Source organism: Triturus cristatus, chromosome 4_1, assembly GCF_964204655.1.
Source record: "Triturus cristatus chromosome 4_1, aTriCri1.1, whole genome shotgun sequence".
Classification (NCBI taxonomy): Eukaryota; Metazoa; Chordata; class Amphibia; order Caudata; family Salamandridae; genus Triturus; species Triturus cristatus.
In genome coordinates this window covers 402,312,483-403,278,381 of record NC_140585.1, presented here as the reverse complement: position 1 = coordinate 403,278,381, position 965,899 = coordinate 402,312,483, and the positions used below count along the sequence as shown (strand labels likewise).

The window sequence follows — 965,899 nt, the reverse complement described above, 5'->3', positions numbered from 1 at the left end:
CTTGAGAGAACTAGAACTGGGGAATTTGTGGTTGTTAGAGTTTAAAGCGCTACCTTGTTACTGAGCAATTCACCTAATTATAACATTACTTTAACCTTTGGTTTTTCAGTGAATTCCTTCTTTTTTTTTTTAAAACCAAACTGGTGGGTGGAGGGTTGGCCACAGAGCCTGAAGCCAACCTCTCACCGGTTGCTATCTCCACGCTGCGCACAGCCTTTGGCAATGCGCGGCAGGGGGTTGGCCACAGGTGGCGGTCCCCGGGGCTGAAATTGGCCCAGGAGGAGGCACACAGCTCCCCTTTCCATCATATTTCACAGTCGGGCCCCAGGGAGGTGGCGGTCCATGGGGCCAAAATTGGTTCAGGACGGGGGTTGCGTGCCCTCCCTCTCACTATGAAATAAGACTGGGCCCTGGAGAATAGGGTTCTAGGGGCTGAAATCAGCCCAGGGATGGGGGGGGTGAGCGGGCCCCCATCCCCTTCTTCTAAGCGGCCGGGCCCTAGGGGATGTGGTCCTCAGGGCCAAATACGACCCAGGGAAGTGGCCACATGGGCTTTCCACTGTATATATTAAATAATGAATTCCCCCCCCACCAGGATTTGACCCACAATGGAAGCAAAAAAAAAAAAAAAACACACACACACACACACACACAGGTAACAGCGCTTGCTGTCCCCACCCACCCGTCATGGATCCTCTGCAGATTCGTGGAAAATTAACAAAAAACATCCTACCCTGCCCCCTTGTCTTTTCTTTTAATGTTTTTTTTTGGGACTCGGACAAGTGCAAGCCCCAAAACGGCTGGCAACACTTTCTAGTTGAAGTTCTGGAAGCCAATCAGATCTCGTTTTGTGATCTGTTGGATCCGCAGAGGATGCGCGTCCCTAGATATCCATAAATCGTTTTTCTATAATAACTCCAAAATTACTGAACGAATGTACACCAAATTACAAAAAGCGATCTTTCTGGGCCAAGATTTAGCTTTCTGCCAAATTTGGTGTATTTCCGTTCAAAGTTTCGGGCTATAGTCTTGTTCAAAATCCCTATCGGAAATTGCATTAGGAAAACACGTTTTGGGACATTCCACCCTTTGGGACATTCCGCCCCCCCCCCCCCCCACACTCCCCCCGCGAAGACTCACTTCAAAACATTCCAGATAGCAGCTGAACTGAGCGGTGGACTAGTTTGGCAAAGTTCGTGAAGTGGGGTTGAGTGCAATGGCTTAGAGAAGAGTGCAGAGTAGGGGTTGGGAGTGAATAGAAGCTACATGGACAGATATATATACTTGGTACATGCTCCAGAGGAGGGCCAAGCACATGTAGAGGACATGATGCCCACATGCCGTGTCCAACAGGAGTGAAGCAAATGAGAGCTACGCTGAAGCTAACAAATGGTAAGTTATGGGCTATGCCGGAAAAAAAGTCTCTTCAATGTGCGGTCTAGGCAAAACCTATGAATGCTGCGACAACGCTTTTCTTCTAAGCGTGGCAACTGTACGTAGATTTCACTGCAGGAGGTGCCGCAAGAAAAGTCGGGGCAGAGGAGTCATGGATCAAAGTTCTGAAACAAATGTCTGGATTGGAGTTGAACAAATTCATTTAATTCTATCTTGTGCTGGATGAGAAATCGTATATTGATATGACCTAGCTTGGACTATGTCCGACCTAAAGATAAGTGGGCGAGTTGGGGAGGCAGAGGGCGTAGTAGGGTAAAATTGGGTGCCTCCAAACAAGGGTGACTCAGCGGTCGGGATGGGGAGTAGGGGAGTAAATATGTAACTGGGTGGCCAAGGCTGGAATATGAATGGGCCAGTCCAATGGAGACTTTGGTGCTGATATAAAGCAAATAAGAAAATCACGAGGATAGGTAATGGGAGGATTTACCAAATTGTCTGACACATTAAATGGCTGGCCAAGAGGGGCTCAGCAGTTTAACAAGAGAATGGGCGTCTGTGTTTATAGGCCCATGTTCAGCACTCAATCAATCAATACATTTGTAGAGCGCGCTGCTCACCCGTGAGGGTCTGAAGGCGCTGAAGGGGGGGAGGGGGGGAGGAGGGGTGGGGGGAGGGGGGGGGGGGGAGTGCCGCTACTGCTCGAATAACCAGGTCTTGAGGTGTTTCCTGAAAGTGAGATGGTCCTGCGTCAGTCGTAGGTGTGAGGGGAGGGAATTCCATGTCTTGGCTGCCAGGTAGGAGAACGATCTTCCTCCGGTGGTGGTTCTGCGAATCCGTGGGATGGTGGAGAGGGCGAGGCTGGTGGAGCGGAGCTGGCGGGTGGGGGTGTAGAACGAGAGGCGGTTGTTGAGGTATTCGGGCCCATGTTGTGGAGAGCTTTTTGTGCGTGGGTGAGCAGCCTGAACGTGATCCTCTTGCTGACGGGGAGCCAGTGCAGGTTTCTCAGGTGGGCGGATATGTGGCTGTGGCGAGGGATGTCGAGGATGAGTCGTGCGGAGGCGTTCTGTATGCACTGAAGACGTTTCGGAAGTTTGGCTGTGGTTCCTGCGTATAGGGCGTTCCCGTAGTCCAGTCGGCTGGTGACGAGGGCCTGGGTGACCGTCCTTCTGGTTTCGGTGGGGATCCACCTGAAGATCTTTCGAAGCGTGCACAGGGTGTTGAAACATGAGGACGAGACAAAACATAAGCACTCCCTTATTTTCAAGCTAGATTCTCGCTGTAGTGTACAAAAACAACATACATACACTTACATAAAAATACAAAAACAATGAGTTGAAATATTAACTATAAAAGAATACATTCAGTGAAACCTATTCGGATTTGTAGCAATACAGGCAGCGTTGTAAAGCTTGGTTCTCTCAGTTTGATGCATACTGCTATCTAGTGGTTTGCAAGAGATTGCAGCACAAAGTAAAGTCTAAGCAACAAGTCATTCGCTCCCCGTTACCCAAATCTGTCTGGCAAAAACAGGCGCACGGCAGCATTCTGGCCGGTCACAACGAGGGTTCTTAAAATACAACACCACGTTTTTTATAGCAGTAAATTAACGATACTTACACAGGCTCTTCGCTTTCAGCTTTTTGGTTGGTGTGCTTCTCTTCCTGTTCCTTTCTTTTATCCACCGCTTGCGCGTGTTTTTCAATTTCATTGAAACTTTTGCTGCTCACTTTCTGAGCTCCAAGACCACCTTTTTTGGCACCAAGCTTCAGACAAAGCAGAATTGGGTTACACTGGTAGATCAAAGGTTACACTACTAGATCAACAAATGCCAGACTTTCATGGTAATTAAAAATTAAGCAGCAATTCTTAAATTAGCCAAATGCTCCAAGTAGTTGGTCGCATAGGTTCACAATGCTTTCAAGTTTGTTTTCGTAGAACTGATTTACACCTTACAAGCTTCCAGAACCTTTGAAATAAGGATCACACATGCAAGGGCCCCTTGACACTAGTGCTAGTTTCCTGCAGCGGGTAATAAGCTCACCCTGAATATATCAGCAGCCAGGTGATCATGTGATGGGAAAGCAGATGAGGGAACACGGGTGAAAGCGCCAAGTGACAGAAGGCCTGGTATAAAATCAGATCATGTCGCTATTACACTACATGCGTTACAACAAACAAATGATGGACGGAATGCTGACAATGCAGACATTCTCCCCCAGTCAAGAGATCTGGGTTAAATCCATCGTTCTTTTGCCCACTACGCCACCCCAGTTCAGACATGGCCATATGCAAATCAGTCTTGACCCTGTGCCTCATGGGAACAGTCCAGCCCGAACTGCCAAGCCATGTCTTCCCTGGACCGGAATCAAGCATCCTAGGACCGGTTTCTGGCTATCAGCCGTCATCAGCCAGGATAGCTCGACTCCAGTGGCGTAGTGAGCACGGGTCCCACGTCTGGGAATACCCATCCCACTTAGGGCGAAAAGCGTTACAACAAACAAATGATGGACGGAATGCTGACAATGCAGACATTCTCCCCCAGTCAAGAGATCTGGGTTAAATCCATCGTTCTTTTGCCCACTACGCCACCCCAGTTCAGACATGGCCATATGCAAATCAGTCTTGACCCTGTGCCTCATGGGAACAGTCCAGCCCGAACTGCCAAGCCATGTCTTCCCTGGACCGGAATCAAGCATCCTAGGACCGGTTTCTGGCTATCAGCCGTCATCAGCCAGGATAGCTGGACTCCAGTGGCGTAGTGAGCACGGGTCCCACGCTTTGTTCGCCATAAGTTGGCAGGGTATGCTCAGACGTGAGTCCCTTGCTCACTTTGCCACTGGATTCAAGCAAGCCTGGCTGAAGACGGCTGAAATGCCAGAAACCGGTCCTAGGAAGCTTGTTTCCGGTCCAGGGAAGGCATGGCTTGGCAGTTCGGGCTGGACTGTTCCCATGAGGCACAGGGTCAGACTGATTTGCATATAGCCATGTCTGAACTGGGGTGGCAGAGTGGGCTAAAGAACGGTGATGGATCAAACCCAGATCTGTTGACTGGGTGTGAGTGTTTGATTGGTTCTGATGCTCCGTCCATCACCACCCCCTTTTGTACCGCTATTACACTACATTGCAGCAATGGAATTCGGATAAACATAGGTCCGAACTGGAAGGGGTGCAGCTAGGCAAGGACCTACCTGCACTACCAATGGGCTTGTCAAAAACACACACTGCTGGAACACACACGCCCAACACCCTAGAGGAGGCTCTCCTTGCACTCTCGACAGTTGGTGCCATTTCTAATGGCGCTGTGTCAAGCCACAGCAGCACGCGAAGGCACGGATGTGAATACACTGACGGGTTACCCAAGGTCTGGCAACTCCTAGTAAGTAGGAAACTGACGGCCTAAAAAGGTGCCATTGATGCTGAACTAGGAGCCTGTTTTAAGATCCGAGCCGTAGATTTGAGAGAATTCTTTGGCCCAAGATACTTATGAGCAGTACAGCTTATTCCACACAAATGGTCCCAACTACTAGAGAGTTTTCCTCGTGGCAGCAGCTAGTCCTCGGACAAGCGGGAAGGGGGGGAGACGCAGGGAACACCTCACTGCACAGCTTTTAGTTCACTACTGTGCATGACTGGTCAACAGTGATGCTGCCATGAAGCTAGGAAATAGTAAATCTAGGTCAGGGGAAGGTGGGTTTGGGTAGTGAGGGGTTGTTAGGTGGTTGGGTGTTGATATTTGAGATGAACACGTTGTTTACCTTCTGTAAAGCCTTTTCTGGAAGAGACCATCTAACCACAAATTGCTCACCTTGCGCCAGACTGGATCTGGAAACTTTCACAGCAATTTTCTCATGCATCAACAGGTGGAGTTATGCAGCTGTACATCAGGTCCGTTGTGCCCCAGACATGATATTGGGCCCACTGTATGTGCGGCACCTCTGCGTTGGCATGTCAGTTCCTTTCTTTATCTCCGTTCTTGCTGATGAATGTGGAGCTATTAGTATCAGTTTATGAGAGTGTGCAGACTTTAGATTGGAATCTTATTAATGGATTATAAGAGTCTATCCCACAGAACACGGAGGAGATTGGGTTGGTGAGGAATCTGCAGTTAGATGGTCTCTACCAGAAAAACCACTACCAAAGGAAAGTAACTTATTCTTCCGATAAAGACTTCTACCTGCAGATTTTTCACCTTCTGAACAGATACCAAACAGGACCTTCTAGATTGTGGGTCTATGGAGTGGCTCAGACCAGGAAACTCTGCAGGACAGATCAAGCACAGTGCTCATCCTGTGACCTGGCTATCCAGGCAGTAATGCTTTGTGAACGTGTGGCGGGATGCCCACACAACAGTCTGGCAAATGTTCGAGACTAGTACCCCATGCGCCAATGCAGTGGTATCAGCCTTCTCTCAGATAGAATGAGAGTGCAAGCCTTCTGGGGGATACTTCTTGGCTAGCCCATAGCAGATCTTGATGCATATTACAATCCATCCTGAGATGATCCTCTTTTGCATAACTTTCGGTCAATATTACGCCAAGTGCCTATTAGTGTCCACTCGATAAATTCGTTATTCCTCCTGGGAGGGATTAGGCGGCGCATAAAAAGATGGCAAGGGGAGGCATGAGGCAGCGCATAAAAAACTGGCATGGGGAGGGATTGCCCTATATGGAAGGGTGTGAATACTTTGGGCAGAAATGCCACTTTTGACATGAGGACTAATTTGCCGGAGAATCAAAATGGATATCTGGATTTGGATGATGGTCATCTGGCTGCCAAGATGACATTAACCACTTCAGGAGGAAGAAAGTCACCAACTGGTGCCGCTCAAACTCCATGCATGGAGGTGTAAATTGTGCAGGCTTGGGTTCAGGACTCCGCCCTGTTGCAGCGAAAAGAGGTTGTCCTGAAGGAGCAGTACGGTTGGAGGACAAATACTCATGGCCAGAAGTTCTGAGTACCACACTCTCCTTGCACAGTCTGGACCCATTAGGTCTCTCCTGTTCTTTTGATGCCTGCACCCCCAAGTTCTCTGGAGCAATGTTCCCTCTAAATTTTTCTCTGTGTGCGGCAGTGTACTGTCTCTGTGCGCCTCAGCCAAGGCTATGTTTGCCAAGGACCCGACCGCGCGTGTGGGAGCAGGGACAAATATTATATCAAATATATATATGAACCTCAGGACGGGGGCAGATAGGAGGTATGTAATTTAGGGTGGGGGGGGGGGACGGTCGGAGTAGTGGCAAACTTAGCCATGCATACCCTTTTACCATTCATGCCTTTACCACGAAAATGCGTGGCAAAGGCATGCGTGGTAAAGGAATGCATGATTAAGACGCGTTCGAGGTTCGGGATGCGTGGTAGAGGCACGCGTAGTTTAGCCATGCGTGCCTCTATCATACAACCAGTCGAAGTGCTTTAAAAAAAAAAGTATGGGAACTGTGATGCTGTGTGCAAGGGGGCAGGGCAGGGTGAGTGAGGGTGTGGGATTAGCGAATAAATAAAATATTCTGTAACTTTATAGTCTTTCACCTTTTGGTAACTACATATAAAATAACACAGCTTAAATGAAAAATAATATGTTAATCAGTGGGAAATACACAATTGTACACTATGAAAGATCTATTAGTTAATGCACTGCACCAAATCTTGGTTGATAAATTTGAGAATGGTGACTTGTGTATGTTTGGTGCTACAAGGTCCCAGCCTGTGACAGAAAGCACTGTGAACATGCAAGTCGTTATTTAAAACTTGCATTACCCACAGCATAAGATAGGCTGCTACAAAATGCGCAAAAAGGTTTATAATAAAGTGTTTCCAAAATACAGATTTTTTGCAGACTCTAGAAAGTGCATTTTCTTTTTTTTTTTAATTACTCTCTTCTAAAAGCACACACTTAACACCTTAGCGGGTAGCTCCCTTACAATACCCCTCAAAATTAATAAATGTGTCACCAGGAAGCTTCAATTAATTCCATTAGTTAAAGCCAACACGGAGTTCCAGGAGCTTTTCACATTTGCAGATTGTATATCTTACCATGCCCCTTACCCACACCGTGCTCTTGCTAGTTAAATGATCTGACTTCTTTAAGTGGCTTGTTAAATCTACATAAAAGAAACCTAAATAAACCACATAGAGTAAAAAATAAGCATTGGCATAACCAATAGGTCTCGCTTTATCCTTGGTGCAACAACATCAACTGTTGCATGGGTAAACACTTATAAGGTCCCAAAAGCGAGACCTATTGGCTATGCCAATGCTTGTTTCTTTGTATTTTGGCTTCTTTTGCGCATTTTGAGACGCCATTCAGCCCCAAACGAGTTTGATGCCCCTTAGTTGTTGCGTCTTTGAAATGTGTTGCACCCGTTGTAGATTTCAGAAATCTCTCCAAGTGCTGCTTGTTATGCCGTACACTTTTTTCCTTTGCTAATGTCCTGCTTGTTGACAGGGATTAAATATTTCTCTAAGTAGATATGTTGCCGCTTACATTTGTGTACCGTTTGAGGAAGTGCTGGAAGCAGCACATTTTCCATGATGTGGACTAGTTTGGTGCTAACATCAAGCACTGCTCAATTTACCACTCACAAAAAGTTTGTGATGCGCTCCTGCGTTGTCCTAACTAACAATGCTCCCCGGCGCCGCGCTCAGTTTTAAAGTTAAAAATAAAAAAATTAAAACAAGCGCGCGGACGAGGATGGAATGGGAGAAGGGCAGGGGGAGGGGATTAACACGCTGTAAGGCTTAATGAGCTATTACAGAAAGCCAGATGGCGACTGTGCGCGTGCACGCTCACGTGAATGCAAGCGCTAGGCCACCAAAAGCCTGTGGCAGCACTATTAAAACTCCACTCCTAAATGTCTCGCCAGCGCAGAGCATGCACTGGCTAAGGCGTGACCTAATAAAATAAAAAGTATCTAAAGGGGGAAAAAGAAAAAAAATGCCTTTGAAACTAATTCACTCAATCAAATTTTTAAATCAGAAAAATGTCCGGTATAACACAACTGTGCATGTCGAATATTAAAAAGTGAATCACTGCTGGTTTCATACACCAGGCTGAAGCTGCAACAAGCATTTATAGTGCAATAGGTCTCGCACTGACATTATTTTGAGCTGTTGGCATTGTAATTTTTTTTTATCCTTTTGTGAAGCATTAATCAAATGGTGTTTGTCAAATGGCATTATCTCACTTTTTTGTTATTGTCTAATCTATTGCATTTGTACTAGTGTGAGTTTTCTATTCTAAATGGTACTGGCTTTTAGTAATGATTTTTTTTTATCATATTAACTTAATGCATAAAAAACCTCCTCATTCAAAATAAAACTAAGGAAGGAGCTATGGTTCTTTTGAGACAAAACCATGCGCCAAACAAATCCCAAGACAGACTTCTTGTCCATGCTGATAATAAATGAGAAAAACTGCAGGTGGTATTTCAACTAATTCAAAGCTTGATGTTCGCTATTCAATTGAATGTTTTATGTTTTATTCCCTGTATGCACTTCATTCAAATTCATCTAATCCTCTCCCATTAAAATCAATGACCCATTTAGATGGTTAAAATGGAGCATACAGTCAATTGTTTCAACCACAGCACCGCTTCTGCGCCCTTTGCAGTCTGGGCTGATGTACTGACCCAACATGCAATCACAGGACAGAAGATAGCGTTCTTCTAATATATCTATCTATCGATCTATCTTTCCGTCTATCTGTTGCTTGTTTTGCTAGCATTTTTGCACACACAGCAATAAAGATCAGATTCATTTTCAATAATGTACCGTCATTTCAAAATTTCCTATGGATTACGCATTTAATGCCAAAGGATACTAGTTTGATTTCGTCAGTCATTCAGATTTTGAGTTCTATCGACATGAAAAAAAACCTGAGCAATCAAAACAAACTACACTGTTTAGCAATTCCCCTATGCTCAAATGTGTTTGTACCCATGTTTATATACAAAATATAAATGAAGAGCAATTTTATTGGAACATTGCAAAAACCCATCAGTGGCATTGCCTCCTACAGGCAAAAAAGCATATAAAAACAACAATGTATATGTTCACTAACATCACACTTACTAGCATAAATAAGCAATATGTTATATTCTTTCAGTAGACGTGATAGATAACTCATTCATCTTATTTACAAATTCATATGACCGCTATCCAAAAATATTTTCTAATTACAAAATAAATATTTATTTCACCCTAAGTGAGCAAAACATAGCAACAACAGTAAAGTAGCAGAAAGGTTAATATGTATTATAAATCATTAATGCCCTCTCAGGGCTATCGTGACATTTACATAAAATGTTGGCCTCATAATGTATTAATTAGATCACCAAAATACCTTGCTATAGTGATAGACAGTATTGTTGGTTATGTATCTTTTACATAGTAAACGGGGAAACAGTACAAGCCCCACTAATCTAAACCAAAATAGATATTGGAAATGGGCATTTCTGGCCGAATTGGGATTACCAGATCTGTGGTCCCTGTTTTACACCTAGGATTAAAATACAGAGGAAAATAAGGACTTGCGAGGGGAATCAGCACCAAAATACTGGATCCATTGGCAACATCTCCTTGTTGAGGGCACCCCACGGTCCAAATTGCAATAGCCGAGACCCCCTCCCCCCCCCCCATCACCCTCCCCCCTTTACTCCCCTCCTGTCGGTAAATTTGGGAGCGAAGTTACAGGAATGACAACAGGGAGGGACCCCTCAATGATGCCCCTAATGCCTGGTGTAAAATGCGATGCCTTGCTTTGCAAGCCTTGGGATGTACGTGCGTCTTGTACACAACAGTAAGTTTAAATCATTTTTTAAAAAAAATATGATTTGTACCGGAAGTCATGTTTGTCCGTGCTGGATTCGCGAGAGTTCACATACATTTTTTCTTACTCGCTCAGAAATCTGCCGCGGCTCTTGAATAAGGCTCTGGGGTGCCGGTGGTCTTCCTAATGGCCTTTTCATTCACTTAACAACTGGTAAACAAATATTTCCTCTTGTAATTAATGGCGGTCCCCCACATTTACTTTGGCAACACCTTGGAGCCGTCGGTGGGAGGGGGGCGCTGCGACAAGGGCAGCGTGCTGATGTGCGAGGGGGCTTCGCAGCCCCTGGGTTAGGAGCCCCCCCGCTGCAAGCCCTGCCCAGATCTTTACATGCCCAGTTGGTCCCAGCAAGACTCCATTAACTTAGAGGCCTCTGACGAGAGCCCCATCTGGGGCTTAAGGCACACAAATCTGCCGTCCTGTCTCCGAAGGCTGGCGACACCTGCACAGACAGAGGAGCGGTTTTCATCTTAAACAGGGCAGGGCAGCAGTGCCACAGGAACAGACATGTAGACGGGAGTGGGGAAAGTGATATCTGCATGGCCTGCTGTTTTACGAAAGACAGCGGTTGCGTAAGAAGTCTTACAACTAATAAAGAAATAATTAAATATTTTGCTTTTATTTAGTCCGCTACATGAGGATCAGTGTCTCATATCCCAGTACCCACATGTATGTAGAACATGTACTTTATTTATTCATTAATTTGAGTGTAACAGGCGTGGTACGGACCAGGTTAACAAAACAATATTAACAATGTGTGAGCTAATTCGTTTTTTGCGAATACATTTGAAATACATAAATACTTGAACAGAAAGATTTATGCGTGCTTCGCTCTGCCGCCGGACCGACCGAGCACAGTTTACTACATGGCCCCTGCATGCGCCTCGCGAACAAAAGTGAAAGCTCATTTAAACAAGCACGGCGCTAAGGCCATGCTAATTAGAAACAGAGGGCTCCCCTAAAGATAAGAAATTGCTTTGCGACAGCCGCAAAGCAGACGATCCTGTCCGGATGGGCCAGACGGAAAGGGCGGCATAAAAAAAACTTCATTTCCAATGGCAGGCCACCGTTTAGCATAAACGGTGATGGCAGCCAATGAAAAAGAGGGACAGGGCTTTGAGTCCCCTTCTGAAATCTCCTCTTTAACAAGATGTCTCGCCGAGCGAGCAGCGCATGCGCGCTGCAATGCTAGGCGAGGCATAAAAAACACTTCCAATGATTTCCAGTAAATAGTCCTTCCTTGGTAACTTTGCGTGAGCACAGCGCATTGGCTTCGTGATGCTGGCCAGAGGCGATGCCAGTGCGCGTGCACACAGGCACACGCATGCACACGCTCGCATTAGCAGCTAGCTTGTCCTGCCTCTAAGGCAGTGTGGTCAAAAGCCGCTCTGAAATCTTCCAGTGGCGCTACTGTTTGGAAATCAGATTGCTGTGGTCCTTCTGCATTTCACAGGGTAAGATGGGGACTGAGAAAAAGCATACATACTTTATATTAGAGCCAGACAGTGACACGGTCTGAACACTAAAAGAAATTAGAGGGAAAAATTATGACAGATGACAAGATTTGAGCACTGGATTCATGCCAGCAGGCTGGAAAGAAAAGAACCGACAGTGCGCGGAGGCGGAGCACATATAGTGGCCCCCAACGTCATGTCAGTGGCGAGACTGACAGGATGCCAAGCCGCAGGATGCCACCTGTTGACGCGTGAGAGAATTGCTACAAAAGTTTCCAGATCGGTTTTATGATCAAAGTGATCAGAAACAGCACCACTTTTTTGGAGGGCACATCAGAGTCTAATCCACTTCCATACGCTAACATTTGTCCTTCTTTCATCTGAGAAGCTGCATTCTTTCTAGTTTGTGAACATCTGATTAGGAAAAGTACAGTTAAATCAATTGCTTGCAATGACCATGAACAGTATACATTCTAATTGTAACTTGAGTACCCATGATACCTTGTCTGTGTCTATTGTAGGGTGTGGAATCTTACTATTTGGATTGTTTGTTACTGTGTATATACTCAAGGTATTATTCAAGTGGGGCTCTTAACTAGCTCCGGCTGGAGATTCATTTTATATTAACACTGTAATATGGTGTCATGATGAATCTAGTGTCAACTATCACAATATCTTTCCTCTGAATTAGGGGATTACTGCTCATTCAATCTATCCTGGAGGCTTTGGAGTCCAAAGTATCATCTTACACCAAGTATCCAGCATCATGGTCAATAAAAACACAGCCAGATTAACTTTTCAAATTGCCAGGTGACCCCTGCAGCTTCACAGCTCTCAAAGAGCGCTTAATAAAAAATAAATGGTTAGATCATAAACACAGCTCTTGAGAATCTCTTATCCTAAGAAATGGGTTTTCTGGTTGGCTAGGGCATGCATCTAAGCCAGGCAGAACTCACCACTCTAGTCAGGATATGGAAAATACAATCCCACGATAACCCTTGGTAGAGCAGTCAGGCCTATCCCAGAGGCAATGTGTACGTTTGCACAAAACAAACAAAACATCTCTCTGATCCCAACAGTTAGGGCATTGCAATAAACATTTTTAGGTTGCTTATTTCACAACATCCCTTCTACTGCACGTTACAGGAAGGCACTGCAACCAGAGTGCTTATTCTCTGGTCACAGAAGGGGAGAAATAGCAGTTATCATGGGAACAATACTGGGATCACCGCGTTGTTGTCAGAACCTTGGTGCAAACGATCCTCTAACACACTGATCCGGTGCGATGGTGTTGCACCTGGTAATCGTGTCACCAGCCCAGACACCACAGTAGTGCAGTTAAACAAGCAAAGTGTCCCCAATGGATATGCCCAGAGTCGGGGGGGAGGCGCGAGGTGCAGCTTTTGAACTGGTGCGCAGTGGGTTTGTGCAGTCAGGACAGGGCTCCTCCTCAGGTCCCTGGCCAGCTAACGTTCTGCTCCGCCTAGCATGGAGACTCCTCTTCTGTGGTGCTGGCTGGCTGGGTGGCCGTGGATGATGCCACGTCCTCTTCGGCCTCCTGGGGTGTTGCTGGGCGACGCCGGGAATGCTGGTCGGGCTCGCTGGTTGCAGAGCAACACTCATTCCCTTTGCACTGGTTTCTGTCAAGAATTCCTGTCATGCGAGGGGAGGAAAACGGTAACCAGCGTAAACGGACTACATCTCCCAGGATGCTTAGCAGTTGAGAGGTTATGTAAACAGGAGAGCTGTTACATAACTCTAGGAAAACACGCCCTTATGTTAACCCCTTCGGTGCTCATGACGGAATGGTTCCGTCATGACCCACGGTTGAGCTGTGCTCATGACGGAACCATTCCGTCATGACCACACCCGCGCAAGATTCCGTCAGCACAGCGGCGGAATCTGCGCAGCATCGAAGGGGTTAACAGGAGAGCTGTTACATAACTCAAGGGAAAACACGCCCTTATGTAAACAGGGGAGCTGTTACATAACTCAAGGGAAAACACGCCCTTATGTAAACAGGAGAGCTGTTACATAACTCAAGGAAAACACGCCCTATAAAGGGAGGAACCGGGAGGTACAACGCGGTCGGATATTGTGTTTACACCGACGTACCTGCTTCGTGAAGAGCAGTGTTCCGGAGTGGTGCTCCAGTAAGGCAAAAACGGAGGTAGGTCGAGTCGTTACTCCCTGGGCCGTGTCTTGCCCCATCGTCACCTGTGAAGGACCCGGAAGCTCTACCGGTCAACCATTGAGCTTCGCTTTTTGACTCGGCTGAGTCAAAGCGCAGTGGCGCTTTTGCTGGTTGGAGTCGTAATTCCCAGCCCGACCAGAGATACAGGGACTGCCAGCTGTAACGCACACCAGGAGGTGTTTGCCGCGTTACAGACTCGGAAGTCCACAGGATCGATCGAGCGGCTGCTCTCGGTTCAGTCTTCTTGCTTTTGATTGGGGTATCGGTGACGCATCACCAGGAGGTGACTCCGCGTCCCGGTGCAGTCTGAGGAAGAGGTTGAGCGGCTGCTCCCTTCAGGTAGAGACCCCGGCTGGGTGTTTCCCTGACTCCTCGATTCTCCCCAACACTCTTTGTGCCCCTCACAGCCTACCGATTGGCATTGTCGGCCATTTCATTTCTGCCCTCTGTTGGCATACGCCGGGATCGGCGTATATGCAGAGGACGGTTAGGACCATCCGTGCTGTGGGCTGGTAACGTACTTAGCCTGGAGGATTCCAGTGACTATAACTTTTGTTTATTCGTTGTATTGTTTTTGCCTTCATTAAAATAACTAACCCTCTACTTATTGAGACAATGCTTACCTCCCTCGGATTCACCCAGCTGGTGTCAGGCCCCACACATGAGAAAGGTCATACCCTTGACCTGGCATGGACCACTTCCCCCTCCGTGAACTTAATAAATATCATCCCCTGCGGGTGGTCTGATCACTTCTCTATTAACCTTCTACTCCCCCCGATTAAACATAACCCCAGTCCTCCCCCTACCTGGAAGGTAGTTAGAAGCTGGAACAATATCTCCAGTCCTACCCTCGAGAGTACTCTTCGGAGTAATCCTGTCAAGAGGCCTATTACATTGGACTTGGAAAAATGGACAGATTCCATCAATAACCATCTTACCTCTGCCATAAATACACTGGCCCCAATTAAAAGGAAAAAAACGGGAAATAAGGGCAAAGGCTCCCCTTGGTTTTCAAACGAACTTCGAGTCCTGAAAAGCACACTTCGCCGATTTGAAAGACGCTGGCGCAAAGCCTATGATCTACAAGCCTATGTAGAATATAAGGCAAAACTCGCCGTCTACAAAAAGACCTTGTTAAGCTACAAGGCCAAACATTACGAGAACAAGATTCAGCTGGCCACCAATAAACAAAAAGAAACATTTAATATCCTCAAAGAGCTAAGTCAAAAACAGGTGCCAGTCGCCCCTTCCAGCAAGGAACTATGTAACAAATTTTTATCCTTCTTCTCAGATAAAGTCCAAGATATTCTGACGGACATTAACAACTCCCCCTTTAAACTCCCCCTTAATATGAGGGTGGAGTCAAAAGAGAAAGGTACTGAGCTAATATCCTGTTTCCAGCCCCTGGACTTGGAGACACTGCGAAGTATTGTGACCAAAGTAAAATCCGGCTCACCATTAGACCCTTGCCCTCCCAAGATTTTCAAGCTGGCCTTTCCAGCTATCGAGGAGGAAATCCTAGCCCTGATGAACTCCTCGCTGGATTCAGGAAGTGTCCCACCCCAATTTAAAGAAGCCAGAGTTATTCCCCTTCTTAAAAAGCCTGGGGCTGATGTTTCCAACTTAAAAAAACTTCAGACCCATATCTCAGCTGCCCTTCCTAGCTAAAATATTGGAGCAATATGTCCTCCAAACTCTCTCCAAATTCATGGAGTCCTACAATCTATTTGAGGACAGGCAAGCCGGCTTCAGGGCTCATCATAGTACAGAACTGGTGATGCTGTCTGTTCTAGATGAAATTAGGACCAAAGCAGACAACAAAAAACCCTGCGTCCTAATCCTTCTTGACCTGTCGGCAGCGTTCGACACGGTCAATCATGCTCAACTCTTAGATAGAATCAGAGACTCTGGCATTGGAGGGTCGATCCTTCGCTGGATCGAATCATTCTTGTCAGATCGTACCCTGAAAATACAGATGGGGGATCTGACGTCAGAGAGGGGATCCATTCCTTGCGGTGTTCCCCAAGGGTCAGCTCTATCTCCCCTTCTGTTTAACATCTACCTGGGTCCACTGATCAGGAAGCTTGCCAAACTGGACTGCCAAGTCTTCAACTATGCGGATGACACACAAATCATCATCCAAATAGATAACAGTACGCAGGCACACGATAGGGTACAAGATATCTTGAGATTTGTGGTCAGGTGGATGACCTCTAACTCGCTTAAGATCAACCCCGACAAAACTGAGGTGTTAGCAATCACAAACAACAGCAACCCTTGGAACTCCCAGTTCTGGCCCGACGAACTGGGGACAATCCCAGCACCAGCCACAATGGTAAAAAGTCTGGGAATAAAAATCGATGCAAATCTCTCCTTGTAAAATCAGATCACCTCCGTCTTCGGGACTTGTGTGAGCCTTCTCAGGCGACTAAGAAAACTCTCCCCCATCCTCTCTTTCTCAACAATGAGAACCGTAGTTTCCGCCCTGATCTTGGCCCGGATCGACTATGGTAATGCACTATATATCGGCCTTCCCTCCACACTACTGCACAGATTGCAGGTGGTTATGAACGATGCAGCCAGATTGATCTTTAAACTACCCAGACACACTCACGCTTCCCCCTTACTACAACAACTACATTGGCTGCCCATCAAGCAGAGGGCCAAATTTAAAGGCCTCTGCATCACACATAAGGCCTTGTTTGGGCAAGCCCCCAAATATATCAAAGACCGTCTGACAATATATACCCCCGGTCGCACTCTCAGGTCCTCCACGGAGGGTCTACTAAAATGCCCACGTTTCCACTACTCCAAAACAGGGGGGCGAGCCTTTTCCACTCTTATGCCCCAAATTTGGAACAAACTACCAAGCGACTTGCGCTCTGAAAGCAGTCTCCTGCCTTTCAGGAGGAAACTGAAAACCCTCTTATTCACGGAGGCTTGGGCCTAGTGCTCATGCTACAATACTTTCATCTCCTGGCACTTCCGTTGTTCTGCTCACAGCGCTTAGAGACCTGTCGGTATTAAGCGCTCTACAAATTCAAGTTAACATAACATAACAAGTGGTTGCGTCCTCATTATCGTGTCTGTTAAACGATCCCGAGACGTTCAGGGCGTTACAAAATATCCGACCGTAATAACACTAACTGTCTCCCGGTCGATAACAGACATGGCAACACTTGATGATGTGCTGGCTGCTTTAGCGACCGTGCAAGTTGAAGTGGCTGCCTCTAGGCAAGAAACAGCCGATGTAAAAGCCAGACTGGATGCTATCCAATTGGACCCGCTCACGCCCAGCACCTCCCTCACGAACCAGACCCCTGCGGTAGTAGTGGAAATGCCGGTAGCCATCCCCTTGGCAACACCAGAGAGGTACAGTGGGGATCCTAACACAGTGCAGGTATTCCTCACACAAGTGGCGCTACATTTATCGTGCAAACCAAAGGCGTTCCCCACGAGTCAGGCTCGTGTGGCTTTCCTTATTTCCTATTTGGCTGGAAACGCGGCACAATGGGCCGTACCTCTGGTGAGCAGGGACGACCCCATTTTATGTGATTGGGGTGCTTTTCGCGAGGAATTCCTGAAGGTATTCGACAGAAGGGCTGACTCGTACACGGCGGACCGTGAAATGCTTGAGTTGAGACAGGGATCCAACGACCTGGTGCAGTATCTCAACGCGTTCCGAAGGCTGGTTGCGGAAACCAAGTGGCCTGTTGCTAAACAGACGGCGCTCTTCCATCACGGGCTGTGCGATGGGCTCAAGGACGCCGTGGCTCATATTGACCCTCAACCCAAGACATGTGAGGGCCTTATCAACCTGGTATTACGGCTGGAACATAGGCTAAGTGAAAGAAAGGGGGATCATGGGAGAAAAGGAAAATCCCTTCCATCCTATGTGACGGTGGGAAGTCCTGAAACTTCCACCACATCCAAGGGAGAACCCATGGACATCGGCGCAATACGAGCGAGCCTCACAGCCACGGAGAAAGAGTCACGCCGTAAACAAGGATTGTGCCTATATTGTGGCAAAAAAGGCCACTACGTACGTGAATGCCCTGCCAAACCGAAGACGTCAAGTTATCGGGCCAACCGGTCGGTAACAGCCGTGGTGGACATACCGGCGGAAAACTAGAGGACTCCCAGACCAAAGAAGGGGCATCTCGGAGTCACTCATCCATCCCTTCACTTTCCAACTCGGTCACTAAGGGACAACGACACCTGTTTCTCACGGTGCACGTGGGAGTGCATGACCAGTGGATACCCGTTGTGGCCATGGTGGATTCAGGGGCCACTGGCATGTTTATGGACCACAACGAGGCATGCCGGCTAGGGCTAGTGCTTCTTCCCAAAGCTGTACCCGAAGACGCCTATGCTGTAGACGGAAGGCGATTGGTGACGTGGCCCATCGGGCAGCACACGGGGGTCCTTCCGATGAGATATGGGAGGGACCATTTGGAACAAATCGATTTTAACATCATCCGAGCGCCCCAATATGGCGTCATATTGGGATTGCCGTGGCTACAGAAACACAACCCCTCTGTGGATTGGCCAACACATCGCATCGAAATGACGTCACCGTATTGCATCCTGCATTGTGGAATAAGAACGGAATCCCTTGACGCAGATGAGAGCGGGAGTCAGACGGTGGCTACAGCGGCAGAAAAAGATGTGGCTATCCCCCAGGCTTATCACAGTTTTGAGGATGTGTTTGATGAGGTGAAGGCGGAAGTGCTACCACCACATAGACAGTTTGACTGCCAGATCGACCTGGTGCCAGGGGCCAGCGTTCCCAGCGGCAGGCTGTATGCCCTGACGGAGCCTGAAAACGTGCATCTCCGGGGGTACCTGGATAAACTCCTCAAGCTAGGATTCATCCGCCCGTCCAAGTCTCCGGCCGCCTCGCCACTCTTCTTCATCCCGAAGGCTAATGGGGAGCTGAGAGCCTGTGTGGACTTTAGGGCATTGAATGCGATAACCATAAAAAATCGGTACCCCTTGCCTCTCATCAGTGTACTTCTGGAACAGGTCAAGAAAGCTCGTATCTACACCAAGTTGGATTTGAAAGGGGCATACCATCTGGTGCGCATGAGGGACGGAGACGAGTGGAAGACCGCCTTTAAGACCAGGTTCGGCCTTTTTGAGTACCTCGTCATGCCGTTCGGTCTGTGCAACGCCCCGGCAGCCTTTCAGTACTTTTTGAATGAGGTATTCAGAGAGGAGTTGGATATCTACGTGGTCGCATATATCGACGACATCCTCATCTATTCGTCCAGTGTGGAGGAGCACGTACACCACGTCACAGCTGTGCTCCAAAAGCTGAGGGAAAACATGCTGTTTTGTAAACTCAGCAAGTGTGACTTCCACGTCACATCCGTGGAATTCCTCGGAGTGATGCTGAGTCCAGAGGGACAGGAGATGGCAGAACGAAAGATCAAGGCGGTGAAAGAATGGCCGGTGCCCCAAAGCGTGAAGGACGTCCAAAGTTTCATTGGCTTCGCCAACTTTTACAGGCGGTTTATAGATGGATTTTCAGGATTGGTGGCCCCAATCACACAGCTACTGAGGAAGTCCAAGGAGTTTGTCTGGTCCCCTGAAGCGAACAAAGCCTTTGAGGCCCTGAAAAGCGCCTTTGGTAAGGCGCCGGTGTTGGCTCACCCCGATCTGGATCTCCCCTACGTGGTGGAAGCGGACGCATCGGATGTGGCGCTGGGGGCTATCTTGTCCCAACGCAACCACGACACAGGGGTGCTTCATCCCGTTGCGTACATGTCCCGCAAACTCAACGACGCCGAACGCAACTACCATATTGCGGAGAAGGAGCTTCTCGCAATCAAGGACGCCTTCACCGAATGGAGGCATTGGTTGATGGGGGCAAGACATGTGGTATCGGTGTACACGGACCATCGGAACCTACAGTTCATGACGGCCACAAGACACCTTTCTCCCAGGCAGCTGCGGTGGATGATCTTCTTTGCGGGGTTCAACTTCCGCATCACATATCGGCCGGGGACGGAAAACCGGAAGGCGGACGCCCTGTCCCGTCAATCTGCAGTTAAGGAACCATTGCCTGCGACCGAGCGTTCCATCATTTCCCCGAGGATGGTATTGGGGGTTATCCAACCGGATACTTTCCTGAGGGGAATAAAGAGAGGGATCAGGTCATTCGCATGGCGGAGGTGGCTCCTCAGTCACAGAGAATGGCAGCTGAAGGACGGGATACCCCTGAAGGGCAGGTGCCTGTTGATACCCACGCCTAGGCTAAGGAAACAAGCATTCATCTGGTGCCATGACTCTCCATGCGCAGGTCATTTGGGCTTTAAAAAAACGGTGGCTAGCATGGGACGGCATTTCTGGTGGCCAACCATGAGAGTGGATGTCAGGAGGTGGGGACAGGAGTGTCCTACGTGTGCTACCATGAAGGCCGACCATGGCCGAACCCAAGGGCTCTTACATCCACTTCCGACCCCGGATAGACCATGGGATAGCATATCACTGGACTTCATGGTGGGCCTATAGGAAGACCAGGGGATGACGGCAATACTGGTGGTGGTGGATTACTTGACGAAAATGGGGCACTTCATCCCCTGCAAGAGAGTCCCTACGGCCGGGGAATTGGCGTCACTACTCCTAAAGAATGTGGTACGACTGCATGGATTACCTGGGGTGATCGTGTCGGACCGGGGGTCGCAGTTTACTGCGCAATTCTGGAAGACTTGGTGCACTGCGCTGCATGTTAAGACCGCCCTGTCCACCAGCTACCACCCTCAAACGGACGGCCAAACCGAGCGCCTGAACCAAACGCTCAAACAGTATCTGCGATGTTTTGTGGACCAGGGCAGGGAAGAATGGGTCGACTTGCTATGGGTTGCAGAGATAGCCTATAACAACGCCACTCACAGCTCCACACAGTCATCTCCGTTCTATAGCAACTATGGCCAACATCCCAGGTTCTTGCCATTTCTACATCCGTTCAGAGAGGACAGGATTCCCGCCACAGCGGACAGGGTGGCACACATAAAAGACACGTTGATGCGCTCAAGGGCTGTCCTAATAGAGGCCAAGAGAAGATACAAGGCTGCGGCCGACAGGAAGAGAAGGCCCGGGCCACTGTACCGCACTGGAGAGTACGTCTGGATATCCACAAGAAACATGAGGTTTCGAAAGAACAGTGTGTTCCATCCCAAGTACATGGGCCCCTATCGCATTACCAAGTGTATGGGTCCCGTGAAGGTGTGCTTGCCCCAGTCATTGCGGATACACCCTGTCTTTCATGTATCATTGCTCAAACCAGCACCCTCCAAGCCGTCTGGGACACCTAGGCCGGTATGCGTGGAGTCAGAGGTGGAGTATGAAGTGTCGGGCATACGGGCGTCCAAATGGCGCAGGGGGAAGCTGTGGTACCTGGTTGCGTGGAAAGGCTATGGCCCGGAGGAGCAATCATGGGAACCGGCTGAAGGGGTTCATGCTCCGCGCTTGGTCTCCTTGTTCCATCGGCGTTTTCCTGCCAGCGCTGGACCCGTGGGGAGCCGCTGAGAGGGAGGATGTACTGTCAAGAATTCCTGTCATGCGAGGGGAGGAAAACGGTAACCAGCGTAAACGGACTACATCTCCCAGGATGCTTAGCGGTTGAGAGGTTATGTAAACAGGAGAGCTGTTACATAACTCTAGGAAAACACGCCCTTATGTTAACAGGAGAGCTGTTACATAACTCAAGGGAAAACACACCCTTATGTAAACAGGAGAGCTGTTACATAACTCAAGGGAAAACACGCCCTTATGTAAACAGGAGAGCGGCTACATAACTCAAGGGAAAACACGCCCTTATGTAAACAGGAGAGCTGTTACATAACTCAAGGAAAACACGCCCTATAAAGGGAGGAACCGGGAGGTACAACGCGGTCGGATATTGTGTTTACACCGACGTACCTGCTTAGTGAAGAGCAGTGTTCCGGAGTGGTGCTCCAGTGAGGCAAGAACGGAGGTAGGTCGAGTCGTTACTCCCTGGGCCGTGTCTTGCCCCATCGTCACCTGTGAAGGACCCGGAAGCTCTACCGGTCAACCATTGAGCTTCGCTTTTTGACTCGGCTGAGTCAAAGCGCAGTGGCGCTTTTGCTGGTTGGAGTCGTAACTCCCAGCCCGACCAGAGATACAGGGACTGCCAGCTGTAACGCACACCAGGAGGTGTTTGCCGCGTTACAGACTCGGAAGTCCACAGGATCGATCGAGCGGCTGCTCTCGGTTCAGTCTTCTTGCTTTTGATTGGGGTATCGGTGACGCATCACCAGGAGGTGACTCCGCGTCCCGGTGCAGTCTGAGGAAGAGGTTGAGCGGCTGCTCCCTTCAGGTAGAGACCCCGGCTGGGTGTTTCCCTGACTCCTCGATTCTCCCCAACACTCTTCGTGCCCCTCACAGCCTACCGATTGGCATTGTCGGCCATTTCATTTCTGCCCTCTGTTGGCATACGCCGGGATCGGCGTATATGCAGAGGACGGTTAGGACCATCCGTGCTGTGGGCTGGTAACGTACTTAGCCTGGAGGATTCCAGTGACTATAACTTTTGTTTATTCGTTGTATTGTTTTTGCCTTCATTAAAATAACTAACCCTTCACAAGTGGTTGCGTCCTCATTATCGTGTCTGTTAAACGATCCTGAGACGTTCAGGGCGTTACAGTTTCACTGACAAGCAGCAGCGCTGGCATGTGAGATCTTCATCTGGCTCTTCAGACAGGGGTGGGGCTCTACCCAGAACTTTAAGCGAGATGAACTCTCACTTGGATCCCAATGAGCGAAACACAGGGAGATTCTCCCTCAAAGTGAAAGCACCAGGCAATGCTCGCACCAGGCAATTCTCGCACCAGGCAATTCTCGCACCAGGCAGTGCCAGGGAGCTTTCCAGTAATAACGCACAGAGGCTTTTCAGCAAACAAAGCCCCGGGTAATTCTTTAGAAACGGCAAAGAAAATGTGGAAACTTTGATGATCTGGAGTTTCCCAGAACAGGAGGCCAGCACACACAGGCCCTTGGAGAGTCCTCCAAAAGCAGGATATCACAGCATGGTAAAAAGAGTCAGTCTTTTTCCCTCCAACACAGATTGAAGCAACCACTGCAGGCCAACCCACCCCTCACTCAGAAAAGGCCGCACTCCTCACACAGTCCTTCCGCTTCTTCTTCTTGGCAGGGTCCTTTTGCTTCTTGAAGTAATCTAATTATCTAGGGTTTAAGGCCCAATACTTGTACCCCATTTTCTATTTGTTCCCTTTGTGGCAAGGGTCTCCGAGTCCAGTCCAAACCAGTTCTGTCCTCTATGGTGCAGCTTGACCACAGGAGGTGGAGATCGCATTGTGCAAGGGAGACACAGCCTATTCAGCTGTAAGTGAAACTCCTCCCACCACTCTAAATAAAGCCAAAGTCTATTCATCCCAGCTAGGAGTCACACAGGAAAGGCAGGAAACACCTCATCCACCCTTGTGGCTGCCTATAGTAAATGCACATTCCCAGCTCCTGTCACTCCAAAACCAGACAGTCAATACACAAACAGCAGAGGCACACATAATGGTTAAACAAGAAAATGCCCACTTTCTAAAAGTGGCATTTTCAAACAAACAACATAAAAACCATCTCCATAAAAAGATGTGTTATTACATTCTGAGTTCAGAGAACCTAAACTCCATTTCTCTATCTTGTCTCAATGGAGAGTTATACTTGCAAGAGGTTACAAAGTAACTCCCATGTTAGCCTATTGGACAGATAGCCTTTCAATAGTAAAAAAGCGAAACTGGCAGTATTTCACGGTCAGGACATATGACACACACCAGTACAAGTACTACCTTTCACATACATAATGGATCCTCTCCATGGGGGTACATTGGGCCTCCCTGAGGTGAACCTTACATGTAGGAAAAGAGAAGGTTAGGGCCTGGCAGGTGGTTGCATGCCAGGTTGACATTGCAGTTTAAAACTGTGTGTGCAGACACTGCAGTGGCAGGTCTAAGATACATTTATAGGGCTACTCAGGTGGGTGCCACAAGCAGTGCTGCAGGCCCACTAGTAGCATTTGATTTACATGCCCTGGTATCTCAGTGCACGATACTAGGGAATTACCCGTAAATCAAATATGACAATCATGGATAACAAATCATAATTTATACAGAGAGCATATGTACTTTAGCACTGATCAGCAGTGGTAAAGTGCCCACAATCATATAGCCAATGAAAACAAGGTCAGAAAAATAGGTGGCAAAAAGTTTGGGAATAAACCTGCAAAAAGGTCCAGGTCTAACACTTCTCAACCTCTAAATGGCAAAAGTAGCAGGTAACCATCAGAGAAGGGCATGTTAAGTTCAAGCAGTCTCGACAATTTAAAATTCATGAAAACAACGCAATAAAATCCCCAAAACAATTTAGGGAAATGGAGTAACATTTAATAAGACACCAACATCATTATACAAAATCAGATAAGGGGAACCAGAGACTTGAAACAAACACCTAGAAAAAGTAAAGCTGAATTGAAAAACAACTGTTAGCAGTTGACTTGAATCTTAGCACAATGTCCGATCAATCACAGTGGAGAGGAGGTTGGATACACGAAGCAGATAATCCTCGTCAAAGTTTTCACCACAGGACTTAGCCCACTGAACAGACTTATTCGGAGACTAAGGCCAAGGCAGAGGCTGGAGAGGGTCCCTATGTCATCATCAAGCTCTAGATGAAAACGTTGGATTTGGTGCCAAATCCAAGTGGGATAAAGCTGATCAAAGCTTGATTTCAAAGCTGTGAAGGTCGCTTTGTCACTGGGACAAGGCTGTATTTTGTAGCTGCTAAGGTTGCATCATCACTGGGCAGGATCTACCATATCACCCAGGCCCTAAAAAGTATCTTTGGAGTTGATCACCTTTTTGTTTCTTAAAATACTCCAGCGGGGTAAGGCTGGAACCAATAGTTGGAAAGTGTTCCACAAGACTGAACACCTTAACCCCCAGGCCCTGTATAACCTATTTTGATAGTGGCAAACCGCACCTCCGAACAAGACAAAGCTGTTTTTTTAAGTTTGGCCACCTCAGTTGTGACCTTTCTAGGGAAGCCTCAGCAGCTTGCACTGGTTCTCCGGAGGTGGAAACAATTACTTAGTCCCACTATTCTCCAATTGCTGGGAAACTTCTTCTAGTGAGTCCTATAGCCCCCAGAGCTTGAAGGCAGGTTTCCAGGCACTAGATCTCACTAGCCGGGTCCAGCCCTCTGTGGTCAACTTGGCCATTTAGGAATCAAGAGTCTTTCTGCTTGCCATGTGCCTGTAGCAGGCACATAGGAGGTCAACCAGTTGATCTCTGGGAGCTGTCCAAACCTCTCAGTGCCAGCAGGAGTTCTTGGGTCCTCTTCTTCAAGCAGAAACGGGTGTCTTCTTTCTTCCAGCAGGGCCTTCTTCAGGTGAGCCTTCCCAGGACAAGGAATGTTCTGAGGAAGTGGTGGTGAGGTGACACTTATGCACTTGTGAGTGATGAGTTTCCAGTTTCCCTACCCAATCAGGTGTACTTTCTCCCCAATGCATACCTCCTTTAGCAGCACTTCCTCTTTGCTTCACTGTAAAAATCACCAGAGCTCCTAAATTCAAGATAGCCAAACCCTTCTTATCAACTAGATAAATGAGCTCTCATTTCCTCTGTCAGAGTCAGAATTGGTTGTCACTCCAGCTGCGGCAAGGGCAGACTGCCACGCTCATGAGATTTAACTTCCACACCACTGGTGGGAATTCTGCATCACTGAACATGGGTTTGCAAAAACCTTTAATAGAAAATTGGAGAAAACTACTCTACAATACAATTTTGGGCTGTACGACAAGTCTTATGGCATTGAATAGCAGCATCACTGGGCACAGAGCCCTAATACAAATGAAAACAAATAGGGGCCAGAAAAAGGGGGAAACAGGAGCGTACAAGTAGAAAAGGCACATTAATACAGAAAAAGTCCCTGAATTTCTGCCAAAATGCACTAATAAACATGTAACCTCTGGACTGCGATTGCATGGAGAAGAGGGGTATGATCTTGGTCCCATTTACAAAGATTGTCTCAAAGAAGAAATCTGTCGCTCACTCCTACATCAACATTAGAGTAGGACAGATACAGCACATTATCTAATTTCCTATTAGGATCAGCAGTTTCATTAGATAAAGGCCCAAGTTCTAACCGCTTCCCAACCTCTACCCTATTTGTACTTGACTTGGACCGATATCAGTGGCCACTATGTATCTGTATGTCTAATTTTTAAACCCTGCCCTTGGCTTCATCAAGTAACATAGTAACTTATGAAATCGGGTGATTCAAAGTTTGCCCCACAGAAATTTAAAACAAGTATAAAGGAATTCTTGATTGGCACAAATGAGCTCCGCAAGACCCAGTGCGTTAACTGACTCAAACTGAGGTTTCTTCACCAAAAAGGGCCTTTAATTTTATACAGGTTGCACACGGCCTTCAAAAAACAAGCCAGGGCAATGTGAAAAAGTAAAGGCACTACTTTACACCATAGGTGTCTTTAAGTAAAGCAAGATAGAAGAAATTTCTTGTTTTGTCCATTAAGAAGGCAAAAGAAAAAAGATCCCCAAAGAATAAAAGAGGTAGTGAACAGTCTCTTTCAGCAACATAAGGTATAATTTCTGAAGATGGCAAGGTTCCTCATTCTGAACACAAATATACGGTTGAAGTAAAAGAAATAGGTGACAAAGCCACAGCTATGATGATCTACCGATCATGCTTTTTGTGTATATTATTTCTGAAATCCTTTATGGATGGCACAAGGTAAGGAAAGCGTTACACGTTCCTGACCAATTCATAAGAAAAACAGAAAAAAAACAATGGATGGAATGCTTGAATTAATCTCGGTCACTGGTAATTACTCTGGCCACATCCCAGTCCTTTGTTTTTTTGCCCATCATGCCACCTCAGATTAGACCCAGCCATATGCAAATCATCTTGATCGCACTTCAAAAGAAACAGTCCAGCCCGCTGCTGGAAGATTGTATTGTGCCTTGGGTTACAAAATCAATAAAGATAAGACTCTTATTCCTAAGGAATCACTACGACACTAAAATCCACATTTGTCGAAAATGTAACAGCATGAAAACAAACTCAATTGCAACTGAAGCTTAGGTTCTAGTCCTAATAGTATATCCAGAGCACAACACAGAGTCTCTTGGTTTTTAATCTGGAAGGTCCAAACATTGTTTTCAAAATATCAAGGATTTGGTAGTATACAAATCAAAGTCCAAGGATGAGAACAACATGTAAATTGCGTAGATCCAAGTGCTTTTATTTTTCCAGACATCAAGTAAGTTGAGATCCACGGATGAAACAGCAGACACGCGTTTCGTCGTTTGACGACTTTCTCAAGGCTCAAAGAGCTCACAGAGCATATCTGCTCCAATACCATTTAGTACAGCAAATCCAAAAATTCCTCGGAGCCCAGAGGACGAAAAACAGAATATTTTGAGTACTTCCTGTAGTCAAAAGGCCAATGACTTATTCCAAACGTGCTCTAAGTAAAAAATGTCATGTGCACCGAAAAGTAAGAAATAAGCTACTTAACTGTAGCTATTGTTCTAAAGTATTGGAAGCTTTCATAGATTCATATGCTTGAATCATTCCCTGTCGTCATGATTGGAGTCCCCAGTAGCTCAAATAGTAGTAGTAATACAAGTAGACTGATAGGTATAGAATTGAAAAGGCCTAGGACTCAGAGTTTATTAACCTATCATAGTCATTATTAAAAAAAGAGACCAAAGTGTTGCCTTCGCCAAACAGCATCGACCACCCGCTAGAACACACTAGAGAGAAACTCAAAACCTCAGATTTTAGAGCACTAGTGCTAGCATCTATGAATCTATGAAAGCTTCCAATACTGGAGAACTACAGTTACAGATAAGTAACTTTGGGGTGCCCCAGCGGCTGAAGATGTCCTGGAGGGTCTGTTGGTGTAGTTCCCACTCTAGCACGATGTTGCGAGCCTGCTGAGTGTATTCGCAATCGTGTTCTGTGTTTCCGGAACATGTGCTGCTTGGAGGCAGATTTTGTGAGTTATAGCCCATTCCCATAACCTCTGTGCCATTCTGAAAAGTTGGCGGGATCGTGTGCTGCCAGGTTTGTTTATGTAATGCATCGTTGTGGTATTGTCTATTCGGACAAGCACCGAGGAACCTTGTATTCTGGGAAGAAGGCTTGAAGGGATAAATGGACTGCAATTCAATTCCAGCATACTTATGTGTGATTGAGTCCGATGCCTCTTACTTGTAACTCTTGGAGGTAAGCTCCCCAGCCCTCCAGAGACGCAGCCGTGGGGATTACGAAGGGTGCCAGCGTGTGCTTGAGAAGCATCCCTACTGACAGATGGTTCGTGTCTAACCACCACTCCAAGGCCTTTAGCATTCGAGGGGTTACCTTGACCAGGTCATCAAACGAGCCTTTGGATTGTGTCCACTGTTTGTCCAGCTCTTCTTAGATAGGCCACACTTTGAAGCAATGGGATCAGAGGTATGCTAACAGACATCACTCCAAGAGTAACTTGTATAATCGGACTGAAAGAGACTTTCTTCTTATGGATGCCGCTAGCATGAGAAGACGTTGTTACCGTTCTTCCGCAGGGTATGCTTTTGAGAACCCAGTGTCTAACTTTGCTCCGAGAAAGACAATCTTTTGTGATGGGTTCTGTTTGTACATTTCCCGATTGAGAGTGAGACCCAGTTGACTGAAAAGATCTGTGCAGGCTTGTGTTAATGCTCGCACTGCTGACTCGGAAGGAGCCTTTATCAGCCAGTCGTCCAAATACAGGAAGACCTGATGCTGGCTTTGCCTGAGGAATGCTGCGACTGGCACAGGGCACTTTGTGAAAATCCTGGGTGCTGATTTAAGACCGAAAGGAAGAACTTTGAACTGAAAATTGCGTCCGGCAACCAAAAACCTCAGATTTTTCCTGTGCTTTGGATGAATGGGTATGTGGAAAAATGCATCATGGAGGTCCAATGAGGTCATGTAATTGGATTAGTTTAGAAGTCTCAGAACCTCCTGCAGAGAAATCATCCAAAAGGTTTAGTTTTTGAGGTAAAGATTGAGGTTTCTGAGGTCAAGAATTGGTCGCCACTGCCTTAACTTCTTTTTGATTAAGAAGAAACGGGAGTAGAGTCCTTTGCCCCTCTGGGAGATTGGGACCTTCTCTATCGGCTCTTTGGAGAGCATTATTTTCACCTCTTGTTGAAGAGCTGTTCGAGGTTTTTGGAGAGAAGGCTGTAGGTGGTTTTTGGATAAATTCCAGTGTGTGTCCAAATTCTATCAGGCGTAGAACCTACTTGTCCGTGTAACGGTCGGCCATTGAAAGATGGTTGGAAATGTTGCCTGCAGTGTTGGAGGTTTTTGATCGGAAACAATGAGGAGAATGTGGTGAAGGGGTTGGAGCCGGAGCCTGTAGGATATCATTGTCTTCCGTCCCCCTCCTTGCCTGCTCGTGCTGACTTTCCTCTGTTAGCTCCAACATCGGCTGTCTGCAGAGGCTGTTTTTGCTGAAAGTGGGAATGATAAGGCTGGTGACTGGATGAGTATGCAGGATATCGGAATCGTTGATAGCCTCCTCTATAGGACTGTTGCCCTTTCCCTCGGGAACCACGAAATGGAGGTTTCTGAAATTGTAGCGTCCCCAAATATTTGGCTGTATCCGCTTTGATCGTTTTGATGGCTTCTTCCATTTGACTCCCAAAGAGATCCTCTCCATCGTATGGGAGGTCCAAGGTTTTATTTTGAACCTTAGGGCGGAATGAGGTGGCTTTAAGTCAATTCTGTCTCCTGAGAACCCCCGCTCCTGCCAACTTCTTGAAGCCTGTGATGGTAACATCCACGGCGGAATCTTATTTCGTTGGATGCTCTTTCCCCCTCGAATAATATCTTTTTTGCCTCTTCTTTAGCATCCGCTGGGAGTTGGTCCATGTAGGGAGCAATGTCGGACCACATCTAGCAATCACAGCGCCCTAAGATTGCAAGAGAATTTGCCGCTCTCACAGTCAACGATGACATGGACGAAAACCGCTTTCCAATTGAATCTAGATGCTTGACATCTTTTTCAGGAGGAGCCGAAAGTGGTGCTGCCGGATTTTTTGAGCGGTGTGAGCTGCCTGCATAACCACTGAATCAGTCTTCAGGTTTCACGTAAGACACGCCGGTGCATTGTCTGTGGCTTTGTGTTTTTTGTCACGGTGTAGAAGCACCGCTGGTATAGATGCTAGGGTCTTCATAATCCGCATACCCTCTTGCCAGATGCAGTCAATAATTGATATGGCTCTAACAGATTTACGGTACGGTTCCTTAAAATCGTAAGAGGAAACAGTGGGATTGCTTTGAAGGGTGCGGTAAAGCAAATCGTTTTGCTGCAGGTTCTAAAAGATTATCAAAACCCCCTATATCCTCTGGTGGAGAGTCTACTGGAGGAGGCGTTGGTGAAGTAGTCAGAGAGAGAGAGTAATTATCCCATTCTGAGCACGTGTCGCAAAGTTCTACCTCTTCACGTTCTTTGTCTGAAGAAACAGTTTCCTGGAGAGGAACAGACTGGGGAGTATTTAGAAGTGACAGTCTGGTAGGAGTAGATTTCTGCAGTGTTGACCCTGTTGGAGAGCAGGAGAGACATCAACAGGTACTGGAGGTGGAAAACGGTGGCGGTAGTCCTCGATCTTGAACTGAAGATCTGAAAGTAAGACAGAAAGCACTGTCACCATCCGCTGCTGATAGTACTGACGGCCTGGCTCAGGTTGTGAATAGTAAACTTTACCATAGCAGTCTTGCTCCTGCTCCTCATCTGGCGGATATTTGACATGCAAATCTGCAGGACTATATGCAGGTCCAAAGGGGCCTTCCTTTTCGAATCCTCTTCTTCAAAAAGATGTGCATGAAAGAGGCGTAATTTGCCTTGTGACGTATGCTCCGGGGTAATGTCTTTTTTCCTGCGTATTCATTGGCAATGGTGATTTAGCTCCTAGCCTTGATGTTGATTATCTAGGAGCCTTCGTCGAGGAGATGGTCTCCGATGGCAGCGTCGACACGGACAGCGATGGGCACGACAACAGTGTGCCCTCCTCCTGACGCATCTTCTTCCTCATCTACGACGATTCCGTTGATGTCGGTATCTTTGTCGATGCCATCGTCTGCGTAGACGACTGCGGCGGGGTCTACGTCAACGTCGGCTGCTTAGACATCGGCTGCTTCGTCTGCGTTGACTGGCATCGGCATCGACTGGCGACAACGGAGTCTGCGTCGTCGACGATGGTGGCGGAGTCTGTGTCGATGATGGCTGCGGCGTCTCCATCGACGGCGTCTATGACAGATTAGTCGGCAGTGGTGTCTGAGTTGGCAGCAATGTCTTCGTTGACGATGACGCCGATCTCGTGGACGGCAACTTCTCCATTGGTGGCTTTAAGTTCAGTGACAATGAGGAGATCCTCGTCGACTACGTCTGAGGGATAGTACACAAAATCAGAACTTGAATAGAGGACGACAGGGCTGTGGAGAACAATGTCGACATTGACGTCTCTGAGGTTCATCCCCTTGACGGTAAATCCTTCTTGAGACAGAGCTGATAGATGGCTCTGAAGAAGTTTTTTTAGAAGTCAGTTTTAGGCCTGGAGGTGTAGTTTTTGGCTCAGAAACAGACTTAAAGGGCTGTTCTTTCTTGAGATACCCCCCTTTATTGTGCCCTAAGGAAATGTCCTGAGAAGATTTGGCACATTTTGAGTGGGGTTCCTTGACAAAGTGCGATGAATTCCAAGATTTCCCTCAAAAGAGAGAGGATGAGGTAGACTGCTCGCTCTCAGAGTCTGACACAGGATCAGACCTGGTCTTCATTTTTTGTGGCAGAGTAAGAATCCTTCCCTCACAGTCTGACAGTATAATTCGAGAAGGAACGCCATATCTTGCAGTCAGACACCTTATGAGAAGGATATAAGCAATAAATGCACTTCCTGTGAGGGTCTTAATTAACAGATATATATCTGGATGAAACAATATATTATATAAAGTCACATCCCTGAAAGTTGAAGTCCAGAAAATCTTCTTGAAGATGAGAAAAGCTGAGCAGAGCTCAGAGGAGACTCCCTAGCACAACGTGCAGTAGAAAATCTGAGGTTCTGAGCTTCTCTCAAGGGTGTTCTAGAGAGTGGTCGATGCTGATTGGCTAAGGCAAAACTATGGTCTCTTTATTAATACCGACTATGATAGGTTAACTGTGAGTCCTAGGCCTTTTCTAGTCTATATCCATCAGTCTATTTTTAGAACTACTACTATTTAAAGTACCAAGGACACCCATCATGACGACGGGGAATGATTCAAGTATGTGAATCTATGAAAGCTCCAATACTGGAGTAAGTAGCACCGCCAAAGTCAAAAAGTAGGCTGCTGCATCGAGGGCTATATTAGGCCCATATTGTCATGGTCACAAATGCAACACTTCTGAAAATCCAGTCCGTTTATTCGTGAGCCACAAATCAATAAGTATAAAACTCCTATTCATGAGGATTCATAATGAGACTGAAATTCACATTTGCCGAACGTGAAATAGCACAAAAAGTCAATTGCATCTGAATCTTAGGTTCTAGGTCTAACAGGTCAGTAAAAAGAATAAATCTGTGCACGAGAGGTGACAGGAGTAGGAAGGAAGGAATAAAAACACACAAGAAAATAATGTATTAAAGAAACGGTAAGTAAACCATTTTAAACGTCCAAGACATTTGTGAGCCCTCGTCAATATGAGCATGACTGTACATGAGGCAGTAACAAAAACAATTTAACAAAAAATAAAGCATTTTACAAAACTATTTGTAGACAGCCATAATAATTGTGAAGATGCTACTGTGTATTATATATGGATTTGAGCTAAATAACTGTTTAAACACATTTGTATTGTCATTCCGGCAAAAAGAAAGTTTCACTTCCTTCCTTTGCCAGACACATTTTAGTGACTGAAATAAAAAAAAAAAGAGTTTGATTTATATTTACCCCCTTCTTCACTTGATTTGGCTTCTTTTTTATAATGGACGTTGTTTCTATGAATAAAAATCAGAATGTTAGCAATATAACAAAGGAATCTGCAAACATTTACTATGTGCTATTTTTAAAAGCTTTAAAGCATAATAATTGTGTGTGGCCTCTTGCAAAGAGCATCTTAAGATTATGTTGCATTTTATATACAAAATGCAAGTTACTTATGAAAGCACAAAACGAAAACTGTAATTTAAAAGCTGCAAGGTGAACCTAGGCAAAAACCCTTATTCCCTTCAGAAATCACATAGATAAAAATAATACGCAAAATCGCAAAGCCAAAAAACCTATTTTAGAACAACCACTATACAACTTAGTGTAGGAGGGGAAGCCTGGCATATGTTTATTAGCTACCAAAAGATGAAAGGATAGAACAGCCAGCAAAGTCATTCCGCACAGTGAAACAGATAAATATTAATGTAGCCAAGCATGATGCTGGAGTACCCTAGTAAGCTTGGGACAGTCATCTATTCTTAAAAGAAAAAACACCATTTGGGGTGCTCTGTATCCGTCACAAAAGTGACTGTCACAGCAGTCTTTCCCTTCAGCATATTGTGTCATCACAGAAGAGAAAAAACGTTCTACTTGCATACTTGCATTCACTGCCCATATCAGGTATTCTGTCTGCTGCCACTTAAACAGTTTGGGGGGGAGGGGAGAGGCAGGATGAAGAGGGGTGGAGGGTTTCCCAGCTTAAGAACGGTTATTTGTGACATTAAGCATTGGAGATTTTTCCATCCAGCACACCTATGAGTGTCTTCATTTCTGGAACGTAGCTAGAAATTATCCTGGTTTATATACATTCTCAGATTCCTAGATTTTGCTTATAACATAGTAGACCCTACTCCTCCTCTCACCCACTCAGAAATGTTCCCAAAATATAATATTTCTTTCTCCAGCTGCAGTACCCAGAAGAAAAATAGCAGTGAGCCTCTCCCCTACTGATAAAATACACTTCTAATACTGCAGCTTGGCAGGATTGAGCATACGATCACACGCACATTTTTTAATTCCAAAAAATGTAATATTTAAAAATGACAATTAAGCAGATTAACTTGGTCAGTATATGATACACCTATGATTATGGTAGAATGATAAAAACCTGAGAGAAAGAGGAAATCTTTACACAGAAGAATTGGGTGCAGAGTAAATTGCATGCAGTGAATTACAGTGCGCCTCTGCACCGGTGTGTGGCAGAGCATAACAGAAGCAGCCCAACAGCAGATCACTTATACTAATGGTCACCTTTGTTAGGTGTCGTTCCTGCAGAATTAAAATTCACTGTGTCAGCTACAAGAAAAATAGACAAATAGTTCAAATAGTTTTAATCACAATTTTGGCAATAAAACTGCTGTATTGATATTATGCTTTGGATAATAGTTATAAACAAAATCACTAAGTTTTCACACAGTCTTTTTAAAACTCAACTGCAATATCTATCACATTGTTCCACCGGTAATTCTCCATAATTACAGTTGTTTAAGGCTTTATGGAAGCCATGATTGACTCAATTAGATGAAAGACCAGCACTTCATTGGACATCACTGTGATAAACAGTCTTCTGAAGCATGCAATCTACACATGAAGAAGATTAAATTCAAATAATTAAATCATCAACAACATTATGCTGAGTTTACCTAATGCAGCTTTTGGCGACATACTGAGGCAATCGACACTTGGTCCAATATCAGACTCTCCTGAAAAAGCAATATTCAAAGAAAGAGAAGTACATGAAAGAAAGCATTATTTTTCAGCCTTTCCACCCACATGCTACCCACAATTTCGTTAACAGTTTACTTTAAAATAAGCAACCTCACTAAACTTTAAGGAACTAAATCATCTAAGACCATATCAAAATCAGTACTCCGCATCATGAAAGGCACCCTTTCATGAGAAGGAATCAATCCTTGGTCATTTGTTTTGCTATTATTTGGATCAGATATTATGTCTTCGCTGGACTTGGCTATTCTATCTGAAACTATACTTGTGCTATATGTTAATGATTTTTCAAGCAGGTTCTGAGTTTCATATAGTCTTACAGCTAACAGCATTTTAGGGAAATCTGAAATAATCATCATGAACATTACATTACAGGACATATACGGTCAACAACAAAAGATTAAGTGAGAAATGAGTTACTTATCTGCAACTCCAGTTCTCCAACATTGGTATCTTATATATATATATATTCACATGCTTGAATCATTCCCCGTCGTCAGACTGGGTATCCCCCTTACATTAAAATAACTGTTTACAGTGGAAAATATATACCACACAGTATATTATGTAAAATAGCCATAGGCCTGAAACAGCATAGTAGGTTTAATAATACATACACCTCATTTCGAAGAACCCAAACTCCAGCCAATGAGGTGAAAGCTTAACCACTCCTACTCTCCTAAAGGCCACCATACCTCAGATTTCAAAGCACAAGTGTGAGAATAAAATACAATGAGTCTCTGACCGGGGAGGAGGAATGGTCACATGTGAATATATAAAAGAAACCAATGTTGGAGAACTGGAGTTACTGGTAAGTAACTAATTTATTCTACAACATTGGATTGTTTTTTTTATATATTCACATGCTTGAATCAGAATAGCAAACAGTACACATTATGAAATGCAACAAAGCGGGAAGCTCCTCACTTTTAGTGAAAGGGGTTTCTCAGGACTGCTTGTCCCACTGCTGCATCAGCTACCGCGTCCACATCTAGGCAGTACTGCTTCGTGAACGTATGCCTGCTCCTCTAGGTGGCTGAAAGGCAGCGGTCTCTCAAAGGCACCACAGCATAGAGTGCTGCAGTTGATGGAATGCCCCTGGTGGAATGCACCCACACTTTTAGGAACCTGTAGGATGTCAGAGAGGTGGAAATGCTCTAAAGATCCCTTTAGTGAACTGTTTAATGATTCTTTGGGAAAACAAAGTAGATGTCAAACTATCAGTCCTTCTAAATCTTAATCTGCAGCCAGATGGACCCGGACTAAACAATATTTAAGACAACTTTTGGCAAGACTCAAGTATGGCAGGATCTGAGAAGGCTTTATTTGAAGCAGATGATAACCATTATTCCTGCACCAGACACAGAACTGTTTCCATTTAGCGTTGTAAGTCTTATTGGTAGCTGGAGTACAAGCCTGCACTAGAATCAGTTTACACTCTAGCGATAGATCCAAATGGCCAAATTCTAGGTGGTCACGAACCAAGCTGTCAAGTTCAGTGACTTGGGATCGTAGTGGAGAATCTCTCCATGATGTCTAAAAAACATCCTGGGATGTATCTTCAAAGGAATGGCTGGACGTACTGCCATCTGCAGCAGATCGCCTTACCAGTACTGGTGAGGCCAAGCCAGAGCAATGAAGATCAGAGTGCAATTTTCTACCTTCGCCTTCTTCGACACCCTTGGGGTCATGGGAAAAAGAGGAAAGGCATAGGCAAATATCTTGAATCAACAGATCGAAAGAGCATTTCCCATCATCCCTGGATGCCAGAACCTACTTGCAAAGCACAGGCATTTCCTGTTATTCGGAGTGGCGAACAGATCAATTGTAGGGTGATCCCAGTGATTGAAAATGTAAGCCACATTTTTCTGTTCTAGTTCCCACTTGAGCAATATGTCTTTTGCCAGCTAAGCGTATCGGTCTGATCGTTCTGGCAGCCTGGAAAATGCCCACAGCAATGTCTATCCTGCGAGAAATGGGTCAGTTCCACAGCAGCTGAGCTTCTTATGAAAGGAGCCTGGAGTGTGAGGACCGACAAACGTGGCGCCTGCATGGCCTACAACTCCCAGAATGCCCAGGGAGAGAAGGCGGAGCAGCGTCTAGAAGGGAAGGGTACTTGCACGTCGTGTCGTGCGTAATTCCTGATTCAATCCTGTTTAGTCGTCGTTCCTTGTGTCTCTAACTCGGAGGCAGAAGAAGCGTGGAGGCGTCCAAGGCTGTGGACCGCGGTTCGTGCTCGTTTCTCCTTCGGCACAGTCTTTCACCCCATCACAGCCCGTCCTTGCACAGCAGCGGCGAAGAAAGGCGGAGATCTCTATCCAGCCTCCTCCTTCGGCCGTTGCCTTTCTTCCTCTCATCGGGCGCTCCTGGCCCCGGAAACCCCACCCCCCCCATCCAAGTAGGATCACCGCTCATCCTGTTGTAGAGCTCTCAGGTAGGAGCAGCACCGACTGGTTTTTGAACTCTAGGTTAACGCGCTCAGACCAGGAGCCGTTAACTCACCTCCGCCTGGCAATCTTTCCCGGTTGCCTGGAAGCGAGGTTCGCTGGAATCTGGAGTCGCTTGCCAACTCGTTGGGAACCTCATACTTCATTTTTAAGTTTGCCTTCTCGTGACATTTAAAGAAAACTCTTAAGTACTTGTGAGGATTTCCTGCTTTTCTTTGTTATATCTTTAACCCACAAAATAGTGTGTGTTCTAAGGAAAAATAAATCGCTTCGGACATTTGATTTTCACCGGGCAGCTCCCGGACTCTGAATTGTTTACTGGAGTATTCCAGCATTGACCTTAAACCCCACTGAGGAAACTCTTAGGCGGGGCTGAGACCTTACGGGACATAATGTTTTCAACGAAAGGAGCTCTGTGATTATCATGCGTTTCATGCTTATTGCTTTAGGTCTACGCCCACAACCCCTCTAATGGTGTTGTGTTTATTTAGTCTTTCCTAGTTCTGGTATGAGGTAATACCGTGTTGACTGAAGGAAGACAGAGTCTGCTTGTGGGAATTCACCCAAGGTAATTGGTCCTACTAGTGAGAATTTATGAGAGTAGTGTTGCATGCCATTGTGTAAATCATGTTGTGTTCTTTGTATTTCAGACTCTACTCCCTGCTGTCCCCATCCTTTCCTTCCCTCACTTGATCGTTCCAATACTCCGTGCAGTTATTGTAGGAGTTGGGGAGATCAAGGGGTGGACCCCTTAGTGCATTGCGCGAATCCTGAGTGGTACCCGTCTTTGGACAGGATCGTTACAGAATTACGCACCCATGAATAAATTACTCCTCCCGATTCGTGGGCTGCAGTGGGGGTCCGCCATGGAAGAGGGTCATCAGACAGGATCGTTACAGAATTACGCACCCATGAATAAATTACTCCTCCCTATTCGTGGGCTGCAGTGGGGGTCCACCATGGAAGAGGTTCTTCAGGCACTAGCCACAGTTCAGCAGGAACTGGCAGCCTCCAGAGTAGAGACAGCATCACTAAGGGAGAGAGTAGAAAGGTTAACTAGAAACCCCTTCAATGTAAGTCCCGGGAATCCTCCCATACATGTCACAGTACTGCCTCCCATCCCGTTAGCTAACCCAGAGATGTATGCAGGGGACCCTCAGAAAATCCAGGTGTTCTTAACGCAAATCTTGATGTATTTTTCTTGCAAACCGTCTTCTTTCCCGTGCAACCATTCACGGGTGGCCTTTGTGATTTCCTATCTGGTAGGGGAAGCGGCCAATTGGGCGGTGCCACTGGTGCTGAACAACGACCCTATCTTGTCAGATTGGGACGAGTTCAGGGCGGCTTTGGAAGGGGTTTTTGACAGAAGAACCACGACTTTCAGTGCGGATAAGAAACTTCTGGAGTTGACAAGGGAGGAATGAACTAGTGACTTATTTAACGTCCTTTAACCTCTTAGTGGCTGAGGCAGTTTGGACGGAAGAAAAGAGGATGTCTTTTTTTCACCAGGGCTTATGTGTTGAGCTGAAAGACGTAATTGCCAGAATAGACCCCCAACCACGCTCGTGTATGGATCTTATTAGTCTTCTGTTGAGGCTAGACGGACGCATAGCTTACAGAGGTGGAGAGAGATTTAGAGGGAAACAGTCGGGCTATCGACCTGACAAAAACCTTAGGAAGGAGGTGGCGGGTAACGAAGCCATCTCTGAACCCATGGAGGTGGGGGCGATTCAAGCCCCACTGTCACGCCTTGAGAGAGAGAGCAGACGCTCCCAAGGGCTTTGCATGTACTGCGGGAAAAAAGGGCATTATGTCCAAGAATGTCCCGCAAGACCCAAAAGAATAGGAGGTACATACAGGAATAGAAAGTCACTAGCTTCCACCATGAGCTCGGATCCCAGTATCGTGTCGTCGGTCACGCCCGAGCTGGTAGGGAACAAGGAATGGAGGATCCCTTCTTTGGACACCGCCCAATTGAAAGACACTGAGTCCCACATAGCGCTTTCGATGTGTTTGGAATTTGGTCAACGTTTGTTTCAGGTGACGGCCATGCTAGACTCTGGGGCTACGGGAAACTTCATAGATAGCAGTTTAGTGAAACAGCTAGCCATAAGCAGGGTACCACGAGACCTCCCGGAGGAAGTATTAGCGGTAGATGGTAAACCCCTTACATCAGGACTGCTCATAGAACAGACAGAGAAGGCACGGCTATCCGTTAGGACCGGAGGGAGGTAGCATGTGGAAACCTTGGCTTTGAACATAATCGAAGCGCCTCAGTATGAGGTGATTTTAGGGATGCCTTGGTTCAGTCTTCATAAACCTACCATCAATTGGAGAGAGAAGACTGTACGGTTCCTGTCCGAGGTTTGTCAAGAACACCTGTTTCTAGAGCCAGAATTCTGTGCTGTGATACTGGCCAACCCGTTTTTGCTGCCCACAGCCGCCGAAAAGGAGGTGGTATTGCCACAAGAATATGCTCAGTATGCCGATGTTTTTAGTAAGTCACAGGCGGAGAAGTTCCCGCCACACAAGCCTTACAATTGCCAAATTAATTTGGTGGAGGGGCAACCATGCCCGCTTGTAGGGTCTATGCACTCTCTGAGTGCATAGCATAACATTTGAAGGAGTACTTGGACCATTTCCTAGACATCGGGTTTATCAGGCCTTCCCGTTCTCCAGCAGCATCCCCTCTTTTTTTTATTGCCATTGCCAATGGGGGAATTGAGGGCTTTGGTGTGATTATAGAATGCTTAACAAACACACGGTTCGCAACCGATACCCTCTACCCCTTATACCCATCTTGTTGGATCAGGTGCGCGAAGCAACGATTTACACAAGACTAGATCTTAGGGGCGCGTATCACCCAATACGCGTACGAGAAGGGGATGAGTGGAAGACGGCCTTCAAAACGCGCTATGGTCTTTACGAATATACTGTGATGCCGTTCGGGTGTAATGCCCCTGCGGCATTTCAATACTTCCTGAATGACTTACTGAAAGTCTATGTAGACTGCTCAGTCGTAGTTTACATAGATGACATCTTCATATATTCAGCGTCAAAGAGCGACCACACAGAATATGTGAGACAGGTCTTAGGAACGTTACGGAAGCACCATTTGTATTGTAAGCTGACCAAGTGCGAATTTGGTGTCCATGAGGTGTAGTTTTGGGGGGTGATGTTCCGTCCCGAAGGTCTGGGTATGGCGGAGAGAAAGATCCAGGCAGTACAGGACTGGCCTGCTCCACACAACGTCAGGGAAGTGCAATGCTTCCTAGGCTTTGCCAACGATTACAAGAGATTCATACAGGGGTTCTCACAAAAAGCACTACCAATAACAAGGCTGCTCAGGAAGGGAGTGCCTTTTGGATGGACCCAGGAAGCAGAGACAGCTTTTGTATACCTGAAGAAAGCCTTCACCTCGGCACCAGTGCTTAGACATCCCCAATTGGACACCCCTTTCGTAGTGGAGGCGGATGAGTCAGATGAGGCAATGGGAGCTATCCTGTCACAAAGGGACAAACACACCGGGCAGTTACATCCAGTGGCCTACCTCTCTAAAAAACTCATCCCTGCCACAAAGAACTACAATATCGCTGAGAAGGAGCTGTTGTCAATCAAGAAGGCTTTCCAAGAATGGCGGCTATACTTGTGGGGTGCACGGAATCCGATTACAGTATACTCCGATCATCGGAATCTACAATACCTAAAGACCGCTAGACACCTCTCTCCGAGGCAGATGAGGTGGATGCTTTTCTTTGAGAAATATGATTTTGTCATCACTTTCAGGCCGGGAGCCGACAACCGCAAAGCGGATTCCCTGTCCCGGCTGGCGACGCAGTAAGACAAAACAGAGGTCCCGGAAGAAGCCATTATAAACCCTTCCAAGGTGATATGTGCGCTCAAAGCTGAAACCTACTTGAACGACATACGACAAAACAGGAGCCCAGAAGAATGGAGAAAGTGGGCTGAAGCCAAGTCAGATAGGTACGTTCAACAGGGATTACCTTTTCAGCTCCATCAACTGTTTCTCCCCACGATGGCTTTAAGGAAAAAGGCCTTTGCATGGTGTCACGACTCCCCTTTGGCGAGACATCCTGGCATGAGAAAAACAACACTCTTGGTGCAAAGGTGTTTCTGGTGGGATACATTGGTTCAAGACGTAAAGGCCTGGGTCTCTAGGTGCGACAACTGTGCTAGAGGTAAATCAGACCTCAAAGAAGAGGGGAAAGCTCATTCCCATGCCCACACCACGTTCACCATGGCAACACATCAGTTTGGACTTGGTCACAGGGTTTCCAATGGATAAGGAATGTTCCGCCATTCTCGTGGTGGTGGATAGCATTACCAAAATTTGGCACTTCGGTCCGTGAAAGAACTTGCCCACAGCCAGACAAACTGCTCAATTGCTACTACAGAACATTGTTAGGCTCCATGACACTCCCAAAGTCAGTGTCAGATAGGTGCCCTCAGTTTATAGCAAGTTTCTGGAGGATGTAGTGCCAAGCTCTGCACGTGGAGTCGGTGGTCTCCACCAGCTTCCATCCCCAAACAGATGGACAAACGGAGCGACTGAACTAGACTTTGAAAAAATACTTGCGATGTTACGCCACAGAGGCACAAGACTCATGGGTTACCCTGCTATGGATGGCTGAATTGGCTTACAACAATGCTCCTCACAGCTCGACAGGGGTTTCTCCGTTCGTTGCGAATTATGGTTTCAACGCCAGGGTCTTGCAAATCGATCTGCCTGATGACCTCGCAAACCAGCCCTCTATATGCCTTCATATTAAGAAGCTGAGAGAGGGGCACCAGAAAGTGAGGAAACAGCTGTTGCGGGCCAAGATGGTGTACAAAAGATGGGAAGATCGTCATCGTATCGAGGGGCCTCAGTACGCAGTGGGGGACTTGGTGTGGTTATCCACTAAGAACATCAGGTTCAAACTGCGCAGTGTGTTTCATCCTCGGTTCATAGGCCCATACCCGGTGGTGAAGCAGATCAATCCAGTCGCCTATAAATTGCGCTTGCCGTGCTCTTTGCGGATCCATCCGGTGTTTCACTGCAGTCTCCTGAAGCCTGTGGTAGGAGCTAAGCTACGGAAGGCGGACTGGAGTACGAGGTCAAGGGTATCAGGGACTCCCGATACAGCAGAGGGAAGCTCTGGTATCTTGTGTCATAAAGAGGCTACACATCGGAAGACGATTCCTGGGAGCCATGCGAGAATGTACACGCCCCGGCAGCGGTTCGCTCCTTCCATCGTCGGCATCCCGACAAGCCCGGGTCTAGGAGGCGCTGGGCGGGAGGATCTACTGTGAGGCGCCTGCATGGCCTACAACTCCCAGAATTCCCAGGGAGAGAAAGCGGAGCAGCGTCTATAAGGGGAGGCTACTCGCACGTCAGGTCGTGCATAATTCCAGATTCAATCCTGTTTAGTTGTCGTTCCTTGTCTCTCTAACTCGGAGTCAGAAGAAGCGTGGAGGCGCCCAAGGCTGTGGACCGCGGTTCATGCTTGTATCTCCTTCGGAACAGTCTTTCGCCCTGTCACAGCCCGTCGTTGCACCACAGCGGCGAAGAGAGGCAGAGATCTCTATCCAGCCTCCTCCTTCGGCCGTTGCCTTTCTTCCTCTCATCTGGTGCTCTTGGTGCCGGAAAACCCCCTCGTCCAAGTAGGATCACCGCTCATCCTGTCGAAGAGCTCTCAGGTAGGAGCAACACCGACTGGTTTTTGAACTCGAGGTTAACACGCTCGGACCAGGAGCCATTAACTCACCTCCGCCTGGCAATCGTTCCCGGTTGCCTGGAAGCGAGGTTCGCTGGCATCTGGAGTCGCTTGTAACTTGTTGGGAACCTCATACTTCGTTTATAAGTTTGCCTTCCCGTGACATTTAAAGAAAACTCTTAAGTACTTGTGAGGTTTTCCTGCTTTTCTTTGTTATGTCTTTAACCAACAAGATAGTGTGTGTTCTAAGGAAAAATAAATCCCTTCTGACATTTGACTTTCACAGGGCAGCTCTCGGACTCTGAATTGTTTACTGGAGTATTCCAGCATTGACCTTAAACCTCATTGAGGAAATTCTTAGGTGGGGCTGAGACCTTACGGGACATATTGTTTTCAACGAAAGGAGCTCTGTGATTATCAAGCGTTTCATGTCTACGCCCCCAACCCCTCAGTGCTAGGGGTATCAGTGGAGGTAGTTTGGTAGTGTTAAAGGTGCAAGGTGGTCTAATGGTGACATGTTTATTTAGTCTTTCCTAGTTCCGGTATGAGGTAATACCATGTTGACTGAAGGAAGACAGAGTCTGCTTGTGGGAATTCACCCAAGGTAATTGGTCCTACTAGTGAGAATTTATGAGAGTAGTGTTGCATGCCATTGTGTAATTCATGTTGTGTTCTTTGTATATCAGACTCTACTCCCTGCTGTCACCATCCTTTCCTTCCCTCACTTGATGGTTCCAATACTCCGTGCAGTTATTGTAGGAGTTGGGGAGATCAAGGGGTGGACCCCCCTTAGTGCATCGCGCGAATCCTGATGAGTACCCGTCTCTGGACAGGATCGTTACATGGACTGCATTTCTCCTTGCTTGGACTGTATTATATGGATGTTGTGTTGTGTTGTCTGTTCTTACTTGGACTGGGTGACCTGCCAACCTAGGAAGGAAAGTCTTATGGCACAGAGTTCCAAAATATTGAGGTCAAGCTTCTTCTCTGCATCTGACCAAAGACCTCTTGATGAAAACTTGCATGCGGGCTCCGCATCAGTCCATGGGCGCATCCATGGTGAGTAATAACCTTTCTGTTATTGGTAGGAAAGGGAGTCCGGCAGCTGGGTTTTCTATAATTCTCTACCAGATCAGAACTTTTTTTCAAGTACCTTGTAACTCAGACCATATCTTCCTGTCAGCCTTCCACCTGTGTCCACTGCAAATCCAGCTCTTCCTGAACAAGTCTGCAAAACAGAATGAGACCTATAAATGATGCCATTGGTAAAAGAAATTAAATCTTTGTTTGGGGCACCAATGAAGATTTCTCCCAGTTCAAAATGGTGCCTACTCTACAGTCGAGATGGATGCAAGCCCGCGTGGAAGCTTTTTCTTTTTCTCTGGTTGGCGCTTTTTGAAAACACTTGTTGGTGATCTCTCCTGAGAAAAGTGGCAACTGGAGCAAGATATTTGGTGAATATTCTCAATGCTGATTTATGCCCAAAGGGAGCACCTTGAGCTGGTAGTGATGACCAGCTACTGAGAATCAAAAGTACTTCCTGTGCTTTCGGTTTATGGGTATGTGGAAGTATGTATACCGAAGGTCGAGGAAGGTCAAAACATCCCCTTACTGTATCATCAGATGGGCTCCATGCAGAGTAAGCACCCAAAATGACTTTCTTTAGAAACTTATACAGCTCTCGGAGATCCAGTGTCAGCCTCCATTGACCGTTTATCTTTTTTAGTAGGAAGGAAGAACGTAGAATAGAAGCCTTGATTCCTTTGCAAAAATTTTTATAGCTACCTTGGAAAGAAGCATGATAATTTCCATTTGAAGCGCTTTCAAACAAAGATGATGTTCCTTTCTTGGTGGACAAACTGGGGGGGTCTCTGGATAAACTCCAACATACGGCCTGACTGAACAATTTGTAAAACCCATTTTTCTGATGTTATATTGTTCCATGCGGGAGCAAAAAGGGAAAATCTCCACCCAAATCCGAGGACCAGATAGAAAAAAAGGGGGGGGGTGGGGGAGGGAAGGATCTGGTAGTCAGACTAGACTCTCTGCTGATTATCACTGGTTGGTAATTGTGAGGAATTATGAGGAACCCCTGTTCCTTCCTGTAGTTTGTCTTTGGTTTCAAATAAAGCAGTATCCTTGATCGTATCCTCCATACTGGCTGCATTCTTCTCAGAAATTCTGTGCTCTCCGTGAGCCATGAAAAGTAGATGGCCCAAATTTGTGATACTGAAACAGTCCTAACACCCTTGCTGTATCAGTGTCGGATTTAAGCCCTTCCGTGCGTCGGGCGGCTGGGAGCCACCCAACGTCACGGTGGTCATATGCGTCCCCCCCCCCCCCCCCGTGGGCCGCCCTCCTACGTGCCTCCACTGGGGAAGGCAGGGGAAGCCCTTCCCCTGCCTCCCCCACCCTCCTTCCACGTCATCAATGACATCAGGGATTTTTTTTTTTTTTAATATTGGGGAGCAGCCCCTTGGACAAGGGTCGCTCCCCTTTATGGGAGGATGATTGTGGCCATTTCTGCCCTCTTTGGGTGGCAGATCAGCAGTATGTTTTTAGGCCCATCTGCTCCCAAGGGAGGCAGAAGCCACTAGACACCAGGGTTTTTTAAATTTTGGTGTTGGGGAGTGGCCTCTTGGGCAAGGGTTGCTCCCCTTTTACAGGGGTTAATATTTTATTTATACTCTTAGGCCCACCTACCAATTTGCTTGGCTGGTGCATATTTGCATATGTGATTGTAAGGTTTTATTCTCCTTTTTATTCTAGTGTAAAGCTTTTGATTCTCGTTTGCAGTTGCGGCAGTGGTTGTTCTACAGTTTTGCGTAGTTGCATTTATTTGGTAAGAAAATCATTTTTGTTGTGTTTACTCCAAATGAGTATTATTGTCATGCATGAATGAATTATTTTGTAAGTGGTGTAATGGCAGTATATTTAGTTGGTGTTTTGAGCATGAAATTCTTTGCGATGTGTTTCGCATTGTCTTATGTGTAATTTTCTATTCTTTTTTCTTTTTCATTTTTAGTGGGATATTGTTGATCCTTACTGTGTCTGTGCAGAGTAGGTGGTGGGGAGTCTAGCTACATCTGGCAAGTGAGTGGTATAGTTTTGGATTATATAGGTCTTTGTGATAAAGACACATTTTGTTTATTACATATTTTACAAAGTGTTTGTTGTTGCTGACTTGTTTGACAAGTTACCTTTATTAGTAAGGATTATGGCTAGCCGTAGAATTACTGCTCAGCAGGTGGTTGGTATGCTTTTTGAATCTTCCTCTGACTATGATTATGAGACGGACAGTGAGTCTGAGGGAGAGGATGGAGGGGAAGATTCAGGCAGTGAGTTCTCTCTCCACATGGAATCATCGGATGATGAAGCTACTCTCAGTGCGGATGTAGTGCCTGTTTTAGAGGAGGGCACTGATGTGCCGATGGTGCAAGAGGCATCTGGATTGCAGCCTGGGGCTGTAAGGCTTCCCATTGGTAGTGCTGGACTCTGGGTTGATCCAAACATGGTGCAGCCTGTGGTGCCTGCCTTTAGTGGTGATGCAGGGTGTAGAGTGAATTGTGAATTTTTTTTGTCTATACAGTTTTTTCAGTTGTTTATGGATGATGTATTTTTGGCTGAGATAGTTGAGCAGACTAATTTGTATGCTGAACAGTTTTTGAGGGACAACAGTGCCAGACTTGGGCCCCGCTCTAGAGCCACCCGGTGGACTCACACAAATGTGGATGAGATAAAGTTTTTGGGTTTTACTTTTTTGATGGGCTTGATAAGGAAGCAGTCCCTGGCTTCATATTGGTCTACCAGTCCCTTGATGGCAAGGACCATATTTCCTGCAATTATGAATCGTGATCGTTATTTACTTTTGCTTCGGATGCTGTATTTTGTTGATAATGCTTTGGCGTTGTCATGAGATCACCCTGGCTGTGACCGTCTTTTTAAGATTCGGCCTGTTCTTGATCACTTTGTAGATCGATTTTCAGAGATCTATACTCCAGGCAAAGAAATATCTATTGATGAGTCTTTGGTCCTGTTCAAGGGCCGTTTGGTTTTTAGGCAGTACATTCCTAGCAAGAGGGCACGTTATGGAATTAAGATGTATATGTTATCTGAGAGTAGGACAGGATATGTCTTTAATTTCCGGGTGTACACTGGTAAGGATTCCACTATTGACCCCCCTGGTTGTCCGTCCACTTTAGGAGTTTCAGAGAAAACTGTGTGTGGACTTGCTAAAGGACTGTTTAACAGAGGTCACCATTTGTGCCTTGATAACTTCTACACTGCTGTGCAATTGTTTAAGGAATTGTTCAAAGTGGACACTTTTGCTTGTGGCACAATCCACTGTAATCGTAAAGGTTACCCAAAAGAGCTTGTTTGCAAAACGCTTCAGAGGGGACAGTGCATGCGTAGTCAGGAACTGCTAGCTGTGAAATTTGTGGACAGGAGGGACGTGTACATGCTGACTACCATCCATGATGAGAGTACGTCACCTGTGACTGTTTGGGGTCAGGTTGCTGAAGTGCTCAAATCTGTATGCATTGTAGACTACAATAAGCACATGGGTAGTGTCGATAAAGTAGATCAGAGGTTGGAACTTTACACTGCTGTTCGTAAGGCTTACATTTGGTATAAGAAGTTGGCCATCCATCTCTTCAATTTAGCAACTTTTAATGCTTTTGTTGTGTTCAAGGAGTGTTCTCCTGCGTCAAAGATGACTTTTGTTCAGTTTCAGGAGTCTATGATAGGCAGCCTTGTTGTTGTGGAACAGGCAAGTGTTCCTAGAGTTGGAGTGGTGGAGGCTGTGGCTAGATTGAAAGAGCGCCACTTTCCAGATTTAACTCCTCCCATGCCCAAAATAAGCAATCCCTGTAAGATGTAGTCTGTTTGAGAAGAGATATGCGGAAGGAGAGTCATATGCACTGTGCCGATTGTCCTTCTAATCCTGGGCTGTGTGCGCCCACATCTTTCAGATTGTATCACACTCTAAAGAGTTTTTGGGATCAACCGTGAGTCTAATAGTGTACTGCCTGGTCTATGATTTTATATAGTTGTTCAGTTTCACTGTTGGCATTAGAATGATGTCTTTAGTTACTGCTGTTTTTGTAGTTATAGTTTTTTTGTCTAGTTGCAATTTGTTTGTGTTTTTATTCTTGTAAAAAAAAAAAAATTTATGGTGGTGTGCGCGGACCGGCGCGTGGCTGGGCGTGTGCGCGGGCCGGCGCTTGGCTGGCGGTGTGCGCGGGCCGGCGCTTGGCTGGCGGTGTGCGCGGGCCGGCGCTTGGCTGGCGGTGTGCGCGGGCCGGCGCTTGGCTGGCGGTGTGCGCGGGCCGGCGCTTGGCTGGCGGTGTGCGCGGGCCGGCGCTTGGCTGGCGGTGTGCGCGGGCCGGCGCTTGGCTGGCGGTGTGCGCGGGCCGGCGGTGTGCACGGGCCGGTGCTTGGCTGGCAGTGTGCGCGGGCCGGTGCTTGGTTGGCAGTGTGCGCGGGCCGGTGCTTGGCTAGCAATGTCAGGAATATGGCCGTGTGAAAGTGATGGGCACTTGAATGGCGCTGTCTGCTGGCGTGAGTGTTGTAATGTGCTGTGCCCGCGGCTGGCGGTGTGAATGGTTTTGTGTGTGTCACACGTATGAAAGGTGTATGAATGGCCTGTAAAGCGGTTGGCGCCTTGTCGTGGCTTTACAGCTCACGAGCTGTGAGTCAATGGTTCAGTTTCTCGTCCTTTCAATTGTTAACAGTGCATTTCATTTTTGTGAAATCTCTGTTTAATACAACTGTATATACTGATCCATCACTCACCCTCGTGCCAAATCCAACCAGTATGTGTGTGTGCTTGAAGAATAGGTGGTTGTGCAGAAATATTTGTCTTTTCGGTCTTTCTCAAGCAGGGTGTACCTTGTCCCTTTTTGTGAATGTTGTAATGTGTTGGTTTCGTGCCTGGTGATGTGAATGGTCTTGTGTGTATTATGGATGAAAGGTTCGACATGGCTTTACAGCTCACAAGCTGCGAGTCGCTGGTTCAGTTTTTTGTCGTTTCAATTATTATTATTCACTTAGCTGACACAAATTTCCTACCACCCAGCGTTCCCCCGGATCTCCCGATAAAAATGGTGCCTCACTCGTGTGGGAGGCCCAAGTACCCGCGACTCGATTCAGAAATATCGACTGCCCAGAATATCGAATTCAAAATATAGAGTGGACAGAATATCGAATTATCAAAATATAGATAGGTCAGAATATCGAAATTGGGGTACCAAATATTGATTTCCAGAATATAGAATTTAAAAATATCGAATTCCATAATATCGAAATTTAAAATATAGATTACCATAATATCGAATTTAAAAATATAGTTATCTATAATATTGAATTTTTTTTAGTGTTATGTATGGTAGTATATGTGTTAAAATTATGTAATATTTTTGTAATGCATGTTTAATTTATTTAAACTAATGAATGTTATGTGATTTAATTTTTGCGTAATTTAATTCCGTAGCGGGTTGTGGGTTTATAGGGTGCAAAGTAATTTAATTATGGTAAATTAAATATTAATTCTATTTATATGTTTTGATAATTAATTGATAATTATTAATTGGTAAGGAGTAGTTTCTTTTCTGTAACTCCAGTTCTGTAGTAGGGGTATCTCTGTTATAGTCATAATCTAGTGAATAGTCCCGCCCATGTGCGTGGACCCCGGAGCAATAAAAAATAATCTCTAAAAGGTGACAAATCATGCAGACCTGCATACACCTTTAAGAGAGAATTTAATTTAAAGACAGATAATGCAGCCTATACCCACAGGCTACACTGTCCAGTACTTCAACTAGAATTCCACCAACATCCACAAACAGCACTGCCTGTCTAGTTTTTCTCCCCATAGGAAAAAACCCTGCCTCTACCAGCAAAAGCCTCTGGAATGATAGAGAGGAAGGAGTGGACAGACAAGCCCCATAGGCTGCCATTATGTGGCTCAAAACAGGATACTGTGCCTTTAAGAAAACTTTCCAGGTTTCCAGAACTTTCCCCAGTATCCCAGAATGCCCAGCAGGTCCCATTTACTTTCAGTTCTTTTTGAAGGCGTAGCACGCCAGACCTGTAGCATTCTACATATGAATAAGTATCTCTCCACCGGGGAGGAGGGCGGGCGCTTATGCCTATAACAGAGATACCCCTACTACAGAACTGGAGTTACAGAAAATAAACTACTCCTTCTGTAGTAGGGGATCTCTGTGTATAGTCATAATCTAGTGAATAGAATGGCAAGCCCATCCCCACACAACAAAAGCGGTGGAGAACGCACAAGACACTACCACTACTGTGCGAACAAATTTCGCAGCGAAGCCTGCCCAACCTGAGCATCTGCCCTGGCATCCGTGTCCAGACAGTAATGCGCAGCAAAGGTATGGACCGACTTCCAAGTGGCCGTCTTGCAGATTTCCGCAATCGGGACATTACGCAGCAAAGCCGTCGTGGCAGCTTTGCCCCTGGTGGAATGAGCCTTAGGTTTACCCCCTAAGGTCTTATTAGCCTTTTGATAACACAATTGTATGCAGGACACAATCCACCGAGAAATGGACTGCTTAGAGGTCGCAAGACCAGTCCTGACTGAGCCATAATTAACAAACAATTGGTCAGACCTACGAATATCCTTGGTCTTATCCAGATAAAATTTCAACACCCTCTGAACATCCAGGGAATGGAGACCTTTCCGCTGGCGAAGAGGGATTCTGAAAGAACGTAGGTAAAGTTATGGTCTGGTTGACATGAAAATCAGAGATAACCTTAGGAAGAAATTTAGGGTGAGTACGCATCACAACCTTAGCAGCATGAAATACAGTATAAGGTTCTTGACAACATAATGCCTGAAGTTCACTCACCCTGCGGGCCGATGTAAAGGCCACTAGGAACGCCGCCTTCCAGGATAGGTGCTGCAATGAAGCCTTGTGAATGGGTTCAAAAGGCTCCTTCATCAGTCTGGACAGCACCACATTCAAGTCCCAGGAAGGCGAGGGAAGTCTGACGGGAGGAAACACTTTCTTCCAGCCTTCCAAAAAATCCTTGACCACAGGGATCTGAAAGAAGGAAGTCTGTGAAGAGCATTTCCTGTAAGCAGTCAAAGCAGCCAGATGAACCTTAATGGAATGGAAATTAAGGCCAGACTGCGCCAGATGTAAAAGGTATGGAAGGATGACATCTTCCTTACATTTTGTCGGATCAAAGTTCTTGGACTTACACCAGATACAGAACCTCTTCCACTTGTAAGCATAGGATGTCCTAGTGGAAGGTCGCTTAGACTCCTTCAGAATGTCCATACCATCGTCTGGTAGATTCAGATGGCCATATTGCACTATTTCAGGAGCCATGCCGCCAAACTCAAAGACGAGAGGTTGGGGTGCACCATCCGCCCCCCGAACTTCGTGAGAAGGTCCGGCCTGCACGGCAACCGCATGTGAGGAAGGACAGACCGGTGAAGAAGGTCCGTGGACCACCACTGCCTGGGCCACTCCGGGGCGATCAGGATCATCCGCGCCCTGGACTGGGACAACTTGATGAGCACCGCCGGAATCAGGGGAATGGGTGGAAAAGCGTACAGAAAGCTGTTCGACCAATCGATCCATAGCGCATTCCCCAGCGTCCCCCGCTGGTAGTACCTGGATGCGAAGTCTCGGCATTTGCTGTTTTCGGCGGTGGCGAACAGATCTACGTCTGGAGTCCCCCACCTTGCGAAGACTTCTCCTAGTACTTCGTCGTTTATGACCCATTCGTGGTTTTCCTGAATCAGCCTGCTCAAGGCGTACGCCTGAGCATTCTGCACCCCTGGCAGATGCGTGGCCGTAATCGTCAGTCCTCGGGCCAGCAGCCAGCGCCAGATCGCCTGCGCCTCCTGCGACAGAGTGCGCGATCTCGACCCCCCCCTGCTTGTTGAGGTAATACATCGTGGTTGTATTGTCCGTCTGTATCAGCAGCGAGTTGGTCTGGAAGGACGGAAGGAAGGCCTTCAGTGCCAGGAAGACAGATCTGAGTTCCAGGAAATTGATGTGGTACGTCGATTCCAGAGGAGACCACTTTCCTTGAATCTGTAAGTCCCCGGAATGCGCTCCCCAGCCCTGGAGAGAAGCATCCGTCACTACACTCGTCGTGGGAATGTCCTTGTGGAAGGGAACCCCCTTGAGGAGGTTTTCCGCCGAACACCACCACTTCAGAGACTGAAGAGCATGCAGCGACAGTCGTATCTTGTCGTCCCAAGAGCCTGTCCTCTGATCCCACTGATCCTCCAAGCACTCCTGCAGTGGTCTCATGTGTAGCCGTGCGTGAGGCGTGAGGAAGATACAGGAGGCCATCGATCCCAGTAGAGAAGACACCTTCCTCACTGCCTTCCGAAGGAGTGATAACCGTCTCTCCTCCGAAGGAGACACGCTTGCTGACCGCGTATCGATGGAGGCCCCCAGGTACTGTATGCACTGGACCGGAGTCGTGACCGATTTGGACATGTTGACGTGTAACCCCAGCTTGTGTAAGAGAGCGCACGTCCATCGGAAGTGATCTTGTGCTTCCGAGAAGGATGAAGCCTTGATCAGCCAATCGTCCAGATACGGGTAGACAAACACCTTGTTCCTCCGCAGATGTGCCGCCACCACCGCCATGCACTTCGAGAAGGTCCTGGGAGCAGACTTTAGCCCGAATGGCAGTACTGTGTATTGATAGTGATTGGCGCCTGTAGGAGAGTAGGATCTGCTATCCTATGGTCACCCCAAATTTTTGCTTTTTGCTTCACTGGTTTTTGACATATTGAGGCGGTGGGCCTGCCAATCAGACCCCCAGCCTGCTGTTCTCTCTACTAAATTCACACTATGCACCCTAGGTGCATAACCAATTGGAAGTGGATCACCCTGTGAGCCCCTGTACCAGTGTACACTAGGTACCCAGGGCATTGGTGTATCTAAGGCCTGCCAGGGGCTGAAGCATGTATTATGCCACCCCAGGCTTGGCCTAACAAATTTGACACAACTGGTTGATCACTCAGCTGGGGTAAGTTGGTGTAACCACCTCTTACTTAGGTGTAGTATACCTATACCTAACCTTAAATGGGACACATGTTAACCTATAAGTCACTCCTATGGCAGGCCTTAACAATCCTGAAGGCAGAGTGCTTGGTTCCATGTGAGATGGTGCTCTGGCATGAGCGGAGCCTGTCTGCAGTGGTCGGAACAACTTCCTTCTACGGTTTCCAGATATCGTCATACCATATACTCTTAAGTGCATTATGAACCTCGCGGTTAAATGCTAACTTTGGTTTGGCTTTATCAAAACATGTCGAGTAAGGTGTCATACGAATTGGAATACTAACCCCTCGCCAATTCTGGCGACGGGGTTAGCATTCAACCCTTCTAGAGGGACACGACATGTATAGTACCTGAAACCCGGGTAAAATCAGACATAGCCTCAGCTCCACAAAATGGACGCTGCCACCACAGACACAAGTCTGCCCTCCTGCTGCTGGGAGTCCTTCCAGCTTGGGAGGTGTGGACAAAGGGTTTCCTGCCAGGGGAGGTGCATGCACCACCCCAGACAGGATTTTGTGTATTGGTCAGGTAGGGCTTGAAAGAAACCAGACATGCCTGAGGCTCACAAGGAGCCTCGTTGCATATGCCAGTTCAATCCGGTCCTGGGGCACACCAGTCCCGGGCCTGGGGCGAGCTGGACAAAGAATTGGGGGTGTAACCACCCCCCTTCCTGGTCCCACCCTTAGGGAGGGACCTAGCAGGTAGTCCGGCCCCTAGAATTCGCTTAAAGGTAGGAACTGTGTCCTAAGACTTCAGACATCCTGGAATCAACTTGAAACTAAGAAGAAGACGGGAACTTCGACGCTCTGCCGCACAGAGGACTGAAGCCAATCTCCCCTGTGGTCAGGGAGTGACCACCTTGCTAACGCAAGCACCATCCAGCGAATCAACGTCTGCTTTGCCGCCGCCTCCCGCCGGAGCCCGAGCCCAGAGACTGACAAGACCTGGACCTCCAGACCTCTCACCGCCCGATCCACAGTCCCTGAGAAGAGGAGACCCGTGGAGGCACCGAGACACGTGGAGCCAGCCATCTTGAAAAGACCACGACAAGCTGCAAGCGCAACAACCGAGGCTCCCTCCGAGTTGTGCTTTGGGATCTGAGAAGCCCAACCCTCGAGCAGCATCTGCACCAAAGGTGAGCCCTCCAGCATCTCCACGATCTGCGTGGGGCCCTTCTGCATTTTGCCACTCGACGCGCCTAACCGGTTGCTGGCCCGCTGGCTAGTGGCCATCTTGGCGACGAACTTCAAGAAATACACCGCTGGTCTGGTTGCTCCAGACTGGCCCTTGCTCCCCTCCAAAGGAGCAGTCCCTCTGACCTTGCTGGTCAGAACTATCAGCTTATTTCGTTTTCCACAACAATTGCTTTTGCCAAGGCTTGTTTGCTTCGATCAAGTCGCCGACACCCCCGACAGCGAGAGCCTGCGTGGGACAGCTCGTGAACCGACTCCTGGACGTCGTCGACCTTCAGGGACCACGTGGCTGCAGAGACAAGCTACACCTTTCTTCCTGTTTGCACCCGACATCGCCTGGTACCCACCTGGTGCCACGCTGGTCACTGGCTAGTGACTGTGAACACTGTCCCCTCTGCTTACAGGTCTTCAACATCTCCGATGCACTCTTGGATCCACCGCATCTCTCCCGGACCGACCGCCTGCAGGATCTTTGCCTTCAGGCTCCATTGAACAGATAGAAGAAACCCGACGCACTTCGACACCTACGCACCCGCTTCCTGTGGGTGAGGTAAAGCTGGCACTCCGGTGCCCAAGTGTAGAGTATCATCTCTAGTGTCTGTGTTTCGAATCTTGAGTTCATAGTCCATCCGGAAGATCCTTTTTGCAGTAACTTTGTACTTTTTACGCACCCATTGAAAACCTATGGGAGCTCGCGTGTGACTATTTGCTCTGCACACGCAACCCGTGGACCTCCTGGTCACTAACTGAAGTTAGCTCCTTGTAGGCCCAGCGATTCTAGAGGCCCTAGGCCTTTTTCCCTTTCTGTTCGTGGTACTTATACCACTATTTTAGTATATGGTTTGAGCGGCCACCAGGGCCTATCCATATAAAGTGCAACTTCTGTGTATTCTACTGTAATCTTGTTTGACGATTTGTGCTCCTGTGCTCATAAAGAGACTAGGGGTTACTTTGAGAAATAAATACATATATATTTTGAATATATATCTGTGTGGTGTCCTTTCATTGGTATAAAAGGGGGTTACATTTGGTAAAACAGCCTGCTTAACACGCTTCACGAGTTTACTCTCAAAGACTGCTTAGCCTACGCTACCACTAGGGCAGCTAGTCCGAAAAGGTTGACTTACAACCACACCATAAGGGTTGCTTGGCATGGTACAAGGTGGTCACTTTAACTAGTGAACATCATATACCAGGCCAACTTCTCACAGCGCCGACTTGGAATCGCAGGAACTTCCTGTGCTTCCTCGCTATGGGCACATGGAAGTACGCATCCTGTAGATCTATGGCACAGAGCCAGTCTCCCCGTTGCAGCTGAGGGTAAATCTGGTGCAACAATAGCATGCGAAACTTCTCTCCATTTGTTTGCCTGTCGCAAATCCAGAATGGGCCTGAACTCTTTCTTGTCCTTCTTGCGAACGAGGAAGAACCGAGAGTACAGACCTCTTCCCCTTTGAGACAGAGGTACCTCTTCTACCGCCTTTTTTCTCAACAAGATGTCTGCCTCCGCCTGGAGCTCTCTCAGCTGGAATCGAGAGCTGACCGGCGGAATCGCTGGAGGCGGGCTGATAAACCGAAGACTGTATCCATTGCAAACAATATTCAGCACCCACTTGTCCTGAGTAATTTTTCTCCACTCTGCCGGAAAAAATTGAATGCTTCCCCCCACTGGAGTGGGTAACGGTTGAGGGGGAAGTAACCGCTCAGGGCCGAGACCCGGCCGGGCCCTTGGTAGTGGTAGTAGCCTGCTGGCCTCCTCTACCCCTCTGGCGCTTCTGGAAGGGCTTGCGGAACTGCTGCTGTTGTTGCTGCTGCTGTCCCGAACCCTGCCCACGCCCTCTGCCCGAAGACCCGAACCGCCTCTGGAACGGGCGCTTCTTCTTCTCGGCCTTCTCCAACCCAACGGCCGTCAGGGTTTCCGCCTCCGCCTTCATGCGGGCCATCTCATCGTCCGCATGTTTCCCAAACAGGGTTTCCCCCGAGAAGGGCAGGTTGGCCACTCTTTGCTGCGCCTCTGGCTTGAGGGACGTCAGGCGCAGCCACGAATGTCGCCTCTGGTGAACGCCATGACAGTAGGCGTGGGCGGCCAGCAAGGAGACATCCGCCGCTGCGCCGATCACCTGATTAGAAACCAGCATGCCTTCGCGCACTGTCTCCAAGAAGTCCTCCTTCTTGTCCCGGGGCAGCAGGTCCGCATACTGCTGCAGGGACTCCCACAGGGCCCGGTCGTAACGGCCCAACAAAGCCCCTGCACTCGCCGCCTTCATGGTAGTGGCGGCGGTCCCACACACCTTCCTGCCCGCAGAGTCCAGCCAGCGGCTTTCCTTGTCAGGCGGGACCGTCGACGAAGGGGCGGACGCATGTTGTTTCCTCGCCGCCGTCACGATGACCGAATCCGGCTTCGGGTCCACTCTCAAAAAGGTAGGATCCGACTCCGGGGCCCTATACTTTTTCATGAGCCTGGAGGGAGCGGCCTTCGTCATCGCGGGAGTGAGGAACAGCTCCAACGCGGGTTCCACCAGTCCTGGTACAAGAGGCAGTAGAGGGCGAGACAGATGTTTCTTATGAAGCGTCTCGAATATCACGGACGTCGTGGGTGTTGGAACCGTCACCGTGATACCCAACTTTGCAGCCCCTCTCAACAGCACCTCTTGGAAAGAGACCAAGTCGTCCACCGGAGACACCCTAGTCCCCGGGGAGTCCGACAGCGTCAGGGAAAAGTCTCTGGTCGAGGAGCGCGTGTGCGACCTGGACCTGTACCTCCTACGGCGTCGTCCTGAGTCCGACGAGGACCGTCCACGGCTCCGTGACCTTCTCCTCCTGTGAGAGCGGGAGCGCGACCTCTTCGGCTTCGGCCTGTCCGCCGGTCTAGGCGACCGCGGGCGTCGTGGCTTCGGGGTCCCCTGCGGCGGAGTCGGGTACCTCGGAAGGGAAACCGCCCGCGGGGGAACCGGCGGCGGTCCCACTGGAGTGCGTGGCAGCGACCGAGGTGGGGGCGGCGGAGCCAGTGTCCGCGGCTGTGGAGGCGGTGGTGGCGGTGGAGGAGGAGTCGGCGGAGGTGGGAGAGGAGGCGGCGACGGAGGCATCCGAGGAGGCGTATACACCACCGAGTACACCGATTCCGGTGACTCTCTCTTCCTCGACGGCGACCTTTGCCTCGACGGCGACCTGTGCCTCGACTGCGACCTGTGCCTCGACGGCGACCTGTGCCTCGACGGCGACCTGTGCCTCGACGGCGACCTGTGCCTCGACGGCGACCTGTGCCTCGACGGCGATCTCCTCGACCTCGAGCGTCTCGACGTCGATCTCCTCTTCGGCGGCGACGTCGACCGTCTCCTCTTCATTGACGGCGATCCCTCGACGGCGAGCGCCGTCGCCGGGTCCGATCGACGCCGACTGCTGGACGGCGCCGAAGACGGCGTCGTCGCCAACGATGCCGATGTAGTCGACGGCGGCCTATTCAGGTCCCTCAACGTCGATAGTCGACGCCGCTTCCCCCCAGAGCCCTGGGGAGACGGCGAACAGACGGTGGTCATCCTCCTCGACGTCGCCGACGACGTAGACGGGGAGTGGGAGCGCTTACTGATCTTCCTGCCCCTGGGGAGCCCCCCAGAGGCCTCAGTATGGGCCAAATCAGCCCCTCCAAACCCACCTGGTGCCTTCAGTCTTCTCTCCTCCAGAACTTGAAGCCTGATTTTCATTCTGTCCCTCAGGGTCCTGGGTGAGAACGAGTGGCAGATGGTACAGTCTTCAGGCACGTGGGACTGGGGAAGGCAACCTATACACACCTCGTGTGGATCAGTTTTAGTCTTCTTTCTACTACATTCCGGGCACTTGTCGAACAAGCCAGGCATGTTGACAGTACCAGCTACTAAGCACTTGAAAAAGTGACAAATCTAAAAAAAAAACCCTTGAAAAGGGGAGAGCTCAATGCTCCAGGGTCCTGCTAGCAGGAGCCGGAAAAAAGAACTGAAAGTAAATGGGACCTGCTGGGCATTCTGGGATACTGGGGAAAGTTCTGGAAACCTGGAAAGTTTTCTTAAAGGCACAGTATCCTGTTTTGAGCCACATAATGGCAGCCTATGGGGCTTGTCTGTCCACTCCTTCCTCTCTATCATTCCAGAGGCTTTTGCTGGTAGAGGCAGGGTTTTTTCCTATGGGGAGAAAAACTAGACAGGCAGTGCTGTTTGTGGATGTTGGTGGAATTCTAGTTGAAGTACTGGACAGTGTAGCCTGTGGGTATAGGCTGCATTATCTGTCTTTAAATTAAATTCTCTCTTAAAGGTGTATGCAGGTCTGCATGATTTGTCACCTTTTAGAGATTATTTTTTATTGCTCCGGGGTCCACGCACATGGGCGGGACTATTCACTAGATTATGACTATACACAGAGATCCCCTACTACAGAATTAATTTTTATTAATTGGTGATTAATTTATATTAATTGAATAATTGATAATTATGTTAATTGTATTTTTTATTATTAGGAGTGGGTTGTGGGTTTGTAGGAGAATTGGGTGTGAAGTAAAATAATTGTAATAAAGTAAATATTTTTTTATTTATGTGTATTGATAATTAATTGATCATTAATTGGTAATTAGTTTGTATTAATGGGTAAATAATTTGTATGAATTGCTAATTAATTTTTATTAATTGCAAAATTATTTTTATTAATTGATAATAATGTTAATTGTATTTTTTATTATTGGGAGTGGGTTGTGGGTTTATAGGGGAATTGGGTGGGAAGTAAATTAATTGTAATAAAGTAAATATTCATTTTTTTATTGATGTGTATTGATAATTGAGAATTAATAATGGTAATTAATTTGTATTAATTGCTAATTAATTTTTATCAATTGCTAATTAATTTTTTCAATGGTAATTAATTGTTATTAATTGGTAATTATTTTTAATTAACTTTTTATTGGTATTGATAATTAATGTAATCTTATTTTAAAATTAAATCATTACTTTCCTGACTTTTGCACTCTCAGGAGTGGGAATAGTAATTTTTACCCCTACACTATCCAGCGTTTTCCCTACTGTTGCATTCACTGGAGTGGGAATAGTAATTTGTACCCCTACGCTATCCAACGCTTTCCCTACTGTTGCACTCACTGGAGTGGGAATAGTAATTTTTCCCTTCCCGCTATCCAACGCTTTCTCTACTGTTGCACTCTCTGGAATGGGAATAGTATATTTTATCCTGCCGCTTATCCAACGCTTTCCCTACTGTTGGAGTCACTGGAGTGGGAATAGTAATTTTTCCCTTCCCGCTATCCAACGATTTCCCTACTGTTGCACTCTCTGGAGTGGGAATAGTAATTTTTACGCTCTCACTATCCAACAAAAGCTCTACTTTTTTTACATTACTTTTATTATGTTTACATTTTAAGCTTTTTTATATTATATTATGTATGTTTTATTTAATTGTTTTTAAAATTTAATTACTTTTATATTATTTTTAATACATTTAAAAAATTCAATATTTTAGCTAACTATATTTTAACATTCTATATTTTGGAATCGATATTTTAGTACTTACCTGTTTGTAGATAGGGAGTAGATATTCTGTCCTTCTATATTTTGGCGTCGATATTTTGGGCATTCTATATTATGTCCCTCGATATTTAGTCACTGAACCGTCATGAGTGATGTCACTGACCATGTCATGAGTGATGCAATATGTGAGATTATAAGCAGAGCATTGCAAGGGTTTGAGTTATAGTTAGCTCAGCTAACTACAAATGCTGAATTTCACTGGTTTTGTACGAGTGAGACAAGAGCCTAACTATAACATCCCTGAAACCTTTGGTTTTTTCAATGAATTTTTAAGGTGTTTGAAATGTGAATTTCTTACTATAACGTGCCTGTAACCTTTCCTTTTTTCAGCGAATTTCTATGGTTTTGTGGTGGAGAAAGGGGGACGGCCATCCGAGCAGCTCTCAGCAGTCTCACTGTCTGGGACATACTGGAGGTAGCAGAAGGGGTAGTTCTTCCACCCCCTCCCCCCCCAGGAGGCAAGGAGACTTCAACCCCAAACAAGCAGTGCAAAAGGAGGCACGTTTGCAGAGTGATGGTGATGGGGGGTCTTTTTTATTATTTTAATAATTATTCTGGGTAGTCAATTTTGGCCGCGTGGACCGAATCACCCAGGACCCGGCCTTTTTTTAAAACTAACCTAAAAGGGAGGGAGGCCGAGTGGCCCACACGGTTACGCCGATTTCTGCCTGGAGATTCCATCCCCTGGAGCCCGGCTCTTTTGTAAAATATTTTTTTATAAACTAAAAAGTGAGAGGGACCGAACACCGTCCGCTTCTGGGCAGGTTTTGGCCCCGGGGACACCATCCCCCGGAGCCTGGCCTCACTCGTGGCTGCTGTGTACTCAACCAGGGCACCCACTCTGTTGGGGACCGCGGCCTGCCAGATCCCCGCCTTCTGCAGGAGCAGCTTTGCTTTGACAGAGAGGAAGCTGCTGAACATGCAGCTCCGTGTCTGTCAAAGCAATTGTGCTCTATTTTGAGTAAGCAAGAGCAAAGTGCTCTTGCTTGCTCAAAGTGGAGCACAATTTGTAATGGCTTGGCGGGAGCGGTAAAGCTCCCGCGAAGCCATAGCGAACAGCTATGTCCAGGTGCTGGGCACCCCAGGGACTAGCAGGAGGCGGCCCTGGCCGGTGGCAGTCCCCAGGGCCATCTATAGCTCCAGGAGGAGAGCCACACCCCCTTCCAATGTTTACTTTAGCCCAGCCTCCTCCATTATATCATGTGAGCCCAGGGAAGGTGGTGGTCCCAGGGTCTGCGGGGGGCGCCCACATTTCTATGCTAAGAGGTCCAAGAAGGTGGCAGTCTACGGGGCTGTAGCAGAGTCCCAATATGACTGCCAACATTTCCTGGTTTAAGTGTTGACAGTCAATCAGAGCTCTGCACGCGCTCGTTATTATTCGTGAAGTAGCCACAATTGCAGATATACAAATTTGGATTTCCTTAAATTTCTCAAAAACTACTAAATGGATTTACACCAGATAACTGGAAGCATGATCTGTGAACCAAAACATACCTTCCCGTCAAATGTGGTGTAATTCCGTCCAGCAGTGCAGGATGCAGTCATGTCTAAAGCTCCTAGGGAATTAAAATGAGAAAAAGCACTTTTTTTTTTAACCCACCCTCCTTTTTTCCCCCCTGCTTGATGGATCAACCCAAAACTTTACGAGCGCAACATAAATCACTGCACACTTTTCTGGGAAAAATGTGTGACAATTCGGCAAACAGCACAAAAGATATAGGCAAGTCAAAAACTGTTTTTCCTATGAAAACATGGTCCTAACTATAACATCCTACTGGCGACTGCCAGTGAGTAATATATATATTTTAACACATATACATACACTTACCTGATATGTAATTACCATTTCATTGTAAAGGCACGGGTGGTAAAGGCATATGTGTGGTAAAGGCAATGCGTGGCAATGTCTGCATTGTAAAGACTGTTTCCCCTAGGGGGGAGTAGAAGTGCTTAAGATTCCACCTCACTGGCTCAAGTTTGAGTTCTTTCAAATGAGGTGGATGTGTTACTAAACATACTATGTTGTTTCAGGCATATGGCCATTTTACATTATATACAGTTTGTTATATATTTTACACGGTATACTGCTATTAATGTACTGGGGATTCCCAGCCTCACGAAGGTTAGTGATTCAATCAGGTGAATATATTTTAAAAAATCCAATTTTAGAGAACAAAGGGCTACAGCTGGAAGAAAAAGTTACTTACCTATGGTAACAATACTTCAGGTGGATACTCTATCTACCTGCAGGTTCTTCACCCCATGAATGAACACCAGCTCAAAGTCAAGGAGAGACCCACAATAGATGACCCGCCCCCAAGGTTGAGAGCAACATTAAAATGGAAACCCTCTTAACTAGATCCTTGAGTTAGGGTAGGCTCTCCAACAAAGATGAATCCTCAAAATTACCTATAGAGCTGTATACAGAACAAGAGCTGGACCATCAGCAAGCTCGCTGGCCTTTGTGGGCTACTGGAGGGTACACTTTCTGTCCACTGGAGACGAAGATCTGAAGCAAACAGCCAGAAACAGGATCTAGATGCAGAAACCCTTAAAACAGAGGCAAACCTCAGAACAAAGCATGTCGGATCCATGCCAAAGGGAGCGGACAAAAAGGAATGGACATCAGAGTGCTGGGTGTGGCCAAATATTGCTCTGTGACAACTGTGGCATGGGAGATCAAGTTTGGTGCTTTGAGGATATTCCAGAGATGAGGAATCTGCAGGTACATGTATCCATCAGAGTACAGTTCACGCACTCAGTCATCAGTTCTCAGACTTCTTTTCATGTTGTGAACTTACATATCGTAATAGAGGCAAGACCTATCTAAGTCAATGTGACTGAAAAGGGAAGCTAACAAATAATATTAACATTTTGATCAATATAGTGTAGCAGCTACGAAATGCTCCAGCACTCACAGTTTCAAGGCTGTTAAGTATAGGTACAATATTTTCCACATACTCCAAAAGTGCCACCAATTGCCAGATGCAGTTAATGAACATTTGTCTTTACATCGTGGAGAGGTAAATCCTCATTAAACACTACAAAGATCAACAGTTAGATTTTTCTATGTTTTCAGAGATTGACAAGGGAAACTCTGGTATGGATTCCATCACTGAAATTCAAGCATCTAGCCAAAGAACCTGCTCAATGCAGAAGCTCTCATAATTGAACTTGCTACAACCTGCACTGAAGAATGACTACTGAAGTACCATGCAGAAAAGTTAACAAAACTTTTCTACTGAACAAGGTAATTTATAACTTAATAGTGAAAGAGTGTTTTATGTTGTCTGTTATCATGAAGAGTATTAACAGCGATATATGAAGTTTCAAAATCATAACTTCAGCCACATGTAAATCACAAAATACACAAGATAGTAAGTGGTCCACAAGCAGGAAGGCTCCAATTACAAGATAAAAAATGCAATCACCTGTATCCAGAAGTGAACCTTCATTATTATCAGTGATTCTTTCTGTGGAGGCCTCCATTAGGACATAGTTTTCCAACTGCGATGAATCCCAATCAGTACTACGAACCTAAACAAATGCATCACACAAAAAATGCCATTCAGCAATAAACTATTATACATAGCAGTTAAAGAGTCAAACAAAAAAACACCTATAAAACAAATTTAAAGATGGTAACTGTTGTGAAAGTTCTTCTCATTATTATGAACACAACTAAATTTCATACCTGTATTCAGAGAGAAAAAAGGGACAGAAAGAGAGGGAGGGAGTAACCCAAGAGTAAAGCAATGCAATTGAAGGAGGATAAGAATGGAAAAGTGAGACTGTTTCTTTTGTTACAGTCCCTATTTAGCAAATGCTGAGCACTGATTTGAAGTGAAGGCACCGATTAGGAACTCTGAGTTTGAGATTTTTTTGGGAAGTTCTGAAATGACTACGAAGGAGGAGAGATTAGGAGGGAACACAAGTAACCAATGTAGTAAAATTGTCCCTGCAGTCATGGATGGAAGTTATGCTGGATAGGATGGATCTGTGAGTAATGAAAACTGTGGAGGATCTAAAGTTGCCAAAATTTCAGATACAGTTTAAAGGGTAAATATGAAGGAAAGATTTCCCTCAATCAAACTGGGAGAGATAGGGGAACATGTGTTGATAGTGGTCTGAGCGGCAAGCACAAATACAGTGAGAGATTACAGTGAGCTTGGGTTATGTTTTGTGGAAGGGTGATGATTTTTCCTCAGTTGGGCACACCAACAGGATCTCAAGATGGTTGAATACTGGTGTAGTTGTTCAATGTGGAGCTGCCATAGAGCAGGGTATGGGGATAAAGGGCATTATTCTGAAGTTTTTCAATGCACTATAGTTTGTTTGGATTGGTATAGTCATGGGACCAAACTGAAGGATGGGCATAATAGTCATATTTTAGGCAATAAAAGAGAAGCAATGTTGTTTTAGTGGATTTGTCGCTACAGCAGATAGGTTGGTGCTCAGAGTAGTGTACAGTACAGGTTGATCGGCTTCAATTTCCAGGAACATCTTGAGCTAACTAAAAGAAAGCAATGACTTAGGATTGATTTTTGCTGGCCAGGCATAGACAAAATTTGGAGAGGGTCATTCAAAACGACTGAGAATGCGACTATCGATAGCAGTGTATGTGTGAAAATGCTGCGTTTGCCATCGTATTAAGTAAGATTAGACAGTTAATAGTTAGGTAAATGTGCCTCAATACATTCTTTTGTTATCTGATGACTTTTCAAAGAGGCCCTAAACCAGATGCATTTAGTAAAATAATGGAAGTGTCCCAATAAGTCTGAAGGAAACAATCAGCAGAGAAGGCTTGCTCAGTGTACCCCTACAGATATCGAAGTCCATCTGAGATCTGCACGAATAAATTAAGAGCTGTGCAATAACAGTATTGAAAATAAGAAAAGTAGTAGGAAGGTAAGAAGATGGTAGAATGTACAACAAATTGAAGGATTGTTATGATACCCGGAAGAGACCCAAATGACCAGGCAGTGTGCAGGCTTTCAGGCTGAGAAGACTCTGCTACAGGGAACACTCAATGAGCAAGACAGGAAACTAAACACTAATGTTTGTTTTGAGTAGTTGGAGAAAGCTAGAAGGGTGAACCATCCTGACAATTGATGAAAACATAGATGCAAGGAAAGAACAGAAGAGAGAAAAGTTGAGATATGAGGAGAATTTGACGCTGGTTTGGTAAAGAATAGTGATGTGGCCAACTTCCAAAGACATCAGGCAAGGACATCAAGAGACAAAGCAATCCATTGTTATGCAGCTCTCATATGCATTTGTTTGAGTATCTGAAATGAGAAAGAATGGCATACTTGAAGTGAAAGTGTACATGAATTAGCTTGCCCTTCAAGGATGTGCATTGCCCGTTTCTTGGCAAATTTATATTATTTGATGAGAGTGCTGGGTGATCTAAGATGTGAGGTTAGAGAATGTACAGTGGGGATACTGTGCTTTCAAAAGAATTGGAAGGTGATAGCAGACTGGAGAATGTGATGGATTTTAACCTACTTAACAAAAAGCATTCTTAGTCCATCTGGACCACAATTCTGAGTATAAGTGACTAAGTTTCCAAATTATGCAGAAGGGTTGGTTTCCCTGCCCAGTGTGGGTAAATTTACTTTGTCCGATCACTGCCTCAGATTCTCATACCCTGCTGTGTCCTTTATTCTTCACTTTATATGCACGTTCCCACTGACAGAGTACTGGAAAGGTGTGTATGAAAAAAAATGTTGCTTCTACATTGCAAAATGCCTGACGTTGCACTGTTTGTGGGTCTGGTCCTGATGATTTTCCTGAGGGAGAAAGACTTTTTAAAACGGTCAGTCAGGGAGGCACAGATGCATGCAAATGTGATTCTATGTCAGGACCAGGGGTGAGGATTATGCAGTCCTTTCTTATTTATCACTGAATTCAAACAGAAGCCATGTTAAACACAATACAAAATTAAAAAACTTCATTTTGCATGAACCACTGGGAAAGAGAAGAACTCCAGTCCAACCAATCCCCAGGCAGGGTCACTCCTCATATACCCCTTGTAGACTCTCAGCCTCCTCTTTCTTCACAGCCCAGCATCCGACATTTAAGTGGTTGACTTTTCCTATGAACAAGTTACTCAAACGTGCCTACTGTGGTTATTGTTAAATATTTATCGTATTACCTGTCCTGTACCGGGAGTGCATAACGAGGTATTTGTTTCCTTCTCAGGTGCTGCAACTGTGGAAACCTTCAGACGTTACTTTGCGGTTGCTGTGACTCTTCTCTCACCTCAGCGAGGCTCTTAGGCTGGCGCACAGCAGTCTTTTTGCGCCAGAGGGCACGTGCTGCCACTTACACGTGTCTCTTGGCGTGTATACTGATCTTTGCCTCAGGCAGCCGGAGTGCGTTTCGGGGACTTTCTTCGGAGCCCGTTTCAAAGCGCCCTGCTGATTTCAAGTGCCGTGACAGCCTGGAGTCTTGCGCCCCTCATGTGGGGTCTGTACAATTTTCACTGTGTAAGCGCTCTATGTGGGACACGGACCCACGTGTTTTTTCCTAAAGTTTAAGCCCTAGAGAGCTCGTTCAGGGGTATAGGGTCACAGACTTGCCCTGACTTGCTGTTAGGCCACCATAACTTACATTATAACTATACAGGTCTTCCATTTTGTCTGGGTCTCCCCAGCTGTCAATTTACCTCCTTCATAATGCAGGAGTACGAGGACTCATATCTTGAAGAGGAGTCCATCTTCTATTTACCTATTAACAACAAATTCTGCTAGGTCATGGATGCCTCCATTCACAGAGCGTTGTTGGACACAGTGGCGCCCTTGGAGTAGAAACTCTTAGAGATGGCAAAGTGACGCCTGAAACCACTCCCTCTGATGGAAGACCGTTTGGACCACAGGTCCCTATACCTCTAGGGCAGCCAGACGTGACAAGATACACACGACCCCTGGGTTGATTTGGATGCCTTCACTAGGCTTAAGAGTTTATGAGCCAGGGGCTCCCTCCACCTCCCTCAGGTGCCTTAATGGGGGTTGAAAAGGGAGACGTTGACAACCCACACAATACACCCCTCAGCTCGGCTGTAGGTAGGCCATAAAACAGGATGCTTGGTCTTAAAAGGTAAGACATTCTTTTGGATTTCACTGAGTGGCACGTTCACTTGCTCACCCCTAAGCCCAGCTATGTGTGCAGTCTCCCACCCATACTGCAACTTGCATACCTATTTACAAAAGCATAGATCCACTCACGCTCTCAGTAAAACAGCGACAGAGGCACTTATACATTCACTCACCCACCCACACAGCAGTTATATATCCAGCCGTATCAGAGCCAGTTGTAGACACAATACATAACCCCTATACTCATTAACACAGCCAGTAAGAACTTTATAAAGCCACTTGTATACACATTTAGACACCAATAGAGTTATTAAAACTAAGTGATATACTGACATGCTACTTCCACATCTGGTGGCACACCCATAAAGGGACTGATACACTCATTCAGATATATAGTAAGAGTGACAGACCTAGACACCCATCCAGACAAGATGGATTGGGCCTAGTACTGCAGAGCGTGTGTGTGCAGTATTAAGGACAGGTTGACTTGGCATTTAAACAGGAAGAATGGTCAAGGCTTGCTAGTCCTGCACTCGTCCACACGGGGTAAAGAAAAGTTATGTAGGATTGTATACTGGTGCAAAGAACCAGAGGTGTAACCTCCCCCCTACACCTCTGTGTAGGCAATCCAAATTCCCAAGTCAAATATTCTATAGTGGTTCAGCACACACTTGTCCAGTCATTAAATACATATAACACATTTTTTTTAGTCCATTTTGTACAAATAAAGAGCAGTGAAAACTTCCTAACGGACAACAAATGTAAGAGTCGTTCCTTTTTCCAAAATTTCTTTATTCATGAGTTTGTTCTTTAAAATCACAGCACGAGATTGGTAGCCAATGCGTTTCATCCGGTTCCAAAGAAAGCTTCTTTCTTTAGAACCGGATGCCATTCTGTGACTTCTGGGAGCTATCATAACTCCATATAGTTTACATTATCCTCTTCTGTTAAGAGACATAATATGGGGCACGAGCGAGAAGACGTCTCACGTGCTAAGCCCTGAAGAAGTACCAAGTGGACGGAACGCGTTGGCTACCAATATCACGCTGTGATTTTTTGTTTTTTTTAACTCATGAATAAAGACATTTTACATTTGTTGTCCGTTGAGAAGTTTTCACTGCTCCTTATTTGCACAAAATGGACTAAAAATAATGTGTTATATGTATTTAATGGCTGGACAAGTGTGTGCTGAACCACTACAGAATATTTCACTTGGCGTTTAAAACTACTTTGCCAAGCCTAAAAATCATCCCTTCTACTATATATAAGCCACCCTATAGGTAGGCTGTAGGTAGGCCATAGGGTACAGTGCAATGTGCTTAAAAGGTAATACATGTAATTTGAAGTTTCAGTGAGTTACACGTACACTTCGATACATTCACCAGTTATCTCCACTGCATCCATGATACACAACACGTAAGAGCTCTATGAGCAGAGAGAGTCTGCTGATGGTTGAGTCGGACTTTACCTACATAATCATGTGCCATCTGGCCCGCTAAAGACATTTGGTGCTATAAGTACAGCTGGTCAAGTGTTTGCATGGCCTGATTATACAAAAAGTATTCCTTATTTTTGTACACATTATATACAACAGAGTGACTTATAATCTTGGTCCTGAAGAATGCCCTGAACATTACAGTCATACACGGCAGAAACATGTTGACCTCAATTAAGGGTAATATCCATGTCCTTATTTCACTATGCTTTTAACTTCTTTATCCATTAGGGTACTGGAAGAAGTTTTTTTTGCCCTTAAAGTGACAGTTTTAAAACACCTTTTCTTTAGCACTCTGCCCCTATAGTTGGTAGTACTATTTGTGCAATAGAACAACCCTGCTCCTTTCCTACAGGAAAGTCGTAGCCCACACTAGGTCCCTTGCGGTCTCAGTATGCAGAGGGGACACTATGATGAAGCATATCACCCTAGGGTGAGTGAGGGTTCTTGTCCAAACACAAGCAGTGCCCCACATTCACTTACATTAGTTATGCTTTTCTACCCCATACACAGTGTAAATTAAGTTTCATTCAGAGCAGTACGTTTCAAAATTAAAAGTGCAAGCTCCTTTGTGACCCTTTGTGTGTGAGATATATTATTTAAACCCTCTTGACCAGCCTTACACTCCCCTTCTACTATATATGTAAGTCACCCCTAAGGTAGGCCGTAGGTAAGCCATTGGCCATGGTGTTATGTGCTTGAAAGGTAATACATGCAATTTAAAGTTTCAGTGAGTTACACACGCAGTTACAGACCCATACACCTAGTTATACATCCAGTCTCCCACCTAAACTGGAACTCGCATACCTATTTACAAAAACATATACCAACTCACACACCCAGTCAGACAGCAGCAGAGGCACTTAGACATTCACTGAGACACGGACATCATAGTTATGTATCCAGCAGTAACAGAGCCAGTTACACACACAGTTACATACCCCAACAGTCACTAAAACAGCCAGTAAGCTAAGCATACAGTTACTTGCATTCAGTTTTAGAGACCCACAGTGTTACTAAGCGAGGCAGTCACACACACCCACAGACCAACTGATACACTAACTCAGATATGAACTCAAGTACTGACACACCGTGTACACACACAAGAACACACTTGTGCATGCAATAACACACCCAGGTACGGACTTAAGGATGGACTGTTAAACCCTGGCACACACTTATGAATACACTAACACATCAGGTATGCTCTGACGCATATAGTGATGTGACCACATATACACTTATCCATACACTGAGACACCTAAGCAATCACTAATGGACACGCTAACACACCCAGTCGCACACTGACCCATACAATAAGATACCCTGGCACCCACACATATATACTCATGTATACACTAATACACACAGGTAGACAGTTATTCACACAGTGACACAGCCAGACACACAGTGAAATATACACTGATACACCTAGGCACACACTTAAGCATACACTAGGAAACCCAGTTACACCCTGGTGCATACAAGGACACAGATACACTAATGCATACACTGATACTGAGCGACGCAGTGATGAATTCACTAACAGAGCCAGACACACACTGGCCCATACACTTACACACCCAGGATAATATTGATACATACACTGACACAACCAGGCAGAAAGTGATACATACCCTGACACACCCATATACAGTTTGATGGAGTAGCACACCCACGGATATATGCACATGCACAACCCAGAAGTCAGTGAAGACGACACTGACATATGCAGGTACATTCTCATTCATACAGGAACACATCAAAAGACAGACTTCTCCATACACTAACAGATTCAGTCACACGCTTCTCCATACAGTGTCACACCCTTCTCCATACAGTATCACACCCACAAAGTCATTTATGCATACAGTGTGACTCTCTAACACACAAGGACACATCTTGTTAGACACCTAGGATCACAGTGATGACTACGGTAGTGCACCCACGCACGCACGCACTGATGGATACGCTAACAGGGCAGAGACACACAGATGTAAAGATAGAAAATAACAGATTTAGAGTGGCTAAACCATCGTAATATAACTGATTAGGTTGTAAGTTAAATGCTTTAAAATTGTAATTTAATAGTATGTAAAGAAAACATAAATGTGCTTCCACTTAAAACATAATTACAATGCCATTAAAAACAGAAAGAAGAAAGAAACAAAGGAAATGATACTATCTCCTAAAAACTGAGAAACAAAATGAGCAAAATGCAAAGACTGTAGTAAAAGTGAAAATAGTTGCTGGTAAGAAAACAGAAGTTTCTTAAAATAGAATGTGTAAAACTGCAAAGTAAGGAAAAGCAAGAAAATAAAAAGTAAACTTTCAAATCAGCTAAGAAAGGACAAAAAGTTAATGATATTAAGAGCAAAACAAATGTATAAGAAAGCCGATAGTTTAACCAGAAGACAGTGGCAGTGTAAAGAAATTAGAGTCAGAATGTGTCGGAGTAAAGTTAATTCACAATTTCATAAGAACTATAGAACTATGAAGCAGTATGAAAGGGGAAGAGAAGCAGCAAAAAAAAAAAAAAGGAACACGTTGAGGCTGTGGTATGCCCTCAAGAGGAAGCCATTTGTTTTGATTCTGCGCAGAAAGAGAACACTGGATAAAATAGTGGTCGTCTATGAGGAAAAGAAGCTAAAAGAAGAGACTTGTGCATAGCAGTAACTTTTGCAAAATGTTAGGTGGAGAATGGAAGCATACTTCCAGTCCGGAGCCTTCCTTTAATGTAGAGTTACTCCCAAGAGAACACATAAGTGTATGCAGATGAAAAAAATTGTTATAAGAGGAAGGATGGTACTTCCATTGTAAAAGAGGAGATGGTGGCTAGTGAAGGACTAGACAGACCCGTGTGTACAAATGGAACTATACCAGCATTTGCAGTGTTCGACAGGAATCAATTGACATACTGGGAACTTTCCTTCATATGTTTCCCTGCAAAAAATCTGGAAAAGGAAATAAGCATGTTGCAAGTATTATAGATCCATGCAAAGTGAGGAAGTATACAAATTTACAGGGACATTCACTAGCATGTCGGTCAAAGAAAGTGTGCCAAACCACCTTTCATCATTTCTGAATGTTAGCTGTTCACCACTCTACAATGTCAAAGTTAGTTAGGAGAATTTACTATATCAAAACTCCTGCCTTATGTTTAGGACAAATTAATAGAGCTCTTTTGCATGGTACAGTAGCAGAAGTAGAACAAGTTTGTGAAGATGTTCAGTTTCATTTCTTTGGTCCTGAAGAGAAGTGTAGAGAAAATTTGGAGTTGGTATGTGCATGTGTAGAGGAACAGGACACAGGTATTAGTGTTGATAAACTTCCTAACCTCTTCAGTAAAGTTAACACAGTTTCTTCAGGGAAACCAAACTGTGTTTTTATATGTTGTTGACGCCCTCACTACAAAAGTCAAACAGGTAATTTTGTTGTGTATTCAAAAACTTTAGAAGAAAATCGGAGATATTTGGCAAGAATTTGCTGCTTACTTATTTGTAGAAGAACAGTTTGATTTGTCCACACGGCAAATTATATTTAAGTACTGCTACGATACGTTAGAGAATATTAAAATGCCAGCTAGAGCAGTACATAAGTTAGAATTAGTTTAAATTCCACAAGAACTTTGGGATTCTGATACAATGTACACATTTTTTCCAAGCTATAGTTTTTATGGAACCAAAAACTGGGAAATTACCTCTGACAGAGCTACAGAAAGGTCATAAAGGTAGAGTTGTGTACTTCCCATTAGATTTAAAAACTAATATTGAAACTGTAGGAGTGCAGAGAGATTTTGATGATCCACTTATTAGTCTAGTAAATGGTGTTCCTACTGAAAACAAAACAAAATGGCAAGAGTCAGTGGATGCCAAAAATGTTTTTGAAAAAAGCAAAATGATACCTGGTACAAAATAATATTATAAAAAAGCTCATGTTATTCACGATATAACACATATGGAGGATGAAACATTGCCATCAAGTGGTCAGATTGAAAAGGTGGTTCGATTGATATCAGAAGAAATTTATTGACACTATAGAATCCATCCTCTGCATTCTAAAGAAGTTATTGGTGATGCTATTAACCCGGTTGCAAATAAAGCAAGCAAAATGAGCTCCCATTAATGTGTAAGAGAAAAGCTGAGAGGCTCGATGTTTTCCACAACTATTTTCCACAGGAAAAGGTGGATGCAATGAGGACTGCCTCGTACAGATGCCAGTAGATGAATACAGCTTAACCAGATTATATTCAGAGGATCCTAAATTTCACCAGTGTATTCCATATATATTCCTTCTTTTGTTTGAAAGTGAATTGACTGGACTTTCATATGCTGTAAACCATTCTACAGACAGGAGTAAATCTTCAAAACCTTTCTGTAAATGAGTTAGTTGACAAATGTTATTGAAGGGATGAAGAATTGGAATACAGCTTGATTCATTTGATGGCATGCCAATGTGGCTCCAATAAGTATTGGTATTGATGTCATTATAAGCTGAAAAGTATGTTGAGAAACCTAGATGCAACTATTAGGTTTCTGACATTCAGTTGTGCCGAGAATGCTGGGAAGACCTGCTTGAATGTTTGACAGAAGAAAACTCTCACATTAAGGATATCAAAGTGAAGACAGCCGGACAAATTTGCTCCTTGAATCCCGCTGTTTGCAGATATTCGAACCACAGGTTTCAAGCTTTGATGCCTTTCATCTGCAACAAAACAAATCCTCCTCTTGGTGAAGTAACTGATTTCTTTTGTCGTAAAGAGTACCGAGCAAGAGGTGCTCCTCATATTCCCATGCCTCTGTGGATAAAAGAAGACCCAACATTTGGAACAGACAGTGATGAGTCTGTCCTGTCCTTCATAGAACTGTATGTGACATGTGCCATCCCAAAAGATGGTGGTGAAAAAGATTTGAGACAAGAAGTTCTGCGCTTTCAAACTCAGGTGTGGGGAATACTGAAGTCACAAATACAGATGCAAAGGTAAATATGACACAAGATGTTGTTTTGGATTCCCATGACCGATCATTTCACAAGGAAGAGTAAACAGCTTTTTATCTGTAGTCAGACATATACTGACATGCAAATCACCAAAAAAACAGATACAACCTGAGAAGAATAGAGACCTTGAAGTATACTAATGACTATAATCTAGTCATTCTGAAAATGTGTAATGCAAACATGTATATAAATGTTGTTGCAGACAACTCCATCACTGTTGCTCGTCATGTCACATCATACATTACTAAATCAGAGATGTGGGAGGAGATTTCTGCAGAAATTGTATACCTTCAGCTTGAACATGCTTTCCCAGGCAGAGATAGGGTCCTATGAGTGCTCAGATCAGTTGAGCTTAGCTAGTCTGTTCTCAAAGTCAAGAGGGATTGTTTGGGTAAGTCTAGGCCCAGTCGTGTAACAAAACGAGAGGGGGGGGGGCGCATCCAAAGTGCATGGTGGAGGCCCTCCACGCTCCCAGTCAGGAGCTCTCAGGTCCGCCTGAGGGAGGGGCTGGAGCTCAGGCCCCACCCCCCCCGCATAATTGTCACTCCACTGTCTAGGCCTCGCAAGCAAGCAAACTAGAGTGATGAAGGCTTTTCTGAGAATTCAGTATCTAGCAGAGTTCGATCTGGAAACCACAGATACTGTGAAATCCATATGTTGGACAAATACTATCCAAGAAGGAGTCTACACCTAGATGTGCCTTTATGAAGTACTTCAACACTACAGATAAACATTGAAGGATAAAAATATGCGGTAATTGGATTGGACAGTTGTTGAGACACAGCAAAGGAAATCTGATTAACCACAGAAAACTAAGTTGCCAAACTTGAGATAGAAGAGAGAAGAGAGTTTTTCTATTTGGCACTTCAACAACTGTTCAAACATTGGTGTGCTGAAACAGAACTACTCAGAGACTGTGACTGCTACGAAGATTCTTTTAACTCTGTAAAATACAGCATTTGGTATTCAGTATTTCCAAATTACTTGCAAATGTTCAAAGATGAGATTGAACAATAAGAAACCATTGCTACTTCGGTAGCTCAGGAGTGTTCACAAAGCTCTGGACCACTGAGTCAAGATCCTCTTGGACAATCAGTTATTCAAACTGAAGCATGAATGAGGTGGAGACTACAATGCAACAAGCAAGAGAGGAAAGTATAGATTCCAAACAAATTATTGATTTCAAACTTAGTAGCACAACTGAATGACAAACAGAAAGAATTGTATAGCGAAGTAAAAGATAAAACAGAGCATGAATTTTTGCATGAGAAGCAAGAATGTAAATGCTTTTCATTTAAGCCAATACTACTATACATCAGTGGTCAAACTAGCACCAGGAAGAGCTTTCTAATTAAAAGTTCTCACTGCTTATCTACTGAAGAACACAATCAAATTTAACATGTGTAGTAACAGCACCAACTGGATTAGCTACTGACAATCTTAAAGGAATTACTTTATATCAACTACTTATGCTACCTGTTGAACATGACAATAAACTGGAATACCAAACGTTATCTGGTGAAGCTTGTTATGAGGTAACAAAGAATTGAATAAACTTAAGTTTTTCATCATCGATGAGGGGAGCATGGTTTTGAACATAACACTTGCCTTCGTACCCTTAAGAATGCAGCAGATTTTAAAAACAGAGTATGAAGTGCTGTTTGGAGGAAAGCATTTCGTTGTCTTTGGGGACCTACTGCAGGTTACCTCCATGAAAGGACAGCCTGTTTTTCAAGACACTTCTCCATAATAAAACAGGAAATTCTTTGTGTAATATGGACATATATCCATAAGGCCATTAGAGTAGTAGTTCTGACAAAAGAGGGGAAAACGTGCTTTGGAAAGTAGACTTATCGAGAAACTATTTTCATCTAACACAGCAGCACTCCAAGAGTGCTCCAACTTTTACGAACAATTATTGAAGCTGGTGCAAGAAAATACTTTGGAAATTACAGCTATCAATTAAATAGAAGTCCAGGGAGTAAAAATACTACTAACTGAAAAACTAAGAGCAAAATTGGATTCTTTGGAGAGGTCTGTATTGAGGACTGCAGGTTTAGAAAAGTGTAAAGTAAATGGTGCTATTGGTAAAGCTCCTGATTTCATACATTTTAAAAATAGTTATGAGGTTGGCTATAAAATTTGATCAGAATGATGGCGTGATTCCGATTGGCAGATGTATTGTTTGTTTTGCTTGTAATTGACTTATACATACAGCAACAATAGTTTCCAATGTCTCTAGCATGTGCTGTAACTATTCATAAATCTCAAGGTTTAAGTGTAGATGTAGCTTGTATTACTATTGGAAGTACAGTATTAAAAGAAGATATGTTGTATGAAGCATTATGCAAAGTTAGAACATTGTCAAGTTTGTTTTAGTTGAATTTGACGATAGGAAAGTTAGTGCTGATGCAAGCTGTTTAAGAGAGTGCAATCGGTTAAGACTTCTATATGCTCCTCATTTAGGTCAGTACCCTATTTTTAAGAAATGGATATTCTGTCCAAAGGGGAAGCTTACAAAAAGAGTCGATGGATGTTCAAGAAAAGAAAGTAAACAAGGACAAGCTTGAAGCCGTTAAGAAAAAAAAACAGGAAAATGAGGGAGATATTGTAAGTTACCAGTTGGAAAACAGTTCAGGTATCAACTTCTATGCAAATGTTGTTCTCAATGTGCTGTTTTATTTACCACATCTTGGAAATCAAGTTCAACAAAAAACAGATAACAGATTGCGTTCTGCATTTGCTCTAATATTTACTCCGTGATTGTAATGTAATGCATTCTGCTTCAGGCATTCAAGAACTTTTAGATATATGGAATAATAGTAATATTTACTCTCAACAGTCAACAAGACGCACAAGAATTTATATAATGGTCATCCTTGGAATTTTAGAAAGTAGTAATAAATATTGATGAGTTATTTGGACTGAGTTACAAATGGAACCAGGACTGTAAAGATTACTTTTTTACATGTGCTCCAATAAATTCGGAGTGATGTATGTACTTAACACTACAAGTTTGCAAAACTGTCTTTTTGAGAAACGGATTAAAAATGCCAATTAAAAAATGGGTGGCCAAATTGTAGATCATATGTTATATCTACGTTGCACCTACAAAGAACTGGAAAATACCTTATATTAATGTTACAATGATGCAGAGTAGATGGATCTAAATTGGAAACAAAAATTACAAACTTCAAAGCTGGACAAATATCTATTTCTGGAGGCCTTGCACTACTTTGGGTATAATCTTTCACAAAGGACAGAATATAACATCTGGACATTACACAGTGTATTGAAAGAGTGAAACTAGATGGATAAAATGCCTTTCAGACTATGAAATCCTTACATTTTGTTTCTTCAATCAACGTTCTAAGGAGTATTTTTGGAAGAAATGCATGTTTCTTCTACATGGATCATCAGTATTTTAGATATCATTCGGCCTATCAGGGGTGATGTCTATAAAATGTTCTCCAAAATTCAAGAGTCCTTTTATCTTCCACATAGGAGTTAATATAACATCTGGATACTACACTGTCTAATTAAAGAGTTCAGCTGGAAGGACACAATGCAATCACAGCAATCTTAATTTGAAACAAAAACTGCTTTTCAAACTACAAAATTGGCACCTTTAGTTTTTTCAACCAAAGTACTACATATATTTGCTGGAAAAAACATAATGTATGGGATTTCGTCTAAGTGGAACATCACCGTTTTAGACCACATTTCGCCATATAGGGGTTAGGTCTTCAAAAAGGTCTCCAAAATACAATTCTCCTCCACATGTATTTTATTCTCAGAGTTTTATATAGCACGAAGTTGTTTTAAAGATATCAGGTGTCAGAGCGCTTTACATGAGCGCCAGTTGTGTTACATAAGGACACATTCATGTTTGTTAGGCACAAGGAGATTATGTGATTATCCCAGAATCACAGGATGTTGATCGCCGTTGCTGAGACTCGAACCCGGTTCCCGATGCTTGAGGTAGACGGCCCTAGCCATTAGGCCACATCCTATCCCCATTAGTACTCATCATATTTATTAAGAGAATTAGTTTTAGGACACATTTGTGTAGGTTAGTTTAGAAATTGTAGGTAAAACAATTAAGTGTTTGTAGTGCGTGCAATGCACAGTGCCACTTATTTGTAGTGATATACTGTGCAGTTCTGGGGGTTGTTATACAATCTATGGGATTGTTTTTTCCCCACGGCTGATGAATATTTATGCAGTACATCACTTATTGTGTACAAGTATGAAAGCTGATAACAGTAAAAAAGGGAAAATGAAATGTTTTCCAATAATGTGATAGACTGTTACAACATAACCAATGCATACTTTGTTTCCGAAATATGGTAAATGTAATACCGATTTATATTTATGTTCTTTTTCCTTTTCAACAGATGAATGACACCATCTATTGGAGTAAAGTAATTTCCTATTTCTTTCATTGTAGTTGAAGAAACGTACATAGTCAAGGCGTACACCATGAGACTCTCATATAGCCACTGAGACATCCAGACAAATATTTGTACATTAACACCCGTATTCACGTACTCTTACACCCACCCACTCGCATATAAAACCACTCAGCCACCCTCTCAGTCACCTATACAGCGACTCACACACCCATTCACTCACCCATACAGCCACTTAGGCATCCTTTCACTCTCCTATACAGCCACCCACACAAACATTCACAGACCCATACAGACACTTACACACAGATTCATACACCAATACACCTATTTACACACACACAGTCACAGACCAAGTCCAGGCCAAAACAGGCACTCATTCACAAACTCACTCCTACAACCTTTCACACAACCACTCATCAGCCCATACAGCCACTGACACACACACTCACTCACCCTTAGTCACTCATGCACCAACTCACTCGACTATATGGTCATTCATACACACTCACGCTCCAATACAGCCACTTACACACCCACTCACACACCCAAACACCCACTCACGCACAGTCACTCACCTATACAACCACTCATGCACCCTCTCACTCACCTAAACAGCCACTCACACACCCATCCACTTACAGACCCATTCACGCACTCATATTTGCACTCACATACCCATTCACTCACCGATACACTCACAGATTCTTTTACTCTCCTATTAAGTTATCCACACATATTCAGAGAGCCATACAAACACTTACACACCTATTCATGCACCCTTACACCCACTCAAACACCCTGAATTAGCAAAATAGCAGCTCAAATATAGCTTTGTGTAAAAAAGATACAGCACATATCCTTTACAGTGTGAAAGACTTAAATCTGAATTTGTAGGAGATCAATAAGCATGTTATTTCTGGCTTAACTTTCGTTCTGCTTTGATCAGACTTGCCCCATCTACTTCACTACATATTCACTATCTGCCTTCTGCTAAATGGACTGAGGGCCCAAGTAGTCCAGATTCTTTCACTGTTTACCGCAATATCCATCTGAAATGGTCCCACACACTGAGGATGAAGACTCTGGTACTAAAACTTGTGCATATCAACATGGGAAAGAAACAAAAAAATAGAGACCAAGGAGAAGAACAGAAATATATTGTAGGGCAAACATGCATTGCATTTAATACTGCATGGAACAACATGGGTATACTTGATGAATGCTGATGTGAAAAGATGCAAGCAACAAAGTCACTCAATGGAAGCACCAAAGTAAAGTATCTCTTTTCACAATGTTTACACAATTTGAAGAGATCGTATTTCTGTGGTTAGTTAAAACAAAATGGTTGATTTTAACTTGGCAATTCTTTTATTGGGCACATATTACCTGCACATGTGAGGCAAAGAAGTCTTCCTCTTTCTGCTGGGGAGACAGAGGTGGTTGTGCACTGCCATCTAGCCACAACTGCAACAGAGAAATAATTTCAAATTCTAATAAGAAGATTCCCAATATCTTACTAATACAGGCTGCAATCAGAAACACAGCTTTATAATAATAGCTTATTAATTAAGTGTATAGTGCATATCCTTTCTTGATTAGGGCTTAATTTAGAGTTGAGAGAACTGATATCATAATTTCTGGAGGTAGCTTCTAATCCGGAGTCAAATTCACCGTTTTTAAGTATGACTGTGAAAGCTTCTCCTGTCCATTTAATTTCATCATGTAGCCATATAGAACATTATGCTGCTGTAATTATTCTATGGCAGCTCAGAGAAAACCTGATTTACCCAAATTAATCCACAATGCATAGAGAGAAAAAAGCGACAATGGTACAATGGAAAAAAAGTTATGACAGAAAAAGTAATTTAATAAAGTGCCAAAGGATTAGGTATCTTGAGATTTCTCCAGATTAGGACTTATATGGGTACTTCTGCTAAATATGGCTGAGAGTTTAGAACGTGAAAAGCACATATTCAGTCATGGTTTCACCTAATATTGGGAGACATGTTACTTGTGTAAACTGAATGCCTTGGATGGAGAGGAGAGAGAGCAGTATCTTCAACTTTTGTGGCTGAGGTCCTCCAAAGTTAAACTCTCTAGTGCAGGTTTATGTGAAGTTCCAGGATAATGAATGGTAGCCTAGCACAAGCTTTAGACTTCACACAGAGAAAAGGTACTGTATTTGCCAGCACTAAAACAACATTAGAGTTAAGAATGTCAGATACAATACCCAAACCTTTTTTGCAAAAAGGAAGCTCAAACTTTAATGAGTAAAATGATACCAAAACAAAAATTATTTGAGGGGAAAGCAAAAAACGACTCTAGAAAACAATAGGAAAACTAAGTCAATATTATCCTAAAGGGTAAAAAAGACTTCGACCTAAGCTCCTGTTCAGGCTGACCATGAAAAAAAAAAGGGTTGGTTAAAGCCTAGTAATTCATCCCAGTCATCAGTTTTACCTCCACACTTTAAAATCATATAATCGTGCACGGTTGGATGGTGTAGTCTAATAGGAAATCATAGAGTCTACAATGGTCGTGTACTAGGCTTGAACCTACAGCTGAAAAAAAATAAGAGGGCCATAAATAGAGAAAGTAGCAAACAAGGCAGCATCTTCTTCTGGCAAAGTGCCAAACCTTCCCAAAGACTGGCATATTACCTTCTACTATGCCTACCTGAAGCTCAGCATAGTTAAAAATCTTCTGCCTGGGTAATCAATTGGGATACCAGGCCAGGATTTTCAACGGGACATAGGCTTATCAACCACTCTTTTCAGGACGCCAGGCAACACAGTGTACTTTATTCCTGGGTTCCTCTTCCACTCTGGGAAGAGTTAGGGCTCTCCATCAGTCTTGGGCTCTTATTATACATGTAGAAGTACTAAGAGATTAGCTGTGCTGGACCGAGAAGAGCCTATGATGTCAGAGATACAAGGAAGCAGGATTCCCTCAGTTTTTTCCATACAACGAGAATACTTCATCAGGAATTGTCATGATCACATCTTCAAAGATTCCAACAGCATTTTATATTTCAGGAGACACCGATTTATAGGGGATAACTGATATTGGTGGTGACCACTAAATATATCACAAACAGTTTTCACAGAGATTTTACAACATTCTCTGCGATTTCTAGCAGAAACTATCCCTGGAATCACCAATCCTGACTGCAATGTAGCAGAAGGTTCCGGCAAGCTCATTTGCCAGTGCCCCAATAAGCCTGCTTTAGAGTTCGCTTATTTTAATGAGGCCTTCTCAACAACAAAAAAAACCCTCTCAGTTATTCCTCTCCCTTGAAGTAAGATCCCAGTATGATCCTGAGAAGACAGGCTTCAAAAGTCCTTCCATGTCAATGGTTCCTTTCACCTGAGTGGGAACAGAAGGCCATGCCTGCCTTTGTCTGGTACAAGTGTCCTCCTTTGAGTCACAGGGCAGTGCGACTCCTTTTGGTGATACTGCACATGTGCACCGAACCCACTGTAAAGACTGTTTTACCGCAGGTGGGTGAGAATGGAGTTAGAGTAAGTATTAGTAATATGATGTCCATGCAAGTAATGTGAATTAAGGTAAATACAAAAGTAAAGTGAGACCTAAACAGGAGTCTGGAGAAGAGAGTGGGCGCATGTGAATCTACAGCACTACATGCCAAGAACAGATGCTTACAGGGTAAGTAACAATCTGTTCGAGGCATGCGTGGCTGTCGATACACATGCTTTGCATAAGCTGTAAAGCAGTCCCTATCCCAAAGCGGTCTCTAGCCTGTGGGTGTAAGTTGTTTGAAAGAGAGTAGGTAGTGCTGCTTTGTCCAACACTGGATAGTTGGTGTGCTATTACATTCACACAGTAAGATTTTGTGAAGGTGTGTGGTGTGGATCATGTTGCTGTTTTGCAATGGCCCCTATTTCACGAGTTGAGTGAGCCATAGGGGGAACAGGTAAAAGTATTTTTGGTTTAGTATAGCAAGTTTGGATACATTTTACTATGCATCTTGAAATTCCACTTTTTGAAATCACCTTCTCAGTGTGAGGAGGTGCGAAAGCAACATATAATTGCCTAGCTTTCCTGGAAGTTTTGGTTTCATCGGTCTAATACATTAAGGCTCTTTTGATATCCAAAGTAAGCTCTTTCCGCAACAGAATCAGGTTGTGAAAAAAAGACCGGTAATTATGAAAAGGTGGGACCACTTTAGGAAGGAAATGTGGGTTTGTTCTGAGCACAACTTTGTCTCGAAGTTGGAAAAACGGTTCTTCTAAGTATAGTGCCTGGAGCTCACCGACACGTCTCAATGAAGTGATAGCTATTAAAAAAAGTTACTTTCCAAAATAAAAATTGGAGTTGACAAGAATGTAGTGGCTCATAAAGGAGGCCGCCTGAGCCTTGCTAGTACAATGTTTATATTCCATGCTGGAGCTGGTGGAAGTGTAGGGAGAGTTACTCTTTTAAGTCCCCCCATACATGTTTTAATGGCAGGTATTTTGAATAAAGATAAATGTTAGTTTTGCAGAGGCTGCAATGGCAGCAAGGTGTAAGCGTATTGAAGTGTAGGCAAAGATGCAACAGATAAAGAATTGTTTGTATTTGTGCATCTAACAGGTTTACTTTTCTATGCTGGCAGTATACAACAAATAGTTTCCCTACAGCAGTGTAGCATTTTCTAGTTGTAGGCCTACAAGCTCGTTTAATATCCATGCATTGTTGTGGTAAGTTTAGGTACCCAAATTCTATGACTTCAGGGTCATATTGAATGGTTAATTTCCTTGGGATTGGGATATCTTATTTCGCCATGATTCTGTGTGAGAAGGTCTGGGTTGAGGGGAAGCTTCTGGTGTGGAACTAGTGAGAGTTACTGTAGTGTGGTAAACCATGGCTGACGAGCCCAAGCAGGAGCTGTTAAAAATAGGGTGAGGGAGGTCTGACTGAGCTTTCTGACTACTAGTGGAAGTAGTGAGAGAGGTGGATACATTTAGGCAAATATACCTGACCAGTTCATTCATCGAGCATTGCCCTTAGATAGTAGGTGTGGTAATATGGACGCAAAGTTTGGACATTTTGCATTTTCTGGGGTTGCAAAGAGTTTTTTGGGTTGAAACCCCCCATTTGTGAAAGTATGGTAGAAGAACTTTGGGGTGAAGTTCCCATTTGTGGACTTGATGTTGCATCCTGCTGAGAAGGTCTGCAACTGGATTGCTTGTCCCTGGTATGTGCTCTGCTAGGAGATGAATGTTGTGATGTACTGCTAAGTGCTACATAGTCTGGGCTTGGCGCAATAATTGTAGAGAGTGAGGGTCTCCTAGTTTCTGCAGGTAGTACATAATTGTCATATTGTCCATCCAGATTAGGACAACTTTGTGTAGGAGGCGAGGTAGGAACGCTTTCAATGCTAGGTGAACAGCTTCAAGCTCTAGGTAATTAATATGGAGACCCTGGTGTTTGAAACTCCATACACCCTAAATCGCAAGACCTTGAGGGTGTGCGCCCCAACCAGTCAGGGAAGCATCTACTGTGAGAATAGCTTGGGGAACTGGCTGTAAAAAATGTCCGCCCCTTGGACAGGTTTTGTGGATTCCACCACTGCAGAGAGTGATGTGTGTGAGTGTACCAACACTAGATTGTGGAGTTGACCCTGGGACCGTGTCCATTGACATGCAAGACATTCTTGCAGTGGTCTCATATGTAAACGAGCATGTGGGACTATTGCGATGCAGGATGCCGTTATGCCTAAAAGGTGCGTGAATGCTCTGTCTGTGACCTGGGTCCTAGTTTGAAACTGTTGGGCTAGTGTCAGAATGTTTTGTATTCTGGCTGTATTTGGGTATGCCAACTCCAAGTGAGCTTTAAGTATGGTCCCTAAAGACGGTTGTATTGAAGATGGTTGCAAGTGTGATTTTTTGCACACTGATGGTAAACCCTAGCTGATGTAGTAGGGTGAGAGTTTGCTGTGTATGTTGGCTGCAAAGGCGGGAGCTGTTTGCTTTTATTAGCCAATCGTCCAAATAAGGAAATTTGTGGATGTTTTGCCTGTGAAGATGTGCCGCTACTACTGCTAGGCATTTTGTGAATAACCATGGTGTGGTAGCGAATCTGAAGGGAAGACCCTTGAATTGATAGTGCTTTCTTTGGAAGACAAACCATAGGTATTTGCTGTGTGAGGGATGGATGGGTTTATAAAATTGTAGGAGTAGTTTAAGTCCCAGGCAGACATGAAGTTGCCTTTTTTGCAGTAATGGTATGATTTCCCGAAGGCTGACCATTTTGAAGTGTTCTGATAGGATATAGTGAATAAGGGGTCTGAGGTCGAGAATGTGTCGAAGTGGCCCTTCTTTTTTGGGAAAGAGGAAGTATAATGAATATACCCCTGTTCCGGGATGTTGAATATAGAATGGTTCTTTAGCTCCTTTGAGTAAGAAAACGGATATGTCCTGCTTGACAAGAGTTTGGTGCTGTATGGATAGTTTGTGTTTGCGGGGTGGAATATTTGGAAGAGTTGGGATGAGCTCCAGACAGTAACAATGTTGGATAATGGCCTACACTCATTGGTCTGTTGTGATGGATCCCCAGGATTGTAATATTTTGGAAGGCGTCCCAGACAGGTATTAGATGGTTGGGGGGGGAAAGGTGAGGAAGTCATTGTTCAGTGCTTTTATTTGCGGCACTGGTAGTTTTTCTACAACTGCAGCCTCTGAATATTGTTTCCTCTGTATGTGCCCCTGTCAAAGCTTTTAGAGGTGGACGACTGTCCTTGAATTTTATAGGAAGTTCCTGTGGTGTCTGTGGAGGCAGATCTAGCACCCTGTTTGAAATGGGCCCGATGAAAGGACACACAGAAGGTGGCAGTTTGTAGGGCCCCCACTGATTTTGCGATATCATTTTTTCAAAGATTGAGTCTACCTGAGGGCCAAAGAGGTGCTCTTTGTCAAAGGGAAGATTAAGAGTGGTCTGCTGCACTTCAGTTTAAAATCCCGACACACAGAGTATATCTACGTGAGGGTAGGCTGGTATTCATGCCTCCGGCGGCAGTTTCAGTTGAGTCTAATGCACATTTAATGGATATAACCTGCCCACATTGACTATTTCACAACCTCTTTTTTTGTATTCTTCTGGGAGATGTTGCAGGAGCCCCTCCATTTCATCCCAGTGAGCTATTTCATAGCATGGCATAAGAGCTGGGCTGTTGGGAATACGCCAATGATTAGCAAACTGGGCTGCTACCCTCTTTTCTGAGGCGCATTTATGTCTTGACTCCTTGTCTGGGGGCGGTGCATCCCCAGCTGTTTGGGAGTTAACCCTTTTCCTTGCATTAGCTAATACCTAGGAGTCTGGGGTGAATTGCCCTACAATATATGGGGCCAGATGGTGCTGCCTTCTATTTTTGTCAAGCCTTGGTGCTGTTATTCATGCTTTTACGAGGTCTTTAAAAATGTCTGCATGACGCAGCATTCCATTAAGGAGTGCTGAATATTGTGACCCAACTCAGAGTGTCTCAAAGAGGAAGTCATCCTCTATATGGTCCTTCTGTAAGGGCACTTGATATGCTGCAGCTCTGGCTAGCAGGTCTTGTTCGGCTGAAGCGTCCTCTGGGGGGATGGACAGGTGGGATAAATCATTAGCATGTGGCTCTATATCATAAGCATCACATGGATCCCTAGGATGTGTCCCCTCTGGTATATTATCATCTTCATTTTAATATAGGTGAATGAGGGGAACATGTTGCCTGCTTCATATTGTTCTGGTGTAGCAGGAGGTGGAGTGGATGCTGAGGTGGTGTTGGTGGGGCAGGAATGTGTAAAGGGCTAGTTGCAATGTCCTTTTTCTTCTTTTTGAGAGGTTGAATAGGAATGTCTACAGCCTCTTGAAAGACAGTTGTCTGAGGGTTGAGGCCATGCCTGCTGAAGAATAATCTTCTTTGTTCCAGGTTAAATCTGTAAAGTTTTCTTGCCCCGGATTGAGCCGTTCACGCATAACTCGAGAATTGGTTCAGGTGGAGTTTTCAGTCTAAAGCGGTAACATTTCGGTGCCGGGGAAAGTTTTTGTTACGGTGCCGGTGTGCTCAGAGCCGAAGTACAATGTCCCTTGTCCTTCAGTAACAAAGCTATTGTTCGATGTGTCGGTGCCAAATTAGATTTCGAGGTGGTGGAGGCCCCCGCTTTAGGCCAAAATTTCAGTACCGAGATCAGGGTTTCAGAGTTTGCATGTCGGTGTGCTCCATGGCTTTTATGCAGTGACGGGCCATGAGCAGTTTTTTCATCCGGAGACAATTTTTGGGGCTTCGGATCAGCGCAGTTGTACTCGAAGTCGACGTTTATGGGCAGACTCCAGGGATGGCTGGATTTTGTTGGGTCTCAGACTCGGAAACGGAATCTTGAATGGAGAAAGATTCTTCCTGGGCTGCTGATGCTTCCTAGTCTTCCTCACCAAAGATGTGGGCTGTGCCATCTGCTTGTCTGCTCTGCATTTCTTGGTGAAGCGAACGTCGGTCCCAAAGGGTCTTTTTAGATCAAAACTTTCAGGCATCAAAAGTGTCTTTTCGATGGACGAGCGAGAGGCATAGATTGCAGACCGAATGTTGGTTGGTATGAGGGTATTTGGAATGGCAATATGGACAGGAACGGAGTGCGTTCAATTAGCAGTTCAATTTCAGATAAGATCTGTCATAATTTAATGAGCCCTTCCGGACGTGGCCTATAGGCCGTCGAGGAGAATCACAGAACCAGAGGCGCAACATTTTATTTTGCTCGGAATGCAAAACTACGCAATTGAGACAATACTGTCCAGTAAGGGGGTCTACTGGCGAACCGAAGGGAGCCCGAAAGGATCTCAAACCGGAGTACGAGAGGAGTACCTCAGAACCAGTCAGCGAAAAGAAACAATCTAACAATGTAGTCGATACCCATGTGTAGTATCACCAAAAGGAGGAGTCACACAGCCTTGTAATCTTCTTTTAACAAAAAGAACTTGCAATCATCCAAGCCCACTTATGCGGACTTCGACTTATGCAAAGCATGTGTATCTACAGCTACACATGCCTCAAACATAAGCTTTCTTTTCTTGCTGATAGTGTGCCCACTTCAGTCAAGTAAACAGCATTTCTAGAAATCCTTTTTGTGACTATACTACTACACAAAATTCAAGTAGACCCATGAAATTATGAAATGCTGTTGTAATGTATTTATAGGGTAGTCTGTAGTCCAAGACACACCAAATTGACTTTTTAAAGACCAGGTCTGATCAGGCAGTGTAAAAGTGGCACTGGCGTATGTAGTAACAGGAATTCTGTTTCTCTAGTGCTACTGAAGCATGTAATGAAACCTTACTTAAATGCTTCACTTCTCATCAGAGCATTTTGTGCCTCAAGGGATATGTTAGTTAGATTAGTTAATGTTGGATGTATGCCTACAAATGTAAAACCACTGTGGTCTGCCAGATTCCCATTTCAACTTTGCCAGCAGTGTCACAGATGTTTATGAGGCCCATTTCCATTTTTTTTCATTACTATATGGGTGACGTTAGGCAATGCAGCATTCTACTCTAGTTATTTTACATTTATTCGCTTGTGCGGTCTTTGTACAATGTTACTGTTGACGTCTCAAAAATAAATTTGCCAATTTGTGCTTTGTCCACTAATCTCTGTTTTAGGGGTAAGGCAAATGCACTGAGAGGTGTTGGTTAACAACCTCTTACTGTCAGCAATCCAGGTCCAAAACAAACCAAATACAAAATATGAAAAGGATACAGAAAAAAGAGATTTTCCAACAGAATAGGATTATGGCGCAGGTATATTTCTGTTTTTTTCAAAAGAAATTAAGGTCTTTGGGCTGCCATAGAGAAAGGCTGGATGTATTTTATTATAATAATGCCTCAGCTGTAAAAACAAGTTCATGTTCGGTTACATCACACACACTTCCCAAGTGTACATTCTGCAATTGGTAATTAAATATCATCCATATAATTCCAACCAAAATATTTTCAATAGAGAGAAATTATCCTCTGTAGGAAAAACTGCAATATATAAAATGAATCAACTACTCAGAAAGTTTTATTTACAATTAACCATTGGTTTAATTTCTGAAGAAATAGTCTAAATATATCCATAAATTAACACTCATCTAAGAGTTCAAAACATTATCAATTCTAAAATATTGGTAATGGGTAAAGACTGCTACCTATATCAAGATTCTGTTGATTGAAAAAAAATAAAACGAATGTAAAACAAGAGCATAATTACTAACTTACATCAGTTCCATGTTTCCTTGTTGCTTGCGTACCCAGAGATCGGATCTTTTCCCTGTAAAGCTGAGCAGCACGGCTGTTATACTTCGCGTTGGTGTCATTTGTCACGCAACCATGTTGATGGAAAAAAGCAGTCTAGGGAACACAAAGAATACCTGAGAATACAAATGCACTTAACAAAATCAATGTGTCTGCATACATTCACTTTTCCTAGGATTCATGGGTTTTATCTTCTCTACACTAGGAGCACCTCATGATGTTCCCTTGACAGTATCTCATTAAAATAACTACAGAATAATGCTTCGTTATCATGGGTTGCATCATAGTTTTTGCATTATCTGACTCTTCCTAGATTGACTCTTCCCGGATTGCTACTATCATTTCAACAGACCAGTATAAGGACTAATATTTCAGCGTTTATAAGGTTCAAACTCACAATTTAGCCCTGGAAAGAGAACTGAAGGCTAGTTACTGTATTTTACTACAAAACATTAACAAAGCTACAAGTTGTGTCTTTGTCTAACTTACCCTTGTGTGCACTTGACTGCGAGCACGCGCATATACAAGTGAGAGGGAGAGGGGTAATGGGGAGAGGGGCAAAGGGGGAGAGGGGCAAAGGGGGAGAGAGGGAGTGTGCATTTCTTAAAACTGGTTGCACGTTTCTGGGGATGATAGGATCAGGTTCTGAACATTAACAGAAAAGGGGTTACCATGATCACAGCTCACAAAGGACCAATTCTTGTATTATCCAAGACCGAAATATATATGCAGTCGTTATGTGTGGGCTACAATATGCACCAGGAAAATGTTTATCCATCAGTTACTGGCCACAAATCATATATAGCTACGAGTTACTTTGCACAGAATGCCTGGACATTGGTGACTGTCAGCAACCACCCAAAGAAAGAGACAAAGGATAGGGCGAAGACTAAGACGAGGGATTCACTGGAAAATACAAGAGGCGTACAAACCTGACTCACACCATGTTAAAGTGTACAGGATACAGCAAAGGAGGTGGAAAGGAAATACACAGGGACATTTGCAGGAGGAGTCCCAGGGAAGACAATGAGACAAGGAAACAAACTTTATTTTTTTAATTTTTTTTATTGTCCTCATTGTGTAACCCTGATAGTAAATGAGATCTCGGGGTCCCCTCTCTCTATCCCACTTTCGCCATCCAGGCAAGGTTGCTTTTCCCGGAATTTTAGAGAGAATAGGAACCCCTTACTTCCAAATACTTTGGGAGAAGGTTTCCTATAGGGGGAGGGGGGGGGTGAGCTAGCCATTCTGGCTACTCTTTGGAACCTACATCAATGTTGTGTTACTCACACATAATCATCGGACTTTGTGACCAAATTTGAAGAGGGGACACCAAACCTTCTAACAAGGAAGGTGTCACAACCTTATACAATTATAAAAATAAAAAATAAAATTAGCCCATATACAACTGTCCTCTCTCTCTGTTGCTTTTCGACTTCTATATTGAGCCAGTGGCAGAATGTCTCAGGATGCATCCTTAAATTCCTCCTTTATGCTGACGACCTTATGATTTTTACGTCAGACTTGAAAGAAGCCTAAGTGCTCTAGAAGAGACCCTACTCAATTTTGGGAAAATTTCGGAATATCAGATAAACCAGGCCAAAACTGAAATCATGACATGGAACGAGCCCTTCTTGAGTCCTTATTGTAGGGATACAATTAGATACCTGGGTATCGATCTAGTTAAAAACCTGGATAAAATATCCCACATTAACATTCATAGAATTAAGGTTGAGGTGAAAAAGCTGCTGAAAGTTTGGAGTGGTCTCCCATTAACGATCCTGGGTAAATCAAATATCGTTAAAATGTCAGTCCTGCCGAAGTTCACTTTTATTTTTGGTGCTAGCCCGTTGGAGTTTAAAAGGGACACTATAAAGAAAATCCAAGGAGAGCTGTCGAGTTTTATCTGATCCTCTAATAACCAAGAATCGCCTGGAATAAAATTAGGAGAAAGAAAGAACAAGGAGGTCTTGCCAGCCCTGACCTCTTGGAATATTGTAGAGCCTTTCAATTTAAATCTTGTAGGACTTTGTTAGGCCCATATACACACTACCCATTATACCTACAGAAAATGACAAATAATACAAGCCACTTTTTATATAAGTTCGGTCATCCGAAATACTTCAAAAAAATAAAACTGAAGGTCTTTAAGTCTGCCGCTAAGTTGTGGTATTGTGTAAGATCTACGTTAGATATCCCTCTTTTTAGTGACAAAGCCCCGATTTGGGATTCACCAAGCACTCCAGAATGCCTTAAGGATACCCTTGCGCTTCCCCTAATATCATCTGGAATAATAGAATGGGGGCAATTGTTGTCTCGGAACAGAATACTAGACTGGGAGAAATTAGTTGAAAATATGAACCACCCTCTATCGAAATTCAAATACTACCAACTATTAAGCTGGGCAAGGTCTCTAAAAGAAAACAGAAAGGGTAACCGTCCTTTAGAAATGAAGATGCTGGAGAAGGATTCATTTAAGAAAGAAATATCATACTGGTATTGGTCTATTATCGCTGATGGTGAGGAAGTATTCCGGATCTCAGAGAGAATATGGGGGAAAGACCTGCCGACGCTGGATTTGAATAATCTCTGGCAAGTATCTATGAGCAAATGCTGGTCTATTGTAACTTCTGCTGCATTAAAAAGAAACCACTTATTTACCACTCAGAGCGTATTGGACCCCGAAGAAGTTATCCAAATTTAGTGGAGCAGCAGTGAAGTGTTGTCCGAAATGTGGACTACAGAACGCAGATGACCTGCACATGTTCCGGCTGTGCCCCTTCCTTGATGATTTCTGGAGGGATGTGGGTAAGACCTTAGGAGAGGCAGCAGGAAGACAGCTAACTGTAAGTATCCATTTAGCTATCTTTGGGGTGTCGGACGTAAATGTAGTGGGAAATGTAAATAAGGCTCAGGAAGATTTGATCTTTTTATTGATACTTTTGGCCAGGAGAGAGGTGTGTATAAAATGGCTAAGTCTTACCCCTCCACTTCATAGCGGGTGGCTATCTTCAGTTTTAAAAGTGTATAATTTAGATTAAAAAAAGAAACCATTCTCTAAGAAATATAAGTTCTGGGAGATATGGGAAAAGTTGTATATGGGCTAATTTTATTTTTATAAAGGAAGGAAACAAGCTTGACAAGGTATTGTACAACACACAAGACACATTGGTGTGGCAGAGAGATGGTAGGGATGAGAATTGACAAGTAGAAAGCAACAAAAGGGTCCAGGATGTCTAAATGCCAGTGGAGTGAGATTAGAGCCTCTACACTCTAAAGTGGCTAGGTTTTCATCTTCCTCCTTTTGTTAGTCTAACAGCCATGCTACAGAGGAGATTTCTTTTAGGACAAGTATTGAAAAACTGGCCATTTCACAACATTCACATTAAAACCCACTAAATTAAAAATGACATTCATAGGTCAAAACAACATTTTTGTGTTGAGGCAATGACTCATGTCTCTAAAGGAGGGGGAGATAACACACTGTATGAACTTCAATGTCTCGAAAGTAAAGCAGATTAGTAAAGTATGTGCATAAAACCTGCTTTCAACATTAAGTAAAGTTGAAATTAACGGTTTTAAAAGCGAATACAAAAACATGTTTTAACGTACTTACAGCATTAGCATTTCCTCCAATCTGCATGCATCTCAACTGAAACCAAGACCAGTTAGAATCCAATTCTGTAGATCTGTTAATAAAAACGCGTAAAACTGATTTGGAGAAACTGATTTTCTCACTTATACTTGAAAATGGGAGAAAAACGTTAGCTTTTTCTCATAAATACTCCATTTCATAAATTATCTCAGGGCTTCAATACAACCATCCTGCAAACCCTAATTTGGGTGTGTGTCACATGAGGGTCAGATTTTTCTGCAATTACTACAGCCAGCACGTTTTACCACAAATATTTTGCGTGGCAAACCCATCAAACTTTCCTTAGGCAAGCACCACATATTCCAAGTCTTCAGAATGTAGAAAAACTGAGACTAGCCTCTTGTATACACCCAATTTACTAAACTACTACAAAATAAAAAATGATATTAAGCTGCAGATGTCATGTTCTTTATAATCCAATACTATACAAGTTTAATCGTTTTAGGAATGCCTTATCAAGGAGCATGCTCTCATCAATTTAAAGGTTTTACAGCCACAAACAAGAGTTGTTGTTGTTATTTTAAACTTGATCACATTAACCCCCTAAACCTATATAAAGCGAGAGAAAGACAAGAGTGTCTATAAGTGAATCTGGCTATGGATGGATCATAGCACACTCTTCTTCCTAACAATGGTAATAAGTAGCTCATCACACCCTGCACATCTGCATGAATGGGTTATACTATGCTGCACTTTCATTAGTTATGAAACACTGGTATCTACGTAGAACCCCAGTGTAATCTCAATACATACAGATATAGTAGGAGCAGTGAAGATCCAGATTATGATGGTTCAGCAGAAACATAAGACTTAACTTTTGCAATATAGTAACAAATGTCAGTCTGAACTTATTAGTACACTGCCTCTATAACATTTTAGCGGGCCATATTTTTACTGGCATAGTAATTCCTTTGTGGTCAGTCGTATATAAATATAAGGGTCACATGACTTAAGGATGATACTACACTAAGACATAACACACCAACCTGCAAGAAAATACATTACTTACCACTAACTGTGGTTTTCCAGCATTGGCATCTTTCAATGAATCAAATGCTTGAATCATTCACCATCGAACTAGGAGTCCTACAGTAAAACTATACAGTACAATGCTAAACATTGCTTATAACAGCTATCGAACTCTCACGTTAATCCCTTATCGTTTAAAAGAAAACAACCTCCAACCCATCCGGTCTCGGCACCCCATAGAATACTCCACACAGAGGTTTCCATCTCTCAGATTGTTTGGCACAAGTGTGAATCTGAAACAGTATCAAGAAAAATGTGAGCCTGTCGGGGGCGAAGGGTTGGTTGCATGTGAATATAAGAAAGATGCCAATACTGGAGAACCACGGTTACAGGTAAGTAACTTATTTTCTTCTCCAGCATTGGATCTTACATAGATTCACATGCTTGAATCAGAAAAGCAGTCCAAGAGTAAGTATGGTATACACAAATAGATATATACATGGATCAACATATGTAATTGTCAACATGCACAAGAGAACAGTGGATGGAGGGGTAGAAATACAGTGAGAGCACACCTTTACTTAAATAGATGTTGCATCACAGGCTGCCCCACTGCCACTTCATTTAGCACTGTGGAATCCAAGCAGTAGTGCTGCATACATGTATGTCTACTCTTACATGTTCCTGCACTGCAAATTTCTTGGTAGGCACACCGGCTAATAAGGTTGTGGAAGTTGATACACTTCACGTAGAATGTGCACGCACTTTAGTCTGTAAAGGTCTGTCAGCTTTTTGATAACAGAAATGTATAGCAGCCGCTATCCAAGGTGCTATACCTTATTTGGAAAGTGGAAACCCTTTCCTAGGAGTACTGTATGCCACCAGCAGCTGATCTTATTTATGTAGTTTTTTTGTCCTGTGAAGCTAAAACTTCAAACATCTTTTGATATCGAAAGAAAGCAATGTTCTTTCGGCTACATCTGTTGGATGTGGAAAGAATGTCTTCAACACTATTGGTTCATTTAAATGAAATTCTGACGGTACCTTAGGAATGAATACTGGGGTCGTTCGTAGGATCACTTTCATCCCTGAACTGCATAAAAGGCTACTGAATGGTGAAAGCTTGTATTTCACATACTCTCCTTGCAAATGTTAATGATAGTAACAGCACCACTTTCCGGGAAAGACATTTTAGGTGAGCCTTGTGAATGGGCTCAAATGGAATCTTCATTAACTGCAAGAGTACTGTATTCAATTGCCAGAGTGGAGGAGGATGCTTAACTGGCAGATAGATCCCTAAAAAGTCCTTTGAGAAACTCTGTGATGAGACTGCTAGACCATAATGATTGCGACTTCGAAGACCTTCTGAAGCAAGATAGGCAGTCAAGTGTACATTTACTGAGGAATGAGCAAAACCCAACTGCGTCAGATGTAATAAGTAAGGCAGAGGAGGCGTGGCTTGGCAAGCCAACATGGCAGTCACACTGCAAGAGTGCTCCAGACCTCTCTTGGATCATTTGTCATCCAGACTCTCCTCCAGTGACAGCTACCCAGCTGGGGTGCCTCTAAACTTGCGGCGCCCTCCCCTGCAGCAATCCTGTGATCAAATAGCACTTGTGGGGATCAATGTAGCTGCTGGTGACAATCCGATGGCACGGGAGATGCTGGATCGGCAACTAGCTGAGATAGGAATGATCCTGCACACAGCCTTCGGGGCCCTTCTGCAGCTTTAAAAAAAGGGCAGCCTGCTGTCGAGAAGTGCTAGCGAGGCCCGCAGCATTCTTGAGGTGAGGAGGAGGCACCTGGGGAGGGGTAGACCTGGGCTCACCAGAGGCTGTCGACCTGCGATCGGCAGGGCACCTCAAGGGACCGGACATCTGGCGAGTGCTCCAGAGCATTTAACTGGGGAAGGCTCAAAAGATCTGAGACCTTGCAGAGGGCGCCCTCCCAGACCCTGTTTTGTCTGGGCCCACAAACACTGTTTTAGTGAGGCCCAAGGTCGGTGAGTTTAAGGGCCAAACTGCGGATGTTACCAGCGATCCCTGACACTACGAGACAGACTGACACTCCGGGCGGATTTTGGGAGCCCGAGGGAGCCCTTCGAATCCGGCTCGACTGTGGGAACCACTCCTGGCTCCGGGCATGTGGCCCCCGGGACAGCTTTGAAGGCCGCTCCGTGAGGAATGCATAATCTTCAGTGGAGGAAGCACCTGGGAGCCCACACTGGGCCCTTGGATGGTGGCCTCCTCCGGTCCCAGAACAGGGGACATGGGCTGGTCGACATGGTGTCCGCACGGACGGGCAGATATTACCGGGGAGTGGCTGGACTTACAGAGGTGACATACCCCGGAGACGTCCGGTCAGGGGTGGGGGCCCTATGTGGACTGGGGCTGCGCTGCTCGGCCCGCGATCAGCTCCAGCAAGGAACTTTGAACGGACCCAAGGAGCTCCCTAGTTCCCTGGCCTGCTCTGTCACACGTGTGCGATTGTGGGTTCCAGTGCACCACCGGGGACGTCCTGTCTGATTTCCCCCCACCCCCTCCCGCCCCCCTAGGCCCGGATCCCCTTCACCGTGACCTCCCACTCTCTGGGCCTCATGCAGCGGCTACATGCTGCCGGGGACGCAGTCTAGTGGGCGCAGCGATTCTGGCATTCCGGACTCATAAAACTGCCGAGATTTGCCTGGCATCGTAAGGTCCTTCCGTGTAAGCAAGTCCCCCGAGGTTCCTGAAGCATGAACGCCACAGCACGCGACGGATACGGGCTACCCCCTCGTGGGGCTGAGCAACCATGGAGAAAGACAGAGGGGCTAAGCCCCAGTCGACTCAGACCCGAATGGAACAATATACCATTTATGGTCCTGGGCATGGAGAGGACCCCTTCTGCAACCAATCATCCGGAGGCGACCTGGCTACCATCCACCAGGCCATCAATACCTGCCAGGAATCCATGGAGAGAAAGACTGGAGTGGTACGAGTGGACATGGACCTCATCCGACAAGACCTCTGCAACGCAATCGCTCGCATCACAGCAACAGAATCCTGCATCTCGGAAGTCGAGGATGATGTCCCCAACCTAAAGGTGCAAGTAAAGCAGCTCCTGTCTCGCACAACTGCGCTTAATAAACCACCCGAGGACGCTGCAAGCCGATCACGGAGGAATAAACTTCGCCTGGTGGGCCTGCCTGAGGGGTGTGAACCCTCACAGATGAATACCTTCATCGAAGACTGGATAACATCCTGGTTGCCCCTGAATGCCTCCGCAAGCCCAACATGGGCAAATTATTGCATGGATACTAAATTTCAGAGATCGCAATGCCATCCTGCAAGAAATCCGCTCCCGATCTGAGTTATTCCACAAAGACGCCAAAGTTATGATCTTCCCCGATTACACAAAAAAGCGCAAGCCCAACGAAGATCATATACATATGTGAAACCGAGACTGTGGGCCCTCAACTTTCAATACAGACTCCTCTTGCCGGCCCATCTCAAAGTGATATTCCAAAATAAGGCACACTTCTTTGATACACCAGATGTGACATGGACTTGGGCGACCGAGGAATGTCTTATCAGCCCATCGAAGGGCGCCCCCTCAGTCACAGCCCCAGAACGGCCGCGAGCAGGTGTGGGTGCGGACTCTCGTGGACGGTGCACAAGATCCAGAACACGACGATCATCAGCACCCCAGGAACCGGTGGAAATCCATGAGAACTAGACTGGACCAGACGCTGGAGGCGCATTCCATTGAATCTCCAGGGGCCCAGCTCTGAGGAAACGGACCATTCACGCTGCCCCCATGTCGGACTACGCATACCATTACTATCAATGTCTTAAACTGGAGGAAACAACAATCCTTAATTGTAGAGCAACCTTACACATTGCCATACACAACGCTTTAATTGCTAGTTTTTCCAACACTCTAAATCGTCGTTTTCTGGGTGACAGATGATTCATTTGGGAAGTATGGGGAAGGGGGTTGGTTGGGAGGGTGGGAAGGGTCTGTTTTCCCTGCTTTTCTTTGTGTTAATCTGTTCTTCTGCAACACTGTGTACAAACTTTACGATGCATCCCTGCATGGTCTGCGTAGTGTAGCTGTGCACCCTCACCCGCTTCTTGAGCCTGGCCTTCGAAGACATCTGAGCACCCCAGACCTCTGGCCCGCACGCTGCTACCCTACCATGAGGTCACAACCTTATAGTGGGGGGCAAACCCCTTAGAGTCCTTTCATGGAACGTCAATGGACTCTTAGATAAAATTAAGTTGACGGCGATCTTAAATTACGCAAAAAGGGTTCACCCAGACGTCCTTTTACTGCAAGAGACTCACCTGATGGCAAATAGATTCCCTTCTTAGTACGTCAGGGCTTCAATAGAGTTGGGCACTTAGGGTTCGCTAGAGGGGCTTGAGGACTGGCAATCCTTCTGCGGGGCTACCTCCTATTCACACCGATCCACACAGTTGTTGATCCTCAGGGCCATTTCATGACCCTTCGAGGTACCCTTGGGGGCACGACTATTAATCCGATAGCATTGTACACCCCGCCTGCAAACTTAGACTCCACATTCCAGGCAGCTGTAGAGTCACTATCCTCCCTCCCCCAAGGTCTGACGGTGATTGGAGGAGACTTCAATGCTGTCCATGACCAAACCAAAGATGCCACGGGCTCACCATCCTCCCATAGAAGGCTAGGGACTAAACGTCTCAGAGACTGGTCCACTAAGCTGGGACTCTGCGACATCTGGCGTACCTGGCACCACAGAACAACACACTATATGCATACATCTGCTACCCATCATACCCATTCCCGCATCTTCATACCCGCCCCAGAATGCAGACTAGTCACAGATCCTGGTGCGAGGCGTATCAGATCACTACCGCTCCTGCTGTAAGTGGCAGGCTCCTCAGGAGCGCTACGTCCCATATGGGAGGCTGAATGCATGGTTCCTCCAGGACCAGAAATATAAGGAGGGGAGAGGAGTTGGCCTAACGGCTAAAGCGGTCGACCTCGAATCTGGGGTACAGGGTTCGAGTCTCGGCAAGGACGCTGAACATCCTGTGATTTTGGGCAAATCACTTAATCTCCCCGTGCCTAACAAAAATGAATGTGTCCTCATGTAACACAACTGGTTCTATGTGAAGTGCTCCGATACCCGATCAAGCTCGCGCTATATTAAAACATCTTCCGTACAGAGGGCACTGTCCAATCTCTCGGTACATTGCGGGAGGCGTGTAAGGCCACAATTTGAGGGTACGCTAAGGGGTTCTTCAAGCATAGACGGCAGGTCCGAGATTGCCATCTCTCCCACCTCGAGGTCAGCGCCCTCCACTTAGAAAGGGCCGCGGCCACAGTGAACGGAGAGGCGGACCGCTGGCAACTCCACTTAATGCAGGAGGTGATCAGAATCTCTCTTGAATCTGCCAAGATGATCTGGAAGTCCTCAGTGGTACGGTCGTATGGCTGGGGACACAAAAATGGCAAACTGCTCCACTGGTTTGCTACTCCCCAAGCCAACCAGATAGTCCCCGAAATTCAAGACCCCAGTGGGCAAGCCTTTCACACTACGCAGAGCTTTATTCAGCAGATCATTCGCACACACCAGCCCCCACCTCCCTCTATCTGTGGTGTCCCCCTCCAGTAGCTTCATGACAGGGAAGTTGAGGCCTTAGACAAACCCATCACCACTGAGGAAATCGGTGAAGCAATATCAGCTCTGGCTACTCGCAAGACTCCCTATGCGACGTTCTGAGAAATCTTAACCCCACAACTCCACACCCGGTTTGATGATGTTCTGGAAAGAGGTGCCTCTCCCCCTGACATGTACACAGCCACCATCGTGGTCATACCCAAAGCAGACCTCCCCAATCTCATGTTGTAACTACCGCCCAATCTCATTATTTAATACGGAGATTAAAATTTACGCCATGATTCTCGCCACCCGCCTGAAACGGGTGATTCATAATCTCATACACCTTGACCAGTGTGGCTTTATGCCGCTTCAGAGAACACTGCACTGCCTGAGATGCCTTCATGTGGCCCTCGCTCACCGTCGTCTCCTCACTTTATTTAGCCTCAGTGCTACTTGACTTCGAAAATGCCTTTGATACAGTCGACTGGCGCTATTTGGGGAGTGTACTGAAGAGTGCGGGTTTTGGTCCTCGATTTCGGAAACTGGTAGAAGTCCTCTACTCCAGCCCGTCCGCCAGAGACCTTGTAAACGGGGCACTATCGGATGGATGCCTTCCCCATCAAGAGGGGTACCCGGGCAGGGGTGCCCACTCTCCCCCCTCCTCTTCACTTTCACAATAGAGCCTTTGGCTTGTCTAATGATGAGCGGATTGAGGGATGGCTTTAGCATGGCTCCCATGAGGACCGGATCGCCCTATATGCGGACGATGTCCTGCTCTTTCTGGCAGACCCGGCCCATTCTGGACGGAGATGCCTCCAAATCCTCCAGTCCTTTAGAAGCAGGCCCAATGCTCTCTCACACCAGACTAAATCTAATATAGTGCCCCTGCATCCCTGATGGGTGTGTGTGGACTGGCAAGCCACCTTTCCCCTATGGAGACTCTTTACCTTGGTATTTGGGTGGCCCTTCTTCCAGAGCGGACCTTTTCCCTCAACGTGAGCCCGCTGCTCAAACATACAAAAGATGACCTAAGGCGTTGGCAATCCCTTCCAATAAACCCCCTCTGTAGGATTACCCCGTTCGAAATGATGGTTCTCCCAGTCTCCTTTATGTACTTCAGAACCTCTCGCTCCATATCCCCCGCAGCTGGTTCCGTGGGTTAGATAGATTGACTACAACTTTTTCTCTGGGGTGGCTCAAGATCGCAGCTGGTTCTCGTGCACGGCCAGCGGCCCCCATATGATGTAGGTATGGGGAGGATGAACCCCTTTCTGTACTGCCTGGACACTCGCCTATTTGCGATCCACGACTGCTTCAATGGCGGATGGGTGGATCCGGCCTACTGGCCCGAGCTAAAAAGCCTCCAATTCTCCGGATCCAGGCCATATTATACGGGGTCCCAATTCCTCATGCTCTACCAGCAGTCACCAGAATGGCCCTCTTTGCGTGGCGGTCTGCTTGCGACACACCCAATGGGACGCCAAAATTACACTACAGACACCTCTCTGTTACGGCACTTGGCTGCGGGAGGTGGGGTCATTGGCGGGCTTTCAGGAATGGGACCGGACTGGTATCACCCATTTGGGAGAGGTGTGGACGGGGGAAATTTGTCCTCCTCCCAACAGGTGCAGCAAACATTCCCCACAGTCTACTCAATTCTATAAATACCTCCAATAGCTGGACGCTCGTCCTCCACATTCCTGATCACTTGACAGTCTCGGAGTTCAGTCCAATGGAAGCTAAGCTCCTCATGGGAAATCTGGGAAAGGGGGGATATACAAAATCTACTAGTCCTTGATAAACACACCCCGTCCACGCTAGACTCCCTTAAGACCCACTGGGAGCAATGGCTTGGTCCACTGGAGGAGGAAGACTGGAGAGATTCACTAATGGCTCCCAGGGTACTAACTATATTGGCCAGGCTCTGCCTCATTCAAATATAATATCTTCACTGTGCAGATCTTACTCCTGTGAGGCTGTACAAAGTGGGGTTCCTCCTGTCCCCATAATGCCCTCTGTGTGAAGCGGAACCAGCTGACTTTTACCATATGGTCTGGTCCTGCGTCGTCCTTTCCAAATACTGGGAGTCTACTGTAATTGAGCCGAGTGCCATACTGGACAGGGCGGTTCCCCTTAGTCCTCTCGCTGTGCTCCTGGGGGTGATGGATGGGCTGGATGGTTCCCGTACTGACAAGTTGCTCCTGGGGACGGCCTTGCTGGTGGCCAAAAGATATTGCAGCAGCGTGGAAAGACTCAATAGCCCCCTCTATTGTAAAATGAAAACGGGAGTGGACTGGTGTGCCATCCAAGAAAAGACAGCCTATAAGACACAAGGTTGCTCGGCAAAGCACAGGCATATATGGGGCAAATGGCTGGGCTTGCTGGACTGAACTGCCACGGGGTGGTTGGGAGGTCTGGAGGGTGGGGGGGGGGGGGGAGCTAGATCTTCCCCATTGCTGGGCCTGATGAGGAAATGCTCCGTGAATGTACTGAAATATCTGATATGTCGCAGTGACGTTCTGTTCCTTTTTGTTGAATATGAAAACCAATAAACTAGTTTATCAAAAAAAATAAGTAAGGCAGATTCGAATCCGGTGTACATGCTATAGGGTACATTTTTGACCTTTGACACCAGATAAAAAAAGTGCTTCCATTTAAGCCTACAAGTCTTGTTTGTACTATCGGCTCTAGCTAAAATTTATTTGCATTCTCTTGAGATGTTCAAGCGTGCAAATTCATTGTGGTCAGGAGCCAAGCTGACAAGTATAAAGAGTTTGGGTCGGATTAAGTACTTGGTCCTGGTTCATCGTTAGTAGATAAGAAAGTGGTTGTTACTGGGTGTGCGGTTTCTCCGATATGAAAAGTAGGGCTGTGAACCAAATGTTGCCTTGGCCATTTCAGAGTTATAAGAATGATCTTGCAAGATTCCAACTTCATCTTTCTGAGAAGCTTGGTATCAGAGGAAAAAGCATAGGCAAAGATTCTGGACCATGCTATTGAAACACATTTCCCCCACGACCCTGATTTTGGATGCTAGCTTGCATAGGATCTTGGGAAGTTGCGAACAAGCCTAGATTTGGTCTGCCCATTGAAGAAAAATGTCTGTCAGACCTTCTTGGTTGATTTTCCATTCATGGCAGGAGCTTTTCATCGTGCTTAGTCTATCTTCTTTGACATTGTGTTTCCAAGGCACATGTGTTGTGCTTTCAGCATTTTCTGATGTCGGATTGACCTCTCCCATATTTTCTGTGCCTCTGGAGACAGTGCTTGCCATCTTGTGGCACCTTGTTTGTTGATATTATGCACAGTTGTTGTATTGTCTGTGCGGATGAGCACTGCTGAGCCTTTTATCCTTGGAAGGAACACTTGTAAAACCAGGTTTACTGCTTCGAGTTCCAGACAAATGCTATGCAGACTTAACAGAGATGATGCCCATTTGCCGCTGATTTGCAAATCTTGAAGATGAGCTCCTCAACGTTTTAATGAATTAGAATATGGAAATAAGCATCTTGGAGATCTAATGTGTCTTCTAGTCTCTGTGGTTCAGAAGCTGAAGGATGTCTTTAATGTGGACCATGAAATGTTTGCTTAGATATTTGTTAATGTTTCACAAATCCAGAAAGGGTCTCTATTACCTGAACTTCTTCCTTATTAAGGCGAAATGGCAGTAAAAATCCCTTCCTTTCTGGTTCCCAAGGACTCATTCAATGCCTCATTTGCTGAGCACTGTTTTGACTTCTAGCTTCAAAAGATATAGGTGCTTTTGCGGATCCTTTAGAGGTAGAGTTGGTTTTTGAGCGAATTGCCGTGTATGCGCAATTGGGTCCAAAACCCACTGGTATGTAAATATGACTTATAAAGCGCAAACTCATGCCGCGAGGCTTCTTGGCACTGTTGAAGTCTGATTTAGGTCGCAGCAATATCCTTGTTGGGTCAAGCGGGTGCGTCAATGTCTTCTATTCCTGAGTAAAAAGCCAGGTTTTTATTTCAAAAGGTTTTTATTGGTTTTAGTTTTTAAAAACACATACAAAAAACAAACAGCGGTGGGAGGCACCAGCACAACTCACAGATCAAGATATAAGAAGCTCAAATTACATTTTCATCTTGTGTACTAGGTCTCAACCTGTAATGACAGCCACTTTAATGTATCTCATCTGGTTGTAGCTGGAGTCGACAAAGAAAACTTCATAATTTAATCCCAGCGTGGGTCTTGTTTTTCTTTTTGTTTTGGACACAAGCGATTCCCACCATTATCCACTCTTCTCACATAACTTAAAAACAAAACAAAACAAACTATAGTATCACTGAAGCTTAGAATCACGGTTGGTCATGGGTGAGGACAGGCCAACGTGGGCAGTGCCCGGAGAGATCCCCTCTTGCCTCTCAGCTCGAGAGTCACAGTCATCCAGATAGTTAGATAAGAAAGATATCGACTGCCCTCAACCTGGAGCCACAAGAGAACAGGGGCAAACCTTCTGACAAATTCTACCAAGGGGGCCCAGGTATAGTCCAACCCTGTTCTCATGACTTCTACTATGTCCACCAATCTTTCCATTGCTAGTGCTCGCCATAGCCTGGCTTGCCATTGTGCAAGGGAGGGGGCCTCCACCTTCTTCCACGCTGCAGCTATTACCATTTTGGCGGCCCCTAAGCACAACTACATTACAGAGCGGTCTCCAAGGGTTTGGCGATTCAAGCTAGGGTCCCGGATCCCCAATAGTGTGTGTTCCATTGTAGCTGGAATTGGATAACCCAGGATCGTTTTAATTTGGGATAGGATTTCCTTCGCAAAAGGGAGTAAGTCGCTGGTTGCAGCTGACCGGATCGGAGATTGTTGTACACAGTGTTTGCTTTGAATGTAATGGAGTTTTTCAGAAGATTGAAGAATGCACCAAAGCATTTAAGCTTCAAAGGTCATTAACTTCCCATTTTTAAAAAGATCTGAGATCATAAGGCATCCCCCCTCCCTCCCAACCTCGAACGGCCCCTCCTGTAGAGACGGTGGGAACTCAAGATTAAAATGAATGGGAATCTAGGGAGAAGAGAAGGTGCTCGGAGCATCGATCTGTTAAGGTCATCCCAAACCTGTAGAGTGGTAGCCGTGGGGGTGCTAATGTAAGCCTTTAATTGACGATTTTGTTTTGGCTTCCAGGAGAAGATCCCATATCGTCCTACCCACTATTTGTCGGTTCATATGTAGCCAGAGTGTTTCAGATTCACACAGACCAATCTGTAATCACCCAAAGTTGCGTCGCCCTAGAGTAGCCCAAGTAGTCCGGGAGTGCCAATCCCCCCTCCTCTCTCGCCTTTGTTAGCAGATAAACGTGCCCTTTGACCTTGCCAAATTAATTTAGTGAACCTCTTTTTCAGGTCCACAAAGAGAGCTCTTTCCATCGGTATCAGGAGACCCTGAAAAAGCCAGGTTTTTAAGGCTTTTCTGAAGGAGAGTAGTGAGGGGGCAGCTATAGTGTCAGTCCAGAGCATGGCAGTGGCCCTAAAAAGCTCTTTCCACCCCAGGTAGTTTCCCTGAATCGGGGGACAGTCGGGATCCTAGCAGAGCCTGAACCAAGTGTCCTTGCTGGGATATACCATTTAAATGTTTTCTTAAAATGGTCTGGCCCGAGTCCGTGCAGTGTTTTATAAGCCAGACAGAGGGCCCTGAAGCTACAGCGTTGCTTAACTGGCAGCCAGTGTAATTTCATGATGGCACCTCTGGCAGACAGGTATTTCCGAACTTTAAAAAGAAAACTGGACGCAGTGTTATGCAGAGTCTGAAGCCTCTTAAGAAGACCAGTTGCAAGAGTAAGATACCGACTGGTACAGTAATCAATCCTTGTGAGAACCAATGCCTTGGTTACCGCTTTCAAAAGATCAGAGGGCAAAAATGTTTCTATTGTTTTTATTAGTCTTAGGGAGCAAAAAGAGACCGATGTCATTTGTTTACTTGCTAGACAAAGAATTTAAATTAAAACACCAAGAAACCTAGGTCTCTTACATTGTTCAAGGGTTCGGTTAGTGAGACTAGCTCCGGTGTCTAGAAAGAAAGATTACTGCTGAAGATAATGACCTCAATTTTTTTGGCATTTTAATTTAAGGCAATTGCAACCCACCCAGTTACTCACATTGCTCATACATAAACTGAAATCCGCACCCAGATTACTTTCAGGATTTGCCAGTGAAACCATGATTTGGGTGACATCAGCATATGACGCCAGCATTTTTAATGATTGGCGCAAGTGGTGTAACGTAAAAGTTAAATAGGGCTGGTCTCAGTGCGGAACCCTGGGGGACTCCACAGGGCAGGGAAAAAGACCTGGAGAACAACTTGCCCTTTGTCACGTTTTTTTGACTTTCTGCCAGGAAAGATTGCAGGAGGTCAAAGGCTGTTCCCTCCATCCCCAGACTGTGCTTACGGTCAGCCAAGATCTCATGGCGGCCGGTATCAAAAGCTGCGGAATGGTCTAGCAGAATCAGGGGTGCTACCCCCCCCCCCCCACACAACCTCCCCTTCCCTAACGAGTATTTCTCGTATGCCCTCTGTTGCTACCACCAGGGCAGACTGTGCTGTGGTTTTTTCTAAAACCATGTTGTGTGTTGTCCAGGAAAGAGTTTACCTTTAAGTCTTCAGAGAGTTATTGGTTCATTACTTTTTCTACCAGCTTGGCGGCAAAAGGAATTCTTGATATTGGATGATAGTTATTCAGGTCCTGGGTGTTCAGATTATCTTTTTTTCAGTAGGGGAGAAATGAGGCTAGTTTCCAGGAAGAGGGAAACAACCCTTCTGCAAACATATTATCAAACATATGCCCCTAAATGTTATGCTATTTGAGCAGGGATCATGTGCATTATATTAGAGGAGCAGGGGGCCTTGTAGTGCATCTGATTTGATAAGTGTGATTAACTAGGCGTTGTTCTTCTGACGGGACCTTAAAGGAGGAGAAGCAGATTTGTTTTGGTGGGTCAGTTGGTGTATGTACCTCTTGATAGTTTGCTGCTCTATTTGCAGTAAATGTATTAAAGATATTAGCGACTTTATCTCCAAAAAAAACCCGGTAGTGAGTCACAGAACTCTCGATTTACTCGTGCATGATTTGGGCTAGCTGGTGTTACCAATTTTTTTATTACTCAAAAAAGGGTCTTATTTGCGTCCCAGGCGACTTTTATCTGCCCGAGTAGTATGCAGTCTCAGCTTCTATGGTGCTTTTTTTGTGTATGGCTAATTTAGTTTTATAGTTATTTTTCTCCTCCATCTCGTAGTTTTTTTCTCAATTTTTGCTCTGGTCTACAACAGTCCTGCCTTGATAATCTACGGTTTTCATTGGTCTATTATAGCTCTCAATTTAGACGAGGCCTCCGCAACTGCTGTAAATTAAGTTGATATGTTTGTTAACCTCCCCTATAAGAAAACTGACCTCTACTTCTACGAAAAGGTAGTCTGCTATTCTGCACAGTACCCAAGGATTTCGCCGTATCAGCATCCGCTTTAATTGTCAACATACTTTCTAAAAAAGAGCTTTACCCTCATATGGTAGATTCAAAAGTTTACTCTGCACTTCAGGTCTGAAAGAAGTGGTCTTCAACCACTCTGGTCTTCATAGGACCGCTGCTCCTGCTAATTGTCTAAAGCCAGTGGACGCAATGTCCATAGCGGAGTCAATTATTTGAAGAAGCTCGCTCTCCTTTTTGAAGGATTTTCCTGGTTTCTGATTTAATATCATCTGGCAAACAGTCAATGTATGGTGCTATGTATGAATACATCTGATGGTCATAACGTCCAAGTAATGCCTATGAATTAGCAGTTCTCACTGTTAAAGCTGACATAGATGAACAAGTTTTCAATGTTAACTAAGTGTCTTCCTTCAATATCAAGCGGTGCAGATAAAGGCACTAATGGGTTTTTTGAACAGCGCTGAGCTGCCTGTGTTACTGCTGAGTCAGGCTTCCGGGGTCCAATTAGACAAGCTGGGTAATACTTAAGAGACTTCTATTTCGTTTTCAAAAATGGCAAGACGTCAGCTATTGTTGCCGGGCTTTTCATTGTTTTAACGTCTTCCGCCCATATATAATCCAAGATTGGAATAGCTCTCATTGTTTTGCGAAATGCCTCTTTAAAATCACACAACAAACAGTCTGACTGTTTCAGAGTCATCAATAGTTCAAATCTTTTTGCCACTCTTTCTAGGAAAATATGAAATCACCTATATTATCCGGCAGAGAGTCAAAAGGCTGTGGCACTGGAGACAATGGAACCGTAAGTAAATAATCACCCCAGTCTGCATTTTTAGGTCTCGACTAGCGTGGCTGCGCACATGCGCAGCTCGCTCAGCGAGATTTAATGATTCTGAGGGAATTCTGTAAAGGGCTTCAAGCCCTGCCCCTCTTTCCCATTGGCTGGCGTCACCGTTTATGCTAAACGGTGGCCAGCCATTGGGAAAGAGCACTTTGTGACGTAGACTTTTCCATTTTTCAGACGGTCCACTTGGACGGGCTCGTCTGACTTCCTCCCGTCGCTAAAGTTTTCTTATCTTTATGAGGCCATGTGTTTAAACACATGGCCCCATAAAGACGAAATCGTATGCAGCGCTTTTTTTTTTCTAAAGCTACAGGGTGTCTACACGGCCATGTGACCGCACCGCGCCACTGCGCACTGGAGACAGAGCAGAGCCGGGGGCTGCCAGCCAGGGACAGGGCTATTGCTGGGAAGCGGTTAGATCTCTTATGTTTCTGCCTGTAAGTTGCACGTTGCTTTTCTCGTACGTTTGCTTTTCTCAAACCTGCACTGTCTGTGTTGCATCCGCCCACCTTTTACCTGTGTTGTTCCCCCCTCATCCATGCCCGCCATATTGCTTTCCCCTACATGTGCCTTACGGGTTGCTTAGCCTCCTCCCCGTACATCTGTGTTGGTTCTGCTGTCACCTGCGCCCCCATTTACCGATAATTTTTCTATCTAAACCCGGGCGCTTCTTTAATTGTAATCATTGCCGTTAGGAATTTAGGTAATTGTGCTAGTTTTCTGTGAGATTTGGGGTGATTTTAGGTATGTCAGAAAAGTATGCAAGAGGTCGTGTTAACTTTTACGTTGCTCCAGGCAAGTGAAGGAGAGCCGGGGAGACCTGATACTGACAATATCCAGATCCTCCTTGGGTCAGCAGTGGCGCAGAAGAGAGAGAAGTGCATGTTTCCTGTGCTTCCCACCGATGGTAGAGCCTCACGTGAGGAGCTAGCGCCATATCGTTCACTGACCAGTAGATCCAGCGTCTCACACAGCTCTGCAGTGCCATTCGCTCATGCTGCCCACCGGATTCCTGGAGTGGGCATTAATGGAAGTCCCTTACGCATCCCGTCAATTTCACCATCTCAGACTGCCCGCCAGGCCAGTCCCATTTCCATTTCAGAACACAAACCCCCAGCTCCAGCAAATATTGCCCATCATTGTCAGATTTTCACAGCGACCAAATGGTTCAGCTCCTGATACTGCCTACTAGTATATCTTTTTACACTGATCCCCAGCCAGCTCTTCAGATTGCCCACCAGTGTCATCTTCTCACACTGACCCCCAGTTTCAGCTTTTATTGTTCACCAGTGTCAGCTTCTCACACTGACCCTCTGCTCCAGCTACTTTTACTCCTCACCGGTGTCCTTTTCATTTTTTTCAGCTGTAGTTACTCATACTGCCCACAGGGCCAGCTTCTCACGCTAACCCCCAGTTTCAGCTTTTATTGAAAATGCAATAGGTCTCGCCTGTAATTAAGTTATTCATTTGCTTTGCTAATGGTATTGTATAGCAAAGCAAATGGCTTTAACTTAAAGGCGAGACCTATTGCATTTTTAATGCTAGTTTTTCCTTCCTCTGAAGACATTTCATCCGCTGGAACATTTTTTGATTGTGGTGTATGTCTTTGAGAACAGGCTGTTGGCAAATTACAAGGCGTTGTGGAGTTGGGGGCTGTATATGCAGAGGCTGAGCAGATACTGTACTTTGGTGAGGCCAATGTAGTTGGGAATCTTTTGTGACAGTCTGTTAGCATCAGTCGTAGGTCTAAGACTAGTACCCTTGGTTCACACACAATGTCCTCCTGAAACTGGTGTTACGGATATGATTGAAATTAGTCTGTGTAATATAGCCCCGCCTGTTGGAAGGGATAATAATCCTGGCCATAGTAATCAACTCCTTCATCCTGCTTGTATCTAACGGGTAGTTGCGATGGACTAGGAGCTACACCAAATGGGCCATTGTTGTCAGACTTGTCCTCATCTTAGTTGATGGTATTGATTGAATTGTCAATGGTATTAGCAGCAACGACGTAGTAACTACCTTAACCGTCGACTGTATAGGAGCAGTTGGTTGTGTGGTCATCGACGTGGTTGTTGTCGTTGGTGAACTGAACGATCACCGTCGTCACTGGGGTTGTGGTAGATGCTGCAGCTGACAATGTCCAAGACAAATTTTCATAGTGTGCGCTCGCCAACAATTTCTCGGTCTACGGTGCGGACAACGTTTTCTTTATTTTATGAGAACCAGAGGAGAGGATGGGGTAGGCTCAGATTTTGATATGTCCAATTTTACTGAGGAGAACTCACGTTTTCTATGTTTATAGGTGTGTTTTTTCGATGGACTTCGCTCCTTAGAAGACCCATGGTGAGTCTTTAAGCGAGGTTACTGAGGTAGCTGAATTTCTGATCTCTCTCTCCCTCTCTTATGAACCCTCTTAGCAGATTAAGAAGAGTCCTCACTAGCTCCCTCAGAAACTGAGTTCTTCGCTTTTAGCTTTTGAAGCCATAGTAATAATCTACCATCTCTACCTTTCAAGGTTTTTGAAGAATAAGTATGGCAGATTTCGCAATATTTTACTTTGCAAGATGGTTGGAGCCAGTATATGCAATCCTTGTGTTGATCTTCAGAATGCAGTCTCTTCATCCCACAGGTACCACATAGCCTGAAAAGGCATTTTTTTGTCAGGTCTGACATTGTAGGCAGTCATATTTGTCCAGCAAGGTGCTAGCTATTAAAATAAACTGCAGTAATGATGATCGCTCGGAATTCAGTAAAAAGAATAGTTCAACTGAGCAGAGCTCAGGAGCGGCTCCCTTTACCCGCCGTGCAGTAGAAAATCTAAGAGAAGGAAGCCTCTGTGGGGAGTGTTCTAGAGGATGATTTGACCTGATTGGTTGGAGTTTGGTTTCCTTTAAAGGATATGGATAGGTTACTAAAATTAGAGTTCTATAGCCTTCATACGCTATGTTTAGCATTGTACTGTTTAAGAGTTTTACTGTGTGACTCCCAGTTCGAGAACTGGGAATGATTCAAGCATGTGATTTTATGAATGGTCCAATGCTGGAGAATTAAAATGTCCCAACATGAGTATCTTTACTGCATTCACAACTGTCGAGGATACCAACGGTACACAGGTGCAACACAATGACTCACATTGATGATCAGAGGATCCTGTTACGAGATACTTGCTGACCACTTTCAAAAAACATGAAAAGGTCGGAGAGGCCAGTAGATAATGCTTTGTGGCATGGAATGGTAAACTGCTTTTAAACCAAAAACACCCTCATTTAGAAAACTGTAATTTCGGAAAGTACAGAGAAATAGCAGCACAATGTCCAAGGGCTCCACTTAGCTCGCCACTCTGAAAGAGAAAGTATGAAAGATGCGCAGGGGCTTTGGACCTGCATCCTGGCAGTTCAGAATGGTGTACCTTTGTGCCTGTCTTAAGGGGGAATAGGAAAGGAGAGTAGGACTGCTTTCCCAAGGCTGGTCCACACCACTTAGAAAAGAAAGCAATGCTACCGAATTTTCGGTTAACTTGTGATAAGATTTTAATTCACATTTCGGAGGAGTCGGTGTATGGTTCATCAAAGAAATCTGGACCACACTCTAGCAAAATGGAGAGTGACATATCAAGGCACATTGATTAGTCACATTGGCAAGTTGGGAAAGGTAGAGAGACTAGTACAGCACACTGAATGTTCTGGTCTGACAAGTCAAGTCTCGATTTAAATAAAATGGCACTAAACTAACCTTCACAAGGACAGACATTCAGCATTGGAACATGAGACCCCATCAGAAAAAGTGCTTCAAGGCCCAGGAACGGTAATAGAATCCCTGATATTGAGCAAACCTTTAGTCTAATTGTTTATTTTGCACAAAACTTGATCTGCTGCATCAAAGTACAATACAAATTGTACAAGTAGCAGCATGGCCTCCTCCTCGCTGGTTGGGATATTGTCATTCCAGACCAATGGGTGAATGCTTGCTCAATTAGATGAGGGTTCATGGCAGCAAATTAGCAAGAATCAGTAAAATATCAAGAGGTAAAACATTATTGCCCGACATGAAGGGTAACATGGTACTCCTCTCTCAAAAGTACAAATTAGATAAGTAGTATGTGGTTGGTCTGGGAGAAGTATCATTCCTTAACCTGCTGTGACTACACATTAAACCGTTTCATTCTCAACAACCCTTCTTTCTCCTCGTCTGCTGATCTCCTTTTTGAGGTCTAGTAGCCAACTTGGAGCTTTCTGTAGATTCCCTTATACCTCCTAACTAATATATGGTGTTTGCTCTCCTTCTGCACATGCCATCACAATGACTTGTTTTAAATGAGAAGCAGTAAATACAAATTATGGTGCTTGGAAATTTCAGTAAACGTAATGCCGAAAATGTCCAACCTTCTAGTACTCTGCGGTACGTTGTATTGCATCCCCTGCACCCTCCATACAAAGCAAATACCTATTCATTCTCAATTTTTAAAATGAGCCCAAAAAGTGAGAAGTCATCTTGAAGACAGTACTGCATGACAAAACATTGGAGATTTACAAATTTCTTGTGAAATTATTTTATCAATATCTATGGAAGTGAAGTTCTAAGCACAGACCCAGAGCGGTTATTCACTATTACAGTGCCCTAGAATTCAAAATGCATGCAAGTCTACGAATTTCTGCCATGTCACATAAGGTGAACCACAGCAGCTTTGAACCTTCCATTAGTTGCAAATTATTGATAATATTCAAGTGCAGAAGACTACGTACCTGATAAATGTTAAATGAACACCAAGCGATCGATGCGTCCCTGAACAATCGATGCACAGGAATACACCATAGGTGATACTAGCCCAGCTAGGATTCTTGGCTCCGCAGTCGAAGCATGCCTGGAAAACAAACATCTCATCAGTAGTTACATCTTGAGTCTGCACCAACTTTCTAATATGAAATTAACCTCTAAACATATAAGCGCATACATTGGCCAAGCTTTCAGCACCCTACAAAATCGCACCCTACAAAATCGTACCCCACGCATCGAGCCAAAAGTCTGTTAGTGGACAGAAGTGTAGGTAGTGACACAGAAGTGGATTCAGCACTTTTCTGTAAACCATACCGAGCCTATTAGAATCCATTATCAATCCTCGTAGAAAATGATAATTTGTGGGGCGCTTCGAGGATCCAGTGGGGCACACATCTCAGTATCTATATGTACACAATACTCTAAAATTAGGGCGCAGCGAGGCGTCAACACAAGTAGCCTTATTCTGTGAACTACATAAAATTCACAGGAACAAGCAGGATATTCAGAAGGATGGGCTAGGAAACATGAAATTATTTTGGAAATCAAAACAGAGATTGAGCCTTTCCCCACAATCAGGTTATGAAGAAGTTATCTTTGGACTTTGAAGCGGAGTGTAAAGAAAATAGAAGTACGTCTTGACGTAATGAATAACAGTTTCCCATGGCACTAATCAGTTTGTGACGAACTAGGAGGCCAAATCAAAATGTCCTACTGGCCCAAGGGGAGGAGCCAATGTGCCTGTGTTCCAAAGGAGAGGAAGGAGGCTGAATCACGGTGTCCCAGGGAGGGGGACTGACTTCGAGTCAAGAAACTGGGGTTAAGACTATCAATATAAGTATTTACATCTATGGAGCCACTTGAAAATAACATTCTGGTTGCAGGTAAAACAGCAGCAAACCCTCCCTTAGAAAACCAGTTCAGCCGAAGGATTTTTAATGTACACATTTAATCACAAAGTGCCACTAGGTGGCACTATTTGATCATTTATATAGCCTGTATTTTCACTGAAAAAACAAACAGGAGCTTACTTTAATTGGCACAACATAGAATTAATCATTGGTTCACGCTTTAGGAAAACAAAGGTGGCTTGATAACGGCTCGCAAAGCCATGGAGGCACTGCCAAAAGGACACTGAATTCTGGTGATGATGACAGAGTGGAAGGGAACAGTCCGATCTTGAGAGGTTAAGTGGAAGATCACTGTGGGAGCTCAGGATTGAAACCCCTAAGTGGCATGAGTGCTTCCAACAAGCGGTCAGCTATCTACTCGTAAGGAAATGTTCTGTTGCCCAAACCGTTTTAGACTCAGAAGCGGTCGTGTAGTTCCTAGGATCCCCCAGTACCTTCGCGTTTTGGATGACCTAAACTGAGGGCTTGGTGTCCCAACCAGTTCCGGACACCCCACAGGATATGTCAGCCATTAGACCAGCTAGCTCTACAATGCCACAACCACCCCCCCCTGTATCCTACAGTGGTGTAGGTAGTCTCTGGCAACCACTGAACATGACAACCCAGATTCCTCAGGGATCATGGAAAACAGTACAATACGTTTCGCTCAGACACTCGTGCTTGCTTTCTTTCAGAAAATACACAGGATGGCAATTAGGACGTTTCAATAAGTATTTATTGGACCAGCGACAGCCTTGTGTAAAACATATGTGCTGCGACAATCAGGAGACAGAAGCATACAAAGATTGCTAGTACCAATTTCGTAAATCGTAGATACATTTCTACAATAGTACTAATAAAATGAACATGCGCAGTTCAGATAAAAACAGTAGCACTTGCATATTCCTAAAATGTGCACCCCAACTAATTTGCCTAAATGGATCTAGCCTAACCTGAATGTGTATGTGTGTGTATAGCTATGTGTATCTATAGCCAAGAAACCCCTAAGGATGAATCAGCCCCCTCACCTGATGGTTTGGAATGAAGGACCCAGTCTCTGCGTAGAGGATGACAACCCGCAAGGGATGTCAGACCGCTGCGTGACTGAGATTTGGCGTGCAGGACCCCCGTCTCAGCCTGGAAGGAATTCTCCTCTAACTTCTAGGGGGGAGTGAGGGTCTTTTATACTAAAGTGGTCACTTCAGGGTTTTCCTCTAGAATCAATCTGTTTTCAAAACAATCACCACTGCTTTTCTGGTGACCCTTATACAGAATAAATCTGCCGTTCCTGGGGACATTTATGTACGTCAGGTACAGGGATTCAGATAGAAGATTGAGAGCCTATTGTAGAAGAGACAGGAGCAAGCTATTAGGTAGAGTGTGGCTCAATGGTTAGAGCGGCAGACCCTGATGCAGAGGTCTGGCTCGGGACCAGGGTTCAATTCCTGCCTCGGAGGGTCTTGGGCTCAATTTGCTCGGAGCTGTTAATTCTCGCCTCGGTGCCTATTCTAATCATGGGTCCCACTCTGCAACTCTGGGCAATAGCTTGCTTAATCTCCACAACGGCCCCAACAGCGCTGGGATGCCTGGCTTCACCTTGGGGGTGCCCAGGAGTGGACATTTCACAGGGAAAATCCAGGAAGGGTCCCACAGCGGTACGAGTACAGCGCCAGGACACCCTAGGGTAACAGTGCGCTATACAAGTACAACACATTTACATTTAAACGGTCACCTGTTTAAAATCGTTATAGTCAGGTGGATAGGATAATGTATGTAAAATGGGCTATACATCGATGAGACTATCCTAAAAGACATGACAAATCACGACAAAGTGCCTGTTCCTTCACCTTGCATGAGTTAACATTGAGAAAGTCAACGTCAATATGAAGAACAATACATTCATGTATATAAAAAAGAAATTGCATCTTCATTAACAAATTTGCCCGTTATGAACTCCATGTCACCCCGACTCAGAAATACATTGTCAGGCAGGCTCTGAGACCTAGGCCTGAGGTCACTAATTGACAAGTCACAGGTGGGGCGGCACGTAGCCGGCAGACAAACACACAAACAGGAAATCCCAGATCAATCCCACAGATAAGTGCAGCGACATCACAATGGTCTAGGGAGATTGACTCCAATAAAGGACACATGGCCAGAGGGGTGCGCACGCTCACAAAACACCATACAGTCAAATGCCACATAAGTTAGGAACATGTAGTGAATCAGGAGCCAGCACACATAGCACACGCAGTTATCATGCGCTCCCCATACTGGACATCTGGACACGTTACCCACTAGCCACATTGTGTTCACGCAAGATTGATGCCCACCTGGATTCCCCATCGAATAAGTTGATTTATGACTCCAAAGGCTGCCTTTCCACATAAGGATTACCAGAACCATTTATGGCATTCAATAAATTGTATATAAATACATCTCAGATTGATTGTAAATGGAGATAGTCCTCAGACCATATGCCTGGAACTGTTCTCTCCGCTGTATTGTTTAATAAAACCAACTGTCCCTGTTTTGCCAAACGCCTCTTTTCTCTTGCTTTTTAAAGGTATTTCATGTTCAAGCAACACATGCGCTGTGTTGGTCAATGCCAGCCGGAATTTGTATCCCGGTTTTTTGCGTCCATTAAAGGCAAGACCAACTGAGTTTGGCTTTAGTCTAGAAACAAGGCTACTTTTTAACTAAAATTGCTTCAAACATTGCAATTCGACATAATTCGCAGTGCAACCATGGTAAACAATGTTACACTCCCTCGAAAAGTAGGATCTCATTTTAATCATTGTGTTACACCTCTATGGAAGACCTTCAGAATGAGGATTAAATCACCAGCGTGTAGCCAGCAGACCAAATCAAATAAAACTTTATTCGGTTTATAAAATAATAAACTATAACAGCATCACATCAAACAGCATCGCATCATTCAATAAAACGTGATCAAGATACTTATACTTCCATTACACCACATGGAAATAAAATATCATATTGTTAGTAATATAAAAACTAAGTATCTACTAATAAATATGAAGCAGCATGCACAAAGTAAAAACTTATATAAAATATTTGCAAAATAATAAAAAGATTCCCCTAATCTCTTTAGCACAATAATGTTCTATGTCCTCTATAGTTAGACAGATTTAAAATTGCAGAACCTAAGCAACTTCGTCTTCTACATGGGTCAAAGTTTTTTCGCACGTAAACATTGTTGCTACATGATGCAATACTGTTGTATAATTTCTAGAAGACTCTGAAATGCCTCCTGATCGCTATATAGGCTTTCTTTTAAAAACAGTGATTTTAAATATTGCCTCCTATGCACAATATAAAATCCGCAAAAAAGTGCTACATGCTGGGTTGATTGTTCAGACATGTTATTACAGGGACATTTACAAGTTAATGGGCCACAGCCACCATTCTTCCGGAATGCAACAGGATGATGAATTATGAGGAAACTAAATAGAGTTAAAAGATGTTAGAACTGGGGTCTCTGGTTGGCAGTGGTTTGCACACTGTCCAAGCAGGGACTTGCACTCTAGTCAGGGTAAGTAAGTTGCACCTTCAGAATAACCCGTGCTCCCCCACTTGGTACTTTTGTCAAGAGCAGTCAGGATTATCCTCAGAGGAAATGTGTACACAGTAACACAGAGAAAACACCACAAAAGTACTCCACACAAATATTTATCTGAATAAAACAAGACCAGAATGACATAACTCCAACATAAACAAGTCAAGTTACAAAGTTTCAAAGATTAAATGCAGTTATAGCGCTTAGCAACACAATAGCTCTAACGGGGTTCTATAACAACGTGCTTGACGAAATTGAACCTCAAAGATCGGGGTCGACCGTGAAGGAGCGTGAGCCTGTTATGGAGTCATACAGATCCAGGTTACAGTACCTTGGAAACAAGGACAAAACAAATACATTGTGAAGTGCCAGAGAGGTGAGGCATCGCGGAGGCCAGTCCGGCGTTTGTTCCTTACTGTTGGCGCATGTCATTGGCACATCGGTGCTCGGAACGGCACGAAGCACAATGAAGGTGAGGTATCACTGAAGGAAGTGAGGTATCAGCTCCTGGAGGCAGTGTGCAGTCGTTGAGCCTGTAACACCCGGGACGTTGCAAGGCACAGGGGAGGTGATGTGGCGTTGGCGGTGAGGCGCAAGTTCCGCTGGTGGTGCGGGGGTTGATGAAGTGTCATGGGTCAGGCCACGAGATGTCGATTTTGCAATGTCAATGTCACACCACAGGGCCACCAGTGTGGCAGCAGAGTTAGGCACCACGGACGTCAGTGACGCAATACTCGGGACCCTCTCTTTGGTGGTTCTTCGGAAGCGCTGCTGCGGAGTCGGTCTGCAGTGGCGCGGTGTCAAAGAGCGGCGCCAAAGTCACAATCGCAGTGAATGTGTTGATCATCTTCTCAGCACAGAAACACACTTTTAAGGGCCCAGAACTGGATTTGGCACCACTTGGCAGAGTAGGGCTCTCAGCAGAGGGGCCCTGATGCTGCAGGTGAAGCTTTTGATGGCCCTGAGACTTACAACAGTAGGCAAGCTCAAGTCAAGCCTTTGGAGTAACTTTGAAAGCAGGATGTAGAGAGTTAAGTCCAGTCCTCTCACTTACAGGACAGATGCAGCAAGCTGCAGGCCAGCACAATAAAGCAAGCAGCAAAGTGGCAGCCCCTCCTGTCAGCAACACAGCTCTTCCTCCTGGCAGAATGTCCTCAATCCAGAAGTGTTCTAAGTATATGATGTCGGAAGTCCAGTACTTATACTCAATTTGGCCTTTGAAGTAGGGAGACTTAAAAGAAAACACCTTTTTAGTGCACAAGAGCCTGTCCTTCCTGACTCTTGGCTCCAGATACACTACATGGGGGTAGGCAGCTCTTTGTGAGTGGTGCAAGTTTCAACTCCTCCTACATCTGTAGCTCAGGAATGACCATCAGCCTGGGGATGGGCCATCAGGATATGCAGGGCACCCCTCAGCTCACTTTGTTTTAGGGACAGGCAGAGGCCCAAAATGGTTAAGTGAGAAAATGGCAACTTTCTAAAAGTAGCGTTTTCAGAACTATAATTTAAAAACCAACTTCATGCAATGATATGTAAATTGCAAGTACACGGGCACCAAACTCCTATTTTCTATCAGCTCCCTAATGGAAGATGCACTTGTAAAATATTACTAGGCAGCTCCAATGGTAACCTATGGGAGAGATAGGCCTTGCTGTAGTGAAAAACGAATTTAGCAGTTTTTCATTACCAGGACATGTAAAACTTAAAACCATATGGCCTACCTTTTGAATACACTGCACCATGCCCATGGAGCTACCTAGGGCCTTCATTAGGTGTGCCTTACATCTGATAAAAGGGAAGATTTGGGCCTGGCAAGTAGGTGTACTTGGCAGGTCGACATGGCAGTTAAAAAACTGCGCACATAGGCTCTTCAGTGGCAGGTCTATAGCATGGGTTATCACCCGGGAGGGTATCCAGGCGCTATGCCGGGACTTGAGTCACTTCCAGACGAGTCAGCAAACTTAAAATACAGTTGGAGTCCAAAATGTGAATTTAATGATATACATCTCATCACAGCAGATTTAATTTGATCAAGCAGGTTCCTTTTCTGTACACACTCTAAATATGTGATCTTTCAGATCCCTTTTGGAATACCTTATGTTCTCAGGGTGTGACCAGAGATCCTTATTTGCTTGATCAAGCCTCTTTGGGGCAATTTTAATATGCCTCAGCCAAGGAATTTTATGGGCCTAGTGTTGCCCTAAGCAGTCTGAGAATTGCTTTGGTGAATTGTGTCTCAGTTTATGCCTAGAGTAAATGCCACAAGCAAAGAGGTTTAGATTCCAATACATGCAACAAAAAACTAATTTCCAGTTCTCCATGTACAATGGTTTCTGGCACTGAGTGAATGCCAGGATTCTTTTTAGAAACGTATTCGCTTGTTTTATGCAGCGTTTCATTATCCCCCACACACCAAATCCCTGCACCGTATTCACTTATTTTTGCAATGTTTCATTATCCCCCACATCCCGAATTCCAGCACCATATGTGGCTGCTGAAAATGTTTTTGCATTGTATAAGACCAACATCCCTTTAATAGTCTTCGTGCCAAGCTTAGACACAAAACTAAAGATATCCTTATTGTTTCTGGATGTGTTGTGGATGCTAATTGGTCTATGATAGTTCCAAATCCTCATCAGAAAAAACTGTACTCTTAAATAGCCAAACAAATGTTACTTTAAAGAAGGGGAAGGTCTTGTCAATTTTTCATAAAGGGGGAACACAATTGTACCACAGCTCACAGTAAATGTTTGTTTTTCCTTGGCCAATTCTTAAAAAAACTTTTTCCATATAATCTGTAAAGGTGTTGATCAGATTCGGCAGACTTTTTTGAGTTACAGTCAGTAACACTGCATCATCAGCATACAGACGAATTGGTATAGTGCACTTGCCTACTCTAGGGGTGTCTGCATCGAGCAACTGTAATTTATTACCGATTATATATAAAGAAAAATGAAAAGATACTAGAACACATCCCTGACGAACCCCCTCCTGATCTAGAAACAGTTGTGTTAGATCTCCTTGAGACCCAAAGAGTATTTTCGATGTTAGATTACTACAATATGCTAGGAACAGAATTAGATCCTTTGGGGCCGCAAGAGAGTCCACAGACTTCCACATTTTGTTGGGGTCGACCAAATCAAATGTGCAACCGAGGTCCACAAAGCACATATATAGGCTACCTTTTTTGGCCTTGGTATATTTCTCTATCAAAAGGTTCTGATTGAGCACTGCTCAACCATCCCCAAACCATTCCTAAAGCGATACTGAACATTTGATAGAATATTATTTGCTTCCGCCCATGCTTCCAGTATTTCTAGAATGATAGTTACCAAAAACGTAGCTGAAAAGTCAAGCAATGAGATGGGTCAATAACATTTTGCACGCTTCCTGGAATCTTTCTTAAAAATAAGCACTATCAATGAATTTGACCAGGATGGAGTTATAAAGCCAGCCCTGCAGCATTTATACCCTTAAGCTCATAAGACAGGGAGAGACTTACAGGTATCCACCGGAACTCTGTCTGTACCTGGAGCCTTTTCCATTGGGCTTTTATACAATGCCCTCATAACCTCGTCCATCGTAAAAACACAGGGGTTGACGGAAATGCCAAAGGAGTCGTAGTCTCTATGCCTAATACTTTAGGTGTAGAAAAAACTGAAGCAAAATGGTCCACTCAGTCTGCTGCAGTTATTAAAGAGGTATGGTTGGACCCTGGAGTATTGATAAACAATGGAGCACTTCTAGTCTTCCAGAAAAGGGTACTATCCTTGGTTTCTGCTGCCTCATCTTGAAGCTCTCTTTTCCTATCGTTTAATGCCTTCTTAATCTAAACCTGGTGGCCCGGATAGCAGATAAATACCTAGGAATCAAGTGTAATAATTTAATAAGATTATGACAAGCCTGGGAGTAAGTCTGATTAAACCAACCTTTATTCTCGGTCACTTTGATCTTGATCTTTCTAGTCAAAGATTGGCTTAAAGAATTAGTGATGGATGGGTGATATTCCAACATCTCCTCGTGGTTATTGTCAAGAATAAGGCCACTTAGGAAAACATCTATATTCTTAGTTACGAAGTTGGTTCTAAGTTTAGAGAGGTTCACGCCTGACCATTTCATTTTAGTACCATTCTGCTTAATGGGTGTAATGTTTAATATTTGGCATGTCACAGTTACTGACTGCAACCCGAGACCAAGACAAGCAGGTCACCTTTAGCCCTACCCATATTGTATTGTATTGAGGGGATGCAGTACAGTAGGATGTGAATCCATCCACATTAAATAGGTTAGTGTGCCAGATTTCGTGAATGCATACTCTCTGGGCCTAATTCACATACTTTACCCAGCCATCAAAATTTAGTTTGTGGGCCACTCCAGATATATTTCATGAAACTCAGAAAATTTCTGAAAAGGTGGGTATTTCTTGACCAAAATCTTCCTCCACACTATTTAATGGTTGTGCTATATGAACCTGTAAACCTCCCTCAGAGTATAGAGTCTGATTTATGTGATGATCTAAGTCAATCAAGTTCATCCATACCTTCTAAGGGTGCAAATAGATAACTGGTTGGAACAGAGTGACTGAGCTGGCATTCTGTCAGATCCTCTAAAGATTTAGGATTTAAAATGGGAAGAAAAGAGTCTGGTCTGTAAAAATGAACCAATTTAACTACTTTCATATCACTCCTCAAGCAGGCACCCTGGAAATACAGGTTTTGAAACACCTTAAACTCAACCAAATAGGGATCTCTAAAATGTCCAATTATGCAGTCCCGTTCTGACGCGTTTTCTTTTAGCTCCCTAACCAGCCATCAGAATGTTCTCCAACATCAGGTTTGCCATGGGTACCTTTTGTGCCATCCAATGAATAACTTTGTTTTTGAGATCCCAACAAGATTCCTTTGCTGTGGGCCTCATGCCCGAGACCCAGATTAGAATCAGGCACAGGGTGTGGCCCCTGGCGGGAGAGGCAAAACACCCCTTAAAAAAACTGCTGTCTTTGTTCTTCTATCAGAGGCTCCTCTTCATGAGATGCCCTTACTCTGCCGCTAGCAGGGACAATCGATTTGCTTGAATCATCACCAAGAGAGTTGTTTTTGAGGGGTACATGCTTTATCTTTTGGCTAATCTCATAAAGTAGCCCATATAGGTTCATCTTCTAGCCTGTTGGCATGTAATAGTTTCTGAGTCGCCCCCTCTAAGGCCTATTTAACTACGAATTCCATATTTATAAAACGCTGACTTATGGACTGGACATAGGAAGATAGGTAATTTCCCCGCTGTATTATCTTCCAGTTGCTTGGTAATTCAAGACCGGACACTTTTCTTTTTGGTAGACGGGGGGCATGTTATTGATAACAAAATATTTCTAATAGGGGAAAGGGCGGTATTTGAGAAGCAAGGATTAGATTTGGGGAATGACGGAGGTGGAACCAGTAGAGTGTCTATTATATCAGCTCTAGGCATTTCCACGGTCACTAGAACTTCAGAGACCACCCACTGGGTTGCCCCAGTCTTTCTTCCACATCAACAATTTCTTTATTTAACAAGGACATCGACCCTGTGAGGAAACCTCCAATAGAATTCGGAGTAGTAGTATTACTGTCCTTTGTGCCAGCTGTCATTATTATTTTCCTCTTGCCCATCTTTTGAGGACAATAAGTAAAAATACAGAAGAGCAAACTTACCAAACTTTGGGGCCAGATAAATGGGGGGTGGCCCAGCTCAGCCTCGTCGGCCACGGATGGATGCAGTCGGGCCTGCTTCTGACCTAGTCTTTAATCTGCGGGCAAGTAAGTCTCCTTAAATGGCACTTGACCGGCGCAAAGACAGTCCCTCAGCCTCCCTGGCAAGGCCTGCTGGGCAATACATTTCAGAACCAAGCACCTCTCCCATGCCCTTAGCGTGTCAAGCACCATGGGCAAACAGGGCTCCTTAAGTGGCACCCGACCGGTGCAAAGACAGCCCCTTCTCCCTGGCTAGGCCTGCTGGGCAATGCAGTTCAGAACAGAGCAACTCTCTCGTGTGCTCAGTACGTCCTGCACCATAGGCAAGCAAGGCTCCTTAAATCGTGTTCGACCGGCGCAAAGATACAGTCCCAGACCACTTCTAATCACAGTACCTTGATTTGACCAGATTGCATAATCCTGGTTTTATCGTTTCATCTTCTCTCCATGTGCCTTAATTTCAAAAAGTGGTATGTTAGGAAAGAGCAACCCACCTAGAATTGTTTTTGAAGAAATACCCACTTCTAAAAGTAATATTTTTGCTATGCAAGTCCAAACCAATTCAAGCAAAGTTGATGCAGAAAGCACTAAACAGCCAAATGACAAGACCACCTCAGGGAGACAGGCAACGCCACAAAAACAGAAGAGTAGCTCTTTAACTGATCTGTGGAACATCATATAGTCTTTAATTCCCTAAGAAGATCAGATATGAATTCTATGGGAGGACCAGAGGCAAGGATTATGCACTACTTTCTTTATTTTCCATATCCAGCAGTGTTCAACTTTAGCCAAAAAAAAAAAACTATCTTTCCCATGGATCCTAGGAAAAGGTCAACAAAGGTGAACCAATCAGCAACCCTGAACATCGTCAAAGGCACAAGGCTTCTGGGAAACGTCCTCTTTCTTTCCCTGCTCCTCCTGTCATTTCTGTTATTCGACGGTGTTATAGTTACGCTGCGGAAATTTTGCTGCAATCGTTCGTACAGAGGTAGCGTCTTTCATCGCTCCATTAGCGGGACCAACACTTAGTCTTGGGCCGACACCGCAGCGGCCGGGAGCCGCTAGAGGGCGTGCGCACAGTGCGACCGGCGTCTTATTGCTCAGCAGGTGACCTGCATTTTTCTGGTCAGTTTCAAATCGGACAGCAGTGCACCCACACTGAGCCTCTGCCCAAGCCGCCTGGAAGTTGTGACGCCCATAAACAAACGGGTCGGTAATTGTTCAACAATCAGCCTAACGCCCATTATTAAGCGGGTCGGTAACTTTTCCTTTCGGGCTCGGCCCACGGCTGTGATCAGAGCGGGAAGCTCCTAAGGAGGCCAGTGCCTACCTTCCTTAAGGCAGTCATCGGGGCCCGGCCCAGACATCCGGGATGCCCATACAGACCGGGTGAGTCCGCTCGGGCGGTTTTGTGCCAACATATTTGCGTGTCCAAAACGTAAGGCTTTTACAGCCACCAAAAGCCTTACGTTCGCCAGACTTCTGGGCAGTGAGGCCATTACCAAGGGTTCCTTCTCTCAGCGCCTACCCACCTTGTAAGGCCTTTAGTTGACATGGATGGGGATTACATCGAGGAGTCGTCCCTACAGGTCCTCCCCCAGATGACTAATTCTGTGAGGCGGTGGATGCCTTTATCCATCAGGCGGTGGCGGCGTCCATGGGCCCCTTAGAGCGTCGCCTCATGTAGATCGCCTATGCTGACAGCCCCCCCTTGAAGGGGTACCACCCCTCCCTTACCCGCACCCCTAAGCGCAAACCAGAGTCAGCCATTGATCTTGGCACCTTTCAACACCTTAAGAAGGCCTTCCTAGCCTGCCCTTTCCTTGACCCCGCTGACCAAGTTGGCAAGGCTGCCCCTTTGTCCCCGCAAAGCAGGGAGGACGATGGAGAGGAGTCCCCTAGTGAATCCACTGATGAAGTGGGCCCCTCAAGGCCCTAGCGCCCTCCCAAGCGAGTGGTGTGGAAGCCGCTTCAGATATGCTGGTCCCTGATTACCTTTTGCACCCACGTTCCACGGAATAGGTCCCTGGGGATAAGGTCGTCCACTTTGTAGTGAGTCACCCTAGGAAACCTCTAGAGAAATAGGTTAGGGCCTGCCTTAAGGCAGAATGCCCCCACCCTTGCTGGTAAGGTGGCGGTCACTTCTGAAATAGATCCCAGGATAGCCACGTTTCTGCAGAAATACATCTGTGACCCAAAGAAAGGGATAGACAGGTCCTGGAAGACGTGCCAGGATAAATTTCTGGACGCATGTGGCCCGCTAGGGCCTCCAATTCCCCCCTCTCTCCAGAGTCTGTGTCAGGCTGGGCTCAGCGTGCCATAGTGTTCCTGGACAAAGCTAATTGCGCTCTCTCAACAGAGGCAGCGTTCCCTCCTGTTGAAGGTTGACCCCAAACTTGGGGACCTCGCTCTCACGGAGGGGGATCTTCGGGGAGCCGTTTGTAAAGGAATTGAGTAAATTTGTGGCAACATTTTAATCCCTGGACAAGGCGCAAGTCTCAATGAATTTCATGTGAAGGTTTTCGTTGGGGGCCATTTGTGACCGGGGGCACTCAGCCGGCTGCTTCTACACCCAAGCCCCTTCCAGGAGCTTCAAGAAAGTGCAGGAACAGCCCAAGCAGGGGAGTTCTTCAAGTCCAGGAGAAGCTACAGAGGTCGAGGCTCCAGAGGTCACTTCCAGGTCCAGGCAGGTGAGAATTTGCCTCTCTCCCCCCCCCCCCCCCCAGTTGCATGTAGGGAGCAGGCTAGCTTTGTTCGCGCACAATTGGGAGGCCTTTACCTCGGATTCATGGAGTCTCCAAACCATCAGGGGGTTCCACATAATGTTTACTGGTGCCCGGTTCAGGAGTTTCGCCCGTATCCTCCCGTCTTTGCCAAAGCCCAAACCGCCCTGGTAGACAAGGAAGTGGCAGATCTCCTAAGTAAAGGGGCAATAGCCCACGCCTATCTTCACCCAAGATGCTTCCTAAGCAATGTTTTTTATGGTGGAAAAGACCGACGGGAGCCAGCGCCCGGTCATAAATGTAAGGGAGTTCAACAGCTGGCTGGTTTACCGCCATTTCAAAATGGAGGGAATCCACCTGCTGTGCAACCTCCTGTGCTCAGACGACTGGATTGTGCGCCTAGATCTAAGGGATGCATACTTGGCCGTTACGATCTTGGCTCATCCCCGGACATAGTTATAGAATTGGACGCCAGCAAATCAGGCTGGGGTGCATGCTGCGGGGACTCCTTTACAGGAGGATAGTGGTCCACAGATGAGCAGCATCTCCACATCAACTGCCTAGAGCTATTGGAGGGCTCCTTCCCATCAAATGTTGGACCAAAGAAAGTCAGCTGCAGTGTTCTCCTTAAGATGGACAATGTCTCGGCGGTCTAATATACAAACCACCTGGGTGGCACCAAATCCAAGGAGCTAGCGGATATGGCCATGGGGTTTTGAACATTTTGCCTCGACCGCAATATCTCGGTGTCGACGGAACACCTTCCTGTGGCGTCCAACATGATCGCGGACTGGTGCGCCAGGGCATGGGCAGATATGAGCCTCTGGCAGTTGGACCCTTGAGTCTTCCGGACACTGCAATCCCTTTGGGGCCCATTCCCGGTAGATCTCTTTGCCTCTCGCCTTGACCATCAACCTCCCAAATATTTCAGTTGGAAGCTGGACCCTATGGCAGCAGCCACAGATGCCTGTCTCGGAGACTGGTCGACAGGCAGTTTATGCCTTCGTCGTTCGCCATGATAATGCACCTCTCAGCTCAGGTCTGCAGACAGCAAGCAAGAGTGAAGCTGATCACGCCCTATCGGAGGTCTCAAGTATGGTTTCCAGTTCTTCTGGAACTTTCCTGGGATTCTCTAATCCTTCTACCCAAATATCAGAATATCATTGGGGATCCCCAGGGAGGTCTCCACCATTTGATCCTACAGAGTCGGATGCCCCTCATGGCCTGGCAGATTTCCAGCAACGTTGGGAGACTACGTTGCCCATCAGAAGCTCAAAATATTTTGGCAGCAGCCTGGGCAGAGGACACCAAAAAATCCTACAGATCAGCCTGGTCCAGGTGGGTGGGTTGGTGCTTTAGGAAAGATCATGATCCCACATGGGGTGTGAAGTGGTCTACATCCTGAACTTCCTCGCTTCAGAAGGTTTGGCATATCATACTATCAACTCGTACAGGTCTGCGATTTCGGCGGGCCATGCCCCGGACGCGGTGGGCGAACATTTGTCTGCAAGCTCATGAGGAATTTGTTGGTTTTTTTTTTGCTTCCACCGCAACCCAGATACTCTAAGTAGTGGGATGTTAACAAAGTATTATTCCTCTTCAAGTCATGGCAATTGAACAAATACCTGTCAAGGAAGGAGTTATCAGCAAAATTTGCCATGCGCTTGTGCCTGGTCTCCTGTAGGAGAGTGTCTGATGTGAGTGCTTTGGACATTCCTGGTCGGGTCTTTACCCTCCCACCTACCCTTAAGGAGTCACCTTCCATATTTCTAGGTGCATAAAGTCAGGGTCCCGGATAATATCGTATCCTGCCTTTGATAAACATCCCAAGCTGTGTGTAGTGCTATGTCTGAAGGCTTCTGAGACTATAGCAGATGAGTATCGTCCCCACGGAGACTATCAGTAACTGATTTCTCTCAGGAAACCTTTCAAAGTGGTCTCTTCCCCCACCCTAGCAAGATGGATCAGATGGGTCATGCAGGAGGAAGGTATTGACATTTCACACTTTTGAACCCACCCGTCAGAGGGGCTATGGCCTCCAAGGTTTTTTCACTCTGGGTCCGCCTCAAGGATATAATTCACGCCACGGACTGGTCTTCAGATTACAGGTTCAAAAGATTTAATTTCAAACCAGTGTGGACATGGCCTCTCAGGTAGTTGAGAAGCTTTGAACAAGCATAATCCTCGCCTCCAGACCAGCCATAGAATGAAAAATATTCGAGTAGATATGAAGCAAAGTTTCAATTCTATTAAGGACACGGAGGCGAGGATTATTCCCGCCCAGAATTTCCTGAGGTTATCAGTCACTTTCCCACTCGGTCCCAGAAATGTTCCATTATCGCTGGAAACCAAGCTTGTGATCTCCAAATCGGAGTGATCACCACCACCTCTGCTCTGTGCACCGGAGCCGTCAGCTTCCTGATCATGGCGAATGGGGGAAAAGGCATAAGGTTGCTCCTTTCTCCAGTACTGGAGAAAGGCGTCCATGGCTGTTGCATGCAGGAGCGGTCTCCAACCGCACTACCTGTCGAGTTGGAAGTCTAGCCGGGATGCGAAGAGATCCACGGGAAAGGGACCCCATCTGTCCTGAATCAGACGGAAGACCTGGGGGATCCAGCTTCCAAAGGCTGGCATCCCTCCAGTGACGTGTGCCAATCGGCCACCTGATTGGAACTTCCCGGGAGATGTTCCGCTGACAAAGAGATTTGATTGGAAAAACAGTACTCCCACAGGGTCCGCGCGAGGTCCGACAAGGTGATTGACGTAGCATATTGCTGCCACACTGTCCATCTTGAGGAGGACTGAACATTTCACCTTCTGCAACAGCAGATGGCGAATAAACCTGCCATCAACTCCAGACAATTTATGTGCAGAGACCGTTCGGTGGAGGACCATTTTCCGCCGGTGGAGAACTCTCCACATCGGGTGCCCCATCTGGAGCCGCTGGCGTCTGACTCAATTAGCAAGTTGGGTTGAGAGCCGAAGATCGCTCTACCGTTCCAGGGCTCCTTGTTGGCTAGTCACCAGTTCATTTCTTCTATTGCTTCTAGAGACAATGGAACCACTTGGGAATAAGAGGCCTTTCCGGAGGTGATCGATCTTTAAACGTTGAAGGGCCCTGTAATGAAGGGGGCCAGGAAAAAAAAATAAAAAAACACTACGCGCTAGATGACGGAGTGATACATGGGACTTGGAGATGGTCCTCCACAATTTGTGACGCATCTTGGACAGTTTGCGCAGGGGTAAACAGAGTTGCCTCGGTTGACTTTACCAAAAATCCTAGGAACTCGATTGACTGTGACGGGGCCAGTACGATTTCTTTTAGTTTATCACAAACCCCAGAGATTCCAGAAGTTCTATCGCCATCTACAAGTGCATGGCTAAGCGAACCGGGCATTGATCCATGAGCAATATATCATCAAGGTAAGTAATGAGTCTTATACCTCGGGCCCGTAAATGTTCCACAACCGGCCTCATCAGTTTGGTTAAGCACCATGGAACTGATGACAGACCAAATGGGAGGGCGGTAAACTCGAAAACCTGAGAATCCCACACAAACTGAAGGAAATGTCTGTGCGGAAGAAAGATTGGAACTGCCAGGTAAGCGTCTTTCAGGTCCAGGCGGACCATCCAATCAGATATTTGGAGAAGATCCCGCAAGAGGTGAATACCCTCCATCTTGAAGTGACTGTAGAGTAACCAAGAGTTAAAGTCTTTAAGTTGATGACCGGACGTTGTCCGCCATCCCTCGTCTCTACCACAAGGAGGTTGCTGATAAAGCCTCTGGGATGGATGGCTGATCTCACCATCGCCCGGTTGCGGCGCGGAAACCTGGGTAACGGGAATCAAATATATATATATATATATATCCTCCCGTCGTCACAGACCAAATATCACATTAACACATTCACACGTATAATCATTGGTGGGGCACATAACACCAACATTCACACTCCGTTTCCACCGGCCTGTACTTGCGGGAGGGATGACTGTTTTCAAGCACTGACATGAAAGGAATACCTTATGATCTATAGAAAGAGAACTTATTTACACTTCTATACACTAATACCCTTATTACTGCACATCTTAATCCTAAACCTCAAGATACTCCTTCCACGTAGTCGACAGATCAAATTAGTTGTTTTGAATTTAGGGATTTAGTCCAGCTAAATATATATTCAAAATTCTCAAACTGCTCCCTTTCAATGAACGACCAAACACATCTTCTTGTTAATCAATAATTTGTTTATCTAAATAATGCAAGCATTTTAGTTCCATCTAGTAAATTTTTAATCATTACGCAAATCACAGAACACCATATTTACCTATTCTGGCTATCGGTCGTCCTCTAAGTCATCAAATTTAGTCGTCAGCACGCTACAGTCCCAAAGATCAGGTCAAGGACCAGAGACGTGCCAATATCGATCAGTTCCCATAGAATGTTCGACAGTCCGTAGTTAATCAATAAATTGGCAGCAATTCAGTCTGTCAGATTCAGGAGCACAGCCGTCACGTAGTGTCACCGTCGTCTCCGTCAGCATGGAAATATGTCATTCAGCATCAGATAGATATTTCCCTCTCTATTCTACCGTATTTTATAATAAAAGTAATGACAAAATGTAACATTTGCTTAGTTTGGGCTCTTCCAATTGGTTGGTTAAGATCATCCGATTCGGTTTCCCAAAGTCTATGATGTCATATTGTCAGGCATGATCCAGACGGTTTTTATAAATGTCCATTGTCAGAGCTCTTGGCAGGCGTCCCATCGTGACCTTGCTAAGGCTCATCGTGTTTTGGGTCAGGCTGAGGCTACTGGTATGGGTGCTTCGCACATGCGCACTTGGTCTGAAACCTCGTGGAATGGTAGCCGTCGCGTCGTGTGTGTTAGGCGGCCATCTTGTCTTTTAGGCCCAAAGGGTAACTTAAGCAAAACAAACACAAAAAGTAATTAAAACATAGAAATAACAAATAAAATGTTAAACCCTCACTAATTCCCCTATGTGCTTGTAATTATCTAGCATATGGTGACATTTAAAGCGTTCATATTCACCCAGTGATGTCATCTGGTGCAACATACGAAAAACGTCACAAAAGCAACATATATCATGCGATATTCTATTTTTCTAGTATTATTATGCGTACAGAGGATAATTACAAATTTTAGCCATGCAAAATGCAAATCCCACGCATGTTTCATACATTAGTAAGGTTGATTGAGTTTTACACAAACACATTAATAATATTATAATTAATAGATTATTCTAATTAGTATGAACAGGCAGAATGGGGGGGTATACAAAATTTTGTACTACCCGCTCCATCAGCCCCTTTCCGCAAAAGGCTGTCCAGCTCCTAGCTTACCAATTCCTTCTGCTCGGGAGGAAAGGACAGAGGAGCAGGTGGGTGGGTCTGAGTCGGAGTTCTGTAAAACTTGATATGGAAAACCCCCACCATCTGGATCACCCATGCGTCCGAGGACAGCTTTTCTAAGTTCACCTGAAAAAGGGACAAGAGTCCTCCAATCGAAATCCCAGTTGGGTCTTGCACTCTTACCTTGGTTACTGTTAAAGTTGCCTCTTTGAACGCCTCTGCCTCCATGGCAATAGGGATAAGACTTTGTCTGATAGAAATTATCAAACTTGCCAGGGTCCTGCCACTGACCACATCTGGAGTCGCCACCCTTGGAGGCTGCCTGAAAAGGATGGCCGGACGAGCGCCCCCTACCGTCTGTGGAAAAACACAGGGTTTAAATATCCACTTGATGGAAGATTGTGCCGTGTCAAGGGAATTTAACGTATTTACAAACTTCCCTAACTCTTTAATAAACGGATGCCCAAACAGGTTTCCTTGGGCTGTCGTTCCCGCCTAAGATGTGGAGAGCTCCCCCAATTTAGGGTCAATTTTAATGAGAAGTTGCCTGCGCCTCTGTAGAGATCGCGCATTTTGCGTTCCCCGGGAAGATAGTGGCTCTCTGTGCCCAGTTTGATAACACTTCTGGGGAAATCCGGGAACCATAGGCTTTGGCATCATCTGCCATGTCCATGATTTTAGCCAATGGACCAGCGACAACCAGGAGCTTATCCTGACATGAACGCCAGGACCGGTCAATACCCTTTTTGGGGTCACGAACAAACTTGGCGAGGAAAGTGGCCACCTTGGAGTCAATTTTCGGTGTGACGGCCACTTTCCCCTTAAAGGAAGGCCAGGGGCACTCGGCCTTCAAACAACCCCTCACCTGCTTGTTTAAGGACTTCCCTAGGCGGATGGCCATGTAGGCCGCCACCTTGGCCGCGGGGCACCAGTCGGCGGATCTCGGATGTAAAAGGTCATCCGGGTCCCACAAATCTTGCGCCATGAGACTGGAGTCTGTGGGAGGGTCCAACCCCCCCCCCCCCCCCCAAGGGGGCCGTCGTCTGGCGCCACGGTCGAGAACCGTCCTCATCCCCATCAGAAGTGTTGGGGGAACCATCTTCCTCACCTTGGTCCTACTGTGTTTGTGACCGTGGACCCGTCCCTTAAGTGCCTGGTGTCTACAGTTCTGGGATGGGCTGGGTATCCAAAAAAGCCTTTTTAAAGGCATGCAAAGGCGTCTAGATTGACCCCGGGGTCATCCGCTTGCTTGCGCTTGTCCATGTTCTGGGGTGGGGTCGCCTGCGGAATTAATACCTACCCTGGAGGTAGGGGGACCAGGGGCCCATTAATATCTTTCCTCGGTTTGTGGGGGTTGCTGACACTGCGCCTGGAGTGCCGCTAATCTCTTCTCCGGGGGGGAGAGGGGGGGGAACGGGGGGGGGGGGAATACGCCTTGCGACACAGCTCTGAGGATGGAGGCGTCTATTACCTCACAGAACTGGTCGTCGATGGGGAGGTAAGTAACCTCTTCCTCCATATAGTCCCCAGTCTCATCATAGTCCATGGACTCCATTCCCACCAGGCAACAAAACTCCCCCACTTACCCAGGGGAATATGTCAGGTAAGTATCAATTTAAAAAAAGAGTGGGACTACCCCCTAGGTATCTGAGGGGTTAATAAGCGCCTGGGGTGTCCCAGAAGTTAATTATATCTTACCCCATAGGGTGTTATCCCTTCAAGCGCCGGCTCACTAGTAAGGAATTCCCCTTTATGCATCAACGCGAGCGGTGTCAATTACACTCAGCCGACTCGCAAGGGGCTGAAAATGAATATATGTTGTTACTACGCATTCCATTGCAACGCATGCCTTTACCACGCATGCGTTACAACGGAATGTTTTTTCTACGCTTTGCCTTTACCTCGATTTTTCCTTTACCCCGCTTTTTCTTTTTTGGGGGGGGTGGAGATCCCCCCCCCAAGCCCCCTTTCTTCTTTTTTTTGCCTTTTTCTCAGGTCTCCGCCGACACTGATAACGGAGCATTTTTTCGGATTAGGAAGACGTTGTTCCGGGATGACGTTGCTTGCGTGGTAAAGATGGTCATTGAAGCATTACGCGCTGTGAAGACATTTACGAGGTAAGTGTACCGTTGTAAACGTAATGCGTAGAAAATGCTTCGTGGTAAAGGCAGTTTCCCGCTGAAAATAAACCGCTTCTAACCCGGTAACTGACCAGGCTTCCCCCGTGCAGATTGCCGCAGCGGAAATTGGCGTGTTCCGGCTGCCAAGGGGGCGCTGCACGCGAATCTCTCAATGCGCGGGCCCACTATTGGTCGGAAGACCGCATAGCGCTCAGCGAGCCTCCGTATTGACAGCCGCGTAGGAGCGAGGAGCTCCCGCGGCTCAATAAAACACACAATTACGTCAGTGCAAAGAATGGTGACCGCGTAGGAGTGCTAAAACTCCCACTGCGCCTCGCTACTATTAAACCCGTACCGCAGACAATTATCAAAAAAATAAGAGGAACCATGACTTACCTATGGCGTTGCTGTAGCAGGGAAGAAAGAGGAGGCTAGAAGTGCTTCACGGGACGTTATACGGTGAGCAGGCTCCTAATTGGATGGACTGGATTGTGTTGATTTTTCCCTACTGTTCATGGGAAATGTTTTTAAATCATCTGGTTTGCTGGAGTTTTTATATATGGAATAAAGCGAAGGAAGTAAAGCCTAATCCTTGCCTATGTGTCCTGCCATAGAATTCTAATACGTTTGTGCTTTGCTTGCCTTGGTTATTGTACTATGAGAATCCAGGGTATACAAGTTCACGTTCATCCTTGTTTACTCTGGCTTCTTGTAGGCTCAGAACCTGCTAAAACCGACTAGAAGGGGCGTGGCTTGGACGCCAACGGGAATGGCCGCCTGACCTCGGAGCTCCGCTGCACCGGGACAGTCCTTCAAGCTGTACGGAGGATTTTCTGCACTTCTATCGTTTCTTCTAACATTTCCCAACATCGGAACGTCATGTGCACCTGGTGAGGTCTGGAGGGCCACTCATTAGTGAAAAATGCATCTTTCTCGGCGTATTTGCTAAACGCCTCAGCGCATCCGCCATTTTATGTACATCGTGACGATTTTACGATGTTACCGCGCTCGTCTGGAATGCTTCTAATGTGACTCATTGCTGTTCCCTGAGGCTGTCACGTCTGCTTCGACGCTCCTGGAGGTGAATCAATTGATTAATACACAATGTGGGCCCATAAGGATGAATTTTGCACCAGAGACTCTTTTCTTTGACAGCTGTGCAATTTTAATGAAACTCCACAGAATTTATTTTCCCTTCAGTTACGTCCCATATGGCGCTAAACCTGCTATTGGGCGATGTCTAACCACCAACCCTGTTTGAATTATTTCTAGTGGTTGCCTCAAGGGGATATATCATTTGGCTCCATGTGGTGTGTTTACCAATACCAGCTCCTTTGAAGGCCTTTTGTTTTTTGTTTTTTCCTTGAAGTACTGGGAGTCGTTGTGGCTTCTGCGTTAGCAGCCAGTATCGCGTGCCTGACTGTTCTTTATGGTTTCGGCCGGAAACTAATTAAAATCTCCAACTACTGAGAATATTTGAATCTCTCTGAGGCGCAATGCAATACAGTTGAAATTTTGTGAAGGATAACAGCTATGCCGCCTGTGCTTTGAACTACCTTACCAAAAGCGTGTCTTTGGCACTGGTTCAGAAGACAACTATCATCTGGTGCTCCATTCATGCTGGTTTCTGTGCTGCCTCATTGGTCTTTTTGATGGCTCTGATTTTCTAACATGTCTTTCCTCAGTTGCCATTATTAGACAATTCATTGCACAGATTTTGCTCTTTTATTGTGATGCGCCTTTCCAACTCTGAGATTCAAGATATGTTTGCGCAAAGCTAGTACACCTGTCTGGAGGAGCTCTTTTATATTCATGCTTGCAACTTTCTACGCTGCGCACCTTCCTTTACTATATTGAGGCTCTTACACGTTCCGCTTAACTGTTCCTGCTGGGTGTCTGTGTGCTTTAGTCACGTTTGTGCATGTGTTTCTGCTGCAATACCTCCTCCACATACTCTATTGTCTCTCTACTCAAATATCTATGGGCAAATTACGCAATCCAAAGTTCGTTTTTGTGCCCTCGAAGAGTTCTCCTTCTGTATCATCTTCATCTTCCTCAACAGTTGACTCTTTTTCTATCACGGATCAAATGGCGTCACCAGCTCCTAATCGTCCTTCCTCGTCCCAGTCAACTTCAAGTAAGTCCTCTCCTCCTACCACGTCATCTAAGCGCCTGAAACAAGACTCTCCCCCTCTGGATAAATCGTCATCTCCTATCTCCTTGGAACTTCTTCTGGAGGAGATACGTGCTTTACGACCGTTTGTTGAGGAGACCAATAATAAAATGCAACTTTTTGAAGCGAAATGGTCGACCATGGAAAATAGAGTCTCTTCTGTTGAACATCAAGTTTCAGAGATCCAAGTTAATTCTCAGCGTATCTCCTCTCTGGAAAAGTCAGTTCTTGCCCTCCAGCAACATACTGAGGATTTGGAAAATAGAAATAGAAGGAATAATTTACGCATTTATGGTCTACCCGAGTCTTTGGAGGGAGACGATCCTGTTTTGTTTTTCTCTTCCTTCCTCCTGAAACTGTTAGATATGCCTGCTACCACTTCTCTCACTATCCAGCGAGCTCACAGACTTGGTCCTCGTTCATCAACTTCAACTAAGCCTCGAGGAGTCATTATTCTCTTTCTCAAGTTTACAGATCTACTTCTTGTCCTCTCTGCAGCTCGCTCCAAACGCCAAGTCTCCTGGATGGGTCAGAGGGTTTTTCTTTCTCAAGATGTTTCTACTGTTACTGCAGCAAGAAGGAAAGAGTTTTTAAGCCTTCGTGCCCCTCTACACTCTCTTGGTGCCAGATATGGCTTATTCCACCCTTGCACCTTCAAAGTCACTCATCAGAATCAGACTTGGACTTTTCATGATCCTGCTGAACTTAAAAACTTTATTCATATTCAAACTAACGCCGGCATGGATACTTCTACTTCTGCTTGTGGTTGAATGTTTAACTCTATTTTTTTCTTGCAGGTTTTCACTGATAATGTTTTCACTTTGCTTTTGTTTATTATATTGTTAATTCGCCTTCTGTCTAACTCTTCAGATTTTCTAGTATGATGCTTTTTATTATCTTTGCTCCTTTACTGGTTCTCACTCTTTTACATTCTCTCTTATACTCCGTTCTTATTATCACTTTTATCTGTTTGATGGCCTGTCTTGTCATTATAGCGCTTCTTTTATTTATTTTTCTTCTCCAGATCGATTGGTATCCTCTCGTACTCCCTTATATGGCTCGTCCTCTCATCTTTCGTCCTGATGCGGTCTGGTGGTCTCCTGGTCCCGGAAGGTCATTCTTGTTTCGTCTCTCCATTGCCCCGTTGTCCTCTTCATGTCCCCTTTAGGTATGTTATCTTCAGTCGTCCTCTTTGGATTTGTACTGTCTCTTCTTATATTTTTCTCTTTTTACCCTCCCCTTCTTTTCCCTTTCCCTCCGCTCCACTCATTATCTCTTTTTTTCCTTCTTCTGTTTATCTTACTCTCCTCTCTTTTTAGTGGTCATGTTTCAGTTTTGAATTTTTTATTCTTCTTTTCATCTATTTTCATTCAACCTTATTGTCTAGCTTCTTCTCTTTTTCACTTTTTGTCATTACCTTTTCTTCTGTCTGTTGCTGTAGGTATTGTTCCTGTCCATGGTTTTCAGTGTTTAAATTCAGAGTAATTTCCTGGAATGTTAAAGGTTTTAACAATCCTATTAAGCGTCAGAGGATTCTTTCCCATCTCGCTTCATATAGTCCTGACATAGTTCTCTTACAAGAGACTCACCTCTCTGAGGCGGAGTCTCTCAAGTTAAAGCGTGGATGGGTGGGTACCGTTTTATTTTCTCCTTCTACTAATAAGAAGAATGGTGTCGTTATTTTGTGTCATAAAAAGTTAAAATGTAAGATTTTGCTACAAGAAACAGATTCTGATGGTAGGTGGATATTAGCCAAGTTATCAATCAATTCTATTCCTCTGACTGTGTTTAATGTTTATGGCCCTACACAAGCCGATTTGCTTTTCTGGCCCTCAATCACGAGCAAATGTATTCAACATAAAGATGACCTCTTCATTCTAGGTGGGGATTGTAACCAGATTGTGGATCCCTTTCTTGACCGAAAGTCAACGGTCCGGTTTTTACCTCACAAACAATTTCTAGATACCATTTCTCACGCACGTCTCACTGACTCTTGGAGACTTTCACATCCTGACACTCTTGACTTCTCTTTTTTCTCTCCTCCCCACTCATCTTTCTCTCGTCTCGATTATATTTTTCTTTCTCTCTCCTTATCACAAAGCCTGCTTTCTTCTTCTATTGAACCTATACTTATCTCGGACCATGCTCCCATTGTTACGGATCTTGACCTCCTTCCTCCGCGTCCCAGGCCCTCCCGTTGGCGATTTAATAACTCTTCTTAATGATCCTTTCTTCTCCTCTTCTTTTCGTTCTTTTGCCATTGATGTCTTTTTGTTAAACGATACTTCTGATATCTCCCCCCATCTTCTCTGGGACTCTTTTAAGGCTACAGCTCGAGGGTTTGTTATTGATTTTGTCTCCAAGAAGAAAAAACGCTTTCTTCAGAAACAGAAATCTATTCTTGCCCATATTAAATCTTTAGAGCATAAGTTCTACTCTTCTCCTAATAATTCCGTCTCTCCGGATCTTATTCGTGCCAAGCTTGATTTCAATAAATCTACTACGGATAACGCTTCGTCGATGCTTGTTCGTAGTAGTGCCCGTTACTATGGCGGTCGCAACAAGGCAGGGAAGCTTCTAGCCAATTATCTCAAGTCTCGCAAGGAACGTTCTTTCATTGACTCTATTTATTCTTCGGACAACACTTTATTACATAAAACTCAGGATATTCTTGACCAGTTCCAGTTATTTTATCATACTCTTTACACACCGGAATCTTCTCCTTCTCCCTCTTACCCAAGCTTATTTTGACAACCTTCCTAAACCATCGTCGTCTCATCTTAGTTTCCAAGACCTGGAAGCGGATCTCTCTTTACATGAGCTCTCTGCAGCTTTGAATACTCTCACCAAAGGTAAAACTCCAGGTCCTGATGGTTTTTCTGTTGAGTTCTATTCTCATTTTTCTGATCTTTAACTTCCCAAACGTCTTTCTCTCTTTCAATCGTTTTATCTGTTGGGTAAGGCAGAAGGTACCTTTCAAGAAGCTACCATATGTCTTATTCCCAAGGATGGATGCGACCCCAAATTCTGCAAGAACTATCGTCCGATTTCTTTAGTAAATGTAGACTACAAGTTGTTTGCTAAAGTACTGGCTCTACGCTTAGATCCTCTAATGCCCCATCTCATTGGTAAGGAGCAATGTGGTTTTGTTAAAGGTCGGCTTACCTCTGATAATTCTCGCCTCTTTCTTAATGTTTTAAATAAGGTTTCTTCTCTTTCTATTCCCTTAGCGGCTATTTCTGTTGACGCAGAGAAAGCCTTTGATAGGGTTGATTGGTCTTTCCTATTTGCATCATTGCGTTGGCATGGTTTTGGTCCTCATTTCATCTCTCTTATTTCTTTGTTGTATTCTTCCCCTAAAGCTTCGGTTTTAGTCAACGGTCAGGTTTCCTCATATTTTCCCCTTCAGCGAGGCGTTCGTCAAGGTTGCCCCTTATCTCCTTTACTCTTTGTTCTCGCGCTTGAACCCTTTTTGTCCTCTATCCGTAACAATACTTCCATTTCAGGTTTTCCTTATGGTAATGATCAGTTGAAACTTTCTGCGTATGCAGATGATATCCTTTTATTCATCTCTGCTCCAGAAACTTCTATTCCCTCTCTGCTATCTGAGTTTGATTCTTTCTCACAGGTCTCGGGATATAAAATCAACTCGGATAAAACTGAAATACTTCCTCTAACAAAATTTTGCACTCCTCACGCCTTTTCCTCTACTGGATTTGCTTGGAATAGCTCCAAAATTAAATACTTAGGAATATGGTTTTCTAACTCTATTTCCTCGTCAATCGCCCTAAATATGTCTGCGGTTTTGTCTCGTATTGAACGATTGTTCTCCTCCTGGAACCCCCTCTTTCTTTCTTGGTGGGGGCGAATGGACTCAATTAAGATGATGATCGCGCCCATTTTAATTTACATTTTGTCCAGGTTACCCATTCATATCCCCGCAATTCATTTTAAACGCATTGACTCTTGTTTGTCAAAATTTCTTTGGAACAAAAAGAAATCTAGAATCTCTTTAGCAAACTTCGTAAACCCAAGTCCAACGGTGGTGTCAATTTCCCAGACTTTCGTCTTTACCATAAATCATTTTCTCTTCGTCAGGCGTCCAGATGGCTTCCTTCTCCTTTGGCTCCTCTTTGGCTTCACATCGAACAAACGTTGCTCTTACCTTTCTCTTTTGGAGAATTCATAAGCTTTTCTGCCAAGGCTCCGCACATGTCATTTCCTTTATTTAAACATACCTTTTCTTTATTAAAGCCTATTTTCAACACTACATCTATTAAATCGGGAATCTTTTCTAGCTTCAACGGTTTGGTATAACTCACTCCTCCTTATAAATAACAGGCCCATATTCTGGAATTCTTGGAGATCTAAGGGCATCATGTGGGTAAACCAGTTTTTTGACGGAGTATCTCCTTGTTCCTTTCCCCAATTTCAGATGTCCTATCGCTGTCCTCATTCCTTTTTGCGAAAATTTGTTACTCTGATCTCACTTATCCTTGATATTTTTTATTCTCTTCCTTCTTCCCCTCCCTCTGAGTCCCAGCCTCCTCTTCTCAAGATTCTTTCAACCCTTCCTAAAGCCTCTCTCATTTATAAATTCTTTTTATCTCCTAATCCAGATCGCCCCAAGTCTAAAACAGCTTTCTTGGGATGCGGACTTGGGTTGTGTTTGGTCCGTTACCTTATGGGATAAACTCTGGTCCAGATCTTTGAAAATTTCTCGTTCTGCTTCCCTTTCTCAATCTTTGTTTTATCTATATCACAGACTATATTTCTCTCCGCTTTCTCTAGCTCGTTTCTTTTCTTCTTCAGAGCCTAATTGTTGGACATGTTCCGCCCCTAATGCTAACCTTTTTCATCTTTTCTTCTTATGTCCTTCTGTTTCTCAATTCTGGAATAATGTTTGGCTATACATCTCTCGTATTTTCACACTCTCGTCTCAGTACTCAATTTCTACCCTTTTTCTAGGTAGTTTATCTGACTCTTTGGATCTTCCTTTACACTCTCATGGTCTTTTTGACCTTATGCTTGCCCTCGCCTTTCAACATATTTCCTCTAATTGGAAATCCCTCACCAAGCTTTCCATTCGTCATTGGTGGAACTCTCTATGTCACTTTCATATACTTGATACTGCTTTTGCATCCTCCTGTAACCCTACACATAATAGGGATCTCTCCTGGTTACCTCTTACCTCATATTTAGATCAGATTGTTCGGAAGAATGTTTCACGTATCTCTTCGGAAAATTTTTAGCCACCTTGAGGATACTGCCTTTTTCGTTACATCCACAGTATACAATTTTTTTTTATTGTTTTAATTGTTCTTGTAAGTCTAATTTGATTATTGTTTTGCTTACAGCACTTACTCTTCAGACATACTTTAATATTCTCACAATATGTTCTTGGCATTTTCCCTTTTTCCCCTTTTTTTATTTCTTTGTCCCTCCCTTCCTTCCCCTTTTTCCCGTTTTTTCTTAAAAATGTATAAAATGCTTTTGCTCGTTTCTATATGATATTAGCTTGTTACCGTTATTTTGCTTCTATTTGCTTATTTCTTAAGCCTCTGCTGATATCTCTGTAGTGCCATTTTCTTGAATAAAGCTTTTCAAACATTAAAAAAAAAAACGACTAGAAGAATTCCGTGACGGGTAGAAAGTTGCAGTCAAGAAATAGGACGTTTCCCAGAAGCCTCATGCCTTTGAGGATGTTCAGGACTGCTGATTGGTTCATTTTCCCTAGGATCCAAGGAAAGATAGTTTTTTTTTCGGTTAAAGTTGAACACTGCAGGATTTGGAAAATAAAGAAAGTAGAGCATAATCCTCGCCTCCGTGCCCTTAATAGAAGTGAAACTTTCCTTCATGTCTACTAGGCCATTTTTCAGTTCACAGCTGAACTGGATGGATAGAAATTCAACTACCTGCTTCGATTCCAAGAACCCTCTGAGAAGCATGCAATGTCTTGACTATGTCTTAGGAGTGCAAGAGGGAAAGTACAACCAAACCTTTAAAACAAAACCTGGTTCAGAACTGTACAGGGCCCTGGAGAAAGTGGTTACAATATTAAAAGGCATTTGGAACAGACAGGTAACCAGTAGGACTATCTAAAATTAGGAATAACTTGACCTAGAAAGTAATTTAGTGACGCTGTCTGTCAGGTGATGTTGGATTCTTTTACACCTCATGCAGTAAGTCCTTTGAAATGCATGCATTCATTGCACTGTAGTACACCAATGTGACACCAACAGAACTATCCATTTCAGCCAATTTCTTACTTAATAGGAATAGTCTCATCTTTAAAAACATTTAGACACGAGTCGCTCGAATTTAAAGCCAATATGACTCGAGCTTGCAAAGTTAATGGAGAGTCTAAAATAAACACCCAATGTTTAAGCTTCCACGTAGAAATTATGTAAATGTCACACAGTGTAGGAGTAATTCCAGGAGTACCTGAGGCAAAAAGACTATCAAGGTTGGTTTCATTTAATTTAAACCACCTAGTTATTATCCAGTTGCTAGTTCGCTCAAAAATTAATTGGAAATCAGTAACATCTTAAACAATGCTAGAGGTTAGCCTAAAGATCACCTGTGAGTCTGTGTACATTTTAAAATAAAGTCCAAAACCCACAAACCTCTCACGTAGAGGCTGAATAAATATGGTGAAAAAGGCAGGTAAAAAAACAAGAGCCCTCTGGGATACCCATATTGACCTTTCAACCACTCAGACTGCAATCCACCAATGACCACAAAGCTGCTTCGATCTTCCAAACATGATAGGAACCATGGTATTTCCACCACTGACATCTCAACCAACTCCTCCAGACGTTCTAAGAGAACCATGTGGGTGAGGGTATCAAAGGGCGCAGAATTAGCCAATAACATTAAGGTGGAAACTTGACTCTTGTTCAGGATCTCTAGCAGACTGTTTTTCACCTGTAAAGGGACAACTCTGTACCAGGTGATGGCCTGAAGTCAGAATGAAAAAGACCAAGGATTATACTGGTTTACAAGTGATCCTGAAGTTGTACTGCAAAGACTCTTTGCAAAATTGAAGAGGAAAGGAGATCCATATAACAGGGCAGTAAGACTCAAATAGGCTTATCCAGAGGTCTCCTTAGAAATGGAACGACCCAGCCTTTTTTAATGATGGAGAGAAAAAAGGCTTCTGTATATGGTGCAATACAAACTCAGAGGAAAAAGAGGAGCAAGCATAGGAAAGACTTCTGTAATAACTCTGCTTTGACAGCAATGAACCACACATGAAGCAGCGTTTAAGAGGCACACAAGACTGAAACGGAGACAGGCAGCAACTTAAATGGACAAATGCAGTCAATCATCACTAGGGACATATTTGGCAAACTGAGTGCTAATATCGTGAAAGAGTCAGTGGCCTTGAAGTTACTAATGTTTTTACTTTCTATATCCTGCTAGATTCACGATCTTTTCCTAGTACTGCAAACATTGTGCAGCTTCATTCTATATATAAAGGAACTGTTCATGACCTGTGAGTATATCTCTACAGAAATCCAGCTCTGGTCCTTGCATCAGACAACAACCACCATGACTATTAAGATAACGTTTTCTAGCCTTAAATGACAGAGGAGCAGCTTCCCAAGTGCAAACCTTACTGCAAATCCAACAAAGTATGAATGACACTTGGAAACAATAGCTTTCTTACCCTATAATCAGACATCCCATTATACTAGACAAATGACAGCAATACTCTTTAAAGAGATATGGTCGTAGTAAGGTTAAGAAATCAAGGTATGCCTATGCTGCAGGAGAGCCAGTAGGCTGTGGGGCGAATTAGCAGAACTAAGCTTTTTAAACAAGACAAAGACAGATTGGATTTTCAGTAGATGTTGCTCCTGTAGGATGAAAAAGAACAATGCGCAATAAAAACTTAATTCGGGACAGTAGATGCAGTAAAGAGGTGCAGTAAGGAGATATATTGTACTTCCTTACATTCTGTGTAGCAGGTTTTGGTTTGCTTTTAACGTGTCAGAAGTGTCAAATCTGCTTCAAAGCCTCCTCTCTCTGAAGTCCTTTTTCTGTATCCCTTCTCCCTCCTTCAACTGTCTCAATGGTTGTGTCTTTGGCACTCCTGCTCCCCAACCAACATGCAGCCATAAGCGGTACGTGTGTCATCTACTAATGAACACCAGTCACTAAGATCGGCAATGAGTAGAGGGTATCCTAAGTTTCTTCTTTAATTCAAAGAATTTTTTTTTCAGTGGGTAGCAATTTACTTTCTTGGAAAGATACTGGCTGAATGATGGCTTACTATTTCTGATGAATCCCTATACCTTGTTGCTTTTGAAAAACAATAAGAAATCTGACTTGAGCAAAGGTTTTGACCCTCTAGTTAAGTCAAAAACCTATTTGTTTTACATAACAGTGGATGTGCAAAGCCATTTATATTTAGGTCAAGGCTACCTTACAGCGCAGCTGTCTAATGCAAAATACCTATTCTCAGTGCTTAATTTGAGCGGGTGGTTTCAGTGCTCGGCACCGGAACTTAATTGCCAACACCGGAGCTTGTTGCAGTCTACCACAAGGTGGCACTGTCTGAGATGACCGCAAAAACAGTCAATTATCAATTCAATATACAATTCAAAGTACCTATTACCTTCCACCTCAGCCATTCATATGGCTTTGGGGGCCTGGACAAGTCCGAATTGTCACACTTATAGGAGTGTGATGGTTAGTAGTTGTGTTGTTTCTATCATTGGGAGCAGTGGCAGGGGGATTGTGCGGTGCAAGCTGCAGTGGCCTCCTGACGAGAGCTCTAGCACTTATTTTTTGTATAAATTAAGCACTGGGGCTTACTGAGAGCTCATTGCTTACCATTAGCTGCTTTTATTGTCAATCATCTGCTTGCTTCTTTTCTGAGGATTTGCCTTTTCCTTAATTGTAAATCTTACGTTGTCCTTCCCCGGTGCATAGCCTCTTTACCACCTAATCTGATGGCTTCTATCTTCCACCCCTCACTTTGAGGTAACAATTATTTTATTTTGGTTAACAATGCACGAGAGTGCATGTTCTTCCAGCTCTTTCCCTCAGGTGCTTCTGTCCACCTCCCAAATACTCACCCTGTGCCATCTTCCTCATGTACTATAAGCTTTCTTGTGTCCTTTTTCCCCTGACCAAACTCCCATGTGCTCAGTGTTGCTTCACTCCTGCCCTCCGTGGTGCTTCTTCCTCATGTGCTGCTGTTCCCCAGCGCCTCATCCACTCCCCGTTGCCTTACAGTCCCGCCCGACATGTTTTCTATTTTGGAGATATAAATGTTTTTAATTTGATGATCCATCTCAAATCAGTGAATTTAAAAACTAATAATAAAGCAGAATTACTCAGTAGGCACATTTGCAGTGACATGTGCGTACACCTACAAACTGACGCGACAGGCCGCTTCATCGCACTTGAATTTTATTTTTAACTTTTAGTCATGCTGCATGGCATGGTCAAATGGCATTTTAACAAAGCAAATAGCTTCCAAATGCAACACCTGTTTGCTAGTCCATTCCTTACTAATAAAAGTGAAAGAGTACATCTTTTTATGGGGCAACAATATTGATGTTTTAGTAATAAAGTAATAAAGTGCCTGCCAAGGACTTATTTACCTAAACTGACATTAAGAAACGTTATTCCCAGCCGCAACCTGCTTTCATATAAATGTACTCACAAAGTGTCTGCTTTGTTAAAACTTTAACAAGAGATGACCGGTCACTGCACCATAAAATTAAGGTTATGCTTTCCACTTCTCACAGCAGGTAGGCTACTTGTTACTGCTCTGTGGAGGCTACCTCAAGGCCCCTTTTACTTTGCCTTATTAATAGAAAACATGAAATGTGTTTGACATGTAGCAACTACAGTATGCCATCAAGAACAAATAACAGAACATTTGCCTTCTTATTGGTACACATCTATAGACCTAGTAAGGCACAATATTTTAAGACCCCCACCCCCAGTCTGGCTAGAACCTCTTTCCTTCTAATGAGATCATGAGGAGAGGATCCACTGACCAAAGGGTAAGGGCACCACAATTCTAGCTAGCCCATCTCAGTTTTCTCACTTTCCCACATTCTGCATGGAAGAGATATGGGTGATCTGAGACAAAAACCATAAATAAAAAATAAAAAAAAGATTGTGCCATTTGTTCAGAAAAAACATCTTAGCTGAGGTATGCCTAGCAACACTCCGCACCGACAGACAGATTCAACGGGGTTTAAGTCTACTGTACTACATCTTGTGGGCTACAGATGGTACTTTTCCTTACTGTTGTCGGGTTCTCCGCATTGGACTATTTAGGTGTTTCGAAATTTGTACCTCAGGTTCTCAGACGCCTCTGCCTGACGTTTATAGTAAAGCCATAGCTACAGAATACAATGGGGGAGTTCAGCAGGTGAGGAATTACTCCAAGACAAGTTCAAAGATCACAAAACGTTTATGCAACCAGGGGCGTTGATCAACATTTTTAACTAGTCATGAAGAAAATATGAAGGCTCATCAATTGTTTTCCTAGGCAATCTGACTGTTCCTTTATAGACCAAATAGTGGATTTACCACACCGTATAAAGAATAAAATTAGATTATTGGAAAATGGCCCGCTCTGAAGGGTCACCCCAAACTTTTGGCCTTCCTCCTCTTCTTTTTCTGGCCTTGTTTTTGTTGGCTTTAGGACTCTGAGCACTTTACCACTGCTACAGTGCATGTGCTCTCTCCTCTAAACATGGTTTGATTGATACATTCACCTGTTTGTCATTTACTTTATCTATAAGTCCCTTATACAGTGTTCTACATGTGCCCAGGGCATGTAAATTAAATGCTACTAGTAGGCCTGCAGCGCCCATTGTGCCACCCACACAAGTAGTACTTTAAACATGTCTCAGCCCTGCCACGGAGAACCTGTGTGCATTTTACACTGCCATGTCGACTTAGCATTTACAACCTCTTATCAAGCCTTAAACACCCCTTTAATTACATATAATTCACCCCTAAGGTGACTTCCATGTAATATAGCCCCTAAGGCAGGGTGTTGTGTAATCAAAAGGTAGGACACATACTTTTAAGTTTTACATGCCCGGGTGGTGAAAAACTCCAATATTCGTTTTTCACTACTGTGAGGTCTATCCCTCTGATAGGTTACCAATGGGGATTCCTTATTACACTTATAAGCTGTAATTCCCGATTGAGAAGGAGTAGCTCTGCCATGCTTCATATTATTGGAACAGTAACGATAAATCCTCTTTACTAATGAGGATGAATTTATCACTACCTGTTTAAAAGAGGGAGAGACATTTCATGATTTTGATTCTCACTATTTTTGGGCTTGCAAAAGGGGAGGGCTGCGGTATGGGCATCAATAATGTCATTGGTCGAGCAAAAAATAAATGTCTGGCAACTTCTTAGCAGGGGTAAATTATACCAGTTTACATTATGCTCATCTGACACTTATTTCTTGCCTCACATGGGGTTTCTCTTCAGGTCAACATCTTAACAATAAAGAACTACATCACATCAGAGGTTTGCTAAAACCCAAACTTTTCATTTGATCAAAAGTCTCAAGTTTCATTCAATGAAAACATTATCTGAAAGTGAAGTGCACAAAAAAAGTGAGCAACTCATCACTCACTCCATTTCAAAATCGATGTAGGGTGGTAATAATCTTCAATCGCAACTTCACAATCTCTACATTGTTGCTTTAGGTGAAATACCCAGCTCTTGTGAAAAAGTGCGTGGTTTCAACGGCCATTTCTTTCAGTACTACAGTAGTTAAAGTAAGAATATGGCTTCTATTTCAATGGGTGAAAAAAAATACTTTGAGAATGTGCCTTTAAAAATACCTTGAGAATTCGCCTTTTCCTTTTCATTCATTAGAAAAATAAACATCTGTGATGTGCTTCCCCCTTGTACAAGACAAATTGTCATTTAATATATTTTGATGGAAAATGACAGGAAAAACTGATAATGTTGCTTCTCGTGCTTAGTGATTTCCACCAACATAAAGAAACACTTTCTTTTAATACAGAGCTACCACATACGACAACATTGACTTTTCTAAGCCCTGTAAATAAGAAGATTTACTGCAGATCAATTAACGGACACTCATTTAATTTGTTTCATATCAGTGTTTAGTTGGTTTTGTGGTAACCATTTGCAACACTAATTTTTCAGGAATCCAACCCGGAGTGTTTTTAGGTCTAAACTACCAAGCGAATGCGCTGTGCTGCAAGACGTATTGCTTACAATTCAATGGGCTTACAACCTGCCTACAGCATACTATTAATTGTTTTTGTTGGCACTCTCATTTGCAATCTTTTGATTGCTTAGCTCCCTTAGGGTACCCTTCTTTTCTTGCGTTAGCTCCTCCCTGGAGCATGTACCAAGCCCAGGTTTTCTTCCTCATCTTTGTTTTTCCTAGTCTTTTTGTCATGCACTTTTTTGTTTATTTTATAAGGGTTTCAGTATTATTCCTGGACATGCAATGTGCTTTCCTACCTTTAACATTGGCATATAGCTTCTTATTTATGTTGCTTTCACCCTATCTGCAACCTCTATTGACACTTTAGTTACCTACACCCACAACTGTACTACTCTACGCTATGCTTCTTCTATACAACATGGCTAAAGGACATTGCCAAAGCCAATAGCTCTCATATAGACGAGACCCATTGTCTTTGCCAATGCTTTTTTCAAATTGGATTGACTAGTTCACTCAACGTGATGTGATGTCATAACATCTTTGTTGCACAGCCTGTTGAACAGCTTAGCATTAAGCACATTTCCCCATTATTGTATTCAAATCAATATTTTGTTCTGCACAGTTTCTTGCTTCTTGGCAACGTTTTCTAAAAATAAAAATTGAGATGCACCTTATAATGGAACAGAGGTACACAGTACTCTTGTTTAATTTTACTGATGGTGGTCATATATACCAGCATAGTGCCGAATATATCAAGAGAAGGGAAGTCATTCCACAAAGCAAGCTGAAAAGGAATACATTATTAATATGATAACGAGTATAAACAAGGGTATGTGAGCTTTTAAAGGCTGGATATGGTATGTCTAGGGACATTCAGTTGACTAAAAACAGGAGATGAACAGCTAAATGTGCCTTATTCTCTTTCCTAAACTGCCTTATTATGGACTAGATCTCTTTTTTCTTTTGGGATCACAACTCTTGCCAAAACATAACAGGGTACTAATGGAGACAGCCATCTTTACCACTGTGGTTTTGAGACAGCTCTTTACGTAAAATGTAGGCTTTGAATTTAAAGTGTGCTAGAACACTCTCTCGAGGAGGTAGTTATGGGGCCCTTGAATTGGGTGTGTTCCTATGTGTAACAACTTAACATAGGTTAATTTGGTGTTGGTCAGTCCACATTACAAGTGGGTTTTCACCAACGTTGTGGAGTTGGACGATGGCCTGGATGATTGCTCAGAGATATTAAGCTGCATGGTTTTAAAGAAAACCAGGGTGGCTGAAGAACCTAGTTTTGAAGCTTGGTAATAGTAAAACTCAACTTAACCAGGAGGGCTTCTTTGAAAGCTACCTGCCTGTTGACGTACAAGCCTAGGGATCTAGAGAAATGAGCCAGGAAGTAGGAGATGGAGGGAGAATCAGTTTTAGAAAGAAGGCATAAATCCATGTTTGGGTGAAAGTAGTGTTTTCAGATTATGAATGTCATTTACTGACTACAACATCCAGAAGTGCTCCGTTGGCGTACTTTAGCACAAAGATGTTCTTGTTAGCAGAAGTGCTAGCGACAAATTAAAAACCAGTGCGGCCAGAACGGAAACTTGGAGGATACTGAATGTACCAGGAAACTTGAGTGGAAGTAGTTGTATAAATCAAACAAATTACTACCTGCCACAATGCAAGGAGTTAGACTATTTTAGAACCATATGATCAATGGAATTTTTATTGTTTGGCTGAATAGGGCCTGGCTTTCGACAGTGACCTATAAGGCTGATCGTGAAAGCATAGCAACCAGGAAAAGGTACCCTTTCTCTGCAATTTATAGCACATCTTTGAGTACCTGGTTCATCATACCCTTACTGGTAAATCCAGAGTATGAGATGTTGGTTTATGTGGGAATTAAACTGTATTGCTTTCATCCATATTTTGACCAGTAAAGGGAGTTTATGGGATAGCTAGATATTTTTTCAGGTTCCGGAAGAGGTTTCTTTGCAGTGCGTAGGAAATGTAGGTGCTTTTAAGAACTTAAAAGCACATATTAGGGTTTCGTTTCACATTCTTTAATGTTTTGCTACATGAAATCTCACCAACTACCTTAGTAGGTACAGATTAGTCCCACTGACAAATCTGGGGGTAGAAGAATTGTCTTGTGCTAATCTTTGCAAGATCCACTTAGGAAGGCCTCACAGTTTAAGCTTGGCTTCAGGTAAGCCCTCTTCTGCCAACTGTGATGCGGACTACCCGTCCGAGGGAGCTGTCAACAGGGCCTTTCAACTTCAGACACCTGGAATAGGTTAGCCCTCCCTCTCCCCTGTCCTGAGGAAGACCCGAAAGCAGAGGTTAAAGCACCAAAAGTCGGGTTGAAACGTTGACACCTACCCTTAACCAAAGGCCTGGACCTACGACACATCCACCCTCTTTTTGAACAGATACTTCTCTGCTACATTCTCTACACATTATGAATTATGGATCAAATGAAAACTCTTCGACATGCCACAACCAACTGGTGCTAAATGCTATAACCAGTTACATATGACAAACCACTGTGATTTCTGTTTGAACTATTTCCATTCTATGCCTCTTTTCAAGTTTCACCTCACGTGAGCACTTCCTTCTCACTACCATTTCTTTTTTAGCAACCTCTCGACAATCACTTTTGGTAATGCTTTTACCTTCAAGATTGGTACTATAAATAAATTAGACCATCTCTCAAAATACAGTAGTAACCTTATTCTTTTCTCAAGGTGCACAATTGTATTCGTACTGTTTGCTTGACATACTGCTGCATGCCTCAAACTATAAAATGTATATAAATGCCTTGAATGCATGTGTTAATGAGTCCAAGGTTTGTGTTTTGAGCTTGTCAGTGAGTTACTGGAACAGAAAATGAACAGGAGAGAGGAATAACATGTTAGCATTGTAAGCAGCTCTGCTTCTACCACAAAACAGTTCAGCAGCAGGCAAATAGAAGAAAACTAAACTAATTTTGAAACCGGTCTGTTGGCATCCTTAGCCCCCCAACACTGTCAAACTAGCATATACAAATGGCAGCTTCTTTCAGATGAAACTGAACTTTAGATGGTTTCCAGGGCATAGTCCAAGATGACAAGTGAACAAGAACCCAAGATAAACAGAGAAGAAAGCAGTATATCTCCAGTCTAACAAGACAAAGATCCTACTGTCGTTTTCCTGGAACCTCCTTGCCACAACCCTGCTACAGTACACAAAACAAGTCCGAGCATTCTACAGGGTACGTGCACACAAGTCAAACAGATCTCAAAAAAGCACATATTGACCTACATGACAAAAACACACACCAGCATCACACTGCAGCCTACAATGCTCTATGCCAAAAGGTTGAGGTGGAGCAACAGTGTAAAATTAGGTTTATCAGTTATTCTTCTAGCATGCTTGAATTATAGCATTTCTATATGCTTTCTACCAATTGTTGAGGCCCCAATGCACTTTCGACAGACCCGTGGGTAATTCCTACATCTGTAGAGCACAGTTGGGGAAAAGGTTGCTTTAAGATGGCTGGCCCTGTTCAATGGAACACCCAGTGTGCAATGCAAAGGGCTTTGAAGGATATTCTTCTTGCCAGTGATGACAAATGAATGGGTTCGAGAGCAGGTAAAATGTGATAATGTGTTTCAGTTAAAGGCTTGTCGGACTGCTGCATTCTAAATTGTTTGCAGATTTGCTGAATAGCTTTTTCTGGAATCCAATGTAGAGGTCATTTGCATAGTCCATGTGGGATATCACTATGGCCAGAGATGCAAAAGGCCTAGATGGAGTATGATGCGTGGACGTATTCTAATCATACAGAAAGTGCTCACCACTTTGTCGATTTCAGATTTAAGTGCTTCGAGTCCATGAGACCATCAAGGGTTTTTTTTGTACTTCACTTTACATCAGAAGTTACATTTCAAATGGCGAGTGTAGGATTAAAACTTTGCCAGGTTCCAAGGGTATTTCTTTTTTTGAGGAGTTAAGCTAGAGAGAAGTCCCTAGAAGCAATTGCTCAATTGTTACCACTTTATGGAGTCTAGATGTGTTTACTTCAGAGGACTGCTTCGGTTTTATGATGAAAGCATCAATGGCACAGTGGTAGCAAATAAGATCGAAAGGTTTCACAACGTATGGAAGAGGGGCAAATAAATGTTGAAAAGCAGGGGTGAAATGGTTGATCGTATTCTTGTGTGGTGAAAAATAGTGAGACAATTTGGGATCTAGCCCTAAGATATTTCATGTCAGTACATTGTCCTGGATATTAGGTGCTCAAACAAGAAGAGGACACATCAAGTATGAGTAGAGCAGCCACTGCGTTAGTTTTGATTCATTTCTTAAGATTGTTTCAAATGTGATCAGTGCGTTTCTTACAGGAGGGAAGGGAACCCATTCTGTCTATCAGATATTATTTTGTGTTGTTCAACAAAGAATGGGGTCTGGACAAGTGCCACATTTTCAATAACTTCATCTAAATAAAGATCCATTTGACATAGGCCTAAAGGTTGGGGAATCACTGGTCAAGTCAATGTTTTTAGTACAGGTTTAATGTAGGACGTTTTCAGTTTGCGCTGGAATTCAGCAGTTGATAGAGAAAACTTGATGCTGAGTGGCAGCGAAAGATCCTAACTGAATGGCTTCGTAAACATGCAAGGGGCAAGGTACTTCTGGGGATCCTCACAGATTTATGCCTTTGATTAGATCAACAGATTACTTTCAGTCAGTTCACAGAAGGAGTACTGTTTAGGCTGTGTATTCAGGGTAAGACAACACGGATTTACAACGAAGGTAGAATGCCTTAATTGTTTCCATTTTTCCTAACTTACTTAATGGAAATTTGAACTCTTAAATATATGAAAGTATAAATTAATTGTTTGCTCTCTTTTTGTTGTTTGACTATTTGCAGCGCAATCAGCGAGGTTGTGTCCCTTGGTTTTTACATTTAATTTACCTTTGCCTAAAAAAATCAACGAGATAAAGAGGCTATTAAGGTAGAGTTTGGTTATCGAGTACTTTATAAAGGGACATTAGAACTATGAGGGCAAGCATTGGATATTAATGTACCCCCTTTCTTTGTCACCGCTTATTTATTTTTTAGGGAAGAAGTGTACGCCCCTATCTCCAGCATTAGCACTGTGGCCAACTTGAGAAGGAAGCCGCCATTGGGGGAAGAGATATACCTCCCTTTGTATACCAATTATCTGGTGGGTAACACCTTTGATGCAATCACAACCAATAGTGTGTTTGATGAGGAATGTATGAATTGGCTTGTTCGATAGCAAGTGTGAATCACCATGGATGGCACCAGTAACGGAACCAAGACTGTAATATAAATGATTTGTATCATGTTTAATAAGAAGTTAGGAATGTTTATTTTTTAGATAATGATGAAATGAAATATGGAATGTAATATAAATAGTATTGAATATCATGAAATAAGTTTTTTTAAATAATTAATTTTATATTAATGTTTTTTAGATGAATGTGTTGAGACATTGAATAGTAGTTTTAAGGCTGAAGAAGGTGGTGAACCAAATCATACCACCGAAACGCGTCGCTTTGGTTAAGAATGCACCCAAGCAACACCTGGTCTGAGAAAAAGAATGCTATTAAACATCGAACCAGGGCTATTAATATTACTCTTTATGTACTTGGAGTGCTTATTGAATGTATCGGGTTGTTGATGATTTTATAGCTTGATGAACTCTCCCATTTGCTTGTGTATGATATGTTTTTAATGTATGTGTATTGATGATATATATACAGAAAAATTTAAAAAATATGTATTTTGAATTTACAAGGATCCTAATAATAAAAATATATGATAGAATTTATATTATGTCTTAGGTCTCCTTTCGTTGCTGGTGATTGGGCCGTGAGTGGATGGCAGTAAGGTGTTTTGTATGCTTGAAAAAGAGTCCAAAGGGATCTTACTTTTGACAGATGTGTATTCAGGGTAGCCAGTTTTGATTGAATAGATTCCTATCGGTTTTCGTTGCCAGCCTATTAAACATTTACAATGAGCTGCTTTTCAATGAAATGTGTAGCTAAGGGAATCAGAGTTACTGAGTGTGTCTTATACTTCTTGAGGTGCTGACAGGGATACAAAACTTACTGACCACCTTGAAGAGCTCTTTGGTACGGTATGTAGCATCAGTGATTAATTCATTCCATTAGGATACTTTCAGATTTGTGACGGAGGTTCCGTAGCATCTGTCCAGCTTTTGAAACCTTTGTCATTTGGTTTCTATGATTTCTTGCCTATTCTTATGAAAATTCTGATGTCTAGCTTTCAAAGTGCCACATCAGAATTAAACCAAAGCTCTTCTTTGCGAGATTGTATGTGTGTTCTTTTTGGAGTAATCAGTGTTGAATCCTTCAGTTAGTCACCAGTAGACCTGTTTTACTGACATTATTAATTCTGCTAGGAAAGAGACAAGGGGTTTTACTTGTAATGGATATCATTTGAAATTCTTCCACTTTCTAAGGGCTATGGTTCTCTTGTGTTCTACGGCAACCTGGGCTGCCAAGGGAGAATCCCTTTAGATTTGCAGATATGGCAGTCACTCTACAACGTAAGCGCGGTTATGGCATGTATTATACAAAACCATATATCACACCATTAAAGAACATCAACTGTGACCACTTCCTACTAATAACAAAAAAACAGGCCATAAAGAAACTGAAGATATTATTGAAGACGTACACAACAAAGAAAAGAAAATTCAACAGTGTCTGCTGACTAAACAAATTTTAAAAACGCCCTTGGGTAGATCAACAAATTAAACGCATAGTATGATGATACAACAGTGCTAACAAATATATTGATTTACTGCAAGCTCCTGGGGGAAGACAGATAAAGATAAACCGGGATTAATTGCAATGCTCATTCCACAGATGGTGGGCAAGAATTGACTAGCGAAGATACAAGTCTACTTAAAGCAACTCTAACTCAGTTGCACAATTGTTAGCTGCCTCATCCCATCCGTTCATAAAGGTTGCTCACAATGACTGGATTATGCTGTATAATGCAATTTTAGACAAAGGGTGTACTTTAGAAAATTGGGTGATATCTAATGACACCTTGCCTGTAACTAGAACTAGATTAAAATAAGAAAAATGAATAAAAAACTTGCAAAAGAACTTCTGAGGCTTGTTACTCTATTTGATATTTATTTTTATAAAGCGCGGCATCTGCCCGAAGGCATTCTTGGTCCTAGAGTCTCCAATGAAGAGATAATACTACAAATGATAATACCACCTATGGCTACAAAGGGCGTGGAAATGGCCATGTTTTCTGAAAATCATCAGATTCCACTGGCACTAAGGTGCCAGGGTTGCTGATTTCAGAGCTTGCAGGTGGAGTAAACGAAGATACGAAGCTTGTTACCCCATGAGGCAGTATGGATTCTGGGAAACCTGACTGTTTTGGAAGTTGCTGACTGAAGGCATATTCCAGGGGCATACCAAGAACATTTGTTCTCTAGGTAGTCAGGGCCAGGGAGATGGAGCACTGTGTGCGCTGTACATTGAGCCTTGAAAGACACTCACTTATTGAGAGCCAGTGAAGCTCCTCCAGAGCCTTCGAGACTGAAGCAAATTTCCTGACTTTTATTTTTATGAGCCATGCAGCAGCGTTCTGCACTTTTTGCAGTATTTCTTTTAAGAGATCCTATCTGAATGCCCAACTAAAGGGCGTTACAGTAATCTAGTCTCCAGGCCAGGCAGAAACATGTTTTCTGTAGCTCTAGTGGAATGAAGGCCAGGATTTTCCTCAATGTATTTACTTGGTAGAAGCAGGTGGACATGAGCTTATTAGTCTGTTCCTTAAAAAGTGATTTTGCAGTCAAAAATTAACCCGAGGTTTCTCACTTTAGGAACTGGAGTGGGAAGAGAACCCAAGGTCTGAGGCCAATAGGAATCACTCCAGAAAGAAGTGTCCCTGCCACAAAAGAGTGAGCAGCGGCTGCTCGTAGAGCAAACCACCGCTCGCATACAGCTGTTAAACCGATGCACCATCTCCTTGATGTTACTGGTGACACTACAAGTTGGGTGTCATCAGCATAGGAGATGGTTGAGAAACCAAAACGTTCTGATAAGTTTTGCCAGGGCGTCACATAAATATTAATAGGGATGAGCCCTGCAGGACACCACTCGGCAAGGAGAAAGGATTAGAGAGGAAGTTTTCTGGCGAAACAGATTGCTCTCTTTCTGAGAGGAAGGAGCACAGAAGATCAAATGCTGGCCCACCAATTCCCATCTCAGCTATTCTCTGCTTCAGGACAGAGTGGCTCACCATATCAAAGGCTGCGGATAGGTCCAACAGGACCACCACAGCCTTACCTACCGCCATTGTCCATAGTATTCCGTATCTCTTCTGAGGCTACTACCAATGCAGTCTATGTACTGTGAGCCTTTCAGAAGCCAAATTGAGCTCTATCCAAGATCTTGTTCTGATCAAGATATTCTGAGAAGGCGAGATACATACGTTTCTCTCAAATTTTTGCGGATACGGGGTGACTTGAAATGGGACAATACTTCTTCTATCGTTAGGGTCCTGTGTGGGTTTTTTTAAGTAGTGGCAGAATGGAAGCTTTTTTTTCAGTCTAGTAAGTAAATGCCCGCATTAATAATGCAGTTCAATAATGCGGTGAGTGGAGGAGCCACCATGTCTGAAATTTTCTGGAGAATTTTGGGCATGGATGGGTCCAATTGGGCACCTGATTTAGGGCCTGTATGTGTTTGGCGGTCTTGGAGTGAGCCTCCAGGCCAGTGCCCTACTTTAAGACCACCAAACGTGTAGTCAGTTTACCCGCCAGGTTAAGATTTGGAATCCTGGCAGCGGTCCCACAGCAGTTCCTTTCTCAGACTCAAAGGAGAGCCATAGAAATGCAGCGCCATGGGAACACCGCAGCACGTACCCACACAGAGATAAATGCACCATGTCATGCATTACTTCCTGTGCAGGAACTAGGGGTGCAAACATGCAGATGGGCACAACATGTGACCCCCTGCATGCACCCCCATGCACAGAGGCTACAGGGGCCCATTTACAGCCCCCCCCCCCCGATTTCGCTCATCACCACTTTTTTCATGGCGGGGCTCACAGCCATGGAAAGGGTCTCTGTGACCAACTCGTAATATGTTTGCTGGTGCCGCTTCAGCACCACCAGAATATTCCAGTCTCTGACCGCTGCACCACAGCCGCGAGATCCATGATCTCAGTCAGTTGCAGGGGCCCTGTGACTGTCCGACCGCCAAACTCAAAATACAGCGGTCGGAACGTCGGTGTGGCAGTTGCTGCATCACAATCACCGGGAACTCATAATCTGGCACTTAGTCTATTTGATTAGTTCTAACACTCCCTCATTAGTGAGAAAGAGAAAATTGAGGACTTTAAGGTGATTCAGCTCCACAAGATCGTTCTCAGCGTAGAGGGCATTAAGGTTAGTAGAGGCATCAAAATCCATATAAACAGTCTCAACCTTATTTTTGTTGAAGTTGTTACAAAGCTTTTGACTGGGAGTACTGCTACAAGATGGACCGGAGAGATCCTGAACGGTCTTAAAAAGGTCTTTAGACAAATTTTTTGCCCTATTAATTTTTTCTGATTAACATTAAGTCTTTCGTCTTTAATCATGATTTTATATTTCTGAATCAACTGTATAGATGTTATTTTCTCGTCTGTGGAGTAATTACTCCTCCAGACACTCCCCTGTTTCCTACGGTTCTTTTTCATTTCTCTGAGCTTAGAAGAAAAACATAATGCTGTTGGGCTCGTTCTGAAGCGTTTGACGGATTTAACATGAGCTAGTTTGTTAGCTGCCAGATTGATCCAGTCCTCATAGCAGGCTGCGGCTATGTTAGGATCACCAATCAAAATGATTGGGAGTACTCAAGGATCTCAATGAGCTCTCCCCTATTAATTTGTTTCCCAGCCCACAGTAGCTTAGCCTCGTGGTTTAGGTCTCGCTGAGTCAGCGTTCATGCGCTGCTCGGAGAGACTTTAGTAGGCGAGTTTTCAGAGTGCTGCTGGCTGGCAACAAGCTTGCGTTCACGCAAGTGTGCACACGCGAACCGCCAGCCTTCAGCAGCACTTTGAAAACTCACCTACTAAGGTCTTTCCGAGCAGCGCATGCGCGCTGACTCAAAGACCTAAAAAAAGGGGCAGTGTGAGTGTCTTTTTTTTTTTTAATCTTTAATTAATGTGAGCCCACTGCTCTGAAGCCGGATTTGTCACGCGTTCCTCCGGTGTTTCCTGGCAGCGCGCAGTCTGTGGGCCGCACCTGCCCCCTCATTGTTTTCCAGAGCAGCACCTCGCTGCCACTTCAAGGCGCTCCCCCGTGGCCTAACACGGGCCCCAAAGAGGCACATAGAAAGGATAGCCTACAGTGTAGCTCCCTGGGTTCAGCGCCTGCTGCAGACATTGATAATCATTTTACGCAACGCCTGCTCAGTTCTTTCACGCGTCACTAAGGCTCATAACGGGTCTGTCGACGAGCTGGTTGCAGGGAAATACCCTTTATTAAACGCTGTGCTTTCCCCGGAGGAAAGTAATAAAGCTGCTTCGGGTGACGTGTTCTCTTTTTTTGTTACAGTAATGCGAAAGGCACACTACTTGCTCAACCGAAAAACAATGCAACTATTTTTTGATGCGTCACTGTTTTGTGTTTTTTTTAACCACAACCTGAAGGGCACTTGTTTGCCCAAGGCTAACTTTAATGGATTTCACCCCTCCTCTAACAAATCACAGTCTTAATCCTTTCCTGTCAGTCATTTAAAAGACACCCAGTGAATACGTGTCACGAATAAATAAAAAGCGTAATAGTTTACATATGAGTTTGTGAATTTTGATTATTATACTCCAATGAGTAGCACTGTTAACGTTCAACATTTCTACATCAGAATTGTGTCACAACAGCGGCAGATTTCTGCATGTTTATTTTCGTCTTTCCATATATTTACACCTGTGTATGTCATTTTTCCGCACACGTGTAGGTGCAAAAAGTAAAATTAAACCAAAAACAACCACAAAGATATGTACCCCAAGTTACCGACATAAAATGACCTTTGCACCAAGCAAGAGAATAGTGCTATATCGAGGACATCACAAACAGGCCACCGGCACAAAAGTGACATTTTCACGAGATCTATATAACAAATATGATCTTACATTCTAGTGCTGGACATTTTTTTAAATTCCCTAGTATGTGGCAGTCAATTCAACGAAATTCTCTTCAGCCTGGCACCGAATTAAAACAAGCATTGGCATAGCCAATAGGTCTCGCTTTTGGGACCTTATAAGTATTTAGTTATGCAGCACAATATCCTTGGTGCAACAACATCAACTGTTGCATGGCTAAACACTTATAAGGTCCCAAAAGCGAGACCTATTGGCTATGCCAATGCTTGTTGTATCATGGCCTGAATTTTCGTGGCCAGTAGCTGTTGACATATTTCAATTTGTTATATACAATGCTATGCTTGAAAAGTACTGAAATATTCAATAAAGGCCTTTTTAGGTCTCGTCTGAGCCAGCGCATTCACTGCCTGCGAGACATTTAGTGTGTGGGCTTTTAAAAGTCCTACCACAGCTTTTTGGCTGGCCTCGAGCGTGCGGTTACGCGCACAAGGACGAGCAGAGGCGCCATCTCGCTTTCCTCTCTCGTCATGGTGCGCGCACATCACACACCACTCACCAGTCTGCTTTTACTTTTGCCATTGTGTGCGCGTGCACCACTCGCGTCCTTTTTTTTTTCTTTTAGCGCACGCAACTCCCGGGCTTGTTTTTCACTTTCCTCGGTAACTTTCCAATTCTGACTCACAACCCCTGCCGTTAGATACCTTGTTTCCAAAGTACACTAAATCTGTAGCGATCAGACCGGGAGTTTAAAAACCTTCCCCTGAACGCACACGCTCTATCACCGTCCGGCTGCTCCTTTCCCAAATACTTTTTCAACATCCAAGTATGAATTAAAGAGCAGGCTCTTCCTGTTTTTTATTTTTCCTTTATTTTCTGCACAGGACTTGGCATTAGTAAAATACATTCACCCTCACATGTAATTAACGCGCCTGCTTCTTTTCTTTCTTTTTTCTAAACACGGTCTGCTACTCGCCCCTTATCCCTAGCTTTAAGAAATAACGCGCTTGCTCCCTCTTTACCTTTTCCCAATTTAATTGCCACTCACAAGATTGTAGTCAATCGCAATAAGAAATAACCGACCAAAACAGTCCTCATCTCACCATTTTTCTCCCGCAAAGTTTTTTGTACCTTACGAACTGGATTACCAGCTACGACCCTCTGATTATGCCAGCTGATACCACTTTCACTCCTCCTCCCTTCTGTCGCTCGTGTATTGAACAGCAGACAGCCAGAAAATACCATTGCCTAGCTTTTTAATGGGCGCGGATGTGTCACACTGGATGAGAGCTTCACAACTCAATATGACCAACCTATTGTGCCTGAAGGTTGAGACACCATTAGCGATTTCCACACCTAAGAAGGTTAATTTGTTGGGTTACAGACACCAAGTTTCCTGCATGTGGTCACCTGGTGATGCGTAGTTACCTGCAGAGGACAAAATAATATTACTCGAATATGAACGCTGCCGGGAGTACTTGAATAGTTAGACCACCGGAAAGCTGACAGTCGTCCTCACCTAAGATGGATGACTTTTTGTGTCAGCTGAGGTGCCTGGACAGCTCTGAAACTTTCCCACCCAACATGGTAGGCCACTCGTATCTGCAGCGGTGCAGAGTCGCAGAGAGACAGCCTGCGATGCTCTTCTCCCTGGTCCTGTAAGGGGACTATGAGCACCCTGCACCTCCTGGGGTGCCCTATGGGAAAACTGGGGCTGAAGGTACCATGGTGGCTGTGTATGTTTGGGAGCAGCAGGAAACCGCTGCAACGCTGAGCGGTGTGAGCCTGGCGCCCGCTTCTGACAGGGCTACAGCTCCCCATCTTCACTCTGCCCGCCTCATCTTTATCCCCCCACGAGTCTCCCTGCTTATAGCCCCATGACAATCTCTTCATCATTCTAAGCAGTCTATTCGCACTTGCTTTTTTTCTACCCTGATCTCTGTTCCGTTCTGTTTTCATCGATTTCCTGTCATTTCACTAACATCATTTCATCCACTCTTACACTTATATTTATTTGTGGTTACTCTGTAAATATGTTGACTTTGATAAAGTGTTCATGTTAATAGAAATAAAGGTGATTCTTAATTGCTACTTCAGTAGGGTATTTGGTCGGAAATTAAAACTATGAGCTTTTTAATAAACCTATGAATATGGTACTCAAGCCTTTTATGGCACTTTATGGATATTAAAAATCAAATACTGACAGGTACTAGTAGAGTAATTTTTGTTCGCATTTTCAGTACAGGATCGTCTTGCTTCAGATCACTGTCAGGCTATCTTAATTGGTGCATCTGTTGCCTCACTTAAGATGGCAACCCACTGACTGCTCTCTCATCATATTTCATGTAGCGGTCAGTGGTGCACACAGTGCTCTCTGGTATTGAAGCCTGCCCTCCTCTGCTCCCCTTACCCTGTCTTCTATAAAAAGGCAAGCATTGGCATAGCCAATAGGTCTCGCTTTTGGGACCTTATAAGTATTTAGTTATGCAGCACAATATCCTTGGTGCAACAACAACAACTGTTGCATGGGTAAACACTTTATGGTCCCAAAAGCAAGACCTATTGGCTATGCAAATCGTTGTTGGGACTTTGTTAGTGCGAAATGCATCCTCACGTCCAAAGTGGACAAAAGGATGCGTTTTATGCTAACATACAGCTCCATGATGCAGTTTTGAATTTATCATACATAATCGTGTGTGATTTCAAGTTATTTTGCCAACAATTGCCTCTTTCAGCTGAGCGCCATTTATAGCCAACTGAGTCTCTAAAGCTTGTATTTTGCTGCCACCTTCTGTTCCTCAGATAGCACTTCACCAAGGCCTGCAGCCACACCTCTACACCCTGGACAACGGCTTCTTTGGTGCTTATTTTCTCCAGCATCTCTGTTTACCGGTTGGAGACGGAGTTCAGTAATAGTTGCTTGCCCTGTGAGAGCTCCTCTTCATCCTCAGAGAGGACAAGCTCCACCATACCGTTTTAGGTCGAGCCTGGTCAGCGCATATGCGCTGCTCTCCGAGGCATGCTGTTTTCGAGTATGGACTTCAAGCTCTGCCCACTCTCCGCCCATATTTTTCATTAGCTTGTGTCATTGACGTTTGTAAATGCGGGCTTCTGATTCGTTAATAGGCTTGTTAGTCCCTCCTTAATACCGCTTTGTCTTTATTTGTAACCTCCCATGAGGACTGGCCCTTTTACTTCGGTTTTTACACGGTACATCTTATTTAGTCTGTAAGCACTATTTTCTTTACTAAGTTTCTCCTACTGCAGGCACAACATGCTTTCCGGCAACATTCAGCGCGCCATGCATGCTTTCACTTTCCAAGCAGCCTAGGACAATGGCGGCCGCTTCTTTGAAATGAAATAGGTCTCGCATTTAGAAAAGTTTGAGCTATTGGTATTGTAAATGACAATGTCTTATTTATGTGTTAATTATCAAAACAGGTAAATAAAAGTCATTGTCATTTACAATTCCAATAGCTTAAACTCCTGCAAATGCGAGGCCTATTGCATTGCAAATGCTTGTTCCTTTTTATTGCCCCTACTCAAATCGACATTTTGGTTCCAGAGGGGCAATTTAATTGGGATTATGGTGAAGGTTGCCAGAGAACATCTTTAAAAGGCAATAAATATATAGGAAACCATTGTGCGATTTCGGCCACTGTGAGGCTGCGAATGCAGCATATTATTGTCTTGTGCATGCTATTATGCTATGCCTTTTCTATTGTATTTTACTTAACACAAATCACAAGTAGGGAACTGTCTTCCCAACAACCCCAGTGTCTTAATTATGCCTCAACTTCCTATTCTCAAATGCACTGCAGGTAAGCTTCATGCCTACTCACAAAACAAGTCACTCCTTTGTCGTTCACCATCATCCTCCCACTCCCTCCACAGGTCAACCTGCAAGGGCCTGCATTGCACTGGGGCAGAAGAGAGGAATAACGAGTTCTGTGGGTTAAAAGTTCCGCTGTGCTCTATTATTGCCCATTCTTAGCAGGGAACCACATTGAAGGCATCACTACTGTTCAAGCAAAATGGCTCACTTGGGGATACTGACAGAAGAGTTTGCCCGCCTGTCACAATGGGAACTCTGAGCTTTGGTGAAGACAAATGCACGCAATACCTCATTTTTTCTCACGTTAGCTACAAAAAATATTGCTATCGGTACTGAAGATCCAGCAGCGCTGTAAAAGCAAATGCTGTTTGGAAGAACCTATAAGTCCCAAAACCACTTAAAATCTTCAAGCAATGGTACACAGCACTTGCAAAAGTGTGCTTGGTAAGCCACGCAAAAGATGCATAAATGGCCTTCCCAAATGAAAATACACACAAAACAACGCACAAAAGACTGCATTTAAGAAGCAAGCTGACCAAATATCTCCAAACATAAAAGAACACCCATCTTTACACCACACAGATTGGCAGTAGGATGCCAGCTTGGGTTGCAGTCTTTGTTTGCGTATATTTCTGGAGGTCTTAATTTATAGGTCCGTCTATGTCTTTGCCTTGGTCTGCATGTGTATGAATGGGCAAAAGCTAATAGGTCTAGTTTTAATTTTGCAATGCATGCAGGCACAGACGAACAGTTCTGTTTACTTACATTGTAACATTAAGCCCAGACCTTCTGGCCTTGCCAATTATATTAGAATTCGATGCTGCTGTTTAGCCTCAGCAACAAGCATTTTTTTCTTTTTTGCTGATGCAAATCATAAATCAGCAACAAAAATTGGCAAAGCCAAAAGGCCAGCTAACAAAGACACCTACTGAAATTAGCAATGCTTGTTTTATTTACCAATCCATCTCGGATTGGGAAAAACAAAAACATTGTGCGCACATCACCTGCATACGGTAAATAATGTAACCTCGTTAAAGCCCCTCTTCCCACACCCCCCCTCTTTGCTCATGCTGTAAAGCTTCAGCACTTTTTACCACAGCCATACAGTATGAACAAAAGGCAAGGACAGAAGCAATAGGTCTCCCAAGACACGACCTACTGATGTTGCCAAGGGTCGTTTCTTTTCCCACTGAATGGGTTATTACAGCTCTCTCCCTTCGTGTGCTTCTCTCCAACCTATCCCCCCCGCCAGATATCCACCACCCACGGCTTTAAATGGGCTGGGTCTTGCCAGTGCTCAGTACCGTCAGTTCTAAAAAGCAGGTACTGAGACGGGTCCCCATCAGGCTCTCTATTCATGCCCTCACCCTCGAGGTGAGAAAAAAAATCTTCTCTGCAGCAGTACCATCCTTCACTGCCGTTTATGTAACTTCAAGGAGACTCTCACCATTTCAGAACTTAAGTATTTTCAATATGCTATACTATGAAGCCATGGTTGTTGCTTATTTATGTTATGCATCTAACAACCATTGACCAAGCCAATTATACTGGCTTGCTGAAAGCGTAATGTTATTTTCTGTATTATATATCTGGATGTAATGACAGTCGGGCGGCACACTAAGCTAAGCATAGATCGTCAGTTAACGTGCTTTTAAGCCACGCTCTTAATTACAGCGGCCACGCCCCTTTGAGAGAAACCCCCGCCATGTTTTTCATCCCACTTAAAGCCCTTCCACCACCCCAAGCTCCATGTTGCACACACTCTGGTGTCCTTCCACCCCCCCCCCCCCCGCCCCCACCAAACACCCATCCTCTACAAAGTGCTGCTTTCTCAGGCTCTGTTGTTCCCTCCCTCTACTAGGTACAATTTGCTGTTGGCCACTTTTACATCGTCAGGCCCACGCCCAATTTCGGAGCTTTGCATACTGGGTCGTGCCGTTTCTCAAAGGGACAGAACCCATAGAGAACCTGAGCTGACCAAAGGCAAATACCAATGACACACCAGTCAGAGACAAGATAATTCTCTGAGGTTTGAGAAGAACATCTGAGGCCGCACATACCAATGACAAACCAGTCTGAGACAAGACCATTCTCTAAGGTTTGAAAAGAATATCTCAGGCCGCAAATACCAATGACACACCAGTCAGAGACAAGATCATTCTCGGAGGTTTGAGAAGAACATCTCAGGCCGCAAATACCAATGACAAACCAGTCTGAGACAAGATCATTCTCGGAGGTTTGAGAAGAATATCTCAGGCCGCACATACCAATGACCAACTAGTCTAAGACAAGATCATACTTTGAGAAAAACTTCTCCAGCCTTTTTCTCCCGGCCCCGTTTTACTCTCCCTCTTGAGCTCCTTTCCCTCTCCCCAATCCTAGTTCCTACCCTCACCTGCTCCTCCATTGCCCCCTACCCCACAGTTTTTTGTTTTTTTTGGGATGACCAGGTAGTAAATTGCTGCCAGAAAGCCAAACTTACTATGAAAAAAAGCACTACTTTAGAACGAATTCCATTTAATTTTTGTGTAGGTGCGTGCATACGTCATCCTTACCCTATGAAATGACATGTCACTCTCGCCACATCACTGCACATTTTTTTAGGTGTTTTTCTTTTGCTCATGATGCACAGCATCGCTAAAGCAAATAGGCCCAAAGGCGATAATCTGTTGGCTTTGACGATGCAAGTGCGTGTGTGTGTGTGCGTGTGCAAAAAACCGGTTTAGAGCAGCACCCACAATGCAAGAACTTTTTTATTAAAAAAAACCACTAATCTACCTGGAGCACGTCCACTACGTAGAGTTCAGTAACAAAGCAATCACCGTTCATAAACAGTCCGTTACAAATATATGGCTACATATAAAGAATTGGTTTTTTTCTGTTTTTTTTTTAATCCGCCGATTAGTATTTTGACTGGGAGATGAACAGCTGATGTTCACGTGCGTATTTTTAGCCTCTGCGAGGATAATTATCCTGCACAGGTCGCACACCTCCTCCTGCACCTGGGACACCCAAGGTATCCCTCGAGTGCCAGCTCAAAATCACCAGGTGTTCCTAGAGCAGCAGGAGAGCCCTCCAAGCAGTGGTTACACTTATACCAGCCGCTGCAGGGACAGGCTGGAGGCAGCAGGATGAACACCATCAGAAATACACGCATCCCTCTTTGTTGTGGTCGTCTCCACTTTTACCGTTATAAACTAGAGGCTTCTTTTTAAATGCATACTGCAGTTATATAAAACAATATCCACACATGAAACGTGTAACAGAGAAATACACCGCCCTATTTTTTATTTTATTTGGCGTCATAATTTAAAGTCGCAAAGTTATTAGAGGCAACATGGTTTACGGATGAGTGTGAGCAACAGGACTGCCCAAATTAACAAGAACGTGAGTAGGAATTCTTTTTATACGGACTAAAATTTGACATTAGCATTGACAAAAACGCAGGCGTGTCTTCAGTGGCAGCCAATAGGTCATCTAAACTACGGTTATAGGATCCGAACACGCAATACAAAAGTAAGACTGATGCGGTCACACAAAAACAAGCCATGTTGAATCTTCAGCTGCAAGGAGGGACAAAAAAAAAAAACTCTGGTAGACTTTCAATAGTTTTCTTTCAAAACCTCGAATTTTTGAATACCATGAATGTTTTGCTTTTCAAAAAGGAGGTTAGAATGGCATTTATATTTTTCAAAAGGCAGTCTCCAGCTAACCTTTGTTTTAAAAAGCATGATATCTCGGCTTGTAAGTTTGTTGCTCCAGAGCTCGGTACAAGAAATCTCCCTTGCATTAAAGCCAATGTGGTGAGGTGGTCTGGCTATATACGGAGCCAGACAAACGCACACAACCACACACACATCCCCGCCCCCTCCACCACCCTAGCGGCTGATATGGCCATTGGTATGGTCACAGGAGTCCGCAGAAATTATTCCGGGGGGGGGGGGGGGGGGGGGGGCAAAATGTTAACGTCATCACCATCCTCCGACATGTGTGCCAGGTGGGGCACAAGAAACACTGGGGCGCAGGAGGAGCCATGGGGGACAGGAAGCAGGCTGCATATAAACTCATACACCATAGGGTTGTTGTGCCACAGCCATCTCTTTCTTTAATAAAGTAAGATTTCTCTGGTGGTTAATGCAAAGATCCGTGTTTTGTCTACACCCAGTTAAGAATCATGAAGTTTAACATGCAAATTTAAAATTTGTATTTTATGTATCAAGGTAAGCAGGTTACTGCTTTTGACATCTTCTTGTTACTTGCTGTTCATAACTTGCAATAATTCTAATATATCACAGAGAGCTATGGATTGGCATCAAGGAGCTACATGCAAGCGTCAAGGCATGGGTTTAGAACCTTATTGTTATTTTCGAAATCAGTGTTAGCAAGATTGCCAAAAGAGGTCATTCAGAAGTAAGAAAGTCTAACGGGGTTTTAAATCATGACTGCGTTTCTTCCGACCAGGCACTCTTGACAATTTGTAATCCTCATTGTTTTATGTAACATACTGTAGATTGTTTTGAACACTTATGATTTATTGTCTTTTTTTAACGTTTAACATGTGCATGTGATGCAACATACTCTGACACCCTACACTGGGATGAGAAGTGCTATGAAACAATTAAATAAAAAAATGAGAACATTTTTAAAATCAGAATTTGTGTAATTACCCAGATCTGACCTACTTACGGTGTGTGCTCACCTCTTATGCACAGAGGTTGAACAACGTCAAAAACCTGCCTCCAAATCAAATTTTCCTCGTACAGATCACAAGCTGTGTGTCTTAGTTTCCCTCGATTGCATTAGCATTTAGGTGTTAGGCTCCAGGTAGTTCCCACCATGGTGATAGTCAAACAAAAGGAGTGCTGATGGCCCTTTAAATTAGGCCCTTGTTTTGGGGTTCCACCAGGTGATACTCGAACAAAAGGAGGGCTGAAGGCCATTTAAGGTAGTCCATGGTTTTGGGTCCACCTGGAAGTGAAAATAAAAAAGCCCCTTCACCACCTGCAGGTTGATGCTGGAGGAGAGTAGGATCTGCTTCTTACGGTTACCCCCACTTTTTGCTGATGTTTCACTGTTTTTCGACTTTAGTCTGGCTGGGGCCCTGCTATTCAGGACCCCAGCCTAGCTGCTTCCTATCTAAAATGGATTCCAGGTACCTTAGGTACCCTACAGATTGGATTCTGGAGTGCCCTTTTAAGTCCCTAATATATGGTATACTATGTACCCAGGTCATAGGTACCCTAGAGGCCGACCAGGGGCTGAAGCATGTAGTATGCCATCCCTGGGAAGCCCTCCAAAATGACACCAATGGACTGCTACTGCAGCCTGAGTAAGGCGGTGCATGCACCCCTTACTGTGATATAGGTTACCTGTATCACTACCCATACACACACATATAAACCTATAAGTCACTCCTATGACAGGCCTTATCAATCCTGAAGGCAGAGTGCTTGGCTTTCATGTGAGAGGGTGCCCCTGCATGAGCAGAGCCCCTCTACAGCGTTCGGAGCCTATTCTCTGATGCGGTTTGTGTGCAGCCTGACCATATACTCTTAAGTGCATTATAACCTCGCTGTAAATGCTAACTTTGGGATGGCTGCACGGAAACATGTTGTGTTTGGTGTCAAACACCTTGGAATCCTACCCCCACACCAGTAACTGGTGTGTAAGTAGGATCCCACCCTTCTAGAGGGAGAGACATGACAGCACCGGTATACCCGGTACCAACTTAACAGAGCCCTGGCATCACAAAATGGATGCTGCAGCCACAGACACAAGTCTGGCCTCCTGCTGCTGACCGAAACTCTGGCAGGGGAGGCCTGGACAATAAGTTTCCTGTCACGGGGAGGAGTAACCATCTCCCAGACAGGCTGATGTGTATTGGGGATGGGCGGGAGCACTCCCAGAGTGCTTTGAAGTCCAGCACTGGGGGTACATTTGGTGTCCCTGTGAATAGTCCAGCTCAAACGGGTTGCAGGGGCTACCAGCCCCTGCTCTGGCACGAAACTGGACAAAGGAAATGGGTGTAGCCACCCCTCTTTCCAAACCCTCCCATAGGTGGGTCCCCTGAGTTAGTCCAAACCCTTCCTTGGGTATAAGTAAGGAACCTCTGTAACCAGAACTTTAGATATACCTGGATGAAACTCTGAAACTGAATCCTGGAACTTCGACATTCTACTCAAGACTAGAAGACTGAAGAATCTCCCTTGGAGTCAAGGAGTGACTCCCCTGCTTGGCCGGCACCAACGACACATCTGTCTGGTCTGCATCTCCAAAAGCTCCCGCCAGACGGCGAAGACTTTGCAACACCAGAGGTGGATTTCCAGACTTCCGAGGATGACCCGAGTCCCCAGCAAAGCTGAGACCCATTGCTGTCGTGGGTAACATGGAAACGGAACCCCTGGACTCCGTGCACATTTGCAAGTGCATCACCTTCCGGACGACTCTCGAAGCTGTGCTTTGGGTTACTTGTAGCCCAGACCCAGAGCAGAAAATCCACAGAAGATTGCTGGCCTACCCACTCAGAGTGACCCGTGGGCCACCATTTTGTGATTCAGCTTGAAGTACCTTCGCGATCCCTTGTCCGTTGACTTGTGGGTACCCGAGAAGGCAACTCTGATTTTCCTTGGGCTTTCCTGGTTGCTCCAGACGTGCCCCCACTCGCCCTCGCTGGGTGAGTTCCTCGGACCTTGCTGGTCCTCACCGAAGCCATTGTTCTCTTTCTGCGTGGGTTGCTGTTGTCAAGGCTTGGTGTGTCCAATCTGAACCCCGATGCTGCAGCACTCGACATCCTTTGTGGGACAGCTGGAATCCAGCTCCTGGTTGTCCTCGTGGCTGAAGAGTCAAGCTTCCCGTCAACTCACCTGAAGCACCTGACATCGGTGGGCATTCGACTATCGTGCACCTGGTCACTGGAAAGGGACCCAGACTCTGTCCCCTCTGCTTTCAGGTTCTTATCATCTTCGATCCAGGCTTGGATCTATTCGGACACTTCGCATCTTCCCGGCAGCAGCACTTCTTCGCCAGCTTCCATTGAAAACGACGACACGACCCGTCACCATTTGACACCTATGCACCCGGCTCCCCTGGGTTAGGTAACTAGAGTACTCCGGTGCTCCCGTGGGTGTTGGCCCTAGACACCTCCAAGTCCAAAAGGGTTTGCTCCTAGTCATCTCCAAGTGTCCTTAAACTTTAAAATTCCAACCGCGACTTTCCCCATAGAAGCTAAAGGCGCTCGTGGCTGTGTTCCCACACTGCACGCGTCCTCCGTGGGTCCCCTGTGTCACTACCTTGGGTTGTTCTGAAGGGGCCCAGCGATTCTACAGGCTCTAGACCTTGTGTCTAGTCAAGTCGTGGTTCTAATACCACTATTTTAGTATATGGTTTGGTACGCCCCTAGGGCTAACTGTATATTGTAAGATTTACTGTTGATATTTGCCTTGTAACTTGTGTACTTCGACTTCTAGCCTCAAAGAGACTAGAGGGGTGTGTTTTAAAATAAATACATATATTTTATATATACCTGGTGTGGTTCTCCTTTCATTTGGTCATTCAAGAGATTATAGACTGGTAAAACAAGCTGCTTTACATTCCTTCAAGACTTGGCCAGAAAGCTGCTCTCCATAGCTACCACTAGGATAGCTTTCAATAAAGGTTGTCATTAACCTATCATCCATAAGGGGTTGTTTGGATTGGTACAGGGTGCCCACTATAACTAGTGGACACCATATACCAGGCCAACTTCTCACAGATGCTCAGAATAAAGAGCTGTCAGTGGCGGGTGCTGCTGAATGTGTCATGGTGTTGGCAAATTACGCCAGGCCAAAATCAGCATTACCTCATGGAGGGCACCCTGGATACTGGACCATGTTTAATAACAGCCCCGGGACCTGGCAGGAGCACCCTCATGTTCTGCACTGTACTGACCACATATATTACCCCACATGAGGTCATTCTCAATATACTGTAAAGGTGTGTGGTAAATCACCCGTTTAAAGTGCACCAATCTCTGAAGGACGTGGGTTTACCTCAAATAAATAAAGCTCACAAGCAAGTGGGAAATGCTTTCTACCATCCATTAACAATGTGTGCCAGGACAGGTTTCCTAACAAATACCCAATTACACAAACCGTTACATTAGTTCGGTCTGATTCTTACGCCGAGGGTTTAAGAGGAAACAGCACCTTACAGGCCTAATTCTGAGGTGGGTGGAGAGAACAAAGGCAAATGGTTATATTTTTTGTTCTTACATACCGTTTGCTCTTGTGTTTGCTCATGCCATTGTCAAAGGGTCCTACCTGGAGGATATTTGATGTACAAATCTGTACGCTAGGAGTAATAACATTCAAAACTTGCCACAGGAAACGTTTACTCATGCTATTCCTTATTTCAGGGCACATGTAATGGGTGCAAATACATACCCCATTGCCAGCACCCAAATAATAATGCTGTATCAGGTGCAAATGAGAGTTTGTGCCTGAATAGTTATCACCAGCAAAGCATCTGAGACTAAACTAGCAACAAACAAATTCACAGATTTTAGCACCAAGAGTGTTTAAAGTCAGGCGTGCAACGCCCCTTTGCGCTCAAAGGGCTTCGTTGGCGTGAGGTTTAAAAGAGGGGTGAACGAGGGATTGAAGACGCCACGTGGTGATGGTCATGGGCGTCTGCAGGGAGGGCAAGGAGGGGCGCAAGCCCCCCACGCGGACGCCCATGGGTATAGTGCACCAACATCACGTCAACACACACAAGTGTCAAGACTAGCAGAGCACCCGCGGTCGAACGGGGGGGGGGGGGGGGGGGCTGAGTAGGGGAACTCTGGGCGGAGAATCAGAGGGCGGGTATTACCAGAGGATTGTTTGGGTCAGTGGGCGGAGTCAGAGGTGTGGCCAGAAAGAGCAAAACATCCCAATTTTTATTATTAGTTTAGTATTCGTTTGACATTTCACTGACCAATTACAGCTTATTACATCATTTAATTCAACTAATGGATACACATGTGCCACTCTACTCTGCGCCACTCTAACTTTCCACCTCAACTCTATACCACTGCAATTTATGAACTGGGCAGTGGTATTTTTTTTTTTTTTTAAAACCTTTATTGACAGTTCAATAAGAACAAGTATGGGCCTACAACCCCCCAGGGCCGGCCGCTAAGCAATCAGAGCAATAACGACACGTATAAACACAGGCAGCACTTCGGGGAGCAAAATCGTACTGCTAATACTGTGAACAGCGTAAGTAGGGCACCAGGAAAAAGAGGTTTTCATTTTATGATGAAACAAGGCAGAAGGATCAGGTGACAAGCAATTTTAAAACAACGATCACGGATATGCAGAGTAATGAACGTTAGCGATTTACAGCAATCTATTCGGTCAATGGCGCAAACACAAGAACATCAGGATGGGGAAAAACATAGTATACAGTTGCGCCCGCAGTCCCCCGCCAGAACTCCCCAAGAACACCCCGGAAGTTGTGAACACATGGAGCGGCAACGAGGCATAGCAAAAGGAGGTGTATCACACTGATCCCAGAAAAAGAAAAACAAAAAGAATCAGAGAAGAAAAAGGAGGCCATGGAAAAAAAGATGAAAGAATACAGAATCCCCTCCCCCAACCCCCCACCCTGCACCTCTGCAGACGAGTACGGCCCCCCCCCCCCAGCAGTGTGCCTGTCGCCCTGGAACCAGACCCGAAATGTAGGAGAATAGGGAAAAAGAAGTAGGAAAGGACCCCCACCGGACGGGGGGGGTAGAGAAAGTATTTATAAACTGGAGGAGGGCCTTCATAACAGACCCCCGGCTTCTCCCTCCCGCACGGTAAGGTTCCCCTAAAGTGAACAAGGAACAGCACAAAAACAATCTTCTCAAACCACGATGGGGAGCCTTATGCACCTATTGTGCCAGTAGCCATGTCAGGAGAGCACACCACCCCAAGCCCGCCCGTCCACTAGGCGACCACCCCCGAGGGGCCAGCCTCATCCCTGACCACTCTGTGGAATTCTGCCCATGCCAACCCCTCGACCCAGCACCATACCCAATGTTCCTAGGCAGAGGAATGTCCAACAATGACAGAGAAGCGACGCACACAGGTGGGGTGGAAGTCTCTGAGCATCAACACAGTCCGCCGCGTGAGGAAACAGGCTTCCCAGTGCTGCCCTAGGATCTGCACTGCACGCAAGGTTCAGGAAGGCAGAAGCAGCCAAAGCAGACATTAGTTGCTGGAGTTGTCTCTGGGTCGCAGGAGGGCATGCACGGGATGAGGCCACCACATCCCACTCAGGTCCAACGCCTCCGGGACAGATCAGGCCCTCAGAAGGTCGAACACACTGTAGCATACTGGCCGGGGCGTCCAGTCGTGTACTAACCTCAGGGGTGGCCGCCACAGCGTCCTCCTGCGCGCAGTGTGGGTAGACTCTGTGTTCGTGCGGACAGGCGGGCCGCCACTGCCCCAACTCCGACGCCACCCCATCGAGCTTACTCCCCAAGATCACGAAACCATGAACCAAGGAGGAGTGAAGAGTACCAAGAGCCTCGAGGAGGTCGCCGTACCCCAGCTCAGCTCTCTGTGATCTCGCCGCCACACTCCCAAAAATCGTACACTCACAGGCCCGCTGCGGCCCAGCGGACAGGATGGTAGGCTTCATCGGCCCAAGATGGCCGCCAAGTATGCCCGACCCTCACCGGGGCCGGGACCCCGGGACAAGCGTCGCGATGTCCACGTCGCGGGTGACCGGGCTCCGGGGGCAGGCAAAAAACTATCCGCGGTCACGGGCAACAGTCGTCCCCACCACGGACCAGCTCCCGTAGAAATCCGGGGGCGGCCCGCAATGATCGGGGCAGGATACGGACGGCGGCCGGGCAGCTCACCAGCAAGGCAGGGGCAGTCACCGGAGGATCTAAGATTTGCACCCCCGGTCATGCACTCGGTCAGCTACACTGGGCAGTAGAAGTGACCACGCCGAAATGTAGGCCGAGTTTTGGCACCGCTCCGGTGGGCCGACTCCACCCAGTCACCACCGGCCGCTGTTGTCGCACTGCCACCCGGCCACGGCGTCCACTCGATGTCCCGGCTCCAGGGCTGCACAGGCCGCAAAGTTCAGATGCAGTTTTCTCCGGCGATAGCACGGCTAGAAACCTCGGAGTCACACAGTCGGGAGCCCCTCTCCTTCAGAAACACGACCACGTAGCACAGGTTGAGGATCTCAGGCAGGATATCCGTGTGGGATGCGGAGGTTCACGGAGCCGGGAGTCTACGCTGCCGTCCCGGTCGCCATCTTGGCTCCTCCGGCAGTGGTATTTTTAATAGAGACTAGGCGCCTGTAGTGAGTACACCTGGTATTAGTGTAGTTCCAAATCAGTGACGGTGCTCAAGGGTAGGGTTGAACCACCAGCCTCCCTAAAGGATTGTGGCCAGAGCCACAAAAGTCAAGAACAAAGGTACCCAAGCACACGCAGAAATAAAGTTTACATAGATTATTACGTCAAGTAAAACATGTAACACAATGAGTGAATCTCCGTTTCTTTGTCACTTTCTTCAATTTAATATTCTTGTTCTCATAGTAATTTCACAGTCTTCACAGTGGTTTCCAAGCCAACACGTGTTTCGTCGCCTCTAGTATTATTGTACATGCGACTTGTTCACGGCTGAACACTGTCTAGTTATCAATCATTTATGTATGACGATAATTCCGGGTCATACAGACATGCGACGGGGGGGGGGGGCCAATCCTTGTAAGGTAGACGAATTTCTTCGGTAGCGACTGCCCCCATCCGCGTCTGGCTCCAACTCGAATTGGAGCCAGACGCGGATGGGGGCAGTCGCATACCACGGACACACTCTCCATTACTCGGGGATGGGAACTTTTCCTTAAATATTGAGTACAGCTACCGAAGAAATTCGTCTACCTTACAAGGATTGCCCCCCCCCCCCCCGTCGCATGTCTGTATGACCCGAGATTCACTCATTGTGTTACATGTTTTACTTGACGTAATAATCTATGTAAACTTTATTTCTGCGTGTGCTTTGGTACCTCTATACCACTGCACTCTACGCCACTCTAGTCTAAGCCCCTCTATGTAACTCAACTCTGCCCTGCACCACTCCACGCCACTTCTCTACAATCTCCACAACTGAATTCTTTGCGTCTTCTCAGAATCACTGCAATCTATGTCACTGCACTCTACGCCACTGCACTCTACGCCACTATGCCAATCCACTCTAATCTATTCTGCACTGTACTTTAAAACAATCTACTTTACGCCACTCTATTCCACTCTGCGCCATTCTACTCTACATCACTCCATGCCACTGCAACATAGCCTGCTATTACAGTCTGTTTTATGCCGCTGCACTCTACACAACTTTACTCGAAACCAATACAGTCTACGCCACTGCACTCTACACCAATCTACTCTGCACCACTGTACATCACATCACCATACTCTAATTTGCAACACTCTATGCCACGCTACATAATTGCACTCAACCTCACTTTACTCTGCACCACTCTATGCCACTGAACTCTACACCAATGCAATGTACGCCACTGTTCCTTACACCACTCTACTCTGAACCACTCTAATCTGCACCACTGCTCTCTATGCCAATGTACTCTACTCTGGTCAACTTTGCATCACTCTACTCCAATCTACTCTGCACCCCTATCATTTACGCCACTACACTCTAGGTCACTCTAGGACCCTATACCACTCTACAACACAATTCTACTCTTTGACACTCTACATAACTCCCTCTGCGTCACTCCATGCCACTTTACTCACCTCAATTCTATGACACACTACTCCACTTTATGCCACTCCACCCTCCTACACTACTACACTCTACCAAGCTCCCTGGAAGGCAGAGCCTGACATCTGACCTGTCTTTGAATGCACAGCAAATGTGACAAGATAAGAAGTAGACTCCGCTCTGCACCACTCCACAAGACTCCACGCCACTATGCCACTCCACAACACTGTTCTCCCTGCCACACTGGTGTACAACATGGCTAAAGCACATTGGCAAAGCCAATAGCTCTTGCGTAGGTGAGAACTATTGGCTTTGCCGGTGCTTGTTTAGTCTTTAAATTTTACCATATGAATTCCTCTACACCTAGTACACGGTGAAAAAACATAAGGTGTACTTCAGTCGTTGACTCTGGGAACCTCATGTTCTTGGAAAACCTACAAACCCTATGTATCCCTGCAACCAGAAGGGTCTAGCGGACATAATGGTATATTGCTTTATCTGCCATTGTGACAAGAAGTTACAAATCAAAACATTGGACCAAATGGCAGCTTTTTCCTACTCATTTTTAATATTTTTTTTATTTCAACACTTAGACCCTTTGAGAAAACCTTGATGGATCTACACAAATGACCCCATGCTGAACTGGGTCATTTGAAATGGGTTATCGCAACTGTGGGGGAAAAATCGTTTTTTTAAATTCAGCTCTGCATATTTCTGAAAGCCAGAAAAATGATAACTTTAGCAGAGCAAACCTTTTGATGGTGTCATTTTTAGGAAAATAAACAAGTACTTTTTTGCAAAGCACTTTTTTCCTATTTTTTCTCAAACACCAAAATGAAGCTACACTTTGGCTATCTTTTCACTCCCCTTCAGGGACTCCTTATACCCTGGGTACCTTGGGCATTGATTATTATATGTGCTGCCACATCTTTTCAGAGGTTTCTTACTAGCTGCATGAAGCTAGATAGAAAATTAAATCTAGTAAGCCTAGAGAATAGGACTTTCCACTGGACCAGATCGAAAGCCCTTTCCACATCTAACATAACTACTGCCACCATGATTTTATGAACGGAATAGGCGTAAATTGCCTGCACTAAATAGTTGGTATTGATAGAGATTAGCCACCCATGTAGAAAGCCAATTTGATTGTTATGAATTATGGTTTGGGCTAACAGGGCTAGTCGATTCACCAAGATCTTTTAATCCCTATTTAATTAACTTATCGGACGATATTAATTCAGTAGCCGTCTTATCCTTTCAGAAAATGGACTATAACGGATTCCGTGAATGAATTCCATGCCAGTGGCAATAAATGCACTGCTCGAAGGTATTTGTCTGCCAGACTTGGCCAGAAAAAAGTAAAAATCGTGATTAACTCCACTCCTAATGCAAAAGCCTGCGGTAAGGATGGGACACCAGCAGAAGTGTACAAAATCTTTTTGCATCATGTAAGCAAGTTGTTGATCAGTCTGTTTCATAAAATCCTTCAGGCGTTGAAATTCCTAATTCCCCGGGTCAAAGTATAATTTTGCATAAGGTTTCCTAAAAACCTCGGGCACCAGCTCAGGCTACTTTAACAGTTATCAGAATCAAAAATCGATTTTATGGAGTTAATATTGTTTTTTCATTTTACTGACCAAGCCAAATATTTACCCATAAACTCGCTTTCCTTATACCTTTTATGTGAACATGCATTTTGATTTGATATTTCAACTGACATGAAATGCTCTTTCAAGCTCTATCTCACTCGAACTAGCTCCAAATTGGTTGCCGGTGTTTTCCCTATAGGGAAGGCTGCGGTTGCCTGATTTAGTACCGAATGCAGTTGGGAGTAGATTAAGCTTTTCTTGATGAGTTTGCTTTGCCTGCAAAGTGATCACCTCGCCTCTATAAATAATAAAAAAAAGCCTTTAATGCAACCCACACTGAGAACTCAGAGGCCGTACCTATGTTGTGTAAGGACAGCTTCTATAGCTTGTCGCATGTTATCGACGCAGCTTTTTCCGCTAACAAAGATTTGCTGACCGTCCATCTGGACCTTGTGAGATGCCATTCTGGAATACAGAGCTCAGTTGAAATTGCCGAATGGTCCAAAAAACCGTTCGCCAAAAGTTCTACCTGCCCCTGGCAAAATTAATGTGAAATTTAAAGAATTGATGCGCGAAGCGGAGTTACATAGTTTTCAAACGTACATGTACTGTCTATCTTGAGGTTGCGCTCTACGCCATAGGCCCATCAATGACTGATCTTGTTCGAGCCGTCTTAAAAGCTTGATGGTTTGGGGTTTATTCTGGTGCTTGTTGGAATAAAAATAATCAAGTGAGGCATTTTGAAGGAGATTAAAGTCATCTCCTATTATAACTAACCCTGAAGACCCTTTTGTGAAAATATACATTTTTTCTTTTGGGCTGAAGGGGTAGGGGCAGTGGGGAGTCTTTGATAGGGCCATAGTAGCTTATAAAGTTAATTATCTGACTTTGTACTACTGTTTTAACCCAAATTCATCTAGCCTCTGGTTTCATAACTACCCCTTGTATTTTGCTACCCAGCTCTTTAGCTGTAAAAATCGCCACACCTCTGACTGCTGCACCGCATGATGTGTAAAAGTTGTGCTCTGTATACCCTTGATGGGGGTGGGGCAGTTTGGAGGGGAGTTTCTTGGAAAAAAAAACATTTGCACCTAAAGCCCTAAGCCTATCTAATATTGCTCTGTATGAAATCATAAGGAATCTAGTGTCCGTGGCTTATTTCGAACAAACTTAATCTCATCTGATTCGAAGCTGCACTACTTTCAAAAAGCCTTACAAAGCTTGCTACATCTTTTATCTTATGCATCTGTGTCCCCACTGCCCCAACCCTCCACACCCACCCCCCTTTTTAGCTAATTACCCCCCCCGTGCCACACCCATCTCAGGTCCTCTTGGAGGCATTGCCCAACCCACCCTGTGCAGCCCTCCTTCTCCCCTTCCAGAGTGCCTCTGAAATGCACAAAAACCTGCATCATCAGGTGCCCAGGGTGTGCTTAGATTCCACCCCATTTGGGAGTCTAGAAAAAATAATCAGCTCAATAAAGCCAAGAGAAGTGGAAAGAGAAAAATGTACAACTAGATAAAAGAAAAGCACACACCGAGCTCAAGACAAACAATAACAAGGGAAGAATGGGCACCAGCTTCCTCTAGCTAATATCATACTCAAATACCCTCACCGTCCCAACCTCCATACGAGATATGTGGATGAATTGCCAAAAGTCATTGGCTTGCTCAGCGGAGACAAAGATGCACGACTGCCCCTTAAAGATAACTTTCAGCTTAGATTGTTGTACAATCCCCACTTGGGTGCCTTATATCTTAAAAGAATCAATCTTGGTCTTAAATTCTCTACGATGGCGTGCTGCAGTCAATGTCATATAGGAGAAGATCATAAATGAGAAACTATCCAGGGTTTAAAATACTTTGTGTCTAATAGCTTTGGTCAAGAGTAGCTCCTTTATACAAAAGTTTCTGAAGTTGACCAGAAAGGTTTAAAGGATATTTTGCATTGGGGCCTAAAACATGGGAACTCGATGGGCTCACACATTTGTGAGATTCAGGTCTTTTTCCAGTTGATCTGGAATCATATGCTGTTTGATCAAATCTGTGATCAGTTTGATAGTATCCTGGCCATTCTTACACCCCTCAAGGATCCCAACAAACCACAGATTAGAGTGACAGAATTTACTTATCACATCTTCCAGTTCTACCAGTACCGCTGTTAAATCCGATTTAAGTTTTATGGTTGTATCCGGCTTGTTTTTGTAATCCTCCAGGTCATAGATTCTTTGTTCCACTTGGAGATTAAGCTGTTTAAGACTTGTGTTTATTTTGACATGCTGCTCGTTTAGCTCCCTATATGCAGGGCACTGGAATTCTGCAATTCTGCATCCGTGTCTTTTTTCGCATAATTATGGATTTGCCACATAATCCATCATCCGCTACAAAATCTGCAGATTTTAGCAAATAAATTGTCTCTAGCTAAATGTAACTAAAAATGTTGTAACGTGTTCACATGCAGTCGTAGGGAATTCAGAAAGGTTAACTGGTCATCTTTCAGTTGCTAATTTCTGTGTTAGTTTATTAAACTGGTGCTAACGAAGTTAAATAGTTGCCCAAACAGTATTTCCAGGTGTAAAAATGATAAAATAATGAAGTAATACAATACAAAAAAAAAAAAAAAAAAAAGTGCCACATAGCTTTCCTTGACGCATAATTTAGTCAACCCTGCCACATAATTTAGTGCTCCCCTACCGCACAATTCTAGCGTCCCTGCTTATGCGCCTTATTTTGCGAATTTTTAATCTCCCCCAGATCTGCTGCAAGACGTCAGCCATTTGGGAGGGCTGAAATGAGGATGACGCGGTCGTTAAATCGGAGTGTGCCGGATTAGCTTATGCAGTACTTGCTAGGCGCAGTATTGGTAGAGATAATATTCCACTGTCTCTAGATCAAGGTCCCGCCTCTTTTAGAGTGATTGCCCTCACAGGGGTTTTCTGCAGACTGTTCAAACTGAAAGATAGGACAGGAGATACATTTGGGCTGTCTAGACTGGCAGACGGCTGACCTTCAGTCCCTTTCTTAGAGTGGCAGATCCCTCTTTGCTAACATAGCTTTAGAAATATAGGTGGAAAACATTGGTTAAGCTGGAGTGGTTTTAAGTGGTAGGGCAGTTGCCTGTTTGGGAGCAGCGTTCCATGAGCCAAAGACTAGGTCAAAGTCTGGGAAGTGGAATGGTTGCCTTGTGATAATGCCAATGCTGCCAAAAGGAGACAAACCTACACTGCCTTGATAGTCAGTAAGTGCGCCTGAAACATCAACACCTCTCACGGCTTCTGCCTTGAAGATCGTAGTCTTGAGCGTAGTCTGACAGTACTAAAATAGTACTTTATCTGTTTAAACCACTTTGAAGACATTTGGTACAAAAGCTCTCGCAGGCGCCTTCTTAATTCGATCACCATTGCCCCCCCGGAGCTGCTGTCGAATCAGGAATGCTTGCCTATTAAAAAAAGCTTTGCGGGACTTCGGTCTACAGTCTGTTGTCGGCACGTTTTCACGAGAAATACCAAGTCTTTGTGCCCCCATCAAGTAATTGCACAGATTACCTTGCCGTGCTGTGTCTGAATGCACTGTCCACGGGGACGTGAATGACCTCCGACACAGTCTTCTAGGGCACCATGGGCATTTGTCTCCAATGCGAACAGAATCCGTTTGGCATTCCATCCTCCGTTCTCGGTTTGCCGTTTACTGGTAACACTGTTTTGTGATGTGGCTCGTATGAGTTTTGACTGCACAGTCTTGGATTACCCCTGTGGCAACCCGGATGCAGTTGTAGCCACGGAGCATGACAGGAGCTCTCATTACCATCATAAAAAAACAAGCATTGGCATTGCCAATAGGTCTCGCTTTTGGGACCTTATAAGTATTTAGTTATGCAGCACAATAGCCTTGGTGCAACAACAAACTGTTGCATGGCTAAACACTTATAAAGGTCCCAAAGGCGAGACCTATTGGCTATGCCAATGCTTGTTTAAAGAGGTTTATGAATTTTGTGTTTGGCAAAGTTGTCCCCTGATTTGGTGAAAAGCTGGATTGTGTCAGACTAAATCCTGATAGGCATATTCGTGGTATGTGTTGTGATTGAGAAACAACATTTATAGTATGGCAATGAAAAGTCACAAAATTGAGTTACCCTATTTAAGGTTGTATTCTATATAAAATGTTGCCTGCAAATAAAATGCTGAGCGGATAAGATGCTGCCTAAAAAAGGTGCTAAATTCCACATCCAATAAGATGCTGGCTGAATTAGAAGCTAACTTCAGCCTGAGAATAAGATGCTGGCTGAATTAGAAGCCAACTTCAGCCTGAGAATAAGATGCTGGTTGAATTAGAAGCTAATTTCAGCCTCTTTGGTTATAATTGAACATTGTTCGTAAACACCATAGTAACGTTTTCCTTCAGTGTTTAGACTTGAGTATCTGTGTAGTATCTTATACGTAATCCATGTACTCTTAAATACTTATGTAATATAAGTGGCTCTACTGTAAAGCGTTCCGACACCTTCGGGAAAGGTACACGCTATATAAAAACGCATAAAGACAACAAAGTAACTGACGTCATAGAACCGTTTGCATCCTTGTCATACAAAGTGACATGTGCGGAAGTATAGACACCTATAAAAAAAAAAAAATGAAAAAAATAACACCTTACAAAAAAAAGTAGCCGAGCTCCGCTGTTCTCAAATCTCCGTTATTTGATATCAGAAACTGAAGGGAACTATAATGTCCGATTTAAAACTGTAACTGCACGCCTAAAATGAACCACCACAAAATAATGCAGCCCTCTTCCAATTGCCAAACATGCACTGGTGTTTATTATGCAAACATAACGAAGCACTGCTAGTGGTGATCTCTGCAGCTGCACCCCGTGTTTTCGTACTTCGTAATTATTTCAGTCTTTTGTTTCGTCCCTTGCCGGAAGTGCAATTTTCCAGGCCTCCTTGCTCTCGCCTCCCCCTCGTGACCCAGAACTGGAAGCAGAAAGAGGGCAAGGAGAGGCGGTAGGAGATAGCACACAAGTGACAACGTGCAGAAAGCCACTAGCAAAACTTTTGCCTTACTCGATAAATAGAGTGGAGAGAATAATGACAGCCAGCACATGGGTAATGTAGTACAATGCTCAAAAAACCTGACAGGGAATAGGGGAAATGAGGTAATGGAAATAACTAGGCAGAACTGAGGAAGGACTGTAGTGAGCGCGCTTATCAGTACGGATAAACTGAAAGGCCCCGGACGAATCGAAGAGGCATAAATCATGGCAAGCCTGTAATACTGTAAGTGGGTGGCTCTTCCGGGAGGGGGGGGGGGGGGGGGGGATTTTTTTGTGTCAAGTGGTGACGGACCTACGAGATAAATATGGCTGAGTGAAAAATTGGCGTAAATACGGTCACATCACATCTTCCCCACAAGGTTTCTTTTTGTTTGCTTTCTTGATGGTAATGGCTGGCTTCGGTTGAGTGCTTGCAGACAGTGGGAGGATAAGACGTGTGTTTTATCAAAGGCAAGCAGTAAGGAGTAAGGAGAGGCCGAGTTATTGGGAGGCAGCACTTGCTGCAGGATCGGGAATTCATGCAGGGACTCGTAACAGCATCTTCCCGGCAATGACTGCAACAGACGGGCGGGCTCTGCATATGTCTGCGCCTGTTAGGACTTGGAAACATGCCGCGCTGTAGATTAGCCTTCCCAGTGGGAAGAAGCAGATGAGTGGCTTGGGGCATGTGTGGTTCACACCCGATCACAACAAGCATTGGCTGCGTGGCCGTGAAAGTAACGCTGCTGGGAAAGCGAAAGTGATCGCAGGGATGCGCTCTGTGGTGGGGGAGGGGCAGAGCGATGCGCTTGGGAGAGCACTGTAAGGTTTTATGATCCATGAAGGAGGAGAGAGGACGGCTGCATGTGCGCGAAATCGCAAGCTTGAGGCCAGCAAAAGCCTCTGGTAGCACTTTGAAAAACCCACTAACTTAATGTCTCGCAGAGCAGCGCATACGCTGGCTCAGGCGAGACCTAAAAAGGGGGGGGGGGGGGGGGACACACAACAAGGATGCCACATGTCACCTATACTCTTCTCTTTGCTTATCAAACCTTTAGCTTACGCCATTAGTCAAGACCTTAGTATCCGCCCGTCTGTACAAGGAGGAGTCAAACTGAAACTATTTGCAGATGATATAGTATTATATATGGCAGCAGAGAAAAATAATATTGCAAACACTTTCTAAAATTAAAGAATTTACAGACCTAAGAGAGATAAAATGAATCATTCGAAGTTGGAGGTCTTATTGTTCAACCGTACTTCAGAAATCTTACTGGAATATTACTCTCCTACTACCACAATTCAATATCTCAGGATATTTGTTACAACCGACTTCGGCATTTGTTTACATTGAACTATGCACCTACACGAACAAAGGTGCAGAAGCCATTTGATCAATGACAGAAAGTATCAATGACTATTAATGGCCAGGTTGCATTGAGAACAAGCATTGGCCTAGCCAATAGGTCTCGCCTTTGGGGCCTTATAAGTATTTAGTTATGCAGCACAATATCCTTCCTGCAACAGCATCAACTGTTGCATGGCTAAACACTTATAAGGTCCCAAACGCGAGACCTATTGGCTATGCCAATGCTTGTTACTTTGTGTACCTTGGTCAGGTTGCCACTGTCTGATGATCTCAGTGATCTAGCCGGGATATAGGGTTTGAAAAAATGTGACAGTTGCCAAGGACCCAGACCATGTGTAGCCTTGAACGCAATACATAAAGCTTTGAACTGAATGCGTTTGCTGATGGGCAACCAATGTAGCTCTGCGAGATCCTTGTAGGCCAAATCATAGCGTGTGAGCCCGAGCAGGACTCTAGCTGCGGCGTTCCGAGTCATCTGGAGTTTATGTATACTACGCTTGCTCGCACTAGTGAGAAGGGCGTTGCAATAGTCCAGCGCGGAGCCAATTAAAGCTAGATATGTCTGTGCTTTTAAAGCACAGCCACCATCTCATCACACCCAAGGCCGTAGCGCTGTAAAATCCAATCCTTGAACATTGTCATCATAGATGATCTGTTGTGAGATGATGTTTCTAAACTTGCAAGTTAGTATTTTAAGTGTTTCAGTTTCAGTTATTGCACCTTGGCATGCCCCTTAGTACTGTTGTAACTCCAATATTCCATTGGTGGTTGAATGTGGTAAGACAGTGGCAGGGGTTTTTCTTGGGATAGCGGTGATACATTGAGCAGAGAGAACAGCTCAGAGAAGATGGGTGAATAGCACATGCAAGAGGACTGGATAGTACAGAGGAGAGGAGACGGCCAAGGAACAGAGTCAAAGGTACATTGGAGCAGAGAGAACAGGCCAGAGGAGCAGGGTGAACAGAACAAAGGAGCAGGGTGAACAAGAAAGAGGAAGAGAATGCAGGACGGAAGACAGAACGACCAGAACAGAGGAGCAGAGTGAACAGGACAGAGGTGAAGAGCAGCATGAATAGGGGAGTGGAATGTCATGGACAGAGGAGCAAAGTGAACAGGACAGAGGAGAAGAGTGAACAGGAAAGAAGAAGAGAGAACAGGACAGAAGGCAAAACTAACAGAATAGAGGTGCAGAGCTGCATGGACCGAGTAGTGGAGGGCCACGGAAAGGGGAGCAGAGTGAACAGGACGAAGGAGCAGAGTGAACAAGAAAGTAGGAAGAACAGAACAGAAGACAGAGCGAACAGGGCAGAGGAGCAGGGTGAACAGGACAGAGGAGCATGGACAGAGGAGTAGAGGGCCATGGATGGGTAGCATAGTGAACAAGACAGAAGTGGAGGGCCATAGAAAGAGGAGAAGAGTGAACACGATAGGGCAGCAGAGTTGCATGGAAGGAGTGGAGGGGCATGGACAGGGAGCAGAGTGGACAGGAGAGAGGAGCCGGGTGAACAAGAAAGAAGTAGAAAGAACAGGACAGAGAAGCAAACTAAACAGGACGAAGGAGTGCAGTCAACGGGACAGAGGAGCAGAATGAACTGGACAGTGGAGCACAAACAACCAAACAGGAGCAAAGAGAAGCGAGTTCACCAGCGAGAATTGGATACAGACAGCAGAGACAAAGGTTGGAGAGTGCCAGACAGAGCGAGAAGAGACTGAGATAGTGGGAGGGCAGGGGCAGTGTGCCTGATAGAGGGGCAGAGATCCAGAAAGAGAGGTGGGGGCAGGGTCAGAGAGAGATAGATAGAGGGGTCAGACAGCCCGGCAATGGAGGAATTGTGATAGACCGAGCGGGCATCGTGCCCGACAGAGAGCTATAGAGCCAGATGGACAAGTAACAGAATAGTAGGGCAGGGAGACAGTTAGAGGGGGTAGAGAGGCAGTAGAGGGGTCATTGTGCCAGAGAGAGGGTAAATATAATGCTGGAGGGAGGGTGCAGAGAGCCGGGTAAAGGGGGACAGCTTGCCTGGCAGAGTGGCCATCGTTCCAGACGTGAGGTGTAGACCTAGTATGGGGCAGTGAGCCAGAGACAGAAGAAGGCAGTGTCCCGGACAAAGGGATCGGTGTGCCAGGCATAGAGGCAGCGAGCCAGGGCTTGGGCGGTGGAGCTGGAGAGAGCAGGGGGAGAGATGACGTGACCGGAAGGAGACCAGGAAGCGCAGGTGTGGAAGAGGGCGGGGCCAGCCGTGTGAATCTTTACACGCTGATAAGAATGCAGAACTGGAACCGGCAGGGACGCAGAGGCCTTCAGTGGAAGCGTGTGGGAATGTTGGACGAGTGCAATGGCGCAGATAAACTGTGTAATGCACAAGCAGAGCAAGCGAAGCAGACAACAAACAGAGGCTTGAGGTGATTGATGCAAGGGGAGACAAGGAGCAAGGGCTGGGAACACGTCCTGCATCGAGAGTAACAGCAGACCTGGGAGACCGTGACGGATGCAGCACAGAATGACAGCTTCAAAAGGGAGAGTGAGAACACACTGACGCCCAAAGTTCTTCTGAGAATATCCATAGTGAAACAAAGGTCATCACTTCCTGATACACCCCAAACTCCACTCGAGTCTAACAAGTCAACGTAAAAAAAAAAAAACTTTAAAAAAACCACGCTAGTGATGCGAGCGCGTATAAATAAAAAAGCGCGCTAGTGATGCGCGCGCACAGCAGCACAAAAAAGTTAAAGTGATCGCGCTGGAAAGGAGGCAGATGGTGGCTGCGAGCGTGCACGCTCGCATGAACGCAAGCGCTAGGCCACCAGGCAGCACTTTGAAAACCGATACTAAATGTCTCGGAGCAGCGCATGCGCTGGCTCAGCGAGACCTAAAAACCAGTATAACAGGCACTTGCAGTTTAGGGATCACAATTGACGCACTCGCTAGTTGTAATCAGGTCCTTAAAGAAAGAATAGGGATGAAAGATTCATTGCTATTCTGGATCCTTTCATACTTTGATAATAGATGCCAACAAATAAAACTATTAGACTCCTTTCCTACACCTTGCCACTTCCATCATGGGGATCCCACAAGGCTCCATTCCCTTCCCCAAACTCTTCACCTTTTACATGGAAACTCTGACCTGAGACAACTAAATAGCTCATTCCACTTCTTTGTGAATGACATGCAGCACTATTTGAAAATCTCCTCTAGGGACGATGTTGTCACATTTTCTACAGTCCTTGAAAACACACAGTCTTGGATGTCTGCCCACCATTAGAAAAGTAACCTGCTAAAAACAGGAATCCTGCTCATAGCCCCCCCCTCGATGTAACATTCAAATCCAAGTCTGGCTAAACAAACTGAACATTTTGATATGCGAACAAGACCTATTCGATAGGATGAAATCACTTCCATTAACTACACCTGCAAACTCATTAAGAATGTTCTAGTGAAAAGTGCAAGTATATATATTTATTTTAGTTTTGACAAAATAAAACAAACCATTTCCACATTCAGATGACATACAGCTCAGTGTTGTCACAGGTAACATAACACAGACTGATAAGTACATTCCAATAACCAGGTTACTGAGCACCCAGACAAAACAACTCGGTCATCCTCACCATCTTGGTTTCCAAACCACTACAGTATGCAATACCCAGGCCCCTGCCAACATCAGCAAGGCGGAGCCTCGAGGGAGACACACCCCACCCCTTCTATTCCAAGCTGTGAGGTTCTCTCCAATTGCATCACACTTTATCAAACTTCTTAGGGCATTCTTGTAAACCACTCTCTCTGCCTCCAAGCATGTATCCATATCCAAGAGCCCTTGACACTTGGTCAGAAGTCAAGCTTTGCCCCTATACATGCTAAATTCTCTCTGCGAACATGAAGCCCAGATGACAGAACAGAAGTTGGGCTTGTGGAAGATCCACGTTGCAAGGGAATTCAAGCAAGATAAAGTGAGCCGTTACTGGGATGCCGACCTCCAGCATTGCCTCTAGTTCCTTCACAATTTACACCCTGTACCCAGTGACATTAAGGTTGTTCCATAGTGTATGTAAGAAAGTATCCTCGCCCCACCCCACATCTCAGACACTGAGGGTCCTGAGCTCTACCCTTCTGTTACAGTCAGCTTCTGTAATAGTAGATTCTATCAAGCATTTTCAACTGTATCAATCTCAGTTTCGATTTGATAGCTTCTCCTATAGGGTGCATCAAGACTGAAGTACCGGGTTTAGAACCCAGCGGTGCAGGGGAACACACCCTAAGACTCAGGATTCTTCCTGTTTCAGACCCACAGAAACACAGAGTCTTCTAGGTGAAATCAAAGATCGTATTTTATTGGCTGCAGACCAATCACAGGTATCCGAGAAGTACACCACGATGTATGTTCTCAGGAGACTGCTCCTGAACCAAAAACCAGTCTTTACTTATATACACAAAATTACGCTTTGGGGGCAACACCGCCCCTGTTTTACAAGTGGTCATTCACATATTTTAGTTTCAAAGAAACAGCAGAGTCATAATGACAATCCCACATTTTAGTTCATCAAGCATACAGTCATTGTACCCAGCAAGGCTCAGAACCCTCATCAGATAACAGCAGACCCCAATAAAACGGGCACCTCCTGCTCGTAAAACAAGCCATAAAGTAGGAAACAGAGTCAGGTGTGAAAACAGTTTAGTCAGGGATCGTGTGCGAACAGGGGCTTTATGATGGGTCGAGCCCTGATGCTAATCACATTAGGCCGCGAGAAAAGGAACCGGCCGGACAGGATTGACCTCGGGCAGTGGAGTCAGTTTGCGCAGGTTAGAGAGAAGTCACAGAAGGTGTACGTGTCCTTTAGGCCCAAGCATGGCCTTAGAGCGCAGCCTATGTGAGGGCAACCACAAAATGGCTACTGTACTAAAATGGAACCCAAAGAGTTCAGTATATGGCATCGTATGCACAGTGAATTCATTAGAGAAACATGACGAAAACACTCGTACATACCGCGTTACTCATTTGCGGTTCGCTGATACCAAAATTGGCATGGTGGGACATGCCACCGACATGGTTCCGAATTTTACAGTACCACAGACCCTCCTTTTGCCCTTACATAGGCAAGAACTATACTAGTCTGAATCCAGGTCTATATTCATAAAGTCATGGAGATGTTGCTGTAGCATCATCCTATTGCTTAGCTCGTCCTTTGATACAGGTTTCCTTACACATGATGTAACACAGAGGCTACATATTACAGGGGCACACTGTATACATAAACAGAACAGAAAAAGGATGGCTAAAATCATTCCAATGACTATTAGAATCTTCCATCCCCAAGCTGATATCAGTCCCCAAACCCACCCCATCATTGACCAATCTCCTTTATCCACATGAATGGATTCGGAAATCTTATGCAGTTTGGAAATGGCCTGGTAGACTGTCGGAGCGTTATCTGGTATGAAAATACAACAGCTCGATTGGATAACCTTGCATACCCCACCACGGTCTGCAAGGATAACGTCTAGAACCATACGGTTCTGCAACGTCATGAGGCGATCCGCTTGAAGCTCAGCTGTCAAGTTACCAAGGGCACCGGCCGTTACATTAACAGTGGATTCAACTACACGGGTCAGTTGTCTCCGGTTCCGACTATTGACCATTGGTCCCCAAAACGGCAGGAAACCCAGGAAAAAGTCTCCCAATTCCTGACCGGCAGTATTGTCCTTACTAATAACGCCTCTCACAACTCTGGTCTTGTGATAATCAGAGGCGGCAGTAAATGTAGGCGGTAGCAAATTCGCAACATAACACGTGCCCGAGAAATCAGGGGGCAACCATGTATATGCTCGATCATTGCAGACAAAGTATGTACCCTTGGCAGCCAAAAACGCAGGGGAAAACGGTGATGGAAAAGTGTATGTTTCAGTACAGTTACTTTTCCCTAGTTGAGCTCTTAGATTCTGACCATTACCGTGTAGACAGAACCGACCTATGTGGGGTACGACCCAAATCGGAGACGAACTTTTGCGCTGTTTTTCACCCAAACTGATGCTATACCCAGTCGCGTTCCAACCTACATAAGCTCGCAACTCATCCTTGGGAATAGATGTATATGCATCGATATCTCTACTCATATCTGCAACTCCTTTCATCAAGGCTTTATTATTAGAGTTAGGTCTAATGGAGCGCGGTGGTCGCTGGGAGTAGGTTTCAAGCGCAAAAAGAAACATGGTCTGGAATGCCAATGATGAACCATTATAGCTAAACTGTAGTACTAGATATGGGATGCCCTTATTAATGGTATGCGGCATCAAATCACACACCCAGCAGTTTGTTGTGTTCATAACTAGTTGGTGCTGGTGCAGGAGTTGAATGAACGGATTGTTTACAAATTCGGCACGTCTAGCTTGTTCGTGTTCTGACAGAGGGTGGAAAGAGTGTTGGAAAACAGTAGGAAGAGGTGTGGGCTGTACAGTGGGTGCAAATGACACTTGGAAAGACAATAATACACAACCTACAGAAAACATAATTATGCTAGATAGTACAAACAGACATAATACTACAAAACAGTTGCTATTCATTATTTAACATATTCTGCTCTTGAAATTTATTTCCTCGGTGGGCCTCTCCATCCTGAGAAACTCCATCCTCTAATCGTGCTGCTCGCGGCGGATGAGTATCTTCTGCTAAGGAGTACACCTGTTAGTTCAGGGAACGCCCTAGACCAACCAAAACCGTAGACCTAACGTCTTCGGCTTGTACCCCAAAGTCTTGGCACAGCGACCCTGCAGCTGAACCCGGATGGTGGTTCGAAAAACAAAAAGTCAAAAAGTTTCTCAGATGAGAGAGAGCTGTACTTTTGAAAATATCAAAAGAAAAATAATTATTTGTCCATAGCCCTTGGCCTCAAATTATACCTGTTTTTCCCAGGTACTGTCTGGTCTTGAAACAAGAGTTCAGGCTCTGTAGTGTCCAATCGGTTTGATGGCGATATAGCTTCTTGCAGAATGGCGTCACTTTCTTGTTCTGTGATTGTACCCACGTGCATCGCTAAAAGGCACAAAACGAGGCACAGTCTCAGCCTCGGAGTCAGCGATCCCATCCTGGACCCACCGATCATACTTTATTTATTTATTTTTAATATTTGTAAAGCGCTGCATATACCCGTAGGCGTCTTGGCGCTAAAAACCAATATTGACAAGGAAATGTGAGGGGGTAAACCAGTTAATTGAACAGATGTGAGGGAAGAAAAGAAAAAGAGGTTAATGAGAGAACAGCCAGGTTTTCAAGAGTTTGCGGAACTAAAGCAGTGTAACACTTTGTCTGATGTTAAGGGGCAAGGTGTTCCAGAGTCTGGGGGCCGCCACCAAAAAGCGTCGGTCACCCCAGGTAACTGTTTTGGTGCGAGGGACGACCAGTTGGCTAAGAGTGGCTGATCGTAAAGCTCTTGTGGGTTTGTAAGATTGTAATTGGTCTCTTAGAAAATGTGGTCCTTGATTATTGATTGTTTTAAATACTATGCAGAGTGATTTGAAATGAATTCTTTTTTGCACAGTAAGCCAATGAAGATCTTTTATGTTTTTGGAAATGGGTTCAAACTTTGTTTTGCCGGTAAGAAGGCGAGCTGCCGCATTTTGTATTGTTTGAAGTTTTACAATTAGTCTGGTTTGAGCATTGAGGAATAGCCCATTGCAATAGTCCAGGGATGAGAGGACCAGGGCAGAAACCAGTGTCTTAATGGCAGAGTCAGGGAGAAAAGGGCGTATTTTCCGGATCATTTTTAACTTCAAGTGTGCTGTTGATACTGTTTTGTTGGCGTGGTTCATGAAATTTAGTCCATCATCAAAGATGACACCAAGGTTCCTAACCTTCGAGGTGGGCGTAGGAGGAGTACCGAAGGTCTCTGGCCACCAACAGGTGGACCAGGCTGGAGAGAGTGGACCGAAGATGAGTACCTCGGTAGGGGAAAAGGGATCCTCTTACAATGTATGCCGTGTATCCAATTCTTTTTCCCTTTCACTCGAACTGCTGATCTGGTCGATAGCAGGACTAGGTGGGGGCCGATCCAACGGGGCTCATCATTCTTTGTACGTTGAAAAATTTTAATTAGCACCAACGTTCCAGGATTAATAGGGTGTGCTGGAGCCTCAGAGGCCTGGGGCAGAGTATCGTGAACCTGTTGGTGTAAGACGCGCAATTTAGCCGTCAATTCATACAGGTAATCAAGCAGTACTGGATGTTCGATTTCACTGAATTTTGTCGGCCTTGGCACTCCCCATACATTGGCCGGACGGCCAAACACTATTTCATACGGACTAAGTCCCACTCGTGAATGCACAGTCATTCTTGTTGATAGGAGTGCTAAGGGCAGAGCGTCAGGCCATTTAAGACCAGAGCTCGCGTGAATTTTGGCCAACTTAAGTTTCAAGGTGCCATTATAGCACTCTACTAATCCAGCTGATTGGGGGTGATTTGCAGCGTGGAACTTCTGCTTAATGCCTAATCCCTCACACACATCCTTCATCACTCGACCTACAAATTCACTCCCATTATCACTCCATACCATCCTTGGCATTCCGAACCTAGGGAAAAATTCTTTGACAAGGGCTTTAGCTGTGGATAAGGCAGTATTGTCTTTTAGGGGATATGCTTCTATCCATCTTGAAAAAGCACAAACAACAACCAGTACATATTTCAAATTGTTGCACCTCTCCATGTGGATGAAATCTAGTTGCAGAACCTCAAAAGGATATGATGGAGGCGCAAAATGACCAGTTGGGGTTCCCCTACCAGGATTGTATTTCAGACATACCATGCAATTTTTGACTACATTCTCTGCACATTTAGGGATTCCAGCATTCTGCCATACTGGAGCCAACAACTTACAAATCCCTTTCACACTGATATGCGCCATTCCATGCGCCATCGTAACCACTGGAAGCACATATGCATCAGGTAACAACCATCGCCGGTGTTCTGACAAATCAATCCAACAACCTTTTTCATCTAATTTACCCTTACTCTCTTTCCACATACTCAATTCTTTCTCTGTGGCTTAAAGCTTGAAGGGACTTCACGCTCTCTATCGTGTCTTCACACATTCCAACATCACCAACCCATCTTGCAGGGCCTGCAACATACATTCGGGTTGTCACATCTTTTGCTGTTTCTTTCGCGGTTTCGTCAGCAAATGCATTACCACGTCCAACATCATCGGTAACCTTCTTGTATGCGCTGCATTTCACAATCGCAACTTGTGATGGCAAGGTCAGCGACTCAAGGAGATCATTCACTAACTGACCATTCTGAATCTTAGCTCCATGCTAAGTCAGGAACCCACGTTCTTTCCACAAACGCCCAAAACTATGGGCCACACCAAAAGCGTACTGACTGTCAGTATATATGTTCACTTTCATTCCTTTTGACAACACGCATGCTCTTGTGAGTGCAATTAATTCTGCTGCTTGGGCTGAATTATGTGGTATGCGTGCAGTTTCAACAATCGTGTACAGAGTCGTGACAGCATACGCAGCAGTCGTATCACCGTTCGGAAGCTTGAAGCATGAACCATCCACCCATAAGGTACCATCACATTCAACCAGGGGAGTATCTTTAAGATCCACTCTCCCTTTTGTTTCTTCTTCTGTTCTGAACAGAAAATCATGCTGTTCAACCTCATCTGTGTCTGCTGAAATTGGCAATAATGTGGCTGGATTCAACGTATTGCACCTCTTTATGTGTACATGACTTGCTAGCAGCGTCAACTCGTAACTTGACAATCGAGCATTAGTTAAATGCTGTGTCTTGGTCCTGTTTAACAATGTGTCCACTGCATGAGGAACTATTACAATCAATGTGTTATTCATCACTAGTCCAGCAGACTGTCGAATAGACGCAGCTGCTGCCGCTGTAGCTCTTAAACAACTTGGCAATGCCCTCGCTACAGGGTCCAAAGTCGATGAAAAATACACGCATGGGCGCGGTCTGTCTCCAAAAGGCTGTGTCAGTACTGACAATGCACAACCGTCCCTTTCACAAACATACAAGGTAAAAGGCTTACTATAGTCGGGGGTACCCAACACAGGAGCTGAACACAATGCCTTACGTAATTCCACAAAACTTTTCTGACACTCCTCAGACCATGGGACAGGATTTGGTATATCTTTATATGTTAATGCTAGCAATGGTTTTGCCAATAAAGAAAAACTCGGGATCCAGTGCCTACAGTATGAAGTAATGCCGAAGAAAGCACGCACTTCTCTCTTTGTCCTCGGCACACTTAATTGTGCAATGGCTTGGATTCTTTCTGGGGTCAGCTTCCTTCCCTCCTTCGAGAAGAGATGACCTAAATAGGTCACTTCTTGTCGACAATATTGCAATTTAGAGAGAGACACTTTGTGATGAAAGGCAGACAAATGACGCAACAATGACGATGTAGCTCGTTTACAAGTCTCAGTATCAGCGGCGATTAGTAAATCGTCAACATATTGGATAAGGGTAGCACCTTTAGGTAAAACAAGGGCATCAAGCTGTGCTTTTAAAGCCTGACTGTATATTGATGGGCTTTCACAGTAGCCCTGTGGATCGAGTTTAAAACGGAAGCTTCGACCTCCTAAACAAAAGCCAAAAATATCCCTGCTCTCCTCTGCAATCGGGATACTAAAGAAAGCATTCTTCAAATCAATCACTGAGAACCAAGCAGCGGAAGCTGGGATCATAGTTAACAAGGCAGTTATATCAGGGACGACTGGAAACTGTGGCACAACTACCTTATTGACCTCTCTAAGATCGATCACAAATCTGTAAACAGGTGGCTGAGAAGGGTCAGTACGTTTAAAAAAAGGCAGAACCGGACTATTGCAAACGTTGCCTCTTGTTTCTTCAATTACATCCTTCTCAATTAAATCATAGATAATTGCTAACAACGCTTTTTCAATTCAATTCAAAATGTGCTTTATTCGAGATTACTCATAAAAGCAGACATACAAACATATAATAAAAAACAATTAAATCTAAGATGTCATATTGATAAATGCACAATTCATAAAAAGATACAAATTATTTACGAGAAAAAGTTGAAATTAATCGCAAAGATAAAATTCATGATAATGGGTACTGCAATTATGTACATTTTATATATTCTTTGTGCTAGGGAAAGAGCCGCTTAGACATACATTTCACAGGTGTAAAGTTCATAAATGTAGTTAATACAATTAAATATAATTTTATAAAAACATTATTCTAAAAAGAATCATTTAAAAAATAATTTTTTCCAGATGACATGATAAAATACACTAAACAGAGAATAGATTATACTCTAGCAGTCTCTGTTCAACTGGGCAGAGAGTAATCACCGGACTAGCAATCTCTGCCTAATTGTCCAAGCCCACCCCAAATACTTGGCGGTGGCGATTATAATCCAAGTTGAGGTAGTCGATCTTACTATGCGCAAAGCCACCATACTACTCTTGGTGCCCAGATTCCTGCACATAGGTGCCAACCATGCGCGCCTTGGACTAGAGTATAGTTTACAGGAAAAAAAAAAAAAGTGACCAAGTGTTTCAATACCTTCCCCACAAGCTGGGCATGTAGCAGGGCCACCTTCCCTCCATTTAGATGTTAGGTAACGAAGAGGAAGTGAGCCCGCCCTCAGTTGAAAAAGCAATTTCCTATCCAAAGGTTTGGATATGTAATCCCAGTACAGTTCATACATGGGGTACAATTTGACCTCGAGAAAACTAGCAGTCATGGCCCCACAATTGACACTGAGGAGACTTTTGTTAGCGACATTATCCCAAAAGATATTTTTTAGGGTTGCCTTACTCGGGAATAATGCCCCTGCTGGATCAGACCAGAGTGCATTCAGACTTAGTTCAAGGAGTATTGATTTTAATAATTTGAACCATCTGATTTTGTTAAAGCAATCTGCCCTGACAACGTCAGTGAACCCGGATGCATAATGTATGAGCTCAGGAGTGGTCCATAACCTACGCCAGTATAGAATTGGTCGTAGTTTGGCCATTTCCGAGATTTTCTTCCTTCCAAGCTCATATCTCAGAGGCAATAACGGACTACTCTGAGGTGTACCCGTTAGATTCCTAAAGAATTTGTTCTCTGAGGCTTGCAACTCCTGTAGGTTTTCATGCCCCCATAACTCAGCCCCATATAGTGCCGACCCAATTGCTTTCGCCTCGTATATGATCAGGGGGGGTTTGATCGGTTTGGTTAATGATTTCCTGTGCTCCTTTAAGATGGTTCCAGCCAATTGCTTGTGCCTCAAAGTTGCTATGTGTAAGTGCTGGTTCCACCTATTGTCGTTAGAAATAAGGATTCCCAGGTATGTGAAAGATGATACGACCTCAAGGGTTCGTCCGCTCATGGTAATATTAGATTTAAAATTACGATACGGATTAAAAACCATGAGTTTCGTTTTAGACGCATTCACCTCGAGACCGTGATCCCCACAAAACTTGTCAAAAATATCCAATGCTTTTTGCAATCCACTTGGAGTTTTAGATAAAATTAACGTGTCATCTGCGAACATTAAAATCGGAACTTTAACACCTGCAAGAGAAGGAGCGTCAACTACCTGTGATTGAATACAGGAGACTATGCCATTAATAAAAAGTGTGAACAAGGTAGGTGCCATAGAGCACCCCTGCCGAACCCCACGCTCAACAGGAAATTCGGCAGTGTCTTTTCCGTATCCACCCCATTGAATTTTAGCATAGGTACCTTCATGTAGTCTCATAATCATTGTCAGCAGGACTCCTGGGACCCCCAAGGCCGCAAGTACTTCCCACAGTTTCGTCCTGGGAACCAGGTCGAAGGCAGCCCTCAAGTCGACAAAAGCCGCGTAAAGACTGCCCCCGCCTAGCACCACAGTCCTCCACTGAATCAGCTGGAACCGAAAAACTTGGTCCACAGTACTAGTGGCCTTACGAAACCCAGCCTGGAATGGCGATAGAATATTGAATTCTTCCACCCAATCGAGCAATCGATTAACAATCACTCGCCCAACAATTTTTTGCACAGTGTCGATCAGGCGGATCGGGCGGTAATTACAAGGCTGTGAACGGTCACCCTTTTTGTACACAGGGATGATAACAGCACCCCGCCATGAAGCCGGGATAGCTGCTCCCCTCGCAATGTGGTTTGTTAGTAAGTGTATATATTTACACCACCTATCAGTGTCGTTTAAGAAAACGTCCGCTGGGACTCCGTCAATGCCAGGAGCACGTCCTCTGTGTACAGTTTTGAGGGCCGACAGGATTTCGTCCAACCTAAAAAGATTGTCCTCAGGAGTTGAATAGATAGGGCTAATGTTATTTTCAATCTGAGCCCGGTTAGCATATTGATCACTAAAAAAGTTTACCCAGGCTTCCTGCGGTACATGATTATTGCAAGCCTCTTCAGGCCTTTCATGCCCCCATTTTACAATATGCCAAAATAATCTAGAATCTTTCCGACCACTAGCACATTTCAGCTTTTCCCAATGGGCTTCATCCCAATCTTTTTTTGCATTAGCAATGCAAGTTTTGTATGACTTTCTTGCAGAACGGATGGCCCCCAAGTTTTTGCTCTTAATTGCAGCACCCAAGGAGTTTCGTGCCGCCTTACAAGCATGATTATACCATTTAGCCACTCTGTAAACACGAGTCGCCTTGGGGTTTACTGGTTTAAGGAAATAATGTTTGATTTCTTGGAAAAGGGGCTCATGAACTTCAATGATGTTAACTTGGCTTGTAGTAATCCCTGCTTCGCCCTCTAGGGCCATAATGGCCTTATCAGTCGCAGCTCCTATATTCTCAATAGCTTGCTGGTCTGTCCTAACACTAGTCCATCTTAGCCTACGCATATCATTTGTTGGCACAATGGACGGGGGAAGGCAAAGATCAAGAGTAATAGAGGCGTTAGATTCAGACAGCCACCATTTATGGGTGACACATAACGGATTGTGGTCACTCTCTAGCATTTCTGTCACAACCATATCTCTAACAGTAGGCCAGAGAGAAAAACTACAAATAATATAGTCAATGCGACTTTTGCTTCTTCCGTTGTCAAAAGTCATAGCTGGTACCCGGTCTGATTTTGTCCTCCCATTTAAGGCTCTTAGTCCTTGTTCAAGGCACATTGCGTTCAAACCCAAAATATCCTCTGTCCAGCGGGTTACTGGGATGGTATCTAATGGGGGGGATATCCCATTGTTTGTCTTCCTCTGCACCTAAGAAAGCTTCGCCTGTGTCAAGAGGTTCAAACGTGCGGTTTAGATCCCCAGCAATTAATATGTGTTTACCACCTGAATGTGTCTCGAGGAGATTATACAGGGCAAGAAGAACCACAGATTTTCCTACATTTCCACCTCTGACATAAATATTATAAATATCGATGGATAAGGATAAATCACTCATAATTCTGATGAGCTGGATATCTTTCTGCCCGATTTCTATGTTTTTTACAACGGCCTTTAAAGATTGTTTGATCCATATTGTGAGGCCCCCCATCGGACGCCCTTTAGGGCCCTTAGAAGCTGGAACATAAAAATTTAAGTACCCCAGAGCGAACATAGGGTCACAAGCCCATGTTTCCTGAAAGATGCAAACATCAAAATTACTAATAAAATTAAACCAGTCACCGCAACCCAGCTTTGAGCCTAGCCCAGCCACATTCCAAGATAATAAGTTTCCAGAATCATGTGCCTTTACAGGGTTGGGGCTAGGAGTAAGTGCACTCATCACATTATTATTTGTACCGTTATGTATTACATTATCAGGTATTAAACCAGCTATGGCCTCCAAAGTATCAGGCTCAGGACGGCAACCTTCTCGTTGTCCCAACTCAATAGTGTAGAGTGAATCAGATAAACAGAGGGATGATTGTCAATCACAAACATTCAAGTTTGACAGAGCAGAAAACCTGTTTTCCACACATAGACCCCATTCGCGGAATCTAACATCTTTACTACTCCTGTTGGTCACAACATTCCATTTAGTTCTTAGAATATTAGGGTTCATGCCTCTTCCTTTCCGAGAATAAAAAAAGTCCAGGGTCAATGGTACAATTGAAGTTGACCTTCGCTGTGGAGGCAAGATGTTAGGTAAAATGTTTGACAAAACCTCAGGACCAGTGAAGGTTAAAATAACACAGTCCCCTTTGAACCTTTTGATGCTGTTACCAATCCATTCAACTCTTCTTGCATTAGCAAGTTCATCAGCTAATTGTTGCTTCCCCCAAGGTGTTATTATCATGTTGTTAGTAAGCCATGATAAGGATTTGTTTAATAGAGAAGGAGCAGATTCGACCTCCCCAGAAACCAAAGGGGGTTCGTTTGCAAGAACAAGAACTAATGGAGAGGCTTCAACTACAAGCTCGGAAGACCCTTTCCCCATGTTAGAATCGTTAGTGGAAGCGACCGGGGGTGGATCAGCAAAGGCACCACTAGATACATTAGACAGTGGTGCAAGGTTAGAGACAGATCCACTATTCTCAGCAAAAATTGTATTGCATATTGCTGGCTTTTCAACAACTTCAGTAGTATTCCTTTCCTTCGCCAAAGCTTTCTCTAATAAACCACCTAGCCTATTGACCTCAGCGGTTAATTTGTCAATTTTACTAACCAGGGGTTTGACTATACCTTTGATTTTTGTATCCATCATACTCCATAGTTTAGTAAATTGAGCGTTAGAAAGGGTAACATGGGCTTCGCTGGACAGGTCAACCTCCTCTTCCTCATCCACTGATATTGATATTCTCCTCGAAGGGGTTGCAGTTTTATTTTTGCCTGATCTTAAACCCCCTCTTTTCTGAGTAACCTTGCTTTTACCCCTAGTGACCCTTGGAGCTGGTACAGGGATAGTAGAACGAGGGGACTCGATGTTAGTAGATATCACTGACACCCCTTCCCTATCGCTATCGCTATTAGCTTCTGTGTGAGCGACTATACCACTAGGCAGGATGGGGTCACTATCAAATAGAGGGGCTTGACCCACACAGGATTCGCTACTATTGTGTAAAACCATAGAATCCCCATACTCGTTCTCGACCATATGGGATTGGTTAGGTGAATCCAATCCCAGTGAAGATCTCCTGTCATTGTTGATTTTAGCCACAACTTGGATCAAATAATTGTCTAAGGTATTATTTGCTGGGGTTTGTTTTTTCCCAGGCATGAGTGAGACCAATGAAATGTCTACAATAATCAATACGCGATAATGCACAATATACAGATAAGCGTAATAATTACCCTATGTAGGCAACACAGCACCGTGTGTACGTAGATGGTACAGAGGTAATTTCAGGCAGAGTCCCTGGCCCAACCCAACCTTGTCCGACCTCGGACGGCCTCAGACGGCCCACCCTTTGCCCGGGCTTAGCCCGCGCGCGGTCCCGCGACGCGGGGGCTGCTGCTCAGTTTTATGCGCCTCCTGGCGCCAAAATCTTCATCGGCGGCTCTCCTGCCGCAAGAGGTGCTGGGTAGTGTAGTTCCCGGTCCCCACTCCGCGGCCGCGAGCGATGAGGGCACGGCGGCGGGAGACCGGAGCTAGCAGGGCGGAGTGTCAGCAGGTGAGGCAGTCGAGAAGGCAAAGTACTGGTGAGCTACAACGAGCAAAGAAACCCGCTCTGCCGGGGCTGCTGCTCAGTTTTATGCGCCTCCTGGCGCCAAAATCTTCATCGGCGGCTCTCCTGCCGCAAGAGGTGCTGGGTAGTGTAGTTCCCGGTCCCCACTCCGCGGCCGCGAGCGATGAGGGCACGGCGGCGGGAGACCGGAGCTAGCAGGGCGGAGTGTCAGCAGGTGAGGCAGTCGAGAAGGCAAAGTACTGGTGAGCTACAACGAGCAAAGAAACCCGCTCTGCCGGGGCTGCTGCTCAGTTTTATGCGCCTCCTGGCGCCAAAATCTTCATCGGCGGCTCTCCTGCCGCAAGAGGTGCTGGGTAGTGTAGTTCCCGGTCCCCACTCCGCGGCCGCGAGCGATGAGGGCACGGCGGCGGGAGACCGGAGCTAGCAGGGCGGAGTGTCAGCAGGTGAGGCAGTCGAGAAGGCAAAGTACTGGTGAGCTACAACGAGCAAAGAAACGCTTTTTCACCTTCCTTAGAGATCTTGTACTGGGGAATGCGGGGTAATTTAACATTGGCTCTTAAAGTGACAACATACGGCGGTATTTCCAAAAGGCCCACATCATTAGTGCCAGTGGCCCAAAGGGCATCAGGAAGAGACGACAATTCGGCTGGCAGTCCATTCTTTGACAAATACATGGGAGAAATCACTTCCTTACCCAGCGTAAGTTGTACTCCCGAGGGGGAACAATATAATGTCGCATGTAATCTCTTCAACAGGTCCAATCCTAACAAGGTTTCATTACATCCTGTCGTTAGGATGAGGGGTGCTTTCAGCTCACAAGGTCCAACAGAAAGGGCCATAGAACTTGAGATCGGGTTCCTAACCGGGGCGCCAGAAAAACCTACGGAAACATTCATTTCGCCAGACAAAGGCGTGCCAGGGAGTTTTGAGTGCATAATAGAACTCTTTGCAGCACCAGTATCCAGCAGAAAGGGCTCTGTTAACCCCGCTGTAGTCACCTTAACATACGGTCCGCTCTGCTCCACTGGCAATGAAAGAACTCCCTCTCTCGGTCTATGGCTGTCCTAGTAATCATTCCCTTCCGTATTATCATCTTCTGCATAGTAGTCATTATTATAGTACTGCGCTGTCTTGCCAGTCGCAGTGGCTTGCTGATCAAAACTATTCATCGTATTTTGAGGCGATAGAGGTCGCGCGTTCTGGGGAACATTTCCACGCCCTCTACCTCTTGGGGCTTGCTGGCCACCTCTACCTCTTGCGCCATAAGCATTATTTGTGCGCTGCAACAATCTAAGACAATTATTTTTAAAGTGACCCTCCTCCTTGCAATATGAACATTGATTGGGACCGATAGGGACACGTGGTTGATAATACCCATACATTTGCTGATTATTCTGGAACTGTTGGGGTTGCTGATGGATACCCTGGGTTTGCCTATAATTATTCTGACCTGCACATGGCGGATAAGCCTGCTGTAAAAGAACCTTTGTTTTCAACTCTTTCGTTTTCTTCTCTGCTCTATCCTTCTCATCTTTATCCCTATTTTCATAATACTGCGCAGTAGCCAGTATTTGCGCTGAAGAGGAAACGGCCCAAGAACTCTCCGAATCTTTTAATTTCTTACACAACTCTGGAAGCAAATTATGCACAAATTTATCAACAAATAACCGTTGGCCCCCTTCTGTACTCATGTCCTGACCACTGTGGTCGATAAACGTTTCTTCAAACCTGGTGAAGAAATCGGACACTGTTTCATCTTTCTTCTGTTTGCATGCGGATAATTTATCCCAATTTACACGTATTGCGGGCATTAAAGTTTTCATATAATTAATTATTCTACCAGGGAGTTCTGCTACCACGGGCTCAGGCTTGGCACCACCGACCTGTCCATTGTCCACATTAATGATATTAGCCCATGTGTCACCTAGTTCTGCAGCATGATCTGCATTACGAATCAATCCCCACAAAGGCTGTGGAACAACATATCTATGTCACCCAGGTTCATGACACACGATTCTGCAGTCTGTGATAACTCCTTATAATATCCTGCAGGGTTCTTACGGGGGTCAGGCAATGTCTGTTTAAGGGCTAATACTTCAGATCGTTTCCAGGGAACATGTACCCAAACACGCTGAAAATGTGGCAGAACAGGTGAATTAGCATCCGCATCACCAGGTCTCCAAACTGGAGGAACCTCACGCATCCGATATTGTCGCGCTTTTACCTGTTTCCCTTCAGGGAATTCCTGTCCAAACAACGATTGCTGACAATCCCCATTCCTGAAAGACAGCAGTGTCGCAACTGCTTTCTCAACATCAGAACCCACAAACGTACCTTTTCCAAATTCAAATCGCACTTGACACAACTCTTGCGGACTGGAGTCTAAATCATTATCTTCCAATTCCTCACATAGGATTTCACACATTTTCTCAAAAACGTACCGCTGTTGTGGCGCTTCCCACTGATGAAAAACATTAACAACAGATTCTACATCATATCTAGAAGGATAAACAATCCATCTACGTGCCATGCGGTCCAGTTCTTCTTTCTCTCTAGAACCAGGTATTTGACTACGTAACTACTTACGTTGTGGACCAGGGGTCGTAGTAGATGACCCAAAGAGGGGTGATATAAAACTAGTGACTGCACTAGCTATTCGTTGTCTTGCAGAAGGAAAAGTTGAGGCAAGAACCGGGGGAAAAACAGAGGGAAGGAAAACGGGTGCAGATACAGATACAGGGGTAGCAGCAGGTAGGGCACCAAGAGAGGCAGCTGATGTGCTAGGTAAAGTCGCAGGGGGCGCAGAAGTGGTAGGTAGCAAAATCGGCGGCCCTTGGGAAGGCTGTGCTACCAGGACAGGAGCCGGCTGAGGAGGAGCTGGCGGCTGCGGGAAAGCTTGCTGCGCATTAGCTGGAGGCTGCATATTTACGGGCTGTGGAGGCGCTGTAGCATTTTGCGCATAAGGGGGTGGCGAACTTAGCAAATGCGACATCAGGGAATCTTTCTCTTTTGACTCATCTTGGTGAAGGGGTGGCAAAACTGGGTAACATTTATCAATGACTAGTTTGCGTTGCCTTTGCAAATGCTCATTCATTTGGTCCATTATCTTTAAACTGCACAGCTGCTTGCATTATCGACATACCTCGCTCTCTTTTATTTTTCTTTGCTAATTTAATTTCCTTTTGTTTGGCTTCCTTTCGCCATAGGCGGAAAGAATCAAACATCGCCGGCCGAGCTTTCTTCTTGAACAATTTAACTTCTAAATTATCTAGGATTTCTGTGTCGAAACTACCATTTTGGGGCCATTTTAAAACACCATCCTTTCTGGTGTATCGGACCCATACTTCATTATACGTAATGGGGCCCACGCCATGTTTCACATACAGCTCATAAGTTGGAGTTCCAATTTGAGGAACCGGACACGAATCCTCTAATCGGGAATCCCTTTTACAACCAAAACAAAACAAATTTCCAAATATACTAGAACCAGGCATCTTTGCACACTAGTCTAGTTTCAAACTTCAAAGGATTATCGAATACGATAGTCTCGTGAATACACGAGTCCTCTGGCTTTGGCACTTGCAAGACCCAAATCAAAGCGATCCCGAAGGATACCAAAATCCCGATGGATACCAAACAAACTGGGAGACGCTCCACTTATACTTAACTGAGGCATCGATGACTTCACCAGAAGACTCTCTCAATTGTTTCGCTCTACCAAATCGTCAAGGGTACAAAACAGGGCGATTAATCAGGGCAGCAGTCCTTCGTAGTCGTCGGGACGCGGAGAACCTCGCAGAAAAGACTTTCGGACCACGTCGACATGCAGGGGTCGATGAAGTGGCGGCCTTCCTCCAGAATTTCCACACGAAGCTCCTCACGAACTTCTGGCTTGGACCGGTACCACTGAAATCGCCCCGAGTTGGGCGCCAACTGAAGTACCGGGTTTTAGAACCCAGCAGTGCAGGGGAACACACCCTAAGACTTCGGATTCTTCCTGTTTCAGACCCACAGAAACACAGAGTCTTCTAGGTGAAATCAAAGATCGTATTTTATTGGCTGCAGACCAATCACAGGTATCCGAGAAGTACACCACGATGTATGTTCTCAGGAGACTGCTCCTGAACCAAAAACCAGTCTTTACTTATATACACAAAATTACGCTTTGGGGGCAACACCGCCCCTGTTTTACAAGTGGTCATTCACATATTTTAGTTTCAAAGAAACAGCAGAGTCATAATGACAATCCCACATTTTAGTTCATGAAGCATACAGTCATTGTACCCAGCAAGGCTCAGAACCCTCATCAGATAACAGCAGACCCCAATAAAACGGGCACCTCTTGCTCGTAAAACAAGCCATAAAGTAGGAAACGGAGTCAGGTGTGAAAACAGTTTAGTCAGGGATCGTGTGCGAACAGGGGCTTTATGATGGGTCGAGCCCTGATGCTAATCACATTAGGCCACGAGAAAAGGAACCGGCCGGACAGGATTGACCTCGGGCAGTGGAGTCAGTTTGCGCAGGTTAGAGAGAAGTCACAGAAGGTGTACGTGTCCTTTAGGCCCAAGCATGGCCTTAGAGCGCAGCTTATGTGAGGGCAACCACAAAATGGCTACTGTACTAAAATGGAACCCAAAGAGTTCAGTATGTGGTATCGTATGCACAGTGAATTCATTAGAGAAACATGACGAAAAACACTCCTATATACCGCGTTACTCATTTGCGGTTCGCTGATACCAAAATTGGTATGGTGGGACATGCCACCGACATGGTTCCGAATTTTACAGTACCACAAGGCCGCCTTCCAAATCTCTCTCCCAGGTCTCCGAGTTTCATGAGCATATAGTGTTTGTTGTTAATTATGGTTATGTAAGTGAAACTACTTTGTGAGCTATCTCCTCACTCAGCAGTCTACTTTCGAGTGGACCACAGTTGGGGGCCACTTTTCAATATACATTTTCCACTTGTAAGGCATGGTGTAGTTGTAGGAATCTAAATCCCTGCACGGGGTTTAGGCCAAAGTCAGAGGGTCTCAAATGCCTTCACCCCTCCTACGAATGCAGCGTCCCCTATCAGGGAGATGCCAATGTCATCCCAGCACTGTAACCCGGTCAGCTTTCCAACTTCCTTCAGCAATTCAAGAGTTTATGCATGTGGCCTTTCCATAGAGGTGTCACCCTGGTCACCCTGCGCAGCCAGCAGAGGTGTCTCTTAGCTTTGTCCTATGCATCCAGCGTTGCCTGCATGGTGTGTTTTAAGTGTCGCCTACTGCTCCTGCTGTATAAGTAAGAAAAGTGCTAGACAGTGGTAGAATCACTAATTTATGTCAGTCAAGGAGAAACTTGGTAACTCTCTAATCAATGCCTGCCTGGAATTAACCAATCTCTACTGAAAGTGTTTCTACATGCAGCAGCCAAGTTGGTCTCGGGCACAAGAAAAGATCACATTTTACCTATGCATGTCACCTTAAATGGCTCAAAAATCCCCCTATCAGAGAATGGTCATCTTAGGTCATAAGCGATTAATCAGAAGTATTAATACTCTCTTACTGGAATGCCCCCTATTTAAAAAGAAACAGAATCTAAAACAGCCCCACTCTGAGAATGCCACAAGAGTTGGAACTCAATATGGCCAACCATCAAGACAAACTCCTGCCTTGGTGGGTCATTCAAAGATGTACTGAAACAATCAATCCTTGATTACAAGTACTGTTACAACACCTTCTAGTTTGCACAGACGTCACAATTACGAAAACAAATGTCCATCCTCAAGCAGCTACCTTGTGTATACCTATGATTAGCTAGCACACAACCATCCTATTTATGGTTCTCCTCAGTGTTCATCAACAGATAAAACAGGAAAATGTGCTTCTTCACACTATGGCCCTTACATAGGGAAGACTGCTACAAAAACGGACATGTAAATTTTACACACAAGGTTCTTAGATTTCTCAATGGGAAAGGCAGCAGTAATCCAGAATCAAACCTTTCAATAAATGTTGCTGTGAATATCAAATTTAAAATGAACGGGCACTCTCCCAACGAGCAAGCTCCTAAAACACGCTGTTGAAGATTTCAGTTCAAGTACAGCCAACATCTGAATATATGAGAAGTTGTACGTCAGAATATTTATAACAAAAATATTGTCTGACATAAATATCAAGACCTAAATCTTGTTTGCGAAAATATTGCTCATTTGGGCTTTAATATTATACACTTCAATGTGTTGATAATCTTGTAAACAATATTTATATAGTTCTGTCAGTGGATAGTTAGGCCACAATATTCTGGTACCATGCCTTCTGAGGCCTTTAAAGGTAATTTAGGAATAAGAATGAAAAACAATGGTGGCTTGTTTAAACTACCAACGTGCCCAATTACAATGTGGGCCTGTGGTGGGATGAGATGGTTGAGAAATCTGCGACGATGCAGAAATCGTTAAACATTTTGTTTACAAACATGGCTGTTGGTATGTTAAAAGCAGATAGAAGAGAGGGTCCAAATTCAAAGCATCTGCAGGATGTGAAACTGTACCAAGCCTAGGAAGGTCAAACGGCAACTGATATTCTGATGTTTGCACTTATCTGTTCATGTTTTGGCTACATCAGCAGCATTGACAGCTTGAAATGACCCTCTGGCTTCCTCTGTATAGATTTTGTGCTAGAGATCTGTGTGAGCTTACTGATTGTATGTGACCCCCAGGTACCTGTACACAAACCTGGAAGACCAATTTACAGGAAAAGGAATTTTCATTCTGTCAAGTGTTGGGTGCAAAAGTCGAATGCCTGGTTGCTTCACAATGGTGACTTTCCAATTCATCAAGGAAACGTGCCACAGGAGTTACATTGCAGGGGAACACACCTTTCCTTTCAACTGCTTCTTCACAGTTTCATTTATGAGGTCTCCTACAGGGCACACTGTATAAATATAACAACTATGATTCACTTCCAAGTTGAGTACAAAAGCTATTGATAGCAATTTAATGTCATCTAATCGTCCAATAACTCAAGTAAAGTAGAGGTAATTGTAGATTCTGAATTCTTGAAATATTATCTCCATCAATCCCCTATGGTTGCAAAAAGTACAAAGTCAGGTACTAAATTGTGCTTAGACCTACACTAAAGTGACCACACCAAGTCAGTTCTGAAGGATTTCTGCTGGCCTCCAGTGGAATACAACATTAATTATAAAATATTCTGAATTAATAAGAAGTCATATTAAGGTGAAGGTCCCTGCTGTTGGTGGAGATTGGTTCCCCATTATGTACCAGCCAGAAACATGAGGCCCACTGCAGCTCATCGGATACATCAACTCGCACTTAAGAGGCTGGAGTGAGACAGAGGATCAGTGAAGGGCCTGGAATTAAGACTATGTAATAGCCTTAGTCCTCATCTCAAAGCAGTATCTCACTACCACTAATTTAAGAATTTCTAGAATCCAAACTTTTCAGACTGTAATTCATCTGATTACCCCATTGTCAGCATGTAAGCAATTGAAGGATCCATGGTCAAGGTCCACCCTATAGAAACGGCTAGACTCTTGTTGCCTGGATTCACTTTATAGACTAGCGCGCTAAAGCAGCTTAAGTAACGTTTAGTCTTTTATAAAACTCCTAAGTACATCCATAAAAAAAATAATAATAAATGGAATATCAAAAAGATGTTACACCCCTAGAGTTATCTATATTTAACGAAAATTGACCAATCGCAATGTAAAACCGTGACGGATGCAGCACAGAATGACCGCTTCAAAAGGGAGAGTGAGAACACACTGACGCCCAAAGTTTTTCTGAGAATATCCATAGTGAAACAAAGGTCATCACTTCCTGATACACCGCAAACTGCACCCGAGTCTAACGAGTCAACGCAAAAAAAAAAACACGTTAGTGATGCGCGCTCGCATAAATAAAAATAGAAAAAACACACTAGTGATGCGCGCATATAAATTTTAAAAAACACGCTAGTGATGCGCGCGCGCAGCAGCACGGAAAAGTTAACGTGATCGTGCTGGTAGGGAGGCGGATGGCGGCTGAGCGCGTGCACGTTCGCGTGAACGCAAGCGCTAGTCCACCAGGCAGCACTTTGAAAACCCGATACTAAATGTCTCGGAGCAGCGCATGCGCTGGCTCAGCTTGACCTAAAAATGAATATTCTTCCTTTATTTTTATTCCCGTTCTCGAATGTTATGATTAAGGTACAGCAATTGTGTTTTTTGATGCAATTAATCAGAGCTACGACATTTTATCTGGCAGGGTAGGAAATCTCATATTAAGCGCCAGGGAATGCAATTAGATCATGAAGAAGGAGGACTACTGCTCCCCGGAATGAAAACTTATCAGGCAGCTTTTTTGGATTGGCTATCTCTATCTGTTAACTTCACTAGAAGTGACAGCAACTTTTACCGGTGTAGAATAATAAGAGAAGCAGAATCGAAGTTTCATTATTTCTAAAAATTCCCAGACTTTCGAACAGCTCCAGATATAAAACGCCTTTTGTCAATATGGATCAATTTAATAAGATTTGGAAAGCTTGATGTGCCCCGATTTCATCCATGTTTAAAGTTAGTTGACTGTATTTATTTAGGGCTTCCGTTAAGTGCTCACTTAACCCAATCAGTGGGTTAGTCTAGGGTTTCACATGTTGTAAGATTTTTTTTAAAATAATGCATTCAGACAATGGCAAAAGTTACTTAGTACTCACCCCCATATATGCTCTAACTTGCAATTCAACTTTATTCAAATTAGACACTTCAGTGGAGGTTATAAAGGGGGCTGGGGGGAAAAGCCAGTAGCGGAAAGCATTAACAAAGCATTTTATGTATTCAGTCCAAAGGGCACCGGCAACTGGTATTGGGTATTGAATCAAAAGATCTGAGGGAGCGTTACCTTTCTTTTTTAATAAAATTGGATCCTCAACTAGCTGCAGAATTAGGGCAGCCCAATGGAGATTTCTTAACCAGCTGAGTTCCAAGGCCATTCGAGCAGCTAACTATAAGAAAATGTAATTTCGATGGATGTTTTATTACACTCCGGCATTAGTACACAAGAAGCGCCAACGAGTTGCGCCTGCCTGTTTTAGGTGCAAGTACTCCAGAGTATTGATAACATTAACACATAAGCAAAAATCAATAAAATTCATACACGTTATGCAGTATGTCACCCAACACAATACACACTAATATTAAAATACGGTGATAATAATTGTAATAAATCAAATTGACAAACAAAAAATTAAAAACAATTATAGTAGGGGATCCTTTTAGCACAGTTACACATGAGCTGTTGCATAGGTACAACAAATTAAAAACACTGGTAGGATGACCATTGGTCATTTAATTTTTCGCCAATTTGATTTATTACAGTTATCGCTATATTTTAATATTAGTGTGTATTGTGTTAGGTGACATACTGCATAACATATGAATTTTATTAATTTTTGCTCATGTGTTGAAATTTTATCAATACTCTGGAGTACAGAGTTTTTATAAAAAAATAATATAATAATGTCAAACGCTACATCCCGGTTTGGGGTGTATATTTAGATACAGTTCTCTACACATTGATTGAACACAAAAGTATGTTTTAGAAGTATGGTGTGTTAACGAGTGGAAGTGTTGTTATCTTGTCTATCCAGGGGAAGTTCTATTTCTCTACTGGTTTACAGTGCCATGTTCCCTTGGACAGTGGGGCCACCTCTCTAGTTTAACTACTTCTCTTTCTACACCACAAAAATAAAAAAACCCTGGGTACCTTTGGAATTCCCTGAATGTTGGTAAAAAGGACGCAAATTTGGTGTGGATACCTTATGTGGGAAAAAAACCGCTAGCGAGGCCTAAGCGCGACCTAGCTGAAATAACCAAAAAAGAGCTTAGCCTTCTAGAGGTAAAAAGGCTTAGCAGCCAAGGAGTTAATAAGAACTTTAACTCTGCATTTGTTTGCAGTAAATCTAATATTTAGTTTGGCTCCATAGCTGGAGTTTTGGAGGTCATATATTGAGGAGGCACTCACTAGTTCTTACTTAGCTTATCCCTACAGCACCTCTGGCAGCCCCTCTCCCTATTTTATCCTTTCCCAGGAGCAAAAGAATGTTTCTAAGCATTCAGTTTCGGGTCTAAATGTTAGCTGATGACACACAAGCGCAACGACTTTAGCACAAAAAGTTCAGATTTTATCAGACCAACTGCAAACAAATTGTGAAAGCTGCACAGTTTGCTAAATGCAAACTTTACAGGAATCACAATTTAGTGACTCTAGTTATAACGCCTAAAGGGTATTTCACTGTGAACAAGTAGTCTCTTTAAAACACTGCAGTGTAACAGTGCTAGTGAGGTGCTGCTACCTCGAACCCAGCTGATCGGTAGGAGGACCAGCTTTGATTTATGTAGCACACAGAGACCCGTCAGGTACGTAACAATGGCATGTTCATTTCATTTTGCCTCCCGTCATATTTGCACCATGCTGCATTTGAAAACTGTAAACGATAAAAATGCGGATATCATTTACTGCAGGTGATTACAGAAGTGCTTTCAAATAAGTCTCAAGCTAACATCATTAATCCTGCAACTTCTCATTCTAAGACCTTAATTCGAATCAGACCAGCATGCATGCAATTAGCAGATAGTTTGCAGAGTGCTACAAGGCTCAGGCAGCATTATATGAAGCTTAACAAATGGACCAAGGTATGCAGGCACACCAGTGCTCCATAAACAAGATCCAAACACAACTCTACAGATGCACCATAATGCAGAACCCCACCCAAATTTTCCTCCACACTCCTGTGCCTCTCGTAAACTATTGCCTTTGAACTTCCAACACACCTCCTTAATTCTTTCAAACACTTCTGAAGTCGAACAATAATAATAACAACCACCTTCCCATATATGTCACAAAAATATATTACATAAGAGGCAATGCATACTTGCAGTTCAGAGTATAACCTATATATGTAGTATTATGAAATGTGTATAACTGTACCTATAGTTTCTCAATTTTTGTACAAGGAGTTTCCTCTGACTTCAGGTTCGAAGGGATATATTTTTTTTTTTAAACAAACATCCAAATACTATAAATAAGGTTCCTTAAGAACCATGTGGTAGAACTGCGTTTATGAGCGCTGATGAAGTCAGAGGCATCATAACACCAGTATAGTGAAACTCATACGAGCTAGAGGCTAGAAGACTAATATGGCAATTAAAAGAAAAAAAAGATCAGAATTTTTTGGTTGTGGATTATTTTGATGGGACTGTTCTCGAAGGTAATTTCCGTAGTAGAATCTTTGTACAGAAGACTTCAATTTGCAGGATGTCTTTCTCCACCCATTTTCCTCCAAATAATGACAATCCCATTTACTTTAATAAGTGGATTTCCCCAAATTCCATTCCATTTTCAAACTTTATTTCGACAAATTAGTCATAAAAGTTCATACAGGTTAAAACAAGGAATACATAAAATACAAATCCAACAACTGATTAAAAAAGAAAAGAAAAGAAACTTAACAACAATCAAAGCCATTTCCTATCTTCAACCTAAAACAGTATAAAACAATTGAGACTATGGGATAAAAGATGGACAACCGAGATTTTAGTGAGAAGGACCAGATACGTAAGGTTTCATATTAAAGGCACATTTAGTCTTCTTTTCCTCCACATCGATGCAAGAAATAAGGAAACTGCAAATACTATTTGCCTGGATAAGTCTGTTTTGAAGACCCTGTAAGCTTCCCTACAATGTATAAACCCCAGATTCCTGCAAATAGGGACAATCCAATAATTCCTAGTCTTTTTGTAGGCTGGACAAAAAAAATAATATATGTATATCGGACTCCTGTTCTGCATCACAGCTAGGGGGGTGGGGTGGGACCATTTACTGGTAAATGCCCTTATGGGAAGTGTGCCATATCTCCACTGTATGAACAATTTCCTATTGAAATGAGGTCTAATCTCACTTAAAGCCTCTTCAAAATAATAATAGTCTTTACCTATTAAAAAGGTTTGCGTTAAAATAGAAGATAGGGATTTGGAAATGGATTCAGCTGTTTTGGACTCATAGTAAATATAGGTGAGTTGTTTACGGGCAATTGTAAGACAAGCTGACGCCGGGGCTGTCCAAAGGTCAGAAAGACCCAGTACGCCAAGTTTCCTCTTTACATACGAAAACCATGAAAATTTCCCTGCACTTGGTAAACTCAGTACTTCCATTAATTCTTTCCTATAAACCTCAAGCTCGGGTGTTGTCCATATCCTCCTCCAGAAGATCAAGGGTTTGAGACCAAGGACTTCATCAATGGGTCGCAAACCCAAGTCAAGTCTCAGTGGGAGTAGGGGGGGGGGGGGGGTACTCCGAGGGAGAGCTAACAAATGCCTTATAAACTTGGATTCTGCAGATGAAATTTCAGAACAGCATTTGGATCCCCAGAGTTCTGCACCATAAACTACACGCCCACGGGCCTGTAGTTTGTATATTTCGATAGGCGGACCAATCGATTTTACACAAGATGAATTATAAAACTTCAGAATCCCTCCTGTCGATTGGACTAGTTTCAGCTGGGCCTTAGTTTGGTGTGAGACCCAGGTCATTCTTTCATTTAAAGTGAGGCCCAAGTAGTCAAAAGGTAAGGACTCTTTCCAAAGTAATCCCGCCTATAGAGAGATTTGGGCGTGTCTTGGCTGGGGGGTTAAAGAGCATGAATTTGGTTTTGAGGGTGTTGATTTCCAAACCCTGCTCCAGACAGAATAACTCAAAACCGTCCAATACCCTCTGTAGGCCTAAAGGGGATTTGGAAAGCAGTAGGGTGTCGTCTGCGAACATTATCGCCGGGACCCTATTGCGATCAAGTTTGGGGGCATCACTATTAATGACCTTGTCTAGGTACGAGAAGGCTCCATTTACGTAGAGACAAAAAAGGGTAGGAGCCAAGACACAACCTTGCCGGACTCCTTTTTCTACAGCAAATCTCGATGTTAGTGACCCGTACTTCCCACACCTAACTTGTGCGTAATTCCCCTTGTGAAGGCGGATTATCATATTCAACAGAGGGGCAGGAACACCCAGGTTTGCTAGAACGGACCATAATTTTGATCTGGGGACCAGGTCAAAGGCCGTGCGGAGGTCTACAAACACAGTATATAGTGAACCAGCCTCAACCTGCATGGTCTTCCAATGTAAAAGCATGAGGCGAAAAATTTGATCCTACGTGGAAACCTTTTTCCTAAACCCGGCCTGATAGGGACTAAGGATGGAGAATTCCTCCATCCAGTCTTTAAGTCGGTCTAGAATCAATCGAGCAAAGATTTTTTGAGAGACGTCTATAAGACTAATCGGCCTATAGTTTCCAGGAAGTAGAGGGGAGCCTTTTTTATAGACTGGGACTATCTCGGCTCCGTACCAAGTGGTGGGAATTGCCATACCCTTAACGATTGCGTTAAATAATGCGGTTAAGTAAGGAGCCCAAACTTGCGGCTCATTTTTGAAGAGATCGCCAGGGAGTTTATCTAAGCCCGGCGCTTTGCCAGCGGGAAGGCTACTCAATAAATCTGCGATTTCTTGGACCCCAAAATCGTCTACATATTGCTGTAAAGCAGGATCATCCAAGATGTCCTCCTCCATCGAAGCAACGAAAGAAGAATCGCTAGCATAGAGGGAAGAGAAGTGAGCCTCCCAAACACTAGCAACAATATTTGGAACAACTGCTGAGATGGGTACAGACGATCCCGTGTTGACAATTTGCCAGAACGTTCGTGGATCATTGTTTTTGAGTGCCTGTGTTAATTTGTCCCAATTATCGCTGTCCCATTCTGCTTTTGCATGGGCGATTCATTTTTTATATTCCCAGCGTTTGTGTTATTAGTGTTTTGTTATTACTAAATTTAACTGCAGTAAGGAGTTGTGTTTTTGCTGTCCTACATGTAGAGTTATACCACATTGGAGTAATGGACCTCTTCCTTTCCATAGGGATTATGGGATTAAACACGTTGGCCAAAATAGTGTTTAGCTCCAAGTTTAGGTCCTCAAACTTTTTATGCGTACCCTTAGTAGGAGTTTGCAACGGTAAGTGTCCTACCGCTTCCAGTAGCGGAATTACCTTAGCATAGAGTTCAGGGATTGCACCGGGGAGGTTAACAAGTTTTTCCCACCTCACCCTACGTCTGTTACTGGATAAAAGATAACCAGTATCAGAAACCGTCATTTCAGTATCCGGAGCGGTGCAGATCCCCGGTAAAAGGTACCGTAGAAATAATGGATTGTGGTCACTGTCATCCCTTGACAGGACCATGAAATCGAGGACCTTATCCCAGAAACGAGTCTCGACAAATATATAGTCCAACATAGACTCTTTGCCGGGTTTGTTGAAGGTACATTTAGCAGGGGCATCAGATTTGGTACGGCCGTTACAAGCCCTGATAGAAAATTGTAGAGTTAGGGCCGTAATCTGGACGACCAAGGGGGTCCAAGCCCTCGGAGAATTTCCCAAAGGTGGAGGTATTTTCCAATAATCATCCTCCTCCTGAATGTCACCATCTATCAAGCCCGGGAGAGGCTCAAAGTGACAATTAAAATCTCCCCCTATTACCAAAGTAGGACCCAGGGGGAGAGTATTTAAAAATGACGAGAGCTGGGCAATAGTGGTCGACTCCGCAGTCGGGTTCACTGGTCTAGAATAGACAATGACCAAGATAAGCCGGACATCATTAGGCCATACTAAAATCACGTACTGCACATCTAGGGATGCTGTATCCACTTCAGTCGCCTTACAGCCTAGGTGGGTACGGACCCAGATGGTCAAACCCCCTGATGGTCTACCCCGTCCCCGCCACTGAGCTGGAATCGAAAAAGAAGCAAAACCACTACGATAGTGTGGAGCCCTTGCCCACGTTTCTTGGAAGAGGCAAATGTCATTGCTGTCTATAAACTGGCCCCAATCGGAGCACCCCAGTTTGTTACCAATGCCAGCTATATTCCAAGATATAATTTTCAGGTGTGCAAGGGAAAATGGTGGTTCTGGTGTTTGATTAGCAGTATCCACAGTAGTTATATGGTTCATAGGACGTAAACCATCCATGTTGGTCACAGTATATTGGACTGGGGGAAGAGTTCGCACATGGCGAGCTAGATGGTATATTTTTGAGTGCATCCACCCCTAATGGCTTATTAGTCACAATATGTAGAGCTAGAGGTGAATTAACACAAAGACCTGGATGGTATAGTTTTGGCTGAACCCACCCCATAAGTCCCTTCACTAGATGGCTCGGTATGGTTTGGTTTAGTGGAAGAAGTTCCCTTCCTATCCCTAGGCACATCAGTCTGGAGACCCACTAAAACAGAGTTTGTATTTAGTCAGTCTATCTCGCTAAGACACCTAAACCGGTTATAATCCCTTAGATATAGTGAGGTACTTAAAGGGTGGTGAGTAATCATAGGCCTAGTGGGAAAACCTCTACGTCCCACCCGTGTCCACCCTAGTTCGTAGTCTTGTTCCTGGGTTATAGTAAGTGGTGGGTAAAAGAAAGCTAGTGGCAGGGTCCAAATAGAAGATTCTTCACCTGTGTGGAAACAATTTAAGATAAAAGAAACTGCACCCGCATCCCTCATATTTACAATCACACAGTCTCCATTAAAACTCTTCTTAGTTGGACCCACCCATTGTACCCTTCGGACCATAAGAATTTCACCCGAAGATTTTGGCGAGAGTGGTCTGTGTTTAGATAGCCAGCTTACCAATTTGTTCTTAAGTGATGCAAAGGTTTCCTTTATTCCTTCAGTAAGTTTTGGAACTCCCGCTAAAACAACAACCAATGATGCTGCTTCCGGGGGAAGATTTAATATTTGTTCTTCCCCCGCAATGGTGGTAGTGGTAGTAGTGGCCCGCTGAGTTTCTTGCTCTGCACCGGATGCGGGATTTCCACCGGCCCCGGGGAGGGAGGGGAGAATAGAACTGTTACTCGGTGCAGCAGCAACCTGAGAGTACGACAAAGGAATTACCGGAATTTGTGGAGCTGGAGGGAGAGTAGGAACGGTTAGTCTCTCAGTTGGAACAATGTTATCCCGCCCCCTACCTGCAGATGGTAAAGTAGAGTAAGGATCAGACTGTGACTCAAGTACCCTTTCCAAATTTGCCAGCCTAGAGTCAATTTGATCCAGTCTAGCACAAGGGGGATTGAGTAAAGATTTCAAGAGGTCCTCAATATCTTGCTTTTGAGAATCAGCCATTATGCAGGAATTACCACTATTGGCTAAAATGGGGGGGGGGGATGTTGTACCAAAGGTGCCTGCATAGGATAAGAGACCGGTGTAGGTACAAGGTCATTTACTGCAGAAAGGCTCAGATTTGAATTTGCAATGCCCCCACAAGAAGAGTCTGGATGAGATAAGGCCTCAGATATCTTATGATTTTTACTTCCCTTGACTGGTGGACCCCTTTTCCTTTTCGGCACAGCCCCCTCCCTGGCTGCTCTGACGCTTGCGACTAGGTTCCAGTATGGCATCAGGAGTTTGATATAACACAAGGGGGAGATTTGAGCCTTTAGAGAGCACAGGGGAAACTATGTTATTGCCAAAGGGACGCTCAGAGGCTGAGGGGATATTGACCTCAAGACAGGCAGTAGGGGAAACAAATTTGGGAAGCATAGGTTCCCTTTCAGGTGTTCTTGCATTGGCGATATGGCCCAGCAAGGATCTTTTAGCATTTTCAATGCCTTGTGAGAGCCGTTTCTCAAGTAAAGTATAGTTATCTCATTTGAAATTAGAGAATTAGCTCTAATCAGAAAGCAATCTAACGTACCTGAGATTGATGCACTAGAAGAGAGAGCTTTGCTGCGGGTTTCCCTGACTGACATTCTACCAATATACAGCAAGGTAGTAGGAAATGGAAGCACTTAAGAGGAAGACACAGTCAAGTCCAAACAGCAAATGAAAGAGAGGTGGCCCGGTCCGGTCTTAACCGGTCTGTAACGGGCTAGAACGGGCCCGCCCTTGGCCCGAGCTTCACCCGCGCTGCGTGAACACACCAGCGAGGATAAGTCTCTGGGCGGGAGGGCGGAGTCAGGAGGAAGAGGCAGCAGGTGAGTGATAGAGGCTGCTGGGCCTCGCAGTCCTCGGGTCAGGGCTCCCTCTGTAACAACGGCAGGCTTCCTAACGGCACCCCAAATTGAATATATCCTGGTGCCTCTAATATAACTTGGAAGTTTTCAAAGCTAAAATTGACTCTTTAATGATATTGAATGAGTGGAGGACTTTTATTTTATTCATTGTTCAGGTGGAGATTAGCATGCATGGTTTTAGAACATCCCTTTCAATTTTAAGCATGGCAGAAGACCATCCCCATCAGTTTTTGTCCACCATGCAGCCTGTCTATTCAAGAACGCAGTTTGGTAATTAGAGATGTTGGGTAGTTTAACACCTCCATGTGTTTTGCTTAGTTCAGGTCTTGTGAGTAATATTTTGTCTTTTTTATCCAAATGAAGTCCGAGGTGAGATTATCCATGATGTTCTAGAGGTTTTTTTTTATTGCAAGATATTTAATCTACTTCGATTGCCATTTTTCTAGTATTACTGGGAGGCATGATATATTTAAAGGGAAAACATCAGATATTTCTGCATACACGTTAATTGTATTTAAGATTTCTGAAATAGTAACTTCATTATCATCAGGAAAAAATTAGCACCTTACCTGCATAGGCTGCTGCCTTGTGTGCCTCAGATGAGAACAGAATCACCTTGATGTTCGCATTAGAGCAGAAGGCAGCTAATAAGGGTTCTACGGCTAGCAGAAATTGTAGGGGTGATATTGGACAACCTTGTCTGGTGCCTTGTGCGAGTCTGATTTTTCTTCCCAAGTATCCATTAACTCTAGCTGAGGATTTATAATCAAGGGCAAAGACCATGCATTCACAATTTGGTCCTAGATTGAATTTACAGTTTTTTTTTTGATTTTCCCAGAGTCCTGTTTAAGAAAGGTTCAACTTTAGAGTTAAATACAAAAGGGAAGAACCATCAATATTTTTGACCAGGCAGTGCCCACAAACTATTGTGGCTGAAATTAGTCCAGAGTAATGATAATCCCTGATGGCACTAAGACAGGGCAGGCGAGTGGGGATCAGGTAGGTGCAATCTATGGAAATGCTCTCCCCAACTCTGCTCCACTTATTCAAGTGATTGATTTAAAGGAAGCGATAATATACGTATATATCAGAAAAGGAAGACACAAAAGTCATAGAAGTATGCACAGGGTAGTTGGAAATGAAGAGAACAACATTTCCCACCTGCTTATAGATCATGTGATGATTCTATAAACCACAGAGAATTGAAGTAGGGGAAATCATAATTGGCAGGTCTAATAATACCTCATCACTTGGTTGTGCAGTACAACTACAGTGAATGTAAACAGAGAACGGTCTTGTATAATCACAGCACATATATCATAGTGTTTTACAGTTGCTGTAAATATTAAATGCCCCAACGCTCCTTTCTCTGATTAACAGATGTGTCAACTGGCCCAAATTCAGCAACGTAATGTTATAACGCACATAGACATTGAGGATTCTCAGCTATACAGTGATGTCATTCTGGACTGAGAACACTTAATCATTAATTAAGAATAGGATCCTATATCTTCACGTGCATGTATCCATTATAAATGTTATTAATAAAAAGTTGACAAAAAAAAAAAGAAAGAAAAGGATTTGTGTCAATGTAGCTAAAACGGAGATCACCATAAACATGAATCACAACACAAAACCTAGATCCTGCCTCCTTACGCTAAGCACAATCCTGCCTTATCTGCCAGGTCAAAAAACTATGGTAATCTTTGAACAGTCTTTCATTTTCTAATCCGGTTTTCTTCTCTAGATCTAGATATTTACAGGGCAACCCGTTGCAGATCTAATTCCCATCAGCACTGCACTTAAAAAAAATCCAACAATCAACATATTCTTCAAAGACAAAAAAACAACAAGGCCAGATTTTATTGTAATCTGAAGACAGAACACCCATATTACATATCACCCCGCTCTGCAAATAGAACTCTGAGATTCTTCATAATCAATGAGATGGTTCATACTATCAAATCCCATAAAGATACAACCATAAAATGTGTTCCTTCATAAGTCACTGCCACTCGCAGAAAAACAACAATTGTTATATCACTGTATCTTGGGTCAAAATTGGCATAATCTCCCACTCTCTACACAAAATCCAAATCTGGACCAAGTACAACTGAGCAGATAAGGATGAACCATACACCACCAAATCAATAATAAAATAAGTTAAAAAACATTAACCACACAATTTTAAGACTACATAAACCAAAACAATATTAGACCTGGTGCATGTGTAATGATGCCCTCGAGAAATGCTTCTCTGTATTTGCAATTTTATAATAAAAGCTTTTATAACTGTCCATCTATATAAATGCCTTACACCTAGTACACTGGTTTGCTGCCTCTTAATAAAGCATTACAGAAAATGTTTGAAGGGAGAATGGATTTGGGGATTTTCTTTATGGAGTCAGTTTGGTTGATCCATGGCGTGGGCTGTAAAATGAACATTTTAAATAACACAAGGGCTGGTGTTTTCGTTTCGATGGCTTGCTTTTTGATATTTTTGTATTTTTTTCCTGCACACACATGGGCAGAGCATTAGGGAGAGGGGGGATGATGACTCCAGCGCACACAGAGTCCGACGACACTTTCAATTCAGAAATACAGACGTCAGACTTATCACCAAAATGATAAGGGATCACTTTGGTGGGGCAGTAGTTCAGATTTTGGGATGCAAATGTGTAGTGATGAAGCCCGTAGCCAAGATGTAGATTTGAGTTCAGTTACAAGTAGATGAGTTGTAGATATACAGCCCCACCAAGAGCAGTCTGCCTGCTGCTCAGCCCATACTCCAACTGACACACTCAAGCATCCAGGCACCCAAACATTCCATTCAAGACTCACACCAACATTACATGCATCACATTCACACTGTATGTGCAGCTAGGGAGTAAGTAAACTGTATGTGCAGCACAAAATGACTTATGGGCTAAGACAACGCAACAGTAAAAAAAAAAAAAAAAAAAAAAAAAAAAAGTCTCGCACCCACTATAACATCCTCAATGAAAGGCTTTAAAACATGAACCATGTATGTGGGACTAACCCCCACAATATAACCAGAAACGAACAGTATTATGACCTGCAGAAAAGAAAACAACGAAAAATGTCCTGCGTCAACTGGTTCATACCTTACTATGACTGAAGCACACCTGTGAGCGAATTCTCACATGAAATGGCTTGCAAGTCAATACATAGTTGGACGTGGCCTAAGGACACTTCCTACGATAATCCTCAATGTCTTTCAGAACAAGACCTGATGGCAGATCACAGAAAAATTACAGTTCCTCTGCCGGGCAAGTCCTTTGCCTACAATTCCACCGGATTGCCGATTAAAGACAAACCCACACATTGCTTCAGAACAGCTTGCCTGTAGAGCGTGCACAACAGTACAGCGACTGCCTCTGCTGAGACTCGACGACAAAGACAAGTAAAGATAACGGCGTTGTGGCAGGTGGTAAGCGTGTAAAAACCCATAAAACTCGTAAGCATGTCGGTTGTAAATGTAAAAGACAGCACGCCAACAAGAAAGATGCCAAAACTGCCGTATGTAGAGCGCTGCCGCCAAACACAAGATGGCGGCACGCCATAGAGCAGCTCGCCAGATAGCTCATGGTGGCTCTGTGCAGCACAGTGTCCAGAAACAGCTCGCCTAGGAAACAGTGGCAAGACGTCACTGCAAGGTCTACGCATGTCATGGGAACACCAAGGCATGGGTAAGGGTGCACGCAAAACTGGTGATGCACGCAGAGCAAGCGACTCGTGCCTGTCTATTCAAAAAATGCAACGGTCAAACTGCCAAATTTGGTGGGAGGACTTTAAGTTTGGAAAATCCCACAGAATGTAAATGGCCAAATTACCCTCACCAGGAGTACGGCTCCTGTCGCTTGCCGAGGGGCCATTTCCCAAAGGTGAAATACTTCCACTGAAGAAGGCACACAAAGGATAGTCTAGAAATTGACCCGTTAAATAATTCATGCGAAACTAATCCCATCCTCGCTGCCAAAAATCTGTAGTGATGAAAGCCCGTAGCCAAGATGTAGTTTTATGCAGATTTGTGGAGTTCAGTTACAAGTAGTTGAGTTGTAGAGATACCGCCCCACCAGGAGCAGTCTGCCTGCTGCTCAGCCCATACTCCAACTGACACACTCAAGCATCCAGGCACCCAAACATTCCATTCAAGACTCTCACACCAACATTCCATGCATCACATGTGCCCTCGGCCTGGTCGCTCACACACCTCCCGCCTGCTCCTTACCTGCTGGACCTCCTGCTGCCGCCTGCCGCCTGAGCCACCACAGGGCCGCCGAGCGCCGCCCCAGCCGCCACAGGGCCGCCAAGCGCCGCCACCGAGCCCCCTGGTTTCCCGCCGCTGCCCACGAGACCCCGCCCCCCCGCCCGCCGATTGGTTCCCGCGCTCCCCGCCTCCCCGCAGACCCTCCCTCCCGGCTCCCCTCTTATGACGCCCCCAGAGCGACCGCGCAGCGGACGCGCGCAGCGGGAGCACCGAATGAGCGCCAAAGGTGCGCCAAAGGTAAGCCCGTCTGCGCCCGTCCGCGCCTGGACCGCGCCCAGTGCCAGGACCCCTGGCCCCCGCAGACCCCAGCCCACCCGCCTGACTTACGATGCCGCCACCCTCAACGCACTCAACACCGGCCGAACCCCCGGGTGCTACCGAGCCACCCCGAGACGCACCCACGGACCCTTCAGCTGCCTCACCTGCAAGTTCACCTGCATCCGGACCTGCCCCGCACCAGCACCCGCCAAGCCGAACACCAGCAGCAACCACCTCAAGTGCATCCTGCTCAACACCCGCTCCGTCCACAGACACGCCGTTCAACTCTGGAACCTCCTCGACACCACAGCTCCTGACGTTGCCTTCCTCACGGAAACCTGGATGAACGACTCCTCAGCGCCCGACATCGCCATCGCCGTCCCAGAGGGCTACAAGATCATCCGGAGAGACCGCGACAACCAGACTGGAGGAGGCATCGCCATCATCCACAGAGACACCATCCGTATCTCGACCAACGCCGACAACACCCTGACATCCGCCGAACACCTGCACTTCCAGATCCACTCCGACCCCAAGACCACCCTCAGAGGCACCCTGATCTACCGACCCCCGGGACCACGCACTCAATTCAGCGAAGACATCGCCGACTTCATCAGCCCGCACGCCCTCCCCTCGGCCGACTACATCCTCCTCGGGGACATCAACTTCCACCTGGAGAACAACAACGACCGCAACACCACCACCCTGCTTGACAACCTCGCCACCCTCGGACTCAAGCAGCTGGTGACCACCCCCACCCACCTCGCCGGACACACACTCGACGCCATCTTCTCGTCCAGCAAAGACATCTCCTTCAGCCACGCCACTGGACTCCACTGGACGGACCACAGCTGCATCCACTTCACCTTCAAAAGAACCACGGTCCACCACCACCAGCAACAGGCCGCACGAAGAAGCTGGAACAAGATCACAGCCGAACAACTCACCACATCCCTGAGCCAGCACCCTCCCGCCAGCTCACCGAACCCCAGCCAAGCCGCCGACAACCTCACGAAATGGATCTCCACCTGCGCGGACGAGCTCGCCCCTCTGAGGACCCCACCCAGCAGACCCGGAAGCAAGAAGGCCCCTTGGTTCACCGACGAACTCAAGAGCTCCAAGAAGAACTGCCGAGCCCTCGAGAAAGCATGGAGAAGAGACCCAACGCCGGACAACATGACTACCCTCAAGCTCGCCACCCGAAGGCACCATCAACTGATCCACGCCACCAAGAAAACAGCATTCAAGGACCGGTTGGACAACAACGCACACAACAGCAAGGAACTCTTCAACATCGTCAGAGAGCTCTCCAACCCCAACGCCGGAACCAACGACATCACCCCATCGCAAGACCTCTGCAACTCCCTCGCCTCCTACTTCCACAACAAGATCGCTGACATACACAACAGCTTCAGAACACAACCAACGCTCCCCACGACCAAACCAACGCCCCCCACCACCACCCTCAACGTCTGGACACCGATCAACCTCGAAGACACCATCAGCACGATGAACTCCATCCACTCCGGTTCCCCAACCGACCCCTGCCCTCACCACATCTTCAACAAGGCCGACGCTGTCATCGCACCCCACCTGCGGGACATCATCAACACCTCCCTCAACACCGCCACCTTCCCTGAGAGCTGGAAGCACGCCGAACTCAGCGCTCTACTAAAGAAACCAACGGCGGACCCCACCGAACTCAAGAACTACCGCCCCATCTCGCTCCTCCCGTTTCCAGCCAAAGTCATCGAGAAGACCATCAACAAGCAACTGGCAGCCTTCCTCGAGACGACTGGTTCCCTCGACCCTTCCCAGTCAGGCTTCCGGGCCAACCACAGCACCGAGACCGCCCTCATCGCTGCCACAGACGACATCCGAACCCTGTTGGACAACGGAGAAACAGCGGCCCTCATCCTCCTGGACCTCTCCGCGGCATTCGACACGGTCTGCCACCGCACCCTAGTGCAGCGCCTCAGCAACGTCGGGATCAAGGAGAAGGCACTGGAATGGATCATCTCCTTCCTCACCGGAAGGACACAGAGAGTCCGCCTGCCCCCGTTCAGATCAGAAGCCACGGAAGTCACCTGCGGCGTCCCTCAGGGCTCCTCGCTCAGCCCCACCCTCTTCAATGTCTACATGAGCCCCCTTGCGGCCATCGCACGCCAACACAACCTGAACATCATCTCCTACGCCGATGACACCCAGCTGATCCTCTCCCTGACCAACGACCCCGCCACCGCCAGAGCCAACCTACACGAAGGGATGAAAAACGTGGCCGAGTGGATGACGACCAGCCGCCTGAAACTGAACACAGACAAGACGGAAGTCCTCATCCTGGGCTCCTCACCCTCCGCCTGGGACGACTCCTGGTGGCCCCCTGCCCTGGGCAACGCACCCAAACCGACAGACCACGCACGCAACCTGGGCTTCATCCTGGACTCCTCCCTCTCCATGACCAGACAAGTCAACGCCGTCTCCTCGTCCTGTTTCAACATCCTGCGCATGCTACGTAAGATCTTCCGGTGGATCCCCACCGAGACCAGGAAAACAGTCACCCAGGCCCTCGTCACCAGTCGACTGGACTACGGCAACGCCCTCTACGCCGGTACCACCGCCAAGCTCCAGAAGAGACTCCAGCGGATCCAGAACGCCTCGGCGAGACTCATCCTCGACGTCCCCAGACGTACTCACATCTCCAGACACCTGAGAGACCTGCACTGGCTCCCGATCAACAAAAGAATCACCTTCCGGCTCCTCACCCACGCACACAAAGCCCTACACAACCAAGGCCCGACCTACCTCAACAGCCGCCTCAACTTCTACGCTCCCAAACGCCACCTCCGCTCGACCAGTCTCGCCCTCGCAGCCGTCCCCCGCATCCACAGAGCGACAACAGGAGGTAGATCCTTCTCCCACCTGGCTGCCAAGACTTGGAACGCCCTCCCCACCGAACTACGCCTGACCCAAGACCACCTCTCCTTCAGGAAGAAGCTCAAGACCTGGTTGTTCGAGCAGTAGCGGACCCCCCCCCCCCCCCCCCCCAGCGCCTTGAGACCCTCCGGGTGAGTAGTGCGCTTTATAAATGCCTTTGATTGATTGATTGATTGACACTGGCTGAGCAGCTAGGGAGTAAGTAACCAGATAAATACAACACAGGTTACTACAAAAGGTTCAAAAAAGTCAAACTATAACTCCCCTGGAATATGCACACATGATGGCTTTTAAAAATGGGAAGTGACGTGAGCATTAAGGTAGGCAGATGGAGCTCAGGGAGATGATGTGCCACTAGAGTTCATTGTTTCAACCCACATTTCCTGAACGCGGTTTATAATAAATAACGTGTTTTTATCTACAGCTCAGCATGCACTCCTGCTGTTTTTAAGCTGTGGAAATATCATGCATTACTATTACCAAATGTAACATTGCCGGTAATTTACTGAATAAAATGCAGTATATCCACTTGTACTGCGTGCCAATATGGCGCTCAGCCCAGCACATTATGAAAAGTACACTACGATCGACACGTTGCTTCCACACGAGATTAAGATCCACTGGCTAAACTGCTTTCACAGAACCACAGATCTGAAGGAGTTTTGGCTTGTTCTGTCCACAAACGAGAGGCTTGGCCATGCACAACCATTAGGAACTAAAGACCCTCGCCATCCACTACAAAACCATATAAACTGTTTCACCACTCCCCACTTGTCTACAGAATCGTGTATCCAGTGCACTGTTTGTTGTACTGAAAGTTTTTGACTTTCAGAATTCACTAACGTCATGGTGAGTAACTCCACTCATTCTATAGCGATTTATAGACATTTCAAAATTTTTAAAATTCATGACGATTTATTGTGCGGTACAATGTAAAACAGAAATCATTTTTTGACACCGTCAATCCATTCATGAAAAACCAAATAAAAATATAGATTTGCTAAAGCAGACCATTAACTGTGCCCGTTCAGCACATGCAGCTGATCACCCTGGTTTGTGAGTATGTCTTAAATTGCCCTGAGCCGGCGTGCTGTTTTGTCCACCCAATCTATGTAGGGATGGTAAAGGGAGTTAAAGGAGATGACCGTTAAGAGAGCGATCGGAGGGCCTCCATTTGTTTCATATGCCTGATCACGTAGATCGGGTTTGCTTCTTATCCAAGTTGCTCTGTATGGAAAGCTTCATGGTCCACTCGTGGCATCTTCACACAATGACCTTCGGTTCACCAATGTAACATAAGCAACAGCACATTTTAACAACAATACCTAGCTTAATGGCTAGAAGCCAACGTGTCCTCACTAGGGATTATTTCAGGTGTGCATGAGAATAATGAATGAAATTTAAAGCAAAAGTCACAAGCTATTACTGCAGCTCTCCCCCTCCAGTAATAAAACTAGACACTGACCCCTTCATTACTACCCGATAGAGAGAACTTGGTTATGGTTAGTTGGATAAGCATTGCCGATGTAGTGCAGTGCCACAGCTTCGTTCATTTCTCTTTTGGTGAATTCTCGCTTAATAAAACTGAACGTGAAAATAACCTTTATGTGTTCAGTGCCGCAAGCACTTGAGCTTCGAGATCACCCAGTTTTCAGTGCCGAGTTCAGCAGGAGACTTGGTTGAACCATCTGGTCTTCATGTTTCTTGATAACAGAGCTTTGTACTGCAGCTTACCAGAGAGTGCAGTTACAATATATTTTAACAGCCCGACCAGACTCACTGATCACAGTAAACCTACATTTACTGAATAAATCCGTTGTCTCTCATACCGTCTAACATACTCTCGGCATCTCTTTTAATGCAGTCAAAAGTTAGATATTTTCACAACCTTTGTGCTATTAGACAGATCACTTTCCTGTGAAGTGCACAAATGTAGCCAGCTCAGTCGCCTCTCAAGACCAATCCAAAGCCCTTTCTAAAACCACTCACGTTTTGCTAGCTCAAATTCACCAACTTTGACACTATCAAAAAACCCCTCTGAACAAAACTTACAAATCCATTGTTCGAACTACACTCCACAGACTCTTACAATTTCAAATAAGACAAATCTGTCATGAAAGAGCAAACACAGTGTACCTCCACCCAAGTTACTGTAAACAGACAAGGCGGCCAGCTCAAACAACAATGGCAAAAAAGCTAACAAACTTTAACGAGACTGCCCAATTTACATGAAGGGACAGAAAGTTGCCTTGCAAAACAAAAAAGCAAAAGGCATGAAGAAAAAAAAAAGTGCGATTCCTACCTTCTATAGGAACATCGTTCAATCAAACTTTATTTTTAATTGGGTTTTTTTTAATAAAAAAAAAAAATTGGGAAAATGTGGAAGAGAACTCTAACATTCTTTATGGCAAATAAGGGCTCGGCCAAAATTGAGAGTGCATGGGAGCCTTACAAAGCAACAATGCATGACAAGGTTACTTGCTTTCAGAATATTCTTTCAAAAAATGTGAGTATTATGTATAAAGAACTAAGCAAGGCTCTTGATTCGGCAGAGACTAAATTACATCAGCCAGACACAGCTACATAGATCGAGAAAAAGCGCTACAGAATTTCTTACTCGAGTTATCAATGCACAAACCTTTGGTTAAGAACTCTTCAACAAGGGAGAATTTAGCAGTGAATTTGCAAGCTTGGGGGGGATGAGAACGCACACACTTAAGAACTCAGTCACCGAAATTAAGGGCCCAAGAACCAGAAACACGGTCACGGATAGTCAGGGAATTGATATGGAACACTTTTGCAAAATATATAAGGAAGATCTAAATCCCACAGGAGAGGAGGATAACTTAAGCTTCCTTGCACAAGTCCAAATCCCAATCTTGCATGCGGCAGCTCTTCATCTTATTCACCCAAAAGAAACTGAAGAATTAGTAAATGTTGTGCAATTGTTTCCAAAACGTAAGGCCCCAGTAGAGGATGGCTGTCCATCAGAGTGGTAAAGTTAAATGCTTAATTACCTAAAGAATCCGCTTATAGAATTATTTAACTATATTCTTTCAAAAAAGAGCTATTAACAAGTTTTCCAAAGAAAAAGAAAAATCCGCAGAATGTAACTTCTTTCTGCCCTATAACCCTGCTAAACACGGACTATACAACGTTTAAGAAAATCCTAAACTCTTAGAATATCAGAAGTTATCTCCAAATTAATAGGAAAAGATCAGAATTGGTTCATTCAAAGCCAGCAGCTATACTCAAACATGCATTTTTAGTGAAGGCAACTGATTACCCTACAGTAAATAAGGTACCACCAGTGGCACTGCTCATGGATGCATGAAAGACAATTGACTTTAGGAGATGGAAATTTCTGTTCAAAGATCTGGAAACAATTGACTTTCCTGGCCAGCTCATCAGGGCAATTCCACACATATGAGGAATTGGTGGCTAGCCTGGTTTGCAATGAAAGACATCTATCCACCTCCCCCATCAGGATTTCTAGAAGAACGAAGTGGGTCTAATCTCTCACCTTCGCTCTTGGCGATTTTTATAGAACCTCTGGTCTGTGCACTGAGAAGATCGGATTATTTGAAGCCCGTAGTTTCAGAGCCTCTCCGGCCTAAATTATATGCAGACGATTTGCTATTATACATCCAACCTGATTTGAGGGTCATTACCATGCTCTGAACTTTTGACATCTTTTTCAGCTCTTGCGGGGCATAAGGTCAATGCCTGAAAAACTGGAATGCTTCGGTTTAACAGATTTCAAGGTATTGTCTTAATTCCTGCAAATGTCATATCATAGGAATACAATTATGTACTTGGTAATTAGATTCACAAAAAACTTAGAAGAGCTTTATAAGCTAAAACTACACCCCTCTCCAAGATGAGACTGGGTCTATGTTAGACAGATGGCATAACTTACCTATTTCGATTATAGGTAGAGTAGCAGTGGTGAAAACTCATGTCCTAACATTAATGAACTTTCCTTTTATATCAATCACAATACATTTTTTTCAAAAATTAACACTTAGATCATTATCTTTATCTGGAATAAACGCCATCCGCAGAGAAGCCTACAAAAATGTAACCTATCACGAGAAGAGCAAGGATTGGCTTTACCAGATTTGAGAGCTTAATACCTGGATTATTTTGTGATTACACATACTAGATTTCAAAATATAACTTGCGCTAACGTCTTGGATAACTTAATCTTTGGAAAAATTATGAATGGGATTTCTCACTAACCAGATCACACTAAGACAGCAAATAAAAAATCCGAAGTTGATGAGGTATCAAACCACAATCTTCTTTAAACAAATGTAGTGACGATACCTTAATATCAATACAGCAACCCCTCCTAAACTTTTATGCCCCACAGGTCTTAAACATGTAGTTAGAGGATGGGAAAGAGCAGAGTTATGGAAGGTAGTGCTCTGTATCTACAAACTAATTAGCTATGAATCCTTTAAAAATAGACTGAAGTCAACAAAAAGTATGGCATTATTTACAAACGTGAAGACTGGTAATACATAAATATTTGTCAGGATGCTGATATTAATAGGCTGAACTGTTTTTACTATATAAGCAACTATATGCTTTGACACAGAATATTTAATGCAGTTTCTTATTAAAAATGAATTTCGTGTGGGAAAAAAAACACAAACATTTATAAACATTAATGCATTTGGACACTCAAAAGCCAGCAATACCCATTTGTTTAAATAAAGCACGACATAAAATAGGAATACAGACTACAAGTCACCCATCTTCGTCGCATCCATATTGTTAAATTTGTAAAAAAAAAAAAAAAAAAAAAAAAAAAAAAGCCATGCATCAGCTTTGCACCTGCCTTGAGTCCAATAATTTAACCACAACATCTACACCGAGGCTTCTTTGCTGGACGCACCCATTCTACTCAAACTTACATTAAGAAAACATGTACCAGATTAGGGTGTCAATAAAATGCCCTTTAAATTAGTTGTATTTTATGTTTGGTATTTATATAGTGCAAACCTGTTGCCAGCTAAATTGGCAGCAGAGTGCTTCGATAAGAACAAGAGCAAAATATGTTCTCGTAGTAAATAAAGACATATAAACGTCTTTAAGATATGTACTTTTAAATCAGAAGTGCAAGAAGAGAACGAGATGGAAAAAGAGGGGTGGATAGATCAGTCAGAAGTTAAAAGTATGAAGTCAAGATAATTCCAAAGTACTACATTAGACAAGCAGGTCCACGGCACTCTAATCTAGGAAGAGTTTTCTATAATGGCAAATCAGGAAAAGTTTGTTTCCTTCCTTCTAATTAGGGGAATCTTGCAGACCAGTCTTGATCTAATTCTGTGAGCGGGAGCCAACCAAAATGATGAAATTAGCGAGGAGACAGAAGGACTTATCAAACTAAAGGCATTACACCAAACCATAAAATCAAGCCAAGCCATTAGAGAAAAGCATTGAAGTGATGTGGTTTTATTTTTCTGTCTGGCAATGATGAATGTCATGCTTCCTGCCGCAACCAGTCTTGGGTTTCGGCATGAAGGACGGGTTTCATCATTGTCAGAGCAAGAAGGCATGCTACAATAACATAACTGGGGACAATTTGATATCATACTAGAGACAGCACAAAGTCCTAAAGTCTTCCATTGAATTCAGTGGTTTGATGTTGTGAAGGAAGCGTACTTGGTAGACGTTGAAGTTGCATTGATACACGAGTATCCACACAAGAACCTAGGATGAGGCAACATGGGCAAGACTGGATGAAATGCCAAGCAAATTAAGGGAGTTAAGCCTGTCTCCAACAGACGAATAGGGAACACAAATAAGTCATCATGAGGAAGAAAGAACTCTAAAGAGGATATGGTCTACATGACAACTTAATACAAATCCAGTTTACATCAATTGTAGAGAACCAGGGTTATTTGTTGCTCTCAACTGTATAGAGAATTTGCAAGGGCTGACTGCCCATCATCATCAGCCATTACAGCGTTACAATCCTAGTACGTCAAACATACAGAGCTGCACAGGTTTGCTGCAATATCCAACCGTCAGACATACTTATCAAATGCAGACAACCTCACTTGTATAGTGAAGAATATTTGACCGGATACCTAGCACCAAATTTTAAAATGAATCATCTGCATAATCAGCCTACCAATTCTTCAGTGGTATGTACTTGGTCGAAATAGTACGACTGTAACAATGGGCCACTTCTATATAACAACAAAAGGGAGCATAGCTGGTCCTCAATACTACCATACGAAAGGCACAAAAAAGAAAATAGTTTACATTTCTACTTTTGAGTGTGGAGTCACAGCATAAGAGCACACTCCAGTGAAATATACCCAAACTCTTGTTGATGGGCCTGAATACATAAAATGAAAACCATTTTGAGTGTACATATAAATGGTGGGCTGACTTTTTGACATTCGAATATGCCTAAGCCAAGGCCGACCGATTATATCAATTAGAACCTTCTTCCTCAAAAATACTTTGCATAAGCCCGGCATATTTATTGAACTCTAACTTGAATGTTCTCAACGCATGGACTCTAGCGTGTCTGCAGCTTCCTGAAGTGGACCAATGTGCACACTCTACAAAATATCTTTAATAAAAGCTTACGGAATCTTGTTTCACTGAAAACAGTTTCTTGCCATAGAAGCATTTACCTCCCCAGTTAGGTAGCAACGTTATATGCCAGTAAAAGACTTAGATTGCCCAGCATGCCTGTAACCAGCGAGTTAAATCCACATGGTAGAAGCTATTTATACTGACCCAATTGCTTAAGTAGATTTCAAGACCTAGCTTTCCAAGGAGTCAATAAAGTGGGCAAAATCAGTAGTCCATCTCAGTGCTTTCCTAATATATGACTTAAGTGGTAAAAGTCGGACGATGTAGTGGTTGAGAGCTTACATCAATTGACCAAAATCAGGTGCTATCAAAAGTGAGATCACTAGATCTTTGAAGCTTCTGCAGCATATCTCAAAGTGTGAATGCACATTTTTTTTTAACCATAGTAGAACCCTCTTTCTGTTCTGAGGGTTACTCCTCATTGCTATTTCATGGACTCAGCTTGTTTACCACGGCTGACTCTATTCAGTGAGTACAGGGCATGGGTGCGAGTCACTAACCTGATATTCCAAGAGTAATTTAAAGAACATTTGATATTACAACCCAGCGCATGCACGGGCTCCTCCTCAGTCACCCCTTGGTGGATTTTATAGAATCACTATATTAGGTGCAACAATTAACTAAGGTAAAGTACATATGTGCATGCATTCTATCTTCCATTCATTTTATCGCCATTACAGAGACTAGGCGCAGAAACCTAAGACAAGATAAAAGCCATACACTCGTCACTCCAATAACACAAAATGAGCCCCAGATAGGCCACAATGTAATTCAACAGTCCTCCAATTAAGTATTCTTCCACAGTATAGCATACAACCTGTACAAGACATGTGCTTTAACTCCTCGTATGAGGAATGAAGCACTACATAAATGCAATTACATCTACTCTTTTTTTTGTAACCATTTGCATTGACGCGAGGTTGCAGCTTGCTAAAGAGAGATCACATACATAAACACAACGAGCTGCTAAAGTTAACAAATCCCAAAAACATGCTTTCTTTTAAAATATCAGTAGATTAGCTATATAAAACAGGTGTAGAAGACAGTGAGCATTAATACTGGTAATTACCCCTAAATTAAATCCACGTGGTTATGATAATCAAATGTGCATCTGCCAGTGACTTAAAACCTATGTTGTCCTATGTCTCTTGCAGTTTTTTTATGCCTTTTAGGGGTTACTATTTTAAAAAAGATACACTCCCTCGTTCCCCAACAGCAACATTGTGTTTTTCATTTTGCTGAAGGGAATGAAAGGACTCAGGGATATTGGACCACTCACAGGGAAATCTGAGAAAAACGAAATAGTCAGTCCTGGGTTCCTAGAGACTGCTGTAGTTTTGGAAGTACTAATGTACTCTAAAACGTCTATCAAGCTGGCTGTGGAACGGAGGTGTGTGAGCCGGGGCTTTATGTCACGGGAATCACAATGTAATTGTATCGCACTATTCGAATCACTGTAGTTTCTGAGACGCACTACAAGGACTGAATTCACACAAAACATGTAGCATGTAAAATGATACATTCAGTTGTTGTTACTGTGTTCTGTCAGTGTGTGAAGCCATCAGATAACGAAAGAGAATGAACTTGAATTTGTATTTATTTATTTATTAATATCAGGCAGTTGCAGAAATACGTTTGCAATCCTTGACTCCAAACCTCCCAAATGAGAGAATAAATGTTACTCATGACATAAGATATGCAACGTCACTGAAGAGTCCATTCACCCCTGTATTACATACAGAACAAGTCGACTGACCCCTCCGTGAAGCAGCCAACGTCCAAACGCATACAACTCTCCAACCACAAGGCAAGGGCATTCCCACCGACCTATGAAATGTGTAATTAATCGGTAAAGCTGTTTGGACCTCCGACTCAGAATTTGTATACCCACAGTTGTGTGATTAGGGCAGGCTTCTAAACTAAAAACTGGCCAAAGCAGACTCTAGTTTGCAATGTAAACTTCAGAACCACGTTAGATGGTCCAAAGGACTTATGAATGTGATTCAAAGCCAAGCAAATGGCTAAAGTGTACGATTCAAATATAAGCAACGTAAAACACAATCTAAAGTCCTTTCACAAAACATTTGGCTCGTATTCAGCTCGCTGTATAGTATGAAAAAAGGTGGATTAAAGAAATATACATACTTCTTATATAGGAACACACCATTATTGCCCCCATATTGGCGTACAATATACACACACTTTGAGAGGGTCCTTGGGTACAACTTTACGCAAGACCATTGATACTCAAAGTACAGCCTGGGGGACATTACCTGCGGCCCCCTGGTCAACAGCAGCACTGGGTCGCTGTTTACTCAGCACTAACAATAAAAATATAGTAAATAAACAGTCGAGCATTTATTTAAAGGTTTAATTGATGTTAAAGAAAGGATGTAACTAAGGAGCCCTGCACATTTTAACACCTTTATTTTTAAAGACGTCTTCCAACAAAAGTAAAAACATATGACAAAGTCTCTTAAAAAAATGTATTTAATTAACATGCCGAACCACCTTTTCACCTTAGTACATCAGATCATATTAGTGCACTGAGAAGTATTAATTTAAAAGTGACAGTTTTCCAACATGAATTTAGAAACATTAATTCCCAACCCCCACCCCGACAATAATTCCAATAGTGAACTAAAGAGGCAATTCAGAAATTATATGCACTCTTTGGGTGGCCTAGGTTCCTATTATACATGAACAACATTATAGTTTCGTAAATCATACATAGGAAAATGTTTTGTGCAGCGCACATCCTGAAGTCATGTAGTTTGAGATCCTCTTATATGTGATATGGAAGAAAAAGGAGGGAAATGAAATTGAACAATTGCCTAGGATCACACAATTTGGTAAAGTGGAGAAGCAGAGATTACTCTCATGTGTTCTGGTTTCACATTGCTCCATTCAGCACCTAGATGTATAGGCTTCACTTACCGTACACCCATCTTACTGCCAATCGCCCTCGAACACCTGCCACCATCAATGCAGCCATCGGACATATCACAGCTCAAACTTTTTGGCCGCGGCGAAAATGTTTGCTAGTACCCATGTGCTAGACCATATGGGGGCATTGCTGGGGAATGGATCATGGGAGGCTGGTGTGCACGCTTACAGGTAGGACTAGGATACTTAATTGCCAAACGGTAAATAGCAAAGAATCGGCCGAATGCTGCTGCTCCAACATTTGGCGAGTGGAAGGGTGGCTTGGACAGATGTGCATCAGAGTAGAGAAGGCAGTCTACAGGGCCAGAGACTGTCCAAATAAATAACAGAGCATTTGATCTACAAGGATACAGCACAAAGAGGCCTGGTGTCTCTGTAAAAGAAACAGAGGGGGTGGGCAAGATGTTAGAGGATTGCTTTGCAGAGATCCATTTGGGCTCTGTGGAAGGGGTAGTTTGTGGCTCAGACTACAATAAACTCGTATTGGAAGTGTTGTTATGGAAGCGTACATGGACCATCTCTGTCAATATAATTTAGCAATATACTGTCTAATAAGGATTGACATGCTCATAAAACGTTTATATAAAAATCAAGAAAAATACATACTCAATGACTGAATAACCTAAATTTGCTGTATGTGCAATCCGGAAGGCAATATAACTTGACTTTTCAAACAAGATCTCCATGCTGGACGAGTTTTAAACGAGCCGATATCTCTACCTCCACAACTCCCAATTAAAAATGGTCAGACGCTTAGGTAAGCTAGTACAGTAATATTTCTCAAATAAACGTTGGCCGCAGCAAAAGTCTGCTTCAACCAGTGTTACTGGCCACCTTATGACATGCACTAAACGACTGAGTTAAAAACAAATCGAATTACTGCAGGAGATAGTTCTATGCTCAACTAAAAGATAGCATATAGTAAATGCAACGTGTAGAGACTCACTTATGGTAAAAAAAAAAATGTAAACTGAGAGGCATATCGAATAGGTTAATTTATGTAAGTGAACAAAAGTAAACGCACTATTATCCATTATTCAATCAATGACATCAAAGCTAACCGAACTACAGCGGAAAGCGTGTTTACAATAAAGCCGACACTATTTGAAGATGAACAACGTCGGAAAGAGATTAAAGGCTTTGAAAGGAGGCTGAGGCCCAGGGAATGAGATGTACAACAATAATCCTCACTTGTAAATAGGCAACACCACAAGTGATGCGAATATTATTGTACTTCCTCACTTGCAACATAGCAAAATACAAATGCAACGTTTTAAGGTCCAGAGCATCTCGCTAGGTAGGCGTGTTCAACACAGAAAAAACATACTAGCAATAACCGATTGAGGGTGTTAAGAGGAGTGGTTTGTCTGGTGGCATTAAGAAGAATACACACCAGGCAAGAAAACCGCGTCGATAGATGCATGAGTCATTCATTCTTTGTTATAGACTGCCAAACCCAGAGCCCAAAGCAGCTCGGCAGAAAGGTAAACTTCCGTCTTCCAGCTCCGGATCTTCTTCAGCAAGGTGTGAAGTTGCACAAACACTAATTTACATAACCTTCTTCTGCAGGTACCCTGAGACTACACTAGGCGCGGTGCCCCCGCGCCGTGACAGCTGCTGGTTCCCAGTGTCAAGAACACGGCGCAGAAACCTCTGTGAGGGCTGGGGAGACGTGTCACTAGCAAAGTTCAGCTTCCTGGAAGAGGAAGCCAGGAAAGGCTGGCACAGAGTAGGCACTCGGCGGCAGGGCTTCCACCGAAGCCATGAGGCACCGGTCAGGTCTGGAAACGTGGACAGCACTGTCAAAGTCCACAGTCAGGAAGCAGAAAACAAACACTGCAAGGGGGTGTCGGAGGGGAGGGGCAGAGTCTAAAACACAGACCAGCGAGAGAAGTGCGTGTGTGTGGAACCTTAGGCATAAACAAAGGCTGTGTACGGAGCCGAGGGAACGGGACAGTACGAATGGATCCTCCAAGTAAAGAGGGCAGGGCTGATGCAGCAAGACCACCCAGGGAAGTAGATGACGGACGCCGATAGATATATAAAAGAAATGGATGACACTGCTTGACGCTCCCAACCACCGCGTCTTCGGTAAGAAGGAGTGTAAATGGGAGGATTGTGTCTTTCTAGAAACTCATATAAGGTCACAACAGCCTTCAAGGTAAATAAGAGGTTGTTTAAAGGCGTTCTGGGTAACGTGAGCGTTCTCGCAGACCCCAAAGTAGGATCAGTGACTTGTTACAGACTCTACAGGTAAGAAAGGGACTGCTTTTGGGTCATCGAGGTAAGTAGTGGGCTGCTCTATGCCCCACACGGGGCAATATCAGGAGGCTAGTACTTCCCCCAAGGAACTATAACGTGGAACCTGTCGGGAGACCCCCTGATAAAGGAGGTGATGAGGATCCCCAAGTAACATCGGGATGCTGCCGAGCCCGCTTCACAGACACAGGTGTAGCAGCTGTTGCTGAATGGCGCTCAAGTAACATTAGTGAGCCCCCACCGAAGACGCTCACCTTGTTGGTGGGCAGAGAGCGGAGCCGCTTGAAGATGGTCAGGATGTCCTGCTTACTGGGGTCGCTCATAGCTCCTGCGCTGTGTAACTTTCCCTGGTTCTGGCAGCTCAGCTGAGACCCGATTACTGGAAGCTCGGCAACTTCCAATGGGGCGCAGGCAACGCCACATCAACCATCCCGTGACGTCATCGGGCGACTCCCCCGGACAGGCTTCAATCTCGGAGGAGGCGGGGTCAGGCTGTAACTCTAAACATAGAAATAAGACTCAGCAGGCAAAGTTCTGTGGTAAGAGCCAAAAAAACAAAACGGCCATCTTGTAATGGCAGTTTTACTGCAGGGACATCGAGGCGGGCGTGAGAAATGAGTTACCTTTAGTGGATGAATATTAGAAAGATAGTATACAAAATCTTTTTTGAGCAAGGAAACCATATAATTTTTTAAAAAAGACAATAGATGCATTGATCAAAACCACCATAACGTATTAAGTTACTAATTCTGAACAGTTTATTAGTTACAACTGTAGCTACTGGCTTGCTCTATATCCTAAAGGATCAGCCCCCGTTCCAAAACAAGTGGCCTCTTTGCGCACAGACTATTCTTAAACTGCGTGTAAAACATGTAACAAACTGTCGCTGTACTGCCGCGTTTATGTGCAATATTTCTCCAGATGGTGTGGTCGTACCTGCCAAGTTTTCAGTTTGCATATGTGTCACATTTCCAGTTATTTGGTTTGCTTATGAGTGACATATTAAGGCCATATGAATGACACTTTGAGTGACACTTAATAGTGAATGGAATGAAGCAGTTATACCCATGCCATAACATAAGCATCAGAAAACACTCACTTTGCGCAAAAATGGTTTAGAAATTGCCTTAAAACACAAGAAAACAAAGTGATATATAAAAAGCCAGGACTAACAATGTTTAGCTACCAAAGGCACAGCATGGGTTGCCAACTATGCCATGGCTTGCCACTTTTCCACTAATTGTAATTGCACTTATATAGCACTTACTACCCCTGATGAGAGTTCAAAGCGCTTTTCGGCAAGTAGCACGCTACTCCAGAACCCAAACAGGATTAGTGGTGAATTAGTATAGGGAAATATGAAATTAATTTGAGCGGTGGACATGTGAGTCTGTTAGCTGGATTGAAAAGAATAGTGGAGGGACAGAAGAGGGAAGGGTCTAGAAAGTGTTTATTTGGAGATCATAGCAGCAGGAGCAGGTTTTGGATGATTAGAGGGGGAGAGTCAGAGGGAAGGGTTTAGAAAGGCTTGTTTGGGAGCTCTGAATAGTAAAAGAAGCTTGAGATGATGCAAGGGAGAAGTAGAGAAGGGAAGAGGCTGGAAAATATTATTTTGGGGATTATATAAGCCTCTATGTAAGAGAAAACAAACACACATGCACAGGCAAATACACAAACACACACACAAAAGTTAAAACATTGCACACTGTTCTGTTTAGTTTACATTTGCCAAAACCCAGGTTTTGAAAAGAACATTTATTAGCAAAACCACTACAATCTGGTACATTAATAATGCAATAGAATCAAACCAATACTACTATTCTCCAAGTTAATTCTGTTGTCAAATCATTGCTTTGGACAGAGCCAAGCATTTCACAATAACAGAATAAGGTACCTCATTATTAGTAGTACTATTTTCCTTTAGCTTAGAAGGTTGAATGTTAGAAGCAGTCAGGAACATGCGATCTTCTGGTTATTAACAGCATTTAAATTACCAAGCCACCTTACCATAAATGGATATTGTGCCATTAAATATCAAACAGAATACAATCGCCCAAGATCTCACTCAGGTGACGGCAATTAATGACAATCTCTCTGAAGCATGGGCTATTGAGATGAAGTTGTACAGACACTCAGGGATGACCACTTTGCTTTCTGAGAAACAATATATATACTGCAACCTTGACTTTTAAAGAAAACTTTACACTTTTAGCATTGTCATGTCCAAAAGAAAACATTGAATGCATTTATATTGTTTTCGGCTTTGCGTCAAACTTCCGTCACAAAACACCACCTGAATGCGTCAAGTAATGATAAAGACTTTTTAAACTTCTAAATAAATGACAGCGTCAATGAATTATATTTTGCCTGTGTATGAAAAATGCATTTTTTTATTGGTCCAGAATCTTTACACTGTTCAGATGAACACACACTGGCAGAATGCTTTGGAGTCAAACAGAAGAAGGTTGTCGTACTACTGCGCTGCTGCTCTCACAAGACGAAGTTTGAAACCAGCAACTGCTTGGCAGGTAGTTTCATTAGAGAAATAATACTGTCCCGGTATTTTTTCCACTCAGCAAATCTACTCTGCTCACTCTATGACTTCCACTCAGTGTGAGCTTGAGCTTCAGCCTCAGGCACAGAGTTGACAGAACAGTGGGTACTGCGGGCACTCAGTTTTCCATAATACTCCTTGTCTGAGGGAGTGCTTCTTTTAAAGTGCTACACCACAATAGGTTCTGTATTCAATCTGAAGTGGAGAGTAGCGATTTTATGGCAAGACAGGAGGCTAGCATTATGCATAACCTTTTATTTTACCCAATTCTGAGCAGCACTTTAAAAGCTTCAAAAGAACAACATGAAGTCACAATCAAACAGAACTTCCAACATAACATAAGTCTTTAACATTCCAGGCTCATCCTCTTTTGTTTGCTGCTTCTGAGCATATAAGTATACTTTTTACTTGTGTGATTTTAATTAATGTTATATGGAAATTGAATAATTAGGTACAGATTTATAGATATATGTTAGTTTGATTATGTGTGTGTGTAGGGTTTTAGTTTTAACACAATTTACGAGTATTAGGAAGAGCTATCATTTTGCTGCTAGACTTGTTGTTTTATTTTAGTTTTAATGCTTGAAAGGTTAGGATTCTTGTTTTGTTTTTAAAGAGAAATTATCACAATTTTATTTGTAGATAATACATGTTTTTAATAAACATACCGTTGTGGGAACAAGCGCGAGGTGAGCGGTGAATCTGGTTCGTCACTCGAACTGCAGTCCTGGTAGCCAGCAGCACTTGCTCAGGGCCTCGCCATCTCAGTGCTAGGGAGCTGGTCCTCTGAAAGGATTTAATCGCCACGAAGTTACCAGGGCACAAACAATGACCCTCACCTTGCAACCTGTCTGGAAGAGTCTCCCGAACCTGTTGATAAATAGAAGACAAACTGTCAGTCAACTGAGACAAATAGTCATTCATCAATACAAAGGGTACATCATGTATAGGGTGTGGCTTAGGAATCCCCCAAATATTCATTGGCCTTCAAAAAACCACCTCATACAGTGCGAGGCCAGATCGAGTAGGTGGTATCGATCTAATAGATAACAATGCTAGAGGCAGTGCATCAGGCCATTTCAAAGATGTGGAAGCCTGCATTTTAGCCAATTTCAGGGTAGATTTGTAACGTTCCACTAGTCCTGCTGATTGTGGGTGAAAAGCAGCATGAAACTTCTGCTTGATTCCCAACTCTTTCATGAGATACTCAACAACTTGCCCAATAAAATGGGGTCCGTTGTCCCTCCACAAAACTCGACAAATGCCGAATTGGGGAAAAAACTCCTTTAGGAGCACTTTTTCTGTAGTAAGAGCTGTATTATCTTTCGTAGCGTATGCCTCCACCCATTTATTAAAGGCACAAACCACTACCAAGACATATTTTAGGTTGTTACAACGCTCAAGCTGTATGTAGTTCATTTGCAGGACCTCAAAATGTGCGGTGGGTATTGCAAACCCTCCTATTGGAGTTTGTGTTCCCTTTGCAGGATTATACTGGAGACAGATCAGACAAGACTGGACTATTTTCTTAGCCGTACCGACAATATCTGGATGATCCCAAACTTGCATAAGTTGCTTTGCTATTGAGGATGCTCCAACATGTGCCGGCCCATGTGTCATGTGAATCATAGGATGTAAATAGGCTGTGGGTAACTTCCATTTTATAATTTCTTTATTCCTCCAACAGCCCTCATCATCCAATGCTCCCTCCTTGGACCATTGGTCTAATTCATCAACAGAGGCAGATTGTTGCATGTCCAGCACCTCTTGCCTGGTGTCATGCCAACGTTCAGCCTGTGATTTAACTACATGCATAGATGTGGTACTTCATTGCATTGCAGTCTCCCGAGCTGTGTAATCTGCAAAGGCATTGCCTGCTCCTATTTTATCGGTCACTTTCTTGTGTGCGCTACATTTAACAATTGCCACTTTCTTAGGATAGGTCAAGGCAGTAAGGAGATTAATTCCCCATGCACTATTTGTGTCCCATGTGAAGTGAGAAAGCCTCTTTCTTTCCAAAGCTGCCCGAAGTTATGCGCCACGCCAAAGGTGCATTGGCTATCAGTGTAAATGTTAACAAGCAAATCTGTACTAAGCTCACATGCTCTTGTCAGTGCTATCAACTCGGCTGCTTGAGCTGACTTCTGTGGAATACGAGCTGTCTCAACTACTGTCTGAAGTATTGTAATTGCATAAGAAGCAGATGTCGTGCCATCAGGCAACTTCAAGCAGGACCCATCAACCCACAATTCTCCATCAACACTAGAAAGAGGTGTATCTTGTAGGTCAACACGAACCTTTGTGTATTCTTCAGTAGGAGCTATACAGTCATGTAACTCTTGCGACTGAGACTGAGTAGCTTGAAGTGGCAATAATGTAGCAGGATTCAAAGTCAAACATCTTTTCAACGTGATATGAGGGGCCAAAAGGGTCAATTCATATCCTGTCAAGCAGGCACTAGTCAGATGCTGTGTTTTCGTTTGATTTAACAACGCATCAACTGAATGAGGTTCTAACACAAACAATCTATTTGACAAGACTATTCCCTCACTCTGATGTATGGACACAGCCGCTGCCACCACCGCCACCGCCACCGCTCGGAAACAACCAGGCAGCGCGCGAGCAACTGGATCAAGGACAGCCAAAAAATATGCACAAGGACATTGTTTATCACCGTGTGTTTGTGTTAAAACCGAGAGGGCACAAGCTTCCTTCTCATGTACATAGAGTGTGAAAGTCTTAGTGTAGTCTGGAGTTCCTAATACTGGTGAAGGACAAAGAGCTTGACGTAGCTGTTGGAAGGCATTCTTACATTCAGTAGTCCATGGGAGAGGCATCGGAGTGTCTTTAGTCAAAAGGGCCAACAAGGGTTTAATAATGTACGAGAAGCTAGGGATCCACTGCCTACAGAAGGAAGTAAGGCCAATCAATGCACGGACGTCCTTCTGAGTACGGGGCACAGGAGTATCTAAAATGGTCTGAATGCGATCTGGTGTGAGTGCACGTCCCTCCTTAGACAGGAGGTGACCTAAATAGGTAACCTGCTGTCTACAAAATTGCAGTTTCTTCTGAGAGACTTTTTGATAATGAGAGGCAAGAAATGATAATAATGACAGTGTTCCACTTTACTCTGTTCAGGGGTATCAGCAGCCAACAAGATGTCATAGACATATTGAATAAGAGCCACCCCTTTCAGTACAGGAAAAGAATCAAGCTGCCTTTTCAATGCCTGACTATATACGCTAGGACTCTCTGTATACCCTTGTGGAGCTCTAGAGAATCTGAATGATCTATTATTCAAAGTAAAGACGAACAAATAACAGCTGTCAGGGTGAATAGGTATTGATAAGAATGCATTCTTCAAATCTATTACAGTAAATGTAGTGGCAGTAGGAGAAACCATAGTAAGAAGTGTCGTAATGTCAGAGACTACCGGGTATTGGGGCACCACAATTTTGTTAACCTCTCGTGAATCAATATTGAATCTGTAAATTTTAGTATCAGTGTCTCTTTTCAAAATAGGAAGGATAGGGCTATTACAAATGGTATAAGGAAATTCTTCCACAACCCCACCTTGATCAAATCCTGAACAATGTGCATCAATGGTTCTTCGCCTTTCCGAGATATTTTATATTGGGGCAATCGAGGCAATGAAGCACCTTCCTTCACTTGAATATGCACTGGTGGAATAACCATTTGTCCCACACCGGTATCTGATGTAGCCCATAAAGTACTAGGTAAACGTGCCAGAGCGATATCCTCTTTAATGAGACAAGACCTCTCAACCGTTGTCATTTAAGATAACACGCACACCTTCTTGGGGAAAACGTATTGTAGCACGAAAATATTTGAGCATATCGATACCCACAATGTTATCCGGCGTGTTAGAGGAAAGCAAAAATGGACATGCTGCAGTAGTCCCTGTGGGACACCCTTGTCAATTGGCTGGCTCTTGGAGGAAAAGTCTCCTATTTGGACCTTGGATGATCGGCCCGTCAGGTAGTTCTTGAGCCAGTTCAGTGCGGGGCCCACGACACCAAACTCCCATAGGCGATCCAAAAGGATGCCATGAGAGATGATGTCGAAAGCTGCCGATAGGTCAAGTAAGACCAGGATAGCAGATTGTCTGGCGTCAAGAGAGAGCCTGATGTTATCGACCATCTCTAATAAGGCAGTTTTGGTGCAGTGGAATGCCCGAAACCCCGATTCAGATGGGTCCAGCAGGTTATTGCTTTCTAGGTGTTTAGATAGTTGGCTATTGACCAATGATTCCATGATTTTACCAAACAGGGGTAGGGGAGAGATTGGTCGGTAGTTAGAAAGCGGTTTGGGATCGGCTGTCGGCTTTCTAAGGATGGGTCGGACTATGGTCTCTTTCCAGAGTTTAGGTACCGTGGATTGCGATAGTGGGGCACTAACCGAGTTAGGCAGTATATAAGTGACATCACAGCGCATGACATTACATGTGACATCACAATCCATGACCTCTGAGGAAGTGATATCACAAAAAATGACTTTGGACCTCACATATTTTAAGTAGGTCTATTACGAGTACATTTGAGCTCATTACAATATTTAACAAATTAGATTTGCATTGAAGTTGTGCCAAAAAAGTGATGCAACTCTGGCGCAGATCAAGGCTTCCACATATACATTTATTTATTAATATGTGCCACAAAGAATTTGGCAACAAGGAGAAACATGGCAGTACATCTGTTCTGCTTAATTGACTGCAAAGTCTGCATTTTAAAATATCTTATGGGTGTAAGGCACTGGCTGCATGGATCTTTATGTACCCAGTAAATCTCAGGAAATAATAATAATGGTAAAATAACTCTGGAGGTTAATGCGCTTGCTGGAAAGACAGGTGTTTTGTCTAGTCCCAGTTTTGAATCAAAATAGCATAGAGGGTTAATATGTCTCCCTCAAAGCACATCATAAGACACACAGATGACGGATTTTTATTTTAAGTGGATGGGTAAGTGGGTTATTGATTTTAACACAGAGATCCTTTAGTTACTTGCAGTTCATAATTTGTAATCCTTCTAATATAGCACAGTGACGCTGGAAGCTTAGCGGACTTGCTGCAACCTTATATCTGAGCGGGGACCACATTCTCAGGAGCGGGCCCACTGGAGACTGCATCGGAAGTTCAGCATGTCCCTGAGCTGCCTCCTCTACCTACCCGGTGCGCACAGAAGTGACCCGGTGAGGCTGCATTAAGGTGACTTCCTGCAAACGGCATCTGTAGTGCTGCTGCGACTAAACCCTGGACATCGGAACAACGCGGTGGTGAAAGGATCCTTGATCTCCAGTTTTGCTGTGGTGAGTCAAGGCACAAACGCTAGCTCCCGCACCGGGAGGGATCGTTGTTGGAGGTTGGGGCCCCCCCTATAGCGACCAGGCACGTAACTATGAACCAACGCAGCCTGCCTGACTCTAAAATGGCGGTCAATGAAACGGCCATGACAAGGGAGGACTGCACATCGGAAGGAAGGCACACCCAATGGTCCTAAAGAACAAAATGGGAGAGAAAAGGCAGAATGACCTCCCCTGACAAAGCCAGGTCCCTAAGCCTGGTGTCCTCCTTTGGTCTCCCCCGGGCACTTCACGATCTGTGGGCCTACATACAACTGGGGAGCCTGTGCGCAATGGGAGTTCCCATACCGGATGTGACACATTGCATTACTCACATGATAGCAGCAGAGACTTCTCTGGGAATCCCACTCTGTCATATCGATCTGGCCAGGGGACTTTATTCCGAGCCGAACCTTTCCTTACAAAACCCTCTCGGGACAGTGCCTGACCTCAAGATGGCATCTGGATTTTAATCGGATCATGGTTTCTCACCCCCCCAACCTCCCGACCTCCCGCACTACTCTGACATTCTCAGAGTACACCTGATCACTATCCTGACAGCGGAGTCCGAGCATTATGTCCGACACCCGGTGGAGCTGCTCGGTTCAGCTATTGAGGAGATCGGCCCTGGTTCATCCCCTCGGCCGTCACCTACCCAGCAGGACATTGGGCACAGCTTCTCCCCGTCTCCCTGTTTCTCCCATCCCTCCCCCTCCCATAACGAATTTCTGTAACTCTGCTCTTTTTCTTTGTTCCCTATGTTTTGATTGCTCTTGAACAAATTAAACATGTTAGCCTGTAACTCTGATCCTCATGTAAAGCGCTCTGATACCTCCGGGTCTAGCCAGCGCTACATAAAACTCAAATAAATAAACTGTGAACTATGAAGGAAAGGACATGTGACTCCTACACCTTGTAACCCTCACTATCTCATGTAACACATCCTGTAAATTGAATTACACACATATGATTTATTGTCAATGTATAATGTGTATGTGTGATGAAAAGTGCTCTGACACCCTGGATTGGGTTGAGTAGCACTATAAAAGAAATAAGAAAATAGTTGTGTTCAAATTGTTATTTGAGTGAATACTAGGACAGACTAACACACCTGATTAGCACAACATAATGCAAGATGTGTGCTTAATTGATTTAAGTTGCATAAGGGGGCGAGGTTCAAGCGCTCAATATAAACCTTTCAACAAAACATTTGCCTTTTGAGAGACTGAATTGCGCAGTGTGAAACAGTAAAATAAGGTAGGGTCGGGCTGTGGAGGGGCAGGATAAAGAAAGCAATCCAAAAACCACCCCTCTCCCTTTGTCGTGTAAGTGCAGACTGCAGGCAGCCGTGGTGTCGAGGGAGAGGAGAGATACAATTTCTGAAGGTTTGCAGCACAACAAAAGGGAAGGGCACAGGTCAAGTGGGGATTGACAGAAGAGAGAGGGAAAATTCTTTTGTTCCCCCACCCTTGTCCCCCTTTTCCCCTCACTACAAAAATCTGGGGCGGATATATCCCCCGCGAACCCCACACTCCCTACGCCCATGCGAACAGGGAAAGTTCTGTTTGTCTGGGAGTGGGAACTGATTGCCCAAATATTATCCCCAGACAAAGCTCCATTGAACATTGCTGAATCTGTTACCTGGTTACTTCTTTTGAGACCTCCCGGTTCACCTTTTTTTAAAATTCTCATTCTTTTTACTGAACAGGTCTTTTGGGGAAACACCTAGATGTCCACACCAACCAGGAAAAGCTTTAAAGGCACATCTGCTGGCTCCGACCGAAAAGGAGAGGCATGCTATGCTGGTATGGAAATAGGTGATATGAAATAGTCATTTAGCGCTCTTGTGGCAAAATGATCATTGCAGCGCGAGGGGCTGTCCAAATCTACGTGTCATCTGTTTGATTGATTTATTTATTTTTAGGTAGCTGTATATAGGACGTTTCACACCCACCGGGGTAGCATTGTGTTGCACATGGTTATGTAAGTATAGAAAAACAGAGCCTAACATTTAGATTCTAAAACAGTGTACTGTACTGTAATGTAACTGCATTTATTTACCGGTTACTGACCCTAATAAGGCTTTGAAGCAGATATTTGTTTGAAAACCTAGGGATTCGTGGTTAGGCAACTGTTTTAATCCATTAATATTTTCACACATAGTTAAAGATGATAGTTTTGGACTTGCGTTCTTCACGTAAAACACTAAGTGCACTAGACAAAGTGTTTTGCAGAGGGATTCTTTTAGTTAAGATTGCTGAAGTAGGAGATAGAGGGTGGATGATTAATTAGTTTTGTGCAAGAAGGAAAAGAGTAGTTCTAAGCAAGTCGAGGATTAGATTGCAGTAAGGTAATGTTATATTATAGTAGAGTGATAAGTAGTGGTAGAATTGCATTCGTTTTAGCAGTAGGTAGTTTAGGGACACACAAGCCAGGATAGTAGATAGTGGCAGGGGAGACATTGATAGGAGGAAAGGGAATATTTATAGCAAGGACATAAAAGAGCCGCTGGTCATTAAATGCTGAAAGGGGTTGTATGCTGTAAGTATCATGGGTAGGAAATTTGACAGCCAATGGTGTTGAGTTTTCATCAGCTAATGGTACCTGATGTAGTAAGGGTAGTTCCAGTTCAGTTTCAGTTTTTAACGTCTTTATTTAGAATATTCTTCATAAAAGACAAAATATTTACATACATATAAATAATAACAATATTACATAATCAATGATATTATATGAAAATTAAGCGTAAAGAACAATAGAACAAAAAGAATTAAGAATTGATTAAAACCTCAATTAAATTAAATATGTGCATAAAGACGACAAGAGAAAATTATTATTGAACAAATGCATATAAAAAGACACAACATCAATACTGGTTGGAGACACAATCTAGTAAAGTAACGTACTATATGGGTTTTTCATGACGGTATGTTACAAACTGTCTTAGACCTTAATAACCAAGCCCATCCAAGGAATTTGGCCAATCCAATGGAAAGACATTCAGAGGTGTTAGTTCTTAGAATGAGCAAGGCTTCACTGCTCGACCGGGTCTTTAATCTATAGCATATAGGCTTTAGCCACTTGTGGCGTGGTTCACGGTAAGCATTACAAACAAACAAGAAATGACCTATTGTTTCTTTAAGGGTAGTTCCATAACTTTCAACTTTGTGTTTGGTGTCTTTGAAATGTAAGCTCCCAAGTAATGAGTAGGGAGCAGTCATTCCTTCCTCTGGCAGTCAAGGAGGGAACTCATCAGACCTTTGCAGCATCCAGTCCTTGACACATTTTGAGTAGAATAGTTACCACCCATTTTGAGCTATTTCAAGAATGCTATCCTGTGTCAATGAGGCCCTAACAATGTTAATTGGGCAGGGAATAAGGGATGGTCTGATAGCTTTCAAGACTGTGGCTGAAATAGCATCTGCGACATGACCGGATTGTCTTAGATTTGCAACGATGTAAGCCAAATATGATAACTTCGAAGATGACCATAAAGTTGCCAGTTTAGAGATTTATACAGATTCAGGAGTGCCTCTGATTTGTAGGCGAAAGGGAGAGTAAAATCTTTATTATTTTGAAGCTTGAGAATCTTTCACATTTCTCACTGGAGTTAAGATATCCGGAGAGGGAGTGGTGGTTGGTGTGGTTTTTCATGATATTAACATTTCCTAGAGCGATTGCCCACTGTATTGATCTCAGAATTTTTGAAGGATGCCTTGGGCTTGAATATTTGTTTTTTGCATATTTTGCTTTTGAATCAGATATGTGTGAGGTTTAGTTTACATAGCCTTTAATGTCACACACTTTCAGTTGCTCCCAGCATTTTGTTCTCCTTATGGAATTCTTTCGAGAACCAATGTGTGGATTTGCTGTTCTGTCTTTTTACTCTAAGTGATGCAAATTAATTCACAACTTCGGTCATGTTTGCATAATAGTGAATGTTACCTACATCAATATCCAGCATCCTGTGTGGGGAGCTTCAATGATTAAGGGGTGAGTCTTTGAGTGTGGTCGGATTGGGAGCCTTGGTTGACACAAAGACAGAGAAATATGAGTTGGTCGCAAATCTTCTGAGTCCCAAGTCTATCAGAGATGTATACTACCTAATTGATTCACAGTATTCCACGACAGTCAATGTGAGAGAACATTCCAACCTTGAACAGGCTGTCAAGAACTTCTCACCTAGATCTCCAACTGTGCCGACAGAGTTGCCCCCATCAAACTCAAGAGATCCATCAAACATGGCAGTTGGTACATCTCAGAACGGAGAACCATGAAAAAACAACTCGAAGTAACTGGAAAGGAAATGGCGCACCAGCAAGGATCCTCCGACCGGACCACCTTCAAGACATCGCTCAACTATGACCATTGACTCCTAAAATAGATGCGGAGGAATGCCCTAGCATTGAAGCCAGCTCCAATAAAAGCAAAGAACTCTTCAGCATCGTCAAAGTGTTCTTCAACCCCTTAGCAACTGAAAACATCATCACACACACACACTGCGACAACCTGGCAAACATCTTCCACAACAAGATTACAATCTCCGACCACCAGATCACCTCTTGGGACCACCTCACCATGCAAAGCACCGCATACATCATGCCCTCCATCCCCTCTGGATCACTTACAGACCCCTGTCCCCACCGCATGTTCAACCTCAACAACAGCACCATCAGCAACAAGCTCACATCCTTCACCTGGGCCACCTTACCATATGAGTGGAAAAATACTGAAGTCAAACCCATCCTCATGAAACAGTCCGCCGATCCCAATGAGCTACCAGCCCATCTCCCTGCTCCCATTCCCCGCCAAAGTCCTTGAAAAGGCCATCAACCATCAATTCACATAATACTTCGAGCTCAACGATCTCCTGGACACATCCTAATCCAGATTTGGCACGAACCATGACACTTAAAACCGCGCTGATCGCAGCAATTGACAACATCTGAACCCTCCTAGACCGGGGAGAATCGGCTGCCCTGATCCTCCTCGACCTCTCAGCTGCCTTCGACACTGTCTCACCACACCCTGATTAAGAGGCGTCATCAGATTGGAATTCAAGAGGACGCCCTCAAAAGGATTGCATCCTTCCTCATCGGAAGACCACAGAGAATCTGCCTTCTGCCTTTCCCCTCGGAGCCCAAGAACATCATCTGCTGTGGCCTTCAAGGTTCATCCCTCAGCCCTACTCTGTTCAAAGCTTACATAACCCCTCCCCAGCCAACATCGTCCAAAACCATGGACCCGAACAACATCTCCTACGCAGACGACACCCAGTTCATCCTCTCTCTATCCGAGGACCCATCCACTACGAGGGCCAACTTCCACCTGTGCATTACCAGCATCGTCAACTGGATGCAAAACTGCCTAAAGCTCAACACAGAGAAGATAGAAGTACTGATCTTTGGGAACAACACATCTCCATGGAATGACTCCTGGTGGTCTGCTGAACTGGGACCCTCTCCCACCCACATGGACCATGAATGGAACCTCAGCATCATCTTGGACAGCAAGCTCACCATGAAGAACCAGATCAACGCAGTCTCCACTGCCTGCTTCCTCACTCTGAGCATGCTCTGAAAGATCTTCAAATGGCTCCCAGTCTCCACCAGATGCACCGTCACTAAAGCACTCGTCACAAGCCGCTTAGAATACGGCAACAAAAACTTTATGCAGGAATTACTACACACCTACTGAAGAGACTGCAGACCATTCAGAACTCAGCAGCCAGACTCAATCTCAACCTTCCCAGACGGACCCACGTCAACCCTCACCTGAAGAAACTCTACTAGATCCCAGTCCACAAGGGATGTTAATTCAAGACTCTGACCGACACCTACAAACCCCTGCACAACCAAGGGTCATCATACACCAACCACCACCTGAGCTTCCACCAACACTCCAGACTCTTGCGCCCCAACTCCCTTTCCTTCACTCACAGCGCCCATATCCGCCGAAGCAACAGGGGAGGACGCTCCTTCTCCTACCTTGCCACAAAGTCCTGGAACAGCCTCCCCCGCCATCTCTGGACCTCATCCTCACTCCAGGAATTCAAAAGGGGACTTAAGAACTGGCAATTTAACTGATGCCAATCAGAGTAGCTTCGCCCCCAGAGCCCGGATTAGCTGCCCTTTGGAAATCCTGATTGATGTGTTTTATAGAAGTGGTGTGGGAAGTATTGTGAGCGATTGAGATAGAGTTGGATTGGGTAAGGCTGCCCAAAGATTTGGGGCTGTGTATGATAGCAGCGTAGTGTATAGTATGGTGGTCAAAATGGTGAAAGTCAGGATTGATCAATATTGAAGAGCTAACTTATCAAGAAGGAAGCAGAATTTACGATCAAACTAATCAAGTATTTCATCTGATTATTTTATCATGATCTTTCCGTTGTTAAAAACGGATATAACCGCCTTCCCTCGGATCAGTGAAGAATGAGCAATGGCTATTTCCTGAGATGGTTAACTCAGGTTTGGAATCGTTTTCATTGGTTACAATAACATCACTGTATTGAGTTAATGACAAAATATAAAGAGCATTATTTTTTAAATAACAGCACTAAAAAAATAACCATTTTCAATATATGTACAATTGCACGCTTACTAATAAAAGTATCAAAACTGTAATGGTGAAGGGCTACCTCACAAAGGAAACAATATAGTATCAATTAACCACCTCTAGTTCAATTTCCCAGTGTTGTGAATTTTGTGATGGACTGGAACCGAGTTGACTCTGAAGCGTCATATTACAATTAGGTTATTTAGAGTTTGATGGGTGCAGGACCCCACCAACAATTGGTGGATGTCTTCTGTGCCCTATCAAAAGTGTATGATACTCATTCAAAATTCCTTGTAACAGCAGACATGAGTAGCAGTGGAAGGACACCGCTCTTGACTGTCCTGCAGTTGCCAAGACTTTTCCTCTTCTCCGAAATATTGGAATTTGGCTAGGACATCCAGTGGCCTTTTTAAGGCTGTGATGGATTTCAGGCCCCTCTATGAACCCTGACCTTTTAATTTCTACGGTGGAGAGAGAGCACTGCACATCACAATGAGTTGCCCCAGGCACATACCCTTCGACTAGCGCTCTAAGTGTATTGACATCCTTGCCCGACGCTTCAGTCATCAATGACCAGTTAGCTTGAAGCTTTTTGATGCCTCTCCATTTCTTCCTTCCTCAGATCCTTTTCCAAACATCAAAAGCCCTCACCCAGACCCTTGTTCATTCTATTCGCTAGGTCTAACCAACAGGGGTGAGGCAAAAGAGTGTTTCGCTTTTGAGTTGCACATTTTTGGAAGTCACAACACCAAGTCACCAAGAAAACGGTAGTCTCCAATTTAGATTGTAGCCTCTAAGGCCGGATCTTGGTTGCTTATTATGGTTCAAGGTAAAAAATATTTTCAAAGGGAACAGTGTCATCAAAGGCAGTAGGAGGATTACAAAGTAGCGCTTAGAGGACAGGTGATATCACAGATATCTGGCAAATGGAAGGAAATAGGGGAAAGTATTCTGAATCAGGAAACCAAATTAATGCTGTTTAAAATGTTTATTATATACATTTTGAAATTCATTACTATGTACCAAATGTAAAGCAAGCATAAAGAGGAGGAATAAATGAGAATAAAATAATCCCTAAATTGGAGGTTATCGTACATAAGAATCATACCTAGTGAAGATTAAAAGATGTACTACTGTTCTACGATGCATACATTGTAAGCCGTTACCTTTGCGTACTCATTAGTTATGCTGTCTATTGCTTTTAATCAATCATAAGTTATGTCCAGAAATCATATCAATTTCCCAATAAAGTAGTTTGACTGTAACTGGAAGCAAGCTGTGGTAGCCTCTTTCAAAGTGCACCTAGATAACTGCCTGAAGGGGGGCAACAAATATTTTCTAGGTATCTCACCCAGCCCGGAACAGAGACAGAGACGATATGATCTAAAGACTCAAACTAGGAGATCTAGAGAGGAAATTGGTCAATAGTATGGACCAGGAGACACAGTGGAAGCTGGTCATTAAGAGGAAGAAGTAAAAGGATCAGGTGGATAATTGAGCTGGGGCCCTATAACTGAACAAACAGTGAAAATTGCAAGAAATGTGGAATACACAAGTAAACTATTCTGGTGGTTAAGGACGAGAGATCAGGAAGACATTGGGTAGTCAGTCTAAGTATTCCAGACGGTCCACCCTATTAAGTGCAGAAGTTCTGACACCCTTTTTTCCTGTTCAGGCTCGTCAAGAAAAGCTTGGCGGCCCAAACAGAAAGAAAATGAAAAAAGAGCCCCACACTTTCGGAGTAAACTCCATGAGTGTCAGTGTCATTAGGTGGGTTCCTAAAGGGAAAAAGGAAAGTGGACAATAAACATACAGGAAATAAAAAAATGGTTGATGCATGTGCCGCGTTTTGTGACTTTTTATGACTCTAGAAATACTAAGAATGACCTGGAATTACAGAACTTTGTAAACGAACTGTCTAGTCTCAAACAGTCTTCCTATAGAGGGATAGCACAATTTTGGGCCCTAAAGGGATGCCAGTGGAATTGTTTAAAAGATTGGCTTCTGGCAACCTACCTCACTTTTTGCAAGCCTTTAAAATTATGTTCTGCCAGACACCCTGAGACAATCAGCAATCATTCTTATACACAAGGCTGGAAACCTACATACACATGTGATTCATAGAGCCCAATTTCAATACTTAATGTGAAAATAAAAACATTGGCCAAAATGACTGCTAACCACATATTGTGCATTAACAGATGCCCTAGGTCCATCCAGATCAGTCCTAATAATGTACTAGCCACTAAAGGGATATCTGAACTTCTGGCATTATTGCCTTGGATGCCGAAATGGCGGTTGACTCAATAGAATGGTCCTTTTTCTTGCTTGTACTGGATGGAATGGGAACTGGACTTAATCGCGTGCCTTTGATTTGATTGTTATATTGAGCTCATGTAGCACTTGCAAGCCTCTATGGAACATAGAAAGGTTTTCTAAATTTAGTGTGGACTTAAATATGTCACAAGAACATTACTTCATGCCCGGTGAGTTTTTACCCTATTATAATTTCCAAGGAATAAGCATTGGCTTCACTCTGATGAATACTAGTTAAGTGATCTTACAAGTCTCTTTAGGTCCCTTTAATACTGAGGGTATTCAGTGATCACATGAATATTTCCCATGTGAAGAGAAAGTACATTAGGATCTTGTCTTCCATTTCCAATGCACCTTCAAAGGTCTGATTTCTGTCTTATAACTCTTCCTCCTCCCCAGAGTACTCTCACCTGCCTGTGAAGAGAGAGGAGTTCATCAGTAACTTCGCTGCCAGTTCCACGTCACCTCTGAAACTGCCAGTGAGGGGCAGTGTACAGACAGGTTTTAATCTGGTGATCCCAACCTCTGGTCCACCTTCCTCTTCTCCCACTGGACCCAGCTGGTGTGAACTTCTCCTCCTCTACTATCCCTTCTTGTTTGATAGGGTACAGGTTTTCCCCGACTCTCTCTGACTAACCTCCAACCTCTCCCCCATAACTGGGTCCTTCCTCTCTTCTTTGAAAGGAGTTATTGGTACTTTTACATTAAACCACGGCAGGCTCTAAGGTATTGTTTTTAGGCATAGCATAGGGAAGACTCATTCTCTGCGAAACCATAAACCCCTGCCTGACCTGCCACAGGAGGGAGCCCAAAGAAGGCTGTCTACAAGCATGTTTCCCTTCTGCCTCTAGGCGGGGGACTATATGGTGTTTGGCTGTCTTTTCTAAGATCTTGCACGACGAGAAAAGTAGGGATTTGCTCTACCATGGGACTCGACCCTGCAGGTTGTCACGGCTTCTCCGCCTATATGACCTTTCTTCTGTTTTCGTGAGGTGGTTGTTGTGGTTTTCTTAAATTTAGAAAACATCTATATCAGGCTTCTCCAACGAGTAGCTCCCCATCCACCTGTAAGTAGCTCTTCTGTGTGCAGACCCGCTTACTAATTTCCATGTTTTTGTTTAGTTCAATTAATATATGTGTACCAAAGTTGAAAAGCGTGTACAGGAGACAGAAATGTGTTTATTTTCAGAACTCATATGCTGACGCACTGGTATACTCTTATACTTACCTTGGTGTCAGGGGCATTGCAGTGGTGGCTGTTCAGTATTACCTGCATAGAAGTATTCCAATTGGTCAAGCCTTTTTGACATTATAGCCCTTCCCTAATATAATCTTGCCTGATGCGATCACGATTACAACAATATCAGCAGCTCAAGATGATTTAAAATTGAGTTTAAGTAGCTCTTATTACTGAGAAGGTTGGAGACATCTGACCTATGTCTACTCCTCTGCGGGACCACTGATGGCTCCATTGCCAAGGACCAGATTAAATGGTGAGCTGCCTCGCTCCTTGTCTCTTGGTAGAGGTATCTAATAGCATTGCCTCATCTCCGATTTTCTGTGCTTCATCAGGAGTCCCTCTGGCCTGGAGACTTCACAGAAATATCTTGATAAATGGCATGAGAGGGACCCAGATTTAGGAGGACGGAGTATCTTTATACAAGGATGATAGATTGTAGTACATAGCCGATCAACAGAGTTTATGGAGAGAATTCTAGATCTCTTTAAAATATTAGAAATTCTCTAGTTTAAACTGGAATAAATCAATATTTTATCCATTGAGGTCTGGAGAGCACGTGGCAACGTAGGGATACCCTTTAAAATTAAATCACAGGGCATGGCCAAGATGGCGACGGCGTGAGAGGTGCTTCTCTGCTGCTCCGTCTCCGCCATGCTGAAACTCTCCTGCCGCCTTAGTTACAGCTAAATCTTGGCCGGAAACCAAAAGCAGCTAAATGAGGGCCGATCATCGATCCCCCAGATAAAGAGAAAATTACTCATCCAGCGCAGAAGATGCCAGAAACGATAAGGCAGGCTCAGGCCTGAAGTGAAGACGGAGGCCCCCCCCAGAGACATCAGCAGCGGCCGCAGCCCTGGGTGGTGAGAGGACATTGCGGTCAAGATGTCCATGGCTCTGCCCTTCCCCAGGTTAGAAACTGCCTCAGTGGGGATATGAGGTGACGGCACGTCCTCACTGGAGGCGGCACACTATGGGGTCGGGCGAGCCCTCCCGAATCTCGCTGAGAAGAGGGGGCGGATACACGTCTAGTGGAGCTAGTGGAGGCCCGTGGAGGCCCGCGCAGGCCCAGATCCCTGGAGGATGCCGGTCGAAAGAGGGAGCCTCGCACGATACAGAGTCACCGAGCGCTGGAGGGGGAGCTCGAGAGCACTCCGGAGACAACAAGGTAGCGCGGCGGGGCCATGAGGAGGTAGGCCACAGCAGCGCTAGAATTAAGGCAAACCACACTGTTAGCTATATGTTGTCTGGAAGACCCCGAGTGGTCTCTGGCCGTTTATTTATCCCCTCGGTTCGAGCCCACCCCGAGGGGTGTATGGATGCATGGGCAAAATGCAACAAAGTAAAGGAGATCCCGGATGGCTCTCTACAAACAAGAGGGAGGTGGGGTTGGCACCCGCTGGGACGCAGAAGGCCTTGGCCGGCCGCCTGGAAGTGGGGCCTTGATCTGCTTCAAGAGACCTAGTAGGTGGCAAGGCCCCTTCCCAGCCCAAACACAAAGGGGCAGAGGCCATGTGGAGTTGCAGACACTGGAGTAACAAAGAAGGGCTGATTTGCGGAGGGGGGAGAGGGAGAGTCTCCGCAGACCTTTATTCAGAGGCTTACACCGAGGACCATAACTGAGTGCGCGGAGAGGCGAGACTCGTTGGATCTTGGGTCTGGGGCCGAATTCAGACTCTGGAATGAGAACTGCGCAGGGCTGGTAACGAGGAGTGAGAGCTGGGGTGAAGAAAGGGGGCTCTATAAAGGACATGCTCATGAAATCAGGGGGCCCCCAAGTGGGAGAGAGCAAAAGGGGCCAGAGCAGAGCAACCTCACCTCTGGTGGAGGACCTGGAGGCCCCGGTCACACACCCATACTTGGAAGCCCTGTTCTCGGTCCTGAGAGATGACCTCCAGGCAGTCAAAAGGGATCTCACAGTTGAGCTGCAAATGGTCTGAAAGGAAGTAACAGACATTGGAGACAGAGTGGACATGTTAGAGGAAAGGGACACATCTCGAGACGAAGAAATAGAGCAACTACAACAAGAAATCATCCGCCTGTCAGAACAACAACTAGACCTCCAAGCACACACGGAGGACCTGGAAAATCGCACCAAACAACATTCATATTCGAGGTGCTTCCAGAGACACGGAAGGAGAAAGCATTGAGGCTTACTTAGCAGAACTGTTCGCACATAACCTTGGTGACACGACAGCGGAGGCAATTCGTCTAGACAGGACCCACAGAGTGGGTAGCTGGGGCCCGGGAAGGGCTCGCCCGTTGGACATCCTGACCTGCATCCACAACTTTGCATCAAAAGAAAGGATCTTAAAAAAAGGCCCAAGATTCACCAATTATACAATTCAGGAGTCTGACCTATCTGTTTCAAGATCTTGTCACTTCCATGCTCCAAAAAAGGCGAGAGTTTTGACCAGTCACGTCCTTCCATCGAGACAAGAAACTAGCCTACTCATTGGGTCACGCTTTCAGACTGATATTCCGATGGCAGGGCCGCTTAGACAGCTCTGCTCTCTGTTTGAGGCGTGTGAGCTGCTCCAGATAGAACTCCAAGAGGAACCCCTCTTGGTAGGTGGAGGTGGAGGGGGCAAAGGGTCCCTGGTCACTGCTGAGGCTCTGACCCAGACCTAGAGACTATGGAATCTGAAAGAAACGCCCTTTTGGACAAGCTGGCGGAAGACACCATATCGAATGATCCGGCATGAGGTGACAGCACAGCCTGAAAGGTGGGCCTCGGGGAGGGTCAGGGGGCAGAGCGGAGGACTCAAGATGTGGCCAGAAACCCGCCCAGAGACTTCACCATTGGTAGAGAGATGGCTTATTACTGTCCATCTCCAACCAGGGACTTATGGTTACTTGTTGTTATTGTTATGGGGTTACGGGTGCCTGTCAGTCAGCCAAAATATCTATACATACTGAGATCACGATGAGTCATATGAGGGATCAGGGGGAGGTGGAGTACCCATAGACATGAACATGAGACACCTCGGGCTCCTGTCACAACATCAGCAACAGAGAATCTGAGGATTTCTGATCCTCAATGTCAAGGGCCTGAATAACCCGGTCAAGAGGAAGGCGATACTCTCTTATCTAGAGAACTCGCGAGCAGATGTGGGCCTGCTACAGAAAATGCACCTGCTGTGCAGAGACTGGAATAGGCTTAGATCTCGAGCCTTCCCACAACTGTTCATCTCCCGGAGTCAAAAATCGGCGGGAGACGTGTTACTGTTCTCACGATCCTTCCAGGGAAAGGTGGGGATAAAGGTGGCAGAGATTAAGGGTTGTCTTCTGGGGTACCGAATACACTTTGGCCTACACTCTATACTTCTGGGGTCTAGCTACACCCCCAACGAGAGACAGGAGCAGTTCCTACAAGAAGCAATATGAGAAATGATGGCCACACAAGACAGGTGGATGGTTTTAGGGGGTGACTTAAATGTAGTGTTCTATAATGACTTGGATCGCTCGACCCATTGGCAGGGAGCAACAGGAGCTGGGCTTGAGGGATCTGTGGCGGGGCCGACATCCAGAATCAAGCGACTATACCTTTTACTCACATGCACACAGATCATACGCAAGGCCGACTACTTTCTGGGCTCCAGGGAAGTACAAGAGGCAGTGCGCTCTGTGGAAATATAACCCCCGAGCCCATTCGGATCACTCAGCGGTTCAATTGAACCTTGCCCTCCCACCCCAAAACAGGTAAGCCGAAAGATGGAGACTACGGGAACCGCTACTTCATCGCTCAGAAACTATTCAACAGGTAGAGGAGGCAATTAGGGATTACCTGGAAGTCAATGAAATCCCAGAGACCTTACCGCGATAGTGTGGGATGCTCTGAAGGCAGTAATCAGGGGGGTGCTGATTGTGATATCAACAGCAGAAAACAGGGTCAGGTGAGATAAACGGACACAACTCCAACAACAGGTCCAGGAACTTGAACGCATCCACCATTGCACTGGGCCCCCAGGGTATGGGGGCAGCTGGAGACAGTCAGGAAGCAACTAGCAGGTCTACACTTTGACCACACCGAATACTCAATCTTATGCCTTAAACACGCTTTCTATCTGGGAGGGAATAAATGCAGGAGAATATTAGCCAACAAACTCAAAGGGCAATGTCGGGCTAACACTGTGGAGGCTCTGACAACAGAAACGGGGGAGGTAATGGAGGAAGATGAGACAGTGGCTACCAGATTCAGATTCTTCTACAACGATATGTATTCGGCGCAGGATCTTCCCCCCAATCGATCACTGAAAACCTGGAAAAAGCTAGCGGGACCAGGTTGACGTTGGAGCAAGCAGCAGATCTCGATAACCCTATCAGAATTGAGGAGGTCATAATTACAATCTCAAGACTAAAACCCAATAAGTCACCTGGCCCTGATGGTTTCCCAGCCGTCTTTTATAAAAGCTTTTGTAGTCTAGTAGCTCCCGTCCTCACCAAGGTATTGAATGACATTACGAGCACGGCAACGCTCCCCTCATCAATGCTAGAAGCCTCCATCACAGTAATAGTAAAACCAAGCAAGGATAAGAGCCTATGCGGGTCCTATCGAACCATATCACTCTTAAACGTGGATGCAAAATTATTCACAGGGATCTTAGCAATGTGTCTGGCCTCTCACGCACCTGGACTGGTCGCTCCAGACCAGTCCGGATTCATCCCTAACAGATAACACCAAACGACTCCATCTACTAGACAAGGAATCCCACTCCTAGCGAGAGAGGATGATCTGCTCTATAGATGCAGAGAAGGCTTTCAACAGAGCGCATTGACCATACCTGGCTGAAGTACTGAGACATTTTGGATTGGGGGGACAGGTTCTGCTCGTGGGTGTTGAGCGGATATGAGAGTCCACGGGCCTCGCTTAGGGTAAATAGTAGGAATTCAGAGTTTTTTAATCCGACGTGGCACACGTCAGGGGTGCCACCTTTCCCTTTTATTATGTAAGCTCTATATGGAGCCTTTGCGGAAAGAGTACGGGACGATCAAGAAGTGAGGGGCATATGCTTTGGAGGCGAGGAGCACCTTATTACACTGCATGCAGATGACGCTATTGTTTCTCTCGATGACCCGCGGGTGTCACTTCTGAGTTTTCTAGGGGAGGTCAAGAGATTCGAAGCGGTCTCGGGCTTCCGCATTAATATCATCAAATCACAGGCACTGAGCTTGATGATGATGCAGACCATGCGCGAATTCCTTACACGCGCGTACTCAATTGGCTGGCGTACCAACATTCCGTACTTGGGGATTCAACTCGCCCCGACCATCCAAGAGATCATGACCCTTAAGAACCGAGAGTTAATCGACAGAGTCAGGGTGGACTTAGCCCGCTGGCAACCATATGGCTAGGACTAGTTGCAGCACTAAAAATGATGGCCCTCCTCAGGATTTTGCAGCTATTCCTGACTCTGCCTCTTTGGTCCCCACAAGGAACGCTCCAAACTTTACAGAGAGCCTTCCAGACAATTGTTTGGGCGAACAGGTGCCCCCGCATGAGACGAGACCAGAGTTGGCGAACTCCGAGAAAGGGAGGCCTAGGCGTTCCATCCATCTTTTGCTATTTCCAAGCAGCTCAGCTTAGGTACATGGTGGAATGGTCCCATTCAGAATCAGAGAAGTCTGGACTGTTTATGGACAGGGCGCTGGCGGGAACCTCCATGTGGAAGATCCCCTTCTTGAAAAAAGCCAGCCACCCACCTAGCCTTTACCTTTCGGCGATCACTGCACCCATGCTTAGGGTGTGAGATGCGGTGGGAGCAAAGAGGGGCCTCACATGGTTTCTTTCCCTGCTGACTCCAATAGTGGAGAGCCCAGATTTTTCTCCAGGACTGAATGGAAATGCGTTTGGTGCCTGGCAGAAGCCGGAATGCAGGTCAATAGATCACTTGTTCGATGAGAACGGTTCCCATCCCATTCGATACTGTGAGAGCTGACTATGCACTCCCTGCAGACGAGAGATTTCGCTACACACAAATTAGACACTGGGTGATGAGTGTAGAGGTGAGGGCAGCCGCGCAGCGACATTTGACTGACTTCGAGAGGTAGCTCCTTGGTAGAGACTCCGACAAACATTTAGTCTCTGATCTACACAAAATCCTCATGAGCCCTGAGCCAGAGACAAAATCCTTTGGCCAGCTGTGGTAGGAACGAGAACTGGGGAGGCAACTGACACAGAACGAATGGAGGGACATCCACTACAGGGCGAGATATTCAGCTCCCAACAAATCTAGCACAGAGACAGCGGTGAAGATCACTTCTTATTGGTATTTGACTCCAGCCCGCCTATACAAATTCAATCCAGCCCGGGGGAACAAATGCTGGAGATGCAGGGAATCTACTGGGACACTGACTCATATCCTCTGGGAATTCCCCAAACTGGCACATTTCTGGAAAGAGGTCCTAGCAGAGATCGACACACATTTTGACACCCAGCTTCCTAGATTTCCCCTCCTATATAATACTACGTCTCTCCAATTCGCTTACCTACCTGCTCAAATCCAGGAGAGGCAGACACATTACACTGGCTCTTAGGGGGGCACACCAATAAATATTAGCCCTATGGGGTACAGACAGAGTCCAGACTAGACTAACATGGATACATCATATTTGGGTCTTGCTGGGGATGGAGAGGCTCTCTTTGGCACTCAAACCGGAGGGGGACTCATTCCGTGAGATTTGGCCACCATTCATAGTACTTCTATCACAAGAATTCACTGAACTCACTTGCTCTAGATACCTCAGACTGCTGCGACTGATGGAACAACCCTCACACTTAAACTGAGCCTGACATGGTGGAAGCTACAGATTGCGGTCATAAGACATGTTATTAGCTACAGGCACCCGAGGGTTAGGGTGAAGGGGGGGGGGGTTTGGGAATTTTGTGTTATAAGTTGCATAATAGCTGATAACGGCTGAATGTTGCCACCGTGTGAGCAGAGAATAGATTTTCATCATATGCTTATCTTGGCAACAATAAAACATCAAATTAAGGCACACACAATGGCCTATTGATTTGGAGGTTGGTAACCGCGTTGATTGCTGCTGGGCAGAGGCGCACCTTTTAAAATGATCAAATGACACAGTTTATCATATGTGCTTCAAAATGGACCAGTTGAAAGCGAAACTGGAAAAACAAATGGGCTTTCTGGCAGAGGAGTGGAGGAAGCGATTGATGCATCAAAGAGGAAGGAGAATTAGGGTGCGATTCCAGTTAATCTATCTACAGATACTCCCTAGAATATACTATTCAAAAAGGCGATCAGGTGACTGGGTATATTACCTTATACCTTAGGTTTGAAAGTATGTTGACAAGTAGGTACGTTTTACCTACCTTTTGGTTTTGCCAAACACCACAGACTTTTAGGGGATAGTAATGGAGAAGATATACAGGGTAGCATATAATGTCACCTCGACTAATATTGCTGGTAACAGTGAATGATCTTGTAATTAAAATACTGTTGATATGACGCCAGTAGTAGCCAATTAACCCCTTCCGTGCGTCGGACGGCTAGGAGCCGTCCAATGTCACTGTGGGAGTGTGTGTCGGACGGCTCCCAGCCGTCCTAGCACCCACCCATAGGGGAAGCGCTGGCGCTCCCTCCCATGGGCCGCCCTCCTATGTGCCTCTACTGGGGAAGGCAAAGGAAGCCCTTCCCCTGCCTCCCCCCACCCTCCCCTCCTCATCATCAATGACGTCAGGCATGAGGCGCGCTGACGTCATTGGAGGTTTCCCTTTTGTTTCCCCAACGCGCTGGAAGCCGTTTGCTTCCATCGCGTCGGGGAACAAAGGTGAGTTTTGGCTCTGGGGAGGGGGGAGATTTAAACAAAAGAGGCATCGGGGGAAAGGAAAGGGTTTTCCTTTCCCCCAATGCCTCTTTTGTGCATTCCTGCTGCACGATCGTGCGATCGTGCAGCAGGAATGCCCACTAGCGCCAGGGAGTTTTGGTTTTTTAAATTTCAATGCCTAAACGTGGTGCGGAGAGTGGCCTCTTGGGTAAGGCTCGCTCCCCTTTTGGGGCCCATATATTTTGGCGGTCTGGCCCCCTGGGGGGGGGCAGATCTCGCCAATAATTAAAAATGTAAAAGCCCACTAGACCACCAGGGACTAACTGTGGGGAGTGGCCCCTTGGGCAAGGGTCATTCCTCAAAGGGGGCACTGTTTTTGGCTGTCTGCCCCCCTGGAGGGGCAGATTTCGCCATGCAATTTTGTTTGAGATGCCCACTAGACCACCAGGGACCAACTGGGGGCAGATCTCGCCACTGAATTTTATTTTAAAAGCCCACTAGACCACCAGGGACTAACTGTGGGGAGTGGCCCCTTGGGCAAGGGTCACTCCCCATTGGGGGCAATGTTTTTGGCTGTCTGCCCCCCTGGGGGGGGGCAGATCTCCCCATGTAATGTTATTTTAGATGCCCACTAGATCACCAGGGACTAACTGTGGGGAGTGGCCCCATGGGCAAGGGTTGCTCCCCTTTTTTTTACGGGTGTGAATATTTTATTTATACTTAGACCCACCTATCCCTTAGCTTGGCTGGTGCATATTTGCATATGTGATTGTAATGTTTTTTTTCTCCTTTTTATTCTAGTGTAAAGCTTTTGATTCTTGTTTGCAGTTTCGGCAGTGGTTTTTCTGCAGTTTTGCATAGTTGCATTTATTTGGTAAGAAAAACATTTTTATTGTGTTTACTCCAAATGAGTATTATTGTCATGCCTGAATGAATTTTTTTGTAAGTGGTGTGATAATGGCAGCATATTTAGTTAGTGTTTTGAGCATGAAATTCTTTGCGATGTGTTTTGCATTTTCTTATGTGTAATTTTCTTTTCTTTTTTCTTTTTCATTTTTAGTGGGATATTGTTGATCCTTACTGTGTCTGTGCAGAGTAGGTGGTGGTGAGTGTAGCTGCTTCTAGCAAGTGAGTGGTATAGTTTTGGAGTATATAGGTCTTTGTGATAAAGATGCATTTTGTTTATTACTTATTTTACAAAGTGTTTGTTTTTGTTGACTTGTTTGATCAGTTATCTTTATTAGTAAGGATTATGGCTAGCCGTAGAATTACTGCTCAGCAGGTGGTTGGTATGCTTTTTGAATCTTCCTCTGACCATGATTATGAGACTGACAGTGAGTCTGAGGGAGAGGAGGGAGGGAAAGATCCAGGCAGTGAGTTTTCTCTCCACGTGGAATCATCGGATGATGAAGCTACTCTCAGTGCGGATGAAGCTACTCTCAGTGTAGATGAAGCTACTCTCAGTGCGGATGAAGTGCCTGTTTTAGAGGAGGGCACTAATGTGTCGATGGTGCAGAAGGCATCTGGATTGCAGCCTGGGACTGTAAGGCTTCCCATTGGTAGTGATGAACTCTGGGTTGATCTGAACATGGTGCAGCCGGTGTTGCCTGCCTTTAGTGGTGATGCAGGGTGTAGAGTGAATTGTGATTTTTTTTGCCTATACAGTTTTTTCAGTTGTTTATGGATGATGTATTTTTGGCTGAGATAGTTGAGCAGACTAATTTGTATGCTGAACAGTATTTGTGGGACAACAGTGCCAGACTTAGGCCATGCTCTAGAGCTACTCGGTGGACTCCCACAAATCTGGATGAGATGAAGAAGTTTTTGGGTTTTACTTTTTTGATGGGCTTGATAAGGAAGCCGTTCCTGGCTTCATATTGGTCTACCAGTTCCTTGATGGCAACGGCCATATTTCCTGCAATTATGAGTTGTGATCGGTATTTACTTTTGCTTCGGATGCTGCATTTTGTTGATAATGCTTTGGCGTTGCCACGAGATCACCCTGACTGTGACCGTCTTTGTAAGATTTGGCCTGTTCTTGATCACTTTGTAGATCGATTTTCAGAGATCTATACTCCAGGCAAAGAAATATTTATTGATGAGTCTTTGGTCCTGTTCAAGGGCCGTTTGATTTGTAGGCAGTACATTCCTAGCAAGAGGGCACATTATGGAATTAAGCTGTATATGTTGTCTGAGAGTAGTACAGGATATGTCTTTAAGTTCCGGGTGTACACTGGTAAGGATTCCACTATTGACCTCCCCGGATGTCTGTCCACTTTAGGAGTTTCAGAGAAAATAGTGTGGGAACTTGCTAGAGGACTGTTTAACAGAGGTCACCATTTGTGCCTTGATAACTTCTACACTGCTGTGCAATTGTTTAAGGAATTGTTCAAAGTGAACACTTTTGCTTGTGGCACAATCCGTTCTAACCGTAAAGGTTACCCAAAAGACCTTATTTGCAAAAAGCTTCAGTGGGGACAGTGCAGTGCCTTGCGTAGTGAGGAACTGCTAGCTGTGAAATTTGTGGACAGGAGGGATGTGTACATGTTGACTACCATCCATGATGAGAGTACTTTACCTGTGACTGTTTGGGGTCAGGTTGCTGAAGTACACAAACCTGTGTGCATTGTAGACTACAATAAGCACATGGGTGGTGTTGATAGAGTAGATCAGCGGTTGGAACCTTACACTTCTGTTCGTAAGGCTTACATTTGGTATAAGAAGCTGGCCATCCATCTCTTCAATTTAGCAACTTTTAATGCTTTTGTTGTGTTCAAGGAGTGTTTTGCTGCATCAAAGATGACTTTTGTTCAGTTTCAGGAGTCTGTGATAGGCAGCCTAGTTGTTGTGGAACAGGCAAGTGTTCCTAGAGTTGGAGTGGTGGAGGATGTGGCTAGATTGAAAGAGCGCCACTTTCACGATTTAATACCTCCCACGCCCAAAAAACCCAATCCCTGTAAGAAATGTAGAGTCTGTTTGCGAAGAGGTATGCGGAAGGAGAGTCGTATACACTGTGCCGATTGTCCTTCTAATCCTGGGCTGTGTGCGCCCACAAGTTTCAGATTGTATCACACTCGGAAAAGTTTTTGGGAGCAACCGTGAGTCTAATACTGTACTGCCTGGTCTGTATGGTTTTATACTGTTGTTGTTCAGTTTCACTGTTGGCATTAGAATTATGGGGCAGATTTATGAGGGACTTGCGCCCCTTTTACGCCGCCGTTGCGTCACTTTTGTGACGCAGCGGCGGCGTAAACCCTGCGCCATGTTGCGCCCCATTTATATCGTGACGCATCTATGGAGATGCGTCACGGTGTAAAGCCCTGTGCCACATGAAACCTGCGTCAGGTTTCATGTGGGCGTTGCTACTCAGGGGGGGCGTTCCGTCGCAGGAACGCCCCTGAAAAGTGACTCAGTGAAATCTATAAGATTTCACTGAGTCACTTTCCCAACGCTGATGCGTCAAAACCCTGCGCCTGCTTGAAGCAGGCGTAAGGCTTGACGCACCATGTTAGGGATAGGGTAGGTTGGAACAGTGCTGGAGTTGCGTCGCGCTTGCGACGCAACTTCAGCACTGCGCCAACCTTACGCCGGCAGATGCATCACGTATCTGCTTGTCCTTGCGCCACGATGCGCCGCATTGTAAATGCGGCGCATATGCGGTGGCGCAAGGGCAAACTTACGTGACGCATCTTGCCAGGGAACATAAATCTGCCCCTATGTCTTTAGTTACTGTTGTTGTTTTTGTATTTATAGTTTTGTATCTAGTTGCAATTTGTTTGTGTTTATATTCTTGTTAAAACAAATTGAGGACGGTGTGCGTGGACTGGAGCTTGGCTGACTGTGTGCGTGGACTGGCGCTTGGCTGGTGGTGTGCGTGGGCTGGCGCTTGGCTGGCGGTGTGCGTAGAATGGTGCTTGGCTGGCGGTGAGTGGGCTGGCGCTTGGCTGGCGGTGTGTGAGTAGTGACTTGCTGCTGGTCACTACACACACTGTTAGCCAAACGCCACTTCATGCAATCCGTGAGCTGGTGTGGTTGCTGTGTCAGGAATGTGGGCGTGTGAAAGGGAGGGGCCCTTGAATGGCGCTGTCTGCTGGTGTGAGTGTGGTAATGTGCTGGGCCCGCGGCTGGCAGTGTGAATGGTTTTGCATGTGTCAGACGTATAAAAGGTGTATGAATGGCCTGTAAAGTGGTTGCTGTCTTGCCGTGGCTTTACAGCTGACGAGCTGTGAGTCAATTGTTCAGTTCCTCGTCCTTTCAACTATTAACAGTGCATTTCATTTTTGTGAAACCTCTGGTTAATACAACTGTATATACTGAACCATCACTCACCCTTGTGCCAAATCCAACCAGTATGTCTGTGTGCTTGAAGAATATGTGGTTGTGCAGAAATATTGGTCTTTTCTGTGTTTCTCAGACAGGGTGTATCTTGTCCCTTTTTGTGAATGTTGTAATGTGTTGATTTCGTGCCTGGTGTTGTTAATGGTCCAGTGTGTATCACGTATGAAAGGTGTGTGAATGGCCTGTAAAGCGGTTGGTGCCTTGCCGTGGCTTTACAGCTCACGAGCTGCGAGTCACTGGTTCAGTTTTTTGTCCTTTCAATTATTGACAGTGCATTTCATTTTTGTGAAATCTCTTGTTAATAAAATTTTATATTCTGAACCATCACTCGCCCTCGGGCCAAATCCAACTAGTGTGTGTGTCTGTGCTTGAGGAATAGATGGCTGTGCAGTAATCTTGGTCTTTTTAGTCTCTCTGCCAAGGTGTACATTCCATCTAAAAATAACCTACCAACTGTACATATTGTTGTAAACTAAACACCCATGGGAGTACATGGTGATGTCTTCTCTTGTGGATACCAACACGTTATCTCACCCACAATGTCCTGCAAACCTCAAAATGTCGGTCACATTTTCCTTGCATTATTATGCCAAAATGTTCACGCTGCAGAAAGAAATAACAAATTTCCTACCCCCCCCCCGCCTTTCTCCAAGTGTCCCAAAAGAAATGGTACCTCACTCGTGTTGGAGGTCCAAATACCCGCGACAGGCAAGGACCCAAAACGTAGTGAGGCGACATCAAAATTGCCTATCACAAAACAACCTGGTTTTGCAAGGGGGGGGGGTCACCTGAGTTTTTGGCCCCGTGCTCGGCGGCCATCTAGGGAAACCTACCAAACCCACACATTACTGAAAACTAGACACCCGGGGAATTCCACTGAGGTGTGGCTTGCATGGATCCCCCAACGTTTCCTTACCCAGAATCCCCTGCAAACATCAAATTTAGCTGAAAAAAATCACTTTTTTCACATATTTTTGTGTGGGAAAGTTGTGGCATCACTAGGCTGACACAAATTTCCTACCACCCAGTGTTCCCCCGGGTCTCCCGATAAAAATTGTGCCTCACTCTTGTGGGAGGCCCAAGTACCCGCGACAGGCAAGGGCCCAAAACGTATTGAGGCGACATCAAAATTGCCTATCACAAAATGTTTTGGGCCCATGCCTGTCGCGGGTACTTGGGCCTCCCACACGGGTGAAGCACCATTTTTATCGGGAGACCCGGGGGAACGCTGTGTGGCAGGAAATTTGTGTCAGCCCGGTGATGCCACAACTTTCCCACACAAAAATGTGTGGAAAATTTGATTTTTTTCAGCAATTTTATTTTTTAACAACAAATTTTATTGGTTTTTCAAGGTACCAAATGGGCAAAGCCCGATGAGCATCAGACATGTAATAGTCATATTGTACAAGTGCAAGGCACCATATAGCATTCCCTTGACAGGTCTGCAGAACCCTCTCCCCCTTTCCCACGCACCGCACACCCTATATATACCAGCACACGAACATATAGCAAATATACCCTTTTACCACTGCACAACACCATTTCCCTAAACTGGTGAGTTGCTCACTACCAGTCTGTCTATTGGGTCTCTGGAGAGTATGGGCCCCAGTAATTATAAGTCTATATAGCGCACCCAAATCTTCTCATGTTTCTGCGGGCAGCCCCGTGCCTGAAAGACCGCAACCTCGGCCGATATACAGCGGTCCATCGCCCTCTTCCAGGCCCCCATACTGGGCGGGGACGTATCTTTCCAGTGTTGAGCTATGTCACGCTTGGCAATTGTAAGTCCCAGGAACAATAAATGACATTTATATCTGTTCTCTCCCCCTCCCCCCCATGTCCTCGGTGACATGCAGAAGAATCAGCCTAAGGTCGGCAGGAATATGGCACGCCAAAACCTGCCCTAAACAAGACCGAACGCCTGACCAGAAGTGCCGCAGCGCTACACAACTCCACACTGTATGAAGGAAGGACCCCTCCTCCGACTCACAACGGAGACACACGGGGGATTGAATGGCCCCCATTCTATATAGGCGTAGGCTATACCCTATGGAGGTACTTAAACTGAATCAGTCTGTAGCGGGTGGAGACCGCTGAATAACGGGGACTGGCCAATGCCTCCGCCCAATCATCGTCTGTGAGTGTGGGTACATCCGCCTCCCATGTCGCCAGAGTTCGGTGTAGAGTGGTGGTGGAGTGTGTAGTGATCGTCTGATAAATCTGTCTGATTTTATGCGCACCTAAATCCCCCATAAATAGTTGGCCCTCTAGCGGGTGAAACTCTGGAAGAGTTGTGAGTTCTCTTATGAGAGGGGACACAGCGTGTCGGAGCTGCAGGTATTTGTGGAACTGCGTTTTATGGAGGTTAAACTCTTCCTGTAGCCTCTGAAAGGATTTGAGAGTGGACCCCCGCATTATGTCACCCAACGCGGAGATCCCAATATCGTCCCATCTGCGGCACCCCATTAGTGTTGAGACTGGCCTAAGGTGTGAGCCCTGCCACAGGGGAGTTGCCGCGGTCAGCCTGCTCCACCACCCCATTTGTCGAACCACTCACCTCCAGATCTGAATGACGAGTCTACATGCCAGGGGAAGTTCTGCTAGTGACGAGGTGCTGTATAAGAAATGAAGCAGTGGTGTTCCTGCCAGGGAAAGACGTTCCACCACGTAGGCGGGGTCCGCCTGGGAGCCATACCACCAGTCGTTTAGCACGAGAAGATGCGATGCCCAATAATAGGCCTGAACATCGGCCGCGGCTCTCCCGCCGCAATATGTAGATTGGATACACATGGCCAGTGCCACCCGAACCGCACCTCCACCCCCAGAGAAACCTATTTAATAATGCATTGATTTGCCGAAACCACGACGGGGGAATTGGAAAGGGGTAGTTTTGTAGCTGATAAAGCAGGAGAGGCAAAGATACCATTTTGAATATGGCTGATCTGCGGTATAACGAGAGGGGAAGGTGAGACCAGACCGTTGTCTCGTTCCGAACTGTAGGAAGCAGCAGGGCGATATTGCGGGCCCAAGCTTCAGTAGGGCACCCCGAGATACCGGAAACTCGCCTCCGCCATGATCAGCTGCAAGGCCCAGGCCTGAGATCGTTGGTCCCCGCAGATAGGAAACAGAATGGATTTGGACAGATTAGCGTAAAGACCGGAGGTTTCCCCGAGAACCCATAGGATCTGCAACACCCGTGGCACAGATACCCAGGGATCTGACATAAAGAACAGGGTGTCATCTGCATAGAGCGCGATCCTGTCTGAGCATTCTGGAGACCAGTCCAGGCCGCGTAGGACCGAGTTCCGGCGGACCCATGCGGCTAACGGCTCTATGGCCAGCGCGAACAAGAGCGGGGAGAGCGGGCATCCCTGCCTGGTGCCCCTACGGATGGGGAAGGGGGCCGACCGGTGGCCTGCCACGCAAACTAATGCCGTGAGATCGGTATAAAGTAACTTCACATATGCCCTGAAGCAGGGACCTAGGTTGACTGCTTCCAAGAGTTTGTAGAGATACGACCAGCTCAATGTATCGAACGCCTTGTCGATATCTGCCAGCAGGACTGCCGCGGGGCGTTTCAAGCGATGGGCCTCCGCCACTGCGGTGTGGACACGCCGGATAGTATGCCTGGTGGACCGCTGTGGTATGAAACCAGACTGATCTGGGTGTACCAGATCTTGTATACACGTACGGAGGCGGTCTGCCAGCACCTTCCCCAGCAGCTTGGGCTCACAATTCAACAATAAAATGGGGCGATAGGAGCCGGGATCCTCTGGTGGGTGACCCGGTTTAAAAAACACCACGACCTCCGCATGTCTCCAATCCAGAGGGAGAATATGCTGCTCTGCGGCAGCGTGAAGCACCTTGAGCAGATGGGGACCTAAAGTCATTATGTGAGGCCGCAGGAAGTCACAGAGGAACCCGTTTGGACCCAGCACCTGTCCTGGGTGGGTGTTAGAGAGTGCCGACTGAAACTCCTCCAAGGAGATGGGTTCCTCCAAGGCGACGCTTTGTTCGTCCGAAAGGCGACGAGGAGGGATGTCCACAAAGAAGGCATCAATGAGAGGTTCCTGAAGGACCTCACGCTTCTCGTATTATGTCACATAGAAATCAGCAAAGGCCTGTACAACAGCCTCAGGGGAGGTGCATGCGACCCCACCAGGAGGCCGCAGGAGGGGTACCTGCGTCGGGGTTGCCCGAGCCTGACAGAGCCTATGCAGCATCTGACTAGATTTGTCGCCCCACTGGTAGATCCTGTGCTGGGTGGCCAGCCAGGCGTCTCTGGCGCAATCAGTTTGAACCTGATGGAGCAACTGTTGCACATGCAGGAGGTTTCGGCGGGCTGTGGGGTCCGAGCCCTCCACTACGAGGGACTGGAGCTCTGCTTGTCTGGTTTCCAGGTCTTTCACCTGAGCTAGGCGACGGTGCTATTCCCCCGTAGGATAACATGTCGGCTCCCCGGATCACAGGCTTAAATGCTTCCCATAGGATGATTGGAGATGAGCCTGTGTCTGAGTTAAGACTGAAATAGCCCGATCTAACATCTCCCTGTAATCCTCGTTGCAAAGCAGCCAGGGGACATACGCCACCTATAAGGGGCCCTGCCGGTCTGTAAATGCAGTTTGAGTTGAATCGGCGAATGATCCGAAAGTCCGCGAGGCATGAGGGTGGTATGTGCCACCCTGTGCAAATAACTACGAGGGAGGAAAAGGTAGTCAAGGTGCGAGAGAGCAGGATGTACTGACAACATGTATGTGAATCCGGTGCCACGTGTCCGCCCATCCCAGTGTGTGTGCTAGCGCAGCAAGTTTGAATGTAGCAGGGGATGTGTCCGGTTATCGGGCGTGCCACCTATCTAGCAGACCCATGATGTCATTCCAATCGCCCCCTAATATCACAAGGCCACCCGGGAGATACCCCCCAGAGTTGGGTTATTTTGTCTATAAAGGTCTGGCCTAGTGGTGGGGGGGCGTATATGCTGCCAATTGTAAGCTGTTCGCCGGCCAATATGCCGGAGATCACTGTAAAGCGGCCCCCCGGGTCCAGCCAGTGTTGTGTGATCTGAAGCGGCACTCTGCGATGAATAAGTATGGCCGTGCCCCGCGAGTAAAGCTGGAGTGATATACTGTAGCGTAGCCATAGCTTGCCTGGCATGGGGTTTTAGTGCCAAGCAGATGCGTCTCCTGAAGCAAAAGAACCTGTTGTAAAACAGCTCCGTTTAACTTTGTTAAGCAATCCACGTAGACTCCATGCAATAACATTTAGCATTCCCGGTGGGGGATCAACTGTCGTGTGGGTCATGTCTTGGTCCCCTGAGAATAAAGGACAACCTGTGTGTGCGTGATTAGGCAATAGAGTGCGTGTGCGGTGCGGAAGCAAAGAACAAAAACAAAATCAACTTATGAACTTTACCCAGTCCCCCCTCCACCCCCACCCCCATACTTCCAAGAACTCGCAGTATCTGTCATGGTAGAATCCCTCCCCGGGTCCCCAACATGATGACCCAAGTAGTTTCACCAATGGATCCCATCCTCCCAACTTACCCAACATCACCCAAAACGTGAGAGGTGTGCCACGTCAAGCTCCCTCTAAGGCCAATAGTGGGAACCTCTTCAGTGATAGCCAAGACACTCTCTTGTGAGACTAACGCCCATGGATCTCAACCCACCCCTGGGTGACGAACCATACAATATTGAGGGTCATGCCCAAATTGTCTCAGTCTTCCAACATCACCTAAAACGTAAGGGGCGTGCCATGTCCAGTTCACTCCCAGGTTAGTGGTGCAGATCCCTCCAAATATAGCCAAGACATTCCCATGAGAGACTAACACCCAAGGATCCCAACCCAACCCCGAGTGGCGAACAATAAAATACAGAATCAACTTGCCCCAATAGTCTCAGTCATCAGTGCCCGTCGGCTCCTGGGTGCGCCAATTAGAGCAGAACCAGTTGCGTCTTGATGTCGTGGCTCTGTCCTGGCGACCGCTCCGATGCGAGCTCTGGGAAGAGTCAGAGTCCAACGGGGGCGGTGAATGAGGTTTGAGAGAGCGTCGCTCGTTGGTCCAGGTGAAGACTTCTTCTGGTGTCTTGAAGAAAAATGTTTTTGCCCTGTACATTACCTTCAGTCGAGCTGGGAACAGCAGAGCGTAGGACAAGTTTAGTTTGAGTAAACGTCTCTTGGCAGACACAAAGGACTGACGTTGTTGCTGCACCATCCTTGTATAATCAGGGAAAACCATGATGGGATGAGAGTCGAAGACCATCTTGTCTTTATGTTGCCTGGCAGAGTCACGGTCGGCATAGTTAAGGAGGAGGGCGATCACTGGCCTCGGGCGCGCCCCCGGCGGCGGTTTCTTAGTCAGGGCTCGGTGGGCCCTCTCGACCACAAAGCATGAGGACCTGTTTTCGGGGGGCAAGAGAGCAGTCAGCCAACTTGATATGAATGTATCCATTGATGCCCCCACACAGCCCTCCAGGAAGCCAACTAGGCGGATGTTGTTGCAGCGGGTCCGCCCCTCGGCATTCTCGACCCGGGCAGCCAAATCCTGCGAGTGTTTGGTTAGTTTGTCCACTTTCAGCGGAGTCCTCAACAGTAGATACCCTGGTCTCAGCTTCGGTAATGCGGTCAACCGCTTTCCGCGAATCTTGTCGGAGAAAGGACACCTCCATGCCGACAGCCCCGATCTGGGCCTCGCGGGCAGTCCGTGACTGATGGATCGCCTCCAGCAGCTTTGCCGCATTGGACGACAGACCCTCAATGGTCTCCCCCCCAGGAGGGTTGGCAGCGGTGGTGTAGCGGTCCACTGTAGGTTGCTTGGGGGCCGACGCCCCTGTCTTATCCTTGCCCATGGGAACCGGTGACAGCCAGTCGAGGTGTCTCACTAGGTCGGCCCCCGATGGCCGATGAAAGGCGTGGCAGTGAAGAGCAGCAGTCGTCTACAAGGGGTAGCCTCTCGCCGGGCTCAACCGCAGGGTACCACTCCGGCGTCTTCGTGGCTTGGTCATCACGTCTCCCAGAGGTTCCCCAGCCATTGTGCTGCCAACAGATCAAGCCGTCACCCAGGCGGCCGCGGCGTCACCAGGGTGGCTATCGGTGAGGGACCCAGCCCCGCAAAGCACGTCGCAGGGTCACCCACTATCAGTCCGCCGCGGAGCCCCACACCACTCAAGAACGACAGATGGCGGACTCCTCACCGGCCCAGCGTCGAAGCTCCAGATGTCTCCGGCAGCATCGCAGCAGCTCACACGGCAGCCGGGACGCAGGCCGCCCTCCGCCTTGCCTCCGGATGATTTGCACCGCCAGACGAGGAACACTCCGGCTTTAGCCGGGTGGGCAGGTTTGTCCTGCAGCGCGTACCAACAGCGCGCCGATTCAAGGCCGGCGATTCCAGCCCGGGCCGCACCAGGCAGCGATGAAAGAGATGGGGGGAAGGGCGCCCCGCAAGAGTGCCACTGCGGGGGGCCCCGTCTCCTTGCCCCCGGCTGGATACGTGCGAGGCAGCACTGAGGCGGCGCAACTCCCCACCAATGATGCTAACGGCGGTATCCGGAGCCCTTTCGGCCACAAGGCCCATCGCAGCCGCGGGCTCAAGTGCTCCGCCCTCCGCCGACGGCACGGCCACAGCTGATCGTTGAGCCGGACGCGGTGGATCTAGTCTCCGGGACTCAGGAAACTTCACCCGGAGGATCGCAGCAGGAGTCGCAGCGAGAAACCCCCTTGAGAATCGCCAGAGGTCAAGGATACTGTAGGATTAGGGGGCCAAGGAGGGAAAGGACAGCGGAGCTCTAGAGAGACGCATCCGCCATGTTCGGCACCCCTTTTAGGTTAAATTTGACGTTTGCAGAGGGATTCCGGGTAAGGAAACGTTGGGGGATCCACGCAAACCATACCTCCCTGGAATCCCCCGGGTGTCTAGTTTTCAGAAATGTGTGGGTTTGGTAGGTTTCCCTAGATAGCCGCCGAGCACAGGGCCAAAAACAAAGGTGATCCCCCTTGCAAAACCAGGTCGTTTTGAGATAGGCAATTTTGATGTCGCCTCAATATGTTTTGGGCCCTTGTCTGCCGCGTGTACTTGGGCCTCCCACACGAGTGAGGCACCATTTTTATCGGGAGACCTGGGGAACGCTGGGTGGTAGGAAATTTGTGTCGGCCCGGTGATGCCACAACTTTCCAACACAAAAATGTATGAAAAAAGTTATTTTTTCAGCTAAATTTGAGGTTTGCAGGGGATTCTGGGTAAGGAAACGTTGGGGGGGATACACACAAGCCATACCTTCATGGAATCCCCAGGTGTCTAGTTTAAAAAATTGTATAGGTTTGCTAGATTTCCCTACGGGCCAGCAGAGCTAGGGTTCAAAAACTACAGCTAGGCACTTTGCCAAAAAAGGGTCATTTTTAGGTCTCGCCTTGCTATCGCGTAACCGATTGCAAAGCAAGACTATAGAATACGGGTTTCAAAAGTGCTCCCAAAAAGCGGATTGCATGGCTAGCACGCGCACAATCACGCGCATCGTGCCGCCATGCAATCCGCCTTTTGGGAGCACTTCAAAGGGTCCGCTCCCCCGCCCCCAAGCGCGCGCGCGCCACGCTCCGCCGGGCTTGTTTTTCTTTTTTTTTTTAAACTTCAAGCGCGAGGCGCGCGTGTGGCCAATGCTTGTTACTCTGAGATTCTTGTAAAGTTTCAGGGAGAAATTCACTATACTGGAGGTGGTTTGGTTTCCCAATTAAAAGGCGTAGTTTCGAAAGCCTCCCTATAAAGTTAAGCAAAGGAAGTGACGTCCTCGTCTAACCGACTCTGTGTCCAAGCAGGGTGTTCATTCTGGCTCCCGCTTGATCAGGTAACGGATATGGCTTGCTTGCTGCCGGCTGTGTTGCTTCTCTGTGTGATTGCAGTGATCAGCGTAGCAGCGCGTGGATATTCTCCAAGGAGAGTCCACGAAAGTGCAATTTCATCAGCCAAGAAGAACCACGAGAGGGATCAAAGCAGAAACAAGCGACCGGCCGCCGGTATTGTGCACAGCCCTGTGAGTACTGCAAAGCTAGATTGTTCAAATGTGTGTTTAAAGCAGAGCAACCCTGAGACAAGCGGCTGCGTGTCATATAAGTGAGCCCCGGCAGCGCTAACATGAGACATGGTGGTCCAGGTTTAGAAACGCATCATGAAACGCAGCGTTGCTCCCTGTTAGGTGCATTGCATGACAGGGGCAGAGCTTTAAGTGGGCCGGGTCCCTCCGGGTCTCGGGTCGAGTAGTATATTTATGTCCTTAACTCTACTGATGATTATAAGCAATTAATGTAATGACTTTTCAAGTAATCCAAGTCAAGGACTAAGATTCCGTTTATATTTCCCATGTTTTACTAAATCTTGCACTCCACTTGAGTGTTAGCTATTCTCAGGATGTTTTGTTTTTGGGTGTTTTTTTCGTGCAGCATTACTTTTATATACTACATGCAGGGCTTTGAGTGGGATGGAAAAACGGGGGGGTGTGTGTGCCTGGCAAAGGGGCGTGGCCAATGTAATAAAGGGCGTGGCTTAATACACGTCAGCTAAAAAAATCTGTGCATAGCATAGTGTGCCACCCGACTTGTATTTTGCTGTTTCTGTCATTATATCCAGATATATGATACAACAAGTAGTATCATACCTACAAGAAGTCGGGGCTATTGGCTTTGTCGAAGGTTGTTAGTTACATAAGATAAATAAGCAGCAACTATGGCTTGTATATAATATTAAAACAGATTCTACTTGTTTTTTTGCTTGCTAAAGGATCAGCGCGGCGCCCGGTTCAGGGACACCGTGCTTTGTTCGTTTGTTTTTTTAAAAACTTTATTGGTGAGCGTGCGCTCTGCATTTAGATGCCGCTGAATTTGGCCCTGAGGCAGAAAGAGTTCGTCTCGTGGCTGGAATCTTCCTCTCGGATCCAGAATAGAGATGTGCAGTGTGCTTTGTTTCGTTCTTTTATTTTTTTATTTTATTGGTGAGCGTGGCGCCCGCTTCAAGGACACCGTACTCAGTGTTAAAGTAAAAAAAAAAAAAGAAACGTGGTTTCCTTGAAGCGGCGCCGCGCACAAATGCTTGTTTTTTTCTGTCACCCTTCTCTTTTTCTGTTTCCCCTCCCTCTTGTTTCCGGTCCTCTCGACTGTTTTTCTCTCCCCGTCTGTCTTTTCTCCTCTCTCGCTTTCCCTTTCCCGAAGTGTCTCTGATGTGGAGACGGGGCTCCCACTGCCAAAGTACGCTCTGGCAGTTGCTCTTCTGAGACTAGGGTGGCATTATCTGGGCTGTAGTCACATCACACAGGCTGATGCAGTGTTACATCTCCCTGCTCTTGCAGTGTTGGCTTAACACCATCACTTCAGGACAGAATAATAGTGCACCAGGGAGACAGATGCACAGCTAGGAAGACTGGGTCTCACATTACCAAGTTCCTGCTTCATGCAGAGATTTGAATTGTTGGAAAAGGAGCATGAGACCTCTGGTCCCAAATGAATGGTTCTTACTGCGGCACAGGGAATGGCGTGCGGCCTTAAAAAGGAGGCTTGTTACAATGGTGCCTCTGGGGTTACTGCTTCTAATGAATTACTTGCGTATTTCTTAACAATACAGCAGTGCCTCTGAAATGTTTCAAACATAGCTGGGCGCGGACATGCAACACGTTTCACTTTGCTTCGGGGATTCTAGAGAGACATGTCCAGCTTTTGGTTCAGCTGCTCTGGAAGCTGTTTCTTTAAAGGCATTGTTACGTGCATGGTTGCTTTGCATAACATAACACAGCATGACTGGATGTGACATGATAAAACATAACATATTTAAGTTGAGGATAAAAGAAAGCTAATGTAGACAATTCCTCTTCATGATCGTGTGGACATGGGTACCTAGACCATTTTTCAGAAAAGAGCGGTTCAGTCCAGTTTTCAAAAGCCTTTTCAGACATAACCAAATCTAGAGCGGGTAATTTGTAACTGGAAAGTAACTGTTTCTTAGAACCTGGATGTTTAAAAGCAGCCTATTGTTTAACAGTATTAGAAAGTACCATCGTAACCCTGTAAAACAAGCATTTGCAATTTGCATTGCATTTGGGAGAGTTTGAGCTATTGGTATTGTAAATGACAATGCCTTTTAATTATGTGTTTTGAAAACCGGCAAGCGGTGCCTAAATACTTACAATCCATGCTTACTGAATGAAGGGTGGCAGTTAAAGGGGCGAAGTTGTTGCCAGCCTTGCTTCTCATAAACAACAACTATAAGCATGAAGTACATTTACACACCACTTGCAGATTTTCAAAACACATAAATAAAAGACATTGTCATTTACAATGCCAATAGCTCAAACTCTCGGAAATGCGAGACCTATTGCATTGCAAATGCTTGTTCACTGTGAAATGGTGGTGTGTCCTTGCTGCGTTTTGCGTCGTTTCATGTCGGGGGCACTAGGCCTACCCACGCAAGTGAGGTAACATTTTTCTTGGAAGACTTTGGGGAACGCGGGGTGGGTGGAACTTTGTGAATCCACGCATAGTCCAGAACTTTCCACCACAGAAATGTGAGGATAATTAGTTTTTTTGACAATCTTTTAGGTTTGCAAGGAATTCTGGGTAACAGAACCTGGTGACAGGCAGTCAAGTCACCCCATATTTAATTCCTCTGGGTGACTAGTTTTCAAAAATGTATAAGTTTACTAGGTTTTCCCTAGGTGCCGGCAGAGCTAGGGTTAAAAACTGTGAAATTGTGGTGTGTCCACGTTGCGTTTTGTGCTGTTTCCTGTTGCGGGCACTAGGCCTACCCACACAAGTGAGGTACCATTTTTCTCGGAAGACTTTGGGGAATGCGGGGTGGGTGGAAATTTGTGGATCCACGCAGATTCCAGAAGCACAAGTTACTTACTTGTGTAACGATATATCTGTAAGAGACATTAGTTAGTGATAGATTCCTTACCTTAAAATATCCGGAAAGTTTTCGTCAGTAGTACCCCTGCGCGTCGGTAGGCATCGTCGTACGGCTCCGCGTACGTCACTGGCGATGTAGCTGCTGAGATGACGTCGTCAGAGCTACTTAGGTGCGCCCGCGCGAGCTGACGTCAGTTCTGTACACAACTTTTTCGCACCAGAATCGCAGAGCCATGCCAGAGACCGACTACTGGTGCAATAGAACTAGAGCCCTGAAAGGGATGACCTGAACCCTAGAGAAAAGTTCGAAGAACGGGGAGGATGGGCGGGCGGTAAGTTACTTGTGCATCTGAGACACATTAGTGATAGATTCCTTACCTTAAAATATATACCCAAGCAATACCAACCCCGGCGATGGGTCTGCAAAGTGAGATTACACCAGAAAGTTACGGAGAACTGTACAGCCAAAGAAGCCGTCTCTCCGGACCGGACTGTCAAGGAAATAATGCTTAGTGAAATTATGCAGCGAGGCCCAAGTGGCCGCCTGACAGATGTCTTGCAGGGGGACACCACGTCCCAACGCTGTAGTAGCTGCTGTCACCCGGGTAGAATGGGCGTGCAGCCTAACCGGAGGTTCCTTTTTAGCCAGAGTGTAACAGGCTTGAATGCACAAGACCACCCATCGGGAGATAGTTCGCTTGTGCACAGCCCGGCCTTTCTTGGCGCCCACGTAGCCAACCAAGAGCTGGTCATCCACCCGGAACTATTGGTAGTGTGGTTGAGATAAAACGAGAGAGCACGTTTTGGGTCCAGACGGTGGAGCCTCTCTTCTTCTCTTGAAGGGTGCGGAGGCGGAAAGAAAGTGGGCAGAGTTACAGTTTGCCCAAGATGAAAGGCAGAGACTACTTTTGGTAGAAAGGAGGGACGCGGTCGAAGCACAACCTTGTCCAGATTAATCGCCAGGAAAGGAGGTTTGCAGTCAAGAGCCTGGAGCTCACTCCCCCGCCGAGCAGAGGTGATGGCCACCAGGAAGCCAGTTTACAGTCAATAACCGCAAAGGACAGTTATGAAGAGGCTCAAATGGAGCGCACATCAGATATGTGAGAACCAGGTTCAAGTCCCATTGAGGCATCCCAAAAGGAATAGGAGGGAAAAGGTGAGTAATGCCTTTGAGAAATCTATTGACAATCGGGGACTTGAAAAGAGAGGGCTGATCAGGCAACCTAAGAAAAGCTGAAAGAGCAGAGAGGTAGCCCTTGATAGTGCCCAAAGCAGAGCCCTGCTGGGCCAAAGAAAGGAGGAACAATAGCACCTCAGAAAGAGGGGCAGCAAGAGGATCAACAGACTTAACTGTGCACCATGCCACACATTTTTTCCACCGACAGGCGTACACCGTTTTAGAGGAGGGACACCTGGCTGCCAAAATCACATTACAGACTTCGGGAGGCAAGTCAAATGGAATCAGCTGTCGCCGCTCAATCTCCACGCAAGGAGGTGGAGGCTGGACAGGTTCAGGTGAAGGACCATCCCCTGTTGCTGCAACAGGAGATCCTCCCGAAGAGGCAGTTGGATCAGGGGATCCACGCTCATACTGAGTAGCTCGGGATACCAAACTCTTCGAGCCCACTTCAGTGCCACAAGAATGACTTGGGCCCGGTCGCGCCTGATCTTCTTCAGCACTCTGGGCAGAAGTGGTATAGGCGGAAAGGCGTAAAACAGACCGCAACTCCACTCGCGACGAAAAGCGTCGCCTAGCGAGTGCCACCTTGGAAACACCAACGCGCAGAACTGCTGACATTGCGCGCTCTCTTTGGTGGCGAATAGATGTAACCAAGGTTCTCCCCACTGCTGACCTTGCACCACCTCCGAGTGAAGACGCCATTCGTGATCCAGCATGTACCGTCGGCTGAGTTCGTCCGCCCTGGCGTTCAGTGAACCTGCCAGGTGTTGAACCACAAGGAAATGCCTTGACGTTCCAGCCACGTCCAGAGACGTAGAGCCTCCTGACATAGGGTCTATGACGACCCCACCCCGCCTTGCTTGTTGCAGTACCACATGGCAGTGGTGTTGTCTGTGAACACCTACACTACTCTCCCCTTGACAGATGGAAGGAATGGTTTCAGTGCAAGTAGGATCGCCCTGAGCTCCAAAAGGTTGATATGGAGTCCTCTGATCTCCGCCTCTCCCATGTGGCCGCCCCATCCCAGGAGGGATGCGTCCGTCACTACTGTGTGCTCCGGTTGGGGAAGGGAGAGGGATCTGCCGCTGACCCAATGCTGGTTCGTGAGCCACCACCGCAAGTCCTGTGCAGTGCCCTCTGAGATCTGGACATAGTAGGACAGGTTCCCCCAATGCTGCGTCCACTGGAACTTCAGGTCCCATTGCAGAGCCTGCATATGCCATCTGGCATGGTCGATTAGTAGGATGCAGGAGGCCATGAGGCGCAGGAGGCCATGAGGCCCAGCAGCCTCAGTGTCTTCCTGACCGAAACCCAGGACCAGGGCTGAAAGATCGGAATCATAGCCCGAATGTCCCGGACTCGCTGTTGAGGAGGATAAACCCGAAACTGCGCCATATCCAGAACTGCTCTGATGAAGAGGAGCTTCTGAGACGGAATCGGGTGCGACTTTGGCATGTTGATGGAAAACCCCAGCAAATGCAGGTGGTCGGCTGTAGTCTGGAGGTGGGAGACGACTGCCTGGGGCAAGCCCGCTTTCAACAGCCAGTCGTCGAGATAGGGGGAAGACTGAAACCCCTGATCTGCGCAGATGAGCTGCGACCACCGCCATCACTTTCGTGGACATCCAAGGGGTGCTGGTAAGGCCAAATGGGAGCACGGTGAACTGAGAGTGCTCGTGGCCCACCGTGAACCGTAGGTAACGCCGGTGGGCTGGCAGGATGAGAATGTGAAAATAAGCATCCTGCAAGTCCAACGGGTCTAGAGAAGACAAGACCTGAGCTAGCGTGAGCATCTTGAACTTATCCTTCCGGAGGAAGCGATTGACGTTCCGGAGGTCTAAGATAGGGCGCAGACCTTTGTCCTTCTTCGGAACCAAGAAGTAGTGGGAGTAACAACCACAACCTACTTCTGGCGTCGGAACGCGCTCGATGGCCCCCTTGCCGTAACTTCCTGCTGGAGAAGTGCCAAGTGTTCCCCCGACATGCGGTGGTACTGAGGAGGCATGGCTGGAGTGGTAGATTTGAAGGGGAGGGAGTAGCCCCTGCGAACTATTTGCAGAACCCACCTGTCCGAGGTTATGGAATGCCAGTGGGGAGGGTGATGGCTAGTCCTGCCACCCACTGGCGTCAGGTGGGCCTGAAACAGCGGACTAGGAAGGTTTAGAGGCGGAGGCGGTAGGGGAGGTGGTGGGCTGACCAATCCGCTGTCCCCGGGATTCACCACGGCGGGTCCCACGTCCGCGGCTGCGCTGAGACTGTGGCTGCGCAGACTTGCGGGTCTGAAAAGAACACGCCTGGGTGCCCCGACCTTGGCCTCAAAAGGACCGAAAAGCGGACCCCGAGGGAGTACGCATGGTGGCGAGACCCAAAGACTGAGCCGTAGCCCGAGAGTCCTTAAACCATTCCAGGGTGCTATCCGCCTTATCACCAAAGAGGCGTGTACTGTCAAAGGGCATGTCCAACAGGGTGTTCTGGACATCCCCAGAGAAGCCAGTAGTGCGGAGCCAAGCATAACGACGGAGTGCCACGGTTGTGGAAAGTGCCCTACCGAGAGAATCGTTCGTGTCAAGCCCACAACGAATAGTAAATTTTGCAGCATCTCTACCCCCGGTAATGGCTTGGGAGAGAACCGCCCGTGCCTCCACAGGGCACTGAGGTAGCACCTGTGCCACAGTGTCCCACACAGAATGGGAATAGTGGCCTAGCAGGCACGCAGTATTTACCGCCCGCAAGCCAGAGTTGGCAGATGTGAAAATCTTTTTCCCAAATTGCTCCAGTTTCCTAGATTCCTTGTCCAGAGGAGCAGAAGGGAACGCACTCGGCGAGGCAGAAGCCTGGACAACCAGACTCTCAGGCGTCGCGTTGTGTGAGAAAGCTGGGGTCGCCCAGCGCCGGGCGATGGCGGCGCGCCACTCCCTTGTCTACAGGGACTCCTGTGTTAGGTTTGATCCAGGTGCCCAACAGGATATCCGTAAGCGCTTCATTGAAGGGCAGTAACGGCTCCGCAGAGGACTGCGGCTGCAGGACCTCAGTCAGGAGATTGGTCCTGATAGGTTCAGAAGGGAGCTCGAGGTGAAGAACCTCAACTGCCTGACGTAAAACCACCAAAATAGTCCCAACCTCCTCCATGGCCACGGAAGAAGGGCACCGAGTGCTAGGGTGTGGAGAGAAATCCAGATCCACTGGACCCTCCACATCACCTTCCCACTCAAGCTCATCCTCGTATTGAGCTGCAAGAGGGTCCTCAGACCCCTCCCAGTATTCCCCTTCATCCACCGGTTGCTGAAGGGGCCGGAAAGGACGAGGTGCCCTGGGAAACGGGATAAACTCCCCTCCAAGAAATGGAATGGGAGGGTGAGATACCAGTACCGGGTCGGCGCCGTCCGGTGGCAGCGCCGCGCCCGGCGCCGGATCAAGGGCCGGCGGTGAGGCCGAGTCGGCACCGGCGCCCGGTCCGAGGCTGGGGGCGCCACAGGGTATGGTGCCGTCATAGCCAAGGCCAGAGGCAGCAGCACGGGGGCAAACCCTTCCGATGGATCCGTGGGGCCCACAGGCGCTCCGAGGGACCCAGCGGGGCAAACAAATGGTCCAATGCCGACATAAAGGCCTGCACCTCGTCCAAAGTCGCGTGCGGCCCCGGAAAGGGAGGGTATGTCTTCAGGCAACAACGGAGGCTCCAAAGGAGCCGCGGGGGAGTTACCACCCATCCTCTCCACCGCATCCTGTGACTGGTGAGGGGTAGAAGAAGAGCGATGATGCTTCTTTGACTTTTTATGGCACTGAGACTTACCTGTCCCCGATTCCGACGAGCGATGCTGATGTCTCCGCGACCGGTCCCTTGACCTCCCACGGGATCGGGATCTTTATTGGCACGGAACCGAATGCCGGACCTCCAACAACTTTCGGGAACGCTCCTGCAAAGCTTTTGGCGCCATGGCCCGGCAATCGGGGCACGCCTCGGGGTCATGGGCGTGCCCCAAGCAGAAGAGACACACGTTGTGAGGGTCCGACACCGACATGTTGCGGTGGCAGGCCCTACAGGACTTAAACCCGGACATCTCTATTGCACCAGGAGTCAAGCACACAACAAAAGAAGTTGTTAGAAACCAAGTTAAACTTTTAACTAGGGGTACTGCTCTCTCTCGGATCTGCGCTGCTGCTCGGAAAAAGAAAGAACTGACATCAGCGCGCGTGGGCACGTCTAAGTAGCTCTGACGACGTCATCTCGGCGGCTACGACGCCAGCGACATATGCGGAGCCGTACGATGACGCCTACAGACGCGCAGGGGTACTGCTGACGAAAACTTTCCAGATCCAGGCTGACGCCTGGGGATATTCTAAGGTAAGGAATCTATCAATAACATGTCTCTTTCAGATCTTTCCACCACAGAAATGTGAGGAAAATTTGTTTTTTTGACAATTTTTTAGGTTTGCAAGGGATTCTGGGTAACAGAACCTGGTGAGAGCCAGACAAGTCACCCCATCCTGGAATCCGCTGGGTGTTTAGTTTTCAAAAATGTATAGGTTTGCTAGGTTTCCCTCGGTGCTGGCAGAGCTAGGGTTAAAAAACTACAGCTAGGCACTTTTCCAAAAAAGGGTAATTTTTCACTGTGAATTTGTGGTGTGTCCACGTTGCGTTTTGCGCCGTTTCCTGTCGCGGCACTAGGCCTACCCACACAAGTGAGGTACCATTTTTCTCGGAAGACTTTGGAGAATGCGGGGTGGGTGGAAATTTGTGGATCCACGCAGATTCCTGAACTTTCCACCACAGAAATGTGAGGAAAATGTGTTTTTTTGACAATTTTTTAGGTTTACAAGGGATTCTGGGTAACAGACCCTGGTGAGAGACAGTCAAGTCATCCCATCCTGGATGCCCCTGGGTGTCTAGTTTTAAAAAATGTATAGGTTTGCTAGGATTCCCTAGGTGCCGGCAGAGCTATGGTTAAAAAAATATAGCTAGGCACTTTGCCAAAAAAGGGTCATTTTTCACTGTGAAATTGTGCTGTGTTCACGTTGCGTTTTGCACCGTTTCATGTCGCGAGCACTAGGCCTACCCACCCAAATGAGGTACCATTGTCCTCGGAAGACTTTGGGGAATGCGGGGTGGGTGGAAATTTGTGGATTCACACATATTCCAGAACTTTCCACCATAGAAATGTGCGGAAAATGTGTTTTTTTGACAAATGTTTAGGTTTGCAAGGGATTCTGGGTAACAGACCCTGGTGAGAGACAGTGAAGTCACCCCATCCTGGATGCCCCTGGGTGTCTAGTTTTCAAAAATGTATAGGTTCGCTAGGATTCCCTAGGTGCCGGCAGAGCTAGGGTTAAAAAAATACAGCTAGGAACTTTGCCAAAAAAGGGTCATTTTTCACTGTGAAATTGTGCTGTGTTCACGTTGCGTTTTGCACCGTTTCATGTCGCGAGCACTAGGCCTACCCACCCAAATGAGGTACCATTGTCCTCGGAAGACTTTGGGGAATGCGGGGTGGGTGGAAATTTGTGGATTCACACATATTCCAGAACTTTCCACCATAGAAATGTGCGGAAAATGTGTTTTTTTGACAAATGTTTAGGTTTGCAAGGGATTCTGGGTAACAGACCCTGGTGAGAGACAGTGAAGTCACCCCATCCTGGATGCCCCTGGGTGTCTAGTTTTCAAAAATGTATAGGTTCGCTAGGATTCCCTTGGTGCCGGCAGAGCTAGGGTTAAAAAAATACAGCTAGGAACTTTGCCAAAAAAGGGTCATTTTTCACTGTGAAATTGTGGTGTGTTCACGTTGCGTTTTGAGCCGTTTCCTGTCGTGGGCACTATACCTACCCACACAAGTGAGGTAACATTTTTATCGGGAGACTTAGGGTAATTCAGATTTGTAAAGCAACAGTTATTACCTATTGACTTTCAATGCTATTCTGCCTTCCAAATGAAAGACAATATGTAAAGAAGTCAGTTTGAAAAATGCCCGATAATTCTCACGCTAGTATGAGTATTCCCAATTTTTGAAATGTGCAAATATCTACTGTTTCTAAACTCTACATTTTGTTCCCATTTCAGAAATACATAGGTTTCTTTCATACCGAATTTTCCATGTATACATTTTCCCAGAATAATTGCTATATACCTGGTACATAATAAAAAACCATTGCAAGTCGCTGCTCAGTTTTTGGCTCTGGGTTCGTCGGGTTCTTGGTGAACCTACAAGTCCTATATATCCTCATAACCAGTAAGGTCCCGCAGATGTAATGGTATATTGCTTTCAAAGAGCTGTCATAATTAGAAGAAGTTACAGGTGAAAACGTTAACACAAAAGGCTGTTTTTTTCAACTAATTTTCAATTTTTCCTATATTTAACTGTTCGTTTCTATAAAGAAACCTTGAAGGATCTACACAAATGACCCCTTGCTGGATTCAGAATTTTGTCTCCTTTACTAAAATGTATAGCTGTCCAGGATCCATTATTGCTTTCATACCCATTTCTACCATTAACTGGAAGGAGGTTGAAAGCACAAAAAATAGCAAAAATAGGCTATGTCCCAGAAAATGCCAAAACTGTGTAAAAAATGTTGGTATTCTGACAAAAGTCTCTCATTCCCTAAAATCTTGGAAAATTGTGATTTCAGCCCCACAAACCCTTTTTTGATACCATTTGCAGGGAAAAAAACAGATAATTTCTTTTGCAGCCCTTTTTTCCAATTTTTCCCCCCAAAAACTAAATTTAGCTGTATTTTGGCAAATTTCTGGGTCCCCTCCAGGGGAGTCCACAAACCCTGGGTACCTTTAGAATCCCCATGATGTTGGAAGAAAAGGACGCAAATTTGGCGTGGATCCCTTATATGGTCAAAACGTTACCGGGGCCTAAGCGCAAACTCCCCCAAATAGCCAAAAAAAAGGCTTAGCACGGGGGGGGGTAGTTCTAGCAGCGAAGGGGTTAAATATAAGCAAAATGGAGTAGCGTTGGGATGTCAACTATTTTATGATGACAGAAAAGGTGACCAATGAAAAGAGGGATTGTTCAGGAAAATTTGAAAATGGTATAGGAAACCTGGTGCGGCCATTTAATTTCCCACTAGATGAACAGGTTGACTCAAATCAGTTTTCAGCCCACAGTATTTCTTTCGCAATAAGACAGCTTATGCTGTCTGGTAGGCCTACCCTGAAAAGTGGATTTTGGCTGCGCCCTTGCAAGATGTGTTTGCACAGGAACTAGCCTTTGACCAGGGCCCCTGTCAACCCACAATGCATACACCAAAAGTAATGCTTATGACCGCACAATTTTTATAATAACTAAAAGGTCTTCATGCCACATCCTTAAATTACAATATCTACACAGAGATCATACAGTATTCATAGGCGTGTCTGATAAACTGTTAAGGTAAGATGTATGTGTCATCTCATGTTATCATTTATTTGTGATAACATCCTTTACATTGAGTGAGGTAATGAGCATTGTACGTGGTGTGCAAGTTATGAGTTGCATAGCATGTGTGCCATCTATGGAATTTCTGACGTGTTGACATTGCTCTCCGATCTGGCCGAGGTAAGCCCCTACTTCGGTCTCTGCTTCAACACTTCTGCCGCGGAATCTCTTGTACCCGCAATTAACTAATTCTTCCCCTCCACAGGTCTATTCAGACCATGAGCAGCTCCCGCAAGGCGGACCAGCCCCTACCTAAAATTACAAGCCCAATGGTGGCTTTACGGCAGACACGCTATTCACTTGCATTTTAAACCAGGTAAAGCTAATTCCTTATGTAATGCGCAGCTTTGCAGGCATCTCCACCTTATCTTAAACAGTCCCTTAATTTCAGGACCGTTGCGGCAGTTCATTGTAACCCTTTCCGCTCTTCTGATCATCTTCACCGATCGCTAATCACACCAGGTATGTGCTCGTTCATGAGAACTCACCGTGTTCACTGAACTCGGGCAACTGCAGTTTCATTCTCCCTGATAGCCAGTGCGTATACTGCTTGCAACCGTGCCCAGGGCAACCACTACTCGCCCCCCCCCTGCATGTCCTGCATGTTTCTTGGCCCTTCTTATGAGCCATCCCACGCGCCACTTCAATGTTTGCCATTGCGTCGTTTTTTCATTCACGGTTTTTAGCTCACGGTTAGATGAAACTGAACGCCGCCATCACTTAGCACGAACTTTCCACTCTTATATACTTTGCTGATTGTTGCTTTTTCTTTTTTCTTCCCCTGCTCTCCTTTCATTCCAACATGTATTCAAGCTATTTATTCAGGCACTACCTCAATGTCCTGATGATGATCCCATATATGTGGTTAAGGGATCGAAACGTCGTCGACCAATAAGTACACCTTATATACCTACCTATTGAGTAATTCTGATGTGTATTGGTGTCCGCAGCAAATGTTTTGTTTGTTATATGTAGATGTATAAAATGCAAACAAACTCTCTTGCCTGAGCCCTTTTTCTCTTGTGTGTATACATTTTTTCTTCATTGTCTGTCCCCTGTATATATTCCTAATTGTTTGTTATTCTGTTTTGTAGGATGCAGGCTTGTGTCCCACCAGTTTATTTTTGTCTTAATCATTGAAAGTAACGATTGGACTTATTTGTCCGGCTGGACAAACCCCAATATAGTACTGGCTCTTAGACTATATTTATCAGTTGTTGTTCCCATTTTAGCCTGGTCTTGGGATCACTGTGCCTTATAGCTAACTACTACCCAAGGTCCCTGACCGAAGTTTATTGGGTTCCCTTGTTTCCTAAAATATCTATGGATTGTGGAGCTAATCATAGCTGCTGGAGAATTTGAGAGTTTTTTTGGTTTTATTTTGTAACCATAAGTGCACTTTAACTGTGTTTTTCAGTGAACTTTATATATATACAGAGTGTGGGTTCAAGGGCAATAGAGACAGTGTTTTCCCACCTTTCAGTCAATCCACGAGGGTAAGATTTATTTTAATTTGGCATCTTCATGGCAGCACCCACTGAGGAATACAATGAGGAACTACAAGGACCATGATGCATTCCTGCACACGCCCACCGGGGCGGGACTTTGGTATTAATTAGAGTTCCTCAAGGCAGCCGTGACTGTGTAGCAGCCAGTGATCAAGGACACAATGGTGCCCGAAACGCGTTTGGCCAGTTTAAGCAGTATTGAAGGAGGGACCTGCTTTGTTTGCCGCCTGCAATAAATAAGGAATAAGCACTCTGTATGTGGCTTTTTCACAGGGGCATTCTTGTTCGTTGGATATATATATATATATATATATATATATATATATATTACCTACTGGCCGTCGCCAGTAGTTAGTTATAATTAGGACCTATTTTCCATAGGAAATCCGCAACATTCTATTTGGAATAACGTTGGCGTCGATTGATGAATCTTCGTGAAATTTTCCAAACTTTTGGCCAGCTCAGGTCCACTCTTATCCTGAAAATTTCACGGTGATTCGTCAAGCGGGGGCCGAGAAAAAAGGGGGGTCCCAAAACACATTTTCCCCATGCATTTTCCCATAGGACCTGTTGACGCAGCTACAGCCCGAAGTGCTGAACGGAATTACACCAAATTTGGCAAAGAGGTAGTCCTCAGTTCAGACTCGTGCCTTGTGCTTAAATGGTGTAAATCCGTTCAGTAGTTCCTGAGAAAATCAAAAGTAAAATCACATATATATCTGGGCGGAACCTAACCACACATCTCACTCACAATAGGGCGTTCCCAGATCAAAAAGATCTCTGATAAAGATGCCACCAGGCCCGTTGGACATTGCAGCGCCGGTCCGACGAGGAGCGCCCAATGATGAAGCATGACACCCTAACAGGTGTGTGAGGGCATTATGATCTGGATTGTCAGATCCCCCCCAGATACCACCTACATTTGTGTAGAAAGCCATTGACACTCTCTACTCAGACCCCAAGAGAGGAACTGTTCCCTTCTGATATACACTGATGCACCGAGGAGCATAGGAACAGGTCCTCCATAAATAACCCGCTCTGACGTCCCCCTTCTGATTATACATTGGTTACATCACACAAGATCAAATTCATTTTGGTTGTAGACATGGGGAGATTAAGTGATTTGACCAGAATCACAGAATGTTGAGCTGAAGCAGAAACTCCAACATGGTTCCCCAGTTGCAAAGTCTGCAGCTCTGGAAGTAACACCACATCCTCTCCCAAAGGTGCAACATTTAATCAAGTGGTCAACTGGATAAAAAAAACATAAGATTACAAATAATTTAAAAGTTCTTTGTCGCTATTTGAAAACTCAGAAAATATGTCCTCATTTTAGTTTTTTAGAGCACTAACCATAATTTTGATGCAAATAAGACCCTCTCATATATATAATTTCTAAAGGAAATACTCTAGGTATTACAGTTTTGATTACATCAAGATGAGGTCAGGCGTTCCACACTTTTGTAATAAATCTAGAATGTTAGCAATCTAGTTGTTCATTGGGATACTGTTGAGAGGCAGAGGCCAGGGGCACGGACTCTGAAAATTGAAGGAAGGTAGGAGAGTGCAGATGCAACAATTTGACCACACTGGGCAGGCAGGAAGGGCAGTGGCAGCACAACCGACTATGGAGGGCAGTGGAAAGGGGGGCAGGGGCAACAAACCAACAATACAGGACTGGCAAGAGGGGCTGTGGCAATATAATAGACCATTGTGGGCAGAAGGAAGAGGCAGTAGTAGTACAACCATACATGCCAACAGACCCGTTTCAGCCAGGAAACGTCCAATGTTTTTAAGCTCAAATGGGCTTTATTTGATCTGTCTCCTGTCTACAATCTCCTCTTTTTCAATGTAACTTAAAGGGGAAAATCAATACCCCAGTTTTTTTCAAAATCTCCCTCTTACCAAGTTCAAAATGTTCGCAAGTATGGTACATTGGATCATGGTAGGCAGGAGAAATTGGGGTAGGGACATGGACTCGGATAACAGAGGACAGGAGGGACATGGAGAGGTGCACCAAACTGACCCTACAGGGCAGGCATCAGGGTTTGCAGCAGCACAATACACCACACAGCGCATGCGGGACAGGAGTGCAGCACAACAATCCATAGAAAGCAATAGGGAGGGGACAGGACCATGCACATGGACAACAGAGAACAGAGGGGAAAGAGGCAATGGTAGCTAGCTGACTATAATGGACAGACAGGAGAGAAAGCTGCAGCATAACAGACCATAAAGGGCAGGAGGGACGGATCAGGGGCATTACAATGGAACAGACAAGCCAGGAGGGAGAGAATAGGGGTCTGCACATGGAAACAGAGGGCTGGGGGCAAGGGGGCAGGGCAGGAGCAGCACGATGACCATGGAGGTCAGGCAGGATGGGCACTAGAAACAAGACACACCATGGAGAGCAACAATGAGAATATGATGGCATACACACAGACCATGGAGGGAAGGGGGGAGGGGGTCAGGGGCTGCTAGCTGACCACACAGGGAAGGTGGGAGGGGTCATGGCAGCACAGAAGACCATGCATGGCAAGCGGGAGGGTTAGTGGCAGCACAATGGCTATGATGGGCAAGAAGGAGGGTGCAGGGGCATGCACAAAGGACCATGGAGGATAGAAGGGAGGGTCAGGACCTGGGCACAGACAAGAGAGTTCAGGGGAAGGGGCCTCACAACAGACCGCGTGGGGCAGGCAGGAGGAGCAGTTGCAGCACAACAGACCAGGGAGGGCAGAAGGGTGTGGCAGTAAAATGGACCATGGAGGACAGGAGGAAGGGGATAGGGGCATGGCATGTGGACAGGCAGGGTGGAGGTGGCAGGGACAGGTTACAGTCATCTGACAATGCTAGGCAGGTGGGAGGGGAGTGGCAGCTCAACAGAACACTCAGAGTAGATAGGAGTGGCAGCTCCATGGAACATGGTGGGCAAAAAGGATGGAGCAGGGGCATGCACAAAGACATCGGAGGGCAGGGGGAAGGAGAATAGGGGCAGCAAGCTAAGCACAGAGGCTAAGCAGGAGGTCAATGATGGGCCATAGAATTGGACAATGGAGGGCAAGAGGAGTGGACTGGTACATCATGCTAAATGGAGGGCAGTGGCAGCACATCAGACCATGCATGGCAGGAGGGAGGAGGCTAGTCCATGGATTCAGACAACAGAGGATAGGGGGGAGGTGGATGGGGCAGCAAGCTAACTGTTCGGAGAAGGTGGGTATTAGGAACTTTATTGTTTTTAAAATGTGTGTCTGTGCGAACTACTTAAAATATGAACAAGTATGCAGCATAATCTCACTTTTATTCAGGAAGAAGAGGAAGTTTGTGCCTGTGACTCCGGGCTCACTTGGCAGAAACACCCCCTGACCCCCCCATCGCGAAATGTAATGCCCGTGAAAATGGTAGGTGGACGCAGTGTTATATGGAACATAGTGCTGAGAGCATGATTGAAAATGAAAACTAGATATAGTATATGGTATAAACTATGCACCAAAAAGTGTGATATAAGATGAACCGGGGCGTGAAATATAATATGCAATACATTTTGCGCAATGACAGATTCATTGGAGAGCGCGAGATAGCACAGGCACTAGCGTGTGCTATGCGATATGCGCCTTGGAGTGTAATATGCACAGGGCAGTGTTGTGTAACCAAACTAGTCTCTAAAGTTGTAATATAAAATATGTGCTGGGGAGTGTAACGTTGCATATGCACTGTGACAAAGATATGGATCCCAGATTGTAATGTGTATGGCATAGCGCTGTGCATTATAACATAGGCATCGAGGAAGGCACGTTAGATGGGGCAATATAACCCGTGCAAAGACAAGTGTGGCATGACATATTCACGGGGTGGTGTTACAGTGCACATGGGCTAGAGAGTGTCATAGCTTACGCACGAGCTGGTGGAATACAACACAGAGGTGTGAGGCACTCAGCGGGCACTGGTGGGTGAAACACAGCATTGGGCTCAGCCAGGAGCACGCTGTGACTCTCAAGTGAGGTTCGTCTCCTTTCCAGAGAGTAAAATAAAAAGTATTACACATCCGGCGGGGGATGTGTGTTTTATTAACCGTGAGGGGGGTTTCTTGCATAGTTTGGTCGAATTTTTGTCGAATCCCCTTTGAATGGCTTCGTGTGCGTGTATATTAAATGTGCCCATCAATAGCTACCCATGTTTGTATAAATAAACGACAAGGGTGTCTACTTGGAGAGTACCCACCGGCGGGGGCGCCGGGATTAGGCACGGTAGGGCGTCAGACATGTCAGAGTTTCACTAGCGGTGTAAATATATTCCTTGTGGATTCATTCTATGCATAGTCGCCTTTTAATAAATATCACGCAAATCATCATGGTGATAGGTACATACGGTTTGTCCAGCATGTCCTAGGTGTTTCTATAAATATATATATTTTTTAAATAATAAAAAACAAAGGCCGGCCCCGGGGGATGGGGTCCCCGGGGCCATAAGTGGCCTGAGGAGGGGTGCAATGCAGCCCTCGCCTAAAGAATAAAAAAAAAAAAAAAAAGGCCATGACCCGGGGGTTGGGGTCCCCGGGGCCGATTAAGGCCTTGGGAGGGCCAAATTTATTTTTTCAACAACAAAAAATTAGGTTGCAGGCCCTGGGGGATGGGGTCCCCAGGGCCAGTAAATTAGAAAAAGAAGGAGGGCCACAGAGACCTCCTTCTTAAAAAAATAAAATAAATAAAAGACCGGCATCATGCCGGAGGCCACGCCCCCTCCTTGCAGCACTCTGCAAACGCGCCCCCTGGCCAGTTGTAAGTTAGGGAATTAATTCCCCTTCAATACTGAGGGTCCCTGAGGGCCAACTAGCCCAACAGGCATCTCCAGTATGCGCCAGGGAGCTGCGTTGCAGACAGGTGTTCTGAGGCCACGCGCCTTTTTACACCTCTATGCAACGCAGCTCTGTGGCGCTTACTGGAGGTACCCAGTGGGCTAGTTTGACCCTAGGGACCCTTAGGATTCAAGGGGACTTAATCTCCCAACTTAGAACGGCCACAGGGCGCGTTTACACAGTGGTGAAGGGAGGGGACGGGGCCTGAGGTGACGTGTACAAACACGCCCTGTGGCGCGTTTTAAGTTGGGGAAATAATTCCCTTTCAATCCTGAGGGACCCTGGGGGCCAATTAGCCCACCAGGTGCTTCCAGTAAGCGCCACTGCTCTGCGTTGCAGAGAGGTGGTGCAGGCCGTGCCCCTTTTTACACCTCTCTGCAATGGCGCTTCCTGGACGTACCTAGTGGGCTATTTTGCCCCTAGGAATCCTCAGGATTCAAGGGGACTTAATCTCCCAACTTAAAAAACGGCCACGGGGCGTGTTTACACAGTGGGGAAGGGAGGGGATGGGGGCCTGAGGTGACGTGTGCAAACACGCCCTGTGGCGCGTTTTAAGAGGTAGTTTTAATCCCCTGCCCTATTATATACTAGGGCTTACAGAGGAGGTCATGCTGATCACAGGGGGACCCCAACGCATAGTGTTCCCTAGTGTATGTAGGTGTTTTCACTGTATTCTGAGTGTCTTTTAACATAGCACTGGCTCTAGGACTGGTAAGTCAGACTCAGTTACCACCAGTATCCGTCTGAAAAAGTTGAGGGTACATGATGATTTTGCAACAAGGCTTCTTTCTGCTTTTCTGTTTGTTCTTTCTGCATGTTATCCTTCTTCCTGCACTTTTCTTAGTCTTTGAGGACTTCTGTTGCTTCTTTCTGCATTTCTTTTTTTTCTTTGTGCGTTTTTTCTTCTTTCTTCACATGTCCCATCTCTGTAGGCATAGTTAGAAATTAGCATTTAAAAAACCTTTGAAATTCACTGAAAAAACCATAGGTTTCAGGCACGTTATAGTTAAGAATTAGCATTTAAAAAACCTTAGAAATTCACTGAAAAAACCATAGGTTTCAGGGGCATTTTAGTTAGCTGGACTTTTCACTCGTACAAAACCATTGAAATTCCCCCGTTATAGTTAGTTCAGCTAACTATAACTCGCGTGCCCGCAATGCACTGCTGATGACGTCACATATTACATCACTCATGACATGGTCAGTGACATCACTCATGACATCACTGATGACATCACTGATGACATCTCAAATTACATCACTGATGACATCATCCTTGTGATAGAGTGGCAGACCTCCTCTCCCCCTAATATAACCTTTGATACACACATTCAAAAATAGAAACTAAAATGTTCAAAACAATGGACATACCAATATCAGTTACAACAACCTATTCAGTAATTCTAAGATCCACATACACATCCACCAACAGTCCTATACTGACACTCATACATGTACTCACTCATCATATGTACTCTTACACCTATACATCCTGTTACACAACGCCACTCATCCATAGAGTTACTCACACACAGTCACTCCTGCTAATAAAGAATCAAACATCCATTTACTTGCATATACAGTTATACACACACCACCACATTTACTTCTACAGAAACTTACACATACTTAGTCTTTTAAACAATCACTTATAGAAACACATACTTATTCATACAGGAACTCTTTCAATCTCTCACTCTCACATATACTCATGTATATACACCAATAGTCACATTATGTAGTTACTCATAAAGACACTATTGAGACAGTCATTCACTCACTAACACACCCATGCACACACTCATCCACCCATACAGTCCTGCACACATGCTGTCTTCAACACATACAAACAGTAAGTCACTCATTCATGCACCTATGCACTACATAATACCCCCCACCGAACCATAAAGACACTCACACTCATACTGATACTCAAAAACCAACTAATAACCTATATAGATACCCATGTAGCTACTCACCAACCCATGCAGCCACTTGTACACAAAGTGAGAGACTGATACAGATATTTACATATTTAAACATTACTCACTAAGCCATGTATTCACTAAGATGCACTTAATCAGTCAGTTATACAATCAATTTTTCAAAAACAAATCATCCATTTAGACACTTATATACCCATTTATTCTTCCATGGACCTTGAGATATACATATATAAAACATATGCAATTTTCAGAAAAACACATTCACTGGATGATGTCATCAGTGATGTCATTTGAGATGTCATCAGTGATGTCATGAGTGATGTCACCGACCATGTCATGAGTGATGTAATATGTGACGTCATCAGCAGTGCATTGCGGGCACGCGAGTTATAGTTAGCTGAACTAACTATAACGGGGGAATTTCAATGGTTTTGTACGAGTGAAAAGTCCAGCTAACTAGAACGCCCCTGAAACCTATGGTTTTTTCAGTGAATATATATATATATATATATATGATCGCTCACTCCTTCCTCCTTCCAGAAACAAGGCAAGCACTCGTAGGGGGATTATTCTTTTCAAATGTATTCAATTATCCGCTCTTAAAACATGACGCGTTTCGGCTGACGCCTTAGTCTTATGTTTTTAAGTTTCGCGCCACAACGCGGCTCACCTTTAAAATTACGGCATAGGTCACATGATGCACTTTACATTTTGCATGGAAATCAAAGACAGACCATTGAACTCGTATGTCTTGACGCCATATTAGAGAATGCAATTCCTCAATGGGCCCGATATCCGGGACAAACCTCACTAAATAATTCACAAAGCGAAGCCAACAATATGTATATATTATTAATGGGTAAAAGGTTATATTAAGCCCCATCCTCATCTCAATATTGATCATGCCCTGTATCACTATAGATCATTGATCTGAGCACCAAGATACCAAACGGAATGAACATAGGAGAAGAATTGGCAGTGCATTTGGGAGATTAATTAATCAATTTCTGTGTCAACAAAGAATGTTATGATTATCAGATATTTTTTATATTTAATGTGTAATTGATGTACTCATGGTGATTGGTTTTATGACAGGGTCGTGATGTACAATGGAAATGCAAAATGTAAGCCGATACACGGCATGATACAAGCATTGAACACAGGTCTCAGCCGATACACGGCATGATCAATATTGAGATGAGAATGGGGCTTAATATAACCTTTTACCCATTAATAATATATACATATTGTTGGCTTCGCGAATTACTTAGTGAGGTTTGTCCCGGATATCGGGCCCATTGAGGAATTGCATTCTCTAATATGGCGTCAAGACATACGAGTTCAATGGTCTGTCTTTGATTTACATGCAAAATGTAAAGTGCATCATGTGACCTATGCCGTAATTTTAAAGGTGAGCCGCGTTGTGGCGCGAAACTTAAAAACATAAGACTAAGGCGTCAGCCGAAACGCGTCATGTTTTAAGAGCGGATAATTGAATAAATTTGAAAAGAATAATCCCCCTACGAGTGCTTGCCTTGTTTCTGGAAGGAGTGAGCGATCATTTGAACGCGGATGCACCTCCGCGTACGAAGCACCCGTCCGTGAGTGCGCCGGTCTGAGGTGCAGTCGGAGCTAATATATATATATATATATATATATATATAAATAAATAATGTGTGCACTGGAAAAATACAAGGTTACAAGGATGTTATAGTTTGGCTCAGATTTCACTCATACAAACCCAGTGAGCAGTTATAATACCTGAGCTAACTTTAACTTACGCCCGCAATGCACTGCTTATGGCATGCACTGCTTATGGCCTCACACATTAAATCACTCATGACATGGCCAGTGACATCACTGATGACGTCTCAAATGACATCACTGATGACATAATCCACAGTACCACTCACATACCCATACATCCCATACGCCCACTCACACACCTACCCATTCATAGACTCATACAAGTACTTACACAACCACTCCCTTATCCATAGAGCCGCTCACACACCCACTCACTCACTCAGAGCTTGATCATACAACCAGTCACTCACCCATACAACCACTCACACAGATACATGCTCACCTATACAGCCACTCACACACCCACTCACTCACCCATACAGACTTTCAATAGATCCACTCACTCACCCATACAACCACACCCCCCCCCCACTTACATACCCATTCATACATCCATAACCACTCACACAGCTACTTGTTCACCCATATAGCCAATCCACACTCTTCTATGCAGCCACTCACACCCCAACTCACTTAACCACTCACTCAACCAGCCACACACTTACTGATACAGCCACTTACACACCCATCCATACAGCCACTGACACACCCACTCACGCACCAATGTAGCCACTAAGTCACCCACACACCAGTAAAGTCACTAAGACATCCACTTACACACGGATGAACAGTCAGACAGCGACTCACATAAACTATGTTAAAATTAGGAATTACTCATTAGTACACAAAGTATACTAATTTAACTTTTGTGGGACCTTAGCACAAACGTTTAACACAAAAACTTTTAAAAAAGACTCACAATCAATGGATGATGTCATCAGTGATGTCATTCGAGATGTCATCAGTAATGTCACTGACCATGACATGAGTGATGTAATATGTGAGGTCATCAGCAGTGCATTGCGGGGCGTAAGTTTGAATTCGCTCAGGTAACTAATTGTTGATTTTCACTGGTTTTGTATGAGTGAACTCTGATCCTAATTATAACGTCCCTGTAACCTTTGTTTCTTTAGTGAATATATATATATCAAACCAACAAGTTGCCTGCTGAGAGAGGACCACGCACAGGTAAGTTTTCTTTGGTCACCATTTATTGAGCAAAGGCAATCACAGCCACGAACATCGCACTACATCGACCATCAGGCCGCAGGGGTGGCCACGCCCACAAGGGCGGGGAAGTTATCTTTCAAATGTCGTGCTTGAAACAATGCCGGTTCCATTCCTTGGTAGTCCAATACGTCATGAAGAAATGCTCCCTCAGCACGAAACGCGTCAGGAGGACTATTTGATGTGGAGCGATGTTCGTGGCTGTGATTGCCTTTGCTCAATAAATGGTGACCAAAGAAAACTTACCTGTGTGTGGTCCTCTCTCAGCAGGCAACTCGTTGGTTTGATTGAGATATATATATATATTGACACACCGTCACGCTCCAATTACTGGCGGTAATTCACAGACACGGACCACAGGAATCGCTTGATGTTATTTTATTTAGCAGTCGCCATTACGCGTTTCAACTCACACGGAGTCTTGATCACATGACAATGCTGCGATAGTTTTCTTGCTATTTAAAGTGCCAGTGCTTACACAGTGAATAACGTGCATTGACAACAGTCATAGACATAGAAGATATCTTGCTTTCTGTAATACCTTCTGAGTTTGGAGCCATTTAAACAATCGGTATTGACTTATGTTAAACCAAAACTCTGAAATAATATAAATATGGAATTATACACATAAATATACAAATTTCAATACACAACAGACAATTGTTGGAATTTAGCAGCAATTAAACCTGTAGGATATAAAATACATTATGTAGATATTGATATTATATCATCAAATACATAGAATTTCTTGGATACAAGTAGGTACTTAAATGTAGAATTTCTGACCAAGTTAATAAGTATCCTCTTTTTGGTTTATATTTTGTAATTTTCAGTATTTGTATCCCAGAGATATACTTGTCTAACTGTAATCAAGTATTAATAAAAGTTTATAAATTAGATTCTAAACAGAAATATATATCTGAATTACAGGTACAACGTAAGTAAATGACTAAATATAAAATTATCCTAAAAACTGTCATAAAAAGAAATTTCTGTGCAAATGTGCTGTGTACAAAATTGTTCAAAAAAGTAAACAATGTTATTTTACCTATAAAATTAATAATTTTTTCGTGTCTACCATAATATTGTATGTCATCACCAATAATCTAAACTAGAGAGCATCATTTGAGCTTCAAGACCTGGAAAATGTTAGATGTCAGGATGTGTAACGGGGAAATACATTTATGCTTGATCTGGAAAGACACAAGCATATCAATTGTGACTATTCCAATAAAAAGGCAGACAATCAGCCTAGATATTGATGTAGATGTAAAATCTAAGGAATATAGGATGTAGGCGTGTCATCTTATGCCTCCAAAGTTAAATTCGGAATAATCGTTGTCAAAACTTCTCATTGATATGGACAATATATAGATCATCAAATGATAATTTATATAAAATCAAGTAAAAACAGTCGTTTTGACACATTCTGTGGATATAAATCATTTTTATATATATACACACACACACACTAAGATACTAAATAAGTTAAATTAGAATATTTTGTGTATTACTAAGTAGGGATACTATCTCTAACAGATTATGTGAGTGGCAGTGTGTGTGTATCCGTGTGAGTGGCTGTATGGGTGTGTGAGTGAATAAGTGGGTGGGATACCTGTGTGGGTAAGTGAGTGGCCGTGTTGGTTCCTGCATGTGTGTGTGAGTGGCTTTATGGGTGGGTGAGTGGATGAGTGGGTCACTGTATGGGTGACTGAGTAGCGGTTTGAGTGGATGTTTAAGTAAATTGGTGTGTAAGCGGCTGTATTGGAGAGTGAGTGTGTGTGAGTGGCTGTATGGGTGAGTGAGAGGGTATATGAATGGTTGTATGAATAATTATGTAAGTGGTTGTGTGAGTGGGTCTGAGTTGTTATATGGGTAAGTGTGTTGAGAGGCTGTATGGGTGTGTGTAAGTGGCTGTATGGGTGTGAGTGGGTGTATGGGTGACTAAGGGTGTGTGTGTGTGTGTGAGTGGCCCTACAGGTGAGTGGCTCTGTGAGTAGATGTATGGATGAGTGGCTACACAGGTGAGTGGGTGCATGAGTGGCTTAAAGGGTGAATGCATGAGTGGCTTAATGGGCCAGTGAGCGGGTGTGTAACTGGTTGTATAGGTATGCGAGTAGGTGTCTGAGTGGTTGTATTTATTTATTTATTTATCTGTTTTGTAATGTGCATGAGTCACCCCCAAAGGGATATCTCGGCGCAGCAGGAACAAAAACGTCAGCAGTAGCCTAGGAGTTAAAAAAGTTGTTTTCAATAATTTCCTAAAATTGTAGTGGGCAGTATACTCTCGTAGGTGTAGGGGAAGTTTATTACAAAGGTGGGGGGCTAGAAATCTAAATGCACTGCCTCCTGAGTGGGTTTTCTTGATGCGTGGTATGGTAAGTAGAGACTTGTTCATAGATCTTAAGGACCTTATTGGTCGGTAGGGAATACGTTTTTCCATCAAATAGCTAGCTCCCTTGCCATTAAGCGCTTTGTGCACTAGGCAGCAGATTTTAAAGGTGATACGCTTGCTCATAGGCAGCTAGTATAGTGCACGTAGCAAAGGAACAGAGGCAGATCTTGCCGGTCACCTGTGAATTAGACGAGCTGCTGTATTCTGAACCACCTGGAGTTTATCCAGGAAAGATTTGTTGACCGCGGCCAGAAGAGCATTGCCATAGTCCAGGTAACAAATCACCAGCGCCTGGGTTACGGTCTTGCGTATTGCAAGTGGGAGCATTGGAAAAACTCTTCGTAGTAGCCTGACAAAATGAAAGCAGGTGCCAGTGGTAGACATCACTTGGTCTTTCATAGTAACGTTCTGGTTTAATTTTATGCCCGGGTTTTTCATGGAGGAATTTGGAATAGGTGGTGATCCAATTCGGGTGGCCACCACTCAGGGGACCATAACGGTTTAGCAGCACTGAAGAGCATGATTTCAGTTTTTTCACTATTTAGCTGGAGAAAATTTGCGGCCATCCAAACTGTGATAGCTTTTATGCTATTCATAAAATGGTCTCTTGTCTCAGACAAATCTTTATCGAAAGTTAGCAGAAGTTGAGTGTAGTCTTCATATGAGATAGCTATGAAACCATGGGCTCTTATGATGTTTGCAAGAGAAGTAACATATGTTAAATAGTGTGGGGCTCAAACAAGAGCCCTGGGGCACTCCTTTATTAGTTATCTTGGTGCGTGACCTAAATGGTCCCAGGTGGATGGTCTGCGTTTGGTGAGACAGAAAGTTTCTGAACCACTGTAGCACCTGGCCCTGGATGCCTATCTCTCGCAATCTCTGTATCAATCTAGGATGCGATATTGGATCGAAGGCCGCTGACAAATCTAACAGCACAAGCATAGACAGTTGATTTTTGTCTAGGCTGCATCTAATATGGTCTGTAACAGCTAAGAGTGCAGTTGTGGTGCTATGCATTGGTCTAAAACATGACTGGGATGGATCCAGGATCCTGTTAGACTCAAGGTACTCCACCACTTGTTTATTGATATTGCTTTCTATTATTTTACTTGCCCAGGGGAGAAGTGATATAGGGCGATAGTTAGATACATCTGTAGCAGAAAGTTTATTTTTTTCTGAATTGGAATGACCTGAGAAGCTTTACACTCAGCTGGAATTTTTCCCGTGCTCAATGAAAGGTTCAGTAAGGTGCTAATAGGCGAGGCCAGTCGATAGGATAGCGTGGCTGCTCTCTTGGCTGTAATAAGATCCAGAGGAGAGCCTGATTTAACAGCTTTCCAAGCGAGTTAAGTGGACTCCACATTAAAGGGGGCAAACTTCTCAAAGGTACAGGTGCAAGTATTCTTCTTAACAGCGGATAAAGATTCCAAGTTGATGCGGTGTGTCAAACTTGTAAGATTACTATACATTAAGTTTACTTTGTCCTCTAGGTGGTCTGCAATCTGGTCACAGAGTATTTGTGAAGGAGGAATGTTTGTTATGCAGGCCTGGGGATTAATAAAGGAATTAGGGTTTTGAAAAGTTCCTTGGAGGAGTTACCAGCTTGATCAAGTTGCTGAGAGATTTCATTTTTCTGCGCTTTTCTGATTTACTGTGATAGTGCACTAGGGATCTTTTATAAGCTTCTCAATAGCTAGGGTTGGAGTTGTTCGCCAATGTCTTTCCAATTTTGTACATTGGGTTTTCTCTTTGTGTAAATCAGAAGTGTACCAAGGAGCATGTGGTGTTAGTCTTGGCGAAGAATGAATTTTCATTGGAGCCAGAATGTTAATGGCTGTATTCAGAGATATATGGAATAATTTGAGCGCCTCCTGCATATCCATTGCTTTCTCTATGTCAGGGGTGATATATTCTTTAGTAAAAGCATCGGGTGAAACTTTATGCTATTGTCTGCTATAGTTTGGCTTAGAAAGATTGTTGCGAGGTGTGGCTGTGTGTGCCAATGAGATGTGGAAGTTGATTAATGTGTGATTAGTTCAAACAAGAGGATATGGAAGTTCACAGGACAGAAGAGGGTAATTAGTGAAAATCAGGTCCAGAGTATGGCCGGCAATATGAGTGGATCCCATAACAGATTGTTTAACACCTAGGGAAGTGAAAGGGCTGAGTTCCTCCCTATAATTCACTTTAGAACTCCAGGTCAATGGACATTTTGTTACCTACTGAGAAGTGTAGAGGGGTGAAATAAATCATCATGATGACTTAGAATCTACAGAAACATGACTCTAAAGAACTACAGACTCCAGATTCCAAGTTAGTGGGTTTATTACAAAGCCAAAAACAGCTGGATGTACAAGCACCTCATTACGAGGTTATAAAAGAACATGGGAACTGGTACAAATCCAAACCTAGGGGCTAGCTTTATTCAATGGATCATAAAGAGAATGAAGATCTCCATAAGCAGATCACAAGCAATGATTGCCACCACGTCAAGTTCGGTGTTCATCTGTAGCGTGTGAATGAAAAGCATTAGTCTGTCCCTACACTACCACTACCGTGACATCCCTTCTTAGCATTCCCCAGGCAAGATCAGGAAAAGGTGTCAGCATGTGAAGACCTCCTAAGAAGTACACTAACGTTGTATGGGTCTAGTAGCCAAAGCTACAGAGCTCATTCTAAGAAGCCCCTTCTCTCCCCTTCGGCTCTCCTCACCCCTTCTCCTGTCTCCACCTCGGGACACTATTAGTAATACAAACACAAAAACGTTAAACATGCCCACAAATCACATCATTCTGCTGGACACTTCCCATAGGTGATTTTCCACGCGATGTCGGTGCTCCCAGCTCCTGGCTCGATGACCTTGATTCCCAGGCCACCCTCAGTGAGAAAGAACACCGGCTCCCAATTATCTGTGGTTCGTGCACATTTGTATCACATCCTCCTGAGCCTAACTCTCCTAAACAAAAGACGTTATTCTAACTAACAAAGTCGAATTTCTCCACCTGCAACAGAAATGTGAGAACAGAAAAAATTCAACATGCACATGAAATGTCCTAAAACCCTACTCCCGAGCCCCCCTGGGAAATACATTTCAGGCCTACAAAATTCGGCCGACATAAGAGTAAAGTACATAGGTCTTTCAAATACACACGTAAGTGAACATTTCATTTAGGATTTTTCATCAATACATTGCAATAGAAATGCATTGCTGTGATTTTGTAATCAGCTTATGAAATCCTACATGTTAAATGCAATTAGTAACTTATGTGCAACTTTAATATGATGCACGTTTAAGTCATTGGCGTCACATAAGCAGTTTCTTTAGGCAAATAACATCAAATACTATGAATTACAACATTAAAACATGAATGCTACGTTGTCTCTTTACATGGCACAACACTTTTCCTACCGTTTATACTTTCACGTGTTATTACCAAACACTTTCTAATGGTCAAATGTTAACACAATGAAGGAATATATGCGGGTGCTGACTATCCATAGTTATGATGCACCCCTACAAATACCAGAGCACCAACACGCTCCATCAGAAGCGAGGTCAGTGCGGAGTTGAGGTGCCTCTGAATTAGAGGGATCATCCATATGGACGTTAAAGCGAATTAGTGGATGTGTGAGTGGTTCTGTGGATGATGTCATTTGAGATCTCATTTGAGATGTCATAAATGATGTCACTGACCATGTTATGAGTAATGTAATATGTGAGGTCAGAAGCAGAGCATTGGAGGGAGTAAGTTATAGGTAGCTCAGGTAACTATAACTGCTGAATTCCACTGGTTTACTATGAGGGAAATCTGAGCCTAACTATAACAACCCTGTAACCTTTGTTTTTTTTCAGTGAATTTCTAAGGTATACATAGCAGGAGCTGGCCCTGGGGTCCCCAGGGCCATTATTGGCTCCAGGAGGGGGCCATGCAGATCCGCACCCTTTCAGTGAGCACAGGCCAGCCCAGGCGAGGCGGTAGAGGGAGGGGGGGGGGAAGGGTAAGGGGTAGCGCGCGGCACCCCTCCTATTTTTAATTACATTTTAGGCCCCAGGAAGGTGGTGGTCCCCTCATGTCAGTTCTTTTGTAAAATGTCAAAAAACACACAATTAGATACCAGTTAATTGATTTCACATGATCATATTTCATAAACAACAACACAGGACTTGCAGCTCTCCATTAGAATAACTTGTTGTTTTTCTGCCAATACAGTGTTTACCTTTCGACATAGTGGTGCCCACATCTTTTTTTGCACCTTAGTAGGCATATCAGCTCTCATTCAGTGTGAAGCCACTATATGTATCAACCATATCAGATAGTTCATTATTGTCCTCTGGTAAGCCCAACATTTTCAAAGTATCAATTCAAGTATTTCATCCTCGTTTTCCTGTAATTCTCAGCCTCTTGGTTTCGTGTCCGTAGGTGCCAGACACCTATCCATTATAGTAATGTCCCAAATTTGTGCAGGCGGATCACGTACCAGTGCTTGAGGTGGTTCTGGCAGCTTCCATAAAATCCTTCCACCAAAGCCAAATATCATCAATTAACTAGCATCCAATAGTGTGGTTTTTTACATTTTTCAAAGGAACTGACATGAATAGGCTTATAAATTCCAGATTACAGTCCACGAGTTCTCCGACTGGTTCCTTGGGGGACTATTTGTTGAAAAATATTTGCTTGAGTCCACATCTCACGACGGAGGCACCCATTGAAAAGTTTGGCAGTGTTTATGTGGCTTTGGTGGAAGGATATATAGTATATAGTACTGAAAAAAGGAATATGCTACTTACCAGTATGCATCTGTTCTTGGCATGTAGAGCTGCAGAGCCACACACTGAGGATAAGATCGCCGTCTGGTGTTGGGCTCAGATGATTGCAGGTTGTTGTTGTCTTCGGAAGAAGCCTTTGGTCACGAGATAGGTGACTCCTCCCCTGGACAACAGTGCGCATGGGCATCCACTCCATCGTCCGATTGTTTTTCGCCATGATGGGAAAAGATGGAGTGTATAGGAATGAAAAGAAAGGATGTCCATGTGCAATGTCTAAGTAAGACAAATGCTGGAACAGGTACAGGTCCCGGGGAGGCGGGTGGGCGTGTGTGGCTCTGCAGCTCTACATGCCAAGAACAGATGCATACTGGTAAGTAGCATATTCCGTTCGAGGCATATGAGCTGCAGATCACACACTGAGGATAGACTATATAGCAGTGTCTCCCCTTAGCGGTGGTCACCTGTATCTGTTGCAGCAGTTTGAAATAAAGTTTTTAGGACAGCCTGGCCCACCGAGGCCTGTTGTTTGGCTTGCACATCAACACAGTAGTGTTTAGTGAAGGTATGCGTGGTAGACCACGTGGCTGCCTTGCAAATGTCTTCTAAGGGAATGTTACCTAAGAAGGCCATTGAAGCCCCTATTTTAAGCGTGGAGTGCGCCCTAGGGGGAACTGTAAGAGTACGTTTAGCCTTTTGGTAGCATATTTGGATGCACTTAACTATCCACCGGGCTATACCGGATTTGGAGATAGGATTGCCTTTATGTGGTGGTGCGAAAGCAACAGAGTTGTTTTGTCTTTCGAAAAGGTTTTGTCCTGTCGATGTAATAAAGCAAGGCTCTTTTAACATCTAAGGTATGTAGGGCCCTTTCAGCTACGGAGTCTGGATTAGGGAAAAAGACTGGTAGCTCTACTGATTGGTTAAGGTGGAAAGAGGAAATCACTTTTGGAAGAAATTTAGGGTTTGTCCTAAGAACTACTTTGTTACGGTGTAGTTGTAAGAAAGGTTCCTCCAGAGTCAGGGCTTGTATTTCACTTACTCTTCGTAGGGAAGTGATTGCGATAAGGAAAGCTACTTTCCATGTCAGGAACTGTAATTCACATTTGTGCATTGGTTCAAATGGGGGACCCATAAGTCTTGTTAGAACAACATTGAGATTCCACACTGGGGAAGGTGGTAATCTTGGAGGAAGAATTCTTTTAAGACCTTCCATAAACGCTTTGATGGCTGGTACCTTAAAGAGGGACAGGTGTTGCCTATTTTGCAAGTAGGCTGCCAAGGCTGCTAGGTGTAAACGTATAGAGGAATACGCTAGATTGCATCTTTGCAAGTGTAGTAGATAGCAAATGATGTTTTGGATGGAAGCATCCAATGGATGTATGTCATTATTAGCGCAGTAGATGGCAAATCGTTTCCATTTTGCGGCATAACATGCTCTAGTAGTAGGTCGTCTGGCTTCCTTTATGATATTCATACAGTCTGGAGGGAGGTTGAGGTACCCGAACTCTAAGACTTCAGGAGCCAGATTGCCAGGTTCAGTGTGTGAGGATCTGGGTGTCTGATTTCTCCATGGTTCTGGGTTAATAGATCCGGGGAGAGGTGTAGTTTTTGATGTGGGACTAGAGATAGTTCCAGAAGTGTGGTGAACCATGGTTGACGTGCCCAAGTGGGAGCTACTAGAATTAGTGTTAGCGACTGTTGTTTCAGTTTGCGTACCACAAATGGAACGAGTGGGAGAGGCGGAAAAGCGTATGCAAATCTGCCTGACCAGTTCATCCATAGGGCATTGCCCTTCGACTGTGGGTGTGGAAACCTGGCGGCGAAGGTTGGGCATTTTGTGTTTTCGGGAGTGGCGAACAAGTCTATGTCTGGTTGTCCCCATTTTTGGAAGAATGGGAGTAGAACCTTGGGGTGTAATTCCCATTCGTGGATCTGCTGTGTGTGGCGACTTAGGAGGTCGGCCACCTGGTTGTGAATTCCTGGGAGATGTTCTGCTAACAGGTAGATGTTTTGGGGAATTGCCCATCTCCAGATTTGCTGTGCCAGTTGGGACAGTTGGAGAGAATGTGTCCCCCCTTGCTTTTGTATATAATACATTGTCGTCATGTTGTCTGTGCGTATGAGGACAGTTTTGTTCTTTAGGTGTACCTGAAAGGATTTTAGTGCCAGGAACACCGCTAAGAGTTCTAGGTGATTGATGTGGAGCAGTTTTTGTTGACTGGTCCATCTGCCCTGAGTGGTATGTTGAAGGAGGTGGGCTCCCCACCCCGTGAGAGATGCGTCGGTAGTCAGCACAACTTGTGGAAGAGGCTCTAAGAACAGCCGCCCTTTGGACAGGTTGATGGTGTTCCACCATTTCAGTGAGCGAAGTGTGCGACTGTCCACCAACACCAGATTGGTAAGTTGTCCGTGAGCTTGGTTCCACTGTTGTGCTAGACATTCCTGTAAGGGACGCATTTGAAGTCGTGCGTGTGGGACTATGGAGATGCATGACGCCATCATGCCTAAGAGCTGCATGAACACTCTTGCTGGAAGAGATTGATGAGTTTGAAATTGAGAGATGAGATTTTGTATACTGGTTATCCTGGCAGTGCTGGGATAAGCTATGGCTTTGGATGTATCTATGGTTGCTCCTAGATACTGGTGTACGTGGGAGGGCTGCAGATGGGATTTGGGGTAGTTGATACTGAATCCCAAGTTGTGGAGGGTTTGAATAGTGCGATGAGTGTGGAGAACGCATTTTTGGTGAGTATTGGCTTTTATGAGCCAATCGTCCAGATAGGGGAAGACATGGATCTGTTGTCTTCTGAGGTGCGCTGCCACAACTGCTAAGCACTTGGTGAACACCCTGGGTGCTGTTGTTACTCCGAATGGGAGAACTGTAAATTGATAGTGTAGCCCGTCTACCACAAATCGTAGATATTTTCTGTGAGCGGGATGCATAGGGATGTGTAAGTATGCGTCCTTGAGGTCCAATGTGGCGAGGAAGTCTCCCTGTTGTAATAGTGGGAGGACTTGTTGGAGGGTGGTCATATGAAAATGATCTGATTTTATATACTGGTTTAGTAGTCTGAGATCCAGTATGGGCCTTAACGTTTTGTCCTTTTTGGGAATGAGGAAGTATAGGGAATATACTCCTGTTCCCCGATGTTGAAGAGGGACTGGTTCTATTGCATGTTTTTGTAACAGGGATGAACTTCTTGTTTGAGGAGAGCGAGATGATGTGAGGACATTGGACGGTGTTTGGGCGGTATGTTCGGGGGGGATTGTATCAGTTCGAGGCAGCAGCCAGACTGGATAATTTGTCTTACCCACCTGTCTGTGGTGATGGAAGTCCAGACAGGTAGGAATTGTTGGAGCCGCCCCCCGACCGGAGTGGAATGGTCTGGGGGGAGTGGTGGCAAGTCACTGTTTAGTGGCTGGGGAGGTGCGGGTAGTGGTGTTGCCCCGCCCTCGACCTTTGGTGTTGTTTCCCCTATAACCCCCTCGAAAATATCCTCTGTTAGGGGATGTTTGTCCAGAATTTTTAAAGGTGGACGTGGTCTCAGTTCCCAGATTTTTGGAGGCTCCTCTATAAAAGGAGCGACGAAAGGAACCCCGGGTTTGAGGAGACTGCAGTGCTCCCATAGATTTGGCAGTCTCATTATCTTTCTTCATTTTTTCTAATGCAGTGTCCACTGCAGGGCCAAATAGCTGTTCTTGGTTAAAAGGTTGAGCTAGAATTGTGGTTTGTACCTCCGGTTTAAAACCGGAAATACGGAGCCAGGCATATCGTCTGAGTAAGACGCTGGTATTGACTGCCCTAGAAGCAGTGTCTGCTGCATCCAAGGCGCATTTAATGGAGGCATTAGATATTAATTTGCCTTCTTGAATGAGGTCATTAGCCTGGGATTTAAATGGCTCAGGCAGATGTTGCATAAGGTCCTCAAGTTGGTCATAATGCACTCTATCATACCGGGCTAACAGGGCTTGGGTATTGGCAATACGCCAGTGGTTTGCCGCCTGTGCGGCGACTCGTTTGCCTGAGGCCTCTAAAAGCTTAGACTCCTTGTCCGGGGGAGGCGTTTCTCCAGTTGTCTGTGAGTTAACACGCTTCCTGGCATTTGACACGACCAAGGAGTCTAAAGGGAGCTGAGCTTTTATGTATGCGGGGTCCTGCGGGGCTGGTCTGTATTTTTTTTCAATGCGGGGGTTGAGAACCCTAGCTCTAACAGGGTCCTTAAAGACTTCAGTGGCATGCTTTATAACCCCTTTAATCATGGGCAGTATGTGAACAGTTTTCTGTGACTGCTCAAAAGTATCGAGGAGAAAGTCCTCTTCAAGGGCGTCTGTGTGCATTGTGACGCCATGGAATGTTGCTGCCCTATTTATGAGTTGGCCAAACCCCAAATGGTCATCAGGAGGGGAGGGCTTGGAAGGGTAGGTAGTGGGGTCAGGCATGTCAGGTACTGGATAAGACCAGTCATCTACTGGTGCTGTGTCTGGGAATCAGGGTCCGCCCCTCCCCCTAAATCATCATCATCATCATCATCCTGTGGAGGTGGTGAATGAGAAGGAGATGGTAAAGGTAAAGGAGAAGGAGAAGGAGGAGGGGGGGGATGGGTCAGGAGGTAACACAGGAGAGGAAGGACGAAGCGGTGAAGTAGCACAGTCCTTCTTCCGTATGGGAGCTGGAGGTGGTGTGATGTCCAGCTTCCGTTTTTTGTATGGGACTGCAGTCACATGTCCGGTTTTGGGATTAATGTAGATCCGCTTTTGAGTAGGATCTGGGCGAAAAAGTTCATCCGGCTCCGAAAGTGGTTGTGGCGATGGCCGTTTCGGGTCTTTATGAACTTTTTTCGGTGCCGATGGAGTTTTCGGTGCCGATGGATTTTTCGGTGCCGATGGATTTTTCGGTGCCGATGGATTTTTCGGTGCCGATGGAATCTTCGGTGCCGATGGAATCTTCGGTGCCGATGGAATCTTCGGTGCCGATGGAATCTTCGGTGCCGATGGAATCTTCGGTGCCGATGGAATCTTCGGTGCCGATGGAATCTTCGGTGCCGATGGAATCTTCGGTGCCGATGGAATCTTCGGTGCCGATGGAATCTTCGGTGCCGATGGAATCTTCGGTGCCGATGGAATCTTCGGTGCCGATGGAATCTTCGGTGCCGATGGAATCTTCGGTGCCGATGGAATCTTCGGTGCCGAGGGACTTTTTGGCATCGGTGTCGAAGAACGTTTCGGTGCCAGTGGAGACTTCGGTGCCGAGGAACGTTTTGGTGCCGAAGGAGATTTCGGTTTTGAAGCCTGTTTCGGTGCCGACAGTGGAGTTTTCGGTGCCGAAGGTATTATAGGTACAATAACATGAGGTTTGCTCGAGCCCGAGCCACCTACAGGCTTAGATGTCTTCGGAGCCGGGCCCGAGGGCGGGGCTTCTGAAGAGGATTTTCGGTCGCGACTGGGCCCAGCTGGCGGAGTCTTGACCAATGTCTTTTTGGATGGGGTAGGGGCAGGGGGGGGGTGGTACTCACACGCTGCCCTGGAGTGATGAGGTCATCGGAATCGTCGGCCTCGGACACGATCTCGAGATCTTCGGTGTCATCTTCAGGAACATCCTGAGCAAAGATGTCCTCCGGTTCTGGAGCTGGTTTGGCCATAATATGGCGTCGAGCTCTTCGGTCCCGGATGGTCTTCTTGGAACGGAAAGCGGCACAAGCTGGACAGTTCGATTCGTTGTTTTCCGGCGACAGGCAGAGGTTGCAAACCTCGTGGTGATCACTGTGGGGGAACTTCGCTCCACACTGGGGGCATTTTTTAAAAGGTGTCCTGTCCATCAGCCGCTTCCGGAACCGGTCCGAGTTGATTTCGATGTCGATGGAATGAAAATTGAAGAGTTATGTCGATTGCTGGAAGTTTTCTGCTGGAGCGGAAAAAAGTTCATCCGAACCCAATGGCGGAAAAAAACAATCTGACGATGGAGTGGATGCCCATGCGCACTGTTGTCCAGGGGAGGAGTCACCTATCTCATGACCAAAGGCTTCTTCCGAAGACAACAACAACCTGCAATCATCCGAGTCCAACACCAGATGGCGATCTTATCCTCAGTGTGTGATCTGCAGCTCATATGCCTCGAACACATAGTTCAAGATTAGCTATGGTTCAACAAACAAAAAACACTGAAATTCACATTTATGATACACAATAAAAGCAAACCATAACTGACACCTCTGCCTTGTTTACTCCACTGCTTTCATAGGGGGAGGGGGTGGGCTTTGAATTAAATAAAAAATCTACCAAGAGAAAAAATTGTTAAGCATCAGTTAGGAGTTATGCTGTACATTAAGTGTTGCAAAACATAACAACAAATGTTAGGGTTTTATAGTTTTTGTTTGAGTCATAAGTAATCTCCAAACTCTTTTCAGTGAATTTGTCTTTTTCTTTTTAAAAAATGACATACTGAACCCACGTTTCCACCTGCCACCCTCGATCACCTGCTGGTGACCAATCCCACTTCGAATGGCCTTCAGCTGTGTGCAGCAAGGGTTGGCCAGATCAGTATCCAACTACGAGAAGTCCAGGAGACTCTTAAAAACTTGGTTGTTCCAACAATCCTATGCCTAAACTGGTGATCGATGCTTCCCTCTGCTAGTAGCGCCAAGAGGCCTTATAGTGAACGTGCGCTCTACAAGTGACCTATAACATAACATAACCGGTTTCCCTGCTGCACATGGCTTTTGGTGTTGGATGGAGGATTCCCACTCGGTCTCTCCTATCTTGCTTTCAGTGGTGCCTTGGGAGTATCCACCTTTTTTTTTTTACAGAAATCTGCAAGCTCGAGGAAAAACAACTACAGCTTCTGATGACAAAATGTTATAAGTTTGATTGTGAATTTTTGTGGATACACAAATTTAGCATACACTGTAATTTTGTTTTCACAGCCTGAAACTTATACAACATCTTTGCCATTTTGGAAACTTTATGAGGAGAAAAAAAATGAATAATTGAAACACTTCATCAGCCAATCACATTTCTTAACAATTCAAATATGATTGACAGAACTCACAAGTTTAAATGACATAGGACCTTATTTAGAGTTTGGTTGATTGGATACTCCATCACAACGGTGGCAGATGTACCTTCCATCATATTACGAGTTCATTACAGCCTATGACACTTGGAATATAGTGGATGGGGTATCTATCACGTTTTGATAGGATATACCAAGCACCAAACTATAAATAAAGCCCCAAGTTATCTGTAAATTCTAAATCTTCAATTGCATTTTTCAAATGCTAATATCTCAAAAACTACCAAAAGGATTTACACCATCTCAAAAAAGCACCCTTGCAGTGACGTTTTACTTACATGCGGAGTTTGGTGTAAAAAAGTTCAGTATTTTTTCGCTGTTAGAGAGAACAACCATTTGTATTGACACTTGAATGAGGACAGAGAGAACTTTTCCCATGCATACATTTGCATGAAAATTGATGTGGTGAACTTTAACCAGTTTCGCTAACAGTATGCAAAATTTTGTTTAGTCGTTAAATAGTTCAAAAATTATTCGAAGAAAGCTTCATGTATAGAAGGTGTGGCTGAACAATAACTAACTGCAAACTCGCTATTGCACACTCAAGTACACACACAAAGAGAGAAACGTTATACTTTGTAATCAGAATAAAAAAATACAATTTGCATTAAGTAAAAATTACCAATTCTCCTAGTAATTCCTCATTTCTCAGTTGGCCCACAGCATCCAACGAGAAATGGGCTGGATTTTCTCCACCTCTGGAATTGGAGGTACTCCTGGTGTCAGTAACTGCAGGGGTGGGGTACCTATAGCCCACTTACGGGCCCACTCTTAATGAGGGACTTAATGGAAAAAATTGTGTATAACAACCAAGCTGAAACAGTATTTGCCAAATGCCGATACAGATCAACAAATAGGTAAAATGAAAAAATTCGCATTTTACAAATGGAAATGAAACTATTGGTTGCTGACAATTCATCAATTTTACATTTCATTACACGGATGTTATATTTACAATGATATCAAAAGAAACACAAAACCAAAAATGTATTAGCATTATGTTTATTGCTTTTATAAAGTGGGTTTAAGTTTGAAATTGTTTGATAATAGATTAAATACTAAAATATGCAATTTGGTACACTCCTTAAGGAAACCGTATATATTTGTACATTTTCACCTTTCACTTTATATCAGTAAAACTTAACAACTCATAAATTACAGGAATGCCTACACTTAATCATACTTGTCGCTAAAAATATGATCTTTATTGTGACATATATCCATTCAACGTTGCTCTGGTGCATGCACAGTTCTGGATATTTCATCTCTTCAAAGAAAATTACTTGTCTGATGATTGAAAACCATAATGCGCATTCACAAAACTGAACTTTGTAGTCTGCACTATATTTTTTATTGAATGTTAGTCGGAACAAAAAGCTACTTCAACACATATGGGGGATATCTGAAATACAGCACAAAACCCAGCTAATAAAGCCATAAAATATTTCGAAATATTTTTGGATCCACAATGGTCCCCATCAGACAGGAAATATTGTTAACACACACATCTCCTTTCATCAAATTTAACGGTGCTTAAAAAAAAAAGCACATTTTGATTGGACAGCCCAACATCACATGCAAGAGGCTCAATCATGACATGGACACTTTGCTGTTTATACCCAACCCCTATTACATAAACAGGAGTGGAAATTGCATACCAATGATCCCAAAGCTCACCATTATAGTCGTACGCGAAAGGCAATATCCCCTCACCCCCCGCAGAGTCCAATATCAGTAGACTGCAATTGTGCAGCAAGGCAACCCTAATGAAAAAGGAAAGGCTCATTCATTTTTCAAATACAGACCTGAAGTCATTATAGTGTGTGGAGCCTAAGATCATATACTACTTTATATTTACAGAACTATCCATAACATACCAAAAGGACCATTCCTACATTAAAAAGGAGGGGGGGGAGGTGCCGTGGATCAGCATAGGAGCAAAAATATCAGTAAAGCAGAGGAAATATGAAACAATGAAGCATCTCAAATCAATAATGTTTACAAAAAAAATTTGTTAACGTGGATTATCATAGGAATACAAATATCAGTAAAGTGGAGGAAATATGAAACGGGAGCAGCTCAAATCAATATTTTTTTACAAAAAATGTGTTAAGTTAATCTCACCTTAAATGTGAAGTGATTGTAAAGTAAATGGTTCAAAAAACAATAAATTAGCTGTGCATTTATATTCGGAGCAATACAAAAATATAATTTATACAAGGCGCAAATTCAACTAAAACTGCTATCAGGAATTGTATACTATTACATTTCTGGTTTAGCGAGAGGTTTGTGGAGTAAGAGCTTCCAGTGCACACTTGCAGACTTTGAGCCTTCCACCATTTCTATCTTTCAACTACAGTTTCTAAAATATATTCAGGAAACAATAGGGCACCTTCTTAAAATCAGTAAAATAAATTTGCAGTGGTGCTTTAGCATAGACATTAGCTTTAACCTGACGTTTCTCAGCGTTACCACGGCCTTGGGGTGGTGTGACTTTGAAACATTTACAATCTACGGGATGTTTTTAAATAACGGACCTTATCTTTAACCGACATTACAAAAATGAATTTCAAGCAAGATGGCCTGGAAGAACCACAAGGGCTGTGCTATAAAAATCCACAAAATGACAAGCTTTCAGTAAGTACTCTACAGTTAAAGAATTAGTCATACCATCATGCAATGAAAATACTTTTGGTTACCTGAATCACGCAATACTTTAGTACAGTAGACGGTTGGTGAAACCTGTATGCATTCTCACCTAGGCATATAATGTAATGGCATTCAAAGTGGAGTCTTAGGCCCACAGTAGACAGGCTTTGTCGATTTTGCGTGTGAATATGGATGTCTTTCTCAGTATACATACATGCATTTAGAACAGGCCTTTTCTGGCCACGTGATGGGTTAAGTATTAGTCTTATACTTCCCAGCAGCATAAACTGGACATCAAATTGCCCTTGCTTGAAAATCTTCCAAATGGAGGTTCCATCCCACCATGTGTACCAGGTCCTATTGCCACCCTCAAACATGCCAAAGAAAATAAAATAAAAGTGGGGTACATCAGGTTGGAGGCAGTCATCTGGGTTTAATGCCATTCACCCATCGGTCTGCTAGCCACTGTGCTTAAGACGCATTACCTTATTACAGAATACAGCCCACTGATTTAAAAATAATTTAAGAGCACAAAGATATTTCATCAGTTGACTTGTGGCGGAACGGCCGGCTAAGCTGCCCTGTACTCAATCTGTTAAAATGATTTAGTTGTACCTATCCCACGTTGGGAGGAGGCTATGAGTCCATTGGTGGCCTTAAAACACAGCAAGAAGCAAGTTATATGGGTTCTGCATATATAGGAGGCAAATGGGTGCAGAATTTGATGGGAAAAATGGAGACTAGGTGCTTTGGGTGAGGAGAACGTACAGCAATCATTTCGCAATCACACATCGCATGGGAACATATGAAAAACAGGCTTCCTATAAATCATGAAGCATGTGAAAATGTATGCGCTATCGTACTGGAAGAAAAAGAGGGGCAACAGCACAAAATGCCCCCCTCCACACAAAGGGAGCTCAAACCGACAAGTAATACAGTTATTTGCTATTGTCCCTTGACGGAGGCATGAGCAGCCTATTACCACCCATCTACAGTGCTGAGGAATCTTTTTACTTAGGGTTATTTCAAACATCCCAATTTCATGTTGTAGGGTGACCGTTCTCTGTTTTCGTGCTTGCACACACAGAGGTTATTGTGTGTTTGCAACATTGAACACAAAATCAACATACAAAGTTTACAGATTAGCATGTGCCAATTCCAACTATCTACACAACATCAGGCAATGTTTACATTGAAGTCAGATTCATTCAGTAGTTCGAACACAGTATCCTCCTTGAGGCACGGCAACGTAAAATCCTTGTATCCCTCATATGTATAGAAGGAAGGCACATAGGTATTAACTATATGCTAAGGAAAGGCCAGATCAGAAGAGAGTGGTATGTAGTGTCCAGAGCAATCTGCAGAAGAATACAAAGCAGAGGTATCTGGAACCCAGAATATTATCGCAATAGGCACTCCTTGTGCAAATGAGTTCAACTTAGATTCACTGCGTGTGAGTATATCATACATGGAGATCCTGAAAGACTGTCATGAATGCGGGCACCCTGAGCCTATTTTGGACTCCCTTCATTCTGTGGCCAGTAAAAGCAGAAATATGTCATGAATCTCCACATGCATTTTGCCACATTCAGCGCTTTCAGATAAAATGAAAGATTTATGACCTCCTGGTCTCTCTCACCCACTATCTCATCGCACATTTTGTGTGAAAATAAATGTAGTAATACAGCATCTGAATTGACTAATACAATGGGTACTGGTCATTAACGTATGCAGCACTGCCATACTATAGTGAGTTGTTCTACGGAATGGAGAACAACAGGGATCTGTATTAGTTCACCAGGTTCCCCCGGTGAAAAATGTCTGGTTCAGAGGGCAACTGAAGTTACTCGCAGAATTGGGATTTACTCTAAACTCACACTGAGACCACCAGTAGCTTTCCACCCTTGTGAATGGTATTGGTGGCTCGAATCCAAACCATTTTATTTAGCATAGTCTACAGCATACAAATGCACGACCTGCTTCCATTACACAACCCCAGAGGGATGCACAGTCTTACTTACCTTACATCAGTAAGAGTGAATGCCAATGGATGGAACAATAGGACTTTCGAGGGCCTTCATTTAGCAGAGTTGAGAAATCCAGAGCAGAACTTTCATAAATCATAGCCTATTTTTTTCCAGACAAGTTGGACTATTGCATTTGTCATGGATCATTGATTCTCTTTTCAAGTGCTTAAGACTTGAAGCAGTGATTATGTTATGATCCAATGAGTGAGTTTATTGTTATCAAGGACCTCTAATATTTCCCAATCCCAGTTCCCCCACAAGCTGTTCTCGTGTCTCTTCGCTGCACAAGCCGCTTGCCTTGTTCCCAAGCAGGAGATCACCACTTTCACTCAACAACACAATCTGGAGCATACAGGTGCTAGTCCTAACTCCATTCAACTTGGGATAAGGATAGACGCATTGCATCTAACTTATATTCAAAGGAGCCCGCGGCAAAATGGATAGAGTAGAGAAATAACATGATCACTAGAGAAATCCAAAGCCATTATGTGAATTTACAGACCATCAAGACTAGACTAAAAACAATCTGTGCTCCTGGTCTTCGGACTGCGTGTACTTCACAGGGAGGTGAATTCCCAAATAGAAAATGTTTTGATTTTAGTACAGGACTCTGCATGCACACACAACTTCTCCTCTAAGGGTAAGGGAGCTCTCCAAACATTCACAGTACACAACCTGAAAAAAGTCCCCGCACACCCCTCCCCAACAGTGCATCTACTAAAACTCATTCTCAATTAGCATGTCATCGACTGGCTCACTATGGAATCACTGCATGGGTGGTGGTAGAGTGCGTGGCGAAATTCTCGTACCCATACAACATATCACCTTGTTGAGGTTGCAGTGTGCCCGTCTATAACCCTGGGGCGTTTACCCTTCTCCCTCCATTAGTCTTAATCTGAAGTCAGCCTCACAGTGCCACGGTCAGTAGCGAGGCTTTGAGGCTGCCATTGGCAGCCCACTATTAGCATTCTTTGTTGAGGACATGGATTATCATCTTCGATCCGCACAGTACAGCGAGGACGACTCTGCCAGCCCGCCCTGTCTCCTACCATTATCGTGTCTCAACGCACGCTCAGATTGGACCATACTCCTTGTAACAGTCGCCTCTGGGGTGCGTACCGGTTTGTTATCCTACATCCTGCGATGTATCTTTCCATTTCTTTGTTGGTTCTTTTTTCACATGGGACACCGGGCACTTTCACATTTTCAATACAAATATCAATTGTATAAAATAAGAATTGGACTCCTCATCGTTTTGTGTTTAACATTTTCTCCTTTTGACATCCTGCTCTCTGGTTTGAATTTGCTACATGCAGGCATGTCTCCTTTATCCGTACATTGTCCACAAGAACTATTGTTTTTATAATACTGAAACACCACTGACACTGCCTTAGCCTTGTTATTATGTGCATTACTCCTGCCCAAAAGCTGAGGAGAAGGGGGACATAAAACGAAATTACACAACAGAATGCAAACTCAGTGTACCAAAGGAAGCTTTTGACGCGTTTTCCCACTGGTTTGTGCATCCATGCAAGAGAAAAATCTGAATTGAGGTTTTGACCATCAAATTAAGTGAAAACCCATAGGCTGTTCTTATTTCAAGAAGTGAATCTGGAAAGGAAGCTTGAAAGAACGTTTTTTGGTTCATGTGAAAAATCACAATAATGTTCTACAACAAAAGCATGTCTACTTTCTTGGCAACTGCCATTGAGAACTAGATTTTGTCACCATGTTCAATATATCCTTCAAGCATCAGTGTAGAGGGAACGTGGACTGATCTTACAAATAGGCCAGTGACAAGAAATCCTTCCATGCAGGTGAAGGCTTCAGCAGTTTAAGGCATCATGGAATTATTGGCGGTCTGCTGAGAAGCAGCCCAAGCACTCTCCGGCATATGTCTCAATGACTAAGCCTAGAGGTGGGGAGAAGCAGCCCTAGCTGCCAGTCTGACACAGATAAGAAAGGACAGGCTCAGGGTCTTCGAAGAATAGCACCTTACGGCTCTCAGGGGCAAAGGCCTTAATCTGAGAATGGAGTTACGCAAAGGAACTCTCATCAATGTGACTTGGTGAATGGAATAAATAAACACAGAAACTTGATGTCAATGGGGTGGTGAAGAATCTTGCAGTGAAGGTCTAGCTGGAGTCTGTGGAAGTGCCCGAAGGACTGAAATACTCAATAGCACATATGAGTGAAAGGGGCATCCCATTCTATAGGTTAGTCTTGGGTTCACAGAGGTCATTATTTTAGACTGAAGGAGCTGTAGGAGAATTGACAGGCACTCGAAAGAGGGCAACTGTGAAGTCATGAGGGACTTACAACAGTAAGTTAGAGGCTGTGTCTATTGCTTATCACAGAAGAACAATCCTTGCAGGTGCTTATGTGCCAATTTTTCTCTAATTGCAGTTCCAATGAAGGTGATCTCTCACGATAGTTAATCATAATTTGGCGTGGGGTACCCTGAAGTTGCCAGAGCCACAATCCCAAAAGGGACCCTAGATGCATCTTTGTGGAATTCTAAGTGGAGGATAGAAACTGCAGGTCTAGAATTGTAAGGTCTGATGTCAAGGGACAAATCCCAGGAAGTGATCATTTACGTGCTAGAAGGAGTGATAATGGTATTAGATGGAGAGGCAATGCATGTGCCAGTGCTTGACGCTTTCTCTTGTGTGGTGCAAAAACGCACTCATAGTCCTATTGGAGGAGGTACCATTACTATGAAGAATGGGAATTGTACAGCAGCTTTTACATCACTGCCAAGAAACCTTATGATGTGTAAATATTACAGATCAGATTTAAGGCAATAAACAACATTTGGCGGTTTTCAGTCATTCTGTGAGGTTTTGTCAGTGATACATTCAGAAGAATTGTGTTTAATGTAAAACAAATTGGGCAAAAGCAGAATTGACTATAAAACCAAAGCAATATATTGTAGGTGTTCTTGTTTGCTGTAAATGATCTTTTGTAACAGACATTCTCAATTAAATAAAACACTATTTATGAACCCTTTTATCAACCATGCCACCTGTATGGAAGAACTAGAACAGTAAAACATTGTAGAAATACTGCATGTTGCTTTTCAATAGAGAGCCATGTTAAAACAAAAGAAATGTACATAAAAATAATCATCCAGAGAAAAATGCATTTGGCATCAGTTTTCAAATTACAGCTTTTTAAATTACAGCAACACAGACAATATTTCGAAATAGTTAGACATAATAAACAAAAGCAATAATGTCACTTATACCATTGCAAAGTTCAATATTAACAAAAGTTGCTTAAAGAGCACATGTAATTAAACAGAGTTCAATGCAAGACACTATCCAAGAATGCAACAGTGGGCTAAAAGAACAAATAATGAGAAAAAATCCTAAAGGAGGTGAACATTCTATGAAACAGCAAGCAGAGTATTCAGAGGTCCTGTACATCATCACCAAATGGGATCTGTGCTGTGAAGAAGCCACAAATTTAAATCCGAATGATCTGGTGCTACCATGTTGTCCACTGAGTCTTGACAGAGCGTCGACAAAAGCCATAATTGCGCGATCTTAAAAGAAATATGTACACTATACACCCTGCATCTCCATCCCACTGAACAGTATTAGAACCACAGTATTGTAGCACACATTGAGTCAGTTCTTTCCGGGTCACTGAATTGGTTCCACATAATTTGCTGGGTACAATCCAACTTGCCCACTCGCCAACCGTCCTTTGCACCAGCCTTGCTCATCTTCATCCTCAATTTTCAGTAGCTCCTCTCCTGTGAAAACAAAATGCACATTGGTGGCATGCTCACAGTTTCTCTGCTTTGTGTCCAACACAAATGAAGCACAAATTAAAAGTAGCAGTACCATAAAGAAACTAGCAATCTTTTGTAGGAACTTCAGTAGTTAGATGTGGGCTGGAACCTTTGGTCAAATTTGGTAACAATTGTAAAAATGCACAGCAGATCACATGAAGAATAATACTGCCCTAGTTTTACTTTAGACTGAAATCGGATGAATGCAATTAAAACTATACAGACAGAGGCAATTCTGTGGTTCTTTTTGATCAAAGTTTAGAGTCTTCAACATAGTGCCTGAGCTGATAGCCATAAGCAAGTGATTGTTAAAAACTGGAAGAGAGAGAAGAGCCTTGAAAGGTTGTTGAAATTGAATAGTCACAAAATAGCTCCACAAATTGAATAGCCTGGTCTGGCGGCTAAGTGGACTAATGCGTCCACTGTGGGGGCAGTGTTCAACCCCATGGTCACAGGTTCAAATCACGGCGGGTCTCATCAACCTTTTATCTCTCTGAGGTCGATAAAAGGAGTACCATTCAGTTGGGTAACAATAACCATCTGTTATTCAGCGCCTTGATACCCTTGGGTGATATATGTGCTTTACAAATACATGTTATGTTAACAACTGGTCTAACAGGGCGGAGGGCGGACTCAAAGTGCATATAAGTGCATTGGCAGAGTTCAACATGGCTGAGAATGTTCTCTCAGAGCTCACCCAGAAATTACAGTTTGGACACTGAAAGCCTACTGGTATCTCAAAATTAAAGCCTGTTTTGTGATAACAGGGTGACTAATGACTGTTTAAACAAGGGGAAGAGATGTTTTTAAAGAAAGAGTTTGCGGGGATGTGAGGTACAACTTGGTTTGAAAATGGTGGGTTGTCATGATGCTAAAAAGCTTAAAGATTTCCTTACTATTTCTGGCAGCAAGGTTTGTGATGGAGTGTATCTGGCTAGTATTAGCAGAATTTAAAGTGAGGTACATTTGTTAATTGTACAGAGTGAGAGCCTCCAGTGATTCATGGGTTGGAGTGGCCATGGGTTGCAGTAGTTGTAACCACCATTAGTCCCAGTGTTTTTTCCTGCCAATAGACAGCATTTCGCAAAGTGTTACTTGGGTTTATCTAGACGGCTGCCAGGATGAACACATGAAGCTACCTCCTAGAAACTGGCTGCAAAGAAAAAACAGAAGAGCAGTGGTGCGAGAAAACAACGTAGCCATCCATTTTAAACTTCATTGTAAATATTAAGGTGGTAAGACACTGAGCTGCATGAATGAGGCCGCGAGATGGAAGGGTCCCCGTCTCTGGTCTCAGAGAGGGCACAGTGATAATGATACTTAAACCACGAAAGATGATTGGTGAAAGCTCGTCTTATAGCCCTATTTCACTAGCTATTGTTGAAAATAGGATGATGGGGAAAATGTTCACGAATATACTGCATGAAGTAGTGGGGAACCTCTCCCTTATCCTGTTTTCACTCGTGATACAGCCCCTGGCATGCAGAATAAGGGTCGACCCCCTCCTAAAAGGACTTAGGTGGACGAAGGGCGGAGACCCAGAGCCCTCCTTAGAGAGATTCTGTTTAATAGAATTTAGTCCGATAGAAGCACTACACTGCCAGATAAAAAAATATATGCTAGGATTTAAGTACCTAGGACCAGTACTTAAAAAAGAAAATGCTACTTACCAGTATGCATCTGTTCTTGGCATGTAGAGCTGTAGAATCATATGCTTGTGCATAGATCGCCATCTAGTGTTGGGTCTGGATGTTTGCACTTTGTTTTTCTTCGAAGAAGTCTTTCTAGTCACGAGGTAGGTGACTCCTCCCTTAGGGACATATGAGCTGTAGATCATATGCTTGTGCATAGACTATATAGCAGTTATCTTCCAAAGCGGTGGTGAACCTTTAGCTGTTGCAGTAGTATGAAATACTGTACGGAAAACTGCCTGGCCTACTCTAGCTTGTTGTGCTGCTAACACATCCACTGAATAGTGTTTTGTGAATGTGTGAGGGGTAGACCATGTTGCAGCTTTGCATATATCGTCAATGGGTATTTTCCCCAGGAATGCCATAGAAGCCCCCAGTTTACATGTAGTGTGCTCTAGGGGGGAACTGGTAATGTTCGTTTAGCGTTTGTATAACATATCTGAATACACTTAACAATCCACCTTACAATACCCGATTGTGATAAGGCATTGCCCTTGTGTCGTGGAGCAAAGGCTACAAAACGTTTATTGGTGTTACGGAAAGGTTTTGCCCTTCCAATGTAATACAGCCATGCTCGTTTGACATATAGTGTGTGTAGGGCACGTTCTGCCACTGAATCTGGTTGAGGGAAGAAAACCGGCAACCCAACCGACTGATTAATGTGAAAGGCAGAAATGACTTTAGGAAGGAATTTAGCGTTGGTACGAAGAACTACTTTGTTTTGATGCATCTGCAAAAAAGGTTCTTCCATGGTTAATGCCTGGATCTCACTGACTCTTCTGAGTGATGTGATAGCAACTAGAAAAGCCACTTTCCATGTAAGAAACTGAAGTTCACATCTGTGCAATGGTTCAAATGGTGGACCCATCAGTCTAGTGAAAACAATATTGAGATTCCACACTGGGGCAGGTGGACGTCTCGGGGGTATAACTCTTTTGAATCCATCCATAAACACTTTAATGACGGGTACACTAAAAAGAGACAGATGCTGTCTATTTTGGAGATATGCAGCTATAGCAGCTAGACGTAAGTGTATGGATGTGTATGCTAGATTGGAACGTTGTAGATGTAACAAATAGCATATAATGTTTTGGACAGAGGCATCAAGTGGGTTGATGTGGTTGTTGTTACAGTAAAGCACAAACCGCTTCCACTTGGCTACATAGCAGGCCCTTGTGGTAGGACACTTAGCTTCCTTGATGATATTCATACAGTTTGGTGGTAGATTTAGATAGCCAAACTCTTGGACTTCAGGTGCCAGATCGCTAGATTGAGTTGACTGGGATCTGGGTGTCTTATCTCGCCATGGCTCTGGGTGAGGAGACTGGGTGAAAGATGTAGTCGAAAATAAGGAACTACTGAGAGTTCCAATAGGGTTGTGAACCATGGTTGACGTGCCCATGTGGGAGCAACTGGGATTAGCGTCAGGGGCGTTTGTTTGAGTTTCCGAACCACTAATGGAATGAGTGGGAGAGGTGGAAAAGCGTAAGCAAATATCCCTGACCAATCCATTCATAGTGCATTGCCATTGGACAATGGGTGTGGATTCCTGGACGCGAATTTTGGGCATTTTGCGTTTAGATGCATGGCGAACAGGTCTATGTTTGCGAAGCCCCACATCTGGAAGAATGGGAGGAGGACTTGAGGATGTAGTTCCCATTCGTAGACCTGTTGAATCTGGCAACTTAACAGATCTGCCATCTGACTGTCCACTCCTGGGAGGTGTTCTGCCAAGAGATAGATTTTGTGATGAATGGCCCATCTCCAGATTTCCTGTGCTAGCTGGGACAGTTGGAGGGAGTACCCCCCGTCCCCCTGTCCCCTGTTTTTGAATGTAGTACATGGCTGTCATGTTGTCTGTACAAATTAGTACGGTCTTGCGTGCTATCTGAAGTTGTAATGCTTTCAGGGCCAGAAAAATCGCTAGGAGCTCTAGATGATTTATATGAAGCTGTTTCTGTTGGGAGCTCCACACGCCTTGAATTGTGTGGGTTTGGAGATGTGCGCCCCAACCGGTTAGTGATGCATCTGCTGTCAGTACCATCTGTGGAACCGGGACGCTGAAGGGCCGCCCTTTTAACAGGTTTTGTGAATTCCACCACTATCAACACTAGATCTGATAACTGACTTTGAGCCTGGTTCCACTGACGCATCCTGTAGGGCACGCATCTGGAGTCTTGCATAGGGAACTATGAAAATGCAAGATGCCATCATTCCCAGTACTTGCATGAACACTCGAACTGGTAAGAAGTGTTGAGGCTGGCACCGAGACATTATGTTCTGAAAAGTTCTGATTCTAGCTGGAGTTGGGTAGGCTACAGCTTTTACGTGTGTCTATCTTAGCTCCAAGATAGTTTTGAGACATGGATGGTTGGAGATGGGATTTGGACTGATTTATTGTGAACCCTAGTTGGTGAAGGAGTTGCACAGTTTTCTCTGAGTGGCGCAGACAGTTGTTGTGCGAACTGGCCTTTATGAGCCAGTCGTCTAAGTATGGGAAGACGTGAACATGTCTTCTCAGGTGGGCTGCCACCATTGCCAAGCACTCTGTGAAAACCCTGGGAGCGGTTGTCACTCCGAAGGGTAGGACTTTGAATTGATAATGTTGGCCTGTGACCACAAACCTGTGGTATTTGCGGTGCGCAGGGTGAATTGGAATATGAAAATTAGTGTCCTTTAGATCTAGAGTGGATAGAAAGTCACCTTGCTGAAGGAGAGGAAGCACTTGTTGGAGTGTTACCATGTGAAAATAGGCTGACTGAATGTATAGATTTAGTTCTCTGAGGTCCAATATGGGCCTGAGAGAGCCGTCCTTTTTGGGAATTACGAAGTTGAGGGAGTACACTTCTGTTCCTTGGTATTGCAAAGGGACTGGTTCTATTGCGCCCTTTTGCAATAAAGAAAGAACCTCTTGCTTTAGAAGAGTGAGATGTTCTTGTGACATGAGGTGTGACCGTGGAGGAATATTGGGTGGAGTGCTTGTAAGTTCCAGGCAATAACCAGATTGGATAATTTGTAGAACCCATTTGTCTGAGGTAATCGTATTCCAATAGGGTAGAAATTGTGAGAGACGTCCCCCGACAGGAGTGGAATGATCGGGGGTATGGGAAGGAAGTCATTTTTGCTTGCGGGGGGAGATGCGTGTTGAATTACCTCTTGCCTCTTCCCCTGCCGTTATTTCCACTATATCCTCCTCGAAAATAACCTCTTGAAGAGGGGGACTGATTGTTGCCCTTGTAAGAGGAGGAGGCATTGTCTGTAGAGGTATTTTTGGAGCTGTCCCTATAGAATGAGCGACGAAAGGAACCTCTGTTGGAAGGCGATTGTAAAGCCCCCATGGACTTAGCAACCTCTATCTTTTTTAATTTTCTCTAAAGATACATCAACAGCTGTGCCAAAGAGATGTTGTGTATCAAAATGTTGATTAAGGATAGAGGCTTGTACTTCAGGCTTAAATCCTGAAATTCTTAACCAAGTATGTCTGCGAAGCAGTACACTAGTGTTCACTGCCCGATCTGCCGTGTCTGCCTGATCCAACGCACACCTGATAGAGGTATTAGTGACTAATTTACCTTATTGAATAAGGTCAATGGCTTTAGCTGTATGCTCATCTGGATCATACCTTGCCAATAATGCTTGCGCATTGGCAATGCGCCAATTATTAGCCGCTTGTGAGGCTATCCTTTTGCCTGAAGCATCCAATAATTTGGACTCCTTCTAAGGAGGCGGGGCATCCCCCGTTGTTTGAGAGTTAGCCCTCTTACGAGCATTGGACACGACCAAAGAGTCTAAAGGTAACTGGCCTTTGATATAGACTGGGTCATTAGGTGCAGCTCTGTATTTTTCCTCTACCCGTTGGGAGTGATGATCCTAGCTCTGACAGGGTCTTTAAAGATAACTTCAATATGTGTTAGCATGGCCTTTAACATTGGTAACGTTCGTGTAGCCCTTTGGGATGAACTCAGTGTTTCTAATAAAAACTCCTCCTCTAAACTCTCCTTATGAAGCTGTACTCCATGATATTCGGCAGCCCTATTACGGAGCTAAATGTACCCCAATGGTATCATCTGGAGGGGAAGGTCTAGGTGGATATAAGTCAGGGTAATTATCTGGTTGAGGGACATTATAATGATCCCATGGATCAGGATCCTGTGGTGCATAGTCATCTAAATCATCATCCCCTGCATCCTGTGGGTCAGGTGATGGTGGTGGAGGGGAATGTGTAGGTGAAAGAAGTAAGTCTTTTGAAATATAAGGAGAAGAAGAGTCAGTAACCACATTTTACTTCTTTAGAGGAATGTGGTTGTCCTCTGATAAGCCCATTTTCCTCTTCTCAGGGAGTTTGCCATGAATGTGTCCAGATTCTGGATTAATTGCGATTTCTTTGTTTTAGATCTGGTGGATTTTTGGTCCGAGACTCTCTAGGCGCTGTACTGTCGTTAGACGTTGGTTTCGGTGCCGAAAGTTTCGGCTCCGAAGTTTTCAGTTACGAAGATTTAGCTTTCCGCAGCGGCGGAACGGAAACCAGAAGGTGTTTGTTTCGACACCAAAGGTTTCGGGTCGGCACCGGGGTGGGACGAGTCGAGCCCGAGCCGGAAGGCTGTTGTTTGTGCTTGGTGCAGAGCCTGCAGGCGGGGCGCTCAAAACTTTTTCTCGGTGCCGACCTTGTCCCGAAGGCAGAGGAGGGACTGGAGCCATTTTCTTATAAAGGAGATATTAGGGAAACGAAGGTTCTTTACTCACGCCCCGTTGTGCCGGGGTGAAGTCTTTGGCATCGGAGTCAGCGTCAGATACGGAGACGTGCTCCTCTTCCATCTCGGCTTCCTGTGCTTGTGATTCGTCGTGATTGGACTCTTCTGCGAGGAGGTACGGCGCCGGGCCGCTTTGCTGGTACATTTAGTGACGTCGAGCCAGACGATCACAGAGGGTTTTCTTTGACCGAAACGACTGACTAGCGTCTCAGTCTTTCTCATTGTGTTCCGGGGATAGGCAAAGATTGCACACTTCGTGCAAGTCTGTGCACGGGAACTTAGCGCGACATCCAGGACATAACTTGAATGGAGTCCATTCCATCAGCTGTGACCGATCCCGGCGTGGGTATGTCCAACGGCCTTCCACGAATGTTCCGGGCGAAGATTTTCAAGAGCAAAACGATATGCGGAGAGTTGGAAACGCGATTGATAAACAATATCATTGAGGGTAGTGGATTGCGTGTCGAAGGGGGCCCGAAGGAACAGTGCCTAACCGGAGCGCAGCAATTCACATCCGGACCCGATGGCTGAAAAAAACAATCTAACAATCGAGTCGATGTCCATGCGCACTATCAGCTAAGGGAGGAGTCACCTACCTCGAGACTGGTAAGACTTTTTCAAAGATAAATACGGTGCAAACATCCGGACCCAACACTAGATGGCGATCTATGCACAAGCATATGATCTACAGCTCACTTGCCTCAAACCTATAGTTTCAAACTTTAGCCAGGATGCAGTCCTCTGGGAGGAGTGGTCACTCTCCTTGATTGGTAGAGTAGCTATGTTTAAGATTATCTCCTTACCAAGTTCCTGTACGCCCTACAGAGTATGCCATTTTCAGTTCAGATATTACATAGCGCCCAAAGCTACAAGAATGCCTTGGGGGGCAAGTATCAGTCAGTGGAGCTAGCCTTAACTAAAGAGCCCAGTTTTTAAGGTCTTCCTGAACTCTTGTTTTGACTTAATCTGGCGCAGACGGGAGGGCATAGAGTCCTAACTGTGAAAGACCTCCCTCTCAGTCGGGACTTAGAGCAGGTGCTGGAAGTTAGATCTCAGAGTGCGCGTCTGCTGGTATGGCCTGAGCCTTAGCCTAAGGTATCCAGGGTCCCCATCATGGATGGTTTGAAAGGCCAAGGTCAGAGCCTTTAACTCTATCCATTTTGCTACTGGGAGCCAATGTAGCTGCCTAATGTGATGGCAGAAAGGAACCCGTCGAATGAATCTTACTGCTGCGTCTGCACCATCTGTAGTCTATTAAGCAGATAGGCAGGCAACCCCAGATACAGACTGTTGGCATAGTCCAACTGGGAGGTCACCATCGCATTGACTATAATCTTCCGGCACTCCTCTGGCAGTAGGTACAGGAATTTACTTATGCTTCTCAGCTTCCAAAAGCAAGAAGAGCAAATATGACGAACTTGAGCCGCGAAGCATAAGTCAGTTTCTCATTTGATACCCATGTTCGTTGCAGTTTATGCTGGTACCGGCGGTGAGCCCAGTACTGCTGGCCACCATAGGCTTGCAGAGAGAGGGGGTACCTGACTAAAAAACACAGAACATTTCATTTCAGGCAATTACTGTTAATCCACCTCAAGATATCCTATCGACACTCCTTAAATCTAGTGTACGCAACCACTGAATGTTCTCTAAACGGATACACCTACTGGGTGTCATCCGCATAGGAGACTACCTTCACCCAACTTGATGCAATGAGTGAAAAGTGGCACTAGATACTCCACATCGAAGTGGTATAGAATCAGAATGAAAATGGTCGGAGAAAGACCCTTTGGGAGAGTTCTTCAAGATAGGACTGGATCCAAGAAAGTGTCATCCCCCGAAATCCCAGCTGTTTTAGTCTGTCCAGAAGAATAGGGTGTGCAACTGTGTTGAATGCTGCAGACAGATCCAACAGAACCAGCATGGCTGACGCGCTCTCGTCTATAGTCATTCTAATGGATTCAGCCACCACAACCAGCGCGGTCTCAGTGCTTTAACCCGACCTAAATCCCGATTAAGTATCATGCAAGATACCATATGTCTCAGTAAACTTGTCTAGTTGTCGTTGCGCCAACTTTGTCAACATTTTTGCGGGTGCTGGCAGTAGGGAAATCGGTCAACAGTTGCTGAGCACCGCAGGATCTGCATTCGTTTTTTTTGTAGAGGTAGTAAAAAAGCATATTTCCAATTATCCGTAAAAAAGCCAGCTTTTAACGAGGTGTTCCAGATATGGTTCAATATTGGATTAAACAGGTGGGCCACTGACCTAAAAAGCTGTGGGGGGCTGGCAGGAATCCTCTGGGGAGCCTGACTTGCATTTCAGGATTTCGGTCTGTGATTCCTCTAGTGTTATAGGGAGGAATGCTGAGAAGGTACCATGGGGATTCGTGCTAATGGTTTGTTGCAACGCCTCAGCTAAGAACAAAGGAGTACACTTTTGGAAAAAAATCCTGGAAGAAATCAGATACGTTTGTGCACAGGGAGGGGGAGGATGACTGATTCCCTCCAATGCTAATGGATTGGTGAAGGATCTGACCATCAAAGATTTCCTTTCCCGAGTTCTCAAAACACTTCTGACGCTTCACCAGATATTCCCTTCTAGACACCCTCATCAGTTTGCATAGCTTCTTCAGTGCCCCCTTGTATACTTTCTAAGTTGCCGGGTTATAATGTTTCCTCCAGCAGCACTCTAGCCTCTTGCACCTACTCTTTTCTGTTCTAAGGTCTGCCGAAAATCAAGGGGCGGAGGGAGACTCTCTAAGGATCTTACCTGGCCAAATAGGTGCTTCTATATTTAGAGCGGACGTGACCCATAGGTTAAGTGCTGAGGAGTCGGGGTTGCTGCTTAGCTGTGGCCCGTAGCTTGTAGGGCTGATCATAGGTTAACAGCCATTACCTCCCAAAATAGCACTGCTGGGCTATGGAGCAAGGAAATGTATACATACCCAAATATGAAAATGCACTTCATGACGTGGACTTAATGGTGGCAAGAAGATGGGGAGGTCAGGTTCCTCCAGGCATACAAGAATTGAAAGAAAATATGGAGTAGTTAATCATGTTGAAAAACACTGTGTATAACAGTAGGGGATGCCCGCACAAGTTTGGACAAATGTGGCGTACGTAAGTGGGGCCAAAAGCACAGAATATACTGACAGGAAGGGGGAGGGGCACAGGCCTAACGAAAAAGAGAAAAAAGCCCTAATGCAGAATAATATGGCCTAAATGACTAAAGGGACAAGACTACTGAGAAAACTGGAAGGATTGTGTTATTGAACATTATCCAGTCTACTTGGAAATGTAGGCCCCTGGTTAGAATGCCAATGTCATACTTGAAAAATGTATTATCTTTCTATGCAAGACCAATAAAATGCAGTCTAATAAAACACCTATGTAGGATTATTGGGAAAGGAAGGGATCTCTGGATTTAGACCGGTCAGCTGCAATAGCAAGATACGTTACCGGTGGTGGAAGAGGTTAAAATTAACGCTTACAACGATTTATCCTAAAATAAAAAAAAGTGTTGACACACCCTTTAAACTGACATTGCATAACTGAACGGAAAGAGGGCACGGGCGTGCATTTTTGTAAGGCACAAGAAACCCTTTTATCCTCCTGACGTAGATGAAAACGTATACAGCTGAGCTGAATATCTGCATAAAGAAGAAACTGTAACCGTTGGCAAAGCATGGGCTGTTCATAAAAATACAAATTATTAAACTATATTATGCCACTGGTTCTCTTGTTCAAAGAGCACAAAGACGAAAATAATAGAAGTCAACAACGGAGCAATGCTGTATAAACAAGTTACTCCTGATCATCACTTTGTGCGTTAGTAATAAACTGAGATGTGAACATTGCCCTGCACAAAGGGTAAGCCCAGAGCACTACATGAATGAATTGCTTGATAAACATGTATTAGGCTAATACGCTGTGTTTTTACTAGATTCCCATATTAGAGGTTGAAGTGGAAAGTATTACATCATATACATAAAAGAATATGAGGCAGGGGTATGTTTGTCTTCTTCTGGGAGCAAAAAACTCTTAATCTTGCTTCAAAGCAGTTTTACTCTTAAAAGTACAATGTTAAAGGTAACTAGCATACATAATTAAATTCTCCAGCTTGGATGTAAGATCGGAAAAGCTGAACATTGTCCCTACAAACATGTACTCTGCAAGAACACTATCTTGCTCTATGTATTCAGTCTGAAGTATATTGTATTTAGAAGAGAAGGATCCTTACCTGCTTTGAAGCTTAGTTCATCATGTTCCTGGCCCTCGTAGTCATAAAGCGCTCGCACTCGCACCTCAACCCGAGGAGACGCGTCTTCCTCGAATGGGTTACTGTCGCCATTCGCTTCGCTGGAAGTGAACGGATTGTTGGACTCGTCATCCGACCATTCATTGGGATAGCTTGGGCTTTTTTCATAGCTACTGACGCTGAAAACACAAATTTAAATATTTAAAAACTAACTATGATTAAACCCTTTAACATTTACAACACAGCACATTTAACAAGGATAGTTGTGACTAAACCATTTATTCCATTTAAGCAATTGCCTTAAAAAAATGAAAGTTCCTCATGTCACAACATCTATGGCAAGAGAAGCACAAACTTTTACACGAAAAGGTCACAGACCAGACAAAGTCATTAAAGACAGCATGAAATATCAATGGATATAAACGAAAGCATAATTTTGTTTCCAAATCATGTGTTAATTTTGCAACCACATATTTAGCCAAAGAACAAGTGCAAACCCACTCTAACCCCTAAATATGGGATAGGAAAATTAGGCAGAGAAATGAAGAAAACATGCTAGTCTGGTACAAGAGCAGGGAGAGGTTAAATAAAAACACCCGATTGTGACTGGACAACTCCTCCAAAATGGTAGCAATCGGAGTACAGCACAAAAAAAACCATCGGATTAGAGCTATGGCAGAAAGTTATTTTAAGAAGAAAATTGAACGTAAAAAGAGTTAAACAGCGAAGTGGGAAACAGAATGCACAATGGATCAAGGCGTTTCCACTTCATTCTGAAGATAAACAGCAACTCGTTAGCATTTCATTAACAAGTGAAACCAACACAGGCACAACGGGTGAATAAAGATTGAAATGTTAGAAAAGCATTTGATTTCGGACTCCATTCCACGTCCAAGGCTTCTCCTGGGTGAGGTTCATGCATGGTGGCCACCCAGGGCCAGTGAGAAAACCAGAGCTTTAGGACAGGGGAGAGAAGGCGAGGGAAACCAAGATGTCAAAATGTTCGTTCACCAACTTTTTCTTTCCACTGTCGTCCTTGTCACTGATCGTGCTCTTCGTTTCTTCCTCCTCTTCGAAGGGGTTGTAACTGGACTGCACTGACGGCACTGTGAGATTCTGGGCATTAAGGCTGCTATTTGGGAAAGAAAAAGCGTTAGGGTGATCCTGTCCCATTGGCAGCGACTTCAACAAGACGAGCGTGAGATTTTCACCGCATCACAGCTAGTTGCCTCTGCTGGTCTGCATGTGTTACGGTTTATTTGCCCTGTTAACTTGTTCCTCCCAAAAATGCCACTAAACCTCACGTGTTCTTTTTAAAGATAATACAATCCTATGGTTTTAAGTGGGTAACATGGCGCAATAGATCTTTTTGGGTCCACTGGATATAACACATTCAGAACGTTAATGCTATGATTACTTACCCGTAATCCCCATTACTCTTAGTCCTACTCGTCCTCGACCCAGTCATCACTAATGAGGTATTCCAGTTGACAGGAAACGCCTTTAGGCTCCACCCACCCTCCTGCCAGGGGCTAGAAGTACACAGCCAACAGAAAGCACTTCCTGACATACCAAGCAACAAAGGCCTGAACAGGGAGGGAGGGAGGGTGGGAATAATGACTGGGTCGAGGACGAGTAGGACTAAGAGTAATGGGGATTACCGGTAAGTAATCATAGCATTACCTCTACGTCGATCGTCCTCGACCCAGTCATCACTAATGAGGCATACCAAACCAGAAGGCCTTTGGAACACCACACACAGAACAAAGACCGAACACAAAAGCGGAGTGCAGCAAGTGAAAAAGCTTTAATAAATACACAGATCAGGTGGGGGGGGGGGAACACACCCCACAGCACGCAACACACCACAACCAAAATTGATCCGGTCAGACAGAGCACAATTCAAACGATAATGCTTCACAAAAGTAGAATCAGAAGCCCAAGTCCGAGCCCGACAGATTGCATCGAGGGAAACTCCATGAAAAGCAGCCCAGGAGGCAGAGACACCCCTAGTGGAACGCGCCTGAACCCCAGGAGGGCAAGGCAAACAAGAGCCCTGATTAGCCAGAGAAATAACAGCTTTTATCCAGCGACCCAGAGTAAGACGAGAAGCAGCCTTACCACGACCAGCCAGACCAAAGGTCACAAATAGAGAGTCGGAAGAATGAAACAACGCAGAGCGGTCAACATAAATAGACAAAGCGCGCTTCACATCGAGAGAGTGAAGCAACAGCTCAGCAGGCGAGGAAGGAGAAGGACAGAAAGAAGGAAGAATCAACTCCTGAGAGGAATGAAAACGAGAACAAATCTTGGGAACAAACCCAGGATCCTAGGAAAGGACCACAGTGTCATCCAAGAAACGTAAAAAGGGAGGACAGCAACGCAAGGCAGTCAGCTCACCCAACCTCCGAGCAGAAGTAACAGCAACCAGAAAAGCCACCTTAAAAGAAAGGAACTTAAGGTCAACAGATTCCAACAGCTCAAAGGGAGAAGACTGCAGAGCACCCAGAACCAAAGAAAGATCCCAAGGAGGAACAGGAGAACGTGCAGGAGAAGAGAGAGAGAAACTCCGGAACAATCGAGAAACCAACAACCCATCCGAACACGGGAGCGAAGCCGGATCCCGGAAAGCCCGAATAGCAGCCCACTGACCCTTCAGAGTAGACAAGGCATAGTTCTTCTGAAACCCATCCAGAAAAAACTGAAGAAGAGAAGCGATAGGGCAAGAGGTAGGAGACAGAACCCGCTCAGAGCACCAGGAGGAGAAGGAAGCCCAATGTTTGGAGTGGGAAGATAAAGTGGACTTCCTACGTGAGGCCTGCATCACCGTGATGAGGTGGTCAGGCAAACCCCGGACCCCAAGAGACAGCCGTTCAACCTCCAGACCGCCAGGGAGAGAGGAACAAGGAGGGAGGGAGAGGCCGACCTCAGGGAAGATGGGTAGCGAGGCAGAATGGAAGGAGGACCCACCGCCAGACCCAGCAACAACGGGAACCAGGACCTCCGAGGCCAGTGAGGTAAGACATCCACCACCTGGGCCCCCACCCGTTGAACCTTCAGCAAGAAGGCCGGAATCAGAGGAAAAGGAGGGAAGGCGTATAGTAACCAAGGGGGCCACAGGAGAGACAAAGCTTCCACCCCCAATCCCCCAACGCCGGGAACAAAAGAGGGGAAGCAGAGCATTGGTCCCAGAGGCAAACAAGTCGAGCTGGGGTGTCCTGAACCTTCGACAGAGCAACCGGAAAATTCTGGGGGAGAGGCACAGGGTCAGAGAAGATGGAAACCTGCGACTCAAGGTATCCACCACCACATTGTCCACACCTTGGATATGCTGAACAGAGATGGCCAGAAGATGATGTTCCGCCCAACCTGCAATCGCACAGGCCACCAGATTCAAGGAAGGACTGCAAGTGCTGCCCTGGTGATTGATATAAGCCACAGTGACCGTGTTGTCGGTCCGCACCAGGACATTGCAACCCAGCAGACGATCCTGGAAGAAATGAAGAGCACAGGCCACAGCAGACAGTTCCTTCCAGTTGGAGAACTGGCGGGACTCCGTCCGCAGCCAACGAGCCTGGACAGACCAGTGACCCGGAAGCGGCGGCTGCATCCACATCCCCTTGGAGAGATTCGAAGAATCCAGCCACCACTGGAGAGCGGACACAGTCTCCAGAGACACTGGCACCAACACTGCAAAGTCCAGAACCGGGAAAGGCACTCAATGGTGAAGATGCCACAGCAAAGGCCGAAGATGGAACCTGGCCCACAGAACCGTGAAAATAGTAGCGGCCATATGACCCTGCACCTCGAGCCACTGATGCAGGGGAGCCGAAGCCCGAGACAACAATACCCTCAACAGGGACTGAAGGCGCAGAATCCTGGAAACAGGAAGCAACACCTTGCCCAGAACAGAGTCGAAGTCCGCCCTAATGAAGGATCTCCGGGTGGCAGGAAGAAGGTGGCACTTCGGATGGTTCAGGAGAAAACCATGACACTCGAGCGTAAGAATGGTCAAAGACAGGTGCTGGGACATCACCACGGGAGAAGGGGCCTGGAGAAGCCAATCATCCAGATAAGGATATACAGACACTCCCAGGAGGTGAACATGCGCCACTAGGGGAGCCACCACCTTGGTGAACACCCTGGGAGCGGACCGGAGACCAAACGGAAGGACACAGAACTGCAAAACCGCAGGATCCGCTGATCCTCCAGAGCCACTGGCACATGAAGATAAGCGTCTTGGAGATCCAGCGTAGACATCACCCAACCGTCCTGAATCAAAGGGATCACACGCTGCAGAGTCTCCATCTTGAACGGGATCTTCCGGACAAACCTGTTCAAAGGCCGGAGGTTGACCACAATCTGAAACCACTCTGTGATCTTCGGAACCAGAAAGATGATCGCATAGTACCCCAGACCACATTCCGCCTGGGGAACTGGAACAATCGCTTTCTTCAGGAACAGGGAGCGAACGCCGTCCAACAGAGACGACGAGCCAGGCCCAAGGAAGTTGGAGTCCGCACCAAGCCGGAAGGCGGAGGAGAGGAAAGAAACTCTATACGATACCCCCGAGAGATGACATCCAGAACCCACTGGTCGGAAGATGTCAGACGCCAAGCAGGCAGGAGCAACCGCAGCCTCCCACCAACCACAGGCAGAACACCAGTGGGAAGTCCCAGGGGAGCGGCATAGTCAGGAACGCTGAGGACCCTGTCCAGAATCCTGAGGGGGCTGCTTCTGGAAACGGTGGCGGAAACCCTTACCAGCCCCACTCTGGCTACGAAAGGAGGATTTCTGAAACCGCAAAGGCTGGCGGAAAGATCTGGCATTAGAGAAGGAAGACTCCTTACGATGAGGCTGATGTCTGAAGGACAAAGAATGCTTACGTTCCTTGAACACCTTGTGAAGCTTCTCCTCAAGAGCGTCCCCAAACAGACGGGGCCCAGTAAAAGGTAATCACAAAGCCATGGACGTCTGTGCAGCATCCGTATTCCAGCCCTTCAGCAACAAACTCCGACGAGCAGCAACAGAGGAACCACAGGACAAGGCAGAAGCACGTACAGAGTCAAAGGGCAATATCCGAGAGGAACTCCGCCTGACGCTCCATGGATTCCAGCAGGTCCGGACAACTGCCACCCTCCTGCATAGTGAAAAACAAGGTCTTAAAGTCGGCCAACAAGGACTGAGCGACATATGCCCCATAGACACTGGAACGGATAGCAAGGTGGGACCCAGCATACGACTTCTTCAGAGCAGAGTCAATCTTCTTATCCACCCCATCACGAAGGATATTATCGTCAGCCATAGAAAGACGACCCACCAAACTGGCAACAATAGAATCCACATGCACAGATTCAGGAATCGTATTCTCCAGCTCTTGCAAAGGATAGAGCTTGGACATAAAGCGAGGCAACATGATATGATCCGGGTCCTTCCACTCCTTCAACAGGACGTCCATTACAAATGGATGGACAGGCAGAGACGTGGAAGCAGGCTTCCGAAACTGAGGCAAGACAGAATCCTGCGAAGTGCTGGCCACCACCTCCTCAGGAAAACCCATGTTCCCCCTGACATGAGAGAGGATGTCTGGCAACAAGTCCTTTGAAATATATTTGCCCTTCAAGTCCACCGCACTCAAGGAGGAACCATCAGAGGAGTCCAAGCTAGAGATGTCTGAATAGAGGTCAAGACCCCCACCGGGACGACCACCAACCGACTTCTTGGAGGACGGCAAGTCGGACAAAGTCTCCAAAATCAGGCGTTTCAAACGACTGTCATCCAACCGGGACTGCTTCACAGGAGAGGCAGAATCCCCACTGTCCACATGGGAAGAGGAAGAGGAGACAGGAGACACATGGCCGCGCTTACGCTGATGCTTCCCCATATCCAGCACAACCACAAGAAAAACAGCACAGCAAGACACTGGAGCTGGCAAAACAGAAAGAAGCGTGAATCCCCCACCAAGTGAAGCCCAGAAACTGGAAACAGCATACACCAGAAGGAACCGGTATGCTGGAACAGCTGACCCCAATGCAGGCACTGATGAGGGGGGCGTGGTCAGCTGGAAGTACAAACCACCGCAAATCTCGGCCGCCGTAGGCCACAAATCGCTAGGAAGAGCCGAGGCCCCACCCTGAGTGAGCGAGAGAGCCAGCAGCAGCCCCCAGAGCCCATGCTGGGCACCAACAGCCGCAGAGGCAAGAACCGCGGACTAAAGCAGTCAGCAGCAGAGGCAGAGCACCGCCCGAGCGAGCCACGGAGCTGCTCACCAGAAGCACAACTCAGGAGCCTACCGCCACAGAGGGCGCTTGGGGAGGACAGCACTCAACAGAGCCGGAAACGGGACCCAGGGAAGCCGTACCAACGCTCAACAGCCTGCAAGCAGAAATGAATCAAAGCAGCAGGGAGACCTCCGTATCACCCCCCGGGATGGCAGGAGACAGACGGCGAGAAGCAGCGAAGGCAGAAGCAACCGGGCTGAGCAGGCAGGGAACCAGACCCCAAGCATCCGCAGGAGGGCCCACCAATTTATACACACCCCCGGGGCGGAAGACTCACCAGCAACGAAGAAACCCATAGCCATGACACGGACCAAAGAGACCTGTTCAGCCCATCAGGACAGGAAACAAGGCACGGTCGGAATCTAGGAGGCCAGGCGTCCAGACTCCTGCAGCTACCATGTCAGTCCAGAAGCACCCCCAGAGACCAGCAAAGGTGGTAACAACAGGTCAAGCAAGTAGCAGGTAAATGCCTAGCACCTACCCCAGCGTTCCCCGACAGGAAACAAAACAGGAAGTGCTTTCTGTTGGCTATGTACTTATAGCCCCTGGCAGGTGGGTGGGTGGAGCCTAAAAGCATTTCTTGTTTTGTTTCCTGTCAAGTGGAATACCTCATTAGTGATGACTGGGTCGAGGACGAGGAACGTAGAGGTAATGCACTTTAGAGTTAAACTAGTTTCAATGTTTCGGACAACTGCGCAGGCGCGCGCACTCAGCTTCGCGCGCACGGAAGCGGAGTGCGCACGCCTACATTCACGGAAAAGCAGGTGGGGATGGCATTTAACAAGGGCGCCCGTATGCGGCTCAGATGTTTATTCAACCCAATGCTTAATTTGTGAACAAACATAATGTCCAGGTCCCGTATTAGGATGCTACTGCAGCTTGCACCACCCATTGTTCCAGCCAACGCTGCCAATGAATGACAGCACAAACACAACTACTAACCATCACACTCCTAAGAGTTCTCAATTCAGAGCATTGCAGGTCCCCAATGCAATAAGAATGGCTTCGGCAACAGGGATTAGCCACTTTTTTTAAATTAATGTACTCTGAAGAAAGAAACAACTGTTGTGATCATCTCTAAATTAGATAAACAGCACCACCATGTGGCTGACTGTCATAAGTGATGGTGTAAAGAGATTTGTTAGGTTTATCTAGACTGCTAATGGATCAGCAACAATCCGGGCAACTGGAATTATGCGATGGGAGAGGGCCAAATTATACAGATGGGTTGAGTAAATGAATGCGGCACATTTTATAAATCGTCTAACTTCATTATTTTGTAATTTTTGAACTTGATAACGTCTAGGCATTGGTTGCACCTCAGTATCTGTTTAACACCCAAATATAGCAATAAGCAATGGAAAGGTGACCGGTCCAGTTTTGAAAAGGTCCTTCCACCGCGCAGCAACACATGTTGCTGATTTTTAGTAACTTTCAAACTGGTTGAGCTAGAAACAATTATTTTTTTTATTAAAATTTGCAGATTATGCGTCAGGTAAGGGATTATGCAGCAAATCTATAATTATGCAAAAATCGCCACACAGTCACATAATTCCAGTGGTCCTGGTAGTAATTGAAGAATACAGCTGCCCCTCTGAAATGTATGTGTAAAAATAATCAGTTTATCTATGATTGTTATATAGGGCAAACATACATAGATCATAGATACAACAGTGTTGCATAAAAAGTTTCATGAATAAATATCCTGGAGACAGAGATTCTGATCGCCCAGTCTTCAAAGTATGAATACAGTGGGCAGCACAACATGGCAGGCCTCGTCCTCTAATTTGTTGACTATACGGGTGGCCAGCCTCAGGCCACAGCAAATTAGCTCATCATTATAATGAACTCTCACCACTTCTGAATGTGGAAACTTCGTACCCAGCTGTTTGATGTGGATGGCGAAATCCTTTATATCAATGAGTAAAAGCACATTACAAATGTTGCACAGTCAATAGTAACTGCGCTTGGGTCACCATCATGGGGTCACCGTTATGAACTCTTTGGGGAGAAAAATGTAACAAGGAGAATCACTAGAATAGTGCAATGATAGCCAGTCAACGTGATCACTGCAAAAAAGCGGGAATAGAATATTTGACTTGATCACCCCTTCTGGGCCCAGCTCTATGGTACCCAATCTAGGATCTCTGCATTGCAGGGTAAACTGAATGAAAGCAATACAGAAGGAAATGAGGGGAAGGCGGAAGAGGAAGCCAGTATGCCTACTGTTGGGAGACATTTTCATATTTTCACGTAAATGTACTATTCCCACAGAGGTGTTTTAGGCATGGGCATAGTGGCTCAGGCCCCCCACATTCCAAGGGGCCTCCTGTGGCTGGAAATGTTCTCTTTATCTAGCTCACCTCTGTCTATTTCCATAGCTTTACCTCTCTTCCTACCTTTACCTCTGAGTCTTTTTGTTTTTCCCCAGTGGCAACCTAAAGATTTTTGTGTGCCTGGGAAGACATATTTCAATTGTTTTCGTATGAAGATTGTTTCTGAAAGTTTGTTATGAATCGTGTGGGCTTCATTTAGCAGAAAATGGGTAATACATTTTGAAGTTGTTATGAACAGGGGGACTCAAAATATGCCTTGTCGGGGGCCCAAAAATTCTAAAGACAACACTGTATTCTCTCAATGTCTGAGTAGTCAAACTCAACTCAAATTAAGACAGGGGCTGCATGGTCAATATATTGTGTGGTCAAATGTGCTTCCACTGTGCTCCCTAAACAAAAGTCATGTGAATAAAGTACGAATGACTGCTCAAACGGGGGTGGTGAGAAACAAGAATTTGAAGCCTATGATTTGATTTTAAACTGGTTTATTGTTTTATTTTTTTTAGAGCATGGCCATAAAAGAGATGCAATCATAGCTTTAGTGTTAGTATGCCAGTTCGACCTATCAATATTCTTGGACAGTTAGTAAATAAAGAGAGAGGGAGAAATAGAGAAGGGGAAAGGGAAAGGGAGGGGTTGAGGGAGCAGGAGGAGATAGGGAGGAGGGTGGTAGCCGGGCCTATAAAGAGATTTTGGTCGGTTTTGGTGTAGGAGTGTTTGTAGCAAGTTTACTCCTCCTTGTTTGCTGCTTGTGATATCATAGTGTGTAACAGCTGAGAATTTCTCTGTAAAATGTTATGCATCATTGTGGTTTTATATTTTCTAGCTAAAGATCCATTTGGACCACAGGTGGTGTGCGGTATTAGTTTTGAAATTTTGCTAATCTATATATTGTTATCGAAGCTTCTTAAGAAGCACACCCAGGTCCGCCATGTATGATAGGGTATGTTGTTGTAGGTCTTCCAATCCCAGAGGATTGTTTTGATTGCTAATGCTAAAAGTATTTCTACTATGCAGAGTTTGGTTACATTGATGGTAGAAAGGGCAGTGACCAACCGAGGTCCCAGTGCAAGGATAATTGGGTAGAGTTGTACGTCAGTTTGAAATATCTTATTTATCATGAATTCAATATCTGTCTAGAATGAGTTTACTCATTTGCAGATGATCATATGTTCTAAGTCTCCTTTGTATTTTTTTTACAATTCCAATCAACCAACCAATCAATTCAGATTTATAAAGCGCAGCTACTCAGCCATGACGGTATCCAGGCGCTTGGCACTTGCTGGGATCATATGAAAATCCAGTTCTCGAGTCCCTTTCTGAATTCCAGGAGAGAGGAAGATGTTCGGAGGTGAAGGGGAAGATCGCTCCAGGACTTGGCAGCAAGGTAGGCGAGGGATCATCCTCTACTGTAGCTACGGCAGATGTGGGGAGTATAGGCAAGGTAGGCAGAGTACAGGTGTCTGTAGGTTTGGTGGAAGTTTAAGAAGTGGTTGATGTATGCTGGTCCTTGGTCGTGGAGGGCTTTGTAGGCATGTGTTAGCATCTTGAATTGGCTTTTTTTCTGAATGGGGAGCCAGTGGAGGCTCCTGAGGTGGGGGTTGATATGGGTCTGTTGGGGAGGTCGAGGATAAGTCTGGGAGCTGAGGTCTGAATAGTATGGAGTCTCTTCAGGATTTCTGCGTAGAGAACATTGCCGTACTCCAGCTGGCTGATAACTAGGGCTTTTGTAATGATTTTCCGGGTGCTGACGGGGAGCCATCTAAGGATCTTACGAAGCATGCCGATGGTATGGAAGCAGGCAGACTGTGTTAATCTGGCATTTCATGGTGAGTTTGCTGATGCCAAGGATGCAGGTGTGTTCGGACAGTGTGAGTGAGGGTCCGAGTTCGAAGTGCCACCATGTGTCGCTCCACAGGGAGGAGTTGTTCCCAAAAATCAACACTTCTGTCTTTTCCATGTTGAGCTTCAGGCAGTTGATCTTCATCCAGTAGGTGAACACTCGTCATGCAGTTGTGGAAGTTGGTCCTAGTGGTGGAGGGACTTCTGAGAGCAGGACAATGAGCTGGGTGTCATCTGTGTAGGATATGATGTTGAGGCCACTGAGTCCGACAATGTTGGCTAGGGGCATCATGTAAGTGTTAAACAGGGTGGGGCGGAGGGATGAACATTGAGGGACGCCGCAGATGGTGCGCTTGGGTTCCAAGGTGAATGGTGGTAGGTGGATTCTCCGAGTTTGTCCTGTGAAGAAGGATGCGATCCACTTGAGGTTGTCTCCCGGACTCCTGATGTGGTGGAGTATCTTGATGAGTATGTGGTGGGATGTGCTGTCGAACACTGCTGAGAAGTAGAGCAGGATCAAGGTCGCTGTCCCCTGCAACCCACCCCCCACCCAATCAGGGAGGGTTCCGATGTAGTCGGTGGCAGCGATCAGGGCGGTCTTGGTGCTATGGTCTTCACAGAAACTGGATTAGGTAGTGTCCAGCAGGTTGTTCCAGCAAATATCGGATTTTATGAGACCGGCTTTTGAAGGTTTGTTCAGAGTACAAAAGGCCCTGCGGATAATCCAGAATTTGCTTTGGGTTAAATGATGTGATATCTTGGATTTGGTTATATGTTTCCATACATTTGTTTACAGAAAGACAGCTGTGAGGGGGGTGGAGCTTTAACCTGTTGCAGGAGTCTTCCAACTTTTTTGCATATTCCAGTTGATATTAGTTGTATTGGTATTCGAGAGGCTATATGGCTTAATGGGGGTAAGGCATCTATTTGGAGTAATTACATTGTGTGGGGATGGTTTCTTAATTTTACTTAGTGCCACTTTAATTTTCAGGAATTTGTAGAACTCAATGTTTGGTAGGTTAAGTTTGTACAACAATGCAAAGTTTGTGATATTGTCAGGGGGCCTACGGCTTTGATGTAAACACTTTCTTTCCACATCCAATCTATCCAGACAATTGTTCTCCCATCTACTCCAATTAGCAGTTTGCCTCAAAGACAGGCATGGGTTGATCTTTGTAGTTCATTGGTAGATACTGTATCAAGGTACTGAGTGCCAATATGGGAAGCTTGTTTTATTAAGAATGTTATTTAGAATTTGAAAAGGTTTGGAAGGGTACATAAGCTTTGTGTTCTAATTCTACTTAATTTATGCATTGGGATTCTGACTTTTTTCTTTTGCCATATACATTTGCAATATTCTTGTGAAGTGTTTTACAGACATTTTGGGATAGTAGCAAGGGAAATACGCTTGTGATGAAATTGACTTGCGAGGCAATCATCATTTTAACACTTTCTAATGTACCCCACCAGGTCATAAATTTGGTTGACACTGTATCTAGCTATTTTTAGATTTTTGTCAGTAGGATTTTCTCAACAGAGCAGGGAGCAGTAAAAAACACTGGCTTGTGCCCATTAAATTACAACAATTTCAGATCTAGTAGAACTGGAAGAGGAGACCATTCTTTGGAAGGATTTGCCATTGGTCCACGTGAGGGCCACTAATGAACTGAAACCCATTTGGGGATTACCAGACCTTAATGTCACAGTTGACTGACATTTGCACGAACCGGGGCATTTGACTGAAACCTGTAATAGCCTTTTGAGCTTGAAAATCTTGAGAAACTACCACCAGGATAGCTGGATGCTGTGTAGGATACTGCACCTCTCCATGACCCAAATGGTTCACAGAGTGAACAAGCTGTTTGGAGCCTGAGAATCTTTTCACATCGACTGGATGTGTTTCAGTCCCGCATACACCTAGTTTGTCCTGCAAAACAATGCTCAAAAAGGGGCCAGCAAAGATGCATTGTTTATCTCTCACCGGTACCCAAATATTTTGCAGATCATAGAAGCATGCTTGGTATTGGTATCGTTTTAACAGTATTTGCCCTTCAATAGTGAAGGATTCCTTTCTCCTAGAGAAATTCCTTGCCGATATTGTAGTTTTACTCCATGTCACTCAATAGGGACCTTGATGCGATAGTGGCATAAAAATAGGCAAAGCCTCTCTTAACATGTTTTTATTGAAAACAAGACTTCATTTGATGAAAGCTAAAAAAGACATGCACCTCATTAGGCAAGCCTGGGAGAAATGGGAAAATCAAGTCTCTCACCACCAAATCAATAGCACTGCCAAATAATAGATTCAAGGAATATGACGGTGGATAAGGTCTACTAGAATGATCAGTCTGCCCATTCCCCTTTATGGGCAACAGAAAAGAGAGACTAGGTCAATCTAGCAATCCTCATCTGCTGTCAACTTTCATGGAATTTGCCTTGGAAGGTGGAAGTGGTTTGAATTAAAAGTGGGCAAACACCAATGTGCAGTCTAAATCAATATTAATGCACATTGTAACGTATTTCTAATTAGCACAAATTATTCAATTTCATTATTATTTAATTAAAAGATACTTTGAATTCAAAGCATGAATCAGTTTGTGAACATTACTGATTTACTGGTGCTTAAAATAGAAATCAAAATGATGCTTTACTTTGGATCATTATCGAAAATAAATTACAAAAATCTGAATTTTCATTGAATAAATTACAAAAATCTGAATTTTTATTGATTAGAAAATAATTCTAGTCCCTCCACCCAACCTCATTAAGAGGTTAGCATAAGGATTGTAAAGGGAATTTCCTCAACCAAATTACTTCCAAAATCGAATTCAGATTTAAAGTGGTATAACCCCTTACCTTCTTCTAAGAAAACTGCCTTTTTTCCGTTTTGTAGAACTTGAGAAAAATAAAAAATGTATTGCATGTATTTTTTTTTAATAGTTTTCACAGTTCACCAAAGAAAAACTACGGAAACTATTTTTGCTGACAGGTAAACATCCGGGGGCTATTTAAGTTGTTTAACAAGTATCACATTCTATACTGACTTTGTTTATATTTTTGAGCTTACACATGAACACTGTTGAAGATCAGCTCGTTTCACTAATATTTAACAAGAAGAGCCAGGTATTCCTGCATTTTCAATTTGCAACTCCCAGAATCTTAGCAAATCACTTCTTTTTAAATACCTCCCAAAACCTAGTATATTTAGCTGTAATTCAGAAACAAAAATGTTTTCCATTGGCTCCTCATAGCCATTAATGAACCCTTCAAACTAGTATTTATTATTGTTAAAATAATTGCACAAATCAAAGAAAACAAGCACGTTATGCATTTTACCAGCAGGGTGAGACATCCGTGGATCCATCTTGACTGAATTTCACTGGATCATTCATCAGTGCATTTTATTTGATGATGCCCATGTTTTATACACAGCATTAAAAACAAGACTTACTTTGAACATAACTTCTCTTCTAATTAGTGGCCCATACTCGTCTCAACGTCCTATTACCAAATGTCTACAAACTTCAGTTGGCAAAAAATTCACTGGAAAGCTAATTTCTGGACAACCACTCATAGCAAGAATCTCTATTTTATGCCTTTACCACAATTCAGACCATTGCGCAATGGGAACAATGCTCAGACCGAGAAGAGGATGTATCACAGATTGCAGTGTGAGGAGCTTCGGGTCTGATAAACGAAATAATCTTCGTTTACATTCTCTAGTTCTGAATCCTACTCAGCGAAACAAGTTCACAGACCAGAAAATATATTTGCTAGGTGAACCCTTGTAGGATCAATGAAACAAAACTGGAAACAGAATGCAACCATGCCAATGAGGCATCAACCCAGCTGCTAATATCTGGACAGTAATGAAAGGAGAATCCAAGGCCTGTGCCTAAAAAAGACCTTGGTACTGGTGAATCGGAGAAGAAGTGTCTAACCCTGTTGTAGTTATTGTCAGTATAAAAAGAGAATCGTCCAGGGGGCATAAGATTAGTAGGTGGTACCTACTGTTCCAAACCTTTCCCTATGCAAACTATTAACATAGTTGCCCCTCAGGTACAGCACTCACCATCTGATAGCAGAAAGGAGTTACAAGTTAGAATACATACACTCACTGCTTTAGCTAGGAATATGGCCTTTTAAGTTTTAACAAATTGATCCTCTAGAACTTCTCGGCCAAAACACCAGGTATGCTAGATATTACCCAGATGCATAATGAATTGGTTTTTTAAAAATCCTCCTGAGCTGAAAAGATCGAATGTTTATCTAAGCACCGGATGTGCAGCATCATAGCTAATAATTTAGATCAAGAAAAGACAGGCTTGAAGAAGGACTGCTCGCACAATGTTGAGCTGTTTGAAAATAGAAGAGGTTCTAAAATGTCCATGAAGAAAGTATTCCCTTAAACATGATAGGCTCTTTTAATTTACCACTAACCTGCGGTCAAAATATCAAGTAGCTTATTTTCATGTAAAAACTTGAAAGCATTCAACTATTCTCAAACTATATAATCTAAACTAGGTATTTTCACAATGGCTCAAACTTTCTTGCTACAAACTCCCTGATTATATTGTACCCAAGTTTGGAAAAGCCATTTGAGGATTTACAGTAACTGAATGAGAGCACAGTTTTTTGCCAATTCCTAACATTCGTTTAGGTTAAAATCTTTTTACTAACAGATTCATCAGGCAAATAAAGGATACACTTAAAGTTCACATCAAACCAACACCTCTCCAACGGTCCTGCCAAAGACGTTCGGTGGGTACCTACAGTCACAATTAGAATAATACTTTTCAAAAAAGGCCTTGACTGGCACATGGATAAAGCTAGTATCTCGCCCTCACTGGCTGAACTGAAACACTAGGTTAAGGACAGAGGAGAAACCCTTAAATCTGAATAGTAAAACACTTAAACAAGAAGTGATCCCTAATAAAAGACATTCTCAATGTCCTTAGCTGTGAACAAATGTCCCCTTTCCTGGTGTGTCATAGACCACTTGCATTGCATTAAGGCACTTGCGGAATCCACTTGGGTGAAAATAAACTGCTCTCCTCCATGCACCACCTTCAATTGCACTGGATAAGACCACTGATGCTTGGCAGCCATGCAGAGCAACTCTGTTTCTCTATTCACTATGGTGAGATTCAGGTCTGGGAACATCAAGCGTTTCCCACCATCATCACCAGTTTTTTTGCAACAATACTTGCCAAATCCTGTCCTTCTACTCGGCAGATCACACTACCACTATTACCGCAACTCCTGATGTAGATCGAAGCTTCTCCATTCTTAAAGTGAGTCTGTAAGTGCCCAAGAACACCCCATGTGCTTCCTCCTTCTGAGCATTGAAACGTCCAGACAGCATCTCTCCAATACGCTCTTTGAGGTCGCTAGGTGCGACGGATGACAATGTGGAAATAAGCGTCCTTTCGATCCATGTCCGTGATGAAGTTGCCTTGGTACAACAATGTAATAACGTTGTACGGTTGTCATATGGAACTGTTCCACTAAAATGTACCTGTTGAGGGGCCGGAGATCGAAGACTGGCTTGTTTGAGCCGTCCTTCTTGGGAATGAGGAAGTATAAGAAGTAAACTCCTGTGCCTTGGTATTGTAAAATGGATTTGTTCTATGGCCCCTTTGAGGAGAAGCGCCAGACATTTTCAAAGTGGAGCTATTCCGGGGTTAGGGTGTGGATGCGGGGTTAAGAGCAGTTCTAGACAATAACCATGTTCTATTATTGCGAGGACCCATTTGTCTAAGGTGATGTCCTCCCACTGTGGAAGAAAATTGTGTAGTCTCCCATCGACAGGTGCTGTGTGATTCAGTTTTGGGGCAAGGTTGAGGGGGGTTAGTCAGTGTTTGGACGTAGAGGCTTCTTTGGCAAGAACCCCTCTACCCTTGTTGGATTTATAGCCCCTGGAAGATCCCAGTGTGTAGCCTCTACCCCCTTGATGGTATATCTGCTGCTAGCTCTTAAATGATTGACTATGGTCAGGAGAGGTGGTCTTGAATTCCCCTCTGTGGTCAACCTTGAGATGGCCCTCCTGGTGAATAAAGTCCACTACTGGAGTCATTTTTTTCCAGCATCTCATCAACCTGCGGTCCAAAGAGAAGTTTGCCATCGAATGGCAGGTTGATCAGATGTGGCTGGACTGCTGGCTTAAAGCTGGATGTTTAAAGCCCTAAGAGTGACAGAGTATGACCGAGGTGTTCACCCTCTGGCAACAGAGTCAAGAGTGCAGCATATGGTGCTGTACAAAATGGTCTTTGTCACACTTTCCCCGCTACAGTTCCTGAACTGTTCAGGGAGTTGTTGGATGAGCTCCTCCATCTTATTTCACTGAGCCCCATCATTCCTTGCAAGAAGGCTATCAGAATTAGCAATCTGCCAGTGTGTAGCTGCCCCGACTCCTATTCTTTTGCATGTTGATTATGCGTTTGCTCTTTAACAGGTGACGGGACATCTGCTGTGGCTTGTGCAGGAAATTGACAGTGTGCACCACAAGAGAGTCATAATGCCTGATGTATAAGTGGCTGGATGGAGAGGGCTTAAACATCTTCTCTAAATAGGATGCAACTACCCCACATCTCCTTTAGCATGGAAAGAAAATGTATGGAACACTCATGCAGATTAAGAAAGCGTTCTGAAGGGAGGAGAGAAGGGTCATTTCTACCGTGCTATTTGGTGGTATCATCATGGGGAAGCCTTGACAGGCACATGCTCTAAATCTGGATCCCCTGTTGGATCAATATTCTCCCATAGGTCATCCTGAGGCTGAGGGTGGTGATGATCATCATAATTGTATGAAGGACTGTATGGGCTCCCCTGCTCTGAATAGGATTGTGGTGACCCCGGAGACCAATCTGGAGGAGGGGGAGGAGGAGAAGGTGGAAGTGGTGAAGGAGGTAGAGGTGGTAGTGTAGGATGTGATGGGAAGCAAGAGGAGAAGAGCCATCAGCCATGTTATTATACCTTGTTGGAGTTCGTAAAGTCTCTGGAAGATGTTCTTCTTCAAAGTTGAGTCGCCCCTTCCCTGGCATAGTGTCTGCACCCTCTAGTGGAGTAACCTTGACAGTAATTTTTCCTGTTTGAGGGTGAATAAACAGCCTTTTCTGTTTTTCGTGGACACGTTCCTGCAATTTCTTGTGAATTGACATTTCTGAGTTATTGGAGCCAGTTGTGGAAGGAGGTCTTGACACCAGAGCTTTTGTTGCGCCAAAGCAGGCATAGATGGTGCCTATGGCCTCGAAGGGTGATGTTTGTCAGCGCCGGAAGGCTTCTTCGGATCCAAAGGTTGAAGGGGGATACTATGGTCTTTAGAGGATCCTATTTCAGCTTTGATGCCTTCCATGTGTGCTGGTTATAGCCCAAGGGGGAGGAGGGCCTGAGGGTGGCTGTTTCTTATGCACAGGGCTGGAAGTCCTTTCTCTCTATTGAGAGTGGTGCTATGGCTCCGGGTGCATTCTTTTATGATACTTGCAGTGTGACTGGGCAACAACCATACTCACTAGTGGTCTTCACAATTTGCCCAAACTCTGCTGCAGTGGATGGAGCCCCTTGCTCTTCCTCCTCATCAGCGTCTGATGCACCGGAGTCAATGACGTCTGGGCTGGGCTGGGCTGGTGGACGGCAACATCCAAAGACTTGTACTGGGGGAGTATGCTTCTTCGACGATATTCAGGCTTCTTCAGCCACTTGCCTCTGCATCCTAATGTGGGCCCATTATTGATACCAAAGACTCTTTTTACACCAAAAGATGAGATATAAAGCTTACTTGGCATTCTCATGCTCTGAGGAGAGGCAAAGGTTGCACACCCTGTAGAGGTCATCCGAGGGATATTTAGCATTGCAACAAGGGCAATTTCTTAAGATGGCCTGTTCTATCACCTACCACACATGGGCATTCTTTGACTTCGAAGGTGGAAAACCAATGGCACAGGGCCCGGAAGCCCACCCGAGGGTTAGTGACCCGAAGTAATGAGACTATCTTCGAAAGGCAAAATATCAACATTTATATTGTAACAGCCTCTCTCTGTACTGGAAGTGGAAAGAAAACCATGAGGACCCGAAGCATGAAAGCAGCATGAATCAAATGTAGGATCCAAGTCAGTCCACGACCGAACCAGATGGCAGAGAAAAAAAAATCTAACAATGGAGTAAGTACTCATGTGCTTTGCCCGCTACGGGAGGAGTCACACATTACCTCGTAATCTGAAAAAACTTCTTAGAACAAAAACAACTTGCAATGTTCGAGTCCAGCACTGTTGGCAGGAGTAGGTACGAACACATCATTTGGGCTTTTTTTCATCTGAGAATACCACCTATCATTTCAACTGATGTTCCACAGAAGCAACATAGTCATTCCTATGTGTTTAAAGATGCTGCAAAGTACAATTGTCCTACCTGTTGAAACCACAATTTGCTTACGTTTCCATGGCATATGAAAGAGATTTATGATAACTCTACAAAGTTAATGTGAAGTTTGCTCACCTCCTTTGACCACAGATTATGGTTGCAATGTTCTCTAGAACCACCCCATGAAACAAAATACTGGAGGAGTTTTACTACAACTAACTAATAAAGAGGCTTTGAAATCTGAAGGGGAACAGGTAACGGTTGTCAATGTGAATGGATGGTACTTCTATAAGTAGTGCACAATATCTAGGGTGTAGACCCCTTGTGCTCAAACTTCAGTGTCCTACGGTAGTGTTGATTGGAGTATGTATTCTTTATAAAAAACAACTCATGTCCATCTTATCAATTAAACCTAACGGACTCAAGGTGTTGAACTGCATCAGAAGTGTATTCTTTTTTCACTTGCTTGACTAACATCTTTTTGCAGCATGACTCGTAAAGAAAACAGAGCGAAGATACACCTCTGTGATAGGGGATGTTTAGTTGTGCTATAAATTATCATACAAATTGTGTTGCTAACTCTTGTTGTCAGTCTTGGTTTGTATTTTTTATTTGAAATTTGCATTTTTATGTTTGTTGAATACAGTGGCCCATTAGGAAGGGACGGTGTCCCGAAATGCATTGGGCATCGAAAAGTGGAACCCACATAACAAGAATTGCTGGATTGTGATATATGTTGTAAATCATTGACATGTATAAGAATATGTAATGCAATTGAAGAAAGTGTTGTATTTACATATATTGGTAGACATTAACTATTGATAAAATAGAAAATTGTAAAACACATAAGAGTATCTGTGTACATTGTGAAAAAGGAATGCTAAATACCACAGCTGGGTGCATGGGTTTCAGGTAAATCCTTACTTGAAAACATTTCATCAAAGTAAACCTTTTGCCAGGCCTGAACTTTCCATTTTGATACATACAAGTCACTCATTGGGTAGGTTTTAAACAGCCCACAGGACAGGGTACAGTGTATTTAAAACGTTTGACATTTAATTTTAACTTTAAAATATTCTGGTAGTCAAACATTCTTAAACTTGTTTTTCACTACTGCAAGGACTACATCTTCCATAGGATAACATTAGGTTACCCTATTACATTTAATGAGTGATATCTCTCAATTCAGAGCAGATGAGAATGGCGAGTTTAGCGTCTAAAGAACTGTAATTTAAAACCCTCTTTAATGGTAAAGTTGGATTTTACATCACAATTCTGAAATGCCACTTTTTTAAAGTTGCAAAATGAACAATCAATTGACAGAATGTAGAACAATGTCATACATTCACCCTAGTACAAAGATCTGGGTTTGATTTGTTCTGCATTCCATCCATCAATTGTGTGTGTTTTGCTTCCTCGCCCTAAGTGCGCCGGATATGCCCAGACGTGGGTCCCAGGCTCACTGTACCATTGGATTCAAGCTATCCTGGCTGATGAGGGATGAAACCCCTGGAATGCTTGTTTCCAGTCCAGGGAGAACCTGGTTTGGCAGTTCGCGTTGGACTGTTCCCATGAGACACAGGGTCAAGACTGATTTGCATATGACCGGGTCTAAACTTGGGTGGCATGGTGAGCAAAAGAATGATGGATTTAACCCAGATCGCTTGACTGGGGGTGAATGTTTTGATTTGTTCTGCATTACTTCCATAAATTGTGTCTTTTACTTTTAGAAAGTTGGCATTTTGTTACCACAACCATTTGGTGCATGCAGCCGGTATCCTAGGTCATGTGACTAGGTGTAGCTAGCAAGTGGTCTTTGTGTATTGCTCCCAGACAGTGAGACAAAGGGGGAATAAGTGTTGGCATGATGGGCCATCTCTAATTTCTTAGGGGGACGGAGCTCTCACCATCCACACTTGCACATCTCAAGACTGCCACAGCACACTCACAAAGTGTTTCGCCCTAGTCTTTTGTGTCCCTAGACAAGCTGGGGCCAGGGCACAGACACAGGAAATTCATAACAGCTCTGGGGGTGGAAACTTCTAGAACCTTCTCCTACTTCAAAGCTAGCACCAGGTTTAACTATTGGAATCCTCAGACCCAACTCTTCAGTTCACCGCTGGACCTGTGAAAGACTCAGGACTGCTGTGATGTTCTGCTACAAGAAGGACTGCTGCTCTGCTGCCGGAGTGAGAAGGACTGGGCCTTCATCTTGAACCCAGGACCACCAGAGTGACTCCAAGAACTAGTTGGCTGGCTTCCTGATCACAGACTCAGGGACAGAAAAGGCTCCAACTCTCTTGAACCCTGCACCTGAACTCATCCTGCTTTGAGTCCTAACTCCCCAGGTGGTGCAGTCCAGTCCTGGACCTTTGGGAGTGGGGATCGAGGTGTCTTGCCAGCCCAGCTGTGGTTTTCATCGAATCTGGTGTGAAGCGATGCGAAGCCCCGGAAATCCTCGCCGCACAGCAACGAGCTTAACTAGAATGGACGCCGAGTGACACGGAGCACCACACAACCTCGCCGCCCAGCTACCTGCCTGAATGGAATCAACGCAGAGTGACGCAAAGCGTTGCCGCCTGGCTTCCAGACTATCAGAACAGACGCAAAGCTTCCCTGCACAACTTAACTGGAGCAAACACAGCTCGTTGAAGCACGATGTAGAGTATTGCATCGGGCATTGAAGCCTCACAAAGAGTGAACTCCAGTTCCTGAACCCTTTTGATAAGATTCTCCCTGGCTTGAGAAACAGTTAAAAGATTGCCAAGTTAATGATGAATTTGAATTTTCTTTTTGTTTAGAAGAGTCACAACCTTTATAAAAACTCTTGGGCTTAAAGCCTCTCCCAAGGAGTGACCTGAAATTGCTAATGATTCCTCGGAAATGCAAATCTAAGAAATTTCTGGTAAGCTTCTTTGATGGGAACATGTAAATAGGCATCTTATAGATCCAACGAAGCCAGGAAATATTTTTTCCACACCAACGGAAACACGTGCGGCTGAGTGTTCATCTTGAATTAATGGTCTTTAGAAAAACGCTCAATTCGCTCCCTTAACATGAAACCTGGCGAATATCAGACCTGACCCCGTTCTAACTATGTTATTGGTATTATTACATTTCCTTTAGTTAAGACTCAATAGATTCTGAGACAATGCTCGTCTTTTAGTCGGATCTCCTGGGATACTGATCTTTCGGAATAGTGATCTTTCTGAAAGATCGACTGAAATTCTAAGGCATGGCCCACAGACACCGCTGGGTTCAACCAATTGCCTCTTATTTTCTCCTGCTAAATTTTCTGAAATAAGGTTATCCTTTCACTCACTACAACCAAAGAAATCTCAATTATGGCACAGTCAGGAATGCCGATTGTACTTCTGAAAGGAGTTAGCCTTACTCTGATTGCTTTGGTTAAAACGAGCTATATTTCAGGAAGGGTCCACTCTCCTACAACTTGGACATTCAAATGGCTTTTTTTGCATTTGTTTTGGGCTTCTCCTGAAATTTAAGATGGTTGGGAATGTTTTCTTCTCTTACAGGACTTTTTACTAACAGTCTCCAAAAAGGTTGTCACCCTAAGAAGGCATTTTGAAGCTGCAGGATTTCTGAAAAGAATGAACCTTCGAGTGTCCATTTTCTTAAATAATGGCAAAGGATTTCAGAAAGTCAAATGTTATTTCAGACAGATTTTGGCCTGAGACTCCATAGTCACTAACAACTGAGACACATCCTCACCCCTGAGCAGCCAAAACAACTTGAAAATCTTTAACAAGAGCCTACAAAGTATAAACCGAATAAATAGCAGTCCAGGTATCCAAATCGGGAACAGAAAAAAACCCAAGGAGGTTTCAGCCATTTTATCTACTGGATCATAAACAGAAATATCATATGAGAATTTTTTTGCTGATGGCCCGTGAGATTAGTGAGAGAGGTATCGATTGTACATTTCTGTAGGAGATCGAATTCACCTTTAGACAAAGAATACAACCTACCCATAAACCTGGGTACTGAAGAGCATTCTGGATCCCTACATTCCCTCTTAAGTAAACCCTGAATGGTAGAAAGGACAGGAAATTTAGGCAGTAAAGGTTTATTAACCTGTTTGAAAATCATTTCGCTCGTAGAGGGCTGCTTCTCCTCCAATGGAAGGTGCACATTGATGAACCATAAGCAATCAAATAATTTAAATCCTCTCTTTGAACATTGTCCTCCAGGCACAAACACATCAGTGCCATTGGTATCATAACTGGGAGATGACCAGGAAGAAGAAACTGATGGAGGAGAAGAGAAAGCCATTTATGATAAATCTGGCCTTGGAGGAGAATGGTCTGTAAAACAGACTGACAAATTGTCTTTAAAGGAGAGCCAGCGCCATGCTTCTATTTTCCAAACTACCCATCCATTTTGAAAGAACCACACCGGCAAACCTCCATGTATGTCCACTTAAACACAGACAACGGAGAACCCTTAACCAAACAAAAATACATTAGAATTTAATAATGTGGGCATGAGAGAGAGAATTCACATCCTCTGCCTGAAACAACAAACTAAAAGTATACATTAAGGATAAGATTTATACCAAAACAGAGGAAGAATGAAATTTAATTTGATGCCTGCCTCAGAAAAGAACTTCCTTACAAACCTGCTGAGTTATGACATCCTATAAAAGTAGAACGCTTTACAGTCTGACTGTTTGAAAAATAAAGGAAGAGAAAGAGAAGTAGGAAAAATACAAAATACCTAATCGTGTTAAAAGAATCAGGATTTAATACATAAAACAAGAGGAGGGTTCAAAATTTGCTCCCAAACCTCTTGCTTTTCTCTTTTCATCCACACTAACCTTCAATTTTGAGAAAGAAATTCAGTGTCCTGATATATATATATATTCACATACTTGCATCGAGCTCAGAATACTCAAAACAATATTTCAAGAAAAAGAAAAAAGAGGCCCAGCTATTGCTTAAATTAGTGTGATACTTTCACACTCTGAACTGACGTGCTTTTAAATCACAGCCGACCAACTCTGCAACAAGCTTGAAAGGCAAATAACCAAAAACAATTACAAAAAAAGCAAACAACTTTGCTTTCTCTTAAACACTTTCAAGCTTAAGGCTTTGCCTACTAGGCTTTTCACCCTTACAACGCTAAGCCCTCTCTTTGCTAGTTGGGGTACTTCGCGCTTACGGCTTTATAACTTTATTTCCAAATAAGGTACTCAAGCCAAGTTTGCATTGTTCTTTTAGAAAATCCTGGAGATTCTAAAGGTACCCACAGTTTGCAGATTCCTCTTCGGGAATCCGAGAAAACAGCCAAAATATAGCTAAATATTTTTAGGGGGGGGACAGGAGGATTGCGATCCTTTAAAAAAAAAAAAAATCCTGAACAAGAAAGCATGCTGTTTTTTCTAAAAATGACATCAACAAAAGTTTTGCTGCGCCTGGACCACCATCTTCAGAGCTTTCAGAAACAATCACAGTTAAATCAAAAAACATTTATTTTTTATCAGTTTTTGCATTTTTCTAAGCGGTAACCCATTTTTCCTACTTGTTTCAACCTACTTGCAGTTTGTGGTGGATGCAGGTGTTAAACCCATTGATGAACTCAGAACACGATACATTTTGGAAATGTAGATAACATTCTGTATTCAGCATCATTTATGTAGACCCGTCAAGGTTCCCTCCCCCCAAAAACGCCTAACTGTTGAAATAAAACAAATAGTGACAACGAGTAGGAAAAAATACATATTAGTGTCAACAGTTTCAGCTGTAACTTCTTGTCACAATGGCCGATTTAAAAAAGCAATATACTGTAACGTCTGACAGATCCTTCTGGTCATAGCGATTTATAGGTTTGGAGATTCATCAAAAACATGCGATACTCAGACAAAAAAATTGAGCTGCTTCTTCATATGATTTTTATTGCGTACCGCCTATACAGCAATTCATAATGTAAAATATAAAGAATGAAAAATAAGTATGAAGGAAACTTATGTCTTTCTGTAATGTACGCAAGATACTGAGTTTAGGAACAGTGATCATTGTTCATCTCTGAATTTGGGGTTACTCATCTGATTCAGACAGCATTTTGCAAAGTTTCTTCTTCTTTGCACACTGACCTATATTTGGAAGCCTGAAATGCAAAGAAATCCAACTGGTGATAACAAATGTTCTACTATTCTGTGTTTTCACAAGTCTCTCAATAAAAACTGTACCACACTTAGTGGCTGGGCCTAGCGCCTGCAACAAAACATGCAACCTAGAGACATCATACTTCAGCAGAATCCACATATATATATTTTTTTTTTTACATGTGTAGCTGTGGATTTAGAACCCTAGCTCAGCTGGCACCTATGGAAGCCTAGCAAACCAGCACATTCCTGAAAAGTAGACCCGGAGGGTGTCAAGGCAATTGGCTGAACCCAGCTGTGTCGATGGGCCATGCCTTAGAATTTCTGTCAAATCCCTCCAAAACATCACTATTTGGCGACTTCTCTCCCAAGACATCTGACTAAAAGACAAGCACGGTTTGAGAATGTATTGAGTCTAAGCCAAACAAAATGCAATAATTCCAGTCCCAGAGCTAGAATGGGGCCAGGATGGCATTCCCTAGGTTTCATGTTAAGGGAGCGAATAGAACATTTTTCTAAAAACTATTCACTTCAAGATGAACTCCCAACGGCACGTGTTTCCCTTGGTTTTGAACAAAGACTTTCTGGCTTCGGTGTATCTACAAGATGCCTATTTACATGTTCCCATCAAGGAGGATTACCAAAAAGTTCTGAGATTTGCATTTGCGAGGTTTCATGGGAAATGTCATATGATTCCTTGGGAAAGGCTTTCAGCCCAAGAGTTTCTACAAAGAAAATTAAAATTCAGCCCTATCTTGGCAGTCCTTTAACTGTTTCTCATTCCAGGGAGAATCTTATCAAAAGGGTTCAGGAAGTGGAGCTCACTCTGAAAAAAGTAGATTTCTCCAGAACTACAAGTCTGTCCTGAATCTTTCTCAAAACCTGGTTTATACTGGTACCTGTTCAGAAAGGACGTGGAACAGGTTGGTCTACCTCAGGAGAAAAGAATCCAGGTAGTCTAGACACTGCCCATTCTCTTTCAGCAGGATTTACCTTCAGCAAAACATTTTCAGAAGGTTCAAGGAAACACAGTGGGTAACGTTATGTTATTTTGTTTTCAGAATCGTACACTTTTGATTCTGTTCATTTTCTGGTTCAACTTTTTAGGTCTCGCCTGAGCCAGAGCATGCGCTGCTCTGCGAGACATTTAGTAAGTGGTTTTTGAAAGTGCTACCACAGGCTTTTGCTGGCCTCAAGCTTGCGGTTACTCATGCACGCGCGCAGCCGCCATCTGTCTTTCCTCCGTCACGGGTCATTAAGTGCATCGCGATCACTTTCACTTTCGCCGGCGTGTCACTTTCACGGCCGCGCGGCCAATGCTTGTTTAAAGTAGAGAACCAGGGCTGCAGGCCCAAAGGCCCTCACTCCTGAAGGGCAATCAGTCACGCCTTTTGTCAAGATTTGGCTCCAGAAATAACTCCTGAAACCAGTGTCACGTTTCTGCATCTCTGGACCTCAATGAGCAAGCCATTAGAGAAAAACAAAGAAGCATAGGTTGGCAAGGAAATCGATCCATATCAATGGATCTCAGTGTTTTACGCTATGTGAACAGTAAAGAGCATGTTATAAAGAAAGTACGAGTGATGCTATCAGGAGAACACTGAGAAAAAGCTCTGATTTCTTTTTACTAAGACAAAATGTAATGGATATGCAATTCATTTGATATTTAATATACTGTACTAAGCGTATGCAAGGGTGTATAATGATGTTAATCCTAGCTGTTTATCTAGTACACACTACAGAGTGAATTATGTTTGACAAATAATAATTGTTGTCATTTTGTTGACCTCATAAGAACAAAAGTTTCAGTTGGCCCACCAAACATTTATACTGTTGGTAATATTTTTTTTTTTGCAGCGGACGCATAACACAGTAACCTATAAATCCGAAAAGCAACTTGTGACCGGGAGGTTACACAGAAATATCAGCCTAAAACACTGACACCCACTGTGCTACTTTGTCATTCGAAATTTTAAGCAGCATTGTATGCGTATTTTCAGCAGCAATGTTATCCGCCCTCGCATATGATGAGGTCTTAAACCCCTGACCAACTCATTTCTTTCAGACACACACACACACACACACACAAACAGTGCATCCTCGCAGCTCCCGCCCCGACCGATATATCCGGAGACTCCATGGATAAACATAACCAGCGTTAACATTGCCGGTAAATTGCAAAGCAAGGTAACACACGGTTCATCCACTTCTATCCACCCACTCATTCATCCATACATTCGCGTATCTATCTAATTATCATCCCTCATTTGAATTATTGCCCCAATAACCCATCCATCCATCAAAACAACCAATGAAGAAGCAATGTCACTAATAAAAAAATGATTTTTATTAGGTTTCCCAAGGTTTGTGTCATTATATGAGGAAGGGATATATTGTGCAGCAGTTGGGGACAGCGGGTCCCTTTAAGAATGCAGGGCCTCGCGGATTCAGATGTTGTGACCTGAGAGGCCAACTCTGAGTGCTAGCCCCGACAGTCCAAGCAAACAACATCCTAATGGACATGCTTGATTTTTTATGCTGTTTGCATGCCCTTGCCTATGTGAACCTATGAAACTGCTTACCTGTGTAATTGCTGTTACAACAACTAGATTATTGTATTTATGCAATGCAGCGACAAAGTAGTTATTCCTGCGGTCGAGCCTTTGTTTAAAATAATTGTGTAAATGAAAAGCTACACTTTGGTGAAATAAATTTATAAAACGATTCACTGTTTATCTATCAGGTTCACTGAATTTGCACTTTTGTTGTTGAATAATCCACATTTTATATATTATATTATAGTGGTATGCTAGCGCAAGACAGCTGGGCAATACAACTGGACATTTACGTATGCTCATGTGATTTGATCTTTTAAATTAAACAAGCAATATGACCTGTCACAATATGTTTAGATATTTGTAATTCTCCATTTAATTCTGTAATATCTATATACATTTTTCTTGAAATTTCATGGTCAATTTCAATGTAAATATTCAAGCAGGTAGCCGACGGCAGACTCGTTCTTAAGCCGCACACACAAATGCAGCATTGTAGAGCAAGCCCCGGGGACACGCGGTTAACCCATTGAAAAGACAGAGTTAGATTCAAAAGGAATTCCTCCAATCAGCGGTATCACGGGGGCGGGTTAAGGATGCAGGTGACCCTGCTCATCTTCCAATCGTGAAGGTAAGTCAGAGTATATCGTTTCAAAAGCTTCCAATCAGAAGTCCGCTTTCATTATCTCTTATGCTTTCATGGCAGGCTGTCCAATCCACTGCTTCAACCCTCCTGATTTTTTAAATGGCTGCTGCGGGTAAGTGAAGACGCGGATCCGTGGGAGTGAATGGAGGAGACCCTGTTGCGTTTAGTGCTTGGGCTAAGGACCGACTGCTGGTGTTGGCAAGAACTGCAGTTTAGAACTCGCAGAGTTAACTGACAGTTGTGACCCGCTACGGCAGCCTTCCAGAGGCCTGGCCCAGTCGTGCTGCTCGGTGCCTTCTCATCATCGGATTGTTGAACTGTGAGTATGTCGTGGTCTTTTGGTGAATGTTATAGTGTTTGCAGATATTTCATGTTTTCTAGCTCTGTGCGAGAGTAGTAAACTCAGTTCAGGGTTTTGCTTTGCACTCTGGGACTTGTAGTCCTTGCTATAATAGAAAAAAACAGGTCAGCTCACATAATACAAAAGCTGGACTGGGTAAGAGGGACCTCAGAAACCCGAGGTCTGCATTTATTCAGTGCACAGCTCTTGTCGTTCGTATAGCTTCTTTGTGATATCCCCTAAACCATGTCCTGTGCATGCACAGTCTGACATTTGTGAAAACATTAGAGGCGATGTGGGCGTAACCCGAGGCTTTTCATTCACCCATTGTGGAAGTGGACATCTGAATCTCGTAGGACTGGCATGTATGCAAAGTAAGCTTTGGCAACTAGTTTGCTATCACAAGTGCACCTCTTTAGTAAGATTAGCCGTGAATGCGACCGATTAATCCACGCCTGGCCTTGCATGCTTGGACTTCAGGGCCCTTTAACATCCTAACGTGAAATGTAAAACGAAGTCATCTAGAAAACTAAAGCCCGGAACTGGTTCATTGTCTTACGAAGGGTTGCTCCAGTGGAAGGCAGTCATGGTGCACCATCGGTGTTATTTCATCCAACATCGCAGACTGTGGTTCTCCCACCTGCGCAGTGGTATCGTTCCATATCTCAGTCTGCAATCAGTGTTAGAGTTTTAAACTGTGAGTCATCCCTACTCCGCTACAACAGTCAAATGTTGCATTATAAATGTGCACAACTGTATCGGGCCACTTTCATGAAATACTTCTCCGTATGACTGGAGTTAACAAAGACATTACAATGTTACTAAAGATATATGTATTCCAGTCAACTGTTTTCATCCATTGGTCTATTATTGTGTCATTCACATTTTTCTTTCACTCACCACACCATGGGATGATGGATGAGCCACCTTCACTGTGTCAATATTTTTCCCTTTCACAAGGAGCACACATACAAATTAGCTCCCTGTGCCGGGGGCTGTGATTTGTGTTTGATTGAGGTGCCAAGCAGTTTACCCTACAATACAGTTTGCGAAAACCATCTCAAAATGAGCATTGACAGCACCAACTTTCTGGAGGCCAACGTAGACCTATTGGTTTTGCCAATGCTGGTTTGTGGTGGGTACGCAAAAAGTGTAAATTTAGGCTTATATTTTTTCTAGAAGAATTTTCTTTTAATTTGCTCCTTCAAACCAGGACAAAGTTCCTTGAAACAGCCTAATGTGTTTTGTGGAATAAGGTCTTTGTTTACTTCAAGTTTTAATAAAGTGCCAGGTTATATAGTATCAATGAAGCTTTTATGAATAATCCTGAACGTTGAAAGGGACTCCAATGAGCTGACAAGGTGATGGATTACTGCTCCAGGAGGGTGAATTATCAAGGTCATTCCTGTTGGAGCTCTTGATGGCAGTACTACTGGATACTTACTAGGAGTGGGAAGGAGTCTCATATACTTTAGAAACAAAAGACCCTGTTTTTGCAACTGGGTGGGTATGGATTTTGGGCCCTAGCTCAGTCAGCCAGCAGGGAAACATAGCAAACAGACATTTCTTAAATCTAGACAGCTGGGGGAATCAAGGGTGGTGCGAGTTGTGTGGCTCTCATGAGGGAGAAGGGATTTTTGTCTGGAGCTGGCTTGTTAGATCCTTACCACCATGAGGTTAGCTGTGAGTTAGGCTGACATAGGAGGGTGGCTTGTGGGGAGGGTTGAGCAACAGCCAAGGTAGAGAGGTGGATCACTGCTTTATTATTCAATTAAGACTGAATAAAATATATTGAACCCTAAAACTAACACCCAGTTCTCGTATGGACCACAGGCTCCCATTGAGCTCAATGGGAGTCTGGCCAAATCGTATCCAGAAGCATCCAGATACATCCAAATCACTCGGTTGGACTCCCCCGATCCGAGTAGTACAGAAAGTATTCTGGAACCGATTCGGTAGGAATGCTTTCCGAACGACATCGGAATCGGCCCCTTAGTGTTATCACATGGGAATAGGAAATAGGTCTGATACTGCTGTAGCGTCCACTGCGAAGGATCAACTAAACCCATACTTGTATGTCCGTCCTAAATTCATGGTATAAATAAATTGCAATATTGTTCCATCACTTGTTGATAGGCTGAAATACTAAGACTGAGTTCATGAAAATATATAAATAGTATATTTTAATAAATGTAGCTTCAGAATAAATGTTGCATGCCTATAACCACTTGAACACGTCTGCAAGACCTGTTTCTAAAATAAAGTCTAAAAATAAATTGAATTAATCGAGTGGTGCATTTAAACAGTAGTTTTATTCCCAGTCAAATGCTTGAATAAGCGCTTTTTCATAGCTTTCTGTGCAACCTAACAAAGTAGATTTAATATAAATGTGCACTGCCTAGCTGCCAAAGGTAATGAAAAACACTACGAGTTTACTATCATAAACAAAGGTGGCCTGGCTTACCTGCTGTGCTTGTTTTGTGATACTTGCTCCCCTGTCTGGTTGATGCCGGTGAGGGTGACCCCGTCCGCAGGCTTCTTCTTCTCCCTCCTACTAAGAGTACGATTGAGATCAGCAGACCACTCCTATAATTAAACCGTAAATATAGTAAGGCACAGTTTCGTAAAAACGCCATTGTTCCATTAGCAGCTCCAGTGTGTGGTCACAACTGATTCCAAAACCTGTTGCGACATATTCTATGCTATGAGTTGATTGCAGCTAAATGGTTTAAGGACTTGTGTAAAATGCTGGTGCACATGCATTTTAATGAAATAGAAAATGTCTTTGCAAATCTCCCAATACAGTTTACAAAAAAGAAGTAGATGGAGAAACTACTCTCACAGTTCTGCTCAGATAGAATGTATCAATTTTTAAGCTTCATTTAAACATACTTCTCTGGTAAATCAAAGCATGCAGAAAACAAAAACAAGGCGTTGCAGCACTACCCTTAAATCCATGCGAATGCATGAAATGGAGGGCCGATGGGGTCTGAAAACACACAGCACAGAAGCATAAACCACCGGTTTGGTTTGGTACAATAAAGGAATATGGGAAGTGCAGGCTGGTTTAGGTATAGCAGGAATACAGATCAGGGAGGGCATTTAAAAGACAGAGAGGGCACAATGTCAGGCAGCGCACAATGCAAGATGAGCTAAAACACACAAAGCTTGGGTGCATACAAAGCAGGCTGAATTTGGGAACGAAGTGTGGGCTTGAGGACAGCTAGTGTATTGCATAGAATGCAGAATGCAAAAGGATGGAAAACCTGGCAATAACAAAAGGGCATTTTGAGTATTACACTGAAGATGGCTCATGTGGGCAAGTGAGGTGCAGATTTGGAGTGATTACTACATAGTCTCAGTATCATTGGTCCTCACCAACAGAGGATGCTTGGGTAGAATACCCTTCACCAGGATGCAGCCAAAATGCATAATGGAAACATGGTTAGGAAGGAACCAGTGCCCCAGAAAGACTGGGCAGAGACGCGAACCCAGGGCTTGACTGCATTCCACACATAACTTATCGCCCACAGTTGCCCCAGAGCTGGCACTACGGTGCAATCAGGAGTGCAGAATGCTGCCATACTGCATATCTACAAACTAAGCTCCTCCAGTTCTCCTATGATCAGGGCACTAATCTCAATGGCTAGTACCATCATGAAGATAAAATCCTAAGGCAATCTTGAACATTCATCACTGGCACTTATTCAATAAGTCTCCATCTCTCTCCTGCGACCGCTTCTTCTCGTGAATTTGCACTTTCTTGCAGTCCAAAGTCTGAACACAAGCATTGTCCAGCTGATATTCCTACCCATGTTGCCCTCACTGCTTACTCCCTGCAAGTGCACACATGATCAATGGAACGTCATGCCATTGAGGTTTATAATTTCGTAGACAATGAGCTTCATAATTCTACTGTGACTGATTGCCGCCTTACAAACTGCTCTTGCCTTCCCTTTGATGAAGCTATGCATCATAGAAATTTAACTTGGATGGCTATCGGTGATGGAGGAGAGGTTCTGCCTTGGGATAGGAATATATTTTGATTACTTGTATAGTAATTAAGCCCTAGCACAGATACATCAGGGTCTCTCCCTATTCCAACAGATACTGCAAAGAATGGTGTCATCTTGAATAGCGAATAGTCACAGGACGGCAGGTAAATCGGACAGCAACAACCTGCTTTTGGATCAGCAGAGTGCTGAGGAAAACCTTTCCATTTATTACCTTCCCGGCACATAGACAATTAGCCCCCATCTCTCCAAGGGCTGTTTATTGCAATGGCTTTTCTTGGAGACCAACAAGATAACCCAAGCAAAGCTGCAACTGGTGCAGAATGTGGTGGCAAGACTTACCCTGATATCCCTAAATGTCAGTTGGTGTCCAAAGGATTAAATGACGTGGACTGGCTTCGTCACAAAAAGAGCATTATGTTCAAGGCACTTTGTATTGTGCATAAGACCCTTCACCATGTTTGTCAGGATGGAATCATTGCCAGGTTTCAGTGGTATTCCCCCATGAGAAATCTGTGCTCAGCACATCATAAATGGGTCATTGTACCCAGAGTTCGGAAGAAGAGATGGGGAGGCAGAGCTTCCTCGGTCACGGGGGAAAGGCTCTGGAATGCTCTTCATCACCTCCCGTGTCTGAAGCCTTAAAGATGTGGCTTTTTACCTTGTGCGGAGAGCTATTTCTTTTGGCATCTTTTACAACCAGTACATTGCCGAGCGGCATACCTTTTGTAGCACTTTTATAAATTTAGCTCACATCAAATCACCAGAATTTGTGACTAGTAAGTTTCGTCAAGTACATGGTTGTATTTATAGTTATTCATCATTCTTAGTATGGGCTGCTCAATTCTCAGATATTTTGGCTGGCTTAGAACTTTATGCGAGTCCAGGCTTTCTTTCTGGTGCTCCTAATTAATGAACAGGGGATGAATCGGACGCCCTCTCCCTGAGTTAGTAGAGCAAAGTCCTTGGGTGCAACAAATATATCTACGGTGCCTCACAATCTGAAGCCACACCTTTGATTTTGTATTTTCTGTACCAAGTTTCATTTCAAAAGACACCAATTTAAATTTAATCAGACCATTTTGCTATATTGTTTTATGGTTTAAATCTGTTTTATTGATTTTTAAAGGACAGAAAACAAACAACAGGATCTCATGCTCCTGAGAGAACGCAATACAGACAACTAGTGTCAGCTATGGTAGCATTACTAAGTAAGATGCAAGGAGCGAGTCAACAACAAAAACCCTCAGTAACCAAAGCAAAACCCAAATGTCAAAAACTCCCCGCAAACACCCACCCCGCCCTCCCCCCCACTTGTCCACATACCATAAATAGAAACAAAAAGGGGACGGCACCCAATGCGCGCTGGTCATCGTGGCCTTTGGGGCTTGCGTTTCGCAGGAAGTTGAGTATCTGCAAGGCGGAGGAGCCTGAGGTACTGAGGGCACGTTAGCTCCCGAAACTCCGTTGTGAGCAGAGTTAGAAAGGGCCGCCACTGCTCCGGGAATTCATCCCCCTTGCCGGTAAGGGACAACTTCTCCATGCCCAAGACCGTCCACAGCCGCTGTAGCCAGCCCGAGTGCGGAAGAGCCTGGGGGGAGCGCCAATGTGCTACTATATTCTGGGTGGCTGCCCCTAGGGCAATGGCAATGAGGCGGCCTCTCCGGGATTTCAGGGGATATGTTAGCGGATTGGCTAGGCCAAGGAGGACATAGGCTGGAAAGCGAGGAAGCTGCGTATCTAGGTGAGCATCTACGTCATTTAAAATTGTTGCCCAGTAGGTTTGGATGCGGTCACAGCTCCACAAAATATGCTCCAAGGTGCCCACCTCCCCACAACCCCTCCAGCACCTATCACGAACGCGAGAGTCAAAGCGATGGAGTCGTTCCGGTGTATGGTACCAATAGGTGGCAACCTTGGTCAGTGTCTGTTAGTCCTGCATGGTGCGCCGAGTGCCGGGCTCTATAGTATATGCTGTCCCACTCTTTGTGAAATAGAGTCCTCCCCAACTCCCGCTCCCATCGTGCCCGTCCGGTGTTATAGGTGAGGGTAGTAGCTACAAGCAAGTGTTTATAGAGATCAGAGATGAGTTTTTTATCAGAAGACCGAGTAATCAACCATTTCTCATATGGGGCTAAGAAGCGCTGCGCCCCGGGCTTGATTTGTGGCTGAAGTGCCCAGTGTCTGAGTTGTAAATATTGCAGCCTATCAGTCTCTGAAACGCCATGGTGTGTTCTGACCTGCGGAAAGGAGAGTATGCCCTCTAGATCAAACAGATGCCCCAGGGACCGGCAAGAGGTAAGGCGCCAACTTGTAAATGCCCTAGAATCCAACCCAGGGGTGAAGTCTGGATTGTCAAACAATGGGGTCATGGGGGAGGGAAATGTGGTTAGCCCATGCGAGGTAGCAGTGCGGTCCCAAGCCTCCAATATAGTGCTTGTAATATAAGAGGCGTAAAGGTTGACCGGCCTATGCTGCTTCCGAAGAACAGGAATACCCTGCAGGGGCATCGCCGCAACCGCCTGGTCCTGAAATAACCAGTGTTTTTTTCGGATTCTAAACGGCTCCACTCAACTAGATAGCGGAGCTGTGCCGCATAGAAGTAGAGCTGCAACGACGGTATACCTACCCCTCCCTGTTCCGGGGGAAGGACCGCAATCTCGTGCTTAAACCGAGGCCTGCGCCCCTGCCATATAAAGTGTGCCAGATCTGACTGGGTTTGTTGAATCCAACCTGCGGGAGGGCGCAGGGGAAGAATTTGGAAGATATAAAGGATCTGGGGGAGTATAGTCATCTTGACAGCCACGATTCTGCCTAACCAAGAGAAGGGATAGTGTATCCATCTGCCTAATTCCCTGCGGATATGGGCTCGGAGCCTATCAACGTTGGCCGTTATGGTGGCTGGGATCGGAGGGCCCAACTGCATCCCCAGGTAGGGGACCGTAGTGGCGGACCACTGGAGAGGATGCTCTTCCATTACTCGGGCTAATGTGGTCGTTGACAGGGAGATGTTTAAGGCGGTCGATTTGTCCATGTTAATCCAGAAGCCCGAGGCTATTGCAAAGTAATGGAGCTCAATGAAAAGGGCCCGCAGCGACTGAACGGGGTCTGTGAGGGAAAGCAAAATGTCGTCCGCATACAAGCTGATCGTGTGTATATCTCCCCCGAATCTGATCCCTGCGATAAGAGGATGTTGTCTAATTCTCCGCGCCAGAGGCTCCATGTAGAGCGCGAATAGGATAGGAGAGAGGGGACACCCCTACCGGGTGCCCCTCCTAATGGGGAAACGGGAGGACGTCTGGCCATTTACCCGGACCGTTGCCTGGGGCAGGTGATCACAATTCAATATGCGGGAGCGCAGCTTTTTCCCAAAGCCAAACCGGTGCAGGACTTGCTCTAAATAAGTCCAGTGAACCCTGTCAAAGGCTTTGTCAGCGTCAATCGCCAATAGCATATACTCCCCCTGCGTGCGGTACGCTTTTTCAATAAGATGGAGGATCCTCTTCGTGCTGTCACTGGTTTGCCGTTGCGAGATAAAGCCTGCTTGGTCTGGCTCCACCAGTTGAGTCAAGCCGTGTCACCAGGATTCTAGTGTATAATTTAATATCAATGTTTAACAAGGAGATCGGTCTATATGCGCCGCAACTTGTGACTTCTTTACCGGGCTTCAATATAACGATGACCGAGGCCTCCAGCATTTCTTCCAGTCTGTGCGAATGTATTAAAAAGATCGCGCAGCAGATCTACTACCTGATTGCAAAAAGCATTGTAGAAGGCCGTGGAGTAGCCATCCAGGCCAGGCGATTTGCCAAGGCGGAGGCTGGAGATAGCCGCAACAACCTCCTCCAGCCCAAGATCTCTGTCAAGGTGGGCGGCCTGATCCGCAATCAGAGCAGGAATCTGAGCCGCTTCTAAATAATCAAGGCTATGCAACATATCAAGGAAGTCCCCAGAGTACAGCCTAGCATAAAACTCTCGGAAGGTCTCTGCGATAGCGCTATCGTCCGAAGTGAGCTTGCCTCACCTCCCGGAGTTTGTGCGCCAGAAGCCGGCCACACTTGTCACCTCCGGTATAGTAAGAGTGGCGGAGACGGAGGGCCGCGCATTCGGCCCTGTCCTGATCCAGCGCCGCCAGCTGCTTCCGTTCCGTACAGAGCTGGCGCCAAGTCCTAGCGGCCCCGGTGCGTTGGTGCATCTGCTCCAACTCCGCCACCCTTTGTGTAAGTTCGGCCCGTTTCCTACTACGCTCCTTATTATCTGCGGTGGAGATAGCTATGAATTCTCCGCGAAGGACCGCTTTAAGGGCAGTCCATTGAGTCGCGAGCGAAGTGTCCGCGTTAGCATTAATGGCTAAGTAGTTCGCAATAGCTGATTTAATCTGATCCACCGTGGAGGGGTGGTGAAGCAAGGAGTCACGAAGACGGCAGTGCCGCAGCGGTAGTTGTGTGTGTGGGAGCGGAAAAGAAGCTATGACTGGAGAGTGGTCAGATAAAGTCGCAGGGAGAACCTCAGCTTCCGTAGCTAGTGCCTGCAGAGGGGAGGAGCACAGGAAATAATCGAGTCTGGCATAGGTCTTATGAGCTCCTGAATAAAACGTGTATGTGCGGCTCAAAGGGTAGAAGTGTCCCCACAGGTCTACCAGGCCCAAGTCACGGATATGGGTCAAACCAGACCGTGAGAGGGCCCCCACTTGACTAGTGCGCTGACATGAGCATCGACTATGTTGTCAAATACTAGGTTCAGGTCTCCCCCGAGCAACAGGCGCCACTCCGAGTTAGCTGTCGCTTCGGTGAGTGCATGATGGAGGAATTTTTTCTGCCCTTTGTTGGGAGCGTACACCGAGCCAATTATGAGGGACACCCCAGCCACAAGGAAATGGTATGTAAGCAAGCAACCCCTAATCTCAGCACCCTTCTGGAGGAGTTTACCCTGAAAGGGAAACAAGAATTGCCATCCCGGCTGATTTAGTGGAGCTAGAGGAAAACAGTTGTGTAGGGAAGGCTCGGGACTTAAGCCTATGGTTATCTTTGGCAAGCTAGTGAGTCTCCTGTAAAAGACAAATATCGGCAGCCGAGTGTTCTAGGTAGCTCAGTACAGCCCTGCATTTAACGGGATTATTCAATCCCCAGACAATAAGGGTTAACACCTTAAGCGGTCTAACATGGCATCTAGTGTGCAAAAAGGGAATGGGCTATAGAAAGCGCTGCTGGGGCCCTAGGAGAAGGCAATGTGAGTGGGGACGGGCAGTAACTGCCCGAGGTACGCTCCATGTTACAGTTTAAAGTAGACGTGGACAAGAGGGACCCACCCAGTAACAATAAAAAAAGGGGGAGAAGAGAAACAATAAACATCCTGTATACCCAGGACAAGAATATCCCTGAAACATATCCCAAATGGGGATCAAAACAACAAGTCCAGTTAGTTGAAATAGTCCGTCGTCCCAGGACAACTTGTCAGTCTGCCACATAGGTGCCTACGTGTACTCAAGAGGAGGACCCTCTCCCCCTGCTGCCCCCCCCTCCCCCCCCCAGCAAAGAAGCGAGAAGCAGATCCAGCCTGGTAGGACAGTCATTTCCCGGTCGCGTCTTCTCCAGAAAGAGCCTCGGTAGCCGCAGAGAGGGCCGCCTGCTGACCTTTAACAATCACTGATCTGGGCGGCCGCCGGGCCGGCGCCGACCGCCCTGGTGCCGCCAGCCCGCTGGGGACACCTCGGTATTTGATGTAGAGCTCCGAGCATCATCTTCCCCAGAGGGTTCTGCAAGACCCAGCACCCGGCATGCCTCCACAAGTGAGCGAATCTGATAGAGTCTGTCAGAGTGGTGAAAAATGAGGCGAAAAGGGTGCCCCCAGGAGTAGGAGACCCCTTGCTGTCTAAGATGTTCTGTGACTGGGTGAAATTGGCGGCGCCGCTGCTGCGTGATCAGGGCTAAGTCCTGGAACAACACCGGGGAGTGCCCCTGGTATACAATGGGGTGAAGTGACCTCGCCTTCGTGAGAATGGCCTCTTTAGTTCGAAAGTCCTGGACACACACCAGGATGTCCACCGGTGGTGCGTTGGGGGCGCGGGGCGGCCCCACTCTGTGCGCCCTGTCCAAGACAACCTCGGTTTGATGGGAGTCCCCTAGGATGTGGCGAAAGAGGCCCTGCGTGAACGCAAAGAGGTCCCGGGTGTCCTCGGAGGCCCTGACCCCCCGAATTCGAATGTTGTGCCTCCGGGACCGATTTTCCCAGTCCTCTAAGTGGGTTTGGATGTCGTCATTCTGGTCCCGAAGCCTAAGCACCTCTTGCTGGAGCATAGATAGGTCTGTCACTGTGGTGTCGCTTCTCTCCTCCAAAGAGGCCACCCGTTCTCCCACGCTGTCAACGTCTCTGCAAACCTCCCGGAGCTCCACGGCAAATTCCGCTTTTACTGATTGAATGTCCTCTCGTAACGCGAGAAAGAGCGATTCCAGGAAGGCTTTAGTCATAGGTTCATCTACGGTGGACGAGGGAGAGCGCTCTGCAGGGGCCTCCAGGGTTGCCACAGCCATGTTGGGCGTGGATTGCGCTTGGCCAAAGATATCCTTAAGCGGCTTCCCCTTGCCGGTCTTTGCCTTGGATATTTTGTCGGGCCCTCACAAGTAGCCGGTGTGCAGACTACGATAGCAGAGCAGACGCCCCCAAAAGCAGCACCAGCACCGCCCCACGGCCAAAGCGCCTCTACCAGACCCGGGGGGAGGGGGGGGGGGTTCGAGGTCTCTTTACTGCCAGTCCGTAGGCCGCCCCGCATCCAGGTCTCCACTCCCAAGCACTCCCCCCTCGTGGTACGGTTACAGCTGCCGGATGTGTTGCCTAGGTTCACTGTGGTGGGCGCAGAAGAGGAGCCAGCTGGATCTTCCCCGCCGCCGGCGCTGCCACAGGCTCCGCACCCAGGACCCGGCTGTCCCCGGGACCCCGCTGTTCACTTCACTCTCCGCTGTGCCGACCCAGCCGGGCTTTCACTCTCTGCTGTGCCGACCCAGCCGGGCTCACGCTCTGTGGGGACATCCCCCAGACGGAACAGAGGGGGTTAATGCGCTTCGCGGACCCACAGAGTAGTATCCGCCGCGAGTGTCCAGTGTTAGCGAACGGGGGGGAGGGGGGGGGGGGGGGGCACAGCAGGTCTCACAAGCTCCCCTGGCACCCAAGTACTACATGCTGCGTTTCTCGTGCCTCCTCCCTGCCTCCACAGCGCCTCGTAGCTCAGACCCAACACCCGGTTTCTCCTACCTACAGCGCCAACTCGGGGCAGACCTTCGTGGGGGCGCCGCCTCCAGTGGCGTAGGGCTCCACTGCGGCCCCGGTGCAGGCGACTCGATGTAGGTAGGGCCGTGGCACTCTAGATACCGCTGTCTGTCGAGGGGCCCCGTTGAAGAAAAGGCTGATGCGCCCAAGGACGCAGGGAGCTCCACAGTGCGTTACCCAAGCACCAGGCACCAGGCCACCCGAGCCCGGAGGGCGGACCCCGCAGCGTGCGCCGGGCCTCGCCGATTCAGTCACGCCTCCGGCAGGCTCCGCAATTCCACAGGCCGGGGATCAGCGCGGCCCGCTCCGGCCCGGAGATCCCCCGGTCGCTCCTCCAGCCGGCACGGGTTCGGTGACACAGGACCAAACAGCAGGCCCGAGTAGCACCGCAGGGCGACAGCAACACGGGGCAGCTCCGACGTCCTCAAGGAGGGTGGCAGCCAAGTCTGCTCCCAGCGCCCGCCAAGCCGGCACCGGGTTGCGCTCCAGGCGCCCGGCGCTGTGTGATCTCCCAGTCAGTGGGGCAGAGTGCGCGCAGGGGGGAAGGCGGGGACAAGAATGCCGGCCTCGGTGATCCAGGCCTGGACCACCGCGTCGTCGAGGCCGCCCGATCATGGGTGGCTGGAGCTGCCACGCTGCCTCTCCGGGCCTGACTCTCCGCTCACCCCCGCGGCCCGGATTTCATGCCTCACTCGGGTCAGGAGTGGACGCGCATCAATCCCCGGGGCCAGACTACGCTCCAGGGCCAAGCTGCGCTGTAACGGGTGGACGGCGGGCAGGAGCCGAAAAACAAGCGTCCTATCCCGCCGCCATCTTGGCCACGCCCCTGCTATATTATTTTTTTTTAAAACATTCTTGTCTCTCTCACGTACTAAGCCCACTAAATCATCTCCCAAAAGAACCTCTACCTTCTTAGACGGAGCGTTGAGAAAACCTCAAGATGTTTCAAAGAAGATTCGGACCAAGCACATAACCAAATGTATTTAATCTTTCCTAAATGCACAGACTTTGGCAACTGTGCCACCAGTCTAATTGTTCTTACTTACTTACTTCTAACATCAACATCAACTTCAGAACATCCAATGTCATTAACAATCTTATCAACTTTAGTAAAAAGGGGTGGGTGTATTGTTGGTTTAGTTCAGATCTCTTCTTACTAGGTATTACAGGTAAACTTTCATCCACCTTGCACTTCCTGCAACTCAGCTGTTTCCAAATGTTTCCACTATTCTATGAATGCTGACCCGACACACATGCTACTGAAAATGCAGGGTTAGAATGTTGTTTCACTTCAAAAGAAATTTAACTTGAATGGTGGTATTCACTTTACGGCTTTTAGACATCGCCAGCGTTCCTATTCTGGATGTGCACACACAGAATCAAGACATTATAAAGGATACTGATATTCACCTCTGTGCTCACTTTAAATTAATACCAGCCTTATCTTTAATTCAATGTTGTCTCAACTAGACTGCATAAATGTACAATAGGTAGGGTTACCTAGGTACTTGATGGGACAGTTTCAGATGAATCAGAAAGCAGCTCACCTTTTCTGTGCGGCGACAATGTTTCTTACCAACACCTTTTCTGCAATACTTGCATTGACTGTCTCTGACCCACAAGTCCTGCTTCAAAGTGTGTTGGAATATTCAGTATTTACAACAGTTCAGCACAGTTTGTTTACCTTTCAACTTTTTCTGTTCTGCTTATACCTCAACCCACAGGTATAAACTGAAAGTGGTAAATGTTAGCACCTGGGGGCATCAAGGGTAGGATAGTGGCTGGAGTGATGGGGTTTGCTGTGCTGGGACTACTGGGAATATGGTGTAAATGACTTGGTAAAATTGGCTATTTTTGGTTTTGGGATCGATGGTCAAGTGACAGTGTTGGTTGGGACTAAGATAAAGGCCAGTGTTCATAGTGTGGAGGTGAGATACAGAAGGTATAGCTTTTGACCCTCTTGAAGCAAAATGGCTAACTCGTCTGCAGGGGTGTAGGCAAATTTCCACCCCAACCAGGCTTATGATGAAATGCATATGAGGTAGTTGCACAGGGAAACCAGTATCTTACTCTCAACTCTAACACCCTGTTGAACCCCCACCCCCTGCTTACATCCAGTTATGGATGGAGCCCCTTCAATTGTTTTTAGTGTAACTCCTAAAAAGTCAGTGAGGTTACAAATGATGACAGAAACAATACCTTTACTAGTAGGTTTTAAGCTAAGGTTGACAGCTACTGTTACTTGCACACAGTATTTACAAAAATTTGTTTTTTTGTACTTGCAGGGAGAGAAGAGGGTTTGTTATTAAACCAAGTTTCTTCTTTCTGAAACACAAGGCAGTTGATTCTACAGTGTAGGAACTCTGTTGCCAGTTCAACAATTCTCTGTCTAGAAAATTGTTTTCACGTCGAAGGGAGGTAGGACATTGCTTGCATCGTTATTTTCCCAAGCAATCCCGGTCTAATTTTAGTTGTGCTAATAATAAAGCTGCAACCATTAATTGTCTTGGTCCCCAAGCAGTATCCTTCCATGCTCGTCCCAGGAATAATTGTTTGGGGGAAAGTGTATCACAGTAAGAGCCTCTTAACACTATTCTACTAGGACAAGGATGAAGATTAGTCTCTATGAAAATCTGATCAAAGCAAAATAAAAGTCTTCCTATCAAACACTAAAAGCCCTGGATGATGGAACAGGGCACTGTGGCAAGTAGTTGGTTAAAAATCTGTTCACACCTGGAATTATCATCTTTTGCTTAGCAGGGGACCAGGAGCTGATACAGGGCCTCCCCTCATGCCAACTTGGAGCAGTCAGAGACCGGCCACCTTTCCCTCAGAGGACAATTAAGGCATATGCAAGTCCTGCAGAAATCTCTTTTGTCAACAGTACTATTCACCATTATGCTCCTCCCTGCCCAAAGATCATAGGAGACCATGACCTAGTCAACCACTTCTCTGTTGACAGAACTCAGCTCTGTATAAGCATCAAGAAGAAGCAAACCAACACAAGCTTTTTGTTTGAAAACCATCTTGGCTATCACTTACTCTTGCACGTCAAAGAGGATCATAAAATGCATTAGAAGCAAAAGGGATATCTATCAATTAATCCAAACACAAATAATCTCCCATAGCCTCTTATCTGATGCCTGACACAAAGCTCCAAAGTTGAAAGCCTGGGAGTCATTCTTGAGTCCAAAACGAACATTAATACAATGTGGTCAGTACGATACCAGTATATAACCTACATAAATGTAGTCTCTTTCTCTCTTCTCCTTCAGAAGCGTCCAATAGGCTTCAGAACCACCATCAACTCGAGACTCTACTACCCTGTCCCTCACCCATAGCTTCAGCAAACTAATTTCCCAAAATACAAGAGATCTAAAACACTATAACACCAGCAATTTGATAGAAATCTTGAAAATCACTATCACTACTAAGTTCACTAAAAAGGATTGCCCCAAGAGCCTGCATTGCTTTAAAGACCCTTGGTCTCACGCCCCTACGCTCATCTCTCTAAATTTGGTAAACCCACTGCTGCTTCACGAGTATCGGGCACCTGGACTCCAAAATTGTCACCCAAACTTCAGAGTCTCTTTCCTGCTTATTCCATCTGCCCCTCCCTTAAAACCTACACATCACTAGGCCCAAGCGCGGCCTCAGCTAGAACCTGGGAAAACACTGTCTGCCACCTACAGCAGACAAAAGGATGCCCAGTTTCTGACACTGCTAGCCACCGGGCAGTCCCAGTAGTTAAAAGGGAATGCTACACCCAACACTAATGCTGGGGAACGTGGAAAAGAAAATCTCAAAAGGCCACATAGAATTCTCTTATAGGCAGGTGGTGGCTACACCCGCACAGAAGCATTATACTTGAGGACAAACCCTTGCTAATGGCACCTGGATGCCACTACAGGAGGGATTCCAGTCCATGCTGTAGGCAAGGGCAGGAATGGCTAGAACTCCAGGGAGATGTAGAGCCTGATTTAGATCGTGGCAGATCTTGTCCCGCTGTCACTTTTTTGACGGTTTCTCCTCCCGCCTATTTGGCAGTCCACCCGCTCTATTTAGATATTTGAGAATCTATGTATGATAGTACATCAGAGTTCCGCCGTCTCCGCCAGAATTTTCTTCCCACGTTGACGGCTTCATAGGCAAAAGTGGCTGTCGGAGGGAGTCCAGTCAGATTACCGCCAGCCCAATCACGATGTGCCTTTCCGTTGACTAAACTGTGTTGGGGACACCTCTTAACTTGAGTTGGCTAAAACGAATGAAATGAGGTAGAAACGTACCTTGTTTTCTGTTTTCCACTTCCGTTTCTGTTTAGAACCCCATTGTCCAGGTCCTTCCTATGCTGCTACTACTTCACCACTATGCTAATCAACTCCGTTGTTGCCGGGGTCTAAGGTATGCTTCTTTTTCACTTATTTTACTACAAACCATGTGTTAACATTTCCTTTGGCCTCGTGTATTTTTACATTGCTCTTACATGCATTTTTTTTCATTTGTGTAATTCAGTAATTTTCATTTTACAACTTATCGAGGTAAAATTAACACACCTGTATTGACACTTCAAAAAATATTTATTTGTTGTGGTGGTTATGGGTGTTGTGCTTGTGGTGCCTGTGGGTGTACATTCAATACTGTATGATGTTTGTGTTCTATGCTATATGTAATAAAAGGGGCATGACACATTACTTACATATATTTGTGAAGCAAACACAACATATATGTGTAGTGACACAATAAGTAGTACTTACTAATCTCCACTCCACCAGTGACTTACTCCATCAGGAATTCACCACTAGGACAACACCTGCATAACGGGGAAATCTAAATAGGCTTGGCGCAAACCTGACGGCCTGATGGCGACTGAGTAATGTTAGTCAGCAGAGGAGTCTGCCAGCCCACATCTAAATTTGGGGGCCTGGACTCCGTCAGCTTGACGGAGTACTTGTAACCGCCGCTACAGAGGGACGAATGGAGTCCCACCAAGATCTAAATCAGGTTGTAAGTCTTCACAAACTTATCATCAGACACTCTTGCTAGACAACTGAAATTCCTCTGCATTTCTAAGTAAACAGTGGCTCAGAACTGGTTTCAAGTTTCTAGGCATGAACCAATGTTTGTGCTTCCTGGTACTTTTTCTCTTTTGATTAGCACTTTCACTTTCTAATCTTTTCCTGCTACAGCCACCCAGAGAGTCCAGGTAAACTGTGCAGTACAACAGACACAGCAACATCTGCCACAAGTTGTTCAAAGAGGGTCAAGCCCGGATCTTAGAAAACAACTCTTCTCATTCAATATGCTGCAGGCCCCTTGCTCTTCTGTTTATAATTTCCTCCCCAAAACCTCCTAGGTTCTCATCCCGTTAACTGCAGCTTAAGGAAAACAGACACTCTCGCTGAGTTCACCAGTTAGAACAGGGGTTCCTTTTATGATATAACAGCAATTTTTTTAAATCTGCTCTAGAGAGTCGGCTTATATCTCCAGGACTGACAAAGTTTGTTGACTAGGGCACATGATCCCCCCATGATCATCACCAATAAAACTTAACAAGCATTGTCACAACAAAATAGGTCTGGCTTGAAATGAATGTTGTGTGGTAATGTGAAGCATTACAAGCAAATAGAATAGGAATATATATGCATATGTGTGGAAGCAAAGAACTGTAGAAATTGGTGTAGGTTAATATGTCAGGTGAAAGTTGTCCTGTTACGCCAGACCTAAAAATCCATGTAGGTAAATAATTGCCACCTGTGCTACTTGCAGAGAGAAAAAAAATTAAATTATCTTCTTATCTAAGACGCTTTAACAGTTTTCCACTGTGATGTGTATGCCCCTAAAATTCCAACCTAAGCCATCTGGATAAATAAACAAAATGATCACAGCTGTGGAGGGCAGGAGTTTTTTGTGGAAGCACAGAACTTCTACCCAATCAAAACATGTACTTCTGGCTCCCATAATGTGGGCAGAGCTAAAGTCCCTCGCTAGTGATGCTCTCCAAATTGTCTGGTGACAGCTGCGTTGTCAAGCCGGACCATAAAAACTAGCCTTCAGGAAAACAAGCTCAAAACTGATGTCTTCTGATACATTAATCATATCTATTGGAAACAGTTAATAGAGCAGCATTACACAACTTTATCAACTGACCCATTAACCATTTACTTTCGTGATTTGACTTGATGCTGGTAGAACTGAACTCTTGTGTTTTAGAATCACTTTTGACTTAGCAACTGGAAAACTACTGAATTTGGAACCTATTAGCTGATGATCATTAGGGCCTTTAAGTGAGATAGTAGCAGTCCTCCTTATGAGACTGATCTTAGCCCTTGTTACTCACTTAAGGCTAAAGGTGATATTATGAACCCTTTGTCTTTCCCTTACAAAGCAAGATGTCAGCCTCAGAATACAACTGTGATAGCCAAAGTGACGACAGAACCTGTAATATCCATAAACCTATTTTGAACATTGTGCACAGAGCTTAAACTCAACCATGGTAGGCATATCTGTACCTTAAAAAGGAGATTTATCACCTTGGAACACCTCACGTCTTTCCTGTATATGTAACAGGCAGTGACATGAACACACAAATCACTGTCAACCTTCCAATGAAATAGAGATGTGCAAAATATTATAGGAGCAGTGTTCCTTGCGAATTCATTTCCAAAATATGCAGATTAAGGTTTCACTTAGTGAACAAATGATCACTTCATTATAGCCCTGCTTCTGCATTGTAGTGATAATCATTGAAACCAAATATTAGAATAATTTTCTGCTGCATGTTGTGACCCTGGGGCACTTAATCCACATACTATCTCTAAAGAGGGTGTAAAGAGGGAGAAAAGATGGCTATGTCCAATGCAATAAAGTACCTTTCCAACGCTACAGATTATGCTTAATAACAAAGAAAACAGATGTCAGCTAAAGGATCGTGTTCACTGTTGGGCTGGATCTTTGTTGATGCTGAAGCCGCATCACCACTCGTCGTCAGAAAGGTCCTTGATGTTGAAGTACTCTTATCTAAACGCCATGCCACTCAACATCAATGAACCTATCAATGTCAAGGCACTTCACGTTGAAACATCATTCTGTGTCACACAGGTCAATGTTCAGATTTTCAAAGTTGTCTGCTTCATCAGTGGCAGAAGTCCTGGCACCACAGAAATGGCTCAGGTGGTCTCCTAGTTCAGATTCTAAGTTGGCTCCTTTTGGTCCTTTATCTTTTAGGATCCCAGCAGAGGGTCCAGTACAAGCACCTTCCTCCAAAACACCACCACCAAGGGTTATGGTTTCTAGTCTGACTTTGATGTTGTCAATCAGAAAAAGACCAAATTCTTATTGGAATTTCCTGTGGAGACCCCAAGATTGGGACCACAGGATACACCTTTGCAGGAGTACCAACCACCACATAGGTATTGGTGTGAGAGGTCAGCCTCAATATCCCTCTTAAGATCTTCTGCATTGGATTTACACATTTTGCTTTAGAAACTATGGTTCTGGGTCTGTTAGAACAGCGGTCCAATTCAGATAACAGTTACAAACAAAGCTGCAACTCCTCATCTTCTGCAGATATACAGGCCTCCAGGACAAAACCTGGTCTAGGTCTTCCTTTGATTAGACCCAAAACTAAACTCGGCAATAGTCTCTGTGGTCTGAAAATATGGCGCATTCACTCCAGAAAGTATCTGCTCCACTTGACAGGGTAAGCAAGTAAAGGCATGCCGTGGAGTGAAAGACGAGTGGTACTACTGCCACTACACATAAGTCTGCAGTGCTACGGTCATCTTAAGGAAGCATGATCAGGCACTAAATTCTGGATGTCAGCGGCACCACGGCAATTGTCCTGCTTGACCTTAGCGCGGCCTTCGACACAGTTAATCATCAACTACTTATTTCGAGACTTAGAGAGGTAGGAGTGACTGGAACGGCACTTAAGTGGCTAGAGTCCTTTCTGGATGACAGATCATTTCAAGTATTTGAGGATAACTCTATCTCTGAAAGTATGCCTCCGAGATGCGGGGTCTCCTCAGGGTTCTTCCCTGAGCCCCGTGCTTTTTAATGTTTATATGAGTCCCCTGGCCGAGGTTGTCAAGCCCTTTGGCATTCAGATTGTTAACTATGCTGACGACACTCAGCTGATTGTCTCCCTCAACCAATCTGATAATGAGGAAACTAATCTGGCCGACTGTCTGGAAAGGGTGTCCGCATGGATGGAAGGCTCGTATTTAAAACTTAATGGGGCTAAAACTGAGTTGATGTTCTTGGGCAAAGACTTTCTCTTGAATACCAGCTCACTCTGGCCTAGGTGCTTGGGCGCCATGCCTCCTCCCAAAGTTCAGATCAACAGCCTTGGTGTTTGGCTGGATCATAATCTAAACTTTAAGGAGCAAGCACGGAAGGTGGCAGGTACCGGTTATGGGATCCTGAAGATGACAAAGAAAATTCTTCCCCTGCTGCCTTTCAATGCTAGGAGATTGTTGGTTCAGGCTTTGATTCTTTTGCGACTGGACTACGCCAACGCGCTTTATTTAGGATCTTCGTACTCAACGATAAAAAAACTACAGACTGTACAAAATTATGCAGCACCCCTCCTCATGCATGCCCCTAATCAAGAATCTGCAAGACCGTCTATCGCCTCCCTCCATTGGCTTTCGGTTGCGGAAAGAGTTCAGTTTAAAGCTCTGTGTATCGTACATAAGACTTTATCGTCCAAGGGTCCACCGAATCGCTGGCCTATCATCTCTTCCTATTGCCCCAATAGGTCCTTGCGTTCTGGGAATAAACATCTGGCAGCTGTTCCCAGGATAAACAGATCTCAGAGTGGCGGACGCCTGTTTTCATACAACTCGGTGAAATGTTGGAACCAGCTACCTAAACATATCCGTCTTGAGGAAAATTATTTATCTTTTCGAAAACTCCTGAAAACCTTTCTGTTTCATTGATGTCTAGCTTTAGTTCTGTGATGACTCTGCTCCTAGCGCTGGGAGGCCTTCTGGTAGCCAGGCGCTTTAGAAATGCAAATTCACTCATTCACTGATGGGGAAAATGCAGAAGTTCATAGAAGAGCTACCAAAAGAAATATGGCAAGGTTACTGCAAAATGGCGTAGGAAGGCCTTCTCATATCTAATCAGGCGATTAGTGCATCAACTGATTCAGCTGACCCTGTGCTGCCAGTGTACTGTCAAAGCATCATCCTGTGGTCATCTTGATTGTGTGTGTTGTCCATGAAGCCAGATACCCAATAAAAAATTCTCAACCTTACTTTCTCTGGTTCCTCATCATTAGGGTTACATAGGGATGAGGAAGTGGTCCACACAAAAACAAAGCGGAGACCTTGAAAGCAGAGGGGTTAGGGGAACTATGAAATACTTCACTACTAATACTACCCACTGCAAAAGGTTCAATTCCCTCAATGGCCCTACCAACCCTGTCATCAACAGCAGCAACCACAACAGAGGTACTCCACCCAACACAAACCATGCTCCAGCGTGCACTCATCCACCAACCTCAATTAGCCAATTTGTGTGGACGGCCTCCATCCCAGTCCAGAAAAGGACTTGCCCATCCTCTAACCTGTCCCTCCGACCCTCATACACAACTTCCCCAAAGGGGGAGAGGCATCTATTTAAGATACATTCTTTAAAAAAAAAACTAAAGACAGACTTTACACCCATTCTAGGTCGTGATTAACCAACAACTGGATCAGAAGGGCAAAATTACACATGCTAGTGCTTCATCCCAATATCCCTCCTCTCAAGAGGAAAGGCTGGATGTGTGTAAATGTTACTCAGAATGATTACTTCCACATTCCAACCAGAAGAAACACAGGAATTGTATTTTTTTGCTTTGTGGAAGGGAACGCACACACTTTCAGTAGGCAGTGCTTGCTTCCTATCAGGTGGTTGAAGTGTTTCTCCAAATGTATGGTGACTGCAGCAGCTCACTTACGCCAGCTAAAGATCTACATCTACCCATATTTGGATTATTGAATTCTTGTCTAATCCAACAATCCAGAAAAAACAAAAAAGTCCACCCTTCACTCATGAGAAAGTTTGTTTAAGAAAACAATAAGTTCTCTTAAAATAACCCTCAACTACCAAAAAGTCCCTTGGTGGCATTCTTCATCATCGGGTTCTTCCTGCCCCGCTGCTGGACGGAGCGTGCTGCGACGGACGAAGACGTGGGAGCAGTATTGTGAAGTGACACTGTGTTATTGTGAGAGTAGAAGGGTCTGAAGGAAAAGTGGGTTAAAAAGTACCTGGCAAACTTGGAACCTACACTTTATTAATTCCCGTGGCTGGTATTGTTACAAATACGTCGCCCGAGCCACGGGCAGGCATTGAATGGGTGAGCGAACAGCTTTGATGATTGTTTGACTACAAGCGCCCCATCACTCCCGTGAAAAGCTCATGAGGCCTTAGCTGGGCATCGATATTGCTTAGAAGAGTTATACCAATTAGGTATTTGTTAGACCTGTTACCATTGGCATGAGTCTCCCTTGCATTTTTCACTGATTGCCTACTCTGTTTTCGATATGTTTTACTGGTTTAGATGGCTTTGGGCACTGTGCCACTGCTATTCAGTGCCACAGTGCAAGTGCTCCCTATTGTAAATCCATGTATTGAATAGTGACTCCATGATTGGCTTATTTGATTTACTTGTCAGACCCTAGTACAGTGCACCATGTGTGTCCAGGGCCTGTAAATCAAATGCTGCTGGTGGGCTTGCAGCACTGGTTGTGCCACCCACAGAAGCAGCTTGTAAAGTATGTCTCTGGCCTGCCATTGCAGTGCCTGTGTGCAGTCCGTGACTGCCATGTCGACTTGGCCAGTGCACACACTTGCCAGTCCCTAAACCTTCCCTTTTCTATATATCCGACACCCCTAAGGTAGGCCCTAGGTAAGAGTGCATTGTATGTAAAAGTTAGCTCATGCCCTGATGTGTGTGGCATGACCTGATAGTGAATTACAGCCTATTTTGTTTTTCACTATTGCAAGGCTACCTGTCCTCGTAGGCCAGAATGGGCAGTTTGATTATAACATCTTATAATCCTACTTGACCCAGGGAACCTGGTAGGAATTCGAGTTCAGTATGCCTGAACTCAGAATGATAAAATACATCTTTTAGTGAAGTTGGTTTTAACATTCAGTTTGAAAATACCACTTTTAGAAAGTAGGTATTTTCTTGCCTAACCATCCAGCCTGCCTCTGCTAGCTTGTGTATTGTATGTATGTCTGGTTTTGTGAGTGACAGGGGCTGGGTGGCTCCAGGAGACAGGGTGAGTCAGCACAGGGCTGAATAGACCTATCTGCTTGTAGAGTGGTGGGAGGAGTAGCACCTGGGCCTGAATAGGGCTGTGCTTGCCTTCCACAATGCTGGCTTCACCTCCTGTGGTGCGTCTGATGACCCTGGCCCACACTGACAAATGAAGAAGGTGTGCACTGGCAGAATGCACCCAGAACTGGTTTGGACTAGGTACAGGACCCTCTGCCTTCAGAGAACAAAGAGAATAGTAGTATAAATATGGGGGCCCAGACCCCAATACTTTAGATCACTTCTGGGAAAACAAGACAAACCTTTGCCAAGGAGAAGAACCAAGGAAGCTGCAGGAGTTTGGACTGCTCCTCTGCCAGTGTGCTGTTTGCTGGGTTGGCCTGGAGTGGTTTCTTTATTGCCAAGGAAAGGAGAAGGAACTTTTAAGGAACTTTCATCATATTGCAGAATATTTCTCCAAGGGCTTGAACTTGTGCTTGCCTCCTGCTGAAGTCTCAGGGCTACAAGACTTCACCACCTGCTTCCCTCTGAATGACCTTGCTGGGAATTCTGTCTGCAGAAGCCTGCGTGTCGCTGGGAGCCGGAAGCGTGACTCAACAAGAAGAAGCGTGTCTTCGCCGCAGTTGCTTGCCGTCGCATCATCGGAGAAGCATGTCACCACCGCAAGCGTCGTCATCGCATCACTGGAGAAGCGTGCCGCGGCTCCAAAGTTACAGAGTTCGCCGCACGGCAGTCGGGCATGCACGCATCGTCTTCGCATCGCATCAAGGGCGCCATCTTATCGCATCGCACCGGATTGTCGCATCGAGACGCCATCTTGCCGCATCGTAACTGGAACGCAGTACGAGAATCAACGCATCACCTCCTCTCCGGTAAAGATCAAGAAGCATCCCCTTCTCTGCGCAAGCATTGAGGAGTGACGCATCACCTCCCCTGAAGCAAGGAACCGACGCATCACCCTCCCTGTGAACCTTTTGTTTGTTTTGCATTACGCCTCCAGGTACTTTTGTGAGAAATGTGTCCATCTATCATCAACTTGAACTAAGTTACTTCTACCATCTTTAAGTCTATTTTGAGTACAGTATTGTGGATTTTTGCTGTTTGTGGTTTTGTGTTAAGTCTATATAAAGAATATTTATTTTTATACAACCTGTGTAGTGTCCATTTGTAGTGTTTTCACTGTGTTGCTGTATGTGTTCACAAATGCTTAACACACTGCCTCTGAGATAAGCCTGTCTGCTCGTGCCAAGCTACCAAGGGGGTGAGCAGGGGTTATCCATGAGTGTAATCCCCTTACTCTGACTAGAAGCAAGGGTCCCTATTTGGACTAAGGTGCAAGCCATTGCCAACTAGACACCCCAGTTCTAACAGTATTGTATTCATACATGTTTAAATGCACATTCCACCTTGACATTAATCAGGGAGACCAATTAGGTTAACAAGGAGTGGTTAAAAGGTATCAATCACTTTGGTCCGGAGGAAAAGCCATGGGGAAGGCTTGAAACATGTAGACCAGGGAGAAGATCACTCATTATAGTGCACATTTCTCCTCCCCCTTTTTTAACAATACCAGCCACAGGAATTAATAAAGCGTAGGTGCCAGGTATTTTTCAACCCACTTTTCCTTCTGACCCTTCCACTCTCACAATAACACATAGCATCACTTCACAATAGTGCTCCCACGTCTCCGTCGGTCGCAGCGCACCCCGTCCCGCAGCGGGGCTAGAAGAACCCGATGATGAAGCATGCCACCAAGGGACTTTTTGGAGGGTGAGGATTATTTTAAGAAAATGTATCGTTTTCTTTACCAAACTTATAGCAATTACTGGGAGGACAGTTGTCATGAATGAAGTTTTCTCATGAATGAAGGGTGGACTTTCTTAGCTTTTTCTCTATTTCTAAAGGAGGCTGAGTCCACAGCGCACCTAACCTCTTCCTCCCTCCTTTGTTCTTTGTTATAATCCAACAATCCAGCCAGATTAAAGAATCTTCAAACCACAATATTCTTGCTTCATTGACTCGGTCTACCTGTCAACTACCAAAAGCTGACATTATTCCCAGATCACACCCTGATTTACTTGGGAGAGATTATAAATACAATGCAAGGAAAAGTGTTTCCATTGGAGGACAGAGTATCATCTATCTGTGGGAAGTGGCACCTGCTCAGGAGGTCTCTAAACTTGATCACATGTCAGAATTCTTAACTTCTGGGTTCAACTTCTTCATTCATTACTATTGTCACAAATGCAAGGCTTCATATGAAACCAAAAAAACACCAGGAAGGCCAATGGTCTCCTAAGATCTGGGGAACAAGCTCAAGCTGTTGCATCCAGAGAAAACGCCTATATCCTAGTGGTACAAGGCAAAGTCCCATTGCATGAAGTACCATTCCACTGTTATCTTCCTACCCAAAGAGATGCATTTCTACTAAACTGGGATGTTCACCTAGTACATCTAACTATTCAAGGTCCATGGACTACAAAAGAGCTCACTTCACAAACTGGATTCAGACACAGGAGCGGACTCTAAAGTTAAAGTTGGTCAATCTAACCTAGAGAATCTGCTCACTTAATACTCAGCATAGAGCTCTATGATGATTTAAAAAAAAAAATTTGTGATCTTTATCCTTTATGGCAGAAAGGCACAGATTTCAGGTATGTGCTTGCTGCTCTAGTATGACATTTATGACTATCAATAAAGATCGAATGCCCAGAAGAAATAGCTACATATTTGTAGTCGTGCTTCTACATCATGTTGATCTCAATTAAGTCATAGACAACTCCCCCTCCTGGGGGTAAAAATATCAGTAAGCTTGATTTTTGTTCACCGCTACATATTTGTCACAAGGAACTGGCTGAGAGGCAACTGCAAGTACAATGAAATGAGGGATTGTAAGCTTTTAGACTACTTAGAGGTGACTTTTCCAGCTCTTCTAATGTATTGCACATCAGACCATCTTTTACGCTCATTATACATACATATTAAGAATAGTTTAGCCTTAGAGTGCTGCAATGTAGTTTTGGCATGGGATATTGAATGAAATAGTTTACCTTTTCAGGAAAATGTACTGAAATGAATAAGAACTGATCCACGCCAGAGGTTCCGCTCTGGTATGGATTGGTTCCTTTATTGATGACAGAGGTCAATCTGTTTGGATAGCATCATTTGCATGGAGTCCCAGAAGGCTCTGCTTTGGGCCCTACTCTTTTTTAATATTTATATGACTTCCCTGACCTCATCAGTGGAGTCCTTTGGGGTCCAGGTAGTGTCATATGTAATTACACTTTCCACGGAAAGCAACTTAACTGAAACACCTAGGGTGTTCAAGAACTGTCTGATGTCTGGCTTTCAGTGGATGTGGACTAGTAATTTACAATGCAATGCCAGCAAAACTGAGATTTTGTTATTTGACTCACCTCACGTATTTGGGATAGGGAGTGCTGGCAAGGATGTGCCACTCCACCTCCCCCTCTGGCCATGGAAGCTCAAAATATAGAGGCAAGGATCAGCTGTCAGCTGTCTTTAAGTCCACAGGTGGTGGCTAGGGTCGGTTACTTCTTTAGGCTCTTAAAGTCTGTAAAGAAAGGTTTGTATCTGCCCTCTCTTCAGGCGCAAAAATCTGTGATACATACAATCATAACCTCACGATTTGGCTATGCCAATACTTTATACCTGGACCTCCCAGCTTATTTGCTGAAGAAGTTACAGATATTTCAAAACGCCGGAGCTAGGATGCTATTAAAAAAGCCTAGGCAGACTTCTATTCTTCATATTCAAAGAAGCTACACTGAATCCCTATTAAGGAAAGAATTCAGTTTAAAATTTTAGTTCTGGCCACCAGAGTTTTCTATCGGACAGGCACTAGCTACCTTTCCATGAGGATTATTCACTATCATCCAGCTAGAGCCCTCCGTTCTTCTGAGGTTGCGCTTTCCCTTATACCGAGAGTTAAGCATAAAAAATGGGGTGGTTCGTCATCCTCCATTCTTGCTGCGCGGACATGGAATGCCCTTCCTACCTGCCTGCCTGTGAGCTTTGAGGGAGGAAAACTGTTTCAGACGAGTTCCTAAAACCTGGTTATTCAAGACCGTCTTTCAGTGTAATTCTATTCTTTGAGGACATGATTGAAGGGTCCTTTAGCACCAGGATACTCTTGGAGTAGCGGTTTGCTATATAAATTCATGATTGGTAGATTGATATGTGGCCTAGATAGGCTTTTTAGAAGCTTTTTAATCAAACTGACCATGCTAATATTTATATACTCCTTACAGATAGTATTTGGATTAAGTGTTTTGGGGTCCGCGCATGCAGCAGGGATTTACTCGAACATACAGGACTAAGAATGAAGATCCTACGATGTAGACCAAAAGTAATGCAGTCCATAGCATGTTGTGGAGTTATGAAAGCATGTTTATTAAATTTGATCAATGGATATTGTAGTATTTACATGAACTTTCTCACAAACTGCAATATAGATCACCGAAACAACCAATCATGGTTTAAAGGTGCATGCCAGTGACTGATGTACAGCTTTATAAGAAGATAAAGTAGATTGTAAGTATTATCAAAAACAAAGTAATGCAAACATTCAACTTACTTCATCCTAATTAGACGGAAGGCAGGAAAAAACATTCTATTATTAGCAAAATCCATCACAAGGCTACACAACTGTACACAAATAAAGTTTTACAGGAAATGGCAAATGCTATAGACACTTTCAAGCTTGAAATCCTTCTGAAATCTACAATTCAAAAAGCTTACACTTGCAAAATTGAAAAGATTTAACTGGAAAACCTACAATTGAGGGATCTTGGATAAGAGTGAGTAAGTTCAGAATCATGAGTTAATTAGGAGTTGACTGCCAGTTTCATTTAAATCTAACATTTTAACTATTAAATACTACATATTTATCAAAATAACATGACGGATTAATCTAGAAATTGGAATTTATTATCAATTATAGCTACTCTATTTCAGTCTCAATAAGTTTAATAAAAATATGTCTACTGATACCAAAACACTAACACAGCACGTGTACTTTAAATTCTTTAGACAAAGATGATTGCATAAAAGGTTATTCTGATATAAAAGCATTACACTGAGTAGATCAGGATTTTCTATAGGCAGGATAACTGCTGCTATTACAGCACACTTTTGGAAGCAAATATATATAGTCACTTATTCTTTGTCATATCCCCTTTGATAGTGTCACCAACACCTTGTACCTCAGTGTAATTGAAGGTACACTATGAATTTCATTGTTGTTGGTTAAAATGTAATTGCATATTCATTTTAAGACCATATAAAGAATTCCTCAGGATTGACAAACAGAGGAATCTACTCACACTAATAACAAATAATAATTGGAATAGGCTGTTGTTTTCATGTAGTTCTTACTGCCACAGACTGATGTTTCATAGTAATGCAAATCCCTGCGTTGCTGACCCCAGCTTATGTCCTTTCTGAGGGAACATAATTAAGTGCTCATTATAATTAAGGCTTCTGATTTTCCGTTTTTACTGATTTTTACAGATAAATACAGAAAGATAATGTGTTTCCTGTCTGTATTTATTTTTAAAAGCGGAAAGATACTGAAAATGTGGCTTCTTGTGAGAAACTCTCCAAGTTGTCTTGCATGAATTCTATGCAACAGCTGAGCGGGCAGACAAAATGGAGGGTCAAAATACAGGATGAGATTTCCTTAAATACAGGCATATTTTAACCTATATTTGTAATATGATGCTAATATGTACCTGTGAGTGTAGTCTTTGATTATACGTGGCTGCTTAGTTTGCTAAAACGTGACAGGCATCCATGTTTGAGTGCACGTCAAAGAATTATTTAAACACAGAAATATACAATTTTACAGCTACATTTATTCTTGAAACGCAAAATAAGTATGAATAAATTCCAATAAGATGGTCAAAAAATAAATATGGATAAATACAGACAGGAATGTTAAAAAATTTAATTACCATAAATCCAGGAGCCCTAATTATAATTTAAGGGCTAAAATCAGATCTCTGTACAAACTATTGAATCTACAAGAATTGGATTTAAGAGCTACATGATAATTATCTCACAGTGACCGTTTTTCCCTGATTCTGGCATGACAAACCTGATTAAATGTATCAAGGGAAAAGGCCCAGAAAAAAATCAAAACATGTGGTGAGTTAAATCCAGACTATGCAGGTTATGCCTCATTTTCCTGCTCAGAATAAAAGGTATTTACCACATGTGGTAAATACCTAGCATTGTGTTAACGGTATTTACCACATCCCACCCTATTCAGCCCAACTTGTAATGAGGGCATCGGTATCATTCATTTATGTAATAGTAGCATTATTGAACGAGTTACTTGCCTCCGGTAACAATGTATCTGGTAGAGACACAGTCTAGCCGCAGATTCCTTAACTTAGTATATCCCCAGGTGTAAGACTGGATCCGAAAATAATTGCGCAGCAGCACCTCTGCGCGTTGGGGAGCGGCGCCGCATGGCTCCGCCCTGACGTCATCCACGGACGTGACGTCAGTAGAGCCATATATGCCTCCCCGAGCGCGCTGACGTCAGTTTTCTTCGGAGAGACTTTTCCGCGTCACAACGCGGAGCCACCACCAAAAACTGTGAGAGTATGGGAACAGTGTGCGTAAAAGATAGAAAATGCAAAGGAAAGCGAATGGTGACAAACAGCACCATAAAGCACAGTGCCAGGCACCGTATATTGAAAACTAGCAAAGGGAAAAAAAACAGTTCCGCTGTGTGGATCAGTCCTCGAAAAGCGAATGACAAACCTCCCCCGGAGGTAGAAGAGGATGTGAGAAAAAACATTGTGGCAGACGACAGAAGTCTGCAACCTGAATAGATAACTGTGAAGGACACAAGCCTCACAAGATGGCACTAGGCAGGGATGCCGTATCCCGAGTTGAGATCCAGTAGACAGGGGCAGAGCCAATGGATTTCAAACCACCGAGTCAGTGGAACGGTAGGCGACCCCAAGGCGATTAAGAAGCGAAGAGATGGGAGGGGGAGAGGAGGAAATCCCCCACTGGATAACCCAAGGTGTAGGAATGTAAAGGGACACCAGACACATGAGCATACCGTCCCATCACGAGATCAGGCGAAATGGAGCAAGCGAAACAGAATTAATTATTCTGTGTAGGAACGAAGGGAAAGAAGTCACACTGCAGAAAGATAAAACCACCCAGAGGGAGGCGAATGCAGGAAGCCCAACCTGAAAAATTCCTCGCAGAGCGGGGAGGACGGGCGGGCGTTAAGGAATCTGCGGCTAAACTGTCTCTCTACCAGATACATCGTTACCGAAGGTAATTAACTCGTTCATCTGATAAGAGACATCTAGCCGCAGATTCCTTAACTTAGAATAGATACCAAAGCCGTACCCATAGATTAGGCGGGCCTGCGACTGTACCCCACCAAGTTCCTGAGGGAACGCACCTGTCAGCAGTTGACCAAATACAGTGGGGACTGCAAGCTAGCGCAGACACAAACGATAATAAAGCTTCAAAAAGAGCTTTAACAATGGGAGGCAGGGTACCACAAGCCGTCCAAGACAGCAGGAAAACCCGGTATACATACTGGGTTGAGAGAAGAAAGCGTAAAGCTAGAATGCCGGAGCGGAAGTTAGAGGTGTCGGCTTCGCCAAGATGAGAATGAATGGATCCGCAGAGTCCGATGTGTTGACTGACCTGAAAGTTAGAGAGACGACAAACTGGTATGACAGAGTTAGCGCATACCGGGTCAGTACGTACAACAGGCAAAATAAGCGTCCTAGAACCTAAACCGGCTAAAGGACGTGGGATAGCATTGGTAGGATATCGACCAATGGTCCTAAAGTGCCGTTAGAATCAGGAACACAGTATACTCCAGCATGCAGTCGCCCCTTCGCCAGACAGAAGAGAGGGCCTACGGCAACCATTAGAAGTTCCCACACAGAACTACAGGAATAATAAGAGTCATGTGGAAGACCGGAACATATGCATACTTTGAAGGTAAAACCAATCTAGGTATAGGACAAAACCCATCTGTAGGACAGTTTGAGCAGCCACAGAGGGAAGGAGGCATTATCGGTTGAGCTGGTCTGCGCGAAGACACACCGCAGGAAGGGATGTGCGTACGCGAGTTTGCTGTGTGAGAACATAGGGTAAGAAAAAAGCTGTGTAAAAGGACGCTGAACGTGATGAGACATGGGTACGTGAAAGAACCCACAGTAATATGGAAGCATACGTAATCTGGGCAATATGTAGAGCCGGAAACGACAACAGCTACCCTCCAGGAAGGAGCCAAGCTGCTCTAGGAGACAAAGGAAGAGGCGGAGCCAGACAGGAAAGCGGGAACATTTAGCACTATCCAAATGGACTCAGAGACCCAAGAATCAAGTTTCCTGAAATGAACACTCAGTCGAGAGTGTTACAGCAGGAACTCAATGCAGAATGTGGAAATCACCTGAGCAGAATGCCTCAGGCAAAAACTCCTGTTTACAAAAGTGCTCAAAAATGGTGTGCAGAAGAACGCACAGCACAACGCCCATGGGGCAAAGACTCCCTGTGTAAGAGGATGAAACCCAGACAGGGCTGAAGTACACGAAAGTAATACCCAACCCAAAAGTGAAGGGTAGAACAAGCATTGCAGAAGCGAGATAAAGAGCACAAACACCCTATGAAGCAAAGCACACCAGGGTGCCGACTTCATCCCAGCGCGCACAATACAGGGCATCAGTAGAGAAAACTGCACCTGGACGGAACCAAACAAGGCTCCCAGAGGACAGCGGCTGGTAAAAGGAAAGCCAGCCGCTGCCTGAAAGTAGTATGGGGAACCGTAGACCACAACTATGAAGCGCCATACAACACCACCTACGTGCACATGCGGGACGCATACAGCAGAAAAAGAAGACAGGGTGATATATCAAAGATCCCCTGTGAACAATACTCCCCAGGGGTGTACGTTATGAAATACCCCACATAGGGTAAGTCTTAACCTCAACAAGGGCCCTCTACCGGACCAATGGAGGCAAACAGGGCAGCACATCCGCCCAGACCATTTGGGTATTACGTCATGAACCCAGAGTCGCAAATAAGGAAGGCAACCTTACCAATTAAGGAAAGCAATATAAAGTCACAGATAATGTGACAAAACAGGCTCACAAAGCCAAGAAAACGTGGTCGTTAAGGCCAGGGAATCATGGGAGACCAGACAGAAGGCGGGAGTCCGCTGAATCAGCGTGACAATTAAAAAGGGGTCTACACCATGGAATGGCAGATCACGTAGAGCATCCCGAACATTGTCGGGGAACTGACAATCCAGCAGCCACGCATGGCGGCGCAAAGCAACTGACCGTGCCATTACTCTACTAACTGAATCAGTAGCGTCTAGGGCCAAACAAATGGAGTATTGTGCCAATCCACGGCCATCTAGAAGGAGACACTGCAAATCTGCCCTGGCTGCTTCCGGGAGAGCAGGAAGAATGAACTCGACCAACCTCTAAAGTGCAAAGGAAGTACATGCAAACACGCAAGATGTGTTTAAGGCACGAATGGCAGCGCTGGTGGAGGAAAAAATGTTGCGTCCACAGGTCTCTAGCCACCGAGCTTTCCTAGTGGGAGGGAGTAATGGTAAAGCGAGAGAAAGGTTGTAAGGCGAAACCTGCCTGAACAACCAGACCCTAAGCTCTAGGGTGAAGAGATAAGCAGACTGGATTGTCTGGGGCAGGACGGTGCCGGCGAGCAATTGGCTCTATCAACAGGGTCACCAGAGGAGGGTCGCCCCAGGCCCCAAGCATGATATCAAATAAAGAGCCACCAAGGGGCAGCAAAGGCTCCACATCCATGGGCTCCATATTGAGGAGATCCAGCAACAGAGCAGTCGGAAGGGAAACCCTAGGGGTTTGCAAGCGGTGAATGTCCGCGGCCCTGCGAATAGTCCGTGCAAAGGCTGCACTAGCCTCCGTTGCCATCCTGGGAGGTGACAACAATTCGTTGTTAGGGGATGGCTGAAGGCTAACCCGTCCACCAGAGAGCAAGAGTGGAACAGCCTGTGGTTGGTCCAAGGGCCAGGGAACACTAGGCACCTATATCAAGGGACTAGCAACCAACCCTTGGTATGGTGAACCCGTTGTGAGCTGGTCCCTTTGGGGTTGAAACTCTCGTGTGAAAAGTTGGCCTGATGTATGATGTCACTAGTTCTAGTGTACACCTTATATCAGTCCAAATACCCTTATGGTGATTGGTTGTAAAGTCAACCTTATAGACCAGCTATCCTAGTGGTAGCATGGACAAGAGCATTCTTAGGCTAAACTCTGAATGGCATGTGAAGCCAGCTGTGATACCATATATAATCCCTTGAATATCAAATGAAAGGACACCACAACAGATATATATATAAAATAAAGTGTATTTATTCTAGTCCAACCCTCAGCACTCTTTATGCGATTAGAGGTAAGTACAACACAGTCTTATTTAAGCATACATTAAGTCACACAGGTAAGTAATACAGTTAGGCCCTAGGGGCCACGCAAACCATATACTAAGTAAGTGGTATAAGGACCACTGTCACGGAAATAGAGTAGGCCTAGGCCTAGGGAATCGCTGGGGCTACACTACACTAGCGTTAGTTAGGAAGTGGGAGGCCCACGGGATTCGTGTGCAGAGTGGAAACACTCACGCGTAATGCGTAAAAGTCAATAGCAATAGTTCAGTTTAGAAAACGGTAGATTTAGGACACTTCCGGAGTAGCTAGGAAGTTGAGACTTGAAAACTAGACACTAGGATAGTCACTATCCTGATGAGCACCGGAGTACCCAAGTTACCTAGCCCACAGGCTGCGGGTGCATAGGGGTGAAGATGCGTCGTTTTCGTCGTCGACTCCTATGGATGCCTGAAGAAAGATGCTGACAGGCAGTCAGTGAAGAGTGTCCGGTGGATCCCAAGGCTGGGATCAAGAAGAGAGGAAACCTGCAAGCAGAAGGGACAGAGTCAAGGTCACTAGCCAGTGACCACGTGGAACCAGGAAGGAACCAGCGCGATGTCGTGAAGATTGCAGGTGAAGGTGAAGCTTGTCGCTGCAGCCAGGAGGACCAGGAAGCGTCGAGGACGACCAGGAGGCGAGCTGTCCCACGAAGGCTCTTGCTGTCGGCGGCGTCGAAGTTGGACTAGGACTCACCAAGCCTTGGCAAGCGGAACCCACGAAGAACGGAGGACTTGCTTCTGGTGCAGACCAGGAAGGTCTGGGGTGCTTCTTCTTTGCAGAGAAGCGGGAGCCAGTCTGGAGGAGCCAAACCAGCGCAGAAGATTTCAGGGAGCGTCGTCACAAAGGCCACCAGCCAGCGGGCAAGCAACCGGACAGACGCGGCAAGCAGGAAAATGCAGAAGGGCCCCACGCAGGACTCGTGGAGTGTGGGGGGCTGATCTTCGGTGCAGATGGTGCTTGGGGTTGGGGATTCTCAATCCCCGGTGCACAACTTCGAGGGTACCTCAGAAGCTGCGCTTTAAGTTACTAGCCACTTTTCCCAGGTAGCCGGTCCCACGTCGCTCGTCGCCTCCACGGATCTCAGCTCTGCTGTAGATGTGGATCAGGGTCGGAGAAGTCTGGAAGTCAAGGCTCTGGTCAGGCTCTGCAGTCGGTTCTTCGTAGAACGTGGGCAAAGCAAAGGGTAGTCTCTTGATGGTGCCTGTTTGCACAGGGTAGCCACTCCTTGGCTACAAGGGAGATTCTTCAGTCTTCTTCTTTCGTCGAATGTCGAAGGTCCAGAGTTTCTGTTCAGTTTTGCAGGTTCAGGATAATCTAATCTCTTGAGGCCCAACTCCCACTCTTATACTAATCTGGGGGGCTGGGATACCTGCTAGGTCACGCCTTATGGGTGGGACCTGGGAGGGGGTGGTTACACCCACTTCCCTTTGTCCAGTTTCGCGCCAGAGCTGGGGCTGGAGTGCCCCAGCGCCGGTTTGAACTGGACTATGCAAGGAACACCTTGTGTGCCCCAGGCATGTCTCATTCCTTTCAGCCCACCCTGCCCCAATACACTAAAGGCTGTCTGGGGAGGTGCTAGCACCTCCCCAAGCAGGAAACCTATTGTCCAAGCCTCCCTTGCCAGGATCACTCCCAGCAGCAGGGGGTCAGACTCGTGTCTGTGGCAGCAGCATCCATTTTGTGATGCTGAGGCTTTGGTTAGAGTTAAACAGCAACGTAGGATTTTAACATGTCTCTCCCTCTAGAAGGGAGGAATAATATCCTCATCACCAGAAATGGTATGGGGGTATTATTCCAAAGTGTTAGACACCTTACACAACATGTTTTGATACAGCCAAACCATAGTTACCATAACCGTTTAAGATTATAAGGCACTTTAAGAGTATATGGTAGGCTATATCATAGAACAGCTATAAGGACATGGTTCCGAAAGCTGCAGACAGGCTCAGCTCATGCTAGAGCACCATCTCACATGTTACCAAGCACTCTGCCTCCAGGATTGTTAAGGCCTGCCATAGGAGTGACTGATAGGTACACATGTGTCTATATATAAGGGCAGATATAGGCATACTATATCTAAGCAAGGGGTGATTACACGACCTTGCCCCAGCTGAGTGATCAGCCAGTTGTGTCTGATTGGAAGGCCAGACCAGGGGTGGCATAATACATGCTGCAGCCCCTGGGAGGCCTAGGGTACACCTATGCCCTGGGTACCTAGGGTACACTGTACAGGGTCCAATAAGGTGATCCTTACCAATTGGGAATGTACCTAGGGTACATGGAGTCCATTTTAAAGAGAGAGCAGACAGCCTGAGACCCTGAATGGCAGGATCTCAGGCCAACTAAGTCGAAAAACCAGCTAGACACTAGGCAAAAAGTTGGGGGTAACCATAGTCAGATATCCACCTTCCTACATCTCGTAACAAGGGATCGAGCGTTGCCGCCGCAAGATCGAGAACCGCTAAAGGGGACTCATGGTGGGTGCCAATAGACGGGGACTCGTTCCCACCGGAGGGGCGGAGGGGGAGCTACCGGGTGTGGTTGGGAGTTCCTGCAGTACAGGTTCCGTGGGCTCCAGCGGCGTGGAACCTGGTGCCGCAGCCAACGTTAGCGCAGGGCTTGCCTGCTCCAGCAGCGCTGGCACCGAGTGGAGCCTGGCGCCACAGCTGACGTTAGCGCAGGGCTGCCCGGCACCGGCTCACGCGGCGTAGTGCCCGGCGCCGCATCTGACGTCAGCGCAGGAAGCCGCATGGGACTATGCATTGACCGGATGGGCGGCCTGGACAGACTACCGGATGCCCCTCCGAGCTGTGTCCCATTGGCGTCGTATCGACTCCGGGGTTGGAGTCGACGTACACAGCCAGTGCCGAGGACGAATCCGCCAGCGTAGATCCGACATCAGTGCCTTCCTCCTCTGTGGGACCCGAAGGCGCACCAGGGAGAGGGGGTAACCCAAAGAAAGATTGGAGTGCATTACAGTAGGCCTCCATTTGGGTTCTAGTCGCCCCGACACCAGGGAAGGGTGGGTATGGGGGAGACGACCGCTGGGTGCCTGTGCCGGGAAAGGACCGAGCCGCAGGCCCCAGCGTCACGCTGACCAGAGGATGTCCTCCACAACGTGCGCATATGTTTATCTGCCTCCGAACAACGTTCGCGGGAACGACCCCGCGATTGACGCCGAACTGGAGGGGATGATCGACGGCGGGAAGGGGCAGGACCAGACATCCGGGCGGCCAGCAGCTTCATACGAAGCTCTCAAAGGGACTTAGGTGTCATCTGTTGACAGGCGTCGCACTCCTCTGAGTCGTGGTGCTCGCCCAGGTACCACATACCAATCACGTGTGGACCCGTGACAGACATCTGTCGCTTGCAGGTCTCACACGCCTGTAAGCCCGAAGGCATCGCACATTGTTCTCTGACGCCAAAGGCGTCAAGAAGGCCCGAAATACAGGCCAAGGAACTGCTGGTTTTCCAGGATCCGCGTTGGGACGTGGAAAAAGAAAAAACTGCCGTCAGCGCGCTGGGGGATGCATATATGGCTCCATTGACCTGGACGACGTCAGGGCGGAGCCATGCAGCGCTGCCCCCCTGACGCGCAGAGGTGCTACTGCGGAACATTTTTCTGATCCAGTCTGACGTCTGGGGATATTCTAAGTTAAGGAATCTGCGGCTAGATGTCTCTATCAGATATTATTATTACAGTAGTCAATGATACTAGGTGTATTGCACTCAAAATGGATATAAGTAATACAAACAGGTGTTGCCCTGTAAACCAACTGGAACCTAGGGTAGTTGGTAGTTAATACAGTTAAGCAGTAAGGGCTCACTGGAGTATATTTAATACCGTTCACAGTTTAAAAAAATACTGTTGCATAACAATCACAATTAAACAGCCAATGTGTTATTTCATAGTACCATGCAAAAAAAAAAAAAAAAAAAAAAAAAAATCAGAAACGTCTGATAATTACCTTAATGGTAATTTTTTTTTAGAAAACTTATTTAAAAAATGCATAGTGTTCCAAGTGTGCACATGTTGCAAGTGAAAGCACATTACAAAAATTGTACATACAAATCATATACATTTGTTGGTACAAAATTATTAATGCATACACAAACAACCTGATCTAGACAGAAAACAGTGTAGATGACAATCGCTTAAATGGCCCCAGAAATTTCTAGAATGGCTGCAGCCCCATTAATCTGCAGCTTGCACGCAGAAGCGTCATTTCCCACATCTGCTTTCCAGCACGGATATGGGCAATCGCAGTGCTGTGCTTACTCAACCAAATATGTTGTCACATAAATCTACCTGCCATGCAGACCAAGTATTTACCTGGATCTGAACCGCTTTAACAGAGTAAATTGGAACTAAAACATTGCAGTAGAAAACACTTAAACTCTATGGAGGCATGTGAAAACAACCATGAAATGTTCAATTAACACTTTAAAGACACATTAATCGCCCTGCTTTCTTTCTTGAATCAACCCTATCCCGAACGATCAAGGTTGCATATTGCTGTATATAAATTGCTTTGAATTCCTTATACGTTTTATGGAATTCTATTCTATACATGTTATTTTATGACGCAGATTCATATCTATAGCACATAAGTATGTATAAAGCAAATTGGATCATGGAGGGGCTAACAAAACAAGAGCTAGACTGATATGTCAAGAAAGAATGCTACATGCATCTAGATTTGTCCAATCTTACCTCAAACTGTGGCCAATTCATGCTCATCCCTGGACCATGGTTGGAGTGAAACCATTTCAAATCCTCTTGGGCATCTGCTGCTTGAATGGACTGTTCCAAGTCTGCATAGATCATTCTATAGCTGGACAGAAACGTTTTGCATTGTGAATTTAAAAAATCTTTCAAGAAAACATTAATATTAAACCAAAGTTAGGACAGAAATTACGATGTTTTCCAATAACAAAGGATAAGAAAAATATAACAGATTGTGTGCTATAAAATTATAAGCTCATAACAGAATCTAGCCTTTTTTTAGTGTGAGGTGAAGCATCTGCATGTCGGAATGAAACATGGCTATGTGCTGATCAACTATGCAGTGTTTGCTTGAAGGCCAGAACCTGTAATTCTTTTTTAAAGCAAAAAAGCAAGCATGTTCGACTACAGATTGAGTTCAAAAGAGAGTGGATTCTAAAATTTGAGAATTGGGGGGGTGGAAAGGAGTGGGCGGGGGGAACACCAGCATTCACTCTACATGTTCAGCAAGGATGAAAAAGGACACATTTTGATGACAAATCCAATTGATCTTTTGCTTTTTTAAGGTTAGGAGAAATTCATTCGTACTCATTCACTTATGTGCCCACCTGTGCAGGCTCATCCATGCCCCCAAGTGTGTACTAAAAGTGTGTTTCCCGCATATCAGCAAAACAAATTGCATATTTTCTCAGCAACAGAGAAATAGAACAACGAATACAAAGCACGATTACCCGATCGCCCACATCGAACTTAACCATGTGAGAAGGTTTTAAAAATTTAAATATGGAAGGTCACCTGGTATAGTAGGCCTCAAACTCTGGAACAAACGTAGCACCCACCACAGAGCCAAACTAATTTATTTAAATTTCAGTCAGCTAATGAAGGGGAAGCTGTGTAAACTCCAACACCTAACCATACCTTCATGGCTAACACCGACACATTTCCAATAGTTCACTCCTTATCCCGATAGACAGTAAGTCTGCAATGCTATTTTATTGAAACCTCTTCCATGTAAAGTATAATTTAGTATAACACTTGTCTAGCTCTCCGAGTTGAACACAAATTGACAACACAGAGCTCTAAACAACTCTGCTAACCCTAAACATGTCAGCAGGAGCTACATACATTGTGCCTAAAAACATGAAATCACAATCATTAAGTAGTATAACTGTTCAGGAATCTGGGGTTGCTTTATGTGAAAAAATAAATTCATACAATGCTACACAAACACACGTTATATGTTTTCGGACTAATAAAACGTCAGTTAAAAGGAAGTTATGGTAATGATCTAAAATATAAAACTCTACAATTAGCCAACAATTCTATTCAACAGGAGTTATACAAGTCAACAGCTCCTGACCTCGTATGAAGGCACAAATTACAAAATGAATGACAATAGGGGTACTCCAAAGTACTCCCAACATTGCAGATGATCTGCCCTAAATGCATGAGCTGGCTGCGTCCTGAAAGCACAAATTGTGTGTCATTGTATTATTAGTGAGTTACAATGTTATACTGTTTACAAATGATGATTGATGTGGATGTGCCGGAGTGGGGGCAGGGATCCCCCTTGGACAACACCGCCCCTGGCTCCTACTCTCTTGCACTGTAGATATGAAGCCTCTTTCTAGCTTATGCGGTTATGCTGGATCAAGGGCTGTTGCCCTGCTGTCCGGGGAATAGACGTGGGGGGGTTCATGGGCAGGTCTGAGTGTTCGAGTCAGTGATACTTGTCCTGCTTTTCCTTTGCGTCTATGTGCGAATGCTCCCACGTGTGTAGTGGGTGAATGGCTCCCAAAACCTTCACTATAACATTTGCTTACCTAAATGGATGATGATGTGGAACGTGAGGGGCATAAATAGTGCTGTTAAGCAACATACAACTTATTCAAAACTAAGACACGGGGGTCTCACATGACTATCCTACAAGAAACATACCTGGCACAGGATGAAGGTGCTTGGTTGAGGAAGCGACGGAGAGGCCAATTATTCCACACAATAGACAGTCTATGCTAGAGACAGTTTAATATGGGTGAAACCTAGAGTAACTTTCACAGCTCAGATATTAAGACCGATCAAGAGGGCAGGTATGTGACGGGGATCAGCACGCTTTATACTTCGGGAGAGTAAATATCCCCTGAATGCTGATCAGGTTAAATTTTTTGAATCTCTATAGGATCAGTTCATGGAGCAGGCGCACCTACTGATGATACCGGAAGGGGGCTTTAATACGGGCGGTAGATTGGGATAGATCCCATGCGCTGCACGAGCAGGGTTGAACAAGCAGCTACTTTAGGACTAGATTGACTCCAAACATGCGTTTAATTGGGCTTTCAGAGAATATTCTTTTTTTCACACAAGTATGACCTATACGTTAGATCATATAGTGTATACTGCACTAAGGGTTGCAAAAATCAAGCCGGCAGCAGCTCAGCTCAGCACCTAATCTCCCCGACGGCCCCCAACGCCTTGAGACCCTCAGGGGTGAGTAGTCCGTATTTTACAGATACAAGATTTAGATCAGAGCAAATATTAAATAGGCCCGGCCATAGGTCACCACACATCCCTAACCTGTTAGTCTATTCCAGACCCAAAGTGCCCTAATATTTATAGCCATCCTGCTTATGTGGATGTGTTAGTTAAATAATCCTAAAATACAAGCTAAATCCTGGATAGTTTCAACACATACCTTATGCTGTCATCAGGCCAGCAGCCAGAATTCCACCCTTCAGCATCTCCACTGAGCTAGTGGTCCATGAGCCTAACTCAGCCCCTGCACCAATACCTTACATCTTTATCACTAATGAAGCCTTATGGCGCGAGGAAGGGTCACTCGCGCTCAGCTCCTGCTTTGAATATGTGCAAATAATGCCCCGCTGCACAAGCATATGAAGGTTGGATGATCCAAGACGGATCTTTATAAGGTTACAAGGCCTTGCAATCATGAATAAAGTATATGCACAAGATAAGTGAAACGTTTTCCTCCTCTGTACTGTTAGTTTGGCTGGCACCAGAAAACATGCAGTATCTGAACACTAAACATGGTGATTGAGCACACACCGGTCATCATTACCATTCAGTTAGGTCGCTCTATGCCCTGAATTTAATATACACATTTTGCATTAAATGCAGTCATATTTGCAAAAAATCAGGCCTGTTTTGCATGTAACATGTAGTACTAACTTATGAAAGACGAGCCATACACGATAATGCCCATTATGGTTTTTATGTTTACTTTATATTCGTCATGTGATGCCATGGTAGAGTCAGTCTGATATATGAGGGTGCATGGGAATGTGGCTGATCCCCCCCCTGAAACTCCACTGCACTCTCTAATGCCAAACTGATATAAGAGTCTGACGAGTTCTGAAGCAGCCCGTATGAACTTTGAGGACCTTTGAGGTGGTCCTCACATTACCAGCTCCCCAGCTCAACTGATCTTTCAGTGACAATTGAATGAGTGTGAACCAACCCATTCAAGCGCTTCAGAAGCACAGATATCATGTGCCTGACCCTTACCACAGTCCAGCGGGCTTCTGCATGGGGTTTTTGGCAGGAGACAGATTACTCCTCAGCCTTGCCAGCCTGGCAGTGTTAATGCTGACATGCGATTGACTTAGCTCCAAGTCTGTTCACCTTTCACAGGTGATCCTGACAGGTGACTGGAATGCTCGCAAGTTGTTCCATATCGTTTACATCGTGCGCCATCCCAGACTTTTTGTTTTTTAAGCCAGCATCACACTGCCTCCCGGGACTTGTAGTTTTTCCTTTATATTAGAGGCTGGCATGGCTCAGTATAAGAACAGCTCTTTGCTAATAGGCATGGGGTGCTGCGGGTTTAGCACTTGAATTGCGGCCACTGAGAAGATTTGTGACTGAGTGCTCTCAATCCCAACAACGTTTCAGAGGCGGTTTAAGGAGAGGCACTGTAACATGTGCTAAAAAACACATTGTGCTATTAATCAAAAAACTATTGCACAGTATCACAACTGTCCTGCAGAATTTCGACAAGTTCAAAGAAAACTGATTTTGAAATAAATGTACTCTCTACTTGGGTGGAGAAAAAAAGGTCACAACACTTGAGCTCAATCAATCAATCAATCAATCAATCAATCATATCACTTGTATAGCGCGCTACTCACCTGGAAGGGTCTCAAGGCGCTTGGGGGAAGGGGTCCACTACTGCTCGAACAGCCAGGTCTTGAGTTGTCTCCTGAAGGCGAGGTGGTCCTGGGTCAGCCGAAGGTGGATGGGGAGGGAGTTCCATGTCTTGGCCGCCAGGTAGGAGAAGGATCTGCCTCTGGCGGTGGCTCTTCGGATGCGTGGTACGGCGGCGAGGGCGAGGCTAGTAGACCGTAGCTGGCGGGTGGGCGTGTAGAAGGTCAGGCGGTCGTTGAGGTACTTGGGGCCCAGGTCGTGGAGAGACTTGTGTGCGTGGGTGAGGAGTCTGAACGTGATCCTCTTGCTGACGGGGAGCCAGTGCAGGTCCCTCAGGTGGCCGGAGATGTGGCTGCGTCGGGGGATGTCCAGGATGAGTCGGGCGGAGGCGTTCTGGATGCGTTGGAGTCTTTTCTGTAGCTTGGCTGTGGTTCCGGCGTAGAGGGTGTTTCCTTAGTCCAGTCGGCTGGTGACGAGGGCCTGGGTGACCGTCTTCCTGGTTTCGGTCGGGATCCATCGGAAGATCTTGCGAAGCATGCGAAGGGTGTGAAAGCATGATGAGGAGACGGCGTTGACTTGTCTGGTCATCGAGAGGGAGGAGTCCAGGATGAAACCCAGGTTGCGTGCGTCGTCTGTTGGCTTGGGGGCGGTGCCCAGGGCTGGGGGCCACCAGGAGTCGTCCCAGGCGGAGGGTGATGGTCCCAGGATGAGGACTTCCGTCTTGTCTGAGTTCAGTTTCAGGCGGCTGTTCTTCATCCACTCGGCGACGTCTTTCATCCCTTCGTGTAGGCTGGTTCTGGCGGTGTCGGGGTCTCTGGTGAGGGAGAGGATCAGCTGGGTGTCGTCGGTGTAGGAGATGATGTTGAGGTTGTGTTGGCGTGCGATGGCAGCAAGAGGCCTCATGTAGACGTTGAAGAGGAGACCCGGCTCGCGGAACTCTCGAAGAGGGTGGACCGCGGTGATGCCACGGAGGCGCAACTGTCAGAGGCCAAATCCTCCCACTCAATAGCGCTGAGAGATCTGCGCAAATATAATTTTCGGGCGTACGCAACGCGAACACACAAGGAGGGAAATAGGACGGGGGCCCTCCTGGCTTGGTTGGCTCGGCAAGATACAGCGCCGCGCCCGATCACGGAACTCCAAGCCCCAGATGGGCAACTTAAATATTCGCAGACAGATATCCTCCACATCTTCCACGCATACTATGCGGCCCTGTACCGAGCCCCGCGGACCGGACCCACGGGAGACCTTGCCGGTTTCCTAGGTGGGGCGTCCCTGCCCAAGATCCCCCCCGCGCTCGGGAAGGACCTGGACGGGAAACTTAAGCCGGTCGACGTGAAGCAAGCAATCAAAGCCCTGGCGCGCGGGAAGGCACCGGGCATGGACGGACTCCCGATCGAGTACTACCACACATTCGCGGCACTATTGGCGCCACGGCTGGTCTCCATATACGAAGAGGCAGTGACCCACAGAATGCTCCCGGCCTCGATGCGGGCGTCGATCCTGGTGACCTTCTTAAAGCCGTACAGAGATCCCGTACTCCCGACATCCTACCGGCCAATAACGCTCCTGAACACGGACTGTAAGATTCTAGGGAAAATCTTAGCGGACCGCTACAGCCAAGTCCTTCCCACACTGGTGCACACGGACCAGTGCGGCTTCGTTCCCCGGCGTAACACCTCACATAACTTGCGCCGTTTTTTCCACGATCAGGATCAGGCGAAAGGAGAGAGGCAAACTGCCTATGCCTGAGATCCGCCGACTGCTCCTGCCGGGCTCCAAACCGACACGCACGCATCCACTCCAGGTCGCCATCGCCCGCAGATGCATGATGAGGGTTCATCGCATGTCAACGGGCAAGCCACTATACTCCCCCCTGCTCCCCCTGGTGGGCTTCCCCCGACGGAACGGATGCTTCACCGCGAGGGCCCTCCAAGTGTGGACAGATCATGGGATCACGGAAATGGAGGCGTTGTTCCAAGAGGGGCAACTGAGGACATTTGAGCAATTGATGGAGTGGCACGATCTCCCCCAGGGGCAATTTCTGACACACAGACAGCTGCTGATGAGTGGCGACCGTTTCTGGCGCGCGCGCAATGGGGAACCCCCGACACACCCGGTGCTACACACGGTGCTGCGTATGGGAGCAGGCAGCTATCTCATTACCTGGCTCTATAAAGCGATCCGGGAGCTCACAGACACCACCCTGGACAAACTGCGGGAGACGTGGGAAGACGATGCAGGCAGGGCATTCCATGATGCGGAGTGGCGCAAAGCCCTGGAGCCACCGAAAAAAGTGTCCAGGAACGCGCGCTTTAAAAATATTCAATTTAATATCCTACATCGGGCGTACCTTACCCCAGCCAAACTCCACCGATTTTACCCCGATACACAATTCGAATGTCCCCGCTGCCACCAGGCAGACGCCAACTTCAAACATATGTTTTGGGTCTGCCCAGCCATACAACGTTTCTGGGGCGGTGTACACCGAGCCGTTCGAGCCGCGACCGAACTCCAGTCCACCCCCACATGGGAGGAATGTGCACTGGGGATCGCCCCGAAGAGGAAATCCGCGAAAGTACAGCAGAAATTCACCTCCTTGGCCCATCTCCTCGCGAAGCGAAACATCGCAATGCATTGGAGGGCCCCAGAGGGGCCGTCTGGCCCGGCATGGGTGGGCGCGGTACTCAAGTGGGGAGCGGCGGAGGAGGAACTGCTACGAGAGGAGGAAGCGAAGGGCGCCCGCAAACACCCGATATCCATGGAGTGGGCACAACTCCTCATCCTGTTTAAGCAAGCAGACAATACAGGGGACACCCCAGACACGTCACAGCCCTCTCCCCGCACCCAGACGACCCCCCCCGACCGCCCCGGATCAACGGAAGACACAAACAACCCATAGGAAAGACAACATACCCAGCAGCGAAGGCATGTACAGACCCGGTCCCCCGGCTGGGCGTTAAATGGCAATCCGACCACCCGCCCCCTCCCTTCCCCCCTGGGGAGCCTTAAAGCACACCGCATACACCTACCACCAACCCGTACATACTGTGTCATAGGAGCACCTCGCCCGCCGGCCTCACATCCCCCCTCCCCCCCTTCCACACTTCACGCACTTCCTCCCTTCCTCCCATAACATACCCAGTTTTGGGGGCCCCCCCCTACCCCAGGGCCCTTTCCAAACAGCCTCACAGGCGTAGATGATCCCAGTTGGCGGTTTACATTCTGTTGTTCTAGTTACACGACATGCTAGGGAATGTGAGACAAGAGGAGACGCTAGATAGACCGTGATGGGAAGATAAATTCACCCCTGATCGAGACGGCAGATATAGACACGACCAGGGCGTTAGCCAGGGAGACCAGATGATACCGGCACAGGGGAGGACAGATCTCTCGAACCATCGGGGAAGACCCGATGGCTAATGGACTACAGCTTCCACACACTATGTCTTTCCCAATGACCCAGAATGTTACGATACAGCGATTCAGACTCATATCTGTGAATGTTTCATATGATGTAATATATGCAAAACCCTAATAAAAACATGTCAAAAAAAAAAAAAATGTAGACGTTGAAGAGGGTGGGGCTGAGTGATGATCCTTGCGGGACGCCGCAGATGACTTCGGTGGCCTCGGATCGAAACGGGGGGAGGCTGACTCTCTGTGTTCTTCCGGCGAGGAACGAGATGATCCACTCCAGTGCCTTCTCTTGGATGCAGGTGTTGCTGAGGCGTTGGACTAGGGTGCGGTGGCAGACAGTGTCGAACGCTGCGGAGAGGTCCAGGAGGATGAGTGCCGCTGTTTCCCCGTTGTCGAGCAGGGCTCGGATGTCGTCGGTGGCTGCGATGAGGGCGGTCTCGGTGCTGTGGTTGGCTCTGAAACCGGACTGCGAGGGGTCGAGGGATCCGTTCGTCTCGAGGAAGGCGGCAAGTTGTCTGTTGGCGATCTTCTCGATGACTTTGGCAGGAAAAGAGAGGAGCGAGATGGGTCGGAAGTTCTTGAGGTCGGTGGGGTCCGCTGTTGGTTTCTTCAGTAGGGCGCTGAGCTCAGCATGCTTCCAGCTCTCCGGGAAGGTGGCAGTGTTGAAGGAGGTGTTGATGACGTCCCTGAGTTGGGGTGCGATGGTGGAGTCGGCCTTGTTGAAGACGTGGTGGGGGCAGGGGTCGGTTGGAGATCCGGAGTGGATAGTGTTCATCGTGCGGGCTGTGTCTTCGGTGGTCACCGTGGTCCAGGTGCGGAGGGTGGCGGTGGGGCGCGTTGGTTCGACGGTTGGGTGCGTGGATGGTGTGCCGAAACTGTTGTGGACGTCGGCAATCTTGCGGTGGAAGAACGAGGCGAGGGAGTCGCAGAGATCTTGTGAAGTGGTGATGTCGTTGTTGCCGGTGCTGGGGTTGGAGAACTCCTTGACGATGCTGAAGAGTTCCTTGCTGTCGTGGGCGTTGTTGTCCAGTCGCTCCTTCAGTGATTTCTTCTTGGTGGTGCGGATGAAGTGGTGGTGGTGGCGTGTTTGAGGGCGGTCATGTTGTCAGTGGTCTGGTCGAGGAGCCAGGCTTTCTCGAGGGTGCGGCAGGTCTTCTTGGAGTCCTTGAGTTCGTCGGTGAACCAGGGGGCCTTCTTGCTTCTGGGTCTGCTTGGAGGGTTCTTCAGTGGTGCGAGGTCGTCGGCGCAGGCGGTCAGCCACTGCGTGAAGTTGTGGGCTGCTTCGTTGGGGTCCGTTGTGCTGGCAGGTGGGTTCTGGCTGAGGGAGGTGGTGAGCTGGTCGGCGGTGATCTTGCTCCAGCTCCTGTGAGGAACCTCTTGCGGGTGGTGGTGGGTTGTGGTTTTTCTGAAGCTGAAGTGGACGCAGCTGTGGTCGGTCCAGTGGAGTCCGGTGGAGTGGCTGAAGGTGATGTGCTTGCTGGATGAGAAGACGGGATCAAGCGTGTGGCCGGCGTAGTGGGTGGGGGTGTTGACCAGTTGCTTGAGTCAGAGGTTGGCGAGGTTGTCCAGCAGGGTGACGGTGTTGCGGTCCTTGTTGTTCTCCAGGTGGAAGTTGAGGTCCCCTAGGAGGATGTAGTCGGCGGAGGGGAGGGCGTGTGGGCTGATGAAGTCCGTGATGTCTTAGCTGAATTGTGTGCGTGGTCCCGGGGGTCTGTAGATGAGGGTGCTTCTGAGGGTCGTCTTTGGGTCGGTGTGAATCTGGAAGTTGAGGTGCTCGGCGGCGGCAAAGGTGTCGTTGGAGTCGGTCGTGATGCGGATGGTGTTCTTGTGGACGATGGCGATGCCTCCTCCGGTCTGGTTGACGCGGTCCCTCCTGATGATCTTGTACCCGTCCGGGATGGCGATGGCGGGGGCTGAGGAGGCGTTCATCCATGTTTCCGTGAGGAAGGCGATGTCTGGTGATGTTGTGTCGAGGAGGTTCCAGAGTTCCACGCCGTGTCTGTGGACAGAGCGGGTGTTGAGCAGGATGCACTTGAGGTCGCTGCTGGAGCTTGGCTTGGCGGGCGCGGTGCAGGTTCGGAGGCAGGTGAACTTGCAGGTTCTGCAGATGAAGGGTCCGTGAATGCGTTTCGGGGCGGCCCGGCAGCAGGTGGGGTTCCGGCCGGCATTGAGTGCGTTGAGGGCAGCGGCGTCGTAGGTCTGTCGGGTCGTCTTGCATCGGTGGGGGCCAGGGGTCCTGGCACTGGGCGCAGTCCAGGCGCGGACGGGCGCAGACAGGCTTGCCTTTGGCGCACCTTCGGTGCACAATCGGCGCGCCCGCTGCGCGTGACCGCTGCGCGTCCGCGCAGTCGCCATTTAAGGCTAAGTGGGAGGGAGGAGCAGCTGGGAGCGGGGAGGACACAGAACAAAAGGGGGCATGGCCGCGTGAACGGCGGCGGGAAGCGGGGAGCGGGGCGGGCAAGGCACAGGGGGAAAACAACCACGTTGATACAATAAGGCAGTCAGAATACAACAATACAGCAAATTATAACAAAAATACGGCGGAACTGCAGGGGCAAGGGACAGCGAGGCAGGCAGCTAGAGCGGCAAGGCAGACGGCACAACCAGGCTGCGGGCAGCAGCGAGGGGCACACACACAGCTGGTGGCCGTGCGGCGCGGGGGTGTCCTGAGAGCAGGTCACACTCACCTGCACCGCGCGGTCGTCATTTAAGGACAAGTGGGAGGGAGGAGCAGCTGGGAGGCGGGAGCGGGGAGGACACAGAACAAAAGGGGGCGTGGCCGCGTGAACGGCGGCGGGAAGCGGGGAGCCGGGCGTGCAAGGTACAGGGGGAAAACAACCACGTTGATACAATAAGGCAGTCATAATACAACAATACAGCAAATTATAACAAAAATACAGCAGAACTGCAGGGGCAAGGGACAGCGAGGCAGGCAGCTAGGGTGGCAAGGCAGACGGCACAACGAGGCTGCGAGCAGCAGCGAGGGGTGAGGGGCACACACACAGCTGGTGGCCGTGCGGCGCGGGGGTGTCCTGAGAGCAGGTCACACTCACCTGTGCCGCGCGGTCGCCATTTAAGGACAAGTGGGAGGGAGGAGCAGCTGGGAGGTGGGAGCAGGGAGGACACAGAACAAAAGGGGGCGTGGCCGCGTGAACGGCGGCGGGGAGCGGGGCTGGCAAGGCACAGGGGGAAAACAACCACGTTGATACAATAAGGCAGTCAGAATACAACAATATAGCAAATTATAACAAAAATACGGCGGAACTGCAGGGGCAAGGGACAGCGAGGCAGGCAGCTAGGGCGGCAAGGCAGACGGCACAACGAGGCTGCGAGCAGCAGCGAGGGGCACACACACAGCTGGTGGCCGTGCAGCACGGGGGTGTCAATCCACTACAAGTAGGCAGGGAGATATTTCTAGGCCTAAATGCCACAAGTACAAAACTACTGTCATCACATCCGAAATGGAACCAAGTACATCAAGTGCAAACTTCCATTTAAATTCATCAGCACCGGCTGAGACTTTTCAATGTTGACCGCGAGTCAAACACTCCACAGAATCATTCAACTTCTAATGAGTCACTCCAAAACACTGTTATTCAGCCATTGCCTTTGCCCTCGCTCTGACCAGGTTGATCTCTTATCCAGCTTAAAGACCGAACCGCGCCAGCCTGTCATGAGTACTCTTTTCTAAGTAAACTTTTCCTTATTCAACAATAACATAGGCTCTAGTACATCGGCGATTTGTGAATTTACATTTGACATCACTTGCTGTATTAGCATAGGATCGATTTATAAGAAGGCCCTGCTTTTAGGAGTCCAGCACACCACAGAGCAGCTGTTGCGTGCGCTACCGAAATTCACAATAAAGCACTTGTTACAGTTTCAGAGTCACCCTTTATCAGATCAACACAACACAGCTGCCCTCTGTCCCCTCCTAGTGCTTCCTGTGATGGAAACACCAGATCTGGAACAGCCTCAAACACACCGGGAAGACTGCAGCAGTAAATCACATATGGCCCAAGGAAGTCATGTCTAAGAAGTTAGTCAGATGCACACAATCAAACACAAAGGCTCAGCAGAGGGTCTGCACTCGGCTCAAGGATGTGATACCAGAGCAACCGGCTAGTTGCATTCATCAGATAAACGACACACCCTGCCACCTGGACCACCTCCGAATGTGACCTCCAGTTGGTATTGATGGGCACTGCTATCAGGTTGGTATCAAGCATCTAACGTGTCATTTATGGCCCATTGTACCAGTATTTCCTGCCCAAATGGGGAGGAGCTTCTCTTTATTGCACCCACTGTACAGTATAAAGTATGCCCTGTACCTAATGCAAGTTGAATGCCAGCACGCAACTGTAAGAGATGAGGCTGCTTTTGCCGGCCGTTAATGTTTAAACTTAACCTGTTCCGAATTACCAAGCGGCACTGTTCTCCTTTTTGATAGTCAGAACCTGCTTACAACAGCTGAAAACATGTTTATGGCGCATCAAGCAGTTGCAATTTCAACAAGCCCGGAAGGTTACATGGTTGGTGTGATTTTATTTTTAAGGTACGGACTCTGACTTTCTTGAATTGGATCAACTCTAAATGGAAACCGAACACTGACTTCAAGGCGTAAGCCACATCCTACAAGTCTGTGTTGCGTTCAGTTGTTCGAATACACAGAACTGGGTGAGGCCTTAGTTCTGATGGTTTAGACTACTTGTTCAAGGCAAGTGCTACAAAGCTTCACATCAATAGCTGTGTGTTTGCCATGTGTAAGCTTTCTGTGTTTAGCAACCAACTCAAAAGAAGATTTTGAGTTGGGCATCGTGTAGATTTTGTTAAAGACAACCTGCTTTACTGGGGTCTGCATACCAGGTTTCTAGAGCAATTAGGACCTGTAGTGGAAGATGTTGAATCTAACCTCCCTATGCGTTTTTGGTGAAGAATTCAGTCCAACTCTTGGCTAATCATATAATGCGCACAGGAGTGCACTGCAATGAAGGGCTGGGGTTATGTTGCCTTAAAAAAGACATGTAAGATTTAGAATGGTTACTATGTTCCATTGGGCCATAGAGTAGGCCATTTCCTAATAGATCCGTTCATAAAATATTAAGCCTGAAATGTATCCTAACACTAGTGCTATAAGCTTACTTATCTGGCATGTCTTCCGAGGCAGCTGAAAACGCTCAGTCCTTCGTGTTAAGGATTGTATGCTGGTCTTTATGACATCATTGTCCAGTACCAAGCATTTGTTTTTGCTTCCTTAAGCTGCGTTCAAGTGAATATATAGACTGAGAAAAATAAAAAAAACATTATGTGTTGGTTCATCGGGAACATGTTAGTTACTTTTAATCTTAAACCTCATTATTTCAGTGCATCGGCCATCATTTTGGTTTTAATGTATATTAAGATTGCTTAGGCCCACACCGAAACACTTCTTTAAATTTCAGATGCCTCCACTGAGTGTTAGACGAGGTCTCCCTAGAGGCGTTCCCTGACTTCCCAATCGACTTACGTAAGGCCTTCCATATTCTACAGTGATGCAGCGCATAAACGGAGGGCATGAATTGGCGAAATAGATGACAAAGCAGGGCACAAGCAAGGGTGAAGACGGGGTACAGTATCTCAGAGTCCTCTGAGATTCAAAGGGGCACCACGCAGGACTCCCTGTCCCCCCTGTTATTTGCACTGGCCATTGAACCCTTCCCTGGAAGGAGGGTCCGGGTAGGGGTATACCAATACAGGGTAGAGAACAAATCTCCCAGTATGCAGAGGATATGCTCTTATTTCACCGAGAAGAAGAGACAGGCATACCCAGAAGGCCAGGATGCTGCACATGTTGGGGAGGCAATGGGCCTTCACGCAAACTGGGAGAAGACTTGTACCATCCTAGGGTGCGAAGATCCTGGAGAGATTCCAAAGGCAGTCCGAGACTAAGACATCCTGTGGGAGCCCTAGACGTTCCAGTATCTCAGGGTCACAATTTACCACAAATATGTGGACAGACAGGAGGGTAATCAGAATGGGGTTCTTCGGTCTCTAAGAGGTAGTGTGGCATTCTGGCACACGCTGCAGCTTCCACTAATGGCAAGAATAGCGCTCTCAACAATGATCATCTTGCCCAGGGTACTGTACTTGTTTGTGAACCTCCCGCTCTGGATACCTAGATCTTGGTACAGATCTCTTGACACTTTGATATGTGAACTGATATGGGACGGGGGCAGGTGTAGGACTTCTCTGCATACTCTCCAATGTCCAACCAGGGAAGGGGGGGTGGGTGGGGGGGGGGGATTGGGAGTCCCAAGCTTCAAGGTGAACCAAATCACAGCTCAGGTAGAGTGGTTGGTCCACTGGCCTCCCCGGGACGAACTGGGATGCTACAGTACTCCATCAGTGAAGGGAACATTGATGTCCCTGAATGTATGATGATACAATGCGTACCATCACAACGCGGTATGTTACATCGCGGTCTTGACAACGCAAGTCGTTACATCAACTTGCGTTGGAGGGCGCTGGATTTAGGAATAGTGTGAATTACTACTCCAACTCCAGTCTACGTACAGTAGGGAAGGTGTTGGAATAGTAATTCACACTATTCCTTAGTCTAGAGCGCCCTCCAGTGCAAGTCGACGTAATGACTTGCGTTGTGAAAACCACGATGTAACCATACCGCGTTGTAATGGTTGCGTGGTAAAGGATGTTTCCCATGTCCCTACTTTTGGGGGGGTGTCCTACACTGGGCCCACTCCTCAAATTACTCCAAATAACTTAGCACTGTTGGAGAGAATACAGCAAGCTCATTGGCCACTCCCAGCCATACTCACCCGGAATTACCATGAAATGGCCCACCCAATGCCCCGAGGCGGTCACTTCACAGCCCGCAGACTGCACGACTGGACTGTCGCAGAGCTACTTACAGTGGCAACTGTTTGGATGATGGCAGGCTGAGACCACTAGACGGGCTCTTGGCAAATACCGGTCTGCCTACCTTGCAATTCCTAACATATGCAGCAGTTACCCAGGCAATACATGTACTGTGGCAGACCGAGCCGCCAAAGCACGAGGTCTTGCAAATTGTTCTCATCTTCTGGAACAGCAGCCGGTTCGTTTCCTGGCTCTATAATTCGGCTCTACTCTAAACCCAGGTAGACTTAACACCGCTCCAACAGCAATGGAAAACTGCAATAAACTGAGACTTTTACAATAAGGAATGGACTAGAGCATTGCAGCATGTCCATCCCGCATCATGCAATACTAGTTTCTGTTACACCCAGTTAAATTTTTCACACATGACATACCTCACCCTCCTGTACTGGGGTGAATGTATGACATTGTTCTGCATTCTGTCCATCAATTGTTCTTTTTGCATTTGTCACAACGAGTGAGACGGGTATGCCCAGACGTGGGTCCTGTGCTCTCCATGCCACTGGAGTCAAGCTATCCTGGCTGATGAGGGGTGAAACCCCGAAACCGGTCCTAGGATGCTTTATTCCAGTCCAGGGAGGACCTGGCCTGGCAGTTCGGGCTGGACTGTTCCCATTGGGAACAGCGTCAAGACTGATTTGCATATGGCTGGGTTCAAACTGGAATGGCAGGGTGAGCAAAAAACGATGAATTTAGGCCCAGATCTCTGTACTGGGGTGAATGTATGACATTGTTCTACATTCTGTCCATCAATTGATCTTTTTGCATACTTCACCCCACCCCAACTCAACATGATACAGGACACTACTGATCAGAAATGCCACAGATGTCATGTACTAGACACTGACTTTATACATATGACCTGGTCTTGTCAGGGATCGCACAGTACTGGGCGGGAGGTGACAGATGACTTGGAGCGCATACTGGGCCGAACCGAACTTAGGTGGATGGAAGTATTTCTCTTAGGACTGTATCCCACTTTGAAAATGAAAAGAATGGAAGCTAGATTCCTGAGCTTGGCTCTGGTTTTGGTCCGACGGGCCCTTGCCATGCACTAGAGGTCCTCAGGGGAACCTTCCCATTGCAGGTGGAAGAAGCAGGAAGAGCCCTGGTCGCTAGCGGAAGAATCTGCATTAATGGGGGGAGGAAAGACGGGGTCTGCGATGCCGCCCAGTCGCAGAATACTGGGCGTCCATTCTGGCAGCTTTTGTGAGGGTGGAAGAAGTGGAGCGTGGGGGGTTGTAGCTCCCGCTGCTAACTGACCAGGGCATGGACGGACCTGACAAGGGGTGCCGTTGCTTGACCTCTATGTGCCATCCAGACACACACACACAGGTATGGTGGGAGGAAAACAAACAAAAACAATAGGTGATCCCAGACCTAATGCCTGCAGTTACATTATACTTGACTGTTTAAATGGTTGTAGATGGGCCCAACTATGCTAATGTAGACCTTCTGTGACTGCTCCAGCTGCCTATGACTACACTTATCTAGCCTCGTGCCTTTCAGATTCTTGGCACCATGATTAGTGTTTTAGCTGATTCTCATGGAGCGGGTGGACCTACACAATAGACAAATATATACTGCATTGTGCTGCTTGTCATGGTGTGAAATCGCTGTAGAGGACGGTCTGCAACCACCAACAAATAACCTAAAAAAGAAAAAAAAAAAAAAGGATTGCCCAGGACAGTGATTCTTAACTTGTGATCCAACTAGTCAGGGGGTCCGCAACTGCTTAGAAAATTAAATAATATTAACAGATTAACAAATTGTATATAAAAAACAGGAAGCAGAATGAAAAATTGGACATTTTAAAACATTCTGTAAAAGTGAATGAATTTTAAATTGAAGGCTAAAAACTAAGTTGGTGTCCTCGGATTGATTTGTGGGAGCAGTGCAAATTCATCAAACAGAATATAGTATGGATGATGAGTGGCCTCAAGTGCATTTAATAAAAGCTCCAACCTTCCTATTAAAATCACATTTTTGATTATTATTTATATGTGTTTGTGAATTACATTAAATATTTCTTCAATGTGTATTTGTTTGATGAATGTTTGTTTCTGTATTTCTTGTGTATTGTTTTGCAGATTAAATCATCGAAAATGCTTAGGCCGGAGTCTCCAGCTTCCAGCAACAACTCAGTGGGGGTTCCTGGATTCCAATCATAATTCACTGGAGTCCCCTGGTTCCAGATGATTAAGTGAATGTTCACAGAAGTCAAAATGTTAAGAACCACTGGCCTAGGACATGTAATTTTTCTGTGCGTTTCTCTGGGTTTATAGTCTTTACGTAACAATGTTTTAAATGTGCCCTCCCTTTCTGTCTTCCTCCCTTCTCTGATACCGGGAACTAAGCAGATTCTAAGTTTTGTTTCTCTATGTAGTGCTAGTCTCTCTTTCTTACAGTATTGTATATGATTTGGACATTTCGTCTATTAAACACACAAAACGCTATTGACATACTATGAGATACACTTGACCACTAATGCTAACAAAACAGCATTTTAAGCTCAAGCCATCCACAGTTGATCGAACACAAGCAGCCAGAAATCAGACTCTGGTTTGACAGATTTTTCATGGGGAGGGCTTTAAGGTCCTGACGGCTCTGCACGCCTGTATACAAATCTCGACGGCATTTTAGTGTTCTGGTACTTCTAGTGGAAACTGTACAAATGTATCTTGTGGTGAATACATTGCATACACTAAAGATCTGTGACTGGCAGTCTTGTAAGCAGAGGAGCTGTTTACAAAAGGCGGCAGTACTATCTTCTGTCATGGTAAATATCCTCCCTGGCATGAATCATTACAGATATCGAGTCCTCATCTAGCGACTGTGACGGCCTGCATGTTGGCGGAAAGAGGATTGTTCTGGCTGTCTTCACTGTGTCCAAAGAAGGGCTAATCAATTGGAAACTGATAGGGCGCTAGCCTGGTTTTGCACGGGTCCTTCATAGATACTTGCCTACAGGAAGTGGCTGATTTATCTGCCTTTACTGCAGCTCAGATTCAAATACTGCACTTAAGCTGCAACTGAATAGGACGGGCCTGCCTAGCACCTCACCAGACAAGTCTACTCTTTCAAGTCTTCCACTCTGAAAGCTCGTTCCCAAACAACACAGCCAACTCCTCAACCTTCTAGCTCATCTAGGTTTTAGAAAAGACATATGCGCCCTGATTTTGTGAATTGGTGAAATCGAATCCATATGCAAATACTGTACCCAACTTTCAAAGTGACCAATATAACAATACGGCTGATTATTGATCTCTACGTAAAATCTGTCAAATTATGAATAACGTTCCATCCATTTGTCTTTGAATTGTGACTCTATTAAATCTTGCTCCTAGTTGGTCACCGCATGAAAGCTCGACTTTCTCTTCTTGTGTTTGGCCTTCTTCTGGAGCATGGCACAAGTACTGCTTCCCTACCCAGTGTCCTTCCACTGCTCATGCTTTCAGAGCTACTTTTTTCTTCTTGTGAAAGAGCTCCATAGGAGTGCATGTGTTTGATCAGTCGGTTGTGTGGCTTGTTTCCTCTTGCTGTCCTGTGTGTAGCTTGTCCTCTCCCACTGTCCGTCAATTTGATGGCTGCAGGGCCGGACTTGGAACCGAAACCGGCCCTGGCAAACTGCTCGGCCGACGCCCCCTGGGATGAGGGGGAGGGGGGTGGTTTACTGCAGCCAAGCAGTTTGCTAGGGCCAGTTTCGGACGATTTTATTACAGGGGGCGAAATTGCCGACCCCCGGTAACAAAAACAGCCCCCAAGGGCCCCAAAACCAGCCCCCATCCTAGCGGCCCACCGGGGAAACGCCCGATGCCTGCTGCCGGCCTTGGCTTGCTCCCACCACCCTCCTCCCGCTGTCCGTCATGTTCCTTGTTCTGCCTGCCCTCCTCCCGGTGTCTCATGTTGCTTGTCCCCTTTAACCACCATTGTCTGTGGTTGCTGCACCCCTCAGTGTGTTGTTGTCTGTATGCTCCCTGTTCCCCTTTTGCATTGTGTTGCTTGCCCAGTTGCTCTACCATGTTCAGTAATTTGCCCCTCGGGCTGTGCTGCTTGCCCTGTCCCTCCAGAAAGAAAGAAATCAGCTATGACACGTCCAACGTTGGCCTTGTCAAAGTACTTATCCCCCCAATAGCAGCCACGCTGCTGCACAAAACGGCAAAAAGACACTGACAAAGCAAATGGCTCTTGTGTAGGCAAGACCTATTGACTTTGCCAATGCTTGTTTGACCGCTTCAGTCAGACTGCAGGCCTTATCAAACATCTGCTATCCCTTAATTCATCCAGCCTGATGTGTCTCAGACTGCTTATCTACTGGTAAGGATTTTCATATGCATCTTTGCATTACCATTCAGGTGAAGCACACCTCTTTTCCACTTATGTGCCCTTTTTCCCAGCTAAATTTAATCATATATTCGAGTTCACATATTTCATTTCTAAGCATGTGCTTCATTTAGTATTAATTGCACGTGTATATTATTTTACGTTTGTTTTATTATAAGTTGGTAGTGCACCATTGTACATGTATATATATGAGCATGAATTGCAATATGGAACAGATTTAGGTGACTGCAACAGAACTCACATGCTAATTCTTGTATTTTACATCATTAATCCAGAGTTTTGGCCTTTTTCCAACAAGCTGAAAATGGTACTGAAGTCTGATCCAAACACATCTTCAGGGGAGAGACCTCTTCAGCTTCGGTTCAGGGCTTCACTCGAGATGTGTAACGCACACCTCTTCAGTGAGGCCACAGGCTTTCGAGCCAGCCTTATCTGCGCTGCTCTCAGCTCAGGGTCCACATTAGAGAGACTGATTTCGACCTTCTTAAAGGGCAGTAGCTGATTGAAAACAACTCTGTCATTCAGCAAAGACATGCGGGTCGAGGCCACCTAAGACACTCAGATGAGCACTTAGGGGCCAAGAAAGTTCCGCCAGGGTCTAGAAGGAAGAGGGTTTATCAGGGTGGGCCTCATCGTTCAATGCTTTGTTTCAATGAACACTATCAGCAATGCTGCAGTTATTTGTATTACATTGTTTAATAGCCTGTTTTATTGTCACTGCTGTGCTTATTTTTATTGTAACATCTATTCATATACCCTTCACTAGGGTAGTGCATTAATTTTGACTAAAGCCTTTTACACATATAGTCGGGATTTCGTGTGTGTTTATCCATGGGAAAAGAGGCTTCAGAACTCACTGCTACAAATAATCCTGAAGTCTGACAGGGGTGGTTTGTGGGTTACTGTCTGCCTGATTTCCAGGCTAAGACTGCACTTTGTACAGGGTTTTAGATTTCTAAACCAGGTCCATATTTGCAGGGAAGTCTGAAAAAATGTATCGCAGGACACAATGGGTCTGCAGGAGGCAGATGGCTTGTAATGCTTCCCGAGCTTAGGTCGAATATCTGTCTCTGCCATCACAGGGGTCGCACACTTGCCTCAGTCACCGACAACCAGACACCTTATGCCTGCCCTCTCTCTGCCAACTCTGTGCAACCGCCCAGCTCGGCTGTATTAGCCTCCCATTCTTGGCCCATGATGCCATGGTGATTGACCCGCCTTGAATAATCCAACCTGCAACGTCTTGGAAATGGAGTTCCCTTATGACTACTCCCCATCCCATGATATCTGCGCTATCTGTGGCATCTTGGCTTAAATCCGATCTCCACCTGCTCTTTCTAGGGGTATGTCTAAAACAAACAAGGTCACTGTGAAGCAGGGGGTTGGGAAGGGGTGGCAGTAGGGCTGACAAACTGTGATGGAGCATGATGAGAAACTGTCATGAATTGTATATTATAGCCAGAACAGAGCATAAAGCCCAGTCCCACATGGCTTTGGAGCTGGTAGATGAGACCTAACAGCACTGGCGGACAATGCGCTAGCCCCGAAGACCACGCAAGAATATTTTAAGTGCTGAGCACTATACCAAAGGGTAATCTAGGTGCTGGGTCATGAAGGCGAATCAAGCAGCGATGTTGAAAAGTTCTTACACTGGACGTTCACAAGCGGTAAAAGAAGGGCGTGGGCTGTAGCTCATCTTAGCGCAGTAACATATTTTGGGAAACTGGCTACAGGAAGGGACCCATCAGGCTCCTTTTACTGCCAGGCAGCCATGAAAGGGCGGGAGCATATGCAACCCAGGTATAAGAACCAGAGGCAGCCAAAGCAGGCAACGCCAACGGTGGAGGGTTCGTTAGGCATAGGCGAATTAAACCTAAAATCCTGGGCAACTATGCAGCTGACGAGGTCTAGCTACCCGCTGTTGGGATGGAAATGTTGTTGCTCAACATGGTAGGGGCACTAGAGCAACTAGGATTTTCTTAAGAAGGCAGCACAGAGGACGAAAAAGGGGGCTACTGGAGGTCGGAGAAACCACCGTCAGAGTGGTGGAGATAGCACGTAGGAAACAGCAAATAAAAGCACAATAGCCCTTGAAGAAGAGCCGGTGTCCTTGGCATGCCCCACGGCAGGAGCACTGGGAGCACGCGAGTGGCCAGCAGAGGGTCAGCAGGCGGACACGGCACGTGCAGCCCAGGCGCGGCCTGAGGGCCACCAACTTAGAACTTCGGTAGCAAGGGCAGCATAGAAGGCACAAACGCTTGACACCTTGAAAAAGGGGCATAACCAGTGCTGTCATGACTTAGGGTTCGAAGCCAGATCAGAGGACCGAATGCTAAATTATGAGTCACATTGAAATGTACATAATGTATGGAACATAATAATGACACTTTAAATTGTGATCAGTATTATCTGTAATATTGTGCTGGTGTTAATAAACGGCGGCTGTTTGCACACCAACAGGTTTCCCTCCTTATTACTCATGGGAAGTGTGGGAGGGGAAATGGCAATATTCGGCCAGAAGGGCATCGGATGGTCACTCGCATGTCTGGGAGGAGTTAAGGGAGATACTGTGGGTGCAAATACCAGGGGCTCCCCTGAGGCTCGTGCTCAGACCTCTTGATACCAAATCCTCAGCACGGAGAATACAGACCTGAGAATGTGACCTAAATATGCCTAGCCCCAACTAATCGTTTAATCACAGGCCTTTGTTCGAGTTTATAAGCTATTAGAGAGGGAGGTGTGGCCTAACAGCCGGCACATGCTTAACATGCTGTGATTGTGTTCAAATCACGTAATCTCCACGAACATAAAAACACTCATGAATCTGACCTTGTGTAGTGTAATATGGTGCTCATGTAAAGCGCTAAAATGGCCAAGACCGAGCTATAAAACTGCAAACAAAGCTGTAACAGTAACACTTTATAGCATTACATGCAACAAAACGAAGCAGGTATAAGTAACTTAATATTTTACGAAATATAGAACTAAAAAAGAAAGACAAATTAATGAGGGGTCGTTTTTTTTTACTGCAAATGCGCTAGTACTTTACTAGACGGCAGCATTGCATTTTTAGCACGGTCCAAAATGACCCGCGTGTTTGGTTCTCATTCACAGTGCTGCTCCTCAGAAACATAGCAAAAGCACTAAAGCTATTGATACCAAAAACCGACAGGAGAAAACAAAAAACAGACTGGGAAAAAAAACTCAAACAAATGTAGCCAGTGTACACTTTTTGGGGTTCCCTCAATGATACGGAGCTCACGCTGGGCTTTAAGCGGGCCTGGTCTTGCCGGTGCTCAGACAAGTCCCTATTGGGCTCTTCGTTTTTGCCCCCACCCTCGAGATAAAAAAAAACATAAATCTCAACTCTGCAGCCGTACCTCCCTTCACTGCCTTTGATGCAACTAGGAGACTCGTTATAGTTCTTTCACAGTCTCATCTTTTCAGATCGGAAGCATTTTCAATATGCTGTACTAGGAAGCCATGATTGTTGCTTACTTATGTTATGCAACTACACTCACTGACAAAGATGAAAGTATTGGCTTGGTGTAAGTGTAATGCTACTTGCTGTATGAAATATCTGGATTTAATGACAGAAGTAGTAAAATACCAGCCGGGAGGCACACTAAGCTAAGCACAGATTTTAGTTTAGGCGCCCCTTTGGAAGGCCCTCCCTCCCCCCAACCCAACCTCCTCCGCAGTTTAAACTCTGAGCTCACCCTTTATTTACTCAAGTGGCAGACTAGCCCGGAGGAGGGCGTTGACTTTATCAAACTATCACTGCTACGTGTGAGAGAAATGGGGCACGTTGATGAAAGGCGGAGCCCTCTCCACGTGGATGGTACGCGGATACTCCACTGTGCCACCAATCGAATGCGAACCCAATAGATGTAGTCGAAACCGAAACCAACAAGATTCGTGTTTATGTGCTTCAATCTCCGCGGACGGTGTGACGCCCAAAAGAGCCTGTGGTACTCTCCACATGTGACGTCACAGGATGAGGACTGGAATAGTTGGCTCGTGACTGCCTTAGACATATCCAGAAGGATGTCTCATGGGTGGCGTTAGCTCTGAAGTCCTTCTAGTGGCCGATTTTTGACACTTTCGTAAAGTGTCAAAAATCTGAGAAATCTAATATATGAGCTCAGGCACAGCTGCCATTAAACATGGAGGCAAGGGTTGAAAGGACCTGAGAGGGTTCAAAGCATGTCTGAGCAGGGGGCAATATATTAGATATATTAGTGCCCTCAAAAAGAGATAGCAGCTCCTCGAGTAAGCAGTTAAGTCGATAAGGTATGATTGAGGTGGGCCTTAAATTAGGCCTAAACACAACTGACCATTGATTTTTGTTGTTTAAATACTGCAACCACCAAGGTTTTCTTAAATTTGGGAAAAAAAGTCCCTTTAGGTTGTGAAAGCCTAATTTCCTACCGATTCTTGGTCGTACGTATATTTAAACACTTAAGGAGAACACAGTTGAATGACTGAATGATTCAACTTTATTGATTCAATTATGTAAATCCGTTACAATACATACCACAAAATAAATCTGTTTGTCATTCTTAAAAAAAATATATAAATGTTGCTAAAAAGTAAAACATTTATTTACCACAAGACTGGAATACAATTAAAATAAGTGACGAGTTCTTTTGATGCCAGTCTGATAGTCCTCGGAGGCGATATTCTGTTTCGAGTTAATGTTGAAGTTCCATCATTCTGAAGGTATTAGGCATAGTAAGAGCTTTATTTTAAAAACTATATTTATACATTTTCTGAAACAAGCAAGTTCCGTTGTACTATGGGTGGTAAAGCAAAATTCTAGTGCACTTCTGCATGGCATTTTTAAAAACATTGGCTTGAGTAAAATGCGATGTGTAGGTAGAAATTCGGGACAACAGCAGAGTATTCGGGCAATCAATTATTTTCCGTAGTTACAAAACCTGCAACCCCTACTAGCTGTTAAATATTTTCTCCATGTTGCTCTTTACTAATGTATGGGCAGAACCATGAACCTTGCACAGAGAATTTGATTTCCACTGGTTCTACTCAATGTCTTCTTCAAATAGGGTTGCATTTGATCAATCTCGAACGTTTTGCAGACTAATTCAAATCATGCGCCGACTCATTCAAATCATGTGCCGACTCATTCAAATCATGCGCCGACTCATTCAAATCATGCGCAGACTCATTCAAATCATGTGCAGACTCGATCAAATCATGTGCAGACTCGATCAAATCATGTGCAGACTCGATCAAATCATGTGCAGACTCGATCAAATCATGTGCAGACTCAATCAAATCATGTGCAGACTCAATCAAATCATGTGCAGACTCAATCAAATCATGTGCAGACTCAATCAAATCATGTGCAGACTCAATCAAATCATGTGCAGACTCAATCAAATCATGTGCAGACTCAATCAAATCATGTGCAGACTCATTCAAATCATGCCAATGTGTGTATTTTGGTCAGGTCTGCTCCCCTCTATGGAAACAGAACCTGTTTTTTAAGATTACTTTCAAAGCTGCACTTGAGATAGCACGAAGGCTAAAATCTTTGATAAGCTGTAGATCTTCTATTGCTTGGCTCAGATAATAAGACTATGGATTATTGTTTTGAATAAACATTACTCGAAGTGCCGATTTAAGAGTGGCTATTTTTGCATTCATATCTTGATGATATTATCTAATAAAAGATGGCTAGCATTCCAAGTCATGTCTTGTAAGATCAAATTCTAGGTGTATCTGTTTGTGTTGTGTTGTGGCAGGCAAAAGATACGCCTATAGGTTGTGCACTGGATTTATGTAGAAGCTGAGAGAATTTGAAGGGAAAAGCCAGTTGTGATCATCAAAAGCTTTATTTGGTTAACAATTTACCATAAAAGCAAAGAACAGATAAATAAACAAAATACAATTACATATCATAAGTGATAAAAAGTCCCAAAAATACAGTCAAATCAAGTTGTCCATAGGAGACTAGGTTTTGGTGACTCCAAGTATGGCTTCAGCTGTTGGACTGTATAGCAGTGAGCAAAGTTTGCAAAGCGCAAATGTTAGATTATTGGCTTTTTTCTTTATATAATTTCTATGAATGCTTGATGTGCCCGGGAGCCAGGTAGTTATATGCTACGGTGTATCCTATAGTGAGTTGGCGCAAGTGTCAGCGCTGGCTTGATTTGTACTTTAATTTGCCAAATACCACCACCTTGGTTTTGTCTATATTGACTTGCAGGCTATTGTCCAAGTTATACTTGTGCAGTTAATCCAGAGTTCACTATATTACAATGTTGGTGCAGTCAAGAACGACCAATCGTCTGCATACTGTATAGCTGGACTGTGCGTGCTCCAAGACTTGGTGGAAAGGAGCTGGTTTTAGATCGTCCACACCCCATATCTGTGGTGTACAAGTTGAATAGAAGTGGTGCCAAAACGCATTTCTGTTTCAGGCCTCGATAGATTTGTATACGATTGGTGATTTTTTTTTATTTTTTTTTTTATAACCTTTATTTAGCACTGTGTACAAGACAAATACGGGCCTACAACCATCCGGCCGGCCTCGACACTTCTGATGCTTGATAGCAAAGTACGCGTCCACTCAGTGGCACGGCAGCACCTAAAAGCATACGACCTATGTTGCAAAATCCACGTGCACTGAGTGGCAGGAGAAAGTAAGGTTAATTTTAAAAAGTTTTAAAGTTAAGGAGATACAGAGGTAGAACGGATCAGTGCACAGAACAGACGAACATACAATAAATGGGTAACATCCAACAGGAGAGTCAACTAACAGTGAACATATCTAAAATGGCGGCACGAAACTATAATACCAGGATATAGATACGCAGGGAAATGTGCCTCCCAGCCGCTACCCTCCTAACACCATTCCCCCCCACTGACCCTAGAAAAAGACGTAGGAAAAGGACAGAAGAAAGAAAAAGAAGGCCCATAGTAACAAAAAACGTATCGAAGAAGACCCCCCACCCTACACGCATGCCGAGGCTATGGCCTACCCCCCCCCTAGCTACGTGTCTGTCGCCCCATAGGAACCCGAAATATAGAATTAAGGAAGGAAGAAAGGAAAAAAGACCATAAAGCGGGGAGGAGCCCACCACACTGCCGAACTCCCGGGCTCCCGCGCCGCTCATACATCCTGCGCCATGTACAGAACAGTATCAAAAGACCCACGTAAACCCGGTGGTCCCGATTCAATAACACCCAGCACTTCAGCACTTCACAAGTCCTCCCCCCGGCAGAAGAAGGAAACAGGAGGCGAAATCGCAGCGACATGTAACAAAAACTGGTCATTAAAGACTACTCATCCAAAATTACAAAACGTGTATCAGTCCAGGGCCCCGTATGCCGATCCAACCAAAGCGACAACCGGCATGCCATCACCCCTGTCCGGACCGGCAGATATGATTCAGGCCCGTCCATTGCTGCGAGTCACCTTCCGCCAGGACAAAGAGACAAGATGGCCGCTCTCGAGGAAAGGGGACAATGAAGACGTATCGTACCACAGGGTCCCAAACGCAGCAGTAACATGCCACAGAGGCTCGAGCGATAGGTGCTTTCAGGGTAACATCTGGCAAGGGAAGCGAAAGGCTAGGTCTCAGCAGATAGTTCGTAGGCAGAGTCACAACGTTCAAAGTGAAGGGTGTCCCTGCAACTGTATCCGTGTCGATGGGTTGACGCGTTACATTGTAGCCAGGAGGACTCCGCACCACCAGCCCCCCACTCTGCGACATTGTTTCACCTCCAGGAGAAACCAGGGGCGGCGGGGGATCCTCCAGCCGGGAACATCCCGTTGCAACCAGTGCCTCATCGATTCTCCGGGTCAGCGCCCGGCAAGTACTCTGCATTGCCACTTTTAACGCCACAAGGGCGGCCAATACATCCCCACAGGTCGGGTCCCTCTGTACCAAGCATCGGTCCGCACTATCCCGCTGTTCCTCCAATGCGGCAATCAGCTCCGGGGCACATGGGCGCGCAGACACTGCGAGTCCAGGGTCAGCCAGCGTCTCAGCAAGAAGAGCAGACGCCATTGTCATCTCCACTGCGGGCAATTAGTGACGGGACAAAATTGACTATGATCCGAGGATGTAGACACCGGAAAAGCGTCGTGCTCCACTCGGGAGCTGCACCGGGCGAGAGCGCCCCACGGCCACCGCGAGAACCGGCCGTTCGCCGCAGGAAGACGCTACAAAATGGAGTCCGCTCGCTTGTCTTCAGGGTGGCGGAGGAGAGCTCGCATTAGGGGGCTCCGACGTCGTCCACACCACTGCCGGCGCTCGGGGGAGTCCGACCCGGACGTAAGGGTCTGACTCCAGTCGCACGGCCAGCATTTCCTCCCCCGCGATCACCCGCAGTATTCCAGCTCAGCACCCCGTCCACATCCCTCGGCGTCCAGCGGCGGCCATCTACGCAGGGACCCGTGGGAGCGCCGGAGGTCGTAGTAGGCACCGAGTCAGCCACCAAACCCGCCGATAAAGGTGTCAGGAGAACGCCAGTCACTTCAATGCCGGTAATCCGCGGCGGCTGGGCGGCGCAGGTCAGGAGGATTAATCAGGATTAACAAAAGAAGCCGGACGGTCCACGGAGCCGGGAGCTCAGGCGTCCGACCCGTCGGCCATCTTGGCTCCTCCCCTAAGCAAGCACGATTGGTGATTTTTGTGCCTAATCCTAGCATAACACACATGCAATGGTCTGCGTACAAAGAAACCTTTGCATTAAGTAGGATTTCTGAGAAACCCCACTTGCTAAGCTTTGCCCATAATCAATTATGATCCACTCTGCACAAGGCAGCAGAGTAATCAACAAAACAAGCAAACATAGGTGGTCTAGTCTGCAAAGTTGAACGGTATGCAATATAGGATCAGGTGACTATATTATCTAGTGTGGAGGATTTTTGCCTGAACCCATTATGGTAAAATAGAATGTATTTTTTCTCTTCGGCCCATTCTTTAAGTTCGCCCAACAGCACCTTGGCATAGGCCTTTGCATCCACGTCAAACAATGCAATCAGACGATAGTGAACTGCTTCAGTGTAACCACCCTTCTTGTGTATAGGATGCAGAATTGACCCCGTCCATGATTACGGGACCTGTGCATTCATGAACGATGTAGAGTTGAGCAGAGCAAGCCACTGAACCCAGAACTCTACGTGTTTTAAATAATGAGTCAGGGAGACCATTTGGCCCTGGTGCACCGTCATCTCTGATCGTTTGTAGTGCTCTCCTGACATTAGCCACAATTATAACCCGCTCGTGTTCACGTGTACTAATTGGTGCAACTTTGCATGTCGCGCTTTGGATTGTTTTGTCGACAGACTGTGCACATGGGTGATCCACTGTACTTCTGTGACTCCATTCCCTCGTTTCTCTGGTTTATTCAAGGTGTTCACGAAGTCCCAGAATTTCGCCTGATTGTGTTGACCTAGTACTGTGTAAACATGCAGCCACTGGGCTATCATGTATTTCGTTTCATCGGTCACAATGTGGAATATCGCTTTTTTGCTGGTCTTAGCTTAAGTTCCACCATGTTGTTTGTTCTCTGTTAAATTGCTTGCTGCCGCTCTCAGTGTCGCTTTAGCTCGCCTCACAGCCAAGTTATACCTGCTTTAGGTTTGCTAATCGGTGATCTCCTTCCGGTGGATTCGTTTTTGCGATCTGTTCTTAAATGTGTGTGTTGTGAAGCTGTGATATCAGGGCATTTTAGCGGAAGTGCGTTCTTCTTCTTCATCGTCTCCAATAAGTCATTTTTGATTGTCTCTTTTAATCATTTAGCAAATCGTGCCTGGAATAAACTGTTCCACCTCAGACTTTTAACTAACGAGACAAACTCTGTTGCAGTCGAAGCGCCAATCATTGTCATCACTTCTCAAGTCTGGCATGCCACTGAAAAGCAGATCATCAGTGGCAAACGGCCGCGCTCATTCCACGGTATGATTACACATTTTACCAAACTGATAATAAACGAGAGACAACTGCCTAATCAATGGTTGCAAGACCCCTGAATGTATGTGGACATTTTTGCTTTATCTTTTTATTCTTTTGTTTAATTTGCGGAGGCGTCAAATTCCCTGCTGAGAATACGGTATTACGCGGTTTCAAACGGATCCAATCCTGCTAAACAGCAATGGTGATTATTTTCTGGTCGATTACTCACAATATACAGGTTGAGGTCACCTGTTATAATCATCTCCCAAGATGTATGTGGGTAAAGGAGATCCTGTAAAGTCCCGCAAAGTCTTGCACTATTTGTTTGCGCCTCCCTCAGTGCAAGTTCACATAAGTGTGGATGAGGGATATCTTTTTGAGCAGACCGCCGATCCTTCCATGCTCAAGTATTATTGCGTAGAAAGCATCCTGTTGACATTTTAGAGGTGACATCTTAACCTTCAAATCTGTGGATACATAAATGGCTAACACCCCTGCTGGTCTGCCGGACTTGCTGGTTTTCGAGGCCTGAGGATTAAAGAAAACCCTTTTATATTGCAGGGATTAATTGCCCATTAACAAGTAAGCAAATGATATCCCCTGTTTGTAAAAAATGTACGGCGGCTGGCAGCGCCAGGAGTCGCTTTAGTCCAGCCACGTTCCAGGAAATGAACTTCAGGTACCTGCTGCTTGTGCTGCAGCTGTCATTTTCATGCTTGTGCTGCTATATGTCCCAAATGTTAATATAGAGGGAGCCAACCCCAGTACCCTTGTGTCTTTTGTGGCACGAGAGAGCTGAATGTACATTGCTTCATGTTGTTACATTCCCCTCTAATTGTTTTGTTGGTACTGGCTGCAATTCAGAGGTGTTATTTGTCCCCTTGAGTATACTTCTGGTTATTTTATTAACACCCTCCTCACGTTTGGGTGTTATTAAAATGGAGGGATATCTTTCTGGCTTCCTTAGTTGAATCATAATCCCCCATTGAGCAAACACCTGCTTCTCTGGAAGTATTAGTGCTATGGCGTTGATTCGTGAACACGTATGAACGGAAATACCTTAAATTGAATCCCAGCAGTATTTTCACTCCCCAGATGTTTTAACGCTGGGATGGGCTGCAATAAGCATCCTAGGTTAGATCCATTAGGTGTATCCTGTTGTCCGCTCGAGATATATTGTGGCATAAACATCAGTTGATGTTGCATACCTTCTTCGCCGGAGGCCAGATTATCCGAAGGCTTTGTGCTGGCCACAGTCTCCATCTGTTGACTAGTTTTACCCCACTTCTGGTTTCTTAAATGGCTGTGGTTCATTAGGACAGGGTCGTGTGATTTGGTGGTACATTCACCAGGGCCTCTGTAAAATTAGAGCTGCTACCCGTCTCCGTTTTGTGTTCATCTGCACTGCCTTGTTCTCATGGTGTAAATAAAGGACTTTGTCGTTGTTGCTCTGCCTGTTTATTGAGTGACCCGAGGTCACTTGTTATGAATGGACATTGATGTTTAATTGTTGCTCTTAGTGTCTTAGACGTCAGGGAGTTTTTCTCAGAGAGGCTGTGGTTATCCTGAGGTTCATGGTTTCATCTTCTGTCTGTGCTTGTGCTGACGGTTTAGTGGATACAGTTACACTCCCACTGTTATTCCTAGTAATATCACCCGGCTCAGCCTCTTAGCTCCCTGTATGAAGTGTTTGCGTTTTAGTTAATGATTCGAACACTTGTCAGTAAACATAGGATACTATAATTGACTTGTTATATCATTTACAGTTTGGATTCCTTGTTTTGTGGCTAGATCTTGAGACATTGCCCTCCTGAGTTTGCTTTTAGTTTTCACGATCCTGTCTTATTTTTCGGTGTCACTGGCAGTTGCTTACGATCTCCCGATTTGTTTTAGCCGCTGTCATATGGGCCTCAAGATAGCTGTGTAGTGCTGCTTACCAGTATTCTTCAGACTGTCTAATAGCTCCGCTCGTATGCACAGTGCATGTGCACATGCACAATTTAGCATAAGGTTATTTGAGGTGAAACCATTCAGCAAGACTTCCATGGCGTTGATTTTCCTTTCCATACTTGTTATACTGGCAGCACGCGTTTTTTTTTTTCTCCACATTTCAAAAACCTTTATTTAGCATATAATGTCCGTACACAGCATAATGCCTACAACCATCCATGGCCGGCAGCGTGTTAGAATAAGGAAAAAAAGCAAGAGTGTACACAGCGTAGCGCCAACAACCCCAGAGGGCCGGCCGCGTCAAGAAACAGATGCAGGTTTCGCTGTTTGGTGGAACAAGGGATCACGAACCCTAATAGTTTTAAATAACAACAGATTAAGAACACAGTCAACTAGCCTCACGGTGAGAGCGGCTTAGAAAATTGAAAATAGCGCATTGCCTCAGAGAGCACCAGGAACAGAAGGACACAGTCTTAAGTGCGTGAGCACTGTAGTGGACGCCTCCTCCTCATGGCCACTTTCCCATACCCCGACGTCAAGCACATCATAACACCCAGTAAGCCGTGCAGCCACCCCTGGATCCCACAGTTCTCAGCCGGCCCCAACAGGTGTCAGAACACCGCAAGGCGTCAGAAGTTGCCTGGCAGCACGCGTTTGCATAAGATCAACATGCAACTCCTATTTGTGTGTTTGCTAGATTACAGCGTTGGTAGCCACGAGTAATGTTGAATTAATATTGGCTAAAATCATCTTAGTTCTTAACTGTACTTTATGACTAGAGTCGTTTTTTATACGCCCTTCCTCTGATTGTGTGTGTTCAATTTCACCCAGTAGTTTGAATACAATTTCACGAATGAGAAAACCTCCTCTATTAGTGCTTCTAATCCAACGGAATCCCTGTAGTACGGTCTGTCTCAGTGAGTGTATCTCCTCACTTATTCTTCCAGATACGGAAGAATAAGTGAGGAGATACACTCTTTGAGACATCCCGTACTACAGGGATTCAGTTGGATTAGAAGCAATATATTTATGCTGACACTTGGAGACTGATTGTAATGGACTATAATATCAGACACTAATGTGCGGACTATTTGGGCTGACCTATCGGTTGCCAAATATCTACAATTTTGGAATGATCGGTTGGAATACAATTCGATGTTAAACATTAATGACATTTGCGGACTTTGTATGTGGATCAATTGTATATAAAGGCTTACCTTCTCGGAATTTGAGGATAAATTAGGAGATTATTTGGGGAACACTACTTTGGAAGCCCTGTGGAAGTCGTAGGGTGTACTACCCGCATGCAACGAAACGCGTTGGTGTAAGGGAATGGAAGAACTCTGAACGATTAAAGAAATGGAGAAGTCCAAGAAAGAAAATTATTTGTGCTTACTTTCATTACATGTATTTCATTTGCGTGTGCTTCAGAAAATTGTACCAAACTTTGTTTTGGAAATTTTGGGTGATTGCCCCTCATTCTTGAATGCACAGCAGGACTTAGTTATTTTATACATATTGTGTAATCTTTTATGAGCGCCTTAAAATAACTCTTTTTTCACCCAACTCCCGTAAACTCCTCTATTAGTGGTATGGACGGTTTTATCTCCAATTGGTGGTACAAGGAATGATAGGGGTGATGTGAGATCAATTGGAGTCCCTGCTAAATCTTTTAACTCCTTGTACTCATAAATATGATGTACTTGTGCAGCAGTTTTGACCATACAGCGTTGCTTGGGCATTGGGGTCGACATTTGTTCCTTTGGTGAAGTGTTTTTCTTTTGCTTAGCGGAGAGGGATCATCCTTTATTAACGTGGTGAAAGCCTGGGAGGCTGTTGCATTTTGTATGATGTGTAGTCCCCGTAATAATAATATTAGTATTACTTTCTTTAAATGATACATGCGTGGCCCCTGCAACAGGGTATATCAAGAGAATTGTAAATGAAGCGGAGACGTCTGTGTTTGTTATGGTTTTTTAGGTCTCGCAGACCTAGAGCTGAAGCGCGCACGCGCTCCTCGCTCTGCGAGACATATTGTGGTAGAGTGGATTTTAGAAAAGCACTCGAAGCCACGCCCATGTTTCTTATTGGGTAGCGTCATCATTTATGTCAAACGCTGCCTTGTGATTGAGACTCAGGGTTTTTTGTTTCCGCCTTGTCTCCTTTTGGCTCCGCCCATCCGGATTGGATCGTTTACTGGCAGAAATTACGGGGTGGCTGAGCACTATTTTCTTTCACTTGGCTTTCGCAAAGGCAGCAGAGTGTTTATTTTTGCATTGCGGTTTCACATGAAGTGAAAGCGTGATAAAAATATATATATACACAAGCGTCTGCCTTTGCGATTGCGGCAGCCTCACACGGTGCCCACTTAAGCAACACTGCGCTCTGTGTTTATCTTTTACTTTAATTTGGAGCGCGGTGCCCGCTTTAGGGACACTGCGCTCGGTTTGTTTATAGAAAGACCTGAGGCTTTTCAATAATCTGAATGGTGTGGGCGGCCGGAAGTCCGTGCTTAATGCCAGCTATTTCATCATTAGCGTTAAGTAGAAGCTTCCTTTTCAGGCTTTTAGTTTAGGCTGCCGGTGCCTGGCTTCTATGGTGTTTGGCTGTGTCTTCTACTCCCTTTCCCCGGTTTGAACTGTTCTGCTATCACATTTACGGGCCCCGTAGTTTCCTCCCACCATCGCCTACCTTGTACCCGGTTCGTTGCTTCCCTTCACCCCGAAACTGGTAGAGCCTCGGTCTTCCACCAAGGCCATGGCGGGGGTGCGGGCTCCCCTGACCGTTGTGCTGATTGTGTTGAGCTTCTCAACGCCCTGTCTGGGCCGCTCCCTGGAGTGGTACACGGCGCTGATAAACACGGCCTACACGGACCCGGTCAGTAACCTAACGGTGCTGGGGAGCATGGAGAGCAGCCGCTATGGGAGCAGCACGCCCAAAGACAGTGTGCAGGGCCTGGTGGGGGTCCCGAGGGCTGCCTTGGCCCCCGAGGCACCCCACTGTGCTGCAGACAAGGAGTACTATGTGCCTAGGACCGCCGCCTGGTCTCATCCCCCCGGCGAAGGAGAGGAGGGAGTCGCTGGGTCATGGATCGCGCTGGTGGCCCGAGGGGGCTGCACTTTTAAAGAAAAGGTCTTCAACGCCACCTGCAGGAATGCCGCCGCTGTGGTAATTTACGAGCCCAAGGCTGGCAACACCACCGTGTCAATGTCTCACATAGGTAAGAGTCTTCTGTTGTCCCCCTTATACACACGTAACCCCCACAGGCAAACCTCTTGCCGTACCCATGACCCACATCTCTAAGCGCCCCTCACCACCCCGTTCGACATGTGTAAAAGGCTCACTACAGACACAGGCAAGACATCTCGCCAACTAGGAGTGCCGCCTCTCCCTCTCCCCCCACCACCTCCACAGCCCCAGGTACCACCCTATTCTTTAGCTTGAAGAGGCTCCCAACCAACGTAAAAATAGGTACCTCGTGAACTAGGCTGGCACCATAGTCTGGCTCCATACCACCTCCACAAACGCCCTCCTGATACCACCGTGTTGTACCTTTCTGTATGAGGCTTCCTCATAAACATAGATAACTCAACAACAAGAAGTGCCCATCCCTGTCTCCAACCCACCTCCACACACAGCACCTAGTGTTCTACATCCGTAAGAGACTCCCTCCCAACAGGAACATAAACATGGCTCATACGACCAATGCCCCAAGCTTTACACATTCTATCAAGATCACCTCAACACACAGCCCTCCCCCACAATCCCTTCCCCACAGCTGGCTACTGACCCACCCCTTCAACACACCATCTTCTTAGAGAAGCCACCCCAAATTACGGATGTCTGTCTCAGCTGTAGAGTAGGCGCGCGCACAACCTTTCACACAAAGATACTCAAAATGACCCACCCAATGCACAAGTTACTACTTGTGTAACGATATATCTGTAAGAGACATTAGTTAGTGATAGATTCCTTACCTTAGAATATCCCCAGGCGTCAGACTGGATCCGGAAAGTTTTGCTAGCAGTACCCCTACGCGTCAGTAGGTGGCGTCCTGCGGCTCCGCGTCCGTCGCTGGTGTCGTAAGCACAGAGATGGCGTCATGGAGACTACTTAGGCGCCACCCATGCGCACTGATGTCAGTTCCGTACACGACTTTCTGCGCCAGGAACGCAGAGCCGTGCAAGAAACTGACCACTGGTGCCATGAAACTAGGGCCCTGAAAGGGGATGACCTTAACCCTAGAAACAGTTCGCAGAACGGGGAGGATGGGTGGGGCGGTAAGGAATCTATCACTAACTAATGTCTCTTTCAGATATATCGTTACACAAGTAGTAACTTGTGCATCTGAAAGACACGTTAGTGATAGATTCCTTACCTTAGAATAGATACCCCAGCAATACCAACCCCGGTGGAGGGTCTGCAAACAGATTACACCACAAAGTCATGGAGAACAAAACGGCCAAAGAAGCCGTCCCTCCGGACTTGACTGTCAAGGCAGTAATGCTTGGTAAACGTGTGCAGCGAGGCCCACGTAGCTGCCTGACAAATGTCCTGCAAGGGAACGCCGCGTCCCAAGGCAGTAGTAGCTGCAGTCGCCCTGGTCGAATGGGCACGCAGCCCCACAGGAGGCTCCTTCTTAGCCAAGGAGTAACATGCTTTGATGCACAGGACGACCCACCGCGAGATGGTCCATTTGTGCACAGCCCGACCCTTTTTGGCACCCACGTAGCCAACAAAGAGCTGGTCATCCACCCGGTACTGTTGGGTGCGCTGCAGGTAGAACAAGAGCGCATGTTTTGGGTCCAGACGGTGGAGCCTCTCTTCCTCTTTCGAAGGATGCGGAGGCGGAAAGAAGGTGGGCAAAGTGATGGTCTGCCCGATGTGGAAGGGCGTGACAACCTTTGGCAAAAAAGAAGAACGGGTCCTTAATACCACCTTGTCCAGATTAACAGAAAGGAAAGGAGGTTTGGAAGAAAGAGCCTGGAGCTAGCTCACTCCGGGCAGAGGTGATAGCTACCAGGAAAGCCGTCTTGAGAGTAAGAAGACGCAAAGGACAGGTATGAAGGGGCTCGAAGGGAGCGCACATCAGATATGTCAAGACAAGGTTTAACTCCCATTGAGGCATTATGAACGGCACGGGAGGAAACGAGTGCATAATGCCTTTCATGAAACAGTTAACAACCGGGGACCTAAATACAAAAGGCTGATCTGGAATCCGTAAAAAGGCGGAGATGGCCGAAAGATAACCTTTGATAGTACCCAGAGCAGAGCCCTGCTGGGCCAAAGAAAGCAGGAACAGAAGGACTTCAGAAAGAGGGGCAGAAAGGGGATCCACAGCCTTCGTTGTGCACCATGCCACAAACTTGTCCACCTGCAGGCGTATATAGTTTTAGTGGAGGGAACGCCTGGCTGCCAGAATGACATCACAGACTTCGGGAGGAAGATTAAAAGCTGTCAACTGTCGCCGCTCAATCTCCACGCATGGAGGTGGATGCTGGACAGGTTCGGGTGGAGGACCGTCCCCTTCTGCTGCAGCAGAAGATCCTCCCGAAGAGGCAGAAGGATCGGGGGATCGATCGCCATGCTGAGTAGCTCGGGATACCAGTATCTCCGTGCCCAATCCGGAGCCACAAGGATGACTTGGGCTCGGTCGCACCAAATCTTCTTCAGCACTCTGGGCAGAAGTGGTATAGGCGGAAAGGCGTACAACAGACCGCAACTCCACTCGCGACGAAAAGCGTCACCGAGCGAGTGCCGCCTTGGAAATTCCAATGCGCAGAACTGATGACATTGCGCGTTCACTTCGGTGGTGAATAGATCTAACCAAGGCTCTCCTCACTGCTGAAAGAGACCTTGCACCACGTCCAAGTTCAGACGCCATTCGTGACCCATCAAGCACCGGCGGCTGAGTTTGTCCGCCCTGGCGTTCAGAGAACCTGCCAGGTGTTGAACCACCAAGGTGATGCCTTGATGTTCCAGCCATGTCCCGAGGCGCAGAGCCTCCTGACATTGGGTCCAGGACCCCACCCGCCCTGTTTGTTGCAATACCACATGGCGGTGGTATTATCTATGAACACCTGCACCACACTTCCCCGGACAGAGGGACGGAATGCCTTCAGTGCAAGACGGATTGCCTGAAGCTCCAACAGACTGACATGGAGCCGGGACTCCGCCAGAGACCAGAGGCCAGAGGCCTCTGATCTCCGCCTCTCCCAAGTGGCCGCCCCATCCCAGGAGGGACGCATCCGTCACCACTGTGTGCTCCGGTTGGGGAAGGGAGAGGGATCTGCCATTGACCCAATCGCGATTCGTGAGCCACCACTGCAATTGTCGTGCAGTGCCCTCCGAGATCTGGACATGATCGGACAGGTTGCCCTGATGCCGCACCCACTGGAACTTCAGGTCCCACCGCAGAGCCCGCATATGCCATTTGGCATGTTGCACTAGCAGGATGCATGAGGCCCAGGAGACGGAGGGTCATCCTGACTGAAACCCGGGATAGAGGCTGAAAGATCGGAATCATAGCCTAAATATCCCGGACTCGCTGCTCGGGAGGATAAACCCGAAACAGCGTCGAATCCAGAACCACTCCGATGAAGGGGAGCTTCTGAAAGGGACTCAGGTGCGACTTCGGCACACTGATGGAGAACCCCAGCAAACGCAGGAGGTCGGCCCTAGTCTGAATGTGGGTGATGACTGTATGGGGTGAGCCCGCCTTCAACAACCAGTCGTCGAGGTAGGGGAAGATTGACACCCCCGACCTGCGCAAATGAGCTGCAACCACTGCCATCACTTTGGTGAAAACCCGAGGGGTGCTGGTAAGGCCGAAGGGTAGCACGGCAAATTGAAAATGCTCGCGGCCTACCGTGAACCGCAGGTAACGCCGGTGGGCCGGCAGGACGGGGATGTGAAAATATGCGTCCAGCAAGTCCAACACTACCATCCAGTCTCCAGGGTCGAGGGCAGCTAGGACCTGAGCCAGAGTCAGCATTTTGAACTTCTCCTTCCGGAGGAAGCAATTGATGTTCCGGAGGTCCAAGATGGGGCGCAGGCCCCCTTTGTCCTTCTTGGGGACCAGAAAGTAGTGGGAATAACAACCACTCCCTACTTCCGGCCCAGGAACGCACTCGATGGCCCACTTGGCCAAGAGGGCCGTGACTTCCTGCTGGAGAAGTACCAAGTGATACCCCGACATGTGGTGGCACCGAGGTGGCATGGCTGGAGGAGAGGACTGAAAGGGAAGAGAGTAACCTCTGCGGATGATCTGCAACACCCACTTGTCCGATGTGATATCGTGCCAGTGGGAGGGGGGTGGTCGCGGATCCTGCCACCCACCGGCGTGGGATGCTCCACAATGCTCGGATTAGGAAGGTTTGGAGGTAGAAGCAGCGGGGGCGGAGGTGGACTGACCCCCACGCTGATTACCAGACCCGCCCCTGCGGGAGCCGCGTCCGCGGGCGCGCTGAGGCTGGTTCTGCACAGGCTTGCTGAAGTAACGAGCTAGGCGCCTCTGCCGTGGCCACGAAAGGAACGAAACCCAGGAGTGGCCGGGCTCTTTGCGGAAAGACCCAAGGACTTGGACGTGGATCGCGAGTCCTTAAAATGCTCCAGTGCACTGTCGGCCTTATCGCCATACAGGCAATTGCCATCAAAGGGCATGCTCTGGACATCAGACGAGAACGCGGTGGATCTCAGCCAGGCGTGGCGACGAAGCTCCACAGTCGTAGAAATCACCCTGCCCAGTGAGTCAGCGGTGTCCAAACCACATCAAATGGCGAACTTAGCCGTATCCTTACCCTCAGCAACTGCTTGGGACAGCACAGCGTGGACCTTCTCAGGACACTCCGGCAACTCCTGAGCAACCGTATCCCACACTGCGTGGGAATAGCGGCCCAATAAGCAGGCGGTGTTCACCGACCACAGCCCCAAGCTGGCCGAAGAGAACAAGCGCTTTCCGAACTGTTGCAGCTTCTTCGAGTCCGTATCCGGCGGAGCCGTGGGAAAGGCACTCTGCGATGTCGAGGCGTGGATGACCAGGCTCTCAGGCGTAGGATGAGTGGTCAGAAACGCGGGGTCACCAAGCGCCGGGCGGTGACGCCTGGCGACATTCTTTTCCACAGGGGCCCCTGTGGCCGGCCTCGACCAAGTGCCCAACAAGACGTCAGTGAGGGCATCAAAGGGAAACAGGGGCTCCGACGAAGTGGACGCCGTCTGGATCACCTCAGTGAGGAGATTAGTCTTGAGGGCCACCATAGGAAGATAGAGTTTGAGGACCTCAGCTGCCCGACGGAGCACCATCGTGTAGGAGGCACCCTCCTCCATGGTATCATCACCAGCGTCCTCCAAGTCACCCACCCAGTCCTGCTCGGAGTCACACTGACGGGCAAGAGGGTCCTTGGACCCCTCCCAGTCATCCTCCACCTCTGTTGCATGGGAGCTGGAGCTGGAGAAGGAACATACGGCGCCGGGAACTGCACCGGCCGGGGCCAAGCAGGCACCGCGTCCCAACGCGGATCCCAGGTAGGAACGAAATGGTCCTGGAACCGGGGCAAGGGCGGGACAAACGGCACCCACTGCGGCGCCGGAGCAGAGGGTGGCGCTGGGGCCGGAGCCGGCAGCGCTGGACCTTGTGACGCCGGGGCTGGAGCCAACGGTGCAGGATTCTGTGGCACCGAAGCTGGATCCGCCGGCGGCGCCGATGGCCCAACAGGATCTGGACACGGGACCGCGGGGCCCGAAAGCGCGCCGGCGGGAGCCCGAGGCCTAAAAAGGCAGTCCATGGTGGCAAGAAATTCTTGCACCTGTTCGGGAGTCACCGATGAATCCTGGTAAGGCAGAAAGGCTGTGGGATTCCTAGGCTCCGAAGGAGCCACAGGGGCAGAACCCCTGTCCCCCTCGTCTGCATGCAAGGACCGACGGGGGGACGTCGGAGAGCGAACACGCTTCTTCGACTTCTTTTTATGTCGTCGCTTGCCGGAATCCGAGGGCGAAGACTTGGACCCCGAGGAGGAACGACTGCGGCCCCGCAAGCGTTCCCGGGAACGGTCCATGGACCTGGAACGGCATTGGGACGAGTGCTAGACCTCCAGCAGCTTCCGGCGCCGCTCCTCCAAGGCCATCGGGGCCATGGCCCGACAGTCCCGGGAGTCGTGGTCGGTCTCCAGGTAGTAGAGGCGAACATCGTGGGGGTCCACCATCGACATATTGCGACGGCAAGCCCCACAAGACTTAAATCCAGGCATCCCTACATGCACCAAGGAGAACAAGCATTTGCAATGCAATAGGTCTCGCATATACGCGAGTTACAGCTATTGACATTGCAAATAAAATGTCTTTTATTTTTGTTTTCAAAACATAAATAAAAGGCATTATCATTTACAATGCCAATAGCTTAAACTCGGGTAAATGCGAGACCTATTGCATTGCAAATGCTTGTTTATTACTCCTTTGTCTGTCCATAGCATATTCCAGGGAGACTGGCAAGCTTCTTGTAACACTACTTGAATATAAAATGTGCTGCGTCTTGGCTGTTCCAAGGCGGTTGCTAAAGATTTGCCATGCCCTGTTACGTAAGAAGATGCACCATTCCCCAGCGTGCTGTCAAGGGACAGGATAGTACAAGACAGCATTGTGCCCTATGTCCGAAATTAGTGCCACCCTGGAAAATGAACAAAGAGTCCATTTAAACTGCGTCCATGTTGCTGCAGGGGCTCTTAATGCATCAGCAGCGAGACCCCGAGGATGTTGTAATGTGTTGAAAAATAAGTTTATAAAAAGATGCAAAATTTGCACTTTTATGTAAATCCTGTGTTGCTTTTTACCCCTAGCAACATACACATCAGTTTGTGAAGCCTGTGAGAAGGGCCGCTTGCATGAATGTTAAGTTCATGTGTCACAGCTAAGTATAACATGTTTGTGCAGTGTGGTGCTCTATGGGACGTGTCAAATAACTGACAATGATACAGTGCTGATTATAACAACAAATTATCGGGGTGCACTTACCTTGTTAACGCAAACGAAAAAAATAACTTTATAAATGCAATGTAAATGTTTATATGGATGCCATTCAAAAACAGTGCACATTTGAGTTCATTTTAGTCGGAAAACAGTAACCCAAAGTGAGCGAAACCTAGATTAAACAAGGACGCGCGAGTGGGAGCAGGGAGGGAGGGGTGACTGCTGAGGGAGCCTTGGCTTGGGAGTCAGGTATTGGTTACTCCGCGAATAGTGGTCCTGGTGCTGCTTTGGCGGGGAGGAGTGAACACTTGGAACATATGAGAGTGGGGGAGGGGTGTCAATGGAACAGCACACGCTTCAGTGGGAGGGAGCCTTGTGGCATATTAGGAAGTGGGTGTGACAGGGTGACTGGCGAGAGGGTGGGGCAGGACTCCACAAATTAGTTAGTACGTGTGAAGGCAAACGTGTAAATAAAGCTCTGTGTGTTTTTTGCGACCGTTGTTTTTATGTTTTATTCTACTTTATGTATGTACACCTAGTTGGACCTAATACATGCAGGTGATCACGGCACCACATTACCTAAACAAAGTCTTCATATGTGCAATAAATCCAGCTATGGAGCCCCTTTCTCTTCTTTTACCCCCTGCCAGCTCAACTCTATGACGTTTCTAAAGAATCTATCAAGGTCCCCGGTCCCATCCGAATACAACATTAGGTTGAACCAAAACAAAACATTTTTAAAATAGGAAAACACATGCAAAGAAACAATTGTTTTTGCAAACTACATCAGCAAGAATTTGGTAACGACATCCCCTGTCCAAGCGGACATCTGTCAAATGATCAGAGGTCAATGTGACTGCGGAAACTACAGATAAAAAATACTCGTGTTTTAAATTAAGCCCAGGGAGAGATCACTGGGAGACAAAATGAGAATTTTAAAAGCAGAATAAAGGCAATTTAGATACACTTACCCGGCAGCCTGCAGTCAGTCCACGGGTTGAAGGATTTCAAAACACCTCTGTGGCAGGTCTCTAAGGCGCGCCCCAACAGACATGTCTGTGTCTGCGAGCTTGCCTGCCTGTTTGTGCGCACACACGTGTGTGTGCCTGCGTGTTGTTGTTTTTTTGCCACACAGGGCAGCGTAGATGGGAATGTGCATGGTTTGAGAAGAGCAGGTCTGAATATGTGAAGAGATTCACAGTCCCTAGCAGTAAAGCCTGTAAAAAGTGGAGTGTAATACGTGCATAAAAAGGATGCCTGCATTTACATGAGGAAACGTGATTGTGTAAGGCAAGCTGCCTGCTCCCTCCGCTCAGGCTGGCAGCTGCTTTACAATTATTAGCGCTGGTAATTTGCCGTTAGGGGCAAAACGTGGAGAGAGAAACAATCAGAAAATTGGGTGAAGGGGGGAGAAATTTGGGCAACTGCTCGGCTAATTGACTCTGAAAGGAGAAATTAACAAGACAAGCCCGGCGGAGCGTGGCGCGCGCGCTTAGCGAGGGAGCGCATTCCAGGCGGGGGAGCGGACCCTTTGAAGTGCGATGCCAAATGGACTGCATGGTGGCACGATGCGCGTGATTGTGCGCGTGCTCGCCATGCAATCCGCTTTTCGGAGCACTTTTGGGAGCCCCTTACAATAGTCTCGCTTTGCAATCGCTTACGCGATAGCAAGGCGAGACCTAAAAAGGGAGACAAAAGTCTCTAAAGTGTAGTCAAAAAATGACTAAGGTACGTGCTCTAACCGGATCTGCGTTTGCTGGCGCGGAAAAATAAAGAACTGACATCAGCGCGCATGGGTGGCACCTAAGTAGTCTCCGTGACGTCATCGCGGACGCCACCTACTGACGCGCAGGGGTATTGCTAGCAAAACTTTCCGGATCCAGTCTGACGCCTGGGGATATTCTAAGGTAAGGAATCTATCACTAACATGTCTCTTTCAGATCTGCAGGCCATCTCCCCCAACTACCGCCCCTGTCAACACTGCTTATGGCTTTAGAGTAAAAGGCTCTAACATCAGTTCAAGGCCTCTTTGTGTTTTAATTTCCTACTGCAGACACACTCGTGTTGTTAACACTCTAACACCAGAAGGCATTTAGGACTCAAAGATCCATGTGTCAGTGAAAAAACCAAGGTCTTAATAAATACAGTTTTAAAAAAAATATATATATACTTCATGCAAACATGCTAACAAAATACAAATAATACGTGGTAATATTTATCCGCTTATCTGCTTCGCACGCGCTTGGCGGAAGGCGGGCAATTTTTGTTCTCAAGGGTTACAACTAGAAAAGTTTGAATTTTGATTCTGCGTGTTTCAAAGCTGGTTCTTGGGCGACATTATGTTAATGGTAAAAGAACAAAGAAACCTTTAGCTTGTAAGAGCCATCTCCGCCTGATCACAATGGAATCACTGCTGACTGAACTGCCTTAGCCCTCCAGGAAGTAGAGGTGGGTGAGCCAACAAATTAACACAGAAATTCGAGCCACGGGTCTGGCTTGGCTCTTAAAGTCGTGCTTGTATTTTCTTGAAATAGCGCTTTATTGTTAAAACAGTTTGTCATCTTGTTTGACAATTTCCTCTGCTGTAAGAGTACTTAGTACAGGGGATTTGGTTATTTGTTTTATTGATGTGTGTTCAACTCTGAACTCATAGTATTGGCCATGCTTACCATGTCCACTTTTGCTTTGAGTGCCCTACTACCGCTGCATTACCTTATGCCTCATTTTGCGAATCCTGAGGGATAGCTTCCAAGTTCCTGAGTAAATCGCTGGTCCTAACCAAAAATGCAAAGAGTGTTGTGTATGAGATTTCCTTGCATAGGCTTGCACGGTCTACAATTAGGCATTAAAGTAATATCAATGATCAAATAAGAGGGATATCTAAATCACAGCATAACAGAGGATGTAAGGCGCCTTGAGACCCTTAGAGGTGAGTAGCGCACTTCACAATTCCCCGATTGATTCTGCCATAGTGTGCATCTCTAACGAAAAATAAAGTCACAACTCAAAACAAAACTTTTGTTGTGAAGAGGTACTTAAAGCTAACTTTCTCCTCGCTTCTCTTATTTTTCGCATAGTCTGCGCTACCACCTCCACCACAGGTTCCTTTCCATTGCTTAATGCTTGGTAATAATGTTGGCATTATTTCAGTCTTAGAAGAACACCCTGACACTTCAAACTCTGGGGGTCTGCAGAGTATTCTCTATGGCACACGGGTGCAAGAACGCACTGCCCCGTCAAACTCTGGGGGTCTGCAGAGTATTCTCTATGGCACACAGGTGCAAGAACTCACTGACCCTTCAAACTCTGGGGGTCTGCAGAGTATTCTCTATGGCACACGGGTGCAAGAACACACGGACCCTTCAAACTCTGGGGTCTGCAGAGAATTCTCTATGGCACACGGGTGCAAGAACACACTGACTCTTCAAACTCTGGGGGTGTGCAGAGTATTTCCCATTGCACACAGGTGCAAGAACACACTGACCCTTCAAACTCTGGGGGTCTGCAGAGTATTCTCTATGGCACACAGGTGCAAGAACACACTGACCCTTCAAACTCTGGGGGTCTGCAGAGTATTCTCCATGACACACAGGTGCAGGGAACTACTAGATTAACAGCAATCAGTTGTCAGTCATTAAGTGTGCCGAGCCTAGCCAACCCATACAGGACCGTAAAGGGGTTGGAGCAGCTTGAGGCGATCCGAACAATCGCTTTCTTCAACACCCTTCCCCCGCACCAGCACCACCATTTGCTAAACCCTCCATTCCACAACTCCCCGGTGAGTATAAGGTAGGATAAAAAGGTGCGGAAGTGGTGAGGTAATCATGTGGAGAGTGCAGCCTGTGACCCCCGCTCTTACCCCAATCAGCTGTTTTGTTACACTGAGGTTTCAGGCTTTTTGGACTTTTCCGACACCTAGCTCCTGCTTTCCCAGTCAAGAGCTTTTGCATCCTGTTGCGACACAGTATGCATTAAGGTGTGTTGGCGAGTTGCAAGCTTGACGTGCACCTGGGGCAGGCATGAGCAAGGCCAGCAATGGAGCTTCCGTTCTGCAGGCTGAGGAAACAAGCATTGGCATAGCAAATAGGTCTCGCTTTTGGGACCTTATAAGTATTTAGTTATGCAGCACAATATCCTTGGTGCAACAACATCAACTATTGCATGGCTAAACACTTATAAGGTCCCAAAGCCGAGACCTATTGGCTATGCCAATGCTTGTTGTAAAAAGCAGTGGAGACTCTTCATCTCCTCCCAACTCTGCAGTGACCGGATGAGAGTGATCCAGAGTCCTGGCAGGGGCAGTGTCACCAGCCTGCTGCCTGCCAAACCCAGGAGAATGATGACAGCGAAGGAGAGCCACAGGCCACAGACATCACAGGTAACCCCATTTCTTAAGATCCATAAAAAGTCGGCATATCGCACAACGTAATAAAAAAGAAAAAAATTATAAAAACAATGTCGCCCTCTTAGCTTTCAAAGCAAGAACTCTAATAAAATGTGTAGAGGAACTGACTTACTTCTTTTACTGTATTTATAATGTATTTTATGTAACGCTCGCCTTTTACCCAGTTTATCATTTCCTTTTCTAAGGTACTTTGACCCACATGTATTTCAGTGCAGTTGCATTATTGCATCTTGCCACTCATTTTGCGCTGGAAAAAGGGGCGTGGATGGGATTAGAGGACGCGGCGTGACTCATTCCGGCTAGGCCAGTGTGTGTGCTGCTGCATTCATCCGAGAAGGGAGGGGCCAGCAAGCCTTTGTCTGCTTCGAGTTCATGCAAGTACACGACCCAGGAGAGGGGGCAGCCCTTCACCTACTGGTTTTGCCATCTTTCCTTCACACACAGAAAGGAGAAATGTTGCCAGTGATTAAACTCATACACACAGTTTTGGCAAACATTTAATCCAATTTATTGTGGAGGGACATGCAAGAATATGTGCATTGTCACGAGCTAGATTGTATCTACATCATTGACACAACAATCTAGAGGAATTCTCCACTGGCGTTTATTTTTCAGTTCACATAGCTTCACTAATGTTAATACAACTTTACATCAACATTTGCAACACCCGACAAAGTGAAAAGAGACTGTTGCACTAATTGGTCAATGAAAAAAAATCACATTTTGCATCAATGAATCAGTCCAATTGCCAACGCAAAAAGTGCAATCTATTTAATCTGGAAATATAAGCGATTTATGTGAATTGACTCCTGGGGCTGACAGCACTGAGCAGCCTATGTTCTTTCGAACATGAACCAATCAGATTGTGTGCAGCTCCTATGTACACAGAAAAAAACAGCATAGAGAATGTGTTTTTGTTTCTATACCCTCGCATCGTTCATTTGTTTGTATACAGCGTGTGTTCGCACGGTTGTGAACTATTGTAATCCTCCTATCTGGTCAACATGAGCTTTTAGGAGAAAATGGTGTAGTTTAGAAGAGAAGAGTAAGTGGGTGAGCGATTGATTGATATGTCGGTGGATGATGTATGTTTAGATAAATGCTTGGATAAGTGAGAGGTTGGATACCTGGATGACTACTTGGATGGGTGTCTGGGTGAGTACTTAGATGGATATTTGGATAGATGTCTGGGTGAGTATTTGGATGGATGAGTGGAAGGGTGTTTTGAATAATTAGGTACGTGACGCATGGGTGGGTTAGTTCTTGGATGGGTGGCTTGGTTAGATGCTTGGATGGATGAATGATTGGATGGATGGATGGATGGATGGATGGTGTGTCCTTGGATGAACGGATAAGGTATGGATGGAGAAACAGGGGAAAAAAGCATTCAAAATGTAAGTAACTTATTGGACGGTTGGTCAGAATTGGACACATTTCATATTATAAACATTGAGGCCAAATTGTATATTAATCTGTATGAATAATTATGTTATTGTAAAGGCGTGTTTGTGTGTTGTGCTTTTTGTAAAGCAACAGAGACAGCAATAAACAAGACGGCAAACGTGAAAGCAGGGGTGCGCGCGTGACGGCAGACATGCGAGTGGTGCGTGCGCAGCAGAGGAAAAAGTGAAAGCTCCAGATGGTGCCTCGGGCGCTGAAAGCGGCAGGCTGCGCGCGTGATAGCAAGCGCTAGGCCGTGTGGCAGCACTTTTATAAGCCCTAACTAAAAGTCTCGCAGGGCAGCGCATGCGCTGGCTCAGGCGAGACCTAAAAAGTCATAAAAGGATACAGTTCCTCGGGGGAAATAGAGGAATTACTCTGCACTACAAAGAATCAAACATTTGCGGAGGTATAGGGACAAAATGGCAGGGTGGGAGCGCTGTTCTGTAACTACTTCTTTAAAAAATGTTTTTAATTGAGGTAAGACAGGAAAATAGCATTTGCAGAAGGCACAATATATGCTGTCAAGAATATAGGGCGATATTCCGGGACTACACATCTGTGTCACAAATGGAAAATAAGATAAGGAAAAATGTAACATACTATCCACATTCAGATTCGCACATCTGTAAGGCGCCCCCTCTCCTATTGGCTACCCAATACACATCTCCCAAGCATATGTTCCATTTCCTGTAACTAGAAAAGTAAAGTCTTGCCCACAGCTCTAAACTAGAAGTGACAAAAGATTTACCCTTCCCACTTCCATGTCTCATGTGCTGTAGAATCACATAGATGATCCAACTTTCTTTTACTGAACAAAAACAAAGTCCCCAAATTTTTTCAAACCCCTCTGGTCATTTAACCTGTAGATGATCTTCTCATAAGAGGTCATTCAACCATGTATTTATTAAACATTGTTGTTGTTGTTTCCAAAGTTTAAACGTGCCCATCTTAACAGCTTGTGCAGAGAAGCAAACCCTTAAGCCTATGCATAAACTCTGCAATGCGAAATGTCTTCTAAAGCAACATCTTTTGGGTCGATAAAGGCCCCATCAGACTCAGTTTCGCTTTCATCTAACCCCAAACATCTGACCAGTAATTATGTACTTTGGGGCATTACGACAGTATAGGCACTATGTCACAACCCGGCCATGCAGAGCAAGAGTGAAATTTAGATGGAGAAGATGCTCAATCTGAGTCTTGTTCCCCTAAGCCCTTTATCATGATATAAAAGAAAGAATATCACCCCAATCCTCCTTAGAGAACTGTTTCACCAGTCTGCGTTCCCATTATATTTTGAGAGAGTTGATCGCAGATTGTGACAGTAAGTGAATTGAATATGCTACTTACCAGTATGCATCTGTTCTTGGCATGTAGGGCTGCTGACATTCATATCGGTGCATAGATCGCCGCCTAGTGTTGGGTCCGGATGTTTGCACGTTGTTGTCCTGGAAGAGTCTTCGAGGTATCCTGGGATAGGTGACTCCTCCCCTGGACTACAGTGCGCATGGGCATCCTCTCCATCCTCAGATTGTTTTTCGCCATTGTGGCAGTGATGGAGTAGATACAGAAAAGTGATGACCATGCTTACAGTAATTCTGAGAGCTGCAGCTGCTACAGGCGCCGGGGAGGAGGGAGGGCGATATGAATGTCAGCAGCCCTACATGCCAAGAACAGATGCATACTGGTAAGTAGCATATTCAGTTCGAGGCATGTGGGCTGCTGAATTCATATCTGTGCATAGAATGTATAGCAGTGCCCTCTATTAGCGGCGGCTACCAGTGCCAGCTGCAGCGGTCTGAAAAAGGGTTTTGAGAACAGCCTGTCCTACAGCTGCCTGCTGTTTTGATTGCACATCTACACAATAGTGTTTGGTAAATGTGTGTGTGGTGGACCAGGTGGCTGCTCTACATATATCATGCAGGGGAATATTTCCTAGAAAAGCCATGGAGGCCCCTAACTTACGTGTTGAGTGGGCTCGTGGGGGAATAGTTAATGTGCGTTTTGCCTTTTGATAACAAATTTGAATACACTTAACTATCCATCTGGCTATTCCTGCTTTGGAGATGGCGTTACCCTTGTGGTGTGGGGCAAAGGCAACGAACAGTTGTTTTGTCTTCCTAAAGGGTTTAGTCCTGTCGATGTAGTACATGAGGGCCCTCCTTACGTCTAGTGTATGGAGTGCTCGTTCCGCGACAGTTTGTGGGTTTTGGAAGAAAACGGGCAGTTCAATAGTTTGATTCATGTGGAACTGCGAGATTACCTTGGGCATGAATTTGGGGTTGGTACGTAGTACGACCCTGTTGGCGTGAACCTGTATAAATGGCTCTTGAACTGTTAGTGCCTGGAGTTCACTAACCCTTCTTAAAGAAGTGATTGCTACTAGGAAAGCTACTTTCCAGGTGAGGAATTGAATCTCGCATGAGTGGAGAGGTTCAAAGGGTGGACCCATCAGGCGTGTGAGGACCAGGTTGAGGTTCCACATTGGAGCCGGTGGGTGGCTTGGTGGAATGACTCGTTTGAGGCCTTCCAAGAATGCTTTGATGGCAGGCACTCTGAATAGTGAGAGGTGCTGCCTGGTTTGCAGATAGGCTGATATTGCGGTCAAATAGACACGTATAGAGGTGTACGCCAGATTGCATCGGTATAGGTGTAAGAGGTAACAAATGATGTTTTGGACGGATGCGTCCAGCGGGTTAATGTCATTATTACTGCAATAAATGACGAACCTTTTCCATTTGGCTGCATAGCAAGCTCTCGTAGTGGGTCTCCTGGCCTCCTTGATGATGTCCATACAGTCAGGTGGCAGGTTGAGGTAGCCAAACTCTAGGACTTCAGGAGCCAGATTGCCAGGTTCAGCTGTTGCGGATCTGGGTGCTGAATCTCTCCATGGTTCTGCGTTAAATGCGCGGGTTTGATCCGCAGCCTTTGATGCGGCACCACGGAAAGTTCGAGGAAGGTGGTGTACCATGGCTGGCGTGCCCACGTAGGAGCAACTAGGACGAGTGTCAGGGAGTGTTGTCTGAGTTTGCGAGCCACCAGCGGTATCAACAGCGCTGGGGGAAAAGCGTACGCAAATCTGCCGGACCAGTTCATCCATATCGCATTGCCCTGCGACTGTGGATGTGGGAACCTGGCGGCAAAGCTTTGGCATTTTGCGTTTTCGCTTGTGGCGAAGAGGTCTATCTCTGGATGACCCCACTGCTGGAAGTACGGTTGGAGTACTGATGGGTGTAACTCCCACTCGTGCATCTGGTGGCTGTGTCTGCTGAGCAGATCCGCCATCTGGTTGTCCTTGCCCGGGAGGTGCTCTGCCATGAGGAACATGTTCCTCTGAATGGCCCACTTCCACATGCTCTGAGCCAGATGAGACAACTGTGGAGAGTGTGTTCCTCCCTGCTTCTGTATGTAGTACATGGCAGTCATGTTGTCCGTCCGGATCAACACGACTTTGTTGCATAGATATACTTTGAATGCCTTCATGGCCAGGAAGATTGCCATCAGTTCCAGAAGGTTGATGTGCATCTTCTTCTGTTGTGTCGTCCATAGTCCCTGCACTGTGTAGTGGAGTACATGAGCTCCCCATCCTTGGAAAGACGCGTCCGCCGTCAGTACTATTTGTGGAACAGGCTCTTGGAACGGTCGGCCCTTGCAAAGGTTTTGAGGATTCCACCAATGCAGAGAGTTGTATGCCCGACCGCTCACCAACACTAGGTCTTTCAACTGTCCTTGAGCCTGATTCCACTGACGTGCTAAGCACTCCTGAAGCGGGCGCATATGTAATCTCGCGTCTGGGACTATGAAAATGCAGGAGGCCATCATGCCTATCAACTGCATGAACACTCGTGCTGGAAGTGAGTGTTGGGGTTTGAACCTGGAGATCAGCATTTGCATGCTGTTGATCCTCACTAAATTTGGCTGAGCTGTGGCCGCCAGAGTGTCTATAGTCGCACCTAGGTACTGTTGTACGTGTGCGGGCTGGAGATGGGATTTTGGGTAATTTAGTGAGAACCCCAGACTGTGCAGGAGGTGAATGGTGCGGGACATGTGGCTGGCACATTGCTGGGCTGACTTCGCTTGAACGAGCCAGTCGTCCAGGTAAGGGTAGACGTGTATGTGCTGCCTCCGTAGATGTGCCGCCACAGTAGCTAGGCACTTTGTAAACACCCTTGGTGCCGTTGTCACGCCGAAGGGAAGGACTCTGAATTGGTAGTGCTGTCCTTGAACAGTGAACCTGAGGTATTTTTTGTGTGATGGGTGAATGGGTATGTGGAAATACGCATCCTTGAGGTCCAGTGTGGCTAGAAAGTCTCCCTGCTTGAGCAGCGGGAGGACTTGCTGGAGAGTGAGCATGTGAAAATGCTTGGAAAGAATGTATCTGTTTAGGGGTCTCAGGTCTAATATAGGTCTGAGTGACCCGTCCTTCGGTATTAAAAAGTACAGGGAGTACACCCCCGTACCTTGCTCGTGGACGGGTACGACCTCTATTGCGCCTTTTAGAAGCATGCTTTGCACCTCCTGCTGTAAGAGCGTTAAGTGCTCTGAGGACATAGGACGGTTTCTTGGAGGAATTGTGGGTGGAGTGGAGGTTAGCTCTAGACAGTAACCGTATTTGACAATATCTTTGACCCACCTGTCCGTGGTGATGGAGTTCCACGTGGACAGGAACCTTTGTAGCCTTCCCCCGACAGGTGTTCTGTGGTCGGGAGGAAGGGAGAGGGCGTCACTGCTTGTTCTTGGGGGAGGACCTGGTGTTGCCGTAGCCGCGTCCTCTTCCCTTTGTACTGGAGCCACGATATCCACCCCGGGTGTTTTTATCGTAGGTGGTTTGTGTATTGCCCTTGTTGTATGTCTGCTGTGACCCCTGTCCTCTACCTGCTCCTCTATTTCCGGGGCGACGAAAGGAGCTGCTCCGAAAGGACTGAGTCTGGAGAGCCCCCATGGACTTTGCGGTGTCCGTGTCCTTTTTTATTTTCTCAAGGGTGGTGTCAACCTCCGGTCCGAATAAATAGTCGGGGTTGACAGGCTGGTTGAGTATATTATTTTGCACCTCAGGTTTGAATCTGGAGATTCGCAACCAGGCATGTCGTCGCAGCATGACGCTTGTGTTAATGGCCCTGGCAGCCGTGTCTGCGGCATCTAGTGCACACTTGATGGAAGCATTTGTGAGTAGCTGTCCCTCTCTGATAAGAATTTCTGCACCTTCTTTGTACTGGTCAGGGAGATGTTGGAGTAGTTGCTCCAATGTGTCATAGTGCGCTCTATCGTAGCGAGCGAGGAGCGCTTGTGTGTTGGCTATGCGCCATATGTTGGCAGCCTGGGCGGCAACTCGCTTGCCGGAGGTCTCTAACACCTTGGACTCTTTGTCCGGGGGAGGAGTGTCACCTGTCTGCGAGTGTGCCCTCTTGCGAGCATTCGCTACGACAATTGAGTCTAGTGGTAATTGGCCTCTGATGTAAGTAGGGTCCCCAGGCGCCGATCTGTATTTCTTATCGATCCTGGGGTTTATCACTCTTGCCCTGGTGGGTTCTTTGAAGATGTCCTTGGCTGGTTTGAGGACCCCTTTCAACATGGGCAGAGTTTTTACATGTCTTTCTGAGGATGCGAAGGTGTCCATAAGAAAGTCGTCCTCGATGGTGTCAGAGTGAAGCTGCACTCCATGATTATTTGCGGCACGTTCGATAAGAGCGTTGAACGCTGCAGTGTCCTCTGTGGGCGATGTTTTCGCCCCATAGAGTTGTGGGTCCTCTGCATCTAGAGGTGCACCTGGATCTACAGGGTCGCCCTAAGTTTGATCAGGGTCCTGTTGGTAATCAGGGTCTATGTCTCCGTGGTAGGGGACTTGGTCACCCATGTAGTCCTCCAACACGTCCGTGTCGGAGTGTGTGGGAGAGAATGATTGTGGATCCTGGTAGGGCGAGTGGTAAGATTCGCTTAGGAGAGGTTCTGAGTCCACAGGCAGCTTCCTTTTTAGTGGGATCCGGAAAGGATCCAAAGGTGGCTCCGAAGTTATCCTTCGTTCGTGGATAACCATCCTGCCGGTGTTGGCGTCGATGACATGTGACGGAGGCGCCTCAGCAGGTGTAGTTGTGGTGTGGGTGGCCCGTGTCCTGAGTTGGAATATTTTTGGGATCGTGGACGGAGGCAGGCCAAAAGTAATGTTGGCTGGCGCCGAAGAGGCTGCTGGAGCTTTTATTGGGCCGGAGCCCGACATGCCCTGGAGGACCGTTTTGGTTTTGCTGCTTTGTGCTGCAACAGGTCGCACTTGGAGCGCCTTTGAGGCTTTCGCGCCGACCAGGTCTGTAGAGGCGGTCGTCGACTTTTTCGGCGCCGGCGGGTCATCGAGTCGAGGGGCGGGAATGGCCGTCGACGTCTTCGATGCATGAGGCTTTGGTGTTGCCGTGGAAGCGATGTGAGACGCACCCGGCAGTGTGACCTTTGGTGTCGGAGTCGATGGCGTCGACGTCGGGAGCCGATCAGGTTTGTTGGCACCGAAGGCCTTTTTCCGTATGCCGACTCCGATGTCGGCCGCTTCAAGTTCGGCACCGAAGTCTGGCTTGGTGCGCTCGGTGCCGACGCGCTTCGCTGGCGTCGAAGGTGTGGAAGGCCTCGATCCGACCAGCGCCACTTTTGGTTTCGGTTTCGATTGAACCAGTGCAGCTTTCGGTTTCGGTTTGGAAGAAGGGAAACCAGCCGGTTTAGGTAATAATGGCTGCCGCTGAACGGCCGAGGCCGGGCCCGAGGGCGGGGCCGAAGAACTGCGGGATAGGTCTCGGGTAAGGCCCGAAGGCGATCCCTCGACCGGAGCCATAGACTGTGGCACTGGGCTCTCTTCAGTCTGAACGGGTAGGCCTTGCTCGTCATTGGAGCTACTCTCTTCGGCCCCTAAGGCCTCATCGTAGTCTCCTACCTCGGTGTCGTCTTCATCTCTGCGAAAGAGTGATTCGTCGACGTCGTTCGATCCGGAGTCATGTTCGGAAACGGGACTGGAGGGTAGGATCTCCAATTCTTCGACATCTTCGGTCTCGGCGTTGAAGATGTCTGCCGGGGCCGGTGCCGCGTGCTGCGCTTCGAGTCTTGCCGCTCGTCGATTCCGTAGAGTCTTCTTGGAACGGAACCGGGCACAGGCCATGCATGTCGATTCGTCGTGATCCGGCGAAAGGCATTTGTTGCACACCGGATGGACGTCGATGTGGGGATATTTCGCATTGCATACCGGACATCTCTTGAACGGTGTCCTCGATTCCATCGTCGATGTCGTCGATGGGCAGGTAAGAAGCGAAAAGTCGGTGCTGAAAGTTGTTAAACTAACAAAGGAGTATCGAAACCGATCGAGAAAACAGTACCGACGCGAACTAAAGGCCTTTTGGCCTCGATAAAGTTTTTCCTAACTTGAGTTAAGATAGCACATCCGAACCCAATGGCGGAAAAAAACAATCTGAGGATGGAGAGGATGCCCATGCGCACTGTAGTCCAGGGGAGGAGTCACCTATCCCAGGATACCTCGAAGACTCTTCCAGGACAACAACGTGCAAACATCCGGACCCAACACTAGGCGGCGATCTATGCACAGATATGAATTCAGCAGCCCACATGCCTCGAACATTAAAACCCCATATATAAACTTGAAATGACACTATGGAATGACCCCCCCCCCAAATCATGGGCCATGGGAGTGGCAGACCCATGCACAGCCTCAAGGACTCTGGCCAGAGAAGCGGTTCCAGTGGGAGACATCACCCGTTACCTACCTGGGATTTCAACTCTCGCCCCATACTAAAGACATCTACGCTAGCAACATTCCCCCTCACTTTCCTCTTCAAGGACCTTTACCGCTGGGGAAAGTTAAAGATCTCTTCGCTGGGCAGCCTTAATAGGCTGAAAATGTACTTCATGCCAAGTCTATACGTCCTACAGACTCTCCCTCTGGTCATCCCCCAAACTGCCTGCTTGCAGATTCGCACTAAAATGCTCAACTTTGTGTGGGTTTTCAAGCCCCAGAGAGTAGAAAAAAATATCCCAGTGCAAACAAGTAATAGTGGATGGCCTGGGCTTCTAGTTACATTTTAGCTGCACAACTCCGATCTTCCCTTTATTGGAATAATGACACCAATGGCAAACCCTGGGTCTAGGTGGAACAAGCTTTCTCCCCCTCACCTCTGTCAGGGCTTTTATGGCTTCAGTCTTGGCGTGAACTGAGGCTCCCCAACTACTACCTTTGACAGCTACACTGGTAGCTTACTGGAAAGAGGTGTGACAGCATAAGGCATTTCCGTGCAATCCTTTCCAGCTTACCCTCCTGCCACATAATCCAGAATTCTCTCCCAAGCAGGATCAATCCATGCTCCATTAATTCGATACAGGGCTGATCCCCTGCTCCACGTAACTTTTATGACAATGGCGACTTACGTTCATGTGTAGACTTGGCCACTAAGTTCACATTGACCAGGCGAGACCCCGATAGATTAAGCCAGGCACTCTACTGGGCAGGAAGGCCCAAGACATGACTGGACGTCCAGCGTGAGGCTACACCTATTGAGTCCCTATTATCTTAATATAATCCACCGAAGAGGCATAATCATGGCTGTACCAATACATTCTATAATTGATCCCTCCAAAAATACACACTTATGTCATACAATGGGAAAAGTAACTGGATGCCGAGATTTTCGAATGACACATGGGGTGCATATGGCGAGAGCTGCTAAGTTCTTGATTTGCATTTGACACAATCAATCAATCAATCAGAACATTTGTAAAGCGCACTACTTACCCGTGAGGGTCTCAAGGCGCTGCCTTGAGACCAAAGACAATTCTAACAAGACACTAACTCATTGGTATCTAATACCCGCTAGACTTGCAAAGATGGAAGGGGTGTGGTGAGCAAAGCACGTTTTTGCAAACTTGGTGGTCCTGCCCACTGATCCGTACTTTTCGGGTGGAGATCCAAAACACAATACAGGCCATAACAAACGTCTTACTACCTCTCAATCCACTCATGATCCTTTTAGGGGACCCTCGAGCGTATAGTCTATTTCTTTCAACGACCCCACAGGCCTGCCTGTTTTCCCATTTACTGCAGGCAACACAACTATGTGTGGCCCAGATGTGTAAGTACATCTAACCCCCCTCTATAAATATGTGGTGGGGAAAGACCTGGTCACTTTATGGCATGGAAAAAATAAACTGCTATTATACGAGATTGAGTAGCCAAGTTTGAAGTCAAATGGCGCCACTTCACTACTTACATACGACGCCTGCAATGAGAGGGAGAGCTCCATGTGACAGTGTTTACAACTCTAAGGGCGTCTGATATACACATGTCTCTATACAACACCGAAGGGAGCTCATCTGTACCTGAACTTCCAACTCGCTGGCAGTGTTCTATTGGGGTTGTGTGAAGGGAATGATGTTTTTCTATGCGCTCTGAGTGCAACTGTAATTCATGCGTGCTAATAGCCTTGGGCAGGGTGTGGGGGGGCTCGAGCCGTGCTTACCATTTTATATAATACTAACTGCTTCAATTTGAAATGTACTGTGTGTCATGTTCTTTTTATGAAAATGCTAAATGAAACAGTTAAAAAAAACTGAATGATTCAATCAAACTAATTTCATCCAGAAAAACAGACCACAGTATAACGAAAAGTTGATTGTGTTCTGGGTCCGAGAGGACCTGTCAGGGCAGTTTGGGATAGACTGTTTCTGGACCAGGACCAAGGCTGATTTGCATATGTCTGGGTCTATTCTGAGATGACATTGTGGGCAAAAAAATGATAGACTGAGATGAGGCCCTGAGTAATTGCTAGTGGCTGAAAATAATTTAGGCATTCCATACCTCTCTTTTTTTATTCCTCAATGTGACACACTGGATGCAGCGGGTATGTCCAGTCATGGGCCGTGTGCTCACTGGGCCACTGGTACCCAGCCGCACTTGACTGAAGAGGCCCAATTAGTCCGAACCTGGTCTTAGATTGCTGGTTAGGAGAGGACCTGGTTTGGGAGTTTAAGCTAGTCTATTGCCAATGGAGCAGACTCAAGGCTGATTTGCATATGGTTGGTTCTAATCTGAGGTGGCACGGTGGGCACAAAAAATTATTACCTTGGTTTTCAAAACACAGGCAGCTATCCTGAACTGGCCCTTCCCTACAAAAAGGTCTATAGCTTCCAGATTCATAAAAATGCACCCTCCCATTATCATTTTTAATAGAAAGTATATCTGTATCAACCTTGGCCTTCTCCTGGAGGCAGCTAAGAGGGGGGTGCTTTCTAATGCTGTTGCAACCTGTTCTCTACAGCTGGAACCCTCACCTGCAACATTACAGCTGATTTCCTAACTATCTGCTCTCTCCTGGAAGTAGCTCCTGAAACCTCCCATATTCACAAGGACATACTTCAGCAGGCAATAAACAAATCCACAATCCAGAAAGGCAGTGTGGTGTAACAGTAAAGCCACAAGTGTGAAGTCATCCGCTAAAGGCAAGCTTTCACTGCATGGTAACATTTTCAAACTAGTCTTTGGTTAGAACCATAATATTTTGAGAAAAAAATCAAAACATTTTGCACCAAGTACCTTGGGTTGTTGGACAGGTCAAGGTGTTTCTGAACTTCCAGTAGAACGTCTCTGAAGAATTGAAGGCGCTTTTCCTCAGACTGCTGACATTGCTCAAACACCTGGTCCATATTTTCCATATACTGTGGAGTGCAGCTGTCCAAGTCCTTCAACGCTTTCTCATACTTTTCTTTTGTCTGCAGGGAGGATAAAAATCAGCTACTTTCTCTGGTTCTCCTCTCGACTCAATAATGATAGATATTAGGTTCTCAGGAATAATCCCTTTAACTAATTTGTCAACAGATAGCAGTATCTATGCCTTGCAGACAAATATTATCTGCCTACCTAACTTGCAGCTCTCGATTGGAAGGGAACACATGGCTTTAAAGTTGACTATTCTATTGGATGAATTCAGTGTGTTTTGTATTTTTTATTAACGTTATCTGGTGATGTGCTTAGCAATGGATTGATCACCTGTACAGGTGTTCCTGCCCTGAGGCTTATGTTCAACAGGGGTCCGATTTGCAGGGGGGGGTAAGGGGATGGGGTGCCAATATATGTGTGGTGAAGAGCAGGGTGTGTCTGTGTTACATCACACACATAGAAAGAAAATGAATCACACATGTGAAAATCAGTGTATAGAAAATGTTACATAAGACAAAGGGGACTACAAGGTGTAGGATTCACATGCCATCCATACTGGTAGCCAACCTTTAAGAGTGCTTGGTCTGGAGAAGCACCAACCCAGGATTCAGATCATAACACAGTGGTTAGGGTTGACTTTAATAATAAGAATGTATTTCTACCCAAACAAACCTTTTTTAGTAACATCAGGATAATGAAAGACAGGGAAAAAAACATTACTTTGCAACCTGTACCATGCAGCTTGCATGCAGTTCTTTGATGGCAGTTCATAGCTCACTGTGCTAGATTATGATTGTAACTTATGAACGCAACAGTAACAAAAGAATGTCTGTGACAAAAGCAGTAACCCACTGAGCTATGCACATCAATATTGTTCTTTGATATGCATGGTACACGTTCTTTGCAGCAGGCATATTAAACCCTCTGAACTACCTTCGATGAGTCACAACTGCCAATAGACAAAACTCCCATCTCTCTCCAGCAGGTACATTAATCAACAGAGTTAACTAGACACTTATTTTGCAAGAATACTTCTGAATATACAAGGAACTTTGTAGTGCTTGCAAAACTGCTGCACTGCTACAAAACCGGCCCCCAATAACAAAAACGACTCCCACCCTTCCAGCCTCCTGAGAAAACGTAGGATTATGGAAGTCCGGCCTTGAGAGTCAGTGGTGAGACAGTGGAGTACCCAGAGAAGATAAAACAGCAGTTGGAGAATTAGAAGGAAAGTAATCTGAGGGCCTTGCCTGTGATGCTCAAGGAGATTAGGGGCCACAAGTACGACCACTTCATTTTGCGAGTCCCTCATTGTGATTTTTTGCAACTTACAATTAGGAAGTCGTAAAATGCAATGTACTAATGTGTCTCAGACACATTTAGTGATTCCTAATGGGGTAGCAATTGGCCTACCTCATCAATATTCATGAGGTAGGTTGCAATTTATGACCCTTTGGGAACTGCTAAAAACAAAGGGATGGTGGCCTGCTGGGGACAGCTTGCTATTAAATGAAGTAACTTTTTTTTTTTTTTTTTTTTTTTTTTAAATGCAGCCTCTTTTCCTTAAAGGTAAACAAAATGAGTTTTAAAACGAAAAATTAAACGTTTCAGTTTCATTTTTTTAAGAGTAGGCAGTGGTCCGTGGGACCATGCCTTCTTTTAAACAACGTTTTCGCAACCATTCACAAAGGGGAAGGGGTCCCCAAGGGACCTCTTCCTATTTGTAACTGTAATTACTATCTACTTGAAGTAGGAGGTAAACTGTGAATGTTTTGGGACTGGATCCCAGTCGCAAAACATTTATACATCCCCCTGCGGCTTGCTTTTAGGAAGGGACGCCCTTGACACTCCCCTTCCTAATACCGACTCGCAAACCCTATTTTGAGAGTCGGTAATAGGATATCAACTCGCAAAACAGGGTTAGTACATGTCAAAAGGCTATTTAGTTGTCGCCAGCGTCCCGATTCTCCGCTTGCGACCACTAAACACTTTGTACATGTGGCCCTAGGTTTGGCAGAGGAGTTTGTTAAAAGGTAATATTTGGGGAGTAGAGGTAATGGAATTAGGTACCTGTCTGAGAGCAGATTTAGTTGAGTGAAACAAGATAGCCTGAAGTTCCAGCAGGTAGAGGAAGAAGGTGACAGTTAGCGCCTCGTGACATAGAAGAATGAGAAGCTGCTGCTTTAACTGTAGAGCAAAAGCTGGTGTGTGACCTTTGTCGACCAACCCAAATTTGGTAATCAGTCCAAGTAGAATTGACTGTAGATCGTATTTGCCATTTATAAGTCTTTCCATCCTTTCACCTGAAAACAAAGGAGAACTGCTGGAAGCCAATTCCTAAGAGAACACTTCCCAATGGCCACGAATATGGCAGGGATATTTAGTATGTAAAAGTCACTCACTTAAGAGTCATTCGTTTGAATGGGAGTTCTCTGTTCTGGCACTTCTGAAAAATTAGATGTCAGGCTGATCTGTAGTCTAAGGATGTGAAAGCACCTTGCTTCTTTTCAGTAGTTCCACACCATTGTTACATCACTCCTGCCACTCATTCGTTGTTTTAAAAAGAAAAAAAAATTGCTGCCCACCCAGGGCACCTACATTTTTTTTATATGGAGTTTCAGTGGGAGCCCTAGGACCTCTGCTGGCTCTCCTAGCAGGAGACAAACATTTTTGGTCAGTACCCACCCACCAGTGCTTAATGTGGGGGAAAAGTAAATGCCAGGACCCTACTTGGGAGGCCACTGCAGCCTGCGCCGCCCTTGCAGGGAGCACCACCCATTGCCCCTTCCAGCGCTACCACTGAACAAACCTACTAAGCAGCGTACAAGTGTGACACTTCAAACTATTCCATGCCACCCAAAGCTATAATAATGGAATGAGCGGCAGGTATTCTTTTTCAATGTGTATTGGCTTATTATCACTGTTGTGCTCCTCTCAAAATTAGACAGCGCCATCATGTGGCAGACTGTCACTAGACGTAGAAATGGGTGGTGAGCGCACTCGTTTTGAAATTATAGAGCTAATTTTTTTAGCGGTAAGCGTGCAAAATTGCCATATGCTTGCGTGGCACGTGGAATGAATGAGGGGGGTGGCCTAGTATGGATATAACTAGGACTGCAATATGCACTGCTATTAAGTTATTTCAAACATTTAATTCTTTTCACATCAATTCACAGTGATCATATACATTTTTTAGATATGAATTTCCGTGGTTACACGATATACATGGTCATTCAATATGTGTACACTTGTACAAAATTGTTGAACAAAAAATAGGCAATCAAATTACAAATACAAGCACCCAATGCATTTCGGGACATTCATGGTCCCTTCATCAGGGGTAAACTGTAAAAAGAAAAGGAGAAGGTATCAAAATCTTGCACGTTGCGTAATCAATAGATAGTAGTTTGAACTTAAAGTGAGGTATACGATACCTTTTTTAGTATTTGGTTGGGAATTCGCGAGATCGCGTGTTCATTTTCTAAAAAGATAGTATGAGAGTAGAGGTTGAGGAGAACTAATCTCTCTAATTATTGATTCCATTCAAAGCGCATTGAAAAACCCAAATTCATACCTGGTCTGTTGTATGTGGTTCTGTGTATTGCATGATACGGCAAAGTGTAAGATCTGCGGAAATAACAGCTGAGTTTTAACCATACTGTGTGAAAAGTAGCGGTAGTACACGCTGTGAATAAAGCGGAGCTCACCTTGATTAAAAAATGCAAATGGCGATGAAACCGTTTGGCTCAAGAAGAACCAAGACCAGAATAAATGTGGACCGTTGTCCGTAAAGTGTCTGAAATAAAAAGATAAAAACCGTACGCTTCAGCTGAAGGTAAAGATTTAAACCCGTGTCAAAAAGTAGAGGTCAATGGGGAGATTTGCTTACCGAGTCAGAGGAGAAGAGTAACGTTGTACGCTTCCACGAGCACTCTCAGCCGCGGTTTGCTGGCTGGTCAGTTTCAAGGGAGTTTAACGTCACGCCGTAGGCGTGAACACTGAAAAAAGACTCGGGCCCGTCGCCAGTGAAATATGAGATCCTACTAAATGTTGTAAAATGGATAATTTACGATGGTGAACTTAAATGAAATATTTAGAACGTGTGAATATTCCGAGTTTATTGCCTAGAATTTAATAAAGTGTAAAGCATCACGAACTGATCTAATGTGAATAGAATCCTCTAAATAAAGTTATATATATAAAAAAAAAATCTTCATGGAGAGAAAGTAAACGAAGTGAAATTGGTGAATGTTATTCTATGCTGTAGTGTCCAATGAATGGGTTCTGACCTGTTGTTGGAGGGTTTATGCACATAATTTCGACATCTTTGAACGAAACACATATGGCAAAGAGCTACAAGAAACAAAACTGAGAAAATTTAAAAGAGATACAATTGATTATAAGCTGAATGAAGCTTACACTTGGGCCGAAGTATATGCACAACGTAGGTTCACTACCAAAAAAACTACCCAAGCATCCTCAGAGGAAAGCGTAGTGTGCGATTCAGACATTGACACTCAGAGAGCATCCCTTAAAACCACCACCAGCTCGAAGGCTACTAAAAAATTACCAGAAGAAAGTTTATCAACCGCAATACCTAGCACTTCTGGTTCCTCTTCTTTTTTGGACCCCAGCACAGAACATGGGAGACCACCAGACAAGAGTCAAACCAAAACAACCAGCAGCATCGAAAAACAAGGAGAGGAAAAGGACAGAGAAAAAAGCAAAAAGGGACTGAGAAGTCAAACGAAAACCTCATAATAAATATCTCTTCTCTCAAACTGACACCATTTGAAGAAAATGTACTCAACAAAGGCATGTCCTTTGTGAGCACTTACAACAGCACAGACTCGGTAAGCAAATCTCCCCATTGACCTCTACTTTTTGACACGGGTTTAAATCTTTACCTTCAGCTGAAGCGTACGGTTTTTATCTTTTTATTTCAGACACTTTACGGACAACGGTCCACATTTATTCTGGTCTTGGTTCTTCTTGAGCCAAACGGTTTCATCGCCATTTTCATTTTTTAATCAAGGTGAGCTCCGCTTTATTCACAGCGTGTACTACCGCTACTTTTCACACAGTATGGTTAAAACTCAGCTGTTATTTCCGCAGATCTTACACTTTGCCGTATCATGCAATACACAGAACCACATACAACAGACCAGGTATGAATTTGGGTTTTTCAATGCGCTTTGAATGGAATCAATAATTAGAGAGATTAGTTCTCCTCAACCTCTACTCTCATACTATCTTTTTAGAAAATGAACACGCGATCTCGCGAATTCCCAACCAAATACTAAAAAAGGTATCGTATACCTCACTTTAAGTTCAAACTACTATCTATTGATTACGCAACGTGCAAAATTTTGATACCTTCTCCTTTTCTTTTTACAGTTTACCCCTGATGAAGGGACCATGAATGTCCCGAAATGCATTGGGTGCTTGTATTTGTAATTTGATTGCCTATTTTTTGTTCAACAATTTTGTACAAGTGTACACATATTGAATGACCATGTATATCGTGTAACCACAGAAATTCATATCTAAAAAATGTATATGATCACTGTGAATTGATGTGAAAAGAATTAAATGTTTGAAATAACTTTATAGCAGTGCATATTGCAGTCCTAGTTATATCCATACTAGGCCACCCCCCTCAGACTGTCACTAGAGCCAGTGCTGACAATTAAGTGTCGAGCACCAGAAACCACCGGCTCAGATTAAGCATTGCATTAATTAGGACCAAATGGCCTTTTATGAACCATTATTTCTTTGCAAAACAGATAAAGCTTTGCGGCATCAACTATTGCTCATTACTCAGAATCAGGGCCTTAGGTCGTTGAACGCAATAACTTTAGTATCATATGCAATCTCAACTCCGACTACTAGAAATTCTTTTCAAAATATCTCTTTTCATCTCTGAAAGTAAAGGCTGTGCAAAAAGCATATTATTGTGTGATCCTTCTCTTTCGAATCACCACTAACATCTCACTTTCACAAAGTTTCAGGCGTTTCATTCTGGCTAATGTCCAACGTACATGAAAGTATATTTTGTTGCATAAGCTTCCGTGGTATATCAATGTTCACCTTTGGAATGCTTTATACAATCTTATTCTATTAATTTAGTGACATTTGCACATTCAGGTCTTTCTTTGAGTGAATCATACTTTTCTCAAATTAATTCTTTGTGCAGGATAGTTTAGCTTATAGAATATAGATACACAATGGTTTAGAATGTTTCCATCCAGAACATTTTTGTGAGGGCATTCGTTAGATGAGGCAGGTGCAGTTTCACGCAGTCTAAGTTAGCTAAGTAGCTCTTTCAATCTACATGCAAACGCAGGAGTCTACATTTTCTAGACCATATTTGTTTTACAAAGCTTGAATAATTCCTCGCCTTGTAAATACACCCTGATGCCAGAGTGGATGCGAAAACTCAAAGTAGAGCTCCTGTGTGCCGGTAGGTGGTGCCGTGCAGCTTCACGCCCATATCGTTCCACTCGGAAGTGACAAAGAGAGCAGCATATAAGGGCCACCCATGTAAAAAGAGACCATTCAACAAAATGGGGAGGTGGGACGGCAGTGAGGAATGTGTGGTTAGACAGCGTATCCACCAGAAACAGCGCTACCAAGGGTAACTTGTTTGTCTGATGGATACTTCTAACTGTAGATTCCTCAGCTTGTGAATCAATACCAAAGCAGTAAATCCCAAGGTGTAAGATGTGTTGAATAACTCAGATCAAATAGTCCTGCAGAACTGAACGGGCAAAATGCCCACCTTGATGGACCGGAGTGTTGAGGCAATAGTGCTTTGTGAACATGTACACTGATGTCAACCTAGCAGGCTGCTAAATATCCAGGGCTGGCACTCCACATGCCTACTCAGTGGCAGTAGCCTTAGCTCTGGTGGAATGAGCCCTCAGACTTTCAGATCTTAATACAGACAACTAGTTATCGTGAAATGGTCCACTTCAGTGCCGGCTGCCCTTCTTTGCTTTAGATAACACCACCCAGGGCTGATCATCCACCTGATATTTCTTTGTACGATCAAAGGAAAAGCTCTGGGCTCTTTTGGGGTCCAAGCGATGGAGTCTTTCCTCCTTTTTCAAGGGATGAGGAGGAGGAAAGAAGGTCAGAAGAGGGATAGCTTGCCAGACATGAAAAGGCATCACTACCTTTGACAGGAATGAAGCTCAAGTTTTTAATACCAGTTTGCCTGGAAAAAAGATAGTCCTTCAAACGTAAAAAGGCTGAGAGGACTGGCAAGTAACCTTTATCAGAGTGCACTTCTAGTCCTTGACTGGCCAAAGATAAAACAAACAAGTCATTCGCCATGTTTGCTTGCAAGAGGTCCGTCTGGTCAGTGCCGAATTAAGCCATAAACTTATCCCAGCTCCCAGCATCCACTGATTTTGTGTGAGGGTGCCTGGCTTCCAGGATTACATCAATGACCTCCGAAGGGAACAGTATGCGTCTCTGCAAGAGAAATATTTTGGGAACTTTAGTGTTCAAAAGCATTTACATTGTGCGTTCTTGGTGGTGGCAAATAGATCATGTCAGGGTTCTCCCCATTGTTGGAAGATTCCCGGCGCCTCCTCTGGCTGTAGCTGCCATATTTGATCTGGTAGGCATTGCCGTCTGAGTTTATCCATCCTGGTGTTAAGAAATTCCCACTAGGTGGTTTGCTACCAGAAAGATGATGTGATGCCAGTCATTTCCAGAGGCCCAGAGCCTCCTGGCACAGGACCCCAACCAGCCCTGCTTGCTGCAATACAACGTAGAGGTGGTGTTGTCCATCAGAACTTACAATAGCCTCCCTTTGATGATTGAAAAGGTGGCCCTCAAACCCAAACAAACTGCCTGCAACTCCAGCAAACTGATGTAATGGCGGATCTCCGCCCGAGGCCAGATTCCTCTGATCCCCACCTCTACCACAGCACCTCCCCAACCGAGTACTGACACATCTGTTACCACTGTTAACACTGGATGGGGTAGGGAGAGAGTCTGCTGCTGGCTCAGTTGTAATCGAGCAGCCTCCACAGATTTTCTGCAGTCTCAACTGACGTCTGGATAGAATCTGACAGGCTTTCCTGGTGCTGGGCCCAATGAGATGTCCGATCACTGTAGAGCTTGCGTGTGCCATCTGAGATGGTTGGCAAGCAGAATGCATGAGGCCTGTAGATCAAGAAGCCTCCAAGTTATCCTCACTGAGACCCACAACAGAGGCAGAAACATCAGGATCATAGCCCGAATGTCCTGGACTCAGAGATCCTGAAGGAGATTCTGAAAACACACCAGTTTCAGGATGGATTCGATGAAAGAAAGCCTCTGCAAAGGAATCATGTACGACTTTGGCAGGTTGATTCAGAACCCAAACAAAGTGAGGAGGCTTGCTGTTGTCTGGAGTTGGTTTGCGACTGTCTGTGGCAAGCCTACCTTCAATAACCAGTCGTCGAGGTAGGGGAAGACGGGTACCCCATACCCCTGAAAATGGGCAGCGACCACCACCATTGTGAATACCTGGTCAGCACTAGTGAGGCCAGAGGGGAGCATGGCAAATTAAAAGTGCTCATGGCCCACCTTGAACCACAGGTAGTGCCTATGGGCCTACAGGACAGAAACATGAAAATAAGTGTCCTGCAGGTTTAATGCCACCATCCATTCTCTGGGATCTAGGACAGAAAGAACTTGGGCCAGCGTGACCATCTTGAGTTTGTCCTTTCGCAGGCCGTTATTCAGAGGGTGAAGTTCTCACACAGGACAAATGCCTCAGTCCATCGTCAGAACAAGGAGTGAGCGAGTGACATTTATAAAGCGATCGACTGCAGCGGCATCTTGGCGCTAGGAGTGACTTGTTTCCGTTGCTCACGCTTGACCGAGGTTATTGCGGAGGTAAAAGCCAGGTCTGAACCAATTTCCTAAAGAGAAGCCAGTTAGACTGAAGTCTAATAGTGATACGTAGGACGTAGCGGGAATAACAAACATGCAGTGCCCACTTCCGAGGAGGGGACCCGCTCTGGCCAAAAATACTGGCACTTCCTGGCACGAAACAGAAAGACGGACCTCTAAAAGCTGCTTTCATGTAGGTGGAAGGTGGGGCTGGTCGAAAGGGAATGGCAGGGTGTAACCCCATTGGACAATTTGAAGGCCTCATGTCTGATGTGATGCCCTCCCAACTTTGAAGGTGGCTAGTCCATTAGTTGTGTGTCATTAAGGGCACACTAAAGAGGTTTTGAAGTTGCTGCTGGAAGTGCAGGTGATTTGGATATACACTGCCCCTGATGGACTGGTTGTTGTCTGTTGCGGTCACGGCCTGACCTTGAAAGGGCTGGGAGGCCAGTTATGTGGGTGGCAGGGCCAGACGCTGCTGACATCCCAAGCCCCCGGCATATCACCAAAAAGGGATAAACCAGTCAAAGGAATGACAAACTGGTTCGGAAAGGCCCGAGGTGTGCGCCGTGGCCCAGCTCTTTAAAATACTCCAGGGCAGCGCTCGCTTTTTTGTCAAAGAGGAGGAACCGTCAAAAGATATGTCCATTAGTTTATGCCTGAACATTCTCGGAGAAGCCAGTGGATCTCATGCATGCACGGTGCTGAAACACCATGCTTCTCCTAATAGTTCGTCCTGTACAATTAGTGCTATCAAGGCCTGATCGAATGACAAACGTAGCCGCATCCTGACCAAGCTTTATGGTCTGGGCTAAGGAAGCCAGTAAGTCTTCTAGAACCACCAGTAAGATCTCATCAACCATGTCCCAGAAAGAGCAAGGCTGCCCATGAAAACAGCGGGAAAGAAAGGTTCACTTAACCATCAAACTCCAACGATTCGAAGAGCAGCAAAAGAAATTGGGATTATCCATAGCTGGTCTATGGCAATGTGGGACTTGGTGACTCACTGGCGGGTCAGAACATAGTTTAGTCGAAGTGCTAAAGAGCAGTTGCTTCCTGGCCAGGCTTAAGGACCTCAAGAAGGATTAGGTTTTACCTTCACAGTAGGGAGGTAGAGGTAAAGGACTTCAGTAGCTCTCCTAGTGACTGTAGCAAAGTATTTATTTTCCCCAGTTGCTAGCCCATAAGGGTAAACAAACCCTATTATCGGGTGAGGCATCCAATGCACTGGCACCTTCAGAATCTATGGCTCCCTATAAAAAAGGATTATTTTTAAGGCCATGGTTTTAATGTATAAGGCCTTGCACGACGCGGGTGCAGTATACCTCAGAGAGAGGATTAATGAATACATTCCATCACATACCTTGCATTCCTCCTCCACTCGCCTGGCAAGTGTGCCCTGGGCCAACTGACTTAGAGAGTGGGCGGGAGATTTTTCTCTTACCTAGGGTGCTTACCTGGAACAAACTCCCGAAAGACCTCCGCATGGTCAGCAATCTCGCTGCCTTCAAGAGGAACCTGAAGACATGGCTTTTTATGCAGTCAACATAGGTACCCTGGTCTGTCGCCCTAAGCATTAGCGCCGGGAAACACTGCTGAGCAGCTGTGCGCTTCAAAAATCAGGATAACATAACATATGTACCAGTTATCCTCTTCACAGGGTGGCGCAAACTCATCCCCATGGTTATCTCCACATGGCTGATTCTGGTTGGAGTTCAAGCCAAAAAAACCAAGTTACTTACCTTTGGTAATACTCTTTCTGGTAGAGACTATCTAGCACCAGATTCCTCATCTTTTGAATATCCCTCAGCATCCGGCTGGTTCCAGAAACTTTTCTGCAGAACCTCTACAAGCTGGTAGGTGGTGCCATGCGACTACGCACTGATGCAGTTCCTCGCTGGAAATGATGTGCAAATCCTATACAGGTGCCACAATAGCACGCCGAGGTCAGTTGTTTTCAGGAGTGTCTGCGCCCTCAGACACAGAGCCCCAAAAACAAATTGGTGTGGCCAATAGGCAAATTCCTAGACTTGGGATCTTATTAAATGATAGAGGTCAATCAGAACCAGTAGACTCGGAGGGTCAAAGAGAAATCTGCAGCTAGATATAGTTTCTACCAGAAAGAGCATTCCTGAAGGTAAGTAACTTGCTCTTCTGATAGAGACTTCAAGCAGCAGATTCCTCTTCTTTTGATTAGATACCAAAGCAGTACCTTACTTCAAAATATGACCCAGCACTATATAAGGGTGATAGGGTGATGTCAGGCACAACACGTTCAATATGGTAATTGCCCAATCTCACATAATATGATGGTACCCCTTCCTGATATATATATATATATATGTATATATACACACACACACACTGTCTTCAATCAGACTGTTATGTGCCATGACCTCACAATGGTCCATGATTTAGATAAACACATCCCTTTAATCATAAACTCATTTTCAAAATGCAATTTTGCTTGTAGCCAAAGCGTTTAATTCCCTTGAAGGTTCTTTAGGGCTTAGGTTTTGTTACAGTGAATCTTCATATAATTGTTCCCCATATAGGCTAAGTCTACATTACATCCTGTTATGTCATGAACCCGTTTGCAGGTTCAAATGACACTTCACAATCGGCGTGCTCTCACTGTAACAAAACTTAACCTTAGGATGACTTTGGCTTTGTCAGCCCTCATCTTCTTGAGAACTCGCGGCAGGAGTGGTATTGGTGAGAAGGCATACAGGAGGTCCAAGTTTCACTTGAGGCGGACCACGTCTCAAAGTGAGAGATGCCTTGAAAATTCCAATGCGTAGAAGCATTGACATTGCGCATTCTCGGTGGTGGGCAACAGGTCAAGGCAAGGTTCTCACCATTCGAGGAAAAGTCAGTGTGCCACCTCTGGGTGTAACTGCCACTCATGATCCACTAGGGCCCAATAGCTGAGCTCGTACATGCGGCCATTCAATGACCTTGCCAGGTGATTCACCACCAGGAAGATCCCTTGGTTGTCTAGCCAGTTCCAGAGGCGAAAGGTCTTCTGGTTCAGGGTCCGTGACCTCACACCCTACTGTTTGTTGCAGTACCACATGGTGGTACTGTTGTCCATGAGCTGAGCAACTGACCAGCCTGCCTATGATGAATAGAAGGAAGGCTTTTAACACCAAGAGGATATCCTCCTCCACTCCAGGTTGAAATGGAGTCAGGACTCCGCCGGATATCAGAAGCCTCTCATATCCACCTCTCCCAGACTGCCACCACAACTCAGAAGCGATGCATCAGTTGTGGGTGGGGAAGAGAAAGGGGTCTAACGCTGATCAAATTGTGGTCAGTTAACAATCCACTGAAGATCTTTGCAGTGTCCTCCAAAATCTGGACATGTTCAGAGAGGTTCGTTTGTTGTTGGGCCCACTGAGACTTCAGATTCTGCAACTGCCACCTGGCATGCTCTACCAGCAGGATGCAGGAGGCCATCAGTCCCATCAGCCCGAGTCGATCTCCCTGAAATCCAAAATTGAGCCTGAAAGATCAGAATCGTAGCCTGAATGCCCTGGGTTCTCTTTTCTAGAAGAAAGGCACGGAACCAAACTCCAGAATGGCTCTTATAAAGAGGAGCATCAGCGAAGGAGTCCGGTATGACATCAGCACATTGATAGTGAATCCCAAAGATTACAGGCGGTTCGCCATAGTCTAGAGGTAGTTCATGATTGCTGGGGCAAACCAGTCTTCAACAGCCAGTCATCGAGGTAGAGGAAGAATGGGACCCCTAACCATCGAAGATGTGCTGCCACCATTGCCTTCAGTTTTGTGAACACTCAAGGGGCACTGGTGAGACCAAACGGGAGCACAGTAAACTGAATATGCTCCTGTCCCACGACAAACCGAAGGTAGCACAGATGGGTCTACAGGACAATTATATAAAAGTAGGGGTCCTGCAGGTCCAACATCACCATATCCAGGGTTGAGGGCAAACAAGACTGGGCTAGTGTGAGCATTTTCAATTTTTCCTTCTGGGGGAAGGTACTGAGAGGGCGCAGGTCTAAAATTTGACGAAGGTCTCTGTCCTTCTTGGACACAAGAAAGTAGCGGGAATAACAACCACGTCCTACTGCTGGCGCGACACCCTCATGACGACCATTTGGCCAATAGGACTTCCACTCCCTGCTGCAAAACAGAGAGATGGTCCTCTGTCTGTCTTTGGGAGGGGTGGGGGGCGGTGGAAGGTGAGCAGTGCTGAAGGAAGGGAAGGGTAGTATATAGCCCTGCCAAACAATTTACAAAACTCACCGCCTGATGTTATAGCCTGCCGACCCAGAACTAATTGTTGTAGGCCTGCCAACTCACATGACACCACCCAGTGTTACACAATATCAGCTCCTTTCACACGGTTACATGTGAGGAGTCGATATCACATGGTGGTAGACAATGTGTGTTGGAAAACCCTATGGAGCGTGTTTCCAACTCACATTGTCTTGCAATCTCCCCAGGCCATAAGCGGCAGCCTTCTTTGTGGGTTTGGGGGGGAGGAGAGGGGTTTGGGGGGTTTACAGTGGGTAGGTCACAGACAGTGACCTGAAGAAAGTCCCGCCCCTCTACTAGTCATGCCCCCTCCTAGGCACTTTTATTGGTGTAGGGGCAATGCATGCAAGGTCCTGCCCACTCTCCAGGCTCTGCCCCATCTTAGTACAGTCCCCTCACACGGTGAGACTTTGTTTGAGTTTGGCAGGTCTATTGTCATATTCGGCCTTTGACTGGGTGACTGTGGTCCCCTAAGGGCACGCTAAAGGGGTTTGGCAGGTGGAGTTGCAGGAGTAGTAGTAGACTGAGCAGGCTGTGGAGCTTGACCACAGAGGTGGTAGGGAGGACAGCAGCAAGTGCAAAACTGCTGGACGCCATGCTGGGGGTCGATTGATTTATGGTATGGGGTAACTCTCCCAAAGCGACGAAAGGAACGGTAGGGATGATGCGGCTGGAGAGGTAAGGCAGATAAGCCCATGGAGCGCGATATGGCCCTGCTCTCCTTGAACCACTAAAAAGCAGTCTGCCTTGCCCACAAACATACGAGTCTTGTTGAACAGCACGTCTGTGAGGGATGACTGGACATCACTTTAAAAACTGGCGGACCGCAGCCAAGTGTTGCGGTGAATAGTGACACTGGGGCCAATGGCTCGCCAAATAGAATCTGTGGTGTCCAAGATACAAAAAATTGTGAACACGGCTGTGTCACACCCATCCTGTATGGCCTAGGTGAGAACCGGTCGGAAATCGAAAGTTGACCTGGGAGGACTTGAGCCACAGAGTCCCAAAGGGCGAGGAAATAGTGCACTGAAAGAAGTGGAAAGAAGTCAGAGCCTGGAACAGAGTGGATTCGGAGATTCTAACAAAAGCTCTGACCACCGTTTCCATACCCATTGCCAGTAACATGGATGAGGCTGCATTGTCCTACAATAAATGGCTCACGCAGGCCTGTGCAGACCTCGCTCCTCCCAAACAAGCCGTCTTTAAAAGAACGGTGCCTTCAGCCCCCTGGTACTCGAGCGATCTCAAAGTGCAAAAATGTACTTGTAAGAGATTGGAACGTAATTGGAGGAAGGATTATACTGAAAAGGAAAAAGTGCTATATCTGACAAGCTTAGCAATTTACAAACGCATGTTACGAGAAGCAAAACAAAAGCCTTACGTTGCCCAGATTTCAGCAGCTAAAAACTCAACGAAAGAGCTTTTTTCCACCATTACTAAGATAACCACAGTTATATCGGCCACCGTCCCGTCTAGCACAGAGCTTTGTGAAAAAATTGCCTCGATTTTTTCAACCAAAGTAAACAACATTTTTACCAGTCTTAGTGACTCAATTAGGACTGAGCAGGAGTCCGAGCAAGTGGCCAATGAGGGGGCCATCTCACCGGTCATCCTGGAGGCGTTTAGTCCTCTTACCCTACAAGACACCCTGGACCTTCTGGCTAAAACCAACTCAGGGTCCCTTCTGGACCCTTGCCCTTTGAGAATCATTAAACTGGCGTCTGTGCCTATAGCCAGCCACCCAACGCCTATTTTTAACTGCATGTTTGAAGGAGGAACTTTTCCTAAAGTTTGGAAGGAGGCCTCTATTCTCCCTCTGCTGAAAAAACCCAGCCTGGATCCATCTGATCCAAACAATTTCCGACCAATCTCCCGTCTCCCCCTTCCAGCCAAACTGGTGGAGAGGGCAATGAACCTACAACTCACAGCCTTTGTGAAGAAATCCTCTGTGCTGGATGCCTCCCAGCACGGTTTTAGGGAGGGGCACAGCACCGAATCCGCTCTGATCACAGCTACAGAACAGATCAGGTCAGCGGTGGATCAGGGCGGCAGAGCGGCCTTGATCCTTTTGGATCTATCGGCCGCGTTGGATACGGTCCACCACGGCCTGTTGATGAACCGTTTGAGGAAAGAGGGTATTCAGCAAAAAGCATGGGAATTGCTGAACTCCTCTCTCTCTGAGCGGAGTCAAACAGTAGCCTTAGGAAATTTCTCATCCCGTCCTTTTTCCCTGCCTTGTGGGGTCCCGCAAGGGTCCTCACTAAGTCCCACACTGTTCAACGTCTATGTAGCCTCCCTTGCTCCCATCATTAGAGGCCACGGTTTTAGTGTCACCTCGTATGCGGACGACACGCAGATCGTCGTGTCTCTACTCCCCGGACGTGAATTGGGGATGGACCACAATTTCCAGGCCTGTATGTCGGAGGTGGCCCACAGGATGGCAAGCAACTGCCTCAGGCTAAATTCAAACAAGACCGAGGTTATGCTGTTTGGGAACAACCCTAGTTTCTGGACCCCGTTATGGTGGCCCCAGGAACTGGGGGCCCTTCCCAGCCCGGTTAATAAAGTAAAAAATCTCGGGATGGTGATGGACGACAAACTCACCATGGCACTACAGGTTAAGGCAGTAGCTTCTAAAACAGGCTTTATTCTAAGAATGTTGAAAAAGATTTTGTTTTTGCTCCCTTATGAAAGCCGACAATTGGTGGTCATGGCCCTAGTAACTTCCAGGCTCGATTACTGCAATAGTCTGTATCTGAATATACAGGAAAACTTGCTGCACAGACTACAGCTATTGCAGAATGCGGCTGCCAGACTGCTAACTGGCATCCCAAAATTTTCTCCCATATCCAAGGCCGTCCGTGACCTACACTGGCTTCCAATTAAAAGCAGAGTCCAGTTTAAGTCTCTGTGCCTGGTCTTCAAGGCCTTGAATGGAGAAGGCTCTGATTACCTTACTAAACGTTTTATAAGGTACGTTCCTGCCCGGCGTCTTCGCTCATCTGAAGCCAGTTTTATTACGGTCCCAGTCATAAAAAAAGCCCGCTGGGGAGGACGTAGTTTTTCCTACGTGGCAGCCAGGCTTTGGAATGAATTGCCACTCCACCTGAGACGTATGGAGAATCTATTGCATTTCAGGATAGCATTAAAAACCTGGCTGTTTTCGGTGATTAATTCGGCTAAAGGATCAGGGAGTTGTTGACAGCGCCAGGACACCTACTTGGTAATCACGCGTTTTACAAATCACCATAACATAACACTAGCAGGCAGCTGGCATTCACTGACCTGAGCACCAAGCTGGTGGGTGACATAACTCTCTTCCTGAATATCTCCACCCATTTCGACTCATCAGGGGCAGAAGTCAGGAATATTTTGGGGGTAGTTACTTGCATCACCAAGAAATTAGGTGAGGGTTGCTAAGACAAAAATGCAAAATCGCATGGGGCAGTGCAGTGGCTTTGAATACTTTAGCAGTTGACTGGGGGTTGCCAGAGCAAGGTTTGGCCCATGCCCTCAACTAAGTATCTGTACGGGCCTCGTTAAATGGCAAAAGGGGCTCAGTGTCTTAGTCAGCTGAAAAACCTCAGGTAGCACAGATGGGTCTGAGGGACAATTATATGAAAGTAGGCGTCCAGCAGGTCCAACATCAGCATCTCCAGGTTTGAGGGCAAACAAGACTGGGCTAGTGTGAACATTTTCAATTTTTCCTTCTGAGGAAGGTACTGAGAGGGTGCAGGTCTAAACTTTGACGAAGGTCTCTGTACCACTTAGCCTGAGCAACATATTGATCCAAATTAGAGTGAAACTGGAATTGAATAATTCCTTACCACTTCCTATGTTCTGTTCTCAATTCATTTGTTTAAACATTTTTAAACTCTGCAGCAGAGGGTGTTTGACTTTAAATGATCAGCTGGGAAAAAAACCAATGTGTAATAAGGTCCAACATGGATCATTACGGTTCAACCCAGACAGGAGTCTATTTTTGCTGTAGCCACAGTACTTCGCTTGCCTGTAAAGTTTTGAGATAATGTTTAATATTTGGCCAACCAAGTCTTTCTCATCTTTGCGCAGTATGCAATTTCTTCATTTAAAGTAAGGATTTTTTTGCCTTTTGATATCAGATCTTTAAGTTTTCTTCTATTGAGATATTTAATTATCATCAACTTTATCAGTGTGATATAAAAAGCATACATTAACTTGCTGTAGATTTTTGATTGTTCTATCTGAAAAAGAATTACACATATAAAGTTACATATATGGGAGTAAGAGTCTTTAGGTTGCTCAGTCAACAGAGCTGGTTGTATGCTTTAGAAAATAAGATTGCAGGATCCACAGCTCTTAAAACCTTTAGCCTCCGGAATAAGGACCAAGAGACTAGTCAAACAGAATATAAAAACTACTGGCATCCAAAATAAGTAATAAAGAGAAACGAATGAGACTGAAACATCCAGCATATAAATATCTATTACCCTTCAGATAAGGATTATTTTTTTTTCATCATTACTGGCTGTGTTGATGGTGAGGTATTATGTGCACATGAAGTTCTGAAAGAAAGAAAACTATGCTATGTAAGTGTTATATATGCCAGGAGCACTACAAGAAAAAACCAATTAGCCCGGAGGAAGAGTACCTCAATCAGTAAAGGAATAGTCGAGAAGTAGACTGAGACATGCATATAACAATTTGGCAGACAGCCACAGAGAATATAACCAACCCAGATTTATAACCGATGCAGAAATACGAACAGATGGAATGACACAGGGTACACCCAGGAGTTGGACAGAGAAAAAGGGAGACAAGAACAGAAAAGTAAACAAATGCAAAGTCAGACCTGAAAATACAGCATAAATAGCATACACAGAGATCGAGAAGAAGAGAACTGAAAACAGTCGGTAAATGAAAGGGAAAAGAGGAGGACTAAAACAACAAGAGAATGACAGAAGTAAAATACCCAATAGAACAAGTTACTTACCTTCGGTAGCCATAGACCCTCCAGCCTAGGTGCCAATTACAGTGCAATTGTTACATAATGGTATCATAGTGTAGAAAAAAACCCAATTAGAACAAGTTACTTACTTTCGATAACACTCTTTCTAGTGGATACTTTATTTAACCACAGATTCCTCATCTTAGCATACTACCCAGGCGCCAGAGTGGATCTAGAAACATTTATTCAGCAGTGTTCTGGAAAACCACTATGTGGCACCTTACAGGTCTGCGCTGACTCCATATTGCACCGGAAGTGAAGGAGCACAGCCACATATAAGCTCCGCTGCTGCACGCTGATGTCAGTTTTTTATTTTTTTGCTCTCCACATCCTCAAGACGTGGATCATCAACTAATATTGGTAACAAGTGCTAACTTGAAACCTCTTCAGATGTTAAAAAGAGGCAACTCCACTAAGGAGGGAATTGTGAGGGCAGGGAGGAATCTGTGGTAAGATTATGTATTCATCAAAAAGGGCTCTACCAAAGGTAAGTAACTTCTGATGGATACATCTAACTGCAGATTCCTCAACTTACAATAGATACCAAAGCAGTACCTCCCGGGATGGAGGGTCTGTCTAGTGGACTCAGACCAAAAAGTGCTGACCACCAAGAGAGTAAATTGATATTACAATTGAAGCGTGCTGTCAAGGCAGTAGTGTTTTACGAATGTGTGCAATAATGTCCATGTCACAGCCTGTCAGATGTCAAGGACAAGCACTCCATAAGGAAACAGTGGTAGCTGCCTTGGCCCTGGTAGAATGGGCTTTCAGACCTACCACAGGCTACTTCTTGACCCGTCTGTAGCAGATATAAATGCAAAGAACTATCTACCTGCACTGCCTTCCCTTTCCTCGCTCCCGAGAACCTCACAAAAAGCTGCTCCGGCCATACTGTGTTCTTTGGTACAATCAATGTAAAAGTTTGAAGCTGTTTTTTATGTCTAGCCAATGGAGTCTCTTCTCATCTATTGAGGGGCAAGGTGGAGCAAAGAACACTGGCAGACTGATGCAGTCAAGACAAATAGGGACCAATTCCTGTGGCACAAACCCACACATGGAGATGAAGTACAACACCAGTACTGACTGCACTACCCAGGCAATCTGTATCAAGTCCTACACAGAAAACTTATTTAGCCCTATTCCTGTCCATAATGAATTTTCGGGGCCAAAGAGGTCCTACGGTCTTCCAGGACTGCCAACAAGATCCCACTGGACATGTCCCACAGGTCATGTGTATACCAATTCAGTAAACGAGCAACATTTACTGACCACAGTGCTAGTCTGGTGGAGGAAAATATATGTCTCCCCGTAAGCCTCAATCCCCTAAGAATCCCTCTCTAGAGGAGTGTTTGAGAATGAGCGGAGATTCATTTTACTGGTGTTGGCCTGTACAACAAGGCTCCTTGGAGTAGAATGAATAGTAAGAAAATCAGCGTCGCCAGGAGCCAGTCTGTGAGGCTTGCTACCTGCCTAATTACAGATAGGAAGGAGCAAAGCTTGAACCAAGGGACCATTAAAGTATAAGCGAGGACCTCATTGAAAAGAAGGAAGGGCGCACAGGTAGCAAGTCCAGGCTGAAAGATTTCTGACAGGATGTATATTTTGGTCTCAACTTAAGACCTCTGTAGATTCAGTGTCTCAAATGCCTTCTGGAATACCACTGCAAAAAGGGTAGTGTCTTTTGTTGGTGGTCAAAGTGGCGAGCTAAGCCCTAATTGAGGAGAGGTGTCAAGCCCACTGACATTTTGTAAATCCATGAAGAAGGCATTAACCACTTAATGAAGGGAAGAAAGCCATAAGCATTATCCAAATCCTGGCTTGTCTCTTGCTCTAGCATATAGTCAGAGTCCGAGCCAAAAAGACAATGGAGCTTCTGCTGACGTGTACGACATGGCAAAGGCATTGGGTCAGATTATGGCTGTATGATGATGCATTGAACTTTTGAGATTTCATAGTGCGATATCGGTTCAGACTGACTCAAACTCAGTTGAGAGTACGTTATCCACATCAGTACATTATCCTCTTCCAGCACCAGTGACATCGGTACCGAGTTAATGTGGAAGGAACAAGCGTGAGTCTCAGAGCCTGAGTGAAAGTCTGTACCGGTTTCCGTATAGGCCACATAACAAGGTTCCTAGGGGTCAGACAGTGCAGATGAAGGGTCCACCAGTGGTAACCTGACTATCCTTGGGGCCCAAAGACACACCAGAGAGAGCCGAAGGTACACCAATAATTTGCAGCATGGCCTCCATGAAGGCTTCAATCTGCTGCAGTGTTACTGATTGCCCAGGAAACTTAGAGCGCACCAGGATCAGTTGAGGAATTGGATCCGTGAGCAAAGACCTTAAAGATGTAGGACTGATATTGTGATGCCCTCGGGCTTTCCCATTGGGTTCAGAGTGGCAGGGTGGATTTGAGTTCCACTTCACATTCTTATGGCTCCGCTTGAACTTTGATTTTGAGCTACTGGAGTACTTTAAGCCTGAAGTATAGAACTCACAGAAACAGCCTTGGGAATGGGACCAAGACCGTGCCCACGTATTGGCGTGGGACTTGCGTGAAGGCAGCAGCTTATTCTTAAGTATGGCAACGTACACCTTCGCCTCCCAGTCCTGGATCCCCTTAGGGTAAATGAGAGCACATTTATCACACAACTTTAAGTCCTAACCTAAGCTCAGACACCAAAGACACACCTGAATGCAGCTACGTTTTGAGAGGGATCATTGTTCCCTAGCACACTGGAATTCTTTTTATGAGTCTTCGGAAAACTGACAGGATTGGGAACAGAGATCCAGATCCACATGCTCAACTTTGGAATGTAGAAATGATAGGACTAGGCATGAAGGGACGAAACACACAGCAATTTACCTGGTCTGCTAACAATGGGGTGATAATCAAAATGGAATACAAGGCACAAGTTGCTAAAATCCTATATTGTAAATCAGTATATTCTTGGGGAGAATCTTTGGTAGCCATATAGATAACAAAAGCCTCGGAGCCAATTAACTGTAATTGTTACATAACTGTATCAAAGTGCAGTTGCAAGAATTAGAAATAAGTAGAAAGATGAAAAGGCGGGACTATGTTATCCTCTCTTTCCATCCCTGATCTCTTTGGGCAATGCTTATCCACTACACCCAAAGTTAAAAACACATGCTTGGATTAAGATCATCCATGAAAGTCCAGATTTTAGTAGGACTAAGCAGCTGCCTTCATCAGCTATACAAACGTAGGCATCTAATCCTGCTTTTTTCCCTACAGAGCATACAGCTCTGGTGACAAGGTCTACCATAAACGCCCACATGCTACTGCAAAGTGTTGCTTGCAGGGCTCCCAGGTTTTCAGATTCAAAGGCACCATAGAATGTCTCTGTACAACACATCAAGAGGCCACACAAAAGAGCCATGTCTTTGCAGCCAGAAATTCCCAACAACAGCTGCAAATGCATACACATATACTACTACAATCTGGCTACCTAACATCCAAAAGTCTGCAAAAACTCACTTCTGTGTATCTGATCACAGTCAAACCTCACACCGCTACCAAAAACCGTCTGAAGTTCAGACTATGATAACCAAATGGGCTTTTGCCACTAATTAAACTCAAGGGCAGATATGGCTTTCTCCTGTGAAGGCCCTCCGAGTTCTGAAATTCACTAACTGTTGACATTTGCCATTCCCAGTCTCTGACAACTTGTTTCTTTTTGGGCATCATAAGAGCAGTGACAAGAGACCTGCATGGGCGTAGTGTGCATAAAACAAATATAATTAGTTAGTTCCTCAGACAATCAGTCAGACTAATACTATGTTCTCTGACATTTCAGGGTTAAGAGCCAGACCTATTGAAATGTCTGACAAATAGAATTATAAACCTTTTGGTAAACAATGACTCAGCAAGTTGGAAATCGGTTTGAAGGTACTTCCCTACATTTAGAACGGATGTTATGTTTGCATTTTATATGACCTTCCCATTAAAGCAACTGTTCAGTAAATGGTCACACAGTGGACTAAAACAGTAAAGTAGTGGATTAGTAACTTTAGTCTTCTACAATAAATGCCTGCTAGACCACAAATGCCTTTGAGGGCCTTCTACCACAAATTGTCACTGACAGAGAATGCGTATCTTAAGGCATAATAGGAACAGCTTAAATTAACCATAAAACCTAAAAACAGAATGGAAAAAATAAGGAGGACTGTACATATACCAAACAGTGGCAAAACCACAGGTACTGAGAATAACGCTTGCACATCAACTAGATTCTTGTTAGATGGGTATTTCACAGTTTGAGAACCTAAGTACAGATTAAGGAAACAGCACCATACATACTACTTACCAGGTACAGTGTGAGCTTGAAAAGCAAATGCTGCATTGCAAACAATGGGGAGCCTAAGGGTAGGAGAAAAACTATGGGGGGATTTTTACTGGTGATAGGTAGCATCAAACATTTCGGTAAGTTAAGTTCAGAATGCCTTCCAGTTTCTATATAAAAAAAGATTACAGTCGTAAACTACTATAGTTTACAATAATCAGAACATGGTGAAAAAGCTTTTGGCCTTTAACATCATAAAAACTTAAGACTTGCTTGATAAGAGGTGCAATGCAAGGAAAGGAAAAGGTGGTGAAGTAGAAACATCCTGACCTTTAGGACATCTTGTTTGCTTCGTTCCACTTTATCCTGCAGTTTCTTCAGCTGTTCCGGATTAAGAGCTGGGTCTACTTTGCTGTTATTTTCTCTGGATATTGCCAGTTTTTCTTCTTTGCATGCAGCATGATATGCTTTTTTTGAACCGTCCACCTTCATTAAAATAAAATAAAAATCTTCATGTTAAACTGTGGTTTGGATACGGTTACTGTACATTGATCCTGGATGCAATATGTTTGTGGAAAGGTGGAAATAGAAAATAAATAGATGTATATTTCAGCAACACTAGCCCAGGCCCCTCCACAACTCAAATGATCAAGCCTTAAAACACAGTGCTTAGTACCAAAGAATAGACAGCAACACCCTGCCCAACAGTGCACTAACTGCTTTCTATGTTGTGCATCTTATTGGATCAAGAATTAAATTAGGAAGTGGCAAGCTAGTTTGAGTGTAGTCGCAAGCTGCATCACAAACTTAATATAACTCAGCAATTTTGCTTTCTTGTTAAAGGAAATACTAGTTAGACAAAAAGTGTGCATTTTACCACAATGGAACAGACAATAATTTTGGAAATATGTGGATGATACCTAACCTCTGCTGAACGTTTCGTACAACAGTTTTCTGCACCATTCCTCTGCCGTGCTTCAAATAACCCTAATCAGTCAGTATCACCTGCTTACCTGTGAAATATGGATCTTAACGCCCAAATGCAGCGCGATCTCGTCAAAGAAGACATCACCTTTTAAAAATATATTTTGTTGCTTGATATTAATGTTATATTAATGCCTGGGACTAAACACCTACCATCATTTCAGCTTTTTTCTTAAAACATTTGTGTTATATGCATTGCATTTTTATAATAACACAATTTTGTAGTCCTGCAGAAAAATGTTGTACGAAAACAAATTAACCAATAAGAATGTTATTCATATAATAACACTGGCACCCTGTCAAGAGGGTGCCTCATATTCCAAACCACTAGCTCTGCAGATACACTCTGGCTGGATTAAAAATGAACATACACAGAATGCAGGTAATTCAGTGTTGGGTATGAAACCTCCACCTGACCCACCATGATGACCATGCAGACTCCCTTTCCCACCTGCGTACTCGCATGCCTGGCACCACACAAATCTCAGCCTGGGAATGGACTAATGAAGGAGGTCTCCACTAGAAAGCCAACATCAATTACTTGGTTGACCTTCTCATGAGCCCCTTATATTATCCTGAACAATCATGTATCATCTCAACATGCTACTTACAACTGAACATCCTGAGGCAGCTTTTGTATGGCCTTTCCTTGAAATGCCTGCTGATCTACACTTGAGTGACCAGAGTGGATCCAGATTACCTGATTCCCCATAGGCATCTCCAAGCACCATAAAGCTCTTTTCCAGACTCAACCCGCTTTATTAACAGGGAATTCAGGGATTTGTTCTACATACATCATGGAGGTCGGTCTGGGCCCACTAGAAAGTTTCTTCAACCATATCTATAGGGATGCAGCAGACTCTTAGATGACAGTGCTCGAGGGGGAGGTGTCAGAACAATGTATGTCTGAGAGGTTGACCAGACCACAAGCCTTAGTTTGGAAGAAGTTAAGCAGTCGACACGAAGTGAAATTCCGAAGCGGAATTAAACAAGGATGTCAGGCTACCACGCAGTGCGCTTGCCAGCACATGAAGCAATTGGACTGATTGATAATGGAAAACCAGAGGAAAGCTTCTAGTGGAAAATCAGGGAAGAATGGGGCATTTTGATCGCTTGTGTATTGTGAAAGAGAAAAAGCTTCTGTGAAAAAGTAGGGACATCTAAGTGCTATAAAGGGTGGTGCTTCGTTTCAATGAGGTGAAGGAAACTTTATAAGCTTTTTTCATAAACCAGCAAGTTCCTGCCTCGCTCAGGTCAGCAGCTGAGTCGCAGCCCACTTAGGGCAGAGGCCATGTTACCTTGTGGCTAATACAGATTACCTTACCCAGAACCCACTGTAAGCCTGACTTATGAAAAGGTCCATATTTTTCTATCCCCATAATTTCCTCTGACTCCCAATACCTTACTTGCCCATTTTATGCTTCTGGTATTCTAGGACATTACTATTACAACCGCCTCTGTAAGACCACGGTTTCGTTTATGTAAAAACACACACTCTAATGCCGCAGTCTCTTAAAAAGATTCCATTAATTACTTTAAAAGAGAATTTAATGAGGAGTTCAAAAATAAAAATAAGTCCATGAAAAATCAAAACGTGAGAGTGACAAGTGAGTGAGGATTTACACTTAATGAGTATTGGCACAAATGCATGCAATAAAGGTTACACCCGAGAGACTCTGGTGCAGCTGAAGGGGAGCACAGCGAACTGAAAATGCTCATGGCCCGCTGTGAACTGTAGGTAATAGCTGTCGGCTCGCAGGACGGGATGTGAAAATTTGCGCCCTGCAAATCCAATGCTATCATCCAGTCTCTAGGGTAAACAAGAACCTAGCCAGGGTGACCATGTTGCATTTATCTTTCTGCGGAAAGGTGTTGAGAGGACACTGATCTAGAATAGGATGAAGTCCGCGGTCCTGTGAGAAAGGGCCATCTTTCTTGCATGGTATGCCCCCACTTTTTGCTGAATTGCTGAATGTACTTTGACTGAGTGTGCCCTGGACTCCTGCCAATCAGGTGCCCAGGGCCTATGTTCCTTCCCTAAAACCCAAAACCCAAATTGACAAACCCTGGCCACATGTCAGCCCCTGGTAAATGGTACCCTAGGTACCCAGGGCCTTGTGACCAGGGAAGGCCTCTAAGGGCTGCAGCACTTATTGTGCCACCCTTAGAGGCCCTGTACCCTTACACACACACACTGGCCTTGCAGGCTGAGTGTCTGGGTACAAGACAAAACAAAACAAAGAGTCGACATGGCACACATCCCTGTGTGCCATGCCCACCACCTACACTGCCATGGCATACATCAGCCACCCCTCTAGCTGGGTGCCCTATGGCAATGGTGTGGGCACAGGAGCAGGAGACCTGTGCCCCCACAGTCCCCAGGTCCATTCCTGGGTACTGTAAGTGCAGTGCTGCCATTTAAGAGTATATGGTGCTGGGAGGTCGTCAAACACGAACTCCAAGCACCATAATGGCAACACTGAAGACTGAGAAGTTTGGTATCAAACTTCTCAGCACATTAAATCCCACACTGGTATCAGTGTGGGTTTAATGTACCAAGCACCCCAGAGAGCATCTTAGAGATGCCCCCTGAAACCTAACCTACAATCCACGTCTCTTCTGAGGCTGCCTAGGCTGCCACACAGCAGACATGTTGCTGGACCCCTGGGTAGGAGAGCCCCTGCTCTCCTGGGTCTGCAACAATGCACATCCTGGGCGAGGTGCTAAATCTCCTCCCCCAGGATGGGCAGGGGGAAGCTTCAAATGCATGCCGCCTCTGTAAGCTTCCCCAGGCCACTGCAACCCCCCACACTGGCGGGAAGCTTGGCCGGAAACCCAAAATAAGGACAGGGGATGTGCCAGCCTGCCAACCCCACCCCTCAGGTGGGGGAGGCGAGGTGAAGCACATCTCCGGGCTCTCGCCATCTTGAAGATGGGAAGCCCTGCCCAATCGGGACTAGGCTACTGCCCCCTCCCACAGGTGAGAGGCAGGATAGGGGGTGTTCCCACCCCAGGACAGGGACCCATTGGTCCCTGCCCTTCACCTACCTGTAACACCCCTGAATCTACCATTTAGGGGCACCCTGAACCTTCCTTCCCCAGAGTCCAGATTCCAAAATCCTTTGGCCCCAGCCCTACCGGCCTGTCGACCCTCGAACCTGCTCCAACCCGGCATCTCTTGTGGCAAGCAACCTCACAAACCCCGGAGGACCTGGCTACCTTTTGACTCTAAGCCCCCTGGGACTCCCATGAGTAGAGGCTCTACTCAAAAACTACTTCTAATCCCTGGCAGCAGCCCGGAACCGCGAACCCAGCACACTCTGCACTCGCCAAGCCTGGCCTGTGCCGGAGTGAACAAAGACCACGAGGACGACCCAACGGCGACTGTGACCCCGAGTCCGGCACCCAAGGACCTCCCTCGACACTCCTCAAGAACCTGCAGCCTCAGAACCAGGTGCCCCCCCAACCGCGATCAACAGAGGGTAAGATTTCCCGACACCAAAAGGTACCCCTGCACCCAGCGCCCCGCGGCCCCCTGTGCCCAATCCCGGGGTACCTACCTATCCTCCAACTACCCAACTTACCTCTCGAAGTGGTGGTGGCACCTGAAGAATCTTCGTCCCCGAGCTTGCAGTCTTTTTCTAAACCGGATATTTCCCATTGAAATCAATTGAGCGCCCGAAGGCTCAAAAGCACCCTGCACCCAGCCGCCCGAGTGGCCCTGGCAGTGCAACCTCTACACCCATCGACTTCCCCACTTGCCCTGAGTAAGTGACCAGGAGCCCAGCTCCCACAGCCACGTGGCCTGCTAGTCAGCAGCCACCAACCAAGGCACCCCTACCTCTCATAGGATAACATTGGGCCTAACTCTCTCTGCACCCGGCAGCCCTTGTGCCGCTGAGGGTGAACCAACTGTACCTACCTGACCCTGGGAGACCCGAGTCTATGCCCAGAATCTTAACTATGCCAGTCGAGTACTTACCTTTAAACCGATAACTCAATTTTCTCCATAGGGTAACATTGACTGGCTTTTCCTGAAATTTCTTCTTTAAGTGTAGACTTTTCAAAACTTAAAATATTCACCAAAAATCAGCCGAGTAACGAAAACGAAAATACTCACCTGCTCTTAGGTGAGCTCCCAGTGCTGGATCTTGGTGCCCGGCACTGACTCTGAAAAATACTTACAACTGTACTTACCAGTAACCCAATTTTCTTCCATAGGAAATCATTGACTGTTTTTCTGTGAAATTTCTTTTAAGTGTCAATTTCTGCAATCTTTAAATATTCTTTAAAAATAGTATAATATCTGAAAACGTAATTACTTACCTGTTTTGGATAAAGGTCCCAGTACTGAGTCTAGGCACCCAGTAGTGGATTACAAAAGTAACGAGAACATACTATACCTGCAACTTGAATTTTCTGCCATAGGGAATCATTGACTGTTTTCTATGAAGTGTCAACTTTTAAAATAGCAAAATATTGTCTAAAAATTATCACAGTAATTAAGTCGAATTTGATCACTGGATTCCAAGTACTGACCCAGGATTGAATCTAGGATCCAGTCCTGGAATTCCAAAAGTAATCCTAAAAGTAATCTGTGGCAAATAACTTGAAACTTCCATTGAACTCAATGCATTATTGTGTTTAAAATTGTGTTGCCTATTGCAACCACTTGTAACTTTCTACAAAAGTCAATTGCATATTGCAAAAGTATTTAGATAAAGCATCTCATTCTGAGAAAGTATATTTTAATGCCTATTGTTGGTTCTAAAATAAAACAAACATATATTTTTATATATAAACCATTGGCCTAGAGTTCAGCTGTTGAGTGTGTGAGACCATTTGCTGGCTGAGTGTGTGCAACAAATGCTTTACACTGTCCTCTGATACTAAATACTGCTCGACCAAGCTACCACTTTAGAGAGTAAGGTTATATCTAACTTTAGCCTCTGCCAAAACTTTGGGGACTGTGGACTCTGTACACCCTGTACCTATTTGGGAACAGTATATACACAGAGCCACTTTCTCACAGGTCCTTTTTCAGCACCAGAAAGTAGCATGAGTAGCAACCCCAGAACCGAAGCCTACGGAAGGCCGGCATTGCTCACCCTTACGCCCCAGAGATCCCATTAGGCATGTGCACGGCCCTCCCGCATGGAGGGGATTGGTCGGGATTGGCTAACTGGGAAGACCTCGGGGTACAGATGGTGGGGGACCTGTACCTAAATGGAGTGCTTCAGCCATTCCAGGGGCTACGGGACTCCTTTGGGATCCCGAGGGGAGACTATCTACTCCACGCAGCCCTGGTGGCAGGTCTCCAGAAGCACTGGAACGCGGGACTATCGGAACCCCAGACGGCTGCAGGATGTCAATATGTGGTCATGGCAGCGGGCACAATTAAGGCCATTACGTGCCTATACCGGAGCCTGACGACAGAACACCTAGCCCCTTTGAACGCTCTAAAGGACAAATGGGAAATGGATATTGGGAAACCTATCCCTGCACTGACGTGGCCCAAGCTACAGAGACGGGCCTGGAAGAGCACACGTAATGCCCGGTTTCAATTGGTGCAGTACTTCACCTTGCATAGGGCATACTTGACGCCAGCTAAATTATTTCAGTATTTCGGGGGCCCTACACCGCAATGCCCTCGGTGTGGGAAGGAGGGGGCTGACTTCAAACACATGTTCTGGTCCTGTGGGTCACTAAGTCGCTACTGGGACAAGGTTATTGATTGCTTAAACCAGGTGACAGGGCGGGACCTGGAGGTGGAACTGGGAGTTTGTTTGCTGCTATGGTTTCCCCACACTCCGCGTACAAAAATTACGAGCAAGTTTTGCGATTTAGGGCTAGTTATGGCCAAAAGAGAAATCACCCTGCACTGGAAATCGAGAGTTGGTCCCAGCTTTGCGAGATGGAGAGCGACTTTCACCAAATGGGCATGTAGTGAGGGCACGTTCAGGCTACAGTTAGCACTGCGGGGGAACGATGAAAAGGCGCTGGACATGGCACGTGCATGGGAGGCACTAGTGGTTGAGCTCCAAGGGTGGGTAACGGATGAAGTAGGGGACGATGATACAGTGGAGCAGCCTGCGGAAGCGCAGTAATAGAGATATACCAGGTAGAACACAAGCGATGGAACGAGTACACCACTTTTACTTACAGAACTGAGCCTGACAATTGAAGTGGGGAGTAGCCCACAACTAACAACACAGCAACTTAAAAAGAGAGAATCATCCTTATACCTTGTATTATGGCACACTGACATGGGGGGGGCGGGGAGAGTGAATATGCATATAGGAGTGCTGATGGGTACAGAATATCTGGATGACAGCGAATTAGATCATATAACACATTGATTTCCGGAAGTCGGATATGTCCATCAGCATGAGGGTAATTGCAGAAAGGTAATTGTAACTGAAAATATGCAATAAAAATTGTTTTTGCAAAAAAAAAAAAAAAAAAATGGAGTAGGACCCCAGCCTGTTTTTGCCACAGTCATCTTTTCGATATCTCCTTTGGCAGCCTACACTTCCTGACTGAGCAAGAAGAGTTCATCCGTTCTTGGGATGGTGGCAAATGTGGAGGAGTTTCCACGAATGGGGGGGCATAACCCTTCTGCACAATTAGAAGCACCCACTTGTCAGAAGTAATTAAAGACCACTGGGATAGGCGGTGCCTGATTCTGCCTCCAATCGTATGGCTGTTCTTGATGGAGGGTGTACTAAATAGGCTTATAGGCTGTGTCTGCTGGAGGAGTGGGGGCTGGACAGCTCGCTGGGCCTAGCTCCTGGGTCCTTTACAGGATACACCACCCCATCCACAAAAGGACTGGGTAGGTTGCTGTACCAGCATGCACATAAGTGCACCAACCACATCCATGGTGGGAGCAAAAGGACTGGTGTTGAGACCGGGCAGATAGAGAAAGTCGAGAGATCTGGTGGTGACCCAGCTCTCTCAAAAGCGCTCAAGCGCTGTGTTAGCTTTATTTCCAGATAGGCAGGAGCCATCTAAGGGCACGTCAATCAGGGATGTCTGGACATCCCACAAGAAACCAGTGCACCACAACCAGACACTATGATCCAACTCCATAGTAGAAGCCTAAGGAGTCTGTTGTGTCCAGTCCGCACCTGATGGCAAACTTTGCTGAATCCCAACTATCCATAAGGGCTTGGTTGAGAATGGCACAGCTCTCTAGAAGCATGGGAAGCAGCTGTGCAACCAAGCACCATAATGCATGGGAGTAAAGGCCCAAGACGCATGCGGTGTTCATCGACTGCAAGGCTACGCTGGTGGAAGAAAAAAAATTGCTTCCCAAAAGTGTCCAACTTTTTGGATTCCCTGTCCCGTGGGGTGGAAGGAAACACAATTGGGTTAACTTTGATGTTGAGGCCTGCACAACCAGGCTTTCAGGTGGCGGGCTGGTAGAGGATGACTGGGTCTCATGAGGCAAAAATATAGTGTCAGGCTATCATGCGGTTCACAGAAACCCCAATACAAGGTTTAGCCTAGGTCCCCAGGAGAACTCTGGTGAGGAGTTCATTGAAGAGGAGCAAGGGCTCAGCCGTACGCACTCCTGGGCGAGGCACCTCAGTCAAGACTTTGGTCTTGACCTCGACAGCTGCAGGTCACAGACCTCCGCTGTCCTGTGCATCACAGTAGGGAAGGGTGCACCTTCCTCAAAAACTCGGCCCAGAGTTAAAAGCATTCCAGAGTCTGGGAAAGTGTTCAAACCACTTGCGTCACCCAGCTTCTGACACTGGTTTTGAGTCGATTCAGAGGCCTCCTTCATTGAACCAAAGCCTTTCTCCTCATCTATTCCTTCAGGCGGGGAAGGGAGTATCAAATGGCAGGAAGAGCAGGCGTTGATAGGGCCTGGATGGCGCCGGTGATGATGTCATACAACGCCGGTCCCAGGGACAATGCCACGAGGGAGGGAGCCGGGGTGGACGAAGGTACCTGTGGCAGCGTCAGTTCGGATCCAGAGGCAGATCCAGAGGGCCCAGCTAGGGGCGGACCCACCAGCAGTAACCCAGCCGGGCCACTTTGCAGCACTTTGGGGCCAAGGTCTTACCAGAGGGAATCGGTGGCCAAAACATGGCATGCATGGCATTGTAGAACTGGGCGGGTGTCGAGCCGGCTCTAGGGAACTCTGTGTAGTGAGAAGCGGGCCCTGATGTCTGCTCCACAGGCAGAGTGGGGCCTAGTACCACGGTGTTTAGGCGGAGAAGCCGAGAAAATGCTTCTGCTTTGCCAGTAGCTTCATCACCAACTCACATTCGGAGGAAGCTTTGAAGTCATTACTTGACCCCAGGCACCAGAAACAAACCAAGTAGGGAACAGACACCAACATCTGCCAATGACATTTCCTGCAAGGTCTAAACCCTTTAGATTTCATAGTCCCTAGTACACTGGAAGCAAAAGTTCAAAAAAAGTCGATGAAAAGGTAAAATAAAATGGTCAAAAAAAGACAGAGGTAGTTCTCTGGATCCGCGCTGTTGATGCAAAAAGAAAGGAACTGATGTCAGCATGCCGGGTGGCGTTATTTGGACAGCATGACATCACTTCTGACACAAACAACGCCAAGCTGATCGATGTCCCCTATAAGCGAGCACGGGTAATGCTCAAGGTTGTCCGGATCCAGTTTGAATTCTGGGGAATACTCGAAGGTGCGGGACCTGCAGTTAGAAGTCTATCAGAAAAGTGGACTATCATTACCCATCACATTCTTGGCTTCTCGTTGGAAGACACGTTAAAGAATAATTGGGTAGAGTTTACCCACAGTGCGCCACTTGCCTGACCTAGGTTGGTTCTTACTCACTTTTAGATTCTCTTTCATGCCAGAGATACAAGCGTGGTTCTTAACCTGGGGATAATGGATCCCTGGCGGTCTGCGATGCCTACTGAGGTGATCCACGACAGTTTACAAAATAAAATACTATTAGGAGATTAATAAAGTATATATAAATCAAAATGTTAAACAGAAAAATTTGAAATGCTTTGTAAACGTGAAGGACTTTGAAATTGAAAAAGCTAAAATGGAAGTTATTTTTCTTAGCATGATTTGTGGGAGCTGCACAAGTACAGCAAACAGAATCTAGTATGCACTATTGATGTCCTCGAATAAAGCACTTGTATGCACCATTAAAAAGAGAGCATAAATCAGGAGCAAAAAAACCAAGGTGATCTCATAGAGTCTAGCACATTGCATCATCATTTTGAAAAACTCCAAACTTTTCATTAAAATGTAAATTACTTTGTTTGTGAATTAAATAAAATATTTCCTAATTCGTAATTTGCTTGATTTATACTATATTGCTTCTGTAGTTATGTGCATTGTTTTGCGCCTCAAATCATAGAAACTGCTTTGGCTTGGTCCCCAGCTTCAAATAGTGGTCCAGTGGAGGTTCGCAGATGTCAAAATGTTAAGAACGGTTGGAGTAGACAATCGGGCCACACTGCGAGGATTGTTCGTGATAGATGGCACATCTGTGCAGTACTGAGGATAGCTGAGTGATGGAGCACATATTGGGCATACACTGATGATTATTACTGAGCAACTAGCACAATGCTAAAGGTTGTATTGTTAAGTCCACTCATGGAGCTAGATGGCACAATAAGGAAAAGCAAAGAAAAAGCTCAGGAATACCACTGTAACTGGTCATCATGGCTCACTATCAAGTAGCTTTACTATATGTTGCAGTATAATGCAAAAGGATGTGCTATTCCCAATGGTGAGAAGGGAAGAAGCTGGACATAAAAGATCATTAACCAAACATCTAAGGTCTGCTTGTTTAGCGCTGATCACATTACAATAATTGGTGAGCTAGAAGTGTGGACAATGACACACTAGTTGTTCTTGCTAGAAAATTGATTATATTTATTGTCAGCGTCGAGGACAATGTTGGGACAGGTATATCCCCTGAATGGTATTACAGGCCTGCGACCATGTCCTGAATGATCTCAGCTGTATGTTATCTGGTATACATATTTTTTGGGGCCCAGCCCACAACAATCACTTATGCACACTGAGGCCTAAACGTTTAATCAGGTTCTGTGGTCTGGAGGGGTGCCCGAAGCCAGCTCTCTAGTTGAGATAGAACAACTGTCCATATCCTGAGTCATATACATTGAGTGGGGGCAGCATAATATGTTTGACTGATAGCACTGACTTAACCTTTTTTTCTGTTCAGGACAGACATACTTGTGGTGCCTGCAGGCCCCATATACTTAAGGATCCGCTTGATTGTAATGCCCTGACACTCCAGTGTGCGTGTATCATGTGCATTTTAACGACTGGTAGCAGGACTCTATATTGTTTGTGATTGTGAGGTAGCAAAGACAAGTGGAATCCATTTTGGGTACCCCTGATAAACTCTGGAAAAAACAGCACAAAATGGGGGGATGAGGTACATACTCCTCTGTCAGTGGAAGGGTATTGCTTGTTTTCCTGATCTAGAGTGTGTAGTCTCAGACAGTGAAATGTGGGAGGCTGGATAGCTATTCAAGTGTGATCCGTTCGCAGGGGCCTGATGATTATTTCTACATGAGCACTGCCATTTGGGAAGACAGTGAGGAAGGAATGGTGAGTCAGCAGATTCTTTTATTAAGAAGAGTGAATCTTTTAGGTGGTGCCTGTCTTCCTTGTCTCTACTCTGAGTGCTACTCCAGAGGGCTAATTGTAGCCAGATTCAGTCACCACACTTCATTTTGGTAATGCTTTGGATGCTTCAGATGCAGGCAGCACTGTCATTACCGGATGTGAGAGCCATCATCTCAGAAAAATAATGTACCCGCTATGCAGAAGAAGAATGAACTAAAAAAAGGGTCTGCTCCAAACCGGCTCCCCATATACTGTGTACAAGGACAATACCCTATATGCCCACCCAAATTGGATAATTATAAGAAACACTACATTGGTCCTGTGAGACTCATTTGGAAGTATGTCGTCCACACTTAAGTCACTTTCTACTTCACCTATTTGGATATTCATATACATAATAATCTCATACATATAATCTACGGAGTCCTTGAGTGTTTAACTGAATTGTTGTTTGTATAGTTGCAAGATTACTGACATTAAATGATTTCCTGCATTGATGCCTACTACATCTAATCATTGACACATGGTATGGTTTCAAATTAGTCCTATCTGACCAATGTAGTCTAAACCGGTTCCTAAGCATTGATGGACACCTGAATCAAAATCCTGTGTCTGAAAATTGCGTGTAAAGGTGGGACCCAAACTATCCCACTTGGTTTCCGTTCCAAGTTCTTCCCTGACCAACTGAGGGAGTGCTCCACAGAGTACTTGGAGGACTGCAGAGATCAAGGCTGGTATAGTTTGCCATCTAATTTCACGAAGGAGGGAGGGCATCACCTGAAGTCTTCACATCTTGCTAGAGAGCTGTGGGTCTGCAAGAGGCCTGGCCAGCTAAGAGAGGGTGAAGGAGAGACTGAATCTGTAGGAAGAGGCTGACCACAGAGTAGCACAGCCGCTGTGCTCAGAGTGTGGGGCAGCCCAGAAGAAGTCGACTAAACTGGGAAGAGTAACTGGTGCCAATTAAAGTCCTGAGAGGGTCCCCTGGCTTCCCTATGAGTTTCAACAAGAAGTCAAATGAGCAGACGCACCTTATGTCTCCTCCAGTATGAGTCCGCCAGCATGACCGCAACGTGCCTGTCAGAGGTTGCCGAACTGGTGCTGAATGCCACAGCTTCAAGCTCTATGATCGAAGACCAGAAACTGCCCTTGTGGGAAGAGTCATCTCAGCGAGGTACTTTAGGGTGCTGCTGCACCGGTGCTGCTGTCTCAGAGCTACTGTACTGAAGCACCAATACTGAAAGTCAGAGGAGCCAGAGCCACCATGCACTATTGGGAGCTGGGAGCTGGACCACTAGCTCGCGCTCCGGTTACCAACTAGTGCTGTGCTTGTGTGTTCAAGCGCCCAATCAACTGAGACGCATTAACTTGAACACTGATTGTGTCGCCCTCTGCTAAAACTGCAGCAGGTTATTTAGCCCGGAGGGACTGAATTGTCATAAAGAATCTTTGTAGAGAGACATACCCGGACTGGCCGATTGATTATAGAACAAAGGAATCTACTTACACCATATTTGAGTGAGCTCACACCTGTGTCTGATTGTTCACATGTGAACATGTCTGTGTTCAGAACACCATAGCACTGTTTCGGAACCATGCAGCTGATTAACATTTCCTATGTGAAGTAGTACGTTTTGGTGTATGATTTAAGTAGTTGTCTTTTTACAAATAAAAGCACTGGGCTGGACGGTACTTATTGCTTTTGTTGTTTGACTTCTAAGTATCTCCAGGAGAAGTCTTTGACTATTTGGACTCTCTACCCTGAGAGTCAAGTGAGGAAAGGGTATATGTAGTGCCTAGTAAGCAGGGCTATATTAGGCCATGACCCAGGACATCATTGGTAGAAGACCCCAACCCTCAGGGTTGTGGCCCAGTGAGATCTAAAATGGTTCGGACATACACAAATACAGAAACGTTTTTGCTTCACCCTTACAGTATATGCTTCATAGTTGGCTAGAATCTTCTTCAACCACTAAACGCAAAACACTACGGATCGAGAACTTCAGAAACCAATAGAAGTAACAATGAATGATCAAGAAGTGTAAAATTTAAATAAATTAAAAAAAGGTTAATGACAGTTTACTTACACCCATCTACGGCATTTGTTCGCAATAATTAGCACCCTGTATGGGTCGGTTGAAATGCTGCTTCCAAAAAAATCCAGAATGCCTAAAACAGGGGCTCAGCCAGTTCTCAGTTGTGATCACATAATACAAATACCAGGATTACAGTCTACCATGTTACAATCCCAAAACCAGTTGCTCAAGCACGTGTGACCAACATATAATACAATTTGTAACCAAGCAATCAGAGGTGATAAGAGAGTGACCTGCCTAGCGATAAATGCTCCATACCTCTTTGAGCTTTTTAGCCCAGGGTTTCTGTGCTTTCCTAAAACCATCGTCAGCTTCTTTGGTTTCCTTGAATCCTCCTATCATTTGCTTGTGAAAGGCATCCTTTTGCCAGTTCTTGATCTGCTCAAAATCTTCACTCATCAACGCGTGTTTTATGTTAAGATGTAGGTCGCTCACTTTGTCTGCTTCGGTCATTAATGCATGCCAGGCCTTTTCTACTGTCCCATACTGTGGACCTAGCAACAAGAAATACATTACATTATTAATACAAAACAGCAGGAAAACAGTCAAAGGGTAATAATTCTAGGCATGTTTAAGAGTCCAATATAAACAATTCACTTAAATAACTCTGATAATATGGCGCCCACAGATATGGTTTAACTATTGTCCATCACAGGATATAAGGTTTATGGGGCTGTTTGTATATGTGAATTGTCAAACAGATTTTGAGTTTGTCTCATTTTCTTCCTGTAACGCATGCTATGATAATCAATAGCCACGTAATTAAGTTCAATTTTAATTGGTTGAATGTAAAGGTATCTTGCATGGATACTCTGGAAATCTGGCCTGGTTCAAGGCTTACTACAGCAGGTAAAAGGGGCAGAAACCGCAGGAGGCAATAGGCAGAATTGTAACAGCAAACAAAATAAAGAGACCTAGCGAGGTAAGAGCTCAGATGGCAAAGTTAAGGAGGGAAAAAGAAAAAGATTTTAGAGTCATATGCATAGATATGTGCCGTAAAGTGAAAACAATTAAAAGGAAAAGTGAAGTTAAGAAAAGCGGACCTTCTGGATTTGGCTCCAGAAGACCTAAATCAGAAGACCCAAAAAGTACCAAAAATATTCATAAAGGAAAAAAGGAAGCAAAATATGCAAGTTCCGCCATCTGGAACGCTGCACATAAGAGATGTGAAATAACAATAGAAGAGAGTTGGCACTGCCTGCAAAGAAGTACAAAGCTGAAACAGCTGAATGACTAGTGTAGAAACAAGGCTGCTGAGGAGGGAGGAGGGAGGACAGACAACAGCATGTCAGAGTTACCTTGAGCACTGTAGAGGTCTTTCGTCCTGCTCTTCTTTTACCTCCTGCCCACCCACACTTCACTGCCCCAGTCTCATTTTGAGGGAACCCCGAGTTAAGACCACAGAGCGTATCACAGTGGAGTTGTATTATAAAATTAAGTATCTTTGCAGAACAGCGATTTTTACTATAATAAATGTGTTTTGTGTGTACGTAAGTTATAACAGTATGGTGACAATTGTATTGGATTTTTATGTTATAGTAAAAAACTAAACAGAAAAGTCTTTATGTGGATTATAATACCACTACATTTATGGTGGTTATGTGGGATTACAAATCTGGGTCCGGCTGATTACTCAGGTACCGAGCGGGTGCCTAGCAGCGAAGGCGGTGTGCCACTGTGCTACCACCCCCCTCCCGAGACCCATGATGTAATTAATGGTTACACTCCATAATAAACTAGGTTTCTCTCAAACACGAGATCCTAGTGAACGTGGCTCCTCTCATTACGAGGTCGATTAAAACAATTTTTGCTTTAATAATTTTTCACATTTCTATCCTATGGTTAGGGTGGGCCTTAGCGCACCCACACTGCCAAGGTTCACCTTTTTCCGGTCCTGAAGAATGCCTCTTTAATGATTATACATAGGCAGAAACATGTTGACCAAACACTAGTGGATAGGGCTGGACAATGTATCTAGCTACTAGATCCCACACTTTGTTTTTATACATGTCTGATTGGCTATTAATAAAATATGTTGTGTGACACAATCTAGACATTTTTTAACTCACCTTCACTTTCACCGAACACACAAAAAACCAGCTCCGCAGTAATTCTGGCGTCAAAGCACACCAGGGTGGCATTCGGCCTCTCCTGGTGGGGCCCGATGATGAAGCAAGTCACCAACCAGGTTGGTGAGTGAGGGTTTTATTAAGAACCTATTCGGTTTCTTCACTTGTGCTCTATTTATATTTAATAAAGAGGCACACTCTTCTGTTGTTTTTGAGGATTACAAATCTGTGCTGGAAAGTAGGGGAATACCGCCGGATCCGGTCCGGCAGCTATTTCTAGGCCCAGGGAAATTTACTGAATTTGTTCTGGTGCCATTTTCCAACACCAGGGCATAATTTAGCAGCATCTGCACATTTCCTGCTTTCAGTTTTGAGCACCAACGTGAAGGCAATGAGGGAGCGTACTTTTTGCCACTTCCAGCCGAGTGCAAAACAAAGGCCTGACTTAAAGGGCTATCATCCCTTCTTTAGTGCCCGCATCATAAGGCTGGGAGCCATCTGTAGCTAACACCTAGATGACAATGCAAAAGAAGGAAACAATGGAACACAGCTTATCACTTCACAAGTATTTTAGAGAAACTATGACTTGGAGAAAGGTTTTTGACTGTGTTTAACCCCTTATGTAAGAGATGTGCATGCTCTGTAAGAATGCATGACTTATCTGTTTGTATGAGTAAGTACGCAAATAATGATTTAAACGGAACCTTCTAATTGCATTTTTATTTATGCATTTTTATCTATTTTTTAATAAATACACAAGTTGACAGTTGTACTCCGCTTTTTAAGGTGAGCCCCTTGTAACGCCACAAATTTGTGTTGCTACAGCTTGGCCCCCAATTTATGGGTCCCAGAGGTGATTTTTTTTGTCCATTTCCAACACCAGTGCAAATGGTCGGGTCTTGCAAAAATATGCAATAAAAGAAGAAGATACAGTGCATGGACATTTCCGAGAAGCATTACTGACAAGCGTGGCCTTAATGGAATGCTTCCGAAAGCCTCCTCTACAAGTAGTATTGCAAAGGAGAAGACTAACAGAAACGGTGCGCCATGCAATCTGATATACTTTTATTCTAGTGTGTATTAGGTTTCTAGACCAAAGGCTCATATTATGCTTAACTGAGTACTTCAAAACTCAGCAGGGTAGAACACTAGTAGGAGGCTGGCTTAGTATATGGTGCACACTTAAGTGATGCACCTTGCACAAATCCAGACAACCCTTATGGTGATTTTAGTGGTCTTTGATCACCTTTTGAAAGCTCTCAAAGTGGTAGCTGTGGAGAGCAGCCTTCAAGCTTATCTTCAAGGAGTGTTAAGCAGCTTGTTTAACCAGTGTATATATAAAAATGTCTGGAGACCTTGACTCCGGTCATAGGCCTCCACTCTCCCCGCAGCTCCTGCTCGCAGTCGCTGCCTGCGGTGCCCCCGGCCCTGGGTGTTCGAGGCTGATGCCTCCAAGGTTTTGTTATCGTATGCTTCTGTTTTTGTGAGATTACTGTTGCTGTTACTTAGTTTTCTTTTTGTGCCCGCTTTCAGTTCAGTCTAGTCCGTGTTATTTCTGTTTTTGCTCTTTTGTGCCCGCTACTCCCAGCGCTTACCCCATTCAAGCCACTGCTGCCCCGGCCCCGCCCATCTTCCTGCACCCTTTCTCCCACCTCCCGGCTGAGCCTCCCTACCCTCACCTACATAATGCAGACCCCTGCGCGGTCGCGCCACAGGCAAGCCCGTCTGCGCCTGGACCACGCTCAGTGCCAGAACCCCTGCCCCCCACGAGTGCCACAACACCCGACAACGCTACGACGCCGACTTCCTCCACGGACTCGACACCGGCCGATCATCAAACTGCTTCCAGGCCAGCCCGTCACTCACCCACGGACCCTTCACCTGCCATGACTGTAGCTTCACCAGCCGCTGAACACCCGCATGACCCACCCAACCCCCCCAGAGCAGAACGCAACCACCTCAGATGCATACTACTCAACACCCGTACCGTCCACAAGCACGCCGTCGAACTCTGGGACCTACTCGACTCAGCCTCCCTGGACGTCGCCTTCCTAGCCAAGACCAGGATGAACCCATCCTCGGCACCCGACATCGCCATAGCCATCCCGGATGGATACACGATCACCAGAAGGGACCGCACCAACAAACCAGGAGGAGGAATCGCCACCATCTACAGAAGTACCCTCAGAGTATCGACCTGCACGACAGACACCTCCAGCGCCGCCGAACACCTACACTTTAAGATCCACACCTACCCCAACACCACTCTCAGAGGCACACTCGTCTACAGACCCCCCGGCCACAGTTTATCGACGCCATCTCGGACATCGTCAGCACGCATGCCCTCGCGTCCGCAGACTACATCCTCCTCGGTGACCTGAATTTCCACCTCGAGAACGCCAACGACAGCAACTCCTCCGTTCTGCTTGATAACCTCGCCAACCTCAGACTCAAAAAGCTAGTCACGACCCCTACCCACACCGCCGGTCACACCCTCGACCCCCTCCTCTCAGCCAGCAACCACGTCACCTTCAGCCACACCACCGAACTCCACTGGACCGACCACCGCTGCATCCACTTCACCTTCAAGAAACCCTCCGCGCACCACCACCCGCCAAGGGCCCCCTACCGCAGCTGAAACAAGGTCGCGGAAGACCAGCTCATCACCACCCTCGCTCGAAACCAACCGACAAACACCACCAACACCGATATAGCCGCCAGCAAACTCAGACAATGGATCGACGACTGCGCCAACACTCTTGCACCAATCAGAAAACCCTCAAACAGGCGCACCAACAAAAAGGCCAGCTGGTTCACCACCGACCTCCAGGAAACTAAGCGGAGATGGCGCCACGAAAAGACACCGGAAAACCACACAGGCCTTAAGAACGCCATCCGCAAACACCACCAACTCATCCGAGCCACCAAAAGGACCTCCTTCAAGTAACGCATCGACAACGCACCTAACAGCAAAGAGCTCTTCAACATCGTGAAGGAGCTCTCCAAACCCTGCTCCAACGACATCCCGCCGTCGCAAGACCTCTGCAACTCCATAGCCACCTTCTTTCACTGCAAGATCGCAGACATCCATGACAGTTTCAACACACAGACCTTCCCAACAGCCGCCAACACTGCAGAACCACCGCCCCCCAGCCTCACCAACCACATGCTTTCCTGGACCCACGTCAACGACAAGGATACCATCAAGACCATGAACACCATCCACTCCGGCTCACCAACCGACCCCTACCCTCACCACATCTTCAAGAAAGCAAGCCGCATCATCGCCCCCAACTTCGGAACATCATCAACAGCTCCTTCGAGACAGCCACTTTCCCAGAAAGCTGGAAGCACGCCGAGATCATCGCCCCACTCAAGAAACCCACAGCGGGCCCAAATGACCTCAAGAACTTCCGGCCCATCTCCCTCCTCCCGTTCCTGGCGAAAGTCATCGAAAAGATAGTCAACAAGCAACTGACCCACTTCCTCAAGGAGAACATCATCCTGGACCAGTCCCAATCCGGCTTCCACAGCACAAAAACCGCCCTCATCGCTGCCACAGACGACATCAGGACCATACTGGACAATGGCGACATCCTCCTGGACCTCTCGGCCGCCTTCGACATCGTCTGCCACCGCACCCTATGCACACGCCTACACGGCGCCAGACTACGCAACATAACCCTAGACTGGATCCCCTCCTTCTTCACCAACAGAACCCAGAGGGTCCGCCTCCCGCTCCAAAGCCACCAAGATCATCTGCGGCGTACCCAAAGGATCATCCCTCAGCCCCACCCTCTTCAACGTCTACATGGCTCCACTCGCCAACATCGTCCGCTCGCACAACCTCAACATCGTCTCCTACGCCGACGACACTCAACTGATCCTCTCTCTCACCAAATACCATGCCACCCCCAAAACCAACCTCCACGAAGGAATGAAGGCACTCACCACCTGGATGCAGACCAACCGCCTGAAGCTTAACTCGGACAAGACAGAAGCCTCCATCCTTGGATCCACCCCCTCAGCCTGGGACGACTCTTGGTGGCCAGCCGCACTGGGAGCCGCACCCACACCCACCGACCACGCACACGACCTGGGAGTCATCCTGGACTCATCGCTCTCAATGACCCTGCAAGTCAACACCGTCTCCTCCTCCTGCTTCAACTCCCTTCGCATGCTCCACAAGATCTACAGATGGATACCCACTGAAACTAGGAGGACGGTCACCCAGGCCCTGGTCAGCATCAGGCTGGACTACGGCAACGCCCTCTACGCGGGAACCACAGGCAAACTCCAGAAGAGACTCCGACGCATACAGAACGCCTCCGCACACCTCATCCTCGATATACCCCGCCACATCACTGCCCACCTGCCCACCTGAGAGACCTGCACTGGCTCCCCGTCAACAAGCGTCTCACCTTCAAGAAACTCACCCACAAAGCACTACACAGCACCGGACCAGCATACCTCAACAAGCGTCTCACCTTCTACACACCGAATCGCCAGCTACGCTCCCCCGACCTCCCCCTTGCCGCCATCCCACACATCCACAGGTCCTCCACCGGCAGCAGATCCTTCTCCTACCTCGCGGCCAAGACGTGGAACACCCTTCCCACACAGCTGCAACAGACCCAGGACCTGTTGACCTTCAGGAGACTCCTCAACACCTGGCTGTACGAGCAGTAGCTGCACCCCCACCCCAGCTGAGCACCTTGAGACCCTCACGGGTGATTAGTGCGCTCTACAAATATTTTGATTGATTGATTGATATTTATTACACAACACTCACTAACACATTGGTATATCCCCCACCCTGAGATATCAACACAAATACACAATAATACTTCAGTTTAAATCAGGTAAGTAAGCACAAAAAAGTGGTCTCCAGGAGGCCAATAGGTCTCGCCTTTTTGATCTGAACACATACGTACTAGCTTTGCCATGGTTTGTTGCCTATATTGTTGAGCATTAGCAGAAAAAAAGTAAAAGTGTGTTGTTCTGCAAGCGTGCACATGTAATTGCAAGTTGGGGAGGTGGAAGAAAGAGAAACCCGGAACAAGGCGAGTAAGTAAAGTGAGAAAGCAGGGAAAGACGTACACCCATGGAGTCGTAGTATAAGAATATGTGCACGGCCCTTTCTCTCCGTAAAGCAGTTAATAAACGCAGTACAGCTAAGCAGATGAAATCTAAAAAGGTGCTTTTCAGCTGTGTGTATGTATCTGATCTACAATTTGCATGTGCACCCCTGAAGGCCTGTAGCTGAAGAACAACCTCTGCTGGTTGTCAGTGTCCTATTAGTTTTTCTAATTAATTTGCAGTCATTGAGGTGCTGACCGTTCACCCTATACACTTTTTATTAAGTCTGGGGAAAGCTGAGATATGATAATAAAATATATTTCTGACTTCTTTTATGCTCAACTTAATACGGATTTAAAGAAAAGACCATTCAAAAATATTTAGAGTGAAAGAACACATCAGACATGAATATATTAAATATACTATACTATTTTGGATTGTGAAATAATTTAACATAAACCATTAACCTTTTTTGGTAAAAGAGAGCGAGACTAGGAAACCTTGATTAAAAATGTTGCTTCCCAACTTGACCAATTTGAGTGACTCTATGTACATCATCCTTCCTACACGGTGCCTTACTGTGAATGAACACCAAATCTGAGGCTAATAGGAAGAATTTAGTCCAGGGTGTGAGCTATATAAAAAAAAGGTTCATGAGATAATAAATGTTACTCCACAGATATTGAAAACATGTGTCCAACACACAGTGAACATATCAAACTAACATCTCATGGTTTGCGCATGGCAGTGTCAAGGGGAGATAAATAAAAGGCAGCAAAAGAAAACCGTGAAAAACTAAGATTTCTTTTGTGATGTGATCTTGGTCAGTATATTCTTCATTGTTGTACACTATTTAAAAGTTTCTTAATGGATGTGGCGTTATCTCAACCGTGTATGTGAAGCTACTGTCTGATACAGACAATGTATGTGGGAACATTTTCAATAGGATTGTAACATGTTTATTTTAGAGTGTTTAATTTGCATGTGCTCGTGATTTTCCAAAACCTTTGTGAGATGTAAATTGGCAATAGTCAAATGCATCACTTCCTTTGATTCCTCCAGGCCAAAGGCCATGTGATGCCACTTTTGCTGGGGTCAAAGGTCGTATAATAACTCTTTCTGGGAAGTCACTAGGTCAGAGGTCTTGCAGAGTCACTTCCTGTGATGTTATCTGGGGAATTAAAGGGCATGTGATGTTACTTTCGCTTTCACGACCCTATCATTTTGGCGAATTGACACCCATGTCTGTGGCACTGGCACATGCACAGTGTGCTACAACGCGCGGAGCAAGCTCAGTAGAGGGACTTTTCCAGCGTAACATGCCTCACTTCAAGGATGAAGTCATTTCTTTTGTGGATGGACTGCTACAGCAAGGAACATGTGGAGGCCAAATACAGCACAGCTGGGACACCTACCTTGGCCTGTAGAGAACCAATATAACGACCGCAGTGTAACCTTGCTGCAGGTTTCTCAGGCTCCGAGTCGAAATCTGATATGTCACCAGTGTATGCAATGTATACTAATAATCACTTATATAGAATATGAAACAAACTGTATTAAATCCTTTACCACTTAAGTGATTATTACTATCCTTTAGAAACCACTTTGACAACTTTATAGTAATGAAAGTTGGAGCTAAAAAAAACTCTTGGAATTTAAATTCATGCCACGCAGGTTAGAGATTAGTTTTTTTTAAACTGAGACCTTACTTATTCAATGGCTCATAACTTACGACCTGCCAGTAGCACAAGGATCTCTGCGACACTGAGCTATCTTATATCAAATGCAAACCCTTGACCCGCCCATGGCTCTGCGGCAGCCACGTTAACTCTCCGAGGACACTAACTTGTGACAGAAGGGTGTACACAAGCCCCATTTTTCTTTAACTAGTTTACACGCATTCTGTTTGGGACCAATTAATCAAGCCAGAGCAGCTTTATTATCGCTTTTTCTTTGTTGCCAATTACTTTAGGGCAGATTTAAACGTGAGAGAGAGACACACAGAAGACGACAGAGGTGAAAAAGAGTGGCAAAAGGGAGCAACAGGCTAGACGAGAATACAGAACAGAAGAAAGGGGGAGACGTAATAAAGGAAGAGAAAGATTGAGAATGAGAACAAGCATTGCAATGCAATAAACAGGTCTCGCATTTACGCGAATTTAAGTTATTGGCATTGTAAATGACAATGCCTTTTATTTATGTTCTAAAAACGAAAACAAAAATAAAAATAAAAGGCATTGTTATTTGCAATGTGAATAGCTCGAACGCGAGTAAATGCGAGACCTATTGCATTGCTAGCAGTTCAGATCTAAACTAGCGACCGCATAGAGAGCAGGGTGTGACGTCGGTGTGGGGCAGTATGAAGGATGGATTCTCCTCTCCATGATGAGCATGTACAGTACACACTGCAATCACTCACACATCAAAAGAGGCAACTGTTTGAGTGTGCGCCAAAGGGAATGCGTGTTTTCTCTCTCGCACTGCAGGCCTCCATGCTTCGGTCTCTGCCTCCAGAAGGGCTGCATGGAAACAAAGAATACTGTACACATCAAGATGGGAAACTGCGCCAATCTTAAACTTTCTCAGAAGGAGGTTTCTCCAAAATCACCGAACACTCAAACATCTGGACACTTTGCTGTCTTTGTCTATGATATGTTCGTCAACAAAAATACCCTTGCCCTGCCGGTTTCTGACAAGTAGGATTTCTCGACCGCGCTTGGGGAGGGGTGTTTGGTGGTGGTGGTGGGGATTCTTTCCATGGGTTCCCGCTTTGCATAAAGCTCTCTGGTCTACAGCGCCCTTCTCCCAGTGCCCCTATGTTCCCTTCTTCCCCTTCCCGCAACATTTCTTTGCCTCTCTTGAAAGTTATTGTACCAACTACAAACATCGGTTTTTGCACCTGTACTCATGTCAGTACTTCAACAAACGGTACCTTAAATTGCCCGCGGGTACACAGCAAAGAGTGACCGTGAAGGAAATCGATCTGCTGCGGTGTATGTAATCAGATTTAAAAAAAATACAAACAGAAACAATCCACAATAAAATACAAGGGGCGCTTACATAGATAGGGACTATCAACAAGGAGGACATTCAGGTAAATCCCAAGATGCAGAGCGAAGCACTGGCGGCGGCTTCGTGAGCTCCTGACCAACGATCCAAGCCACAAGGATGGGTGTCGGGCTCTTCCGGCGACGCTGTAGCAGCACAGCAGCGACTCCTTCCTGCCCAGTTCTACCGGCAGTCAGTCTCGCCTGGGAAGTGGACTTTTGTAATGTTATCCGCTTCCACAGTGCAGCATTGCACGCAGTTATGCAGCCCTCCAGTTATGCAGCCCTCAAGTTATCAGGAAGAAACCTCTGAAGTCCGAATGCCTAACTGTAACAAGCGTGGCTGCAAAAGTGAAAACGGCCCGCATGGCAAATTAAATAAACAAGGGCGGTCCCCAAAGTGAAAGAGGACCGCGCTGCAAATAACAAAAAGATCTCGCTCTTGCGCAAAGGCAGCTGCTTGTTTACATTTGGATCGCGCTTTCACTTTAAGTGAAAGCGCAATGCAAAAATAAACACGCGGCCACCCTTGCCAAAGGCGACTGGAAAAACATAGTCCAGACGAACGAGTTACTTACCTTCGGTAACCATGTATCTGGTAGAGACACAGTCTAGCCGCTGATTCCTTAACTTAGAATATCCCCAAGCATCAGACTGGATCCGGAAAACTTTTTCCCCAGCAGTACCTCTGGACGCCAGGGGGCGGCATCGCCTGGCTCCATCCTGACGTGCACGGAAGTGACGTCAATGGAGCCATATAAGACCCCCTTGGCGTACTGACGTCAGTTTTCTGCAGTGAAACTTTTCCGCACCACAACACGGAGCCACTACAAAAACTGCGAGTATAGGAACAGTGTGCCAAAAAAGAAACAAAAACTTTTGAATCAACAATGATAAGAAACCATCCCATGTTGAAAAGCACACAACACTTGGAGCGACTGAAGGAAGCAAATAAGCAACCGCTCCAATAAAAATCCCACCAAGCAAAGAACCGTGACCCCCTAAAGAGACAACGGCAGTGGAAATGAATGACATGACAATCAAAGGACAGAGCGCAGCCACGGGATGGAACTGTACGACAGTCTGTGAGCAAGGTTGCAACTGAAAAGGGGGTACAGGACTGAAAAGTTGTGACTTATGGCCTGAGACCAGAAGTAAACAACCACATAGAAGTAGTACCACACCCCCACAATGTCCTATGCACTGAGCATAGTCCAATAGAAGCTCAACCCCAGCGTCTGCAGCAGAGACAAGGAGACCCCCAAAACATGGGGAGACAGACGAGGGTGGAGGGAGGGTTAGAAAACATGATAAACTCCATGTCAGTAGAAGCTGGATGAAGTAGCAGCAAAAAGCACATAATTTAGACACCCAAACGAGAAAGGGTGGTAAGCTAACGTGCCTAAAGCAGAAAGACACACCCGGAGGTGGGTGAGCTAGAGCACCCCTTAGGAAGACCATGGCCACCTGAAGGAGGCAAGGCGGTAGAACCCCACCAGGAAAAGACCACGCAGAGCGGGGAGGATGGGCAGGCGTTAAGGAATCTGCAGCCAGACTGTGTCTCTACCAGATACACTGTTACCGAAGTTAAGTAACTCGTTCATCTAATAGAGACATCTAGACACAGATTCCTTAACTTAGAATAGATACCACAGCTGTACCCCCATGGGAGGAGGGCCTGCGACCGAACCCCACCATGTTCCTGAAGGGAACAGTCCGTCAAGAACGTTGACGGAAACAAGGTGGGGTCCGCAATGCCAGCGCAGCTGACACCAGACCCATAAGGCTCCGTAGTAACAGCATAGCTGACACCAGACCCTGAAAGTCAGGGCAGAGCATGAGCAAGTCATCAGAGGACAACACGAGTCCACTGTCGGCCAGACAGGGACGAAACAAAGGCACAGGGCCAGAAAAGTCAGTGCACAATGACAGAATGTCACAGATTTCCACGAAAAGAGGGAAACTGAGTACAGGACCCCAAGATCCGAAGAGACAAAGGTCCAGCGAAGGGATGGCAACAGATGGCATGGCGGGGCAGAGGGCATCATGCCAAAACACACAACTATGACTACCAGGAGGTGCATAGATGTGAATGACAAAAACACACGAAAACAGATAGGGTGTACCTTGAGAACCACTCCACACAATGGAGAGCTCAATTAAGTGTAACAAGAACAACATGTGCAGGCCGACCGAGAAGACAGCACAGAACCAGGTAGCCAACCAAGCAACCGTAACCCTGGGAAGAAGACCAAGGGCGACCGGCAAGCAGACCATGCCCAAGACTCGCTCCCCAGAGGAAGAGAGCGGAGAAAAGAGATAGAAACAAACGGGGGGACATGGAACAATCCCCAGGATCCACCGCAGGGAGACTCTGCACGCCTACCCCTTCGTGTGCAAACACAGCACACCAAAATGCTGGGAAAGTCAAGAAATGACAACCAAGGGGGTAAATCAGTAGGACGCCCTTAGAGAATGGACAGGCGTCTGAAATGCGGAAAGGAAGGCGCCATCTGACAACTGTAGCGGGACAACAGGTCAACCACAAAGAGGGCGGCCCAAACCCCCCCCGATCCGGGAGTGAGACCAACCCCCGCAGGTGACACAGGCGGTAATACTGACTATCACACGAAGAAGTCAGTAACATGCATACGAAAGTTCAAAAAGGAACAGATGTAGACAGGATGAATTCAGAGAACATCCGGAGAATCGTCGCAGCGGCCAGGTAAAGAATACCTGAGCCGTGTGCGTCAATGCCAGGCCGGGGCCCCTCCAAGGGAGACAAGGAACACAACGCAAAACGGAACAGAGGTCTGTTCTGGTAAAAATGTACCACCATTGGCCAACCCCCGACAGGGTGTACCCAAGCCTTTTCAACACCAGGGAAGAAGGCCACAGCAAGAAAGCACATGCAAGACAATGGTCCAAGGAACCAAACGGGTCCCCTATGAGAATACATACACATAGGACGGGTCACAAGCGGTGACAGAAAGAACCGATCCGGAGCGGAACGGAGAGCCCACAGGGACGTGTACCCACGCCCAAAACCGCCAACGGCGCTTAGGGTAGAAAGGAGGCAGAAGAAGAGCCAAAGCAAGGCAGGGGAGACGAGAAAACCCCTCTAGGGTGAGACAGAAACGGTAGAGCCCCAACAAAACAACCGAGCCAACTGCGTCCACAGACGCACGAGAATGCCACGGAACAACCGTAGGCAGCGATACAGAAGCACTAGGAGTGGACCACGTCAGTCTGTGGGACTCAACCGAGGGTAAGTAGCACCACAGCAGGAAAACAATTGCAAGAGAGCTTCATGGGAGCCTCCGTAACTTTTTGACAAGGAAAAGCTACACAATAGCAAATGAATACCCCACATAGGTTAAGTCACATCGCTATAAAAGCAAGGGACACCTCTTGAGACAAGCTCATAGGCAGAGGTCAAAAGAAACAAACAGCTGGCCCAGCTGCAGTAAAGTAAGGGAAAAAACCTCTGGCTGAACAGCCATACAATCGTTCTGGGACAATCCTCTTGGACCCAAAGACAAACAGAAAAACAGCGACAACACAGTCACACTAAAACATAGATCCACCATAGTGGACTAAAACCCAGGATGTCAACGAAATCCTGAACAGAGACGCTGTACTGCAGATTCGGCATGACGTCAAATAAATGGGCCCCATCAAATGACAGATCTCTGAGTCGCTCCCGAACATTTAAAGGGGAAACTGCAATTGCGTAGCCAAGCATGTCGACGCAGGGCACCTGAGCTGGACATAGCACGACCCACTGAGTTAGTGGTATCCATGGCCGACTGGATGGTAAACTGCGCCATTTTGCGCCACCCCGAACCAGCTGGAGCAGGTTAGCATGAGGGCCCTCCGGCAAGGAGGGAAGGAGTAGCTCAGCAGTGTCCCAAAGGGCAGAAGTAGCCCGAGCAAACACGCAGATCGTGTTGAGGGAACGAAGGCAGGAACTGGTGGACACAAAAACACTGTGGCCACACGACTCCAACCATCTAGAGTCGGAGGAAGCAAGGGTGGAGGAGAGGAAGGATGCGCAGCCTGGACTACCAGCCCATGAGCCCTAGGATGAAGGGACAAACAGGCAGGGTCATCTGGAGCAGGTCGGTGGCGATGCACCACAGCACGAGCCACGGGGTCACGAGACGAGGGTCTGGCCCAAGTTCCAGCAGGACATCATAAAATGACCTGCCAAAAGGCAAAAAAGGCTCCACATCCACCGAGCCCTGGTGAACAAGATCCAACAAAGGATCCGAAGGCAAGGAGACAGAGGGCAGCTGCATGTATAAGACACAGGTAGCCCTACCAACTGCCTGCGCTAAGACCATGCTGGCCTTCGTGGCCATCCGAGGTGGAGACATAAAGTCATCCGTTGGGGATGTTTGCAGGCTAATCCGTCCGCCCAACAACAGTGGCTCTGCAGAGAAATGAGCCGGCCAGTGCCCCATGGGATTCTGCTCCGTGGCGCATGGGAACACCTGTGTGGGCGGGGAGCCAAGTGGGGTCACGTCCTCCAACAGAGGGACAACCGGGGACGGAACCGGCGTCGACCGGCAACGGTACGTCGTCGATGGCCTCCGAAGAGAGCTCGACCACCCGGTGTCGGACCGGCATCGACTCGGCCTCCACCAAGGCCAGAGCTGGCGGGGAGGAACGAAGTCGACTTGGAGACTAACTCCGCGCTGCAGCCATATCCAGTAACGACGCAGGCAGCCCCGCAGGACTGTGCGAAGATGTGTTAGGAGGGCTAGATGTCAGAGTGGGATGCCCATCCGGGCCGTGTCCAGACGTCGCAGCAGCTCCGGAACCGGAGTCAAGGCACCCGGTCGGCACCGAGGGCGAACCCGCCAGCGAGCCCCCGACCTGTGTCCCTATCCCCAGTGTGGGGCCCGAAGGCGCGCCAGGGAGAGGGGGTGACCCAAAGATGGCCTTGAGAGCCCAAGAATAGGCTTCCATCTGGGTCCGAGTAGTCCCAACACGAGGAAATGGTGGATAGGCGGGAGTCGAGAACTCGCGTCCGGTGAAGACTGGGAGCGGCGGGCCCCCCTGTCACGCTTGTGCGAGGTCGGCGACCTTCCTGACTTCTTCCGGTGCTTACCTGAGGCAGGCGAACAACGTCCACGGGAACGACTCCGGGATCTGTCCTGAGGAGAGACCTCAGCGTTGGAGGAAGAGCTGCGGCTTTTAGAGCCCTCCACTGGAGATGGCAGCTGGCGCCGCAAGGATGCCGACCAGGACATCCGGGCAGACAACAGTTTCATCCGTCGTTTCCGCAAGGACTTCGGTTTCAGCTGCCGGGAGGCGTCGCACTCGGCAGAGTCGTGACGCTCGCCCAAGCACCACATACAGATCTCGTGTGGCTCCGTCGCCGACATCTGCCGCGAGCAGGGCGCACTTGATTTGAAGCCCACAGGCATCTGCACACTGTTCCAGACGCGATAGTTGTCGCTAAGGCCTGAAAACAGGCCAGAGGAACCGCCAAACTCGGGATCCGCGTTACGACGCCGAGGGGGTCTTATATGGCTCCATTGATGTCACTTCTGTTGACAACGTCAGGACGAAGCCAGGCGAATGTAGCCCAGTCTCAGTGGCATACGGCGTAAAAGAGCCAGTGTTCCCTCACAATTAAAGGGGGCTGAGCTCCTTGAAAGAAAATTTTGGAAGGATCGAGTCAGCTGACAAGCAGAGCATTTTTAACACAGACCGTGTTGAGCAGTTTAGACTATCCTGGCTAGGTGGTGAGGGGTCTCACAATGATGACGCGAGGGGGGGTGGGCTATGACCAATCTGGGTTGTGACTGACTTGTCCCAGCCCAGCGACCTTTCAGAGGCTCTGCCCGCTCAGACACCAACATGTTTCATGGAAACTGCAGGCTGTCGAGCGCTGCTACAGCTTTAGCGCCCCAGAATTATTAAACTTCAACAGCAGAAATATGGCCCCACTACCCACAAACCAACCAAAGGGCCACCTCTTCAGTCTATTCTGCTAAAGGGACACTGCTCCCTTCACCACCCTCTGAAGCTGGTGCTCAGCAGAGTCCAGGCCGCCATTACAAGCTGTGATCAGTGGCTGCAGTGAGGGTCTCCTCAAGCTCCCAGCGACTCCCAGGGATGTGTTTCAGCAATGCAGTGCTTCAAAGGCACACAGCGCTGTCCCGTTATCGGTGCAGAAGAGAACAGGCTCTACCATCCAAAAAACGACTCTAGCCTCCGCTGTCGCCGACCATCTTCCTTACTCCATGGCTGGCCCACCAAACCCAGCGCTGAGACCCACCTCCTCCGGCAAATGCCAGTGACGATATCCTGCCTGTGAAAGATGTAGCCACATTTACAAGAGAAAATTGTAGTACGCAATAGCATTGATTAACTTCTGCACACAAAAGGATTTTTTGCGCTTAAAGTTGGCACAAATGCAGCCTTGAAAAATCATTGCATCGACTAGCATTAAACCTGTGTAAAGATAGAAGTGGGGAACAGGGTGAGCAAAGAGCAAACCAGCTCCTGTCCCTATGTGCAGGGCGCAGAGCAGCAGCAGGCATAGCCCTGGGCTGCAGCTCATTCTCCAAGTTGCAGCCTTGAGCACAACCCTCATTCCTCAGCTCCAGCAGCAGGAAGCCGCCCGTGCGCTCTGGCCTGTCGTGCACCAGAGCTCAGCGCACACGGTCTTCCCCTCAGCTGCGCACACGCATTTTTCACACACTCCTGTCACCCACTTTGAAGGACGTTTGCGGAGAGAAGAAAAACAAGGCAACAGGAGCCCAAAGTGCTGCAGGAGTTTGTGAGGAGGTGTGCGGGTGTGTGCGGCTGCTGGGATCTGAGCGGGGCAGCATGCAGTGTGGGCACTCAAGGCCGCCGAGGCAGCAAACGACATTCCAAAAAGACAAGCCAAGATCAAATAAAAATAGTCTGCAGAAACGTACATAAATAGACAGGAGGAAACAAGTACATGTAATAGCATCAGTCTAAAAGGAAGGGAGCCAAACACTGGAGGGAGGGACAAATAAAACCAATGCACCACTGAAAAGCAGGTACTTCCGTATGGCAGGAAAAAGAACAAATGAAAATTGATGGGCGCGTTTAAAGCCCACAGAGTAGATACAGCATGTCTCTAGGAAATCGCGCATACGCTGCCTAGGTGAGACCTAAAAAAAAAAAAAAAGATCAGATCAATCAATTACAGTCCCTTCACAGTGGAAACTGCCATATTTTATCACAGCTCCTCATCTGCCTTGCTGTTTAGGAATCAGAGTAATTTCAGATTATTTGTGCTGACTGTAAAACGGGAGCCCTGCTACTGGTTAAGGAAGATTTGGTTGCCTCGTTACAATATGTGATTGATTGATTATGCTACTTACCAGTATGCATCTGTTCTTGGCATGTAGGGCTGCTGACATTCATATCTGTGCATAGATCGCCGCCTAGTGTTGGGTCCGGATGATTGCACATTGTTGTCCTGGAAGAGTCTTCGAAGTATCACGAGATAGGTGGCTCCTCCCCTGGACTACAGTGCGCATGGGCATCCTCTCCATCCTTAGATTGTTTTTCGCCATTGTGGCAGTGATGGAGTAGATACAGTAAGTGATGACCATGCTATACAGAAAATACTGAGTGCTGCAGCCGCGACAGGCGCCGGGGAGGAGGGTGGGCGATATGTCAGCAGCCCTACATGCCAAGAACAGATGCATACTGGTAAGTAGCATAATCAGTTTGAGGCATGTGGGCTGCTGAATTCATATCTGTGCATAGAATATATAGCAGTACCTCCCCTAGCGGCGGCTACCTGTGCCAGCTGCAGCAGTCTGGAAAAGAGTTTTGAGAACAGCCTGTCCTACAGCTGCTTGCTGTCTTGAGTGTACATCTACGCAGTAGTGTTTGGTAAATGTATGTATAGTGGACCATGTGGCTGCTCCACAAAGTTCGTGTAAAGGGATGTTTCCTAGGAAAGCCATGGATGCCCCTAACTTTCGTGTTGAGTGGGCTCGTGGGGGAACCGTTAATGTGCGTTTAGCTTTGTGATAGCAAATCTGAATGCATTTAACGATCCATCTGGCTATTCCTGCTTTGGAAATGGCGTTGCCTTTGTGTTGTGGAGAGAAGGCAACGAAGAGTTGTTTAGTTTTTCTAAAATCCTTTGTCCTGTCAATATAGTACATGAGAGCCCGCTTTACATCTAGTGTATGGAGCATTCTTTCCGCGACATTTTGCGGATTTTGGAAGAAAACGGGCAGTTCGATAGTTTGATTAATGTGGGACTGTGATATGACTTTGGGCATGAACTTGGGGTTGGTGCGTAGGACAGCCCTGTTTGCGTGGACCTGAATGAATGGCTCCTGAATGGTTAGTGCCTGGAGTTCACTAACTCTCCTCAAGGAAGTGATGGCCACCAGGAAAGCCACTTTCCAGGTGAGGAATTGAATCTCACATGAATGGAGAGGTTCAAAGGGCGGGCCCATCAGTCTGGTGAGGACCAAGTTGAGGTTCCACACTGGTGCTGGTGGGTGTCTTGGGGGAATTACTCGTTTGAGTCCCTCCAAGAAAGCTTTGATGGCAGGTACCTTGAATAAGGAGAGGTGCTGCCTGTTTGAGGTAGGCTGCTATCGCGGTCAAATGGATGCGTATTGAGTTGTATGCCAGATTACAGCGGTATAGGTGTAAGAGGTAGCATATGATGTTTTGAATAGATGCGTCCAGTGGGTTAATGTCATTGTTGTTGCAGTAAATGACAAACCTTTTCCATTTGGCCGCATAGCAGGCTCTAGTAGTGGGTCTCCTGGCTTCTTTGATGATAGTCATACAGTCAGGTGGTAAGTTTAGGTAGCCAAATTCTAAGACCTCAGGAGCCAGATCTGGGTGTTGAATTTCGCCATGGTTCTGCGTTAAAAATGCTGGTTTTATCCGCAGTCGTTGATGAGGCACCACGGAAAGTTCCAGAAAGGTGGTGTACCACGGCTGGCGTGCCCACGTTGGAGCAACTAGGATCAGGGTTAGTGAGTGTTGCCTTAGTTTGCGCGCCACCAGCGGTATTAATGGTGCTGGGGGAACAGCGTACGCAAATCTGCCGGACCAGTTCATCCATATCGCATTGCCCTGCGACTGTGGGTGTGGGAACCTGGCGGCAAAGCTTTGGTATTTTGCGTTTTCTTTTGTGGCGAATAGGTCTATCTCTGGATGACCCCACCGCTGGAAGTACGGTTGGAGAACTGATGGGTGTAGCTCCCACTCGTGCATCTGGTGGCTGTGTCTGCTGAGCAGATGCGCCATCTGGTTGTCCTTGCCCGGGAGGTGTTCTGCCATGAGGAATATGTTCCTCTGAATGGCCCACTTCCACATGCTCTGAGCCAGATGAGACAACTGTGGAGAGTGTGTTCCTCCCTGCTTCTGTATGTAGTACATGGCAGTCATGTTGTCCGTCCGGATCAACACGACTTTGTTGCACAAGTGTACTTTGAATGCCTTCATGGCTAGGAAGATTGCCATCAGTTCCAGAAGGTTGATGTGCATCTTCTTTTGTTGTGTTGTCCATAGTCCCTGCACTGTGTAATTGAGTACATGAGCTCCCCATCCCTGGAGAGACGCGTCCGCTGTCAGTATGATTTGTGGAACAGGCTCTTGGAACGGTCGGCCCTTGCAAAGGTTTTGTGGATTCCACCAATGCAGAGAGCTGTATGCCCGACCGCTCACCAACACTAGGTCTTTTAGTTGCCCGTGAGCCTGATTCCATTGACGTGCTAAGCACTCCTGAAGTGGGCGCATATGTAGTCTCGCGTGTGGGACTATGAAAATGCAGGAGGCCATCATGCCTATCAACTGCATGAACACTCGCGCCGGAAGGGAGTGTTGAGGTTTGAATTTTGAGATCAGCAGTTGGATGCTGTTGATTCTCACTAAAGTTGGCTGAGCTGTGGCAGCCAGAGTGTTTATTGTTGCGTCTAAGTACTGTTGTACGTGCGCAGGTTGGAGATTTGATTTTGGGTAATTTAGTGAGAATCCCAGATCGTGAAGAAGGTGAATGGTGTGGGACTTGTGGGTGGCACATTGTTGTGCTGACTTGGCCTGAACTAGCCAGTCGTCCAGATAAGGGAAGACGTGAATGTTTTGTCTTCGCAGATGCGCGGCCACTGTTGCCAGGCACTTGGTAAAGACCCTGGGTGCTGTTGTTACTCCGAAGGGGAGAACTTTGAACTGATAGTGATTCCCTTGAATAGTGAATCTGAGGTATTTCCTGTGTGAAAGGTGTATGGGTATGTGGAAGTATGCATCCTTCAGGTCTAGCGTAGCTAGGAAATCTCCCTGACCGAGTAGTGGGAGAACCTGCTGGAGGGTGAGCATATGGAAATGCTCCGACAGAATATATAGGTTTAGGGGTCGCAGGTCTAGAATAGGTCTGAGCGAGCCGTCCTTTTTGGGGATTAAGAAGTACAGAGAGTACACCCCTGCGCCCTGCTGGTCGATGGACACTACTTCTATTGCCCCTTTTGCGAGCATAGCAAGCACTTCCTGCTGGAGTAAACCTAAGTGTTCGGCTGACATAGGACGGTGCTTTGGTGGTATGTTGGGTGGAGTGGAAGTTAGTTCTAGACAGTACCCGTGCTGGATGATGTCCCTGACCCATCTGTCCGTGGTGATGTTCTTCCACGCGGACAGGAACAGCTGGAGTCGTCCCCCGACAGGTGTTATGTGGTCGGGGGGTAAGGAGAGGGCGTCACTGTTTGTTCTTTGGGAGGACCTGGTGTTGCCATAGCCACGTCCCCTGCCCTTGGTGCTGGATCCACGATATCCACCCCTGTTTTTGTCATAGGTGCTTTGTGTGCCACTTTTAGCATACTGCTGTTGTGACCCCTGACCCCTTGTTGTTCCCCTATTTCCGGTGCGACAAAAGGAGCCACTACGAAATTGTTGCGTTTGTAGAGCCCCCATTGATTTCGCAGTGTCAGTGTCTTTCTTTATTTTTTCTAGGGTAGTGTCAACGTCTGGGCCAAATAAGAATTCTGTGTTAACTGGTAAGTTCAGAATATTGTTTTGGATCTCGGGTTTGAAGCCCGAGATGCGTAACCAGGCGTGGCGTCGCAGCATGACACTTGTGTTTATTGCCCTGGCCGCCGTGTCAGCTGCGTCAAGGGCGCATTTTATGGAGGCATTAGTGAGGAGTTGTCCTTCTCTAATGAGGAGTTCCGCTGACTCTTTATACTCTTCTGGTAGATGTTGGAGCAGTGACTCCAGCGTGTCGTAATGTGACCTGTCATAACGTGCCAGGAGTGCCTGTGTATTGGCAATGCGCAGGATATTCGCTGCTTGCGCTGCAATGCGTTTGCCCAATGTTTCTAGTACTTTCGACTCTTTGTCTGGGGGAGGAGCATCACCAGTCGTTTGTGAGTGGGCTCTTTTGCGAGCGCTGGCAACCACCATGGAGTCTAATGGCAACTGACCCCTAATGTATTTAGGGTCACCGGGTGCAGGCTTACATTTCTTTTCAATCCTGGGGTTTAACACTCGCGCTCTTGTGGTGTCCTTGAAAATGTCTTTGGCAGGTTTTAGAACCCCTTTTAGCATGGGCAGAGTTTTGACAGTTCTTTCTGAAGATGCGAAAGTGTCAAGCAGGAAGTCTTCCTCAATGGCGTCAGAATGGAGCTCCACCCCATGATGAGCAGCAGCCCGTTCGATGAGGGCATTAAATGCAGCCGTGTCCTCTGTAGGAGACGTTTTTACGTTATAGAGTTGCGCATCTTGAGTATGTGGCGCAACACTTTGGTCTGTGGGGTCATCCCACGCCTGATCAGGGTCTTGTAGTTGTTCATCGGGATCTACGTCCCCGGGGTAGATGGTATCCTCCCCACCATAGTCCTGCATTGCGTCCGATTCGGAAGGGGTAGGAGAAAAGGACTGCGGGTCTGAGTGGAAGGGTTGGAAGTGTTCCTGTAGCACTGGTTCCTGCTCCGCTGGCAGCTTGCGTTTAAGAGGAATTTTGTATGGCTCCTCTTCCCTGACTGGCGTTATTTTGCGCATGTGGAGCATTAACCTGCCAGTGTCGGCGTCGATAAATTGTGGCCCCGAAGAGTCTTGTTCTGTTAGGCCAGAGGTGGTGGACTGTGTGTGGAGGACACGTGTCCGAATTTGAAATAGTTTCGGTGCCGATGTCGGTGGCAGCCCAAATGTAATGTTGGTGGGCTCTGAGTGCACTCTACAGGGTGAGGTAGTGTCGGGACCCGAGATAGAGTGGAGGGTTGCCCGGTCACGGATGCGTTGTAAAGATGCAGAGACCTGCTGCACAGTGAACGCAGATGGTGGTTTGATGGGCACCTTGGTAGTAGATGTCGAGGCCGGCCCGACTTTTTTGTTGGAGGGGGGTCACTGGCCTGAAGGGATGCATCGACAGTCGACGTAGTCGAGGACTTATTCGGCATCGGTGCTTTAGGCGTCGACGTAGCCGGGGCGGCCATTTTGACTGCGGAGGTTACGGCCTTCGGTGTCGGCGCCGAAGGTCTCGGTGCCTTGTGGTGCCCGAGGGCGTGCTTTTTCTGTGTGTCGACCGCATCTGCTGCGGTGAGCTCGGCGCCGAAGTCCCTTTGGACGCGGTCGGAGCCGACGACTTTTTTCGGCGTCGGGGCAGTGGATGGTTTCGACGCTTTCGATCCGACCACCACCAGTTTCACTTTCGATTTTGAAGGGACTGGAGCGATGGATGGTTTTGGGTTTAATAACCCGGTCGTCTTCGGTAATAGTGGCTCTTGCAGAGTGTTCGAGGCCGGACCGGAAGGTGGGGCCGAGGAACTATGTAGTTGATCTTGGGTAAGGCCCGAAGGCGATCCCTCGACCGGAGCCTGATGACGACGTACAGGTTCGGCCTCCGTGTCGACGGATTGGCCTAGCTCTTCGGGAGAGCGGTCTTCTTCGGCCCCGTAGGCCTCGTCGAAGTCTCCTACCTCATCGACGGTTTCTTCACGTCGAAAGATCACTTCATCATCGTCGTCCGATCAGGAATCATGTTCTGAAGCGGGGCTAGAGACTACTTCTTCCACGCTCTCGGTGTCCTCGGTGCTGAATATGTTGGTGGGAGCGGGCGCTGCTTGCTGCGCCTCGAGCCTCGCTGCTCGTCGATTCCGCAGAGTCTTCTTAGACCGGAACCGTGCACAGGCCATGCATTTCGATTCGTCGTGATCCGGCGAGAGACATTTATTACAGACTGGGTGGACGTCGATATGAGGGTACTTGGCGTGGCATAACGGACACCTCTTGAACGGAGTCCTCGATTCCATCGTCGATCGAGCTTCGAAGTTTGGACCAATTCGGTACGAAAGTCGGAAGAGGGTGTGGAGCACTAAAGCTAGTAGTCGACACCGAACGGTAACTGTACCGACGAAAACTAAAGGCCTTTTGGCCTAACACCAAGTATTCCTAAGTTGAGCTAAGATAGTCACATCCGAACCCAATGGCGGAAAAAAACAATCTAAGGATGGAGAGGATGCCCATGCGCACTGTAGTCCAGGGGAGGAGCCACCTATCTCGTGATACTTCGAAGACTCTTCCAGGAAAACAATGTGCAATCATCCGGACCCAACACTAGGCGGCGATCTATGCACAGATATGAATTCAGCAGCCCACATGCCTCGAACATAATTGTTTTATTGCTTTGACCTTTTGCCTTAAGGGCATCATACAGTGTTACTATACAGTGGTGCCTTGCGGTGGAGCAATGTGGAGCACCTCCCACCAAAACAAACTAAAGGAGCCCTGCTATTTGCGAGAGAACCCACCATTCATCCATCCTCCAAACCCCAGAGACACCCAACCTGTTTAGCCTTTCCCCAACCCCCAGAGAGGTTGCCCATTGCTTCAACACTCCAAGAACTCACATTAGACCCTCTGACGTTGGTCCTCCTGGGGCACATTTATCCAGGTCCTCCCTCTCTAGTCCACCCTACGCTCCTCTGAGGAATCCAGTTGGGAGCCTTGACTGCAGCATAATCGAAACGCCAGCAGAACAGCTTTAGTGCGTGACTGTGAAAATGTGTGTGACTGAAACAGGGTTAGATTGGGATCAAAAATAGACCTGGGCACCCAAAAGAAAAAGTGGTCCAAACTTGCTGATTGCGTTATTTCGCAAAATTCTTTTTCAGTGTTTTAAGTAGTATGAAATGGAGGGTTCTCTAAAAGAGGAATGGCCAAAAAAGCAAAACTGAATAATTTCCAAGAAGCAATGGCCATATAATTAAGGATGTGGTTTAAATCATGTGAACTAAATTCCTGTACCTGACAAATATTTGGGTAGCTCGTTGTAGGTTGTTGTTACTTCCAGACGGTGTCCCCAAGTTCACCATAGGAAGATTAGCAGGGAAAAATCATGAAACACGTACCAATTAGGGAAGCCATAATCGGAGAGGGAACAGTAATTGAAGCTCCTTTTAACCCCTCTGATACGGTATCAAAGTACCAGCAGAAAAATAATGTTACTAAAAGGCCTCAAAATATCGATTGCCTGAACATAGGAATTGATGGGTGTGATTTAAGTTATTATTATAACAAGGACATTACAGGGGACTGAACTGAACCTGTGAACTTTTAATGCAGGGATGTGGAATTCCTATAGCCCGATGCCCAGGACATATTGTTTGGAGTCATGGGCAACAAGTTTTAATGTGCATTTGTCCTTGGGACAAGCAGGCCCAACCCCCAGCAGCACAAACCCTTCGGCTGCCAGTTTGCAGTACCCCATTAAGGATCAGGGAAGGGCACTGCCTGCAGTTAAGTTAATATTTGTGTGCATATGTTAATGTTGTTCAAACTTGTATTTATGGTTCATTCATTGAAAGCCTTTATTATTAGGGTGAGCGCTCTCAGTAAATGTAAGTTCTGACTGCACTACTGACAGTGGTTCCAGTATAAAAATGTGTACAAATGGTTTCAAAGTTTAGCAATATGAGGCTATGCATAATGCTCCCAGAATGCTCTCTGATTAGATGCAAATATTTGCAGAAGCTTGAAAGCAAGATTAATGATTCTTTGCTTTCAATATAAAATGTTACTAAAAAATGAAAGTAGGAAACATTTTGTTTTGCTAAACTACTGTAAAATTTCAGGTACCATTTCTTTGCAGCATCATTTAGTAAAATGTGTTGATGCATGCTAGTATTTCCCCAAAATATTCATATTAGAAAATCAGTGTAACCAGTTTCAATAAGATTTTGGGAAACATAAAAATAAACAAGCATTGGCAAAACAAATAAGTCTGAAACGATGGTCAGCTTTTTAGTTTTGGCAATGCGTGACTTGTTTTGGCATGGTTTTTGGTCTCAAAAAAGCACACACTGCCACATTAGTTACTAGCAATGAACAAAACTAATTTGTGTGCCGATATGCTCCTTGTGAAAGAGCAGAATGCTGTCACTCACCGTGAAGCCAGCCAGACCAAATTAGGGGCCCAATTATTAAAGAAAGTCTCAAAAGTGCACCCTTGGTATATGTCCTTCAGAGCGGCTGGTGAGGTTTGTGAGTGGGAGGGGCTGGCATGCAGGAAAATAGGAGACCTGGATCTCATGCAGGGAAGAGAAGGGATGCAAAGTAGCAAGAACAGAGCTAGTGCCCTAGCTTGTACGCCTGTCTCATCCAGCCTTGCGTCTCTCTTTTTCCGTATGTCTCACTGTCCCTGCCGCTTTCTCTTTGTACCTGTTGCTGCTCAGTACCTCTCTGCTGTACCTTGCACCGGTCCCGACCTCTCATTACCCCGTACCTGTGGCCGTTCAGCTCTCTTTTCCTGCTGAAAATCTGAGCAATATACACACTATGCACGGATTGTTCTCGTCCCGAATTTGAATTCAACACTGAGAATTAAGTAGCCAGAGATATATTACACAGCGCCAAGAGGCCGTGCATGTGCACCAATGCCCTTCACACATATTGTCAGACTTTTAACGCTATCAGAATTGTGTGACTTATCTGCAGAAATCTCGCAGCTGCTGTGCCCTCGAGAACTTTATAATATGTAATAGGAAGCCCTAGTTAAAAGCAAGTTCAGAATTCTTTCAGACCATGTCTAACTCAACAGAGGTAGCAATGTGATTTTTTTAAAGGGGGAGGCTTGGAGCATAAAAGCTTACCTCGCGTTACAGCCATCGCGCAGTTTATGTTTAGGAGACACAAACTGTACACCACACCACATTTACAGGGTTTTGCTTCTATATTCGTATGCATGCAAATAAGTCCCCATCCATCATATATATCACTATCTTCATAACATGATTTAATTTCAAATGTTGTACTTACCGGATCGCCAGTCGGGTTCACAGCAAGCCCGTACTGATCAAACACAGCTAACAGGAATACAGCACACCGGATGCCTGCATGCCGGAATCAGAGCTGCGCAGCCAACTCTTCCACAGCCCACGCCCCCAGCTTCCATTATTCAACCAGGAGGCCTAAAAGTACCGTGAAGGCAATGGGTGCTCCAATTGTTGCCACCCACTACTCTCTCACTCACCCACTAGCCCTGCCCCTTACCATTCATTTAAATAGCGCGCTAATATCGCCTGGGTGACAGTATATGCGCCCTTTGGAAAACCAACCATTTTCTCCTTTTTCTGGCCACTCCCTTCATGCGGACATCACTCTTCTAGATTTTGCATCGAGGACGAGAAATAGTCCTCGCCCCGGCTAGTACATGCGCAGGTGGTCTCTGACGTGACCTCATCCCTTCCTAAAAAAAGAAAACGGAATTTGTATTCACACGAAGCAGTGAGCACTTCATTTGAATCAAATGAAGTGCTCACTGCATCGTGTTCAATACAAATTCAATTTTTGTTTCTAGGAAGGGAGCTGCTACATTGTGTACACATTCTCTTATCTCCTCCCCGTCGGATCCTAGTCCCGAAGCTAGTGTGGCAAAGCTACTTTCGCCCCTTAACACCAGCTGCCACTGATGTCCTTGCATTAAGGGCAGCACTATGGCTTTCGTGAATTCACACAAATTTACAGCAGTAGGGCAAGAGATAGTGCTCCAAGAAAATATTTGTGAACTGCGTTTTAGCATGAGCAAATATGCATGTGTAGATTTGCTCATGCGAAAACCTGAGTGTTTGCAAGTTTATTTTCCCTCCAACCATTTTTTTCCCAACTCTGGAAGAAAGATTACTTCTGCCATTGTCAGGAGTAAATTTCCAACATTTCTCAGTATTGGAAAAGATTAGAGAAGAGTTCTTGAAAACCCTTAAAACATGCAAGTTAGTAGGTTTGCACAGACTCAGAAGGACATTCCAACCCTGGAACTATTGTTTACCACTACCTTCAGTCCCAGTATGTCGATCTGCGGAAATGTAGCAACATAAAGGGATTTCTAGTATTCAAACACTACTATGGTATGAGCCCTGGAATAATCAGAGAGGCTATATAAGAGCTCTTATATAATGAGATTGCTGCCATCATTTGTCGCCGCACAACATGGCACCAAAGGGACAAGTGGATTTTGTTACAGGACAAGTAGATTTATGAAGCAACCTGCCCCAGGGACAAGTAGATAATTTAATCAATTCCACACCCCTGTTAATGATGAACATAATCATGCAGGCAGCATATTAACCCACAGGCTGTTAGTCTAGCTGTAGAGATCTCTCAAGCACATACTGCCATTTAACTTTAGATTTCTTAACTTCACTGAGATAAAAGAAAATGCAAACGTTGCCAGCGCTCCTCATGCACAGATTAGTTCACACTGGTGAACCACAACTAAATATCAGAGGCCACTTTTGCTCAGCCGGCTCAAGGCAGCTTTTTATATCAATGAGCTGGCACAGCGGAGGACTGGGATTGACACCTCTGGCCTTGTTTGGGAAAGGAGGGGTGGGGGGAACAGACCTCCAGGGAGGCTGCTCATGCCCCCACTGGGCTGCTGGCGGCATCTCATCTGCACAGACCGATCCCAAATCAGCCACAACGAAGCCCAAAAAACCATTACACAGCTGCAACTCAGATACTGGCCCATAGCCCGCCTTACCGAGTGAGTGTCTCTGTCTGTGTCTCTGTCTGTGTCTCTGTCTGTGTCTCTGTCTGTGTCTCTGTCTGTGTCTCTGTCTGTGTCTCTGTCTGTGTCTCTGTCTGTGTCTCTGTCTGTGTCTCTGTCTGTGTCTCTGTCTGTGTCTCTGTCTGTGTCTCTGTCTGTGTCTCTGTCTGTGTCTCTGTCTGTGTCTCTGTCTGTGTCTCTGTCTGTGTCTCTGTCTGTGTCTCTGTCTGTGTCTCTGTCTGTGTCTCTGTCTGTGTCTCTGTCTGTGTCTCTGTCTGTGTCTCTGTCTGTGTCTCTGTCTGTGTCTCTGTCTGTGTCTCTGTCTGTGTCTCTGTCTGTGTCTCTGTCTGTGTCTCTGTCTGTGTCTCTGTCTGTGTCTCTGTCTGTGTCTCTGTCTGTGTCTCTGTCTGTGTCTCTGTCTGTGTCTCTGTCTGTGTCTCTGTCTGTGTCTCTGTCTGTGTCTCTGTCTGTGTCTGTGTCTGTGTCTCTGTCTGTGTCTGTGTCTCTGTCTGTGTCTCTGTCTGTGTCTCTGTCTGTGTCTCTGTCTGTGTCTCTGTCTGTGTCTCTGTCTGTGTCTCTGTCTGTGTCTCTGTCTGTGTCTCTGTCTGTGTCTCTGTCTGTGTCTCTGTCTGTGTCTCTGTCTGTCTGTCTGTCTGTCTGTCTGTCTGTCTGTCTATCTATCTATCTATCTGTCTATCTGTCTATCTGTCTATCTGTCTATCTGTCTGGTCACCAGACACCCTAATAAAATGTTGACTAGTTAGAATGTTAATATTTGCAACTTGATTCTTCACACTAGCAAAAATCTGTCCCTTACATAATCATTGTATTTTCGTGCCAACCTGACCAAGTGAATTGGAAGCTTGTATTAGGTGGATGAATTACACATATCTGTGGGCCTCTGAGAGACGTATGAGTTTTCAATGAGTCAATTTCTGATATATGGCTCTACTGTGCTTGAGGAGCACTTAGGGAGCTGTGGAGCAGCCTATCAGTTGGTAAGGGAGCTCCCATTGGTTGGACAGGAGCCCACCATCCATACAACAATGGGAACGAGTTGCACTGCACCAAACATCCCTTGTAAACACACATCCGGGTCTAACATCTTACAGGACATTCCAGAGCAATGTTTTCTCACACCCAGTACCCTCTTACTGCTGAAGTAGCCTAAGATTCTCGAATAGAGAGAACAGCTGCTCCCAGGTTAAGATGTTTTTAGCGGGACGCTCACAGGTCGGAAACCTCCAGGATGCCATGGTTCCTTGAATGCCAGGAAAAAGAACAGGACCAAACTTATTATAGGGGGCAGAGCCAAAGGAAACCATTAACCCATCCTCCAAGGGGAAACACTTAGTCATCAACAAACCCAGGCACCCAAACTAGCCCCACGCCCACCACAAAGGAACTGGAGCAAGGTTACCGACGAGCAACTTAACTCCACCCTCACCCGAGACAACCACACCTGGGCACCCAACGCAAACGACGCAGCCAGAAAACTCCACACCTGGATATCAAACTGCGCAGAGAAGCTCGCCCCGCTATGCAACTCCGACAGACAACGCCCCAGGAAAGCCACCTGGTTCACCACCACTCTCCTAGAAGCCAGACGCACCTGCAGAGGCCTGGAGAAGAACTGGAGAAACACCAAGACAACCTAAAACCACACCACCTACTAGGACACCATGACGGACTACCACAACCAGATCAGAGCCACCAAGAGGAACTTCATCCACCACAAAATCCTGGCCAACTCCAAGGAACTTTTCAGTGTCATTCAAGAATTCACCAACCCACGCAGCAAAGCCACAGACATCACCCCATCTTAAGACCTCTGTGACAAGCTTGGAACCTATTTCCACCTCAAGATTAAAAACCTCTATGACAACTTCATCGACCATCCACCAGGCGCCACAGACTGCCCCCCGCCTCTCAGAAACACCAGCCAGCCCACCATCCCCAGCTGGACACCGATCACGGCCGAAGACACCGCCTCGACCATGAAAACCATCCACTCGATGGCCCCCACGACCCCTGCCCCCCTCACAGCTACCACAGAGCCACGGCCGCCATCGCACCCGAACTACAATGCACCATCAACACCACCTTCAAAACAGGCACCTTCCCAGACGACTGGAAGCGTGCAGAAGTCGGACCCCCTGCTCAAGAAGCCCACAGCTGACCCCACCAACCTCAAGAACTATCGGCCCATCTCGCTCCTACCCTTCTCAGCCAAAGTTGAGAGAAAAGAGTTAACAGGAAACTGACAATTCATTGAAGAGAACGCTGTCCACGACCCGTCCCAATCCAGATTCCGACGCAACCACAGCACAGAAACCGCCCTACTCGCCCCCACAGACGGAATCCGCACCCTCCTGGACCAAGGCCACTCCGCAGCCCTCATCCTATTCGGCCTATCAGCGGCCATTGACACCGTCTCCCACTGCACACTAGTCACAAGACTACACGATGCAGTCATACAAGGAACAGTCCTAGACTGGATCCGATCATTCCTCACCGGAAGAAGCCAAAGGATCAGACTCCCACCCTCCCTCTCCAACCCCACAAAAATCACCCGCGGAATCCCACAGGGTTCATCACTGAACCCCACCCTCTTCAACATCTACATGGCCCCCCTTGCAGCCATCGTCCGACAACATGGCCTCAACATCGTATCCTATGCGGATGACACCCAGCTCATCCTCTCCCTCAGCAAAGACCACGCCACTGCCAAACTCAACTTCCAGAAAGGAATGCAAGACGTCACAGTCTGGATGACCAACAGCTACCTGAAGCTCAACACCGAGAAGACAGAAGTCCTCGTCCTCTGTACCACCTCTTCTTCATGGGACAGCACCTGGTGGCCGACCACCCTCGGAAGTCCACCTAGCCTCTTCCCCGTGGAGAAAAGAGACACTTTCAAAATCCTCACTCACGCCTACACAACAACGGACCCAAATACCTCAACAGAATCAACTTCCACGTACCCAAAAGAAACTTCAGATCTTCCAACCTCCCACTGGCCGAAACCCCACGCATCCACACAGCCAGAGCAGGCGGAAGATCCTTCTCTCACATTGTAGCCAAGACCTGGAACGAGCTACCGACAGACATCAGAAAAAACCTTCAGGAAGACCCTCAAGACGTGGCTCTTCGGCTAAACAGATCTGCGGAACACCCCCCCCTCCCCCTCCCCCCAGCACCTTGAGACCCTCACGGGTGAGTAGCGTGCTTACAATTCGCACGCTCACAGGAGAAGGACCGGAGCCTCACGGGCTCCCTGTCGAAGTCCCACGTCACCGGAAAGGGACCAGGCGAAGTGAGGAGAGGCCCAGTGAGTGGGGCTTGCCGAGGCACACTGTTGGTGCCTGGAACCTGCGCGTCAAAAGCCCCGGTGAGTGGGGCTGATGCTGTGGAGCATTGTTGGTGCTGTGGGTGGAACCGGAAGAGCCCCGGTGAAGGGGGCTCTCAAGGCACAGTTGGTGCCATAGTTTTGTCTTCACAGCTGCACCACAAGAGAGCAGGCAGCTGCAACGAGGGGGTACTTTTGTTTAGAAGTCCCAGAGGGGGGCTTCAGAGGCACAGTGGTGCCAAGGCTGATTTTCTCAGCTGCATTGCGAGAGCACGGGCAGCTGCAACGACAGGGGCATGCTTTTTCTAATAGCGAGGAAGGGGCAAGATGCACCCCCCACCCCTGTGCATCACGCACATCTTTTCTGCTGCATTGGCAGCCGGAGGGCCTGGTTGAAGGTCCTATGATTATCAAGCCCTGACTTCTGGTACAAAGGGCAGTTGGGACTGCCCAGACGGGTCCAAAGGAAGGCCATTGGCCTGGGGTCATTTTTGTGGTATTGGTAGGGCGCAAGGCCCTATAAGGATGCATAATGTGTTTATGCCTGAGGTGATGTATGCACCTAGGGAGTGTTACTACAGTGCACTTCTAAATGTGATTTATGCCTAAATGTGTTTATGTATAAAATGTTTCCACTAAGAACAGTATTTTGCCAGTAGTCACTGGTTGTTTTGTTACTTACCTGTTCTTATGGGTTTGACCGTGGCCAGATTGACCCTGTCCTGTATATAATCCCCTGTGAAGTATTGCATAGTGCCAGGTGGCACAGTGTACATTTGTGATTATGATTCTGTTTTTTGTATAATACAAAGGCTATTTTTGATATAACCCTGTGTGGAGTTTCTTTTGTGGTGTGCCTAGTGTGTCGCTGATGTGTGTGTTGCGCACATTGCCTCTGGGATAAGCCTGACTGCTCATGCCAAGCTACCAAGTGGGTGAGCATGGGTTATCTTCAGCATGTAACTCCTTGCTCTGACTAGAGTGGTGGTTTCTGCCTGGCTTAGGCGTATGCCCTAGCCAACCAGAAATCCAATTTCTAACACCAATAATCTGTGCTTCTTCTTCTAAAGGGAGGGAAAGATTCAGTTTCAAGTGTATGTTGGGGGCGTGGCCTGGTGCTCGGCAAGATGGCTGCATTGTGATGTAGCTCTGCCGGCCGCCGAACGAGATCATGCAGATATCCTTCCCCTACCGACCCAACTGGTGCCCAAATTCGGACCGATGGGATGGACGTGATCGTCACCTTTCTGGCGGTGTAGCTGGTATCGCGCTGCGCCTACCGTATGGAAATCGGCGGAGGTGCCGGAGAGCTGGCGTGGCTGTAAATGGCGGAGTGCTGGGCGCTGGACATCTGACTGCCGCCCTCTTGGAGCTGCACGACCTTCGCAGCTGGCTGGTTGGGGAGAAATTCTGCGTGGACTTCGCCTCCCGCTGCGGCGCCGCTTCGCTGGCGGTACGGGCGTGTGGGACGGTGTAGACAGACGGCAGAGGTGAGGGAGGCCCTGCGCTCGGAGCTCTGGGGAACTGGCTCACGCGAGCACCCGGCTTCGGGAGGCAGCGGAGGCCGCAGGAGCGGGCCAGGACTGAGCGAGGGGCGGGCGCTGTCTCTCGCCACTGTGCTGCTCCGCGGGGGATTCTTCCCCCCCCGTCTACCCGGGCTGCCGCTAGGCGAGACGCGCCTGCGGGAGAATCGGGCCCACAACACAGGAGACAGTGGATGGTGCGTGGACGCGGAGGGGTGGGGGATAAGCGGGCGCGCCCTTTCCGCAGCATCGGAGGCCTGATGACCCGAGCGGCGCTGGAGTGCTGCGGGCGCGGGCCCCCCCCCTCTCATATGCTGTAACGGCGTGGGGTCGCCTCTTGACAGCCCCCGGTGCTGCCTGGGGGGCAGTTCATCGTGCCTGAAGCGAATGGTGGACCAGTGAAGCGGCGAACGATCACTTGGTGTCCCCCCCCTTCTCTTTTTCTCTTCTGCGCGGTCCTTTTGGGACTTGGCCACTGAGATTTGCTGAGGGACCACGCTTTGGACAAGCTGCAAAGGGGGTCCTCGTGATTCCGGGAGTGTGGGAGTGCTGCTTTATCAGAGGGGAGAGTTCTGGCTGGTGGAGGCGAGCGCCATTGGCAAGCCGGACAAGACTCAACCACGGCTCACGTTTGAGCTTCGAAAGGGTGGTAAATCGACCCAGAATGCGGCCTCTGATTCGGAGCTGGAGTCGTCGTCGCAGGCCCCCACGGCGCTTGAAAAATCGCTGCGATTCTGCAAGCAATAGACTGCAAGATTGAGACCCTCAATGGCAGAATGGATCACTTCTCTGCGAAACTGGACAAACAGGCGACGCGCCTCAGAGAGGCAGAACAGCGTATTTCCGACGCTGTAGATGGGTTACAGCAAGTTGCTGCGAAGACGTCGGATATCACCAAAATCCTAGCTGTTATTCAAGCAAAGAATGAGGACATTGAAGCGTGCTCGAGGCGCAATAATGTCCGAGTTTGGTGCCTTCCACCAATGTGGGGCGCCTGGAGGATTACATGGAGGGGTTATTTCGCGAAGTTTGCGGTGCTGACAATTTGACTCCCCTCTTTGCTGTTGAGCGCGCCCATCAGGCTCTGGCGGCATGTCCATCGCCGGGGGCTCCTCCAAGGCCAATAATTGGCAGGCTACTAAATTTTAGGGACCGGAACACTATCTTACATACAACGTGCCAAAACGGCACAACGATCTACCAGAATAATACGTTATCCTTCTACCCTGATTTCACGGCGACTGTGCAAGCAGCCCGGAAGGAATTTCAAAACGTTAAGAAGGTGCTGCTCAAAGAACGGATTCCCTATGCGATGCTTTATCCAGCCCGGCTGCGCATTGGGGAGATCGCCACCGGCAAGATCTTTACAAACCCTAAACACGCGATGGAGCACGCCAGATCCCTGAGGCGCCACCAGAAATCGTCGGACATTGATGAATGAACAGTAAGAGCGGCTCTGCCCCGCACAAGGATTGGGGTTGTGTATATGACAGTGGGGATGGTGCAGATTGGTTGCATCATTTGACTTGTTTATCATGGCTTGGATGTTACCCCCTTCCATGATTTGTTTGTGGTGGCCTGGGGTGGGAAGGTGCGAGGGAGACTTGCTTTGGGTGTACAGCGCAAGGGCCTCCCATACCAGTGGCGAGCTGTTTGAGTTTTTGTGTGCTCCTTGGCCTGGTGTGTACCCTTGGGAGGTGGCGAGGGTTTGTTTCATTGTGTCGTCATATATGATCTTGGTCAGAATGATAGTTTGGTTGAGGTGGAGGAATGTACTTGTGTATCGGTGGCCCCCTCCCTACTAGACTTGGGAGTGGATTTCGCCGCTACGCCCCCCGATGGGTATCCCCCACCTGAGACGCCACAGCTGGTTGTGGTTGCTGGGGTGGGAGTTTTTTGAGGGGCAGGTCTTTAGCGAATTGGGGTTGCTGAAGTGGGTGGGGGGAGGGAGGGATTGTTTCAAGGTTTTCAGTCAACAATACAGCGTTTGGGAGTACACCAACGTGTTAACTGTATATGGTTTTGTGTGCATGCGGGTGGTCATAGGGCGATATATGTGCTGCTCCTTTTATAGCATCAGATGAAGGGAATATCATACAAATGTATAACTTGGAATGTCCGGGGATTGAATACACCAAAAAAGACCAGACAAGTGTTGGCGCACCTGGACAGACATGGAGTGCAAATTGCTCTGTTGCAGGAGACACACCTACATAGACACACTGAGGGTGCTGTAGCACGCAGATGGGCGGCCAACCGGCTCGCTTCATCATACTCTACGTATGCGAGGGGGGTCCTTATCCTCATTAAGAAGGGAGTGTTGTTTACGCCTGTGAAGCACTGCGTGGATGGGGAGGGCCGCTGGGCCATGGTGCAGGGCAATCTGGGGAAGGTATTGATGACAATTGTCAACACATATGGCCCGGTAGTGGATGATACGACACCTTTCTTGCAAATGTTAGATGTGTTGCGCACTTGGCCAGAGGCAGCACTTTTATGGGGGCGTGACCTCAATACGCACCTTGACCCACGCGTAGATAAATCTAACCCGACTGGGGCTCGCATGGTTAAGGTAGCACAATGCATACGGGATGTCATGATTGAAATGGGACTGGTGGATGCCTGGCGCCTGAGACATATAGACGTCTTGGAAGGTACACACATAACCCCGGCGTTTAACAGCTGGTCCAGACTAGATTATTGGCTACTTAGCGGGGAGGCTAATGGCTGGGTGGAAGATGTCCGCATACTTCCGTGGACTCTGTCCGACCACAACCCTGTGTTATTCGATATGGTTGTGCCTGCAAACCCGCACCAACCATTCACATGGCGTTTTAGAGCGGATGCACTCTCGGACCCGCTATATGCCGAGACTATTAGGGCTGCCATCACACAGTATTTCGAGCAAAATGAAGGTTCGGTCGATGGCCAGGCTATCCTATGGGACCCCTTCAAGGCGACGATCCGAGGGATATGCATAAGTACTTCTGCGGGAATCCTCAAAGATATCAGGGGCCAATTGAGCAAGCTCAAACAGCAACTAGGGGTTCTGGAAACTCAGTACAATAATGCACCATCCCATGAGACTTTGGTTCACATACATGAACACCTGGGGGAATACAACTCCTTGGCGGACACAGAACTGAAATGTGTGTCCAAGAGACACGTAGCCAGGGCTTATGGTGAGGGGGGCAGGCCAGGCAGAGTGCTGATTAATAAAATAGCGGATAGGTCTGCCAACCCCAAGATTGACCATATAACAGATGACGATGGGGTGGATCACTGTTCACACAGTGCCATAGTGGAGCAGTTTCGCAGTTTCTACGCCTGTCTGTATACCTCCCACGGGGGCATGAGTGACGACGCTATGACAGCTTATTTGGAGGACACGGCCTGTGCATGGCTATCTGATGACCACAGGAAATATTTAAGTTTACCCATTGAAGAGCGTGATGTCAGGGAGGCCATTTTTTCCATGCCCAATAATAAGGCTCCGGGGCCAGATGGTCTGACAGTGGAATTTTATAAGGCCTATGCGGATCTTCTTATCCCACACTTGCTGGATGTATATGCTGAGGCTCACGACTCCAGTAGGCTCACGGTGCAATTCATATCGCCCATTGTCACTGATAAATTTAGATGCCAAAATATTGGCAAAAATTATGGCCACCAAGCTGCAACCTTTGATGCCGCTTCTCGTGCTCCCGGACCAAGCTGGGTTTATACCGGGTCGCTCTACCTCCCTCAATCTGCGCACCATGTTTGCAATGTTCCATGTGCTCAATCCTGATCTGTCGGCCGTCGCAGTGTTATTAGATGCTGCGAAAGCCTTTGACTCTATAGAATGGAAATACATGTTACATATCCTGAATAGAATGGGGTTTCCTCCAATTTTCATTCGTGGGATACAGATCCTCTACACTGACATTTCTGCAAGGGTCAGGGTGGGCGGGATCACATCGGAGCCTTTTTGCATAAAGCGTGGCACCAGGCAGGGTTGCCTTCTTTCGCCTCTGCTTTTCGCCATAGTGCTAGAGCCATTGGCATGTAAAATTTGATAGTCCCACAGGGCTGCTGCTTTGAATTTTCAGAATAGGCCGGTCGGTATTAACCTGTATGCGGACGACATGGTCCTCTATGTTCGTGAGCCGCAACGCTATCTTGCTCAGGTCATCCGTGAATATATAAAATTTGGCTTTTTTTCTGGGCTACAGAATAATTGGGAAAAGTCTGTTATTATTCCCCTGACATCTGTCACAGCCGCGCCCCAGATTGAGTTCCCACTGTTGTGGTCTGAGGAACCAGTTAAATATTTAGGGGTGTGGATCCATCGGGACGCTGCGGTGGTGGTAAGAGAAAACTATGGCAGGGCATAGTCGGTGTTGGAGCAGCAAATTGACCGCTGGGTTGGCTTGTCGTTGTCCCTGGCAGATCGTATAGCACTGATAAAGATGGTCGTTCTTCCGAAATTTTTATATCTCTTTTGTAATATTCCCATTCCACTGACGAAACAATTTTTTTAAGACTGTTCAAACTCAGTTGCTCAAGCTGGTATGGGGCAACAAACAGCCGAGAATCAGCTGGCATACGTTAACCCTGGCATATGAACAAGGGGGATTTAATGCACCGGATTTTTATGCCTATTATTTATGTGGGCAGGCGCAATATGCATACTATTGGTTCAAGCCTCATGCTTTTATCCCACATGTAGCTGTGGAGGAGGGGGACGCGCACCCGGTACCTTTGAGTAGCATCATCACTCACACTGCTAGACAGACGCCTAAATCTGAGATTAACACGATAGACACTATCATTGCAGCGTGGCAGGAAATTGGGAAACAAACACACAAATTACCACTTTACGCCCCAGCATTACCCATAGCTGGGTATGCGGCCTTATCGGTGGCTCATGAGAGTGGCTCTATCACGGCTCTTAGAGAGGCAGGTATTACACTCATGAGCGATCTGTATCCAGAAGGCATGTACATTACAGGCAGCGATTTAGATTACATACAGAACCCCACGCCTTTATTCCAGTACACCTGTTATAGACTCAGGTGTGCAATGAAAGATCACTACGCTAGTTTTCCTGCCGAACCTGAGACGTTGCAAGCGCTGCAACTGATTTTAGTAGCCCCAAACCAGAAGAAGCTGGTAACTAAACTATATAAAACAGTTCGAGGGAAACAGGTACTGGGCCTGACCATAGTCTAGATCGCTGGAATGCAGAGATGTCCCCTCAGATAACTGTCGCAGAATGGCGGCAGATCTGTATGCTAACGGGCAGACTGACCTCGAATTGCAATCTGCGTATTATTAATTTGAAATGTATTCATCAGGTGTATCACACCCCCAAGAAGTTGCACAAGATGGGACTGAGGGAGACAGCCTGTTGCAGAAGATGCAGGTGGGACGGAGCGGACTTTCTTCACTTGGCATGGCACTGTCCCTCGGTATTTCAATATTGGGGAAAAGTTACTGCTCTCATAAACACTATGACTGACCAGGAGATTCAGTGTGCGCCATTAGTGTGTCTGCTTGGTTATGTTCCGCATTTGAAAGCTTTGGTGGGTAGATTTGTCAGGGTAGCCCTGCTAGTAGCCAAACGGCGGGTGTTATTCACATGGGACAGCAGGCAGAGCCCTAAAGTAGATCTGTGGCTTAAAGATATAGTTTATTGCAGTGAACAGTTGGAACTATACGCAGAGGAATTATCGGCGAATTTCCAGCCTAAGGACATATGGGCTCCCTTGCGAGAATATCTCCTGAGTCAGAGAGAAACGAACTTGGTGTAAACATGCAATAACTTGTGTACATTAATCTGTATGTGAATAACCGGACTGTTACCTTCTGTGGTAAGATCTTGGGACGCAGTACAGATGTGGACAACGCACAAGATCATTAGAAGAGTGCTGTACTTGACTGGTATGTTTTCTTATTATTATGTTATTATTTTTCTATTTTGTATATGGAGGTCAGGGGGTATGCCCTTATCATTTACCATTGAGAATTGTATACTTTGTATCACAGGGTCTATTTTTAATAAAAAACCGAATATAAAAAAAAAATTAAAAAAAAGTGTATGTTGAATCTATAAAAAATGTTCAGCACATTTGCAGACTTTGGAGAATTGCTTGACAGAGTTAGGGCTTCTATTGGAGTTTTCAAACTGCCAAAAGATTTACCAGAGCAACTTTGTATCTATGTTGAACTAAGGTCTGAGATTAACAAAGCAGCAAATAGCTCTTAAAAAATATTGAACCCCTTTATTAAAGAAGATGTAATTTTGTTTTGACACATATTGTTTTGTGGCAGAGTTTCATTATTTTGGGACATTGCACTTTATGAGATAGAGAATAATAGCCTTGATCTGAATCATAGCTTCATTGCTGTTTATATATTACGATTATTCATCTTACTTAATGTTGAGGGCAAGGCATTTGCTAAATCTGTAGTAACTCCCTTAAAAACTGGCTTCAAGTATTTGAAGTATTACAGATTAGATCTCAAATTGCCTTTAAAAGCAGGATGAGCAAAAATGATACTATTGGTTTTTTAACTGTCCTAGCCTCTGATGCCCTCCAGAAAAAGGTAGAAGGTCTGAATTGTTGCTACACGGACTATAGTAATGCCTTTGATTGAGTAGAGTGATGCAAACTATGTTCAAATCTGTTTCCCTTATGTATTCTTCCCAGCCACCTTCGTTTGTTGGAAGCCATTGAAGTTAACACCTAAATATGAATCCAGGTAAATAGTGTTGGAAATTATACTTGGAAAATGTCAACATCCAATGGTCTACAGCAGGACAGCATTTTGGTCCTATGCCTGTTTAAAGAGATTGAAAAATATATTTTAAAATCTTTGCGCTTGTTCATTGCCTCCCATCAATCCTGGGAAACCCTTTTTTTGTAGTATGCTTGCCTATTACGTTGGCCTTGTCTTAATGGTCTATATAGAGACTCTTGGCTGAATTGTATGTGTTCAATGAAGAACATTCTAGGAATATAACTTGTCAAAGACCAAAATTATGGTATTTGGCAAAGCTTACAAGTCGTTCAACTGGCATATTGCCAGAAGGAAAGTAGAATGGATTATACATTATATTTGTCTGGGAATTAAAGTTGGACCTGGCTGAGGACGGATTGGTGCTGCAGAGTCTCCAGCTGTATGACCTGGCTGGACTACTACAGTACGCAGTGCTGTGGTGCAATGACGGCCACAATTGGAGAAGAAACTTCTGAAGGGACTGGTAAAGGAGGAAAACCTCCCCAAACTGCTTTTTGGGGTTGTAGGGTACCAGCAGGTACCAACCCCCCTCCCCCACCTTCGTAGTGGTCTCGGTCTCTCAGGCATGGGGATCACCCATATTTTGAAGTGTGCGCCGTAGGCCAAGCTACTTCCCATATGATGGTTGCGGCCTTTCATATTTATCCCCACCTTCATGGATGTCTCACAATGGTTGGATGGAAGCTGTCAGAGGGCGGAAGACCAGTTTTTGAACTACTCTTTCTTGAAACAAGCGGAAGCAGGGACACTTTTTGGTGTAGGACTGGGGCAGTTTCTACAGTAGGCAAGCGCGTCCTGTATAACCTATGAGATATGGACAAGTTTCCCAGAGGAGCCCAACGATTCCCATTTCCTGATAGTAATAATGGACCCGGGCTTGAGCAAGGGCCTCACTTCTCAGCTGTACGCTGTCCTGCAGGAAGACATGCAGACAGACAAAACTTTTGCCTGTGACAATTGGAATAAGGACCATTAAGCACGCCTCATGGATGGAGAATGGAAGTGTGCTAGGGCACAGGTGCAAGAAACAGCCAATAACACCAGGTTTAAACTGACACAATTCTACTACCGCTATAGGGCCCACCTGATGCCGCAGCGGCAACAAAGGGTTTACTCAACACGGTTGGTGGACTATGCGTGCTGCAACGGGACCCCAGCTGATTTCATTCATGTTACATGGGCGTGTAGTGGGCTGAGATCCTTCTGGGCTGAAGTGCTGCTGGAGGTGAAACAGATAACAAGAATGAGGGCAGAGGTGATAAGCCACTGTATAGTGGTCCTTTTGCCTCTCCCTAGGGAGGGTAGGAAGATGGATATAAATTCGCCAAGCTAGGACCAGTGCTCACCAGGCATTGTAGTGCTATTCATTGGGCAAGTTCGGCACCGCAGATGCAGGGTAAGCAGAGAGCTGACCTTCTAGAATGAGCAGTAGCTGAATTGACTAATGTAGGCTTAAAAGGCTATGCACTTGATGAAAATGCAAAGAGGGACTTTGAGTTGTGGGGCGTGATGGTGGGCCGTCTGGGAGAGGACAGAATGAAGGAGGATGGCTCGGCTCCGGTTTCACATGCTGCTGTGGTGATGGAACCCGGGGGGAAAGGGGGGGGGAGGTGGCCCAGATGCACTCTAAGACGGTTGGGAGACTCCCCTTGTTGGGTACTGTTGGGGCTGTGGGGCAGGGGCCGAGGCAGGTATGGCAGGAAGAGTGAATGGTGGGTATCTAATGGGCTCCTCTGCCACCCTTCCCCGAAAGATTTGTTCATGGGTATGCCCGCTAGATCATTATGTATGCACTTGCACCTGACCACTTGCACCCCTGCGCCAGACCCAGGATGGAGTATATTGATCGTTTTCGGACACCTTGAGAGTTGGGGAGATACTATGTTGCAAGTGTGTGTTGCGTTGTTGTTATGTGTCTCAACCCGGTGAGTTTTGTATTGCATGCATATTGCAAAATGCTAATCAAGAAATCTGAAGGAAGAAAAAAATCTTGGTCTTGGAATAGCAATAGATAATATATTTAAATAGAAGAGCAGTAAATATTACATATACAGAATAATTTAAAATGTTTCTATATTAGAAACGTGTTCAGAGAAAAGGGTAATTCTGTGTTGTGACGTGGCGTGATAGTGTCAGCTGGAAAGGGGAACACAACTTTGAACAAGCTAGGAATTAATTTGCTGTGAATCATCTTCAAATTAGGAACCAGCCCACCTCACCTCCTGTACTTAGAACTTAGTCAAACTACTGTGGAAGTGTAGGTAGATACAATCTCGATCTATTTTTGGGGGGCATTTAATGAGGGCAACAATAGAAGAGGGTATTAAGCATAAAGTTGTTATTGAGGGAGGACCTCAGTAATATTATTGCCTTTTCTCTCAGCCTTTAAATGAGGAATACTATACAAAAATAGAAACTCAAGCCTGGGAGGTCCCAACACAACTAAGAAAGCTTTAAAACTTTTTATGAGTAAACAGGTGTGTAATCTCAGCTTTGAGGCTGTGAATGGTAGGCAGATCCCTCAACTCCAGGTTTTAGTCCTGAAGCCCAACACTACTTCATATGTTTTATGCGGCCTTACATTATGAAAAAAATGATGCGATTTCGACAACGTTATGTTTCTATTCAAGTCTGCTTAACAGGTAGTTAAGTCCCGAGAGAAACAAACCAGTGCTGATTTCATTAATTCCATCCAGATACCTTTGAGCACTTCATGTGCATTTGCTCAGCACTAGATGCCCATCATTGGGTTTTACTAAAGAGTAATTTTGAGCATTGTGTAAGCACACTGAAGTATGTGCTATGGTTAGTATTGAGAAATCAATGACGTGTACTAAATTGGGAGATCTATGAACACTGCTCATACATTTCTAACAAATGAAAGGTGGCTTGATGATTAACTTAGGCTGACTCTAGCTCAGGCATGACTGCTCAATGCAAACATTGTTTGAAGTTTTACAAAAATTCCTTGTGGTAATTATTGCTTCTAGTTTGTGCAGTACAGAACCCACTGACAAATGTCTTTTATCATAAATATAGTTTACCATCTCATTAGGCTTTAGGATTAACTGGTATGAAGTTGTATACGGTTAGACCCGTCATCCTTGGTGTGGTATTCCCCCAAATGCTTTCCCTTCACTGCTCCCATTTTACTGCTTTTATTTTTATTGGCAATTAAGACTGTGCATTTTACCACTGCTAAAGTGCTCCTGCTTGCTGCTTCAAACATGGTAAAATTGGTGTACACCTAACTGGCACATTTACTTTACTTTTAAGTCCCTAGTAAATGGTACTATTTGTTCTCAGGGCCTGTAAGTTAAATGCTACTAGTTGTCATGTAGCACGCATTGGGCCACTCCATCAAGTAGCCTTTTAAAACATGTCTCAGGCCTGACACTGCAGCATGTAGTGCAGTTTTAAACTGCCATTTTAAACTAGCAAAATAAACCTTAAATCACGCCTAAACCTTCCTTTTTAATTACAAGTCACCCCTGAGGTAAGCCCTAAAGGCTCAAAATGCAGGGTGCATTGTAGTTAGAAAGTAGGACATGTGTATTTAAGAGTTACATGTCATGGCAGTGAAAAGCTCCTAAAGTCATTTTTCACTGCTGTAAGGCCTTCCTCTCCAATTGATTAACTCTGTGTTAATCAGTGGGAAAGATTGGGAGCAGGTAGAAATATACGGTTTACACTCAAATTATTTGTAATTTAAAATCCTCTTTAATTGTAAAGTGTGATTTTAAGTCACAATTCTAGAAAGGCCACTTTTAGAAAGTTAGCATTTTCTTGTCCTATTTGTCGCTTCTGCCAGTGTCCTGGGCAAAATGACTGTGAATGACTCTACTGTTGGGGTTTGTGTTTTTCTCCCAGATAGGGACACAATGGGCACTAGATGCTGGCAGGATGGGCCATCCTGCCAGGATGCCTGGGAGCGGAGCTATTCCCTGCTCCACTTGCACTTCAAAGGGCTTGTCATCAGCACACACAGAGGAACCGGACACTAGCCTTTTGTCATGCCAAACTTTTTGGAGCCTTCAAATGTGAAGGGAAGAACTTTCTAGAACCAGATGTGGGAGTAGGACAAGGTCCCCCCTCCACACACATACATATAAGCTGGCTGACACCTGGTGTAAATATTGGACCTCCAGAGCCACTCATCAGAACAGTCCTGGACCAATTGACATTATAGAAGAGGACTACCCTGCTGTCAGAGAACTGTCCTGTTGCTTGAGGACTGCCCTGCTGTGTGATAAGAAAGACTGGACCCGTTTACCTTCATCCCGTGCTAAACAGAGTGAATCCAAAGGTCAGTTGACCTTACTGCTGTCTGAGCTACAGGGACATAAGCTCCAGAAGCCTCCCGGCACCTGCCCAGCTCACCAACTGCAACTGAACCTGCCTGGACCTGCAACTTGGCCCTGCCGGCCTCTGCTGGAGTGAGTTCTTGCTCCCCAAGAGGTGCCCCCCTATGTCCTGGGCCCTCGGCTGGCAACAGTTTGCACTCCTCCAAAGAAGAAAGGGTGAAATCTTGGATTTTGAGCTGTTCGTGTGTGAAAACAGGCCTCTTCGTGCGAGACACTGCCAATCGTAACGACCGCCAAAGTGAAGCACCGGTGTGACCTCTTCACACTACAGCAACAACCATACGCAACTCTCTAACTATTGCTTGTGGCCTCCTCCAGAAGGAATGGAACTCTTTGTGCCGGACTGTGAAAAGGTAATTTTTTCAGCTGGACTAAAGCGGCGCCTGTATCCAACCCGTGCATCAACTAAATAACCTAGAGCAGAGGACAACCCTGGCACACAATGAGGGCGTGTTTATATATTGCAGTGCATTTCCCAAAGAAAAAGCAGGAGGGTAGAGCGAGAGGGATAGTGTGTTATGCTGTGGTTTGACAGACATATCAGTGGTGCCATTGCCTTGAGCAAATATATATATATATATATATATATATATATATTATATCCTCCTTCCGAAGTACCGGCCGGTACTGCCAAAAGACACGGACACTCAAATGCTGGTTCAAATATTACGTGCTCGGTTTACTATTTCATAGACAAAGTATGGTTCAGACGCGTTTCGACCGACACAGCGGTCTTGATCACATGATTAGCATATATATATATATATTGACTTTTAAATTTAAATACTGCATTTGTATTTAAAAATATGAGTTATAAAATCCACAATGAGAAACATTATTTGCATGCATATGATAGTTTCTCTACAGCTTTATGTTTTCGATATTGTTCTTATGTGGTAGGTGGAATCTACCAACTACAATGGCATGGCGAGCCAGCTCCCTTTGGTGGAATGGGTGGACCTTGCCCTTGGCTGACGCCAGATAGAAACTTTAATGTGTTTATAGTGTGGGCACTCTTAACGTCAAGGGCCGTAACTCACCCACTAACAATCTTCAGTTATGAAGGAGGTAGTTAAAAGTGATTACGAATAAAATATTTGTCAAGAACCTTATTAGAGACAAAGTTTACACAAATTATGATGGGAGCAGTTTTTCCACTGCAAGCAAAAGCCATCAAGAACAGTCTGGAAGGCAGCTTTTTTGCTGGTTAAGGGCCTTAACGGCAGAGAACAACAAAAAAGCAAGAATTCGAGTTGATTTACTGCCTAAAGCAGAAGTACAGGCAGTGTTGGTATGAGACCTAAAAGGTACTATAACAAAATATTATTGGGAAGAGGTGTCAATATGAGCCAAAACACACAGCTGTGCAAGGGAAGTATGATGGAGGTTTGATGAGGTTCAAAGAAAAGCTGTTGCTCTTATTGCCACATTATATTCCGGGTTGGGATAAACCTTTATTCAACCTGTGCCAACTTAATTAATAGTATTCTACAACAATGTGCATTAGTGAGGTATTAGTATGCTTTTCATAAAAGCAAATCATAATACACAAAAAAGCAAAAAATGGAAGATCAAATCACTGTTTAAAACTACAGAAACATCAACATCATGGTTCAGAAAGCTGTTAAAAGGACGTTTTTAACATCTTCCCGAAATGAACAAGGTTGGTTTAAAAACACTGACTAACAGCTAGTGAGTGCCACATTTTTAATGCTGCACCTAGCAACGACTGCTTGTACTTGCAAGGTTTAGGTTTTGCTGTATCGAGGTAGAGCGAGATCTTGTCTCTAAGGTCATGTAGTCAGCATGACCTAGTTAGCAGTTTGCAGCCATGTTTGGTAGTTTAAAACTTTAGCATATTTTAGAAATTGTCCTCACTGCTAGGACTGGTTACTGGAGATGCAGTATACAAACAGACTGGCTGGATAATAACTTTATTCTTGAGATAACAAACTACAGTTAATAAGGGTGTGTGTGGCAACTACATAAGTAGGAAATTTGTAGGAAATGAAATGATGCACTCCTCTAGGGCAAGCTAGTTGCCAATTAAGCTTTAGAAGCTATAAAGAAATTATTGGAAAATAACAGGCAATGGGCTGATAAGGAATGTTTAGGACTATTTTGTGGGAGGGTTTCAAAGCCACAATTCAGGAAGTACTAAAGTCCAAGGAAGCAGCTCATAAGAGACTCAAATTAAAAGGAACATCAGAAAATGAAAAGGATAACCCTCAAAAGTAGCTGGGTTTATATAAAAGAGAGACAGATGGTGTCTGAGAATCTCTTGGGGAAGAAATCATATCTGGGAGTCCTACGGTGAGAAGCGAGAGGATATGAACAACATATTGGCAGCCAGAATTAATGTCTAAACTCAGGAACACAGGATGGTGTGGCCAACTGGCTCTCAAAACAGCCATGCAATGCTTGGACTCCTGTTCAAGTCTTCTTCGGGGCCCATTTGGTCCCGCCGTTGGTACCTTGAAGCCTGAGGAAGTGATCCCATGAAGCAGGACAAACTGGAGCCTCAAACGGAATAGTAAGGGTGAGACCAGGATCTTGCTCCAACAGATGAAAGAGGAGAGGCCCCTGCCTTCTATCTTGGCCAGCAATCAGAGTGTGCATTGTGCACTTGTTTCTACTGAGCCAGTGGTGGCAAGCCACCCTGCACTGCCCCCATAGATTTGGGGACCGACTGGAGGGAAGAATCAGCCTAATCTGAGGGGCCGGGACACTAAATTAAGCAGCTTGCTGACTTGTGTGTTGCAGCTTAGCCGGAGCAAAGACTTTAAGTGGTCCCTCGGTCGCAACATTGAGAAGCGGAGTGAGTTGGAGAAAGCTAGGCCTTAAAAAGACATCTCTGAGAAGACAGCACATCAGTCAGAATCACCACCTGGCTCCTTAGTGCTAAGATCCCTGTGCCACATGGAAGGCGCGGAGATCAAAATACCATCAAGTGAGTAACCTGCTAGAGTTCTTTTTAACCCTGACTGACTCAATGGAGGCGTCAGGAAGATTTGTTTTACCCTAAAGGCAGAAAGAAGACATACAAAGAAGGGACAGATGAACCCTCAAAAAAGGCTGGACTTGCCAAGGGGAGAAGACTCTATGCTCTACTGAAGAGTTGGGCACACAACTGGTGCTGAAAACAAAGGGTTGGAAACACAATAAAATAAATGGGGAAAAAACTGGAAGAACTAGCAGAAAGGATTAAAACAGTAGAGAACGAACAAGAAAGGATGGTTACCATGATGCAAAAAACTTGCATCCAGAACTTAACAGGGAATACTGTGAAAACTAAAAATGAAAAATACAGAGAGCAGCGATAAAGCAAAAACAGTGTCCCCAGGCCCTGCCATACTATCAATAAATCAATCATGTAACTTGTAAAGCGCACTACATACCCGGGTGGGTTTCAAGGCGCTGGGGGTGGGGGGAGGGGGAGGGGGGAGCCGTTAGTGGTCGAAGAGCCAGGTCTTGAGTGGTCTCCTGAAGGTCAGCAGGTCTTCGGTTTGACGTAGGTGGAGGGGGAGGGTGTTCCAGGTGTTGGCGGCGCGATGGGAGAAGGATCTGCCTCCGGAAGTAGTTCTCCGGATGCGTGGGACCGTGGCCAGGGCGTGGTCAGCGGAGCGGAGTGTTCTGTTGGGTACGTAGAAGGAGAGTCGGCTGTTGAGATAGGCTGGGCCGGTTTTGTGGAGTGCCTTGTGTGCGTGGATCAGGAGCTTGAAGGAGATTCTTTTGTCGACAGGGAGCCAGTGCAGGTTCTTCAGGTAGGGGGTGATGTGGTCGCGGCACGGGACGTCGAGGATCAGGCGTGCAGAGGCATTCTGGATTCTCTGTAGTCTGCTGATGAGCTTGGACGAGGTTCCGGCGTAGAGGGCGTTTCCGTAGTCGAGCCTGCTGCTGACCAGGGCTTGGGTGACTGTTTTCCTCGTGTTTGTCAGGATCCATCTGAAGATCTTGCGGAGGGTGTTGAAACAGGTGGAGGAGACTGCGTTGACTTGTCATGGAGAGTTTCGAGTCGAGGATGACTCCCAGGTTGCGTGCGTGGTCGGTGGGGGCCGGGGGGGACCCCAGTGATGTGGGCTACCAAGAATCGTCCCACGCGGAGGGGTTGGACCCGAGAATGAGGATTTCCGTTTTGTCTGTGTTCAGTTTGAGGCAATGTCCTCCATCCAGTCAGCGACGGCCTTCATTCCCTCGTGGAGGTTGGATTTGGCGGTGAGGGGGTCCTTGGTGAGGGAGAGGATCAGCTGAGTGTCGTCGGCGTAGGAGATTATGTTAAGGTCGTGTTGTCGGGCGATGCGTGCTAGTGGTGCCATGTAGACGTTGAACAGCATCGGGCTGAGGGAGAATCCCTTTGGGACGCCGCAGATGATCTTGAAGGCCTCGGAACAGGGGGGAGGCTGACTCTCTGAGTTCTGCCGGAGAGGAAGGAGGTGGTCCAGTCCAGGGCCTTGTTTCGGATCCCTGCGTCGTGGAGGCGCGTGCATAGTGTGCGGTGGCAGACGGTTTCGAAGGCGGCGGAGAGGTCTAGGAGGATGAGGGCCGCCGTCTCGCCGTTGTATAGCAGGAGCCTGATGTCGTCTGTGGCGGCGATGAGGGCGGTCTCGGTGCTGTGGTTGCTGCGGAATCCTGATTGTGATGGGTCTAGGATGTTGTGGTCTTCGAGGTGTTGCGTGATCTGGGTGTTTACTATCTTCTCGATGACCTTAGCTGGGAACGGGAGCAAGGAGATGGGCCGGAAGGTCTTGAGGACGCTCGGGTCTGCTTTGGGTTTCTTCAGTAGGGCGTTGATCTCTGCGTGCTTCCAGTTCTCAGGGAAGGTGGCGGTCTCGAAGGAGAGGTTGATGATTTTGTGCAGGTGGGGCGCGATGGACTTGCTGGCTTTGTTGAAGATGTGGTGTGGGAGGGGGTCGGATGGGCAAACAGAGTGGATTGATCCCATGGTCTTGGTTGTCTCCTCGATGCTCACGTTGGCCCAGGGTGTCGTGGGTGGTGGGGTGCGGTGGGTTCGGTGCGGTGTGGTCGGCAGGGGTCGTCCGGGGTCTGAAGCTGTAGTGGATGTCGGTGATTTTCCGGTGAAAGAAGGTGGCGAGTGAGTCGCACAGGGCTTGTGATGGTGGGATGTCGTTGGCGTTGGAGCTGGGGTTGGAGAGTTCCTTCAAGATGGTGAAGAGCTCCTTGCTGTTGTGTGCGTTGTTGTCAAGGCGGTCTGTGAAGGAGGTCCTTTTGGCGGTCCTGATGAGGTGGTGGTGGTGGTTGCGGATGGCGTCTTTGTAGGCAGTGTGGCTGTCTGGCGTCTTGTTGCTGTTCCGTGTGTTTTCCAGTTTCCGGCAGGTGCGTTTGGAGTCGAGGAGTTCCGGGGTGAACAAGCCGACTCTTCTGCTGGTGCCTCTGTTGGTGGGGTTTTCAGCGGCACGATGGTGTTGGTGCAGTCGTTCATCCACCGTTCGAGGGAGAGCGCACCATCATCCGGGTTGGTGGGGTTCGTCGGAGGGTTGAGTGCGAGGCTTGTCTGTAGTTGTTCTTCAGTGATTTTGCCCCAGCGGCGGCGGAGGGTCTGTAGGGTGCGGTGGTGTGTGAGTGATTTTCGGAAGGAGAAATGGATGCATTGGTGGTCAGTCCAGGTGAGTTCGGAGGCGTAGCTGAAGGTGACGTGGGGGCTTGAGGAGAAGATTGCGTCAAGTGTGTGGCCGGCGATGTGGGTCGGCGTTGTGACGAGCTGTTTGAGTCCGAGGTTGGCGAGATTGTCAATCAGGGTGGAGGAGTTGCTGTAGTTCTCCAGGTGATAATTCAGGTCTCCGAGGAGGATGTATTTGGTGGAGGTCAGTGCGTGCGAGCTGATGAGGTCGGCGATGGAGTTGCAGAATTGAAGCTGGGGTCCTGGTGGTCTGTAGACGAGGGTGCCTCTTAGGGTGGTCTTGGGGTCCGTGTGGATCTGGAAGTGCATGTGTTCGGCGGTGCTGAGGGTGTCGTTGGTGTTTGTAGAGATCTTGATGGTGTTTTTGTGGACAATGGTGATCCTCCTCCGGCTCTGGTTATGCGGTCTCTGCGGGTGATCTTGTACCCGTCTGGGATGGCTATGGCGATGTCTGGCACGGAGGTTTCGTTCATCCAGGTTTCGGTCAGGAAGGCGACGTCCGGAGATGTAGTGTCGAGTAGGTCCCAGAGTTCGACGGCGTGCTTGTGTGCGGAGCGGGTGTTGATCAGGATGCATCTGAACTGGTTGGTTTCCGTTGTGGTGGTTGTCTTGGCGCTTTCGTGGCAGGAGAAGTTGCAGTTCCGGCAGGTGAAGGGGCCGTGGGTGCGCCTCGGGGCGACCTTGCAGCAGGCGTGGGTCCTTCCTGGGTTGAGAGCGATGAGGGTCTTGGCGTCGTAGCAGAGGTCCTCGTGGCTGGCGCGGGGGGCAGGGGTTCTGGCGCTGGGCACGGTCCAGGCGCGGATGGGCGCAGACGGGCTTGCCTCAGGCGCGCCCGCTGCGCGCGTCCGCGCAGCGGCCGCCATATATGGGGAGGTGGGGAGGGAGGAGCAGCTGGGAGGTGGGAGGCGAGGGACGGGAGTGGCGAATGGGCGCGGAGGGGGCGGGGCCGCAGGGGAGGCAGCGGCGGGGACGGGGGACAGGAGACCGGCGAGGTGGTACAGGAGATAAACGGGGCACAAAACGGGGTCACAGGCACAAAGTAAACACGTAGACGGCGAGGTGGTACAGAAGATAAAACGGGGCACAAAACAGGGTCACAGGCACAAAGCAAACACGTGGAAGGCGAGGTGGTACAGAAATAAAAAAGGGGGCACAGAAGCCGAGCGGCGAGCGAGGGGCAGGGGGCATGGACAGTCACAGGCACAAAATCAGGGTCACAGAGGCAAAAAGCAAAGGAACAGCACAAGGGAAATGGAACGAACCTAAGGCCACCACTGGCCACCAGGAATGAGGCGCAGGTGGAAGCCTGCGGGTGGTGGAGGGCCTCGAATTCTTCGGCGGCAGCGGCGACAGCAGGGGTGCAGGCAGAGCTGCAGCAGGGGGGGGGAGGGGGAGGAGAGTGACCTACCACAAGGTCAAGGGTCGCTCTTTTGTTTTTTCTTGACCTCAAGACTGACACTTGCAAGGAAGAAGGCATTTCTGGAATTCAGAAAGAACTGGTAACTAAAGATGGTGACCGGATCAGTGAGCGTTCCAGCATGGGTCAGGATGGATGTGTTTTATGTTCTCACAGGTGGACTCAGCTAGATTCTTCCTGGAAATAGTAAAAGAAAACTGTGGGTGACTGTTAAACTAATGGGACTGTCAGGTTGTATAATGGGCAAGTTTAGAAATATAAGACTTTAGAATCTAGGAGACTTAAGAGTAGTGCAGTTACACTTACTCCAGCAGGTAAGGGTTAGGAGAACTGGGAGGACTGCAGTAGTTCAGTGGTTTTGTCAATTAGGACTCTTGTATCTACACTTTGTCTTTCCCCCTCTTAGGCAAATGTTAGTACTATATTCCATGAAGATCATCACTGCATGATAATGCGCCTGTGTTAATGTCTGTAATATATCAAGGTAACAGGGATGCGATGAAAGAACATGTTTATTGTAACACCTTTCTAGAAAATTTCCGGGTCAACAATGACTAAAACAATGTTTATACAGTATCTGGTAAAGAGGAAAGCGCAAACTGAGATTTACTGAAAAAGAGAACCACTATCGTGATCTCTGCTCAGCCGAGATCAAGGACACAAAGGAGAGCATTCGAATCGGACAGTCCTGCAACTCACTAGCTTAAAATGGTAGGACAAACCCTCTAGAGAAAACCCAATATAAAGGATGACATTTTAAAATCTATTAAGGAAATGCTGGGAACGAAAACACCAGGGGATGATGGCTACATGGTTATGGTTTATAAAAAATCCAGGGAAACTTTGGCCCTGCAATTGGTGGCACATTGATGTACAAGAGAGAGGTCACCTTCAGTTTCTAGTCAAGGTTATGCCCATAAACTTGGATGGAGTTGTACGAATTTACCATAGACATGGTGGATGCAGTCCTCGGTCATCCTGACTTGAAAAAGGGTTTTCATGTGGTATTATTCAATGGGGGCTGAGAGGGAGGTAAAAGCAACACAGATAAAGAGGGGTAGGGGGTCACAGGGGTTAAAAGCAACACAGACAATGAGGGTAGAAAGAGGTAGAAACACCATAGACAACGGGGGGTGGGACAGGGTAAAAGCAACACAGACAATGAGGGGGTTGGCGGGGGTAAAAGCAACAAGGGCAATTGAAGTAAAAATGGGTAAAAGCAACAGACAGCAGGGTGGGAACTTGTAAAAGCAACAAGGACAACAGGGAATAGGAGAGAGTCAAAGCAACACGGATATTGGGGTTGTGAGGGGGTAAAAGCAACACAGATCATGGCGGTGGGAGTGGGAAAAAGAAACACCGACAATGAGGGTGGAAGTAGAAAAAAGCAAGACTGACAACAGGGGATGGAAGTGGGGAAAAACAACAGGCAACGGGGCAATCAACAACGGGTAAGCAACAATGGTGAATAAGAAAAAAGTTACCTCAATCCCCGCGCAAGTCGCAGCGGAAAGACACTAATCAAAGACAATCAATCTGTACTTGGTCCATGTGCCAGAGGAAAGAATAGGAAGTGAAGCAGGCACACAGCCCAATTAGGAGGCAGAAAATAAGAGTGATAATGAAGCCAACGAATGGTAAGCAATGGGTGGATCCCAAGCCCGTTGTTGTATACAATAACTATTGCACATTAGAGCACGTGTTACAGGTGAGACCTAAAAAGTGGTTCACTGAACATAAGCAGTGGTATGATTCAAGTCATCACAATCAAAACAGACAGATATTCTTTATTGAACAATTCGTTAAACTCATTACAATATAGCTAAAAAAGTATTCTTCAGGGGTTAATTCTTAACTTGCGTTTCAGTGAAACCATAAATACCGTAATAAAGAGCTATTCCTTTAGTAATAAACGAAAACCCATAGTACTGGAACGACCTTGCACCATCGGGCGGTGACGTTAAAGTGCTAAACATCTTCAAGGTCTGATTGCTAAAAGGACAATTTGTCAGATGCCCGAGGTGCAAAGTTTGGCTTACAATAAGAAGGCCATCCCTAAAAGCCCGGTACAGGGCAAGGTATTGAACAGCACGTCACACAGACAGTCTATAGCAGCAATATTATCTGGCCTACAACAGAGATCGTGTTGCCTGTTTAAACTGAAAAAGTGCTTTTGAAGAGTTTCAGAAATCAAGCAGCCAGCTTACGTGATTTCCCTTCCAGGCTTCTAGTTTGAGAGCTCTCTCGAAGGGCTGGGTAAGATGCATGGTATTTAGCAACTTGTCAACATAGAGCACCTGTGCAGTGATGTTATCCTTCCTCCAATGGAGGTCGTGCTAACTGTAGAGCTGCTAAAGTGCTTTTGAGGAATATCAAAAAACTCAGGCAGCTAATGGAGTTGATTCACCTTTCAAACATGATTGTGTGGCATCCTGGCAGGTCCTGATGTTTATTCTTCGCAATATTGGACGTACCCAGAACTTTGTTTGTTGGAGCAACTTTTCATAATTGCAGAGGATGTGTAACAATAATTCCTCTTCCCTTGCACAGAGTCTGCATTGCCTGTTGTCGTTGAATTTCTTTAGGCTACACCAATAGGTTTTTAAGAGAATTAAACTAAATCTTCATTTCATCAGCTACTTTTTCATTTCCTTGCCAAGAGGTATGGGGAGATAAATCGGGAGGACACCTGGTTCATATAGCATTATTGCCCTGGTGCTGTGCACCTTTTCTCCTTTAGTCACCACACATCCTGCTCCCTTGAAATTATTTTTGCTTGTTTTATCAACAACTTCGATGTTAAGAGTACAGGAAGATTACTTGCCCAGGTCTCTCATGCGTCTAGGACATTTAGTGCAGTATTACAGTAGCTGTGCCATCCTGTTTATGGGGTGTTTATTGCTTCCCAATTTGCTTTATTATTTGCTTGTTTAGCTTAAAGGCAATAAGCTAGATATGTTGCCGTCAGAATCAGAAGTTGTGAAGACCCGCAAAACTCTGGACAAATTTGGCCATGTGAAATACAGTCTGGTAAGGAGAAAATTCTTCTGTAACACATGTATTGTGCCCTATCCAACCAATCTGCCAACTTATCTCTAAATGTCATTGCTCCATACGAAATTGTTGGGAGGAGCTTGTTGTCCATCACCTTCACAAATCTGGGTTCACCATTGACTTTTGTAGTTTATGGAAAGACCGCGTTAATGAATATGCTGCCGCCTGTTGGGCAAGAATATGTTGAGAAGTGTAACCCCTGCGGGCTAACCATACCACAAGGTATTTGTAGGTGTCCACAACTTCCATTGCACTCCCCCGGATAAACCACGTCCCTCTTTTTATGGGTCTGCTGATACTGATCATCCCCTTCGTTTTTGCAACATTGATCTTTAGGTTACTGGCTATGCAGTGTGTGGATAGAGTGTTAAAAAGTCTCTGTAGACCTATTGCCGTTTGATCAAGAAGTACCATGTAGTCTGCATACTGGAGTGTCTGAACTCTGAGCCTGGCCTTCTTTGATGGAAATAGCTTCTCTTTTCCGAGATGATCTTTTAGATCGGCCAAATAAAAGTTGAATAATAGTAGGGCCAGTATGTAATCCTGCTTTAGGCCTTTATTGATTTTAATTTTTCGCAGATTTAGACCAGCTGTTGCTTACTTTTACCGTTTTCCCAGGTATTGGAGTATAGTGATAGAATTGCCCTTAATATATAAGATGGAATGCCAGAGTCATGTAGCTTTGTCCACAGTTTTTCTCTCGAGACGTTGCTGAATGCTGTTCTGAAGTCAATGAACCCTACATATAGGACCTTACACTTGGTTGCCATTGTCGCTTCATTCAGGTGGGAAATGCAGATTAGATGGTCTTTAATATGGCGGCCCTTTGAAATCCAGTCTAGTATGAAGGCATCAATTCATTCTCTGCTGCCATTCCTGCGATTCCTTATTGAGAATGCTTGCAAAGCTTTTCTGTATCCAGCAGTGCAATCAGCCGATAGGTTCCAGGACAGGAGCGGTAGCCTTTCTTGTGTAACGGTACGAGGAGTGAACCTCTCCATGTATCTGGTATGGATACCCCTAGCATCTATGCCTGAAATACAGGGATCATTACAGAGGCCCATCTTTTAGGAAATACTCCCTATTAAGAGTGATGGTTATCATGTTACGGTTTGATTTGTTGGCTTGGGTTACCAAAAGAATAATAAAGTCTCCCTTCCCCTTGATAAGTACTACTGTGGTTACAACCATTCATTTTTTACATGAATTGAAACTGCTCTTGAGGCACGCCCCCTGCCTGTGATTCAATTGCCAGGGCTTTGTACCCTGTAAAGTCATGCTAGGGAGTTGAGTGAAGGGTCCACGTTTCTTGTAGTGAAATAAGGTCTGTATCGCTCACTTGCACTATTGCCTCCTCCTTAATTCCGAATCAGTAAGACCTCTTAGGTTCCAAGAGCTTATTCTCAAGGTGTTCGGCATAGGGAGCTTCCGCGTGCTATGACCGGGTACTTATTGCTCTTTGTAACCATGCCCAGTCAGTGATTTTTGCTTGCTGTGCGAAGCAGGATCGCCCTTCCCCCTGTACGCCTTGTCTTTAATATTAGTTCACCATCTAAGATTTCCAGAAGTCTGGTTGCATTTTTTGTGTCCTTTAGTACTGATTCCTGAATGTGCTTTGGTCCATTTTGTTCTTCCCAGCTTTCTCTTGGGATTTTTGTCCCTTTAGGTAAAAGCATCACCGGGCATTTGTTCACAGCTGGCCATATCACTTTTATTCCCTATTGCTCAAATAGGGCCTTATTCTCCACCAAGGACTTGACCAAAGCCTGATTATGGAAGGTAATTTTGGTGCGTTCATTTACCTCCCCACTTGCATGGGGGTAGGAGGGTTACAGAGTCAATGTCCCTTGAGTTGATCAATTCCAGGCCAGGAACGTTGGAACAGAGCTTCAGGAAATTCAAAATGCAAACAATGTCAACTAATGGTAATCAATGAGCTGAACCAAAGTTCACTGTAAGCATTGGTATTGTCCACCATCACTGGCATTTAAGTGGATTGCTATTTTAAGTGGATGTGCACATCTGGCGAGAGCCAAGAGCTGAAGTCGGCTGGTCCATTGCTTTAAACTGTAAGCTGTGATGGGAGGAAGCAAAATGTGAATGCCACTTGAACAATCAATCAATCACAGTATTTATAGAGCGCACTACACACCCGCGAGGGTCTCACGGCACTAATAGGGGGAGAGGGGGGTGGGGGGGCTGCTGCTACTGCTCGAAGAGGCAGGTCTTGAGGAGCCTCCTGAAGGCGAGTAGGTCCTGGGTCTGCCGTAGGAGGGTTGGGAGGGTCAATCAACACAGAGCAGGCAGCAGTACAGGGGGCACGCCAGAGGCAGACTCACAACGGCAGCGGCAGGGGGACACGCGCACTCAGGAGGAGCCGAGCGGCGTGGGGAGTGACCCGATCTGCGAGCAGGTTAGAGAACAAGCCAATGGGTGAAGATGGTTGACCCCCAACAGACTCTACAGGGGAAATAGGAACACTGCACCGACGATGGTGGAGCCTTTTATTTCTTAAAAGAAGACAATGGCATTTGGAAGTGCTTGTGAGCTTTTAGAATAGGTGAAATACAAACAATGGGAAACCCTATTCACTTCTAATGTTACAGGATTTTGGTGGGAGGAAACATTTCTGGTTCATAGGCCAGGAAATGAAGTGAGTTTACATTTTTGTATCCACCCTGGTATAAAAACGTAACATTTTATGCAGTACATGTCCCCAATGCATATAAATATAAAATTAAACCAAGTCTTTCATTAAACTCTTTTACTCAAAATAAACGTTCTTTGATTTCTACAGGTTTATTCGGTTTAGCCGCCTCCATACCTTTTTCCACCATCTGTTTCCACCTCTTTGACCATTCTGTTAGCTGTAGCGCGTAGGCCTTCTCAATCCGGGCACGCTCATGAATACAATTCATAAGGTCCGTGCAAAGACGGTTCCCATCATCAATCCGCTTTACTGTGCGCTTGTAGTTCCCAATCTAAAAATTTACAGAATACCACATTAACTTTTAAATTGGCAATAAAACAGACCTATTTTAAAACAGAAAAGAGACAGTAGACAAAACGGCACAAACGTCTGCTTTCTTAAGAGATATTCTTTTGAATGAATTGTCACCAATTTGATAGTTTCTCATGTCAACAGCAGATACAAAATTGAGATGAAGAGAGGCTTGTTGTGCTAGGCTTTCTCCATTACCATTGAGTGGAAACACTAACATCATGCAGTCAGTACTGGAACAAGGCCAAAGCTAAACATATGAAGGCCTAGGGGAGCAAGTGTATTGAGGCCAGGGCGGGACTGGGAACCCAAAGCAGCCCTGGCAATGTTGTCAGACCAGCCCCCTCCCCACTGGGGTGTTGTGTGGGGGTTATGGCGGAGGATGGGGTGCGCAAGTGTACAATGCTGCTTTTGTTCGTGGGGGACAATAAAACCGCCCTCCAGTAACAAAACCAGCCCGCATTGCTGAAAAAAAAAAACCCTACTAGCCTCCAGGGGAGACGCCCGATGCCCTATCATACCATTTCTTTTATTTGAAATATTTATAACATGACCATTGTCTGATGGCAACAGAAAACTGCAGACACACAAAGAATGCAAAACTTATATCACCCAAAAAAGAATAGTATGCAATAAAACAAAGGGCCTCCTCTATGTATGAGGGCGCTGGTGTGGTGGAAACCTGCGCCCCAGCCTGCTCAATTAGGGCTCCATGCCATCTCAAAGACCCCGCCTGCTTGGCAGAGATAATGTTTTAAAAAGTGCATCCTTGATGAGGCGGCGGCAGCACTTTCGACAAAACTGAATGCATGGCAGGTTCCTGCAGCTGCGGACCCGTACAGCATTGGTTTCCATAAACAAACGCCCAAAGCGAAAGTCCGCCTTGCTTCACATGGATCTCTAACAGGAGAAACCTGCCTGAACAACATAAACAAGTCCAAAGCTAACACCTGAGCATTCCCTTCCGGAGAGGGACAACTACCTGAAACGCCATTACCCAAGTTACCCTGCGAGAGTTACTGAACAGAACTGGTTTGGAATTTTAAAATGTGGCCTTTGCCTAGTGCTTGTGCTTGATGAATGTCACTTTTTAGAACAACGTAAACACACATTATTGTACAAAACGTAGATTACGTATCGGCCCAAATCTGCTGTTTACATAATGTTATGCAGGAAGAGGAAAGATTTATGTCGGCAGTAGGATAAGCTCACACAGGCATAGGATTGTCGAACATGTAAGGGCCATAAACCAGGGAAACACGCAACAGCCTTTGGCAGCACATTATAAGGAATGTCACAAAATGAAACCTAGATATTGATGTTAAGGTCCATGGTTTCCTACACACACCCGCTAATCCTCGTGGTGGAGACTGGGAACTGGAGGATGTGGACAACTGAAGGCAGTGGAGAAAGTTCAATAGAGACAATGAGTTCCAATATTTTTGGGGTGAATAGCAGAGTCCTTCACTTCGGTCTTTGGCAGGGACTCATTCTGTACCTGGAGGAAAAACGTTTTGTGTCCTGTTTATAAAGGTGTCCAGAGTTTTATACAACTTATGCCTTAACTTCTTCACTAACCCCAAACATTTCATCATTCATACTTTCTATACAGATGGACCCTGGCTACATTGCTCCATAACTTATCTCTCTTTGCCGTCCCAGATTATTACATAGGTTGGCTCTTAGCCTATTTACATATTTCTGAGACTCCGAACACAGCGACAAGATGCATAGTGATATCAATTTAAGTAAATTTATTTCATGCAAAATGTGTTTTTTTCCGGTGTTACGTTCTGTACACAATTACACCATATATGTACTAATCCCTTGTGTGCTTCCACCTCACTATGGGGCTTTAGTCCTGAAACACGCAGTAGCATCACTGAGACTCCAACACCATGAACAAGATACGTAGTGACAACAATTTCATTAAAATAAATTTACTTAGTGCAGAATGGCAACTTTTATGTATACCCCTTATGAACTTATCTCATATGGGCTTTTACTTCATCATGGGGTAACCTGTCTAATACATACTGTGATTCCTTCTTTGAAATTAGCAACATTGACAACTCCAACATGGTGCGTTTACTTGCGGAGCTAATTTACATGTCTTCTCACCTTTTTGTCAGTTTCATTTTCTCTTGAAAATTTAAGGTTTTGATGCTTCCTCTTATTGGTCAAAGACAAAAACCGTAATACTACCCTGACGAGTTCAGATAATTCCTTTTAAGGAACAAAAAACTTCCACTATCATCGTCCTGTCAAGGGCCCACCTATCTTTTCGATCTACTGTGATGATGCAAACGGCAGGCATGGCATTACCAAAAATTAACTTGGAAATGTGGAATTATTTGCAGAAAATACGCTCTGCATGCCTTTCTGATTTTAAATGAATGAATGGGGGAGGGGGTTGTAGAGTGCGAGGCTACTCTGGAGTGCCCAGACGCTTCGAAATGTGGTCTCAAAAGAGATCAGGCGCAGGTGGGGAGTTTGCAGTAGATTTTGCTGGTGCTGATATGCACGTTTTACATGCTGTAATGAGATAACACCATGCGTTTGTGATCTTTAAATCAATGCTATTTTTTTTCCTAGATATATATAACGCAAACTCGGCCCGTAGGTATTGGAGCGCTTTATATGAGCACCAGTTACATTACACAAGGACTCATTCATTTTAGGTAGGCGCAGGGAGATTACGTGATTTGCCCAGAATCACAGGATGTAATTGATAACCAGTCAAGGTACATAACATTTTCAACGCACCTGGGATTATTTAGGTATAAGCGGTTAAACTTTGGAATTTGTTCTGCAGCAGAAATTTTTCAAGAAATCATAAAGAATGTCATAAGACCAATACAAAATTGTATGAATTACAGTGATGATATTTTAGTTTTTGGAAAAACGCAAGAAGAACATGATCAAGCACTAGAGAAAGTATGTCAACAATTGGAAGAAGCTGGATTAACTTTGAATGAAAAGAAATGTGAAATAAATAAGAATGAATTAACATTTTTTGGTCACATATTTTCAGAAAAGGGGATGAGACCAGATCCTATCAAAATAACAGCCCTGAATGCAATGCAAAGACCAAAAGATATAGCAGAAGTGAGATCTTTTCTTGGAATGGCAAGTTACTGCGCAAGATATAAGGTTCTCCTCTGAGAGAGTTAAAGAAAGGAAAAAGATTTCAATGGAATATTGACTGTGATCGAGCGTTTGAAAAATAAAGTTGGAAATAACGAACGCAGCAAATGTAAAATATTTTGACCCACATCTATGTACAGAACTAATAGTGGATTTTAGTCCTGTAGGTTTAGGTGCGATTTTGGTACAGCATAAACCTGAAAGAGTCTCTATTTTTGGAAGTCCTAAAACGAAAATGCCCCCGAGAATTGAAAGATGGGGAATGAGGCTCATGGATTATGACTTCAAAATTATCCATAAACCAGGTAAAGAACACAATCCAGAGGATTATTTATCAAGGCATCCAACCAAAACAATAGACGAAGATCAGTTAGAGGTGGAAGAATACATACATTTCGTAGTAAGGTCTGCAGTTCCAGAAATTGTTAAAGAAAGTGAACTAATGGAAGAAACAGAAAAAGACCATACTCTCCAAGAAGTAAAACAAATCTTGTATGAAAACTAGTGGAGATTAATAACAAATGGAAGTCAATTTCATAGAAATATAAAGAAAAATGATATACTAGCGTTCAAAAACATAAGTTCAGAACTGTCCATAACCTCATCAGGAATACTACTCAGAGGAACTAAAATAATAATACCAGAGAGTCTTCAACACCGTGTGATTGATCTAGCTCATGAAAGCCATCGGGGTATCTCAGCAACAAAAAACTTTCTAAGAGAAAAATTATGGTTTCCAAGATTAGATAAAGAGGTAGAAGAAATTATTCAATCTTGTCATGTCTGTCAATGCACAGTAAAAGAAAAAGGAGTTGAAGAATTACATATGTCAGATCTACCAGATGCTGTGTGGTCTAATTTAGCAGTAGATTTTTATGGGCCATTAGACTCTGGACATTATTTGCTAACAATAGTAGATGAATATTCTCGGTTTCCAATTGTAAAATTAATATCTTCCACGGTACTTCCAGTACTAGATTAAATATTCTCAACATGGGGAATAGCTAATATATTGAAGACAGACAATGGGCCACCGTTTAGCAGAGAAGAATTTGGAAAATTCATGAATTATTTAGGAATAATACACAGAAAAGTAACTCCAATGTGGCCTAGAGCAAATGGAATGGTAGAAAGATTGATGGCAACTATTAAATAAGCGGTACAAAGAGCGAAACTTTCACAAATTTCTATAAATCAAGCATTATGCCAAATTTTAAGGGATTATAGGAATACTCCGCATCCATCAACTGGAAAATGCCAGTCAGATTTAATATTTGGGCAAACAAGACGAACACGTTTACCACAGTAACCCTCAGTTCCTCCAAAAGTACACAATGAAGTCCTGGAAAAGAACAAAGAAAAAAAAAAAAAAATGAAATACTACGCAGAAAAAGGAAAAAAATGTCAAAGTCAAGATTATCAAATTGGTGACCTGGTATTAGTTCGACAACAACAAGTTAAAAAATCACAAACCAGATTTCACCCTACGCCTTTGGAAATTACAAGAATACGAGGTACAGCAATGACCGCAGAAAATGATAATAGAACAATAACAAGAAATAAATCTTTCTTTAGAAAAACTACACCAAATGTTGAACAAGGAATTACACACCCAAACAAGATGAATGGATACAGAGAAAATCAGAAAGAATTTCAAAAAGACCGGAAAGACTAATTGAACAATGCTGATCTATTTACTTTATCTATGTTAATTATTTTTTATTTATTTTTTATTTTTTTTGGGGGGGGGGGGGGGGGGGTTTGAGGGGGCAGAATGTAGTAATGTGTGAATGACATTATGATGTCATTAGTTCCAAAAGAATGTTAAGACTTAAGAAATGCACAAGGGGCATTCAACTGTTATACTAGGATTGAGATGGGAGCTGATTTACAAGCTCCATTAAAAGACATTGACAAACTATATTTATTGTCTCTGGATGACTCTTTTACAACGCCGAGACGCAAACCTGGTTCCCCGGTTACAAAGTCGACAGCTCTGGCCGTTACGCCACATGTGCAGAAAACGGATTGAACCTATTTAAAACTACTTTTCTGCACTTCCGACCAGCTTTCAATGAGGGATCCTGGATTTTGTGTCATCACACTGCAGGTAATGTGGATCGAGGGGATTCATAAAACTCAACGTGCTTCCTTTTTTTTGCGCTGGTTTGACAGCACAGTTGTCTGCAGACCTCATGTGATCAACAAAATAAAGGCTTCAAGAAGTATCACTGAGAGGTAGGGGATTTGCTCCTCCCAGATGTTGATAAACTTGAGTGCAGATTTTGATTGGGCAGAAGTTATAAACTTTTGTTGAAAGAGCGAGTGACTGCATCACACTGTTTGCATTGGGGGAACGTTTATGCGCAACATCGCAGGACGGAGTTTGTTACTTTGACAAACCATTGATCAATGCTGCAAGCCTGATCGGTTTAATAGAAGATACACAGGAAGGTGGCCTGACTTATTTCTTGCAAAAAAGCATAAGTAGAAGCCAATAGCACTAAAGGTGGATTATCGATACACTGTGTTAAGGCGTGTAGACTGGCATTTTGTCACAGGGAATCTCACAGATGATCCTAGTAGCCAAGGGGTTGGCGTTGCTTACCCCAGATACCATAATAAGCTTATTCATTTCATCCAGAAAAGTTATGGAAAAGGATGGATTGTGATTGGTAATTAATATACACCAAGTGATGGATGTGATGCTACGAGATAAATATGACCCAGTGTTCTACTTGTTTAGTGATCACTGGGCAGTAGTTATGTCTAAGCACCACAACTATTACTCAGTGTATATTAATTGCCAGGGAGAGAAGCGGTGGCACTGTTCATGGCGGGCCGATTTGTCCGGAAACAAGTAAGCACTGGCAAAGCCAACACCCTTCTAAACAAATTCAACACTTTTTGGGGAAGTAGCGATGGGAACATCCGCACCCCAATTAAAACACACAAGTGCAACCCAAAGCCTTCAGCACTCTGGGCCTCTGAGACCTTTCTGACAAACTATCTATTCCTAGACATGAAAGAAAATGGAAATAAAACAGAACTCAATATGACCTCATGATGCTTCAGTCCCTGCAAACAAAATGCAGACACCTCATCACAATAGCTAAAGCAAAGTACTATACCAACAACATCAATGAAGCCGCTAACAGAGGCACAGCACTTTTCAAGACAGTCAAGCACTGTATCAAACCCTTGCCAGGGCCACCTATTCTTCACTCCCCCAAAAAGTGCAACAGCATCAACATCTTCAGTGAAAAATATTCAGTCTGACAGCACATCAATAATACCAAGCCTGCTGCATCTCTTACACCCACCTCTTTCCATAGAATCCCACAACTGTCATCCTTCAAAGCTCTATCTTGTGAAGCTCTTGCTGACATACTCAACTTCCTAAAAGGCACTTCTCTTGAAGATGATGTCTTACCCTTGTCCTTCATCAAAGCTCAATCTGGGGACGCTCTATCACACTACTCTTCATTGTTAATGCTTCCCTTACTCAAGGCATCTTCCTAGAAGCACCCAGGACACACTAGATCCTTCAGTCCCAAAGAAAGCCACACTAGAGTCAGATGATCTCGCCAACTAACTACTCGTCACCCAACATTCACAGGCAAGAGCATTGAAAAAGCAGTCTACATTCAACTGAAAGATCACATTAATGCTGCAGCATGGGCACAGCAACCACACACATCGTAGACAATGTCCTGCTGACCACAGATGAAGTTTACCCCTGCCTCCCAATATTGCTGTACCTCTCAGTTGCACATCATCCAGACTGAATGTCCAACGCCTACCTCAAGCTTAAAACAACCAAAGCAGAATTCCTGCTATTTGCCAAGAACAAGCATGAGTACAAATCTTGTTCAATGACATAAGCCCCAGCTTTCGCAACAGAGACACAGGCATCACTTCCACAGCTTATTGTGATGCAGACAATCCGTCAAGCAATATCCCATATACATAATGTAACAGCTTTTTCAAGCATAAAAGGAAACCAAAAACATCCATGCATCACCAAGATGCACACTTAGAGATCCAGTTAACAGATGGACATTCAAATTGTTGTTGCTCAAAGACAAAGGAGATTCTATGTCAGGACTGGAGGCACAGATTATGCGGCTCAATTGTTTATTTCCCTCAAGAAACCTTTCAAGCTAGTCTCGGCAATGAGTATCGCCCGATGGGTGAGATGGGTCCTGCAAGAAGCAGGTACTGTTTACATTTTCCTTTGGGGCTCATTCCACGAGGGGAGTTATGGCGTCAAAGGCCTTCTCCCTGGGGAGCCGCCTGGAAGATATACTCCGAGCGGCTGATTGGTCTTGTGATTCAACTTTTAAGACCTTTCATTTTAAGCCAGTGACTGTCATGGGTTCACTGGTGGTCAACCAGCTTTAAACTAGCATTATCTGAGCCTCCGGTCCCGACATAAAATAAAACATTTCCAATCGATCGTGAAGGAAAGTTTCAATTCTATTAAGGACACGGAAGGGGAGGATTATTTCTCTCAGTTGGGTGCAATCTATTACCCTCCCTGTATCCAAAGAAGTCTTCGGGGTTGGATACGTATGTTTTGAAGGTTGTTGTCAATACAAATGCTTATCAAAGAATCGCATACAATATTTTGTTCTGAAATATGTTCTCTATTATGTTTTGCATGGACCTTGGTAATCTGTAGATATCGTAATTGCTACAAATGTCTGTTGATATTGATGATTGGATTTAGATATGACTGATGGGTAATGTAATGTAATGTAATGTAAAATGAAATGTAAAAAGGATTTGTAGAGAGCTGCGTTCACCGGACGGTTTCTTGGCGCTCTATATGGGTATGGGAACATATTCTTTGTATCTAGTTCTTTTTCAGTAGGATCAGAACAGAAGGAAGAATTGTGAAAGAAAAGTCGAGTTTAGGTTGTTTCGCTTGAAGAAAGAGGAAGTGCATTTCCCTGATGTTGGATATATGGGGATGTTCAGTTGTTGCAGAGACTCATGGGGTTTGTAGCCTTTGGATAAACATGTTTGGTTACGGCAAAAAGTGTTTATTTTATGTGAGGACCGAAGGAAGCTATGGCATCGAAGGCCTTCTCCCGGGGGAGCCGCCTGGAGGATATACTCAGAGCAGCTGATTGGCCTTCTGATTCCACTTTTAAGACCTTTTATTTTAAGCCGATCACTGGCATGACTTCACTGGCGGTAAGTCAGCTTTAAACTAGCATATTCTGAGCCTCCTGCCCTATCCTGATGTGTGTCCTACTTCTGCAGCTGTATAAACGAGACCCTGAGGCATACTGTAGATAGGGTACACTGTTCCTGTTTGTGCTGGACTTGAACCTTAAAAGTGTGTGTTGGTCTCAAACAGGGACAGTTTATCATATTAGATATAATGTGCTGACCTCAGGGCAGCTGGGAACTCTCGTCTAGTCTGGGGGCATGCCAATAAACAAACCTCCCCAATTTAGGATAGCACCAGCGCTACATGTGGGACAGCGCTACATGTGGGACAGCGCTACATGTGGGACAGTGCTACATGTGGGCCAGCACTACCTGTATTACAGAAGGGGGCATACAAGTCTCTATGGCCCCTTCGGTAATACCAAAGTGCCCCAGAGGCATAGAAAGTGAGTGACACAATTAAAATGAACTTGATTAAAAGAAAACAAAGTTCTTTTTAAAAAAAAATAAGAACAAAAAAAAAGGACAAACAAACTCTTCACACATCCAATTAGATAATGTTTTAGTACTGCCATTTTATGCTATTCAGGGTGAAACATGATCCACATTTATACCAATAAATTGAGTGATATTTCGCTTAAACATTGTATTAAAAGCAGCTATACGCAGCATTACTGTTTATAAACAAGACTATGTCCCAGTCACCAAAATTCCAGTATTCAAGTATGTTTTCCTCTGAGGCATCAATAACACCTATTACAAGAAGGATGCTTCAGGGCAGTATTGATTTTGTGACATAAATGGATTATTTTAGTTCAATGAGCAACTTGTTTTCCGTCATTAGCAGGACACACAGTTCCATGCAGGTGATGCTCTGGAAAAACAGAACACGTTTACACAATGTGTAACAAACAGATGTTTCCTCAGCCTGAAATAAAAAAAATCCAAAGGCACACTCTGCTGCCCGAGTACTATTCTTTAAAAATAATGTGACCTATTCACAAAGATACATACAGTTATAAACCTATGTGTATGACCAAATTTACCTTAGTTAAACCTGCCAAGAATTCACAAAGGGATTCCAGATGAGCATAAACCCATTTACGTGAGCAGAGGTCTCCTTCATGCGTGCACAGATCAGCATAATCCTAAACCCCAGTGCAAGAGTGGGAAAGCATTGGAAGTTGACCCATGTCCACAAACATAGCTGTTTCATAAACTACCCTTGCTTCTCCTTTCCACCATGGAGAGGGTCGAAGATTTACTCCAGTGGAATGGATAACTCATACATGTGCTGGGGTTATAGTGGAACGGGTACCGCTCTAGGGAAAAAAAACTTCACCATCGAGAAAAAAAAAAAAAAACACAAATCCTTGTGCTACAGTGAACTATGCAAAGCAGAAATAGGATCCTCTGAAAATTTCACATGAAAATCCCAGGAACACACATGGAAACCTGCGCCTTGGGCAGCTTCCCTTGTTTATCAATGGGAATGTTTGTGAATTACATAAAGTTGTAAAGCTATACCCATACATAAGTGTCAATCTGCAAATAAAGATTTACTACTTTCTTTGCAAATTCGGCCCAAAGGCTTTGAAAACTTTTCCACCTAATGATTCCAAGGTTGGACATAAAATGTACACGTAAATGGTTGAGCATCTCACCACTGCATACCTGGTAAACTATACCTGGCAAAGTCTATTTCCATAACAGAAGCCATACCTGTATCGTTTGGTCATACACATACCAAACACAAATAAACCCAATTTAAAGGGCATAAAAAAACACCTGGTTTTATTATATTTAATATCACCTGGTAGTTCGTAATTGATGCAGTCTAGGAGTACCCATGACAAATATCAGTTTTGGTATTTGGGAGCAGAGGTTCAGATGATTCTTAATGCTCAATAATTTGAATGCTATCTGTGGACAAACAAGGGGATCTGAAGGTCTCAAGTTTTAACACCTGTAAAGCGCACTCAGCCTTTCATACTGAGGACTGTTGATAGGATAGTAGTAACATCTTTAATTTTCAGTGCTTAGAAACAGAAGAGCTGCACAAAACAAGCCCTGGCAAAGTCAGCAGGTCTGGCATCCACTTGGAGTCTCAAGAAAAACAATAAATAAGCCTGCAATATAAAAATGCTTGCTTTGTGTACACAACACATGTACGGTATAATGAATTTAATAATTATCCAAAAATGGGGACCGGGGGTTGTTGTTGTTTAAAGAGGTCCAGTGTACTTACCCCAGAAGACTAGCACCAAAAAAGGGTACAAAGTTCCTCGTGTACAGTAGCGAAGAGAAAATGAAGGTGGTGGAGAAGAGGTTTCAACCAACCAATAGCTATCAAAGGCAACCAAGGGAAGATACGGGGAAATTCCCTTGGTGGAACTAGAGCTCTCACACACCCAGCAAGCTAGGTGTCATGCTTCATCATATGAGCACTGCCCCTCGTCAAGTCGGCGCTGCAATCCTTGACGGGCTCCCGAAATCGGGGCTCTTTATCGGGGATCTTTTGTTCCTGCCGATAGGTGCATGGGGGTGAGCGGCCTAGTGTGAGAAGATGTAGCAGAAGGTGAAGTAAAAGGGGTCAGTTAGTCCTAATTAACATTTTATTCAGAAGGTAAACTGCCCTATTAAAATGGTGTAGAGTGGCTAGGTGCTAGGAGTCAAGTATCTAGACATGTAGCTCTACTCTATTGGATCAACATGTTTCATGCCGTTTGTGTCAGGAGGATCTTGGCAATTCATCAGGATCAAGAAAAACTGTCTACATTAAGTGGTAAGGTGACATCTACATACCACGTCCTAAGGTCTGTTACCTGTTGAAGATGATAAAAATTATAATAACGATTCTAAAAACAATCTCTTCATACTGTACATGATTTATAAAACAGTTGTGTCTTCAGAATCACCGTGCTGGAGGCGTGCAAAAACCAATCTAATTGTAGTGGGGAACCTCAACGGGCCATGTGGGAGTGGAGGGAGGGGGGAGATAAAAACCGCTAATAGGTTGGTAAAGGATACTATGGAGGAACACAGGGACACACTCACCTAATAAGGTTGCTAGAGTTGCTAGCAATGGTACTGGCGGCTAAAAAGGACACCGATTGGTGCACCAGGGACCTTCTAGTACTCATCATTAATACAGAGAAACGCCTAGCAGAGGCTCTTCTGATTAGAATACAAATCGCGGAAGGAGCACTCAAAACCACCATTCAGATTTCAGCATACAAGAACAAGCTCGCTGAGATTAATGCGGAGATTTCTGAGAATAAGGAATACCTAATGAAACAGAAAATAGCCAAATTACAGAAAGATATCCAAAAATTTGACAAAGAAAAGGTACATCCTTACCTGAAGGCAGACTATACATCGGTCAAGAATAGTTATTCTTCTGATGATAACTCCGACAGAAGAAGCTCTTCCGACAGTAACTCTAGCACGGGGAGCTGGGGCAGTAACAATGGTCGCCGTAATCAGCGCACTAACTATCCTTATAATGTCCCTACCTTTAAGGGACCCCCTCTGTTTCCAGGACCCCCACCACCACCCCCCTATTGGCAATACCAGCCATTTCAACAAGGACCTCCCCAGTTCTTTAACAATGGCCCCCCTTTTTTAGACAGAGGAAGAGGTCGCAACAGAAGAGGCTCACAGAAACAGGTTCATTGGCAGGACCTCCCCACTGGAGGGATGGACACAAGGAGCAAAACACTAAACAAGAGAAACTAGTAGTCAACTTATCACAACGTGACCTCTCTGATTCTGAGATATCAATATTACAGAAGGGGCTAGGTTTCGTACCTACACCTAAAGTTGACAAGTTTAGGGATGTCTGTGAGGTCCAGAAACTATTCCGTAAGATAAGACTACGATCATACTTCATGGATAAACCATGCATTCAAGAGGATGACTCAGGACTGAGTAATCCATCCACTTTCACTCCTCATAATGCTATGATTCCGGTCGAGATTCTTACCTGTGTGAAGGCGGTTTTGAAGGATCTTGCTCTGTTATCTTCCCCTACTCCTTTCCACAATTTGTCCAAGTCTGAGACAGAAAGAGCGAATGCACTCGCAAGAGACGAATCCATAATCATCAAACAAGCTGATAAGGGTGGGGCGACTGTTATCCAGTCCATAGATGATTATGATGAGGAATGCAAACGACAACTTAACAATGACAAATACTATGCTCCAATCACTATTGACCCTACTCCCCGCCTCTCTAACACTATCTCTATACTAGTACATGAGGCACTAACCAATGGGTGGATAAATAAAAAAGAAGCAGCCTTTTTAATTGCTACAGAGCCCAGGACCCCCTACTTTTATACCTTACCCAAGATACACAAAGGTATTACTCCGGTTCCTGGACGCCCAATAGTTTCGGGTATTGGCTCAGTACTTGAGCCGCTGTCCAAATTTGTGGATCATTTCCTGCAACCTTTGGTGAGGGATATACCATCTTTCATTAGAGATACGACTGACGTCCTCAGAATAATTGATTCAATAGAGGACACTTCCATCATTGATCTTCTCATCACCCTTGACTTAGAGGCCCTCTACACTAATATTCCCCAAGGAGACACCCTGACAGTAGTAGAGGCGGCCTTGAAGTCGTTGGATTGGATTTCACCCACTCCAGTCACATTCATAATGGATTGTACATCCATAGCACTAACTGAAAATTTCTTTGAATACAAAGGACAGCTATACCACCAGTGCCAGGGTACATCGATGGGGAGTACCTTCGCCCCTAGCCTGGCCTGTTTATATATGGCGACCTTTGAAAAAGAAATCATCAACACTGGTCATAACCCGTTTCAACAACATCTAATTCTTTGGAAACGGTTTATTGACGATATTTTAATTTTTTGGCATGGCCCTATTGATACCTGTAACACTTTTGTTCAATGGATCAATCAACAGAACCCATTCTTGAAATTTTCTCACACAATTTCAGACACGACAATTGCATTTCTTGACTTTAACATCAAGCTATCGGGTGGGCAGCTCTCGACATGCTTGTACAAAAAACCCACAGACCGCAATAGCCTCCTTCTATACCAGAGCCATCACCTTAAAGCTCTTAAAGACAACCTTCCTGTGGGACAATTCCTACGTATCAGACGCAACTGTACATCTACCAATGACTACAAATCAGAAGCTTCTGCTTTAGCCAAAAACCTCAAGACTAGGGGCTACCCATCCAAGGTGATTAAGGACTCAATGAAGAGAGCCTTAAACAATCCTAGAGAGTCCCTATTAGAAGTACATCACAAACAACCCGAGGACGTTATCACATGTGTCACTTCGTTTACACCCAACTCTGCCCCTACCAAGAAGATCATTCTAAAACACTGGGGTATTCTCAATACAGGCGATCTACGGATACCTAGACCTAGGTTTGCCTATACGAGAACCTGTAGCCTGAGAGATATTTTGATCCATACAAGACCTAAAAAACATATCAACCCATCACAAACCACTCTTTGGGGTTTACCACCTGTCAAAGGACATTTCCCTTGTGGCATGTGTACTGTCTGCAAATTCACCACAGCCACTAAAGAAGTCACGTTACGATCCAATTTCAAGTGGAATATTCAAAAACACACCAACTGTAACACCAAACAGTGCATCTACTTGATCACTTGCCCTTGTGATTTACAATACATAGGCATGACCATGCGCCCAGTTAAAATCCGCATAACTGAACATAGGAGCAACATACGCTGCCAGCGCACTACGACTAGACTTTACAGACATTTCATGGAGGCTCAACACTCCCCTGATTCCCTACACTGGGTCATACTAGAATCCCATGTTCAGATCTCCAAATCTTCTCTATTCAGGCTTGAACAGAGATGGGTACATAGATTGTCGTGTCATACTGAAGGTCTTAATGATGACATCCCCTGGAGTACTCTATCTTAAACTGGGAATTTGAGTCTAACCCTCTGATCTATGTCAATTTGACTTCTGAACCTATTCTGGTCACTCGCTATATACATTGGTTTTAGTAGGGCATGATTTTTATCACTACCTACATACCCTTGAGGATATATCCTCCTTGTGTTAACCCTAGAGCAGCAGTACATTCATTAGGATCAATTCCTTCACATTGTACTTAGATGCCGATGTGGTAGTTATCACACAACATGACTAGCGATACTACACATCCTTACACAACCAATCGCAGCGCATAGAAACAACGAGGGTACAACCACCATACATATGGTTCATTGACCTTAGAGAGGCAGTTTTTTGATAGGATCAATACCCCTCTACTTTACCCAGACGCCTCTGTGGTGAACACCACGCGACATCTGCAGCGTTATCATATAACCCTATACTACCAATCCCATTAAAATTGAGACCGCTAATATATTCATCTCCACCTAATTAACAACGTGGACACACAGATGATATGGGAAACACATGTGTTATAGACGGCATTAAGTCACCACACGCCACTGGTTTCATTACGCATTTTAACACCTCCACGTTTACTCTATACGATAAAACCATGTGGCGCGTTATTGGGAGTATTACCCGCCAATCACCACTGACTGCTGACCTGCTGGAATACATTCCGTTGTTCAGCAACAACATACGTCACTACCTAACGACGCATCACGGTACTCTGACCCACAGTTTACATCCCGTTGCCTAGCACGAGAAACGTCATTACCCTAGGACTTATCACGTGACTTTACCTAGCAATGAGAGAAGTCATGACGTTTCATGACACACTCCGTGATTTACTCGGAGACAGAGTATATCTTCCCGCGTCTCCCTCCATCTCTCACCACCCCGGTTCCTGGCGGTCTGGGTAGGTCGTCTGACTTAGCGTGAATCCACGTTGGTGAGTACCTAATCTAGTTATTTTTTCCCCGTCCGTTGAGCAGCATCTGCCTGCTGGCGATCGGAGCCTCCCTTGCATCTCTCTCCCCTTGATTGATCATATCGGCTACCACGCACCGAGGCTAAGACACTCTTGCCCGGGCCCCGGATCCGGTATGTTTTAGTCTGCTTGGGCTGTGGTTTGCGATGGCTGTCCCGCCTTCCCAGCATGCTGTTGCCACCCTTATCGCCACCTTCAATTAAGGTAACTTCTTTTTATTAACATGACTGTAGGTCCATTTCATTGACTGTATTCCTGGAACCTTTTTCATGTTTCTACAGGACCCAATCGGTGTCCTTTTTAGCCGCCAGTACCGTTGCTAGCAACTCTAGCAACCTTATTAGGCGAGTGTGTCCTTGTGTTCCTCCATAGTATCCTTTACCAACCTATTAGCGGTTTTTATCTCCCCCCTCCCTCCACTCCCACATGGCCCGTTGAGGTACCCCACTACAACTAGATTGGTTTTTGCACGCCTCCAGCACGGGGATTCTTAAGACACAACTGTTTTATAAATCATGTACAGTATGAAGAGATTGTTTTTAGAATCGTTATTATAATTTTTCTCATCTTCAACAGGTAACAGACCTTAGGACGGGATATGTAGATGTCACCTTACCACTTAATGTAGACTGTTTTTTTTATCCTGATGAATTGCCAAGATCCTCCTGACACAAACGGCATGAAACATGTTGATCCAATAGAGTAGAGCTACATGTCTAGATACTTGACTCCTAGCACCTAGCCACTCGACACCATTTTAATAGGGCAGTTTACCTTCTGAATAAAATGTTAATTAGGACTAACTGACCCCTTTTACTTCACCTTTTCTACATCTTCTCACACTAGGCCCCTCACCCCCATGCACCTATCGGCAGGAACAAAAGATCCCCGATAAAGAGCCCCGATTTCGGGAGCCCGTCAAGGATTGCAGCACCGACTTGACGAGGGGCAGTGCTCATATGATGAAGCATGACACCTAGCTTGCTGGGTGTGTGAGAGCTCTAGTTCCCCCAAGGGAATTTCCCCGTATCTTCCCTTGGTTGCCTTTGAGAACTATTGGTTGGTTGAAACCTCTTCTCCACCACCTTCATTTTCTCTTCGCTACTGTACACGAGGAACTTTGTACCCTTTTTTGGTGATAATGAATTTAATGTCATAATTCAGAATGCTTCTATGATGGTAAAACTGCCTCATGTAACAAGGCAGGCAATCTGTAGGAGCAGAAATGTTTTAATGATCAACTATTCTTTCATGTTGCGGTCTTCACCGTGATGTCATAAACCCAGCAGATGTACAAATCCTGGCTTTTGCAGCTAGGCCAAAGAGGGTAAATGTTCATGACCTGTTCATTACTGCAACTTCTCCTTTGTTTTTAAGAACTGAAGGATGCGGGAGATAAGAAAGTATGACAAACAGCCGGTGTCGAAACCACACCTGTCCTCAGCACTGTGAGAATATATTCATGATTTGATAAAATTCCTGTTAATGATTTTCTTCAGTTTAATTGACATTTTATTTTGTGCATACATGTCTGACTCAGCTATTTCAATGTATGTCTATGATGTTTAAATGGTATAAAAGGATTGCGCCAGCTCCATTAGGCAGAGTATACTCGAAAGTCGAATGCTTTGTATCTCTCAGGCTGATGTTTAAATAAACATACCTCCATAACTGTCTGATTACGGCCTCTCATTTACAGACAATTCACAAACAGGGGGCTCGTCCGGGATCTACCAAGTCAATCCAGACGGATCACAAGGAGCCGCTGTCAAGGAGCCGGTTGGTGAACCGACTAACTTTGAAGTAAGTACCCTCACAGGCCATTGCGTTTCCCACAGTCGCAGTGTGAGGGGGATCACTGGTACTCCGAGACACGAGGTAAGACGACTGGATACAAAGAACTGAGCAGTAACACATTCGTCAAGACCTGGTAAGGAGTACCGTGGATGTGTGGAATGATATGAGAGACGTCGAATGATAAATATGGCCACAGGAACAGTACAGTGTGTTGAAATTTTGTTATTTTAAAGTCCCACATGTTGGTAAATATTAGTGGCTAGTGGTGTGGCAGGAAGAATTTGCAATGCGACAAAGAAGATTCACGATTATCGCACTAAAATAATATGCAAAAGTCCAACATGTTGATTTTTAGTGGCTAGGGGTGTGAGGGAAGCATCTGCATTGTGACAAATAAGAGTCACCATTACTGCAATAAAACAATTGTCATAAGAAGTACTGAATAATGGGTAGTAGTTGTAGCAAATTGTGTGGTGTAAATAAACATTATGTAGATGAAGTACAGGCATGTCCAGGAGAAGAAACTCCCGCATAACAGATGACTAAACAATCGATGGGAACAGGACTATTTTTGCATTTATGGTATGTATATACTAAGAATTAGCTAAGGGAATGTATGTTTGAGAAAGGAAAGAAGAAGGTAAGACTGCTGCAGTTTGATCTGCTGAATAGGTTGGAAAAATACACCATGCAAAAACACCTGAAGGAAGTAATAAAGACAGAAAGGGAGAAAGCACGATGATGAATTTACTGAAGAGATGAGGGAACATTCTATGAATAAGCGCAAGTCATTTGCGGTATATAAACCAGAACAGATAGCCTTGCTTCATTCCACTTCGGAGCACCGTATAATTAAACACGTTTTCACTAAAAGACAGCACCAGCCACCCTATCAAGCGGACACTGATCAGTTAAGACAAACACAGGTCATATCAGAAACCTTTAGTTTCAATATGCCCGCATTACAAGAAGAAGACCCAACAGAGGAAGGACCTTCCTTTTCGTCTTCCTCCCCCCAATTTGCTGCCTACAGGGGGACCTGCTCCAGTATTAAATTATTAAGAAGCACCAATACTCCAAAAATGCATGATCAAATTAAAATATTCATTCAGAACTCTGTGAAACATAGCACTAAGCAATATGCAGATAAGGAGGATAGTAATTTAAACATCTGTGAAAAATTCAGTAAAATACTCTAAAATATAAGAAAAGGGAAAGGTTATATATTCCCTATGCATTAGTTATAATTCAGTAAGGTTTAAACAGGGTCAGCTGCAGGACCCGACGCTGCCCAATAACTTAACCAATTATGACAGCGAATCCGAGACATTCAGCCTGATGGACGCTGTATGTACTACTGAATTTACCCTCTATCTTGAAGGGATTGACACATACCAATCCTTATGTGCCTCTATGATGGCTCCAATGCATGAAGTACCAGGGGTTGACACCAATAACCCTCGTTATTATGTACATGTCCCCTGAACCAAAACAGAACTCACTGCCTTTTCCAAAGACTATCCTGATATAAGGGAAGGCTACTATGAATTGTCTACCAGGACAGAAAGATATTGCACATAGGCTAGTTAACACTGAATGACAGACCAAATGTTTTCCTGCATTCTCCCACCTTATATGTGGAAGAAGTGCAGGAAACAAAACTTTGAAGATGTCGACTGGACCAATATATAATATGAGATGCCCGGAAAGCTGATGGTTACGCGTGACTGATGAAACAGCAGCCCTGTTAGGCAACTTAATGTTTAGAATACAACAATTAGTGCATCATAAGAGACTAGATTGGATAAAATTGAACAATTGTAAACAAGAGAAGGATGAAAATGTAGCAGCCTTCTTCTCTCAAAAACAAAAGGTGTTCTCTGCCCATAGTGGGATGGATGCTGCTGATGAGTGGCCCAACAAGCCCTCTCCAGTTGTTCAGTAAATGGCCACCAAAAATGTATAACATTTGCCATCCGTACTAATGAGCCAAAATGAGGAGTAAAGCCACCAAACGAAGTACTGGCACTGCCCAATACTTCACTGAGAGACAGGCACAGGGAGAAAAGAATAAGGATAAGAAATACAAGGAGTTAAAGAGTACGTATTGCTCCAGCAACTACAGCAAGGGATAGACAGGTCCACATTCCAGGGACAACAGGGGAGGGTGGAGGCATTGGGGGAGGGGGGGGAGAAATGCCCAAGGGAGATACAGAAATTCTTTTAACAGATGGCCACAACATCATAATGATACGTCCGATAATGGCCACTATGCCAAATATCATGCTAATGGCACCACTGATAGGGGACACCAACAAAACTACTTTGACAGACAGACTAACGGATCCTTGATGGTAACTTTACCCTTGCCCGATTATGATTTTACCCACTAGGGTGGCCCGGAAAAGAGAGAGGAACGGGTGGAAATTCCAGTGGATTAACAAGGACAGAATATGAAATTCCTGCCGGACACTGGGTGTGTCAATTCCTCCATTTCTCAAAAAATTATCCCACATGCACTCCTCTCAGGATAATATAATACATCTGTGAGATCTTCTAATGTACTTGTGCATTGTCCCACCCCCACCCCACCTATATGCCACACTGGCTACCTATATGCCACACTGGCTCAATAACTGATAAACATGGTTTTGTATCGATTAACTAATGCGCACTTAACTTGTTGGGCGTAGATTTACTTCAAAAATTACACGCAGCAATAAAATGCACCGCAGATTGCATGTATCTTGAATGTGCCAAAAACTCTCTTTTGCCCACTTATCTAGAATTATCGGCACAAGCAGTTGAATTTATAGCATTAACAAAAGCCTGAGAGCTGAGCACCGGATCAACTATGAATATATATATATATATATATATATATATATATATATATATATATATATATATTTCCACAATGCAACAACGCATCCGATGCACTCCTTCCCAATGAAAGTCCAAACACAGTCTTGCGGCTTCACAGTGGTTTATTCATCAAAATCGAGCCACTTTTACCCAACGCGTTTCGGCGTAACCGCCTTGGTCACGGGTAGTTACACGCTTTGTGCTTTACAGATTTTAAACAAAAAACGTGACGAAAATAATGAAAACAGAAATAGGACGTATACATAGGAACTACAATTCATGGTTCCTAAATTGTCGGCCATCTTGAAGAGGTGCAACTTACATACAAAGAACTGCAAAATTATAATGGTTCTTATATTAATGACTCTTCTAAACATTTATCCTTGTATAAATACAATGATTTGGAAACCTGCGCATAACAACAATAATTGTCGACACCTTAGATCGTAAACATATAATGTATAATGTGTACTAAGCTCGCACGTGTTAATAACTGAATGCTTGTATTTAGATCTCAGCGATGTTATGTGCACAATTTAATAATGATTAAGAGTATTGACGGCTGCGCTACGATAAGTATCGGTTTGAGGTCTTTCAACACAACTTTATTACTATAACTAGTAGTAACAAACAGTGCGCGCTGCCTGTGAATAAAGCACGGTTGAGTTTCTACTGACGAAAGAGAAAGAGAGAAATCTGGGTAAATCCCTACTCTCTACATCCCTAAGTACTGGCCTCTAATCAAGTGCAAGCATGTCGCAAATAACAAACATCACTATGGTAGGTGTTGCAAATACAATAATGTCACAGGAAAGCTGGAGTAAACATTCCTGAAACGCTAGGTACAAATTTCTGGCATATGCTGAAATTCACGAGAATCCCTTGAAATATCATAATTTCAAATTAAACACTTTCGAAATACTGCAAATAACATGGCAGAAATTTCAGCAGAGATAAAAATCATTATACTCCACCATATATTGATAAACAAATCTCATTCCAACCCCAGTGGGTGAAAATAAATATATGAAAAATTATGAATTTATCATATGTATGCCAACTAAGTGAAAACCCCAGTGGGTAAGCATTAGGAAATTAAGCAAAAAAAGAAATATTCATGTGCTTATCAATGTATTCAGAACAATTCTAAATTATGTAATTTTTCTCTATACATGCATTATGTAACCCCAGTGGGTTAATAAGTTCCTTTGCATAGACATCATACCAGCATAAAGATAAGAATGTGAGCGATGTAACAGCACAGAAAAAACCCCAGTGGGTGAATATAAATTGATTAAGCAATTTTGTAACAACCATATGCTTGTCCCTTGTTTCAATATGCTCAGATTATATTTTTTGATTTTTCGGCTTTTTAGTGCATTGTATGACCCCAGTGGGTTAATGGACTCCTTAGCATGAACATCATACCAGATTTAAGGCAAAAATTTGTATTGAGTCTGATTAAGCAGTAAACCTTCATATGTATGCACCATCTAGAAAAGTAAACAAAAAATAGAATACAATTATCAATTAGGCCAGTTACAAATTGATAGAAACAAACTGTTAAAAACATGGATGTCTTTGTAGAAGTGTTAAAAGTCAAAATCCACATAATGTTCATATAATGTACATATTGCAAACAACCTGATTGAGGAGTTTGCTATTCACCAAGAAACCAGGCTAATTCCTCTTCAGAATTCAAACCCCATGGAATCTTGGTGTTGAGTTCTAGGATATAGTGAGACTCAAGTTGTCGTAGCTTGCGAATTCTATCTCCCCCCCCTGGTGGTTGCCGGTATTCGGTCAATTACAAAGAATTTCAACAAATTGCGGTTGCTTTTGTGGAATTCCTCATAATGTCGTGCTATTGGGGAGAGTTTGTCCTTGTTTTGAATCGCCCTCATGTGTTCTAAGATTCGTTTCTTGGCAGCTAACATAGTACTACCTACGTATCTCTTGGCACAAGGGCAATTCAGTACATATACACAGTAGTCAGATAGACATGTTAAATGTTTCTCAATAAGTCTATCTTCATCTGTGATAGGGTAATAAACTTTTTTCACATTCGAACTGAATTTGCAAGCTTTGCACACCATGCAGGTGTAAAAACCCTGAATGTCTGTAGTTACTGTTCTTGCACTGCTCACTTCATTTTTGCATAACTTGTTGCGCAGGGAATTAGCCTTCCTATAAGTTACACTAGGTGCATCCTTGACAACTTCATCTAATGTCGGTTCGGTTTTTAGGATGTCCCAATGTTTAAGACATCTTTTGACATCATATGATCCTGAATTATAAGTTGTTATGTACCTGACAACTTGGTTGGTACCATCGTCTTGGTTATCTTTGGGGACCAGCAGATCTGCATGTTTAAAATCATTGGCTTTCAAGCGTGCTTGTGTAATATCATGTAGTTTGTATCCCCTCTCCAGAAATCTTTCTTGCATTACATTGCATTCCTGTTCAAAATCAGGATCAGAGCTGCAATTCCTCCGAGCCCGGAGGAACTCACCAAATGGAATACTCTTAATAAGAGCCTTAGGGTGTGCACTTTCAGCGTGTAGTAGCGTATTCCCTGATGTTTTTTTGCGATACAGTTTAGAGATCAGTGTATCATTGACTACCTGAATCTGTAAATCTAAAAACTCAATACTGGACCTACTTAAAGTCCCTTCAAATTTCAAATTGACCTCATTGTTATTGAGATCAACAATGAACTCTTTGGCAAGATCCTCACTGCCCTCCCAGATGATGAAAAGATCATCTATGTATCGTAGCCATGTTTTTACATGGCCACGATACAAGTTGTGCAGTTCAGGCACCTGCTGCTCCCAGTACCCCATAAAAAGGTTAGCATAACTAGGAGCAAAGCAGGTGCCCATGGCAGTACCCTGGGTTTGTCTGTAGAAGACATCGTTGAAGACAAAAAAGTTGTTCTCCAAACAATACCTGATCATCTCCAACACCATGTCTGTATGTTGCAGGAATGAAATGGAACGCGACATGAGGAAATGTTTACATGCTAGTATTCCATCTGAGTGTTTGATGGCCGTGTAAAGACTACACACATCCAATGTAATCAGCAAGTAGTTCTCCTGCCAGGTCACTTTCTTGATCTTATTAAGAAAGTCCCGGCTGTCTTTCAAATAGGAAGGTAATCTTTCTACGTATACTCGTAAGAAGTAATCAATATATTTAGATGTTTTCTCCAACAGGGAGCCTATGGATGACACAATAGGTCTCCCTGGAGGGTTTGACATATCCTTATGCAATTTAGGCAAAAGATATAATAAAGCCACTTTGGGTGTACGGTTAAGTAGAAAGGAATATTCATTCCATTCCAAGATCCCTTGTGTGTGCTATGTCTTTAACATGTTATGATACCGCATGTTAGATTCATCAATCACAATTTTCTCTACAACCTCATAACATTCTTTGACTTCTAACTGTCGTAGCCCTTCCTGGAGGTAATCACACGTGTTGAGAACAACAACGTTACCCCCCTTATCCGATTGTCGGATCACAATGTCTTTATCTGTTTGTAGGGATTTGACAGCTGCTCTCTGTTGTTTACTCAAGTTGTCATTGTGCCATTTATTTTTCCTTTTAGCCAGGGCTTTCAAGTCTGTGATTACAAGGGTTTCAAAAATGTCAATACCACTCGGAGGCATGGTGGGATTAAAGTTGGATTTAGGGGCAAAATCATTCTCACAATTAAAGTCTGTCTTAAAACCCAATGATTGGGCTGTAATGGGACCAGAGTCGATAGTGTCTTCGCTCTCTAGTTCTTTTAAAGCAATTAAAGTATTGACTTCATTAATAGTGTCCTTCACAGGAATGATCTTAGTAGAATGTTTTTGAGGTTGAATGTTTTTAACTTTCAATTTGTGCCACTTGTGCAGTCGTAATTTTCTTGTAAAGTGATACAAGTCAACCCTTTCTTTAGAATAAGAAAATGGGGCAGTGGGACAAAAAGACAGACCATACTGTAGTACATCATACTCAATACAGTTCAACAAATGATTAGAAAGATTTACCACATTTTGACAGTTCATCATTTTTTGTTTTTTTGACCCCTTGTTTCCATTCCCATGGGGGTTGTTGTGGTTCTTGCTCCATCCACCACGTCTGATTTGTTTCCAGTTGATGATTGTCCTCTTGCGTTTCTTCCTCTTCCTCTGCCTCGTCCTCTGTAGCCCCTTCCTCTTCCCCGACCTCGATCTTTTTGCCAATTCTGTTGGTTCTGAGTTTGATTCATCAGACGGAATTCCTCCCAAAAATTTACTGGTCTAGTTAAAATTCTCAGTTGTTGTTCCGTCATCAGATATGTCACTTTCACTCACATCACTTTTATCACTTTCTTCTCTTCCACTGGCTACAGTTTTGTCTTCTTCAGGTACACCCACATCCTTGCCTTTGATGTTATCAAATCTGCGTCCAAAAGTGAAAATCCTGCCTGACTGATAGTCGATCTTGTCTCTGAGGAATTTCCGCTCTTTCTTGGCTATGATTTCTTCCTCATATTTTTCAAACCTTTTATTGATCTCTTCGAGTTTAGTAGTAAACTTTTCCGGAGTTTCTTCCTTCAGTATTTCTTCCTTGAGATCAGAAATTAGTTTCAATAAGGTTGCACGCTCTTTCCAGGCATACTTAATTAGTATCGATAACATTCTGTTGGAGCATTCCATTAAATTGCTTGCCCATTCGTTGGCAAGCTCCGGGTCTTGGTCCTCGTATGATGGGGCAATGAGAATGCGGAGACCTCTTGGGACTCTGCCTTCTTCTTGATATTTCTCTAGTGTTAATGCCTCCCACCACTTTGAAATCTCCTTCTTCATTAATTTCTCCAACTTTTGGTATTTTTGATTTAAGGAGGTAGGTGTTGTTCCCATTTCCTGGGCAGGTAACTTGTCACTGATTATAGTAAACATGGACTTTGCTCTCAGCCTTCTACGTGCATCCATGTCTTCTTCCATAGTGGCTGATTAGATAATGTCAATTCGTATTGGTTTAATTTCAAACGTTATTGACAGTCTTGTCTGAATTAAGACAGACCTGAGTGTGAGCACAGTCATTTGGGAGCCCCGCCATAAATCGCAAGTCTATATAGTCGTCGCTCGTGGGGGGGACGGTAGCGGTAGGAACAAAGATTTAGTGCTTAATGTCAATGTACTAAACGGATAAAAAAGGGGGGAGTTTTCTAACCCGTAATCACTGTCTTTGAATAAATGAGGATTACTCACATAGAAGGTTACTCCTTAGGATCCAGACTTCCCCGTCTTAGTCGTTGTACATGTGATCCAAACGGTAGTTTGCGGTAGAAATTCAAAGGTTCCCCTTGTCTTGTCTTGCCTCCTTAAATCAAAAATACCAAAAGTTGGAGAAATTAATGAAGAAGGAGATTTCAAAGTGGTGGGAGGCATTAACACTAGAGAAATATCAAGAAGAAGGCAGAGTCCCAAGAGGTCTCCGCATTCTCATTGCCCCATCATACGAGGACCAAGACCCGGAGCTTGCCAACGAATGGGCAAGCAATTTAATGGAATGCTCCAACAGAATGTTATCGATACTAATTAAGTATGCCTGGAAAGAGCGTGCAACCTTATTGAAACTAATTTCTGATCTCAAGGAAGAAATACTGAAGGAAGAAACTCCGGAAAAGTTTACTACTAAACTCGAAGAGATCAATAAAAGGTTTGAAAAATATGAGGAAGAAATCATAGCCAAGAAAGAGCGGAAATTCCTCAGAGACAAGATCGACTATCAGTCAGGCAGGATTTTCACTTTTGGACGCAGATTTGATAACATCAAAGGCAAGGATGTGGGTGTACCTGAAGAAGACAAAACTGTAGCCAGTGGAAGAGAAGAAAGTGATAAAAGTGATGTGAGTGAAAGTGACATATCTGATGACGGAACAACAACTGAGAATTTTAACTAGACCAGTAAATTTTTGGGAGGAATTCCGTCTGATGAATCAAACTCAGAACCAACAGAATTGGCAAAAAGATCGAGGTCGGGGAAGAGGAAGGGGCTACAGAGGACGAGGCAGAGGAAGAGGAAGAAACGCAAGAGGACAATCATCAACTGGAAACAAATCAGACGTGGTGGATGGAGCAAGAACCACAACAACCCCCATGGGAATGGAAACAAGGGGTCAAAAAAACAAAAAATGATGAACTGTCAAAATGTGGTAAATCTTTCTAATCATTTGTTGAACTGTATTGAGTATGATGTACTACAGTATGGTCTGTCTTTTTGTCCCACTGCCCCATTTTCTTATTCTAAAGAAAGGGTTGACTTGTATCACTTTACAAGAAAATTACGACTGCACAAGTGGCACAAATTGAAAGTTAAAAACATTCAACCTCAAAAACATTCTACTAAGATCATTCCTGTGAAGGACACTATTAATGAAGTCAATACTTTAATTGCTTTAAAAGAACTAGAGAGCGAAGACACTATCGACTCTGGTCCCATTACAGCCCAATCATTGGGTTTTAAGACAGACTTTAATTGTGAGAATGATTTTGCCCCTAAATCCAACTTTAATCCCACCATGCCTCCGAGTGGTATTGACATTTTTGAAACCCTTGTAATCACAGACTTGAAAGCCCTGGCTAAAAGGAAAAATAAATGGCACAATGACAACTTGAGTAAACAACAGAGAGCAGCTGTCAAATCCCTACAAACAGATAAAGACATTGTGATCCGACAATCGGATAAGGGGGGTAACGTTGTTGTTCTCAACACGTGTGATTACCTCCAGGAAGGGCTACGACAGTTAGAAGTCAAAGAATGTTATGAGGTTGTAGAGAAAATTGTGATTGATGAATCTAACATGCGGTATCATAACATGTTAAAGACATAGCACACACAAGGGATCTTGGAATGGAATGAATATTCCTTTCTACTTAACCGTACACCCAAAGTGGCTTTATTATATCTTTTGCCTAAATTGCATAAGGATATGTCAAACCCTCCAGGGAGACCTATTGTGTCATCCATCGGCTCCCTGTTGGATTAAACATCTAAATATATTGATTACTTCTTACGAGTATACGTAGAAAGATTACCTTCCTATTTGAAAGACAGCCGGGACTTTCTTAATAAGATCAAGAAAGTGACCTGGCAGGAGAACTACTTGCTGATTACATTGGATGTGTGTAGTCTTTACACGGCCATCAAACACTCAGATGGAATACTAGCATGTAAACATTTCCTCATGTCGCGTTCCATTTCATTCCTGCAACATACAGACATGGTGTTGGAGATGATCAGGTATTGTTTGGAGAACAACTTTTTTGTCTTCAACGATGTCTTCTACAGACAAACCCAGGGTACTGCCATGGGCACCTGCTTTGCTCCTAGTTATGCTAACCTTTTTATGGGGTACTGGGAGCAGCAGGTGCCTGAACTGCACAACTTGTATCGTGGCCATGTAAAAACATGGCTACGATACATAGATGATCTTTTCATCATCTGGGAGGGCAGTGAGGATCTTGCCAAAGAGTTCATTGTTGATCTCAATAACAATGAGGTCAATTTGAAATTTGAAGGGACTTTAAGTAGGTCCAGTATTGAGTTTTTAGATTTACAGATTCAGGTAGTCAATGATACACTGATCTCTAAACTGTATCGCAAAAAAACATCAGGGAATACGCTACTACACGCTGAAAGTGCACACCCTAAGGCTCTTATTAAGAGTATTCCATTTGGTGAGTTCCTCCGGGCTCGGAGGAATTGCAGCTCTGATCCTGATTTTGAACAGGAATGCAATGTAATGCAAGAAAGATTTCTGGAGAGGGGATACAAACTACATGATATTACACAAGCACGCTTGAAAGCCAATGATTTTAAACATGCAGATCTGCTGGTCCCCAAAGATAACCAAGACGATGGTACCAACCAAGTTGTCAGGTACATAACAACTTATAATTCAGGATCATATGATGTCAAAAGATGTCTTAAGAAACATTGGGACATCCTAAAAACCGAACCGACATTAGATGAAGTTGTCAAGGATGCACCTAGTGTAACTTATAGGAAGGTTAATTCCCTGCGCAACAAGTTATGCAAAAATGAAGTGAGCAGTGCAAGAACAGTAACTACAGACATTCAGGGTTTTTACACCTGCATGGTGTGCAAAGCTTGCAAATTCAGTTCGAATGTGAAAAAAGTTTATTACCCTATCACAGATGAAGATAGACTTATTGAGAAACATTTAACATGTCTATCTGACTACTGTGTATATGTACTGAATTGCCCTTGTGCCAAGAGATACGTAGGTAGTACTATGTTTGCTGCCAAGAAACGAATCTTAGAACACATGAGGGCGATTCAAAACCAGGACAAACTCTCCCCAATAGCACGACATTATGAGGAATTCCACAAAAGCATCCGCAATTTGTTGAAATTCTTTGTAATTGACCGAATACCGGCAACCACCAGGGGGGGAGATAGAATTCGCAAGCTACGACAACTTGAGTCTCACTATATCCTAGAACTCAACACCAAGATTCCATGGGGTTTGAATTCTGAAGAGGAATTAGCCTGGTTTCTTGGTGAATAGCAAACTCCTCAATCAGGTTGTTTGCAATATGTACATTATATGAACATTATGTGGATTTTGACTTTTAACACTTCTACAAAGACATCCATGTTTTTAACAGTTTGTTTCTATCAATTTGTAACTGGCCTAATTGATAATTGTATTCTATTTTTTGTTTACTTTTCTAGATGGTGCATACATATGAAGGTTTACTGCTTAATCAGACTCAATACAAATTTTTGCCTTAAATCTGGTATGATGTTCATGCTAAGGAGTCCATTAACCCACTGGGGTCATACAATGCACTAAAAATCCGAAAAATCAAAAAATATAATCTGAGCATATTGAAACAAGGGACAAGCATATGGTTGTTACAAAATTGCTTAATCAATTTATATTCACCCACTGGGGTTTTTTCTGTGCTGTTACATCGCTCACATTCTTATCTTTATGCTGGTATGATGTCTATGCAAAGGAACTTATTAACCCACTGGGGTTACATAATGCATGTATAGAGAAAAATTACATAATTTAGAATTGTTCTGAATACATGGATAAGCACATGAATATTTCTTTTTTTGCTTAATTTCCTAATGCTTACCCACTGGGGTTTTCACTTAGTTGGCATACATATGATAAATTCATAATTTTTCATATATTTATTTTCACCCACTGGGGTTGGAATGAGATTTGTTTATCAATATATGGTGGAGTATAATGATTTTTATCTCTGCTGAAATTTCTGCCATGTTATTTGCAGTATTTCGAAAGTGTTTAATTTGAAATTATGATATTTCAAGGGATTCTCGTGAATTTCAGCATATGCCAGAAATTTGTACCTAGCGTTTCAGGAATGTTTACTCCAGCTTTCCTGTGACATTATTGTATTTGCAACACCTACCATAGTGATGTTTGTTATTTGCGACATGCTTGCACTTGATTAGAGGCCAGTACTTAGGGATGTAGAGAGTAGGGATTTACCCAGATTTCTCTCTTTCTCTTTCGTCAGTAGAAACTCAACCGTGCTTTATTCACAGGCAGCGCGCACTGTTTGTTACTACTAGTTATAGTAATAAAGTTGTGTTGAAAGACCTCAAACTCTGTTTTCATTATTTTCGTCACGTTTTTTGTTTAAAATCTGTAAAGCACAAAGCGTGTAACTACCCGTGACCAAGGCGGTTACGCCGAAACGCGTTGGGTAAAAGTGGCTCGATTTTGATGAATAAACCACTGTGAAGCCGCAAGACTGTGTTTGGACTTTCATTGGGAAGGAGTGCATCGGATGCGTTGTTGCATTGTGGAAATATATATATATATATATATATATTCGAAAATAACAGCTTTGCCGTCTCCAACCTCCGCAGGGCGATGAAGAAAGGCCTGAACTCCTCTTTTTGGTTTGGCGAGATTCAAATTATTACTCACATTGAATTAGTCATAACGCGTTTCGGCTGACAAAGCAGCCTTGATCACATGCGGAAATGCGTTTGCCATCATCTTTTAAATACCACCCATGTGTGTCATGTGATTCCCAATGCACATAAATGAAAGACTATATAAACATCGGTCGTATTGTACAAAAAGGGCATGTCACGGTATATACCACTAAGTATAACTTATAGACCCAGCCGGTACTATAATACAATATGGATAAAAAGTTAGTTTAAATAAATACTGAGTAAAAGGTACAATATTAAAACCTACCAGAGTTAAACGAATTAATATCAGCATGGATGCACTTATATCCACAATTTATGACCAGCTGCTTAAATACATTTGGAAAAATTATTATTAAGGTAGGAAGCAAAGCAGCATCTAAAAACACACTGCTAGCCAGTATTGGCAGTCAGAGCTAAAATTGTTAAAATATCAAAATGAAACCCCAACTGTTGAGTTAAGATCTCGGGCAAATGAACCATTGGTGATGTTAAACACATACACAATATATCAGCATAAATGCATTGATATCACATGGTAAACTATCCTACACATATGTTGTTCTAAAAAAACCCTATAATAAAAGCTCTTTCATTACATACATGATGCATTGCTTCACTCACAATAACGCAGCTAATAAGATCATAATCAAGAATATACAGATGGATAACTGCTCTGGACCACTAAATAGGTCTAAACACTCTAGGTAATACTTGGTATTATATTCCACCTAAATATCAAAGTGACAGATGCCCTAAATACTGTGCAAATAATGCAATGAAAGTGCTATGTGTCCAATATACCAATGCATATGGTGTCTTAACTTAATACCAATATTATATAAAATAGTATACTAAAAAAAGCACATCTAAAAACACTTCTAAATTAAATTCATATTTATGGGATTTAAAAAAAAACATTTTTATATAAATCAATCTTATATGATCACTAGATGGTATTGTAAACATGTTGATATAGCGAGGCTGAAACCTTATCTTGAACTACCTATTAACAACCTACTTAAACTAATGTTACGTTAGAATTACTATATACATAAGTTACTGAAAAAGTAAGTGGGAAATACGCCTTAGATAATTTTACAAGTAATGCTGAAGGTCCTCTGTAGTGTTGAGTCCATTCGGGGCCTTACTATCAAATTCCATTATCATATGTGTTTCTAGTTTTCTAAGCATGAGCTCTCTATTGCCACCACGTTGAAGTACAGGGATAGCAGCCACCACATAGTATTTAAGACAGCTAAGATTGTTATTATGCATTGTCTTAAAATGGCGTGCTACAGGATAGTTTTTTTTATTTTTATTGACATTTTGATTCAACAACAATGAAACAGACAAACAAGCCAGTTACATGTCTAATAAACGAAAAGTTGTCACAAATGTGCCCCCTTATACATGTCGACAGTCGTATATCGCGCCGCTACCACCCCCCCCCACACTCACATATATACCTCGAACAATCTCTGGTGCCTTAGTACACATGTGTGCTCTCGGATGTACTATTAACATATTCTTTCCAGACATATCGTTCCCTGAGAGGGCCCTTTACGGTAACTTATACCACACTTTACCCTCAGACTAGTGTCCTCAACCGGGCGGTATTAGTGCACATCTACAACCGTGCACACGATGCGGTCTCTGTCAATGCCTCGACCTCCCCCTGTGCGTCCCTGCTCCAAGTCAGAAAAGGGTCCCAGATGTTCCGGGGTCTGGAGGAAGGCGGCATCAGTTCCCAGTATGTACTTAGTTGGGTGTGCCCGTAGGTAATGTCCCTAACCCATTCCTTAACAGTAGGCACTCTCCATCTACCCCAATGTACTGCAACCTGACGCTTAGCGAATAGAAGGAGTATGGCATGCAGTTTGCGCAGCCTGGGCGGCGAGTCCTTTACATACCCCAGTAGACCCACCATAGGTGTTGGAGTCAGCGCCAATCCCAGTATGTTGTTCACCGAGTCAAATATTTAACCCAGAATGCAGCCACCCCAGGGCAGTGCCACGCTACATGCAAAAATGTAGCTGTCGCAAAACCGCATCTCCAGAAGTCATTCCCTGCTCGGAGACCCATACGATGGAGACTGACCGGAGTTCTGTAATATCTGTGCATGTACTTGAAGTGGATCAGACGTAGCTTATAATTCGGGGAGAGCTCCGTCAGCTGCCCACAGCAATACTCCCATTGTTCGTCCGATAGCTCTACATCTAATTCCGCATTCCAATGTAGAAGAGAGTTCGGCGTCACGTTCGGAGCAGAGTCTTGCATGTGAGTGTACAAACAGGTAACCAGCTTACGCGGGGAAGAGAATTTCAGCAGATTCTCCAGTGCGGACAACGTCGGCGGTGCCTTCGGGAATTCCGCCCTTAAAGAACGACACGCTGTTCGAATTCTGTGATACAAGAAGCTCTCGGCGAATGTCACCTCCTGCTCCTCGGCAGCGACAAGTGAAGTGCGAAACACGCCCCCCGAAAACAGGTCCTCAAACGTCCGGAGCTTCAATTTCGCAGCTAGTGACCTACCGATGCTATCCTGCACACAGGGCATCATTGGGTTCTGCAGCAGAGGGACAGAGGGGGCATATAACAACCCAATTCGTCCCACGCCCAGCATAAGGTACCAGCCGAGTCTATATCCACTCTGGGGCGGCACGGTTTTTGATATAGCGCCACCTTGAGCGGGATCGGGGCCATATTGTCGGCCTCGACTGCCACATGTGGCTGAAAAGGGGTCGGGTGCACCCAATAGTGTAGGAATTGAGCTTGCGCGCATAGTGCGTAGAGGTGCATATCTGGTGCGCCTAGACCTCCCTGTTTCAACGGGAGAGTGAGAAGATCCCAGGAGGCTCTGGCCTGCCCGCACGCCTGCCCATGTCAGTTTCAAGAGGTGAGACTTAAGTGTGTTCAGGAAGTGCTTTGTGACCGGGAGCGGTATGTTGACAAACAAATACAGAAATTTTGGCAAAATGACCATTTTAGCCAGGGCTATTCTGCCTGCCAGTGGCAGCCTCGCCCATATCTTCACTTTGTCCTCCAGCCATACCATCATGCAGCCGTAGTTTAAGCGCCACACTTCTTGTGTATCACGACTCACCCAGATCCCCAAGTATTTAACCTCACCCGCCTCCCAACGCAAGGGGAACTCCGACGTCACCTGGGGGGTGCCATCGGTCAACAGAAAAATCACTGATTTGGCCCAGTTGATGCACACACCTGAGAGCCTGCCAAAACGAATGAATTCTCTCAGCAGTGGGTCTAGGTTGTCTTCAGGATTTGTGATATACAACGTAACATCGTCTGCATACAGGGAAATGAGCAGGCTACGGGAACTAAAGCCAATGCCTCTCATGGTGTGGTGCTGCCTAACTCGGGCCGCTAAGGGCTCCATTGCAATAGCAAATAAAAGAGGGGATAAGGGGCACCCCTGTCTGGTCCCACGCGAGATTGCGAAGGGGTCAGACAACAGACCATTGACTCGCACGCGCGCCGACGGGGAGGTGTACAGCAGCTGGATGCACCTAAAAAGTGGGCTAAACCCCATTCGTTTAATAATAGAGAATAGATATGACCATTCGAGGGTGTCGAACGCCTTAGTGGCGTCTAGGAATACCACCGCAGCCTTTTCACCCGGATGCAAGTAGTGAAGGACTGAGAAAATCGTTCGTAAATTGTGGGATGTAGATCGTCCCGGGATGAACCCCGATTGGTCTGGAAGCACTATCATTGGTAAAAGTGGCTGTAGTCTGTTTGCCAATAGCTTTGCAAATATTTTCACATCCACATTTATCATGGAGAGGGGACGGAATGAATCCAGCTCCTCCTCCGGTTTCCCTGGCTTTAAGAGCGTGAAAATCACCGCTTCCCTCATGGACTTAGGAAGTATCCCCGTCTCCAGCGCCTCTCCATAAACTTCCAATAGCCGAGGCGACAGCTCCTCAGCATATGCCATGTAGAAAGCTGTTAGACCATCCGGTCCGTGAGCCTTGCCCATAGGCAAACTTCTAATGACCTGTGTCACGTCTTCCACAGTGAATGGGAGGTCCATGTATTGCCTATGTGAGTCATTAAACCAAACCAATGCCAATATGTCCAGAAATGCATCCAGCTCCTCCGGACATGAACCCTGAGTGGTCGTGTATAGCTGTTTGTAGAACTTAGCGAATGCGTTCGACACCTCCGTGTGCCCCCTTACCATGACTCCCTGAGGGTTTCGGATCTCATGTACAAACGTCGCTGACCTAGATGGGCGAATCATCCCTGCAAGTGTGCGACCCGGTCTATCTCCCTCACCATATCTGCGCGCTTCGGCGTATTTGCTCAGGAATTTCGTTTTGCGCTGTGCCTCCTCCGCATAGTCCAGCAGAAGAGCCTTCAGCCTCTGCGGCGCATTGGAGCCACCTGTAGAGTAGAACACCCCGTCTAGTTCTTTAATTTGGGCCTCCAGGGACGTCAGCGTGCCACGGATCACCCTAAGTACCCCCGCCTGTCGTACAACGCATTGACCTCTGATTACCGCCTTAAAGGCCTCCCAGAGTGAAGCCTCTGTCTCTACCGACCCTTCATTGTTAGTATAATAATCAGTGATATCCCCCCGGATATCTTCCCTGAAGACCTCATCCAACAGGGCATGTGGTGGGAGACGCCATGAAAACGCCCGGGGGAGTGACCCTGGGACCGTCAACCGCAACATGCACGGGGTATGGTCTGATAGCGTACGCGGCAAATGTGAAACATCCGTAGTCCAAGCCGCCACATCCCTTGACACCAGCCAATAGCCCAGGCGGGACCATGCACAATGGAAATCCGATATACACGTGCCTTCCCGCGCCGGGGGGTTTCGACAGCGCCAAATATCCACAAGATTCCCATCTCGGACTATAGCTGCAGGGCTGCACTGGCAGTGCCTTTTCTATCCATCGCATCATCCATAATGGCGTTAAAGTCACCCCCCCACAACACTGTGTCGTATCCTGTTGCCTTAATTCTAGACCATACATCATGAAAAGTCAGGGGCGTCTACATTGGGGCCATATATTGCTGCGATCACTAGAGGAAATCCCCCCAGAGTCCCACAAATAATGACGTACCTACCCTCAGGATCCCTTTGTTCCTCCTTCACTCTCCAGTCAACCCCCTGTCGGATCAATACTGCCACTCCCCTGGCATAATTGGAATATATGGACGTGTACTCGTGGCCCCATCTACGATGGCGCAGTTTCGGCGAGGGAATAACATTCAGATGCGTTTCTTGTAACAAACATACATCAACATTATGCCTAGACAAATAAGCATGGACTAGCCTGGCCTTACGACAGTCATTAACACCTCTAATATTCCATGTTAACAAATTCAGAGGTTTTGCGTGTGGGCCTCCTGACAAAGTACCATAGTGAGAGGCGGGCACGCCGCCGCGCGATTAAACAAATAAGTATAGGTGCACTGTGATTCATTATTCAAAATCGTACTGGCAACAAAACACCAAACTGTCCCCAAATTCCGCCCCCCTCCCACTCCAACCCCCCAATCAGGTTGCAGAATTACCCACCCTAACAAGCTTAAACACCCCCAACTCTGGATCTGGTATGGGAATCCTCCCATAGGGGGCATGGTGGCAGTAGCAATCACCCCTGAGTGAACAGGGTGGCCTGGAAAATTGCAGTGTGGACATGAACCCGTCCCCGACATCCCTAAAGCAAAAGTACCAAAAATAAAAATAACATCATATTGACCCACTGTTGCATTATAGTAAAGCATTGCATATCACAGCAGTACAATGAACATGCGTATAAGTCAAGGAGGAGCAAAGGCTATACTAGTCATTATCGCTAATGTTTCCAGCCACTGGCCTCGGTGATCCACTAGCTCCTTTACCCTTCCGCCCTCCAACATGCTTGGCGAACTTAAGCACAGATTTGGCATCCGTAAAATAATGTGCGGTACCCTCATATGAAACTTTCAACTTAGCAGGATACAGCAAAGAGTATGGAATCTGCGCCTGAAGGAGCATGCGTTTTGCTTGTAGGAACTCGCGTCTTGCCGCCTGCACAGCCGGGGTAAAATCCGGATAGAATGATACGGCGTTACCATGATAGGAAAGTTGACCTTTCTCTCTGGCCAGTCGCAATATAGTGTCCCGGTCCTGATAGTTCAATAGCTTGGCTAATATCGGCCGAGGCGGTGCCCCGATCGGCGGCCTCTGCCCCAGGGACCTGTGCGCCCTTTCCACCACGAAGACAGGGGACAGCTGGGGGTCAAACAGCGAGTGCAGTAGCGTCGTCACATAGCTCTCCATCCTGTCAATCGTGGTGGTCTCCGGAACCCCAGTGAGGCGCAGGTTGTTTCTGCGCGACCTCGCTTCCAAATAATCATTCTCCACGAATAATGCCCAACAGCTTATCCATATTCAACAACTGCTCTTTTGTTTCCACTTGGAAGTCGTGGAATTCAGTATGCAGATTGTCCAGAGTGTCTAGTCGGGTTTCATGCACCTGTACCTGGGCTTTGACCGAGTCCAGCTGCGAGGTCAGGGTATCCAACTTAGAATCGATAGTGCGCAGGCTAGAGCGCATCTCTAGCATGAGAGTACGCAAATTCTCTCCCCCATCCTCAGCGTGCAATACCTGCTGTTCATCCGGCTGCGCATCAGAGAGCGCCTCAACCTGGCGCGTAGCCCTCTTATCAAATGTCTCGGCTGCTTGGCGTCGTGTTTCCCCATCGTGCGCCAAACACCAGTACCCAGCCACAGCCAGACAAGAACCAGGACCCCAGGCAGCAAGGGCAAGCACCAAGTAACCCACGTTCACAGATCCTGTACCCAAGTGCAGGGTGCCAGCGCTCTGTATACCTTCAACACTGCGTCACTCTCCTGCGCTCTGCAGCAACAGCCAGATCCATGCAGGAGCGATAGGTTCCGTATGTTAGCAGTTCTCAGCAACCCACCACACAGGGGTCCAAGCACCAAGGGGCAGTCCCACAAGGGATCAGAGCCATGCACCTCCGCCGTGCCGGCTCACCCAGGCAGCTGCTCAACCCCGGCAGACTAGGATCCGCCCAGACTCAATGGCCCAAATCCGGTCTTTCCACAGTCACCATGCAGCACTGACCTTCCAATTGGCAATATTAAATCTTCAGCGGATGGCACACATGGCCGGAGCGCTCACAACACGCCACGGGACTCTGCCACGATCAGGGGAGAGGACGGGGGGTCGCGCTTCTTTCCTGCCTGCAACTGGAGACGTTGCGTACAAGATGGCGCCTCCGGGTCCCTCAATCCGCGCCCGCATTCTCAAAATCGCCGCTCTCAGATCACGCCGTCTGCATCAGATATGACCGGGCCCACCAGTCTGCAATCTTCGCCTTCAGCACATCTCAGTGCCACCGCTTTCGGTGGCGGCCGGTGTCACTCGGGCCGGATCACCGCACTGAGAGGCCCACCTCGCTTCTACAGCACCGGGCTCGATTGAGGGGCGCCAACCGATGCAGTCACCCAAGGCAGGCTCCGCAGGTACAACAAGCCAGCTCCACTATCACACCTCCGGCACAGCCCCACGCTACCTCTTTTTGGCGTCGGCCGGTGTCACTCGGGTCAGATTACCGCTCTCTGAGGCACACTACAGTTCCTCAGCACCGGGCTCGATTTCAGGGCCGCCAACCGTCGTCGGCACCTGAGGCCGGCTCCGCAGGCACAGCGAGCCTGCTCCTCTATCACACGACTCCAGGCCCGCCCGGGACGGACGTCGGAGCAATGCTGGAGTGGGTCGATGGAGAAGGGAGTCTGTTACAGCTCCACACCCCCCACCTTATTGCAGGATTATAAAAGGATTATGTCCCAGCCAGCGGAGCGCACTCAGAGAGCGGCCATTCCGCTGCTCGGCAGACCACGCCCCCCGCGTGCTACAGGATAGTTGATGTCATTATTGACAATTGCACAGAGGTGCTGCAAAATACGAACATTTACCGGGAGTTTTGTACTCCCTATGTACTTTAAATCACAGGTACAGGTGAGAACATGAACAGAAAACTCAGTGCGGCAAGTATAGTGGCCTCTTATTTCTCTTTGCGGAGGACTGAAAGGTACTGTATAATGAGTAGTGTTATCACCAAATTTAGAAGCCCTACATGTAGAGCCCTTGTAAAAACCCAATTTGGGTTTCAACCATGTCGTATTGGTAATCACTTCAGGGCTGTTTTTAACTAGTTCCGTCCTCATCGATTTGGCTCTTCTAAAAGTGAGGGTTAGCGCTGCTGGTAAACTAGGTGCCAAAACTCCATCTGTTAGCAATATGGGACAATTTTTGTTTATTATTGCCTTAACTTGCCTATGTTGTTGACTGTATGTAGTAATTAGTCTCGGTCCACTGAGCTCCTCACTTATTGTCTGATTGGTCCCCTGGATGACATCACATTTATTCAGAAGGGAATCCCTAGATCGTAGTGTAGCTTTTTGGCTAGCTTCGTTAAGTATCCTTTCACTATACCCTCTTTGCCTGAATCTTTCTAGAGATGCCAATGTACATTTTGTGAATTCTGCTTCAGTGCTACAGATCCTCTTTAATCTCAATCGTTCACCATATGGAATGCTCGTGATGAGATGTTTTGGATTCGAGCTCATGGCATGCAGCGTAGAATTGCCTGATGTAGGCTTCCTATGTAGGGTTGTATGCAATTTGCGCTCAACCACATAAACAGTAGTATCTAAAAAATCAACACTAACATTACTCATGTACGATGTGAATTTTAGATTCACTTAATTAGTGTGGATATCTGATATAAAAATTTCTGCACTCTTGATGTCACCTTTCCATACTATAAAGACATCGTCATTATAGCGGAACCAATTTACCACACGGGCATTGACAATATTTTTGTAGATCCCACTGAGAGCCTGCTCCTCCCACCAGCCTACGTGCAAACACGCATAACTTGGGGAGAAGCAGGCTCCCATGGCAACACCTCTGCATTGTTTGTATACTTGCTTGTTAAACATAAAGTTATTAAAGAGGCACCATTTAATCAATTCAAGTAACATGATGTTATGATTGTAGCAGTTCAAAGGTCTGGTGTCCAAATAATGTTTAACAGCTGCCATTCCTACATGGTGTTCAATGCTCGTATAGAGTGATTCTATATCAAGAGTGATAAGTAAATATCCGTCTTCCCAAACTGCTTGTTTCAATTTGTTGAGGAAATCACCCGTGTACTTAACATACGTCGGAGGTTGCTGCACATGGCTCTGTAAAAAGTAATCAACATAACGAGTGATGTTCTCACACATTCCTCCTATCGCAGAAATTATGGGTCTACCAGGTATTGGTTTAATTTTCTTATGTATCTTTCGGATCAGATACATAATTGGAATCACAGGGAATTCCTTGTACAAGAATAAATATTCCTGATTAGATATTAAACCCTGTCTTTTGTAACCCATCAGAATTTTCTTAAGAGCATCCTTTGTCTTATTGTAACATAGATGATTTCACATAGTATGTTGTATCATTCAATTGGTGCATTGCTTCTTGAATATAGTCTTTGCGGGGCCAGATCACCAAATTACCACCTTTATCTGATTTATTGACAATGATTTCCTGGTTGTTTTTGAGTTTAGAAACCAAATTCTCATATTCTTTGTCACGAAATGTCACTTTTTTCTTCTTCCCATGATTGACCTTATGATAAAGAACTTTTATATCTTCAGTGATTCTTTCGTAAAAAAGGTCTATAGCATCCTTTGGCATCATTGGACAAAAGGCGGATTTGTTTTTAAAAGGGCTCATGCCTGCACATGGTTCAATTAAACTAAGTGTATCAATTCTTTCTTGTGTAGAACCCAGCGCAATTTTATCTAAATTATTGAGACCTTAACCCCTTAATTCATGCATTGTGAGTGGCATTCCTTCATCTGATGCTTGAAGATTTACTTCAGTGCTCTCCGTGGATGTTACAATGCTCTCTTTGTTTTTTTGCTGGATGCTGCTTTCTTTGATTGTAAAGAATTTTTTCAATTTGAGTTTCCGTATATAGGAAAACATATCAACTCTAGTTTTACTGTAGCTAAAGTTGCTTTCCGGACAAAACGAAAGTCCTAAAGCCAATAGTTGTTTTTCAGCTTTACTTAAACTCATCGGGGACAAGATTATGATGGTATTGTCATCTAGCGTCTGCGCCATTGTCCTCTTCTCGGTTTTGACCCTTCTGAGTTTACGCCTTGCTTTTCGCCTTTGGTTTCTTCGTGTCCGAGTTGTTTCCTTGGATTGCGAGGTCTCCGAGCTTGGCGTCGATCGTACGCTAAAAAATTCAACTCTTCTCCCGGGTTAAGTTTGGTTCTTTCATCAACAGTATGGCGGGCATTACTTTTTCCTTCTATTGCTTCACTTTCACTGGTAAGTTAATCAACATCAGAGGCTGATGACTCCGCATTGCCAGCCCTTGCGCTTACCTCCACTGTCAAATTACCTGTCGCTTCAGTTGTCTCAGTAAGCCGCATTTTCTTCACATTCTCGTACCTCCGTGCGAATGTGAAGATTTGCCCTTGCTCATAACCTTCTTTATCCCAGGCGAATTTGTGTACCTTTCTTGATTTAATCTTGTCCTCCTGTTTTTTTAATCCTGTCCTGGATTTCTTTTCTCGTTTTAGTTAAATACTCGGTTTGTGACAGCTTGTCTATTTGTTCATTCAGTTTGTCGATTTCTTTAAGCAGTTCATCACGATCTATTTGAGCATATTTTACTAAGATCTTAACTAGATTCATAGAGGCAGTCAAGTTGTTCTCAGCCCACTCGGTTACCATATCCGGGTTCGGATTTTCAAAGCTCGGTACTTATAGGATTCTCAGTCCTGTAGGAACACGTCCGGCTTCCTGGTATTTTTCTAAAGACTTTTGTTCCCACTATTTTGTCATCTCAGACCGTAAACATTTTTCCAACGCTTTGAGGAGTGATTTTGCGTTTCCCTCTGTTGTGCTGACATGCACATCATGGTTGCGATTGGAAGTACTTGGTAGGTTTTTAAATAGTTCTTCCGCTTCAGCCTCACGTTCACGCAAAGCATTCGCTGACATATTCATCTTTTGTGAGTGTGGCGCACGAAATAATACTTGTGGGTGCTGCCACAAACTAACATGCCAACCTTATCTTCCCCACCTGCGCTATAACTGCCAGTAGTACTCACCGCCGTGAAGCTGCTTCAGGCGCGTCCTCCGACCCAGCCTTTCACTGCCTTCTGGCGGGTAGTTGACTCCGTAGTAGCACAGGGGGCCGCCGCCAAGATTTCCTTCCAGATTGCTTGGTTGAGACGGCTGAAAGTAGCAGCCTGCTTACGGCGAGGGGGTTTGTGAACAGGAAGCAGACCCACTTCCGTATTGTATTCGAAAATAACAGCTTTGCCGTCTCCAACCTCCGCAGGGCGATGAAGAAAGGCACGAACTCCTCTTTTTGGTTTGGCGAGATTCAATTTATTACTCATATTGAATTAGTCATAACGCGTTTCGGCTGACAAAGCAGCCTTGATCACATGCGGAAAAGCGTTTGCCATCATCTTTTAAATACCACTCATGTGTGTCACGTGATTCCCAATGAACATAAATGAAAGACTATATAAACATCGTCGTATTGTACACAAAGGGAAAAGCTTGTCACGGTATATACCACAAAGTATAACTTATAGAACCAGCCGGTACTATAATACAATATGGATAAAAAGTTAGTTTAAATACCACAATAAATACTGAGTTAAGGTACAATATTAAAACCTACCAGAGTTATATATATACACATATATACATACATACATATACACACTGCTAACCAATATGTGTTTGGAGTTGGGCATAATTTTGGCGGGCTTTGGGCACAAAGAGGTTTCCTCACGTCTCAAGTAATGAAAATACAACATAGTCCACTGTTTGTTAAATTACTGAATGCCTATCATTGCCAAAAAGAGTAGCCATCATAAAATATAACACACACAAAAAGATAGTAGATGACAAGAACATGGGCAAATGGAATGCTTTTGCTGACTAGATCGCCAAAGAGACTGCACAGAATGTCATGTCATTAACATATATTTCCCATCAACTGTTTTCTGAAGAGAAAAAATATGCATATGACTTTAGTGATAGGGGCACAGCAGATTTGCAAAAAAAAGCAACTAAAGAAAGGATACAAAAATGGCAACAATATGGTACTCTGGTGAATGGCTGTTAGAAGGATCAACATGGTTATTGATTCATGCTACCTGACCAACTAATATATCCTCTGAATTTGATGATGCACAGCTCTTCCCATTTGGGCAGAGATGGCATTGCAAAACAACATGAAACTGTTTTCAGAAAACGCTAGTATATTAAGATTTGGATCAAAGGCTACCCTACTAAGCGAAGCAATGCTAAACCAGAGCAAAATGCTTGCTGAAAGAATTATTTCCACGCTTTGGGTTGCCCCAGTTGATTTCAAGTGCCAACGGGTTGTTCTTTGTCAATAAGGTAATGGATTTAGTCTGTAAGGCAATGGGAGTACAACAAAAGTTTAATTTCACCCCAAAGCAGCATGTGCCATTGAAAGGGTAAATGGCACCCTGAAGGTTAAGATAGCTAAAATATGCACAGAATACACATTGACTTGAGTGGATGCCTTTCCACTTGCGCTTATGAGTATGCAAACTACTCCAGTTACTGTAACACATCTCAGCCCATATGTTGGGGGGGGGGGGGAAATCACAAAAACATTGCTAACAAAACAAATAACTGATACACTGCTCTGAGTGTATTGTTTTGAAGGGATAGAAAGTGTTTCTGCCATTATTAAACAGGTGAAAAACACCATGCAATTGCCTCTGCAGGGGCCTGGACACAATATTTAACCTCGCAAAGGGGAGCTGGTCAAGAACTTTCTGAGTTCTAATTGCCTTTAACCACGCTGGAAGAGTCCCGTACAAGTTCTGCAGGCAACACAAACAGGTGTGAAATATACCGGATATAAGAGTTAGATTCATGCTTCAAATGAAAATATATATCTTTTGTATCAGACCTTGACACTGACTGCAGCACACAGGAATGCCCCAATGACTGTGCCACATTAGCCCACCATGGACGCTGGCCCTCGATACAACCTGCGCCCATGCCCTACCCTGCTGCACCTGCCCTACAGTTAGTCCACCTCCCCATTATTTAACAATCCCTAGGCTTTATGAGTAGCAAGAGGACAGGGGCAGTTATGTTTCACATCAAATGGATTGTGAGACATGGAATGGAGTAACTGCACCCATGTATTCAGTCTGGCCAATGCCTTCCGGCTGACGTTACCCGGGGCAGCAGGGTAGGGCATTTATTTAATCTGTTGACAAAAGGCCAAGGGTTGGGCACGGTCTAGTTATCTCGGCCAAGGGATTCCCCGTATTAGACACCGTTCTAAGGAGCATGTCAGTAAATATGTGCAAACAAACAGTATAGCTAGTGGAAAAAGAGAGGTGGAACAGACGGATCCCTCTGCCCAGCTGTTCTGTAATTTGGTGCCAGGAATACTGTTTTCACTATTTGGAGCCTGGGGTTGGACTATTTTAAAGGTAATAATTGCTATAGTTAATGCAATAATAGCTGGTTGTTTATGTGTAAATATGCATCCTGTTTGCTGTCAGGGATGTATCAAATTGGGCATTCCCCCACCAATTATAATGTTCTCATGTCAAGTGTCATGATACCGCGGGAAGCAGAAGTGACTGCACTAATGCAAATAATCTTGAATACCAAAAGTTATAACCCGTTGAACAGTTGTTCAAAGAGTAGTTTGTAGAAGCAGAAATGTGATACTGAACAACTATTCTTTCATGTTGTTGTCTTCACCTTGATTTCATAAACCCTGCAGCTGTGCAAACCCTGGCTTTTGCAGTTAGACCAATGAGGGCAAAAGTCCATGAATTGTATATATTTGTAGTTTCTCCTTTGTTTTTAAGAACTGAAAGATGCTGGGTTGAGTTACCGCCCGGAATCGCTGGAGTGCGATGCAAGCATTAGCAACGAAAGTGCTTCTATAAGGGATGAAAACTGTACATGATACATGTCCCCTTGACTTGGTGGGAGCTGGTATGTGGGCCCATAGCTCCCACTAGTCCTTTTTTGATGTTGTTTGTCCAGGGAGGTGATTGTTGACCTCGTTAGCCCTGACCAATTTGCCACAAATAATATGGCAATGAAACATGTTGGCCGTCATTAAAATGGTTCACAACATGCTGTGTTTTTTAAACGTGGGATAGACTCCCAGCCTGGAATAAAGGAGAATAGTACCTGTGAGTCTATTCCTTTTTTAATTTGAGACTTCTTTGGTCTTATCTTTTTCACGGGGGACACAAGTTTTCTTTTATCTTTACTTTCCTCTTCACTGGACACATCACTCTGTTTTGAGAAAGTTATCAATGATGAAACAAACGTGGGCAAGCTGGTGAGAACCTGCCAGTAGCTCCTCTGGTGGTGCGCACGGGAGATACTTTCTCTTTTCTTACACATATACATTGGAAGCTGGTGGTATGTGTAAACTAAACAAAATAGAAATTGTTCTCAAAGTACTGACTGTTCACTCTTTCACTTTATCTGTTTCCTTTATTTTTTAGAGTATGAGGTACGCTGGATTGGGTCACACCAAGACATTAATTAGGTGATTGAGGTTTTTGATAAAATGATCTTTCCTCTTCCCATCCTTGGCTAAATTGAAGAGTGCCTATTTGTGCCAGATCTTTGTTGTTAAAATAGATAAGAAAGGACGACAAACAGTAAAAGTAAAAACTGCACCTGTCCTCAGCATCATGAGAATGTATTCATGCTATCATAAGATTCCTGTTAATTATTTTTTTCAGCCTAATTTACATATTTTATTTTGCGCGCACATGACTGACAACTATTTCAATGTATGTCTAGAATGCTTAAACAGTATACAAGGATTGTGCCAGCTGCATCTGGCGGCGTATACTTGTAAGTCAAATGCTTTGTATCTCTCAGGCTTGAGCTTAAATGAATGAACCTCTACAACTGTGTTGAATTGCTGTCTCTCATTAACAGGCAAGTGTACCCGATTTGCATGTTCGCAATTCCTTAGAAGGCAAAATGATAAACCAAAGCGTCAAAACCATAGCGTGACAGAGAAGTACTTCTCTTGGTGGAGCCAAAGCCCACTCAATGTATATTTTAGAGAATTGGTAAGAATATGTCCTGCGGGCAGCTGCAATGACAAAACAGGTCCAAAAACAAGTTTTTCTTATATTTGGCTGTTTGTAAGTAAACGCAGGTCAATCCACAGTGATGCAGAAATAAAATTAAGAAGAATTAAAATGTATTCACAGAACATTTGCAACACTTAACAGAATAACTGTAACTAATAGGACAAGCACAGTTTCAGCCTAAAGGTCTCACCTTTTGTTGGACCTACTGCTTTGCAAAAAGATTTTTGATAATGTTGCACAGCAATGGCAAAAAAGGTGCAATGACACGATAGCATTATTCTGTAGGCACATGCATGCATCACCACGCATGTGTGGGCCTACAAAATCAAGTATGCGCTATTTTCCTTATCTTTTTATTGAGGGATCTAAAATGACAGGCGCCACTTAGATTAGAAATGTTAAATGCTCTAAAGCAGGTTTGATGCAATGAAGCACATAGCAGCAAATGGCAGCTGCTTGACCCTCCAAAAAAGTGCACAAAGTAATTTAAATGCCTGCAGGTGATGGGGAAGCAATGTTTTGGGGGGAGGAAAGCAGCACGTGAGGGAGAAACCTAGAAAACAAGGGCCCTCTCATGAACTGCTGAGAAGAAGCAAAGAAGATTTTCCCTACATGTGAGGAGTGGATGGATACAAGCCATTAAATGAAAAGGAAGGTAAAGAATGCTCCAGAGAAGATGCACACATAAGAAGGGGAAGGTAAGCCATCAAATACTAGCAAGCAAATAAGAGTGACAATAAAACCAACCAATGCTAGCCATGGCTAAGCTCTAAGCTTGCGCTGACTGGTTAGTGAGACTTATAAAGTGCACTCTGGGTGGGTGGGACATTAATTAATAACGTTAATGATTAAAGAGGAAGCGTGCACATGTATAGATAGTTACTGATCACTTATAATTGGCTGACTTTGAATGTATGCTTAGAGGAGGAAAGAATTCAGATTTGAAATAAAGTCTGCTTTTTGCAAAATGAGTCTAAAATATTAGTAGCCAAACTTTTTGAAAGGTCTGATAAGACCGAGGGACAGCAAGGCACTAACACTCTTTGGGCTTTGAAGAAGAGGGAGTCAACTAACACTTGGGCAGCAGCAGCATCCTAGTTTCATAGGCACCATTCAGTCTAGTTGCACAGGCACCATTCACATCTGTAGTTAAGCATGTCAGATGTTTTTTCAGGCCTGGGTAAAAAATGTCATGCAAGGTCTCACACAAAGTTAAAAATAACTATTCTTTAGCCAGGGAAAGACAAAACACTGCAGCTCCACCATCTGGCACCATCATATAGTATAACCCTGATAACTACCTCATTAATAATAAATAGGGCATATTTGGTTCTGAATCTATAAATACATTTTGCGGCACAAGCAGAAGGCCAAAAAAAAAAAAAAAGAATGTAATTCCTGGCAAATAATAGCCCGTCTGCCCCTTCCTTCCGACGGCTCTGTCGGTGGTGGTACTGAAAAGATAAGTATCAAATGGCAAGTCGACAACTAAATAATAATATGGAGGGCAGCAGCTTCATTATATTGCTTGCTAAAAAGAGGAGGCTATCCCACTAGACCTTCAATCCACTACATCATGAAACTACAACTCTTTCAGCTCTGCTTGTTTTCCTTCTTCAATCAAACTGATTCACTCACCTGAGCAGCACAATACGGAAAGCTCCTATAAAGCATTCACTGGCAAAATAAATCATTTCTTCTCACAATTCGCTCCCTGCACTCTTGTCTAAGGGGCATGCTTGTTGCGTTTATCTGTGTTCAACTACGCTCTCTTATCCTGTGCTGTAGGCTGCTGGTGTTAATGGGCAAAATGGGCGTTGCCCTGCCACCTTTAGGGGAGAGGCAAGAAAAGAATTAGAAAACACAAAGCAGCTTAAACGAATACTTGGTTGCTGCTCTCATATATATAATAGGGCAGCTGTGAGTGAGGAACTTTGCAGAGGTACGGTCCTGCTGCGCATGCCTGCTGGGCGAGGTATTCTTCGACCAGCAGGCACAATCTACAGCAGTGACATCACTGCAGAGGGCGTGCCAGCTTTCAATGCCGTGAATAAGGGTTCTTTTTTGGGCGCTTATACAATGGCCCTGGGAGGAGTTTACCGAACTCCATTCTTTTCAATGGCAGGGGGAGTGTCAGGCAGATAGGAAGAACGAGGGAGTGGGTGGTGACAATTAAAACTCATCACAAGCGGGGGCGGGCTTAGGAGGGGGGGAAGCAGGCTGCTAGAGGGAGTGGAAGGGACGATGAGTCATACCTTTCCTTCCTGCTCCGTCGTCCGTCCTGACCTTACTGGAAGGCAGCAGTAGCATTGGCATTCAAAGTAAGTTCCACTTGAACTTCGTAAAATCCTAAATGGTGAAAATGAAAACATGGTGCAGTGCTTGTTCTCAAAGGAAACCCGATCACTGGGGAAAAAAAATCAGTGGAGATTCTTACAAATTCCAGCAGTAGGCCTTTGTCTGCTCTCTAAGGATAGTCACTCACAGTGGACAGACTGTGTTTTATTTATAAATTGCTAAGAAAAAAGTTATTTTGAGACCACTTCACAAACGACTTATCATTCCAAACAATAGGAGAATGCCCACTGCCGCTGACGTGTTTCTGGTTAGAAATTATGCTTCAATTCCTGTAAGCTAAGGCATGGCTGTCTGATACGTGTGTTTGCAATTACTGATTAACAGAGACGTTGTTGTAAGGCTTGGGAAAAGTGTGTGGTTAGCCAGGGCGCCACTTTCTAAGAGGCCCCCTTTTCAAAAGTATTGTGCTCAGCGCTGCACGTTGGATGGCCGTTGTGTGACGTCACGCAATCAAATAGGTGATTGTTTGCTTAAATCACTTTATTTTGTAGCCTCCTTGAGGCTGAATACATTTAATAATACAATGGACACATGCGCAAAGCTCCAGTCTGGGGGCACGGTATACCTCATTTTGAATGTATGATGTCTCGTTTGTTGCCTCCACGGGCCTCCGCCAGCGCTACAGCCTGCACAGCCACATTCTTATTTATTGTTGTCTGTGCCCCTGGAGCGGCGAGTTTGTCCTCTCCCATGTCTTTCCTCTCTCAGTCTCTATCCCTCCCTAGCTTCCCTTCCTCCCTCCTTCCTTCCTCGCATGTCTCTCCTTTACTTTCTTTCCTTCCTCCATGCCTCTACCATTCTCTTCCTTCACTCTAATGCCTCTACCTCACGCTTTCCTTTTCTCCCTCCATTCCCCTCACTCTCCATTTCATTCTTCCCCCACATGCCTCTTCCCCTCGCTTCAATACTCTCTCTTCTTTCGTCGCTCATCTCTTGCTTACTCAGTTTCCTTTATTACCCCTCCTTTCTGTCTTATCCACTTCCTACCAGCTCCACCCCCTCCTTTCATAGCTTGTTCCTGTACTACCGTGTACAAGACAAGGCTGCTAGCCCCTTTCTCCGAGTTCAGATAGTTCACCCGGTCTCTGAGTTCAGGCATTGAAACGAAACATATGTCTAGATGATCATATTTCTAATTCTCCTGAACAAGGAGTGAAACATCTTGGAGGCATTTTAAGGATAATCTCGCTGTTACCCTGTGACACAGGGTACTACTCGTCAGCATTAGTCAGGACTTCTAGTGGGTTTGCAGCAGAGCACTGTTATTGCAAGCTCATTATAAAGTTCTCTAATTACAGAATGGAGCAGCTATGTTGTTATCATGAAATGCCCTTATTAACATCATAACAAGACTGTAAGAAGAAAATGCCAGACAGGTGCACTGCAGACAGTAGACAGACAAGACAACTCTGTGGGCAGGTAACAATTACAAATCTTGCTTGTTGCATTGTAAAATTTGTACACTACAGTAGCTAAACAATTATTATTCTTTAAAATATGGAATATCTTTCCTGTGTTTAAATATTTCAAGTCTACACAATCACTATTGCTTCATAAACCGTCTTGCTTCATCAAATTTGCTGTAAAATGCATGATTTTCAGTCTTTTATCAAATTTTCTTGGGGGGCAACCCCCTCCCCTGAAGCTCACTCGCTTCGCTTGTGACAACTTTTTTGCCTCACCACTTTCAAATGTCACCAGCCACTACTGTGTATCAGTATACTGACTTACGGACTCTGGACAGGTATTCTGAAATTTTATGTCTGGACCGGAAGCTCGGATTATGCATATGTCCTTTATTTTCAGCTCAGCAGCCCAACCATCTTAACAGTACATCATTGAAAAAACATAAGGCTACATTTCCCATTCTTTGGTTCAGAAAAAATAATATTGCACTAATGGCATAGCTCATCTAGTATAAAGCCCTAATCAAGGAAAATCACTTCCTCTTTCTTCGCTGCTCAGCAGCCAGATAAAGTGCTATTCTTTGATGAGCCTATTTCGGTGGGTGGTTTCAAATATCTGGTGTGTTGTTTTTAGGTCTCGCCTAGCGAACGCAGCGCATGCGCTGCTTCGCCTTGGCGAGACTATTGTTGTTGGTTTGGTGCGTGAAGGGAGACAAACCATGTGTGTGCACGGACAGGCGATGTGCACGCGCATGGCGTCTCCTCTGCCTCACACGCTCCCACCGCAAGCTTGATTACGGAGGGTATGATAAACACGTTCCTTCATCCTAGCTGTCCTAAAATAACTTAACGAGAGCATTCCAGAGCAAGACACTAAAAGACTATGTTCAGAGTTGCAAAAATTCGGAGCACCTCATCGATGCAACTTTTTAGAGAATCACAGGTGCAGAAGTTTAGGAAACTTTCAAAACTTGTTTTTGAAGAAAGTAGTTACTTCCCTTTCTAGGTCTCTACACAGGGTACATAATAAGCCTAAATATACAGCGCCAAGAAATTGTGGTATACAATCTTTTTTCTAGCACAACTGTCACGTTTTATCCCGATTTGGTACCAAATATGGGTGCTTACAATGGTACCCTGGGGCTCATGGTGCGGGGAGTTGGAGTTAAACACACTGCCAAAAAATGGAAACAATTGTGTTTTTAAGTGACTTTAATTTGTAGAAAAATGGCGAGTGGCTTTTATCCCTGAAAGCTAAATGGCACAGTCATAAGATGTATATCTTTTAAGCTTTCCAAACCAGGTGAAATTGAGGAAAAAACTTATTTTTCTTGAGTATTATGAGCACTTTCGTAATAATAAGTGTCTTATGTCTTGATCCACCTGCACGTTTGCTTAGGTCAAATTTATTTTAAAAAAAAGATGTGGACTGGAACACGAACACCTTCCTTCCTACCTACCTACATATATCTAGCTCTCTCTCTAACAACAAGCATTGAAAATGCAATCGGTCTCGCCTTTAATCAAGTTAAAGCCATTTGCTTTGCTAATGGTATTGTATAGCAAAGCAAATGGCTTTAACTTAATAAAAGGTGAGACCTATTGCATTTTTAATGCTTGCTATCATTGGTGAGCGACGTGCACTTTATCAGTCATTAAAAGCCGACATGGTACTGCCAACTGTGAAGAGAATTTGTGCTTTTGTCTGGCAGCACGCACCTACTGCATCCCTCACATTCCCCCCCCCCCACCCAAACTCCTCCTCACTCTGTGGTGCACCCATCTTTCTCCTCTGGGGAGCCAATCCCTTATTTATTCCACATTTAAGGCAGCCCTGCTACCGTTTAGGTGTCTCCTTGCGGCCGTAGGGCCATGCAAGTCTTCGCGTGGTGTTCGGTCAGCAGCACAATAGGGCAAATAGGTGCCCTGGGCAGCGCACTCGTCTCGCTGGTGCTCTCTTCCGCCTCAGTGATTCCGGCAGCTTTGGGAGCTGAGCGTCAGAGCGTGCGGTGCCTCAGGGGTTGTATATTTGAGTTGCTTTTTTCTGCCTTGATGCGCTGATAACTCCCGTTAGCAGCCATATGACTGTGGAGTTCCTCATCTAATATATTAAAGTTCCACGTCTGTATTTTCCGATAGCAATAGTGTGGCGGTCTTCCTTAAACATGTATTGGTAACTGCAAACTTTATTGTTGATGTATATTACTTCAAATGGCAGCAACAGGTGGAGGAAGAGCAAGTATATCTACCCCTCAAGGAAGGGCTGGTGGATGTAACGGACGCCGCTTTTCAGAGCCCAATACCATTGGGTCTTCAGCCGATTAACAAGCTACTTTTGACGCTATTGGCTAAAACCAGCGGCCTTCTGGCTGGTAAGGCTAATAGTCCAGCCCCCTTGGGAGCACACAGGAATTCTGAGGTTCTGGAGATAACAAAGTAGTCTCTAAAGGGCATTTCAACCCTCCCCCAACCGGCATATTTGAGAGGCTGCGTCTCACATTTCTAAAAAGACGGGCGGACACCCATGACGATAATCAGAACGATGATTCCGGGAATACCCCCTGATAATGATCCATACCTTCGCTCCAGAGATGTTCCCTTGCAAGATTCAGACAATGATGATTCCGGCGAGGAACTAGGCCCCAGCAGACTGTGGAGACCAGGAGGCAGCCACAAACATCTCAGAATAAAATCCGTGGTAGGTGACGATTCCACCAATCCATCAGATACGTTCAAACCTAATGAAATTTTTCACACCAATTCCTACGATTGGACCCTAAGGTGGCACAATATGTGGACAGCCGCATTAGAAAGCCCCTGGATAAAGAGATTCAGGAAGGACTTCTAGCAGAATGCCTAAGCTGTCTCTTCTGGGGAAGGTGGCTTACAGCCCCGAGATGGCCCCCAAGATGACTACGTTCATCACCAAATTCATCATGAACACGAAGAAGGGCCTTGACTGGTCATGGAAGTCCCGTCAGGACAAAGTGTTGTATTTTTTTGGGTCCTCTTACAAAAATCTTAAATATGGAAGCGGACAGAGTCCGGTAATGTCATTGATCCTGAGATTCTATTGGGTTGGGCCCAATGCTTCCTGTGCTTCCTGGGCAACGCAAAGTGTGCTACATTTACTGAGTGCAGAAGATCTCTCCTCATAAATGATAGACCATAAAGTAGGGGAATAGGCCACCTCAGAGGCAGGCTGTGGCAGAAGACGGGCTCTTCGGAGACCACTTTATCAAGGAACTATCCAAATTTGTAACAACCTTTTTCTCCCTTGATAAAGTGCAACAATCCATGTGCAAGGTTTTTGGTCAGAAGCTTTTTCGCAGGGCAGTGAGAGACAGTGGGCGCTTACCCAGGCAGCCTTTCAACCCAGTTACCCTCAAGCTCCAGACAAAGAGCTCTATGCAGTGGCAAGACCAGAAGAGGTTCGGGGGAATTCTTCCCCTCTCATGGGTCTGGACGCAGCAGAGGTGCCTTTGAAGGTGCCGCCAATACTACGGGCAAAAAGAACAATAGCTGGACAGAATGCAGAACAATGTCATACATTCACCCCAGTACAGAGATCTGGGCCTAAATCCATCGTTTTTTTTGCTCATCATGCCATTCCAGTTTGAACCCAGCCATATGCAAATCAGTCTTGACCCTGTGCTTCATGGGAACAGTCCAGCCCAACCTGCCAGGCTAGGTTCTCCCTGGACTGGAAACAAGCATCCTAGGTCCAGTTTCAAGGTTTCACCCCTCATCAGCCAGGATAGCTTGACTCCAGTGGCATGGAGAGCACCGGAGGATCCAACACTAAGACATATCCTTTGTTCCCATGTAGGAGTGGGGGGCAGGCTCAGATTTTTACTTCGCAATTGAAGGACCTTAACAGGCGATGCGTGGGTCCTTCAGATGGTACAAGGTTTTCATATAGAATTCTACGGAATTCCCCGCCAATGGATCCGCCCTTTACCTTTGACTTTCACCCGCAAGGCCGTGTAGTTGATAGATGAGGAGGGGAGTGCTCTACTAGAGAAAGGAGCGGTATCCTTGACATCCCATCATCCCAGGGGCACACTATTTTTGGTACAGGAGGACAAGGGATTTTGACCAGTCATAAATTTGAGGCAGTTCAACAAATGGGTGGTCTATCGCCCTCTCACAACAGAGGGTATTCACCTACTGAGGGATATCCTCCAATGGAATGACTGGCTGGTACAATTAATCTTTCAAGAAGCCTACCTGTCAGTCTCAATTCCCTTATCCCCACCCCACAGACGGTAGCTCTAATTCGCTTGGAAGTGTCGGGTTTAGAAGTTCACGTGCCTTTCATTCGGCCTTTCCTCAGCACTTTGGGTGCTTCAAGAATATGCGACCTGCCATGGAATGGCTTCTTGCAAGGGGGTTTTCGCTTATTGTCTATCTCAACGACATCCCTTCTTATGAATCAAGACCCGGATTGTCTCAGGGATCAACTATCACCTACAGATGACAACTGCCTTACTACAGAACCTGAGGTTCCTCATCAACAAGCATAAGTCAAAAGTCAACAACGCTCAAAGGATTGACTTTCTGGGCTGGGTAATTGATTTTGTTCAGCAGTCTTTGAGATTACCACAGAAGAAAATGGCTCTGATTCGCAGAGTAGTAGAGCAGTTGGACAAAAGAGAAGAATTCCTTGAGACATCTGGGCAGAGTAGTAGGCCTGCTGGCTTCTTCCATCCAGGCCATTTATCCGGGACCTTACAGTAAAGGGCCCTACAGAGATTGAAGGCCACACACCTCAGACAGGGAATCTCATATACGGACAAGATCTCCCTTAACCTAGAAGTCAAGGAGAATTTATGGTGGTTGGAACACATGCAGGCCTGGAACGGCAGAGCCACCTTTGGATCTTTGCCAAATCTCATAATGGAGCGGACTAGGTTGGAAAGCCAGATGTGTGGATACTACCACAGGAGGACCTCGGTCCGGAACAGAAGAAACTTTATACATCAACTGTCTGGAACTCCTGGCAGGTTCGTACGTGGTCAAGAGCCTGGTTTCGAACAAAGTGTCCTGTTCTATTCTTTAGAAGATGGACAATGTCTCGGTAGTGAGATACATCCACCGTCTGGGAGAGACACATTCTAAAGTCCTGGCAAATCTGGCCAAAGATTTTTGGCATTATTGTCGCATGCACAAGATTTTAGTGACAGCGGAGTACCTTCTAGGAAGGCTGAATTGGACAGCGGAGTGGCAGCCCAGACATCTGAAGGACTCCAGTGCCTGGCAGCTAGATCCATTTCTCTTCCAACTCCTGATGAACAAGTGAGGACCATGCCAGATCGACCTGTTTGCCTCCGCTTGGACCATCAAGTTCCATGGTTCTTCAGTTGGTGACAGACTCCCCTAGTGGAAGCCATGCATGGGTTTCAACAGGAACAGAGGCAAATCAAAGGATATGATTACACCCCCCCCCCTTTTCGATGATCTGCAGGCTAACGACCAAGATCAGAGAGCAGAGATGGCACTGGTGACACCATTTTGGAGATTTCAAGGCTGGTATCCTGTTCTTCTGGAACTTTCTATGGATTCTCAGATCCTGAAGGATGCTCACGGCAACTTGCACCACTTGGTTCTAGCAGGAACTCTCCAACGGATGGGATGGCGGATTACAGGTCACAATGGGAAATACCGGACTTATTGCAACTAGCTAGTCACTTCATCAACAGAGCATTGGCGGACTCATTGGTCATGTGAAACAAGTCCCCGTGCCACAGATCGTCACTTGGAGGACATCCTGAATACAGCAGATTGGTCCTCAGACTTTACTTTTAAGAAATTCTATTTCAAACAGGTTTTGAATTTTGCCTCATTGCTGGTTAATAAGTTTTATATTTGGTCCAGGCAAAGAAAGTAAAATTTCCTAGATAACGTTAAAGTTTCAATTCTATTAAGGACACAGAGGTGAAGATTACCATCCCACGCAATAATTCTGTATCTCCACTCATCTCCCCAAAGAGTGACATTGATACTCCGTGAGGATAAGTATAATTTGCATATGTTATTCTGATGTTGTACTATAAGTGACAATGTGATGATGATTAACATTGTATATTGTCTGGGGGGCAGGGCCAGCCGCTGAGGGAAATGGCCGCTTTCTAGAGCGGCTCCGTACAGCCAGTGCTCGATTCCCAACCATCTGTCAACAAATCCTTCACTGGACTGCAATCACATAGCCACTTTTGATTGACGGTCTGTGGGGATATCAATGAGCCCATGAATGCCAGCCTCTGAGCCCAAAACGGCAAAAGAACACCAAGGCCTTATCTGTAGAGCGGAGCCCCAGCCTTGCATTCAACCTGGAAGACAGCGGAGGAGCTGGTAGGAGCCGTGGTGACGCTTACTGCCCGGACCAGACAGTGGTGTGCCGCCGGGTGTCAAGTGAGTCGTAGAGGCCTGAAGTCATACGGCTCGGACCTGCATGAGCTCAGAACCCTCGGAAGTTTGAGGGTAAGTCACCAGGGCATGCGTAGTGTGCACTGGTCAACTACCTGCAGTGGTGAAAACAGAGGCCCGACTCTGCCTATCTAGCCACAGCATGGGGTGAGGACCCCCTGAGACCGCTTCCACCTGGAGCTTGTGGCTGTGATCTGGTGGTTGTGATGTGGTGCAATGACAATGGCCCCGTGACCCTGAGGGGGGTTCGGCTACTGCGATCCCAACCCATTGCAATAAGTAGAGATAGAAAAGGGCAAGGAGAGACACTTAGATGGACTCAACTGAGGCAGTGGGACCCCCTATACCTCTATAAACAGACGCACCCAGGGAGGCTGGGAGCGGGGCTCTCCCCTTCCTTTCAGCTGGCAATCCCCTATGGCCTGAAGGAGGTTTCTGAACAGTTCTTCACTAGTTGGACCTGATTCTGTTGCTTGACCAGACATCTGGATAGTTAGAACTGCCTTGCTGTGTTAAAGGAGTAGAGTGCTGTTTGGTTGTATCCCTGGTCTCCCTGCAACATTGCCTGCACACTTGAATTACAAGCACTTGGAGACAGTGTGGATTGAAGATGGGGAGCAGCGCCCCCTTGGGAAGAAACCCGACAGGCCGTATGGTGTGTAAGCAAAGCAAAACCAAAGGAGATGATGGCCGGAGTGTTGAACATTGCAAGCACTCACCCCCAGGCAACTGATCTGGGTTTAATCCATCATCATTCTTTAGCTCACTCCGCCACCCCAGTTCAGACATGGCCATATGCAAATCAGTCGGACCCTGTGCCTCATGGGAACAGTCCAGCCCGAACTGCCAAGCCATGTCTTCCCTGGACCGGAAACAAGCATCCTGGGACGCATCACGTCGAGAAGGGCAGTCTAGGTCCAAGGACTTAACTGACATCCCAGATCCATACCAGGTTTATACTAACCTGATGCTTTTCCTGCGAAAACCTCAAATTCCCAGCTTACTGCTTTGTCTTTATCCATGCAGGCCATGGATGGCCTCATTATCAGCACACCTATGGCAGGCAGGTGCTTGCTAGATCACAACGAAGCATTTGATCATTAGTGATCACTTTTAAGCCTCTGTTTTCTTTAGTCGAAGAAGCTTCCTGTTTGGCAGGTCCTTTACATCCGGAGTTCCTGACTCCAAATCTGAGGCCATTTCTTGTTTCCTTAATATGCACTATTATAGCCTTATAGTACGACGTAGCGGGCTATACCGGCAATCAAATGCCCGCTCCAGCGTTAAAGGTCCGAGCCGAAGGCGAGGGCCTTTAACAAGGGAGCGGGACTTTAATTGCCGGTATAGCCCAGCTACGAAGGGCTACAAGGCTATTAGAACATTCTGCCACTGGAGGGCAGAATGTTCTAACAAATAAAACAAAGGCTTCAGTGAGCCCGAGGGGATTGAAATTCCCTCAGGCTCCCTGAAGCCTTTGTTCACAGGCACAGCTCTGAACAAAGACAATCGTTGGAATGTTGGAGCTCCGGGCTTATACCAGCCATTATAAGCCTGGAGCTACTCCATTGTTTTCAATGGAGCTCCCAACATTCCAATGGTCTAATTTGTAACACATCCCCATTACCAGAGCTACCATACGGTAATGCAGAGCTCCGGGTTTATTGATTTAACACTCCTTCAATGTTTCCCGATTCCTTGAACTTCGACTTCTTCTGACATTTCTCTTTTTCATTGCCCTTCTAGTCCTTTTCTTGTTTCCCTAGTTCCAGGTTTTATTCCTCTCTATGTCTGTTGCTTTATTTTCCAGTTTCCTAATCTGATTTGTTTACTTGTTTTCTGACAAGTCGTCCTTTTGCTTTCCATTGTTTCTTGTTAAGCACTGACTACTCCTCTCTAGCCTCTTGTCTACTGTGGTTGTCTATTTAGTTTTCTAAACTTGCTGTTTCTTGTTCCTGTATGATCGTCAAGATTCGTGGATACAGCTGAAAACAGAGGGCGTTTCTCTTTTCTGTGTTGTAATTCTTTATTGAGAACAAAACCATATTACAAATGTACAGTTTGGAGCAGAATACTCACTGCGGGGGGAATAGGGAGGGCAGAGGGGTGGGTCCGGGCGGAAAGTCATATAGCGCAAGAAATGCTGATGGCCCCTGTGCCATATACTTTTTCAAATCTTAAGTGTTTGTGGTCCAGCGTCCTCAGTGGAGGGAGGGAGGAGGGGGGGAAGGGCATGGTCAGCCATCAACAAGAGTGGGAGGGCTTGCCCTAGAGAGTGGGATGCGGTGGGCTTCGGAAGAGGGGGCGCACGCCTGAAAGCTAAGGGGCTGCATGTTGCCGATCTATTGCTTTCCGTAGTGCTCTAAGGGCGGGGGGGGGGGGGGGGGCGAGTGGCAGAAGTCCATAGGAGAGAGAGGGGTCGATGTGTGTACGTGTCTGAGGGGGAGGGTGGGAGTGTGAGTGGGAAAAGAGCATGAGCAGGAGAGATTAAAAGGTGAAGAAGGAAGCCGTTGATGTGAGAAAATAGGGGAGTAGTACAAGAAAGAGATGAGGGAGGGGGCTGTGGAGAGGTGGGGAGGGTAGGAGGGGAAAGGAGGTGCACGGTGGGGGGGAAGAAGGGGTGGCGCAAGGAGGATGTTGGGCCTAGGTCAACATAAAGGCCTCCCAGCATCACGTCGAGAAGGGGAGTCCACATCCATGGGCATGCTGATCTCCTTCGGAGATTGAGAGGTGCTGTTGTGTCACGCTTTAGGGATCGTCTTGTAGGAAGGGTGCCCATGTCTGCTTGAACACCTCCGATTGGTCTTGCAGGTTGTAGATAACACGTTTGTACGTCGTTGTCTGTATCATTGCCACTGTCCAGTCATTCTGCGATAGGAGTGTGAGGGATCTCCACTGGCGGAGGATACATATTTTGGCTGTGACCAGTGCCGTGTGGAGGGGGCGGGGCTGTGGGCGGCAGAGATCCGGTGAGTTTCCGGCGTCGTGGAGGAGGATCAGGGAGAGAACGAGGGGGAGTCGCAGTGTCCGGGTGTTCCCGACAGACATCCAGAAGGGTTGGATCGAGGAGCATTACATCTCCAGCAATTTGCATGAGGCGGCATCCCAACCTGTTCAGTCTCACTGGGGTCCAATGCTATTCCCGGAGAGTTTGAAGAGGTAGAACTTTAGGCTTGCCTCATGGACTCCCTTGCCCAGGGATTCCAGGAAGTCAGCCTAATCGTCCTCCTCAAGAGTGATCTGTAGGCGGGTCTGTCATTTGATGCACAGGTTATGGAGGAGGGGTTGTGAGAAAGGGTGAGAAAAGGTGGCGCGTGAGTGTGCTGTAAATCCCCGACATCACTCCCTTATGGCGACCCCATGTCGAGAGATAGGACACCACCGGTGAGTTCTGCAGACCTTGGGCATGGACCCAAGCAGCGTCTCAAGCAATGTTGCAGTTACAGATGGTGCCTGGCCTGTTGTGGTTGGATTCCGAATTCCACCCTCAGGCGTTCGAATGGATTCAGGTCTCTTAAGTCCAGGACCTGGTCCAGGTTGTATGTCAGCTTGTATCCGCTGGTCCCAGTGGAGGGCCTGTCCATCAATGCACAGGCCGTTATTGCCCTATAGGGGTGTCTTGTCATGCATGTATGGGTCAAAACCAAATAAGACAGTATTCACGCTGCCAGGAACTTTGCGTGGCCTGTAACATGGGGTGTGTAGGGCAAGACCAGGGAGGCAACCTCTGTAAAGGGGCCAAGCCCCTGGCAATTAGAGTAAGCATTCCGGATGGACCCACTGTGGTGGATCCGGAGTGCCTGGGAGGAGGTACGCTAGTTGCGAGAGATGGGGAGCTTGAGCGTAGTGTTCAACTGAAGGGAGGCCCAGGCCCCCACAGGAGCGCCATGCCATGAGTTTGGCCGCAGTCAGACAAAGCCGCGAGGAGCCCCATACCAAGGACCGAATCTGAGCGTCTATGAGCCGTAAAGCGTCCAAAAGCACCGTCACAGGTAGCATGCCTAGAGCATATGTGAAGCGTGGCAGCATGGCCATCCTCACTGCCTATACCATGCCCACATGGAGAACCCCAGGTGTGACCATTTCTTGAAGTCTAGCTTCATTTGGGCGACCAGGGGATCTTAGTTGTCCGCGATCATCCTGTCCAGTCTCCTATTGACCGGGATCCCCAGATATTTGAGGCAAGAGGCCTTCCAGCGGAAAGAGAATCCATGAATAGCCGCTTTCATGATACAGGTTGAGAGCGGGAGGGCCTCACTCTTGTCCCCGTTTACTCTGTAACCAGAAAGAGCCGCAAAGCCTTTGACAGCTTCCATTAGAGCGAGAGGGTGGCAGAGGTGTGGGGCGTGAAAAAAAGCTTTCTTCTAATGTCAAATTTATGTTACCTCCACGTGATCCATATTTTCAATTGGATATGCTAAGTTAGGTACCTTTCACTTTCTACAAATCAACATCAACAAACCCATTATTAATTAAGAATTACTCTAATAAAATAGAAAGTAAATAATATTCTGAATACAACTTCATAAATCACCTACCTTATAGCAAATTTAGATTGTATCCCTTACATTGCGCAAGACCTTGCAGGGAGCCAACTTGCTCTCAAAATGGCCATCATACTTATACTAGAGTTCCAAAATGACCGCCATAATTTGGCATCTAGCTGATAAGAGAGCAAACTCCACTCTGATACCTCCTTTAAAGTCATAGTGACCTAATAGTCTGCATTAATTTAAAGTTCTTATTTTTGTAAGATTTAATTTTTAATTCAGTTCCTTTATTGTAACTAGTAAAGAAACTACAAGCTGCCAAACTCCAAAAATCTACATAAATTGTTAAATCAAAACAATGAACAACCACAACATTTTTTGCAAAGGAAACATATAAAAAAAAGATCAAGTTCACAGCCCTCTATCTAATTCTCCATTCAAAGGTTTCCATACCAAATAATTTTGCTTCTTTACCTGTTTGACCAACTCGGTCTGATTACTCAATTAACTTCATCGTTCATATTCACAAAAAAAAAGTTACGCCAAAAGACCTCTTTTATATTTTACTTCCACTTGCACTGGGTGGAACAAGAGAAATCTTCCTCTGGAGAGCATCCTTAGGCCCAAAGCCGAAGCCCAGACCCAAACAAATGAAGAGACCATCCTAAGTCACAGTGTTGCTGTTGCGAACAATCGCCAATAGTGGTTTTAACACCAAGCCATCAAAGAAGCCTGGTAGGTTTTATAGAGTCAGTGTCACTGGCACTTCCACTTTCTTGGGTCACGATCTGCTGTGAACAATGGACTTGGCATGGGAGATCCTGAGTGTCAAATACAAGTGCAGTTTGGGAAGCAGGTCCATGCAGCCCAAGCACACTGTAAGGGGGCCAAAGTCACAAGGCCTTATCACACGGTCTTTCCAGCATGGGTATTGCCTAATTCTGTTGAGTTTTTAAGGCATTGGACTGAAAGTATCTGTGGTTGCTGCTCTGGGGGTGTGTCTGGAAATTTGCAGTCAAAATGTCTCTGTGTCAAGTAATAGTGGCTGTTGCATTTTAGTTGACAGGCATCATTGGGGAATACTTTATGCACATGTTTACACAATAGCACGATCATGCTTCTGTAGAGCTGTTATCCCACCTGCTTGAGTCTTTGGTGTAGTATTTGAAGAATCATTATCTGGAAGGTTTATGTGAAAACTGAGAATGCCTAGACATTAGTGAGTTCGCACTTTGTGATAAACAAAACTCACAAAGTTCAATAATTCTCTCCCAATATCCTTTTCATTTCTTCTTTAACCTCCAGATGCATCTTCTTGGAGTGCTCATAAGAGATTAGTGTCAACGTACACTGATAAGCAACTCTACATTAAAGTCTTTTCTAACAGTAAATATGTGCCTCACACAGTACGAATTTGACAAAGAATGCTGAATTAAAACAAAAGTAGACCAAAATGTAAATCCTTCTCTTTACGAATACTAACAGGCGCACACTGAACCAAGAATGGCCATCTAACACAAAACCGGAAAGCGTTTGATCTCAAATGCAAAGTCACTGATTCACCAGACACTGGCTTGTTTCAAGACTCACTACCAAATAAAACAGACAGCTCTGTATCAGCTTCCACTAAGGCATCAATGTAATCCCTATGTTTCCAAAGTGCACAACAAAACCACTGTACAAGCCATTCTCCTTTCTAAAGAGTGGCAACATGCTTGTTGCAGAGTCCTATACTGCTCATTAGTCCCTCAGAAGAGCATCAACCACACCATGCCAAAGAGCTCAAAGGATTTGGAAGATTCAAACATATCACACCCACACAAGTATAAAAATAAGAAACCAAGGAGCCAAAGAAGCTACACTATGACTGAGGATGAACAGTAACATCTCTCTACATAGTAGGCTTGCATCATCACTCCTGCAGTTCAGAAAAGACAAGAAGATCGTCCTCTCCAAACAGCATTTCATCAATGACTGATAAGGACACTTCTCGCTTGTTCAGCCCACACTTTCAGATCCACAGTTTAACTATTTTGCACACCAGTGCTCACCTGAGTCAAAACATCTACTCCGTATAGGCACATTTAAGCAAGGATGTCAGTCTGTGGCTTACTTAGCATAAACCTATTGACCTACATTACATGTATTTGATAAATTATTAAAAATGTAAAACTACTAGTTTACACTGAGCTTTTCAAAGTGGTGGGCATAAATAGTTACTCTGACCTACACTAGGTGAGCAAGCGAAGCAAGCCCAGATACCTAAAGTGGGGTTGGGGGGGGGAAGTAAAAAAATTGGGCCATATCACACATCTTCCAGGATAATGTTCCCATAAATTGCTTATATACGACAGATGCTAAAGAGGCACTAATAAAATATTGTAATAGTTCCATAAGCCAAGCAAAGCCTGACATTCACAGGTGCTAATGGCGCATCACCCTCTCCAAGTAAACTTTGAGAAATGGTGTAATTTAGTGCATTCTATTAGCAGAACTTACCTAAAAATCGGATTAAAGAAATCTACCAGTATAGATAGATCTCCTCAGGACTTGTAGAATAACACCTATACCACTAAGTGTCCTCTGGACATGGAACCAACATCGGCAACAGGTATTCTAAACACAACATGTATTACTACTAAAATATTAACTCTAAATACATTTTGGAAATGTAATATTTTTGCCGAAATATCAAGGTTCCATTTTCTAAAAATAATATGCAAAACACAAGGGAAACCCAACATGCCTAATGGAATCTTGTGTATTAATATATTAGGTTAACAGTGGCTTCAATAGTATTGATTTCATAATATTTATTTGAATGACAAACATTTATTATCCCAACAGCTTTCATTGTAAATAAAGATTTCTCAAGAAGAATAACAAAAAAGTAACATGCTGTTTAATCACCCGTTTCTCAGTGAACCAAGACACAGGTAAACAAAAGTAATGATCAATGCCAGCTTTAAAAAAAACTTTTTTTATTTCATTTATTTGGGGGTGAGGCAGCAAATTGCTGCCAGTTCCCCAGCCTTAAAAAGAAATTTCAATGAGAAAGCACTTTTGGCTTTTCAAATTATTTTTTTTAATTTACCAATCCATCTTGGAATGGTAAGCAAAATAAAACGCCTTCACCATTCAGTAGATGTGCAGGCATAATGGCATACGCCTGTGCGCACGTCAACACACCTCTTTTGGCCACATCACCAGACTGTTTGTTTTTGCCATGCTAGACAGTAACGCGATGATGCGGTCAGCATCACCAAAAGGTCCAAAGTTCCAAAGGAGAGACCTATTGGCCATGCCAATGTATCTTTTTTTATTGAATCCATGTTTGGTTGCTCATGATCAGCTTTCTGTTTTCATCATGTTCTCCCAGCACTAAGGAATACATTCCGACTTTCTATGCTCAGACGTGGATCCAGTGATCACTGTGCTACTCAAACAAAGCTGCACCCGGCTGAAGAGGCTCAAATAGGCCAAAATCGGTCTTAAGATGTTTGTGATCCAGATCAGACAGGACCTGGCTTGAGAGTGCGGGCTGGACCATTGGCACTAGAGCAAGAACCAAGGCATATTTGCATATAGCTGGGTCAAACCTGAGGTGGCACGGAGACCAAAACGACTGACTGGGATGTGGTCCCAAGTAATTATCAGTGCCTGAGATTAATTCAAGCATTTCATCCATCACTTTTTTGTATTCTTAATTCTGCAAAATTTTCCACCTTTGCAGCTTTGGTCGGTGGTCATGCCAGAAATTCCTACAATCTGCGAAAAGAGTGTGGGGCTCATCATTCCAGTAATACTTAAAATCTGCCTTGAAATGTCATCTTTGTGCCATGAGAGGGTCCGGTTAAGCAGAAAAGCCAACAATTTGAAAAGAATGACCCCCTTTGCCAGCAGTGGGCCTGAATGTGCTGTAGATGACTACTGCAACTTTCTCAAATCTGTGGTACTTAAGCCACAAAATCCAACAAAGCAAAAATATACAACATATAAACTACAATTAGCAAGAATCTCATGCTAAACAAAAAACACACTACATACCCATATTACATTCAAAGTACACTGCTTGCGATCACTAGTTGATCTCAATCTGTTTGCTGTACATAAAACAGAGAATTTTGAAGATTGCGATTCTCCAGCCAAAAACAGCACCGCCTAATACATGGTTAATAATCATTAGCTGGGGGGAGGAGCCTAGCGCTTGACCAAGATGGCGGCGTGAGCTTTGAGCTCCCGAGACCCTCGTGCCCTCCGGCGACTATCCTGTCTCTAATCCTGTTTGCATGCATGGCATCGTGCAGATGACTTGTCAGGGAGGCGATTGATGCTACCCGCGGTCGGATCGCCCACCGGGAACCGGAGTTATGCATGGCGGAAGATTGAGGCCTATCTCCGAGGGATGCCAGGGGCTGGAGTTGGCAGGATGCCCGACCTCTAATTGAACAACAGCGGCCAGGCGAGGTGTGAACTACCGGACGGAGGTCCCCATCCTTTCACTTTCACTTTCTCGCCCATTGTTGGCCCTGCCCAGGGAGTGCTCTCGGCTGCTTTATTATCATTTGGACGCTCTGCACGCTACTCTGGCGGCCCATCGCAGGACTGCGCACTCCTGCCTCCTTTTGCTGGAAGAGGGTCGTCCTGTTTGAACCGACCTGCTTGAGCCAACCATGTCGGGCAAAGCAGAGGTGGATCGGCTGAAGCCTAAGGCCACCAGGCGGGGAGCCTATACTCAGGCCAATAATATGGACCGCTACGCCCAGCAGAAGGGGTCACCGGGTGGACCGAGCCAGTCGCCGGATGCACAGAAGACTGCCTCACCCTTGGCCCCGGAGCTCTCGCTCCAGGATGTCATGGGCGCGCTCGAAGGGCTGCAGACTTCGATTGGGAGACAGTTTGATGCCCTGGCGCACAAAGTGGATGCCATCTTGGTGGACGTTAATCTGATCCGCGCGGATTTGGGCAAAACGAACGAACGAGTTAAAACCCTGGACCTCAAGACCACGGGCCTTGCTGATGATGTCTCGGAACTACAGACCGAGGTCCGTAAGTTGCGGACCGAGAGTGATCTCGCCGCCCGTCGGCTGGAGGACTTGGAGAGCCGGGCCAGGCGCAACAACGTGCGCGTTATCGGGGTCCCGGAGTCCTCGGACGAGACTTCTGTAGACCTGCTAGTGGAGGACTTGGTGCTTAACCATCTGCAGCCTAAGGGTCTTGGAAAGTTTTTCGCAGTTGAGAGGCCCATAGAGTGCCGGGTGGTAGGCCCAAGGTGGGAGCCCCACCGAGACCGATTGTCGCCCGGCTCTTTCATTTTCGAGATCGGGACGCTATCCTGCAAGCATCGAGGGTGACGGGCCCGGTCCCCTTCCAGAACGCATCGGTGAATTTCTATCCTGACTTCACCCAGCAGGTGCAGAGGCAGAGGCAGGGCTTCCTGGGGGTGAAGAGGCGGCTTCGGGAGAGGGAACTGAAATATGCCATGCTCTTCCCTGCCAGACTACGTGTGGTGTACGAAGACCGAACATTCTTTTTTGAGTCGCCTGTCATGGCCGATGAATGGCTGGACGCTCTGCCCCGACGACGGACGGGAGAGGACACTGCCGCAGACGGGGACAGTGGCCGGGATGAACAAGGTTGATGTCTTCGGAACCGGACTGACTCGATTTGACTCTAGTTAATGACTTGAACAGAATGCAGTAAATACGGAGGGTTGTGGGAGGACGAGGGGAGCTCTTTCCTCCCTTAGGGTACTTTTTGTAGATTTTGGGGTTGGTAGGGCGACAGGCACACTGCAAGTTGGGGGGGCTTTGTAAGCTGCAGCAGGGGTGCAGGGTGGGGGGGATAGTTGGGATTTTGGGTTTGTTGTTGGGGGGTTTGTTTCTGCAAGGCGTATTGATTATTTTCAGGACTGTTCCATGGTGGCTCTTCGGGTGTGGGGTGGGCCTCCTTACGTTTGGGGATGGGGGGTAGGGGTTTAAGTGTTATTAGCTGGAATGTTAATGGTTTGGGGGATCGCATTAAGCGCGGGATTGTTTTGCAATTCCTGAAACGGTCATTGCCGGATGTCGCCCTACTGCAGGAGACGCACCTTATAGGTAACACGTGCTATGCTCTTAGTAGGAAGGGTTATACATTCATAGCACATTCGGGATTTTCCTCTGGGTCCAGGGGTGTGGGCATCCTAGTCAGAGCCTCGCTACCATTTGAGGTGGATTCCACCATTGTTGACGATAGGGGGAGGTTTGTGGCGGTGGCGGGGCGGTGGGAAGGAAGAACTTTGGTTTTAGTTTCGGTTTATGTCCCGCCGGCCCTGCAGGCCTCCACGTTTACAGATCTGGGTAGGGCCTTGCTGGATCTCCCGGGGGGTATGCTTGTGGTGGGGGGTGACTTCAATGCTGTCGGCTCTGGGCTGCTGGATAGATACCCGCCCAGAGACACAGGGGGGGCTCAGAAGTGGCTTCCAGACTTTCTTGACACTCTTGGCCTGATAGACTGCTGGAGGCTCCGGCACCCCACACAGAGCCAATACACCTTCCACTCCGGAGCGCATGGTAGCCTCTCTAGGATTGATTACCTGCTCACTCTGGCTGCGCATGCCTCAATGGTGTCCGAGGCCAGGCACATGGCGCGTGGTATATCGGACCATTCGCCAGTGTGGGTCAGGCTGGATGTTGGCCGTGAGGGAGGGGGAAGAGTGGCTCCTATAAACCCTTGGTACTTCCGAGACCCCAAGATGCGCAGCGCACTGGTGAAGACAGTTGATAACTTTTTCAAGGATAATCAGGGATCCGTGGACTCGGCAGTGTCGCTGTGGGAAGCATTTAAGACCGTGCTGCGAGGGGAGGCCCTCTCCCTTGTAGTGGCGGCCAAGCGGCGGAGAGATGGCGAGGTTATGCAGGTTGAGGAGGAGATCGTGGCTTTGGAGGGAGCGCTAGAGGAGGAGGTTACAGAGGCCTCACTGCATGAGCTGAGCTTGAAGCAAGCCGAGTATAAGGACCTGGTGACGAATGCTGCTAAGACCCTCAGTAGGGAACAGCAGGGCCGCTTGTATGATGTTGGTGACAAGGCCGGGAAACTCCTAGCTTGGCTGGACAAAAAAGAACGGGTTAATAGAGTAGTGCCGGAGTTGACGGGAGAGGGGGGAGAGGTGATTGTGGAACCTGAGAGGATTGTACAGTGCTTCACGGACTATTTCCGTATGGTTTATGCCTCAGTGTCGGATAGGCCGCCCGAGGACTCGCGTGACCTTTTGCGTGATATCGCTTTGCCCTGTCTTTCCGACGTAGATCGGGACGATTTGGATTGAGACATAACGGTCGATGAGGTGGCGGGAGCTATCCGCGCGCTGAACTCGGGCAAGGCCTCGGGCCCGAATGGCTTGCCAATTGACCTGTATAAGCTGTTTCCGGATAGGGTTGCCCCTCACCTGCGCGCCATATTCGTGGAGGCGCGGGGGAGTGGGACCCTCCCGTTGGATCAGCGACTGGCGACAATTGTTGTTATACACAAAGATGGTAAACCCCGAGATAAGTGTGCCTCATATAGGCCTATCTCACTTCTTAACGCCGAGCCGAAGATTCTGGCTAAAGTCCTTGCGGCCCGATTGATCAGGGTACTTGGAGACCTGATCCACCCGGATCAATCCGGTTTTATTCCGCATCGTAACACCGCGTTAAACCTTCGGCGCCTTCATGGCGTAATCGCCAGGGCGGGCACGCTGCGTGAACCAGCCGTTGTGGCCTCTCTCGATGCCACGATGGCCTTTGATACGGTGGAATGGGCATATTTGTGGGCTGTGCTGGCCAAGTTCGGCTTTGGCCATGGCTTTGTGAGCTGGGTGAGGTTGCTGTATGAGGGACCCCTTGCGAGTGTGGTGGTAAATGGCCGGGCGTCGACTCCGTTTCAACTTGGGAGGGGCACTCGGCAAGGTTGCCCCCTGTCGCCATTGTTGTTCGCCCTCGCCCTTGAGCCACTGGCGGCGTGGATACGCTGGAACCCGGATATACGGGACTTAGATGGTCGCCCGAACACGAGGACCGCATTTCGCTATATGCTGATGACATCCTGTTGTATCTTGCCTCGCCCAAGAAATCACTGATAGTGGTCTGTGACGTTCTTACATCTTTCGGTAGGTATTCGGGTCTCGTCATCAACTGGAGTAAATCGTATTTATATGTTCTGAGTGGCGAGGTTCCACCGATCCCGCGAACTTGTTCGATCCAGATCGCTCAGCAGGGCTTCGTGTATCTGGGGATCTTTATCTCCACGGACTCCGCTTTGCGGTATGAGAGGAACCTGCTCCCCCCCCTGGCGCGCCTGCGGCGGGATGTAGAGGGCTGGCGGAGGCTGCCGCTCTCCCTCGTTGGGCGCGCTGCCTTGTTCAAAATGATGTCTCTTCCCCGGTTCCTCTACGCATTGCAGAATACTCTAGATTGGGTACCGGCCAAATACTTTCGGGAGATCGAAAGCCTCCAACGAACGTTGTTGTGGGACGGGCGGCCGCAAATAGCAATTGCTAAGTTGACGCTTCCATGGTATGATGGGGGTATTGCGCTTCCAGACATCCGACGCTACTATTGGGCCACCCAGCTGAGCGCGATTAATCATGGTCTCTATGGCCCTGCCCTCAGCCCTGGTTATGCCATGGATAGGTGGTTGCTGCGTGGTGGTAACTATCACAGGGCGTTGTACTCGCGGTCCCTGGACTCGTCCCTCACGGGGCCCACTGGGGTGGCGGTGCGTGTGTGGAAGATGGCAACTGACTCGCTGGGCTGGAAGGATAGGCTCACCCTCGCTACCCCGCTGTTTGAATCTGAAAGATTGGGTAGGCTTTGGCATACAAAAGGTTTTGATAAATGGGACCTGATCGGCATCTCCAGGGTCGGAGATGTGCTGATTAAGGGGAGGGTGAAGTCCTTTGAAGAGTTGCAGAAGGAGTATGAGCTGGGGACTTCCGAGTTTTTCCGCTATGTTCAGGTGCGTCATGCCCTCCGGTCAGTCCTCGTGGAGGGTGAGAAGGTGCCTGAGTCTTCTCCTTTGGAGGACCGGATCCTTGATGGCCATATGCCTGAGAGCACGATCTCGCTCATCTACAAGAAATTGATAAACGTCCGGGCGGATACGCTTCTGGGGCTGCGGGACCAGTGGACTAGGGATGGACTCGAGTTGGATGACGAGGATTGGCAGTCTGCTGTTTCCTCTCCCAAGGAGGTTGCGATCCCGTCGCGTCTGAGGCTGGTGCAGCTCAAAATACTGCATCGAGTGTATGTGACGGGGCCAAGGCTGGTTCATATGGGATTCTCTGAGGAAGGCCTATGTAGGAGGGGATGTGGTATGGTGGGTACTTTCCTGCATATCATCTGGGAATGTGGTGTCATCGCGGAATTCTGGAGGAGAGTCCATGCAGTGATGGGGGAGGTGACGGGCATTGCTATGCAGCCGGAAGCGCGGTGTTGTCTCCTGAATGTCTGGGGGCCCACTGATCACGATGCGGCACAGACCCAATGGGTGACTCTGGGTAACATGGTCGCTAAGAGAGATATCGCGCGATTGTGGGGCTCCGCGGGGCCCCCCACATTGACCGCGTGGAAAGAAAATATGGATTGGAGTATGCTCAGGGAGAAGACAGTATATTGCGCTAGAGGCCGCCCTCGGAAGTGGCACGCCATCTGGGGGCGGTGGAATCAATACAGGGGGGGAATATGTCTTGCCCCTGATTTGGATCCCCCCGAGGAACAGCTTTCTTCTTGACATTCTTTCCAGCTCCGTATATATGATTAATTGACTTCTTGGGCCTCTGCTGTCCCCCTTCTTCCTCTTATCACAGTACTGTGACTGTTAGATGATTGGGGTCCGGCCTCCCCTGGGGGGCTTTCACCATGGGCATTCAGTGTTTTTGCCTTGCTGGGGTTTGTTGTGTGTTTGTGTTTACTTAAAAATGGAATCTTTTCACTGCTCCTTTAATGCAATGTGGACGCTTCTTTGTCCTTCTCTATCGAAGCTGCCGAACCTCCGGGTTGTCGGCTGAATAGCTGTGTCCAGACTCTTGAAGAAATAAAGGTTTTTAAAAAAAAAAATAATAATAATTCATTAGCTGATCACTTTGCATCGTCCTAGTAAGATATTATGATTTACTGGAAAATATTTATTATTAACAAAAGGCAGGTGGGAAGTCTCTTTCCTGCCATGGCAAGCTCTTTGTGGAGTTCTCTACCTGAAGGAATTGGATGCATCCACATCTAATTCTGTTCCTGAAAGATCTAAAACATACTGGCTTTGTTAGAAACTGCTGGTTTGACCTGATACTATGGCTTTATCGCTCCTTTTGGAGTTTTCAGCAGTATATATATATATATATACACATTGGTAATTCAATTCAAGCATCTTTTTTAGGCAAACTGCTAACTCCGCACCATAAGAAAGGGGAGACCCATCTGGGATCAGAGAACAATATGCTAACACAATAACCTCAAGCTGCACAATGTACACGTAATAGTCGGCCCAGAAAAACAGTTTTTCCCCTCCGATAGCAGTTAGGGTTTGACAGTACCTGTAACACCTCTTAAACCAAACATATGCACAAACATTTTCAAAGACAAACAACTCATATGTACAGTTGAACAGCAATCGACCATCATGACGAGCATACTAACGCCTACATCAGCTGAAAGCTGGTGAAAATGAAAGACCATATATTCCCAAACACACAGGGGCGGATCCTCCATTTGAGCGGAGGAATGTCGCCTCACAAGCCAGAGAGCTGAAATATAAAATGGTAATAAATTTTATTTTTCAGTAACCCGTCCCAAACTAAGTGTCAGATGGAGCGGGCCAGTGCTGCCAAGCGGTAGCAGCGAGCTTCGTGCTTTAAAATGCGCATGTCTCTTTGGCCGACCATCATGGGACGGCCAGCCAGACATGCGCATTTTAAACTTCTCTAACCTAGCGGTCTTAGACAGCTGGGTTAGAGAACGAGCAGGCCTCCAGTGCTCTTATGAGCACTGAGAGAGCCTGCTCCATCCAATCCTGGGGCTGCTCTCATGCTGTGAGTGCAGCCCCAGGATTGGTTAGTGCAATTTTCTAGGCCCGGAGCTTCCAGAATACACCTGAGGGAGGAGGATGTCGCGCTGCAAACCAGGAAGGTAAGTCTATTTTATTTAAATAGTATTTTTTTTTTTGCCCCACCACCCTAGGTACATGCTGCTGAAAACACATAATATAGGTATGTAAGCTGACAGACTTCTCACAATCCAGTGAAGAATATATTGCGCAAAAGTACGTCAGAGCAGGAAGATTTAAGCCTGGAGACTCTTAAGAGTGGTCAGGTGTGCGTGGCGGCAAGAAAAAACGAAAAATACATGGATCAAGCACTATAAAGGCCTTACTTCCTGGAAGAAGGCACCTCTTAACGTGAAATGGGCGTGTAGTGTAAGTGTGGTAGGTACGTGACCCTTGCTCAGTCAAATATAGTTGGCGAAGAGTATCAGAACCAATGAACCAGTCTGATTCGATAACGTCCTATAAAAGTAAAATAAAAAGCCTTCATGTCCAGTTCCAATAAGTGTCTGTGATTTGAAAGTATCGAGATCACGCCAAACATTTATCAAAAGGAAATCTGCAGAAAAGAAACACAGAGGGGTACCTGGGACGGCGCTAAAATGAGCATAACCCGCACTTACTTCCCAGAAGCTGTCACTCGACACTTCTATCCCAACCGAGTCTTCGTAGGAGCCCGACATCCTCCTGTGCAGTCAGTTGTCAAATCTGGACGTTTAAAACCTGCAGGAGAAAAACACAATTTCAGAAGGGAAAATGTTCTAAAACGTGACTTCATTCAGTTATGTATTCCAAAGATTTCGTAGATTTTCAAATTCAAAAAGCTATCAAGTAAGGTACGAAAACATAAGTTCGGGGGCTTCCTTGATCAGAGCCACAGGCTTCCCTTTGTTTCACTGGTTCTACTTCAACAGCAGTGAATGGGGGCCAAATATGGCAATTTGTGAAGCTGGAGTACAGGCCGAGTGCATTCTATCCAAAGCACCATCACAATTCGCACAAGTCATCAACCTCCTCGACGGTCGGTGAAATAAGGCTAAGCACAGAATGCACCAGCTCGTGAACTCATGTGTGAGAAAGGCTAGCCCAGAATGAACCAGCACGTAAACTCGTGTGTGAAAAAGGCTAGCACAGCATGCACCAGCGCGTGAACTCGTGTGTGAAAAAGGCTAGCACAGCATGCACCAGCGCGTGAACCCGTGTGTGAAAAAGGCTAGCACAGCATGCACCAGCGCGTGAACTCGTGTGTGAAAAAGGCTAGCACAGCATGCACCAGCGCGTGAACTCGTGTGTGAAAAAGGCTAGCACAGCATGCACCAGCGCGTGAACCTGTGTGTGAAAAAGGCTAGCACAGCATGCACCAGCGCGTGAACTCGTGTGTGAAATAATGCTAGCACAGAATGCACCCGTGCGTGAACTCGCTGTTCACCGTTCCAAGCTCTGCTGGGCCGCAGTGGGTTCAAAGATCGCCTAGATATTTATTGTGACAAAGAATCAGTCTGTAATGATTGCGATACAAAAGAACACATTATGGGAAGCATTATGTTAATTTGGGGGTGAGAGGGGAAATTTACATTTGGAAACATGTGGTGCTCTGGGTCCTTCCTGAGACTATGTTCTTGTGTTCAGTGCTATAACCAGGGGTTAATTTATGCTGTTTTTTTCCAGTACTCGGCACTGGCACTTACTTTGGCTCTGGCACATATTTATTAAAGTCCGCCACATGACGGCGCTGTCAGTCACACAAAAAAAAACACGAGTAAAGTGTTTAACAAGTCATTATACAATTAAAAAAATAATAAAACCTGAAAGCTTCTCAGGCCGTTGTACAGCAGGGTAATGGTCTATTGCCGCATTTTTACTGTCAGTTGGAAAAGTAGCGGGAGTGAGCACCTTTTTACACCACAGTCCTCTTCTGAACAAGGAAGCAGTCTGTGCTGACTGTCCTCACTCTGTACGCAAACAGAAGAAACATTTTTATGGACAGAAGACCAGTTTCAGCTTTTGTATTTTTATGGGAAGGATCAATCTTGATCTGCTACACGAGTCATTCATCAAGAGGGACTACACTGTGAGGACCCTTCCCATCCCTTACCCCACCCCATAGTCTGTACTCTGAAGAATCAGTCCGGTTCATAATTTAAGGCTGCTTTAGGAAGAAACTACATCACATGGGAAGGTTGTGAGGAAAGAAGCTGTCACTAGAGATGAGTGAACAGGAACAGGCTCAGACTCACTCTCCAGTGATCCCAGTCCCATACGGAACTTTGCACGCAAATTTAAGACGTCTATTGTCCCACAACCTCTTGAACCTCCTAGATGATATGGCACTGTTTTCAAGTAAGTGGTCTCTGCGTCCTATTCTAGGGATTCTGGGTCAGTAGTTAATGGGCAAGATAATTTGCGTAGAATGTTGCTTGCTAATGTTACCTCATGGCCTTTATACTAATGTACTCTACTTGGATAACCAAGTTACTCCTTTTGAGCACCTGACTTTCAGGGTAGCAAGGGGGAGCAGTTAATGCTTAGCCTGGGAGGTGGATACAAACTAAGATTCAGTATGACAGAGTAAACTGCTCTCAATACCACAAATTCAGGAAGGTTACTTTTTAGCCAGAGAATAACAGGCTTTTATACACAAGACGACCCAGCGGGAGATAGTCCTCTTGTGCACAGCCCTGCCTTTCTTGGCGCCTACGTAGCCAACAAAGAGCTGGTCATCCACCCGAAACTGTTGTGTGCGATTCAGGTAAAATGAGAGCGCACGTTTTGAGTCCATACGGTGGAGCCTCTCTTCCTCTCTGGAAGGGTGCGGAGGCGGAAAGAAAGTGGGCAAGGTGATAGTTTGCCCGATGTGGAAGGCCGTAACGACCTTTGGCAAGAAGGAAGGACGAGTGCGAAGCACAACCTTGTCTGGATGAACAGACAGAAAAGGAGGTTTACAGGAAAGAGCCTGGAGCTCACTCACGCGCCTAGCGGAGGTGATGGCCACCAGGAAAGCAGTCTTTAAAGTCAGTAAACGAATAGGACAGTTGTGAAGCGGCTCAAAAGGAGCGCACATCAAATAAGTAAGAACCAGATTTAAGTCCCACTGCGGCATCACAAACTGAATAGGAGGGAAAAGGTGAGTAATGCCTTTGAGAAATCTATTTACAACAGGAGACTTGAAAAGAGAGGGCTGATCAGGGAACCTGAGAAAGGCTGAAATTGCAGAAAGGTAGCCCTTAATAGTGCCCAGAGCAGAGCCCTGCTGGGCCAAAGAGAGAAGGAACAAAAGGACTTCTGAAAGAGGGACAGGGGGGGGAGGAGCCAAGATGGCGACCGGGACGGCAGCGTAGGCTCCCGGCTCCGTGAACCTCCGCATCCCGCACAGATATCCTGCATGAGATCCTTAGCCTGCGCTATATGCCTGTGTTGGTGAATGAGAGCGGCAACCGATCGTGTGACTCAGAAGTTTCTGGCGGCGGTATCGCCGGAGAAATGTCCATTTGAAGTTTGCGGCTTGTGCAACCCTGGAACCGGGACCTCGAGTGGATAACATGGCCGGGCGGCAGTTCAACAACAGCGGCCTTTGGTGACTGGGTGGAGTCGGACTAACCGGAGCGGTGAGAATATCGGCCTACATTTCGCCGTGGTCGTTCCTACCACTAAGCGTAGCGGAACGAGTGCATGCCCGAGGTGGCTAATCCAAGATTCCCCGGTGATTGCCTCAGCCTTCGCCGGTGAGCTGCCCGGCCGCCGCCCGCAACTCGCCCTGATTCTTGCGGACTGCTCCCGGATTTTCGCGGGCGCAGATCCGTTGTGGGGATGATTGCTGCCCGTGACCACACACCGGGTATATTTTTTGCCTGCCCCCGAAACCCTGACTCCAGTGACATGGAACCTGAGGCGCTTGTCCCTGAGTCCTGGTCCCAATCTGGGTTGGACCTACCCAGCGGCCATCTTGACAGGACGAAGTCTACCATCCTGTACACTGGGTCGCAGCACGATTGGAAGTGTGCGACTATGAGGAGCGTAGCGGAGCGAGCGCCGAGAGCTGTGCTGGGGTATGGTGATCTTCTCGAGGCTCTCGGTGCCCTTCATTCCACCTTGGTTCACGGCGCCTGGGTATTGGAGAGTAAGCTTGATGGGGTGGCATCAGCGTCGGAACAGTTGCTGCCTGCCTGTCCCCAGGTACACGGGGACTTCCTACACCGCACACAGGAGGACAGTGTCGTGGCCGCCCCTGTGGATAGTGACCAGCTGGAAACTCCGGACAGTATCTCAACGTGTGATCGGCTGGCTGTGGGTCTGGTCTGTCCCGGAGGTCTTGGGGGGGGTGGCCTTGTCCCGTGCGTGGCCTCCGGCAACCCAGGCAACATTCCAGCAACGGTCGCCTGCTCTGGCTGATTTCGCCTTCTTGGACCTTGTGTGCAGTGCAGATCCTGGGGCAGCACTGGGAAAGACGACTCTCCATACTGCTGACTGTGTTGGTGATCAGAGACTTCCACCCTACCTGTGTGTGTCGCTTCCTGTTCTTTTTTGGACGCTCCTCTTCTTTGTAGCATTGGACATGGCACTGGGTCGATGGGTATGCACGGGTAGATTCGCAAAGAGTGGCCAAGGATAAGGCTGATCCTTCAGAGGTGGTCATCTAATAGGCGGGCGGGCTCAGGGGTTGCGTGCTCTCACGGCATAACTGTTAGTGTAATAGGCGCATAATGCTCCCCATTCTTCTTTGATTTGGTCGATTCTGTGTTGCTTATTGTTTGCTTTGGGGGGAAACAAATTGTGCGGGAGGGAGAAGCCGGGGGCATGTTTTGAAGGCCCTCCTCCAGTTTTATTAATATTCTCTCTACACCCCCGTCTTTTCTTACTCCTCTTTCTCTGTTTCTTCTATATTTCGGGTCTGGTTCCGGGGCGACAGGCACGCTGCTGGGGGGGGGGGGGGCCGTACTCATCTGCAGAGGTGCAGGGTGGGGGGTTGGGGGAGGGGATCCTTTAGTCTTTAACCCCTTTTTTTTCCATGGCCTCCTTTTTCTTCTCTTATACTTCTTTGTCTTTCTTTTCTGGGATCAGCATGGTAGAACTCCTTCGTCGTTAATCGCTGCGTTTTCATGTGTGCCACAATTCCCGTGGTGTTTTCTGGGTTTTAGGGCAGGGGACTGCAGGCGCAAATGGCCGTGATATTCCTCCACACCCTGAACTTTTAGTTTCAGCGCCATTGACTAGATAAATTGCTGTTTATTGTTGACGTTTATTATTCTACCTGCCATTTCTTGCTGCCGGGAAACTGTTTGGCACCTGATCCTTCCATTCTCCCTTATTATAAAATGAAAACCTTTTGTATCCTGGTCTCCTACTTGGGCTGTTCAGTGGCCGAGAGTATACCAGCATGGAGATTCTGCTCCCCGAGGTGCTGCCTGTGATAAATATTGATTTCTGTTACTCCGACTGCTTAGCGGCCGGCCCCGGGGGTTGTAGGCCCATACTTGTTATTGGTTGAAATGTCAATAAAGGTTTTTCAAAAAAAAAAAAGAAAGAGGGACAGAAAGGGGATCCACAGCCTTTTGCCGTGCACCATGCCACAAATTTGTTCCACCTGCAGGCATATACCGATTTAGTGGAGGGACGCCTGGCTGCCAGAATGACATCACAGACTTCAGGAGGCAAGCCAAAAGGAATCAACTGTCGCCGCTCATTCTCCACGCAAGGAGGTTGAGGCTGGACAGGATCGGGTGGAGGACGGTCCCCTGCTGCTGCGACAGAAGATCCTCCCAAAGAGGCAGTCAGATCGGGGATCCACGCTCATACTGAGTAGCTCGGGATACCAAACTCTTTGAGCCCAGTCCGGGGCCACATGAATGACTTGGGCCCGGTCGCGCCTGATCTTCTTCAGCACTCTCGGTAGAAGTAGCATAGGTGGAAAGGCGTACAATAGACCGCAACTCCACTCGTGACGAAAAGCGTCGCCGAGCGAGTGCCGCCTTGGAAATTCAAACACGCAGAACTGCTGACATTGCGCGTTCTCTTCGGTGGCGAATAGATCTAACCAAGGCTCTCCCCACTGTTGAAAGAGACCTTGCGCCACCTCCAAGTGAAGACGCCATTCGTGTTCCATCATGCACCTGCGGCTGAGTTCATCCGCTCTGGCGTTCAAAGAACCTGCCAAGTGTTGAACCACCAAGGAAATGCCTGGACGTTCCAACCATGTCCAGAGGCGCAGAGCCTCCAGACAAAGGGTCCAGGACCCCACCCCGCCTTGCTTGTTGCAGTACCACATGGCGGTGGTGTTGTCAGTGAACACCTGCACTACTCTTCCTTTGACAGAGGGAAGGAATGCATTTAGTGCAAGTAGGATCGCCCGGAGCTCCAGAAGGTTGATGTGGAGCCCGTACTCCGCCGGAGACCAGAGGTCTCTGAGCTCCGCCTCTCCCATGTGGCCCCCCCATCCCAAAAGTGAAGCATCTGTCACCACAGTGAACTCTGGTTGGGAAAGGGAGAGGGACCTACCGTTGACCAAATCCTAGTTTGTTAGCTACCACAGCAATTAGTCTGCAGTGCCCTCCGAGGTCTGATCTCCGCCTCCCCCAAGTGGCCGCCCCATCCCAGGAGGGGCACATCCGTCACCACTCTGTTCTTCGGTTGGGGAAGGGAGAGTGATCTGCTGCAGACCCAATGCTGGTTCATGAGCCACCACTGCAATTGTTGTGTAGTGCCCTCCGAGATCTGGACGTACTCTGACAGGTTCCACTGATGCTGTGCCCACTGGAACTTCAGGTCCCACTGCAGAGCCCGCATATGCCATATGGCATGATTGGTCAGCAGGATGCAGGAGGCCATGAGGCCCAGCAGCCTCAGGGTCATCCTGACCGAAACCCAGGACAAGGGCCGAAAGATCGGAATCATAGACCGAATGTCCCAGACTCGCTGTTTGGGAGGAGAAACCCGAAACCGCTCCATGTCCAGAACCGCTCTGATGAAGAGGAGCTTCTGAGAGGGAACCAGGGGCGACTTTGGCACGTTGATGGAGAACCCCAGCAAATGCAGGAGGTTGGCCGTTATCTGGAGGTGGGAGACGACTGCCTGGGGCGAGCCCGCCTTCATCAACAAGTCGTCGAGATAGGGTAAGACTGAAACATCTTATCTGCACAGATGAGCTGCGACCACCACCATCACTTTCGTAAACACCCGAGGGGCGCTGGTAAGGGCAAAAGGGAGCACGGTAAACTGAAAGTGCTGGTGCCCTACCGTGAACTGCAGGTAACACCGGTGGGCCGGCAGGATGGGGATATGAAAGTAAGCGTCCTGCAAGTCCAATGCTACCATCCATTCTTGCGGGTCTAGGGCAGACCAGACCTGAGCAAGGATGAGCATCTTGAACTTCTCCTTCCAGAGGAAGCGATTGACTTTCCGAAAGTATAAGATAGGACGCAGGCCCTTGTCCTTCTTTGGAACCAGGAAGTCGTGGGAATAACAACCACGACCCACTTCTGGTGTCGGAACGCGCTCGATGGCCCCCTTGGTCAAGAGGGCCGCAACTTCCTGCTGGAGAAGGGTCAAGTGATCTCCCGACATGCGGTGCAATTGAGGTGGCATGGCTGGAGGGGTAGACTCGAAGGGGAGGGTGTAGCCCCTTAGGACTATCTGTAAAACCCACCAGTCCGAAGTGATGGTGCGCCAGTGGGGAGGTAATGGCGAATCCTGCCGCCCACCAGCGTTTGATGGGCCTGAAACACCGGACTAGGAAGGTTTGGAGGCAGTGGTGATAGGGGTGGTGGTGGACTGACACGCCCACTGGTCCCGTGACCCACCTCGGCGGGTCCCACGTCCACGGCTGCGCTGAGACTGTTACTACGAGCGTGTTTGGGCGCCTCTTCCTTGGCCACGAAAGGAGCGAAAAGCAGAAGCAGAAGGAGTGCATGTGGCCGAAAGGCCCAGGGACTTGGCCGTAGCCCGCAAGTCCTTAAAGCACTCCAACGCACTATCTTCCTTGTCCCCAAAAAGGCGAGTGCCATCAAAAGGCATGTCCATCAGAGCGTTCTGGATATCCCCTGAAAAGTCAGTTGCCCTCAGCCAGGTGTGATGGCGCAGCGCCACTGTCGTAGAAAATCGCTCTGCCCAGCATGTCGGCGGTGTCAAGGCCACAAAGAATCGTGAACTTGGCTGCATTTCCCTTCAGCAATAGCTTGGGAGAGCACCATCCGGGCCTCCTCCGGACACTGAGGCAGCACCTGCGCCACCGTATCACACACAGAGTGGGAATAATGTCTCAAAAGGCATGCAGTGTTCACAGACCGCAAACCTGAACTGCCGGAAGACAAAATCTTCTTCCCAAAGCTCCAGTTTCTTGGATTCCCTGCCCGGAGGGGCGGAGGGGAATGCACTCGGGGATGCGGAGGCTTGGACAACCAGTTGGGTGTTGGGAAAGGTCGGCCGGGCGATGGCGTCGGGCCACGTTCCTATCGACAGGAGCCCTAGTGTTGGGCCTGGACCAGGTGCCCAAAGAACCTCTGAAAGTGCTTCATTGAAAGGCGGCAGCAGCAGCTCCGCAGAGGAAGCCACCAGCCGAAGCACTTCTGTCAGGAGGTTAGTCCTGAAGGCCACTGTAGGGAGCTCGAGGTGGAGAGCCTCTGCTGCCCTACACGACATCTCTGAATAAGTACCACCTTCCTCCGTAGCCACGGTAGAAGGAGATAGTGCGCCAGGTTCTGGAGAAAAATCCAGTCCACCTGCGTCCTCCAAATCCTCTGCCCAGTCTGGGTCTAACTTGCATTGGGCTGCAAGAGGGTCAGACTACTCCCAGTCCTCCGTAACCTGCTGGGCAGGGTGAAAAGAAGGAGGAGGATGGAGATCGGGATAGAAATTCCCCATCGGCGTCGGAATTGGCGTCGATCGACACCGGTCCGGCACAGTCTCCATTTCAGGGATGACATCGGCTGGGTGGACGGCCGACACCAGCGGCGGTGCCGTCGACGTCGGTGGAGGTCATACGAGGTCAACCAACGTCAGCTGTGATCCATGCATGGATCCATGGGGGTCTCTCTGTGCCGAGGCCGGAGCCGTTGATGACGGGGCCGGAACCCACGACGAAGGGCGAGGACCCCCAATCGGATCCGTGGGGCCCGAAGGCGCGCAGGCGGGGCCCAATAGGCCAAAAAGGAGAGCCATGGTTTACAGGAAGTCCTGCAGCTTGGCCAGAGTCGCAGGCGGACCCGGGAAAGGCAGGTAGACCGCCAGCGACTGCGCAGGCTCTGCTGGAGTCGCAGGGGTGGTACCATCCGCACCCTCAGCCGCATCTTCGACTTCTTGCGCTTCGTCTTACCTGACCCAGAGTGTGAAGACTTCGTCGATCGATGATGGCGGCTCCGCGACCGGCCCCTCGACCTCCCACAGGACCGGGACCTTAAATGGCGCAGAGCCGAATCCCAGGCCTCAAGCAACTTTTGGGACCACTCCAGCAAAGTTTTCGGGGCCATGGCCTGGCAGTCGGGGGAACGACGTGGGGTCATGGTCGCGCTCCAGGCAGTAGAGACACTCTTGGTGCGGGTCCGTCACCGACCTCACGCGGTGACAAAATTCACAAGATTTAAAACCAGGCATCCCTACAGCACTAGGAGCCAACAGACTCCAAAAAGCCAGACAAAAGTCCCAAAAACTCAGTCAAAAATTGACTGGAGGTTCGCTCTCTCCGGATCTGCGCTTGCTGGCGCGGAAAAAGAAAGAACGGATGTCAGCGCGCGAGGGCGGCGTCTAAGTAGCTGCCGCGACATCATCCCGGCGCCTACGAAGGACGCAGAGCCGCACGACGCCACCTTCCGAAGTGCAGGGGTACTGTGAGAAGTTGGCCTGGTATATCCTGTCCACTACTTCTAGTGGGCACCTTGCACCAGTCCAAACAACCCTTATTGATGATTAGGTTTAAGGCAACCTTTATTGAAAGCTATCCTAGTGGTAGCTATGGAGAGCAGCCTTCAGGCCAAGTCTTGAAGGAGCTTGCTGAGCAAGGCATACAATCATACAGTTCTAAAACGACAGTAAATAGCATAATATATATTAGGCCCCAGGGGGAGACCAAACCATATATTAAGAAAGTGGTATAAGAACAACGACTTCACCAGACAGTGCCTAGAGCAGTAGAATCGCTGGGACCCCAAGGAACCACCCAAGGCAGTGACACAGGAGACCCATGGGGGAAGTGTGCAGTGTGAGAACACAACCGCGAGCCCCGTACAATTCAATGGGAAAGTCGCGGTTGGAATTTTAAAGAATAAGGACACTTAGGAGAGGACTTTGAGCAAACCCCTTTAGACATAGAGGGTTCTAGGGCCAGCACCCACGGGAGCACCGGAGTACTTGTGTTACCTCACCCAGGGAAGCCGGGTGCATAGGTGTCAAATGGTGTCGGGAATTGTCGCTGATTTCAATGGCGATGTGCTGCAAAGTGCTGCTGCTGTGAAAAGGAGAAGTGTCCGGGGGGATCCAAGCCTGGATCGAAGATGTGAAGAACCTGAAAGCAGAGAAAACAGATTCTGGGTCAGTTGCCAGTGACCAGGGGCACGATAGACTAATGCCCACCGATGTCGGGTGTTTCAGGTGCGAAGAGGTGAAGCTAGACTCCACTGCCACGGGGACCAGAAGGCGTCGACGACGACCACAGTCTGCAGGCGAGCTGTCCCACGAAGGATGTCGAGTGCTGGGGGGGGGGGGGGGGGGGGGGGCGGGGGGCAACGGGGGGGGGGGGGGGGGGATTCTGTGTTGCAAAAACTTCAGAGTCCTTCAGGAGCTGCGTAGTTCCCAACTGGACAGTTGCATCTTTGGTGCCTGCCTTGCAGGGGAGTAACTCTTTTAGACGTCATGTAGATAGTAGAAGTTCTGGGATTCTGTGGCAGAGTTTTGTCCAGGTAAATCCAAAGTCCTGTAGTCAGGGGTTCCTACTTTATATCCAAGTAAGGGGTGGGACAAACTCTGGGGACCCACCTATGGGAGGGTCTGGACCGAGGGGTGGCTACACCCATATCCTTTGTCCAGTTTCGCGCCAGAGTAGGGGATGGTAGCTCCTGCAACCGGTTTGAGCTGGAGTATGCACAGGGACACCAAATGTGCTTTTACTTGTGGCAGAGGACCACCAGAATAAAAATTGCTTTCCGGTACCTTAGGCCACATTTTATCCTCACCCACACTATCTACTCTGTCCTGGCCCCTCACCCCCACTTCACCCATAGGCAGTTGGATAAAAGATCTCCGATAAAGAGCCCCTCTTAGAGGTGAGCCCGTTGGGCATTGCACCGCCTGCCCAACGTGGAGCATTGCCGATGATGAAGCATGACACTCGCAAGGGTGTGTGAGGCCATTATATCCAACAAATTGGATACCCCGGGGTTGTCCTCCATTGAGCACTATCCCCTTTTTTCCTAGTGATCCTTTCCTCTTTCTTTTCCTAAGGAACAGCCCAGTCATCTCTTTTTGTTGCTTTCATATCTGGGGCTACGACTGTGGCCGGACCTTCCATTCTCTTCTCTTGTGAATGGTAATTGATGCCCTACTGGATCACAATTGATCCTGGTCTTCCCCTACCTATTGTTACATACACACCAAATGTGCCCCCTGTGCAGACTTCAAAGCACTCTTGGAGTGCACCCACCCAGCCCCAATACACTAAAGCCTGTCTGGGAGGTGGGCCACCTCCCTGTGACAGCAAACCTATTGTCCAGGCCTCCCCTGCCGGAGTTCCGTCCAGCAGCAGGAGGGCAGACTCATGTCTGTGGCTGGCAGCATCCATTTTGTGATGCCAGGGCTTGCAAAGCTGGTACTGGGAATACCGGTGCTGTCATATTTCTCCCTCTTGTAGGGTGGAATCATGCTTCCTACACCAGTTACTGGTGTGGAGGTATGATTCCAAGGTGTTTGACACCACAAACGACAGGTTTCCGTGCAGCCATTCCAAAGTCAACATTTACCGCGAGGTTATAATGCACTTAAGAGTATATGGTCCGGCTGCATCACAAACAACCCAGGAATAAAGGTTTCGAAGGCTGCTGAGGGGCTCTGCTTATGCATGGGCACCCTCTCACATAAAACCCAGCACCCTGCCTTCAGGATTGATAAGCCCTGCCATAGGGGTGACTGACAGGTTTATATGTGCAGTGATCTGGAGAGATATAGGGAACCTAGATCTCAGTAAGGGGTGCATACACCACACCTTACACAGGCTGCTGTAGCAGACCTGTTGTGTCCTTTTAAATGGCTTTCCATAATACATGCTGCAGCCCCTGGTAGGCCTCTGGGGTACCTATGCCCTGGGTATATATAGTATACCATATACTAGGGACTTAAGGGTACCCCAGAATCCAATCTGGAGTGTACCTAAAGTACATGTCATCAATTTAGAGATGAAGCAGCTAGGCTGGGGCCCTGGTTAGAAGGGGCCCAGCCAGACTAAAGTTGAAAAACAGTGAAACATCAGCAAAAAGTGGGGGTAACTATAAAAAGCAGATCCTACACTCCTACAGGTACTACGGACGAAAACTTTCCGGATCCAGTCTGACGCCTGCGGGGAATTCTAAGGTAAGGAATCTATCACTAACGAGTCTCTTTCAGATGAATTATACAGGCTTTGCATGAATTTATATTGCTATTCAATGTTTTGTATCCCTCGATACCGAACCTAAAATGAATTGCATTGGGATTGCCCTTTGTGAAATGGTCGATGCACGAATTCCCTTCATGACGCTTATAGAGTTAACCAAGATACCAACTCATGTCCCACAACAAACAAGTCCTTCTCAATGATTTGGAGTCTCTCCTACTCTGTGTGGTCTCATTAAGATCGGGGAGCACATAGACCTCACTACTTCTGAAATTCAACATTGTGTTGAGGAGCCTAATTCCACCAGCACAATTCTGTGTTCAGGTGTTTTCCCCCTGCTTCCGTAGTTGAAAAGCAGTGTGTTATATGGATCGCTAATGCCGCCAGCATTCCTGGGCCCAGTACCTCGGTCTACAAAAATTGCAGCAGCAAGGCCCTGGAATCCTCAGTCTCTAAACATGCTGTAGCTTCTCAGGGTGTCTCCTTGAATCTACACCAAGGACTCTACCTTTGTGTCCATTAAAGAAGATATCCCACTTTCATCTCCACCTGTGACACTTCCCTTTTACCACTTCCAACCATCCTAAATGTAAGACATATTGTGTTCAATGCTTTTGATGAAGGCTTGCAGCTCCGTATGTAGATCCTGAAACAGTGATTCCCCCTGGGTCATGCTGGAAGTACGGGGATCCTCGCATCACTCACTTTCCCAAATCTTTTAAGGGAAAAGGCCTTCTGCCTGCAAAGTTTTTTTTCCAGCCCCTCCTTCTACTTAACCTTTTCAGGTCGCTCCTTCCACCGAGAGTTACCTCCAAGCACAAGTCAGGCTCTACTGTCCAATACACTGTAACCCTAGTTCAACCCATAAGATGGAAAGGGCTCTTTGGAAGAGAGAAAGTACCCTACAATCTGCTGTAGTCATTGAGCAAGGTGCAGCCCATAGGGGTTATAGATCCTTTCACTGCCTGCACCAATGCTCTCAGAGCCGGTTCCCCATGGGCCACATGTTGAAATAGCAGAGTTACTGTGTCGGCTTTTAATATACGTCCGACATAACCAGCACATACCCTCTGAAGCAGTGCCGTCCGGCATCACCACTCATTCCCATGTGATCTCAGACACAGGATTTGCTAACAAATAGATCAAGTAAAAATCCCCACTATCACATCACTACTATGGCCAGTTTTCTTTTTCAAAAGGTCACCAAACTGAAGTGCATCCAGTTTTGGCAGAAGGCTATCAGTTTGTTTGTTAACTCAAATACTAAAACATGTTTTGTGTTATAGGCAGGCAGGGCTGCATTAATTACCAAATGAATCGAAGGCAACGTTACTTCATTGAACACACAACATCTGAATGAACAGCAGTCATTTCACGACTCAATCTGCATAGAATATACTGTACCAATTTTAAGATTAGTAAGGTATTGAATGCTTATTTTATTTAAATTCCTTTGCTTGTGGACTGCCAAAGTACTGAGATGTTATAAGCTGGTTAGTAGATTTACACAAATGCACTCTAACTTCCTACAATAGGACTATGCTGATCTATGTTCTACAGAAGTACAGTTTCAAACTTTACAAGTATTGCTTTAACAATTTATTTTTAAATTGTACAAGCAAATATTAAACATTTCAATTGTTTTCTCGAATGTGCTCACTGGCTTATCTTCATAAGCTAATATTTCGGGATTTTTCCATATTCGATGCTGAATGAGGAGCGAAATCTTCAACAATGTCCTAGTACAGGCACCTTCCAGGGTGAGAGCAAATGATGGACAGTCCCCTAGCGCGCTTCCCGTCCGACTCTTTCGTAAAATGTAAGGATCCTTTGTACTATAAAAAGCACAAAAATGACAAAAGACGCATCTGGTGACTTTTCTATCCCTGGATATTCTTTGTTAAATGTAGGGCCTTTATACGGTTGTTGTTTAGTTATTCCCATTAATAAATAGTGTATGTATGATTTATGAACAGATTGTCCTCCATATTATTTTTCTATTCATTTCCCAAATGTTCCTTATTTTTCTTTATTAAAATATTGTTTCATTCAACCCAGGTCTCACTTATCCTAGAGTGAAAAGCATTATTTTTCAGTGCGTCATTGAAAAAATGCACACAGCAGTGGTTTTAAAACTCGGATCATGAAGATGACTTGCAAATACTTTTCCTCAGATTACCAGATGACGTCACTTCGCTAAATGAGCCCTTCATCCAATGCGAGGCCTAGAACAATAGTTCATCTGATTTACTTCTCACCAGATAGTTGGTATTTAAACTTAACAATGCTCGGCTTTCTCTCCACCAATATAAACAAAACCTGAACATTTCATTACAATCGTGGTCTACTATCGTGCAGACACCACAGAGGTCTGCAGCAAACCCCCACTTCTACATGCTAAAGCGGACTTTTAGACGGCACACAATGTTTATCTAAAAGCCTAGGTTCTAGCTAAGATCATGGTTTCTAATTTACTGTTTTCATAAAAATATTTTTTTTGAAAACTGTGCCTCTTTGTCATACTATCTGAATCAAATTGAACGTTATAAAAAACGTGCATAACCTGTGATAAAATAAAAATAGATGGCCATGTCAAATGTTGAACTGTTGTATTTCAAAACGTTTTTGATTTTGTGCTGTGTGAAGGATAACCACAACACAACCGATCAAATCCGTGAGTGTGGCTCAGTTGTGTTCATAATGTTATTCTATAACATAATTAAGCAGTATTTTCTTGGATTAATTGACGTGCAACATGACTTTGACCTTTACACTAATGTTATTTTATTTTAAATGGACGTTAACTAGAGCGATAACAAACCACAAAGCTGAAAACAATGTGCAAACCCAGACACATTCAGCTCAGACCACGGACTATCACAGGGTTGTCCTCGACGCAAGCATAAACCCTCTCAGAATTCCTCTCTTGGGCCTGGGAGTCTCCTAGTAGACTCACAGGGGAAGTGCGGATGCAAAAACAGAAATCCTTATGCTAGTCAACTACACCCTAACTTGTCATTCTCTTCTTTTTCCTCCTACCCTTTCTTTATATTATTTGGAAATCTGAATGTCAAGTTATTCTCTCAGCACTCACACGGTGGCAAAGGGAACCTTCTTTCAACCTAAGAAACTCTTGTTTTCTTCACGTCAGATCATTCTGTACATACTGTGGGTACTCTCAAACCTCACGTAGGATTGAATCAATACTCTTTATGCTGTCCTTCCAGAATTTCGCCTCAAAAACTTTTCAAAGATATTCAATGCTAAAAGGAGAACTGCTGGCCTTTGGAATAGTGATGCTGTTGCCCACGGTGAGAAACAGACAATGGTTTCCAAAAGGAACTGGGATCCACCTATGTTTTTCTGTTTCACTTATAAATTCATTTCCGGACGTTTCCCTTGAATCCTAGTGAAAGCGAAATCTTATCAGTCGCCACCCCCACACCTGAAAATCCACAGAAGTGGTCCGTGGTGACAAACAGGTTTTCATAGCTTCCAGGCAAGGAACCAACTATCTCTACAGCTTTCTGACTTTCATGAAGGCCATCTTCCCTGGAGCCATTACATCTGCCCTGCCACTTGCTGACCTGCATCTAGATGTGGTTTTGCTCACAGTGTGCACGTTACAAGCTACGTAAATAAAAAGCAGTGGCAAAGCGCTCGGATTTACTTTGTATTTTGAGTCCAGAAGAAAACAATAAAAGAAGCCTGCTGCAGTGTTAAAACCAACCACAAAACAACGTCATTCCTTTCTGCATAAAACGCATCCATGAGATAAAGAATTCAATGTGTGATGATTCCAAGTACTGCAGTGAATACAAGGTGAGCGGGTTTGGGGAGTGGTGGGCCAGGATGAAACTGCAGAGGTAATACCTGTATACTGCAACCAACACTGTCTTGTGTTATCTGTTTGTATTGAAAATGCTAAGAAACTTTAAAAATAAATAAAGGGTACTTTAGCATGTAAAATAGGCCCGAATGTATTGTAATGCAAGTAATCATGAGGCAGAATGATACACAAAATAGCCAAAAGTAGAAAGTGAGAGGGAAATACTCCTTGCCCACACTGTGTACATTTATAACAAGCACTGTCCAATCCAATGGGTATCACCCTTAGAACTATGCCAAAGCTGTGCAGCAAGGCCAAAAGAGAAAAACATTTTTTATGAGTGGCCGTGTCAGTTTTTAGGCACGCATATGGGGATGACGTCTGCATGCATCATCATGAAAGTGCAGTATGAGTCACTACTCATGCGCAAGCCTATGAAATTACATGAGTGCCATTTAGTTTTTTTATTTTCCTGGATGGATCAGTGAATAAAAAATAAATAAAAAAAGAATGAAAACAAATTAAAAACAAAAGTACTTTTTTTGTTTAAAGGAGAGGCTGGCAGCCAACTTATATGAAAAATATAAATAAGGCCTTGCGGTGGGGTGAGGCAATAGAGGAGCGGTGAGGGCAAAGAATGGATGGATTAAAGTACAAATTAAGGCAGGTGGGTGGAGGAGAAAAGCAACACACGAAAAAGATAGCAACATGGAGAATGAGGGAAAAACAATGCAAGACTGTACAACATGGAGCGCGGGGGAGGAGACAAAAGCACACAGGCGAGAGAGCACCATGAGGCACAGCGAGGGGAGAGAAGAGGGCGAAAGCTGGAAAACATATGCAATCTTATGGCATGCTTAACCAAAAAGGAAAAAAAGTTTCCTAAAAAAGGCAGAAGGATTGAAGGCAGCCAATCAAAGTAATTGTAAAAAGGCTATGCTTCATAGGAAGGACAATCTGGGATAAGAGAAGCCATTGAATAATAAGCGTGCAAGTGAGAGTGATAAAGCCAACCCATGGTATGCAATGAGCTTTCTGTAAGCTCATGTACGTTCTTGGTAGGCCCACAATATGCCTTTCGCAACCAGAAAGCTTGCCCTGTCTCGTAGACGAGACGTACACATTGGTATTAAGAGGTAAACAGACAGTTGTCCTGTCAAACCAAACATAACAAGCATTGGAAATGCAATAGGTCTCGCCTTTGTTCGAGTTAAAGATATTTGCTTTACTAATTGTATTGTATTTTAGCTATGTCTTATTGAGTGTTTGTATGTGATATGCTGTGCCTTTATGTTGGTTGAATTGTAATTGTTATGTGTGTAGTAGTTTAACGCTTAGCGTTAGAAGTAGAAGAGCAGTGTTTAAGATTTGGGACGGAGAGTGAGTAGAAGAATAGCATGAGGGTAATGAAGTATAGTGAGGAGGAGAGTAGCATGAGGCAGAAGAAAGGGAAGTGAGGAGAGTAGTATGAGGGAGAAGGAAGAAAGCGTGGAGGAGATTAGTGTGTTTTTGAAGGCAGGAAAGTGTGGAGAGCGGTATGAGGCATAATGAAGGAGAGAGGAGTAGAAGAGTGGTAGGAGGGATATGAAAAGAGTGTGAGAAGTAGAAGAATAGTGTGAGGTAGCAGGAGGGTAAGATTATTTTTCTAAGTATTAGGCATAAGGAAGGAGATGGGTGTAGAAGAGCAGTGTGAGGGAGATTGTAGGCGAAGGAGGAGGAGAAGAGCAGTGTGATGCAGAAGGACAGAGAGTGAGGAGGATAAGAGCAGTGGTAGGCAGAAGGATGGAGAGTGTTGCGGAGAAGAGCAGTGTGGGGTAGAATGTGTATGAGTGTGGATGAGAGTAGTATGAGGCATATGGATGTAGTTGTGTTGGTAGTGTTGTGCTGTGTTGTTGGTGGCACTGTATTAGTGTTGTTTAGCGAATGGTGGTTGTTGATTTTGACATACATCACATGATCACACGCAACTGAGGACACAGGCATCCGGTGCAAACAAATGAAATGAGCAGACTCCAAACCCAGCACTTGTGTGAAGATAGCATTGCCGGTTTGCTCCTTTTTATGACGCCGATGGCACAACACAGAGATGTGTAAACGAAGACAGTGGTATCGCTTAAACTGAGGTACCCCACTCGTCGGCAAAACATGGCGAACTACCCCTAATATTTCACTAAAGTAGATAGTGCCCACCTATGCAAAGGCTTTGTGCCAAACGGGGACCCTTTTGACACCTGCCTCCCTCACACTATAGCGTCTTTATTAACCCGTGAAGTTAGACATGAAGCATTTATCTCAGTAGAGGTCAGAGCGTGAACGGTCTTGTGGGATGGATAGTTCCTCTGTCTGAGTTCGAAGCCAGACATGTTTATTAAGCAGGGCTGTTCCAGCTGAACTTGAGCCCGAGAGAACTGTGAAAGCACAGAGGAGAACGACACACGCACACACACACACATACACACACATATATATATATATATAGCTGGAATACACTGGCATGCATTGTAACCAGTGAACAACAAACTACAGCCGACATATATGTACACAGGACTCTGGTCTATCGAGTTCAAACGCCAAGGAAAGGCATGGGGCAGTCCTTGGCGTTAGTTAATTTCAAGAGTCGCTGTTTTATGTAAACAGATTTAGCACTGCCTCAGAGCGGAACTATATGTAGTTTCATTCAAAGCATGTAGGGAAGTTGACTTTCCACATCCTCCTTTCATGCACACCAATAGAAACAAGGACACGTCTATTTCATAACGTGTATAAACGTGTGGGTGGGGTAATGTCGGTTTTCATAAAGTGAGGAAGTGTTTAATCTCCGTGGTTCCCTCCCTGCAACAGTCTCAAACAAGCTGCCAAGGAAACCCTGGTAACAACAATGGCCCAGCTTGGATCACATCTCCAGCTGCTGAGAACAATAGCCACATTCCAGTCAGCGTCCACTGCATGCATAGCTTTTATCTTGAAAGGCTAAGCCGTAGAGAGGAAGTCAACATGAAAATTGTGCACTTTACTACAGCAAGATCTATTCATGTCAAAATCAAATATCCAGCTGTTGTACGCCGTTTACAAAATACTTCCTGCAGAGCAGACACAATAGCCTCTGCCCCAAGGCCGCGTTCTACAGGGTGGCTTTGTCCGGTGACTTGCTCAAAGGCAGAGGCGTTCAGCTACTGTTCAAACAAGACCACTTTCACTTTGATACAGTTGAAAAGCGGTCAGAACCCTTGCTTGACACATGACCCGATTGAGACATTTTGATTAACCTTTTACATTAGTACATACATTTGAAAACAATGTTAATATTTTATGATTTGAAATAATTGTATACGTTAGTATCTTGAGAACGCAGTAATGTGTTAAAGTTACATGTGATTTTTGCAATTTAACAAATAACATTCTGAATGCATGTTACTTGAAAGGATATTTAGAATACTGATTTCCCCCCATTAAATGTATGTTTCTATTACTTTATAGTCTGCATATTTTATATTTGCTTTATTATAGGCCTGCATTTTTTTCCTACTTTGCTTCGTCTTACACTAGTGAGAACTTTCCCCAAACTTTCAATGTGAAGACCACTTTTCCCAGGAGAAAAAGCACTATCTAACCGCCTTACTGCGGCTGGGGTCATTTCCATCAAAAGACTTGACACCAAAATGGAAATACCCCGGGCAATCTAAGGAATGTCGCTTATGTCGAGGATGGGACGAGTCTTTTCTACACTTACTATGCATCTGCCCTACCCTGGTAGAGACCCGAAGAACGGTCCTCCGGGAAGCCTTTAGGAAGGAACAAATAAGGTCAAATAGAGTAGCCGTCATCCAATGCCTTGGAGGACTATCAATCCAACTGTCCTGTAGAGCCATAAAATTCCTCAAAACCGCAGCAACAGAACTAGAAAAAAAAGAAACCATTAACTAATTTAATAAGTTCCAGTACACCCCGTCCAGAAACTCACTTATTGTATTGTCTGTATGTTTTATACTCACCTGTTTTTAATGAAATCAAATAAAAGTATTTATTCTTCTTCAATGTGAAGCGAAACTGTCTTACTAGAAGAGTTCTCTCTCGCTTACAAGGAATATAGCAACAAAAGTTGATACTTTGGGAACATCTGGGAAACCGTCCTCAAACTCACTCATGTGCCTGCTGCTAAAAGCTCATTTTCGGGAAGTTTACGTATACCAGATGAGCTGACAACTTCCGTGATCAGTACCACCTTTTTCGATAATGAGTCTTCCTTTATGTCGTATGACAATCATCTTATACGAACTGACCAATGGACTGAGTGGTCTGACACAATGAGGTGACCAAGGAGGTGTCACCCCGGAACCGGAGGATTATATTATACCTTGGTTTGATGGCTGGATGGTGGCTAACCCGGACAGACACCAGAGACTGCTCTTTGATTACAGCATCTTCCCTTTGGGAACCTTGGCAGACTCTACTTGCTCTTTTCCCGGCTGATGCATAAGCTACGTGCACAAATTTTGGACTCTCTCGATGGGACACTACGCATGAGCTGTTGTGACTCATGTCCTTGCTGAACTTTCCAAAGCTCCTTTCACTTTATGGCAAACCAAAACTAATTAGACTTTCCTTCACTCTTTAGATCTTAAATGTTTATTAATAATGTATTGCCCTTTTTGGAGATCTTTGATGAATGTACCTTTAACTAAACCATGGACTCTGTTTTATCATAACTTCTCCTTAAGTTGATTGTGCATTCCAATTGATATATTAATGACAGGGAGAGATCAGCAAAAGGAAATTTCCGATCATTAGGTACTAATGTTATTGTTTTGTATTACCTTAATAGAATTTTGGTTTGCATAAACGTAGTCCAGCTACATGTCTTCAGAAGGTTCAGACTAGCAGTAATAATCCTTTATTTATATAGTTTGCTGTTGAGTCATATATATGAATCTAATTACAAATTTGTGAATACACACAAGTGATCTCTTTTTATACTACCCAGACTCAGGGACTTGCACACTAGCTACATATTTGTAAATAAACCCCTTAGAGAATTCTGTAAGCCTTGTCCTATGTGGGTATGCAATAATTGAGACTTTTTTAGTTGCAGCGCTGTCTGGTTTGCTAAAGATATCTTGGGGACATTCAGAAAGTTGACCTAGGAATACATTCTGCCCATTGCTTACCATTGGCTTTGTGATTTTTAACTCACATTTTCTATTTTTCTATTTGCTGACTGTAATTTGCTTTAGGCTGTCCAGCTCATGTTTGTCCCTCCCGTTACCCAAACCTTGTTTACTGTATTCTTCAATAAACTCACTTTCTGTAGACAGGCCTTTAAATCTTGTTCTTTTCGCGTCACATTTGCTGTGCATTCATAGACTGAGGTCAAATGTTAGGCCGTGTCTTTCAGGGAGCTGTGAGAGGATTTATGTGGGGTCTGCTTGAGGAAGGCTTGACAATGTTATTTTTTTTCTAGCTCACAACAAAATTTAAATGTCTGTAAATGAACTCTGCTGATGAACTCTGCTGATGATCATATCAATATATTGGGTGATGACATTTCCCCACATTGTTTGTGTGAAGTATACTTTTATCAGTAAAACGGTATGTGAGTGCAAATGTAATGGTAATCACAATTGAAGATGTGCTGCCTAATTGCAGTACACTACCATACCATGCATACTCCACGTTACTCCACTCCACTCTACACTATTCCACACTACACCACTCCATTCCACACTGCACGCTTCTCTGCACCACTACACACCTCTCTACTCTACCCCACACTACTCTACTATGCACCACTGCACTCTTTGCCATGGCACTTCACGCCAATGCACTTGACTGTGTTCCACTCCTGTGCCACGGCACTCTATGCCAATCTCCTCTACCCCCCACTCTAATCTACTCTGCACCTCTGCACTCTACTCTGAAACAATCTACTCTGCAACATTGCACTCTACTCAAATAATCTACTCTAGACAACTGCACTTGTCGCCCCTCCACTCTACTCTGCACCACTCTATGCCACTGCACTCTATACCAAGGTACTCTACACCACTTTTCTCAAACGAATGCAATATAAGCCACCCTACTCTTCACCACTGCACTCTACGCTACTATACTCTACACCACTGCACGCACTCTATGATTCCACTCTGCAGCACTGCACTCTCTGCCACTCTACTCTATGCCACAGCATTCTACTCTGCATTACTCTACTGCACTCTTTGTCAATGCACTCTACCTCTCTCTAATCTACTGTGCACCACTGCACTCGGACGCTGCACTCTACGCCACTCTACTCTATGACAGTGCACTCTACCCCACTCTGCTATGCCCCACTGAACTCTACACCACTCCAGTCTAAGCCACTCCACTCTGCACCACTCCAGTCTAGGCCACTCTACACTACACCACTCCACTCCACGTCACTACTCCACTGTACGCCACTACTCTACACCACTCCATTCTAGCCTGCACATCTCCACACTGGAGAGGTGTGGCTCACTGGTGTGGAGAGGTGTGGCTCACTGGTTAGAGGCGGCAGACCCGTAAGCAGAGAATCGGCCAGGGACCAGGGTTCAATTCCCGATGCGGCAGGGTCGTGGACCAGGGTCAAAACGGACTCGATAATTCTCGCCTCGGTACCTACTCTAACCAGGAACACACTCGGCAACTCTGGGCATTAAGCTTGCCTCATCTCTACAACGTCCCCCCATAGACGCCCGGGATGCCTGGTTTCACCTTGGAGATACCCAGAAAGGGACCATCTCACAGGGAAAACCAGGACGGGTTCCCCAGCGGTCTTCAGCGCCAGGATACTCCATGGAGTCACAGTGCGCTTTACAAGTACACCCACATTTACATTTACACCACTTTACTCTTCTCTGAAACAATCTACTCTACGCCACTGCACTCTATGCCCATTCTACGCAACTTCCCTCTACGCCACAGCAATCAACGCTGTGCTACTTTACTCTACATCACTACATCACTCTACGCCACTGTGCCCTACCCTGCACCACTACATTCTACCCTGCATCACTCTACTCTACGCCACTACAATCTACTCTATGCCACTGCACCCTACTCCAGGCCACTGCACTCGATGCCTCTTCAGTTCACACTATCTCACTGTACTTTAAACCACTGAACTCTATGCCAATGCACTCTACACCACTTTACAAAAAAATGCACCCTACGCCACTGTACCTATGCCAACTACTTTGCACCACTGACCTTTATGCAGCTATAATCTACAACATTCTACTCTATGCCACTGCAAGCTACGTTACTCTACACCATTGAAATCTACATTACTACACTCTAAGCCATTCTATTCTGCACCACTTTACTCTTCAACCTTGCACCACTCAACGACCCTGCACTCTGACACTCTACTCTGCATGACTGAACTCTGACTCTACACCACTGTACTCTACGCCCCTGCACTACTCCATTCTATGCCACTTAAAGCTGCTCTACACCTCTGCACTCAACCCTATGTTGCGCCACTCTGCGCTATTCCACTCTACGCCACTTCAATCTACTTTGCACTCCACGCCAATGCACTCTACACCACTTTACTCTTCACTAATGCACTTTACACCACTGCACTCAACGCCCATCTACACTGCACTTTACACAACTTTACTCCAGGCCACGCTACTACGGTCCACGATGGTCCACGATGCTCCACTCTATAATACTCTACTCCATTAAGCTCTGCTCCACTGACACTCTACTCCTCTCCACTCTACAGCACTCTACTCCACCATTCTACGGCACTACTCCACTCTACGCAACTCCCTCTATGCCATTCCACTTTACTCCATTTAATTCTATGTATGACACTACTCCACTCTATGCCACTCTACGACAATCTACTCTGCTCTACGCCACTGTACTCTACACCACTCCACGAATTCTATGCCACTCCACTCTACAGACCTAATATCTACGCCCTTCCACTCTACGACACTCCACTCCACTCCCTGAACGACACTCCACAACACTGTACGCTACTCCATGACACTCCACTTCCCACCTCTCTACTACACTCCATAACACTCTACTTTATGACACTCTACATCACTCTCCTTTACCCCACTAACTTTTAGGCAGGCTGAACAGCAGCCTCTCTGGTGTACAACATGACTAAAACCTATTGGTAAAGCCAATAGCTCTTGCATAGGCGAGACCCAATGTCTTTACCAAGGCTTGTGTTTTTTTGCGTGATCATCTCTGACAATTTTTAGACCAATGCACACAATAGTTACCTTTTCTTTATGTGGTAGAAGGAAACTGCTCACCGATCTATTAAGAGACATGGGTGTGTTCAGGTAAGATAACCATTATCCAACTAGTATTCTGCCACACCAACATCCCTGCGTGGAGTTGCACGCAGGACACAATGAGATGGTGATGCACCAGGGATATCCAACTATGGAACTGATGCTATGTCCTGAATTTCTTCCCCCCCCCCCACATCTACAGTCGACACTGCTTGTTGACTTACAACTATAGCTGGTAAGGTGCGAAGACAAGAGATCTCCGGTGATAAAAATGTATTTCAAGATCGGACAGAAGAATTAAACAAAAAAAAATTTTTTAGCTAATAGTCCAGCTTGCTCCAACCTCCCCAGCATTCTGAGCTGGCCAAGAGGGCGAGAGAAAAGCATGCCTACCCCCTTCTCCTATGAAGATGCATAGAAGGCATCTGCTGCACCACAAGAAGTGAAACCAACACTGTTAAGGGGGTATGTTGTATGCACCTCATTGGTAATCGAGAGTGGTAGCAGTAACAATAGAGGTCTGAATCATAGAGACCAAGTTAAAAGGATGTGGTCGCAGATTATACTCTGGGGGCCTTCGGATGCCAAACAGCAGAGATAATGGGGGTTGACCAGAAAGTTAATCAAAAGGTGAAGGGGGGGGGGGGGGGGGGGGGGGCAGGGGAAAGAATCATGGGAAATGCACTTGCAGCTCAAGAATAGCAAAGTCGCATGAAGGTCAATAGACAAGAGAGCAAGTTAAGGCTAACTACAACAAGCAGTCAAACCCCACCTCCCCAATTGAGGATTGGAAACGAAGTATGAATATAATAAGCCTGCTTTGATTTTATCGACATGTGTGAATTATGTTCTTGTCCCACCTGCGGATGGTATTTTGCGAACAATTTAACATTAATAAAACTGTGGCCTTACAATCCTAAACAGCATCTCCTTTGAATGAATAGACACATTCATAGAAGGGAGTGGATCGAGTGTAGGGGTATGGACAAGTGATACTAATTACAGCTTTATGGTATATGGGATCCTGCAGTCATGGTACAAACACCTTGTGAAGTCATGCCTCTTCCAGAGCCTGCAGGTGAGGTGAAAGAGACGATGGAGCATTACTGCACTTGAAGTATAAGCAAAGAAAATCAGAACTAGCTTTTCGTTCTTATGATTTTATTATAATTTTTTTTATTTTTAAATGAACAGTGATCCACATGTTTAGGTTTCGCCTACGCAGCGCGCAAGCGCTTTTTAGGAGGGGACATTTAGCCATCCCTCAGGACTTTGCTTGAAACTCGTGCATGTTTTGCATTGGTTTCAATTGCCACTCGTGCACATTTGGCGTTTCCCTTGCGGGAGTGAGCAGCACCATCTGTTAGCAATTATCTCGCTCGCTCCCGCAAGGTAAACGCTGCGCGACGCTGCACTCGCCCACCGCAATCACAGACACGTCTTCCAGATTGCCAATCTGCCTGCCCCAGTCCCTGCTCTCGGCCGCATTCCCCCCCCCCACCCCCCACCCCCCCCACTTGTTTACCGAGCGTCAATTAACCCGCGGGCGCCATGATGAGATGGGTTAATCAGCTCCGTGGGAGCCTGGAGAAATCTCCTCCAGAACGAATACATGCGTGCGTCGCTTCCTCCTCAGCCTGAATTAATACATACATCCCGTGGCTGATTAGCGCTTAATATGAAGCGTGTGCACTCGTGTGCTCTCCCCCCTAGCTTTGATATCTCGCATCCTCTGCCGCTGTACTCGCGGCTCAAGCTGTTTGGGACAAGAATAAATTCACAAGAAAAAGAGCTAGACTCTTGTTCGCCATATGGTCTCAACACTAACAAAATATGGAATTCATGTTTTCACCTCTTTAACGGCTTTGACCACTCTTCAGGTTACACAGTCCTCCGGGTGCAGAAAAAGACTTCTCTCGAGTGCCAACCTCTCATCCGAGCTGTAGCTGAGATACAGTTTATGGGCTGTCAAATTTAGAGTAAACCTGGCCAAATATGTAAGCTATTCAGAACATTCACAACCTTTTTCAGGAATGAACACTGTGTATCCGCGGTAGCTTGTTTAGTAAACTTAGGGATCCACTAATGGGCCTATTACACAGCGGGTGGTCTTCTACCCAGTCGTTTTGCTGCCCCCCACCACCCGTGGAGAAGCACCTGCCCTTCAGTAGCACAGCCAGTGTGTCAGGGCCCTAGCGCAAGTAAGGCAACGCCCCACGTCGCTGTTGAATTATAAAATGCAACAATAATCAGGGTTCAGTGGGCCCCTCAGACCTCTGGGCCACGGTGCTACTGCACCTGTTGCACACATAGAAGCTACGCCTCTGCTGACATTCTGCTTGCTTCCGTGTAAGTATCCTGGACCCGACACCCAGTATATATCGATTTCTCTGGTTTCTTCAATAGTCGCCATATTATGGGGGCGTGGGACTCTGATCCCCAGTACCAACTATGCAGCCTTTCATACTTTCTGCCGGTTTGTCCTCTGTTGGACTGCTGTTTGCCTCCTTCTGTTGCCTTACGTCTCTGGTCTGTGTGCATGAGGTCCAGTTTTGATTATTTTTTCTAATGGTCCTTGTTAAGAGTCGTGAAACCGAAGATAGTTTCTGTGATATTTTGTCTGCTAAATGGTTGGTTTCTTTTATGTGTTACTGTCTGACGTCTTATTTACTCAAGTTTCTGATAGTTTGAGGTTAAAATTTTCAGGGTGTTTTAGATTTCTAAAAAAATGGCTGTCAAGAAGGCTCCTTACAGGTAGACTCAATGCTAAATTCGAGTTGGTGGTGGCCGGTGAGGTCCACCAGCACTTATGTTTCCTCATCAGATATTGACTAAGAGCAAGAGAGAAAAACAAAGCCAGGGGAAAGGAGGAAAAGAAAGACAGAAAAAACACTACAAAGGGTGAAAGCAGCAAAAGAGAAACAAGCATTGGCATAGCCAATAGGTCTCGCCTTTGGAACCTTATAAGTGTTTAACCATGCAACAGTTAATGTTGTTGCACCAAGGATATTGTGCGGCATAACTAAATACTTATAAGGTCCCAAAAGCGAGACCTATTGGCTATGTCAATGTTGGTTTTTTATGTAGTTCTTTAGAGGAAAGAAAGATTTACTCTGCATGTTACTACTCAATCGAAGGTAAAGCCTGTTTTTTTAAATCCGATTTACATTCAACTGATTCTTAATTTTTCCAGCAGCAAATTACTACCTGCTTTCTAGAGTGTTTCGTACTACAGATTCCACTTTCGTTCTTTAAGCCTGCAACAATACCATCTCTTTTATATGAAGAACAAGGATTTTCGCGTTTTTTCGGTAGGGGGAATGGTGTGACTATGTATTATGAGGAATAAAATACACTTCTCTATATGTTAAAAGGTTTTGCAAGTTACCTTATAGTTCCATTACTTTATAAATGAAATTGGGCTTTGGCTTCATTCCTATATACGGATGGCAATGGAACTCAACAGTAACTTGCAATATCTTTGTAATGTATGGCAGGGGATACAATCTACAATATATTACCTATACTGAAGCAGACAACTATTACAGGAAACCAATGTATGGTTTTCCCCTTCTTCGAGGGCTAAAACTCTTGCAATTACAATCCTTCACCTGCATGTTAATAAGTTAAAAATGCACCAGACCCAGTTAGGTCTTAACTGAAGGAAACAAGAAACAAACTGCTCAAGAGAGTTTGAAAGAGTGTATTCCCAACAACAGAGTTGTGCTCCCAGTTGCCGCCCTATGACATTAGTATTGGTGGGGTACTGAGCACAAGTATGTAGGAAGCATATGTAGCCTCATCTTTATGAAAAATAAAATAATAAACCTTTTAGGATCTTCTTGTGAACACCCAGAATCTCCGAATTAATATTGCTGCTTTAAACACACCTCTTGAGTAAACTTAATGGATTACCCAAGGTCAGAACATTTTCTTTACCATTCAGACACCAAAATATAGGGTGGCTGATATCCTTCCCAATAAGTGCAAGAGGTCATATATACGCTAGGTGATCAGTCATTTGGAATGGTTGCTGGGCCTTAAATCAGCTTAAATTGATACTGCGGTCACAATAATTCATGGACGGGACCTACACCCGCCTGCAAACTCAATCAACCCTAATTCAGGTGTAGCGCAACTTCTGCTGCCGTTCCTCTGCCTAACACATGGACTAATATAAGTGTGAACCTCAACGTCTACTGTAAACTAGTGAATAACTATCAGTAGATTGGTTTTACTAGAAAAATACATTTTTATTCAGTTGTTCAACATTTAGAGTCTTAGAAAAAAGAACTCATTAAGCGCTACTGTTTTATAAATTAGAAATAGATGTGGCATTCCTAAAACGACACAACAGCATAGTGAAGTAAGTAAGCAAGAGGTGTGCTAGTGCTATACAATATATACATAAATAGTGACTGTGGAGGCTGTTTAATATATACTCTAACATCAGTTCTTAATTTGTTAAAACATTTTAAAAAAAAGAAGAAGAGGTGCCAGTGTTCTTTTTAGGAGGCCACTGCAGCTTGCATCATTCATTGTCACGACCAGTGCTGCCAAGGACAGTGCTAACAAAATCACTAACCATCACACTAATATAAGTGTGACAATTCTTACTATTCCAGGCCCCAAAAACTATAAGAAAGGCTCGGTGGCAGCTATTAGTTATTGTTAAAATATATTGAATTAATAAACAGCTATTTTGCTCATCCCTAATTTAGACAGACAGTACCACCATGTGGCAGACGGTCATAAGTGTTGGTGCTGAATATTAAGTTGACGTGCCGAGCACCAGAAACCACTGGCTTAAATTATGCACCGTCTAACAGAGTTGCAGGCTCGTGAATCACATAAACACAGTACACTATTATTGTGTCAACGTTTCGACCCTCTAAAGTTATTGTACATGGTCATCATCAGGAGGAAGAATGGGAAACACCCATTAGGTAGTACTCATGCAATGAATGTCGAACAGTACTTTCCAGAATGGATCTGCCAACAATGGATCAGCTAACTGATTACGAAGTGTAATAACTATAATCCCTTCAAAAGATACAGAACTCTGGAGGAGGGGTCCGATAAAGGTCCACACACCATATAAAGAGCATGTGCTATGTAACTTTCTGATGGTACCAATAAATTGTAAACTATCGTAGAAATGAGGTGTGCCTAAAGAGGGTATGTTTCAGTACAATGTCTCAAGAAAAGATCGCCCCAAAAACATAGTAGGTGCGCTGTAAACATAGGCAAAAGAAAAAGGGATGCCAGAAAGGCACATTTGGGTTAAGTCATCTGAGAATATAATATAATTACAATGGCAGCTTTTAATTTGGAAGGGTGGCAAAGGTTTACAGCATCACTCTATGTGAGCCGATTAGAAGTGATTTCAAAGGCTCGCCGCATCAGTTAATGTGAGCGATAATTAATGTGGAGCACCGGCACGATAATCTACCTCTAGAGCAAATCAGCAATAAAAGAGGCCAACTTCTTGAGCTTCCTAAGCATCTGCATTGGTATTTTTCAGTGATAGCATGGCATCAAGTGAAATAATACAAAGAAGACATTACTGCGGTTGTTGGGAGCCACGCACCATGAAAAGGCACACCATTCACCCTGAAAAAGGCTTCTAGTTTTCAGAGAGAGCTCACTGAACTGTAACATGTGGCAGAGCAGTGATAAACATCACATCAGAAATTTTGATGCAATAGTCGGGCATTACAACATAGAACACAATTAAATAGCAGCATTACAAAATTCAGATATATTTCAACAAGAAAGGAAGAAAGAGAAAGAAAGGCCACCAAGCAAAAGAGTAAAATACTGTTAACAAAAATCCAATGAAGAAGAGTCTGCATCCAAGAAATAATTGGGACCCTGGTTTTCGGCAAAGATCGACGCACAACAGTGTTCTGAATTATGGGTCTCTCTAACCTGCACATGTCTAAAGACTGAAGCCATCATATGAAAATACACTGAGGATTACTATCTAGCCAAAGTCTAGATATACAGTCTTACTAGCAATATTGTGAGAAATATGACACAGTCAAATTTATATAGAATTTCTGATGAAGAAATGAAGCAATATTGATTTAGTTGATGAATAGATAGAGCTGCAGAGCACCTTGCGTAATTTTTGGCAAACGTTATATCAATATCCCTGGATTGTACCATAGGGTATAAAATATATGAACTGTATCTGCATCTAGAGCAGAACACTAGAAACAGAGAATTTAGTCAACTGCACCACACAATCATTTTGAGGTATAGTAGAGTTCTTGGGAAAATGTAAAGTGATGGGCCTTGAGGTGTAAAATGATAACAATATTGTGACCCATATATATGATGTTGATAATATCATCCAGAGGGGTTAACTCAGCCACTCTACCTGTTCCTCAAGAAAAATGCGATAAATACAGCCGATAAGGCCTTTATGGGTTATTGAAAGAAGTTGAGCCCGAAGGAAATGGATGTGAGACAGAAATCTGAATGTGGAATATTCTTTAAAAAAACACATACATCTATAGATACAAAATAAATTAAAAATATAGTTTTTGGAATTAAATTTGTAGTAGAAATTGCAGGGAAAAAATTGAGTTATTGTACAGTTGATGTATAGATTGAAGACCATTGAGAAATGCATGTATTGTGCGAAAAGTCGGGAAGAGATGGATTATGCCAAAGAGCGGTTTGTTTTATGAATGTTGAGATGTGAACCTTTTCAGTAATTAAATACTGTATGTGGGCATATAAGGCTAGAGTCTTGAAGAGTGTTCTTTTAAAACATGATTAGTAAAAAAAAAAACAGAATATGCCTGAGGTGAACATCAAGTAGAAAATCTAGTAGAAAAAGCCCTCTGGTAATAAAACTTAAAACAAGGAAGTGCCTGTCTCCCATTAAGTAGAGAAAGTTGTAAAAACTGTGGAGTTGTATGAGGTTTTTTGTCTTGCCTTGTGGAGCTAGACCAAATTGAGAATTGTTTACAAACAATTACTGGCACAAGAAAAGGAGGGCATGATACAGAAATAAAAAAACTTTTAATGAAATAAAATTGACCCATAATAATTAAGGGAAGTTTGTTCCATTTTTGCAGGGATAAAATTGTTGAGGCCAATAAGCTCTGTAATTTAACTCAAACATCTCCTCAACTCGGGTGGATATTCTAACACCTAAATAAACAGCTTAGAAGACATACTGTGAGTCTATGTTCAAAGTACTGCGATTGGACAAAATCTGGGTTTTCTGTCTATTTGAAAATAGCAATGTCATTTACAAAAGCAGCTTACTTAGTATCAGCTGTAGTAATGTCCGTTGATTGCCGTGAACACTTAAGATATGGTTCGAGGTACAAAGCAAACAACTGCGGGGATAGAGGGAATCTCCGACAGGTCCTTCTAGGTACTGGAAATTTCAATGATACCATTCCTGTGCAGATGACATGGGTTGTTAGTCGCTTGTAGAGGGATTAAATCCTATTTAAAAATAAAGGACCAATGCCGAATTAGGTTACAGCCTGCCAGATGATGGGGTCAGGAGACCCTATTGAATGCCTTTCTGAGTCCAGCAGGATCATCCCTGCTGGTTGACGAGTTGCTGCACTATCCTTAAAAATGGCTTCCCTGATGGATGTGCATATATATCCGCTGTCCGTGATTATGCTGAACTGTTTGTTAATGTTCAAATCAAAAACAAATTGCTTATCAAAAAAAAAAAATGGCTGCATCAAAGGAGTGAATAAACAAAGTCACGTTGTACAGGATCTACCTACACACCTTTTCGAGAGTGAAAATCTACTAGCCAAAGTGTTCGTGTACATCTTTGAGATACTGTTTACGATGGAAAATTGGGCAATAAGACCCACAGTTGTTACAATCCTTTAGGAAAAAGAATAGTTGTCTCTTTCCAAGAACAGAGAAGAGGACAGTCTTTATCAAACAACTTGAATAGATATAATAAAAATGATGTACAAAAAGAGTGGAAAATGCTTTGCAGTATTTAGCAGGGATAAAATCCAGACCAGAAGCTTTAACATTGGGTAGTCTGAAGATAGCTTTTTCGATATCTTCTTTGTTTATTGTTGTATCCAGTAAATACGTTTTAGGGGTCAGTGACACAAGGAATGCGGACAGTGCATAAATAAGATGATTTATTTTCAGGGCTGATAGAACAACCGCCTTGATAGAGATTAGTATAGTGCTCTTGAAAGATTGAAGCAATGAACATCTCTGTTCCATATTTCTTTTCCTTGAGAATCTCAAATTACCTTGATATAAATAAGAATGGCATGTTTGATGAGCTTGAAGGTTAATGTTTTGCCCATATTTTCATCATTGTCAAAACATGAGGCGACCCTTGGTAAGTGTACTGGTGGCTATGTCCCATAACTTCTTTTTAAGAAGTATTTTGTGTTCATTTTAGGGTGTAGCATTTTCTGCAGGGAGGCAGGAGAGTTATTTTTCAGGGAAAATGTGCGCTCAAGTTCAAGGAGAGACGCTTGGAGTTGCACAGCCTCCCCATGAATCACTTTATACCTTATTATAGTGAACAGAAAGGTTGGACGTCTAGTAACTGCCTTTAGGCACTTTTATGTCATGCTGGGAGTGATTGAGTTACGATTGATCTCCAAATAAATCTGTGATCGTTTTTGACATAAATGCTCGATTATCTGGGATAATGAGTAGATTTTAGTCAAAGGTCCATCAAAGAGTTGTTCCAGGATTGTAAAGAATCTAACAGATATTCTCAATATCAAGGGGTTATGATCAAATATTATTATGGGATATAGCTGAAGAGAGACTAAAGAGACAAATTATGGGTGATTAACAACACATCAATGTGTGAATACATTTTGTGCAATGTTGAATAATATGAAAATCTCAGTCTATTGGCGTGAAGATGGCGCCAGCTGGTGAAGACCTCATATGAGACTATGATATGGAGAAGGATTACGCGTGAATGATGGGTGCATGAAAAACCGCTGGAATTATTTGAGTCCAAGTAAGGTTGGATTGTCAGGCTAACATCACCACAAATTATTAGCCTTTAGAGATTTGCGCACTAAGCTATCTGCCACAAGCATCTGTTTTGATGCTGCAAAGTTTGGCCTTTAGCTAACAACTCCATCACCCCAAGTTGGCAGATTTTGCGGGTCACTCCTACAACTGTGAAGTCCAATTGGCAAAGCTTGCTCCAATCAGATTTTGTAAGATGAGTTTCTTGCAGGCAACCGACCTAAGCTCTTCATGCAGATTTCTTAATTCAGATCGTAGCCCGCAAATATTACTGGATAACAGTCTTATCCACTTGGATTATGTGTTACAGAATTGAAACATTGCAGTTATAATGTAGTATGTACGAAAACCAAGACCTGAAGATTATGCTAATACTATAGAGAATCCCTTCCATTTTATTTTGAGGCAACTCGGTATTCACTATCCCATACAACCCCGCCCCCAAATCCAACCAAGCTTACAACCCCAGGGGGATCTCTAATCTCCTTAGCCCCTACTGATGAGAGGAACCACCTGTAGAATTTAGCTCCTTTATTCCCTGAAACTTGCACAATGGCAGATGAAAACGAGCCTCAACCCACCTAATTAAAGGAGGAGAGAAAGAAAAACAGAATAAGAGAACAGGGGGTGGGATATGATGAAGATGATCATAGAAAATGTTGTTAGTCAACGTAAGTATTCCTTCGAGGCCAATGGCCCAAAATTGATTGGGCAAGAATTTCTGAAATGAAAAAAAAAAGTACACGAGTTGTGTAGAATTTTAAGACAAGCCAGTTCCTGAAGAAAGATGCGCTCCAGCGGCCTGAAAGGAGCAGATCACCTGTTCCATTCTCCACAACGTTCTACAGTAGTCTGGCAAAAGACTGATTTGACAAAGAACATATGCGCGCCTACCTTACCTTGTATAGAAGGGAGTGCAACTTGAGAGATCAACTGCCGAAAAATACAATTCCGAATATATACAAGGATAACATGCAGGCGGGAACTTGTCTCAGTGGTCTGGGGCCGGAGAAAGGTGAAGCAATGTGCCTACGGAACTTGACAAGCAATGTATTCGAGGTACCGAGTTCCAAAAAATCCCTCTGAAAAAGTTGAACTAGAAATCTACAAGGATCATCCCTTAAGCACCTTGTTATCCTCAGTACACAAAGACTGTTGCACTTCATTAGGTTCTCAACATCTATATTCTTGTCAGCCAAATATTTGTCTTCCAATTTGCCCATGTACTATTCGACTTCCCCCATTTGAGTGCGGACAGTTGTCATTGGGTAGGGCAGTCTGAGTTTTGATATGAGCTGTGTGCATTGTAGTTTTTAGGTCTCGCATGAGACAGCGCTTTAGCGCTGCTCTCGCGAGAGCTTTTGTAAAAGGGGGATCTGGAAGTGCAAACTAGTGCTTTCAGGCCGCCAATTTCAGTGCATGTGCGCCGGGCGCGCGCACCATTTGGCAGCCTGTGTGATCATTTCGCGACCGCTTTGATGTTCTCAGTGAGCCGCGAGGCCACTGAGAACATCAAAGCGGCCGCAAAATGATTACTTTCACTTTGCGTGCATTCTTTCATTGTTCTGCCGTGGCTGCCTGGTGAACACTTGTCAGTGTACTGTAGTCTAAAGGCAATCAATCCTGTAGTCTAAAAGCAATCAATCCCCCCGACACACCGCTTTGCATCATCAGTCTTGAGATCAAAGAGCTGTTTTTACCCCGGATTGACTCACTCACTTGTTATAACTCAGTTTCGTTCTGCTGAATGCGCGAATTGGCCCCTCTGAGCTTTCATCGCCAAGGACTAAACTCGCGTTAAAACAGAAAGAACTACACGGAATTGTTTACTTTTTTTTCTACTGAAAACCTTTCCCCTTCTCCTCGGTCATTTGTACTCGTCGTTTGCTGCGTATTGATGGCTACAGCAATACTATCATTATAAGAATCGTAATGCAACTTCATTAAGTGCCGACGGTCACACGGTGTGTCCGTGAACTAGGAAGCAGACACCAATATTTTATTTCCTCTCTTACCGAAAGTCGCGGTATTCAAGTAAGAATTATTGCGGGGAAATTACCGAAGCAGCGGCGAGTTCCACCAGCATTCTACACTTCTGCAAAGAATCCCATCTCAACCTGGAGAAAATGCCCAAGTTCACGCATGTTGTTTATGAGCTGGGATCCCACGACAAACATTACGAAAAGTACCAGTGCTTCCTCTCTCTTAGACACGAGGCTGGCAGCAGGCGCTGTTTGCATGGTTCCAGCTTGACTCTAGAAAGCGTCATAAATATATTCGTTAACTGTTTTGATTTTGAAAAATATTTAGCTTGTCAAGTCCCTCTTCGTATTCTGGAGGTTGGGATGCTGACCGCAAGGTATGTTGACTCTTTTATTACACGTGTCTCATCAAGGGCATAGGAGGCACTAAGGGGCACATTTATTAGATTTGTCATTCAGTGCTGTGGAGTGGTCTCCTGTACAACACACCCTACCTGCTGGGAACTCAGACCACTGAACATCGGCAGTCAGTGTCTTCTCTGCTGGGATTCTGGGAGGGCTTCTCCTGCTAGAGATGAACCCTACATGTAAAAGGCCAATAGGTCTGGCCTTGGCAAGCCTGCATTTTATTTTTACCAAAATGCTGTATGTAAAAAAAAAAATTGTGGACAAAAAAAGGAAAATAAATGAGTGGCCTAACAGCCCATTCACCCCAGGCCTGGCACTCCTTTTAAAGTATCACTGCGCATGTGACGAGGTAAAATTCTTCCACTCATAAGGTAAGATGGACAACGGATGAAGTGGACTAACTCATAGTGACCGGAAGCAAAATGATTCTTAAACAGACCAGCGGATGAAGCCTGCTTGCCGAAAGCCTCCGTATGTAAATATATACATATGTATTTTTGGTATGATCTTTTTAGAGAACATGAGGCTGGCAAGATCTAATAATCCTGCGGCATCTGATCTGATGAAATGACACAAGTGAATCAATGTAGGATGAAACAACACAGTAGGAGGCAGATTCATTGCAGATATGCTTGCATTGCCCTTGTATATTCATGTTTTCATTGTTTTAGTGCGGATTCACTCAGCAAGTGCTGCAGGTAGTAGAGTGGATGAAGCAGTCTGCTTTAGGTAGCAGCATCTTGTTGCAGCCTGCGGTAATTAGCTGTCAGAATGTGAAAGATGAGTGAGTCATGACTATTACTGTTCATGAGCAACAGCTCTACTCTGCTTCTGCTCTACAGCGGTTAGGAATATACATAGCCAAAATTCCAAAGCCACGATTAATCTTGTGTTGTGAAACCTTTTGTTTGGTGTACTGCGCAATGTAAAGTGAAATTTGTTAAATAAACCTTTTAAATAAAAATAAAATAAAAAAAGGAATATACATAGAATTACTCCCCTTGGAACAATGGCACATACAGTCCAGTACGAACAGCACATCCAGCATCATTTTCCATATGTCTTGTCAGGCCATTTAGTTTTTTTTTTTTTTTGTAGTTGTATATAGCTCGAACTCCAACCAAAGGTATTGGAAGACTTTACATGAGCACCAGTTACATTACACAAGGTCAGATTCATTTATCAGGCACTGGGAGATTAAGTGATTTGACCAGCGCTGACAAGTACCACGCATCAGGCGTTAGACAAACGCATTTCAGTGTGGTGGCCCACATCACCTCACTGAAATGCAAAGTCATGCATAATAGGCATAGCATGTGCCTCGGCTGCCTCAAGCCATAGCACTGCTAGTTAATTACCAGTGCTGGCTGAAACTTTAGCTGGTGGAGTGGCAGCGCGCTGTGGCATGCTCGCTGTTCCCGGCAGGCTTATGGGGGCTGGTTGAGCTGAGCTGCTAGCTACATTGTAACAATATTAGCCTGGATTCCCAATGCCGCAGTAACTTTATTCACTGACATCAGGAAACGCAGTGCCGAATGGCTACTACAGAGACATCAGCCAGGTGACTGGTCACTGAACAGACAAGTGACACAGAGACTTTAATAGGCAGAGGTCCTGCTGCCTCACACGGCGGCGCAAGTGGGTGTTTGCAATTCATGATGAGAAATTGTGGGCGGCATGTTTGCTGCGGGAGTTGTTGCGGCCACAATGCGGCCCTTTACCGAACGGACTCTCCGCTCACCTCCAGTGCTCTGGAGTGTATATAATCTCTCACTCTAGTCTCTGCTAATAAAAATTTGGTTAGTTTACAATAAATTATCAAATAGCGGTTTTAGCGCGGTCATTAGCTGATTGCCCTGTGTGTTACAGCTGAAGTTCACACACAATCTCGTCTGTCTCTGGTGTACAGTACTTTTCAGGAGCCACGCAACTTAATTGAACTCGCACTACCACTCGTTTTGGGCCACACAGTGAAGTTCAGGTGACTCTGGTCAGTGGTGACTGACCTGTTGTGTCCAACAATAAAAAATTACTTTCAGCAACCAGCGCCACCACTACGGACAGCAGAGCCTTGTGTAGCTCTCTGTTACAGCCCGCTGGTGTGATCTGTGCCTCTGGCTGTGGAGCAGGGTAGGTAGCGTTGGTTGCGCCCACCAAGTGAGTCCAGACGAGGAGTACTTTTCAGGTCAAGACTAGCAGCAGCGCGCATGCGATGCTCGCTCTGTGAGGCATGCAGTAGTGGAGTATGCTGTGGAAGCTCCGCCTACTCTCCGCCCATATTTTTGATTGGCTGGTGTCATTGTCCTTGGTAAATACTGGTTTCCGATTGATAATGAGGCTTGTTAGTCCCTCCTTGTTACCGCCCTGTTGCCATTTGTTACCTCCCATGAGGACTGGATCTTTTACTTGTGGCGTTACACGGTCTCCTTCATAAGTCGGTAAGCACTATTTTTTTTTATTTGCAGCGCGGTCCGCTTTCACTTTAGCGGTTGCGTTTGTTTATTTAATTAATTTGCCTCACGGGCCGAATGGGAGTGTTTCTACTCACTATTCTAACAAGTTTTTGCAATGCAATAGGTTTTGCATTTACGCTTGTTTCAGCTATTGACATTGCAAATAACAATGCCTTTTATTTTTGTTTTTGTTTTTCAAACATTAATAAAAGGCATTATCATTTACAATGCCAATAGCTCAAACTCGCGCAAGTGCGAGACCTATTGCATTGCAAATGCTTGTTTCAATACTATTCTCAATAGGAACTTAGTTAAACATAGACTGAAGACAAGGTAGGTTGTGTTCAGCTGATTCGGCTGAGTTTGGAGCTAGGCCTCCTTTAATAGGCAATGGATTTTGTGGAACATTTTTGGCAGCAGCTGGCCACAGAGTAGCGCCATCAGATTCCAGGGCAAATTGATCTGCAGTGTCATCCCAGAGTAAGGCGTCGTCCACTTTGTCACTTAAGTTGTGATCCCATGGGCAGGTGTCCATTGCAGTTTTTGCCATAAGGGCCTCCCCAAGAGATACCCGGCAGTTCTTGCTTTGTAATTGTTTTGTCAGTTTCCGTGCACTCATCTTCAGAGTCCTCAAAGTCACAACTGTATCTATCTTAGCGACAGAAGCCAATATATCGGAAAATGGGAAAACATTATTCCAGAGGTTCTACAGTCCTGTGGGAGTGTAGGTTGTGCTTACAAGCTGGCCTTAAAGAGGGTGGATGTTCATTTATAGGCTCTGAGGAATATTTAATCAGTCTCGCAAGGCGCTTACTGTAGAGAGCAAGGTTAGGGGGCATGGTCTGCATGAATTGCCTAACCCTGCCCCTAAATCAGCTCTTTGTTCCATGCCTGAAGTGAAGGGAGAAATCTCTATATTAATTGGACAGTTAATTCTAAATCTTTTTATGGGTTACCATCTGGAACTAACAGCCTTGTGGGGCCTGGAGGTGTGTGGTCACTTGAGGAAGAAGCATTTTCACTGGGTACTTGCGGGGCAATGAACGAACTGGAGACAGGAAGACTTCAGGAAGTCTTGCCGACCTCGGTCTCTTTCAGAAGCCAGTTTGGAGCCAAAGTCAGTTCACGGGCCCTTGTGTGGCGTGAGTGCCGGGTTAAGTGTAGAGGAATGAGCCAGGAAGAAATCCTCCAGTGACCGTCCCTTGAATTCCGAGACTGTCAAGAATTTACGTGCAGCAGTTTTCTGTAGGCCAGTTACCACATTGGAAAATCCAGAGTGTGCATTAAGGGAAACACCACACACATCAACTTTGTCTTCTTCACCAGTACAGTCAGCAGGATTCTTTAGCTTAAGGGTGGTCTGCCATAAGGTTTTGCTGTGGCTTGCCATGAATACGGGTGGTCTCCAACGGCAGGAGGAAGCCAAACCAAAGACGGCGAGCAAAGAACATGCAGCAGACAAAATGAGCTGGATTGTTTCCAGCAATAAACGGTAAGGGTAAGTTGTAGCCAAAATGTTAAGGGAGCACACATTAAAGAGGGCTGGTGGTCAGATTCATCACAGCGGGCTCGCGACGCAAGGCAGAGTGAGCATTCACCACACAGACTGTCATATGGCCATTTTTGCTCTGGCCTCCTTGATATTTGGCATTCCTAAAAACATGTTGCTCTCTCAGCATTACTCCGTGTTTCCACACAACCCCAGTCATTTTCCATATTGGGAAACAATGGGGGGAGATGCATCCAGTTACAATAGAAATGGAGTTTAGGGTCTACCTCTCAGTGCTCTGTCACTTGTCATACTACAAACCTATCCATTCCTCACATACAAAACAAGACAAGCAGACCTTTCCACAGAGAGTTACTGCAGGCCTTGCAGTACTACTTGCAAATACTCTGAATGACAAGCAGAAAGGCTGGCAGAGGGAAGATAGAGATAAGAGATAAAGATAGAAGTATTAAACAAGCTGGACCATGAATTCCACAAGGCAGTTTTTAAACTTTAGTTTTAAAGTAATTTACAGCATACAATAGAAGATCCAAAAATTCCTGCTGCTTTAGTAGATCAAAGGCAAAATAAAGCAATTCCTAGAAAAGTACAGTGAACCATGACCGAAGATATTTCTTCTAAATCCAGCATCAACCAATCCAAATCTATCTGGTCTGTCCTACACCTCGCACTTGATGCCCTGAACCCGTCATGATAGCGCGGTGTACAGTGCAATATAAAGCCTTCACAAAAATATCAAAATATGCACAATTCTCTACAAGGTTCCTTCCCACCCTGAACCAAAATAAGTCAGGCGCCCCGACCATAGTGCAAATCTACCACCCCGAGTACAGGAGTCCGTTTTGAGGACTTTGAGAAACGTTCCTCCCAGGTCTGACCTAGTTCTCTGTGTTTCTATAAGAGCAGACATTGAATTTTAAAGAGCATAGACTTCACGCTCACCCAGATGAATTATGCACTTGTTCTGGGTTAGTTACATTTAATACATCCGAACATCATTTTTATGCAAAAAGGTGAAGGATTACCCCCTTCAGGATGAAACACATCAATGCAAGTCACAGCTGCCGGCGACAACGAGAAAGCTACAGCAAAAGACCATGTATGTACACAAGCAGAATTTTTATAGTGCTTACCTGGCAGAAATGTAGGTGGCGCTGCAGACTAGTGGTTCCCTGGGTTATACAGCACTACTTCTCAAGTGCTGTGGTTAGTGCCACAAGCCCCCTTACACGAGAGCTGGGCGTGCAACTGGTGCTCATACCTCTTTGCTATCAAAGGTCATGGCACCAGATCAAAGCAGTTCTCTGATAAGCAGGCGCCCTGTTCTTGTTTGAAGGGCATACAGAAGCGAAGGCCCACCCAGTCGCAAGGCCACACAGCTTTCCTAACCGATTAAACCATCACAGTATATATACGATAAAAATACAGCCCATGTGTCCACTACACACATATACAATAATGTCAATGAGACACCGAGGACCAAGAACACATCAATAAATATTTAAAATCTGTACATTGCAAGAACCCAGAGGTGAGGCAGCATAATTCGTTCCAGTGCAACAGATTTCCATAATCTAAAAATGAAACGAAATTGAAGGGTACAAAAGTAGCCCTTTTCCTAGTATATTATTTTAATCGCATCAACACTGAAAATAATTTAAAAAATAATTCATCCCAATCATCGTTCTAGTTTGGAACATTTAATATACATAAATCAGCCAGATACTAGTAACTTAAATATATGTAAACATCTTGCAGGTGCGATATTCCCCCTGGCAATAGCGGCAGTGCTTGGATTGAATTAAATAGCAAACATAACAAGATAATGGACAGTGTGCTGAAATTTTTTGCCCACTGACCACCAGTCAAGAGGTTGGGGTTTAATCCATTGTTCTTTTGCTCACTGTGCCATCAGAGTTTGGACCCAGCCATATGCAAATCGGTCTTGACCCTGCCTCTCATGGGAACAGTCCAGCCCAAACTGCCAGGCAAGGTCCTCCTCGGACCGGCAATAAGCATTCTGGGACAGGCTTCGTAATATAACCCCTCAGAAACCAAGTTAGCATGAATCCAGCGGCACAGCAAACAAGGACCCACATCTGGGCATACCTTTAGCCACTTAGGGAGCGCACAGCAAAATCACAAAATAAAATTGACGAAGTGTTGAAACTTTTCAAACACTCACCCCCAGTCACAGATTTAGGTTTAATCCATCGTTGTTTCCGGTGGTCAAAAAAAACGATGGATTAAACCCAGATCTGTTGACTGGGGGTGAATGTTTGCATTGTTCATCATTCCGTTCATCATCTGTTCTTTTTGCTTTTGTCTCCCTAAGTGGGAAGGGTATGTCTTGAGTATGACCATACAAGAGGAAAAGTCAAAACACAAAGATTTCATGTCTTGGGCAATTCATCAGAGGTCCTTTTCGTTATATTATAGCACTGTGCAAGTGATGGACACACTCTGTATTAAATAGACATGGTTTAGGGCAGTTTGTACTCACGGGCTGCTACTGGTGGCAAGAAATTTCAAACATTCTTTTTGTCCATCTGTCAAGAATAATAAGCTCTGGCAGCTTATAAAAATGGAAATAAACGATATTTGTATTACCCTTTCCCAACTCAATGGTACCCCGGAAAAACCAAAGACCAAGTCTGCTCCATCAGGATTCAAACCTACAAACAGAATTTATGGACAGATCGAGACAGGGACTGCTTAACTCACAAAGCATCGAACTAGGTATACAGAGAAATGAAACTAAACATTGCAACCTCAAATAAACTAGACGAACAGAGACACTGCCTGAATGACCACCACAGCTCAGATGGTTGGCCAACAAGATGACACAGCCAAGTGTCGTATACTGCGCCTGACTCAATCTACAGCCTATTTGGGAAAAAGGGGGTGGTGATGGACAGAGTTTCTGAATGATGCAGAATACTCTTACCAAGTCAAGAGATCATGGTTTTAATCCATCACCGTTTTTTAGCTCACTGCACCATCCCAGCTCAGAACTTGGCTACATGCAAATTAGTCTGTACCTGCCCAGTGCATGATGGGAACAGGGCAAACCAAACTACCAAGCCAATTCTTATACTGGGAAGGAAACAAGCTTCCGGGGACCGGTTTCTGGCATCACAGCCTTCGTCGGCCCGGCTTGCCTGAATCCTGATGGTGCAATGAGCAAGGGACTCACGTCTGAGCATACCCTCCCACACTGAGTATGGATAACATCGATTTGGGAAAAAGGGGGTGATGATGGACAGAGTTTCTGAATGATGCAGAATACTCTTACCAAGTCAAGAGATCATGGTTTTAATCCATCACCGTTTTTTAGCTCACTGCACCATCCCAGCTCAGAACTTGGCTAGACTAATTTGCATGTAGCCAGGTTCTGAGCTGGGATGGTGCAGTGAGCTAAAAAACGGTGATGGATTAAAACCATGATCTCTTGACTTGGTAAGAGTATTCTGCATCATTCACAAACTCTGTCCATCACCACCCCCTTTTTCCCAAATCAATCTACAGCCTACACACCACTTACTTGGAGTGCCTCACCCAAAGTATGCTACTACTATGGGAACGTCTGGAAAGAGAAAACAATGAGCATTGTGGGCGATGCTAAGGCTCATGGAACTTATAATCAAGTTCCTGTCTAGGGAACACCAAATATCTCAAAACCAGAGCCCACATGCCAAAACACGTTCTACAGTGGAATTCTAGCACAAAACTATCTAGAAATCAACTATTGCCTGCTTAGTTGCTACAAGTGGCAGTTTTCAGAAAAATACACTACTAAAAATTAGTTTTATGCATACTTTTTTTCCATAGACCCCGAAAAAAATGAAAGTTTTCGGTGAAAGGGGAATGACGATAGGTAAATATGCCTGCAGCTGCCTGAACCATTTCGAACAGGCAAACTTCAAAGCAATGTTATTGAGTCCCACTTTGCAGAACACTGCAAGGTGTGCTCTTTATGCATTTACGCAATCCAGGTACTGTCCGTGTAGCATCCACTGTGCACCATACACATTCCTACTGGAGTTCAATCCAAAAGTCAGGGCCCCCGACCGCCAAACAACCTCACATACGAGGCCTACCTTCCCAGCAGAAAAACAACCCTTTCCGTTGTGACATATTTGCTTTATTTCGACTTCATCCTTAATCTCGAGTTTGGACAAGGAATGAAGTCCAGCGTATGCTCCAGCTCACACTCCGTTCTACTCCTAGAATCGGGTGGTGACTAGCTTTACTCCTTTGCCTGTGGTCAGCCCAGACTACTCCTCCAGTCACATCCTCCCAACTGCACCACAGGTGAAAAACGTCAACCTGAGACATGGCCTGTTTCAACGATCGGACCAACCAGGCCAAATGTCCAGAATGGCATAGAAAGTCACATTAAACTACCAGCATGCCGTGCTCCCACGGATACGCATCCTTATGAAAAGCCAACAATTAACGTTACCAAACCCTATCTACACCATTTTACAAAATGGCGTCTCATTGAGGAATTGCATTTGGTTTTCCTATTGAAAACGCAGTGGTGGTCATCCTGTTGCATTTTGTGTCAGTCACTTCAGACTGACAATCTGCGGGATTCACCACTGAGACCACCATTTAAAGGCTACAGTAATGTTGGGCATGGAGCCCCATGCACAATCACGATGGCTTTCATGAATATAAACCACAAGCAAGGGCGGCTACAATGTTAGATACTGAAACTAGCCTGCTAGCATGTCCACCTCGAGTAACAGTAGTACCCTAAAGTTTACAAATAAAAGTTTTCATTTCAAGGTGAAGTCTGAAAACAGTTTAACTACACGACACTCAAGGCAGGTACCTACAAACATTTAGGGTTTTCAAACCATAGAAAGCCCTTCAATGTAAATATTAGGGAGTCATAGCAACAAAGCAAGACATTTTGTAGCACAGTATAATTTAAAAATAAACCCTGAGAAACTAAAATGCCAAAATTAAACTAGAATGAGTCACTGTGTCCTTGCAGAACACATAGTCCTTTATTCTAACGGACATTGCTATTTTGATCTGTTCTCACCAGGATAACTTAAGTGCCAAACTAGAAAGAAAAAAAAAGAAAAAATTAATTGGTGAGAAATGATGTGCAACTAATTAAAATGTATACATACTTATCCATACACGATAGTCACCTTAACATAGCATAGATATAACCAATAGGTTTGGATTCATAGGAATGTTGTGTGCTAATACAAAATATTACAAGTTGAAAGCATGCGAAAAGTTATCATTTGTATGAAAGCGTAGAACTGCAGAAGAATACTGGTGTAGGTTAAAGAGTCAGGAGACAATTGCACTGTCACGCCAGACCTGAAAATCCATGTAGTTTAATGACTGTCCTCCTCCTCCTCTCTGGCTGCTGCAGAGAATAACACCATACATTTTCTAGTTATCTAAGACACTTTAATAGCATTCCAATGGCAAGTGTGTGCCCCTGAACATTCAAGCTTAGGCAACTGGATCCAAAAACAAAATCACCACAGCTGTGTGGAGGAAAAACACTTTTTTGTGGAAGCCCACAACTTCTGCCCAATCAAAGCATGTACTCCTGGCTCCCAACATATGGGAGGAGTCAAAGCCCCTCTCTAGTAATGTGAGCATGATTGTCTGGCGGCAGCTGTCCTGTCAAGCCAGACCATAATCATGTGTTTGATGGAAAAGAGTGGAACGTTGAATTCAGATTGGCTTTAGACTCTCTTTTCATCACTACAGCCAGAGAAGACTGATAGAATTTCAAATACAGGAACTATTCATTTAGCAGCCCCTAAATTACCTGGTTTCCTGATCTAGAGATTTTTGCAAACAACATGTAAATCGTCCTAGGTGACTTTCATCGCTAAAAAGTCAAAAACATTTAACATAAGTAAACCCAATTATTCAGGCAACTAGTGTTTGTCTCCATTCCTTACTTTACGGCATTTTCGATCAGCTGATTGAGTTATTTATCAAAAAACAAGTGTTAACATACCTTAAAGGGGAGGTTTATGGGGTGAGAATACTGGTTTATTGCACAAACCTAAACTCAAAGTAAAGTCACAATTTAAACTACTGCCTATATTTCCACCCTGCCAAACACTGAAAACGTCCAACACAATTTCCCAAATACAATACCACATTACACGATCTACAGATCATTAAATGAATCAATAATAATCACATATGGAAGGAGTCTTACTTTTAAGTGACAAAAAGCTAACACTACAATACAGCGCACTGACATACAAGGAGAATGGAATAATAAAGAATAACACCTGGTGACCCTAACAAAACATCTATCAATCAAGTCTTCAGTGTCCAATGTTTTCAACAATACCAATATGTTCCAACACAAACAAACAACACAATTACTACTGAAATCCCAACTACTTATTGACACATCCATACAAAAGTACACACTCATCATCATATTCAGTCAGTCTCCTACTCGCATCTTATTTCCACATTTCACATACAATGGTGCTGGTGGAACCCAAGGTCAGAAGAGTATTTTTTCCTTTACTTTACTCTATTGCATTAAGATCAGTCATAGCAATTCAATATTCTAAGAAGTTAGATTATTACTTGTGGTTGGTGAATACCTACCTCAAGGAATAATTACAACCATTGTAAGGGAAAACTCTATGTCACTAATTTAACCTGAGCTCAACCAGGCTGGTAGGTGTGGCACAGAGCAGACATGCTTAAACTAGGGTAACGTGTAAAGTATTTATGCAGTACCAAACAGTAATAAAGTCAAAATGCAAACCAATAAAAATTCCAAACCAAATTAGAAAATTAGAGTACAGTTTAATAAACACATGACAAAAATCCAGTAAGGGGACCCAAAGATATGAATTTTGAAAGTTTTAAGTAGAAATAGCGTGAGAAAAAGCACAAAGTGCCAATGATAGTTAATGGCTGCGGTAAACTGGGACCTAGGTCCTGTTTGAGTCTGACTGTGCTGGGACATGGCTCAGATAAACAAATCAAGTTTGTCTTGGTCAAAGGTTTTACCTTCCAACTTAGACCTTTAAGTCCCAATCCACCACAGAAGTGCACTTCTAAAGCCCACAACACCTCAGAAAGGCACTCGGAGACTCACCGGGTATCAGACAGAGGCTACCAGCAGGGTCCAGTCCAGGTCAAGTTACCACTGGTCAGCCGAGCACATCTAGGAGCTGGCTAAGGATTATGAGTTGGCAGAGGATTATGCAAATTAGCTTTCTGCCCGTTCAATCAGGTAAAGGGTAAATATCTAAAAGTTTATTTTCCTTAATATTTATTCAAAATCAGAATTTACCAATGAATTTTATAAAATGACATACCCCTGCATAATGTCACTTTGTTACAGTGGGTTTTTTCCAATTAATTTCTTAGGTCTTTCCCCACATGAAAATACCAGAACAATGACATTTATACCTGTATTTTTTCCCTGTACATTTTTAAGGTGTTTTACATTTAAACAAAAATAAGAGCTGCAGGGATATCACCCATGAATCCAACCTCCACTGTGCAGATCCTTAGACTGTGCACCACAGGTTTGGGAGCTGGGCCTACATCAAACTGTCTGTGTATTCAGGACTCACAGCACACAGCTGCTGATCATATGCATCAGAGACTGAAAGCAGGGCCTGGCCTGCAATTGGGTGTCCAAGTGCATGGATGCAATGGTCTAGTCTGTGTCTATGCTCTGTGCTCAACCACTCATGCATCCATTTTGGGCTTGCATGCAGCCAAAAGCCTGGTGGTATAATATTTTTTTCATGCTAATTTGTCAAAACAGTGCCAAAGTTATAAGTAAAACAAAAGGAATCAATGGAAAGTGCAGCTGATTCTAAACTACAGAGACGCTATTGTCGACTCTGAAATCAGAGAGACAGATAGACACAGTTATCAACACAAGGAAACCAAAGGCAAAAGGTGTTTCAAAGTACTTTAAACACTCCCCAGTAGCACTGCTTCACGTACTAAAAATTGCGATTCACAAACCTCCGGCTGAAGATGTGAATTTCTCCTATGTTTTCTGTACAGAGATCTCCGCACATGTAAGTATTGGAATCAGTAGTTAATGTGGGAGGAACAAGTGGGGGTGGTCGACAAATGGGGAGAAATTACTGCAAAATGGGTAGGGTGAAAGGAAATTGAAGGAAGGTTTAGGAAGGGTTGTGCTAATACAAAACATAAACCTAAATCAGAGTAAGACAATTTCTATTCACAATCTATACTCCTAATTATACTACAGCCATAATAGTGACCAAACAGACTTAAATACACTCCAGCCCATCCATGGAGTAAGTTAAGCACTACACATGACCAACCACACTGGTACTACAACATGAAATTAAAATGTAAACAGTTTAAAAATGCCTAACAAAATATTAACATTTATTAAAAACTTGACTTCCACACAGGTTTCTAACAAATTAAATAAAAACAAAAAATACTGTTCAAAAATTTTATTAATGAATTTAGATTAATTTGTAGCTTATTTCAAGTTTAACTTAAGGAGCTAGTGTGTTGTATCTCTTTCTTTAACCGTGTTAATGCAGTGGATTAACCATTTATATCCACCATATTACCACTGTAGTGCGGTGGACATGAACGTTTCGCCCACCACACAAAAGCAGAACATCCTTCTGCGGCTCGTACCAGAATGGTTTATTTTTATAATGTCGAGATGCGAAGGGCCAATAACATTATTTTTTTAATCAATGTGACTTGCAAAGTGCAGGCGTCACACTGATTCAAAGTAAAGCCAGTCTGAGTTAATGGTGCCGACTTTGATCGGTGCTCAGGAACCATATCACAAGCCATTTCAAACACTGATCCAAGTGGATATGTACTTGGGGATCACTACAGTACGGTAATTCCACTCACGAAACACCAGGGATTTGGAGAACTACCCCCTCCCCCACAGGCATGGGCAAGTGGGAAATGGTGGGGTGGTGAGTGTCTCCCAGGGGGCAGAAAGTCCACTAGACGCAAGAGAAAAAAAAAATGTGTGCATTTTTTTAAATGGATTCATGGTTTTATGTAGTGCGAACCTGGCATAAGGGCATGAGCGCAGGTCATATGAACATGTTTACTTATTTTTATTTAGGCACAGGGAGATTAAGTGATCGTCCCAGAATCGGAGGATGTTGAACTGATGCCAAATTATAACCTGGTTCTCCATTTCTGAGGTCAGCCTACCTTCAAGGCCACATCTCCTCCCAAATAGTATGTCTCTCCCACACCCCCAACCCCTTCCCTAAGTGGTTAGAGGTATGATTAGAGGACAGGAGACAAAAGGCTCACTGGTTGCCAAGGATATTGAAAATAATATCTACAAATCCTGGATACCTTTAGAAAGTAATAGTGTACAGTGCAGTGGTTTAGAGTGCAGTGGCACAAAGTGCAGTAGTACAGAGTAGAGTGGCGTAGAGTGCATTGGCTTACAGTGCAGTAGTGTAGAGTTTATTTGCATAGAGCGCAGTAGTGTAGAGTGTATTTGCATAGAGCGCAGTAGTGTAGAGTGTAGTTGCATAGAGTGCTGTAGTATAGAGTGTATTTGCATAGAGTGCAGTAGTGCAGAGTAGAGTTGCCAAGAGTGCCGTGGAGTGCAATAGTGCAGAGTAGAGTGGTCAAGAGTGCAGTGGCGTGGCATAGAGTGCAGTGGCGTGGCATAGAGTGCAGTGGCGTGGCATAGAGTGCAGTGGCGTGGCATAGAGTGCAGTGGCGTGGCATAGAGTGCAGTGGCGTGGCATAGAGTGCAGTGGCGTGGCATAGAGTGCAGTGGCGTGGCATAGAAAGCAATGCCGTGGCATAGAAAGCAATGGCGTGGCATAGAATGCACTGGCATGGCATAGAGTGCAGAGGGTTAAGTGCAGTGGCGTAGAGTGGCGTAGAGTGCAGTGGCATGTCGTTGAGTGCGATGGTGTGGCATACAGTGGCGTGGCGTAGAGTGGCGAGGTGTAGAGCGCGCGAGGCGTAGCGTGGCGAGGCGTAGAGTGGCGTGGAGGGGTGCAAGGTAGAGTGCAGTAGCGTAGAGTGTAGTGGCATTCAGTATACTGATGTAAAGTGCTGTGGCATAGAGTGCAGTAGTGCTGAGTAGATTAAAATGGTGTACAGTAGATTGGCGTAGGGTGCAGACACGTGGAGTGGTACAGAGCAGAGTGCAGTGGCATAGAGTGCAGTATTGCAGAGTGGTGTGGAGTGGCAAAGAGTGTAGTTGCGCAGAGTAGAATGGAGTGGTCTAGACTGGAATGGTATAGAGTGCAGTGACGTAGAGCGGAGTAGTGTGCAGTGGTGTAAAGTGGAGTGGTGCAGAGTAGAGTGCAGTGGTGCAGAGTGGAATGGCACATCTTCCACAGGGCCGCCACTGTCATCGCACCCGACCTAGGACGAACAATAAACTCCTCCCTCATATCCGGCATCTGCCCAGATGACTGGAAGCGTGCAGAGGTGAAACCCCTCCTCAGGAAACCAACGGCCGACCCAATCGACCTAAAGAACTACCGCCCATCTCTCCTCCCCTTCGCAGTCAAAGTCACCGAAAGACTCGTGAATGCCCAGCTGACCGCCTTCATCGAAGAAAACTCCATCCTAGATGCATCCCAGTCTGGCTTCCACAGCAACGAGACCGCCCTCCTCGCCGCCACCGACGACATCCGCATGCTGCTAGACCAGGGATACACCGCAGCCCTCATCCTTCTAGACCTCTCCGCAGACTTCGACACCGTCTCACATCGCAGGCTAGCCGCCAGACTCCACGACACAGAAATACAGGGATCTGCCCTCGACTGGATCCAATCCTTCCTCTCCGGCAGAACCCAGAGGATCAGACTACCCCCCCCCCTTCCTCTCCGACCCCACTGACATCATCTGCGGAGTACCTCAGGATCTTCACTAAGCCCGACGCTCTTCAACATCTACATGGCCCCCATCGCCACCATCGTCAGACAGCACGGGCTCAGCACCGTATCCTACGCCGATGACACACAACTCATCCTCTCCCTCACCAAGAACCCAGAAATCACCAGACTCAGCTTCCAGGAAGGAATGAGAAACGTAGCAGCCTGGATGAAGGACAGCTGCCTAAAGCTCAACTCCGAGAAGACAGAGGTCCTCATCCTCGGACCCTGTACCTCCGCCTGAGACAACACCTGGTGGCCCTCCGTCCTCGGGAGCCCACCCACCCACACAGACCACGCTTGCAACCTCGGCATATTCCTAGACTCCTCCCTCTCCATGAACCGCCAGATCAAGGCCGTCGCATCCACCGGTTTCAACTGCCTCCGCATTCTCCACAAGACCTTCAAATGGATCCCACCCGACTGCAGAAAGACAATCACCCACGCACTCATAACCAGCAGATTAGACTAAGGCAACGCCCTCTATGCCGGAATCAACAAAACTCTTCTACACAAACTCCAGACCATCCAGAATGCCGCAGCCTGGCTCATTTTAGGGACACCACGCCATGAACATATGACCCAACACCTACGAAGCCTCCACTGGCTCCCCGTCGAGAAGAGGATCACCTTCAAACTCCTCACCCACACCTACAACTCCCTCAACAACATCGGACCCACATACCTCAACGACCATGTGTGTTTCCATGTACCAAAGAGGAACCTCCGCTCCGCTGACCTCGCCCTGGCAGAGGTCCTCAGCATCCGCAGAAACAAAACCGGCAGGAGAGCCTTCTCCTACATCGCAGCCAAATCCTGGAACGAGCTCCCAGTAAACATCAGACGCTCCCCAACCCTCCACACGTTCAGGAAGGACCTCAAGACCTGGCTCTTCGACTGACCCGGAGCTGTTCGCTCCCCCCCTCTCCCCCCCAGCGCCTTGAGACCCTCACGGGTGAGTAGCACGCTCTATAAACCACTGATTGAGTGGAGTACGCGTGCTGTGGGCGCACATTTTCACAGATACTGTTCTACTTATAAAACTATACAGGGCACAAATGATGTGTAGAAATAGCATCAGCTACTGTATTTGTTTTGATCACATCAAAATATTTGTTAACAAACACTTCAGACTTGAGAAAGAAATTGCTTTATTTGTGCTTTCCTAGTTCTGGTATATTTTGAAATACTTCGACATTTCATTTAAATGCGGTTGTGTGCTAGAAAAAAAAACGTTTGTACCCCCAATATCCAGTAACATGATCACATAAGTCCTCTCAAATTGAAGTTAGAGAAAGAAAAGTAAATAGCAAGCTCCATCGGAAGACAGAGCCCGACATATGACCTCTGTCTTTGAACGCACAGCAAATTTGACAAGAACAAGATTTGCAGGCCTATTTATAGAATGGAGCACTTGTGGAAGAATACAAGGAGAAATAGTGTGAAAAGACTTTGCTCCTTGGGACAGAAAAACTCACTCTGGACAGCCTAAAACAAATAAAGCCAGCAAATAGAAAGCTAGAAATTGTGAGTTACAAACTGCAAAGTCACTGGTAAGCAACAGGTGGAATGTGTTCCCAAGGAAGCTTTCTGAATGTTCCCAAGATGCCTTTAGCAAACCAAACCGCTATGATGCATGGTAGACTGTGACCAGGAAGGGCTCTAGATCAAACCGACATACTTGAGAATGTAAGCACCCCACTAACTTACCAGGCCAGCATTTCTTCCAGCTGTGCTGTTTGGCAGGCTTTGGCATAAAGAAGGCTCAGCAGTGCATAGGAAAATCCTCAGCAGCTAAAGCATTAAGTAGTCCTAGGTGAATATTATTTGTTTACAATTATTTTAGATTTTCATTTTACATACATATAATTTTATTCAACCAAAAAAACTTTATTAAGTGTCCCTATATTTTCCTATAGGCAGAGGTGGCATAAACTTGCACAAACAGGTGGAACAATACTAATAGAAACTTTACACTTTTATATTGAGTAATAGAATTCTCCAACGTCTCATTTGGGGTGGATGGGTGGGTGGAAACTCTTGAATCTACATGTAGGTGTATAGATCCACTCAGAAATGATGAGTAGCAAAGATTGGCGATATAAGAGTAGTGATCTACAACTGGGTGTAGGGCAGATCCACACATGAAAACGTACCTTTGTGTATCAGGCTCTAGATATCCATGTAATTATTTGCAATAAAAGTGGAGGTAATTGTTGTTTTCGCCTTTACCATGTATGCAACAAGCGGTGCACTCCTGGTGCACTCTAGAAAGACGAAATCCTTCATGTAATCTGCAGTACTTAAGGCACAAACTAGCAGCTTCAATCAAAGCACAAGCAGTAACCATTTCCCCCTCACATGCAGCAAGAAAGTGGAAATTATTACAGAAGTCAATCAAAGAGGCCTGTGTGGGAAAAAGGCTCGGCAGAGAGACATTAAAGAGGTGTGACCAGAAAAGACATTCCAGGATGGAACAACAAAAGCTAAAAATACAATTTGGCCCTGTCCCGCCTCAGACGGTAATGACTGACGCATCCTCTCCACCCATTTATTGAGCATTACCCACTACTTCAGCCCAGAAGAGCTACAGTTGAACTAGCAGCACTGGGTTCATTCAGCATATTCTAAATGAGTGAACGAAAGTTTATAACAGGAACAAACCCTGCAATTTTGAAGCTCCAAGTTTCAACTGCACACACGACAAAGTCTTAAAATGCAGAAGTTCTTGGATGCTTTGACCGTGCGTCACAACTGCGTGTTTTTCGCATTTCACTCTCAATTTGTGTGAGTGAAAAAGAGAGACACGCAGAAATAATGCAAATATTCAGATTACTAAAGTGTATTGATGCCAATAGTGTGGTAACTCTGTAGTCAAGGTTTAAAGTAAGGTTACAGTTTCCAATATAAAAGGAAATGGTTTTTCTTAATAACTTCGGTGCTGTTCAATGAATTTACACGAAACATTCCAGAAAGAAAAAAACGTTCATCCATTTGGATACAGCATGGAAAAGTTCGTGCAGATCCGTCAAATGCATAAAAAAAAGTGACTTAACATTTTAATTCCCATGGGAATCCCCGCGCTCTTCTACAGAAAATGTCTGAAAGGAATTGAACTCAACTTTGCATTAATGTGGAACTTGACTCAAGGACATGCCTTTGCTTGGTGAGGTGTAAATCCATTCAGTAATGTGAGAAATTAGCATTTAAAAATCTTAACACTGATGGAGTCACAAAAGCTGTGGGAATATCCCCTGCCCACCTGCCCTCCATGGAGTCCAAATGTAGAAAATCCCATCGGCCTCGCCAACACGAGAGCTATTGGGGTTGCCAATGTCTTCAGCTATATTAGAGAGCAGCGTGGCTATTCAGCATGTCGAAAAGTTGTGATAGAGTGTTATAAACATTTTTGTTACCTTATATATATGTAACCGATAAGACATTATGTACAACTGAACGGCACTATTAAAAAAAAAAGAATTACCATAAAAAATGTCGTTTGCTTGTCCTTGCACAGCTGGCAACTTCTTCCCGTCTGTTCTAATCCTTATTTGTTCTCTGAAACTCAGCGAGCCCATTTAATTGTTTTTGCCTCCTATGACATTATTTAACCTTTGTGGATGGTTCAGAAGCTACAACTTGTTTTAGTAATAAAGGGCAAAAAGTGCTGCTGCTTCAAAGCCCGGTGCTCCTTTCTTTCGGTGTTCTTGACAGTCTGGTGTCCAATTAAGCCACTTTAATTCAACACATCTAGAAAGTTAATTCGAATTAATAACCAAATTACGGGTGAACCGGAATGAGCAGTCACATGTACACTAGAAATCAAAAAGCTGCAGCGCCTATCATAAACGCCGGGAAAAAAGAATTCAGTGATCGAAAAAAAAAAAAAAAAGAATTAAATAAGCAAACATTAAAAAGGAGTAAAATCGCAGCATTTTAAAATGAGTAGTCTTAAGTCCTTTCGTTTATCAATATAACGTCTCAAACAATATGTTAAAACATGCTAAACGATAAATCCTACTTAAAGGGGAAACTGATTACGTTGTAACATGCTCGCGTGAAAACAGAAGAGAACATTTAAATAAATCATGCCTGCTTCTTTTTAAGATAAAGCTACACTATACGGAGGCGACACGCGGCGGATCCAGCAAAAAATGCAATCCTACAGCCGATGTTTGTGTACATTATGATGTACATTACAAGCCACTTCAAATCAAGACGCGTTCCAAACATGGCGTTTATATATCAACTGTGGCAATGCTGCAGTTTCTGTCAATTTATTGGTTAATGTTACCTCGTACCACACCCAGTCTAAGAGAACACCTCTAAAGACGCAGTGTACATTTAGGTGAAACCTGCAAACAATAAAGGAACCGCGGACGATGACCGTCAACCATAAAATTTCCAGGGGCGCCCTTCAATATGATTTTCCCATAGCGGATAGGAACAAGCATTTACAATGCAATAGGTCTCGCAATGACATTCGTTTGAGCTACTGACATTGAATATGTTATTGTTTTTTTTTCCCCTTAATGAAGCATTAATCAAGCAATGGTGTTGTAAATGACAATGTCCTTTACCCCCTGTTGACCCCCACAAAGCTCATCAGCATGTGTCAGTCATAAAAAAGAATATCTGACAATTGTATCTTGAACATTTCGCAAAAATTCTATAGTTTCACCGCGGTTCTAAATTAGATTGTAATATAAAATGTATATTTTCATAATATTAGCACATTGAATGCATTCAAATAAGATTTACAATGCAATATGTCTCGCACTGACATTATTTTGAGCTATTGACATTGTAAATGACTTTTTGTGTGTTGTTTTTCTTTTGTAAAACATCAATAAAATGCATTGCAATTTAATATGTACTCTGAGGCCATTACTAAGAGTATGGGAATATTGTATACAATGCAGAAACCCATTCAGAATTATCAGGCCGGTGTTCCAGCATTTTGAAATTTCAGCTGCGAAACATCTGGAACATGGAACCGGCGAGAGTCAGAAATAAGAGGAAATCAGCCTTTTGTGAAGCTACAAAAGGAACAAGCATTTACAATGCAATGGTCTCGGCAATATTATAGGTAGAGCTATTGGTATTGCTCATTTTTTTTATCATTTTTGTATCCCTAAATAAATGGCATTGTCATTTCTATTGGCATTAGTTTTTTTTTGCATATGTGATACCTATTGCATTAGCAGAGAGAGAGTGAGGTAGTGAGATAGAGAGAGAGTGAGGTATTGAAAGAGAGTGAGGTAGTGAGAGAGTGAGGTAGTGAGAGAGTGAGGTAGTGAGAGAGTGAGGTAGTGAAAGAGTGAGTTAGTGAGTGAGGTATTTTCTGACGTAGTGAGATAGAAACAGTGAGTGATGTTGTGAGATAGCGAAAGATTGAGGTAGTGAAAGAGAGAGTGAGGTAGTGAGAGATGTTGTGAGGTATTAAGATAGAAACAGAGTGATGTAGTGAAGTAGTGAGATAGAGTGATGTAGTGAAAGAGTGAGTGTAAGTGACTTAGTGTATTTGAGAGAGAGAGTGAGGTAGTGAGATAGAGTGAATTAGTGAGTTAGAAAGAGAGAGTGAATTTGCGAGGTAGTGAGAGTGATGTAGTGAAGTTTTGAGAGAGTGTGTTGTGATATAGTGAGGTAGTGAGATAGAAATAGATAGTGATGTAGTGATAGAGTGAGGTAGTGAGATAGAGAGAGAGTGAAGTTTCCAAGTAGTGTGTTAGAGTGAGAGATAGTTACTGTGGTAGTGATATTGTGTTGCTGTGAGAAAGAGAGAGTTGAGTAGTGAGTTAGAGAGTTAGTGAGAAAGAGTGTAGTATAGTGCAAAAGTCGGTTTAAAGATGGAAAACTTTGAGCCAATGTACAAATCAGATAGTGACGCTATTACCATATGCATGTTCAAATACAGACTAATGCGGGGATAAGTCTTGTTTTAGAAAATCCATGCGTGTTTTGTAACCAGGTTGCGGTGTGGCATTCTCGGAGAGGAGCAGCGGTGCTACCCACAAGACATGACCATGTTCAGTATAGGTCTGTTTCAAAGCCACATTTGGGGGCTGGTTGACTAATGCCATCCACTCCTACCTGTGTTGGAGACTCTTGGGGACTGATGGTGAGCGGCGTGACCCACAGATTTGAGCGGGTGCTCCGAAATTTGCATATTAAGCCGTGGTGTGCAGCGGGCCTTTCAACAAGATGGCGCCTTGCCCGGCTTGATCGACCCGCTTCCTGCTGACAGTGAGGCGCGAAGGCCTATAGCGGAGGCGCGGCGGCTACCAGAGGAGGTATGGCGGGTACTCCCTGCCGACCGCGAGGCACGCAGGCCTAGAGCGGAGGCGGAGGAGCGGCGGCTATCAGAGGAGGTACAGCGGGCGCTCCCTGACACTGGTGAAGGCATAGGTGGGCTAATTCAACCTCCTCGCCCCGGGGCTCCTTCCGCGGGAGACAACCGAGGGCAGCTGCGGATTTAGAGCGACCCAGGGGACACGAGAATGCCATCTCCGCTGCCCAAACGCCGATAGTAACAGAGGATGGGGAGGATGGGGAGGTGTGCCCCTCTCGCTCCCCGAGGACCGGAGTGACGCGTGATCCGTTCCTGGCGTTCTGGCCCGCTGGGTGATCTGGCGCTACGAGGAGCAGGTGCGGGCGGCGGACGGGTGGTGGAGGTCCCCCCCTGATCTCCTATCTGCTTTTGCATCCCTCCGGGCTGAGACCTTTCTGCCCCCCGGATTTTGACATCTAGAGGGTCTGTAGCACGTCAAAGGGTGAGAGTGGGAGCCGATCCGGCCTGGCCTCATTGTCGCGCTCCCTGGTGATGACGCGGCGCATAGAAGGAGGGGACTCTGGTGGTGGCTGCAGCGACTGCCGGGGCGCAACTCTGTAGGCCTCCCTGCTACCCTGCGGGGTCTGAAGGAAGATGGCACTTGGGACTGTTTTCGCTCTCCGGGAGACGCGCTCTGAAGCCCTCGGGCGCCCCCGAGATGATCTATACACGCTGGGAACGCTGGACACGCTGGGACCACGGGAACAAGGCAGAGCAAAAGGCAAGCACACCACTGCCTTTCTCCGAGGCAAAGCAGAAATGCCTCGGAGAAACGCAGCGGCGGTTTCAGATTCGGGGGCGTGTTTCTTTTTCTCTCCTCTTGCCATTGGCAGGAGGAGAGAAAAACACACCTAAAAAAGGGCGTTGCTAAAAAGTGGAAAGAACAGCAAGAAACACGCCCCCGAATCTGAAAAAGACAAGAGCCTATTTGGAGGGACGGCTCTCTCCTCCAATGGCTGGCCTCCGTTTAGGAAGCCAGCCAATGGAGGAGAAGCAAAAAGAGAGGCGGGCTAAATAGCCACTCTAGGAAACATTAAATCTCCGACTTCCGGTTCTGCCTTCGGCAGACCGGTAGTCCTCGACCTAAAAAGGCATACAGATGCAATGAAAGAACAAGGACTACATTTACGAGGGTGCTATGGGGCCTTACTGACGGCACACAGCTGTGAAAAGCACTGTGTTGCTTAGCCTGAGGGCTACTACATTCTGTGTTTATAAAGGAAATGTTAACACCCACATGTACTCAAACCATGGGTCATTCAAGTGCAACATGTTTAGGTTGCTAAATTTAGGGAGGACCAGATTTGTAGGAAATGCCAATATCACCACAGGCCACTTTCAGGTGTTCAGGATTATGGTTAGCAAATAAAAGCAGGACGTTGCAAATTAGGAAAAATAATGATGTCGTTTAGGTTGCATCAGCATTTCCTTTGGAGATGGGAGAGCTGTTGAAAGCTCGAGCAAGCTGATGGCTCTGGCTCAAGGTCCTCTTAGAACCTCGAGCCAAAAACGAGCCAAGCCTTCATGTGCCAAGTGGCTTCTGCCTCACACACTTGTCTCATTGGCTAAGCCCAATTTCCCTCTATCTATAGGATGACTTGCATAACATTAAGGAAGGAAACCTGGGTTCAATTCTGGGTTCAATTCCGGCTTCCACCCATGTCCAAATTGTGTGAGCCTAGGCAGTTATGTCACTATACTTCCTTTATCATCAAAATCGAGAGCACCTAAAAATACACCAGTTTAAGATGACCACTGTACAAACTCCTATCGTATGTTTTAATTAACTTTAATGTTGCTCCTTCTATAGTAACAACCTAAGCGACATGTACAGTACAAATGACAACAGACTTTCCTTTTGCTTCACTAATAGCACCGTTGTCAGGCCAGGGGGCTGGTAGAGTGTGAAAGTTTCCAAACTGATGCTTAGAAACCAACATTTCTGATAAACGCCACGCGATGCAGCAATGCAAACTAATTAAATAAAGTACAACGTTTTTGATATGTTATATATACACTTTTAGAATGTTGGAGAGTCTCATATTTAATGTGACAATTTTGAAGCAAAACAAAAATATGTTGAGGGCTCAGCTGTTTGGCATTTAGAGTCAAGAAAAGCCAGCCAGGGCAGGACTCTCCCTCCTTGATGACTAGCCCACCTCTGACTCCATTGTCAATGTCAACCCAGAAACCAATGCAACATCCCATGTGTAGCCTGACAACTAACACCAACATAAAAAAAAAAGTTTACACAAAATAACGTGAATACACACGCAATTCATAGTTCTGAATGGCAAAGGCAATAACAGGCAGGAAAGAGTTTCACTCGCACAGAGCTCAAAAGTTTTTCCTGATCCATAAAAACGAATTTTTAAAACAAAACGTTTTACACTATCAAGATGCGACACGGCCCAAAGATGAGCTTCACAAGGCCAAGCGATGCTGGTTTTATGACCTGACATGAGCTGGGATGGAAAGCGTCATTTTTGAACAGTCTGAGCGGACACTCAGCACACCTGGCTCCGAGCAGCGCCGCTTCCAAGCACTTACAGCTCAACATGAGCCCCTACCCCCCGCCAGCAGGAGGCCGCCACCCTGCGTAAACGTCAGCGGTCTGGTCTCCCTCGCCTGGAGGTGCTAAGCAGGGAAGTCGGGACTGCGCTGCTGGGAAGGACTCTGGTGCTACAGAAGGCTGTCCCAGCAGCATGAGCTGCTGGACGGACAGAGCAACACCCCAACCCTACACACATGTAAACTTCAATGATGGCCGCACCGAGTCCGGCAGAGTGCGGCATCTCCAAATCACCCTGCGGAAACGTCTGCGGTCCGGTCTCCCTCGCCTGGAGGTGCTAAGCAGGGAAGTCGGGAAGCATTTGCAATGCAATAGTTTAAAGCTATTGGCATTGTAAATAACAATGCCTTTTATTTAGGTTTTTAAAAAGAAAACAAAAATAAAAGGCATTGTTATTTACAATGTCAATAACTCAAACTCGTGTAAATGCGAGACCTATTGCATTGCAAATGCTTGCTTAAAGACATGCACTATGGAAAGCGCCGGGGTAATGTTAGCACATTCGCCACCGAATATTAAATAAAAACAGCATGTCTTCCCACATTGAGAGGAGGACGGGATTCCATTGCCTCTTGGGGCGATTCAACTGGATTTGTCCCGTTAGTTCCCCTTGTGCTCCTGCCCCCAAGCGTGTCACACAACAAAAAGCGCATGCTCTCTCTGTTTTTCTCACACACTCACTGACGCTAGATTACACATCCATTCACGCATACAGACATACATAGAAACCGCACTACAAAGGGGCACACATACAAACACACGCACACCGTGAGACAGACACACTAATACATAGAGGCACAATGGTGCACCGAAGCACGTGATCACACACGCAGGCACACAGAGTCACAGGCACACTGAAGCTTTGGGTCTGGCAGACTAGCCAACACACCAGACACGGTCACACTGAGTAGAGGCGCACACATGCTGAGATACGGATCACACGAACACCCGAGGCAGAAGCCCTCAGAGACTCGGGAACGTGGGATCAGCAACATGGAGACACAGGGTTCACCCAGGTGCGGATCATTCAGGGTCACTGGCACACTGAGGCGAGAGCATCCAGGGGCATAGGGTTGAATAAAAAGAAAAATAGGATTATACAGAGTAACCAGGAAATTTGCTCGGTGAGACATTTACACACCAAAATAATGTTGCACGCACTCACACAAAAACTCGAACGGTCTGAATACCTGAGATGGGAGAGAGTGTGGAGGGGCACGTACTTTGTCATTACCAAAGAAACTGAAGTCAAGTGTTTTGGGGTGTGCATTTTATCTCTCTGCCCCCCTCATCCCCATCACCCACATAACGTATGCATGCTCCAGCACGGCTCAAGAAGGGGTTTAAGGGCACCTTGCAGTAGTCTGAGCTGAGAACGCCATGTGTTGACCGAGGTAGGGAGCGCACCCTAAGCCGACATACACTCTCGTGCATGCCCCCTCCCGTGCACCACACGTGGACAGTAAACCCCATTGTTGAGTGTCCCATCCTTGGGCGGTTACGGACAGTAAATGCAGACTCGGACGGTGCAATGTTTCTGTGATGGGAAACCGTACAGAGGTTTTCAGTGGCGGTGTCCGAGTGTATTTTGTGAGCGCACTTTAGAAGTGTTCTTAGCGTCTCGGGTGGCAGAGATGCGCTTCACTGAGAACGTTAACCTGTTGCCGTGAGCTCCCTTCCCAAAATACACCTGATCCTGTCCCCGTGGAAGTGCAGTAGCCGATATAGGGGACGTAGGGGCTCTCAGCGGAGCGATTCGGATGGTCAACTGTGTCAGGGCCCCTACCCCACTCATCCCCGTAAAGAGCTTGTAGAGGCACCTTTGATGCAAGGAAGTGTACACCGGCTAGTCCATTGCCACCTTGCTACTCTGCCTAACACAATACTCCTCGCCAGGACACCCACCCTGCACCACTGGTCCCCATGCACACCAAGGACGCACAGCTGCTTGCTACAGTGGGCACTGCACACAGACCATCTTGGAATATGACACGCGTGGCCCTGTAGCGAGAATCCCCGATCATGGCCCAGTGCAGCACGCCTCACAGCGCCATGAAGAGCCGGTTAGCCCAGAGTGCACTAGCAGGAGATTAAAGCAATCTGGCATTCAGCGAATCGTTCTGGAGACGAGTCATCTTCGGCCCCCCTCACACCAGCTACTCACACTAAAGAATCGCACAAGCCAGCTGGTTTCCCGTTCGGTAAGATAGATCCAAGAGTTGAGTAACCATCTAAAACATTTTCAGCTCACATCTTCCAATTTTGATGGCTGACTCAACCGTTTGTCCTCCTATGTTCGATGAAAGGGAAAGCCTCCCTCTAACAAAGCGGCCGCGAAAGCAAATGCGCTGCAAATAAAACAAGACGCACGGGAAGAAAACTCGAACTAAGTCCTAAGTTAAAAGTTTGTATCTGTTCTGCAAAGCGCCCCAGCTGCGGCCCATCCCATGCCAGGGACAGGCAGAGGCGGGAGCATGTGAGAGGACTGCATGAGGGAGCCGATGAGATGGCGGTGGAGCTCTTCCGTGGCACAGGCTGCAAGCCAAACAGATTGTGACTCACGCATCCAAGAAGAACAAGAAGACAGAGCGTCACAACATCCGAGCACGATGCAGGAAGCACAGCGCTCCACACAAACGTAAATAACCACTGTACAAACAGAGCCATTGTTTTCAACTCCCCACGCCGCCCTACCATCTGATAACGGGCTGCCGCTCTGCCAGTGATTAGTCTGGCAACTGCCCGTGTTTACTTCAGGCGTGAAGGCAGTGTGACCGTCACTACACGCCCAATGACAGAGCCGGACTGGCACGTGCTCCAGGCATGAAGGCAGCGTGACGGAGCCTCTAATAAGAAACTTCGTCACGACAGCCATAATGCAGGAGAGCCAGACCGGGTGGGTCGGTCAAAAAAGGGAAAAGGAGGCACTCTGGAAAGCTTATTCCCAATGGTGGCACACCGTTTAACATAAACGGTGATGCAAGCCAATGGGAATAAGGGGCGGGGCTTCAAGCTCTTTACAGAAACTACTCATCAGCATTAAATCTCGCCGAGCGAGCTGCGCATGTGCGCAGCAACGCTAGGCGAGACCTAAAAAGGGCAGTCAAAATACAGCCACCCGCGTTTTTCCAAACAAATTGGATTGAGCGTTCTCTACGATTAAATCATGGCCTGCTACTGATCAGTTTTACAGAAGTAACAGGGGCTGGCACGAGACCTCTTAATTATCATACTTACCCAAAGACCCCAAAAAGTATGGATGCACAACCTCTAGAGAAGAACGAGAGATAAAGCAATGAAAAAAGAGCCATGACGGGTCTGACACAAGACCTCCTAATTATCATCCTACTAATAGAGGAGAAGTGGCGTTAAAGCAACGAAAACAAGCATTTGCAATGCAATAGGTCTCGCCTTTGGGACCATATAAGGATTTAGTAATGCAGCATATTGTGTGGCCCCAGAGCTTTCCCGGTGCCAAGTCGCTGATGAGCAAGTTGTGCGCTGTGATTTTAGGCAAATCACTTAAAATACAAGCAGCGATCTCAGAGGGGTGATGGGACGGGGGTGAAGAGACAGGCAGAGACGGCACAGGGAGAACAGGAAACAAAACACAATGGTGAAAATGAAAGTGCTGAGGGGGTGAGGAGAGACGGCACGCAATGAGACTTGAACAGCATTTGAGCTTATAAATGAATCCATCTGGCAACATTTAAAATACAGCAATGAAACAGCATAAAACATGCTGTGAAGGGTGTGCGGTCAGAACTGCCGACTCGGGAATTCTAGTCTTGGCCACGGCTTAATATCCTGTGATTTTGGGCAAATCACTTAAAATACAAGTACCAATCTTGGAGGGGTGGTGAGGGCATGATGAAGGGGTTAGGGAGAGACGGCACGGGGTGAGCAGGCTGCCACGAGTAGGAAAGAAAACGCAATGGTGAAAATGAAAGCGGTGTCAAGTGAATTTGGGCAAATCACTTAAAATACAAGCAGCGATCTCGGAGGCATGGTTGGGGCGGATGTGAGGGGGTAGAGAGAGACGGCAAAGGGCAAGCAGGCTGTCACTAGCAGGAAACAAGACACAATGGTGAAAAAGAAAGTGGGCACATAGTTAAAAGGTGCAAGGCCTCCAAAGTAAAACAATAATTAAACCAGTGATGCAAATATAGACCGAAACATGAAGCACAGCCTCCGTTAAGCGGGCGCTGTGCTGATACACAGGCTGAAACAAACAAGAAAACAATAGTGCACACAACGGAACCTATTTTAAAAAAAAGCGCAAGACCATGTGTAACAGGGGCAATCTCCTGGGAGGGTTTAAAACACAAAAAGGCTGGCATAATTAAGCATGCTGACCAACCAAAACCAAGCATTTATGAACGATGGTAACAAATGGAAAAGATGTGAGGTGCTTCAAGCCACATTCTACATAACAGCATGCCACACAGAGCGGCACATGCACTGCCCAGGCTCGACCTAAAAAGCAGGCATGTCATAGAGCTTTAATATGGCTGGTGGGCAACAGGGAAGGCAGCTGAGAGAGAATTGTCAATGGAAGGTGGGGAGGTAGAGTAAAAAAAAAAAAAGTGCTATGACGCAGCCAGTCCATACCATACTGCTTTGTTTTCTCATTGTGAGTGGGGGTTGGTGGGGAACACAGACAAGGGGAGGATGGAAGGCACAATAGGACGGTGGGGGGAGGGGGAGAAAATGGCCTGCTACTGATAACGTTTTGCCTGATGTAGCAGAGGCTGACCCAATACCTCGTAATAATGATCCTTATCCCGCGGTCCCAGGAGTGTGGAGGCACTGATTATTGAGAAGAAGTGGAATAAAAAGTAAATTAGAAAGCACTGCAACACAGCCAGCGACAGCTGTGTCATAGCTCTTTTTTTGTTATTGGGGGCACAAACACCAGGAGGGTGGGAAATAATACCTGAATTACAACACGAGTAGCGGACGGACACTAATTAGAATGAATCAATCTGAGGCTGGTTGGCGTGTCACACAAATAAAAGGAAGTGACGCATGGCCTGTGCTGGCCAATTAGGAAGCAGCAAAGATGATTGGAAATCATGCCAACAAATAATAAGCAATGGGTGGGCTACAAGCCTTTTACTGTAACAATATCTCTTGCATTAACAGCACATGCGCACCATCATGCGCAACCAAAAAAGGGTCATTTTGGGTTGTGGATTGGTGGCAGGGTTCAAGGACCATAGCAATTGGTGCAAGAGTTATGGTTTCCAAAGCTGCTAGGTGAGTTAAGGATTCAGGAACAAACCCTCACTAAAAGCGTCGCCAGATCAGCGCATGCGCTGGGTCAGGCGAGACCTAAAAACGATCTGCTAACAGTAAAAAAGCCTCTTCAATAGGATTTTGCGTCACTGCACAAATACAACCTCTTGTATCTTGATTTTAGATCCATTCTTTTTTAAAACAAATACATATGATGAAAGCACATGTCCTAATGTGCAGTACATAATATCATATTAACTAACAATGGAGAGGGTGGGGAAAAGCATCTTGATCCATTGGAGGCTTTGCTTCTTATGATTCATGGCCCCGCCCCATACTCAACAATGGTAATACATAAAATATTAAACTCAACATCTGCATATATATGTTCATTAAAAAAAATAAAGGTTAATGTCAATTTATGGTTATCTTTGTTTAGAACACCTAAACAGAGGTTTAGATAAATCTCAGGAAATACACAAAAATAAATAATAACAAAAAACCAAACACAGTTAAAGTGCAGGTATGGTTAGGAACTAAAACAAAAAAAAACACACACACTGAAATTTGTAATTTCCGGTTAGAAGTGCAGATCATATCTCGTACAACAGCCATCATGTAAACCACAACGCTGCACTACAAATGCAAAGCTCATTACTAGTTACTTTAATCCCACACCTAGGTCTCATAAAAAGATCACCAGAACTTCACTTTAAAACTTTGTATTTGGTAGTGAATAGTTATTTTTAATGATATACCACATTCAATGTTTTTCCATCTTCCTGCAGGTGGACAATCCTTGATGTGCTCATACTTTGGCTGTGAGCTGGGTAGGGGGTGAGGGGATGGGTGGGGAGTGGGGGGGGGGGGGGGAAGGGCAGTGTCTTTCTGCAGTGGAGACCTGAACAGCGGGTGCGGACTATAGTGCAATCCCTGCTGCACACAGGCCTTCCGTGGGTGGCAAACAGCCACTGTGAGAGCCACAGGGCCTAGCCTCCCCATCATATATGACCAATCCCCTCAGGCAAGGCCCTGTTTTCCAGCTAATTTTTTCTAGGGTTTGTGTACCAACTTGTTGGGTTTGAGAACCCACTGTAAGCTTGTGATCACAGAGAGCGATCCCACTGCAGTCTTCATGTGCCTGTGGTGGACTTTGTGATTCATGAACTTGATTCTGGGTCCGCAAACTCAGCGAAAGGCTATACATAGATTTATGAAGCTTGCTGTATGTTTGCAATCCTCAAAAGTGAAGCTTGCCAAGTATTTTCTGTTCCATGGCCAGAGCTGGTAGACCACTACTTTGCTGCAAAAATGGAAAAAAAGTCACCTGCCCCTTCCTAGGTAGACGTGGATGGCACTGTGCTAATCCTACAATCCTATGTTTAAAAGTCCTTCGAGAAGGAAAAAAAAGACATTTATGTTGAGCTGATTTATTATGTTGGTGGTGTTCCATATAAAGAAGTCACTTTCAACCTAAAACTTGGGAACTACCCAGGGTTCCCTACTTTTTTATTGCATAACTTATAGGTCACTGTAAACCTGAAAGGGCATTGGTTGGCCTTATACTGAATAGTCCCCTGTGCCTGGACAAAGCTATGTTTCTCTGACAACCTGTAATAAGAGCAAAACGTGTCAGAAGCTGCTTTTTATTCATTTCAGATTGGCTTGGATGGTATTTTACCAATCCAAGGCTGTAATACTGTGGCTGTACAGTTGGGTGAGCCAACACATTAACAGCAAGAGCCGAGCTAAAAGTCTGGCTTTGCTCCAACAGCCCTTTCCGAGCCATGGAAATGTTTGCCATGTATATCATCCAACAATCATGACGTACAATTAGATGAAGTCTCTTCAAAATGAAATAAGCGCATTTTTTTTAACATGCGGTTAATTTGACATTAATAAGTCACATTATAGGATAATTGAGAGGTAATTAAGAAAAAGGGTGATTGATAAAACAAAACAGCTGCCTAAGATCACAGAGTTTAGTTAAGATGGGGAAGCCAGAGTTAATCACAGGTTTTTTGGCTCTGCGTTGAACAAACACGCCACTTAATGGATATTTATTTGTCTCTCATTCTTCACCTCAAATGTTAATGCTTGTTTTTAACTTTGAGCACGAGGGTCGACCGAGTGTGGCAGGCAAAAGCTCGTTTTGGGCTTGAGGTTCCAAGAGCACCTGAGCAAAGCAAGAGCCCAGGACCTAGCTTGAGCCTGGCTTGAGCTTTAAGTGGCTTGCCCACCTCTATGTGCTTAAAATGGTAAAATGCTTTTGTAATTTTTCAGCTCAGTGTGACCAACACTAGCCAAACCTAAACCTTAGGGCTTTACTGCAAAAATTGCAAAAGGCTTTGTTTTTCTTTTCTAGGTCGGTGTGGAAGGTACTGTGCTAATCCTTTGATATGAAACTCTCCTAGAAAAACAGACAATTGAGGTGAGCAGAGCGGATTTAGAGTGTTAGTGGTATTGCTCCAGATAACATAGCTGCTCTCCACCTAAAACCTGGGAACTACACAGGTTTCCCCATTATACTTTTCTTTCCCCTAAAATATATCAATTTGCCTAAACTATATCAGTTGAAAGGGAATCGTTGCAAGCGAAAACTAAAAATCAATTTACAATGCAATTTATGATAAGTTTATGTTTGAGTTTATTGCCTTCAGTTGCGCTGTCAGTGTAGAAGAGAGTTTGTAGATGCTGGGAAGACAAATGTACTACTTTAAATCCAGTCTTGAAATATCTTGGGGAAAGAACTGATTTCCCAAAAATAATGCAGACTCCTTATTTACTATTCTAGATCCAGTCCTGTAATATTTTAGAGAAATATCAAAATTCTCCAAGTCTTTTAAGAAAGGCTTTGAAATGTGTAATTCAGCACTGCCTAGATGTGCTGCCGGAGGGCACTTTCAAGAAAAAACTAGGCATATCGACCATAGCTCACCCTCTCTCAAGCACATTATCTCACTCATGATGTCCCAGACGATCTCACAAATGACAGAGCGAATAGATCATGTAACATCATGTCACCAATGGCATAATTAATTATAGGAGTTAAGGCTGCTACTCCCAGAGCCTAAAGGGGTCAACTTTCGCCACCTCCTTACAGGTACTTGGAGCAAGGACCTGCATTTTTTCTTTTAAAGATAAACTATGGCTCTAATAAGAAGTCTTTAAGTCATGCATAGTACGATGCAAGATGCAGGGTGCGGTTTCGGACCATGCCCTGGGACTAGCTGTGGTACCCTCAGAACCCGCTGCACACACACAGCTTTATATAAGATCAATATGAAGGAAGTACGGCTGCTAACGTTTTAAACAACCCCCCTTGTCACCACTTGAAAATAGCTGGATAACAAAAGGGATCCAAGTCCATCTTGCTATAATCAATGTTATAACAAACACACATATGGGAGCTGCCAAGAACATCCAGCTGTAACACCAATGCGGTCTGGTTTTGATTTTTACTGTCTTGAGCTGTACTGACCTCCTGAAATTTGCTTTCCGACTAACACTTTAGTATCCACACAACATCTGGTCCTGAAAACCCTTCCACTTTTCCTGCTGTCAGCTACTAAGCATCTGCCGTATCCTAGTAGTCCTTTAATGTTCGATGTTGGTGAATGTGCTGCATCATGGTTAGTTACAACAAGGGTAGCGTGAGATATGATCAAGCTTCCAAAGAGGCCAGGCTAGCCGTTATGTTTTTGTCATGTTTATTTCTCCTTCAACAGCTAATCCATAGCAAGCAAAATATGGAAGCTGCCATGGACAAGGTGGATCCACGCAATAAACGGCATGAAAAAGAAAGGAGGGTGAAGGCGAGGGAACAAATAGGGTTATATTCTTAAGACTTCGACACATAAGAAGATGGAATATAGTTATTGTAAGTGGAGCTTACAGAAGAAAAAACAGAAAGGTTAAAACGGAGATTTAAAGGAACCACCAGAGTTCAGTGTTAAGAGTCTGGACCACAGTACATCGATGAGTCAAACCAATGGCTACATTTATTTATTTTATCTATTTAGGCAATTGCTTAACAAAATAAATTCAATACATAGCAACAGTTACAGGGTGCATAAGCCATAGTCAGTTGCACAGGTGGTTATGGAATTGATGGCTGGCAGATATTTAAGCTAAGTATGAGAGCAGAAACAAATGTTTCATACACCCCTAGTCACAGGGCTAGATGTACTCAGCTGAGGCGCTGAAATGAGGGAGTCTAGTATGAGGTGATCCTTGTAAGGAGTCTTGATAGAGGTTTGGAGAGAGAAATTCAGTCGGGAGAGAGAGTAAGAATTCCAGTAAATGGAAAGGCAGACATTTGGAAACCGCAGCAAACATTTTCAATAAATGTGGTGCTTTGTGCAATATCAGGCAAAGAAAAAACCCCCACCCCAAAAACAAAAATCATAGCATGGAATCCAGAAAATTATGCAAGCCAATTAAGATCGCTCAAGTAGCGGCACAGCAGCAGGCGTAACCGCATACATGTACTACCCTAGACATCAGAATAATTGGTAACTTCATTCGAACTGTGTGCTTACAATCACTATGTACAGCAAGCTGATGGCTGACCTTCTAGTGAAATTCAGGGGACACATACTTAGAGAGGTGAGACAATGAGCCCTCCGAATGCTAAGCTGATTTTGTTAGAGAACAGTCTCTATCACTCCAGCTTTAAGATCTCTACTCTGGCTTGTCCATAAGGCCTTATGCGGGCAGAGTTCCAACCCAGTATCTCAGCATTCTGGGCACTCTATGCCTCATGAAAGCTTGGATATGAGAATGCATTTCTGCTGCCGGTGCCAAGTTTCAATATCTCTCTCTCCCGAGGGCGGGGGAGGGGTGTTTTTTGTAGCAGCTGCTGAGTGCTTGAGTACATTAGCATCATCAGTTCACTAAGAAGACTATTGGATGATATTTAGGAAATACTTTAAAGCTTGGCTTTTCCTCAAATAATCAGCTTGTTATACCGGCTTGGTTTCTGACTTTTGCTCCTAGGAGGTGAGAAGAACTAAAAAGGCACACCCACCAATCCTAGATTGTGGAAATCACTGAAGCAATATGCTAATTTCTAATCTGTAGTGTCTTCACCACCATAACTTCATACTTTCATTCACAATACTTAGTCATGGGGAGCTATTGACAACATTATTATTTCAATGAAACTTGAAATGTAGTGTCAAGTGGGCACTGTGGCGTAAACAAGTTAAGCACTTGACATCGAGTGTGATTTGCAAATCAGAAGTTTGAATCCTGACATGAGCAACTCAGACTCTCATCGTTCCGAGGTTGATAAATAGAGAGCTTCGAATTGTGTAATAGTAAAAACGCCTAGAACGAACACGTTATTATTATTGTGCACACCTCTAACACATTTCTCAATTCTCCAGTAAGCCATGCGCACACAATGGTAGTTTATAAAAGAGCATTTTCAGTTTTTTTCTTTTTTTGATCCCTGCAACACAATTTAGTAGGTTTAAAAAATAAGCCCGAGCTAACTAACCACAGAACATTTTAGTTTAGATTTTGAGAGCATTAGATCTAGTATAAAATAACGTTTTTAGTTCATCTCCAACGGTACACTTTTTTGTTAAGAGCAAGGTTGCAAGTTGCGTGGTTGCTTGCTGTTTTTGAATAACAGGAGATCTCTGCTTGTTTCATTACATCAGCATTGTTATTTCTGAGTAGATGCTGTGACTCTACCTGGAAAAAGTGCATTGCTTAATTATACTGGATTAGAAGAAAAATGCAAGAAAACCAAGCACCAGCAGAATAAGTAGGTCGGGCTTGGCAAGCTGTTGTCATGGTTATGTTACTTAAGTTTTGTTACAAGTATATGCCTCAAAAATGCAACAAAAAAATTCCACCTCATACATTTGGCAGTCTTACGTTTCTAATAAAATGTTAAATTTAATAACAAAAAAATATTGCACATATCTTTAACTGAGTAAGAACTGGGGATTCCTAGCAGTTAGGTGGACATAGAAGTATAGCTCACCTTTTAAGGTTTGATGTACATCTGAGAAAAATATTATTTCGTGCAAAGAAAATGCACTCCTGACTTTGCATAACTGTGACCTGAAACTTGGTTAAACACACAAGGATTGCAACATTTATTTAAACAGTGATAGAGAATTGAGAAAAGGCATTGCCAAAGAATACTGTTAGCCCGCCAGTAGTTAAGTGCCCTTCTTTCTAGATAGATGTGCTGGCCCAGAGCCTCATTCTGTGAACTGTGGTGGATGCAGGCAAAGGGTGAACATATCAATGGATGAAAGCGGACCAGAACCCTCTTCAAATGTATAAGTGCATGTACTTTTCATTTATTAATTTTTTTGATTGCTGAAGTCTAGTCAATAGCCAAATTCAATTCTTTATTTAAGATTTGGCACTTTAACGAGGCACACATGCGCGCATAGCAGCAAATCTTGAATAAAATACAATTAATTAAAAAAGCATTTGAAAAAAAATTAAAAACGTTTTGCAGCTTATCTCATTCACAGGGCAAAATAGCATTGGCGGGCTACTGCTGCCTTTTGGACACTGTATTTTAAGAACAACGGCCTCAATATGCAACGTTAAAAGTGCAGTGCAGGACATACAAATAATACATGGTTAACATCCTGTATACGTATTAGAAAAATTACAAAATGTATCTTTAGGCAGAGCATTAGGCCAATTTGAGGTTACAACAGTAACAATGTCCAAAAGCGACAAATTCCATCACGAATACTACTGTGTTTCTAGTAAACAGTAAGAGGCAGTTATTACATCAAATTTTCTCTTGGATTCACAGTATTTTAAACCTACACTTTGATTTCTGGTATTGAAAGAATGCTTTAAAAAACGTTTAAGCAGAGCACCGGAGAGCCAAAGGATTCCGGATTTAATTCAAACAAACTTATTGCTTAATTAAAATTCTTAAAGAACAATGATTTTCCTTTTTTGATTTCGAAAAATTCTGTGAGCATAAAACCCCTTAAATAATTCTCCTCGCCCCCAAATAGCCAGAATCTCCACCAGACCACACTGGCCAGACCTTGGACATAAGTGCCTATCAATTTAAACTCCAATCTTAGGGTGTGTGTGGCTACCAGGGAATTAAAATTGCACAACTTCTAATACATTATGCGTTCCAATTCCTCTCAGAAATCCCACTTTCCGATGTCAATTGTCTCAATGACATACAGTAGAATCGTGGACTTTTTGCCCAGTAAACAGATAAAATATGTATAAAATGTCTACGACCCACTGCTTTATGGAATGTTCTTAATCCTTAGCGTGCGACACAGCCTTAGTAGCACTGTGGCATATGTGATCCTTTTCACTTAGGTTACACAACATAATTTTCCACAGGCAGATGAAAGATTTCACTACCTCCAACTTCTCCTTACCAAGGAACCAGCAATAATTGCTAAACTTCCTAGGTTTATTCCGCTTTACTTTCAAAAAGTGAGGATCAGCAAACTGCTGTCAAGAAGATAACTGATAACTCATACCCCTGGGAGTTAAATTAAAAATAACGTCATCTGTTTATAACCGACAAGGGATGAAATGGCCCACAATTTTTTGAGGGCCACCATTACTGTTGTCCACATATTGAGGTTAAGTCCGAAATGTACAGGGAGAACAGTATAGGAGCCAAGAAACAACCTTGTTTTATACCATTTTTCATAGGAACTATAGAAGACAAGCTCTGATCACGGCCTAAAACCACCTGACACCAAGTAGAGAAATTTAAAGAAATAATTAGTAAGAGTAAATTATCAGGAACATCGAAACTAATCCATTTTTTTTTCGAAGAGTTAGACGATCAACTACCAAACGCTGTGGAAAAGTCTATGGAGACGGCATAGACAGAGGCCATGAATAGTAACAAACGTTTCCATAATTAATTGCAGCATAGAGATGTATCTAATGTGCAAAGATTTTTCATGAAACCCACTTGTTAAATTGGTAGTATCTTTTCCCCTTTCACCCTCAAAAAGTGATTCAGAATGCTTTTGGTGAAACTTTTTCCTACCACATCTAAGAGGACAATTTGAAGGTAACTGGAAGGCTGATTGTGACAGCCTTTTTGTGTGAAGGCACAATGATGCTCTCAGACCAGGACGGGGGAATGACACCGTGTTGGTAGCAATATTCATACACAATGGTAAGAAAAGTCGCCCATAACGTAGCCTCTCCCTTAATGACAAAAATGGGGACATCGGGACCTACTGCCATAACCCTCAATCTGCTTTGTAGAGGGGGACCAAATAAGGGTAAGGATTGTAAGGGAGGGGCAACATGAGCAACAGGCAGCTCTGCTACATCATTAGTCACATAGAGCTCAGCAATATTATTACTCCATTACGATTTCTTAATTGGAATTGGTTGAGAGACAACTCTGTTCGCACAACAGTCAGACAATCTCCCAGAATCTATACCTATTCATTACAGTAGACAGCTTCTATTAAATCAAATCATTTATGGCCATACTCCTTATTTAGGGCATCATTTCATTTCTAATTTCTCCTTTTCAGAGGATTTAATAATTTGCCTGTTTCCGCTGAGAAGCATGTAAATGGACTTTGCACTAACCTAGTTAGCTCCCTATTTAAATGTGCAATGGTTGAAAAGCTAACCTGCTTATTGGCATCTTAAAGCTTATATTATCTGTAACCACAAAGTGTTTCATATATCTTGCATATTTAGTTAAGAGTGTCTGGATGCACAACTTTTTTATCCTCATTTTTGCACTCAGGGATTATTTTAGCTTAAGAATCAACTTGGGGTTCCAGTTGGTTCTGCCATTTGATTTTTCAAACCTCACTGTTGATTCTGTAACCTTCCAGGACCCTACCCCTTTTGGAACTAAGTCAATCACAAAGGGAAGGACTTTATGGTCACTATGGAATTATTCATAACATTAATTTCAGAAATTAAAACTTATTTGCAAATCCCCAAAAGGCATTGTTTGATACTTTAGCATTGAGATAACCTACCAATTACATAATGGCATTCCTCACGTTCCGCTAGCTTCGATATAAAGGAAATCCTTTCTATTATTAACTGCCCAAGCACGGGATCAAGAGGGATGGCATGCATTCACCAACAATAGTGACTCACCTGGCCCAGAGCTAAAACGGTCTCCAAGCCACACTTAAAAAGTGCAGGCAGAAGCTGCTGGGACAATGTAGGTTTGAAAAGTGTTCCTCTTTTATAGGCTATTTATAGGTTGTGAAACCATCACTAAGAGTGACCTTGCTTGCAAGCTAGCACTTACATAGGAGCAGAGAAAAACTGTGTGAAACACAGCTAAGGGATAGCTAGAGGAATAAGATTATGATCGTCAATTCCTTGACAGCACCAACCGAAGGAAATTCCACCATGAAATGCACAAGCAAGAAATAATTAAACGGAGCCTAGTAGATCCTGAAAGGGCTCTGTGCAGGCATGTGGATGAGTGACCAGGTTAAGAGATGCAGGCATACTGACATAGAATTGAACCAAGGAGTAGGCTCACTTCTAGGTTACTCATGCCCTTACTGAACAATCTGAAGCAGCCAAATGGATGGTGAACAAACACATACACGAACACACACAACCACACACCCCCCCACACCTCCTCCTCTACCTACCTACCTACCGGTGCTCGCACACACCCTCCTTTCCCTGCCATTTTCTCTGCTGCATAAAAAAAAAAAAAAAAAAAAAAAAGAACTGGCAATGTCAATGAAGAGTCTCTTCAGTCACTGGCGAGCACGGACATTCAATAACTCACTCACTATACATGCACTCTGTCACTTATCCTTGCACGTTTGCATTAATTAATTTGTTACATTTCGTTAGAACACTGGACAGCCTACTAACAGACCTATTATGGGGGCCCTGTCGCAAACGCGTCAGTTTGGCTACTCTGCAGAGAACCTGGCAGAACGGGGGCTTGGAAGTCCCGTGCCTGGAATTTTATTATGCAGCTTCACAGTTACAACACGCGGTACATTGGTTGAACAGGGATGACAACTGGGAGAAGGACCTGTTGGCAGGGACCCTCGGAAATAGAACGCTACCTGAGCTGCTAATAATGGGAGCACAGGTACCTTTGACAAGCCCCTATATCATTCGACACGTGGCAGAGATCTGGGAGCTGGTAATCCGGAAAATACTGAAGTGGGCTCCCTATGCTCCGGACATGCCCTTATGGGTCGTTAGACCCTTCCACCAGATTTATGCGTCTATGTCGGTGCACAGGTGGTGGGAGGGGAGATGCCAGACCATGGGGGACCTGTACGACAACAAACAGTATGTTACACGTGAACAGGCGACAGAAACTTTTGCATTAGGCCCAGGACAGTTCTTACAGTATGGGAAAATAGCCCAGGTAATGAGGGTGCTGTGGCCTTTGTTCCCAGTCGAACCCCCAGTTTCTAAGGTGTCACAGACTCTGATAATGATGGCCAAAGGGAGCAGACTGGTCTCTCATCTATACCGGGCAATTCGGGATGACGGGGTGGTCAAGGTACTACCAGTCCAGGTGAAATTGGAGGGAATGACGGGGGGGTCCCATCGCAAAGAGAGACTGGACCAAGATTCACGAAGGGGTTAAGCAGGTGAGCAGAATACAAGGTTCAAGCTAATTCAATTCAACTATGTGCACCAAACATATCTGACTCCCAAAATGCTACACAGGATTTACCCAGAGCGATCGGCAATGTCCTAGATGTGGGGAGACGGAAGCCACATTTATTCACATGACCTGGTCCTGTCCGGAGATTCAAATATACTGGACGGATGCCCTGACTGCGTTACAGGGAGTGATGGGGTGGGAAATCGCGGGAGAGATTTGGGGGGGTGCTGCTTAATTTACTGCCCCGACCAAAGAACAAGAATCTTAGTAGGAAGTAGGTCCTTTTGGGCCTAGTGTTGGCAAAACGCTGGATTGCCATTTCATGGCCGAGTTGCCGGCTGCCCAAAATGCTGCATGGCATGAAGGAATGGGCGACAGTGGAGGTGATTTGAATGCAGCAGAGCAGGTGCGACGAAAAGTTAGAGGATGATCTGCAGGCGTGGAGGGCAATGCTGGGAGAGTTGACAAAAGAAGGGGTGGACAGTGAACGCGAGAGGAGGCCAGGGGGATCGCGCAGCCGGGTAGTGGGCAAGAGAGTACCTGGGAAATGGGGGAGGCAGACCATCAGGGATATACTGGACAACACTTGACATGGACTGTAAAGGCAGAGATAAGGCTTACCACATAAGACGCACACCAGACAAGGCCGGGGAGATTATTTTAGTTGAGGGTCGGGTGGGGCGGGGGGGGGGTTTAGAGAATAAGAGTTGTGACATCGGTTTGCTCTCAAGCGTAGAGACATGGTCCAAGGTAGATCCTTGGGGCTAGAATCCGACAAGGTAGCATGCATGATATTAGGACTAAGCTCTTAATGGCGGGGGCAACACACCTGTATGGAATGTATTCAGTTCACTCAAACTGGTGCTAACGAAGCTTCAAGGTTCCCTAATGTATGACTACAGAACTATAAATGTTGATATTGTAAGGTTGTTTCAAATGTCAAAGATATATATATATATTTTTTTAAATCAATTCATTTGTTACCCGACTTGCAGAATAAATTAAAAGACAAAGTACAAAAGAGAAAAAAAAATGCTACAATAGATGCATGATTTAAATTAAAATCGGTGGTTCTGAATCTGTTCACTTCTGTGGACCCTCACTTAATCATTCCTGGAACCCGGTGCCCCCAACTGAATCATTATTGGAATCTGGGAACCCCCAGTGAGTCATTACTGGCAGCTGAAGTTCCTGGCCTAAGCAATTTCAATGATCTGCTTAAAAACTCTGTAAATGGGAAGGAATTTGAAATTGGAGGCTAAAGTGTATTTATTATTCTCAAATTTATTTCTGGGAGCAATACAAGTACATCAAACAGAACAGGAGGATGAAACGGATGATGACTGGCCACAATTGAATTTAGAAAAGCTCCATTATTCCTCTTAAAAAAATATTTTATATTTCTTTGTGAATTCAATCAAATATTTAACAATTTCTGCATTTGTTTGATGAATGCTTGTTTTTGTATTTTTTAATGTATTGTTTTGTGGTTCAAAACACTGAAAATGCTTGGGTCAGGGTCTGCTGCTTTCACTAATGATTTAGCGAGGGTCCCAAGATTACAATAATGATTCAGTGGTGGTCCCCAGGTTTCAGTAATAATTAAGGGGAGGGAATTGAACGGAAGTCAAAAGATTAACAACCAATGGCTTACAGGCTTTAACAAGGTGTAATAGAAACCCACTCTTAAAGCTTATTGGCTGAAACGTGCTATTCCCAATCCATAAGCATGGCCTACTGCCTTTGTTGTACCCTTTCATTTAAAAGGCATCAGATCTTTGATATGTGACATATGACTTCGCTATCTGGTCACCATACACCATTCAAGCCTACTGTGTCAATAAGGTGAAGTGAATAATAAGGTGAAGTGAAGTGAATATGAAGTGCAACACAAGTACTTTTTTTCAATGAGACCACACATCTTCATAATCAAATGTTCCAGTTGGGAGAATCAAAATGTGGTCCGAGCCAATGTTGCTCTTTCGTGCTTTTAAGGATCGTTTTCTGTTAATCATATAAGAACATGCGACAGCAACACTGTCTGGCAACAGGCCAGACCTAAAAAGAAACGTGTGGCAAATTCAGTGAGACTTAAGCAGAGACTAATAAACCAAAATGTAATATTGCACTGAATTCACCTAGAACCAAGCCTAGTCACATAACTAAGTTCATCCGGGACAACGAAATGCTTGCCCTGAGCCCATCGGTTTTCATACTAAATCCATGTAACCTATAGTTCCCTATAAATTGCTTTCCATCAGTCATGAGATAAACAAAACCAACAACCACCGCAAAGTATGGGAATATAGCAATGCATCATAGAGGACTCCGGTAACGGCGGGTGGTACAAATGCTTTCCATCACGAGTCCAATGCTATTACCCTTATCACAAAGAAACATTCATACTACCAGCATGCAGGGTTACCAAACCACATGCGCTTCTTGCACTCTGTCCACAGATAAGTGCGCAGAATCATAGGAACATAACAATGTCAGCAAAGAAGCAATATCAGAATCAAAGCGAACAATACCCTTCCTGGCACTTCTTTAAATAGGGGGCTGCTGTAAAAGGTAGGTAAATTATTAATGCCTTCATAGTGAGAGTAGTAATTATTGATTGATGAAAGCAATCTGCCCCTCCTAAAGAAGAAGCTGATCTTGGAATTCCTTCACCTGGCAGTCTGTACAAAATACTTACAAAATACTTACATGGTCCAAGGATTTCTAAAGTGTGCTGCAAAGATTATAAATAGGGCAAAACAGAAGTCCACTTAGCATATAGCTTCACAAAGAACACACTCTTAATAGCAGTTGAGAACTGGGACTCCTCTTTTATAAAGCCACTGAAAGACCACTTGTAATACCTCACTCCTCAATACTTCACCCAGTACAACAAGAAAGCACATTACTCATGATAAATCTGTATATCCTCTCTTTCACATTACTCACTGTAAAACAGCCAAAACCCATTTCACTGCTTGCTTCTGCCTCACTAGCAAAAAATGGGAAGCATCAGGAGAACATGGAATCCATGGGTTGGCTTGTAATCTGCAGTGTGGTTTTGACTGAGAGAATCAGTTACTTGCAAGTAATTTACTCCTAGTTTGACCCTATAACATTTCCATAGCACATGGACACTACGTTTAATAATTTAGAAGTCTGTGACAAATGATTAAAGTTAAGAACATTTTGAAGTCTGGGACGGCAAGCCAGCTAGATTCTACAAAATCTTTGTGTCCTTCCCTCTGGGAGAAGATAATACATTATTCATTCATGCATTTGTTACGTGATTACTTAAAATCATTACAATTACAAGTGAAAAGGAAAAAGAACAATCAATTTAAAATTAATTTTGAATACCAAAGTGCTCTGTAAAAGCCGGACAACAATTTGATAATAGATTAGTTCTCATCCCAGTGTCTTGTAATGTAGTTTATGGCAGGTAGGAGGTTCAATAAGAATTGTAGTGTTGATGGCTGCTAAAATAACCAGCCATTGGGATACTTCTTTCAGAGCTATGGCAGAAACATTGGGAGGAGATGCTACTGGTAGCAAGAACTGTATGATAACTTTAGCACCATCAATACTCCAAAAAACAGAAAGAAACATTTTAAACAGCCAATTGCCAAGCAAGTAGCCACCAAGAAGTCCGTTTCTATGATGGGGAAGGTGCTAAAACCAGGAGTGTGTGTGGGTGCGCAGGTGGTGGTCCAACTAATCAAAATGAACATTCAGTTACTGAAGTGAGGTCCCACCTTAACAGAGGGACCAGTTATTTCATGGCAACAACAGATTACCATGAGTTCGTGGAACAGAAGTCTAGATTCAGAAAAGATCCGTATTAGTATCATAGCATCAACACGAGAGAAACTGTTACAAACGAAGCTGGGTTCATTCAGGCACGGTTAGAACAGTTTTGATCTGTAAAATATTTTCTTAAACTATGCATAGCAGTATTTTCACAATGATACTAGTTGTGCAACCTCAAAAAAGAAAAAAAAAATCGGTATTGTAGGAGGCACAAGTCACATTTTCCAAGCATGTCTGGGTGATCTCACGGTCAACTGCTGAGGATTAATCTGCACTGTCATGATACTTGCAGATTTCTAAGATGACAAAATGATTACTTGAGTTTAGCTGAACAAGGTAATGTGTGATTAATATGAGAAAAGCAGATTACTCAAGGATGCGAAGAAGTGTAATACTGCTGCCTTGAAGCAACAAGAAGAAACAGAAGTACATCAGACTACAAAGAAACGTGACGTTGTAACAGTGGGATAAGCCAGAAGTACTTCAGAAACCTTCTGGTCTTCTTGCGGTGCAAACGCAAAATGGGGAATTTAGGGTCTCGCCATTTTGTTGCAAGAAACAATGCAACTCACACCCCCACCCTCAAGACAAAAGTGGGAAGAAGGCCCAGAAAATCAGAGGGGAAACGGTACTTGCAGTATTTGTATTTATGTGTCGTCCTCCAGAGTTAAAGACAAACACTCTAGTCCACATTAACCTCTTCGACGCCGATGACGGAACGGTTCCGTCATGCACATCGGTTGGGCTGTGCTTATGACGGAACCGTTCCGTCATGGCCCCGCCCGCGCTCAGAACTTTCAGCACCGCGCGGGAATCCGCGCAGCGCTGAAGAGGTTAAAAAAGTCTCTACTTACTTTAATATTTAACATCACTGTGCCGGACCCTCTTCAACATATACATGGCACCCCTCGCAGCCATCGTCCGACAACACGGCCTCAACATTGTATCCTACGCTGACGACACCCAACTTTATCCTCTCCCTCACCAAAGATCCCTCCACCGCAAAACTCAACTTCCAGGAAGGAATGCAATTTATACCATTTACCCTGGATAATTCTAGAAAGCAAGGCAGGACGTGCACTCTGGCAAGGGAAATTGATATTTTAATATTTGCTCTTTAGTAGCATTATAGCATTACTTACATGTATGAACTGGCTGTACCCCGCATCCGTGCTCTCCATGGATCTACACAATGTCCTTCAACAACAGGCTCCAGGAACGGCTTGAAAGAAGGGTTGGTGCACATGCTTGCCTCCCTGGCTAGAGCAGCCGTGCCACTGCTGTGGGGTCGAGTCGAGCAATTCAGAATGCGGTTTAAAAGGGAAAGTCTCAAGACTTTGTAATTTAATAGTCCTCTCCTAATACGTACTCTCCATAGGTTCACTCTGAACAGAATAGTGTGGATTACACTTACACATGACATACAAAACACTGCATACAAAATCAAACGACCAATGTCGGAGACAACCAGGAGTCTAAACCAGTGATCCGCAGAAACACAAAAAAGGCCACAAACTGTACTCTGGTGGCATGCATTCATAAAGTCTCTATTCCTCATTAAACAACATCGGATAAACTGTACAGCTCTTAATCTTGGCTCTTACTCAGATGCCTCGTGCCCAATGCTCTGGAAAGCGTTGGAGTAGTTTGTAAATTCCAAAGGTGAGCGGAGGTGGGGGATCAAAAAAATATAAGACCGGCAGGGGAAGTAGATAAAAAGGAGAAGTGTGCTATGCTTGCTGTTTAGACATTTTTTAACATAATCACAAATACCAAATAATGCTTCATCTTTGCATATTTAATTTTTCAGTTACATGTGGGCCCAGAAAACCAAAAATGCGATGGAAATAATTCAAATAACAAACATTACTAAATCACTGATGCTACATCGAGCACCATTTCCATATTTTTTCAGTGACTTTTTTTAAAATAGGGCTGAAGCCTGCGCTAGAAAGCCTGAATTTAACTACTTATTAGGTAGATCGTTTACCCTCTATACGAGCCAAGCAATCGCCAACACCTTATAATTTAAGTAGGCATCGTCAATTAAGTGTAGCTTGAATTTTTAAGCATAGCACATAAGCGATCCAGCTGCAGCCACATTTACGCCACGTGGGGAAGCTCAACAGAACAGAAATGAATGCGATGAACATGCTTGGGCTAAAGGGAATAGGTGCTGCTAACACTTGCTACATGGATAAAACAAAAAAATTTAAAATCTTGCCTGGAGTAAGAATGGGAGTGGGAGTGCCTAGTGTTGTAGCATACACTGAAGAACCACCCAGATCTAATCAGAGCGCAGTGTAGAGATGCGATCCAATTCAAGGGGGCTGTTGCTTATTTCTTTGCCTGGCCATGGGATTTATGGAGTACAGGCAGCAATGAGGCTGAATTAAGACACTGTCAATGTAATTGAAATTGCATTTATATAGCGCTTACTACACCGACAACGTATCAAATCCCTTTTTGGCAAGTGGCACGCTACTCCGGAACCCAAAAAGGATTAGTGGTGAATTAGTATAGGGGAATGCATACACTAGTCATGTGGAAAGGGGGCGGGCTGAACACAAGCCTTGGCTTGCAGCACAGTCCCTAGGACAATAACAGAAGTAAGCCAGAACAATGGCCTTTTTCACCAAACAGGGATGCACTTCTGGTACATTTTTCACACCCTCCGCCATTACGGCAGCGGCAGTGCAAGGATTTTCATAGTGCAGGCAAAAGGTCATTTTGCCTGTTGGGTGATGTTTTCTCACCTTCCCCCCCCCCCCCTACCCCCTCCTACCCCAAAATAAATCCTCTGTCCTCCCCTCCCCATCCCCCGATAGCACCAGCTCTGCAGAGAGGACTGTGCTTATTGCTTTATGTTAATTGGAGGATCATTTGAAGCCGGTGGTATGAAACCTCATGGTAACAAATTTCACATAGGTTATAATTAAATGCAAAGAAATATCTGAGAGCCCTAACTTGAATTCATTAGGTATTTAACGCAGAAGGGAGGGTGGAAACCTAATTGCAGCTTAGTACAAGTGGAACACACAGCCTAGAAAGAATAGGCATGGAAGGCACACTTAATCCAAACTCTCTTCACTGTGCGAAAGATTGGAAATTATCATTTGGAGACCCGGAACTGGCAATGTGTGCATGTCAAAGAAATAACGCTAGGTGTGGCGCACCTCACGTTCCCAAATTGCACTCAGGAGGGTTAACCCACCCTGTCAAAAAATGTAAACCAAATGTACTCCGAAAAAACTCAATTGTTGTGCTTTCAAACTTCAATGATTTATTGTGTATTCAATGCACAATGTTTTATCTCCACACGTGCTTTCAAACATTTCTCATCTTAAATGATCGATTTCTTTTGGCATTCAATTAAAACATTGCCATATTTGAAGCTCCCAATGCATTTCGGCATTGGCCCTTCTTCAGGGAAGTCATTACTCTAATCAATGCCATTAGAGGAAATAACGTGTCGTAGAACGCCAGTCAGCCAAGCACTCTTCGGCTCTGCCTGCTCAGCGCGGGTATACAAATCATCAATGCTCAGCAGTCCGTGTAATTCATTCCAGTGGAAAAATCGAATGTTTGCATCCACCTAGCGTTATTTCTTTGATGTTTCACTGACGCCCAGAAGTCAGAGGGCGGTACCCCATAAGCACCTAAACTATTACACGCAGAAGATTCTTTGAGAAAGTTGATTGAGTGTGGGAAAGAAAAATGTGAATGACAACACTCACAGACCTATTGATGTAGAAGGCTAAGAGAAAGCCCCTAGAAGTATATTAACCATAATGGTACTAAAATCAAAGGTCTTGTCTCACACCAGACCAGGTACCCCATATGCACCTAAATTATTACACGCAGAAGATTCTTTGAGAAAGTTGATTGACAACAGAGTGCCTCACCCCGCTTATTTTTATAGTTTCCTAAATGTGTGCATGTTGCCACTTAAGAGCCACTTTATATGTTCTTGGAAACGTCCAGTGATTTGGAAACTAACTGCACTGCTCAGTAAAATCCGGAAATCGGTACAAGCTTTTGTTAAAGATCCTTACATTATTCATAAAAAAAATGCAAATACAAAGACTAGGCACTGAATCTTTGCTTACTGTGTACTGTGTGTAGCAAACTGCCGCCACCCTCCACAACCTCTCACCTCTCTCCCTCCCTGACTGCTAACCAATTCCGCACACGCCTGGAGTTTCTGCTAATTACAGGAAAGCAAGATTCGGGACTGCACAACATGCTGCACTCAGCACTTTCCATACACGTGAGTGGCAGGAGAATGTCAATATCTCCTGAGCCTGGGAGGTGTGAAAGGACAGCAGTGGGGTGTGGGGAAAGCGCTGCACTGCTGCAGCAGACACCCGCCTTACACCTGCATGGTCTCCACCGCTGCTTCCTGTATCAGCGATCTCTGGCTGGGCTTTAGGGGTCCTCCCAAGGACGGATCCAACCAGAAGAGGCAAAGCCAGTCACTGTGCACATGGCTGGTGCCCTTTAGGGTTTGTCAATGCTTGCTTTGTTTGCCTTAGGTTTATATAAAACATTGTTGTGGAAGCTGCCAGGCAATACTAGCAAACTATCGTTGGCCAAGCCAATAGGTCTGGAGCTACCTCACAGGAGTTTGCCTTTAATAGTGTGCGCTTTGTTTTGTCATGGTCTTTGTAAAGATTGACTGGTTATAGGCTGAGAGAGATGCCACGTACTCGCTAATGTAAAAAAATAAATATTGGCTAAAAGCAAAATAAATGTTGGGTTTCAAAAAGGACACATTACCATAGTAGGCTGTATTCTGTAGGAGGCAGAAGAAAAATGTGACTAGCACAACAACTGACCAATGGATGAAGAGAGCAGACTGAAAGCCCATATAAGTATATTACATACATAATTTTATTAAAATCAAAAGATCTTGGTTTAACGCCAGACCTAAAAATATTGCAAAAGTCAAACTTTTTTTTTTTTTTTTAAAGGTCACATTGTCTTAGTAGTGCCCGGCATAGAAAAGGAGCGGCTTTGTGTGCAGATATGTTCCTCGTGGAACAGCAGAATGCAGTAACTCACAGTGAAGTAAGTAAATGGGTTAAATGGGCTGTAAGTTGACATATGACAGAAAAATGTGAATGACAACACTCACAGACCTATTGATGAAGAACGCTACGAGAAAGCCCCTATAAGTATATTAACCATAATGGTACTAAAATCACAGGTCTTGTCTCACACCAGACCTAAAAACTAAAGGATCCCTTGAAAACCTATCCATATGGTTTTGCACAGCAAGTATGCATCGCTTTCATGTGTCGATTAGTAAGAACGGAAAAGGGCACATATATTTGTGTTAGCAATCCAGAGATTAGCATGTTTAATAATTCTAGTGAATATGTGACGATTAAGTATTTAACGGAAGTTCAATAACCTCCCTGTTATTTTTAGGTCTTGCCTGCGAATGCAGTGCGCATGCGCTGCTTCGCCTCGGTGAGATCTAATGTTGTTGCTTCTGTGTCCGGGGCCTATGGAAGTAGGGTTGGTGTCCGCCCTATCGGCATTAGGCCCCGCCCACCATGCTCAGACTTGCTCGTGCTTTTCAGGAAGCAATCACGGCGTTCTGTAGCAGATGTTGGAGAAGGCGGGCGTGGTCTAATAGGCCCCGCCCCCAGTATTTTTCCGGGGCTCCCTGGAATGTGTCTGGCTGGAGGCACACTAGTTTGCTTTGGATTGAAAATTGATGGCTAGCTGCAACACCTACACCCATTATGTGACTTAACTATCCATATGCGTTCCGTGCATGTTCCACAGTGACCCCCCCCCCCCACCCCGCCCTCCCTGTACTCAACCCCCCTCTTTTCCTGCCTGCTGGCTTTTATGCTATTTGCATTTTGCCTCAGTGCTTTTGAGGAGGGCAAACAACTTTTCTCTGCCTCCTTGAAAGGATGGCTGCCGCCCATACATATCATCAGTGTAGGAGACAAAACTCCTCACAGTGTCCACAGCGCAAAAGATAGAGCCAGATAAAAGATGTTCGTTGAATATTTGAAAAGTGGCTGTAGTGGTTTTAATTAAAGTCTTTTCGTGCATGTTTAACACTTCTAGTTAGACGTGTTCACTGTACTGATTACATCATTACACACTTCCCTCATTGTACACAGTACAGGCAGCAAAAAAGCAACAACTCGAATGCCATCACAATCTGCTTCAGCAGCGGGCAACTTTACAAAGTACGTCTAGTTTTAGAGATAGTATCACGGGTGACGTCACAAAATACATAATTATGTGACATCACATATGCACCGAAGTGGACAGAGGAGATAGCAATATGGACCATTGTGTAACCATCACATTCTGAAACAGCAGCACTAGACATCTTTAAAATATTACCATCTTTCATACCCATGGCATCACACGTGACATAACTGCAGCAGCAGGGAAGCTTAAGGTTTTACCTTCAATCGTGCGTATGACATCACAAGTGACATCACCACCTGTCATAACGCGCGGTCTGAAAGGGGACAACAGAGGCGGCAACTCATGTGGCAATAGAATCAGTCTGTAGAAAAAACAAAACTTCCTACACTATATCACTTGAGTAGAAGACAATATGTCCATACAATGAAATGATACCCACAGCAAACGGTATGTAAAACTGTATTATTTCATTTATTAATTATTTTTATCATTTTTTTATATATTTAAATCATTTTTTTGATCAATTTTTGTGTAATAGTATATACAATATGGTTTACATCAAACTGTAGAAGCACAATTTGTAATTAATTGTACAACCATTATACAAATGACAAAACATATATACCATATATAGACGCACAATAGAAGACAATAAATCTGTAACAATTAACAGTTAAAAATCATTGGTTGTAGATTATGACCATAGGACCAACGCCTACGCGCGTTTCGGAGCTCAAATGTGATCTTAACCGGCTCCTTCTTCAGGGCGTGTAACTGTGGTCTTTCAGAAGAGAAAAAAGGCTTCAAGAACTAGTTTGATGTTCAATACTCTTATGCAACAGTTATACAGAAATCTTTTTTACAGCCGTAGATCTGTGGGTACAAAGAATCACAATGAGTGATTGGGAATTTATTTAACTACCTTTACATTTATTTAAGGCTAAAATGGAGCAGGAGTCATAGAAAGAGAAAAGAATACAGACCACAATTTATATCTGTGTTGATACAAGCACCCAAAGATAGAGGTTGATATGTGTAATAGTCCCAAATCACCTAAACTAAGAGAAGATGAAACTAGAGAATAGATAGACGAAAGAAAAAAAAAAAAAAAAATTTGAGTAATGAATAATAATCTCAACATACTTGCCAGTGGCAGATTCTTATATATAGGGGAACCAATACGGACAATCCTAAATCTTTAGCTAAGATATTTAACCCTATGGAGGGAAAGAAACAATGACTAAAATTAATAATGATGGCATAATGGGCTCCCAGAAAAGTGCCAATTAGTGCTAGCCACGAGAGTACAAGGTGTGGAGGAGTTCATTCTAGGTTGGGAGTTCTTTTACAATTGAAAGCTGTACCTTCTGGGGAAAATATAATCATATTTAATTATTTATCCCGATAGAGAGGGATTTACACTTCCCGTTTGATGCCAATATTATTTCTCGCAATGCACCGGTCAGATATGTTTAGTAACTTATCAACTGCCTTAAAGGCTACACAAAGGAGATAGCAATATGGACCATTGTGTAACCATCACATTCTGAAACAGCAGCACTAGACATCTTTAAAATATTACCATCTTTCATACCCATGGCATCACACGTGACATAACTGCAGCAGCAGGGAAGCTTAAGGTTTTACCTTCAATCGTGCGTATGACATCACAAGTGACATCACCACCTGTCATAACGCGCGGTCTGAAAGGGGACAACAGAGGCGGCAACTCATGTGGCAATAGAATCAGTCTGGACAGGAGCGTGAAACGTTTAGACATTTGGATTATTCACACTGTTGATGCCACAGATGACACAGTCACATGCACACTCCACTTTCGTGCCTTCTGATAGCATCACAATTGACACCACACACGAGGTTACTCACGAACCAGAACAGAGGGCATAACGCAGTGGGCAGCAAGGAGTGATATCACACATCGCAATGGTTGTATTTCTTACCTCATTAGCATGTTTAATTTAACACCTATATGTTGGTCACTACTAATGCCGGTCCGATACTAGCCGCTGCCCAGTGGAGCAAAGCGGATAGCACATAATTGGTCACAGGCTCCTTTCAAAAGTCTCCTTCGTCTCTACTAATGACGTTACTACGGATACCAGAGAGTAGGCAGTGCAATGCACGGAGTGGAAATAGTTACTTCATAATATAGAATCTCTTCTACATACCAACATCTCTCCTCACAGAGGTGTGCTGCTAACATCCACAGCTGTGCACCCTCCTAACCACCCTTCTGTCGCCCCAACCGCACTGAGAAAATGGTAGCGAAACATCGAGATAAGTCCCCCCCAAAAAATGAAATTCGTCCAACTCGGATATTTGTGCTTATGACATCATTCATGCCGTCACGCACGACCCCACGCATCTTTCTGTTGCAATAAGTCGTCGATCCCCAGTGCTGGAAATGATGAACACATCGTGCGTGGGTCCACCAGTCTGTAAATCCGGAAGGAAAAGGCTCCCAAAACTCCACAAAAGGCGTGCCAACAAGAAGATCCTCCTGAGAACGTCTGTGTGCTCCAGTCAGAAGTCCAGTCGTAACAACTGTAAATCCAACTCAGCGAGCTTTAAACTGTACTAGCATTCCAACTCACTGTTTTGTCTGCAGGAGAAGGGCTGGGGGGAGGAACATGTGCGCAAGGAGAAGGGCAGGGAAGAAAGAGGCACAAGAAGAACTACTGAAAAAAAACACACGTGGTGGGAGAAATGTGAGGAGAAGAGAGAGGAATGGATAAAAAGAGCAGAGATATGTACCAGGAGGATACATGAAGAGGAGAAAAAGAGTGGGAAAATAAGCAAGCATTGGCAACGCATAGAAAACCTATTGCCTTTGCTAATGTTTATTTTTTCTTTTCAGCCATTTTTTTTTTGTTAAATCATTTTTATTGATGATTCAAATAGCAACACCAAAAGACATAACATTATGTGAAGAAATACATACAAAGAGTATTGCAATTTTAAGAGATACACTTATGTAATAAAAATATTGTTTTCTTATTTTATACAAAAAGAAAGAAGAGTTGGAAAGGAAACAACGATTTGCAATGCAATTGGTCTCGCATTGGCAAAAGTTTGAGCTATAGGCATTGTAAATGACAAACCTTTTATCTATGTGTTTGTTTTGAAAATGTGAGCGATTGGCATTGTAAATGACAAACCTTTTATCTATGTGTTGGTTTTGAAAACATAAATAAAAGGCATTGTCATTTACAATGGCAATAGCTTAAACTCTCGCAAATGCGAGACCTATTGCATTGCAAAAGCTTGTTATAACTGTACTTGCACAACTAAAATGTAAACAGTTTTATAAAAATGAATAGAAAACATTCTTGTGCATCGTTATTCATCGTATTGTATTTAAATTGTTTTGAACTCTCCTCCAAAAAACCTCTGCATCACAGCAACAGAGGCCCGCAACCAAACTTTACTGACATTGAAGCAAGTCAATTTAAGAACAAATCTATCAGAGCAATTAAAAGAAGAAAAAACTCGATGAAAAGACAGAAAACCGTTTTCTCAACATAATACCCATGTTAAAACATCATAACTTGACATATCAGACAAAATGTCTTCCTCTTTATTTCTCTAACACTCCTCCTGAGATATCTACCAGTTCAGAACTCTGGTTTATTCTGGACTAGCAAACACAACAAGTTGATGGACGGGGTGCTGTAACTTTTCAACCACTCACCCCCAGTCAAGAGATCGGAGTGTAATCCATCAGTATCTTGCTCACTATGCCACCCCAGTTTGGATCCAGCCATATACAAATCAGTCTTGACCCTGCTCCTCATGGGAACAGTCCAACCGAACTACCAGGCCAGGTCTTCCCTGGATCGGAATCAAGCATCCTAGGACCAGTTTTGGAGAATATCACCCCTCATCAGCCAGGCTAGCTTGAATCCAGGGGCGCAGTGAGCACAGGAACCACATCTGGGCATTCCCTTGGCCACTTCGGGCGAACAAAGCAAACACAACAAGACGATGGACGGAGTGCTGAAACATTTCAACCACACACCCACAGTCAAGGGAGGAGGGTCAAGACTGATTTGCATATGGTTGGGTTTAAACTGGAATGGAATGGGGAGCAAAAAAATGATTAATTTAGGCCCAGACCTCTGCACTGGGGTGAATGTTTGACAGTGTTCAACATTCTGTCAATAAATTGTTCTTTTTGCATTTGTCACCCTGAGTGGGACGTGTATGCCCAGACGTGGGTTCCGTGCTCTCCGTGCCACTGGAGTCATGCTAGTCTGACTTATGAGGTGAAACCCCAAAACGGGTCCCGGAATGCTCGTTTACGATCCAGGAAGGCCCAGTCCTGGCAGTTCGGGTTGTACTGTTCCCATCAGGAGCAAGGTCAAGACTGATGTGCATGTGGTTGGGTTTAAACTGGAATGGCATGGGAGCCAAAAAAACTATGGATTTAGACCCAGATCGCTGCACTGGGGTGAATGTTTGACATTGCTCAACATTCTGTCCATCAAAATTGTTCTTTTTGCATTCATCTAGGATTACACATTTAAATCTACGGTCAAAAGATTACTCCCAGAAGAACACACATTCTGATAACATACCTCCTCCCTTTCTTCACTTGGTTTGTTGAAGTGTCTCAAGGCCCTTCATAACAGCTTCTGATGAACCAATGGAAGGAGTAGACAAAGCTAGACTACTACCACCCAATCTGACCAGCTCCTTAAGGGGAGAATTATAAATCCGCTGAAGGTTTAAACCTGCCTTTAATGATCCGGGGGGGTGAATCTGATGTGTACAGTAGTGTTGGCATGTACGGGACAGGCTTCGAGTAGTGATGTAGCTTACCTTCAAAGAACTCAAACTGAAAAAAAGATCTATGGCTGCCCTAGCCATCCAGTCACATTCAGAACTCTATTTAGTTCATGGACCTAGACCTTCTAAAATATTTCAGCAGATCCACTTTGCAACACGTTCACAATCGCACCCAATAACAGGCCCAAACAAAGTCTGTTAGGCAGAACTCTGAAACCATCTTGTGTATGACTCGGGAACAATACCAAAGAGTTGACAAAGAGCGGCAAACCGAACACCAATTCCCCCTCACCACACCAACAAACATCTTACAGCCATTCACACAGTTTAATTTAGCACTTTTTGACATGCACATGTATCACTTCCTAGCTATCCACCAGTCTAGCGGCTTATAGTAAGGAAACCATCTACACAGGTCAGGAAATGGGCAACCCAACTCAAGGAACAAATAGGCAGGTTCTTCAAATACGCATTCAACTCATTCTATTTTCACGTTAACCATCATGAATTTATACACAATTAAACAAATTAATAAAAATTAAACTAGACCTTGAACAAATCACTACTAAACCAAACACAACCAAATAACCATATTTAACTCACTGATGGAACACCCAGAACTGCATGAAAAGGACATACAAATTAACAATGCAGCATCGTGACATAGTAACAGTAGATGGCACTTTAAAATGCTGAAACTTGACAACATGAAAAAATATCTGCAGAATTATTCGTCAAAAACCAAATATCTGAATTCCGGAAAAACGTTGGTTCTTTTTGGGGAGGGAAATAGGAAGAAAAGAAGGATTTTGAGGATTGGTGAACATGAATACGGATTAATCACAGCACTAGAGGAGCTGGTAATGTACTGGCCTAATATAGAATTACAGCAGCAATTGCTGAAGTAAAGAACTAACTGTGCCTGTATCCGAAGGATTCAGGGACAACTTCTGAGGAGCTGTGCTGCTCCTACTTTGCATAGCTGTTCAATGTAGGGTAAAAACCAGGGGTTCAGCAGGCAATTCAAGCTGCGACTCCGATTGCACACAGGCCAAAACCAATTCAATACCCTAGTAAAATACAGTGAGACCAAGTAAAGCAACCAAAATGTTCAAGAACTGAATTCAAGAAATATTTCAACGATCGTTCAAATGTATTGAAATTTACTTCATATTGCGAGCCCCAGCTATCAAAAACACAGTAAATGACGTTTTAAGGTTTAAATTTGTTTTAAAATGTGGACTGACCTTCATCAAAAGCAAAGCATTCACCAAGAAGGCCTGTGTAGCCCTCTGCAACAACAGTGGGTCCGAATTTTGAAAATGTTAGTCTTTTGTCTAACTCTGCTTTAGCCTTGCAACAGCTTGTTGTGATAGCTCCCATGCCACAGCATCTCTGACTTTAAATCCTAGGGTAACCAGCAAGCATGCATCTCAGGAGGGGACACAAACTTGCTCTAACCCAAAGCTTATTCAGCTTCTTGACACAATAATGGCCAATACGACTACACCCCATCTGTAGTACTCAACTGACCATGCATGGAGGATAGTTTACAGCCAATCCTGTTATTCCTGGTAACTCCTCTGGGCATGCTCGGACTTTCAGACCCATATACATGCTATGTTTTGTCATCTAGCCTTTTTATAGTGCGCCACTGCCACAAGCGTGGCATTGGAGCACCCAAACTGTCAAGAGTGAATACAGGTGGGTCTGTACCTTTGGCTCGAGGGGGGCGGAGGGATGACTGGTATGTCCTGTGTGGAATGAGGCGGGATGCGCGACCCAGACGTGTGGCCTTGTTGTGACATGGTGAACTTGCCGCTGTTGGTATGCAAGCCCGATGTTACAGAGGAATGAAAGAAGGGATAAAGAGCACTTCACACAGTATTTAATACGTACCTGGTTGATGAATCACAACATGACGTCTGTGCTAAGTCAGTTTCGGTCAGAGCTCTTGGTGTGGAGCACAGAGATAAGCTGCGTCGACTCTGGGGAGATAAGCCTGTAATGCTTACTTGCATCAGGCTATAATTTTTTGGAGTGGCTTACAGTGCACTAGGTTACTGTGGTTGAGGAGCCAAACTGGGGTTGTCAAGTTGAGAAATAGGGGCCACTCAGGGGCTTAAACTTTAACAGCCATGTTTTTATGAATTTCAGAAGGTGAATGAGTTGTGTAATTTCCCAGGTTTGCTGCCTTGGACTTAGGAGAACCGATTTCCAAGTTTGTAAAATGTGATACAACTCTAAGTATGCTTAGTATTAGCTGAAAAGCAGGCCAAATTATTGATTAAGGGTCATTTGACAGCTATAAATTCAATGTGCAATTTTACTCACACAAAAGTTACCTCCAAACCGATTTTTTGGCTGACCTCATTTCCTGCCAATATATTTCAGCAGAATACAAAAAAAAAATTACAAATACAAACATGCAAATGAATCAAGAAAAATCAACTGGTCGCATGTACACAAGTGCATGTCCACACCAAGATCTTTGCTTTAGCTAGTCTAACTTATTGATTAATCTCTATCCTCTTCGTGCTCTCATATACCTAGAGGGCACAATACACACTTCCAAGCTCTGTAAACGGCATTCATCCTCTGCATGTAGCACATAAATTAGAGCAGTCGACAACCATAGATGCATAGGCAGGCCAAATACCAACTTATGTTAAACAAGCATAGCCTTCCCAGGACTCTTCTGGCATCCACTGGGGGCACTAAGCCACAGCAAGCAAAATACATTTCAGTAGGCAAAAACAAGTGATCCTATAACCAGTGGCAGATAGTAGGGATTAAAATACAGAGACAGCAGCTGCTGGCAAGGCAACGCCTTCTACGTTTACTTCATTACTCAGCGCTCAAAATTAAATGAATAATAAATGGTCAGCAGATATCGGATCACACCGGAATGAGCTCTGGGAGATGTGTAACATTCGCAGGACTACAGCCGGGTATCTGTGTGCTGGTCATCTTCGAGGGTAGCAGCAGCTCTTTCATCCACATTGATCATGAAACCAAACTGGTGTATTTCAATGGGAAACTTCCACTTTTTAAAGAAAACATTATCCACGAGCAAAATTTCCTTTTCGGAAAAAACCCGTTCCCACAACCCTTGCAAATGAGAGAGGAGAAGTGTTTACAACACATTTACACATTACTCAAACCTAATTTTGGTGTAGTTGTGTATGCATGCAAACGATGTAACAATATGTAAAATGTTACTGCATAACCACAATGTTATGATTTTGGGGGTGTTCCCAACATTTCCAATGGTGACCGTGTTCCTCCATGGGAACACCCACGTACCCACACCTGATCCTAAACTTACAATGGAGAAAAACCTGCCATGATGTTGAATTTTAACCCTTCAAGTGAGCAATTTCCAATCATGAAGTTCCACTGATCCTTCCGATATGACTTTCAAAACACTTTTTACATCGGTCTTATTGATTTAAACAGCAATGCAGCATGACTACCAGTAGATGTGCCGAGAGTCAACACAGTGTAAAACCACAAACTTCAAAGTGAAGAGTGCAGAAGAGCTAAACTATGACCCCCTCATGTGCACAATCAACCCTCAGCAGAGGAGGATCAGGCAGGTGGAGCGGCTTTCACAAACAGCACGAGATTTGTGTCACCCATATAAATGAGGCAAGGCGCACAGAAGGGCTTTGCATCCTTAACTTATATGGACGCTTGCTTTCCTAAACCTAAAATATATTACCATCCACAGCCTACTGGGTACTACTGTACGGCCACGTCCAACAACATACACAGAGGTAAAGAGGCTGACATCTAAGAGCAGCACCTGGGCTACCATTCAATACGCAGCCATTAGCGACCTGCACGCATGCTGTCCGAGTAACTAAAAACTTGCAAAATCACAAACCGTAAAAATGTAGAAAAGGAAAAGATTTCACAGTTGTAAGGAAATTTCCCATCTCTTCAGCAGCAATTCGGAGTACAAAACAAACCATTCCACAAGAAAAAGTTGAATACGTTGCACTTATTGTTTTTCCCTATCAATTGGCAATATAATATATTTACAGAGAAAGAAATCAAGGAAGAAGTGCAGGTGATAACATTTCTTTCTAAGCAGTCATTTATACATTAACACCGATTAGGACATTGAAAGACGCGCTGTATTTTGCGTTCAAGCCTGCATTCTAAGCGCACGGTCAACAGCCCCAGGGCCAGCAGGCGCGATCTACGGGTGACCGAAAACAATGGTTTACCTATTCCCCTCGCACAGCTGGTGAAGAGTAAGAATGCGTGGCCTCCAGTTTCAGCAGCTCGGTGCTTGCCGGGCCCATTTCATCATTTCCTGCTCCGCGCTGAAATCCTTGCGGCTTTCTGTAAGGTCACCCCCTGCCTGCACTCTGCAGCAGGCACACTACAGGGCTCCGCTCCACGCCCCTCCCCACGCGCAGGCTCGGGGGTTCGCGTGCTGGACTGCAGCAGTGCGGAGGGCGCTGCAGGAACTCCGCCACCGCGGAACACTTCAGCGAACCACAAAAATAGAACACGTTTCCAGAAAAGAGAACCGGCGTGGCCGAGAGGAATCAGGAAGTGCCAAGAATCCCTTAAACCGAGCACATGACTTCATGAAAGAACACGCTTGTGCCTGGCCTCCAGGCTTCCTGCAGGCAGGCATTCAGAAAGACAACTCGCAGGGAATATTTAACGAGTATATTACCTCAGAAAAGGGCAGTCAAACAAGAAGCCAGTGATTAATGAATGAAAACTTTCATACAGCTCACAGTGAGGCAATCCTCTGCCGGAGCGACTTTTGCAGACAAGGTGAACTGAATTTCAAGGTGAATGCTCGATATCCACGAGTCCGCGTGGATGGAACCTGGGGGCCCACCTTAAACTCAGGGTATCAAGGAGCCGCACCCCAGCTTTACAGGACTATGAACTAATATGAGCAAAAAAGTCTGATGGCCCAAATAAAAATCGACTCATTTTTAAAGAATAAATACAATAATATACTGGTCTACAAACCTGTGCTTTTATATTTATTCATTTGCTCTAAAGGCATCCCCATCAGAAATGCTGCACGTGGCTTTAAATAACATGTCTGAAGTTCACTGTTGCTTCACACCGGAATGTGAAGGTCACGACCTTTCTACCGCAGCTATACGTTCAGACAGGATTCACAAGCAAGGATAACATATTTAGATCCCCATGCGCACTGCTACCAAGTTTTGGAATCTGCCTAAACTGTGGTTAATTAGCGGCAACTCCACATTATTTTTTATAGACCCCAGTGGATAGTACATTAAGATAATTAAACTGGATTGCACTTTAACATCAACCGCGTACGTCTTTACCAAAACTCATAAAAAATTCACTAGACCACTAAGCAATTAGCAATACAAAATCACTAGGCAACATGTAGGTCACTATGTGAGGATTGTAGCAGACCTCAATTGGAACAATGATAATAGCCAACTCAAGGTACTAAACAATTATGCAAATCTCTTTATTATAAGTACAATTATTAAAAAGATGGCTCAAAATTCATCAATCGATGGATAGAACACCTATTGCCAATGACAGACCAGTATGTCATTGCTGTAGCCAGACATTATATATGGAAATAGGTGCGATTACCAATATAAATGTTTTTTTGGTCTCATAATCGCACAATGTACATGTAAACATTCAGTTAAGTGTGAAAAATATCACAATAGAGGAAAGCAATACATACAGATAGGCAATTGACGAGCCAGACAAGTAGAAAAGAAAACAGACATGACATGAAATCAATTAATGTGGCGCTGGTTCTTCAAGGTGTTGGGCTGTTTGTAATCCATTTGACAATAAATACTCGTACACCACGACAATTTTACACATGGTTGCAATTATTTAACATACTTCAGTTTTATGAAGGTTCCCAAACCCCTACACATATTGTATCTTTATAAAGCGCTGCAGATGTGTGTACTACAGCCATGTATCGCATTATCAAAATTCTATTCGTATTTGAGTGAGCAATGCCATTCGGGAGAGCTTTTACCACAGTTTCGAGTTGCAAAAAGACTCGTGAAGTGTAGACGCTCATAGCCGGTCATTTTAATTAACAGGGTCACCTGCAGGAACAAAAACACTACTCCATTGCATGTGCACGTAATACATTGCTGTGTTGTCGGAAGCACTATAACGTAGTCTGCATTTCCACCTGGCCCTGTCAGGTCATTACAAGTCTTGTTATAAAAATTCAGAGTTTTCGAAAAATGACATTCAAAAACAAATTACGAGTATATATATATAAATAAATATATATATTATCTACTGGCGGTCGCCAGTAGATAGTTATAGTTAGGATCGTGTTTCCATAGGAAATCCGCAACATTCTATTTGGAATAACTTTGGCGCCGATTGACGAATCCTCGTGAACTTTTCAAAATAGGTGGGGCGCTCCGCTCCTTCCCTGAAAGTCTTGGGGGGATTCGTCAAGCGGGGGCTGAGAAAAAGGGGGGTCCCAAAACGCGTTTTCCCCATGCATTTTTCCATAGGACCTTTAGTCCAAGCTACAGCCCGAACGGCTGAACAGAATTACTTGAAATTTGGCAGAGAGGTAGTCCTCAGGTCAGGGATGTGCCTTTTGCAGGTCTGGTGTAAATCTGTTCAGTATTTCCTGAGAAAATAGCTTTTAAAAGCATATATATATCTATAAGCGCGCACCGTGCGCGTACGGTAAAACTTACCGTACGCGCACGCTGCCGTGCGCGAGCGCGATTCTGACTGGTGGTTAGATCTTAGTAAACATTCGAATCGGTCGAAACCAGGAAGTGTCGGCCGCCATTTTGTCTCTCGCAGTCTGAGGGGGTGAAAAACAAAGGTGGCGAACGTGAAAAGGGGGCAGGGTGGACAGTTCCTGACCCCCTAGCCTTAGTCAGGGGTCTGGGACCCCCAAGGGCCAAAATTTCCTTTAATTTTTTTGCGAAAAATCGCGGCGCCCACAGCGCGCGCACGGTGCGCGAAGCGCACCGTGCGCGAATGGTACGCGCACGGTGAAAAACCTTAAAAAAAAAAATACATAACCTAGCATTTAAAAAAACGTACAAATTCACTTAAAAAACCATAGGTTTCACACACGTTATAGTTAGGAATTAGCATTTAAAAAACCTTGCAAATTCACTTAAAAAACCATAGGTTTCACACATGTTATAGTTAGCTGGACATTTCACTCGTGAAAAACCGTTGAAATTCCCCCGTTATAGTTAGTGCAGGCAACTATAATTCACGCGACCGCAATCCTCTGCTGATGACGTCAGATATTACATCACTGATGACATGTGTCTTTCTGGAAAAAAAATATTTGTAATATATGTATAGCTAAAAATTAATGGAAGAAGACATGGGTAAATAAGTGTCTAAATACAGTGATGTAATATCTGACGTCATCAGCAGAGGATTGCGGTCGCGTGAGTTATAGTTGCCTGCACCAACTATAACGGGGGAATTTCAATGGTTTTTCACGAGTGAAATGTCCAGCTAACTACAACATGTGTGAAACCTATGGTTTTTTAAGTGAATATATATATATATATCCAAAAAACACAAGGTTGCCCTATTTTAAGAACGCCAACACAGTTGCGAGTTTCTTCCTCATTTATTGCGGCCACAGACACAGCATGCTGTCTTCCCCATGAACAGCGCCAAATGCATTTCGGGCTCCTGCCCTTTCTCAATGGCTAAACACAAAAGTCCCGGCAGCTGTGAAGACTTTATACCAGATTGTCCCGCCCCTCTAGGACTTCGTTATGTATTATGGGACTGGTAGTCCGTATATTTACCAAGTGGTTGCTTAATCGGGTTTTCATGCCACAAAATTCATTCCCCAAGTGAGTTTCCATGGAGAATCGGCACTTCAGTGTCTGAGAATATCACATACCGCAATGCTGGGCACTCGCAACTCCAACGGCACTCGAAAGTTCATGTGCCAGGTCCGCTCTGGATCTGCGGCGGGGCATTCTTGCGGCGAGACGCGCCGCTAATTAATCCAAAAAACACAAGCAACTGTGTTGGCGTTCTTAAAATAGGGCAACCTTGTGTTTTTTGGATTAATTAGCGGCGCGTCTCGCTGCAAGAATGCCCCGCCGCAGATCCAGAGCGGACCTGGCACATGAACTTTCGAGTGCCGTTGGAGTTGCGAGTGCCCAGCATTGCGGTATGTGATATTCTCAGACACTGAAGTGCCGATTCTCCATGGAAACTCACTTGGGGAATGAATTTTGTGGCATGAAAACCCGATCAAGCAACCACTTGGTAAATATACGGACTACCAGTCCCATAATACATAACAAAGTCCTAGAGGGGCGGGACAATCTGGTATAAAGTCTTCACAGCTGCCGGGACTTTTGTGTTTAGCCATTGAGAAAGGGCAGGAGCCCGAAATGCATTTGGCGCTGTTCATGGGGAAGACAGCATGCTGTGTCTGTGGCCGCAATAAATGAGGAAGAAACTCGCAACTGTGTTGGCGTTCTTAAAATAGGGCAACCTTGTGTTTTTTGGATTAATTAGCGGCGCGTCTCGCCGCAAGAATGCCCCGCCGCAAATCCAGAGCGGACCTGGCACATGAACTTTCGAGTGCCGTTGGAGTTGCGAGTGCCCAGCATTGCGGTATGTGATATTCTCAGACACTGAAGTGCCGATTCTCCATGGAAACTCACTTGGGGAATGAATTTTGTGGCATGAAAACCCGATCAAGCAACCACTTGGTAAATATACGGACTACCAGTCCCATAATACATAACAAAGTCCTAGAGGGGCGGGACAATCTGGTATAAAGTCTTCACAGCTGCCGGGACTTTTGTGTTTAGCCATTGAGAAAGGGCAGGAGCCCGAAATGCATTTGGCGCTGTTCATGGGGAAGACAGCATGCTGTGTCTGTGGCCGCAATAAATGAGGAAGAAACTCGCAACTGTGTTGGCGTTCTTAAAATAGGGCAACCTTGTGTTTTTTGGATATATATATATATATATATATATATATATATATGATATTCCCCATTGTGTAAAACTCTGCCATGGTTACACAATGACAATTTAATTTAAAGTTCAATAGGACATACAGGTAACAACAGTATGCCTGCGAGGAACAAAGTTAATCTGTAAACCACTGTAATGCTTCACAAGTCAGCCAAACCTAAATCAGACCCCTAGTGGGTTTAAAAGGCTCTGCCCCATTTCTTTTTAATCTGTTTATTTACCACTAAGAGCTTCCTTTGTTCAAACACTACAGGTGTCTTCAGAAAATCGATTAACGAATATGCAGGCTCATCACTATCGTTGTATGTTCACTATTTACTTCAAACAAACTAGAAGTACGCCGGTTTGCACCCTCCCTTGTCTGGACAACTGAACATATGAGGTCAGAGATGACCTCATCTGCAACATCAGGTGTGCCCAGGTAGAGTCTGCATCATTTTCTGGAATGTAACCACTTGTATACACAACGGGCCACGGGGACAGTGCGTCTTCACCTGCCACTAAATGAAACGTTCTTGAGAAGAAACGTGAAGCACCAGATGGAATTTTTCACTTACCAGTGAAAGTGGCTAAAACGAGGAGGGATTTTACTGCGAGGTGACAGCGTAGTTAAAAAAATAAATTAATGCAAAGACACTGAAAAACAACATCCCCTTTTATCACCAAGTATTCCTCTCGAGTTAAAGTTATGCGAAATATTTCAAAGAGGCAATATTTAAAATACTGCCAAACAATTCTATGATGGAACACAAAAGAGGCCCGCGCCAGAGGGTTACACTGCCAAATAGACTATACAACCTCACCAAACAAGCAACCCGATTAAAAAAAACATCGGGTTTCATTGGTGTGCCCAAAATAAGCTAGGTATGTATCAACAGACTGACCTGTCACATCACAAAAACAGTGCAAATACATACACCTACATGAAAGCATCATCAGGAGACTAGAAACAAGGTTGTCTGAAGTTGTCGAACATTCATCAGCAATCAGAACAGGCGATACATATGTTAAATCACTATGACAAATGCCCAATGTCATTACATTATAATACACGGAAGGTCATGACAACACAATATGATGAGGTAACAGAAATAAATTCTCCAGGTAGCTGAAAGCAACACTAATCATTAAATTGAAGATAACATTTTCAGAGACTTAAAAATCACTGAAGGTTTACATCTGTTTTTGGAGATCTGCAAATTCAGCTGACTATCTTATGACCTTCAAGACATAAAAGGGACAAGCGAATATGGAGAGCAGAAAAATGAATTCTAAAAATAGTGGAATATGCACTCTGCTTCTAGACAAAGATGTCCCCTTCCAATACCGCTTCCTTGCATTGCACAGAGCGGGTAGGGCGCCCAATGTCGCAAAATATTTAGTCATACCCCTCTACACCTAAAACACTGAACTGGCTCTCCACTGAAAGAAGTATCTGAAAGGTAGTCTGTTTTAAAAATAAGGGAAATCTACCTGGAAGCCCAAACTACCTTGCCCAGAAACTGCCCATGCCAGGTGGCCAGCAACAACTTTGGTTCTTAAGACACCAGCCTCCTTCAAATTTCATCATTCCAAAATGCAAAGACACCAAGGCAGTCCTTCTCCAGAAGTGCTCAAAGTATCTGGAACTTCATCCCCTGGACATCTTGTTAGGACACATTTTTAATTTTTTTTATTTTTTTTTAAAGATAATCCACACTAGCTGAGCAAACCACTGGGAGGTGGACTGAAGCAGCAGCCTGCTTTAGTATGCGTGTCCCACTGCGAGCATGGCGCTGAGAGCAGAGCGGTACAGATTGCCTCCTTGTCAGAGCGTTAGCTATTACCATGAACAAAGCGTTGCTTTGAGCTCTCAAGCTCCAGTCCGACTTCTCCCAGGGTATGCCGTGGACTATATGGTTCATTGTTTGCGCCATCCTGGTTAAGATAATCATGTTGTTTGTAAGGCCTGGAGGGAAGCATGCCCGCAAATAAACGTTGCTCCATCTGTATGAGCAGACAAGGCTGGCGGGAGCAGTGAGAAGTTGCAAGACTCTCATGCATAGTCAAGAACAGTGGTCTTCAGTGCTTTCATTTAGTCTATATCTTTTCCCCAGCTGCAGAGAAATTATAGTGGTAGCTCTATTGCTTTTCCTAGAGTGGTCTTCTGCCGATCACATAAAGATATACCTAGTGGGGTCTATGTGGGCTTTAGTGACTTAATTTTGCCTTTTCAAATAGTTCTCCAGCATCCGGTCACTGAATCTCAAAGTACTAAGAACCATCTAGCAAAAAAATCTTTGAGAATGAGCAAGCAAAAAAGGAGAATCACAGTCTGTTCTCTATGCAATGTAGTCTATTCTCTATGTGACCTCCGACAAAGGAACATTTACATTCTTATACAAGTCAGGGTCCTCAGCCAAAATAGATACAAATACAGAAAGCTCCCTGTAGCAGAAGTGAACTAGACAGAATTCAAAGAGATGGAAGTTGAACGGTGGATCAAGTGCTAGCTCTACTCTTACCGGTCGAGTCTAGAAGAAATACTTAGGTTTGAGGGATCCTGCAACATACCCTGGCTTGGATGTGTTAAAGCCACTCTGATAGAGATTGGGAAGGTAAACTTGTGGTGTACTCCCGCGGTGAGCCGGCATGATCCCAAAATCTAACTTAAAAGCAACCTATTGGCAATATAAATATTCCCTATTGCACTCACAGGTTAGATCAAGGCTGATGCTTTTCTCTAAATCAAGGAATACTGTGCCAGAGAGGATTTCCTGGATGAGATCGAGCAACCGTTAGCTAAGCTCTTGTACCCGTTATTCCAACATGAGACCTTACCCCTACATTTACTGCGAAGTGGGCAAAAATCCAGAGGGCGGAGGACAGCGGATACCCAGCTCGTGGCAACTCTGATGGAACTACTGAGCATGCCATGTTCTCCTGCCGGCCTACAATAGTAGTAGACATTGTTCGATACTTCTGGTATGTCGCAATATGGGCATCTGAGAGCACAATGTGCCCTTAAGGATACTAAGAGCTGACACTATCAAAAGTTTGATTTGATTTATAATTTTGTATAGCCCTGGAATGCCCCAAGGCATCTTGGCGCTGCAGTTATTCTAAAAGAGGAGGGGGGGGAAGGGAAAGGCAAGACAGAAATTCGGCAGCAAGCCAAGTCTTCAGGGATTTTTTAAATGATAGGAGGTCTGGGCATTTCCTTAGATTCATGGGGAGGGAGTTCCATAGATTTGCGGCCCTAAGGACAAAACTAATGCCACCCCATGAAGCTTGTTTGGTCTTAGGTAGTACTAAGAGTTTTGCATCTGAAGATCCGAGTGTCGTAGGAGGGGTGTACCAGACAAATTTGTCACAAAAGGTAGTGGGGTCTATTATTGTGCAGTGCCTTAAACGCAATACAAAGCACATTAAATCCCATCCTCCTTGCCACTGGCAGCCAGTACAGCTTGATCAAGGGTTGTGATGCGGATTGATACTTTGGAATTCCTGCAATTAGCAGAGCGGAAGCATACTGCAACATCTAGAGTTTTAGGAGGGATATCTTCCGGATGTCGATGAAAAGGGCGTTCCCATAATCCAGCTTAGCTAGGACTAAGGTTGTAACTACCATTTTATGAAGGTCCGAAGGGATAAAAGGACAGATCTTTCAGAGTATTCTGTGATTACTTTCCGTTGTGTAGCAGGTGCATGTATATGAGTGACAGGAACTCAATAAGTTATTACACATACACTCTACGGCCATCAATGACAGAAGAGGCACTTTCATTAATAAGCAAGAACTTTTAGCATTGCCAAGACTTGTTTCAGTTTCCTTCTTTCTTTCCGCTCAGTGTCTTTCCTTTCAATTTTCGTTCATTATTAAATTGTATCTTTTGCTTTGCCTTTTTCTGTCTTTATTTCTTTATGCTTTCTACCCCCAGACTTCTTCCTTTCTTTCTTTCCATCATTCTATCCACTTTTCTTGACCACATTTCCCTTTTTCTACCCTTCCTACCTTTTATGGTTTGGCTTGACAGCCAAACTCCTCTCACATATTGGGAGCTAGTAGTACATGTTTTGATTAGGCAGAAGCTGTGGGCTTCCACAAAAAAAAGTGTTTGCCCTCAAGGCAGCTGTGATCTTTTTGTTTATTTAAGCTCACACTTTCAGGGGCACACGCAAGACATTGGAATGCTATTAAAATGTTTTATTGTTTTAAGACCTTTTGATTTTACTAAAATTATATGTATAATTAGGCTTCGCTGTTTTCAGTTTCTATTTTTGGAAAATTCTGGTGTTTTTGTCATTGTTTTCAAGTGATTTTAATACCTTAAAAAACAGTGGTTGGTTATTAGTGGATACACATTTTTGCGCCATTAAATACAACAGAAACAGTGTTTTTCTGGGGTTTATGGACCGTTTCGCTTTTATTATTGCTTGTTTCCCGCCCTAATTGTGCATGGTATATAGACAGTATGTACAGTGTATATGAGATCCAAATACATTTTTACAAATCAAACTTATTGTAGAACACCATACAATACTTCTTCAGTGAGTCTTTGATCATGCATGGTCGCTCTTTCCTTCCCACATAAACTGTGATCTGTGAAAAGCCCCTCTCAATATGAGCACTTGAGACGGGCAACGCCAAAACAGCCAGTGCACAATTTGCTAACTCTGGCCATTGACATAGCTTTCCTGGCAAATACTGGTGTACCTGAAGATTGCGATTCTCCGGGACTGGTTCTGAAACATATGCGCTGAACTGGGCGCATAAGACCTCAGTTTTTGAAGCAGTCAAAAATGAAGCAGCACTTTTGAAACTCCTGTGAAAATTCCCCTTTACGGAAGGGATCTAGAACTTCTGTAGAGTAACACAGTGAGGCTTCCTTGACTTCAAATGCCATGGTTGGTGAATGGACATTTCTAAGCATTATTGCAAGCCATTTCTCTTAAAGTGTAAAATATAAGTTCCTGAATTGCTCCTCAACATTTCTTTGCTTACCAAGTGGCAGGCACTCTAACATGGAACATGTTACAGTTTAAAAGTCACTAAAAGTGCCGCCCAGCCTGCTCTAAAAGAGATGTTTCACATCTGCACCGATTATGCTGAACACTTGGTAGGCAACGATGTTTTCAGACTCTAGTTTTTTTTATTATGTCTACTACAGCAGTCAAGTTTTCCTGTAAAAATCTAAGAATGTAGAAAAATTTACTTTTTTCACCTTACTATCAATATGTGACCAAAGATCCCCATATTTCTTGCCTTTGGCATCATCACTCAGCAAAAATTCTGTAAATGGTTGCCACGTGGATAATATAGCATTCACAGCCTCTAGGACTGAGAACAACCAGCTAAGTTACACAGTTAGGATGACTCTTTCTTTGAGGCCACACAAAGCACAAACTGAGAAATATTTGTGTTTTGGTTCCTGGGTATAACAAAACAGTGGGTTTAGGGGGACGCTGCGACCCCCTAAACCCAGAGACAATATTTAATGCAATATCACAACTGTCAATCTGGTAAACATCCATTGCCACAGAGGAGGGCGAGAAAACCTTGGCGTTTATGGTCATAACTTTAACCAGAGTGGGATTCAGACCCAAATACAACTTTCTGGTTAAGTCGTTTAAGGCAAGATTTATTTTCTTTCACAATTAGCATTTTATTGGAGATTGTATGTGACAAATATTTCCACAAACAAAATAGTTATAAGTTCAGTTTGTAACAGAATATAATTGTAGGCCCTTCAAATATGGTTATGGATCACTGATCATGCAGAGCATAGGTCATTTTTGGGACTCAAGCTCATCTAGTCGAAATCCAGTAGTTCCATCTTACCCGCTCTAGGAGAATCTGTGTCAAATTCATCAGAACTCTCAAGACAGCATCATAATTACTGTGGGCAGAAGCAGTCCCTAGAGTGAAGGGTCAGGGTTTACTATAAGAGACACTGGATAAAGCGTCTCACACTACTGTTGTGGTCTCATGCGAATCTGCAGAGCAGGCACATTCAAACAAACATAACATGCTTGTTATATTAAAGACGCATGCATATGAGGGTTTACTTGTTCTCTGCCCTCACCTAATATCCCTCCGTTTGTACGCCTTAACTCTATATTAGTTAACAACTTCATGGACAGTGTACATATTTCATTAGGACTGCATAGGATCGGTGTGCTTTTCGGCTGCATTCTTTAATGTGTCAGTCGCTTTAATTTAATCTCCTAGTGTCAGCACACATTTCAAGCCCATTTGTAAGCTGTATCATTTTTTTTTCCTCCAACACCTATAAACTCATCTTCTCGTAGTGTCCACTCCCTAAATACCAACCATACTAAACCATGTTTCTCACATTTTTATTTGGAGAACGTTGTTGGCTGCATTTCATCAATCACAAAGGCGAAACCTACTGCATTTACCGATGCTTGTTTATTCTTGTCATCAGGGAGCAGGCAAATTATCAGTGTGCACTTTAACAATGTGCCTGATAGCTCTGAGCCAGCTGGGTGATGTGCAGAGTTAGCACGTGTTACTGCAGTAGAGTTGAATTTCACATTTGCAGAAGCCTCGTGCTCTGCAGTACGCCATTCCTGGGGTGCGAGTCATTGGTGGATGGACAGTGGGACTCTGCCGGAGGTGGTCAGAACTGGAGAAGCAGGTCATAGCTTCAGTGGTGTCGCAATTAAGACAGAATACGAGTTACTGTGTATGAAGAAAAAAGAAAAAGAAAGAAAAAAAAAAAAAAAAAAAAAAAAAGAGTACACAGTGGTGTGTTTTAATAGAGTATTGATATTGTATTGACTTAATGGATTAAATACTGCATTGTGTTTAAGAAGTACTGCCTGTGAGCTAATTAATTGCTTTAGGGATAATAAGGAACGTGATCTACAAATGCTTTCGAATGTTTATTAATTTTAGTTAGTGTAACCTCCTGTCAAACAGTTTCGGTGGCCTGGTAAAACCATTACGAAGACGTCCGGCTTGCACTTTATGACTATTATATACTTTATGTTTATTCAGATTGCCATTTGTTATCCTGAGGTCTGTGGGGTTCCTGCGGTGCATTTACGCAGTACAGCACCAAGCTGAGGCTTTACCAGCACTGCGTTCTGTCCACACTCTTGTATGGATCTGAATGTAGGTGGATGATGAAAGGTGACATCCCCAAACTGTTAGACTTCCACAGCAGTAACCTGAGAAGAATGGTGTGCATTTTCTGGCCATGAAAAATCGCCAATCAGGAACAGCTCACGAGATGCAAGCAAGAGCGCATGGATACCATCATGGTGTGAACTACCCATCTCCATCTTTTCTCACAATCAGAAGAGAACAAGACTTCATCACAAGAACAGCTCTGCACTGTACCCTAGAAGGTTATCGAACGAGAGGCAGGAGAAACAACACCTGGTGGCGAAATGTGGAAACAGAAATTAACAAGCATTGAAAATGCAATAGGTATTGCCTTTGATTAAGTTCAAGCCATTTGCTTTGCTAATGGTATCGTATAGCACAGCAAATGGCTTTAACCTAATGAAAGGCAAGACCTATTGCATTTTTAATGCTGGTCTCAGGGAGCGGTCTCATAGGAAAGCACGGGGAACATGTGTCCCTGTCGTCACACTTACTCCAAGGGTAGCGTGTTGTCGTTCTACCTATTAGGCATCGCTGTGTTCCTACATGCAATATAAAAGGAAACGGTGGTGTCCCGGAGGTATTTTATTTTTTATGAAACACTAAAGACTCAAAGGCAGAAGCGCAGGTGGTAGACTGACATAGGATACCTTTTTGTGTTGTTTTGTAAAAAAATATACATAATGGCATAAGTACGGCCATTGAAAAACAACAGCAAAAGATCTAGGTGACTGCAAGCTGACGGCAAGCATAGTTTGATCAAAATATGCAAAAAAGTAAGGGGACGGTTCTATCAGTAACTAGCAGCTAAATACATAGACACTATGCACACCAAGTTACAAATATGAAAGCGGTCTAGGCATGGATAGACGTATGGCCATGAAAGTATGTCCATACGGAAGTAGCCAAAGCTCCAAACTCATGCTGCAAACATGAGCCCCGTACCGAGAGGCCACCCTCATAAAATCAGTCCTGCGTGTTTGGAAACATACTGCCAAGAAAACCTTATCGGAGTGTAACTGTTTGCAGTGTGGTGAGGGGTAAAGCCAAAAACACATTATCAAAATACAAGGAGGAATGTTGTGGTCATACATACTGTTAAGAGCAACAATACAAACATGCGACCAGCCTAGGTCTGGACAGAAACACTGCCAACATATTACCTGACTGCAGCCAGTGCTGGCGTGGGAGCTGTATTGGCATAGCATATCTATGAATGTATTTGTTTGGGTATTGCGCTGGGGCAGCGAGTTGACAGTGTGGGAGGCTCCAAGGACTGGACTGGTTTTGCTTCCGGGTGGCAGGGTGGCGCAAGGCACAGCTTGATTTCAAGACATTTTTTAATTGAAACATCTGCTGCACCCAAGTTCTGTAGCCAGTATGCCAGCCAGCTGCAGGCCGCCCCAGGGGAGCACCCCGGTCCCAGGCTTCGTATGGGGAGTCAGGTGGACTTCCTTCTCTTTGGACGTAGGAGTTCGACCCCCCACAGTGAAAAAAAGAATCAATCGGTTATGTCAGGATCCCTAGTCAGACAAAGGCCGGCTCCAGATTCTACCCGAGCTCACCCACTCCCAGGATACTGACCTTCAGGAGATCCTGCAGCCGAGGCCGGCTTGCAATTCCAGTATATGCCCAGGGTGTTAAAGAGCTTTACAAATGATGTATGTTGAGAGGACAAGCATTTTTACACCAGGAAAACAAGAGTAAAAATAACACAGAGAACAGGAGAGGGCGGGAGTAAAGACAATACGGACAATGGAAGGGGGTGGGAGTAAACACAAAAAAGACAACGGGAGGAAGAGGGAGTAAAGACAACACAGACAACGGGAGGGGCTGGTGTAAAGACAACGGGAGGGGCTGGAGTATAGACAACACAAAAAACGCAATGGGTAGAGAGGTACAGGAGTAAAGACAACACACACAACGGGAGGGGGCGGGAAGAAATTGAACACGGACAATGAGAGGTGGGGGTCTGGAAAGACAACACAAACTACCGCAAGGAGGGGGCCGGAGCAAAGTGAACACGGATAACAGGAGGGAGCAAAGTAAACAGGGACAGATAGCAGCAGAGCTCGCAACAGGAAAGCTACAATGCATGCTGAGGCATGATGCCATTTAGCTGTGACCCGGAAGAGTGTTAAAGGGCCAGCCAGGTGGTGAAGTCAACAATCCAGTGACATCTCTAAAAGCCTCATAACAATGGCTTGTTTGTGGTCTTGGGAAAATGAAGGTGCGGCGGCTACTGTGCAGGCTTAAAGCGAGACATATTTAGAGCCTGCATTCCTGGCTTTTAGAGACACGCTTGGAAGACGAGGGCTATTGTTAAAGATGAAGCGCGGCGTACCACGCTGTTCAAAAAATTAATGGGAGACTGCCTGTGTCAATACTGGTGCGCCGGGTGCACTGGACAAGTGATGTCGGGTGAGCGGAGTACTGCGGCCATTTGAAATCAGTGTGTCCTGCACTGAAAGCGGGGCCTTAAAGAAACAAGCCCAGCCAAACCTGACCTCGCTTAAAGAAACAAGCGCAGCCAAAGCGGACCACGCTCAAAATGAAAATAAAAGAGTGCTTACGGCCTTTTAAAGAAGAGTGTGTGAAGCCGCAAGTAAATGATCCAGTCCGGGTGGGAGGGGAAAAAAGTGGACAGGGTGGTAACCAGGAGGAACAAAAAAGCCTCTGGGACCATCATAACACCCTGTTTACCATAATAGATGACGCAAAATGACGTGCACCAATAGAAATTAGGGGCGGAGCAGAAAGCGAACTTCTGGCACCGTATTGATCGGACCAATGCTTTCAACAATTGTCCTCTTCAGGATCTGGCATAAGACATAACATTTACTGCTACTAAAAAGGTTTATTTTAAGCAAATATAACCATATAGAACAACGTTATTTTACCAGCAACTAGCAAAATGTTGAGGGAATGGAGAAGAATGACTGCCATTTGGTTGAAAACCTATACGATGATTCTACCATCAAGTCTTTACCCTCCATACAAGAATCACGGATTACCACATGAACACAACACCAAAAACAAGGCAATCCACAACAGGTGATGAAAATATACTGGGCAGGCCTGCATTCCTTTCTCTATGCAACCAAACACCTGTTCCAAATTATAACGGACCATGAAAGGGACCTAGAAATGGTATGGTACATTATAGCTCTTTTTTAAGGTCTCCAAAAGAGAACCAATATTTACAAAAGGTCAAAAGAGATGGTGATAGTAGAGGCTTCCTTTAGGAGATGAAGAACAAGCTGTGGATAGGTAAACTCACCTTCATGCAGGTCAGCTAAATTAATCTATTATACGTTTCACACCAAACATGCATAACATTCTCTAAATAACAGATAATGGAACCAATCAAATGCCTCAAACAGTTTTCTTCACATGGCACGGGATTGCTTTTTAACAAATTGCCTGAAATGCTGACAAAACTGAAACTGTTTCCCAAAAATAGGATCTATAGACAGGCGCTCAGTGTGGTCTACTTGAAATCTTGGAAACCAAGATAGAAAGCAATTATTAGTTAGATTATAGAGTGGGTAACAACATTGAGCCGAATTAGGCTGCCAATCCCACAATGCCATGTTCTGTGTTTTAGAACAAAATGTTCAAGACATGTCGCCACAGCTTGACGGGTGGGTTATCAGTATTTGGACTGAATTTCTAAAGGAAATTAAGAATATACTGCACAAGAGCACATCTAATAATGCACGCATGCTTAGCCAACCCAATGTATACCTATCACTTTACTTACTGCAGAAGGTTATTATTTCTTATAGTTTTTTTCCAGATCAAGACGGGGCCTTAGCTCATTTTGTTCCAGTCCATATTTTTCTTCTTCCAGGTCATGGGTCAGGCCTGTCTATTTTAGGTGTGTATATTCAGGTATTCAGTGTGTCATAACATTTCTTGAAAACCCCAGTCTGCTACTCACTGAATCCTTTATTTTATTTTCAGAAACCTGCTTATTCTTGGTAAGTATTGAGGCCCCCGAGGGGGGTTCTTTACACCCCACCCATCTTCCACCATTAGGGTTTTCCTCTTAAGTAACCATTTTCACGGTTCTTCCTCCTATGCTGTGGTTCGTGTCTTGGATACCACGAAGATAAACAAAGTCGTGTCGAGAAATGCTGACCACCATTTTCACATTAAGAGTAAGACGAGAGCTATGCTCCCTTAAGATCTCTGCACATAGGAAAAGTTGTATTTTTCCTATCATATTGGCTTATATCATGGGAGCAGAACTCCTGGTCACTTCTGCAGGTTGGCATTTGTGCATTTCCCCTTCTCAGAGCATTAGGAGTACAGACAACGTGCCAGGAACACGCGACTATTCATACAAAAAAAATGTATAAGGCCAGGTTGTATCTAGTAATTTCAAGTTTAAAATGAACTAAGTAATTACGTTATTATGACGAAATAAGGGAAACAGGTAAAGGGAAGAAATCTTAAAACATTATTGGGATTACACGATACAACATCTCAGTATCACGGGGCAAGCGAGTTATAAAAAATTAACATGGCATGTTTGCAAGCAACATGCAACTGTAATCTTCAGATAATATACTCCTGCTGCAAAATGTCTAGATAGAGTGCATCTGTGATTGAAGAATTCAAACCATCCAAATGGGAAGTGAAAGCAAGAGATATTAAGCTGAAACCGTGACCTAAGGTGAAGAGAATGGCACGAGACTAAATCCCTAAAAACTGCCGACAAATTACTTTTTAAACATTGTACCTTTGACGTATTTATTCACTCACCACTCTATGACGCATCCAACAAAACAGAACTATTGTTTCCAACGGAAAAATTTTACCGGGAAACGCAGCTGCTCATAAATTCAATTAAAAGACATTTCTATGTTTGCGACATGTTCCTTAAACTTGCCTTACAGAACGGAAAAACCGATGTTTCACCCCAGGATTTAACCAAAAATAAACTATTGTAATCCACTTGAACCATGTGTGACGGGAATGAGATTTCGCATCTTAATCCCTGAAAATGAGTATTGCCTAAGCAGGCTCTTCGTCCTTGAAGCGGGTGGAAGTCCTGCTGTTCCACCACAAACGGGGACATTCTAGTATGAAGAGAAATGCGCTACAGGAATGTATGAGGCACATTCATCGGAGATTTCAGGCGTGCAGGATGCTGGCTGAGTACTTTCCATACAATCTTTCCACAAATCCTCAAGCCTGGCAGGAAGCCAATTTGAGAAAAATAAAAGTCGACCGTTATCACCACCTCCCAGCTGTTCCAGGAATGCAAGTGCTCAATGCCCCATTTGAGGGCTAATTTGGAAATTGTGTGTAGTACTAAAAAGAAGGTGCCTTAGGTTAACATGATGAAAACAACAGCTCTGGTGTTGGCTACCATTATCCTGGATATTACTATTATCAATCAATCAATCAAGCTTTATTTCGACATGTGATGTCATAAAAGCACAGTACTTTTAAAAAACACAAATACATAAGGAAACAGTACATTTAAAATATGTCGTAAAAGAGATCTAAAATACATTGTGAACAATAAATATTTAAAAAAGAATTAAACTTAGCAGCTTTGATAAAAAAAGAGAGATTATCTGAGACAAGTCAACCTCTGCCTAATCAGCCATGCCCATCCTAAAAATGTTGCCACTCCACAAATTATAGTGGTATTCGTTGTAGAATTGAGTATTCTCAGGGCAATAGAGCTGTCCCCTGTCCCAAGCAGCAGGCAAGCAGGCCTGAGCCACTTCGTTCTTGGGGATGCATAGGCTGGACAAACAAAGAGAAAGTGAGAGATATTTTCAACAACACCTAAGCAGGTAGGGCAGTCAGGGAGCGTCTTATGCGGGGGATTCCACTTGCTGGTGCAATCGCGGAGGGGAAGAGTCCCGAACCTGAACTGAATAAAGAGCGTCCTGTCTCTGGGCTTAGAGATATGGTTCTAAGAGAGGAAGAAGCTTGTGTTGGTAAAATGCCTCTGTAAGCCTGCCATGGTTGGGGTCGCTAAAGGTCCGGGCATCAATCCACGCCCAATATGCTTTTTTAATTGTATCCTTAGACAACGGTATCCCCGGAACAGAGTCAGATACGAGACCTATTGCGCCCAAGAGCTTCTTGATTTTTGTCAGCCACTCGATCTTATGGGCTCCCTGTAAGTTCATGACCTCCCTGAGGCCATCAGCATAATTAGAGAGCTCAGGGGTACGCCACAACCGCGCCCAGTGTAACAAAGGACGAAGGGTGGCTAGGTCTCTGATGGAGCGCCTTCCGAGGTCACTCAGAAGAGGACCAGTCGGTGTGCCCCTCGGGAGTGATAGAAGGTCTCTAAAAAACTTGTTCTCATTGGATACTAGGGTGTCTACGCAGCAAAAGCCCCATAATTCTGCGCCGTATAGGGCGCTACCTATCGCCTTTGCAGCATAGATATCCAAAGCTGCTGCGATGGGTTTAGTGGTGGAGGCGCGGAATTCCTTCCCCAGGCTACCTATGACCCGCCTATGATTAAGTGTCATTTTGTCAATGTGGGGCTGCCACTTAAGCCTATCAGTGATTCTAATCCCCAAGTAGTCAAACTCCTTAACTCGCTCAAGTGGTTTTCCATCTAGGGTAAGGGTAGACCGGAAGGATCTGGTAGGGTTGAAATAAAGGAGTTTGGTTTTGGAGGTGTTGATGACAAGGCCTCTTAGCTCACAGAACATAAGGAAGCGGTCTAGGAGCTTCTGTAGTCCTGCAGGTGTTTTTGAAATTAGAAGAGTGTCGTCCGCAAAAAGAAGGGCAGGGACCTTGTCACCCGCCAATGTGGGGACGTCAGCTTCAATTTCGAGTAGGTAAGAGACTACTCCATTCACAAAAAGGGTAAAGAGCGTAGGTGCCAACACACAACCTTGGCGAACCCCTCTATTGACCGGGATCTTATCGGTTTTTTGGTCCTGAGTTCCCCATCGGATGCGTGCAAAATTGTTGGTATGCATCCGGATGAGAAGATTCAGGATATAAGGGGGGATTCCCAATTCCTCCAAAATCAGCCACAAGCGATTGCGAGGAACCAAGTCAAATGCGGTCTTAAGATCTATGAACGCCAAATATAAGGCGCCCTTCCCAATGGTGACCACCTTCCAATATAGTAGCACCAGCCTAAATACTTGGTCAATTGTGCTAGTGCAGGCCCTAAAGCCTGCTTGGAACTGCGTCATAATGCCTTTTTCATCTACCCAGGAGTGGATTCTCTCCAGGAGGACCCTGCCGACCAACTTCTGTCCAGTGTCTATTAGACTAATTGGGCGATAGTTCGCTGGATCACCCCTTGAGCCCTTTTTAAAGATGGGAATTACTTCCGCTCCCTTCCAAGAATCGGGCACCGGGGAGCCGTCCAGGAGGTTATTAATAAAGATTACAAAATACGTTGCCCATCAGTCAGTGTTTGCTTTGAAAAGGTCACCCGGAATGCCATCTGGCCCTGGGGCCTTTCCAGAAACAATTTTGTTAATGGCAGTCACTACCTCTTTCTTATTGATCTTATCAAATGTAGATTGATCAGTGGGAGAGGCTATGGTCCTCAGATAGGTGCCCTGCTCCTCCTCAGGTCCCACCCCTACATAGAGGTTCCTAAAGTGGTCAAACCATTCCCTGTCCGTAATGTGGTTGGGGATTTTATCCTGGTCATACATAGAAGATTTTCTCAAGATAGACCAGAAAAGCTCGCCATTTTTAGAGTGGCTTGCAGATTTTAAAGCATCCCAACGCTGGTCATCCCAGTCTTTTCTTGCAGTAACAAGTGCCTGTCTGTAAGACTGCCTTGCTTCCCTGACCGCACCTGGAATGTTAGATTTAATTGCAGCGATCAGGGTATTTTTTTTTAGTCTGCAGTCCTTGTTGAACCATTCGTTTTCTGACTTTAGTTCAGGTGTTTTTTTTTCCCTATGATCAAGGAACAAAGTACCAATCGAGGCAATGGTATCCTCGAAGGTTTTGGTATAGCCAGGCTTATCAATCGAAGCCATGGAGAGCCTGGCATATCTTCAACAAGGATTCTACCCAGGGCCGCAAGTTTTGTGTTAGACAGGACAAATTTAGACCATCTGAGGGATCTGTTGCAGTTAGAGGGATAGAGCATCTTGGTAAACATCTGCGATCCATGTAGAGGAGTTTGGTCTTGACTAAGGCAAAACTCGCTCATGCTGAGCGACAACGGGTTGTGATCGCTACAGGTTGAGGGAGTTATTATCATGTCAGCAACAGATTTCCAGCCTCTCCTATCAATCAGGATATAATCGATTCTGCTTTGACAGGCGACCCTATTGAAGGTGTTAGCACCCCCCAGGTCGGAGGCTGTACGCCCATTCGCAGCTCTTAGACCAAATTCTAAGGCCAATGCGTTTAGCTGAATCACGACCGGGGACCATCTCTTTACAGGGTTGAGCGATAACAAGGGAATGCCCCATCTAGCATCCTCATCGTGAGTTCCCAAGATATCATCAATGGCAAGTGGTTCAAAAGAACAGTTGAGATCACCAGCCACTAGTAAGAGAGAATCAGGAGGGCAGGTAGAGAGCATACCTGAGAGAGATGTGATGGTGGGAGACTTAGCACCCCCATGTGTTCCACGAGCATAGACATTAAAGACTTCCCACGAATGGCCATTCTTTAGACCCTTGATGGAGAGTCTCATTATGTCTGGCGTGGAACAACTGTTAAGTGTAATCTTAAGATTGAGGTGTGCCCTAACCCAGACTATGAGTCCGCCGGAAGGACGGCCACGCCCAATTGTGGTAGCTGGCTCAAAAAAGCAACAATATCCTGTCTTATACAGTGGCTCCACACTCCAAGTTTCCTGGAACATGCATATGTCATGTTCCTCAATTAGATCATTCCAATCTGGAAGAGTGAGCTTATTACGTAAGCCTGCCACGTTCCAGGAAAGAAGCTTGGTATATCCAAGAGGTTTTTCCTGGGTGATAGAAGTACTTGGGGGGGTGGTCTACATGGCTGGGGGTAGGCCTCCTCGGTAGATCCGTTGCAGTAGATGGAACGTTGGCTGAAAATGCTAATGGGGTGATGGAACCTGGTACAGGAGAGCCGGGGCGACTCAGGGGAGTGGATGGAGTATCTCCAATGCCCTGCAGTCAGTCAACAGCCTCTAGACAGCCATACCGATTTTCCGTGGGGACAGGATCTGACATCGGTGGGCATGAAGGCCTACTCATCTGAGAGATACCTCTCCTGGTCCGTTGGACATGTGTCCAGTCGTCCAAAAAGTGACCAGGGGGATAAAAATAGGTCAGAGGTAAGGCTTTAATGAGTGAACCTGTGCTAGGGTATCTCCAATTACAAATGTAGTCAACGGTTTGAGGATCATTAAAGTTAATTAGAATACAATCCCCCTTTATGTTTTTTGCCAAATGACCCACCCATGGGGCCCTTCTTACTGTGAGTATTCTGCTGCTTTTAAACATTGGCAACGGTCTATTTCTGTTAAGCCAGTGTATCACCCTATTCCTGAGGGTTGTGGGAGACTCGGATTCATTTTCGCCCTGTTCTGGAACCCCTGCCAAAATAACAACATATGGAGCAGTTTCAGGTGGTAGATTGGGGATATTTGCCCTATTTGGAGACCTGAGTAATGGGGTCCTAGGAGCCTCTTTTGGGTAGGTAGTACTAGGGTGTCTAGGATTTCTATGGGCAGTAACTGAAATAGACTCTTTGATAGCAGGTACTGATTGGCTTTGTTCAGAGGCTGGAGGGTGAGTTTGGGGGGCCACCATATCTTTATCTACTCTAGTGTTAACCGGGGCATTCAGTGCCCCTGTTCTGAGACTATTATTTTGAATATTGGACAGGGACCCAAGGCTGCGTTCAATCCTGGAGAGCTGCTGTTCGATTTTGAGAATTCTATTCTCCACAGGCTGAAGCAGAAGTCTGATAGCCTCAACAATTTCATGTAAATTTGGTGGACCTGGGGACCCTCTATTATCTGCTTCACTTGGCCCTCCCATAACATCCTGACACAATGGTGTGTTAGATAAGGAGCATGATTGAGGGATAGGGTTGTCCAGCGAAGCCGACTGGGAGGGCAGGTCAGAAACGACTAAAGGCCTAGTCGATGGGCCAAGATGGTTTGTTGTTTTGTGGGTGTTTTTTGTAATCTTGCCCTTCCCACCCTTAGAGGATGTACACCCAGGTTTAGTTTTAGGAATTGCCCCAGGATTTCTTGTACGCAGCTGTCTGGTGTCTTGCTCTGGAACAGAACTAGTAGAAGATGGTAACAATCGGGGAGAAGCCAGCAAAGAGTCAAGGGGCAAGGACTGTTCCTCCATGGAGTTAGTAGCAACTAATCCACTAGGTGGTAGGCCCTGGGTGGTAGCATCCACATCAGATCGATCGATAGAAACAAGGTCAAGATTGTGCTGGACAGGAGAACGAGCGTTGGCAAGGTAGCCCATAGAGGACCTCCTAGCCAAAGCAAGGTCCTGCGAAACACGACGTTCCAAGAGCATAATTTCATTATCAATGACACAATTGACCTTGGTGACAAATTGGTCCATTGTTCCTGAGAAATGTTCATTGGCCGCTCTGTTGTTACGAACTTTAGGTGGCATAGCGAAGAACAAAAGAGCAGTTGACAGAGAGAGGCCAGGCGCCGCAATAGACAACAATAGTCAATGGGGAGGACTGGGTTAGAAACAATAATAATGCAATCAGCCCGTTGAAAAGACAAAGACCACAGTACCTTAGGATGGATGGTAATGGTGTTGCAAATTCAAGGGGGGAAGCCCCGCCCCGTCAAATCCGGTCAGTGACGGGCAAGGACGGGCCCGCCCTTGGCCCGGGCTTCGCCCGGGCGCTGCCCGCGCGCGTCCCGCGCTGCGGGGGCGCCTGCCGGCCTTTAACCTGGCCTGGCGCTCTCCAGCATCGTCACCAGCATGCGCAGGGGCTAGAGGTGCTGGGAATCGTAGTCCAGTTGGCCGTTCCCCTCACGACAGCGTTGAAAACCAAGTGGCGTCTGAAGGTAAGAAGCCCTGTGCTGTGCCGTTCCCCTCACGGCTGTTCGGTGCTGTGGGCAGAAGAAAAGCGTCCCGCGCTGCGGGGGCGCCTGCCGGCCTTTAACCTGGCCTGGCGATCTCCAGTATCGTCACCAGCATGCGCAGGGGCTAGAGGTGCTGGGAATCGTAGTCCAGTTGGCCGTTCCCCTCACGACAGCGTTGAAAACCAAGTGGCGTCTGAAGGTAAGAAGCCCTGTGCTGTGCCGTTCCCCTCACGGCTGTTCGGTGCTGTGGGCAGAAGAAAAGCGTCCCGCGCTGCGGGGGCGCCTGCCGGCCTTTAACCTGGCCTGGCGCTCTCCAGTATCGTCACCAGCATGCGCAGGTGCTAGAGGTGCTGGGAATCGTAGTCCAGTTGGCCGTTCCCCTCACAGCAGCGTTGAAAACCAAGTGGTGTCTGAAGGTAAGAAGGCCTGTGCTGTGCCGTTCCCCTCACGGCTGTTCGGTGCTCAGAACAGCAACTGACATTGACATTCCACGCATGCGCAGGTGGCTTCTTACTATTATTGTTTCGCAAAACTTTGTTCAGCAATATGCCTACTGGCCCCAAACATTTTTGGGCGCGTGTGTACACACACACACATACATATATATATATATATATTCACTTAAAAAACCATAGGTTTCACACATGTTATAGTTAGGTGGACATTTCACTCGTAAAAAACCAATGAAATTCACCCGTTATAGTTAGTTCAGATAACTATAACTCGCGCGACAACCACTCTATCACAAGGATGATGTCATGAGTGATGCAACGTCATGAGCAGTGGATTGCGGGCGCGCGAGTTAGAGTTATCTGAACTAACTATAACGGGTGAATTTCATTGGTTTTTTACGAGTGAAATGTCCACCTAACTATAACATGTGTGAAACCTATGGTTTTTTAAGTGAATTTGCAAGGTTTTTTAAATGCTAATTCCTAACTATAACGTGTGTGAAACCTATGGTTTTTTAAGTGAATTTGTACGGTTTTTTTAAATGCTAAGTTATGTATGTATTATTATATATATTTTTTTAAGGTTTTTCACCGTGCGCACACCGTGCATTTAAAAAACAAAATGTTTTTTTCACCCTTCAGGGACCCCCTGACAAAAGCTAGGGGGTCAGGAACTCTCTACCCTGCCCCCTTTTCACGTTCGCCACCTCTCTTTTTCAGTGTCGCACCCAAAACAAACAAAATGGCGGCCGACACTTCCTGATTTCGACCGATTCGAACGTTGACTGGCATGCAACCACCAATCAGAATTACGCTCGCGCACGTAAGGGTGCGCGGCTATAGATATTTATGTACTTTTAACTGCAATTGTCTCAGGAACTACTGTACAGATTGACTCCATATATGCAAAAGGCACATGCCTGACCTGAAGACTACCTCTCTGCCAAATTTCAAGTAATTCTGTTCAGCCGTTCGGGCTGTACCTTCGACTAAAGGTGCTATGGGAAAATGCATGGAGAAAACGCGTTTTGGGACCCTCCTTATTTCTCGGCCCCCGCTTGACAAATCACCCAGAGACTTTCAGGGTAGGAGCTGAGCGGAGCGCCCCATTAGTTTTGAAAATTTCGCGAGGATTCATCAACCGGCGCCAGAGTTATTCAAAAATATATATACATACATATACACACACACACACACACTATATATATATACATACACACACATATACATATATACATACATATGTACACACACACACACACCCCCCAAAGAAAAGAGGTGGGAAATAAATAAGGAAAAAGATAAAGACAAAAAAGGAACGAAAGAAGGGAAAAGGAAAGGAGCATTAAAGAAAGAAAGAGCAATGAAGATGAACGAGAAGGAAAGATGAAGAAAAGAAAGAAGGCAAGAGAATGAAAGAATGAAAAAAGGAAAGAAAGGAGGTAAGAAAAAAAAAAGGCCAGAAAGAAGGAAAGAGCAAAAAGAATGAGATGGTAAGAAAGAAAAAAGGAAAAAAGGAAAGAAAGGAGAGACACAAAATCAAAAAGAGGATAACTTAACAGAGAACAGTTTCAAATGGATACAATCTGATCGGGCTCACTGTGAAATAGCACAGTCATAAAAGCAAAACAATCGAAAGGAATTTACAACAGCATTGGCAGGAGATGGGATCTGTTAAAGGTGGAATGTGCATCAGAAGCGACCTACTATCGCATCAGGCTCTAAACACAAAGGCAAGACTAAAATAATTATAAAGTAAAAACAAAAACACTGGCACTGAAGGTAACTACCTTGTGTGCGGATGTGCTCCTTGTGAGAGAGCAAAATGCAGTCACTCAAAGTGAAGTTAAGCAGTGAGCGGAAGTAAAATGTGAATGACAGCACTGCAGACCAATGGATGAAGAGAGGTGGCCGAAAATCATTATATGTAAGTATATTAAACATATTTTACTAAAATTAAAAGGTCCAATGCCAGTCCTAAATAAACAAGCAGCAGTGTGCACAAATGTAAAAGGAGAATAAAAATCAATTTGAGCTCAGTCATGTAGGGGTGAAGTGTCACTGCAGGTCAGGGCTACTGCTGGTGGTGGAAGAAAGCTGCGTACCAAGAGTGATGTTTTGAACATCTTTTAATGAGGACCAATAAAATTCATTAATACACCTGTATGACGAGCAACACAGCCAACATCACGAAGAAAAGCTACAAGAAGCCACAACAGCAGAAGACATCTATAAAAGATAGCTTGCATACAGCATAAGGGCTTGACAGAATGCAGAAATGGAAAACATTCCTTAAACAATAAAGGCAGGCCCAGTCAGGTTCAACGATTAGGGTTATTCCTTAGGCCATTACAAGTTACTTGAAAGGATACATCCCATCATAAGCAGCATCTGGTATGTTCATTCTAGTGCATCCGCACTTATGTGCATCCATGGGCGACCATCTTTGAATGATCTTCATAATACTTTATTGAAAAATAATCAAATGAAACCAGCAATGGCAAAGGCCCCACTCACGCAACCATAGCCAGACCTACTGGCTTTGCCAATGCTTCTTCTTTTGTAATAGGGACGGCTCTGGTAAACAAGAATTGGGCTCTTCCAGGTCACACAGGAGCAACATTTTGCACCAAGGTCGCATGGAACACTTTGAGAGGCACCCAGCACCCCACAATCGTGTATTCACGAGGAGGGACTGGGTTTCATGATTCCTCAACTAAATCTTGCTGCAGATTTGAGAGAGAGAAAATGGTTTGAAAAAACAATACACTAACTCTGTGGAAACTCAAAAAGTACAGAAACGATGGACACAAATACTAGTGTCAAAATTATGCCCTGAACCACGTCCTGACTTAGTTATGTTAAATCTGATAGTAGGTGTTAGTTCAAGTCTGATCATCATCATCGCAAGGGTCAAAGTGGATTAAAAGGTAAATTTGAGCATCAAAATCAATCTGCACCATTGTTGAAACTTTTACAACTATGGTAATGCCTTCAAGACCAGGCCTTTAAATATTCTCCAAAATTAAATTGAGCTACAGACAATCTACATAAAAATGTATGCTTTTTAGGCCTCACCCAAGACAGCGCAAATGCGCTGTTGCTTGCAAGAGATCTTGAAAATTACAAGGACTTGGAGCCCACCATTTGCTTAGCATTCATTAGCATAATTGTCATTCTTATTTGCTGCCTTCCAATTGGCCTGCGTGTACGGTCTTCACTTCCTCTTCTTTCATGTGGAACATGGACCAAGTACTGATTACTTTATCTTGATTGGTATCGTACAACTACTTCAGCTCTGATTGGGGTACTATTCCTCCGTCACCCTTGTCCGTGCTGCTGCTTCTTCTCCCTCCTCTTTTGTTCATGTTGCTTCTTTCCCCTCCCACCCCACTGTCTGTGTTTCTTCGTTCCCTGCCACACACCCATTGTCCGTGTTACTTCTTTCCCCCATCCCCATTACCCATGTTGCTGACCGCATAAAGGCACTTTTTTCTAACTTGCAGCAGCGCCGCTCTCCAACATGGCTAAAAGACATTGACAAAACCAATATCTCTTGCACAGGCAAGACCTATTGGCTTTGCCAATGCTTATTAATATTTCCAAGTGTTCTTCTGCAATCGTTCATGGTTCTTTTTGACAGATAGCACATAGCTTGCACTTAATCAGAGCTCTGTGTGCGGTACACACAATGACAACATCAGTTTCACAGTGTGCAGAGTTAAGACATACTTTATAGTCTTTAAAGTTCAAAGCAATAAGAATTCATTTTTTAAGTCCCCTCCAAAGACATAATGTTGCAGTCTGATGCAGTTATTATAGGAGTGTAGAAGGAGCTTAGACTATCCTTTTAACATAGTTTCTCATTGCCTTGCTGGATTTGCATTCCTTAGCTGAACAGCAGATTCTACTCTAGAGAACTCATTTTTGAGTCCATTAGCATGAAGGAAATTCTAACCAATTCTGGTCACTTTATTTGAGGGGTCACACTATGGCTAGAGCTGAAAAGGTTCCCCATATGTCAAGATAGATTACATTTATTAATCCTATTACCTCCTGGTGTATTAACGTTGAAAATAACTGAGACGAAGCCTGTGCTTTCAAGACAGAAGGAAGTTAGTTGTCAACTTTAGGCGTATACAACAGGGCAGCTATAAGTACAATCTGGAAAGGTGGTGTCTTTACCATCCTCATTAACTAAAATTGTTGCCAGCATGCATGTGTATGCTGTTTTACTGCAGACTGAACTGTGGCAAGAACAGGTCTGCTACAAATCTGCAGCAGATGGCGTTTATCAGTTGTGCCATGTTTGTGGTGATTTAGAACATTCAGGTGTCCAATGATATCTGTAAGAGGCATTTTTTCTGATTGTGTTGGGCTGATGAGTCTTATCCATGAGACACGTTTGTAAGGGTATTTAGCTGAACAGTCAGAATGTTGAGGCACAGCAAATGCCTAGAATATACGTGCAGTTGTGAGAAGAAGGAACAAAGTTAGTGAGGTTATAGTTGACACCCCAAATTAGGTCTCTAGAATGGGTTTAGTCAAGAGTCTTATTCAAGGGCTTTGCAGACGACAGTATGTTATAATAGGACGGGTGAACCTACTAAATTCATGATTGCAGAGGTCTGAGAACACAATTTCTTCATAATTGATCCCAGAGGGTAATATGGATTTGATATGTTTTACATTTGTTCAGTGCACTACTATACATAAAGGCACACTGGAACTAGAATATATTTGACCCTCTCATTCAAATTGGGGTGGCAGCAAGTAGATGTTTGGAAATGTTATGTGCAGAGTTTACTGAGATTTCTTATTTGACTTTGAAGCAACGAAGGAAAGGCATTAGAAACTTTATTCAATACAGAATGTTTTCCAAAATGTCTTCTGCCCTGTACATGAGAACATATATGGTATTCAAAGTAATTTTCAAGAGCTCAGATAGTATAAAGCCTCAAGTGGAGGGAGGAGCAATCCTTGGTCTCCTTTACTGGCTACTTGCCAAGTGACTTAAGTCATCATTTGATTTCCAAGCTGACAGTTTTGTCTTTAATCAAAATCAAAATCCTTGACTTCTAACCCAGTCAACAGCAGATACTCTGCAGATCAAGGTCCCCCATTCATGTAAAACTGTATTGGGTTTCCTTTGATCATCACCTTAAAGTTGTGTTAAGATAATGTAGAACACAACAAGTTTAAATAAAATTAAGTGATTCCATTGACTTTATATCCTTCTGAAAAGAAGTATGCAATGTTTATAAAGTCTTATTGCCATCAATCAAAAACAAAGTTCTATTATACAGGCCATTAGAACTCCCCTACAGATACAAAGTGAACAACAGACTGCAAGCCCTTCAGAACATGGGTCATTCAATACCTGTACATCAAGCAGCACAAGCAAAAGCACTAATGTTATGCAAACTCTTGACTGTTATCAAAATAATATACAAGTAGTATAATACCTAGCAATTAAACTGCACTTACCAATGTTGTGTATACACAAGTCTGGTAGCACGGCAATGTGTTCTAGAACACTCTAACATACGTCAAAAGGCCGAGCTCCCACTGCAGTGTCAGAACTGCGACACACCCGATCAAAAAGGCATATCACAATGAACTGCTGTGTATAACGATTACAGTGGGACACAATTTAAACACTGTGAATATTTTTGCAAACGGCAATTAGAACTTTTCTAAAATAAAAATCATAGCATGTAGGTTTATCTTGATAGAAATTATCACAAGTGCGTTTACGGGCAACTGAGTACTGGTACATCTTGCTTAAATAACAGACTGGATAAGAGGGTGGGGTGACGATGGACCCCCAATCGCCACGGACCACTGACAGACAAGGACTGGGAGCGAGCATGCATACAGGTAAACAGAATATCGAGTGATACTACGTTGAAGCTGGTCTCTATAGAACGAGAAGGAAGCGGGTTCGGGGAAGACCTAGACCTCACACTTCGCCAGTGTCTATTAGGATTAGTCCCAGACAGACCGAAATTAAAAAAATTAAGCATACATTTGCTGCTTTAGGGACAATCTTAGTTATGCAAAGATTTACTGTGAAGACAGTATTTTTTAGGAATAAATATTACAAACATTTACAACAAAACACCTGTCTACAAGGATTCAAACCAGTCCTTCCTGATGAAGGATGTGAATGAATGTGTAGTCAGATCTTGTCCTATCTAGGTTAGACTTTAAATTCGCCTTACTGATGGCAATCCTGAAGCTACACATTGCTCACCTCAACACTCTCTTTGCAAGCTGGCAGGCTGGTCACTGACTTCAGAATGTTTAACCACATTACTCAAATGCTGATAACTCCAAAGTGGCTCTGGATTCGAGCCAGTAATATACGCAAGCTGGTTTGTATTACCCCACCTCCCAAAAAAACAACACCACTCATTATTCTGCAACAGTGAATAAATTAGCCCCAAAAACTGACAGCTCAGTTGGTTAGCACCAACAACGGAGCTCAGACATTCTCATGCATGAACTGCTGCTTGTGCAGAAAGTTAACAACCATTTGCAGTCTTATTCGGGGTGGGAGGGTTGCACCAAAGGTATGAAACATGGGGGAGGATTACAAAAATAAATAAATCTCTGTGAGTGTGTGTGTATATACACATATACATATATATACACACACACATATATATATATACACACACACACATATATATATATTACCTACTGGCGGTCGCCAGTAGGTAGTTATAGTTAGGACCACGTTTCCATAGGAAAACCTCAACATTCTATTTTGAATAACTTTGGCGCCGGTCGACGAATCATCGCGAATTTCTCAAAATAGGTGGGGCGCTACGCTCCGCTCCTACCCTGAAAGTCTCGGGGGGATTCGTCAAGCGGGGGCTGAGATAAAAGGGGGGTCCCAAAACGCGTTTTTCCCATGCATTTTTCCATAGGACCTTTAGAACGAGCTACAGCCCGAACGGCTGAACAGAATTACTAGAAATTTGGCAGAGAGGTAGTCCCTAGGTCAAGGAAGTGCCTTTTGTAGGTTTGGTGTAAATCTGTTCAGTAGATTCTGAGAAAATAGCCTTTAAATCAATATATATATCTGAGCCCGCTTACCGTACGCTTACCGTACGCTTACCGTACGCTTACGGTGGCGTGCGCGAGCGCGATTCTGATTGGCTCTTAGATCTTAGTAAACATTCGAATCGGCCGAAACCAGGAAGCGGCGTCCGCCATTTTGTCTCTCGCACTGAGTGTTGTTTATCAAACATGATGGCCAAAAACATGTTACGGGGCTGTTTTGACAACTCCCTCCCACATAGTCATGTTGAGGGAGTCCCCAAACATCCCCCAAGAGCAAAAACGGTTTTATTTTTTTTTTCGGCAATTTCGCGGGGTACGCTTACCGTACGCTTACCGTACGCTTACCGTAAGCTTACCGTACGCTTACGGTAAAAAAATAAAAATAAAAAAAACACTATCCACACTTACCCCACCCCCTGTGCTTTTGGTGGCCGCAGGCCACCAAATGTGCAGGGCTTATTAATAGAGAAAAAAAACGTAATTTTGGCAACATGAAATTATAAAATCGAAATAAAAAAAACACTATCCACATTGACCTCACCCCCTGTGCTTTTGGTGGCCGAAGGCCACCAAATGTACAGGGCTTATTAAAGTTGATAAAAACCGTGCACGGAACGAACTGCGTTAAGTGGGCGCGCACGCCACAAATGGCGTAAAGTAACTTAGCATTTAAAAAACCGTACAAATTCACTGAAAAAACCATAGGTTTCACACACGTTATAGTTAGGAAATAGCATTTAAAAAACCTTGCTAATTCACTGAAAAAACCATAGGTTTCACACATGTTATAGTTAGCTGGACATTTTACTGATAAAAAACCAATGAAATTCCCCCGTTATAGTTACTGTAGGCAACTATAACTCACGCGACCGTAATCCTCTGCTGATGACATATGTGTCTTTATGAAAAAAAAATATTTGTAATATATGTATAGCTAAAATTTAATGGAAGAAGATATGGGCAAATAAGTGTCTAAATACAGTATTAGCATCAGCAGAGGATTGCGGTCGCGTGAGTTATAGTTGCCTACAGTAACTATAACGGGGGAATTTCATTGGTTTTTTAACAGTAAAATGTCCAGCTAACTATAACATGTGTGAAACCTATGGTTTTTTCAGTGAATATATATATATATATATATATATATATATATATATATATATATACACACACACACATACATACATACACACACATATATATATACACATATTCACACATATATATAGGGAGTCGTGAAAAAGCTGCTGAAAGTAAGAAAACATGGTGCTGTAAAAAGTGTACTTCATGTTTAAGTTATATGGGTGTGAAAGACCCAAAACAAATTAGTTCCTGATTGGAAGCACTTAAGAGGATCCAAATCTCCCAATCAAAAGTATGTAAAATAGCCAATAGGTCTCGCTTTTGGGACCTTATAAGTATTAAGTTATGCAGAACAATATCCTTGGTGCAACAATATTAACTGTTGCACGGTTAAACACTTATAAGGCCCCAAAGGCAAAACCTATTGGCTATGCCAATGCTTGTTTTTTTCTTTTCTTTTAAAGGACAAGCAGTGCTATCAGGCTCCGGCTGCCACTTGGAGGTAGAGAGAGAGAGAGAGGTGTGGAGAGAGAGAGAGAGAGAGAGAGAGAGGTGTGGAGAGAGAGAGAGAGAGAGAGAGGTGTGGAGAGAGAGAGAGAGAGAGGTGTGGAGAGAGAGAGAGAGAGAGAGAGGTGTGGAGAGAGAGAGAGAGAGAGAGAGAGAGAGAGAGGTGTAGAGAGAGAGAGAGGTGTAGAGAGAGAGAGAGGTGTGGAGAGAGAGAGAGGTAGAGAGAGAGAGAGAGAGAGGTAGAGAGAGAGAGAGAGGTGTGGAGAGGTGTGGAGAGAGAGAGAGAGAGGGGTGTAGAGAGGGGTGTAGAGAGGGGTGTAGAGAGGGGTGTAGAGAGGGGTGTAGAGAGGGGTGTAGAGAGGGGTGTAGAGAGGGGTGTAGAGAGGGGTGTAGAGAGGGGTGTAGAGAGGGAGGTAGAGAGGGAGGTAGAGAGGGAGGTAGAGAGGGAGGGAGGTAGAGAGAGAGAGGGGTAGAGAGAGAGAGGGGTAGAGAGAGGTAAAGAGGGTGGAGGAAGAGAGAGAGAGGGTGGAGGAAGCACGTGTGTGTACGGGCCCAGGAAATGGCATATCACATAGGGTTGTGCACAATTTGCTTTGGCATAATTAAGTGAAATTTGGCAAACATTAGGCAATTGTTCAATATGCAAAACGGACATTTAGCATTATATTTTTCTGTGAAATGTATCCTTGTGTCCATTTTGGATAGAAGAACACATTTTGGGCTCCACCAAAAAAAAACACAAAAACAACACGTTGGTTGCAAGCAAGAGCTGCCAGTGTTCTGGCCGTTCACACTGTTTGACTGCTCCTGAGGTAAAATGTGGCATAATTCCGGAATTTCACGTGACACGCAGAACGCGAAACCCCAGAAATGACGCGAGATTACGCTGACGACCCACAAGTCTCACCTGGGACAAGTATTAACCTCACTGTCTAATCCATCCCTAGCAAGCTGCTGTTTGTATATTTGTTATAACAATTAAGGGCATGCATTGCAGGCGTTCTACGGTATGGTGCAGTTTCTGCTTCCCAAGGCGCTACGAATCCCAGACTTCAGGCGCTGGACGTACCACTATGGATTGATAGAGCTGCAGAATCAGAAGCGCGGCTGTGCCCCCTCACCCCACGGTCGGAAACGGAAAGGTTTGAAGAGTCCACTCAGAGGAGCTGGAGGGACGCGGACACCAGAAGGGCAGACGAGAGTTAAATCATATATTTCTGCTTCGTGCTGCCTCGACACTAAAAGAACTGCATGTTCAGGCTAGGTAGGTTTATTCAGGTGTGCGCTAAATTGTTTTAACTAATTAATCCATCCCTAGCAAGCAGCTGTTTGTATATTTGTTATAACAATTAAGGGCAAGGGGATGTTTTTGGCTTTGTCTGGAGTTGCTTTTTATGAGTAACTGATTTGGAAACTACTTTTTGAGAGTGAGGGCCCTCTGCGTTAAAAAAAACATAAATACTACTTTTCGAAAATACATAAGTGGATCAGCTTTCAGCAATGTTTTGAGATGCATTAGCATGTACATGTTTTGCCTATGGAGTTTCCTGTCTGCCCTTCAATGAAAAATGCACGTGGCAAGTTTACTACGTCAGTGCTGGCCTGCCCGACTGTTACTTACAAGGGCTGCCGTCACGTCACTTAAGCTTCAAATCTATCATGCCTGTCAGCCACAAAGGTGGTTCCTGTTATGACACGTCCCACATCTTTGCCCATTTTAAGATGCCAAAGGGCACACATTGCTCTGGAAATGCGAATGACCCCCGTCACCTTTGCCCCCAGGCTTCCTGCCCAGTCTTCCCCCTAAGGGCGACGGGATAGTGGCGCATTCCAAGCCTCCTGTGTGTGTGTGCGCTTCCAGCGGCGGGGAGGAATGTGGGCCTGGCTGGTCCTGTCTTACATTAATTAGTACATGTACAAAACACGAGCGCGCACACACATTTAAACAAACGTATCTATAAGTAACCAAAAGGATCGCCATATATTTGCATGAATGTCCCATGATGCGAAAAGACAGAATAGGTAGAAAATAAAACTAAACGTATCACAGAGCCGGTAGCAATGAACCCGCACATCTATGTCTTTTAGAAAACAAATGCCCAAAAGTCAGTTAAGAGTTGATCAATTCAACTTTGATGTCCCCCCTCCCTTCAAGCTGCTGCTCGTCTCTTGTGTGACGAGCTGAGGAGGAGGAAAGGGGGAGAAGGGAGGGAGTAGTGAGAGCAGAGAGCAAGGGGGTGGAGGAGCACGAGTAACCGCACGCTTGAGGCCAGCAGAAGCCTTTGGCAGCACTTTTAAAATCCACTCCTAAATGTCTCGCCAGACCAGCGCATGCACTGGCTCAGGCCAGACCTAAAAACATGGAATAAGAAGCTAGCAAATAAAACTGACAAGAAAGCCAACTAATGATATGCTATCGCTCACCCAAAGCCTAAGTATTGGTATCGTCCATGACAGCTCTTTGACAATAAACAATTAAAGCTGCTTTTTACTGGCAACAGGTAAACAACCTCAATGCAGACAAATAAGGGGGATATTACAAGTGTAACCAAAAGGATCCGATGGAAGACAATTCACATGTATACCCTTACACCTTCAGTGAAACACTTTACTACTGAATAAGAAGCTACTAATATAAGTCAGTGGTCCCAACCACATGTAAAAAAACTCAATTCAACAGATGCTAAAAATTGAAAACAGGAAAACCTATTTTGGAATGACTGTGGGAGCAAGTTGCATTGAAATGTTTCATATTTAGTGGTTCAGTGTTAACTTTTTTTACAAAAACGTCTTTCAAAATATTGTAAAGGAAACCTTTGTGAAAATATTAATTATACCAGTGGGTAAAATAACTTACCAGAAGGTGTGTAAACCTACTTTCGACGGCCCATGCAACACAGTCGAGTTGCATAATTTAAGCCTTCTAAATAGTGCTTCAAAATGCAGAAAATGAAATGACTTATTAACTCTGTAGTTGATATTATGAACACAAATCCTCCTCTAATCAAGTAAACCACTCCTTCTTTCACCCACGACTTTAACAATCTAATATCACAGTTTACTGAGCACAGATACTAAATAAAAGGAGTCCAGTATTACTGCAAAGAAGGAAGTCTATACATGCTCATTTGTCCTCTGCAATATGACATTTTAAAGATCCATGTCACAGTTTGCTCAGTTGGTTTAAGGGCATTGGTTCACAGTCCTTTCCCTTACAATGGACTGAAAACGTCACCCTGACTACCTCAAAACTGACCTTGTCGTTAATCACTAACTACACTGCAAACAATGCTCATGTTTGTATTTCTTCTGCAGTGATGTATGCAATTCCAGAATTGTCTCTAAGAATTCCTCAGCGTGGCTTGATTGGGGCACTTATACTGGTAAGGGAAAAAAGACATTCAGGCACATTAAACCACTAAAAAATCTGTGTAATCTCGGTTACCAATAACACTTAATGTAAAGTTTTACCCAGTTACTGATACAACAAAACACCAGCCATAAAACGCTACCGTAGTAATCGGAGGCTCCTCCAGTAGACCCCAAGATGACAAATTTCAGACAAACAGATTGCTAGAAGACCAACACACACCCTTATTAGAAGATCATATAAATCTTAACTGCAGACAATAGTTCTATTCAACTGTCATTGATTATACCTTGGAAATAATATAAAACATTGTGATAATTGAGAATGGATAACCAACAAACGTTTATGGATTTACAGTAGTTTACACCTGACAGATTAAGTAGAAGTGGCTCACTGCCTGCAAATAAGGTGCCTGTGTCTTATAGTGTCACCCATCAGTGCCAGAGTCCTATACGGATAATGGCACACTTTAGAGATACATATAATATAACATCTATTGAGCCAGTTACTAAAATTACAGATTTGCTGGCACATGCATCAACAATGCCATTTGCGATTCATTAATAGCGAAAAATAAGGATTCACTAATAAGGAATAGCAAAAGGCTATGCATGTAGAAATCGCTTACAAAATAGCGATTTCTAAACATTCCTTAATTGCGACTCGCAAATTGCGAGTCGCAATTAAGGAATACCTCCCCATTGATTCCTATGGGCCTAGAGGCCCATAGGAATGAATGGGAAGACTTTCTCAATTTGCTAATCTCAATTAGAAAATTGCTCATGCTATTTCAAGGGTGCCAGGGCGTCAAAAAGACACCCTGTTGCACCCCTGAAATCTGCATATGAATACATCTTGCACATACACATGCCCCAAGGGCATGTGTGTGTGTAAAATGGAACTTTGAAAAATGCACTTTAGTGCATTTTTCAAAGTTTTTGCAAATTACCATGAAGTTCAACTTCATGGTAATTTGCTACCCCTATTAGCGAAATCGCTAATTTTTAAACTTTCATGCATTGCATTTAAGGAATCTCAATTTGGGATTCCTTAAATGCAATAGCAATTTAAGGAATCGCAATTTAGAGATTCCTTAAATTGCGATTTTTGCATTTGGGATGATGCATCCCAAATGCAAAAATCCCAGTCGCAAAGGGGCAGATTCTGAGAATCTGCCCGTTTGCGACTGGCTTTTGCTTTGATGCATGTGGGCCTTGGTTACTAAACTCGAAACCAGTAACTGCTATACATGTATTCAAACTAATCTATTGGATAGATTGAAATTAATTTGGCTAATCCTGACTCAGGTAGCCTTCCCGCTGTACAATAAACATACTTTTGTTCAGATTTATCGCATATATAATCCACCTATGGAAAAACAGTAGTTCGGGATTTTAAAAAGGCTTTGTTTCGTCATTTGTTAATGGCCAAGGCACGATAGGGCTTAGATCATTGGACCTTAATGCTATTACAGGCCATGAGGTTGGGAGACAACCTATAGTGGACTACTGAGCATTTGAGGAGGATGGGAGCAAGGAGATGGGGATCAAGGGGTTGGGAAGATGGGACGGATTTTGACAGTATTATAGTCATCTCATTAATGTTGCAAATCTGGGCAGCAGAGATCATATGTGTCACAGAAGAAAATAAGTTATGTAAATTAACTGCCTGGGTAAACCCTTCGAAATAAAAGGCAGGGAGAAACCATCAGTCAGCAACAAAGGTGGGCACATGGATGGCCCGAATGGGTTATCAAGGACACAGGAAGGATCGCTATCTGCTAGCTTAAGGAACAAGTACCCGAGACAACATTTGACATTGATAAACCCTGAAAAGTTGATGTATGAGAGGGAACACCCTCTTCTCAACCCCCAAGACAGTATACAAAGCAAAATATCTTCTCTTGTTTCAGAGCTGCAATTTTACACATACAACAATTATAACATCCAAAACAATGCCACATGGGTTATTTGAAAAGCCTGTATACTTACTGAATAGGGCTCCATTCTAAACTAGGGACAAATTATACACAACAACATCAGTGGCTTCACTGCTGGGATTATGGCCGCATGAAAACTGTGACATATCGGATTGTATGTGCATGTTTATTTCTGGATTAGGTTTCCTTCAGTACTGCGATCACAATTAAAATCACAAAAGGCATATTACATAAAATGTTGTAAAAAACCGACATATGCAAGAAATACTCTAAGCAAACTAAGGGGCACGTGCATCAAGGTAAGGATTTGAGACTCCTTAATAGCGATTATTTAGGAATCGCAATTGCCTATGCTTGGAGGTTTTACTAAAAAAAAAAAAATATAGCAATTCCTACACATTTCCTATTAGTGAATCGCAAATTACGATTCGCTAGTAGGGAATGCTTTTCCATTCATTCCTATGGGCCGAATGAATGGGAAACCATTTGCAATTTGTGATTACCAAATAGGTAATCGCAAATTGTGAATGCAATTTCAATGGTGCTAGGTGGCCAAAAGGCCACCCTAATGCACCCCCAAGATTGGCAGGTGTGCACATGTGGCGCACACACATGCCCCAAGGGCATGTGTGTGCGCCGCATGGCACTTAGGAAAATGCAATTGTTTTGCATTTTTCTAAGGAATTGCAAATTACCATCAACTTGAAGTTGATGGTAATTTGCGATTCCTTAATGCAAAGTCGCAATCTGAGATTGCTTCTTGCATTCCCTAACTGCATTAGCAAAATAGGGAATCACAAATTTTGCGATTACCTATTTTGCAAATGGCTTTGGGCTGGACGCACCCTAAATGGCTAATTACCGGTCGCAAAGGAGCTGATTCTACGAATCGACCCGTTGACGACCGGTACTTAGCTTGGTGCATGTGCCCCTAAGTGGTTGAAGACTTTCAACATGCGACAGCTAAACTCACAACAGCCATGCAAAGGGGAACTGAGAGAGAAAAAAATAAAGAATCCTTTCCAAGATCTCATAGGCTTACCCAAAAAATTACCATTGGGCACAGTGGGCTGAACTAAACGTTCTTTTAAAGCACTCATTGAATTCAAGATGTTTTGGGGAGTGAAAGCAACATGCACAAGCTAAAAAGAGCTGAATACTATAGTTGGTAGAATTCAGAGTTCATGGTCACAGTCTTATGCAATGGAATTTTCCCAACCAGTACAAGGGACCGGCACAGGCCAACAAACTTACATTTTAGGATGGACGGTCCAAAGCCTAATGTCAGTCCAGTTTAGCAAAGCTACCTTGTAAGTACCACTTCTGCAAAATTCGAAATTCACAAAGCAGTTCAATATCTTAAGGATGGATATTATGACAAAGACTAATTGTACAGCCAATAGTGAAGGCAGACTCTTCTCGTCTAAAAGTCAAATGTTTGAATCAATCTTAGACTGGTGATTTTTCTGTGTAGCATTGAGTCGTGTTTTTCTCACTGTATACCATTATGTGCCAAAGTAAACCAAGATGCAAATCATTCTTGGATCCTGTAGATCAAGTGAAAATCCTGATGAAACCTTAAGACTTCTTCCCCTTTGAAAACGAGCACAAACAAACCATGGGTGCACCTTGTTGGCCTTATCAATGAGGTGCAATTAAGTCAAAAAATATATGGTCATCTAGAAGATCCAAGTCTGCCCATTTGTGACACAAATGGCAACATCTGGCATCTTGACACATGCAGCTCCAAAAGGACATCAGAGCACCAGCATCAGGCAGAGTGGTCCAGTCATAGACAAACTCAGTGCAGAATTAACTCAGTGTAAAGAAGAATAGCTCTTTTCAATTTTTTGGGTTCAGGATTACGACATCTGATCTAAATCCTCCAATTGGACTGTGAACCTGTCTGATTACTTTTGCAAGGAAAAGGAGTAACTGCAGCTGTTCTACATCCACTTTTAACAGTATGACAAAACTAATTCTAACAAATTTAATTTCGCATCATCCTGCCCCTTAATTCCAAATCCTCTCTGAATTCGAGCAGAGTTAAATTCCTCAACCCAAATGCCTTTGATTAAGACCAAGCGCGCTCCTTAGACGCCCCAGATCGGATCAAAGAGGTTGTCACAGCAATCTCAAGACTTAAATTAGTTAAATCACCGGGACCGCACGGGTTCCCCGCACTTCTTTATAAAATATTGGTCATGTATTGGCTCCGCTAATGACATGCCTGTTGAACTCCTTTGGGGGGAGAGACCGATCCCGGCGACTATGTTGACGGCGGCTATAATGGTCTTGCCCAAGCCAGGGAAAGCTACACAGGAGTGTGGATCGTATCGCCCGATATCTTTGCTTAATGTAGATTTTAAAATATTCACGGGCATACTGGCTGCTCGATTGGGCCCGCATATGCCGAACATAATAGAACCAGATCAGGTGGGTTTCATTCAATCTAAACAATGCAGGGATAATACGAAGAGGATTCTCCCCCCCATAGACAAGGCCCACCAAACGCGAATTGACGCGCTTCTATTGTCGGTTGACACCGAAAAGGGGTTTGATCGGGTGGATTGGAGATTCCTAGAACAGACCATGGAACATTTTGGGTTGGGTACCAGGTTTAGAGAATGGGTGGGTTGTTGCTACGGAGCGCCTATGGCCTCCATTCGGGTGAATAGTGTCTCCTCGCGTTCCTGCGTCATCCAAAGGGGCACCAGGCAGGGCGGCCTGTAATGCCTCTCCTATTTGCCCTCTATATTGAACCTTTGGCCCAGAAAATTCGAAACAATTCCAATATCAAGGGGATCCCGTTCAGAGGGGAAACACACCCCATTAGCTTATATGCGGACGATATTATAGCAGCCCTAACGGAATCACAGAGATCAGTCCCCGCTTTTTTGGAGGAGCTGGAGGCCTTGGGCTAGGTTTCGGGGTTCCGGGTCAATGTGAACAAATCACTGATTGTGGGAGAGCAAATCTTAGGGGTCCGCGTAGCAGAAACTATTCCATATCTGGGGTTAGAGTTAGCGGCAACGATCCATCAACTGTTCGATTGAATTACGGCACACTGGCGCGGCAGATTAAGAAAGACCTGGACTCCTGGGGTAAACACAATCTATCTCTGCAAGGAAGGGTGGCGGCGGTTAAAATGACCGTCTTACCTAAGGCACTGTATTTGTGCCAGACTTTACCAGCTAGAAAAAAAACACACAGGAGTATAACCCATAAACCAAACTGAGATCTGGGTAAGTACAGTATAAATGCAAAATATCTCAGCAGGAATTATTGAGACTATTTAAACTTGTATGTGCAAGACATTACGATAAACGAACACAAGACAAGAGGCTTCAATCAATGCGCCCGTAGGCATCATATATTTTAAGAAGATCAGAAAATACACAAAACAGTTGTTAAAGCACTGTTGCCCAGCTGAGCTCGCCGATCACAAAATCAGTTCTGAAAGTCTGGGATGGGGTGGCGACCACCAGGAAGCTTACGACTTTTCCATCGCCTTGAATGCCCTTATTTGGAAATAAGCAGTTTATACCGTGAGAGGCGGATAAGGCATTTAAGGCATGGCATGGCACTCCCTGCCGCTCGGTGAGGCCCCTGTTCGACCTCTCGGGAATAATTCTCTTCCAGCAGATAAAAGACGACGATGGTGTGCCAGAGTCAGGTACATGCAAATCCGGCACTGGGTGCTTCAACCCGAGGTGCGCGTACAGGCCAGCCGCAGGTTGACATGCTACAAGAAATGGTTCATTACTAAATACAACGACAAAGTCTATGATCTGATCAGGCGTCCTCCACACCCTGACAGTATACCCAGCCAGAAGAGATGGGGAAAAGAGCTAGGGAGAGACCTGAAGCAGAAAGACTGGGAGGGGATTTACTATTGGACAAAGCACACAGCCCGCAATGTGGCCAGTATCGAAACAGCTATGAAGATAGCGACATATTGGTATCTTACGCCGGTCCGCCTCCATAGGGGCAACCCGGACAGGAGCCCTACCTGCTGGACGGGTTGTGAGGAGGATGGAAAATTAGTACATTTATTATGGGAATACTCGATATTAACTGCATACTGGACCAAAATCTTAGATGAGATAGATCAGTTATTCGACACACAAATACCTCGCTTCCCTGTTTATGTGGTCCTAGCCCTTCCCAATCCCATCACATATCCACTTAAAAGCATTAGGGGACAACAGATGGGGTTGGCACTGGGGGCAGCGCTTCAAAACATCCTGACACATTGGGGAACATCTACGTCTCCCACTTACGTAGTTTGGCTACATAGGCTGTGGTATATCCTGGGCATGGAGCGTATCTCGGCCTCCTTGAGCAACTCCGAGAACTCGTTCCGGACAGTTTGGAAACCATTCTTAACACTACTAGCATCAGAGTTCAATGAAATTACCCAGCCTAAGTATTTGAGAGTGTTACGCTGGACAGATCTGGGAGGTGAGACTCATCCTCCTGCAAATGCTGGATTTCCTGACGAACCTGTACCATGTATAAACGCTATGACTACCGGAGGGGGAAGGAGGGCCGGGGGTGGAGGTTATGTTAATGGTTGTTTTATGAACGATAGTATTGAGATGCAAAGCCGAGCTTCATCTTGTGAGGTTGTTACGAAGTAGACTACTGAATGTAGTTTATTCTGTAAACAAACAAGTATATCATTGGATATTGAATGTGAAGCATATATGAGCTACTGTTTATGGTAATGTATTGCCTTCCATATTAATACTTCTAATAAAGAGATTTAAACATAAAACACTGAAAGGCTCTCTCCTTGAGAGGCACTCCAACCACACAGCACAATTTCAAATAGAAAAGCTTTCAATGTTGAAAAACAAGAAGCTCGCCTAGAAACTCGATAAGAGTACTCTGCGCCAAACACGCCATCATAGCACGCTTTTAAAACTATTTTGCAGTTCCCGATTTTCATTTTATCTGCCAGAATTCCTCGTTCATCTCTATGCAACATGAAGGTTAAGTGGGTGCAAGGGTGAGAGCTCGAATATAAACCAAGATAACAGGCCTGTGACGCCACTGGGTAGTGCGCCCAGTACTCCTGTCTGCAAAACGGAGACAAGCAGCTCACGTTATTGAGACTAGGAATCTCAGGAATGTACTTAATACATCACCCATCAGACAAAACGCTGCTTCTTTTGTTCACAATCAGCAGTGGCGGAAACGTATTTGACACTCCCATGCCCATGCTTTGAAATGAGCCGAAAATCACCTGAACAAAGTATTTATGAACCGAGACACTTATCAAATGTGTTTTGTATTAACAAGCAGTTATGCGGCACCCCCTTCTCAGCTACGCTAGCTCTACCTAGGGTGACCAACAGGCATGGGTGCAATTTAGGACGGTATGTGTAAACATTCAGGACAGAGGGCCAAAATTCAGGACAGAAGGTCAAAATTCAGGACAAAACTTCAGTACAAAAGTAACGTTTTACAGACACATCAGAGAAAGTTGCGCGATAGTGTATTAGTGAGTAAATAGACAACCACTTGAGTACAAGTCAAAATAAGTTTTATATTAGGTTGAGACAATAATGCACTTCACGGTTTTTCGGTATGCGTGCAGCTTTGGGCAACTGTGCAGGTCTTTTTGCGGTATTTCATATGATGATAATCTATTTATATGGTTACCTCACTGGGTTGTCCAGTCTGATATTTTGTTTACAACTCATGATCCTGAGCAGGCATGTTTGGTGAGAGAAGGGGTCAGAAAGATCTACTTGGAGAGACTTAGTTACTAGCACCTCATATCGGACTACCATTCTGAGATGTAAAGCGGCAAACGTAGGTGAACTAAAGTGAGGATTGCTGTGATGAACCTACTATAGGGAATGCATTATGAGTGCTTCAGCAAGTGGAAATTAAAATATGGAATCTGACTTTGCTTATGGGGGTTTCGCAGAGAGTTGCACTAGCTGAAGGAAGTCACAAAGGCGCTTTTCCCTGCAGCTTTCTTAAAGGAGGCACTGTCTTATACACTATTACATAGTTTATTTTTGAGTCCTTGCCTATTGCTACAACACAATATACAACTCTTGCACAGCTCATGGCACTATGAGGCTCCCTCTAAAACCTTGCACCTAAAACAAAACATGCAAACATTTACAATTACTAGAGTAACATTCATGTAGCAGTTGGGTGTCACTCAAAATGTCATCTATTAATTCTGTCATCCATCATTAAGTCTTTCACCATTCATTCGGTCCTTCCATCTGTGTCCCCATCCATATCCAAACCTTTTTAACCATTTGCAAACCTATCTAGCCTTCTATCCATCCTTTCACTCATCCATCCATCCCTTCACTCATCGATCCACCCTTTCACCCAATCCATCCTTTCACTCATCCATCCACTTTTCTACCCATCCATCTAACCATTTACACCTTCACCGAGCCATCCTTTCACTCATGCAGCCACTCTTTCACTCACTCATCCAGCCACCCATTTACTTTTTTACCCATCCTTTCACTTACTCATCCATCCACCCTTTCATCCATCCATCCTTTCTTCCAGCTCTCCACCCTCCCTTTCACACATGTATGCACTCTTGAACTCCTCCATCTTTACATTCTTCTATTCACTCATCCATGCACCCATTCGCCTATCCATTCTGTCAATCATCTATCCATGCTTTTACTCATCCATCCATCCACCCTTTCTCTCTGCACTCCCCTTTCACTTAGCCCCCCATCCTTCCATCCACCCTTCACCCTTCCACCCACCCATCCAGTTGCAGACAGAAGAGGCCCATCAAGAACTTCACCCTCGCTGCAGTTCCTAAAGCAAGGGGTGGGGTGAGAGAGGGTTCACTATGCCCCTGCACACAGGCAATCTGAAAACTTGGCTGTCATGAGTCATGCATGATGCACAGTGCCAGGATACAAGGTGACTGTAACATGGTGTTGTTTCCAGGGCTTTAATTGGGATGAAAAAGTAGGGGTCTCTCCAAAGGGTGTGTCTTAGGTAATTTAGGGCGTGACTTAAAACACCTCAGCGAAAAATATGCGCCGAGCATAATGTGCCGCACGACTCGTATTTTGCTGTTTCTATCATTGCATCCAGTAACATTAGACCTAAAACAAGCCATGACTATTGGCTTTGTCAACGGATGTTTGTTGCTTAAAATAAATTGTTAAAAAGCAGCAACTATGGCTTCCTTTAATATAATAATAAAATGCTTAAGCTCAGAAATCATGAGACTGTGTAAGACCGATAACCTCTTCTTTTGAACTTTGTACTAGACCGGGCAGGATGAGGCCACCACGTGCTGTAACAGCCAGGAGGCAGAATAACAATGGGCAGGTGGGGATGCTCTTGTGCTCTGAGGAGGAGTGCGAGGCTGCCCCATCAGATCGCTGATGTCTCTCACAGGGGAACAGCTCTGCTCCCTGCAAGGGTCACAATTACGGACAAAAGGCATCCGTAAAAGGGATTCTCACGGACAACGGACGTGAGGTCCAAATTACGGACGGTCCGTGAAATTTACGGACGGCTGGTCACCCTAGCTCTACCCCACAGTGCGCACAAGTGTATCACCAACCCTCATTGGTTCCTCTTACAGAAAACGCAAAGGTCAAGAGTGGACCACAATCTCGTCACCAGCAGATTCTGCTTTTCTGCCAACAAACGCAAGCTTCGGTGCTACAGCAACAGTGGACATTGGATGACAGGACACTGACAAAGAGAAAACAATTTACTTTGATTACAGAACACGAAACTAGTTCTGTAAGAAAAGGTTAGCTCACTACTACAATAGAACTTTACAATTGTACCCAATAAGTTCGTATAGACTAAAAAAAAGTATGCAAGTTCGAAGGTGCTGCATAAGCCACGGTTGACTGCGGGTGAATGCATGGGTGTTTACTTCAAGTCCACACATAAGTACTGCACACAAATCAAAAGGGAAGTCGGGGCAGGAGGAGAGAAAGTATTTGTTTTAGGATAGCCCGCAGCAATTTTGTGTTACAAAGGCCTTCAAACAAAATAGGCGCGTTTCGTGCATGGGCTGGGTACAACCGAAAACACACAAAACAAAAATGCGATTTTCACATGCAGAGTGTAAGGTCTCCTCCGCGTTTCTTTCAGAAGAGGCATGGGGGGGCGCAAACACAAGCTGCGACAACGCTTCCTGTGTAACAAGCTCATTAAGCAATGAAGTTGTGCTCATATAGGAGACATTCACGTAATTCTAGCATGCAAATACACCGAGAACGTACCCTTAAGGCAAGAGGAGACGCTGCAGTCAGCAAAAAGGTTTTCAGAAAGGTAAACATTCAAAACAAACACTACAAGGCTTGGGTGCCTTGGGCTTCTTTCAGTTGCAGGGCAGCAACAAACGTATAGGCAAACTAAGCCAGCAAGATAAGAACACTTAGGCAAGCATTGGCAAAGACCATAGGTCTCGCCCACTGGCGGCTCCTCCGCTAAGGCAGAGGAGCGTCGCTCCACTGGTTTCAGCAGTATAAATAAAGGAAAAATAAAAGGATATCGACTCGTTATTATCGGTGAATCTTTTCCTGCTGCAACAGCATTGCGGGGAGGGGCGGGGCAGCTCTGCTCTTGGAGCAGGGGAAGGAGTGGTGGCACTCTAACTGTACATGAATGTTTTGCAAGCCGTCTCGAGCGGCCAAACAGTCATGTGCACTTTGCATGTTATCCACCCAGGCTGAGAAAATACCCAGGCTCCCAGGCCATGCTGAGCGCCGAACCACGGCACTCCGACCAATTACAATACTGCACTGCAGCATTGTGATTGGTTAAGGGGAGCCTGGATGCTTCCTGATACAGCCGGGAGAGACGCGGTGAGACAATGGTGGAGAGATGCTGCAAGGAGGTAGGTTTATTTATTTTTAACTTTAAAGCCTCCCCCCCACTTCATCAGCCACCGTTCACTCCACCACCCCTGACCCGTGCCAGCCACCACTGGTCTCACCTAAGTAAGAGCTATTGGCTTTGCCAATATGTATTAGCAATGTCGTACACCAGAGTAGCTGCTGAGTGGAGTGTCAGAGTGGCGTACAGTAGAGATGAGTAGCATGGAGGGGAGTGAGAGGAGTGTCATGGAGCAGCGTATAATGTTGTGGAGGGAGTGGAAGAGCAGAGAGTTGAGTGGATCACAGTATCAGAGCTGAGTGGAGTGGTGCAGAGCAGAGTGGCATAGAGGGTGTTGCATAGAGTGCTGTAGAGCAGCATAGAACGGAGTAGAGTGGCGTTGAGCAAAGTAGATTAGAGTATTATATCATAGAATAGAGTGTAATAAAGTGGCATAGAGGGAGTTGCATAGAGTGGAATTGTGTCGTAGAATGGCAGAGTACTGTAGAGTGGAGTAGCATAGAGTGAAGTACAATGTTAGTGGAGCAGAGTTTAATGGCATAGAGCATCATAGAGTGGAGCATCGTGGAGTGGAGTGTCATAGACTGGAGTGTAGTAAAGACGCCTAACGTGAAGTGGCATAAGGGACAGTGGTAGAGTAGATTGGTGTAGAGTGCAGTGGTGTAGAGTGCATTGGTTTTGAGTAAAGTGGTGTAGAGTGCATCGGAGCAGAGTGCAGTGAAACAGAAGCATAGAGTGCAGTGGAATAAAGTAGATTGGTGCAGGGTAGAGTGCAATGGCGTAGAGTTCAGTCACGCGGAGTAGAGTGGTAGAGTACAGGGTCGTAGAATGGTGCAGAGAGCAGTTACGTAGAGTACAGCGGCGCCGAGCAGAATAGAGTGGCGTAGAGTGCAGTGATGAAGAGTGCAGCGGGATACAGTAGAATGTTGTAGAGTACAGTGGCGTAAAGTTCAGTAGTGCAAAGTAGTTGACATAGGTGCCGTGGCGGAGGGCTTAGTGGTTTAAAGTATAGTGGAATATCGTAGACTGCAGTGGCGTAAAGTGGATTAGAGTGGTAGACTGCAGTGGCATAGAGTAGATTGTTTCAGAGTGGAGTGGTGCAGAGTATTTGTTTATTTGAGGAGTTTTATATAGCACAAACATGACCCATCAGGGTAACAGTGCACTGTACATATAGCAATCAATTCATACATAGAGGAAAATATAGAAGAAGGAATGAGTACGCAGCAATACAGATCCAAAATAAATAATCGTCATGGTAGATTCAAGATCCAGAGGTGTCCACAGGAAAATAGTCAAGCTGAGTGAGCGGAGTGACTTCAGGGGAACCTTTGGAGGAATCTATTAAATTGATGAAGAGTAGAGCGCAGTGGCGTAGAGTGGCACAGAATTGACTGCAGTGGCATAGAGTGGAGTAGTACAAAGTGGAGTAGAGTGGCATAGAGTAAATTGTTTCAGAGTAGAGTGAAGTGGTGTGGAGTGATGCAGGGTAGAGTGGAGTGGTATAGAGTAGCAGCGTACAGTGTATTGGCGTAGAGTGGTGCAAAGTGAAGGGGTGTGGGGCGGTGCAAAGTGGAGCGACCTAGACTGGAGTGGTGTAGAGTGCAGTGTCAGAGTGCAGTGGTGCACAGTAGATTGGAGTGGCGTGGAGTGCATTGGCGCAGAGTGCAGTAGAGTGGCGCAGAGTGATGCGGAGTAGAGTGGCGTAGAGTGGCGTGGAGTAGCATAGAGCTCAGTGGCATAGAGTGCAGTGCTGCAGAGTAGCGTAAAGTGTATTGGTGTTATGTGCAGTGGCGTAGAGTGGTGCAGAGTAAAGTGCAATGGTGTAGAGTGGCAGTGTCATAGTATAGTGGCATATAGTGCAGTGTAGACTGGTATAGAGTGTATTGGTTTTGAGTAAGGTGGTGTAGAGAGCATTGGTGTAGAGTGCAATGGCAGAGCGCAGCGATATAAAATTGAGTGGCATAGCATGGAGTGGCATAGCGTGGAGTGTCAGAGTGGCGCAGAGTGGCGCAGAGTGGCATAGAGTTCATTGGCATAGAGTATCATAGGGTGCAGTGCATTAGAGTGCAGTGGAGCAGAGTGGTGCAGAGCAGAGTGGTAGAGTACAGTAGTGCAGAGTAGAATAGAGTGGCGTAGACTGCAGTGGCATAGAGCGCGATGGTGACGAGTGAGAGTGCAGAGACAGTAGAATGTTGTAGCATAAAGCGGCATGAGTGCAGTAGTTGGCATAATACAGTGGTGTAGGGTGCATTGGTTTTGAGTTAAGTGGTATAGAGTGAACTGGCGCAGAGTACAGTGGTGTAGTGTAGAGTGGCAAAGCATAGAATGCAATGGCATAGTTTAGATTGTTTCAGATTTGAGTGGTGCAGTATAGAGTATAATGAAGGAGTGCAATGGTGTACATTGCATTGGTGTAGATTGGCATAGAGTGCAGAAGCATAGAGGCATACAGTGTAGTGATGCAGAGTAGACTGGTATATAGTGTATTGGTTTTGAGTAAGGTGGTGTAGAGAGCATTGGTGTGGAGTGCAGTGGTGCAGAGTAGAGTGGAATGGGGTAACGTAGCATGCATGGTAGCGCACTGCCATTACAGACAACACATCTATTTAAATTACCAATACATTTGCAATCACATACAGTTTTACTGATAAAAGTATACAGCGCACAAACAATGTGTGACAATGTCATCACCCAATGTACTGAATTGATGTCAGCACAGTTCAGACATTTAAATTTTGTTGTGTACTAGCAAAAACAAATAGCATCTGTACAGCCTTCCTCAAGCAGTCCCCACTAACCAGCATGATTTTTATATAAATCCTCTGCAGCCAGAGAAAGAAAACTAAACAGCAAACTCCTTGAAAGACAGAACCTGACATTTGACCTCAGTCCTTGAATTCACAGCAAATGTGACAAAATAATAACAAGATTTAAAAGGCCTGTTTACAGAAAGAAAGATCATGGAAGCATACAGAACAACAAGGGTTTGGGCAACGGGAAGGACGTACCTGAGCTGGACAGCTTAAAGCAAATAAAGCCAGAAAAGAGAAAGGCAGAAAATCTGAGTTACAAACCACAAGCCAATTGTAAGCAACGGGCGGAATGCATTCCTAGGTCAACTTTCTGAATGTCCTCAAGATGACTTTAGCAAACCAGACAGCTGCACTGTCTGGAAGGCTGCGACCTAAAAAGGGCTCTACATCAAACCGACAACTTGTGGTTATTAGCACCCCACTAACTTGCAAGGCCAACATTTCTACCCCCATTTACATACCATACTTTTGGCCGACAAGCATGGCGCCATACAGGATTTAATTGGGCAGGGTCGGTCTCAGACCAGGTATTAACCCCTTGAGTGCCCCGCCCTTTCCCCGCCCTGTGCCGGCCCTTTCATTAGCGGGCGGGGTTCATGACGAGATAGTCTCGTCATGGGCACAGCGCAACCGCGGCCCATGACGAGACCATCTCGTCATGGGCACTCAAGAGGTTAATTAAAAACGGATCTCTATCTTGCCTTTCCTAACAGCATTAGCTACTTCCAGGATGTCGTCGCGTGGCATATTACTTTTTATAGTGCATACTTTGAACTAAGTGGCCTCCCAGTGTTTATAAAGGGTCACAATTGAGAGCACTAAAGTTGAGGCTGAAGCCTCTGACATTGGGTCAAAAGGGTGTTCAGAATACATGTCATCCAATCCTTGGCCTCTCTGTAGAGCGCACAAAGGTCTTATATACCAGTTGTAATTCTGATTCTGTGCATGTGTGTGTATAAAGGAGGTACACAGTTATCAAAATATTAGCAAGGCAAAAGTAAAACAAGATGCAGTGCTTACAGGTGAATAGGAGCGTTTTTGGGGGGATGGTGAAGTGGAGGAGATGCGAGAAGTGCAGCTAGAAGAGAGTGAAAAGAGTGCTGAGGAGGAATGGGAGGAGGTGTAAGATATGTAGGTGAGCGAGATGTGGAGAGAAAAAAGGCTTACATGTTTTAGATAGAGTGAACGAGACACTCAGAGACCACTACCCCCATCACAGGCCTCAGTAAGATTTAGTTTGCAGGCTCATAATTTTAAAATGGAAATATTTTCAATATTATTTACAACAAAATCATTGTTGTTACTCATTTCTTTTAAACAGCCAACACCCACTGACAAAGCCAGCAATTCAGACTGGTTTAGGTGTATGTCAGTTGTGTTATCTTGATGCAATAACCTAAACCTCAGAGAAACCAAAATACCAGTTGGGTGGTACACTATGGGAATCACCAAAATTGCTTATGTGTTTCAGACACTCTCTTAATAGCATAGGCCACACCCCATGCATACCCCCCCCCCACACACAAACGTTTCCATCTCACTTAAAGCCCTGGCGTGGTATGACCACTGAACGGAAGCTGCACTGCCAGCCTTCGTAAAGGTCTCCACAAACCGGACTCTCAACTTCAGACTTCCCAGCACAGCCACAACCTCTCAGAGGTTTACTTATAGACACAAAATTATTATGCTTGAGTAGAAGGCAATGTAAGCAAAGGTGGTTTTCAGCATTTCACAATCAGCAGCGCAGAAAACATGAGAATTCAGAAAGAAGATGAAGAGAGAACAAATACAATGCTGAAAATACAACATTTAAGTTGAGTACTGAGAATAAAGTCGAAGCAGAGTTCACACTATTTTTAACAAAAATAATGTGCCTGCAACTTACACTGCGCTTGAGCATGAAGGGCATGCCCACAGGGGCGTGCACCCACACCATTGTCAGATGGCCACAGGAGTAGTCCTGTACACAGGTTGGACTATTCGGTTTTATCAAAGGGATGACCTTGCATCTGCGGCCACTATAGCCGGACCTTCCACAGAGCCGACACTGGAGAAGGGACTGTGCACAAAGGGAGAGATTATTTCCCTATGTGCACTAACATAGCGGTGTACAGCAAGGCTCCTGCACTGCCCAAGCCTTGTTCTATCTACTTTTATTTTCACCACTTTATAAAAGGGCAGAAATTAAATTGTCACATTTCAAAAAAAGGGTTCTTTAAGTACGTCCTCTAAAATGAGCTGTAGCAATCACATGGGTGTGGGATGGAGCATGCAGGTAGACAAATAAAATTAACATTTTTCAGTCAACAGGTTGGAGGACCACTGGGGAAAACTGCCTTTTCCACTATCCTCTTCCAAAAGGAGCATATGTAATGATTCAACGCGTCTGGGGGACTGATTGTGGACACCTGGACATCCATTAACCATCCATTCGATTTAAAAGCAAGTGGAGGGTTGAGTTACACCCCCCCTTCCCCTCAGTTGTCTGGTTATCAGGCTGAGTCAATTACTGGTGGGGACTGATTTTGGACACCTGAACGTCCGTTAACCATCTCACCCTATTTGGAGCATTCAGTGCCAGTACAGTTAATTCGCAGACATGCCTGCGAAGGGGGGGTTGGGGGGGCAGGAGAGTAGGCAACGTGACAGACAGTGACCCAGAGTTGGCTCAGCTTTTAAAACGGGTATTAGCTAATTTGGGCAATGAGGATGATTCAGGCGACACATAGACAGGGCCGTGCGCCAGAACCGCTCGGGGAGGATCACCCCCGCCGTTCTAATGTGCCTCCTCTGGCTCAGAATTTGTTGTGTGGTGGTGAGAGCAAAGGTCCAGTTGGCCCTGGTCCCCCTTATGATGGTAAGGAGACCACATAGATTGCCTTACATCGTCAAGAGGAGTCCTCCAGCATACTCCTAGGCCAGCACTGGGGGGGGGGGGGGGGGGGGGGGGGAGAGAGAGAGACGATAAGCTCACCCCAGAGAATGGGTACACCGGCTCGGGGCAAGGGCGCTAGGCTATGCAAGCTAGGGCATGGGGCTGCTGCCCCTGGTTTATATCCTACGAGCCCCCTTGGGCAGCCTGGTGTTGGAGGGGTGGGCCCCTAGTGTTGCAGGCAAGGAGCAGAAGGCAGGGGCTCACTTCTCAAGGATGCAGGTGGGTTACACCTGCGTGATTCTCCTTTGGGGGGCGCAGGCCGGAAGGCCCCTTGGTGCTGGATTGATAGGTAACATGCGAGAAGCTCATGGACTTGTCTTCTGTATATATAAAATGATTCTGCCATTTTGCTGCTACAGTTCTTATGCTGAAATGAACATACATGTAAATATGATTTTAGAAACTGTGTTTTTAATGTTGGCTCATGTTTGAATTTTTAGATTATGCTAGAAAAATGTATTGTCACCTTTAATTGTGATGGTTTTAATAAACATGGCCTCTTTCACCCACAAGGCTTGCTAGTTGGTCATTGATTAGTGGGTTGATGGGGTGGGCCGGGAACAACCTGTGGGGTCAGGGACCTAATGGTAGCCATGGTGAAACGGAGAGAGCGGATTCTCTGAAATGGTAATCTGGAAGTAGACTGATGCCGGGATACCAGCGGGTGTTTCCAGATTTCAATATCACTACTTTCTGAGGAAGATAGACACCTTTGGCCCGAGGACAAGCATGACATGGTAACATAAGGCTGCCTGTCTGTGGTCTTCCCGGTGAATATGAAAGCAGAACTTGACTGGCAAACCTTTTTTTTTCTCCACAGGTTGACTCCACAAGGGCCTCTATTAACAGAATGACTCCTAATTAGGGAAGCCTTTGTTGAAGCAGAGTCTAGACGTGTGTGTGTTGGGGAGGGGGGGGGGGGGGAGGAGGTGGGGGGGGACTTTGGAGGGGGGTGTTTGGGCCTTGAAGTAGAGTGGGCCTGGGGACTGCTCACACTGAAGAGAGGGTATGAGCTCATTTTTGTTTTTAATAACACACAGTGCTTTTGTTTCTTTGCCATCCCACTTCCATACTTGGTCCTTATAAGCAGAGATATGTGTGGCAATTCATCTTCAGCGCACTGTTTAACTTGATGCATGTCGGTGCCTCCAGGTGGAATTTGCGCATCCAATAAATAGTTAAAAACTAAAAAGTGATATTCAATAAAAAAAACTGTGTGAGCCTTTGTAAATTTCCCTCTGACTGAGGACAGAGAAAATACCTTCCATAAAATGCGGACAAACAAGTCACACATGAAGAATATCTGTATAAATTGTGACCATATGAGGAAACAGAGAGCGTGCCTTAATAGGATCATTTGTAAAATATGGGGTGTCTGAAATCCTAGGAATTCATCCAGCCAACAATCTTGGAGCATGAATATAACATCGCTATAGCCCTTTTTTACCCTAAAAGTGCAGCTTAGATACCAATAGAACCATTAAATATAATGGAGGTGCCCAGTGTCCATCAGCTCCTGCGTTTACCATTTTATTTGCTTTTCAATATGCTGTCCAGAACACATAAATTACATATGAAAAACATACATTCTCATAGTGAAAATATACACAGATACATGACACAATGAAAACATAATATCAAATGTCTGGATTCAACAGTTCAGAATATCCTTTTATCCTAGTTATCAATTTTAGGATAACTAATACGGGAATTAGACCTTGCCGTAGACGTTTCGATTATGTAGTTTTGTGTTATTAACTGCACATCAAAGAGAGTCTTCCCCAGAACTACAACGATAATCAAAACAAGGACAGCCTTCCAGCGTTGTTACTTAGAAAAAACACAAAATCAATTTCCTGAATAGCTAGAAGCTTGCCCTCACTCTTCCTTCATCAGACTTTAAAAATAAAAGAAGATTACCAATAGTACCAAACTTATGAGGTAAAAGTTTGAAAGAATATAAAGTTTCTACACATAATAAGGGAGGATATGCCTGGAGCTAGACGGGCAGGCATGTACAAACCAATCCTGCAGGTACAACCTCAGTCAATGGATGTCAGTAGAGTGGCCAACTACCTCTAGATCACCAAGGGGGCCTTCATCCAATCGCAACTTTTAAGCCAACAGTACTGTGGATGTTGAAATTGGCAGGCCAATATTTACAACGGAAAAAAGTGAAAACATTATTTCCCAGCATTTCAAAGAGCGCTTTTATTATTTTAGGTTTGTTAAGGGCACAGTCACTATAGGTCTTTTGGGTAGAGACCTCACACCTGTTGCATTTGTTTTATTGCGATTTTTGCTCTGTGGTGTACTACTAAGCTTTTAAAATAGAATTTACTTAATTTCGCCATGTTTTGTCTGAAGCTGCAAATGTAAGCTCTTTTTCCCTGACATCGAGTTGTTTGATTGGGCAACACCTCTTACTATCACCATCCACTTGAAACGCTAGTCATCAGCTGGGAGGGGGTGAAGTCCTTGACGACAACGCATGCTTTAAATTCCTGCCTGCAGCGCGGTCGCGCAGCAGGCGTGCCTCGGGCGCGCCTAAGGAAAGCCCACCCGCGCCAGCCCGGGGCATGTCACTATAGTCACCAAGCATTTGCAATGCAATAGGTCTCGCATTTACGTGAACTTGAGCTATTGACATTGCAAATAACAATGCCTTTTATTTTTGTTTTAAAAACATAAATAAAAGGCCTTGTCATTTGCAATGCCAATAGCTTAAACTCGCGTAACTGCAAGACCTATTGCATTGCAAAATGTTCTTGTTGGAGAGCTGCTAGGGCCTCAGAAAAATGGCTAACGGTAAACATATTTTCAGTCACAAAAAGTACACGTTGTTGCCATACTAGTCTCTGCAACTACTTTGTGTTAGGATCTGTTCCTTGTAAAAGAGCAGAATGCCACCAATCACAGTGAAGTGAGCGGATGGCTGAAATGGGCCGCCCTGCTGCCCCAGGCAGTATGCTGTATATAAGGAACTGGCGCGAAAACAGCAACGAGAAACCCAAACCCAGCAGCCGCGGAAAAAAGACCAACGGAGTTGCAGAAACTGGTGTCATTTGGTTTATTGGTCCAAGTCTGGTCTCCTCCCTCAGGCTTCCCTCGAGACGTCAACATAGGCCCCCCCCCACCCCGCCTCTGGCCCAATCTTGGGAAGCCTGCACACTGCACTGCACAGCTGGCTGGGGGCAGCCCACACCTGGATGAGTCAACGCCTGCCGCAGGGGTCCTCTGATAAGCTGGCCCGTGAGTCAGCCGGACCCTCTTCCTCAGTGCACGGCCCAGGCACAGAGGACCGGCACATGCCAGAAAGGTTGGCGCAGCTTCCTGGAATCTGGGAATCGTGAAGTGGGAGGGCTGGCCAGGTGCGGCCAGAAAACAGACTCGTATCTCCCTTTCACTTCTGGGACCGCAGTTCGATGCACACCCCTCTCCCCTCACACTGGAATAATCCTGCGCACGTCATTGAGAGCTGGAGTTCTACAACTCCACCCCCTCAACCTGGACACATATCACACCCACAGAATCCCCATATTCTACCCTGGACACAAACCAGACCCATTAGACCCCCTCACGCTTTACACAATACTCACACTACCCCCCTCTCACTTCCTGGACAGAAATCGCGCACACACCCGCCAACACACAGGGAGACTCAGGAATGAGTAATGCACAAATGAGTGTCCTCAATAATGAATAAAAGGCTGGAGCAAGAATGTTGGGATCCCTGTGAGGTAATGTTTTGTTGACCCCGACCTGACCTACGCAGTGAATAAATGATGTTAGGGACACTCTTACATGCAAGGAAGAGGGTACCATGGGCAGATGCATGTTATTTTCCCGTCGAAGAACCGTCCCTGCCCATATATAGCTCAGAAACTCGCTCAAGGATGGAATTTCTCCTGAGGACACAGCCCAACCCTACCTGAAAGTCAGCATTTTACCATCAGAGAGCAGGTACTAAAGAGGCAACCGTTTGAGGAGAGGCTTCTCTCTGTTTAAGTCTGACTTGCCAGGGCTGGCTGAAAACATATTTAAAATATACATAGGGAGGATTTTGGCTCTATCCAGAGGAGTATTAACTCTCCCGCCGTGTGCTATTGGCTATTTGGTACATTCATCCTTCCAGGTGGTGCTTCCTTTGGAATGCCTGAGACACTATATTACACTATATTACAGCTAAAATACACTCAATCATGAGGCTTGTCACGTTCCTTTCTTTATTTCCTATAGGCATTCAATATATAAAGCAAACCTTTTAGCAGCCCCCCCCCCCCCAGCCTCAGCAAAGCCAAAAAGAACAAGCCCGCGAGTGGTGCACGCGCGCCACAGCGAGCGATCCGTTTCCAATTATCGCGCCCGTGTTTGGACACGATAATTCACAACAGATATTGCCCGTGCGGGTAACCGCAAGCAATAGGCCGTGGGCAGAGCAAAGGCGGGACATGCACCCGCCTTTGCCCAATTGCGTGCTGTCTTTCTCAGAAAGACGCACGCAAAGCCCAATAGCCTGTAACTAAAAACAAAACACACGCACAAGCGTGTGGTGAGCTTTTGAAAGCCCCTTACTAAAAGTCTCGCCAGAGCAGCGCATGCGCGCTGCTACAGGATCGACCTAAAAACGTACCTATACAGAGACTAATCTAAAAAATCTGGCGGCAAATAACAGGCAATTGCTTGAGCAGCAACTTCAATTAAAGTTGGTAGAGCTGGACCTTTAACATCCTCATACTGCACCTCTCATTGATACTTATAAGGAAGGGGGGCAGACCTCAGGCCGCACAGCTACGCTTAGATCTGAGGGGCGTCAACCGCTTAATAAAGATCTTATCATCATGTATCTTAACACTCGATCCATTGTTAAGCATCAACTGGAAGTTTTCAATCTTTTGGCTACTGATGCACGAGATATGCTGTTTTTGGCCGAAACATGGCTTACAGAGGAATCTTACCATGAGATATTAGCAGCACTTCCAGAAAATATATTTTTTTTTTTTACATACAAATAGACCTTCAGGAAAAAGAGGGGGTGGGGTGGCTATTGCCATCAAGAAAGGATTACAAATCTTGTTGCAGGCCGTTAAGAACTGGGTCTACATACGGAAAAAAATTGGGAATACCTTATTACTCAGATTACTCACCAATTTGGGGTTCCCCAGGCACTCCAGCATGTTTAGATGATCTACTCAGCCTACCACTGAAGTATGCGGGTATCTCTCGCTGGGGAGATTTAAAAACAGGTATGGATTTGATTACTTGGGAAACCTTGACATTATGCACTCGTGGACAATTAACCAGATTCAAATACTATCAATTGTCTGCTTGGTGGGCTGGGCAACAGTGGGAGGATCAGACGGATGATGTCTGGTTAATTCAAGCTATGAAAATCTGGAGTATTAACAAAGAGGTGGCTTTGTGGTATCGAACCCTGATTGAAGCAGATGATGATATAAATCAGGATATTCAAAAGCTTTGGAGTAATGGCATAGAAAATATTAATCTGAGTGATGTTTGTCGAGCTCCTTTACACTGCTTCGCGAAACTGTTAAGCCCGCATATCTTAAGCGAAATCATCTCTTTACCCTTTATCGGGTCTATTGGTCTCTGGCGAAACTGACAAAATTTTCTGGAAATCAGTATGTCTGTTCGAGATGTTGAGATCCTTCAGCGAATGACTGTCATAGGTTTTTAATTTGTCCCGCAATCACTACATTTTGGATTGATCTATGTGAATTCTTAACGGAGGTAACAGGAATCCAGATTAAAGTGACCCTTGTACTTATATTTTTTGGATTAGGCCAGGATAGCATTTTGGCTTCAAACAAAATTGCGGCAAGATTAATTTTCTATGTTATTTTATTGGGAAGACGAGAGATCTGTAAAGCCTGGAAATCGGCTGTTCCACCCCTTTTTTCTGAGTGTAAAAACAGTATGATACATATAAGCCAACAAGACATGTCGTGCGATTCTAGAAGCCGGGAAAAGATATGTGCCATGTTGGTCGATTGGTGCCAGAGGAATGGGGTCCAATGATTAAGCCAATAAATAGCTGTCGGTCCTGGTCCCCTTCTTTGGCATCTTTTGTATGTCATGTATAAGAGGGGTTGGAGTGGAAACAGCTAGATTTCCTGTGTGGAAAGACTATTTCCCATCCGGTCCCAGTAAGGGAAAGCGAGTATTGCCAACAAGTTAATTGGCAGAATGAGGACCAAAAAAAAAAAAAGAAAAAAGAAAGGATTACCTACTACCGCCATCTCTCATTTTGAAATTACCTCGGTTGATAATCTTGTAGTCAAACTGGATTCCCATAACGGTACGCTGGTATGCGTACTATTGTACAGACCTCTTACAGCGATGCCAGACTTTCTTAAAGTCTTAGCTAATAACATTGCATCTTTGACTGTAGATTACAACAAAGTTTTGGTCTTAAGTGCCTTGAAATATTGGACGAATGAGGTGGAAGGGGGCAAGCTATCAAGGGAACTAACCGAGTCCCTTGCTAGCTTAAATCTCACTTGGCACATTCACTCCCCTACGCACATTAAAGGCCATATACTCAACCAAGTGTGGTCTATCAACATCACACTCCAGAACCTGGCTATCCACCTTTGTGTATGGTCAGACCATGACACTATCAGCTTTACTCTGATAGATAAAGCACTGCCCAAGCCATCACCTCAATTAAAAGTCACCTTCAGAAATTGGAATCGGATTGACGTTAAATCCTTTTTGGATACTTTATCTCATAAGCAGCCCACCTCTGAGGAAAATTTAGATAGCTCTGAGAGAGGAATCACTAACTGGCAAATCAATGCTATAGATATTCACGCCCCTATACAGACTAAGATCTCCCGTTTAAGGCGACACGAAGCATCTAAATGGTTCACCTCGGATCTAAAAATTCTAAAAAACTCAACGCACGTCAAGCTGATAGGAAATGGCGTAAAACGTATTCAGCAGAGGATTAAAAACAATATACTGTAAGCTTAATTACTTCCAAAAGTGCCATTCTGGAGGCTAAGAGTCTTCTTCACTAACAAGGTACTCAATTCTGACAATAGGTCAAAAGAAATTTTTAAGATTGTGAAGGAGTTATCTAATCCTGGTCGTGAGACTCCACCCATCACTGCTACCCAGAAACTTTGCAACAATTTGAACTCCTTCTTTGTGGAATTTTTTATTTAAATTCAAGATTCCATCGATCTCAGTCATAGTAGCTCAGATGACCCTTTGGATCCTCCCAACGCTTCCTCTCGGACTATTTTCCCTTGCCTCGACAGGAAGTTCCTCTATGACCTTTTAAAGAAGGTAAAATCAGGTTCCCCTAAAGAGGTATGTCCTCCTCACATACTAAAAGTCATCCATCTTGCTTTTCTGGATACTATTCTTGAGCTCTTAAATCTCGCTCTTTCCCAAGGTACTGTGCCCGCAGTCTTTAAGGAAGCAGTGGTTATTCCGCTGCAGAAGAAGCAAGGCATGGACCCCTGGAGAACTACAGACCTATAACTCTCCTTCCTTTCCCCGCTAAATTATTGGAGACTCACATAGCCAGCCATCTTAGCTCTTTTTTAGAAGCCACCAACTTCTTGGATACCCATCAGGCAGGCTTTTGTCCATCGCACTCCACTGAATCCGTTATTCTATCGGTTATAGATGACCTTAAAAGTCAGGCGTACGTGGACTGCACTCAGGCCCTGATTCTCCTAGACCTGTCTGCGGCATTTGATACTGTGAACCACGAAATACTGTTGGATTGCATTGCCGCACCGGGTCTTGGGGCCTCTGCCCTGGATTGGTTTTGATCTTTTTTAGAGGGCCGCAAGCAATCGGTGTGGCTCTCTCCTTACAAATCCAACACTGTAGATATGAAATGTGGAGTCCCGCAAAGGTTGCTCTCTCTTTCACCGATTCTTTTCAATGTGTATATACGCCCACTTATTTCTATTCTCCGGCTGATGGGGATTAAGATATACAATTATGCTGATGACATGCAGCTAATATTTACCATTGAAGACTCAACCAACTCAGAGGAATTTGTTAGGAATTCCATGTTGTTCATCCAAAATTGGATGAACAACAACCAGTTAAAACTGAATTGTGAAAAAACTGAAATAATTGTACCCAAAAACAAACTGATGCATTGGACACCCACACATTGACCTCTGGAGCTAGGCGCGGCACCACTCCCTAAGCCGGTGATTAAGAGCATGGGCATACAAATTGATTCAGATCTCTCTATGAGATCTCAGATTGGCTCGGCCATCTCTGCCTGTTTCATTCAACTCTGAAAGCTGTGTAAGATCAGAAGATTCTTTAGCAGAGAGGCCAGCATTCAAATTTATTATTGGCTTGATCCTTTCCAAAATCGACTATGGAAATACACTATATCTTGGCCTCCCACAAAATCAGAAGCATCGTCTACAGATGATTCAGAATCAAGCAGCCAGAATTATCTATCAAAAAGATAGACAATGCCACATCAGTCCTCTACTGAAAGAACTCCAATGGCTCCCGGTGGACTAGCGAGCTATGTTCAAAACTGGTTGCATTCTTTTCAGAGCTATTCGGGGAACTGATCCTAGCTTCATCTCTTCAAAAATTAGCAAGTACTCCCCCCCCAGCGCACCCTGAGATCTATGCATCTGAATCTATTGGTAGTGCCAAGATTCAGGCGCAAAGCAAACGCACTGGAGGGGCTCGGTTCTCTATATTGGGCCCGAAAATCTGGAATTCTCTGTCGCCTTCTTTGACACTTGAAGAAGATTATGTGCAGTTCAGAAAACAGCTTAACACCTGGCTGTTTACTGTAGCCCATAACTAGATTGCTTTTGGCTTGAATCCTCTCTACTCAAATCATAGCGCCAAGAGACCTGCTGATAAACGTTCACTTTAGAAATACCTACCTAACATAACATAATCTAACTAAATAAAAAAACTTCAAAAATGAGAATGGGTTAGCAGTCAGACGCAGGGAAAAGTGAAGAGAATTCCAACGCACGTCATTGTACAACTTCCCCGCTCCCCCCAAAAAACAGATGGCCATTATCTATGCTAACATCTGTGCATACATTTCAGCACGCAATGAACATCCTCTCCAATGGTTTGAACTAAGGAGAAGAGGGCTTAAAGTTCCATTACAGAATAGGTGGCTTGCATGTACTGGTCAAACTGAAACGTATAGACCTAATAGTCTGGCAACGGCAGTCTAGACTGATGAAATGATGGCACAGAATTCTTGGGTGTGGGGCGCCAGATGATAAATAGGTAGGATTTTTACAGCTCACAGAGATGGATAAAAACAAGATGAAAAAAAAAGATTCATCACCTGCGTCGTCAGGAGAGATTACATTTGTACTTGAAATCCAAGTTCTATAACACATTTCTTGTTAAGCTCTAGCCATTATGTGGGGGCCCAGATACTTTATCCACTCATTATTCACGACAGGAATTTAACTTGAGCCAATTGCTAGCCATCCACCATACACTACTGTAAACCATTTGCTGCCAAATACAGACCCCAATAAAGCTTCAAAATGGTCTGGCTATCATTGCACCCATAACACTGGGAACTTCAGTACTGGGCAAAGCAAACCAATAGCTTAACACACGTTGAAAGGGTTATATGAAAGGAGTAGGTCCCTGATAATAACACAGAAGACTTATCTGAAAGAAGAAGTGAAAAAAGTAAAAGAAACCAGATTACAGTTCAGCAGGAACAAGGAAACCACACCAGAGAAGTTCTACCCAATCTTATTTCCAGAAGGACCAAGGCAGCAATCTTGACACTTGCTATTTGGAGGGCACTCAGAATAATCATCGGAACAGTTTCCAAAAGCAGAATAGGGCATGTGAGACACTGGGTTATTATCCGATCTTCCTGGGAAGGGCGACTACCCATTTCAAGGAATAATAACAACGCTATTAAGGATGAACCCTCAATCACTAAGTTAGCCTGAGAGTAACCCCTGGTGGATACGGCACAGAGCAGACCAGTTTTAACTTATGGCAATTTGTAAAGTATTCATGCAAAACCAAAACAGTAACAAACTCAAAATGCTAAACAAGACAAATCTCAAAATGAATTAGAAAAATAAAGTAAAATGTAAGAAACCTAATGACACCAAAATGACAAGACTTGAATAAGGTGAACAAGAGATATGAGTATTTAAAAATGTCATGCAACACAGCACACTGAGCCCTTATTAAGAGGAGTCAGAAAGCCTCCGACAGCAGGTTAGAGGCTTTCCGAACCTCATCGCGGTTTAAGTTTCGACTACCGCATTACGATGCAGGCAGTCGAAAGTAAAACCGGTGGGTCATTCTAGCTGGATTCCTACGGGCTCAAGGAGCCAGTCAGCCAGTTGGAGACTGGCACGTAATCCCTATGGACTGCATTTCCGCCGTAGGGATTACGATGTTGGTTTCCGACAGGCTTTCCATGTCACGTTTTCCGACATGGGAAGCGTGTTGGAAAGCAATATTGGGGGCCCCTAGCAGTCCCCCCCTTTCAGCCTGCGGCCTCCAGTTGTGGGCCAAGAGGGCACCTACGGTGATCACCTGTTAACCCCTGAACCATGTGGCAGGCACCCTGAGGTGCCTGCCACGCGGTGCAGGGATGAACAAATGCTCACATTTGTCTATGGGAGCTTGTGCTACTGCCGGTTTACCATGTGCAGTCGCATTGTAATCGCTGTGTCGGGACCGCCAACCAAGGTCAGTCAGTCCCGAGATCGCAACAGTGTCCGTATGTCCGACATCGTAATTAGGCCCAAAGTGCCAATGACAGTCCATGGTTGTTGTAGTTTGACCGGACTGCGCTGGAGTGCGAGTCAGCTACACCAACCAGGTTAATCCCGGTGAAAGATTTTACCTACTGCCTTTTAAATCCCGATCAGCCAAAGAAGTAGAATTCTAAAGAACCCCCCCCCCCCCCGGGCCTCGGGCCAGGCACTTAATAAAAACAGAGGTTATCCGGCAGAGACCAACATCAAGTCCAATCTAGGTCCAGTTCATCTTGTTGTCGCCCAGTAGCCACATGGGAGGTAAGCCAGCTGAACCTTGGAGTCCAATTATTTGTCCTGGGTACAAAAGAAGGCTGGTCCAGTCCTTCAGGGCTCCTCCCAGGTCATAGACAGCAGGACCAGTCCTCTACTCATCTTCCGCAGATCTAGTAAGTGTTTTGAAGAGGGTGTCTGGGGGTGCCACATTTATGCCTGGCTCTAGCTGGTAGAGCCAGGCACTTCCCCAGCCCTGACCTACCTACTTCTGCAGCAGCTCCCGTTTGACTTACTGCAAACAAACCCAAAATGCCATGGGTTAGGGCATTTTCAAGATGGCAAATGTCTTCGGGCACACTAAAAATGGATTCCGACGGCTGGGTGTGTGTGTGTGTGTGTGTGGGTAGCATACGAAGGTAATACTTGTGCCCTCTCACATCTAAAACTAATATCTAGTCTGCGGCAGGCACTGTGCACACAACAAACCCAGAGATCCGGTAGGACAAAAGCAGGGTCTTTCAGCAACCAGACAGGGGATCCATAAGAATTGTCTTAGCACCCGTTTGTATGCCTTTCAAGTGGTTCCTGTTGTTGGGTTACATGAGGCCCAACAGAACTTTCAAGCAGGATTTACACTGTGCTGTCAAAAGGAGATCACAGCCCCCACCCTGCATAGTCTGTTGAGGTCAGAGGAGTCACCTCTGCCCATTCAGGGAAGCATTTCCCACGCATTATAGGCTGAGCACAGGCTGAGAGCCGGCAGTTGCTTATATTAAATTAGCCCTATGACAGTGCTGTCAGGTAAAGGGTAACTTTCTAAATATTTATTATAAGAATCTAACTTGCAAATTGTTAATTCTCACGTGCTGAAGATTTTCTGAGAGATTCCCTACATGGCCATTGCCATCAAACAAGCATGCAAGAACGGAACAATGTAAATACCTTGATGGAACTTTTCGAAATCCAGGAAGATGTATGCTATTTGTCTTAATCGGTTAAACGTAGCATGCATAATACAAACTATACACAGTAAACGCTGCTTTCAAAAATATAATTCCATACAGAAATAGTATCACATGAAGCCATATAAATAGAATACAATATCTACAAAAAAAGTAACCAATTGGTATGGGTTAATCACGAAAAATACACACATTATTCTTGTGCCATAGGCCTAAAAATCATTGCTGACGAACAGGCTAAAAACTTTCACTTATGAAAAGAAAATCCCTCATCAGTGAAAAAAGTTTTTGATAGGAAATACATTTAAAACATTAGTAAAGCAGGTTTGCAATAGGTTGAACACTAAGGATATACTGTTAAGTAACAGGACTTATAAATTTTCCCCATCGCTCTTGTACACTGTCCTTTGTTTTCCATAGGGAAGACCCTTATTAAGCTTTCGGCCTTTAATCACTATTACGACAGGGAAGACAATCCTCATGTATGGCCTACCTGTCACCCTTTAAGCTATTAACACGGAGTCACCACACCATCTTTATGAACTCTAAATTATTTCCCCCATACACTTCTACTTCCTCAGCTACCCAGTGCAAGGGCATTCTGTGCTCCAACCACAAGAAATGGAATATCCCCTTTCAACGCCTTTTCTATTTCAGCAGTAGAAATATGACCCCTTGGTATAGCAGCAACCAAGTGAAATTTTGAGATATATAATGGGTGGCATATTAGCACCATAGCAATGTGATGCCATCATTGTGAATTGTCAATGTTAAGTTTCAGAGGTTACGGGTATAAAAAAATACAGTCTTGGTTCATCCCTAGGCTGGCTGTAATTAAAGGCTGGTGGAAGAGGGCTAAAGGGTGGCGGGGTGTCCAATTTCAACCAACAGTGGTATGGTTGTACGACAAGGAGTTGACCACGGCACAAACTGCCACCAGTCAGCAAGCCTAGTAACTCGGTAGATCACTGAATATATCAAGCGCATTCCAGTAGGAGACTTGTTCCCAGTCTATTTTTCTCCATTTGGTCTCATTAATCGCATGGACTGACAGTAACCTTTTGAATTCATGTCAATATGCGTTGTGTGCCTGTTGGCGGTCTGTGATTTATTCAGCAGGTGTGCACTGTGTTTATGTAGTATGAAATATAGAAGTACAATTATGTAATATGTCACACTGATGGCCGAGCAGAGAGGGCAGCCTTCCCCAGAGCTCAGTCCATCCCCCACCTGTTACTGAGCTAGACACAATTTTACAGATTACCACAGCTGCCAACCATCGTCTACCATCTCCACAACACACACTGCAGTTGTGTATTCTCTCCATGACCACAAACCCCGCTGTATCTTGTTGCTTGTGTGACTGTCGAGCACAAAGATGCTGCAGCAGAGTAAAGGCTACAGAGCACTAGTGAAATCTTGTAGGACACGGGCTAATACTAAAAGAATGTGCCATTTCGGGCTTGGAGGTGAAACACAGGGTCCCATTCACAAGTAAGCGTCGGTTCACTCGAGAGCAGGGGGGGGCGGTACATACCTTCAGTGTTGCCACTAAAGCATGTAAATATCAGGCTGAAAAACAACCTGCTCAACTTCTGACCCCAAAGCGCACTCTCAAGCTTTCACAAAAAAAATTATCTATTTACAGCTCAACAACTCTGCAAATGTGTCGCAATTCCTCACAGGGTTTCCTATGCATGCAGAGATGAAGCTCAATACACCAAGGCACTCCGCGGTAATATCCTGGAGAGATCGAGAAGCATTCCCTGTTTTCAAAGCACCTTTTGAACCAACGGGTTCAAACATGTTTCAGTCGCACACCCTCAGCAAAACACTGCAGTCTGCGCAGCGCTGGTGGCCACAAAATGAGGCACTGAGGCTGTCGGAGTTAGCGCCTAGATGAGCCCGAGAGGAGCAGTTACGTGGCGAGGCAGCTTTAAGAAAACGGGGTCTACAGAAACCACAAGACTAAGTTGCTGTAAAATCGAAAACTCGAAACCTATGTATAAAAAAATAAAGAATATACATACAGTCGTCTTTTCAGAGAAGTGAAGCTAGTGTAGCAAAGCAACAAAAAAACAGAAACAAGGCTTTGATCAAAGAGCATGTGACAACAAAAAATAAACTACTTCTGCTTGAAGACATAGAAGAAGCCGCCAAGACGGGCATTACATTTTCATTCCAAATCCTTTCCTCCACACGCCCTAAAGCACTGCCAGTCACGTGGAAGCCTCGGAGCCAGAAACTTCAGGATGGCTTCATATTCTCTTAACTACTGGCACTCAACTAGAATAAAAGCTTGCACTGGAAAAGCAAACGCGTTTGGGTTGAATGTGCCAACACTCACGGTGTAAGCACATTAAAGTAAAACAACCGAAAGACCATGCATATTGAAGCAGTCCTCTTTTTGTTTCCATATCACATAAAGCGCGAGGGTATGCTATTCCAGTAAATCCATCCCAATCTCCTGTCAGGTGGCACCTTTCGTGTGTAGCTCTCCCAGGTGTCACGAGTGAGCCATCAGTCGGAGGCGGATACGGGTAGCGAGGAGACTCGGTTCCCCTTAGAGGCAGCAGAAGTGTCACCTTGTGCCCCAGCACATCTACTTCGATTTACTAATACTGTATGCAAGTAACCTGGCTTCGGGTGTATTTAAACCCCCTCCTTCCCACTGTCAACATCAGTTGTGAGAGAGGCTCTTAGAAGGTGATATTTGAAGCCCTTATCCAGGAGTCATAGAGAACTTCACACCATTTACCCTTAAATGGCCTAATGGTCTTCAAATGTGCAAGCTTTTATGCTGGATAAAGAACAGCAGAAAACAATCCTGCATTACACCAAGTTTTACTGTCGGAAAAAAACACCCTACACATTTGGTTTACTCTCTAAATGCAGTTTAAAGAGATTATACCGGGTTCCTTATTAACTGTTTAAAAAGTGTTCTTTTCATCCATTTATAAACCCAATTACAAATATATATATGTATATGTGGAAAATCTACAGGATTCATAAAAAGTAAAATCAAGCAAAATTGGTCCTTTTACATTTCTGTTTAATTATGGTAACTTGCTTTATAAAGAAGTTCCATTCAATTTTAAGTGAGGAATGTTATGAGGTCGGATGTCATGGCTTTAATGTGTACCCTCTCAGGGTCATTATAAAACTACACAAACAAACATAACATTTCTTGTGAGGGCATTGTTAATTACATATGCTAATTAGTCCTCCCACTATTTTTCTTAGGAGGTGTGCACTGGGTGGCTCAGAGGTAACTCAAGGACAATGTAATCAAAAAGTCTCTCTGACAGCTGCATTGTTAACCAGATCTAAAAACACTACTGCCCAAGAGCTGGTCTCTCCTAAGCCTCATCCATTACAGTACATTTTGTATCTGGCGATTTCCTTACATTGATCTGTCCTTGCTCTAGGTCAGAAACCCTGAATAATGTGCTGCTGTATTACGAAAATATACAAGTAGTTAAATAGAGAAAAACGTTAAAAACCGTAGAAACCCAGTAAAACATGTGGGGGTACAGAGCGTTGCTATTTTAGTTTTAATAAACTGAACGTTCGTCGGAGTCCTGTTATCCTGGTGGTACAAGAAACATATGTACAGGAAACGTATGTTTTTCTGAATTCCAAAGAAGTAAAACAATGTAACTACTCGCTCCAGAGCTATGAAGCACCTGCCCTCGCATAGGCAGCTTTTTGATAGGTCTGTGTGAAGTGAGTGTAAGCTGGCCACGAGCTCTCCTCGGATTGGCCGATGGCTGTAATGGAGAGCTCCAGTCAAAGCAGGAGCTTGTGCCATCAGACCATGACAAAAGCACACCAAGCCAGATGTCACTGAATAATGGTCACTGCGTGTTGTGTGATTCCCTTACTGGAAAATCATCCACTGCGCCTGCCTACACGCCCGGGGGCTGCTCTCTGCTGCACCACTGTTGCGCAGTACCAGGCGCGCAACGCCCACTGGGCTAAAAGGGCTTCAGCACCAACCCCCACTCCCTCTCCCAGTCTGTGTCTCAGTCCGGGCTGCTGAGGGCTCGGCTGGGCAGTGTCTGGAGTTTTATCTCCGGCATGCCCGAGTTTTTCACAGGTCTTTAAAGACCATTTGCATAATTACATACCTTGGTAAACTGGTTACCGAGGCAGTTTTGTTCTGGTTCCAGTACCCCCTGTGCCCCCACTGCCTATTCCTTACATTTATATTTTACATTTACTGCCCTAGTGAGTGCAGTGGTGTAACAAAAGTTATAAGGGGCCCCCTGTAATGTACACAGAGGGGCCACAGCACCGGAATTTATCTGGAGCGCTCAGACCAGAGTACTGTGCTGAGGGGGCCCCCTGCAGCTCGGGGGTGGGCCCGCAGCGCAGGCGATGCGGGTGCCTGTGTTAAGCACCCGAGTGCGAGAATACATTTCATGAAAAGGAATATAAAAGTAGGGTTACCAAAAGAAAAATTCCAGCCATTTGTTGTTTAAAGAGCCTGCAACGGCCTAGTCTTGACACTAACTAGGGTTATAAATAAAATAGTATGTATTCATTTAAAATGTGACTTTTCTGTCTTTGTTCCCTATAATTATCAGTCATGGATCATTCAGGCAGTCCTAGTAAACAATTAAAAGTGCTTTCTATTCATATTTGCTGATCCAAGTATGCACAGATAAGTGCTGAAAATAGGCTTTAGGCGACTGCTTTTTTTTGTACCGTCTGGGATATCAATATAATGAGCTGGCAACCCTAATCACAAGACTGGAAGTTTGTTGCAAGATGAGCACAATATTTATTTTCTCCACCTTCAGTCCCTGTACTCTGAATACTGCTATAATAGCAATAGTTTACCCTATATCTGAAACCCTATGCCGCCCTTAATAACATGTTGAGTTACTTCAAATGTCTGGGAATAAACCCTGCATTCAGACAACTCACTCCTCATTCTTGCCCTTCACTTTCACACTCATCCTGCACTCACAGCGATTACAATGTGCTCACATGGATCACAATGCACTCACCACCCACTCACTCTGCACTCAGTGACCACACTGCACTTATGCCACTCGCCATGAACTCAAACCGTTCTCCCTCCACTTACCCTGCAGTCACATGAGCACACCACTCACTCTGCACTCACAGTGATCACTCTGCACTCACTATGCTCTTGCACTGTTCACCCTGCAGTCACACGAGTACACTACTCACCCTGCTCATGTGACACTTTACTCATCTGTCCCCCTCACTCTGCAATCTCACTCAAACAAGCCCATCACTAACCATACATTCCTTCGTCCCACTCTGCACTTACATCTGAACACAAATTCTTATGCTCACCTCACTCACCCTGCAGTCACTCCTCTCATCCTACTCTCACATGTAACATCGCTCACCGTGCACTTACATGGGCACTCCTGTCACCCACACAGCTCAGAGGGCTAATTTGCCTGCAACAAAGAACGTGTACCATGCAGATCACAGAACGGAGTGTGAGCAAACTACGGGTAGTCTAATAAAAAAGTGAAATGTTGGTTCAGAAAGGGTCTATAGAGAGCTGAGGTGCATTGTTGGCAAGTGGTAGTGATGGAGTTCATGGAGAAGGAGGAAATGGGAGAAATAAGCGCCAAAAAAGACTGTTGCACCGTGCGCGACCAGTGTTGGGGCCAGCCCTATCTGGGAGTCTTAGCCCCCCCCCCGAAGTTCAGGTCTAGTTGCGCCCCTGCACAATACCGCACCATCACCTATCTGGGTTCACTCTGATACTATGGGCCAAAGCTCTTTTGCCTTTGAGAAACTGCACTGCTAATTTAAGCCACAGATTTGCAAACACACTACCAGTGTTTGTGATCATATACCACCGATGTCAGACCTACAATGGATCTTTGGGTCCTGCTCCAACAGGCTCAGAATGCAAGACCGTGAAGATTGAACTCTGAAGCCTTTTCCTACTTCCTAACAGGGTAGAACACAGCCCAAGACGTTGTGGTTTTCCTCACAGCCCTAAAGTAGCTGTTTGTCCTGAAGGGGATCCAATCCTGCCTGGATGTTTTAACTTGTCTCTCTGTGATGCATTCATACCACAAACACTGGTGTTCTTTCCTTCCCAGTCAGAGAGCATTGACCTGGGACATTCCTCAGCCACTTGGCTGTCAAGACTGATATTGTATTATAGCAATTCTGTTATGGCATTATAGGTGTGCCTGAGTCGTCAGCATTACTTCTTATACATTACCCTTTACTTTTAGTCAAACACTTCAATGGTTCTAGCAAAGTAGTAGGGCAGAGCACACTTTCAATAAGTAGGCAGACACATTGTAAATAAGCAAACATTTCGGTACAAGAACCAAAATGTGTGTTGCCTTTGGACATGTATATACAGTATCACTAAGGAGCTGAAGTTGCCTTTCGTTTTCCTTTCTTTTAGGTGCAGCGGAGGTTAATAAGTAGAAGCTTGACTTAAACCCATTTGTCCCACTGGCTGGTGTCTTGCCATGATAAATACATCAAATAGTCACCTTAGGAGTAAGATCTACACTGGGCTTAGACATTTGTTTACAGCTAGGCCTTAATACTTCGAGATATGTAATGAGGTTTACTAGATTATTGTAATTTTCCTGAGAGTTTGCCATATACCATTTCATTTTACTTGCTCTGCCAGCGAACCACACCCATCTTTAACGAAATGCATTGAAGCTAGAGTGCCACATGCTGGCTAATTGAGGTCTGCTGCATACATGCCTCACATTCAAAGCTCTGAACCTTCAAACTCCAATACATCTCATAAAAAGATTCTGGGTGCTCCCATTATCTTAGTTGTAATACCAGAAGATCTCTCTCCTCTTCACATTTTGGGAAGAAGTCCATGCATCACAAATCCTTCCAGAGTGTGGAATGGCTTTCCTCTTAACATTAAAAATGACCCGTCCTTTTTTAGTTTCAAAACCCTCCTAAAGAAATTTCTGCACCCAACAGTCCACTCCCATATTCATGTTGTACCTTTCTTTCTGACGCCAAATGCTATTTACCCTCAATGATTTAATAACTCCTGGCTTCCTTATTTTATCAGTGCCAGTCTCTTACCCATTTTATTTAGAATATTCTGCTTAGTCGGTTTACCAGAAAATAAATAATGACGAAATACAGTATGTGCAGGAGGAAGGCAGGTTGACTGGTGATGAAAGCAATGTGGTACTGGTGCGAAGCCAACAGATCACATGAAGAGGATCAGACGTTCTGACTAACAGCTGATCCTACTGATTCTGCCTCTAACAGAAGACACAATAAGCATATCAAACTGAAGAACCACAAGAAAAGGACAAGAAGTACATATCACTGCTAAAGCATGGACAACAGTGAACGCAAACAAACTCAAGAACATCATGTTGTTGCTAACTGTCTCCAACCTCGTCTGTAAATACAGGTTCAAGAAAAATGGCCCAAATTTCAATATCACTCAAATGCATGAATGTTACACTAAAGAGGAAGGAGAGGCATTTGGATAAAATCAAAGGAGAAGGTTGAACATGGGAGTCGTGATTTTTTTAATTTTACTATGCAGGATTTCCCAGTTCTAGTGCACTTGGGATTCCTGCACCAGTAGATTATACAAACAGCTAAAGAAAACAAATAGAAAAGTGCTAAAGGAGAGTACTTTTTAGATCCCTCTAAAACGTGACAGAAAAGACCATTAAGTAGAGTGCTGAAGAATCTATTGCCATACAGGTGTTCTTCCTTCTCTTGAGGGCCCTTCCCATTTTGGAGAGCTCAGTAGATCACAGGCTGCAGAGCGTATGAAAACAGCAAGCACTTTTGGTTCCTTTTCTGCTTGCGGCACGTACTGGTTCACAGGTGCCTAAAAGGAGCATTCTACGAGCCTCAAGATCCTTCTACAATTTAATAAGTAGCCTTCAGCCCTGAAGCTGCTAAGAGGTGACTACAATGGTGTGCAATGTAAAGAAATTCCATAGCACCTCATGGTGGTGTTAGTACCCTATGAACTGTGCTGATGGCTCAGCAATATCAGTCAAATACATATTTAAAGGCCATTGCAGCTACTGGGTATAGTGCAGTGCAAATAAGATGGCTGAAAGAAACTGATGTAATGCAATGTATGGAGCACAGCTTCACTCAGGCATGACCCAATTCACAAATCTGCTTCTTTCAAGACATGGTACACATGCTCCGACCTACTTAAGATGTAGACACGAATAACCTTGCGCACACAAGTACTCTATGTTAAGCATAGCTTTATTCCTTACAGATTTCCCCCACACAATCAATTGATAATTAAAACAATTTGAATATGCTTCTTCAAATTCAACTCTCACAGAGTTACTATTAGCAAGTCACATCAAAGCAAAGTTAAGTATAAATACGTGTGTTCACAGTAGATAACATAAAACAATGTTGATTAGCAGCTTTGTTCAGATGGAAATTGCTTCTATGCTTTCATTATGCTCACATTCTATCACACTACTTGGGTATTTTATATGTGAATTTTGTACCAGAGAGCATTGTCAAAACCCGAAAAAGCAGACGACTTGGGACAATGAATATCAGACTTTCCAACTCACTCTCATTTGGAGGGTGTTACCTCACATGGACATCGCCAACCCATAAGTCCCCATAGACTTAAATGGGGCCATCTGCCCAGCATACCCTTTACATCCTCCAAATGTTTTAATTCCATTAAATTCAATGGGCTCACAGTTCAAAAACGACATCCGCCTTTGAGACTCAATAGCTTGAAATGGTAGCAAAGAGTTAAAACTATCTTTAGAATAAGAAATCGTTGCATAAAACAAACAAGCATTTAAGGAATGCCAGACATAAGAGAACGAATACAGTTCACTGCCTGATATCACCCGACTTCAGAACACACAAAGTGCTCACTGTCTCTTTCCCCACAAACAATAACACCCTTGAGAGGGAACCAAAACCGTCTTTTACACAAAACAAAGGATAGATTAAGAAAGACGACCATATCCACTGGTCGAAAAGTCTGGGAAGCACCCCCTTGGTTACTACTGACAGATGGGAAATGAATAAACACAAGGAAACCATATTTAATGTAGAAGTGAAACCATCATCATGCTGCAAGTAGAAGGCAGTGATGAGGGGTGAAGACGGGATTGAGACAAAGAGACCCAACATTCACCCCATAATGCAGTACTAGTAAGGTAATAGGAGGTGATGGAGGCATCACTGGGCAGAACGGACGGCTATAAGAGGTATAGTTTCAAGCTTTATGTGGTAAAATATGAACGTCATGGGTAAGGCTTATGAATTTGTAACTTGATTAATTCAGATACCAAACTGTAAACAAAATGTAAAGTTAACCATAGTCCTTACTTTTCTAAATACACCTGATCACAAAGAAGCAGTAAAAGGATTCAATTTATACAAATAAACTTAAAGTTACTATAATAAAAGCCGACGTTTCTATTTGGAGGTTTATAATTTGCTGTATGTAACCTTTCGATAACTTCAAATCGCAAAAAAATGGGAAAGGTTTGCATCAGAAAACAAGCAGGAAAGGTGAATATATTACCAACAAAAATCATAGTGACTAAAGAACATATGTTGGCTTCAGGAAATGGCATGGTCAAAAAGTGTTCAGATGAACTTTGTGTCTTCGCTTGGAGAGCCGGTGTCCCCGCTAGTCCACTCACTACTTCAGATGGACAAAGCACTGTCGAAACCGAATGGAAATCCACTGAAACAGCTGCAGTCGTATGAGTCAGAACGCAGAGGGCGATCCTGACCGCTCCCTCCCCCAGACATGAAGCCAGTTTCACTTGGACCGCTTCCTAGTGCGCTCAGCGGCCCTTCCCACTACTCTGCTCAATTCTGGGTCCACGTTTGCTGCCTGACAGAGCGCATTCCTGTTAAGTACAACCCAGTCTCTCAAGTTCATGCAGAATGCTAACTCACCTCTCTCTCTACCTAGTGCGGAGCGTGTCCTGCGCCTAAACTATGGCAGTGTGTTAGCAAACCACAGTCAGATCTGCCAGCACACAAGATCATGGTACAGATTCCGCTTACCGGAACGCGCATTCGCTGTGGTGTACTCCTACTTTGTTATACTAAACGCGTGAAGAACAATTTTAAAAGTAAGGAGGACACATAATACGTTTTGTTTGGGCATCGCTTAGAATAATGAAAGGACAAAGTCGTCAGATCGGGCTGAAGATAACTTGTGCTGATAATTAGAGATTGGTTTATGAGAGAGGACTGTTTTGGGGATGAACATATTTGCGAAGAAAATGCATTTTTTTTTAGCGATGAACATGGCCAAACAGTGAAATTAGGATAGAAGGTACTTGACAAGTCAATGAGATTTTCAAGAAGGTAAAGATTTATTTTTACATTTCAAGAAAAGAATCTTGGAAAATTTCTATTTTAGGGGGCAGGAGAGGATAACATTAGGGGTGCGAGGCGAATGTGACCCACATGAAAATTTTTGGAAACTTCTGAAGTGAGGGAAACGGATGTGCTACTCTTGTAGGTCTGTGTCTTTTCCACTGACGTAACTATTCAAGATGCACTATTTTTTTCAGACAACCAAAGCCACAATCCAGGCGGTGTCCCGCCCACTGTGTATAAATATTTACACTTTCCTCGCTACAACCATGTTCCTTACAAATTACAAAGGACATGATACGAAATCAATTACTGTGCAATATGTCCTGCAAAAGCACAGTTTTTCTCTCAAAGTACCTGCACGCCTCTCCTAACATACCGGTTGCTGGACAAGTGTCTTGCCGACATGGACCATTACTTAGACAATACAAGTCCTACTTGCCCTACAAAGCCAAAGCCCTGTGTACTATCATCCCCTAGAAATGACTAACCATTTCCACCAAATCCCATATGTTCTCCACTTCTAAAGTGCCCTTCCATCTTCCCGCCCAAAAAGCACTGCCACAGTATCCTCACTTCCGTTTTATACAGACAATTTTTCATCTCTTCCAAAGGGCTCTACCTACCGTGAACTTAATGGTGCCTTTCCATCTGCCCTAGCAAAGTGCCCTGTCCGCTCAAGTCCCAAGCGTTGCGAAAGGTAAGCTGCCATCCACCCTCCCCAAGTGCCAAGTCTTGCCAAAGTGTCTTACATATACAATTACCTTCCGACTGGAGCGCCAACCTCCCAAACGTTAAGACTTACCTCCTTTCGTCCACCGAAAGAAGATCTTTAAGCATCCGAGTACTTCTGCTTTGCTATCAACTCTAAAAGCACTTGAAAACCAAAGGCTATGAAAACCAATTGGAAAGCTGGTATGCGCAGACTGACACGGTAGGGGTGGAGTGAGGAAAGGCTGGTTGCACCGCCCCGTGAAGCCTGTAATTGGCTAGAAGCGAGAATGACCAGCCCGGAAAAGATGACACAGCCACACCGGAAGTGATCGTCGAGCCACCGCCCAGGCAGGGAGCAGGCTTAATCCACCCCGGATGTGAACGCCCCACCTTCACGCGGGCGGCTGCTGTTGAAGTGGTAGTTTACGCAGACAAACGTACAGGGGCCAATACCGTTGCCTTGGTGATAGGTCTCTCCTACAGACCGGCCCGGGTACGTCCAGTTTACGACACTTGCAGAGGAAGGTTCACCTGGTAGACAGGTGAATCTAGGCGATTCTGTTAGCGTCTGAATCGAGTTTCTTAGGGGGGTGCCTCCAATGTAGGTGCGGGGAGCACTATTCCTGTGGAATCAGTCGAGTGAGCTTCACGTACGGTACGAGCTCGTCGCGACTGATGTTTTTTGGTCTACGCTCCCCCCGTTGCCGAGAGACAGCTAGAAAACCCGAAGAAGCGGAGTCGGGACGGACTCGCTGATGCGGCGCCCTGGGCATGGCCAGCAAAGTCCTCCGGCATGAGTGGCCCAGATCGGAGCTGCGTGAGCCGGGGCGGCCCGCACATATGCCGCTGACCGCGGACCCCGCAGGGGGCCAATAGGCGGTCGGCGCCTTAGTGGCCCCGGGGCCCCGGTCACCCCTCCCCACTCTTTCCTCCGGGGGGTGGGGGCAGAGACACTGACTGGTGCCACCCCTTCCGTTTCAGGGGCCGGAAGGACGCGCAATGCGCGTCACTTCCGGGCCCAGGGGTGAGGGGGAGGCTATTTAGCCTTCCCCCACCCTCACTGGCGACCTCTTTGTCGATGGGAGAAAGAGCTCTGGCCCCAGGTACCAGAAGGCGTTACAGCGCCCACATGGCAACATTCAGAGCAACATCTGTGGCACTGGGTACTTCAGGGGCTGCGTTGGTGTCCCAGGTCCGAGCATTTCTGGTGTGGGCCAGGGGACAAGGGAAGAGCCGTTCATGGGTGGGCAGTCATTTGGCAGCCGTAAGCCGCGACACTAGGTTGTCTGGCGGGGCGGATCCCACTAACTCCTATCCCATCCGGGCCGCCTTGAAGGGTTGGGCTAGGGAGGAGCCCAGGGCTCCTGATAACAGAGCGCCCATTGATTTCGAAATCCTAAAAGGCATGCTAGGGGCTCTCGAGTTAGTCACCTACTCTCATTACGAGGCCACGCTGTTTTCAGCCACATTCTGCTTAGCATTCTTCGGGGCTTTCAGAGTCAGTGAGTTAGTGGCTAGGTCCAAGGTCGACTTTTCAGGGGATGCGCTGGCACTGTCAGACGTGTCTATTTCCGGGGCACTGACCATCCTTTTACGCAAGTCTAAGACTGATCAGGCGGGGCGGGGGATCAGGGTGGTGCTCCAGCCCCTAGGCGACCCCAGGTTCTGTCCTGTACAATGGGTAAAGGCCTTTTTAGAACACAGACCGCCTGGCCCGGGTTATCTCCTGTTGCATTCAAATGGTACCCCTGTAACTAGATACCAGTTCGAGCAGGTAATCAGGGCCAGTTTAGCCAGGGCGGGGCTCGCCCGGCCGGACAGAAGGTATTCCAGCCACTCCTTCCGCATTGGCGCTGCCACCGCCGCTCACCTGGCGGGATTAGAGGCCGCGCAGGTGAAGAAATTGGGGCGTTGGGAATCTGATTGCTATAAGATATATGTTCGCCCGTGAGGCAGCTGTTAGTATTGGGTTTGTGATTTATGGTGTGTATCGTTGAAATCACCCTTTCTTATTAAATAACTTGTGTGTACACCATGTCTCCTCTTTATTAGGACGAGTGGTGTGGGTGATCGGGCATTCATTTGTCGCTCGGGCGGCCCAATGGGCATCGCATCGGAATTGGATGCGACACTTCTCTCAGACCAAAGTGGAATGGATGGGGGTGCCGGGGATGAGATGGTTCGAACTCAGGAATAAGATCGAGCAGAGAATAAGAGCACTCGGATCCACCTTACCCCACCTGCTGGTGATCCATCTGGGTGGGAACGACCTTGTTACCCTAGGGAGACGATTGCTGTTATTAGCCATGAAAAGAGACTTAGGTGAAATCTGCAAACGTCTGGGCGAGTGTGAGATCGTGTGGTCAGAAGATCATCCCCCGCAGGTCTTGGCGGGGAGCTAAATCCTTAGAAGCGGTAGAGCACTCCAGGAGGCGCATTAATGGAGCAATGCGTAAATTCACAGCCCAAAGGGGTTTGGGCTTTATTCACCATGAGATGATTCGGGGGAATGTAAAGGGGTACTTCGACTTGGATGGAGTACACCTCTCCCAAATAGGCATGGACCTGTTCTTATTGGATCTAAGCGAAGCATTGGTGAATAGAGGGTGCAGGTAAAGAGCTAGGTTGGTGGGGGGCCCTGGCTGCGACGGTTAGCCGCTTCCAGGGCTGTGGCGGAGTTACAGGGCGATCTGGAAGCAGGCCGGTACAAAGGGTACCTCTGCGCGGCACACGTGGTGCCTGAGCCAAATCGAGGAGCCTCCAGAGAGGTCCCGGAAGCCGGTCGGCGCCCCGCTAGGCCTGCGGGCGGTTGTGGGCCTGAACAACCGGGGGCTTGCTATGCGACGCTCCGCCCCGAGAGGGGGGGCGTGAGTAATTTTCAACGGCACGTGATCGAAAAGAATCACTTGGGGGGCAGCATTTGCGGGTCGTCCCCGTGCTGCCCGGCTCATCAGGCGGGCAGGTGAAGTAGATGGCCACCTGCCCTTGGATCGCCCGTAAGATAACCCACCTATTACATAACCTGGAATTATGTAATAAACCTGCAGCATTTGTTACCCACTTACAACTGTTTCTTGTGTTTTCATTGGGTAACCTAATTTGGGGGAAGGGGGGTGAGCGGGGTGCCCCTGGGGGTACTATGCCGCTGACCGCGGACCCCGCAGGGGGCCAATAGGCGGTCGGCGCCTTAGTGGCCCCGGGGCCCCGGTCACCCCTCCCCACTCTTTCCTCCGGGGGGTGGGGGCAGAGACACTGACTGGTGCCACCCCTTCCGTTTCAGGGGCCGGAAGGACGCGCAATGCGCGTCACTTCCGGGCCCAGGGGTGAGGGGGAGGCTATTTAGCCTTCCCCCACCCTCACTGGCGACCTCTTTGTCGCCCACCTCGCTTTTCCCTCCCTACCGCATACCCGGCATAGGTGTGTTTGGGTGGGGGGGGGGTTTTCTGAGCGTTGTAATATTTTCATTTTTCGTTGCAGGCGGAGTTACAGGGCGATCTGGAAGCAGGCCGGTACAAAGGGTACCTCTGCGCGGCACACGTGGTGCCTGAGCCAAATCGAGGAGCCTCCAGAGAGGTCCCGGAAGCCGGTCGGCGCCCCGCTAGGCCTGCGGGCGGTTGTGGGCCTGAACAACCGGGGGCTTGCTATGCGACGCTCCGCCCCGAGAGGGGGGGCGTGAGTAATTTTCAACGGCACGTGATCGAAAAGAATCACTTGGGGGGCAGCATTTGCGGGTCGTCCCCGTGCTGCCCGGCTCATCAGGCGGGCAGGTGAAGTAGATGGCCACCTGCCCTTGGATCGCCCGTAAGATAACCCACCTATTACATAACCTGGAATTATGTAATAAACCTGCAGCATTTGTTACCCACTTACAACTGTTTCTTGTGTTTTCATTGGGTAACCTAATTTGGGGGAAGGGGGGTGAGCGGGGTGCCCCTGGGGGTACTATGGTACAGCTCGCCACGACTGATGTTTTGTGTTTTTTGGTCTACGCTCCCCCCGTTGCCGAGAGACAGTTAGAAAACCAGAAGAAGCGGAGTCGGGACGGACTCGCTGATGCGGCGCTCTGGGCATGGCCAGCAAAGTCCTCCGGCATGAGTGGCCCAGATCGGAGCCGGGGAGGCCCGCACTCCTAGAGATTCCACACGTCCATGATCCAGGCGGGAGAGGCGCTCGCCGGCGGCCCGCCCGGAGACTCCCAAGTAAAGCTAATGTTCGGAGGCGAATGCGGGGATGACCATGAGTGCCAGTAAAGCTAATGTTAGGAGGCGAATGCGGGGAAGACCATGAGTGCGAGAACGGGGGGGGGGGGGCGACAGTGGTTTGCGATTTCCAGACTGAGACCGGGATGCCCAGCGAGGCCCAGGCAGCTACAGACCGCGGCGCCCACTCCCTCGGGGGCTTAGATACAGGCGCGCAACACCCATTGGACTCAAAGGGCTTCAGCCCCCCCCTGTGTGGCAGCCCGGGATGAGACAGCTTCCTGGGCACACACACAGCCACACCCGAGCACTTCACAGGTCTTTAAAAGACCATTTGCATATTAATGAGGCCTCGCTGTTGTTTCACCCCTTCTAAGAGCCACTGCAGCTCCACTCTGCCTATTGCTTAAAGATTCAGCCCCCTCCCGACATTTTTTCTTAGCCCCCCCCCCCGAAATTTGGCTCTAGTTGCGCCTCTGCTTAGATACCACCCCCCTCCCTCCTCGAGCGAACGGCGCGGGGGGCGAAAGTGGGTGGCCGAGCCGCGATGCAGGGCTTTAAGTGGGATGAAAAAACTGGAGGGTCTCTCAAAGGGGCGTGGTCATTGTAATTAAGGGCATGGCTTAACATACAAGCTAAACATCTGTGCCTAGCATAGTGTGCCGCCCGATTTTGCTGTTTCTGTTATTGCATCCAGATATACGATACATCAAGTAACATCATACCCACAACAAGTCAGGACTATTGGCTTTGTCAATGGTTGTTAGTTGCATAAGACAAATAAGCAGCAATTGTGGCTTGTATATAATATTGAAAAAGCTTCCACTTCAAAGCCCTGGTGACATCTCAACAGTGTTGCTGCTCCTGAGTTTCAGAAAGAGAACTGGCAATTTGCAGTGTGCGCTATTCAATAGGGCCCCCTCACTCGCAACAGCGCTCGGAGCAGGCGGGCAACTAGAGCCAAATTTCGGAGGGGCTAAGTCTTCCAGCCATAGGCAGAGTGGCTGTAAGAAGGGGTGAAAACACAACAAAAGCCTCATTAACGAGTAAATGGTCTTTTAAAGACCCGTGAAGTACTCTGGTGCGGCTGCAATTAGACGGACGCCAGTCCGTGAGGCTGTCTCAGCCGGGCTGCCACACACGACGGGGGGGGGGGGGGGGCTGAAGCCCGGTGAGCCCAATGGGTGTTGCGCGCCTGGCTCGGAGTCTTGTTTTTTAAAAAGCAGACACATGGGAGATGTAAAAAGCAAGGATTTCCCTTCCCTATAACGCTCACTTGGCATTAGGTCATGCCGTAACTTCTCCACTAGTGAGAAGGGAGCAGTGTGAGCAGGCGCACATCGATGTGCCTGCTGCCACCGCAGTCCAGAAAACAACGGACCGCCTGTGCTGGGGCACAAAACAGAGCCCGATAGAGACCCGTTTCGAGGCCCCTTTTGAAACACTGCCGGTGCTCAGCACCGGTGAGACCCGGCCCACTTACAGCCCCGCCACGAGGTGCTGGCAGGAGGCGGCCTGGACGAAAAAGAGTAAAGGGAAGCTCGGCCCTCCCAGAGAGACGCGTGCTGGTGTGGGCCAGGGGAGGTGAGGCCCGATGTAACTGCCTTGGTGAGACACCCTGCCATAAACGAGCTGGGGGCTGATGTGGAGGTCCTTGCCTACTGGCTAGAAGTGCCAATGTCTGTGGAAGCTGCTGGGGTCCATCCAGCAGGGATCACGCCATATTTCCTCGCCTGGTAGAACTGAAAGCAGAAGCATCAGCACGACATAGCCGCAGTTGACGTTTCATCTTCCGCAGAAAGCTTGCGATGTCCCGCCGGTGCCGAGAAGGAACTGCTGGTAGTAGCTTGCAGATTGCCAGCGCAAGCGACCCCCCTCCCTCCCCCCCTGTTGTGTTCTCTATTGTTGTGTCCCTGCGCGGACACCATACCACCCTCGCTAATGTTTTGTTCCAGCTGGGTTTCCGTACCAGCTATGATGTCATCAGCTGCCATCTGTCCGTTGACAGCTGATCACGTTGCCGCCTAGACTTCTTTCCTGCTCCGTTTAACTCTGAGCCTGTGTTGGCGCATACTTGAATAAAGTACTCAACTTCAACTACACGTGTGTGCAAGTACTTAACAAAGTGGCGACGAGCGCCAACACAAGAACCCACGAAGGAAGCACTAAGAGAAAATTATTCTAGAAAATATTCATGAAGTAAAAAATTAGTGGAGAAGATGTGAAAACAAAATAAAAGGAAGAAAAGGACTTAATGGACGCTGATAATTAATTACTTTGAGAAATTAGAAGGTCAGTCTATTAACTCGTTGGTAATAGTTTACTGTCCTCATGAAAGAACTTAAATCATCTGCTGTGCTGTATTGTAAATTTGAAGACTGCGTGTGTTTGATGAAGGAAGCAATTGCGGAAAAGCCAAAGATTTGGACGTAGCTTGTTTTCTGGGGATCCACACGCGCAATTCACTTCAAACGCAATTTGTCAAGTGACCTGTGCAAGGGGAGTCAGAGTGTGTTTAATGAACAGCCTACAGCGTCGTGAGTGAATTTGCGTCCAAAATCCATTGTGAAAACAACGTGAGGTGAAGAAATAGACTACCGGAATCTCAACCTTTTCAACGATCAGCTGCTGTGCACGTCAGCAATACATGTGAGCTGACGTGGACGCCGTGAGCAAACGTCGAGCGGCCATCTTGAAAGTATTTAGGGAGCTGTTCTAGTTTACGTTCAAATGACGTCGGCGCCATTTCATGAAACTAAATAAACACTGCAGTGAGTTTACGAGAGACTGAGCCGATTGTGCTTCTCCACGGGGAAGATTTGATTAACTGCAGCTTTAAGACTCAAGGTAAAGAAAAAAGTATTTATAAAATGAAACGCGCGCATATATAATTTTACAGAGGACGATACAAGAACTGATAGTGCTTGAACATAAAAAAATAATAATAAACAGCTTGACCTGGAATCGTCTTTGCAGTGCCTCAGGGATTCAAAGGTTCCATATTTTTACACGCATTGCAGGTTAGGAAGTTAAGGAAAATTAAATAGCACTTAAGGGAGGTATTTTCTATCACCGTATTCTTTTTATTACTCCTTAAAAAAAAAAAAAAAAATATCCTTACGCTCTCGACTGTATTCTGTTCATTCCATTATTCAAGTTCATCCTTGCTAACCTTTATCTAATCATACACTACCTTCAAACTTTCGCCATCAACCTTCACCACAACATGGCATCAGGTTGTGTTTGGAACTTGTCCCCCCCAGAAACCTTCTTACGTGGTGGTGGTGGTGGTGAACCAACTCTTAAATGGGAAGAATGGTGGAAGTATTTTTTGAATTATATTTCAACGCTGGAGGAGGATGAAGAAGTAAAACCTGAGAAAAAATACAAAATGTTAATGCCCCGTTTAGGCGCTGGAGGTATAAAAGTGTATAACTCTATAAACAAAAAGGTGAGAGCTGAGAATGAAGGGGACATTTTTCAAAATGCTATGGACTTGAACAGCTATTAGAAACCTACAGTTTGCGTTGGTGTTGACTGCTACAAATTTTGTCATCGGAAGCAAGGTAAAGACAAATCTATAGATGACTATGTCTCAGCTTTAAAAAATCTTGCAATTAATTGTCGTTTCTGTGCACTCCACGACAAATTCATCAGATTGTAATGCAAGGTTCAAATGAAAACGTACAAGAAAACCTATAGGCTAAAGGGGAATACCCTCTGCAAAACATCATAGACATAGTGCGCAAAGCGGAATTAACAGGACGCTGCGCGAAAGCAGTCCATACTGAAAGAAAAGGACAGTGAAAATGTAAGCAGAGTAAGTGATCAAAAAGTCAACACAAAAGAGAACTGGAATAAAAGTAGATTCAAACAGCAAAATAGAAAGTATGAGACAAAGAACTGGGGACGTTGCTACAGATGCGGAAGCGCATCTCATTTGGCAGATTATTTAAAATGTCCAGCACGCGAAGTGACGTGTTCAAATTATGGGGTCAAAGGTCAATTTTTTCAAAAGAAAACTGAGACAAGTTAAAATAGTGGATGAATCTGATGAATACAAACAAGACTTCTCAGATGAAGACGACGTAAACATGTTTGTTCTCAATATTGATGATGAACAAGTTGAAAAACCTACAAACATGAACCTAACTAAAACAAAAAAACCTGTATGTAACATGACCATAGGAGGAGTTCACATAAGTATTGTGGCGAACTCCGGCTCGCCCTATACCATCGTTAATGAAAGGGTATGGTCAGAGAATTTCAAAGAAAAAATCGGTGAACATCTTAAAAAAACCTGACATAGTAATAAAATCATTCACTGTGGAAAAGATTGATGTATGCGGCTACAGAGAACTAAATTTTGCATACAAAGGCAGAGAATCCTCAGGGAAACTGTGTCTAAGGTTGGCCCATCTGCTCTGGGATGGATGGACCAGGGGAACCTGGGAATAATCTTAGATCCGAGGAAAATGGATCCGGTATTGAGTGTAACAGAACATAAAGATTACGTAAAGTGCTTACTTGAGTAATTTCCGCACGTATTCAGCGGAAAAGTTGGTGCCTTGAAGGGGTACCAACATAAAATCAAGCTCAAGCCGATCACAAACCCATTGTACATAAAGTGAGAAACATTCGTTTCGCAGTAAGAAAGGATGTCAAGGATCAGCTTGACAAACTTCGTGAGGGGGGTATAATTGAAAAGGTAAAGGCGTCTGAGTGGGTCGCACCATTGGTTGTCACAAAACGTCCCGATGGAAAATTGAGACTTTGCGTGGACCTGCGCGAATCAAATAAAAACATAGTCGTAGAGCAGTACCCACTTCCCAAAATCAACGAGATGCTGGCCACGACTAAAAGGAATTAGGTGGTTCTCCACAATTGATTTGAAGTTGGCGTATCACCAGGTGCCAATCCATCGGGACAGCAAGAAACGTATGACATTCATAACACCTTTTGGGTGTTTCAGGTTTACACGTGTCCCATTTGGTCTCGCCTCCGCGGCGGCTATGTTTCAGGGACTGATGCATAACATTTTTGATGGTGTCCCTGACATTTTAATTTTCCAGGACGACATCCTTGTCATGGGTAAGACCAGGGCGGAGCATGATAAAAGGGTCAAACAAGTCCTTGGAATCCTGAGTGAAAAGGGGTTAACAGCAGAACATCTTAAATGCAGATTTGCAAGTAACTCCGTCAACTACCTGGGACATCAAATAACAGGAGATGGTATAAGTGCAAAAAAGGAACTTATGAAAGCAATAAGGGATTCACCAGTGCCCACCAACAAAGATGAACTACGATCTTTTTTGGGAATGGTAGAGTTTTACGCAAGATTTAGAAAAATAATTTCACACAAAACGTACAAACTGAGACAACTTCTAAAGTTGAAGAATACATTTGGACAGATGACTGTGATAGGATTTTCAGAAACATCAAAAAGGATATGTGCACCGCACTACCTCCACAAGGATTTGAAACATCTCTAAAAAAATTCGTAACAGATGCGAGTTACAAGGGTTTGGGTGCAGTACTCACCCAAAAAGACTCAAAGGGTGTAGAGTATACCATAGTCTTCACTTCACGCTCGCTCTCACCATCAGAAGAGAACTTTTCTGTTATTGAGTGTGAAGCTCTTGCATGCGTATGGGCATTGGAACACTTCAAGCATTTTGTATGGGGAAGGAAGGTCACTTTGTGTACTGATCACAAACCGTTGACTAAAGTTTTCACCACCAAGGGATTGTACACAGCCTCCCCGAGATTAGTCAGACTATCCGTACGCTTATTCGACTTCATGTATGACATACAATATGTTCCAGGTATAAAAAAAACATAGTTGCAGACTTTCTAAGCAGGATGCCCGCATGTAAAACTAGTGAGGAAGAATGCACAGAATCGGAGGAGAATGCGATTGCCATGGTACTAGAACAAAATAGTTGTATTTCTAAGGAAGAATGCTTCATGGAACAGAAAAATGACAGTACTATGAATCAAGTCATACGGATGTTGAAGGAAGGTTGGGTCAGCAAGAACAAGCAAGATTAACAATTCAAAGCCTATTGGGAGGTAAGAAATGAATTGTCATTCGAAGGCAGGTTCCTCCTCAGAAGTGGGAAATTCGTACCACCCCACAATATAAGAAGTAAAATAATCAAACTGTGTCACGAAGGACATTTGGGTATAGTAAAAACCAAAGGGAGAGTTAAAAACATGTATTGGTGGCCAGGAATCAACTTAGAAATAGAACAGTAAGGGAGTGTGCTCTCTGCATGAACTCAGACAAAGCACAAGTAACACTTAGACCGCCTCTCAGACCCATTCCCAGCCCCAGTATGCCGTGGGAGAGAATCGGAGTTGACGTAATGGGTCCGGTATCTGATGGTGAAGAAAAGTTGTATGTAATTGTTATGATTGATCACTTCACCAAGTGGCCCGAAGTAAAATTCACAAAAAATCCTGAAGCTTTAAACATTGTAAAATTCATGGATGACTTTTTCAGTCGTAAGGGTTTGCCCATGCAAATAGTGAGTGATAACGGGACTCAAATCACTTCTGACATTTTCAAAAATGATGTCTGGAAGAATAAAATTGATCACAAAACTAAGTCTGTCTACCACCCAGCTGGAAATGGAGCTGTTGAAAGATTCAACAGGTTCGTAAAAGGAATGATTCAGATTGCCAATAGCAACAATCTAAATTGGAGACGATACACTTAAGACTGTTTGGGCGTACAGGATAACTCCTTGCGAGATAACAGGTCACAGCCCTTTTGAGCTAATGTTGGAAAGAACTCCACTATCTAAGGACAATGTGGGCTGGATCAGGGCAGCAAAGAGAGTAGACTGGTCGACTCAGCATGTACCGAAAAAACTTGAGGAATCTGAGTCTGGAGTCCAGGAATACTACGATAAAAGACATGGAAGTAAACCAGTAGTTCTCAAAGAAAGTGACATTGTCAAAGTAAAGAAAATTGGTCATATTGCTAAAGGTCAGGATAAGTTTACACCTCCATTGCTGGTATGTGAAGTTTATTGCAATTTCGCACTCCTTAGTGATGGAAGGGTGTGGCATTTCTCCAACCTATCATTCTTTAGACATCCTAGGGATGACACCCATACCACCACGTCCAAGGAACCAGCCAGCAGTACCATACAGGGCCAAAAGAACAAATCTACGCAACCGTGTGCGTCCGATTATGACTCAAGAGTATGAGTTTCCCACGGAACCTACTCCCATGAGCAGCCAGAGGGTGTGCGCCCCTTCTGGGCAATTTGATGGGCCATCCACTCAGGATACCACGGGAAGAGTCAGACGGAAGTTGCCCACTCCACCGGCACAGGACAATGGTGAACCAGTAACTACTAGCAGGGCGGGTAGGCTTCTTGGCCCACCCGTGAAGTTTAGAGATTACATTTGTGAGTAGACCCCTCTCCTTCTCTCCCCCCTCCCCTTTTTCCTTCCTCTTCTCTCTCTATTCTCCTAAGGGGGAGGATGTGTTGTGTTCTCTATTGTTGTGTCCCTGCGCGGACACCATAGCACCCTCGCTAATGTTTTGTTCCAGCTGGGGTTCCGTACCAGCTGTGATGTCATCAGCTGTCATCTGTCCGTTGACAGCTGATCACGTTGCCACCTAGACGTCTTTCCTGCTCCGGTTAACTCGGAGCCTGTTTTGGCGCATACTTGAATAAAGTACTCTTAACTTCAACTACACGTATGTGCAAGTACTTAACACCCCCCCCCTTTACTGAAGAGGACAGCGTGGAGGCAAAATGCCCATAATTGAGGTTTAGGATCCTGGGGGGCTGAGAAGGTCAATGGGGGTGCCCAGACATGATCTGCCTGACTTAAAAATGGCCCCTGCTGCTTACAATGCCTATATGTGGTTTTGGCACGCTGGGCCTGCCGGGGCCTCACTGCGGGTGCTTGAGCCAGGCGGGAGACCTGACTTCGTGGCACAGTTCCGCCTGCCCTTGAGCGCCATCTTGTTTAAGATGGTGCCCAGCATGACCTCAAGAGCAGCCCGGTGATCCAGCATGCTGCTTCCCACACCACCATCCGGCCTTCTACCCCTATGGACATCTCCAACTCGGGGATCCCTTCAGAACCAAGACCACCACCCTTGAGTGCAACACCACCTGAACACCTGGCTGAACAATGGCAAGAATTTCCTGCTCTGTAAATATGTAATATATCATTTTCCAAGCCTAATCAATGTTAAAATGTAATCCTGAGTAAATTTGCAATTAGTGTGTGTATGTACATATATATATATTCACTGAAAAAACCATAGGTTTCAGGCACGTTATAGTTACAAATTAGCATTTAAAAAACCATAGAAATTAACCATAGGCTTCAGGAACGTTATAGTTAGTTAACCATTTCACTCGTACAAAACCATAGAAATTCCGGCATTATAGTTAGTTCAGCTAACTATAACTGGCGCCCCCGCAATGCAATGCTGATGACGTCACATATTACATCATTCATGACCTGGTCAGTGACATCACTGATGACATCATCCAGTGACTGTGTGTTTCTGTAAAGTTTAATTTTGTTTTATATATATATATGCCAAGCTGTATTGAGGAATGAGTTGGTGTATAAGTGTCTGTATGGAGGATTTAGTAGGTACGTGACTGACTGTATAAGTGAGTGATTAGATGTGTCTTACTGAATGCATAGGTTAGTGACTAAACTGTGTGAAAGTCTATATCAGTCTGTCTGTTGTTGTGTAAGCTGTTGCATGGGTTGGTGAGTAGCTGCATGAGTGTCTATATGAGTTATTGATTGCTTGCCTGAGTATTTGTATGGCTGCCTGAGTGTGTGGGTGGGTGGGAGGTGTGTGACTGCGTAGATGTGTGAGTGGTTGATTCACTGGGTGTATGGGTTCAAGAGTGCATGTGGAGCCATTGAGGAAAAGATTTTGGCCAAGCTATTGGCGAATCGGCTGCTCCCTTTCTTGCCGGACTTGGTTCATCCGGACCAGTCTGGATTCATGCCGGGAAGAAATACCGCGCGTAATCTGCGTCGCGTTAACGGAGTCATTGGGCGGGTGCATACCCTGGAGGAGGAGGCCATACTGCTGGCACTGGATGCGCGTATGGCATTTGATACTGTGGCATGGGATTACTTATTTGCCGTTCTCGATCGCATGGGATTTGGCCCCAGGTTCAAGGGATGGATTCGGCTGCTATATGCGCAGCCCAGGGCACATGTGGTGGTGAACAACTACCGATCTTCCTTCTTCCCCCTCGGTCGTGGCACCAGGCAGGGGTGCCCACTGTCTCCCCTGCTTTTTGCTCTGGTCCTCGAGCCACTGGCTGTGTGGGTACGGGGAGACCTCGAGATCAGAGGCCTGAGGTGGACGGACGAGCACGAGGACCGTATATCGCTGTATGCTGACGATATCTTGCTGTACCTGGCTTCCCCCGCTCGGTCGCTCCGTCGGGTTCTCCATATTTTTCACATTTTCGGGGAACACTCAGGGTACCAAATAAACTGGGCTAAATCCCAGATGTATCCCCTCTGGGGCGATCCCCCCGTGAGTCCTAGAGGCAACACCATCCCGATGACCCGTCAGGGATTCCTCTATTTGGGGATGTTCATCATCAGAGACGTTGGGTTGTTTCAGTAGAGGAATCTCCAGGGGGTATTAAGGCGATTTCGCATGGACGTGGCACACTGGAAAACCCTTCCTCTCACGTTGTTGGGGAAGGCGTCCTTATATAAGATGCTCGCGCTGCCCCGCTTTTTATACGCGTTACAGAACACGCCCAACCCGGTTCCCAACTCCTATTTTTCGCAGATCGAGGCCGCGGTACGGGAATTTCTCTGGGACAATAAGCCGCCCCGCATCGCAATGGCGAAGCTAACAATGGGATGGTACGATGGGGGAATAGGTCTGCCTGACTTGCGACTGTATTATCAAGCCTCGCAACTGGCGGCCATAAACAGTTGGGTGTTTGGGCGACATGACGACCCGAGCTTCCGCACTGATCACTGGTTGTTGGGAAAAGGGGGTTACAACAGAGCCCTATACACCAACCACAGGAAGTTGAGATTGACAGGCCCAACGGCGCGAGCGGTGGAAGTGTGCCATGGGGGTACAGAATCAGATGGGATGGCCTGACGAAGGCCACCCCGCTTTGGGAGCCGGATATACTGGGGAGACTCCGCTTATACGCAGGATTTGATAAATGGGACTTGATTGGGATCTCTAGGGTGGGCGACTTGTGGGTGAAGGGGAGAAAGGCATCATTCTCGGAACTTCAGGCCAAGTACCAGTTAGCCGCGTCGGAGGGATTTTGCTACTTACAGATTAGCCACGCTATAGAATCGGCCCGGCCCAAAGACGCGCCCCTCCCGGACTCCTCTCCATTGGAGGATACACTCCTGTTGGATCCCATGAACTGTAAGGCCATATCGCTCACGTATAAGAAACTGATTAATAATAGAGGTGACCCAATGACTAAGCTCAGAGCGGCCTGGGAGGCCGACCTGGGGGACATGCCCGGCGAAGATTGGAGGGAGTCATTGGCCTCGCCCAGAGAGGTGGCTATCCCTATGCGTCTACGGTTGGTGCAACTTAAGGTCCTCCATAGGGTGTATTTCTACGCCAGATTATTGCACAAACTCAACAGGCGACTGGACCCGCAATGCCTCCGGCAGTGTGCACTGACTGGCACATTTTTTCATATACAATGGGAATGCCCCCACATACAGGAATACTGGGTCAATGTCACCAGACAAATGGCCAGGGCCTGCGGCAAGACTATACACCCGACACCTGGGTAGCGACGGACCTTACACAAATTGAGCAAGAATGGGCCTCGGGGGGGTTAGGGGGTAGCCAAGAGGAACATCGCTCAGCGATGGGGAGTAGGTACCCCACCGAAATTAGCGGACTGGGCCAAGGATATGGATTATGCTATGCTAGCGGAGAAAACGGTGTTCAAGGAGAGGGGGTGCCCGAGCAAATGGGATCACAAGTGGGGAAAGTGGAACAAACATAGAGGCAACATCTGTATCTCTCCAACAATTGAACTCAGGAATGAAAGGGGGCGGAGGCTGGGAGGGGCAGCGCTGGATCAGCATAACACTGAGTAAAGGGTCCCGGGAGTCCGCTTGTCAGGAGGATACCAGGCTAAATAGATGGGGTAACAACACGGAAGCCTCGGGGGGCGTTTCTTATAATGGGGATTGCAACGATGCTGGTGGGCGGTGTGGTGAAGGGGGCGTGGAAATGGATGAACTGGTAATGGTAGACGTTGGCACATTGTCAATATATCTGTTATGCTCGCTGTCTTTGTTATCAGAGTGCATGTGGAAACAGCTGTATGGGTGGGTGAGTGTGTATGGGTGTGTTGATGAGTGAACAATGTCTCAGTGGTACATGTGCAAGTAACTACATATGTAAAAGGCAGTATATGTGAGTGATGGTGTATATAAATAACTATATGTGAGAGTCAGTAATTGTGAGAGTGGCTGCATGGATGAGTGTGTATTTGTATCAGTGATTCTATAAGAGAGTAATTATGTGTTAGTATCTGTATGAATAAGTGAGGTTGTGTCTGTATAACTGTATAGGTGAGCAAATGGAAGCATGATTGATTCTTTGCATGACTGAATAAGTGTGTGAGTGTGAGAAGTTGGCCTGGCATATGCTGTTCCTAGTTATAGGGACACCTTGCACCAGTCCAATCCGACTCTTATTGAAGATAGGTTTAAGACAACCTTTAAAGAAAGCTATCCTAGTGGTAGCTGTGGAGAGCAGCCTTCAGGCTAAGTCTTGAAGGAGTGTTAAGCTTATTGTTTTACCATAATAACCTCTTGAATAACCAAATGAAAGAGTAGCCCACACAGGTATATATATAAAATATATGTATTTATTCTAGACAGAATCCCACAGTCTCTTTATGAAGCTGTGGCAAAGTTACAATATCAAACAAGCATCGATAGACACAATAAATAGCACTATTAACATTGGGCCCCAGGGGGGGACCAAACCATATACAAAAAAAGTGGTATAAGAACCACGACAATTCTACAGGCAATGCCTAGGGCATTCAGGATCGCTGGCCCCTTAAGAATCCACCCCAGGTTATGAGGAAGGGGACCCACGGGAGGCACGTGCAGTGCAAGTAGCTGCTATCGGGATCTCTATTACAGCCTATGGAGAATGTTGCGGTTGGAAATAAACAGTTTAAAAATACTTCTAGCAGGAGTACAAAGTTAAAACTTTAGACTTAAGCTTTTGAGATGCCCACAACCACGAGAGTACCGGGGTACCACTGTTTCCCGCCCCAGGGAAGCCGGGTGCATAGGTCGTTTCTGCTGTCGGGTCGCGGGCTGATTTTCAATGGGAAAATAGTCAAAAGTTCTGCTAGCCAAAAGCGTCGATGATGCCGTGAAGATCAAAGATGTGAAGAATGTAGAGAAGAACCAGAAAGCAGAGGGGACAGAGTCTGGGTCACGGCAAAGTGACCAGGAGGCTCAAAGCAAAGAGCCCTTCGATGTCGGGTGCTTCAGGTGGAAAGTGGTGTAGCTTGGATCTGCAGCCACGGACTCCGGGAGGCTTCAAGGAAGGCCAGCTTCAGGAGGGCGACTGTCCCACGTCAGATGAGGGTCGCTGCGGTGTTAGTGTCCGGATTGCATCCACTAAGCCTTGGCAACCGCAACCCACGAAGAATAAACAAATCTGCTACAGTGCAGACCCACGAGGTCTGGGAGAGGTCTCCTTCAAGGAGACTGTAGAGCGGGCCTGGAGCAACCAGGGGGACTCTTGTTTTCAAAGATAGACCTCCGCTAGGGCCCCCAAGTCGAGAGACAAGGGACCGCAGGAGGCGGCAATTTGGCGTGCATAAAAGGGCACCCACGGGCCACCGGAGGGGGCTAGGGCATGGGTCTTTTGCACAATTGCTGTAGAGTGGTTGGCTCGTAAATGGGCCAAAGCACAACTTCCCCACTGGTCAGGGTCGTGTGCTATGCAAGAGGTGGCCGGTGTCTCAGGGTATTGGGGATCTCGGCACCCACGCGGTCCACGGTGCCCAAACTCGTTGAGCACACTCACTGGCCTCTGGGATGCGCTGGAAACCCACCTCAAGGTGTCTGGAAGTCGTCGAAGTTCGTGAAAGCAGCGAAGTTCCAACCGGGTCACTCGCAGTGTTTCAGGTGCCTGCCAAGCAGGGGGATAACTCCTTTATCCCAAGGGAGATTTCTTCCGTCAGCTGAGCAGCAGCAAGTCGAAGGTCAAGACTGTAAAGTTCAAGATTAATCTGAGGCTCTGGGGCCACGTTATTCACCTTTATCCCCAAGATTAGGGGAGTGTCCAGAGTAGTGTCCACCAATGAGTGGTGAGGCGGGAAAGGGTGGCTACACCCTCTCCCCTTTGTGTGTTTCCCGCCTGGGCGAGGGGCAGGATGCCCCTGAACCGGTTCCAAGCGGTGTATGCAGAATTAGGTCTCTGCAGCTGCCTACGTGCAACTCTGAAAGGACATTTGGTGCACCCACCCTGTTCCAATCCACATTATCCTGTCTGGGGAGATGCTAGCACCTCCCTGCCACAGGAGCCCTATTGTCAACAAACACCAGCTTTATAGTCTCAAAACTCGCACTAGAAGGTTCGAGAAAACTTCCCACCCAGCGCCAGAGGAATCTTACCAGGTGTGGCCAGCATTCCATGGCAGGAAGGAGTTCCCACATTCCCTCTGCAATCTTGCATGTTCCAGCCTTTATCTTGACGAAGCTCACAAAAGCCTTCCAGGGTACACAAAACAATCTCTCACAAAAACAATCCTTGAACGTGATTAACCCGAACAACTTGCAAGCGTTGCTGTGCGCACAGATAAAGCTCAAGCCAGGCAAAGTCGGAATTCAGGATGACATCAGGCCATGTCAAAGCCAATAGTACGAACTTCATAATACTTATCAATGTACAACACAATGCACATTTGTGCACCGCTGCTTATAGCATCACATACTTCATCTCTCAACTACAACACAGAGCACATTTGTGCACCACTGCTCACAACATCGCACTTCAAGACTAAAAAGTACATTCCACACCTCTCTCTCTCTCATGCTTTCAAATCCCACACGTTCTGTTCTCGGCAAGGCTGTTCTACTCCGTGACAGCTCCCACTGAAAGACAGCAAGATTACAAGAAATAAACCTTTAAAAGAAGCAAGGCATATGCAGGACGTTGTACATTCAGGCTAGGATAAAATAACACACCAAAGTAAATTAAAATAATGGTAGTCAAAGGTCACCACAGGGTGTCAGATCACAAGAGTGTCTCTAGCACTACATGATGTCTTATTATACGGCCTTAGCTTTTATAGGTCATTGGCGAATAGAATGAATTATATTTTACTCGCTTTGTGGCTTTGGTGCTTTTTACCAATTTATTGGCTAGTAGTTGGATCTGTAGTTTTTAGGATATGATGTGTCTGAGGTTGCCCCTTTTTGATACCTTTCGGTCAAGATTAGTGATTTTGGAAAGGATTGACTCATATATAGGGGTGGTCCTTTGCTTGTATGATTATAGCGGCCGATGTTGTAGTGTCCTAGCATGTTATGATTTTCTAAGGGACTTTATGATAGATACCAAGTTGAGATTTGGAGTAATGAATGTTTTTTGGAGGGTAAAAATCTTTTACCTGATTCCTACGTCTCAGAACCCAATGGGGTGTGGATATTAAGCTGTCATATTATATGGTCTGCTGGTATTTTCCTGCAACAATATAGGAGCATTACAAGTGTTCCAAGTGAGTAGTACAACATTTTTTGCCCTTATTATAAACAAATAAAAAGATATCAATTGTGTAGTTAAATATTTATAGGTTGTAGTCACCAGGTGTTTTTCCAATAGGAATAATCTGTTTCTTCATTTATTTATAAATATGTTTTGATGTTACTGGGAATCATGTACAACTTTACATGCCTTTTTAATCTAGGAATTTCTGAGAGAACTGATCCATTTTACACTTAGACTGGGATGTGACATCGCTGTAAAGAAATACATTAAGTATGTTTATTAGATTCGATATCAGAGTTGAGGAGGTGGTAACTTACTAATGTACTATTTACTAGAAAGGTGTTTCATTTAACACTTTGATTAGATAGGGTAAATGACGTAAGCTTATTTTTCCAATGACATTGGGGATTGGTAAATGTTTATCTTTTTAATGGTTGAATAATGTGTTAATATCTTATAGGAAAACAATGTGCATGTAATAAATGATGAATAGTATTGTTTTTAAATTTGTTTTGTATGTAGAGGTGGTTAGCTGGGAGCCTGTGTGTGTAAGTCGTAACATTGTCTATACATTGTAATTAAGGCTCCCTGTTCGCAGCGGTGGAGCACACTGGAGGGGGAGGTGGGGGTAGGGGTGGGAAGGGGTAGTAGTTATGTTGTTGGGGAGGGTTGAGCGATATTGATACTAGTATGCAATCATTGTTGATGTACCACGAGACAGCGCAACTGGTTGCCTAGATGACAGTATGTAATCCTCTGTTTGGAAAGGATAACAACTTTGAACAATAATGGGCAGAGGACAGTTAATAACCATGTACTCTGTGAAAAATATGAGGATGTTATGATGATGTTTGAAAAACAAAAAAAATTAAGGCTCCCTGTTTTCCCTTTTTAAAAGATTTTTACAGATCAATACAGCCAGAAAACAATGTGTTTCCTGTCTGCATTTATTTTTTGAAAGTGGATAAATACAGAAAATTGTCCTTCTTTTAAGTGACTTTCTGTGCTATCTTTTATGAATATAGGCCAGCAGCTGAGCAGATGGACAGCATGGGAAATAAGAAAAAGGATGACATTTCTTTAACTAACGGCATATGTCAACATACATTTATGGTATAATGCTAGTATTTACCATTGGATGTATCGTTATGTAATATTTGGCAGCTTAAATAGCTAAAACACGACAGACATCAAAGTATGAGTGCGCGCCTATCAGTTAAATAAATATGGAAATGTACGGTTTTACAACTTCATTTATATCCAAAACACACAAAAAATATGGATAAATACAGATAAAAGGGCCGAAAATAAATACCATAAAACCGGGAGCCCTAATTTTAATGAATTAATGATTTATTTTGCATAATATGTATTTAAATATGTTTGTAAATGTACATATGTAAATTTCCTTTCAGGCCTGATGAAGTCCTCTCGGAGAACGTAACGTGTTGGCTGGGCTGTTTCTTTGATGTATTGAAGAATAATAAAAATAATGTTCTGAGACTTCATACCATGGCTTCCATCTTATTTTGATATTGGAAAAGAGTACATTGATTTTGACACCATTGAACTATGTGTATTTCATGAAAGGAGGAGAGAAGAAAGAAAGAGAACAAACTCTACAATACAATTGTTGGACTCTTGGGGCACTCCCTTTTGTGGGTTTTTTCTGTACACATGATAAATGTCATGGTATAAACCATACATGCAGGTTTTCAGAGTATAATATGCTATTTATTAATTTGGGGATGGAAAAGCCCTCTGCATGGTTAAAGACGTGTCCCCCAGCTCTGAGTGCCCAAATGTAATGTTGTCTGGATCCCTAAGGCCGATTTGTTTGTCATAGATACACAAGGCCAGCATGTGTGCCATAACATAGGCATGTCTCATGGACTGTGGTTTTGGAGGACTGGGTGGATGCCTAAAGTGTAACCCTCATAGTGATGGAAGGTTACTGCCCTCACCAGGAGTTAAGCAGCACAAGCGTAGTGATCAGTATTAGTGAACAAGTGTTTTACAGTGTCACTGTATTGTTGTGTACAGGCTCACTCACCTTTTCAAAAGTTCAGCTGCTGTGTGATTAACTCACTCTTGGCCTACATCAGATAGATGTTAAGTGCTGCGCAGCGTAGGAGTAGTGACTCTGCCCTGGATGTATGTGTGCCTGAAAAGGGTAGAGCACAGGGATAGAGCAGTGCTGTGTAGTGCATTCAGGCTTAGTGCATGTGCATGTATGCCTGCGAGGAATACATGACATTAAAGAGGTAGTGCTGTGTATAGACTCTGCAATGGTTGTATGTGTTCATGTGAAGGGTACAGTACAGGGATAGAGCAGGATATGTATGGTTAGTGCATGTGCTGAATGTATGTATACCTGTTGGGATACAGTACATGAGAGATGAAGCGCTGTGAAGTGCATGCACAAGGAAAGCATAAGCTGGGTGTATGTGTACTTGCGTGAAGTACAAAACAAGAAGGGTGAAGTGTTTTGCAGCACACATGGTGAGTTTGTGTGCTGGCAGTGTGTGTGTTTGCAAATAGCACACCCTGGTAAAATACAGAAAAGCTGTTGTACTGAGCACTGCACACAGACTGAATGTGTGTGCTGAATGTATGTGTGTATGTAGTGGCACAATGTATGGAGGTAGCAGTACTGGCAACCTTGTGTTCCTCCAGTGCCTGGATACCCTACCAGGTGATACACTGTGCTATACTAGTCCACATAACATTTTGGGAAGTTCAGGCATGCCTGGTGAAGACATGAGGAGTAGAGGAATCCCAAGACAGACTTGTGTATTGCTGCATTCCTGTGAGCTGGGTGGGACACAAAGGTGGAAGGTACCCTCCCTTTACCCTTCAAAAAGTTGCTCTTTGATTCAGCATAGATCACAAAGAAGGGGCCTGGACACATCTCAGGAAATTAGATGGGGCTGATAAGGGAACTTTAAAGATTAAGGCTGGGAACCTGGGATGAACCCTTTAATGTGTATATCACTGTAGCTGCCATCCAAGTGTGAACTATGGCCATTCCCTTGAATTATATTGTGGGTCAATCAGCTTCGGATTCTTGCCTGCTGTGACCCACATCCTTTAAAGGGGAAAGAAAGGAGAAGAGTACATTTCAAAAGCGCAGAACACCAACATAAAACTTCAAAGACTCACCCCAAATCACATTTTGGTGCCTGAAAATGGACTATAAGAAGGGAAGGTTGAAATCCCAAACGTGGTCATCTGCCAAGCAGCCAGACTGGTTGCGTGAGATATTTACATATATATATATCACAAATATAAAAAAATAAAATTTGCCAGCTGTGGTTACCAAAGTATACAACAATACCATAACTGGTGCCGCCTACAATTTTGATCTCTTGATAGCTCTTTTTAGGTTTGGTCTTAGTGAAGATCATTTTATTTTATTAAAATATGTATAACATACCTACTTATAGGGCCGTCTGCCAAATCTTTTCAACCATTTCTAATCTCCTCGTTCACATTTTCTTCTGCTCTCTACAGCATACCATATGACGCAATGGGTCAGCCCACTTCAGCTAACTTCACTGTGAGCGATGGAAAGCTCCCCTTTTTCAAGGAGCACATCCATACACAAAGTAGTTTCTTCAGTGCTAGAGACTACAGTGGCCGTGGCTGTTTTTTGAGACAGAGAAAAATAGATTTTTGCATTTAGCCACTGTTGTTTTTAGATTGACATAGGCACGACAAAAATAAAGTAACATGACAGAACAAAACCTAATGCTGGTCAGCTAGGTAGTTATAGTTAGGTCCATTTTTCCATAGATTCATTAAAGGGGGCTGAATAAGGGGGGGGGGAGGAAGCAAAAAAAGTCTAAGCCTATGTCCCATTTTAATTCCCATAGGAGCTTTAGACACGACTACAGCCTGAACCGCTGGACGGAATTACACTGAATTTGGCAGAAAGGTGGATTTTGGTTCGCAGATCACACTTTCAGTTATTTGGTGTAAATCCATGTGGTAGTTGTTGAGAAATATAAGGAAATTCAAATTCGAATATCTGCAATCTCAGCTAATTCACGAATAATAATGAGCTGGTGCAGGGAAACTAAGCGCTCTGATTGGCTGCTAACACATCAACCAGTAAGTGTTGGCAGCCATTTTGGGACTCTGCATCAGCCGAAGTTCCACAAAAACGGGGGAAAAAGGGGGCGGAGTAGGAATAATATGACCTTCGAACCCTGGTCTTGGGGTCCCACTGAAACACTGCCGCAGCATAAATGATTTTTTTTAATTCAAGGATTCTAGGCAATTTTGGTGAAATATTCATGAATATTGCTGTGAATAAAAAAAAAACAGCAGGCTCCTGCACTTGCTTTAATTGTAGCTCCGGGTGGGGTCATATGCAATGCATTGCGGGGACCTAAGTTACGGTTAGCTCAGGTAACTATGGCTGCTGAATTTCACTGGTTTTGCACGAGTGAAAGCTGAGTCTCACTATGACGTCCCAGTGACCTTTGGTTTTTTTCAGTGAAAATTTAAAAAAGAAATCTATATATATATCTATATATATTTTTTTTTACAAAAAGAGAGATGACCTAACTTTTTCCAGGGAACAGGGTTCTTAAAACAACTAAGCAAAATAGAAAATCCCTGGAGAACACACTCATACACTGAATTGTTCACACAATTGTACTGTGTTTTTTTTTTTAAACCCTCACACAACACAGACTATTCATCACCACTGCATCAGACATGCAGATTCCAAACCAGAATACAGATTCAAACTGAAATGTAATGCATACACTATTATCAGGTTAAAGGAAGTTTACTGTTCTTTAAAAATATAAATACATTTCAGTTTGAATCTGTATTCTGGTTTGGAATCTGCATGTCTGATGCAGTGGTGATGAACAGTCTGTGTTGTGTGAGGGTTTTAAAAAAAACACAGTACAATTCACAATTCAGTGTATGAGTGTGTTCTCCAGGGATTTTCTATTTTGCTTAGTTCTATATATATGTTGACATATATACATAAATAATAGTTTGCTCTATAGTTATGGTTAGGTCTGAGTTTTCAATGAAAATGTAATGTTTGCTGTGTTTAGAACTTTGCCATCACATTGTTTGGCGAATCTGCTCAAACATTTCAAATTAACTAACAATAACTGGCTACATTTTGGCATTTCAAGTAGCGTGCAGATTCATCAACATAAGAAACAAGGAAGGGGTAGTAAAATAATGAGCAATTTCCATTTTATCTCCCATACAAAACATAACTTTGTTCTCTTTCATAGAAAACACTAAAATTAGAAGTTTACTCAGAGGAGTTTGCTGTTATTGCACTCAGGTTTTTAAAAAAAAAAACTTGCGTTGCAAAAAGGTGTTAGGCAGGGTTGGGGCATTAAATCATAGAGATAACTATAAAGATAATTTGCAAACTCTTCACAAAACCGGGATTGCAAACAGTTTGCGGATCCAAATAAAAAACGAAATAAAATGTCATTGGATGAGGAAGCTTTTTTACAGGTAACTATTTCAGGCCCACAGCCCCAAATGATCTGATTTGTTGCAAACGACTGGAAAAATTTGGTTGCAGCTTTGATCACAAGATAATGGAATTGGTCCTTGTGCTCTATAATAAAAAATGAAAGTCTACATAAGGATGTAGGTTGAGCAGGTCTGAACTGTAGGCCCATGAGTGATGGCCCCATGTCATTGAAAAGTAAAAAGAAAATTGGTTATTTTTGCTCTGGGTTGACAAAATCTGTGGCCTGAGTCCTAAATCTGTAAACCCTGGCTGAGGACCCAGTTTGGGCCCTTTAGTTTGCAAAACTCATGAGAGGGGCTCACTAATGCGTAAACAGTTTCTAGGTTCACAAACTCAGCACCTGGGTTTGCAAACCCCAGCCAGCCCAAGGATTTACGTACCCACAGCCCTATTAAGGTTCATGAACCCAACTCCAGTGTTCACAAACCACTTCCCAGGCCTGGAGGACCACAAATTACGAAAAAGGCAACTACAGGGGTGGATTTACATTGTGCTCAGCCATGGGTGGTGGTTGGCCCAAGGCTGTGTGCAGTGCAGGTTAGTCGCCTGTGCAGGTTGGAATTGGATGTATTATATCTTAAAAAATAGAAATTCACAGAAAAAACATAGGTAAGGTCAAGTTATGGGTAGCTTGGATCATAAAATCTTAATGCACATTTTAAAACTCTGAAATTAGCTTAAAAATAGTTGAGGTTGAAAGTTACCCAAAAACTCACATTTACTAGTTATGGTTAACTCAACAATCCATAACTTGCAAAACAGCCCTGTTGCATGCCAATGTGGTAAACTTACCTGATGATGTTCTCAAGTTTGAGTGACCTTATGGAAAAATAGTACAAAGGGGATACTCGTGCATGTCGACAGTGAAAAGGTTAAGCAGAGAGGGCCCTGTTGTAGTTAATTTGAACCTAGAAACAATTGAGTTCATTGTGTGCACATTGTGGCCAATGTAGCACAAAGTGAGATAATGTTATACAGCACACCACAGCAAATAGAATGGACGTAACTTATCTGGCTGAGGTGCAGTCTCTACCTATGCACATTTATGAAATGGTCCATCATTATTTATGGCAGCTAGCTGCAGCTTTCTGTTCCCATGGCAAAGAAATGCTAGTGGGAAGTAGTTATCCTTCTTCTGTCAGCCGTGAAGGAGAAGTGAAATGAAACTACCACCTAAACCTTTTGAACCAATGGTGTGAGTGAATACACCTGAATTGTGATTTTTTTCAGCACTTTATCTCTCATGGATATCCAGGCTTAGCCTATACTCTCTGCTTTGCTTTTTATTGTCTGAAAGGAGAATGTTGCCTTAGTATTGACATCTTGCTGCTCCTGAAAATCTAAACAGTGTCCGAAGTGCTGTGCTCTACTTATTTTTTAGGTTTCGGCTCCAGGCAGCACATGCGCTGTCTCAAAGAGACATGCGGGATATACTTTGTGGGCTTCAACCTGCCCATAGGCTTCCAATTTACTGGCTCAGTCGTCAATCTACTATTCTTTTTCCGCATTTTTCTACAGCTTGCATACATCATACCTCTTCCTATGTTTAGGCCTTCCCGAGAGCAGGGACCAATTACTACTATCAATCCACAGCTCCCAGTAGAGCAACTTGTTTTGGAACTACTTTTTTAATTGATTGTGAGCACTTCACATGAGCGCTAGCTCCTAGTGCTGTTTTTGTAAACAGCCCTGTAAATCTTGTCCTTATTTTTTTTAAACAGATTTTATTGGGGTTTTACAACTCTTTCAATAAAACTTTTAAGCATCTATTCAGCAATTAATGGTAGTACATTCAACAATAATGCTCTCACCCGTTCATATTCCCTCCTAACCCAACTTCCCTATCGCCCCTCCCTCCCCCGGAGTGAATACCGCATCAGCAAGGTAGTACCCTATATAGACATATACGTGTATCCCATTGGATCTACTTGAGAAGGTGTGGAGTTTTTTCAGCAGGGTGTAGTATACGGTATAAACAGTGGGGTGCGAGGGCAGCACAGCATCAGTGAGGGACTGACACATTCCGCCACAGAGGGAGGGGATGTCTGTCCTCACTGGGGAGACCGGCTGCGATTCTGCCTCCGGAGTGACCAAGCTGTCTGCCAGCCCGTCCCAGGGACTTGCTGCTTCGAGTGTGCCCATTCCTCGTTAAGCCCCTCTACGTAGTAGTCGCCCTTCAGAGCCTGCTCCAGTTCTTTTTTCCAGGCAGTTATTCGGGGTCCTACCAGTGATTTTGAATATTGCGCAATTTTAGGCTTACTCAGATTAAATGCTACTTCTTGGAACCTGCTTGAAATTTTTGTTTTGAAAGTATGTAGGAACCACCCCAGTAAGCAATGACCCGGAGAACAGTGAACCTCTTTTCCTATAGCGGCCGCTACTATGTTCGTGATCTCTTCCCAGAATAGACGCAAACCAAGGCACTCCCAGAACATATGCAAGATGTGCGCCCCATCTCCGCATCTGGGGCAAGCAGGCTCCGCTACGTGAAAATATCGTCTAATCCTTGCGGGGTGAGATAGGACCTGCGCAACACATAATAATTGATGAGTTTAAAACATGCATTCAAGGATACCTTCGGCATCCTCTCAAGTATCACCAACCCATCAGAAATAGGGATACCCAAATCCTTCTCCCACTGCACCTTTAGGCGCTCCAAAGGGCGCTGACAATCAGCCCGGATTGCCATGTAGAGACAGGACACTGTTTTTATCATGCCAGCAGGCAGTGCCACATGATCGCAGCTCTGGAGCGCACGCAGCTCCACGGAGCCTGTGCCCCAGTGTTTCCTGATCGCCATAGTGAATGATCCCTATAAGTGGAAGTTGCCCTGTGGTAAGTTAAAATCTTCTCAGAATTCCACAAATGGCAACAGCACTGAGTCCCTAAAGAAATCCCCCAATATTGTCGCCCCCCCCCTTCCGCCCACGTATCTATTTCTCTCTAGCAGCCTCCATGAGGCAAGTGTTTTAACAGAGCGATTGGCAGGTCTGGGGAATAGGGAATTTGAACACCAGACGTCTGCAATCATCTGCGCCAACAGAGAGTAATTACTCTGAGCTCTTGTGTATCTTCTATCGTGGGTCATTGTATTCTCAGCAACACCTTGGAAAGGGTGGTAGAGATTGGTGCAAACACGCTCAGAGCCCTCAAAGGGTTTCTCCTGGCTGCTAAACACTGGATCAACCAATTGAATGGCAATATAATACGTCTCAAAGTCAGAGACTGCCAGACCTCCTGATGTTGTGGGGCGCCACAGCATGTCCAGCGCCCTACTCCCCAGATGAAAGCAGCGGTTAGGGAGTCTAGCTTCCCACTGCTTGTGCCACCCATATCGGGAGTGTTCCAAAGAAATAATGGAAGCGTGACAGAGCCATCATCTTTAGGAGCGCAACGTGGCCCACCACTGACAGAGGCAATTTCTTCCAAATGTCTGTAGAAGCTCGTAGGGACCCGAGAGCCTGACCCACATTGCCTTCTGAGAGATCTGCATGGTCATGGTATACTCTTTCCAGATAGCTCAGACAACGGGTCTCCCATTGTATGTTCTCCAAACCCACCGGCGGATTCCCATTTGGCGTCATAGGGAAGAGACTGGACAGCTTTTGTAGTTGGTATTTAACATTAAAAGCGGCCGCGGCCTATATGTTGAGCTGTAGTGCACAGATTTTCCTGGTTTTAGGATGGGAACTATTAGCGCTTCCTAGTGGTATCCGGAGATAGAGGAGAATGGGATTATGATCTGACACCGTGTGAGCCAAATATTCAACGTTGTGCACTAGTCTATGGACTTCCAGGGTTCTAAAAAATGTGTCCAAGCGCACATGGAGGTTGTGGAGAGGGGAGAAGAAGGAATAATCTTGCTGTCAATCTCTAAAAGCGCGGGCTGTACGCAATATCTGTGAATCTGACAACAGAGGATGCAATCTGTCCATCTAAACATCAGCTATGCAATTAAAGTCCTCCCCATCAAGGTCGGGAATATTATGTGGGGCACTAAGGGACGCAACAGTACATCCAAAAATGCACTCTGATCAACATTGGGAGCTTAAACGTTCACTAGGGATTTGAACCGTCCTTCCAGGCGTCCCTGGACCACCACACATCTGCCCTCTGGTTCAAGTGACGTGACAATATGCTGGAAAGGTACTCCTGGCCCAATTCATATCATAACTCCCCTGGCATAGGCTGAATATATGTTATAGTAAGCCTGGCCTGTCCACCTAAGGTGCAGCACACACCCCTTTTTCACCACGAGGTGTGTCTCCTCTAAGAAGGCTATGTGTATCCCTCTTCTATTGAGGTGAGAAAACACCTTGTATCGTTTGGTGTCATGGTGTGCATGCCACGGATATTCCCACAAGAGACATTTATACGTCATAGTCGTTGCCATTCGCAGTAGAGTGGATCAGCATATGCAGCCCTATTCCCTGTGCAATCGTCCCTCTCCTTCCCCCACTTCTCTATGTGGTACTGATAGTGTATGCAATAGTGTGTGACTTGAGTTTCTCCAACATATTAACCAAAAATGAAAACCCCAACTCCCCTTCCCCATGACAAGCAGATGTTTGCCTCCCATCCAAACAATTTGCCTAAAACCAACACATTTGTGAGAGTTCCCCACGGGTCTAAGAAGGGGGGGGGATGTCTATGCTACTCCCATTGGCTTCAATCCCCACTCAGTGTGAAACAGGATACCGTCCAGACCTATAAGCGAGCTATAGTACAAAATATCATTTTTTTTCCTGATATAACTAATTCTCAGCCCCTCCTTTTCTTATTGCAGTTACAAGCAAGTCAGGGTGTCAGATAAAGCCATTGCATACGGCAGTCTCACCTGTCGGAGTCTCTTTTTGGCAGCCTGAAAAGAGGCCCTCTGCATTTGTACTTCCCGAGAGAAGTCAGGGAAAATCTGCATCACAGCATTTTCCACTCATACGTTTCCGGTGGGCTTGTGCTAAAATGTGGTTACGGTCTTTGTAATACAGCAAGCGAGCCGCTACTGCCCTCGGCGGGGCCCCTGGCAACGGCGGCCTAGCAGGCATGCAGTGAGCGCACTCTACGGCAAAGAAGTGGGAGCAGTGGTCGAAGTGGGGGAAAAAAGTAGGGGAACTGTGGGCGGAGAATCAGAGGGCGGGAATAACCTGAGGATTGGATCAGTGGGCGGAGTTAGCGGTGTGGCCAGGATTGGCAAAACATCCCAATCTTTAGTATTTGTTTGGCATTTCACTGACCAGTTACAGCTTTTTATGTTATGTAATTCAACCAATGGATACACATGATTATTTAACGATTAATATGAGTTATTGACATTAAAATAAATTCACAAAGTGGGATATGTTTCTAATCACAGAATGTCCCAAATATGCTTAAAAGTGGAAGCACAAGCCATTTGTTTCTGAGCCATGGAGTTTCTGTTGTCAGCAATATACACAGAGACAATCAATTTTACTTGTGTAAATCAGTGTATGGGAAATGTTACATAAGACAAAGGACTACAAGGTGTAGGAGTCACATGACAACCATATTAGTAGGCAGTATAGTTTAATAATGATTGATCTGGAGAAACACAAACTCAGGATTTAAAACTTAATACCATGATTGGGGGTTCACTTTAATAATCATTATTGATTTCTATCCAAATGAACACTTTTTGCAACATTAGGATAATCAAAGGCTTAGGGAAAAAACCATGAAGCTCTAGTTTATACCTTGCAGTTTGTATGCAGCTCTAAGATGAAAGTTAATAGCTCACTGTTCTTTGTTAGGATTTTAACTTATAAACTGCAAGTAGCAAAAAGGATCTTACTGACAAAAGCAGTAACCCACTGATCTATTTACAATATGTGCACTTTGTGATGGGCATGGTACATGTTCTTAGCAACAGGCAAATTAACATTCTGCGCTATCTTTCCATGAGTCAAAACTTCCACTAGACAAAACTCTGATCTCACTCTAGTAAGACGTTTACTCACCAGAGTTATCATGACATTTCTATTATTGCCGAAAATTGCTGTAGACCAGGAAGGAGGCAGCAAGTTCTTTTAAAACCATAATTTACAACGCCCCCACTCAAAGTCAGCACCCGTTGCGGTCACACCGGTCGCACCACCCTAGTGCCAGCTCTTCTCAGGGGTCCTGTGACCTCACTGTTGCTCTAGGGTCTGCTACTTCGTAGGCCTGCCAGCAAGACTGGAGGTGAACTTCAGTATGGATTGTGGTGGGCAAGCCTTCAAGGTGAACCCACACTTGCCACTGCTAGGGTCCACATGCTGGTGTTAAGACACCGGGGCTTTTCCGGTTTTGCGGGGCCTTCTAAGGTCTAGCGTGGGAATGTGCTCCCTCAGGAGAGTGGTCTGGGGGACTGCTCATGAAGGCTGAACCTGGTTCCCCAGTTCTAAATTCGGCAGCTCTGCCCCCACTGCTACATCCGCTCCCTCACTGAACACCATACTGCCCCACTGAGAGAAATTCACACTGCCTTCAACTACAATCCAATTTGACCTGCTATAAACAACTGGATGCGACTCAATTCAAATTAAACACTAGGCAAGAGCAATATGCTGCCTAGAGGAAAAAGTAACAACATCCTGGAAAAAGCAAACACTCATAGGAAATGAAAGATTAAATAAAGCATGTGAAATGTAAGCAGAAACAACATGGTGAACTTAACATTTTTACACTCACTATTCAGAAATTAGTGAGTGCTTCTGCCTGAAAACTACAGGACCCAGAAAGGACCCATTTCAATGTCCACTGCTTATATGCTTACAAAACGTAAGCAGTATGGTCTAAAAAGACCACATTCGTGAACACAAAGCCGCCGTACACATTTTGTTTTCCAATCCAACCATCAACCAGGTATCGCACTACCTCCAGGTTTGGCGCACTTCCCCACAGGTGGAAAACAGCACTTCACTAGCAAACTCAGTAAAGTGACGCTAATGTTTTTGGGGTTTGAATAAAACCGATCTGGCCACTTTAAGAACACTCCGTCTTGCTTTATTTAGTTATTGTTTTTTCATATTTTGAACCTTTTATTTCCGTGGCTGCACTTTGGAATAGAAAAATGTCAAAACGGCATTTCCAGCAAAAGTGGCTTTCTTTTCGGTAAGTAAGTAGGAGTCACAGTTTTCGGTAAGTGAGTAGGAGTTAGAGAGGGAATAAGAGTAAGAAAGAGAGGGGGGGGGGGCAGCTATCAGCGGCTGAGCAGAAGCGGACACCTTCCTTGTCTGGTCTGGGCAGGAAGCAAGAGACGGAGACCTTTTCCTTCTCTGCTCCCCGCCCCTCCCCGAACAGCCACAAATGCCGAGACTTCTCTGCAGGCCTTGGATATTTCTTACGTCCCGGGATGCATGTTCCAAATAAAAAAGTAGGGGAGCGGAATCTATAGAATTAAAGAAGTAGGGGCACGCCGTACCCTGCCGTTCCCGCCCACTTCGACCACTGAGTGGGAGAGACCCTCCGGTGCCACATTCTCTTAAAGTAGTCCATCACATTTGTTCCTTCAATTTTCTCAGGCCTACCACTCCAATATTATTGGGACAGGAGCGGTTCTGTGCATCCTTGGCTCGTATCTCAAGGGTGCGGATCTTGACTTCCATGCAGTCCGTTGTCAAAGCAAGCGCAGGTGACAGCTCCATCAGCGTTCTTTCAGTAGTAGTGACTCTCTCAGCCAGGAGCCTATGGTCAGCTTTCAATATGCCAAGGTCAAAGTTCAGATTGTCGTTTTTGGTTTCCCAGAGCAGTGCGCGATACAGTGATAGCTCTCAGAATGTAATGGAGTGTGGGGGTCCCCATCCGTTTCCCGTAGTTGGAGTGCTTCCTCGCCATCCGGGGCAGGAGTAATTGCTCCTTCATGGTGCAGGTCTCGTTTGCGGGTGGATTTACACATGACTGCAACAGGTAGTGGTGGCCAGTAGCACAGACCTCAGCCCGGTGTTGTAAACTGATGTAGGCTATGTCCACCCAGGAGATCCAGCAGCAGGGTACAGTGGGAGCCAAGACACAGTTGCACAGGAGGCAGCTATCTGCAGAGCCTACACTGGCTGGTTTTATTTCAGGCTCTCCTGCAGTGGTGACCCTGGGGCTCCCCTTAGGAACAGGTAAAACCAGCCCCCAGGAGGGGCACCTCTCCATTACTGCGCCAGTACTCCACCGTTCACCTCTACCCCAGGACCCCAGAGTCAGGAACCCCCAAGTACACATAGGATTTTGCTAGGCTATGATGCCAGGAGCATAGGATGCCTGGCAGAACACTGCTGGACCAGAAGCAATGGCACCCTGTGGTGTAGCCACTCCACCACCAAATCCATGTTCCAATATGTGGCTCCTACTTTACTGGTCGCTGGTTCCTCATATGCCCCCTCTAACATCAGCCTGTGAGGGACGATGCAAAGTATGTAAGGTGGGGGGCAACCCGGCTCTGTGCTTCACTCTCTGCAGGCAGTTTCCACCAGACGCCTCCTGGGAGCTCCATCGGCCGCCTGCCGACTTGCAAGCCCTACTCTCCGCCTGCGCCCCGCCTGTGCTCCGGAGCTGTGTGTCTTAGCTGCCTCCAGCCGCCTCCACCTCTCCAAGGAAGGTAAGCCCGGGTGGCCGAGGGCCCTGTCCAATCCGGGGCCCAAGTCTCTATGCCCCCGTGCAGAGTCCCCAGGTCGTGCGGTTTCTTCAGCTCCTCCTGGCGGGGCCCTCTTCCCCCATTCTCAGTGCCCCGGTCACCTGCCGACATACAGGCCGAGCGAGCACCACACCTACCGCTCTCAGTTGGCCACTGCAGCCAGCCCAGCTCCACACTCAGCGCTCACGCTCTGGGTCCTGGTTGTGTGGCTCCTCTCAAAACACCACCAGACGGGGCTTGGGCCACCTGCCGATCCGCAGGCTGAATAGCAAAGCCTTCAGTGCTACCCCGATCTCACCATGGCTTTCTCCAGGACCGGTTCGGAGCTGCAGGGACTGGGCTTCCGTGCTGACTGCTCATTTCACCTACTCTGTTTCCATTACTCCAAGCGAGCCGGCCAGCTCTGCTGGACGAGAGAGGGGGGGGGAGAGTCAGTGGGTCAGCTCCAAGCCACTTCCGGTTACGGCTCTGCCAATAATGCCCCAGAGCCATGCCACCGGTCCGACTCCTTCCCAAGTCTACCCAGTGCTTGGCCACCACTATCTTAGATTGCTGCCCCACCAAGGCAGTCTTCATCGCAGGATTCAAATCTCTGTCTAGCTGCCAACTGCCGAGTCCCAGCAAAAATCTCCCGCTCCAGACAATCCCCTCAGCGTTCTTTGGGTCCCTCGGCTTGCAGGATCTGCACAGGTAGACACTAGATGAGTATCAGCCATGTGTAGCTACTGAGCAACATTGCTCACTCCATCAGGGTTTGGCCTTGCCCCTCTAAATCTTGTCCTTATCTCATCACATTTGCTGTTTTCCGAGAGTGTCTGTTCGTCCCTCAATCCCTCTCCCACTTTTCCTGCCCACTCCACAGCCTCACACAAATGTAGTCCTTTGTTGACCCTGATAGAACAGTTGCCATGTTTACTTCAGCATTATTAGACGCACACCAGTGATTACCATCTTGTTATGTTAACGGTTACAGAATAATAGCTGTGCTTTCTGGGTGTGTCTGTAGCGAAACTATATATATATTATCTACTGGCGGTCGCCAGTAGATAGTTATAGTTACAACCTATTTTCCATAGGAAATCTCAAAATTCTATTTTGAATAACTTTGGCGCCAGTTGACGAATCCTCGCGACATTTTCAAAACAAATGGGGCGCTCCGTTCAGCGCCTACCCTGAAAGTCTCGGGGTGATTCGTCAAGCGGGGGCCGAGAAAAAGGGGGGGTCCCAAAACGCGTTTTCCCCATGCATTTTTCCATAGGACCTTTAGTCGCAGCTACAGCCCGAACGGCTGAACAGAATTACGTGAAATTTGGCAGAGAGGTAGCCATAAGGTCAAGGAAGTGCCTTTTGAAGGTCTCGTGTAAATCTGTTCAGTATTTCCTGAGAAAATAGCACTTAAAACCATATCAATATCAATACGCGCGCACCGTGCGCGCACTGTGCGTGCACCCTTACGTGCGCGAGCGCAATTCTGATTGGTTGTTAGATGTCGGTAAACATTCGAATCGGTCGAAACCAGAAAGTGTCGGCCGCCATTTTGTCTCTCGAAGTCTGAGGGGGTGAAAAACAAAGGTGGAGAACGTGAAAAGGGGGCAGGGTGGACAGTTCCTGACCCCCTAGCCTTTGTCAGGGGGTCCCAGAAGGACCCGCAAGGGCAAAATAAAGATTTTTATTTATTTTTTTAAATCGCGGAGTGCGCGCACCCGCGCACGGTGATAAAACGGAAAAAATTCCGCGAAGTTCGCGAGTGCGCACACGGTGCGCGCAAGCTGAAAATTCCATTAAAAAAAAAAATACATACATAAATTAGCATTTAAAAAACCTTTGAAATTCACTGAAAAAACCATAGGTTTCACACATGTTATAGTTACGAATTAGCATTTAAAAAACCTTGCAAATTCACTTAAAAAATCATAGGTTTCACACATGTTATAGTTACCTGGACATTTCACTCGTAAAAAACCAATGAAATTCCCCCGTTATAGTTAGTGCAGGCAACTATAACTCACGCGACCGCAATCCTCTGCTGATGACGTCAGATATTACATCACTGATGACATATGTGTCTTTCTGAAAAATAAATATTTGTAATATATGTATAGCTAAAGATTAATGGAAGAAGACATGGGTAAATAAGTGTCTAAATACAGTGATGTAATATCTGACATCATCAGCAGAGGATTGCGGTCGCGTGAGTTATAGTTGCCTGCACTAACTAAAACGGGGGAATTTCATTGGTTTTTTACGAGTGAAATGTCCAGGTAACTATAACATGTGTGAAACCTATGTTTTTTTAAGTGAATATATATATATCTATATCTATATATATATTCACTGAAAAACCACATCTCGCGCGCCCGCAATCCACTGCTGATGATGTCACATATTACATCATTCATGACATGGTTAGTACAACTAACTATATCGGAGGAATTTCAATGGTTTTGTTCGAGTGAAATGTCCAGCTAACTATAACACCCCTAAAACCTATTGTTTTTTCTGTGAATTTCAAAGGTTTTTTAAATGCTAATTCCTAACTATATCAGGCCTGAAATCTATGGTTTTTTCAGTGAATTTCAAAGGTTTTTTAAATACTAATTCCTAACTATATCAGGCCTGAAACCTATGGTTTCTTCAGTGAATTTCAAAGGTTTTTTAAATGCTAATTCCTAACTATATCAGGCCTGAAACCTATGGTTTTTTCAGTGAATTTCAAAGGTTTTTAAATGACAATTTTTAATGTATTAATTGTTATACTGATTTTTGTGATACTGATTTACTACATTGTTTAAACTGTTTATTTTTAGATATTTTATTTTTTTATTTACATTATTCATTACAATACAAAATATAATTTCTCAGAATTAATTCCTTTAGTTTAAATACTTTGCAAATAGGCAATAGACTTTTAAGTACAGTAGTTACAGTTGTTGCAATAGGCAACACAATTTCAAACACAAAGCAACATTGTGCTCAATGTGAATTTCTAGTCAAATGCAATTAGTTACTTTATGAATTACTTTTCTAACCACAGGACTGGATGCTAGATTCAGTCCTTGGACATCTCCTGTAAACAGTTGAGTAAAAGCGTTTTGGTACAGTAGTGATTTGTAAGGATTATTATTGTATTTTAAAAGTTGACACAGACATTTTTTCACATAGAATCACCAATGTTATCCTATGGCAGAAAATTCCCTTAGCAGGTAAGTAGTGTTATCGTTACTTTTTCTTACTCAGTGGTGGATCCTGGATCCAGCACAGGTGAATCTCCTGTAAACAGTTGAAAGAATGTGTTTAATCATACAGACGATTTTTTAGGAATATTTTTAGTTAGTGAAAATAGACACTTAGAAACTTTTCTACTTAAAAGCACACAATGGATTCCTATGGAAGGAAATACAAGTTACTGGTAAGTATGCTTAGAATTACTTTTCAGGGTTAGTGCTGGGCTAAAAGATGCAGCCCTGGGCTCTCTCCTGATAAAAGGTGAGTAAATTGGAATTCGTAGTTCGGCTGATTTTAGAGGAATATTTGTACGTATCAAAAATGGACACTTAGAAACATTTCTGCTGAAAACCACACAATGGATTCCTATGGAAAGAGATACAAGTTACTGGTAAGTACGCTTAGAATTATTTTTCAGGGTCAGTGCTGGGCTAAAAGATGCAGCCCTGGGATCTCTCCTGATAACAGGTGAGTAAATTGGAATTCGTAGTTCGGCTGATTTCAGAGGAATATTTGTACAATGGTAAAGGAAGGGGGCGGGGCCTGAGGTGACGTGTGCAAACACCCCCTGTGGCACGTTTTAAGTTGGTGATTTAATTCCTCTTCAATCCTGCGGTCCCATGGGGGCCAACTAGCCGACCAGGTACCTCCAGTATGCGTCAGGGAGCTGCGTTGCAGAGCGGTGGTCAGAGGCCACGCCCCTTTTTACAACACTCTGCAACGCAGCTCCGTGGCGCTTCCTGGAGGTACCTGGTTGGCTAGTTGGCCCCTAGGGGACCTCTAGATTGAAGAGGAATCAATTCCACAACTTAAAACGCGCCACAGGGCGTGTTTGCACACATCACCTCAGGCCCCGCCCCCTACCTTCACCACTGTGCAAACGCGTCCCGTAGCGTGTTTTAAGTTGGGGGATTAAGTCCCCTTGAATCCTGAGGTCCCCTGGCGGCCAACTTGCCCACCAGGTACCTCCAGTATGCGCCAGGGAGCTGCGTTGCAGAGAGGTGTTCAGAGGCCACGCCCCTAGAAGCGGGGCTGTGTAGGCTGTCTGGCAAAGTGTGACCTGCTGAGTAATACATATTCCGGGTCTGTCTTAACCTATTTAGGCCCTGTGAAACACTGGACCAGAAAATTCCGACCTTTGCAGAAACCCCGATTTGCATAAGAGGTCGGAATTATGAGTGGTGCAGAGTTTATCATACCCAATAAATACCAAGTATGATAAAGTGCTCAGGCCCTGTTCATTTTCTGCTGTTCAAACTTGCAACTTGCTTGTAACTAGAGGAAACAAGCATTTACAATGCAATGGTCTCGGCATTGGTAAAGTTAGAGCTATTGGCATTGCTCATGACATTATTTTTGTTTTTGTTTTTAAAACATTTAAAGAAACGGCATTGTCATGAGCAATGCCAATAGCTCTAACTTTAACAATGCCGAGACCGTTGCATTGTAAATGCTTGTTGTAAGTGGTAGTGAGCTGTCGTATCCTATTCCCATGCCAGCTGCATTACTGCAGCCCATTCGGACCCGCAGGATCCCGGCTCCTCCACAACCGCGCAGTGTGATGGACATCGCCATCCGTCAACGACAGCCCGGGCTCGTGCGAGCCAGACGGGGCCTGGAGCGGAAAATGGAATAAGGACAGGCTTTCAGTCGGGCCCATTAGCCGGAGAGCCAGACTGTGCCATTACTAATTATGCTAATGATGGTCGTTAGTGCTGATGATGTCACCTCGTCTTCCACAGACTCACTGAAGACTCGGTTCTACCCCATCCCCCTTACCCCTGTCCACGCACGGTTAAAATCGATGCTGCTAAACGGTTGCCATGGCAGCCAGCGCCATCAAGCGCCGACTGACAGGTTCTGATGACGTCACCAGGGCCCTCCCTCTCCTCTAAACTTGCTTGGAATACATAATAAGAATAAAAATAAAATCTATATGAAGCATAAGGGCTTTTAAATCGACTGCCACGCGCCATATGCGTTTTCTCTATTTTTTAAAATGTGAATAAATCCAATAGGTGTAACACATATATGAATGACAAATAGATTTGTTGCACAGCATTCCATACTTTAGTTTCTAATCTCTGCAACTTCACGCGTTACCCATTTTAGTGGTATTCCGTTTGACGACTTTGAAGGATGGGTTCCTGAATACGAACTCTACTGAGCCATTAAATGTGACCCCGGCCCGCAGCCATATTTTATTCGTGCTTTGTTGGCATTAATATTTGTGCTGTAGACTGTAGTACGTGAACTGTCGTTTCATGGACCTCCGAAGGATGAAAGTTCGCGCCTGCCCCGCCCTGATCAGCGTAGCACAGAGTCTTCTGCAGTGGGTGCATGACCCCACCCAGCTAGCTCAAAGGTATTCTTGGATACAAGGAGCTCACCAGGTTCAGTAACACTGCACAGAGGGCAGAGCGCAGGTGGTGTCTTGCGGCGCGTGCACTCTGCCGAGGTCCTCTTGTGCCCGTACAAGATAGAGGGGTGGGGGGAGGCGGGGGGTCTCAGGAGGAAAACAGAGAAGGGAACATCAAAACAAGCCGAGGGCACCGGAAGACACCACCGCCTTTCTCCGAGGCAGAGCAGAAATGCCTCGGAGAAACGCAGCGTCCTTTTCGGATTCGGGGGCGTGTTTTGCTGTTGTCTCCTCCTTGAGACTTCTCGCAAAAAACACGCCCCCCGATCCGAAAAGGACGGGGCCTAATCAGAGTGACTGACCTCTTCTCCAGTGGCTGGCCAGCATTTACGAGGCCAGCCAATGGAGAACAGGGGAGAAGAGGGGCTGGTTCAAGCCCCTCTTCTCCAAGTCATTAAATCTCCGACTTCCGGTTCTGCCTTTCGGCAGACCGGTAGTCTTCGACCTAAAAAGAGTCCAAGGAATAACCGGAACCTGCAGTTTCTGGCGCAGTAAGAGCCAAAAGCTAGACGTTATGCCCCAGTAATGAGCAAAACTGGTAATACGTGTTATTTATTGCACCCAAAACAAGCCAAGCCGTGCGGCGTTGGATTTTATTAATATCCAGGGCACTCCTAATATGGGACTAAGTGTTAAAATCGGGCCACAATCCCCTATTTCGTGTTTTTTACCTTATGAACTTCAAGGAGCCTGGTGTGCATATGGTATTGACTGCCATAACATTATTTGTTATACCCATTGTCTGAGAAATGTGTGTTTTTTATAGCACAGCCAGACGGGTAGTTGAGTTAGCGCATATGTCTTACGTTCAGCGTGCTCCTATTGCTCACTGCACGGCAAAAATAACTATTTAAAATGAAGCAATCTTTTTACAGCTTGAATATATATGGTGAATGTGGGAATTTTATTTATTTGCCAGGGCAACATTTGGTACATCTATAATTCGCAGTAGGTCATTCAGCATACTGAAATACATTGCTCTCATGAGAATTTACAATGCTTGCATTTTAAAAAATCTATTTAACATATAGGTGTATAGGCAAACAACCACCCTTCATAGATTACCGGAAAGATCACACCCTTTCGCTACTTTGTATTTCTATAAGTAAATGGCAGCACTTTTCGTTCCTCGAAGCTACACTTACAGCCGGAGCGAAAGGGCAGAATATAGAATCTGAACATGAGCACTGCAAAGAACCCGTGCTTGTCAAGGACGCGCATACTGGTTCCATTATATCGTTCTACTCATTGTGACGTAGTGTTTTGTACAATGATGGTGCCTCCAGAGCACTAGCTCCTGTGTTTGCATTATAGTGTACTATTTAATTATTTACATTTTTTCCTGTGGCCCATTACACCCCAGAGGGTGTCAACGCGCTTTACACCAGGGGGGCCCAATTACAGATGACATGACTACCTATGTTGATTATTATGATGATAAAAGTTGCATTTAGTCAACGCAGAGAATAAAGGCATTATCGGGGTGGGAAGCAGAGGACACAAAAGGCCAGATGAAACTAACGACCGGCTGCACTTTTTAATGGCGTTTGTCCTACAAGGATGTCTTATTCAGATCTCATTCCTCATGTTACCATCTCCCTCTCTGGCAGACAGTAAACTCTTCTGTGTATCCCCCCTTTAGTTTCCAACAATCTTGGGACAAGGCACAAGCTCACTAGCTCTTTGACCGCAGAAAGTGCCCATCTTTGTAATGTGCTGCCATTGCTACAACCACATCGTAGTTCTCACATAGTTGCTCCAGCCACGCTCGAGAGTGCAACTCGTGCACAGTAAGTAAGGGGGCCAATTACCAAAAAAGCGCGGGAGCCCCGCGCTTCTTTTTAAAAAAATTTTGGCCGAAATTCGCGCTGATTTAAAAAAAAGGATTTAAAAAAATGCTTTTTTTGGCCCTGGGGGTCCTTGTGGTACCCCCTGAGCAGGCCTAGGGGGTCAGGGTGTTTCTACCCTGCCCCCTTGTCATGTTTTTCGCGTTTGTTTTATAGGTTTCTTGTGCCTCGGTTCTACCGAGGCACAAGATGGCTGCCAACACTTCCTGATCTGGAGTGTTGACAGCCAATTAGAATACAGCTCGTGCACGGCAGGGTGCGCACTGGGTGCGGGGAGGGTGCGCGGATCCTCCGAGGCCATAGATATATCTATCTTTTTAACTCTAATTTTCTCAGGAACTACTGAACGGATTATTGAAGTATAAACCTCTTAACCAACCTATCTTATTTTACTGGGTAGAGAAATCTCTAAATCAATGTAACAAACCCCACAGTGTTCCCCATAAATATACTGTCTTTACAACATAGATGCTTTTTCTTTGTTTTTATTATTTAGTCAAAAGCAAAACATAATTTTTTTGTATCAAAAATATATATTCATATAACATTTTCAATTTTTCTTTTTTGTTTTGTGATTTACATAAATTATCAAAAAACATACATATACATAATCAATAAATGTAAACACCAATTAGATTGTTGTCTAAAGCAAAAACAATACTTGAATAGTTGACAGTGCCCCTCACAGGACAACAAAAAATATGTACATAAAGATTTAGCTGCCTAATCTCACATACCAACATGCATACCACATACCACAAAATATACACAAAAAAGATTATAAAACATATATATTACAACTGGAAAGGTCATCTTTTAGTTATTATTTGTCAACGTATTATTCTGCTGACATTTTTCTCAAACTGAATTTTTCTTTTTTTCCTTCGGTTTAAGTTGATCCATAGGAGTTTATTTTCCAGTTGTGAAAATAGTTGGTCTGGTCTACGTACGTTTCGGTGATAGAATGATTAAAATCACCTTCCTCAGGACTGTCAAAAAGTTAAAACCGTAGAGGGGCTACTTTTATTCTGTTTCAACACAGAATGTATAGTTGTATCGCTATGCTGGGACCTCTGTGGTAGCTATGTAGTAAAATATAGAGCCGTAGTTTGTACACTCTGTAAAAAGACTGTCTACTTGGATATATGCAGGGTCAGGAAGTCTTTAATGGTTAAATTTTGTCCTATGTGGCCCGTATTAGCCTCGCGCCATTAGTATCTTCTTGCGTGAGAATGTATCTCTTAGCGGAGTGCAAAACGCCAAACAAGAGGGTTGTCTATTTTGCATTAGGGTGCCTGTTGTCCATGTTTACCTTATACATGGTGTTCGAAGTATTAGTTCTCTCGTGATTCAATACAGCGTGACCCTCTTCTTGACTCTTTCCCCCCTCTTGAACCTTAAATTAACCGGGGAATACCTTTTTATATAGTGTACTACTGAACGGATTTACACCATTTAAGCAAAAGGCACGAGTCTGAACTGAGGACTACCTCTTTGCCAAATTTGGTGTAATTCCGTTCAGCAGTTCGGGCTGTAGCTGCGTCAACAGGTCCTATGGAAAAATGCATGGGGAAAACGTGTTTTGGGACCCCCCTTTTATCTCGGCCCCCGCTTGACAAATCACTGTGAAATTTTCAGGATAGGAGCGGACCGGAGCTGGCCAAAAGTTTGGAAAATGTCGCGAAGATTCGTCAATCGGCGCCAACGTTATTCCAAATAGAATGTTGCTGATTTCCTATGTAAAATAAGTCCTAACTATATCTACCTACTGGCGACCGCCAGTAGGTAATCTATATATATTTATATAGCTATATATATATATATATATAGATTTATATATATATAGATATATATGTATAGAGAGAGAGTGTTTTAGAGAAGGATTACCTTTCTTGAGCATGATCGGCTGCCATGTTGGAATGGGGAAGGTCCGTTGTTTCTCTTTGTATTTTCTTTGTCTGTGTCTTTTGAGTGTATCTAAAAAATTCTCACTGTACCAAGGCTTCTGGTGGTAAAACTGTGCACATCAGCACAGGTGGAAAGAGAACTTCTTTCAAGTGCCACTCGGTTGAAATCACCCTCGCGCATAATTCACGTGTGTAGTGGAAGTAGTTGTGCTCTAATGGAACACGCTGCATTACAAACCACTGTCATTTTACATTTGCCATCCTTCAACCCCCTCCCACTTTGTTTCTTGACCCATCCCCCATCGGCACTTTTGTTTGCCAAGTAATGGAAATGAAGGATCTCCTTTGTTATTTGTAGTCTCTTATGTGTTATTTAAATGGTAATGTACATTCTTTGTAATTCTGTGATGTATTATGTCTCTATCTTTTTCTTCTATCTTTTATTCTATTATGTATTGTTGACCATTTATGTTGTTATGACATGTTCTGTGAGGTGTAATTATTTTGTGCAGTGCCTATTAAGGCCATTTGAAGTATTGGCTCGTTTATTACGTATAGTGTCTCTGGTTATTGTTTGAACTGAATATATATTGTTGCATATTTCTATTTTTCTATCATTGATATTAAATAGACGAAAATGAAAATATTTTCTGTGGCTAATTGAGGTCCGTTTATAAACTTTTGGATGTATTACCAATGAAAAAAATCTAATAGGGGGAGTTCTCTGTTGTTTGATATTGACCCATCCCCCCACTATCTCCCTCATCACTGCTTGCCCTCTCCTTGTTCTTTACGTATCAACTCTTTGCCACTCCCCTCACCGTGTCTGCCCTTCCTATTTTTCTTTCTTATTGTCTTCATAGATTTAGCTAAAAACATTCCAGGATCCCTTGAGCTGAACGGGAAACGCTGCTTTTTTTCTGTTTCATAATAACAGGATATGACATAATCAATTCGTAAAATGTACTCCTGTATACCATTAAATATAATTGTCTATTAATGGGTAAATCCAAACTCTTAGGGCGGGGGGGGGGGGTTTCCAGAGTGGGGGAAGTACTGTATTTGGAGGCCTCCTGGTAATGTGTTGTATTATATTTATGTAATAGTTGCTAAATCGAACATTTCACCACAATGTACCCAATATATATTAAGTGAAAACTGCAAATGTCACTTTATATTCCAGGCTGAATATGGCTAAATGACATTGACAAAGCCAATAGCTCTAGCATTGCCGAGATATAGTGGCTTTGCCAATGCTTGTCTTTCTACTTTAAGCTTTGAATCCAGCCGAACAGGCTCCTGTGAGCAAAGACTCGAAGGTAAATCATGGGAACGTAAAAAAAGTTACTGACTGATTAATATTAACATCTTAAAAGGCCCTTTATCATTGATAAAAATCAGACAATTTCTTGAGCGAATAGTTTCAATTGACAGAGGCCCTGTGGTGTATCTGTACTGCTGCACAATGCAAATGTTCACAAATGCGTTGTTTGCAGAAGTTTGAAGGTGATGTGTAAATATAAACTAAAATGAAGTAGGGGAGCAACTTATTACTGTATAAAACATATATTATTATCTAGCGTTTCACAATACTTTTTCCTTGGGACTAAGATAACTTCCTAAGTATCAAGGCACTGAACTAATGTTTTAATAGGAAAGCATGTTGGCGTCCAGTGGTGGTACTGTATTAGCGACGGGTTCCATTGCTTTTTTTTTTGTTGCAAGTATAGCACTTGACACCCCAATTCCTTAGAGAAATAAGGGAGGAGGAGGCCACTCTGGATAATCACAGTATTTTTAGCACAGACAAAAGTAAACTGCATCACCGCCCATAGCACAATAACCGAGATGTTCCTCACTGGCTTCTCAGTTCAAAAGAATTTTATTAAACAAATAAAGGTGTCGATACAGCAGAAAACCAAAAGCATAACAGCAACATAAATGATGAAATAAAATATGACTGTGGAAATAAACATGAGATTAAGGGATAACAAATGATTGAGGCTATATAACAGAAAGCAGTACTGGAGAAATATGCAGTAAAATGAAACATAAAAAAAATGCAAAGGAACAAAAAGGTCAATCAAGGAGGCTTAGAGACTTCTTGCTGAGAGGGAAGCAAATGAAACGAATGAGACGAGCGTTTAGCACAATCATCAAGGTACAGGGTTACAGGAAGCCAAAGATCATGTCGCTTTTTGGCCAGACTGAGGGGGTAAATAAAAACAGTATCTAGCCTGTGATTATGACATACATTGTACCACCATGCTCTAAAAGAGATATTAGCAAAATTTTTCCAATTAACCGTAATTTGCTGAAATGCAACAGCTAGCAGCAAGTCAACAATTTGCACATTAAAATCAATATCAACCCAACAGGGGGAGAGACTTCCTAAGAAAATATTAACAAAGGAGAAGGGAAGTGCAGTGTGAAATATACCATTAATTTGGGCCGAGACTTGTTTCCAAAAATTGTGCGTAGCAGTACAGGAAAAAAGCATATGAAAAAGAGTAGCCTTAGAGGTCGAGCAGGACCAGCAGAGGTCAGGAATTAGAGGAAATCTCTTATTTAACATATGGGGTGAGAAGAGAAGTCTATTGTAGATAAAAAAAGAGGGTTTGTGTGAGGGAAGCAGCTCTGGACGACTTGCGAAGTTTGGTCCACAATTTATCCCACAGGGAGGTGGACCAAGAGATGTCAAAATCAGATTCCCATTGTTCCTCTACTTTGGATTTTGACCTAGGTGCAGTAGACGCGCGAAATGAGTGATAGATTGAGGAGGCTGTGGGCTGGGTGCGTAGCATAGAATGGAGGTGCAAAGAAGGACTGGGGGGGTCAAGATGAGTGGGGAAGTTAGAGAATTGGGTGTAGGCGGACACAACTGCGTTCTTAAGTATAGTATACTTACGGGTGAAAGAGTGAGGGAGATCAAACTTTTGGCTAAGAACGGAGAAAGGTAAAAAATCGGAACCAGAAAAGAGATGGGACACCCAAATCAAACCCATTTGTCTCCAAGATTTCCAATAAAAGGGTTTGTGATTAATGAGAATACTGTTATTATACCAAATGGTGGTATTGAGAAAGTCAACTACAGAAGAAGGTGGACTAGGGGAAGTGGAAAGGTGAAGTTTGGTGGTGAACTTATGTATGGGAGTGGACATAACCTGGGGCTTACGAGAAAACGAAAGATACTCAGCGAAGGTAAAGGGGGATAAAGAAAGACGTTCAAGAACAAGCCATAAGGGGGAAGAGTCAGCAGGATCCCGCAACCAAAGGGAAGCTTGTCGCAGAAGGAATGCTTTGTGATTAGTGGGAAAATCTGGAAAGTTGACCCCGCCCTCTGACTTAGGGAGTCGTAGTCTGCATAAGGACATACGTGCTTTTTTGCCGGACCAGAGGAAAGAAGAGAGAACAGTATTGATTTTCTTGAAAAACTCAGCTGGAATAGGCACTGGAATACTGGATATAGTGTATAGAACTATTGGGGAGAGCATCATTTTAATCGTGTCGAGACGACCCCACCAGGAAAGGTAGAGTGGGTGCCATCTGGAAGTGAGGTCGGACTGTTTCTGGGTACATTTAGTAAGGCACAACGAGATAGTATCGGGGAGAGAAGGGGCAATGTACAAACCAAGGTATTTAATATGTGAAGGACTCCAAGCGAAATTGGACGCATCAAAATCAGGTTTAAAGGTAAATTTAGTAAGGGGTAAGATTTCACATTTGTCATTGTTCAACTTATAACCAGAAATTTGGGAATATTCACGGACTTCATTGAGAAATGTGGGAACAGAAATAGCAGGGTTGGACATAAAGAGTAGGATATCATCTGCATAGGCGGCAAGTTTGATGTTTGTTTGGGAGATTTGGAAACCATGCAGATTAGGATTTTGGCGGAACTTTGAAAGGAAAGGTTCTAATGCCAGATTGAAAAGGAAAGGGGAGAGGGGGCAGCCCTGACGGACTCCTCTACCTAAGCTGAAAAAAGAAGAAACTAGACCATTGGCACAAACCGCCGCTCTGGGACTGGAATATAGGAAAGAAACAAAAGAAACAAAATTAGGACCAAACCCAAACCATCTGAGGGCCGAAAAAAGGAAAGTCCACTCTACTCTGTCAAACGCTTTCTCTGCGTCCAAAGCAATTGCCGCTAGCGAGTCCTGGAACTTTGAGGATTTGGACAAGACATTAAACAAAATTCTAGTGTTATCTGTGATGAAACGACCCTTAACAAATCCAGATTGTTCCGGGCCCAACAGTTCAGGAAGAAAAGGATCTAATCTTATGGCAAGAGATTTAGCGTATAATTTATAATCAATGTTAACCAAGGAAATTGGTCTATAGTTCTTGCAATGTTGGGTGTCCTTTCCTTCTTTGGTTATGATGCATATATGGGCGTCTGAGAAAGTGCCAGAGGAGGTGCCACTAAGTATAAAAGAATAAATAAGAGAGTGCAATCTAGGTAATAGTAATTTAGAGAAGTGCAAATAAAATTCAACTGTAAATCCGTCCGGACCTGGGGCTTTATCCTTCTTGAGTGACTGAAGTGCAGTGTGTAATTCAGATTGAGAGATGGGTAATTCAAGAATGGACAGATCAACAGGGAAATTAGGAGGTGCCTTAATGCTGGAAAAAAAGGTAGCTAGGGATTGGTCAGAGGGGTGAGTTTCAGAAGAGTAAAGCGCAGAATAAAAACGGGAAAATTCCTCTAAAATATCAGCATTTGTATGCTTTAAAACAGAATTAACATCATAAACAGATTCAATGTTCAATTTGTTTTGCTTAATTTTTAAATAATTGGCTAAAACCTTCCCCGTTTTGTTCTTTCCCCCGTAAAATTGTGAACTAGATTTCAACAAATATGGTGAAGCATCATCAGTGGATTGTTTGTTAAATTACATTTTAGCTTCAATAAGAGTAGTCAGACTTTCCTGCGAATGAGAAGTATAAAAAGAGTGCTCCAATTTTTTAATCTTGAGGAGGAGATCATTCGCACTTTTGAGAGCGATCTTACGCTTTCTGGCCACATAATCAATGATGAAACCCCTGGCAGCAGCCTTATAAGCGTCCCAAATAACATGCTTGGGCAAAGTGGGTGTGTCATTAATGGCAAAAAACTCTGTGGTGAATTCGACAAAGGAAATGGTGAATTTGGGATCCAGAAGTAGGGTATTATTAAAGCGCCATTGTTTTGGGCCAGTGGACTTGGGTAGGAGATCAATGTTAACCAGCACAGGGGCATGATCGGAGAACAAGATGGGGCCGATGTCGGCGTGAGTGAGGGACTGAGAGATTTGATGGGAAAGGAAAATGTAATCAATGCGGGACTGTGAATGGTGGGATGGGGAGTAAAAGGTAAACTCTTTAGTAGTAGGGTTACATAGACGCCAGGCATCAATGAGTTTGTGCTGGGATACTGCTTGAACAAACAATTTGTGGGACTTATTAGGGATATAAGGTGCTTTAGAATGTCTATCCAAAAAGGGGTCGAGGGGTAAATTGCAGTCTCCCGCCATAATAAAATTATCATCAACGTATTCAGAAATACGAGAAGCCATTGTGCGCCAAAAGGCAGGGTCACCACCAGTAGGTGCGTAAACGTTGAGAAGGGAGATGGGGATACCCTTCGAGGAAAGTTTGACGTACAACCATCTACCTTTGGGGTTTGATTCAGAAGTCAGGAGGGAGTGAGAGAAGGATTTGCGAATTAACACAGCCACACCATTCCTCTTACCATCACCAGGAGCAGAAAACACATCGCCTACCCAACCCCTTTTAAGCTCAGCAGCTTCAGTATCAGACAAATACGTTTCTTGCAAGAAGGCAATGTCGACATTCAACTTGGCTAAATGGGAGAGAATTTTTTGCCTCTTAATAGGAGAATGAAGACCTTTAACATTCCAGGAAACAATACGTACTGCCATTAAGGAGTATTAAAGAAGTAATGCAAAGAAAAATTAAAACATCGAGAGAAAGCCTCATGGAAGATAGGAACGCAAGAAAAAGAAAAAAAAGAAATAGAAATAGAGAAGGAATGAAATGTGCAAAGGAAGAAGAGTAAAAGAGGAGTAAGAGATGGCATAAAGATAGAAAAAAAGCCAAAGTGATGCTGAGATCAAAGAAAAGATAAAGTAAAGTCCAGAGAAATCGGTAAGTAAGATCAAGTGAGAGAAAAAAAAGAGAAAGCGCAGAATTACCAATGAACCAACAAAACAAGAGAGAAGAAGATCAATAGGAGAAGAACATATATATGAGTCAAAGGAGAAATGAAGTAGCGGGGTGAACAGATATTGAAGGCGAAGGGAACAAGACCAAGGGAGCCAATAAGCGATAAGGATAAAGAAGAAGAGAAAAAGGAAAGAAGAAAAAGGGCGTGTGAAAGGTACTGACACCAATAAACCTGAAAGTGTGAAGAGAAGAATCAAAATAAGGAATAACAAAACAGGAAAAAATGTCAGAAAAAGAATGAGGAGTACTTACAAGGGGTAACTCAGGAAAGGTACGGTCAGGAACAGGAACAAACAAGGGCGCACGTGGATGTGGGGGGAGGGAGGTAGGGCCAACTGGAGAAGGCAGGACACTCGGGGTCAGTGAGACGTCCAACCAGAGAAACAGGATGGAACGCGAAACATTGATCTATGAGGGAGGAAAGGTAACAGGGTTAGATAACAGCAAATAACAAGGGCAAAAGACAGGCAATGAATAGGACAAACCAAGGAATCACAACGTCAATAATAAAAACTACACTCATCAAGAGAACAAGCAACAGATATAAGAGACTGGAGCATCATTATAAGACTTCAGAAAAAAGTCACGTTGGGAAAGAAGAGGAAGGACCAGAAAGCTCCATATCAGCTTGGCCGCAGGAATACAAGAAACTCCGAAGGAGCGTGGGCTCCTCATATGTCGTAGTCTTATTATTGTAGGTGACTTTGAATAAACAAGGGTGGAAAAGGCCATATCTAGCACCGATGGAGCAAAAGTCGGGTCTCATGTCCAAAAAGGCCTTACGACGGTTTGCAGTGGCTCTGGCGTAATCCTGCGCAAAGAACAAAGTGGAACCCGACCATGTGATACGAGGAGAGGCTCTGGCCGCAGAAAGAACTTTCAGCAGATCTGTGTATTCCAAAAAATACATTATTACACCTCTGGGCTTCACTGACGTGGAAGGAGAGGAGGGAGCTCGACCAAGCCTATGGGCACGATGGATGTTGAGAGGGGTATCCTCATGTAAGTGTAAAAGCTTAGGAAGAAAAGACTTGAAAAAAGTAATGGGATCACTTCCCTCGCTTCCTTCCACCAGGCCATAGAGACGGAGATTATTGCGTCTATTTCGATTTTCCAGGTCCTCCACCTGCTTCTGGAGAGAGGAGATCTGCGCATGCATATGGGTGACCTTGGCTGCAGAGTCCTGAAGAGAAGAGACGTCACGTTCCACCAACGACATGCTTTCATCCATCAATTGTCAGTGAGAACCTGCAACTTAGCGTTGGTTTCCTCCATGAAAGGACGCAAGGCCCGTATCTCTGCAAGAAGTAACTCCATTGAAATGGTCGGAGAAGACTTGGGAGGCGAAGGTGGATCCTTTTTTAACCTCTTAGGCGTCATTTTTACTGAAGACTGTGAGGAGGGTTCCATGTTCGGCGACGTCTCACTGAAAGGGGGAGACTGAGAGGCTTCTAAAAGGGCCAATTCCGTGAAGAGCTTGGAATTTTTAATATAATTACGCTTTTGGGTCTTGCTGGAACCGTCGGCCATCAATGCGACTGTCAGGTGTAGTTGCACACTACCAGACCGGAGACAAAAGCAAGTACTTTACAGCATCAGAAGCACGTGGAAATTGAAAAGGAGCCAGCAAGAAAAATTTGATGGGGAAAAATGCTAATCCAGAGAGGCAGTAACACCAAAAAGCCAGGAGACGCAGATTTAGAGCTCAAAATGTCCGCCAGATGTGAGGAGAGCAAGAAATTAAGACTATGAAACAGTCTTGTCAGATATCAAACAAAATAGTCACCCAACAATGTAGATCTGCGACGTCAGTGTTGCTAGAGGTGCTGAGGGCATCAAATGTTCATTGCAGCAAGCAGGAGTGAAACGCGCGATAAACGCGCTGCTGAAGGAAGGACGAGCATGCCAGACAAAATGGCGGTCGCGGCCGATGCAACGCCGCGACCGGGAGTGAAACGGGTGTCGAAGTCCAAGCAGGTCTGCCGCGGCATTGAAAGGGAGCTTAGGACACTCCAGAGACCTTCCGATGAAGAATGCTGCCTCCCATTGTCCGCTTAATGAGCGCGAACCATCAAGAAACTCTGGCGCGGACGGAGCCCCTACGCCGACGCCGCCATCTTCCTCGGGCGCCTAGCCACGCCCCCCTCACTGGCTTCTGACAACACTTATCTACCATTGAATCGCTTGCTGCTATTTAAAAACCATAAGGATTCTTCTTTTGAACAATTTATAATTTATTAGCTAAGTGGTAGCCATAATAAAACAACTGGGGTAGACTATCTTGTTCAATTGCAGCCACGAAAAGACCTCATCAGTTTAAACGAAACTGGATGGCCTTAAACAACAGATTGCCACAAAAGTACTCGAAGGAGCTCAAACTCAGCCAGTATCTCAAAGGTTGCATGATTCACTATGACAAGGGGAAGAAGCACACAACCCCTTAATAAATGACATGCTATGGCTCCCTAAAGTCCTTGAAACGCCTCACTGGTTCTTCTGGAGTTAAACACCGATAAAGCCAAGAGATTCAAGTGTTTGTTCATTGCTAAGTGTGTTTATGCATAGGTTTACTTGTTGCTCATGAATGATTTGGATGGCACGTTTGGATTTGAATTGATAGATTCATGGCAGAATGAATTAGTGAATATCCCCACTTTAAAGCACAGTGGGCCAGTAACAGGCAGTAAAATGTGATAGAGCTTTTAAAATCTACCTCACAAATGGGTGAGAAACCCTTGCAGTTATAGCAGCATGGCAAAATATTTTGAAGGAGAACTGTATGTGCCTGATAATCATGCACATTTTAGATTACTTTTGAACCCGCCAGTTTCGAAAATCCTGAAGAATTATATGAGGGACGCTTCTTGCTTGATACTTTTAATTGCGCGTTTGGCCAAAGACAGCACAGAATCCGCTCTGGTAGATATGAGAAAAGCGGTTATGGAAAGGAACTGCAGACCCAATATTACTGCTCCTGCTAGCCACCTTCGATACCATAGGTTATAAATCACATTTGGGAAACTGGATTACAGCCCCTCATCTTCAAAGGGTGTACAAGGGTGCTCTCAGCATTCAGTTTAGATAATCAGTGGTGGCCTGATGACATGTAGCCGATGGTTAAAGTGGAGGAGGGTAGATAAGGTAAACTGCACATTTCTGTCTACTCAAGCTCTATCAGTGGATTCAAGAGAGTACACTAGCTATCAGTGCAGGCAAAAAAGATGCTATTGCCTGCGCGCACTCCTGTATCTCATTTACTTGCCCATGTGCGGCAACTGCTTGAATCCAGAGCTGTGTAGCCCTTTACAGACTTTGGTGAGCCTTGACGGACCCATCTCTACCTGTTAAATCTCATAAATTAGAATAAACCTGTAAACATTCTCACAAAAAATGACAGACAAGAGCTAAAGTTTAACAATGTACTCTAAGAATATAAGTATGGAAATATAATAGCTGGAGCATCAATCAACTAAGCACATTGGCATAGAAATCCTAGAGTACAAGGAGAACTCAGTAACGGTCTAGGGAAAATCCTGCGTAGATTCACATTCTAAGAAAAGAGAAAGTTGAGAGCCCACAAATAGAAAATGCAGGTCTTTTATATGACAGTAGACCAAAGATTCCATACATTCACTACACCAGCACATGGTTCTCAGGGTATGCACTCATGGGAAACAAGCAAGAAGAAACACTTTTTTGGTGATTTCAAAGGACTTGATTGGGTTCTGCAAACGGAACAGAAGAAAACAGTGATGTAAATACATGGCAAGGTACGCAGGTACAATGAACAGATCTCATGCGCAGGATTAGTTAATAGACTGTGAACGATACAGGAACGAAAGAGAGGCAACTCCTACGAAAAATAAAAGCAAGGACAAAGTAAAACTTAAAAAGAAACTGCCACAAAATATTACAGCAGCGGGCACAACAAACCTGCAATATAGGGGTCGTTACATACCTAATGAAATACCAGGAGCAAGTATATATCCTGCAGAGTACATTGTCCCAAAAATATATCACATGTTACATCCAGGTTAGCACGTGTTACAACAGCAGGCATGACGAGCCTGAGATAAAGGCATAGTAACATACCAAGTGAAATACAAGGAGCAAGGACATATTCTGCAGAGTACGTTAATCTAAAGCATATGTTACATGCTATGTACTCTAAGCACACATACTTTTGGCACACATGGTTTGGGGAGGCGACAGTCTGACTATATATATGCACAGTTTCCAGAATAGATTATGGTGAGAGGTCGGTTTATGGCCTATTAGGGTAATCATGGGGGTTTGGTAGTTGCAAAATATTTGTTATGTGTCTTCTAAACATTGGAGTTCTGTGATTTCCAGGGGGAGTTCTGAAGGGCGATATTGCCAGACCCCCCCCCCCCTTAAATAGGTAACCCACTTCAGCCAGGATCAGAAAGAGGTAGCAACTGTATTCTTCCAATTTGCAAGAACAGACTAACAGGCGGAAGATAGTAGTATGTCTACTAGAAGGCAGTCACAATGCGAGTTGAGTTGAGGGTCTAGGAATCCCTGAATTAGAGCGAGAAAGTCCTTTCTCAGTTGGACCCCAAATAAAGTGCGTATAAAATAGAATACGGTATCCCAGAAGGGCAAGATCGCACGCAATAAAAGAGTAAGTGGGGGCGGTCACCAGTGGCTTCATTACAGTTCCAGCATGTTGAATTCTCTCTAAGGGTCAGTTTATGAAGTCGAGCAGGGGTCCAGAATGTCCTGTGCAGCAGAACGAAGGGCTGACCTTAAGGGTTACAACTGATTTCCATATTAGCTGCCAGGTGTCTGGAGGGACAGTTTCTAGACTATCCCATTTCCTCTGGAGTGTCGCAGTGAGGGATGTAGTTTTTGGCTTTAAAACGTGGTAAAAATGGAGAATTGATGGCCGGTCTTTTTGAAAGAAAGTATGATCTTGAGAAAAGAAGAATCTCTTCCGGGGTATTACATTTTGCACAGACTGACTTTGAGTTAGAGAAAGTCATAAGTCTATCTCAAGCAGGTTATATAGTGTTGTGAAGTTCTCTGAAGGAGAGAGGTGATTGTCAGGAGCCCAATTGCCTTGGGAAATGGATGCCTTTCAATGGCCATGAGCCCCAAAATATGGTTTCCCCGTGTATTCTGATTTTATGGTTGTGCCAGAGTGACATCATGTTAGAATAGGCAGTTGGAGTCTCTAGAAGTCTATCAGTCCTCAGGCAGGCTCTTTTTGTGTTGTTAAAGATAAATTTGGCCGGGAATTCTGTCTTACTAGTTAGCAGTGAGATGGGGTGTAGGTCCCCCAGAAATTCTTTTTCAATTAGTAGTCATGCGGGGGTATCGTTTGTGGAATGGGAGAGCCAAAGGGAGCCTAGTCTGGCTAAGAAAGCAGTTTGGTAATTTTTTTAATCTGCTACATTAACTCCTCCTTGCTAAATTGGCCAGAATAGTTTTTTGATGAAGATTCTCGAGTGTTTATTTTGCCAAATAAACTTTGTCAGCAGCTTGTCTAGTTTATGATTGAATCTCACAGTTAATACTAGGGGTAACATACTGATGAGGTAATTAACTATTAGGGTGACCATCATCTTGATGGTCTCAATACAACCCCACCTGGTGAGGACCTTTGGATTGCTATCATCTAGCAGGGTCTCAATGTTCTTTAGTGTGAGGCTTCGTTATGGTAGAGTGACTAATAGGTCAGAGTTTAAATTTTAGGCCCAAGTTTTTTATGAAGTGGGGCTGCCCGGCCAGTCCTGTGGATTTGAAAAGGTCGCTAGTGGTGAGGTTGTTCAGACCCATGATTTCGGACTTGTCCTAATTGAGTTTATAGCCAGAAACCAGGGCATAGTGCTCTATTGTCTCCAGTAGAGAGGGGATTGACTGGGTAGCGTCTTCGGTCATAATCAGGATGTCGTCAGCATATGTAGCCACCTTCACCATGGTTTTGTTAAAGGAGACACTGGCTATGGAGGGGTTAGTTGGAATGTTATGGAGTAGGGCCTCTACGGTCAGGTTAAAAGGGAGGGTGACAAGGGCCAACTTTGCCTAGGGTCTCTCTCCAAATTGAAGGCTGGGAATAACAGTCTGCCTGATTTTACCGCGGCGGAGGGACCGCTGTATAGGTGCCATCACCATCTTGGTGAAGGCCTCGCCTAGGTAATGCTTCAGTAGGTTTTCCCACAGGAACATCCAAGAGACCCTATTGAATGCTTTTTCAGTATCTAAGGTAACTGCGACGGTGTCTGGATTTGCTAATTTGGCTCTCTCAATGATGTGGCATAGGAGGCGGCAGGTATTGTCATTAGATAATCTGTTCCTCATGAACCCCACCTGTGTGTGGTCGATTAGGGATGGCAATAATGGTTTCAGCGTTTTGCAGAGAATTTTGGAATAGATTCCCACATATATATTAATTATTAAATTGGTCTGTAATTCTCCACCAGGGTTGGGTCCCTTCTCTCCTTTGGAATAACCACAATATTGACCTCGCTGGCTGTGCCAGTGATGGTGCCTGAATCTGAGAAGTGACAGAATAGGGCCAGTAACGGGGCTAAGGACAGAGGTGAATGTTTTATAAAAGTTAGCTGTCAAGCCATCTGAGCCCAGGGCCTTATTAGATTTAAAGGATTTGATAGCCACAGCAATCTCCTCCATTGTTATTGGTGAGCTAAGAGTAATCTTGTCTTGGTCAGTGATAGTAGGTAGTATTGTTTCATTTAGGTAAGCCTTACAGTCCTCCAATGGAGGATTAGAGTCTTCTTTGTATAGGGATAAGTAAAAGTCTCTGAGGAAGTCTAGGATTTTTTCAGGGTTGGTATGGGGAACATTTAGTTTATCTTTGAGAGAATTAATACCCCTATGGTTCTGCTTATGTTTAAATGATGAGGTCAGAATTTTGCTGGCTTTGTTTGCCTTACATCGTTTTAGAGATTTACATTTATTGATCCAGACCGCAGCCCTCTCGCTCTGGATTCTATTGTATTCGTATTTTTTATTGGTGAGAGAGAAGAGGGTTTAGGCATCTGGGAAGGAAATGTGAGCAGCCTCTAGGGATTTAATCTCTTCTTCTAAATTTAGAAGGTCTTTATTATGGGCTTTGTTTAATTTAGTTAGTATTTCGATGAAGGTACAGTAGCTTTTAGGGTATCCCAATGAGTATTAGGGGCTGTATCTGAGACCAAATTTTCTTTCACATAGTTCTTTATCGTATTTTTTATAGCATCTCTAAAGGCAGCATCTCTAATAGAATCATCATTGAATCTCCAAATTGTTCTAGGTGTGCTTGTGTTAATACCCATGAGCGATAGGGTAACAGCAGAATGATCCAAGACTAGTATCAATAGGATGTCTGTCTGGTCTATTAAATGTATATGGGCCTTAGAGATCATCAGGTTGTCAATCCTGGAGTAGGAATTGTATGTGTTGGAGAAAAGGGTATTCTCCCTGGTTTGAGAAGCGATTTGTGGGATCTGGAGGGCTGTAGTGAAGATTTGGATTGCCTGTTGATGGTCAGGTACATGAAGAGGTTAAGGTCTCCTCCTATAATAATTAGGCTTTCAGGAGGAATTTAGTTTAGAGGAAGTAAGAGAGACTCCGTAAACTCTGGGTCGTCAGTGTTTGGACCGTACACGTTGAGGACGTGGAATAACCTGGTGTTTTTGGAGAATTTTGACAGGATCCATCTTCCTTTATCATCTGTAACGTGAGACTCAGTAGATAAGCCTGATTATTTTAGTAAGCATGGTAACTACTCCTCTCTTTTATTGATGGCAGGGGAGCAGAGAAACTCATTAAGCCAGTTTTTCCCAAACTATGTAATTTCCTTATGGGTGACTTTCGTTTCCTATATTAGGACCATGTCTACTTTGAGTTTATAAAGGTAATTTTCGATTTTCCTACGCTTGACTCGGTGGTTAAGACCCCCGACATTTAGAGAGACTAATTTCAGATTAATATCGGTGTGGCTGTTATTCATGTTGTGGGGATATGTATGTGGCTGTGTGAATAGGGCGATTGGCAGGTGATTGAGGAATGGGTGCTGGTCTCTGGCAACCAACATGGCTCTTATGATGGATCAGTAGGAGACCTGTAGTATCTGAGATGTTAGGCCTATACGGAGAAGGCAGGGACCATGAAGCCATGAAACTTTTCTGTGACTGCGGGATACAGCAGCTAGTCGCCAAGAATATAAGAGCAAGGAGAAGTGCTGGATTGCCAATCCACACAGGATATCGGAAAATAAACAAAAGAGTACTAAAAACTATAAAATAATTCAACTGGTAACAGAAAAGAAAAAATTCCCAAGAGCACTTCCCGACCTACCTCCACACCCATTTTACATTAGAATACATGTGTAGATTCTCCCACAATTGTACTCCATTAGATTCAGATGTTCCTAGACTCTATTCAGGTGACATGACTTGAAATATAGTATGCTACTCAGCTGGGACTGTTAGGCTGTCCTTGATTTGGTCCATCGTGTTCAAAGTGACTGATTAAGCCTCAGTCTTTCAGTATAAAATCCACAACTCTTTATTACAGCAAAGAAAATAGCTACAACAGTGATCAAGGGGTACATTATGATGTAAAAACCAAAGGAAATGATGGACGGAGTGTTGAACATTGCAAGCACTCACCCCCAGTCAACTGATCTGGGTTTAATCCATCACCGTTCTTTAGCCCACTCTGCCACCCCAGTTCAGACATGGCCATATGCAAATCAGTCTGACCCTGTGCCTCATGGGAACAGTCCAGCCCGAACTGCCAAGCCATGTCTTCCCTGGACCGGAACCAAGCTTCCTAGGACCGGTTAGCCGTCTTCAGCCAGGCTTGCTTGAATCCAGTGGCAAAGTGAATCCAGTGGCAAAGTGAGCAAGGGACTCACGTCTGAGCATTGGACGGAGTGTTGAACATTGCAAGCACTCACCCCCAGTCAACTGATCTGGGTTTAATCCATCACCGTTCTTTAGCCCACTCTGCCACCCCAGTTCAGACATGGCCATATGCAAATCAGTCTGACCCTGTGCCTCATGGGAACAGTCCAGCCTGAACTGCCAAGCCATGTCTTCCCTGGACCGGAAACAAGCTTCCTAGGACTGGTTTCTGGCATTTCAGCCGTCTTCTGCCAGGCTTGCTTGAATCCAGTGGCAAAGTGGGCAAAGTGAGCAAGGGACTCACGTCTGAGCATACCCTGCCAACTTATGGCGAACAAAGCAAAAACCAAAGGAAATGATGGACGGAGTGTTGAACATTGCAAGCACTCACCCCCAGTCAACTGATCTGGGTTTAATCCATCACCGTTCTTTAGCCCACTCTGCCACCCCAGCTCAGACATGGCCATATGCAAATCAGTCTGACCCTGTGCCTCATGGGAACAGTCCAGCCCAAACTGCCAAGCCATGTCTTCCCTGGACCGGAAACAGCACCCCCAAGCCCCGTGGAGGGCCGGCCGAGCACTTTGCCAGGGCCGGTTTTGGTTCCCAGTCCCGCCCTGGACGTTATTATGGACTTTGCAAAGTCCACACGGCACACGCTCATCATGCAGCACTGCCAGCCAGCGCTCATGATGACAAAGCCAGTCAACCGCCCGTAGCTCTTGAACCGTTACGTTCCCGCTATTATGAACATTAACACTCTTTCAAGTGCAGAGTGACTGTCACTCTGCACTTCAAAGAGTGTTGATGTGTATATAGCGGAAACTCAGGCTGACTGGTCTGGTGCAGTTTCTGCAGGCATGCTAGGCCCGCGCTCTCCTGGAGCCTGGCACGCAGCTGCGTTTGCTTCAGAGATGTGTGGCTGTGGCAGGGCCTAGCTAGGCTCTGCCACGCACCTCTCAAGCATAATCTGCTGCGTGAAGTGGTATCCGTGCTCAGATCATAGGTGTCAAGAGCATGCTTATGAACCCACTGTACCTCGAGCAGGCACGAAAATTAAAGTGCTGCGCACCCTGAAGGAGTGAAATTGTTTTTTAAAAGGCTTTTTGCTGGGAGGCTTTGTTTTAATAGTGTTCATAATGGGCGGATTATACCGTACTTCCTGTGTTACTACAGAAGCGCTATCCATGCAATATATAAGCTGCGCCATTGATTGCAGTGATAAGCGGAGTGTGTTTAAGGAGCCCTCATAGGGAATGAACGATGGCCGAGAACCAGGGAGAGGACGGAGGCAGCCGACAGGTAAGTGAACTTTTTTTTAACCCCCTCCTTCCTCCCTCCCCGTCCCACTACCACCTCCTGAGAGCAGCTGACCCCTGCGTACTGTATTTAATATTTTGTTCACTTGAAAGCTCTCTGGTTTTCTGTCAGAGGACGCAATATGCCTTAAAGTGATGTGCAAAACTACAGACAGTGTAGGTCAGCCTCGCAATGTCCTCTATTCATTTAATGGGAAGCAATCTATACCGCACGGCGAGCCTTTGAAGAGAGGAAAAGTGGTAAAAGCACCGTACACAGTTTTCTGAAATGCAGTTATGTTCTGCATTCAGTACTGTCTTTACGTTGGAAAAAGTTTTTTTTTAAAATCACTGTCTAAAGTACTGGGGTATGGTTAGGAAAATTCACTTGTGTAATGGCTACAGATCTGCTTTTCTCAAAGCTTGCTTTCTTGCACCTTTATCCAGAAAGATTAAAAATAAACAATTTGTTAACTGTATGTGCGTGCAGACGTTTGGTGTATACGTGTGAGCTTAGCTACTGTTGGTGCAGCAGGTGGAGTTTGCCGAGGGGTCTACTGAACCTATACAATGCTATTTTTACCACCCCAACAGCAGTAAAGGGGACCATCTACTTGCTTCCCCCATGTACCCATAGCATCCTTGCTACACTACTACGTGCGTGGGAGCATTTGTGTGTTTCAGGAAAATCGTCAGTGGTCACATGGTTTTTAAAAGATACAGAGCCTGTTCGTAAAAAAAAGTTGTTATCTGAAAAGAAGACTCTAAACAGGAAATCATTCTACCTATTCACTACAGTTCCCATGATTGAAATGCCCCAAGCTAAAAAAAACATGAAATGAGTGTGACCTGCCACTGGAATTGCAGCTCACTCACTAGTAAAACACGTTAGAGCCCCCTCCTGATGTGATGATATGCAAGTTGTCTACCGCTCCAAGTGTGCAGTTTTAGTCTTAGCCATGGTCACTGAAAGTGAGTTGAATTTTCTGATTATCTAATACTTTAAATGCCCAGCTTCTCTCAATTTCAGAGAACCCCCTAACAGTGCCCTCCCCTCTGTACCCTCTCCCTGCATTCACTTGCAAATTGTGTGTGTGTGTGTGTGAGAGAGAGAGACAATCAGGCTTGCTCGCCACCGGATCCCAAACACTTGCGCTCTACCACTTTCAAATGTCACCAGCCGCCACTGAGTACAGACAGTTGCAAACAACTCTCCCGAGCACACACCCCTCCCCCAAAGGATGGAACAGCCCCGTCTCAAGAGATTAATATAACGGTGGGAGTGGGTTACCATCTCGTAGGTCGTCTGGTGTGTCAGGGGTTGGCGAGGATCCTGGCAGCATTCTGGTGGCATGGCGAAGCCTGCTGCTAATAACATGCAGGGGCTACTCTTGTATTTGCTACCAAGGGCGGGGGTAATTTAGAAACAAAAAGTGAACTTCCGCTGCTGCAGTTTAAACTTCCTCTTAACCAGAGTCAGGTGGTAAAGAGGTGCACAACTGAGGAACTGGGAAGACGAACGTCTACCACGTAGAAACCATAAGGTCTATAATACAGAAACTAGACATCCTGGACACGGGCCCCGAAAGACCACTGCTGAAGGAAGCTTACAATAAATAAGAACTGTAAAACTCGCGTCATAGCTCGAGGAAAGTCACGACAATTCGGCCTCGCACACGCTCTAGTGACGCATGCACGTCTTACAGCACGTGCAGGGCAGAGCATGGAGGCATTTCTGACAAGTGGTATATACGTAACACTGACATGGTGCTGCCACACGAACATCTCGCTTCTGCAAGCACTGCATGTGCGAGAAAGCCATTTGGGCTCCAACGAAATTTGAGCAGCTACCTTTGAAAACCAAAAACCCAAACTAAACTAATCCGCTTCATCAGTTTCTGCTCCTGCGCCACCGTGGGGTTCCCTGGCACTAAGATGAAGCTCCCTGTCCCTCGTTTGGCAGTGAACATTTATTGCGCTACCCCACCCTGCAGCAGTGGTGTTTAGAGTCAATACCCCACGGTGCGTCACTGGGGCGGTCAGGCTAAGACACAATTGTGCACTTTCAGGACCACACCCACATGTCAGCAGCTTCCTCCCGTATGATTTGGGGCCTTGCTGGCGCCGGAGAGCAAAAGGTCACTCTCTCCCTTAACCCTTGACCCCAATAGAACACGCATTGGCCGCGCGGCCATGAAAGTGAGACGGTCGCGCGGCCCGCGAAGGGAAAGGGATCGCGATCAAAGACAGATGGTGGCTGCGCATGTGCACGCTCGCGCAAGCGCTAGGCCACCAAAAGCCTGAGGCATCACTTTGGAAACCCACACACTAAATTTTTTGCAGCGCATGCGCGGGCTCAGCGAGTCCTAAAAATGCCTCTGGGAGGTACCGACATCTTTGGAATGCCAAGATGCAATACTTTGGAATTGTATTGTATTGTAATTGCATTTATATAGCCCTTACTACCCCATACGAGGCGTCAAAGCGCTTTTTCGGAGAGTAGCACGCTACTCCGGAACGCAAGAAGGATTAGTGTTGAATTAGTGTAGTGAAATATGAAAGTAATTTGAGTGGTGGATAGGTTAGTCAGTTATTTGGATTCAGAAGGATAGCGGAAGTATAGAAGAGAGAAAAAGGTTTGCATTTATAAAGTGCTTGTTAACCCTGATGGGGTGTTGAAGCGTTTTTATTTTTTACGAGTAGTACGCTACTCCGGAACCCATAAAGGATTAGTGGTGAATTAGTATAGTGAAATATGAAAGTAATTTGATTGGTGTATATTAGTCAGTTATTTGGATTGAGAAGGATAGCGGAGGGATAGAAGAGGGAAAAAGGTTTGCATTTATATGGCGCTTGTTACCCCTAATGGGATGCTGAAGCACTTTCTTGGTGAGTAGCACGCTACTCCAGAACCCATAAGGATTAGTGGTGAATTAGTATAGTGAAATATGAAAGTAATTTGAGTGGTGGATATTAATCAGTTATTTGGATTGAGAAGGATAGAGGAGTGATTGAGGAGGGAAAAAGGTTTGCATTTATATAGCGCTTGTTACCTGTGTTGGTGTGTTAAAGTGCTTTTTTGGCGAGTAGCACTCTACTCTGGAACCCATTAAAGGATTAGTGTTGAATTAGTATAGCAAAATATGAAATTAATTTGAGTGGAGGATGATATGTTAGTCGGTTATTTGGATTGAGAAGGGTAGCAGAGAGATAGAAGAGGGAAAGAGGTTTGCATATATATATATAGCGCTTGTTACCCCTGATGGGGTGTTGAAGCGCTATTTCGGCAAGTAGCACGCTACTCCGGAACCCATAAAGGATTTGTGGTGAATTAGTATGGTGAAATATGAAAGTAATTTGAGTGGTGGATATTAGTTAGTTATTTGGATTGAGAAGGAAAGCGGAGGGATAGAAGAGGTGAAAAGGGTTGCATTTATATAGTGCTTGCTCCCCCTAATGAGGACATATACAGTTATTCAAATAAAAACATCCCCAAGGAACATCACTTCCTCTTTCTTCACTGATTAGCAGCCAGATAAGTGCTCTTCCTTGTGAATATTCTTATGGCAAATGTATTTATGAATATCTGAGGGTTAGATTGTGAAGAGTGAATTAGGTTATCTACTGTGCTGTGCTACAATACTTTGAGTGCTTGACTTTCCTTTATCGCTTGCTTATTTTATCACATGCTGTCATTTTAAAATCCAAGATATTATACTCACCCCTTCCTCCGAAGGAACGTACAGATTTCACTGCATCGTATGCGGCTATTGCAGCAAGATGTAAGTGTATGGATGTGTAAGCTACATTGGAACGCTGTAGATGTAACAGATAGCAAATGATGTTTTGGATTGAAGCGTCCAGTGGATTGATTTGATCTTATTACAGTATATCACAAACCGCTTCCATTTTGCTTCATAGCATGCTCTTGTAGTAGGGTGTCTAGCCTCTTTGATGATATTCATGCAGTCTGGGGGAACATTGAGGTAGCCAGATTCTAAGATTTCAGGTGCCAGATCGCAAGGTTGAGATGTGTGGGATCTGGATGCCTTATTCCTCCACAGTTCTGAGTGAGGAGATTGGGAGTAATGTGTAGTTTTTGGTGAGGAACTACTGATAACTCCAACAGGGTTGTGAACCAGGGCTGACGGGCCCATGTGGGAGCAACTAGGATTAGTGTCATGGACTGCTCTCTGAGCTTCCAAACCACAAATGGAATGAGTGGGAGAGGCGGAAAAGCGTAGGCAAATATCCCTGACCAATTCATTCATAGTGCATTGCCTTTGGACAATGGGTGTGGATACCTGTACGCGAAGCTTTGGCATTTTGCGTTTAGATGTGTGGCGAACAGATCGATCTCTGGGAAGCCCCACATTTGAAAGAATGGGAGGAGAACTTGAGGGTGGAGATCCCATTCATGGATCTGTTATCGCTGACAACTGAGCAGATCTGCAATCTGGTTGTTTACTCCTGGAACTTGTTCTGCGAGGAGATATATTTTGTGAATTATTGCCCATCTCCAGCTGCAAAGAGTGTGTCCCCCCGCTTTTGTATGTAGTACATTGCTGTCATGTTGTCTGTGTGAATCAGGACAGCTTTGCCTACTAGATGAAGTTGAAATGGTTTGAGCGCTAGAAAAATTGCTAGAAGCTCTAGATGTTTTATGTGGAGTTGCTTTTTCTGCAGAGTCCATATGCCCTGAATGCTATGCTTTTGAAGTGAGCTCCACAACCAGTGAACGATGCGTCAGCTGTTAGCCCTATCTTTGGAACCGGGTCGTTGAAGGGCCGCCCCTTTGAAAGGTTTTTTGTATTCCACCACTGCAGAGAGTGATGGGTGCGTCCATCCACCAACACTAGATCGGATAACTGACCTTGAACCTGGTTCCGCGGACGTGCTAAGCACTCCTGAATGGGACGCATTTGGAGTCTTGCGTAAAGAACGATTAATATGCAAGATGCCATCATTCCTAGCAATTGCATAACACTTGAGCTGATAATGAGTGTTGGGGGTGAAATTGAGAGATTAGAGTCTGCATGTTGCGGATTCTGACTGTGTTGGGACACGCTAGAGCTTTGTGAGTGTCTATTGTGGCTCCTAAATACACTTGTACGTTGGACGGTTGGAGATGAGACTTGGTAAGGTTTACAGTGAACCCAAGGTGGGGAAGTAGTTGCACTTTTTTTCGAGTGTGGCGTAGGCAGCTTTTCTGCCAGCTGGCTTTTATGAGCCAGTCGTCTAGATAAGGGAAGACATGAGTGTGCTGTCTTCCTAGATGAAATCAGGGGAAAGTGACATCTCTCACTTCCAAGTAGCAGGTGCGCACAATTATCCTTAGACCCGTTAAGGTCTAGTCATATTTAATCTGTTTTATAAAGAAATCCATTTAATCCATTGTGTTTATGTTCATTTCATTTATTATTCTTATTCTTCAAATTGTCACGTTTACTCATTTCTTTAGTAAAGCAACTAAATCTTTTTACATATTCACATGTTCACACTACCCAATGCATTTCGGGTCAATGAAAAAGACCCTTCTTCAGGGGTCTGTAACAGAAAAATAAAGGAAATATAATGAGCAATTCAGTCGTCTAATCATACTCTTTCAGTATTTGACTCTATCTAATATACAAAAATTGTCAATGTATCTCGTTTATAATAAGGTTTTCATTATTCTGTCAGTTGGCGAAGTCTAAAAATCTTTACAACTCTATACCTTGAAAATCCAGTGCCTGTATTACCCCTGTCAAACGTTACATAGATGACATCTTTGTAATCTGGAAAGGCACCAAAGATCAACTTATTGAAAACATTCACACACTAAACCAGGTACATGACAGAATCAAGTTCACTTATCAAATTGACTCCAATGAATTGGCATTTTTGGATGTGAAGATAACAATTAGATAACAATTAGAGACGGCAAAATAACAACCAATGTTCACATAAAGGAAACTGACAGGAACAGTAGTTTACATTTCAACAGCTTTCATCACTACTCATTAAAGACACACCTACCACTATCCCAATTCATTCGATTTAAAAGAATAACATCAGATCCGAATGACTTATCCTCCACCATCGACAATCAGATCATGAAATACTTAAAACGAGGATATCCTGAAAGTATATTACAACACACCAAAAACAAAGTTCAGTCCATGGACAGAGAATTGCTACTTCATCAAAAAGAAAGATTGGAGAAAAAACTTACAGTATGTGTACTTAAATATTCAGCTCAATCAAAACAGATCACCACCATCATGAGAAAACACTGGTCACTCATCACTGAAGAACCTGACTTACAACCCATAGTAGCCAATCAAATCACTTTTGCATATAAGAGATCAAAAAATCTAAAAGAATTAATCAAGAAACAATTAAATCAAGATGTTAAGACGATTCACAAAGGCATGAAAAGATGCGAGAACTGTACACATTGCAATAATGTGATAACTGGTCAACAATTCAGACATCCGATGACTGGACAAATGATTCCACTCTTACATTCAAGCACGTGTGACACAAAAGGAGTGATTTATGGAATAAAATGCCCCTGTGGTAAATTATACGTGGGGCAGACGGAACGAAAAATAAAAATCAGGATCACAGAACATAAAAGCAATATAAGAAATAAAAACCGCAAGTCCACATTGGCTATGCATTGGGTAGAGGCTGGACACAACATTGCGCAATTACAATTCACCATATTAGAAGTGATCAAACCAAACTCATCGATGGACACTCACAAACAGAGATTAAGAGCAGAATATTTTTGGATCAGAAAAATGGCGAGCATGCAACCGGAAGGAATTAATGACAGAATTGAACTATCGTGTTTTTTGTAAAACCTGTGAGGATATATTGTTTGCCATCCTGCATAGAGAACACCTTTGAAGATGTTTGACAAAACTGGTCATTTACTATAGATATCAGTAGTTCGAATTTATTATTATCTGTTGAAGAATGTTTAAATTCTAATTTTTATAATAATGGTTCGTTTTCCACAACATTTATTTATTTATTCTTTATGTAGAATCACCATTACTATAGGTATAATTTGTTTTTGACTTCGTAAAGGAGCGACCAATGAGCGCGCCTCTACCGAGTTACAACAACATTTGTGTAATTGACAAGTGATTCTTGATAGGTTGAAATTAGGCGGGAGCTTCACCTACACGAATAAGAGAATCTGATAGGTTCTGGTAACCACTACATATGATTGGCTGTAGGCACGATGTGTCATCATGCTTTCAACCAATTAAGTCATGTATAAATATCACACACTAGGGCTGTTTTGTAAACTGAACTCGCATTGAAGGAGAGTTGGGAACTTCGTGTTGCACATGGAAGTAAGTAACCGGCAGACTTGCAAAGAATAGTTACGCTAGCTTTCAGCCTTCATCTTTTAGATATGTTAGCTTTTAGTCTTCATTTTTCAGATATATTTTTTGCAATTTGAATGTTAATGAATTGTAGTTAGCACGAACTTTATTTCATTAGGATTATCTTTTCAGGTGTTTTATTTAAACATTGACAGGGGTAATACAGGCACTGGATTTTCAAGGTATAGAGTTGTAAAGATTTTTAGACTTCGCCAACTGACAGAATAATGAAAACCTTATTATAAACGAGATACATTGACAATTTTTGTATATTAGATAGAGTCAAATACTGAAAGAGTATGATTAGACGACTGAATTGCTCATTATATTTCCTTTATTTTTCTGTTACAGACCCCTGAAGAAGGGTCTTTTTCATTGACCCGAAATGCATTGGGTAGTGTGAACATGTGAATATGTAAAAAGATTTAGTTGCTTTACTAAAGAAATGAGTAAACGTGACAATTTGAAGAATAAGAATAATAAATGAAATGAACATAAACACAATGGATTAAATGGATTTCTTTATAAAACAGATTAAATATGACTAGACCTTAACGGGTCTAAGGATAATTGTGCGCACCTGCTACTTGGAAGTGAGAGATGTCACTTTCCCCTGATTTCATGTTTCATAAATAGTGTTCCTAGACAAAACACTAAAAGAGGGAGCAGCACACCATAAATACGAAATTACCAGAAAACGTTAATAAGAGTGCCGGATGGATAAATAAACGAAGTCTTCCTAGATGAGCCACGACTACTGCCAGGCATTTTGTGAAAACCCTGGGTGCGGTAGTTACCCTGAATGGGAGGACCTTGAATTGGTAATGTTGGCCGTCTACCAGAAACCTTAGGTATTTGCGGTGAGCAGGATGAATGGAAATATGGAAATAGGCATCCTTTAAGTCCAGAGTGGACAGAAAGTCGCCTTGCTGAAGGAGTGGAAGTTCTTGTTGGAGTGAGAACATGTGAAAGTGGTCCGACTGAATGTATAGATTTAGCTCACTGAGGTCTAATATAGGCCTGAGAGAGCCGTCCTTTTTGGGAATTAAGAAGTACAGGAAGTGTACTCCGGTCCTTTGGTATTGTGATGGGACTGGCTCTATATCGTGTTTTTCCAACAGAGAGAGAACCTCTTGCCTTAGAAGGGTAGGATGCTCTTGTGACATTGCATGTGATCTTGGAGGAATATTCGGGACGGGGGAGTGTCTGTAAGCTCCAGACAGTTACCATATTGGATAATTCGAAGTTCCCACTTGTCTGAGGTGATTGAATTCCAGACAGGTAGAAATTGGAAGAGACGTCTCCAGACAGGAGTGGAATGATTGGGGGGTAACGGAAGGAAGTCACTGCTTGCGGGGGAAGTGCGGGTGGAGTTGCCTCTGCCTCTTTCCTTACCGTTGTTGCACTATGTTTCTTAAGCCAATGCCCTTAATCTCTAATAAAAAAATAAGTACACGCACTGAGAAATCAACTCAACGTTTTAAAACGAATAAATGAACTCTGCGCTGTTCTTCTAGTAAAACGGCAGATTGGTCAAGATGAGGCACATCGATTCAGCTCAACCGGTGCCCACACGGATCAGTGTACGTTCTTTGTGTGTTTTATGGTTACATTGGCAACTAATAGGGACAAAACGACAATCAAAGGGCGTCTTTCTGTGGAGTCAGGTCTGGCTCGGTCACTACGAATCCCAGGGCTCCTTGGGTACTCTGTTCACACTGTAGGCCCGCCGCCACCACCCTCTGTGGGCGTCTTATAAAAAGAGGACGCAGGACCCACCTGTGTACTCTGGCGGTGCCTAGTCTGCTCCTGGGGCGCAGCAGGAAGGAGGCTCTAGGGTCCTGGCTGCCCGCTTCCTCAGCACCGAGCCGCAGCCGGCTCCAGACGTGGAATGACGGCGCTGGGATCACACACTCACCTGCGCCGCTTGGCTCCTAGCAGTGTTCGGCCACGCCCTGAGCAGGTACACAGCAGTCAGTGCGAGCCAGGCGCAGTGAGAAGGTGCAGCCGCCCAGGAGGCATCACAACGGGGAGTGGAAAGCCAGCCAGTCGAGCAGCTTGGGGCGTTAATGCACCGACCGCGGGGATCTCCATCAGACCTGAAGGTCACCTGTCCCAGCCAGCAGGATGGGGTTACCTCTGGGACTGGGCAAATTCGACAGTATAAGAGCCAACAGCCTTAAGTGGGGGTGAGACAGGTAACGGTCTGCTCTTTGGGTGAACCACAACCAGTTGTGTTGTGTGCTGGAACAGAACTGCCCAGATAATTCACAAGGACATAGTTATTCGGGTAGCAGGTGTAGTGACGCCGGGGCAGACTGTAGAACGGGCCACAGTCACCGTAAAAAGGAACCTGTTGCAGGAAGTGGAGTGATGCGCTGCTTCTAACTTCCGGTCACACATTTCTCCGTCCCCTGTATGCCCGCTCCCCACCCAGGAGCACCCAAGGGCTGTGCAGGGAGGGCACGTAGGGGTGTTATGGTGCCTCCTGAAAGGTTGTTTTTCTATTTTATATCCTACAAATATGCCTCTATTATTTTTTTACATAACAGCGTTATTGTAAATATAATCACACTAATCAGAGTGGCTCTGGCATCAGAGCTCCCCAGATCCGCCCCCAAAAAGAACCATTTCTGGAAAAAATAGATTTCCATGATGCCTTCACATGTGGTATTCTCCTTTGAATCGCTAAACTCGACCCTTTAACGTATAAGAAATAAGGAAGCACAAACCTCTAGCACAGCAATGGGGGAGTGCAGATTGACATGGTGTTTATCTAACAAGGTGTCCACTATATGTCCAGGTGATATGCACTACACGAGTTAAATGAAAACTCAACGGGCGCAGAAATGGCTACATTCTTTGAAACTCAAGAAGCCCGCTCCTGGCTCTGAGCCAAGAAAAAATGGAAAACAAACAGATTTAAAGAAAACAAGTGATCTGTCCCTCCGATGACCCGCCCTCCCTCCCGCACAGGCGCCTGCAGAGGCCGTGATGTGCCCAGCGCTCGGCCGGGTTAAGGGGCTCATAGAGTATTTAATCCTCCTTGCGAGTAATTACAGAGACGGCCTCTGGGGGCTGCTGGCTGAGGTGTGTACTTTTCGAAAACCTTTCCGTAGGTGGTGATGGAACAAAGGAACTTTAGCTGCCCTCACTGACCCGTTATGTCCTGGCCCGATCCGACCCTGCACAGCCCACGAGAGATGTGCGCATAAATGAAATATCTGTAAACACACCAGAGTCAAGCGTTCATTCCTGTTCTTCTGCATTGCTTGTTTAACCTTCCTTTTATTGCCTGTTTGTTCATCCTTCGATGTTCAGACACACTTTTCATTGCATTCGTCGTTCAACCCCCACTGCTCCCCAGTCCGCTTTCACTTTCGTCCTTCACGAAAGCTTTCTTGTCTTTATGGGGCCATATGTTTGAAACACATGGCCCCATAAAGATAAGATAAGCTTTTACCACAAACGTAAAGCATCCGAGCCAGTCCAACTGGGACGGCTCTAAAAGAGAAAAGTGTACGTCACTAGACACTCATTTCCAATGTCTGGCCACCGTTTAGCATAAACGGTGACGCCAGCCAGTGGAAAAGAGGGGCGGGGCTTAAAGCCCACTAGAGAAATCTACCCTAACTCATTAAATCTCGCCAGTGAGACTGCGCATGTCTGCGCAGTCTACGCCAGGCGAGACCTAAAAAGGAGGTAGGTTTTACGCAGCAGAGACCACTTACATGTAATTTTTTCTTTATAAACCAATGACTGCCCTCTCACTATCAACAGCAACTCAACCAAAGAAACTACAACCCTAGTTGACAGATGTTCTTAGGCCAAACAGGCCACATCTGCAGTACACGCAGGCCACACAGGTATGGTCTACAGAGACACAAATCTGCATCAGGGAAAACACTGTTTAATCATACTACAAAAGCTTACCTGTGCGCCTCCAACCGGAGGTGGCATGGCGATCTGCGTACTCTGTCGACGCCCCATTTTAGAGGGCATCTGCTGCCCACCACGCACCAGAGGAGGAGGGATAACAGTTCCTGAAATTTGCGTTGCCCCAGAACTTTCATCCCATCGAGGGAGATTTTCAGTTCAGCAAAGCACTGAAGATACGGTTGTTTACAGGCTGTGTAGCTATATTCCCGCTGGATAAGGTTTTCACCTTTGAATCTGTGCCTTAGAAGCAGCTTTCAAACTGAATAAAGTGTAGGACACAAATTCCTGTTAACGGAACATAATGATTTATCGTAACTGAAGCTCAGAAATAGTAAGTTATCTGCACAGACATGAAACTAAATTAGAAGAAAACTGGAACTGAGTAAATGTCATAAAACATGCAGAGATATGAGGCCCTTCGTGATGTGTCCATGCCTTAGGGCACGGAGGCTACGACCGTGGATAGTTAAGCATTTTACAATGGGAAGTCAACTGGTTATGAAAGACTAACACAGCCTCTGTTTTCAATCCAGATAATATAAAACCCAAATAATATTGATAGCTGGGCTGGGGTCAAGTCGTACTGGAGTGAGTGGGTTTCCTGTTTTGATGCATGCAAAGGGACAACAATTGTCTTCCCCCACACTTGTCTCTTCATTAGCAGCTGCAGCGGTAAAATGAGGGAGGAACACCTGGGTGTCAGTGGTCAGGAGCACAAAGAACTCATTGCTGTGGGGCTCATGGCTGTTGCATGAGGAAAGCTGCATGGCAGAGTGTGGGGCAAATAGTGGCTGTGTAGGGACAAACGCTCACAGTTATTTGTACCAGATGCCCCATTCTGATGTTTTTTTCCCAAAATATTTTTGGTGTATCTGGGAGTTCCCTAATCTCACTGACCATCAAGACATTAAATCCAATGCTGCCAGGCAGAACTAAGGCTGCTGTAAGTACCCAAAATGGCCTCCTTGTTCTCGAGGGAAAATCCTACTTCATCGGCTTACACTATGTGTAGTGGCTGCTGACATAGGATGGATTGGTTTTGTGGGTACACTATGTCTACCCACCCTCCATGAAAAGCAAAGCCACCCAGTGTAATGGCGGCACTTTCACCCTCTCTACGAGCATGTGGGATTATCAGGGGCATAACTTGGTCAGTAAGATTGGGGGGGCGTAAACTTCAGACTTCCTCACAATCTGGTTAAAATACATTATATGAGAAGAAGGCAGGAGCGGGGCTTAAGAGCAGTAGGAAGGGAAAGGAGTGTGGATTGTGATGGTACTCAAAACTCGGCACTATTGCACCGTCGGAACGTCACTTTTTTGATGTTCTGGTGGCACAATGGGCCACTGACATATTTATAAGGTCACGTAAAGACATGTTACGTGGCTTTTCATGGCCTTATAAATATGTACCCCTTTCACACAGAAAACTGAGTGAAAAGGGGTGGTCCATGGGTGTTGCGAGGGGCGTTCCCAGCAACATCCATGGCTTTTTGACACTGCCCCACATTTACGAGAAATCATAAGTCTGAGGCAGTGCCAAACAATTACGCGTCCCCAGGGGAGGCTTAAGGGAGGCAAAACGAGGAGAAATATATTTATTTCTCCTCATTTTTTCTCTTTCTATGTGTGCTGCATTCTGCAGAACACATAGAAAGGTGAAAAAACCTCTTGTGATTGTTTTTGTGCAGGAAGGTTCACGTAGATTCTCGTGGAGTGCACTAGAAGGAGTGCGCTTTTTGTGGTAACATTCATTACGTTTTTGGTGAATATCTAGCCGCACTTGTGTATGGTCTGTTTTTACGGTTTTCATCCTTGGTTTGTCAAAGTGCACAGTGAAAGGTTAATGCATGATGGCACTGTTGGAAAACCACTCCCACACTAGAAGGGGTGGTGGTGGTCTTCCGGACACACTGTGGTAGCTTGGCTCGAGTGGTCAGGAAACAGGCGCAGTGCTAAGCATACAATATACCCATACAATAACCATGCGTGCATCCGTTCCAAAAACGACTCTACACCGTAAAAATTATGAAAATATTCTTCTTTATCTTTTTCTCTTAGTTGCTGATTGGAAAAATAAATAGGTCAATCACAATATACAAGTTTCAATTAGTGCAGGTCAAATAAATATTGGCTGTTTGATGAAATAAATAGGGGTGATCATAAATAACAGGGCATAAATACAAGTGCAATATATACAGACAATTAAATACTTTGAGGCAATAAATACTGTACCAATCAATATTGTACACCATCAAGTCCTGTGGACCTATAAATATAGTGCAGCAATAAATAGGTAAAAATTCAATAAATACAGTACCCCCAATAAATAATTAAAAGTATACAGCAACACTCATGTAATCAGATGACACTTCAATTCTTAAGGGCTGATTTGGCCCAGGCACAGCTTGTAGGGTTGTGGAAGGCTTGAGGGGGGCTACTCCCTGGCTGGGACAAGGCTGAGGCCTAAGCTGAGGTAGATCAAAGGGGGGAATACCAGTGCCCTGGCTTTCTCTCTCCACACAACCTCTCTAGGTTAGTCCCAGTTCACCCCAGGCACAGTCAGGTTGGTTTCAGCACCTCCCTAGCCCCTTAGAGCAGTCTCTCAGGTCTCCACAGGGCCTTAGGCGCCCTCTACTCCACTTACTGCCCTTTTTCTGATGTTCCGACGCCGCTGGAGTCGTGTCGACGCCGTGAGGCGGTTCCGGTTCGGTCTCGGCGGCCTCGGCACAATGTCAGTTCTTTGACGACGCCGGCAGGCGGTTCCGGTCCGATGTCGGTGGCCTCGGTTCGATCTCGACCTCCGATTCGACGGCGTCGGGCAGTCTCTTCACGATGTCGACTTCGGGCGGCTCCGGTCCGATGGCGCTCTCGGCTCCGATGACGTCGGCCGGCCTGGCCTCGATGTCGACTTCCGGCGACTCCGGGGTGCGATCCTCACCCCCGACCTCCGGTGCTCCTCCTCCCAGGCTCCGGGCGACTCCGGAGTGCGATCCTCACTCCCGACCTCCGGTGCTCCTCTACCTCGGTCTCCGACGACTCCGGAGGGCGGACTTCACTCCTCCGATGACGCCGCTCGCTCGACCTCGGTTCACTTCCTCCTCGACCTCTGGTATTCCTCACGACCTCCGTCGGCGCCCTCTCACGACCTCAGGCGGCTCCGGGTACGACGTCTGCTACTTCAGTCAGCGCCGCTTCTCCACCTCGGGCTCCAGGTCTTCAGGCTACTCGACGCCGGACTCCAGGGAAACCAGTTCTCAGGTCAGAATCTTGCTGTTTTCTTGGTTCTAAGGCCTGTTCCTGCTGTCCAGGTCCTTAGGATAAGTTTCTTCTGTCCTCTTCCCACACAGGGCTATAGGCTGGGATCCATCAGTAGGGACAAGTATCAAGGGTGGGTTTATGGACCCCACTCCAGGCACAAGTTTCCACCCCTGCTGCTTCACTCCTTCCTCCTTCACTGTTGTGCTCCTCTCTCTTCACCAGTCAGGTGCCAACTGCCAGCTCCAACTGCCAACTGCCTCTCTTATCCTCCCAACATTCTAAACGGTCTCCAACTGTCACAGAGTTCTGGAATCTCCTGGAATGTTCTGGAAGGTGCTGGTAGGTTCCAGTGGATGCTGGTGATGTCACAGGTGGCCACCATTTTGTGCTTCAGGCCCTCAGACAGAAGTTTCAGGGGTAGCTAAAATGGCTCCCTGAATCTGTAGCAACACGAAAAAGTCTGGTGGTTCCCAAAAAGGAAAAATTCAAACAGGGTTTGAGGCAAAAGTGGGACAAAATAAATAATGATGAGGAGGGACCACCCAAAGGGCTGACAGGTCTAACACGCGTCCCCCCCAGCTGAAAGTGGGGAGAGCTACCCAACCCCTTGGGAGTTCTCATCACTAAGGCGGAAATACCTTGAGAGACCGTCTGCATTGGCGTGGTCCACTCCAGGCCGATGTTCCACCTGAAAGTCCATCCCCTGTAGGGAAATAGACCACCTCAACAACTTGGGATTCTCCCCCTTCATCTGCATCAGCCAACGAAGGGGTCTGTGGTCGGTCTGAACAAGGAAGTGCGAGCCAAACAGGTATGGCCGCAACTTCTTCAGAGCCCATACCACTGCAAAGGCTTCACGCTCTATTGCACTCCACTTCTGTTCCCTGGGAAGTAGTCTCCGGGATAGGAAGACCACGGGTTGATCCAGACCCTCTTCGTTGAGTTGCGATAACACTGCCCCAATGCCATGTTCTGATGCATCTGTCTGGACAATGAACTTCTTGGAAAAGTCTGGGGCCCTTAAGACCGGGGCCTCGCACATGGCTTTCTTCAATTTCTCAAAGGCTTGCTGACAAGCCTCCGTCCAGACTACCCGTCGAGGTTGTTTCTTGGACGTGAGCTCCGTGAGAGGGGCTACGATGGTACCGTACCCCTTCACGAAGCGGCGATAGTATCCCGTGAGGCCCAAAAATGCTCGGACCTCAGTCTGTGTCTTGGGGGGTTCCCAGGCCATGATGGCCTCGATCTTCGCCTGGAGGGGTTGCACCGTTCCCCTACCCACCAAGTGTCCAAGGTACACTACCGACCCCTGCCCGATCTGGCACTTGCTGGCCTTGATCGTCAATCCAGCTTGTCTCAGGGCCTGGAGAACAGCTTGCAGGTGACGCAAGTGATCCTCCCAGCTGTTACTGAAGACGGCTATGTCATCCAGATAAGCAGCAGAGAAACTCTCCATTCCGGTGAGGATCTGGTTTACCAGGCGCTGAAACGTGGCAGGTGCGTTCTTGAGCCCAAAGGGCATCACACAGAACTGGTAGTGGCCATTGGGCGTGGAGAAGGCTGACCTTTCCCTTGCTCCATCAGTCAAAGAGATCTGCCAGTACCCTGAAGTAAGGTCAAAGGTACTTAAATATTGGGCAGCTCCCAGCCGGTCAATCAATTCATCCGCCCTAGGGATCGGATGAGCATCAGTTTTTGTCACTGAATTCAGTCCCCGGTAGTCCACACAGAACCTCAGTTCTGGTTGGGCACCCGGTGGTGCAGCTTTCGGTACTAACACCACCGGACTGGACCAGGGGCTGCTAGAAGGTTCAATCACTCCTAGCTCCAGCATCTTAGTGACTTCACTATGAATGCTGGCCTTCACCTTGTCTGACATCCGGTAGATCTTGGACTTCACAGGTGGGCTGTCTCCTGTGTCCACGTCATGGACGCACAGGTGAGTCCTACCCGGGACAAGGGAGAACAACGCAGAGTACTGCCCCAGGGCCTGGCGACAGTCCTCCTGCTGTTCAGGAGTTAGAGATGGGGAGAGAATCACTCCCTCCACCGACCCATCCTTTTCCTGAGACGCAAACAGATCAGGGAGAGGCTCGCTTTCCACGTCCTCTCCTCCGTCAGTCACCATCATCAAGATGACTTCGGGCCTCTCGTGGTGGGGTTTGAGGCGGTTGGCATGCAGCACCCGCAGGGGCTGACGAGGGGTCTTCAGGTCCACCAAGTAGGTAGCCTTACCCTTCTTCTCCAACACCTCAAAGGGTCCTGACCAGCGATCCTGAAGGGCACTAAGCTCTCCTGGTTCGATCACCCACACCTTCTGGCCAGGCTCCAACTCCACCGGGTGAGCGTTGTGGTCATACCACGCCTTCATCACTGCTTGGCTGGCTTCCAAGTTGTCAGAAGCTTGCTTCCACAACTTAGCCATTTGGCTCCGGAAGGCCAGCATGTAGCTCACCACATCCTGGGGGAGCTTTCTGGGAGTTCTTTCCCATCCGTCTCTCACCAGGTTAAGAGGTCCACGTACAGGGTGCCCATACAGAAGCTCGAAGGGGCTGAAGCCCACTCCCTTCTGTGGCACTTCCCTGTATGAAAAGAGTAAACAGGGTAGGAGGACGTCCCATTTCCTCCGCAGGCTTTCAGGCAGACTTCTGATCATGCCTTTTAAGGTTTTGTTAAACCTTTCCACCAGACCATTGGTCTGGGGGTGGTAAGGAGTTGTGAACCGGTAGGTCACTCCACACTCCTTCCACATTGCCCGCATATATGCTGACATGAAGTTGGTCCCCCTGTCGGACACAACTTCCTTGGGAAAACCCACTCGGGTAAAGATTCCCATCAGGGCCCTAGCCACAACAGGTGCTGTTATGGTCCTCAGAGGTATTGCCTCTGGGTACCGTGTGGCATGATCCACCAGAACCAGGATAAACCTGTGACCAGCTGTAGTTGGTGGATCTAATGGACCCACAATGTCGATGCCCACCCTTTCAAAGGGGGTGCTAACGACAGGAAGTGGTTCCAGGGGAGCTTTCAGCTTCACCCCTGTTTTCCCACTGGCTTGGCAAGACACACATGTCCGGCAGTAGGTATCGGACGACACTTTCATCTGAGGCCAATAAAAGTGTGGGACAAGACGGGCGAAGGTCTTGTCTTGCCCCAGGTGTCCTGCCAATGGTATCTCGTGAGCCAACTCCAAAAGGAAGGCTCGATAACGTTGAGGAACTACCAAGGCTCGTGACGATCCATGTAGGGGTGCCTTGGGTTCACTGTAGAGGAGGCCATCCTCCCAGTAAACACTGTAGTTCCCTTCAACGTTCCCTGCTGCCTGGGCTTCGGCCTGTCGCCTCAGCCCCTCAAGGGTAGGGCACTCCCTCTGGCCCTGGCAGAATTCCTCCCTGGACGGGCCTCCCTCCACGTGCCACTCGGCCGGGATGGGTAGGTCCTCCAGGTTGGTAACGTCCCCCTCCGCAGACTCCTGGTCCACCACCTCCGGTGGCCTATCCGTCCTACGGGGTGGAGACGCCGAGGCAGGCTCCTCCTGTCCTCGGTTCTTCCCTTGACTGGCAGCTGGCTGGGCCTTTGTTCCAGGCTCCAGCCGGAATGAACTCCCTCTTCGGGTAGTCGCGGACCTTGTGCTAACACAGGCCCAGTCAGGTGTACCCAGCATCTCGGTGTGAGTCCGGTATTCCACCTCCTTCCAAGCGTTGTGCTCCATGTCATTCCCCAGCAGACAATCGACTGGCACGGCAGGGCTTACGGCAACTCGAAGTGAACCTGCAACCCCCCCCCATTCAAAGGGAACCTCGGCCACGGGATAGTGGCCTGTTCTGCCGTCAGCCATCGCGGCTGGGTGGAGTACATCGGGAATTACCTGCTCTGGAGACACCAGCTGGCTACGCACCATAGTCATACTGGCTCCTGTGTCTCTCAGAGCCTCCCCTCTTTGGCCGTTGATGGTGATCCACTGCCCATACTTTGCGGTATTTGCGGGCACCTGGATCTTAGGAACCATCTCCCGTTCTCCCAGGGACACTAAAGTGACACCCGCCCACTCCCTTCCCTTAGTTAAGGGCATCTCCTCCCCGAGCACTACACTAGCTACTCCGGGGGTCTTTCCTCCAGTGGGAGGGGGTGATCGTTTCTGACACTTCGGATCTCCTTTATAGTGTCCAACGCCACCGCACTCGTAGCAATGGACAACCCTTGGCTGCTGACTCTGGCCAGGATTAGGGTTTCTGGGTGGGTTAGCCCTAGGGGTGAATCCTGTTCCCTTTCCTTGGAAGCTATTTTGGGGGCTTTTGGAGAACTCCTTTTTCTTTTCCCCTCCCTCTTTCTTCTGGGGGGCGCCCTGTCCGGCCTTTTGAGTATCCCCTCCAGTCCCCCTTGTGGACACCCGGGTACTAGCCCAAATGTCCGCCTCCTCAGCAAGCTTCCGGGGACTGGTCAGCTTGCTATCCACCAGGTGTTGCCGCAGTTCAGGGAAACATTTCTCGAGTAGGTGTTCCTTCAGTACTAGGTCAAACAGCTCCTCGTAGTTCCTTACTTCACTGCCCTGAATCCAACCTTCCAGTGCCTTCTTTGCATAGTCCAGGAAGTCCACCCAATTCTGTGTGCCCAGTTTGTGACTACCCCTGAACTTCTGTCTGTACTTTTCAGGTGTTAGTCCAAACTTTCTGATGAGCGCCAGTTTCATGGTGGGGTAGTGGGTCTGCTCATCCTCTTCGAGGGCCAATAAAGCATCCCTACCAGCTGGAGGCATGTACTTATACAATCCCCCTCCCCAGTACTTCACTGGAACCCCATGGGCCCTCAACGAGACCTCATAGGCTGCTAGCCACTTGGCGATGTCGTCACCCGCCCCATAGCTAGCTACTATGTCCTTTGGCAGGTAAGGTTTGGGTTCCCTGGTGGACTCTTGGATTTGGCTGCCACCATTAGGAACAGTTGGTGCTCCAATTCTTAGGATCTGAAGCTCTATCTCTTTCAGTCTTATCTCATGAGCCATCCTCTCTTTCTCCGTCTCATGAGCCAACCTCTGTTCCTCCTTCTCCTTCTCCAGCTTTGCTAAATCCCATGTGAGCTGTCTTTTCTCTCTCCGATCTGCTAACTCCACGCTGGATAAGCCCCCGCTAGAGACAGTGCTGCCCTTCCTAGAAAGTGTCCTGGGCCCTGCTGACAGGTTCCCCACCTCAGGTTGGTACATCTCAGCCCCCTCGGGGTCAGGCTCTCCATCCCTGTCTTCCTCCTCAGCCTTGCTTTCTCGGCGTGCCTCCCCCCAAGCCCTTAAGCTGGTTTGGAGTGCACCCTTCTTTGCTCCTGGGGGACAGTACACCCCCTCCCGCTGGCAAAACTCCCTGAGTTGGGCCACAGTGTACGTTTCTAGATTCTCTAGTACAAACTCCATCTTGCCCACTCAGGTTAGAGGACAAGTTTTGTGCAGTAACAATGCAGGGTGGTACCTTTAGTAATACCTCCTCCCACCACCAGAGTAAATTTGGAAAAAACAAAAACCCACAATTAGGAAGGCCGCTCTTGAGAAAACTCCCGGTGTAGGCCTATGGACTACCCACAGTTATTGTTGAGTATATGTAGGCACAGCTCTATCCCACCACTGAACACCAATTTATGTTGGAAAACCACTCCCACACTAGAAGGGGTGGTGGTGGTCTTCCGGACACACTGTGGTAGCTTGGCTCGAGTGGTCAGGAAACAGGCGCAGTGCTAAGCATACAATATACCCATACAATAACCATGCGTGCATCCGTTCCAAAAACGACTCTACACCGTAAAAATTATGAAAATATTCTTCTTTATCTTTTTCTCTTAGTTGCTGATTGGAAAAATAAATAGGTCAATCACAATATACAAGTTTCAATTAGTGCAGGTCAAATAAATATTGGCTGTTTGATGAAATAAATAGGGGTGATCATAAATAACAGGGCATAAATACAAGTGCAATATATACAGACAATTAAATACTTTGAGGCAATAAATACTGTACCAATCAATATTGTACACCATCAAGTCCTGTGGACCTATAAATATAGTGCAGCAATAAATAGGTAAAAATTCAATAAATACAGTACCCCCAATAAATAATTAAAAGTATACAGCAACACTCATGTAATCAGATGACACTTCAATTCTTAAGGGCTGATTTGGCCCAGGCACAGCTTGTAGGGTTGTGGAAGGCTTGAGGGGGGCTACTCCCTGGCTGGGACAAGGCTGAGGCCTAAGCTGAGGTAGATCAAAGGGGGGAATACCAGTGCCCTGGCTTTCTCTCTCCACACAACCTCTCTAGGTTAGTCCCAGTTCACCCCAGGCACAGTCAGGTTGGTTTCAGCACCTCCCTAGCCCCTTAGAGCAGTCTCTCAGGTCTCCACAGGGCCTTAGGCGCCCTCTACTCCACTTACTGCCCTTTTTCTGATGTTCCGACGCCGCTGGAGTCGTGTCGACGCCGTGAGGCGGTTCCGGTTCGGTCTCGGCGGCCTCGGCACAATGTCAGTTCTTTGACGACGCCGGCAGGCGGTTCCGGTCCGATGTCGGTGGCCTCGGTTCGATCTCGACCTCCGATTCGACGGCGTCGGGCAGTCTCTTCACGATGTCGACTTCGGGCGGCTCCGGTCCGATGGCGCTCTCGGCTCCGATGACGTCGGCCGGCCTGGCCTCGATGTCGACTTCCGGCGACTCCGGGGTGCGATCCTCACCCCCGACCTCCGGTGCTCCTCCTCCCAGGCTCCGGGCGACTCCGGAGTGCGATCCTCACTCCCGACCTCCGGTGCTCCTCTACCTCGGTCTCCGACGACTCCGGAGGGCGGACTTCACTCCTCCGATGACGCCGCTCGCTCGACCTCGGTTCACTTCCTCCTCGACCTCTGGTATTCCTCACGACCTCCGTCGGCGCCCTCTCACGACCTCAGGCGGCTCCGGGTACGACGTCTGCTACTTCAGTCAGCGCCGCTTCTCCACCTCGGGCTCCAGGTCTTCAGGCTACTCGACGCCGGACTCCAGGGAAACCAGTTCTCAGGTCAGAATCTTGCTGTTTTCTTGGTTCTAAGGCCTGTTCCTGCTGTCCAGGTCCTTAGGATAAGTTTCTTCTGTCCTCTTCCCACACAGGGCTATAGGCTGGGATCCATCAGTAGGGACAAGTATCAAGGGTGGGTTTATGGACCCCACTCCAGGCACAAGTTTCCACCCCTGCTGCTTCACTCCTTCCTCCTTCACTGTTGTGCTCCTCTCTCTTCACCAGTCAGGTGCCAACTGCCAGCTCCAACTGCCAACTGCCTCTCTTATCCTCCCAACATTCTAAACGGTCTCCAACTGTCACAGAGTTCTGGAATCTCCTGGAATGTTCTGGAAGGTGCTGGTAGGTTCCAGTGGATGCTGGTGATGTCACAGGTGGCCACCATTTTGTGCTTCAGGCCCTCAGACAGAAGTTTCAGGGGTAGCTAAAATGGCTCCCTGAATCTGTAGCAACACGAAAAAGTCTGGTGGTTCCCAAAAAGGAAAAATTCAAACAGGGTTTGAGGCAAAAGTGGGACAAAATAAATAATGATGAGGAGGGACCACCCAAAGGGCTGACAGGTCTAACAGGCACAATTCTTCGTTTTTTTGTTCTTTCTTTAGTTTCTTCTTTGGTTGGGTTTTCATCACAGTTTTGTGCACAGAGCATGAGGCATTGGCACTATTACATTATGTTGCATGACACCATGCTATCGCACGTTTCTTGTTTGCGTTTTTTGCTATGGGTGTTTGTACTTTAGGAGATGGGATAGCCATCCCTGTATATTGATCACCCATTATATTATGTTGAAGTTTAAAAACATCTCATGTTATCTTTCACTGAGACCCCTGAAGAAGGGATTGCCTGATCCTGAAATGCATTGGGCAACTGATGTTACGGATGTTGAAGCTGTTACTTTGAATAAAGTTTTGTTCACATTGTAGACCGTTTTGCAACAAATTCATGAGAATGCATATAATGAATTTTTGTATATTGTGAGCATGTTATTAATGTGTAAAGGTTTAAATATAAAGTGTTACAGATAAATATGTTAAATTGTTTGCTTGGATTACTTTGATCATGTGATAAGTCAACTTACGCTGTGCAACCGGTTATCGAGTGAAGCTTCACTCGTTTATGTTGTGCATTGCACCAGAGGGTAGGCTACCTCGGTCAAGGTTGCACGCATAGAAGGTTAGTGTGCGTTAAAAGGGTTTTTACTTTTGAAGACAGGTGTGCACAACTACATTCACACACTGTTTTTGAGGGCAGCCACGAGCTCTATATATCGGCACTTGCATCCCCATGCAGAAATCAAATCCGCGCTTCCATACCCCCAAAAGGGGCGGGGATTGTGCTTTCCAGGAATGGGCTATATCCCGTTCAGCCACGGTCAGAGCCAAATACAATAAATGTTGTTTATATCCGTTACCCCCAATGTCCTCCGCAATGTGCAATCTCTGTATGTCTTTTGTACAATATTGGTCTCTAATAATTCTGGTATCTATTTCTGTATAATTTGATTTTGAGTTGAGGCCTGTATTTCAGTACATTATTGACAGACATCTTTGGTTACTATGTGGGTTCCTAATATCTTTAATATTGTAATATGTGTCTGTTTTTATTTTAATGTGGAATATGGTCATTGTGGTTAGTGAAGAGCGATACCATTGCCATAAGGCTGTACTCTATCACTGACTTTAATATTATAAGAAACTCCGACTAATTAGAGTAGTATCCCGGTCATACAGATGAGTTATAGTTGGATGCTTTAGCATCATAAGGCGCTAGCGGCGCCTTTTTCTGGATTAGTAAATTTGCAACATAAGAGTCTACTAGCATCTAAGAACCACATTTGCTGTAGCGGACTACTGACTGCTACTGAAAATCTGTTGCCCACAATGACATTTTAGTTTGACGTCTACTCCACTCATGTGACACAATTCTCCACTTATGATTGCACTATAAATTATCTCACAAACCAGCCCTGGAGCGATAATTTATTTACTGCCCAAACTACTTATGAAGTAGCACCATGGCGAACTATAACATGGAGCTCCTGCCACCCAAACATCCAGGTACCATGTGTTACAGTTCTAGCCAACTTAGCCAGTGACAGACCATTGACTTAACGATGCCGTGCAACATGACTCTTCCAAAATAGCAGTGATGTCGGACGACACTCTAGTTGATTGACCGCCAGGCTGCAACATGTAGTGATGGCTGTTGACTATTGTTATAAACTGACCACCATGGCTCCCAGGCGCACAGATTACAGAAACAATGTGCCACCCTGCAGACTAAACACCACACAGACTGCAAACAGTACACATTTCTTTTCTTAAACGAGAATACATATTTATAGGAGTTTGTTGACCCTCATCCGACCATTTGGCTTACTTTTCATTTAAAAAGACTTTCCTATTATGACTTAAGCTTTCATTTATTTTATGAATTCAACAGAGGCCAGGTACCGTTCCATGTAACGCCCCATGTGTTCCACTACTTTTTGCGATAGCTATGGAATCCCTAGCTAGACTCATACGATGTGATGCCCAGATTCGGGGAGTGACCCATGAAGATCACATTGCACTCTATGCTGATGACGTGGTGTTGTACCTCTTGCACCCGTCAGACAGAGGCCCTTGATGCCTTAGGCTCTTGCAGTTGTTCGCAGACACTTACGGCTTGGTTGTTAACCCTGCCAAGTCGGTTTTGGTGCCGCTGGCACCCACACAAGATTGCTTTGACTGGAAAACTAACATCCCAATACACCGCCTCGATTTTTGCTACCTGGGCCTACAGATTGCTCTCATTCCCGGATTGACTTAGTCTCTAAACATTATACCCCTTACTCGCAAAATCACAGCTGATCTTACGAAGTAGCAGACATTGCCTCTGGATGTCATGGGGAGGATCGCTCTGTATAAAATTATGATTTCACCAAGTTTCCTATACCGTCTTTACAAATGTTCCCCAATGCATCCCTTGGCATTAGTTCAGAGAGATGGACTCACTAGCCATATCCTTACTTTGGCACAATACTAGGGCTCGCTTGGCCTTTTCCACTTGTCAGCATGCTCCCTATGAAGGGGGACTAGGAATAGTTAATTTATATTTGTGCTACCTAGCCACACATCCTCTGGTCAGTAACGATTGGCTTACCGGGGCTAGTCGTATCTGGCATACAGGCATGAGCTAAACACACTGGATCTCTCCCGCATTACAGCTTTACTCTATGGTACTACCTTACCGAATATGATACCGGAGGCGACCCACCTAGTATTTGCTGGCCCAGAAACATACAGGGTGGTGGAAGAAACGGACTAAAAAAACACAGTTATGGCAGGGCATATGGTTTGGGGGACGTGGCAACAATTGAGGGATTTGCTTGATGGTACACAATAGGTATTACACTTTTAGGTGATTTCTGGGCAGGCTCACATATGGTCTCCTTCCAAGATCTCCAACAAACCTATTCACTCTACCAGTGGCGTAACAAAGGCCCCTTCAGCCCCCGCAGTGCAGGGTATCCCTGAGCCCCAGGGGGAACCCTCTTCGCAGTAACCTGACCTGGGAGCTCCCGAGTAAGTCCGAAAGGGGGCCCCTCCATGCACTTAGCAGGGGGGCCCCCTCAAGTTTCGTTATGCCACTGCACTCTACAATACACAATTTAATACATTTCTACAGCTGCGCCACGCACTGCAAACTCACGTCCCCCCAGACACAACCATCCCAGAGTTTAGCCCTTAGAAGATACTGATGTGGGCCGTATGCAGGGGAAGGGGTCTCCCAGAGCTATCGTACCCTGATCCTTAATGGCCCAGGGTTGTTGGACGACCTCAAGCCCCATTGGGAGGCATGGATAGGGCCCTTAGAAGATGCTGACTGGTGCGATGCACTGATGGTCCCTAGAGTAATTTTGATTTCATCCAAGCTTCCTTTGGTGCAAACCTATTACCTACACTGTGCCTACCTTACTCCAGTCAGGTTGCTTCAGGCTAGCCTGGTGAGCGACCCCAGCTGCTCCCACTGTTCCCATACACTTGCGGACTTCTTTCACATGGTGTGGTCCTGTCCTGTCATAACCTGTTAATGGGAGGCGATAGTGGCTGTTATGTTGGACATTATGGACCTGATGTTGGAACCTCTCCCCTTTGCTGATCCTCTTAGGGGTGGATTATGGTGTTGGGGGCAGACAGGGCTTTGTTGGGTACTGCTCTTGTAATGGCTAAGAGAGATATTTCTGCACCTTGGAAGGCCCCCAGGGCAAATTGCTGACATCGTGGAGAGGACTGGTGCGTCTAACAGGAAAAACCTGTTTATGAAGCCAGGGGATGCCTGGCTCAAAATGCAAGAATTTGGGGTAAATGGCATGGGGCTTCGGGAGTGGACGCTGGAGTAGAAGGAACATACAACAACCTAACCTACATGTCTCTTTATTCCTGTGTGTGCTGTTTTGAACAGGCTGTCGGGCTTGCTGCTAATTGTAATTTTTATAGACTAATGTGTTTTTATGGACTGAACATGTGACTTGTTGTTCTCTTTAAAAAAAATTATAAAAATGTATCCAAAAAAGAAGCAAGATGTGTGCCACACAATGCTTGATCAAAACGTTGTATGGTTGATTGATTATCTTCAAGAACTTCTCTTCATAAGTTTGCAAATAGAAGCACTTCACATAATGGGCACTAAGTGTGTATTTTTTAGGCAAATACTGTTTTAGTGACTTAATGCCAAGGTCCCAAAACTTTTGTTAATTGTTTCACTGCGTTAAAAAATACCTATCACCCAAGTATGTGAAACACGTATCAGCAAAAAAGGGATAAACTTATAGTGTTGATTTGTGATGATAGGAAGGTTTTGTGAAGATAGGAGTTGGCCTAACGGCTAGGGCGCTCGACCTCGGACCTGGGGAACTGGGTTCGAGTCTCGGTAACGACGCTGAACATCCTGTGATTCTGGGCAAATCACTTAATATCCCCGTGTCTAACAAAAATATGAATGTGTGTCCTCATGTAACGTAACTGGTGCTATGTAAAGCGCTCTGATACCTGATTGGATTCGGGTCAAGTTCGCGATATATAAAACTCTGCAAAAATACAATTGAATTAGCAGCTAATCACCAAAAAGGTTAAAAAACACACAAAGGAAAATAACTACTTGATCTTTTCACGTTGAACTAAAATGGTTTGTTAAATTATAAAACAACAGAAAATAGAAAACACTGCAGGCCTGCTGAAGAAAATAATGTTTCCCATTCTGTGTCTATGGGAGAAAGCTTTAGTACATATGTACATAAGATATTTGGCCATTTATTTCTCTGTCTTCACTTATTCATTGCCTTAAGATGGCATTGTATTCTTTGGACTGAGGTGCAAACTGCTTAAACAAAATTATCCATGTTCTGTCTGAATAGAAGAGACAACCCCAAGTTGTCAGTACATGATCAGAATCAGTCAATACCCTCTAGAGAAATGGTGCTGTAACAAGTCCATATCTCCCCAGAGACCCTCGATACAGTTATTCTCTAAAAGATAGAGAAAGCAGCACCATGTTTGCTGGCTATTAATACTATAGTTAAGTAATTTGGCAACTAAAGACGAGGTACAGTAAGTGATATGGACAAGTGCGATGCTTATACATAGCTGGCAGTAACTGCAATCATTCAGAGGAAAGTTCAGAGCTGTGAAGAACTTCAGACTATGGAAATAATATCTTGGAGGGAGGATCTCAAGAAGGAGCCTCGTTTCACTTTATAGTCTAATGTTAGAGTGGGAGAGTTGGAAGTCTTAGTCGAGTGATCATTACCTTCTTATTCATTTCATCTGCTCTTGAAGCAACTCCGAGCTTAAATCTGCTTACTTGAGGGAGCTTCAGTGGTGATTAACAGGTCTGAAGGAGCAGGTCTGAGAGTCATCTGGGTGCTTTCCCCTCAGACCATAAGATTAAGGCGACCTTTTTTTTGGATATGGTTGATGTCACTCAATTGCACAATTATATACACAGATTACTAGTTTGCAATGAGGAATGCCCATTGCAAAACAATGCCAAATAGTGTGGATCCCCCAACAGACATCTAAGTGAAGGTGTTTGACTCCACCCCGCAAATGGTAACTTCAGGGTGGGGTTTGCCCCCTACAAACTGGTAGCTTCAGGATCGCAGTATACGTTGGCTCTGGTTTGAAATGGCCGTGGTCAGTACGCAGAACGTAGCCAGCGCCAGGAGTGTCCAGATGCCGTCCGTCGACAGTAAATGTGCATGGCCACAGTACACTTTTGAGTTTGATGTAAGATGAATGTTCTCCATACTTTTTTTCAAATAAATGTCGAAGCCTTTCTTAGTGGGAGTGCCTCTAAAGCTGCAAATGGTACCTGAACTGCATATTTGCTCATTCCACTTTGTTCTTCACGAATAACCAAATATGCTATAAAACTGTGTAAAGAGGTATTACTATAAATTTAAAAAACTGCAAATGTAGCAAGCACTTTGTTTGCAAACCTTTTTGTGATCATGTGATGCATTCATTAGGTAAGGCTTACAGAAATAGCTAAGGCTTACAGAAACTAGCAAATATTGAGCAGTTGTGAAGACCGGAACTATAGTAGCTACAACATTTATTCCTCTCCAGTGGCTGTGCATTCACAATATCAAGAGCCCTTCCACTTGAGTGAAATGTTGTTTTGTAGCATTCCTTCTAGCTAGTTTGTCCTACATTAACCACCCCATTTCCAGCAATGATCGACTTCAAATCTGCCTCTTAAAGGCAATTCTTGTTAAACAGATTATTTTGATGCAGATTTTCCATCCATAAACGTTATGCAAAAAGTGTAGGTCCAGCCTGTTCTACCAGTGCACGAGCCAAGGTAAAGAACATTTATTTTGGCTTCATCCGTCTTTAATGACAGGATGTTTGTTCTTACTACACTTTCACAAGAATAGGAACCTCGTGCCAAATCCAGGTTAATGATGTGCATTTGTTTCCAACCATTATATGCAACATAATACATTGTTTACTGCTGAATGAACAATATTTATATAAAAAATACATTTAATTTGTTTATTTAAAATGTTTGAGATAAAGAAGCTACTTCCCTAAGTTAACATTCTCTTACATTTATTTGCTAATATTCATAAGATCAGAGGCGAGGATTCTACTCCAGCTGGGGAACATGAACTCTGCAGCACCCTTTGTGGGTTTGCTAGAAGTTCCTTACAGTTGAAAACACAGATAGGGGAGAGGAGAAGGGTATGGCACCATACATCCCTTCACAAAATTGACACAACACAATAGTATGGTGACACTTATCACAGAATGATAAGCCGTGTAAGTAGATACTCCAAGATTATTAGCTTTTACACACATATATCGACTGCACAAAAACTTTGATTCCTAATTATGGGATGTCATCCTTACTGGAAGAGGAAACCTCACACACCTTTAGTGTCATGCTTCATCCTAGGAATCCTCTCCCCACCCTGGTAGGACAGTGCCACCAGGGCGGACTCAACCTCTTTGAAGACTGACTAGTTAGGAGGGAGTTCTGGCATAAATCTTACTGGAAAACTCCACAGGGATGGGGATCCAGATTTATACTTAAAAATACCTTAGTGTACCCTGGAGATTACCTTTATTCATTGGGACACTAGGTATGATTAAAACAAACAATTGGATGGGTATCTTGGAGTGTAATGGCTCACGCTCATCCTTCACCTGCCAACATGTTTCTGCCCATTGGTAATTAGCCTAAACGTCTGGGGCATTCGTCAGGGCACGTGGATAACTACTGGTGGTATATGCTTTAACTAATCCGTCTTTTAGGCTGGTTAAATCTATCACATAAGGTGCCTAATCAGGCCCTTACCATCTGTCCTACTTGTTTCCTGAGTAGAAATACAAGACCCTAGTTTTTAGGGGATGCCAGCATCATGGCCACAGAGGGTGGTAGGGTCCTTTGTAGTCAAAAGGAGCTCACATCCAGAAAACCTACTCCTTCCCCCTAAAATCTAGGAGCCGTTACCAATGCAGGGTGTATCTATAGCAACAAGCCCTACAGCGGCGTCAATAGGTCATGTTTGCTCGGTGGAACCAGGTCAAAATTTGGGTGACGGTCCAGACTGTTTGGGGGCTGGGTTCTTGGCATCAGGAGGGGGTCCCGTGTCCGGTCCAAACATCATGGAGGGTGGCGATCAGCTCTATAAATCTGATGGGGAGAGTGGTCCAAAAGCCAAGCACAGGTGTCTAGAAAGCCTGCCTTAAAAAGCAAAACGGCCTCGCATAACAGAGCTGGCAATGACAATTTGATTGGGGGTTCAGCAGTGGTTAATGAAAATACCTGGAGTAAGCTGAGTAAGTGTATAGGTGATCTTTTGGACTTTAAATTCCACCCCATCCTTGAATGACTAGCAGTAATTGAATCTAAATTGGTGAAGCCGTTGGATTCCAGGACTTTTGTCTGTACTCAGTTTCTGACCTCTGACTTACCCCCTATTACATCTGCCCAGAGCATGGACGTACATCATCCATATGTCAAATTATCTGCAAACCAACCTGTAAAACAACCAGTAACCAGTGCTTCAAGCCTGGCCCCTTTACCTGTGATTGATCTCCACCCTGCATCTGCCCCTACGTCATTGCTCTGACTAATTATCCCAGGCTCGCAGAAGATAATATGGAATTCACCAGGGGCCTAATGAATAAATCCATCCATTGATTGAACAACAACGTTGCTGACAATTGGGACATATCAAAAGAGATCTTGCTGGCAAAACGGGTGGAGGGGATTGGTGGTGGGGGACGCGGGCACAGTGGGGATGTCATTGTGGTCAACTTTCATAATCCTATGGTTGTTCAGGAAATATTGCACAAAGCAAGTTAGGAATGGTTAAAACCAGCCCTGTTAAGATAGTGCCACTTGGATTTTTTATCAGCATCTTGCTAATCGATCCTGTACCCATGGCAGTTCTATTCCTCAAGCGAGTGTGCTGCTCAGACTCCCCCCCCCCCCCTATGCGATACTCCCTCTGAACAACAGATTTTCAACCCTGGCCGGGCTGGAGGGTATTGATTGATGGTTGAGGGAGGAGCAGGGCAGGGTACTTGTTAGAATAACTTTTGTTGCCCAAATGCCCTCCACTTCCCTGCAGAAACCTCTTTCCACGATCCCGGGTTTACTAGTGACGGGTGGGGTCCCCTACAATTTTATTCCTGTTGCCCAAATGTATACTATCCTGTCCCAGAGCCACTTATGCATAGGACCCTGTGTTCTGAATAAAGACAAGGCACCAGTCAGTTTAATCCTTGTTGTCCACTATTCTTACACATAATTCATCTCCCTTAGGAGCCAGTGTGAGCATATGTATGGATGAAGGCCCTACAGATAATGCTTGATTGAACTTCATAAGTTGGAACAAAACGGGTCTAGCCTTAAAAATTCTGACTGACGGATGGCGATCCTTTAACGTGAATTACAATATAGTATTCATGCAAGAAACCTGGGAGACAAATGATATTGCACTTGATGGCTTTATGTGCTTTAGCTTGCCCGCGAATCCATCTCCATCTGGCAAAGCTGAAGGGGGTCTGTCGGCCTGGTTTAAAGTGGATCTTGGCTGTTCAATTGCACAGCTATCCCAGGAGCAGGGGGAGGCGTAGGCTTTTTGCCTCACTTGGAAAGATACCCACAAGATCTATTTGGTAAACTTCTTCAATAATAACTTCTCGTCTAAGGGTGACTTTCAAGGACTGTTTGTAGCAATTGATATGCTTTTGGAGAGAGAGGCTTGGGTGGAATGCCCCCTTAGGTTGTTGGTGGCGGGGGACTTTAATGCTAAACTGGGGCACCCTCCGCCACTTTCTCCAACTACCTTTGATCTATTTTCTCGAGAGACGGACTGTAATGTGATGGACGCTAGGGGGCGGGTTTTACTCTCCCATCTGGCAGAACGGGACATGGTCAATAAGGTTCCTAACTCTATTGACCAATACATTCCAACCCTCATAGGGCGGTGCGCAGGAAGCGCCATTGATTACATTGTTTCCACCTGGAGTATGTCTCCATTTATTGAGAATTGTGAGGTCTTCATTCAGAACTATAGTGACCACAACCCTATTTCTGCCAAAATAGTGCTATCACATACGCAACAAAAACCAAAGCCTCTGCCATCCCAGGTCCTATCTATTAAGGACACAGGGCATAGGGGGGTATGGCGAACTGCGAACATGAATAGCATAATGTCCCAGGTGTTATGCAATAGTTCTGCCCTGGTGTATTTCTGCAATCGCATACCCCGTAATCCGGCTTGCATCCTAACTGACTTCACAATTCTCTTAGCCAAGATCAAAATGCTGCTCTCTAGACCAGTTATCCAGCCGTGTCACCATGTCAAATCATGGTTTGATAACGCCTGTAGAGTATCCAATAACACTCTACGTAGGGCCCTAAAGCAAATCCCTAGATACCAGCTTGCGATTAAGGAAAGTAGAAAATTATACCAGTATGCCATTAATAAAAGAAAGTCAGCCATGAAGGAGGAGAAATGGGAGTCTATAGTGGGCGCATGCCATTCTAAAGACCCACATGCCGTACAGTCTGTTCTATCCCTGCCTCACCTACTGATAAAGTAACTGTCCACATTTCGGATGAGACATGGGTGGCGCACTATGCTGGATTGTATTCCTCTGATTGCTTGGCTGAGGTCACCCCAGCACAGATGACTACAATGTGCCCAACCATTGTTTTTAATGAAGAGGAGGTTTTTAAAGCAATTGCTAGTAGCAGAGGCAAGAAGGCTCTGGGACCAGATGGCATTCCACTTGATTTATTCAAGGAAGACACAGTGTTATGGACACCGGTGCTCACTACAGGTTTTAATTCCGTTTGCCGTGAGGGAGTGCCAAGGTCGTGGCGTTCATCAGTAATTGTGCCTGTGTCTAAAAAAGGAAATCTGCATGACGTTAAATGCTACCACCCGATATCCCTTTTGGATTCCTCTGTTAAAATAATTGGGAGAGTCGTTTTGGACCGCTTAATGGACTGGATTAATGCCAATCGCATTCTTGCTCCTAGCCAGTATGGGTTCAGAAAGGGGCTTGGCACAATCGAACAGTGCCTCAATCTCAATCTCCATCTTATTGTGGCAAAATATAAATATGCAAAGGGCGCATCCACTCACTTGGCATTTATAGACCTGTCAAGTGCATTTGATTACGTCTCCTGCTCTAAGTTGTGGGTCATCTTAGAAAACATGGGTGTTGATGCGGGTCTGGTTACATTCTTAAGGCGTCTTCATCATGACCTCTCTGCTTCAGTTAGGTTTGGTGGTGCCGGCGAATGTACAGAGCTGTTTAGCATCAAGTGCAGGGTGCGCCAGAGCGGTGTCCTCACCCCAATCCTATTCCTTCTCTACATTAATGACCTGGAGAATATTTTAGTTTTGGTTGGGGCAGATGTTCCACATGTGGAGAACAAGGCTGTGCCCGCACTATTATATGTTGACGATGCAGTCCTTCTGGCAAGGACTGCGTATGGCCTTAAAAACTCATTGTCAGCTATGTTGGTTTTATGAAGGACCTGGGCTTAGAGTCAAACTACAAGAAAAACTTTACATTAATATGCAGCCCAAAAAATACTAAAACCCGTAGTCTAGATATAGAGGGAAGACTTCTGAGGAGGGTTAGTTCCTTCCACTACCTAGGCTTGGAGTTCGACGAAGGTTGTACGTGGCGTACTTGTATAAAAAACAGAATAACCTGATATACACAAGCTGTTGGCACCACTTATTCTCTTCAAATGTGCATTGGTAAAAAGCCCATATTAGAAATTTACAATCACAAATGCCTATCTATCTTAACATATGGAATGGGCATTTGGGCCTGTAGGGATGCACTTGCTATGCAGACTGAGGAGAACAGATTTTGTCGTATAGTCTTAGGGATTCTATGGCAGGACCGGAGGCTTGGGATTATGCTTTTCTCTCTTCGCTTTATTAAATATAAATTTGCACAGCAGCCAGAGAGATTTCGAAAAAAAATGTCCCAAAAGGATTATAACAATACAACTATAAACTACAACTCTCTACAACCAGGGAGGGACACGAATACACAGTCTTTCCTCGGTCTGCATTGCGTCAGGTACATAACGTCTTGTCTATCCTGCCACTTCCTCTTTCTTCACTGCTCCCGCAGCCAGATAAGTTGCTTTCTTCATTGTTTCTTTATTTGATGGTTTCTGTGAGCGCGGAATTGCCTTTTTAAGATTGTGCGCTCTACTCATGTGCGAATTCTCTTGTGCTCTTATTACAGATCCCTAAGCCGGCCGCGGGAACGTTTTTTCCGCTCCTACGTGGCCGGCGCTCCCCCCTGCTGTTGCGGTTCCTTCTCGGGCCGCTAGGGGGACTCTCTCGTCTCGTTGCCCTCGAGACGCGGCTCCTCAGATGAGCCGCGCCGGTAACGGATCAGAGCTTTGTCCTATTACTGCCTCACCTCTGACATCCGTCTTAACGGACTGTATTTCCCGCATAATTTTCTTGAACGCCCCGGTGGGGGTCCGTATAGCGGGTTTTACCTGCGTTGAACGCGCGAAGTCGCGCTAGTGTCTCATGCACATTGTGGGTCCCATTTGCATATCAGACTCGCGTGCTGCGAGACAATTGGCCATTTCAGTGTTATTTTTGGCATTTCTTTGTCTGCTGTAATTTGAGGGGAACGCGCGGGGAGGCAGTTAGCCCTGTTAGGGTTCTGAGGGCAGTGGCGCGTTCTGGGTTGGTGCAAGCCCATTGTGATCCTTGGGGTCACCCAAAACTCTACGCAGTCTTTGGCCTGCCCCTAGCTGGTAAGTTTTTCCTACCTAAACCACCTGTTTGTGCAGTGCACTTTCCGCGTGTGTAGTCAGTGGTTACTTACCTGTTACTATATTATGCCCAATCAGGTTATTATGAAGAGCAAGTCCAGGAGTATATGCCCTGGGATGATTAATTTTTTGACGCAGTGGACTCTTCCATCTATCGGGTGGTCCATGAGGTTGTGGGTCCTATGGAACAGCGCCTTTCCGACAGAATTCTGCAGGAATGCAGTAGGTTGGCTGCTGCGCGTTCCGATCCTCCGATGCCATCCGCCGTGCAAAAAACAGCGTCCGGAAGGGGTGGACGTGGATGCTTTTGCGCGTCTAAAGTTGGCGTTTTTGGCGCAAACGTCGTTGGGCGTCCCAGCAACTCCTCCAACGGACGCCCCTCAGGATACTTTGGATCCTCCTTCCCCGGATCAGGTCAGGATGATACTCAGGGAGACACGGATGAGGAGGCGAGATCTTCCCGTCCGTGGCGGCCGTCTTCTAATCCCTCTACTTCCGTGCCGCCGGAGGAGGACGCAGACATGCTTAATCCTGATGAGATTATGCGCCCCCGGTCTGCGGCCTGGGTCCCCGGAGACAAGGTAGTAAGATTTGTTTCAGGTCATCTCCGCAAACCCCTTGCACAGGAGGCCAGGAGTTGTTTACGGGCAGAGTGTCCGAGGCCTTCCCTGCCTGACAAGATAGCTTCTATGCCGGAATTGGACCAGACAATGGCCACATTCCTGGCTAAGTATGGCCCTAGGAAGGGTATAGATAGATCCTGGAGGTCCTGTCAGGACAAGCTCCTCGACGCTATCGGACCGATGACCAAGCTATTAGACATGGCGGAGGAGTCAAAGGTTTTAGGGTCCCCCATTTCCCCAGAAGTTCTCTCCAATTGGGCCCAGCGGGCTATTATATTTATGGGCAATGCTAATTGCGCCCTTTCAACCGAGCGTCGTCGCTCGTTGTTGATTAAGCTTGATCCAAAGCTGGGAGACCTGGCCTCCTCAGAAGCTGGTGCAGTGGCCCAGGGTGGCTTGTTCAGGGAGCCCTTCATTAAAGAACTGGGCAAATTTGTTTCTACATTCACATCGCTGGACAAGGCTCAGTCCAACATCAAGAGAGTCTTTAATCAGCGGGTTTTCCATGGGGCTGGACGAGGCAGGGGCGGCTCGTCCGGCCGAGGCTTTCAGGAAAACCCCTCAAAGGGACAAGGCTCTGGTCGCGGACAGTATAATTCGACCGCGAATTACACCAACTTCTACCCCACGCGAGGACAGCATTTCCGAGGCCGGGGAGGCTTCAAGTCCAATTCCGGAGGAGCCAATTCCAGCGGTAAGAGTTATTCCTGCAATGCAAGTTCGCATTGGCGGTCGACTACCGACTTTTCACAGCGCATGGGCGGCTATAACCTCAGATGCATGGGTTCTTCAGACTGTTCAAGGTTTCCGTATAGAATTTTACGGAAATCCACGGCACGAGACTCGGCCTCGACCGCTGGCTTTTACATTCTCAGACGCTCAGTTGATCGACGAGGAGGTCTCCTAGATGCTCCGCAAAGGAGCCATTCGTCGATCAACTTTGCACCCTCGGGCCTTTCTCAGCAATATATTTCTGGTAGACAAAGCCGACGGGTGTCGCCGACCAGTTATCAACCTCAAAGAATTCAACGGTTGGTTGATGTACCGTCATTTCAAGATGGAGGGGATCCATCTTCTTCGCGACGTCCTGTTGCTAGCGGACTGGATGGTGCGCTTAGACTTGAAGGATGCTTACTTGGTGATTCCAATCCATCCCCCCCATCGACGGTTCCTTAAATTTTGTTGGAGAGATCTAGTATACGAATTCACCGCTCTTCCATTCGGTCTTTCCTCGGCCCCATGGTGCTTCACCAAGGTGCTCCATCCTGCAGTGGATTCCTCCGAGCTCGGGCATTCGCATGATCTTATACTTGGACGACCTCCTTCTCATGGCACAATGTCCTCGGATACTATCGTGACAGCTCCATCAAATGGTGTCTCTTTTACAGGGCCTGGGTTTTATCATAAACAAGGCCAAGTCGGTTCTAGCTCCTTCTCAATCAGTCACATTTCTCGGGTTCGTAGTGGATTCGGTCCACACGACCTTGAGCCTTTCCTCGAGGAAGATGGCGAAAATCCGCCACGAATTGCGGCAAACAATTTCCAAACCGTATACCTCCTTGCGGCACCTGGCTCGTTTGATGGGTCTCCTTTCGTCCTCGATTCAGGCGATCTTTCCGGGGCCCCTGCATTATCGAGCCCTCCAGAGCCTCAAGGCCTACCATTTGCGAAAGAGCAGGTCGTACGACCAGTCGGTTCCTCTCTCAGCAGAGGCAAGAGAGGAGATCGCTTGGTGGCTGTCCCATATGGAGGCATGGATCGGACGTGCGATTTTCGGCTCGGTTCCAGACCTTGTCATAGAATCCGACGCCAGCAAGTCAGGCTGGGGCGCTCGTTGCGGGGATTTCTCCACCAGGGGGTTTGGTCCTCGGACGAGCAAGCTCTTCATATCAACTGCTTAGAACTTCTAGCAGGTTTGTTTGCGGTACGATGTTGGACCAAGCACAGAATTCAATCCTGCGTCCTTTTGAAGATGGACAACATCTCCGCCGTGCGGTATGTCAATCACTTGGGAGGCACCCGTTCACGGGCATTGGCGAATTTAGCGAAGGTTTTTTGGGGGTTCTGCCTGGAGCACAACATCTCGGTCATGGCGGAAAATCTCCCGGGCCACAGCAATCGGGTGGCGGATTGGCATTCGAGGCATCTTTACGATTCCAGCCTTTGGAAGCTAGATCCTCAAATTTTTCAATGGTTGAACACTCATTGGGGCCCCTTCTTGGCGGACCTCTTTGCCTCTCGGCTGTACCATCAGATTCCCCGGTTCTTCAGTTGGAGACCGGATCCAATGGCCCTAGCCACGGACGCCTTCCTTCAGGACTGGAGCATGGAACAGGGCTATGCGTTCCCGCCTTTTTCCATGATAACGAGGACGGCGGCGCAGATCCGCCGCTAGAAGGAGGAGGTCACCCTGGTGACACCTTGTTGGAGGTCTCAAGTTTGGTTTCCGGTTCTTCTGGAACTTTCCTGGGATTTTCCAATCCTACTCCCCCGGTGTCTTCAGCTGCTTCTGAACCCGGACGGAGTTCCGCATCAACTAATCACACAGGGGAAGCTCCACCTTATGGTGTGGCGACTTTCCGGCACCGGTGGGCGCTGCCGGACCTTTCGGGACATGCTGAGACCCTTTTGTCAAAGGCTTGGGCAGATAGCACCACCAAACGTAACCGATCCACTTTTGATAGCTCTCAAGAAGCCACACAAAGCTGTCTCTTCTCCTACCATAGCTAGGTGGGTACGTTGGGTCATGCAACAAGCTGGTATTGATACGAAGCAGTTCGGCGCTCATTCAGCCAGGGGTGCCATGGCCTCTAAAGCTTTCGCACTGGGAGCGCGTTTGGAAGATTTGATGCGGGCCGCTGATTGGTCTTCGGACTCCACTTTTAAAAAGTTTTATTTTAAACCGGTGCTGGATGTGGCGCAGCTGGTAGTAAGTAAGCTTTGAACTAGCATAATCCGAAGCCTCCGTTCCTGCCATAGAATCGGAATTTGCCTAGCATCGTGACGGTAAGTTCCAATTCTATTAAGGACACGGAGGCGAGGATTATCCCGCCGCGGCACAGGGGTGCGAACCCTCCCGTATGGCAGTAAGTAAACGATTTAACCTTTTACTATGGTATTGATGACTTGATTGCATACCTTTTGACACGATCATTGTAGATTGTTGTTATTGTAACGTTTGCATTAGTCGCAGGAGTTTTTTTTCCTCGACCTACATTCTTTTGTTTTTTCCAGGCAACGATGGTTCAAAACAGGACCAGTAATGGAATGGAGTGACTTACGCGAAGAAAGAGGAAGTGGCAGGATAGACAAGACGTTATGTACCTGATGCAATGGAGACAGAGGAAGGACTGTGTATTCGTGTTCCTCCCTGGTTGTAGGGAGTTGTAGTTTATAGTTGTATTGTTATAATCCTTTTGGGAATTTCTTTCTCGAAATCTCACTGGCTGCTGTGCAAATATATATGTAATAAAGCGAAGAGAGAAAAGCATAATGCTCGCCTCCGTGTCCTTAATAGAATTGGAACTTATCGTCACGATGCTAGGCAAATTCCGATTCCCCCCTCATCTCCACATTTCTCCCTCCATCTGGAGCAAGATATGGACTATGTCCAAGATACAATAAATGCAGCCCCTTTAGCCACCTGGTGCTCAATCTGGTCCAATGAAGAAGCTGATTTTAACCAGGCTGTTATCAAAGATTGCCTAAATTGTGCCCGTGGCCTGTCAATGCCTTGGCTCCAATATATCAAAACCTGCTTTTCGGCACTTGGTTGTGCCATGTTGTTTGAGCACCCAGCAGGGCTTAATTTGTGCCGGAGCTTTCCGGTGCTTAGCACCGGCACTTTCTTGACAGGGCCGGGTCTACACTCTTCTTGCACTGCACGTCACATTTTAATTTAACTTGGTAAAAAACTTAGTGTAGTGTTACAACTTACAGTAATGATATGTATAATATGTAATGATGACACAGACTCTCAACTCGTGCCGCACTGCCGCCCCTGCCGCAGCGTGGTTTTTGCACGCTCACACTGTGTGTAATTATTTATAAATAATAAATAAACTTAACTCGAGTCATCATCATGGCACCGATGGAGGCAATGCGCACGACATCATAGGCACTGCGCGCGCCGCGGAGGCCTTCGCCACTTACTTGCTGCTGTGGGCGGGCCGGAGGAAGACACTGATTTGGGCGTTTTTGGGCTGTATTTTGGTTATGCGATGGCGGCTGTGTGCGGCAACATGCGTAGATTTTTTAAATGTTGCTGCCACGCCCCAGCATAACCAACACCTGACCGCGCAGCGGCAGCGCGCAACAGGCAGCTGAGACTGAGCTCGCTCAAGTCACCGGGGGCACGAGGCGTTAAACTAAGTCGGCCCCGGCTCCCGCCGCCCGGGGCCCGACCGACCCGACTGTGTGGTACTCCCGTACTCCGCTACTAAGCAGCAGCAGTTGCAGCACCGAGCACCCAGGCGGCCAGGCCTAATTGCAGACGGTGTGTACTGTCTGGCTCTGGCTGGCTGCTCTGTGTTCCCGCTTCCCGAGTCCCTGCCGGTCCTAGGTAAGTTCAAGTTTCCAAGTACTACTGCTGAGTGCTGCCTAAATAAATGCCAATAGAATAATCCCCAATGTAATTTTTAATAGGGAGGGGGGCGGGGCGCAGGCCGCGGGGGCCTGCCACAGTACGGACCTGCCGGCTGCCGGGGACGGGTCACAGGGTTAAATACTTGGTACTTTACTTACTAGTACTTCTCTCGGTATGACATGTGGTTAGAGCTCAGAGCTGCGGGCGGCCAGACTCAGAGGTGCCCTGCCCAGCGTTAGGCCGGTGCGGCCTGCGATTTGGCACGACCGCTCGACCTGCTTCACTCTGCCTCCTAAGCATCAGAGAGCGGTGGTGGCTGTGGCAACTCACTCCTTGACTGCAACTCGGCTTGCCCCTCTCGCTGCCTCGCATCTTTAACAAAGAGAACTTGCAGTGAATTCTTCTCTGAATACTGCAGCAATATGTTCCGCTCTGAAACCATGCAATTACCTATTCTATTACAAACCGAGTGATTACTTATGCCTCCCTCCAACCCTGCAGTGATTCACTAAATGCTGCGAGCGTGACGACATGTGATTATACAAAGCAGTAAATAAAGAAATAGAAGTGATGAAGTTTACATTGAGACATTTTACTAACGAGGGATTAAATCCAACTTTCCACCCCTGCTGTGACTTCTCATGCTCACACAAACCCGGAAATGATTCATCAAGCTCACGCAAACCGTATAGTGACTTATCATGCCTACGCAATTCCTACAGTACAGTTTCACACCAGGGGCATAGCCACCAGTGGTGCAACCGGTGCAATGCATCGGGCCCAGAGGTAGTAGGTGGCCCATCTCCAAAAGCCACTTGAGCCCTGATCGTGCACCTAATTAACCATGCTGGAGTTCTGAAGGTGAACGAGCATTAAAGATGACTTTAAAGGAGGTGTGGCTTGGAAGCTGAGCAACATGGTGGCTACCTTTTGGCCTCCGGGCTCTCCTCCACGTTTACCTGCATTTCTCAGAATCGCCGGGAAATGCGACCACCTGTTTTTTCACAGAATAAGCTGCCTAAGGCTCGCCTAGCCGATCTCTGTGCCCAGATCATGTGAGCCGATGCAAAGATCACCTCAAACTGTGTAGCTGATGTGAGACTGGCTTCAACAATGCCTTTTTTTCTAATTTTAAAGTGTGATAGAAACAAAGATTTTAGTAGAATCAAAACAAATTTAGACAATTTACTTGAAGATGTGCAAATGACGAATATTTGCTTAAACCCAATTTTCTCACATTATCGTTTGTGTGCTACATAATTTTATAAGTAAAAATGTATGTATGTGCAAGTGTAGTTGCAATTTCAATGGAAAATGTGGTGTCTGTAAATGATAGTTGCTACCACACCATGCTTTAGTAATATATTTGCGATAGTGACAGCATCAGAGAGCGGTGGTGGCTGTGGCAACTCGCTCCTTGACTGCACCTCGGCCTGCCCCTCTCGCTGCCTCGCATCTACTTTTTCCCCCTAGATCCAGTGAGAGGGGAGTCTTTGCAGCTGAGGATCTATTTCGCTCGAACTATGGTGTTGCGATCTAGAAGAAACTTGTTCCAAACCTGTAATCTGTGTCTAATGGAATCAACGATCGTCGTTTTTTCCTGTCATCATTGAATGCAGCAAAGCAGCCTTAATTTTGGGGATTCTGCTTACCTCATACCTGTCTCTACTTACTGGTGTACGTCAGACCTCACCTTCCCCTAAAGCAGTTAGCACTGGTGACAAGAGGGATAACTAGGCATAAAGGAACCAGGACTTCTGTAGGAGTCCCTGTCTAACTATAAACTTAACATTGTAACACAAAAGAACCCTGGGGAGAGCAGGATAGACCCCTACCACGCTTAGACAGAAGCTACCACCTTACATCAGCAAGGCTCGCCTCTCTGGTGAAGGCCCCCTCAAAAGGAAAATTACATAGGGGCTATTACTAAGTGATACTGAGGTAGGAGCTGTGAATCTTCTATCATAATCAGACACAGGGATTATAAACCAGACCCAGTATTCATTTCCCGAAGGCAGAGCCTGAAGGTCCTAATCAAATTGGAAGGAAACTCAAAAACACGTCATTCTCAGATTATATAGATGTATTTTGGTGGGTGTAAGACTTGATGATTACTAACACTCACTTTACAGGATGATGTCCCTGCCAATTGGGGTACACAGGAGCGTAGGATATTTCAAATGGCCTAGGAAAAGGAATGCTGGTATATGTAGTACTCACTGAGGAATGATGTGATCGAGGGCGGGCACGTTACAAAAGAAGTCTGTGGTTTGGTGCAGAGCAAGCACGTGATTAATTATCTGATTGGGGTGGGGTGTTAAGACGCCAAGTAAGTTTACTGCAGCTGAGTGAGTCACAAACATGGTAGAGATGTGTGCTGCAGCAGTTCGAGGAAATATTAACGTGATGACATCCTCATAGTAAGATCGATTGGGTATTACATCTGACTTTTAGCAGTGCCAGTTCAGGATGTGGGTGGAGCTAATATAGTGGGTGGAACCAGTGGAGTAAGTGGGTGGAGCCGAAGAAAAGTAGGTGTGGCCTCCAAAAAACATTTGAGCACCTGCACTTCATATTTTACAAATTAAGCACTGGTACCCAGAGACAATCGGCAAAGGGTCAGAAAGTGGGTTATGGATAGTTTCCGTAAGCATAAGCAATCCTCTACCGAACAATCTGAAGTGATTAAACCCTCAGTTAGAGATTATTGCCTCATTCAAGTGTCTCCTTCAATTGCTCCGTATTTATTATACAAGACCAATGTCCATGAAAGAAACCTGCTGACAAGATTCAGGTTGGGGTCATTTCGCTGGATGATATATTTTCCTCAAGGCCAGTATTCTTCGGAAACTGTTGCCATTTTCCCATGTGATGAGTCAAACTATTTTACACTTTGTTTTTTTTGCCAATTTTATCTCCCTTTTAACAAGCAACTCTTATTACCACTACTACTGCGCAGACATAATTTTTTGAAGTGGAAAGCGGACCTTTATTACCTACTGCAACTTAATGATTGTAATGTCAGCTTTGCAGTCACAAGTTTCCTAAAGTGCACTTTAGCAAACTGAAAGAGTATGCTGTTTTGATACAAAAGCACTTTAGTAGCCCCAGTGATCACTGTATTTATAGTGTCAATTTAAATGTTTATTGCTGCTATTAATTCCCATTATCTATTGTTACATAAGGTATTTTAGTGCTCTTTTTACCAATTATTCCTCTAAAAAAGATTTTTATATGCTCATCACTGATGTAAAATGTTATTTTCATTCGCCTCTTTGCTGCTATTTTTGGATCCAGTACTGTTGCATTGTCACTTTAGCTGCAGCCAAATTAGCCTTCTTGCCCTGTTATTTTATCTATTGTATATCAAAATAGCTGTGCTTATATATTTAAACTGGAAATGTGGCTGCTATTTTTGAACATGTGTTGACTATAATGCTGTTTGGCTTTTTCTTTTTTTTGTAAATCGTTTACATCAGCTTATTAGTTGCAGTACAGAGGAAGCAATAATATCTGGCATCGCAGAGACAATGGGTGAAATCAGACATAGCAATATATCACATGGAAAGTCTATTGGGGAGGGGGAATCATCATAATGAACAGTGCAAGGCGGTTGGCATATATCACCACGGTAGGAATTCCACAAACCCCACACGCAGGTCCACTTTCTAGGACAGCCTCGATCCACATACACTGTTTTTCCCTGTGCATGGACCAGTCAAGGTCCCTCTCCCAGGCCTCTACTGTGGGAGGATGAGATGCTCCCCATAGCTGTGCGATGTTCCTCTTGGCGAGCATTAGCCCCAGGGTGACCCATTGTGTCAAGGAAACATTCAATTCTGTCGGCTCCCATACAGTCAAGAGGCATCTACGGGCTTCAGGATAGAGATGTGTGGATAGTACCGTATTGATAGTGTCATGTATCTTCCGCCAGTAGGGTCGAATAAAGGTCCCATTCCCAAATGATGTGCATAAAAGTACCCACTTGACCGCATACTTGTCTACATTCCCCCCGTTAGCTCTTCCCAACTGCACCAGCCGGAGTCCTGTTATGTATAACCTATGAAGGATTTTAAGCTGAACCAGTCTAAATTGTGCTGGGATAGCCACGACTCTTGGAGAGGATACTGCCTCCTGCCATTCTTCGTCATCCATCTCAATGCCGTCCCCAGTCCATTTTTCCCACAAGAGGATCTGGCATGTTATTTATCAGTTTTTTGTAAATCAGGGAGATAGTTTTGTCGGGGAGGTGTCCTTGTGGCAGAAGGGATCGCAAGGCGTGCCATATCTGTGTGTAGCAAAAGTGTTCAGTTTCAGCAAGGTCAAATTGCTGTTGCATGGTGGTAAACGATCTGACATCCGACTTCTCCCAGAGGTCCCTGATGTGTGAAATTCCAATAAGGTCCCACCTGTCAAACCCTTTTGATTTCCATAGACTACCCAGTTGTTCTGAATCCCACAGTGGGGTCGCTAGTGTCAGTCGGCGATCCCAGCCAAGGCATTTAGTGACGGTATGCCAAACATGTACAGAGTGTTGGGTGGGCCCTGTTAATTTAAAGTGTTAAGGTTTGGAATAAAGAGCTCTATTGTAGTTCCCCCCAGGGAGTAGCCACCTGTCCATGGCATAGCCTGGGTCACCCAGTCGGGTATAGGTGCCATGATAGATGGCAGCTAGATGGGCCGCCCAATAATATTTGTTGGTGTCCGGGAGGCTAATGCCTCCATCATACCAGTTCAAGGTGAGCTTGGTTAGGGAAATACGCGGCTTCCCATCCCACAGCAGGTCACGTTGAAGGCCCTCTAACTCTTTGAAATAAGACACCGGACCAGGATCCAAGGAGTTCTGCAGGACGTACAAAAACCGGGGCAAAGACATCATTTTAAAAAGAGCCGCCTTACCCAGTACCGAAGGAGGGTGAGACTTCCAGTTATTAATATCCTTCCGCAGCCTAGCCAGGGGTGGGAGTAGGTTCCGAGAATATCGAAGCGACGGGTCTAAGGAGAGAAAAACCCCGAGATACTTGAAGCCCTCCGTGTTAATCTGTATAGGGCAACCCTTCGGTGGAATAGGCTGTTTGTCTTTTTTATCTATTATTGTGTGTATCTTTTATGATCCGTCCTCGGGAGATCGAATAAAGACAATTTGATTGATTGAATAATCCTGTACAGCAAAATTAAGAGCCGTTATTTTAGAAAACTAAGACAAAACTCCTAAACTGACATTGTATACCAGTCGGTCTTATTGGGAGATACAATATAATAAAGATGTTCATATTGCCAACATATTTTATATTTTTGACAAGCAATTATTTTGGGTTGGACTTGGCCCTCTCTGAATGGTCACTCCCAAACGTTTTGCCTTCTACTCTCATGTTTTTCTGAATTTGTTTTTTTGGCCCTAGGGCTCTGTGCTCTGTGCACCACTGCTAACCAGTGCTCAAGTGCTTGTGATCACTCCCTAAAACATGGTAACATTGGCTTACACCTGATGGGCACATTTAATTTACTTATAAGTCCATAGTAAATTGGTGTACCATACACTCAGAGCTGGTAAATAAAATGCTACTAGCGGGACCTGCGGCAATTATTCGGCCACCCACATAAGTAGTCCCTTAGAACATGCCTCAGGCCTGCCATTGCAGTCTGTATGCAGTTTTAAACTGCCAGTTCGACTTGTCAAAATAAAGCTTTTGCCAAGCCTAAAACTCCATTTTTAATATATACAAGTCACCCCTATGGTAAACCTCGACAGCTCATAGGGCAGGGTGCATTGTAGTGTAACGTCCTGGCTTTCTCGGGGTTGGGACAAACAGACAACGGACCAGAGAAAGGGAGGTTAAGGAGGATTTAATAAACAGATAAACAACTACAGAGAACAAAGAATACCGGTACTGGAATCACCAGTTAAAGTACGATACCCATTCACAGCTCTTCTAACCGTCCTCCGCATGCACACCGGTCCCGGTATGCTCCAACGGAGGGCACAGTGCTAAGCAGTGTCCGACAATGCCACTCGACCGCTGTGAAGGGTAGTTCCAAGGTTGTGGAATATACGGGGGCACGTGGGAGTCACCCGGCCGGGCTCTCTACCACCTGGGAACAGCCGCTCTACCAGTTTCCCCCAGAGTACTGCCACAACACAAAGACGCTGGGAACACCTCCTAGTGTGCGTCTCTTGTATCCGGGTTTAAGTGATGATACCCAAGGTGGTGCAGAGAATGGATGGGAGCAGCCGCTCTACCTATCCCAGTTCTCCTACGAGTGTCGATGGCTAAGACGCGGAAACACCTCCTGGATAGCGTCTTAGCTCTAAGCGTGTGTTCACCCAAGTAACGAGGGTTGGGAGCTTCGGCTCGCATCAACCTCGATTTCTCCAAATTGTCAGGCCGTTGGGAGCTTCGGCTCTACCAACGGTACTTGTGCCCAATGACGTTGAATACGGCTCTCAGAACGGGACAGGACACGGGCAGGAAGCACACGCCAGCACCTCTCCTCCGCTCCTTAGAATGTTCCTTCCGCCGCTCCACTCTCCAACGGGTCCGTGTACCTCAACCAGGTACTCCGGCAAAGATCAGAATATCCGACGCCGAGTCCCAGTGATCTTCTCCTTAAGTAGTACTCTCGGCGTTGTATAACATGAAAACTAGGCGTTACCCTTGGTGTTATGTAACCAGAACTCTTGAGTTGCATAACATGCAAACTAGGCGTTACCCTTGGTGTTATGCAACCAGAACTCTTGAGTTGCATAACATGAAAACTAGGCGTTACCCTTGGTGTTATGTAACCAGAACTCTTGAGTTCCATGAGGCAATTGTTGCCGGAGGGCATTTTGGGAGTTGTAGTCCGCTCTCCTCCAAGCGCACCAGGTTCACGGAAGTGGCATCGTGGGAGGGAATCCATGTGCGGGAGGGGATTCCTGACATGTAGTTACAAAATTGGACATGTACTTTTAAGTTTTACATGTCCTAGTAGGGAAAAACTCACACATTTGCTTTTTAGTACTGTGAGGCCGATCTCTCCCATAGGATAACATTGAGTTACCTTATTACATTTAATAAGTGATAAATTGTGTGTGGGAGCAGGGATAAATATCATGTCTGGTGTCTAAGGAATTACAATTTAAAAACCTCTTTAGTGGTAAAGTTGGACCAACCCAGGCTTCCTGAGTGACTCCAATGGCTAGTTAGGTGGTCTCCTGAGCTACAGGGACACAACAAGCTCCAGAGGCTTCTCTGCAACTGCTCAGCTGACCTGCTGCACTGTACCTGCCTGAGCCCTGCTGGAGTGAGTCCCTGTCTCCGAGTGGTGCCTCTCAGGTCTTAGTATTTCAAAACCAAGTCGTTTTGTGATAGATCATTTTGATGTCTTCACAATACATTTTGGGCCCTTGCCTGTCACGGGTACTTGGCTCACCCACACAAGTGAGGTACCATTTTTTCAGGACACCTCGGGGAACACTGGGTCATAGGAAATTTGTGTCAGTCCAGTGATCCCACCACTTTCCCACACAGAAATGTGAGAAATTAGATTTGTTCAGCTAAATTTGAGGTTTGCAGGGGAGTCTGGTTTAGATAACGCTAGGGGATCTACGAAAGTCACACCTCCCTGGACTCCCCCGGGTATCTAGTTTTCAGAAATGTCTGGGATTGGTAGGTTTCCCTAGATGGCCACTGAGCCCAGGTTCTAAAACGCAGGTGACTCCCCCACAAAACAAAGTCTTTTTGTAATCGATAATTCTGAAGTCTGTATGTTTGGGGCCATTTCCTGACATGGGCACTAGGCCTATCCACACAAGTGAGGTACCATTTTTATCAGGAGACTTGAGGGAATGCTGGATGGGTGGAAGTTTGTGGCTTCCAGTAGATTCCAGTACTTTCCATCACAGAATTGTGAGGAAAATATATATTTTTTTTACTACGTGTGAGGTTTGCAAGGGTTTCTGGGTAACAGAACCTAGTGAAAGGCACAAAAGTTAACCCATACTGGATTCCCCTGTGTGTCTAGTTTTTAAAAATGTACAGGTTGCTAGGTTTCCGGAGGTGCCGGCTGAGCTAGGGTCCCAAATCCACAGCTAGACATTTGCAAAAAAAAGGGTCCGTTTTCTGTGGAAAAATGTGATGTGTCCACGTTGCATTTTGGGCCGTTTCCTGTCACGGGCACTAGGCCGATACACACAAGTGAGGTACCATTTTTATCAGGAGACTTGGGGGAATGCGAGGAGTGTGTAAGTTTGTGACTCCACGCAGATTGCAGAACTTTGCATCAGAGAAATGTGAGGAAAATGTTTTTACAAAGTTTCAGATTTCAAGGGCTTCTGGGTAACAAAACCTGGTGAGAAGCACACAAGTCACCCCATCCTGGATTCCCCGGGGTGTCTCGTTTTAAAAAATGTACAGGTTTGCTAGGTTTCCTTAGGTGCCGGCAGAGCCAGAGTCCAAAATCCACAGCTAGGCACGTTGTGAAGAAGGGTCAGTTTTCACTGGAAAAATGTGATGTGTCCATGTTGCGCTTTGGGCCATTTCTTGTCACGGGCACTAGACCTACGTAGACAAGTGAGGTAGCATTTCTATCGGGAGACTTGGGGGAATGCTGGGTGGGTGGAAGTTTGTGGCACCACACAGATTCCAGAACTTCCATCACAGAAATGTGAGGAAATCTGTTTTTATTTTTTTTATTTTTTACAAAGTTTGAGGTTTGCAAGGGATTCTGGGTAACAGAACCTGGTGATAGCCACACAAGTCACCCAATCCTGGATTCCCCTGGGTTTCTAGTTTTCAAAAATTTAAAGGTTTGATAGGTTTCCCTAGGTGCCGGCTGAGCTAAGGTCCCAAATCCACAGCTAGGCACATTGCAAAAAAGGGTCAGTGTTCTGTGGAAAAATGTGATGTGTCCACCTTGAGTTTTGAACCATTTTCTGTCGCAGGCACTTGTCCTACCAACATAAGTGAGGTACCAATTTTATCGGGAGACTTAGGGGAACACAGAATAGAAGAACATTGACTTTCTTGGCATTTATGCCTTCCAAATGTAAGACAATGTGTAAAAAACGAAGTCATTTTGAAAATTGCTCTCTAATTCACATGGTTGTATGAGTACTCACAATTTCTGGGATCTGCAAATAGCCACTACTTCTAAACTCTACATTTTGCTCCCATTTTGGAAGTATATATGTTTCCTATTTTACACTCTTTATATTTTACCAAAGTAATTGCTATATAACCAGTACACTATGAAAAACCATTGCAAGATGCAGCTCAGTGTTTGGCTCTTGGTTCCTCGGGTTCTTGGTGAACCTACAAGTCCTATATATCCCTGCAACCAGAAAGGTCAAGCAGATGTGATGGCATATTGATTTAAAAAATATGCCATACTTAGAAGAAGTTACAAGTGAAAACGTTGGCACAAATAGCTGTTTTTTTCAACTCAATTTCAATATTCTTTTATTTCAACTGTTAGTTTCTAAAAAAAAAACTCGAAAGATCTACACAAATGACCTCTTGCTGAATTCATCATTTTATCAACTTTTTAGAGATGTGTAGCGTTCCAGGATTCATTATTGTTTTCAAACCTATTTCTACCACTAACTGGAAATAGGCTATGTCCCAGTAAAATGCCAAAACTGTGTATAGAAGTTTGGTTTTCTGACAAACGTCTGCCTGTTACTGAAAGCAGGGACGATTGCGATTTTAGCACCACAAATCCTTTGTTGATAACTTTTGCAGCACTTGTTTACCATTTTTCTGAAAAAACAACAAAAATTAGCTGTATTTTGGCAAATTTCTCGGGCTCCTCCCGGGGAATCCAGAAACCCTGGGTACCTTTAAAAATCCTCAAGATGTTGGAAGAAAAGGACGCAAATTTGGCGTGGATACCGTAGGCGGACAAAATGTTACAGGGGCTGAGCGTGAACTACCCCAAATAGCCAAAAAAACAAAGGCTTAGCTCGGGGGAGGCCTAGCAGCTAAGAGGTTAATACCATCTACTTATAATTTAAATCTTGGTGCTGATTGTACAGGGAGTCTTTTGTGCTTCAATGAGTTAAATTAGTAAAGCCTATTTTAAAATAGTGGCAACTGCATTTAGTATTTGGCAAGCATAGCAAATACATTTCAAAATCACAAGCTAAATAGATATAATGCCGTTTGGTGAACTCAGATTGCACCGGATGATTTTCGGATGTCAATTGTTATTATAATTGGGTTCATTCCGCTTGGGCAACTCTGACAAGATCATTCAAATCCCTGCAAGTTTCAGGGTTACTTTGGGTATTTGGGCTGGCTAAATATTAACCTTGGAAAGTCCTCTGCAGGTCACAAGAGCAATTTAAAGATCCGCACAGGGAATACTATATTTAGTGAGCAGAGGCTAAATGATGTGGTAACCCATGCTTTTTACTCGAGTCAGAAAATCGAAATGAGAGTGACAGAGAGCATTCTACCGAAATCTTTGGATTGGAACAATTACTAATATTTGCGAACCTTAAAGTACAACATGGTAATAAGACTCGATTTCGTTTCTATTATCAGCCAGCTAGGTTACACAAATGAGGGCGTCACAGTGAAGCCCAATGTCCTAGATGCCAAAGCAATTACGCAGATCAGTTGCACAGGTCTGCTTTAACAGATGTTTGGGGAAAAGTGCTCGAACTCTAAATAAGCTCTGTCACATTCAGGTCCAGTTTTCCATCCTAGGTTTGGACCAGCCTGTCTCTGCCAGATGTGCTCAATTTGTTGGTGTTCTGGTAATGATTGCAAGGTTATGCACTGCCCCTGAGTGGGCCGGCCCGCATCCTCCTGGCCTATGGCTCTGGGGTGCTGATCTGTGCAATGTTTAACGTCCCTTTGTACAAAGATGAAGGGTAGACACAAACCAAATAAGGTTTTTATAAAATGTGGGGACCACTGCATAGTTAGATAGACTTTAATCTTGAGAAATAATACATGTGATATCTATATACTTAATGGTATGTTATTGTTGGCAGCAATCACAACGAATGCTGTTGCTTTCATGGCGAGCACATTTTATTAAGGACGCACTTTGGTGTCTCACTTTCAAAACAAAATAAAAACAAAACAAAAGATTCACCTCAAACATCTGCTAGGCAGCTCAACTAAACCGAAATTAAAAAAGAAATATATTTTCTAGTTTATCACATACTGCAAACTTCATTGCATCAAGCTGCGTTTGGGCACAGCATGACTGAGGAAGGTTTTCCTTCTTAAGCAAACGTATGAGGCATTACCTGAAACGCTTCAAAGTCAGAGTGTGCAGACGGGTCACTTGATGCATCACGCACTTTGGTCACTTGTGTGCTAATAATTAAGCCAAGTGCCCCTCTGCCTGAAGTAGGTTATCTTCTATTTACATTATGTTGCCCCCACCCCTCTCCTCTTTCGTGTCTGTGGCACTTCTACCTGTCTTGCTCTAGTTCTGTGAAGCCTCCATTGTCCTCGTGAATATACCTGCTCTATCAAAAATACAATAAATACATGTTTTCTCTAAATATCTCAGCAGTAGTCTGGTGTCCGACTATTACTCCACCTTCTCTATTATCTAAAATGTACTTTCTTGTCATTACTTAATTTACATCATTACAGCGTCACTTCATCAAAAGTACCAGGAAGATGATTTTTAAGTTTAGTATAATCTAACACACTTATGAAAATATCACTGCTGTAGTCTTAATTTATTTAAGTAATATACTTTTGATAACTTAGGTCTACATGTGGTATTAAGGTGGAAATTAACTTATGTAAATAATTGGGGGCTAGATTTAGTGTTTAACACTGGTATTTATTATTTTAATTACAATTAATTTAGTTTAATTAAATGACACTTAGAGTTATGGCTAGTATTGGTACCCATTGAAATGAAAACATTAAAGAATAAATAAGATTCCACAGTTCCGGGGGTCCATAAGAATGGGCAAATAAAAAAGAACTCGTCAAGCCTCCTCGGGCGTGCTGTATCCTCCCTACTGCAAAAACAAAAATTGATGGACAAAATGCACAACAATGTCATACATTCACCCCAGTACAGAGATCTGGGCCTAAATCCATCGTTTTTTTGCTCACCATGCCATTCCAGTTTGAACCCAGCCATATGCAAATCAGTTTTGACCCTGTGCCTCATGGGAACCGTCCAGCCCGAACTGCCAAGCCAGGTTCTCCCTTTGGTATTGCTTTGTTCGCCCTAAGTTGGCAGGGTATGCCCAGACGTGGGTCCTCTGCTCACTTTGCCACTGGATTCAAGATAGCCTGGCTGAGGAGGGTTATGAACCCGAAACCAGTCCCAGGATGCTTGTTTCCAGTCTAGGGAAGACATGGCTTGGCAGTTCGGGCTGGACTGTTCCGATGAGGCACAGGGTCAGACTGATTTGCATTTGGCCATGTCTGAACTGGGGTGGTGGAGTGAGCTAAAGAATGATGATGGATTAAACCCAGATCAATTGACTGGGGGTGAGTGTTTGATTTGCTCAAGCGCTCCGTCCATCATCCCCTTTGGTATCGCTTTGTTCGCCCTAAGTTGGCAGGGTATGCCCAGACGTGGGTCCCTGCTCACTTTGCCACTGGATTCAAGATAGCCTGGCTGAGGAGGGTTATGAACCAGAAACAGGTCCCAGGATGCTTGTTTCTGGTCCAGGGAAGACATGGCTTGGCAGTTCGGGCTGGACTATTCCCATGAGGCACAGGGTCAGACTGATTTGCATATGGCCATGTCTGAACTGGGGTGGTGGAGTGAGCCAAAGAATGATGATGGATTAAACCCAGATCAGTTGACTGGGGGCGAGTGTTTGATTTGCTCAAGCGCTCCGTCCATCATCCCCTTTGGTATCGCTGTATCCTCCCTACTGGTGGCTCCTGCAAGCACACTTGGTAGAACGGAGCCTGTACGGGCCAATGTGTCCTCCTTGCAAACCTTCAAAGGTTTACACATTTCACTCTTCCAAACTGATCATTTACTTTCTGTAGTGGTTCAATTTGAGGTTTTATTGCATGTCGACTAATAAACATTTGATTTTAAACATATCGTACCAAACCCGTGTATTGTTTTTTAGGGGCCTACTCAAGGTTGGTAAGTAAAAATACACTCATCAGCTATGTAAAAATGTTATCAACATCTGTGCACTGTTTTTCCGATGACGTCCTCCTTTACAACGGTCTGTACCCAGGAGGAGTTGCTAAGCTGACAGGCATCTGTTTGTGCTTTGCAACTCAGAGCTTCTGTGTCCTGAATCTCACAATAACACAATGAACCTCTAAGATGCAGGCTCACAACAATGACACGTGATGCCGCGGAAGGGATGGGTGAAGTCCGCGCCTCTGTGCACTGTGGAAACTATTTCAGTGGAGCTCCCCAGCGGCGTTGAATCCCACATGCCAACCGGGTCACTGGGCCCAAGGGAGCGGGGGCAAGCAGTCCGAGGCTTGCCATGGAGGTAGGGTGGTGGACAAGAGCCTACTCAACACCAACCAACAGATACAATGATGGAATGTCCAAACCAGTGTCTTTTACTGTCGATGAGAATATGATGCAGGGTTGCCATCTAAGTTGCAGTTAAAAGTAAGGCGCGACACCCACCTCTGCCACTGTTCTCTCTCACTGCTAGAGTTGGGATCCTGTCCAGCACTCTACGGCTTAGGCATGTTTCTTTTGAAAAGGCATGGGTCAGGCACAGTTATAAATAGCAACAGTTTAATCCCTCCAAGCATGCGTGGCAGGTTCTTCCGCATGTGTGTGAGTCTGTGGTCCCAGATGCTGGCTCAGCCCCATGTTTAACTGGCGATTATCGATGCAGCTGTCACAGTGAGGCAGATGTGATTCATGCTCCTCCCTCCCTGTGGCACCTCCTCTCCTGCGGGAGGTGACAAGGACAGTGTATGCTGGATGAGATTGGTCAGACAGCTCTGTGCTGCAACACGTCTTCAGTAGCGGTGGCCTTCCTGGCTGGCTGCAGACTGAAGTGCATGGATTCCGCCATTGTGGACTCCAGGCTGAGTAATCTGCAGAGGCAGACTTGTGGCAGGTGTGGCCTCCGGGCTGATCATGGATTTCCACTTTAGCACAGACCCGGCCTCTCTCTGTGCCAGTATGGCAGCACCAGTGTTTAGAGCACTTGTGGAAGTGCTGTGAATCCCAATGATTCCCACTCTCTCACGGTCTTACTCACTCACGGTACCACTCGGAAGTACCAGAGGTCCCCTTCACAACACAAGAAGGCAGGCATCTAGGCACTTCAGGTACACAATTAGCTTCTCCAGAAGAAAATGTTCACTTTAGATGATGTCCCCTTAGCTCTGGCAAATTGGCTAGCCTTTTTGCACAGCAGTTGTTAGAGACCTCTGTGGTGCATTCCATTCCTTGATATAGACAAACAAGGGACAGTAACCAGGAGGGGGTTTGGATCCCACATTATGCATATTTTTCAGACTGGTCATGTGGAACCACTGTCGACAGCTTCAGAACCGGTTTGGATTTGTTGTTTTTCAAATGTTGTCTACAGGCTGCTCTTCAGACAAAGCCTTTGTGCAGAGTGATGGTTCTTGTTTCAGGAGAAATCAACACCATGAAGTGTGAGATCTCTGAGGCTTTGATACGCATGTAATTATGATAGATACTGGCGACATGTTTGGGTGGGTGATTAGGGTGGGGGGGTATGTTGGGGGGGTTGCTTGGGGATGGGGCGGGGGCATATTGGTTATATCGCACACTCGCTGTGGATTAATCTTGTGGATGGACTACCTCGTAGCATAGCTGATGATGGGGTGAATGCTGTACAGTTATGATCAGTTTGGTGGACTGGCCACTGCTCTACACTCTGAATTGGCTGGAGGGCGGAGTAATGGGGAAGGGGGTTGACTGTATTCTGTTTTGTGACCCAATAAAGTATGTTTAAAAAAAAAAAAATGAAGTGGGAGATCTCTGGAACTAGCTATCATTAGTAGTAATTAAGTACAGACAACTGGGTAGACCTTTCCTAGTCCTCAACTTGAACAATAGAAACTGCAGTCCCACCTCTACCATTCACCAAATGGCAGTGCTCCAGAAGAATTAACCAGCAGCCCTTTGCTAAGCAGGCCCTCATTGAATTTCTAACATTAGCTGTCTCCATCCTCAATCACTGCAGTGTCTGTGTCTCCACACTCCAGCCTCAGGAATGCATGCAATACACTTCCACTGTCAGGGGAAGCTGTTTTCATCCTCCATCTTGTGCCATGATAAACCAGGGGCATCCAAAATAGATCCTGCTGCCCCTGTACATAACTTCATACAACACACAGATACAGTATCATATGTTACACAATCATTGCACATACGGACAGTCTAAATACACATAGGATGTCAGCTCAAGGATCTGGGTTTCATATAACAGCTGAACTTGTACTGTACTCCTGAGGCACAGCCGGGAGCTCTGCTCGAAATTGAACTGTTTTTAAAACTTGTGTGTTAAATTGATTTTAATAATTGCGCACCTCTCCCTCACCTGCTAGTCTGGTTGGGGCACTTATCCAGAATCCCTAACACCCGTGCAGCCGATCTGAACGCTGCCACGGGGTAGGAAATCGCCATCACCGCCATCAGCGAGCGAGCCTGCTCACAGGCCACGCCCACTTCATCAGGCCACGCCCCCCACATCAGGCCACGCCCCCCACACCCTCTCCCGGCATAAAATCATGTGCAGCACTCGGACGCGCAGCGGACGGGCGCAGCGGGCGCGCCGAAGGCGCGCCAAAGGCAAGCCCGTCTGGGCCCGGACGGTCCCAGGCCCAGCCACTATGCCCATTTCTCCCAAGAAATGCCCTGTCTATACCCGAGATAGGCTTTTGGCCCTGAATACACTAAAACATCCCTCCTGCAATTACACCCTCATGGGCGATAATCCATTTACCAGCTGCAGTCTCTGTAATCCTCCCGGCGCAGATATTGAACGCGGTGGCCTCCAGCTAGGCCTACTCAACTGCAGGTCGCTTGTTAAACACGCCCACGAAATAAACCTCCTGATCTCAAACCACGCCATGGACATTCTGTTTCTCACTGAGACATGGCTCACCCCCAACAACGGCCCTGACATTGTCAACGCGCTCCCTCCGGGCTATCAAATCTGTTCTCTGAATAGACCGCGTGGTAGAGGAGGTGGCCTAGCCATAATATTCAAGGATTCCCTCACCTGCAGAATCTTAGATGGCAACATCAAAGACTGCGAAAGCTGCCACTTCACCATCCAAATTTCACCAGTAACATCCCTGTCGGGACTGCTTGTATATCGCCCCCCCGGCCTACTCGCCGAATTCCCCAGCAAGCTCATCGACCATGTCACTCTCGAGTCTACAACTACCTCTTGTTAGGGGATCTCAATCTTCACTTTCTGGACCCAGTCGACACTCAGGCAGCCGAATTTTTACTGGACATCTCCTCCTCTCGTCTCTGCTTAAAGAACCCACAGGCCACTCACGACAAAGGACAGCTACTTGACCCCATCTTCACAAACATTCAAGACCTTAATATCCGCGCTCACCTCCCTCTTCCCTGGACCGACCATTTCCTGGTCCCCTTCGAATGGCACATCAATATTCCTCCACCCCAACCGCCCAAAATCAGAACTCTTATCAGACGCTGGCACAAACTGGTCCCAGAAGAATGGGCAGCCAAACTTAGGGAAGATATCCCCCCTCCCTCCCAAAACACCATTACAGCCGACACTGAATTCAATACATGGCTCACCCAATCACTGGATTGCCTCCTACCGAGATCCAGCACCCTTAAACGTACCAAGAGAGTTAACCCCTCTCCCTGGTACACCCCCGAATTGAATCTCTTACGGAAGGAATGCAAGAGAAATGAACGCATATGGAGGAAAGACAAGACAGCAGACAAGAAAGGTACGTTCCGTGCTTCCATAAAAACTTACAAACGGGAGCTCCAAAAAACCAAGAGCGCATTCTACGAAGATAGAATTAAAAACTCGCCCTGCTCTGCCCAAGAAACTTTCGCTATTCTTAAAGAACTTCTTCAGGCTCCAGATCCCCCTGCAAAACCCCTGGACCCCAAAGCCGCGGAAAGTAAATGTATTCAACTGGCCACTTTTTTCGACGAGAAAATTCAAAAAATTCTCGCATCCCTACCCCCCGCCGGCCATACGGACAGGGACCCTTCTAACTCTCCCCACTGCCACAGTCATTCCACCGATGCCCCCTCACCCCTTCTCGACACTTTCGGCCCAGTATCCACGGAAGAGGTCGTCGCGACGCTGGCCACAATTAAAAGTGGCTCCCCCAGCGACCCTGCTCCGCTTCGTTTCCTGAAAAAAGTGTCCAGCACCATTATCCCTCCTCTCACGTCCCTCATCAATGTCTCCCTCACTCAGGGAGTAGTCCCTCCCAGCTGGAAAGCGGCGGTGGTCAAAGGTCTTTTGAAAAAACCTTCACTGGACCCCCAGGACCTAGCCAACTACAGGCCAATCTCCCTCCTCCCCGGAAACAGTAAAATCACGGAGAAGCTAGTGAATAAAAAAACTATCACTATTTCTTGAAAGTAACAACATACTCAGGAACTCCCAGACTGGTTTCCGCCCCGGCCAGGGCACTGACACCGCCCTCCTGGCGGCAGTGGAGAAGGCCAGAAGCATTCTGGACACAGGAGGATCAGTGGCAGTGATCCTCCTGGACCTCAGTGCGGCCTTCGACACTGTAAATCACCAGATTTTAATCCAGCGGCTGAGAGACACTGGAGTAAGGGGCACGGCCTTGAAGTGGCTCATGTCTTTTCTAGATGGTCGCTCGTTCCAAGTCTGGGAGAATGACAGCCACTCTCCCGCGATCCCCCTCCGCTGTGGAGTACCGCAGGGCTCATCTCTTAGCCCTACGTTATTCAACGTTTACATGTCTCCGTTGGAGGAATTGGTCACCCCGTTCGGCGTGACGATCATCAATTACGCCGACGATACCCAGCTGGTGGTAACCCTTTCACACCCACACCAAGATCCTTCCGATCTCCACAGCTGTCTCACCGAAATCCACAGCTGGATGAACACCTCAGCGCTGAAACTGAATGGGTCCAAGACCGATATCCTGCTGCTCGGACATAAAGAGCCCTCCCTGCCGCCTAACATCTGGCCCGACTGTTTAGGTGACCCCCCTGCCCCCAAGGAGGAGGTCAAGAGCCTGGGCGTACGGCTCGAAAAGGATCTGAGCTTCAGAACTCAGGCCAAAAAGACAGCAGGAATATGCTTTGGTCTCCTCAGGGCATGTAGGAAGGTCTTCCCTTTGCTTCCCGCCACTTCCCGGAAACTATTGATCCAGGGCCTCATCCTGGCAAGGTTAGATTACTGCAATGCAATCTACCTGGGTGCCCCGGAAGCTACTTTTAATACCCTGCAGAGAATCCAAAACGCCGCTGCCCGACTACTCACTCACACACCAGCCAGATCTTCGGCAAAGCCAGCTTTGAAGCTCCTTCACTGGCTCCCAGTCAGAGAGAGGGTTGCTTTCAAAGCCCTCTGTCTGGCCCACAAACTTCTCCATAACAAAGGCCCACCCATCCTCAATAATTTTATCATCCCCTACAAAGCGACAAGAGCTCTTCGATCAAACGGAAAGAATTTCATCACGGTTCCCAGAGTAAAAAAAGCTCGGTCTGGAGGACGCCGCTTCTCGGTCCACACTGCCAAACATTGGAACAGCCTCCCTCGGAGTCTAAGAACCGAACCAAATCTCCTTCAGTTCAGGAAGGCACTGAAAACTCTTCTCTTTCCCTGATTCCTCTTCCCTCCCGCTGCTGTTCCCCCCCGAAGTCAGGTTCAAGCGCTGGGATGCTCAAGGGTTACTACGCGCTCTACAATAACCTTAAATAAATAAACTTTACATGAGTGGAGTAAGTAAGTTTAACTTTCTCTCTGACAAAGAGAACAAGCATTTGCAAAGCAAAAGGTCTCGCATTTACGCGAGTTTAAGCTATTGGCATTGTAAATGGCAATGCCTTTTATTTATGTTTTAAAAACCAAAACATAAAAAAGGCAATGTTATTTACAATGCCAATAGCTCAAAGTTGCGTAAATGCGAGACCTATTGCATTGCAAAGGCTGGTTACTGTTACTCAGTTTGTGTAATTCATGCTCAGTGTGACTAGAGAGGAGGCAACCAGGCAGCTGAAGCATGCAACACGTATGCTGAGTTAATTGCTCATTCAATAAGTGACTTCGCAAAAAAAGACAATCAGTTCACTGCGCGTGAGGTACGACTCAAGCAAGCTACCAGCTTTCAGTATAGTTAGTAGATATGTTTACAGTTCACCCAAGTGAATTGGAGAGGTCAAATAATTATGCTTGGTCACAAAACATACGAATGGCGAAATCTGGACTTTGGCCTCAGACTTCTTAGTGACTACCACAAGGACACGATGCTCCAGGCCCTGGCTTTTCCTTCTTCAAACGTTTGTAATCTAGTAGTTAAGTCTATTGGGCTCCTTGATTAAATCAAATCTACAAGTACCAGAATGCATTGCCGTTTTTAACAACCGCTCTGGTCAGGATCATTGTAACATGGGGTCAGCTGGGGCTCAACCCACGGTACCGCCATACAAATGTAACGACGATTGTATAGTAATCTATTCCAGAATGGCTTTAACGAGGTGTTTATTTTTGTGAACATGGTTTATTATTCACTCAAATTCCAACTTTTAAAAGTCTTCAATGTTCCTTTTGATCAATTACGTGTCTGTTGCTTATCGGGTATATATAACCTTTCTTTATTGTTTATTTAAACCGTCTAACCCATGCTTGCTCGGAAATTCGTAATGACCGTCACACGGACAAGTATTTACATTCAAGTGACGAGCTGCGTTCTAATCTCGGCGCTACTTAACCCAAACAAATCGTGTGATTCTAGTCTAAGTAAAATCCCATTGCACTACGTTTTAAACAGCCCGCCCCCCAATCACATCCTAATTTATATAACTATCTGAACCTGACCACAAGCCATATTGTGCTATGTAGGTACCTCGCTTCCTGTTCTTGATACCGATCTGGGTCATTTTTTGGAGCCATACACCGCCCCACAGGAAATACCGGCAGCTGCACCCAGGCACCAGTCACTGAGCCGTCTTGTCTCCAGAGTGGACACCAGAGGGAAACGAGCTGTGCGACAATGGGCGCACAACCAACCACTTATGAATACCTTTCAAACAAGCGCTGGCAAAGCCAATAGGACGTGCTTGCATTTTGAGTAAATCATTAGAAACAAGCATTAAAAATGCAATAGATCTCGGACAGGGCGGGCACGAATACAGCTGGCACTGATGTCCTTGGCATCGAAGCCCAGCTCTGCGGGGGCCGTCACTCGCCGGCTGGTGTAACAGGGTTTATGACATTTTAATAGATTTCTAATCAAACCTGCGCGGGGCCAGGCCGTCGCGGCTGTCCTTCAGCAGGCGAGACGTTCTGCAGCCCGCTCATCCCCCACCCCAGGAGGCTGAGAAGAGAAGGCATGAACCCTGCGTGTATTTTCTGAGTAATATGTATTTTTTATGAAATGTGCCTCACAGAGGTTCCTATGCTCCGAGTGGCTGTCACGGAGTGGAACAATATAGCTGAGCTGACGTATACTTTACATCCCTCTGCCTGCAGCGGCCGGGGAGATTCCTTGATTAGCCCATATGGAAAAGGTGAATTTATGAGCCATATGCGTGCAAGGTCAAGGAAAACAAAACGCGGCGGAAATCGCGTAACGCAGAGCTGAGCAAACAAGCCATCACTGTACCTGGTCATGTTAGTGAGGGATGTCGCATCCTGTCCTGCATGCGGCGCGCGCTCCCTGGATGCGGCTCTATTGTTCCGCGTATGCGGGAATGGCGATGGCAGAGGGGGTGGAGTCTCGCCACGCGCCGACTTGCCGGTGTATGGCGGGCCTTGAGGAAAATGGCGAGGGGGTAGGAGAGGCATGTTCCACACTGGATTCTTCAGATGCAACATCTCTGCCAAGTGCGTTATTGGAAATTATGTTGGTCTCTCACACATACACGTGCGCACCCTGTCAACCTCACAACAGCAGGTAACAAGCACTGGCAAACACAGGTATTACACCAAGACAAAGCGTCGAGCCGGAGGCACGCGTTGTAGTAGATCTACGTGATGGCGCCTCAGAAAACAAAACATCAGAAAGAAATTCAACGGTGAGATCGGCAATGTCCAAACACTCCGCTCTGACTTGTGTTTCTGTTGGATAACTTCACAGGGTACTCTGTACTTCTCCGTTGCACGTGCGCCTGGCAGAGCTCCTAAGGCACGGTCCGCTTTCACTTTCACTTAGTGACCACACCGTCATCCGCTTCAGTCAACACGCATACACAGACGTCACCCAATGATTACACTGACACTTTATTTGTGGGTGAAGAACTGCTGCAGGTTTATTTCATACAACACAGTATGATAATAAAATTGGGTTATCTTACGGGCGATCCAGGGCAGGCAGCCCCTTGCTGCTCCGCCCGCCTGGTGAGCCAGCACACACGGTGGGTCGATGCCCGGCAGTGTGGCACATAATTATTTACAGATCATCCACTGGGTCACGTGATCTGTCTCCTACTCCCGCCCCTTCCGACAGGGGCGGAGCGTGTTGTGGCACACCCCCGGTTGGTCAGGCCCCCCAACCGCCCGAAGGACTAACGGGGCGCCGTCGCGGTCTTCCCAGAACCCCCTTCGGCTCCTGGACCTTGGCTCGGGCACCCTTACTGTGCCGGACAGGGGTACCCTTACTGTACCGCCTGTCGCAGAGGTACCCTTACTGTACCCGTCTGCATCCAGATCGCCCTGTAACTCCGCCTGCAACGCAAAAAGAAAACATTAAACATTCCAATAACGCGCTGTGCCTGACACGTGGGGTAAGTGGAAAGGGTGGGATAACGCGTGTCCAGGCTGGAGCGGCGCGCAGGGAACAGAGGAGGAACTGGGCGAGGGGGCCTCCTAAGTAGGGGGGTCAAGCCGCGCCCCCCCGCCCCCAACGGCCTGCCTCCAGCTCCACACTATTGGAGGTCATAACCCTAGCGGGCGTAGCCTCGCGCGCGAGGCAGCAAGGGGGAAGGCTCCGACGGGCGGCCACTAGAATGCTGCCCTGCTGATGTCCCACTGCTTGGGACGCGGGCAGCGGCATAGTGACCACACCGTCATCCGCTTCAGTCAACACGCATACACAGACGTCACCCAATGATTACACTGACACTTTATTTGTGGGTGAAGAACTGCTGCAGGTTTATTTCATACAACACAGTATGATAATAAAATTGGGTTATCTTACGGGCGATCCAGGGCAGGCAGCCCCTTGCTGCTCCGCCCGCCTGGTGAGCCAGCACACACGGTGGGTCGATGCCCGGCAGTGTGGCACATAATTATTTACAGATCATCCACTGGGTCACGTGATCTGTCTCCTACTCCCGCCCCTTCCGACAGGGGCGGAGCGTGTTGTGGCACACCCCCGGTTGGTCAGGCCCCCCAACCGCCCGAAGGACTAACGGGGCGCCGTCGCGGTCTTCCCAGAACCCCCTTCGGCTCCTGGACCTTGGCTCGGGCACCCTTACTGTGCCGGACAGGGGTACCCTTACTGTACCGCCTGTCGCAGAGGTACCCTTACTGTACCCGTCTGCATCCAGATCGCCCTGTAACTCCGCCACAGCTCTGGGGAGGCTACCGTCGCTGCCAGAGCCCCCCTTCCTCCTTTCGCTGTTTATAGGTGCCCGCCCCTGCGAGCCAGCTTGTAGTGGGCTAAATAACGGGTCCTGTTCTGTAACCGTAAATATACGGCATTAAGTTGCAACATTACTCAGAAGCCCAGGGCAGACTAACCACGAATGACTCTTGGCCCCAATGCCGCTCAGCTGAGGCGTGACTGGAGTTACTAGCCTTATCAGCGATGCCACTGCAGATCTTCCTATCGTAATTATGGGAAGATCTAGCACCTACATATGGAGCCAGAACTAAACCATAGCTGAATTCGTCAATCCATCGCTTCCCTTCATATCCTAGCACTAAGGTGTTGATTTCCGCTTTGTCTACAAAGGTGATGTATAGATAGCGGCATGGTACCTAAAAAACAGCTGCTGCTGCGGGGAATTGCATGATTTCTTTAGCAGGACAGAAGATTTTTATGTAACTGCTAAATGGACGTCTTCTTCTTTCATGACTCCGGATAAAGCCGATATGGCTGACTGAGCTGCCGAAGGTACATCGCTCAGCTCGAGGCCCAAATTTGTGAACGTTTCCCCCCCTCCCTGGCTCCAAGGAAAGGCTGGGCGAGAAGAGTAACACCTAAATCTGATTTTCAGGCTGGAAATATGGCATCGGTAACAAGGCATTGGTGAAATAGGCGCTTATGGACCTGCCATCCCCTTAATACTTTCCAATTGGCCAACTTAGGTGCCACCTGGCACGGAATTGTGTTCCCAACAGTTACAGCACCATAAGCAGGGTGAAGGTAACGTGTGAGTTAACCCCTTCACCTAAGTATATAAACACAAGCTGACATCACTGTTACCTAAATTTGCTCCCTTTCACATCGTATTAGTCTATTGTTTACTACAAACCGGCCCATATCTTAGCAACATCTCCCGGTTTTGGCCTCTCTACTTGCAAATTAAGTTACCTTAAATTGGACGATAGAGTCTTATACTAGTCCCGCTGTTATCCCACTCTTTCCTTACTCTCCACTGGGACAGCGTATCCAATTCCTTGCTTGTTGAATAGCAGCTAGCTTTGGACTCTATTGCTGCTGAAAGGAGTTAATATCTTTGCCTACAGTCCTTGTTACACCGGTGTTGCAGTGCTGTAGGTAAGTTGTGGCACCAACATCATGGCTTGAAAAGGAAACTTCTCATTGCTATCAAATAATTTGTTGTGAGCCCCAGTTATAATTTCGTTCCTAACCCATAATTGGCAGTGTCTCTATCTTGCCAGTGCCTCGGTCACGACCACCTTAACTCATGACAATACATCTGGCTTTTCCGCTAGCCTTGTCCATTAACCTGTCAAATGCCAGTGGAGAGCAGCACATCTCTGGTCCTGCTTATTTCAGAAGGTGATACGCCCATGTAGGTGAGGGCATGCCATTCCCGGTGTCGGGTTGAAGTATGCACAGGGAATTGACACACATTCCGTGGTGTCTGGGTGAAGTATGCACAGGGCATTGCCACTCTCCCACGTGCAGTGCTGTGAACCGTTTGAAGTAGTTCATCAGATTCAGCCAACCACCCCCTAGGTGGAGGCTTGCACTCCCAAACTTCTGCTCGTGTAAAACCCGGCCACACCTTCAGTTCAGGGAATTTTATGAATCCGCGACACAGACAGCCCCAGGGGCCAAATACTGTGCTGTGTAAATGCGGCCCGATAACACCATGAATAATTGGCTTGTAGGGATGGGTGTTAACCTAGGCTGGCTGAAGGCAAAAACCTTTGCCAATCACTCCTGGCAAGACGTGCCACCGCAGGTAGAATAAAGAGTTATCCAGCCCTCCTTCCTTCCTTCCTTTCCCAGTTCGACACAGGTCGAAGAAGAATGCCCCTTCCAGAAAGGTCATGGCCTTATCCCTGAAGCTTATCCATCCAGCATTCTACCGGAAATCTCCGCATTACCTTGTAAAGTTCTCTTTTTTTTTTTTTTTTTTTTTTCCACAATTATTTGCGGTCGATATGCTCTCCCTCAGTCTGAACAAATCAGAGCTCATCGTACGCCTGCCTAATTCCTGGGGCTGTCTGGCTTAATGCTTACGCCTGGAATTGCCCCACCAAATGAAGCCTCGAAATGAACTTAACTTGGCTGTCTCAACTTATCCTTTTAGAGCTTGGAACGCCCCTCGTGCTTACTAAATACCTTTGTCCTTTGTACTCCTGCTACCATAATAACACACATATATATATATATACACACCTATATATACCTCCCCTCCCTTGTCCTGTTGCCCCTCTCGGGACACACAAGGTTCGTCACTTCGTGAGAATGACTACGGATGGTTTGCATGACTCCAACCCAGACCCTCCGCTTGTCTTAAAACAGCCCAGGCTGCTGACTGTCCTGTATGGACTAGGCTGAACATTACACCAGCTGTTTCCGAATAGCAAGGCTAAAGATGAAAGGCAGCAGCATCTCCTGACCTAAGCGTGGAACTCACAATAATAAATCCGTATTCCGAGACCAAACATTTTAACCACTACCCGATCTCATGTGACAATCTTATCCACCATCAGCCCGGCCTACTTCCTTAATAAATCGCGGGTGGCTGGCAAGGTGTACGTTCGCAATATCAAAGACATGCATGTTCAACATGCAGACAGGAATCGGAGGAAAGCTTGGGGGCGATGGTGTGAATAGTGAAGGGGCATCTGGTTCACGGCTTTCAGGAATGAAAACAGCCTCCAAGGTAAACTTTTAAAGTGTATGGTAGTGCTGCACGACCAGCAAGGTATCGAGTGTTTGCGCGCTTTACCTGCACACCAACTAACGCCACCCCAGGGACACACACTTTTCTTATTAGGCACGGGGAGATTAAGTGATTTTCCAGAATCACTGCATATTGATAAGGCGCTGAGACTTCTCTATTCTTATGCAAATCAACAGTTGTCTAGAGGCATCACACCAGAGTTGTTCGATTGCCTTTCCACATAATGAAAACACGCTTATATGTGATTAGATATTATGGGTTTTCCTAGCGCCACTTGTGTTTAAAACACATCTAGAGTGAGTGAACTTATTGGAGAAGCGGCATTTGTTGTAGGAGTTGTGGCAGTCTGAGATTTAGAAAGTAAATATGTCCCCCATTTCCAAACACGAGAAAATATATGTTGAGGGGTTCACACGGAAGGAATTATGAATAAATACGGGTGGATTGCTTATACTATACGCTCAAGGCCAATATGTTCATTGACCGCCCCTGGTTTTTGCCCTTTTGATATCTGGCTTGACAGGGCATTTTTCTTATAACCCTATAGCTACAAATGCTTCAAAATTCGGAATGGGATTAAATGTTGGTTCCCCCAGAGCAGCGTTACTCACATCATGTTACTGGCTGCTCGGTGGATTATTCCACCTCCAGGTTAAGGATACAAACTGAATGCTCGCCAGGCATATCAACCGGTTCGCCCAGAGCACCCACCGCGCTCCAAAACCTTGAAAGCTGGACCTGAACAATGTCGCAAACGGGCGGCGCACTCGAACCTGGCATACCGCTCCCAGTCGGCACCTCACAGCTTGCCGGAAGGCATATGAGCTGAGAACGTTATGGCTGCAGGACGGACTGAATTGCAAAGCTCTGGACTAGCCTAAGGTGAAAGCAGCCTGGCCGGAACGCCGCACATCCGACTGTTTTGCCAGCGGCACCTACATTGTTCCTGCTTTCTTTATAGTCATGTCTCCAGAAGGGTATTCCGGTATGCCCCACTTGCAGTCACTAGCTGAAGATTAAACACTACTCTGTATAAAGGATTTTTTAGCAGGGTGTATCGGAACATGGAATGTAAATGCGAATCGCAATGAGCCAATCAACTATCAAACGGACATGTGATTCTGTAACGAAATTGGATCTAATTATGGAATGCCATTCCCCAATGAGAAAACCGATTGCAATTCAACAAGGATACCTCCGGAGCAGAGAGACAAGTGTCTTTATTACCATGCCTAGCAATCTTGCGGCTGATCTGTTTACATCATATGCACTCTGTAATCTACTTAGCACACGTTCTTTGCAGCAGGCATATTAACCCTCTGCACTAACTTCACCTAAGTCAAAACCTCAACTATCCAAAATGCTGATCTCTCTCCAGAAAGATAATTCACGGCAGGAGTTATCTTGACATTATGTGAGGCCTGACAATTGCCGGGGGAAAGAAACGCTGCAGCAGGTGCTTAAAAAACTTAATAAACGTTCAAACACGGCGCCCCCAGGAAGCCAACACCCGGTGCGGGGGCACCGGTCGCACCGCCCTAGAGCCGGCCCTGAGGAGAGGTGTACCGAGGGGTCATGTGACTACGGCGTTCCAACGCCCGAAGCATAACCTCCTGCGCCCGCATCATCTCCTTCAGTGACCGACGCACACTCCTGCCTGAACGACGCAGTGACCTCAGATTACCATTTTAAAAGCCTCTCTTGAAGTCATGACTGATGTTCCACAATTTCCTCAATAATACAGAGCACAGCAAGTCTCGACCAAAACATTTGCAAACAAGCATCGAAAACGCAATAGGGCCCAGCAACCCGACGCTCATTACACCACAACAAAATTATAATAGCATAGCGATACACAAAGCTGGGCCGGGGACAAAGCACACGTCCCACCACTCCCAACCGTGCATGGAACCTCCAACGGCAAGAAGTACCGCCCTTGTGTGATGACCTGAGCTCGCGCCACACAGCTAAAGTTAGCTGTAAGTTAGCAATGAGACCTACAAATTCCTCTTAAGTTCCCCTTACCGCCGTGGCTGCTGTCGTTCAAGATTAAAATCTCCCGTCTCTGCCTGCTCGTTAATGGTGATCTCTGATGCCATTCGAGAGCTGAGTTACATCCGACTGACGGAGTCACCGCAGCTCAACGTCAGCAAAGTGACAGGGACACTGTGTACCCGCCGCGTGTGCCTTTGCTGGTCTTGGATCGAGGCAGAAAGGGCCCTGAAGGGAGCAGGCCACTGCACAAACATTAAAGCAACATAGCTGTACGGATACCTCCCGCCCCCATATTAACGCGTGTCCAGGCTGGAGCGGCGCGCAGGGAACAGAGGAGGAACTGGGCGAGGGGGCCTCCTAAGTAGGGGGGTCAAGCCGCGCCCCCCCGCCCCCAACGGCCTGCCTCCAGCTCCACACTATTGGAGGTCATAACCCTAGCGGGCGTAGCCTCGCGCGCGAGGCAGCAAGGGGGAAGGCTCCGACGGGCGGCCACTAGAATGCTGCCCTGCTGATGTCCCACTGCTTGGGACGCGGGCAGCGGCATTCGTCCTTCACGAAAGCTTTCTTGTCTTTATGGGGCCATATGTTTGAAACTCATTTATCTATGAGATATGTTTTTTGTATAGAACTACTGCTTTCCAATGAACATTTTTGGAATAAAAGGCTTGGGCTCCAAGCCAAAGCATCCTCAACAGGTGACAATTCCTGGGCAAATGCCCTCACGAGGAAGACCGTGACCCGGAAGGCTGCTTTCTCTCCTCCTGTCAGTCATGAACCACTTGGAAACTGCAGACCATGCCTCACCAGAGGCGCAACTAGAGCCAAATTTCGGGGGGGGCTGAGCAAAATTTTCGGGGGGGGCTGAACTTTAAGCAATAGGCAGAGTGGAGCTGCAGGGGCTCTTAGAAGGGGTGAAGCAACAGCAAGGCCTCATTAACATGCAAATGGTCTTTTAAAGACCTGTGAAGTGCTCGGGTGCGGCTGCTTTTTTGCCCGGGAAGCTGTCTCATCCCGGGCTGCCACACACGACGGGGGGGGGCTGAAGCCCTGTGAGTCCAATGGGTGTTGCGCGCCTGTGCCTCACCATGGTTTCAACTCCACTATTCTCATAATACAGTGTTCATTGAGTGTTTTAGTAAAGGCAGCAGCACATACTTTATTGCCAGCTGTGATTTGTTCCACACTGTAGTAAACGGGAAAGGAGGGAAGTCAACCTATCCTGAATAAAACACCCGCCATTCAACTTTCACATAAATTGTAACTACATTTAGTCGCTGGACACATGGTGGGACGAGTATGATCAGATGTGGGTCCTGTGCACACTGTGCCACTGGAACCAAGCTATGCCCGTTGATGAACCCTAATAATGGCAAAATGGGTCCTGGATTGCTTGTGTTTCAGTTCAGGGAGGATCTGGCCTGGTAGTTAGGGCTGGACTGTTACCATTTCAACAGGTTGAGGGCTGATTTGCATGTGGCTGGGTCTAAACTAAGGTGGCCTGGTGTACAAAATAATGATGGACATCTATCATTTTTTGTATGCTTCGGTGTGACAAAAAACCCCGTCATGTCAGCATGCACTTGTGAGTGAAACCCTACTTCCAAGATGGCCAACACATAGGAGCAGTCTAGGCCTCCTAGCTGCTACAGAAGTATCCCCACTGTGTGTCAATCAAAATGTGGCAATGAACAGGGTTACAAAGTGTCACAGAAAATAAATAGAATTTGGTGTATTGTGGAACAGTGCATGAAGAAACAACACAATGTCTGTACGAAAGGACAGTTTCTAGGGGCATCCTCCAGTCTCATGAGGAGTCCGCATGCATATATCAACTTTTTCAAGCTAGCAGTAGTACTTGGCCACAAAATAACAATACGAACAATGAAGAGAGGTTGAACTTGCAATGTGAACCAGTACAGAATAAATGATTGTATCATAAATATGGGCATTATACAAGAAGACAATGGAGAATGATTACATCAAATCTCAAGAATAACAAAAATAATAAAAATAACAAATAGCAAGTGAGAATTCTTTTGCTATACTAACTGAATACAAGACCTGTTTATCTGTTGCTGAAAGTTATCACATGCTGGTTGATTTCCTCAAGTTCATTGAGGCCATTAAAGACACGGTTTAAGAGGTGCATCCATGTACATGTAATTAAATTCAGTGTTGCAGAAAGGTCGCCACCTCTTGGGTTTTTAACAGCTCTTTCAAGAATGAACCACCTTATTTCATCTAGCTTGAAAAAGGTTGCTATATGTATGCAGCCCCCTCATGGGACTGGCGGATACCCCTAGAAACTGTCCTTTCATATAGACATTAAGTGTTGTTTCTTCATTCACTGTTCCACAATACATCAAATTCTATTTATTTTTCTGTTACAGTTTGTGACCCTGTGCATTGCCACATTTTGTTTGTTGGTCCATTGGGATACTTTTGTAGCCAGCTAGGAGGCCTAGACAGCTCCCTTGTATTGGCCATCTGGGACGTAGGGATTCACTACCTTCGTCTCTGCGTGCATGCTGACACAGAGATGTGCTCTCTCCCCTTATCTGTAAGTGGGCTATCGCCATGCATTTCACACATCGGAGCAAAGTTGCAGAAGCTGCCCCCCCTGTACTAGGTATTCACAAATGGTCCCTCGTGCCTAACTGTTGAACCATTAGGCTTTTCTTGGGGAGGTGGAGGGGGGGGTGGGGTGCCATTGCTTATTCAAGTTTCTGTTTTCCTTTATGTTTTTTGACTTAGCTCGATTGAGATGTGATTTTCGAGAAGAAACCATCAATTCACCTGCGCATATCTATGATGAGTTGCTTCCTTCCATATATACATCCTGAACAAATGTTTCTCTATAGGAGGATTTAATTCATTTTTTTCCCTCTTGTTTGTCCTGTAGTGGTTCCTCCTAGGAGCTTGCCTGGAAGCTACCCACGCCGGGCTTTTTGGAACAATAGTTGCCATCCAAGGGTTAAATGAATTTATTTGTCCACTTCAGGGATCTCAAACCTTTTCTGTGGTGAGAGCTACTTCTGGTCAGTGAAAATCTTTGTGTGCTACTAAAGGCCAAGCAACTCAAGCATATTTTAGAGAGACCCCCCAGCTTCATTGACATTAAGCCCAATATCTTCAGAGCCCATCCATATCAATAAGCTTTGACTAACCAAACTGTCAGCACTTCCCCACTTTTCACTTGGTTTCATTATGGATTAGTGATATGCTGGTGACAAATAATTAGGCACACTTCTGAGCTCCTTCATCTTCACGACAAAATAACAAACTGCAGTCCTCATTGAAAACTGGATTCACACATTTTTTTTGCAATGCTTAAGGGGCCTTTCCTGGCTAATGGGCTGCTAGGCCTCAGGGGCTGCCAGGCTCCAGGCCTGTGCTCAAGGGGCCGGTGTCCCTCTGTATCTCTGTGCCCAGGGGCGGTCCTTCTCATCCAACCCCCCGGCCTCCCCAGCCCCACAGGGGTCAGCTAGCCCCACAGCCACCTGCAGGAAGCCCGGGCCTCTGCTCCAATTGTCATCACTAGCTCCTCGCTTCCAGCAGGGCACAGGATGGCTCTTTTTGTGCCCTGGCGCACGTGGCAATAATCATTTTAAAATACTGGACCAATGGAGCTTATACTTACAGCAGATTAGATAAATGAGCCACCTCACCTACAACTATCAGGCCAGGGCAGGGGCTCACTACGGGTGTGGCGCTGACCTGGCCAGCGCAGGGCTCCTTAAGCTTTACCTGCTGTTCCAATCAAATTAACTGGTGGCAGGCTGAACAAGGCAGGTGGCGTGGGTCCTGGTAGCAGTTCAATACTACTTGCGCCACCTGCACCGGCTGCTCCGCTCTGCCACACCTGCTGCTCCGCACTGGCACTCTTGCACAGGATGAAAAGTGCGGTGCTAGAGTGTGAAAGGCAGGTGGCGCAGACACGGAGATGCCAAGGAGAAACAATGTCATCCTCTCTTGCCTGCCCTGCCCCAGCTAAGCTAAGCTAAGCTAAGCCAATCTGAGCAGCTGGTTTGGGTGAGGGTGGGCAACATCGCCTAAAAAAAAAAAGTCTAAATATTTTAAGGCTGTTAATAGGCTACTAAATTGATAAGCTACCGGCTTGAACTACTCAGGGGGGTCTAGGTGATCTACCGATAGCTTGCAATCGACAGGTTGGGGACTACCGGTCTACATAGTCACACTGTTTCACTGTTTTGCGCAATGACGACTCAGTGAGTCCTTTGTAAATATATACTTTCTGATTGTATGTTTCTAGTACACAGGAGATGCTGAATTTTTCTTCCTTTGACATCTGGGGTGTTCCATTGTTCCTCCTGATGAAGACCCCTATTTGATGTATTATTGATACTTTCTTTGGCGGGTTGAAGCGTTGACTGAATCCTTATTTTGCCTGGATCCTAATAGACAATTTGCTGGGACTACGATTGATGTGAATGTATCATTAATTCCCAATGAAGAGACTCTAATGACCAGGACCAGGTTCCAAAGACTGCAAACATATTGTTACAGTATTGTGTATATACTTGTATATAAAAAAAATGTCCTTCCTATCTTTGTATCATACATCAGTTGACACACTGCATGAACACTTTTGCACTAAGCACGGAGCACCTGTTCTGCTAAAATTTACATTGTTGTATATTAATGTATGAGTTTCATTAATGTCATAAATTGGCTATTTGTTCTTTTTTCACTTCTGTGGTTTTGTGTATGAATTGTCCTATGTATGTATAGGTAAGTTATCCCGACATAACCGTTTTTTGTGTGATATTATTGTAGGAATCTATCAGCACATGAATTTTGCAAGTTTTACAAGTCTTTCCTGAGATATCGGGCTTAAGTATCTTTCTAACCTTACTATCACCTGATCAGCCTGTTTCCAGGTATGAGATCCAGTATCCCAGGTCACCAAAAATGTACTACAACAACCCAATTTAAATGCTCTGGCCACTGACCGAGTCTCAGTTGTCCTAAGTGTTACTGGGAGCAAGGGGTGGCTCTGAGAACCATTTTAAAGTAACATCTGCTTGAGGAATCTGTGAAAAAGCTGCATTAATCCCCACCCTTTGTGACTTGCAGTGGGGACTTGACTTGACTTTTTCCCAGTGACAGGAGCGTAAATCCATGAACTAAAGAGACACCAGACTCTTATGCTGAACTGGGCTAGAACTGAAAGCGACAATGCATCCCTACCTGATGAATTGTGAATGCCCCAAACAATATTTTTTTGCTTTACCCAGTCATATCTGAGCACCTATAATTGTTAGGAGCTTCTAGATTTCACCATCATTTTTTGCAATAAATACCCCCCGCCCCCACCTCCCCACCAACTCCTTGGGTAGTGCTGCTGCAAGCAAAAGTGTACTGGGACAGTGAGGAAAAACCATAGTACCAAAGAACGGATACTAACCATGCCTCAACATTTGCAACAGAACCCTAAGTAAAGGGCAGCAAAGGCGATGGTATCCCCATCCTGCCTCGATCCCACTCTTTCTACTGGCCTCTTTCTTGTCATCTTTTTCTCTGCTGCCTTATACATCTCGCACAATGTTCACTGCCTGTACATTTTCAATTTCAAGTCTTATTTGCATGACTTTTGAGATGTTTCTACTTGGCAAACACCTTCGTGTGCACACTGCTTCATCTTTTGTCCCATATTCATGATTTTTTTTTACTAAAATTTTGTAAGCCTTTAATAATAGTAGAAGTAGCATTCCAAGAGCCCACAACCCACACCCACCAATTAAATGTAATATACGCAGACACAGAAAAAACAATGATATGGAAACAGAATTAGTAAAATAGTCACAAAGGTAAGCGAGAATTAATCATAATATTACATCTTGGGAAGCCTAGGCACAAAAAGTCAAAACTTTGCTAAATAACTAGGCATATCTAGATACCGCGGAAAAGGCGTTTCAGATCATTGATGGCTGTCGGGGTCACTTTCACTGGCATTATGATGAATGCTGGTCGATCCTGCGCCTTGCTTCTCATTGATTGTACCTCTACATTACTGCCGTCTGGGCTGACTACAAAGGGACAACTTTTAGGGACCGACGGGGAGGGAAGATCTGCAGGACCAAGAAGATGAAATCTGGAAAGGGATTGTGTCATTTTAGGGCTGAAAAGTGGACTGCATTTTTGTATCTCATCTTCTATTTTCTTATTTTTAATTTGTATTCAGATTCACGGCTGTCCCACTAGGAGTTTCAAAGGTTCTTTTTTTTTATAATTAGGGGGGCTCTCTCTTTATAACATTTGTTTTTACAGAAATACGTGACTTTTTGCTCTGTTATAGGTGCATTAGCATTTAGGACTGTCCATTCATGCTCATGAAAGGATCATCTTTTAGCTTCTTCATGTCTCAACTGGAAAGTGCGGGGCTTTTTGCTGATAGCAGACTCTTCAGCTCTTCAGAATAGGCTCAAGGATTGCTTGCTGAGGCCCAGTTCTCTCCTACAAAGAAACAGATGCCATTGTGGAACACTAATGGGCCGGACGCATAGAGTGCAAGCAGTAGGTGCACATTTTGCAACAGGTCTTATTTTGCTACCTATGCACAAACAGGTTGCATCCCCAAACCTCCTGTCACAGCAGGCCACGGAATGAACATTAATTAGGCAGGTCGCTACTTGTGAACCCTGGGACTGGCTACAAACATTCAATCATTCATGCATTTGCATTTCGAAACTGGACATTTATTCTTAATTCAGCTCGGAAGCGGTGCGGTTCTACTGTTATTAAAAAAAAAAAGTGGTTTTTTTTGTACAGGCAGTGATTCAGGGGACCATTGCCTGCTCCCCTCGAGGCCACATGACATCATTCTCAAGGGGAAGCTGTCAACCAGGAACATCTTCCGCTTTGCAAATGGACGGCCACCTCCTTTGAGACGTTCGCAACACCTGCCGTCACAATGAAGTGATGCATTTTATTGTGAATCTTAATTCAGAATGAGTCGTGGAACACAGTTACAGTTTAGAAAGCCTTTCCTGAATCTCAAAATAGGTTTACTACACAGCACTACACCGTTGTGCAGGTGCATAGCCCATGATTTTGCAAATCGCTGGGTTTGCAACCTCAAAATGGTTTCATGCAGCTAGCCCCAAATACAGTAAAACACCATAGCTTTAGGCCTGATTTAGGGCCTGATTTAGACTTTGGCGGACGGGTTACTCCATCACAACCGTGACAGATATCCTTTCCACCTAAATCTAAACCCCATAGGAAATAATGGCGTTTAAATTTCGGTGGACCGGATATCCATCACCGTTGTGATGGAGTAACCCGCCTGCAGAAATCTAAACCAGGCCCTTAGAATTGGTTGTAAACTAGGCATTCACCAGACTACGAGTTCCTTAAATGGCAGACACCATGCTTACAAAGCCTCCTTGGCTCTACCAAGGATCAGAGTTAATTCTGTCAGACACGGTGGTCAACCAGCCCCCCAACCTAAAGGGGCTGATCCACCGTCATATCTGGCGGAGATAGTTATGTGAAAGACCACCATCCAAATCGTGTGAGAATTTGAGTGGTATGAATGGGGTTGATAGCTTCCTGGGAAACATCTTGACCCCCCCAGCATCTTATGGAGATGAAGCACATGGGCATTGACAATGTATCCACAAATAAGGGATAACATTCCTGTGCCTGCACCAATAGTCCACTAGCATTGATAGCCACTGGGGGATATTCTGCTAGAGCAGTCTTCTCCAACGAGGAGCTTGTGAGCTACTGATAGCGCTCCAGCTAACTATAAGTAGCTCTCCTGTGTACAACCCAACCTGCTAAATTAGAAGCTGTTGCTTGGTTGAATGAATCCATGCATACCAAATTAGAGTGTGTATTCAAGACGACAATGTGTATATATTTCGGACGCTTAAGCTGATGTTTGGAGAAAAATGGCAGAGTATCCATAATTCATTTAAAGTTTATATTTGAATGATGACTCTTGTGGCACTAGAGGGAACATTTACTAATATAATTACCTTATTGCCACAGGCATAGAGGCTCTGGCTGTTATGTAGTTCCCATGTAGTGGTATTTGAAAATGAAAACAACTAATTTTTCACATTACTACTGTTAACTTTGACTGTAATATTGCACGTGGTGGTCACTAATGTAATCTTGTCTGATGATATCACTATTACAACACTAATCATTTTTCATTGAAGATAAGTTGTTCCTATCACGGAAAAGGTTGGAGACCCCACTAGAAAGTTTCTCCACAACACAGCTCCTCCAGAGATGTATACAGTTATTTTGGCAGAGAAAACCTCTCTGCCATGCCAGAGTAAAAAAAAAAAATGATGACAGATATCCTACTGCTGCTTTGTTGGGGGACGGAGTGGGATGTAAAAGGGATTTCTTAAAATTCTGGAACATTGGCAGCAGCAGTCTGCCAGCCAAACTCTAAAGCAGCGTGCATATTGGCCTCCAGAGATGTACACAACATCTTCATCTGCCAAGCAACAGAAAAACTCTGGCTCCACTCGTAGTGGCTACACTAGTGGAGACAACTAGCGAATATGGAGAAAGTCATGGCACAAGCACAATGATGGTCCAAGAACTAAAACCTTGTTTGAAGCATCTTTAGAGTGGACAGTAAGGTTTGATGTGTTCCTAATGAATACCTGAATCACAAAGCTGATGCAAATGATGTAAGCAGCGACGCTACTAGAGGTTCGCAAATGGATTTATTCATCTGAAGCAGAATCATGTTTAGAGCAAAAGTTAGCAATGGGGCTAAGGTCAAGAACGGTCTCTAACTCCAATCGGCCCACACATATGATCATCCCAAAAGATTCCATGTCCTACATCAATGTTTTCATTCTCACAACTACATACACATATTCCATCTCCCCACATTTATTCCCAGAACACCAGCAACCTTCCCTCCTCACACACGATGAAAGAATAAGAAAAAAAGAGCAGGGTGTAAGAGAAGGAAAAATATGACAAAAGAGTGAAGATAAAACAAACTATTCAACTTACCAGGAAATGGCTTTCTCTAGAATTATGTCTTGTCAAATGAATGAACAAATGGAACACCTCTGGGAATACAGAAACTGTGTTTTTGATGCGATAACCCATTCAGAAGCCCTAAAGCTGGAGGAGTACTAGTTATTGCCTTAGTACAGATAGAAGCCCTGTACTAAAAAGTAGTCATAGTTTAATTGCGTATGGCTATTCTACATTAGTTGCCCCATTGTCTGTATCTTTTCATTCCAAGGTCTTGGTCGTGCAAGGAGCCATGGCATGGGTATCTCTCCTATCTACATGCCGTTTTCAAGGAAGCAACAGCGCTGCACTCTGCCCACATCTGACCAGCTCCTGTGTGGCTCTCCGGCAGTGCAGGTGTGTGCATATGTGAGCCTCAGTGTCAGTTGAGGGGGCTGACATAGACCCAGGCTACAAGGGCCACACTTACTCGCACTTGTTTTCTTCGACTGGGATCTTCCTGCGACTAAAAGCTCAAGTCCACCACCCAAACAAATGTACAGCCCTCCCAAATCACTGTTACAATTGCAAACAACAGCAGAATGTAGTTTTAGTACCAAGTCATCAGGGGCGCTTCTTATGCTTGGGGTAAACAATCCCAGTGGCGACCGGCATTATTCGCAGGTGCATGGGGGGGCATTTGGAACGGTAAAAAAACAAAAATTATAAAAGAAACACTTACCTTGCTGCGCCAGTCCTGCATCTCTGCTCCTACTCTCCTAATCAGACCGAGGCATAGGAAGGACAGAAAAGGCTTCCCTGACCAATCACAAAGTTGCAATGCAGTGTTGTGATTGGTAAGCACCCAGCCAAGCTCCCCTGACCAATCACAATGCTGCAATGCAGCGTTATTGGTTTTGAGCACCATGGTTTGACGCTCAACCAGGGAATGGCGGCCTGGGCTTGTTCTCCAGGCAAGCTGTAATGCAGCCTGCATGGAGAACAGGGAAAAGTGTGCATGACTGGTTCCAAACAGTCGTTGCGCACTTAGGAGTGGGCAAGACACTCCTACCCTACCCTGCTCTAAAAGTAGAGCAGCCCCGCCCACCCGCATGCCCTCAAAGCAGCAGGAAACATAAAATGATAACTCAAAGTTATTATCATTTTAAGTTTCCTTTACTTTGCAGTGCACTGTTAAAAAGCAGTGGGGCAACTCTCCTTCGCCATAGTGGAGGAGCCGCCCCATAACAATCCACTGAATGCAGTTAGTAGATTTTGTAGAATAGAGCCATGTTGTCACAGGCAATTCCTTGACAATTTTGCCTTCCGCGGGCACCTCTGATGTCTCGAGTCACAGTCCATAGTGCAATATGGATTTTGCGTGGGAGATCACAAGTGCCTAATACAAATATAGCCTGAAGAAGCAGGTTACCTCAGCCCCAGGCATACTGTAAGGGGGCCAGAGTAACAAGGCTTTACCATTCTGCCTTTCTGTCCTGGGTGTAATCTAATTTTGTTGGATTTGTAAGGCTTTGGACTGAAAAGATTTGTTGCTACTTTTCTGAAGGTGTCCCCGGAATTTTGCAGTGGAAATGTTCTATTCAAGGTAATATTGGCTGTCACCTTACTTTTATTTGACGGGCCTCATTGAGGTGTACCATAAGCACATGAGCAGGTTCATGCATGTCTTGAGCTATTCTTTTACCTGTTTCAGTCTTTGGTGTAGTATGTGGTTCACCACGCCCCATTCAAATGAGGAAATCACTTTGCCTCTGCATACACATCCTATTACTGATAGGGGGCAGAGGCAAACAGGCCCTTAGCAGGCACACTGACAGTGCACCATAAAACGATGACGCACTGTTAGTGCGTCTACTGAGGGCAGTCCCCTGGAGAGGAGAAAGGGGTTCAATGGATCCCCCCACACATCCCCCTACATGCAGGTGTATCACTCACTGCACCCGGCAGCGGGGGAACTCTGCTCCTCTTTAAAGTGTAGGCAACTGCCGCCTGCGCTGTGAAACACATAGCAGCGTGTGAGCAGCTGCTCCATATCTCACGGAATGGGCTCCCCACAGGGCAAGGGCAAGCACAAGTTTGTGGCTGCTGTGGTAGTAGCGCATTCATCATAATAAGGTCCACTATCTCAGTCTGCACCAGAGGCACCTTTTGAAAAGTGCACCGTGATGCAAACAGAGGCAGTGCGCCCTGTGAATAATATGGTCCTGCATGTATCTTCTTGGAGTCCTCAAAAAGATTGTGGTCACTATACATGGATATGCAACTCTACATGGAAGTCTCTTCTGACAATAAATTTACACACCTATCACTCAGTAAGGACGTGACACTGAGTACTGACTTAAAACTGAACTGGGCATAAATTGAATTCCTTCTCTTTTTAAATGTAGGAGAACAAAAAATAAAAAAAAAGCCACCTAACACAAAACTGGAAAGAATTTGACCTCAAATGCCAAATCCTTCGGATTCACCAATCCGTAGAGACTAACTTCTGTTTCAAGGTACACTGCCAAGTAAAACATCTTTGACAGCTTTGTATTAGTTTCCACTAAGGCAGAAGGTTAAACCCTATAATTCCAAAGTTCACTACAACACCACCATACAAGCCTTTCTCCTTTCTGGATAGTAGAAACATGCTTCTTGCCCGACTCCTTAACTGCTCATTAATTCCTCTAAAGGGTGCCAAGGACCTCAAAAGATTTGGAAGATACAAAGATACACACCCTTACAATAAGTATAAAAATAAGCAAACAAAGAGACACAGAACCTACTTTACGACTTTGAAGTTATACAATTACACTTCTCTAGTAATTAGGATTGTGCCATCACTCCTGCAGTCCAAAAAAGACCCAATAATCCAACTCTTCAAGGAGCAATTCATAAACCACTGATAAGGACAATTCTGATGGCTACTTTTAACTGCAGATTCCTCACCTTTAAATTTCCCCAAGGGACCAGATTTGATCCAGAGATTTTGTAGTAGCGCTACTGCAAGTCCTTAGGTGATGCAATGCAACTCAGTGAAGACTCCATATGACCCCTAAAGTGACAGTGTGGGGCCACATACAAGCGCCACCTTTTATTGCTGATGTCAGTTCCTTTCTTTCCGCTCCTTCCTGTAGCTCCACTCAGACTTTGGTTTCCTGATAACTCCAAAACCTTAACCCAGTGTGCTAGGGAATGATGTCCCCATCAAAAAAGGCAATATTCAAGTCGTACCATGACTGCAGTAAGTAGATGTCAGTCACAGACCCGCACGAGGTGAGCCTTTCGTGCCTGGGCTCAGACACAACTCAAAGTCGTGTGATATTTACGACCTCATGCACCCGAAGGAAATTCGAGACTGGGAGGCAAACTTTGGTGGTAGATGTCATCCTCGCCGCTAGATGCCCTTCCATAAAATCCATCTATAGTGGGACAAGTTTGTAACCTGGTGTTGTGCCCGTGATACTGACCCCATACAAGCAAAGCTGTCGGACGTCCTTTTGTTTGTTTTATCCTTAGCCCAGCAATGCCTTGTAGTAGACAATGTAAAAGGTTGTCAGCCCTTTCGGTCTTCCTAATTTTGTCGGACCAACTGAGCTTGTTCAAATTCCCAAGAATGACTAGATTTAATACAGGTTTATTAAAGGTTTGACGCATATGTTCCCGCTCAAACAGATTACGACGCCACAGTGAAACCAGTTTAAGCTTGACATTCTTCATGTGTACGCCTTTCAAGTCTATCAATAGCTCGCTGGGCCTCCTGACCTTGAAGACTGTTTTCCTCATTGCAATTACGTCAGGTTTTCGTGTGAGTGAACTGCAGGCATTGTTTGCCCACCAATGGTTGGAAGCTAGAAGGGCTTTAGGTTTTTACATAGATCGTACCAATGACCATCTAGTAGATGATCGACTTTCGTGGGGATTTCCTGAGCAAACTAGTGGAAGGCTGAACAGAAGAGGACCTTTTCAAAGTGGACCGGCCTATGCATTAAAATCTGCTATGCACTAGCCAAGAAGCAGGCCCTGGAAGGTCTGAAAGCCCATTCTACTAGGGCCAAGGTGGTACCACTGCATTGGCATGGAGGGTACATGTCCTTGTTATATGCCATATGGCAACAAGAGTGTTGATGCGTATATTTATGATGCAATACTGCGTTGACAGCCAGGTCCAGCGGGTAAAACACTTGACCCACTCAGCCCTGCAAGACTTTTTGGTGTGAGTCACTCCACCCAAGCATCTGCCAAGGGCTCCTTTAGAAGATCTACTGGTGTGGAGCTCACAATGTAGACCATAGCCAAATTGTCACTGTTATTACAAGGATTGAACTGCCTCACCCACCTGCCAACAGTTCTAACAGTGGCCACCACAAATATTTGCAAACCCTCCTCTTAGTACACTACATACCAAAGTGCCGTTCATGACCATGCTGAATGTCAGTAGTCCTAAAACAAAAGGCGGAAAAATGTTGTCTCCCCTATTAAGAATACTGCATTCGCATTCCAGTTCTCCTTGTACCATCATAAAATATTTCAACCCACTTTTCTCTTTTCCATGCAAACAAGTGCAGTATAATCTCTAACTTCCTTAATAGTGTGTTCACTGTGCATAGCACGATTCCAGTCCTGCTCAGAAAAAAGCTCCTTCTTCCATCACAAATGGTTAAGGCTACTTCACATTCATACCTCTGTCTATCTACAGCAGCCAGAGGCAAGCACAACATTTTGTGCATAGAGGTTATTTTTCCCAGATGTATATTTAATTTCGTATTTGAAACCTTGGCGCATTGCCACTAACCTGGATCACTTTCAGTGATAGTTCTGTTCTCTCCTGGGACAGCATGTTCACCAGATGTTTATGATCCACCTGAAGTACAAACCTGTTACCCCATACAAACCTCCGGAGTGCTCTTCTGCCCAGGTACACACAAAAAGTTCTCTTTTAATGACAGAATAGTGTTTTTCAGCTTAATGCAAGGCTTTAGAACTATGTGCTGGGGCCCATTCTCCCTACCCTTAATGCTGCTGTAGAATTGCACCCAAACAACAGTTACTGTCAACAAATAATACAATACAATGTTTACCCAAAACAAAAGAATTCAAGAAAAGTTCATGAGCAATACCGTCTTTTAGCGAGTTGAAATCATCTTTTTGCTGCACCCCCACACAAAATACCTTTTTTTTTTTTAAACTCTTTTTATTGAAACAACACAACAAAGGCACAGTGATACAAATCATCAGTTGACCATGGTTATGCACAGTATGGGTACACTCAATCAGCCAAATAGTAATTTGGTGTTTTGCAATTATTATTTCACTAACCCTCTTCACTTGGTAGGTCTTGTATCCCATTCATCGGTCTACGAAGTTCAATTGTAGAGGACAGGCATATCTCGCCCCTGTGTGTGTTCCGTGCAGTCCATTTTCGATCCCATTTTTTGGGACACCCTCTATTTTTAAAAACATCTTTCTCTGGAATCATGGCCCTATCCATGTCTCCTACCCACCCATTCAATAGTGGTGGTTCCCCAACTCCCCATTTTTGCGCGATATTAGGTTTTACCAGAGCCCACCCTGATGAGACCCCTCGGGTGGGGTTTAGTTTTGTTCCCTCCTACACCCCCCATCCTAGTTGTTACAGCGTCCCAGTATTTTTTAATGTTTGGGCATGCCCACATTGTGTGAAAAAAGGTCCCCTCCAGGGTACATCGACGGTGGCATAGGGAATCAGACTGCCTTCCCATTTTTGCCAGGATGTTTGCGGCCAAGTAGGTTCGGTGTAATGTCTTGAGTTGGATCAGTCTCAGCTTCATAGGGATAGCAACTTCCCTAGGTGAGGCCAAAGCATCTCGCCAGTCATCGTCGTCTAGTACACCTACATCTATTTCCCACTGTTGTCTAAGTTTTGTCAAAGGATACGGTTGGTTGTTATTCAGTTTTTTATATGTTAAAGAAATGGCTTTCTTGGGCATTGGATCCAACAGCAATCTATCTTCGAGCGGAGATGATTCAGGGATTTGGCCTTCAGGGCATGGCTGATCTGCAGGTATCTAAAAGTTTCAGAATGTGCCAGTTGATGTTCTTTCTGAAGGTCTGCAAATGTGGCCAGTCCTTTCCTATTCCACATGTACCCAACAGACAAGATAACAATCAGGTCCCATTTGTCAAATCGCAGGCAGGAACTCAAGCGGCCCAGCCATTTGGTCTCCCAGAGTGGGGTTGCTATTGTAATTTTTTTGTTCCACCCCAGTTTTCTGTTGACTACATGCCAGACTTCTACTGTTTGGGCCGTAGGTCCTGTTAGGTTTAATTTTTTAGGGTTTGAATATAAGGCTCTTTCCCATCAGCAATAGGACAGTATGGGTACTTGGCTCATCTTGTGTGCCATATATCCTTAGGTTAATCACTGTTAGTTGTGATGCCCAATAGTACAGCCGGAGGTCGGGCAACGCAATCCCACCATCATACCATCCAGCCATCAACTTCTGCAATGCAATCCATGGTGCCCGCCCTTGCCACAGTAGAGCCCGAACGGCGTTGTCAATATATGAGAAGTAGGAATCTAGGACCTTAAATGTGGTATTTTGCAGTGCATATAGAAAGTGAGGCTGCGCCAGGAATTTAAAAAGCTCAGCTCGTCCCAGCAGAGTCGGCGGGAGACCACGCCAATGTTTAACACCAGCTCACAGGTGTGTCAAGGAGCCATGTAAGTTGGCTTCACAAAAATTAATAGGATCTACGGTTATGTGGATCCCTAGATAGAGGAATCAGTTTTCTGCAATAGGGATGTCGTAGTATTTCGGTAATTTGGGTCTAGGGCCATATACTGGGTACAACCGTAATTTGGACCAATTTATCGTATAGCCTGAGTGGTTACCTAATACACGGAAGATATGTAATGTACGATGTATTGAGGACAAGGGGATGCCATGTATAATAAAATACCATCCGCGTACAGGGATATTCTGTCCTCATGCTGGTCTGTCCATTTTAGTCCCCGTATCAAATGGTCCCCCCTAACCGAAATTGCCAGGGGTTCCAACACCAATGCAAAAATAAACAGCGAGAGTGGGCACCATTGTCCGGTTCCTCTGCATAGTCGAAACTGTTGAGATGCATGGCCATTCACTACACTTTGTGCAATTGAGTCTGTATATAAAAGCCTGATCCATCTTATACATTTTGGTCCAAACCCCACTCGCTCCAACATTGCAAAGAGGTATGGCCATTCAATAGTGTCGAAGGCCATTTTGGCATCAATGACAGCAGGGCTACATCTTCTCATAATGTGTCTTTACGACCTAGGACGCCATGTAGGCGACGTAGATTTGAGGCTGTATTACGGGTGCACCAAATTATTAATCAGTGGGATGAGCCTATTCGCCAATACTTTCACAAGTATTTTGGCCTCTGCCGTCATAAGGGAGATGGGCCTGTGTGCCAGGTGTTTGCAGGTTTGCCTGGCTTATGTACAACCACTATCAAAGCTAGTCTAATTTCAGCCGGCAACAAACCTTTTTCATAACTCTCTAGGTACATTTGTTGTAGGTGGGGTGCCAGTTTGGTTGTCGCTAACTTAAAGAAATCAATCGGGAATCCATTTGGTCCCATTGCTTTGCCCGAGCGTATATCTCGGATCTCTAGCTGTATTTCTTCTACTAAGGGGTATTCCTCAAGGGGATCTCCCTCCCCGGGTGGAATACCGGTAACCTGGATAGTGGCTAGAAGGTTTTGACTGTCTGTAAATGTTGCAGTCGTACCCGAGGTATAGATTACTTCAAAATGAGTAGCGAATGTCTCCGCTATCTCTTGTGGATGAATTATGTTCTCCTCTGTGGAGCCCCTAAACTGGTAGACCCATCTACTTGCACTCGCCTGCTCTCTTCTTTCCAGCCATGCCAGTAGCTTGCCAGTTCTTTCACCATGTTCATATATCTTATGGTATTTACAGGCACATGCATCAAAGTAATATGCGATCGCAATCGGTGCGAATCGCAAACGGACACTCGCAATTTAAAAAAATCGCAATTATTTACGATTTCTTAAATTGCGATTGCATTTAAGGAATCGCAAATTGCGATTTCTTAAATGCAATGCAAGATGCCTTTTAAAATAGCGATTTCGCTAATAGGGGGCGCAAATTACCATCAAGTTCAACTTGATGGTAATTTGCAAAAACTTTGAAAAATGCACTTTAGTGCATTTTTCAAAGTTTCATGTTGCGCACACACATGCCCTTGGGGCATGTGAGTGCGCAACATGGGTGCACATTACTATTTTATGGGCGCAACAGGGTGTCATTTTGACACCCTTGCACCCTTGAAATTGCATGCGCAATTTGCGAGTACCTACTGGTACTCGCAAATTGTGCATGCAATCTCCTATTCATTCCTATGGACCTGTAGGCCCATAGGAATGAATGGGAAGGCATTCCTTAATTGTGACCCGCAATTTGCGAGTCGCAATTAAGGAATGTTTGGGAATCGCAAATTTTATAGCAACTCCTACATGCATTTTGCAATTCCTTAATTGCGATTCCTTAATAATCGCAATTAAGGAATCGCAAAAGCCTACATTGATGCACGTGCCTAATAGCCTTTTATCTACCTCTAGCTGCCCCTGTGAGTAATAGTTTGTAGTCTAGTCTCTTAGCTGCCAGCTCTTGTTGGGCCATGCCGTCAGTGGACTGTGTAATATTAGCCTCGGCTGCTAGGATCTCCCTCTCCAATTGCTCGATTCGCTTTGTTAGTTCTTTTTTGTGGCCCACTGTTAATGCCAGCGCACAACCTTTTATGACTGCACCAAATGAGCCCCAGAGGATCTGGGCCGATGCCACTGAGCCCTCGTTTTCCTGGAAATATAAATCCACTTTATGTAGTAGTTCTGTCTTAATATGTGGAATTTGCAGTGCCCATGGGTTAATTGTGAGGGTGGAACGTTGTGGTTGAAACCCCTGTGCATCCTAATCAATACCGGGGAGTGGTCCAAAATGCCTCTAGCCAGACAACGGGCTTCGTAAAGTCATGGCTGTGAGCCGCATGTGTGAACATATAGTCTATTCAGGATTGAGTGTTATGGGCTCCCGTATGAAAAGTAAATTGACTAGCAGTGGGGTTAAGCTGTCTCCAAATGTCGGTTAGTCTGAGAGCTGAAAGAAAGCTTGCTAGTTCAGACCCAGTACTTGGGTCACTGCGCGGGGGCAGTCGGTCTGTCATCCCGTTAGGTGCCAAATTAAAATCGCCTCCGATCTCTAAAGTGCCAATGGGAAGGTCTAAAATGAACTTGCTAAGGGCCTGCAATGTGGATTGCTGCAACGCTGGGGGAACATATAAAGATAGTACTGCTTTTGGTTTCCCTTCCCATGTTCCGGTGGCTGTCGCATAACATTCTTTTTTAGTTGCAACCGTAGAAGTTCTACTTTGTAGGAATAATCAGCAACAGACTTACCATATTATTACATGAGTTTGAAAAAGGGTATCAACTGGTCTTAGGAAAGAGGCTCAGGAGTTTCAAAAATTACTTTTACATTAATCAATCTAGATTGTATACTGTCTTTGTACATATTATTTCATTAAAAAAAATTATGCAGGCCTTATACTCTCCCAGACAGTTACTAAGCACACTGCTGATCATCTCTCTCAATTTTTATACATAAACGTTCTTGTCAGTGGGGACTTTAACATTCCCTGATTCAATAATCTACACTGGAAGATCAGCCCTGGGTCCTATTTGATCTCCATTTCCTACTGGTATGGCTATCCTGAAAGTGGATCCCCCTTATCTGCCACATACATTTTACCATAAATTCTATGACAATTAAAGTTCAAATCTACTCAAAAGTAAACAAGGACGTTGATGTTTTCGCCTATCTATCCTTCTGGGGTAATATCGCTAGGCAACAATTTCGTAGAGCGCCAATAAACTCCAGACAAGTGATGCACTAAAATGGTAAACCACGCACATGAGTCCACCATGGTGTGAACCTCTTCTCCATCAATTAGGATGTTACATGTTGGTAAGCCATTACATCTCTTTTTCGTCCCTAAACTCAAGAAATGTTTAGGATTTAGATTTAGGTTGTCTCTGTCCTTCTCCTCTGAAAAATCCGCTTTTTCTTCCCTGCATACCCCACTGAAATGTACTTTACACTTGCCACAAAACCTATTTATAGCTGGGGAAATTTCTGAGTTTACAATGTGGCTATAGCTGTCACAACTATACCACATGACAGTATTCTTCCTCTCTGGGAATTGAAGTGTTTCATGTTATTTTCTAGCCTTATCTTCACAATCTTTGTGGCCAACAGCACTACATTTCAATATTACGTGCCCCTATGATTTCCTCTATTAATATTGTGATTGCTCTATACTTTTTGGTAAGTACATAGCATATTTAAGAGTGAAATTTGTCAAAGATTAGAGCCATTCCTAAACTTTTTTGCGATTTGTTTCCAGTATTGCTTGCAATTAATATTCTCAAAATCACACCTGGACACTAATGTTCTTAATACAGCTATGTAGTCTTTGAGTTATTCACCTAACTCTTGCATGCTCCAATAGAATCTGAACTGTTGCATCACAGTATGGACTTTCCTTCAACATTGGATTAGTAGTTGGTTGTTAGGATATTGAAACATTCAAATGTATATCCAAGGCTGGTAACAGTTTAAATTCCCTATTTCCCTAATTCCCCAAGGATAGTTTCCTTAAGGGTGTGCATTTCTGACATTTCAACATTGGTGAGAAACATATCTTTCCATACTATACACTCTGGTGGTGGTTCTCAAGCAAAAGAAAGTAAAAAATGGTTGTGTTAGGTTACTAGACATTTAAAAAAATGGGACTAAGTTAATGTAACAAAACCCTAAAATAAAAAGCTAAAACAACTAAAGTTGTCATTGGTGTTTTGCTGGGCCTACTTGGGACGAATATCATGATTTTAGGCCGCATTCCAATACAGGAGTACAGCCTTGAGTGGATGGATCAGGTAATGTTTTATATAGCTAACTATAACAATAAAAGTGGTCTAAGTCGCCTCATTGGAGAATGGTATAACATTGTATGAGATAAGGAAGACTGCAAAATGCGGCACTGCACTATATGTAAGGAATGCAAACAGTTAATTTGTGAGGTTACCATCTTTCTGACCTCGTTGAGTCTATTCATATATACACCTGGTGCCAGGTAGGTACGACTCACAATCGAGTTCCACTTTCTACTGCTTTTGTTATCTGTTATAAGTGAACTTGCAGAGTTCACTTATAACAGATGCCCTTGGGGTGGGACTTGACGCCAGACAAGATGGCGCTCTCCCACTGAAGCTCCGAGGGTTGGCACACGGAGCGACAGTAAGGAGGCGGTTTCCCTCACTGAAAATGCCTCTTCTCTCAATATAGGAGCCTCTAAAAGTGGGGCGCTGCCGTTTTCACCAACAACAAGTCTTGGGAGAGCATGAAAGATTTGTTTTAATGAAGCGCTTCTCTACCTCACATGCGGCTGCAATTTTGTGAATGAATGATGCGCGACAAGTGCGAACAGGCGTATTTTCAACAGGACATAATTCCGCCTTATTCAAATGGCCACAGCATGCAGCCTAACAGATGGAGGTCACTTCTGCACCCTTTTTGAAGACATTTTTTAATTTTCACTCTATTTTTTTTGCCTTTAAATATAAGGCTTTGCTTTACCAAGCTGTGAGGTGTTTTTTATATACTCTCCTGGTGCGCTCCTTCTCTCCTCAGCTGACTGATTCTATAAATGCTCCTGACTTCCTGTATGCACACTATGTAGTTGCATGCATGCTTTATAACGTATTCACTCCACTTTTGAATCAAGTTGTGGGCAGCACTCAAGAATCTCAAACATTCCCTCAAACCTCCTGCGGGCAGATTCTTCAAGCACTCTCCTGGATTTTTATCTCACTTCACAGTGGAGGATTCTTCATCACATTAAAGCTCCACTTCCTCTTCTAACTCGGCTGTACCCATCATTTCTTCGCAATCTAATCCTGCAAAACAACAGTTGAAAGACTTCAGAAGAACCCTCCTTCCCCCACAAAATCTCCTCCCATAGCCTCATTGGACTTACTACTGGAGAAAATTGGGGCCCTACATCCCTTTATGGGGGAAACTAATGCCATGTTGCAGAACCTCAGTGATAGATGGTCTCATATGCAAGGGTGACTATCTAGCGCAGTGTCAGTCTCTCCAGTGTAGTGTTATCAGGCCGTATGTATTTAATCAAATTCTTCCTCAAGACACTGCCCGTCCATTGCGCAGCCTCTGATGCGCATTGTACTCCATCCGCATACATCCGGACAGACTGTCCTAATAAGTCACTACGGGCCTAGGGTCTGATAATGGTGGCGCTCAATGGGGTGAAAGCTTCTTGCAATTTACTTCTAGTTGAGCTTATCGCAGCCGCACCTGAGTGCTTCACAGGTCTTTAAAAGACCAGGCTTTGTTGTGTTTTTTGCCCCTTCATCTCCATTCTGCGTATTGCTGGAAGAATTAGAGCCTCTCCACCCCCCGAAATTTTTAGTACCCCCTCCGAAATTTAGCTCTTGCTACGCCTCTGACACACATTGACACAATCTGGACAAAGGTTTGAGTTTATTTGTACTAGTTGAACACCCAAATACAGCAATTTTGTTTTTTAGGTCTCGCCTACGCAGCGCACATGCACTACATAGGAGGAGACCTTTAGGAATCGATTCACTTTTTGGGCCAAAAAAGTGCGCACTTGGCATTGCTTTCAATGGCAACACGTGCACGTTTGGCGATTCCCTTGTGGGAGCGGGCTTTGAAACCATCTGTTTGTAATTAACTTGCAACCAAATGGTGCCCCTGCTCGCTCCCGCAAGGGAAACGCTTTGTGTGCTCTCGGCCGCACTCCCACACCCCTCCCCCTCAACTGCATTCCTCGCATCCCACAGCGTTTTGCCTGCAGGAGCGAGCAGTGCCTCCTTGTTTACATAGAAAGGGTCAGCTTGCTTGCATTACTGAGTATATCGTATGTGTTTTAATTAATCGCCCAATAAAGTATTAAACATGAACCCGCAGCTTTGTGGCCTAAAAACTGATCCTGGCACCTGAGCATTTTGATGAACTGCTCTACCTCTCTCTCTCTACCTTTCTACCTCTCTATCTACCTCTCTCTCTGTACCTCTACCTCTCTACCTCTTTACCTCTCTCTACCGCTCTACCTCTCTCTACCTCTCTCCACTCTACCTCTCTACACTCCACCTCTCTACACCTCTCTCTCTCTCTCTACCTCTCCCTCTCCCTCTCTCTCTACCTCTATCTACCTCTCTCTCTCTCTACCTCTCTACTTCTCTCTACCTCTCTCTCTCTACCTCTCTCAAAGATGGCTGCAGCATCTACGTGGGATGCGGTGGACTAAGTGGCAGCCTGAGCCTGATAGCACTGCTTGTCCTTTAAAAGAAAACAAGCATTGGCATAGCCAATAGGTCTCCCCTTTGGGACCGTATAAGTGTTTAGTTATCCAGTACAATATCATTGGTGCAACAACATCAAGTGTTGCATGGCTAAACACTTATAAGGTCCCAAAGACGAAACCTATTGGCCATGCCAATGCTTGTTTAAATCTGCTACTTATACAGCAGCCGATGATTTATAAGGCAAATCCATAATTATGCGTAAAACCTGCAGCGTCGCATAATCCCAGTGGCCCTCCAAAAAGTGTGTCTCCTCTTCAACTCAATTTGGTCAAACTACTACTTATTGTACCTAGAGTTTTTTTTTTTTAAATGCCTAGGATATTGCCACCTTCCTGCACGAACCTCGGCATTAACCACACTACCGAGTATTATAAAAACATATTGGTGCCCTGTCGCCACCACCATCCTCTGCACCTTTCCTCCCACCTAACCGGAACAGCGCCGGCGTTGCGGACAGTCTCTCCATGAGTGGTGTCGGTACAGCTTTAAAATCCGCCAGTAGAGACCCGCATCTGACAAGTAAGATGGCTACCGGCCCGAGTGACCATGCGACCGGTCCTGCTGAGTCACAGCAGTGAATAACCAGAATTATATTCTAAGATATTCTGACATAAGTAGGCCATGTAGAGCGGTCATTATCTGGGTGCGTCTCAGTTCTTCCATTTCATCCCAGTCGTTATTGCTAGTGGAGGGTTCAGTGGTGTTGAGTCCTTCAAAATTACCCAATGATGATAAAATGTTTTCTATTTCCTCATCGGTAAAGGTCAGTCCAGCATTATCTGCCATGTTGTTAGTGTTTGTGGTGTGGTCAATTGTTAACTAAAAAGAATGTATATTCAGGAGGTGTTTTAATTAAAACTCCTCAACTTGGTCTTGTAGAATTAGAAGAGAGAAACTCCCACAGCTGTGCGCTGTCATTATCAGAAAAAATGAACAAAGGGGGGAGTAAAGAGGATTATCGGTAGAACATTCCTCCTGTCAAGCTTTTTATAAACAATGTGATTCTACCCTGTAGTAGTGAGAATTATTTTTATTTTTACTTTTTAAATTGCAATTCTCAGTGAATAAAGAAGTGCTCCATGAGATGTCATGGGAAGGCACTAAGTGTTTTTAAAATACCCCTCACACACTATGAATCCCATGGTGTCATGCTTCATCATAGGGGTCTTCCCGTCCCTCTACGGGGCGGGGCGTGCTGCGACCAATGAATATATGGGAGCACTTTTGTTTGTGAAGGAATAGGCTATGTGTAGGCTATGTGCTTAGTGATAGTGAGAGTGGTAGGGATAGTGAGTGATAACAAAAAAGTTTAAAAATCATCTGGCTAGTGGAAAAAACAAATTTATTCAATTCCCTGGCTGAGAATGTTAAAAAATGGGGGGTTGTGTAGGGGGTGTACCTTAATCTGATACTCCCTACTGGGTCAACATGTTTCGTAAGCAGTCCCCACTGCTTTACTCATCAGGACCTAAATATGTCCCTACTACACTCAAAAATTAAATAAATTGTATGCCTATTGTTCAAAATCAAAGACCTCCAAAATTTGTTCTGCAAGTTTGTGGAAGGTAATGAAGGGTACAATCACCTCTATCATTTGGAAATGGCACATATTTGGTATCTGAAATGATAAAAACAAAGATGAAATAAACAACACGAGGTTTGTTCATTTGAGCACATCACCATACTGTGGAATTGTAATTGCTGAAAAAAGTGATATATTTTTCTGTTGCTAACTGTAGGGTTTGTTAATCCAACAATTTCATGAGTAAACAGTCCGCAATGTGCGGAATATACTCGCTGTTTAGTTGTGATACAAAATAACAACACACGCGCTCACACACACACTTTCATGGAAGCTCTTCGTTGTTATAATGATAAGCGTGCTGACAATCACCCAAAACAACCGCATTTGTAAATGCTCAATCTTTACGAAATATGGTAGGATATAAGGTAGGGGTATGTGAACATACTGGTACATTCACTATACTTATGTTCGATAGATGAATTCAATCATACATTTATGTTAGAAAAAACGTAAATTGAAAAGGACACAATACCACATATAGTACATGTACGTAACGAAACTCGGATACATACATTGTTAGGGATAGTTATCCGGCTTCATAAGCTCGCACCGGAGGGGGGGGCCTTGTAACAGTCACTGTAAGTGAGGTGGAGAGGTTTTAAAAAAACATTAGTACTTATCGATCACGCCATGTTATTGTGGCGCTTGGTTGTAAAAGACCATACCATTTGAGTTGCCTTATTTTTAAAGACTTCGGCCAGTCTTACTTACATTCTGAAGGTATCACCTCACCTCACGGAAAAAAGCAAAACTAGTTAGATTATTGAAGAACCTCTGTTCTTTATAAAATGATGAGGATATCACGTTTCTCATGATTGAAGGGAGAAGCAGTGATGTTCCTGTTTAATAAAATGGGGGGTTTCATATTGAATGTCGAAATAACAAAAATAGTGTTATGTTGGAAACAATAAAGTTATCAAGAGGTGACTTATGACAGTGATTGATGACAAATGGTCATTGTTCTGTCTGGTCTTGACCATAGTTGTTTTTAGAGATGGAAAACAAGGAAAAGGTAGGGGCAATGTTTGTTTTGCCAAAGTCATTTTTTGTAAAAAAAATTAATAACTAGTTTTGCTTTTTTCCGTTTTGCCTTTATTTTCTTGTTTTGGTGAACTGAGACACTCCAGGAAGTGAGTATTTTTTCAACTCTCCCGAAGTGGACGAAAACAAGTAGCCATCTTGAAAAAGAATACGCACTAGTTTTTTTGCATGGAACGCCGCTTCCGGCAACATACAATTGAAAACTTCAGTATCGGGCCTGTGCTACACAGAGCAGCACGGCGGCAGACTGAGGTGAGGTGATACCTTCAGAATGTAAGTAAGACTGGCCGAAGTCTTTAAAAATAAGGCAACTCAAATGGTATGGTCTTATACAACCAAGCGCCACAATAACATGGCGTGATCGATAAGTACTAATGTTTTTTTAAAATCTCTCCACCTCACTTACAGTGACTGTTACAAGGCCCCCCCCTCCGGTGCGAGCTTATGAAGCCGGATAACTATCCCTAACAATGTATGTATCCGAGTTTCGTTACGTACATGTACTATATGTGGTATTGTGTCCTTTTCAATTTACGTTTTTTCTAACATAAATGTATGATTGAATTCATCTATCGAACATAATTATAGTGAATGTACCAGTATGTTCACATACCCCTACCTTATATCCTACCATATTTCGTAAAGATTGAGCATTTACAAATGCGGTTGTTTTAGGTGATTGTCAGCACGCTTATCATTATAACAACGAAGAGCTTCCATGAAAGTGTGTGTGTGAGCGTGTGTCGTTATTTTGTATCACAACTAAACAGCGAGTATATTCCGCACATTGCGGACTGTTTACTCATGAAATTGTTGGATTAACAAACCCTACAGTTAGCAACAGAAAAATATATCACGCCTATTATCATAACAAAGAAGATTTGCCAGGAATGCGTGTGTGTGAGCCCGTGTGCTGTTATTTTGTATTACAACCTATCAGCGAGTATATTCCGCACATTGTGGACTGTTTTCTCATGAAACTGTTGGATTAATAAACCCTACAGTTAGCAACAGAAAAATATATCACTTTTTTTCAGCAATTACGATTCCACAGTATGGTGATGTGCTCAAATGAACAACCCTCGTGTTGTTTATTTCATCTTTGTTTTTATCATTTCAGATACCAAATATGTGCCATTTCCAAATGATAGAGGTCATTGTACCCTTCATTACCTTCCACAAACTTGCAGAACAAATTTTGGAGGTCTTTGATTTTGAACAATAGGCATACAATTTATTTAATTTTTGAGTGTAGTAGGGACATATTTAGGTCCTGATGAGTAAAGCAGTGGGGACTGCTTACGAAACATGTTGACCCAGTAGGGAGTATCAGATTAAGGTACACCCCCTACACAACCCCCCATTTTTTAACATTCTCAGCCAGGGAATTGAATACATTTGTTTTTTCCACTTGCCAGAGGATTTTTAATTTTTTTTGTAATCACTCACTATCCCTACCACTCTCACTATCACTAAGCACATAGCCTACACATAGCCTATTCCTTCACAAACAACCGTGCTCCCATATATTCATTGGTCGCAGCACGCCCCGCCCCGTAGAGGGACGGGAAGACCCCTATGATGAAGCATGACACCATGGGATTCATAGTGTGTGAGGGGTATTTTAAAAACACTTAGTGCCTTCCCATGACATCTCATGGAGCACTTCTTTATTCACTGAGAATTGCAATTTAAAAAGTAAAAATAAAAATAATTCTCACTACTACAGGGTTGAATCACATTGTTTATAAATAACCAGAATTATAATCCAGATATTCACGCTAATGGCTCTCTCGGAGTCTGCCGTAACAATGGTATTTAGACAAGGGGCGTGCGGGAAAGAGTAGCAATTGTTAGCAGCTGCAAGGGTCACATTGTCGCCGGTCCTATCGTTGGCCTCAGGTTGAAGAGACCAGTTGCTGAAGTGATATTTACTAAACATTTCAAATCATATTTCACAGGGGACTTCTTTGGCAAGAAGAAGAATAGACTAAACAGATATGTCAACATTACAAAAAAGTGCATTTGAAAAGGTTATTATTTCCTAAAGATGGATGCATGTTAACATTTTTGTCAAAGGTCTTTGAATAAACAGCCAATGGCACACAAATCGCATGTCATACTTTAAAACAGGCAGGGGAAGGGGCCTCTTGAGACTATTCTATCAGCACATAACAAGTCTTATGCAATAAGGTCATGTCAAACAGTGCTTCATATCACACTTTTGGCATTCCTAAACTCTACCCATGGACTGAAGTGACACTGCAGGGATCCCAACTTGTGACCTGGCGATTAATAAATATTTCAGCACCGCACATTTAAATCGCGGAGCCATCCTGTGGTAGAGAGGACATGATCCTTGCTCACAGTCTCACCGTACGCTCCACTACTACTTTTCCATGCCCTGTATCTGTCGTATTCTAGAACGTAGGCTAGAGGCAGGCAGTACGGTTGAGAGTGGCAGATGGTTCGGATTAAGAATAAGCAGGCCACACTGTTTTCACGTTGTGTATCTGGATTTTTACACAAGGCCTGCTCCAGTCACCTGTTCTCCAGTGTGCTCTGTGCCAGGGTAGTAGGAGACATTGAATTGATTGGGAAACAGAGACAGATTTGAAGACTTTTACAGACCCTATACAATGTGCCTGTGGTTTCCGAGCCACAGGCTCTGATAAAGTATAACATTGCATAGTTTAGAAATGAAATAGAAAGGCAGGCTTGCAGTCACAGTTTACATGTATGCTTTATCATTATTTACATTCTGCAATAAAGCAAGGGTAGACATGTGATATCAAGCATAGGGTTTTGAAAAGGATGTAACACCTCGGCTTATACCACTTTACGCCATAACTGGGTGAAATAAAACAGTAGAAAAAGTAAATAATCCAGTTTTGTAGGGTCAGGAAGCTGTAAACAGCACATTGTTGGACTCGCGAACTCGAACACTTTCCCTCCCTTAACAAATTTGGCAAAAGTAGCAGATGCCATGTTACTGTGTAGGGAAGACAGGAAGTGCTGGGACAGTGTCAGTGGCACGGCAAATCTTGCACGACATGCAACTGACTGCCACTGTAGAATATGGAAAATAGGGTGGCTTTTAACAAAATTAGGATACCATGATACTGTATTGAAAAGACTGGAAGGGCTGGGGGAGTGTTAGTGGCACTGTAAACCCCTGCTTTATGTGCAACTCACTGCCACTGTAAAAGGTAAAATATATGGTGCCGTTTAGTAAAAGTAAAAAATTTCATGTTACTGCGTCGGATATACTGGAAGTGCTGGGGCAATGTGAGTGGCACAGGAAGTCCTGCTTAACGTGCAAATTACTGCCATTGTAAAATTAAAAAAATGGTGGCTTTAAAAAAAATTGGAGATACCTTGATCTTGTATTGGAAAGACTAGAAGGGCTGGGACAGTGTCATTAGCACAGCAAGTCCTACTTTATGTGAAGGTGACCCTCTTATAACCATTGCGACAACCCTTTAGCAAAAGGAGGAGATGCCATGTTATTGCATCTAAAAGGCTTGAAAATCTGTAACAGTGTCAACACTATGGCAACTCCTGCTTAATGTGCAACTAACAAACACTGTCCCAGTAGCCCTCAATAATACGGTAAATAAGGGAGTTCATATATAAAGCGTATCTTAACATCCTATAATTCTGGCCTAATCACTTTATCTATCCATGCCTACCAAATAAACCTTTCCATGTTTCATATAAAGCGCACAGATACCTTCAGGTTGGTGCTGAGCGTGGGTTTTTTTGGCGCACATCCGATGGAATCATGTTTAATTACATCATCAAAGATGAAAATAAACCTTCAACTCAGTTTAAAAAGTTCCCTTTAGTAATAGGAGAAAATAACACAGTATTTCGTCTAAAAGGATGGAAGGTCTGGGTCAATGTCAGTAGTACAGCAAGTTCTGCTTCATATACAACAAACTGCCACTCACCTAATGGGCCTTTTATAACTATTGTGGAAAGCATTGTAGCACAAGCATTTGCAATGCAATAGGTCTCATATTTATGCAAGTTTGAGCTGTTGGCATTGTAAATGACAATGCCTTTTATTTAGGTTTTGTTTTTAAAACATAAATAAGAGGCATTGTAGTTAACAATGCCAATAGCTTAAAATCACGTTAATGCGAGACCTATTGCATTTCAAATGCTTGTCTTTTTTAATGCAGGCCCTTAGGAACGAGGCTAACGAAAAACACTTCAATGGATTAGATAAAAAATAAAAAAAATATAATGCCACCCAGCATTGCTTAAAATTCATTTCCCGTAATAGCGGTTTTAAGTAATCATTCCTTTCCTTCTCATATAGCCTGCAAAATAAAACTAAATGCAAATCAGTTTGTTTTGACAGTTTATCACATGGGCACAAGATTAGATCAGTATGATTATATGTTTTATCAGGGTAGCCTAACATGAGTGGAATCATGTTCAATTGAAACCTCAGCAATATAAACCTATGTTGTGCATTAGTGACATCTGCCAAATAGAAAAATCCTCTCTATGTCACTGGTGGGTTTGAGCGAAAGCTGAAACAGTCCCTAGATCCAAAGATCTCTGGTCCATTATACCGGACTTAACACAACTGGCCATCAGTAGTGCAATATGAAGGAGCCATGAGGGATCATTGTCCTGAGAGCAGCTATATGTGAAACTCACTAACTTGTGTGGATAAACCGACTGCTGCACTCAGTAAGTAGTGCTGTGTTCTGGACTCCACCACTTTTACCACAATCATCAGGTTTAAAAGCGTTCGATATACACTAATCGTTTTCTGAACAGACTGCTGTTATTTTCATATGGTGTAGACCAGTGGTTTTATACCTTTTGACTTCTGTGGAACCCCAATTAACCTTTAATGGAACCCGGGGTGCCCAAAATGCATCATTATTGGAATCATTATCAAGGCAGTCCTGGTCACAGGGTCGACTTCCCTCTCAGTGCTGGTAGAAGTCTAGTCGGCACTGGGTTACCAGTCGCCTGGTATCGTGGTCGCAGCAAAATCCTTCCTTGGATACTTTTGAGCAACCAAGTTGTACTACGATGACTCCTGGGCTCAGCAAACTCAGGTGTAAATTTGCTGGCTGGGTTCTGTTCTCTGGTGCTGCACGGCAGGCGCTGGTGGCGATCAGAAGATTCTGGGCTACCAACTTGCCCGAGCAGGCTTCTCAGCTGTTGTGGCCCTGTGCTGTGAACAGGAGGTCAGTCAACTGCTCCTTGGAGTCTCTTTGCTTTGGCTGGATTCTGGAGATGACTTGTCCGCGAGCAGGACACAGCAGGTACTATCTCTCTCCTTTGCTAGCAACCAGGTTCAGCAGGTGCAGACTCTCTTTGCCAGTTTCACGGTGCAGCAAGGCAGTCCTTCTTCGGTTCTTTTCCAGTTCAGACGATATCTGAGTACTGAGTTTAAGGGGTGCCCTATTTATGCTTAGAAAATGTCATCAGAGTGGGATGCGGTTGGTAGCCAATGAGCTACAATGTTTCCTCCCATCTGATGACCACTTCCTGGGAAGTCTGGCATCTGGCTATCCCAGGATGCACCATTCTGCCAACTCCCAACATGCCAGAACCCCACTCTTGGCGTCCATGGCTCCCTAGCCCAACCCAGAGGAGTGGCTACCAAGGGTGCTAAACCTCGCTGGAATCCATGTTTGACAACTAGATTCCCCTTCCCTGTTCCCCGTGCCAGCCTGCCAGTTTAAACAATAGAGCAGCTTCTCTGTCAGGTGTTTCCCATTTGCCCTTCAAAGGCGGCTTCTCCTTTGAAGCTTGCCTTTTGGGTCAACACTTGTGTGGCTTCCTGCACATAAGTGTTGCACCTCTCTCCTGAACAGGCCCCCATTGTCTCCTGTCCTAGGAGTTGTTAGCACATCTCCCCAGGAGGGCAGAATGCTGTCTGCAGGACAGACCCCGTGTACAACATTAAACAGGCACTGGAAATCTTGGCCAACTTTAATTGGCAACTTCTAAAGTTGCACTTTGCCCACGAGTGACATTAATTTTGATGTAACTATTAAACAGTTTTAATGGACTGATTCATTTGATACTGTCCAGTACTAACTTTAGTAGTCCCGTTCAAAAGTTAGCAAGGCTGAGGTGTCAGCCTGTAACTCGACTTGACAATGGGGCTTCTAGTCTTTCCACAGTAAAAATTACAATTTAGGGTTTTTACTGCTGGGACACGTAAAAGTACATGCCCCACTCTTTTATATACACTGCACCTTGCCTAAGGGCTCCTTATGCCTTCCTTAGGGGGTGATTTATATAAATAAAAAGGGAGGTTTGGGCTTTGCCATTACCTTAAATGGCAAAGTCGAGTTAGCAGTTTTAACTGCCCATCCAGTCTGCAGTGGCAGACTGGGAGCCATGCTATACTTATCGTACTCGTGGTGGCACAAATTGTGCTGCAATCCACGAGAGATACCTCAACTTACAGGCCCTAGGTAACACTGGCATCATATACCATGCACATACAAGTTGGGCTATGCCAATTGGGGACAAGCCAATTAGACATGCACCATTTGTAGGGCCAGAGCACATGCACTGAGTCCTGTTCAGCAGGGCTCAGGGCATTTCAGAGCCATTACACCAGTACCCAGTAGTCAAAATGGGAGCATATAGTTGGGTTAAACCTACAAAAAGCAGGTTTCCTTATAGTCTACGAATATGTTGTCTACTGATGGCGCACGAATTTCCGCAACTAGGATGTGCCTTACATTTGTCTACCTCCAAATGTCTTGTGCAAGCCATTAGTGGAGGTAGGATATTGTGCCCCTTGCTCGATCAGATCAAACATTGCGGCTGTGCTGTCTTTTAAAACTTGTACGTTGTTCTTGTAAATCTGACCTTAGGCCTAGAAAGATTTCTTCGCTAGAAACATTGTTCTGAGTCCTAGATGCTTTATGTGTTTCAGTGCCTTCGGCGAGGTCCATTGCCCCCTTATCTTCAGCTGTCCCGTGAGTGCACTCAATCCTGCTTGGGGGGCATCTGCTATGATGCTTTGTGGGGCTGGTGGCTTGATAAATCTTCCTACTCTGTGTTTGTCTACCATTTCGGTTCTGTGAATCAAATGAATACATAATACCATCACGCCCAACAGTTTCATTACAGTACTCGAAGATAATTGGTGAAGGAGATTTGGTAAAGCAGAATCTGTTACAGCAGTGCTTACACCCTTCTTAGTACTGGGTAGGTAACTGCTCTCTTAATTTCCGACCCCACAAGATTATTTTCTTTTTTTATAAAAGGGAGGATTTCTTCCACTTCACCGTGAACACCAAGTAATACAGTACAATCACAGCGGATTGGGCTTAATTAGCATTGATGAATTGAGTTTGCCTTTACCAGCCAGTTAGCCAAGCGTGGGGAAACATGTACTATACATGTTTTCCCCCTGGTGTCTCAAGCGAGCAGGTAACACTGCCAGCATCTCGATAATAGACCCTGGGATCAGACTTTATGCAAAACGATTAAACCTTGAACCGAAAAGGAACCCCAGCCATAATGAAGCAGAGGCATTTTTAGTGTTCTGGGTTCATCGGTATACAAAGAATAGGCATCTTTGAGACCTATTGTCACCAAGTAGCTGTTATCCTCCCATAAAGATGCCACTTCATGAAATATTGTAATGTGGAACATTTGTGTTTTAATAAATCAGTTTACAAATCTCAGGCCCACGAACGGTCACAAAGTGTAAACTCTTTTTGGAATCACAAGGTAGCCCGAATATATTAACGTGTATTTCTGTAGAGGGAATCTTTCTATAGCATTCTTTTACAATAGTTCATGGACCTCTAGTTAAAGGACTTGACCTTGGTCTTTTCTTTGTCCTTTTGAGTCTTTGATTTTGCTGTTGGTGGATTTCATACAAACTCTGAACAAGAACCATGTTCCATTAGATTTAGCACCCATATGCCTCTTATTGGCGTTGAGGTAGTCCACTGCTTTGCCGCCTACCGGTGTTAGATGTTGATGGGGCTGAGTAAGGAAGTCATTGTGCATGTGGCAGACGCTCTAGAGGCCTGTCTTCTGGGTTTGCCTCTTCCTCCAAAAGCGTTTTATGCCTCTTAGGGTTGCTGCCCATGAGCGGATTGCGAGAACCCGCCGCCAACCGATTGCCTTAGATTCTTGGTGTTTAAGGTTGGCTACCCTGGCCTCCTCTTCCTGAGAAGCCACTTTTGAAAGCCCCTCTCTTGTTCTGCAATGCCTCCATTGCTTTAGCTCTTTAATTTGCCTTCTTCATGTCTACCTGTGAATGGTCAACTTCTGTACCAAATAAATGTCTGCCTTTGAGATGACTATATTACATTGAACCGCACTTCAGATTTGAAGCCTGAGATCGATAAGCATGCATTTCTACGCAATAATGTTCCAGCAGTGTGCTGTCTGCTAGTTATGGCTGCAAAATGTAGTGCTGACATCAAGCAAGAGGTTGATATAGTGCTCCCTTATTCTATTATGGATTGTGCTCTATATTTTGGTCGAGCATTCGAGACCTCTTGTATATACTTTAGTATATACTTCTATGTGTATGTACTTTGTGGGCTCTGGAGATCAGCCCCTAGGACTTGTCTGCTCCCGCTCAGGAACTTTTTTTCTGTTCAACTGCCTCTATTTAACTGTTTTGATAGAAAACGACCATCAGAGGTCAGTAAAATACCAGAATTGCTTTCTGCTGAGGGACTTTCTTTTTTTAATTTTTCTGGCAACTGTCTCTATTTAACTTTCTTGATAGAAAACAACCAGCAGAGGTCACTGCAATACCAGAATCACTTTAAGATGCTCTAGATTCCAGTCCATAGACATTGTCCTCCACGAGCACCCTTAGACAATAATATTTTTTTCAAATCTTGTATTTTCAGTGATATGACCACCGAAGGCCCTGCTTTTATATTAAAAACACAGCTTTGGACTATACCATTTCCTGCTGAAAGGCAAGATTTCTCTCCATGTGTTCCCATACCTGGCGTGTCACGCAGTTTGGTACTTACTTTCCCTCCATGTTAAAGAACAGTAGATGTTTCAGCACCCAGGCTAATGTGCTGCATAGCTAAATACATATAAGGTCCCAAAGGCGAGACTGATTGCATTGCAAATGCTTGTTAAGTTTTATTGTCCGTGCCATCCTATTGTTTCTGTGCATATCCACTGAATAACGCATTGGAGTTTACTATACGCCACTGACTAGCCACAGCTCTCCTCATTTTATTACCCACAACTTTCAATCTTTTGCTATCTATATCTCATGGTGGACCTTGAGAAGCAGGCGTATTGCGCTCTTTTCCTTGTTATTGCTACTGTAAGTGGGCCAGGTTCTACTTGCGTTCTTATGTATTGTCGGTCCTGTGGTGAGTAAGTTAAGTAAATAATTAATAAAGCACCCGCTCACCAAAGTATGTTGGTGCTGGCGGTGTTCTCAATCTACAGTTACCAAGCAGGGACTAGATGGAGGAAGAGGAAACAATCCAGGTCTTTAATGATTTTCTGATGAAGGGATGACTTGCTTTGGATCTTAAAGATAGGGCCAGGGAATTCCAAAGTTTGTTCGCTAGGAAAGAAAATCTTCTCCCACGCTAAGTAATTTTACTTATTTTTGGAATGCTGCCCATTTTGGCTGTGGAGGATCTTGGGGTTCTCCACGGGGAGTACCAAGAGAACAGATTCTGCAGGTACAAGGGGCCCAAGCTATATAGGACTTTATGGGCAAGGCAGAGTGCTTTAAATTTCTCTCTGTCCACCACTAGCAGCCAATGACGATCCAGCAACTTTCCAGATACAGATGCAAATTTGGGCAGCTTCAAAAGTGGCCTTGCTTGGCAGTAATTGCAGTATCTGAAGAAGGGCTTTGTTCATCCCAAGATAAAGGGCTTTGCAATAATCTATCCTTGAGAGGATCAGTGCCACCACCACTGTTTTTGTACCTCACTAGGGATGAACCTGAAGATCTTTTTAACCTCTTAATTAGATAATAGCAAAATGATGTAATACAGTTTATCTGACTAGAGAAGCTAATTTGGTCATTAAAAATACTTTTTTGCCTTGTTGGAGATGGTAAAGGCTCAAGTTCCATAGGCCACCAGGTGGTATCCCACAACGGGGAATTCTTGCCATATAAGATAACCTCAGTTTTTTCAGCATTTAACTTTAGGCAATTTATTTGCATCCATGTTGAGACCTGCGCGAGACATTTATTGAAATTGCTGGCTGCAGTGACCCCATCATCCGGGATAGATACAATAATCTGTATATCATTAGTGTCAGAAATGGCTGTCAGGCCAAAAGATTGAATCATTGTGGGGGACACTGAAGAGCCCTCCGGCACCCCTCAGGGCAAAGAGAAGGTTTCCGATTTAAGGCCTTCGAGCTCCACCGTTTGTTCTCTGTCAGACAGGAACAATCTCAGCAATGCAAAGGCAGACCCTCCACTCTCTGCCCCCTCCAGCCTATTGATAAGGACCTCGTGGTTCACCGTATCAAATGAAGCTGTGAGGACAAGTAGGATCAAGACTGCCCTTCCTCCTTCATCCACAAGGCTACGGATCTCCTCTGAGGCCATCACCAAAGCTGATTCTGTACTATGCTTTGGTCTGAACCCATATTGCGTTGGATTCATTAGGTGGAGGTGGCGAGATAGTTGGTAAGTTCATCATTCAAAGCTTTCTCCAAGACTTCTGCAGGCGACGGTAGGCGTGATATTTGGTGGTAATTTTTGGTCATAGTAGGGTCTAAAGATGATTTCTTAAGTATCAGAAGGACAGATGTCTTCCAATCCGCTAGATAGTGGTATAATAATGTTTAGTAGCTGAGTCAGATGTGTTGCTACCACTTCGGGAGCCAATTTTAGGACAAAAGGTGGGCAAGGATCGAAGGAGGAACCTGATTTGATGATCTCCATAAGCCTCGTCACTTTCTCCACTGATAGGGGGTGGAAAGCTATTAAAGTTTTCTGAGGGGGATTTAGCTTTCCTCAAAGCATGTGATACTGGCCATGAGACTATTAGAGGGATATGTGCTACACTTGCACCAGTTTATGCTGCACATTGTTTAAAGACGCAGTTGACTTTCTCTTTAAAGAAGTCTGACAAGTCATGGCAAAAATTTTGATCCGGGATAAAGCCATTACTATGATCACAGTTGGATAATTTAACCACTGTTTTAAACAGCTCTGATGAGTTCTTTGCTGCCTTGATTTCATTAGAAAAGTATTGAGTTTTTACTGACAATGTGAGTTCTTTATAATCTTTGCCCAAGAAGATATATTTGTTTTTCTCCTATATGTTTTACTCTTTCCTCCAGGTTCGTTCAGCTCTACATTTTTGTTTCAGTTTCCTCAACTCTGGGGTATACTATGGGCCTGAGGGATAATTCCTAAAGCTCTTTACAGATTTTGCTGATGCTAGAGCTTTTAGCGCAGAATCAATCCAAACCATAAAGTTGAAGGTGGCTGAGTCTATGTCTGTCATAAAATTGGGAATTGGGACGCTGAGGGCGATTGAAAGCTGCATTGCCTCAACTTTTTGCCAAGACCGAACCATGATACCTTAACTTTCCACCAGGACGGAACCATGATGCCTTATATTTCTTATCTACCTTTGATGTAGATGATTTAGAGAATATAACTCTACTATGCGGTAGAATGCTTGGTACCATAGGAAGCTATTGATGTTTTTCTATGCAAAGGGCTTAGGGCTTCTGACCAGAAACCTGAACCTGGGCTTTCTGATGAGAAAGGTCTTGTTCTACCTCCATCTGGACAACCAATTCATCAGCTACTCTTAACTACCCCTTGATATGTAGAAATGATGCATCAGTGGGTCTACCTTTTCCATTTGCTTTGTATGTTCTTACTCTTCTCTTGGTCTTTTGATGCCTAACACCCCTGACCAAAGACCTTTTTAATGAGGTTTGCTGTCTTTGTGTTTAACGCCCTCTTTTTCATCTAACGATAAGTGACATCGGAAGAATTTTTTATGTCCCGCCTGTTGATCCTGCAGGGTTGAGGTCCTATTTTTCCTGGTTTGTCCTTGATCATCCTCTGAAGTCAAGCTGATGCCTTTCAGCAACTCCCTTAAGGTAGTATTGTCTTTGGACCCAGTAGCATGGGATACAACAACAATTTCAGCGACTAATGTTTTCTTCAGCATTGTTTGTCTTTATGTGACACTTCATGTTCGCTTGAAGATCTTGGCAGTTTTGTTACAGACTTGAATATTTTGCCTTTTGATGGTTCTTAATGCCTTATGTTGTGGGGCACTATAGACTTTAGATCCAGTATCTTTTTGTGAGTTGATCCATGTGCCTTTACACTGTAAAATAAAACCTCTTTAAGGTCTATATCAGAGTGGAGCTCCCCTTCAGCCATGTCTGAGGTGCTATCTCCTTCTCATCCTCTGAAAACAATTTCCTCCAAAGAAACCCTAAACTGTAGCTGACACTGGGGATTTATGGGCAATGTCATAGTGAGTGATACTGACTGCACTTTGGTCAATGCCCACTAGGAATACATCAGCAAATAAAACACTCCAGGACCCAACTACTACATAGCTAAGTAATGCACAGCATGTGACTCTAGGAGAGATTTACGCTGCAGACATTTTAAGACCCAATGGTAGTGGAGGTCCTTTAACAGGGTATGCACAATAAATACGTTAATATCAGTACTTTAAGTACAGCAGTTTTGTCAAGGAAACTGTTTAATCTCAGGAATTACTATTTGCACTCCAATAAAAATCTACAAATTAAGCAAACAGTAGAAATATACGTTTCCAACCAATGATGGAAAAAACAGAGGCATTTACCCTTGTATATATTCATTGTATAATCCTAATTGTCTAATACAAAACTGGAAGTAGCTCCATGGCATAGGCCAATTGTCAACCCCAGCCTGAATAGGAAAGCACTAAAAGCATGATTGGTTCCACTGAACCTCAGGGTATTAACCACCTAAGACCTCTCACTCAAGTGCCTAAACCTAACTTCTAGAATACTTGAAGAGGCCATTTGAGGTATTCCCTGAAGTCTACAACACCTAACTATGTTGTAGACAAAAATAAAATCCCACTAGGTGAGAGAAACCCAAAGACTGGACTGACTGACATTTTTTCTATAAAGAGAACTAAATTGTTGTTCTCTCATCTTTTCACTTTCTATGCTTGTAGTGCTTCATTTTTTTCTTCCTGCCCAAACACTTTCTCCTCAAAACAATAGACTGCATTTGGGCTTACTCCCACTGGTTTAGAACCACTGAACCAGGAAAATTTCAAAACTGAAATAATTTCTGGTTCAGGCAAGTATATACTTCTAGTACTGCACCACGTTGGCCACTGGAAGGATGTCCGATAATAAGTGTCCATAAGACTATCTAAATGCATCACTAGAGTAAGTATGCATTATTTTACCATTCCAAGTGTGTATTCCATGCTGGAATTTGCAGATCCAAAAGAAGTATGTGCATGGCAGTTTTCATTTCTGTAGCCTGTGTTCATATGCTATCATAAAAAATGGTTTATTGCACGGGCGTGGTCTAGCAGCGCATGGGGTAGGACGTGCTCCGGAGGGTCTCCATGCTGCCGCTGCCTTAATATAGTAGTATAATAGGTAATATAACTGCAACGAGGCATCAGAGAGCCCTCTCAGAAGGCATATTGGCCACCGGAAGGGCTAGCGAGTAGGTTGGTCGTGAGTCTCGCTACCATGGGCTCGTTGGCCTACAATAACACTCGGGGAGAGTGAAAGTTGCGGCGGAAACCGCCATCTTGAGCCGCACAGAGAAGCCCTGGGACGGAGAAAGTTCGAGCAGTCCTCCCCTTGAAAACTGTGGGCTGCTCCAATGAGGGGTGCGCTGAGGATGGGCACGACTGCAGAGGAGTCACTGAGGGGGACGTGGTGACCTAAAGTTGCCCCTCGGCTGCGCAGACTATGCGGTGTCCTGCCTGGGGTGGACCCAGAGGCCACCAGTTCGAAAGGCCCGACGAAGTGGTCAGTAAGTGAGCTGTGCGTAGCCAAAACGCCCAGAAACAGTGGATCGCATGAGGTGGACCCTTAGCTAAAAAGTGCCCGATCACAGCGGCACGCGTGGGGTAGGCGAGAGGAGGAGAGACACACACCTGCAGTAAGTGAGGCTCGATCACTGGCAGAGCCGTTATTGGAGGCCGCCGACTTGGGAGATGCAGATACGGGGCTAAAGGGATTGCATTTAGAGACCTATTTGCCCTAATACGGTGGACCACCGCACCACGACAGAACCTTGGAAGAAAGTTAGCGATTCAATGCAGCAAATAGAGGCGAGTAAGTAGATAGCTGGCATTTTGACAGTCTGCAGAGCGGTTTTCCATGTGCCCCTGAGGCACTGGGTCGTCAGCGAACACAGAGGCCGCAATACCTGTATGTACAGCAGAGCAGAAAGGTGACACGGGTCAGAAGAAGCTGTGCTGACTTAGGAGGCGAGCTTTGTGGCAATAGGGCGACTGTTGAGAGGGGATCTGAGAAGAACGGCGCCTTTGACTAGGTGGGAAGACAGGGAGGTAGTGGGCAGATATGTAGACCCTCTTTGGATGACGGCGAGTTCTGGTGGATTACCCCCTTGCACTTACACAGGAGTGGGCAATGGTGTGACGTGGGACCAAAGGCTAAAGGGAGCCACATCTGTTGAGACGCCCAACAATACGTCTGCAGAGGCCCTGCTGGGAGTCGGTGGATCCACAAGGGTGTCACATTGTATGGGACGGCGTGGAGAGGTAGGAGACTCAAGACTTGTAAGTTAATAGGCCTTGATCAGGCTCAAAGCGCAAACATGCAGACTCACCCATACTTCGCTAAGAGCGTTTTGACAGAAGAGTTGGGAGTGTATGTCCTCTCCTCCCTGTACTGACTCTACATAGCACTACCACTACACTCCCTGAGAACTCGAAGACTTCATATTGCTAATGACACTGGGCCTGACCAAGATGTCCACATAGGACCAGCACTTAAGTCGTGCAGAAAAGCACTGGGGGCCCCTTACCAGCAATATTGAACAGGACAGAGGTTTCCCACCTACTGAACTACTGCACAGCCCTCAATCACGGTTGCAACCCTGCCAGGAAGAGACCATACTGCATGTGAAGGCAATGACTGTTGCCTCACAAACTCTGTTGCTTGCAACTGCAGTGGACTCTGTACTACATCATAGAACATCTATACCACCTTAAAGCCCCAGCATGATTCAGCCGGACATGCGACCCAGCTGACCTTTAAGGGAGATACTGTGCATGGATTATGCCACGTTCCAAGGCAGGTAAAGACACCACTACAAGCCTCACTAAAGCCAATCCTGTGACATCACTGTGGTAAAGGGCTGGCTCTCCAATCCTCACTTTAACGGCATCCTCCTTAGAAGGGGCAACAGAGCTCCTCACCCAGGCCTTCATGAACAATTTCCTCCACGAAATTAAAACAGAAATTGGCTCCCTTAAAACTGAATTCACATCATGCCTTAAAAAGCTGAAGAAAGATTTCACTGACATTGGCGAGAGAGTTGATGATCTTGAAAGAACAATAGACAATCGCAGGGAGGACCAGGAAACTCTATGGAAATGAGTCTCTGCACTCGAGGAACAACAGAAAAAGCAGGAGGATTTGGAAAACAGAAGTCGAAGGAACAACCTCAAAATTGGAGGCATTCCTAAGGGGACAGAAGGATCGGACATCATGGCTTTTGTAGCAGAGTTGCTCCACGACATCAGAGGAGGTGATGACACATCCCCACTGGCTCTAGACAGGGCCAATTGAGTAGCTGCTCTCACCGGCCGCCCTGAGCTGGCACCAGATATTATCACCAGAGTTCATTTTTTCACATAAAAAGAAGTAATACCCCAGGCTTCACGAACTAATACTGAACTGACATACAAGGGTCATACAATTCAACTTTTCCAAGATATCTCTCCGTTGACACTCCGAAGTCATGGAGACTTTGAGCCAATAACAGATAAACTCTGTGAACTGGACATTAAATACCAATGGGGACATCCCTTTGACCTAATCTTCGTCTGGGAGGGCAGATGCCGGGGGTTGCGCTCTCTTCAGGAAGCTAAGCAACTCCTGCAACTCCCTCTATCCCCCAGGGCGGCCAACCCCTCCTCTCTGCCCCCAGCGAACAGGGAACCTATGCGCCCTCAATGGGCTAAAGTCCTTCGAATACGACGGGGACCAGAAACAGAGAAGGATCCTTCGCCCAGGCTAAACAGGATATTATACAACATCTCCAAACCATGGAGGGTGGGAAGTCACCCACGCCCTCCTCGGCAGCCTCAGAAAAACGATATAATCTCACTGGGCCTAACGCACATAGACCAAACCTGAAGTAACTATCCAAAAGATGCTGAGACACATTATAAAATGAAGATTCACTCCACCTGCCCTGACTAGGCCAGGCAGTGGGACAGGTGGACCCCGACCAGAGAATTATCCTTTTCTCTAGACCAGCGCTCACCGATCCTATTCCTGAGAGAGTGACATCTCTGGAATGGACTGTGCATTGGCACTGTGTTCATTCTTGGACTGGAATGGAACTTATTGGCCCAGTTGGCCGCTCAATGTTATAGATACTTTTCTTCTTTCTATCCAACCCCCCTCAATCCAATGAAGGATGGGAGGGACACGGTACGTTAAGGTGGCAGCCACATGTCGTGACTACCAGGGATGTGGGCCATATCGCTGTATTTCCTCCCGGGCATGGGCATTCCACCTATCGATATAACTCTTGATAGAGTCCTCGAGGGGAACTGAAACGAATACCAATCCAGGATTAGCACCCATATAACCCAGCACAGTATCACTAGAAAACACGATCTCCACCAACAATGACCACTGTTCCCCATTTAAAGATTATTTCCCTTAATGTAAAGGGCTTAAACTCCCCAGATAAACGACATCAGATTTGGTGCTATATCTTACATCATGACCATGATATCATCTTCCTACAGAAGACACATCTACTACAATCCGACATTCACGGTATGGCCCATCCCAAATACCCAATTCAATACTGGGCAACCTCTCCAACAAAGACAGTTGGAATCAGAATACTCTGCAAGTTAGGAATCGGCCGAAGTAAAACACGAGTAATAAGATGCAAGGAAGGCAGATATATTAAAATTGATATTCAACTGGGGACCCCCACCTTACTCCTCTCAATGTGTATGCCCCTAATCACGCACAGGAAATCTTTCTTAGGGATCTATTGAGAGAACAGATGATGTGTGAGGACCGCCAACTCATCTTTGGGGGCGACTTAAACTTGGTGTGGGATACAGAATTAGATCGTAGCACTTATTCCTTTCAGGGAACTGGGGCCAAGTCAGCAACTCTGAAGCGAGCAATCACGGACCTAGGGCTTCTAGATGCCTGGCGCTAGTAGTCCCCAGGTCTACAGGATTACTCTTACTACTCACATGTGCATCACTCCTATTCCCGCATAGACTACTTGTTCCTCTCCTATGCACTAGTGCGGGATGTAATCTCTGCCTCCATGTCGGATAATTCTTTCTCAGATCAAGCACATGTGGAACTATTGTTGCAAAAACACCCTCACTCCCCACAACATAATTCTTGCTGGCGCCTTCCCCCGTGACCCAGTAGATGTAGCAGAGATCAGGAAGGAAATTTCAGCATATTTTATATCCAATGACATTCCTGAAACACCATATCCAGTAGTATGGGGCGCTTTTAAAGCAACCATTGAGGGAGTAATCACCTCCAAAGCGATAGCCCGTAGCCGAGAAGCTCGACTGATCGACCAAATTGATCAGCGACATAAAAGCTTTGAAGAAGTTAGAACGTTCGACGCCCTCACAATCCAATAAACGACTCTGGCCATACTCGGGGGCCAACTCAGAACACACACAACGAATAGGGCAGAACGCGCACAACTAGCGTTAAAACAAAAATATTATGATGGGGAGATAAAGTGGGTCCAATCCTGGCACCTCGATTAAGACAAAGGGCAGCAAAGGCACATATTGCTAAAATCAAAACTGCAAAGAACATGTGGGCCACAACTGAAAGGGATAAACTGGCAGCCTTCCACACATACTACTCTGTTCTCTATGCCCAAGGGACTCCCCATTTTAACACGACACATGCAATACTCGCTAATTGCACATGGGCCCCTTTAGACAAACAACACACAAAGCTTCTCGAGGAACCAATCACGCTAGATGAGCTCAGGAGGGCACTGAAGGACTTGCCGATAGGCAAAACACCCGGGTACGGATGGTCTGCCGGTACACTTCTAGCGCATTTTCCTTCCACAAATTCAAGATCAATTACTACACCAATTTAACTCATTCACAGACATCACAGGTCCGACAGCCGCTATGGCAGAAATAGCACTTATCCCTAAACCGGGTGAGGACCACACTTTATGCTCTTCCTATAGCCCCATTGCGCTTCTTAACACAGATCTCAAGAGCTACACAAAATACTAGCCAATTGCTTAGACCCATACCTTCCGGGACTTACTGACCTGGATCAAGTTGGGTTTATTAGACACAGTCAGGGAGAAGACAATGTGCGGCGGATTGCTCACTTGGTAGAAAAGGCGCACCACTGGAACATCCCTGCCTGTTTGTTATCGTTAGGCGGAGCTCAGGTTAGGGTCAATGGACAGCTAACGCACTCGATACGCATACATAGTGGCACCAGACAAGGCTGCCCACTCTCTCCCCTACTTTTTGCTCTTGTAATAGAACCACTAGCTATAGCCATAAGACAATCGGGGGATATTAGTGGCATTTCTTTTGGAGTAGTAGAACATAAAATAGCCGTACTTGCATATGACTTGCTACTTACTCTATCGAAGCCACATACTTCACTACCGGCCCTTATTAAGCTGCTAAAAACATTCAAATAGGCTTCCGGCCTCAAAATCAATCTCACTAAATCCTGGGCATTGAATATCACTATCCCCTTTGAGGAGATCCCGGAGCTCCAATCCCTTACCCCCTTTCAATGGGCTACCCACTTAATACGATATCTTGGACTTAATTTAACCTCCACGATATCTACCTGGACGTAGGCAAATTGGTCGGAGTATAAGAAAGCCGTCCTTGAGGACCTCCGTACATGAAAATCTTTACCGATAGCATGGCTAGGGCACCTTCATGCAGTCAAAATGACTTGTTTTGCCAAAACTACTTTATCTATTCCAAACACTACCCACACCAATACCACAGCCTCACATTCTACGCCTACGAGACCTAACCACTTTCATATGGGGGGGGGGGGGGGGACGATCACGTTTTCCTAACAAACTCCTTATGCTACCTCGAGATTGAGGTGGATTAGCGTGCCCCAACATCCTGGAATACTATTGGGCATCACATTTACGCTACATTTCTGAATGGGTGGTTCGTCAGAGTGAAAAACATTGGCTACACATGGATTGGGCGGTAGCCTGCAGACCCCTATGGGACTTAGCGTGGCTTCCGCAGGGATCCCGGCCACACCCACAAAAACTGAAATTTGGGTTAAGATTGCAACTTATCGGGGCCTAACTTCTTTTCCATTCCCTAATACCCCACTGGCACACAATCCACACTTTCCACCAGCACTGCAACCGCATTCCTTCCCAACATGGGCAGAGAGGAAATACCAAACAATCCGGGAACTCTTTGAGGGGGATCAATTTAAAACCTTCGACCAGAGTAAAAAGGAATTTCCTCTACCGGAGGAAGTAAGGTTACAATACTACCAGATCCGACACTGGCTACACACACCATTGAACATACAGAGGGTGACCCAGCCCCCGATACACTGGTTCACTCATATGGCGGGTCCCGGGGCCTGATCTCGCGTACCCACCTGCAGCACTCTACTCCAATTCAACCCCACACATATCCGGCGTACTGGCAATCGGTCAGCATGGGTGAGATCACTCCTAAGCAAGGAGAACAGCTTTGGCGGGATATACCGAAAACATTCAGAAGCATACCACAGCAGGAGACCGCATATAAACTTATGACAACATGGTATTACACCCCCAACGGCTGCACAAAATGTTTCCCAATACCCTGGCCAGCTGCTGGCGCTGTCAGAATGCGATTGGAGACTTTCAGCACATATGGTGGCAATGTCCGTTACTGACAACCTATTGGAAAGAAGTCCTCAGTCATATTAAAGATGTCATTGGTTATCCCATTCCATCAACACCAATAGTGAGTATTCTGGGAATTAGGACTTCAACCCTCCTTGCCATGACTCATGAAGAGTAAAGTATAATATCCCATATGCTTGGAGCAGCTAAACAAATAATAGCGGTATATTGGAAAAAAACACACACCGTCTATAGCACTATGGTTCACTCGCCTTTGGCATACTATGGCGATGGAACTTCTCACGACTCGGTTAGCTAACAACACAACTAGGTGTACAAACACATGGCAACCTCTGTTTGATTATTTTTCCAAATTAGAATACACCTGCTTTACTCCACCAAAACTTTGAGCCCTGAAACTCTTTGAAGATACCCTCAACCTCAGCATACCGATATACTACAAGAAACAGGTCGGACGGCCTCCCCAAGGAGTCTATTACATAGTCCCTAGCCTGCCCAATATAGGCAGTTCCTCATTCCCCTTTCTCTCATCTAAGGGATTCCCCTCCTGACTATCAGTTTCTGATTTCTTTTTGTTAAACTCAGGACCGTGATTATATGTTGAATGCCAAACAGAACTAAGTATATCGCACCGGATATAAGTAATTTGATTTTGAATGTAGAACCAGAAACGGGCTTGATGTACCTGTACACAACCAGTGCTGTAAGAGACTGAGTTGTCTTTGTTTAACTTTCTTTCTTTTGTTTTCCATTTACTAAAAGAAAAAAGAATTTCCCCCAATTTTAAAAAAAAAATTGGTTTATTACTTTCAGTGGAAGATAGTATTACACAGCAAACATGGTCAAATCCTATTAATCTAACGCACACCTAACTCCTCCCAAGAACCCATCACTACCTTATCTGCAAGTAAGGCAAAAAAAATTCGAGAGAGGCGCCGGTGCTGTCAGGTTACAAAATTGTTTTAATGTTTCTCCATGAATCCTAAGTTTACCATGTAAGCATCCGTTTGTAGCGTGTATTGCTGTAGATTCACATGCTCTGCATACTCCTGCCAACTTGTGTTGGGCTCTGATGTTTGCAAGTTGTTTTTCTTTGAAGCAGTCTTTCGAGTCACGAAGTATAGGGTGACTCCTCACTTAGGGCTTGATCAATATGCTGATGGGAAAGGAACTTTATTACGGCAGTGATGGCGTTCCCACCCTGCCAACAATGCGGTCCGTCCGCCCCCCTGATTTAATGTTGGACGGAACTTAAATTTGCCCATGGTGGAGAGTACTCAGTGTACGCCATGGCCAAGCTTCTCTGATGGCCCCGGGTAGTAAGAGCAATCAGAGAAATGGCTACATATCCGCCTATCCAATTTAGATGAGTGGGCATGTAGCCATTGTTCCTTACCGCCATGCACAACCTGGCGGTAACGGAAAGTAGAATTGATAAAATGCTCCCCCCACCATGGGAAAAGATTCCATGGTGGGGGGAGCATTATATTTTCTATTTTACACAAAGAAAATCCCATTATGTGATTTTCTTCTTGTAAACAAATAACAAATACTCTGTGCTACACGGCTGCATCCTGCTGGCGCAGCCCTGAGCACAGAGTAAATGCCCTAACAGGAACTGCCATTTATGAATTAGGTGGGCGGTCCCTCCTTTATGGGGACGGAGTAATTTCCTCCATCTCCATAGAGGAACGGCGGGCAGCCCGTCTAGATGTAAATCAGGCCCTTACTTGGCAATACTTTATGCCACATTGTTTTTCGCACAGTGGGTTAGAGCAGTATGTAGTGGTGAGTAAATGCAGCAGGGGACACATGAGAATTGCAAAAGATAAATAGTTAATAAGGGAAGAGATCTGTGAGAAGAGTGTCACTTTTGACATCTATGGTACGAAGGTTCTCTCTGCTACCGAGTCTGGTTGGGGGAAGGTAAGAGGTAGCTCTATGGTGTGGTTGAGATGAAAAAGAGAAAACACCTTAGGGAGGAACTTATGGTTAGTTTGGAGTACAACCCTATTTTTGTGAACTTGAATGATGGGTTTTAGGAGTGTGAGGGCCTGTAACTCCTAATACGCTTAGGAGAGGTTATGGCCACAAGAAAGGCTATGTTCCAGGAAAGGTACTGGAGAAGGCAAGAGTGTAGGGGCACAAAGAGAGGTCCCATGAGTATGATAAGGACTATGTTAAGATTCCATGCTGGAGGGATGACTGTTTTAAGGCTATCCATGAATGCTTTAACTGGTATGCAAGGAGGATTGTCCCTATTTTTCATGTATGTAGCCATGGACACTAAATGTAGCTATACTGATGTGTAGGCCAAGCCTAACTTTTGGAGATGAAGCAAGTAGAATGTGATATCCTGGACTGCAGAATTTGCAGATGCCGAGGTGTTTGGAGATGCAGTAACTGACACATTTCTTGGCTTGTATGGAATACTTGCAAAACTCTAATAAGATGTACAAGGCTTCCTGTGGAAGACACAGGTAGCTAAACTTTAGGACCTCAGGTACCAAATTGCTCGATTGAGATGCTTGGGGTCAGGATGCATGAACTGACCTTGGCTCCTGATGTGAATATTCAGCCTGCTGGGGTGCTTCTTGTGGTGACTTATTGACATCTCGAGGAGTCTGGAGTACCAGGGCTGTCTTTACCAGAAAAGGCCTACATGGAGGAAAGTCTGAGATGTTAGCCACATACTCAGAGGAAAGAAGTGGGAGAGGCGGAAAAGGGGAAATAAATATCCCTGACCTGTTCATCCATAGTGCATTGCCTCTGGACTGTGAGTGTGGGCATTTTTGGGGGGTGAAAGGACTGAAAGACTCGCAGGTGGAGTTCCCACTCATAGGCTTGTTGATGCATCCTCCTGAGCAGGTTGGCACGGTTGTTATCTACCCACGAAAGATATTTCACCATCAGGTGGATGTGGTGGTGAAGCAACCAATGCCAAGTGGTCTGTACCAGGAGGGAGAAAGGCAGGAAGTGAATGTGGCCCTGTTTCTCTAGGTAATACATAGCAGTCATGTTGTATGTTCTGATAAGGACTACTTTGCCCTGAATTAGAGGAAGGAAGGCTTTGAGGACGAGGAGTATGGCTAGGAGCTCAAAATAGTTGATGGGTTCCCTTTGGTGATGAGAGACCCATACACCTTTGTCTGTGGCATGGCTAGGAACCCAGCGACTCCCCCCCACAGACTACTTTAGGGGCGTACATGGTAATGGTGACTTGTGGAATGGGGTCTAAAAAGACTGCAGAGAGCGATGTGCACTTGCCTTTACCAGCATTAGATCATCTATTTGACCCATCCGCTTGTGACCATTGGACTGAAAGGCACTGTTTCACGGGGTATGTGAATCTAGGCGTCGGGTACTATAGCGATGCATGGGGCAATCATGCTTACAGGCTCATGAAAGTTCTTACGGTGAGGTGACAATTTGGCTGAAAAAGAAGTATTAGTGGGTGAAAAGCTAAGAGGGGTAGGCTCTGCCTGAAACAGAGTTCAGTATTACTCCAAAAAACAGGCTGGATCTGTAGAGGTTGGACTTGGTAGTATATATTGTAAACCAAGGCTGTGGAGGAGTGAAATGGAAGCCTGTATATGTGCTAGGCACTGGCGCTTGCCTGGGCTCTTCATCATCCAATTGTCTAGGTATGGGGAAGACATGGATGCCTCCCTTCCTTAGCTTTGTGGTGACTACTGCCAGGCACTTGGTGAAGATCCTTGGGGCAGTGGTGATGCTGAATGGAAGTGATTCGAATTGATAGTGATAGCCACTTACCATGAAGTGTAGATAGAGCTGCTGGGCAGGATGATTGTGGATGTTAAAATAGGCATCCTTAAGGTCTAACATAACCAAGAGGTCTCCTTGTTGAAGCAGAGAGATGACACCTTGCAGACTTAGCCTACAGGCTTGTTCGGAGGGGGTCTGAGTTTCAAGATGGGCCTGATGGAGCCATCCTTCTTGGTGATGAGTAAGTAGGAATACACCTCTTTGCCCTGCTGATGGGGGGCACAGCACTTGTTCTACAACCCCTTTTTGAAGGAGCGCTTGGCTCTCTTCCTCCAGAAGGTTGAGATGTTCCCTGCTGAGAGTATGTTTGTGGAGTGGGATGTTGGGAGGGGGTGTCAGAGTACTAGGCAGCAGCAATGGCAAATACCCACTTGCTTGATGGGATTTAATGCCAAAGAGAAAGGAAATCTAGGTATTCTGCCCACAAAAGGTGTTGTGTGATCGGGAGGAAATGGTGAGTCAGTGTTTAGAGGTGGCGGCCCCTTTGTCAAAACCTCCCTTGTCCTTGCCCATGTTGTTGCCCCTGTAAGCACTCCTGGTGTAACTGGTCTGTGTCTGCTGATGGCAGGACTATTGCTGCCTCTGGTAGGAGGGGGAGCATCATAGGAGGGGGTCTTGGAACTGGCCCTATACTGGTGTCTCCGAAAGGAGCCCAAAGATATGCGGTCTGAAGGACATCCATGTCTTTAGCGGTGTCAGTGTCCTTCTTAACCTTTTCAAGCATCTGGTCAACCTGCGGAAAAATGGGGATGCTCTCAATCGAAGGGCAGGTTAAGCAGACACTGACTTTGGGTTTACAGCCCTGAATTGGGTGCTACCCTTGGAGTCTGATAAGAGTGCTGGTGTTGACCCCTTGAGAAGCAGTGGCTGCAGCATCTAGAGGCTTTTCTTCTGCTACTAACTACTTGCCCCTCTTCCTGAATTTTTCAGGAAGATGCTTCACTAACTCCAGCATTTTGTCCCATTGCACCCATCATATTGTGAGAGGATGCCTAAAGAGTTAGCAATCCTCCAGTGGTGGTGGCTTGTACTGCTACCCTTTTCCCAGCAGCATCCAGCTTCTTGCTTTCCTTCTCGTGCGGGGAGCATCGCCCGTGGCCTCAGCATTAGCACACTTGCACGTGCTATGTCCCTCAAGAGTATTGGGAAGGACCAGACTCCTGATATAGGCTGGGTAGTTTAGGGGAGGGCTTAAAATGTCTCCACTAAGAAGTCATCCCCTCATGGAAGACATGCATGTCCACCTTGTGGGAGATCTAAGACTTTGAATCACCTTATAATAAGCTGTTGGGTCAGTTAGGGGTGATGCCCTTATTGGATAGTGATCCAGATCAGGATCTCCTGGGAGACTGGTATCATAGTCATCCCAGCGTCATCGGTGGGCAACGGATTGTATGGTGCATCAGAAGGATCAGTGGGCTGGAAGGGGCTACCTTCCCTGTGAGAAGAATTTGGAGAGCCCTCTGGGGAATATAGAGGTGGTGCTGGAGGAGGAAGAGGTGGTGGTGGTAGAGAAGAAGAATGAGAAAGGAGAGGGGAAGGCGCAACATGTGGTGAAGACTGGTATACTCCTATACTTGTCTTATGCTTGGGAGCTGGGGGAGGCTCCAAAGCAAGCTCTTCCTCGAAGGTCAGCAGTTTGGTGAGCGGTAGACCACTTATCCTACACCACCTAGAGCTGTTAGCGATGACCGATACATCACTTCTGGTTTGGGTCGGCCACCTGAGAGAGATAGAGATCAGTGGTTTCTGACTTCAGGCAGAGGCCTGGCTCCTTATTAACCTTCTGAAGCTCCAGGCCATCTTCTTGACATTAAAAGCCTTCCTTTCATTCATCAAGGGGATGCTAGTACAGGTGCTCACAGATAACACCACTGCCATGGGGATTTTTCTGGTAGTGAATCACCTGGCAAGATCTTTGAATGCCTGAGCGGACAAACTCAGCCATCGACTCCTAGCGGATTACAAGTGGCAGCAACACCCAGAGGTGGTGTAAGGTTTCTTCTGCTAATGGGGATAACCTTGGCTGGATCTATTCGCCACCACCAAGAATGCACGATGTCGGAGGAGGAGCCTAGCGCGCAACCAAGATGGCCGCGTAGGTGCGAGGCTCCCGAGGACCTCCGCGACCTCCTGAATTAATCCTGGCGATATCCTGTCCTTGTTGAGGGGACTGTGTTGGGGAACCGGAGCTGAGGCGCCACCTGCTTTTTGGGCTCGAATCGGACCCCGAACGCCGGTGGGAGCATCGATTGAAGGTTGCGGCCTTCTCCTCGCCGGCCCCCCGGATTGGAGTAGTGGGGCGATCCGGGGACAAAGTGAATAACAGCGGCGAGCGGGGCTGGGCGACTCGCGTACCCCGCACTTTCACTTTCGCTTTTGCGCCCTCCTAGCTCTCAAGCGGGGTCGGGCTGCGGAGCGGGGTGCGGTGGTGTGGCCTTGTCCAGGAGCCCGGTTGACCCGCCGGCGGTGGGTTGACCCGCGGTTCGGTGGTCGCCCCCGCCCCCCCCCTGGCACCCGTGATTTGGTATAGCGGCCCGTTTGGGGAGCTTGGCACGACGGTGGAGAAGCCAGCATGTCCACCAAACAAGATGGCGACCGGGCGAAGGTGAAGACGACCCGCCGTGGCACGGCGCACCAGGCTAACAGTATGGACCGCTACACGCTCCAGAGGGGTTCTCCGGAGACATCGCGTGCATCCCCGGTGGGCCCGACGGAGGCATCTGCTCATCCGGTGGATCTGACCCTCCGGGACGTCATGGGCGCCATCGCAGAGATGAAGGCCTCGGTGGACCAGCGTTTCGACACCTTAGCGCAAAAAATAGACTCGGTCCTGGTGGATGTGAGCCTTGTGAGGGCAGACTTGTCCAAAACAAACGACCGAGTCGACTCCCTGGCCCACACCACAACGAGCCTCACGACAGACGTGGTGGCCCTCCAGAAGGAGGTGCGCCGGCTTGGCCAGGCGAGCGCCCTGATGGACCGGCGACTGGAGGATTCCGAGGGTCGGGCCCGGAGGAATAATGTCCGTATTGTGGGGGTGCCGGAGGGACGAGAGGCGGAGGCGGCGGATCTTTTCGTGGAAGAGTTGATCCAGACCCATCTCCAGCCCCGGGGGCTGAGTAAGTTTTTTGCGGTGGAGCGTGCTCACCGGGTCCCCGGGGGCAGACCTAAGACTGGTGCCCCGCCGCGGCCTCTCATTGCCCGGATTTTTAATTTTCGGGACAGGGATGCTATTCTCCAGACCTCCAGACAACAGGGACCGGTCAAGCTTGACAACATGGAGATACATTTCTACCCAGACTTTACTCCGGCGGTCCAGAAGCAGCGACAGAGCTTTCTTGGTGTTAAACGTCGCCTAAGGGACCTTAACCTCAAGTACTCAATGCTCTTTCCAGCTAAGCTGAGGGTAGAGGTGGATGGTCGCACGCACTTCTTCGACCGGCCCGAGGCGGCTGGGGACTGGCTGGACACTCTGCCTGGAGATCGGGGCCGGGGGGGCGGGGGGGGCGCGGCTGGCGAGGAGGGCCCGCCGGATCGGAATTGAGGGGTGACTGAATAGGCCTTGCTCTGGACGTTGTTCCTTCACCATTTATTGATTGCGTATGTTCCCCTCCTATGGAGGTCGTGTGGGGTCTGTTGG

At 45.4% G+C, this 965,899-nt stretch overlaps 2 protein-coding genes across 14 annotated transcripts in view; both read right to left on the bottom strand.

Moving 5' to 3' along the window:
• ARFGAP3 (ARF GTPase activating protein 3) overlaps positions 1–235,128 on the bottom strand; it is a 419,690-nt gene extending 184,562 nt beyond the window's left edge. The window contains exons 1-10 of one of the 4 annotated variants that reach the window (XM_085652493.1): positions 234,918–235,120; positions 111,184–111,302; positions 91,512–91,584; positions 87,860–87,991; positions 79,016–79,093; positions 63,053–63,158; positions 34,561–34,620; positions 34,169–34,213; positions 32,882–32,928; positions 3,013–3,158 (exon numbers count right to left, since the gene is read on the bottom strand). In XM_085652493.1, the coding sequence (XP_085508619.1) occupies positions 3,013–3,158; positions 32,882–32,928; positions 34,169–34,213; positions 34,561–34,620; positions 63,053–63,158; positions 79,016–79,093; positions 87,860–87,991; positions 91,512–91,584; positions 111,184–111,302; positions 234,918–234,986 (875 nt within the window). In that variant the 5' untranslated portion in view covers positions 234,987–235,120. Of the gene's footprint in view, positions 1–3,012; positions 3,159–32,881; positions 32,929–34,168; positions 34,214–34,560; positions 34,621–63,052; positions 63,159–79,015; positions 79,094–87,859; positions 87,992–91,511; positions 91,585–111,183; positions 111,303–233,797; positions 234,206–234,917 lie in introns of those variants that run through there. The other 3 variants (XM_085652494.1, XM_085652495.1, XM_085652496.1) reach the window with 3 other exon arrangements.
• A 76,561-nt stretch (positions 235,129–311,689) lies between these two features.
• PACSIN2 (protein kinase C and casein kinase substrate in neurons 2) lies at positions 311,690–906,739 on the bottom strand. Of its 10 annotated transcripts, XM_085652484.1 has the most exons (13): positions 906,661–906,739; positions 836,341–836,496; positions 618,273–618,372; positions 546,633–546,789; positions 489,737–489,972; positions 476,129–476,284; positions 453,204–453,379; positions 396,098–396,218; positions 360,820–360,941; positions 343,189–343,227; positions 330,889–331,005; positions 329,856–330,052; positions 311,690–319,137 (listed from the first exon to the last, which is right to left on the bottom strand). In XM_085652484.1, the coding sequence occupies exons 3-13, from the start codon at positions 618,330–618,332 to the stop codon at positions 319,025–319,027; spliced, it is 1,494 nt and encodes a 497-aa protein (XP_085508610.1). In that variant the 5' UTR covers positions 618,333–618,372; positions 836,341–836,496; positions 906,661–906,739; the 3' UTR covers positions 311,690–319,024. The 10 variants fall into 10 exon arrangements, with proteins under 10 accessions (XP_085508610.1, XP_085508611.1, XP_085508608.1 ...); XM_085652485.1 differs by lacking the exon at positions 836,341–836,496 and having other exon boundaries at positions 906,661–906,683; XM_085652482.1 differs by lacking the exons at positions 836,341–836,496; positions 906,661–906,739 and adding an exon at positions 787,453–787,609.
• Positions 906,740–965,899: the final 59,160 nt, after the last annotated feature.

Bases quoted from the DNA above. Each gene is read 5' to 3' on its own strand.
- PACSIN2 (XM_085652484.1), bottom strand. From the start codon at position 618,332: ATGTCGGGCTCCTACGAAGACTCGGTTGGGATAGAAGTGTCGAGTGAC. The intron at 476,285-489,736 runs GTATGGAGCATT...ATTTTAATGAAG, and splicing joins GGGCTAAAAAGCTCAAAGAG to GTGGACGGTTCAAAAAAAGC. The intron at 343,228-360,819 runs GTAAGCCAGGCC...ATTTTTCTCAAG, and splicing joins TCACAAAACAAGCACAGCAG to TTCTACAAAACGGAAAAAAG.